A 1,153,433-nucleotide genomic window follows, 5' to 3' on the forward strand; every position below is an offset into this window, starting at 1 on the left:
ATTAAAAGTCAGAAACTTTTTACCACAGTAACCTCTTCTATTCTGGTTATTTGATTGTTGAATAATCGAGTCTGTTTTTCAAAGTTATTTAGACTGAATGCTACTAAAAAAGAGATATATTGTAGATACATAATAAACCGCATCGTGTTTGACCATCTCCAAGAAACTAGGTGAAGTGAACGAGTACGACATTCTGATACCGCAAAATGTTGGTGAAAACTGTTTATTGGACCGCATCTCTATTACCGATTCACTACTTACTTAAACTAACAAACGATTTTTCGATAGTGCTAACGGTTAATGGATTTACCACGGAATGTGGATAGAACATTCTAATTAAGTTAAAACAGTACTTCTTACTGTTGCCCAATTGTGACGGAAAATATCCAATGCTTGAAGAAAATACATTATAAAATATTCACCTTGCAGCTTGCAGAAAAAAAATATACAGGGTGGTACGAACTGTATTCCGGAAACTTCGGCAGCATATTCACAAGCATATTCTGCAGATTAAAATAAGTAAAAAAGTTCGTATAAATATATGTCCAAAAATGCTTGGTTTCAGAAATACAGGGTGTAGAAGTTTCATTTTTATTTCGATTTTTTCCAAATAATTTATGAAGTAACGTCAATAATTGGATAAAAATTCGTGTCTGGAAGTTCATTGACATGATAAATTTGATTTTGAGGTCAGTATGACTCCTACTAGTAGAGGGCACCACCTACATATTTTTTAACTGGTTTGAAGAGTCATAACTTTTCGTCCGTATCTGTATAAGAATACCGAGGGAAAAAATATACTATGTGACTTTTTACGTAAAAATATCTCTTTGTAAAAGTCGCTACGAGCAGCCGTTCTCAAGATATTTAGAATGGAAATAGTCAATACATGTCATTATATTATATGACGAAAAATAAACACGTTGAGTTGATAGTAATTTCACTGAAATAATAAATTGGCTGTACTTAAAATGTCGTTAAACGGTAGCTTACCAAAATGCCGTTAATAGGTATGCCGTCGTTGATGTGACGCACTGGCCGGCTCTATGAAATATAGGAATTTTATAAGGACTATAACCAACGCTATCCACCCCACCAAATAACCAACTTAACCAACGCAACTAACCTCGACACTGATAAAAAAATATAAAAAACAAATATAAATTAGTAAAAACCAACCAAACCCACCAAATGAATTAACACCCTCCAAATAACCACGCTAACCAACCCGCCAAATAACTAAACCAATCCAACCAAAAAGAGTGAAACCAATGCAATAAGATCACGCTATAAGCAAAAAAAAAATAAAAAAGTTTTGGTCGGCGTGAGATTTGAACCACGGACCATTTGCTCACGAAGCGATAGCCTCAGCCACGGAGCCACAGGTGCTCTTGCAAAATGCTTATAGCCAGGCATTACTTTCCGCCGAAATGAACGACGTCACAATATCTATTAACGGCATTTTAGTACGCTACCGTTTAACGGCTGTTTAAGTCCATCGTAATAAATTCGGGAAATTTAATTTTTTTTAAATTAATCATAAATTTTTCTGCAAAAAAATGATGATAAAACAGTTTCTATTGAACTTTTGGCACAAAAACTTTCAAATTTATGACTTATGGCAGTCTAATAATTATTTAGTCAACATGTTTAATTTATGTCAATGATGACAGGTATTGATAATTTCGATTCCAGATATCTCGAAAACCAATACTCGTAGCGAGTTTTACCAAGAGACATTTTTTACGTAAAAAAACGTCGTAAATGTATATTTTTTTACTCAGGAGTTTTATACAGGTAAGGACAAAAAGTTATTACTCTTCAAACCAGTTAAAAATATGTAGGTGGCGCCCTCTACTAGTAGGAGTCATATTGACAGACATCAAAATCAAATTTCTCATGTCAAAAAACTCCCAGAGGCCAATTTTCATCCAAATATTGACGTTACGGCAGAAATTATTTGGAAAAAATCGAAATAAAAATTAAACTTCTACACCCTGTATCTCCGAAACTAAGCATTTTAGGACATACATTTATACGAACTTTTTACATATTTTTATCTGCAGAATCTGCTGCCGAAGTCCCCGGAATACAGTTCGGACCACCCTGTATACAGGCTGAGTCAAAAAAAAATGTTAAAACTAAAAATAAAAAAAATTAATTTTTTTTCAAAAAATTCCAAATTTTCAAAATTTTTTAAAATATTTAAAAAAATAACGGTAATACTTTTTTCATTTATTTATACATATTATGTTCTTAAAATTATAATTAGTACGTCTACAAATGTCAAAAATGTTATTAAAGTAAAATGCATCAGCTGCATATAATCAGCATATTGAAGAGAAATATACTTAGCTGTGCAAAAAGCTACAGTAACCAATCGAAAAGAATATAATTATGTATTGGAAAAAATAGAAATATTTCCGGAATTTTCTACAAAATAAAAAAAAAGTTATTCATTATAAAAAAAGTTAAAGCCAAACGTTGAGTTAAAGTCTCTTTTTTGCTGCTAGGGCTAATCGGGAATGGGCCTACTTCGTTTATTTGGAATCCGAACCGAGGTCCTCGGCCGTATCATTATCTATAGCCTATCGACATGAATTAACGTGAATGGAGTGAGTGCCAATAGATTTTACACTTTTGCCATGGAAGAACAGCACGACTCAGCCTAGATTGTTTTCCTCTAGTGTTGTTATCTTAAAGTAGTTAAAAAAATAAAAATGTTACACATAGATTTGTCCTAGTCTTCTTAGTTCCCGAAATTCTGGACGAAGAATTAAGAAAATCAGTATAAAAAACTGAAAGTGTGTTCTAACAACCTACCCTATGTTTTATAGGCAAAACATTAAACGAAATACAAACCCCAAATCATAGACACAATGATAACAATACACAATATATACAACTTACAATTCCATACATACGAGGCGTTTCGGAAAAAATAAGAAGGATAGGAAAACAATATATAACATACGAACATCTTTAAAAACACAAAATTCACTTAGATCCATTTTATCACATACTAAACCAATGAATACAGAACAACAAACAAAAAATGTGATATACCAAATACCATGTGAATGCGATAAATTTTACATTGGTGAAACATCTAAACCCTTAAATGTTAGAATTAAATAACATAAAGGTTATTTAAGAAAGGGAGATTTTCACAAATCTAAGATTTGTCAGCATTCATGGGACACAGGGCACAGAATACATTTTAATAACGCCAAAATTATAATGAAAGAAGCGATAAAAGAAAGCCTCTAAAAGAAAAATAAAAGAGGCTTTTTTAATTCAATCTAATAAAAATAAATGTATTGCTCATGCATCTGTAGATGTTAGTAATGTATGGCAATCGCTTCTTTGATTTTAAAGAACATAACATTTGTAAAAATAATAAAATAATCAAACAGAAAGTTTGGGACTTTTTGGTTTTACCTTATTAAGTAATTGTTATCAGGTAGTAATTTTTAATTTTGAAGTTTAACTTGATATAATGTCATATTAACAGAACGTCAACGGTTTCTTGTAGACGTATCTGTTTTAAAAAAGTAAAGTGTTCTCGAATAGTTGAATTTAAATATTTTAAAAAGTTTTTTTCTTTATTCTTTGTATTTTTTTGCTTCCGACGACGGAAAGAGATAAACTTTCCGAAACGTTAAGCATTTTTTTCTTTGTTAGGCAAATTTGTATAACTGTAAACATAACTTCTGACAAGCAGTTTCCGTTTAGGTTTAACGCAAAAGTGTTGACAAAAAATAACTATTTTATTTTGTAGATTTTCTTGCAGTGCAGTGGCGAAACTACCCTATGTTATAATAACATAGCCCCAAAATCGCCTTTATGACTAACTCTCTATAATTCTATAAAACCTTCTAATATGATATAATTATCACTTACCTTTAAAGTGACACTATCGCCGGAAGCTTTAATCATGTCAATAATTTCTTCCCTGCTTCTGTCCTCTACGGGCACTCTGTTTACTTCCAGAAGCTTATCGCCAGGAAGGAGACCAGTCTCGTTGTTATGCTGAATCATTGAACCGGGTTCAGCAAAAATTACAGCCCTCATTGTTACACCACCTGACAAAAAAAACTATTATTATAGTCATCGGTAGCAAATGTCCACTTTGTAAAATGTCCACTTAAAAAAAACATTACGATCAACGGATTTACAAAGTCAGTTGTCTGACAAATATGAGAACAGAGAGATCAAATAAGATTTAAGTAACCAATAGTAATCTAATTGCTTATTACTATATAGGGCGGTCCGAATTGTATTCGGGAAACTTTGGCAGCATACTCTGCAATTAAAGATAAATAAAAATGTTCATATAAATGTATGTCCTAAAATGCATCGTTTCGGAGATACATACAATGTGTAGATGTGTCATTTTTATAGAGGGGGGGCTTAGAACTTTTGTTGTTCTAAAAAATGAATAATAATATTAAAATTTTTTTGAATAAAACGTTTACATGAATTATTTCTCTATCAATAAATTTGATAGACTTGGTTATCAACTCGTCTTCTCGTGGATTACTTAAATACCTACAAATTTTCTAAAAAAAATAAAAAGAACACACATTTTTTGAACAAAACTAGAAAATGTCATACAGACCAGCAAGCAAATAAAAATGTATATTTAACCAGGAGTCATAATTCAGTCAAATTCAGGATTTCTCTGGGGACACCCTGCATTACCTGAGGGTGGACACGGCATCCCCGGGCCCCCCTATATTTACACCAATGTCACCATGGCAAAAAGCCCCCAGATACCACTTTTCATCCAAATATCAACGGTATTTCAGAAATTATTTAGAAAAAATCGAAATAAAAATGAAACTTCTACCCCGGGATTAATTTTATTACATAAATTTAATCGATCTTTTCTACTTTTTAAAGTTTTTAATCCGCAGAATATGCTGGCGAAGTTTCCCGAATGCAATTCGGACCACCCTGTATATCCGAATTTTGTAAAGTAGGTTATATAAAATGCTTCCTATATGTCTAATTCCACAAATTAAAGTTATATAACACAATTTCCCAAAGTCAATCGTGTAAAACTCATAAGTTTTTATAGTAATTTATGTCATAATTTATTATTTGTGGCTTATCACAAGTACCGAACATATAAATTTTAATAAAAAAAGTACCGCTGCTACATATGAATATAAATTTAATGATATGGCACCGTTGTTTATCCTACTTAAATATTATGTTCCCTTGTCAAATATCTGGGGGTATACTCATTTCTGACGTACATATTTTGTACAAAAATTAATAGTAAGTACATAATATGTAATAAAACATTAGAGAATATTATTATCGGTCTGATTCAGTGCGCGGGGTTACATAAGTGAAAACTGCCGATAGCTCTTTACTATGTGGATCTGCCGCGCCGGATCGATTCAGTGCGCGTCTTGCCCCAATATGCGTTCCAGAGGAGCAACTTTTCAAAACGCATTTTGTCCATTTTGGACAAAATTGAGTTTGAAGCGAATTTGGAAATTATTTGTATTGCTCTACAAGAGGGTATAAACAAAACGTTTCAAATAGCATCATGTCCCTTTGTAATTCAAGTGCAAAATATGAGAGGCAGATCGAAACGCATTTTGTCCACACATGAAGTCGGATCAAAACGCATTATCGTATTTTGCCGTTAGAAGGAGACACAATCTGATTTGGAAACGTGAGTCTTTTAGGTGAAGACTGGTTCGTTAAAAACTACAAAGACCTAAAAGTTGTACTGAAACCAATTGATGGGATTAGTGATTATGACAAGAATAACTTTGCAAAAATTTATAAAACAAGGTTACGTTGATGTTAAAATAAAACTTGAGCCTACCTACAGATTTGATCACATTTCGAAGCAACTAATGACAATAACAAAACGAGGTCGTACTTTAATGAGGGACTAATAAGGTCGTACCGTAAAATGGGGTGAATAGAAACATAGTGGTGAATAGAAACAAAATTTCTGAAAAAAATCAAATCACGATTAAAAATATTCAAAGTAAAAAAAAGTCGACATATCTAACTTTTCTATCAATGGTAATACACAATAAAATGTAAAAACTATATTTTTATCTGTGGCAGCACTGTTTCTGTCAATCAGCTGATCAATAAATGTGAGATCGATTTATCACCTATTTTGTATGGCGCGAAAACTTTATAAATAAAATATTTATTTTTAAAGTAATACATAAGCTGGTACATGTAAGTTGTCATATTATATGTATTGTTAATTATTGTTAAACTTACTTAAATATGTAATAATTTACTGTTTCTAATCACCTTGTTGGAAATAGAATAGATAAAAAAAACATTAACAGCAATGTGTGTTTCTATTCTCCCCGAATAGCAGGTGAATAGAAACACAAATGTTATTTTTATTTAATATTTATATGCATATTTTTCAAAAATCAAATTATATGTATACGCAAAGAACAAACAAAGACCCATGTTTTAAAATATTCGGGAAAATAATACCACATTTTTATCAACCGGTATATCGCTAATAGCCTACGAAACTGTTTCTATTCACCCCATTTTACGGTACTTTAATGAACGATCGCAATATTATTCCACTGCAAAATAAACTCAGGGAGGAGAAGAAAAACGATGTACGAAACCTTCTTTGTGCAAGATTTGGACAAGAATGGGAAGCTCTCATTCCGCTATCCTCGCTTAAATTCTCCACTCACGCCTTTAACACTGTAAACCAAACGGGAGCTGAAACTGCAGATCCTCTCGATGATGCAGCTAAAGAAGCAGCCGAATGTGACTGTCTTGAGGAGGACCGTAATCAAGAACATTTTTTTTTTAAATTTTCGTTTATTGTATTATTAGAGTTAAGATTACACACGTTTCTATTTTTGAAAAAATGCAAATAAAAATAAAAAAATGTTCTCGTTAATATTAGTTTATGTTGTTATACAGGTTATAAACTTGAGTTTTCCTGCAAACCAATTTCTTTTAGAATTAATAAAACGCAACAAACAGCATTATGTACAATTTGAACCACAACAAAACGAATTTTATACAATGTGACGGAACAAAAAGCATTAAGTCCAAACATTTTTTAGATTTTTCGCTTTTATCTAATAACAATTGATTTAAATGCGATGAGTTTATACGTCAAGACGTTAGTCTTCATCAAAAAAAAAATCGCCGTCCTTAAAATATATGACGGGGTTTATAAGAAAATGGTTTTTCGTTAATTCCCCAAAAAATGTATTTTGGACTAAATGCATTTTAATAAGTTGCTCCTCAATTAATAACTGTCCTGTTTCAAGTCAAATACAGTGCACTCTCTTTAATTTAAAGAGATTGCGTTTTTGCTTTTATTGTCAGAATCAGCTGTATATGTTTAGAACGGAAAAGAATCATCTTATCTTTTAGTAAAAAATCTGTATTTTTCCCTATTATCTAAAATGATCAAAGTTTACTAATGGTAAACTTTAAAGTAGTTGACGTGATGTGTAAATAAAAATCTCAGGTTATCTCTGTAGGTAGATAACTATTGTTGTATTGTTTGATAAATCATTAATTTCTTTACTGTAACATTATCTATAATCTTTATATTTATTATTATTGTCAAAAATATACACTGCACTTCTATTTTATCATATCTAAACACTCATATTAAATAAGTCACAATAACATTTTTTTCTGTTTTACATTTTGTTTTTAAATAGCTACTAGTAAATTACTAGTAGTTATTAGTACCGTGCTGGCAACTGTTACTTTTGGGTCGGCATTTACATGTGTGGAAGTAAATCGCATAGGGATCTTATTAAGTCGGAGTGAGAGAAATGCGACCGACAGACGCGACGCGCGACGGGGTGCTGTTGCGGCGTTGCCGATACGCCTTTCCCTATCAAGTAAAGTAAAATCGCGATCGCAAACCGCTTATTTTTAAAAGACTTTTTCTTCAAGAGATAACTATATAAAATCATTAGACATGTTTCTAAGCATCTGAAATGGAATTATAAGGATATCGTTAGGGTGTCATTTTTTTTAAAACGAGAAAACGTCAGTAATCGCGATAATTTAAAAATTCAACTTTTTAACACATAACAGGCCATAACTCAAGAACCACTTTAGATATTGAAACTCTTTTTTATTTTCAAGGTCGGATATTTTACAATATGTTTACATAAGAAAAATTCGATAAGGTTGTTTTTTCCATTCAAAAATTGTAAACAATCCATCCATTTACTTTTAGAGCATAGCAATTTTCAGCAACCGTGTAATTTTTTTATTGATAAAGATTTTCACATGCTGTCTACAAAGAAAATACAGCAGAAATATTAACAAAGTTCTTGTAAAAACTACAATCTATTATTTCTAATACATTTCGAGATATCGATTTTTGAATCCAAAAAGTTTTTACCAAAAATGCAAGTGTTTCTAGCTTGCACTTAAAAAAATTCAAGCTATAGGGAAAATTACAACGACTCGTTAATAAATAAACAAATTAAGTATCACGAGACGTAATTAAATCGTGAAGCTGAACGCATGACGTACACCTTTCCCTAGAACTTTAAGTACTGACAGAGGTATTGATTGGGTCGACCGGTCAACTGCGACAAATGTGTTATATCCCCTTCCACGTCTCTTAGCGATGTGCACAGTTTCTGGGTTTATTTCATACGTTTGGCAACGTGTTTACTGTCCTCTCTTTGTTCAGTACATTATAAACGCCATTGTACTCTTCTTACATACAGAAATTCCGACCTAAGATTAACCTTTGTCAGCCCTTAGTATATTTACTATAGGTATAGTATTCACTGTACTGTAAATAGCTATAGACTGACAAATAGAAGAGTATATTAAAAGAATATTTTGTAGAAAATCAGTGATATACATACGAGATATATATGTACATTCATAGAGTTCAAAATAAAATTACATACCCTCTAACGTGTTGCTATTCGTTCGTTCCAAGACCATAGCTCGACGAAGAGACAATCCGAAATCATGTCTAGGCGGTTTTTGTCTTTGTACAACCAAAATACGGGGTTTCGGAAGAATCATTGGCACAATTTCGGGAGGAGGTAGATATACGTCATCAAAATTCGATGTCCTAGACCACCTGAAATGGAAAGCCCCTTATGAATGTAACAAATAGAACTTTTAGAAAAATTATAAATTATAAATACAAATATAGAATTTATAAATTATAAATAGAAAATTTATATGGTATGTAATTCATAAAATAACAAATTATTTATCATAATTATTAATTACCTTGAAAGGCAACTAAATTAAAAGTCTATTTTTCAGTAGCTAAATGAATCAAAATACAGTAAATCTAAAACATTTTAACACTAAAACTTTTAAAAAAGACAAAAACAAGTGCACAGCCTGATCATGTATGGACAAATACATATTATATTTTAATGGTTTATTTTGTTCCACAGGTGACAGCTAATACACGAACGGACACGGCCCGGGTATGTGTGCCATCAGATTTTTAACATAAATTCATATTTACCTTTTTTATATTAAATAAATTTATAAATTCGTATTGTAGTTTTATCTGCAAATGCCTCTTGTTGAACAAAAAAGATAAGTTTGATTCGAAATGCTTATTAAACCACAAAATACATACATTCAAATCCCGACAAAGAAGCCATAAGTATAGTGTGAAAAATTAAATTATATATATTTTTTTCTATACGATGAAACCTTAGAATGACCTACTTACATACCTTAATATAAAAATATGTTTTTTTTTTAAATTATTATACATGTACAAAACACATACTATAGAATAAAGTTAAAAAAATCTTTTAAAGAAACAATACTTACTTACCAAAATACTTTGAACACTGGACGTAATTTTCGCTCAAAATGTTACCATCTTCAGCAGATTAGTAATACATACAAAACATGGTTGCGAAATGCACGGCCACACGGTGGAGTATTAGCATGGAAAAGTTGATCGAAATTCGAAAAAGCAAATGTGTTTAAGATTTCCCAAATAAGTTAAATCATGTCTGTCATGAATGGCGTTGCTATGGGTGTGTTTAGTTGCATTCATTTGTTTCAACGAAACTTCAAAGTTGTTACTTCTCAGAGATAAGAGGTAAATGGCTAAATTTTATGTTTAAAATTATAAATTATTGTTGTTCTGTTGCTCCTTTTACGTTTATATTATTGTTTTGATTGAAAATGGCTCAGCAAGCTGCAGGTATGTATTCTACAAAAACATATTATTTATTTTGATATTCTCTATACTAACGATTTTTTTTGCAACTAAAAGTTAGGCGTTCAGAAAATTTGATTAAATTTGTGACATTTTTATTATACTTAGAGATTTAGTTGCGCATTTCGAAGAATTCAGCATATTGTCTATATACGTTTTATTTAGTAAACATTGGGTTTTCATACAGTAAAATAAAATACTGCGACTTTTTGCGACTTTGCTGATAAAATGAGAAAAACATTCTTGGTTTCCTCTAATTTGCAAATCAGTGATATACTAATGTGAGGTGTAAAACGCGACGGCATTGTTGTGTACAAAGCGATCGCATTAGTGCCATTAGCAGTATAGCACAATTTGGCATTAGCAGCGGCTTTAGTGGTATGGGAATTGGTCGCGGATCAGTCGTAGCATTAGTAGTATTAGTTGCGATATTACTACTGGCATTAGTGGCATTGACCGTGGAAACACTGGAACAGTGATTTTTCTTTTTTTTTTAGAATCGTGAATTATGCTTTATTTTGTTCATATTATTTCTTCTTTAATTGAAAATAGCAATAATTTATATAAGGTCTACATAAAAAAATTTCGATCAACTATCGGTGTCAAATACCCCACTGTGGGCCAGTTAAATCAAAGTGTTTTGGTATTTGTGGTAAACCGAGGCGGGTAAACTCGTATTGTATTTTGTTTTGTGTATATCTGTATATCTATATCACGGTTTCAGAGTTACGGCGTGTTTTTTCAAAAATGTACATTTCTGAAAAACACGCGGTAACTATTTAACTGTGGAAAAATTTGTGTTTCCATGAAAAGAATTCCAAAGCTCCTTTTTACGTGGACTTTGATGGTTTAGTTACGTTTTTTTTAATTATACTTTTGATATTTGTTAGGTGTGTTTTTATACGGGATATCCTGTATATTTTTAATTCATTGAAAATCACTTAAATTACCTTTCCAAAAATATAGCATACTTGCTCGATTCCTCTTCGTAATATAGTTTTTAAACAATCGGCTACTTTGGAGGCTTTGGATGGCGCCTCAGTGCTTCTAATATTTGGTTTCTACAGTACATGGGCAATTTGAACATAAGGTCCTTTAGTCTTTCTCCAAAGATAAAAATTAGTGATGGAAAAAACCGATTAATTTCAATAATCGAGTACTCGAGTTTCAAGCTATTGCAATAACCAAGCGATCGCTCGTATTTAAAAATACGGTTTTTCGCCCGTCGCTTGTTATAAGTACTCGTTAACGCCAAGCGCCAAGCCACAGCTTAAGTAAAAACCAGCTCGGACAGTGTAGCGTGCCGCTTTGATCTTTTTACGCTCGGATTTGCGATTCGAAAGAGGGGGAACACTAGAGCGGCGAGCTCTCTCGCCAAAACCAATAGCCGCCTAAGCGCCAGTCAGCCCAGAGATGTATTCAAAAAAAAATTACACGTGATGTAAAAAATTATTCGACTGGTGCTAGAACATAATTTAGATACACGTGTTTTAAATTGTTGACTTTAAATAAATATGCATTCTCAAAGAAAAACATTTAAAAAACAAATTAATTAATTTATTTCTAGAAATAACAGCAAAATGAAATATTTACATTGATTACTTATAGTTATTTACGAATGTTTCTAAATTAGGAGCTTTCGGTTTTTGTTTGCTACATTTAAGTTCTTAGTAATATTCTTTAAGGTATAATAATTTCTAACTTTTGCGTATAAATTTAACAAAAAATACATTATAGGAAAATTTTGATTGATGGTTGAATTTAATTGTCTGAAATAATTTAACGAATTTACATAATATATTTTCATTTAAGAAAAGTTCTTCAAAATTGTTCTGAAAAATTTTATAAAAAAACTTTTTTAAAAACAAGTTTTTATTTAAATACACTAAAAAGAATAAAATAAACTTTTTCTTTAGAACTTTTATTATGAACTTATAACGTCATTACACAATTTTAATATTATATAAAAGCTTGTCGCGAGATTTGAGTGTACATTTGCACTCATAAAAATCTGGTACGACAACTTTATCTTGTAATTCCTGGTCTAGTGGTCTATCATAACACAAACTTTGAAAATGAGACAGGGTAGACACAGGTTTTAGTTAATTTACTTGTTTATCGATGTAGAGAAATCTCGCGACAAGCTTTTATATATCTAATATTAAAATTGTGTAATGACGTTCATAATAAAAGTTTTAAAGAAAAAGAGTTTATTTTATTCTTTTTAGTGTATTTAAATAAAAGTTTGTTTTTAAAAAAGGTTTTTTTATAAAATTTATTTTCTACTTTTTAGTTATGCTGGTTTCTCAGTGCCACACACTTAAACTCAATTTTTTTCTTAAATAACTTTCTATGGGTATCCTAATAATATGTATATCGATTTTCATTAAAAAAGGAGAACTTAAAAATGTGAGACAAATAAAATGAAAACCGACTATGGGGTAGGGGGCATCCAATATATCGATTTTTATCAAAATCGGACAAATTTGAAATTATTTGACAGCTGTCACATTTGACAGCTCAAATTTTTTTTCTTTCATTTTAGCCCACGGCCATCATCGAACAACTTTGAAATCGGACAACTTTGAAATTTTTTTGACAACTGTCAAATTTGACAGCTCAACATTTTTTTTCATTTTCGCCCATGGCCGTCCTATATATCAATTTTTATCAAAATCGGACAACTTTGAAATTTTTTTGACACCTGTCAAATTTGACAGCTCAAATTTTTTTTCTTTCATTTTAGCCCATGGCCATCCCATATATCAATTTTTATGAAAATCGGTTGACTTTGAAATTTTGACATGTCATTAAACTGTCATTTTTTTAAGATGGCCGCCCATATATTTTTTTTCATATGTATATACCCACAATATACCTATACAGGTTGTTAAATTGTTCATTACTCGCGGCAAGAGTTTTATGGTTGAAATAACCTCGGCCCGCTCGTCGATAGACGACGGGACGGGACGAGTCGGCAGAAAAATCAATAATGCATACGTTCTCAATAGGCAGTGTTGCCATTCTGTTTTCCTATAAGTAACTGTCGAGTTAACAACCTGTATATATATATATATAATTTCAGCCCGATCCATTCATAAATAGAATTTTAAAAAATCAAAAACCTCAAAAATACCGCCATTTTGACAGCTGTCAAAAATTCGGGTCATGCCTTGCAAAAAAATGTATTGTCATCGGGACTGAACCTACATGACAAATTTCAATCTCCTACAATAAAAGGAAGTGGTTTTAATTTAGCTTACAAGATTTGCCCCGAACAAACATACATACATACATAGATAGTTACATACAAAGCAAGTTAAATAAAAGCTTATAAAAATAGCCTCCAATGAGGAAACTAAATAAAAAAATGGTCACTTGGCATTAGCAAGCCTCCAAATAAGTAGTCTTCATCGTTTTGAAAAGCTCTAAAGTGTGAATATACTTTTGAATTGAACATTAATTTTGAATTGAAAATTAAACAGACTATATTTTGAATTATTTCCATAATTATTTGTGCAACCAGCAGCCGCACATCCCGGAAAACCTTTTCCCATTCCATCAATAAAAATAAAATTGAAATAAAAGCACAAATACCTATGGTTAAATATAAGAAAAAAATCGAATTAAAATCTTCCGTAATACGGCCCTACGCGCCACCGGTGGAGGCTATGCATCGACTGAATGAGGCTGACTGTCGGTCGCTTAATTCATTTAGCGCATCGTCGGAGTAGGGCGTTTTAAATTCGAGCGTGGGAAAAATTGGCGAGTGTCCAAGCTATATTATTCTGTAAGCTGTGGCCAAGCAGTGAGTTACGTGTGCAGGGCACATATTCTTTCGGTGATGAATGAATGGCAAGTAGCAAGCGATTGGCTTGATCGCTTGATTTAGTTTATTTCAAAGCATTATCGATATAGGTCGTAAAATTTTGTCCCTCAGATACGCAACGGTATAACGTCGTATAAATTTGCTACCTGCAATGTATGTAGAAAATTCGCTCGGCTTTTTATCGAGTATGTCACATTAAAATCGGATTTCAATTTATTTCATTCTAGGATCGCTTGCGTTCGTCGCTCGTAACTCGTCAGTTGCATCGCTCGTTCATAATCGAGCGATGTCGGTTATTTCAATAATCGAGTACTCGAGATTTTTGGAAAGGTAATCAGGGGCTCCCTTCAGTCTTCCAGAGTGTGTCATATAAAAAAGTAAAAGTAAATTTTAAAATTATATTTAAATCATTAAATTCAGCGTAAAAACAGCAAAAAGGTGCTTTGGAAATGTTTTCATAAAAACCCGAAATGTTCCATAGCAAAAAGATTACAGCAATTTGATAATAATGCATCTCCTTTAGAAAGGAGTATTTCCCTTTAAGAGATTGTTTCATTTGACCCACCTTATAGATCTTACCTGTGAAATCCCTGAGACTCTCCTACAGGACTCAGCGAGAAAGGAGGCGTGGCAAACGAACTGTTTGTAGTGTCGGTGAGACTATCGGCACTAGGCGACGTCGACGTAATCACCAACAACTGACTGCTCATACTCTTGATACCGAACCCGTTTTGCCCGGGTACGTTTTCGTACATTATCAACTCGTTCTGCAAAGTGTTTCTCACTAAATCGACGTGGTCGACGGGATCGTGGCCGTTCTGGCCGTTCTCCTGCGTCAAGGTAACTTTAGGCGTTTTCAAAATGCCCCTTTTCGGAGGTTTGGGAGGTAACAGAGGTACGTTTTTTTGGTTGATCGAATTGAGGCTGGTCTCGGAACTGTCCGATTGCGTGTAGCCGGCCTCGAAATGGCTGTACTGATTGGGAGAGCCCGGAGCCGCAAAACTGGGCAGCTCCGTCCTGTTCAGACTGGCCAGGAAGTCGGCGGTGTAGTCCGCCGTGATACCCGACGGTAGTTTTTCTTTTTCTTTACGACGGCCGCGAATTTTAATCGAACGACGCACCTGAAACAGAAAGAAAAGTTATTGTATTAGTATCATTAATCATTACAAATCGCATAATATAACAGAACTGTAACCACAGACAAAACCTCAGAGGTATAAAAAGAAATTAGTTTTAACTAGGGATGTACGGGAATTCCGGTACCGAAATTCCACGAAATATTGAGTTTTATTGTTCCCCAGCAAATAAAATTCTTATCTCTTTATCATATTGGCATGAAAATACTTCCTACAGGTGTACAGGGTGGGTCAAATTGTACGCAAATTTTAAAGGGAAACACTCTTTTCTATAGAAGATAGAGGAAAACTAATATCGGTATCTGGAGCTCAATTTTCACCAAAAACATGATGGTGAAAACCGCACATCCATATCTGTTACCGTTTCGGAGTTGTTGTACGGGGTGTTTTTCAAAAATGTGCATTTTTAACAAATCGCTGTAACTTTTTTGCTATGGAAAATTTTGTATTTTTATGAAAACATTTCCAAAGCATCTTTTTAAGTAGAATTTAACTCGGAATTTAACGGTTTAAGTATTTTTTTTAATTAATAATTTAAGAGTTATCAACAAAAAAAATGATTTTTTATTTGGGACACCCTCTATTTTTTTAATTAACTGAAAAGAACTTAAAATTACCTTGTCAAAAATATACTACACTTGATATTTTGTTATAATTCCCTTCGAAATACAGAATTTTTAAAAGTTCGCCACTTTTCTAGCAGGCTTTGGACCCCTTATTGATGATATGCCCCTAATGGAACTCGCAAACATATTTTTCCAGCAAGACGAGGCACCACCTCAGAACGCTGAAGTTATCAGCATATTTTTCCAGCCAATTTCAAGAATAATTGACTAGCTAACCAAGATCCCAGCCGTTGGCTGTCGAGGCCGCCGGACTTAGTGCCTATATGGATTTAATCCTATGGATATCTTTACGGAAGAATAAAGGTTCTTATTTTTAAATTGCCAGTATAATCTAGACAAGAATTAGAAATAATTAGCAGTTATGCGAGGGTATATTTCATCCCTACTGAGTTAAGGAATTCCGCGAGAAATGTCCAAAAACGGCCCCGTCTGTCCATAACAGAAGACGGTCGATATGTCGAACACCTATAGTAAAATCTCATGCCTTGGTATGTAATTTATTTTTATTGTTATTAGATATATAGGGAAATTAAAGTTTAAATGTTTTGATATTAGTTAAGTATAGTTTAAATTGTTATAAAATTCTGCATCTCTCATTGCAAATATTATTTTCGTTTTAATTGCTGCTCACAGCTAGAATTCTTCTGCATTACAGCCGGCGCCGTTCAAAGCCTACCCATTTTAATGTGGGCGAATTTTTATAAACTCTATACCTCGAAGAGGAATCGAGCAAAATATCAAGTGTGATATATTTTCGGAAAGGTAATTTTAAATTATTTTCAATGAATTAAAATATACAGGATATCCCATATAAAAAATCAAATTTTCTGTTGATAATTCTTAAAATATTAATTTTAAAAAAATGATTAAAAAAAACTAAACCATTAAATTCTACGTAACAAGTTGCTTTGAAAATATTTTAATAAAAATACAAAATTTTCCATAGCAAAAAAGTTACAGCGATTTGTTAAAAATACACATTTTTGAAAAACACCCCGTAACTCCGAAACGGTAACAGATATCGATATGCGGTTTTCACCAACATGTTTTTGACAAAAATTGAGTTCCAGACACCGATATTAGTTTTTGTCTGTCTCCTATAGAAAAGGGTGTTTCCCTTTAAAAGCGTCCAATTTGGCCCACCCTGTACATATTTTTTGTACCGTTTTCTTGCGCTCCTGTTAAATTAGGAATAATGGAATTAGCAGTTTGTCACATTTCACCGACGATATTTAAAATAATAATCGAGTATTTATGAATAGTATTGACAATGCATAGTTCATCAATATCTAGTATCACAGCTAATTCATTACCAGCTGGTCCTCCTCGCTTGTTTTTATTCGCGTTTTTCAACTGCTGCGCCTGTTCTCGTATACGCCAGGCAGTCAGAGTACTAGTCTTGGTCGATCCTTTGAAACGTATATAATTTAATAGACCTCAAAACCTAACTTCTTAACTGTTAACTTATTATAGGGATAGACAAATATCTAGGTAGTTATGATAAATATTAGTTATATTAAAAATATTAATGTTAAATTACATTTTCTATGTATATTACTGTTACCAATATACAGTTAGTCAAAAGCGGTTTTAATTGTTATTAATTACAATGTCAAATCATTGCAAAAAAAACAAGCTTATCTTGCAAAATACATTATGTACATTTAAAACAATTAAACCTATTGCGCAACAAAATATATAGTTTCATAGCGTAAATCAAACATGTGCAAAAACGTATATCACTAAAATAACGGAGAATATAGAATATGTATAAATAGAGTTATAAAGATCAATGTCTACGTGCCCTGCTATTGAATCTTGATTTCCTTATAGAAGGAATTAAATCAAAATGAAAGGTCATATTCAATTAAATGAAAATATACCTACTGCATAGAAGTCATTATGCATAAGCACAGTTACATTTTGAAATGATTGTATTTGACAATAACTTAATTCATTATATCAAGAAATTGAAAAAAATATTAATGAAAAATACCGTATGATCGAATAAGAACGGCGTCAGCGATGGCTATGAAATGAAGATCGCTGTCATTCTATATGTAAATTTATATGGGAAATGTCATCGATCGTCATTTCCAAGCCAACTGGACGCCGTTTTTATTCGATCATACCGTATTTAAACTATGATATAATACAATATGTAAAAATGAAGATCGCTGTCATTTCATATGTAAAATTATATGGGGAATGTCATCGATGTTTATTTCAAAGTCAACTGGACGCCGTTTTTTTTCGATCACACCAGTAGTATGTATAAAGAAAGAATATACACCGTGTCAATTTTAAAACTTCCCACCCTTAATATCTTTCTTGCAGTTAAAAATATGAAAAATCGGAAAGACACGTCAATTTTATTTGTAACGGGAACAGTTTAAATGAATATTTTTAGCCTTTTTCTTTCAACCCCCTAGGAGGGGTAGATGTCACCGTTATACTCTTAAATGGGAATGGGGGTCAAGTGGCACATTGTTTTAAAGGGTTTTTAATTCTTTTTTCAGTGGTATCCTACTTTGTTGCTTTTTGTTTCCGAATAATCGCGTTCCAAAGTTGCAGAAACAATTAAACATGCCTGCATTAAGATTTTGGTTTTCAGACTAGTATTTACACAAAAATTATTGCAATGGGTCTCCTTGTAGTACAAATAATTAGAAGCTTAGGTGATAACATGAACGTAGCCATTACATTTTCCTAATACTAATAAACAGAAAATATCATAACCATTAACGTTTCTTTTCTCAAATTATTTGCTATTTTTCTCACACCCTCATATTTTTCGAGAAGGGCATACACAATATCCCCAAAAAGTTAATGTTTGGGCTGGTGTTTTTGGAAATGCTTGAATGAATTGGTCCTTTATTTATCGAAGGAAACTTGACAGGTGATCTGCGTCTTAATATACTTCAAGAAACTATTGATGCTTTTATCACCCAAGAGCTAGAAACTCATATTGATGCAGAGGGTAATCCAGTTTTACAGGAGGATTTGTTTACATTCCAGAAAGACGGTGCTCCACCTCATTTTCTTCCGGTCCGACAGTGGTTAAACGAGAGATTTCCGGGTACATGGATTGGCCGAAGTGGACCAATTGAATGCAGGTTTCCCGCTTTCCGGTAGTCGGCGCCAATCTGGGCACCTATTCTTGACATCGTTCGCAATTTTGCGTATACGCATCACGTGTATTGTTATAAACCGGGTGTCCTAGAAATAAGTGCAAGTATTTTAAAGGGTGGTAGATCTCGATAAAAGAAACATATTTTCTCTTTATTGTTTTTCAAATAAGTCCAAAATAACGGAGTTATTTTACTTTGAAAATTTCCAAAAAGAATGATTTTTTGCTAAAATTTTGAGAACCTTCTTCTTCATGTGCCTTCTCCTCATCGGAGCTTGGCGACCATCAATTGGAATTCCTCCCTGTCTTGAGCCAAACGGATAATTGCACTGGTCTCTCCTATATTAAACCACTGGCGCTGTTTAAGAACCACTGGATCTTTTCTGGATTTTCTTTCTTGTAAATTTAATCTACTACCTATGTTGCCATATTATTAAGAAATTATGTTTTTTAAATAAAAACTTGAATATAACCTTGAAAAATTAAAGCGTGTTATTAAATCGGCTAGTTCACAGTGAAAGCAGGTAGGCGCCGTCAACCAGCATTCATCGGCGTTCTCGCTTTTACCGGAACGAAAATTTATTTATTTCTGCTTTTGCACGCGCCGACGGCGCACAGAGGGTATTAAGAACTAAAAGTTGGCCAAAATTATGTTTTATGATTTTTTTGCTTTTTTGCTAGTAATATTATTAGAGGAGAGGGTGCTAATATGGAACCCCATTTTGTTTTTCCAACACAATATTTTTTCCTCTACTCTGAAACTCTTTCCACCGATCAAATAGGGTCATTCTGTGCAAAACCAAGCAATTGAATGAGGATGCTAGAACAAGAAAGTAATTTGTATATTATAGACGATATTTGAGCGAAGATGGGTGTTATAGGGTAAGGACTAATTCCTTTAAGAATCTATTTAAATCAATGTTTTTTTTGGCAGTGGCAAATATTGGCAAGATTTTTGTACATATTCCAAAGCTGGAGACTTTAAGCATTGAACGGATACTAATTTCCATGCGGAATATTGCCGAATAGTCTTACACCTTATAAAAATGCCTCTGATTTTTTAAATATAAAACATCATAAAGGAATAGAATAGAAGGAAACGTTTTAAAATAAAAATATGGCATAAAACAGGACTTGCCAGCTGGCTCTGTATCCGACAGTTATTATAAACAATTTGCAAAAAAGCACTAAAAACAATTCCACTATTTTATACTTAGAAATATTCAGAATACACTCAAGATAATTCATACTTATAATTGAAATATATTATTTATTTGATAGTCAACTTACGACTTAAAAAAAGCTAATCAACGCGCTTACATTTAGTATTTATAGATTTGTATTCAGTTAAGATAAAAAATGAAAATAAAAATATTTCACTTTTGGCCAGGTTTATAGACCAAATACCCCCTTAGGGTACGAACATAGTGGAGGCAGGTTTCTGCTTTCCGGCAGCCGGCGCAGTCTCTGGGTACCTATTCTTGATCACTCGCATCTTCAAATATCGCTCACATCTCGCATCTCCGAAAAAGCCATATAACAATACACGTGATGCGTAACTTTGCGTATATGCATCACGTGTATTGTTATATGGCTTTTTCGGAGATGCGAGCAGGGTTCGGAAGTAGTTAATTAAGAGGAAATTTACCTGATTAACTAACATAACCTAACCTAAGCATCATAGACAAACAGAAAAATTAAAATACTGCCAGAAGACATACGACGCGCAGGCAAATGTTCCTGTAGCGCATCGACGCAAGTGCAGAAATACGTCCATCTAGCTATCTGTGTTTCGACACTAGTCCGTTAGTCTTAGCATATTCGAAAGAACGCGCTAACCTCCAGCGTTGCCAGTTTGTGAGGAATTCCCCAAAATTTTGGGGAATCCGGAGCCGATTGGGAATTTTGTGGGGATTAGCAATAGGCGGCGAAAATAAGGGGAGTTTCAACATTTTATTGCTGATTGAAAATGGCGTAAAATTTTTAGCTTTAAAAACGGAGCGGGACGATATATCTTTCCCAACCTAAAAATTATAATCTGCTTTTTACTTGTGCTTCCCTTTGCAAATGCTTCAGTTGAAAGAAAATTTACTAACCTCAAATTATTTAATGACTACTAGGGAAGGGATTGGCTAGGATGACAGATGACAGAAAGGACATGTGGCTAGGATGACAGATGGACGGTGGACAAAGAGACTTGTGGAATGGAGACCGAGACACGAGGCCTATAGAAGCAGAGGACGACCTCCTAGTCGATGGACAGATGACATTAAGAGGGTGGCTGGAAACTGGATTCAAGTGGCACAAAATAGAAGGAAATGGCTAGAGTTAAGGGAGGCTTTTTGTTCAGCAGTGGACGGTATAAGCTAAATGATGATGATGATGATGGGAAGGATTAAAAAACAAGGAGGTAATTTACAGTTTAATCCCTCTAACATATATAATAAATATTGTATTTTTATTCAAATTAATTTTTTTTTGTTAAAATAATCATATGGGGAATTTTTGGTAAATCGGGACATTTTTCTCCCCAAATTGGCGAATTTAATTTAGATTTTTGGGTAGTTTAGAAAATTGACATTGGCAACGCCGCTAACCTCATTCTTTTGTTTGTTGTTTGTTCAAAAACCGGCACACGGCGTAGTACAAGGTTTGATCATCTTTTAAGAAATGTTTGATTGTTAATTTTATTTTTGTGCAAACTAAACAGTTGTTTTTTATTAAAAAATAGCAGACAAAGGTAAGAAAGATAATGTCCACGCAGAAGTTTTTATTTCACAGGCTATTCTTTCTAGAAATTATACCATCCAGCCCTCCTATTTAATTATTAAATGAAAGTGTGAAAGAGATATCAAGGGCTATTCTGTTAAAATATCATCCGGCCAGTCTAGGCCCTGTTGTGAACCAGAAGGTCTGCTGTCTGCTAAGTTGGATGTTGGATATAGAATGGAAGGAATATCATGGCCGAGAACAAGGCATAATTATATGTCCCGTGATGTAGGGGGGTAGGTTTGTTTCTAATAGGCAGTAAAACCAAAAATTCTACTGTGAATCTTCATATTCTAGGCCTGTAAAGATAATAATTCCTGGAGCCATCTCGAGGTATAGTACTCAAGTCGGAGCGAATCAATTGATAGCACGATGAAAAGAAATAATAGCCATCATAAAACTGTAAATATGTATATAACTAGTACAATGTAGCTATTTAACTGTAAGTACAATATAGCTAGATATTTAGTAGAATAGGGGTATTATAAATTAATACAAAATACAATAATTGGTCATTCTTTCCATTCCCATTCAATTCTTCCCATTTAATCGTTTTCCCATAAAAAAAGGAAAATTAAAATTAAGAGTGCTCTTAACCAAAAATAGTGAAATAAATGGAGATAGTCAAATTTTATATTAGCGTGTAAGACTTTGAATAAAAAGGTGTAAAAGGATTATAAATGCTGCATTTATATCCTTTAATATCATGATAATATAAAATTTGAGTAGGTATCTCCATTTATTTCACTGTTTTTGGTTAAGGGCACTCTAAGTTTTAGTTGCCTTAAAAATAATAAGTATAATAATAATTTAAATCTCCCACTCTTTCATAGTTCGTTCCTGTAGCCAACTAGAGGGCGCCAAAAGCGCAATCTCCCAACATTTTACCACGCGATTTACTACTCTCTAAACTATTAACTTTCTCTATGCTAAACATATTCAAATGCCGCACCCGCCGCGCCGGCGCCGCACATAGGGATATTTGGTCTATAAACCTGGCCAAAAGTGATATTTTTTTATTTTCATTTTTTATCTTAACTGAATACAAATCTATAAATACTAAATGTAAGCATGTTTATTAGCTTTTTTTAAGTCGTAAGTTGACCATCAAATAAATAATATATTTCAACTATAAGTATGAATTATCTTGAGTGTATTCTGAATATTTCTAAGATTATGAAATAGTGGAATTGTTTCTAGTGCTTTTTTTGCAAATTGTTTATAATAATTGTCATGATGGATACAGAGCCAGCTGGCAAGTCCTGTTTTATGCCATATTTTTATTTTGAAACGTTTCCTTCTATTCTATTTCTTTATAATGTTTTATATTTAAAAAATAAGAGACATTTTTATAAGGTGTAAGACTATTCGGCAATATTCCGCATGGAAATTAGTATCCGTCCAATGCTTAAAGTCTCCAGCTTTGGAATATGTACAAAAATCTTGCCAATATTTGCCACTGCCAAAAAAAAAACATTGATTTAAATAGATTCTTAAAGGAAATAGTCTTTACCCTATAACACCCATCCTCGCTCAAATATCGTCTATAATATACAAATTACTTTCTTGTTCTAGCATCCTCATCCAATTGATCGGTTGCCCTATTTGATCGGTGGAAAGGGTTTCAGAGTAGAGGAAAAAATATTGTGTAGGAAAAACAAAATGGGGTTCCAAAATCATAAAACATAATTTGGCCAACTTTTAGTTCTTAATACCCTCTGTGCGCCGTCGGCGCCTGCAAAAGCAGAAATAAATAAATTTTCGTTCCGGTAAAAGCGAGAACGCCGATGAACGCTGGTTGACGGCTCCTACCTGCTTTCACTGTGAACTAGCCGATTTGATAACACGCTTTAATTTTTCAAGGTTATAAGCGCGAGGCGGCGCGGCGCAGCGCTACTATGTAACCATATACAGGATGTCCCAGAAATACGTGCAAGTATTTTAACTTAACTGGTAGTATAGTTCAACCCCAGAAACACGCCTATGAGGTTTTTTTCTAAATATTTTTTTTTTGAAAATTCGGAATTTTTTGAAAATATTTTTGGAATTTTTTTGCAATTTTTTTTAGTTTTTATTTAAAAAAAAAATAATTTCTTGATAATATGGCAACATAGGTAGTAGATTAAATTTATAAGAAAGGAAATCCAGAAAAGATCCAGTGGTTCAGACGTTCAAGACCCAGTGGTTCAAGACCCTCAAACAAATCTCGAAGTATTGGAAAGAATATGTAAGGACCAAGAACTATTGACTACAATAATACGACGGAAAGCAGCATATTTTGGTCATATTTTTCGAAATAACAAATATAGTTTCCTACAGCTGATCGTTGAGGGAAAGATTGAAGGACGACGAGGCATCGGGCGTAAACGGTTTTCCTGCATGCGGAATTTGCGCCAGTGGTTTAATATAGGAGAGGCAAGTGCAATTATCCGTTTGGCTCAAGACAGGGAGGAATTCCAATTGATGGTCGCCAACCTCCGATGAGGAGAAGGCACATGAAGAAGAAGGTTCTCAAAATTTTAGCAAAAAATATTTTTTTTTTGGAAATTTTCAAAGTAAAATAACTCCATTATTTTGGACTTATTTGAAAAACGATAAAGAGAAAATATGTTTCTTTTATCGAGATCTACCACCCTTTAAGATACTTTCACTTATTTCTGGGATACCCTGTTTATAACAATACACGTGATGCGTATACGCAAAGTTGCGAACGATGTCAAGAATAGGTGCCCAGATTGGCGCTGACTACCAGTAAGCGGCAAACCTGCTTGCACTGTGTTCGCACACTTAGACTTCTTTCTTTGGGGACATCTTAAAACCAATGTTTATAAAACAGAACCTAATGATATTGATGATCTTAAAAGGCGAATTACACCAGAATGCCGGTCAATTCCCGGTTAAGTTTGCCGAAATGTTAGGGAGGAGTTTGAAAACAGACCCTATTATTGTTTACAGGAAAATGGACATTTTGAACAACTTATAAGATAGGGCGTAAGTGATGTAATCTAATATTCTAATCATTTGTACTACAAGGAGATCCATTGTAAACACTAGCCTGAAAACCAAAATCTCAATGCAGACATAGACATATTTGATTGTTTCTGCAACTTTGAAACACGATTATTCGGAAACCTCTGGAAAAAGTAACAAAGTAGGATACCACTAAAAAAAGAATTAAACGCCCTTTAAAACGATGTGCCACTTGACCCCCATTCCCATTTAAGATTGTAAGGGTGACATCTACCCCTCCTAGGAGGTTGAAAGAAAAAGCCTAAAAATATTAATATAAAGTGTCCCCCACACAAATAAAATTGATGTGTCTTTCCCATTTTTCATAATTTTAACAGGAAGAAAGATAATGAGGGTGTGAAATTTTAAAATTGACACAGTGTATTGACATTAGTGACAAATGTGCACATGTCTATAACTGTAATAATGTCTAAATGTCTAATATATAACTTTTTCCTACTAAATGAAAAAGTGTTTGTCTTTTTACAATATACTCTGATGAAATAACTTCTTTTACCGAACAAACTGTACTGGCATTCAAGTCAGTTAATGAAAATAATTTGAGGTGCTAAATATAATCCTAATGGTTTTAAATCAAAATATTACGCTCTTCTTAGACCCTGCCTACACAAATGTCCAAAACAATTTTTATCGACACCTAAACCTACAGTTTTGTACAGAAATTATAATATTAGTTATATCAAGGGTTATATTAAACCAAAGACATTATAAAGATAGACCGAACATCTCATTCATAAATACTCGTTGGTAGTGTATCAAACATTCCAATGTGTCAAACAAGGACAGAAGAGACAGAGAAGTCTAAAATTTCCGACCCCGGCAACTAGGCGCATTTGGATTGTTGTAATGGCCAGTGGCGTATCGTTTTTTGGAACGAATTTAATTAGTAAAGTAAAAGTAAAGTAATTAGTAAAATTTTTACTCCATATTAATATACTACATTAGCACTTTTTCGTCAGATGAGTTTTGTTATAAGGTCTAATATAATAATACAATTAATATCCCACATATACTTATGTTGACAAGTTAGTAGTTTTCGAAAATCGCTCCAACGTCGATTTTCAATTTAAACTTTCCTATATAAACTTTCAGTTACTTTTGAATATTTACAGGGTGACTCAGGCTTCCAAAACAGTTCTATATTAGGTTTGTGGTTGGTGACTTTTCTTTCAATTTTTTTTCAGAATATGGAGGCATTTAGGCATATTTTAGACATTTTTGTAAACATAGGTGGCCGGAACATATTTTCAAACCAAAGTTGTAGATTTGCGATTAAATTTCCATTCCAGAAATACCTAGGGTTGCCACTTGTCCTTTTTTGATAAGGACAGTCCTTTTTTGGAATAACTTGTCCTTTTGACTTTTTTTGACTTAAAAAGTCATTTTTATTTACGTATTTTCCCTGAGAAAATTACCTACAGCAAACAGAAATATTCTCTTTTCGCCCAAATTTAATTAGGAATGTTATAAAACTTAACTTATAAATAAATTTTTCTTGTTTAGAATAGGCAACATTAATTAGAACTTCCCGTTTAATCTCAAATGATAGTTTAGGTTTTAGTTTTACCTTTTTTTTATCTTAAAAAGAACTTTTCAAAATTAGTACCTAATTAGTAACGATTTAGTTAGTTCGCAATCGATAGCTTTCTGTGAAGTACTGAGTAATAGTTGTTTAATCTTGTATTATTAATAACTTCCTATACCTAAAATCAATATTTAATGAGAAAATTGTGTTTTTTTTTGAAAATATAGAACAAGATTTGACTCTCTCTCTTTCGGTCTTCTTCTTGTATTATGATGGCTCTGATACGAGGCAATTGCCTTTTAGTCTCGCAATAGAAGGCATTTATCATTAAAAGTATAAAATCTGTGTGCTACAGTATGGGATTTCTGTCGCATAATAATGAATACCTATTACGTTTATTTACAAATCCATTACTTTTAAAGGTAGCTTCATCAGATAATCAAATTTTAGTTAAATGTCCTAATCTTCATGAACTGTATTAAGCATATGTATTGCGGTTTAAATCACCCTGTATGTTGACAAAAATATTTTGAAAATGTGCGTTACAATGGACCCCATCTTATGTAAAAAATTGAAATAAAAATCACCAACCAAAAACGTAATAGGTAAAAAGGTTTTTTGGAGGCCTGGGTCACTCTCTATATAGGTATGTATAAAACTAGTAGCCTAAGAATTATTTACAGTTCGTCACATTCTAAAAAAAAGTTTTAAGAAAAAAATTTCACTTTCTGGCTTATAATAAAGTTTCAAATGTAACGTTTATATTCAAATTTGTTATGATCTACAACAGTTAGGCAGTAATTGAGACGAATTATAATTCAATTACCGGCTACTACGTTCTTGTTTTAATAGATCAAAATTCAACAAATATAATTAGAAATTATTTTAATTGTGAGAGGCTCCCTTGTGGGACGCCTATGTACGATTACGGCGCGGCGGAAACAATACCTACCTATGAAAAGACAAATTCGGGTAATTTGAGCTTATTTGTCCACACATTTGACACTGTCGTGCCATATTGAAAATTCGCAGATTCAAAAGTACATTAAACAAAAACAAACTACTGAAAAACACTGAAAAGTTCACTTCGGACTTGATTCCGACTTCAAACACACCGTAAGCTAAACGTAGTACGCTATAACGGACCATGGGCCGTCGCGAGGGGTGGTGGGACGGACGGCTCATTTCATTCTGGAAGACTAGCAGCGACGTTGCCAATAGTTCTAGACGTTTCAGCACATTAAACAGTAAACATGTCCTTTAATAGTAACGCATATATCCTCTAGTTAATAACATATTATTACGCATGCTTCTTTAAAAATAAACTATTAATTTAATTAAGAAATTGAGATTTATTGATATCCGGTGAAGGTTTTAAAGTCACCTTTTCTGCAAATTAAACTAAGTAGATAGGCGCAAATTTGATATGTGGCAATGTCGCCTTCTCTATCTCAGTTGGTTTTTACAGTACGTAGTCAACCTCCGAATGTTTGATCGGGTTAAAATGCATAATGTGATATCTGTTCTTCCTAAATCTATGTATTAAACATATTATATTATCACACATTTTATCACTATGCAAACATACTATACACAATAATTATTGGTTCTCCCTAAACATTAGTTTCACTGTTTTAAAAATAGCCACAGCACAGCTAAAATCAAATACCATGGTCAGTCGTAGAAACATACCGTTAGAGGTCAAGGAATTACTAAGTACTATATCAAAAGCAATCTTTTTCATTCATAAAATATTGGAAAAATTATGGAATGCATAAATAAAAATTTAAAACAAAGTAAATAAAAAAATACTACTACTACAATAAATTTTAATCACTTAACGTAAACTCGGATGTATATGACTTGATTTTTACTTAATTTAAATAGTTTTTTTTGTGAATAAACAATAAACAAACTTTTATTGAAAATACGTCTTTCAGAAAAATGTACCGCCATGTATCTCAAAAGTTAACATGTTTAGGACATACAATCGGATGAAGTTTTTTTTCGAAGAATCATCGTAAATATTAGTGATATTAGTATGCTGTTAAGGAACGCTCTGTGTATGTATCTGAAGAAATAAAAAAATAACACATTTTGTGTGTTAAATTATAATTTACCTACAGAAATTAAAAAAAGCAAATATAGTAACTAGTAAATTCAATACACCGTATGACTGAAAAAAAAAACAAATTGGCTGGGAAATGACGAGCGATGACTTTCGTATGTTATACTAGCGTGTACCAGCGTTCGCGTCGAATTAATAATTTGTAATGGTGATGATAAAGCAAAGCAAGAATTTTCATTAACATACAAACTGGATAAAATTTTCTGACATTTATGTCAGCATGAGAAAAAACAATATGGCGATATTATTATATAACTTGGTAATATTAGAGGGGTAGTTTCATCTCGTTGGAATTTGACTTTCGAAAAATCCGTTTGCCAAAAATAAGCTTTTTACGTCAAGCAGTTTAAGCGGAATCGTGGTTAAGAAACTACCCAACTTTTTGGAACACCCTGTATGATTTCTTTAAAAAATTCAAAATATGTAAAAAAACCAAATAAATTATGCTTGTCCAAGAAGACTAACCCGACTTCCCGAAAGACTAACCGTTTTTTAAATAACAAATATTGTAATATTTGAGGGGCGTTTTCACCCTCTTGGAATTTGAGATTCGAGAAACTCTTCCTTATCGAACCTCTACACCCCACAGTCAATCCGTTTGCCAAAAATCAGCTTTAAACGTCAAGCAGTTTAAGCAGAATCGTGATTACTCAATGGTCATATTTTATGAAACACCCTGTATAAATTTATAGAAAATCTTAAAATATGTACAACAACAAAATAAAGTATACGTGTTTAAGAGGTTTTTCCGAAAAACTCACCGGTTTTTAAATAAAAAATATTTTAATATTTGAGGGATAGTTTCAGCCCCTTAGAATTCGAGTTTCGAAAAATCTCTTCTTATCGAACTTCTACATCCTAAAGTCAATCTATTTTCCAAAAATCAGCTTTTTACGTCAAGCGCTTTAAGCAGGAAGGATCATGATTAATCAATGACCAGATTTTTCGAAACACCCTGTATACATTTTTAAAAAATCTTAAAATATGTAAAAAAACAAAATAAAATATACGTATTTAAGCGTTTTTTCGGAAACTTGACCGTTTTTTAAATAAAAAATGTTGTAATATTTGAGGGGCAGTTTCTCCCTCTTGGAACTAGAATTTCGAAAAATCCCTTCTTATCGAACCTCTACACCCTAGAATCAACCTGTATGCCAAAACTGAGCTTCTTACGTTGAGTGGTTTGAGCAGGATCGTGATTAATCAGTATGTCAGTCACTTAAGGATTTTATATATTAGTATAGATTTAAGTTATTAAATTGAATTTTCCATCACACTGCTACAAATAAAATAATTTTACACTATTTTAATTTTAAAACTAAACAACTTAACAATTAAAATCGATTCCCTTGGCCATTCACCTAACAACAATAAGAAATACTAGGTTTGTTGTATGACAGATAATGAAATTTGCTCTATTTTGTGAAAGTTGCTAGTTGCTAGTAACACTAATTAATTACCACAATTTCAAATACAAAAAATAATATTGAGTAAAATAAATAATTGTTAAACTTTCTGTAAAAATAAAAAATGAACACAATGGAATTTAACTTAACGGAGATAATTTAAACAATGAAGAGTAAAAAGTCTCGCGAAATATTTAAAATAATATTTCCATTAAGTATATCTATATGTAGTTTGACATATTCAATTTTAAAATTATTTCTAACTACTAACTGATTATACGGTACCTACTTATGCATATTTCGCAAGGTATAACATAATAGTTGTTCCAGATATCTATTTTACTGTACGCAAAACAATGTAGTATACATATAAGTTCATAACGGATATTACATCGACAGTATCAAAAATGTAAGAAATGTCTAGCATTCTTTCATAACTAATCTGTTAGCCAAATTAATTTCCGTTGTTGGTGTAAGACAGTGAGTCATTATAGTAACTGTTAGAGGTCAAGGATGCATTAAAAGCCATATAAAAATACAATTAACCGGTTTTGTTTGAATTGGATAGGTGAAAGGTATTTGTGCAATTTAATTCCCTATCACTTAAAGATCTATAAATATGTTATTGATTTTATAAGGCCGTTTACCAAGATTTTAAAGAATGTAGGTATTCTTTCTCCATATGACTTAATTTAAGAATAGAACTTGAATATACAGGGTGCTACAAATTCGAGGTACGAGCATTGGTATCTCGGTAACCGTAATAGATACGAACATGGTTAAACTGGGGCAAAGTTGCGCGTTAGGATGTTCACCAAGATGCAATCAAAAAAGTTTTGGAAATTTCAAGGATTGCTGAGTTTTTTGGAAAAAACGGATTTTTTTGAAAATCAATTTTATTTTTTCCTGTCGTTATTTTTTAGAAAATCAAAAAAATAATTGCACATTCTCATAGCCACTTTATTAGGGCTATCTGACGGTATTTTTAGATTTTCATATTAGCTTATAATTTGTGAGATACAGAAGCCAACTTAATTTTTTTAAATACGGACCTGCATTTTATATTTCAAGTTTTGAAAGACTTTGGTTGTAATGAGTACAATGATATGCCACACTTGATACTTTTTTTTTGTTTTGGGTAAAACAATAAAACAAACTATTTAATTGTTATTTAAAATAATTTCAAATCCGACTCTGGTTTTAAATTTATTTAATCTGATTATATTCAGCATAACAATATTGATCAGCGCTAATTAACATTGAATAAAGAAAATCGATAAAAATTGTTTTGGACATTTGAAATCAATACATTTCAACATTACAAAAATAATTAAAGAGTAATAAAAAACAATTAAAGGGTACAAAATGCATTCCGAAGTATAAGATCTGTTCAAAGACCTATAAATAAGATTGAACGAAAAATAAATTTATGCATTATGGTGGGTGGTAACCCTTTCGAACATGCATAGCATTAGAAACTAGTTTGTAGAAGTTGATTTATTTATAATAACTACGATTAATATTATGCATATTATTAGATCGTACACTGGGATTTCAAATTCACCATAAGTTAAAAATAATAGATATCTTTAAATTGATGACCTGGATATTAATTATTTGAATCTTTCAATTGACGTGATTTTCCTTATTCAATGTTAATTAGCTCTGATCATTATTGTTGTGCTGAATATAATAAGATTAAATAAATTAAAAAACCAGAGTCGGACCTGAAATTATATTAAATAACAATTAAATAGTTTTTTATTGTTAAGGTATCCAAAACCAAAAAAAAGTATCAAGTGTGGCATATCATTGTACTCATTACAACCAAAGTCTTTCAAAACTTGAAATATAAAATGCAGGTCCGTATTTAAAAAAATTAAGTTGGCCTCTGTATCTCACAAATTATCAGCTCATTTGAAAATCTAAAAATACCATCAGATAGCCCTAATAAAGTGGTTATGAGAATGTGCAATTAGTTTTATGATTTTCAAAAAAGTAACGACAGAAAAAAATAAAATTGATTTTCAAAAAAATCCGCTTTTTCCAAAAAAACTCAGCAATCCTTAAAATTTTTAAAACTTTTTTGATGGCATCTTGGTGAACATGCCAAGAAGCAACTTTGCCCCAATTTAATCATTTTCGTATCTATTACGGTTTCCGAGATACCAATGCTCGTACCTCGAATTTGTAGCACCCTGTATAGTGAACCAAACGCACATTGTCAAAATTTTTAAAAAATGGTCCATAGTAATAATTTTGCATTTGGTGCAGGGATGTCACAAATCAAATTGCGTTTTTATGTGTAGCCGAGGGTGTAATTATTTCGCTTGTTTTCTCGATAATTCATAAACTATGAGGGCTAATTACTAGATATTTTGGTAACCTAGCCAGCTAAAGTATGTCTTCAGTGTAGTGAAAATTAATATTCTTGCTTTATCCACAACGAAGTTACAGGGTGGTCAAAAGTACCGCTAATACCTTCGGAAAAAGGATGGTACGGCTGTGCTCGACTTGGCGGGGGCAGATGCCGTGCCCCCAGATTTTATCCTCGATTTTGTATGTTTTTCCATTTTTCGTGAAATTTCTTTTTGTTTTAAGGAATTTTTAAGGTTACTTCTTTTTTTTAAGTAATAACGAGAACGAGAGTAATAATTTAAATATCCATTAGAAAATAAACTGAAAAATGCACTTTGAATAATAACAAGTATTGAGAAAGTTTCGCATTTTATTTACATAAAATTAATTGACATAAATACAGACGAATTTGCAAACTGACTTAGACGAAGCAAAATTGAAAGAGAAATTTTAGTTTTTATTAAGTCACTTACTATTTACCTTATAAATATGAAACTGTAGGTATAATTGCATGACTTGCGGACTTTTTTATTGGAAAGTACGTCCAAAGCACCGTCCAAAGTGAGTAAAAATATGTAGTCCTATTCTGCTAGAATTAATACTATACGGTCTTCGTAAAATATGACATAATAAAGTAATTGGTGAAACATCTAGACCCTTAAATGTTAGATGATGTTAGAATTAAGAACATAAAGATTATTTAAGAAAGAGAGATTTTCACAAATCTAAGATTTGTCAGCATTCATGGGACACAGGGCACAGAATAAATTTTAATAACGCCAAAATTATAATGAAAGAAGCGAGGCTATCGCTTCTTTCATTATAATTTTGGCAAAAAATAAAAAAGAAAAATAAAAGAGGCTTTTAAAAAATTAAAATTCAATCTAATAAAAATAAATGTATTGCTCATGCTATAGATATGCTCATGCTATAGATATGCATCTATAGATGTTAGTAATGTATGGCAATAGCTTCTTTGATTTTAAAGAACATACCTAATATAAATAAACATAACATATGTAAAATTTAAAAATAATCATACAGAAAGTTTGGGGCTTTTTGGTTTTACCTTATTAAGTAATTGTTATCAGGTAGTAATTGTTAATTTTGAAGTTTAACTTGATATAATGTCATTTTAACAGAACGTCAACTTCTTGTTGGTGAAAGGTTTCTTGTAGACGTATCTGTAAAGTGTTCTCCAGTAGTTGAATTTAAATAGTTTTTTTCTTTATTCTTTGTATTTTTTTGCTTTCGACGATAGAAAGAGATAAACTTTCCGAAACGTTAAGCATTTTTTCTTTGTTAGGCAAATTGGTATAACTGTAAACATAACTTCTGACAAGCAGTGTCCGTTAAGTGTTTACAAAAAAATAACTATTTTATTTTGTAGATTTTCTTGCAGTGCAGTGGCGAAATACCCATAAAGGATTTTTTGGAGAGATGAATCCGCCACATAGATATAGACATTGTTTATAATAAATTATTTAAACAAAATCTCACATAACAACAGAATTTGTAGTAGTAAAATTTGACAGTCTATGAACAACCAAGTTGGACAGCCATAATATATCTCATGAATGAAGAAAAATCTGCCAAATCAATATAGAAATAAACGAAAAAAGTAAAAACAAACGTTTACTCCAACATTCGTTAAAAATTAATAGAAGGAATAAAAATATAAAATTGCTATTAAGTCATCCTAGTAATAACGAAAGTTAATTTAATAAAAGTGAAAGTTGTCAAGTTTAAAATATATTGAAAGTTAAAGGCAATAGCAGTTTAGATAATAGATAATTAAAACTAGATCGATTATTATAGAAGGTAGCCACAGTTATTTTAAATTGCATAGTCCAGGCATTCAATACACAAAACTTTTATACCATAGAGTTAGGTAACGAAACGCAAAATGAACCATTATCATAGACCAGGGTTCGTTGTTATTTGTTATAGTCTATTAAAAGCATTAAGAAATGCTTGATAGAACAAGACCCTCATTATAAATGCAAAAGATGTTTTGTTGTGTACAGTGTGACCAAAGATGGGATCAATTTCATTTTAAGGGTATATTTTATATTCCAATGAATTTCCGCAGCTTTATTACGTTTGTAGATGGGCACAACCGGTACGTTTGCCCAGAATAATTGGAGTTGCTCGTATAATAATAGGCAATAAAGATATTTTCAGTGACTGGCCGCACCAGTGTTGAGTATTAGGGTTTTAAGATTTATTTTAAGTTTCGTTAATATACATATATTTTGTTGCACAACGTATAATAATATGATAATGATAATACCAATATTTATTTACATATAATACATACAAGTAAATATGTATAATGTTCCCTTTCCTCCAAGAAGCCGGTTGGCAATTTTTCTAATTTTCTTATAAGACATTGACGTTCTTGGAAACAAATGTCCCGAATTAATAAATATGTATTGTCCTATATTTTTCAGGGTCTAGCCATTTTGTGTATGTGTAGCTCAGGCGAGATCTAAAGTAATTAATTAAGGCAAAGGGAAAAACCCTGTTATATTACTGCGAAAGCAACATATTTAATACATTTTGACCAAACTGTCATAGAACAATTAAATTACTATTCCATTGATCCATTTTTAAATAGTAAAACTTCATTCAAAACCTCGCAATTAGTGGTTTCAATTACACTTTATACTTTTTAGTCAACGATCATTCACAATGTGTAAAAACACAATTACAACATAGATAAAAAAAAAACAAGTTTAGATTGGAAAGTGCCCATAAGGTCAATGTAAATACTATTTGGCGCTATTCTTATAACGGTCGCTCTCGAAAGCTTTTGATAATTTCGGAGCGGTTCGGCTTTTTCCGGAATTAAGTTTATTGTTTATCTAATTTATTATTATTTTCTCTTAATTTTTTTAAATAAAATACAGTGTGTTGCATATAAGAAACTTTATTTCATATAACGACATGTATGAAATACCTACGAAACATTGGAAACCGACGTTATGCCACGACTGCCACGATCCACGATGGGTTGGCAGTTCACATTTTTAAGTTTTTAATGTCACTTTTTCACAATTATCACAGGCATGAGTAAATAAAATTTAAATTAAACTCACAAGATAGCAATAATTATTTTGAAAATGGACGCTTTAAACACTTTTCGGTATTTTTTTCAATGAGGGCTGTTTAAATTTTAGAAGATTTTATAACTTTTAAAGATTCTGACTTTGACAAGAGAAAATTATTTCTGTTCTTGTTTGGCGGTTGTTCTTAGCAGCGCTACAGCAGCGCCCTACAAGATATGCGCTCTAAAACAATTATAAATTTTGGCGGCAAGCCGAGTATTCCAATATAAGCTTGTTTCCTTTTTTCCATCTATGAATTACAATTAATCCTAGCAACACGCTAGCTTTCGGTAGTCAGTTGTATTCATAAAGAAAGCTTAATATTTAGCTTATAAGAGAATAAACTTTTGAGTTCTAACAACATTTTCTCTTGACGGCTGATAAACAAAGGCCAAAATGGCATTCGTCGCAAATTTTGAAGTATAATTATTGAAAAGTTAAAAGAGGAACAAAATTCTACGCTAATTGAAACCACTAATTTATCCCACTAATTCCGAGGTTCTGAATGAAACTTTAAAATAAACCAGTTGAAAACCTCTAAATACCTACTCCTTTATCATACTTCTATCGAAACATAATATTTGACAGATACAAGAGGAACAAACTTCTACGCTAATTGAAACCAGGGGTGGATGGGCCATATGGGAAAACGGGAAAATTCCCGGTGGGCCGGTGGGCCGGTCCCGATCAGAGCTCAAAAAAGATTGGATTAGCAAAGTAAATGGTTAATCTTCTAACTAAAGTAACGTAAGATCCTTAGTGATCCATAACTAACTACTCAATTCGCATCAGTATAATCGTCAGTTGCTTTTAAACATAAACACCAATTTGTAAAATAACTATTGTAAAATTTCTTTCTCTGTGACACTTATAATTTTAATAATCATCTGTTGTTTGTTCGGTTTGAACATTTTTATTATACAAGGTGAGTCTATAAGTGCAAATATTTTCAGGGCTGGTAGATCTCAATAAAATAAACATAACATATTCTCTTTATCCAGTTTCAAATAAGTCCATTCTAGTTATTAAGTCTGGAAATTAAAAAAAATAGATTTATTTTAAACAAATTTGAGCCACCCCAATTTTTCGGTATTTGGATCTCTTTTAGTACCGTAATATCAGAGATTAAGATACCGTGGGAGAGAAAATTTGCGGTGAACAGGAAGTTCTAGAAAGTTTTCTAAAATATACAGGAACGTTTAAAAGAAACTGCTCGATTTTTAACATATTTTTAAAAAAAAACTCTTAGGCGTGTTCCTGGGGTCGAAATATAAGACTTTAAGACTCACCCTGTATTGTGTATTTCTTTTATTAATAACTAATTAATATGACTGACTGGCAGCAAAAAAAAAGATTGAATAGAATTACGTAAATTTAAATAGTCTCGATCTAAATGTATACTAAGAATACGGTAGCGTAGATTGATAACTGGGGGGGGGGGCCTCGGTGCAATATTTTTCGAGCTCCCCTTTGTAAAAAGATAGACGAATTTGACGCAAACTCTGCGGTTGACGGAGAAAACATATCTATGCTTGGCTTGAATTGGGGACGGACTAAAAGCCAAGTATGAGATCTAAAAGCTAAGTCTAAATTGTTGTTTAAAATGTTGCTAAAATGAATTTGCTAAAAAATTACTGAGACAGCAGAGAGAAGAGTTAAATAAGGTTTAAACTAGATTAGATAATAAAATATTAATATGTCCTAATGTTCTTATTATGGACTGTAACATAGCATTACATCAGAACACATTTATATCCACTGCCTAGGTATTGCCTAGGGTTTTTTCGTTTGATTCATGGCATTATCATACAAGATGCCAAATGTAGAAAAGTATAGAGGAAAAGTTTCGTGATAAGAACTAAACAATAACCTAAAAAATTCTGCAGTTTTAATGGCGACCGCGGTTCATTCAGTTAAAAACAAGTGTACACGAGGAGTAGCTGCTGTAGCACAAAAGAGAGAATTTCTTTCTACAATGTGCCCGAAAAGCTAAAAGTAAAGTATTTCACAGAGGATTGGGTCAGCTGAACTGAATGAATCAGGAAGTCTTAAAGTTTCTCAAAATCGTGACTCAAAATCGTAGCCTATTCAAGATCAAATTACCCAATTATTAAAGTAGAACCCTGTAAAACTGAGCCATTTTGTAACCAATATTGGTCTTTACGAAAATTTTGATCATTACAATTTTTTTTTTAAACCGGAGGCAAAAGAGCTTTTTCGCACGAATGAAAAACACCCTTACTTATATATTAATAAATACAATATATGTTTCTTCGTTATGGTCATTTTGTTTTTGTGGATTTGGGCCGGTTGCCTGTTTTTCCCGGGCCGGTTTCCACTTCCCCATCCACCCCTGATTGAAACCACTAATTTATCCCACTAATTCCGAGGTTCTGAATGAAACTTTAAAATAAACCAGCTGAAAACCTCTAAATACCTACTCCTTTATCATACTTCTATCGAAACATAATATTTGACAGATACAAGAGCATCTGTCAAAAGGAACCAGGTTAACTTTTTTACTTCATCAAATTAAAAGCACCAATCTTCCCATTCTATATATTAAGAATAAGAAAAATCATACATATTCCCTTCATTTAATATAAATTGCACTTATATATTCATATTTAAATAATAACTCAATTTGGAAGTACTACATATTTCATACTAATCAAGAATAACGACATTGTTTCTTAGGTTAACAAATCAATTGCGCAATGAAAATAAAACTGTGGAGGAGAGATAATAAAATTTAGACCGATCCCATAATAAGCAAATAACTCGACAAGTGCACTTTCCACTACAATTAGCATTTTAAATTTTACATTATGTTTTTACCGGTTCTCGAACCGTATAAAAATATTCCCATTACCTTACGTAATGTCCTGCATAATGACTAACCATTTGTTAGTAATTAAATTACAGTTTACTGTTATTTACAAATTCGATGATTGCAATAACTATCCGAACAGCGGTAAGGTGCACTTCCCTGAAAATAGTTTACAACAAATATTTAAGAAAAGATCTGGCATGTTTGTAATAGCTAAAAATATTTTGAAAAAACTGGTATACAGGGTGGCGCCTCTCATACGCCGCGGAGGCTCCAAGGAGAACGACAGTTCGTATTAAAATGAAATTTTGTGAGCATATGTAGGTTAATTCAGAGCACCCAAAAAGAGCTACATATCAAAGTTGTGTTTTTTGTAATAGATAGCCCTATATATTAATTGGTTTTCGGATTCTGTGAGAAAAATAAAGGTGAGTTTTATAAGAGAAGTATATGACTAAAATGTAAGATTTTTGACATATTTAACATTTTCTAGAAATAAAGAACAATTTTTAAATTACAATAAAAGCTACCTAAACTGGAATTTACCCGATATAACCTAATATGTATTTAAATTAACTATTGCACTTTAAATTAAATTAAAACTTGATCCAAAAAGTTATAGAGGGTGAGACAAAATTAATATTGAAAATTGATCACCTTCAAAAGTATGTTATTCATCTATTTTAAATGTAACACCCATTATATTATTCCGATATTCATTGGAGAATTCATGACTCTTCAAAATACTATTGAAGTTGTCTACCCCTCAAACAAAGATTTTCCTAGATATTTTCCAAAGCCATTATAAATATAGACCGAACATCTCATTCATAAATACTCGTTGGTAGTGTATCAAACATTCCAATGTGTCAAACAAGAACAGAAGAGACAGAGAAGTCTAAAATTTCCGACCCCGGCAACTAGGCGCATTTGGATTGTTCTAATGGCCAGTGGCGTATCGTTTTTGGAACGAATTTAATTAGAGATGTTATAAAATTTATAAATACATTTTTCTTGTTTAGAATAGGCAACATTATTTAGAACTTCCCGTTTAATCTCAAATGATAATTTAGGTTTTAGTTTTACCTTTTTTGATCTTAAAAAGAACTTTTTAAAATTAGTAATTGGTAACGATTTAGTTAGTTCGCAACGATTTAGTTAGATAGCTTCCTGTAAAGTACTATGTAATAGTTGTTTAATCTTGTATTATTAATAACTTCCTATACCTAAAATCAATATTTAATGAGAAAATTGTGTTTTTTTGAAAATATAAGACAAGATTTGACTTTCGGTCTTCTTCTTGTATTATGATGGCTCTGATACGAGGCAATTACCTTTTAGTCTCTCAATAGCAGGCATTTATCATTAAAAGTATCAAATCTGTGTGCTACAGTATGGGATTTCTGTCGCATAATAATGAATATTACGTTTATTTACAAATCCATTACTTTTAAAGGTAGCTTCATCAGACAATCAAATTTTAGTTAAATGTCCCAATCTTCATGAACTGTATTAAGCATATGTATAGCGGTTTGAATCACCCCGAGAATCACCCTCTATGTTGACAAAAATATTTTGAAAATGTGCGTTACAATGGCCCCCATCTTATGTAAAAAATTGAAATAAAAATTACAAACCAAAAACGTAATAGGTAAAAAGTTTTTTTGGAGGCCTGGGTCACTCTGTATATAGGTATGTATAAAACTAGTAGCCTAAGAATTATTTACAGTTCGTCCCATTCTAAAAAAAGGTAAACACACCGTACAAATAACTCTAGGTATTTGTACGGTGGTAAAAAATTGTTTAAACGAGGCCGAAGGGGCAGATATAATAATGCAATAAAATGTGAAAAAGGGCGGGTAAACACCTTTGTTTATTTGTTGAGCAAAATTCCTTTAGAATATCGTATATAATGACCAAAATATGACGCAATTTTAAAGTTTCAAATGCAACGTTTATATTCAAATTTGTTATGATCTACAACAGTTAAGTAGTAATTGAGACGAATTATAATTCAATTACCGGCTACTACGTTCTTGTTTTAATAGCTCAAAATTCAACAAATATAATTAGAAATTATTTTAATTGCGAGAGGCTCCCTTGTGGGACGCCTATGTACGGCGATTACGGCGCGGCGGAAACAATACCTACCTGTGAAAAGACAAATTCGGGTAATTTGAGCTTATTTTTCCACACATTTGACACTGTCGTACCATATTGAAAATTCGCAGATTCAAAAGTACGTTAAACAAAAGCAAAAACTACTGAAAAACACTGAAAAGTTCACTTCGGACTTGATTCCGACTTCAAACACACCGTAAGCTAAACGTAGTACGCTATAACGGATCAAGGGCCGTCGCGAGGGGTGGTGGGACGGACGGCTCATTTCATTCTGGAAGACTAGCAGCGACGTTACCAATAGTTCTAGACGTTTCAGCACATTAAACAGTAAACATGTTCTTTAATAGTAACGCATATGTCCTCTGGTTAATAACATATTATTACGCATGCTTCTTTAAAAATAAACTATTAATTTAATTAAGAAATTGAGATTTATTGATATCCGGTGAAGGTTTTAAAGTCACCTTTTCTGCAAATCAAACTAAGTAGATAGGCGCAAATTTGAGACGTGGCAATGTCGCCTTCTCTATCTCAGTTGGTTTTTACACTACGTAGTCAACCTCCGATTGTTTGATCGGGTTAAAATGCACAATGTGATATCTGTTCTTCCTAAATCTATGATATTTTCATTTACATGATTTGAACTGAGTAGATCTTTATTATTTGATAAAATCTAGGATGGCTGACGTTACTTCAATGTAGCTGTCTAATTAGTGCATCTTTAACAACTAGTTATCATTTTGTGGCAGTTAAAACAAAAAAATTTCTCAGGAATTTGCCGAAAATGCAATCTTATCCTACATCAGAGAGAATTGATATGATTCTATTAGTTGATGAATGCAGTGTGCATCGAGACAATCGAGTTCTACTTCCCGGTCTGGCTGTATGATTCCTTGTATGAATTACTAATTAATTTATGTAGCCACATACATTTTAGGTTAGATAAATGCACAAATAATACTTACTTCGTCTAATCGCAATAACTCTTCCGCTGACAAGGAGGCTCGATCCCGTTTTTGTTTCTCTTTCCGGTCCTTCTTGTCCCTCTTCCGTTTCTCCTTTTCATCTTTATCCGAAGTTACGCCTTTTATAAAGCTTTTGAACATCCTGGTGGTATATCTGTAAATAAAAATAAAGAGAAGTAAAATTGTCAAAACTATCATCCTAATGTTTCATTAAATTTCTGTATGATGAAAAAGTTTGTCTAGTGGTGAAAATTAAGAGTCCATTTCACTAGTCCGAAAAAGTCTCGGAAAAAGTAGCCAAATAAGCGTTCGGCATTTAACGTTTTATGTAAAACTGGATAGGTATTTTTACACAAAAATGAAGAAAGAAATTAAAGGTAAAGGATTATACTATATCTGTATTGTAGCACATTTTTAGACCATTTCTTTATTTTTAAGATTTTGATGGTCAAACATCCATAAAATATTCCTTATGTTTGGACTAAATTTTCTCGAAAATAAAAACAATTTAAAATTCCGTTACAATACGGAAATAGATTGAAGTTATGTGATTACAGTGATTTATAATTTATATGGTTTTGTAGCCTCCCTTAGGCAGATTTCTGAAATATTTCCTTCGGCCACACACCCGCTTTACCCGACTGCGACCCCTGAGAGCGACCCGAACAGTACAGCGTAATAGACTCTTAACTATACAGGGTGAGTCAACGATACAATAAAGTCCATTATCTCATTTGTTTCAAGGTTTACAAAATAATGTTTAATATAAAAGTTATACGGATGGTTAAGCTACACATTGTAAAATTATTATAGTATACAAGGTGCTTCAAAAAAGTGTGGCGGCTATAACATGTTTTTTTTTTAAATGCAACACTCTATTTTTTATTTTTTTTTAGATTTTGCGTAAAATTCCATAACTTTTTTATATTATAATGTTATATACCTAAAATTAATAGTTTTTGTAATATTTCAATTTATTTAAACAAATGTTAAATTGCAGTGTGGTAAAAAATTGTCAATGGTGCCATTGTTTCTGAAGTTGGAGTACCAAAATTTGGTAGGAGAGTTTTATAGAGATGAAAAAAAAAGATATATTATGAAGAAAAAGATTTATGAATTTCAACTACTTAAAATTAAAAAATCTAAATTTTTTAAATGGGACACCCTATTATCATTTTTTCTGATAGATTTTACGAAGGAAGTCATATACCTATTTTTAATAGTTTGCGATTTATTCCCACAAAAGTGGGCGAATTTTTAAAAACTCTCGAAGAGGAGAAGAGGAATCCAGCAAAGTATCATGTATGTTATATTTTTGGAAAGGTAATTTTAAATGATTTTCAATGAATTAAAAATATACAGGGTGTCCCATATAAAAAATCAAAATTTCTGTTGATAATTCTAAAATTATTAATTTAAAAAAAATATATTGAAATCATTAAATTCTAAGTAAAAAGATGATTTGGAAATGTTTTCATAAAAATAGAAAATATTCCATAGCAAAAAAGTTCACAGTTAACAGTTAACAGCAATTTGTTAAAAATGCACATTTTTGAAAAACATCCTGTACTTAATTCCGAAACGAACAGAAATCGATGTGCGGTTTTCACCATCATGTTTTTAATAAAAAATGAGCTCCAGGCAACGATATTAGTTTTCGTCTATCTCTTATAGAAAAAAGGGTTTCCCTTTAAAATCGTGGAATTTGACCCACCCTATACAGGATTGTAGTAATATTTAAAAAAAACTCTTTCATTACTTATAACTTATAACTAAAAAATTAATAATAATATTTTTGTTCCATCCAGTAAATAAATAAATATACAAATTAACTGTTTCATAAATAAAGTTCAAAGACAATTAATTCCACTCTTGACATTTTGGTAATAGACAAAATGATATTAACCAAGTGGTAAAACATCAATTGAAAATGAAAATTAGGATAATGGCCACACTAATGGTCAGCATCGGGACTTTTTGTTTGTTTAAATTCAGTAGATTCCTAGAAACGGGCCAACTATTTATTTTTACGAAATTGGATCACTTCCTACTTGTAAATATTTTTATGAATAGAGAACTTCATCTAATTTTAATAGTATTTTATTTACTATTTTTTTTATTTACTACCTCGAATAATATTAAAACTAGGTAGGTAAATTTCTCTATTCATAAAAATTTCATCTCAATGCATCCCTAGATTGCAGAGATATCTAGCCGGATAGAACAAAATCTGGGTTAATATAAAAAATACACAGAAAGGTGTTGGGGGTGATTGAATTCAACAAAATGAAACCTAAAATAGCAATAAACAGCAACTTTGTGCAAAGCTACGGAATAATGTGTTATACTATTTTATGTTCTATGACCTATTTCACTATTTCCCCATTTTCTCTTGTTGAAGATGCAAGAAGAGATGCCATAAAATAAATCAATAATTGCGAAAATGTTCAGTGGATTTATTCCGTTGTGTTACAAGTTTTAACTTAAATATTTCTAGCAATGATATATTAACATAATAATATAATAATTTATAATAACAAGCTCTAAAATTCACAAATATAAAACCTATGTTTTTGAACAGAACAACTAATGTCACCTTTCTACGGAGGTATTTGACCACAATTTTTTTAAGTGTTTTTTTATAAATATCGATGTTTAAATTAATAAGTATTTGTGACAATAATTGACGATTATTTCCAGGTCTTTCTAATATGTTAAAAATAAAGCAAGCATTAGCTCAAACAAGAAAAAATTTAAAAATTTGTTGTCTAAATAGATACTCTAGACTAGTAAATAAATAGGGGTAGGTTGTGAATTATTATATTTAAATAATTATGATAGTAATCAATAATAATCTATATTATAACATGGGTAAATATTTTTCTTTCTATATGGTACCTAGGTATATAGAATATAGGTACATTATGTATTTCGTTTTTCCAAAATATGTGTGATATTTTCCAAAATATATGTGACCTATATTATTACCTGTCCTTCTATGAAATAGTTTTTTGTTGCTGGTTGTAGTACAACAAAAATATTGGGGAATATTACTTTCTATTTAACTAAACAACAATAACATTCATACACACCTCTTATCTAAATGTTCCTGACTTAAAATCAATATTAGAATCCTTATATTGTTCAAAGATCTAACACAACACTCTTCATTATTAAACACAAAAACGAAAACACTAATGAAAACACTTAAAATCCTAAAAAATCGCTTTTTCACATATGTTTTGACAGTTCAACACCGATACACGCACCCACTAGACCATTGGTGGTTCAACTATTTTAATCATACTGTTTTGCTCTTACTCTACTACAAACAAATGTGAGTATTTATTTCTTGTCTTTGTCTATCGCGTTCAATACGCTGAGGGCAATAAAACTGTAGAAAAGGATAGAAGTTTTATCTCTATCTCAGTTTACGGTACTTAGGGTAATCGTGGAAAGATGGCAAGTTAATATTTTATATTTTAATGTTAGGCAACCCCATGACCGTGCTGTATAAGAGGTTGCAGGCCCCTCTATATTTTTTTTTAATTTAAAATTTTATATTAGTTACCGATGGTCTATAATTGTTTAAAAATCACTCAATAAAAACGCAATTAAAATTATTTGTTTAAACATTTTATTATATACTTTCCATTCTTTCCATATTAAAAAAAACTCGTGATTAAATATTCAAATTTCATTGATAAAAAGAATTTGACTGATTTGACAGATGACGTTAGCAGAAAATGGCGATAAATTGATTGAAAAGAACGTCATATGCTTTGTATTTCTTTAATTTTATATTTTTTGTGTTTTAAGATTTTTAATCTTTAGTAGCAAGTAGTTCTATCAGCAGATTCAAATTCAGTGTTACCGATATTTAGTGTTTAACTCTTTTTTTGGTACATTTTAAATAGTATTAACATTGTTAATCTAAGGTATTAACAATAGGTAAGATATTTATCTACAATAATGTCCTATAAAATAAAACCAGTAATGAGCCTTTAAATCGTTCTAGTCAACTAAAATGGAGAGTCCTTCGAGCTCAAGAGGTCCTTCTAAACTAGAACAGACCCAGCAACAGGTAAATGAAGTTGTTGGAATAATGCGTGTAAATGTTGAAAAAGTTCTTGAAAGAGATCAAAAATTGTCTGAGCTAGATTCAAGAGCTGATGCTTTACAAGAAGGTGGTAAAAGGTTTGAGCAACAGGCTCAGAAATTGAAACGAAAATATTGGTGGAAAAACATTAAAATGATGATTATTATTGGTGTTATTGCAGTTATTCTGTTAATCATTATTATTTGTAAGTATATTGTTATTATCTTATCAGAGATATCAGCACTTGCGATCTTTATGAAATTTTACCTGCATTATTTATAACTACTACCTTACTTCATATTTTCCCATATTTTGTTTTAGTTTTTATATATCATTTATAAGTTGTTTATTGTTTTAGTTTCACTAACTGGAAGTAGTAGCAGTGACTCTTCTGGTAACAAAGTGGAGAACACCAAGGCTATTGAAAACAATCCTAAGTAAATGGCATTGGTATGGTTTTATATTAATTATATGATATTCCAGAGTAATGTACTACTACTTCTTAATGCTTTTTCTTTTGGTTATATTTAGAGTATAAGATCTTTTCTTGTAACACAAATTAATTAAAGTGCCTTAAATTGTGTCAATACCAATATAAACAAATATTTTTATAATTTTTACCACATAGCTTAATCTTTATAATGTAATTTGTGACTACTTAATATCTTATACATTTGAGTATAAATTTTTAGTTTAAAGGTTTTATATAAAAAATGTGATTCGTAAAACCTCTATATATTTATTACTATAGGCAGATGTTTAAATACATAATTTATTAAAAATATATTTCTATAGCTATATTTCTCTATTAAATATTTCAAATATTTAATAGTACACATTTGTATTAGTTTACTGTTATCTGTATATACATATTAAATAAAACTTCAATATAAGTATTAATTAAAAATAGGTTTAGTTAGAATCATACCAAGTACCAAACCTCATGAAATTCTTATGCATTTATAGGTATACAGGTGTTTATTGTTGAGAAATGTGTGCTTATTGGCTTTAGAAAATAAGCAGTAATTACATGACTAAAAACTAAAACTAACAAAAAAACTATTGTTCTAACCATTTCCAAGAATTTGTACAGAATGATTTTATTATTAACAACTTACTGACTCATTTCTTTAGTGAAATATAATTGGAACAAAGTAACCAATCAAGTAGAAAAAGTTATTAACAATAACCATGATTAAAATCCTTGGTGCTATTAAAAATAATAGAAGTTATATAATTAATAATTAACTGATAACAGGTAAATTTAATAATTAATAAAATTGCACCAAATATGTCTAAACGCATTTTATTTAAAAAAGACTGTACTTAAACTGCCGTTAAACGGTAGCTTACTAAAATGCCGTTAATAGGTATGACGTCGTTGATGTGACGCACTTGACGGCTTTATGAAATAAGGAATTTAATAAGGACTAACCAACGCTATCCACCCCACCAAATAACCAACTTAACCAACGCAACTAACCTCGACACTGATAAAAAAATATAAAAAACAAATATAAATTAGTAAAAACCAACCAACCTCACCAAATAACCAACTAACCAATGAATTAACACCCTCCAAATAGCCACGCTAACCAACCCGCCAAATAACTAAACCAATCCAACCAAAAAGAGTGAAACCAATGCAATAAGATCACGCTATAAGCAAAAAAATATATAAAAAAGTCTTGGTCGGCGTAAGATGTAAACCAATGACCATTCGCTCACGAAGCGATAGTCTCAGCCACGGAGCCACAGGTGCTCTTGCAAAATGCTTATAGCCAGGCCAGAGGCCAGGCATTACTTTCCGTCGACATGAACGACGTCACAATATCTATTAACGGCATTTTAGTAGGCTACCGTTTAACGATGTTACGTTAACTACGATGTACTTAAACAGCCGTTAAACGGTAGCCTACTAAAATGCCGTTAATAGATATTGTGACGTGGTTCATGTCGGCTGAAAGTAATGCCTAGCTATCAGCATTCAGCATTTTGCAAAAGCACCTGTGGCTCCTTGACTGAGGCTATTGCTTCGTGAACGAATGGTCCGTGGTTAAAATCTCACGCCGACCAAGACTTTTTTATATTTTTTTTTGCTTATAACGTGATCTTATTGTATTGGTTTCACTCTTTTTGGTTGGATTGGTTTAGTTATTTGGCGGGTTGGTTAGCTTGGTTATTTGCAGGGTGTTGTTTCATTGGTTAGTTGGTTATTTGGTGGGGTTGGTTGGTTTTTACTAATTTATATTTGTTTTTTATATTTTTTTATCAGTGTCGAGGTTAGTTGCGTTGGTTAAGTTGGTTATTTGGTGGGGTGGATAGCGTTGGTTAATCCTATATTTCATAAAGCTGTCAAGTGCGTCACATCAACGACGTCATACCTATTAACGACATTTTTTAGTAAGCTACCGTTTAACGGCAGTTTAAGTACAGCCAAAAAACTATCATTTGTATTAAAAAAATTGTTATATTTGAAGTGACCCTTCATACTATTAAATTGAAAGATTTGAAGGACAGGTTTGAAAAACTGTAGTTTGAAATGCTGAGAAAGTAATAAATTAAAAATTAATAAATAATTTAATTCACTTTCACGAAATTTCATTAAAATGACCGTCTATCCGTCTGAGGACTTCATTCGTGGACCTCTATCCGAGTTTGGTTCCAATCGACCCATAATTAAAAAAAAATCCTGATGATTTCATCTATTTAGAGGCATCGGTTCGAAACATCGAGGGCGTCAACCTGTAGCCGGTTCTTAATTATGCCGAAATCGACACGTGTTTAGTAAACGTGTCGTACACGTTCAAATTGGCCTTGGTCCAATCTATTAACATACCAAATTTCATTTAAATCGAGCGGTTTTTTCGCCATTGATGATGGTATTTCATAGTGCATGAAACGTCATCTACATTCCAAGTTTCAGCCCCCTAGATCACATTGGGCCCGAGTTACGACGTTCCAAAGACCCATCTCAACTTCCTCATTGGTTTTTCGATCATGACATGTGTCGTAACGCTAGCTCGTATGTCACGACTTTGAATTTTCAGAATTTTTAGTCCCAGGGCGGCCTAAAGAAGTTTAATTTCAAAAAAAGTAAAGTATCTTAAAGTTAACTTCTCCTATTTACTGCTAAGACTAATCTGAATGGAGCCTACTTTGTTTACGTGGTCCTCGGCCATATCATTATCAGTGGCCTGCCGACTTGACTGAAATCGACTCTCAAGGCGGGTTCACATGAGTCAGATGAATTGATCACTTGAATTCAGTTCACAATGAAGTCACTTGAATTCAATTCGCATGAATGCAATATGACCATCTAAACTCGATACATCCTGTCAATTGATCAAGTGAGTTCATTCTAAAGTTTCATTCAGAACCTCGAAATCAGTGGAATAAATTAGTAGTTTCAATTAGCCATAGAAGTTTGTTCACCTAATTTTAATGTAAGTATTCAGAACGTCATAATTAGTGGTAGTAATTTTTAAGGCTGTACTTAAACTGCCGTTAAACGGTAGCTTACTAAAATGCCGTTAATAGGTATGACGTCGTTGATGTGACGCACTTGACGGCTTTATGAAATATAGGAATTTTATAAGGACTAACCAACGCTATCCACCCCACCAAATAACCAACTTAACCAACGCAACTAACCTCGACACTGATAAAAAAAATTAAAAAACAAATATAAATGAGTAAAAATCAACTAACCCCACCAAATAACCAACTAACCAATGAATTAACACCCTCCAAATAACCACGCTAACCAACACGCCAAATAACTAAACCAATCCAACCAAAAAGAGTGAAACCAATGCAATAAGATCACGCTATAAGCAAAAAAAATATAAAAAAGTCTTGGTCAGTGTGAGATTTGAGCCCCGGACCATTCGCTTACGAACCGATAGCCTCAGCCACGGAGCCACAGGTGCTCTTGCAATATGCTTATGGCTAGGCATTACTTTCCGCCGACATGAACGACGTCACAATATCTATTAACGGCATTTTAGTAGGCTACCGTTTAACGGCTGTTTAAGTAGGTACATCGAATTTTTAATTAGTGGAAAAAGTTAACAAACTTTTGACTTTTCCACTAATTATACTTCAAAATTTGGGAGGAATGTCATTTTGGCCTTTATCACCCGTCAAGAAAAATTTTGGTTAGAAATCAAAAGTTTATTGTTTTATAAGCTAAATATTATGCTTTCTTTATGGATACAACAGACTACCGCTGGCTGTTACTATAGGATCTTTTATTAATTTTAATTGTGTTTTTTAGACATTATGAATTGATCGTAAACTAAAAGGTATAAAGTGTAATTGAAACCACTAATTGGGAGGTTTTGAATGAAGCTTAACGCTGCTTCGGTGATGTTATGACTAGCAAATAAAAAAAACTACATTGATATAGTAAAAATGATTTATCAATCTTTTTTGAAATATATGCATAACAGTAACATTGTAAAAAGCTATTCTTATATTATGTTCTTATATCTTCCAAAATACTGTTACGGATTCCGTGGGTCCACTATTTAATCTCACGATAAAATACTTAACGAATTTATTTTCTCACTTTATACACAATTACTAACTTATAACACACAACAAACTAAGATTCCTTCACCAAATTGTCCGATTTTCAATTTCCACGCGGTATATTCAAATTTCAAAAAACTGTCTCAGTTGTCGATGGCTCCGGCTTATATACTCTATTGACTGCTTCTCGAAATTTCCCCAATTCTCGGAAAGCGTACTTCTTCATACCAGACAATTCTATTGTCTGATTCCCTTACTTCTCGACTTGACTAAAAGATGGCGCCTGAAAAAGTCTTTTAATTTCTGGCGGATACGTTGCGGTTGTGCAGGCAACCAGTAATACATTTTCTGGCGGATAGGCCATTTTTCTTGACATTGCCCCTTCTCAAATTTGATCGTCCCGATCAAGGTTTCACTGTCTGGTATCTCTTCATCGATCCAGATGAACTACTTTCATCTTACTTCTAGGGCTGCGTTGAATCCGGTACACAACATCATTTATCCTCTTGATGACTGTATAAGGACCTTCCCATGCTGGAGTTAACTTTGGGGACCTCCCTTTCTTGCGCTGTGGGTTATATAACCATACCATATCGTCCTGTTGAAATCCCGTAGAATTAGCTCTGAGGTCGTAACGAGCTTTCATCCGGTCACTGGCTAGCGTAATCTTACTTCTCACGGCCTTATGAATTCCCAATAACCTTTCCTTCAGTTCATCCGCGTAGTCCTCTACGTTCGTGGTGCTGTCGTCTGGTGATCCGAACACCAAGTCACAAGGCAACCGTAATTCTCGACCAAATAAAATCTTCGATGGTGAAAGTCCGGTGGTGTTGTGAACTGCACTTCTATATGCCATTAGGAATAGTGGTATATGCTGATCCCAATCTCTTTGATGTTCATCCACCATTTTCGAGAGATGTTCTTCAATGGTCTTATTGAATCTCTCGACCATCCCATCAGACTGCGGATGTAAAGCTGTTGTCCTAGTCTTGTGAATACCAAGCAGATCACACATCTTCTGGAACAGTCTTGACTCGAAGTTCCTTCCTTGGTCAGTGTGAAGCTCTAAAGGAATTCCAAATCTACTGAAGACATTATTGACTAATACTTCAGCTACATCGATGCTTCTTGGTTTGGAATGGCAAAAACTTCTGGCCATTTACTGAAATAATCCATCGCCACTAAAACGTACTTGTTGCCCTTGTGCGTTTCAGGGAATGGGCCTGCAATGTCAACAGCGATTCTTTCTAATGGCAGTCCAACGTTATATTGTTTCATTTTTCCCCTAGATCGACTGCTTGGTCCTTGGCTGGCTGCACAAATTTTACATTGTCTACACCATTTCTTGACATCTTCGCAATAATCCACCCAGTAAAAGCGATCTCTCAGCTTGCTCAAGGTCTTGTTTACCCCAAGATGGGCTCCAGTTTTACCACCGTGAATTTCTTCCAATACCTGGGTAACTTTCTTCCTTGGTACCAGTAACTGAGCTGTTACTGCGCTGCCATCCGCACTTTCCCATGTGCGCTTTAACAATGCATTCTCAATAACCAGTGAATTCCACTGAGCCCAGAGAGCTTTGAAAACGAGCCCTCTGTCCGCAATATCCTGCCACGGTGGTCTCTCGCCGTTACCTTCCTTGAGCCGTAGTACTGCTCCGATGTCTGGATCTTCCATTTGATCTTTCCTCAATTGTGTCGTCGTCCACTGTTCATCAGCTCCAAGCTTAAAACTCCTTATTCTGATAGTGCTTTCGCGATGTTTCATTTTCTTGTCCAAGGTAGCTCGTCGTCGATCTAGGTCGTTGTCGATAATTTGTACCCGTCCTACACGGCACCCAACGGTTTTCTCTAGTTTCCCGAACACAGTCTTCTTGGTATCACCAGGTATCATCACAATTTTCGATAATATTTCTTCCATATTTCCTGGTCTCTTCTCTTTAGATACAGAAAATTCCTCATTTCCGATTTTCAGGATGTTTCTATGGTGATCAAACGAAAAACCATGTTGACTGATCACATCCATACCCATGATAAAATCATCTTCAATGTCCGCCACTAAAACGCTATGCCGAAACTTCAAATTCCCTAACTCCAATTCCATGAAAGCCTCTCCCCGTACAACGGCCATTTCCCCCGTAACTGTACGTAAATACACTCTTCTTCTAAGAGGCATCATCTTCAATCCTCGCACTGAGTTAGTCTGCACCAACGATACCATAGCGCCTGTGTCCACAGTCATTCGATTTCTTCTACCATTGACCTTCCCGTTGATCACCAAACTGTCAGCGGTTTTTCCTAGACTCCTAACGGAAAACATCCTAGGGGCTCTGTTTTCTTCAGCCAATACTCGCTCATTAGTGTTGATTTCCGGGTGCCTATGTTCTCTCGATGGTAAACGGAATCGCATTTGGACGCGGCAATCCCGTTTGATGTGGCCATTCCTGCCACATCTATAGCAACTTATGTCCTGGGATCTTCCGATGTGCCGATGTTCTCTGGATGGTGAATGGAATCGCATTTGGATGCGACAATACCGTTTGATGTGGCCATTCCTGCCGCATCCATAGCACCTCATGTCCTGGAATCTTCTTTGGTTCTCTGTCTGGGTGTTGTTGACTTACTTGTTTATTAGTAGCTCACATAGTTTGTCGAATTTTCTACACATCTCCTCCAAACTTCTGTGGGTACTCTCGGGCTGTTCCTCTACCGTTACCGATCTTATCTTCGGTCTAGGGATGGCGCTAAAAGCAGCTTCGATTTCCAGCGCCCTGACCAGTGCTTCGCTGCTGGTAGAAAATCAGGATATTTGCAGCGCCCTCTGCGCCTGATAAAGCACTGAGCAGCGAGTTCCTCCCTAAATCCTTCCGGTGCTTCAGGATACGCTAGGTGTACCAGCCGACTAAGTCTGCTTCAAATTCCTGCAGACTCTCTCCGGACCTCTGCAGGCGTGTCTTGATCTGGGCCTGGTAAAGTTGGCGTCGATGTTGGTCGCCATATCTTCTGTCCAGTGCAGCGACCAAAGTTTGGTATTCCTGCTGTTGGGCTGCAGGAATAGTTTGCAACAGTTCCAGGGCAGGGCCACGCAGCGCGATGACAAGTGCCGCTGCTTTCTCCTGGTCAGTCCATCCGTTGGCAGCGGCGGCTGCTTCAAACTGACGGTGGTACATTGTCCATGTCGTTTGTCCATCGTAGGTCGGGGCCTTAAGGTTCGCTGTTCCTTGAACGCCAGGTGTCTTTACTTGTACCTTGGTCTTCTGTAGGTCCATCTCCAATCTTTCTATCTTCTGCTGAAGGCGCTCCTCCAGATCTTCTACAGCTTCTTGGAAGTGGTTCTGTTGTTCCTGGCAACGTACTTCCAACATTGATTGTTGCTTTTTTTCCATTTTTTCGAAACTTTTCTTGATACGGTCCTGCTCTTCAAGTTTTTCTTCTTGTCGACGCACTTCAAAACCTTGTAAAATTTTCTCGATCCGGTCCTGTTCCTCTTGTCTTTCTTTTTGATGACGCGCCTCTAAGCCTTCCAGAATTTTCTCAAGCCGGTCCTGTTCTTCTTGTTTATCTTTCTGGCGACGCACTTCTAGATTTTCTACAATTTTCTCCAACCGTTCTTGTCTAATTTCTTGATTCTCCATAAGCATTTTCTGTAGTTGGTCTTGTTCTTCTTGACGTCGTAGTTTTTCCTCTTCTTTTTCTCTACGGAGTCTTTCTTGTTCTTCTGCCTTCTCTCTTCTCATATTCTCCATAAAATCGCCCAATAACTTGCTTACTTCCTCCATTTTCTTCGCTTGTTCTCTTGTACCAACCATAAAAATACTCTAATTGGGTCTAAAAATCTTCCAATCCACTTAATTTCTTCTTAAAATCCTCTTGAATCGCACTTCCGACACCAATTGTTACGGATTCCGTGGGTCCACTATTTAATCTCACGATAAAATACTTAACGAATTTATTTTCTCACTTTATACACAATTACTAACTTATAACACACAACAAACTAAGATTCCTTCACCAAATTGTCCGATTTTCAATTTCCACGCGGTATATTCAAATTTCAAAAACTGTCTCAGTTGTCGATGGCTCCGGCTTATATACTCTATTGACTGCTTCTCGAAATTTCCCCAATTCTCGGAAAGCGTACTTCTTCATACCAGACAATTCTATTGTCTGATTCCCTTACTTCTCGACTTGACTAAAAGATGGCGCCTGAAAAAGTCTTTTAATTTCTGGCGGATACGTTGCGGTTGTGCAGGCAACCAGTAATACATTTTCTGGCGGATAGGCCATTTTTCTTGACAATACTTATTTCCATTTTGTTATTTTTCTAGCATTGTCAAATTTGTTACTTTCTATTTTATTTTGGTTTTTAAATTTTTAAACAATATAGGGTTGGGTATTTTTTTAATAAACAATTAAGAAGACATTTACATACACATTCATTAAAATAAATATTTTAATTAACATACAAAATACAAAACATTATACATAAAATTTATTTTTATATTTTCTCTATCAGTTAAAGATGTTTTTTTTTTACTTTTTACTAAAATTAGTAGATGAAAATTAGTGAAAAATAAGTAATTTATATTTTTAAGTTAATACATTCAAGTTCAGTCAAAAAATATATTAAAGAAACCAAATTTATGCTTTATTATATCTTTGATATTTTCTGTCTGACTTTATGTTCTAGCTTCAGGTCTTCTTAGTTCTCAGATCCGTCTGATCTTCCTATTGTCCATCACGACCCACTGGTTTATCGCGTCCTCTGGATCCATCAGGTCTTGGGCCTCCTGGCCCTCTTGGACCCCTAGGTCGTCCCCCAGGGCCACCAGGTGGCCTTCTTGATTTTTCAAACTCTGTAAATTTATCAGACTCGCCTAAATTTGTACCGTCGGAATGGCTGTCTTCAATTGCTCTATTATCATTATTTGACTCTAGTTGTTGTTTCCACATGCTGGCATACACTCCTTCTACTTTGGACACCAGATCGGAATGTCTATGATAAAATAAAGTAAGGCATGTTAAATTTAAATTCAATTAATCTGTAGCCATTGGTACAGTACATTGAGCAAAAAATGAGACTATTTTATTATTTAGTGTTATGTAAAAATAAGACATTTATTATAAGGGTTAAATATGTTTACAATATTTGGTTTTTAAGATATTTAATAGATATTTTTTATACAAGACAATAAAATTATATTTTATCGTCGACCGAAAAGATTAATTCACGAGCGATGAAATCGCGAGTGTATTAATTTCGGGAGACAATAATGCAATTTTATCGTCGTGTATAAAACAACATTTTTTTCCATAGCTAATTACGTTTTAAAAAATATTCAGAAATTATTATTTCAAGGAATTTATTACGAGTAGAAAAAATATTGTGCTGGGTTGGCGTTGGTTTCTATGCAATTTGACAAATAAATAAAGCTGTCTCTTTAGTTGTCAGTTTTGAGTCAATATTTTTTAATTCTCTTTCGTGCCGATTGCTGATTGAATTGGAGCCAGAAATGGCTCAAAACGAAATAAGTAAGTTACCAACAGATATTCGGGCGACAAACGCCAACCAAACTACTTCCATTTAAATCCCGAATAACTTATGAAAAGGAATACAAAAATTTTCAAAAATGGAAGCAAGTAAAAAACGTGCGAGAAGAAATAAAGTTTTTAACCTATCCTTGCTGTTAAAAGTATTATTTAATCTACCCTTGCGGTTAAAGTACTATTTATCTACTATTTTTGATAGATATAAGATAAGGCAATTTTAACAGTTGCTATGGAAAAAAGATATTTTAATTTGCATGCTACAATAGAATAGATTATGAACACCTTGTATACTACTTTTCAGAATTAATTCTTGTGCTAAGTTTAAAGGTAGAAAAATAAACTTGACTGAAAATGTTTATTGCTTCCTTAAATTTGTATAGGGGTACCAAAAATTGCTGATCTATTTTAAATATTTATTTTACATAAAAACTTCACTAATTCAAATACAATACTATGTATTATTTTTTTAAATAAGTCGAAGCAGATTTAAATGGTCTTGCAGAACTATATTAGGGTTTCCTATACCTATCTAGCGCAGATTTTAAATAATGACTAATTTTTGAATAAAATGGCAACCAAGAAGGCGGATGTCGTCATGGAAAGGTTCTAGTGACAGTTGACAGCTAATAGCTATTCAAAATCGAAATTAGTTTATGGACTTTATTTAAATTTACAACAATTTTTGGCACCCTTGTATAAATTTAAGGAAGTAATAAAAATGTTTCAGTATATATTCTGAAAAGTAATGTACATGGATGTTAATAATCTATTCTAACGTAGCATGCATATTAAAATATCTTTAAATATCTCAAAAACCAAAGATTTGAAACATATACTAGCTGCCCTTATAATACATGCCTTTTTTAGGCTCCAAACATCGCAAAATTAAATAAAATACGGGGTGTTCCATAAGAAAAAATATAACATTGGTATGGATCTTAGTTCTGAAACACCCTGTATATTTCAAAATAAATTTAAATTGTGCACATTGCCTCCCCACATACCGTAAAATGGGGTGAATAGTACATAGTGGTGAAAAGAAACAAAATTTCTGAAAAATATCAAATCACGATTAAAAATATTCAAAGTAAAAAGAGTTGACATATCTAATTTTTCTATCATTGGTAATACACAATAAAATGTAAAAACTATATTTTTATCTGTAGCAGCACTGTTTCTGTCAATCAGCTGATCAATAAATGTGAGATCGATTTATCACCTATTTTGTATGGCGCGAAAACTTTATAAATAAAATATTTATTTTTAAAGTAATACATAAGCTGGTACATGTAAGTTGTTATATTATATGTATTGTTAGTTATTGTTAAGCCTACTTAAATATGTAATTATTTACTGTTTCTAATCACCTTGTTGGAAGTAGAATAGATAAAAACCTTAACATCAATGTGTGTTTCTATTCTCCCGAATAGCAGGTGAATAGAAACACAAATGTTATTTTTATTTAATATTTATACGCATATTTTTCAAAAATCAAATTATATGTATACGCAAAGAACAAACAAAGACCCATGTTTTAAAATATTCGGGAAAATAATACCACATTTTTATCAACCGGTATGTCGCTAATAGCCTACGAAACTGTTTCTATTCACCCCATTTTACGGTACACCCATAAAATATTTTTCATTCTACATCTTTCCGTTTTCGTATAATGAACCGAGGCAAATGAGGTGCTCCACCCTGTATAATTAATAATACAAACCTTCCTCTTTCGATGATTTCACCATCTTTTAGCACTAAAATTTCGTCTGCGTGAATGATTGTGGATAATCTGTGGGCTACTATAACAGTTGTCCTGTTAATGCACATTTTATTTAACGAATCCTGTATATTTCTTTCTGTATTAGTGTCTAAGGCGCTAGTTGCTTCATCCAGTAGAATTATAGTTGGCGCTTTGAGCAATGTTCTAGCAATAGCTACTCTTTGTTTTTCTCCGCCGCTCAGCCTTAAACCTCTTTCTCCAACCTAATGAAAGTAATCGAGTAAAGTTTATTTTACATTACAGAATATGGTGGTACCCTAGATCATATACAGACTGTTAACTGGACAGTTACTTATAGGGAAACAGAATGGCAACACTGCCTATTGAGAACGCATGCACTTATGAGGTTTTCTGTCGCGTCGTCTATCGACGAGCGGGCCGAGGTTGCCATATTTCAACCATAAAGCTTTTGCCGCGCGTAATAAGCAAATTAACAACCTGTGTACTTACGTGGATAAATCAACGCCATAAGTTTAGCATTAAAAAATGTCTCCAACATCACAACATGCCATTTTCAAACCTTCTTTATTGCACTTATGAAACGTTCAATGGGTGTGCCTTTCTCGAGGACCTTACTTTGCGCATGCGCATTAAAAATTGCAAAATTGCCAACTTTTCATTGTCGTCATATTGTCATAATCATATGTTATAATCGTATTTCCATTATGTAATGACGCTTGTTTTTTGCGTTTATTAATTTAAAAATTGTATTAATTACTCTTTTATCGACCGCTTTTATATAATAGCCAAGGATGCAAGTGTATTCAGTGAGAAGTTAATTTTAAGTTTGTGCAATTATATTTCTATTTTTTTTTTCGTTGGACTTTCTAAATACTCGTAAAAATGACTAGAAAGTGTTTAATGTATGAAAATTCTAATATAGAGGTTCCCGAATTATCTTTTCGTAGGCAAGTAAAGTATTCAGTTGTTCTTTTATTTACATTAAGCCATATGCATACTTTCTGGTTAGATTTCCTAAGAATATTGATATTCGTAAGGAGTGGCTAAATGTATTTTTTATATAATTTAATTTTTGTGACAGTAAACATTCAATTTATTGTTCAAATTTGGCGCGCAGACGATAGGGATAGATCGACAGGGATAGATAGAGTAGAAGCACCGCGTGTGCAACAAGAAAAGAAGATAAATGGAAGTCGAAACTTATCCACGTAAGTATATATTATCTAGGGGTGGTACTTACAGTGGTATCATATTGTTGAGCAAACGACATTATTCTGTTGTGAATATCCGCGCCCTTAGCTGCTTCTATTACGTCAGCATCATTAGCTGTTATTCGTCCATATTTTATATTATATCTATTGTAAAAGGAAAGAAAACATAAGGTATGTCCCCGGATTGACTTTACAAAAGGAAAAACTTTTTTATTATTGACGTTTTGAGAAAAATGCATTCTTCATAAAAAAAATAACTTCTTCTTTTGAAATGGTTAATCCCGTTTATACTTTTCCAAATTACCGTACCGTTTTAGAAAAAATAAAAAAAAAACATGAAAATATGGTTGAATTTTAAGAAAGTCCTAAAAATAAAAAGACGTTTCTACGGTAATATAATTTCTATTTTATTCTTTGATTATTGATAATTAACTTTGATTAACGTCATATTTTTGCTGTTGATAAAATATCACATTTTTCCTCATTTTCCGATAACTATTCCATAGATAAAGGAAATAAATTTAGACTGGAAAGCCCGTCAAAATTTAGGGTCGCAAAATTGTTTTGGGTTGCGACCGTTATACGCGATCTGCCGCTACTATAGCCGTTGCTAAGAACAACCGCAAACAATAACTGGCAATAACAGAAATAATTTTCTCTTGTCAAAGTCAGAATATGGTCAGAATCTTCAAAAATTATAAAGTCTTTCAAAATTTAAACCGCGCTAAAAGTATTTAAAGCGTCCATTCTCAAGGTAATTATTGCTATATTGTGAGTTTAATTTAAATTTTATTTACTCAAATCCGTGATAATTGTGAAAAAGTGGTATTAAAAACTTAAAAAGCTGTGTTGTGAACTGCTAAAACCATCGTGGATCTTGGCACAACGTCGATTTCCAATATTTCATAGGTATTTCATATATGTCCTTATATAAAATAAAGTGTCTTGTATGCAACACACTGTACTTTATAAAATTAAAAGAAAATAATAATAAATTTGAATAAATAATATTTGGCGACATAATTCCGGAAAAGGCAGAACCGATCCGAAATTATCAAAAGCTTTGGGTCGCGACCGTTGCAAGAATAGCGCCAAATAGTATTTACATTGTCCTTATGGGCACTTTCCAATATAACCTTGTTTCATTTATCTATGAACTATTCTCACCATTTCCGTAGCATTGACCTAAATGAATTTTGTGCTTCTTTAATATTTTAAAACACCAAAAAATATGACGTTAATTAAAATTCTATCAATAACAGTCTATCAAAGAATGAAAACGAAATTATATTACAATAGAAACATGTTTAGATTTTTAGGACTTGAACAAATTTAACTATATTTTCATGTTTTTTTTAATTTTCTCTAAAACGGCATGGAAATTTGGAAAAGTATTAACGGTATTAACCATTTTAGGACAAGCAAAAATTTTTATGAGTAATGCATTTTTCTCAAAATTTCAATAATAAAAAAGTTTTTCCCCTTATAAAGACAATCCAATTATATCTATCGGAAGAGAAAAAAATATAGAATTCATATCATTTAACTCTCTTATGAAACTTTGATTACTTACTTGATAGTATTATTAAATAGTACAGTATCTTGCGGTACCACCCCAATAATTGCTCTTAAAGACTCTTGTGTTATTTCAGTTTTAACATTGTAACCATCAACTGAGATAGATCCACTTTCAACATCATAAAATCTAAACATCAGTTTGATGATTGTACTTTTACCACTACCAGAGGGACCAACCTAAAAAAGAATATTATTTGAATATTTAAAAAAACGCTAGTGTCACATAACTATAGGCTTATAAAAAATGTCTATATCTATGTGGCGGATTCAACCCTCCAAAAAATCAAAAAAAATTGACTTGTTAAAATGTCATTTTAACAGAACGTCAACGATTTTTGTAGACATATCTGTTTTAAAACACTAAATTGTTCTCGAATAGTCGAATTTAAATATTTTAAATAGTTTTTTTCTTTATTCTTTGTATTTTATTTTTGCTTCCGACAACGCGACGGAAAGAGATAAACTTTCCGAAACGTTAAGCATTTGTTTGTTCCTTAGGCAAATTTGTATATCTGTAAACCTAACTTCTGACAAGTATTTTCCGTTTGGATTAGCGCAGCAGTGTTTACAAAAAAAAAATAACTATTTTATTTTGTAGATTTTCTTGCAGTGGCGTAATACCCATATAAGATTTTTTGGAGAAACTATAGGCTTGGTGCATTTCAGTTGATTTTAAAAATTTCGACCGCAGCGCTGTATACGGCAGAAATTAGAAGTGTCGGTTATAAAGTATGTCACGCAGTTCCGTTATCGTTTATATGTCAACTGCATTGAAATAATATTAAAATCGCGGCTTTGTCATAATATTTAAGTATTTGAATTTTTACTAGTGCAGTTATTGAAAACTATAAAACACTTAGGTACGAGGTTGGTGTGATGTAACGCTGTTTTGGGTAGTAAAAATTAAATGAAAAAGAACCCAAACTAGGCGTCACGTTGTTTTGTGACAATTTCAAATGTTAATAGAATTGCCGAAAAAATGTCAACGCGTAAAGGAGGGCGTAATTAGGGCGCTGTTGGGTGCAATAACATTCAATAACTCTATTATATTCCCGTATATTCAACTCTCCCGAAACAAGATTTTAGAGCTTCACATATTATTTATGACCCTAGCAAAACCGGTACGGAAAACTACGCTCGCTACCGTATTTGAACTCATCTAAAAAGGTTTTTTATCTTGAATAATATATTATAATACAAGTTAGACCTTCTGAAGAAATCAAAATATTTACTATTTTATTTTTTTTAGAATTTTCACTAATTATACTTCTTAACTGTCATTTAAACCCGCGTATTTGTATACGCCGGTTGTTTACGATATTCTCCGATGGTGGCAACACCGGCGGAGAATGCACCAAGCCTGTAAGGTGGGACAAACTAAAACCGCCCACTCTTCTTGGTGAGACAATTCCGTTTGCGGAGGAAGTTAAATATCTAGGATTAAACCTGGACAAAAAACTTAGCTGGAACTCCTATCTGGAAAAAATATCAAAAAAGGCTTGCTATGCTCTATGGGCATGCCGCCGAATTTGTGGTAGAAACTGGGGATTAAACCCCAAAAATATGTACTGGCTATACGTGACAGCCATCAGACCTATTATCACGTATGGTGCAGTTGCCTGGTGGCAGAAAGCCAACCAAACAACGGCAAAGAATAAACTGTCAAAATTACAACGACAAGCATGCTTAGCGGTGACTGGTGCCTTTCATTCTACGCCGTCAAAAGCTATGGAAACCCTACTCGACTTACCCCCTCTTCAAATTATTTTGGAGAGGGAGGCGAGATGGGCTACATATAGGTTTCTAAATATGGCACGAGAGAGCCAAGGAACAATCATGTTCATATAAAACCGACTAGTAGACGAACTACAATCGGATGAGATTCTCGGAATGGTCTCGGATCTCACACCACCAATCCAACTCTTGACGCGCACCTACAACGTCCTGTTTCCAAATAGGGACGAATGGGATAAAAGCCGAGAAACGGCTTATTACTTGCGGAAATGTGTTGGTACACGGACGGATCCAAAAACGATAAAGGATCTGGCGCAGGAATTTACTGCAGCAGTCCAAAGATTGAGATCTACCAGTCTTGGAAAACACATCACTATTTTCCAAGCCGAGCTATATGAGATTGAAACCTGTGTGCAACTGCTAGTAGAACAGCAATACACCGGGAAACCAATAAGCATATTTTCGGATAGTCAAGCCGCGTTGAAAGCACTTGAGGCAACGAAAAGTACGTCCAGGACGATTCTTCATTGTAAGAAACTACTCAATATATTAGGAGATGGAAACAAAGTGTCGCTAATGATACCGGGACATGTCGGCCTAGAGGGAAATGAACGTGCTGATTCCCTCGCCAAAACTGGTGCAGGCTCGCAATTCGTGGGCCCAGAACCGACACTTAGCGTACCAAAAAATCTCGCAAGAGACAGGCTCTGTGAATGGGTTAGGGGTGTGACGTTTCGGGACTGGTATGACAGTCCCGGAATGGAACATGCCAAGACAATCCTAGTAGGGCCATCCAAACGTAGAACAGATGAACTCCTAAAGGCTGGTAGGAACGGAGCGCGTACACTTACTGCAGTATACACGGGCCACTGCCGGCTGAGATCACACCTACAGAGGATGGGACTGGTGGAAGACGCCGAATGCCGACTCTGTATGGAAGATGATGAAACAATGAAGCACGTTATGTGTACCTGCCCCGCTGGAGGCAGGACCAGGTTTGAGGTGTTTGGCAAACCCACGCTAGACCTGTCAGACCTAGAAGACATATCATCCTAGGACATAACGGCCTATGTTAAAAGGCTGGGTCTTGAGGGTGAACTTTAATGCTCTTTTTCTATTAAAGAGCTTGTAGAAACTGAGCCACAATAGGCCCTCGCGGCCTCAGTGGAGGGTCCCACCTGGGACTTACTCTTAGTAAAATACAATAAGGTGGGAAGTTATTTTCTATGTCAACTTCTACTGCCTATAGACGATAACTTGCAATAAAAAAATATGGATCTCTGACAAAGGAATGACAATACGTTAGGTGCTAATATCGAGGCTGTATTCCGTTGCAAAACCGGGCGAACCAGACCGCTTAGCTACGGTAAAGAGCGGTTCCTGAAAAACATCGGTTTGGTAAAATACTGGAAACGTCAAATGTTTACGTTTCCTAAATTTCAATACCTCTATTAAAAAAATTATCTTTAATGCATTTTTAATGTATCTATTCCCTGCTTTTACGTTTGCTTCTTCTTTTCAATGGAGTTTAATATTGAAAAGTACTTTATTAATAAACTGTTAAACTCGTTAGATAACTCAAGTGAAGATTTGCAGGTCCAATATTAAAACAGATCAATAATAAATAAACAAATCTATACAATATTTATATTTTTATAGCTTACAAAACATTCACGATTACTTGTTGTCTTGTTTTCATGTTTTCTTTAAATGTTCCTGACTTTAAGAGACAATGGCTGCATGATAAGTTTAAATGGTCCTAAAAAGTCATTCTATTTAGTTAATGAAATGTATTTACCTTTACTGCCTACCTTCATTGCTTTTGGATGTAAATACAAAATATTACAAATTTTAAAAATTAAATGAGAATTTCACTCGAATTTTCAATATTTGCTTGATTTCTGTCACAGAAATGACATTGATTGACAAACAAATCCAGAAAAAGCCTTCTCGCTAGTTTGTTTGGTGACAGTTATAACCGAATTTTTCAGGAACTGTGTTCCGTAATAAGAAAACTTTCAGGAAACCGATAAAAACGGAACATAAAACCATAACCAAGGTAGGTAAGCAACGGAATACACCCCGAGTGAAGAAAAAGCGGACGCAATCGTCAACTTGCAATCGTGAATCTAACTATAAATATATGGTTAACTTACTAAAGCGACTGTTTTCCCAGGGGGCACCGAAAAACTTATGTTTTTCAATATGATTTTTTCTGGAGTGTATCGGAATGTTACGTCACTGAACTCAATACCGCCTCCTTTGGGTATTATAGCTCCTGCATCAGGGGCGTCAACTACTTCTTGCTCTTGGCGCAACAGATCAAACATGTTCTCCATGTCCACAAAGTTGTTTTGGATTTGTCTGTGCAGAGAAGAATCAATTATATTTTCATGTCACTAAACTAAACAGTATAACAAAATTATTATAACCCCCATTCTTAAACGACTACTTTATATCTTAAAGGATTATTCTAGCTTCAATAATCTGTTAACATTGTGTTTATCTGATATTTTTTTATTTTTATATTATTAATTTACCGGTACTGCATTCCAAACATATTAAGTGGCGCGTAGAGCTGAACAATGTAAGATGCAAACAATACGTAGTCGCCAACGTTAAGCTCTCCTTTGTTAACCACCAAGTAAGCACATAACAAACTTCCAGCTAATAAACCTCCATTAGCGATTAAATTTTGAGCTGAACTCATCATATTCATGGTAATTGTCGATTTCCATTCTTCAACCTAGGGCAGAAACGTATGTGTCATAAAACTAATTGATAATACGCGTATTATAATTATTTCTATGCTATATTTTGGATAAGAACGAAATTAAAGGCTATTGCACTAATGTTGAATTGAATAGTTCAGATAGATATGTAACTCTATTATTAAATCTGAAGATAATACACAGAGTGGTCCGAACTGTATTCCGGAAACTTCGGCAGCATATTCTGCAGATAAAAATAAGTAAAAAAGTTCATATAAATATGTGCCCTAAAATGCTTAGTTTCGGAGATACAGGGTGTAGAAGTTTCATTTTTATTTCGATTTTTTCCAAATAATTTCTGTTACTCAAGATTTGGATCAAAATTGGTGTCTGGGTGTTTTTTGACATGAGAAATTTAATTTTGATGTCAATATGACTCCTATTTATACAGGGCGCCATCTACATGTGTTTTAACTCTTTTGGAGAGTAATAACTTTTCGTCCGTACCTGTATAAAACTACTGAGTGAAAAATTATACATTTCTGTGACTTTTTACGTAAAAAATGTCCCTTGGTAAAAGTCACTACGAACAACCGTTCTCAAGATATTTAGAAGGGAAATAGTCAATACATGTCATTATTGACAAAAAATAGGCATGTTGAGTAGACAGATATTTGACTGAAATGATAAATTTGGGAACTTTTTATTTTTTTTAATTAATCTTAAATTTTTCTAAAAAAAATGATGATAAAGAACTTTTAGCACAAAAACATTTCAAATTTATGATTTCAGCCTAATAACTATTTAGTCAACATGCTTAATTTATGACAAAGATGACAGGTTTTGATAATTTCGATTCCAAATATCTCGAGAACCATTACTCGTAGCGATTTTTACTAAGAGACGTTTTTTACGTAAAAAACGTTGTAAATTCATTTTTTTTTACTCAGTTGTTTTATACAGGTACGGACGAAAAGTTATTACTCTTCAAAACAGTTAAAAATATGTAGGTGTACGCCCTCTACAAGTAGGAGTCATATTGACATGAAAATCAAATTTGTCGTGTCAAAAAACTCTCAGACAACAATTTTCATCCAAATATTTACGTTACTTCAGAAATTATTTGGAAAAAATCGAAATAAAATTGTAACTTCTACACCCTGTATCTCCAAAACTAAGCATTTTAGGACATACATTTATACCAACTTTTTTACTTATTTTTATCTGCAAAATATGCTGCCGAAGTTTCCGGAATACAGTTCGCATCACCCTGTATATAACCATATTACGTTTTAAGTGTTAGACAATGGTGAATTATAAAATAAAATATCTCTTGAAGTGACATCGTCTTTATTGTCGTTGTTTTTTAATTGACATTACGACTTATACGACGTGTCATTAGATGTTTTCAAGTATAATCCAAGTTTATACTTGATAACTTAAGCGATACAAGTCGAAACATCATGTAAAACTTTAACAGTAAAGAACATTTCAGTTCAAGAAGATATTTTATTTCATATATTTTTATACAAGGTTTCTTATTAGAATCGTGATAATAGCCTCTAACTAAATTCTAAATACCTTATGTGCAGATTATTCCAGTATATCTAAACTTTCTGAAAATCTTTCAGTCAGTAATGCAATAAATTTTTGTGACAGTCCTAAATCATTTGATGTAAACCTATAGTAGTCTTAAGAACTTGTATTTGAAATGTCTAATAACTCCCAATCTTTAATTAATTAAATGGAAAAAGATAAAAATCGTATTAACAATCCAATGCCTGTTGTAGTAGTTACACCATAGTAAGATGGTGATTCCTAAAATAACATAATATTAACCGCGCGTTTTATGTTAATATTAGTAATCATTATCTTACTAATATCTATAAATCATTTAAAATAAATCTTATTAAAAGGTTGCGTCAAAAAATACCTGGAATTTAAGAATGGCGTCTTTGAAAGCTTCCACCTCATAGTTTTCTGCTCCATAGTACTTGACAGTTTCAAAGTTGAGCAACGAATCTACACTTCTTGCTCTTGTTTCATTATCTGCCAAGTTCATGCGTCTTCGAAACTTTGATCTCCATTCCGTAATACTAATTGTAAAAGCTAAAAAGCATAATATATTCTCAATACTAAATATAACAACTTAAAAAGACATCTAAATCACTTCACTTAAACTTTTATTTTACAAAAATATATTCCATATGTTATTATTAAAGATTAGTTGTTATTTAACGAACTGTTATTTAGACATAACAGTTATGGGGCTGGTCTCATAACTAATGATAGTAAGACCCATTATTACTAATGGAGCAGTTGCTTGGCACACAAAACTAGAATAACGTACAGCGCAGCAAATCATGTACAAAGTGCAGACACTGGCATGCATCTGCATTATTATTATTATTCTCCGAGAGTCAAGCAGCATTAAAAGCGATCAACTCAGTAACCATTAATTCAAAGTTGGTCAAAGAATGCCTAGAGAAGCTGTCAAGTGGAAACCAACTTAAAGCGGACTTCAAGAAACTGGAATACTCCATCCGTAACCTGGAATGGGAATCATCCAACGGTCTAAGACACTCGAAGAAATTTCTCAGAACTTACGGCAGAGAAACATCAAAGATCTTCCTTGATTTAAGTAAGAACAATCTTGAGATAGTCATGGGGTTTTTAACAGGACACTGTCTCCTCAACAAACACCTCAGTAGATTGAAGCTAAGAAACAACGGAATGGAGATTCTGTGAAGGACACACTAGAACACCTCATCACTACAACCAACCGTGCCATGAACTTTGGTACGAGTGATATCGGAGATGTCGGAGAAATGATCTCTGTAAAACTGTCTTTGATTATTATCATCCTGATAATTTCGTTTTTTAACAAGTTATTACAATTAATAATGAGCATATAGGCTGTAAATATTATGATATAGGTAGAGGAGGCAACAAGTTACCGAAAAATCAATATCACACCATATTGAACACCTAATTAAGGTAGTGGTGGTATCTTTTACAAATTTAGAATATTTTAACAGATTAGATCGACAAACGTTGATTGCTCATATGGTTATTCCATTTCGATGTTTGCTGAATTTTGATAATTTATCTAACGAGTATAATAATGTATCAAAAGTGCAAATTATATTTAATCACAAGTGTGTCATCGACAAATACAAGTTTTAGAATAATTTAAAAACCTCAACAATTATTAATGGAATTTCCGTTAAGTGTATCGACACTTCAACGTTTTACAAATCATTGTATCTATACAGGGTTGTACACCACATACGACACGGGGTATTGTAGCTAAACGATTAGATTTTTGCAAATTGTAAGTTTTAGGTTCGTTGAAGGACAATTAGAGCTACAGTTTAAAAATATTTTTACAAGATACAGAGTGTCCCAAATAAATAAAAAATAACAAAGTTGTATTTTTTTAAATAGAACACCCTGTATATTATATTTTTAGTTTCTACGATTAAAATAAAGGTAAATTTGATTAAGGTTTATCACACTTAAACCTTAGCGGTTTTGAAATATTTTCAATTTTGTGAAATTGGAGTAAAAATTTTAAGGCTTTATTTCTCCAAGGATATCAGACTTTTTAACACTAAATAATTACTGAAGTTTATTTATTGATCAGTTATTGTGTTGCAATAATAAAAATTATACTACCTTATACAGAGTGTCTAAACATTTATTTTAAATAATTACTAGCTTTAAACGGCAATAACTTGTTTAATTTCAATGGAACACTCTGTATATTTCAGGAGAATCAGATGCACAATTTAATTGTCTATCAAGTTGTATTAAACCATTTTTTACCTATCCCTTCATGTTTTTGTAGAAAATGCATTTTCTTATATTTTAGACCTCATTTATCAATATGCCCATGGAATATTGACATTTTAGATTGTTTTTAAATCAACAAATGTACAAAATGTACAAGTGCTAAAAACGATAATATTACTAGCCCATTTGCATAAAAAAAGAAAACTATTTAAATCTTTATAAAAGAATATACTATTAATTAAATATACCACCATTATTTCCGCCAAAATATTAATTATTTACATACTTAATTGTGTTAGTTAATAAATTATTCTAAATAAATGTGGATTTGAATCAGAAATCAATATAGTAATAAGTTATGAAAATGAATGTCTCTGTTGTTAAGCATTCGTCAAAAAATAAAATAAAATTTTTAAGGTGTTACTTTTTACTACATTGTTTAATAGACATACAAAATTCAGTTTTTTAGTATTTGGAGCAATTATTATTAAATCAATGCAAATAGTCAATTAATGTAGTTTGAATACTGGAATCATATTAATTGGTCCTCTTTAACAAATATTTAAACAGTTTTTTTTTATTTTTTAATAAAATAAACGAACTATATTGGCAATATTAGTATCTGTACTATTTAAAAATTTGTTACGTCTTTAAAAATAATCTAAAATGTCAATATTCCATGGGTATATTAGAGGGTAAGAGATAGATAAGAAATGACATAATACAATTTGATAGACAATTAAATTATGCATCTGATTCTCCTACAATATACAGGGTGTTCCATTTAAATTAAACAAGTTATTGCCATTTAAAGCTAGTAATTATTTAAAATAAATTTTTAGACACTCTGTATAAGGTAGAATAATTTTTATTATGCCAACACAAAATTTAGTAAATAGAAATACTTCAGTACAATATTTGGTTTTAAAAACTTAAATACGCCTAGAGAAATGAAGATTACAATTATTACTTTATTTTGACAAAAACGTAAATATTTCAAAAACGGTAAGATTAAAGTGCGGTAGACCTTAATCAAATTTACCATTATTTTAATCGTAGAAACTAAAAATGTAATAATATACAGGGTGTTCCATTATAAAAAATACAACTTTGATATTTATTATTTATTTGGGACCCTCTGTATCTTGTAAAAATATTTTTAAATTGTAGATCTAATAAGGACTATTAGATCCAAAACTTACAATTTGCAAAAATCTAATCGTTTAGCTACAATACTCCGTGTCGTATGTGGTGAACAACCCTGTATAGTACATTTTTAATTATTCATCTGTATAATTATTTATCCGTAAAATATAAGAAGCAATTATGACACCTTTTTTAAGTATTACATAGAACTATGCAATATTATTAAAGTGATATTTTTATAAGTTTAATAAGCCATCTTTATTAAACTTTCAGATGAAAGTGAAATCTAAATGTTTATTAATCTAATTCATTATTTTAACTTATTTTGAACTTACCTAAATAGAAGATCATTGTCACGCTAATGATTAATCCAAACATGTAGTTAAATGCGATAAAGAAATAAATCACTGCAATTAATAAATCGATGATGGTGGGACCCAGGGAAAACAGTATCATTTGTAAAAGACTATTGATACTCTCTGTTCCTCTATCCATGATACGCAAGACTTCACCAGTTTTTCGATTCAAATGCCATCTGAGGGATAGACTATGTAAGTGCCTGAACAGTTCTACCTATAAGAAAAATTAACAAATTTGTTTAAATTATTAAAGTAAAGGATGATGGGTATTTAGTTTTGTAGTTGGCAAGATTTCTTAAACTGAAGTTCCATAGTTGATAAGTCGTTAGTATCAGAAGAATTTTACAAGGTTTCTGGAACTCTGAGTCACTGTAAGTATTTCATTTTTTCAATTTCTTTTGACAATCCTGCCAAACTATTAGAATTTATCTTTGATTAAAATAAAAACAAAATGAAAATATTGACTTGTTTCTGAATCATGCACAGTTAAAACTGAAATTTCATTACAATCAAAAATGTTACTAGGGTAATATACAGGGTGTCCAAGAAATAAGTGTAAGTATTTTAAGGGTGGTAGATCTGGTCAAAAGAAACATTTTTTCTCTTTACCGTTTTTCAAATAAGTCCAAAATAACCGAGTTATTTTACTTTGAAAATTTAAACAAAAAATGCTTTTTTACTTAAATTTTGAGAACCACTGGATCTTTTCTGGATTAATTCTAATCTACTATAGTAAACGCCACGAATGTTTGGGAGTGATTCATCGGTTGATGAAGTTAGAATCGACACGCGCGCTATCATTTTTACATTAAAAACGTAAATTTTTACCGCAGACGTAGTTTTTAAAGGCCCGGTCTAATCATCTGCCTTCGCTCCTCCTACTTATTCTAAAATGTTAGCGTGATTGACAAAGACGATACTATCGCGTTTCTTTGATGGATTCGCTTTTGTGCGTCAGTCCATTGGTGTGCTTGCAGTGCGACCAATGGGGCATTCCATTTTATATTTATAACCAAATATATGTTTTGACAAGACTTTGACAGTTAAAAGAACAAATTACAACAGATTATATATTGATTATTATAATGACTTGAAACACCACGGCACTGGAATTAAGTTTTATGTGACCTTGAACAGATTAGTTCACATGGTAGCGACCGATAAGTCACTCCCAAACATTTGTGGCGTTTACTATACCTATGTTGCCATATTATAAAGAAATTAAGTTTTTTAACTTAACACTAAAAAACTTTTTGGAAAAATTTCCAAAAAATGTTTCAAAAAATTCCAAATTTTCAAAAAAAAATTTCGCAAAAAAACCCTCATAGGCGTGTTTCTGAGACCGAAATATATTACCAGTTAAAATACTTGCACTTATTTCTGGGACACCCTGTATAATTTAATAAATAAACTGAACTGTAACTTTATAGTAACTTTTAGACTCAAGATTCATTCGAATGCTAAAAGCACTTGGAAGAAAATTATAAAAAATCCAAAAAAAAACACTTTAACCCCCTGTAGCTGCGATACAAAGCATGGCACATGGCACATATTTTTGAAACACTCGGTATGTGTTTGATTTCAAGAAAATATGATGATTCTAAATAAAATAATGAACTTAAATATGTCATTGTTTAAATTATCTTATCGCAAATCTGTAATCAAGTATTTTATTTTTAATATGCATTATAACTGTTTTACGATATGTCGAGATTATTTATTATTCTCTTTTTAAATATTTGCTACTGTATTACATTTATTTTGCAAGTAATTTAAGAATAGAGCTCAATATTGAAGTAGTAATAAGTGATTTTGATAATATATAGTGATAATAAAACGTGACCATTGTGTAAGATCAAAATATTTTCCCGTATCAAGAGATTATAATCTTGTCGGAAGATCATATTTTATGACTTTCAAATATTTCAATGTTCTGATATTTTAATTGAAGTAACTAATTCCTCTAACAAGGCTAACGCTTACTTCATTTAAAGAATATTTCTCTTAAACAGAGGATAAAGATTTTTGTTTAAAGTTTATAGAATTCTTAAACCCACTACTCTTAAATTCAAGAAATTATTTATATCCGTGTATATTTGCCCACAAAAGCAATATATTTATGATTTAAAATTGACAGGAAACAAGAGTCATATAATCTTTCGCTTAGTGATGGGCAAAACTGTTATTTTTAGATATCAGTTGAAACTGTTATAGTTATTTATAAAAAAACAGCTTAAAAATAACAGATTTCGTTATTTTATTGCTAAATATCTGAAAGAGTATGAGGCGGTCACCGCTAGGCGTATTAACGCAGTTGCAAGTTGCAACAATGACGTGCTCGGTGGTAGTATATAGGTTGTCAAAACATTTCTAAATATCGATTGTTATCTAAAATACCTCTCTAAAAACGGTGGTTGTTTACAAATAAGCGCTGTTTACAAATTGCGATATAAAAAAAGCCAAAATGCCGCCACTCGTCTATACCTATACATTCCGATCTAGCTACGCCCTGCTCCTCGATCCGCGTAGATCCTGCATTACGTAGCAGTGTACAGAGTGTATCTCACTCGACGGGCGAGAAGCTCTTAGTTATGATTTTATCAATTGCGGTCAAAAAATAGCCATATAAGAAAATGTGTAGTATATTCTTCATAAGTAAACCAACTACACACTAGAGTTCGAATTAATTTTACACTTAAACTAGCGTGTACCCGCGACTTCGTTCGCGTCTAATTAATAATTTGTAATGGTGATTATAAAGCAAAGCAAGAATTTCCATTAACATACAAACTGGATAAAATTTTCTCACATTTACCAAAAATAAGCTTTAAACGTGGAGCAGTTTAAGCAGAATCGTGATTAATCAATTACTCAACTTTTTGGAACACCCTGTATGATTTTTTAAAAAATTTCAAAATATGTAAAAAAACAAAATAAATTATGCGTGTCCAAGCGTTTTCCCGAAAGACTAACCGTTTTTTAAATAACAAATATTGTAATATTTGAGAGGCTTTGGAATTTGAGATTCGAGAAACCCCTCCTTATCGAACCTCCACACCCCACAGTCAATCCGTTTGCTAAAAATCAACTTGAAACGTCAAGCAGTTTAAGCAGAATCGTGATTACTCAATGGTCATATTTTATGAAACACCCTGTATATATTTTTAAAAATCTTAAAATATGTAAAACAACAAAATAAAATACACGTGTTTAAGAGTTTTTCCGAAAAATATCACCGGTTTTTAAATAAAAAATATTCTAATATTTGAGGGTGGTTTCACCCCCTTAGAATTCGAGTTTCGAAAAATCCCTTCTTATCGAACCTCTACACCTTAAAGTCAACCCGTTTGCCAAAAATCAGCTTTTTACGTCAAGGGCTTTAAGCTGGATCGTGATTAATCAATGACCAGATTTTTCAAAACACCCTGTATACATTTTTAAAAAATCTTAAAATATTATTCTGAAATTTTTTCAGAATAAATAAATACCTAAATATTGAAACTTAATAACGTACTGAAACATACAGCGCAATAATATCTCGACCTCCGCCCGTTATGCTCGTAACAGGTTGAAAAACAATGTACATAATATCTAAAACAACTGATGCGTTATTTTCCAACCTGTTTTGAACCTCTATCGACAATCGACCGATGTAGCAGCGTTACTTTCCCACTCCGATTATCTCGACCGCCGCTCTGTTATGCTCGTAACAAGAGCTCTTAAAAAACAACGTATCTAAAATGACTGCTTATTTTCTATACGTTATTCTCCAACCCGTTGCCAGCCTCCATCGACAATCGACCGATGCAGCAGCGTTCCTTTTCCACTCCTGTTATCTCGACTGCCAGGCGTTATGCCCGCAACTGTTTCAAAAAAGCTGCTTCTTTTATATCCTATTATTTTTAAGCTGTTGCAAGCCCAACACGACCAACGACCGATGCAGCTACGTTCGCGGCGCCGCGCCGCGCGGTAGCGCATACCCCACACCGTTGTCCGTTCTATCTCGCCGTCTGTATCGATGGTTGTCGAAATAACAATGTTTTCTATCCATACTAGTTGTTTTTTGGAATTGCTTCGAGCAGCATCGAATTTCGTGGCGGTGCTGAGCGCCGACTTCTCTCACGAACGGTCGATCTCTGCGTGTTTTTATATCTTATATCTGTTATTTTTTAAAAGTAGTAACGGTTGCGTTATGTTATTTCTAAATAATTGTTATAAAATAACAGATAGTTAAATAACAACCCATCACTACTTTCACTAGACAAACTATTTTAATAACTATTTTAGAACTCCAAGATTTACAAGACCTTAGTCAAAAAATTAGAAGATAACTGTAACAGTAAGGCTCCTACCTGCACTTCCTTAGTTGTGTATTGCTGTACTCTGATCCATAGAAATGTTCTCAAGTTATTTAAAAAGCCCATACCACCTCCGCCGCCTTGCAGAAACTTGAAAGCGACATAGATTAAAATCCAGTCCCATCTAAATTGTAGTGGTTCGTTGGGAACAGGAGTCAAAGAGTCGACTGTAAATAAATTGTAATTATTATTACAACAAGTTTAGTAATTTCTATTGCATATAATTTCATCTTGTCGACTACCTGTTGCACTGACCACACGAATATAACTAACATCTTAAACGTTTCATGTATTTTCAGTCAGTGTATAATTTTATCATTCTTATACTGAGTGCGCCTCAAAACTGGCTCACCCCTATAACTGTTTTTATTTTTTCAGATAAAAACAACAAGATTTGGTATGTTAGTATATGACATAAATTAGGATTGATTGACGTATTCAATTGTTTTTGGTCACTTCCTGATTTATGTCACATAAATATATACATACATACCAAATCTCATTTTTTTATCTGAAAAAAAAATAAAAAAGTTGTGTTATAGGGGTGAGCCCTCGGGTGAGCCACTTTTGAGATGCACCCGGTATACAAACTTAGAGAACTATGATTTTCTTACCAATTTTTTTGTTATAAATAGGAATATATAGATTAATGGCACGCCCAAAACCAAGTAATATAAAACAGAATATCACTCTTGTCTGCAGAATAAATGACATCTTTGGCCATAGAAATGGGGATAATGTCTTAATTTTTTTCCAGAGTCCTCTCCATGTAGATTTGTTCTCATCTTTTGGCTAAAACAGACACGTTTAATTAATGTTGTTCCTATACTAATTACATTTTTATTTACCAGACGAGGACTTTCATTTTATTGTAATAATTTTAATTACAATTTAATTTCTTATCTTCAAAATGTGAATTACTTTAGTTCAAGACATACCAATTATGTATTTAATTAAATAAGTGGAAAAATCCAACTTCAACAAAAAAATTATAAAATGTAAAAATAACGTAGGTACGTAACATTTTCAACAATATCTTACTTTAAATTTTAGTTTGATGTTTATATTATCAAACTGCACTTTGTCTTTCTTGGGGGCATTTGGATCAGTGGCTTTTTCTCTTTCTCCTTTCCTAAAAATAAATGAAATACGAAATGTAAATCTATGTTTTAAGGACAATGATAAAATGAATGCAAATACGATACGTTGATCTTTATTCGATAAAATCAAAAAATTATCAACGAAATTTAATTTTCTAAATTTACTTGCAAAATATGTTTTTCTACAAAAGTTTTTATTAGCATCTATTATTAGCGGCCGTTTCATGAGCCCTTTGGGGTGGTTTTCAAAAACTTTGTTTTACAACAAATTGACCCGTATGAAAGTTGTTCATAGTAAATGGACAAGCAACTTTCCCTCATGAATTTTTTTTGTAGCTTGATTATTTTTGGAGAGATAGCGTCCAGTTCATGAACAAATTAGGGTAGTTTATAATGAAGCTACAAAAAAAATCATGAGGAAAAGTTGCTTGTCCATTTATTACGAACAACTTTCATACGGGTCAATTTGCTGTAAAACAAACTTTTTGAAAACCACCCCAAAGGGCTCATGAAACGGCCCGGAAATAATAAACTTATAAAAAAATTCATTAGGCGAACTTATAGAGAATGTTCTTATGTACAATTTGCGTCTAATTATTTTGTTGTAGTACAGTTTAAAAAAAAACCACCCCTATTGCTCAAAAACTGCAAGGGGAAAATTTCCGATTTTGTTTATTTTACACTCAGAAGACAGTCGCTGACAAACTCTGAAAAAATCAGCTTGCCCGTAATTTTTTTTTCAAATGACAATTTTATTGGATTATAGACATTTGGGCGAGGTTTCAAAAAATGTTTCGCATGTGCCTCTTTTTTACTCTCTCGTCCTCTATTTTTTATTTTGAAAGTTGGCAACTCTATTCTAGAGTGTCTTCCATAGAGTTATAGCACAGTTTTTTGGGCACCTAAAGAACGATATATTGTCTGGCATTCTACTTTCACAACCACCCGCTGCACAAATATTTCTAGTACACATTTTATTCACAATTCGAACAAAACAACTAAAACACTATTTTTGGTTCACCCTATGCTTCGGACGGAAAATAAAACTAAAATAAACTTGGAACGCTGTGTATACGTCGAGCAACGGATGTAGACTGACCCAAGTCTACAAGACAGGCGGGGAGCGGCGGGAGGAATTTTGATACACGCGAAGAGTGGGCCAACTGATATATTTATGTTCTTTAAACTGTGGTTATAGTAAGTACCTAAGACGAATTATTTTTTTGTCGTTATGCGTAGACGGGGCTTTAGAGATATTAGAATATTTTTCTTACATAATCATTTCCCAGATCTAGTAAACGTAAAAATTTATAACAAAAAATATTATGATGACATATGATGGAAGATACTATATCGTACAACCTACAGCTGCTACGACAATGTAAAAAATTAACGTAGCGTTCTCGGCAGCGTCTTATTTTTTTTACTACAGAGGATAAACTAAGTTAGAGTATAAGTTTTTCTTTCGCAATAGGTAATTAAATTCCGGACCAGCATTTTTTAACTTACTTATTAACTCCGTCTCCATATATAAAATTATCACCCCCACCTCTAGGACCGCCCCCGCGACCACCACCCCCACCACCAGGACCGCCAAACATTTTTGATTTAGATATTTTCGACCGAACAAACTTAATAAAAGAAAAACTAAGAAATTAATATACATTTTTACGATATATATGTAGGCGAAAAAAGACTGTGAAATAGGGGGGAGAGCAAAATTTGCCTAGAGATCATTACAATTAAATGTAAATAAAACTTTTGTACATTCATTTCAGTATGCAATATTTGATTCCATTCATAAAATTTAATTAGGACTTTTCACTCCCATTGTATTGCCGTTATCAAAGAATTAAATATGCAAATATTTAATAATGATCTATATAAACACACATATTTCTACGCAATATTATGCCAATCTTAGAAAAGAATAACAGCATTCTATTTATTACATAGGGACCGGTAATAGTGCGTCGGGCTTCTGTAGTTCCTAGAATAAAAAACTTGGGAATTTTGTTTAAGTGCAAACCTAAAGCACCGTCTAAAGATATTCTAACCTAAAGTATGTACGAGGATGTATTTCAGGAAAATATTTTAACTTCTATAGGGTGGCTCAAAAAAGTGTGAGTGGATGGGGATGATTTTTTTTTAAATAGAATACCTAATATAAATAAATAAATTAAAACATATAAAAAATGTTTTTAGCCTTTTTAAAAAAAATTATTAAAAATACAAGAAATGTCCTGAAATTAAAACTATACTTAAGGGGGCTACAGACGTTCATGCATACTTGACAAGTGTACTTGTGCAAGCGTACTTGTATAAAGGCGGCTACAGACGTTCATGCAGACTTGACAAGTGTACTTGTGCAAGCGTACTTGAATAGTTTCAGTCTGGTTTTAGTAGGTAAAAATGGACGAAAAAGACGCGCTAGCTTAAACAAAAAGAAAACCCGTTGATTTTAGTGCAAAAACTCGCTTCTAAAGAGGAATATTTATTCGCATACTAATATTTTAAACAAATTGAAGTTTTACCCTGCTGATTGGCATACTTATTTACGAATGTATGGAGAAACATATTTAAACTGTTATTACTGGTTAACCCTTTTATTGAAAAGAAATTGTTCTTAAACTGTTTATTTTTTACAACCGAATCGCGGTTTGCGGTTTTATGAATTTCTTGCAATTTTGTAATCAAACTTTTATGTATATGCAGCCTCTCTTTTGTTTTTATTATGATAGTCCTTTGATTTTACTTGCCATAAACAAAGAGATTATAAATACTAATCAACTCGACCAATACCTCGCGCATATTTTTTCATGTTCACTAGCCATTTTTATCTATGTTTTGGTAACAAACAAGCAATAAACCCATAATAAACCTACTAAAACCAACTTCAGGCTTGCGCAAGTGATACACACGTTCATGCATACTTGCGCAAGTCACTGGGACATGAAGAAAATTCGTACAAGTCTATGCCACTTGCACAAGTCGAAATAATTGTACAAGTTTGTTCCTACACACGCTCAAGATTCTTATACAAGCACGCTTGCACAAGTACACTTGTCAAGTATGCATGAACGTCTGTAGCCGCCTTAAGAATTTTGAACGTGTGTAGGAACAAACTTGTACAAGTATTTCGACTTGTGCAAGTGGCATAGACTTGTACGAATGTTCTTCATGTCCCAGTGATTTGCGCAAGTATGCATGAACGTGTGTATCAAACTTGCGCAAGCCTGAAGTTGATTCTAGTAGGTTTATTGCTTGGTTCTTATTTGTTTGTTACCAGAAGATAGATAAAAATGGCTAGTGAGCATGAAAAAAGTATGCGGGAGGTATTGGTGGAGTTCATTAGTATTTATAGAGAATCTCTTTGTTTATGGCAAGTAAAATCAAAGAACTATCATAATAAAAACAAAAGAGAGACTGTATGTAAAAGTTTAATTAAAAAATTGCAAGAAATTGATAAAACTGCAAACAGCGATTTGATTGTAAAAAAAAATCAACATTTTAAGAGCAAATATTTCGTAAAACTTCAATTCGTTTAAAATATTAGTATGCGAAAAAATATTTTAGAAGGCAGTTTTTGCATCAAAATCGACGGGTTTTCTTTTTTTCTTTTTGTTTAAGCAGAATAACGAACATCGCAAGAGCTAGCGCGTCTTCTCTGTCCATTTTTACCTACTAAAACCAGACTAAAACTATTCAAGTGCGCTTGTATTGCATGGAGTCAATGCAAACTTGTACAAGTACGTTTGCACAAGTACACTTGTCAAGTATGCATGAACGTCTGTAGCCGCCATTAGACGCAAAAGGGAATTTTTTGGTCAAATTTAAAGTGTTATATTTTTATTATTTTTAGCCCTATTTTCATATTTTTTTCAGCAAGTTGTGTATAATTATGTCAACTTTAATTCGTAAACTCAGTTCTTTATAAACTTTAGTATTTGGCATATTATACAGTATACAGGGTTAATCGAGGGGTTGTTTTTTATCCTAACTTTAAAACACCCTGTGCAATAATTTCGTGTGTAAATTTTCCTAAGATATAATTTTACGGTCAGAACCATGTCTCCTGAGCATTTTGTTTTTTGGATGAAAATAGGGCTAAAAATAACTAAAATATAACATTAAATTTGACCAAATTTTTTTTTTGCATCTGAGTGTATATTAGGTATTACTTTATATAGTCTATACTTACTTTGCTATAAATATCGTAATCTTAAATCTTACAGGGTGTTCCAAATTCTACGCCAAACTTTCTAAAATATAAAACAATTTTTTTTTGTTTTTTTAACTGGAACATCCTGTATATTATTTTTTTATTAGATGAAAAGTTAAAAAACGGACATTTTTTGTATTTAAAGTAATTCAAATTTTTTAATGATTCCGCAGATACACGCAGTATCATTTCATATGACTCTTTCAACAGTAAAATACGAGAGAAAAATCGTTGGGTGGCTTTGATAAAAATTTACTGTGGAAAATTCCATATTATGAAATATAAAACCGCGAATATCTGGGAAACCCTTAACATTTTTGAAATACTCTAATTATAAAAAATGTTCATTTTTTAATTCTCCAGCTATGGAAATAATAGTATCCAGGGTGTTCCTTAAAAAAAACGAAGAAAAATTATTTTATATTTTAGAAAGTTTGGCGTGGAATTTTGAACATTCTGTATGATTTACGATTAGGTACAATACTTTTAGCAGTGAGTACAGATGACTATCTAAAGTAAATACCTAATATAGTTTTTATTTCAGGACTTGTATTTTTCATATTTTAAGAAAGGCCTGCTGAAGTTGTCTCGATACAATTTGGACCACCCTGTGTATCTCGGAATCACACATTATAATAAAATAGAAACATTAACTTGAATATTTATATAAAAATCTTAAACCTAAATATAAATAAATAGAAGTTAATATACTGTAGATTAAGTATTTCTTATTTAAACCTACTATACTATACAAATTAGAAGTTTTTAATTATTTCACAATATTACTCATTTTAATATTTTGTTATTATTAATAATTATTACTGTTATTAAATATTTTAATATAAACAGTTAGATACAAATTAATATTTTATGTATCGAAAAATATAAACATATTCGGTTATTAAACTCACGTTAATAAAGATAACTGGACATCTGTATCTCTCCCTCTGCCTCCCGGACCCCTTGGACCACCACCGCCCATCATTTTGAGGTTAAAAGATGGTTTCTATTAATAGCCAATAATAACTAAACCAATACAAGGCCAATCGAACGTCGCGAGCAACACTGGGCAACTGAAAACAATCGCGAAATGATCCGGTTTTAGTAATAAAGCGATTTACTGAACCAATCGATTAGATTAGCGCATCCTGAATTGTTTAGTTGAAATTCGATTCTAATAACATAGATAAATCTAATAAGTACTCTCTGACGAACAATACACAAAATTCAATGAATTCAAATAACAGGAATTTTTTAACAATCTATTTTTAAAGTATCGATTCACCTTTCATTGGTTTTTGCAGGATTAATACACAGGGTGGTTCGAACTGTATTCTGGAAACTTCGGCAGCATATTCTGCAGATAAATAATAAATAAAAAAAAAATAAAATAAGTAAAAAAGACCGTATAAATGTATGTACTGAAATGCTTAGTTTCGGAGATACAGGGTGTAGAAGTTTTATTTTTATTTCGATTTTTTCCAAATAATTTATGAAGTAACATTAATCGTGGCTAACGTCAGATTCACAATATTTGGATGAAAATTGGTGTCTGATTGTCGACGTTGAGTTTTTTGACATGAGACATTCGATTTTCATGGCAATATGACTCCTACTTGTAGAGGGCGCCAGCTACATAAGTTTTAACTGGTTTGAAGAGTAATAACTTTTCGTCCATACCTGTATAAATTATTCAGTAAAAAATATACATTTACAACTTTTTTCACATAAAAAAGGTCTCTTGGTAAAAATCGCAACGCGTAATGGTTCTCGAGATATTTAGAATTGAAATTATCAATACCTGTCATCATTGACATAAATTAAACATGTTGTCTAAATAGTTATTAGACTGAAACCATAAATTTGAATTTTTTTGTGCCAAAAGTTCAACAGAAACTGCGTAGTTATCATTTTTTCGCAGAAAAATTTATGATTAATTTAAAAAAATAAAAATGTATTATTTCAGTCAAATAACTATTCTCAACGTGTGCTTATTTTTTGTCAATAATGACATGTATTGACTATTTCCATTCTAAATATCTTGAGAACGGTTGCTCATAGCGATTTTTACCAAGAGACATTTTTTACGTAAAAAGTCATGGAAATGTATATTTTTTTAGTTAGTAATTTTATACAGGTACGGACGAAAAGTTATTACTCTTCAAAACAATCAAAAGGCACGTAGGTGGCGTCCCCTACAAATAGGAGTCATTTTGAAATCAAAATCAAATTTCTCGTGTCACAAAACCCCCAAACACTAATTTTTATCCAAATATTGACGTTACTTCAGAAATTATTTAGAAAAAATCGAAATAAAAATGAAACTTCTACACTCTGTATCTCCGAAACAAAGTATTTTAGTATTTTTTTTATACGAACTTTTTTACTTAAATTTATCTGCAGAATATGCTCCCGAAATTTCCGGAATACAGTTCGGACTATGATTTAGTATAATGTTTTTTTTTCAGTTAATTGTCCATAAAACTATATTTATTACTGTTTTGAAATTACAATTGAAACGTCTCTATAAATATTTCTGTTGAATTATAAAATATAACATAATAATATGCAGTCCGGGAAGACATAATAGTTCATAATGATATTATGTAATTTTTTGCAACATATAAGTAACAGATTACACAACTTTAATAAGAATATTATTTGTTTTTAATTCTTTAATAGTAGGAATTAGGAATATTAGACATCTTTATTTATGTAATAATTATAATGACTTGGCAGTTGCATGGCACCATAACTCCTTCATTAACATAAAGAGAATAATTTCTACCATTTCGATTACTAAGTAAATTTAAACACTTAAGAATAAAGTACTTTAATTAGAAAACTACAGGGTGGCCCATCGAAAACGTTCCGCAAGGCATAACGGCCAGGGTAATTTTTTTTTCAGAAAATTCAAAAACATGTCAATTTTGTTTGTGAGGGGGACATCTTTTGCCCCAAAAATGATTGCAAAATCTTCCACCCTCTAAACGGGGGTGTCATCCCCCAATTTTTTTCAAACGGGAAGGGGGGTCAAGTGGTACCGCAATGAAAAGAGTTTTCTATTCTCTATACTTTCCCGCTTCGTTTTTGAAAATCGGTCGAGTCATTGAGAAAATATGAAGGATTGAAATTTGAAAAGTTTAATCAAAAAAACTTTTTTTATTTTTTGAAATAAAAAATCGAGAATTCAGATAAAAAATTGAGCCACTTGTTAGTATATGACATAAATTAGGATTGATTGACGTATTCAATTGTTTTCGGTCACTTCCTGTTCCACGGGAAATGACTACAACTTTTGATTTTTAAATGGCACTCGCTGTATTTTGTTACTTTATTCGACAGAAAATGACACTCTGAATAGAATGTGTAATGTTTTTTGATATATTCCTTATATATTCTTAATAATTTAATGTGATATATTACAGAATGACATATCATATGTCAACTTTTGACATTGTCGAATATGGTTTAAGCAATACGACTCGTAATACCAAGTGTCTGGTACCAAATTATTAGTAAAAAAATTATTTTTCGAATATGCTAATGAGCCACCTTCGTTCCAAAAATACGATTTAGGCAACTTTTAACCGGCCAGGACAAAACACTAAAAACATTAGACAATCAAATTTATTATTCCAAGGTTCCTTGATTAAAAATTAGTGTTTTTAATACAGCCATGGCATATTAATATGGCACCCTAGATTGAAATTTAAAATACAATTTTGTTGTAAGCGAAAATGTCAAAAGTTGACATATGATATTATGTCATTATGTTCAAAGTGTCATTTTCTATTGACTAAAAAGTAAAAAATGCAGAGGTGCCAATATTGTAGTCATTTCCGGTGAAACAGGAAGTGGCCGGAAAGAATTGAATACGTCAATCAATCCTAATTTACGTCATATACTAACATACCAAATCTGCTTTTTTATCTGAAAAAATAAAAAAGAGTTATAGGGGTGTGCCGCTGTTGGGACGCATCCGGTATATCAAAAATCATAAACACTTTTCCTTTGATACTTATACCTATCCAAATCAATGATTCGTTTTTTCTTACCTTTCTTAGTCCCTGGATTGCCCTGCATAAATAGATTGTAGTCTAGCGAGCCTAATGTTTAGTAAACAGTACTATTCCTGTTTGACTGCACTTGTTATAGGTATAGTACGTCTTACTTTTGGTATTAATGTATAATAAGTATTCGATGTCCTGCACACTACATATATAGTGTTTTTGATAAAATCTGATTCTTGTTTTTCCACTTTTCAGCAACTCCATAATGAATAAAAAGCTAAAAAATGACTTACAGCTTACAGACTACAGTTATATATGGTCTGTAAGCAGTAAGCTATAGTTTGTTGTTGTGTGTGTTGTGTGTTTATAGTTTGTAAGCGATTGATATATGTGTTACGCACAATACTTATTTTAATTTGTATACAATTGTTTATATACCTAATAAAGACATTTTGAATTGAATTAAATTGAATACTCGAATTCGGGTAATTCCCGAAAAAAATGCACAGAACTAGTTTTGAGCAAAAAATATTCCCAAACCCGAAATTGTACATTTAAACGGGTATGCGCATTACAAAATAGCAAAAACTACTATTGTTCATTTTAAATTGTGCAAAACTAGTTTGGTGCATTTCAAAATGACCAATACTAGTTTTGCTCGTTTTCTTTAAATAAGACGGAAAAAGTAGGGTTAGCAGTTTGTTTAGGCATTAAAGGATTTTTATTTTGATTTTGTTGTGGGTGGAAATACGCAATACTTGGTAAAATAAAACAAAAAAATGCAAGAAAAATGAAAGCCGAGTTCGAAATTCAAGTAAGTCGACTGATGATGATGGCTAAAACACAGAAACATAACCTTATGTCGAAAAACCAATACCTAACGATATTGACTGAAGTTAAAAAAGCAAATTTTCTTAAAACTGATTTAAAACCTTTGTGTGCGAAACAATATAGAAGGATAAAGCGTTTTGATATAATAAACTGTGGGTGGTGTGAAAAAATTGATCAAGAAGCGCCAAGGAGATTCCGATGTCATACTGTATTTTGTGACGACTGAGGAAATGTTTTCTATAATTCACCAGGCACATATAGCTACAGGCTACAGTCCATAAACGACATAAAGGTTTGTTTTTCTTGTTTATATTTTATCTATTAGGTATCTAACCATTCTTAGGGTACCTATATTATTATGTATTTATCCATTTATAAAATATTTATGAATAAAGTTTTATTTTTTTAAGTATTTTATTGTCAGTTTAATCATATTTGAATTAAACACATTCATAAACAATCCATTCTTTGTGTTAGGGCGTTATTGATCAAATAGGCCAAGCAAAACTAGTATTGGACATTTTGAAATGCACCAAACTAGTTTTGCGCAATACAAAATGCACAATACTAGTTTTGACTATTTTGTAATGCGCAATGCCCGTTTAAATGTACAATTTCGGGTTTGGGAAATATTTTTTTGCTCAAAACTAGTTCTCTGCCTTTTTTTCGGGCATTACTCGAATTCGAGCATTGGGCGTAACATATGCACTTAATCGATCATTCCTTCATATTAAACCTAACTTTAGTAATACATTTTAATAGATTAAAATAAAAAGATTTATAAAAATGTCCCTATACCTATGTGGCGGATTCATCTCTCCAAAAAATCCTATATGGGTATTTCGCCACTGTAAGAAAATCTACAAAATAAAAAAAAAATATTAGATTAGTAGATTTTCTTGCAGTTGCGAAATAAACATATAGGATTTTTTGGAAAAAAGATTTATAAAATATTAAAATTTATGATAATACAGGGTGACAATTTGAAAACGAACAATATTTAATATATTGCCTCTACCGATGATAGTATGAAAATTTGGCGAAACACGTCAATTTACATATCAAGGGGGACAATTTTTCAGGCATTTGTTGTCGTGTTACTTTCAACCCCTTGAGCCCCAGGGCACCTACCCCTAAAATTTAAAATAGCAACCCCTTTTACCATTTTTGTGTTTCTTATAGAATTCTACATAAGTATCACAATTTTGACAAAATATTAATGCAGTTTATGTAGAATTTTATAAGGAACACAAAAATGGTAAAAGAAATAGGGGTAGGTAAATTGACGACTTTCTCCAAATTTTCACACTATCATCGGTAGAGGTCTTTGTAGAGGTAATATTAAATACTGCTCGTTTTCCAATTGTCACCCTGTATATCCTTTTCGTCCGTGTAATAAAGCTGACCTGCATTAAATGATGATTAAATAAATTAACTGATTTTGTAAATTCCAAACTAAAGTGTACTCAAATGTGTAACTAAAATCAAGGTTATGTGTAAAAATTATCTGTACTGTATGTTCTCACCATTGTTGTTATATCTCAAAATGAGCAAATAAACTATTAAATAACAATTCATATAAAATACTCGACGAACAGCTATTATTGCGTACTGTGTTGCGTAGTTATATTAGATAATAAAATTTTTGGAACAATACAGACAGATAAAATTTTGATTTGGCGATAAAATAACTGGAATATACCATACAATCCAAAAAAACCGCGTCACAGAGTGGTCTTTGAATGTTTGCTATCAAGAAGACGATGTCAGCACCTATGTGCCATTTAATAAAAGCTGACATCTGGTTCCTACAAAATATATAAACTCTGCAGGGTAATAAGTTGTTAAATCCTATGATATATGCCTAGTAAAAATATAGAATACACTGAAAGAATCTGATAATCACCAGCCGTCCAGTAAATTATTTAATATATTATAATTAGTAAAATTGCGTTTATCATGTTTTTCTTCTGGACCCTTCATTTTCATTCAATCATAACAAATTTTTGTTATGTATTATTTTTGTTTTATTAAAGCTTAAAATTTAAATGTTAGGTAGTATCTTAACTTTTACGCTTACAGTATAAGGGGTTCATTTCGTTTGTTACGAAGACATAAAATATTTCTCAATGTAGGTTTTTGTTCATGTATACAATATAAATCGTGGCTGTAAAGTCAAAACCTCGTATCTAAAATCATATAGATGTTTTCAGGAAATAGAAAAACATTTAATGTTTTTAGTTAGTTGTGAAATAAGGCCATATTTTGTAACACAACTATAATAAATAGTAAAAAAAATTAGCAAAATAGTATAAATAGATGCTAAAGTTATAACTGAATCTTAAGAAGATATATTAAGTTACAAAATACAAAGTTTTCCTATTTATTCATTTTGAGATACAAAGCTGTTTTGAATTCACCACGACGAAATATGTTTCTAAAGTAGTAGCTAGAGGTGGGCAAAGATTGAACGAGTATTAAAAATGAATCGTCTGATTCTATTTACTGCTTAGGATACGATTCGTTCAATCGTGAGAGCTGAATTGGATCTCAACGCGATTGTTCGTTCAAAGAGTCGTGAGAATTCATTGCTCACAATACGGTTCGTTCAATTGAATTGTGCTCAGCACGGATCCATAAGATTTGAACGATGAGTCGTAAAAAAGAATCGTGAGAATTGAATCGGATCACAATGCGATCGTTCGTTTCTACGGCGCGGCGGTGATATAGGTATAGAGTCAGGCACCAATATTTAGACTAGAATAAAAGCCCTAAACAAACATCATAGGCATAAAATGCAAACTATAAGAATATATTTACAATAAGAATTATTTACAAGAAAAAAAACCTATTTATAATGTGCTTAGTACGGGAGTATGTATTTAATTTTTACGTTAACATTTTTGTTAAAATAAGTAACGGTATTTAATTTTTACGTTAATATTTTTGTCAAAATAATATTACCGACTATGAACCATTAAAAATGTCGGACTAAAAGACGAAATCGTGTTTTTATGCAACTCCAAATAAATATTGTTGGCCTCTGTTCAATATGATAAAAAACAGCGTCAGCGATGGCTATGAAATGAAGATCGCTGTCATTTTACATGTAAAATTATATGGGCATTGTCATCGATGTTCATTTCCAAGCCAACTGGATGCCATTTTTTTCGATCATTATATCGCGGTATTATATACTATTTATTATATGATTATTAAATCGGAGCTAAAATACGGCTCTAAAATATTAAATTGGTATTAAGAAGTCTTTAATAAATAGTATATATGAATTGGATTGATAATTTTATATTATTTGTAAAATAATCAATCCAATTACGCTAGTGTCATAAAGTGTTGAAACACAAATGAAAGAACCGTATATTATCTCCGGTAGTGGCAGTTACGATTCTTGTTTTTATGAAACGTAAATTGTACATGTGGTTCGTTCAAATGAACGAATCGTAGGAGTTGATTCAATATGAGAAATTGAATCATGTGATTCGATCACATGAATCGTAATGCCCATCACTAGTAGTAGCCGTGTTGGGAACCAGACCAAAATACCTCTTAGGCAATATATGTACAAAATACCAAAACAAAGAATTTCCTTATAAGATTACATTTCTGTTGGTTGCTTCTACCTCATGATAATGCAAACATTTTATTGAATACAAGTTACCCAGACTCTTCCTGATCTTAAACTTAAAAAAATGATACTGCTGTTTCCTTCAAAACTTTATTATAAATATACTAACAATTTCAACAAAACCAATTAGACCTAAAATATACAAATGTCATAAACTAATATAACAGAACTTAAGCCCGGTTGACTTGGATCAGATACACTTGGATGCTCCTACATAAGTATACTTATATGGATGTTCCCGGCGCTTCACTTGTACGCTGCTTGTATCGTATTAATTGTTTTGTCCAAGTTGAGTTGAAAGGCTTCATAACATCCAAGAAGTTAGGCAGCAAGCCTACTGTAGCATCTGTATTTAAGTTTAATGGCTGCAGACCAAATACCTTTGACCTTATCAACTCTTCTTTATTGATTTATTATGATCAAAGCGACTTGAATACTGACAACAAATAACACGGGTCTGCATAAAAATCGGCCTTGACACAATTCTTGCTGATTCTTTTATAAAGTAACCTCCTAAATCCAAATAGAAACTGCGTTTTCCTTCATCATCGTTTTTGGGGGAGACAACACCCCTGCCCATTTTTACTGCTTTCCAATAGTTTGGTGGGATAAAAAGGATTATTTTCGCTTCTACATTTTTATTTCTGGGGTTCTAGAGATACTAGGTGTTCTGAAAACATGGAGTTTTGTAGGAAAGCGGAAAAGCGTTTTTAGAAATCCACAAAAGTGATGATTATGTCGCTTAGGTCGAGGAATTGCTTAGCGTACAAGGCATGGGATGTAACATGTATCTTAAAGTGCATTTCCTACACTCACACCTAAACTTTTTCTCTGAAAATTTGGAAACAGTCTCGTATACCCACGAGGAACGGTTCCATCAAAACATCGCTAAGCTGGAAAAGATATTTTCTGGGAAGTGGAATATAAGCATGTTGGCGGAGTACTGCTGGTTTTTATAGGACAAGAGAGTTATACTTTGAGGTGAAAATGGCAAGTAAGCACCAAATAAAGGCAGAGATCGTTTTATTTAGTACTGATTAGAGCTAATATAATTTTTTTCACTTCTCAAAATTAAATTCACCTCCATAATAGTACGAGAACTAGCAACGCTGGAAAAACAAGTATTTCAAGACGTCTGGTTCTTTGATATATCTTTTACTATGCTCTCTGGAACAGCATGCGGCCCGTCTGGCTGCCGATACCCGTTGCGTTCACTACTGCGCATTGGAAGAAGATTAGTCCGATAAATTCTAGTATTGAATATAAATCGAACATGTCTCCATAGCGCAGTGCGTAAAGTTTCCGACCACGAACCGATGATTCAGAGTTCGAATCCGGGTCAGGGTAAAGACTTTTTTATTTTATTTTCGTTTATATTCTGATAGTAAAGTATTAAATATTTGTTTTTTTTTTAAATTACCAGAATTATTTAATACTTTACTATCAGAATATAAACGAAAATAAAATAAAAATATCTTTGGCCTGACCCGGATTCGAACTCTGAATCATCGGTTCGTGGTCGGAAACTCTACGCACTGTGCTATGGAGACACGTTCGATTTATATTCAATACTAGAATTTAAAGGACTAAATTAATAAAAAATATAGGATCTTCTTCCGATCGGCAGCCAGCATGCTGTTCCAGAGAGCATAGTAAAAGATATGTCAAAGAGCCAGACGTATTAAAATACTTTCTCGAAAACGTTGCTAGCTTTTAGACTATAATATTATTATTATTACCAAAAAGTGATAAAAATAATAAAAATAGGGAGGGGCCCCCGGAAATGTTGGATGGTAGAAGAAAACAAGAGATATACAGGGTGGTCCGAACTGTGTTCCGGAAACTTCGGCAGCATATTCTGCAGATAAAAATAAGTAAAAACGTTTGTATAAATGTATGTCCTAAAATGCTTAGTTTCGGAAATACAGGGCGTAGAAATTTAATTTTTATTTCGATTTTTTCCAAATAATTTCTGAAATAACGTCAATATTTAGATGAAAGTTGATGTCTGGGAGTTTTTTGACATGAGAAATTTGATTTTGATGTCAATATGATTCTTATTTGTAGGGGGCGCCACCTACATCTGTTTTAACTGTTTTGGAGAGTAATAACTTTTCGGCCGTACCTGTATAAAAGTACTGAGTGAAAAAAAAAATATACATTTCCGTGACTTTTTACGTAAAAAATGTCTCTTGGTAAAAATCGCCACGAGTAACCGTTCTCAAGATATTTAGAATGGAAATAGTCAATACATGTCATTATTGACAAAAAATAAACACGTTGAGTAGATATATGTATATTTTTTTACTTATTGTTGTATACAGGTACGAACGAAAAGTTATTACTCTTCAAACCAGTTAAAAAATATGTAGGTGGCGCCCTCTACAGGTGAGAGTCATATTGACATCAAAATCGAATTTCTCATGTCAAAAAACTCCCAGATACCAATTTTCATCCAAATATTTACGTTACTTCAGAAATTATTTAGGAAAATCGAAATAAAACAACTTCTACACCCTGTATCTCTGAAACTAGCCATTTTAGGACATACATTTATACGAACTTTTTTAATTATTTTTGTCTGCAGAATATGGAATACAGTTCGGACCACCCTGTATATGTATATATTTGGATTCGGGATGTCAATTTAAGTAAGAATCAGCAGGAATGGTACCAGGACTCAAGAACAATTTCGTTTTTGCAGACCAGTTATTGTGAAAAATTACATTCAAAATTGTTTAACTGTCAAATTGATCATAAATGTTATTCAGTCATAAGGTATCCCTGTTACAATTTTTGGTAATAAATTAATTCAATAATAAAAAATGGACAGCAAAAATTAAAACTGAAATCAAAATCTATAAAATGTATTAACTGATACTAACTTGTTTGTTATATTGGACTAATAACTTATAATATCCTTAATTGAAAATACACTAGTTGGCTAAAATAGGCTTTACATAAAATAAATATAGTTAAAAGTATTTTAGAAAGTCTTTAACGGCAAAATACGCTATTCCATGTTTAGATAGAGTTACTAAAAAATACCTTAAAATATTTAAAACCTTGAAGTAGTACTATGTTCTAAGCTATTTTCCGCAGAAGTTTCTTTACTATCCAACTGTTGCTTCCACATGTTGGCATATATGCCTTCTTGTCCAATTAAATTTTCGTGTCTAAAAATAATGAAACAAATCTGACGAAAGGATCATCTAACGATATATCGACTTGAAGCCTCCAATTTCTCCAAGAATCCTTATGTTTTTATTAGGAGTTAAATTAACATAGTAGTATATATCGACATAACAATTTCAGTTAGGAGATATTGTAGGATAGGAGTCGATATGTCAACTATTATAAATTGAAATGACCTCCGACAGCGACATCTCTAGACAGCTGATCAAAACAAACAGTATAAATAATAGCATAGTATAAGAAAACTATAGTAAACGCCACGAATGTTTGGGCGTGATTCATCGGTCGCTACCATGTGAACTAAGCTGTTCAAGGTCACATAAAACTTAATTCCAGTGCTGTTACCGTAAACCAGGAAAACCGTTTACGCCCGTTGCCTCGTCGTCCTTCAATCTTTCCCTCACCGATCAGCTGTAGGAAACTATATTTGTTATTTCGAAAAATATGACCAAAATATGCTGCTTTCCGTCGTTTTATTGTAGTCAATAGTTCTTGGTCCTTACACATTCTTTCCAATACTTCGAGATTTGCTTGAGAACCACTGGATCTTTTCTGGATTTTCTTTCTTGTAAATTTAATCTACTACCTATGTTGCCATATTATCAAGAAATTATTTTTTTTAAATAAAAACTAAAAAAAATTGCAAAAAAATTCCAAAAATATTTTCAAAAAATTCCGAATTTTCAAAAAAAAATTATTTAGAAAAAAACCTCATAGGCGTGTTTCTGGGGTTGAACTATACTACCAGTTAAGTTAAAATACTTGCACTTATTTCTGGGACACCCTGTATATGGTTACATAGTAGCGCCGCGCCGCCTCGCGCTTATAACCTTGAAAAATTAAAGCGTGTTATCAAATCGGCTAGTTTACAGTGAAAGCAGGCAGGCACCGTCAACCAGCGTTCATCGGCGTTCTCGCTTTTGCCGGAACGAAAATTTATTTATTTCTGCTTTTGCACGCGCCGACGGCGCACAGGGGGTATTAAGAACTAAAAGTTGGCCAAAATTATGTTTTATGATTTTTTTGCTTTTTTGCTAGTAATATTAATTATTAATTAGAGGAGAGGTTGCTAATATGGAACCCCATTTTGTTTTTCCTACACAATATTTTTCCTCTACTCTGAAACCCTTTCCACCGATCAAATGTATATTATAGACGATATTTGAGCGAGGATGGGTGTTAATAGGGTAAAGACTATTTCCTTTAAGAATCTATTTAAATCAATGTTTTTTTTGGCAAATATTGGCAAGATTTTTGTGCATATTCCAATGCTGGAGACTTTAAGCATTGAACGGATACTAATTTCCATGCGGAATATTGCCGAATAGTCTTACACCTTATAAAAATGCCACTGATTTTTTAAATATAAAACATTATAAAAAAATAGAATAGAAGGAAACGTTAAAATAAAAATATGGCATAAAACAGAACAGAGCAAACACACAAAGCTGGCTCTGTATCCATCATGACAGTTATTATGAACAATTTGCAAAAAAAGCACTACAAACAATTCCACTATTTTTATAATCTTAGAAATATTCAGAATACACTCAAGATAATTCATACTTTTAACTGAAATATATTATTTATTTGACAGTCAACTTACGACTTAAAAAAGCTAATAACTAATAAACGTGCTTACATTTAGTATTTATAGATTTGTATTCAGTTAAGATAAAAAATGAAAATAAAAAAAATATCACTTTTGGCCAGGTTTATAGACCAAATACATCTATGTGCGGCCCTGGCGAGGCGGGCGCGGCGTTTAAATATGGTTTGGTTAGGTTAGGTTAGTTAATCAGGTAAATTTCCTCTTAATTATCTACTTCCGAATCCTTCTCGCATCTCCGAAATAGCCATATACAATACACGTGATGCATATACGCAAAGTTACGCATCTGTGTATTGTTATATGGCTTTTTAGGAGATGCGAGATGCGAGCGATATTTGAAGATGCGAGTGGTCAAGAATAGGTCCCCAGAGACGGCGCTGGTTGCCGGAAAGCAGAAACCTGCCTCCACTATGTTCGTACCCATATAATAATCAATATATAATCTGTTGTAATTTGTTGTTTTAACTGTCAAAGTCTTGTCAAAACATATATTTGGTTATAAATATAAAATGGAATGCCCCATTGGTCGCACTGCAAGCACACCAATGGACTGACGCACAAAAACGAATCAATCAAAGAAACGCGATATAGTATCGTCTTTGTCAATCACGCTAACATTTTAGAATAAGTAGGAGGAGCGCAGGCAGATGATTAGACCGAGCCTCTAAAAACCTACGTCTGCGGTAAAAATTTACGTTTTTAATGCAAAAATGATAGCGCGCGTGGCGATTCTAACTTCATCAAGCGATGAATCACTCCCAAACATTCGTGGCGTTTACTCTAGTAGCTTTACTCCTTGTCAAATCCTTTGTTCTTTTTCTGCCACCTTATATGACCTTGTTCTGGCGTCCCGTGACCGCTGACGTAACTGTATAGTCGTGGTATATAACTAGGCAAAGTATAGTCGTGGCACTCGCCACAGTTTCACAGAGATGTTTTTAGGAAAATATATGAGTTCACAATAAAATAAAATAAAAAATTGGCGCCGGGAGGCACGTATAGCCGCCCATACTAAAATATGTTAATAAAAAGCATTTTTTTTATCTCAAAAACTGCGACTTTGACTGATTTTGAAGTTATTACAAATTTTGTTGCAAATATTATTCCTGATCTTAAATTGAAAACCGCGTTTCGCTAGCTACTGTAATTTTGGAGTTACAATTTTTTAAATTTTTTAACCCCTTCCCATACCCCCTTACCAACCCCCACCCCCATCAAAAACTAATGGCTAGATTCTCGGGTCTTCTCGGGTGCCAAAGTATTTTTGTGCCAAATTTGGTTAAAATCGGTTTAGCGGTTTCTGAGTTATCGTGTTACAGACGGACAGACAAACGGACAGACACCATGAAAATATTTTGTATTTAGGTCATTTATGACCCAAATAACTCATTTTGAGTGAAATTAAAAAAACTTTTTTTTTGTCTATCTTAATAGCCTACCATACCTGTTGGTGTGGTTGGCTAAAAATTGATTGATCATCAAGTAAAAATTTGCTTGAAAACAGAATATTTTCACATTTCGTGTAAGTAACAATTTTTCTGTATCTGAAAATCTTCTGATGGGAAGAAATGCGGGAAAAATAATAATGACATATTTTTATATCATCTTTTTCAAAAATTTTCTACACCTTTAAATTAATAAAAGTATTATTATCGTTTATGTAATTGACTAGTAAAAATCAGGATAAAACATGATAAAAGCGTAATTTTAAAAACTAAAACTACACTTAATATAACTAAAATGACTTAAATGTAACACGCCTTTCTTATTACTCGTTCGCGTCGAATTAATCATTTGTAATGGTGATAAGATAAAGCGAAGCAAGAATTTCCATTAACATACAACCGGAGAAAATTTTCTCACATTTATGTCAGCATGAGAAAAAACAATATGGCGATATTATTATATAACTTGGTAATACTTGAGGAGTAGTTTCATCTCGTTGGAATTTGACTTCCGTTTGCCAAAAATAAGCTTTTTACGTCAAGCAGTTTAAGCAGAATCGTGGTTAAGAAATTACCCAACTTTTTGGAACACCCTGTATGATTTTTAAAAAAAATTCAAAATATGTAAAAAAACAAATAAATTATGCTTGTCCAAGCATTTTCCCGAAAGACTAACCGTTTTTTAAATAACAAATATTGTAATATTTGAAGGGCGTTTTCAGTTTTGCAGCTGTTCTAATTCTGAACATTCACGTTTAAGCCATTCGTTCTTTGCTATTCTAATTTAAATCACATGATTAAAATTATAAAAATAACTTGATTTAAATCACGATTTAAATCATGATTTAAATCATTTGATTTAAATCATTTGATTTAAATGCCAACCCTGGTTTTCACCCTCTTGGAATTTGAGATTCGAGAAACCCCTCCTTATCGAACCTCTACACCCCACAGTCAATCCGTTTGCCAAAAATCAGCTTTAAACGTCAAGCAGTTTAAGCAGAATCGTGATTACTCAATGGTCATATTTTATGAAACAGCCTGTATAAATTTATAAAAAATCTTAAAATATGTAAAACAACAAAATAAAATATACGTGTTTAAGAGTTTTTCCAAAAAACTCAACGGTTTTTAAATAAAAAATATTTGAGGGATAGTTTCACCCCCTTAGAATTCGAGTTTCGAAAAATCCCTTCTTATCGAACCTCTACACCCTAAAGTCAATCTGTTTTCCAAAAATCAGCTTTTTACGTCAAGCGCTTTAAACAGGATCGTGATTAATCAATGACCAGATTTTTCGAAACATCCTGTATACATTTTTAAAAAATCTTAAAATATGTAAAAAAAACAAACGCGTTTAAGCGTTTTTTAAATAAAAAATATTGTAATATTTGAGGGATTTCACCCTCTTGGAACTGGAATTTCGAAAAATCCCTTCTTATCGAACCTCTACATCCTAGAATCAACCTGTATGCCAAAACTGAGCTTCTTACGTTGAGTGGTTTGAGCAGGATCGTGATTAATCAGTATGTCAGTCACTTGAGGATTTTATATAATATTAAGTATAGATAGGGATTCGATGAACAACTCTCTCTCTCTCTCTCCCTCTCCCCCCCCCCTCTCTCTCCCTCCCTCCCTCCCTCTCTCTCTCTTATTAATCTATCAATTAAAATACAGCTATGATGCGTTAAAGATAAGCGAGTATCGAAGTAGGTACGAAATGTTCCATGTAAATCGTCGCGAGTTGACTAGCTGTCTATGAGTAAGCTGTGGCGTAACCAAGAACTGTTCTCTGCTATGTTGGAACAAACCTATTCTTTTCAATCAGCAAAAAATTGAGCTTGGAGAATGATAGAATAGACACGAGTTTCTGAAGGTGTTTTGGAACCTGAAATGTATACAAGTCGAACAATACAGAAGAGAAAATAAATAGTTTTAAATTAGCGTATTCTTTTTGCTGCCAAGGTTAATCTAAAAATCTTTACGCGAAATCCGAACCGTGATCCTTGTCCACATCATTGTGAATGGCCTACCGACTTGGTGAATGTCTAAATCGACTATTACGAGATATCCGATCTCACGAACCGGCACGAATGGGCAGTGTGTGCCAATAGATTTACACTTTTGCCATGGAACCACAGCACGACAGAGTTTCCAGACGGTCACCCGTCCATCCTTTCGCATCGTCTGACGTTGTTTAACGATTATTATAACTAATTATAAAGATCGAACCGTCAATATAATAATAATAATGATAATAATAATGCACAGCTGAATCTGCTTGATATAGAAACACGAAATTTGGCAAATGCGTTCCTTAAGTGATGTAGCAAATGCGTTCCTAAAGTGAACACTAAGAAGGGATTTTTGGAAATTCGGCCGCTAAGGGGTTGAAATTAGAGGGTTAATATAGTAGGTATAAAAAAAATAAAATCTGTGAGTATGAAATTTTGCACGGACGCTCCTTGGGTGGCGTAATTATGCACTAAGGGGCGATTTTTGTAAAATCGCCCTCTGAGGGAATGAAATTGGGGGTTAATATTGTAGGTATAATAGTTTTTTTTTAAATCTGTCCTAAAACGCACCCGAAACTGCTTGACACAGAAACACGAAATTTGGCAAATGCGGTCCTTAAGTGATGTAAGTGAGCACTAAGAAGGGATTTTTGGAAATTCGGCTGCTAAGGGGTAGAAATTAGGGATAGAAGGTTGCATAAAAAGTTGTTAAAATCTGTTCTAGAAGTACGAAATTTTGCACACTTAAGCGGCGTAATTGAACACTAAGAAGTGATTTTCGGAAATTCAACCTTTAAGGGGGTGAAACTACCGAAATTGGGGGTGGAAGTTTGTAGATTTTTTTTTTAATTTGTCGTAGGAGTATATAATTTTGCGCAGAGATTCTTAAGTGACGAAAGTGGATACTTGATTTTTGGAAATTTATCCCCTACGAGGGTAAAGTTAGGGGTGAAAGTTTGTACAAAAATTTGTTAAAATCGCTTCTAAATGGATGACAGTTAGCCCAGAGGTTTCTTGGGTGACATAATTGAACACTGAGGAGCGATTTCTGGAAATTCACACTATAAGGGAGTAAAGCTTGATTTTCATGCATCCGTTGTCCGACGATACGATATTAATTGGCTGAATTTAAAGGCTTCGATCAGTCTTCAAATTCAACCAATAAAATTAATATCGTATCGTCGGATAACGGATGCATGAAAATCAAGCTTAAAACTGGTGGTGAAATTTTGCATAGGTATATATTTTTTTTAAATTAGTCCTAGAGGTATGATATTTTGTATAGAGCTTTCTTAAGTGGCGAAAGTGAGTACTTAGAAGCGATTTTTGGTTAGGTTAACCAAACCAAACTCACCAGAGAGGTGAAAGTTGTCTCAAAAATTTGTTTGTTTGAAATGATTACTTAGTACTCGAGTAACGAGTAAAATAAAAACACTAAACCATCACAATACACCAAAACACTTTTACTTTTACACTGGACGCGCGTTTCGCTAACCATGTTAGCAGCATTAGCAGATGATTAAGACTAACTAAAAAATACAATTTGAGCGTTTATATACTCGCTCAGTGGGTACCGAGTGGCCAACCGAGTCAGAGCTCACCGAGCGTTTCCGCTACTAGAGTAGTAGGAACAAAGAACTTGAAGGAATTGGACTGTTGTGTCTGTTCATACTATCTTTACATTTATTAATTCTGATGCTTTCATATGCATCTAATTGCCTGTAATTTGAGACTTGCTGAATTAATTTTAAATGATTAAGATCTATACAATGTTCTTTATCAACAATATGTTCAGCAACGCAAGATATATCCGGTCTACCATATCTTATCTGAGCTAAATGTTCTTTAAATCTAGTTAAAATTGATCTTCTAGTTTGCCCAACATATTTCTGATTACAGTCTTTACAAGAAATTTCATAAATACCCGACCTTTCCAGTGGAGGTGTTTTATCCTTTGGATTACCTAATAATTGTTGTAATTTATTATTAGCACTATACACAAGTTTATAATTGACATTCTTAAAAATTCCTTTTGCCCAGGCCACGCCCACTCGGTACCCACTGAGCGAGTATATAAACACTCAAATTGTATTTTTTAGTTAGTCTTAATCATCTGCTAATGATGCTAACATGCTTAGCGAAACGCGCGTCCAATGTAAAAGTAAAAGTGTTTTGGTGTATCGTGCTGATTTAGTGTTTTTATTTTGCTGTGTAACACCAAAGATTCCAACTCCCAACTGTAATAATGAGTAATCAACAGTAACGAAAATCAACATCACTAGTAATAATCAATGAGACTGTGAACCATTATACTTACTTTCCCCGTTCTACTATTTCGCCATCCTTCAAAACTAGTATCTCGTCAACGTGTATTACTGTTGATAATCTATGAGCTACAATAATAGTCGTCCTATTTGCACACATTTTGTTAAGTGAATCCTATAATAAAAACAACAAATGAACATAACTATTGAGAAATAATTGTACAAAATAAAAATTTATATCGTTTCACAGCAATATATTAAGTTGGTAAATAAGTGCTTTGATTTATTTAGTTATTTATTAGTTATTTTATTTTATTAATTATTAGTTATAACTTATAACTTTTTTATTTTTAAAACAGATGTAAGAACCCTTATAACTTTTTTATTTTTTCAGATAAAAAACGCGATTTGGTATGTTAGTATATGACATAATTTAGGCTTGGGTTGTAACAATCCAAATTTAGCTTTAACTAGGTTTAAAAATATATACCAATTTTTCTTACAAGTTAGATCAAACTCTTATTTATGCTGATAAATAAATTTATTGCATTTAATTTTTATAAACAAATATTCATTACAGCTATATTTCATTATCTTTCTTACTCTCCTTTGCTTAATTTATTTTGCTTTCCATGCCATATCTCAAGTCAGTAATCAATCAGTAATCTAAAATATAATTAAAATTTATTATCTTATGCTAATATAAGCAAATTCACCAAAATATTACCTTTAATTTCTGGACTTGTTTATGTTTCTGAATGTTGGCCTATTTGCCGTAATTTGGAGTAGTTCTGCGGTACTGCTTGTCCTTGTATTATCTTAGAAGATTTATTAACAAGTGTGGATTGTCTCTAAAATATTATTTGATCCTATATTTCATTATAGAGCTCAAAATGAAGTTATTTACCTGCATATTTTTTGAAATCTATCATTTGTTTATTTACTGCAAATTGTAAGGTTAACAATTATTATTAATAATGTCATTTATATTTGAATTGCTCAGATCAGTTGAGATGAGTGAATTCGGCGCATACACGCTGTTGTCAGGTTGAGCAGTACTTCCTTTAAATTCTGATGTTTGTATTTTCTGATAATTATTGATTGCATAATCGACATCTTTTCCGTAATATTTTGTATGCATCGTCACCGGCATAAGGTTTGGTATGTTTGTGTTTGAATGGTTATTGGAATTTACTTTTAATTCTAAGTAATGTTTATTTTGGCAATGTTTCTAAATTCCCAGAATATTAAATTGCAACTTTGCAGTATAAGTCAAATTTCTTGGGAGCGGAACTCTATCTGATCGATGTAGGTTTCCCATTTTTCCCTTCAGCTTCAAAGCAGGTTTTTTAGTCAGTGTAATTTGTTGGAATTTTCCTGTTTTACCCGTTTGTTGGGGATAATCACTGACTAGAACTATAAGGGATACTTTTGCTGTTTGAGTTGTACCTTACCTTTTAAAAGTATCTCTGAGCCGTTTTATACGGGATTTTAATCTGCTCGTGGCTGGGAAAGCCTTTTGATTTATTTCTTTGTCATCGTCGATTTTCTTGGGAAGAGGAACTTAAAACCACCACCTGTTCCAGTAATTTCTGCTTTCTGAATCCAGCAATTTGAACATCCATCTATTAGAAAAAAAAACTAGATTTTTTGTGAAGCCCAGCAAGGGCTTTTTTTGGACCAGGCTTTTAAGACCAGGATTTTTCCACCAGGCTTTGAGACCAGAACTTTTTTTGGACAGGATTTTTCTTTTATACGAGGATTTTTCTACGAAGCATTTTTCTGGCTTGCTTTTTCTGACAGACTTTTTCCAGTACGTCTCTCTGGAAGTGGTATCCTTCTGAAGCACTGAGCTTGGCAACTACGTCGCTGGATCAGGTTTGAAGCAGAAACAAGTAAACGTTTACTGAAATTTTATCTTCCCCTATTATTTGTTTTCCCATTTCTTACTTACCTTTTTTTTTATCTTATATTGATTCAAGGTTCCAGAGTTTAAGGTACATACATACGGTTCAGTTTTCAATTTTTAATTAAATTTAGTATATACAACGTCATCAAATTTGGTTCATTTTTTTTTTTTAATTTAATATCATTATACAATACTCTATTAATTTATCTTAGTGTTTCATTCATCCCTTAATTTTTTATCTTTCTAATATTTTCTTTTAATAACAAGTCTTGTTAGATTCCAAGAATATCTTGGTGGTTTTCTGGCTTATCTGTGCAAAGCCAGTGGCGCTTAAAACCCACCCCATCTCTTCGGCAGAGCTAGGGCCTATTTGCACGCACACTCCACAGTTTAATAAGACGTTTTTTTTTTTTATTTAATTTTTTTCGGTTCTCTATAAATTTTTAATTTCATAATTTTTCTTTTCAATTTAATAATTTTAAAATTTAACAATTTAACATTTTTTTTTTTAATCAATTTCCTTCAAAGGAAACGCGTGGCAGATTGACGTATTCAATTGTTTTTGGTCATTTCCTGCTTCCCGAAAATGACCCATTTTTAAATGGCGCCCGCGGTATATTTTTACTTTATTCGATAGAAAATTACTCTGAACAGAATAACAATGCATATGTCATTTCATATTTATAATTTCCGCTTAAAAAATCGTATTTTAAATTTCAATTTAGAGTTCCATTGCTGTGTTAAAAACACTAATTTTTAATCATGAAGCGTTGGAAAAATAAATCGTCTAATGTTTTTCGTGTCTTGTCCTGGCCGGTTAAAAGACGCCTAAATCATATTTTTAATCATATCTCAATTTTTTCAAATGGATCAAGCGTGGTTCATTAGCATATTTGGAAAAGCATTTTTTACAAATAATTTGGTACCACACACCTGGTATTTCGACTCAAATTGTCGGTATGAACCGCATGTTACAATTCCAAATTGACACATATGCGAGAATGTCAAAAGTTGACATATGATATGTCATTCCATTCAGAATGTTATTTTCTATCGAATAAAGTAAAAAAAACGAGGGTGTCGTTTAAAAATCAAAAGTTGTAGTCATTTCCGATGAAACAAGAAGTGACCAAAAACAATTGATGAGGTCAGTCAATCCTAATTATTTGTGTCATATACTAACATACCAAATCTCGTTTTTTTTACCTGAAAAAAATAAAAAAGTTATAGGGGATGAGCCACTTTTAACACGCACCCGGTATTAAAGACAAACCAATATTAGTTTCTCCCAAAACATATTTTTTATTCAGTTCATCTGAAAAATATTAAATTTTAGCTGAATGACCATACTGCTGATTATGTATTTTCGTCGGAGTTAAATAATATAGTTCGGCGTTATTTAAACTTGGCATTTAAATTAAGAAAAATAAAATTCATATTACACACACACAAAACACTGTTATACTTTCATGATTATTTATGTCATTTTATTTAATAAATATACTCACTTGTATATTTCTTTCAGTCTGCGTATCCAAAGCACTGGTAGCTTCATCCAAAAGAATAATTGCAGGAGCCTTTAAAAGAGTTCTAGCGATAGCCACTCTTTGCTTCTCACCCCCACTCAGTCTCAATCCTCTTTCACCTACCTGTTGAATTTTAAATGTATGTGTATTCATTAATGAGTAAAAAAAGGTGTTATTGTTAGAAACATTATGTATTAAATATAGGCTTGGTGCATTTCACTTGATTTCAACAAATTCCGACCGCAGCGCTTCAACGGAAAAAATCTGAAATTATCAATATATAGTTCACGCCGTCATGTTGATCGCATTAAAATAATATTGAAATCGTTGTTTTGTCATAATATTTAAGTATTTAGTTTGGTAGTGCAGTTATTGAAACTATAACACTCAGGTATGAGATTTGTGTGATGTAACGCTGTTTCGGGTAGTAAAAAATAAGTGAAAAAGAATTCGAACTAGGCGTCGCGTCGTGTTGTGTTGTGACAATTTCTAATGTTAATAAAATTGCCGAAAAAATGTTAACACGTAAAGGAGATCGTAATTAGGGTGTTGTTGGGTGCAATAACATTCAATAACTCAACTTTCCCGGATATTCAACTCTCCTGAAACAACATTTTATAGCTTCATCACACCAATTTGATCAAAAACAAAAATGAATTCAAGCAGTTCGTTGAAACAAGTAAGTAAACAAAGTGCTCGTTACATAATCAAAAAATTAAATAGACATATACTATGAGACAATAAAATATAATTTGCAATATTAATGGTATAGTTTTTTTAATCAACTAGTGATTAAATGTTTTATGAATATCTTCTAAAATTATAATTATGTACCTTTAAAAAATTTCGTTATAGCCGAAATAGCCCCAATTATACCTCACTAGCAAAACCGGTGAAAACTATGCTCGCTACCGTAGTTGAACAACTCATCTAAAAAGTTTTTTTAACTGGAATAATAAATTATAATACGTTAGATCTTCTGAAGATATCAAAATATTTACTTTTTTATTTTTATTTTTAGAATTTTCACAAATTATACTTCCTAACACTTTTAGAATAATTAAATAATAAAATTTTCATATACTCGCTATTTAAACCTGTGTATTTGTATATATCGATTGTTTACGATATTCTCCGATGGTGGCAGCACCGTCGGAGAATGCACCAAGCCTATATCAAAATAACACACTAATTCACCACAATACATCAAAACACTTTTGCACTGGACCCACGTTACGCTACCCATGTCAGCATCATCAGCAGATGATTAAAATTACACTAATATCTACAAATTGAGCGTTTATAAGGCGTTCAGTTGGCACGGAATAGGCATGGCAAAACTAGCCAAGCGTAATAATTAATTACCGAAAAAAATAGGAAATAAAGTGGTTTTCCGTATTGCAGTATATTAGTGTTTTATTTTGCTTTTTTAATACCAAAGGTTGGAACGTTTGGTGTTACACAAATATAGTTAATTACAAAAAATAAGGTGAAAGTACATCAAGTATGTGGCTAATTACACAGGCCGACATGATTTTTGTAACACGAGTCAGTTGCAGAATTTCTTCATAAAAATATGCTTCTAATAACAGAAAAAATACTCCTGAAGCTCCTACACGTACCACTTTTCAGTTGCCTAATTACGCCTCTTTTTTGCAGGTAGTCAATTTTATAGATGTCAGGTATTAAGTCTAGGTAGATTCGTTTACATACAGGTAAATTTTATGATGGGATGATTGAAAGGGACGCATTTTGTGCACTATAATATATTGTGAAAAACATAAGAGAGTTCAGTTTTCAGTTGATTTTCGACGTGAGTTGTTCTATGCGTGTAGATAAATAGTACGAAAATGTCAAGTCAAACGCGCCGCAGTTGTAAAGTGTCTCCTGATCGATTTTGTTACATTTGTGGAGAATTTATGGTGCAATCACAAGCCAGACCATTTTCTGAAAATGTGAAGAAAGCCTACTTCAAGTATTTTGGAGTTTTGGTTGGAGATCAAGACAAGCAGTGGGCTCCTCATGTGTGCTGCGTTACTTGTAGCGTGTCGCTTGTGCAGTGGATGAAAGGGAAGAGGAAAAAATGCCATTTGCGGTTCCAATGGTATGGCGAGAACCAACTAACCATTTTGACGATTGCTATTTTTGCCTGACGAAAACTGAAGGTTTTTCCAAAAAACAAAAGCACAAGATCGAGTATCCCAATTTGCCGTCTGCCATACGACCTGTTCTTCATGGTGCAGATCTCCCAGTGCCGATCGCGCCCTTAGACTGGCAAGGTATTGTTTTGGAAGATAAGGAAGATATTGAATCAAACAGCTCTGGAGACCAGTGTACTGATCCTACCTTTACCCCAGAGGGCGGTTCCGACAAGCCACATTTGATTGTTCAAAGCGAGTTGAATGACTTAGTGCGTGACTTGGGGTTATCAAAGCAGCAGTCAGAACTTCTTGGATCCCGGCTTAAGGAATGGAATCTGTTAGCCAATGAAACAAAAATCACCACTTTTAGAAAAAGAAATGCTCCGTTCTCTGCATTCTACAGTATGGAGGATTCGTTGTGTGCATGTACTGATATCGATGGCTTAATGCAGGAACTTTCTATAGAACATTCTCCCTGTGAGTGGCGCTTATTCATAGATTCGTCGAAATATAGCCTAAAAGCTGTGTTATTGCATAACGGAAATTTAAAACCCTCTATACCAGTTGCCCATTCAGTGACAATGAAGGAAACTTATGAAAATATGCGCATGCTTTTAGATAGAATCAACTACAACAGGTATAAATGGCAGATATGTGGGGACTTGAAAGTTATAGGAATTTTAGTGGGACTTCAGGGAGGATTTACAAAATATTGCTGTTTTCTTTGTTTGTGGGACAGTCGTGCAGTAAATCATCATTATGTACAGAAAATTTGGCCAGAAAGAAGTGAATTTCAACCGGGTTCCCAAAATGTCAAGTATATCCCTCTTGTAGACCCCAAAGACGTCCTCCTGCCTCCTCTTCATATCAAACTTGGCCTCATGAAAAACTTCGTGAAAGCTATGAATAAAGAAGGTGATGGATTTAAATACCTAAGGCAAGTCTTTCCCCAGTTGAGTGATGCCAAATTGAAAGAGGGTATTTTTATTGGACCACAAATCAGGAAATTGTTGGACGACACAAATTTCACAGACACGCTTACCAGGCAGGAACTCAGAGCATGGACCTCATTTGTTAGTGTAGTGAGGGGATTTTTGGGAAACAATAAGGATGCGAACTACGAACAATTGGTTAATGAGCTTTTAGATGCTTATAAATCGCTTGGTGCCCGAATGTCTTTAAAAATTCACTTTCTCCATTCTCATTTGTCATTTTTCCCTGAAAATATGGGTGCTGTCAGTGATGAGCAAGGTGAGAGATTCCATCAAGACATAAGGACAATGGAAATTCGTTATCAAGGACGATGGGATCCAGCCATGATGGGTGATTACTGTTGGTTTTTGAAGAGAGAAGACGCGGTCCCTCATAAAAGGAAAAAGTAAAAGTTTTTGTTTATGTTTTGATCTCGTTTCGATTGTTTTTGTACTTTTTAGGTATAAGTAATGTTTGAGGAGTGTAAACTATAAAATATAATCGGTATTAGGCTTAAGAAGTTCTTAAATCATGTTTTGAATAGCTATCTTAATATATTGAATATTGTAATATTGAATGATGTTTTATTAATGTAACAAAAAAACCTTACGTGTTACGACTTTTTTTTTGCCACTTTCGTGATTAGATAGGTTCATTCTACCACAATATCCTATTGAGCTTTGTGTTACATCGAAAAATTTTTTTTTTGTCGGCCTGTGTTATTAATAGCCATTTGCTTTAATATCTCGATATTACGGTATTATGGTAGTCCGGTATTATGGTAGTACACCGTCATCAACCGGTGGCTCTAAAATTGTAAGCATTTTTTTTATTTTCAAAGTTCATTATTTCAGCTATTTGCAATTTACATTAAAAATGACAAACTGAAAAAATGTTAAAATGTATAATTCGACAATTTCTATACTAGTTTTTGAAACAGATAAACAAACTGTTACACTAAAAAGGTAATAATACCTGCGTGTCATATTGATTTGGAAAAGTTAATATTCTATCATGAATATCAGCACCTTTAGCAGCGTCTATCGCATCAGCATCTGTAGCTGTTAGTCGGCCATATTTAATATTATACCTAAAAAAGAAAATATAAAGTCATTCATAAAAAAATACACCCACCAAATCTAAATAAAAATTTATAAAAATGAATTACTTACATGATTGTGTTATTGAAAAGAACTGTATCTTGAGGAACGACACCAACTGCTCTCCTTAAGGACTCTTGTGTAACTGTCTTAATATTGTGACCATCTATAATTATCGATCCTGTTTCTATATCATAAAATCTAAATAACAGTCTTATTATTGTACTCTTTCCACTACCGGAAGGGCCCACCTGATATCGTTATAGAAATATATGCATGTTAAAAGAATGTTGCAATATAATATTAGTGCAATAAATACTCACCAAAGCTACAGTTTTGCCAGGAGGTACAGAAAAAGTTATATTCTTCAGCACTAGTCTTTCCGGTACGTAATTAAATGTAACATTATTAAATTCAACAGCTCCTTTCTTAACCACCAGAGGTCCAGCCCCTGGAGCGTCTATAATGTCTTGATCTTCTTTCAGCAAGTCAAACATATTTTCCATGTCAATAAAATTTTTCTGAATAGATCTAAAAAATTAGTTTTAACAATGTGTCATAAATTATGTCCTTATGTTATTATTCAATTACAGAACTACTTAACAAGAGCAAATAGTAACTAGTTTTTTAAAAAAAGTTTTTAAACAAATAAAACATATGAATGGGTCCAATAAATATATTAATGGACCTATCTTTTAAAAAAATATTTAGGCCACATACTAAGGGCTGACAACGGTTAGTCATGGGTCGAGATTTCCGTAAGTAAGAAGAGTACAATGGCGTTTATAATTTACTTAACAAAGAGAGAACAGTAGTTGCCAAACGCATGAAATAAACCGAGAAACTACGCACATTGCTAAGAGATGTGGAAGGGGATAAGCAGATTTGTTGCAGTCAACCGGTAGACCCAATCAATACCTCTGTCAGTACTTAAAATTCTAGGGAAAGGTTTACGTCATGCGTTCAGCTTCACGATTTAATTACGTCTCACGATACTTATATATTTATTAACGAGTCGTAATTTTCCCTATAAATTAAAAAGTTTTAAGTGCAAGTTAGAGACACTTGCATTTTTTGTAAAAATAAGTGGAATTGAGTTGGTGTTCGACAGTGGTCGCGCTATTAGAACTCTGAATTCAAAAATCGATATCTCGTAATCTATTAAAAATAATTGATTGTAGTTTTTTCAACACCTGATCGTGAAAACTATTTTCTCATAATTTTTATCAACTCCAAAGACATCTAAATAAAGGGAAACAAAACAATTTACATTTATCGCGATCACGAACCGTGTTCCGCAAAAATCGATTACAGATTTACGCGGTATGTTGATGAGTTCCAAATGTTATTATTGTTATTAATGTTTTTGGGTACCCCTATAGAAACGTTAAACTAAATATTTGTATAGATATATAACTTTAATTAATATACATAGATTGTGCCAGGATTATACCTTTGAAATTATTTTTAGTTTTCTAATTAAATTATATTAGGGAAATTACAATAACTAGCGGCATCGCTGTGGATTCAGCTTTACTACGAAATTGTCGAAATCTGTAGGAATTACGCTGACATTTGACGTTTTCATTCAACTTATATTTGACAGCGCGCGGTTGTGAGATTTCTGCGGTAGTTGAAAGTTTTTGTAGCTTTTGAACAACTTTCTAATAATTATTAGTGTTTATTGCAAAGAAAACTATTTAAAGTAGTTTTAACTATCTACGATGGTTTGCCAATGCATAGTATGTAAAAAGGTAGATTATTGTAACCCGGGAATTGATATTTCGACGGTAAGTGTCATTATGTTTTTTTATCTTTAGCCAAGCTTATAGTAGCGTAGTTAGTTAGTTATAAGTAGATTATTAAGTTTAGTTATAAGTAGATTATTAAAAAAATACGTATATTTTCTTATTTGTTGGCGCTTTCGATTGTGAAATTAGAGTTACCGTCAGGCAAAACTAGTTATAATGAAAAATTGGTCTGAGGCAATCCCAATCAATTTTTGATAAAATTCATTAGTTTTTGATAAAAAAAACATCACGCCACCGTCACGTCACTGATAGAGCCAAATGACAGAAAGATAGACGAAACTCAACCGTGTTGTCATATTTATGTACCCATCTCTTTTTACCTCTCATAAAAGTGTCAAACCATGTATGATTCTAAAAAATTGAGTTTTATGAATGGAGTGTTCTGTCTACCCATTTAGATGTCTTTGATCAACTCCAACAAAAGCTTTGCATAGTAATTTTTAAAAAATATAACAAGTTGTTAGGTCAAACTTACCTATAATATGTACCAAACCAATTGAGAGGTACGTACAACTGCACTATATATGTAGCAAATAATACATAATCGCCAGCGGTAAAAACGTGCTTATCCGCAACCATATAAGCACATAATAAGCTACCGGCTAACAGTCCACCAGAAATAATAATGTTCTGAGCCGTATTAAGAAAATTTAGAGAAAGATTTGCTTTAAACTCCTCTCCCTACAAATAAATTAACTATTCAGTTTAAAATGCTATTAATATTAGGCCCGGAATTATACCTGGAATTTATAAATCGCTTCTTTAAAAGCTTCTACTTCATAAGATTCAGCGCCATAGTATTTAACAGTTTCAAAATTAAGAAGCGAATCAACACTTCTGGCTCTTGTATCATTATCGGCCAAATTCATTTTTCTAATAAATTTTGTCCGCCATTCCGTAACCCAGATAGTGATACCTTAAACATTAATCATTTAAATAGTTGTCAAATATAAGTGCTACTGTAAATGTCTAGGATAAGCGCGCTAAACCTAGGATTTACCAAGAACATTAACTAATTAGGTTTGCCTGGTTATTTGGAGGGTGTTAATGCATTGGTTAGCCTGGTTATTTGGAGGGTGTTAATGCATTGGCGAGCCTGGTTATTTGGAGGGTGTTAATGCCATTGGGGAGCCTGGTTATTTGGGGGTGTTAATGCATTGGTTAGGTGGTTATTTGGTGGGGTTGGTTGGTTTTTACTACCACTTGCTTTTGGTAAATCCTAGATTTTACCGCATTTCGGACATTTACAGTAACATAAGCACAAATTGGAAAAATAGTTTAATGATAGAAGTCTTCAATTTTTATACTTACCAATGTATAAGATCATTGTAGTAAAAACGATGAAACCAAACCACATATTAAAGGCGGAGCAAAAATACGTAACGGCTATTATAATATCAATTAAAGTTGGAGCGATCGAGAAAAATATATAACTTAAAAGATTATTAATACTGTCTGTTCCTCGATCCATAACTCTCAATACTTCACCAGTCTTTCTGCCCAAATGCCATTTTAGTGAAAGACTATGTAAATGTCTGAACAACTCAACCTAAAGATCAGATAGGTATATTAAAATAAATATAACGTATAAAGTATAATATAAACAACATTAATACAATGTTAAAAATATAAGACGCTTAATAATTTTTGATATTTGGAAAAATTTTGGATAGGTAGAGTTAAAAAAAATATAGAAAAACTCTACTTAAATATCTAGTAAGTATCTATCAAAACATTTGTTTAAAAAAATAACACATAGATAAAGGAAATAAATGTAGAATGCTTCCCGCCAAAACTTATAGTTGCTTTAGATGGCGTACAACATAATACGAGATCCGGCGCTGCTATAGCGGCTGTTAAGAACAACAACACACAAGGACAGAAAGAATTTTCTCTTATCAAAATCAGAATCTTCAAAAATTATGAAATCTTTCAAAATATCGTCAGTGAAACGTGATAACCTGCTAACTCCATTTTTTATGTTAATACGTTTTTTTATACCATTAGAAAGAGAAAAAAATACTCTATAAGTAGGGAAAGCAAATACATTTTTTCCCATTAAAGAAAATTTGCTATTTTAACTCAATAATATCTGCTAACTCCCAGTGATCTAAAATAGCCACCGAAATACTGCTATCTCCGTAATTTCCGTTACGATCACGCTAAAGCAAACACACGGATTCTTACTTGTATGTTTCTTTAGTACAGTACGTCGACAAGGAGGGACCCCTGTGGATTTTTTGCATATTTTTACGCCCTACGTTTTGGTCAATTTTTCCCTATTATAGACAGGGTGAGTCTTAAATAAGTGCAAATATTTTTAGGGGTAGTATATTTCGACCCAAGAAACACGATTATGAGGTTTTTTGAGCGAAATTTTTTTTAAATTTGGAATTTTTTTAGAAAAATGTGGAAATTTTTTTTAATTTTTAGTTTAAAATCATACTTTGTTTGTAATATGGCAACATAGGTAGTAGATTACATTTACAAAAAGAAAATCGAGTGATTCTCAAAATTTTAGCAAAAAATCGGAAATTTTATAAGTGAAATAACTCGGTTGTTTTGGATTTAATTGAAAAAACGATAAAGAGAAAAAATTATGTTTCTTTTATCGAGATTTACCATCACACCCTATATAGAAATCAGGGAGCTACCCTAATGCAAGGTAAACCAATGCAATGTAAATGCCATAATGCAATGCAAAAGCAGATATTGTTAAGAATAAATAAAGAACTATAAAGGGGGCCCGCGAAAGCTGGGCCCCCCTAATAGTTATATATATAATATGGCCAGTTCGACCCTGCGTCGATCCGTTCTGTAAATACGGGGTATCCGTAAAGGGTAAGGGGAAAAACGAAATTATCTATATGCGAGCAATCGGCGTGCTATAAATAGTTTAAATAACCATTACTTACTTGTACAAGAATTTCCATAATACCTAATCAGTTTTATTTTTTTAACGTTTTTCCACGTAAATAATACATAATCTTTATAAAAATTAAGAAAATAAGGAGAAAAGTAATAAAAATTTAGTAAAATCGCGCTGTTTTCATCCTATAATGACCGCACGGTTTTCGAAGCTCGGTCTACTAACGTTGTAATATAGGATAGGCATGGACGGATTCTACCATATCTTCTAAGAATTAAAGTTTAATTTTTAAATTATTTTCATATTCATTAAGTCCAAAATGCTGCTACTTCAGTTCTTTAAAAATGCATTAAAATTTTATTCGTTTTTGGACTTGTACGTTTTGCTTCTAGACCGACGATATTATAAATATATGGTTATGAATATCATATTTTTTAAATTTAATTGATTATTTCTAAATCTGTTTGGGTAATATTCAATTCCCTTTTCAAAATTTCAAAAAATAAAGGTTGCTATCTCCAGAAATATAATTTTATTTCTTATTTCTGCAAGACGAATATCTGCTATCTCCCTATTGTGTCTGAAAAAAATGAAGTAACACGAAATATTGAGTTTTATTCTTCCCCAGCAAATAAAATGCTTATTTCTTTATCATATTAACGCATAAAAATTCTTCCTACATGTGTACATATTTTTTTGTACCGTTTTTTTGCTCTCCTGTAAAATTAGGAATAATGGAGTTAGCAGTTTATCACATTTCACCGACGATATAAAAAATACCGAAACATTTTTAAGCGATCTTTTTCAAAGTAATCCGATGTTTAACCATAGTAAATTTTTGTTATTTTTAATATAAAATTAAATTGAAGTGATTAAAAAGTACTCCCTCAATACAAAAAGAAATGCAACGAAGTTACAATTAAGGAATAAATAATAAATCAAATTCAATACAAATTTCACTGGTTTGAAATGACGCGTAGAAAATTGTGACGTCACCTCTCAGCATTTGACTGAATAGTTGACAGAGGGCGTGAGCCTCTGAAGAATAATATTATGACGTGTCTAGTTCTCTGCTACCGTATTTGCACCATATATCTTAAAATCACGTTAGATTTTTCTATTTTTATTAAGATCATTAAAAAATACGTTTTTATGTGGGATTATTCTTTATTACCTCAATATTAAATTTACTTTTATATTTTTTACTAGTAGAAATTAAAACTTAAATTTTTATAATTAACAGATTACTGCCATTTTTATCGAACCAATAAACACTACCAAAGTTATTCGGATGTTCGAGGCGTTCGAGGTTAGATTTGTATTTTGTGGATTTTACGTCTGGCGTTAAATAAACTTGAGTTTTCAATTTTGTTTTATTGTACCCTCTTTATTATTTTTGTAATGAAGGGGTTAAAGTTTGTTTTGTGAAGGGCTGTCTAAATAACTCTGAAGGCTCTCCAGAAAAAGATTTTATAACTGTTCCTTTGGATGAAAGCCGTCGAAGAGCCTGGTTTGAAGCGGCAAGACAACAATATATCAGCAAAAGTACAAGATGTTGCTGTGAGCTGTGTAGATCATTTTAACGTAATTTCCTTAAGTTTTATTTTACAATTAATTTTATATCTACTTTAAAACACATTTAGAAAAATGGTTTTTAATTACCTACCTTTGTACCTGGTGGCAAACCGTGATACTTTTGATAGGTGACGTCAGAGATTGCAAAATTGTAAATTTGAAATTCTTAATATTCATTAATTATTTAAAAAAAAATGGGATGAAATTGAACTAAAATAAAAAAATACGGGTGTCATAAAATTGTATGAAGATTAATTTGCAATTGAAAAACTATGGTTAAACTCCGTATTATATTGCTATCTTGTAAATTTAATTTAAATTTTATTTGCGCAAACCCGTAATAATAGTGGAAAAAATGGCATTAAAAACCCTTAAAAGTTGTGTGAACAGTAAAATGCAAAGAACATCGTTGTATTACATCGATTTCCAAAAAAAAATCCTCATATTTTTCAACCGCGAATGTTAAAAAATGTTAAACTTGGGAGATATCAGTCTTTAACTGTGACCCAGCATTATAATAAATATTATAGGTATTATTGTAATTATTTTTTTGCTTCACGCGGCGGTTTTTACAGTTTTTTAATGTATTTTAGGTATTTCATACATGTCCTTGTATAAAATAAAGTTTCTTATATGCAACACAGTGTATATTATAAAATTGAAAGAAAATAATAATAAATTTGAATAAACAATATTTAGCGACATAATTCCGGAAAAAAACAGAACGGCTCCAAAATTATCAAAAATATTGAATCGCGTCTGCTGCAAGGACAGCGCCAAATAGTTTTACATTGTTCTTGTGAACACTTTCCAATCTAAACTTGTTTCATTTATTTATTTCGTCATTTTCTACGGAATAACAAATTTACCTCAATTTCCCGCGTAGTATATTGTGATATTCTAATCCACAGAAATGACCTCATATTATTTAGAAAACCCATTCCACCTGTTCCACCACCTTGAAGGAACTTGAACCCTACATATATAAGAATTAGGTCCCATCTGAAACTTGGTTCCTTCTTATCCTGCTCAGATAGGGAATCAACTAAAAGTATATAATTATTAAATCAGGAATACCCTCTTATTTATTTTATATTTTACCTATTAACTTATTATAAATTGGGACATATAAATTGATAACTCTGCCTGCCGCCAGCAGTACAAAACAAATTAGTACGCGCATCTGTAAACACATGTCCTTTTTTGGCCAAATAAAAGGTAACAAGACTTTCATCTTCTTCCAAAAATTTCTCCATGTTGATTGGTTTCCGGCACTATCCTGAAATTATAATGATTAAAATTATTTCAATTCAAAACCAGTATTTTTGCGTTACTTCTCGCTTCTTAAAATGTTTTGCCATAGTTAAAATCAATGTGACATTGATTAATCAGCAATTTTTTTTAATACTTAGGGTCAATGCGACATTGATTTCCTTAATTAATTACTTCAGTTAATTGACACATTTTTATAAGATTTAAATTGATTATGTACAGGGTGGGTCAAATTCGGCGCTTTTAAATGGAAACACCCTTCTCTATAGGAGATAGACGAAAACTAATATCGATGTCTGGAGCTCAATTTTCATCAAAAACATGATAGTGAAAACCGCACATCAATATATGTTACTGTTTTGGAGTTACGGGGTGTTTTTCAAAAACGTGCATTTTTAACAAATCGCTGTAACTTTTTTGCTATGGAAAATTTTGTATTTCTACGAAATCATTTTCAAAGCACCTTTTTACGTAGAATTTAATGGTTTAAGTATAATTATTTTAAAATTAATAATTTAAGAGTTATCAACAGAAAAAATGATTTTTTATTTGGGACACCCGCCTCTATATTTTTAATTAACTAAAAAGAATTTAAAATTACTTTTCCAAAAATATAGCACACTTGATATTTTGTTATAATCCCCTTCGAAATACAGAATTTTTAAAAGTTCGCCACTTTTAACTAGTAGGCTTTGGACCTCTTATTGATGATATGCCCTTAATGGAACTCGAAAACATATTTTTCCAGCAAAACAACAGCACCGCCTCTGAAAGCTGAAGTTAGCAGCAAATTTTTGCAGCCAATTTCAAGAATAATTGGATAGCTAACCAAGATCCCAGCCGTTGGCCGTCGAGGCCGCCTGACTTAGTGCCCATAGATCTAATCCTATGGATATATTTGCAGAAGAATAAAGGTTCCTTATTCTTCCGTATAATCTAGACAAGAATTAAAAATACTTAGCAGTTATGAGAGGGTATCTTTCACCCCCACTGAGTTAATGAATTCCGCGAGAAATTTTCAAAAACTGTCCCGTCTCTCCATAACAGAAGAGGGTCGATATGTCGAACACCTGTAGCAAAATCTGATGTCTTGGTTTGCTATTTATTTTTATTGTTAATAAATGAAGGGTCGGCCGTAACAACGTTGTATATATCAAAAGAAGTGAATGGAATAAATCACGAAAAACGATAAGAGGTCATTTAGGTGATGATAAAACTTCGTATTTAGTATAGTTTACTAAAGTTGCTATAACTATATTGATTTATAATTTTTAGAAATGCTTATTACGAAATATCCAACTATAGAGGTCATTATTGTGGAAAATGCATGTAACAACGTTGTATGTTCATGTAACTTACAACGTTGTTACACGTAAGCAATGTATATTAAATTAAAGCAAATTATTTTTTAATAAATTTACTATATTAATAAAGGTTTTAAAGAAAGAACTTACATAACGCAAACATTATTTTCAAAAAACTGGTTTTACAAAATAAAATCTTAGTACTAGATAAATTAGAATATTGCTCTTCGGCATCTCTTGAACGTTTTCTCGCGTTTTGTTTCCAGTTCTCTATATTTAGTTTCCTTTTTCTCCCCTATTTAAGTGGGAAATATCCGCGGGTGAAAGTTGCACCGCCCTCTTACTAAGCGCTTAAACGCACGTACAACGTTATTATCGGGAATGCAAGGCTGGCATTGACTGAAGGTCGCCCTATTGCCAGACATCGGGCAAAATTTTTCGGTTCCAGTTGCGCCAATACATTCAAATATGCCTATAAAACGTTGTTTTAGGGAAACATCACATTTCAGCAAAATGTTACATACAACGTTGTTACGGCCGACCCTTCAAATATAGTTTAAATGTGTTGATGTTGGTTAAATAGATTTTAAATTGTTATAAAATTCTGCATCTCTCATAGCAAATATTATTTTCCTTTTAATTGATGCTCACAGCTAGAATGTTTTTGCATTATTGCCGGTGCCGTTCAAAGCCTACTTATTTGAAGCGGGGAATTTTTATATACTCTATATCTCGAAGAGGAATCGAGCAAAATATCAAGTGTGTTATATTTTTGGAAAGGTAATTTTAAATTATTTTCAATAAATTAAAAATATACAGGGTGTCCCATATAAAAAATCAAATTTTCTGTTGATAATTCTTAAATTATTAAAAAAATTATACTTAAACCATTAAATTCCACGTAAAAAGGTGCTTTGCAAATGTTTTCATAAAAATACAAAATTTTCCATAGCAAAAAAGTTACAGCGATTTGTTAAAAATGCATATTTTTGAAAAACACCCCGTAACTCCGAAACGGTAACAGATATCGATATGTGGTTTTCACCCTCATGTTTTTGACAAAAATTGAGCTCCAGACACCGATATTAGTTTTTGTCTATCTCCTATAGAAAAGGGTGTTTCCATTTAAAAGCGTCGAATTTGACCCACCCTGTACAGGGAGAATAGCTCTCGGCTGTATCTCGGAAAGTATTAGCCGTAGGGGCTGCGGAAAAAATATTTATAACTAAAGAGGGCTATGAGAAATTACTGGAAATTATTTTCAAGTTTGTAGAACGACCGCTAGGGGGCGCAACTGCAACAAAAATAAGAAAATGGAGTTTTTACAAAATTTTGCCTAGATAAGGTGTACTACAAGTAATAGCTTCAAAATCTTCAGTAAATTTTGAATATTTTTTGTTAGAGCCATTTTCCCCTATCTGCTAAAATAAAGTGGTGGGGGAAGGTTAGATCTGTTTTTATTTAAATATTTATAACTCTGACTGGATGATCGGAATCCTACAAGCGAGGGCTCGTTTAAAAGAGCGTTTCTTACTCTATATTAGGCCATATAAACAATAATACTAAGCTTTTGAACGTAGACGCTAGAGGGCGTTGTCTTACAATTTAACAAACATTGCACGTTTTTTCAAAAATATTAAATATAATAGTATATGTAATTTTAGCTGATAGTAAAGAGTAGTAATAGCTTAAAAAGTCAGCGAAAACCGCATCTTGATATCTTCTTTCAAACCGAAGATATTAGCAAAATTATAATAAATACCAAAAAATAAGCCCTTAATTATCTTATTTTTACAACACGCTATCAGTAGCCCTCTTGATTATGCCCATTCTAACAAAAAAATAAGATAGAAACAGTTAGTTTATTTTAAAATCGACGATATACCATAATACCAGATCTAATAATTAAGACATTAGTAACAGTGAACAAGTAAATGAGAGATGATACAGTGAAGTCATGGTAGGCTTTGGAAAAAAGTTGCTTTTCGCGTAATAGTATAAACGTCAAATTCTTATTAAATCAACATTTGATAGTTTTATCAGCTTTTTTTATCTTTTGATTGCTTTTTCAAAATGTCTTTATTATTTGAAATAGTTGAAGTTTGGTTTGGTTTGGTTACTAATGTCTTAATTATTAGATCTGGTATTATGGTATTCTGGTATTTCGTCGATTTTAAAATAAACTAACTTTTTCTATCTTATTTTTTTATTAGAATGGGCATAATCAAGAGGGCTACTGATACCGTTGTAAAAATAAGGTAATTAAGGGTTATTTTTTGGTATTTATTATAATTTTCCTAATATGTTCGGTTTTTTCGCTGACTTTTTAAGCTTTTACTACTCTTTACTATCAGCTAAAATTACATATACTATTATATTTAATATTTTTGAAAAAACGTGCAATGTTTGTTAAATTGTAAGACAACGCCCCCTAGCGTCTACGTTCAAGAGCTTGTTATTATTGTTTATATGGCCCAATATAGAGTAAGAAACGCTCTTTTAAACGAGCCCTCGCTTGGATTCCGATCATCCAGTCCAGAGTTATTCATATTTAAATAAAAACAGATCTAACCTTCCCCCCCAAAACTTTATTTTAGCAGATAGGGGAAAATGGCTCCAACAAAAAATATTCAAAATTTACTGAAGATTTTGAAGCTATTACTTGTAGTACACCTTATCTAGACAAAATTGTGTAAAAACTCCATTTTCTTATTTTTGTTGCAGTTGCGCCCCCTAGCGGTCGTTCTACAAACTTGAAAATAATGTTCAGCAATTTCTCATAACCCCTTTAGTTATAAATATTTTTTTTCCGTAAACCCTACGGCTAATACTTTCCGAGATACAGCCGAGAGCTATTATTAGTGGGACACTCGGTACATTTTGATTCTACAAGAAAATTAGAATATTTCTGCAGCATTTTAAATATTAAACCTAAAGTATAAGATCGTTTGAAAAAACTTAAAATATATAGGGTGTTCCAGTGAAGTTATAAATTTTTCTTAACTTTCTCATCATCTTGTTTTTCAGTTTATTTTTATTTCTATTTATGCAAGTTCAGGTAAAACCTCGAATTAAAAGAAACTCGAACATTTGAAGCTTTTAATTACCTACGCTAGGTAAAAATGCAGGTATCGCACTAAATATACTTGAAAACCCTGTACGTATGTTATAAACTATTATTATATTAGGAAGATACGGAACCTAATGGGCGAATTATTCGTGACAAGGCTGATTTGATTTCCCCTTACGCCTCAAGTGCTGTACGGTGGAGCTACCAATCGTTCTGCGGCCAACGCACAAAACACTTTCTCACATTTTCTCTAATTAGGCCAGCGAAGGCATATCGTTTAAACGGTGTGGAACTAAAAGTGACAGCGTTGCCATATTAAAATGTGTAATATCTCTGTAATACGGTTTGACGAAAATATATTTGGATGAAAAATCCGTGTTCATGGATTGAAAATTTGTTAGTGTTAAACGTAGAATAAACAACAAAAATAAAAATTCTTTTATAGATACTGAATATTTCGTATGATTGAAAAAAATCGTTAAAATTCCTTCGTTGGCCTGGAAATGACGATTATTGACATTTACCATAATATTTTACACATGAAATAACAGCGATCTTCATTTAGAAGTTTTGTTTAATCATATATTATATTAAATTGTTTAATGATAGAAAATCCGTATTATTAACGTACTGTACCCAAAATCCGTAAATCTACGTATTAATCCGTAGTTCTGGCAACACTGTCTCCGGCAACCACTCACTCTGTTGATGAAAAACAGAACTACGGTACAGTATTCTTTATCCGCTGCGCTGTAAACGACTATCAGCGCGCAGTGGCGCAGTGCTAAATCTCGGACAGGCTGACGGTAACGCCAGCTACATCTCGGACATGTTTTGTGCCACGAAATCGTCCATAAGGTTGCGTATCTTCTTATTTCTTCAATCAACAGTCTAATCCATTACTACTTATCAATATCACTGTCAAGAATTTCAACAAGCAACATAAGGTTTGTTCCAACCCGCCGCAGAACCGTCACCGAACGATCACGCTCGTGCGCAGTGATTCAAATGTGTTCCAACCATTGTGCGTTATACGTTTGCTTGTGAGTTTGTGTGGAGTAAATCGTTCGGAAATTTTAAATTGTACACTTTCATAATTATATAATAATAATAATAATAATAATAATAATAAAGGACTTTATTTAGTAGAAAAGAAGAAATACATAAGTAATAAAAAAATCGATAACATTTTCCAACAATTGCCGTTCGACAGCAGGCGAAGTCTAGCAGAGATGCTATTCCACTTAACCGGCAGGTCGACAACAACTGTCAGATTTGGCAGGACACAATTACATAAAAATAATTCTTATTAAAACTAAAGCACTCTCTTAAATAATATAAAACATAACGACAGTTAGAGGGAAACAAAATTTAACGTTACACAATATGCCAGATTAAAAGCTGAAAAAAAATGACACTCTTTGCCTAGTGGCTGACAAACCCCAACAATACAAACAAAAAAAAAACGAATCACAGACAGGATCAGTGGTTTTCACACAAAAAAAATTGTTTGACTTTAAATTTAAATTTATTAATATTAAATGCCCTGAAGTCAACCGGCAGACGGTTAAGTAATGTAATAGCATTATAGATGAAAGATCTTTTGAACAATGCTGTAGTGTAACGAGGCATTGTAAATTTATCCTTCTGTCTGATATTAACCGAGTGGACAGATGAGCGTGTGGAAAGCACATTCTTAAAACACAGGTTATTGTTGGAATTTAGGAGTTTATGAACAAAACTAGCTAAATGACATTGCCATCTGCACTCCATACGAAGCCAATGAAGTTGTTTAACCTTTTGAAAAGTATGGTCACGTTTTGTCAGTCCAAAAATTAAACGACAGCACGCATTTTGTACTTTTTGGATTCTTTTTTTATCCACTGAATCCAAACAAGGTGAGTATATGAAATCACAATAATTAAAGTGTGATAGGACTAGTGCCTGGGTTAACTGTTTCTTAAGAGTCATGTTCAATATATGCCTGTTAGAAAACAGCAATCTTAAATTCATAAAGGATCTTTGGACAAGCTTAGTAACATGAGATTTAAATCGTAATGAGGTATCTAGCTTAACTCCTAAATTATTTGCGCACTCTACAAAGTCCAATTTTTTGTTATTAATATTAATGCTTAGTTGCGATTTTAGTAATCCACGTTTATTATTACTACAAAAAAGCATTACTTGTGATTTATTTGGATTAAGGTTAAGGTTGTGTTCTTTCGCAAGCTGATTAAGACAACTTAATTCAGAATTAATTAAAGTATTCACCAATGCATAGTCCTTGGGTAAAAAACTATGGTATAATTGAGTATCGTCAGCATACGATTGCACTCCAACATTTCGAATGGACCTTAGAATGTCTGCAGTATACATAACAAAAAACAGTGGCCCAAGCACAGACCCTTGTGGGACACCAGAGCGTATGTTAATTAAAGATGACTTCGAATCATTGTTGCAGATACACTGAGTGCGATCACTAAAGTAAGAATGCACCAAGGCCAAGGATACATTATCAAATCCGAAGTACTTAAGTTTAGAATATAATAATTGATGGTTTATTGTGTCAAAGGCCTTAGAGAAATCAAGTAAGACCAGAATACTAGCTAAGCCCTTATATATATAGATATATAATATATAGATAATAATTAAGGATGAGCTGGATGAGTGATGATGGTATGACTGATTTCTTTACCTCCACTTCAGATAGTGACAATTTGGAGTTGCTGCCTAGTGAAAGGGTGAAAAATGAACAATATTTAGGTAAGCTTTAATAGTATTTCCTTGTTTCCTCGAACAAAAACAAAAAATCGATGAATACATGCACGCTTGAAACTTTTAACAGTCCCGAAAACAATCCACAAAGCGTTCCAACGTTGATACTTTTTGCACCGTCAGGAAACTATTCGAAGTCCGCGCATGCTAACAAAGTGCAAGAAACCCGATTCGAGTACGATTTCGAAACGATCCCGAAATGCTGGTTGGAACAAACCTATAATAAAGCTCGAATTTTAATAATTCTATGCTTAATGAGACGCAGTTTTCAATCAATTCTAGGTATATCTACTGTAATTAAACATTTGTAAAACAATATTCAATGTGATAAAAATATAAATACAACAAATTGTACTAGATTTTCTAGTATTCAATAATCATCTGGAAGAACCATGTACTTGTTTAATTCGTTTAATTAACTACCAATATGAAGTAATATATATTGAAATTTAAAATGTTATTGTTTGAATTAATTGCAAAATTTAATAAGACATGTGTTGCAATGCGTAAAAATTCCTTCGTATTTATCTAGTTTCTCTACAGTTTAATAAAGCTGAGATGAAAAAACATCAATAAAAATAAAGGGAATAAAAAATAATATTCCGCAGATCGACAACACTCGGTCAATGTTCTTTCACTGGGGCAATAGTTCTCATATTTAAAAATTGAATAAATAATATACAGGGTGCTACAAATTCGAGGTACGAGCATTGGTATCTCGGAAAGCGTAATAGATACGAAGATGGTTAAATTGAGACAAAGTTGCGCCTTGGGATGTTCACCAAGATGCCATCACAAAGTTTTAAAAATTCCAAGGATTGCTGAGTTTTTTGGAAAAAACGTTTTTTTTGGAAAATCAATTTTATTTTTTCCTGTTGTTACTTTTTAGAAAATCAAAAAATTAATTGCACATTCTCATAGCCACTTTATTAGGGGATAGTATTTTTAGATTTTCAAATTAGCTGATAATTTGTGAGATACAAGGGCCAACTTAATTTTTTTAAATACGGACCTGCATATTTTATTTTAGTACAATGATGTGCCACACTTTATACTTTTTTGTTTTAGGTACCTTAACAACAACAAAACTCTTTAACAATTATTTTAAATAATTTCAAGTCTGACTGGTTTTTTAAATTATTAAATCTGATTATATTCATCGCAACAATATTGATCAGCGCTAATTAACATTGAATAAGGAAAATCGAGCTAATTGATTTCAAATAAATAATATCCAGGTCAGCAATTTAAAGATATTATTTTCAACTTTTTTTATTGTGAATTTGAAATCTCACTGTACGATCTCTAATAATAATGCATAATATTAATCGTAGTTACTATAAATAAATCAACTTCTACAAATTAGTTTCTAATGCTCTACATGTTAGTAACGAAAGGATTACTACCCTCCCTATTCCACAAATTTATTATTCGTTCAATTTTATTTATAGCTCTTTGAACATATCTTCTTCTTATATTTCCGTTGGCCATTTTACGCCTCTACCATTTTCAATCCATCTTCCGGGGAAATGATTTGATTGTTTAAATTATGTATATTATATTTATATAATGGTGCCCGGTGGCGTAGAGGTACAGGCTCTCGTCTACCAATCTCAAGGTGTGGGTTCGATTCCCACACCCGGCATTTCAGCAGCCGACTATTTTTATTAAAATAAAAATAGTTCGTGTACCTAGGTCGACCCAGCCTTAAATGAGTACTTGGGATTCACAATCCTGAGGTAATAATAGGCGGTTGAAGCGTAGTGCTAGCCACATTACCTTCCTTGTATACCGAACGGCTCTAGTATAGCAAGCTGTACCTTGCTACTCCCAAGGCGTTAAACGCTATATACGGGAGCTATTACTATTATTATTATATTATATTTATATTATTTTTTATTGCATTTGATTTTCCGTATTCAATGTTTTACCCTACGTTATTTTAAGTTTGAAGGCTTATCAATATTGTAACGACGTATAGATTAAATATTAAAAAAAACAGAGCCTAGTCAGTTTAAATAAATTGTGTTCAAATGTCCGAGACAAAAAAAAGTTTAAAGTGTGGCATATCATTGTACTCAGGAGATCATGATGTTTCAAAACCTGAAATAAAAAATGCAGGTCCGTATTTAAGAAAATTAAGTTGGCCTCTGTATCTCACAAATTATCAGCTAATTTGAAAATCTAAAAATACTACCAGTTAGCCCTAATAAAGTGGCTATAAGAATGCCCAATTAGCTTTTTGATTTTCGGAAAAGTAAAGACAGGAAAAAATAAAATTGATTTTCAAAAAAATCCGTTTTTTTCCAAAAAACTCAGCAATCCTTGAAATTTTTAAAACTTTTTTGATGGTATCTTGGTGAACATCCCAAAGCGCAACTTTGCCCCAATTTAACCAAGTTCATATCTATTACGGTTACCGAGATACCAATGCTCGTACCTCGAATTTGTAGCACCGTGGATACCCAATTATTAATATTATAGCTAAAAAATAATCAAAATATCTTATTAACTTACCGCAACATTTCTAGACGAGTCGTTTAAACTAAAATAATCAATATTCTGTACTATTCCGGGAGCTTTTAGACCCAAAATAAATAATACCAATAACGATATATATCGTAGAATAAAAAAAGAAAATTCCACTTTGTCGGATAATCTAAAAATGTTTAATCAATTTTTAGTTTGGTCCTTTGTTTAAGAATAAACCACTTACGTTTTTAAATGGAACCACCAATCATTTCTGTCTAAATTCAAAAACGCTAAATTTTCTGATATAAAAAGAAGTGCCCAGAATAAGAGTAGTATGATACCATGACCTCTAGTGGGCACTGATGGTAGTAAGTAATGTCGCTCGACTGCGATAATCCAAATTGAAAAAATATAAGCAAAAATTGTAAAAACCAACGTTAAAATCTAAAACAATCAATAATAAGTAAATAAGAAAACTCTAATATACACTAAGTTTACCATATACCCATAAACAGAATGATCATCATAAACTGTTACAGATAAAATAAAACTTATTATATCTAAAATTGGAATAAAAACGGAAAGAAATATCTGTAAGTAATATAATTTTGACTTTGTTAAATGGTTTGGTGAGACTTCTGTTCCATATTTTCTATAGATATATAATTGTATGACACCTGTAAGTAAAAAATATGTATTAAAATAAGTACATCAAACTGAAAAAATGCACAATAAATATTGCTACCTAAACATATAATTTAATATATGAGTAATGTATCAATAGCAATTACTGATCTTTTAAGAATAAGAGATTGAAAGAAGATTTATAACAATATGTTAATATTTTTTAACAAATTAATATGTGTATACGAGTGGCTTATATTTTCCCCACAGAATCTGCATTCGCCGTTGTTCCTTAGCTTCCTACTGAGGTGTTCGTTGAGGAGACAGTGTCCTGTTAAAAAAACAGTGACAATCCCAAGATTGTTCTTAATTAAATCATGAAAAATCGTCGATTTTTCTCGGTCGTAAGTTTGGTTTGGAGGGTCTTAGACCGTTGGAGAGTTCCCATTCTAGGTTACAGATGGAGTCTTCCTGGTTTTGAATTCCGCTATAAGTTGGTTTCCTTTTGGGGAGCAGATAGGTTCTGGTCCAGTTAGTAGAGTCCCCTTTTCTAGCTAGATCGTTTGCTTTTCATTGCCTTATATCCCTTTGTGGGCCGGCACCCAGAGTAGGAGGACTTTATTTTCTTTTCGGAGTTTTTCAGCTTATCTAGGCATTCTTTGACCAACTTCGAATTGATGGTCACTGATCGCTTTTTGTTTCCGCTAGTTCCTATCTAAGAAAAGTTAAGATGAAGAATGCCTGAAGAATGCTGAGGTAGGTGCCCATTGGTTCGGAGTATTTAGTTTTCGGACCAAATCCTCTTCTCTGTTCCTATTGCTCTTTTTGGGTTTTGATTCGTTTGGCTAGTTTTACCACGCTTAATCGCTGCCAACGAAGCGCGTATATAAACGCTCAGTTTTGTAGATATTAGTTTAGTTTTAATCATCTGCTGATGATGCTAACATGGTAGCGAAACGCGTGCCCAGTGCAAGTGTAAAGTATTTTGGTGCATTGTGGCAAATTAGTGTTTTATTTTGCTGTTGTAACACCAAAGGTTCCAATCCTCAACTATAATTTCCAGCTGATCCAAGAAGAAAAAAGTTCATTTTACACATAAAAAACGTAGATGAACTCGTTTAACATTTCCTCAAAATATATCATTTCAAAACTAGATGAAACATTTAAATATTCAGAATTTTTTTAATAATTGAATTTTATATTAAAGGAACCTCGAAAAGAACAATTACAATATATTTCCCGGATTGTCTTTATAAGAGGAAAAACTTTTTTGTTATTAAACCTTTTGAAAAAACGCATTCATTACAAAGTTTTTGTTTGTTCTAAAATTATTAACGCCATGATGAATGAATTTTTCTTAAAAAGTTAATGATAAAGAAGAATTTCCTCTTGTAAAGACAATCTGGGGTGGAGCTCTGTAACTAAATAGCGATAAAGAATACTGACCTTGGTCGTACAAACTAAATGGCAAGCGACAGTATTCTTCATCGCTACCGATCGCTAATTCGTTACAGAGTGCCACCCCTGGGTACATACTGCAGATCTATAAATAGAAACTTCTTCTAAAGAAAACTTATCAGAGTGCAAATACTAAATAGAAATATTAATAATATGTGAACAAAAACTATAAAAATATGCTAGGATATTCATGTATCTTTCTTTATATTTTAATTGTACTAATTAAAAGAGATGATAAGGAAGTAAGTATGTAATACCATTCTTTAAATGACATATTTTAATTACTTAGCTGATAGCTACCTATATTTAAGTTTCTTTATTTACATTAGTTTCTATTTTTAAAACTATGCCAAACAACTATTGTCTGCCAAATGTTTTGTGATTTGGCGTGAAAAAATAAACAAAAGATGTAATTAAAATAAATATATAAATAAATATAAAGCAAGTTTGCACAAAACAGCTAGGATTTAAAAAAATTTCTGAGCTACTTTATTACTGAAAATAAATGACTGAATAAAAAGTTATGTATGTATGTACAGAAATCCATTTTAAATTTTTAAATCATTTTTCGATTATTCTAAACTTTTTTTAAAGCTAATAGTACGAGAGCTAGCAACGTCGGAAAAACAAGTATTTTAAGACGTCTGGCTCTTTGATATATCTGTTACTATGCTCTCTAGAACAGCATGCGGCCCGTCTGGCTGCCGGTAAACGTTGCGTTCCCTACTGCGCATTGAAAGAAGATCCTATATTTTTATTAGTCCTTTAAATTCTAGTATTGAATATAAATCGAACGTGTCTCCATAGCACAGTGCGTAGAGTTTCCGACCATGAACCGATGATTCAGAGTTCGAATCCGGGTCAGGGCAAAGACTTTTTTATTTTATTTTCGTTTATATTCTGATAGTAAAGTATTAAATAATTCTGGTAATTTAAAAAAAACAAATATTTAATACTTTACTATCAGAATATAAACGAAAATAAAATAAAAAAGTATTTGCCCTGACTCGGTTCATGGTCGGAACTCTACGCACTGCGCTATGGAGACATGTTCGGTTTACCCCTCGACAGAAATACATTACTAGCTTCCAATAGTAATGTATCTCGATTTAGTTTCTCTCAAACAAATATTTAGAAAAATACAGAAATAATAAAACTCCTAATCTTTTCTGCCTACAAAACTCGGATTATAAAAGGAGGAATTCCCTATGTTAATTACGGAATTATCTATGTTATTATTACTGTAATGGTACTACAACTGTATGGTACTACAATAATAAATGTTTCATTGCAATAAAAAAATTAAATAGAGAGATATTTTAAAACATATACACTAGTTTATTCTTGTCAAAATATAAGTAAATACATATCTGAAAATATATTTGTCTGCTAAAACAGGAGTTATAATCAGAGTAGGTAATATTAAGGTGATCATATTTTGTCATACAGACATAAATATATTTACTATATGCATTATATTATCATTTGGGATAAACCATTCTGAATTCTATTTTCAGTATTTTCTATTGATATGTGTATACACTTCTAACAGTTCTTAATCTGTACGTGTTAAATATCTTATATAGATAAGATAGGTAATGTCTCCCTCTAAGTCAATATTAAGAAGCAAAATAAACATTTATCTTATACGTTATACTTGGTTTTATACGTACCAGCTATAAGAATAAATCCAGCAATCACAGAACTTGTTAAGGTATTTATAAAACACTGATTAATACCATGATCAATCCAAATATCCCAAATGGATGTATTTGGTGGACAATACGTAAAATTGTAGAGCAACATTGTTACTTAACTAAAAAAAATTGGCAGTGATATAATATGAAGATTTATTTAAATTATTCTTATTGCTTCCAATACAACTAAATGAAATATGAGATGCTTTCAAACTGGAAGTTTCATTTAGGATTTAAAGAACTTAGGATACACAGACACCAAATGAAAAATTAACAGAAATCAGTAAATGCAAAATTCTTACCCATTAGATATTATATTCAGCTGAAATAAATCATAACTAGTAGAATAAATTATTTCTTACAATAATGCGTTGTTATTTAGCATTCTATTTGTTTAGTCACTATATTTTGTAAATGCAAATTGTAAGGTTAGGAATGCACAGCTGGCAGCTGACAGCTGATTACAGTAATTTATCAAAAAACAATTATATTTTTTGAATTTCCCGGTAGATGGCACTGTATCTAGTGCTTTTACTGATGACCAGTAGATGGTAGATGTAAAAGTTTGTGTCCTGTTTGTGTCGTTTATGTCAGAAACTTTTTTAATTATTATAGGAATAGGGAGAGATATTTGGTAATATTTTTTATTATCCATAGTATCACCCACACACAAAAAAATACGAATATATTCATAGTAAAATCAAAGGTAAAATCAAAAACCATACTTTTGCCATCTACCGGATATAATGGAAAGGAATATGACGATCGTTTTCTTAAACCGCTTTTTTATCGAAGTACAACTGGTTGTACACAGATGTCGATAGATGTGCTAATACATATATTTTTAATTTTAGAAATTATAATTATTTCGGAGAGTCTTCATTAATTTTATTGAAATTTAAATGACAAAAGACAATTGAATACATCCCATTAAGTTAAAATCAATCTTTTTATATGATTTTATCATGGTAGGTACAAAGAAAAATGTAATTTTATTCTTTCATCTATTGTATAAGCGAAACCATATTGACGATATAGAGCATTATTTTAAGAACTAAAATATTCCATTTGAATGAGGGTGCCTATCTTTTGCTAAGAGCTTTAACATTTGACTTCCACAAAAAAAAAGTATGAAAACTACCTCCACCCCTACATACATTTTTGTGAAATTTTGAAATATTTTCCAACTACACGGATGATCGCATAATCTTTGAGAAAAAAAATTGGGGATTTTTTTTTCAAAGCTAACCTACAATATACAGGAAGTTACAATATGCCGTGGACATAATCACCCAAAATCTTATTCAAATTGTAATAAGGGTTCCTAAAATATCTAAAAAAAGTGTTTATTTTTTTAAAGTTTGATACCCTCTAGCGGACAAACGAAGCAGTTTTATATAGAGGTAAATTGAGTTCAATGAACCTATTTTGATTCCAAGTTCTATGTCCGCGGAATATTGGGACACCCTGCATATGTATACAAGGCGGTCCGAATTGTATTCGGGACTTCGGCAGTATACACTGGAGATAAAAACAAGTAAAAAAGTTCGTATAAATTTATATCCTAAAATGCTTTGTTTTTAAGATACAGGGTGTAGAAGTCTGATCCACAGATAACAGAACTAATTGGTTTGATTTTTATTTGGATTATTTCCAAATAATTTTTGATCACGCCGATATTTGGATGAAAATTGGTGTCTGACAGCATGACCCCTACTACATGATAGAGGACCCACATACGTTTTAGTTGTTTGGAATACAATTGGAAATTATTTGAAAATAAAACACGAAATATAAAAATGAAACTTCTACACCCTGTATCTCCGAAACCAAGCATTTTAGAAATATGAACTTTTTTGACTTATTTTTATTTGCAGAATATGCTGTCGAAGTTTCTCGAATACAATCCTGACCCCCTGTATATCAATATAAGTATTCGCTTTTCAGTTTTCAAATTAATGCTACAGTACGTCGCGTCGCGTCGATCCGTTCTGTAGTTACGGAGCATACGTAGGGGGAAAACAAAATTCTCTGTTAGCCAGCAATTTATGGGCATGCTATAAATATTTAAATAAATTACTTATACAAAAATTTTAAAAATACCAAATGTTTTATTTTTAACGTTTTTCCACGTAAATTAAAAAAATCGGAAGAAAAACAATAAAAAAATCAATAAAATCAGGCAACTATTTTACCGATAACGACTGCACTGTTCTCTAAGCTCGATCTAGTACCCTTTTCATAAATGAGTGGGCTTATAGTGCGTTTTCCCCAAAAAATCCTTTATGGGTATACGTCTACTTTGTAGACGTATCTGTTTTAAAAAAGTAAAGTGTTCTCGAATAGTTGAATTTTAAATATTTTAAATAGTTTTTTTCTTTATTCTTTGTATTTATTTTTTTTACTTCCGACGACGGAAAAAGATAACTTTCAGAAACGTTAAGCATTTTTTTTCTTTTATAGGCAAATTTGTATAACTGTGTACATAACTTCTGACAAGCAGTGTCCGTTTAGGTTTAACGCAGAAGTGTTTATAAAAAATAACTATTTTATTTTGTAGATTTTCTTGCAGTGCAGTGGCGAAATACCCATAAAGGCTTTTTTTGGAGAGATGAATCCGCCACATAGGTATAGGTAGATATTTTTTAGTGTGTTTTGCGGTGACATACTCGTCAAGTCCACGTGGACGCTGCTAAATATGCTTTGTAGTAAATTGATCATACTCCAATATTGTTTCCGCATTTTTGAAATTCCTTTGGTAGACACAGATCCGGTAGACTAACATTAATTTGAAATTTGATTAAAAACGTGTGAGTAATTGTGCACTAAATGAAATGTACCACATAAATGTGTAGTTTATATGAATATTAACGTTTGATAAATATTTCCGTATATTTATTTTTATTAAAAATATTATTTAAAATAAAACTAACATGGACTTGCGTTGACTTTATTTATTTAGTTTCTTACATTCAATAAACATACTATAACATTAATTTCAAATACACCAATAACTTGAAATATTATTTCTAGGTGTGCTCAAAAAATCTTCTAATGTAGACAATCTATATAAGTGTAGAAATGAAGTATTCATGGAAAAAATTCGTTGTGTTCAAAATTTTCAGAAAAATAAAGAATATGTGATACAGTACGACACTCAGTAATATTTTTTCCTTTAGCCTAATATTAGATGTTTATTATAGACATGAATTAACAATATATTTTTTATGTTCAGTTAAATTTAAATGGGTCCTTCTTCAAATATCTTAACTACGTTCTTTAAAAATTTCAAACTTTATATACAAATTGACTACCATATTTCAGTACGAAAAAATATCACAGATACAAATATGGTGTGAAACAAAAGAAAAATAAACGCAACGGAGGTAAAAGAAAATAAAACAATAGAAAATAAGTGAAAAAGAAAAATTAATTTTTATTTAATAAAAAGTAACAAAAACCGTAAATTTTATAAATACATTTTTTAACTTAGATCACAAGCTTACCAAGGGAAGTATATTGTACAAAATGTACTTCAAGTATAAACCTAACTAACAATTTTAAAGCTTGTTCATACTTAAATATTAACTAAATCTTTTTACGTTGTAATAACATTAACGTAACGTGTTCATTCCTTGTAACCAAATGTTTTCGAAAATTATAACAATATCCGTATACCGACTTACAACGTATACAACAAATTTTTAAATTATTGTGATATCGGAGGAAAAGTAAATACAATAAAATCTACATATCCGAATATGTTTTAGCTGCATTTTTATAAATAATGTAATAATGTACTTATCGAGTATACAGTATGTTAAATTTTACTAACAAAATAAAATGGATTTCCCAATGCGACGCTACTATTCGTAACAATTTGATGAAACACATAGAATGATGAATGTATCATGTATATATTATGTAAATACAAACTAATACTATTAATATTTGCACCAAAAACTTAAAAATATACAGAAGGATGCCAAACAAAAGTTTAGAATTCTATTACCCGAAACACTGGTAGAGATTCACAATAGAAATACTTAATGTAGAGATGTAGGAAAATAATTGGTATAAGTACGTATAATAAATTATATTAATATTTGAGCTATTTGGAAAGTTTTAAAGGCAGCCATATTAACCCATATGCTAATAAAAACTAAAAGTATAATATAAAATTAAATAAATTCTCTTATATGGCTGCCTTCAAAATGTTAATTGTAAATTATTTCATCAGTAATTAAAAAAATTATAAACTCTGTACAACCTTAACTAAATCTATATTCACATGTCTTTATATACTTTTCTTATGCACAGTTTTATAGGCAAATCCTTAAAAGAAATATAAACATGTCTAAATATTGCCTTCAATAATGGTTTTCGAGAGGGTTTATTGACTTATTTTTTTTATTATAAGATGATAAGTTCAGTAAACGTTAAATGTGTTTGTGTTAAAATATTTAACTATGAAATCAATGCTTTTCAGTTTATACCACGTACCTTAAACTTGTGTAAATTCTTAAAAGAATATTTATGATATGTAAGACATTTTGAACAAATACTTTGATTCAATACTGAAATAAACATTACGGACCTTACCATCTTAAATATAACTTGTTTTAAGGTGACTGTTAGAATTTTAAACTGCGTACGTTAAGCCTCGGTTTCAAAAGCATATTATGTCGCGACATTCTAAGGAACCAATGAGAGTTAACGAAATTGTCAGTTAAAAAATTTCGTCGATCTTCATTGGTATTTGAAGGTGTCACCAGTGACCAAACATTGTTCTGAAAAGGAACGTCATTGATAGAATCAGTTTAAATTTCATATTTAATAGTAATGCTTAAACTAATGTTACAATAAAATAACCTACATATAGAAGTACGTGTGTGATAAGTTGCGAAACAGAACTCGTTTTAATGAAGAAATGTAGTTTATACCCCGAGCAATGTCAAGGGTTTTGTGTCACCTTTACCTTAATATAGTTATACTCGTTACACAGGCATAATAACACTTAACAATATCAATGTTAAAGAAATAATTAATATCCTATTTACAGCAATTTAATTTTAATTAGCGCGGTTGAGCGACGCGACGCGTAAGCAACCTTTATTCAAAACAAACGGACAATTAAGTTGCTTCTTGCAGCGTGAGAATAAAGATATTGTCAGATAACACTATATAAACAATTATAGAGTAGATGACATTTTTGATGAATCCAAAAAACATTTCCGGCCATGTCGGCTTTATTTTACAGTTACTGTAATAAAAAAGGGCTTATTGTTATTAAAACAATATATTTTTTAAATTTTTAAAATACAATATTCATTTTCTACGTTATTCATAAATTGCGGATATTTAATATAAAAAACTTATTTCAATGATAATAATTTGTATCTATAACAGGGTTTAAAGATATTGTCAAATAGCACTGTATAAACAATTATAAAGTAGATGACATTTTTGATAAATCCAAAATAAATTACAAAAAAAATTACTGTAATAAAAAAGGGCTTATTGTTATTAAAACAATATATTTTTTAAATTTATATAATACAATACTCATTTTCTACGTTATTCATTTTTTAATATTATTTAAATTGCGGATATCTAATATCAAAAACTTATTTGAATGATAATAATTATTTGTACCTATAACAGGGTTGCTAAAAATAGTCAAGATCTAGTCTTAAGAGATAGTTCACTGACTTATTTCTAAATATTTTGTTGGTTTTACATACTGTTACATGTTATTTATTTACACATTGTATGTATCATTAGCCATAGCACATTTTGCACCATTTGTCCCGTGTGGACTCTATATCTAAGACAAAATAAACACGTCATAATTCCAGACGAAATGAAAATCTTTTCATGTATTCCATTTACTATAATTTTGTAGCAGTATTCAGGCAGTCACCAATATAAAACAACCCTTAAATTAAAAATATGAGATCAACAACATGTCACGTTATCCACTCTCGAAAAATCTGCTTTTTTCCTACTTATAACTAAGTTCGCCCCTTAAACCTTTACTTATCTTTTAACCCTCCCAATATGGAATGTTCCATAAGACTTGAGTTTGGTTGGTGAGCGTAGCTTCGAATCTGCTGCAGTGAAATCAACTGATTCGGGAAGCCGTTGCTCGGTTGGCTCTTGGGCAAGTCTAGGCTATTTTGTTTTTGGAATGATAGAGCATCGTAGATGTACGGCCTGTTAGGAGCTAGCTGGTGGTTCAGATGGTTTAAATGTCCAGACATTGAGTTAATAGGCGTAAAGGCTGAATTGGTGTTGCTTTTGGAAATGGACGTATCGTACGAGTTGCCTAAATTTGCATTAGGTGTGCCCGGTGGAGGTGGTGGATTCTGACCAAGCTGTTGTCTAATAATTACCAGATCTTCGTTTTGTTCTAAAAGACCTCGTGGAATGTCATTTGGATAATCGTGGATGTTCTCAGCACTGTCAGGAGAAACTTTGGGCCAGTAAGGATGATCCAAACCTCTATGATTTAGACCTGCAAATAAAACATTTTTTTAGTACTTAATTTATATTAAAAGTTACCTATTTTGAAGTGAAACTTCATTACGCGCGCCGCGCCAGGAGTAAAAATTCAAGGCCGTGACATTACACGCGAGACGACACGCGACATGACAAGTGAGAGGAAAAGTGGTAACGACAGCCTATGACCTTTGGTATGTCGATAGATTGAACTACGACCAACTTGAGCGTATACGGCACGTGTCACTGTGACAGATAGTTTTGGCATAGAAATCATCAAAAGTTGATGTCCGATCGCGACCAAATTTGGTGGGTAGCCTATGAGCGACGGTGCACACGATCCCACCCTGCAAAGTTGGTTACGATGTTTCGTTTACATCTTCATCAGGGTGGGACTAAGGATTTGATATTGACGAAAAATGTTGGTCATTTCCGGTATAATTGGGGACGGGCTACAGAACGGTCATTTTAATACAAATTTTGTGAAAGTGAATAAAATTATTTATTATTTATTAATTCTTATATATATATATATATATATATATATATATATATATATATATATATATATATATATATATATATATATATATATATATATATATATATATATATATATATATATATATATAATTTATTACTTTTTCAACATTTAAAACTACACTTTTTCAAACATGCCCTTCAAATCCTTCAATTTAATAGCTGTTAAGTAAGAAGTTTCACTTCAAATATGTGCACATAGTGCACACACAATTTTTCTAGACTGTATTATACAACGATACTTACCAAGAGTTGGTCCTATAGGTGGTCTTTTGTCTGTCCTTTCTGCATGTTTCTGCATGTGCTTTTGTAAGTACGTTTCTTGCGTGTAGCTCTTACCACAATACTGACAAATGTGTGTTTTCAGATGCTTGCTCTCCTTATGCTTGGGAATATGTTCCAATAGAGAAGGCTCATCACTGAAACACTTGTAGCAGGAATTACACTTGTAGGGCTTGTCGGTTTGGTGACACCTGGAATGTGATTGCAGGTTGCTAAGCTGAGAGAACGCCTTTTGGCAACCAGGATGCCTACACCTGAAACAATAAAATTCGGGTAAATAGTGGAACAATATGAACTGAAAAAAAACACATATCTATAAAACAATAATATAAATAAATGATTTAGTAGAGTAGTATATAGCTGTATAGTAAATGACGTAGGTATCGTAAATTGATCGACTTGTATTGAACATATCAAAGCGGTGTGATACAGGGAAGGGATACTACGAGGCAGTTGTGGTCATAAATTACTTGTACCTATTTTAGTAAGATAGTCAGCAATACATTCACATTTAGTTGTCTCAAGAGCTTTCAGAGCAGCTTAGTTATACGAATATGTATTGTATCTATTCTTCTAGTGGTCAAAGTTTTAAGATAATTTGATACCTATATATGAGCTATAGTTTGTGTGGGTGTTGATCTACGTAGAACTGAATTCATTGTTAGTTTTATTTGACAATAATTCATCTGATTTATATTTCTGTCGAAAAAATAACTCCTTTGATTACGATTATAACAAAGCCGAATAAAAAAACACACCATGATCGTGTCAAAAGAACCGAAAACGACCGTCCCGATGCCATAAACAATTTGCCGAACAATTAGAATTGAATTGAATCAGATTTTTCCCTCCCATGTAGCGCGAGAGCGATAATGAATATTTATCGAGAGCGCTTTACATTTTTTACTGTCAAGGTCGACATACACGCGTAATAATAACAATAAAAGCGGATTGCCGATACTGACCGTGCCGCATGAACTTTCGCTTTTCCTGGTGCGAGTTTTATGTAAACACTTCCGCGCGTTCCGAGTTTTTTTTGCAGTTTATAAACAATTACGCAATTTTTACAAGATCATTTTAGGATGAATCAATGCAACCCAGACCCCTCCAATTATTGTCTTGTTCTTGTTATTATCCGTTATTTATATATTATCCAATTCTCACGATTCTTTTTTACACATCGTTATACATCGTTCAAATCTTATAAATCCGTGCTGGCCACGATTCATTGTGATCCGATATCCAATTCTCACGATTCTTTTTTACACATCGTTATACATCGTTCAAATCTTATAAATCCGTGCTGGCCACGATTCATTGTCATACGATTCAATTCTCACTATTCTTATTTACGACTCATCGTTCAAATCTTATAGATCCGTGCTGGCCGCGATTCATTGTCATCCGATTCAATTCTCACGATTCTTTTTTACGGCTCATCGTTTAAATCTTATAGATCCGTGCAGGCCACGATTTATTGTCATACGATTCAATTCTCACGATTTTTTTTTACGGCTCATCGTTCAAATCTTATAGATCTGTGCTGGCCACGCTTCATTGTCATCCGATTCAGTTCTCACGATTCTTTTCTACGGCTCATCGTTCAAATCTTATAGATCTGTGCAGGCCACGATTTATTGTCATACGATTCAATTCTCACGATTCTTTTTTACGGCTCATCGTTCAAATCTTATAGATCTGTGCTGGCCACGCTTCATTGTCATCCGATTCAATTCTCACGATTCTTTTTACGGCTCATCGTTCAAATCATATAGATCCGTGCTGGCCACGTTTCATTGTCATCCGATTCAATTTTCACGATTCTTTTTTACGGCTCATCGTTCAAATTTTATAGATTTGGCTGGCCACGATTCAATTGAACGAACCGGATTGCAAGCAATGAATCGAATATCACAATTCATTTTTAATACTCGTTCAAATAAACGACTCGTTCAATCTTTGCCCACCGCTATTATATACCCCTAGGGGGTCTCCATAAATCGAACCCATCAGTAGGGGACCCTGGCAGTTTAACTCTGTAAGAGTAGGGTTTCCAAACCGGGATCCCGGTGTAGGTTTATTTGGAAATCCCGATATTAAATACCGGGATCCTGAAAATCTCTAAAAATTTAAATGTCCAATGTAAAATGATTCAACTTTATACACTTCAGTCTTTCAAAGATAATATTTTATTTATACTAAGCAGAATGTCGAACAAAATTTGTAATAACATCAAAATCAGAGTCAGATCTTGGTGGAAGAAAGCTCTTATAAACGATTTAAAATTAATGGAACTCATTTAGTAATACTTACATCGCTAATAATGTTTTCTTATTAAAATTGCGGAAACAAATCGACAACTACTTATATTGAAATAATCGAGATATGAACCTTGTCATATTTTTTGACTGCAATCGTGAGGTAATTGAAAACGCGAGAAAGTTATTGGTCACGGCGTATTATAAATTTCATATCTGTAAAAGACAAATGAAGCGAATCAGAAATGATATTAGTATATTATTGTTTATTTTACCACTAGAAATAGAGACAATGAATACGTATTAAAAAAATAGATAGTGAACTAATGGACTTATGAATAGAATATATTTTGTCAAAACGAGCAAACCCTTACCTGAAGCTGTATTGCCAATTGATACTATTAAGTTACGGTAGATTGCGCTGTAAAGTTACTAGTTATTGTTTATCATCAGTGAATAATGAAAACAATTATAGATGTACTTATTGATTTATTCCTGAATTATACAAAGGTTAAAATTGAAACAACAAACAAAGATTGGAGATTGTATGTCCCTCTTTCTTGAGTTATTACTCATTATACAGTCTCAGGGCTTTGACAAAAGCTAGTAGCGTTGATTGAAAAAATAAGCTAGTAGGTTTAAAAAAGCAGTTTTACAGAGGCTAGTTCCCTATCTCTGATATCAGTCGTAAAAAAGTTTGTGGCACGAATAGTTGTCGTCTTGGCACACTCAGTGATATGGTGTTCTGGTATTTACCAGTTTAGGTAAAAACGGAAACCCTATTACTAAGACTTCGCTGTCCGTCGGTCCGTCTGTCACAAAGGTCTATCTTAATAACCGTTATAGCTAGACAGTTGAAATTTTTACATTTTTACAGATAATGTATATCTATGTTGCCGATAGAAGAACAAATATTAAAAACAGAATTAAATAAATGTTTATAAATAAAAAGTACTTTCACTAAACATTATCTTTTAAGTAAGAATTTTACATAGAATCTTTCAAGTCCTCGGTGGCCGCATGGTTTAAAGCGTTAGGAGTTTACGCTGCTATGACGTTGGAGCCGTAGTAAGGCAGGTTCGAATCCTAGTCAAGGCGACTTTTTTTAATCGTTTTTTTTTAATTTTTACATATTTATTTTTACTTTTTACATATTTATTATTGATTAATACAATTTTTAGTCGTGTTTCTTAATTTTTTTTAATTACCTATACGGCATTCAAAATTTCGGCTAAATCAGAAAAAAAGTTTATAATAATATAGTGTTTAATGTTGTATAGATAATGAATGGTACGGAACCCTTGGTGCGCGAGTCCAATTAGTCCGAGTTTATGGGTATTTCGCCACTGCACTGCAAGAAAAATCTACAAAATAAAACAGTTATTTTTTGTAAACACTTCTGCGTTAAACCTAAACGGACACTGCTTGTCAGAAGTTATGTTTACAGTAATAAAAATTTGCCTAACAAAGAAAAAAATGCTTAACGTTTCGGAAAGTTTATCTCTTTCCGTCGTCGGAAGCAAAAAAAATACAAAGAATAAAGAAAAAAACTATTTAAAATATTTAAATTCAACTATTCGAGAACACTTTACTTTTTTTAAAACAGATACGTCTAGAAGAAACCGTTGACAATCGTTTTTTTTGCTTCCGACGACGGAAAGAGATAAATTTTCCGAAACGTTAAGCATTTTTTTCTTTGTTAGGCAAAATTTTATTACTGTAAACATAACTTCTGACAAGCAGTGTCCGTTTAGATTTAACGCAGAAGTGTTTACAAAAAAATAACTATTTTATTTTGTAGATTTTTCTTGCAGTGCAGTGGCGAAATACCCATAAAGGATTTTTTTGAAGAGATGAATCCGCCACATAGGTATAGACATTTTTTTTTGATTCTTAACCACAAACAAAACATATTAAAATTAACTGAATTGTAATAAGAATCAAGGTACGCTAATTATAACGTACATATGTTACGGTTAAAGTCCTATGTCCGGTTAATGTTGACATTAACAGGTTAATGTTTGTGTTTGGTTATGTTTTTGGTTGTTTTGTTGTGTGTTATTTTCGAGATTAACTGGGTAATGTCGACATTAACCGGACATCGGACCTTAACCGTAACATATCGTCGGCTTTATGACGAAAAGGCGTATCTCGATTTTTGGCGATTTTGAGATATCAATCATGATATGCCCAATGGGTCATATTTAACATAGCGAATTTGCGCATCTCAATATTGTACCTTTTTCATTTTATATTCGTTTAAAAATTTGCCCCATCTCAAATACTACAATTCTTCGTTATGACGAAGAGACGTATGTTGAGATAGGGCTCTTTGTTATATCAATTGTTATACCAATTGTTATACTACAAGAAAGATTGAATTTGAGATAGATCCTTTTGTTTTAAGTTATGAAAATGGTACCTAATTATTTTCTGATGGTTGCTTGGGACAAAATAAAACTTCTATCATGGCAGCAGCTCTCTTTTACAGTGTGATTTTGAGTCTGTTTTTGCCAAAAATCATTGTTAGAATGAGCTAGACTCTGCACCTAGCTGTATCGGGTATGCAAAAGATTGTCCGAGAATAAATGGCCGAAGGAAAATTGATCGAAAGCAAAACAACGAAACGAAAATTGCCCTGATGGAAAAATTCCCGAAATTATAATTTCCCTAAGAACATTTTAGCGGGCCAAAAACTTGCCCGAAAAATACAATAATTTTTATCTCATTATCATTGTCAGTTACCATTGGCATTGTCATCCCTGTCAATTTTTGGAAAATTTTATTTATTGTGCCTATCATCATCCTGCATAAACACGTAGAATGGAAGTCGAATTTGTTATCATTGAAAAGGGCAAACAGAAACTGTTAGTCCACAGTTATTTGTATCAAAAAGGCACGAATGAAGAAACATGTTTTGTTTTTGTTTAGTTTCGTTTTTATTAAATGGACCGTGAGTTTAAATGCCTTGTATTAATGCCCTCAATTAACTGAATAATTACTAAAAATATATTAGTTAAAAAAATATTTTTGTATAAAAAACAATATTATTAAAATAAGTTAGATAAGTGTATTTTAATTGATTATTGTCTTTGCTTCTGGAATGAAAATTGTCTTTATTTTCAGTTGATCTAATCCAACGCGAATAAAAGTATTTAAAAATATTTGTTTCTGATTTTTTGGTGATTTTCAGATTTTTTCTGTATGTATGTATTTTATTTTCTTGTATGTATTCCATAATGTGAAAATTGTATTTTTTTCCTTATTAAGAACACTTTACCATCATTTTTTAATTTATTTTACATGGGCGTATGTATACTATTCGTTAGGAAATAAATTTATTATTATTATAACAAAGAGGCCTATCTCTATTAAACAACAAAAAAGAAATTATTTATTAGAATTTACGCACAATTTATCTTTAGAACGTTTCCTCAATGTCTCCGTTTAGTGTTAATACAAAAACACTATTAAAAAATTAAAGACTTTACATTTATTGGCCAAATAAAGTAAGCGATTTTCTTTAAATTGCTCTCCTGAAAAGTAGCAAAAATCGAGATACGCCTTTTCGTCATAAAGCCGACGATATATATGATCGAAATAAAAACCGACGTCTAGTTCCCCATATAATTTTACATATAAAATGACAGCGATCTTAATTTCATAGCCATAGCTGATGCCGTTTTTTTTCGACCATATTGTATTACCCAATTTCCAAATTGTTCTTGTTTTTGCATGATCTTTTTCGCAGACTTTTTGTGTAACGTTTTATTTAAATTAAAAGCTTATTATTATTTTTTCTAATTGTTTGTTTTTTTTTAATAAGAGAGATGTTTATAAGGGTCCCATCTGGCTGTATAAGTTTGAGAAATCCTGCCCTTACCAATTAAAAAATCACTTTTTTTGCTCTTTATTTCATTAGCGTTTAACATGCAAAATATCAAAGACAATCAAATTATTGTTGAGAATGATTGTTGTCGCGAAGATAACGGGATTAAAGGTTATCGATTTTAGGTCACTGGACTCCCGAAAATTGTGACGTTAAAATAATTAGCATTATGATCTTCTCTTATCAAATTTCTTAATTATTAAGGATCATACGTATTACGTATGACGCAAATAAACAGTAAAGTTTATTTTATTATAAAACTAGCTGACCCGCTTAACTTCGTACTGCCTAACAGTGAGTGAAGTGAATGTCTTCTTGCGGTCCGAATGATCTGGAATGATTTAGAGCAATTCAGACAGTATTTTCTCTATACAGAAAATCGTGTATCTAACTTCGGTAGGTGATTCTACTGATAAAAGTATAACAAAAAGTTCCTATGAACATATGCCCTAAAATGCTCCCCGAAGAAGTTACAGCGCTCGAAAGGCTAAATATAATAAATATACACTCACCGGCCACTAAAAACTAGTCCCAATTTCAGAGTTGGATTTCTCGCGAACCACTCATTAGATTATTTTGAGCATATACAGAGCACAACAATATGCCGAAGTTTTCTGCTCGAATTTTGTGACACCCTGTAGGGTGCAGCAGTTGTAGTAGCTATTGCCAAACCAAATCACATTGTAGCCTCATCTTTTGTGAGCATTTTATTTTTTTAATCACAACATTATCTCTGTTTGTATTGGAGATACGCTGCTTTAAACCTAACGTCTCGGAAAAATGCTTTGCAGGCAAAACCGCGATCAAACCAATTCACATGTAAATGCGCAAACTGAAGACGTACTCAACGATGTCTTTGAAGTAGCTGGGGTCCTGTGGCAGGCCTCCTTGCAGACAAGCTGTTTTCTTTTAGTCTTCGTTGGATTATTCTCTCACTGACTTGAGTTCTACGCACGGCTTGTAGCAGATGCTGATTCTGAAACGCTGTAATGCTACGATTTCGTAAAGTATTCAAGATAATAAAGCGGTCGTCAACTGCATTTGTCTTCCGGAACCCACTCGTCTGGTGAAATTTCCCGTTTCCATATACCGATTCCAGGCATCCTGGACTGTTGTTCGAGGTATGCCCAGGGTATCGGACACATAACGTTGACTTCGGCCATCCTCAATTAAAGCCACAATACGAGCAACATCCGTCACAGATAATGGCAATATTTAATTTCACAACCGTTGTTGTCATATTGCAAATACTCATAAATCCGTTTTCGCCTATGTCGCCTTGATTATTTACACATAAAACTTTCTGCGCTTGCGAAGCATTTTTCCGAGACGTTCGCCAATAAAAAAAGAGATACCTATGTCGTGATTAAAAAAAACAAAATGCTCACAAAAGATGAGGCTACAATGTGATTTGATTTAGCAATAGCTACTATAGCTGCTGCACCCTACAGGGTGTTACAAAGTTCGGGCAAAAAACTTCGTCTTATTGTTGTGCCCTGTATATGCTCAAAATAAATTCGGAATAAAAATTTCTGACGTAGCATCCATTAAGAAGGAATTAATTTACAATTTAAAAAAAAATCATCAAAATCTAATGAGTGGTTCGCGAGAAATCCAACTTTGAAATTGGAACTAGTTTTTAGTGGCTTGTGAGTTTATTTTGTTTAATTATTTTAATAATATTGGATAAACCGTTTTTCTTGAAATTTGGTACTCTTACGCAAGGACTGTATTGATATGTATTACTGTATTCTAAAGGACTGTTCGATCGCGTCAAATCGCCGCTATCGTAGTTACCGTGGATGCTTACGTCACGCAGGGACCAGCGCACCACAATGCGGCGGATAGTTATTCTAGCGGGACAAAATCTTAGGAGCGATATTATATGGTTGGTTGACAAAAATGTATCAAAATACAAAGAATATATACGACCAGTAATATCTTATCAGTACACATTTTTGGCTTATTTCTGACCAAACGGTTTTGTCCCGCTAGTTTTATCTTCCGCCGCACTGTGCGCTCGTCCGTTAAACGCAAAAATAACTGTCTAAAATCTTTAGCGCGAACTTCAACTCGGTCCCTAGAAAACGTCAAAAAACTGACAGTACAGGAAGATAGGAATCGAACTATCCTTATCTCTATAGTATCCTTGACTCTTACGCACTTTTATCGCTAAAACGAATGGATATAATGAAAAATTCCGTTTTTTAACTAAAAAAATTACAAATTTACCAAAGATATTTCGAAATATACTTTCAATTTTTTTTTCGCGAACAATTTTTAACATATTACAAATGAATTGATTTTTTTCTGGGGGAAGTCATTACCTCTTTTATCCCTCCAGTATATGCGCCCCTGCCGCATTGTTTGTAACGAAAGATTATGTATATTTCCAATCAATCATAGAAAATATAATTACATAACAGTTAATTAAAACCTCAAGGCAAAGTATGTAACATATAACGTAATACTAAACTATATATCTTTTTACTATAAATATGTAATAAATAGGCATTTGTTGTACTTTATATCCAAGGCCCAAAGAAATTTCTGATATATTCAATAAACATATTATACAGGGTGAGTCTTAAATAAGAGCAAATATTTTTATGGGTAGTATATTTCGACCCCAGAAACACGACTATGAGGGTTTTTTTTCGCCAATTTATTTTTTTGAAAAATTTGGAAATTTTGGAGATTTTTTTAATTTTTTAGTTAAAAAACATAATTTCTTCATAATATGACAACATAAGTAGTAAATTTACAAGAAAGAAAGTCCGGAAAAGATCCAGTGGTTCTCAAAATTTAAGCAAAAAAATTTTTTTTGGAAAATTTCAAAGTAAAATATCTCGGTTATTTTGGGTTTATTTGAAAAACGGCAAGGAGAAAATATGTTTCTTTTACGGAGATCTACCAGCCCTGAAAATATTTGCACTTATTTAAGACCCACCCTGTTTATAGCTAAGTTGACTCATCTTTTCGGAATTTATTTGAAAAAATTGGCGCCGGGAGGCACGTATAGCCGCCCATACTAAAATATGTTAATAAAAAGCAATTTTTTTTATCTCAAAAACTGCGTCTTTGACTGATTTTGATGTTATTACAAATTTTGTTGCAAATATTATTCCTAATCTTAAATTAAAAACCGCGTTTCGCTAGCTACTGTAATTTTGGAGTACGATTTTTAAAAATTTTTAACCCCCTCCCATACCTCCTTACCAACCCCCCACCCCTACCAAAAACTAATGGCCAGATTCTCGAGTGCCACAGTATTTTTGTGCCAAATTTGGTTAAAATCGGTTTAACGGTTTTTAAGTTATCGTGTTACAGACGGACAGACAGACAGACAGACACCATGAAAATATTTTGTATTTAGGTCATTTATGACCTAAATAACTCATTTTGAGTGAAATTAAAAAAACTTTTTTGCCGATCTTAATATTTTAAGATTACCTGTTGGTATGGTCGGCTAAAAAATGATGGAATTACCACTAAATATGCCTAATAATGTAAAGAATATGTTTTTTAAATTCAAATACCGTTCTTCGTAGTAATCTTGCTACAGAAAAAAAGTGCCTAGTAATTTTAATTTTAATAGTTTCGTAAGATAAGAATGTCCTTCACGCTATACAAGTTTGTGCTTTGAGAAATTTTCACAATGTCTGCTTTTAACAAGTAGCTTATCTTGTTTCTGGTGCAAAAAAATACATTTATGCCCTTTCATGACGCGTAGTTTTCATGATTTCAATTAGATAACACAATTATTATTGTGCTCTAGCTTTTAATTTGACCCAAAATAATATTACAATAATGTAGAAATTAAAATATGTATATTACTTACTTGTAAGGCTTGTCCCCCGTGTGTGTCCGAATGTGCTGTTGTAGATGACTAAGCTGCGTGAATTTCCTTTGGCATATTTCGCATCTGTATGGCTTAATACCAAGATGAATTCTAGTGTGCTGAGATAGATAGGAACTATTTGCGAAGGCTTTGCAACACTGCGAACACTTGTAGGGTTTAGCTTCGCGCATATGTGCCTGCGTGTGCAACTGTAGCTCGGCTTTGGAACTGAACACCTGAAACAAAAAATTAACATTGTTTAATTGCATAATACAAAAACTAATTTATGATATTTATTCTAGTTCGAGTTCTCTTATCAAGATATATTCAAAATTTTTGTCAGGCTACATTTGAGCATTAGCGTAACTAGCAATTTATCCTGGGGTGGGCCTGGAGGAGGCCTGGAGTTGAGCCCAGGGGGGGCCTAGGGCTTTCGTTTTTTTAAAAATGAAAAATAATTTTAAAAAACACATTTTTTGAATAAAACGTTTCATGAATTTCTCTATTTCTCTAGTAATTTTCATATACTTGGTTATCAAACCGTGTTCCCGTAGATTACTTAAATACCTACACATTTTCTAAAAAAATAAAAATTAACGCATTTTTTGAACACAACAAAATAATATTAACTAAACAAAACTAGAAAACGTCATTTTTTACTGCGTTACAAGCAAATAAAAATTAATACGTAGCCAAGATAATTCAGGATTCCTCTGGGGGTGCCCAGCAGAACATGGGGGGGCCCGGCACCCCCGGATCCCCTGTAGTTACGCCAATGCATTTGATTGAGATTTTAAGCATACTAATATTTTTCTACTGATGCTTTTCTAAAACTATTAAAAAATTTGTAAAATATCCCAGCATTAAAAGGTTTCTGTTTCTTTTAAATTTAAATTGTAAATTTCTTTCTTCTATTTTTTAAGCACTAATTGTTTAGATAATAGCTCAATACATTAGCAGTTAATAAATCAGCAAGGCAATGTTAATTCGTTGGTTCCAACATTAAAAACGAGATAGGTACATAAAGGCATCGACTAGAGTAATTAACTTGAACATTATACGGTGATACTTAGGGAGATATTTTCGCAAATAAAAATAGCCATCTTATACAGACCGATAATGGCAAAAACGATAATCAATAATTAAGAAAAATTAACACGATGACAAGGGACTTGGATGTAATCATTAACTTCGACTAGGCATATCGTAGCGTAATGCATTTTTTATGTTAATTTTAAATGTCGATCGCGACAGCAATTATTTTATTTGAAATTGGAATTAATGAGACAATTCTGACTTAGTTAAAATTTTATGACAATGTATACTTTTTTATATACATACAGGGTGAGTTTCCTACGATGTTCTCTATAGGTATCTCGGAAATTACTGGAGATAGAGAGTCGGTTAAATGGGGAAAGAATTGCAGTTTTGTGGGGCCATAAATATGCGCCTTTCAGATTTTTAAAAAAGTTCATGGCTTACTAGATATTTCCAAAAAAAAAACAAATTTTGGCTATTTTAAAATTTGTCCCTAATTCCATTATAATCTATTTTAGACAAAAAAAAATTAGATAAAAGTTGTAGATAATCACATCCCTCATAAGTTTCTGTTCTACAATTTTTTTAAAAGCCTGTCATTTTTGACATATGACACAAACATATGTTTTTTAATGGAAACCATAGTTGGCCATGACTTAATAAAAAGCGCCATTTTTTGAGCTTTTCAGCGATATAAGTTGTAATATGTTTTTTTTAATTACTGAGTTATAGCCAACTCTCATCTTTCTTGACTAATTTCACTTAGTTGGTATGGTATTCTTATTCTGTTATGATTTATAACTTATAAAAAGACAGAATATATTATTAAACGGTTCTTTACAATTTACATAAAAAAAATAAAACTTGTGTCAGACTCGCGACGAACTTTGGTCTGGAGAGCATCTGGAAGAGGAGCACGCTTGAATGCAGTTCAACCCCGTGTCCCGTTTCAAGGGGGAAGCATTATGGTATGGACAGGTATAATGCACGGAGCTCGAACTCCTCTTGTTTTTATTGATGGCATAATGACAGATGTCTCATATCTTAGAGACGTTTTAGAGTCTATTATGCGTCCATTTCGAGGGACAGTGGGGGATGAATTTGTTTACATGGGCGATAATGCTCCTCCTCATCGCACTTTGGCGGTTCGCGAATTTTGTGATGAAGAGGGTATAAGAAAACTGTGGTGGCCACCGATGTCTCCAGATATGAATGTGATCGAGCATGCTTGGGACATGCTAAAACGCCATATTGCCAAAAGGAATGATCCCCCCGTACCTTTGTATTTGTATTTTACCAAGAGTGAGTCCCAGGTGGGACCCTCCACTGAGGCCGCGAGGGCCTATTGTGGCTCAGTTTCTACACGCTCTTTAATAGAAAAAGAGCATTAAAGTTCACCCTCAAGACCCAGCCTTTTAACATAGGCCGTTATGTCCGAGGGTGATATGTCTTCTAGGTCTGATAGGTCTAGCGTGGGTTTGCCCACCTCAAACCTGGTCCTGCCCCCAGCGGGGCAGGTACACATAACGTGCTTCATTGTTTCGTCATCTTCCATACAGAGTCGGCAGTGGCCCGTGTATACTGCAGTAAGTGTACGCGCTCCATTCCTACCAGCCTTTAGGAGTTCATCTGCTCTACGTTTGGATGGCCCTGCTAGGATTGTCTTGGCATGTTCCATTCCGGGACTGTCATACCCCTAACCCATTCACAGAGCCTGGCTCTTGCGAGATTTTTTGGTACGCTAAGTGTCGGTTCTGGGCCAACTAATGGCGAGCCTGCACCAGTTTTGGCGAGGGAATCAGCACGTTCATTTCCCTCTAGGCCGACATGTCCCGGTATCCATATTAGCGACACTTTGTTTCCATCTCCTAATATATTGAGTAGTTTCTTACAATGAAGAATCGTCCTGGACGTACTTTTCGTTGCCTCAAGTGCTTTCAACGCGGCTTGACTATCCGAAAATATACCTATTGTTTTTCCGGTGTATTGCTGTTCTACCAGCAGTTGCACACAGGTTTCAATCGCATATAGCTCAGCTTGGAAAATAGTGGTGTGTTTTCCAAGACTGTGGTAGATCTCAGTCATTGGACTGCTGCAGTAAATTCCTGCGCCAGATCCTTTATCGTTTTTGCCCCGTACCTTAAATGAATTGAAAATTGCTGCGCGCGAGACATGGGAAGCTATTCCTCAACATCTTCTGGACAACTTAATTGAGAGCATGCCACGTCGTCTCACAGCTTGCATTGAGGCTCGAGGAGGCAATACAGACTATTAGTTGTGAGAAATAATTAAAATTGTTTTCAATATTTTCTGTTTAAAATGAAATTTGTTTTTGTTGATTTTCACTCATTATGAAATAAAATTATAATAACAGCCTAGTTGCACTTAGATTTTTAATTTTATATTAGTTAGTCGTGTAGTAAGCCTATATGTCCAAAAATATAAAAAGAATCATATTAGGTCCAAAATAAAATAAAAATATCGTTATATGCAATAATTTTGGCCATGTGTGTATATATTATAAACCCCTGAAGAAATGACTCCGACACAAAGGTATAGAGATTAATTTTAACATTCATTTGACTCCATTTTAATATGTTGAGCTAATTTGAAAAGACCGTATATGATATAAAACCCCCAATCGTTGAAAGAAAAAATAGAAATAATCTGTTCAACATAGGAGTAACCACCGCTATAGTTTGACATCATTAATATAGCCAGAGACTCCGAAAACGGGTTAATAACACCGCAACGCCCAATAGAAAAATCCGTCGAAAATATGAACCCTCGACGAAATTCCGACGGGTCTGGCATCCGTCGGTCGAAAAACGCCTCTTACGTAACGTGCGCTGGCGGTGGTTCTTTGTTCCCCGTTGCCGTCGAACAGCCTCGGCCACGGACGCTTTGATGGACAGCTCAAATTTTTAATGCGCGACTCCCCCGGGCCATGTATCCCATATGTGCGCGAGTGTGAGAGAGCCCGCTATATGTGATGTTTGCTAGTTTAGAGATGGTCTAATGCTGCAGAGTAGCAAAAACACGAGCGAAGTTTTTTGACCAATGTTCATAACTACTAATAAACGTTAAAGCAAAATTCCTTGTTAACATACATGCAAAGTGTCAATTTGAAAAATAGAAGAAATGAATTAGGGTTTTCGGAACCGGGAATTTCGGTACCGCGCCTCTTAGGAACCGGGATTTCCCGGTTTTTTCGGTACTGACTAATTTTTGTTCAATGGTGGTGCAGTTCATCAATCAGAAAGCAAGGTATGGGTTTTCAAAGTAAAATGGATAAAAAACTGAGATTTCTAATGAAAATAATATCAAATTATTAAGGAATCAGTCATGAAAAAATTAACATGAACACAAACATGACCACGAGCCACGAGTAAAGAAAAAAGTATAGGTAACTTAAATTTCAGATCAAACAACATAAACCAACTTCACTGAATTTAGGACAAAAGCCCTAAAATATTTAACTAAAAATGCAAATATCTATTAAAACATAATAAATATTATAGGAACTTCAAAAGAGAAAAGAAACAAGAACAATAAGAAATAGCATCATTACTTATTTAGAAGAGTTTGATTTCGACCGCTAGAAAGTATCAATGGACATTCTCACGTAACAAAAAATATTTTTTTAATTATTGTTACCGAGGCCCGGTTCTGTGATGGCCAAAAAGATCTGAGCCCTAATTCATAGTATTAATTAGAGTTTCCAGAACCGTACTTAACTATTTTCGTTCAACGATGGTGGAGTTTGTCAATTAGCAAGCAAGGGATGGTTCTCAAAAGTAAAACCGATAAAAAATTGAGTTTTAAATGAAAATAATATCAAATTATTAAGTCATAAGATTGTAAAGATGAACACACATAATGAACACAAGCGAAAAAAAAGAAGAAAACACATAGGTAGCTTAAAAATTACAACAATTTAACGGTTAATTCACGGTCAGCAGCATATAAGCCAGACGCATAGTGCTGCTAACCAGAAGCTAATCGAAGAGCTAAAAGCAGACAAAGTATTGGGATTACCAATTGATGTATCAGCTACAAGGTATAGCTTCAACAACAAATTTAATATAACCATACCAGGAAGGGAAGACTGGAGTAAAGTTGTACCCATTCAAGCTGAGGCAACCTGGTATACAGACGGCTCAAAAAAGTCAGAATGCGTAGAAGCTGGGATAGTAGGGCCGAAACAAGGGAGATCCTTCCACGTAAGCCTATCTAAGGATGTCACAATTTTCCAGGCAGAAATAACGGCTTTGTGACGACGTGTTATCCGTCTTTTTTGGCAGGTGTTCTGCCCATTGCATTAGGAATTTGATTCTGTGAATGACATCTATTACCTGGGTCTTTTGTTGTATCCACTCTATTCTTTTAATTGTCCAGGTTTTGCATGCATAGGTCATGACTGGTAGTACACATTGGCCAAATGTTTTCTTCTTTAGATAAAGTGGCATTCTAGATTTGAATATGATTCAGTTTCTTATATAAGTACTCCAGGCTAGAGGTGGGAATTCTAGTTCCTTAGTTCTAGTTGCTCCAGAGGAATAGTTCCTTGAACTAGGTCTTTAGTACACAATAGTTCCCGACTAACATTGACATCCTCTTTGCTTGCTAATGCGTTTCGTTGTCAGTCAGAACTATTTACAGTATGATCTGTATAATTTTTATAATGTACGGAGATATAACGAGACGTGTAATTGTGTATGTTAAAAACATATAGGTAAGTTTTATAGCAGATAAAAAAAAATAAAAAAAACTCAAATCAGAATTTAAAAAAATATATCACAAATCAATTGGAGCAAATATTACAAAAAATTTACGAAAAATTGCATTTTTCCTCACTTCAAGCTTTTTGTTTTTGTCTAAAAATTCAGAATATCTACTTATAAGATATTTCTTATAAGTTCCCATAAAATATTTAAAAAACAAACTAAAAATCAAAAACAGTATCCACGACAATTTTCTGTGGTAATTACGCCGCGCCGGCTACGGCAATAGACAAGGCCGAATCCATCGTCGTCGCCTTGTATTATATCTCGGATCTGCCGACTGAATAGATTCCCGTGAACTAGTCTTTTAATAGTTCCTCTATGTCCGGATCCGATTACATACGGCTCGCACTCCCCACGCCTGCCTAGCATCAATCGCGCTGGCTGATCCATACGTAAACTAGTCTTTTATTTAGTTCCTCTAGTTCCTTTAGGTCCGGATCCGATAACATACGGCATAAGGCTGGCACTCCCCACTCCTGCCTAGCATCGATCGCGCTGGCTCGATCCGTTCGTACGTAAACTAGTTTTTTATTTAGTTTAGTTCCTCTAGGTCCGGATTCGATAACATACGTCTGGCACTCCCCACTCCTGCCTACCATCGGGCTACGCGCGCTAGCCGATCCGTCGCATATTATTCTATATCGGACACAGTCGATATAGGAATAGGTCCTGAGGAACTAGTCCTTTGAGAAACCAGGAACTAGTTCCTTTCATTCCGGGGTCGGAATAGTTCATTGGAACTAGTTCGTTCACGAACTACATACCTCTACTCCAGGCTAACTTAATTCTTCTGTTGATTTCTGGTAGTAGAGATGGTGTATTAGTTGTCCCAAATATATATATTCTTCTACTTTTTCCAGTGTTTTCTTCTACTTCTAGTGTTTGCAACAACACTAGAAGAAATCTTTCGTCAACTGGACTGGACCAACAAAGGATTAAACATAGATGGAGAATATCTTAACCATCTAATCATTCGCTGATGACATAGTCCTAATTGCCAATAGTCCTGAAGAACTGCAAGCAATTAACGAACTAAATATAGCCAGCAAGAAAGTAGATTTCCAAATGAATGTAGAAAAAACTAAAGTAGTCCACAACGAACTAATATACAGAAAAAAAAACATTCTAATAGCTTTGGGGTAATAATAATAATAATGTAAATAAATGCCGTCATTTTAAACAGTTCTGGTAGTTATTTCACATAGTAAGGGTAATCTATTGATAAAATAATAAGTTGAAAAAATTACTATAAGTTACTCTACATTTCACGAGTTTCATAGAGAACTGTGAAGGAGTTTATTAAAGTTCAATGCCTTTAATTGATTAATCTAACATTAATGTTATTTACAGCTTACAACCACCATGTTTGGAAAATAACACGCGAAAAAATACGCAAAAATTGTCGAATGACCATGATGCATGATTTACAGTACCAAAGAAAATTTAGTTTTTTATTATGTATTTAATTTAATTGCCCTTGTACTTTCAAATCAAAAATACATATCTGTAAAAATTTAACTATTGGTGTATATGCCAAAAATAGATTGTATTTTCTTTATTACTCTGAGTCTTTGGCCTATGATGATCTAGGGAATGTATATTTTGGATCTACTATCTGAAGATCGTAGACATGTTTTTTGATTGTACCTGGACTTCACAATCAACAATCGATCGATTGGCTGGAAAAATATCGTTTCTTTCTGTCGCACATTTTAAGCATTTGTCTTTTCATTAATTACAAGGATTCGACTTATCAAATTATTTTATTGTATCTGCTTTGGGATCTAATAATAAATTGATATTATTTTTTTTGTGTCAGAAGCTATGAATTTTACAAAATATAAATACGTCATATAGATATAGACATTAATTTCATTCATAATATTATTCGACTAGAATTTTCAAAAAGTCCAGCATGAATTAACAATATAAAATTTGTCTTAATTTTTTTTATGCTACTTTGACCTATTAAACTACATTGTATTTTTGTGAATGAAGTTCGTAAACCAAAAAAATGCAAAATAAAAACCTAGTTATTATGCAAATAATAAACTAAAATAGTAAACTACTTGAATATTTAATAATGTCTAAGTGCTTTAAAAATGAAACATAAATTCGGTATTTCCCGATTCTGAATCCTAGTAATCATCTGTTGAATTTCGCATCCTATATATTTCATCAAAAAGTAAAAAAATCGGTCTTGACCTCGTATTATCGTTTTCTATTATTATACAGGGTGTCCCAGAAATAAGTGCAAGTATTTTAACTTTTTCCGCGAAAAACAATTTTTGAAAATTCGAAAGTTTTTGGAAATTTTTTTAGTTTTTAGTTAAAAAAGATATTTTCTTGATAATATGACAACATAGGTATTAATTAAATTTACAAGAAAGAAAATCCAGAAAAGATCCAGTGGTTCTCAAAATTTTAGCAAAAAAACATTTTTTTGGAATTTTTCAAAGTAAAATAACTCCGTTATTTTGGACTTATTTGAAAAACGATAAAGAGAAACTATGTTTCTTTTATCGAGATCTACCACCCCTTAAAATACTTGCACTTATTTCTGGGACACCCTGTATAAAAACGAATTTGATGGGTGAAAAGTGGTTTAAAAAAATTGTAGTGTGGTTTGCTCACCCAACTCGGACCCGATTTGACAAGCCTACACACGACACGATTTTTCATTCGACCCGACAAAGTCGACCTAGTATAGAAAGTAATGAGTATAAATATAAAAGGCAAGTTTTGAATATTCTGAAAATTCTAGCTTTAAAAATAAAAAACACTGCTTTATATTTTATGTTAGTGTACCTACTATGTAGGCAGGTATATGTGTATTTAAATATGTGTATATAAATAATTAGTACAATATTGATGATAGCTAAATAAAATATTGTTATAACGGTTAAAATTTAAAAATAATAGCCCTAAATTAATTTATTGTTTTCGAATAAAATAAAACATTTTCGGTGGGATTCCTTTTCTGCTACATAAATATTTAACAATTTGCATTGCACGAAAATATCCATTATTATCATTATATTGATTTACGACTATTTAGTGTCATATTTTTCATTATAATTATTAATTTATTTCCAATAAATTAAAATGTAAAATTGCTAAATAGTGGGTATTCAAAAACGTGATGATAGAAAATAAATTAACGCAAATTTCAAATAAACCATAATAAGACAATAAGTTCAATTATAGAATAATTTTATGCTTTTTTGCGTCATTTCCATGAGTCACGATCGCTTAATTAATTCAATAAAATTATTTTAGTTTTGTAGCATTTCAAATAAGTTTGACAAGACACCATTTTTTTATATGTATTTTATAACGGCCCTTTACACTACTCTACTTTAATAAGTATACTAAAATATACAAAAGATAATCAGAAATTTAAGAAAAAAATATAAGTTCACCTTTTTTTAATGGACCATCCTGTTTATTTAAGTCTTATTGAGAGATCATCTTTTTTAGTTTTCAAATATATAAGGTGTCCCAGAAATAAGTGCAAGTATTTTAACTGGTAGTATAGTTCAACCCTAGAAACACGCTTATGAGGTTTTTTCGCGAAAAAAAAAATTGAAAATTTTAAAAAATTTTTTTAGTTTTTATTTAAAAATAATAATTTCTTGATAATATGGCAACATAGGTAATAGACTAAATTTACAAGAAAGAAAATCCAGAAAAGATCCAGTGGTTCTCAAAATTTTAGCAAAAAATAACAATATACGAGAAGCGGAAATAGAAAAGAAAATATTATGTTTCTTTATCGAGATCTACCACCCCTTAAAATACTTGCACTTATTTCTGGGACACCCTGTATATGGTTTGAATGTATACTTGATGTATTTACAGGAACCGTTTTTGAATGATTCTGGTTTAATCAATGCAACCTCTTCTAAATACAATAACCAAATACACACAACCAAACTTATATGGAACCACTCTTTATTTCTGACTAAATTTCTTGCAAGGATAAAAATTGGTATACAACTTTAAGATAAAGCATTTTGTTTTAAATAAACATGATAATAAAAAATAAACGACTGCTGCGATTTATTTTCTTTTTAATTTTGTGTTAAGCAGTAAAATCACTATTGTCCGGTAATTTTTATTCGATTCAAAAAAATTTTAAAAATGCCTTATGTTGGATTAACAGTTGTATAGAGGGGGAGAATTATTGCTCTCACTGAACAAGGAATGGTCCCAGACAAAATCATCAAAGAGTCACAACTGAACAATAAGACCGCATTGTGTGCCAAATTGCTAGAATAAATCGCAATGTTTCTCATCCAGAGCTACAAAGACAACTTCTGGCAGCTACAAGTGTGAACGTTTCAGTTGAAGCCATAAGAAAAAGGCTTCGTGCTCGAGGGTTTTACAGTAGGAGAGAGTTACGGATCCCACAGTTATCTCGGCAAAATAAAATTGACCGGCTAAATTGATGCCTTTGTCATCAAAACTGGACAACTGAGAATTGGCAAAATGTTCATTTTTCGGAAACAAGAATTGGCCTAAGATCAGATAACCATCGAATTCGGGTTCTCAGAGCTCCAGGAAGACGAGCGAGACTTCAGGCTGCCAAATCTGTACCAAGATATAAAGGAGGAACTGTAATGTTCTGGGGAGGTATTATACTGAGAGAAAAAACTCCATACCACTTCAACAAACTTTAACGGCTCGGAGATATGTTAATTTGGAGCTAGAACCAATCGTTAGTCTTTAGAGAGCTGTAATTGGGGATAATTTTAACTTCTTGTACGATAGTGCACCTCCACATACCAGCAGAGCGACTAGAGAATGTCTGGAAACTGAAAATGTCATAGTTTTGGATTGGCCTGCATGTTCACCAGATCTAAACCCTATCGAACACTTGTGGGACTAGCTCAAAAGGGTTAGAGCTCGTCGAAACAATCCAGGAAATCTTGCACAGCTTATTGATGCAGCATTAGCAGAATGGGAAAACATACCCCAAGACAACGTTGATAATTTAATAAGAAGCATGCCAGCGCGGATAGAAGCTTGCCTAAGAGCTAGAGGTGGCAACAAGGAATATTAAAATTAACAATTTTTTTTTGTTTTTACTTTTTAAATTATTTAAATTTAAATCTAAATTTCGTTTCAGAAACCAAAAAAATACCATTATGTTTATTTTGGAAACTAATTATTTTTTTTATTGCTATATGGATTATTTTTCATTAAAAGTCATTAGTAAGGACTGAGTTTTATTCATAAACACAAAATTTTCATACATCTGAAAAATTAGGAAAAATAATAAATGATTCCATATAAGTTTGGTTGTGTGTATCTCTGAAAACCCTATACAAATTAATTAGTTCAGCAAAAAACACTAATAACCACAATACACCAAAGCACTTTTACTTTGGCACTGTTACAATGAATTAGTGTTTTATTTTGCTTTAGTAACACCAAAGGTTTCAACCTCCAAATGTAATGAGTTCAGTCATACATTTACTGAGTTATAAACTGAATTTTTTACCTACTTATACTATAATACTATCGTTTAATGTTCTGATTATTATGTTAATAAAAATCAAATATCTAAAATTTACTAAAATAAAGTAAAGTAAAGATTCCAGTTAACGTCTCCTTTTTGCTGCCAAGGCTAATCTGAACGGGGCCTACTTTGGATACGCGGAATCCGAACCGCGGTCCTCGGCCATATCATGGTCAATGGCCTACCGACTTGGCAAGTGTCTAAATCAACTCTTACTCACGAGATATCCGATCTCATCCGGCCTCGAACCGGTGTGAATGAGCAGTGTGTGGCAATAGATTTTACACTTTTGCCTTTTTTTTTGGACAACAGCACGATACAGAGTTTCGAACCGGTTACCCGTCCACCCACTAGTATCGCCTTACGTCGCTTAACTTCGGTGTTCTAATGGGAACCGGTGTTTTGACGTAGCTGGACCTTTGCCCTAAAATTTACTAAAATAGTATAGGTATTTTTTCGACCAAGAAATATAATATTAATAGATAGTAATTTAAATAAAATAAAATAGTGTAAAATACAGTTTTGTCTTTGCTATTATGAAATATGACATGACACATGAAAAAAAAATATACATATAACCGCACTATATTCGGTACAACCTTGATATTTTCTGTAGATTGCATTTGGTGCACATGCACACCACGCATTTTTCAGCTTTATTAAAACGAATGTACATAACCAACTGTCTGTCTTCTGCACGAAATCATCTAATATATTAATCAACATTAAAATATAATGATAATTATACATCTACGTACATGATAATGAGAATTAATATGTAAAAATTCAAATACTTTTACGCAACAACATCGCCGCTCGTATGCAACGTTTTGTATTATTTCTCACGGACCGTTACAGTTTATTTAGTTTTTAAATTAGCCTGCTACAATTTGTAGGGATACGTAGCACAACGTAATTAACGATTTATAAAAATAAAAATGATTTACCTACATTATCGCTCGAGCAAAATCAGGCATTTAAAATTGCAAAATAAAAAATGTATGTAAGCCAAAGTCGAATTTCATAATTAATTGGTCCAACTAAAAATAAAAATATCTAACCTTGGCAATCAAATATATCTATAAGAATTTACCTACGTTGCGTTTAAACTATTTCATATTCAACGGGTTTCAATAGAGATTGGTTGAATGTGAAAAGTTAGAGTAGGTTTTCGAGTGGATTTAAGACTACTAATATTATTTTTCATATTTATTTAACACATTGTTTGGTAACACTTACTAAAATAATAGTTAATTAATTATTTTATATTAGTAATATAATTATGCAAAGTAGTTCAAGCTTGGCGATTTGGTGTAATACTATACTAATGATGACAATTATCTTTCATACTGTCATTTATTGTTTTTTGAAGTGAAACTTCTTTACGCGCGTTGGGGATAAAAATTCAAGGCCGTGACGAACGAGCTAGCGAGAGGAAACATGATAACGGCAGTGTTGCCACAGCCACCCCATTCGGGGTAGATCTACCCCTTTATAAAACAATTTAACCCCGCTATCTCGCAATAATCTACCCCGATGAAAAATAAGCTTGTGGCAACACTGGGTAACCATACGTGACTAAGAAAATTACTATAACTTGATACTGTACCAACCTTGATGTGTACCAATATTCTCTGGTTGTGTGCTAGGAAATAAATTTTCATGCATATTTTCATCGATAGATTTGAAGCTGCTGAATAACGGTCTAGGTAAGCGCATCTAGCTCATTTGCCAGCTCAGAATTAGAATTATTAGAGTTAGTAACTCGTATTTTAATTGGAGGACACTGTCATATTTATTTCAAATCAATAATCAACGAGAATATTCGTATATTTAATAAAATTACTGTAAATCACAGTTATTTAAATTACATTTAGTAAGAAGTTTCACTTCCGATATGTGCACATAGTGTACATGGTGGGTCAAATTCGACGCTTTTAAATGGAAACACCATTTTCTATAGGAGATAGACAAAAACTAATATCGGTGTCTGGAGCTCAATTTTTATCAAAAATATGATGGTGAAAACCGCATATCGATATCTGTTACCGTTTCGGAGTTACGAGGTGTTTTTCAAAAATATGCATTTTTAACAAATCGCTGTAACTTTTTTGCCATGGAAAATTTTGTATTTTTATGAAAACATTTCCAAAGCATCTTTTTACGTAGAATTTAATGGCTTAAGTATAATTTTTTTAAAATTAATAATTTAAGAATTATCAACAAAAAAATTGATTTTTATATGGGACACTCTGTATATTTTCAATTTATTGAAAAGAATTTAAAATTACCTTCCCAAAAATATAACACACTTGATATTTTACTCGATTCCTCTTCGAGATATACAGTGGCGGACACAGAGGGGGGGACATGGGGCCCGGGCCACCCCTAAAATCTGTATGTTGTGTAAAATATTAGGCTTTTAGGTTAAAAATGGCGCCCTAAAAAGCATATTCTACATTGCTTTTTACTTTGGGCCCCCCCTAAAATAAATTTCTGTATCCGCCCCTGGAGATATAGACTATATAAAAATTCGCCCGCTTTAAATAAGTAGGCTTTGAACGGCATCGGCTGTAATGCAAAAAAATTCTAGCTGTGAGCATCAATTAAAACGAAAATAATATTTGCTATGAGAGATGCAGAATTTTATAACTATTTAAAATATATTTAACCAACATCAACACACATTTAAACTGTATCTAATAACAATAAAAATAAATAACAAACCAAGACATGAGATTTTGCTACAGGTGTTCGACATATCGACCGTCTTCTGTTATGGACAGACGGGGCAGTTTTTGAACATTTCTCGCGGAATTTAACTCAGTGGGGGTGAAAGATACCCTCTCATAACTGCTAAGTATTTCTAATTCTTGTCTAGATTATACGGAAGAATAAGGAACCATTATTCTTCCGCAAATATATCCATAGGATTAGATCCATGGGCACTAAGTCAGGCGGCCTCGACGGCCAACGGCTCGGATCTTGGTTAGCTATTCAATTATTCTTGAAATTGGCTGCAAAAATTTGCTGATAACTTCAGCGTTCAGAGGCGATGCGTCGTCTTGCTGGAAAAATATGTTTTCGAGTTCCATTAAGGGCATATCATCAATAAGGGGTCCAAAGCCTACTAGTTAAAAGGGGCGAACTTTTAAAAATTCTGTATTTCGAAGGGGATTATAACAAAATATCAAGTGTGCTATATTTTTGGAAAGGTAATTTTAAATTCTTTTCAGTTAATTAAAAATATAGAGGGTGTCCCAAATAAAAAATCAATTTTTCTGTGGATAACTCTTAAATTATTAATTTAAAAAAAATTATACTTAAACCATTAAATGCTACGTAAAAAGGTGCTTTGGAAATGTTTTAATAGAAATACAGAATTTTCCACAGCAAAAAAGTTACAACGATTCGTTAAAAATGCACATTTTTGAAAAGCACCCCGTAACTCCGAAACGGTAACAGATATTGATGTGCGATTTTCACCATCACGTTTTTGATGAAAATTGAGCTCCAGACACCGATATTAGTTTTCGTCAATCTCCTATAGAAAAGGGTGTTTCCATTTAAAAGCGTCGAATTTGACCCACTCTGTACATATTGAGAATTAGTCTCCGTTGGATCAAGGCAGCAGTGTTTACAAAAAAAGAATTATTTTATTTTGTAGATTTTCTTACAGTGGCTATAGCCATAGGACTTTTTTGACAGGATAAATATTTATGATCCATTTGCTGTTCGAAATTCAATATTTCAGATATAAAAAAAATTAGTAGTTTTAGGGTTAAATTATATCAAGAACAAATCAAAAAAATCAGAAACCATGTACGAATCGCAAAAAAATTCTAAATTAATTTAAGGAGAAAAAGCATTTATTTGTCTCCGGTTTGACTGAAGAGTATAAGCCAGAAACCTTAGAGTAAAAAGCCAGATACAAATTGAAAAGAAAAAAAACTTAAAAATGAGGCACTGGCAAGCAGAAAAAAAAACGACGACTTTTAGCGGTGCTTTAAATCTTTATCACAGAGTATTTACTCGAAAACAACGATTTTTCTACATAATAAATTTATTTTTTCCGAGGGATTATTACGATAATTCTGGGGTTGAATTGGAATTATAAAAACAAACCAACCACTAACATTATTGCACTCATTTAAGTCATTCTGTATAGTTTATTAAACACAAAGTTAGTTTCAATAAACCCGGTTTCTATTTACGCGGTGATTTCAATGTAAACCCGCGTAAAAAACACCTGATGATAAAGACTCATTCGAATTCGAAATTTTCGTTATTTAAATTGGGCAAACAAAAACAAAACATAAATATTAATTCATCAATTATAAAAAAATAATTTTAAAAATCAATTTAACAATTATTAGGTCGTCAGATATCGAAAAGTACGGTTATCGATAAGGGTGCAAAAAAGGACGGTAGATTAGACCTAAGCCCTGGCAGATTAGGACTCTTAAAAGACCGGGAAGTAAAGCCAAAGAATCGGCGATTAGTCGATTGGCGCGCGGTAGAAAGAGAAGCAGACAACGAAACCGAACGAACGAAACATTGAACATGACCATGGTATTGAATTTTCGAAGGCCAAGGAATGGCTTGTTCGTTCGTTCTTTGTGTTCTAACTTGAGCGAATAATTCTATGATATATCGCGCCTAGTCACAGAAATGGGAATGTTAATTACGGGTTTGTTTCCCACCCAACTGTTCTTTATACCGGGTGAATATGTTTATAATGTCTCTCTGGTGTTCAGTATTAATCTGAATGCAAGAACCATCATAGATACAAGACGTTTCAGAAAGAAATAAGAAGGATAGAAAGACACTACAACATACGAATATCCTTCAAAACACAAAATACATTTTAGATTCATTTTAACCAATGTATGTAGAATGTTTAGGAGGGGGGTTTAATTAGTGATGGGATAACTCAAGCGAAAATTCGTTTGAGTACTCGATTATCGAAATAACCGACATCGCTCGATTATGAACGAGCGACGAACGCAAGCGATCCTAGAATGAAATAAACTGAAATCAGATTTTAATGTGACATACTCGATAAAAAGCGGAGCGAATTTTCTACATACATTGCAGGAAGCAAATTTATACGACGTTATCCGTTGCGTATCTGAGTGACAAAATTTTACGACCTATATTGACAATGCCTTGAAATAAACTAAATCAGGCATCAGGCAAGCGATCAAGCGAATCGCTCGTCGTTTGTTACTTGCCATTCATCACCGAAAGAATATGTGCTCTGCGCACGCAACTTAATGCTTAGCGTTACGACTACAACAAGCGACAAGCGAAAAGCGAAAAACCGTGTTTTTAAATACGAGTGATATTTCGCTCGATTGAATAATCGAGTACTCGGTTTTTCCCATCACTAGTTTTAATCACCGCGATCCTATATATCTATTGTGTGATCCCTTTTCTTGAGTTATAACAAGTTATAACTCATCATATATGCTTAGCATGTAAAAGAATTATTAAATTTATTATTTATAATAATATCACAATATATTATGATGCCGATTTGAACATGATTAAATATACTTAGTATTTCTTTAGATATATCATATTATTGAAACTTGAATATAATAGTTAAATTTAATTAAGTTTAGCATTATCTGGACAATTATTGTAACTCTTCTTGTACGAGTATAATATTCCAAGTTAAACTATACCTATAACCAAGAGAAAAACTATTCTTTGAAGGAAGAGTAGATTTATTTTATATGTATAAGGAACAAATTGGAGAAAATGACAATTGATTAACGTAACAATTGGAAAAAATTGCTTTAATAGCTGGCAATAACGGCCAGTATTAATTGATGTCAATTCGTGTTTAACAAATACCGAGCCGCTGTTCAATGATAAGCATTGCAGTTTTCATTCAGCGTATAATCATTATGAAATACGTTTACACAATCTGTTTTACACTCATTTCCTTACTTATAATTCTATATGAAGGATAGGAAAACAATATAACATACGAACATTTTTCAAAACACAAAATACAATTAGATCCATTTTATCACATACTTAACCACAGAACAACAAACAAAAAATGTAATATACCATATACCAAATACCATGTAAATGCGATAAATTTTACATTGGTGAAACATCTAGACCCTTAAATGTTAGAATTAAAGAACATAAAGATTATTTAAGAAAGGGAGATTTTCACAAATCTAAGATTTGTCAGCATTCATGGGACACAGGGTACAGAATAAATTTCAATAACGCCAAAAATTATAATGAAAGAAGCGATAGCCTCAGAACATAACATAAATAAACATAACATACGTAAAATTTAAAAATAATCATACAGAAAGTTTGGGGCTTTTTGGTATTACCTTATTAAGTAATTGTTATCAGGTAGTAATTGTTAATTTAGTTTTTTTTCTTTATTCTTTAGCATTCTTAAACATAGAATTATAAAAAATGTCTATACCTATTCACATAGGTATAGACATTTTTTATAATTCTATGTTTTAAGATTTTCAAAGATAAAATATTAGAAATACCTTATATACCATTTTTTTTCCGGGTTTTAGTAGAATGTAGTGAATGTAGAATGAGTGTGAGGGGGTTAAAGACCTTTAGAGATCATGGCTACCGATCGCTATTTAGTTACAGAGTTCCACCCCTGACCTTCAGAAATGACAGTCGATGATAATTTTAGTCAATCCATAGGGGAGAATTTTAGTCATTTACCTGGTTCGTACACTTATTTTTAGCCGACCATACCAACAGGTATGGTAGGCTAGGCTATTAAGATCGGTAAAAAAAAAGTTTTTTTTTAATTTCACTCAAAATGAGTTATTTGGGTCATAAATGATATAAATATATATATTTTCATGGTGTCTGTCTGTCTGTCTGTCCGTCTGTAACACGATAACTCAAAAACCGCTAAACCGATTTTAACCAAATTTGGTACAAAAATACTGTGGCACCCGAGAATCTGGCCATTAGTTTTTTGTTAGAGGTTGTTTTGGGGGGTTGGTAAGGGGGTATGGGAGGGGGGTAAAAATTTTAAAAAATCGTAACTCCAAAATTACAGTAGCTGGCGAAATGCGGTTTTCAATTTAAGATTAGGAATAATATTTGCAAGAAAATTTGTAATAACATCAAAATCTGTCAAAGTCGCAGTTTTTGAGATAAAAAAAAATTGGAAAAATTCCTTTACTTTGAAACTAAAAGAACTGCCTACCAACTTTTTATTAACATATTTTAGTATGGGCGGCTATACGTGCCTCCCGTATACGCCCTCCAGTACGTGCCCCTTTTTTTTATATTGGCGCTTACTGTAAGTTGGCCTTAAAAGGTTGTATTTTATTTTTGTATTGACTAGAAATGATTTTTAAATGGTGTAGTTCAAAATTTGAGAAAAAAAATAGATATAGATTTGTGTGTCTGGAAGCGTTGTATCTTTTTTTACTAGTTCTATGATTAGTGTTAATTTTCGATAAGTTTGATGTTTAAATGACGCCTAGAGATTGACCTCCCCAAAATCATCATCGCTTGTCATTCCCTCCCTAGCCGTCTTTGACGCCATTTCTTTTCGATCATACGGTGTTTAATTTTTCTAGTGAATAATAATTACAATTTAATGGATATATTTTACCAGTTTTATACAGCAATAAAAATCAAACTACCGCGAGGATAAAATATGTAATTAGAGAGTAACCTTCTAATGGTGCTAAAGGGTAAAGTAATTCGTCTTCAACATAGTATATATAATAATAAAAAATATTTTAAGCGGTCTTAATTACGTTTATCAAACTGAATTATTAAAGGCCAATTTTTTATCCTACGCAGGAATCTATAGTTACGCTAAAATCGATGCGTCTCACAACAAAGGAAGCGATCTCATTAACACTGACGTAATTTTTATAACAGTTATTAACGTTCACATTCATTATATTTCATTAAATAATGTTTAAATAATCCGTGCAAATGTTTTTTTTTTCGTGTTCGAATTCAAATCTGTTATAGAGTAACTTTCAGGGTCATTGTCAATTCGTACACGTGCATTTTATCATTGTAAAAAGTTAAATCTGACACCAATTGTAAAAAATGGCTGTCTCTGTGGCAGATTCATCTGTACTAAAAGTCCTATGGGTATTTAGCCACTGTAAGAAAATCTATAAAATAAAACAGTTTTTTTTGTCAACACTGCTGCGTTAATCCAACGGAGACTAATAATTGTCAGCAGTGGTTACTAATATACAAATCTGCCTAATGGACAAAGAAATGCTTGACGTTATGGGAAGTATATATCTCTTCCCGTCGTCGGAAGCAAAAAAAAACACAAAGAACAAAGCAGAAAACTATTTAAAATATCTACATGCAACTATTCGAGAACACTTTAATTTTTTTTCAAACAGATACGTGTATAAAAACCGTTGACGTTCTGTTAAAATGACATTATATCAAGTTAAACTTTAACATTAACAATTATTACCTGATAACATTTACTTCCTAAGGTAAAATCAAAAAGCTTGCTCAAACTTTCTGTATGATTTTATTTTAGTTTGTTTTTAAATTTTCGACTCTGTGCTCTGTGTCCATGAATGCTGACAAATCTTAAATTTGTGGAAATCGCCCTTTCTTAAGTAATCTTTATGTTCTTTAATTCGAACATTTTAGGGTCTAGATGTTTCACCAATATAACAGTTTTATCGCATTTACATGGTACATACCTAAATACGAAACCCCAAAGTTGTTGTGGTGCGTAGGTATAGTGTATGTAATGAAAAGAAAATTAATAAAACAACTGAAATAAATTCTGATGGAATGGTACGAACAAATAAATAAATAAAATAATTGTTATTGGTAAATGGATATTCGTTTCTGCTAAACGGTCCGCGGTATTGGCGAGGATAAATTACAAAAGGGTTGATTGCCGTTGAAAGTGAGAATTAAACAACTACGTCCAAGGCCACAAAACGTAATAAAATGATTGAATTCTTTAGGAAAAAAATACAATAGATTTACGTAATTTTAACGGGCATGACAGTCAATCAATATCGAAAATTTAAACTAATGGAAGCGTATCGATGAATAAAATTTTATTTTGATACAATACTGTGTCATAGCAAATAATCCATAAAGAATATGTAGGTATGTGTAGTTTTAAAGGGTGATAAATCTCTCTAACTCTAGTGGCAGCAACTAGCTAATTATTTCGTTTATAGTATGAAATGTTGATTTTATATTAACATTTTTGATGGATTTGGTAAGCTCCCCATGTTTATGAAATTTAAGACATTTGGCATGGCTATGTTACAAACACTAATTATTCATCAAGGAACCTTGGAAAAAGAAATTTGATGGTCTAATGTTTTTAGTGTCTTGTCCTGGCCAGTTAGAAAATGCTCAAATCGTATTTTTAATCATATCTCAATTTTTTCAAATGGAACGAGGGTGGCTCATTAGAATATTTCGTAAAAGCATTTTTTTACGAATAAGTCAAATTTTCGTTACGAACCACAAGTTATAATTTCAAATAAACCATATGCGAAAATGTCAAAAGTTGACGTATGATATGTCGTATGTATTCTATTTAGAGTGACATTTTCTATCGAATAAAGTAAAAAAATACCTGGGGTGCCATTTAAAAATCAAAAGTTGTAGTCATTTCCGGTGAAACCGGAAGTGATCGAAAACAATTGAATACGTCAATCATTCCTAATTTATGTCATATACTAGCATACCAATTCTCGTTTTTTTAACCAAAAAAAAAATAAAAAAGTTCCCGGTATAAAACTTGGTGAGTATATTAGTTTACCTTAATACACGAAATAGGTAGCTTACTGAAAAAACATAACGTAACGTTAATCGAATTGGTAGAATATTGCCGATGGGCCGCAAAACTCGCCTCCTGCTCTAGGAAAAATCCCGTTACGTATAGACCGGGCCGTCAGTCAAATTTAATTATTCGAAACGAAACTAGTTTTTTCTCTCCTCGTTTTTATTACGTTGGTTGCAGTGGATGTGATGGTCTTTCAGTAGCACTCGGATGCTTTTATGTCGGCTAAATTTAACGGGGCCCCAACGAATCGAAAAAAAAGTCCGCCAATAACTCAGAGCCGATGCTGTCGAGCGGGGCCGACTATTAAAGGCTTCGGACGTTGTCGAAGTATAACTGGTCCAGTTCGGGCAGAAAAATTACCGAAAAATATTGTCGGTTGACGATTGGCCGATTACGGTTCGAACCACCGTTTTTTATCCGTCTATCGAGGAATCTCTTAATTTGATATGTCATTTTGCATCGTTAAAATAACAGGAGCAATAAAGATTACTAAGTATTAGTCTTAATATTGTAGAGATAATAGTTAAAATATACTGACATGGACTAATAGTAAAATAAAACACCAAATCACAACAATACACCAAAACACTTTTACTTTTATACTGGGCAAGCGTTTCGCTAACCATGTTAGCAGCATCAACACATGATTAAAACTTAAATAAAGTGTAATGTAAAGTAAATGATTAAAACTTTAATAAAGTTTTAATCATCTGGTGATGATGCTAACATGGTTAACATCCCTAAAGGGACGGCCATAACGGTCTTTCTGCCGAGGAGCAAGGGGAAAGACACCACCTACCTGCTGAGCCTTATCCAAGGTCAGAACTTCAATGTAAGGACATCGAGTTGGCGAGTCATCAACTCGAGGGAGGAGGGTCATGGTCAGGTCCTCACAATAGGAATTGACCTCAAATCCAAGGAGGAAATAGAGAAAGAGGGACATATCCTCTATTATAGATACGGGACAACACCGGTATCAAGTCTAAGAAGAGACCAAGTTAAAGAGATGGAGAAATTGGAGGCAGATCCTCCAGCCTCCACCACACGGGTTCATCAGCCGGAGGCAAGCTCCTCGACTGTGAAGAGCGGCACGGAGGGCCAAACTCCAACCGTGGAAGGGTGTGTACCCTCGGAGGAACAATTGTTGTCAGAGAAGGATGGGAAATACTCTGTCCCCTCTACAACAGGGGTATGATGGGTTATAGATTGTGTGATGGCTCAAGGAAGGGGGGCATAATAGATCTTTAAGGTCGCAGTAATTACCCCCCCTCTTACTCATTCTACATTCTACAACATGGTTAGCGAAACGCACGTCCAGTGTAAAAGTAGAAGTATTTTGGTGTATTGTGGTGATTTAATATTTAATTTTGCTGTGCAAGACCAAAGGTTCCAACCCCCAACTGCAATGGACTAAAATTTTGATGTATTTTGAAGTGTTAAGGTTAGTTAAAAAAAATAGCATCTAGGTGCATCTTTTCTAAACGGTTTGTTTTTTGGTTCATCTCAATAGCTTTATTTTAGTGGAGATATTCGATTTTGAAGAAGACACTAACATGTTTTCATTTTTTTTTATTAAAACCTTGACTCTGCTTTTGGTCCTAGTCAACAGACCTGCGAAATAGTGTTTATGATTTATGTATAATGTCACTGTCATTGAAAAATAATATTATTTATTGTCTGTTGGCGCAGTTACTCTAGCAGAGAGGGTTTTAAGCCTAGAAGTTGTATCCGCTATAGTTGCTTTAATTGAAGATGGTACAGATCAAAATTAACCAGATCGACCACTACATTCTTATTACAGTACGTCTGTCCGTTCTGTGGCTACGGGGTATCCGTGAGAGGGGAAACGATATCCTCTCGATAATTTTTCGTAAAAAAATAGACAACGCGTTCCATCAATAAAAATTCTACAATTTTGCAAGTAGCCAATAAAATGAGTGGGCGGAGCGATTTGCGGTGACGTCTCGTCAAGTCGACGTATAAAATATATTGATGTTTATTTAAATGTTTTTTGTCCGCATTCCTTTCATAGACACAGATCCAGCAGATGTACTGTATGTGTTTGCTTTTTCTTTCATTTAATCGGTAACTCTTAACATTTTATTATCAAAATAAAAATTACGAAAAAATGTTAGTGTCTTCAAAAGCGAATATCTCCAACAAAAGGCCTTTGTGTCACGCATGTATTGATTTTGTTAAACTACTGTTATATCGTTGTGAAGCTAAAGTGGAAATCCTTTATAAATGTAAAAAGATGATTAATATATTGAAATATTAAACACCCTAAGATATCATAAACAAACTTTTTAGTATGTACAAATATTGATCATTGACATTTTATTACGAGAATCAAGACCTAACATAAAACGCCATAATAATTGCACCATTTATTAGATACTAACAAATCAAAGTAATTTATTTGTATCTAAATGTTTTAAAACATAATACATACAAATAAAACAAAAATTTGACTTTGTATAATAAAATGTCAATAAAAACTACTAAATACAAGCGCATGTAAAGTAGTACCATTGTCTAAATGTGCTATTGGTTGCATACACGATGATGAAATGACAATTACCATGTTATCATTAATGTTGACGAGGTAATTCCCAGTTTATAAGAGATTCTATGAGTCAACTATGTCAATATTTATGTGGTCCCAAGTTTATTTTGATTTTTTATGAATATTGCAAGAGAAATTACTAAATGTAATATTCGTCCTTGGAATTACTTTGTTATTAAAATAAAATTAAAAGATTCCATAGACTGTTTTATTTAATCATTTATTAGAATATGAAACTACTTATCTAATTAACTCAAATAGATAAAAGTTATCAGTTAAATGTAGTATTAAATAATTATTGTATATTTGTAAATATCTTCATTTGGAATGGACATTGTTGTTATTGATCGACCATTGACGTAAAAATACAAAGGACTTTTTTAACAATATTGATAAGCTGTAGCAAAACTATAGATTTAAGGAATTTGCCCGGGAATTGACGTTAATGTCTGTTTAAATGCTGGCGGTTCTGAAAAAGATTAGAAATATGTTATATATTGGGGCCAAAGATGTAAATCTGCCTTTAACAATAATTACCGGTCAACATTGTATAGTTATATATATAGTTCATACTAACCAAATAAATTTACATTACTAAAAAAACTAAACTTTTAGTCACGTGATTGAGCTTAACTGGCACAGCGTTACCAACTTCATATTTCCTTTTAATCAAAATATTTTAGAAAACAAAAATAAATTAACTATAAATATATATATATATATAAAACAGTTATTATTTACATCAACAAAACTAACCCCCTTAACAGCACTTAAGGGTCATAAAGGGCCATTACTACCGCTTTTCCGTTCAAAATATTCTAATAAGGTTGCGATGAGTTTTTTGTAACGGCTATTAAGTTATATTGTACCGCTTCGCACTAAAAAAGGTTCTAAAAACAACAACGTTTAACTGCAAGGTCTGCTAGTAAAAAAATCAGCTTAAAGCATCACAACACAAATCATTTAAAGCAAAACCTCAAAACCAAAGTGTCAAAACAAATGACAATGTGAGAAAATAATTAAATAAATGTGGCAACTTCACATTTTTTCAGTAAAGCTACCACCTGAATCACCAGCGGGAAATTTAAATTCCAGTTAGTCAGCACGGCGCCGAATATATTCATGGTTGGCAACAGTGAATTTAAAAATCGCGCCCTCGATTACATATTTAAAAGTTTAATTGGTATCGCTTATAGGTTGGACATTGTTGTCAGTGACGAGCCTTTGATGTAAAAATCAAAAGAATTTGGGTACTATTGATATGCTGTCCCGAATAAGAATTTCCCGCCCTTGTGTTTCTTTTAGGAGATCTTTCATTTCTTCAATATAAGACTCACCGGATTCACAAAGTATCTAGTAGATGCACTCTATATCTTATTTCGATGCTTCCGGTATAGTTTAGAACCAATAGCAATAAAGTACATACATGGCCAAAATTATTGCATATAACGATATTTTTATTTTATTTTGGACCTAATATGATTCTTTTTATATTTTTGGACATATTGGCTTACTACACGACTAACTAATATAAAATTAAAAATCTAAGTACAACTGGACTGTTATTATAATTTTACAGAAACAGAAAATATTGAAAACAATTTTAATTATTTCTCACAACTAATAGTCTTTGCTTCCTCGAGCCTCAATGCAAGCTGTGAGACGACGTTGCGTGCTCTCAATTAAGTTGTCCAGAAGATGTTGATTCCCATGTTTCGTGCGCAGCAATTTTCAATTCATTTAAGGTACGGGGGGATCATTCCTTTTGTCAATATGGCGTTTTAGCATGTCCCAAGCATACTCGATCACATTCATATCTGGAGACATCGGTGGCCACCACAGTTTTCTTATACCCTATTCATCACAAAATTTGCGAACCGCTAAAGTGCGATGGGGGGAGCATTATCGTCTATGTAAACAAATTCATCCCGCACTCCCCCTCGAAATGGACGCACAATAAACGTCTCTAAGATATGAGGTATCTGTCATTGTGCCATCAATAAAAACAAGAGGAGTTCGAGCTCCGTGCATTATACCTGCCCATACCATAATGCTTTCCCCTTGAAACGGGACACGGGGGTGAGCTGCATTCAAGCGTGCTCCTCTTCCAGATGCTCTCCAGACCAAAGTTCGTCGTGAGTCCTCGCGACACTAGGCCTATTCTTGTTTCATCACTAAACATGACGAAATTCCAATTAGGTTCATTTGCTCTCATCTCCTCAGCCCATTATAGTCGCATAATTTTGTGCTGTAAATTAAGCTTCGGAACACGTAGAGGCCTCCTTAAATATAATCTTCTGTCATGGAGTCTTCTTGCTATGGTATTTCTTGAAACATTTACTCCTTCAAGGCAAGCTAACTCATTTTTAATAGCAGTACTAGAAAGCAGGGGATTGCTTCGTGCAATTAGGGATATTTGACGGTCTTGCACAGCAGTAGTAACTCTCTTTCTACCTCTTCCAGGCCGGTCTGTAACCTCGTTTGTCTCTCTGAATTTTTTTTTTAATATTCACGAAACATCTCTTTGGTTAACCCAATTTCTATTCACTACAATTTCAGCTATTGCAACTTGCCGGGAGCTCTGCTGAGACAGTGTTACTATTCTGACTCGATTAAACTGTGAAATAATGTTTCTAGGCATTTTAAGGCCAAAACAATGGTTAAATTTCTTCTGAAATCCAAGAGACCACAAATCGAAATGTGCAAGAATTTGTAATAATACTGGGTCTGAACGATGAACATTGTTCACCATATCCATTTTAATAAAAAAATGTTTATTACAGATTATGAAAGCTATGTATAAAAAAGATTCTTTAAATTCCTCTCCGTAAATTTTTAAACGATATATGCAATAATTTTGGCCATGTGTGTATGTAAACATATCTAACAAGTGAAACAAATCCATAGAAGCATTTCTTTCCGTGTAACAGCCGCCACATCCGAACTTATCTAAACCGATAAATCAGAATTTATTTAGAGATTCCCAATGAATATTTATATGAATGTTCGGAAAGCCATTACATTATGTAAACTGCTTAAATAATACAACGCATATGTAGTTAATTAGTTGGCGTGTCGTGCTGCGGCTGTGATTACGGTTAGAACGTCGGGCACCGTGCGATTCAAACCCGGAGGTTTTTTGGCAATGGTCCGCTTTATCTAGTTTGGCTTGTTCTCTCTCTCTCTCTCCTTCCTAGGTCAGTTGTCGGACGGCTTTTCAAGCTCACGACATCAAGGTTAAGGCGAACGGATAGAGATGATGGAATAGTGAGATAAATGAAGAAGCATTTTAGGATTAGGCGCTGCTGGCTCGGCGCGTCTCAGCGGCGTACCGGACGTTTCGAAATTCGTGTGTGAACAAATAAATACCTTTTGGAGTCTATAAAATCGAAGACATTTTAGTTTTAGCACTCACGGCTCAAAAAAATGAATAGCTACCTACTACCTACATTTTTTTTTCAAAGCTCATACGCTTCAAGGGAAGAAATATACTGAATCAACTGCCCAAGAATGGCCTTTAATTTTAAGGATTTAAATTTAATAACTGAGTGCTCTCAGCTAAGCTTTCTGATATCTAATCCTGTTTTCTAAGAGTTCTTATGGCCCGCTTTGATCATCGGCTTTTCAAATCATATTAGTTTTCTAAAAGATTGCTTACTTTTAAACACTTAAAAAATAATCGCGCTGTTTGATTGGAAAGAGAAAGCTGAAAGGGGAAGAAAAGTTTCTGTGAATTTTTCATGTCAATAAACTAAAATCTTCCCATGCTTTGTTGAACAGACTCTAACTTTCAATTATCTCCATTATTGACACTTGAAATCCATTTAATTTTACCTCATTACATAACTGTGTAATGACAGCTGATACTTTCACAATAGGTAAAATAAAACACGAATACAAGGTCAATTTTTATCGTTTTTCTATTTTACACGGTCAAGTGTACTTGGATCAGATACACTTGGGCGCTGCGCGCGTCTCATTTGAAAGTCACTTGCATTGTATTGGCCGATTTTAAATCAGTTGGTACAGTATCCAAACAGCATCCAGAGTATTTGACACGCATCAGAGATGGTTACGCAAGGCGTTTCCTTTCATGATTTTTTCGTGACTGAAAAGCCTGATCTCTCTTCCGCACTCCGGACATTCAAAAATATCATTGCTTTATTGCCTCTTTATTTTTTGCTTTTTTTTTACAATAATTATTATTCTCTTCTTCCTGCTGCTTCTTCCCAGTTCTTCTCTTTAAGTTTTCGTGAAAAATATCCTTGTAAAATATACCTTTTGAGTTATCCACCCGGTTTCCTCTTACCGTCTACAAGCTCACCATTAAGAAGAGATTTTGGTAGGCGGTTTTCCCTGCATCCTGTTTACGTGACCAGCCTACCTTAAGCGGGATTTAATAATCATGACTTCGACGCTCTCACGGTTGTCTAAGGTGTCTCAGTTGCAACTTATTTAATGTGTTCATGTGTCGGCGGTAGGGTTCAGGTTTCGCTTCCATACAACAATGTATAGGGATTATTTTCCGGTACACTGGCACTGCAAGTTTCGTTTTTCTGCTCAAATCATGATTGTAGAAAACCATGTCTTTTAGTTTCCAGAAGGCTCTTGATTGATTTGAAAATTCACTTCTTAGAGATAATTAAACAATTAATAGATACAGCTTAAACCTAGACACAGAGACGCTAGACTTAATTTTTATCACTTGACACTTGACAACTAACTGACACTCTCTCTTCGACTAACTAATAGACTTAACATTTATTTAAATGGCACATTTTTAAAACATATATCAATATTAATCTCTCATGTTTTGTTACATACTGAACACCTGAATAAGATTTTTAATGGGGGAATCTCTATCCCGTTTCCATGCCAATGATACCATCCATAATTCTATTTCACCAGAAATAACACTGAACAGAAAATCAATTAACTTATTGCGTTATATCTAACCTGAGGGTATAAACATTTAAACTTAAACATTTTTGTCTATAATATTTAAATCTTAACATCAGGCTTATGTCTTTAAAGGGCTTCTATCTTAGTTCCTTATTAGTAAAATCTAAGTAAGATTTTACTTTGAGAATTTTGGTATACTTACAACAAATATCTTCTATGCGTTTGAAAATTTGCATAAAAAATTTGGAGTGTTTCTTTAGTATGTCAACAAATCAATTGCCACTTAAATATGCTAATTTCATAAAAGTTTTAGCAAGTTCTAATTTGAGATTCTCAAGTGTTATAACGGGTTTTTCCATGATTTACATAGAGCTATTTTGACGTTGCATTATTAACACGAAAATATAAAATATAATACTATATAAGCATAACGAATTAATAAAAATACCTAGTTTTACCACTGTCTAACTATCTTGTAGGCTTCGCGCTAAAAGAGGTTCTGAAAAGAACAATGTTCGACTGCCAGGTAATACAAGACTAAAGTGTCAAAACTCGTAATACAAAACTAAAGTGTCAAAACGAATGACAATGTCAGGAAATAAATAAATAAATGTGGCAACTTGACAATTTTTATAGCAGAGCTACCACCTGAATCCTCAGCGGGAAATTTAAATTCCAGTTAGTTAGCCCGGAGACGAACATGTTATCATGGTTGGTAACAATGAAATTAAAAATCGCGCTCTCGATTACGTAACTAAAAGTTTAATTGGTATCGAATATATATTGGTTTATTCTCGAGTTAATAAGTGATGATATTTTTAAAGAATTAATTTTTAGCTTTTTTATTATTTTAATGTTATTCTTAATAAAACATCTAAATCCTTAACCATTTACTGTTGAATTATATATATTCACGAAAAAAATTCTTAAAAAGTTGTTTTCTAATACATACCTATAGGTAACTTCAATTTGCATAAGAACAGAGCAACAAGAACTGTTACTTATTTTCTATTTTCTTCATGCATATTTGTGTTAATTTTTAAAGATATAAGTACTTAAAATTATGAAAATGCAATAATGAAACCTCGGCGGCTTAAACATAGTTTACACCGAGGTTTACACAATATATTATAACCTTCTACTTTCTTCATCCATTATTGATTTGCATCACACTTCATAGCCATTTTTGTTGCTTTAATTCGGTAGTCCCTTTTTTATTGGTATTATAATAGCCAAAATTGAAAATACTTCTTTTATTATTTGTTTTAAACAAAACAATTACATACTAATGTATACTCCGCTTATTTTTACAATAAAAGCAATAATATGTAAAAATATATTTTTTTATTATGAATGGATTTTGACTTATTAATCGCTCCTACTACATTGTGTTTATAGACAATGCACAAAAAATTACATGACAGTAAGATACAACACTAAATCACCACAATACACCAAAACACTTTTACTTTTACACTGGACGCGCGTTTCGCTAACCTTGTTAGCATCATCAGCAGATGATTATAAACTGTTTATAATCATCTGCTTATTTTCGTTCGAAAACATTCCTCGGTACCCCCCTGTCGATTTTGTCAAAAACCGAAATCTCTCAGATCGCAACTAAAATATGCTCACAGATAGTTTATTTTATGCAGAATTTACTATCGAAAACCGTTTTCCGATATCTCTAACAGATTTCGAATTATTTGAGAAAATCTACAAAAGAAATATTTTTTTCTGTTTTTCGAAACATTTAACACCAAATATCTCTGGAACAAAAGGTGTGAATCTCAAAAACGATACCGTTTTTGTAAAGTACACATTCAGCGCTACAACATATTACGAAATAAGCAAAATCGATATAAACTGTTTATAATCATCTGCTGATGATGTTGAACATGGTTAGCGAAACGCGCGTCCAGTGTAAAATTAAAAGTGTTTTGGTGTATTGTGGTGATTTAGTATTTTATTTTGCTGTGTAACACCAAAGGTTCCAACCCTCAACTGTAATGACAGTAAGATCTGAACGTAATATGACTTGAAGCTTCGCATAAAGACGGCCCTACACGATGCGTCCAACGTTGGAACGTTGATGCTAACATTAGTTCCAACATTGAAACCAACATTTGGCACAGGTCTCGACAATATTACAATTGACAAGAAGTGTGTCTCCTACACGATGCGACAAATGTTCATGTGTCCAACCACAGGTCCAACGTTGAAAGGTGCTTGCCACACAGTAAGGGACCGGCTTGAGTCATAGTAGACATAATAAAAAACAAAGATAGAAAAGGATTTGGCTACGGTCATGATTTTATAATATAGACATCAACAGTTCTATATAACGGTAAAAAGCTCTTTTCGAAAATCCAATCATTTTATATACAAAAAGATATAAATTATATCGACATTTTTTGGTCCCATTTATCAAAAAGTTTCGAAAAAATCGAGATGGTCTGTATTAAGCCAATTTGCATATTTTATAATAGTAGTCCCTTCTTGTTTATATAACCTCTGCAAACCAAAACATCCAATTTTTTTGCGAATTTGCGAAGACTGAAACCAGCTTTTATCCTAAGAAGCATTGATTTGCAAAAATTATATAAGGCTTATTTATTTAATGTTAAATTCAATCGCATCCTAATTTATTTTCATATATTTTCATTTTAACTTTGTTTACTTTATAAAGATTCTTAAAATATAAAGCTTCCTTGTTAATTTAGTAGCTCATTAAAACACACAAGATATTTATAAAAAAAATCTGGTATTGATTATAAAAATTATAAAACTTATGAAAAAAATAATTTTAACAAATATGTACTGAGACAAACTTTAAATATGTAATGAAAAAACAATCAATAAGCGTTTAGTAGATTTAAACAGAAAAAAACACATTTTGATGTTATATATATAATGTACATAACATACATACTCGTCAAGATACATAAACCATGGTATGCTGATTAGTCGTTTCAAATTAGTTCATTTCTGCGCATGACGTTATATTCGAATCAAATCCTTGACAGCTGCATTTGATCGAACGGTTTTTATTTGGTTTTTATCGTGGTTTTATGATAATTTGCCTGTTTTTATAAAGTGAGTTTTGTTAGTATTTTCCGTAATTCAGTTTCTAGTTATTTAGTATGACTGATTTTAGGTGGCTAGACTAGGTATTAATGATTTAAAAGCTTAAAATGCCTGAATGTACGGTGGCCACTTGCAACTACACTAATCGGAAAACGAAAGGCACCTCCAGTAAATATTTCGGATTTCCAAGAAGATTTAGCCAAACAGTGGATAATTGCTTGCTGTCGAGAGGATAAGATAAATCTAAAAAATGGTTAGCTTACATTTATATAGCTTCGAAATGCCAACGAAACAAAGGTTGCTACAATACAATCTAAAAACTGGCCGCAATTTAAAATTTGACACTGTGTCCGTATTAACTATTCCTTTTTCATCTCATAAATCTAAGAATACTGCAAGATCTGGTCAAATTGCTAAAAGAAGGCAACATAACACAGTAAGTTACGGAGATATTATAAAGGAGTAATTTGAGACTCAACTTCATATGAAGAACCTTTTTTGCAATCTTGAACTAACGAAGAAAACCAAGCATCTGGTAATAATAGACCCATGATGGCTGAATTAACCAAAGCAATAGAGACTAGTCTTACTGTGAAAACCCCCACCAGAATTAATAATCCTGGGTGAGTTTAACTTTCTATATTTAAAGCAGTTTTAATAAAAAAAAACACTTTTAGGTCAAATAGACTTGATCAGTTTAGAGATAAAATTAAAATGTTAGAGGGGCAAAATGAAGAGCTAAAAGAACAAGTTAGGATACCCAAGTAGCATTTTCACGACTTGCGACCACAGGTTTACTAAACACAACGTTGGATTAGTTACAAAAAATAGTTAGCTCCCTACCTTTGGTATTAAAATAAATTTAAACGTTTTTATAACGTTGTGCCGACGTTGGACTAGTACTACAGCAAAGTAGAAGCTTCTGCGACGTCGAATAAACGTTGTCTTGTAACCTTTTTTGCTTAAGTGATCTTTAGGTGATTCGGACAACGTAGTTACAACGTTGGACAATATAGAGTTTTCCGACGTCAGTTTCAGGACCTATTCCAACGTTATGCAAACGTCGTCTGGTTTACTAATTCCAACGTTGTTTAGATTTCCTTATTCTTACGTTGGTAGGACGTCGAGTCACTACCTTTTTGCAACTGTATTGAACCATAACCTTAAATCTTAAAAAAAAAAAATCTCTTCACTTCATTGTTCTGTTCAGTCAGACAGTTCAGTGCTGTTTTTGTTTTAATAAAAAAAACTTAATTAAAATGGGAAGAAAGGTACATATAAAACTAAATTTACATATACATCGACATATATTACCGATAGTTTATCCACTCCCTCGTTTATTTAGATTATAGAGGGCGGCACAAGCTAGACTCTAGGATGACTAAATTAGGCAATTTTGCGACTAGTATACTACCTGTTAAGGTCGAACTGCGACTTTATTAGTCCAGTATGCGACTACTCGAACTACTCCATCTTAATCTCCAAAACAACAAAGCGAAAGCCGCCATGTTGTTAAATAAGAAAATGTTTCGTTCCTAAAATAGCAATTCCTGCTTTTTGAATACATTAACTTGAAATATTTGACCCTAAAAAACACGCGGAAACAATTTTTTCGGCTGCGAATAAATTATTCTCATTTTACTAAAAAAAAATTCAAGAAAATTTTAAAACTTCTTTAATTTTAAGGCCCATTAGTATTTTTCAAAGTAGAAACAATACATTTATCAATAAAGTTGTTTGCGTTTAACTTTTTTGCCTTGGATAACGAGTTACAGAGTCGGTTAAGGTGTTTCAATAATTATGATCTTCAAACATCCTCCACACTTAAATACTTTTGTTTTGTTTTCCTTCACTGTCATCTGACATATGTCTCTAACTAAATCATAAAAATAATATTTTTACTATAATTATCCCAAGTTAGGATAAAACGCGACTTAGACGCCATATTAGTTTTGTATTTCTGTAAATTAGGATTTTAAACAACGTTGCAGTTTGTACTAAATTAGGCTTCTAGCCAACGTCGGTATCCAACGTCGTTTCGACTCAAAAATTATTCTCCAAACTAGTGCAGACTAGGGTTGGCACGAGGTTGTACCGACGTTGCGCCCCGACGTTTGGTCGCGTGACACAACGTTGTCCCGACGTCCAAATGCTGCTTGGGTAATGGGATACTGTCCAGAAATATGAAAATTTGTGTTGGGGGATGTCGATGAAACTGTTCCCTTGTAAATTTATTATATTGTGACATTAATGATGTAAATAAATTATATTATTAGAGTATTAGATTAGTATCCACCTTCATTTTACATTATTAGTACTAAAAACTGTTCTCTTGTAAATTTATTATATATGACATAGGGATGTAAATAAATTATTAGTAGTTCGAGATGAGGGTCCATTTTTATTTGATATTATGACTCAAAATCTCTTGTATTACTTGGTTGTTACCTATAAAAGGTAGAGGGAATTATAGCATCTTAATTCCCGTTAATAATGTCGGAAGAGAGATTTGACGATATAAGCTTATATTAATTCAGTAAGTGATAAATAAAAATATATCAGACTTTGTTGGTGTAGTATTGTGTATTCAAAACATAGAATTAAAGATCATCTAGTTAACAAATAATTAATTTTCATGATAAACTAATAAAGAAATATTAATAAAATTGATGCATAAATGATTTAAAAAGCTTATAGGTACCAAATCTCGAATTTAACACAAAATTGTTATGAAAAGCTGTTTTTTAACATTTGGCGATTTCAAATTTTGACTCGAGTCTGACGTCATTCGTGCGAGAGAGACATACCATGTTTTCTTGTACTATGCATATTCCTAAGTTTTATTTATCAGTAATAATGAGTATCTACTTTTTACAGTTCTTAAATTGAAACCTTCCGAGAACAGAAAAGTAGACTTGATGTTGAAACCAACTGCAACAGAAAAATAAACACTAGTTAGCCACAATATACCACAAAAATACTTTAAATTTTGGATGCGCGTTTCGCTAACCATGTTGGCATCATCAGTTTTTATCACCTTCATCAGTTTTTATCACCTTTGATGATGCTAACATGATTAGCGAGAGGTGCGTCTAGAATGTAAAGAAAAGTGTTTTGGTGAATTAATTATATCTGGAGAACTCCATATAATCCACTGAAATTATCACTCGACCTATAACCTACCTCTGGAACGAAAGGAGTTTGTATATTTATGGATAATATAAATATTTATTATCTTATGAAAATCAGTCCGAAGTTTTCAAAAATACACGTGTTTGTTTATCAATACTAATGACTGATTCTTTAATCGACAAAACAATTAAAATATTTATAAACAATGTAAGTCAATCTACGTCAAGCTTTTTTGACCAAAAAAGCGTCAGACCATTAAAAAACACGTGAAATTACTCTATTTAGTAAAAATTTCGTTATTACGCAAAAAGTAGTGCATACTTTCAGACAATGGGTATACCATTACAACTTGTAAACGCTTCTATTTACAAAAAAGTACGATAATTAATAGTCTATAAATAGGAAGTATAAATAGATTGCACCGTTCAGTAAACTCTACGAAACACTATCTTTGCCTGGACTTTTTTTAAAAAATTGGAGCTGGTTTATTTATAGCTAATTTTTTATAATAAAACAAAATATTAACCACAAATATTAAACGTATTTACTTACTATATTTAGATGGTATTTAGTTGTAATACAAAGAAATAAATAATATGATTTCATTTAAAAAAAATGAAATGGAATTTATAATAGTTATTAATGATACAAGTTCGATACGAACATCATAATGAAACGCGTGTAACGTTAAATCTTTATTTAAATTGTGTAACGTTAGTTACATAAGTTTCATTAAAAAGTTCGTATCGAACGTGTATCATTCAAAATTTAATCTACGACGCGACACGAGGGACGATCCAAAGAGATTTGATTTAATTTAAAATATCAGAGATATCCTCATAAAAATTAAAATTCAAAATTATGAGGGGCCCATATTAGTCGACGCCGTGGTAACCGTGCTTGTTGATTGTTTCCATTTTGACTTTGACAACTCAATTATTGATGTTCAATTTTGTGTTAAACGTTCAGTTTTAGCAAAAAGCAAAAAATAATATTAATATGGGTGATTCTGATTCTGAAAGGGTCCCTTCGGATATTGAAGGCCAAGGCATTGCGTAAAAAGTTGTCGATTCCCTACTTCCCGAAAAATCAAGACAAACGTACGAGCAAGCCTATGTAAAACTTGAAGATTGGTGTAAAGGGAAAGGAATCAAGAATAGTAGTAACGAAAAGATTCTCCTGGCATATTTTGAACATCTTTCAAAACATAGGAAGGCTTTATCAATTTCGGTATATTATTCCATGCTACGTTCAGTTATATCAGTGAAGAAAATACAGATATTAGTAAGTACGTCAATTTAATTGCATTTCTAAAAAGAAAATCGGAAAGATTTCGGTCAAAAAAATCGAGAATTTTAAGAAAAGAAGACATAACTCGTTTTTTGTTGGAAGCCGATGATAAAACTTATTTCCTGACAAAAGTTTCATTGATAGTGGGACTTGCGGGAGTCTGCCGACGTATCGAATTGACACATCTGCAGCTGCAAAATGTTAAAGATGAAGGACAATGCATTCATGTCATTATTCCATTTACGAAAAGAAAGATATCATGAGATTTTTTTATAACGAAAGGGAATGTTGAAGGAATAAAAAATATGGTGGAAATGGTTCGAAGATATAGAGCTATGCGGCCAAGCAACACACAGCATACTCGGTTTTTTGAGGGGTACAAAAATGGAAAATGTATTAAGCAACCCGTTGGTATTAATACTTTAGGGAAAATGCCGTATAAAATAGCATTGTTCCTAAGTCTTCCAAATCCACAACAATACACTAGACATTATTTCCGTAGATCGTCTGCGTGGTTGCTTGCAGATTCAGGAGTGGATTTATTAACTGTTAAAAGACATCGTGGTTGGCGCTCTCTAACACAGTGGCAGAGAGCTATATAGAAAATTTCAAAGAAAATAAGAAAAACGTGACATGTTTTATTTTGAGAAACATTTCTGACGATCGATGACATTCCTCATATAATTTTACATATATAAAATGAAAGCAATCTTCATTTCATAGCCATGGCTGACGCCGTTTTTTTCTATCACACGGTAAACTTCTAAAGTTAAACAAAACGATACGATACGGTTTTGAAACTTTGACATTGAAACAAGTATTAAACATGCTATTAGAGATATACTAGAATTTACGTAAGGAAACTACAAGTAGCACAAGTGCTTATGAAGCGATGTGTTGTATTATTGGGTAGGCTTCTATATAACTGGATGTTCTGTTGTTCTTGGTTAGCAGTACTAGGTACAAGTAAAAGAGAATATGCGTGTATAACATTGCACTAATTAGCTACAAGCATATTGGTGCATAATTTTGATAATAATGACGATGAGGATTAGAAAATAATAGTTACACAACAAACATTCTAGAAACATCTTCACATTTATATTAACATTTGTTAAGGCTAAGACAAAGAGTCATAATAAAAACTTACCCTAAGGTAGTCCTCAGTAAAGAGGCTTTTTCAATGTTTGTATTCGAAAACAATTACGCATTTAATTGGTGCGATAAATAATATTTATCTTTTACTCACAATTGCAATTATTTTATAGGCAATAAAAAGTTAAACGATATTGAGGAATATAGCGCAAGAAAAAAATTACAAATAAAATTCTGACACCTTTACGATATTAGACAGATCATTATAATTTAGGTAAGGTCGTTTACGGGATATTTCACAGTTGATTTGACATTCATATTATATCTTATGATTAGCATTTAGCCATAAATCGATCTATAGAAAAACGGTGTGCATAATCGCAAATAATATGCTATTATGTTCAGATATTTATGCGATTTTAGACAAAAACAGCCGTAAGTAGATATGAATAATAGCAGCATAAATTGAGAAAATATTCGTTGAAATGGACACTCTTACGTTCAAGGAAAGAAACGGTAGGTCGTGAGTACCGTTCAAGGATTTTATATAAACTGTCCTTTAATGTAATATAGGTCATGGTCGTACATATAAAGTCAGGACAAAGTAATATCGTCAAAGCAAAATAAAAACACTAAATCACCACAATACACCAAAACACTTTTACTTATTACACTGGATGCGCGTTTCGCTAACCATGTTAGCATCATCAGCAGATGATTATAAACTGTCAGTTTATATAACAACAATTTTATAATCATCTGCTGATGATGCTAACATGGTTAGCGAAACGCGCGTCCAGTGTAAAAGTAAAAGTGTTTTGGTGTATTGTGGTGATTTAGTGTTTTTATTTTGCTGTGTAACACCAAAGGTTCCAAACCTCAACTGTAATATCGTCAAATACAATTGTAACTACTTATCCAGTAAAATTGTATCACCCGCCGTATAGAGAGTGAAAAAAAAATTACGGGCAAGCTGATTTTTTCAGAGATTGTTAGCGACTGTCTTCTGAGTGTAAAATAAACAAAATCGGAAATTTTCCCCTTGCGGTTTTTGAGCAATAGGGGTGGTTATTTTAAAAGTGTACTTCAACAAAATAATTAGAGGCAAATTGTACATAAGAACATTCTCTATAAGTTCGCCTAATTATTTTTTTTATAAGTTTATTATTTCCGGACTTAGCGGCCGTTTCATGAGCCCTTTGGGGTGGTTTTCAAAAAGTTTGTTTTACAGCAAATTGACCCGTATGAAAGTTGTTCATAATAAATGGACAAGCAACTTTTCCTCATGAATTTTTTGTTGCTTGATTATTTTTGGAGATAGCGTCCAGTTCATGAACAAATTAGGGTAGTTTTCAATGTTACTCTTTTTTCAGCAAATTCACCCTACGAAACTCGTTCAAAATAAGAGTACATATACCTTTAACTTTTTCTGACGACGACGACTTTACTTCATACGAAGCAACAAAAGAAACCAACAATAAATCTGAGGTCAACGCCAGGTCCATCACACAAAAGTAGACGGTACAAATAAAAGAATGTAGAATGTAGAATGTTTAGAAGGGGAGTTAATCACCGCGACCTTATAGATCTATTGTGTGTTCCCCTTTCTTGAGCTATAACGAGTTATAACTCATCATACAGTCTCAGGGCTTTAAGAAAAGCCAGTATCTGAGACGGCTCCACAGAGGCCAGCTCTCCATCCTCGACATTAGATGTGCCAAGGTTCATGGCACGAATGGTCGTCGTCTCGGCGCACTCAGTGATAAGGTGTTCTGGTGTTTCCCCATTTTCCCCACAAAATCTGCATTCGCCGTTGTTTCTCAGTTTCAGCCTACTGAGGTGTTCGTTGAGGAGACAGTGTCCTGTTAGAAACCCCGTGACAATCCGAAGATTGTTTTTACTTAAATCAAGGAAAACCTTTGATTTTTCTCGGTCATAAGTTCTAAGGAACTTTTTCGAGTGTCTTAGACCGTTGGAGGACACCCGTACAAATAAAAAAAAATCATAATATTCATTCACTTGATGAATTCCATGTTTCGTTTTGGGGAAATAAATACTTATCATAGGGAAGTTTGCATGTAAGTTTAATATGAACACATTTAAGTTGGTAAATTTGTAAAACTAAACAAAAATTCTGAAACTACCCCAATTTATTTCTGAACTGGACGCTATCTCCAAAAGTAATGAACCTACAAAAAAATCATGAGGGGAAAGTTCCTTGTCCATTTATTATGAACAACTTTCATACGGGTCAATTTGCTGTAAAACAAACTTTTTGAAAACCACCCCAAAGGGCTCATGAAACGGCCGCTAAGTCCGGAAATAATAAACTTATAAAAAATTCATTCTAGGCGAACTTATAGAGAATGTTCTTATGTATAATTTGCGTCTAATTATTTTGTTGTATGACCTACAGTTAAAAAAAAACACCCCCACTGCTCAAAAACCGCAAGGGGAAAATTTCCGATTTTGTTAATTTTACACTCAGAAGACAGTCACTGATAAACTCTGAAAAAACCAGCTTGTTCGTAATTATTTTTTTTTCAAATGACAATTTTATTAGATAATACTATTTAGAAATTCCTTCTCCTAAATGAGGGATTTATTAAAATTTTGCTGAGCTGTTCCAAAATAATGACACGTGCTAATTTCTACTTCAAAATATATTAAATAACAAAAAATAGAATGGAAAATTACAAGAAGTAATTGTTTTATGGTAAATAATTAAATCTGATCAGTTAGTTTATCTCTTTTATGTATGTATAATAAGATACATACTTTGAATACAAATTAATTAATATTAAAAACTTACAATAAATAAATTCATAAATTAATTCAAGCCTCAAGTACTGATATCTTACTATAATAACTAAAGTGCCTTTATATCTATGTGTCATAATTAAATAAATAAGAAGAAATACGAAATAAATTTATTAAAATTTGAAACCAGACCAATTCCAGTTAAAACAAGAATTTAATTAGATAAAAAATGTCTTGATTTTTAGACATTATGAATTGTTTAAAATATATTAATGTATTTAAAATTTAAAACAAAACTAATATTAATCTAATATACCGAGTGCATCTTAAAAGTGGCTCACCCCTATAACTTTTTTATTTTGTAGATAAAATAAACGAGATTTGGTATATATTTGCTATGTATTAATATATGACATAAATTAGGATTTATTGACATATTCAATTGTTTTTGGTCACTTCTTGTTTTACCGGAAATGACTCCAACTTTTGATTTTTAAATGGCACCCTCGGTATATTTCTGGGCGCCTCATTAGCATATTTGGAAAAAGCATTTTTTTACAAATAATTTGGTACCACACACCTGGTATTTCGAGTCAATTTGTCGTTATGAACCGCATTTTACAATTTCATATAAACTATATGCGAAAATGTCAAAAGTTGACAATATGAGTGTCATTTTCTATTGAATAAGGTGGAAATATACCGAAGGTGCCATTTAAAAATCAAAAGTTCTAGTCATTTCCGGTGAAACAGGAAGTGACCAAAAACAATTGATTACGTCAATCAATCCAAATTTATGTCATATACCAACATTCCAAATCTCGTTCTTTTATCTGAAAAAATAAACAAGTTATAGGGGGTGAGCCACTTTTGAGACGCGCCCGGTATAAAATTCTTGTGTTGCAGTTTTTGTTACCAGACTCAATACCTCAAATTTTATATGTACATATATTTAGTAGGTCTGACAATAGATTGTTATCTATCTTTTATACCTCTAAGTGATAAGGGTGGTCCACCCATTTTTTTTTATTTTTTGGACAAAATTTTTGAATTTTTATTTTTTACGATGTGGCATTAAAAAACACACAAATTTCTGAGTTCAAGTTCGAATCACTGTGTTCAATCCGTTCGTGTTATCTATATACAGTAGCGGATAGAGAGGGGGCCCATGGGGCCCATGGGCCCCCCCCCCCTAAAATCTGTTAATTGGGTTAAATATTAGGCTTTTGGGTTAAAAATGGCGCCCTAAAAGGCATATTTTGCACTATTTTTTGCATTATTGTTCCTGTATCCGCCCCTGTCTATATATAAAGATGGATGAAGCAGATATTTCCAAAAAATATAGATTGATCTAAAATCATTTAAATTACTTTCGTTTTCCAAATTTCTTTTCGAAAAAAAATGTTTTTCAACAGTTGCTTTAAAACATGATTGCAGCATTTTTTTAAAATTTACCATTTATGTTTGTATACATATCTGGTGAATAATCTAAAGTGTGAAAGTATGTATATACAGGGTGAGTCTTAAATAAGTGCAAATATTTTCAGGGGGGGGGTATATTTCGACCCCCGGAACACATCTACGAGGTTTTTTCGCAAAAAAAAGATGTTGAAAATCGTGCATTTTGTTTTAAATTTCCCTGTATATTTTTCGAAACTTTTTAGAACTCCTTGTTCACCGCAAATTTTCGCACGGTATAATTTCTTAATCTCTGATATTACGATAGTAACGGCTCTACTCCATAGTTACGGCACTAAAAGGGATGCAAATACAGAAAAAATCTGGTGGTTCTCAAAATTTTTTCTAAAAAAATCAATTTTTTTTTTAATTTTCAAACTTAATGGATTAATAGACTTATCTGAAAAATGGTAAAGAGAAAATATGTTTCTTTTATCGAGATTTACCAGCCCTGAAAATATTAGCACTTATTTAAGACTCACCCTATATATTTATCGCGTCAACAATAATATTTAAACTATAATTATTATAATAGTGATTTGTACACGTCGAAAATAATCTCCTTGTTGGAAAAGATAATTTTGTTTGATCGGCTGGAAAATTAAATACGTCTTGTATACCAACGCCCTGCCTGTGTTCCAACCGACATTAAAACATTCTATTATTCCTCATATCAAACCGCAATGTTTTATCTACCTATTTTTCTACCGAGCGATAGCTTTTTGCGGTGGCCGTACTTAAGTGTGTCAAAAGCGTACGTGCGCAACAAAAATTGAGCAAGGAAAAATAAGAAATGACCTACGAAACGATCAAGAAGGAATTGAACGAGAAAAAAACTGATTTAAATTTAACGAAAATTAGATTTTTAACTATGGAGGTTTTTAATGAGATTTTTAGGAACATGACTTGATGTTCACGAAATAAGAATATTACTTGGAAGAATTGTATTTCTATTTTTAGGTCGCGTTATATTGGTGCTAGTAGGTACAATTAAGAAGCAAACAAGAAATTAACATTTCCATAATGTGTTTTTTTTTAACAAACAACACGGTGTTTTTTAACAATTTAAATATGTTCAAATCGTAACTACTGTAATCTCAATTATTATTGAGTATTATTTCCCACCGTTATGAGAAAATGTATATTATGTGTTATCTGTGGTTATATGATAAAATAGGAGATGCCAGACCTTGTCGTTGCTCCTAGTCATTCCCCCTAGGTGCTAGGGGAACTCCCCACTAGCACTTTGGCTGAGTCCAAGGAGCATCGTAGTGTTGTGGCTTAACCGCCCGGACCAAGAGGAGATAACATCACCAAAAACCTAAATCTTACGATGGCAAGGCCAGGTCTAAAGAATGCGTGGCTAGATAGAAGACTAGCCCCTACTTGCCTCTGGTTGGGGCACCAGGTACCCATTGTATTCTCGTCTTACCTTACTTTTACATGGGAGGCTCTGTAGAAGTGGACCGACTAACCAGCTTTGCCACAACTCCAATGTAAGGACATTGAGTTGGCGAGTTATTAACCTGAAGGAGGGCTATGGTCAAGTCCTCACACTAGGAACTGACCTCACATCCAAGGAGGCAATAGAGAAAGAGAGATATATCCTCTATTATAGATCCGGGATAACATCGGTATCAGATCTAAGGAGAGACCAAGTTAAAGTGGTGGAGGAAACAGACACTGATCCTTCAGTCTCCACCTCAAAGGTACCTCGACCGGAGACAAGCTCCTCGACTATATGAAAGGAGAACCTAATCTCAATCGTGGAAAGGTGTATACCCTTGTAAGAGGAAGATGTCCACTTCTCGGAGGATAAACAGCTGTTGTGTCACAGGAGGATGGAAAATACCCTGTCCCCCCTACAACAGGAATATCTCCATATATGATTTATATGAATTATAACTTAAGAAAGAGGGACACAATAGGTCTTTAAGGTCGCGGTGATTAACCCCTCTTCCACTCATTCTAATTAATTCTATTAATAAAATATGCTGCCAAATCAATAAAATCACTCTAAAAAGAGTCAGTTTAAGGTGAATGAATCATTTTAATTTAACCGCCTTAGAAAAAAAAATATAATATGCATATTTAATATTATTCAAACATTAATATTTTATTCAAACTAGCTATATTATGTGTATATTGATCAAAAATTTACAAAAAATAGATGATTAGCTTTGAATTCAGTGTTAATGACACCCTATTGTAATACTTTTTATAATGTTTTTTGTAGATTTTTTTTTTTAAATTAAGTAAAGCTTAAGTAAGTTTAAAAGCATACTTGAACCTTTGTTGACTGCTCTACTTCCAAAAATACCTTATTCAATTACAAATCAAAAGCATCTGAGAAGTACTGCATTCTCGAAATTTTTATTTGCAAAAAAACCCATCCTTAATGTGTTTGTTAAATTTACTGCGAGGAAAATGTTTATTAAGTGATAAGTGCACTACCTTAACTTTATAAAAGTTGTTACATTCAAATTGTTGTCGATAAATACCTTTTACAGTGTTAATAATGGACTCGTAACATTTGAACTGGTGTTTTTAAGTTTATAATTATTGTAACATTGAGTAAAATATTTAGCATATTGTAACGTATGCTCACGTTCATTATAAATTAAGTAATTACAAAGTACAGTCCAATCGATCATCAATTAGGTACCTACATTTTTAGTAGCAGTTATACACATTTCTCGGCTTTATTATTGACTCCTAGTAATTACGATGGTAACTTTTATTTATAACATTAAAAACAATTCATATATCACAATTTTTTTTAGATTGCATTAAAAATAGTTTTTGTGTGTTAGATGAAAAACATTATATACATAGGTATTATATCCCATAAGAGATCAAAAATATTGTCTGTGATATGTGGACAACACAGTTAGAAGGTCTAAGAGTTATCCGTGAAAGTATAAAGTCTGAGACTATAATCTAGCTTGCTATAGGGTGCGTCTCAAAAGTGGCTCAGCCCTACAACTTTTTTATTTTTTTAGATAAGAAAACAAGATTTGGTAGCAGGTATATGACATAAATTAGGATTGATTGATCGGAAATCATCGGAAATTACTACAACTTTTGATTTTTAAATGACACCCTAGGTATTTTTTTACTTTATTCGATAGAAAATGACACTTTGAATAGAATGACATATCATTTAAAAAAAATCGGCTGTGTTAAAAACACTAATTTTTAATCAAGGAGCCTTTGAAAAATAGATTTGATCGTCCAGTGTATGTCGTGTCTTGTCCTGGCCGGCTAAAAGATGCTCAAAAGGTATTATTAATCATGATTCAATTTTTACAAATAGAACGAGGGTGGCTCATTAGCGTATTGCCCGTATAAGCATCGGAAAAAAAATTACGAATAATTTGGTACCACAAACTTGGTGTTTCGCGTCCAAAGTCCAATAATAATTGTCGTTATGAACCATATGTTACAATTTCAAATAAACCATGTGAGAAAATGTCAAAAGTTGACATATGATATGTCATTCTATTCAGAGTGTCATTTCCTATCGAATAAAGTAAAAAAAACCGAGAGTGCCCAAACCAAGAGTGACCAAAAACAAGTAAGTAAGTCAATAAATCCTAATTTATGTCATATACTAATATCTCATTTTTTATCCGAAGAAACAAAAAAGTTATAGGGGTGAGCCACTTTTGAGACGCACCCGGTATACACTCAGATATAAAAAAATCGCAACGAAAAAAAATGTTTGTCAAGTTTAAAATTTGTATTAGTAGCTTTGTATTTCTTATGTCAACACATGCATTGGTTAATTTTAAGAGCAAAATGAACTTGCCACAAACATTTTGCAATTTTTTCAATTATTTTTTGATATTATTCTTCATAATGACGAGGTGGCTTTCAACAGTTGATAATGAGCTATTTAGAGTTATTCTCTTAATTATTGGACGTGATAATTCTAACATTCTAAGAGCTCATTATAAAAATACATCAACAGAATGAGATTTCTAGGGGATGTGCAGACGACATTTCGTCAATTTTATAGTCTATACCAAAATATAGAAGATTTCTATAAGGAGACTGACGAACTATAAAAGGATATGGTTATACCATTTAGGGATTAACTTTAAATCATAGGATTAACAACACTATAAGGTGACATAAAATTCAAAGAACTTAAAAACTGAAAGTTGGGAGTCATTAAATGGATTGAACGGTGGCGGCTTAACCATCAGGTCAAATGGTCAATGCCCCCCCCCCCAAAAAATCAGAAGAAAATTAGGAAAAACCTATTTAAATTATACTTTTTGTAAATAACTTTTTTTCATCCTATGATATTCCAAACTATTCCCAAAAACCATCAATTTTTTGTTCAATTTTCGCTTCAAATCGTTTTATTTTAGGCTCTACTTAAACTGCCATTAAACGGTAGCTTGCTAAAATGCCGTTAATAGGTATGACGTCGTTGATGTGACGCACTTGACGGCTTTATGAAAGAAATATAGAAATTTTATAAGAACTAACCAACGCTATCCACCCCACCAAATAACCAACTTAACCAACGCAACTAACCTCGACACTGATAAAAAATATAAAAAACAAATATAAATTAGTAAAAATCAACCAACCCCACCAAATAACCAACTAACCAATGAATTAACACCCTCCAAATAACCACGCTAACCAACCCGCCAAATAATTAAACCAATCAAACTAAAAAGAGTGAAACCAATGCAATAAGATCACGCTATAAGCAAAAAAAAATATAAAAAAGTCTTGGTCGGCGTGAGATTTGAACCACGGACCATTCGCTTACGAAGCGATAGCCTCAGCCACTGACCCACAGGTGCTCTTGCAGAATGCTTAAGGCTAGGCATTAGTTTCCGCCGACATGAACGACGTCACAATATCTATTAACGGCATTTGGTTGGCTACCGTTTAACGGCTGTTTAAGTACATCGTTTATTTTACCCATTTTCTCTACTGCCGGTCAAAATTTCATTTTGTCCTTTGTTCCCGCTATGTTTATACCAGTCGTCTTCATGTCCTACCACGTCTTCTTCTTAAGGTGCCGTGCAGATTCCTGCGTAGGCGTTCAACTTTTTCTTCCTCATCAGATGGTTCTATTAGCTGCTTGGAGTGCTTGAAAATCCTGTATGCCTGGCCCATGACGAATATTTCTCAGCCAGGATAGCTTCCTTCGGCCTATTCCCCTTTTGCCCCCCTCTATTTTACCCTGGGGAATCAGACGCTGAAAGTGATAGCGTTCTCCACGTAGTATGTGTCGCAAATAGGCTATTTTCTTCTTCTTGATGATTTCGAAGAGTTCACGTTCTTCCAGACCAGATCTTCTGAGAATGTCTTCATTCCTCACACGGTCGACCCAGGGCACTCTTAGCATTCGTCGTAGGATCCACATTTCGAAGGCTTCAATTCGGTTTATTGCTTGCACGTATTAAACTCCAAATGCCGCGGCTCGTAATGCCAACCAGGTAAGGTATACTACGTATAGAAAATATAACGGGTTAAGGTGCGATAGATATAGTTTACATTGGCCATTGACCGTGTCATTCATAAAAGGCTTTCAGGCGTTGGAAAAATTTCGCCGTTTGGGTGTTTATAAAAACTCAAATTATAAAACAACCTATATAGGTTTTTGTATCGTTTATCGCGTATAATGTTTGGTTTAGTCGATATAAAGCAATATTTATATTTTTAATATCGAAAGAAATCCCATCTAGTTTCTAGTTTGAGGTGTAGCGCGAAATTTGTGTAGGTAATAATTCATAATTTTCTGGTTATGGATAAATGATGAACTGTGGTTGACTGATTCTGGAATAGATATTTTAAAGTAGACAACATGGTGTTTAGTTTGTGAAATCGTGCAATTAGAAGAAAACAATTGCTTAAATTTCGAAAAACGTTTAGAGAAAGAACGCCGCATTGACTTCAATCTTATGTGTATTTTAAATCCTACCGTGGAAAATTTGTGTAAAGAACATTGACTGGATTTTTAGTGAAATGACACTAGACCACCTGTTTAAAAATGTAAAGGTAGGTTTCATTTTAACAGAATTTATATTTATTTTTAGATTTTTTTCCTTTAACTAAACGTACAAGTACCTTGTAAGACAGCAATTAAATTTGGACGCGTCTTAAAAAAAATCGACGCAATATTTTTAGATATTGACCCCCCTACAATAATAACCACGAGCCGCCACTGGGATTAACATTACCAATTGCCAACAAAAAATAGTCTTTCGAATATCTTCTAATCCAATAAAAAGAACATCGGCAACGCCACTGTTGGCTATTATAAAAAAGAGCTACGTCATAGCTAAAAACCCCGGAACAGAAACAAAACCGTCCAACTCGTTTTCGAACCGTGGCCGTGCTCGACCTTCGAGCTGCCCGGCCAGCTCACTTTTTCACAGCCACCTCCGCCGCCGCCACAATTAATTTAATACCGCCGCTAATTTCAAAGCAAACTTTGTGCACAGAGACTACGGCAACTCACAACACCGCGCCTCACCTTAACTTAGTTTCTCCACTAGAAATTTAATCGCGGCCCGAGAAATAGAACAAAATCTTTTACATTTCGGTAGGTCAGGGATGGGTACAGTCAGCTTCGATCGACGGCGAACAGATGGAGCAACTGGTGTTGGAAGTGGCGAATAAAGGCAAAACGGCGATAATGTATTAGGGCCCGGCTCGAAGGGCGCTATGCTGGTAAATCGTAGACGAGGATTGCGACTGAGAGCGAGAACTTTGTTAGGAAATACTTTCCTCTTAGATGATCGAATAAATTAACACGGATATCCTTTGTAACTAATAATTATGTCACTTACTTTCATTATTGACTATGGTCAATAATTATACTGTTCAACGACTCAATATATGATAGTAAATCGTCTTTTTCTGTCAATTATTGGATGTGGTATGTATATCTCGTCTATATAGGGTTGCCAACTGTCTTCTATTCCAGAGGACAGTTCTCTTTTCGATCTCACTGTCCTCTTTTCTCTCACGTATTGAAAAAGTTCTCTCTTTTACATACCACACTCAAAATTTAAAAAAATATCCGTCTATCGCCACAATAATGCTTTAAAAAATTGTTAATAGGTTTGTTCCAACCAGCCGCAGAACCGTCACCGAATGATCACGCTCGCGCGCAGTATTTCAAATGTGTTCCAACCGAGATTTGACGATTATCGGACGATCCTATTTGCGTACCAACCTACCTTGGGATCTAAAACTAAACGTTCTCTAACAATATATATCAATTATTTTGATACCTTGGGATCGTTTAGTTACGATTTCAGAACGGTAATTTCGGTACATGGTCCAAATTGAGAACTGTTTGGGTTGACTTGCGCATTAAAGCATATTGGCAGGAATTATTGATTTTTAACAGCTGATTCTGGTCCGGAGTCCGGCTGATGCTTCTATCTTGGTTATTTTTTACGAATTCGAATACGTGTGCATTATACTTTTGCTTGTGAGTTTGTATGGAGTAAATCGTTCGGAAATTTTAATTAATTTTTTATTTATAAAATAATGTTCAAAGATTCTACCACTGCAATGAAATAACAGGAAACTACGCATAACGGGATCATAAAAGAGAGGATAGGTAAGTGAGTTAACGAGTATACAGTTGAAACAACACTTACCAACAATTACTGGATTCTGATTCTCCATTTCAAGAATAATAATTATTATTATTGCAAATTGCAAACAAAAATAATAGAGTTATGTTATGAAATTCTAAACAAAAACAAAAAACCGATCGATACACGCACGCTTGACACTTTTGACAGTCCCGAAAACAATCCACGAATCCACAAAGAGTTCCAACGTTGATGCTTGATTCGAGTACGATTTCGAAACGATCCAGAAATGTTGGTTGGAACAAACCTAATCTGTGTCACTCGTTTGTACAGAAAAGAAAATGAAGAAATATTTATGTACAAGAAGTATTTGTAGAAGCCATAAACATGTTTAACTATTTTATGCTTACCCACTGTAGGTTTGTTTTATTTTAACACGTGTGAGTATAAATATTTTTAAGAAAGTAGGAAAGACCATGAATCGCATACCGTTGACATAACTTTTTGGTAAATTTTAAACATTTGGGCGAGGTTTCAAAAAATGTTTCGCCTGAGCCTCTCCTTCTTAAACTCTCGTCCTCTATTTTTTTTATTTTGAAAGTTCGCAACCCTACGTCTATATAAGGTGAGATTGATAATAGCCTCGATCATTCTATATCGATAATTGTAGTTTAGAATAGATTAGATTCCTAGAGGTGGCTATCGGCCTGATTCTCAGATCTATTATGGTCTTCTTCTGATCCTAAAGTTACATTCTCCAGTCCTATCATTTCCACAAAGTCTAGCAACTTGAAGACTGAACCTTCATGTAGCTCTCTGGCAATGGCCTATCAATGCCTATGTTGCCATATTATCAAGAAATTATGGTTTTTAACAAAAAATCCAAAATTTTCAAAAATTTCCAAATTTAAAAAAAAATCACGAAGCAAAAATCTTAATCGTGTTTCTGGGGTAGAAATATACTACCTGTAAAATATTTGCACTAATTTAGGACTCACCTTTTAAAACGCAAATTGAATGGGTATGGGGGCCCAATTCTAAAGTCTTCCAAAGTCTTTGTTGTCCAAATTTGAAATAATATACTTAATTCCCAACTAAATTAATAAGTTAATAGGTATAATATATAACTGCATACTGAGCGATATTACAATATGATGTTAGAATGGATTAGTGTTCTGTTCAAATGCATAATATAATCGTACCTGATGAATAAAAAAAGAATGGAACAATCACCACATTTTTTAAATTATTGTAAATAATTCTCCTGGTGAGTATTAATTAATAACAATTAATCAACATATTGGCAACACATTTAAATAATTCCTAATATTCCACATGTTTTGTTCAAACGTACGTAATTATAACTGATGAATAATAAATAGAATAGACTTAATTAAGTATTTACGAGAAAATAATGCTGATAGTTAAAACTTATGATAGTGTGATAGTTCTAATACTCGCAGTCTTTGAATTCCTTCACATTATAAAAAAATGTTCAATGTGATCAAAAAGTTTTATGAGTGCACAATCATGTGCTTAAGTTTCAGCTATAGTCAATAGAAGAAAAATAATTCTATATTTTTTTTTTAAATGTCCAAAGTTAGAACTTACTGTACATGAACGACTGATTAATAAGTAAGTAAATTGATATTTTCAAGTCGTTAAAAAATAAATAATTATATGTATCAAGGGTTTCCCAAACCTGGATCCCGGGATCCCAAAATCCCGGTGTATGCTAAATCCCCGGAGATCCCGATATTAAATCCCGGGATCCCAAAAATCTCAAAAAGCCCAACACTTTAGCATAACATTTGTACACTTTAGTCCTTTTAAGATCATACTCTATATATAAGCAAAACATCAATATCCAAAAGTTACATTTCCGTGTTTGCTATTTTTTTTGCAACATTGCGAATTGTATTTGTTTACTTACTAAATATGAATTTTACTTTGCTTTGTCTATTCTAATAACACTCTTTTCCCATTTTCTTCTTGATATACATATGTAGCTGCATTTTTATTAAGTATTTCTTTATAAATTATATTTCTCATTCTAAGAATCAATTCCGGGATCCCGGGATTATAGGTTCTTATCCCGGGATATCAAAATGGGATCCCGATCCAGAAATTGGAAACGCTATATGTTAATTCTATTACGCAACTTAATTATTATATTATGCTCAGACAGACTAACAAAAAAAAGGTGTAGCATATTTTTTAGTGCTCAATTTAAAAATTATTTTTCGAATTAATTCCCAGACTTAGGATATGTTTAACTTTTGTTTGTTCGATCCAGACAATAGTTGTTGCATTTGCCAGACGAATGCATAAACAATATTAATTAATATCAAATTTTGAATTTAGAAGGTTACCTTCTGGGCTAAAACACAATTACATTGTTATTCGGAATTTTTTAAACTGAATAATCAATTGGCTGGCTCTAGCTCTCATTAATAACATAGTTTAAACATTTATGAATGAAAAAATAATACAAATATGGATATGTATATAAAAACGTAATTATGGCATAATTAATTATATTTCGTATTATAATGAATGTATGTATAACCTTAAGTGATTCAATGGTGTTAATACAAAAGAATTGTTTCATCAAAAATGGTTAATGTTATTAGTTGATTCTATTTAAAACTATTCTAAATTATTTTCGATAAAAATGTATAACAGAGAGACTAAAAATATAAAACAGTAAAACGGTAATAACCAAAGCAGAAGAAAAGGCATAGAAATATAAAATAAGCAAAAAAAAACAGATAAACAAATAAAACGATTTAATAAATAAAATTAGCAAATTAAGGACTACGTTGTTCTTCTACCAATTATTTTTTTTTCTCAAAAATGGCCAAATGGTCTTGATTGCAGTTGCAAAAATCTCACAAACATAAATAAATGAAACACCAAACATTACGATATGGATAATTAAAGTGATGAATTGAAAACAATATTTATAAATACAACGATTATATATTATATTTTGAAGTATATTGTATCGCTTTTCTCATGTAATAAATAAAAAACATTATCCTCAATGATTAATAACTAATCCTTAAATTGCCACATCAGTCTTCCGCCAAAATTCAAGAACAAGTTTTTGACTAGCGTTCAAGGTCGGAGCTGGTGCTAGTTGTTAATTACATTCGTGGAAACGTCGGAGAATGTTATGCGGTACGACCGGCAAGTCGTACCGACTTTAAAAAAGGTTTGAGATGTTATTATTGTAGAAGATAATTGATATTCGTTTCTAAAGAAAATTCAAGATATCCTCAAAATTAATAGGTACACAGAGAAAAGTTAAACTACAATAATAAAATAAACTCTTTGTTATAAATGTGATAAAACAGTTCCCTTACAATAACCTCACAACATTAAAAATAGTGTCCAGAAATTGACTTATTTTTTATTGTTGTTGTCCAGAGAATACTTTACTTCTGCACTGGACGCACATTTCTATAAACATGTTTCCATCATCAGCAGATGATTAAGATGTTTGACTTTTCTACTGATGAAGCTTAACATGGTTAGCGAAACGCGCGTTCAGTGCAAGAATAAAGTGTAATGTGGTGTATTGTGGAGAATTAGTGTTTTAATTTGCTGTTGTAACAGCAAAGGTTTCAAACTATAATATATGTAGGTACATAATATATCCAAATTAGTACTTGAAAAATTTTCTTATCTAAAACATGATATTTTATTAGTAATATTATCCACAAAAAAAGATAACTTGTGTTAGATAACAAATGTTATGAAGTGTTCTCACGAGATTGACACTTCAATTAAATTGGCACAATTTTAAATAACTACTTAGCAAAATGATATGGATACTAAAGATAGTTAACGATAATTAAATGTCCATTAGCAATAACATAGTCTGGGAAATTAAGTATCTATATAAATATATTTCATAAATTATTTTTGACAAAAAAAATATAAAACTAAAAGTCTAGGAATATAGACTTTTTGGAAATACTAGTTTAAAATATAATTAACACATATAAGTTAAATAAAACAAGTATACAAATTACATTGTCAGTCTTGTTGTTTAAAATAAACATTTATAAATGTTTACAATGTCAAAGAGTAAAAAAAATAAAAATAATATTCAAAAATATTTAGTAAGTTTATAGTAAACATAGTAACAGTAAATATTAGACCAGTGTTTACAAGATCAAATTCAATTATCAAAATATAAGTTATTTACGACGTAGAAAGCCTTGTCTAGTAAATAAGATATCAATGCTTTGCGAAATGAAGAAAATTATGTTATGGATTTGATTTCAAATGGCAGGTGATTGTGCAGTTTTTTTCGAGTTGTATAATATTGAAACTAACGATACTAACGAACGGGCTTTTAACTAACTCTGAGCGTGGGGTAGGTAGATAAAGATCTTGCTCCGCGTTCCTGAGTGGATAAGTGCGAGATGGCCTTTCTTGAGAAGCTGATACATGCTTACGTATTAGGCAAACGGATTCAATAATAAATAAGGAAGGAAGAATTAATATTTTTAATTTTTTAAAAAAGTCCTGGCAATGAGTTTTGCTGTTTAGTCCCAGTGAATATCGAACAGCTCTCTTCTGGAGCTTGAAAATGCGGTCAAATTGAGTCGCACAACACGTACCCCAGAAATGGAAGGGCATATCTGAGGTGCGACTCAAAAAAATTGAGAAAAAATAAAAGACTTAAAAAAATTATTTGTTTTCCTATTAATTGATTTTTTCTTTATATTCTGTAAAAATCAAAAATAGCTTCTTTAAAAATTACAGTGACAGGAAATACTAGGTACAAATAATAAAATTAGAGTGCTAAAAACAAACTGTTTTTAGCACGTTGTTTCCACTTTAGAATAACATTTTAAGGAAAATAACAGTAAAAATAGTCGCCAAAGTAAATATAGGCCTAGGTTTCTAAACAGTACATTCTCCAACATCCAGTACATCATGAACCTTCTGACATAAAATGGTATTATTATTTTTAGAATCTGTTAATTTTCATATTTTTTTTAAATTTCTACATTAACACATGTAATAATAATAATAATAACGTGCATTAATATAATTTATGTTTTTTAACCAGATAAAACTGTTATCAGATAGGTGTTATTTAACGTAGTAGGTATTGTTTTTTCAAGAGCCGATTAAATAATTAGATTGACAAAACATAAATGTCCATATTTAGTGTATCCGTCTACCCGATTAGCACAGATAAAACTGAAATAGTAACGTATACGAGTTTATATCTTTTAGGGAATTCCGAAAAATTATTTGTAATAAGATTTACTGATACCGATTACCGATATACCTTTTAATTAATCAAAATAATATTAATAACCAAACCAAACCAACACATGGAATCCGATAATACAAAACAATTACTTATGCTTTTCATTTTCCAAATTTGATATCATTATGAACTTCGTGAAAAAAATCTCTATACGTTTTATCCCTTTTAGCAAATACAGGGTGAGTCTTAAATAAGTGCGAATATTTCGAGGGGTGGCATTTCGACTCCAGGGACATGTCTATGACGGTTTTTTTGCACAAATAAAATGTTGAAAATCGTACATTTTCTTTTAATTTTTCCTGTATATTTTAAAAAACTTTTTCGAACTGCCTGTTCACCGCAAATTTTCCCAGTATCCGGTATAATTTGACTCTGATATTATTATTAATTCTACGGCACTAAAGGGATGCAAATGCAGAAAAAATCCGGTTTTAAAAATAAGTAATTTTTTTAAATTTTCAAACTTGAATAACTCGGTTATTTTGGACGTATTTGAAAAATAGTAAAGAGGAAAATATGTTTTTTTCCATAGCAACTGTTAAAATTGCATTATATCTATCAGAAATAGTAGATAAAATAGTACTTTAACCGCAATGGTAGATTAAATGATACTTTAAAAGCGAGGATAGGTTAAAAACTTTATTTCTTCTAGCACGTTTTTTAATTGCTTCCATTTTTGAAAATTTTTGTATTCCATTTCAGAAGTTATTCGGGATTTAAATGGAAGTAGTTTGGATATGGCGTTTGTCGCCTCAGCCTGAATATCTGTTGGCAATTTACTTATTTCGTTTTGAGCCATTTCTGGCTCCAATTCAATCAGCAATCGACACGAAAGAGAATTAAAAAATATTGACTCAAAACTGACAACTAAAGAGAGACAGCTTTATATATTTGTCAAATTACATAGAAACCAACGACAACCCAGCACAATCTTTTTTCTACCCGTAATAAATTCCTTGAAATAATAATTTCTGAATATTTTTTAAAACGTAACTCGATAGGGAAAAAGATATTGTTTTATACATGACGATAAAATTGCATTATCGTCTCCCGAAATTAATCCACTGGCGATTTCATCGCTCGTGAATTAACCTTTTCGGTCGACGATAAAATATCATTTTATCGTCTTGTATATAAAAAATAACTATTTTATCGAGATCTGAAAATATTTGCACTTATTTGAGAATAGAGAGAAAATAAGTAAAAAGGGCCAGTATTACCATTCAAGTTTAACCACATTGATCAAATGTAATTCTTAAAAGCTGTTTAAATACCTTTAATCGCTATGATGTCTTACAATAAGCGTTCCCTATAATTACGAAGATAGTAGCAAGTTAAAATGCTCAAATTAAGAAACAAACAGGCCTTCCTGATAACTATGTTCGTTTATAAAAAAGACAAGTACGTTAATTAGCTAAATTAACAAGTAACAACAATTTAATTACCCAGTAGTACTTCCCTGTATGAATTCTACGTTCCGCTGAAAATTCGACGGCTTTCCCAAACAATGTAATGAAGAAATTGAAATACAGGCACAGGATAAATAAAAAAAAAATACTAAGGCAATAATAACATTACATTAATTGTTTAAAGACATTTTTAATTTTATGCCAAAACTAGCGTGTACCCGCGACGTCGTTCGCGTCGAATTAATCATTTGTAATGGTGATGATAAAGCAAAGCAAGAATTTCTGTTAACATACAAACTGTATGGCGATATTATTATGTAAAAAAATATATATAGAAAAAACAAAATGGCGATATTATTATATAACTTGGTAATATTTGAGGGGTAGTTTCATCTCGTTGGAATTTGACTTTCGAAAAATCCGTTTGCCAAAAATAAGCTTTTTACGTCAAGCAGTTTAAGCAAAATCGTGGTTAATCAATTACCCAACTTTTTGGAACACCCTGTATGATTTCTTTTAAAATTTCAAAATATGTAAAAAAACAAAATAAAGTATGCGTGTCCAAGCGTTTTCCCGAAATACTAACCGTTTTTTAAATAACAAATATTGTAATATTTGAGGGGCTTTTTCACCCTCTTGGAATTTGAAATTCGAGAAACCCCTCCTTATCGAACCTCTACACCCCACAGTCAATCCGTTTGCCAAAAATCAGCTTTAAACATCAATCATCCGTTTAAGCAGAATCGTGATTACCCAATGGTCATGTTTTATGAAACACCCTGTATAAATTTTTAAAAAATATTAAAATATGTAAATCAACAAAATAAAATATACGTGTTTAAGATTTTTTTTCCGAGAAACTCACCGGTTTTTAAATAAAAAATATTCTAATATTTGAGGGGTGGTTTCACCCCCTTAGAATTGGAGTTTCGAAAAATCCCTTCTTAACGAACCTCTACACTCTAAAGTCAATCCGTTTTCCAAAAATAAGCTTTTTACGTCAAATGCTTTAAGCAAAATCGTGATTAATCAATGATCAAATTTTTCGAAACACCCTGTACACATTTTTAAAAAATCTTAAAATATGTAAAAAAACAAAATAAAATATACGTGTTTAAGCGTTTTTTCGGAAACTTGACCGTTTTTTAAATAAGAAATATTGTAATAATTGAGGGGTGGTTTCACCCCCTCGGAACTGGAATTTCGAAAAATTCCTTCTTGACGAACCTCTACACCCTGGAGTCAACCTGTATGGCAAAATTGAGCTTCTTGAGTGGTTTGAGCAGGATCATGATCAAGCAGTGTCTTAAGGATTTTTTATATTAGTATAGATTTACTTTTGCTGAACAAAAAATTGCAAATAACAAGGAAACTACAGATAATTAACCCAGCGCTACTATAAATGTTTTATTTAATGCAATCGTTACTGTAAATTTTATCTTTTTGTTTACTAATTAGAAATGTCTGAACACAAATTTATATTTGATGGTTCCATATATGCCAGACCTCGCGCTCTTCATCCGAAAATCTAGTAATCACTGGTTTTAAATCGTCACCATCGTATGGGAATATTTTTAATTACGAAAATTACGGAATTAGTTTTGCAATAATGCGATAAGTACTATCTTTTTTAGAGAACTATACAAGATGGACTGAGTTTCAACAGAAAACTTCATTGAAAAATTTCTTTCTTCCTGAAGTGGTAAATACAAGATGAGTCTTATTTAGTCTTATAAGTGCAAATATGTTTAGGGATAGTATAGTTCGACCTCAGAAACACGTTTATGAGTTTTTTTTTCACAAAAAAATTAAAAATTTATAATTTTTTAAAATTTTGTTTGGAAATTTTTGTAATTTTTAGTAAAAAAACATAATATCTTCATAATATTATTCATTCTTTATATATTACAAGGAGATTAAATTTACTAGAAAGAAAACCCAGAAAAGATCCAAATGGTTCTCAAAATTTAAGGAAAAAAAAGTAAAATATCTTGGGTTTTTTAGACTTACTTATTTGAAAAGAGAAATATATGTTATGTTTCTTTTATCGAAATGTAACATATTTAACCCTTACAGTTGAGGGTTGGAACCTTTGGTGTTAAACAGCAAAATAAAAACACTAAATCACCACAATACACCAAAACACTTTTACTTTTACACTGGACGCGCGTTTCGCTAACCATGTTAGCATCATCAGCAGATGATTATAAACAGTTTATAATCATCTGCTGATGATGCTAACATGGTTAGCGAAACGCGCGTCCAGTGTAAAAGTAAAAATGTTTTGGTGTATTGTGGTGATTTAGTGTTTTTATTTTGATATTTAACCCTTATCATATATGCCTTTTTTGGGCACAAGAATCCAAAAATGAAATAAAATATCGGGTGCTCCATAAGAAAAAATTTAACTTTGGTATGGATCATAGTTCTGAAACACCCTGTATATTTCAAAATAATTTTAAATTGTGCACATTGCCTCCCCACATATACCTATAAAATATTTTGTTTCTACATCTTTCCGTTTTCGTATAATCAACCGAGGCGAATGAGATGCGCCACCCTGTATATATATAAAATATAATAGTTTGTTCAATATAGAAAAATAATATAAATAAAAAAGGTAAAAACTGAAATATTTTATAAAGAATTAGCTAGTTCAAAGTCGGGAACAAATTAATATTAACAGTTAAAAAATAGAACAGAAATACATTTTCACCATGTCTAAAAGCCTTCCAGTTAATACATTAAATTATTTGAGAATGTCATTTGAATACTGTAAAATACATTAACCTAGGTCGCAGAAAAAAAAAAACTAGAATATATTACGCAAATAATCGACCGCCGCGTGTTAAAAATTTCTTTTGACATCCCTGTACTAAAATAAAAAAATTAATGGAAACGTATATGGCGGTCAAGGTTAATGGGAGAGTAAAAATTTTATCGGCAAATAGCCAGTATTTCAAATTAAATAAATAAATAAATATTCGTAGGTCAATGAACACGCAGAAATCCGGCCGTTGTGTATAAACGACAATCCACCCCAATTAATAATGAAAACAACACCGGTTTTTCATTGCCCGCTGAATATGGATGGATTAAAAGTATTAAAAATACATTGGTAAATTTAAAATTGTTAATTTTAAACGCGTGCAGATAAGGCGGAGTGATATACACGACTCTATGTGTAATGAGGAGATACAAATTCCACTGATCAATTAACCACTTACATAAACCGACTTCCTGACCCTTAGCACTTATAATTTTACTAATACGTAATTAACTGAAATTACCTTTCTATAGCTATATTCATAATAACCACGATAAATATCGATATGTCCAATAAAATTGCATCACAAATTCATGCTACATATTTGAACTACAACAACACGCTTCATAATACCAAAAAAAGACATTGATAATATGACAAAACGTTAATTACATTATTTTACTAAATAGAAACAGAATCTTTATGCTCTAACTAACACGACTTAAAAATCTGTATTTTTCAGGAATCTCCGTTTGAAGAACAAATTTATTTATAAAAGAAATGAGTATCATATCCCTACGAATAATGAACAGAAGATGTATTAATGAAACTAAACTAATGATAATATTTTTTACTGATATTTTGCGATGAGAAAAATTGAATTTAACTTCTAGTTTTCCCTATTCTAGAAAACAAACAAAGAAACTCGAATAAAAAATGAAAAGCCTCTTTCATCTGCTTTAGGGAATATCTCATTCCCGTTTTCGGGTCAAGGATTAAATTAGTCGCAAGAAAATATAAGTTTCCATTAAGTAAAGTGAAAACTTCAGAAGAAAAACAAAAAAGGCATGTTTTAAAACTGGATAGATTAAATACTCGTAAGTACTCGAAAAATTCATGGATTTATACAGACAACTAAAACAATTTCTTGTTTCTTAAATAAACAATACTTAAAAGACAACGTAAAATATAAACAATATTTAAGATTTTTTAGTACAATTATAAAATAATCGCGAAAAGAAAATAATGAAATAATTTGAATATTAAATAAAAATTAAATCTGTTTGTATTGAAGGTTTAAATCTAAGGAAATAATTAAAAAACACATTAAAAGAGAAAAAAACGGTCATTGAATTTCCTTGAGAGTGGTTTGTTATTAACATTATCTGGAACATTGTATGGAAAAAATATACCAAAGAAGATTAATTTAATGAAATTTCAACCAAGTATTACATTCATATCTCGATTTATACTATAAAAACTTTGACTAAGAATAATATTTGCATAAAACTATTTTTAGTTAAAAATAATTATGATTAAAATCCAAAAAAAATGTAAAAGTGAAAAAATGGAATAAAAATAATTTAATAAATTAACGAGATATAGAATAAAATAGGGAAAATAAAGTAATTAAATTTACCCTTAAAGTATAATAATAGCACATCTTTATTATGATTGTTTCCAAGTTAGTCATAGAATAATTGCATTTCAATTATAAAAAATTATGAATACATAAAAGATAAAAAAGTTTAGTCTAAATTATTTACTTAAAATTTATATTTATTAAGAAACCAGAAAAATGGTACCAGAACCATAAATTTTTAATAATCTATGAATGTTTGGCGAAAAATATTATTTAATGTGTATGTTAATCTCTAAAGCAGATTTAGGATTTTTTTTCATTTTCAAAAATATAATCTGGCTTAAAATGCGAGAATTTAGTGGATGATGGAAGACTATTTGGACTATAAATGATTGCGATCAAAATTTACGTTAGAAATCTGATATTAATTGGACAGCAGATTAGTTTTAGATTTTAATATAAATAACTAATAAAACAATAAATATATTTCTAAAATATCTGAAAATTTAAGTAGATAATATATGTATAATATATTATATATTAGTAAAGTTTACACATCAATATTCGCTACGAATCACGGAATTCTTTAAAATATATCAAAAAAATAATAACTTTAAATCTAAAAATTATTTTAAAGAAATTACATTTGTAATTATTGCAAAAAATGAATAGGCATCATAAATTAGTTTTGTTTACGTTAATATTGGCCATAAATCTTCAGAATTTTTCAAATTCTCATATCATATCGAAGTGTGGAATGGGTAATGGAAATATAAGAAAAGAAAAAAAGCTCGGTCATTCAATAATCCACATGGAGAAAAATCTGGATATTTCTTTCACTTACCTTTTCCTCATGAAAGTTTTCGCCGACGCTAAGCGGCGTGGGTGGTGTTGTCGGCGTGGCCCCCCTGTCGCCCCCTTCGTCGCCCCGAATGCCGCCACCGCCGCCGCCTCCGCCGCCACCTCCCCCCTCCAACGACCTTGAACTCTCTCTCAGGTTCTCCAAGTGCGCCTTGTACTCCCTGTATTTGTCGCTAAGGTCGGGGTTACGAAGACTGTCCCTATCTGTCGCGTAACCCAGACTGTTCAAATTCCGATCCAGCAATCTGGAATCCGCATTCATGTTTCGGTCACCCAGAGGCCGCTCGTTGTTGTTCTGATGATGGGTCAGGTTCAAGTTGCGATCTAGGTTCTGCGTCAGCGAACGTTCCAAATTCAGACGTTCCAGACTAAGGCTGTGGTCGAGATTCATCCGCTGGTGTTCTTGCATCGACCTTTCGTTATTGAGCAATCTTTCCAGGGTTCGGTCTTGTTGCATTCGTTCCTGCAATAACCTGTCGGCCGAATTCAGGCTAAGGTTCAATTCCAACCCGTTACCGATCGGTTGATGGTTATTGTAGTTCCTATCTATTCTTTCGCTGCCTCTGTGGTAGTCTTGGTGGAGGTTGAGCCGGAAGTCCACATTCCGATCTCCGAGCCGATCGCCCAGACTCCTCAGAGTGTCTATGGACCGCTGGAGGTAGTTGGTGTTGTTCTCGAGCAGCATCGTCGGAGGAGGTTGGTGGAAATCCAAACCCCCGGCACGGTAATCCAGTCTCGACTCCAGTTTTACTTATTCTAAATGGCAGTTAAACGAAAAAAATACCGGTTACATCAATTAAAGTCTTACGGCTAAATTGTCACTAACTACTCTCCGAATATCCTTAATAATTAGCAGTTCTTCGTCTAGGACCCGAGTCAGTCAAGAAGGGTCGAATCACAATCAAATATCACTCTCGTAGGTATTGTAAGGTACAAAGTTGGTGCGTGGAGAAAATAAAACTAGTAAAATATCGAAAAAATAGGGACGCGGTTCGTCGTCGTAGCTGGCGGAATCAAAACAAAATCAGCAGCGGCCGAGCGCTCGGCAAAAGTGATCGTGAGCGGAGCAACGCAGCTAAAAAACGAACGCGTCTATCGAGGGCAAAAACTACACTAACATATAAAACATTACAAAAACGCCGCCGCTTTCTGAATTCAGTCACAGGCCGGCGGCAGGCAGCATCCAGCGAGCGCCGGCACGACGGAGGGGTAAAGGTGGGGGTAATTTGTGCGTCGGGCCTCGGCGATGGTGGGGGTAGGCCGCTCCGAAATTACGTAACAACATAATATTCGAACAAGTGAAGTCGGCGGACGGAGCGTCTGCCGTCGCAGGAGTGGGGAGGGGGTTAGATGGACGGCGGTGTCTCGAGGCGTACGCTCGCAACAGAGTGCGTGTGCACAACTCCAACAATAGTCGAGGCGGTTTAGGCACGGCTGTGTATCCTGAACTACGCATAGTACGCTTATTTTCAAACTATATTATTTTATTCCATTAGTAAAGAGTTGAAAACCCTCTTTGTCGTGTAAAAGTGTAAGGGTTGTTATGTTTTAAAACAACATTGCTTTAAAATTGTTAAAATATATCTGTAATAAAAAACAAAATAACTAATCACTCTCAACTTCATATTGTCTAGAGAATACATTCGTTCAACTCATTGTAAAAGAAAAAAGTGCCCAACTTTAATAAGAGAACTAATAAATAGTTATTTTTATTACAAGACGATAAAATGGTATTTTATTAAGTTCGGGACACGATAAAGCAATTTTATCGTCGTGTATAAAACAATATTTTTTTCCATAGCGAGTTACGGTTTAAAAAATATTCAGAAATTATTCTTTCAAGGAATTTATTACGAGTAGAAAAAATATTGTGCTGGGTTGGCGTTGGTTTCTATGTAATTTGACAAATAAATAAAGTTGTCAGTTTTGAGTCAATATTTTTTAATTCTCTTTCAAGTCGATTGCTGATTGAATTGGAGCCAGAAATGGCTCAAAACGAAATAAGTAAATTACCAACAGATATTCAGGCTGAGGCGACAAACGCCATATCCAAACTACTTCCATTTAAATCCCGAATAACTTATAAAAAGGAATACAAAAATTTTCAAAAATGGAAGCAATAATTAAAAAACGTGCGAGAAGAAATAAAGCTTGTAACCTATCCTCGCTGTTAAAGTATCATTTAATCTACCCTTGCGGTTAAAGTACTATTTTATCTACTATTTTTGATAGATATAAGGCAATTTTAACAGTTGCTGTGGAAAAAAAACATGATATACTTAATCATTTAAACCAATTTTTATGTGCCATAATTCCGAGGACTCTAAAAGAGAAGAGAAAGTTCACTAAAAATTAAATGTTTTGCCGCCTTTACCCAATAATACCCAATCTATTTCTGAATTTTGAAAGTTATCTACACTATGACGTTTAACACAAGTATTTTAAACAAGTTTTAAACAGAATCCTGGCTTTGGACAATCCTGGCGTATAACAATAAAAAATGTTTTAAACCTTAATAAACACATGTTTTGCTTAAAAATAAAAAAAAACTGTTTTTTCAACCCTGATAAAAATTAAGTTAATCAGCATATAAAGCAATAATAAGCTACAAAAAAGCGACAGATGCAATATATTTGAAAAATTTCATTTCAGTGGATTATAAAAATCCTTTCGATTATAAAAATCCTTATTTATCGAATTAAACTGTGTTTTCATAGTAGCTTGTAGCTTTTGCAATAGAAATACATGATACTATGTACTTTTTACAAGCTTGCTATATTAATTAATGACAGCATTAATTCAGCAATGAATGCTGTTTTCCGTTATTCATAACATCAATCATGAGACCATAACATCAGTGTACTTTGTTAACATGTTTTTAAAAAACTGTTCTTTTCCCGCTTTGACTTTCCAGAATAGTAAAATCCAATATTTAGAAATGAATATATCCAGGATGTAGATAATTAAAAAAAATGAAAACCTTTCTCCTAACTTTCTCTCTAATATTTATTTTTGTCGGCAAAATCTTGAAAATATATTCTTAAAACTAATAAAGAAAGCTCTAAAAATTAATTAATTTTCGTTCTATATTAATTAAAATATTTGAAATACAGTACTTCAAAAAACAATCTGAGTTATTAGAATGACATGTATATTATATCTACGCTCTAAATAAAAAAAATCACCAAGTAGTGTAAAAAATAAAGCAGTTGGCAGACAACTTTTTTTGTTTGAATTTTTTATACGTTCTAAATTTAGAAACAGGTTGTACCGTCGCAATAGCTCTATTCATAAAAAAGTGTTCAGTTTTTTTCTAAAAATACACAAGCCTCCGCATGGCAAAAAATATTTTTTGTGGCCATCTCCTAAATAAATGAGATTCATAAGTAAATACAGGTTATTTAGGTATTTGCTTTTCTTATTTTATAGAAAATGATATAGAGTTTAAAGATTAAAAAAATAACGTTGAAAATTCATGATACTAATCTACAGAATGAAATACAAAGAGAGTTGAATAAAAAAGATATCCGAATAATAAAAAACTAAATTTATTACTCATAATATCTAAATTTACATTAATTTGCAGATGTAAAATTAAAAAAAAATATCCTAACTTAAAAAAGGTGTTTAATATCGTTACCATAGGTTAGTTAAAACATTCTTGCAAAAAAATCTCGGTTTTGAAGGACAACCAAATAAATTATATCCTATGAATACCAAATAAGTTAGGTAGGGCAATAACAATATTAGATAAGAACGAATATAGAATGAGAGAACCGGTTTTATTTTAGCTTTTTTAATAATCATAATAACATTATAATATAATCCTAAACATTAAATGTCAGCCGTTGAAATGTTTTTCATTATAGAGTGTTAAAACATTTAATTTATAGACATAAAATAAAAGTGTTAATAGAGCTATGTTAAGTCGAGCAGGAGACAAAATATTTTAATATTTTGATGCTTTTCGATATAATATGTATGTAAGAAGTAAAATTTGTATTTATTTTAAACTCAATAAAATTTGTATTAATCATTTACATTATTAAACTCGTAAATATCAGATAAGTTATATGATATAATGGAGTTAGTAATTCGGTATTTTGATTTGAAATTTGATTAGGTATTTATCATAAATATATTGAAAAACTATATTTTTTTAGTCTCTGCAAGACCAAGAACAAACATGCAAGACTCTTGCGGTCCTACAGTTCTTTTCACGTTATACTAAGAGTCGATAATTCTGGTCTTGAGTGCCGGTTTTCATGTGTACGAAGAGTACGGCCAACACGCTTAGTAAAATAAGATGTACTGACAAAATAAAGACAGAAGGCGAGTATTTTCTCAAGCGCATGGAATCTAGCGTCAGATTAAGTAGTTATGTAATAAATTGTAATAAATACTTCGTATTTTTGCTCAGTCGGACTTACTAGATCGCCATAACGATTCACTGCTATACATGTAAACGCCGACCTAAAGGTTTGCTTGCCAGCGGGGTATTTTAAAGTTGTGTTTTTTGTAATGGAACATCCTGTATATTAATTGATTTTAGGATTCTGGAACAAAAATAAACGTGAGTTTTATAAGAGAAGTATATGACTAAAACGAAAGGTTTTTGACATATTTAACATTTTTTAGAAATAAAGAACAGTTTTTAAATTACAATAAAAGTTACCTAAATTGGAATTTACCCCGTATAATCTAATATGTAGTTAAATTAACTGTTATACTTTAAATCAAATTAAAACTTGATCCAAAAAGTTATACAGGGTGAGACAAAATTAATATTGACCATTGGTCACCTTTAAAAGCATGTTACTCTTTTATTTTAAATGGAACACCCATTGTATCATTTCGATATGCAATGGAGAACTCATTCTCAACTCAAAATACTATTAAGGTTGCCTACCCCACAAACAAAGAGTTTCTTAGATATTTTCATTTGCATGATTTGATCTGAGTAGATCTTTATTATTGATAAAATCTAGGTGGCTGTGATATAGTCTGATGTTACTTCAACATAGCTGTCTAATTAGTCCAACTTTAACAACTAGTTATCATTTTGTGTCAGTTAAAACAAAAAAAATTCTCAGAAATTTTTTGAAAATGCAAACTTATCCTACACCAGAAAGAATTGATATGATCCTATTAGTTGGTGAATGCAGTGTGCATTCACCAATTAATAGAATATTTAAATGCTCCTGATTTTATCCAGTCTGGTTTTTTTAGGGGGATATGGTTAAGACAGTGTTTACAAAAGTCGACCAACTATTGTCGACAACATGAGAGAAATTATTGTAGCTGCTTTTTGAGGTAGAACTCCACATAATGCCTTTTAAAATGAAAAGATCCTTGTGAAAAGACAATAATTTTATGCAGTTAACAGAAAAGGAAGCATTTTGAGCATATGATTTCATCTAGCTAATTTTTGTCACATAATTATAGGTTTATATCTAGTTTTAATTCTGTAATAATTAAAATATGTTTTAAATGTGTATCTTTTTATAACAGTTGAGTAATTACAGTTGATTTCACTTTATAATCTTTAATTTTTGTTAAATTAACAAAAGGTATATCACACAGCCATCCTAGATTTTTTCAAATAATAAAGATCTACTGACGCAAAATCATAAAAATTAAAATATCTAGAAAAATCTTTGTCTGAGGGGTAGGCAACCTTAATAATATTTTGAAGATATATAAATTCCCTACTGAACACCGAAAAAATATACTGGATGTTCCATTTAAAATAAAGGAGTAACTTGCTTTTAAAAGTGACTAATGTTCCATATTAATTTTGTCTCACTCTGCAAAACATTTTCGGGTCAAATTTCAATTCGGTTTTAACATACAATGACTACTGTAATTAAATATCAGACTATACAAGGTCAACTAAAATTTAGGTAGCTATTATCGAAATTTATAATTTACTCTTCATTTTCACAAAATGTGAAATATGTCAAAATCCTTAGATTTTAGGTATATAATATATAAATATATAGGTAGGTATACAGGTTTAATAAAACTCACCTTTATTTTTTTCCTAGAATCCGAAAATGAATTAATATATAGGGTGTTCCTTTAGAAAAAACACAACTTTGATGTTTAGTTTTTTTTGGGGACACCCTATATAATTCTATATATTTTTTAGAAAATGCTTTCAGTTAACCTACATGCTGACAAAATTTCATTTCGATATAAACTACCGTTCTCCTTGGAGTTTCCGCGGCGTATGAGAGGCGCCACCCTGTATACATGCAAGTATGTATGTATGTATTGCACGAAAATAAGATTTTCCTTGATATAAGTAAGAAAAATCTTCGGATTGTCACGGGGTTTTAAACAGGACACTGTATCCTCAACGAACACCTCAGTAGATTGCAGCTAAGAAACACCTCATTACTGAGTGCGCCTAGACGACAACCGTTCGTGCCATACATTTTGGTACGACTGATATCGGAGATGAGAACTAGCCTCTGTGAAGCCGTCTCAGATACTGGCTTTTGTCAAAGTCTTGAGACAGTAGGTTAAGTTATGGTTATAACTCAAAAAAGGGGACACACAATAGGTTTGTTCCAACCAACATTTCGGGATCGTTTCGAAATCGTACTCAAATCCGTTTTCTTGCACTTTGTTAGCATGCGCGGACTTCGTATAGTTTCGTGACGGTGCAAAAAGTATCAACGTTGGAACGCTTTGTAGATTGTTTTCGGGAATGTCAAAAGTGTCAAGCGTGCGTGTATCGATCGGTTTTTTGTTTTTGTTCGAGGAAACAAGAAAATACGATTAAAGCTTACCTAAATATGGTTCATTTTTCACCCTTTCACTAGGCAGTAACTCCAAATTGTCACTATCTGAAGTGGAGGTAAAGAAATCAGTCATACCATCGTCATTCCTTCTTAATTATTATCTATAGATAATTATGAAAGTGTACAATTTAAAATTTCCGAACGATTTACTCCACACAAACTCGCAAGCAAAAGTATAACGCACACGTATTCAAATTCCTAAAAAATAACCAAGACAGAAGCATCAGCCGGACGCCGGACCAGAATCAACGATTAAAAATCAATAATCCCTGCCAATATGCTTTAATGCGCAAGTCAATCCAAACAGTTCTCAATTTCGACCATGTACCAAAATTACCGTTCTGAAAACGTAACTAAACGATTCCAAGATAAGTTGGTACGCAAATAGGATCGTTCGATAACCGTCAAATCTCGGTTGGAACACATTTGAATTACTGCGCACGAGCGTGATCGTTCGGTGACGGTTCTGCGGCGGGTTGGAACAAACCTAATAGATTTATAAGGTGATTAAAGTCTTCTATTTTCTACTCCCAAACATTCTACATTCTATATTATTTAGATATACTTTAAATATACGCTGCAGTATTATTACGTTTAGTACGTTACATTATTTTATTGTGATATGCGTTTAAAGTGGATGAGTGAAATGATAAAATATATCAATTTATGTAATGAGATAAATGAAATATAGGATATCAGTCAGACACAAATTTCAGACGATTCGTCCTCTTGCGACTTATTTTAATAATGTCGATATTACTCATACAAATATATCTATTATAATTACCAATGGAACAATTATCTTAGCAGTTCCTAATAACAAATAATATCATTAAGAATATCAGATTTGAAGAAAAACTATAAAAAATGTGCATTAGATAAAAAATTGGGCTAAAATCGTTAAATTTCCGTTTAAAAATTCTTTAATTAATAGAAATACCTGGCCCTAAAAACCGATGAAGGATAAAGTTTTAATAGAGTCAAAAAAACTGATTACGACTTATCGATATGTCTACCTACCTGTGCAAACAAAAAACTCAAATAATTATTACATAATTAAAATTGCAATAATTAAGAAATAGGAGGCATTAGAGAAAACTGAGTTTTGTGTTACAAAACCTACTCGAAGATCAATTTATCAAATGCCTGTAAAATTTTAATTGGCCGTTAGCGTGCATGGAAAGAAATGCCAGATATATTAGAATCGCTACCAAGATACATTTTCTCTCTAATTATAGATTATACATATAATGACCTTCCTTTTCTTTCTTGTTTTGTATTTAGGTATATTCGAAATTTAAAGTTCACTAATAATATTTTGACATGCAAAGGAATTCTTTCGAGTGGTTAGGGAATTACTAGAGATTTTCAACATCCGTCCGTTCGAGACCAGTTTTGTGATTTGTATGTAGCAGCGACACTCAGACAAATTAAGTGTTCTCTCTAAATATCAAAGAAAATCGTCTCTGACAATGTTAATTCAAAAAATTAAATTTTATTTTTAATCTACAATTGACAGCCACAAACAACGGACACCCTAAAATTTTCATATATTTTAAAGCATAATATATTTTCTTTGCAAACGTCACGGACGTATTAATTTTTGCGACGTGATTGACAATATAAAAAAGTTATTTTTTTTCCATAGCAACTGTTAAAATTGCCTTGTATCTATCAAAAATAGTAGATTAAATGATACTTTAACAGCGAGAATAGGTTAAAAACTTAATTTCTTCTCCCACGTTTCTTAATTGCTTCCATTTTTGAAACATTTTGTGTTTCTTTTCATAAGTTATTCGGGATTTAAATGGAAGTAGTTTGGATATGGCGTTTGTCGCCTCAACCTGAATATCTGTTGGTAATTTACTTATTTCGTTTTGACCCATTTGTGGCTCCAATTCAATCAGCAATCGACACGAAAGAGAAGTAAAAAATATTGACTCAGAACTGACAACCAAAGAGACAGCTTTATTTATTTGTCAAATTACATAGAAACCAACGCCAACCCAGCACAATATTTTTTCTACTCGTAATAAATTCCTTGAAATAATAATTTCTGAATATTTTTTAAAACGTAACTCGCTATGGAAAAAATATTGTTTCATTCACGACGATAAAATTGCATTATCGTATGCCGAAATCTTTTCGGTCGACGATAATATACCAGTTTATAGCAATGTATAAAAAATAACTAATAACTAATAACCAAATAATTAATAACCAACGAAAATATTATTATTAAACTGACATACATAAGGTGTCAAGTTCAACGAGCCTAACAATAGTTTCTCGATATATAATTATGTACATACAAAGTATGACTTATAAAAATTATCTGTGCCGTTTAAAAAAAAATAGCATGTTTATTCGGAGTACAAAATGATTTTTTGTGCCTCAGCTGTATGTGCCTCAGTTGTATATCAAGCTCAAACGTACAGCCTCGCCGCAAGATGTATCAGTTTTATTCCTAATAAAAAAATATACTATGGTTCAAGTGAGCTAATTTTGATGATTTTTAAGCATTTTGTTTAAACACATAAATTATTTGACTTTTTAGAGCTTGTTTTAAACTAAAAATCAAACTCGGCATCTGTTTATTATACAGGGTGTCCCAGGCTGAGCGTGCATTAGAAGTTTTTCTAGAGAACTACAATACCTAGTTCATAAATTCATTCGTAAACTATCCAGACTATTATTAATATTACACAATAATTATGTACTAAACTCATTTCATTTAATTATCAATCTCTGAAATCTTTCACCAAGGTGACAAACGTAAGGGATTTAAATAGTACATTGAGTCCATAATACGTGAAAGCGCTGTATTGTGCGGTCTAAAAGTTTGACCATCTGCCCCTTTTTGTGATGGTTTAAAAAATAGGGTCCCGAAAAAAAATCTAATGCTAATATTAGGACTGGTCGAACTACATTTCTTCATACATTTAAAATCAGCACTTTAAAAATAGAAATACAGGATTACCTCAAGAAGCATAATGAATTGTGTGTGGAAGGAAAACAGATTATGTCAAAAATGGCAGCTTTTAATGGAATTAGCTCAATACACACAATATAAGTATTAGAAAAATTATTTTAAAAGACTTATTTTGTTTTGTTCTAGACCTTTATAATAAATATATAATTAAAATTTAATTTTATACAGTCACTTAGGTTTATAGGGGTATAAGTTTTTGGCAATCAAAATATTATAAATAATAACCCACAAAAAATTTTAGACATTAATTTAAAGGAAAATTGTCCGAAAATGATCAGACTACTTCAACAACAGACAAAAGATTTTGATAGCTAATCATATGATAAGTTTAACATTCTTATTAATTTAATCAATATATTAAATACTTATATCAAGTTAGATTAAGTGGAATTACTACTTATTTTATAATAGTCCAATTGCTGACATAATCTAAAATCTAAACACTAGTTTTATTTTCTAATAACTATATATAGTTAATTTTGCACTTTATACCGGGTGGTGCATCTATTTTTAAATTAAAACTGGACAGGTAACAATGCACAACCAGGTAAATGGCAGCACACCTGGTTGTAATAATAATTTTGTCAGTGTCAAATGATATTTCCCAAACTTCAGGATTTTGTCTAATTTGAACAAGTTTTTGAACAAGTTTAAACAAATTACAAAAATACATATCAGGTACACTAACCGTAAATAAATAAATTGCATCCAATCATAGGATAACAACTCAAAGTATGTTGACTATTGCCTGGTTTTGCATTGTTATCTGCTCAGTTTTAATTTAAAAATAAATGCAATTTTTCTTAAATTAGTTAAAAACGGCTTGTCCAAAATTGCTCAAATTTGACATGCATATTCACAAGAAGCAGACCTTTAATAAACATATTTACGACTTCGCTGTAAAATCAACAGGGAAGTCAATATTATTGGACAGTTCAAAAGTTGAATGGGATTTCCTATGTTTCTAACGCCGATACACCACCCAGTATATCATAGTATATTATGGTCATCATTCTGACTGATCATACACGATGATTCACATCAGCTATTTATTTTTGAAGAAACAGTTTATGTTATATTTAGAGACATTATATAAGCTTTGTTCGGGTTATTGTTATTACCGATTCCGAACCGTCCTAGAACTTTGCAGCGCATGCGCAAATAAAATAATTTCTTCATATTTCCTTCTGTGCATGCGTATCACAGTTCTAGAACGGTTCAGAATCGGTAATAAGAAAAACCCGAAGTAATTTTACATAGAAATGCTTATTGTCGATATTTCTAGCCAGTTTTCAGATTCACCAGTCGATCACTAAGGCCCGTATTTATAGTTGCGTCTCGAGACGCCAAGACGGTCTTGGGCTCTTGAGAGCGGAATCCACAGAATACACGAGCAAACGTCATTTTGGAGATAGCGATTTTCATTTAGGAGATTGTCATTTTGAATAGTTTATGTGATCTGTGGATAGTTTCTTAACCTAACTTTTTTAGTAAACAAAATAAATCCCTTGTAAATCCGTTTTGTCTGATTAAACAGTTTTGAATATGTTAGATGAGTTTGAGGATATTTTGGACCATGTGTAAGAAGAAAATCGTCTTCGAGTTCCAAAACGATATATAAAAGATATGCAGGAAATCCAATAGAAATGTTTAGCGAGGGGGAATTTAAATACCGATATAGGTTTAGCAAGGCTACTATTACAGAACCTATTTTACCTCTTGTAATTGAAGACTTGCAAAAACCTACCAATCGTGGTTTACCTATTCCCCCCGTTATTCAATTATTAATTTGTTTACGGTTTTATGCGACTTCTAATTTTCAGATAGTAAGCGGAGAATTGCATGGTGTTAGCTAACCTACAATAAGCCAGATTATCAAGAGGGTGTCCATTTTAATAGCAGAACATTTGAGTGAATTTGTGTGATACAACCATAAATGGTTGAACAGCATTATTATTCCAATGATACTGGCTTCGGCTTCTGCAGATGATGACAACAAATAGGATACATATATTAAGAATATAGAAAGAGCTATAAATACATCTGTGAATAAATTCACTGGCGAAAAAAACACCTGAACTATTATATGGATATATTCCGAGGATTGAAGATTTATTTGAAGATGGACAAGTGAGGTTATTGACAGTAGAGAATGAAAAGTACTCGATTACCTGAAAAATTGAGAGAAGAGGTCAAAGAACATATAGAAATGGAACAAAGGAAGTATAAAAAAAATTATAGGCTAGCAGACTAGCAAAAAAAGAAGAGAGAAGAATGTCATCTAGACGACAAGAAATAAGGAAGCAGTAAAAACGCAATAATCATAGAATGTGTATTGTGAAATATTATTTGAAATAAAACTATAAAACATGGAGTATCGACTTTATATAGAGTGGTCAACTCAATAAGAATACAGAATTTACACCAAGCAATAAAATCTTGAAAACTATGTTTATACATCCAATATTGTATATAATGTGATATGATATTTATGTAAATATTCATGATAAAAACAAAAAGACAATTTTTTTAGTTTTAATGTATTAGTGGGAAAATTCTGTGTGACCAGTTAAAGCACTTAGCTGTCTGGTCATAGTGAGCGTAAAACTACTAAGAAATCATGTATTATTTAAGTATAGAAAAACAGTATTTTTAAGATAACTAATAAAAGACTATAAGGAATTACTTACAATTATGTTACTTGTAAATATATAAATACTAACTTAACACTAATAGAAAAGTAAATAAAATTATTATATAGGTACTAGTTACTTTGGAACATAACTTAACATATTACATAATTACTAGATATACATATATTAATACAATAAATACATTAATTTGCAAAATGTTGAATAAAATTTCTTCAAAAATGTAACCCTCTTCCTTTTTATTTATAATTGGAATGTGTAAATTAGCATCTTCAAAATTATCTAAATTTTCCCTTAAACCAATATTATGAAGAACAGCTGTTGCACAAATAATAGCAACAGTTGTTTTGTAAACCTAGGAGACATGGAAGACGTCTTTCCAAGTCCCAAATAGCCTTTCAACATTTCGCGTTCTTCTATGGGCAAAGTTTGGTTTGGTTTGTTTGGTTTTTTTTAATACCTGGTTTCTTGTTGATTACCTAGCTGTAGAACAGGAGTCAATAGAAATGGCCTACATCTATATGCATTGTCTCCAAGAAGTACCAGGAATATCACTCCTTTCCATTAGCATTCTTAAATTACTTGGATCGAATATAACACTATCATGACTTTTGACCCTGGATATCTAACTATAATATCCATAATTTCCCTTTTGGTACCTGAACATTTAAAAAAACTTTTGCAATTATGAAATACTTCCACATTATTGCATTATTCTTAATTATCTGGCTTATTGTAGGTTGGCTAACACCACGCAAGTCTCCATTTACCATCTGAAAATTACAAGTCGCATAAAACTGTAAACAAATTAGTAATTGAATAACGGGGAGAATGGGTGAACCACGATTGGTAGGTTTTTGCAAGTCTTCAATTTATAAGAGGTAAAATAGTTTCTGTAATTGTAGCCTTGTTAAACCTATATCGGCATAAATCCCCCCTCGCTAAACATTTTTATTGGATTTCCTGCATCCTGTATATATCTTTTTGGAACTCGAAGACGATTTTCTTCTTCCACATGGTCCAAAATATCCTCAAACTCTTCTAACATATTCAAAACTGTTTAATCAGACAAAACGGATTTACAAGGGATTTACTTTGTTTACAAAAAAAGTTGGGTTAAGAAACTATCTACAGATCACATAAACTATCCAAAATGACAATCTCCAAAATGAAAATCGCAATCTCCAAAATGACGTTTGCTCGTGTATTCTGTGGATTCCGCTCTCAAGACCTTGGCGTCTCGAGACGCAACTATAAATACGGGCCGAAAATATTTTTTATACACTAAACGGTATAAAACATATTTTGGTGATTAACCCCAATAGGTACACCACACTGTGATAGGCGGAGTTTGCGTATATAATGTACTGATAAGAAATAATGTTCAACAAGTTTCTCGTTAGAAGATTATTATCGGCATTACTTTTAGTATAATAATGTATACATACAAGAGAAAGATACATCCTAAAAATTAAGCAAGTCACGTATCCTAATGGCATTTCGAACAGCGAAACAATATTCCAAATTTTCACACGTAACATTTACATAGATATGACGAGGAGACATTAGTTTTCGATGTAAATTGCTATTATTTCGCTGTTATACCCGGGACATTTTTTCGTGTCAAATTATCCCATCCCGATACAACACTAATGTTGACAAATCACTCGGCGAAAAAAAAAGAAAGAACGGCGTACGACCTCCGTTCCTCCAACTCTAATCGACTTTTTATTTAAATGGCAGAAAAAAATCCACCGCCAGCGGAACAGCTTCCGACTAACGACCCTGGACCAGGCAAGTACGGAGGACTAGGCCCCAAAACGAACACTAGGGATGGGAAAATTTAAAAATATATCGATGTATATCATTTGACATACCTACAATATTACAGATAAAGTCATATAGGATTATTTTTTATTTAATTGTTGTGACAAACCCTTCCTATAAGTGTATATCTGCAAGTGACATACCGTCACTTATAAATATTTGACGATTGATTATTTAAAGTTCTTATCAAAATATTATAAGTAATTAAAAAAATTATTATAATTATTGTATAATGTTATTTGTATAATGTTTTGTATTCTCTTTTGTTTGTTTGTTTACTTTGCCTTTGTCTAAAAATTGTAAAATTTTTAAAAAATAAAGGCATTTATTTATTCAAAAATTGCGAAGAATATAAAAAAAATAAATATATAATAGCACCGAACACAGAAACAAAATGTTATATACAGGGTGGTCCGAACTGTATTCCGGAAACTTCGGCAGCATATTCTGCAGATAAAAATAAGTAAAAAAGTTCATATAAATGTATGTCCTAAAATGCTTAGTTTCGGAGATACAGGGTGTAGAAATTTCATTTTTATTTCGATTTTTTCCAAATAATTTATGAAGTAACATCAATATTTGGATAAAAATTGGTGTCTGGGAGTTTTTTGACATGAGAAATTTGATTTTGATGTCAATATGTAGAGGGCGCCACTTACATATTTTTTAACTGATTTGAAGAGTAATAACTTTTCGTCCGTACCTGTATAAAACTACTGAGTAAAAAAAATATACATTTGCGACGTTTTTTTTTATCTAAAAAAGGTCTCTTGGTAAAAATTGCTAAGAGTAATGGTTCTCCAGATTTTTGGAATCGAAATTATCGATATACCTGTCGTCATTGCCATAAATTAAACATGTTGACTAAATAGTTACTAGACTGAAATGTTTTTGTGCCAAAAGTTCAACAGAAATTGTTTTATCAATATTTTTTCGCAGAAAAATTTATAATTAATACAAAAAAATAAAAATTTCCCGAATTTATTATTTCGCTCAAATAACTATCTACTCAACATGTTTATTTTTTGTCATTATAATGACATGTTTTGACTATTTTTGTTCTAAGTATCTTCAGAACGGTTGCTCGTAGTGATTTTTAGCAAGAGACATTTTTTACGTAAAAAGTCACGGAAATGTATATTTTATCACTCAGTAATTTTATATAGGTACGGACGAAAAGTTATTATAACTCTTTAAAACAGTTAAAACACATGTAGGTGGCGCCCCCTACAAATCGGAATCATTTGACATTAAAATGAAATTTCCCTTGTCAAAAAACTCCCAGACACCAATTTTCATCCAAATATGAGGTTACATCAGAAATTATTTGAAAAAAATCGAAATAAAAATGAAACTTCTACACCCTGTATGTCCGAAACTAAGCATTTTAGAACATATATTTATAAGAACTTTTTTACTTATTTTTATCTGCAGAATATGCTGCCAAAGTTTCCGGAATACAATTCGGACCACCCTGTATATAAAAAAATATTGATATGAATGTATCGATATATTTTAGACAATATATCGATATCTGGTCGCCATCCCCATCGAAAACATCTGATGGATGACGACGGCCTCCTGCGTTCACGTACGCCGTTTTTTTCTCACGAAGATATGCAAATCGTTTCGTAACAAACAGCCGTACCACCTTTAAATCAACTCGTCCCTTTAGCGCTGCTAACGGAGCTGGCCACGAAACACTCGCTGATACCTTATGGTGGTACGATTTCCCCCTGTTTTGAATACGGCCGGACCAGGCGAAGATTCAAGGTGCAGTTACTGGTTCAGCTGGATGTTTGGCGCTGGTCCGCTCATACCTTGGTCAGATATTTTGAATAGGAATCGAAAATAATAAAAAAGGTCCCGACGCGACGTGAATGGGCCCGTTTGCCAGAAATTAACGTAGTTCGCCGTCACCGTCTGATCGAGGACGTGACCAGGGGTCAAAAAAAGGGACCGAATTTTTTGGGAACGTAATCAGGATCTATTATAAACGTTTTCCGTTACGTCACAATATCGGGGGGTTCCACGCGTTTTTAACGATTTTTTTCTAACGTTTTTTTCTTTCTTTTGGCGACTCACCGGAATGGCTCGTGCCGCGTGAGTTTTTTCTTTGCGTTTTTTGTCGGCTCCACTTGTTTACGACTGGCAGATTCTCTCAGCGAAAGCTGGTTTTGTTATATAGGGGGTAAATTGGTATCAATTCATGAGTCTTAACATGAGTGTGTCAGGCTGGGCATGCAGCTTCATTATACTGGAAATTTGCATTGTTATTTAAACTAGTGACATAAAATCGATGAAATTGCAAGCTGATCTAGATTTCGTATAGGAAATATTGCATAGTGTATGTATGAAATCAATGTGGTTTTGCATTTTGCTTTTCTGTTTAGAATAATTTCAGATTTCTTAGTGTTAAAGAAAATGTATGAATTATTAATATTATAGTCCCCGGTTGGTCTTTACAAGAGGAAAAACTTTTTTATTATTGACATTTTGAGAAAAATGCAGTCTTCATTCATGGTTATTACTAATTTTGTCACATTTTTTGCTGTTGTTAAAGTACACCATTTTCCGATACTGTTATCACCCTTTCCGTAGCATTGAACTAAATAAATTTTGTGCTTCTTTAATACCTATTTTAAAACGGCAAAAAATATGACGTTAATTAAAATTCTGTCAATAACAATCTATCAAAGAATGCAAACGAAATTATAGTATCATAGAAACGCGTTTTGATGTTTAGAACTTCAACTATATATTTCAGTTTTTTTTTAATTTTCTCTAAAACGATATGGAAAATTTGGAAAGGTATAACCTGGATTAACCATTTTAGAACAAGCAAAATTTTTATGAAGAATGAATTTTTCTGAAAATGTCAATAATAAAAAGTGTTTTCTGTTGTAAAGATAATTCGGGGACATATACTGCATATCAAACAATCAATGTTTTAAGAGTTTCAATTACACTTTATACTTTTTAGTTTACAATCATTCACAATATCTAAAAAACACAATTAAAATTAATAAAATATCCTAGCAACAGCTTGCGGTAGTCTGTTGTATCCATAAGGATAATATTTAGCTTATAAAACAATATATATAGCATATAAAACAATAAACTTTTTTTTGGCGGGTCAAATAAAACCAAAATTTTTCTTGGCGGGTCAAAGGCCAAAATGACAGTCCTCGCAAATTTTTAAGTATTATTAATGGAAAAGTCAAAAGTTTGTTAACTTTTTCCAATAATTGAAAAGTACTACCACTAATTATAACGTTCTGAATGCTTACATTAAAATTAGGTGAACAAACTTCTACGGCTAATTGAAACTACTAATTTATTCCACTGATTTCGAGATTCTGAGTGAAGCTTTACATGTATATTACATAATAATGAAGAAATAGAAGTATCTCTGATATGTAATTTTTACGGAAAAATAATATTTTAATAACACAGTTAAAAGTTATAAAATATAGAGATAAATAATCAGCAACTTTAATACAGGGTGGGTCATTAATAAGTGCAAATATTTGCAGAGCTCCATAAAAGAAATATATGTTCTCTTTGCTCAAAATAAAAGAGTTAGTTTTAGTTTTTAACTTTGAAAATTAATTTGAAAACCACTATATTTTTCTTTCTTTAAATTTAATCTACCTTTATTGCCTTAGTACTTATCAAAAAATTATTGTGTTTTAACTGGATATTAAAAGAAAATTTTTATATAAAATTAAAAAAATAAATCTTTTTTTATTACAAAAACTGCTCGGGTCACCCCTAAAGATATTTGCATTTATTATAAATTCAGAATTACAGTTTACTAATTTATAACTAATTTTATTGCATAATTCACGCACTATTTCAACTTATCATAATCGGAAAATGTCATTTGTCTGGTACAATAATTAATATAGATTAACAGTATTTTTTTCGAGTAGTACTTACTTAAAAACACTAAATCACCACAATACACCAAAACACTTTTACTTTTACACTGGACGCGCGTTTCGCTAACCATGTTAGCATCATCAGCAGATGATTATAAACTAAAGTACAATCTACAAGTTGAGCGTTTATATACTCGCTCAGTGGGCCCCGAGTGGGCGTGGCAAAATCTAGCCAACCGAGTCAACCAAAGTCTGACTCGGTTGGCTAGATTTTGCCACGCCCACTCGGGGCCCACTGAGCGAGTATATAAACGCTCAACTTGTAGATTGTACTTTAGTTTATAATCATCTGCTGATGATGCTAACATGGTTAGCGAAACGCGCGTCCAGTGTAAAAGTAAAAGTGTTTTGGTGTATTGTGGTGATTTAGTGTTTTTATTTTGCTGTGTAACACCAAAGGTTCCAACCCTCAACTGTAATAGTACTTACTTCACATAATATACAACATAATATACAAATAGTAGTTCTGCAAATTGATAAATTTGATAACATCTACCTGGAACTTGGGATAAATATAGACTTTTATTTATATCTCACAATATCAGATTAAAATATGAAAAAATATTATGAAATTAAAAGAAAAATAGCAAAACAAAAAAATAGTAAAATATGAACCAGCTAAAAATAGACGTCCTACAAACAACGATCGCCTCGTCTCTTCTTGAGTCAATCATAGATGCACCAGTGCAAGAGAGACAGACGTTATCTATGTATCTCTGTTAGTTGGTTCGTGCTATATATGAGATGGACCATATTACCTATTCTTTATTCTGTAAATAGTATTTAAGTAACACCTAATTTAACCCATCATAATATACAGGGTGGTCCGAACTATATTCCGGAAAATTCGGCAGCATATTCTGCACATAAAAATAAGTAAAAAAGTTCGTGTAAATGTATGTAAATGTAAAATGCTTAGTTTCGGAGATACAGGGTGTAGAAGTTTCAATTTTATTTCGATTTTTTCCAAATAGTTTCTGAAATAACATCAATATTTGAATGAAAATTGGTGTCTGGGAGTCTTTTGACATGAGAAAATTGATTCAATATGACTCATGTAGAGGGCGCCACCTACGTATTTTTAACTGGTTTGAAAAGTAATAATTTTTCGTTCGTACCTGTATTAAACTAGTTAGTAAAAAATATACATTTGCGACGTCTTTTACGTAAAAAAGATATCTTGGTAAAAATCGCTACGAATAATTTTTTTATTTCTTTTATTTTATGAAATTTTACGAAATCTGTTTTCGACATATGTATTTGGAATCGAAATTATCAATACCTGTCATCAATGACATAAATTAAACATGTTGACTAAACAGTTATTACACTGAAATCATAAATTTGAAATGTTTTTGGGCCAAAAGTTCAACAAAAACTGTTTTGTCATCATTTGTTCGAAGAAAAATTTATAATTAATTAAAAAAAAATAAAAAGTTCCCAAATTTTATCATTTCTGTCAAATAACTATCTATTCAACAGGTTTATTTTTAGTCAATGATGAATAAATGAGTATTGACTATTTCCATTGTAAATATCTTGAGAACGGTTGCTTGTAGCGATTTTTACCAAGAGGTATTTTTTACGTAAAAAATCACGGAAATGTATATTTTTTCACTTAGTGGGATTTATACAGGTACGGACGAAAAGTTATTACCATTCAAAACAGTTAAAACACATGTAGGTAGCGCCCCCTGCAAATAGGAGTTATATTGACATCAAAATCAAATTTCTCATGCCAAAAATCTCCCAGATACCAATTTTCATCCAAATATTGACGCTATTACAGAAATTATTTGGAAAAAATCGAAATAAAATTTAAACTTCTACACCTTGTATCTCCGTAAACTAAGCATTTTAGGACATACATTTATACGAACTTTATTACTTATTTTTACCTGCAGAATATGCTGCCGAAGTTTCCGGAATACAGTTCGGACCACCCTGTATATTTGTTTATGCTTTAAATTAACATAATGGTTTAATTTTTTGAAGTGAAACTACTTTACGCGAGACGGGACGTGACACACGAGACGCTTGAGGAAAAGTGGTAACAATCTTGGAGCGTCGTAACTTGGGCTCTATGTGAGCTAGGGGGCTGAAACCCGCAATGTAGATGGGACTCGAAGAAAGGCTTAAAAACACAATTTGGTGCAAATATTTAACTCATTTCCATTTTCCAGAGTCCCATTTAACAATTTAGGGACACAAAATACAGGTCATTATAAATCACGAAGCGCGCGGCTTGATCAAAGCACTTTCAAAAATTCAAAAACTCTTTCTGTCGTTTAGAAGAGATTGGAACAGCGAGTAATTTTTATTTTATACGGATCCGGTCGCCAACGTTACGGTATATGTTCATTGTTAGCCAGAAATGAGAAGTTGCACAAAAAATGGGTTAAAGACTACCGAGAACAATTCCGAGTAACCTGAATACTGTCAAAGGCGATTTTTGGTACCGTTAGAGAGCTATATTTATTACTGTTTGGACAACTATATTTTCGGCTATAACCAATTATCAAAATAAGCTTTTCGAACTATGGAACGGGTCCTCTGTTGTCGGTTGTTACGAGTTTTATGGCTGCTTGCGCAATACTATTATGGGGCTGTAAGGAGTTATAAAAGTTTTAAAAGGTTCCAGAATGACACGCATTAGGTACAAATTATGGCAAGCACCCTAAATTTTCGACTTAAATGACAAAAAGCCTTTTTACATAAATTTGTAAATAAAAATTATTATTAATATTCTTAGTAATAATTTTTATCCTTTTTGTTTTCTTCTAAATTTGAAAATATCTCTTTTATAACAAAAACACTTATACAAGGTGTTTCAAAAAACATGTGCCATCTCTCTTTTGGGGAGATTCCTCACGTAAAAATAACATTTATTTTTCATATCAACATAGGTCCGATTCTGCTTTGTTTCGAGATATAGGGTGTAAGTCTTAATTATTTTTTGATTTATTATAATTTTCTTCCAAGTACTTTTAGCGTTTCGAATTTAATTTTCAGGGTAAAAGTTACTATAAATGCGACATATTTCCAAGTTAAAAAATTGGCGCCGGGAGGCACGTATAGCCGCCCATACTAAAATATGTCAATAAAAAGTTGGTAGGCATTTCTTTTAGTTTCAAAGTAAAGGCATTTTTCCAATTTTGGTCCGCGGTTACTTCCCCTATCCGCCACCTGGTGTCGCGTCCGATGGGAGTTTAGAGTTCTCCACACGGATTTTCTCAAAAACGGACTACGGAAACACGGAATATCTCAAAAACATTTGACTGATTTTGATGTTATTACAAATTTTCTTGCAAATATTATTCTTAATCTTAAATTGAAAACCGCGTTTCGCTAGCTACTGTAATTTTGGAGTTACGATTTTTTAAAATTTTTAACCCCCTCCCATACCCCTTACCAACCGGTGGGGGGTTAACCCACCAAAAACTAATGGCCAGGTTCTCGAGTGCCACAGTATTTTTGTGCCAAATTTGGTTAAAATCGGTTTAGCGGTTTTTGAATTATCGTGTTACAGACGGACAGACAGACAGACACCATGAAAATATTTTGTATTTAGGTCATTTATAATCCAAATAACTCATTTTGAGTGAAATTAAAAAAAAATTGCCGATCTTGATAGACTACCCTAAAAAGTGTCAACATATTCACCAGGGACGTGCATATGGGTTATCACTGGAATAATTTTCTTAACCTTGATCCAAGTCTAATAACCTTTAAAAAAATTTAATATTATAATATGATTAATTTTAAGTATGATTAATTTTTTAAATAAAAAAAGTTCCTCATCAAAAAATATGAAAAAAAGAGAATATAGAATTCCTATAAAAATGAGAATGGAAATGCATAGTTCTAGAGTTACAGGATGTTAAAACTTGTTAAAATTAGTTTTTTGTAATCATCTTAAATACCATTAGTTTTAGCCGACCATACCAATTGGTATAGTAGGCTATTAAGGTCGGCAAGAAAAAAGTTTTTTTAATTTCACTCAAAATGAGTTATTTGGGCATAAATGACCTAAATACAAAATATTTTCATGGTGTCTGTCTGTCTGTCTGTCCGTCTGTAACAGGAACCGCTAAACCGCTAAACCGATTTTAATCAGGGTTGGCATGATTTAAATCGTGATTTAAATCAAGTGATTTTTTTAATTTTAATCATGTGATTTAAATCAAAAAATTAATTTTATTAAAACTTTATAATAAATAAAAAAATAACTGTAAAAATCTATCCTAGAAAACTATAAAAAATATTTTCGATTATTAGATAATAAATCGAAAAATAATTGTAAATTTTATAAAACTATATAAAAATATCTATTCATCAATTTAAATGTTAAACCAATTTTTGAAGTAATTTCGTGTGAATCCATAAGACCGCTAAAAGCAGGAATTTATTTTAAAAAAGTGACAAAAATTCGCTTTTCGAATACATATCATTCGCCGACTAGTGCAGAACTAGGTTCTTGATATAGAGACTATATATTCATTCCCGAAAATCTATAATCGTTGTCAGAAAATATGTTGTTTTATTTTTTTTTTTGAAACCGTTGGTATGTTTCCAAATTCTTACAGACATTTTGATTTGCAGGAAGTACTTTACACTTTGACATGAGATAATACCATTTTCATTCTCGACTTAAGACTATTTCCGAACAATAGTGTATTGTTTCATTAAGAGTAGAAATTATACTTTTTTTGACGATGCTGTACATTTGAAGGGCCATCGTAAAGCTATACCATCGTAAGCTTTTCCGACGTTACAAGGAGGCACAAAAAGTACATTTTTACTCTGCATAAAACACTATTTTTTAAAAACATTACAAATAATGTTTTAATCAATTTCAAACATTGCAAATAATACAAACAGTAATCGAGAAACGATTTGTACACTCGTTGAATTTGACACCTAATATCAGTTTAATAATATATTTTTGTACTTTTGTGCTTAGGCGTAACAGTGCTTTACTGTTATGCCTATAGCCGTTAAAATGACAAAAATTAATACTTTTGAGACGTTTGAAAAAAATCCTTTTGATCTGTCAAAGTTTTTAAAAAGTCGCTCGCTTGACTTTTTTGCGGAATATATTGGTTTGGTTTGGTGTTACACTCGTTGAATTTGACACCTAATATCAGTTTAATAATATATTTTTGTACTTTTGTGCTTAGGCGTAACAGTGCTTTACTGTTATGCCTATAGCCGTTAAAATGACAAAAATTAATACTTTTGAGACGTTTGAAAAAAATCCTTTTGATCTGTCAAAGTTTTGAAAAAGTCGCTCGCTTGGCTTTTTTGCGGAATATATTGGTGACCGATGTGGAAAAATGACACGCCCCGTAGAATTGTTAATGTTATCGGTATCACTCAGAGTTATTAAGATTTAGCCATTTAGGATAGGACTTTAATTGTAAATAAGTCCTAGTCATTTGGAAATCCGATTTAAATATTGTTTTGAATTAAAATCAAAAAAATCTGATTTAAATCAAAAAAATCCGATTTAAATAAAAAAAATCTGATTTTTTAAATTTTTTTAAAAAAATCATGATTTTTTCCAACCCTGATTTTAATCAAATTCGGCACAAAAATACTGTGGCACCCGAGAATCTGGCCATTAGTTTTTGGTGGGGGTGGGGGGTTGGTAAGGGGGTATGGGAGGGGATTAAAAATTTAAAAAAATCTTAACTCCAAAATTACAGTAGCTAGCGAAACGCGGTTTTCAATTTAAGATTAGGGATAATATTTGCAACTAAATTCGTAATAACATCAAAATCAGTCAAAAAGTCGCAGTTTTTTTTTACTTTTAACACCCTATAGCAACGAAACAAGCAGAATCGGACCTATGTTGATACGAAAAATAAATCTTATTTTGAGGATTTACGTGAGGAATGAGGGATGGAATATGTTTTTTGAAACAGCCTGTAGATTGCCCAACGACTCAGGGAAGATTTGGACAAATGATATCCAAAAAATGACAGAAAATAAAATTTGGCTGTAAATTAGAGAGAAAAAGAGAGAAACCTGACAATGGTTAGGGGTATCCTCTTGACGAACTATCTTGTTTAAACTAATATAGCACTAATGTGTCTGTCAGCTGACTTGACTATTGTGAATACTATAATACCGCTTCATAAGATTTATGGTAATAACTGTACGTAACAAAACAATATGTTAAATTTATGAAAAGATAATTAAATTAATTCAACTAAACTTACAAGGTATCTACGTAATACTTGTAAGTACTGTTATCTATTGTTGGCTATAAATTGTTATACTAATAATAGTTTATATGAATGATGCATAATATACACAACTGTAGTGAGAAATTAATTTGTGCAATGCATCCAACTTATTGATTTTATCGCTTTATTTTATGATGAAACACTATAATTCATTATGTTTCATAGTAAATACATTTATAGTACATATATGTATATATACATAATACATTTATAGTACATATATAGTATATATATATATATATATATATATATATATATATATATATATATATATATATATATATATATATATATATATATATATATATATATATATATATATATATATATATATATATATATATATATATATATATATATATATATATATATATAATACATTTATAGTACATATATGTATATATACATAGTAAATACATTGGTTTGTACAGGATGTCCCATTTTAGTTGAAATCATACGGTATCTCCGTTAATAGTGGAAATAGAAAGATGCGGTTTGCACAAACCTGTCCCACTTTTTTGTCAAACGGAAGATGCCGTAAACAAAATTTTCATAGCCCTCTTCGTTTCAAATTTTGCAATTTGGGACACTCCCTGTGTGTCTGTTATTGTTCAAGCTATCGAGAAGACGAAAACTGATTATTGTAGAACTTTTTACGTAGAATACAGTGGCGTAGTCTGGTATTCTACGAAAGAATAACACAAAGATATGAACTAAAGTTATGTTTTCCTAAATGGAACACCCTGTATATTCATAAATTATATGACCTGGCTTGCCATAAGCTTCTCAAAAATATATATCACTGTATATTTATTTTCACTATTTCACTCACTATTACATTATGGTTGATAATCTAACCTACCCTAACTAAAGAATTATTAAAAGAAGACAGATTATTTTATTTTGGGAGCCACTAATAAATTCTTTATATATTAGGGAAACTTAATTCTCTACCGCTATTTGTAAATCTTGGAGGCTATCGTACCGGAAATTTAAATATTCCTTTAGCTAATTTACGTGAAATATACTTTCAGCAGGGGCTCCTTTGGACAACTTTGAAAATATTAGAATTTCGTTAAATTATTATTCTCAAATCAATGAATTGGAACCAATGAACCGATATGAAGGCCTCCCCGATTCCCGGATTTGTTTGTTCTCGATATCCGATTTTGGGGATTTTTGAAGTATGAAATATATCGTGGCAACTAGCTACAACAATGTCGAACACCTGAAACATGCTATAATAATGCAAGCTTTTACCCATTCCTTTGTAATAAATTTCGTTATAAAAAAAAAAAAATATATCCTCAGATTCAGTGGTAACAGTTCAAAAGTAAAATATATCAATCCCAAATAAAATTTTAATATGTGTATGACTAGTTTAGTAAATACCATTTTGATTTTTTTGTTATTTATCACAGTCTACTTGAAAATGATATATTTTAAATATTGAAGTAAATAGTGAAAATAAATATAGAGTTATATGTTATATGTATATATTTTTGAGAAACTCATAAGACAGATCATATGATTTATAAATATACAGGGTGTTCCATTTGAAAAAACATAACTTTAGTTTATATTTTCAAAAATATTTTGTTCGTAGAAAAACAGACTACGCCCCACTGTATTCTAAATAAAAAGTTCTACAATAAACAGTTTTTACCTTCTCGAACAGAGATACAGGGGGTGTGAAGAAAGAATAACTAGTTTAATGAAAATAAAATTGGTTTAAATGATTAAGTATATCATGTTTTTTTTCCACAGCAACTGTTAAAATTGCCTTATATCTATCAAAAATAGTAGATAAAATAGTACTTTAACCGCAAGGGTAGATTAAATGATACTTTAACAGCGAGGATAGGTTAAAAACTTTATTTCTTCTCGCACGTTTTTTAATTGCTTCCATTTTTGAAAATTTTTGTATTCCTTTTCATAAGTTATTCGGGATTTAAATGGAAGTAGTTTGGATATGGCGTTTGTCGCCTCGGCGTGAATATCTGTTGGTAATTTACTTATTTCGTTTTGAGCCATTTCTGGCTCCAATTCAATCAGCAATCGGCATGAAAGAGAATTAAAAAATATTGACTCAAAACTGCCAACTAAAGAGACAGCTTTATTTATTTGTCAAATTACATAGAAACCAACGCCAACCCAGAACAATATTTTTTCTACTCGTTATAAATTCCTTGAAATAATAATTTCTGAATATTTTTTAAAACGTAACTCGCTATGGAAAAAAATATTGTTTTATACACGACGATAAAATTGCATTATCGTCTCTCGAAATTAATTCACTCGCGAAATCATCGCTCGCAAAAAATAACTATTTTTTCATATGTTACCGATGGGGGGAGCAGATATGTCACTGAGCAACTTAACAATAAATATGATTGCATCAAAAATACCTATACATCCCAAGTCGACAAAAATATTTGTATGGATCAGACAGGCTCTGTTATTTTACCGGACTAGAAGCAAAGTTGAATAACACAACTATAAAAAGTCCCTTTTATTTACTCAAACGCAGAGCCGACTTTTTCTGTTGCCACCAGTTTGGACAATATTGTACAATTTTTAAATGTGAGGAAGGAGTTAGAATTATACACCCTTTTTATGGCGCCTGTTAGGCCTCATTTTATTGTAGAAAACGTGCCTTCGAAAGACGCAACCCTAAAAAAGGTGTGGATTTTTATTAATTTATATTGCGGCGGCGTATCCTATTTGGCGGTACTGTTAGGTAACAGACATTGTAAATTTATAAAACAAGATAAATTTTGAAACGGAATCCCTTTTACCTCAACTCTCTTAAAAAAAGGGGCACCGTAAGTTAATATTTTCGTTCCTGCAATTGATATAACTAGTTGATTACTAATTAATTATTCTCTCCAAAAAAAATCTTTTATGGGTATTTCGCCACTGCACTGCAAGAAAATCTACAAAATAAAATAGTTATTTTTTGTAAACACTTCTGGCGTTAAACCTAAACGCTTTAAATACCCTATATTAATTTTTCGAGGCGTTTCGGAAAAAATTAAGAAGGATAGGAAAACAATATAACATACGAACATCTTTCAAAACACAAAATACACTTAGATCCATTTTATCACATACTAAACCAATGAATACAGAACAGCAAACAATAAATGTAATATATCACATACTCTGTGAATGCGATAAATTTTACATTGGTGAAACATCTAGACCCTTAAATGTTAGAATTAAAGAACAAAGATTATTTAAGAAAGGGAGATTTTCACAAATCTAAGATTTGTCGGCATTCATGGGACATAGGGCACAGAATAAATTTTAATAACGCCAAAATTATACTGAAAGAAGCGATAGCCTCTAAAAGAAAAATAAACGAGGCTTTTTTATTTCAATCTAATAAAAATAAATGTATTGCTCATGCATCTGTAGATGTTAGTAATATATGGCAATCGCTTCTTTGATTTTAAATAACATAATATAAATAAACATAACATATACGTAAAAATTCAAAATAATCATACAGAAAGTTTGGGCTTTTTGGTTTTACCTTATTAAGTAACTGTTATCAGGTAGTAATTGTTAATTTTGAAGTTTAACTTGATATAATGTCATTTTAACAGAACGTCAACGGTTTTTGTAGACGTATCTGTTTTAAAAAACTAAAGTGTTCTCGAATAGTTGAATTTAAATATTTTAAATAGTTTTTTTTCTTTATTCTTTGTGTTTTTTTGCTTCCGACGACGGAAAGAGATGAACTTTCCGAAACGTTAAGCATTTTTTTGTTCGTTAGACAAATTTGTATATCTGTAAACATAACTTCTGACAAGCAGCGTCCGTTTAGGTTTAACGCCAGAAGTGTTTACAAAAAATCATTATTTTATTTTGTAGATTTTCTTGTAGTGCAGTGGCGAAATACCCATAAAGGATTTTTTTGGAGAGATGAATCCGCCACATAGGTATAGACATTTTTTAATTAATTATTGATATTATGATACAATTATTACTATTACACAAACAATGATAAATGAACGTTTGAATCTATTGAATTTATGGCATGACCATTGTCACATGTCAAAATAGTTTTTGGTTATCAAGCGTACTCAGCTCATTCCATTCAATATTTGATATCTGATTATAATCTGTCCAACAACAAAATCCTTGACAGTAATAGACTTATTTTACAAAGAAATAAGTTGGTACAATTGGAATGCAACACAGAAAAATTAATATAGGTTATTTAAAATTTAAGTGACAAATGATTACTTCAAAATATTATGGAAAAAACTGTATAAAACTGAAAAAGTCTAATCGAGCAATTTTATTTAAAAAAAAAATAGATTAGGGTGTGTGTTAATAAAAGACCACATACAAAAAATCTATAAAAAAGAACCATTTATCACATTCATACTTAAAGAAGATTAAAAGTTGGTTAATTAACTTTAATCTTATTCTTCTTCAACCAGTCTAGTTCTCTCTACAGTACTAAAAGGGCTATTGTTATTTACCTATCGTGTGATGTCTGTATTTTACAGTTACTCCAGTTTTTACTATCATATATGCGATGGTATACAAACTTTATTGGTGGCTAATACAACTTTAGGTTTCAACTAGGTCTAAACTTACTTTTCCCTCGATTTTTCTTCAACTTATCTTTAAAAAACAAAAAACACCAAATAACACAAATCAAAATCTAAAAACAATATCATAAATATTTATTATTCTCCAAAACACTGGTTATTTGACATAATTTGACACACATGTATAATAACCTTTAATTAGATAAGAGTTTGACAAGTTTCTAAAATATAAAGTCGAGTTCATACGCATCTGCGTCTTTGCGTCGTTCATGGTTCCGTCACTCCAATCATATTGAAATATGATCTATCATTTTTTAAATAAACCAATAAAACTGGTTAAAAACAATAAGAAATGACGCATGACGGATTTATATACCGGGTGCGTCTAAAAAATTGCTCATCCCTATAACTTTTTTATTTTTTAGGATAAAAAACGAGTTTTAGTTTGTTATTAATATATGACATAAATTAGAATTGATTGATATATTGAATTGTTTTTGGTCACTTTCTGTTTCACTGGAAATGACTACAACTTTTGATTTTTAAATGACACCCTCGGTATATTTCCACTTTATTAGACAGAAAATGACACTCTGAATAGAATGACATATTATATGTCAACTTTTGACATTTTCGCAAAAAAATCGTATTAAATTTCAATCTAGAGTGCCATGGCGGTGTTAAAAACACTTAATTTTAATCAAGGAAAAATAGATTTGATCGTATAATCTTTTTCGTGTGTGTCTTGTCTTACCTAATCAAATGGAACAATGGTGGCTCATTAGCATATTTGGAGACAGTATCTTTAACAAATAATTTGGTACCACACACTTGGTATTTCGAGTCAAATTGTCGTTATGAACCGCATGTTAAAATTCCAAATAAACCATATGACGATATGCAAAAATGTCAAAAGTTGACATATGATATGTCATTCTATTGAGAGTGTCATTTTCTATCGAATAAAGTAGAACGATACCGAGAGTGCCATTTAAAAATTAAAAGTTGTAGTCATTTCTGGTGAAACAGGATGTGACCAAAAACACCAAATCTCGTTTTTTATCTGAAAAAAAAAGTTATAGTGGTTAGCCACTTTTGAGACGCAACCGGTGTAAATCCATCTATAGTTAATTTAAAAAATAGAAACTTTTTTAGCGAAATGGATTGGTATGGACGTCATCTGCTTTTTTTTCTGTCATCGTTTGTCGAAAACTTCCCTGAGTCGTTAAACAGAGTACTTATACTAAATTCTATTACTCGCAAATATATTGCCAACCCCAGTACATTCACATAGCAAAGATGGGTATTAGAATTCGCGTTATGCTGTTCCCAACCACATGCAGTTCTATCTTTAACCGAAACTCGAAGATTAGCATACTTTTGCACGTCTTAATCAATCAGTGACATCAGAATCGTATGCAAACCACGTTTCCCACTAAACTTTTCAGACCCAATTACCCACACCCCGATGCTTCCGCACAAAACGACGCGACACCGTCCGTCCACAAGACGGAAAAAATGCTAAGTAGAACGGCACCATTAGCGATCAAAAATACATCCTATGAAATTTATGCATCCATTAGATCGCTGTCCCATTCAAAATATTTATCGGTTTTCAATACTAACGACGCCGTAATATTGACAAATCCATTCTCTGCCGAAGAAACCCCTTTTAATCAGCGAGGGGTGACGAAATGTATCGGAAAGGGGTCGTAAGTAATCGTATAGGAAGAATGCACAAACTCGTGCAACGCTGAGGTCGCAAAGCAGATCAATGCGAATGGCTGAGGTAAAGGTTCGATGATCAATGGACCACTTATTGATACTTAAAAATGGGGCCATTGTCGAAGATTACAGGTGTTGCTGTTGCGATTACGCCAAAGGGCGAGCGTATTTACGCTGGAGGAAGGGTTATCGGTTGATCTATATTATTTCGTTCACGATTTGTGGCGGAACACGTTCGAAAACATTATTAGGATGTCATCGGCTGAAAAGAAGGATTCTGTTGTCGGTAATTCAATAGTTTTTGGATACCTGTATTATTAAATAACAAACCTCAATATGTTTAGATCATTTAGAATGAAAATGATAAATTCTTTTATATTTTGGTATAAATATTTCAAATTCTATAACCTTTTGTATAGATTGTAAAGAAAGGCATTCTTTAAATATTACTTTAACAAAATTGGTGTAATTCACCATCGCATCGGTCGCAATATATGATGTATCTGTGGCTGTTTTATATTCACTCTAACTCTCGCGTGTTGGGAAAACTCTCGGACAGGTAGATTTGTATTTTTAGTTGTGTGACTCGTTAGTTTCACACTCATAAACGAGAAACCCTGTAAAACAAACGAAAATGAGACACTTTTGCAAATTGTTTTCTTATTGCAGTACAGCATTCTCAGTGTTATAATCGTTTTAATTTCATAATATCAAAAAATGGGACTTTTTGTACTAATATACAGGGTGTTTCAAAAAACATGTACCATCTCTCGTGGGGAGATTCCTCACGTAAAAATAAGATTTATTTTTCATATCGACATAGGTCCGATTCTGCTTTGTTTCGTAGCTACAGGGTGTTAAAAATCTTAATACTTTTTCGATTTATTATAATTTTCTTACCAGCATTTCTAGCGTTTCGAATGAAATTTTTGGGTAAAAGTTACTATAAATGCGACAAATTATAAAGCTAAAAAAGTGTCGACATATTCACCAGAGACGTGCATATGGGTTATTACTGGAATATTTTTCTAAAAAAAACATGTACGCCACTGATTTTTTTCTCTTGGTAGCGAAATAGTGTAAGCAGTTTAATGCCGATTAAAAGTTGTCTCTTGGTATTTTGCTGATTTCGGCCTCCTTGATGAGATAAACTCTATTTTAATAATTTGCCTTGATACGAGAATAGCAACCTTTAAAAATTTTTTAATATTATTAACTTGAGAAAATTTTAAATAAGTACTAATTGTATCCTCATCAAAAAATATATAAAAAATTCCTATAAACTAAATATTTGAATAAGGGATAATTTTACTAAATGGATTTGCGTTTGACTTACAGCGCGATAAATAATTAATTAAGACCGTTACTAAATACAAAAATTATTATACGTATATATTTTTATGAATATACTTATTCTTCAAAGTTCAATATGATTTCTGATATATTTTACATGCCCAAATCATAAAACAAAAACGAACATCGTTATATCGACTTTATTTTATGAGCGGTTATACGAAAAAAGCGGGGAAAACGTTGCGCAGTAAAAGAAAGGCGAAAAGTTTCCCGATTTTAATGGGGGTCGGTCGTCGACCTTGCGTGAGCCTACCCCAGACTTTTTGAGCGGGACTGGGCCGCCAAGAGCCCCCTTCCCCATTTTCTACAGTCGATTTTTCCACAGCCCCGACGTCACATTTTACCTTATGTTAGATATACTGGACAAGACTACTTCGTTCTATTTGACATCGTCATCATTTGTTTTTATTTTATAATGGTATTAACATCAAACGCTGTTTAATTTGTTGTATAATTTATACAATAATAATAGTACGAGAGCTAGTAACGTCGAAAAAACAAGTATTTTAAGACGTCTGGCTCTTTGATATATATTTTACTATGCTCTCTAGAACAGCATGCGGCCCTAGAACAGTCTGGCTGCCAGTAAACGTTGCGTTCCCTACTGCGCATTGAAAGAAGATCCTATATTTTTATTAGTCCTTTAAATTCTAGTATTGAATATAAATCGAACATGTCTCCATAGCGCAGTGCGTAGAGTTTCCGACCACGAACCGATGATTCAGAGTTCGAATCCGGGTCGGGGCAAAGACTTTGTATTTTATTTTCGTTTATATTCTGATAGTAAAGTATTAAATATTTGCTTTTATTTAATTACCAGAATTATTTACTTTTATATACTTTACTATCAGAATATAACCGAAAATAAAATAAAAAAAGTCTTTGACCTTGATCATCGGTTCATGGTCGAAAACTTTACGTACTGCGCTATGGAGACATGTTTGATTTATATTCAATACTAGAATTCATAGGACTAAATTAATAAAAAATATAGGATCTGCTTCCGATGCGCAGTAGTGAACGCAACGGGTATCGGCAGCCAGACGGGCCTCATGCTGTTCCAGAGAGCATAGTAAAAGATATATCAAAGAGCCAGACGTCTTAAAATACTTTCTCGAAAACGTTGCTAGCTCTTAGACTATAATAATAGCTCCCGTATATAGCGTTTAACGCCTTGGGAGTAGCAAGGTACAGCTTGTCATGCTAGAGCCGTTCGGTATACAAGGAAGGTAATGTGGCTAGCACTACGCTTCAACCGCCTATTATTACCTCAGGATTGTGAATCCCAAGTACTCATTTAAGGCTGAGTCGACATAGGTACCCAAACTATTTTTATTTTAATAAAAAAAATAGTTGGCTGAGATGCTGGGTATATATAGGATTCGAACCCACTACCTTGAGATTGGTAGACGAGAGCCTGTACCTCTACGCCACCGGGCACCGCAAAATTTATAACTAACTTTAAAGTTATATTCTATATATTGAATATTATTATATTTTATTTTAAATTCACTATATTGAATATAAAATAAAATAGAATATTTAAAGTTATATTCAAGTTATTCGACATTTTGAAACGGATAGGACATAACCTAAAGAAGACAACCACAATAGATCTCAAAAGGTCGCAATGGAAGATACGTGGCATTATTCAATGATAGCAACATCAAAAATCTCATCAAATCTAATCTAACTGTAACCTTTTCCTTGGGTAAATACTCAACCGTATTCCAGACAGAAATATTGGCAGAAATATGCGCGAGAGAAAACAACAGAAGAGCTTATTCAGTAAGCTCATCAATATATGCTCAGACAGTCAGGTAGCACTGGAGGCGCTTATGAGCCGAAAGGTATCGTCGAGACTCGTCTGGGAATGCCTTGGTGAACTGGGAGCTCTGGCACGAAGGAAACCTAACCTAACGCAAACAGAATTAAATTATTTTTAATAATATCTTGGTCCAGAGCCAGTACTGGGAATACCCAAATATATATCCCGTAGTGGCACTAAAACTCTGGATCAGGAAAAATAAAAATGTCTACTGGAGAAAGTCAAGACAAGGGCACAGGCATAGCAAGGCCTTTATCCAAGAACCTAACTCTACAACCACAAAGGAACAGCAGGGGCAACGGCTCAGCTACGTCGAAACACCGGTTCCCATTAGAACACCGAAGTTAAGCGACGTAAGGCGATACTAGTGGATGGACGGGTGACCGGTTCGAAACTCTGTATCGTGCTGTTGTCAAAAAAGGCAAAAGTGTAAAATCTATTGACACACACTGCTCATTCACGCCGGTTCGAGGCCGGATGAGATCGGATATCTCGTGAGTAAGAGTCGATTTAGACACTTGCAAAGTCGGTAGGCCATTGACCATGATATGGCCGAGGACCGCGGTTCGGATTCCGCGTAAACAAAGTAGGCCCCGTCCAGATTAGCCCTGCACCAAAAAGGAGACGTTAACTGAAATCTTTACTTTACTTTTACTTTACTTACAAGCTTACAAGGGAACTGCTAATGCGGGAATAAAGTGCGGATTACAACAGATCTCTTGACAGTACACATATGGCTGTCAATTGTTACCTAAACAAGCTCAACCTGTATCAAGGAAGTCCTTGCTGCAGACTTTACGATAAAGATCCTGAAACAGCGGAGCACATAATATGTCACTGCGAGGCTCTGGATCGCAAGCAACACATTTTTTTATTTGGGACAGCTAGGCTAGAATCGGAGGAACTATGCTCCCATCCTATCAAGGACCTGTATAAGTTGGTGCAGGGTACAGGGATAGGAGAATGGGTGCAGACATAGAAAAGCGACAAACACAACAGGCCTCACTGGTCGCAGTGTTTCCGGCAGAAAAACCACTTATTATTGAAAAAAAGTTCATTGTAATCACTCAAAACCCAAAAAATAATCCGAAAGATTATTATTATTTCTATTTATAATTCTTTTATCTTTCCTTTAGCTACGATGATAAAAAAAAATACCTAAAATTACGTATAAAAAGCCTAATTACATTAAATTTAGCTACGATGTTATTTCTACTTCTTTTTTTTTTCTTCTTCTTCGATGTTATTATGTTTATGTACATAATCCCCTTAATGGGTTTACTTAAAAGGCTGTTGAAATTTTCCAAAAATGTTGCAAAAAAAATACATGTTTTACTTGTACGGTGTACATTTCACGTGCTTGTAAAACTGTTAACTAAACAAAATTTAGTTGTATAGAGAGGGAACAACAAAGTGACGAGACGTGACTAAATAAATATAAACGAAACAATGACATATTTTAGAGCGTGTTTATCGTATTATTCACAGTTTAAACAAAAGTTATCCCTTTGTAATAATACGAAATTTGAAAAAATATCGAGAGGAGGTAAATGTTGATAGTTTGTCATTATTGAATTTTATACGTCGCAGCGGCAAATTTAATGTCTCATTTATAGTAAATAGTAGAAAATCCCCTCTAAAATCCTTCTAAAAGGTCAAAACAATACAAAAAAGTACGACTATTTATTTGGAATACTTTATTACGTAATTACAGTTAACTGTCGAAAAATTCTCAAAAAGTCTTTTTTTTTCTTAGTTTTCCTATTACATACTATACATCTTCTTTGAGATCCTTCGATCTGTTAATTTTAAGGTTGCCTCTGTAGGAGTTCTTGGGAGATGGACTGCCAACAGTGCCAACTGTCTTTCCGTGTGTTACCCATGGGTTTCCCTTCAAGAGCTATGCGTGGTAGCCTGGTTTCTTCCATGCGTTTTACGTGTGCGAACCATTGTCTTTTTCTTTGCCTATACCCCATCTCACTTCGTCCTGTATTCCACATTGTTGTCTGATATTTGTGTTTCTAATTTTGTGTCTTCTAGTCTTCCCCATTATATGGTTCTTATATAAATTCTTCATTTCAGCGACTCTTAACATGCTTTTGGTCTTGTTTGTTTCCTCTCTGATTTTTATACCATCTGTCATTATTGGTCTGCTGTAGGTCTTATACATTTTAATTTTGCTGTCTGTTCGCATGAAGGGGTTTATCCACACTATTTGTCTCAGTCTGTTTATCTGGCTTCTCAGATCTTTCTCTGGATCATGGTAGTGCGAGATATATATTCCTAGGTATCTGAAGTGTGATATTTGCTCAATAATTTTGTTTTCTACTACCAGTTTGCATCTTACCGGCTGTTTAGAGAAAGTTAAGCATTTAGTTTTTTTCTGTGGAGATAATCATATTTAATTCTGGGCTTACTGGATAGAATTTATGAAGCTGTCTTTGCATATCGTCTTCTGTCTCCGCAATAATGGCTAGTGTTGCACAAGACAAGAATTCTTGTCTTGAAAATCTCTCTCAATTTCTTGTCTTGTCTTGAAATTCAAGACAAGAAATTTTCAAAGTCTTGTCTTGCAGATTTCCTGAATGGCAAAGTCTTGTCTTGTCATGCAAGACTCTTGAAATTTCTTGTCTTGAAAAATTTTACATTCTAACAACAAAAAGGTAATAATATTTCTATATTTTATTTCACAAAAAGCGTCCTATACAAAATGAAATACGGAAAAACGAACAACAACGATGCTAATTTTAGCAAAAAAACTTAACGGTCCGCAAATGAACTACGCCAACTCGCCCGTTTGACGAAACAGGAGCGATAATACTAAATAAAAACTGAATAAGAATAAGTAAGGTTAAGTTCGCTTTAGGGGTTTTGGGCATTTACATATAACTAAATAAACTCAGTGTTCACTATTTAATCCCGTATGCTGTTTCCGTGCCGCAAGGAAAAGACAACATAACTCAGCTCCATATTAATGCTGCATAAGTAAGTCTATTTCACCCGGATATCGATTGAACTGCGATTGCGCCAAACTCCGATTGATTGTTGTTTTAGTTCTGTTTGGATTACTTTTTATTTGTGCGCTTAAAACACTGATTTTGTTTAGTTTATTGTTTCCAACTATTTTTTGATACTTTTCCAACTCCATGATAATGTGTTATAAATAATAAAAATATAAATAAAACTGAAGGTTAGGTGAAATGTCAGTCAACCACTTGAAATTCAAGACAAGAAATTTTGAGTCTTGTCTTGAATTTCTTGCAAAAGTCTTGGTCTTGCAAGACTTTTTCAAGACTCTTGTGCAACACCAAAGAATATCTTAATACCCTAGAAGTCTCGTCTCGCATCAAAATCTGACCTGTCGATGGGGCCTCGCTTTGGCGAGCGAGGCCCCAACTTCGTGGGGCCTCGCTATTTTGCTCGGAATTGAACGAACAGACGCGCGGCGTTGCCTTGTTTTGTGTGTACTTTCTTGAATAGTTTTAAATTATAGTTTTAAATTTCATCTATTGCTATAATCAGTCTTTCCGCTCTCCGCTCTCCGCTCTCCGCTCTCCGCTCTCCGCTCTCCGCTCTCAGTTTTCATATAATATCTGTATAATTCCCGTGTTACAGTTTTGGGTGGTTTTGGTTACCGTACTCCTCCGAAACGGCTTAACCGATTTTGATGAAACTTTATATGTATATTCAGTAGGTCTGAGAATAGGTAGTTATACGTATATTTTTTATACTCTTAAGTGATAAGGGTAGTCCACCCCAATTTTTTTATTTTTGGAAAAAAAAATATTTTTTTTATTTGGCATTAAAAAATACAAACAACACTAAATTTTCACCGTTCTACCTTCATCCCCTATTTTTTAATAGGGGTTGTTTTTTTAAATTTTTTGTTACTATCTCCGAAACGGCTTAACCGATTTTAATAAAATTTTATATGTATATTCAGTACGTCTAAGAATAGGTTGTTATCTATTTTTATACCCTTAACTGATAAGGGTAGCCGAGAGGGTAGCCCACCCTCATTATTTTTAGTTTTTGAAAAGAAAAAAATGTTTTTATTTTTTTATTTGGCATTAAGAAATACAAACAACCCTAAATTTTCACCGTTCTGCTATCATCCCCTATTTTTATAGGGGTTGTTTTTATTTTTTGTTGCCATCTCCGAAACGGCTTGGCCGATTTTGATGAAATTTTATATGTATATTGAGTAGGTCTGAAAATAGGTTGTTATATATTTTTATACCCTTAAGTGATAAGGGTAGCCCACCCCATTTTTTTATTTTTTGAAAAAAAATATTTTAATTTTTTTTATTTGGCATTAAAAATACAAACAACCCTAAATTTTCACCGTTCTACCATCATCCCCTATTTTTTAATAGGGGATGTTTTTTTTTAATGTTTTGTTACCATGTCCGAAACGGCTTGATCGATTTTGATGAAATTTTATATGTATATTCAGTAGGTCTGAGAATACGTTGTTATCTATTTTTATACCCTTAAGTGATAAGGGTAGCCCACCCCTATTTTTTTTATTATTTGAAAAAAAAATATATTTAAATTTGTTTTATTTGGCATTAAAAAATACAAACAACCCTAAATTTTCACCGTTCTACCATCATCCCCTATTTTTTAATAGGGGTTGTTTTTTTAAGTTTTTGTTACCATCTCCGAAACGGCTTAACCGATTTTGATAAAATTTTATATGTATATTCAGTACGTCTAAGAATAGGTTGTTATATATTCTTATACCCTTAAGTGATAAGGGTAGCCGAGAGGGTAGCCCACCCTCATTTTTTTATTTTTGGAAAAAAAAATATTTTTTTATTTGGCCTTAAAAAATACAAACAACTCTAAATTTTCACCGTTCTACCATCATCCCCTATTTTCTAATAGGGGTTGTTTTCTTGTTACCATCTCCGAAACGGCTTAGCCGATTTTGATGACGTTTTATGTATATTGAGTAGGTCTGAAAATAGTTTGTTATCTATTTTTTATACCCTTAAGTGATAAGGGTAGCTCACCCCCATTTTTTTTTTATTTTGAAGGAAAAATATTTTAATTTTTTTTATTTGGCATTAAAAAATACAAACAACCCTAAATTTTCACCGTTCTACCATCATCCCCTATTTTTTAATAGGGGATGTTTTTTTTAATGTTTTGTTACCATGTCCGAAACGGCTTGATCGATTTTGATGAAATTTTATATATATATTCAGTAGGTCTGAGAATACGTTGTTATCTATTTTTATACCCTTAAGTGATAAGGGTAGCCCACCCCCATTTTTTTATTTTTTGAAAAAAAAAATATTTTAATTTTTTTTATTTGGCATTAAAAAATACAAACAACTCTAAATTTTCACCGTTCTACCATCATCCCCTATTTTTTAATAGGGGTTGTTTTTTAAGTTTTTTGTTACCATCTCCGAAACGGCTTGACCGATTTTGATAAAATTTTATATGTATATTCAGTACGTCTAAGAATAGGTTGTTATCTATTCTTATACCCTTAAGTGATAAGGGTAGCCGAGGGGGTAGCCCACCCTCATTTTTTTATTTTTGAAAAAAAAGATATTTTTTTATTTGGCCTTAAAAATACAAACAACTCTAAATTTTCACCGTTCTACCATCATCCCCTATTTTCTAATAGGGGTTGTTTTTTTGTTACCATCTCCGAAACGGCTTGGCCGATTTTGATGACGTTTTATTATGTATATTGAGTAGGTCTGAAAATAGTTTGTTATCTATTTTTTATACCCTTAAGTGATAAGGGTAGCCCACCCCCATTTTTTTATTTTTTAAAGAAAAATATTTTAATTTTTTTTATTTGGCATTAAAAAATACAAACAACCCTAAATTTTCACCGTTCTACCATTATCCCCTATTTTTTTAATAGGGGTTGCTTTTTAAGTTTTTTGTTACCATCTCCGAAACGGCTTGACCGATTTTGATGAAATTTTATATGTATATTCAGTACGTCTAAGAATAGGTTGTTATCTATTTTTTATACCCTTATGTGGTTAGGGTAGCCGAGAGGGTAGCCCACCCTCATTTTTTATTTTTTGAAAAGAAAAAAATGTTTTTATTTTTTAGTTGGCATTAAAAAATACAAATAACCCTAAATTTTCACCGTTCCATCATCATCCCCAATTTTTTAATAGGGGTTGTATTTTTTTAATTTTTTGTTACCATCTCCGAAACGGCTAGACCGATTTTGATAAAATTTTATATGTATATTCAGTAGGTCTGGTTTGGTTTGGTTTGGTCACAACCTATTCCCAGGTTATCTATTATTTATACCCCTAAGTGATAAGAGTGGTCCACCCCAACTTTTTTTTATTTTTTAGACAAATTTTTTTTATTTTAATTGTTTTATAGGGAGTGCTTATTTTTTAGGGGGTGCATGTCCAAAATTTTCTTCTGGGTACTCACTTTCATCACTTAAGGGACCTCTGTACAAAATTGCATATTCCTAGTCCTAGAATGGATTTTACATAAAAATTATACAAATTTTTACCCTTAGTTTTATCCCCTTAAGGAATGAATTCCAAAAATCGCTCTAATTATTCAATTACGCTACATAATAAACCTCTGTGCAAATTCTCATATTCCTTGAACAGAATTTATTGTTCCAGAACGTTCAACCCCTCATTTCACACCCTTAGAGGGCGAATTTTTAAAAATTGCTTCTTAGTGCTAAATTACGTTACATAAGGAACGTCTGCAAAATTCATACTTCTAAAACCGATTTTAACAAATTTTTCTACAAATTTTCGTCCCTTATTTTTTAGGGGATGCATGCCTAAAATTCGCTTCTAGGTACTCACTTTCATCATTTAAGGGACCTCTGAACAGAATTTCATACTCCTAGTCCTAGAACGGATTTTACATAAAAAATCATACAAATTTTCACCCCTAGTTTTACCCCCTTAAGGAATGAATTCCAAAAATCACTCTAATTATTCAATTACGCTACATAAGGAACCTCTGTGCAAATTTTCATATTCCTTCAAGAGAATTGTTTCAGAACGTTCACCCCTCATTTCACACCCTTAGTGGGCGAATTTCCAAAAATTGCTTCTTAGTGCTAAATTACGTTACATAAGGAACGTCTGCAAAATTCATACTTCTAAAACCGATTTTAACAAATTTTTGTACAAATTTTCATCCCTTATTTTTTAGGGGATGCATGCCTAAAATTTGCTTCTAGGTACTCACTTTCATCATTTAAGGGACCTCTGAACAGAATTTCATACTCCTAATCCTAGAACGGATTTTACATAAAAAATTATACAAAATTTCACCCCTAGTTTTACCCGCTTAAGGAATGAATTCCAAAAATCAATCTAATTATTCAATTACGCTACATAAGGAACCTCTGTGCAAATTTTCATATTCCTTCAACAGAATTGTTTCAGAACGTTCACCCCTCATTTCACACCCTTAGAGGGCGAATTTCCAAAAATTGCTTCTTAGTGCTAAATTACGTTACATAAGGAACGTCTGCAAAATTCATACTTCTAAAACCGATTTTAACAAATTTTGTACAAATTTTCATCCCTTATTTTTAGGGGATGCATGCCTAAAATTCGCTTCTAGGTACTCACTTTCATCATTTTAGGGACCTCTGAACAGAATTTCATACTCCTAGTTCTAGAACGGATTTTACATAAAAAAATTATACAAATTTTCACCCCTAGTTTTACCCCCTTAAGGAATGAATTCCAAAAATCACTCTAATTATTCAATTACGCTACATAAGAAACCTCTGTGCAAATTTTCATATTCCTTCAACAGAATTGTTTCAGAACGTTCACCCCTCATTTCACACCCTGAGAGGGCGAATTTCCAAAAGTGCTACTTAGTGCTAAATTACGTTACATAAGGAACGTCTGTGCAGAATTTCATACTTCTAAAACCGATTGTAACAAACTTTTGTACAAATTTTCATCCCTTATTTCTAGGGGATGAATGTCAAAAATTAGCTTCTGGATACTCACTTTCGTCACTTAAGGAAACTCAATCAAACACAAAAATGTACAAAATTTCATACTCCTAGAACTAACACTTTTTGTACAAAATTTCACCCCCCAGTTTCACTACCCTTAGGCTATACATTTCCAAAAATCGCTTATCAATGTTCAAATGCGCCACATCTGTGCAAAAGTTCATACTCCTAGTAGGTACAGATTTTTTTTGTATAATTACACCCCTTTATCTAATTACACCGAACATCGCATTTTAAAAAATTACTTAGTAGTGCTCATCTTAGAGAACGAATTAATATTCTCCGTATTTACTCCAGTTTCCTAATACTAGCACAGATAACACATAATCATACTAGTTAATTTTTTATTGGAATAGAAGTATTTTTTATTAGGAGGTACAAAAAAATTCAAAATCTAAAATTTTATTTTCATAGCTACGTTTTTATAGCCTTAGGATGCCTCATGTACTAACGAATACGAAATATATAATCAATACATATTTCTTTAAATATCGAGAAATAAAATATGTTTTGGCAACACCGTACGAAATATCGCCGCGCGTAGTCCTCAAAATTTAAAATATTAGCATTTCCAGGCTTCGATTATGTTCAAAAGCGCCACCGTGTGACAAACCACTAAAGCTTCCACACGAGATTTCTTAAAACTATAATATTCTTTGGCAACACTAATAATGGCTGCATCATCAGCGTAACGCACCATGCTAGCTCTGTTGTGTCCCATTCGATAACCGATATTCATCGAGGTCATATTATAAATGTTATTACTTATTTTAAATGATACCAAAACCCCATATTTTAGATAACTTAAAATTATTATGCATAATTTGTTCATTCACAGAAGCTCCAGCAGTATACTGGACGCGTCTCGAATGCGGCTCACCTCTATAACTTTTTTCTTCTTTTAAGCAAAACACGTTATTTTTTATCACAGTTTAAAATTCTAGAGAATTTTTTTTTTGGAAATAGACCTATAATCTTTTTTAATCCTTTTATAATTACTTTTCATTTTTTATGTAATATTTTTGTAAATGACGTCTAGAGATTGACCTCGTCAACATTATCATCGATTGTCGTTTCGCAGTCGTCTTTTACGCGGTTTTATTTCGATCATACGGTAATTTCTAGCGGATTTTTATCTTCCACACGATTAGAGAGACTCAACAAATTTTGGGCGAGTATTAGCGAACAATCGATAACAAGAATTTCAGCCGTTTTCCCATAATTCCTTAATTAACCATACGAAAAACTGAAGGTCAACAACTGTTATCGTTGCCAAGGCGTTTTTCACCTCCCTCCTGCCACCTCGTTACCCTTTAACGCTCCTCAATCGTTACTTCAATACTGCCCAGACCATTTCACGATATAATAATAACCATTGACAAAAGTGCTTTCGGTTTCAAGAGAACACACCTAATGGAATCACGATATTGGTCCTGGTCATAATTTATTCATGTTAATGACAGCGCTATCGACTAGTAAGGGGTTCTGATTAAAGTTTAGATTTTGACCAAAAAACTTTAGATCAAGTTTGTGACTAAACTAGATTATACAGAAGGTATACGGAACCGATATGGAACGGAAACGGAATGTCTAGTGAGAATCATTCATTGATATATGAAAAGAGCTGATAATTCTCTTCAAAAACTACTTTATTATTACAGTTAACAACTATTGATTGTCAACTATTGACATCAATCCAAATGTAATTTCCCGTAAAACTAATGTATTTTTATGTTTTAGTTATCGAGAAATTTAAGCTTGAACTCCCAATGACAAATTGAGCATTATAGTTAACCTAATATAGAGATAACACTGCCATCTTATGCCCATCAAGTGTCCGTTCCAAAATAGGAATAATGTAACACTGAAATAATGATCTCAGTCCACTAAAATCAGCGATTAAAATATTAATACTTTGGAAAAGCGATCTAAGTTCACGTGAAATCACGGAAGACCGATCCAAGTCCATATTTCATGTTTGTAAACATATCAACGCATACAAAACGAATAAAAGTAACTATATATTTAGCACCACAACAACTTTATGCTGACCTAATTCCTTTGCCCAAACTCAAGTATGAGCAGTTACAATCTTTGAAAAAGTTCGTAGATGAATCTCTACAAGACTACTACACAAATTTGCCTTGTGCGTCAAACAATGCTCATCTAAACGATGCAGATATGGTGAGTAATATCAATTAAACTATATTGCATTTATTTTTGCCTAAGAAAAGAAGTCTGATTATGTCTATTGTGTCACTAGTTTTAAATTCAAAGAAATTAAATTCTGGAAATGGGTTCTAGTGGAACCATAAGGGAACTATCTAGTAGTGTAGTTTCATTTTATCAGAAACAAATCGCCATTCTTAAGTAAAAAATAATCTAATGCTAATAATATTAATAAAAAAATTATAATACAAATAAGAAATAAATAAAAAAATATTAAGAAAATATAATAACAATATTAATAATAAAAATGAGAATAAAAACATGTTTTTCTCTTTATTCCAGCACGAGCAATCCTAGGAGTAACCACATGCAGAATTATTTCATATGGACTTGGATCACTTTTCCATTGAACCAAGCGAATACGAGTTTTATTTTATCTAACAAATTTGCTACAAATTATTTTTCTTTGTTTTGTCTGTTAATCAGTTAATGTCTATACATATAACTATTTATAAAAACTTCTTACGATTCGCTACATTTTATTATTTCTTTTCCTTTAGTCTTTAAAGTTTCAAATTCATTTATCTCAGAAGTAAGAAAATGTGACTTAGATCGTTTTTCCCCTGTAGTCTTCAAATAGTTACTTCCAAAATTATAGCCTAAAAATTGTGATATTCATTCAAAAAATTTTTATGTGTTTTTAAAGATTAAGCAGAAAATATTTTAATAAAAATAGATTTAATTTAACCATATTGATATTTTTCTTCTTTGAAAATGTAGGAGCTGTCTAGCTAAGGGGACCCCTTAGCTTTACGCTAACTCTATACTGGCACATAAGGTGTCTCTTTGGTTGCTAAATTTGTTGTTTAATTTTTTTAAACCAGTCAGTATTACGTTCACCACCAATCCAATCAGTAGACAATTTGAAAATAGTTGAAAATGAATTATGTCATTAAGAAATAAAATATAGAACAGGTTTTTTCCGTAAATAAAGATAATTAAAACAGGAGCAGAGCCCCCCAATCGGTAAGGCAAGCAATGATGAGTATGAACCCAAAACTAACTTAATTGAAACCAAGAAACGATCAGAAAGGCAAAAAAATATTTAAAAAACTTATAGTGAAACTGCACAGTCTAAGCAATGAAAAAAACCTAAAAAGAATATAGACACAATCTCCTTGCCAAAATGAAAGATGAACCGAGTTCAAATATAGTAGTTAAGAAAATTCAGCAAAGTTTAATGAAGAATAATATTCACCAACCTGTTAAGAATGTTAAACAATTAGACAATGATATTGTAACCATAGAATGAATAGTGAACAAGAAAATGCATTCAGCGACACACTGAAAAAGAACGAGCCATTAAGAGTAAAACAGACTGTTAATTCTATGATAATGATATGTGGTATAAACCTAGAATATAATTTTAAAAATTTTATCCATGAACTGGTAGAACAAAACCCAGATCTAAAGTGCAAATTTGTACAAGACTCTATTAAATTTGGTACCAAGAGCAAATGTAGGAATGACAGAAAAGAAAACTGGGTGTTACAAGTATCCTCAAAACTGTTCAAATGGTTTATGAAAATTTACAAGTAGGATATATGACGTATTTAGCCATTTAGTATTAGGGGATTGGGTAAACAAAATTGCGCGTCGATCATATCTGACTAGTTTTAACAGCCTAAACTTGTACTGACCAGTCCAACAGTAGTGTTTCGATCTGCTATGCGAGAGGTTAGCTTCATTCAGAACCTAGGAATTGGTGGAACAAATGAGTGGTTTCAATTACACTTTATACTTTTTAGTTTACGATCACACACATTCATAATGTTTAAAAAACACAAATAAAATTAATAGAATATCCTAAATTAATAGCTTATAAAACAATCAACTTTGATTTCTAACCACAAGTTCTCTTGACGGAAGATAATCAAAGGTCAAAATGACATTTCTAGCAAATTTTGAAGTATAATTAGTGGAAAAGTTAAAAGTTTCATAACATTTTCTACTAATTGAAAATGTCTACCACTAATTTTGACGTTCTGAACGCTTACATTGAAACTAAAGGAACAAATTTCTACGCTAATTGAAACCACTAAGTTGCTTTTTTTGTGTGTTTGAGTCTCGTTGGGAAATAGTATCATTCCGAGTACTTGTGAAACACTGATGATGACACACATCACAAGTACATGCGAGAAGTAGCCTACGCTATATAGAGTACGACACTATAAGAAGAAGTAACCTCTACTAGTGTTCTAAACTAACTGCTTTCTGAAGGGGTAATTATAATTATATAATAAAAGTCGTAAAATTTGGACCGTGAATATTTACATTATTTACCTATAAAACTGGGGCTGCTTATTCGATCCTTCTTTGGATCGGTTCGCCTTTTCGGGTGGTTCCCCTCCCGAAATGGAGGAGGGAAAAATGTAAGACGAGGACAGGGCCTGTATCGATTGTTCATATTCTTTATAAATATAACAACGGGGAATGCCGCTGCCACCGCCGCGGCAGCCGAATCGGAGGAAAATTCGACGGTCGGCGGCGCTCCTCGCATTATTTGCTATCGATTCGGCAGCCGCCGCCGTAGGCTCAACCAAGAACGACGTCGGCGTTTCGATGCGTGGATAATGTCTTTTCTTTGCCCAGACAAGGTTGGGTTTCGAATGAAAGCTTAATTTTAATATTAGTATACCTAGCTTCATTCCGAACTTCGAAATTAGTGGTTTCGGTTAGCCTAAAGTTTGTTCCTCTAATTTCAATGTAAGCATTTGGAACCTCAAAATTAGTGGTAGTAATTTTCAATTAGTAGAAAAACGAAAACGTTAACATACTTTTAACTTCTTCCACTAATTATACTGCAAAATTTGTGAGTAGGTACAGCTTCATTAAGAACATCCAAATTAATGGAATAAATTAGTGGTTTCAGTTAGCGTAGAAGTTTGTTTCTGTAATTTCAATGTACGCATTGAGAACGTCAAAATTAGTGGCAGTAATTTTCAATTAGTAGAAAAAGTGAATAAACTTTTAAGTTTTCCACTAAATATACTTCAAAATTTGCGATGAATGTCATTTTAGCTTTTGATTATCATCCGTCAAAATTGTGGTTAGAAATCAAAAGTTTATTGTTTTATAAGCTAAATATTGGGCTTTCTCTACGGATACAATTGACTACCGCAAACTGTTGCTAGGCTACTCTATTAATTTTAATTGTGTTTATTATATTATATATTGTGGATGATCATAAATATAAAACTATAAAGCTTCATTCAAAACCTCGCAATTAGTGGAATAACTGGTTTCAATTAGCGTAGAAGTTTGTTCCTTAAATTTCAATGCAAGCATTCAGAACGTCAAAATTAGTGGTAGACATTTTTAGTTGGTAGAAAAAGTTCTCAAACTTTTAACTTTTATAAAGTGCATGTAATGGAAACCACTAATTTATTCCAATTCGAGGTTCTGTATTTTTTAAATATATAACTGTCCAGTATAAAGTATAATTGGAACATCTATTATATACAGGCAACGGCCTAGCTACGTCAAAACACCGGTTCCTAATTAGAACACCGAAGTTAAGCGACGTAAACAATACTAGTGTATGGACGGGTGACCGGTTCGAAAGTCTGTATCGTGCTGTTGTCCAAAAAAGACAAATGTGTAAAATTTATTGTTATTCCAAACCAAACCACACACTGCTCATTCACGTCGATTCGAGGTCGGATGAGATCAGATATCTCGTGAGTAAGAGTCGATTTAGACACTTGCCAAGTCGATAGGCCATTGACCATGTTATGACCGAGGACCGCGGTTCGGATTCCGTGTAAACAAAGTAGGCCCCGTCCAGATTAGCCCTAGCAGCAAAAAGGAGATGTTAACTGAAATCTTTACTTTTTCTATTATATACAGGGTAATTCAAAACGGACTCATTTCCACTTTCCTCCAGTTACACAATAGTGTTCTGAGATTTATCAGCTGACGGTTTATCCTTTTAATCATCAACTTTGATTTTTACGTAAATTTTTCATCGCTGTGAGTCTATAAGCTGTCCACGTATGTTCAGCTTTCAGCAGGCTAGAGCAACGCTTTACTGATACTGGTGCTTTGCAGTGAAGATCTTCGGTTGCAGACTCATTTTTTTACTAGTGAGTAGTTAATTAGAAAATCGGTTATTATAAGTAGCCAATTTCTGCCTAGATCAAACAGTTCTTCGGCTCTTTTCTCTTGCATGGCGAATGGCGAGTCAATATACGTTTCTAACATGTTTCTCTATATTTCCTTCTTTTTAGTGTTCCGTACCCAAAGGGTAAAAACCCTATTACTAAGACTTCGCTGGCCATCCGTCCGTCTGTCACAAAGGTCTATCTTATGAACCGTTATAGCTTGACAGTTGAAATTTTTCAGTCAAGGCGACTTTTTTTTAATCGTTTTTTTTTTCATTTTTACATATTTATTTTTACTTTTTACATATTTATTATTGATTAATACAATTTGTTTGTAATGTGTTTCTGCATTTTTTTTAAATTACTTATACGCGCATTCAAAATTTCAGCTAAATCGGAAAACAAGTTTATAATAATAGTGTCTAATGATGTATAGATAATGAATGGTACGGAACCCTTCGTGCGCGAGTCCGACTCGCACAATTTTTTATAACAGTTATAGTTATTACTACATATTATTCGAGATAAAAATTAATTCACGGACCAAATTATGTAGACAATGAAGAAAATCGATCGTAAACAAAAAAAAAACAGCACAGCTTAAAGAAGTGACTAAATAACCGAGGGCATCCAGTAAACATACACACATGTACATGTAAACCGAGTATATTGTAAGTGGGCGGGTCTTTTGCGGCCATCGCAAACCTCTGCCGCCGTAACTGTCGACAGCGAACCAGGAATTTGTCGGATTGCTGGTAATTTGTTCCGGTACGTAGCGAATTATAACAAATGGAAAGATGACTCGAGCACTTCCATTCGCCGACCGTAAAATACAAATTAATTTATATGGTTTTTAGTTATTCGTGCGTTGGAAAAGAAAATTTAATAGAGGATGTATCTTAATACAGAAGTTTTCGACAAAAATTAGTAAATATTTGTTTGCTGTATTCTATATCTAATTTAATTAATATTCCTCTTTATTTAATGGTTAACTTTATTAAGATAGTTGAGAAAGAATAGCTCTCGGCTGTAGCCGTAGAGCCTGCGGAAAAAAAATATAACTAAAGGGGCTATGAGGAACTGCTGGAAATTATTTTCAAGTTTGTAAAACGGCCGCTAGAGGGCGCAACAGCTATGGAAAATAAGAAAATAGATTTTTTACAGAATTTTGCCTAGATAATGGGTACTATAAATAATAGCTTTATAATCTTCAGTAAATTTTGGATTTTTTATCTGCTAAGGCTATAAAAATGTCGATCTAATAACAATTTGACATTTATACCATTACGTCAAAAGCAAGTTTTCTCCAAAGCCTACCATGACTTCACCGAGGCATATCGTTTCTGGTTTACTGTTAATAATAATCTTAATTTTTAGATATTAATATATCTGGTATTATATTATTCTGGTATGCAGGGGCGGATACAGAAATTTATTTTAGGGGGGGGGGGCCAAATAAAAAAGTAATGTATACTCTGTTTTTTTCTCAGGTAAGATTCAGACGATGACAGAAGAAAAGCAGATGACGTCCCATACCAATCTATTTATTTTACTAAAAAAAGTTTCTAATAATTTTTAAGTTAACTATGGATGGGTTTAAATATAAATTTGTCATGTGTCGTCACATGTTGTTTTTAACCAGTTTTATTGGTTTATTTCAAAAATGACAGATCGTATTTCAATTTTATTGGTTTGACGGAACGATGAACGACAAACGGACGCCTAAGCGTATGGACTCGCCTTTAGATTTTTGACGTTTGTCAAAGTCTTGCCAAATTATAGGTTATAATTTTGTGACAACTTTTGACAAATACCCTGCGTTTTGGAAGATGATGCATTTTGATTCGTGTTATTACGTGTGTTTTGTGTCTTTTGAAGTCAAGTGGAGGAAAATTCGAGTGAAAATTAACTGTAGAACCCAGAGCACAGTTTATGGTTAATACTCGCTGCCCAGGCAGAAAGTCTTATACAGAAACACCAATAAAGTTACTATCAATAAAGTTCGTATACCATCTCGTCGTAGATAAGTACATCTCGAATATGATAGAAGGACCATACTAAAAACTGAAGTAGGTGTAAAATATCGACATCACACGATAGGTAAATAATGGATTTTAGTACTGCAGAAAAATAATGTCAAAAGATACTGGTTTAAAAAAATTAAGATTAAAGTTAATTAATCAACCTGTGAGGTATAAAATTTGGTAAGTGTTATTATTAATAAAATAGTTTGTTTTATTTATGTTGTTTTATTTATTCCTGCGGAATATTACAAATTTGTATTTGTACATAAGTTATATTGATAAATATAATGATAAATGCGGGAAGTTTCATAAAGCTTGAAAGTAAGAAATAGTTCTTTTTTATATTTTTTGGTATGTGGTGTCTTGTTTTTGTTTGTTTTGTATTAACACATACCGTTTTTTATTAAATAAAATAATTCGATTACATTTTTTCAGTTTTATACAGTTTTTTTCACAATATTTTGAAATTACTTGTCAGTCAAATCATAAATACATATATTAATTTCCTGCTATGCGTTCCACTTGTACCAACTTCTTTCTTTGTAAAATAAAATAAACTACTTTGAAATTAAAATGATAGACACATCTATCACTGTCAAGGATCTTCTCGTTGGACAGACTATAGAATATGCTTATTAGTGCGCCATTTTTAACCCAAAAGGCTAATATTTAACCCAATTTACAGATCTTAGGGGGGGGCCCGGGCTCCCCTCTGTATCCGCCACTGCTGGTATGTTGTCGATTTTAAAATAAATTAACTGTTTCTATCTTATTTTTTATTAGAACGGGCATAATCGAGAGGGCTACTGATACCGTGCTGTAAAAATAAGGTAATTAAGGGCTTATTTTTTGGTATTTATTATAATTTTACTAATATCTTCGGTTTGAAAGAAGATATCAAGATGCGGTTTTCGCTCACTTTTTAAGCGTTTACTATCAGCTGCTCTTTACTATCAGCTAAAATTACATATACTATCGTATTTATTTTTTTTTTTGAAAAAACGCGCAATGTTTGTTAAATTGTAAGACAGTGCCCCCTAGAGTCTACGTTTAAAAGCTTATTATTATTATTTTTGTAGTATAATATAGAGTAAGGAACGCTCTTTTAAACGAGCCTTCGTTTGTTATTTTAGCAGATAAAGGAAAATGGTTCTAACAAAAAACTAAAAATTTACTGAAGATTATAAAGCTATTATTTATAGTACCCATTATCTAGACAAAATTCTGTAAAAATTCTATTTTCTTATTTTCCATAGCTGTTGCGCCCGTTGTCTAGCGGCCGTTTTACAAACTTGAAAATAATTTCCAGCAATTTCCAGCGTAGGCCCTACGGCTAATACTTTCCGAGGTACAGCCGAGAACTATTCTTAGTGGGACACCCTGTACAAAAAAAGAGCGGCTAAAATATAGGTTGTTATTAAACAAAACAGGGAACGAACTGGTAAAAACAGTTCTGTTGTTATTTATGGTGTTGAGACTGTAATAAAGAATTGGCCAGGAAATATGAGTGGCACAACGTGCAATAGAGAGGTCTATACTGGGACTGACTTAAGAGATTGCAACATTGATCACAAACATAGAAATACGTAGAAGAATTGTTGTTATTGACGCAGTAGAGAAAATTAAAATTCTAAAGTGGAATTGGGTGGCCAGATAGCAAGAATGCAGGACGACAGATAGACCAAGCGGATTAGGGAGTGGAGGACAAGCAAGACGTACAAAAACTTAGGATGGCCCCTAGATCATACCTTTATACTTATGTACGTCCTTACGTGGATAAATCAACGCCATAAGTTTAGCATTAAAAAATATATCCCCAACATCACGACATGCAATTTTTAAACCTTCTTTATTGCACTTATGAAACGTTCAATATAGATTTGTCATCTTCGAGGACCTTACTTTGCGCTATGCGCATTAAAAGTTGCACGTATTTCCAAAATAATCACAATTTTATACGGTTTAGAAAGTGCAAATTATACATTGTTATGGAAACTATTAAATTTTTAAAATTAATGTTCAAATTTGGCGCGTGGACAACAGGTCCTCGACAAGGAGAGTAGATAGAGAGAAGCACCGCGTATGCGACAAAAAAAGAAGATAAATGGAAGTGGTTGATATGTTTGCGACAGTTTCCATAGTGATTTACTTATCCACGTCAGTATATATGATCTAGGGGATGACCACTATAGACTGTCTGACGATATTTTTCCTCTTCAGTCCTTTACCTTACGTGAGAGTATGGTGATATCATGTATCGATTCCCCTCACTTCCTCGGACCAAGTTATTTGACACTGCGCCATATGTGAGGCTTCGGGAAGGTTGTGGCTCACTAGGGTTTTGACTTGGTCTACCCACCTTTTAGGTGACTTTCCACATGATCGCCTTTCCTCTACCTTCCCCTTCACCATCAGTCTCTCTATTGAGGTGCCACTCCTGGCAATATGGCAAAAATATCGGAGGATTAACTGATTTCATTTTGTGACCAGACGTGCCTCAATTTTTAGCAGCAGCTGTCGATATATTATATCTACATCTCCAAGGCGTTTATTCTTTGTTGATCGCTTTCCTTTAGTATCCAGGTTTCAAAGTCATACATCGCTATGAGGAAAATGAAGGAGTTCGCAATGCGCACTTTAGTTTTTCGTGTGATTTCTGTAGTAAGAAAGGAGAACCATCACACAGTCAAAGGCCTTTGACAAAAGTCAATATCTGAGACGGCTCCTCAGAGGCCAGCTCTCCATCTTCGACATCTGCCGTACCAAAATTTATGGCACGAACGGTTGACGTCTACGCGCCCTCAGTTATGAGATGTTCAGGTGTTTCCCCATTTTTCCCACAGAATTTGCATTCGCCGTTGTTTTTCAGATTCAGTCTACTGGAGGCGTTCCTTGAGAAGACAGTATCCTGTTAGATACCCTCTGGCAATCCCAAGATTGTTCTTACGTAAATCAAGGAAAATCTTTGATTTTTCTCATCCGTAAGTTCTATTATAAGAGTAAGAAAATTTTTTTCGAGTGTCCTATACTGTCTTAACTGAAAACATATAAAAAATGTTATTTTAAATATATTATGTGGAATATCGATATAAAATCCATAATAGTATATTACATACCGGAGGAGGGAAGTGTTTCATTACTGTCGAGAGATTAACTAAATCTCGAGACAATAATAAAAACTTTCCTCCGAGGTTTGTATACTATTTTATTTACAACCACATCATTAATTAAAAAATAGGGACAGTATTTTATTTTCAAAAAAAATAAATATGCGAAAATTTGTCGTTTTCTGTTTTGGCATTTCCATATCTATAATTACCGGTACCATTGGTTGTTATGGCGCAAACCTTCAACAGCAAAACAAACAACTAAGTGACAGTTTTGAATTTCTCGTTCGCTTTTTCGAATTTAAATAACATAGAAAGCCAAAATGTTGTCGGAAAGTTCTGATAATGAAGACTACTTTAATATTGGTACTCCACCACAAGTTACAGAAGCTGCAAGAAGAGCAGAAGCCAGTTTACTTCCAGAGAAAAGTATTGGGCGATATGAGATAGCATTGAAAGTATACGAAAAATGGTCTGCCGAAAGAAATTCTAAGAATATTGCTTCGTAGACAGTCTCGATGGCATATTTTAGCGACATGGCAAGACAGAAAAAGCCATCTACTCTTTGGGCTACGTACAGCATGATACGGACAATGCTAGAATTAAGGGAAAAGACTAACATATAAAAATATCACAAACTCATCGCTTTTTTAAAACGCCAGAATGTAAGTTTTAAGCCAAAGAAGTCTAGCATTTTTACCAGACAAAACTTTTCAACAAATAAATGTATTAAAATCTTCAATTATTATTGTTAATCTTCTTGTTTATTTTTGTTGATGTTAGATAAGTATTTAATAAATATATTACAAGAATATTTTGCTTAATTAAATGAGACGAGAAATAAGAAAAACCGGGTGAGGGAAATAGATGAGGAAAATGGGTGAGGGAAATGGAAGAGGGAAGAAATGTAGATAATTTGACACTTTCAAATTTTTTAAAAGTCAGTAATGTCAGTATTACATATGTGGTTGTAAATAAAATAAATTCAATCACTGGAACTCATTTCCGAAAACGTAAATTTTACTTTAACTTAACTTTATTTAAAACTGTCAAACAATAGCTCATTTCTCTATAAGAAAGAACATCCACCCCCACTGTTACGTAGTTTAGATACAAAATCAAAACCAAAAGATTTCCCACTCGGAACCCTATAATTCCCCATCTCGAAGTATCCTGCACGCTAAGCGACAAAAACAACAGCCTGAACAAACAATAAAGGCCCTTCTTAGAGGCCCTTCAACAACCATATGCACGTTTCGATCCCGAAAGTAAAAGTGGTTCACCTCTTTCATTCTCATCGAAATCAAGGCCGCGATATCCCATTTTTTGTCTATTGAACCCACACACAGGTGGTGCGGGTTCACTCTTTTTTCATCTTGTTTTAAAGGTGCGCGCAATAGGTAATTATTATTATACAATCTTTTTTATGAAGCCCGATGCGTAAGGGCATCAATTAGAGAGCCTCCGAATTTAGACTGTTGGAGTTTTTTGTCGGGCTTATTTAAATTTGGACGGATGGACGCAATGTGTGGCGTTCGTTGCGAGGGATGGCGGAGATAACAACAAAAAATGTTTAATCGAACGTGAGGTTTGAAAGGTACAGACAACGTTTAGAGAAGGAACAGACAAAGAAAAAAATAATGGCTAATTTATTTTTAAAAGCTTTTTTTGCCTCTGGCGCGGCGGTTAGAGAAGCTGTGTCTGGTTATCATCTTTGACAATTAATAGAATGGGTGAGTTTATTAATCGTAATTATATTTATTCTAAGTTGAATCTATATCAGGCGTTATAAAAAAAATATGAAAAACACTGGAGTGGGAATATTTTACTACATTTGCGTGTAAATGATTGACGTGTCTGAAAACTACTTTTTTATTTCAATATCAATTTTTTACAATTTCTATGTCATTCGTTATTCGTTAATATATCACATACCGGGTGTTTCTTAAAAGTGGTATGCTACTGTATATGAAAAATTGGGATTGATTGACGTATTTAGTTGTTTTTGGTCACTTTTTTTACCAGAAATGTCTCCAACTTTTGATTTTTAAATTACACCTTTGGTATTTTTTTACTTCATTTGATAGAAAATGACATTCTGAATAGAATGACATATCATAAACCAAACCAAACTTTTGACATTTTCAATTAAAAAATAGCATTTTAAATTTCAATTAAGAGTTCTATGGTCATAAATGTAACAACTCGAAATACCAAGTGGTACCTCAAGTACCAATATACCTGGTACCAACTTATTCGTAAAAAATACTTTTTCAAATATGCTAACGAGCCACTCTCGTTCCATTTGATAAAATTGAGTTGCGATTAAAAATACCATTGGGCATCTTTTAACCGACTAGGACAAGACACAAAAAACATTAAGACGATCAAACCTATTGTTTCAAGGCTCCTTGATTAAAAATTAGTGTTAATAATACAGCTATGGCACCAGATTGAAATTTAAAATACGATTTTTGTTAAACAATGTCAAACAAAGTGTTAAAAGCTGACACATGATAAGTCATTCTATTCTGAGTGTCATTTTCTATCGAATAAAGTAAAAAAATATCGAGGCTGCCATTTAAATATCGAGTCAAAAAACTTGTAGTCATTTCCAATGAATCAGGAAGTGACCGAAAACAATTGAATACGTCAATCAATCCTGATTTATGTCATATACTAACGTACCAAATATCGTTTATTTATCTGAAAAAATAAAAAAGTGATAGGGGGGAGCCAAATTTGAGAAACACTCAGTATAATATACGATCTGACAGAAATTAACATCGATTGTCACTTGAAAGGCTATTTTGATGGCGTTTTTTCTATGTACGTTAAATATATTTATAAGCATTTTTGTTATGATGATTAGAAATATACGAGGAGGAGGGAGAGGGGGGTGTTTAATTTTAATTGCCAAATAACTTTTGTTTGGAAGGGTTTGTTTAATTTTTGGAAAAAAAACCTGTAATAATTTTCAAATAGACATTGTAAAATTTGTCGGAGTATTTTGATTTTTAAGTTAATATGTTTTAATAATATTACTCCTAGCAGTAAACATAGAATAAAATAAATATAATAAGCACTAAAATTTTAAAATAATACAAATTAAAAAAAATAATTGTATAATATGTTTCGTATAAAGTCTTTTTTTATACGAAAATTAATAATACTTTTAATTAAAATTGAAACCCAATACGTTCGATATAAATTATTATACAATGCGAACAGGAAAATATTTTAATTAATTCTTGTATTGGTATGAATAACATCTGCCCTTTTTTACTAGAATGTTGTAATATCAAACTAAACTCTAGATCGGAGATACGAAAGAAAGAATATCACTTTCAAAAATCAAGATTACGAAATATAAGCATTAAATGATGCTATGCATTTAAATTTTAAATATGATTTAACAAGCTAATTTAATTGAAAAAAAATATTTTTCTGTCGAAGACAAAAAAGAAACTAAATATGCTTTAGTTTTACACAAAAGACATTAGATATGATAATTTAACATAAAAGCAGCTAAATATGTTTAGATATGATATGGTTTAACATATCAAAAAAGGTCCGTCATTTTACAAGTATGGACAAGTCGTTTCTCCTACAGGCTAACTATTTCCTTTATTTGTATGAATTAATAATGCCCAATAATGCTAAAATTAAACACATACCTCAATAACCTTATATAGTTTATGAGCATGGCGCCAAATATAGCCAATCATATAATGGTGCGTGTAGACTTGAGCACGCACGAGCTGAGCGTGCGCGCACGGCATTCATTCGCGCTCTCGGCTCCGTTCAAATTAAAAACTCATTTTTCGACGAATGAAGTGATCCATTTGTGCGCGCACAGCAGAGTTGTGTTGGCGAAAATAATGAACGACCAAGAAATAGTCGAGGCTGCAGTCAATGTGATGCACAGCTTAATTATTAAAAAGAAGAAAAATCGAAAACATCGTCGCTGGTGGCAAACCCAAATTTTTAGAAATCGATATAATCTACTGCAACAACTTAGTGTTTAAGGAGGGCTATGATCAGTTCAAAAACTTTACAAGAATGACCAGGTCCGATTTTGAATATTTAGAAAATTTAATAACACCAAAAGTTACGAACAAAAGATAAAAATAGTAATTTCATTAATATCGACATATTCAATAATAATTTTATTTACAAGGTCTTGCTATGCGTTATTAATAATACAAAGAATGTTTAACCTCCCATAATATAGGCAACTTTTCATATTTTTCAATTAATAGTAACGAAGATTCATTGATCTACTCCATAATTTTAATAAAGAAAACGAAAAACAATCACACACGCACGCACGAACGGAGACCAATCAAATTGCCGGTGCAAACTGACCGTTCGCGCACACATAAAATCCCTTTGAGCACGGACCAAAAACCGACACCAGACGGTTCACGTTCGCGGCTACTCGCGCACAGACAGATCCAAAGTGAGCGTGCGCGCACAGCCGTTTACACTTGAGCATTCGCGAAGAATCAGTGCGTGCGTGCTCAAGTCTAAACGCACCATAAGATAATCCCTCCAGATACAACTGAATAAATCATTAGCCTAATAACCCAAAAAGATTTAAGACATTCAATTTTTCAATGATAACATCTATGATGATGTGTATAAACACACAATCATTTTATAGACTCTAGTGTATTAGAAAACTCATTCATTTGCATGAATTAACCAAGGTAAATTAGTATAATTTTAATAAATTAGATAATATATAATAAATCTAATATAGCTTATAAGCATTGGCGCCAAAAATATCCAATCTAACAAGATAATCCCCACCGATAAGAATGAATATAATTACAAGCCTGCTAATGACTTAAAAAAAATCTGTGATCTCCAATGTCTACCCTCTTGGTTATTAATATATCAACCCTCGTCAATAATGCATTTATAACCCTTTCACTAACTGGCTATCTCTCAATATTTTGTTTGCATGAATTAACAAAGGTATAATTAAAATTAAAAGATAATAATTAAACTTATCGGCAACTTAAAATTGGCGCCAAACATATCAAATCTAATAAGCTAATCCATCCTGATAAGGACGAATATAATTCTAAGCCCGCTAACGGCTCTAAAAAATCGATGATCATGAAGCGGCTGCCTACAATATCGAAAGTAAACTCAAATCATCAGCTGTTCCCATCATTTTCTTTTCATCTCATTTTTTATCATTTTTCGATATTAACACACGCCAAACGCATATATATTTAAAAAAATTACCACTTTATCGACCCTTTTGTTATTGGATAAGTCCTTCAATTGTATGAATTAACCAATCTATAATTAAAGTTAACAAATTTATCGACAATCTAATATAGTTTATGAGTATTGGCGTCAAACATATCCACTGTAATAAGCTAATCGTTACCGATAAGAATGAATACAATTATAAGCCTTGCTAATGATTGGAAAAACACTTTAATTTCCAACATCTACCCTCTGCAACAAAAGTAAAGTTGAAGCATCAGATTTCGTATTCTTTGTTTTTTCTTCTCGTCGTTGGTTATTAATACGGTACCGTGGTTGGTGCGAAAGCCCGTTTGCGATTCTGGGAGGATTTTTTCTATATGTGGGTGAAGGCGGTTTGACATAATTTTTGCGAGAATTTTTGCTCAAATAATCAGTAGTGAAATTCCTCGGTAGTTTCCGCAATCTGATGAACTTCCTTTGTTCTTAAATATATTCACTATATTCGCGTTGTGAAAGTCCTGAGGTACCTCTCCGCTTTCCCATATGACATCGAAGAGAGCTTTAAGATGACCAATAAGTTCTTTACTTGTACACTTATAGATTTCCGCTGGAATCGCGTCACAGCCAGCCGATTTGTTGTTTTTAAGTTGTTTTATAGAGGCTTTTATTTCCTGTTCCGTCCATTATTGGGATATCTAATGCATCGATGCTGTTATTAGGTATTGTGTTTAGTGCTTGCATATTAGGGATGTTGTCTTGATTAAGGATATGGCTGTAATGCTCTTTCCAGCGATTTCTGATTTGCTCTTCCTCTTTAAGAAGTTCACCATTTTGTACCTTGATTGGGCAACTTACGTACTTAGTTGGGCCGTATACTTCTTTTACAGCCGCGAAGAATTTACGATAGTGATGCGCGGCGTACTCTTGAATCTGATTTGCTTTTTGTGACCACCAGTTATCCTTTAGTTGGCGCAGACTTCTTCGAAGCATGTTGTTGGCCGCTTTAAAGTTGTCCACCAGCCTTGGATTGTGTGCATTTGCAGTGACTGCTTGATGTGCTCTATGCTTTTGTTCCAATAAAGCCTGTATATGTGGTTGATTTTCGTTAAACCAGTCTGGTTGTTTCTTTTTGTTGGATTTTCCCAGTACTTATTCGCTGGTCTTATAAATCGCATCCCTCAATTGTATCCAACCTTGTTCAGCTTCTGAGATTGAGCTTATCGGTGGAAGTGCTTCTCTGATGGCTTCCCAGAGGGCGTTGGCGGTGTCGTTGTTCGTTAGATTCCGTACGTTCAATCTGGTCATGTTGTTTTGCTTTTTGCAGTGTGGATGTTTGGGTTTTAATTTAAGTTTCATTTCCGAAACTATACGTCGTTGGTCAGTACCACATTCGGCATCTATTCTGGCTTTTGTAAGTCTGACATCTTTTAGATGCTTCCTTTGAACGATGACGTGGTCAATTGATGCCAGTGGCCTGATCTGGGATGTTTCCAGGTACCTTTAAACTTGTCTTTCAGCTTAAACCATGCACTGGTGATGCAAAGATTGTACTCTGTGCATGTTGTTAGCAAGCGTTCACCATTGCTATTTACGTTTCCTATTCCACGCTTTCTCAATACGTCTGGCCATATTTCTTGCTGATCGCCGACACGGGCATTAAAGTCACCCAGCAAGATGATTCGCTCCTACTTTGGAATTCGTTGGAGAGCATTTTGTAGATCTTGGTAAAATTTATCCCTATCCTCAACCTTAGCGTCTAGAGTGGGACCGTAGGCACTAATGATATTGACGAAAATCTGATATGGAGTACCTTAGGGTCATGAGACGTTCGGAGACTCCAATGGGCACTTCTGTTAAACTGGTGGCAATTAGGTTTTTGACAGCAATGCCTACGCCATGAATTCTACTGTGTGTGGCAGGGTGACCCTTTCAAAAAAGGTGTAATGCTCCTCAGTCAGACTACCTTCATCTGTAAAGCGGCATCTACGCATAGCAAATCTACCTTTATCTGCCATGCCAAAATCATAGTTTGTATGTCAGTTTTTGACTGATGTTTGATTGTTACCTGCTCGGTTAATTTAAAAATACATGCAATCTTTCTTAAATTACTCAAAATCGACTGGTCTAAAATTGTGCAAATTTGGCATATGTATTTACCTTACATAAACCTTTAAAAAATATATTTACGACTTCGCTGTGAAATCAATAAGGGAGTCAATATGTAAACAGTTTTTGCGAACAAAATTTGCATGGGATTTCCTATGTTTCCAACGACGATATACCACCCGGTATAATTCTAACCCCGCTAATGGCTCCAAAAAAAAATCCTTCAGCTGTTCTCATTAATTTTTTTTAATCGTAATTTTTCTAATTTTTTGATATAATAATAAGAACAAAAATGATCACTTTAGAGAACATTCTGTTATTGGATTAAGTCCTTCATTTGCATGAATTAAACAAGCTATAATTAAAGTTAACAAATTCATCGATAAAGTAATATGGTTTATGAGCATTGGCGCCAAACGTATCCAATCTAATAAGCTAATCCTCACCGATAAGAACGAATATAATTATAAGCCTGCTAATGACTCCAAAAAAATCTATGATCTCCCTACGTCCGCCCTCAATAACGAAAGTAAAACTAGCATCATCAGCTGTTCCCTTTTTTTCATCTTATTTTTTTCCTCTCATCCTTCGTCATTAATACGCGCAACACACACAAGAAAAAAACTGACCACTTAAGTTATGCCTTAACCCTTTCGTCGACGGCGACCTCGCCGGTGTCGATAAAAAGTGGAGAGAAAAAATCAGTGGAAAAAATGTAGGCCAGCCTGACGGCGCGGCGGCGGCACAACTCGCCACCTGTATTTATCCGGCTTATTTGAATAATTTCACTTTCGGTATACGATGATTTATTTTGTGTAGTGGTAGTCGGGTGCAGTGCGTGAGTTCTAAGAAGGAAGTGCGTTCCAGTGGCGGGGATTGCGAGAGATTTCCAGGTTATATTAATATATATTTTGTACGGGAACAGTTTAAAGTGTAGTGCGTGATTTATTATTAATGGGTATAATACGCAGGGTGTCCCAGGCTGAGCGTGCATTAGAAGTTTCTAGAGAATTACAACATCTAGAACAGAGATTTTTTGCACGTCGTTGTTTTACAACGAGATCTATTGATTAAAAATATTTTCAATATGACGGCACTTCCGGAAATACCAAACGCAACTTCTTATTTTAATTGGGTGCCCCCATTTTTAATTAAATATTTAAATTCTCTGAGAAATTTTATGAATTTTCATATTAAATACTCTATACCTAACATTAACCGTTTTTGAGAAAAAAAAATTTAAAATTTTTGGACAAAAACAAATGCCTGTCAAAAATATGTGTATAGCCTAAACGCCAAATTTAGTGATTACCACAGCCACTGTGCCATAAAGAGAAGACATGTGGCTATCTATTTTAAAAATGAAATTGTTTAATAAAAATTGAAATTAACAAAAGCTAGTATCTGAGATGGCTCCACAGAGGCCAGCACTCCATCCTCGACATCAGCCGTACACAGCCGCACAGAGAACTGTCGTCCGTCGTCTCGGCGCCCTCAGTGTTTTGGTGTTTCCCCATTTTCTCCACAGAATCTGCATTCGCCGTTGTTTCTCAGCTTCAGCCTACTGAGGTGTTCGTTGAGGAGACAGTGTCCTGTTAGAAACCCCGAGAAAATCCATTTTCACTTAAGTAAAATCTTTGATTTTCCTCGGTCGTAAGTTCTGAGGATTTTTTTAGAGTGTCTTAGAGTTTAGAGCCTTAGATCAATTACTGTAAAAGTGTTTTTCGAGTGCCGTTGGAGGACACCCACTCCAGGCTACGGATGGAGTCTTCCAGATTCTTCAGTTCTGCTTTCCGTTGGTTCCCGCTTGGAAAACAAAACAGTTCCGGTCTAGTTAGTGGAGTGTTCGCTCCTTTTCTAGCTAGATCATTTGCTTTTTCATTGCCCCCCTTCTAACTTCAAACCCTTGGTGAGCAGGCACCCAGAGTAGGAGGATTTATTTTCTTTACCTCATTTGTTGAGCTTCTCTAGACATTCTTTGACCAATTTCGAATTGATGGTTAGTTAGTTGATCGCGTAACTAAACTGCTTGACTATCGGATATGATGGCTATTTCCTGTTTACGATAGCTCCTATCTAAGATAAATTATACGCAACTTTCGATAGCGTAAATTTCTGCCTGAAGTATGCTGGGGTAGGTCCCCATTGAATTCGGAGTATTTAGTGTTCGGCCCAAATACTCCTATCCCTGTCCCTGTTTTGGTTTTGGAAGCATCATTTTACCACGTTATGGTATACATGGTCTTTTACATGCTGAGCAAACGTTTTTTCCTTCCAATTCTTTTTATTACTCAATACTACAGTGAGGTGTTTCCCAAAGTTGTAAATTCTTGGTATGTCATCCACTGGGAGTTGGAGAAGTGGAATTTTCTTTTTGAGGATGTTCCAGTTTTACAGCTAAGTCGTAAATATGTTTTTAAAGGTCTGCGTATGCTGAATACACATGCCAAATTTGAACAATTTTGGACACGCTGATTTGAAGTTATTTAAGAAAAAACTGCATCTATTAAAACTGAACAGGTAGTAATGCAAAACCAGTCAAACGTCAACATATCTTTGGTTGTCAACTTATGATTGTTGTCAAATGTAAATTGTTGTGCTGTCTACACTACTACGTTATAGTACCTACGCTGAGTGTCCCCAAAATGTATTTTTGTAATTTAAAACTGGTTCGAATGAGGCAAAAGCCTAACGTTTAAAAAATACAATTTGACAATGACAAAATTATAGGATGACAACTTACGGTACGTTTGCATTTTACCTATTCAGTTTTAATTTAAAAATAAATGCAGCTTTTCTTACATTTGTTAAAAACGGTTTGCCCAAAAATGTTCAAATTTGGCATGTGCATTCAGAATATGCAGACCTTTAAGAAACGTATTTCTTCTTCTTCTTCTTCTTCTTTTTTCTCAGCCTGGTTCCGTGTTGGATATGTTGGATATAGGTTGGATATAGATATTAGGTTGGATATAGATATTATACAGTGTTGGATATAGGCCTCTTCTAGGTTTTTCCATGCTTCGCGATCTCTAGCCAATCTTATCCATTGTCTTCCCGCCACTGCCTTGACGTCATCGACCCATCTCTTTTTTGGTCGGCCCACACTTCTTGTTGTTCCCCTTGGTCTCCATAGGATTGCTTTTGGGGCCATCGGTCTGGATCCTGTCTTGCCACATGCCCTATCCATTGCCACTTCAGACTTGCCACTCTTTTAACGACATCTATTAATTTTGTTTTTTTGACGTATGTGGGTATTCCGTATTTTTCCCTAATGGTGACTCCCAACATAATTCTTTCCATGGTTCTTTGTGCTACTCGTAGTTGTTCTGCTGTTTTTCGGGTAATTGCCATAGTCTCTAAGCCATACGTAAGCACAGGTAGAATGCAGGTGTCGTAAGCCTTTTTCTAGGTTCATGGGCACCTTTTTATCCTTGAAAATATCGCTCATATTTCCAAATGCTACCCATGCCAAATGGATCCTGCGTTTGATCTCCGTATTTTGGTTTTCCTTGCCCAGCTTGATTTTATGACCTAAATATATATAATGGTCTACGTTTTCAATAATAACGTTGTCAACGGTAATGTTATGGATATTGTTGCTCATTATCTTGGTTTTCTTCAAGTTCATTTTAAGGCCAATTTTCTGGGATTGGTCATTTAGCTCATTTAGCATGGTGTTCAGTTCTTGAATGTCGGTGTCAGCAAGACAATATCGTCTGCGAACCTCAGATGGCTAAGGTGTACCCCATCGATGTTTAGACCTCTATTTTCCCATTCTAATTTCTTGAAGACATTTTCCAGTGCCAGTGTAAATAACTTGAGAGAGATGGTATCTCCTTGTCTCACGCCCTTGCCGAGTGGTATTTTTTCGGTTTTGAGGTCATCATCTAATTTAACTTGGAAGGTTGCACTATCAAAGAAATGTATTTACAACTTATAAAATTAATAGGGGAGCCAATATCTAGACAGTTCAAAATTTGCATGCGATTTCCTATATTTCCAATGACGATGCACCACCCGGTATATAGGGAATGCCATTGATCGTCATTTCCAAGCCAACTGGATGCCGGGTTAGCAATTCTGGAAAAGCATGTATAGAAATAGTCTTCGTTTGCCACTCTGTAAATTGAGAATTATTTTATATTTATACACATTAATAAGGGGCAACGGCCCAGCTATACGTCGAAACAACGGTTCCCATTAGAACACCGAAGTTAAGCGACGTAAGGCGATACTAGTGGATGGACGGGTGACCGATTCGAAACTCTGTATCGTGCTGTTTTCCAATAAAGGCAAAAGTGTAAAATCTACTCTCACACACTGCTCATCCACGCCGGTTCGAGGCTGGATGAGATCGGATATCTCGTGAGTAAGAGTCGATTTAGACACTTGCCAAGTCGGTAGGCCATTGACCACGATATGGCCGAGGACTGCGGTTCGGATTCCGCGTAAACAAAGTAGGCCCCGTCCAGATTAGCCCTGACAGCAAAAAGGAGACGTTAACTGAAATCTTTACTTTGTTACTTTAGACATTAATCAACTTATTAGCTTTGTTAGGTTTATTATATTCTCTACATTGATTAAATAAACAATATTTATCTATTAAAATTATACTTAGAATTATTAATTTAGATTTAACTGTTCAGAAGTTTATTTACCCCAAACCCAAAAACACCACTCATTACAAAAGGTAGCAAAAACAATAGAATTCCACCCTTACAATAAGGTCGCCGAAAAACGTCGTCTCCGACGCCTCCATTCCAAATCGCTCCGCAATTACTGTAAAAGCGTTGCCGTCTCAAGGCACGACTCTTAATTCTGTTACAAAGGACCGACTAACCGAATTGCCCCGGCCCAGGATATAATAAAATCGCTATTTAATCGACTTTCATCCCCTTTATCCGAAAAGTTTTCAAGGGCGCCCATGGCCTCGCTCTCCCTCTCTTTCTGTCTCGTCGGTCCTTCTTCTATTAACCCCCGGCCATGACCCCTCTTCCTCTCCGTTCGCTCTAGCCACGGCATCCCTAGATGCGTTCACACGCTCTCTCGGAGGGTTCTAATCGACCAGATCGTCATTTGTTTTATATGCCTTGCATCTGCTGTCCTCGTCTAGCGTTCGATTCCTAGTATTAAAGATGCTGATGTAGTGGTAGTAAATAAATAAATAAATAAATGCAAAAAATTTTACAATTTGTAGACAGAGGTAAAGTAAACAAACAAAGTAAGCAAACAAACAAACAAAAGAGAATACAAAACATTATACAAATTACATTGACAGTCTTATTGTTTGAAATAAACATTTATAAATATTTACAATGTCAAAGAATAAAAAAATAAAAATAAGATTCAAACATATTTAGTAAGTTATACTAATATCAATGAACTCTAAATAAATTAATTTCGATGTCACTGGTAAATATAGTAATAGCAAACATTAGACCAGTGTTTACAAGATCAAATTCGATTATCAAAATATAAGTCATTTACGGCGTAGAAAGCCTTGTCTAGTAAAAAAGATTTCAATACTTTGCGAAATGAAGAAAATTATGTTATGGATTTGATTTCAAATGGCAGGTGATTATGCATTTTTTTCGAGTTGTATAATATTGAACTTTTAACTAACTCTGCGCGTGGGGTAGGTAGATAAAGATCTTGCTCCGCGTTCCTGAGTGGATAAGTGTGAGATGACCTATCTTGAGAAGCTGATTATCATCTTATGTATTAGACAAACGGATTTAAATATAAATACGGAAGGAAGATTTAATATTTTTAATTTTTTAAAAAAGTCCTGGCAATGAGTTCTGCTGTTTAGTCCCAGTGAATATCGAACAGCTCTCCTCTGGAGCTTGAAAATGCGGTCAAATTGAGTCGCAAAACACATACCCAAGAATGGAAGGGCATATCTGAGGTGCGACTCAAAAAGTGCATAATAAACAGTTCTAGCCACTGACAAGTTAAGCTCCTTAGAAACAGATCTTAATGCAAAACAGGCAGAGCTTAATTTTTTCGACAAAGCGTCGATATGCATGTCCCATTTCAGAGAATTGTTTACAACAAGCCCTAAGAATTTTACAGATTTTACGACGTCAATGGTGATGTTGTTAAGTACAAAAGGTTGCAGCGAGATTTTATACGACAAAGCTTTAGTTTTAGAAATGTTGAGACTCAGGAGGTTCAAATCGCACCAAGATTTAATAGTGATTAAGTCATTTGATATAATCCTATGAAGTGCCGTGACGTCCTTGTTGCTGCAAGTGAAGCTAATATCGTCCGCAAAAAGACATATTTCACCACTGATGTTTATGTTAGCAATGTCGTTAATAAAAAGTAGAAACAAAATAGGGCCTAATACTGAGCCTTGTAGTACTCCACATTATATTGGCTTGCTAGAAGACAACGTGGCATCCACCCTCACAAGTTGACTTCTGTTGCTCAGATACGACTTAAACCATTCGAGAGATGTTCCCCTGAACCCATAGTGCTGCAGTTTATTAATTAGAATCTTATGATTTACACAGTCGAACGCCTTAGAAAAATCACAGAAAATTGTTGCTGAAGAATGATGGTTATTTAGTCTGGAGTAAACTTTATTAAGGAGGGAAAACATAGCGTCATTTGTGGACTTGTTGCTTAGAAATCCAAATTGATGTTCAGTAAGTATTTTGTACTTAAACAGAAAAGATACCAGCTTTTGTTGTTAGCATTCTTTTAACCAACCTTTCTACGATCTTGGATAGCGTTGGAAGGAGTGCAATTGGCCGATAATTAGAAGCTTGATCTTTGTCTCCTCCTTTATGGCGAGGAATGGTTATTGCCGTCTTAAGACATTTTGGAAAAATACCATTTTGGAATGACATGTTTATTAAAGTAGTTAGGTGATTCAGAGTGCTTTCTGGCAGATTCGAAAACATTTTTAAAGTTAGCGTTTTAAGTAAGAGAGTAAATATTACTTGATCCGATTTATGATTTACAAAGAGACATAATATTTATGATATAAAAGTAAGACGATGTGATACGATGATGAGTCCAGCTAATAGTAGACAACTCTAGTGATATTTTAAAATACCTGAATCTATACCACCCTCAATCACTTGACTTTTTTTTGCTTCACTCCTTTTTTTGTAAAAGCTCGGAATTTTACTCGTAGTTCACTTAATCGATTTCCATCTTTTTATCTCGTTCAGTAAAGTACTACTAGTACAAAAGACTAGTTCGTTTAGTTCATTTAGTTCAGTGATTTTTTGAAGAAACAATATTTCAAGTGAATTAATTTTGATATACCGGGTGCGTCTTAAAAGTTGCTCACTCCTATAACTTCTTTACTTTTAACTTTTTTTTCAGATAAAAAAACGGGATTTGGTATGTTAGTATATGACGTAAATTCTTCCCCTAGGAGATGCAAGACCTTGTCGTTGGTGGGGAAGCTCCTTGTCAGGTGCTGGCAGAATCTCCTCTAGCACTTTGGCTCGGTCCAAGAAGCATCTCACTCATTGTCTTGTCTCTGGCTGTAGTGGCCAGGGAATTGCACCAAGACATTTAAACCAGGCACCTTCTACTGTTTAGTCTACCTGGCCTGGGTCAACCAGGCGGGTTGGACGATCCGCTGAGAGTGGGTCTTAGCGGAGCAGAAGCACGGAGATACCTCCGACTGCTCCACGCAGGACTTGCTCCAGAGGAAGCAAAAAGAAAGTACTCCTCCATAGAGGGGAGGGTAAAGGAACCAAGAAACAGGCCGGCGCATCTTCACCAAAGGGCAAAAGAGGGAACGAAAACCTTTCACCTCTGCTCCGGCAAGAAGAGAAAAAAGCCAGGATGGAAAGACGTCCAACACCGAGAGGCAAGCAGGGACATATCACCAGCTTGGCCTCTATTGCTGGACAAGTGAAAATGGCAGTGCTACCAAAGGATTACCCAGAGGTTGTACTGACCACCGACCAGCAAACGGCTCTAGAAGAGGCGATACTGGACGAAGTAGTGGCGATTGGAGAGCAACACAACGACGGACAAAATGTGGATCAAATGCAATTTGCGGGGATTCACTTTCGGGTGGGCATGCTCCTCATAGACTGTGTATCTCCAGAATCGGCGGATTGGTTGATAGAAACGGCACCTAAACTTAAGAATTGGCAGGGGCCGGGACTGGTTGCTCTGAAGGGAGAAAACATCCCTAAGGAGGCGACCATCACGGTCTATTTGCCAAGGAGCAAAGGGAAAGACACCACCTACCTGCTGAACCTTATCCAGGGTCAGAACTCCGATGTAAGGACGTCGTGTTGGCGAATCATCAACTCGAGGGAGGAGGGCCACGGCCAAGTCCTCACAATAGGAATTGACCTCAAATCCAAGGAGGCAATAGAGAAAGAGGGATACACTCTTTACTATAGATTCGGGACAACACCGGTATCAGGTCTAAGAAGAGGTAGCTAAACAGGTAGAGAAAATGGAGACATATCCTCCAGCCTCTACCTCACAGGAACCTCAGCCGAAGACTAGCTCCTCGACTGTGAAGGGCACGGAGGGCGGCCAAACCCCAACCGTGGAAGGGTGTATATCCTCGGAGAAGGTTGATGGCCACTTCTCGGAGGAGGAACTTCCGTTGTCAGAGGAAGATGAGGAATACCCTATCCCCTCTACAACGGGAGAATCCTCACACACCCCAGTAACCTAAACCAGGTCCAAAGTCCTACTCCAGCCCCTCTTCCCACCCCAAACTTATCCTTTCTTCCTTCCCCCCCATGCATGGGATATCCCAAATAAACCTGCACCATGCAAAAGGGTCTTCCGCTACAATAGCAAGACTCTTTGAGAAAAATCATTATGCAATGGTACTAGCCCAGGAACCCTGGGTGTATCAGGGACAAATTAGAGGTTTGTCTGGAAAAATTCAAAGGTAATATATGATAACAGGCAGGAATTTCCCCGAGCCTGTATTCTTATAAGAAAGGACATTAACTACACATGTGTTTCAGAATTTACAACCCGAGATCTTGTTCCTATCATGGTTCAGCTTAATATCGAGGATTGCAGTAAAAACATCGTGATTGCCTCTGCTTACTTTCCGGGTGACGGGGAGGCACCGCCTCCGGAGGTACGGGAGCTCGTGCGATTCTGCAGCCAACGGCGACTACCTCTGCTAATGGGATGCGACTCCAATACACACAATGAGGTATGGGGAAGCACTAACACTAACACTAGAGGTGAGTGTTTACTTGAATTCCTTTTGCATGCAAGTTCTCAATGTAGGGAACAGCCCCACGTTTGTGACAAAAACGCGGGCAGAAGTGTTAGATTTAACAATCGGGAGTGCTGGTGTAATCAGCTACGTGAAACAATGGAGGGTCTCAACGGAACCCTCCCTATCAGATCACAGAATCATCGAGTTCAAATTAGGAGGAATCACACCCCAAACAGAAACTCGAAGGAATCCAAGAAAAACAGACTGGGACATGTATAACACCAATCTCGTAGACAACCTAAACCGTATAGATGCAAGTAGGGCCAGAAACCATCTGCATCTAGAATTGTACGCAAGGGAAGTCAGCGGTGCAATATTGGATGCATATGAATCTAGTTGCCCCGCAAGTAAAGGCATACAAAAAAGTAACAAGAAGCCCTGGTGGAACAAGAAGTTGGCCAAACTTAGATCGGAGGTCCGACGACTCTTTAATAGAGCTAAATCCAGTGGCGAATGGCAGCTCTACAGCGAGAAATTAACTGAGTATAAGAAGGAGATAAGAAGGGCAAAGCGGTCTGACTTTAGATCCTTTTGCAAAAACATCACTTCTACTCCTGATGCAGCTAGATTACACAAAGCTATGGCCAAGAGTGGATCTATCCGCATCATGGCACTTAAGAAATCTGACGGAAGCTACACGGAGGGATTGGAAGAGAGAGCAAATCTCCTACTTTATACACACTTTCCAGGTAGCATACCTATTGATACTTATGTAGCTCCCACTGAACCTCACAATCCTTGCAGGGAAGATTGGGAAGTGGCCAAGCTAGTAATAACAGAACAAAAGCTGAAATGGGCGATCGACACCTTTCAGCCCTATAAAGCAGCAGGAGTGGATGGGATCTTTCCTGCCCTTCTAAAGGAGGGTCAGCAAATAGCTACTCACCATCTACTAAGCATTACAAGAAGCAGTCTAGCGATGGGATATATACCAACCACATGGAGAAGAGCAAAAGTAATCTTCATACCCAAAATAGGCAAAACTGACTGGACAAATCCCAAGTCATTTAGGCCTATTTGTCTCACATCGTTCATACTAAAAACGCTGGAGAAAGTAGTTGACAACCATATTGGAGAAAATCATCTAAAGGTTAAACCACTGCATGATAGTCAGCATGCATATAGAACGGGCAGATCCACAGAAACTGCTCTGTACCAATTAACGGAGCTAATACAGACAAGTCTGGATAGCAAAGAAACAGCAATTTGTGCCTTCTTGGATATTGCGGGGGCGTTTGACAATATACCACATAAGGTGGTCAGGCGATCTCTAGAAACAAGAGGGGTGAACAGAACTATTATTCGCTGGTTTTGGGAAATGCTGTCAACACGAACAGCAGAGGCTCAGATGGGCACCAAAACTGTAGCTGTTAAAACAACGCAAGGAACTCCACAAGGTGGAGTAACCTCCCCTTTGCTGTGGAGCTTGGTGGTGGATGAACTACTAGATGAATTAACTCTAGCGGGAATACACTGCATTGGGTATGCAGATGACATAGTCATGATCGCTCGGGGGAAACATGAAGGCACCTTGTGTGATATTATCCAAAGAGGACTCCGTATCACTGAGAGATGGTGTAGGACTGTCGGGCTGAGTATCAACTCAGACAAAACCGCGATAGTGCCATTCACCAGAAGGCGAAGTCTGAAAAACTTGAAAAGAATCCAACTAGATGGAAAGGAAATACTGCCAACACAGGAAGTTAAATACCTGGGAATAACCCTGGACAGTAAACTCCTGTGGAACAGGCATATTAAGAACACTACCAGCAAAGCCATAAAGGCTCTCATGATATGCAGAAGACTGGCCGGAAATAGATGGGGCTGCTCCCCTAACATTTTGCGCTGGATGTATACCATGATAGTAAGACCCATGATTACTTATGGAGCAGTTGCCTGGTACACAAAACTGAGCAACGGACGGCAAGGCTAAACCTATGCAAAGTCCAGAGACTAGCATGTGTTTGCATCACAGGAGCCATGAGAACCTGTCCAACAGCAGCAATGGAGGTCATTCTAGATCTAACACCACTGCACATTGTCATTGGTAGATATGCCAATGCGACAATGATTAGAATGGTCACTAACGGCATTAGTACTGGGAGAATTGTCAGATCAGGGGCTTGGAACACCCTCAAAAAGGAAATACCACTTCTGCAACTCCCAGTGGACGATATGCCAAGAACGTACAACTTTGACAAACATGTCAATGTAGTATTGAGCAATAAGAAGGATTGGAAGAGCGAAACGCTTGCCCAGCAGTTAAAAGACCATACCATAACTTGGTATACTGATGCTTCCAAAACCAATACGGGAACAGGGATCGGAGTGTTTGCGCCGAGAGCTAATTACTCCGAACCAATGGGCACTTACCCTAGTATCCTACAGGCAGAAATCTACGCTATCGAGAGATGCGTACAACTTATCTTAGATAGGAACTATCGGAAACAAGAAATAGCCATCTTATCTGATAGTCAAGCAGCGTTAAAGGCGATCAACTCAGTATCAATCGATTTGAAATTGGTCAAAGAATGCATAGAGAAGCTGAATAAATTAGGCAAAGAAAACAAAGTCCTCCTACACTGGGTGCCTGCTCACCAAGGGATAGAAGGCAATGAAAAAGCAAATAATCTAGCTAGGAAAGGAGCGAACACTCCACTAACTGGACCAGAACCGTTCTGCTTTCCAAGTGGTAACCAACTCAAGGCGGAACTCAAGGACTTGGAAGATTCCATCCGCTACCTGGAATGGAAATCTTGCAATGGTCTAAGACACTCGAAGAAGTTTCTGAGGGCTTATGATCAAGAAAAATCACAGATCTTCCTGGGTCTGAGTAAGAACAATCTTCGGATTGTCACGGGGTTTTAACAGGACACTGTCTCCTCAATGAACACCTCAGTAGATTGAAACTAAGAAGAAACGGCGAATGCAGATTCTGTGGGGAAGATGGTGAAACACCAGTACACCTCATCACTGAGTGCCGAGACGACAACCATTCGTGCCATGAATTTTGGTACGACTGATATTGGAGATGGAGAACTACCCTCTATAAAACCGTCCCAGATACTGGCTTTTGTCAAAGCCCTGGGACTGTATGATGAGTTATGATTCAAGAAAGGGGGACACAATGGATCTGTAAGGTCGAAGTGATTAACCCCCCTCCCACTCATTCTAAATTCTAAAAAAAATCTAAAAAATATGACGTAAATTAGGATTGATTGACGCATTCAATTGTTTTCAGTCACTTCCTGTTTCACCGGAGATGACTACAAGTTTTGATTTTTAAATGGCACCTTCGGTATTTTTTACTTTATTCGACAGAAAATGACACTCTGAATAGAATGCCATATTATATCTCAACTTTCAACATCTTCGCATAAAAAAATCGAATTTTAAATTTCAATCTAGAGTGTCATGGCTGTGTTAAAATCACTAATTTTTAATCAAAGAGCCTCGGAAAAATAGATTTGATCTTCTAATGTTTTTAGTATCTTGCCCTGGCCGGTTAAAAGATACGCAAATCGTATTTTTAATCATATCTCAATTTTTTCAAATAGAACGAGGGTGGCTCATTAGTATATTGGGAAAAATTATTTTTTTTGCGAATAAATTGGTATCACACACTTGGTATTTCGAGTCAAATTGTCGTTATGAACCGGTTGTTACAATTTCAAATAAACCATATCAAAATGTCAAAAGTTGACATATGATATATCATTTTATTCAGAACGTAATTTTCAATCGAATAAAGCAAAAAAATACCGAAGTTGGCATTTAAAAGTTAAAAGTTGTAGTCATTTTCGGTGAAGCAATCAATTCTAATTACGTCAATCAATCTTAATTTACCTCATATACTAACATACTAAATATCGTTTTTTTAATCTGAAAAAAATAAAGAAGTTATAGGGATGAGCCACTTTTGAGACGCACCCGGTATAATCGATCAGAAATTTTAAATTATACCGTATGATCGAAATAAAACAGCGTCCAGATGACTTGGAAATGACGATCGATGATATTCATATAATTTTACATATAAAAAATGACAGCGATCTTCATTTCATAGCCATCGCTGACGCCGTTTTTCCGATCATATTGTACTAGAATTACTAGGATAAATTATATAGGATTTTTGCCATTTGAGAACTGATATCTAATTATTTTTCGAAACTTTTGAAAACTTTGACGTTTATTTAGTTATTATATTGTTATATGGAACAAAGAAACATAAAAGAATAAACAAAATTTGAAAAGGAGTTTGGTCAATATGCTATGTTTAATAATGTAAAATAATAATACGTTGCAGCACAACTACTTGAACGACGAAATGCGTTGATATTATCTTTTAATAAAATCATGAGTTTAAAGGTAAATTTATGGTATTTTTAAATTATTAATGCAAAGGAAACACGTCCATTGCTTATTTCGTATTTTATTGAACGAATCAATGGCCTGTCGATACCAAAATCCACCAAGCAAATAATGTAGAAGCAGAAAAAAACTATTCAAAAATATTATGACTATCTTCAAGACGCCGACTATGGCCAAACAAAAACGAAATGATAAGGAAGAAAGTAGTTTTATGTTGAAGAGCATACTTTTGGATTTTCATTGTGAGCCAGAAGTAGTGTTATCTATTATCGTATGGAATTAGAACATCATAGAAACATTTGCAAAGAAAATGTACTTTAGCCACGGACTAAATCATCTAACGAATTGACTGAATTCTACAGGTAAGTTGAATTGTTCATTTAAAATGATGAAACGAGTGCCAATGGGTGATGGGCTCGGTGATGCGGGAGGTAAATATAATTTCTTCTCTTTATGATAATTTAGAAGAATGTTTAATATAAAAATTTAATCAAATTTTATATATTTTTTCCATAGCAACTGTTAAAATTGCCTTATATCTATCAAAAATGGTAGATAAAATAGTACTTTAACCGCAAGGGTAGAATAAATGATACTTTAAAAGCGAGGATAGGTTAGAAACTTTATTCTGCAATCCTGTATTAAAAATATTCAAATTACAAAGAATCATCATTATTATTTGTATTCACGAAAGCTATGAGCTTGCTATATCTACAAAGTTTAGATGTTACTATACTACTACGGAAATTTAAACAGTATAGATTATCCTTACCTCGAAATATCAATGTTTTCATTGACCAGTATTGTACTTTTTAGCATTGAATAGCACGACCATAAACTGGACGGCTGCATTTTCTTTGCTTTTTCAGAAAAATATGCTATTTAAATGAATGTTTTCACTTGATCTTTCTTTTCGCACGTTTTTTAATTGCTTCCATTTTTGAAAACTTTTGTATTCCTTTTCACAAGTTATTCAGGATTTAAATGGAAGTAGTTTGGATATGGCCTTTGTCGCCTCAGCCTGAATATCTGTTGGTAATTTACTTATTTCGTTTTGAGCCATTTCTGGCTCCAATTCAATCAGCAATCGACACGAAAGTGAATTAAAAAATATTGACTCAAAACTGACAACTAAAGAGACAGCTTTATTTATTTGTCAAATTACATAGAAACCAACGCCAACCCAGCACAATATTTTTTCTACTCGTAATAAATTCCTTCCAATAATAATTTCTGAATATTTTTTAAAACGTAACTCGCTATGGAAAAAAATTAAATATTATCGTCCCTATCCTTATCGTCTATCTCCCCTTATCGTCTCCTTGAAAATAATATTTTGTCATTGGAAGATCTTTTCAAGAAATAAATATATCTATTTCACCAAACCAAAATAAAAACAAATTGTTATATTGAAGGTTAGTTATATTATTTACTAAACGTTCCTGATGATATCAATAAAGCATTTTCAGCATTCTCTACTAATACTAATTCAGTGGACAAAAACGTTATAAACTCTTATTTAAACAAGACGCATCCGAATTTATTGAATTTATTTGAGTTTTGTTCTGTAACAGAAAGTACAGTTAAGGACAGCATTATTAATATAAAATCATCAGCAGCCGGTGTGGATGAAATTTTACTGGATATGCTGCTCTTATATCTAAACAGAATATTACCTTTCATAACAAATATAATCAATTCATGCTTATTGGAACCTCAATTTCCAGATTGCTGGAAAATAGCAAAAGTGATTCCTCTCGCTAAGATAACAAACCCAACATCGTTTAATGACATGAGGCCAATAAGCATTTTATCAATCTTATCAAAAATTTTGGAGAGGATTATGTGTTTACAAATAACAGATCATCTGAACCAAAATAATCTTTTTCTAGCTAGTCAATCGGGATTTCGCAAGGGGTTAAGCTGTACAACAGCTTTGCTCAATGTCACAGATGAGATTTTTAGAGCTATAGATAAGGGTGAAACAGCAGTAATGGTACTTTTAGATTATACTAAAGCTTTTTTATTAACCATGATATCGAAACTAAAATTAACCATGAAATTTTAGTTTCGATATTGCATTACTTAGGATTTTCGGAGGGTGCCACTTTGTTGTTAAGCAATTACTTAGTGGATAGAAGACAGTATGTGGAAACAAATAAAGGAAAATCTGAGATTCTATATATTGATAGTGGCGTACCGCAAGGTTCTATATTGGGGCCTCTTCTATATAGCATGTATACTTGCAACATATCTCAGTATATTGAATATAGCATGAGCCAATTATATGCCGATGATACGCAATTAGGAATGTCATTTAATCCTGATAAATCGACCGATGCTTCAAAATTTCTAAATACTGATTTGGAAAGTCTAAGTAAGTTTTCGGAAGCGCCTCTTTTAAATATCAATCCAAGTAAATCGTGTTTTATGGTATTTGGAAAACATAATAAAACAATTTCTGTTGATTTTGAATTAAAAATAAAAGATAATACTCTTCAATGTGTTGATGTAGCTCGAAATTTAGGTCTTACTTTTGATAGCAATTTACGCTTTAAACCTCACGTTACTAAATGCCTCAAAAGAGCGTATACTAACTTAAAACTATTGTTTCCTCATCGTCATATTTTGTCAGAGAAACTCAAGATTGCACTCTCCGATTCACTTGTTCTTTCACATTTTAATTTTGCTGACGCGGTTTATGGGCCATGTTTAGACCAGTTTGTTATAAGACGTATACAAAAAGCACAAAACTCGTGTCTCCGTTTCATATACGGAATTAGAAAATACTCGCGAATATCTCATAAACTGCAAAGTGCATCATGGATGTCAATGTTAGAAAGACGCAAGCTTCACTCAGTTATAATGTTTCACAAAATTATATTTAATAACTGCCCTCCCTATTTAGTGCAGAAAATATCATATAGGACCGACATTCATAATCTCAACCTTCGATTTGGAGGTCGCATCTCGCCTTCTGCTCATAGAACACAAATATTCCAGAGGTCGTTTACTTATAACATATACAAACATTATAATTTGGTACCTGACTATTTAAGAAATCTTTCACCTGAATCGTTCAAATGTTCCTACAAGTCATTAATATTAAGTAAGACTTTATAGTTTGTTCCGGCTGGAGTGCCTGCCCAAACCTTATTTCATTGATACCTTTTGTTTCTTTGCTGTTCCGCTTTTCCCGTCTTTGATCATATATATGCTTATGTTTTTTTATAGTTTATATTAGGGTCAACTAAGTTTAGAATTGTAATTATGAATTTAAGGACACAGTACAATAAGTGAATGGATATAATATATTTTTTTATGGATCTGTACTAGAACATTTTTGAAATGATTCCAGTATCCATTTGGGTACTAAAAACAATGATTTTGTATTGTATGAATTGTAGACGTGTGTTGTTAGTATTCAATAAACTATATATTATTATTATTATTATTATTACTTAAAACCTTAAAATTAGAGGCTCCTTCTTGGGCAGTTCGTTCACTATATTTTTCCCTTGACCTTTGCCCTATTGGGACCTATATTTAAATCAAGCGTATAAAGAGTATTTCGGATTCCGAATTTGGTTTGAGAAAATGGCTAAATCTGTGAACTTTAGCAGTTCGTGTTAACGAGGGGTATTATTGAGAAGTCTGGTAGATGGTGTCGAGGGAAAACTTCTCAGTAGGTATTAAAATTTTAAAGGAATGTTTTAACAAGAAAACTAAGACTTTAACTTCAAAAATATGCTGGTAATCTAATTTATTGAAATATAAAATGAAATATTGTTATATTTATGTATTTCATAATATTTGACAATTAGATTTGACAATTGCTATTTATTTATATTTTTTATTCTCGAAATGCATAGCAATGTTGAAGAAGTAACAAGAAAAATAGAATAATTAAAGTAATCTCTATTAATAAATTATTTTTGCTTTTCAAACATTTTTTGAATTTAGAGTATTTCAAAATTTTTAACGGTTTCGCAGACATTCGCGGTTTTATATATTTCATATGGGATTTTTCTCTCGTATTTTACCTTTGGGAGAGCCATATGAAATAATACTGCGAGTATCTGAGAAACCATTAAAAATTTTGAAATACTTTAAATACAAAAAATGTTCATTTTTTAATTTCCCGTCTAATAAAAAAATAATATACAGGGTGTTTCATTTAAAAAAAAACAAAGAAAAAGTATTTTATATTGTAGAAAGTTTGGTGTAGAATTTTGTACACCCTGTATGATTTAAGATTACGATATTTAAACCAAAGTAAGTATAGACCATCTAAAGTAAATACTTAGTATAGTTTTAATTTCATGACAGTTCTTGTATTTTCAATATTTTTTTAAGAAGGGCTGAAAACTATATAGGTATTTTTGATTTATTTATTAATATCTTTGAAACTATGGAAATATATTTACTCATATGTTAGGATTATGTCATTAAGTGATCTGAACGGAAGCCACAAATGCAATAATATACAGGATGTTCCATTTAAAAAAATCCACTCACACTTTTTTGAGCCCGATCCCTCACACTTTTTTGAGGCACTCTATAGAACTTAAAATATTTTCCTGTTAATAGATCTTCGTACATACTTTAAGTTCACACTTAAATAAAATTACCAAGTTTTTTATTCTAGCATCTACAGATGCCCGAAGCACTATTGCCGGACCTTGTACAAATTTATTATAAATAGAACATTTTACAAAATATTAGAGTGGAAATAAATTATTTTAGATAAAAAAAACGTAATATTTCTTTTATTTCTTTTGTGAGAGTATTACTCAATTTAAGTAATGTATTCTTTATATTTATAAGTATGGCTCACTCACATACATTTTTAATAATTATTATATGTATGAAAGTGGGCCATAATGCAGCGTAAATTGAACATACATTAATATTTGCAAGATATAATAATATATAAATAGAGTTAACTATTCCTAAAAAGTTTATAACAAATTAATAAAACTGTAAAAGGAAATAGAATTAAAAATAGGTACACCAAATAAAAGTTGAGCAACGAATAAAAACAGTTACACAACTTAATGAGAAAGTGTAATAATTTTATCCATCTCATGTAGGTAATAAAATAGAGAAATGGGTATATCTATATTTTTTAAGAATACAAAATTTTATATTAGCAATTACGTTTTAAAATCAAGAATATATGAAGCAATCTCAACCCCGATTTTTTACCCTATCGACACCATTCCCAATCGTAATTCAATACTAATAATACTGTCAACATTCAGCATCAACAATACGTAAAAAAGGGCCGAATATAAACGTCTAACCCTCTAATTCCGATCACTTCCGATCGAGGCGTTCCATCAATAAAAATCAGCGCTGCTCTAACGCAAAGGGGTAGTTTTTCACAAGATCTCGTCACATCCCCGATGCAATCGAATGTTGGTACGCTAGTCTCACGTTGCTTATTTAGCGATCTATATTCGAAGATAAGGCCATTGTGCTGGTTTTGTTGTTGGTGGTGATTGTGGTGGTTGATTTTCGCGTGGCAATACATAATAAGGGCTGATATATATTTTTAGGGGGTGAGCAGACACACGCAGTTCACATTGATTTCAGTCGATAAATACTAGTGACGCGTGCTGGAGAAAATATGACTTTGTTTTTTGTGTTCTTGCCAAAAAATGTTTGTGTCGAATTTTTAGAAATGCTGAAATATGTTTTTTAATCAAAAAATTAGGACTATGTCATCAGCGAAACTTAGATGGTTAAGATATTCTTCATCGATTTTTAACCCTTCGTTGGTCCAGCCCAGTTGACGGAAGATGTCTTCTAGTGTTGCTGTAAACAGTTTTGGGGATATCGCGTCTCCCTGTCGTACTCCATTGCCAGTTGGGAACTCTAGTGTTATGTTAAATTACTCATGCTTTGGCTTCTTTGTATATACAGGGTGGTCCGAATTGTATTCCGGAAACTTCGGTAACATATTCTGCAGATAAAAAGCTTAGTTTGGGTGAAAATTTGTGTCTGGGAGTTTTTTAACATGAGAAATTTGATTTTGATGTCAATATGACTCCTACTAGTAGAGGACGCCTCGCAACCTACATATTTTTTAACTGGTTTGAAGAGTAATAATTTTTCGTCTGTACCTGTATAAAACTACTGAGTAAAAAAATATACATTTACGAAGTTTTTTAAATGAAAAAGGTCTCTTGGTAAAAACCGCTACGGGTAATGGTTTTCGAGATATTTGGAATAGAAATTATCAATACATGTTATCATTGACATAAATTAAACATGTTGACTAAATAGTTATTAGACTCAAATCATAAATTTGAAATGTTGTTGTGCCAAATGTTCAACAGAAACTGTTTTATCATCATTTTTTGCAGAAAAATATATGATTAATTAAAAAAAATAAAAATTTCCCAAATTTATTATTTCAGTGAAATAACTATCTACTCAACGTGTTTCTTTTTCGTCAATAATGACATGTATTCACTATTTTCATTCTAAATATTTTAAGAACGGTTGCTCGTAGCGATTTTTATAAAGATATTTTTTACGTAAAAAATCACAGAGATGTATGTTTTTTCACTCGTTTAACAAATCGTTTTATACAGGTACGAACAAATAGTTATTACGCTTCAAAACAGTTAAAACACACGTAGGTGGTGCCCTCTACTAGTAAGAGTTATATTGACATCAAAATCAAATTTCTCATGCCAAAAAACTCCCAGACACCAATTTTCATCCAAATATTGACGTTATTTCAGAAATTATTTAGAAAAAATCGAAATAAAAATGAAACTTCTACACCCTATATGTCTGAAACTAAGCGTTTTAGGACATACATTTATACGAACTTTTTTACTTATTTTTATCTGCAGAATATACTGCTAAAGTTTCCGGAATACAGTTCGGACCACCCTGTATATTGGCGAGAGTTTCTATACAGGGTGTCCCAGAAATAAGTGCAAATATTTTAACTGGTAGTATAGTTCAACCCCAGAAACACGCCTATGAGGTTTTTTTCGCAAAAAAAAATTTTGAAAATTAGAAATTTTTTGAAAAATGTTTTGGAAATTTTTTTAGTTTTTAGTTAAAAAACATAATTTCTTGATAATATGGCAACATAGGTATTAGATTAAATTTACAAGAGAGAAAATCCAGAAAAGATCCAGTGGTTCTCAAAATTTTAGCAAAAAATCATTTTTTTTGGAAATTTTCAAAGTAAAATAACTCCGTTATTTTGGACCTATTTGAAAAACGATAAAGAGAAAATATGTTTCTTTTATCGATATCTACCACCCCTTAAAATATTTGCACTTATTTCTGGGATGCCCTGTATAGTCAATACCTTGTTTCGCTAGGGCTTCTATTAATTATTGCCTTAGAATATATCGAGTCGAAAACCTTGTTAAAGTCTATAAAGGCTATGGCTAGTGGAAGTTCGTAATCTTTTGTTCGACTGATAGTTTCTCTCAGTGTATGTATGTGATCAATCTGCTGAAGCCGCTTTTAAAGTCTGCTTGTTCTCGTGGTTGTGTAGCGTCTAGCGTATTTTAGATATATTCAATTGTTTATTATTATGTAAATATCTTGTATGCTACTGGTAGTAGGCTTATTGGTCTATAGTTTCTGATGTCTTCTTTGCTGTCTTTCTTATCAATTATTATTATTATTATTAATTAGAATTATGTCGGCGCTATTCCTTGCGGTTTTCTCCTTAAAAAGCTGGTGTATAATATATTTGTTAAGATTTGTTAAGTTCTCCTACGAGTTATAAGTATATAAAGACAAAGCAAAAAAAGTAAAAAGCTATTTCATTCACACTTTTTCCAAATTCATATCCTGCGAAAATATCCTTAAAAGGAAGTGCCCTAGAAATAAACACATTAGCAATTAAGTTTAACAAATTACTAAGAGAGACGAGGTGCCATAACCATTCTCTTCGTAAAATGGACTTCGTCCGAGAACAATGGCGGCGATGCGGACCTTCTTGGAAAAGTTTATTTTATATAAACCGAAAAATTACTCGTGTAAAAAACGCGTCGTTACAATTCATCGGTAGATAATTGATTCTGTACTGTAAACAACACGGCCGCTTATACCGAAGATGAAGAGGGATAAAAAGCTTTTTGTCGATTTTGCGGTTCCGAAAAATAATGCTTGTATATAATACCGTTAAAATTAAAACTGAAAAGTCAATTTATTTTCTATAATAGAAAAAAGCGTGCGCGTGCTATGCGCCGAATTTGTTCTAGTTTTTGTCGCGTTCTGCGGCACAGTAGCGCTATCGCCTTCTCAGAAAAAGTAGAAAGGAAATTGATTAATAGGCGTGTATCGGGCAAAGAAACCGATGGATATCTTCCAGATTTTTATTTGAATAAATATTTTTATTTTGTGGTGTCGCCTGAGACTAACGAAATTTTCTGTGGTCGAAAAACGTCGCATGAGTTTTAAATAATGGAAAAATTTTAAATCATGGAAAAATTTAAAGTAGGTAATAAAAAAGGGATTATGGACATAGTCTGTCGAATTACGAGCATCCGCATGTCTATCTAGATATTCGACCTCATGTAATAAGACGGCTTCTAAGCTTCATTGAAGGTTTGTTTAAAAATGATTAAATATTTCGACTACTGAGCAAGAAATCGCAAACTGCGATTCGATTGCAGCGATTTTAAAATCGCAATCACAACCTGCGATTGGCTCTCATAGGAAACTGCGATTGCGATTTCTTCCATTTGTGAGTTTCAATTTAGGCAACAAGTATTATTATAGCTGCGATTTGCGACTTTGTTGCGATTGTGATTTTGTAAACTGCGTGATTTCTATCTGCGAGTTTGAATTTTTAGAGTTGCGATTTGAGATATTGTTGCGAATGTAATTTTGTGGTCTATTGAAGCATTTTATAGAATGTTCTCTCTGATATTATTTATTTATAGAGAAGGTATTATTTTCTAGGGCCACGATCAATAATATACCGGGTGTTTCTCAAGATTGGTTCACCCCTATAACTTTTTTATTTTTTCTGATAAAAAAACGAGATTTGGTATGTTAGTATATGACATGAATTAAGATTGATTGAGGTATTCTATTGTTTTTAGTCACTTCCTGTTTCACCGGAAATGACTACAACTTTTGATTCTTAAATGACACCCTCGGTATTTTTTTAGTTTATTCGATAGAAAATTACACTCTAAATATAGAATGGCATATCATATGGCTACGTTTGACATTTTCGCTTAAAAAATTGTATTTTAAATTTCAATCTAGAATGTCATGGCTGTATTAAAAACACTAATTTTAATCAAAATGCCTGGGAAGAATAGATTTGATATTGTTTTTCGCATCTTACCCTGGCCAGTTAAAAGATGCATTACTTATATCAAATTTTATAAAGTGTCTTTCGAAAATACCCAATCCAGGTTATGTTGTATGGAGTCTTCCAGGTTCTTGAGTACCGCTTTAACTTGGTTTCCCCTTGGGAAGCAGAACGATTCTGGTCCAGTTCGCAGAGTGTTCGCTCCTTTTCTAGCTAGATCGTTTGCTTTTTCATTACCTCTATCCCTTAGTGAGTTGGTACCTAGAATAGGAGGAGTTTCTTTGTCTAATTAGCCAACTAGAATTGATGGTTACTGAGTTGATCGCTTTTAGTGTTGCTTGACTATCAGATAAGATAGATATTTCTTGTTTCCGATAGATCCTATTATTGGTATATGTCCGTTCATAATATCTCAAATGTAGAAGAGGCATAGAGAATTACGCTGTACTGGAGTTTGTAGTGCTTTACTGAGAGAATAGTTTGCTTGACACAAGCTTGTAAAAAAACAGAAAACCATGAATGACAATGTTTTGCTATAGATATTGTCTGTTTTGTCTCAAATAAGAATTGAGGAGAAAAAATAAAATGTGTCAATGTTTTTAACTGGTAATTTATTATAAATATAATATAATTAATGTTCTATATTATAACACAATTATTAAAAAAGAACCTTGAATATACATAGGTTATATTACAAAGCAGCCTTTTTTCTAGGTGATTTCAGAAATTGCTAAACTATATTTAAATAATAACACAAAAAGTCTCGAAGAATTACCTACTTGTTGCAGGCCTAAAAAATAGAAATAAATTAAATTTCACAAGGTATAATAGAATTTACATAAAGCCCTATTTTGTTCTGTAATAATTATCAAGGTGAATTATATATGAAAATAATTCTATTATCTTATAGTCAAAATTTTATGCTATTCTTGAGAATATTCTAAATTGTAAAGAATTAGACTATGACTTATTTTATTTTTTATTTTTCTTATTCTGATGAAATAAAATGATGCAGATGAAGTTTCAGAAAAAGCTTCATTCAGAACCTCGCACGAATAAATGAGTGGTTTCAATAAGCATAGAAATTTGTTCCTTTAATTTCAATGTAAGCATTGAGAACGTCAAAATTATTGGTAGACATTTTCAATTAGTAGAAAAAGTTTTCAAACTTTTCCACTAAATATACTTCAAAATTTGCGAGAAATGTCTTTTGTTTGGCCTATGATTATCTTCGGTCGAGAGAAATTGTGGTTGTTCAAATCAAAAGTTGATTTTTTGGTCTTGTCTACTATTCTTTCTACTTCTACATGTAAACTAGAAAGTATAAAGTGTAATTGAAACCACTAATTTATTCCACTAATTGCGAGGTTCTGAATGAAACTTTAAACAAAATAACCAAAGTCAGTTGTATTGTAGTAGTCACAAAAATGAGTAATATTCAAAATCGTAATGGAAATCTTATAGTTATTTTTTATACAAGACGATAAAATGGTATTTTATCGTCGACCGAAAGATTAATAAAATTCAGGAGCGATGAAATCGCGAGTGAATTAATTTCGGGAGACGATACACGTATTGAGACGGAACAATATTTTTTTCCATAGCGAGTTACGTTTTAAAAAATATTCAGAAATTATTATTTCAAGGAATTTATTACGAGTAGAAAAAATATTATGCTGGGTTGGCGTTGGTTTCTATGTAATTTGACAAATAAATATAGCTGTCTCTTTAGTTGTCACTTTTGAGTCAATATTTTTTAATTCTCTTTCGTGTCGATTGCTGATTGAATTGGAGCCAGAAATGGCTCAAACGAAATAAGTAAATTACCAACAGATATTCAGGCTGAGGCGACAAACGCCATATACAAACTACTTCCATTTAAATCCCGAATAACTTATGAAAAGGAATACAAAAAATTTCAAAAATGGGAGCAATTAAAAAACGTGCGAGAAGAAATAAAGTTTTTAACCTATCCTCGCTGTTAAAGTATCATCTAACCTACCCTTGCGGTTAAAATACTATTTTATCTACTATTTTTGATAGATATAAGGCAATTTTAACAGTTGCTATGGAAAAAAAGTATTAAAGTCAATGTATATTATTTTATTACAATTAATTAATGAGATAAAACCAAAGAGCTTAAATTTTCTATAAATAATATACAGGGTGGCCCATTAAAAGTGCATATCCTAAATAAATAGTGATATGATAAGTATATTGACGAAAGCGCTCTCGTTACTACATATTTTCAATTCTTTTTTAAAAATAGAGAATTAAAACATTTAGATTATAAAATTTGTAGACTACTGAAAGAAAAACAAATATTGAAATAGGGTCTTTACCCTGATATGTTTAAAGTATCCAACCACCATATGGAACACGATAAAACCTTTTCCCAGAAATAAAAGACGGAGATCTCGATCTTCCCCGTACCCGGCACGTTATTGTATCAAAGCCCCTCACACCGTCTCCAAGAAAGCGAACGGAGAACGAAATTAAAAATAGTCCAAAAAGATTAAAATCTGTTTTCTATTCATTAAAATACACCCCCTCGTCAAGTCGAGTGCACGACAGTGATTATAGTATACAGGGTGAGTCATCTTTTGACGTTAGAGGTGACGCCGTGTCTGTGATTTATGAATTAGGTATGATTTGGTTGTTATATGTTTTTAGAACAGAAATATAGTATTTTAAAAATGCATATCTGCAATGAGTGCGCCGAGACGACAGCGATTCGTACTATAAACTTTGGTATTCGTACCAAAACAAATGATATCATAGATGGAGAACTAACCTCTGTTAAACCGTCTAAGATAATGGCTTTTGGCAAAACTCCAATACTGTGTGATGAGATATAACTCAAGAAAGGTGGATATAATATATATGTAAGATGGCGGTTTTTAATCCCTCCCATACACTTTATATTCTACAAATATAGACTACTATAGTGTATAGGCGCACTCTCACGACTCGTCTACGTGGCAAGTACGCCAATATTTACGTACTTGACAAGTATCCACTTGGCAAGTGTGGCGCTCACACGATGTGTCTATTTCAACAAGTACGCCAGCACAAACATTGTTTAAATCCTTGGCAAATAAACAGTATAGTCGCATCGATGGATACCGGTCGTCCCGAAATTGTCGTTGCTAGTGATTCTTTTTTCATTTTAAGTTCTTTTACTGTACACTGCAATACGATTTCTATGTTCTTTATGTTTGGCCATTCATATGATGGGCTCATTTTCGTATAAATCCATGAATTCCAAAACAACATCATTTGAATTGAGAAAAATGCAATTTAGTGTTTTTAAAGAAATATGTTATTTTCGGTTGAATAATTAGAAAAAATTATATTACTACCAGTTCTGAATCATTAATATTGTGAATTATCGCCATATTCTGAAATACCGAAATAAAAATGTCAAAATGCAAAACAAAACAGGGGAAAACCAGGGATTTCCAATTAAAGGTTGTATAAAACCTAAATCTAAACTATTATTTTTTGTTGTAGGAAGAAAATTAATATTTATGTAGATTTTTATTACAATACTTAAATTTATAACATATATGTAATACTAATTGCAAGATACATGCTTGTCGCCCATGCGTAAGTAAATCTCTGCAGGTTTTTGCCATTTACTCGTGGACTAGTCTGGTTTTTTCTTTGTACGGCAAAATGACCAAGCTGTAATATATCTGGGACTAAGCGTATTATTGCTTTCTTTTTTCTCGAATGACGTTAACATTTGTCTATAAAGTTGTATCCAGTCGCTACTTCATTTGTCCACTCCATTTATTGCTGTGAAAACGATTTAGGTATGTCGCCAATATTGAAGTTATTAATGTAAATTTGATATTATATAATCTATTATTGTTTTAACGTTTTAAATTATCCGCAATTAACTCGAAAAACACTACGATCTGGAAATAAACGGGACATACTCTATAACAGTACATTATTTGCGCAGTCGTTTTTTGCCTCGGCAAGTATAGACAAGGCTGGCCAAGTACACTTGGCATCTTGGCAAGTGTACGAATAATTATTGTGGTCCTTTGACAGGGGCTATATTTACCGACAGAGAGTGGGGACGCGACGAGTAACCAAGGAAACCGTTCTCACGACATCGCTAGTATATTCCAATAACAAATGTTTGTCAAGTACAGGAGTCGTGAGAATGCGCCTTATGATTTAATCAAAATGTAATTTTAACTCTTGAGTGGGCGCGTCCGGAATTTTGTACCGCAATTTGACTAATTTCAATAAAACAAAATATCCGTTGGACGTACATAGGTCGGTGGTGTCTCTAAATATTCTTATTTGGGAATATTTGACACCCTTGTCGTAGTAGTTGCGTATCGGGAGATTTTGCTTCAGTAGCAATTCTGCTGTAAAAGTGACAACTACAGAAATTGCGGTACGCCGTGCCGCTGCGCGCTCGGTTATGTAAGTAAAATAGTTATCATATTATTTATTTATTTTGCTTTATTTTTGCCTTATTTGGTGTAGTTTTTAATTGTTAATTAATTTTTTCGATTGCTTTTATAATAAACTGTTAAATATATGTTAAAACATCTATAGTAATGGAGGAAAGGGCCAGTATACAAACCCTTCCCAGAAATTTACAAGTTTTCCTCGCCAAATATGCTTCAGAGGCAAAGGGACTAATTAGAGACAACTAAAAGCGATTTGGACCCTGCCATGTATGTGAAACCCATAAAAAAACACTAGTAGGTATTTACCACTAGTGCAACAAATTTGTTAGCAAGAACTAAAGTGAAAGACTAATAAATTGTATTGTCGGTAAATATCTGGCAACAGAAGAAGACTAACCATTTAGATGGTCATTTATTTAGTCTTTTTCCAGTGGTTCAAAATTATTTTTTTTGATATTTAAAATGAGCGAGTTGGCAATGTTATATTTTCTTTTATTTTGAATACAAAAATTGCTTCGTTTGGTTCTTTTATAAAATACATGTAAGTTTTTTTTATGTATTAATAAAGTAAATAAGCATTAAAATGTTGTTGCTTGTTATTTATTGTTCAGCATGTTAAATTTTACAATAAAATATTTTAAATTCCAGTATATTTAAAAATATAAATGCGGTACGGAATACCGCAACGCGCCCGGTCGTACTATTCTAAAGTACGCGCCTGCCCGAGCGTTAAAATATACAATATTAACATCTTTAATGATTTCATTTTTTCATTAATTTTTTTTTTCGTATTCTTTTATTATAAAAGACTCACCCTCTATATGTTGGGTTCAAGGCCACGCGGATCAACCGATTTTCCATCCCTGTCTCTCACATATCGTCTAAGGCCCGCGTCCTTCCCCGTTACACCTGCGTCTCCTCAGCCACCACCGCCTACGATTCCGAAGATCTCGGGGTTTTCCCACAGTCTAGGCTGGCAACAGCCCAGATGCTCTCTCGAATCGTAATAAATTTTAGCTTGAAAAATTAACCTCAGCAGGGTGGATTCCGCCGGCCGGCACCGTGGCTGTTTACTATTTTTACGAGTGTTTTGGGGCCGCTTTGTTATTTCTCTAGGATGTTTGGGTGCCATTATTTCCATTCATTCCTAAGTGTTTTTTTGGCGGATGATGAATAAGCGAGATTTTCGCGATGTAACGACTTCATTTCATGCACGGTTTAGTTCCGGACCAAAATTATACATGATCATGAAGTCTGGAGCCGTTTAGAAGAGAATTTTTTGTATAATGTATAAAAAACAACGAAATACAAAAATAAAACCAATTCATTTAAATTGTACTTGATTTCGATAGAAAACATATTTTCCTAAGTGTAGGAAATGTAAAATGTCAGGAAATGAAAAAAGCTATACCGGGTGCCTCTCAAAAGTAGCTCACCCCTATAACTTTTTTATTTTTTCTGTTAAAAAAAACGATATTTGCTATATTAGTATATGACATAAATTAGGATTGATTGACGGTATTCGATTGTTTTCGGTCACTTCCTGTTTCACCGGAAATGACTACAACTTTTGATTTTTAAATGGAACCCTCGGTATTTTTTTACTTTATTGGAAAGAAAATAACACTCTGAATAGAATGGTGTATTTGAAATTATAACTTGCGGTTAAACCAATATTAAACAGTTTTTTACAATATTTTGAAGTAATCACTTGCCACTAAAATTTTAAATAGGTATATTAATTTCATACTATGCATTACAATTCTACCAACTTATTTCTTTGTAAAATAAAATTAACTACTTTGCAATTAAAATGACAGACAGATCTATCACTGTCAAGGATTTTTTCGTTGCGCAGACCTGATGATGATCAGTTTATCTGTGTATCTAGAACATCAACGACTTTAAGTGACAGGTCTCCTAAAAAATGAAGTCTTCTCTAAGTATGGTAAAGGCCCAATTACCGTCACTGTCCTAATTATCGTCATATTCCCATATTTTTTAACAAATTAAGAAACTCAGAGAAAAATTCCATAATAAATAATTTTAAATAGTTGTTTTATATATCTGGAAACTGTGCAATACACCTTTTTTTAAATGGCACATTTACGTGGAATAACGACTATTTTAGTTGGAAGTTAGACGTTGACGAGAAATCACACATTATTTATAAGCTTGGTTAGCAACAGCCTTCTTGATTTTTTTTCACAGTAATGTAATTTAGTATACTAAGGTTCAAATATAATTAATTACCGGTGTAAAAGGTTTTATATTATATGTATTTATAAAAAAAATATGTTTTTTTCTATAATATTAATAATAAAATGGGTGACGGATTTTGGGACGCGTCGCAATAGAACGTGCCGTATTATCGTCACCATTGACGAAGATTTTATAGGTAGAAATATTTTATTCAGTATAAAATCCATTTTTCTGCAATTCAATATTTTTTTTGTTTAAATGGCAGTATGAAGATGCGCTATTTGATGTGCTCAATTTTCGTTACCCACTTTTATCATTAATTCTACCTTAAATTATCAATTAAAAATGGATGACGAGAACTGGATGTCTGCGACGGAATTTAGGCCATTAAACATCTAAGTCATATTAATATAGGCTTCCTGTAAAATACCTGTGATTTTAAAAATGCGAAATATTAGAGTTCTGAAGGTATTTTGGACTATATTAAAAGGGATGTTGGTACAAAAACTAAAAAAAGGGGTGTTTATGATATACCTAGTTATGATATTATATCTTATTGATATACCTGATATTATATCTTAAACTGATATGCCAAAGTAAAACTGATTTCTCAAGTTAAAAGTTTATTTACTAATTCAAAAGTATTTATTTATTAATATGATGTTACTGTGTTTTTTTTATAAAAATGTTTATAATACTTTGTATTCACTAATTATTACTATGCTATTATTTTTGAGCTGATATCGGAGATATTCTTAATTAACATTTTATTTTGTATGCTTATTTTTTTAATTATTTAATTGTATATGTTTTATTTTTTGCAATGTGTCGTAATTCCTAAATAAACTTTTGTAAAAAACAATGTTTTTTGTGTGAAATAACACATATAAAGATATGACGAAAATTGGGACAAGTTGGTGACGATATATAGGTAGAGAGGTGACGATATTTAGGACAATTGTAGTTTTTTTAGTTTTTCTTGAAAATAAACGAAAATATCGGTCAAGTTATTAAAGTTGATTAACTGAACTGAGATATTCCCTTAATGTGACGATGACTGCGTCAGTTAGCATAGTTACAATAATTAAATATTTTAAATAGTGTTTCTTTAATTCTTTTTTTTTCTAGCGATGGGAGGTGACAGTGGGTTATACTAAAACGTTGGGCATTTTTTGCTGGTTAGGCAAATTATTAGAAAGCTACTGACGAGCTGGTTATTGCTTGGATCTACACGGTGGCATTTTTACAAAAAAAATCATTTTTTATTTCCATTTCAGTGTGGCAAAAACCCGGATTTTTTTGAAGATATACTAACATTCTTAGCACCATGCATGTATAAAACATAATAGTTGTAGTCGTCTATTAATAATGTTAACATGTTTAAAGGGATACTTAGGTTTATTATAGTTGATTTATTTCCTTTTTTCTGTTTGTCAGCACCAAATGCTTTAACCTAGATCCTAGTTTATACTTTACCGCATTTAATACAACAAAGCAAACAAATAAAAAACAAAAACATACTTTCGTAGTTTTGCTATATGAAGCGGTCGTCCACACACCAGGTGCAAAAGATGGCACAAGGCCTTCGAAGATCGAAAAACACCACGTCATATAATTTGATCTAAGGGCGCCCTGGGGGACAGCCGACCCGATTCATGCCCAGCAAAAGAGAGAAAAAAGGTAAGAAACACAAAAAGAAGGGATAAAAAGGCCATCGTACACTTGACTTCACATTAATGAAGACCCATCAGCTACTTCAACTTATACGGGGTGAAGGAGAGTAAATAACGATCGTAAAAGACCTCGTATCTTGTTAGATGGTTAGAGCTATTATTTATTAACTATTTTGTTAATTTATAAAAAAAATGTTTATAATTAATTTGAAATTTTTCTGATCCATGATCTATATTTAGTTTATAGCTAGTGGAAAGACGAGGGCATTCTAATAAATTACACAACACTCGAAATGGTAGATGAATATACAGCCCCGGATCTAAGGGGGGGGGGCAAACCGGGGCACCTGCCCCGGGCGCCAGTGTCAGGGGGCGCCAAAATCATAATATAATATGGTTGAAAATAAAAAAAAAATGCTCCACAAAACGTCTAGTATGCACCTTACGTTCTTCTATCAAGTATTCATTTTATTTTAAAACGCCCATTTAGTTTTTGAACACATTCTAAAGTTTCATTCAGAACTTCTCAATTAGTGGAGTAAATTAGCGGTTTCAATAATTAAGCTTCATTCAGAACCTGGCAATTAGTGGAATAAATTTCTGGTTTCAATTAGCGTAGAAGTTTGTTCCTCTAATTTGAATGTAAGCATTCAGAGCGTCAAAATTAGTGGTAGAAATTTTCAATTAGTGGAAAAAGTTAACAAACCTTCAACTTTTCCGTTAATTATACTTCAAAATTTGCGAGGAATGTCATTTTGGCCTTTGATTATCATCTGCCAAGAGAAAAATGCGATTAGAAATCAAAAGTTTATTGTTTTATAAGCTAAATATTAGGCTTTCTCTATGGATACAACTGATTACCGCAAGCTGTTGCTAGGATATTCTGTTAATTTTAATTGTGTTTTTTAGACATTGTGAATGATCGTAAATTAAAATGTATAAAGTGTAATGGAAACTACTAATTTAATCCACTAATTGCGAGGTTCTGAATGAAGCTTTACACTTTTTAATTTTTAGTTTACGATCATTGTTTATAAAAACAATTAAAATTAATAGAATATCCTAGCAACAGCTTGCGGTAGTCAGTTGTATCCGAGGTTGTATCCATAAAGAAAGCCAAATATTTAGCTTAAAAAACAATAAACTTTTGATTTCTAACCACGATTTCTCTTGACGGATGCTATTCAATGGCCAAAATGACATTTCCCGCAAAATTTGAAGTATAATTAGTGGAAAAGCTAAAAGTTTGTTTACTTTTTCTACTAATTGAAAATGACTACCACTAATTTAGACGTTCTGAATGCTTACATTGAAATTAAAGGAACAAACTTCTATGTTAATTGAAACCACTAATTTATTCCACTAATTCGGAGGTTCTGAATGAAGCTTAAGGGCTCATTCTGTCCCGTTTACGAAAAATGCCTACCTATATCTAGATATTTGTAAGTTTTTTAAATTAATTTATTGCATACGTTGGAGAGAGGGGGCGCTACTATCAATTTTTTGCCCTGATTCAAAAAGATGGTAGATCCGGGGCTGTGAATATATACAGCAGGTGCCATCTCTCGTGGGGAGATTCCTCAGGTAAAAATAAGATTTATTTTTTATATCAACATAGTTCCGATTCTGCTTTGTTTCGTAGCTACAGTGTGTTAAAATCTCGAATGAATTTTTGAGGGTAAAAGTTACTATAAGTGCTACATATTTTAATTATAAAAAAGTGTCGATAAATTCATCAGGGACGTGCATGTGGGTTATCACTGGAATATTTTTCAAGAAAAAAACATTTTCGCCACTGACTTTTGTTTTTTAATATCAAAATTGTGTAGGCCGTTTAATGTCAATTAAAAGTTATATCTTGATATTTTGTCGGATTCGGTCTTATTAATACGATAAACGCAATTTTATTAATCACAATTCATAAAATTCAAAAAAAAAATAAAATTAATAAATCATATATTTTACCTAATTTATTATTAAATATTATTACTATTAGTCCAGCCTACGTCAATTTCAAATAAAAAAAAATAATGTATTTAAGATAATTACAAAAAACCTAATATTTTAGAGTTACAGGATGTTAAAACCAAAAAGTTTTAACATCCTGTAACTCTAAAACTATGTATTTCCATACCCATATTTATAGAAACTTTTTTCATATTTTTTGATGAGGAATCAATGAGTACTTATTTAAAATTTTCGCAAGTTAATGATATTAGAATTTCTTAAACATTGCTATTAGACTTGGATCAAGGCAAATTAATAAAATTGCGTTTATCTCATCAAGGAGGCCAAAATCGACAAAATATCAGAGACAACTTTCAATCGGCATTAAACTGCTTACACTATTTCGCTAACAAGAGAAAAAAGATGCTTTTTATAAATAAATAAATGCCTTTATTGTCAAAAAAAATTTCAATTTGTAGACAAAGGTAAACTAACAAACAAAGTAAAAAAACAAGGTACACAAACAAACAAACAAAAGATAATACAAAACATTATACAAATAATATTGTCAGTAATATAGAAAAATATTCTAGTAATAACTCATATGCACGTCAATGGTGAATATGTCGACACTTTATTAGCTTTAAAATTTGTCGCATTTATAGTAACTTTTACCCTCAAGATTTCATTCGAAACGCTAAAAGTACTTGGAAGAAAATTATAATAAATAAAAAAATATTAATATTTTAACACCGTATAGCAATGATGTGAGGAAGGTTACAACATAATTGGAAATGGTTGAATAAGTTGAAAATGATGATGGTATGTATGATATCAAGTTGGAAACTCCAACTCAATATGACAGTTCTACTCGAAAAGGAAATTTCCAACTTAGTATATATGACACAATAAACCATTCAACTTTTAAAATTACACAATATTCTTCTTGAAACACTGTGTAATTCTTTTGGCCGGTGTTTAACCAATTAACTGTAATAAACGACTATAAACTGTACTACCATTAATTTAATTTCATAAAACAGCGCCTTGCTTACAACGCCTAATAAACTGTTACTTAGGCATAGGCCATCCCTTTCGAACCCTTCGCCTATCTTCTTTCTGTATCGGATGGCAGTTGTTAATTAAAATGGCTACCCGCGTGGCTGATTTAAATATTTTTTCGCCATTAGCCGTCTCGCTAATGAGGTACGGGGCAACGAGTTTCGAGCCAACATCCTGTACTAACAATTTAATAAATATCTATTAAGGTTTCGCGATTGCGTGCATAAGTTTAATCCGCGTGTATTAGCCGCAGAATAACATTCACTACTGGTAGTTGAAACACGAGAATTTTATATGTTCCTTAGATGGATCATGCAAGACGGTGTTCAGAAGACGTCAAGGTCCGCGGCTAATAATAATTAAGTTAGAATCGTAGAGCGATGTGGACGGAGAAGCGAGGGTAGAGAGATTAGAATTTTCTGTTTCGTAATGTCTACGCCTGTGAAGACTAATGTTTTCTTAATAGTAGAGCGGTCGGAATATTCTAGTCGTAATTCTAAATAATCATATAGTAGTATAGTATAAGTATAAAAAGATTTATCTATAATAAAACAGAATTCTTGCTGTAGGTTATGACATATTAATTGCCTTTTAAATTATTAATTATATTATATCTGGAAAAAATTATAGATACTTGAAAGACACCACTTACCTGCTGAGCCTTATCCAGGGTCAGAACTTCAATGTAAGAACATCGAGTTGGCGAGTCATCAACTCGAGGGAGGAGGGTCATGGTGAGGTCCTCACAATAGGGATTGACCTCAAATTCAAGGAGGCAATAGAGAGACATATCCTCTATTATAGATAGGGGACAACACCGGTATCGGGTCTAAGGAGAGACCAAATTAAAGAGGTGGAGAAAATGGAGACAGATCCTCCAGCCTCTACCTCACGGGTTCTTCAGCCGGAGGCAAGCTCCTCCACTGTGAAGGGCGGCACGGAGGGACAAACTCCAACCGTGGAAAGGTGTGTACCCTCGGAGGAAGAACTGTTGTCAAAGGAGGATGGGAAATGCCCTGTCCCCTCTACAACAGGGGTATGATGGGTTATAGACTGTGTGATGACTCAAGGAAGGGGGCACAATAGATCTTTAAGGTCGCAGTGATTAACTCCTCCTCTTACTCATTCTACATTCTACATGGATACTTGAACAGAAACTTAAAAAAATCTAAAAGAGATTTTTTTTTGTAAAATATTACTGCGCTAGAATTCAAACAGAAACCAAACAATGGCTTTTACTTGGGAAACAAATTAAGGATTGCAAATGATATTTTTAACTTTGACATCTGTTCAACTAGTTATAGTTTTTCCGATATCAATTGAAATAGGACAGGAGTGTTAATTTTGTTACTATTTTAACGGCGTCAATTGTCGGCATAGTCTGGATAAACGGATTATTAGTACCAGTATTTCCAATTAACTTCGAAAAAACTATACACTATTGTTTCTGTTATAGGATTTGGTTTTATTTACATTCAGTAATTTTTATGCACCCTCTACATTATTCGGAAAACAGTTCGAAGCAGGTCAAGGTCGTGCTTTCTCGTCTAACTGGCTAACTCAATAATAAGTATCTTGTTTAAAACAAACGAAGCCAAAATAGACAAAATAGCTTAGTTTAGTACCCAAAGCGAGCTTAAAAATATAATATCCGCTATAATTAAAATAAAATAATATACTTTAATCCTACTCATCTACAGCCCATATCTATAAGTATACAGGGTGAGTCTTAAATAAGTGCAAATATTCTCAAGGCTGGTAGATCTCGATAAAAGAAACATATTTTCTCTTTACCATTTTCCAGATAAGTTCAAAATAACCGAGTTATTTAAGTTTGAAAATTTAAAAAAAATGATTTTCTTTGAAAAAATTTTGAGAGCCACCCGATTTTTTCTGTATTTGCATCCCTTTAAGTGCCGTAACCATGGAGTAAAGCCGTAACTATGGTAATATCAGAGATTAAGAAATTATAGCGTGGGGGAAAATTTACGGTGAACAGGCAGTTCTAAAAAGTTTTCGAAAAATATACAGGGAAATTTAAAAAAATGCACGATTTTCAACATCTTTTTATTTGCGAAAAAAACTCATAGACGTGTTCCTGGGGTCGAAATATACCACCCCTGAAAATATTTGCACTTATTTAAGACTCACCCTGTATAAAAAGAATCTCTAGAAGTTTTATATTTAATAAGATTTGTAGCGTTCATCATTGGTTTTGCGAATATCAAAATTATTATATTTGTAAATAATGAACCCAAGTACAAATTCTTTGATACCATTTACGACATTTTATGTTATTTTAGATTTGAGTTCGGTAAACCAATGGAACACTTGTTCGGGCTGAAATTTAATGTACTGAACTTACGAAAATAATCAAGCCCATGTGTGTAGTATGCGTGTTTATGTCGTTTAAGACCCATAAAACGCTGATTCTTGGTGTGTGGGCCTAATCATCGGTTTTGATTATTTTACGTCATGCCCTAAACAGGTGCTTGTATATGTTTTGTATACACGTTCATTAAGATTGTGGTACTGCCTTATATTTTGTAGTAATTACCGTTAATTACTTAATTTAAATATATACTATGTAATATACATTTAGTACAAATGATTACGAAGGAGATGAACAAATCGCAGCATCGTTTTACGCAGTATTAAGAAATATGAAATTTATGTTATAATCCATATTATCAAGTGACTGTAATTAGTAAAGTGTAAAACAAAGGCCCATTTACATTTGATGAATTATTGGATAGAGGAACAATTGGATTCTTTCATCAAAAGTTGCAGCTATTTTGTTTCATTTTTTCTTTATCTTCAGTATTATACCTGTTACTTTGCATAAACCAAAAATTAGAGGCTATATACACTTTTTAAAATTGAAGGGTCCAGGGGAAAAACTTAATAAGCGCCAATTACTTAATTTTAGGATTTTAGAATATTATAGTATAGGTCTAACTGGTCCCTACAAAATGTATAAACTCTGCAGGGCAATAAGTTGTTAAATCATATCGTCAGTGAAACGTGATAACCTGCTAACTCCATTTTTTACGTTAATGCGTTTTTTATACCATTAGAAAGAGAAAAAATACTCTATAAGTAGGAAAACCAAACATATTTTTTCCCATTAAAGAACATTTTTAATTTTAACTCAATAATATCTGCTAACTTTTAACTCAATAATATCTGAAGTAGCCACCGAAATGCTGCTATTTCCATAATTTTCGTTACGATCGCGCTAAAGCAAACACACAGATTATTAGTCGTATCAAAGTTTACTAAATAAAATATATTATATACAAATACGTTTAAATAAATATACGACGGCCTCCCCATAAGAGCAATGAGAGGATTTACGTACCAGTATTGATGGAGGACAGAAAATCGAGTCGAATGTTCAAGACATAGGTTCATCCTTGTTTAGTCAAACCTCCTACAAACCAAGGATAGACTTATGTAGGAAATGCATTGAAATTCTATAGCCATCCTTCAATATCGGGACAGGAATTTAAGCGGTACCGTCCATATACTTTATTTTAAACGTATTTGATTATATATTATTTAGTAAACTTTGGTCGTATGTTTTTTTAGTACAGTACGTCGATCCAGGGTCGCACTAGGCCAAAGGGGCCTGGGTGGCAATGTTAGGAAAGGCTAGTATGTTTTTTTTGGCGTATTTTTTCGCCTTACGTTTTGGTCAATTTTTCCCTATTATATGCAGGGTGAGTCTTCAATAAGTGCAAATATTTTTAGGGTAGTATATTTCGACCCAAGAAACACGATTATGAGTTTTTTGCGCGAAATTTTTTTTTGAAAATTTGGAATTAAAAAAAAACATTTGGGATTTTTTTTTTATTTTTAGTTTAAAAACATACTTTGTTTGTAATATGGTAACATAGGTAGTAGATTAAATTTACAAGAAAGAAAATCCAATGATTCTCAAAATTATAGCAAAAAATTGGAAATTTTAATAGTGAAATAACTCGGTTGTTTTGGATTTATTTGAAAAAACGGTAAAGAGAAAATATTATGTTTCTTTTATCGAGATTTACCAGCCCTGCACATATTTGCACTTATTTAAGACTCACCCTGTATAGAAATCAGGGAAATACCCTAATGCAAGGTAAACCAATGCAATGCAAATTCCATAATGCAATGCAAAAGCTAATATTGCTAAGAGAATAATAATTATTCTTAATTCTCTTTAATTATTAATGAACTATAGGCCCCCCCCCTAATAGTTACCTATATAATATGGCCAGTTCGACCGTGCGTCGATCCCTTCTGTAAATACGGGGTATTCGTAAAGGGTAAGGGGAAAGACGAAATTCTCTATATACGAGCAATTCATCGGCGTGCTATAAATAATTTAAATAATATTACTTACTTGTACAAGAATTTCCATAATACCTAATCAGTTTTATTTTTTTCAACGTATTTTCACGTAAACGATACATAATGTTTATACAAATTAAAAAAATAAAGGGAAAAGTAATAAAAATTTAATAAAATCACGCACTGTCTTCCAAGCTCGGTTTACTACTGTTGTATAAAAATTAGGATAAGCATGGAAGGATTCTACCATATCTTCTAAGAATTATAAGTTTAATTTTTAAATTATTTTCATATTCATTAAGTCCAAAATTCTGCTACTTCAGTTTTTTAAAAATGCAAAAAATTTTAAAATTTTCATTAAAAAATTATTCGTTTTTGGACTTGTATGTTTTGCTTCTAGACCGACGATATTATAAATATATGGTTATGAATGTCATATTTTTTAAATTTAATTGATTATTTATAAATCTGTTTGGGTAATATTCATTTCCACTTTCAAAATTTCAAACAATAAAGGTTGCTATCTCCAGAAGTATATTTTTATTTCTTATTTCTGCAAGACGAATATCTGCTATCTCCCTATTGTGTCGGAAAAAAATGACGTAACACGAAATATTGAGTTTTATTGTTCCCCAGCCAATAAAATTCTTATCTCTTTATCATATTAACGCATCAAAATACTTCCTATATGTGTACATATTTTTTTGTACCGTTTTTTTGCTTTCCTGGAAAATTAGGAATAATGGAGTTAGCAGTTTATCACGTTTCACCGACGATATGATATATACCTAGTAAAAATCTAGAATACACGGAAGGAACCTGATAACCACCAGCCGTTCAGTGCTGTCCTCTATTTTGTATCACTCATAAAATGACACAATTTTTTCTGATTGGAGTAGAAACAAATCTATGGACTTTATTCATATTAGCACTTTGGTGTTATTTTCATGAATCAATCAATATCAAGTAGTAAAATAATAATTAAAAGATCAAGAAATTTCGGCAATAAAAAATTAAAATCACCACAAATTATAGAAAGTTCTAACCCAGTGAAATGTATCTTAAAAAATGTCTATACCTATGTGGCGGGTTCATATCTCCAAAAAACCTATATGGGTATTTCGATAAATTTTTCATTGGTGAAATAGCTAGACTCTAGACCCTTAAATGTTCGAATTAAAGAACATAAATATTATTTAAGATTATTTGGCCGGCCGTCGCTCCAGCGTTAATGTGTCGATCTGCGGAGCGAAAGGTACTGGGTTCGATCCCCAGCCAGTACGGTCGCTTTATTTATTTAAATAAAAACATTTATTTATCTAAATAGAGCTACCAACGAGCTGCCACCTCAAGGAAGGCAATGGCAAACCACCTTGAGTATATTTGCCTCGTACAGCCTCTCAAATAGTGCCGTTCGGATTCGGCAATAACCTGTTGGTTCCGTGTACTTGTGAAACACTGATGACACACATCACAAGTACATGCGAGAGGTAGCCGATGCTCTATAATAGAGTATGGCACTGTAAGAAGAAGAAAGATTATTTAAGAAAGGGGGATATTCACAAATCTAAGATTTGTCAGCATTCATGGGACACAGGGCACAGAATAAATTTTAGTAACGCCAAAATTATAATGAAAGAAGCGATAGCCTTTAAAAGAAAAATAAAAGAGGCTTTTTTAATACAATCTAATAAAAATAAATGTATTGCTCATGCATCTGTAGATGTTAATAATATATGGCAATCGCTTCTTTGATTCTAAAGAACATAACATAAATAAACATAACGTGTACGTAAAAATTCAAAATAATCATACAAAAAATTTGGGGCTTTTTGGTTTTACCTTATTAAGTAATTGTTATCAGGTAGTAATTGTTAATTTTGAAGTTTAACTTGGATATAATGTCATTTTAACAGAACGTCAACGGTTTTTGTAGACGTATCTGTTTTAAAAAACTAAAGTGTTCTCGAATAGTTGAATTTAAATATTTTAAATAGTTTTTTTTTCTTTATTCTTTGTGTTTTTTTGCTTCCGACGACGGAAAGAGATAAACTTTCCGAAACGTTAAGCATTTTTTTGTTCGTTAGGCAAATTTGTATATCTGTAAAGGCGGCCGCACATTTCCTACTATCAGATCCGACTGTCTGAAACGATTTTGAATCGGACAACTACCGCACACTGTCGACAAAATATTTCCGTTTTATATTTTTTTATAACTAATTAATAATAAAAAAAGCCTGCACTGAGCAACTCACGCATCAAAACTGAAAAAATAATCGTATGCTTGCCGTACAATATACAAAAACATTGCATAGAACACCTTCCGGCTGTCGGATCAGATTTTTTGTCGGTCCGACCAGTACGATGCACTGCCAAGCATCCGACTCGGACGTCCGATCCGATATCGGATCGTAAGTGTGTGATATAGTTAAATAACCTATAGTTTATTAGAGCGTCAGATAATCGGATCCGATAATCGTTTCAGACAATCGTATCGAATAGTAGGAAATGTGTGGCCGCCTTAAACCTAACTTCCGACAAGTAGTTTCCCTTTGGATTAACGCCAGAAATGTTTACAAAAAATAACTATTTTATTTTGTAGATTTTCATGCAGTGGCGAAATACCCATATAGGATTTTTTTGGAGAAATGTATCTTTAAAAACAAACTACTAAAAAAATAAAGTCGATGAAAAAAAAGGAGCAACATTACGTTATCATAGAAAACACGATCTTGTTCGCATACTCTGCAACACTGTAGACACACATCATCTTTGTGTTTCGTTTTGTGGTCCTCCCCCATTCATTCGAGCATACAACCTTACACAATCACCGGGACGATTGCTCGATCCGTATAGCCCATTCTTTGTCTTTAAACGTGATAGAGGGAGACGTAAAATCGATTACCATCAAGAAGTAGGTCCCCGATGAACGTTATTAGGTGGATCAGGTAGTTTGTTTCAGAAAGCGTCAAGAAGATTTTTGAGAGAGTTTTAGAGTGTTTAGTTAGAAAAAAATGTATAATTTTAAAATAAATAAATATTATATTCTCTAATGAAAATAATAAATCTGAAAGAATATACTTATTATATTCCGGAAACTTCGGTAGCTACTCTTACAGATAATTTTACTACTAATTCTGCATAAGTAAAAAAGTTCGTATAAATGTATGTCCTAAAATGCTTAGTTGCGGAGATACAGGGTGCAGAAGTTTCATTTTTATTTCCATTTCTTCCAAATAATTTCTGAAGTAACGTCAAAATTTTGATGTTGAAAATTGGTGTCTGAGAGTTTTTTAACATGAGAAATTTGACTTTCATGTCAATATGACTCCTATTTTTTTGAGGCGTTACCTACATATTTTTAATTTGTTTGAAGACTAATAACTTTTCGTCCGTACCTGTATAAAACTACTGGTAAAAAAATATATTTGCGACGTTTTTTACGCAAAAAAGGTATCTTGATAAAATTCGCTACTAGTAATGGTACTCGTAGTACTCGAGATATTTGGAATCTAAATTACCAATACTTGTAATTATTGGCATAAATTAAACATGTTGACTAAATAGTTATTAGACTGAAATCATAAATTTGAAATGTTTTTGTGCCAAAAGTTCAATAGAAAGTGTTTTATCATCATTTTTCGAAGAACAATTTATGATTAATTTAAAAAAATTAAAAAGTTTATTTTTTGTCAATAATGACAAAAAATTCCATTCTAAATATATCTTATCAATTTTCATCCAAATATTGATGTTACTTCAGAAATTATTTGGAAATATTCGAAATAAAAATGAAACTTCTACACCCTGTAACTCCAAAACTAAGCATTTTAGGACATACATTTATACAAACTTTTTTACTTATTTTTATCTGCAGAATATGCTGCCGAAGTTTCCGGAATACAGTTTGCACCACCCTGAATATAAAGCATACATTATCTTAAAAAAAATAAGTTACTCTGAGGGAAGAATTTATTTTTCTGTGTGTAGTTTGAATCCCAAAAATAATACTTCTTCACTGAAAAGACTGGGTATTTATGAAATACGTAGAAATAATAATTAGAAAAATGTTGGAAAAGAATAGATCAATTAACAAGATTCAAAACGTCCCTTACCAAATCAAGACATTATAGAACAGATAAATACTGAGAAGCTTTATATATTTTTAACAGAATTCATTGTATAGATGCGTAAATCATTCAAAATTAACTAAATCTGTAATATTTTACAGGCAATTTGAAGTGTAATATAAGAGCTTTAAAATATATAAATGTAAAAAGACATGAAAGAAAAATGGCCAATATGGGTCCTATTTTTTTCATGTTCTTTTTATGTCTACTACTATTACTATTAAAAATCGTCTAAAATATTTAAAACACTAATTCACCACAATACACCAAAACACTTTATTTTTAACAGCGGTCGCACGTTTAGCTAACCATCATCAGCAGATGATTAAAATTATGTGCAAAGTGTTTTGGTGTATTGCGGTAAATGTTTTTATTTTGCTGTTGTAACACCAAAGGTTCCAACCACCAACAATCCTATTTCTTCATTACTCTAGTTCTTGAATGTATGTTTATAAAAATTGATTTTGTTTATTAATTTAGTTTCTTTTCATGTGTTGTTGATGCTAACACGGTTAACAAAAAGAGATCACAGCATAAAAAAAAGTTTTCCAAAAATTAAGTACCTAATTATGATTATTGTTAGTTCCCAGTAGTTAGTACGCAGAAAAAAAATCGTGGGTGTTTGGGAAGGCTTGAAAGGAAACAATGTTTTTGCGACGTTTCGCGACTTTATTGTCGCTTCTTCAGGTACCAAAACATATATTAATCCATTTTATGCCTACAAACATTCATGGCGATTCCAACCGCCAACACTAGGTCACATACAGACGAATCGAACAGAAACTTACCAGGTATTTTTTGGCCCGATATACACCGATGCTCGGTTTGTGTCGTACAGCGTTTGTGTCGTCTGCCTGAAGAAGCGACAATAAAGTCGCGAAACGTCGCGAAACGTCGCAAAAACATTGTTTCGTTTCAACCCTTCCCAAACACCCACGATTTTTTTTTCCTGCGTAAGTACCTAATTTTCTTCTTCTTTATTGGAAAGTCCGCTTGATAATATACGTCAGCGGCATGTATTTTATAGTAGTAGGTAGCCAATATAAAACCAGTATAAAGCAAACTAAAAGCACGCATTCCAAAAAGTTACCGATGTCAACGAATAATCGTACCGGAAAGCCTGCAGGTAAAAAAAATCGGGAACCCGATCTTGACCCCTCTAGAAAAGGTTCTGCGCCAGGTTTTTGGTCATGCGACATGGCATTTTTTGTGAGATAATCGGCAGCTTTTTTTTACTGGTCTATTTTGGGATATTGGTGTGCAGTCGAGTGGCCTGCTATTGACGACTTATTGATTATCGTGCGTTGTGATGACCCTTGATGGTTCGAAGGCAAGGGATAAAATTTATGGCGTTTTGAGTGAGCAGATATTGGCGTTAAATTGTGACACATGGGAGTAAGATGATTAACTAGTCAGCGTTAGATAGATGAAGATCGATAGTTTCTCGCTAAGATGGTCGGTATATAGTTCGTAGTAATAGGATATTTTTCCTCTCAGAGAAATAAGCAAACCTAGAGAAGATGTAAAAATAATTGCGATGTAACAATCACGTTTGCGCCCTTTGACAATTAAAATTATGCCTGCGTTGGTGGTTAAACAAATTAATGTACAGAGTGGTACACAATGGTCTAGTTTACTAGATAAATAAGCAAAAAAAAATATTGAAAATTAACTATATTTCTTTTGTTTTGTGAAATAATACAATTCTCCCAACATTCTTAAGACACTGTTTTAAACACTACCCAGTGGCGTAATCAGTTTTTTTTTCCAAGCTTTTTCAGAATTAGAGAAAATAAATGGAAATCATAGCTGGTTATGAACTTCAAAAATGCCCGTGTTTAGTCGTTTTTTTGCCCCAATGCAATGTGGTGAGTATCTATTTCCAAAAATGGGGGAAATATATTAGGTGTTTTTTTTTTGTTATCGAAGCGGCTCTTCGAACAATCACGTGCGTCTTTTATTTTATTTCTGTCCTATCGTTGTCAAATTATTGCTGCCATTGAATTATTGAATTTTGATATTGATCAAGTTTCGCTGTAGTTATTATAACAAATATGTAAGAACAATTTTTGGGATATCGTTTTTAATTGAATACTTATATTGAATAGTACTAATGCATATTTTAATTTACCTTCTTAAAATTCTTTAATTACCTATGTAGATAGAAATAATAATAGCTATATAATATTAAACGAAATAAAAAAGTTATGAACAGTTTTTAAAATAGTTCAAAACTTCAACAAGACCCTGTATCTCGGTTCGCAATGAAAATATCGGTACGTTCATGTCGGCTTTTCTTTATCTAGTCAGGAAATTAGTTCTTTGTTTAAAGAGACAACAGACCAATTTCGACCATTCTATATAAATAATAAGCCATTGAGAAACTTTACTTTGTATATCTTACATCCACTAGTTTTCACATAAAATAGTTGCAGTTATAAAAATTAATTATTATATCAAATACTACATACATACTGCCATTACTCGCTGACGAGTATTCGACACGCATCAAAAGATGGTCACGCAAGGCGTTTTCTTTCATGAGCTTTTCTGTGACTGAAAAGCCCGACACGTGATGATTTGCCTACCGCACTCCGGACATTCAAAAATCTCATTGCTTTGTTGCCTCTATTATATCAAATATACCTCCTCTAGCATAAGAAAAACCAAAAAAAGCCTGATTCTTAAGGTCAAAAATTTTAGGTTCAACGTCGGTTTTTGACTTTGACAGTGAAGAAAATAAAATTTAATATTCCTTAAGAACCGATTATCTATCATATAATAGCACAATTATTGATTATAAATGTTTTTGATCGTAGTCCACTAAAATAATCAATGAAAGGTACGCCCACAGTGTTTGTGATAAAAAACTGTTAAAAAAATTGTCATTTAATAAAAACATTTTATTATATTCTTTGAGATATTACGATAAAATGTTACTATGTAATTAAACAATAAATTAATTAATAATTTATGTAGCATACTAATTTACATTATAAAAGCAAAATGGTGTAAAGATATAAATACATTCTGTTTTGTATGAATAAATACTATCTGAATTTTAAAAGATTTAATGAAAAATCTCACATTTAAAATGTAATTTGTTTAATAAAATATTAATTCTAGATTTTCTTTTTTAGAACAAAACATACGGATGTATTTCTAAATATAGTTCCTGAAACTTGAATGCGGCATGTCCCTACTATTTTATAAAAGCGTCGACATTGTGGGAAGTATAGACTACTCAAGGTGATCACTCGTGAACAGGTGTATACTTAGGGTGGCGAGATTTGATCTAGGGCCTACTATAGTGACATACATATTTTTTAATTAGATATTCTTCGTTGTTATAGTTAATAGTGCGATTTAATGAATCACCATAGTATAACTAGTAATAACAATTAATAGTAATAATATTTATTATAGTAAATTAGGTAAAATATATAATTTATTAATTTTAATTTTATTAATTGTGATTAATAAAATTGCGTTTATCTCATCAAGGAGGCCGAATTCGAGAAAATATCAAGAGATAACTTTTAACTGACATTAAACGGCCTACACAATTTTGCTTATCAAAAGAAAAAAGTCAGTGGCACACATATTTTTTATTTAAATATTCCAGTGATGACCTATATGCACGTCTCTGATGCATTTATCGACACTTTTTTAGCATTAAAATATGTAGCACTTCGAATCCCTAATACTACTTGGAAGAAAATTATAATAAATCGAAAGATTATTAAGATTTTAGCACCCTGTAGCTACGAAACAATGCAGAATCGAACCTATGTTGATATGAAAAATAAATCTTATTTTTACGTGAGGAATCTCCCCTCAAGAGATGACACATGTTTTCTGAAACACCCTGTATAAGTACTAAATAAAAATTTGAATTGACAAACGGATTCCTATCAGTTCTTTTGCTTCAATCACGAGAATCGACAGCTATGCTATTGGTGGAAAATAACAAAATAATTGTTTCATCTAGACGGCTCTGAACAATGGTATACCTATGGAAAATTAAAAAAGAAATAAAGTTTTTATTACTTGTAAAGTCAAATTTCACCTAAGACCTAAAACGATAAATAAAAAAAGTTCCATATGATGCGGACATTATCTGTAATACTGTATACACACTTGGCCAAAATTATTGCATATAACGATATTTTTATTTTATTTTGGACCTAATATGATTCTTTTTATATTTTTGGACATATTGGCTTACTACACGACTAACTAATATAAAATTAAAAATCTAAATGAAACTAGGCTGTTATTATAATTTTATTTCATAATGAGTGAAAATGAACAAAAACAAATTTCATTTTAAACAGAAAATACTGAAAACAATTTTAATTATTTCTCACAATTAATAGTCTGTATTGCCTCCTCGAGCCTCAATGCAAGCTGTGAGACGAGTGGCATGCTCCCAATTAAGTTATCCAGAAGATGTTGAGGAATGGCTTCCAATATTTCGCGCGCAGCAATTTTAATTTCATTTAAGGTACGGGAGGGATCATTCCTTCTGGCAATATGGCGTTTTAGCATGTCCCAAGCATGCTCGATCACATTCATATCTGGAGACATCGATGGCCACAGTTTCCTTTTACCCTCTTTCTCACAAAACTTGTGAACCGCTAAAGTGCGATGGGGAGGAGCATTATCGTCCATGTAAACAAATTCGTCCCCCACTGCCCCTCGAAATGGACGCACAATAGGCTCTAAAAGTCTCTAAGATATGAGGCACCTGTCATTGTGCCATCAATAAAAACAAGAGGAGTTCCAGTTATACCTGCCTATACCATAATGCTTCCCCCTTGAAACGGGATACGGAGTTGAGCTGCATTCCAGCGTGCTCGTCTTCAAGATGCTCTCCAGATCAAAGTTCGTCGCGAGTCTGACACTAGGCCTATTCTTGTTTCATCACTCCACTACTCTTGTTTCAAACATGACGAAATTTCAATTAGGTCCATTTGCTCTCATCTCCTTAGCCCATTGCAGTCGCGTAATTTTGTGCTGTAAATTAAGCTTCGGAACACGTAGAGGCCTCCTTAAATGTAATCCTCTGTCATGGATTCTTCTTGCTATGGTCTTTCTTGAAACATTTACTCCTTCAAGGCGAGCTAATTCATTTTTAATAGCAGTACTAGAAAGCAGGGGATATTTGACGGTCTTGCACAGCAGTAGTAACTCTCTTTCTTATAAAGAAAGAGATATATATATATATATATATATATATATATATATATATATATATATATATATATATATATATATATATATATATATATATATATATATATATATATATATATATATATATATATATATATATATATATATACAACCTCCTCCAGGCCGGTCTGTAACCTCCTGATTTTTTTTAATATTCGCGAAAAAATCGCTTTGGTTAGCTCGAGGGTTAGCTCCTACAAGTTCAGCTATTGCTTGCCGGTAGCCCTGTTGAGACAGTGTTACTATACTGACTCTATTAAACTGTGAAATAATGTTCCTAGGCATTTTAAAGCCAAAACAATGATCGAATTTCTTCTGAATCCCAAGAGACCACAAATCAAAATGTGCAAGAATTTGTAATAATATTGGGTCTGAACGATAAACATTGTTTATCATATCCATTTTAACAAAAACATGTTTATTACAGATTATCCAAGCTATGTATAAAAAATATTTTTTAAATTCTTTTCCGTATATTTTTAAACGATATAATATGCAATCATTTTGGTCATGTGTGTAGTTCTGTATCTAACCGAAAAGGTACGACTTTATCAACTGCGGTGCGGTACCGTATAGTAGGCCCGAGCTGTGCCGAGTCGCAGCCACCACGATTTTTCCCATAACACTCGTAGATTGAATCTGACGCGGCGATATTCCAAGACGAGTGAGGGTCGAGTAGCGGGGACGACCAAGGGGAAAAAGAAAGAGACGTACAGCGCCAGAAACTAATACGCCCCATATTAAAGAAGTTTTTAAGAGAGCAGAGACGAACGCGGATCGTTCTCTTCGCGCCCCACGATCACCATTTTAAAAATATCTCGTTTCACGTTAAAAAACTAATTTCGTACCCTCCTTTTAAACCGGAAACGGTTTGGCGGAAACGCGCGGATCGTGAAACATTTCGTTTTGTTTCGGATATACTTATAGCAATATCGGCAGGGTTGGGCTTGTAGTTTTGATGTAATGTACCGTATGATCGAAAAAAAATGCGCCAAAGACGGCTGGGAAGTCACAATCGTTGATAACTTTGGCGAGGTCAATCTCTAGAAGTTACAATCAGAAAAAAAATGCATTGTAAAATGCACAATCAATCACGTTAAAATATATAACTCGTTCTTTGGAATTCGATTTACCACCTAAATAAAAACTGCTGATAATATAACATTATTATATATATATATATATATATATATATATATATATATATATATATATATATATATATATATATATATATATATATATATATATATATATATATATATATATATATATATATATATATATAATAAAAATTAAAGCATTCGAAATAAAGTGAATACTATTTTATCAGATATCTAATATTTAGTCCTTTTAAAGTAATTATTACCCCATATGTTTTAAAAGAACCACTTTCAAAATAAACCGGCATTGCCTTATTATTTTTGAAATATGTTGCTTGTCTATTTATTCCAATAAGACGTCCTTATAATAAATTTATTTTAAGCACGAGAGTGCTTAAAATAATTTATTTCTATAAAAATTGCTAACAGTTTAAATACATTTCTCGTAGGCTTTTGCCACGTGATTAATACTCTCCAATAGAAAGTCATTCGAGATTGGACATCGAAAGATGGTGTTTGACGGGATAAGCCCAATCAGCCACATATTTTTATATGATTTTTGTCGTGTTCCTAAGTAACACTTTTGACAGTTCCGAAACTGGTTAGGCATCGTGATGGAACAGAGAACAACAATCATTAATCTGTTAGTTTTTTTGTTCGGGAAGTTGATGGAAGAGAAAAATTTTAGTGCGCATGCCACTCCAGACGCTGGTCGAACACACCTCATGTTTCTTTGGTATACTCGTTAAAAAATTAATTCAGAATTAAGATTGATTCTCACTATACCTTCCGTTTCCATACCATATCCGTTCCGTATTTTTTATTGTATTGATGCTATACGTAAGCTTCCGTTCCGTATCAGTTCCATACTTTTTATTGTACAATTTATTACATTACGAAAGTTTTATTTTAAAAATTTATATCATTTGAAAAAGGTAATAGATTTAATTAAGAGGTGAAAGAATAAATAAATATCAGGAAAATGTTAGAAGAGCTGGTATACAAATGTAAGAACTTGACAACGCTGTTTCCGGTACGCTTCAGTCCGTCCGCTAAAAAAATGTATGGAAGGAAAGGATATGGAACGGAAGGGAAACGGAAAGGATAGTGTGCATTGCCTTATTCATTTAAATTATATAATATTTTATGTAAACGGAAGGAAGCTGATATGGAAGGTATAGTGAGAATCAACCTTTAATCTTCAATTTTTTTACCTCTTTGAAAATTGGCACATAGACGTAGAATCATATTATTGTAAAGAACATTTCCGTGTATCGACGTAGATGAAATCTTTGATATGGGTGAAGCATTTTGCCATTAAAATACAAATTTCATTAAAGCAAACATCCACGATTAGTTTCAGTGATGAGCAAAGAAAGCTGCATGAATATAGGCGAAAGTCCGAACAGATATCGTAAACCCGTCCCTGCTTATACGTCTTACGTTGGGGACTGAAAGAGCCATAATGACGATGGAAGAATTGTTACCTTTTCGGATTTCTACACCGATTTCTGGGAACGGTGTCGGAAGGAAGCGAGGGGCGCGACCGAAGGAAGCTATTCATTTAGCACGGCGATAATTAAATACAGAGCAAAATGATAAAGTTAACAATCGAGCGAAGGAAATTAGTGGCGCGCCGGCCTAGTTTTCCATAATTACGTTGATTCCGATATACAAGGCATTTCTTTTCAGTAAATGTTGCTCTAAAGGTAGCCACACACATACAGTTTTTTTCTTAAGGCAAAACTGGGCAGTCCAAGTCTTAAGAGTCTACTACGCTGTACTTTCGTATCGCTCTCAGGGGTCAGGTAAAGCGGGTGTGTGGCCGAAGAAAAGATATATTAAATTTCAGAAATCTGCCTAAGGCTTAGCCCGATCCTGTCGTGTTAAGCCACATACCAAATTCCAAACACCCGTGCTTTGATTAAGACTTGACTAAGGTTTGCAGAGCTTCAGCATTTACCATAAAATAGCGAGCGATTTGTTACAAAACCATATAAATTATATAACACTGTAATCACAAAACTTGAATCTATTTCCGTATTGTAACGGAATTTTAAATTATATCTTTATTTTCGAGAAAATTTAGTCCAAACATAAAGAATATTTTGTTGATGTTTGACCATCAAAATCTTAAAAATAAAGAAGTTGTCTAAAAATTGTGCTACAATACAGATATAGTATAATCTTTTATCTTTAATTTCCTTCTTTATTTGTGTAAAAATACCCAGCCAGTTTTACAGAAAACGGTTAAATGCCGGACGCTTATTTTGCTACTTTTTCGGACTAGTAAAATGGACTCTTAAGGATAGTAATACAGTTTTCCCTGACGGCAGAACTGAGGAGTTAATATGCCTTGGGTATTTTATTTAAATACAGATTGGTGATATATTTTTATTTTTTTTTTGATTTTTTGATTTTTCTTGTACTAGGGCTCTCTTTTGTGGTAATAAAATTTATTTTATTAATACAGACGAGAGTTTATTAAAATTATATTTATAACTTTTAAGGTAAAATAAAAACACTAAATCACCACAATACACCAAAACACTTTTACTTTTACACTGGACGCGCGTTTCGCTAACCATGTTAGCATCATCAGCAGATGATTATAAACTGCAGTACATTACACAGATATTGTACATTCATTGGCATTAACTAATTAGGTTAGCCTGGTTATTTGGAGGGTGTTAATGCATTGGTTAGCCTGGTTATTTGGAGGGTGTTAATGCATTGGTTAACCTGGTTATTTGGGAGGGGGGGGGTATTAATGCATTGGTTAGGTGGTTATTTGGTGGGGTTGGTTGGATTTTACTACCACTTGCTTTTGGTAAATCCTAGGTTTTACCGCATTTCGGACATTTACAGTAACATATACTAAGGGCTGGCAAAGGTTAGTCGAGATATCCGTATGTAAGAAGAGTACAATGCGTTTATAATGTACTGAACAAAGAGAGGACAGTAAACACGTTGCCAAACATATGAAATAAACCGAGAAACTGTGCACATCGCTAAGAGACGTGGAAGGGGATATAGCAGATTTGTCGCAGTTGACCGGTCGACCCAATCAATACCTCTGTCAGTACTTAAAGTTCTAGGGAAAGGTGTACGTCATGCGATCAGCTTCACGATTTAATTAAGTCTCGTGATACTTAATTAGTTCATTTATTAACAAATCGTTGTAATTTTCCCTATAGCTTGAATTTTTTTAAGTGCAAGCTAGAAACACTTGCATTTTTGGTAAAAATAAGTGGAATTGAGTGGGTGTTCGATAGTGGTCGCGCTATTAGAACTCTGAATTCAAAAATCGATATCTCGAAATCTATGAGAAATAATAGATTGTAGTTTTTCCAAGAACTTTGTTAATATTTCTGCTGTATTTTCTTTGTAGACAGTATGTGAAAATCTTTATCAATAAAAAAATTACACGATTGCTGAAAATTGCTATGCTCTCAAAGTAAATGGATGAATTGTTTACAATTTTTGAATAGAAAAAACAACCTTATCGAATTTTTCTTATGTAAACATATTGTAAAATATCCGATCTTGAAAATAAAAAAAAAGTTTCAATATCTAAAGTGGTTCTTGAGTTATGGCCTGTTATGTGTTAAAAAGTTGAATTTTTAAATTATCGCGATTACTGACGTTTCCTCGTTATAAAAAAATGACACCCTAACGATATCCTTGATATCCTTATAATTCCATTTTAGATACTCAGAAACATGTCTAATGATTTTATCTAGTTATCTCTTGAAAAAAAAGTCTTTTAAAAATAAGCGGTTTGCGATCGTAATTTTACTTTACTTCATAGGGAAAAGCGTATCGGCAACGCCGCAACAGCACATCGCCGCGCGTCGCGTCGGTCGGTCGCATTTCTCTCGCTCCGACTTAATAAGATCCCTATGCGATTTACTTCCACACATGTAAATGCCGACCCAAAAGTAACAGTTGCCAACAGGGTATAACTATTCTGGCAGATATATAGGTTTCGCGTAAACTAATCTTTTTTTGATGGTTAAATTATGTCGTAAATGTGTGACTCAATATCGTTAAGCGACAAATTTATCCGTTATAAATTTCGATTTTATAAATATGATCGTGTAAAATATTTACATGAAAAAGACTTCCTCAATTTATTTTTTTATATTTTATGGCCATGGAGACACTATTATTCATATACAGCTAAATTAAGAATACTGAGAATGTAAATAATTTAATCTTGTTAAAGTTTAGAGTATATAGACGCGGGTTTAGATTTTACACAGAACATAATATAAAACAATGAATAGCTGATATAAAAAAGTATTCAAAAATGATTAAAGGTTAAATATTTTTGCTAGATATTTACAGTTACCTATTACAAGAGTGATTAATTTTCGGAAAAAATAATAATAAAATAAACTACTTACCGGATGGATCGTTGAGGAATGCTAAAAAGATACCTTTATTTTTGTCGCATAATTACCCGATTTTCTTAAATGTATACCATTTACAGTATAAAAGTTAAGAAAATATTGAAAATGTGCATATAAAATTTCCAAATAAAACCATCTCTCTTATCAATCAATGTTAACTCTAACATTTTGAATGAACGTTAAAATTATAGCATTTAAAATCAAACAAAAATAATTTGTTTTTTTTAACTGAAGTTTTTAACACGAGAAGGATAAAAAACTATAAAAAAAATCCATGATAAATTTGAAAAGTTTTATTGCACCATTTATCTCGCAGAAACAATGTAAATAAAAAGAAAGTCATACCTTTTACTTAGATTGTTTCTCTCAAAACAATGAAAGAACTATTAGTTACGAAATATCAATTACAATTTAAACAAAATCTTCGTTTGAAGGATATTCAACTAAACCATTTTACAAGGAAATTTATGTCAATTAGAAACTGTTCTTTCAAATGTTTTACGGTCGTAATAGACACAACAATGAAACACGTACCTGTGGGCACATTTTGCATGAGTATTTCCTTGGCTGAACTCCGCCATTTTGCATGCCGCCCATCTTGGTGGCGTTGATGGGTTGGGGTACCACGAGCAGCGCGGGACTCGATCCTGGAACTCCCGGACTGGAACTACTCGACGTTGACCTTCCTGAAGTGTAGAGACCTGGAGTGCCCGCCATGTGGTGGTCCTCCATACCCGCGTAAACTGGAAGAGAAAAATTAAATACTTAAACTACAAGTTAGTTTTAAGCAAGGGGTAAACCGCAGAGGAATTATGGTGTACACTATGAAGGAATTCTACAGGAATTCCAAGGAATTACGAGGAATTCCAAGGAATTCCATAGGAATTACTAGGAATTCCAATTATTTCCGTAAGAATTCCAAGGAATTCCTTAGAAATTTAGAGGAATTCCACAGGAATTAAGAGGAATTACAAGCAACTGTATAAAAATTAACGAACATTAGTAAACCATGATACTATAATAGGTAGTACTAAATTTAAAGAAAAACGTTTTGCAGGCGATTTTTTACTATCCGTTTTTCGTTTTCGCTTCCAAAATTTCCCAATATCAAATATCTACACAGGTTAGATATTCTTTTAATTTAATATTGTACCCTCGATTATATATCTAAAATATTTTCCAATAGTACGGCCGAACCATCCCCGAGAGATCTACTTATAACGTTCCCTGATTTCGCCATTTTAAAGAAACCCTCATAAGATTTTTTTATTCAGTACTCAGAAAGTGTAAAGTTGATTTTTTCATTTCTTCGGAATAATACCTGGGTATATACTACAGGGAAATTAATACAACTTTAGGTGCTAGGGTTGCCAAGTGTCCTCCTTTCGGGAGGACAGTCCTCCTTTTAGAAGAAAAGTCCTCCTGCCTCCTTTTGCACCCAAATGTCCTCCTTTTACAATCTTTGACAAAAAAGTTCCTTAAACCATGATTTTGTGCTCAAAATAATAATTTTTCTGTAGCCTATAATAATTTATAGTTTGCATTTATTTTGTCTTTCTTTAATCTCGATGCTATTTCGCCCATTCAGCTGTCATAAACAAGATTGCTTCTGCATAGGTATTTCAGTTTTAGTTTTTTTCTGTGAATCAAAGATTCACTGTCGTGGCTGTATTTTGTAATGTTTTTTTTTCAATAAATCGTTCATGCAGTATTGCAATCCAAATATTTGTATACCCCCTCCCCCTTACCCCGCTTCAACAGGGAAATGTCCTCCCCTTGCTTTTGAAAAACTTGGCAATCCTATTAGGTGCACTTCATCAATGATACCGTGCGTAATCTTATGGAATTTACTGGTGATCGTATTATGACGTGCAACTGAAGTTTTATTAATTTCCTTTCCTATAGATACGAGTATAACTAGGTACCTATCATTTTCAAAAAATCCCGAGAAAAATTAATTTTAATAAGTAAGTGCCGACATATTTCCAGTATTTTTACCTCATGATCCCCTATTAGTCCTAAAATTTAACTAAAAAAACGTAAATCTCGTAATAGTACTTTTTATTGTTAGATCTAGTACTTATAGAGACATTAGACATTTATAAAAATCACCAGAAAATTCATAGCGGAACTGGGAAACCGAGGTGACAACGCTGGTTCAGACTGAAAGAGTTACCGAGTTCGTACTAAGGAATTCCAAGGAAGACCTTGAATGATTGACCTTGGCCTTGAAGACCAGGAATTCCAAGGAATTTCCGAAGGAATTACGAGGGATTCTGAGGAATTATTTGAGTAAAAGGAATTACGGTGTACACTTTTCCCTCTGCGGTTTACCCCTCGGTTTTAAGTATTTTTTAAATTGCACCGTCCACTTTTCTGTAGATAATTACTCTCTACAAGTAGGAGTCGTATTGACATCTAAGGGTATATTCCGTTGTTTACCTTGGTTATGGTTTTATGTTCCGTTTCTATCGGCTTCCCGAAAGTTTTCTTATTACGGAACACGGTTCCTGAAAAATTCGGTTATGTCATCAAACTAACCAGCGCGAGAAGGCTGGTTTTTCTGGTTTTGTTTGTCAATCAATGTCATTTATTTTTTTTTATTGGAAGTTCGAGTAAAATTCTCATTTAATTTCTAAATTTGTAATAATATTTTGTATTTACATCCAAAAGCAATAGAGCAAATTTCATTAACTAAATAGAATGACTTTTTAGAACCATTTAAACTCATCATGCAGCCATTCTCTCTTAAAGTCAGGAACATTTAAAGAAAACATGAAACACAAGACAACAAGTAATCGTGAATCTTTTGTAAGCTATAAAAATATAAATATTAAATAGATTTGTTTATTTATTATTGATCTGTTTTAATACTGGACCTGCAAATCTTAAAAAATACTTAATAAAGTACTTTTCAATATTAAACTTCATTGACAAGAAGAAGAAGCAAACGTAAAAGCAGAGAATGAGTACATTAAAAATGCATAAAAAATAAATTTTATAATCCTAGAGGTATTGAAATTTAGAAAACGTCAACATTTGATGTTTACAGTATTTTACCAAACCGTTCCGTATCAAACCGATGTTTTTCAGGAACCGCTCTTTACCGTAGTTTACCGGTCTGGTTCGCCTGGTTTTGCAACGGAATACAGCCTAAATCAAATTTCTCATGTCAATAAACTCCCAGTCACCAATTTTCATCCAAATATTGGCGTTACTTCAAAAATTATTATCGAAATAAAAATGAAATTTCTACACCCTTTATCTTTGAAACGAATCATTTTAGGACATACAGTAATACGAACTTTTTTATTTATTTTTATCTGCACTATATGCTGTCGAAGCATCAGGAATACAGTTCGGACCACCCTGTATACAGAAAAATGGGAGGGGGGCAATTTAAAAAAAAACTAAAAACTTTATCATAACTTTTTTTGTGACACCCTGTATACAACAAAATATCTTTAAGATATGCCACTCTATAAACCATGCAACAGCTGTATAAAACTTTTTTATATCTCCGACAACGGCGACAGGTATAGTGGACATCCTCGCCACTAATGGGCCACCCTGTTATTCTTCATTAATACTAATTACGATAATAATATTTTATTATGGTGTCTAGAAAATTCAACATTTTCAGTTACTAAAAAAATACTATACGATATATTATTGTTGAATTAACTAAATACTACAAACTAACATAAGAAAATCATATCTATGTTAAATTTTCTGGAAAAATGTAAAAAGGAGCTTCAGACGTATTTTAATGTAATGCGGTTGCAGTTATATTATCCAGAATGCTCTGTTAGAGCTATTAAGAACATTGTTTTAATGCGAAACGACGTAAAATACCAAAAGACAAATTTTAGTACCTCCATTAAATGTTTTATGCCAGATATCTATTAGAAGTTTAGCTAATATTTTATATTTTCTTGAGTTTAGTAGAATAGTAATTCTTAGATTGTATTTCATAATATGAAATACATCAACCATGATAATCACTACTACTGCCATTACTCGCTGACGAGTATTTGACACGCATCAGGAGATGGTCACCTAATGTTTTCTTTCATGAGATTTTCTGGACTGCAAAGCCCGATACGTGACGTTATCTGTCTACCGCACTCCGGACATTCAAAAATCTCATTGCTTTGTTGCCTCTTTACTTTTTGGTTGTCGCTGTTAAATGAGTTTACAATTCTTCTCAAATGAATTCTATTGTGAGCTGCTTCTTCCCATTCACCTTGCATGTTAATCCCCTTTAAGTTTTCGTGGAAAATGTCCTTGTACCTTTTGAGTTGTCCACCCGGCCTCCTCTTACCGTCTACAAGCTCACCGTAAAGCAGAGATTTTGGTATCCGGTTTTATGCATCGATACGTTTGAGACATGATGGAACCATTTTATTAATAAGAGTTGTCTAAGATGTCTCTGTTGCAACTTGTTTAATGCGTTTATGTGTCGGCGGTACGGCACCCAGGTTTCGCTCCCATACAACATGGTGGGGATTATTATTGCTCGGTATACTGCAAGTTTCGTTTTTGTGCTCAAGTCATGGTTGCAGAAAACCCTGTCTTTTAATTTCCAGAACGCTCTTGAAGCGCTACTAATCCTATGCTGAATTTCACAGTCGATATTGGCCTTTTCCGAAATCAAACTGCCGAGATAATTGAATTCCGCTACATATTCCAATAGTTCCTCTCCGATTTTTTAATAATAATCAATTCATAAATACAAGAAGATGTTTGAAGATTACAGTTGTCTGAAGATTGCAATTGGGGGTGCGAACCTTTTTGGGGGTGGTACAACAGCAAAATAAAACACCAATTCACTACAATAAACCAAAACACTTTACTTTTGAAGTAGATGCTCGCTTAACCATGTTAGCATCATCAGCAGATGATTAAAACTAAAACTGTTTAGATGACTACCAATAAAACTTAGTTCTAATCATCTGCTGATTATGCTAACATGGTTAGCGAAACGCGCGTCTAGTGCAAAAGTAAAGTGTTTTGGTATATTGTGCTGAATTAGCATTTTATTTTCCCGTTTGAAGATATTTTTAAAATAGAACTTTCTTGAATATTACTTGTAAAGAATCTTAAGAGCATTTGAAAACTGTTCACTATCCATTTACTTTACGATTATTAGTACAAATTGACATTAAACACTTTTTTATAAATTGTGATCCGCTGGAAGAATAACATCCTGAAAAACTCTACAACAAAAAGCTTATATCCAATTAATATCTATACTAATATATAAAATCCTTAAGTGACTGACATTCTGATTAATCACGATCCTGCTCAAACCACTCAACGTAAGAAGCTCAATTTTAGCATACAGGTTGATTCTAGGGTGTAGAGGTTCGATAAGAAGGGATTTCCAGGTGGAAATTCCAGTTCCAAGAGGGTGAAACCACCCCTCAAATATTACAATATTTTTTATTTAAAAAACGGTGAAGTTTCCGAAAAAACGCATACATAACACGTATATTATGTTTTGTTTTTATACATATTTTAAGATTTTTTAAAAATGTATACAGGGTGTTTCGAAAAATCTGGTCATTGATTAATTACGATCCTGCTTAAAGCGCTTGCGTAAAAAGCTGATTTGTGGAAAACAGATTGACTTTAGGGTGTAGAGGTTCGATAAGAAGGGATTTTTCGAAACTCGAATTCTAAGCGGGTGAAACTATCCCTCAAATATTAAAATATTTTTTATTTAAAAACCGGTGAGCTTTTCGGAAAAACTCTTAAACACGAATATTTTATTTTGTTGTTTTACATATTTTAAGATTTTTTATAAATTAATATAGGGTGTTTCATAAAATATGACCATTGAGTAATCACGATTCTGCTTAAACTGCTTGACGTTTAAAGCTGATTTTTTGGCAAACGGATTGACTGTGGGGTGTATAGGTTCGATAAGGAGGGGTTTCTCGAATCTCAAATTCCAAGAGGGGAAAACGCCCCTCAAATATTACAATATTTGTTTTTTAAAAAACGGTTAGTCTTTCGGGAAAACGCTTGGATAAGCATAATTTATTTATTTTTTTTCACATATTTTGAAATTTTTTAAAAAATCATACAGGGTGTTCCAAAAAGTTGGGTAATTTCATAACCACGATTCTGCTTAAACTGCTTGACGTTGCTTATTTTTGGCAAACGGATTTTTCGAAAGTCAAATTCCAACGAGATGAAACTACCCCTCAAATATTACCAAGTTATATAATAATATCGCCATATTGTTTTTTCTCATGCTGACATAAATGTGAGAAAATTTTAACCAGTTTGTATGTTAATGGAAATTCTTGCTTTGCTTTATCATCACCATTACAAATGATTAATTCGACGCGAACGAGGTCGCTGGTACACGCTAGTAGTTTAATAAAATCCTAAATAAAATTACTGCTTCCAGCCGTTATCATATTCATTTTGGCAAGCATTTAGATTTCTACACAGTACATAATACACAAAAGAAACGGATAGTTTATATCGCACCATTTCAATGCCACATGATTAGGATTAATATTTCAATACCAGTCAAACAGGAAACTTTTCAAGCTGTTTGTTGCCTTAGGCGTTTCTCCGAGTATTATACAAGGCGAATTTGAAGTTCTTGGCCATGGCTGTCTAGAAATAAATACTGTGATAGATTTGTTAGGTTTGGTAGACGTACTTTACGAATATGCCGTATCAAATAAGATGAAAAATTATTAAAAATTTTAAATCTGTAATATTAAAGGTACACAACAGCTATTTTTTATTCAAATATGTGTATATTTTAGTTAGGTTAGGTTAGGTTATATATATCAGAGAAAAAAAAACAATATAATATGTAGGCATTTGAAAAACTAAAAATTTCCTCTTCATATCATTATTATACTTAGTATGAATGAGTACCCTTTTGAAAAAAAAATACGAACTATTGTTTTTGGTTGTGTGTTTTTCCTTGATTTGATTTCTATTGTGACATATGACAATGAGTTAAAATAATAAATGTAACAATATCTAATTATTATTTATGCAAATAACTTTGCCTTTCCGTCTATAATAAAAAAACATTATTTTCTAATTATTCACAGATAAACTAGATTGGAAAAAAATAGGTAAATTGCAGGAAGTTTCTGATAATTATTTTACTAAATTCCAAAATAGATAAAAAGCAGAATTTTGAAATATAACTAAAATTTTGTTATGTTTGTTAAAAATGATGTCACTAGTTTAAAAAATGAGCGATTCGGAAAGTATTCCCTCTGACATTGAAGAAGAGGCATTCAGAGCCATTTCTGGATTGCTTCCAGCAAGATCGAAACAGAAGTATGAATATACATAAGTATGAAAAATGGTGCACCGAAAAAAAAGTACACAACTATGGAAATGAAAAGGTACTCATAACATATTTTTCCAATTTAGTGCAAAATAAATGTTTTACAAAACATTTTTCTCTCTGTAGTTTGAAAGCGGTTGGTTGAGTGCGGTAATGAAAATGCGTGAATTAAGAGCTTCCTAACTCACTGACGTAGATAATTTCTCAGAATAGTTTTTGAGCTTAATTTATTTATTTATCAGGGAGTTACGGTTTATAGTTAATTTTTTTACCGTTTTGCATTTACATTTTTACACGGTTCAATTGAAATTTCATTTTCATTAAACGAAAAATAATAAATAATAATTACTAAATCTGGTGTCTAGGCGCTATCGGTAACCAACTCTCTAGTGAACACGGAGTTGCAAGAATGAGTTTTGATTGCCTTGGTTTCAATTTTTTAGCAATTCTCTGTTTTTCTTAATATTGACCTGTTTTGAATGCCTTGATTATAAAATTGAATGTCCCATATCAAATGTTCAGTCAACTGCTGTAATATTCGTTTACAATTTTCGTTTCATAATTTAATTTCGTTGAAAATAAAAAATGGCAAAAATTCATAATTTAATTTCGTTAAATTTGTTTACTGATATTATTTTGAAAGATATATTACCCGGAAAAAAAGGATGACCTACAAAAAAAAAATGAGATCCCATCAAAAACATAAGAGGTAAAAAATGGCAAGTCTCGCAAAGCGGTTCTTCCAGTACAAAAAGTTGTGAGATCTCATGTCTAACTATGTCAACAATTAGTGTTATAGATTATATATTAAAATTCACACATTTGTAAATATTAAAAATTAATACAGTAGTCGAAGTTCACTGGAAGCTTTGGTAGAGTGAGTATATTCACCAATAAATTGCAGAATAAGAAATTATAGATACATCGTTTTTTAGCAAAATAAAACAACAATTCGCCACAATACACCAAAACACTTGGAAACAACAACACATTTCTCTAAAAAAACACCAAAAGTCGTACACTACATTAGTGAGCTTAAAAGTAAGATTTTTATAAAGTCCGTATTCTTCAATTTCAAGCATACTTTTTGTTTTGCAATTTTCTCTACCTTATCACTAACAATACTTTTCGGCAAAATAAAACACTAAATCACCACAATACACCAAGACACTTTTAGCATCATCAGCCGATGATTAAAGCTGAAAAAAAAACAGTCCAGTGTAAAAGTAAACGTGTTTTGGTGTATTGTGGTGAATTAGTGTTTTATTTTGCTGTGTAACACCAAAGGTTCCAACCCCCAACTGTAATACTTTTCGGAATATCAACTTTAATAAAACTAGGATAATCGGAATCGGCTTTGCATGATTTAAGAAACCAAATGTCTGCTCCTAATAACCTAATATTACTAAAATAAAACACTAATTCACCACAATACACCAAAACACTTTACTTATAAACTGGACCCGCATTTCGGTAACCACGTTAGCATCACTAGCAGATGATTAAAACTGAATTTATGAGTTTTAATCATCTGCTGATGATGCAGAAACATGGTTAGCGAAACGTGCGTCCAGTGCAAAAGTAAAGCGTTTTGGTGTATTGTGGTGAATTAGTGTTTTATTTTGCTGTTAAACTTACGATAAAGATTCTGTTGCAAAGACCGTGAAGTTATCAAAGATTACAGTTGGAGGTTGGAACCTTTGGTGTTAAAACAGCAAAATAAAACAACAATTCACCACAATACTCCAAAACATAATTCAACCAACTGTAATCGGCCTTTTAATCTTTTTTATCTACACTATCTGGACTATAAATATGTTGAAACATTGAGAACATTATACCTAAATTGATACATTAAAAATCTTGTATACCTACTTATTGTTTAAATACACTCAGATGCAAAAAAAACGCAACGGTGAATTTTTTGGTCAAATTTAAAGTGTTATATTTTTGTTATTCTTAGCCCTATTTTCATGAATTTTTTAGCAAGCTGTATATAATTATATCAACTTTAATTCGTAAACTTGGTTTTTTATAAACTTTAGTATTTGGGATATTATACAGGGTTAATCGAGGGGTTGTTTTTTACCCTAATTTTAAAACACCCTGTGCAATAATTTCGTGTGTAAATTTTCGTAAAATATCATTTTACGGCAGGCAGGGTTGGCATGATTTAAATCAAATGATTTAAATCATGATTTAAATCGTGATTTAAATCAAGTGATTTTTTAATTTTAATCATTGATTTAAATCAAAAAAATAATTTTATTAAAACTTTATTATAAATCAAAAAATAACTGTAAAAGTTATAAAAATGTGTCCTAGAAAACTATAAAAAATATTTCTATAAAAGATATAACAGATAATAAATCGAAAAGTAATTGCATGTAAATGTTATAAAACTATATAAAAATATCTATTCATCAATTTAAATGTTGGACCGATTTTTGAAGTAATTTCGTGTGAATTAATTAGACCACTAAACGCGGAGATTTATTTTAAAATTTATGTATAAGTGACAAAAATTCGCTGTTCGAATACATATCATTCGCAGTCTAGTGCAGAACTAGGTTCTTCTGATATAGAGACTATATCGTCCTATTGCTGCCAAAAGTTACTAACTAACATTTTTCTGAACAACCAAATTCAATCACTAACTATGTTTTGAAGCGGAGAATCGATTGCAAAAGTCATTAACTACGATTTCTGGCTATTTATGTTTTATTTTAATACCGAATAGTTACTAACTATAACATCTTTATGCAATGCAATTCATCTTTAGACGCATTTTTCTCGGAAGTAATAAAAAGTAAGTTAGTGACTTTTGGCAGCAATGGGACGATATCTTCATTCCCAAGAATCTATAATAATCGTTGTCAGGAAATAATTTGTTTTTTTTTGAAATGATTGTATTTTTCCAAATTCTTATCGACATATTGATCCTCAGTAAGTATTTTACACTTTGACATTAGATAGTACTAATTTCATTCTCGACTTAAGAGTATTTCCGAACAATAGTGTATTGTTTTATTAGGAGTAAAAATTATACTTTTTTTGATGAATTATACTCCTTTGAAGGACCATCGTAAAGCTATTCTGACGTTACAAGGAAGCACAAAAAGTACATTTTTACTACCTACTCCTAATAGAACTTGCATACTATTTTTTTAAAACATTACAAATCATTTTTAATCAATTTCAAATATTGCAAATAATATAAACAGTAATCAAGCAACAATTTAATTTGTACACTCGTTGAATTTGACACTTAATATCAGTTCAATAATATATTTTTTTACTTTTGTGCTTAGGCGTAACAGTGCTTTACTTTTATACCTAGGCGTTAAAATGACAAAAATTAATACTTTTGAGACGTTTGAAAAAAAATCCTTTTGATCTGAAGCGAGCGACTTTTTTGCGAAATATATTGGTGACCGATGTGCCGATGTGGAAAAATGACAAACGCACCCTAGAATTATTAATGTTATCGATAACAGACAGAGTTATAAAGATTTAGCCATTTAGGATACGACTTTAATTGGAAATAAGTCCTAGTCATTTGGAAATCCGATTTAAATATTATTTTGAATTAAAATCAAAAAAATCTGATTTAAATTAAAAAAATCTGATTTATATCAAATAAATCTGATTTTTTTGATTTTTTTAAAAAAAAATCATGATTTTTTCCAACCATTATGTATCATGTCTGTGCATTTTGTTTTTTGGATCATTTCAATACATGCCTTAGTTAATTTTTAAGAGCGAAATATGAACTTGCTACCAATAATTTGCAATTTTTTCAATGATCATTTCTTTTTGAAGTAACTTTTCAATATGACAAGGCCGCTTTTGTGATTATTGTGAACTATATGCTACTATGAACTGACCATCATGTTCGACGTTTGGGAAATGCTTGGCAGGAGGATTAGAGGTCGCGAAGCGGTACCAGCTTCATTAAATGAACTTCGTTAGGTGCTTCAAGAAGAATGAAAAAGCATAACACAATATGGTATATGCAGCATGCAGCCTCAATGACAGTATGATCGGACGTATACAGGCAATTATATCAGTCAAGGGAGGCAATACAAAGTATTAAGGTATTTTTTACATTTTTTTTCTGTAGTATTACAGATGTTTTCTTTAATATCGTTAGTTCTGTTATCGTTATTCATGTTTATTATAACCAGGACAGTATCGTTAGTCTTTAACGTTTTTTTTTAATTTAGTATATAGAGTATCCAATGCAGCGTAATACGACGTTACGACAATAGTCACCAAAACCATCTCGTTATATTAAAAAATTACATCAAAAAGTAATGATAATCATTTTTTTAATTATAATTAAAAAAAAATGCAAATTGATCGTGATCAGTTCATTTCGCTCTTAAAAATTAACCAAAGCATGTATTGACATGAATTAACAAACAAAATGCTCAGGAGTCATAGTTCTGGCCGTAAAATTATATTTTAGGAAAATTTACAAACGAAATTATTGCACAGGGTGTTTTAAAGTTAAGGTAAAAAACCAATCCCCCAATTAGCCCTGTATAATATGCCAATTACTAAAGTTTATAAAAAACTTAGTTTACGAATTAAAGTTGATTAATAATATACAGTTTGCTAAAAAAATCATGAAAATAGGGCCAAAAATAACAAAAATATAATACTTTAACTTTGACCAAAATTTTCTCCGTTGCGTTTGTTTGCATCTGTAGACACCGTATTATGAGACTGGTTAATAGAGAGATTTAATTTAGATAATCCCGTATATTATATGCAATTGAGTATTCAAATAACGCATTTATGATGTAAACCGATCGACATTTGATAGCTGAATAAGAGATACACTGAGATAGAAAGCAATAAATTAAAATACATTGATGCATTATAAATTTATTTATCGAAATCATCCTGCAAATAAGCCATCGGCATTAAAACGATTACTAACATTTTACACAATAAATCGACATCGAAGTAATTATCTTTTATAACCTTTTCGAACTAATTTTAAATGCATAGGACATGTTCTTTTATAGGCATCAGCCGCTCGTCAAGACGGTGTTATAGAACATGCCAAATCGAACATTGTAACATGCAGGACCGTATTTATTCCAATTTGCGCGGCCATAAATGTCATGTTTCCGAAAGGAAATGCTCGACATAAAAACGATTACCGACAATTACCGTAAAATATTCAAAACGGCCCGATCGTCGGTGGGTTTCAGCCTTCGGACCGATAAATTCCGCGATCGCAAAAAAACTGTATCGCCGCGCAGGCATAAATAAGATTTAATTTTTAGCGCACTGGGCCATCTTGCGTTATCATCGTAATTAACATCGATAAACCGGACGCTAAGTGTCCCGTCTTAATTAAAATCTTAATTTTATGTCTTCATATAAATACGTTCGGTATATCTATCGCAATCATCGTCCGTAATGGGGCAGGACTCATGCAGGTACAATTACATGGACGAGGGCGAGTTTTCGCACTCAGGAACAGCTATTGCAGATCTTTTTTCTGGTCGACAATACTCAGATTCAACAATACTCAGATTACTTAGAACACAGTGTATTTTAATTATTAAAATACACACATGGCCAAAATTACTGCGTATATCGTTTAAAAATATTCGGAAAGGACTTTAAAAAATATTTTTTTATGCATAGCTTTGATAATCTGTAATAAACATTTTTTTGTTAAAATGGATATGGTAAACAATGTTTATCGTTCAGACCCAATATTATTACAAATTTTTGCACATTTCGATTTGTGATCTCTTGGGTTTCAGAAGAAATTTGACCATTGTTTTGGCCTTAAAATGCCTAGAAACATTATTTCACAGTTTAATAGAGTGAGAATAGTAACACTGTCTCAACAGGGCTACCGGCAAGTTGCAATAGTTGAAATTGTAGGAGTTAACCAAAGCGATGTTTCGCGAATATTAAAAAAAATCAGGGAGACAAACCAGGTTACAGACCGGCCTGGAGGAGGTAGAAAGAGAGTTACTACTGCTGTGCAAGACCGTCAAATATCCCTAATTGCACGACGTCGTAATCCCCTGCTTTCTGGTACTGCTATTAAAAATGAGTTAGCTCGCCTTGAAGGAGTAAATTTTTTAAGAAAGACCATAGCAAGAAGACTCCATGACAGAGGATTACATTTAAGGAGGCCTCTACGTGTTCCGAAGCTTAATTTACAGCACAAAATTACGCGACTACAATGGGCTGAGGAGATGAGCGCAAATGGACCTAATTGGAATTTCGTCATGTTTGGTGATATGGTGATGAAACAAGAATAACGTATGGTCCTAAAGTTTTGAGAAAAAATTCAGAAACTGACAACTCTTATAAAAATAGTTTTTTATTGAGGTAGGTTAGGGGGATTGTCTACTTTTGGTACAAAGTTGATGTTGTTCGCTTCATACCAGTCCCTTGTGATTCTCGCGTAATGGCATGAAGCGAGATCCGGCCAAAATATTATTTCGTCATCCACATGATGCGTGCTCAAAAACTGAAGAAGTTTAGGGAGACAATTCTCGATATAAAGCTCTACATTTAAGACTTCACCCCGAACAACGCCAATGTAAGGATGTGAGATGAAGCCAGCCTCAGAAATGGCACACCATACCAAAATTTTGTCCTCAAACTTTTTCTTACTTTTTAATCTCACTTCATCGGGGACATTATAATCTCATAATTCTCCGTGTAGAACCCATTATTGCCCTTCATCTTAGAGTTGGACAATGTGAGAGAAATATTTCTCATCGTCCATCACGATTAACTTGTTGACGAAATGCACTCTCCTCAGGGCGCGGCAATATCTCGGAATTCTCTCTAGCAGGGCCTCTGTATATTTTGGAGCTTTCCTCCTTTTTCGGAAGACAATATTGTTACTTGATAGGGTTCTAAACACCGTAGTCTTTCCAATATTAAATTTCCTGGCCAATTTTCGCTGTGAGATCCCAATTTTGTGTTTTGCTGTTTCAATTAGTCTTCGTTCTTTTATTTGGTTCAAAACCCGCGGCCGACCGGATTTAGGCAAATTTACACATGATATCCCTTCTTCACATTCTTTGATTGTGCGATAAATCGTCGATTTGCTAATGTTTTGACCCCGATAAATGACGACAATATCGCGTTTCGCCATTCACCCAACAAGATTATAAACTCGTCGACGAAGATCAATTTTATAAGACATTTTAAGAAGCAGAACCCAAAATCTTTTGGATGTTTATTGAAGTCACATGACTGATGACATTTCATTACCATGACTACTTCATTAAATGCATTTTATTACTTAACAAAACCAGATGAAAATTTTCCCAAAACTTTAGGACCATACGTTAGGCCTAGTGTCAGACTCGCTACGAACTTTGGTCTGGAGAGCATCTGGAAGACGAGCACGCTTGAATGCAGCTCAACCCCGTGTCCCGTTTCAAAGGAGAAGCGTTATGGTATGGGCAGGTATAATGCACGGAGCTCGAACTCTTGTTTTTATTGATGACACAGTGACAGGTGCCTCATATCTTAGAGACGTTTCGGGGATGAATTTGTTTACATGGACGATAATGCTCCTCCCCATCGCACTTTAGCGGTTAGCGAATTTTGTGAGGAAGAGGGTATAAGAAAACTGTGGTAGCCACCGATGTCTCCAGATATGAATGTGATTGAGCTTGCTTGGGACATGTTAAAACGCCATATTGCCAAAAGGAATGATCCCCCTGTACCTAAAATGAATTGAAAATTGCTGCGCGCGAAACATGGGAAGCCATTCCTCAACAATTTGAGACCATGCCACGTCGTCTCACAGCTTGCATTGAGGCTCGAGGAGGCAATACAGATTATTAGTTGTGAGAAATAATTAAAATTGTTTTCAATATTTTCTGTTTAAAATGAAATTTGTTTTTGTTGATTTTCACTCATGAAATAAAATTATAAAAACAGCCTAGTTGCACTTAGATTTTTAATTTTATATTAGTTAGTCGTGTAGTAAGCCAATATATCCAAAAATATAAAAATAATCATATTAGGTCCAAAATAAAATACAAATATTGTTATATACAATCATTTTGGCCATGTGTGTGTATTCGTTGCACGAATAGTAGTGATGCATCGGAACGCAGGACATAGGAAATCTCATGTAAATTTTGAAAAGATCAAATAATATCTCCCCAGATAATGTTATGCAAAAATTGTATTAAATTATTATTTTTGAAGAGGCGTTAAGTTGTACGGTCCAGAGAAAGCTACAATTAAAATACCAGCAAAAATTTAATTTGGCATTGTCAAGTTCGATGTCACATTTTTTTTGGTTACAAGAATTTCGTTGCTTTGAAAAAGGTGGTTAATTTTTTTTCTGAATGATCATCTACAAAGGAATTAGTTGAAATGAGAAGTTGAAGAGTATTCGCGGTGTATGACTTGTTTGATGTTCATTACTCGATCATCCGCTGGCTAGCTCGCTTATACCACACACATCCACAATAATTCAAGGGATAATCAAAACATTTGTAACACAAGGAACTTTATTAAACTTGGTATAGTTTATTTATATATAAAATGAACGACCACCAGCAAACTCCATAAGACGACGCATGGTGTCATTGATGACGTGCAACGAAAGTTGTTTTAATTTCCCAGTATCGACTGACTATATATAATGAGAAAGAAAATCCTAGAACTAACAATCACATTTTTGAGTTGCAGTCGGAAGGATTTGGACTAGAATTAATACACTTTGTTAATGGTCAAGCTTTCGGAATTTATTTATTTCATCCTCAGGACTAATGTTAGTTCTACACTCGAAAGTGGCTCACCCCTATAACATTTTAATTATTTCAGATGAAGAAACGAGATTTCATCCTTTAGCATATGACATAAATTAGGATCGATTGACGTATTCGTTTTCGGTTTCATTGACATTTGATATTTTCGGATATGGTATATTTGAAATTGTAACTTGCGGTTCATAACAACAATATGACTCGAAATACCAAGTGTGTGGTATAAAATTATGCGCCAATTTTTTTTTCCAAATATGCTAAATAAGCCACCCTCGTTCCATTTGAAAAATTGAGATATGATTAAAAATACGATTCAGGCATCCTTTAACCGGCCAACACAAAACATGAAAAACATTAGACGATCAAATATATTTTTCCAAGGCTCTTTGATTAAAATTTAACGTTTTTAACATAGCCTTTGCATTCTAGATTGCAATTTAAAATACGAGTTTTTAAGCGAAAATGTGAAAAGTTGACAGGTGATATGTCATTTTATTCAGAGTGTAACGTTTTTAGTTCGTTACATGTCTTTGATTATGATATATGATGTCTGGGCACAACCCTGTTATTGTTTGGCACAACCCTGTTATTGTTTGACACAACCCTGGTATCGCTCTGTGGGAGCGCGCGCTGTCAACATCGCTTTTGTCAATTCTCTGTGATCTAACTTCACTTTTGGTTGGACCGTTTGGCCTCTTAGACGCCATTAGTCCCAGTGTTGAGAAATGGTGGTCATTTAAATCTGGCTGTATTATCTGAATCAGCTGCCATTTCGAAGCTACAGGTAAAGCTGAGTTATTTTCCTTTTAGATTCGATATTATTAGTGAATATTTTTTAGGGTAGAGTTACGGATGTCCCAACTTGTATTTGTATTTGGCTGGCACGTTGGCGTCCCTTTGCTTTTGTCCTCCAGAATGTCATTTGGAAGAAAGGACAGATTGTTTATTATTTATTGAGCCCTCGGAAGTATTTCGAGGTAGGTTCATTTTGTTTATTAGACGGTGTTTGATTTTAAACAAGAGTTTCGTGTTCTTAGGGTCTTACGGACGGACATTGTCTTACGGACAAGTGTCCAAGGTATGGACTATTTTTCAAGGTCCTAGTAGTGTTCTCTTGTGCCACTATCTTATGGACGGATGTCCCATGGACAAGTGTCCCCAGTAGGATTGATTTGTCTTACACATAGAGTGCCCCAGCGTGGATGTGGCTTGAGCCCCGTGCTGCTTCACCCCCATTTCTAAGCCTGGATCGCCGACAGACAGTACAGAGATGCTAGACCTCCTCGCGCATAAAAGAACAGCTAAGTGTATATTTAAGTTCTAGTTTTGCATTTAACATCTAAAATGTTTTCAGTCTTAAACAGTAACGTACATTTTAAACAATAGCGTACAGACTATATTTAGTGGTTAGATTATTAAGGATATTTATGTCGATGCAGTAGTAAAAGTGTGATTTAGATTTTAGATTTCATAATATCACGCATTGTAATAGTATTACTTTCTATAGACATTATTATTACGCTATACTAACAGATGAATAACGAGATAGATTCTAGAATCTACAGGTTGCAACACATCTGATTTAACACCGTATAAATTTAACAATTTAAATAAAGTAATGCTACTTTTCCTATATTTTCTATAACGTTACACGCATTGTATTTTCTTTATAGTCTTTTCATAGAACGTATTTAATATTATTTACATATATAGTTTTACTCAACAAGTAACCACTATAATAATTATATTAATTGTACAATGCTATTTACCATCAGAATTCATCACGAATAAATATAGTATTAGTTTTAAGTATTATACAACTGTGTTTTCTTTCTCTGTACATGCCTGGCGCCCAATATCTATATATCTTTTGTTTATTACTATTGATTAATTTTCTCTCTAGTGAAATACCTTATCCACGACTGCTCTCCGATGAAAAGCTGCCGTTCGCAGTGGTAGTTGTTTAAAAAACGCTACAAGTGTCATTTTCTATCGAATAAAGTAAAAATAACGGAGGGTGCCATGCAACCTCTCCGTGCAATAATCACAAGTATAGTCATTTCCGGTGAAACAGGAAGTGACCGAAAACAATTAAATACGTCAATCGATAGCCAATTTATGTCATATACTAATATACCAAATCTCGTTTTTATCTGAAAGATGCAGGACTATGTGAACTTAAATTATAAGAAATTTATATTTCCTTGTTTTTCATTAATTTTACTAATACATTTTTATTAATAAATAATTATAAATTTGAAATATCAAAAAATAAATATGCAAATATTTGCAAATGCGAATTTTCGTTACATCCATCACTAGTATTGGGCATGACACTAGAACTAAAAAACTGTTTGCTTCTTAAGCAGTTTTTTATGTGACTTCGATATTTATAGAAGCTGTCGATACTTGCCCACCTCCCTAGTCATAATCCCAACAAGTTACAACTCCAGTTCCTAATTATGTTCGGCCTTAATAGCATCGACTAGCATTTTCAATTCTTGTAGCTTATTCAAATTAGCGCTTTAATAACTTGACGAGAAATTAGCAACATATTATGCCAAATTAACATGGAGTACTTTAGATAAAATCCGGGCCCGTCGAGAAAAACCTATAAGTATGATTGCTGCGAGTGATTACCGATGCAAATACTTATTAATCGGGTATCTTCGCATATGGAGTGTCGTGGCTCGCTAAACTTAACGGTGATTTTCTTACTTGCACAAAATTAACTGTATATTTTATCGGCAGTTTTACAAATTTCAATTTGCTTCATCGCTTTGGCCAGTTTTTCAGATCGACTCTATATTTGTTGTTCAGTACCTAATTGGATCGGCCATAATATACAGGATTATTCACGACATACGACAAGAAGTATTGTAGCTAAACGATTAAATTTTTATAAATCGTAAGTTTTGGGTTCGTTGAAGGACTATATTAGAGCTACAATTTAAAAATATTTTTAAAAGATACAGAGTGTCCCAAATAAAAAAAAATATCAAAGTTGTATTTTTTTAAATGGAACACCCTGTATATTATTACCTACATTTTTAGTTTCTAGGATTAAAGTAGAAGTAAATTTGATTAAGGTTTACCGCATTTTAATTTTACCATTTTAAAAATATCTATGTTTTTGTCAAAATGCAGTAACAATAATTTTAATGCTTTATTTCTCTAGGCGTATTTTGGTTATTAAAACCAAATATTGTACTGAAGTTTTTCTATTTATTAAATTTTGTGTTGCATAATAAAAATTGTACTACCTTATACAGAGCGTCTAAAAAATTATTTTAAATAATTATTATTTTTAAACGACAATAACTTCTTTAATTTAAATGGAACACCCTGTATATTTTACGAGAATCATATGCAAAATTTAATTGCCTATCAAATTGTATTATACCATTTTTTACCTATCTCTTCAAGTTTTCGTAGAAAATGTATTATTAATTTAGACCTCATTTATCAATATACCCATGGGCATTTTAGATTATTTTTAAAGATGAAAAAAAATTTCAAACAGTACAGATACTAATAGTGTCGATTATAATTCGCTTATTACATTAAAAATTAAATAAACCGTGTAAATATTTGTTAAAGAGGACCAATCAATATGATCCCAGTATTCAAACTACATTAATTGACTGTTTGCGTTGATTAATAATAATTTCACCAAACACTAAAAAACTGAATTCTGTATGTATATTAACATGGAGTACTTTAGTGTGGTAAAAAGTAACACCTTATAAATGATATTTTATTTTTTGACACACACACGAATGCTTAGGTAATTAATAACAGAGACGTTCATTTTCATAACTTATTATATTGATTTCTGATTCAAATCCACATTTATTTAGAATAATTTATTAACTAACACAATTAAATATGTAATTAAATAATTTTTGGGCGGAAATAATACTGGTATATTTAGTTGATATACTTTTTTACAAAGATTTAAATAGTTTTCTTGCAATCACATTGCTTCACATTTTTACATTCATTCTTAAAATATCTTATCGGATTGTACTGTAATATTTTCTGTACAGCTCAGCGGTCTGCCTAAAATATTTTTTGCTTTTTATTCTTAACAACAATGTAGTATTTTTTTAATATACCAAGTAAAAAGTGGCTAGCTATAAAAGGCGTCTTGTTACCGTTAATTAAAAATTGGATACAGAATCTTTTTATAAACTTTCCTCTATTAGATATGTGTTCCATATCTCTCGGAAAATATTTACGATAGGTCAAATAAATGGAGCGTATATTTTTGCGAAACACTCGCCTGATCGAAAAACAATCGACTATCAAATTAAAACTTCTATTTATGGTGTTTTTGTTGGCGCTGACTGTGTTGAAAGACAGGACTGGCTGAGCTGATATATCCAACGTAGAATTTTACGGTTTTGATCAATTTTTGAGCCTTCGTTTGCCGCCATTATATTTTTAAATCTCTCTCTAAAGGCAAACAAAAAAAGAGTGGAAAATTGCAGTTTGAAAACGTATAAAAAAGAGAATTTAGAAACTGTCATTCTCCTTGGAGCCTCCGCGTCGTATGAGAGGCGCCACCCTGTATATTAGGTTACTTTTTATTAATGTTAGTAAATTTGGCTTTGAGATGATGCTTTTAATATGATTTAAAAGTTGCCCCCCTTTACGATTCCTGATACAATGTAAGAACTTAAATTAACTCAATATTATAAATATATAAAAAATATTAAAATTATATAAGAATTCTTGCCACTTAACTGCTGATATAGACATTTAATTCTACGCTGTGTTTGTCATAATGTGGATCAACCTGCTCTTATTACCGGTTTCGGAGCCCTACTCCATCATCAGGTGAGCTTGAGCAGATCCACAAACCACAGCGCAGAGTAGTTAATTCCGACTTGTCGGAAAGTATCGGTTAGATATTAAGTCCCGAACGGGAGATAGCGGCCTGCGCGCAATGGTAGTACTTTCGTGCCACCGAGGCGCAACTATCGATAGTAAAAAGATGGTAAAAGGCTTTTTTTCAGGCAAGCCAAATTATAAAATAGAAAACAAATTTCTTGCAGTATCGGTATACAAGGTGGCCCATCGAAAACGTTCCGCAAGGCATAACGGCCAGGGTAATTTTTTTTTCAGAAAATTCAAAAACACGTCAATTTTGTTTGTGAGGGGGACAACTTTTGCCCCAAAAATTATTGCAAAATCTTCAACCCTCTAAGCGGGGGTGTCATCCCCCAATTTTTTTCAAATAGAAAGGGGGTTCAAGTGGTACCGCAATGAAAAGGGCTTTCTATTCTCTATACTTTCTCGCTTCGTTTTTGAAAATCGGTCGAGTCATTGAGAAAATATGAAGGATTGAAATTTGAAAAGTTTATTTAAACATTTATCAGAGTAAATGATAAGGATAAATTCCTTCAACCAATTTGCTGTTTTTTCTTATTATTTCTAGATGTTTACGCATTTTTTCACTTGCCACAAAGTTGAACGATCAGGTGGGGTAGTTGTTAGATAGCTGTTCTGTGACTTGTGCGTTGAAGTTCTTCTCAATATCGTTAAACTTTTTAACAATTATGGTGTACTCACTTGCAGAAAAAGTGGAAATAATCGAACTAAATTTTAAAAATAAATGAATGTGGCAATCGGATTGCGCAGATATTCAATGAACGCCATCCTGACAAACAGGTTTATGGCAAAATTGTTAGCGAGTTAGTAGCAAAAAACTGGTTTCGTTATGAATAAAAAGAGGCAGAGGGAAAATCCTGTAGTAAATGAAGCTATGGAGGTATTCATACTGGGCCAAGTTGCTATGGATAGTACGCTGAGTACAAGAAAATTAGTCAATGGGACCGACGTGAATCCTACAAGTGTCCAAAGGATATTAAAAAAACACAACCGTACAAAATTCAGTTGGTACAAGAACTCAACGAAGACGATTTTGATCGTCGCTTGCAATTTTGTGAAACTATGAGTGAACGAGTGGCCAATGATAATAATTTCCTATTTAATGTGTGTTTTTCGGATGAGTGTACTTTCTTATTGAACGGTGTAGTTAATCGGCACAACTGTTGGTACTGGGCTGAGAACAACCCCAGGGTTTTTCACGAGGTGCACACACAAAACCTTCAGAAATTGAACGTGTGGGTTGGTATTTTTGGAAATTCTATTGTAGGTCCTTTTTTTCTTTCTGGAAATCCAACAGATGATATGTACTTGGATTTACTGGAAAATACCATCGACCCAGCCCTAACTGACATCATAGAGAACAATACTGGATACGTTGAAGCGGAACTAATATTTCAACAAGACGGTGCACCTCCACATTGCTCTCAAAATGTGTGTAATTTTTGAACAATAACTTTCCCGGTCGGTGGATAGGACAAAGGGGTGCAATTGAGTAGCCTCCCCGGTCACACGACTTGACTCCTTTAGACTTTTTTCTATGGGGAGACATAAAAAGTAAAGTATATAGCACTCCACCCGCCTCATTAGAAGACCTGCGAAGACGAATTATTGATGTTTGTCGTGAAGTGACCCCGCAAGTTCTTCAGAATCGAGGGGTAAACACATAGGGCAAAAAGTGTACACCTACATCCTCTATCCTTAGTACATCCCCTACATCCTCCAGTACATCCTCGGTACATCCCCTACATCCTCGGTACATCCCCTACATCCTCGTACATCCCCTAGTACATCCCCTACATCCCCGGTACATCCACTACATCCTCGGTACATCCCCGGTACATCCCCTACATCCTCTAGTACATCCTCGGTACATCCCCTGGAAATCCTCTCATGTGTACGCCATACATTTAGAATAATTTTCGTGATGAACCGTTTTACGTATCTAAAATACTTTTCGAGATATACTTATCTTGGACACACTGTATATATTTTTTTTAAATTTTATTTGAATGGTAAAAAGAAAGTTAAAATTTTGAACGATACTATCTCCGAAACTATTAAATATATAAAAAAAAGATGAAGCACCATTTCGACTTACATTTACTAGAGGGATATAAAAATTTACAGGGTGTTTTTTTTTAAAATAACAAAATTAAGGTTACTTTACTTACGACGAAACCGGAATTGTTATTTATGTTAGAACGATCTCCCACTTTATTACGAGCTTTATTATATGTATAACTACACAAAATTTCTCAAACCTCTACAATTTATTGGCTAGTAATATAGTTGACACCTAATATTTTTGTTGAATTTAAAAGGACAAAAAAAAATCAAAACCATTTAAAAAAATTATATGGGGTCATCGAGAATCGAACTAAGGCGCGCCAACACATATCAAATCTTGCCAGAGCTGTAACAATCTCGGCTATTATTGTGCCTACAACAATTCGCCGTTACTTTTATTATACAGGGTGAGTCTTAAATAGGTGCAAATATTTTCAGGGCTGGTAGATCTCGATAAAAGAAACATATTTTTTCTTTACCATTTTTCAAATAAGTCTAAAATAACCGAGTTATTTAAATTTGAAAATTAAAAAAAAATGATTTTTTTAAATTTTGATAGCCACCTGATTTTTTTCTGTATTTGCATCCCTTTTAGTGCCGTAACCATAGAGTAAAGCTGTAACTATGGTAATATCAGAGATTAAGAATTTATAACGTGGGAAAATTAGCGGTGAACAGAAAGTTTTCGAAAAATATACAGGGAAATTTAAAAGAAAATGCACGATTTTCAACATATTTTATTTGCAAAAAAAAAACATCATAGACGTGTTCCTGGGGTCAAAATATACCACCCCTGAAAATATTTGCACTTATTTAAGACTTACCCTGTATAACAGCAGTTTATGCCTCGGTTTATGCAGTTTATGTCGGCGGAAAAAATAACTTAGTCATGCGTAAAGCCCTATATTATGTGCAAAGTTATCAATCTCGTGTTTTGAACCCCAAATTAAAATGAGATCTAGTAGCTACCGAGGATCTACTCTATAAAACAGACCTAAAAATAGGCAACGTTAAAGGCATTCGCATTTATGAACTTAGTTTTTGACGTATAGAGGGTACAATAATAATTATTTACACACACTTCCCTTTAATTCATAACGCTTACGGCACTATGCAATAAGATATGAACACACACAAACACATTTTTGCATAAACTTATACCAGAGATATGGATTAAAGGCTATATATCTGACTTATACATACATTTTGCGAGATATTTTGAGGTTATGAGTAGGGGTGAGCCACAAAGCCTTGAGTATCGATATTTTTATCGATATATTAAATAAAGGTCCATTTTCACTCCCATGAAATTTGTGCAAATCGGCTTGTGAAAATCGGCTTGTGCAAACTTTATTTAATAAATTCATTGAGAAAAACGGATGTGCACAAGCTAATTCACATACGTGAAAACCAAGTAACGATATATTGGTCCATAAATATCGATATAGCTATCGATATAACAGATACCGCTATATCTCTTTATGAATACTTCATATCGGAAATATCTATATCTATCTATATTCACAATATCGATATTCGATCTTATTTGATTTCGTACAGGGTGGTTGTAAAATATTGAATAAATATCAACATCTCGAGAACCACATTTTTTGGAAATCGCTCGGCCACATCAATTATTTTAATTTTTCCGGGGCAGATTATGCCAAAAATGAATATTATACAGGGTGTCTCAAAAATGCTTTGTCCAAAACAATTTCTTTTAATGGCAACCCTCGTGGCAACATAATTATTATTTTTCTGCATTTTTGAATTGCCCTTAAAATTCTGAATATTTTCCATGTTAGTGCTATACCCAAATCCAAGCTTTTTGGAGTTATTCTCATTTAAAAATTAAAGTGAAAAAAAAATATTAGAAAAAACCTTTTAAGAGGATACCGAAGAGGATACCTTATGGAAAATGTATTCAAAAGACAACCCACAAATTTGGATGACTTGAAACATCGCATTCGGCAAATTACGCCCCAAATAATTCGAAATACATCCCCGGTAAATCCTCGGTACATCCCCTACATCCTCTAGTACATCCTCGGTACATCCCCTACATCCTCGGTACATCCCCTACATCCTCTAGTACATCCTCGGTACATCCACTACATCCTCGGTACATCCACTACATCCTCGGTACATCCCCTGGAAATCCTCTCATGTGTACACCATAAATCCCTAAGTGTTCACCCCTCGTTCAGAATATTCGAGAAAGGTTTGAAAATAATTTGTATTACTGTATGGAGGTTGACGGGCAATATTTTCAGCATTTGCTTCATTAATAAGTTAAGTTTTTTTTAATTAATTTAATTTATGCGTTTTTTGCAAAAAGTACTTTTCAAATTCCAATCTTTCATATTTTCAAAATGATTCGACCGACGAAACGGGGAAATATAGAGAATAGAAAGCCCTTTTCATTGCGGCGCCACTTGACCCCCCCTCCCATTTGAAAAAAGTTGGGGGATGAGACCCCCGCTTAGAGGGTTGAAGATTTTGCAATCATTTTTGGGCCAAAAGTTGTCCCCCTCACAAACAAAATTGAAGTGTTTTTGGACTTTTTGAAAAAAAAATACCCTAGCTGTTATGCCTTGCGGAACGTTTTCGATGGGCCACCCTGTATAATAAAATTATATAAGAATTCTTGCCACTTAACTGCTGATATAGAAATTTAATTCTACGCTGTGTTTGTCATAATGTGGCTCAACCTGCTCTCACTACCGGTTTCGGAGCCCTACTCCATCATCAGGTGAGCTTGAGCAGATCCACAAAATGACAACCCATTGTTTTTTATAATAAAAATATGATGTCTGGGGTAACATTATAAAAATACATATTTGGTATATGTGTATTAACGTAGTAAAAAAACTAACAATACCTCAAGAAAAAAATGCTTTTCCTCCCTTGGTATGTAAATAGCCATTTTATTGTTTCATTAAAAACTATTAATTGAATCAAGAATCAATATATAAATTGAACGAACATACTTAACTGAACCAATTAGATTTATCCCTTTTTCGAATTATCTTCAACCAACTCGTATTTTATATTATTATTTCAAAAAAAAAACAGCAAATTTCATGTATTCTAGCTGAATGCATAATAATAACGAAAAATGTTATATTTATAGACACATCAGAATTGTTTCTATTCCGCTCCTGCTCTATCTAGTAAAAAAAATCTGATACTACCGGGTAACGAACAAAGTAATTTCATGCATGTTCTTATATTTTCTACTTTAATTCATAAGTTCTCTCGATTAAACCGTTTTTTTCCACGATCATCCTTCGTCATTCCGTTTTCTATTAGACCATTGATAATATGCTTAGCGATGCGTTGCGATGAACGTGTTATAGATCGGGCGGTGTTGCAATGCTCCTTTTTTTTATAAAAAAAAACGTTTTTTTTGTAAATTCTATAGACTGTTCTGTTTTCGATCGAACGCAATGAAATGTTTTAGCTTAATTAAATTAACCAAGGAATTAAATGAATGAATTGATTGTTTACAATTGAACTGATTGTGTTTATTTTTTGGTTTCGTTGAAATTCTTGGGGTTATTTATTTAACAATAAGGAAGACGTAACTAATTTATGTAATTGCATATTAACCTAGCAGGTTACATTATACAGGATGGTCCGAATTGTATTCCGGAAACTTCGGCAGCATATTCTGCAGATAAAAATTAGTAAAAAAGTTTGTATAAATGTATGTCCTCAAATGCTTAGTTTCGGAGATACAGGGTGTAGAAATTGAAGAAAGTCCAAATAATTTCTGAAGTAACGTCAATATTTGGATGAAAATTGATTTCTGGAAGTTTTTTGACATGAGACAAATTTTATTTTGATGTCAATATGACTCCTACTTGTAGAGGGCGCCACCTACATATTTTTTAGTAATAACTTTTCGTCCGTACCTGTATAAAACTACTGAGTAAAAAAATATACATTTACGACTTTTATTACGTAAAAAAGGTCTCTTAGTAAAAATCGCTATAAGTAATGATTCTCGAGATATTTGGAATCGAAATTATCAATACCTGTCATCATTGAAATAAATTAAACGTGTTGACTAAATAGTTATTAGACTAAAATAATATATTTGAAATGTTTTTGTATCAAAAATTCAACAGAAACTGTTTTATCATCATTTTTACGCAGAAAAATTTATGATTAATTTAAAAAAATAAAAATTTCCCAAATTTATTATTTCAGTAAAAAAAATATCTACTCAACAGGTTTATTTTTTGTCAATAATGACATGTATTGATTATTTCCGTTCTAAATATCTTGAGAACGGTTGCTAGTAGCGATCTTTACCAAGAGACCTTTTTTACGTAAAAAACGTCGTAAATGTTTATTTTTTACTCAGTAGTTTTATACAGGTACGGACGAAAAGTTATTAATTCCAAAACAGTTAAAACACAGGTAGGTGGCGCCCCCTACAAATAGGAGTCATATTGACATCAAAATCAAATTTCTCATGTCAAAAAACTCCCAGACACCAATTTTCATCCAAATATTGACGTTACTTCATAAATTATTTGGAAAAAATCGAAATAATAATGAACACCAAACCAAACTTCTACACCCTGTATCTCCAAAACTAAGCATTTTAGGACATAAATTTATATAATTTTTTTTTACTTATTTTTATCTGCAGAACATGCTGCTGAAAGTTTCCGGAACACAGTTCGGACCACCCTGTATAACACCTTTTGTTAAAAAACATCTAAAGATATTGTAGCTTTGCTTATGTATTTAACCAGTATACAACACGCTCTATAGTCCAGTCATCTTAGTCGAAATAGGGTAGGAATCCCGGAATTCAAGATAACCGGCTGTAAACTCGTATAAACCTTTATTTTAACATCCTAAAACATGTCTCAAAACCTACATATGATAGCGTGTGCGCGACTTGTAGATAGCTAACTAATATTGTAGAGGATAAAATTCTCTACAACTTTTGTTTGAAAATTTTTTTTGTACCTCAAACCGATTTTGAGATAGAGGGCGGTGAGCGCAGTCTTTCATTATGTATGGTATCATTCAAGTTCAACCTGTAGTCTCGGTCAAAAACACGCCGTATAAAGTTCGTTAATTATTGAAAAATATATAATTATAAATAATTTACAATTTTTCATAAGTTAAGTATATCTTCATTTAATAACGCTTACAAAAATAACCAAGACAGAAGCATCAGCCGGACGCCGGACCAGAATCAACTGTTAAAAATCGATAATTCCTGCTAATATGCTTTAATGCGCAAGCTAACCCAAACAGTTCTCAATATGGACCATGTACCGAAATTACCGTTCTGAAATCGTAACTAAAGGATCCCAAGGTAGGTTGGTACGCAAATAGGATCGTCCGATAACCGACAAATCTAGGTTGAAACACATATGAGTTACTGCGCACGAGCGTGATCGTTCGGTGACGGTTCTGCGGCGGGTTGGAACAAATCTAATAAAAGTACGGTCCACGGACATTTCCGTAATTCCAAGCAATGTTCACTTATTGTTTTAAGAGAAAACTGTAAAAGATACTTTTGTACATAATAATAACATGGTTTGATATAAATCCATTCAAAATTAAAAAATAATTAGACGATTTTTTAAATAGTTTAATACCGTGGATTATAACCTATAAAAGGCGGGACCGCTCCAGTTAGTCACTGTTGCCCTGGAGTATATTGTAATTAATAATATTAGACAATGATTAAAACTAAATCTTCTTGTGTAACCTTAGAGGAATAGCGAATTTAATCTACCATCGGTAACTGTTTTCTAAATGCACTGTTTTTGATTTTTCATATCAATTTATACTGGTATTACATTACACTCCATTGCAAACTAACGATATTTATTCATACACCATGTTTACTAATTTTTCTTATTTACGTTTGACCTTGATTGCTTAGCGCAATCGTACAATAAATACGAGGGGTGTCTCCTTATTGGAATTACATGTACTTTGTACATTTTCTTGGCAGTCGCTTTCAGTCATAGGCAGTCTTCTTCATAGTCATTGACAGTCGCTTGGCAGTAAAATTATACGATCAAACGAACTTACCTGAAGTGAAGTTCGATCGTAATTATATGAGGCGTCCAGTCCGAATGTATTATCTTGATTTTTCTATACGTAGTACCGTCCCTGCGTGCACAATTTTAAAGCTATAAGCTAAATTCCCTCCCGCTACCAGTCTAGGTGGCCGCGCCGGCCCTGGCGCGGCGGTCGGTATTCATTTTTCAAAGATTTATTCATTAATTCAAGCGACCATGGGGCAAAACGGGAGGGGTGGGAAGATAATACATTCGGACTGGACGCCTCATATAATTACGATCGAACTTCTTCAGGTAAGTTCGTTTGATCGTATAATTATATTCGCGTCCAGTCCGAATGTATTATCTTGATTTTTCTATACGTAGATGTTTAAAGAACTGATGGTTGCAAATTAATGAATGTGGTGCAGAAAGCATTTTTTTTTTTTTTTGAGACAAAAATAGCTGAAATTATAAATATGTTTATTGAATGCAACCAAGATGAAACCAATTTAACGGCCATCAATACATGGATTTATTAAATTGTGACAATTTAACCTATACATATATGCATACTAAGCAGAGACAGAAACCCATAAGATGGCACTTCCATAAAGGATTCTGCCAAAATTGTTCAATTATACTTTATAAACCAGTTAACTCATCGTGTCGATAGAAATCCCTGTCTCAATGTAGAACTGCGTGGATAACTCGACTATAGTGAGGTTTAACCGATATATATATTTTTTAAGGTGTTTATAACCCATTGCTTAATATTTAAAAGGCCTTACTTTTTAAGCCTTTAGTAAGAAATTAAGATTCTCAATAATTTATTTTCCAAAATGCTTTAATTACGTCGATGAATTAAACCAGAGTCATCATATATATTAGGTTTCGATCCATACATTGGTATGGATATTGTGGACATTGATATAAAGTAGACACAGATATTGATCTGTGTCAATTTTATACCAGAAGTTTTATTATTATTTGTATTTTTTTTTTTTTGTTGATAATTTTCAGTAACTATGATATGCATATATAATTATATACTGACTAAAACAAACTGACATCTGTCTCTGATATCTAAGGTTAAACGTGAAACCAATATATGATTTATTATTTTTCATAGCAGTTCACGGCAAGAATTATATAATCTATTTATATACGTAAAACTGCAAGAAAACTATTTCTACTTTATGATTTAATTGATATGTCTATTCTTTCCGAAATTTCTAGATAAGAAAGTAGAACTGTTAGGGAACATTTATGGTAAAATTTTAATGCAGTAAACCTTAGACACATCATATCTTACAAAAGCCTCTTTCAACGAGAAACCATCCAGATATATTTAAGAAAAAAATCAAAGTCTGCGAAAGTTTACATTAATGTTATTATAATCATCTCTTTCGAAAGTGTATTGTAGAGGAGAAAATATATATTATATACTGTAAGCTGTAAGAAAAAACTAACTTTTTGTTTCGATAATTTGCACAAAGTCTGTCACTTTGTCAAAATGTATAAAGTATTGGCCAAAACACAACACTGCTTTTATAGACCGAAATGGGTAAATATAAACTCTAAATGTAGATGGTGAGTATTCCAACATATGAAAGTCAAAGATTTACATAAACAAATTAGCATTTAACAGCCGTTATCATAAGGACCTCCTTTTGAAATGAGACACAGTTACGTGTTCTTAAGGTTTAGAATAAAACTTACATTTCCATTAGAATAGCTTTAGCCAAAATAGAGAAATTTCTTTAGCCAAAATAGAGCAATTTCTTTAGCCAAAATATAGAAAAAATAGGAGACGTTTTTTTTTTCCTTTTTATATATATACACACACACACTACATATTAGCTATGAAAATCTAGGATATTAGCTATTTTATTATTATATACATATTTGAGTTATTATATTATTAGCTGGTCAGCTAAGTTGATTACTTTAATGACTTGGAGGTCAACGTTAAGTTGGTTGTCGCCTATTTTATGGTAGGAGGCTGGCAAGGCAGCAAACTGGAGGGTACCTAATGAATTGGCCGCTCATGCCTCATCTATCACCCCCTTCTTTTCAAAGAAGGAAGGTAAAGACATATTCGAATATCTGTCACAAATATCTGGATACATTCCGTTGTTTGTATCTTTTCCTCTAAGCAAGGTTCAAAAGTAAATTTATCCAGAGGTCCTTCTTCCTCATGATTTTCATTTGAAAATCCTTCAGAGAGAAAAATAGTTGATACCTTTCGTACAAGATACCGTCAACCACATTAGGACTATGCGTCCGGTATCTATAACAACCGTCCATATTTGTTCCATGATTATATTTATGAATATTTTTCTCTTCCTTTAAAAGAATATTAAGTCTAGGACGACTATTGTTAAATTTTATAACCCAGATATTTTTTTTTTTTTTTAAGAGTTTGATTTCGAAAATATGCTGGACTTCATCTTAACAATTATGACACAGGAGAGGATAGGCGACATGCCATGGCTCCTTGGTAAATTAGGGAGCTAAAATATTTTCTCAGATATAAAAGTTGGACCTTGTTCTGTGCTGAAGCCAGATCATTGGCTAAGACTGAATTCGTCTCCCGAAGAAGAATGTATCATCATCGAAGAGTCGAATGTTCTGTAGTCTCTTTGGATTGCCCTTCCCCCAACAAACTGCACAAATCGCTAGATTTGGTTATTTTCCTCTTCCTAGTTGCTGACCTTGTGTTCGATCTGTTATGAGATAGTGACACTTAAATAACGACTGTCCTGCTTTTTGAACGTACAGCCTTATAAATATAATGTGTGGGGGAGTTTTCCTGTTGAAATATATCGTTTTTTTTTTGAGGGTCTAAAATTTTTAGATTTATCACTTGAAATTCTTTTGTGAAATCTACTTCTACGATAACGAGACCGAGAACGTCATTTATAAAGGAATCCCTTTCACACGGAGAAGGGCATTCACTAAAATTAAAAAATTTTGTATCATTGAGACAACAACACTTCGGTTATTATAATATTATCTCGATAGCGAGCTCTGGAATATCTTAAAAAAGGAATCCCTCTCACACGGAGTAGAGGATTATCTAAAAGTACTAACCTTTGTCTCGCTATGAAAAGAACACTGGGAGAAGAACAGTCCGTGTTTATACAATATTCCTCATCCCTTTGTTTTCTCCTTTCCTCTAATCCCCACATTTCGGGATGTACTTCTATTTATTTCCATCCAATATTCGTCTAAAAATAAATATTCTAAAAGACTTACATGTAATACGTGTAATTAATTTTTCGATAAGGCTATCGATAACGTATAAAAGAAATCCCTCCCACACGGAGATGGGCATTCTCTAAAAGTACGAAATTTTGTCTCACTGGGAGATACAAATATTTGGCACCTAAATATATAAATAATATTCCCTTGAGAGTGAGATCTAAAATCTCATAAAAAAAGAAATCCATTCCAGAGATAGGCATTTTCTAAAAGTACAAAATTTTGTTTCATACCTTATTTCATTGCTGGGAGATAAAACACTTCGGCATTTATAGTACTCTGTTGATTGCGAGATCTAGAATCTCATATAATAGGAATCCCTCTCACGAAGAGAAGGGCATTCTCTGTAAGTACGAAACTTTGTCTCACGGAGAGGACAACAGTTCGATATATATATGTTATTCTCATTTTTTCTTTTTGTCTAATTCCATTGTTTCCTCCTTGCCTCTAATTTCCATATTTCGAAATTTGCTTTTACTTTAATTATTTCCATTCATTATTTAATTTCCTAAAAATAAGTATTATAAGATACTCACCGGTAATACGTGTAATTAATATCTCGATAGGGGATATCAACAATGACTTATAAAAGGAATCCCTCACACGGAGACGGCCATTCTCGAAAAATGAGAAATTTGACTCCCTGGGTGATACAACACTTCGGCACAACTTCGGTATTTATAATATTCTCTTGATAGAGAGATTTAGAACCTCATACAATAGGAATCCCCCTCACGAGGAGAAGGGCATTCTCTATAAATAGGAAACTTTGCGTCACTGGGAAAACAACAGTTCGATATTTATAATATTATTTGATAGCCAGATTTCTAACCTCATATAATAGGAATCCCTTTCACGAGGAGAAGGGCATTCTCTAAATAGGAAACTTTGTCTCACTGGGAGCACAACAGTTCGATATATACGATATTCTTATTGCTTTCTCCATTTGTCTACTTCCATTGTCTCCTCCTTGCCTCTAATTTCTACATTTAGAGATTTGCTTCCACTTCAATTATTTCCCTCCATTATTTAATTACCTGAAAATAAATATTATAAGATACTTACCTGTGATACCTGTAATTTATCTCTCGATAGTGGGATATCAATATTGACTTATAAAAGGAATCTCTCTCATATGGCCATCCTCTAAAAGTACGAAATTTGACTCACTCGGAGATGCAACACTTTGGCATTTATAATATTCTCTTGACTGCGAGATATAGAACCTTATATAAATGAGAATTCCTCTTACAAGGAGAAGGACATTCTTTACACGTACGAACTTTGTCTCACTGAGAGTACAACAGTCCGATATATATAATATTCTTATTGTTTTCTTCTTTTATCTAATTCTAATATTCCGTTATTTACGTCCACTTCGTTTTTCTCTAAAAATAAATATTATACAATACTTACATATTGTTCCTTGTGTTCTACCTAGCTGTAGAACACCGTATATTACATAGTAATATCCAAAATGAGTAGAGAATAAACAAATGGCTTCATCGATCTACGACGAAGAAATCGGAGAGCTACGATCCGCACTGCACCGTGCACGAAAGACGAATGAATACCGACCGCCGCGCCAGGGCCGGCGCGGCCACCTAGACTGGTAGCGGGAGGGAATTTAGCTTATAGCTTTAAAATTGTGCACGCAGGGACGGTACTACGTATAGAAAAATCAAGATAATACATTCGGACTGGACGCGAATATAATGATATTTTGGCAATACATGCACACTTTTTGCCCAAGTGAGACACCCCTCGAATAAACATAAGCGCGTGTTATAAAAATGTTTTCGAAACTGATTAACAACAACGATAGCAACATTTTCCGAAATAGACCGACCAATCACAACAACCAATCACGGCGTGTCTCGGTCTATTTCGGAGTTTGTGACGGAGATTCCCCGCAAAAACCAAACCAAACCAAACATTTTGGGCATAGTGTAGAAGGTGTTTATTATTTGTATTTTCAATACGAAATAAAATTCTCAATGGTCATAAAATCCTATGAGGGATATTCGATTTCAGTTTTACTTCTTGTACATAAAGCGGGAATTCCAAAATAATGTACAGGGTGATTGAAATTTGACGTCTTAGCAATAAAAATGGAAATGCTCGATGAAATTCAAAAATGACAAGTGAAAACATATTTAAATAAATTTCTTTAAATGACAACAAAAACGGTTTATGAAAAAAAAATAATATATATTTTTAAACATTTGTTTTATCAAAGTATTTTTTGCCTTAATTTGTTAACCCAAAAACATGTTTAACTTTTAAAACTAGTAAAGATAAAAATTCGACCTATTAAAACTTAACTTGCCAGTGAAATTTCTTTTGTGGCCTCGCTTCTTCAAAATTAAGAAAGTTACGTAAATTTACAATGCAAAAAAAGCCAGACGTCTAAAAAACTTTCTTAACAAAAATACCTCCAAAAAAATAGCGGTAGATATTAAATTTAGATAATTTAATTTTCCATTATATAATAATATATTTTATGGTGTGTTTACAAGAGAAAAAAATATATACCCTAGTTCATTGTTAGCCAGGCGGAAAATTCGGAAAATAGAGCAAATCTTGATTTTCCAATTTTGATGTTTAATTCTTTTTATAAAAAAGTATTCCTTAAAAGGCAACTCGTCAGCCTGTGGAAGACTAAGTTTTTTACTAAAGTAATAATTTTTCTATTATTTTTAAATTCTTTTCAACGTTAGGTACTTTGAAACTCTTCGTGAAAGCTTGTATTCAAACAATCTTAAGGTGCGTATTCATTATCCGCACGAACGAACGAACGAACGAACGAATGTTCGCTAGTGGTATGGACGGGGACCGCACGATAGAACCGCACGAGAAGACCGCACGCATTTCTTCATTCGCGCGCCAGTTCAAATCGTCAAGATATTGTTATAAACCTGTTTTTTTTTGTTTATATACCGTCATTGAATTATCGCTAAGCAAGTTACTATGGAGCAGTGCATAAGGAGTCGGGCTAGGAAGCGAGACCGGAGTTCGAATCTCGGCCGGAACATCACTTTTTATTTTTTTTAAATACTGTTGTATTCTATAGTTTATTTTTGTAGTATAAGAAAAAGAACTATTTATTCTGTTATTTTTAATCTCCGTTATTAATATAAATTGATTGTTAGTACAATACCTCATTTAATATAAAATAATATTCTACTTTTTGAAATGTATCGGGCCCTAATTGTACCTAAAAGTAATATATTTTTAGTGATATACCATATTGTAAACTATTTAATATTTTAGTCACTTAAAAAGTTAATTTGCATTGAATAATTGCCTACCATTAAAGGAAATTTGAGCTATATAATCCTTGATGGGCATATTCTGGGTATGCAAATACTTCCTTTAAATTTTGGGTGTCGTTCAACCGATTTATTCTCAAAACCAGAAACTTCTACATATAAAAAGAAGCAGAGGTCACTAATTATAATAAACTTCACCCTTGGTATTACTTCCACTAATTATAATAAACTTCACCCTTAGAATTACTTCTATCACAATTACAATACGTTCATCTGCATTGGCATTTTCTACTTTTCGATGGGAAACAATAAACTTCCCAATATTTTTTAAATGATGTAACAATTCCTCTTGTGGTTACTTTTCCATAGATATCCTCAACTCTGTCCTCATGTGAATTCAGAGGCAATGAAAATGAAAATTATTTACCATAAACATCGCAAACTAAAAACCTAATAAACAATTTTATACCGAATATAGAAATAAATTCAGTATTCTTACCTATCGTCCAAATCCATGTTAATAGATAATTATTATTTTTAAATATATTTTTGGAACTGCTGGTTTTAGTAATTATTAAATTAAACGAACTAAAAAGTCTTAAAATAAACAATTCTTAACCATAACCTCAAAAATGCAGATCTCCTGTCAACTTTCTTTATTTTTTATTTATTCATTATTTTCCTAGTGACGTCACAGGTGGTATGCGCGAACTGAACGAAATTGGAGCCGCTATCGATCGTACCTTGTATTCTTTGTACCATGACGTCTAAACGCCTTTGATGTACCGACTCGAAGCGGATGGTCGAGCGCACGAACGAACGAACGGCCGCATGCGTTCGGTCCCCGTCTAAATATACCGCACTTTCATTCGTTCGTTCGTTCGTTCGTTCGTTCGTTCGTTCGTTCGTTCGTTCGGATAATGAATACGCACCTTAAATCTGAAAGCGCACGCAGGCGAACGCCTTTGATGTAACGACTCGAAGCGGATGGTCAAGCGCACGACCGAACGAACGGCCGCATGCGTTCGGTCCCCGTCTAAATATACCGCACTTTCATTCGTTCGTTCGTTCGTTCGTTCGTTCGTGCGGATAATGAATACGCACCTTTATGTGCCACTATAAATATAATTTTCCAGTTCATTGAAAATTAATATGTATATTATTTTTTTAGAGCAATAAACAGTTTATATTTATACTTTTTATTTTCTCAAAACTCAAAATCAACTAATTTATTTTAACCACTGCTGACACTTACTTTCTGCAACATTAATGCTAACACGCAGTCTCACAGGCTATTATATACAATGTTTTTTTTAAACTAGTTTTCTGTGGGTTTTATGTTTTGGTTTGGTTTGGACGACTTTTTCGCAAAAATTTGGAAGTTTTTTGGAAATTTTTTTAGTTTTTAGTTAAAAACCATAATTTCTTGATAGTATAGCAACTTGGGCAATAGATCAAATTTAGAAGAAAGAAAATCCAGAAAAAGATCCAGTGGTTTCCAAAATTTAAGGAAAAAATTATATTTTTTGGAAAAAGTAAAATAATTCGGTTGTTTTGGACTTACTTGAAAAACGGCAGATAAAAAATATGTTTCTATTATCGAGATCTGCCAGCCATAAAAGTAGGCATTAGCTGGCACTTATTTTAAGACTCACTCTGTATATGACACATTTTATGGAAATGGAAACTCCTCAATACAAGAAAAGTTACCATTTTAAGCATTTTTTTATGGTTAGGCAAATTAAAAAAAATGTTTACGTGAAGAAAGCTATTGATTGGTGTAGCCAGCCTGATTTTAGTTTGGATTCTAAGCAGTAACATTTGACAACTAATATCTTTCTTATTTTTTAGAAACGTGTTTGTTTTTTCAACAACGAAGCATTTATTTATTTATATCTCTGAAATTATCGAAATATATTCACTCATATCTTAGGATTATGTAAAGTGATCTGAAAGGAAGCCAAAAGTGCAATAATATACAGGGCGTTCCATTAAAAAAAATCATCCCGATCCACTGACAGTTTTTTGAGCCACCCTATAGAAGTTAACATATTTTCCTGAAATACATTCTCGTACATACTTTAGGTTTGCACTTAAGAGTCTATTACGCTGTACTTTCGGGTCGTGTGTGGTCGAAGGAAATATACAGGGTGAGTAAATAACTGCAAATATTTTCAGGGGTGGTATATTTCGACCCCAAGAACACGCCTATGAGGGTTTTTTCACAAAAAAAGATGTTGAAAATCGTGCATTTTCTTTTAAATTTCCCTGTACTTTTTGGAACTGCCTGTTCACCGCACATTTTCCCAGGGTATAGTTTCTTAATCTCTGATATTACCATAGTTACGACTTTACTCTATAGTTACGGCACTAAAAGGGATGCAAATACAGAAAAAATCCGGTGGCTCTCAAATTTTTTTCAAAAAAATCATTTTTTTTTAATTTTCAACCTTAAATAACTCGGTTATTTTGGATTTATCTGAAAAATGGTAAAGAGAAAATATGTTTCTTTTATCGATATCTTCCAGCCCTGAAAATATTTGCACTTATTTAAGACTCACCCTGTATATTATATTTCAGAAATTTGGCTAAAGCTTAGCCCGATCCTGCTATGTTAAGTCACACCCAAAATTCCAAACACACGTGCTTTGATTAAGGCTTGATTAAGGTTTGCAAAGGTTCAGCACTTGCCATAAAATAGTGAGCAATTTGTTACAAAATCATATAAATTATATATGTATATCACTGTAATCACAAAACTTCAATCTATTTCCGTATTGTAACGGAATTTTCAATTATGTCTTTATTTTCGAGAAAATTTAGTCCAAACATAAGAAATATTTTGTTGATGATTGACCATCAAAATTTTAAAAATAAAGAAGTTGTCTAAAAATGTGCTACAATACGATATAGTATAATCCTTTATTTTTAATTTCCTTCTTCATTTGTGTAAAAATACCTATCCAGTTTTACATAAAACGTTAAATGCCGAACGCTTATTTTGCTACTTTTTCGGCCTAGTGAAATGGACTCTTAAACAAAATTCCCAAGTTTATTATTCTAGGAGCTACAGACGCCCGACGTATTTTTGCCGAACCCCGTATATTGGCCGATCAATAATCTGTACCGCAAGATTGACAAAAGAAAGAAAAACTCACTAAGGTAGTACGAAGTTAGCCGGATCAACTAATATTTTATAAAATTAACTATAGTACAGCATAATTGCCAGGGTTGGAAAAAATGATGATTTAAAAAAAATCAAAAAAATCAGATTTTTTATTTAAATCAATTTTTTTTAATTTTATTTCAAAACAACATCGGATTTCCAAATCACTAAGACTTATTTCCAGTTAAACTCCTATCCTAAATGGCTAAATCTTTATAACTCTGCCGGATACCGATAACATTAACAATTCTACGGCGCGTGTCATTTTTTCACATCGGCCACCAATATATTCCTCAAAAAAAGTCGCTCGCTTCAGATCAAAAGGATTTTTTTTTCAAACATCTCAAAAATATTAACTTTTGTCATTTTAACGCCTATGCATAAAAGTAAAGCACAAAGTAAGTACAAAAGCACGAAAGTACAAAAATATATTATTAAACTGATATTAGGTAAGTGTCAAAAAAAATAAATTGATTAAAAAATTATTTGTAATGTTTAAAAAAATAGTATGTTCTATTCGGAGTAAAAATGCACTTTTTGTGCCGCCCTGTAACGTCGTAATACAGGTCGGAATAGCTTTAGGATGGTCCTTCAACGGTACAGCATCGTCAAAAAAGTATAATCTTTACTCCTAACAAAACAATAGACTATTGTTCGGAAATAGTCTTAAGTCGAGAATGAAATTAGTATGTATTATCTAATGTCAAAGTGTAAAGTACCGACTGTAGATCAAAATGTCGGTAGGAATTTGGAAACCAAACCAAACCAAAAAAATATAAAACAACACATTTTCTGACAACGATTATAGATTCTCAGGATTGAAGTTATAGTCTCTATATCAGAGGAACCTAGTTCTGCACTAAACTTTGCGAATGATATATATATTCGAACAGCGAATTTTTGTCACTTATACATAAATTTTAAAATAAATCCCTGCGTTTAGCGGTCTAATGGATTCACACGAAATTACTTCAAAAATCGGTCCAACGTTTAATTTGATGAATAGATATTTTTACATAATTTTATAACATTTACAATTATTTTTCGATTTATTATCTGTTACATCTGTTATAGAAATATTTTTTCTAGTTTCCTGGAACACATTTTTATAACTTTCCACTTATTTTTTGATTTATTATCAAGTTTTAAAAAAATAAGTTTTTTTTTTATTTAAATCACATGATTAAAATTTAAAAAATCACTTGATTTAAATCACGATTTAAATCATGCCAACCCTGATAGTTGCCGATAAGAAATACTAGAAATTAGGGCCTTTAATATTCTTGTTAAACATCAATCAAATCAGTATGCCGGAAGACGATCGACTTCATCGTATAGAATGAGCATTATCATTATTTCTAAAGAATATTATACACAAAATAAATATCGAAATTCATTAGTGACGTAAGAGCGCTTATTACCAAAATTAAACTTTACACAATAGTCGTATTCCGTCGACCTTGAATGCCGAAAAGTACACGCGGAAACCTTGGTAGTTGGATACCTAAACGTTACGTTCTAACCTTGACGGCGTCAATACGATGCATGGCCGTATTGTATGTGTTGTTAACAATTATATTTAAACTCGTTGTTAATATTGTTCGTCCTACGTAATGATCCTTTGATAGAAGAATAGGCTGGGTAAAATGTGCGTAGCCGTGGTTGCGGTACCACTTCATCTCGCGTTAAGAGAATGGATATTTGCTAGATTATTAATAACTGAACCGACTTCCTTATAACGTAAGTCGCATGTTTGGCGATGAATGTTTTTAAAACAATGAGAATCACATTAAAACAATAGTCCAGTCATCTTGGGGATTTCACCTCGGAATTCGAGATAACCGACTGTAAACTCGTATAAACCTTTATTTTAATATCCTAAAACATGTCTCAAAACCTACATATGATGCGTGTGCGCGTATTGTAGATATAACTGAGGTCAAAGGTCAAAAAATCGATTTTTTGCGCATTTTTTGCAGATATCTCGTTCCCTTTCACATTTACGCTATTTGTACTTATTATAAATATTGTAGAGGATAAAATTCTCTACAACTTTTGTTTAAAACATTTTTTTGTACCTCAAACCGTTTTTGAGATAGAGGGCGGTGAGCGCGTAGTCTTTCATTATGTACGGTATCATTCAAGTTCAACCTGTAGTCTCGGTCAAAAACAAGCCGTATAAAATCCGTTAATTATTGAAAAATATATAATTATAAATAATTTACATTTTTTCATAAAAGATCATATTGAATATAATAATTTTACTGAAAACAGTTTGCTGAACACAATATTAGGCAACTGCAAGAATGGTTGTGGTTCGCGATGTGGATACAGGAAATCAGGGTTGCCGTGCTCTTTAGCTTGTGGCCAGTGTAATGGGCAAGCTTGTCTCAATGCTTCACCCTATGAGAGTGATGTCAATGAAGATGGTACATTTGACCCCGAAATCCTAGAAGACTTGGAGACAAATGTCGTGGTTCATCTTCCACGGAAGATGAAAATAAGAAGAATTTGAAATTCCATAACGACCAGACGACGATGATGATGAAGAAGAAGAAAACTAAAAATAAGAACATGGGGAGTTCTTTTTAATTTTATTCAATTTTTTTAATTTCAACCATGAGAAATGCATGAAATCGTATTTTTTAATAGACATATAAATTAAAAATGTATTTTTTGTCTTTTTATTTACTTAAAATGTAATTAGTATAAATCTATAATTAAAATGTAATTAAATTATTTCTGTTAATAATTTTCTAAGTGTTATTAAATGAAGATATACTTAATTTATGAAAAAAATTATTATATTCAATATGATCTTCTATGAGAAAATGTAAATTATTCATAATTATATATCTTTCAATAATTAACGGACTTTATACGGCGTGTTTTTGACCGAGACTACAGGTTGAACTTGAATGATACCGTACATAATGAAAGACTGCGCGCTCATCGCCCTCTATCTCAAAAACGGTTTGAGGTACAAAGAAATTTTTGAAACAAAAGTTGTAGAGTATTTTATCCTCTACAATATTTATAATAAATATAAATAGCGTAAAGGTACATTCAGGCTGAGAGCGTCGAGCGTCGCGTCGCGTTTGCGTCGCGTCCGCCCCATTGAACTCGAACCCCGACGCTCAGTGGACGCTAGCGCAAAGCCAAACGCGACGCTGGCTGCCTGAACGGTCTAATTTAAGTTAAGTGAATTGATTCCATTTCGACACGCGGACACGACGCAAACGCGACGCGACGCTCGGCGCTGTCAGCCTGAATGTACCTTAAACGTGAAAGGGAACGAGATATTTGCAAAAAATGCAAAAAAAAATGATTTTTTGACGTTTGACCTCAGTTATCTATAAGTCACGCACACGCTATCATATGTAGGTTTTGAGACATGTTTTAGGATGTTAAAATAAAGGTTTATACGAGTTTACAGCCGGTTATCTTCAATTCCGAGATTCCTACCCTATTTCGACTAAGATGACTGGACTACAAAGGTGAGTAATTAAATGCATCAGGTTGATAATTTGCGGACGATAAACAATTATATAATTTCTTTAAACCTCTTGAATAGGAAGAAGCGAATACACACATGGCCAAAATTATTGCATATTATATCGTTTAAAAATATACGGAAAGGAATTTAAAGAATCTTTTTTTATACATAGCTTTGATAATCTGATGTAATAAACTTTTTTTGTTAAAATAGATATGGTAAACAATGTTTATCGTTCAATATTATTACAAATTCTTGCACATTTCGATTTGTGGTCTCTTGGGTTTCAGATGAAATTTGACTATTGTGTTGGGCTTAAAATGCTTAGAAATATTATTTCACAGTATAATAGAGTTAGAATAGTAACACTGTCTCAACAGGGCTACCGGCAAGTTGCAATAGCTGAAATTGTAGGAGTTAACCAAAGCGATGTTTCGCGAATATTAAAAAAAATTCAGGGAGACAAACGAGGTTACAGACCGGCCTGGAAGAGGTAGAAAGAGAGTTAACTGCTGTGCAAGACCGTCAAATATTCCTAATTGCGCGACGCAATCCCCTACTTTCTAGTATTCCTATTAAAAATGAGTTAGCTCGCCTTGAAGGAGTAAACGTTTCAAGAAAGACCATAGCAAGAAGACTCCATGACAGAGGATTATATTTAAGGAAGCCTCTTCGTGTTCCGAAGCTTAATTTACAGCACAAACTTACGCGATTACAATGGGCTGAGGAGATGAGAGCAAATGGACCTAATTGGAATTTCGTCATGTTTAGTGATGAAACAAGAATAGGCCTAGTGTCAGATTGGCGACGAACTTTGGTCTGGAGAGCATTTGGAAGACGAGCACGCTTGAATGCAGCTCAACCCCCTATCCGGTTTCAAGGGGGAAGCATTATGGTATGGGCAGGTATAATGCACGGAGCTCGAACTCCTCTTGTTTTTATTGATGGCACAATGACATGTGCCTCATATCTTAGAGACGTTTTAGAGCCTATTGTGCGTCCATTTCGAGGGGCAGTGAGGGATGAATTTGTTTACTAGGACGATAATGCTCCTCCCCATCGCACTTTAGCGGTTTGCGAATTTTGTGAGGAAGAGGGTATAAGAAAACTGTGGTGGCCACCGATGTCTCCAGATATGAATGTTATCGACCATGCTTGGGACATGCTAAAACGCCATACTGCCAAAAGGAATGATCCCCCAGTACCTTAAATGAAATGAAAATTGCTGCGTGCGAAACATGGGAAGCCATTCCTCAACATCTTCTGGACAACTTAATTGAGAGTATGCCACGTCATCTCACAGCTTGCATTGAGGCTCGAGGAGGCAATACAGACTATTAGTCGTGAGAAATAAAATTGTTTTCAATATTTTCTGTTTAAAATGAAATTTGTTTTTGTTGATTACTCATTATGAAATAAAATTATAACAGCCTAGTTGCACTAAGATTTTTAATTTTATATTAGGTAGTGGTATAGTAATATGTCCAAAAATATAAAAAGAATCATATTAGGTCCAAAATAAAATAAAAATATCGTTATATGCAATAATTTTGGCCATGTGTGTATATTAATTAATTATAATCTAAATAATATTGCAACATAAGCTAATGACAACAATTTACGATTAAATCCATCAAAAACGAAAGTAATTATATTTGGTCTAAAAAACAACGAATTTTTTTATAATTTTATACCACGCACTTGGTATTTCGAGTCAAATTTTCGTTACGAACCGCAAGTTATAATTTCAAATAAGCCATATGCGGAAAATATGATATGTCATTCTATTCAGAATGATATTTTCTATCGAATAAAGTAAAAAAAATTCCGAGGGTGCCTTTTACTATTTACCACTACTCTTTTACTTATTCTTTGCTTATTAAAAAAATGTGGTTCCTTATTAAAAATGTATTTACTTATTAAAAATTACTTATTAAAAATGTTTTTAAAGTTTGATGCCGTGTAACGGACAAACGAAGCACTTTTGTATAGAGGTAAATTGTATCCAATGAATTTATATGGATTCCAAAAAAATATAGTATTTCTATTTCCACGAAATATTGAGACACCCTGTATATGAAAAGGTTTTCCTTATAGTACAGTATGCATGAACCCATGTATATTTATGTATTGTTTATAACACATTCTAATTATATTTTTATATTCTCCGTCAGCTGAAAATTCTATTAGATATAGTGAGAAAAGACGGCTTCTATTACGTTCGGCGGCAATAAAAAATAAAAGGGATAAAATAAAAAAGATTAGCAAGCAGAATTTTTATGGGATAGACATAAACATAAAAGTATATTTTTACGGCCCTTGCAGCAAAATAAAAACAAACCAAATTTTACGGCACCCAGTCTAGCGTTTTATTATTATACTTTCCTAGTTTTTATTTTTTTCTCCTTCAACTATAAACTTAATTAAAAATATATGGATGCACCGTCTCCTCCAGGGATGGATGAGGCACTAACTTCAAACATTCAATTATTTATAAGGGATACTGCATATGGTTATGGAGTGGTTGTTAATGCAGTTAAATTAAATTCATTGAATTAACGATGCTAGAATTGGGATAGTAGCGAACTGAGATCTTCGATACTTTTAAACATAAACTCTTTTTAAATATTAGAAGTGTTACTAAATTAGAGACATCCACGGATATTCTAAATTATGCAAAGTGTAGCTGGAGTATTCACTTTAATCTGGATATCCTTTTTGGATTCATTATAGCTCGGAAATCCTTGACAAACTCAGGTTCAGCCATGTAATACAATATTATTAATTTATTTTATCGGAAACGACTCCGGAGTATGTACTTTGAGTAAAATTTTGTGTCTAGCCCCCCCCCCTTCTTCCCGAAACCTGGATTCGCTACTGCCACTCATTATTAAATAGAATGAAAATTTTAATGAGAGAGTGAGATTAAATTAGAAATTTCTACGATAGATACTATTGGAAACAAAAGAGTATATTTAGAACATCCGTAGATAATTAAATGATGATGTAACAAACTATTTAAAACTATTTTTGGGAATCCATATCGTTCCTATCATACACTTTTTCTATGTTCTTGTTTTGAGTTTCTTGTTCTTTTCAAAATCTACATAATGGTAGCATCAAACTGGGAATACCCAAATGTATGACCCGTAGTGCACTAAAACTCTCAGATCAGGGAAAATCAGAATGCCCATTGGAGAAAGAGACAGGGGCACAGGCACAGCAAGGCTTTTATCCAAGGACATAGCTCTAAAACCGCAAAAGCAGAATGCTTAGCATAATAATGCATAATCCTTACTCCACTTTATTCCTGTTTTTTTTTTATTCTCAGCATAATGCTTAGCAGGAATAAAGTGCAGATATTTTTGCAGATTACAACAGGCCTCTTGACAGGACACATAGCTGTCAAGTGTTACCTAAACAAGCTCAACCTGTATCAAGGAAGTCTTTGCTCCAGACTCTGCAATAAAGATCCTGACTGGATCGCAAGCGACACTTTTTTATTTAGGAAAGCTAGGCTAGAACCGGAGGAACTATGGTCCCATCCTATCAAGGACCTGCATAAGTTAGTGCAGGGCACAGGGATAGGGTACAGATTTAGAAAGGGGACAAACACAATAGGCCTCACAGGTCGCAGTGTTTCCGGCAGAGGACGGTCCCTTGTTATGAAAGAAATTGTATCATCAACATAATGTTCAGCTTATTCAACCATTTCCGATTATGGTGTAGCCTCCCTCACATATTTAGATACTCTCTTTGTAATTGGGCCCATTGTTGTCTATTGTTAGCTATGTCTATTAGTTGTTAACTAACTATGATCTAAGATTCGGTCTTCTTCTAGGCTTCTTAATTTCTCGTGGGTAACATGCTGTAATATTTTGTGGTCCATCTGATGTCCGTCCTTCTTGCCAGGTGTCCTGCCCATTGCCATTTGAGGTGTTTGACTCTGTGGATGACATCTATTACCTGGATCTTTTGTTATTCCCAGCATATTTTGTTCTATTGAGTTGTGCGACCTGCAATTTCCTTATCATATCCGTTTTAAGTGCCCAAGTTTCGCATGAATAGGTCATGACTGACAGGACACGTTGGTCTAATGTTTTCTTCTTTAGATAAAGTGGAATTCTAGATTTGAATATGATTGAGTTTCTTCCGTAAGTACTCAATGCTAACTTAAATCTTGGGATGATTTCTGGTAGTAAATATCCCGAGCTGTGTATTAGTTGTCCCAAATATATGTATTTTTCTACTATTTCGAACGTTGTGTTATTTATTAGAATGTCTTTTCTTTCTACTAGTTCGTTATACATTACTTTAGTTTTTGCTAAGTTCATTTTGAGACCTACTTTATTGCTGGCTGTATTTAGTTCGATAATTTGTGCTTATAATTCTTCAGGACTATTGGTAATTCGGACTATGTCTCGCTGATGACATCTTAGTTGGTTAAGATATTCTCCATCTACTTTTCATCCTTTGCTATTCCAGTCTAGTTGACGGAAGATTTCTTCTAGTGTTGCTGTAAACAGCTTTGGGGATATTATGTCTCCATGTAGTACTCCATTGCCAATTGGGAACTCTGGGGTTGCTTTATATATCATTACTCTTGCTTTGGTGATAGATTATATTGAAAACAAAATTTCTCTGGTACCTATATTTAAAACATCCATAGAACATTAAATGATGTAATAAACTATTTAAAACTATTTTTGTCAATCCATATCGTTACTATCACACTCTTTTTCTACGTTCTTGATCTTTTTGAGTTTCTTGTTCTTTTCGAAATTTACATAATGGTAGTTAAGATAAGTAAAACATATATCGTTTTTATTATTAGTTTATAGATTAACCAAAGTTTACTATAAGCTAGAGTAACTGAATATTGAACAGACATTATGTTTTAAAATTGGAAAGAGATAAAAATGTTCTAAGATTTAGATTGCCATTTTTTACTTAATTGTAATACTTGTTCTAACTTTAACTCAAGCTTTAAACAGGGACTTGTCAATTTAACAAGTCATTAACAGTAAATATTTTGACTGTCGTCCCCCAATTGTTAAATATTCAGTAAAACTCTACTGAAGCTGATTAGTTATCCAAAGACATCTAAATGGGTAGACAGAACACCATTCATAAAACTCATTTTTTTAGAATCATACATGGTTTGACACTTTTATGAGAGTTAAAAAGAGATGGGTACATAAATATGACAACACGGTTGAGTTTCGTCTATCTTTCTGTCATTTGGCTCTATCAGTGACGTGACGGTAGTGTGATGTTTTTTTTTATCAAAAATTAATGAATTTTATCAAAAATTGATTGGGGTTGCCTCAGACTAATTTTCGATTATAACTAGTTTTGCCTGAGGTCTAATTGAGGGTAACTCTAATTTCACAATCGAAAGCGCCAACAAATAAGAAAATATACGTATTTTTGTAATAATCTACTTATAACTAAAAGTATCTAAATACGCTATAGTAGCGTATTTAGATAGATGAAAAGATATGATAGAAATCATGGCTAAAGGTAAAACACGTAATGACACTTACAGTCGAAATATCAATTCCGGGATAGAATAATCCACCTTTTTACAAACTATACACTGGCGAACCATCGTAGATAGTTAAAAACTACTTTAAATAGTTTTCTTTGCAATAAACACTAACAATTATTAGAAAGTTGTTCAAAAGCTACACAAACTTTCAACTACCGCAGAAAATTCACAACCGCGCGCAGTCAAATATAAGTTGAATGAAAACAAATGAAAAGTCAAATGTCAGCGTAATTCCTACAGATTTCGACAATTTCGTAGTAAAGATGAATCCACAGCGATGCTGCTAGTTGTCATTGTAATTTCCCTAATATAATTTAATTAGAAAACTAAAAATAATTTCAGAGGTATAATCCTGGCACAATCTATGTAAATTAATTAAAGTTATATAGATACCTATACAAATATTTAGTTTAACGTTTCTATAGGTACCCAAAAATATTAATAACAATAATAACATTTGGAACTCGAACCGTATTCTATCACATACCGCGTAAATCTGTCATTATCGATTTTTGCGGAACACGGTTCGTGATCACGATAAAATGTAGATTGTTTTGTCTCCCTTTATTTAGATGTCTTTGGTTATAACTATATTTAAGTCACTCTTTTAGTAAATATATAGCTTACCTTTCTGCATTTGATTGTGCTCGTTCATTTTTGACTCGTAGCCCTGTTTTCCCATACCCATTGTATTTCTTGTCCAATTCGGATAATCGTCCTTTCCATGTTGACCACACTGAAATGAATAAATTAATATTATATATTTAGTTGTCTCATTTATTTTCTATCATTAATAGAAGCACAATCAATAATATCGCTACTGTCAATTAAAGATATAGATTCGTTATTTTTGCAACATAACCGAGTAAAATGTAACTCGAAACAGTGATTAACTTAAGAAGTCTACCGTCTCTAATGATAAGGAACTAATAATCATCATTTTCCATATAGGTCTACAAATCATTAATATAAATGCCAAGACAATTTGTTTTCCATTAATGTTAATGCTAATTTTATTTCGTTTTTCAATAATTTATCTGTTTGAGTATTATATCTATCTTATAATTTTCGAATTAGTCCAGATACTAGGTACGTAGGCTTCCGCAAATTATTATAAAATATTGACAAGAAAAACAGCTTCTTATATTTCGTAGCGTGCAAATTATGAAATAATTTGCATCCTTTGGATAACAACATTATTAACATAATATAGTATATAATTAAGAACACGTTTTTATGATAATGTTATATTAAAAATTGCCAAATCCAATAAAGTTTTACTTCAGAACTACTTTGGAATAACTTTTCTATGACTGCTATTAAAGATATTGTCTTAGACTAACAGTTTTTTTAATGATAATTACGAGTATATTAATTAATTAATATAATTATTAGACTTTGAATAGAATAGAAATAAAAATAGTATACAGGGTCCGGCAATAGTGCGTCGGGCATCTGTAGCTCCTAGAATTAAAAAACTTCAGAATTTTGTTTCAGTGCAAACCTAAAGTATGTACCGGATGTATGTATTTCAGGAAAATATTTTCTATAGGGTGGCTCAAAAAAGTGTGAGTGGACCTGGATGATTTTTTTTAAATAGAACACCCTGTATATTATTGCATTTTTGGATTTCTTTCAGATCACTTGATAACCCTAAGATATGAATAAATATATTTCGATAGTTTCAGAGATGTTAAAAAATTAATCAAAAATATATATTTTTCAGCCCTTCTTAAAAAATTATTAAAAATACAAGAACTGCTCTGAAATCAAAACTATATCAAGAATTTATTTTAGACGGTCTGTACTTACTTTGCTATAAATATGAAAATCGTAAATCATACAGGATGTTCAAAATTCTACGCCAAACTTTCTAAAATATAAAATAATTTTTCTTCGTTTTTTTAAATGGAACACCTTTTTACTTTTCATAAATATTATCTTATCTCGTATACCTACTATATCTTGTATTTTCTAAAAAAAAATAAAAAAAATATATTGTCAGAGTGTTCAATGTCAATAAAAAATGAATTTATTAACAATCTTACTATTCATATATCTACTCTTTTTTTCTTTGTTAATTTGTCCACCAACCAATTAACAACGATTAATGAGAAAAATATTCAAAATATCTTAATTTCTATAGCCGAACCATACTTAATAAGAAATCAATTAAAAAATGGTATGTATTTTTTCATAATACATAATTCAAAAAGTCATGCGATAGACCAGAAAATTAATAAATGGATAATTTTCAGAATTCTTGAATAATTAATTTGGCGAGTATGTAATTCTTGCTTAATTGTCTTTTTCATATTCTCCTATTTTAGAGAATTCATATTTGGAGAGAAAAAAATTAAAAAAAAGGTACGGCCGAAGTTAAAAAAAGTAAAACACAAAAAAATGGAATCTATTACTGCTGCAAAATTTAGTGACAAATTAGCAGAAAAATTCTCAGGCGGTGTAAATTTGTAAATATTAATTACTAATGTAATGTTTTAATCGAAAAAAAAAACTGTCTGAAAACTGCACTTATTAATATTTTATTTTTTTACTTTTAATATTTAACTTTAGTAGCAATTTGTAGCTCAAAATACTATCTTTGTTTATCGCTTATTGTATTGTTACCTAATAAAATAAGCTGGAGGCTACATTAAATGAGTAGAATTATTGAAATCCTTTTATAACTTTCTGTGTTGTTTTAATATGACGAGACTACCACTTTTTCCTCTGCAAAAACTTCTATCTTCATTCATCTGTGGTCATGATATTTCACTTTGATTCATCTGATTCGAAAATAAGAAAATTTATTTTGTCGAACAAACTTACCATGGTTTAAAAATACTTTAGTAAAAAAATTATGAAAAAAAATCAGCTCAATGTCATCAATCTTAAAAAATCACCAAAATGACATGCTTTTCGTTTGTGAGGAGAGTCTACAATTTTCGGGACCGGGATCCCGGTTTGATAAGATATTTTTAAATAAGTTTTGGTAGTTTCAGAGATATTTATAAATAAATAAAAAAAAAATATTTTTTCTTTTTAAAAAAAAAAATATTAAAAATACAAGAACTGTCCTGAAATCAAAAATGTCTTAGGTGTTTACTTCAGATGGTCTATACTTAACTTTGCTACAAATATCGTAATCTTATACAGGGTGTTAACAGGGAAAATATTTTTTCTTCGTTATTTTAAATGGAAAATTTTAAAATACCCTTAATACAAAAAATGTTCATTTTTTGATTCTTCATTAACTAAAAAAATAATATACAGGGTGTTTCTATTTAAAAAAAAACGAAGAAAATTTATTTTATGTTTTAGAAAGTTTGGCGTAGAATTTTGAACATCCTGTATGATTTAAGATTACGATATTTATAGCGAAGTAAGTACTAAATCATCTAACGTAAATACATAATATAGTTTTGATTTTAGGACAGTTCTTGCATTTTTAATAATTTTTTTAAAAAAGGCTGAAAAATGTTTCTTCTATTTATTTATTAATATCTCTGAACAACTTTTTTCACTCGGTCAAATCCGAAGGGGTCTCGTTTGCGTCAAAAATGTACATGTTCTGCCAAAATATCATTTTACTGCCAAGCGACTGCCAATGACGGCGAATAAGATTGCCTAAGATTGCCTATACATATGTCTGCAATATAACCAACAGTGAGACACCCCTCGGACAAATGAAACTCGTCGATTTCATGACTACAGATGACCAAATCGTTTTCGAAAGTTTTCGTAGAGAAAAAATATGGTCGACTCATAAGAAAAAGTAACATAGAAAGTTACAAAATTATTTCAATAATTTCGTTCAAATGTGGACAAGCCCCCAACTTATAGATTTTATTATGATCCAAAAACAACGAATTCTATTAGGAAAGTAACGAATTTCCTTAATGAGCATATTCCAAGTATTTAAAGCAAAAAAAAATGCGAGGATACACAACTGATAAATTTTGAGTAACTACTTCAACCAGGACGTTCTCCTATTAATTTTCGATTTTCATATTCTTTTCTTTCAAAAAATATTGTCGTATCGCCGATCAAAGCGGCAGGCAAGATAGGAAAAAAAATCCGCACGGCAGGATAACAGAGAGAAAAAAGAAATAAGGCGGCTATGGAAAAGAGAGCGTTGGCTCTGTGGGGCGGAGGGGCAGAGGGGAGGCAAATTCGCGACCTTGCCGTTACCATGGGGACGAGACAACGCTTACCCCCGCGCCGCGTCTGTCTTCCCCTCTAGCTCCCAGAACCTCGCCCTCTGCCCCCTGCCACTGCTTCCAGCTAGCAGACGCTTGTGTTTCTTTGAACCTGCTGCTCGTTACTGCTGGAAAAAAATAATACACTTGTCAACAAATGTAGCGATAGGCCCGAGAAGTACTTTTTTGTTACTAAGGAAATGGGGTGAATGAGAAGATGAGATTATATTAATAGACCAGTGATTTGAATATTGCTATTTGTAGGTTTATACAAAATTTGGAATTTTAAACATACGTTGTTTCTAAAGAGCACCTTATCTGGTTTCCATATGAGATTCCATTTAATAGAGGGAATGCAATCTAAAAGAAAATTCTGCATCACTTCGGCTCCGCTAGCGCCACTCGGCTATCTCTCGAATGGTTTAAGTCGTATCTGAGCAACAGAAGTCAACTTGTGAGGGTGGATACCACGTTGTCTTCTAGCAAGCCAATTGAATGTGGGGTACTTCAAGGCTCAGTGTCCCCTATTGTGTTTCTTCTTTTTATTAACGACATTGCTAACATAAACATCAGTGGTAAAATATGTCTTTTTGCGGACGACACTAGGAGCAACAAGGACGTCACAGCACTTCATAGGATTATATCAAATGACTTAATCACCATTAAATCTTGGTGCGATTCGAACCTCCTGAGTCTCAACATTTCTAAAACTAAAGCTTTGTCGTATTAAAACTCGCTGCAGCGTTTTGTACTTAACAACACCACCATTGACGTCGTAAAATCTGTAAAATTCTTAAGGCTTGTTGTAGACAATTCTCTAAAATGGGACATGCATTTTTTCGACAAAGCGTCGATAAATTAAGCTCTGCCTGTTTTCCATTAAGATTCTAATTCTAAGGAGCTTAACTTGTCAGTGGATAGAACTGTTTATTATGCACTTTTTGAGTCGCACCTCAGGTATGCCCTTCCATTCTGGGGTACGTGTTGTGCGACTCAATTTGACCGCATTTTCAAGCTCCAGAAGAGAGCTGTTCGATATTCACTGGGACTAAACAGCACAACAACTCATTGCCAGGACTTTATTAAAATATTAAAAATATTAACTCTTCCTTCCTTATTTATATTTGAATCCGTTTGCCTAATAAGTAAGCATGTATCAGCTTCTCAAGAAAGGCCATCTCACACTTATCCATTCAGGAATGCGGAGCAAGATCTTTATCTACCTACCCCATGCTCAGAGTTAGTTAAAGGTTCCATACTTATATACAACTCGAAAAAAATGCACAATCACTTGCCATCTGAAATCAAAGCCATAACATAATTTCCTTCATTTCGCAAAGCCTAACCTAACCTAATCACCTGCCATTTGAAATCAAATCCATAACATTATAAACATATGTTTATTTTAAACAATAAGACAATGTAATTTGTATACTTGTCTTGTATTCTCTTTTTTTTTCCGTTTGTACCTTTGTCTACAAATTGTAAAATTTTCAAAACTAAACATTTTAGAATATAAGTACATTTATACGAACGTTTTTACTTATTTTTATCTGCACAATGTGCGGTCGAATTTTCCGGACTACAGTTCGGACCACCCTGTATATCAGTTTTTAAAGTTTTCTGATGAGATATTTCCAGAAATAGATCCGGCATAAAAATTAGACGTTACACTTATATATCCGATACTATTAACAAGGCATTTGCTCGATAATCCATTTATTTAATACTGATGGGATTGATCAGAAGAAGTAAAGACACAATTTGTTAGTGTGAAATGTGATTTTTGGAAGGTTGTCATCAAGTTACTATATTTTTAGAAAGGATAAAAAGTACCCTAGAGATCAGAACAGGAACAAAATAGATCTGTAAAGGTCGCAGTAGCATAGATAAGTAGCCACCTGAAAAAAATCTAATCTAATCGGGTTTAAAAAATCAATCAGTATAAAATGGGTTTCTCCACGTCTCCTCAGAATTGTTTCGCAGTCACGCATTTCTATAAAACGAAAGTGATCAGAAAGCAGAAAGACCGATATTATGTAGAGAAGTGTATAGCTCTCGTAACACATCTTGATGGAAAGAAATTTGTTAGACAGAATTTGGAACGGCCCGAGAGGCTGCAAAGAAAACGACGAGACGTGCTGGGGGTAAGTAGAAACTTTTTTCTTCGTTAAACAAAATCGAACTTATTCAATTCCTCCGAGATGAGAAGGTGGTGTATCCGACTGTCTACCGGAGGGCGGGAAATCCGTTATGGATTGAAAGTCGTTATTTACTTTATGTCAAAATATATTCGAGTTAGGTATATTAAGTTTACTTTTTATAATTTTTATTAGATGTTTGAAAATTCAACAATGAAAGAGACTGTCCTTATTTTAGCTAGTACTACGAAATCTATAAATGACTCTATTAACTCTCCGTTCTAACCAGATATTAACAACCGGAATATTATTTATCGAATAATTTAAATATATATTTTCTAGAAAACGACCCAGCTACATCGACATCGATTTGCGTTCAAACAATGAAATTAAGCAAGGTAAGCAAAAACAGTGAGGAAATTACGCAAATATTAAATAAAAAATCATCAAAAAATTGGCCGTCCAGAGTTCCTATATATAGTCAGTCTAGAAAGTATCCGGAATTTTATGTTTTTCCTAATTTTAATGTATTTTTTTTTCTGTAACACTCTAAGACAACAGTAATCCATCACGTAGGTTGTGCCGATAGTAGGCTATGACCAAAATCGCATGGCAACACCATCTGTCAAATATTGTTGATTGTAAACCGGCTTAAGATTGAGAAATAATGTCGCAAGTAAAAAAAAGATAAATGGTGGAATATTTGTATAGAAAAGGTGTTCGAAACGTTAAAACATTAGTGCAATTGACTGAACTCGGAAAAAGTGCAGTATATGAGACAATAAAGATGATAAAAAATGGCACAGATATGAAGCATGGACCAGTTTCAGCAAGACCGCGTAAAATTCGCGAAAACAATTTAAACGCTTTAGTGGCATTAGGACGACAGAATCAGCGATAGGGTTTCGCAAATTGGCTAACAGATTTGGAAGTCAGCGAAAATTAAAAGTGTGTCCAGAAACCGTCCGGGCGTCACTGAAAAGACAAGGTTACATATCAAGGAAGCCAAAAAAAACCCTGCAATAACACCTCTACAAAGGCAGCGAAGAATGGATTTTTGTCAACGTTTTCAAGAAGATAATTTTAATAATGTTTTTATTTCTGTCGAAAGTTGTTTCCAGCTTGGTGGAAACCATCTAAAAATCCTATCAAAAGAAAATGTTACCGTTCAAGTTTCAAAATTTCCCACTTAAATAATGGTTTGGGGAGCAATATCTCAGCGTGGTGCTACACCTCTGTGTCTAGTTGATGAAACTTTCAATAGTGCAAAATATTGTGATATTTTAAATGGTTTTCTTCTTGAAACGGCTCATGTTTTATATCCAGAGGGGTGGCGTTTTCAGCAGGATAATGCAAGATCTGCCTATACTCAAGCTTGGATGCAAGAACACCATTTCGCAACAATTCCATATCCAGCAGCTTCATCAGACCTTAGTCCTATTGAAAACATTTGGGGACTAACAAAGATTGAAGTGGAACGAAGGGTCTTGAAAACCGTTCCCTAAAAAGCGTAAGTAACGTTCACCGGTCAACGTATCCTCGAAAATGTATGGCCAAGAAAAGTTGAACCAATAATCTTACCCGCTTTTCTTTATTTGAAAAATTCATATTTACAATTTTTGTTTATTTTAGTTTATAAATTTTGGATGTGACAGTTTGACATTTCTGAGAGCGACGACGATTGAATTTGTTTCCATGGCTAACTAAGTGAAATTGTTTAAAAATGATAAGAATTGGCTATAACTTATAAGTCAGTAATTTTTCGAAAAAAAAACAAATCATATTATAGCTTATATCGCTGAAAAGTTTAAAAAATGGTGCTTTTTATGAAGTCATGGCCAACTATGGTTTCCATTTAAAAAAAACATATGTTTGTGCCATACGTCAAAAATGACAAGTTTTGGAAAAAAACGGAGAACACAATCTTATTAAGGATGTCATTATCTAGAACTTTTATCTGAAAACTTTTTGTCTAAAGTGTGCCTGCTATGACGGGGTAGTCCCATCTTGGGCATCGTTATACGTCGTGGTGCAATTCCCTGGCCACGACACTACTGTCAGGCCAAGACAGTGAGATGCTCCTTAGACCCAGCCAAAGTGATAGAAGGCATTCCCCCTAGCACCTGACTAGGACCTTCCCACCAACGACAGGGGAGAATTAATAAAAATAAGCATTTGCTTTTACTACTATTTTCCTCAGTAAATGCTTGGTTTTATATTAATAAAAAGAAAAAGCAAATACTTTGCAATGAGCAGTTGCTGCTGCCTACTAGCATAAGTATTTGCACGCACATAGATTAATAAAATTAGGACTTTGCTAGTGAAAATAAAAAATAAGCTTCTAAAAATATAGGTCTGTCTATTTAGTTGGTTTCAATTATCGCTTTGAAATGTTGAATATTTTACGTGCTCAAAAAACATACAAAGTAAGGCGGGAGGATCCCGGAATCGATTTGAAAAAGTTGTTTAGATTTACCCCTCAAAGTGTATCCCGACTGAGCGAACATCTTTTGGGGAATGGTGGAGAAACTCGCGGTGGCGCATTGTGCTCAAGAACTCAAATGAAAATTTTTCTAAGATACGTCATACGAAAAATTAACCATACACAGTGGAAACAGAGAATAAGCAATTATTGAAAATTATTTTTAGGATTCCAAAGTGGAGTAGCTGAAAACATAGGAGTATCTCAAGGGACGGTATCACTAACAGTTAAATATGTAGCGCAAAAAATATCAGAAAAAGCTGCCGTTTGGATTAAATTCCTTTCAACTATTCAGGAAATTGACGCGACAAAAAATCAGTGGTTACCATGTTCCTACAGCAATTGGCGCATTAGATTGTACCCAAGTGAAAATAAAAAAGGTTGGGATTCAAATGCATGGAGGTGAATACATCTGCACAGTGTGCAACTTGCCGAACACTCAGAAGATCTCAATACGATACTTCTAGCTAACCAGGGTTATGGTATTGAAAATTCTGTAATGACACCTTTCGTCAATCTTCAGACTCTAGAACAATTGGTTTACAATAACCTTTTTAAAAGAGAGAGGGTAATTATCGAACGATGTTTTGGGCAGTTGAAGTAACGATTTCCAATATTACAAAACATAGTTCGATTATCACTTGCTTCAATTCCAACAATTATTATTGCATGTTCATATTACATAACGTAGCAAAATTTCTGAATGATGATGCACTAGATGATGTCGATGATGATGAAAATAATTAAAACGATGACGAATGTGGAGAAACTGAAGCAAATGAAGATGATACTTAAATAATTTTAGATTATTAGTGCAAAATAAAAGAAACAGATTGGCTGAGCTGATATATTCCAGATTATAATTTAAAATACTTTTTTTTACAGAGAATAAAATAGTTTTTCACCGTCTGTTGTTATTTTACTTGTCACGCCGGAGTTTTCTCCCATTTCTTGACGCAGTTGTTTATTTTTGTATCTGAAGTAAGACAGCTGTTCAAGTAAAACAAGGCGCTGCAGCTCAGAATTGGACAATTTCTTTGTTTCTGTAGTTTCGGAAGAGGATGTTGCCGATTTTCTTTTTTCCTTGGGACGTTTCGGGGTTGGCAGTGGAGGTTTTGGCATCACAACTTCTGTAGCTGATGATGGACCTGCTTCTATGTAACCAGGAGTTTTGTTGAGCACTGGGTTGTTACTATTCGCTCTGTTCATAACGGCAAACACAACTTGCTCTGTAGGACTAGCTTGATTTTTTTATTGCCAGTATGGTTCGTGTCTGTTTTCTTCTTAATGGCAGCCTTCAAACTATTTATTTTCTTCAGGATATTTTTTACTGCTATAACTTTTCCGTATTTAGTTTCTAGTTCGTTCTTCAATGTTTCTATTGCGTTATTTTTCTGCGCTTTTATCGATGGCACTTGACTTTTATTTATAATGACTGGATGCTCTTTTAAAAAGTTAACTAGAAGTTCACTATTTTCACGTTCATCCAATTCAGAAGATGAAGACGACGACAAGATTAGAAATATATTTCACAACTGTTAAATTTTAACCTAGGAAAATAAGCCAGGCCCGTGCGTATATTGGACTAGAATGTTTACTTCTTTTACGATAAAATTCCAAAACACGAATAAAAAAGATAAATATGCATTTGTTATTAATTTTAACTCAAGTTTCCATACAAGCATATCCTTATGGCAAAAGTATTTGGTTATTAATATAAAAATAATGATTTGCTTGTACCACTAGCCCTTGCTGAAAAGCAAAACCTTTTGCTTACAAGTAAATGCTTCTAAGCAAAATCCTTATTTTTATTAATTCCACCCAAGGTCTCGCATCTCTTACAGAAAGTTTCCTGGAACCTAACCCTTGCGTAAAATTTAGAACTCTTACACTGTGCTATCAAAAATATCGTGTTATTTAATAGAAAGAAGTCAATGAAAGTTCGATAAAAAACTTTTTTAAATGTCGATAAATATAAAACTGTTTGTTCATTTAAACCAGTATAAACCTTAAAGCAACATTATGCCGGCAAATAATTAATGTCACCAACTAATTCGCAACAACGCGGCCGGCATGCAACAAGTAAATTACAGCTAGCGCTCTGTTACCCCGATTGCTCGCCCCTAAGTTGATTTCGGTCTTGAGACACTCCCGTGCATCGTCTACTTCCCTTTTCCATTTCGTTTTGGATGAGGAGGAGGGATAGAGGTATGTTGTCGTTGTTCCGTTCACCCAGAAACAAAGAGGATGATTCGAGTTTCCTTTTCTTTACTGACCTACAAAACTATATTTTCTTGTGGCGTATGTTCATTAACTGTAGCAGAAATAATTTCAAATAACAGTACACTAACTGAATATTTGTATTAATCATAGTGACATACCCAACGCTGTGACTACAAAATTTCGATATATTATAAATAAAAAATATTGATATATTATAGTATTTTTAATAAGAAATTTCTAATAGTATATTACATACCGAGGAGGGAAGTGTTCCATTACTGTCGAGAGATTAACTAAATCTCAAGACAATAATGAAAACTTTCCTCCGAGGTTTGTATACTATTTTATTTACAACCACATCATTAGTTAAAAAATAGGGACAGTATTTTATTTTGAAAAAATAAAGAAATATGCGACAATTTGTCGTTTTCTGTTTTGGCATTTCCATATGTATAGTTACCGGTACCAGTGGTTGTTATGGCGCAAACCTTTAACAGCAAAACAAACAACTAAGTGACAGTTTTGAATTTCTCGTTCGCTTTTTCGAATTTATATAACATAGAAAGCCAGAACGTTGTTGGAAAGTTTTGATAATGAAGACTACTTTAATATTGGTACTCCACCAGAACTTACAGAAGCTGCAAAAAGAGCAGAAGCCAGTTTACTTCCAGAGAAAAGTAGGGGGCGATATGAAATAGCATTGAAAGTATACGAAAAATGGTGTGCCGAAAGAAATAATAAGAATATTGCTTCGGAGACAGTCTTGATGGCATATTTTAGCGACATGGCAAGGCAGAAAAACCCATCTACTCTTTGGTTGCGAGCATGGTACATGGTACAGCATTGGTACAGCATGATACGGACAATGCTAGAATTAAGGGAAAAGACTGACATATCACAAACTCGTCGCTTTTTTAAAACAGCAACGACAGAAGTCTAGCATTTTTACCAGGCATTTTTCATTGTTACGAAGAAATGAATGTATTAAAATCTTCAATTACACAGGTCTGCAAAAAAGAAAAAAATTGAGAGCTGTTTTTGTTATTTTATGTTATCTTTATGTTTTTGGGTGTGCTGAATCCGAAAATGAATTCTGTTTTTTCATGAGACATCAGGTTTTCTGACAACTAGGGTAGCTATGTAAAGTGAGACTCCTAAAAAGATAAACAACAATAAACTTAAAAAATAACTTTTTTATTACAAAATCATTTATTAAGCATATTTTTTAAGTGAAATAAGCCTTCTAGCGCACACTAAAATCTGTTCTTTTTCCCGGTGAGGCTTCTTCTGGTACATTTACGCTTATGGGTAGCGTTTGGAATGTCTCTCTAAAGCATCCAACAGTAGTGTGCCATCATTGAAACGTTCCATCTTCCTTGGTATCTTTTTTCCATCTCTTTGATATCCTGATGGAATCGTTCACCTTGCTCTTCACTTACAGCTCCCAAGTTTTCCGGAAAGTAGTCAAGGTGGGATTGGAGAAAATGCACTTTAAGACTCATTAAGCAACCTAAAGATTTAAATGATTCTAGCATTCTGTCGACGATTTGCTTGTAGTTTGGATCTTTGTTATTGCCTATAAATTTCTCAATAACTTCCTTAATGCAATCCACCCTTCTTTTTGAGGATTCGTCATTAATAAACAGTTGATCAGTCATAAGCCTTCTAATATCTGGTCCGACAAACACACCTTCTTTTATTTTTGCCTCCGAGAGGCCTGGAAACTTAGCGAGCAAGTATTTGAAACAATCTCCATCTCGTGGAAGTGATTTTACGAATTGCTTCATTAATCCCAACTTATGTGAAGAGGTGGTAAAAGAACTTTTTGGCGTGGTACCAATGTTTCTCGGAGAACATTCTTTTCACCAACTTTGAGCTCCCTCGGCGGCCAACTCTTCTTAGTCCAGTGATTTTGTCTGTCTCGACTATCCCATAAACACAGAAAACAAGGGTATTTGGTAAAACCAGCTTGTTGTCCAAGTAACATACACAAGACTTTAAAATCCCCACACACCATAGTCTTCGTATTTCATTTTGCGAAGAACCAATACCAAGTTCCCATAGGTTTCCTCGAGGTGTACGGAATGACCTACAGGAATGGAGGCATAACAGCCGCCATTGTGATGCAAAACGGCTTTAAGACTTATTTTTGAGGGATCTATAAAAAGAATTGCGAAGAATCATATTGAATTTTAAATTTTTCCATCAAACCTTCAACATTGGTGCAATAAACCAACTCGTTCTCCTGGTTAAGTAACGAACTCCTTTTCGCGATATCGAAACCATGAAGAAGACACTCCTGGCAACAATAAATTTCTGCTTTTAAGCCTCGATCCAAGTAACTCAGCAGCATTTGGGAAGATTCAAGTCTCTCATCAAATCATTTTGGACTTGAATCATCTTCAAAGTCAGAATTTGACCAGTCAGTGGCCTAACCAATCGCTAAATTAATTAATACAAAATTAAACATGCAATGCAAACGGATCCGGCACAGACCGTTACATTAATAAATAAAAATATCTAAAAAATTAAAAATACACTCATTACTATAGGAATTTTGGATTTTAAAATCAATATCCGGACGTCTAAGATTTTTTTCAATATTTTTTTCGTGTTTAGTACAATAAAATACGTGGAAATCAGTTGAAAATAACCGAACAGCTTTTTGGTCGCAGTCCTGTGTTATTATTGTTAATCTTCTTGTTTATTTTTGTTGATGTTAGATAAGTATTTAATAAACATATTACAAGAATATTTTGCTTCATTAAATGAGGCGAGAAATATAAAAAACCGAGTGAGGGAAATGGGTGAGGGAAATGGATGAGGGAAATGGGTGAGGGAAATGGAAGAGGGAAGAAATGTAGATAATTTGACCGTTTCAATTTTTTTAAGTCAGTAATGTCAGTATTACATATGTGGTTGTAAATAAAAATAAGATATTTTTTATATCACAAAAAATGTAATTTTGCAAAACAGTTCATTAATATTAAATGATTATTACGAAACGATATTGTTTTCACAATGAGTTTTGTGTGAGTTTAAAAATTAAATTTAAATCAGAAATACAACCTTGTAGTAAAATTGCATTCTAGACATATTCACAAAACTTGTGTCAAATTTACCCTAGTATATTTAGTAAAAAATGACGCCACGTCACGTGACTTCTTGTAAAGCTGATGAGCATTAAGTATTCGATTGAAAACGTAGTTGGGAGGAAAGACGAAGAACAGTTCAGGAGAAAGTCTCAGAGCGTGGGTGATTAGTATTTTTATAATTTAAGAGTAAGCATATTATATTAATTATGTTTATATGTAGTTTCTGCAAATATAAAGCTAGCCCTCTTAGAAAACACAATATCCATTTATTATAATTATTTGCATTTTAATTTTGACGATTTTTTTATATAAACATAATTGTTCCATGATCTCTCTATATCAACATATCTGAAGTATTATTTATTCCTTCAGACTGTGTTTCGGAGGACAAATTTAATAGAGGACCGGAGTAGAAGACTCTATACATCCATAGTCTCTAAGTTGATAAGTTGACTGTTTTGATTAGATACTTTTTTCTTGCATGTCTTTTTAATTTAGTATCTAATGGCAATTTTGTTCCTATTTTGGTTAGACTTAGAATTCCAGTAAGGTTCTTCTAGACAAGAAGAGATGTCAATAAGTATCTTACATACATAAATTCTGTTTTGTGACTTTTTATTAACCTTTTTAATAAATATTATAATTATAAACACGTGTTTTATTAATTTAATTAAAATTTACTAACGCTTTGTGAATTTACAAAAGTAACTGTAAATTCACTATAATAAAATGTTTAAATTTGTTGTTACTCTATAGTAATAGCACAAGAAGTTAGCAATTTTAAAAGATAAATTTACAATGAATAAGCAAATTTACTACCAGAGATGAGACACATTTTTTACATAAATTCACAAAGAATATTGGTGAATATAAAGATATATTTTAACATATTTACAAATTAGCCATATAACGATTTTACAAATGAGTTGTAAAACTAGAGAACGGATGGTAAATTTACTACAATAATCTGTGCATGGCAAGAGATAACCATCAATATTGTTATTAAATTCACAAATTAATTTTTTCAGTGTCGTTCAGAAGTGAACAGAATCAGATCCTAAAAAGTAATTATTCAGAAAATGAGAGTTAAAGTTTTTTAATGTTATAGGTACTTAATTACAATAGAACATGTTGGATAATAATCAGAATATAGCTGTTTAATGCGAAAAGTATGACTTGAATCATTTCTCTACTGGATATAATACAATATTCTATAAATGTATAAAGACGATTATCTTAAAATAGTAGAAAATTGGACTTGGTCCATTTTAATTCTGACCACTCCAATTATTGTTCTCTAATTTCTGGTTTATAATTCACTAAAAAAATAATAATAATAGCTCCCAATATATAGCGTTTAACGCTTTGGGAGTAGCAAGGTACAGCTTGCCGTGCTAGAGCCGTTCGGTATACAAGGAAGGTAATGTGGCTAGCACTACGCTTTAACCGCCTATTATTACCTCAGGATTGTGAATCCCAAGTACAAGTACTATTTAAGGCTGAGCCGACCTAGGTACCCAAACCATTTTTATGTTAATAAAAATAGTCGGCTGATGAAATGCCGGGTGTAGGATTCGAACCCACAAACTTGAGATTGGTAGACGAGAGCCTGTACCTCTACGCCACCAGGCACCATAAAAAAAAATTAAAATCGAAAAACACCAACCATCCCAAAATTGAGTACGTGCGTGAGTCCTGCCGAAGTCTATCGACTGTGCCGCAGGTCAAGTGTGTAAATGAATTTCGTCCCGACAGGACGCGACGAACGGTTTGTTTGAATCGGGAATCGATAAGTCATCCTTGAACTGACCTTCTAATTTTGATTGATGTTTACTGCCTAATAAATGGCTGGAAATATAACAGGGGGATTATTTTTCATGCCAATAATAGAGCCGAGAATGTACGACAAAGAATAATAATGGAAAGGAGAAAATATATGGCCGGTTCGTTCGTTTTCTGTTGAAAGAACGATTTTCCAGAGATCTTAAAGATAGATTTTTATATTTCATATTATAAAATAAACTTTGTATATCTACTGGTAAAATATTTACTTCTGTCTTGATATTTTAATATACAGGATGTCGCATGTTCGTATATTTTATGGGGTTTCTCGTTTATGAGTAGAGATTGAGTAGACAAAGATGCGGTTTTCACATTAATATGCTTCTTTTTTATGAAACTTTAAGATGCTACATACACAATTTTTGTCATATACTTCTTAGTTCCTTATTCTTCTTTTTCAGCCTGGTTCCATTGAGTGTTGGATATAGAGCTTTTCTAGGTTTTTCCATGCTTCTAGCTTCTAGTCAATCTTATCCATTGTCTTCTTACCACTGTTCTGACGTCATCGATCTTTTTTTTGGTGGGACTACACTTCTTTTTGTTCCCCTAGGTCTCCATAGAATGACTTTTTGGGGCCATCGGTCTGGATCCTGTCTTGCCACATGTCCGATTCATTGCCACTTCAGACTTGCTCAGTTGCCCACTTCATTCTTAACAACATCTATTAGTTTTGTTTTTTGACGTATGTGTGTGTTCCGTATTTTTTCTCTCATGGTGTACTCCTAACATGATTCTTTCCATGGCTCTTTGTGCAACTCGTAGTTGTTCTGCTGTTTTTCGGGTAATTGCCATAGTCTCTAAGCCATACGTAAGCAAAGGTAGTATACAGCTGTCGAAAGCCTTTTTCTTTAGGTTGATAGGCACCTTTTTATCCTTGAAAATATCGCTCATATTTCCAAATGCTACCCATATGGATCCTGTGTTTGATCTCAGTAGTTTGGTCACTATTCCCACTTCAATCAGCTGTTGACTGACGGGGTTCTATTGTTGACGAGTCTGGCTGTTTTTATTAATAAATATATTGTTTTCACTATTACCAGTTTTCAGCCTTCAGAAATCACATTGAGTGACAACATTTTTTTGACAGCGCGTTTGAAGTTGCGCTGACGCTTTGTGTCCGCTTAGGTGTTAATTAAAATTTCATGTTTGCGAGCCTTCTCAGCGCCGGGTGTCCCGGAACTGGAACTGCTGACTGTATTTTTGCTTTTTAACACTAAAATGCAATCGATTTTGGAAATATGAGCCTTCAGAAAACACTTGCATGTTTTAGCACCCATAATAAACTAATTAACTTTATATTGTATCAATATGGTAATGTTAAATATATCTGAAAAAAATGACTACCTCTGTGGAAAAGATGTTCCTTGGCTGTCCTTGATTTATTTCTTTAGACTTCTTTCCTCTATCGGTTTTCAGAGAACCGTCAAAAATAAATATGATCATAAAGATTCTTTGAAAACATTTGCAAAACAAGAAAAACAAAATCGTCAAAACCGAGACAAAAAAAACGTTATCTCGCTAAATTAGTGTTTTCCTGTCTGACCCGGGCGAAGTATCAGCCACACATCTCTCTTTGTATAAAGCGTAATGCCCTTGCCGACAAATATAATTGCGAGAGAATTTTCCAACCTACACGAAAATATTCTGTCCGGTACTAACGCCCACGCAAACAGAAAAACGAAAAGAATTTCCATCAATATGGCTAACGTTACATTTTTAATTTCTATACTAATCAACTAATATATTATAGAGATAACTAACATTGCATTTTACATAAGTTTTCTTAAATTATAAAGTTGAGTTTGTTTTGACGAATTCTTTATCTTTAGAGAAAAGTTTTTAAAGACCAGGATAATGTTTTTCGGAAATGATGAGTAGCTTGGGAGTAGCAAGGTACAGCTGCCATGCTATAGTCGTTCGGTATACAAGGAAGGTAATGTGGCTAGCACTACGCTTCAACCGCCTATTATTACCTCAGGATTGTGAATCCCAAGTACTCATTTAAGGCTGAGTCGACCTAGGTACCCAAACTATTTTTATTTTAATACACTTGCAGAACTGCGAAATTGAATATCCGTGATTTAAGAATCAAGAAGCCTCATAAAATTTAAAAAAATTCAAACGTCAATTTTAATGTCTAATTACACTATTTGGTCACAAAAAAACTTTTAGATAGCTTTGGATTAAAAGTATAAGAGTTTCAAAAAAAAACATTTAATAAATATTTACGATACAAGTGAGTTAACAGCATCATCAAGATACGCGTGTGAAAGTTGCACAACGAGTGCGTAGCACGAGTTGTGTAACCACACAAGTATCTTAATGGAGTTAACTCGCGTGTATTGTACAATATTTTATCTACGTCTAACTATAAAAACATACAATAAATTTTAAAAATTATTGTACTTAACTATATACCTATCCTAAAAATCAATTACCTTAATACCTTTGTTCAAATAACACCATGCATGACAATGTCAATACCTACGACAGTAAATAATATTGATGTCACTAGTTTAAAAAATGAGCGATTCGGAAAGTATTCTCTCTGACATTGAAGAAAAGGCATTCAGAGCCATTTCTGGATTGCTTCCAGCAAGATCGAAACAGAAGTATGAATATACATACTCTAAGTATGAAAATGGTGCACCGAAAAAAAAGTACACAACTATGGAAATTAAAAGGTACACATAACATATTTTTCCAATTTATCCGCTACTTATAAGCCTTCGTCTCTTTGGGCTTTCTATTCAAGGATACGTACTAACTATGATATCTATTAAAATGAATATATATGTTTCATCAGGCATTTACAGTACGTCTGCTGGATCTGTGTCTATGAAAGGAATGCGGACAAAAACATTTAAATAAACAACAATATATTTTATACGTCGACTTTACGAGTACGTCACCGCAAATCGCTCCGCCCACTCATTTTATTGGCTACTTGCAAATTTGTCGAATTTTTATTGATGGGACGCGTCGTCTAATTTTTTACGAAAAACATGGAGAGAATATCGTTTCGCCTCTCACGGATACCCCGTAGCTACAGAACGGACAGACGTACTGTACTAGAAAGATTATTCAAACTGTATCATTAACATTTATAATAAATAGGTTTTCATGTTTTTATAATTATTATCAATAGAACAGTTTATTTGTATTTAGTAGGTATTTAGTGCAAAATAAATGTTTTACAAAATATTTTCTTCTCTTTGGTAGTTATCTAAACAAGGAGTGCGGTAATGAAAAAGCGTGAGTTAAGAAGCTCTTAACTCGCTCAAAATGCGTGAGTTAAGAGCTTCTTAAGTCACTAACGTAGATAAAAGTAATTTCCGTATCTATAGTCTATTAGAACAAATACATTTCCATTTATGTATTGAAAAAGGTGTATGTATGTAAAGAAATTAATAAAAAATAAATTCCTTCCGGTAGTTCCGAAATAAAATTATTTTATGAATAAAAAATAACTCCTACGCCAAAGTTTCAGTTTCAATTATACCTTGCCGTCGTTCAATTTTTCAAGTAGTTTCAAAGAAAGTGTGCTGAATAGACTAATAATTTGATTAACTTTTAGATTTACGACACGGCTTCACACAAACTCTTAATTAGAGAAGTCGTTAAAGTAATACTTTAATTGCAGTCGAGTTTTCCTTTTAAACGCTCAAAATAAAGTTTCGTTTACTTTGCATTTTAGCATTGCAATTTTGTTGAGACTTTTACTTAAAATTTTTATTCGTTCCAAAATTTTACTGTATCGATTTTAAAGTATTAATGCATAATATTCTATATACCTACAGTCAGTAAATAAAGTAGGTCTTAATAGTTATTTTTTTATACCGACAAGATTTTAATTTTATTTTAATTTCGGGAGACAATAATGCAATTTTATCGTCGTGTATAAAACAATGTTTTTTTCCATAGCGAGTTACGTTTTAAAAAATATTCAGAAATGATTATTTCAAGGAATTTATTACGAGTAGAAAAAATATTGTGCTGGGTTGGCGTTGGTTTCTTTGTAATTTGGGAAATAAATAAAGCTGTCTCTTTAGTTGTCAGTTTTGAGTCAATATTTTTTAATTCTCTTTCGTGTCGATTGCTGATTGAATTGGAGCCAGGAATGGCTCAAAACGAAATAAGTAAATTACCAACAGAAATTCAGGCTGAGGCGACAAACGCCATATCCAAACTACTTCCATTTAAATCCCGAATAACTTATGAAAAGGAATACAAAAATGTTCAAAAATGGAAGCAATATTAGAAAACGCGCGAGAAGAAATAAAGTTTTTACCCTATCCTCGCTGTTAAAGTATCATTTAATCTACCCTTGCGGTTAAAGTACTATTTATCTACTATTTTTGATAGATATAAGGCAATTTTAACAGTTGCTATGGAAAAAATGAATTTAGTAAAAACTAAAGTTACGAACTAGAAGACAGAAAAGACATAATAAATGACACAAAATTGGAAATAGTAGAATACATATATTTTGAACAACTAATACATAGCTCGGGATTTCTACTACCAGAAATCAACCGAAGAATTAAGTCAGCATGGAGTACTTACAATCTTGAGTGCCACTTTATCTAAAGAAGAAAACATTCCACCAATATCTACTACCACTCATGACCTATGCATGCGAAACCTGAAGGACATTATAAGGAAACTGCAGGTCGCACAACGCTCAATGGGACATAGTGTTTTATTTTGCCCTATTTTTTAAAAAGTTATCATAATTAAATATAATAATTTCTCTAGATATATTAAAACCAATATAAAACTTCGTGAAAAAGCAAACAAGACGCAATATTTCATGTAACAACTACTGTAAAAATATTATAATAAGAAAATCGATATGCTTTCCATTTTGAATAATTAAGGATAGAAAACTCTATTTAAATCCGAATTATTGAACAAGAAAACAGATGATTAAAGTTTTCAAGTTTTCATTCTCTCTTACAGCCACAGCTGTCCAGAAACCATCTTATATCTTCATTAACAAAGGAATAAGAAATAAATACAGAAAAATAGTAAAATCCCAAAAATTCGGTATGTAATATTAAAATTAATTGTAACAGAAAAAAAATCATTAAACATTAAGATTTTTATTATTTATGAAAATTTTATGTTTGTATTGAAATGGCCAAATTACATTTATTATATTAAAAAATATTATTTATATAATAAAAATATAGAATATTATACTATTAAAGATATTACTTATAAAATATTTTAGTATGTGAATACACAAATTGATGGAAATTAATAATTAGGATCACCAATGATAATTTTGATGATCGTGATCACTCAAGGGGTCATGTGCATAACTTTAGTGGATGTGATACTCTTATCTTCTTATCGTAGCTAAATAATACCTATAACTTTTTGCACTCTTTTTAAATTAATAATTAAAGCCTCCATCTCACCAAAACTCCAAAATGTTGTTATTTTAACAAATATGCACCCTGTGCAATGTTATAACAAATTAAGGAATTGAAAGTTAATGGTCAAAGTGTTTCTTTTCTTGATAGTTTGCTGGTTTATTTCAATAGCTTTACCTTTATTGGAGATATTCGCCTTTGAAAAAGACATTAACTATTTACAGCTATTTAAGCAATAAAACCATACAATTGCTTTTGGTCTTCATGAACGCACACACACTGTAACGCTCTATGGACAAAAACCAGATAAAACCTGTTTCGCATTTATACAAATATTATTATTTCTCGCCTTAGGAAGGCCTATAATCACCAAAAAACATATGAAAAAAATCGATACATGAGCAACAATGCAAATAACAAAAATTGAATATCAGCAGTTTTATTATAGTGGGAGTGTGTTTAAGTGACCGCATTTTTCAATTAATTTGGGGTGAATATTGTGTAGACGAAAAGAATATTTCCTTTGTTATGAAAATGGTGGGTAGTAAAAGAAAACTATATTCCGATTCAGGAGGTCACTTTACATAAGAATCAGCAGGAATGGTACGTAGGTTCGAGAAAAATGTATTTTTTGCAGACCAGTGTATGTAGTTAGCCGTAGCCATATTACCCAACTTCCACTTCTGCTTCTGTCGGTCTTCAGCGATGATGATGGCGGCGGCCGCGGCGGTCACGGAGACTTGCAGAAGCTCGACCGCGGTGCCGCAGGTCAGGATCAGCGTCGTCGTCGTCGCCGAGGCGTCGGCGTCGCTAGACGGCCAGGAGACGTCGTGGGCGGCGGAATAAAGATCGATATACGGGGTGTGCGGGGACAGGTGCCGGCAGAGTCGTAATAGGCCGATGTGGCAACTCATAATGGATAAAAAATGGTGGAAACGGGCTGGATATAGGTTCGTTATAAGTTAGTGTTGGCACAGATTAGGTAAACTATTTGCATACAGATAAAAATCTTGTCCATAATTCGTGGTACGAGAACTATTTTATATGACGATGAGCAAACGAGTAAAATTTCCTGTGCGCAAAAATAAACTCGCGTTTAAAAAGCGTAATAACTGAGCCGGTCAGGCGCTGTAAACAATTTTAGAGGCCATAAGTGGGCGTGCTATGTGCGCAAACTAGTAACCTAACTAGTGCGCGACTCCGAAAATTGCAACCACGAAAAACAATGCTTTTGACGACAAGTTTATAACCTGTATAATCTGTGGTGTCAGCACCTTACAATGTGCTATTGATTTATAACTAAAGTTTCATTCAGAACCGCCAATTTAAAGGAATAAATTAGTGGTTTCAATTACAGGGGTTTCTAACAGGACACTGTCTCCTCAACGAACACCTCAGTAGATTGAAGCTGATGAGAAACAAAGGCGAATGCAGATTCTGTAGGGAAAATTGGAAAACACCAGAACACTTTATACTGAATGCGTCGAGACGACAACCATTCATGCCATAAACTTGAGTACGGCTGACATAGGAAATGGAGAACTGGCCTCTGTGGAGCCGTCTCAGATACTGGCTTTTGTCAAAGACCTGAGACTGTATAATGAGTTAGAACTCGTTATAACCAACACACAATAGATCTGTAAGGTGGCGGTGATTGACCCGCCTCCTAAACATTTTACGTCATACATGAAATTCTTAATACAAAAATTAACCCGATATCATATATCGTCAGTGAAACGTGTTAACCTGCTAATTCCATGTTTTACTTTAATTAAATAATATGTTTAATACATAATTTTTAACGTAAAATTTTTAACGACATATTGAGTTTTATTGTTACTCAATAAATATTATTGTTACCTCTTTTTCATATGTACAGGGTAGGTCATATTGAACGCTTTTAAAAGGAAACATAATTTTCTATAGAAGATAGACGAAAATTAATACGGTGTTTGGAGCTCACTTTTTATCAAAAACATGACGGTGAAAACCGCACATCGATATCTGTTACCGTTTCGGAGTTACGGGGTGTTTTCAAAAATGTGCATTTTAAACAAATCGCTGTAACTATTTTGCTATGGAAAATTATGAATTTTTATGAAAACATTTCCAAAGCACCTTTTTACGTAGAATTTAATCGATTAAGTACAATCTTTTTAAAATTAATAATTTAAGAGTTATCAACAGAAAAATTGATTTTTTATTTGGGACACCCTATATATTTTTGATTAACTGAAAATGACTTAAAATTACCTTTCCAGAAATATAGCACACTTAATATTTTCTTATAGTCCCCTTCGAAATACAGCATTTTACACCATAATATATAAATGAACAAAGAATTGAAATACATTGTATATCTGGAAGAACGTACAACGTTCTAAAAACATTTTATTGCAAACACAGGAACACATTTTTTTAAGTACAATTTTATGTCGTAAAGTAGGTAACATTAATGTGAAATCAATGTGAAATTAATGTGAAAATAACAGTCATATTTTAACTAAATATTTTTTTTTCAAGCGTTACGAAAGTCTTAATTTTTGCGACGTGACTGACAATATAAAAAAGCCATATTAACGCCCAGGCATAAAAGTAAAGCACTTTTTCCAATGGCGTCGCCAGAGGGGGGGCTGGGTGGGCTGTGGTTTGGTTTGGCTTTAATTTTCTCAGTTTATTGTTTACTTTTTATGGTTTGTTGAAGTTTGTAGTCAATCGTTGTTAATCGAATCCTTAAAAAAATAGGACTAGGTTAATCTAAAAAGTTCGAAAAAGACAGTTGTAAATAGAGATCCAAGAAGTTAAAGAAATAAAGAAAATTCAACTTAATATCCATCTCAAGTCGAATTTTCTAAATACAATGAAATTAAAACAAATACTACTTTCTGAAAAAATCTAAATCAGCATAAATAACTTTTGATTGTAATTATACCGTCTGATCGAAAAAAAATTGCGCCCAGTTGGCGTAGAAATGACGATCGATAATATTCCTGATATAAGTTTACTTATAAAATAACAGCAATCTTCACCTCCACATCACCCCTGACGTCGTTTTTTTTTATTGTAGGGTATTTACACCTTTTTTTAGTTTTTCATAAAAACTAATTAACAACTATGATATGGTAGATTATCTGGCCCACCCGAATAAAACCTGGTCCCAGTACTGGCCCACCCTGAAAAAAATATCTGGTGACGCCACTGTTTCAAAAAAAAAAAAACGACGCCACTGTATTTACACCTTTTTTTAGCTTTTCATAAAAACTAATTAACAACTATGATATGGTAAATTATCTGGCCCACCCGAATAAAACCTGGTCCCAGTACTGGCCCACCCTGAAAAAAATATTTGGCGACGCCACTGACTTTTTCGCCTAAGCACAAAAGTAGGAAAATATATTATTAAACTGACTATGATGTCGTAAATCTTTTTATATTATTTGGAACCTTTGAAATAAAAACCTTTTAAAAAATTATTTGTGACGTTTGGAAAAAATAACATGTTCTATACGTAGTAAAAATGACTTTACCTCGCCTGTATATCAAACGTACTTGCTCCTAATAAAACAATATACTTTTTTTTAAATTTTATAACAGCTATATATTTGCTTGTGATTATATCTGATATATAAAAAAATATTGTTCATAATGTATTGGTTTTTAATACAGTATTAATTTAACAAAAATAGATTTTTCCAGCTTTGTCATCTATTAAAGTTAACTTAATTTTCGGATATTTTTTATAGAATATATACTATTCAATTCCCTCTTTGAAATTTGGAAGAGTGGATGCAATCCATAAAAAAATGAACAAAAACCACATCAATTATTTACGGTTTGAAATAGAGCGAAAGAGTATTTTAAGGGAAAATTACTTTTGAGGTTTTCTGTCGAGGCTTTTCTTTTTTCTGATGCTTGATTAAAAAATTGAATTTCAGATCCGGACTAAGTTCCAGAATTTTGGAAATTTTCCCTTTATTTCCGTTTGATAATAATAATGTGTTGGTTATAGTTTATTTGTTTAGCGAAATAATAAAAGTATCTTGGAAAATTCGTGATTTCATCAGAAAGAACTACAGACAATAAGTTGGTGATAGACGTCCATCTTTTTTCACCTGAAATCCTTCGTGCCCTTAGGTTAAATGCGCGGGCATTTGTAGCAAATGATAAATATTTCATTACAATTGAGTCAAAAAAAAATTATCAGCTTTTGTGCATATTTTGTATTGTGAATGTCTTGTTGGTAAAATATGCTTTGTTTTCTTGCAGAGCAAAATATCGACGGAATCGATGTAATGAAGTGCTTTTCACAAGAAGAAGTGAGCATTCTAGTAAATAATGTTCTGGGGGACAAAATCAAATTAATCAAAGCTATTGAAAGTCTGAAAGTAATAAATGAAGTATCCATCAGCCATCATCAACTTAATGAAAACAGTGATGTTATAACAGAATAGTTCATACAAATTTAATAACATTACTTTTGTTAAGTTTGTCTTGATGGACAAGTATGTATTCAGACAAAGTTACTTATTTTATTTGTTGATATATATTAGTTTTGTTTATTTCAAATATCAAACTTAAAATGTTCTTTTATTTTTAGCATAAGTTATCTTTAAAAAAAGTTTTATTTTTGTTAAACAAATATACATCCAAATAAGCAATAAAAATATTTTCAAAATTTTGTATTATTTTAAAATTTACCCTAACCCGAACCATGCAAAATCAATTTTTGTTTCAAATGTATTTGCTGCAAATAATTGATATTGTTGTGTACTTAATTAGCTATAAATAACGCCACATACACTCAAATAACATTTATTTGCAAATATATTTGAAAGAAAAATTGACCGTGTATGATTCGGGTTAAGGCGAATTTTTGTTACTAATTCCCAGTGCTTTAGTTACAAAAACCACAGTGTCTTTGTTACAAATTCGCAATGATTTTGTCGCAAATTCTCACTGTGTTATTACAAATTCGAAGTACTTTTGTTACATATTTGCAAAGCTTTATTACAAATCCGCAATGATTTTGTCGCAACTTTCCACTATGTTGTTACAAATTTGAAGTGCTTTTGTCAGAAATTCGCAGTGTTTTATAACAAATTCGCAGTACTTCATAACAAAGTTGAAGTGCTTCTGCCGTAAATTCGCAGAATTTTGATAATGATCTTTGAAGACTTTGGCATGAAGTCATGCAAATCGCAATACTTTCAAGATAAAGGTGTAGTGTTTGCAACCAGCGATCCTAAAGCGTTTATTCCAAATTCATCTTGAAGTTACCCCAATTGAACCATGCATTTGGCATATATCAAGAGCATGGCGAAATTGGTTCAAGCGCGTTCGTCCTTGGGCCAATGGATTTGTTTTTTCGCTTTTTATATTTTGTATCGCTTTTTTGCTTTCCTCTAAAATTAGGAATAATGGAGTTTAGCTATTTAACACATTTCACCGAAGATATTTCAAAGAATCACTAAATAGTCATTGGGAATTATTTTAACAAAACGAAATAGCCACATAATCAAGAGTATTCGTTGCATGATGGAATAAATAGCCAGAAAATCATAGACAAGATTAAAACCATAATAAAAAAATGAACAAAGAATTGAAATACATTGTATATCTGGAAGAACGTACAACGTCCTAAAAACATTTTATTGGAAATAGAGAAACACATTTTTTTAAGTACAATTTTATGTCGTAAGGTAAGGTTACATTAATGTGAAATCTTAAAATAACAGTCATACTTTAACTAAATATTTTTTTTTCAAACGTTAAAAAAGTATTAATTTTTGCGACCTGACTGACAATATAAAAAAGCCATTTTAACGCCCAGGCATAAAAGTAAAGCATTTTTTCGCCTAAGCACAAAAGTACAAAAATATATTATTAAACTGACATAAAGTGTCAAATTCAACGAGTAATAGTAGTAAATCTATTCGCAGTACTTCATAACAAAGTTGAAGTACTTCTGCCGTAATTCGCAGAGTTTTGATAATGATCTTTGAAGACTTTGGCATGAAGTCATGCAAATCGCAATACTTTCAAGATAAAGCTGTAGTGTTTGCAACCAGCGATTCTAAAGCGTTTATTCCAAATGCATCTTGAAGTTACCCCAATTGAACCATGCATTTGGCATATATCAAGAGCATGGCGAAATTGGTTCAAGCGCGTTCGTCCTTGGGCCAATGGATTTGTTTTTTCAGTGTAATATTACCAAATTTACCGGTAATTTTACCCTTTACATCACTACCTCTGAATGTCAATTCATGTATTAGCTCTAATGTCAACTGTTAATTTCTACCAGCGAGCAATTATTGAACGAGAATGCTCGTTTAGATTTGAACTCATTTTTGATTGAAAAAAAACAGATAGCAGATTGGGCCGGCAACGAAATGGAACAAGAGAAGCAAATATCGAACAGCTATATAACCTACGTCGGGAAAAGCCAAAAGAAAAACAGCGCATCCTTTAATCCGGCTCTGGATATGAGCTGAGAGAGCTTGCGCCGGGCCAGCAGCAGCTACCGAGAGCAAAAGAAAAAACGACGATTTTTTTCGTGTTTTTCGTTGCTGCTGCTGGGTATTTTTTCTTGCTCTATTTTTGTTCGGCGGCCAGGCAGCTAGACCGCCGCCATATATCGATAAAATGCTACACTGCACACAGCCTGCATTCGGGCTTTTCTTTGTCCGCTTTTATATAAAACTTTCCTATGAAGCAGGCGAAACGTGGCAAAAAAAATATTGTGATGCTAAACTGATATATACATATACATATATTCAACTATAGGTACCTAATATTTTTCTTTGAAAGTTAATTTGTGTGGAAATCTATTCTAAACTCACAATGCATATTGATAAAGAAAATTGAATAGTGTTTAAATTTGTTAATACTGAAATAATACATATTTCGTAAAAACTAAGTATTATATTGCTATTTTTCAAAAGTATAGCTTTAAAGTTGTCTTTAATTTATTTATTTTTTCAGATGAAAAAAACGAGACTTGGTATATTGATATATGACATAAATCAGAATTGATTGACGTATTCAACTAGCTTATGTCACTTCCTGTTTCATCGGAAATTACTCCAACTTTTGAGTTTTTAATGGCGCCCTGGGTATTTTTTTTTCTTTGTTTGAAAGAAAATTTAATTTTGAATAAAATGACATATCATGTGCTAACTTTTGACATATCTGCTTAAAAAAATAGTAGGTACTTCAAATTTCAATCTATTAAGCCATGGCCACAGAATATTATTACATCTTCTGTAGCCATGGCTCTGTTTAAATCACTAATTTTTGATCAAGGAGCCTTAGAAAAATAGATTTGATCGTCTAGTGTTTTTGGGACTTTCCGTGGTTAGTTAAAAGAGACCCGCAAATCGTATTTTTAATAAAATGTAGAATGTTCATGAGGGGAGTTCACCGCGCCCTTACAGACCTGTTATGTGTTCCCCTTTCATGAGTTATAACGAGTTATAACTCATCATACATTCTCAGGGCTTTAACAAAAGCCAGTATCTGAGACGGCTCCACAGAGGCCAGCTCCATCCTCGACATCAGCCGTAGGTACCTAAGTTCATGGCACGAATGGTCGTCGTCTCGCTGCACTCAGTGATAAGGTGTTCTGGTGTTTCCCCATTTTCCCCACAGAATCTGCATTCGCCGTTGTTTCTCAGCTTCAGCCTACTGAGGTGTTCTTTGAGGAGACAGTGTCCTGTTAGAAAGTAGTTCTTAAAGTTCCGTAAGTTCTGAGGAACTTTTTCGAGTGTCTTAGACCGTTGGAGGACACCCATTCCAAGTTACGGATGGAGTCTTCCAGATTCTTCAGTTCCGCTTTCAGTTCGTTCGCGTTTGGAAAACAGAACGGTTCTGGTCCAGTTAGTGGAGTGTTCGCTCCTTTCCTAGCTAGATCATTTGCTTTTTCATTGCTTTCTATCCCTTGGTGAGCAGGCACCCAGAGTAGGAGGACTTTATTTTCTTTGCCAAATTTGTTGAGCTTCTCTAGGCATTCTTTGACCAACTTGAATTGATGATTACTGAGTTGATCGCGTTTAGTGCTGCTTGACTATCGGATAGGATGGCAATTTCCTGTTTTCGATAGTTCCTATCTAAGATAAATTGTACGCATCTTTCGATAGCGTAAATTTCTGCCTGAAGGATACTGGGGTAGGTGCCTATTGGTTCGGAGTATTTAGTTTTCGGCCCAAATACTCCTATCCCTGTCCCTGCTTTGGTTTTGCAAGCATCAGTATACCACGTTATGGTATGGTCACAGTATGGTCTTTTATATGCTGAGTAAACGTTTCCCTTAATCGTATTTTTAATCTCAATTCATTTTTTTCAAATGGAACGAAAGTCGCTCATTAGCATATTTGGATTAAGCATAGATTTTTTACGAATATATAAACATAGTCAATGGCACTCCAGAATGAAATATAAATACAGATGTCATTTTCTATCACAAATAAAGTAAGAAAATACCGAAGGTAGGTACTAAATATTTTAAAATCAAAAGTTTTAGTCATTTCCTGTGAAACAAGAAGTGACCGAAAATAAAAAAAAGGTATAGTGATGAGCTACTTGCGAAAAACACAAAAAAACGAAAAATATAAACTTTTCAAGAAAAAATTTGAAGTTTTTTTTAAAATGTTCAGTTAAACACATATCTGGATATACCTGAAAAAGAGATAATGGCAAAGAGGTCTGTGTTATATTATCATCTAAGTTTCTTACAAAAGCGTAAACCGAAAGAAAATAAACATTATTTTTCAAAAAGTAATGACCTTTTAATGTAATGACCTCAGTATTAATCATCTGCTGATGATGCTAACACGGTTAGCGAAACGCGCGTCCAGTGTAAAAGTAAAAGTGTTTTGGTGTGTTGTGGTGATTTAGTGTTTAATTTTGCAAAGTAATGACCTGTTATTCACCCTGTATAATAATAACACTATGACTATGACCGAAAGATTTTATGACCAAGCATGTCTATTCAGAAATTACATTATAATTTTCTTTCTAAACTGTCAAAGTCAAAGCCAGCTGGGTCCTAAAATTTTTTACCATACTTGATATCACACATTTTATAAAATCCGATAGTTAAAAATAAATTGATATTTTCTACTAACTTATGATTTTTTTTCTAAATTATTTACTAATTAAAATCAAACAATCAAAATAGAAACAGTATTCATACGTATATTACTTTCTATAATAAAAAAATCCATAATTTTTCCCCCGTAAAATAATTGTTATTCTTGTCGTTCGATCGATTCAATTACTGTTTATATATTTCCTTTTTTGTCAGAATTATTTTTTCTTCGATATGATACGTTGTACGGTATACCATTACTTACGACGAAGATAGATTGATACCACCTTTACCAAGGTGATCCATCTTAGATTGACAGAGATAGCACAGCAAAGCCAATTAATCGAGATACTCATCAGTAGCAGTTGAAATATAATAATGTTTCGCAATAAATACATAACATATAAAAGACGAAAAAAGAAAAATAATGCCTAGAATACTTATTTTACATGATTAAGATATTTTATATTTTAGTAGTTCATGTTCGTAAACAATTTCAAAAGTTATTGGCACAACAACAGTATTATGTTATGTATAAACTTCTTAATAAAATCAGTCCATAATTATATTATAGATTCTCTGCTAAATAAAGCTTCATTCAGTACCTCGAAATCAGTGGGATAAATTAGTAGTTTCAATTAGCCGTAGAAGTTTGTTCACTTAATTTTAATGTAGGCATTCAGAACTTCATAATTAGTGGTAGTAATTTTCAATTATTGGAAAAAGTTAACACACTCTTGACTTTTCCACTGATTATACTTCAAAATTTGCGAGGAATGTCATTTTGGCCTTCGATTATCACCCGTTAAGAAAAATTTTGGTTAGAAATCAAAAGTTTATTGTTTTATAAGCTAAATATTATGCTTTCTCTATGGATACAACAGACTACCTCAGATGGATACAACAGACTATCTAGACATTGTGAATGATCGTAAACTAAAAAGTATAAAGTGTAATTGAAACCACTAATTTATTCCACTAATTGGGAGGTTCTGAAGGTTCTGAATGAAGCTTAAATCATAATTTTATACGGTTTAAAAAGTACAAAGTATATGTCGTTAAGGAAACCAACTGTCATTGTCATAATCAAAGTCATAATCTTATTTCCATGGTGTATGACGTTTGTTGTTTGCGTTCTTATCGATCGCTTTTAAATAGAAAAGAATGCAAGTGTGTTCAGTGAAAAGTTAGTTTTAAGTTTGTGCAATTATAATTCTATTTTTTCGTTAGACTATATAAATACTCGTAAAAATAACTAGGAAGTGTTTGGTTATTATTTTATAGTTGTGTGAAAGTTGTAATAAAAAGGACCCCGAATCATCTATTCATAGGCAAGTAAATTATTCAGTTGTGCTTTTATTTATATTAAACCACACGTATACTTTCCAGTTAGATTTCCTAAGAATATTGATATTCCTTCTGAGTGGCTTTTTTTATATACAGGGTGGCGCACCTCATTCGCCTCGGTTGATTATACGAAAACGGAAAGATGTAGAAACAAAATATTTTATGGGTATATGTGGGGAGGCAATGTGGACAATTGAAAATTATTTTGAAATGTACAGGGTGTTTCAGAACTAAGATCCATACCAAAGTTATGTTTTTTCTTATGGAACACCCAGTATTTTATTTCATTTTTGGATTCTTAATTAAAGGTATTTATTATAAGGGTTAAATATGTTTAAAATCTTTGGTTTTTGAGATATTTAAAGATATTTAACATTGCATGCCACAGTAGAATAGATTATTAACACCCTGTACATTACTTTTCAGAATTAATTCTTGGGCTCAGTTTAAAGGTAGAGAAATAAACTATACAGAAAAATGATATTCCTCCCTTAAATGTATACAGGGGTATCAAAAATTGCTGGTCCATTTTAAATATTTATTTTACATAAAAACTTCGTTATTTCAAATGCAACACTATGTATTTTTTTAAATAAGCCAAAGCAGATTTAAATGTTCTTTCAAATTATATTAGAGTTTCCTATACCTATCTGGCACAGATTTGAAATAAAAAGCGATTTTTCAATAAAATTGTAATCAAGATAGCTAGTGTTGTCATGGCAAGTTTCTAGTGACAGCTATTTTCAAAATTGAAATTAGTTTATGGACTTATTTAAATTTATACCAGTTTACTTTTATTTAATTTACCCCTACAATAGTTTAATAAATAATATTCATTAAATATATATTTATTATTCTATCAAGAAAAACGAATAAGTAGTTCTTTGAATTATTTTACGATTACTTGTAGATATATGGATTTTCTATAAAAGAGTTACGGCAAATTCATTTTCTTCACTTCCAACGACAGGTTTCTGCCTAATGGTTTTTTTATAAACCCACTAATAGCTCTGCGAAATAGGACAAGGAGTTTTTCAAAGAAACGCTTATCTGGAAGGTTCCTATTTGGATATCTTTGAGCATAAGCCCTTGAGGTCAAGAAGCAATTTTCCTCACAAAATAATATCACTAGTAACATATCTATTCGTTCCGCCAGCAGATACTGCTTTATTTTTTTTTTGATAAAGTAATGAACATTTACGTATTAAACTATTGTAAGTAAATTTAAGTAAACTGTTATAAATTATAAATAATAATGTTCATAAACTAATGTCGACTTTGAAAATAGTTACTGCCACTAGAAAATTGCCATGGCGATACCAACCATCTTGATTGCAATTTTATTTAAAACTCGCTTTTTATACAAAATCTGAGCTAGATAGGTATAGGAAACCCTAATATAGTTTGAAAGAGCATTTGAATCTGCTTCGATTTATTTAAAGAAATATAGGGTGTTGTATTTGAAATAACAAAGTTTTTATATAAAATATACCCTTAAAATAGATCAGCAATTTTGATAGCCCTGTATAAATTTAAGGAACCAATACCATTTTTCAGTAAAGTTTATTTCTCTACCTTTAAACTCAGCATAAAAATTAATTCTGAAAAGTAATATACAGGGTGTTAATAGTCTATTCTATTGTAGCATGCAAATTTAAATATCTTTAAATATCTCAAAAACTAAAGATTTTAGACATATTTAACCCTTATAATAAATGCCTTTTTTTGAGCCCAAGAATCCAAAAATGAAATAAAATACCGGGTGTTCCATAAGAAAAAATATAACTCTGGTATGGATCTTAGTTCTGAAACACCCTGTATATTTCAAAATAATTTTAAATTGTGCACATTGTCTCCCCACATACACCCATAAAATATTTTGTTTCTACATCTTTCCGTTTTCGTATAATCAACCGAAGCGAATGAGGTGCACCACCCTGTATATTTTTATATATAGAATTTGGCGCGTGGACGATATTTTTTCGACAAAGATAGGTAGAGTAGAATGACCGCGTGTGCAACAAAGAAAGAAGATAAATGTATGTCGTTGATATGTTTACTACAGTTCAATATTTATTAGTCAGTCAATAGTTATTTACGTATCCACGTATAATATGATCTGAGGTAAAACCTTATTTTCCGGACAGAAATCAAGCATCTAAAGGTGTGTTTTACGATACAGTTTGATATAATAGATATTTACGATACAAGTGAGTTAACAGCATCATTAAGATACGCGTGTGAAAGTTGCACTTATGTATCCACACAAGTATCTTAATTTAGTTACCTCGCGTGTATTGTACAATATTTTATCTACGTCTAACTATAAAAACACACAATGAATTTTAAACATTATTGTACTTAACTATATACCTACCCTAAAAATCAATTACCTTAATACCTTTGTTCAAATAACACCATGCATGTCAATATGACAGTAAATATTATTGATGTCACTAGTTTAAAAAATGAGCGATTCGGAAAGTATTCCTCTGACATTGAAGAAGAGGCATTCAGAGCCGTTTCTGGATTGCTTCCAGCAAGATCGAAACAGAAGTATGAATATACATACTCTATAAGTATGAAAAATGGTGCACCGAAAAAAGTACACAACTACGAAAATGAAAAGGTACTCATAACACATTCTTCCAATTGAGTGCAAAATAAATGTTTTACAAAATATTTTTTTCTCTTTGGTAGTCATCTAAAGAAGGACTGCGGTAATGAAAATACGTGAGTTAAGAAGCTCTTAGCTCGTTCAAAATGCGTTAGCTCAGAGCTTCTTAACTCATTGACGTAGATAAAATACTTTTACTGGCGCTTGTAGAGGGAAAAAACTATTTTCTATGGGGCAACATTATATTTATTACGCCTGATCTAGTTAAAGCGTCGGCAATCGCTCGTCGTGCCCCACGTCTCTCCTGGCGCCGGACAACTACATCGCAGTTGCGAAGGTTACAGACAACGATGCGATAATTAGAGGCGTCGTGCGCGCCCCGACGGTCCTGCGGGCGGCGGCGACGACGACGTCGGCCGTCATCGTCAAAGTCGCTACGTGGGCCGCCGCGCCGTTCCCAGGTGGGAGCACAGCCTTGAAACAGTCGGCGAGGGTCAAAAACATCCCCAAAGGGGTGCCATGGGTCAGAGGGATCAAAACTTCGGAAGACATGAATGTGACCATAAAAGTTAGATTAGGGATCAAAATTCAAGAATATATTCTTATTATTAAAGATAAAGCCTTGTATTATTTAGTATATTTATTTAAACATTATATTGTAGACCATGTAGAATATAGAATGAGTAGGAAGGGAGATAATCACCGCGACCGTGAAGATCTATTGTGTCCCCATTTCTTGAGTTATAACTCATCATACTCTTGGGATTTTAATAACTGGGAATTTTCCTGTTGTAAGATGGACATGCTATTTCCCATCCTCCTCTGACAGGACTGGACATCTACCTCCTAAGACGGTATACACCCTTCCACGATTGGGATTTAACCCTCCGTACCCTTCACAGTCGAGGAGTTTGTCTCCGTTTGATATACCCGTCTGTCTCCGTTTTCTCCAGCTCTTTAACTTGGTCTCCACTAGACACCGGTGTTGTCCCGAATCTATAATAAAGGATATATCTCTTTCTCCACTGTCTCTTTGGATCTGAGCTATTGTGAAGACCTGACCATGGTCCTCCTTCCTCGAGTTGATGACTCGCCAACTCGATGTCCTTACATTGGAGTTCTGAGCCTGGATAAAAGGCTCAGCAGGTAGACGGTGTCATTCCCTTTGGTCCTCGGCGGAAAGGCCGTGATGACAATTTAGACCATGCATAAAGAAATAGAAACAGTAACATTCTCTGTGCCTGTGAGGCGATGGTTTGCAGGAGACAAAAGATAAACGTAAAATCAGAAATATATCCAGGTATAAGTGCATGTTCTTAGGAGCGGATATACCTATAGATTGGTGTTTGGGGATCATATTTTCTGTTTACCGATTTTCAGATAAGTCCAAAATAACCGAGTTATTGTAGTTTGAAAATTTAAAAAAAAGAAAGCCACAGTTTTAGTGCCGAAATCATAGAATAAACACAGAACAGATTATTTAAGACCCACCCTGTATAAGTAAAAAAAACTAATATTTAATTCTAAAAGTTCAGGTCAAGGACATCAGTTAAATACTTTTTTCAACCACTAGCATGACTACGTTTAGTATAATTACAATGCCATGTTATTCTGTATACAAAATTATCTTTTATAGTACGTTCAATAATGGCTAAAAATATCCCAAGCCTACAAAACTAATGTTCCTTATTGAACTATTATAAATTAATGGTATACATTTTTTCTAATAGAACTATGATGGTCGGCCAGGAGTGAATAAAATACAGGGGGTAATTATTATCTCCCCTTCATAAAAAATAAATCAAATACCTTTTCATCTATTATATAAAAAGGGAAAATCAGAAATCGCCAAAAAGCGAGATACGCCTTTTCGTCATATAGCCGACGATATCTTCGTACTTTTGTGCTTATGCGTTAAAATAACTTTTTCTACGACTAGCCTAGAAAATGCAGTTTGACACACGGAAAACTCGATCTGAAATTGGCGTTTTGCAAACGGTTGTGTGCTAATTTAGTGCACGACATGTGTCATTTTGCATACGATATGTGCCAATTTTAACATTTTTAACCTCCAATATTTAGCTGAAACGCCAAACGCAACGCAGCCGTCAGAAAAGTGTCACCATTACATCGCAAATTATTTCACAAAACTGGCAAAAACTGAGTGAGTCTGCTGCTAATTTGTAGTCGTAGAAAAAATAGCGTAAAAAACTCGTTCGAAAACTTCTTTGTACACTCGTTCGACTTGTGGCTCTTTGTGGCTCGAGCCAACAAACTGTCGAACTCGTATGCAAAACGTCGTTTTCGAAACTCGTTGTTTTATTTTTATATATATTGTCAATCACGTCGCAAAATTTAATGCTTTTGTGACGTTTGGAAAAAAGTTACTTTCTTTCATAAGTTTTTTCGTCACACAGTTCGAAAAAAAAAGAATCGAGGACAATAAATATCTTCAACCGCCAAAAGACAAACAACCATCTAATCAGGGAGCGTATAGTTTCCGGATGGCACGGCAACCTATCCGTTTTGCATATGCCCTCATCAGACCACGTAACCCCATCCAATGTTTTTGTGTTTTCCGTTTGAGACAAAAAAATAGTCCAACCCCTTAATTTTTTCCTCGGTATCTGTCCCAAGAGCGCCAGCCGGATAGGGAACCCTTTAATTTTTTTTATCTTAACCTATTCTCTTACCTGTTTTCTCACGATGCGAATGAATGCAAGCATCATCTATCTTCCATTTGTCTCGCGGACCGACTGTTTTGCATATACAGGGGGTATTAAGACTACGGGGCCTTGCATAAATTAAAAGACGGCCTTGCGAGTTCAAGTCGACGCGAATTACTTTACATACGAGGTTAGAGTTCCGCGTGGTTTCCTTCTCTGGCTTGTGTAAGATAGGCGTGTTACCTGAAGATTTGGCGAACTACTTTTCTAAATACAATATCACATATTTCACAAAATACTGACCTCAAAGAAGTAAGTAAACCTATTGAAGAATTTTGTATAAAATACTCAAAACAATTATCGCATATTTTCTAAAAAATATATTAATTTGAAAAACAAGACACTTTGAATAACCTGATTTACGATTTTAAATAGTATGGATACTATAACGGAAATTCGATACAATAAGCCTACGCGCTGACCTGTAATTTTTAATTGGCCGACAATTTAGTTGCAAAGGTTAAAACAATAGGTACACACTTATGAAGTCGATCGGCCGACTATTTGATTGCATGTGAGCGCGGCTCCATAAGAATATACTGGTTACAAATATGCAACTAAATAGTCGACCGATTAAAAATCGCCTCTCAGCGCATAGCCTAAGGCTACGCAATGCAATCAAATATTGGGCCGATCGGCACCATAAGAATGTATTGTTTTTCACTTTTGCAACTAAATTGTCGGCCGACTAAAAATTACATGTCAGTCGTACCCTAATTATCCTAAAAATGCACAAGAGAAAGGCAGAAAAATACATGCTTCATTTAGAAATATGTAATAATTACTTTTATTCAAATATGCGATAATTGTTTCGAGTAGTGTATTTCTTAATTCATTTTATTTAAAATCTTGCTACCACTTCTTCATAGTACTCGTAATACGCAATCTGCGGGAATACTACTATTATGTTGTTTCACTATTCACTATACTGTACAGGGTGGCTCGAATTCGACGCTTATCATTGGGATTTCGGAAACCGTAGGAGATACAGGATCGGTTAAATGGAGGCAAATTTGCGCAATTTGATGCTCAATAAAATGCCGTATTGCATTTTTATTTTATTTTTTTCTGTAACTGGAATTTTCTGTACGAAACGTCGGCAAATATCAAAGTGACTATATATAGTGTTTTAAGAGTGATGATAGGATTTAATTGAAATGAAAAAAAAATCAGGTCCGTATTTAAAAAAAATTAGTTGATGATGGTCGCCAGAAGCTGAAACGTCAGAGTCAATATTTAATCACTCCGAGTTATAGAGCAGAAAAACTGGCAATCAAAAAATGTTTTTCATTTTAAGTTATCTTAACAAATAAAGTCAGGAAACAATAGAAAACAAAATTGAAAATTCCGTTTTTTTTCGAATATATTCGGAATTTTTCAAAATGCAATACGGCATTTTATTGAGCATAAAATTGCGCAACTTTGTTCATTTAACCGATCCTGTATCTCTTACGGTTTCCGAAATCCCAATGATGAGCGTCGAATTCGAGCCACCCTGTACAGGGTGGTCCAATAAGGATTCGAGAATCGTTAATTATGAAACATAATATCAAAGTATTATTAGGTAAATCGGCCAAGAGAAGTAACTGTAAATTATATTACAACAACCAAAAAGTGAGAATGTCAGTTTTCTTTTAAATATTTCTATATACAGGGTGTCAAAAAAATAGTGTATCTAACTTCGACGTATGATTCTACAGATAAAAGTAAAACAAAAATTTCCTTGAAAATGGGTTTCCCGAAGAAATTACAGCCCTTGAAATGTTAAATAAAATTAATTTATTTTGTTTATTTTTAAGGGCATTGGCAAACTGTTTTTCTTGAAATTTGGTATTTTTACACACGTTTTAATGCCAATGCGAATGGCGATAGTGCTAAATTCCGTAACAGCCCTAAAAGGGTACTTTCCATTAGGGTAGAGAGTACTACTCTAGTAATAGGTGGTACTTATTTTATCCTTATAGATAGAGTAATTTATCTATATATAAGAGTAGAGTAGATATAAATGAAAATTAAAGCTAGGACTTTTTTATGCAAAAAAGATGCTATTCGTTTATTTCGAACAGGTGAACGGTTTTCCAGATATTTACGTTTAATGGTTCCGATGAATCGATTTTAGCATGAGCGAAATCAAGAGATTCATTTATTTAAAATTACTTATACATTTTATCATTTCACTAATGCTAAAACCGATGCATAGTAATCTTTAAACGCAAATATCTTGAAAACCCAAAATTCAAAATCTAAAATTAAAAAGATCCATACTTAAATTATTGATGATGGTCTGTCAAATCCAAAAAGCCTAAATCCAAAAAAAAATCTAAATTTATTACATTTTTTAATTTTTTTTCGCTTAAAATCATAACTTTGTCGTTTAGTAGACACTTTGTCGTTAAAAATGACAAGGAAAAACCCAAAAACTGCCAAAATTAAAGATTTGAAAAGAAACACATACAGCACTAATATTATTTTAAATTGGAGAACTCTAATAAGTTGGTATAAATATCTTATCTAAAATACAAAGTGCTTTGAAGTATTCTCCTAGCAGTGCCCTTTATGTACAATAAGTATAGTTCACGGACGACAATATACATACATAAATATGTAATAAGGTTTATGGTAAAGATATAGCTATGTAAACTAAAGAACGAAATGGACTTTAGTGAAAAAAAATGAAAAAAGTTGTGTGGTATATTACTTCAAATATTGCTCCTTATGCAACAGAGTTACCATACTTTTATTTTTATATACTAAAGTAAGAAAATTAAAGAAAAAACAACTTATGAATTTGCAGTTACCAGTAACAGAGGAATCATAGTGAATTTCAGAGAACATCACTCATAATTTAAAACAATAAATTAAGAGATATCATAAAAGAATATACACGTACCTATTCAAAAATATTAAATAAAATACGTACTAGAAAGATAACACTTCTATTGTTTGGAGTGGAGTTATTTATATAGGCATGTAGGAAATTCGGTGCTTTGTAAAATGGAAAAACCATGTAAGCGTGAAACGTTAAAACAACAAAATAAACTGAAACGCCGTGATACCGAACTGCCACATCCCTCGGCTTCGAGATTCAAAAGAGAATCTGCTGAAGACAGCTAAAAATTTTGGCCAGCGCCTAAGTGCAAACATATATCTCTCTTCGCGTCATATTTTATTCTCATTTAGGTTATTACAAAAAAAATAATTGCTTATATTATACCGGGTGCGTCACAAAAGTGGCTCACCCCTATAAGTTTTTTTAATTTTTCAGTTAAGAAAACGAGATTTGGTATGACATAAATTAGGATACAGATAGTTTTTTAGATTCAATTATTTTCGGTCACTTCCTGTCGATTTTTAAATTTTCGATTTTTAAATGGCACCCTCCGTTTTTTTTCCAAAAAAATGCTTTTTCCAAATATGCTAATGAGCCACCCTCGTAACATTTGAAAAAACTGAGGTATGATTAAATTTATAAGAAATATTAAAAATAGAATGGGGCATCTTTTAACCGGCCAGGACAAGACACTAAAACATTAGACAATCAAATCTATTTTTCCAAGGCTTTTTGATTAAAAATTAATGTTTTTAATATAGCCATGGCACTCTAGATTGAAATTTAAAATACGATTTTTTATTAAGCAAGAATGTCAAAAGTTGACATAATATCTCTCCAAAAAAATATTTTATGGGTATTTCGCCACTGCACTGCAAGAAAAATCTACAAAATAAAATAGTTATTTTTGTAAACACTTCTGCGTTAAACCTAACAGTGCTTTCAGATGGAGCGGACCGTCCGCGACGGAGCGTCCGTGACCTCGAGCAAGTACTATCAGTTTATATGAACAATTTTACATGGGCGCGTATGCTCCGTCCGACGGAGTTCGTTCGATGGCTATCTTGAAAAAACACGACGGACGGTCCGCCGCGGACGCGCCGCTCCATCTGAAAGCGCTGTAAACGGACACTGCTTGTCAGAAGTTATGTTTACAATAATACAAATTTGCCTAGCCTAACAAAGAAAAAAATGCTTAACGTTTCGGAAAGTTTATCTCTTTCCGTCGCGTCGTCGGAAGCAAAAAAAAAATACAAAGAATAAAGAAAAAAACTATTTAAAATATTTAAATTCCACTATTTGAGAACACTCACACACTTTTAAAACAGATACGTCTACAAGAAACCGTTGACCATAAAAGATTATACCCATAAAGCCCATAAAGGATTTTTTTTGAGAGATTGCCATTGCCATTGTAGTAAATGATGATGAAATGAAAGATGACATCTTAAAAATCTAAAACTATTTTTTTTCGAACACAAATATTGCTTAAAAATGTTAAATATCAGAAAAATAAATAAGACTATAGAAAAACAATTTAACTTGTGTAATTGTTTTTATTATTAAACATTTAGTTAATAGTTATTTTAAATATCACGCTAGGTGACGTCATCGCGCCAACTACTGTGATTGGTCCAAAGTTACAAGGCAACCTGTTTAATATAATAACCTTGCTCTTAACCAATACCACATACTGCAGAGAAAATTTTCGCATTTAGATATCGATGCGTCGCGGACGACTCCAAATGATCAATGAGTCCCCTTACTAATTTACTAATATTTGTTTAGTATAGTTATTAGTTTTATTATTTTATTTTCAATTACTAAATATTAAATAATTACTTAATAAACAACATGGAAAAGTTAGTATTAATAATTAAAATCATCATTAATATTATATTTGCCGAAAATAATTAAATATATAATAATTATAATTCCAGTATTAATTAATAATCCGCATGCTTCATTTAAAAACATTGGCTAATTTGTTTTTCTAATTCTGCTAAAAAAATACTAAAATAACGCAATAACTAAGCAGAGTAGAGTTAGTCCACATAAAATTAAATTTTTTGAAAGATGCTGAATAAAAATTAGACCAAAAAATAAACAAGAATTAAAGTAAATTAAATATTTTTTTTTTTTTATTAATATTTACAATTAATACTCTAGACACAGCCTATTCATTATACAGCCAGTCAACTTCCCTTGATTCGCTTTTCTTCTACACATGCAGGCGTCAGAGCACCAGTCTTGTTAATTTGAAAAACTAAGCTCTAATGAAGCTCAAAATACTTGCTACATGACATAAAATAAGCAACTATCTAGGTAGCTGCGTAGAGTTTCATGTAAATGACCTTAAATCGACTGGCTGTTTAATGAATAAGCTGTGATTTAGATTCCAAAATATATATATACAATGTCGCCATAACTTGATGCAAATGAACTAAATATAATATCTTTAAGTTAAATATCAACGTATTAAAATGTGTACGTGTATTTTTAATCTCTTAATTTTCTGGAGAGCAATAATGACAAATATTAAAAGTATTTTAAAACGAACAAATTATTATAATAAATATATGAAATCTAAAAACAAATCATCACACCTATATTACAAATACAGGGTGGTCCGAACTGTATTCCGGAAACTTCGGCAGCATATTCTGCAGATAAAAATAAGTAAAAAAGTTCATATAAATGTATGTCCTAAAATGCTTAGTTTCGGAGATACAGGGTGTAGAACTTTCATTTTTATTTTGATTTTTTCCAAATAATTTCTGAAGTAAGGTCAATATTTGGATGAAAATTGGTGTCTGGGGTTTTTTTGACATGAGAAATTTTATTTTGATCTCAATATGACTCCAACTTGTAGAGGACACAACCAGTGTTTTAACTCTTTAGAAGTGTAATAACTTTTCGTCCGTACCTGTATAAAGCTATGGAGTGAAAAAAATATACATTTCTATGACTTTCTACGTAAAAAATGTCTCTTGGTAAAAATGGCTACGAGCAACCGTTCTCAAAATATTTAGAATTAAAATAGTCAATACATGTCATTATTGACAAAAAATAACACGTTGAGTAGATAGTTACCTACTTGACTGAAATAATAAATTTGAGAAATTTTTATTTTTTTTAAATGAATCATTAACTTTTTGCGAAAAAATGATGATAAAACAGCTTCTCTTGAACTTTTGGCACAAAAACATTTAAAAAAATGTATGATTTTAGTCTAATAACTATTTAATCAACATGTTTAATTTATGTCAATGATGATAGGTATTGATAATTTCGATTCCAAATATCTCGAGAACCATTACTCGCAGCGATTTTTACCAAGAGACAATTTTACGTAAAAAACTTCGTAAATGTATATTTTTTTACTCAGTAGTTTTATACAGGTACGGACAAAAAGTTATTACTCTTCAAACCAGTTAAAAAATATGTAGGTAGCGCCCTCTACAAGTAGGAGTCATACTGACATCAAAATAAAATTTCTCATATCAAAAAACTCCCAGGCACCAATTTTCATCCAAATATTGACGTTACTTCATAAATTAATTGGAAAAAATCGAAATAAAAATGAAACTTCTACACCCTGCATTTCCGAAACTGAATTTTAGGACATACATTTATACGAACTTTTTTACTTATTTTTACCTGCAGAATATGCTGCTGAAGTTTCCGGAATAAAGTTTGGACGACCTATATATATGAACGTTTTCAACATAATTTTCCTAATTGTAATCTTATAATTGTAAACTGACGCATTCTTCTAATTATAATCGGTAATTTTTCAATCACAATTCTGTATATTTGTGACGTACTGCCAATCACTATTTAAAGTAATTTATTGCTAATATGAATCATTAAAAAACCGTAGCGCGTGTGCCTGCCTTGCTCCTAATAAACGCTGTGACAATTTGTTACTGGCAATTATCAATTAATGCATGTTTTATATAATTTATGTATATAAAAAAATATTTTTTATGCGACATCAATTAAAGTAATAAACAAAAAACAAATTAATTAATTAACATAAATAGGCGAGCTTTGTTCGCAAACACTGTAATAAGAGTTAATATTTATAAAATTAAAGTTTAATTTTGACATCGTTATAAATTATACTGGACAAAAATAACATAAATCTAGAAGAATTTAATTTTATTATGTAAAAAATAACTCTTAAGTTCTTAACATTAAAATTCGTTTAATTTTTAAAAATTTAATAAAACATTACTCATGTTTATTACAAGCCTTACTGTCCATAATATAATACAATGACTAAAGAATATAAGGACATGTAACGCCCCTGTACGGGCTGTAGTAGAATTTGTGACGTTAGACGCCATTCGTTTGATGCCAAACAGTGAGTCATCATCCAGTCACCAGCGACAATTTTAGCGATTTTTAATAGTTTGTTGTGTGTAGTGAACTTTGTATAAACTTTGTTACAATGGTGAATTGTGTAGCTTTCAAGTGTAAAAGCCACAGCGACAAGAAAGAGCCAGGAGTTACGTTTCATAGGTAAATAAACAGTCCACTCCAACTTTTTAGCGTTTTCTTATTGAATTCGATAATTATTCTTCAATTTCAATTAACATCTATATGTACTTGATATGTGCTATACGTCGATACTAGTTTTGTATCTTTTGTTAACATTTTAGTACGTTTTTTTCGTAATTAGTTAGGATGATACACCATAGGCGTAGTCAAAACAATTATCAAAAAATATAAATATTGCTTCAAACAGCTAGGTTAAGAAAAATATGTGCCACGGCACTGTTTGATGCCAGCGTCACAATTTGCTGTCGGGTGTTATTTGTCCTTGGATTCTTTAGTCATTGATATAATACTTATTACGTAACGAGTATTGTAAAACGCACATTACGCGACTGGTGCAGTATTCCATAAATGCATAATATACTTTTTTCCATAGCAACTGTTAAAATTGCCTTATATCTATCAAAAATAAATAGTAGATAAAGTAGTAGATAAAGTAGTAGATAAAATAGTACTTTAACCGCAAGGGTAGATTAAATGATACTTTAACAGCGAGGATAAGTTAAAAACTTTATTTCTTCTCGTTCGTTTTTTAATTGCTTCCATTTTTGAAAATTGTTGTATTCCTTTTCATAAGTTATTCGGGATTTAAATGGAAGTAGTTTGGATATGGCGTTTGTCGCCTCAACCTGAATATCTGTTGGTAATTTACTTATTTCGTTTTGAGTCATTTCTGGCTCCAATTCAATCAGCAATAGACACGGAAGTGAATTAAAAATACTCAAAACTGACAACTAAAGAGACAGCTTTATTTATTTGTCAAATTACATAGAAACCAACGCCAACCCCGCACAATATATTTTCTACTCGTAATAAATTCCTTGAAATAATAGTTTCTACAAACGTCAGTAAAAATGTAATTTTTAACGCAGTGCCTAAAATGTGACATTATGTCACTGATGGTAAAAGTCATTTACTTTTAGCACTGGTGCTAAAAGTAAGTCACGTGATTTACTTTTAACACCAACGTTTTTACCTGTAGAATCACCCACCGAACTTAGAAACACTACTTTTTAACACCCTGTATATATTTTTATTGATTGATTGATTACTTTTACGCTATTTTCTCTAAACATTAAATATTAATAAGCCCCACTTTATATGTCCTGTTTATGTATTGTTTTTAATACACCGCGTTCATAATATAGAACAAAGGTAAGTAAAAAAATGTCAGTGCGGTAAACATTTTTTTTTCACACGCACATTAACATGCACACATCCACACGCATATTATCCTTTTTTGCATAAGCCGTAAAGGTGTGTCACTAATGATAGAGCTGGCGTAATCCTCTCTTTATTTCACGCCTAGATCTTTTCGAGAGGGTTTTAACAGTGCTCGAACCCGACAATTATCCATCTCTTTCCGTTCAGGTGACTTTGGAATCTTATTTTAGTATTTTACAGTTTTATGCTCACTATAGACGGTCTGTATTTCTGTAAGAAATATATTTAGATACTGCCAAAGCAATTTTATTTCTTTTTATTTTAGCCCCGTATTGAGAAAAATTTCAGATTTATGCCAGAAAAAGAGTACAAAATCTAAAACGCCAAATTAAAACGCCAGCTAAACGCCAAATTCTCTATAGTGATTACCACAACCAAAGTGACAGAAAGAGAAGATATGTGGCTATCTATTTTAAAATTTGATTGTTCGAATGTCATATAATATTGGCCGTAGCTGTCAATCAATTGAGCTTGTCCAATTAAAGAGATTGTCCAGTCTAATTAAAAAATGATCATAAATCATTCTTTTTCAAATGGAAAAAATTTATAAGATTTGGTTTTAAAGTGTATATTTTTCTTGGTTTTAACCAGTAACCTATGACTTTAAACATCAAGTGATGTAAAACAATATATCTGGCCATGTCATATTTTAACATTTTGTTAAAAAATCAGTATGTCATCGATCGTCATCTTCAAGCCAACTTTGCGTCGTTTTTTTCGATCATACGGTATATTATTAATAATATCAACTATTAGATTATCACTAAAGAGCGAGAATATGAGATATATTTTTATAAATACACTCTATAAAGTCTCAAGGCAGGTAGTATTTATAATATGCGAAATTCAAATGAGAAGAAAATAAATAATTGTCTAATTGACACTTAATGTCAAAGGAAGCTAGACAAAAATCCAGAAAAATGTATGCTTTAAAACTAAATCTTAAATAACTTAAAAATGATTTATTTTAGTTATAGGAACATGTTTAATCAAAAAGTAACGAATTAAAAAACCTTTAACCTAGTGAAATAAAAAAAGTTGGTTTCTATTTGAAAAAAAAAGATTTATGATAATTTTTGCATCGCTCAATTCCATGACAGCTATATGGTCAATATAATATGATATTCAAACAATTGAATTTTTGAAATAGATAGTCATATGTCTTCTCTTTATGTGACAGTGGCTGGTAATCACATGATTTTTTTTTTCGTCCAAGAAATTTAAATATTTTTTTCTCAAAATCATGTTTGGTATATTGTGTTTGATATCAAAATTCATAAAATTTTACAGAAAATTTAAGGATGTAATAAAAAATGGGGATACCCATTTAAAATAAAAGAGGTACTGTCAACTTCTGGTACTTCCGTAAGTGCCGCAATATTAAAACTATTTTGGGTTGATAGATCTCTGGATGATATATCTCAAAGATGTCCAAAAATCTCCGATCTACATAGATATTGTAGTTCTCTAGAAACTTCTAACGCACGCTCAGCCTGGGACACCCTGTATTACATTCCGTTATATCAAGTTCTAGTCCGAACAATCAACATCAAACTAACCTCAATTCGGAATGTCAATTCGTTTAAAATAAGAGAACCGAAATTATAAAAATATATACTTAACAATTTTTCTTATTATGGATTTACATTTACAAACCTCTGTTGTTAAATTCTGTTCTATACTTTTCTATGACCCAAAAATCGTTACCAACATAAAAAATAACCAAGTATATCACAAAAAAATATGGGCCTACATATACCACCATAGCTTTCATATAAAAAAGGGTTACAGGTAAGCGCCTTCAATTTTTTATGATAGTCCAGTAAAAAAATCGGGAGACCCCGAAAAAGATTCCTTCACATATGAAACCGTGCATAAACAAACAGAATTAAAAGCGATCATTGTGCGTGAGATAATGGCCCCATAAAACGTAGGGCTACCTTTAGAGGAGCCCCATTTGCATACACGAAACTCAACTACTACCCCCATTGAAACCGTACCATCGTGCTCTGAGGGTTGAAGGTCCTCTTCTCTCGTCAGTCGTGCCGGTATGCAAATTCCTCCGTGACAAAAATGACTATTAACGATTAGACAAATGAAAGATAAATGATGCTCTGCAGCTCTAGCATCGTGAGAAAACAGGTAAGAGAATGGCTTAAGATAAAAAAAATTAAAAGGGAGTTGAAGAGGCAGATGGAAAAAATTACGGGGTAAAGAGTTTTTGTTCTTGGTTTTTGTCTCGGTTGTGTGCGCTCCTAGGTTTTTCGCGTATGGAAATTAGGGGTGAATTATTAATTTGGTTAGAAATTTATTGTTTGAATCGTATAAAGACGTTCATGTGAACAAAAACGCTGCGTTTAAATTTGCGTGTATGTAATTCAATAACATACGATCGAAAAAAAAAGCGTCCAAGACGGTTTATAAATGACAAACGATAATAATTTTTGTGAGGTCCAAGCCGTAGCGTCCTTTAAGTAACTCTTCTTTATTTTTTCCAGTTGGCCTTAAGAAAGTTGTAATTTTTATATTGAGTATACCGGGTGTATCTCAAAAGTGCCTAACCATCAACTTTTTTAATTTTTCAGATAAAAAACGATATTTGGTATGTCAGTATATACCGGAAATTGCTACAGCTTTTGATTTTTAAATGGCCCGTTCAATATTTTTTACTCTATTCGATAGAAAATGAGACTCTGAATAGAATGACATATCATTTTATGTCAACTTTTGACATTTTCGCTTAAAACAAAATTGCATTTTTAATTTAAATAATAGTAAGTAGTAATAAAATAATTAGTAAAAAAGTTAAATTAGTAATACCAAAGAATATCTTAATACCCTAGAAGTCTCGTCTGGCATCAAAATCTGACCTGTCGATGGGGCCTCGCTTTGGCGAGCGAGGCCCCAACTTCGTGGAGCCTCGCTATTTTGCTCGGAATTGAACGAATAGACGCGCGGCGTTGTCTTGTTTTGTGTGTACTTTCTTGAATAGTTTTAAATTATAGTTTTAATTTTATCTATTGCTATAATCAGTCTTTCCGTTCTCCGCACTCCGCAGTTTACATATAATATTATCTTATATAATTCCCGTGTTACAGTTTTGGTTACCGTACTCCTCCGAAACGGCTTAACCGATTTTGATGAAATTTTATATGTATATTCAGTAGGTCTGAGAATAAGTAGTTATATATTTTTTATACCCTTAAATGATAAGGGTAGTCCACCCCCATTTTTTTATTTTGTGAAAAAACAATATTTTAAAAATATTGGCATTAAAAAATACAAACAACACTAAATTTTCACCGTTCTACTTTCATCCCCTATTTTTTAATAGGGGTTGTTTTTTTAATTTTTTGTTACCATCTCCGAAACGGCTTAACCGATTTTGATAAAATTTTATATGTATATTCAGTACGTCTAAGAATAAGTTGTTATCTATTTTTATACCCTTAACTGATAAGGGTAGCCGAGAGGGTAACCCACCCTCATTTTTTATTTTTTGAAAAGAAAAAAATGTTTTTATTTTTTTTATTTGGCATTAAGAAATACAAACAACCCTAAATTTTCACCGTTCTGCTATCATCCCCTATTTTTAATTGGGGTTGTTTTTATTTTTTTTGTAGCCATCTCGAAACAGCTTAGCCGATTTTGATGAAATTACATATATTAGTAGGTCTGAAAACAGGTTGTTATATATTTTTTATACCCTTAAGTGATAAGGGTAGCCCACCCCCATTTTTTATTTAAAAAAAATATTTTTATTTTTTATTTGGCATTAAAAAATACAAACAACCCTAAGTTTTCACCGTTTTACCATCATCCCCTATTTTTTAATAGGGGATGTTTTTTAATTTTTGTTACCATCTCCGAAACGGCTTTGATCGATTTTGATGAAATTTTATATGTATATTCAGTAGGTCTGAGAATACGTTGTTATCTGTTTTTATACCCTTAAGTGATAAGGGTAGCCCACCCCATTTTTTTATTTTTGAAAAAAAAATATTTTAATTTTTTATTTGGCATTAAAAAATACAAACAACCCTAAATTTTCACCGTTCTACCATCATCCCTTATTTTTTTAACAGGGGTTGTTTTTAAGATTTTTGTTACCATCTCGAAACGGCTTAACCGATTTTGATAAAATTTTATATGTATATTCAGTACGTCTAAGAATAGGTTGTTACCTATTCTTATACCCTTAAGTGATAAGGGTAGCCGAGAGGGTAGCCCACCCTCATTTTTTTATTTTTGGAAAAAAAAATATTTTTTTTATTTGGCCTTAAAAAATACAAACAACTCTAAATTTTCACCGTTTTACCATCATCCCCTATTTTCTAATAGGGGTTGTTTTTTTGATACCATTTCCGAAACGGTTTTGCCGATATTGATGAAATTTTATTATGTATATTGAGTAGGTCTGAAAATAGTTTGTTATCTATTTTTTATACCCTTAAGTGATAAGGGTAGCCCATTCCCATTTTTTTATATTTTGAAAAAATATATATTTTTATTTTTATTTTGCATTAAAAATACAAAAGAACCCAAAATTTTCACCGTTCTACCATCATCCCCCTATTTTTTTAATAGGGGTTGTTTTTTAATTTTTTGTTACCATCCGTGAAACGGCTTTGACCGATTTTGATAAAAATTTTATATGTATATTCAGTACGTCTAAGAATAGGTTGTTATCTATTTTTTATACCCCTTATGTGGTAAGGGTAGCCCACCCTCATTTTTTATTTTTGAAAAGAAAAAATATTTTTATTTTAGTTGGCATTAATAAATACAAATAACCCTAAATTTTCACCGTTCCACCATCATCCCCTATATTTTAATAGGGGGTTGTTTTTTAATTTTTGTTACCATCTCCGGAACAGCTAGACCGATTTTGATAAAATTTTATATGTATATTCAGTAGGTCTGGTTTGGTTTGGTTTGGTCACAACCTATTCCTAGGTTGTTATCTATTTTTATACCCTAGGTGATAAGAGTGGCCCACCCCAACTTTTTTTTTTTTTTTTTTAGACAAATTTTTTATTTTAATTGTTTTATAGGGAGTGCTTATTTTTTAGGGGTGCATGTCCAAAATTTTCTTCTGGGTACACACATTCATCACTTAAGGGACCTCTGTACAAAATTGCATACTCCCTAGTCCTAGAACAGTTTTACATAAAAATTATACAAATTTTCACCCTAGTTTTACCCCCTTAAGGAATGAATTCCAAAAATCACTCTAATTATTCAATTACGCTAAATAAATAACCTCTGTGCAAATTCTCATATTCCTTGAACAGAATTTATTTTTCCAGAACGTTCAACCCCTCATTTCACACCCTTAGAGGGCGAATTTCCAAAAATTGCTTCTTAGTGCTAAATTGCGTTACATAAGGAACGTCTGCAAATTTCATACTTCTAAAACCGATTTTAACAAATTTTTGTACAAATTTTCATCCCTTATTTTTTAGGAGATGCATGCCTAAAATTCGCTTCTAGGTACTCACTTTCATCATTTAAGGGACCTCTGAACAGAATTTCATACTCCTAGTCCTAGAACGGATTTTACATAAAAAATTATACAAATTTTCACCCCTAGTTTTACCCCCTTAAGGAATGAATTCCAAAAATCACTCTAATTATTCAATTACGCTACATAAGGAACCTCTGTGCAAATTCTCGTATTCCTTGAACAGAATTTATTGTTCCAGAACGTTCAACCCCTCATTTCACACCCTTAGAGGGCGAATTTCCAAAAATTGCTTCTTAATGCTAAATTACGTTACATAAGGAACGTCTGCAAAATTCATACTTCTAAAACCGATTTTAACCTTTTTGTACAAATTTTCATCCCTTATTTCTAAGGGATGAATCCTCACTCGTCACTTAAGGAAACTCTGTACAAAATTTCATACTCCTAGAACTAACACTTTTTGTACAAAATTTCACCCCCAGTTTCACTACCCTTAGGCATACATTTCCAAAAATCGCTTATCAATGTTCAAATGCGCCACATCTGTGCAAAGTTCATACTCCTAGTAGGTACAGATTTTTTTTGTATAATTACATCCCTTTATCTAATTACACCCCCCTTATGGGTTGAATTTTAAAAATTACTTAGTAGTGCTCATCTTAGAGAACAATTAATATTCTCCGTATTTACTCCAGTTTCCTAATACTAGCACAGATAACACATAATCATACTAGTTAATTTTTTATTGGAATAGAAGTAATTTTTATTAGAAGGTACAAAAAATTAAAAATCTAAAATTTTATTTTCATAGCTACGTTTTTTCATAGCCTTAGGATGCCTCATGTACTATCGAATATACGAAATATATAATCAATACATATTTCTTTAAATATCGAGAAATAAAATATGTTTGGCAACACCGTACCAAATATCGCCGCGCGTAGTCCTCAAAATTTAAAATATTAGCATTTTCAGGCTTCGATTATGTTCAAAAGCGCCACCGTATGACAAATCACTAAAGCTTCCACACGAGAGTTCTTAAAACTATAATATTCTTTGGTAATACTAACTAATTTTTAATCAAGGAGCCTTGGAAAAAATAGGTTTTATCGTCTAATCTTTTTAGTGTCTTGGCCTAGTCGTTTAAAACATGCCCAAGATCGTATTTTTAATCGTATCTCAATTTTTTTCAAATGAAACGAGGGTGGCTCATTAGCATATTTAGAAAAAGCATTTTTTACGAATAATTTGGTACCATACACTTGGTATTTCAAGTCGTATTATTGTCGTTAAGAATCGCATGTTGCAATCTGAAATAAACCACATTCTAAAATGTCAAAAATTGACAAATGATATGTCATTCTATTCAGAGTATTATAGAAGTGTCAGTTCAAAGCAGGGTTGGAGAAAATCATGATTTTCCTTAAAAATCAAAAAAATCAGATTTTTTTTATTTAAATCAGATTTTTTTTATTTTAATTCAAAACAATATTTAAATCGGATTTCCAAATGACCAGGACTTATTTCCAATTAAAGTCCTATCCTAAATGGCTAGATCTATACCCCGATACCCATAACATTAACAATTCTACGGGGCGTTATGATTTTTCCACATCGGTTACCAATATATTCCGCAAAAAAAGTCGTTCGCTTCAGGTCAAAAGGATTTTTTTTTCAAACATCTCAAAAGTATTAATTTTTGTCATTTTAATGCCTAGGCATAAAAGTAAAGCACTGTTTCGCCTAAGCACAAAAGTACAAAAATATATTATTAAACTGAAGTGTCAAATTCAACGAGTGTACAAATTGTTGCTCGATTACTGTTTATATTATTTGCAATGTTTGAAATTAATTAAAAAATTATTTGTAATGTTTTAAAAAAAATAGTATGTTCTATTCGGAGTAAAAATTTACTTTTTGTGCCTCCCTGTAACGTCGGAATAGCTTTACGATGATCCTTCAAAGGTACAGCATCGTCAAAAAAGTATAATTTTTACTCCTAATAAAACACTACATTATTGTTCGGAAATAGTCTTAAGTCAAGAATGAAATTAGTATGTATTATCTAATGTCAAAGTGTAAAGTACTTAACTGCAGATCAAAATGTCGGTAGGAATTTGGAAACATACAACCGTTTCAAAAAAAATATAAAACAACATATTTTCTGACAACGATTATAGATTCTCGGGAATGAAGATATAGTCTCTATATGTATTAGAAGAACCTAGTTCTGCACTAGACTTTGCGAATGGTATGAATTCGAACAACAAATTTTTGTTAAAATTTATGTATAAATTTTAAAATAAAACCCTGCGTTTAGCGGTCTAATGGATTCACACGAAATTAGTTCAAAAATTGGTCAAACCATTAAATTGATGAATAGATATTTTTATATAGTTTTATAACATTTAAAATTTTTGTGGATTTATTATCTGTTAATCTGTTATAGAAATATTTTTTTATAGTTTTCTAGGACACATTTTTATAACTTTTACAGTTATTTTTTTATTTATAATAGTTTCAATATATATTTTTTTTGATTTAAATCACATGATTAAAATTAAAAAAATTACTTGATTTATATCACGATTTAAATCATGATTTAAATCATTTGATTTAAATCATGCCAACCCTGGTTCAAAGCAACAAAATACCGAGGGTGCCATTTAAAAATCAAAAGTTGTAGTCATTTCCGGTGAAACAGGAAGTGACCGAAAATAATTGAATATCGTCAATCAAACCTAATTTATGTCATATACCACCATATCAAGTCTCGATTTTTTATCTGGAAAAATAAAAAAGTTATAGGGGGTGAGCTTCTTTTGAGGCACACGGTATAAAAATGAATTTTAAATGGTGTGGCTTAAAACTGAAAAAAAGATTAAAAAAATATAAAAAAAAAATATTTTTTTTAAAAATAGATTTGTTTGGAAATGTTCATATATATCATATTTTAATCTTTCTATAATTATTAGTGTTAATTTTTGAGAGGTTTTATGTCGCGATTTTTGTAAATTACATCTATAGATTGACCTCGCCAAAATTATTATCGATGGTCATTTCCTTTGACGCCGTTTTTTTTCATCATACGGTATAAATGAGATTTAATGCCGACTGAATAAAATATGCTGTACTTCATAAAACCAAATAAGATTTATGAAATACATATGCGGATATTTTAATTAAATGCGAAATTTATGATTATAATGTAATTTTTCAGTTCAAAGGAATATAGATACTGTTTAATTTCAATTAATTAATTTTGAAAAACCAATATTAAATTAATAATTTGTATAAATATTATTTAATCTTTATGATAAGTATTTTTGATTATTTAGATATAATTAAAGCATAATGAATATTAGATTAAATTATCACTCATATAAATTATAAAATAAGTCACTAGAAAGATATTAATGCATACATATTGTTGCTGCCTTTAAACAGGGTGTTTCAAAAACATGTGCCATCTCTCGTGGGGAGATTCCTCACCTAAAACACCTAAAATTAAGATTTTTTTTGATATATCAACATAGGTCCGATTCTGCTTTGTTTCGTAGATACAGGGGATTAAAGTCTTTTTTTAGGTTATAATTTTGTTCCAAGTGCTTTTAGCGACTTGACTGAAATTTTGAGGGTAAAAGTCGACTATAAGTGCTCGACTACCAGAAACGTGCATATAGGCTATCACTGAAATGTTTTTCTAAAAAAAAATATGTTCGCCACTGACTTTATTAGTCTTATTTATATTTGAATCCGTCTGCCTAATACGTAAGCATGTATCAGCTTCTCAAGGAAAGGTCATCTCACACTTATCCACTCAGGAACGCTGTAAGGAACGCGGAGCAAGATCTTTGTCTACCTACCCCACGCTCAGAGTTAGTTAAAAGTTCAATATTATATAACTCGAAAAAAATGCACAATCACCTGCCATTTGAAATCAAATCCATAACCATCCTTTTCTTCATTTCGCAAAGCATTGAAATTTTATTTACTAGTCACGGCTTTCTACTAAATATTTTTGAATCTTATTTTTATTTTTTTATTCTTTGACATTGTAAACATTTATGAATGTTTATTTTAAAAAATAAGACTGACAATGTAATTTGTATACTTGTTTTGTATTCTATTTTGTTTGTTTACTTTACCTTTGTCTACAAATTGTAAAATTTTTTGACAATAAATGTATTTATTTATTTATTCTCTTTTTTCTCAGCTGAAAGTTGTACCTTGATATTTTATGGATTTCGATCTTCTTGATGAACACAATTCTAACTAGAATATACTAGCTGGTCTAACTGGTTTATAAAAAAAAAAGTAAAACAATGAGAGTAGAAAAAGTTAAAAAAATACTTTGAACAATAATTTTGAAAACTAGAGGAGAGTTGATAAATGTTTATTGTATTCAGTAAAATTTAAATTTGAAAAAAGGTACATCAAGAATTGTATAATGATAAAGATAATTACTAGGAAAAAAATAATAACTAAAATTACATAAATAAATTAAAAAAAAACAAAAATATACTTTATTAACAAAGTAATATTAAATTGAATATAACATTTAATAATTCAATATTCGTTCTCGTAGAGTCTTCTAGGAAGTATACGTTAGGCAATAAATATTATCTCGGCAAATATTTGCAACCGCGACGCCTCTAACGAATATTCAAATTCGCGTAACCCTTCTTCTTGTTTTTCTCACGATGCTAAAGAAATAAAAACATCATCTATCTTGCGCGATTGTCTCATTTCTAATAAGCATATTTACCACTCAAATATTTACATAAATGCCATTTGAGGTGCTTCAGCATTCCCTTTCATCCATCCTTTTCGTAATTCTAAGTGGATTATGCAAATGGAGGAGGCTTCCTTCCCCATAATGATCTGACGAAATTAAAGGTAATGGATTGAGAGAAGGAGATGCCCGTAATCGCGGCAAACATTTCGATGGTTCTAATTAAACTAATTAATCTGTTATGATTTGATTTAATTGCTCTATTAAACGTCAAGTGCTCGTAGGATTTCACTTGATTTGAACCAATTGAATTGTTTTGTCAATATCGATATATCTGTTTTCTCCTAAACGAATTCAGTTTTTGGACTTACTATAAAAAATAGAAAATGAATATCCTTTTTCAGATTGAAAAAAAGGGTGGTCCTATTCTGAATATTAGATATTATTCAAAAAAATAACGAATACATATTATTTAGTATGCCAAATAAAGGAACTGTTGATTGTGATGAATGATTAATCTTCTGGTCTGCTTATAGGAAATTCTGATTATAATTTCGTCCAATTGCTGCCAAAAGTCACTAACTAACATTTTTCCGAACAACCAAATTCAGTCACTAACTATGTTTTGAATCGGAGAATGGATTGCAAAATTCAATAACTACGATTTCTGGCTATTTATGTTTTATTTTAATACCGAATAGTTACTAAATAACATCTTTATGCAATGCAATTCTTCTTTAGACGCATTTTTCTCGGAAGTAATAAAAAGTAAGTTAGTGACTTTTGGCAGCAAATGGGACGATTTTAGTAACAGATGAGTCAAAATATAGCAAAAAGATATGATTCCTTTTTTAAAAAAGGATAGAGTTTTAGGATAAATATTTTAGTTTGGCGATCAATTTGGCTTTGCCAAACTAAATTACAGTTGAAAGCTGGAACCTTTGGTGTTATACAGCAAAATAAAAGACTAATTCACTGCAATAGATCAAAACCAAAACACTTGACTTTTGCACTGGACGCGCATTTCGCTATGATGAAAAACTTAGAAAATTACTTACGTTTTTTTCAAAAGTAAATGAACCAGATTTGGTATTTTTAGTTATATGACATAAATCAGGATTGATTGGCGCTTTTAATTATTGTTTTCCGTTACTTCCTGTTTCACCGGGAATGACTACAACTTTGTACTGGCTGGTTAAAAGATCCCAAAATTGTATTTTCAATCATACCTCAATTTTTTTGAAATGAAACGAGGGTGGCTCAGTAGCATATTTGCAAAAAGCATTTTTTTATTAATAATTTGGTACTACACACTTGGTAGTTCGAATTAAATTGTCCGTTACATTTAAGGCCATGGCACTAAATTGAAATTCAAAATTATATTGTTTTAATTGAAATTGTCAAAAGTTGACATATCATATGCCATTCTATTCGAAATATCATTTTCTATGAAATGAAGTAAAAAAATCGAGGATGTCTTTTAAAGATCAAAAGTTATAGTCATTTCCGGCGAAACAGGAGGTAGCCGAAAACAAATAAATACCTACATCAATTAATCCTAACTTATGTCATATACTGAGTGAGCCACTTTTGTCGAAAACTTTTTTTTTCTTTTATTTATTTAGAGATGTACAGGGTGAGCCTTAAATAAGTGCAAAACATTTGGGCAGCTAGATAAACAACACAGGGCTACTAGATAAAAGAAACATTTTTTCTCTTTACCGATTTTCAAAGTCAAAAAACCAGTCAAGTTCAAAATAACCGAGTTATTTTACTTTGAAAATTTCCAAAAAAATGTTTTTTGCTTAAATTTTGAGAACCACTGCACTACACCTATATTGCCATATTATCAAGAAAATATGTTTTTTAACTAAAAACTAAAAAAATATTCAAACAAATTCCAAACTTTCAATTTTTTTTTGCGAAAAAAACTCATAATCGTGATTTTGGGGTCGAAATATACTACCCCTAAAAATATTTGCACTTATTTAAAACTTGTATAGTGAATGTCAGATTTTTTTAAAAAGTCGTCATTTGTAGTAGTTCTGAAGGAGGGTCCACATTTAGTAAATGTTATATAACATTGCTATTTAACAAGCTACATGTAACTCGTCCACATTATAGTTTTCGTAGTCATGAATCGTTTTGGCGAGAAAGGTTCAGCTCGCAGCAGCGGCGTGCGTAATTATTTTTGAACTAAGGGAAAGAAAGTCGAGAAAAAAGCGGTTTTGAGTCCGCCATAGCCTACCAGCAAGATCTAGATACAGTTGAACTCAATCAGTTTATCTTTTCAATACTTGCCTCGGCTGTTTCTCGTGGTGCGTTTCTGTCTTTTAAAAACATTAATAATTTACAGTACGTCTCGTCTGCTGGATCTGTGTCTATGAAAGGAATGCGGACAAAAAACATTTAAATAAACAGCAATATATTCTATACGTGGATTTGACGAGTGCGTCACCGCAAATCGCTCCGCCCACTCATTTATTGGCTACTTGCAAATTTGTCGAATTTTTATTGATGGGACGCGTCGTCTATTTTTTACGAAAAACATCGAGAGAATATCGTTTCCCCTCTCACGGATACCCCGTAGCTACAGAACGGACAGAGGTACTGTAAAAGCAAAAGCAAACCATTTTGAATTATCCACTTCATCTAAACCATGCAGTTCCTGATTTGCATTTCTTTTGTTCCCGCTGGAACTGGCCTATTAGATTACGCATTTTTTCTCAACTTTTTCTGTTTCCAAATACATACTATGAAATGAAAATCGCTGTCATTTTATATGGAAAATTATATGGGGAATGTCATCGATCGTCATGTCCAAGCCAACTGGACGGGAGGCCGACGGGACGCAGTTTTTTTTTTCGATCATACGGTATTATTGACCAGTAAATAAACAAACCAATATCAGCTCACCACACTAAGATTCTGTCGCGCACGTCCCTGAAAATATGAGCGGCTAAACTAGAAATTTAGCAAGTGTGGACGCGTTGTTTCATGTTTGACAATAGCAATGTTGCACAACATCTTTTGATCTTTACCGACTACAAATGGATAACATCTAGCAAGTTATATAGCATCGAAATTTGCTAAATATAACTAAAAAATATGTAACATGTTATATAACTTTGCTATATAGCAGTGTTATATAGCAAGTGTGGACCGTCCTTGATGAATAAATTTTTGCATATGAGCTGCATTTTCCTAAAAGTTTGGATACCTAAATTGGGGTTAATTGGTCTTTGATGAGTGATTTGGAATTCACATTTCCAAATCAGTTTTTAAGAAAGGCTTTTTTATCTTGGTATTTGATGAAATATCAGGCAAGATGATCATAAAAACGTGTTTAAAGATTTTTATGCTCCAATCAATATTTTTACTCTACAAAATTTTCAGATTTAATTTAAATTTGTTATCTTTTTCTTCCAGAAACACACCCATAAATTTATTTTTAAATTAAAAAATGTTATTTATAAAAACATAAATTTATACACATAACAGAATAAGATTATAGCTTGAATTAAATAAAAAAATAAGCCAATAAATCACACGTAACACTGGGTGGAGAATATCTCTGTTTATTCAAAATATCGGAACAGTTGTTAATGACTAACAGGTGTGCCATCCATTTTGAAAAGATCCATTCGAGCCGATGATGAAAGTAAAACGAGACAGTGAGAGTATTTTTCTTTAAATAGTTTTACATCTATTAAAAGGGAGATTTTTAGGTTTGTTTGCTTCCCACGCAAGTCAATGACTTATTTTTTGAGGTCGTCTTAAGGGGAAGCGTTCGCTGTCCCGGAAATTAATAAGCGCAGATGTAAATGACAGTTATGGACTCATCGACACACATTCACTGTGTCTCGATGTATAATAGGTACATTTTGATATTTAATACTGTGGAAATAAGTAAGAAATACTATTTCGTCCCATTGCTGCCAAAAGTCACTAACTTACTTTTTATTACTTCCGAGAAAAATGCGTCTAAAGAAGAATTGCATTGCATAAAGATGTTATAGTTAGTAACTATTCGGTATTAAAATAAAACATAAATAGCCAGAAATCGTAGTTAATGACTTTAGCAATCGATTCTCCGATTCAAAACATAGTTAGTGATTGAATTTGGTTGTTCGGAAAATATTAGTTAGTGACTTTTGGCAGCAATAGAACGATTTGTCTGATCAATTTTTCAATTTTCAATAAAAAAATAGTGTATCCAACTTTCTACAGATTCTACAGATAATAAAACAAAAAGTCCCTATGAACTTATTCCCTAAATATGCTTCCAGAGGAAGTTACAGTCCTCCAAAGGGTAAATAAAAATAATATACACTCACCGGCAAAAAAAACCGGCTACTAAAAACTAAAAACTAGTCCCAGTTTCAGAGTTGGATTTCTCGCGAACCACTCAATAGATTTTGATGATTCTTTTTAAATTGTAAATTAGTTCCTTCTTAACGGATGCTACGTCAGAAATTTTCATTCCGAATTTATTTTGAGCATATACAGGGCACAACAATAAGACGAAGTTTTTTGCTCGAAGTTTGTGACACCCTGTAGGGTGCAGCAGCTGTAGTAGCTATTGCTAAGTCAAATCACATTGTAGCCTCGTCTTTTGTGTGCATTTCCCTTTTTTAATCACGACATTATCTCTGTTTGTATTGGAGATACGTTGCTTTAAAACGAACGTCTCGGAAAAATGCTTTGCAGGTAAAACCGCGATCAAACCAATTCACATGTAAACGCGCAAACTGCAGACGTGCTCGACGATGTCTTGGAAGTAGCTGGAGTCCTGTGACAGGCCTCCTTGCAGACAAGCTGTTTTTTTTAGTCTTTGTTGGATTGTTCTCTCACTGACTTGAGTTCTACGCACGGCTTGCAGCAGGTGTTGATTCTGAAACGCTGTAATTCTACGATTTCGTAAAGTATTCTGGACAATAATGCGTTCGTCAATTATTGCATTTGTCTTCCGTTTTCTTTCGGAACCCACTCGCCTGGTGAAATTTCCCGTTTCCATATACCGATTCCAGGCATCCTAGACTGTTGTTCGAGGTATGCCCAGAGTATCGGACACATAACGTTGACTTCTGCCATCCTCAATTAAAGCCACAATACGAGCAACATCCGTCACAGATAATGGCATTTTTTAATTTGACAACCGTTGTTGTCATATTGCAAATACTCATAAATCCGTTTTCGCCTATGTCGCCGTGATTATTTACACATAAAGCTTTCTGCCTGCGAAGCATTTTTCCGAGACGTTCGTTTTAAAGCAGCGTATCTCCTATAAAAAGAGAGATAATGTCGTGATTAAATAAACAAAATGCTCACAAAAGATTAGGCTACAATGTGATTTGATTTAGCAATAGCTACTACAGCTGCTGCACCCTACAGGGTGTAACAAAATTCGGGCAAAAAACTTCGTCTTATTGTTGTGCCCTGTATATGCTCAAAATAAATTCGGAATAAAAATTTCTGACGGAGCATCCGTTAAGAAGGAATTAATTTACAATTAAAAGAAAAAATCGTCAAAATCTAATGAGTGGATCGCGAGAAATCCAACTTTGAAATTTGGACTAGTTTTTAGTGGCCGGTTTTTTTTTGCCGGTGAGTTTATTTTGTTTATTAGACCATTGCATTGGTGAACCGATTTTCTTGAAACTTGGGACTCTTACATACATTTTAATACCAAAACGAATGGCGATAGCGTAAAATTCCGTAACAATCTTAAAAGAGTAGTTTCCATTGAGGAAGAGGGACTACATGTAGTACCTTTTTTATCCTTATAGACATAGTAATTTCAACAAAAGGCATAAAAAGTTAAAACTTTTTTTACATAAGAGGTTCTCTTCATTTAGTTAGAAACAGTGAACAGTTTTAAAAATATAAACTAAATCTAATCATATATTCTGATATTAATGTAGTAACATAAAAACCATTGTAACATTTAAATAATAGAATTATTAAAGCTATAATTAAACTTGAACGCCTAATTAATTATCTTTCAAGTCAAACAAAACATATTGATTTATGATTTTGAGTAGAATTTATCAATATCATAAAACAGGTTCATAGAACTCACCTAAATATATATTTTTTGCTTAATATAATAATCTTATTACATATTCAGCTTAGAAATCACAACAAAAACTATCATGATTAATTGTCAGAAATCCTGAGAACAAGTTTATTCTATAATAAAACAAATTAATTATTTAATCCTATCATTTTAACACCGAATGATCTAAAAAAATCACGAATTAATCCGGTTATTTTTTCTGACATTTTACTTTTTTGGGTTTACCTAAACAGGTGCATAACGACATAGAAAAAAAGCGCAGCTTTTTTGCTCGATACAAAAACCTCATTCAACATTCTGCTTAAAAAATCCTATAAAAACCTGAACGACTTGTATTCATTCGCTTTTTATAATGATTTTTTTTCTTGAATCGTACTCGACAGTTTTCTTTCTTTATATTCTTTTTAAGAAGTATTTTTCAATACTTGAACTAATTTCTCTGTATGATTATGAAGTGAAAATAAAAAAATATCCTAGATATTAATTCTGTATATTTATTACATTATAGTATTTTAGTAAAATAATATCACATAAATACATTCTAATTATAAATTTACCAAATACAGTATACAGGGTGTCTTAAATAAGTGCATATATTTTCAGGGGTAGTATATTTCGATCCTATATAGGAATACGAATGGTCGCTCTATCACAAGAAAGGCAGCTGCCTAGGGCGGCCGGCTGATTAGAGGCTGCAATAATTTTTAACGGAAACAAATAAGAAAAACAATAAGAAAGAAAATAATACCTATAGAAAACATTAAAATATGTATAATAATAATTATTCTAATAACATGACATTTCACAACAAAACAATTACTAAAAATTAAAAAAAAAAACATTGACTACCTAATGGCGAGCTCAGACGGATCGTGTACTTGGCAAACATTTGTTATTACCTAGTATACCGGGGTCCCGCGATAGTGCGTCGGGCATCTCAAAAGTGGCTCACCCCCTATAACTTTTTTATTTTTTCAGATAAAATACGAAACCATTCCGTATGTTAGTATATGAAATAAATTGGGATTGATTGACGCAATCAATAGTGTTTGGTCACTTCCTGTTTCACCGGAAATGACTACAACTTTTGATTTTTAAATGGCACCGCCGGTATATTTTTACTTTATTCGAGAGAAAGTGATATTCTGAATAGAATGACGTATCATGTCAACTTTTGATATTCTCGCTTAATAAAAAATTGTATTTTAAATTTCAATCTAGAGTGCCATGGCTATGTTAAAAACACTAATTCTTAATCAAGGTGCCTTGGAAAAATAGATTTGATCGTTTAATGTTTTTAGTGTCTTGTCCTGGCCGGTTAAAAAATGTCCAAATCGTATTTTTAATCATATCTTAATTTTTTCAAATGGAACGAGGGGGGTCATTAGCATATTTGGAAAAAGCATTTTTTTACGAATAATTTGATACCACACACTTGATATTTCGAGTCAAATTTTCGTTACGAACCGCAAGTTATAATTTCAAATAAACCATAGGCAAAAATGCAAAGAGTTGACATATGACATGTCATTTATGAATGTTATTTTCTATCGAATAAAGTAAAAGAGAGTGCAATTTAAAAATCAAAAGTTGTAGTAATTTCGGGTGAAACAGGAAGTGACCGAAAACAATAATTGAATACGTCAATCAATCCTAATTTATGTTATATATTAACACACCAAATCTCGTTTTTTTTATCTGAAAAAATAAAAAAGTTATAGGGGTGAGCCACTTTTGAGACCGGTATAGCTCCCGGTATAGCTCCTATAATAAACAACTTAGAAATTTTGTATAAGTGAAAATCTTAAGTACGTAACGTATAGTATGTAATGTATAGTTTTCATTTCCGGACTTTTCTTGTAATTTTAATAATTGTTTTAAAAAAGGCCGAAATTTTTTATTTATTTATTTATTAATATCTCTGAAACTATCGAAACATATTTAACAATATCTTAGGATTACGTAAAGTGACCAGAAAGAAATATATCTAGTTTTTCATTTAAAAAAATCATCCCAATCCACTCCCACATTTGTGACCCACCCTATAGAAGTTATATACAAATATATATAGGAGAAAAAAGATTAAACGGCTCAGCCCTCAACAACTCGTAACCGTATACACCAGTATACACCAGTGCAGACACACACACTCACACTCACACAACCACACCTACACTAGTGCGCACTGATGTAACTGCCTTCAGGCTTCATCAGTACGGTAAGGAATCAGGAAGCGAAGAAACCGATCCCAAAATACAAAAATACCAGGAAGCAAACGATGCAACGAGGCACCGTGTGCAACCCAGGAGATGGAAAAACAAAATTGATGAAGAAACGAAAATAAAAGATGGAAAATAAAAGGAGTAAACGGGAGCCTTGTGTTTTGGGATCGGTTTCTTCGCTTCCTGATTCCTTACCGTACTGATGAAGCCTGTAGGCAGTTACATCAGTGCGCACTAGTGTAGGTGTGGTTGTGTGAGTGTGAGTGTGTGTGTCTGCACTGGTGTACACTGGTGTATACGGTTACGAGTTGTTGAGGGCTGAGCCGTTTAATCTTTTTTCTCCTTTTTTTTACATTTCCCTCACTATTTATTTCTTTTTCAAATATATATATACAATATTTTCCTAAAATACATCCTAATATTATATTATACTTTAGGTTTTGCACAAAGTTGTTTGTTGGAGCACGATTGTCGGACCCTGTATGCGAATAACAAATATTTGTCAAATAGGTACCCGAGTCGCCAGAGTCCGGCTTTAAAGCAAGATTTCTTTTAAATATCAAATTTTAAAACAACATAACTCTAAATATCATTTTTGAAAACAATGTAAAGAAAATATATAAATGTGTAAGATTGTCCTACAACGATCATAATCCACTAAATTTAATATGCAAACAATAAACTGTTTACTGTTAATTATTAAATACACAAAACCACAAACATATCAGATTCTTTTTTTTTCTACAAAGTTTACCTAAACAGGTGTACCTTTACACTAAAAAACTACTTACATCTTTTTTGCCCTAAATAAAAACCACATTCGACATTCATCAAAAAAAGCTAAGCAAAAACCAGCCACTTTTTATACTTATATCCTGTCTTTTTTTTTCTTTTTTTTAGCGAATTCACTGTTTCATTATGAATCACGATAAAAAATCTTGATTATGAATTAGGTAATAGTAACGCTCTGGAATAAGATAATTAAATGTTTCGCTAATGATGTGTAAATATGGTAATACAATTATTAATTTATTAAAATAATCTATACAATATTTGATTTATTTCATCACCTGTTACTTCAAGAACATTTTTTTCGCATTTCTTTTTTGTACGATACACCCCAATGTACACACAGCCAAAATAAAAAATCGAACAAAAACGGGCTTAGGTTTTAGGTATTCTTTTTTTTATTTGTTGGCTTTTTTTTTCATACTATTTTATTTTTCATATAAAAAACTTAAAGAAATATGTCACTTAAGCTAAGCTGAATTTTTTAATTTCAAAAAAGGTCTTGATTCGCATTCACCAACACCAAAGCCAAATTTCATCAATAATAGGACAATAAATAATTTTTTTATCTATGATACTATGCAGATGCTGGAAAAAAATACCATAATTTTTTGGAAATTTTTAACTTTAATTTAATAAACATAATATCTTCGTGAAATAAGTAGTAGATTAAATTTAGCGAGACAAAAACAGAAAAGATTCAGCGGTTCTCAAAATTTAAACAACAAATAATTTTCTTTTAATTTTTAAAGTAAAATAACTCGGTTATTTTGAACTTCTTTGGAAAGGGCGAAGGGAAAATCTCATTAAGATATATTCTTTCATTGAGATCTACTAGTCCTGAAAATATTTGCACCTGTTTAAGACCTGTATATTGGTAACAATTTAAATTTTACCTTCGATCTTACTTATTTCAGTGTCTTTCAAGTTTTCCTCTGACATCCAAAAAATATTAAATTACTTAATCTACGACAATGTCATTATGACACATTTAACATTGTCATTTAGATGTCATTATGGCTTTCATAATAGCACTAGTGCTATTATGAATTCATAATAACACGCAAATTTTAAAATAAGAAACAAGCAAAAAAAGGTACCTAAATACGTTTGTTTATTGTAAACATTAATTATAATATTAGTACAATTGGTTAAATTAATTCCAGACGATGACAGGTGAGTTGAATTTTTAGAAAGTAAATTTATTTCCTCAGTGCTTGAACTTGTTGAAGTCACATCATTGCCAGAAATGTTACCCAAAATATTACATGACACTTATTTCTTATTTTCTTTGGAATTTTCTATATATATTTTTTACTATTACCTAACAAAGGACTTCTGTTGATTTCTTTCGATCCTAATCCAATTTATGAAAAAAGAACACATTATTTTCTATATAGCTCTCTGCCACTGTATTAGAGCGCCAACCACCATGTCTTTTACAGTTAATAAATCCACTCCTGAATCTGCAAGCAACGACGCAGATGATCTACGGAAACAATGTCCAGTGTATTGTTGTGGATTTGGAAGACTTAGGAACAATGCTATTTTATACGGCATTTTCCTTAAAGTATTAATGCCAACGGGTTGCTTAATACATTTTCCATTTCTGTACCCCACAAAAAATCGGGTATGCTCTGTGTTGCTTGGCCGCATAGCTATATATCTTCGAACCATTTCCACCATATTTATTCCTTTAACATTCCCTTTCGTTATAAAAAAAATCTCGTGATATCTTTGTTTTCGTAAATGGAATAATGACATGAATGCATTGTCTTTCATCTTTAACATTTTGCAGTTACAGATTTGTCAACTCGATACGCCGGCAGGCTCCCGCAAGTCACACTATCAATGAAACTTTTGAAAGGATATAAGTTTTATCATCGGCTTCCAACAAAAAAACGAGTTATGTCTTCTTTTCTTAAAATTCTCGATTTTTTTGACCGAAATCCTTCCGATTTTCTTTTTAGAAATGCAATTAAATGGACGTACTTACTAATATCTGTATTTTTCTTCACTGATTAACCGAACGTAGCATGGAATAATATACCCAAAGTGATGAAGCCTTCCTATGTGTGTGTTGAAAGGTGTTCAAAATATGCCAGGAGAACCTTTTCGTTACCTACTACTATTCTTGATTCCTTTTACACCAATCTTCAAGTTTTACATAGGCTTGCTCGTACGTTTATCTTGATTTTTCGGGAAGTAGGGAATCGACAACGTTTTGCGCAATGCCTTCAATATCCGAAGGGACACTTTCAGAATCAGAATCACCCATATTAATATTATTTTTTGCTTTTTGCTAAAACTGAACGTTTAACACAAAATTGAACATCAATAATTGAGTTGTCAAAGTCAAAATGGAAACAATCAACAAGCACGGTTACCACGCCGTCGACTAATATGGGCACGTGATAATTTTGAATTTTAATTTTTATGAGGATGATATTTTAAATTAAATCAAATCTCTTTGGATCATCCCTCGTGTCGCGTCGTAGATTAAATTTTGAATGATACACGTTCGATACGAACTTTTTAATGAAACTTGTGTAACTAAGCCATTCGGCTAACGTCTCTTGGCTTAACGTTACACGCGTTTCATTATGATGTTCGTATCGAACTTGTATCATTAATAACTATAATGATTTGGTAAATAATTATCTATTGATATTTAAAAACTGGAAATATAGTAGAATATAAATATTTAGGACAACTAATACCAGCTCGGGATCTCGACTACCAGAAATTAACAGAAGAATTAAGTTAGCATGGAGTACTTATGGAAGAAACTCAATGTACTCAACTCATATGTACTGCCAGTTATGACCTATGCATGCGAAACCTGGACTCCTAAAACGAACATTATAGGGGAACTGCAGGTCGCACAACTCTCAATGGAATAAAATATGTTGAAAATAACCAAGAAAGACCGTAAAAGAGAGTGGATATGACAAAAAAAAACCAGGTAATAGATGTCATCTACTGAATCAAATCCCTCAAGTGGCAATGCATGGGCAAGAACACCTGGCAAGAAGGAGAGATAACAGAAGGACTACAAAAATTACTGCATGGTACCCACGAGGAATCAAGAGACCTAGAGAAAGACCAAACTTGAGGGGTCCATGGTATTAGGAAATTAGCAGGGATAACTTGGGCCCGCAAACAAATGGTTGAATAAGCTGAAAATGATGATGATTTAAAAACTACTACTATTTTTAATGATTTTCAAAACATAATTTAAAAAACCTTAATGAAAGATCACTATTATTACTTCAAAAAAAATCCAACGCGCAATTCAGATCACCTGTTTCTCACAACAAATACTTTTTTCGCACATCGTTTTTTGTGCGATACAAAAACCACATAGACACCCAGCCAAATAAAAACTCGAACAAAAACAGTCTTGCGTTTTATTTCTGGTCTCGTTTTTTCTTATTTTTTTGTCTCTGTTGCTGGTTTTTTCACCGGCAGATTTGTCACATCAACGGGGCCCCCCTAATGAAGGCGACGACTTCGCTGGGCGTCAGGAAAACACTCGTCGTGGAAGCAGGCGACCACATGTGCCGGGACGCGATGTGACGACGATGCTGCAGTCTGAGAAAAAAACGGCCGACAGCGTGTAAAAAACGACCATTTCGGAATTCTAATGAGCTACAATATGTGTAACTTTATACCTTATATAAACGTTACGGCAGCGGAGTCGAAAATCGTAAAGGAAAATAATCGATAAATGTTTTTCTTTTTTTTACGGTTCTGGGAAACGCTTTATCTATTTCTGGGTGTGATTTGTATATGAAGTTGGAAAATGCAGACAGCATTCACCAACTAATAGAATCATATCAGTTCTCTCTGATGTAGGATAAGTTTGCATTTTCGGCAAATTTCTGAGATTTTTTGGTTTTAACTGAGACAAAATGATATCTAGTTGTTAAAGTTGGATTAATTAGACAGCTATGTTAAAGCAACGTCAGACATATCACAGCCACCTAGATTTTATCAAATAGGTAATAAAGATCTCCTCAGATCAAATCATGTAAATGAAAATATCTAGGAAAGTCTTTGTTTGAGGGGTAGGCAACCTTAATAGTATTTTGAAGAAACATGAATTCTCCATTGAATATCGGAATAATACTGGGTGTTCCATTTAAAACAAAAGAGTAACATGCTTTTAAAGGTGAACAATGTTCAATATTAATTTTGTCTCGCCCTGTATAACTTCTTGGACCAAGTTTTAGTTTGATTTAAAGTAGTATAGTTAATTTAACTACATAATAGGCTATACCGGGTAAATTCCAATTTAGGTAGCAGATATTTTAATTTAAAAATTGTTCTTTATTTCTAGAAAATGTTAAATATATCAAAAACTTTACATTTTATTCATATACTTCTCTTATACAACTCACTTTTATTTTTCTCCAAGAATCCGAAAATCAAGGGGTGTTCAAAGGGTGTTCCATTACAAAAAACACAACTTTGATATTTAACTTTTTTGAGGACACACTGTAGAACTCTCTATATTTTTAAAAGTGCTCCGAATTAACCTACATATGTTCACAAAATTTTATTTCAATAAAAACTGTCGTTCTCTTTGGAGCCTCCGCGGCGTATGAGAGGCGCCACCCCGTATATTGTTTTATTAAGAGTAAAAATGACACTTCATTGACGGAATTGATTGAATTCAGTCGAATAGGACATGCTATTTTTTTTCAAACGCCACATATAATTTTTTAAACAATTTTAAAGGTTCCAAATAATATAAAGAGATTTAAAAGTCATACCTTAAAGGGTCATGGTCAGGTCCTCACAATAGGAAGTGACCTCAAATCCAAGGAGGCAATAGAAAAAGAGGGACAAATCCTCTATTATAGATACGGGACAACACCGGTATCAGGTCTAAGGAGAGACCAAGTTAAAGAGGTGGAGAAATGGAGACAGATCCTCCAGCCTCCTCATTACGGGTTCCTCAGCCGGAGGCAAGCTTCTCGACTGTGAAGAGCGGCACGAAGGGCCAAACTCGAACCGTAGAAGGGTGTGTACCCTCGGAGGAAGAACTGTTGTCAGAGGAGGATGGAAAATACCCTGTCGCCTCTACAACAGGGGTATAATGGGTTGTGGACCGTGTGATGACTCAAGGAAGGGGGGCACAATAGATCTTTAAGGTGCAGTGATTAACTCCCCCTCTTACTCATTCTACATTCTACATGTAATTATATATCGAAAAACAATGGTTACGCTCGTTGAATTTGACATTTTGTCAGTTTAATAATATATTTTCGTACTTTAGCAAGTAAAAACCAGCAACAAGTGCTTCACTTTTATGCCTGGGCGTTAAAATGATTTTTTTATATTGTCAATCACGTCGCAAAAATTAATAATTTTGTGACTTTTAAAAAACTACCTACTCTAACGAAAATTATAAATAAATTTTCGTTACACTACTTTATGCAAAAAAGCATGTGTCTTTTTTATTTGAGACCGTTTTCCATGAGATGTTTTGCAAAGTTTCAACCAATAATGTTCAATTAAGTATAATCCTAATTGCCATTATAATAACCCAATTATTTAGATCAGACCAATTTAAACTTAACTATACAATAGAAAATATTTAAGGAAATATTAAAAAAAATTGTGTGTCAAATCAAATAGTAGTCAACATAATTTTGGATAAATATTTTCCACTTTGAGATAAAAGGTTGTATTTAAGATGATGGTCGACTGTAAAGGAATGGCAGGCCATCTGTTTTTTTTTTCTGGAGACTTCCTAAAAGTAAATTACGCTTAAGTGTGTTTTATCGGCCAACTAATAAGGACAAAACATATACCCCGCTGGCAAGCAAACCTTTAGGTCGGCGTTTACATGTATAGGAGTGAGTCGTTATGGAAATCTAGTAAGTCGGAGTGAGCAAAAATACGAAGTATTTATTACATAACTACAGTCATCTTATTTTACTAAGCGTGTTGACCGTACTCTTCGTACACATGAAAACCGGCACCCTAGACCAGAAATGCCGACCCTTAGTATATGCTGAACATATAGATTGAAGATATCTTGTGCATATTTTACTCTACTACCTATGCAATATTATACAATATAAATTTATGAATTATATTTGCCTATTTTTCCATATATTTTCATTTTATAGTTTATCGGATAACTGCTTTATATTCCCAAAACTCGTCAAAAACGGTGAAAACTAGATCTAAAGATAGAAATTTATATCATGCTGTGGACCCCTGAGAATCATTCCATACCAATTCATTTCCAGAAATTTTGAAATTTTATCCTCGACTTACTAAAAATTCAGTAATATTGTATGAGATGGAGGTTGGCAACCGGAATTAATCTCTAATGGTATAAAGTAAGTTACAAAAGAGGATCATTCTCTTCCTGCACTGTTCTGTGCACTGTTGTTAAATAAGTCTTACGTTAATTACTATACATTTTATACCTAAATATTAAAATAACATGAAGATATTCAAGACATCGTCTTATTGCATTACCAATTCGTCTAGTTTTACCGAAATGAGATACTACATATTTAGAAAGATATTCATACTTGTTTAGTGTAGATTACATTACAGACTGGATGCAGAAATACTACAAATATTAATAATATTAGGGCTTCATGTCAGTTCGTCCAATTCGCCATGTCTTGTTTCTGACAGCCAGAATTTAATGAGCATTGAGAGGACAAAATAAAACTATATTACCAATCTATAACTTTTGATACTTCCGGGGGTGTAGGATACTTTTCTCATTCTGTTTTGAAAAATAAGAACTTATGGATTCCAGTTACACGAGCCATTCAAACTGAATGGTAAATCGAGAGAGGACAAATTAGATGTGTGAGGGCAATGACGGCCTGTAAATGACAAGGAATATTCGAGTATAGACCCGTGAGATCGCTGTAAAGTTCTTTCTAGGTACTCTTTCATCCAATAAAGTACTCTGTAGAGTTCTTCGCAGCAATTTACATCAATAACTGTCCAAAATGGAGTGATAATAATACGGACACACTAAATGATATAGGGCTATGTATAACAGGGGTTTTTGTTATTTAAACTTAAAAGTATTTTTCTGTCATGATTTGAATATGATGACGAAATCATATATATTCTTACAGAAAAATCTATAATGATACATATTTTTAAAACCATATACAGGCTGGTCCAAACTGTATTCCAGAAACATCGGCAGCTATATTCCGCAAATAAAAATACGTGTAAAAGTTCATATAAATATATGTCCTAAAATGCTTAGTTTCGGAAATACAGGGTGTAGAAGTTTCATTTTTATTTCGTTTTTTTTTCAAATAATTTCTGCAGTAACGTGAATATTTGGATGAAAATTGGTGTCTGGAAGTTTTTTGACATGAGAAATTTGATTTTTATGTTAACATGACTCCTACTAGTAGAGGGCGCCACCTACATACTTTTTAACTGGTTTGAAGAGTAATAACTTTTCCTCTGTATAAAACTACTGAGTAAAAATATGTACATTTACGACTTTTTTTACATAAAAAATGTCTCTTGGTAAAAATCGCTACGAGTATTGGTTTTCGAGTTATTTGGAATCGAAATTATCAATACCTGTCATCATTGACTTAAATTAAACATGCTGACTAAATAGTTATTAGATTGAAATCATAAATTTGAAATGTTTTTATGCCAAAAGTTCAACAGAAACTGTTTTATCATCATTTCTTCGCAGAAAAATTTATGATTAATTTAAAAAAATAAAAATTTCCTGAATTTATTATTTTAGTCAAATATCTATTATTTTGTCAATAATGACATATATTGACTATTTTCATTATAAATATCTTGAGTCTTGAGAACGGTTACACGTAGCGATTTTTGAAGAAATGTATATTTTTCCACTCAGTGCTTTTATACAGGTACGGACGAAAAGTTATTACTCTTCAAAACAGTTAAAACACATGTAGGTGGCGCCCCTTACAAATGGGTGTCACATCGACATCAAAATCAAATTTCTCAGGTCAAAAAACTCCCAGACACCTACTTTCATGCAAATATTGACGTTACTTTAGAAATTATTTGGAAAGAATCGAAATAAAAATGAAACTTCTACACTCTGTATCTCCGAAACTAAGCTTTTCAGGACATACATTTATACGAACTTTTTTACTTATTTTTATCTGCAGAATATGCTGCCGAAGTTTCCGGAATACAGTTCGGACCACCCTGTATTATATTCTCACTGAAAAATCTATATCATTCACTTCCAAAGACGAGAGTTGCACATATGCATACGTTTTTTTAAAACGATATATATATATATATATATATATATATATATATATATATATATATATATATATATATATATATATATATATATATATATATATATATATATATATATATATATATATATATATATATATATATATATATATATATATATATATATATATATATATATATATATATATATATATTATATCCTTTTCGAGTTTTATAAATGTTTGAACTTTTATCTCATTCGAGCGCGTTTTGTGTCTGTGTACGTACGTGTGATGACGGTGTGCTGTTTTCTTTCGTTCCTTCGAATATCTGTCGCATAAGTTTGTCGGGCGAGGGGATTCATCTCGCCGTGCCACTTAGACCAGGCGATAAATCTGTTGTAGCCAACGAAACACTTGTAAGCCATTTAGCGGCAGTTATGGTTTTAACATTGGCGTTGTCTCAACCGCCGTGCCGTTTAAGATTCCCGTCGTTCCTCTTTTACTTTGGCAGATTATCGTCTTATCTCACAAAAAAGGAACCCAATTTAACGAAGGAAGAAATTCAGTGTAGAGAATAACCTGTGACTGATTAATATTTTATTGCCTATAAGTAGTTACAAATATTTTTCCTTTAATTTTCATTAATTGTTTTTTATTTTATTTTTTTATTTTTCATTACCTACTCAATCCACCACAACTGATATGTATTGAATTAAAATAAAACCCACGTTTTTTATTTCACCATCAGTGAAAAGGTTTTTCAATTCGTTACTTTTTGAATATACATGTTTCTATACCTAAAATAAGTCGGTATTTAATATTTAGTTTAAAAGCGTATTTTTTTATTTTATCTAGCTTTCCTTTGTGTCAAACAATCACACAATTTATCTGCTTTTGTCAAAAAACTAATTATTTTAATTTCGTATATTATATATACCTACTGCCTGTTAAAACTTTATAGTGTATTTATAAAAATATATCTCGTATTTTAGTGATATCTAATATTTGATATTAATCATTTAACCAAGAAAAAAAAACGGCGTAAAGTTGGTTTGGAAATAAAGATCGATGACATACTGATTTTTTAACAAAGGATAGCAATATGACATGACCAGATATATTTTTTACATCGCTTGCCGTTTAAAGTCAAAGGCTACTGGTTAAAAACCAGACAAATATAGGTTTTCAAACTATACCTTTTCACTAGTGAAATAAACAAAGGTTTCCATATGAAAAAAAAATTATAATAATTTTTTAATCTCTCAATTCCAAGACAGCTACGGCCAATATTAAATGATAAATGATATTCAAACAATTTAATTTTTTAAACAGATAACTACATGTCTTCTCTTTATGTCATAGTGGCTGTGGTAATCAGTAAATTTGAAGTTTAGGCTATACACCAACTAAAACCTTAAAAATTAATATCATTGCGGCCGGTTAACTTTAATAAACTTCTCCCGTACCGCCTCTTCGAGTGTTTCTCTTAATACATAAGTTCTTTTGTAACCCTTATTGTTAACCATACCACCTAAAAAATCTAAAATGGATAGGTCAGCTGATCGAGGAGGTCCATACAATTGGTCCACCTCTTCCTATCCCTGAATTTGCATAATTATGATATAAAACATTTCTTTCATTATTAGGGGGAGTGTCATAATGAAAGTCATGTTGGAACAATTCTATTGAAGCGCGAGTATCTAAATTTAACTTTTCTAAAAAATGTAACGTTCACCGGTCAACGTATCCTCGAAAATGAATGGCCAAGAAAAGTTGAACCAATAATCCTACACGCTTTTCTTCATTTGAAAAATGCATATTTACAATTTTTGTTTATTTTAATTTATAAAGTTGACAAGTTTGACAATGACACACAAATGTGACAGTTTCACATTTCTGAAAGCAACGACGATTGAACTTGTTCCCATGGTGAAATTGTTTAAAAATTATAAGAACTGGCTATATATAACTCAGTAATTTTTCGAAAAAAAAAAACATATAGCTTATATCGCTAAGAAGCTTAAAAAATGGTGCTTTTTATGAAGTCATGGCCAACTATGGTTTCCATTTAAAAAAAAACATATGTTTGTGTCATGTAAAAAATGACAGGCTTTAGAAAAAAACGGAGGACACAATCTCATTAAGGATGTGATTATCTACAACTTTTATCTGGCAACTTTCTGTCTAAAATAGATTATAATGAAATTATGGACAATTTTTAAAATAGGCGAAATTTGTTTTTTTTTAAATATCTAGTAAGCCATGAACATTTTCGAAAATCTGAAAAACGCATGTTCATGACCCCACAAAACTGCAATTCTTTCCCCATTTAACCGACTCTCTATCTCTGGTAGTTTCCGAGATACCCATAAAGAACATCGTAGGAAACTCACCCTATATAAAGTCGATTATCTTAAAATAGTAGAAAATTGGACATGATCCATTTTAATTCTAACCTCTTTGTCAATATAAAAATTAATAATGTTTAGCGTTTGCGACCAAAAAAATTAAATATCTTTTCCGTTAACGCATAACGACAATCCATTTAGCCTACCTCGTAATAATTCGGCCAGAAAAAATTCACCACCCAAACCAGATTTTTACGTTCATGGGAAATGCAATTTCCGTGCGCAAAATTACCTTAAACCCGTCCCGAGGCGACAAAAAAATTCAAATCATCGTCGTTAGCAGCTCTACCATAAAAAATCCCGGCCCTATGCAAAAAAGCACCGGAGATTAGGCTGAACTTCAACCCTTCTTCTCGTTGTCTTAAAGGGCAGGCCGCGACCCTCTCCGCGGGGTGTTGCCTAGGAAGAACGCATACAGGAAGGTCTTAGTTTTGCATATTCTCCATTATTCTATCTAGTGGTCCCCCTGTAATCGTATGTTGCGCGAATGAGCCTATTGCGACGCGCTCAAGTGTGAGGTTTTGTCTTATATACCCGAGCCCTTTATTAGTGAGGTTAGATTCGAAAGATTACCATTTTTAATGCCTGTTTGGGATTGCGCTTATTGAATTTTAATAGACCTGGACTGGAAGGTAGCAAAGGTGTTGAGTTTTTGTTCTTCGAATGTTCGTGAGTTATGGGTCGAGATCAATAATAATGTGTTGACTGATAACAATACATGGACCCTCATAAATTTAAGAATAAGATTTTTTTTCGCAGTGAATAAACATGTTACTATCCTGTTTTAATCAAGACAAATATCTAAAAAAAAACTATTTTATAAACCCATTAAACTTAAATGGGCCTAGAAAATCTACAAAATAAAATAATTCTTTTTTTGTAAACACTGCTGCCTTGATCCAACGGAGCCTTGATCCAACTAATTCTCAATATGTACAGAGTGGGTCAAATTCGACGCTTTTAAATAGAAACACCCTTTTCTATAGGAGATAGACGAAAACTAATATTGGTGTCTGGAGCTCAATTTTCATCAAATATATGATGGTGAAAACCGCACAACAATATCTGTTACCGTTTTGGAGTTACGGGGTGTTTTTCAAAAATGTGCATTTTTAACAAATCGCTGTAACTTTTTTCCTATGGAAAATTTTGTATTTCTATGAAAACATTTCCAAAGCACCTTTTACGTAGAATTTAATGGTTTAAGTATAATTTTTTTTAAAATTAATAATTTAAGAGTTATCAACAGAAAAATTGATTTTTATTTGGGACACCCCTATATTTTTAATTAACTGAAAAGAATTTAAAATTACCTTTCCAAAAATATAGCACACTTGATATTTTGTTATAATCCCCTTCGAAATACAGAATTTTTAAAAGTTCGCCAGTTTTAACTAGTAGGCTTTGGACCCCTTATTGATGATATGCCCTTAATGGAACTCGAAAACATATTTTTCCAGGAAGACGACGCACCGCCTCTGAATGCTGAAGTTATCAGCAAATTTTTGCAGCCAATTTCAAGAATAATTGAATAGCTAATCAATATCCCAGCCGTTGGCCATCGAGGCCGCCTGACTTAGTGCCCATGGATCTAATCCTATGGATATATTTGGATATATTTGCGGAAGAATAAACGTATATATAAAATCCTTATTCTTCCGTATTATCTAGACAAGAATTAGAAATACTTAGCAGTTATGAGAGGGTATCTTTCACCCCCAATGATTTAATGAATTCCACGAGAAATGTTCAAAAACTGTCCCGTCTGTCCATAACAGAAGACGGTCGATATGTCGAACACCTGTAGCAAAATCTCATGTCTTGGTTTGCTATTTATTTTTATTGTTATTTAGATATAGTTTAAATGTGTTGGGGTTGGTTAAATATATTTTAAATTGTTATAAAATTCTGTATCTCTCATAGCAAATATTATTTTCGTTTTAATTGATGCTCACAGCTAGAATTTTTTTGCATTACAGCCGGTGTCGTTCAACGCCTACTTATCTAAAGCGGGCGAATTTTTATATACTCTATATCTCGAAGAGGAATCGAGCAAAATATCAAGTGTGATTTTAGGAAAGGTAATTTTAAATTCTTTTTAATAAATTAAAAATATACAGGGTGTCCTATATAAAAAATCAAATTTTCTGTTGATAATTCTTAAAATATTAATTTAAAAAAAATTATACTTAAACCATTAAATTCTACGTAAAAAGTTGCTTTGGAAATGTTTTCATAAAAATACGAAATTTTCCATAGCAAAAAAGTTATAGCGATTTGTTAAAAATACATATTTTTTAAAAACACCCCGTAACTCCGAAACGGTAACAGATATCGATATGCGTTTTTCACCATCATGTTTTTGACAAAAATTGAGCTCCAGACACCGATATTAGTTTTTGTCTATCTCCTATAGAAAAGGGTGTTTCCATTTAAAAGCGTCGAATTTGACCCACCCTGTACACGTGTAAGATAATAATACGTATATAGTCTGTCCAACGACAAAATACTTGACAGTGTCGTTTTAATTTCAAAGTAGTTTATTTTATTTTATAATGAAATAAGTTGGTATACTCTGTTTCTTTTCTCAGGTAAGATTTCGACAGACAATGACAGAAGAAAAGTAGATGACGTCCCATACCGACCTATTTCTTTTACTAAAAAAAAGTTCCTAATATTTTTTAAGTTAACTATGGACGGGTTTGAATATAAATCCATCATACGTCGTTGCTTGTTGTTTTCAACCAGTTTTAGTGGTTTATTTCAAAAATGTCAGATCATATTTCAATTTTATTGGTTTGACGGAACGACGAACGACAAGCGGACGCCGATGCGTATGAACTCGCCTTTAGATTTTTGAGGCTTGTCAAAGTCATGCCAAATTATAGGTTATAATTTTGTGTCAACCTCTGGTGTCAAACTATGACAAATATCTGCGTTTTGGAAGATGATGCATTTTGATTCCGTTTTATTACGTCATTAAGTTCGTTTTATTACGTGTGTTTTGACTGTCTTGTGTCTTTTGAAGTCAAGTGGAGGAAAAATCGAGGGAAAATTAACTCTAGAACCAGAACACAGTTTATAGTTAATAGTCGCTGCCCAGGCAGAAAGTCTTATAGACCAATAAAGTTACCATCAATAAAGTTTGTATACCGTCTCGTCGTAGATAAGTGCATCTCGTATATGCTACAAGGATCGTACTAAACATATTATACTACTGGAGTAGCTGTAAAATATCGACATCACACGATAGGTAAATAATGGATTGTAGTACTGCAGAAAAATAATGTCAAAAGGTACTGGCTTAAAAAAAATAAGATTAAAGTTAATTAATCAACCTTCAAAGTATAAAATTTGGTAAGTGTAAGTATTAATAAAATAGTTTGTTTTATATATGTTGTTTTATTAATTCCTGTGGAATATTACAAATTTGTATTTGTGCATTGTATTGATAAATATAAAAAAATGCGGGTTTCTTGAAGCTTCAAAGTAAGAAATAGGTAGTTTTTTTATATTTTTTTGGTATGTGGTGTTTTGTTTTTGTTTGTTTTGTATTAACACATACCGTTTTTTTTTAATAAAATAACTCGATTACATTTTTTCAGTTTTATACAGTTTTTTTCACAATATTTTGAAGTAATCAAAAGTGATTCGATTTTGAATTTGACTGATAAAGATCAGTCAAATTTTAAATATATTAATTTCCTGCTATGCGTTCCAGTTGTACCAACTTATTTTTTTGTAAAATAAAATAAACTACTTTGAAATTAAAATGACAGACACATCTATCACTGTCAGGGATCTTATCGTTGGACAGACTATACAATTGAATACCTATATTTAGAATTTGAGTGACAAGTGATTACTTCAAAATATTGTGAAAAAAACTGTATAAAACTGAAAAAAATCTAATCGAGTTATTTAATTCAAAAAAAGGGTATATGTAAAAGCAAAATATATGTGTGCAAAATAAACAAGGATGTATTTTAAACAAAACACCACATACCAAGAAAATATTAAAAAGAACTATTTCTTACTTTCAAGCTTCAAGAAACTTCCTGCATTTATTATTATATTTATCAATATAACTTATGTACAAATAAAAAAAATATTGCACAGTAATAAATAAAACGCAACATAAATAAAACAAAATATTTTATTAATAATAACACTTACTGAATTTTATACCTTAAAAGCTGATCAATTAACTTTAATCTTAATTTTTTAAACCAGTACCTTTTGACACTGTTTCTGCAGTATTAAAATCCATTATTTACCTATTGTGTGATTTTATTTTACAGCTACTCCAGTTTTTAGTTCCGTATCTATATACAAGATGGCATACAAACTTTACTGATATTAACTTTATTTGTGTATAAAACTATCGGTCTGGGCACCGAATATTAACTATAAAACTGTGCTCTAGGTCTACAGTTAAGTTTCCCTCCATTTTTCATCCACTTAACTACAAAAAACACAAAACACACAACTAATAACACGAACCAAAATTGAAAAGCAGTTCGCAAATCGGTATTTGACATAATTTGACACAAAATTATAACCCATAATTAGGCCAGAGTTTGACAAGCCTCAAAAATCTTAAGTCGGGTTCATACGCATATGCGTACATATATCGTTCATCGTTGCGTCAATCCAAAATGATTGAAATATGATCTGTAATTTTTTAAATAAACCAATAAAATTGGTTAAAAACAACAAGAGATGACGCACAATGGATACAGAGAAGACCAGGCTACTAGTAACATAGCAAGTTGCCGGACGAATTTACGTTTACCCGATTTGCGTTCGTATTCGAGATTCACTGCCGGCTAGTCGGCTGGTCAGGCAGTACGCAGTTGCAGTTGTGCTGGGACGGGTCGGTCGTGACACTAGGAATACGACGCGAGGAGTGCCGAGTATTTATTATTTTCATTTTAAGTGTTTACCTTCGTTTAAGGTAACATTTAAAATAAAAATACTTGAATATTTATTATTTGAGTGTGTTTACAAGCCAAAACTAAAAATAAATAAATTCTCTAAACCCAAAAAAAACTAAAATATTACTCTAAATAAAAAAAAGTTATAACAGAAGCCTAGGCGGTCGTAAAATCTCCGTCTGACATTGGCTAACATATTAGGTCTAATAGTTTGGGAAGCCTCTCGCATTTTTTACTGGAAACTCATTCAGATTATTAGCCCTATTATGACCATACACTTTGGATTTTACATAACATCACAAAAATAAATCATTGGGAGAAAGATCTGGTGATCTAGCGGGCCACAAAATAGTTCCATGTCCACTAATTAAACGGTTGGAAAAAGTATTGTTCAAATATCTAGAACAATACGGGCACATTGTGGGCAGGGCAACCATCTTGTTGAAACCAGATATTGTGGAATCCTTCATGAATTCTAGGGACAATCTGTTGCTGTAATAAGTCCAAATACTTTGCAACAGTTAAATTACCCTCTATAAAAAATGGACCAATCATATGCTCCCCTACAAAACCACCCCAAACATTTAGCTTTTGAGGATATTGCGTGCGTACCTCAAAATATCTGTGCAAATATTCCCGAGACCAATATCGTACTTGTGTAGGGTTATGACGACTCAATAAAGGAAAACTTGATTCGTCGTTGAAAACTATACGCCGAATAAAGTTTTCATCTAAATTGGTTTTTTCCATTATACAGATTCACCAAACGCCATACGTCGAAATTGGTCTTCTTGGAAAATTTCTTGAGTTTTGCGCGCGCTTTTTATACGATCGGTACCTATCGTACTTTAATTCTTTTTAGGACTCTTTACCTCAGCAATTTGATTACTTGAAAACGTGGGATTTTGATCCGCGGTAGCACAAATGAACACTTGCTTTAACTCCTGTTCTTCATTAATCAACACATCAGGCTTTTTGTGTTTTTGTGGGACCATGCACCCATGTGTTTCAAAATTATTAATAACTCTTGATATAGTAGGTAAAGATGGAATTGGCCTGTTTATAAAAGTTTGTAGAAAAATTGTTTGTATATCCCCATAAGACCTATTTTGGAAATACCATTTTACAATTTGAATTTTCTCACGAACTTCGTAAACATTATTTTACTTAAAAAATAAATTTTACACGAGAACTGTCGCGAGAATCTATGTATTCGTTTTGGAGATTAAAACACGAATAAATACAAATTCTGAAACATTCTTATCACGTATCTACCTATTTTTATTTTATGGCATTTTTTTGCCTGCTTTTTATCCGGCGTGGCGGACGGGTATACGCTAATTCGTCCGGTTCTGCCTATGTTACTACTACGCTGGTCCAGTCTGTATACTCCTAATGGTTCTCAAAAATAAACAAAATATGTTATTTTTATTTACCTTTCGAGGGGTGCAATTTCTGTTCATAGGATTTTTATGTTTAATTTTTATCTGTAGATTTACCCAACGAAGCTAGATACACTATTTTTTGACACCATGTATTATTAAACTGACATAAAGTGCCAAATTCAACAAGGGAAACCACAGTTTCTCCATATATAATTACTTACAAGATATTGCTTTTAAACATTTTTATATAATTTGCAAAGTTTGAAATTATTGTTTAAAAATTATTTGACGTTTGAAAAAAATAGCATATTCTATTCGGAGTAATTTGGAGTTTTTTGTGCCTCGCCTGTATAATGTCAAACGTACATCCTCACCACAAAAAGTATCATTTTTAGATACTCCTAATAAAACAATATACTATTTTATAAAACGCAAATTTAAAGTTACAATGTTCGTATCACCTTTTTTATAATTTGCCATTCAGTAAAAAACGAATTACTTATTCATGAGTATTCAATTCTAAATTTATTTTTACCTGTGTCGTTCAAACATTCGACACATCTTAAAACATACATTTATTCAAACGCGAAAAAAATCATAACCCTAGCCATATTTTTTATGCCACATGCAAATATCTAGATACATATAGGGATACGTACTTTTTTTTCTTAACGAGAAAAAAAGTGTAAAAAGAGCATACCTGAAAGGGTGTTGGCAAAGATTTTTTTGGAACTGAAAAAAAATATGTGCCAACGGACTTATTTTTTTTAAGAGTCGAATAACAAACCGGCTTATTAGAAAGCTACAAAGGGGTAAGAAAATTGTATGGCATGCTTGCTTAAAAAAGGGTGACAAAATTCGCTGTGTCATATTGTCTCGACCTGGAAAACAGTGTACACCTTTCAGTGGATTCTAAAATTAGTTCCAAATTAATTGGATTTTAAATTACAGCCTACCATGGAAGCCATAATAATATTAATGTATTTGTAAAATGGTTTGTTGTAACATTTATTTTTGGCTTTTTTTCTCAATCGTTTAATTTTTTTGGTTGCTCAGATTTGAAGTTCTCATTTCACTGATTTTAATTTATTAATAATTTTGTAACAAAAATAACAAAGATGAAAATAACAACACAAAATAAAAAAATTAATAGACAAACGTCAAAATTTTCATATTGGGTATATATAGGTACACATGATAAAAATAAACTTTAATCAGTACCTCTTTATGGAAAAACAATTACTTTGAAGACAAGCAAAACAATACATCAAACAGAAAATAAAAATAGAAACTTAAAAAAACGTGAACTGTTTATAAAGAAAAAAGTATCATACTAACCAAACCTAACATACCAAAAAAACAACGTCAGATTTGGGTTAGAATTAAAAATCGCTGTTATTATATACGGAGTATTTATTTGGAAAAATCATAGTATAATAAAAAAATAATAAAATGTCTTTATTCCCAAATAAAACTAACTATTACAAAAAAAGAATATTATAACATAAAAAAATAACACGCTGATAAAAAAACATAAACATTATAACCAAAAAATCCAAACAAAAGAGTCATTCACTTCTAAATGAGAAGGAGCGAAATTGTTTTGTTGAGCGTATATTGTTTTGTTAGGAGTAAAAATGATACTTTTTGTGGCGAGGTTGTACATTTGGTAATACAGGCGAAGTATAAAAAGTCATTTTTACTCCGAATGGAACATGCTCATTTTTTTTCAAACGTCACAAATAATAACTTATATTTTACTTTTTAATCATTATTTTTACATTAGGTACCTATGTTTTTTGACTTTTAATTTCATTTGCTTTTATTCTTATATCTATACTAATATATAAAATCCTTAAGTGACTGACATACTGATTAATCACGATCCTGCTCAAACCACTCAACGTAAGAAGCTCAGTTTTGGCATACAGGTTGATTCTAGGGTGTAGAGGTTCAATAAGAAGGGATTTTTCGAAATTCCAGTTCCACCCCTCAAATATTACAATATTTTTTATTTAAAAAACGGCCAAGTTTCCGAAAAAACGCTTAAACACGTATATTTTATTTTATTTTTTTACATATTTTAAGATTTTTTAGAAATGTATACAGGGTGGTTTGAAAAATTAAACTGTTGATAAATTAAACATGCTGACTAAATAGTTATTAGACTGAAATCATAAATTTTAAATATTTTTGTGACAAAAGTTCAACAGAAACTGTTTTATCATCATTTTTTGCAGAAAAATTTATGATTAATTTAAAAAAAACAAAAATTTCCGAAATTTATTATTTCAGTGAAATCTACTCAACGGCAATGTGTTTATTTTTCGTCAATAATGACATGTATTGTCTATTTCCATTCAAAATATCTTAAGAACTGTTGCTCGTAGCAATTTTTGCAAAGAGACATTTTTTACGTAAAAAGTCACAGAGATGTATATTTTTTCACTCGATAGTTTTATACAGGTACGGACAAAAAGTTATTACCCTTCAAAACAGTTAAAATACATGTAGGTGGCGCCCTCTACTAGTAGGAGTCATATTGATAACAAAATCAAATTTCTCATGTCAAAAAACTCCCAGACACCAATTTTCATCGAAATATTGACGTTACTTCAGAAATTATTTAGAAAAAATCGAAATAAAAATGAAACTTCTACTCCCTGTATCTCTGAAAGTAAGCATTTTAGGACATACATTTATACGAACTTTTTTACATATTTTTATCTGCAGAATATGCTGCCGAAGTTTTCGGAGTACAATTCGGACCACCCTGTATAATATACGCCCCTAAACAGTAACATTATTTCATTAAATAATATTGACATCTATCAAAAAAACTCTCCATAAAGCACGTACAGGAGGGCAAACCGTAAAATGAACCAAGACTAAAACCCGAAAGAAAACTCATTGACTTTAGATACCGAAAAAAAAACAACGTTCTCTCCTCTATCTACAGATTTGTTCCGTCAGGTAGGCCGTGACTCTGCTGTTTGCATTTATTTTCGACTTTCTTTCATCTGTCTAAGGCCGCAGTAGGCTATTATTCGAAAAAAAAACAGGAGAACCCGAAAGAAACAAAGCGCAGTCAAAACGGCAGCGTTTAAAACTGGAGACAAATTCATTGAGCTTAAAACGGGATGATTTATGATGCATTCAGGTTCTCTGCGGAATAAATTAAAACGTCAATACGTTTTGGTAGCAGAAGGCAATTTTGGTCCGATAAATCTACGGACAAAAGGGTACCGCGCACATTCACTGACGTAAAATGTTTTTTTGATTGGGCATCGGCACAAAAGGGACAGAAAACAGTTTATGGGTTAGAGAGGGTCCCCGCCAGTTTATGGATGTAAGGAGGGTTGTTCGTATTTTCGGTTAGTTCTATGACTGTTTTGGGGCAATGACAATATACATATTTTCATATTGAAATATATATGAATGTTCCAATGAAGTAATGCTCAATGTTTTGTAAATGCGGAAATTACAGGGGCGTGTGAATGAATTGAGGATTATGTGGTTAATTTTTCCTCTATCAATAGTTTTTTTTTTATCGATATTATCGATAATATCGGTAAAATTAATATAAAATCTACAGATAAAATAAAAACAGTTTATAAAATATCTACCGGGTGCGTCCCGAAATTTTTATTTTTTTCAAATAAAAAATCGAGATTTGGTATATTAATATCTGACATAAATTAGGATTGATTAACGTATTCAATGGTTTTCTGTCACTTCCTGTTTCACCGGAAATGCCTACAACTCTGGATTTTTAAATGGTACCCTCGATGTTTTGTTGCTTTATTCGATAGAAAATGATACTCTGAATAGAATGACATATCATATGTCAACTTTTGACATTTTCGAATATGGTTTATTTGAAATTGCAACATGCGATTCATAACGACAATTTGACTCGAAATACCAAGTGTGTGGTACAAAATTATTCGTAAAAAAATGCTTTTTTCAAATATGTTAATGAGCCACTCTCGTTCCATTTGAAAAAATTGAGATATGATTAAAAATACGATTTGGGTATTTTTTAACCGGCTAGGACAAGACACGAATAACATTAGACGATCAAATCTATTTTTCCAAGGCTCCTTGATTAAAAATTAGTGTTTTTAACACAGCCATGGCACTCTAGATTGAAATTTAAAATTCAATTTTGTTGTAAGCAAAAATGTCAAAAATTGACATATGATATGTCATTCTATTCAGAATGTAATTTTCTATCGAATAAAGTAAAAAATACCCAGGGTGCCATTTAAAAATCAAAAGTTGTAATTATTTCCGGTAAAACAGGAAGTGGCCGAAAAGAATTGAATACGTCAATCAATCCTAATTTATATCATATACTAACATACCAAATCTCTTTTTTTTATCTGAAAAAATAAAAAAGTTATAGGGGGTGAGCCACTTTTGAGACGCACCCGGTATATCATCTAGCAACAATTCTTGAAAGAAGACTTCGATTTTCGCTACTGGAAGGAAAATATGCAAAATAAAAAGTTATTTTTTTGAAAAAAACACCACTGTCTTAAATCCAAACAAAACCCAGCTTCTCGGTAGTTTTTTACTAGTCAAACTAATTTGCCTAAACGACAAAAAATGCTTAATATTTCGAGAGGTATATCTCCTTCCGTTTTCTGAAGCAGAAACACATAGAAAAAAATATATATAAAATACATAAAAACAAAAAAAAAACCTTTAACTTTTTCCTTTAAATTAAAAACTTACTTTTACTCGTAGAAAACCATTGACAAGCAGGTTTCCATTGCGATTCAACGTAATGTCGTCTAAAAAAATATTTTTTTTATTTTGTGTCGAGGAATAAACCTGATATAAAGGCAGAAACATTATTTAAAGCAACAATGTTAAAAAAAACTGACACTGCTCCAGAAAGGAAAAAGATAGAAGATTATTCATACTTACTGTCTTGGTTTAATACCAAGAAAATAGAAAAACATAATGCAACGTTAGTTGATGGAATCCAAAAGAAAAACTGGTTAACGTATATTTTAGTAATAACTTTAGTAATATAAAATTATTAAAACCATTTTTTTCGTAATCGTCTTTTTTGCATTGCAACTGCATTTTTTTTTCTTATAATTAGAAAGAAATATTTTTTAACAACTTTTATAAAAACTGTATTTCTATCCCGTATTCAGAAACTATAATTTCGAAGAAAAAACTGATTTAAGGAACCACATTACCTTCCTTGTATATCGAACGGTTCTAGTATACCAAGCTGGTACTTTGCTACATACAGGAGCTTATTAAATAATTCTATAATATTATAATCTACTCCATAGGAATTAATGTATTAAGAGTGTGACACTTCTTTTGTAGAAAAACAAAATACCGTTTGATGATAACAAGTATTATTTGAATGTTGTATTAAGTAGCTTATTGCTTCTTAAACTTCTCTTTCCATTACCCTACTTCTTAAAATAGGACTTACCTCCTGGTTCCAGGACATGTAGTGCGAGACAGCCGGATCCATGTGTTCTGCCATGACGCTCATCCAGTGAACCAGTCCCTGGGCCCCTTGACCACCCATTCCTCCTCCTTGTGGCCCCGAGGGACTGCCACCAGTTTGTGATGTGTCCCATCCAAACGCTTTCTGAAAAGGCAAGAAAACATTTGTTAAGATACAGTAAAAAAATTGGTCAAGTGCGAGTCGGACTCGCGCACGAAGGGTTCCGTACCATTCATTATCTATACAACATTAGACACTATATTATTATAAACTTTTTTTCCGATTTAGCTGAAATTTTGAATGCGCGTATAAGTAATTTAGTATTAATCAATAATAAATATGTAAAAAGTAAAAATAAATATGTAAAATTTAAAAAAAAACGATTAAAAAAAATTCACAGATTTTGCAACATGCGCAACCATCATAGGCGTATTGAAAATACCAGATACAAGTCGGCGGTTGTCGGCAATCACCTGTTTTTTACATTTTATATTAATTTGTGACGTCATTTGGAAGAGTTCAATAGAAATATAAAGAACTAAACCTTGTTTGGAAAGCAATTTGACATTCGTGACGTCACCACTCCGGCAGTCTATGGTGCGTCCAGACCTGACGAGCCGAGCGCGAGACGAGAGCAAGACAAGAGCGAGACGAGAGCGAGACATTTTCTATCCATTTTTTACGCCAACCTGCCACGAGACAAGCCGAGTGGGATCATAGTGAAAGAAAGCCAAACACATATTAAATTGCAATTGAATATAACAAACGATGGCCAAATAATAACGCATATACAGTAATAAATTTTTGTATTTTTAATATGATATTCGGTCTTTAACATGGTATTCATCGTCGGTTTTCCCCCTTTTGGCTGTTTTCCCCTTTATCCCTTACATGACGTTTTTTACATAATACGTTTTTTAACGTTTTTAGAACAAAATGCAAAATAAAAAAGTTATTGGTAAGGTTAAGAAGCACATTTTAACATTACTATAGAGTATACAGGGTAAATCAAAAAAGTGTTGCGGATATAACATATTTTCTAATGGGAATACCCTATTTTTTATTTTATTATTGGGTTATACATACGTACAATTCGGTACCTTTTCTTGCCATTTTTTGATATTATATATCTATAATTAATAGATGTTGTAATAATTCAATTTGTTTAAAGAAATGTTGGATTTCGGTAGGGTAAAAATTATCAGTGACATAAAATTTGTAAATTCTATCAGAAAAAATGATAATACATACGGTGTACGATTTAAAAATTTGAGATTACTTAATTTTAAATGGTCGAAATTTATAAATCAGAGCTAATATCTCGCAATCGGGCGGGCCTACCAAAAACACGTCCAGACTTTCGAGCTTTCTTTGATCTCTCTCTCTCGGCCGTTAGAAAACCGACAGGGGACGGATAGCAACGAGGCTCCGTGGGTTGACTCGCGACGCTCTCGCGAGACTCGTCCACACAGCGAATTTGGAATGTCTCGCGCTCGTCTCCCCAGGTTTGGACGCACCATCGTAATAAATATTAACTATTTCTACTATCATTTAATAATTATTCTGATAAAAACACGCTGGATTTTTTATTTTAGAAATCATACAGGCTATAATCATTAATATGACTAAATGTATTAACAATACTTAAATTAAAATTTATTTGAAGGAATGCTACTTGAAAAAGCTGCTCATCGCGTTATCGATGTCGGCGTCTTGTGACTGTTGTCTGGCTGATTGGCCGTTTAGGTACCTATAGTTTGAATTCAGATAATGCAGATTTTAATGTGCCATTTATGTTTTTTTTTAATTTTTTTACATATTTGGTATACTCTATGAAGTGCTCATGTCCATTTTTCATTTATTAAAGTGCCTATTTAGATACATTTAAAATTAATTAATTAGTGTATAGTAATTGAATTATGGGTTTGTTTATGTTTTATGAAATGTATTTTTTTCTATTAAAATAAACATAGCTTTACTTACAAAATCGCTAGCTAGCCATTTTTAAATACAGGCTGTTAATTAAGTATCTGGCCAACTTCAGAAGGTGATTCTTTGTGTTTTTAAGGGAAAAAGTTAATATAAACGGAAATTTTATTTATTATTATAATTTTATTATTCATTAATTAAAATGTCCGGAAATGCATAATTTTAAAGATACAGCGTGTCAAGTCATAATAGACATTTTTTTATTAATATTTCAAAGATCCGTTGGCCGATTTTGTTGAAATTTCGCCGTGTTGTGAATTTTGATAAGTTAGCACTAATTAAATGATAATAATTATTATTTACAACAATATTCAAACGGTAAAAACTTATCAATTTATCCCAATATATATTTGACAACGCCTTGGATTCATTTGTTTTAACGCCTGTTGGCGGTGGAAACCATGCAAGCTTTTTCTTTGTCCTAAGTTGATAATTAAAAACATAATAATCATATAAAAAAATATGGTAATTAGTCTAAATTTATTATTTATGTGATTCTTCTCTTTCTCGTATAATTTACCCCTTGTTTCTCATACGGAAATAGATTAAAATAGCCAAACTGAACCTGGCAATCCATGCCTTGACATATTTTCTTTTAAAATAATATCGCTTTCTTTATCCGCCGGTCCAGACTCGACCTTGCCCTATTCGCTCATCAATGCCGGCTCTATCAACTTAAGTACGTGTTGACAGGCAGGTTATTGAACCCATGTTGCTTCTAGCATGTCGTTTTTTCAAAGATGGGTCCCATATAAACGCGGCCAGAAGTATTTTCAATACTAAAAGTCGCCTTGACTAGAATTCGAACCTGCCTTACTACGACTCCAACGTCATAGCAGCGAATAGTTCTAACGCTTTAACCACGCGGCCACCGAATACTTGAAAGATTCTATGTAAAATTCTTACTTAAAAGATAATATTTAGTAAAAGTATTTTTTTATTTATAAACATTTATTTAATTCTGTTTTTAGTATTTGTTCTTATAGCGGCAACATAGATACATTATCTGTAAAAATTCCAACTGCCTAGCTATAACGGTTCATAAGTTAGACCTTTGTGACAGACGGACGGACGGACAGCGAAGTCTTAGTAATACGGTTCCCGTTTTTACCCTTTGGGAACCCTAAAAAGGGTAGTCCTATTCTGAATATTAGATATACAAATATAATAATACTATATAATAATACCTATTCTGAATATTAGTATGACTACAACATTGTATTTGAGTTTTATAAATATATGACACACTCAATATAACGAGAGCTAATAAGCTAAGTTATTATTCTTCTCCAACTCAGTTGACAATACTACCAAGTAACCACAAATTTAGTTACGGACACCTTAAAATTTTCATGTATTTTAAAATTTTATACAGGTTGATTTTTAACCTATATGCATAAACTTGGGAAATTATTGCTGATGACAAATAATGACTAATAATGAAAAAAAATGTTAGCAAAATATATTTAGATTCTGAAATAATTTTATTTTTTTTTCACAAAAAAAATTATCAACTTTATCAGTAATGCACATTCAATTAAAGGGAATTTATGGTTTTTTTGTTTTTATTTCAAATAGTTTGTTATCTCCGTAAATAAAAATATTTAGTGTTTGTTATCTTCATAAAAAAAATATTTTACTAACTTTTTTTTTCATTATTAGTCATTATTTGTCATCAGCAATAATGTCCCAACTTTATGCGTATAGGTTAAAAATCACCCTGTATATTGTGTTGTAGTGAACCTATCTTGATGATTTTTTAAGCAATTTGTAACTGATTTATTTGACTCTTTAGTATGTCTTTCTAAATTAAAAATGAAAGTTCCCATCTGTCAATTATACGAGGGAAAACAAAATGTTGATATTTTGGTGAAAGTTTCGAACACCATGTGGAGTAAATTAACAAAGCCAGTAATGTAAAAATCATTTTATCACCTAAGTGTATCTTTTCTCGATAGTTGTTTTTTTTTATTCACCTCAGTACCTGTTATTCTTTTGGAGATATTCGCTTTACCATGCCTTTGTTTTTGGTGCTACTCAACAGACCTATAAAATAGTGTTTATGATTTATGTAATGTCACAGTCCTTGAAAAATCATATTATTATTGTCTGTTGGGCAATTACTCTAGCAGATATGGTTTTAAGTCCAAAAGTTGATCTCTACCTAGATCTATTAAAGCAACTATAGCCGATACTTCAGTAGGTATACTTAAAACCAATCTCTACTAGATACTACGTCAATAAACAATAATAATATGACTTTTCAATGACAGTGACGTTACAAAAACAGTAAACACTGCTTTATAACTGTGTTGATGAGGATCCAAAATGTTAATATTGCTATAAATCATTACTGTCTTATTAAAAAGCGAATTTCTCCATCAAAAATAAAGATATTCGGATGAATCAAAAAATAAACTATCGAAAAAAGGTGTACCTAGATAATAAAATTGTTTTTACATTTTTTGCATGGCTCACTAACTCCACAAGGTGTTTCTAACTTTATCCAAAATATCAACATTTTATTTTCCCTCGTATAATTGACAGAAGAAGACATACTAAAAAGCCAAATAATTTATTATATATATTATATATGTTGGGCTAACTATAAGATCAATATTAACTAGATTTAAAGAACATTTAGCTCAGATAAGATATGGTAGACCGGATAAATCTTGAGTTGCCGAACATATTGTTGATAAAGGACATTGTATAGATCTAAATAACTTGAAATTAATTAAACAAGTCTCAAATTACAGGCAATTAGATGCATATGAAAGCATCAGAATTAATAAATGTAAAGATAGTATGAACAGAGACAACGGTCCAACTCCTTCAAGTTCTTTGTTCCTACTAGTCTAGTGGCGGAAATCTAACTGTTATGCTCGGTGGGTTCTGACTCGGTTGGCTAGATCTTGCCACGCCCATTTTGTGCCCACTGAGCGAGCTCCAATTGTAGATTGTATTTTAGTTTAGTATAATCATCTGCTGATGATGCTAACATGGTTAGCGAAACGCACGTCCACTGTAAAAGTAAGAGTGTTTTGGTGTATTGTGATGATTTAGGTTTTTATTTTGCAAATAATTTAGCTACACATTGCTTAAATAAATCTCAAAATCGGCCTACTAGAACAAATATAATAAAGTTAAATATTCACTAAAAACGTGTACCTTCCACTTACCTGATCAAAATCCCTGTCTTTCCCAAAAAACATATTTTTGTAAACGTTATTCTTGTCGTCGCCATTACTGCTGGCCATGACCGCTTTGGCCAGCAGAGTTTTATAAAACTGGGTGGGCAGTAACAGTTGATTGTTATTGTAACTGTCCAGTTTGTTCATAATTTCGTTGTATTTGAGAGCCGGTTTGTATAAATTCAAGCCAGGCTCATTGTTACCGACTGTGCCACAGGAGTCGCTAGAGTCGGAACTGTCCATGACAGCTTCCGGTATTGGTCGGATGGCCGTCATCTTCGACCCAAATAGTTGTTTAAACATTAAATAGTCGATAGTTTTGCAGGTTTACATAGGAAAATGCCACATTCTGTGGACAAACATCAATTGAATTTATGTGAACCTCTTGAAAGTCCTTAGAACGTAAGTACAGAACAAGTAGGTATCTAATACTTTCTTCTTCTCCTTTGTAATATTTTACAGCATAACTTTTACACTAGCGTATATTAAAATATTTCTGCTCCTAATGTATCAAGGTAGTATTAAAATATTATTTTTGTGTTTGCTTCTTAAATAGGAACTTGGTAGATGATGAGGAACTATGATGGTTATCTGGCTACTTTTAAAGTTCTAACCCATGGAAAGTGTTTTTAATCTTTGGTTTAAGGTTAATCTAGTCCTTAATTACTACACATTATTACAAGTAACACGGCAACCTGTGGAATAATTTTGGTTGAGATGGATCTTCAATGGCCTCAAAATAATAATTGTAAATCATAGTTGACATAAATAATATAATAAAGTATAGATAGAAATCATATAATAGAGAAAGATATAAACCTCAAATAGCATTGTAAATATATAAACTATATTATCGAAAAACAAAACAGTGTCTAGTTGGCTTGGAAAGGGCGCGCGATCGATGATATTTCTCAAACAATTTTATATACAAAATGACAGCAATCTTCATTTACAAGCCATCTCTAACGCCGTTTTTTTTTCAATCGTATCGTACTTCTGAAGGCCATAAATTCTTTTAGATGAGCTTCAAACTGTGATATTTCTGATTTTTATTATCAATAATAAGTAAAAAATTCCTCTTGTAAAGACAATACGGGGAAATACTGTATATGGCAAAATAAAAGCTTACAGGTCAATATCCAAACTTTCATCTTCGGCAAAAACTTCAGCCTAATTTTTGTCGAAGCCGAAGGCAAATAATGACTGAATGTGGCCGAAGTCGATGCCGAAACCAATAAATCGGTATTAATTGATATTGATTCTTTAAAATTTTCGTTTTAATTAAAAAACCTACATGTTTTACAGGTTATGTTATATTAATTTTCTTTTTGTAGAAAAATTTATCTAACTATATAATAATAAAATGCCTTACTGTCTTACTAATGGACACGAAAAATCAATTTTTATTATATCTAATTGAAATAAAACTCACCAATCTAGACATAATCTAACAAATGTTTTAAAAATGAATTTCTGGCAAATCATCATTGTTGTAAAAAATGACATTATTTTTGTATTAAAGATGCTTATAATAAAGCTATCAACTATCACTGAAATATGTCATTAGCTTGTTTACAATAATTGAAAATAATCAAATTTAAATTGTATACAGTACACATAATACTTAAGGTTTTGGTTTATATTAAAATATTTTTGGAGAATTAAATAAAGACATGTGACGTATTAACTTAGCGTATACAGGGTGTTTCAAAAAGCATGTGCCGTCTCTCGGGGGAAATTCCTCACGTAAAAATAAGATTTATTTTTCATATCAACATAGGTCTGATTCTGCTTTGAAGTTTGAAGTCAGCGATGGCTATGAAATCAAGATCGCTGTCATTTTATATGTAAATTTATATGGGAAACGTCGTCGATCGTCATTTGTCATTTCCCATCCAGCTGGACGCCGTTTTTTTTTTCGATCATACGGTACTATTAAGTATGTGATATGTTACTTCATTTATTCAGTTATTTAAAGATTTTAGTGCAGAGTGCGATTATTAGAGATATTATAGGTTAGTTAAAGAGATTATTTTATCTCTAGGTAATATGGAAACGTTCAAATAAGAATTAAGGTTGATTCTCACATGCCTTCCGTTTCCATTCCATATCCATTCCTTATGCGTTCCGTATTTTTTATTATATTGACGCTCTAAGTAAGCTTCCGTTACGTATCAGTTCATTGTACAATTTATATCATTATGAAAGTTTTATTTTAAAAATTTGTATCTTTTGAAAAAGGTAATAGATCTAATTAATAGGTGAAAGAATAAATAAATATCAGCAAAATGTTAACAGGGCTGGTACAAATGTAAGAACTTGACAACGCTGTTTCCGATACGCTTCAGTCCGTCCGCCAAAAAAATGTATGGAAAAAAAGGATATTGAACGGAAGGGAAACGGAACGGATAGTGTGCATTGTCCTATTCATTTACACGATATAATATTTTATGTAAACGGAAGGGAAACGGAAGGGAGCTGATATGGAAGGTATAGTGAGAATCAACCTTTATGTGGAAACATTAATATATTTAAAATAAATTGTAATAAATATCCGTTAAATATAAAAAAAAACATTAGCATCTGGTTCTATTTTTAAAGGTTCTCCAGTAAGCAATAATATCAGGGACTATTTTTAAAGGTCCTCCACTAAGCCATAATTTCAGGACTGTATACGAATACAATTTTTCTAACAATCAAAAACATTTAGAAATTCGAGGAATCTCCCAAGTTCGTGGAATCCGCAACAGTTTAAATTTTATTCTCTATTGCTGGAGCTCTCCACATTGGATCACAACGTAATTCTAATTATGATTTAAATCCAAAACAAACCTAATGCCCACAATTTCCCGGCTTCTATTATAAATAACATTACAATTCTCATTTACTAAAATCTTTTTATGTATATTAATTTCCAAGTGGAAACCAACTTAAACCGGAACTCAAGAACCTGTAAAACTCTATCCGTAACATGGAATGGGAATCCTCCAACGGTCTAAGACACTCGAAAAAGTTTCTCAGAATTTAGGACCGAGAAAAATCAAAGATTTTCATTGATTTAAGTAAGAACCATCTTCGGATTGTTACGGGGTTTCTAACAGGATACCCAAGAGTCAAGCAGTACCCTCAGTAACCATCAATTCGAAGTTGATCAATGAATGCCTAGAGAAACTCAACAAATTAGGCAAAGAAAATAAAGTCCTCCTTCTCTGGGTGCCTGCTCACCAAGGGATAGAAGGCAATCAAAAAGCAAATGATCTAACTAGAAAAGGAGCGAACACTCCACTAACTGGACCAGAACCGTTTTGTTTTCCAAGCGGGAACCAACTGAAAGCGGAACTGAAGAACTTGGAAGACTCCATCCGTAAACTGGAATGGGTGTCCTCCAACGGTCTAAGACACTCGAAAAAGTTCCTCAGACCTTACGACCGAGAAAAATCAAAGATTTTCCTTGATTTAAGTAAAAACAATCTTCGGATTTTCACGGGGTTTTTAACAGGACACTGTCTCCTCAACGAACACCACTGTAGGCTGAATCAAAGAAAAAAAATCGAATGCAGATGCTATGGGGAAAATGGGCAAACACCAGAAACACTCATCACTGAGTGCGCCGAGACGACAACCATTCGTGCCATAAACTTTGGTACAGCTGTCGAGTCGTCTTAGATACTGGTTTTGTGAAAGCCGTGAGACTGTACTCGTTATAACTCACGAAAGGGGAACACACAATAGATCTGTAAGGTCGCGGTAATTAACCTCCCTCCAAAACATTCTACATTCTACATGTATATTAATTGCAAGAAAATAATTTATTACCATATTACAATTATGTATATCAATTACAAAAAAAGGAATTATTTCATAAAGCCACTTGCCAAAAATAAATAAACTTCGTTCAAAATGTTATTTAATAATAAAACATTTTTAATTCAAATTAGAGTAAATTAAAAGCAATAAAAACATATTAAAGCCCGGTTTAGTTTCCATCCAATTAAAAAGTTAACAAATGAACCAAAATTAATATTATATTAATAAAATTATATTATTTAAAAAGCCGTATTTTCGTTGTTTGCTCTGGCCAAATGTTAAAGCATAAAACATTTATTAGAATTTGTCGGTGGCGGTTATTAAAATGCTTTAATTAAATTTTAAAAAGCTTTCAAATGCATATTTGGTAATTATTATTTGTTTGATTCGTTTATATTATGTTTTAATATGCCAGGGTAAAAATATTAATATATAATTTATCATTATATTCCGCGCCGCTATTGGAAGTCGCCAATAATTAAATTTCGCATTTTGTTATTATAATGTAAAAAGGAAAAAATTAAAGCCCCGGGCAAATGTATTTGTTAAAATTAATTAATAATTCTGGTTATAGCCAAAAATAATTTGCTTTTAAAACTAATTAATAATAAACAGTTATTAACATTTTTTGTAATCGTTCCCTGCATAATTATTTTTGAAAATAAATATATGTACATGTATATTACCGGTGACTAAAAACTTTAATTTAGCATGTTGAAAATTATTTGCCTCTGAACAATACAGCTTTTTACTCGTAAACAAACTTTGCATCATAATTTGCTAAAACACGATTTACATTTTATTATATCGAATATAGAACATATTTAAAAAAAATACCTCCAGCAATATTAATTACATGAAATAATTAATATATAAAATAAATTTAAATACTAACAACATATATTAGTATAATATTATTAATATAACAGTATTTAATAATATATTTTTAAGTTAACGTCCCATTTTTTCTGTCGACACTAATCTTATGACGGAGTCTATTGTGTGTACGCAGATTCCAAACCAAAAACTTCAGCAATAAATATAATGGCCTACCGATTTAGCAAGAGAGATTAACTCAATTTAAACAATTGAATCTTACAAGATATCCAAACCAAGCAGCCTTAACGGCGCGAATGTATTACCATACCATCAAAATAAACTCAATTTTAAATTCTTCCATTGGAAGAACAGAGACGCAACTTTTAAAACGGTCTTCCATCCAAATTGTTTAATATAGCTTAACGTAGATGAATGAATGAATCAGTGTGTTGAGAGAAATGGCTCGGTCGTTGCCCAGTATTGATATAATTCCAATTTGAGATAATACCAAACTTACTTAGTATTATTCTAATTTATTACTAAAGAATTAGAACAAAAGTATACAGGCACAAATAACAATATTATAAAACAAAATAACTGAGGAATTAATTTATACCATTATTTAAGTAAACTTCTAAATTAAAATGTTACAAAATAAATGTTTATATATTTTAAAGCATACTGTTATAGTTAAGTGTTAACTTTAAATAAAAAAAAAAAGTTTTTTACCTTATATATTATTTTAATATTTATATTTTAGCTAAATAGAAACTAGAACTCTCATAAGTTTAAGAAAATAAAAAAAAGAAAACAAATAAAAAAATATTAAAATAAATACAATGCTTATATCTAAAAATGTGGAAAGAATTGAAGTATTAAGCTACCCACTATATCATAGCTCTTAAGCAATTAAGCTTAACATTATACTATGATTCTCGAACCATCTGGATTAACGCTACAATCAACTTAAATAAAAATTAATAATTAACTATATAGGGTGAGTCTTAAATAAAAAAAAAACATATTTCTTTACCGTTTTTAAAATAGGTTTGTAATTAAAAAAAATGATTCTTTGTTTGAAATTTAAAAACCATTGGATTTTTAAAATTTAAGAGTTTTGTTTCTTGTAAATTTAATCGACTATCTAATGTAGCCATATAATTATTAAATTATTGTTGTTTTTTAACTAAAAACAAATTCTATTTTTTTAAATACCAACTTTGCAAAAAAAACGAGAAAAAAATCTCATAGACTCTTCTGGGGTCGAAATGTACAACCCCTAAAAATATTTGTACTTATTTAAAACTTACCCTGTATAATTATCAAAAAAATGTTGAACCTAGAGAAACAATAAAACTAATAATAATTATAATTAAGTTCCGATATTTTATTGTATTCAGTTTGGTTTGGTTTGGTTGTCTTTACAAAAGGAAAAACTATTTTATTATTGACATTTTGAGAAAAATGCATTCTTCATAAAATTTTTGGCTTGTTCTAAAATACCAATCTCCATTGTACTTTTCTTGTAGTTTTAGAAAAAAATAAAAACAACATAAAAATAAAAACGGGTTTCTATGGTAATCTAATTTCGTTTTAATTCTTTGATAAATTATTATTGATAGAATTTTAATTAACGTCATATTGTTTGCTGTCTTAAAATGTTTAAGAAGCACAAAATGTATGTAGTTCAATGCTACGGAAAGGGTGATAATAGTTGTCGAAATATGTGATACTATAACAACAGCAAAAAATATGACGTTAACCAAAATTAATAATAACCATCTATGAAAAATTAAAATTATAGGAAAAAAATTCAACCATATTCTTATGTTTAATTAAATTTTCTCTAAAACGGTATGGAAATTTAAAAAAGCATAAAGGGGATTAACCATTTTAAAACAAGCAACATTTTTTATCAAGAATGCATTTTTCTCATAATGTTAATAAAAAAAGCTTTCCCTCTTGTAAGAAGAATCCGGTGATATACTGTATTAATACACTTTTGAAATTATTATTGATATTATCGAATGCTTTTTGAAGAATCCAAATTAAATTTAAAAATCATTAAAAAAACATATGTATTAAGAAAAAATGTACAGGCGCCATTGAAGACCATACTCTTAAAAGAGAAGTAAGTAAAAATGACGAGCAGTCATCGTGGCGTCCGGCGGGCCGCGAGCGCCGTCTTCTCCGTCGCTCTGTGACGCCGCGTCGTCCGTCATAAAATCACGTGCGTCCGTCCAGCTCTCATTCACACGAACGATGCGATCTCGCAATTAACCCCCTTTAATGAGCGCCTCCGCGGCACAGTGGAGGGGGCAGGCGTCCCCGCGCCCCGCGCCGCCCGCGTACTCCCCCTCGCACTCGCACCTCGCTCGCACTTAATTTAGCCCGTGTGTAATTAGTCGGCGCCGCGCCAACACTCCAGACTCGCGGCCGGACCGACGGACGACACCACCAACCGGTCCTTCTTATTCAGGATCAGGCAGCTTCAAGTCCAGGACACACGGACGACGACGGGATGCAGCAAAGTGCATAGAGACTGCAGCGAAGCCGACGCCGGACTGAAGCGGCGCGTCGGAGGAGCCCCGACGCCCGAAGAAGTAGGTTAGGAAAGAAATAAGAAAAAGAAAAGTGCATCGGCGTCGTTCCTGGTAAAAAATTGTAAAAAAATGTATGTACATATACGGGGAAATAAGGTTAGAGCACATATAAGAATTTAATATTGATTGGTTATACTTCTTTCCTTGCACCGCGAGCGCATTCGCCGACGACGATGCCGTCGTGGGAGGGGGCGGCGGGGGCGGGGACAAAAAAGAGAACGGCGGGGGTGCATCGGAGACGGTGGCGGTGGCGGCGGCGGCGGAAAAAATGCAGTCGGTCGTGCGCCGCCAGAATACAGCCAGCTTTCGCCCAGATATGAACATCCAAACGAGACTGCCATTACTAAAATACAACTCTCTCTCTATGTAAAAAGCTTGCTTAAACTACTCACTACAAGCAGTAATTAAAAACAAATGCATTTTAAAAACAAGAACTAGATATTTTACAAGCGAAACAAAAATCAGCCTTTATACTTGTAAAGGTATTTACCTAACCAACAAAAAACACTTAACGTTTCAAGCGGTATATTTCCCCTCCCGTGGACAGAATAACAAAAGAAAGAACAAAGAAAAAAAACTTTTTTTAATTGGCTAAATCTCATTTTTTCGAGAATACGATATTTAGCACAAACACGGTCTTTAAAACCGTTAACGTTCGAATAGAGACTAAAGATATCCATTAATCCTGTAATCTCTTGTATCTCCGTTACCGGTTAAAACTTAGCAATTTAGCACGTTGAAAACTATTTGCCGCTCAATAAAAACTTTTTACTTGATTACAAACTTTGTGTCATAATTTGCGAAAGCATGATACACATTTTATAATATTAAATGAAGGGTACAGGGGGAAAACTTGATAAGTGCCAATTTCTTAATTTTAGGATTTTACAATATTACAGTAGGTCTAAATGGTCCCTACAAAATGTATAAACTCTGCAGGGCAATAAGTTGTTAAATCCTATGAGATATGCCTAGTAAAAATCTAGAAAACACAAGTACCTGATAACTACCAGCCATTTGGTGTTCTTCTGTAAAACCACTGGATTTCCTCTGGGTTTTCTTTCTGGTAAATTTAATTTACTAACTACTAATGTGGCCATATTATCAAGGTATTATGTTTTTTTTAAATAAACAACTCCAAACCAAATTTTTTTCGAAAAATTTCATATTTTCAATTTTTTTCGTAAAAAGATCATAGACATGTTTCTGAGATCAGATATACTACCCCTAAAATATTTGTACTTATTTAAGACTCACCCTGTTTAAATGCATGACTGCAAAACATTTATAGAGTTGCTTATGTGTGCATGTAGATTTTGGTAGGTAATATTTATTTCGTATTATAACACACATCTTAAATTTAACTAATTAAAAAAATAATTAATATATTAAAGGCTGTTTATATTTACTTTTTCTTTACATTATTTTAGTATAGTGAATGATAGAACAATTTAAACTTATTTAGTTTAAGCTCGACAGGTAGCTTTTGTTAGGTAGTAATTTCTAATTCTCTTAGGAATGTTTCTATATGAGGAAAGAGGTTGCCAAAGAGATTCCAAGATCAATCTGAAGTACTGCCTTCTTCCTTGATTAATTTTAAAAATATATAGTAAATAAATCTGGTTTTATTCAATGAAACTCCATGTATGACCTGAATGTATGAATGAGTAAGATGAATTTATTCAATGAAGTTTCTATTAAAGGCAAAACAGATTAATTAATATATGCACAGGTATATTTCCTCTTTGGAGTAGCTTTAACTTCCTTGCTACATAAACTAAACGCCTTCAGAAGTGAACCATGCTCCGGAAACTTTCTCCGGGAAAACTAGGCCGGATTAAAGCACTTTATAAGCGCATTCACGCGGACGGAGATAGACAATACTCCGCAGTTTTGCCACCACAACCACGTGTTGATTAGAATAAAAATTAAAAGAGCGCTGGGCGAATGAAGCCGTTCGGTTGCTTAATGAGTGCGCGAAAGTTCGCGCCAAATGAAGTGCGATTGCGGAATATATCGAACATTTTGCTATGGAGAGAGTCATAAAGAAATTTCGAAATATTTTAAATATTCAATTTTAGGCTCTATTTAACAATAAATGCATATATAAATAAAGAAGGAAGCAAAAAAAAATACAAAGAATAAAGAAAAAAACTATTTAAAATATTTAAATCTATTCGAAAACACTTTACTTTAAAAAAAAACAGATATGTACCATTGCGATCAAAAAAAAGTAGTACAAGAATAAGTACGAAATAAAAGTATAAAAAATTTACCTACCTTTTAAAAATGGGCAATTTTTCAAGTTTTTTTTTTTATTTTATTATAGACCAGCAGATTAAATCATATTTTGTTGTACTACTTTTTTTTTGATCGCAATGGAACGTCTACAAGAAACCGTTGACGTTTTGTTAAAATGACATTATATCCAAGTTGAACTTCAAAATTAACAATTACTACCTGATAACAATTATTATTTAATAAGGTAAAACCAAAAAACCCAAACTTTCTGTATGATTATTTTTAAATTTTACGTATGTTATGTTTATTTATGTTATGTTCTTTAAAAAAGGATAAAAAGAAATAAAATAAATAATTTTATAAAGGATGTCGCAGCCGCAGTAAATTTAACAAGTACGCAGGTAAAAAGTACCATTGCGTTGGTTGTGTCTGGCAATTGAATTTTTATGGTTTTTTTGTCTAATATTAAATAATTTTCTTTTTTTTTGGCTCCCCTGTATAAAATAGCTGATGAAAGTTTATATTTTTGATATAATCAAAGCCATTCTACTTATTCATTACTTACATTTTTATACTTCTATCTTTCCTTTTGTAAACCAAAAAGACTAATGCTTATTATTTCAATATAACTTATAAAAACACAATATGAGAAAATAAAATTACAAGAAAATTATTAATTAATTTTAAGTGAGTTTTTATGAACAAGTTTTAATCTGGAAATTAGCTCCACACAAACTATTGCCACAAAAAATTATTTTAATTTTCAGCGTACAAATAAAGGTAATGGAAAAAAGGTGTTTTATAGTTTAAAATATCAATACCTATTATTTTATTTATCAAATTTCTTTCAAATTTTTATAATAATTAAAATAAAACTATTATTATTATATACTGTTATTTGTTCTTGTATTTTTTGAAAAATTATAATATTTACACAATAGGTCTGCTTGTTTTGTGTTAACTAACTTTTTTACTTTTAAATTTTCTTCAAGTGGCAAAAAATATTTAATTTATAGATATTTACTGTTCTGATATCCAGTTCGATATAGGTCGCAAACACCTATTGTGGCTCAAAGAAAAGAAGATGGGAAGAAATCAAAAATAGGTTAATGGGGATCAAAAAACAGCAGGAGATGTAGGTTTCAATTAATATAACTAACAAAAAATACTTTCTGAATCTCGCATTGCTACTATTATGTTTATACCTACAATGCCTTCGAAATATTTGAATATCAATAATATCTAGAAAAAATTGTTTCCCTAAGTTTTTTTAAAAATTATTGCTATTTTTAACAAAAATCTTAGTATCTCAAGAAGTTAATTATAAACAAGTTGAGTTTTTTAGTATGAAGAGTTGACGTAATGTTTAAAGTCACAGTAACCTATTATTGTATGATAACCTATAACCTGTATTGAGCTTCTTTTATAATAAGAGAACTGTGATTTAAAATACACTTAACACATTAATATTATTTAACATGATATTAACTTTTCATTATTACTAAATATTTTTTGTTAAATAACTGTTTAATCCATATATAAATAAGCAGGATATTAATTTGTTTACTAAAGTTTATTCAAAATCAAGATGCACCAAATGCAAACATCCATAAAGACAATGCGTTCACGTCAAAGATATTTTTCTATATCTCTGGTTCGAGCCACAATAGGCTCTCGCGGCCACAGTGGAGTAGTTTTAGTAAATACGATACAATACCCTATGGTTCACGTGAACAGTAATACAGGGTGTCCCAGAAATAAGTGCAATTATTTTAACTGGTACTATAGTTAACCCCAGAAACACGCCTATGAGGCTCTTTTCGCGAAAAAAAAATTCGAAATTTTTTGAAGAATTTTTTAGAATTTTTTTTAGTAATTAGTTAAAAAACATAATTTCTTGATAATATGGCAACATAGGTATTCAATTAAATTTACAAGAAAGAAAAACCAGAAAAGGTCCGGTGGTTCTCAAAATTTTAGCAAAAAATCATGTTTTTGGAAATTTTCAAAGTAAAATAACTCCGTTATTGTAGACTTATTTGGAAAACGATAAAGAGAAAATATGTTTCTTTTATCGAGATCTACTACCCCTTAAAATACTTGCACTTATTTCTGGGACACCCTGTATAATATTAATTTTGCGTATAATATTAATTGGTGCATCTTTCCGTTGAATAAACTGTAGCCCGTGACCGTTTCTTGAGATGAAGAGTTTTTATTTAAAAAAACTTTTCTTAGAAACATTAAATCCACTTTTTTTCTAGAATATGGTTAAAAGTTTTGAATACCCTGTATACCACTTCCGTATTATTTTTAAAAACAGATTAATTTTTAAATAGTTTGATTAGGATCTTCAAGATCTAGATGTCTTATCTTCCGAAGATCGATGATCTGTAACCATAGTATAACAAAAGATTTAAACAAGTATCAAGTAAACGATTATAAGGAGAACTTTTGTTTTCATTTCTCTCGAACTTATCGCTGTAACTCTGCTCCTCATTTACAGTTAAACGCTAACGAAGTTTGTCTTTTGCATTTCCAAGGTGCGGCGGGCATTTAGCGCGCTCGCTATATTTTCACTTTTAAATAAAACGCCTCAGAAACGTAATTTTCGCTGGCGCTCGTAGCCGCGCGCTATTCACCGCCACGCCGCGCCTCTCATCGCTTTAAATGATAAAATTAATCTATTAAAACCCTCAATGACATTATAGTATTTTACGCTTCGTAATAGTAAACAGAATAGTAAAATCCTTATGCTATGGAAGATAATGTGATCGTAAAATGCGTATAGGTCAGCTACCCAAAATATTAGATTGCCCGAGTATTTCTTCCTTATTATAAATATTGATACGCATTATCTAATACGAATTGTATTATTCTAGTATGATTGTGAATTCTCACTATGAACAATAATGATATTGAAGCTATAACCTATTTGATATAGGCAGTATGATTTCGGTAATTCTAGTTTAGGCAGTCACGTCCCCACGTTCTGAGTTACTTAGGTTACCTATAGGGCAAGTACAGAGAAATTAGTCAGATGATGATCTGCATATCCGTTAAGTTGAATAGCACGTAAAGAAATGGTCGGTTTCAAGAAGGCCCTGCGAACAACACTTTTGTTAGACCAACCCGAAAAAAATTGTCTAAGTCTAATAGTTTAAGATCCGGCTGCATGATTATTACTAACAATCAAAACCTAATTTTTACGTATATTTATGAATAAGAGAATACACTTCTCATATGGTGCCTATCAAAAACTTCCCGCAACTATGTTTAATTAATAACAATAATAACTGATTTTAGAGACGACATTACGCTCATAAAAATTGTTGATCATTTTTATGTCAAACTAGTGTGTATCCGCGACTTCGTTCGCGTCGAATTAATCATTTGTAATGGTGATGATAAAGCAAAGCAAGAATTGCCATTAACATACAAACTGGATAAAATATTCTCACATTTATGTCAGCATGAGAAAAAAACAATATAGCGATATTATTATATAATTTGGTAATATTTGAGAGGTAGTTTCATCTCGTTGAAATTTGACTTTCGAAAAATCCGTTTGCCAAAAATAAGCTTTTTACGTCAAGTAGTTTAAGCAGAATCGTGGTTAATCAATTACCCAAATTTTGGAACACCCTGTATAATTTGTTAAAAAATTTCGAAATATGTAAAAGAACAAAATAAATTATGCGTGTCCAAGCGTTTTCCCGAAAGACTAACCGTTTTTTAAATAACAAATATTGTAATATTTGAGGGGCGTTTTCACCCTCTTGGAGATTCGCGAAACCCCTACAGTCAGTTGTCATTGAGATTCTACACCCCACAGTCAATTCGTTTGCCAAAAATCAGCTTTAAACGTCAAGCAGTTTAAGCAACATTTTATGAAACTTCCTGTATAAATTTTTAAAAAATCTTAAAATATGTAAAACAACAAAATAAAATATACGTGTTTAAGAGTTTTTTCCGAAAAACTCACCGGTTTTTAAATAAAAAATATTCTAATATTTGAGGGGTGGTTTCACCCTCTTAGAATTCGAGTTTCGAAAAATCCCTTCTTATCGAACCTCTACACCCTAAAGTCAATCCGTTTTCCAAAAATTATCTTTTTACGTCAAGCGCTTTAAGCAGGATCATGATTAATCAATGACCAGATTTTTTGAAACAATCAACCTGTATGCCAAAAGTGAGCTTCTTACGTTGAGTGGTTTGATTAGGATCGTGATTAATCAGTGAGTCAGTCACTTAAGGATTTTAGATATTATTAGGCCCAGAACCCTTCTGCGGCGTTGCAAAGGCGGTCACGAGAATGGCCACGGAACGATGGGTGGCCAACGAATCTCTAGAATGGTGGAGAAACTCACCAGGGCAGAGACAGGCGAAAAGGTTCATTGTAGAACATTCGCCAAAATTGACGGTAGACTTGATAAGCAAGTACAGAAAGACAGTCAAAGCTGTAGTAGGTCTACCAACAGGGCATTGTAAGCTAAATAGGCATCTAAAGCTGATGGGATTGACAGACGAAGCTATGTGTAGGTTCTGCCAATCTGAAGAAGAAACGTCAGAACACATTTTATGTCGGTGTGACAGCCTGGCAAATGTGCGGTTCCCGGTAATAGGCAATGATAGACCATTGCCAAGGAGCTACATGGAGGGTTCAGTCGCCAAGTTGCTAAACTTTGTGAAAAGGATAGGACTAGAGAATATAATCTAAGGATCAGAAAAGGACCACAATAGATCTGAGAAGGTCGCAGTGGATCAGGCCGAAAGCCACCTCTAAGAATCTAATCTAATCTAATCTAGATATTATTAGTATAGATTACAAGTTTGCGATTTTAAAAGATAAATTTACAATGAATATTGGTGAATATAAAGATATATTATAACATATTTACAAACATGCCACAAATTAGCCATACAGCGATTTTACAAACGAGTTGTAAAACTAAAGAGCGGATGGTAAATTTACTACAATAATCTGTGGCAAGAAATAACCCTCAATACTGTTATTAAATTCACAAATTCATTTGTTCATAAATTCACAATTTTTTCAGTGTACATGTAAATGTATTTATTTTTTTAGTCGTATTGATTCATTTTCGTGATGCCAGTTTTTTGGAACTTATTATTAATATTGACCTTCGGATTGTATCTTTTGCTTTCTGGAGGATGTTTCAATTTTTTTAGAAATTAAATATAACTATAAATATCAAAAAAAAACCTTGTCAGTCTATATTTTTTTTAAATCGGTACAAAGAAAGAATTGGGAACGTTAAAAAAAGCAGCCAAGGTATATTTCAGCGGGTGGTGGGCGGCTCCGCGACCGTAAAGTCCCCCCGGAAAAAGGGGGGCCGCAGGGGTGGGGAACAGGAAAAAAAGACGAGACGGTACAAAACGCGCCGCGAAGCGCAAGCGCCGCAACTAGCTCCGCGCGCGATGCCGAAAAAAAGCACAAAAACTTTATTTCAAGGAAAACACATAAAAATATATAACATCCGATGCACTTTATTTGCTCATTTTTGCAGGCAAATAAATTGTGTTCGGCTCCAGTTTTGAGTATAATGGAGTTTTCTGGCAGAGCGGAGGAAATATATTGCGGCTGTTCGTCGGGTGATGTGCGCGACTCAAAAATTGTTATTGTAATGTTTTTCGGGTCGTAAATCATGTGCGGAGATTTTTCAAGTAATGAAAAGTCCCTTGAATCAGGTGCACCGCATACAAATTTTACTTTATTTTCGAAAAAGGAAAAATAAGAAACTTTCCTTGATGCTTGCAATACTTCGATTCCTCAAAATCACTTTTTTAAAAGAGACTTCATGCCAAAAGAAATTTAATCACATGTAAAAAAAAGTTCAATGTCCATAGCTCTATAAAGTTGCTAAATTAAAGACCTGCTAAAATAAGTGACGACTATTCTGAATAACTCTATTTGTCTAGGAGATGTACCTAAAGCTCATTCAGTGATTTGCTAACACTACGCCTGTAAAAATTCAGCAACTAATTTTGAAACAAACTTATACTACTGAATGTTGGCATTCACTGGGACTTACTAGTGAATGTTAGCATTCGAATTCGCTTTACTTTTTGACTATCTTCTATATTATATCAGCTGTTCGAAATTTACTATCCGATTAGTACCGATCGATATACTGAAAATTTGATATGAGACATTCAATTTCAGTCAAAACAATCAAATTCGTATTAAAAATAGAAAAAATTGGGAAACACAAAAAAAACTTGAAATGAATAAAAGTTTCATTTGTTTCAGTTCTACTGAAAACTCTTAGTAAATGATACACTTACTGGCGACTGTTAACAATTACTAGTAAAAGTCGGCAAATTACCCTAAAAATACGACATTCACTGGTTCCGTGCGTAATCGTTAGCATTTCCTAGTTATTATTAATAAACTCACCGGCAAAAAAACCGGCCACTAAAAACTAGTCCCAATTTCAAAGTTGGATTTCTCGCGAACCACTCATTAGATTTTGATGATTTTTTTTTCTAAATTGTAAATTAATTCCTTCTTAACGGATGCTACGTCAGAAATTTTTATTCCGAATTTATTTTGAGCATATACAGGCCACAACAATAAGACGAAGTTTTTTGCCTGAACTTTGTAACACCCTGTAGGGTGCAGCAGCTGTAGTAGATATTGCTAAATCAAATCACATTGTAGCCTCATCTTTTGTGAGCATTTTATTTTTTTAATCACGACATTATCTCTCTTTTTATTGGAGATACGCTGCTTTAAAACGAACGTCTCGGAAAAATGCTTTGCAGGCAAAACCGCTACCAAAGCAATTCACATGTAAACCCGCAAACTGAAGACGTGCTCGACGATGTCTTGGAATTAGCTGGGGTCCTGTGGCAGGCCACCTTGCAGACAAGCTGTTGTGTGTGATTTGATTTAGCAATAGCTACTACAGCTGCTGCACCCTACAGGGTGTCACAAAGTTCGAGCAAAAAACTTCGTCTTATTGTTGTACCTTGTATATGTTCAAAATAAATTCGGAATAAAAATTTCTGACGTAGCATCCGTTAAGAAGAAATTAATTTACAATTTAAAAAAATCTAATGAGTGGTTCGCGAGAAATTCAACTCTGAAATTGGGACTAGTTTTTAGTGGCCGTTTTTTTTTGCCGGTGAGTGTATTTACTGAATTTCCGATTTTCGCTGTAACATATATCTATATAAAAATCCAGTATTACGAGTACTATAGAAAATAAAGAAAATATCACTATAGTAACACATATTTCAATTGAGTAAACAAAAGAATTTTGCAAAAACTGCTTTTTCAGTAGTAATTAATACGAAATTCTAAATCAAATAACATAAAATATCTTTTTCTACAAAGTCAATCTCTTTCAACAGAGGAAAAAGTAGTTGATAAAGCAGTAATGGTTAATGATATTCGGAATCATACTAACAGGTTTGGAAATTAGAAATATATCTTTTAATTTGAAATATACTGATCTAAATGTATTCTATAATTACGATACACCTAACAATGTCGTCAAGAAATAATCTAGTAAAACATATTTTTAGAGATAAAATATTGGCGTTTCCTTCCTAAAATGTCAGCTGTTAATCTCTTTGATTACCTTGCTCTAGCAACTTTATTAGGACTGATTTATACTTTGTATTTTATGTTCGATAGCGGCTGCACGCGTGTCAAAATTATTTTATTTTATATTCAATCGTTCTAAGGATATTATTTCTATGACTAAAACAAATACAGAAAAATAAATGGATTAGTCTTTCAGTGCTTTTGCTCTGCAGAGAGCGTTAGTGACAGGGTTGGAAAAAATCATGAGTTAAAAAACATTAAAAAATCATTTTTTTTTATTTTAATAGAAAACATTATTTAAATCGGATTTCCAAATAATTATGACTTAATTTCAATTAAAGTCCTATCTTAAATGGCTAAATCTTCATAAGTCTGCCCTATACTGATAACATTAACAATTCTACGGCGCGTTGTCATTTTTCCACATCGGTCACCAATATATTCCGCAAAAAAGTCGCTCGCTTCCGATCAAAAGGGTTTTTTTTCCAAATGTCACAAGAGTATTAATTTTTGTCATTTTAACGCTTAGGCATAAAAGTAAAGCACTTTTACGCTTAAGCACAAAAGTACAAAAATATATGATTTACCTGATATTAAGTGCCAATTTTAATGAGTGAACAAAATGTTGCTCGATTACTTACAAGATACTACTTTTGACATTATTTGTAACGTTTGAAATTGATTAAAAAGTTATTTGTAATGTTTGAAAAAATATAGTATGTATAAATATACCCGGAGTAAAATGTACTTTTTGTGCCTCCCTGTAACGTCGGACTAGCTTTACGCTAGTCTATCAAACGTACAACCTCGTCAAAAAAAGTTTCATTTTTACTCCTTACACAATACACTATTGTTCGGAAATAGTCTTAAGTCGAGAATGACATTAGTATTATCTATTGTCAAAGTGTAAAGTACTTACTGCAGATCAAAATGTCGGTAGAAATTTGGAAAGAACTAGAAGATAAATTGGTGAAGGCATTAAGGGCAGAAGGCAAGTTATCTTGATAAACATACAGCTGTTTCAAAAAAGATACAACAGAAACAGCATATTTTCTGACAACGATTTGAAGATATAGTCTAACATCAGAAGAACCTTCTTCTGCACTACAGGTTGCCAATGAAATTTATTCGAAGAGCGGTTTTTTGTCACTTGTACATAAATTTCAAAATAAATCCCTGCTCTTTAAAAGTCTAATGGATTCACATGAAATTATTTCAAAAATCGGCCCAACATTTTAATTGACGAATAGATATGTAGTAGTTTGGTTAGATTTTTTATATAGTTTTATTTATAACATTTACAATTATTTTTCGATTTATTAAAAGTATTTAAACGTTACAATAGCAAGTGTAACATTTTAAATGATGAATAGATATAGGGTATATCTGTTATAGAAAGATTTTTTATAATTTTCTAGGGCACATTTTTATAACTTTTATAGTTATTTTTCGATTTATTGTAAAGTTTTAAAAAAGTTGATTTTTTTATTTATATCACATGATTAAAATTAAAAAAATCACTTGATTTAAATCATGCCAACCCTGGTTGGTGACCTGGTTGGTGGCATGTACTTGTGGTGTGTGTCAACAGGGTTTCACAACTATACACAGAACCACAACTTATAGCTTCATTCAGAACCTCCCAATTAGTGGTTTCAATTACACTTTATACTTTTTATTTTACCATCATTCACAATGTCTAAAACACAATTAAAATTAATAAAATGTCCTAGCAACAACTCTATCCTAGCAAACTTCTCTCTACGGCTAATTGAAACTACTAATTTATTCCACTGATTTCGAGGTTCTGAATGAAGCTTATCGCCGAATCCGAACGGCTAGTTCCGTGTCCACGGAATATTGGGACACCCTGTATATCCAGTCAGTGGCATATAAAAATGAAACAATAAAATATTCTTTTTAGATATCCCCAACCCAACACCAAATATTTTTTTACAGTAAATATATTTTTCAGCACATACTTTCTAAATAAAAGTTAATAAAGTTTAAATTTTCACATTTATAATTATCCCTAACTTTTAGCCCTGCTATTATATTTGATCTTGCCCTGATAAGGGTTCGGTGTATTCTTTCAAAAGCATGAGAAGATAATTTAGAATCGTCAACAAACATCTGCATCTCTGTACTGGAAAGCACCATCAACTAACCAACCCGACGACTTTTTCACCATTTTCCAACGACGAGTTATTGCAAACCTATTTGCATATCGCGTACAATTTATTGTGAAGCCTTTTTTAAGAGGACGCCACCAGATCTAGCCGGCTAGCCGATTTACGAGATGGTCTCATCCGCCCAAAACAAAAGCGCCTCAACGAAGTTTAGCGAGGTGGACGCGTACGCATATGTGCGAAAAACCGGATTCGCGAACACGGGGGTCAGCTAGTTCGTGTGAATCTCGTCTAGTTTCGAGACGCGTCCAGATCTATGAGAACTAGGGCAAAAAATAACATAGCGAACTGTTAGAACTGGAAATCGGCGAACACGTTAATTGGGGTTCGCATCTTATCCATCGCGCTTTGCGATAATAGGAGATCGACCTTAATTTCGTCATGCAAATTTATGCAAAGTCCAGTTTGATTAAAACGAATCTAGATTTTCTCCCTGATTGCAAAAAAAACGTCGTCTAACGACTTTGGGTTTTTAAAATTGCGAGAGGGCTGTTTAACGTATTTGCATGGACAAAGAAGATTTTTAACGGAATTATAACTTGCATATATCTTTTCGCGCCTATTATTATTCATCACCTACAAACTTGAACAATATAAATACAGGATAATACTTTTATAACCAATAAATTGTATTATTTTTATAATTTTGTAATATTTTTTAATGCAGAGTGATTTTGAAATAATAGTCATAATGATGTTTCGCTCTAGTTTCATTGAAATTATAACAGAATAATCTCATTACATTAAACAAATAATTTGAAAAAATATTTTGTCTGCAAAATTCTTTGAGCAATGAAATGTTTAATAAATAAGGTTGCTAATATGTCTAATTCGCAATTCTGATTACGCCTCCCAGTACATATTGCTATTTTCACAGAATATGAATTTACATTGGGATATTAACATAAAATTATTTCTCCAAAAAATCCTATATGGGTATTTCGCCACTGCAAGAAAATCTACAAAATAAAATAGTTATTTTTTGTAAACACATCTGCGTTAATCCAAACGGAAACAGTCCTGAATCCTTGTCAGAAGTTAGATTCACAGATATACAAATTTGCCTAACGAACAAAAAAATTCTTAACGTTTCGGAAAGTTTATCTCTTTCCGTCGTCGGAAGCAAAAAAAGACACAAAGAAAAAAACTATTTAAAATATTTAAATTCAACTATTCGAGAACACTTTAGTTTTTTTTTAAATAGAGGCGTCTACATAAACCGTTGACGTTCTGTTAAAATGACATTATGTCAAGTTAAACTTCAAAAATAACAATTATTACCTTATAACAATTACTTAATAAGGTAAAACCAAAAAGCCCCAAACTTTCTGTATGATTATTTTTAATTTTTACGTATGTTATGTTTATTTATGTTATGTTCTTTAAAATCAAAGAAGCGATTGCCATACATTACTAACATCTACAGATGCATGAACAATATATTTATTTTTATTAGATTGTATTAAAAAAGCCTCTTTTATTTTTCTTTTGGAGGCTATAGCTTCTTTCATTATAATTTTGGCGTTATTAAAAGCATTTTTTTGTTCGTTAGGCAAATTTGTATATCTGTAAACCTAATTTCTGACAAGTAGTTTCCGTTTGGATTAACGCAGAAGTGTTTACATAAAATAGCTATTTTATTTTGTAGATTTTCTTGCAGTGACGAAATACCCATATAGAATTTTTTGGAGAGATGAATCCGCCACATAGTAGGTATAGACATTTTTTAACATAAAATTTGAATTTTTTTGTTGGTTTATTTTTTTCCCATTTCTTCTAATTTCTTTCTTCTTTATTTTGACATTGTTTGGCAAAAAATGAAATATTATTATTAAAATTTGAAAAATATATTCTTAAATTACCTGATGATCACCAATGCCTCTAGCTCCTAGATTAAAAAACTTAGAAATTTTGTTTAAGTGTAAACCTCAAGTATGTACTTGGATGTATTTCAGGAAAATATTTTGACTTCTACAGAGTGGCTCAAAAAAGTGTGAGTGGTTCGGGATTATTATCTTTAAATGGAACACCCTGTATATTACTGCATTTTTGGCTTCCTTTTAGATAACTTTACATAATCCTAAGATATGAGTAAATATATTTCGGTAGTTTCAGATATATTAATAAATAAATAAAAATTATATATCTTTCAGCCTTTCTTAAACAAATCATTAAAAATACAAGAACAGTCCTGAAATCAAAACTACATTAGGTATTTACTTTAGACGGTCTGTACTTTGTTGTATATATCATAATATTAAATCATACAGTGTGTTCAAAATTCTACGCCAAACTTTCTAAAATATAAAATAATTTTTCTTCGTTTTTTTAAATGGACTAAATGTATGATTTGTTTAATAGATGGAGACGAGAGCAAATGGACCTAACTGGAATTTCGTCATGTTTAGTGATGAAACAAGACTAGGCCTAGTATCAGACTGGCGACGAACTTTGGTCTGGAAAGCATCTGGAAGACGAGCACGCTTGAATGCAGCTCAACCCCGTGTCCCGTGTCACGGGGGAAGCATTATGGTATGGGCAGGTATAATGCACGGAACTCGAACTCCTCTTGTTTTTATTGATGGCACAATGACAGGTGCCTCATATCTTAGAGACATTTTAGAGCTTATTGTGCGTCCATTTCGAGAGGCAGTGAGGGATGAATTTATTTACATGGACGATAATGCTTCTCCCCATCGCACTTTAGCGGTTCGCGAATTTTGTGAGAAAGAGGGTATAAGGAAAACGGTGGTGGCCACCGATGTCTCCAGATATGAATGTGATTGAGCATACTTGGGACATGCTAAAACGCCATATTGCCAAAAGGAATGATCCCCTCCCCCCCGTACCTTAAATGAATTGAAAATTGCTGCAAGCGAAACATGGGAAGCTATTTCTCAACATCTTCTGGACAACTTAATTGAGAGCATGCCACGTCGTCTCACAGCTTGCAGTGAGGCTCGAAGAGGCAATACAGACTATTAGTTGTGAGAAATAATTAAAATTGTTTTCAATATTTTCAAATGAAATTGTTTTTTGTTGATTTTCACTTATTATGAAATAAAATTATAATAACAGCCTAGTTGCACTTAGATTTTTAATTTTATATTAGTTAGTCGTGTAGTAAGTCAATATGTCCAAAAATATAAAAAGAATTATATTAGGTCCAAAATAAAATAAAAATATCGTTATATGTAATAATTTTGGCCATATGTGTATTATTTTTTCGTCGTTTCTAACAGTCGAAAAAAGAAGTACATAGAGAAGCCAAGTGTCGAAATTCACACGGAAACCCATCCAACCTAATTATCGATGGGCCGGCCCAGTTTAAAAAATGGACGCCCATAACAACATCAATTCATAGAGACGACAATGCCGCAACTAGCACTGTTTACGTATTAATTTATGCTGAAGTGTATTTGCACATCGTAACAATGGTGAATCCTCAATGGATCTGTTTGCTCTATTTGCGGTGTAAGGTGACAAAAGGTCCTTTATGGAGATTCGCGCCAACTTCTCGCCGGTTGTAAGCAGAAACGGGTCATCAGGTAATCGGATCTGCGGAAGATTATTTGGTATTGAAATTGGCCCTAATATATGATTATCATATACGATTGTTACGATTTTGAGAACACTAGGTAGGCGAGACTAGGTGATATACATATGTTGTATAAGAAAACGTTGCTTTCAGAAATATTAATAGTTATTTTTTTATAAAAGACGATTAAATGGTATTTTATCGCCGACCGAAAAGATTAATTCACGAGCGAATTTCGGGAGACGATAATGCAATTTTATCGTCGTGTATAAACAATATTTTTTTCCATAGCGAGTTACGTTTTAAAAAATATTCAAAAATTATTATTTCAAGGAATTTATTACGAGTAAAAAAAATATTATGCTGGGTTGGCGTTGGTTTCTATGTCATTTGACAAATAAATAAAGCTGTCTCTTTAGTTGTCAGTTTTGAGTCAATATTTTTTAATTCTCTTTCGTGTCGATTGCTGATTGAATTGGAGCCAGAAATGACTCAAAATGAAATAAGTAAATTACCAACAGATATTCAGGCTGAGGCGACAAACGCCATATCCAAAGTACTTCCATTTAAATTCCGAATAACTTATGAAAAGGAATACAAAAATTTTCGAAAATGTTGGCAATTAAAAAACGTGCGAGAAGATATAAAGTTTTTAACCTATCCTCGCTGTTAAAGTACCATTTTTAATCTACCCTTGCGGTTAAAGTACTATTTTATCTACTATTTTTGATAGATATAAAGCAATTTTAACAGTTGCTATGGAAAAAAGAAATTATAGACAATAAAAAAGGCTTATTTATTAATATTATACTCTATGTATTTTTTCTACAAATAAATACGCTAATTGCTAAATAAAATTCTTGAAACGTTAAAAAAAAGTATGTGTTGGTTAGGTTTGGTTGCGAAATTAAAGTTGAGAAATTAAAATTTGGTTAAAAAATCTCCACTATACAGGATGTCTTAAATAATGTAAATATTTTCAGAGCCGGTAGACCTCGATAAAAGAAATATATTTTCTCTTTCCAGTTTTTCAAAGAAGGCCAAACTATTTTACTTTGAAAATTAAAAAAAAAATCGCTTAAAATTTGAGAAGCACTGGAACTTTTCTGGGTTTTCTCTTATAAATTTAATCTACTACCTACATATATTGCCATAATATCAAGATATTATGTCTTTTAAATAAAAATGAAGTTTTGAAAAAAAAATTTGCGAAGAAAAACCGTGTGTGTCTGGAGTCGAAATTTACTACCCCTAAAATATTTGCATTTATTGAAGAACTCACTTATATTCTTTGTATACCATTAATAAAATACTTCTTTACTAAAAATGATTCAACAATGAGTATTACATATTAAGCATTTGTTGTAATGATGGCAAATATTATGTCTAAAAACGTGATTTGATATAGAAGGTTTACCGTATTTTATGGGGATACGAGAATTACGATTTTCTCGTTTCTAGTCCTATCCTGTTCATTCTAAGCGACCTCTTTACTCGCAAAACCATTAATGAGCATCATCAAAATATAGCCGCAGCAATTAGTTTATTTATTCTGAATAATTTAAACGTAATTTTTAGAACAATTGTTATATATTTAATTTTTTGAGTTAAATATACCACTTTTTATAAATGAAGGGCTCAGGAAAAAATTTGATAAGCGCCATTTTACTAATTTTACAGTAGAGCACTGGACGGATAGTGTTTATCAGGTTCTTTCCGTGTATTCTATATTTTTACTAGGTATCTATCATTGTATTTAACAACTTATTACCCTGCCTAGTTTATGCATTTTGCAGGAACCATTTAAACCTACTATAATATTGTAAGGAGTTCGCCAGGGTTGTGTCCTCTCGCCCCTCTTATTCAACCTATATTCGGATAAAATATTTAAAGAGGCCTTGGAGGGCACCGAACATGGAATAAAAGTTAACGGTGTTCTCTTGAATACAATTAGATATGCAGATGACACTCTGATTATCTGCGATAGTATGGAGGGGCTCCAACATCTGATTGATAAAATAAGCTCAACTGGAGTAGATCTGGGACTAAACATAAACACCAGCAAGACGAAATTTATGGTGTTCAGCAGAGAACGACATGTAAATGCACAACTCAGCCTCAACGGTTCCGCGATTGAACGAGTAAATCAGTTTAAGTATCTGGGCAGCATAATCACGGAGAGCCTGGAACCCGACATTGAAATCAAATCCCGTATTGAAATAGCAAGAACAACGTTTAAAAGGATGAGATCCCTATTCTGCAACAAAGACCTAAATCTCAAACTGCGACAACGTATGGTCAGGTGTTACGTTTGGTCCGTCCTTCTCTATGGAGTTGAGAGCTGGACTTTGAAAGCTGTCATGCTTAATAGACTGGAGGCATTGGAGATGTGGATTCATCGAAGAATGCTGCGAGTCTCCTGGACCGATATGCTGACCAACGAAGAAGTCCTTCGGCGAGCAAGAACAGAACGACAGCTGCTAACAACGATAAAATGTCGCAAGATTTCCTACCTAGGACATGTGTTGCGGGGAGAAAAGTATCATCTCTTACAACTTATTCTAAAAGGAAAAATAGAGGGCAAACGAGGAGTCGGCAGAAGGCAGATGTCATGGCTGAGGAATATCAGACAGTGGACGGGAGTGTCTGGGGCTGGTGAGCTTTTCAGACTGGCAGAAGATAGAGTTGCGCTCTCTGCAGTGATCGCCAACGTTCGGAGAACCGGGCAGGGCACATAAAGAAGAGAGATAATATTGTAAAATCCTAAAATTAATAATTTATTGGCACACTAAGTCATACTGAACCAAAAATATCGGCACGAATGGACAGTAAACGATTGCATTTAGATTTAATTTTAAACTATAACTTATTCACAGCATACATCGAATCCATTATCATGTGTACGAGTTATACATACTTACGTTATATAATACCTTTATATAATATGCTTTAGTTCTAGCTAGGAATAAGGAAATATTTACTTTACATTTAATAACATGTTCTTTGTTATAATAACCAAAAACTTACAAACCAAAATAACATCAATGCGTCTCGAACGATAGTCTAAAAGCTATTATCTAACACATATCATCTCTGTTCATTTCCTCCTTCTAGTCTGTAGATAATATTTTAAAAATCAATAATTATTTATATATACAGAGTGTCTTAAACCTGACTGTTTTGGATTTAAAGAAATATGTTTGTTTTTAAATAGGCGGCTCATCACAATATGTATCCTAACGTAGCTTAAATAAAATTACGCATTAAAAGTAGCTCTTATTTATCTCAAAATATTATATACTAGAATATTTCTTCACATACACACATGGCCAAAATTATTGCCATATAACGATATTTTTATTTTATTGTGGACCTAATATGATTCTTTTTATATTTTTGGACATATTGGCTTACTACACGATTAACTAATAGCGTATGATCGAGAAAAAACGGCGTCAACGATGGCTATGAAATGAAGATCGCTGTCATTTTATATGTAAATTTATATGGGAAATGTCATTGATCGTCATTTCCCAGCCAACCGGACGCCGTTTTTTTTCGATCATATGGTATAAAATTAAAAATCTAAGAGCACTTAGGCTGTTATTATAATTTTATTTCATAATGAGTGAAAATCAACAAAAACAAATTTCATTTTAAACAGAAAATATTGAAAACAATTTTAATTATTTCCCACAACTAATAGACTGTATTGCCTCCTCGAGCCTCAATGCAAGCTGTGAGACGACGTGGCATGCTTTCAATTAAGTTGTCCAGAAGATGTTGAGGAATGGCTTCCCATGTTTCGCGCGCAGTAATTTTCCATTCATTTAAGGTACGGGGGGGATCATTCCTTTTGGCAATATGGCGTTTTAGCATGTCCAAAGCATGCTCGATCACATTCATATCTGGAGACATCGGTGGCCACTACAGTTTTCCTTATACGCTCTTCCTCACAAAATTCGCGAACCGCTAAAGTGTAATGAGGAGGAACATTATCATCCATGTAAACAAATTCATACCCCACTGCCCCTCGAAATGGACGCACAATAGGCTCTAAAACGTCGCTAAGATATGAGGCATCTGTCATTGTGCCATCAATAAAAACAAGAGGAGTTCGAGCTCCGTGCATTATACCTGCCTCGTGCTCGTCTTCCAGATGCTCTCCAGACCAAAATTCGTCGCGAGTCTGACACTAGGCCTATTCTTGTTTCATCACTAAACATGACGAAATTCCAATTAGGTCCATTTGCTCTCATCTCCTCAGCCCATTGTAGTCGCTTAATTTTGTGCTGTAAATTAAGCTTCGAAACACGTAGAAGCCTCCTTAAATGTAATCCTCTGTCATAGAGTCTTCTTGTTATGGTCTCTCTTGAAACATTTACTCCTTCAAGGCGAGCTAACTCATTTTTAATAGCAGTACTAGAAAGCAGGGGATTGCGTCGTGCAATTAGGGATATTTTACCAGTCTGTAACCCCGAATTTTCTTAATATTCGCGAAACATCGCTTTGGTCAACTCCTACAATTTCAGCTAATGCAACTTGCCGGTAGCCCTGTTGAAACAGTGTTACTATTCTGACTCTATTAAACTGTGAAATAATGTTTCTAGGCATTTTAAGGCCAAAACAATGGTCAAATTTCTTCTGAAACCCAAGAGACCACAAATCGAAATGTGCAAGAATTTGTAATAATATTGGGTCTGAACGATAAACATTGTTTAACATATCCATTTTAACAAAAAAATGTTTATTACAGATTATCAAAGCTATGTATAACAAAAGATTCTTTAAAATTCCTTTCCGTATATTTTTAAATGATAATATGCAATAATTATGGCCATGTGTGTAGGCTTCAAGTACAAATATTACTTTACTTAAACCGAATTCAACATCTTTGAAGAAAAATTCTCTTCTATATCGGACAATAACAGTTACTGTCTGTCATTTAAATTCATAAGTAAATTGATTTTTCTGTAATTTTTTTGATGTCGTCTAGAGAAATATTCTATATGATCCGTTGGACAGACAGTTTAGTTTACCCTGTTGCATTGGCAATCTTGCTCCGGTCCTGTCCCTCATGTCTGCCCGGCTTGTCCGCTAAACCTGAAGAGTCACCTCATTAATCGTCATCGTCCATCAGTCGTCGGGCCGGATCTTAACGAGCTTATTATTCCACCAATATTTATAAATTCACCAATTAAAGCATTTTTAAGCAGGAAACGGGCCCCCAGCTTATCGACCATCGTTTTCCGCGTCGACGTGTGTGTGTTTTGCCAAAGAAGATTGAAAAATGACTGTTCGATTGGATATTTCGGGAGACGTTTTGTTTTACAGCAAAACGTATGTGATTAAGATACTCAAAAGTAGCATTAAGTTCAAATTGTTTTTTTAACACCCATTTATTTTTTCGGCTGCCAAATCGGATGCATTTTCAAGATGAATTTCAATGCTACAAATGAATCGGGCATTCAATCATGGACGAAATTTCCAATCCCGGTATTTCGGGATTATGATTTTTTTACCTTAAAATTGTTTCCTTCTTTAGTTAGGTTGTGTTAGGCAAAAGTTAGTTAAGGCGAAGGTTAGTTTATTTACATAGTTAGCGAAAAATGATATTTCATTCTAAATCTCCTTTATTTCAAAAAACAGCCATTAACACAAAACCAAGAAACTATACATACTCTCTTAACTCAATTCGGAGGACCAAAAATAACATAAAAAAAAGAAGGATAGGAAAACACAAAACCAAGAAACTATACATACTCTCTTAACTCAATTCGGAGGACCAAAAATAACATAAAAAAAGAAGGATAGGAAAACAATATAACATACGAACATCTTTCAAAACACAAAATACACTTAGATCCATTTTATCACATACTAAACCAATGAATACAGTCAATACAGAACAACAAACAAAAAATGTAATATACCAAATACCATGTGAATGCGATAAATTTTATATTGGTGAAACATCTAGACCCTTAAATGTTCGAATTAAAGAACATAAAGATTATTTAAGAAAGGAAGATTTTCACAAATCTAAGATTTGTCAGCATTTACGGGACACAGGGCACAGAATACATTTTAATAACGCCAAAATTATAATGAAAGAAGCGATAGCCTCTAAAAGAAAAATAAAAGAGGCTTTTTTAATACAATCTAATAAAAATAAATGTATTGCTAATGCATCTGTAGATGTTAGTAATGTATGGCAATCGCTTCTTTGATTTTAGAGAACATAACATAAATAAACATAACATACGTAAAAATTAAAAATAATCGTACAGAAAGTTTGGGGCTTTTTGGTTTAACCTATTAAGTAATTGTTATCAAGTAGTAATTGTTAATTTTGAAGTTTAGCTTGATATAACGTCATTTTAACAGAACGTCAACGGTTTTTGTAGACGTATCTGTTTTAAAAAACTAAAGTGTTCTCGAATAGTTGAATTTAAATATTTTAAATAGTTTTTTTTCTTTGTTCTTTGTATTTTTTTTCCTTCCGACGACGGCAAGAGATAAACTTTCCGAAACGTTAAGCATTTTTTTGTTCGTTAGGCAAATTTGTATATCTGTAAACCTAACTTCTGACAAGGAGTTTCCGTTTGGGATTAACGCAGAAGTGTTTACAAAAAATAACTATTTTATTTTGTAGATTTTCTTGCAGTGGCGAAATACCCATATAGAATTTTTTGGAGAGATGAACACATAGGTATAGACATTTTTTACAAAAATAACATAAATAACACAAACAGGTGAAACAGAGGTGAACGTGAATGCAGTAAACATAAAGAGTAGAGAATGTAGAATAAATATGTATAGAATATGAATGGGAGTGGGGGTTAATCACCGCGGCCTTACATATCTATTATGTTGTCTCGTGTTGTCCCCTTGTTGAGTTATAATGGGTTTATAACTCATTATACAGTCTCGGGCTTTGACACAAGCCAGTATCTGAGAAGGTTTTACGGAGGTTGAATGGTTGTCGTCTCCTTGCACTCAGTGATGAGGTGTTCTAGTGTTTCCCCATTTTAGTTCAGCCGTTGTTTCTTAGTTTCAAACTACTGAAGTGTTAGTTGAGGAGACGTCCTCAACTAACACTACCATAGTTGTTCCCAGACATTTGACTTCCAGTGATGGCAATGTTTCTTTTCCATCTACTTTTATTTCTTTTATTCCGGATTCTTTTCAAGTTTTTCTTCGCTTCCTGATAAAAGAGTACTATAATGTTGTTATAACTGCCTTATTTCTAGTAACAAAATTGTAGAAAAGAAAAGTGATATCCTTCAAGTAACTTTAGGCAATTTAAAAATAATTATGAGTAATTGGAAAAAAAATAAAAAAAATTATATGCAATTCAGTCAATTTTATAGCCACAAAATTTATAAAACTAATAAAAAGTTGCACTCTAAAATGTGTATTGTTACATCCCTATTTTTTAAAACGCTATGGTGGAAAAATTAAACTGTAAATATATGACATTTTGTTTAAGTGATGCATCACCTCGATTTATATTTATGTCCATAATTAATCTGGTAATAACACCACAGTATTTATTTTTTAAACGGCTTTAAACGACGATGTATGTTTAGAATTTTTATAATTTTTCCTGCCACAGCACTTAACATTCTACTTAAAAAATAAATAAAACTGCTGCAAATTAATAAGTTCAATAATTGTGTTCGTTATACAGGGTGTCCCAGAAATAAGTGCAAGCATTTTAACTGGGAGTATAGTTCAACCCCAGAAACACGTCTATCTATGAGGTTATTTTCGCGAAAAAAAAAAATTTGAAAATTAAAAAATTAATTTTTTGAAAAAATTTTTGGAATTTTTTTTAGTTTTTAGTTAAAAAACATAATTTCTTGATAATATGGCAACATAGGTATTCGATTAAATTTACAAGAAAGAAAATCCGGAAAAGATCCAGTGGTTCTCAAAATTTAAGCAAAAAATCATTCTTTTTGGAAATTTTCAAAGTAAAATAACTCTGTTATGTTAAACTTATTTGAAAAACGATAAAGAGAAAATGTGTTTCTTTTATCGAGATCTACCACCTCTTAAAATATCTGCACTTATTTCTGGGACACCCTGTATAACTCTTTTGAGAAACAATAATATATACTTTTTATTGAATTACTAGCAGACCCGACCACTCGTTGCTGTGGCTAAGGTCAGTGATGGGCAAGTATCCGGTATATTGAAATTTGGGTATATACCCAAGTTTTTCCACCTCGTATATACCCAAAGGATCAATAAATTATATATTTAATTTGGGTAAATACCATTATACCCGGTATATACCCAACCATACTCACATTTTTAATTTAAGGTATTCAAACAATTAAAAAAAAAATTTTGTTAAATTTAAAAAAAAAAAGTGTTCTCGAAATAGAATTAAAAAAAAAGTCATTTTAAGGTGCGTATTCATTATCCGAACGAACGAACGAACGAATGAAAGTGCGGTATATTTGTTTTAAAAAAGTAAAGTGTTCTCGAATAGTTGAATTTAAATATTTTAAATAGTTTTTTTCTTTATTCTTTGTATTTTTTTTGCTTCCGACGACGGAAAGAGATAACTTTCCGAAACGTTAAGCATTTTTTTTTCTTTGTTAGGCAAATTTGTATTACTGTAAACATAACTTCTGACAAGCAGCGTCCGTTTAGGTTTAACGCAGAAGTGTTTACAATAAATTATTATTTTATTTTGTAGATTTTCTTGCAGTGCAGTGGCGAAATACCCATAAAGGATTTTTTTGGAAAGATTATATTGTTTGTCACTTTTAAATTAAGATTCATTTCATAAATCCATCACAATCTGGCAGCGCTGTGGCCATCGCTCAAAGTTGATCACGTGCATCGGAAATTGTTTTGCGATTGCCATATGTTAAAACTGCAGTGGCATTTTACAAAAAATAATTTTCAGTTATAGATTTCTCTCTCGGCGGTACCAGGTTATTTTCAACAGAATTAACTGAAAACAATAAAAACATTATAGAAGTCTCAATTACATATATGCCAACCCACTCATCGACACAAAGTTGGAACACCATGAAAAAGAAGCAAGAAATTTAAAAGTACACCAGAAGCGCTTTTAAAGTGGAAATGAGTAATGCAAGATCATTTATTATTGGCCATACGGTTTTTCTAGATATTCGAAAGCAATTTGCAGCTAGTTCTATTATATCGAAGTGGAAGGTTTTCAGTGGGCGTCGGGCAGCACAGCGGCGTTAGATTTTAGTTGAAATGCCGCAACTCTACATTAAAGTCCCATAAACGTTCGGAAAGGCCACTTATATTTCAACTGGGTCGAGAATCGCCTGCGCTAGAATCGAAAAAGCCCGGCGAATCGCCCTTAAGCGGCAGCCGGTGTTATTACTGGCTGTTTTCTTTGATAACAAACTAAAAAATGAAAAAATAACAAGCCCGAGCGCCGACCGACTCTAGAATATACATAGAATATACGGTATAAAGGTCTCCTGTACTTATATTGAAAACAAGCTCGCCGAGATGATTGAAAATTGGAAAATGACTGGAAAAAATGTTTATTTTCGGGCGCCGGAATAACAGCAGTTTGTTTTTGCGGTGTTTCGGTAAAGTTCCGATGCCATCCATGGCCGGAGAGTGGCAGTATACGGTCTGCCCGTTTGACCGGAAGGATTATTTTGTGTCTGGCGCAGATCGGCCACTACCGATTGGCGGATGTGCATTTTCGAATGGAAAAAAGATGAGATTAAAGGCGTCACGCGTGCATGTCCATTTATAACTTGGTTAAGTCCTTTGATAGTAATAAACCTGATATGAGGTTAAATATGCAATGAAAACTTAAATAGTGTGTTGGTTTTTTACACAAAGAAAATTACTGATAACTAGTACATAGTAGTATTAGTGGCTGGCAACATTCTACACCTTCAGAACATGATGGACTGTATCGTTGAACATAGTGCAGTACGGATTACACATCAATGTTAACAAAACTAAACTTGTATTTTCCAAAACACCGGGAAAGACTGTCCTCAGAATTAACAACAAGGTGGTAGAACAAGTATAGTGCATAAAGTATCTTGGAACCCTACAGTTAACGACGCTTGCGACCCCAAAACTGAAATTTTAGCGAAGATCGAACAGGCCAGACGTACTTTTGCTTCCATGAAAACCCTTTTCTCCATCCGAAATCTAAGCCTCAAACTGCGCATACGTATGCTGCGTTGCTACATCTTTCCAGTATTTCTCCACGGCTCTGAGAGTTGGACACTCAATCAAACATTGGAAAACCGCATTAACGCTTTTGAGATGTAGTTGTATCGTCGTATGCTGCGTATATCCTGGATGGATAGAGTGACAAACGAGGAGGTACTCAGGCGGGTGGACAAAGATAAAGAGCTCCTATCAACAGTGAAAAAAAGGAAGTTACAGTACGTCGGTCACATCATGAGGGGTGATCAATACGAGGTAGTCAGACTGGTCATCGAGGGCAAAATTGAGGACAGGAGATCAGTGGGAGGAAGGCAAAACTCCTGGTTTAAGGATCTGCGTCGTTGGTTCAGAAGAACATCGATCGAAATTTGCGGTTTCACGCACCATCATAGCCAGTTGGATCGCCAATCTCCAAAGGGAAACGGCGGCGTAAGAAGAAGAAGAAGTAGTATTAGTCAAAATTGCGTTGAAGTGTTAGACCGAAATTAAACTGTAACAAAAGTTAAGAAACGTACAGAGATATCATAAAAGACCAGTATGGCAATAAAACTAGTGATGGGCAAATGCAAGACCAAAGGCAAGTATTACGGAAGTTTTGCGCTGGTCTGTCTTGGTCTTGGTCTTGCGTACAGTGTGAGAAAATACGCGTCAATCCGCAATACGCTTCGCTGTGTGTGGATGTGGTGTATTTTATATTTATTATTTTAAAATGCTATGCAACTGGCAAAGGAGTACGACAGAAAGACGCGATATTCCCAAAGCTGTTTACAGCAACATTAGAAGAAATCTTCCGTCAACTGGACTGGACCAATAAAAAATTAAAAATAAATGGAGAATATCTTAACCATCTAAGATTCGCTGATGGCATAGTCCTAATTGCCAATAGTCCTGAAGAACTACAAACACAAATTAATAAACTAAATACAGCCAGCAATAAAGCGGGTCTCAAAATGAATTTATCTAAAACTAAAGTAATGTATAACGAACTAGTGGAGAGAAAAGACATTCTAATAAATAACACTGGAAATAGTAGAAGAATATATATATATTTGGAACAACTAATACACAGCTCGGGATCTCTACTACCACGGAGTTCTTATGAAAGAAACTCCATCATATTCAAATCTAGAATGCCACTCTATCTATATAAAGAAAAAAACATTCGACCGATGTGTACTCTCAGTCATGACGTATGCATGCGAAACCTAGACACTTAAAACGGACATCATAAGGAAACTGCAGGTCGCACAACGTTCAATGTAACGAAATATGCTGTGAATAACCAAAAGAGACCGTAAAATAATAGAGTGGATACGACAAAAGACTCAAGTAATAGATGTCATCCAGAGTCCCTCAAATGGCAATGGGCAGGACACCTGGCTAGAAGAACGAATAACAGATGAACCACAAAAACTACCGCATGGTACCAACAAGGAATTAAGAGACCTAGAAGAAGACCGAACCTGAGATGGGACCATGATATTAGGAAATTAGCAGGGATAACCTGGGCCAGCATAGCCAACAATGGACCCAACTACAAAGGAAGTATCTAAATATGTGAAGGAGGCTACACTATAATTGGAAATGGTTGAATAAGCTGAAAATGATGATGATGATGACGATGAGACGTTTCGCGGTCCTCTCCGCTTTACGCTACGAATGTAGGCAACCTCTCGCATGTACTTCTGATGATATCATTTTTTCTTTACACCCGACCTACAGTTGCAATACTACAGGGCAAATATTTTTAAGATTGGTATATTTCGACCCCAGGAACACGTCTACGAGTTTTTTTTTCGCAAAAAAATTTTATTTATATAATATATTTATATTTATATTTATATATAATATATTTCACTTTTTTTTAAATTTTCCTGCATATTTTAGAAAACTTTTTAGAACCGCATGTTCACCGCAAATTTTCAGTGTAATTTCTTAACACAGTATAATATCTTAATCTCTGATTTTACCATGGTTACGGCTTTACTCTATGGTTACAGCACTAAAAGGGATGCAAATAGGTAGGTATCTATCTATTTTATTTGTACGACGTACAACAGTAGTACAGTAATAAATTTCTTGCTGGAATGGTAAAATGGATTGAAAAATACACCAAGCTGCGTCGAAAAACTAGAAATGGTTGCAAAGGCTAGAAAAAGTGCACCCAAATAATTTTGAAGGGAGATCATGACCTCTATATTAAGAGAATTACAAAAAATATACAATTGATACATGCATACAAATAATATCAAACTCCGAACAACTTTTTCCTTTGTGTGTGTGTATTTTCTGATATCTTGTCATTTAAAGCCATTTCAATTTCTGTAATGTGCTTTTGCAGGATATTCTTTTAATTTGCCGCATTGATAGTTATCACTTGCCCTTCTATTTTTTTATTATTGAGCATGCTGAATTGATTCCGATTATGATCTTTTTTGCACGCACTGTATAAAAATCAGTGTCCTTGAAATATAAGCATTTATCTTTATCAAAGAAGTTAGAAAAAAGCCAAATGTATGATGTAAATGATGAGAAATGCTCTTTTCAAAGTCCTGTCTATGGCTGGCTATAATCTGCCCAACGAGTCAGGGAAGATTTCGACAGATAACATCTAAAAATGACAGAAAATACAATTTCCGTTAGCATTAAAATGACAGAAACAACTGTCGTTATCATGTTCCTCTCGTTGAATAGATTACACATATTTTCTATATTCCATTATTGTTGTCCCCATCTTCCGAAAGACATTATTTTTCTTTTATGTATTTTTTACTTCTGTTCTTTTTATCACTCATTTTGTAGTGTTTTTCTCTTCTTTTTTTTTTCTTCTCTTCTCTCTATGTTTAGTAAGTTGAGTAGGAAAATCCACTAGAATTTAGCCAAACACGCTAGACTAACGAGGAATGCTACCCCAAAAGCAGAGAGAAATAGTACTGCATAGTTGCATACTTGCCTTGTTTATGATTTCGGGAACACACTTTTTCTCTTTTTCCTTCCTGTTAACTAGTCTCTCTTTTACTGTCCTCTTTTATTTTTGCTTTTTTATATATATCTTATAAAGAATTGTATGAAACCCATCTCAAAACCATGGAAACAATAAACAATATCTTTCCATAGATACCCCCCCTCTCTCCATGAGTTCGTATAAGAGTTAAGTAATGCCCTATAGCAACAACGTATATAAAGTTCATATTTTACACGAAATAATATACGCCCCAGAGATCCGCACAAAACGAAATAAAATATATATTTTAGACACCTTTGTTATATAAAGCACAAAACTCCTAAAAAACCGGACAGGAAAATCGATAATGTTGGCTAGACGATTTGCAGACGAACATGAAGAATAGAGACAGAAATAAGTGGAGAACGCGTAGGCAAGAAGAGGAGGAAAATAAACTTTTTATGTAATATTTTCCACGGTCTCCGCGGGGTAGCTTTATTCGCATTATGATAAAACCGAGTGTTGTCGGAATATTCTAAATAAAGCAAAGTTTAATTGAATTTTTTAGAGACGGGCATGGAAAGCACGCCGACGTGAACGGCGAATTATTTCTTGACAGTGAAATCAAATCTATACATACAGTATGTCCCGGATTGTCTTTACAAGAGGAAACACTTTATTAATATTGACATTTTGAGAAAAATGCATTCTTCGTAAAAAAGTTTGCTTGTTCTAAAATGGTTAATCAATTTTATATTTTTCCAAATTTACATACAGTTTTAGAGAAAATTAAAAAAAAACATGAGAATATAGAATTTCTTCTGAATCAATAGTCCTGAAAATCAAAACGCATTTTTGTGGTAATATATAGTCTGTCCAACGACAAAATCCTTGACAGAGATAGATGTCACTGTCATAATAATTTCAAAGTAGTTTATTTTATTTTACAAAGAAATAAGTTGGTATAATTGGAACAAATAGCAGATATATTTAAAATTTGAATGACAAGTGATTACTTCAAAATGTTGGGGAAAAAAAACTGTATAAAACGGAAAAAATCTAATCGAGTTATTTCATTAAAAAAAGTACCTTTTGACATTATCTTTCTGCAGTAATAAAATTTATTATTTACCTATCGTGTGATGTTATTTTACAGATACTCCAGTTTTTGGTACCAGATGATATACAAACTTTATTTGTGGCTAATACAACTCTCTGGCAAATTGTCTCTGACGATCTATGGGCAGCGAATATTAACTGTAAACTATGGTCTGGATCAACACTTAATTTTCCCTCCAGTTTTTCTCCACTTAATTTGAAAAAACACGAAACACACGTAATAATACAGTCCAAAATGTAAAATACAAAATATTTATCATTTCTATTTGTCATAATTTGACACAAAATTATAACCTATAATTTGGCAAGAGTTTGACAACTTCTAAAATCTTAAGTCGAGTTCAAATGCATTGTCATTCGTTTGTCGTTCGTCGTTCCATCAAACCAATAATATTGAAATACCATCTGTCATTTTTGAAATAAACCAATAAAACTGGCTAAAAACAACAAGAGACGTCGCACGCCGTGATGGATTTATAAATAAATCCATCCATAGTTAACTTAAAACATATTAGAAACTTTTTTTTAGTGAAATAAATGGATTGCTATGGACGTCATCTGCTTTTTTTCTGTCATCGTCTGTCGAAATCTTACCAACAGCAAAAAACATGACGTTAGTCAAAATTTCAATTTCAAAATTCCTAATAACGAAAAAATGAATTTGAAATTGTATTACCATAGAAACGACTTTTGATTTTTAGAATTTTTTAAAAATTCAACTATAATTTTCATGTTTTATAATTTTCTCAAAAACGGTATGGAAATTAGGAAAATTATAAAAGAGATTAGGGGCCATTTTAGAACATTCAAAAATTTAAATGAAGAATGCATTTTTTTTTAATTGTCAATAATTATTAAGTTTATTTAATAAAAGTTGTTCCTCTTGTAAAGACAATCCAGGGACATACTGTATAACACTTGAAGGGTCGAGAAGAAAAACTTGATAAGCGCCAATTTTTTAATTTTAGGATTTTACAATATTATAGTAGGTCTAACTGGTCCCTAGGTTAGGTTGCTGGGGTTTGGGATCATATTTGATCCCTCACTCGGAGGCCTTGCTGCCCATTGCGATACCCCTGTACTGTTTTACCAAACATTCCTCTCATTCTTTCTTTGCGTTAAAGCACTTCCAGCTCTCAAAGCCTTCCGATGTCGCTGATGTTGGCTTCTGCTGCTTCCTCTAGTCCCTCCAGAAAACCTTGCCCTAAAGTTTTAAAGCGTCGGTATTCCAGTGCCGGATAGTGGCACAGCAGGTGCTCTATGGTTTCTTCTTCTTCTCCGCATTCTCTGCAGTAGTCGTCGTCGGAAATTTTCCATCTCACGAGGTTTACCCGCGTGGGACAGTTTCCAGTGACGACACCTACAATTATGCGTACTAGGTCCTTTTTGTGCTTTAGTAGTTGTTTTGTCTTTTTGCTATCTACCACTGGCCATAGTCTTCGAGCTGTAGCGCAGTCCTCACGGTGTTGCCACGTCTCTTGCTGCTTGGCTTTGATAGCTGTTCCTATAGCCTCCTTCAGTGTGTTGATCGTCACAAGTGGTGGGTCATCTGCCACGGCCTCTCCCTGGCCCCGTCTTTGGTGAGTCTGTCTGCTTCCTGATTGCCCACCACATTGCTGTGGCCTGGCACCCAGCACAGTGTAGTCCCGCCCCGACGCAGCCAGGACAGTGCTTCTCGGCATTCCATCACAGTTTTCGACCTCACTGATTGCATGGCGATGCTTCTTAAAGCGGCCAAGCTGTCAGGGTATATCACTATATCCCTATTGGTCTATCAGCAATTTTTCTCTCGTATACAACTAGCCGCTTCCTTTATGGCGTAAACCTCTGCTTGTAGAACATTACAGCCATCCGATAGCCTTAAAGATCGTCGGATGTCTAGTTCCTCTGAGAAGATGCCTATACCTGTGCCCCCTGAATTTGCGGAAATATCTGTGCAGACTGCTATCTCTTGAGTGTTCATTACTCGGTTGCTTTCCTATTCTTCTCTTGTCGGGATGCGAATCCTTATCTTTTCTCCAAAATCATGTTTGGTGGGCATATATAGTCCGTTTTCTGGTCTAGCAGATGTGGACTCGTGTTCAGCATGATTTTCCCTATCACTGGCAATATCCTCGAGTGACCGTAGTTTTGGTCGGGTTCCACAGATTTGATTCCCTTAATCTTAGGGCACCCTTAGCGGTCAGATCCTTCACGAGCCAGTCGATTGATTGCGAAGTCGATAAGTCCATAATTGCTTCTAGCGCAGCTTGCGCTGTGTTGTTCCTTGCTCCAGTTGTACCTAGAGCTGTACTTTTGTGAGGCTTTTTCTATTTCTAACTGGTCCCTACCAAATAAACTTTGGAGGACGATAAGTTTCTTAATTCTGTGATATATGCTTAGCAAAAATATACCATACACGGAAAGAACCTGATAACTACCAGCCGTCCAGTGCTCTCCTGTAAAATCAGTGAAATGACACGTCTCATGTTTTTCCCCTCGACCCTTCATTTGCCTTAAACTATCTGTGCAATCTATACTAATATATAAAATCCTTAAGTGAATGACATACTGATTAATCACGATCCTGCTCAAACCACTCAACGTAAGAAGCTCAATTTTGGCATACAGGTTGAATCTCGGGTGTAGAGGTTCGATAAGAAGGATTTTTCGAAATTCCAGTTCCAAGAGGGTGAAACCATCCCTTAAATATTACAATATTTTTATTTAAAAACGGTCAAATTTCCGAAAAACGCTTAAACACGTATATTTTATTTTTTTTTTTTACATATTTTAAGATTTTTAAAAATGTATACAAGGTGTTTCGAAAAATCTGGTCATTGATTAATCACGATCCTGCTTAAAGCGCTTGACGTAAAAAAGCTGATTTTGGAAAACAGATTGACTTTAGGGTGTAGAGGTTTGATAAGAGGGGATTTTTCGAAACTCGAATTCTAAGAGGGGTGAAACTATCCCTCAAATATTAAAATATTTTTTATTTAAAAAGAGTTTTTCGGAAAACTCTTAAACACGTATATTTTATTTTGTTGTTTTACATATTTTAAGATTTTTATAAATTTATACAGGGTGTTTCATAAAATATGACCATTGAGTAATCACGATTCTGCTTAAACTGCTTGACGTTTAAAGCTGATTTTGGCCAACGGATTGACTGTGGGGTGTAGAGGTTCGATAAGGAGGGTTCTCGAATCTCAAATTCCAAGAGGGTGAAAACGCCCTCAAATATTACAATATTTGTTATTTAAAAAACGGTTAGTCTTTCGGGAAAACGCTTCGACAAGCATAATTTATTTGTTTTTTTTACATATTTTAAAATTTTTTTAAAAAATCATACAGGTTGTTCCAAAAGTTGGATAATTTCTTGACCACGATTCTGCTTAAACTGCTTGACGTAAAAAGCTTATTTTTGGCAAACAGATTTTTCGAAAGTCAAATTCCAACGAGATGAAACTACCCCTCAAATATTACCAAGTTATATAATAATATCGCCATATTGTTTTTTCTCATACTGACATAAATGTGAGAAAATTTTATCCACTTTGTATGTTAATGGAAATTCTTGCTTTGCTTTATCATCGCCATTACAAATGATTAATTCGACGCGAACGAAGTCGCTGGTACACGCTAGTTTTCTTTATAGAAATTTTGTTATTATATATTCACATATTTACGCTTGTTCTATTTAATGTTTTTGAAGTGAAACTTATTTACGCGAGCTGGGTGTAAAAACTCAAGGCCGTGACACGACACACAACACAAGACAGGAAAAGTGAAAAAGACAGCTAGAAAAAATCGTCCGATTTAAATAAAATTTGGTAGATCGGTAGACTGGACCAAGGCCAATACTCACACCTGAGGGTGTGAGTATTATTTTGTGATCTAAGGAATTATTTTATGAGAAATTTGTGTTGTCTATTACTGTTCTCAATAAAATTCTTTTAAATTATTTGTCAACTAATTTAACGTAATTATAATTTAAACTTGTTATAAAAGTGTTAGATACATTACAAAAAAAACTCTGTTAAATGAGGGTATTAAACCAGTAAACGCAGTTAGAAACAAAAAGTAACATAATAATTAGTGTTGATATTTCCGGAGTAATCTACTTTTATACACACCACTACATAACATTAGCATATAGGACATAATTTAAAAATTCCTGGAGCTAATTAATATATAAATTGAAATACGTAATAAGGCAGATATATAAGTAAACGTAGTAAAGCTGCTGCATCAAATTTTATGACCATATTAATGGAAACCACAGCTGAAATATTAACTTTCCTTAGTAAAGTCACTTTTTAATTGCGCAGTGTTTTAAAATGAACTTACTTTAAGTAATTATTGTTAATTTTTAAATTATATTTTATATGCAGTTAATGTTGTATAGATGTGTAGTATGCACGCACAAAATTGTTATATTTTTTTCTTTATCTATATAGGATTATGTTCGGAATTTCCTTCCTAAATATTAAAAATAGTATTTTTTTTAAATGTTATAGACTTATAGATAATAGTTAAAGACATATATTATAAATTAATAATATAAATAGAACGCTTATACACTGAAAAAAGTATAGGTAATTTTACAAAAAAATATACCGGGCGCTCTAGCGCGGTTGTCACATGTTGTAAAATATACACATAATTATTCATATACAGGGTGCTACAAATTCGAGGTAGGAGCGTTGGTACCTCGGTAACCGTAATAGATACGAACATGGTTATAATGGGGCAAAAGTGCGCTTTGGGACGTTCATCAAAATGCCACCAAAAGTTTTAAAAATTTTAAGGATTGCTGTGTTGCTGCGACGCTTACCGAGATACCAATGCTCGTACCTCGAATTTGTAGCACCCAGTATACTTTATGAACCTGACAGCAATAATTCTTCAAGAATAACAAACTTTGACAAGGTAAGTACTTAGTATATTTCCATTATTTTTACCTTATTAAGTGCAACAATATTGCAGTTAATTTAGTGACAGCAAGTAATTATTTCGTCATAGCGTATTTCACGGTTTGATAGACATATGGGCCTTTAAACCATGACTGGAAATTTTTATTTCTGTTAATCTTTAATTTAAATTATGTTTCCTTATTTTCCTTAGTTCTTTGTAATAAGGAAAAATAATTTAAATTAAAGTTTGACAGAAATAAAAATTTACAATCATAGTTTAGGACCCATATGTCGTCTATCAAACCGTGAAATACCGTGAAACACTTATTAGTGTTTATTTATTGGCTAATAGTGTACATATTTGATTATAAATTGGTATTTTTCCCATGTGGACTAGCATTATTGACTTTCATTGGAAAAAAAAAATATAATTGTATTTTTTCGCGATATTCGCATAACATCCTTTTATTGAGTCTTCTCTCTAAAAAGTTACAATTAAGTCAATTTTATCTTTTAGCGGCAAAATAGAGGTCAAGGATACGAATATATAAAATATAATCAAGCAGGTAGGTATATTATCTATGTTGGTAGTGTCAGGATATTTTGTCAAAACTACTTAGGGGCCATTAATTATTACACGAGGTGTTTGTTCTTGAGTATTTTTTGACACCGCCCGCGCCCTACCTGATGATATGTTATGAAATTTAAACCTTCTGGTTTCTTCAGTAAATCTATTTTAAAGATCGTAATTCTAGTATAGTTGTTTCGTTTAAAAAAATCGTTATACCATGACGAATACTCAAACTTAATAATTTAATATACAGGGTCGCTGATACGTATGGGAACGGTCGATTATTAGGCAAAATATAAGAGGTACCGCAAAAAGTTAAATATAAAAGTTATAGGATTTTTAAATATCTATTAGCGGTTAATAAATTTAAACATACAGGGTCGGTCATAAAGTCGTGGCCCATCATTTTTTTTAAACAATGTGCCATGACAAGTTTAATTTTTTTAAATAGAACCTCCTGTATATTATTGCATATTTCGGTTCTTCCTTCAATTCTAAGCAAAAAATTGAGATACACACAATGTACCTCAAACCAACCATTTCCGAGTTATTGATTTTTGAAAATATCACTTAAACAATTATTTGATTTAATTAATTTCGATGTGTTCGGTTTCATTTAACGATGCCATTCTGCAGAAACGGTGATACTTAATAATATTTAACTTTATATGGTTTTCAAGTTAGCACTTATATAGTACAATTCTTTTAGAAGTTCCTCAATATAGCCGACCTAGTTACGAAAATTGATAATTTTTTTAAAATAAGTTTGCGTTAGCGTATGCAGAATTTATTTACTTTTTGGTTAAAAACAACATTTTTCAGGATCGTCAAGTTGACGTTAAAGTTAGGTTATTAGGTGGTTGTCTAAAATAAAAACATAGATTACTGAAATTATTTAAATAAGGATAAAGGTATTTTACCGCAGATCGGAAGAGATTTTACTTAAAGGTATTTTATAAACTATAGGAAGTGAATTTTTGTTTTAATGTTTTGACGATATTCGAGAGTTCCTAGAATTATCAAGATTATTGAATAATTGTAGTTGTTTAATAAGTGAAATTACTAGAAGACTTGGAGATGGATGATGGGTTTCATATTATAGTTGATAGATCACATTTCTCTTAATTTATGTTTTTATTTCAGTACAGTTAGTTAATCACAAATTGAATTGATATGTGTGCAAAAACAGCTATATATTTTTAAAAATCCTATTTAGATAGTTTTTTTATATACTGTTAACCTGTATCATCTACAAAGTCTTTAGAAAAAAGTTATAAGGTAATAAATTTTGTAGATTGATATAATTTTCGAAAATTTATATATATATATATATATATATATAAACAAAGGAAGTTATCGTGGAAACTATAAAAAAACGAAGAAAGAAATTTATTGGGCAAGTCCACAGAAAGATTAGTCATGATACATGACTAAAACATATATATATATATAACATATATATATACATATATATATAGTGTGCAAAAACAGCTATATATTTTTAAAAATCTTTATTTAGATAGTTTTTTTATATACTGTTAACCTGTATCATCTACAAAGTCTTTAGAAAAAAAGTTATAAGGTAATAAATATATGTAGATTGATATAATTTTCGAAAATTTATATATATATAAATATTAGAACAAAATCCTCTGAGGAAAAAAAGAAATATTCAAAAACTCATTAAATACACTTTATTAAAAATAACAACATACAAAAATAGTCCATGCAAACTGTAATAATCAGAACACTATCCACATTATACTTTTATTAAATTTGTGTTCACACTTCTGTCAGGAAAGCCAGAAATTTTTGGTTTGTAATATTAAAGTATTTTAAATTGCCAGAAACACATCAGAATATGTCACAACCATAACTGTAGGTTTGGAATCAGTACTAAATTTTATACACACATACGAACATAATCAAGTAGAATCTGTGAATTGTGAATAGAAACTCAAAAATAATGAAAATATTTGGAAAAAAGAGCTGTAAACATCAATGTCAGCCAAGTGTTAGAGTTCAATTAGATTTAGCACAGATTATCAATTTGAACGATTTGAACTACAGTCGATTCCAGTCTAGAGATTTTCGTTTTTAAGCCTCCCATACTGAAGTCCCCCATATTGGGAAGTTTTAAATGAATACAAGTATAGATGTATAAAATGAGATTATATCAAGTCTGGAAATTACAAAATTTTCGTTTAACTTCATAATTCGGAAATTGTTCAATTTAGGTACATTATGTGCATTACGATTATGAACATCGCCGTCGCCACGAATCACCTTATATACCGGGTGCGTCTCAAAAGTGGCTCAATGTGATAATTTAATTTTTTGGTTTTTAATTTTAAATGATACAAAACTCAAATCATAAAAGCGAACCCGTACTCAACATTCATGTTTCTATTAAATACATTAAGTATATTTCATATTAAAAACCCCGAAGAAAAAAAAACACAAAAAAGATATTGAACGAGCAAATTTCAACCTGCAAACGAAAGCAAAGAATAACAACGCAGAAAACAGGCCGAAACCTGGACGGTTATTTTTAGAACTTTTGCCAGCGCCTCGTATCCGACCGAACACCTGTCTGCCTCACCTCCGTCTCGTCGTTGTCACCTCATTTTTCGGCATGCCTTTTCGTCCCTCGCCTTTCATCCCCCCTCCACCCGCGCCTATCGCTTTTGCCCCCCCACAAACGGGGTCGCGTCGGGAGGAGGGGTAAGGGTTAGGGGGCCGGGGGGCGTCGACCATGAAAAATTCATGGCAAGTGCCGAACCGGGCCCAGACGCCTCGCTTTTTTCCGACGGTGGAAATCGATATAGAAAAACGCCGCCCCGCACCTCGTTCCGCGACCTTTTTCGGTTCTTGACCTACATCGGGCCGGGGAAATTACCCCCACGGACAAATTTTCGGCGCTTCGGCCGTAGACCGGGTCGTAGGTAGGCTTTCTTCGTTGTCCGCCCAACGAACAATGTATGGTTTAATCGAAAGGAGAGAACGAGTTTCCTTTTATAACAACTTTTAGAAACACATTCGGAAAATTTATATTTTTCTTCTGTGTGTTATAAGAAAAATTAGGGTTTTCATACGTCCGGATTTGCCCGATAAACCCGACCGCGAAAACAATTTAACTTAGTAAAATATTTTACAGTTCCATTCGAATTAATTTCTCAGTTACTTTATTGAATATTTTAGTTTTTTTTTCTACTTCAGCAACGCACGTTCGAAAGATACCATTCCTATACCTAAACGCACTCCTATAAAGATAACCATTCCTATACTTTGGCGCTCAAATTTTTCGTGATCTTCTGGAACGTGAATATTTTTTTGGTTTATATTTTGTTGATTCCTTGGGGCTATTATTTGCGTCCTATAAAAGTTTGGTTTGCTTTGTATAAATAAATGTATAGTTCCTTTTTAACGACGTAACTATAACTATAACTTTTGATTTTTAAATAACACCCTCGGTATTTTTTTACTTTATTCGATAGAAAATGATACTCTGAATAGAATGACATATACAGGGTTGTTCACCACATACGACACGGAGCATTGTAGCTAAATGATTAGATTTTTACAAATTGTAAGTTTTGGGTTCGTTGAAGGACTATTAGAGCTACAATTTAAAAATATTTTTACAAGATACAGAGTGTGCCAAATATGTAAAAAATATTATAGTTGTATTTTTTTAAATGGAACACCCTATATATTATACAATTTTTAGATTCTACGAATGAAAATTATCTACAGCAATAAGCAATATTCCTTTCGTCCAAAATAATAAGGCATTTTTTTTCACATGTCATAAAAGTATTAATTTTTGCGACGTGATTGCAATATAAAAAAATAATTTTAATGCCTAGGAATAAAACTAAAGCACTATACGCCTAAGCACAAAAGTACGTAAATATATTATTAAACTGGCATAAAGTGTCAAATTCAACGAGTGGAACCATAATTTCTCGATATATAATTACTTACTTACAGGGTATTACTTTTAAATCTTTTTATATTATTTGTAAAGTTTGAAATTGTTTAAAAAAATTATTTAAAGTAGGAGTAAAAATTACTTTTTGTGCCTCATCTGTAATGTTGTCAAGAGCCACACTCGTTCCATTTGAAAAAATTGAGGCCTGGACAAGACACTAAAAACATTAGACGATCAAATCTATTATTCCAAGGCTCCTTGATTAAAAATTAGTGTTTTTAATTAATCATTACTACTGGCACTCTAAATAAGCGAGAAAGTCAAAAGTTGACATATGATATGTCATTCTATTCAGAGTGTCATTTTCTAACGAATAAAATAAAAAAATACTAAGGGTGCTATTTAAAAATCAAAAGTTGTAGTTGTTTCCTTCCGGTGAAACAGGAAGTGACCGAAAACAATTGAATATGTGAATCAATCCTAATTTATGTCATATACTAACATACCCAATCTCGTTTTTTTAAGTGAAAAAATAAAAAAGTTATAGGGGTGAGCCACTTTTCAGACGCACCCGGTATACTTATTTTCATAAACATGGTAAAAATTATTTACAACCTAACCGGCACAGCGTTGCCCACTTTTATATATTTCGGTGGTTTTATGGCAAAAGGTGCCATGTCGAAGTTTTGGAGTTTCACTTGTTACATACAATATGGCAATAAGTTCTATGATCCATAAAAATTATGTGGTTCCATGTCGCTTAGAAAGCTGATAGCATATGATTTTCATAGAATTCGAAATTTTGGCGAAAATACGTTTTTCGTGTTACATTTTATTTATTTTATTTATTTATTTTATTTTTTTATTAATTTATTTTTATTTTTTATTTTATTTTATTTTTATTTAGCGTATGGCTTACATCACAGTATCTTAAGTTATAGGACACAGAATGGTATACGTGGCATATATTCGTGTTACAATAATGTCGAAATAAGATTTCGACTTATTACCTTTTGACATAAAATCACCGATTCACTTTTAATCAAAATATTTCAGGAAACAAAAATAAATCAATTATAAACATATAAACAGTTATGATTTACATCAACAAAACTCATCTTCTTAACAGCACTTAAGGGACATAAAGGACCATTACTACTGCTTTCCCGTTCAAAATATTCTAATAAAGTTGCGATGAGTTTTTACGGCTATTAAGCTATCTTGCACCACTTCGCATTAAAAGAGGTTCTAAGAAGAAAAATGTTCGACTGCAAAAAATGTCTCCTAGTAAACATTTTCAAGCTTAAAGTATCACAACACTATATTTATTTAAACCAAAAACTCGTAATACAGAAGTGAAGTGTCAAAACGAATGACAACGTCAGGAAATAAATAAATAAATGCGGCCACTTGACATTTTTTACAGCAGAGCTACCACCGAATCCCCAGCGCTAAATTTAAATTCCAGTTAGTCAGCACGGCGCCGAATATGTCCATCGTTGGCAACAATGAAATTGGTTGGCAACAACATTAAAAATCGCGTCCTTGGTTACGTAACAAAAAGTTTAATTGATATGAAATATATGTTTTTCACACAGCTGCGTTTAATTTTGCTTATAATTGATACAAACATACTTCGATACATACTGGAGTACTACTTAATCTCCGGAATAAAAGAGTCTACTAAAATTTGAGGAATAATTCTATAAGATAGATGAAATAAAAATGCCTATATCTCTAATATAATTATAACACTCACACATATCCAATTTTTTTCTTATGGATTCTTTCATCTATCTTATATACATTTTTTTCTTCGTAATTTAATTTAATATCTTCTCGAACGAGAGAGAGGTTCAGTAATACACAAAAAAGCGCCCATCAATCATTCAAAAGCAAGAATGTTTTTGAGCGCCATCTGGTGAAGAAAAATATAAAACGACATAATATAATGATGTTGGTGCTGTACATATTGTATTTTAAAAAAAGTTAATTTCATTGTAATTCAATAAAAATAATAACAATAATTATAAATATCTGATTTTTTAGTCCTCTTTTTCCTCAAATATAAAAAATTATTAATATCAGTGACTGGAAAAAAAATAATAAAAATATATATTTACTTTTGGATTTTTTAATATATTTTTTTACTTTATCCTTTTAATTGATTTTCGTTCTATACATATTCTAATTTTAATTAAACCTTTATGTCCAATAAAAATATATTCGTAAAAAAATGTATAAAAAAATATTTTAATATTATTAGCTCAAAACGTTATACAGGGTGAGTCTTAAATAAGAGCAAATATTTTCAGGGATGGTATATTTCGACCTCAGGAACACGTCTATGAGGGTTTTTCACAAAAAAAAAGATGTTGAAAATAGTACATTTTCTTTTAAATTTCCCTGTATATTTTTAGAACGGCCAAATTTTCCCACGGTATAATTTCTTAATCTCTGATATTACCACAGTTACGGGCTTTACTCTATGGTTATGGCACTACATAAAAGGGATGCAAATACAAAAAAATTCCGGTGGCTCTCAAAATTTTTTCAAAAAAAAATCATTTTTTTTAAATTTTCAAACTTAAATAACTCGGTTATTTTGGACTTATCTGAAAAATGGTAAAGAGAAAATTTCTTTCTTTCATCGAGATCTACCAGCCCTGAAAATATTTGCACTTATTTAAGACTCACCCTGTATAAGTATTATTGAAAAATATGTAATAATAATATTATAATTGTAGAAAACAAAAGAACACATTTAAAAACATCGAATAACCGTTTATTTTGATCAACAATTTTCAACAATTTATGTTGAAAGCGTGACTAAATATTTCATTTGTACCAACAAAAATTAACCTTAAAGATTATACCAATATACCAGAATTATCAATGTTTATCCCGAAAACATAAAATGTTTTAATTAGCAGAAAAAAAGATAAAGAAAAGTAAACGAAAAAAAAAACAAAAAAGGAAGAACAGAAAATAAAAATGACAGCTTTACCCAACGACAGGGAGAAAATCATTGGTTTTAATTTTAATGGTTCTTATTATCGTTTTTTTATTTTTCTCTATATTTTTCTTTTTATTTAACCATTTTATCTCGGTATACCCTCCTTATTTCGCATTTTATCTATCTTAAGATCGGCAAATTTTTTTTATTTCACGCAAAATGAGTTATTTGGGTCATAAATGACCTAAATACAAAATATTTTCATGGTGTCTGTCCGTCACTCTGTCCGTCGGTAACACGATAACACAAAAACCGCTAAACCGATTTTAACCAAATTTGGCACAAAAATACTATGGCACCCGAGAATCTGGCCATTAGTTTTTGGTGGGGGTGGGGGGTTGGAAAGGGGGTATAGGAGGGGTCTAAAAATTGTAAAAAATCGTAACTCCAACATTCCAGTAGCTAGCGAAACGCGGTTTTCAATTTAAGATAAGGAATAATATTTGCAACAAAATTTGTAATAACATCAAAATCAGTCAAAGTCGTAGTTTTTGAGATAAAAAAAATTGGAAAAATTCCTTTACTTTGAAACTAAAAGAACTGCCTACCAACTTTTTATAAAAATATATTAATATTTTAGTATGGCCAATTTTCTATAATACTTTCTAATTAATATGATACATTTTTTGATAAGAAACTGCGTAAAGGCAATATTAACAATAAGATTGAGGTATAACAATAAGGAAAATATACATTGACATCTGCTATTGTGCAAATAAGTTTCCAGGATGTATGAATATGAATTTAAAGGTGCCATCTCGATAAATGAGAAAATTATTCATATTTTGCACCACTTAGACCTAATTTTCTACAACTAATTTTTTTTATGATTTAATTTAATTTCTAGGATATAATGTATTCTTTTATCAGAATACATCGTAATAAGGGATCCTTGTACGTAAGTATTCCTAAATTTTCGTTGACATATTCCTTTTGTTCTCCTTTGTGCTTTATTATTTCGTGTTCCGTCCATAACGATATTCGCTAATAAGGAATTAAGCCAGATGACAGTGAATTCCGATATATTGTATCAATCTTTCTTGTTTTAGATTTAAGTTAACGAGGTCCTTGAATACAATCTATAGTATTTTTATAAAGGTTCGCCAATAATGCTATTTGTAATATCAGATATGAACAACTTTTAAGAACATAGGATGACTTTATTTGGTATAAAACATAACCAATATGTTGAATGGGTGACGGCAGGTTTGTTTTTAACGGTGAACCTCTTAAATATCAACTGATTTCTAATTGAATCTTGAACAATCTATCCATTTTTTTTTGTAAAAAAAGTTATATTTTATAGCATGCAACATTTATTCTATGTTATTCTACAGTATGTCCCCGGATTGTATTTACAAGAGGAAAAACTGTTTTTTTATTATTGACATTTTGAGAAAGACGCATTCTTTATAGGAAATTTAGCTTGTTCTAAAATGCTTAATCCCGTTTATAGGTACTTTTCCAAATTTCCAAACCCTTTTAGAGGAAATTTAAAAAAAACATGTAAAGATAGTTGAATTATTTCGGTGCGTGGGTGATTAGTGTTTTCATAATTTAAGGGTACCTAAGTATATTATATACTAATTACGTTTAGATGTAGTTTCTGGAAACATAAAGCCAGTTCGCTTAGAAAACGCAATGTCCATTTATTATAATTATTTGCATTTTAATATGAGCGAATTTTTATGTAAAATTTGTTTCATGATCTCTCTGTATCAATATATCTCTAAGTATTATTTATTTTTTCAGACTGTGTTTCGGAGGACACATTTATTAGAGGATCGGAGTAGAGGACTCTACATCCATAGTCTCTAAGTTGGTAAATTGACTGTTTAAATTAGCTACCCTTTTCTCGCATGTTTTTTTTATTTTGTATCTAATGGCAATTTTGATCCTACTTTGGTTAGGCTTAAAATTCCAGTAAGGTTCTTCTAGACAAGAAGATCTGACAATCTTACATACATAAGTTCTGTTTTGTAACTTTTTATTAACCTTTATAATCAATCTTTAATATCAGTATTCTTAGGAAATCTAACCAGAAAGTATGCATGTGGTTTAATATAAATAAAAGAACAACTGAATACTTTACTTGCCTATGAAAAGATAATTCGGGGACCTTTATATTAGAACTTTCACACACAAAACACTTTCTAGTCATTTTTACGAGTATTTGGAAAGTCAAATGAAAACAAAAATAGAAATATAGTTGCACAAACTTAAAATTAACTTCTCACTGAACACACTTGCATCCTTGGCTATATAAAAGTAATCGATAAAAGAGTAATTAATACAATTTTTAAAATAAAAACGCAAAAAACAAGCGTCGCGTGGAAACGTGACGCACAATGGAAATAAGATTATAACATATGATTATGACAATATGATGACAATGAAAAGTTGGTTTCCATAACAATGTATAACCGGTACTTTCTAAACCGTATAAAGTTGTTATTATTTTGGAAATAGTGCAACTTTTAATGCGCATGAGCGCAAAGTAAGGTCCTTGAGAAAGACAAACCTATTGAACATTTGTTTCATAAGTGCAATAAAGATGGTTTGAAAATGGAATGTCGTGATGTTGGAGATATATTTTTTAATGCTAAACTTATGACGTTGATTTATCCACGTATGTATATGTGATCTAGGGCAAATCTAGGGTAGCTACAGAACGGATCGACGTATTGTAAACATTTTGGTTATTTTGGTGTGTAAAAAAGAGAAATTTTTCAATGAGAGAAAAGAGAGCATGCAGTATGATCAAAAAAAGGACTGTTCTCTGGAATAGAAGACGGTTGGCAACCTTAAACTAAGGGCTCCTTATTTAATATTCGGCGACTAAACAAACCATCGTCCGGTCGAAAATCCGGTGTTTTACCATAAATAAATAAATAAATGCCTTTATTGTCAAAATTTTTTTCAATTTGTAGACAAAGGTAAACTAACAAACAAAGTAAAAAAACAAGGTACACAAACAAACAAACAAAAGATAATACAAAACATTATACAAATAATATTGTCAGTCTTATTGTTAAAATAAACATTTATAAATGTTTACAATGTCAAAGAACAAAAAAATAAAAATAATATTCAAAAATATTTAGCTAGTTTATAATAAAATATCAATGACCTCTAAATAAATTCATTTCGATGTCATTAGTAAATATAGCAATAGCAAACATTAGACCAGTGTTTACAAGATCAAATTCGATTTTCAAATTATAATTCATTTACGGCGTAGAAAGCCTTGTCTAGTAAATAAGAGTTCAATGCTTTGCGAAATGAAAAAAATGATGTTATGGAAGTGCCGTGATTTCAAATGGCAGGTGATTGTGCATTTTTTTCGAGTTGTATAATATTGAACTTTTAACTAACTCTGAGCGTGGGGTCGGTAGATAAAGATCTTGCTCCGCGTTCCTGAGTGGATAAGTGTGAGATGGCCTTTCTTGAGAAGCTGATACATGTTTACGTATTAGGCAAACGGATTCAAATATAAATAAGGAAGGCAGAGTCAATATTTTTAATTCTTTAAAAAAGTCCCGGCAATGAGTTCTGGTGTATAGTCCCAGTGAATATCGAACAGCTCTCTTCTGGAGCTTGAAAATGCGGTCAAATTGAGTCGCACAATACGCACCCCAGAATGGAAGGGCATACCTGAGGTGCGACTCAAAGAGTGCATAATGAACAGTTCTAGCCACTGACAAGTTAAGCTCCTTAGAAACAGACCTTAATGCAAAACAGGCAGAGCTCAATTTTTTCGACAAAGCTTCGATATGTATGTCCCATTTCAGAGAATTGTCCACAACAAGCCCTAAGAATTTTACAGATTTTACGACGTCAATGGTGTTGTTGTTAAGTACAAAAGGCTGCAACGAGTTTTTATACGACAAAGCTTTAGTTTTAGAAATGTTGAGACTCGAGGAGGTTCGAATCGCACCAAGATTTAATGGTGATTAAGTCATTTGATATAATCCTATGAAGTGCCGTGATGTCCTTGTTGCTCCAAGTGAAGCTAGTGTCGTCCGCAAAAAGACATATTTTGCCGCTGATGTTTATGTTAGCAATGTCCAATATCGTTAATAAAAAGAAGAAACAAATAGGGCCTAGTACTGAGCCTTGTGGTACTCCACGTTCTATTGGCTTGCTAGACAACGTGGTATCCACCCTCACAAGTTGACTTCTGTTGCTCAGATACGACTTAAACCATTCGAGAGATAATCCCCTGAACCCATAGTGCTGCAGTTTATTAATTAGGATCTTATGATTTACACAATCGAACGCCTTAGAAAAATCACAGAAAATTGTTGCTGTAAAATGATGGTTGTTTAGGCGGAGTAAACTTTATTAAGGAGGGAAAACATAGCGTCATTTGTGGACTTGTTGCTTAGAAATCCAAATTGATATTCAGTAAGTATTTTGTACTTAAACAGAAAAGATAATAGCCTTCTTTTAACCAACCTTTCTATTAACCAACCTATGATCTTAGATAGCGTTGGAAGGAGTGCAATTGGGCGATAGTTAGAAGTTTCATCTTTGTCTCCTCCTTTATGCAGAGGAATGATTATTATATAGTAAAGTATTATGAGTATTACATAGTAAATATTTGTTATTTTTAATATAAAATTCAATTGAAGTGATTAAAAAGTACTCCCTCAATACAAAAAGAAATGCAACGAAGTTACAATTAAGGAATAAATAATATATCAAATCAATACAAAAAATTAAATCTTAAATTTTTATAGTTAACAGGTTACTGCCATTTTTATCGAAGCACTAAACACTACCAAAGTTGTTCGGATGTTCGAGGCGTTCGAGGGTTTGAGGTTAGATTTGCATTTTGTGGATTTTGCGTTTGGCGTTAAACACTTTGAGTTTTCAATTTTGTTTTATTGTACCCTCTTTATTATTTTTGTAATGAAGGGTGTTAAAGTTTGTTTAGTGAAGGGCTGCCTAAATAACTCTGAAGGCTCTCCAGAAAAAGTTTTTATAACTGTTCCTTTGGATGAAAGCCGTCGAAGAACTTGGTTTGAAGCGGCAAGACAACAATATGTCAGCAAAAGTACGAGATCTTGCTGTGAAGATCATTTTAACGTAAGTTTCTTAAGTTTTATTTTATAATTAATTTTATATCTACTTTAAAATACATTTAGAAAATTGGTTTTTATTTACCTTTGTAACTGGTGGCAAACCGTGACACTTTTGATAGGTGATTCTTAATATTGATTATTTTTTTTTAAATGGGATGAAATTGAAGTAAAATAAAAAAATACGGGTGTCATAAAATTGTATGAAGATTAATTATTTGCGATAAAAAAAACTATGGTTAAACTCCGGATTAGCGATCGGCAGCCGCATCCCGCGGCCATGGTCGTCGTTCTCGTCATTTTCGTCACAATCAGACAAAACAAAACGAACGACAGAAATCCATCCGTCGTCCGTCGGATGACCGCTTTTTGTTCGCCGCCACTTTGACAGCGGTCCGTCAAACCGTCTACAGTTCTTCAAAAATTCCTTTGTTCTTGCGCCGACCGTCCCCGCGTTTTCGGTCCTTTTGCGAACGCCCAAACATTCCCCCCGCTTATAATTCGCCCATTTATATTTTGGATTCGAATTTTAGAAATATTTAGAGCCCTAGAGACGCACGGACGGTTTTTTGGCCGGACCCATCATCGTCGTCGGCGCGCCTGCTACACATTTTTCTAAAATATCTGTCCGCGTGTTTTTATTTCGTCTTTGTAAGATTATGTGTGATTCTTACATGAGTTTTTCAAGTACCTTTAGATAGAAATACGATTGAATTGAAAATTCGACACTATTTGACTATTTGGTAGTGGCGATGGCGGTTCCAAACAAAACACATCAAAAGGACATCACTTATTGATAAGCGAGACTGGTCTTGGTCTTGCACAAAAAGCAAAATCAAGACCAAGACTAACGTTTCATCTGGAAGACCAAGACCAACCAGTAGGACTTCCGCAAGGCCAAAACCATTCATGCAAGAAAATAAATGCAAGACCGCAAGAGTGCGGTAAATCATATATCCTGCAGATAAAAATAATTAAAAAAGTTCGTATAAATGCATGTCCTAAAATGCTTACTTTCGGAGAAACAGGGTGTAGAAGTTTCGTTTTTATTTTATTTTTTGTAAATACTTTCTGAAGTAACGTCAATAATTGGATGAAAATTGGTATCTGGGAGTTTTTTGACGTGAGAAATTTGATTTTGATGTCAATATGACTCTTACTTGTGGAGGGCACCACCTACAGATCTTTTAACTGGTTTGAAGACAAAAAAATATACATTTACAACGTTTTTTACGTAAAAAAGGTCTCTTGGTAAAAATCGCTACGAATAATGGCTCTCGAGATATTTGGAATCTAAATTATCAATACCTGTCATCATTCACATAACGTATGGTCCTAAAGTTTTGGGAAAATTTTCATCTGGTTTGGTTAAGTAATAAAATGCATTTAATGAAGTAGGCATGGTGATGAAATGTCATCAGACTCATCAGTCATGTCACTTCAATAAACAGAGCAAAAGATTTTGGGTTCTGCTTCTTAAGATGTCTTATAAAATTGATCTTCGTCGAGGAGTTTATAATCTTGTTGGGCGAATGGCGAAACGAGAGATTGTCGTCATTTATCGGGATCAAAACATTAGCAAATCGACAATTTATCGTACAATCAAAGAATGTGAAGAAGGGATACCATGTGTAAATTTGCCTAAATCCGGTCAGCCGCGGGTTTTGAACCAAATAAGAGAAGGAAGACTAATTGAAGCAGCAAAACACAAAATTGGGATTTCACAGCGAAAACTGGCCAGGAGATTTAATATTGGCAAGACTACGGTGTTTAGAACCCTATCAAGTAACAATATCCGAATAATTCCGAAACAATTCCGAATATAATCCCAAAATAATTCCGAAAAAGGAGGAAAGCTCCAAAATATACAGAGGCCCAGCTGGAGAGAATTCCGAGATGTTGCCGCGCGCTGAGAAGAGTGCATTTCGTCAACAAGTTGATCGTGATGGACGATGAGAAATATTTCTCTCACATTGTTCAACTCTGAGATGAAGGGCAATGATGGGTTCTACACGGAAAATTATGAGAATGTCCCTGATGATGTGAGATTAAAAAGTAAGAAAAAGTTTGAGGACAAAATTTTGGTATTGGGTGCCATTTCTGAGGCTGGCTTCATCTCACATCCTTACATTAGCGTTGTTCGGGATGAAGCCTTAAATGCAGAGCTTTATATCGAGAATTGTCTCCCTAAACTTCTCCAGTTTTTGAACACGCATCATGTGGATGACGAAATAATCTTTTGGCCGGATCTCGCTTCATGCCATTACGCGAGAATCACAAGGGACTGGTATGAGGTGAACAACATCAACTTTGTACCGAAAATAGACAATCCCCCTAACCTACCTGAGGCTCGTCCAATCGAAGAGTTCTGGGCAATATTGAGTCGGAAAGTCTACAATAATGGGTGGGAAGCACAAAACGAAGAACAATTGCGACGCCGTATATTCAGAAAAATTAGAGAAATCGACGCCGAAGTTGTCCAAAGAATGATGCAACGCGTCAGGGGAATTCTTAGGCAAATAGAAAATAACGGTCCCTTGTCCACTGTTTGAATTTTATTTTATAATTAGGATAGTAAACATAGGTTGTCTAAAAACATGTAAGAGTTGTCAGTTTCTGATTTTTTTTCCCAAAACTTTGGGACCATACGTTATTACATTAAATATGTTGCCTAAATAGTTATTTCAAAAAAAGTTCAAAAGTTCAACTGTAACTGTTTTTTCATCATTTTTTGAAGAAAAATTTGTGATTAATTTCAGTCAAATAACTATCTTACTCAACATGAACAAAAGATGTTATCGTAGGGACTAAAATAAAAAAGAAGAATGAAATTATTGGGCAAACCCACAGTAAGATTATTATAGTCATGAAACATGGCTAAATTACGACTACCCGTATAGACACTTAGTGTTTCTGCCTTCCGGCTTCATCAATACGGGAGGAATCAGCAACTTGGTGCTGACAAATGGTGCCTAGAGCCTTGTTTGCTTCCTTTTTTCTTTTTTCAGGATCGCTAGTTCATCGTTGCTGATTCCCCCCGTATTGATGAAGCCGGAAGGCAGAAACACTAAGTGTCTACGGGTAGTCGTGTTTCATGACTAATCTTACTGTAGGTTTGCCCAATAATTTCACTCTTCTTTTTTATTATAGTCCCCACGAAAACATCTTTTGTTTATTGTTTTCTCTCGGCCAAGGTGATAGCGGCTAGGTATATTGAAGTTTAAGTATATAATGCAAGAAAAAATTATCTTTTACCTAGCTGTCTATCCGCTACCGGTAACTGGTTTTCTAGTCGGGAAAAAGGTAGAAAACTAGAATTAATCGGAGCGGTCTCTTCCGATTTTATTTTTATATTAATGTAGGTACCAACAATAATTCAAGGATTATGATTATTTTCTAGCCAAAGTTCTTTAACTTCGCCAGTGACTCGTAACTAGTTTTTGGCCATTAGCAAGGGGGGGGGGGGTTAGGTTAGGTTAGTAATATATTTCAAAAACACGCCTATGAGGGTTTTAGTGCAATTTAGAAATTTTCTTAGTTTTCAGTTAAAAAACATAATTCCTTGATGATATGGCAATACAGGTAGTAGATTAATTTTACATGAAAGAAAACCGAGAAAAGATTCAGTGGTTCAAACCAAATCAACCCCGAAGGACAAACTTATTTATCATGCGTGCTCAAATATCTTAAAGACACTGTATATTGATAAATAAGTATTGATATTATCTTGATTCTGTTCATTAATATTACAATTACATAATATAAAATGTTTGTTCTAATCAGATAATAAACTATTTAATTCGTTAAATAAGTCCTATGTAAATGTATGTAGCAATACAGGAACATCTATTTCAAATTTAGTGCCTGTAGGCGCCATCTATATCATACCATTGTAAGTAACCCCAAAAAATATATCAAGGACTCCCTAAACTCTCCTACCCTAAAAATAGGGGCGCTGTAGCGAGATGACATCTCGGAAGCGAACTCCGATACTTGCGGGGCCATAAATTCGATACGCTCTCGGCCTGGTGCGCCATCTAGCGTCTGATAGACGAACTAAATTTGGGGTGGCCCGGCAGTGTTGAAATATAAGGGTGCAGGGCGCATATTTAATGAACGTCTAAGCTCGTATCGATCGAGGGATTTATAGTGGTCTGTATGGTTTGGTTTGATATCCGCTAAGGCGCTGCGGTGTATTTACATCTTTCTTAAGTTTGAATCTTAAAAAAATGTTTTCATTTTAAATGTTATTGTTTATTATTTATTTGAAAATTTAGACTTATAAAAAATATAAGATATACATATCTATATTGCAAAATTCTCGAATATGTTTAGATGACAAAAAACCTTATTGTTAACTTTTTGAGAAAAATGCGCCATTTATAGTTTTTGTTTTTTCTTAAATAGTTAAATTCGTTTATTATAATAATAATAGCCCCCGTAGGTATATAGCGTTTAACGCCTTGGGAGTAGCAAGGTACAGCTTGCCATGCCAGAGCCGTTCGGTATACAAGGAAGGTAATGTGGCTAGCACTACGCTTCAACCGCCTATTATTACCTCAGGTTTATGAATCCCAAGTACTTATTTAAGGCTAAGTCGACCTAGGTACCCAAACTAATTTTATTTTAATAAAAATAGTATTTTGATGAAATGCCGGCTGTAGGATTCGAACCTACAACCTTGAGGTTGGTAGACGAGAGCTGTACCTCTACGCCACCGGGCACATTTTTAAATTCGTTTATAATTTTTCAAATTTCCCTATAATGTTTCAGAAAAAAAAATATGAAAAAGGTCAACAAATCAAAACGCGTTCCTAAGATAAACTCAATTTGTTCTAAGTACTATTTTTAGTTAGTTGTTCTTTAGTTAACTGTGCCAAAGGGTACAATTAATCAAATAAACATAAATAATAATTTAATTATTATATTAATGAACAAAAACAACAAACGTTTATTCAATTCATTGTCCTCACAAAACTAGCCTTCAAAAAACGATTTAATAATATTTCGTTTGGCGAGTCTTGATACAGGAAAATTATGATTTTTTTGGTAACATTTTTCCCGATAGGTCACCGAAGTTAAGCGACGGTAGATGATGCGAGATGATGGACCGGTGACCGTCTGAAAATTATGTTTCATTTTGATTTTATTGTTGAATGGTCCTGAATTAGTTCACGAAATGTTGAGATTGTCATATTGGAGATTCACATTGATAGGACCAAGTTTGCTATTAACGAAAACCCCCTTATATGACTCGATCAAAAATCAATACAATACATATAAAGCACTTTTATATGTATTGTATAACTAACTGACCTGGCAACACTGTTTTTCCATATAAATATTTTTTTATGAGAACACAGACATTTTTATTCACGGGGTTAAAAATTATTGAATTACTAATATCGTTATTAAAAAATAGAGGTTGATGGTAGAAGAGTGAACATTTAGGGTTGTATGTATTTTTTAATGTCACATCATAAAAAAAATAAAAATAAAAAATTTTGTCAAAAAAAAATGGGGTGGGCCATCCTTATTATCACTTAGGGGTATAAAAAATAGATAACAACCAGACCCTCAGACCTACTGACTATACCTACATACATATAAAATTTCATTAACATCGTTCAAGCCATCAAAATACACATTTGATCTATTTACAAGAGCACACAGGCAATGGTATGCTGATGGTTTCGTTCCTTAATTTTTTTCGATGTCTTTTTTTCTTCAATGCGTCTTTATCCAGAGTGTTTTTTTTTTCATTGATCGGCATACTTATAGGATACTTACATGCAATGCAGGCGCTAATTTAACTCTGATATTTACCTGAAAAAAAATAATTTAAATTAGAAGAGAATTTAAAACAAAATAGTGTGAAGTTACTTTAATAAATCGCTGTTTATTCTATTAAAAATAAAATAGAGTTGCGTGATTAAGAAAAAATAAAGTCTCAAAGATACTGCACCAGAACATAATTTTTTACAGATATATTGATACGTTTTTTAATTTTCTGGATCCATCAATTAAAGTGGAACCTTGTCATTTTTTGACGTTTGTAGAAAAATTAAATTTAAATCAAAAATAGTACAATCTTGCAGTAAAATTGCATGTCTCTAGACATTCACAAAACTTGTGTCAATTTACCATAATATAAAATTAGTAAAAAATGACGCCACGCCACGTGACTTCTTGTTAAGCTGATGCCAATTAAGTAATCAATTGAAGACGTAGTTAGAGGAAAGATGAAGAACATTTTATTCTAAGCAGTTTTTTGAACAGGTGGGAGTGTGTCTCAGTACGTGGGTGATTAGTGTTTTTATAATTTAAGAGATGTACACACAACCAAACTTACATGGAATCACTCTTTATTTCTGACTAAATTTCTTGCAAGGATAAAAATTGGAATACAACTTTAAGAGAAGGCTTTTTGTTGTAAATAAACATGATAATAAAGAATAAACGACTGCGGCGATTTATTTTCTTTTGAATTTTCTGTTCAGTACTAAAATCACGATTGACAGGTAATTTTCATTCAATCCAAAAAAAATAAAAAATGTCTTATATTGGATTACCAGATGTACAGAGGGGAAGAATTATTCCTCTCACCGAACAAGGAATGCTCCAGAAAGACGTAGCAGAAATAGTAGGCGTTACTCAGGGTGTTGTATCGAAAACATATGAAAGATACTTGGAATTAGGAACACACAAGGATAGCCCAGACAAAGTCGTCAAATAGTCACAACTGAACAACAAGACCGCCTTGTGTGCTAAATTGCTAGAATAAATTCCATTGTTTCTCATCCAGAGCTACAAAGACAACTTCTGGCAGCTACAAGTGTGAACGTTTCAGTTAAAACCATAAGAAAAAAGCTTCGTGCACGAGGGTTTTACAGTAGGAGAGAGTTACGGATCCCACAGTTATCTCGGCAAAATAAAATTAACCGGCTAAATTGACGCCTTCAACATCAAAACTGGACAACTGAGAATTGGCAAAATGTTCTTTTTTCGGATGAGACCAGAATTGGCCTAAGATCACATTCGAGCTATCGAATTGGGGTTCTCAGAGCTCCAGAAAGACGAGCGAGACTTCAGGCTGCCAAATCTGTACAAGATATAAAGGACGAACTGTAATGTTCTGGGGAGATATTATACTGGGAGCAAAAACTCCACTGTTACCACTTCAACAAATTTTAACGGGTCGGAGATATGTTGATTTGGTGCTACTGGTGCTAGAACCAATCGTTAGTCTTTGGAAAGCTGCAATTGGGGATAATTTTAACTTCATGCACGATAGTGCACTTCCCCAAACCAACAGAGTGACTAGAGAATGTCTTGAAACGGAAGGTGTCATAGTTTTGGACTGGCCTGCCTATTTACTAGATCTAAACCCTATCGAATACTTATGGAACTAGCTCAAAAGAAGGGTTAGAGCTCGTTGAAACAATCCAAGAAATCTCGCAAAGCTAATGCTGCATCAATAGCAGCATTAGCAGAATGGGAAAACATACCCCAAGACAACGTGGATAATTTAATAAGAAGCATGCCAGTGCGGATAAAAACTTGCATAAGGTGGCAACAAGGAATATTAAAATTATCAATTTTCTTTTTGTTTATGCTTTTTGGCCATTAAAAATTTAAATCTTAATTTCGTTTCAGAAACCAAAAGATACCATTTTGTTTATTTTGGGAACTGATTATTTTTTTTTATTGCTATATGGATTATTTTTCATTAAAAGTCATTGGTAAGGACTGAGTTTTATTCATAAACACAAAATTTTCATATACATCATCTCAAAAATTACGAAAAATAATAGATGATTTCATATAAGTTTGGTTGTGTGTATATTATATTAATTATGTTTATATGTAGTTTCTGTAAATATAGTCAGCTCTCTTAGAAAACACAATCTTTTTTATGTAAACATAATTGTTCTATGATCTTTCTATATCAACATACCTCTAAGTATTATTTATTTTTTCAGACTGTGTTTCGGAGGGCAAATTTGATAGAGGACCGGAATAGAGAACTCTATACATCCTATAGCCTCTAAATTGGTAAGTTGTTAATGTATATGTTTAATATTTTTTTTTTGTATTTAATGGCAATTTTGTTCCTATTTTAGTTAGGCGCAGCATTCCAGTAAGGTTCTTCTAGGCAAGAAGACTGAAGTTCTGTTTTGTGACTTTTTATTATATAACCTGTATAATAAATATTATAATTATAGACACGTGTTTTATTAAATTTACTAACGCTTTGTGAATTTACAAAAGTTCGTAAATTTCGTAAATTCACTATAATAAAATGTTTCAATTTGTTGTTACTCGATTATAAAAGATAAATTTACAATAAATAAGTAAATTTACTATGAGATACACATTTTTTAAATAAATTCACAAAGAATATTGGTGAATATAAAGATATATTATAACATTTATACATACGTGCCTCAAATTAGCCATACAGCGATTTTACAAACGAGTTGTAAAACTAACGAACGGATGGTCAATTACTACAATAATCTGTGGCAAGAAATAATCATCAATATTGTTATTAAATTTACAATTTAATTTTTTCAGTGTATACCACAAGGTACTAATAAAAAAATCAAATTATTAAAATCTAATAATTTTTTATTTTATACGTAGGTACCACTGTTTGATACTGAACTTTAAACTAATTATAGAAGCAAAATAATTGCTGATAAAGCAAAAAATACATATAACCGGTAACTATCATAAATATATTCGTTACGAAGCAGCGATCGGCGATGACGTCACAATCCCATATATTTTCTGCCGCAAAGGGCAGGGGTCAAACGAAGCCAACGGAGAACGCTCACCAGCCAGAGACGTAACAACAGTACAGGTGAGCACATCTACCTGGGTGACGTCACCAAAACGAGGCGTGGTCGCGTTCGATAGGTGTGGGCGGGCTGGTTTGCGCCATTGGCCGGAAGGGTAACGCCTTTAAAAGGATGGGAGACGTTCCTTTAAAGGATCCCGGCACGAAGTTTTCGTCGTTTATTTGTGTCGGTTTCGTATTTCGACTGAGAGAGATGGGCACGAAGTACGTATACGTAATGTGGGAAAATGCGACTATTCGGATAATGTTATAGGTTATTTTTTGGTGGGATAGTTAAAATTTCATTATCTTGCAGGATATGATACGCATTTAATTATAGAAAATATAAAGATAAACTAATATCTGAATAAGGTAATTAAAAGTTTTAATTATATTATTTAAATAAACTAATCGAAAAAAGTTAAGGATATTGTGTTTTAGCTAGGAAGGAATTTTTTCAGAAAAAATGTATTATAACTAATAATACCTATGTCGTTTGTGTTTTAAAAAAGATACTGTTTGTAAACATAAAAATTGTACCCAAACAAATAAAAAGCATTATCATCAAAAATGTACATTTAATTTTTGTTTAGAATAGAAATTGTTTGCGTGTTGTTAAGTGGCAGTTTGCGATATTGTGGTTATTCTGTCATAAAGTGTAATTTCTAGGCTTAAAAACCAATTTAATGAGACTGGATCTGTCATGGAGAGGCATAGGGAGGGTCGACCAAGGTCGACAAATGCTAGGGAGGCTTACTGAGAGGAGCTAGGATGGATCCTGCAAGAAACTACACGTTGCTCGGCCAGGACCTTTTGGCTGCCAGCAGAGTACGTATAATACCCCTAGGACGGTCTTAAATCGATTAAAAAAAGCAGGTTTACATTGCTATAGGCCTATAAGAGGCCCTTCGTTGATCGCGAGAGTCAGGTTGAGGTCATAAAGCTCAATGTTCGATCTAAGGTAAGATGTTTGATCTATGGTGTAAGGAAAGAGCTAACTGAAATGATGAGTGACATACTGCGATGAAAGCCGATTTTCTCTTTGTACTGACAGAAGTACAGTTCGTGTGTGGAGACTAAGAAATACAAGACTTAACGACCAATATGTTCAAGACATCCCTTTGGAGTTAGAGGTGTAATGGTCTGGTGGTCTGACTTCTTGTAAAGCTCATGCGCATTAAATAATCGATTGAAAACGTAGTCAGGAGGAAAGACAAAGAACATTTCAGGAGAAAGTCTCAGAGCGTGGGTGTGATTTATAATAAATATTATATTAATTATGTTTATATGTAGTTTCTGTAGGGTAAGTCCGGTAGAGATGCCCCACTTTTTTTTTAGGGCTAATAATACATATTGGTAGATAATTTTAAATGAAACTAATGATGCTAGCCTAAACTATCTTTAATAATAATTCATAATAGGACTAAGATAGTAATATAATAAGTAAGTATATATAATAGTAAGAGAACAATAAAAAAATAGAAAATTGGCCATCTCTCCCTACGTTGCGGGAGAGATGGCCTTCCAACATGAGAGAAATGCCCCGCAAAAAAATACATATAGACATATTGGTTAAATATCTAAGGTTATTTTTTATTTTTTTAACTAATATCCAAAAGTTGAGGATGACCCTATGCTTGCTTTTTCTGTGTTGTTGTTTGCCTCCCTTTGTCTCAAAGTCCTTGCAGTGATTCCAAAAGCATGCATTATGCTTTTATGCCCATTTAGTCGGTGTTAATGGCTTGCAAAGCAGCAGCCAATGATTTTTCAAACCACTGAGCGCTTTCGGGACATTTTATTTTATATTCAGTAGGATGATTAAAAAAAGTTACTTTTTAGTAAATGAATTAGTAGGCCATATTTACCAACTTTCTATGTGGCATCTCTCCCAATACGATGGGAGAGATACCCCACCGCAAGGTTTTAAAATGCAGCGACATATGATTAATTTTTTGAAGTTATGATACTTCACGAAGCATGTATTTTAATATAAAATGGCATGAAATACCAAAAACTTACATATTATTACGTTATTCCTACGCGACCTCTGACAGTAAAAAAATATGTACTTATTTAAAAACAGTTCTTTGTAAAAACTAGCCTATTTTTTTATTGACATTCAAATTATGTCAGACCATAATAGCAGCAGGTAAGCTACTGCCGTATCTAGCGGGAAACAACTGATAAGTCACATGATTAGAAATTTACACCGGTGGGGCATCTGTACCGGACTTACCCTAAATATAAGCCAGCCCTCTTAAAAAACACAATCTCCATTTATTATAATTATTTGCATTTTAATTTTAACGATTTTTTTGTGTAAACATAATTGTTCCATGATCTCTCTATGTCAACGTATATCTCAAGTATTTCAGACTGTGTTTCGGAGGACAAATTTAATAGAGACCCGGAGTAGAGGATTCTATAACATCAATAGTCTTTCAGTTGGTAAGTTGACTATTTTGATTAGATGCCTTTTTCTTGCATGTTTTGTTATTTTGTATCTAATGGCAATTTTGTTCCTATTTTGGTTAGGTTCAGAATTTCAGTAAGGTTCTTCTAGACAAGGAGAGATGGCAATGAGTATCTTACATACATTATAGTTCTGTTTTGTGACTTTTATTAACCTTTTTAATAAATATTATAATTATAAACACGTGTTTCAATAAATTTATTAACATTTACTAACGCCTTGTGAATTTACAAAAGTAATTGTAAATTCACTATATTAAAATGTTTTAATTTGTTGTTATTCTATAGTAATAGTACAAGAAGTTGGCCATTTTGAAAGATAAACTTACAATGAGTAAGTAAATTTACTATGAGATACACATTTTTTTAGATAAATTCACAAAGACTGTATTGGCAAATATAAAGATATATTAAAACATATTTACATACAAGCCACACAAATTAGCCATACAGCGATTTTACAAACGAGTTGTAAAACTAATGAACGGATGGTAAATTTACTACAATAATTTGTGGCAAGAAATAACCCTCAATATTGTTATTAAATTTACAAATTAATTTTTCAGTGTAGTATTTATTAATATCAAATTAGTATTTACATTCGCAAATAATATCGGCGACCGATATTAATATTTGTTACATCACTATAAAATCATCAATATACAGTGCTTTTATTGAACCTCAGAACATATAGGCGTTATAATCATTGTAATTTGTAAATCACTCCCTATTGTCAGTGCCGTACCAGCCTTTTATCATCCGTTGCTTAAATATAATTGACAGGCAATACAATTTTCCCCAAAACAATTCAATAATAGACATGATATAAAATTCAACATATTTTTTTATTGATAATTAAGATATTTTGCTTTTTTGAGAAAGAGCTATTTTAATTAAACAAAGTAAATTATTTTAAACAAACTAAATATAATTTTTTTGCTACGGAGTAATATTTTGTTTGCGTTAATAATAATATTTGTTGGTTGTACAGTATTCATTAAATTCAATGCATTGGCTGTTCCATTTTAAAAATGAACAGTAGAATAACATTGCACAATAATAATAAGCCCTATGTTCACAGTTAAAATAAAAGCACGGTATAATCTAATATAAAACATTTAAGTAAGGCCCACTATTAAATATGGGTTTCGAATCTTCTGCCAACTAGCCGACTTCAGTCTTCTAATGAAAATTGCAGGATATAAAAACCGGCAAACGTCAACAGAAAAAAAATAATGTATCGTAGATCCGTTTCTTTATCTCGTCGGCGGCAAATAATAAAAAAAGAAAGACAGCGATACCCTCTGGAAGTCACAGAGATGGAGGACAAAGGACGGTGTGGCGCCGGTTCATTTGTCATGACATCACTGCTGTCATTTCCGGAGTCACTGTATTCGAAGCAGTAAATTCAAACAGAGTGTAACAAAACGGAGAAGGAAAAGAGAAAGAGAAAAATAGATATATCCCCGTTTACTACAGAAAATTGATAAGTATGTAAATACATATAAGTAGAGGATGAAAAAAATATATTTAACACTGAAAGTTAAAAGTAATGCATGCAAAACAATAATAGTACTTGCAAAATATGCATCAATCGTCTCTGGAAAATAAGAGTTGTAAAAATCATTGTTTTCTAAATGATAATGATGCATTTTAAACCCATTTAAGAGGTTTACTCGTACACAAATTTGCATAAATACTTAAGTAACACTTGAAAACTTGAATTAAATAATGTTCTAAGTGCCAAAAAATCGGTTTGTCATGTTTTATTTGTAAAAAAAGGTCCATAACCAACAAAATATATAAAGCGCTAAGTGCTACGCTATTAAAGTGTAAAAAAAAAATCTCAACAAAGACACCACCCATTCTTATACCTACATTGGTTATATGTACAACAAAAAAGTTGTTTATCTAGAAATACTAACTTTGGCACTTGACACTTTGGCATTATTTACTTCGTCTTCACTTGATATACTTCATATTTAGTGGTAACCAAACAATCAAATCTTAGAACAGGAATAACTATCCGAATATGTTGTATAGTATGAGTAGAGGGAGATGGCCAATTCACCATCCTCCACACTGTGGAGAAGGTGGAGTGTGATGTAAATCAACTAAGAACATGTAAAATAGGTAATAAACAAGAATAAACAGGTTTGGTTTGGTTTGGTTGGAACAAGAAACATCCGCTTTAAAATAGAAATAAACGGGTTTGAACAAAAAATTAACAGATCTGCCGTTTCAAGCTAAAAAGCAATTCAAAGCAGTTAAAAATCAGTTCAAATCGGTTCAAACCTGTTTAAGCTTGATTTTCATGCATCCGTTATACGTTGATACGATGGTCAGACGGTGCTCTGATTGATCATAGCGTTTTCGCGCCACTTTTCACCCGTAAATATTTTACTTCAGCCCGTCAACGGACCCGTTCATACGATAACGGACGTTTTGACACTTCTTTGACAAATTTAATCTAACCTCAATAAAAATATAAGTAAAATAGCAAAATCGTTATGGAAACGAAAATATAAAATGACACCAATGTATTATACTTTAAATTCTACCAATAAAATTAATATCGTATCAACGTATCGTCGGACAACGGATGCATGAAAATCAAGCTTTATTCTTGTTTATTAGCCTATTTTACATGTTCTTAGTTGATTTACGTCATCTTCCTCCACCTCCTCCACAGTGTGGAAGATGGTGAATCGGCCATCTCCCTCTACTAGAGAAGTTAAGAAGAGGTTACGGGTAATACAAAGATAGTTTGAAATGTCTATGATCCCGCAATTACACAAAACCTTTTTTTCTGGAAAAATTATTTTAAATTTTGTAAGTAATCCACACTTCCTCCCAATGATGCTCTCTACTCATCAAATATTTTCCTTGACTTAAGTAAGGACAATCTTCGGACTGTCATCGGGTTTTTAACAGGACACTGTCTGCTCAGTAAACACTTCAGTAGATTCAAGCTAAGAAACAATGGTGAATGCAAATTCTGTGGGGAAAATGGGGAAATACTAGAATTCCTTATCGCTGAGAGCGTCAACCATTCATATCATAAACTTTGCGACGACTGATATCTGAGATGGAGAACTAATCGTCTAAGACACTGGATTTTGCAAAGCCCTGAAACTGTATGATGAGTTATAATTCAAGAAAAGATGACAAAATAGATCTATAAAGTTGCGGTGATTAACTCCCCCCTCTCATATACAACCTATATCTATATTTACATGAAGTCATCGCTATAAATAAAAATTAAGCCTGTAACTGTTTAATAGTAGAATACATACAACCCAACTTTTAAGGAATCACTCTTTAGTTCTGACTAAACTTTTTGCAAGGAAAAAAATGGTATATGATTTTTAAGATAAGACTTTTGTTGTATAACATAATAATAAAAGTATATATAAGTAAACATGATAATAAAGAACGACTAATGCAATTTATTTTCTTGTAAATTTTAAAAAAGTAGTAAAATCACAATTATCCGGTAATTTTCATTCAAGACAAAAAAATGCCTTATATTGGATTAACAAATGTACAAGATGGGAAGAATTATTGCCCTCATTGAACAATGTCCCAAAGAGACGTAGCAGAGATAGTAGGCGTTACCCAAGGTGTTGTATCGAAAATATATACAAGGCTTGGAACTAGGAACTCTCAAGAACAGACCGAGACAAAGTCGTCAAAGAGTTACAACTGAAAAACAAAACCACTTTGTATGCCAAATTGCTAGAAGAAATCCCAATGTTTCTCATCCAGAGCTACAAAGGCAACTTCTGGCAGCTACATGTGTGAACGTTTCAGTTGAAACCAAAACAAAAGGCTTCGTGCTTGAGGATTGTAGAGTAGGAGAGAGTTATGGATCCCACAATTATTTCTGCTAAATGAATATGACCGGCTAAATTAGTGCCTTCAACATCAAACTGGAAAATTGAGAATTGGCAAAATGTTATTTTTTCGGATGAGACCAGATTGGCCTAAGATTGGGCCTAAGATTGACCATCGAATTCGGGTTCCCAGAGCTTTAGGTTTGACTCCAGGCTGCCAAATCTGTACCAAAATATAAAGGAGGAACTGTAATGTTCTGTGGAGGTATTATGCTGTGAGCAAAAACTCCATTGTTACCACTTCAACGAACTTTAACGCGTCGGAGGTATGTTGATTTAGTGCTGGAACCATTTGTTAAGCTTTATAGACAGCTGCAATTGATAATTTTAACTTCGTGCAAGATAACGCGCCTTCCCATACCAGCAGAGTGGGTAGAGAATGTCTTGAAACGGAAGGTATCATAGTTTTGGACTGGCATGCATGTTCACAAGATCTAAACCCTATCGAATACTGGTGGGACCATCTCAAAAGAGGGGTTAGAGCTCGTCGAAACAATTACGAAATCTCGCACAGCTTATTGATGCAGCATTAGTAGAATGGGAAAACGTACCCTAGGACAGCGTGGATAATTTAATAAGAATCATATCAGCGCAGATAGAAGCTTGCATAAGGGCTAGAGGTGGCAACACGGATTATTAAAATATTCAATTCTTTTTTTGTTTTACTTTTTTGACCATTAAAAATTTAAATCACATTTCGTTTCAGAAACTAAAAAAATACCTGACTAAGTTTTATTCATAAACAAAAAATGTTCATAAGTCTCAAAAATTATGAAAATAGTAGAGGATTCCATATAAGTTTGGTTGTATTTAACTAGTAATTCAGAACAAAAAAGCAAAATTCGGGCCTGATTAAAAAAAACTAAAACAAATATTAGATGATATTATCCTAACTGGAAAATAAATTAGTAGCTAACCGCAACCAAATTATCGAATTAGTTCCTTCCGCCAAACCCTATCGATACACGGCGCGGCGGTCGTGAATTAAGTTCTCCACCTGCACCAACTCTGCTCGCATTATAGAGCGGCCCGGTATCAACGACGAGATCGGCCGTTATCGTCTCTGCCGAATCTGCGCCAAATCCCTTGGGGCTAATGCGTGCGGCATTTGTTTTTTCGTCCGGTTTGTCAGTCGCCCCGCTCACTTGTGATTTATACGAAAATACGACCGACAGCGACAGATCAAACGACGATAAGAATCTCTATAAAAGATATTCTTAATTAGCAATTTTAATTGTGTTAAGACGACGACATAGCCGGACGGTACGTGTAAAGTATTTATCAGATAAAAAGTACACCAAGAGAATTCTTCGTCAGTTTTCAATTAACGTTAGTGATACAAAATATTTGACTCTCGGTCATCATCATCCTCAGCTTATTCAACCATTTCCAATTATGGCCTCCCTCACATATTTAGATACTCTCTTTGTAGTTGGGCCCATTGTTGTCTATTGTTGGCTATGCGGCCATCCGCATTAAGTTATCCTTGATAATTTCCTAATATCACGGTCCCATCTCAAGTTTGGTCTTCTTCTAAATCTCTTAATTCCTCGTGGGTACTATGCTGTAATAGTCTTGTCTTTCTGCTTTATGCTTTATACTTGAAAACATAGACATTGTTAGACAAGACGACGCATTGACGCCTTCGAGATGTGGTGCTGGAGGAGGATAATTTTGGCTAATTTTCTTGTACTCAGCGTACTATCCATGGCAACTTGGCCCAATACGAATACCTCCATAGCTTCATCTACTACAGGATTTCCCCTTGGCCTCTGTTTATTCATAACGGAACTAGTTTCGCAAAATTTTGCTACTAACTCGCGAACAATTTTGATATAAAGGTATTTGTCATGATGACGTCCATTGAATATCTGCGCAAACCTATTGCCACATTCATTATTTTTAAAATAAAGTTCGATTATTTCCACTTTTTAGTGGGAAGTTAGTACACCATAATTGTTAAAAAGTTTAACGATATTGAGAAGAACTTCAACGCACAAGTCACAGAACAGCTATCTAGCAACTACCGCACCTGATCGTTCAACCTTGTGGCAGCTCAAACAGCAAATTGGTTGAAGGAATTTATCCTTATCATTTACTCTGATAAATGTTTAAATAAACATTTCAAATTTCAATCCTTCATATTTTCTCAATGACTCGACTGATTTTCAAAAACGAAGCGGGGAAATATAGAGAATAGAAAGCTCTTTTCATTGCGGTGCCACTTGACCCCCCTTCCTATTTGAAAAAAGTTTGGGGATGACACCCCAGCTTAGAGGGTTGAAGATTTTGCAATCATTTTTGGGGCAAAAGTTGTCCCCCTCACAAACAAAATTTACGTGTTTTTGGATTTTCTGAAAAAAAAATTACCCTGGCCTTGCGGAACATTTTCGATGGGCCACCCTGTATAGTTACTTACATACTTAAGTAAGAAACTCGCTAATTGTTAATTACAAGAAAATTAATATCTATTAACATTTAAAAAAACATAACTTGCAGATCATCATGATTTAAGTCAAAAATATAGACTTAAGTCATAAAAACAACTAAATAACGTCATATTGATTTAAGTCTTTACAAAAATGACTTGACTTGAAATAAAATTTTAAAAATTTAAACTTTATGTTGAATTTGACTTAACACATAAATTATTTTGGTTTTAAAACTGTCTTGTTGCAGCCCTTTATTGTTCAGGACCGGACAGTTTTAAATAATTTCTAGTATAAAACTATTATTCCTGATTTCATGTAGATTAAATATTACCTAAATTCGATATTGATGATTTGATATTATTTGATATAATTTAAAGCTTTACTAACTACCGTCTTGATTTTATAACGCGCTGCAGTAGCAACTATCTGCATTCACTAGTGGCGGCACGGCAATTTTACGGAATCCTTTGTATCAAATCATCACGCTACCGCGTAATACCTAAAGTAATTACGTAGCGCGCCGCAACGTTTCGATTTTAATTAGAATCTCGAAAAACACAAGTCACCTTAGGAGCTCCCTCCGACCGCGCTGCTTCAACCAGTGACGTAGATGCTGCACGAATAAAACACACAGCAAATTCTTGTTTCATTAGTTTAATATTTTTGTTCAATAAGTGATTCATTTACCTAGAGAACGATTATAATAATTCATTATCAGATTTGTATATATCTAGACTAATTTATGGCTTTTTAGACAATTTTTATTTTTATCATCTTCATCATTTTCAGCTTTTTCAACCATTTCCAGTTATGGTGTAGTCTCCCTTACATATTTAGATACTCTCTTTGTATCTCTATGCGGGGCCCAAGTTATCACTAGTGTTGCACAAGACAAGAATTCTTGTCTTGAAAATCAATTTTTTGTCTTGTCTTGAAATTCAAGACAAGAAATTTTTTAAAGTCTTGCAGATTTCTTGAATGGCAAAGTCTTTTCTTCTCTTGCAAGACTCTTGAAATTTCTTGTCTTGAAAAATTTTACATTCTAACAAAAAGGTAATAATATTTCTATATTTTATTTCATTGACAGCGTCGCCGTCGTATACAAAATGTAATACGGAAACATGAACAACAACGATGCTAATTTTAGCAAAAAAAATCTTAACGGACCGCAAACGAACTAAAGGGAAATTAAAACAACTTTCGTTGCACGCCATCAATGACACCATGCGTCGTCTTATGGAGTTTGCCGGTGGTCGTATTATGATGTGCAACGAAAGTTATACGTCAACTCGCCCGTTTGACGAAACAGGAGCCATTACCAAATAAAAGCTGAATAAGAATAAGTAAGGTTAAGTTCGATTTACGGATTTTGGGTTATTATTTCGTACCTAACCTTGTGCGTTAAAAAAAATAATACCAATTACCAATATACGGTTTGTTGCCTCGGCTTTATTTTATTTCATTCTCAACTCTAAAACACTGGCTATGATAAAAAAAATGAACACTGGTCAATATTAATGCCGCGGGTTTATACAACATTTGCATAAGTCGTAATAATAATCACAGTCATAATCATCGTCATAATCACAACGCAATTTTAACGTGCGTTTATAGAACATTTTCATAATCATAATTTTTATATCAGTGAAGTTGGGTAACATAATTAAAGGCTAAGTTCATGGTAAATGTCAACAGGTATATAAGAAGTGGATAGTTTAACTTTTATGATTATGACTATGATTGTGATTACGACTATGTAAATGTTGTATAAACCCGGCATAACTTGCGCAAAGACCTAATTATCACTTAAAAAATGTATCATTTCTAACATTCAAGAAATCTTGATTTCAAGAAATCTTGCAAGACTCTTGAAATTTCTTGCATATTAAAGACTTGTCTTGAAATTCAAGACAAGAAATTTTGAAAGTCTTGTCTTGAATTTCTTGCAAGAGTCTTGGTCTTGCCAGACTTTTTCAAGACTCTTGTGCAACACTAGTTATCACTGCTAATTTCCTAATATGATTGTCCCATCTCAGGTTTGGTCTTCTTCTAGTTAATTCCTCGCGGGTACCATGCTGTAATTTTTGTGGTCCATCTGTTGTCTGTCCTTCTTGCCAGGTGTCCTGCCCATTTTGCCAGTTGAGGTATTTGATTCTGTGAATGACATTTATTACGTGGGTCTCTTGTCGTATCCACTCTATTCTCTTACGGTCTCCCTTGGTTATTCCCAGCATATTTCGTTTCATTGAGCGTTGTGCGATCTACAGTTTCCTTATAATGTCCGCTTTAAGTGTCCAGGATTCGCATGCATAGGTGATGATTGCATACATACATACATACATACTGCCATTACTCGCTGACGAGTATTTGACACGCATCAGAAGCTGGTCACGCAAGGCGTTTTCTTTCATGAGCTTTTCAGTGACTGAAAAGCCCGATACGTGATGTTATCTGTCTACCGCACTCCGGACATTCAAAAATCTCATTGCTTTGTTGCCTCTTTACTTTTTGGTTGTCGCTGTTAACTGAGTTTGCAATTTTTCTCCATTCCGTTCTATTGTGAGCTGCTTCTTCTGCTTGTTAATCTCCTTTAAGTTTTCGTGGAAAATATCCTTGTACCTTTTAAGTTGTCCACCCGGCCTCCTCTTACCGTCTACAAGCTCACCGTAAAGCAAACATTTTGGTATGCGGTTTTCTTGCATTCTGCATATGTGACCAGCCCATCTTAAGCGGGACTTTGTAATCATGATTTCAATACTCTCGCAGTTAGCTTTTTCAAGGACCGATACGTTTAAGACATGATAGAACCATTTGATTCTTAAGAGTTGTCTAAGATGCCTCTGTTGCAACTTGTTTAATGCGTTAGGTTTTCGGCGCCGGCGGTACGGCGCGGCACCCAGGTTTCACTTCCATACAACATAGTGGGAATTATTATTGCTCGGTACACTGCAAGTTTCGTTTTTGTGTTCAAGTTAAGATTGCTCAAGTGATGATTGATAAGACACATTGGTCAAATGTTTTCTTCTTTAGATAAAGTGGCATTCTAGATTTGAATATGATTGAGTTTCTTTTTTCTTTCATTAGTACTCCATGCTAACTTATTGAAACCATGCTGGTTTTCTGAAAATCTTATCACTATTTTGATTAAAAACAGCTCCTTAAATTGTATTCTTTTATTCTTTATTTTTATTTATCTTTTTTTAACTAATTTTGCTTTTTTATTTCTTTTAATTACTGTCTCGATGTGAATTCTCAAAATACTAACAATTCAGAATACCGATCTAGTTACTGAAGCTTATACAAAATACAAGATAATAATGAGAATTTTAAAATAATATAATTTAGAAGGCTTTCTAATTGATCAGATTATCTATACCTACTTATTAAAGAAAAATTATGTTATTTTGAAGTTTTTCATAGCAAGAGGCAAACAAGTTCGGCATTCCAAAAATAGACGTTCTCAAACCCAGTGTGAGTACATCTCAATCTCAATTGCAAAACCTGGCAGAAGATTGTGATGTTTTGAGTCCCCTCGCTAAAGGTTCACAACCCCTCGCTAAAGGTTTGGCAATAGTTTTTACTCTTTACGATTATTTACTACAGCTGCAATGAGCCATTATTGAATTAGGAATTTATTCTTATTATGTCGACGTTGTTTTGCAATTCTACCTAAAACAGAAAGATAGAATACCTAGTTTTTTCCAATCTGAGGAAATGAAAAGGTTGAGTTGTTGAGTGGATTCAAATCAAAGGGAAAGCATGAACATTCTTTAGGTAAACTTTGTTGAAAAAATATGTATTTTAATGACGTCACTAGATGAGTTTTAATAATATGTTAATATCGATAGAATGGATTGCTAGCCGTAGTCAGGACCAAAATCATGTTAATCATAAAGCAGTACCGTAAAATTTCAAAGTTTTGGCGCTAAATGGCCCAGCAGCTGATGCGGTTTATATAAAATCCTTCTTCTTCTTCTTCTTCAAAGTTTGAAAAATTAAATATTAATTAAGAAATATATAACAAATCACTTTGAAGAGTTGCAGGCCATGTCTCATGGAAAGATAAGAACTGTACTAAAGATTATTTAATCAAAAAGGCATACTATAGTTTGGCCGATTTTTTTTTCCGATTCGCATATCTCACTTTTTAGTGAGCATGTTTATTGTTTGTAGTAATTGTAATCTAGTGTGGACTTTTGAGTTAGTTGCTACTACTGTAGTATAGTATATACTATATATAGTAGGTATAGTACGGTTAGAAAGACTATTATTTAAACTGAACAATGATTTTCGAAACATACATTATTTTTTTGTTGTCTTTTCCTTATTTAAGTGTATTTATGTGTGTTTTATATTAAGTCTTAAGTTTTGTTTTTTGCTATTTTACAATGTTCCATGCCTGCGGGCTCTTGTAACTTTTGTTAATCGGAACAAATAAATGAATATCTATCTATCTATCTATCTATATTTAGCAACGTTATTGGACAATTTTTTTCTGAAAGCATAAGATAAAAAAAATCAGCAATAAACGTCTTCATAGACAAAACAATATTAACTATATTAGTTACTTGACAAATTTAGTTTCATATACTTATAAATTTAGATTCTAACGAACACGACACTGAGTATAATAAAGTATCTACGGGTTGATTTGGTAAAACGAGTCTCATTGTCTGAAGCCATGCCATCTTAATGGGCTTTGTTGCCTGATACCGTGAAATTCTGTATTAATTTAACGACATTCATTGTGCCGTCCGCGTCGCTCAACTGTTGACGACGTGTATGACCTGAAGAAGGAAAATGAAATATAGTTGTATGTCATAACATTATTTTGATATTTTTTGAAATACATATAATAATAATAATAAAAATATTTATTGTTTAATACAAAAGGACGAGGTTAGCTGGTAAAGCTTTCTTCCACCTCGCCAAAAAAAAATACAATGGAAGCAACAATTTCTTATAATAATAATAATAATAGTAGTAGGTGCATATTATAGATAATGCCAATACTACACTGGAGCAAACAAAAGATAGGTAATATTTATTATATCTTCTATAAATATATATAAAATATATATAAAAATATATAAACAAAAGATGTTATCGTGGGGACTATAACAAAAAAGAAGAATGAAATTATTGGGCAAACCTACAGTAAGATTAGCCATGAAATACGGCTAAAATACGACGCTTGTATTTGCTCGTATTTTATATTTTACTTGTATTTTCTCGTATTTTAGCCATATTTCATGGCTAATCTTACTGTAGGTTTGTCCAATAATTTCATTTTTCTTTTTTAAATATATATATAGATTAATATATTTTTACTTTTTCTCTCATTCAATAATTGTAATTAATATTGCGTTTGCAATAATTGTAATTAATACCGGGTTCGTCTCAAAAGTGGCTTACCCCTATAACTTTTGTATTTTTTCGGATACATAAACGAGATTTGGTATGTTAATATATGACATAAATTTGGATTAAGTGACGTATTGAATTGTTTCGGTCACTTCCGGTTTTACCGGAAATGACCACAACTTTTGATTTTTAAAATCAAAAGTTGTAGTCTTGTAGCAGTAGTCGAAGCACTTTTGTATTCTATAGGTAAATTATAAATAATATTAAATAAATAAATGCCTTTATTGTCAAAAAATTTTTCAATTTGTAGACAAAGGTAAACTAACAAACAAAGTAAAAAAACAAGGTACACAAACAAACAAACAAAAGAGAATACAAACCATTATACAAATAATATTGTCAGTCTTATTGTTTAAAATAAACATTTAAAAATGTTTACAATGTCAAAGAACAAAAAAGTAAAAATAATATTCAAAAATATTTAGTTAGTTTATAGTAAAATATCAATGACCTCTAAATAAATTTATTTCGATATCATTAGTAAATATAGCAATAGCAAACATTAGACCAGTGTTTACACGATCAAATTCTTCAATTTCACAACATAGTCTAGAGTACTAGAACTGGTATTGGATATTCTGGTAGGTGAGCCTACATGCATGGCTATTCCAAAAGAATCAAAAATGGACTGAAGAAACTCCTGAGCAGCACATACACTAAGAAAGTCAATATTAAGATCACCACACAAAATTAATTTGCTTTTTAAGGGCACGGACTCAAGCAAGCTTAGTAAATTATGACAGAATAATTGCACGTCAGAGTCAGGTGTTCTATAAATAGAAATAATGTAAAGGTCATAAGCATTATGGTGGACAATGGAAAATTCGAATACTTTTTCAGATAAACAAATCATTGTACCTAGTTACCTCGGAAAAGTCGTTGTTTAAAGACATTATCATAGTACCTCCATGAGAAAAAATTTGTTCTTTTTAAATCTGTCCACTGTGGTATAATTTTTAACAAACACAGGCTCATCAAAATTTAACCAGTGCTCAGTTATGACAATAATATATGAAAATTCAAGTTCTTCTAGTAAAAGATATAATTCATCTGTTTTATGTCTTAAGGACTGAATATTAATAAGGAATAGGCCAAGCTTGCTATCGCTTAATTTTTTAGAGGGTGCTTGATCCTCTGTTCGCGTCAATTCAACTAAAAATTTTTACTCTTATTTGGGGAGCTACTGGAATAATATTTGCCATGACTTTCCCTAATCTTTTGAAGTCGTAGAAGGCTCTCCGCAGAAAAGAATGACCTGAAAGCTGAAAGATCTGCATCAACTTCAGTTGAACCAATACCATAGGCGTTGTGGAAGCGGTAGTACAACTTACGCAAGGAGTCCAGGTCACTAGGTAGCCCTTCTGATGCAAGCATCAATTTTATGCTGGTCCAGTGTGTCCTTCAAAACACACACTGGATGGTTGGTCGTGAAGATAGGCAAGCAATAGCCTAAGATATTTCAAAATGGAGGGGTCCCTCAACCTGGCCAACACGTAACGTCCATTTACCGCATCTGAGTCCTGAGGCAGCCGTACTATAGGTGGAGTCATCGGGTCCATAACTACCAAACCATCTCTCTTCGTACTTCCCTGCGCAATAATTTCTGGATTTTCCATCGCCAGGGGACTTGCAAGCACCTATAGCCTCCCTGTCAGAACCAATCTTAATAGTTCTTACCTCCCTCGGCATAGTTGCCAGTGGTGGGTCAAGTAGGTGAGGTAGCTTGCAGTTCTCAATGATGTTTATTTTGAGATTTTGAGCAGGTTCAGCCGAAGAAGTTAACGAAGCTTGGTTTAAGGATGTTAAGATTGAATCTATTATGGTTCCCGGCGGCCATATATTTATGTCCTTTAAGCTGCACTAAGTGACACCTCTTTTGCACTCCAATTTTGAAATTGGAATGGGAACTGTCCTTATTTTTCCAGAACATTGGAAAGCATCTGATGAAATCGGTGGTTCCTAGTTTTTTCTTTAACATAGTGCGCAAGTTGATTCGCTGTGTAAGGAGGTGGAATTCTGGACACCACCACATAATTCCAGCCTCTCTTATGGCGGCCTTAGGAGGTTGCGATGACACTATTTCGGCTGAAACTATTTTTTTTGGCGAATCTATAAAAGCAGTACTATTTTGGTGATCTAATAAATTGTACTTATTTTGGTTCCAAAAATACGTAGTAGTTCTATGTCCACGGAATATTGGGACAACCTGTATACCTAAATCAAATCTACCGATTATAATATGCCCGGTAAAATGTTAATTATGTGCTAAAATATGTTAACGATCCGGCATAAATAAAACCTGCAGTGTATTAAATGTTTTTTATTGTTAAATTATTCGACCAGGTCTCTTTAAGTCATTTCGCTTTTGTTTCTAAAGAAGATAAAAAATACGATATTAAATCGGATTCATTGACTAGCCGGGTAGTATCGTAGGTACTGCATTTATTAACTCTCAACTGAGGTTGGTCGTGCTTAGCACGCTGTATGTGAACTATTTAGATATACCTACATTATTAATAAAATAACTATTATTATGTTTAATTAACACTGTAATTAGAAATAAATTACTTAATTTATTTACTACTTAATATTTATAAAAGAAATAATTAGAAAAAAATCAATGTTAATTAAATAATAATAGATGTGTTAGTCGGCCTTATTAAGATAATATATCAATTTTATTAACTTACAATTAAATATTAAATAAGTGTTTGCTGGTTGTTTAGGTCTTCACGTATGTTTTTTTTAATTATTGATGGTAAAAGTTTTTACTCATTTTTAAAAGAAACCTTTTCGACTTAAGGACTAAACAAAACCGAACGATTGGTTATTTAGTTCACTTCAAAACGAAACTGAAGAAGCTATACACATAGATTTGTCCTACCCTTCTTAGTTCCTGAAGTTCCTGATGCTACGCACAAATTTGTTATGACCTCTTCTTAATCTGTACGTAGCATCATTATTTTCATAAAAAAGTAGCACAGTAATGTAAAAACAGCATCTTTGTATCTCTGGAGCAGCGATTTTTTATTCTTATTTTCCCAGTGGCCATCAGTGGGTGATTATAGTATATATACAGGTGTTCGGATGGTGACATTAAAAATTTGAATCTGGCTAAAACTTTCGGATGGGTTTGCCAAATAAAAATAAAAAAAGTTCACCTATTTTCCCAGTCATAAATACTCGTATTTGACATTTATTATTAGTGAATCATTGACTAATGTCCATTAATAATAATGGACATAAAAGTCGGACGCGATGCAGAAACGAGACGGCGAGGCTTTCGGGATGTTTCACAGTAGCCAGACTATATTTGCAGCTGTAATTATAACATAAACTATCTTCTGAAATTTTTAGGATTGCGAAAATAAGGGTAACGGTTTCAATATTGTTTTTCCAATTTTTCACCTGCCAGTCATATTTCTCATTGTCACAGATCAGCTATAGATTATTTTTTTCTTAACTATCATAACATCTTTCACTAATAGAACTATTTTTATCACTGGAAAAAGTGCAGTATATTTGTACTTTCTAACGCATTTTCCGCCCCAACCCATCGGAAAACCCCCCTCTATACAGGGTTGTTCACCACATACGACACGGAGTATTATAGCTAAACGATTAGATTTTTCTAATTTCTTATTTTTGCTTCTTTTTAAAAGTTTTGGGTTCGTTGGAGGACTATTAGAGCTATAATTTAAAAATATTTTTACTAGATACAGAGTGTCCCAAATAAATAAAAAAATATCAAAGTTTTATTTTTTTAAATGGAACACCCTCTAAATTATTACATTTTTAGTTTCTACGATTAAAATAAAGGTAAATTTGATTAAGGTTTACCGCATTTAATCTTACCGTCTTTGAAATACATATTTAGGTTTTTGTCAAAATACAGTAATAATTTTAAAACCAAATATTGTACTGAAGTATTTCTATTTAATAAATTTTGTGTTGCAATAATAAAGATTACTACCTTACACAGAGTGTCTAAAAGTTTATTTTAAATAATTACTAGCTTTAAACGGTAATAACTTGTTTAATTTAAATGGAACACCCTGTATATTTTATGAGAATCAGATGTACAACATAAATGTCTATCAAAATGTATTACACCATTTTTTACCTATCTCTTCAAGTTTACGTAGAAAATACATTTTCTTATAATTTAGACCTCATTATTTATCAATATACCCATGGAATATTGGCATTTTAGATTACATTTAAAGACGAAACAAATTTTCAAAGATACGGATACTAAAATTGTCGATTTAGTTCGCTTATTTCATTAAAAAATTAAAAAAAAACCGTTTAAATATTTGTAAAAGAGGACCAATTAATATAATTCCAGTATTCAAACTACATTAATTGACTTCAAAGCAAACCTTTGAAGGAGGGTAAAAGGACAATAACTCACAATCTTTAAGTTCTTTAATTTAAAAAATTTTAATGCTTAAAAAAGCAAGGGGGGCGACATGTTTCGGGAATTTAAAATATTCCCATCTTCAGGCCCAAAGCTAAAAAAACAATTACAGAGGTCAAATTTATAAAATACAATCACAAGAGAACGTTTAGTTACATTAATTGACTGTTTGCATTGATTAATAATAATTGCCCCAAATACTAAAAGAAACTTAATTTTTTATGTGTATTAGACAGTGTGGTAAAAAGTAACCTTATAAAACCGTAAAAAACCTTATAAATTTTATTTCATTTTTTGTCAAATGCTTATTTATCACAACAGAGACGTTCATTTTCATACCTTATTATTATATTGATTTCTGATTCAAATCCACATTTATTTAGAAAAATTTATAACTAACACAATTAAGTATGTAATTAATTAATATTTGGGCGGAAATAATGGTGGTATATTTAATTAATGCTATACTCTTTAAAAAGATTTAAATAGTTTTCTTTTTTGTATAGAAATGGGCTAGTAATATTATCCTTTTAGCACCTGTACATTTTGTACGTTTGTTGCTTTAAAACAATCTAAAATGTCAATATTCCATGGATATATTAATAAATGAGATCTAAATTATAAAAATGCATTTTCTACGAAAACTTGAAGGATAGGTAAAACTGGTATAACACAATTTGATAGACATTTAAATTGTGCATCTGATTCTTTAAAAATATAGGGTGTTCCATTTAAATTAAACAAGTTATGTCGTTTAAAGTTAGGAATTATTTAAAATAAATGTTTCTGACACTCTGTATGAGGTAGTATTATTTTTATTATTGCAACACAATAACTGATCAATAAATAAACTTCAGTGAATATTGAGTATTAAAAACTTTGATACCCCTTTGGGGAAATGAAGTCTAAAATTTTTACTGCAATTTCACAAAATTGATAATATTTCGAAAACGGTAAGTTTAAGTGTGATAAATCTTAATCGAATTTACCTTTATTTTAATCGTAGAAATTAAAAATGGAATAATAAACAGGGTGTTCCATTTGAAAAAATACAACTTTGATATTTTTTATTTATTTGAGACACACTGTATCTTCTAAAAATATTTTTATTTGGTATGATCTGTAGGTGATTTCATCATCAAATACCAACGAATTTTCCATCCGAATTAAATAAATTACATCCTCAGTTTTTCTGCGGAACATTCCAGAACTTTTCTTGACAACTCGACCTTCTTAACGATCGCCGATCATCATCTGCTGTCTGGGAAAATAACTACCAACCGAAAATCTTCACTGTCTCTTGAACTACGAGGAACCTGTAAAACATACAAAACTTGGACACCCTGTGTTTTCTGGAAACCAATGAAACATACATATGTATTAATTACTCCGATGCATTTAAAATAAATTCTCTCCAAATTTGAAAACTATTAAAAAACGGATTTTAAATCTCCCTAAACAAATTCACCGGACCTCTTTCCGTCAACCCCATGATAAATACACACACGGTAAGATTGATGAAAATAATGCACATATCTTATCGTCTCTTGCCCCCTCCCCTTTTTTCCGTCGGCTTATTTCGTCTAAACGCTAACAATAACAATGCATTTATCGCAGTTGTCCTGCGCCGGACGTGGACAAATGACGTGGGGGTGGCGCTCCCCATTATCGTTAGTCGAAACGGGGGCCCCCCGGCAGTCGATGTGCGTTTGTATCTTCTTCTAGGGCGATATCGGCCGACGCTGGGGAGGTCGACGATGATGATGATCGGCGATCGTTAAGAAGGTCGAGTTGTCAAGAAAAGTTCTGGAATGTTCCGCAGAAAAACTGAGGATGTAATTTATTTAATTCGGATGGAAAATTCGTTGGTATTTGATGATGAAATCACCTACAGATCATACCAAATAAACTAATAGTCACGTGATTAAGCTTGACCGGCACAGCGTTGCCCACTTTTACATATTTTCTTTTAATCAAAATATTTTAGAAAACATAAATAAATTAATTATAAATAAATAAACAGTTATTATTTACATCAACAAAACTCACCTCCTTAACAGCACTTAACGGACATATAAAACAAATATATTCTAATAACATTGCGATGAGTTTTTGCATTGGCTATTAAGCTATCTTGTAGGTACACTTCTAAAAACGCACTAAAAAGGACAATGTTCGACTGCAAGGTCTGCTAGTAAATAATTTTAAGCATAAATGATCACAACATAATTCATTTAAACCAAAAAATCATAATACAAAATTAAAGTATCAAAACGAATGACAATGTCTAGAAATAAATAAATAAATGTGGCAAATTGACATTTTTAGTCGGCCCGACGCCGAATATACAGGGTCCGGCAATAGTGCGTCGGGCATCTGTAGCTCCTAGAATAAAGAACTTGAGAATTTTGTTTAAGTACAGACCGAAAGTAGGTACCAGGATGTATTTCCGGAAAATATTTTAACTTCTATAGGGTAGCTCAAAAAAGTGTAAGTGGATCTGGATGATTTTTTTTAAATGGAACACCCTGTATATTATTGCATTTTTGGCTTCGTTTCAGATCATTTTACATAATCCTAAGATATGAGTAAATCTATTTCGATAGTTTCAGAGATATTAAAAAATAAATCAAAAATATATATTTTTCAACCCTTCTTAAAAAACATATTAAAAATTCAAGAACTGTTCTGAAATCAAAACTATATTAGATATTTACTTTAGATGGTCTGTTCTTATTTTGCTATAAATATGGTAATCGTAAATCATACAGGTTGTCCAATATTTTACGCCAAACTTTCAAAAATATAAAATAATTTTTCTTGTTTTTTTTTTAAATGGAACACCCTGTATATTATTTTTTTATTTGATGGAGAATTAAAAAATGAACATTTTTTGTATTTAAGGTATTTCAAAATTTTTAATAGTTTTCCGGATACACGCAGTATTATTTCATATGACGCTTTCAATGGTAAAATACGAGAGAAAAATTATTGGGTGGCTTTAATAAAAATTTACTGTGGAAAATGCCATATGAAACACAAAACCGGGAATATCTGCGAAACCGTTAAAAATTTTGAAATACTCTGAATGCAAAAAATGTTCATTTTTTAATTCTCCATCTGTTAAAAAAATAATATAGAGGGTATTCCATTTAAAAAAACAAAGAAAAATTATTTTATATTTTAGAAAATTTGGCGTAGAATTTTGAACATCCAGTATGTTTTACGATTTCCATATTTATAGCGAAGTAAGTACAGACCATCTAAAGTAAATATCTAATATAGCTTTGATTTCAGGACAGTTCTTGTATTATTAATAATTTTTTTAAGAAAGGCTGAAAAATATATAATTTTTATTTATTTATTAATATCTCTGAAATTATCGAAATATATTTGCTCATGTCTTAGGATTATGTAAAGTGACCTGAAAGGAGGGCAAAAATGTCCTTTTTTTTTTGAAAAAGAAATTCTACCTACGTATTAATAGGCCTAGTGTGTGTCCACCTTTTCCTTTAAGAATTTATCGATTATTGCGGACCCTGGTATGTTTACTTTAAGTTGACAAAAACGCCTATGTTTTTGTATTAAGTTTTCGTTTTTTGCCTTAAATAAATATTATCGCCATAGAGTTTTATTTAGGCGTAGAAAAACAAAATATTCGAACACTGGGCTGCGTTCAGATATTGTAGATGAACGTCTATCTAGACGTGACGTCACAACCTCGGGTTGTTCCTTTTTTTTCGCTATTTTAAAACGATGAAAGTGATCGTTTGACAATTGACATTTGACATTGACCAACTTTTGAGGTTCGATAAAACCAATAAACATAAACAATTTATATTTTTGGGTTTTATCTCTAGTTTTATACACAGAGAAAGTTGTTATAATCCCGTCCTCATTTTAATTAAATTTGTAATATTAGTTTAGGAATGTCCCATCATAAAAACCTTCACACCTTTGGGGCCATAAACGACCCTACAATATAATTCTAATTGATAAGTTTTACTATTACCTTTGGGAATTTTGATCATAAATTTATGTAGCTTTCGCAGACGTCTGTCTATCTAAACAATGTAAGTTTAGGGCAGTGTCGTCCACTGCTCTGAATATTAGATTAACGATATATAAATTGTACTGTACGCGTCTGGCATTTCTGTAGCTTAGATACTATTTAAGGAACTGCAAGACAGGCCCTCACACTCTTGCTGAAACCCTCTTTTACAGTAGACTTCTTTTGCTTTTGCTCTTCAACTCTCTTTTTACTCTTCAACACATTATTATTTCTCACAGTTTCCCTCAGGGTACTTTTGTAAAATTCTAATTATTATTTAAAAAAATGGAGTTGGCTTTAAATATATTTAATAGCTCGAGCAGTTCGAGTTCGAGCGAAGAAGAGCTTGACGAGCATCGCGAATGTCAGAGAATACCAAGAATAAATAATTTTTTAGAAATTATTGCACAGTACAATAACAAGCGATTTCAAGAGCACTTTCGAGTTAGCAGAAATCAATTTGAGCATCTTATGGTGACAATACATCCCTCATTGCAAAGACAGGAAGGTTCAAAAGGAAGATTGCAAATACCAGTGGAAAAACAAATACTGGCCACTTTATGGTTGCTAGCAACACCTGATAGTTATAGGTAAGTAATAAAATAGAAATAAGTAGATAATAATATATATCTGTTTAAAAAACATTTCTAGGTCCATTGGATGTCGTTTCAACATGGGAAAATCGTCATTATTTATCTGTTTTAAAAGAGTGATAACAGCGCTAAATGAAGTTGCACCACGTTATATAAAATGGCCCGACAATGATGAAAGAAGGGTACTAAAACAAACATTTCAACAAATAGCTGGTCTTCCAGGTGTTATAGGGGCAATAGATGGTACATATGTAACTATCAAAGCACCTTCTGAAAATCCAGAAGTTTACATAAACAGAAAATGTTTTCATGCTATAACTTTGCAAGCAATTTGTACACCAGGACTAAAGTTTATAGATTGTTTTACAGGATACCCTAGTTCCGTTTCAGATATAAGAATTTTTAGAAACTCTGATATTTATGGCTTAATTCAGAACAACAGAGATCATTATTTGGAACATGATGAGCATTTAATAGGTGACAAGGCATACCCCATCTTATAGTGGTGCATACCACCATATATTGACAGAGGAAATCTAACTGAAAGGCAAAATAATTTTAATACAGTGCATGCAAAAACGAGGCAAGTTATTGAAAGAGCATTTGCTTTGCTATTTGGAAGATTTCGAAGGTTGAAATATTTAGACATGAATAGAATAGATTTAATACCTTCTACAATAATAGCAGCATGTACTCTCCATAATATTTGTCTGCAGATTGATGACAATTTTGATAATTTTATAAATGAGGGAATTGAACATATCAATGGAGATGAACATAGGGAATTTGTTCGAGATAGAGACGATTTGAATGAGGGGCAAATAAAACGAAACTATTTAGCAGCAATCATCAATTAAAATAAAATCAGAATATAATATAAATAATCTTTATTATAACAAAAATAAACTTTAATATTCTATAGTTAAACAGTCTTTTATTTTGTTATTACTAAGATATAAAAACATCAAAAATATAACATCAAATTCCAAATATAAAAAATAATATTAAATAACTAAAAAATAAACTTTAATGTTCTATAGTTAAACAGCCTTTCATTTTGTTATTACTAAGATATAAAAACAAAAAATAACATCAAATTCCAAATATAAAAAATAATATTAAATAACTAAAAAATAAACTTTAACGTTCTATAGTAATAACAGTCTTTCATTTTGATATTATGTACTAAGATATAAAAACTTTTAAAAAATAAAATCAAATTCCAAATATAAAAAATAATATATATATAACTAAACTTAAGACTATTTTTAATCTAAGAAATAATTGAGCCGTTCACTGTACAATTCGATTAACTCCACTTAAAGATCTTAAATTTAAGTGTAAAACCACTTAGTACATTCATAACATTTTTACATTTATAACATTCTTCCAAACATTAAAGAAATTGTAACCTCTGATGTTTGGAAAAATGTTATAAATAAAAAAAGTTTTGAATATACTTACCAAGTGATTTTTCAAAAAATGAAGATAATCGAATTGGGCAGTAAACAGCTCAGTTTTAGGTATATTAAAAATGTTTATTTTGATTTCAGGTAATCAATTAAACTATTGATACTGGCTATTAGCTCTCATTGTACTTCTAATTTTTCCCTATGTCTGACATTTCTACCATTTTCCTTCATCTCCTCTATATTTTTGTACGATGTATCAGATATTTTTCTCTTCTTTGTAGCAGATACTTCTTTAGGTGTACTCTTATCAGGTTCCTCCTCCAAGCTTCTTTTCTTTGGTATATTTTCTTTTATACATGACATATTATTTAGCCCCCTTGATGAGGAGGCTATAGCAATGGGTTCGACATTTGGATGTTTGTAGAAAATTTCATCCATCTCATTAAAATATTCAAATTTTATGGTCTTGGACCCTGTAGCTTTAGTGCCCATGTTGTCTTTTTTTTCAAAATATTTTAATTTTAAATGTTTAAATTTATTTTTACACTGTTCTCCCGTCCTGTTTATAATTTCATTGCTAATTTTCTGCCAAACTCGATCATTCCTTATGGTTGACGATTTAAACATAATTTCATTTTCTTTATATAAACCTATGAGCTTTAAAATTTCTGCCCGAGACCAACTTACTTTCTGCTGGTCAACCTCACTTTTCACCTGTTCTCCTGTGATTGTCTCTGGTAGGTTCGGTAGGTTTGTAGAAGTGGATGGGAGAACAAGTTCTTGTTGAATGTAGCAAAGACTTCCATCTGAAGAATTTAGGATTAAGCTGATACAAATTTAATGTGTGCTGTAAATTTACCATTTTTATTTTGAACAAGAACGTTTTTGCCTTCCTCGTCAAATATAAACTTTCCACAATCGTCGTTGACCAAATTATAGTTTCGTAGATCTACTTCCATTTTAGCATTAGCAGCAACAAAACAAAAACAAATAATAGCTGATAATACTTAGACGAAGATCATAGACAAAGAACAATTCATAAAATAATAATGTAATCACAAATGTAATATTTAATCAAAATAAATAACATAACCACAGAAAAGAAATTCAAACAAACAAATTGTAATGCGCATGTCGAGTAAAAATTACCGAACTAAAAAGGTGAATAAGATTTTAACGCCCCGGTACACGTTATCTGATTTTATGAACGACTAGAATGTACTTCCCTAGAAGAACATCTTCTATTTTAGAACGCTTATGGACGTAAATTTTACGTCCGGAGTGCTTCTACCCTGAATATCTGAACGCAGCCCTGAAATTACGGATAAACTTCCCTTCCTTTAAGAAATGTGATGTAATAGAGTAATAGATTACACAGACACACACACACAGATGTTACAAACAAATCAATGCGAGTTATTTTGGATTGTGATAAATAACATTCCTTTTAAACTGCTCAGGACATTAAAATATTGAAATGACAAATTTTTGAAATTAAGAACAACCTAACAATCATATTTTGATGATCTCTTGTTGCGAGACCGGAAAAGCACTTTTAGAATATACGTGCTCAAATAATTTTGGTAACAAAATTTGAAAAAATGCATATAGTAAAACCTGCTAATCAGGATGGAACCAGGGTATTTAATGTACGTTCTACCAATTTAACGAACACTCTAGTAATGCTAAATTATCAAAATGTATAAAGTCAACAAAACAATAATGTTCAATATAAGTAAATAATATTGTTACGCCAAGGATATTTTTAGTGAATCGATTGCATGACCCCACACCTGAATGTAAAATCGCTTATTTCTGGGGGCTTACTCAACCGGGTCTCACAATGCACCACCTCAAATATCCATTTAGTGGTCATTGGCAAGCACTCTCTCATTGTACATGAAAATAACAAAACAAACATTTACTGATCTGGATAAAATTAATAGTTAAATAGTAAGACTCCCCCGGGGGTACTCCGCCCCCTAGCCACTGATATATTCTATTCAATATATCCCATTCCATATTTTCCATCTAATTCAAATATCATTCGGTTATATATTGGTTAATAATCTTCAACAACTAGCTAGTGTCACTTGAAATAGTATAGGGGCTTCTCCCGGACGCAACTCTGCCGCTAAACAGATTCGCATCCCAATCGAATAAGCTAATTGGGGTACCTCACTAGTCTCTCTACCCCAACGCCGCATCGTGTCAATCGACAAGACAAGGGAGACCTCAAACTCTCCAGACCAACCTCGAAGGAAAGACGTCACCAGAGGTTTTCTTCCGGTCAAACGACCCGTTGCCTTACAGTACTTGCAACGTTTCTAGTCAAAAGACTCTCAACCCCGAAATATCAGCTCTATTACAAAACACAACACAACAGCCGGCTGGCCAGTCTACTACTGAACCGCCGTAGGCAAGCTAAGCCTCCTCTTCCATCACAATTTTACCGGATCATAAATATTTACAGTACTTGCCAATGAATCATACTATTTTCTCTAATCGACTTTAAAATAGAGTGTTTTAGCATTACTAAATAAATAAATAGAGAGTTTCCGAATTATAAAACCATTATTATAACCTACTTATTTTCCAAGTTTTACATAATATAATACTTTAGTATCCAACAAGTGGCCATGAAAATCAAAATAAATATAAATCCATGTCCAAAAATAAAAAATGTAAATAACGCTTTGAGGTATAAATTCTGTTCGAATCAGATATGATATACTGATGTGAACTTAGCAGCCAAAAGATAGCGGCCGATTTGCCGAACATAGCCGAAGGGTCAGTGGCGTCGGGCGACTTAACTTAATATGAAATAATCATACAATTCCTTGCAGGAGAATTTTATTAATATTTAAGTAGTACTAAAACGAAGTATGCTTCATTATGTTAATAAATTATGACCGATATTTTTATATCGGATTAATTATTATAATTTCAAATTGACACGCCTAGTGTAATTTTATAATACATGTATACATTATACTAATGTAACCAAAATTTAAAAAAAAAACTAATTCATTTATGATAGTACTAGCACTACTACCTTTAGCAACAATTGGTTACTATGATATCGACAGAAACAACAAAAAAAAGGTCATGATTTATATCACTACTAACTAGAAGCACACAGTTTCGTGTTATTGATGGACTTAGTTTTCTTTGGTATTTTCGCAGCAGCTAATTTGTTTATACCGTTTTTCCGATTTTCTCGAAAACTGCGTATACTAACAAGATCAAAATTTCAGGGATTATAGAGTCCCACTAGAGTAATAATAATTACCCAGTGGCGTGTTCTTGATCGATTCAGTTTTCGGTATTTTTGTCAGCAGCCAATTTGTTTATACCGTTTTTCCGATTTTATCGAAAAGTGCGTATACTAACAAGATCAAAATTTCAGGGATTATAGGGGTCCACTAGACTAATAATAATCACCCAGTGGCGTGTTCTTGATCGATTTAGTTTTCGGTATTTTCGTTAGCAGCTAATTTTGTTTTATACTGTTTTTCCGATTTTCGAGGGTGCATATTAACAAGATCACCAGGGATCATAGAGGTCCACTAGATTCTAATAATAATCCTTTCAGTGGCGTGTGTTCTTGATCGATGAGCTGGTATTGCCGCGCAGTTAATTTGCGCTTATACCATTTTTCCGATTTCCTCGAAAACCGTGCATACCGACAAGACATTTCGGGATTAGAGATCCACCAGAGTTTTTCGGCAGCTTGTAGCAGCCAATTTTGTTTATACTTTTAATACCAAACTAAATCGATCAAGAACACGCCACTGGGGGATTATTATTAGTCTAGTGGACCCCTCAAATCCCTGAAATTTTGATCTTGTTAGTATACGCAGTTTTCGAGAAAATCGGAAAAACGGTATAAACAAATTAGCTGCTGACGAAAATACCGAAAACTAAATCGAACAAGAACACGCCACTGGGGAATTATTATTAGTCTAGTGGGCCTCTATAATCCCTGAAATTTTGATCTTGTTAGTATACGCAGTTTTCGAGAAAATCGGAAAAACGATATAAACAAATTAGCTGCTGACGAAAATACCGAAAACTAAGTCCATCAATAACAAGAAACTGTGTGCTTCTAGTTAGTAGTGATATAAATCATGACCTTTTTTTGTTGTTTCTGTCGATATCATAGTAACCAATTGTTGCTAAAGGTAGTAGTGCTAGTACTATCATAAATAAATTATTTTTTTTATTTTTTTTTAATTTTGGTTACATTAGTATAATGTATACATATTTTATAAAATTACACTAGGCGTGTCAATTTGAAATTATAATAATTAATCCGATATAAAAATATCGGTAATAATTTATCAACATAATAAAGCGTACTTCGTTTTAGTACTATTTAAATATTAATGTTAGATTAGGGACAGATAATTAGTCTTTTTACTTAAATCAAACCACTATATTCCTCAAAAATACGTTTTATTCCGCTTAAAAGTACGTGAACAGTTCGAAAGTCAATCTTAACTGACTAAACTTATAAGAATGATGCAACATTCGCAATATTGCTCCAGCTTTGTTTTTCGAAGAAGGGCCACGCTGCGGCGGTCTCGGAGATCAGGTGTCGTAAGCTGACGTAATTTAGAGAAGCCAGCTATCACGGCCTTCCTGGCGTCGGGGTGTCCTCGCACCGTTTGCAGTCTGAACACATGACAGCGTGTAAACTTTGACAGCGGTAATCTGTAAATATTTCAGAACACTTACTGTTCAAAATATATTCGGGGAACAAATCAGAATTAATCTGAATTAATCTTGAAGACAAAATTTCCTTAACTGATTTTACTGGCAGTTACTTTTACAACATCAAAGCAAAACAAAAATTTCAAGGCTTGCCATATTAACCTCTGAGGGTTAAGGCTAAACAAAACTAGTTTAAGGATCCAACTTTCCAAAATAAAAGTAACTTAGCCACAATATAAATTCTTGACGTTTTGCATAACCTAAGTTTATGTTCGTAAAACTATGCCTAAACCAGAGGTTTGGGACCTTGTACATACATGCCTGCCACGCAGGAACCTTTAAGTATAACCTGTTGAATCAGAAACTTTTTAAAATAAAATCAGTGTATGCCTGCCACGCAGGGTCCTTTAAGTATAACCTGTTAAATCATAAACCTTAAAATAAAATCAGTGTATGCCTGCCACGCAGGGACCTTTAAGTATAACCTGTTGAATCAGAAACTTTAAAATAAAATCATTGTATGCCTGTCACGCAGGGACCTTTAAGTATAATCTGTTAAATCAAAAACCTTAAAATAAAATCAGTGTATGCCTGCCACGCAGGGACCTTTAAGTATAACCTGTTGAATCAGAAACCTTAACATGAAATCAGTGTATTCCTGCCGCGCAGGGACCTGTAAGTATAACCTGGTAAATCAGAAACCTTAAAATCAATTTATGCCTGCCACGCAGGGACCTGTAAGTATAACCTGGTAAATCAGAAACCTTAAAATCAATTTATGCCTGCCACGCAGGGACCTGTAAGTATAACCTGGTAAATCAGAAACATTAAAATAAAATCAGTTTATGCCTGCTACGCAGGGACCTGTAAGTATAACCTGGTAAGTCAGAAACCTCAAAATAAAATCAATTTATGCCGGCCACGCGAGGGGCCTTTAAGAATAGCCTGCTAAACAGGGACCTTTTAGCACAGCCTGATACACAGGGACCTCTAATATACCCTGCTAAACAGGGACCTTTAAATATAGCCTGTTAAACAGGGACCTTTAAATATAGCCTGTTAGACAGGGACCTTTAAATATAGCCTGTCATAACAGGGATCTTTAAATATAGCCTGTCAAAACAGGTACCTTTAAATATAGCCTGTCAAAACAGGGACCTTTAAATATAGCCTGTCAAAACAGGAACCTTTAAATATAGCCTGATGAGAACAATCATTGCATAGTGCTCGTTAGGCAGACAAGCCGTTATCTTAAACGGTCCTTTGTATCAAGGGCCTAATTTGCCTCCACTAAACTGGGTATTCTCTACTATAACTGCGTTACGATCATACGTTTTTCATTTGAGTATGCTCGTCCACTCCTGACATTTACAGCAATGGTATTAAGGGTTGTTTTACCTGACTGATTATATCCAATTATTGTAATTTTACATTGCTTTCCCAGCGAATGCCTGTCGATTATCTAAGCCACAGATTGCTACAGGCTTAGGTACAAGTTGTACAATATTTTCCTAAAATTGTTTTAATCAATTCTGATGGTAGGTACACCACCATCTAAACATTTCAAGAATAAAGTCATTTACTATAATTATTTTTGAAAAGAGATGTATTTCCTTTTCACACACTTAAAAACAAATCAAGTGGATATAAATTGATTCCCTAATTGTTATCATTTTGCATAAGCATTTTATTGGATATAGGTACCCAGAATGGTTCTTCAAAAGAAAACGTAGAATAAAATAACACATGCAGCTTGCCGTATATGTCTAAAATAAACAAACAAAAAAAATGCTTTGTTTTAATAAAATACATCACGAACTAATAAGCTCCCAGCTCTGTCTGGAGTTGCATTTTGTCTATTTTTTAAGTCTATTTTCTATACTCGTAAATTTTGATGAATTCTAGTAGTCTTATCTACTGCGTCTTTCTAAACACTTGCATTACTTGAATGCACTTGCCATCTGAAAATGGATGGCCTGATTCTATGAAATGATTAGCGTAATTTCATTTTCTATTTTTTTACTCTTTTTCATTTACCCAAGTCTAAAATGAGAATGTTTGCTATGGACATTTTAAATTTACCACATCGTCAAAAGCCGCAACTAAAAGAAACTTTAGTACTTTGGATTTTTTCATCGGCCAAGAATAAACATTTCTTTTATATAAAAGATGTTCTATGTTCTTTGAATCTACCTTCTAAATTTCTACCGGTCTGGCCTATACAACAGACATTGCATTCTGAACAGTTCAACTTATAAATTGATAGTGTTGTTTTCATATATTTACATTAAAAAGTAAACCTGATATGGCCTAAGACGGTTCAAATGCTACCGCTGTACCATTTAACTTCTCATTATTTTATTTATTGCTTTTATTAAACCTAGTGTTTTGTCTTATTGTATTGTTTCTAATTCTTTAGTTTTGATAGCTTGACTTAGTGCGAGAGAACATGCTGAATGAACCATTGATATGTACGCTGCTAATTTATGTTGTATTGAATGTTTAAAATTATGATAACACCTGTAAACATCAGCTTTCTCAAGATATCAAATTCTAATTTCTCTAGTCTACTTTTGACATTGTTAGATCTTAGAAATTAATTTTATTATCTTAGTTAGTACTCAGTTTCATTCAGTCTCAGCTTCTCAGTTTCAGACTCATTCAACTGATATAAAAGAAGATAAGAACATGAACTACATGATCATACAAGATAATAAAATATCAAAATGTTATGATTTTGAAAAGTGTTTACCAAACCAAACCTAAGCAAAATCCTTTTTGTTTGTCTATAAAAATATCTTCAAACACGCAACAATTTTCGTTCATGTAGCTTAAAAATTCCAGAACTTATTGTCAAACGATAATGTTAATCTCACATTTTTATAGGTTTTAATTTTTTTTTGTAAGTTCTCATAATAAACGATAAATTTCTTTCCAGAAAGTAAATTCTAGTGTTAAAACATTTTTTAGCATTCGGTTCCAACTGTTCGAAATAAAATTAGTTCGATTGCATCTTTAAATTATTTTAGTGATTTCAATACGCTTCATAACTTGGTAATGTACTATTTAACAATCTGTATAAACTGTCAAAACAATCTCTGGCAATATATGGGCATTTTAGCTTAACTACAAAGGAAACTGACTGCCACTATTTTCATTGAAATTTAAAATTAACTATAGCATTATTATTTTTCTTGTACAGATTAACTTTTATAACCCTTCTAAAAGTTTTCCACTTTTAAATGACAACTTCTTAAATGAGAACAAAGAATTAAATTCAATTCTGAAATAAGTTTTGTCTAACAACTTATTAAACTACCAATTCTTACATTACCAGTAAGAACTAAATTAAATCGTTTGTAAGACTGCATGTCAAATGGTCTGATACTTAGCTTTTTTTTATATTGTGGAAGGCCATGGTCATAGTTGTTTACGAACGGCAACGGTGGTCCGCCGATCTTGCTGATATGTTGCTGATGCAGCGCATATCTGTCCTTAGGTAACAATGCACGAACTGTGGGGCCTTACAGTCGTCTGTCAGCTGAGAAACTTTCTCGGTCATGAGGTCTCCAACCATAAACAAATAAAAATAAAATAGTTTGATTAATAATATACTCAATATTACTAAAACTTTTTAATACTCAACTTTTGTTCAGAAGTAAACAAATCAGTTTGGTTGTGCTGAACATTAAAGTGCTGAGCTCACTTTATTCGGTCTATTTTCCGGGCTAATCCGTCCTTCAGCTTCTGCACTGGCCTTGTCCAGATCGATGACATCGGTTGGCGGTGTGTCAGCCAGAAAATGTTGAGAAACCAATAATCTGGAACTTGGTCCATGACGTAACACATTTGGTATGTGAACCAACTCTCGAAGGGATTGTGATTAAATGATTAAATGCGGTCCATGTTTTTCCTTGTTCAGCAGTAACAGTTGCTCAAGCTCCAGCTGTCTCTCTCTCTTTAAAATATTCAGAAGTCGGCTCGACATTTGTTGATACATTTCCATTTGAATCTCCAACACACTCCGACGGAACAATGTCTTCTATTCAATTTAATGTTTTCGTTCTGAAGGCACTCAAAAATTGATTGTTTTATTGTTTATTTGTCCTTTAACGATCAGTAATACACAGGAGAAATTATTCTTCTGCTAGATCAAAATCGGTATCGTCAGAAATTGGCATATTTCGTCATGTTACGCAATACTGTCTTAATGTTCAAAAACTTCACTTTTCACTAGTTTTGGGCACACTGGGGTATAATCCCACTTCTGATGTTAGATTAGGGACAGATAATTAGTCTTTTTACTTAAATCAAACCACTATATTCCTCAAAAATACGTTTTATTCCGCTTAAAAGTACGTGAACAGTTCGCAAGTCAATCTTAACTGACTAAACTTATAAGAATGATGCAACATTCGCAATATTGCTCCAGCTTTGTTTTTCGAAGAAGGGCCACGCTGTGGCGGTCTCGGAGATCAGGTGTCGTAAGCTGACGTAATTTAGAGAAGCCAGCTATCATTAATAAAATTCTCCAGCAAGAAATTGTATGATTATTTCATATTAAGTTAAGTCACCCGACGCCACTGGCCCTTCGGCTATGTTCGGCAAATCGGCCGCTATGTTTTGGCTGCTAAGTTCACATCAGTATTTCCATATTTATAGCGAAGTAAGTACAGACCATCTAAAGTAAATATCTAATATAGCTTTGATTTCAGGACAGTTCTTGTATTATTAATAATTTTTTTAAGAAAGGCTGAAAAATATATAATTTTTATTTATTTATTAATATCTCTGAAATTATCGAAATATATTTGCTCATGTCTTAGGATTATGTAAAGTGACCTGAAAGGAGGGCAAAAATGCAATAATATACAGGGTGTTCCATTTAAAAAAAATCATCCCGATCCACTCACACTTTTTTGAGCCACCCTATAGAAGTTAAAATATTTTCATGAAATACATCCTAGTACATACTTTAGATTTGCATTTAAACAAAATTCCCAAGTTTTTTATTCTAGGACCTACAGATGCCCGACGCACTATTGCCGGACCCTGTATAACTAAAAGTTTAATTGGTATCGTTTATACGTATGCGCCTATTGAAAATTAGTTTGATATTTTTTCGATCGTGTGGTTAATTGTATAATAAACTTTTAGTCACGTGATTAAGCTTGACCGGCACAGCGTTGCCCACTTTTATATATTTTCTTTTTAACTTCTTCTAACAGTACCATACTCTATACAGAGCGTCGGCTACCTCTCGCATGTACTTGTGATGTGTGTCATCAGTGTTTCACAATTACACGGGACCTACAGTTTATTGCCGAATCCGAACGGCACTATTTGAGAGGCTGTACAAGGCAAATATACTCAAGGTGGTTTGCCATTGCCTTTCTTGAGATGGCCGCTCGCTGGTCGCTCTATTTAGATAAATAAATATTTTTATTTAAATAAATAAACCGACCGTACTGGCTGGGGATCGAACCTAGTACCTTCCGCTCCGCAGATCGACACACTAACGCTGGAGCTACGGCCGACCACTCATTTCAACTAAAGTGTCAAAACGAATGACAATGTCAGGAAATAAATAAATAAATGCGGCGACTTGGCGAACCTGAATCTCCAGCGCGAAATTTAAATTCCTGTTACTCAGCACGGCGCCGAATATGTTCATAATGGTTGGCAACAATGAATTTAAAAATCGCGCCCTCGCCTCGATTGCGTACCTAAAAGTTTAACTGATATGAAATATACAGGGTGGTCCGAACTAAATTCCTGGAAAGTTCAGCAGCATATTCTGCAGATAAAAATAAGTAAAAAAGTTCGTATAAATATATGTCCTAAAATGGCTTCGTTTCGGAGATACAGGGAAGTAGAAGTTTCATTTTTATTTCGATTTATTTCAAATAATTTATGAAGTAAGGTTAGTATGTATTTAGATGGAAATTGGTGTCTGGGAGTTTTTCGAAATGAGAAATTTGATTTTGAAATCAATATGACTCCTACTTGGAGAGGGCGCCACCTACATATTTTTTAACTGGTTTGAAGAGTAATAACTTTTCGTCCGTACCTGTATAAAACTATTGAGTAAAAAATATGCCTTTACGACTTTTTTTACGTAAAACCCGTCATCATTGACATGAATTAAACATGTTGACTAAATAGTTATTAGACTGAAATCATAAATTTGAAATGTTTTTGTGCCAAAAGTTTAACTGTTTTATCATCATTTTTCTGCAGAAAAATTTATGATTAATTTAAAAAAATATAAATTTTTCAAATTTATCATTTCAGTCAAATAACTATCTACTCAACGTTTATTTTTTGTCAATAATGGCATGTATTGACTATTTCCATTCTAAATATCTTGAGAACGATTGCTCGTAGCGATTTTTACTAAGAGACGCTTTTTACGTAAAAAGTCACGAAAATGTATATTTTTTCACTAAGTAGTTTTATACAGGTACGGACGAATAGTTATTACTTTTCAAAACAGTTAAAACACATACCTGAAAAAAAGGATCTCTTAGTCGAAATGAATATGACTTTGATCCAAAAGATTAGCGCTTTTCAATAGGGCCAAGAACGACGTTTCTTTGCCCAAAGCATTAGCTATCTTTTCATAAGCTTTAAAAATTACTTTAAAGAATAGAATAATCTATCGGTCCAAAGTATTTCACTCTTGACCCAAAATTAATATGCAAAGAATTTCTTGCTACAAGAACAATAGTCTCTTTGATTCATGCAAAAATTCTTGATTGAAAAGGGACATTTCTTGATTAAAGAGACACTTTTCTTAAACCAATAGCGGATACCATTGACTCAACTAAATTTTATTTTGATCTAAGAGAAGTCTATACATCATATACAGGCATATTACGAGGTATATTATTTTCTGATAAATTTAGGTTTTCCTGGTCTGTAGTAAGTAAAGTGTATTTTCCTCGATAATAGTTATTTCTGCTTCTTCACTTCTTGGAATTTTTTGGGGTGGTTCATCACTCTACAAATTACAAAAAAATGTTACACCACGATTAATCAAAGTAAAGCGAACAAATTATTAAAATTATAAGCTTTGGTCACATTTTGAATAACTTATAATACCACGACAATAATTTTAATACCACGACTTGAAATTCTAAAATTTTTGTAATTATTTGCAGAAAAAAATGGATACCTATATTCTTATTCTATCTATAGTCACGCATGCATTATCTAAACAGGTGCATTAGGTAAATGTCTCTTACCTTCAAATATAGCAAATAAATGCTCTAATTTCCATTTTTTCAGAAACTCCTTTAAAGAATCCATATATCCTAAAATTTGTCCATAAAAAATGACAAATGCATGTTAATAACGATCACTAATTTGTTAAACGATATGCGTTTAAAAAGCAAATTATGCAAAATTCCAAGTGGAAAATTCCAAGCAACAAAACCCGTGCGTATTATGATGTGCCTATGAAATGCGACATGCGACTGATCGGACTGCCGACTGGCCAAATGGCCATGTTTCTTGAATGAAGTACTTCCTAGCGTATTTTTGTTATTATCTTAAAACAAAGTAACTTGCACTTGGTTGAATGAAAATAGATTCAAGAGAAATTTTCGAATTTATCAAGAGAACAAGTTTTCTTCAGTTAAGAGAGTTTTTCTTCAGGCAAAATATTTTCTTTTACGCTAAAATAAATTCTCTTGGCACTAATTTTTTTTTCAAGAACGATGACGACTTTAGTTCAAGTCTATCTTTTTTATCAGTGTGGCGTTCCCTATACAAATAGGAGTCATATCGAGATCAAAATTAAATTTCTCATGTCAAAAAACTCCCAGACACCAATTTTCATGCAAATGTTACTTCATAAATTATTTGGAAAAAATCAAAATAAAAATGAAACTTCTACACCCTGTATCTCCGACACTAAGCATTTTAGGACATACATTTATACGAAGCTTTTAACTTATTTTTATCTGCTGAATATGCTGCCGAAGTTTCCGGAATACAGTTCGGACCGCCCTGTATATACATACTATTTACTCAACCAGTATGCGTCAAAAATTGGAAGTTGGAAAGCATTTGACACATAGTTTGGAACCAGATTTTAATAAAGTTCACAATCCTAAGCTTGTGATCTTCATCCCATACTAGTGAAAACCATAAGCCGGAGCCATGTGTCTGGTGGTAATCACCCTCGTAACAGGCTATGCCGATATATCTTGTAATTAATAAATAAACACATTTTTATTGATACTAGGATAAAAGCCTATTAATTAACCTTTACATGTTTATATTATTCTAATTTTAATTAATTTAGCACCAATAAACTACTAATTACCCTGCCACACATTCTGATTTGGAAATGTTCCTTTAAAATTCGTCGATTTGTTCTCTTTTTAATTTTATTGTATTTTTTTCCTAATCGACTTTTGGTTTGTTAAGCGCGCGCGTTTAACGGTCGGCAGCCGACAACATTACCGTTTTGTAATTCCTGTTCTACACTAATTAACTTTGTGTTTATTTAGATTTATTTGTTGTCATTTAACGCGCTCCATTGAGTTGACCACCGCGCTGTTTAATTTAATATCTGTTCTGTTAACTCACCATTTTATTTTCAATTGAAATAATACCGGTCTTTCATTAATTGGTTGGTTAATATACTCGTACCTGTTAACGTTTGGAAATAAATTTACTAGGCACTATTGGTTTACTTTAAAATGTGGATATTTTTCAGCTCATTAGATTTATAAAACACGTTCTGTTTTTAGAGTATTAATTAATAATAAAGTTTTGGTTTCTATATAGGTTATTACAGTTGGGGGTTGGAACTTAGCTTAGGTATTACAACAGCAAAATAAAACACTAACTTACCACAATACACCAAAACACTTTACTTTTCCACTAAACGCGTGTTTCGCTAATCATATTAGCAGCATCAGCAGATTACTAAAACTCAGTTTATGCAAAAGTAAAGTGTTTGGTTTGGTTAGATTAAGTTAGGTTAGCCACAATACACCACTGTGGTAAATTAGTGTTTCATTTTGCTTTTGCTCTTCTATAGACCATACAATAAATACCATTTGTGGTTAATATTTATTTTGAGCTGCAAGTAAATCCCTTAAAAACTGAGACAAAGACATCTAAATAAACAGAGACAGGGAGACAAAACAATTTACATTTTATCGCGATCACGAGTTGTGTTCCGCAAAAATCGATGATGACAGATTTACGCTATATGTGATAGAATACGGTTCGAGTTTCAAATGTTATTATAGTTATTAATGTTTTTTGGGTACCTATAGAAATGTTAAACTAAATATTTGTATAGGCATAACTTTAATTAATAAACATACGTAGATTGTGCCAGGATTATACCTTTGAAATTATTTTTAGTTTTCTAATTAAATAATATTAGGGGAATTACAATGACAATGCTGTGAATTCATCTATACTAAGACGAAATTGTCGGAATTTGTAGGAATTACGCTGACATTTTTCATTTGTTTTCATTCAAATTTGACAGCGCGCGGTTGTGAGTTTTCTGCGGTAGGTGAAAGTTTTTGCAGCTTTTGAACAACTTTCTAATAATATTTTTAGTGTTTATTGCAAAGAAAACTATTTAAAGTAGTTTTTAACTACCTACGATGGTTCGCCAGTGCATAGTTTGTAAAAATGTGGATTATTCTAACCCGGATTTCATTACGTTTTTTTTACCTTTAGCCATGCTTACAGTAGCGTATTTAGATACTTTTAGTTATAAGTAGATTATTACAAAAATACATATATTTTCTTATTTGTTGGCGTTGTTGATTGTGAAACTAGAGTTACCCTCAGTTAGACCTCAGGCAAAACTAGTTATAATGGAAAATTGGTCCAAGGCAATCCCAATAAATTTTTGATAAAGAAAAACGCCACCGTCACGCCACTGATAGAGCCAAATGACAGAAAGATAGACGAAACTCTTTCTTTTTAACTCTCATAAAAGTGTCAAACCATGTATGATTCTAAAAAATTAAGTTTTATGAATGGAATGTTCTGTCTACCCATTTAGATGTCTTTGGTTTTAACAATCTGCTGATGATGCTAACATGGTTAGCGAAACGCGCGTCCATTGCAAAAGTAAAGTGTTTTGGAGTATTGTGGTGAATTAGTGTTTTATTTGCCTTTTGCTCTTCTTCCTTAATTCCTAACAGGAAGTAGGTTGAATACGCCATTCATTAAATATAATTTATTTTTTTAGCTGGTACTATCGTAAATAGCACTCGCCAGCTATGTTATTAACTGATCAAGAAAGTACTTTAACTGCACTTTTTGTTGCAGTCATAATAATCATCATCATCATCATTTTCAGCGTATTCAACCATTTCCAATTATGGTGTAACCTCCTACACATACTCTCTTTGTAGTTGGGCCCATTGTTGTCTATTGTTGGCTATGCGGGCCCAAGTTATTACTGCTAATTTCCTAATATCATGGTTCCATCTCAGGTTCGGTCTCTTAATTCCTCGTGGATACCATGCTGTAATTTTTGTGGTCCATCTATTGTCCGTGCTTCTTGCCAGGTGTCCTGCCCATTGCCATTTGAGGAATTTGACCCCGTGGATGGAATTTGACCCTATTACCTGGGTCTTTTGTCGCATCCAATCTTACTCTTTTACGGTCTCTCTTGGTTATTCCCAGCATATTTCGTTCCACAGAACGTTGTGCGAGCTGAAATTTCCTTATGATGTCTGTTTTAAGTGTCCAGGATTCGCATGCATAGGTCATGAATGGTAGTACACATTGGTCGAATGTTTTCTTCTTTAGATAAAGTGGCATTTTAGATTTGAATATGATTGAGTTTCTTCCATAAGTACTCCATGCTACTTAATTTTTCTGTTGATTTCTGGTAGTAGTGATCCCGAGCTGTGCATTAGTTGTCCCAAATATATATTCTTCTACTATTTCCAGTGTTGTAGGTATTATTTATTAGAATGTCTTTTCTTTCCACTAGTTCGTTGTACATTACTTTAGTTTTTGCTAAATTAATTTTGAGACCCACTTTATTGCTGGCTGTATTTAGTTCATCAATTTGTGCTTGTAGTTCTTCAGGACTATTGGCAATTAGGACTATGTCATCAGCGAATCTTCAAGATGGTTAAGATATTCTCCATCTGTTTTTAATCCTTTGTTAGTCCAGTCCATTTGACTGAAGATTTCTTCTAATGTTGCTGTAAACAGCTTTGGGGATATCGCGTCTCCCTGAAGTACTCCTTTGCCAACCCGGGAACTCTGGGGTTATTTTATATATCATTACTCTTTTTATCAGATGTCTTTGGTTTTAACAATCTGCTGATGATGCTAACATGGTTAGCGAAGTTTACATGGTTAACATGTTTTATCGAGTCCTAGGCCTTCTATTAAAATTTTTAGATGGAACTACCTTAAATAGCACTTGCCAGCTAGTTTTAACTGCACTTTTTGCTGCAGTATTATGATATAAATCATTAACGTCTTTGAAAAAATTGAAGGGTCGCATCATAAATGTTCTAGTCCGTTCCCTTACGGTCATCCCTGAAAGATATCAGTGACACACACATAGTAGGAGAGTTTGCGGTAAGAAGAGACAAACGACAGGCCGATAGGATAGGAAAACAAATTGATTCTATTGATTTTCGATTAAAGGGGACATTTGGCAATTTTTCGAATGACTAGAAAATAAATCTGTTAGGGATGTCGCAGATTATACGTTATTAATGATCTTTCAATCATTAATACTGTTGTAAAAAAATATTAAATTCATTTTCAAAAAATTGTAAAACACAACATTAGATCTTTACTAGTAATATTAATATGAATTTAATATAACGATTAGACTGGTTCGAAAATTCGCGAATAAAACCTATATAAAAGTGCAATATTATCATATTAGAAATATTAAACTTCACATAATAAACTTGCTAATTTAAGCTGCTACTGCATTATTCTTTTTTAATACAGACAATGACTAGCATTCCAGTTGAATTATTAATGAGTGGTTGCTGCTCATACAACTTAATTAACTTTTTTTCTTTTAAGTTGATATATTTGCTTACCTGTAATTAGTAAGAGAAAAATAAAAAAATGAAACTAATTATAATTAAAAATAACTTATTTACTCCAAACTATTACATGTCCCCCCCCTCCCCATTAATATTTCAATATCAAATTCACACATCATTTTATTTATATATTATATAAAAATGGGCAACGGCCCAGCTACGTCGAAACACCGGTTCCCATTAGAACACCGAAGTTAAGCGACGTAAGGCGATGCTAGTGGATGGACGGGTGACCGGTTCGAAACTTTGCATCCAGCTGTTGTCCAAAGGCAAGAGTGTAAAATCTATTGACAAACACTGCTCATTCACCCCGGTTTGAGGTCGGATGAGATCTGATATCTCGCGAGTAAGAGTCGATTTAGACACTCGCTAAGTCGGTAGGCCAAACCGCGGTTTGGATTCCGCGTATACAAAGTAGGTCCCGTCCAGTTTAGCCATTGCAGCAGAAAGGAGACGTTAACTTGAACCTCCACACATTATATAATAATAACACAACATAAATTTTAGTAAAAAATCTAAATATTTTATACTTATAGAGGGTGTGTCTTAAATAAGTAAAAAAATTAGAAGTGGTAGATTTCGGCAATAGAAACATAAAAGAAAGAAAAACATTAATTCACGACAAAACACCAAAACACTATGCGTCTTTAGATCTTAGATCGTCTTGAATATACATATATTTATGAGAGCCTCAAAATTGATAAATGTGCAGAAAATATGAACGAATATGAATGGCTCCCTATTTCTCTAGTCTCGGTAATGAATTTTTACGCTTAGGGAATGCAATCCCGCACCAAAATCTCAATCCCGCAAAGCTGCGGGATTAAAGCAATCAATCCCGCTGATCCGCAAAATTGCGGGACTGTAAACAATAGTCATACATTTGGTCCTAAAAGGTACAAAAGGCATTTTGCATAGGCCCACAATATATTGATATAGCGTGTATCTTAAACTAGCTGTACAGAAATTTGGACCGATGTATACAGGGTGTTCAAAAAATATATTTAATATTAAATAAACTTAAATTTTATAATAATTTATCTACTTATTTTATAAATAAAAATTTTATTCTGATGTTGAAGTTTTTTTAACTTGTGTTAGTTATCTGCTTTTAGATATACTCTATATCAATAATTTTTTGGCATATATAGAATGTACAAAACTTTTTGTACCATTTAGGACCATACGTATGACTAAAAATGCTTATTTTTCGAAAAAACGTCGTATTTTCCTTAAAACAAAAAAAAATAAAAAACCGATCAAATTGTTTATTCTAATTTCAATACAGATTAGTCGTACTTGGTAAAAATTTCGATTTTTTAAAAATTGTAAATTTGCGGTAAAAGATATGTATACGAGAATTCGCTAAATATATTTTTGAAAACCACATATCATCTTAATAACAATAGATGCATCTAAAACCAGGTCCAAACCGCATCCCAAAATCTTTTTTTAGTTCAAGAGATATTCAACTTTAAATTTACCTTAAAATTTTACTTGTCCCGATAATTATGTCCGGCAGTTTTTGATGAAATTGTCCACAAGTACTAGTTAAACCACGAGTTAAACGCTTTTCCTCACTTACGCACAGACGCCAGAAAGAAATCTAACAATGTTTGTTTCACTTAATGGCCAAGCCGTAAGGGGAATTCCCGGGTTCCGAGCGTCGACGCATCCAGTAAACCCAGATCCCGCACAACCCAGTAAACCCAGATCCCGCACGGTAAATCCCGCAACTTTAATCCCGCCGAATCTTAGCATTTGCGGGATTGCAGTCCCTAGTTACGCTATAGGGTGGTTTTGACTAGTTTGGCTACTACTTGGCTACTACTTTTGCCACTCCTAGCCAGTGCCAACTGAGCGCCTATATAAACGCTTATATAAACGGCTAAGAGTTTATAGATATTAGTTTAGTTTTAATCACATTTGCTGATGATGCTAAAACGGTTAGCGAAACAAGCGTCTAAAAGTGTTTTCGGGTATTGTGATGTGTTAGTGTTTTATTTTAATAGGTTTCAACCCCCAACTTTAAACTAGAAACACATCAATGTTTTTTCCTTAATATTTTCCTTGTATTTTTTTAAAAATATAATACCTTGATAATATTATGTATAACACGGGTATACAGGGTGTCCCAATATTCTGTAGACATAAGACTACTACGTATTTTTGGAATCAAAATAAGTTCATTGAACACAATTTACCTTTATACAAAAGTGCTTCGTTTCTCCGCTAGGGGGCGTCAAACTTTAAAAAACAATTTTTTCAGATATTTTAAGAACCGTTATTCCGAATTGAATGAGATTGTGTCTACGTCTTGCTAAGTGCGTTAACATTTGGCTTTCATAAAAGTCAAGAAAAAGTACAGGAAAGGTGAAAACTACCCCACCCCAAAATGGTCCCTCTAGTATTTAGGTACTACATTTTTTGTCTCTTGTAAAAAACGCCACATTGCGTAGTTTTTCTGAAAAATTTATTTTTCCAAAGCAGACCTACCAAATATACAGGGAATTCTAATATTCCGTGGACCTAGAACAACTACGTATTTTTTGGATCAAAATAAGTTAATTGCACATAATTTACCTTTATACAAAAGTGCTTCGTATGTCCGTTAGATGGTATCAATCAAAAATAAACCAGAATGTATAATTAATTTACAAAAAATTAAGCTTTTTATGAAGCCTATTGTCATAAATAATTTGTGATCAGCTTCTGATAATCAGCTTCTAGGTTACGAGGTTCCATTGGATCCTTAACCGTACCGTTCCAGGATTTTCTAGGTCTGCCTCTCTTTCTTCTACCCTGGGGAGTCCACTGAAAAACTTTTCTTGGCCACCTGTTCTCCGGCATACGTAGAACATGTCCAAACCACTTTAAGCTGGATTTTTCAATTCGATCTAGCACTGTCTCCTCCGATGCATTCATGATACGCCTGACCTCGATGTTTGTCTTTTTTTCCATCCTAGCGCTCCTTCTAAGATAGTCCATTTCAACAACTTGGATTTTGCGCTTCGTATCTGCACTCAAAGACCATAGCTCTGAACCATAGCAAAGAACTGACTCCACCAATGTTCGTCCAAGTCTCTTTTTAGTTGTTGCAGACAAGTTTCGGTCCCACCAGAGGCTATTAAGACAACCAATAACTTGTTTGCTCTTCTGAATTCGGGTTTGAATTTCTTCTTTGCCCAAACCGTCGTTGTTGATAGTAGCACCCAGGTATTTAAATTTGTCTACTTGTTGAATCTGGACGTTATCATCTATGAAGACTACAAAACAAGCGTTGGAATTGACAGCTAAGTATTCTGTCATTTTTAGACTAACCTGAAGTCCCCATTTGTTATATTCTTGGTAAAGCCTCTTAGTCATGAACTCCAGATCGAAAGAGTCCTGCGCAATCACGACCTGATCGTCTGCAAAGCTCAGAGTAAACAGTGTATCTTCCCCAATGGGTATTCCCATGCCTTGGCATCTCCTTTTCCATTCCCTAAGGGCTACTTCAACGTAAGCATTGAAGGTTAGAGGTGATAAGCTGCATCCTTGTCGCAACCCTTTTGTGGTATTTATTGGATTGGATAGCCTGTGTCCTATCTTAACGCTTTATTACGCTTTATTTTCTTTATAGAGCTCTTTTATTATCTTAAGTAGGGGTCTATCTACTTCTAAAATATTCAAGGCTTCCCATATCTTGTTGCGAGGAATAGAGTCGTACGCTTTCTCCAAATCCAATAATCAATAAACGCGTAATTTGTGATACTAACATAAAATTCCATTTTTAAACTAGATTATTAGAGCATAATAGATTTTATGCGCCTCTATAATAGGCTTGATATGACAAAACAACATTTTTTGATAGTTATAGCTTATGGAAAAATTTTTTTTTTTCCTCAAAAAGTTTGCACGGTGGCGTTTTTTACAAGAGGCAAAAAATGTAATAATTATTAGAGAGACCATTTTACGAAAAGAAAATCGGCCGTCGGTGGAGTTATGGAAAATATTTATACTAAAATTTATGTGTAGGGGTGGGGGCAGTTTTCACTTTCCCGTACTTTTTCTTGATTTTTGCGGAAGTCAAATGTTAGAGCACTTAGCAAAACATAGACACCCAAAATCTCATTCAATATCGAAATATTCTATTTCATTAATTTATTTTTTTGCTGTAATTTTGCTTAACTTTTTTCATATCTCTTATAGTCCGAAATTCAAATGGTCACTCTCGAGTTTGAGACACCTTGTAAAGTCTTTAGATTGCATTCGAAACTTTTAGGTCGTCTAAACTTCAAACCGACAATGAACCGTTGGTTCGGTGGTTAAGAATAAGAACGTGATGATATTTTGTCGCGGGCCATTAGTTACTGACACTGTTAGATCTGACACATTAAATTTGACTATATTACACAGACTATATCTATCAACAGCCAATTCGAAACGAGATATTTTACACCAATTTTCCGCGGTAGAAATGGCGTATATATCCGGCTAGGTTCTTATAAAATTAATCAACTATTGTTTTATTACCTTCTCCACATTTAATTGATGCTAGATTTATATTGACAGCAATAGAAATTCTATTTCACACTAAATAATGAGAGAAAATTAACTTGGAAGCTCAGTTTTTAAAATTAACTCTTACTGTTAACAAAACTTACACATGGAATTTAACGTTCGATTAGACGTTTTTGTTGTGGCTATTGGTCCTCTTTTGATCTTTAGGTTACTTTCGTAAGTCGCACTTTTCAAAAATCCTAATAATTAGAGACTCAATCTTCCATATAGCTCTTTGCCGATAGTATGACGCCTATGAGGGTTTTTTCGCGATTTTTTTTTGAAAATTCGATTTATTTTGGATTTTTTTAGTTAAAAAAACATAATTTCTTGATGAGATGATAACATAGGTATTAGATTAAATTTACAAGAAAGAAAATCCAGAAAAGATCCAGTGGTTGTCAAAATTTTAGCAAAAAATCTTTTTTTTTGGAAAATTTCAAAGTAAAATAACTCCGTTATTTTGGACTTGAAAAACGAAAAACAGCTCGGGATCTCTACTACCAGAAATCGACAGAAAAATAAACGGAAACAGAAAAAAAAGTTAGCACGAAGTACTTATGAAAGAAAGTCAATCATATTCATATCATGATGATACTAAATGATGATTTGTATAATGTGTTGTATTCTCTTTTGTTTGTTTACCTTGTTTGTTTACTTTGTTTGTTTAGTTTACCTTTGTCTACAAATTGTAAAAATTTTTGACAATAAAAGCATTTATTTATTTATTTAAAATGGTAAATAGGAAAATAGTAATATATTTTGACTAACATAATAAAAGGTATATCTTCTCAATAAATTGAGTTTAATATGATTTTTACGATATTTCCTGTAACTTACAAATCTTTAGCTTTGCTGAAAGCGCCTTTAGTTTTTTTATAAAAAAATGTCATCTATAATACGGACTTTCTCTGTGTCATTGTATATTTTAGAAATATATTATTGTGATTATTTAGAAAAATAACCTGTCCACAGACCATTAATTACGTATTCTTTATGCATTACATAGAATTTTACAGACTAACAACGCATAAACGAAACAATTACGTTATTACTGATTCGTTTCTAACAGTAAAAATTGTCTATTTCAAAAATAACCGTTTTTTCCTCCATTTTTCTAATGTAAATTACTTTTTTATTCACATGATCATTTGCATTCGTTAATAAATCATTTTCTTTGTAGTTGTACGTATATATTTTACTTTATTACTTGCTGCATCTAATGCATGCATGCAATACCACTATCCTTTTAAATTAATTGATTCAGTATTCCAGTACAACGCCTCCATTGTTACAGGTCGTGTCCAATTTCTAACCCGACGTAAACTGTTCGTTTAAAACAATGAGAATTATGAAGTGTTCTTATTCAGTATTACATATACCATTATATTTACTTTTATCTTACAGAATCTTTTAAAAGAGTAGATTCCGTTACAAAATGTGCATTAGAATATTTATAATTTTTTTGTTTATTTTTATTTAAGGTACATTCAGGCTGAGAGCGTCGAGTGTCACATCGTATTTGCGTCGCGTCCGCCCCATTGAACTCGAACACCGACGCTCAACGGACGCTAGCGCAACGCGAAACACGACGCTGTCTGCCTGAACGGTCTTATTTAAGTTAAGTGAATTGATTCCATTTCGACACGCGGACGCGACGCAAACGCGACGCGACGCTCGACGCTCTTAGCCTGAATGTACCTTTAAAAGTAAAATAAAAAAGGTATAATTCCTTTCTCCTGTAGTCATCAGAAACAACAAAAATACTATCTATTACTAGAACTATTTAAAAATTTACCAATTAAATCCCCAGTGGTAGTTTGCATAAAAATAGATACATATATACAGAGTGGCCTGAAACTGTATTCCGGAAACTTCGGTAGCATATTCTACAGATAAAAATAAGTAAAAAAGTTCGTATAAATGTATGTTCTAAAATGCTTGTTTCGGAGATACAGGGTGTAGAAGTTTCATTTTTATTTCCATTTTTTCCAAATAATTTATGAAGTAACTTCAATATTTGGATGAAAATTGGTGTCTGGGAGTTTTTTGAAATGGGAAATTTGATTTTGATGTCAATATCATTCCTACTTGTAGAGGGCGCCACCTATATATTTTTTAACTGGTTTTTAAGAGTAATAACTTTTCGTCCGTACCCGTATAAAACTACTGAGTAAAAAAATATACATAGCCCTGACTACCATCAGAAATTATAAAAAATATGATAGCAAAAAGAAAATATATATTTACTGAATTATGTATTTAAAAACATATTAAATCTTACTATATTGTTATAAAATAAAACATTTAAAGATATAAGATTGATATACAAAACAAAATACAAAAGTACAAAAATATATTACTAAATTGACACAGTGTCAAATTCAACGAGTGTAACCATAGTTCCTCGATATATAATTACTTACAAAGTATTACCTTTTAAATCTTTATATTTTATATATTACCTGCAACGAACGTTTCAAATTGTTTCAAAAATATTTGACGTTTGAAAAAAAAATAGCATGTTCTATTCGGAGTAAAAATCAGTTTTTGTGCCGTGCCTGTAATGTCAATCGTACAGCGTCGCCACAAAAACCATCATTTTTACCTCCCAATAAAACAATATACGAGCACCCTAAAATGTATATTAAAGTTTTTTGTGTTGTATTCTAGTGGACTGATTTTGATGATTTTCTAAGTAATTTGTAGCTAAATTGTTTGACTTTTTAGTATCTATTTCTAAATTAAATTGCCATCTGTCAATTATATGAGGCAGTGGCGGCCCGTCAGGTGAGGCAACTGAGGCGCCGCCCCACCCCGAAATTCTATCTTTTAGTAGTACACAAATTTATTTCCAGCTAATCGTATATTTATATTATAGCAATATTAATATTGAATAATTTTATTAAAATATACCAAGCTTTTTACTTTTCGACCGGTCTAAACCAACCCATCGCGCCATATCGTTTCTGTTTTAACTGGACTACAATGCATCTTTTTGTTCTGCGTTCCTGAGGCGTAATTTTTGCCGCCTCTGCCGACCTTTTTTTATCAATGAACTAAAACGTCACACATTGAAATCAGTGGGTCAGGGAAGCGGAGGGAAAGCGTGAAATTAGCTGCTGCAGAGGCGACAGCCAAATCGCTTAAGTGCAACGCTGTTGCCAGATTCATGAAAAAAATCCATTCTTTACAAACTTGATTGTTAAGTTCAAAAATAGTTCGTGCTTGATATGGCTGGATAATGCGATATTATAATGCTCTATGTAATTAAAATTAATCTATTAATTGATCTTCACGAAATACTCCATCAATAATTATGGAAATAATATCGTATATCGAAGAGAGTATAGAATAAATTTGAATAACATGAACTCTTGGCATCCACGCAATACTGGTCAAAATAATTAACTTCTATTCGGTCGGTTTGTTTTATGCTTTTGTGAGTAGCAAGTAGTGTGATCTAGCCGTAATTCAGAGTTTAGTGATTTATTTTGTAATAATCAGACTTTAAAACGAATCACGTACATGACATTGTGATGTCCCTTCTAGAAACCCCGTTTTCCAGAAGACAGGAGGATGAAAAGCGAGAGGTCTTACAGGAAAACAGACCTACTCCCCAGATAAGTGTTATAACAAATGATAAAAAGGCAAATTAACAATCCCGATTACAAGTGTTCAAGTCGAGCGGGATTTTTCTTGTCTAAAACGGATAAAATCTTACTTAAGAAATACAATGTTACAAGATAGACTTTCTGCTTTGTCTTTATTTTCAATTGAAAAGGCGCTGTTGGTTACCCTTAGTGAGAACGAAGGGAAGTTTTATGATGACATAATTGATAAATTTGCTATTTTTAAAGACTGACGAATAAACTTAACCTACAAGGAATAATTCTTATACAATTACATTTTTTAACTATTTTTTACTTGTTTCTTTCTTATTTATGTCGTCGCGTCGCGCGTCGTAGAGCTTGATGTGACAAATTCCGTCTTACTAACCGAACGAAAACCTCAAATTAGAGCTGTTATATTACGATCATTAGATTAGTTAGCTAATACCTAATACATGTTTAAGTTATATTATTTATACTCCGAAGAAAAAAAAAATTAAGAAACAGTTCCGATGATGACTTTTTTAATAAGTTATGCTTACAAACTTATTATATCTGAGGAGCAAAAAAATCTCTAGCTTATTGTTGCTTAACTGCTTAAAATAACAAAAAGAAAATAAACACAGAAAAACAAAAAAAGTTCTTATGACATTTTTAGTAGGGTAAACCTTCAAACATATTATATCTGAGGAACAAAAAAAATTAAATAGTTGCAGCTTAGACCCCCCCCCCCAGATTTTTGTTTTCGTCCGCGTTGCTCATCAGTTCTAATGGTCACGAGCCGCTACTGATACGAGGGAAAACAAATGTTGATATTTTGGAGCAAGTTTGAAAGAAACTGTAGGGTACGTTAACAAAGCAAGCAATTTATAAATCATTTTATCATCTAGATGAATCCTTTCTCGGTAGTTTGTCTTTTGATTCGTTTTATTTTTTTGGAGATATTCGCTTTTGAAGAAGATAATAAAATTTTTTGGTAATTTTTACATTAAAACCTTGTTAATGTAACTGTAACCTTGTCTGTTGACAAGGGCCTTTTGGTCCTTGTCAAAGGCCCTTGTCAAAACAGACCATTTTTGTCATTGAAAAATCATATTATTATTGTCTGTTGGTCACTTACTCTAGCAGATATGGTTTTACGTTCAAAAGTTGATCTCTACCATGATCAATTAAAGCAACAATAGCCTATACTTAAAACCATCTCTACTAGAGTAAACGTCAATAAACAATAATAATATGACTTTTCAATGACAGTAACATTAGAAAAACAATAAACGCTATTTTGTAAGTGTGTGGATGAGGACCCCAAATCAATGCTAAAATTGCGGTAAATCGTTTCTGTCTTTTTCAAAAGCGAATATCTCCAAACAAAAATAAAGCTATTGAGATGAGTCAAAAAATAAACTATCGAAAAATAAGATATATTAAACTATAAAATAGTACATCAAAGTTTTAAGGTGTTTTTCGTGCCAGTATATATTTCTAAAACTGAAATTACCCCATTTTTTAACTTTATACCACTACCTACTACCTACCTAGGTACCATATGAATCAAAATAAATACAGCGTCAAACTTGTTTAGAAATGGCGATCGATTGACATTTACCATAAATATAATGTTGCATGTAATATGACAACAATTCATCTGAAAACCAGTTGACGCCCAGTTTTTTTTTCGTAAATTAACTTAAATATATAAATACTTACGTACATTATTTTTTAGAAGCGCAGTATAATTTTCTTACCTGAAAAGCAATAAAAGAAATTAATAAGACGAAAAACATTTTTGTATGCATATTTAAAAAAATACTAAGAACACAAGTTTAGTTGTACTCTCAAGGATTCTTATATATTCAAGAGTTTTAATACTAACATAAACTGCAATAAAAACATTATTATAAACAGCTGCAAACCATATATTTTTTAATAAATAAATAAGAAAAGTATTCTTATAAAACAAAGTTAATAAACTGCCGTTTAACAAGTATCAATACATAAAAGTAAACTAACATGTACTCGAAGTTGTTCAACATCAGTTAACTTGTTTAAATGCCAGTATGAGTTAATAAGGCAATTAAAAGAAGAAAATTAACTAATTAGTAATAAAATAATGATAAATTTTGCTTAATTGAACCCATATTTTTAACATTTTTATGTGAAGTTGTCGTTTTAGCAAATAGTGTATTTTTATATATCATTAAAAGGAAATCTCACATTATAAATACAAATTGCTCAATTTGTACAGGGTATTTCTGATGCCAGATGTAGGTACATACATAAATACCAAATGTAAATAGAATTTGTATCTGTAGATATATACACATAGAATTTGTATGTTGTTTGTATTTAACCGACAGTAGATGGATCACAAAAATTACAGCATGATACCCACGAGGAATTAAGAGAAATAGAAGAAGACCGAATCTGAGATCGGACTACGATATTGGGAAATTAGCAGGGATAACTTGGGCACGCATAGACAGGGCCGCGTTAAGGTGATTTGGTACCTGTAGAATACACGAAAACTCTGGGGTTTAAAATAAAATACTGTTTGCTTGCTGGCTATCGTGTATTGACTCAACTCGCCTTTCCGCATTACGTAAAGATAAACATTGTTGTTTACAGTTATTCAGAGTACATTTTTTATATAATAATAATCTCTAAACTATTGAACACTACATCCACCTTCTTCTTTTAAACAAATTGAAATACATTAACAAAATTAGCAACAAGATATAACTTCTGCAACCTATAACTAAAACGATATAACTTATTACCTAGATATATTAATTTAACTAATTCTAATTTACAATAAACAACGAACTAGTATAACTTAATGCTAATAATAATCTCTTAGGGACTACACTATTTTTGTAACAATAAAATTAAGTTAAATCACAAAATACCCACTATCCAAACAATACATTTAACTTCATTCAATAGTTCCCTAGTCATGCTCATGACTACTATCATTTTGTTCTGGTTTATTAGTGACTTTCCATTCTCCTTCAATTTTCTTTAAATGTATTATATTTCTTCGATAATCTTGACCTGTTTCATCATTTCTAATTTGAATATCACCTCCATTTGTATTTATTACTGTATGCGGACTTGGATTGAAGTTTGGACAAGTTTTATTACTTTTAATTAAATTTTTCACATAAACTTTGTCACCTGGCTCCAAATTAGTTTCTACTGCCTTTCGTTTTCTGTCCCCGTATTCTTTTCCTTGTTCTTTTAATATTTTGTCTCTGTCTCTAACTTCACTGTCTAAATTATTGTTTTCTAGATCGCTGATGCTAGGAATCTTGTCTCTAAAAAATCTCATCAATTCGGATGGAGATTTACCGGTAATACTGTGCGGTGTACTATTGTACATCATCATGTAATCGAGAAGGTCCCTTTTCCAGTTTTGTTTTAAAGCACAGCTAATTTTAATTCTCTTTAGTATGTCACGATTTTGTCGTTCAACTTCGCCATTTTGTTGAGGCCAATAAGGTATAGTGTGAAATAATTCGATACCGGTTTCTTTACAATAGTTTTTAATTCAATGCTTGTAAACTGCCTGCCATTATCAGCATTAATGCAAGATGGATACCCTAGCCTAGAGAAAGTTTCTTGTAATGTACTAGTCGTGCTTTGTGCTGAAATATCTTTTAATACTTTAATCTCCTTGTAACGGCTAAAATAATCGACTATGACGAATATAAACTCGTTACTTGAAAGTGGGCCCAAGAAATCAATGGCAACAACTACCCATGGCTGTGAAGGCAGTTCCTTGTCGTTTCATTGATTTGGTCTATTCGGCGCTGAAACCAACGTACATCCTTTGCAAGCCTTTACAAGTTTTTCCGCGTCGGCGTCGATTTTAGGCCACCACACTTTCGTCTGTAAACGTTTCTTCATAGCGCTACGATGCCAGGGTGACCTTCGTGAGCTGCTTCCATAACTTTGGCCTAAGTTGTGATGGTATAACTATTTTGTCACCTCTTAATAGAATTCCTTCATGAAAAACACAGTTCTGAACTAAATATTTTATATTGATTAATTGATTGGTCCCAAACATCTTGAAATATTGCTTCTTTTACTTTGGTGATTTCTTGGTCTTTTTCTGAAGCTCTCTTGATATCAGATAATGAAACAGCAACAGGTCTTGAATAGCTTAGTATTTGGCAAATGGAATTTTCATCAAATGATTTATTTATATTTTCTATTCTTGGCAGTCTGGATAAAACATCCGCTATATTAAATTTTCCAGGGCGGTATACTACTTTATAATTGTAACATTGTAGTCGAAGGACCCATCTCTATGCGTATGCACACGGTTTGGCTGTTGGTTTAAATATGGCTTTCTAGTGGTTTGTGATCTGTAACCAATTCAAATGTTTCTTTTCCATATAGGTACATATGGAAATGTTCCACTGACCATACCAGCGCAAGAGCTTTTTCAAATCTGACAATATCTCTTCTCACAAGCTGTCAGGCTTTTATTTCCAAATGATATAATTCGAGGGACCAGATTCGTCAAATTGGATAAGTACACAGCCAAGACCAACTGGACTGGCGTCAGCTATGAACTTGGGTTCTGTCACCTGGATGATAATAGCCCAATGTTTTGATGCTGGATAGGGTCTCTTTTAGTTTTTGAACGAATGTTGCTGTTCAGCCTTCCAGTGGGACTCTATGTTGGAATTTTTTCCTAATTTTAACCTAAGTATCTTCCTTAACGGGTCTGTCAGCGTTGCTAGATTAGGGATCCATTTTCACACGTAATTTACCAACCCAAAAACTTTTGTATCTCCATAATAGTTTTGGGTGCTCGAAATGTGTTTATGGCTCCTATGTAGCTCTCTAGTGGTTTGATACCTATTGCTGAGAGCTGATGACCTAAAAATTCAACGCTTCTCAATCTAAACATGCATTTATCTTTATTTAGTAGGATGTTATTTTGATCTAAAGTTGTTAAAACATTATTTAATCTCATATTATGTTCTTCTAGAGTTGCTCCAAAAATTAAAATATCGTCGATGAAATTTTACAACACCGTCACATTTAAGTACACGTTCCAATGAATTTCTGAAAAATTTCTGGAGCGCAAGATATGCCAAACATCAGTCTTTTATATCGTAGTAATCCTTTGCTGCTAATAAATGTAGTAATATGACGGGAGGCTGGTGAAATTTCGATTTGATGGAATGCGTTTTTTATATCTAATTTTGAAAATATCTTTGCACCTCTAAATTTTGGTAATAACTGGTCCATCGTTGGAAGTGGATGATTTTCACGCATAATAGCTGAATTTGCTCTTCGCATGTCAAGGCAGATTCTAACCTCCCCGTTGTCCTTTAATACTGGAACGATTGGAGATACCCATTTAGATGATCCTGCCACTTCCTCAATGATGTCTAAATCAATAAGTTCCTTAAGTTTCCTGTTGATTTTTTCTTCCAGTGGAATTGGTACTCGTCTATATGGCTGACTTACCGGCTGTATTGTTTCGTCAATTGGAATATCTACAACTGTGTCCTTAAATTTCGGAAATGGGCTTGTTGTGGCATTGACATTATGTAAACCAATTTTTAGAACACCTAGCTCTATTGCCGTTCTTTTACCAAGTAGATTTTTATTTCCATTTTTTATTACATAAAATACGGCTTTAATAGGCTGATTTCCAACATCAATAAATGCTTCAAAAGATCCCACGACAGTCAAGGGTGCCTTACTGGCATAGGCTAAAAATATTTTGTCTGGATTTTTTACCTGGTTATGGACTTGAACTCTCTCACGTTTTAAATATTGCCAGGCATCTAGGCTCAGTAAATTACATTTACTGCCTGAGTCAATGAGCATATCAATGTTCACTCCACCAATTTTGCATGATAGTGTGTCGTCTTGATCGATATGGAACACATAGTCGCCTTCATCTTCGGAGTTTTCTTCAATGGCATGTGCGTTCGACATTTTCGCTTTTTTAAATTTGGATTGCCGCTTTTGGGGAATGACGTTTAACCTTTTATTTTTTCTTTTTCCAGGAGCTGTTCTGCATTGGCTCATAAAATGTCCTTTAAATCCACATTTTCCGCATTCTTGATTTACAGCTGGGCAATTTAAACTTGTAGAAGAATGTTTTGTGCTACCGCATCGCCTACAAAATTCCTCTTCACGACGACTTCCAGATGGCTTATGTTGCAATAAATTAATGTCCTGGGTTAGCGTATCTGGATTTCCTGAGAATTCCCCGAGCTGTCGTGTTACGGATTCTAAGGAATTAGCTTCATTTATAATCATCTCTAAAGTCATGCTATCTCCAACTGCTAATATTTTCTTTCTCAGTTCTAAGTTGCATCCTTTTTCCACAATTTGATCGATAAGGTTTTCCTCCAAATTCTGGAATTGACACTTTTCTGCTTGGTGTCTTAAGCGTATGAGGAATCTCTCGAATTTCTCTCCTTGATCTTGCTTCAATAATCTAAAAATGTGTCTTTCAAACACCTTGCTTTGTTTAGGAGCGAAATATTCATCCAACTTTTGAACAGCGACTTCATAAATATCTACATCAACGGAAGTTTCAACATGTGCCCCAGGAATATTATAGTATATTTCTTGAATGCCTATTCCCCCCATATGTAATAATACAGCTCGTTTTTTTGCGGGACTGTCGATACTTGCTGCCTCTAGGTATATATTCAAAGCCCTTTTCCATTTTCTCCATCTTAAAGCAACAGAAGAAATTTCTCCTTCACAATCAAAATTCTCCAGGGTTGAAAGACTTGATAAATTCATCGTCGATTTTAATTTTCTGGAATAAAAATATATATAGGATTGAGTCGTATATACACATCTTAGGTATAAATAAACATTAACGCTTTAATAATTAAGGACAATGATCTAAATCTAATGTTCAGATAAACAATTTGCAATTATTATTACTTTATTTCAAATATGGCTTAAAAAAGCTTAAAAAAGCTTAAACAAATTAATAATTACTGATTTTTTTTTTTTATAACTTTGTTACCTAGTTATGATACATTTACAGTATACATATTATTTAATTAATTTACATTTTAACACCAAATATTAACTATTATCGATATATATTTGTCATTTAATTTCGACTTAATCTCTTAATGGCATATAAATGAAACTCGAATTTGCACCTCTGTCCCTTTAATTTGGACCTACGTCCCTCTGATTTGGACCTACGTCCCTCTGATTTGGACCTAAGTCCCTCTGATTTGGACCTACGTCCCTCTAATTTGGACCTACGTCTCTGTTTGGAACCAACGTCCCTCTGATTTGGACCTACGTCCCTCTGTTTTGGACCTACGTCCCTCTGTTTTGGACCTACGTCCCTCTAACTTGGACCTACGTCCCTCTAACTTGGACCTACGTCCCTCTGATTTGGACCTACGTCCCTCTGATATGGACCTACGTCCCTCTGATTTGGACCTACGTCCCTCTGATTTGGACCTACGTCCCTCTGTTTGGACCTACGTCCCTCTGTTTGGACCTACGTCCCTCTAATTTGGACCTACGTCCCTCTAATATGGACCTACGTCCCTCTAATTTGGACCTTAGTCTCTTTTATTTGTATTAAATTAAGCTTAAATGTACACATGTACTTAGTATTATAAATTAACACCAAAAGATTTTTTTTTTGTTAACATTTTAGCTGCCTATTTCCATTTCTTTATAAAATAAAATTTTCATTGTCTTGTTATTAATGTACTCTGATACTTGAAGGAACCAGGAAAATGATTCTAATATACAATACGATGTAAAATAAACCCAGAACGTTTGACACGGCCGATTCCTTACCAAAGAAATGTTAGTCACTAGTGTTTAACGTGGCAGTTAAAGTGTTAATTTATTTTTCGAAATCGGTCAATATATAGTAAATATTTGGTGTAATTTTCCAATTAAAACTTTAGGTACTTACTCGATTGTATTTTAACCGAATCACAATATCTGTTTGGTTTAGTCCTCGTCGCCACTGTAGAATACACGAAAACTCTGGGGTTTAAAATAAAATACTGTTTGCTTGCTGGCTATCGTGTATTGACTCAACTCGCCTTTCCGCATTACATAAAGATAAACATTGTTGTTTACAGTTATTCAGAGTACATTTTTTATATAATAATAATCTCTAAACTATTGAACACTACAGTACCCTAGGCACAATTAATTTTGCCGCCCCCTTCAACTAATAAAAATTCAAGTAAATTTTATTATTTAAAAAATGCCGCCTCCTATCAGCCTGCCGCATGCAGCTCTAGGCAGTGGCCTATCTTGCCTAATGGATAAAGCGGCACTACAAAAAGAGTATCTAAATATGTGAGGGAGGCTACACCATAACTGGAAATGGTTGAATAACCTGAAAATGATGATGATAATGAAGAGCTAAATCGAGGGATAGGTCTACAAATTAATAGACGAATAATTTCATAGGCGTAACCAGGCTTTTTAATAAAGGGGGCCATAGTTAAGGATTACGAACCCGAGCAAAAAATAGCGCCGCAGGCGAAATTTTTTTTTATACGAGCTTGCGCAAAGTAACATTTTCCGCACGCAGAAAATTGATTTTCCCGGTTTTCCAACGGTTTTTTTTGTGGGTTTTCGTTTGAGGTCTTTGTTATTTATTATTTATGCTAATTAGGGGGTCCATGGCTCCCCCGGCCCCCTCTATGGGCACGCCTATGGATGATTTATCAGGTATTGAAAGGGATAAGACTGGAGACCAAAAGCTAGAGATCAGAAGAGGGTCACAATAGATCGGTAAAGGTCGCAGTGGTACAGTCAGCCCGTTGAGTGAAGGAACAATTATGACAGACTATACAGGGTGTCCCAGAAATAAGTGCAAGTATTTTCAGGGGTTGTAGATCTCGATAAAAGAAATATATTTTCTCTTTGTCGTTTTTCAAATAAGTCCAAAATAACGGAGTTATTTTACTTTGAAAATTTCCAAAAAAATGTATTGCTAAAAGTATTTGCTAAAATTTTGAGAACCACTGGATCTTTTCTGGATTTTTTTTCTTGTAAATTTAATCTAATACCTATGTTGCGATATTATCAAGAAATTATGTTTTTAACTAAAAAGCAAAAAAATTTCCAAAAAATTTTGAATTTTCAAATTTTTTCGCGAAAAAGACCCCATAGGCGTGTTTCTGGGGTTGAACTATACTACCAGTTAAAATACTTGTTCTTATTCCTGGGACAGCCTGTAGAGCCCAAAAATTGCAGAAATATTTATTATTTATATATTTTCTCGTTGCATACACTTCACAAATTATATCTGAAATTGATAGCTTTCTAAAAACAATTAATTTCCTCCCCCTTGACAGTATCAAAAAGTAAATCATTTTGTTTACCCATTTTCGGTCATCACTTTGGCTGCGTTTAAAAAAAATTATGATATTATACAATTTTATTATATTTTGTAGGGATAAACACATATACAATAATGACCACTGACATATTTTAGTTTGGTTTAAGTTAGATTTGTTACCTAGATAATTTTAGAAAAAAACGGAACTTTTTTTAATGAACACGTCGTATTTTTCAAATATCTTTTTTACCCTGTATTATACTAAATTTATGTGTTTGATGTTTGATATATACATATTGGGGTCAATACTTCATATGTTTATATAAATTTGAGGAAATAAATCTATGTCATACTGCTTTTTTAAGAACCACTCCAAATCTTAGTGTTGCGTTTACGCAACAATGAAATACATGAAGTCTCGATTTAATTTTCCTGTCCAGACTTGTCAAACGGCAATCGTTACTCTTATCTGTTACGACGTGCAGTGTTTACTTTGCGTTAACCACGAGCGTACGTGAACTAGTATTGTGTGTAAAGCAACATTTTCAAGTGCCAAAATGCCAAAATTTCTCACTCAGAAGGAATTAGAGCTAGATTTGGAAGAAATAGTACAAGATTTGGAATGTGACAATCGTAAGTAGAATATTACTTTTATATACAAGACATTTTTAGATCATATGCTTTTAAACTTACAGACGAATAGAATTTTTCTGAGGATGTCGAAAGACAAGAACAAAATGAAAATGCCGATATCGCGGGAACTTTTGAAATTCATACCAATGAAAATGACTTGCATGATGATTCTGATGAAGAACCCTTGGCTATTAAAAGGTAGAGGATTTTAGAGCAAAACCAAACCAATTTGAATCCCGTCCGGCGGTCTGGAATTTTTTTGCATCAAAATGTTCCGAAATCAAAAAACGAAGATATGACCGAAGCTCTAAGAAATCAGTTAGAGGGTTTATTGCCTTTACAAATATTTTTTAAATTTTTTAGTTAGACTTGATAATACAATTTTCCGAAAAATATGCCAGGGATAATAACCGACAGTTTTCAGCTCCCCAGAGAGGAACTGTTGAATTTTATTGGAATCCTGGCTGCCTCAAACTGACATGTATTGGTCTATGGATGAAGATAAAACTGTAAATATAGTTACAGACTGTATGAGTCGATATAAGTTCAGTTGCAACGTTTTTTTGCATACTACTTGTTTTGCTGCATATCATTAGAACTTCATGTTTTCGGCCAATGTTGCGTAAACGTAACACCATTTTTTATTATAGCTCTGTATTTTTGTGTTTTTCTATTACAATATATATATAGTTATTAACCATTTTTATGTAATATATTTTTGATTTTTTCAAAAATTTTGCTCTATTTCAATGACCGGCCGAAAATGGGTTAATGGAAAATAATTTTAGTATATAATTTACGTACGGTAGGTATAAAACCTTATGATCACGATAGCGTCTCATATCAACAAAAAAAACCTTATTTACGATCAAATTATAACAACGTATACATAAATGTATACATCAACAACAAAACGATCTTTTTCGAGAATATTTCCAAGCCAAACGACCACTAAATAACCCCCGTAATACTTGTTATGCATGCGGTCAGATCGCGTACCTTTTTTTCCTTCTCTTCTTACACTGTTTACTTAAGATAATCGCAATTACCGTTGGGGTCTTTGGTGAACCGTCAGGAAATCATGAGTCTCGAGTAGAGTCTAATTAGCAATGTAGATGTCGAGATGCGAATATAGATGTATGCAAGCGAATGTACGAGTCTATATCTTGTTAACTGTCTCGGCAGGCTAAATACCCGTCTGTCCGTTTTCTGAATTTAATTTTATCGTTATTATGGGCACTAGTCAGCTTTGATTCGCTTAAAAATAAGCTTTAAAGATAAGAAGGATGTTCCTATCCGCCTTATCTTTTTTTTTTTCGTTTATTATATGGTTTTCGAACAATATAATAAACGACACCCTTTTAAAACCTAATAGAGAATGAGTCCCAATAGGGTTGCGATTTGAGGATCGCACCACGCAACACCAAAAAAATTTAAGATAAAAGTTGTAGGTAATCACATCCTTAATGAGATTGTGTTCTCCGCTTTTTTCTAAAGCCTGTAATTTTTGACATATGACACAAACTTATGTTTTTTTTTTAAATGGAAACTACAGTTGGCCACGACTTCATAAAAAACGCCATTTTATAAGCTTTTCAGCGATATAAGCTACAATATGTTTTTTTTTTCAAAAATTACTGAGTTATAGCGAATTCTTATCATTTTTAAACAATTTCACTTAACCATGGAAACAAGTTCAATCGTCTTTGCTCTCAGAAATGCCAAACTGTAACATCCAAACTTTGTAAATTTTTCAAATGAAGAAAGGCGTGTAGAGGTTCAAGTATTAGTTCAACTTTTCTTGGCCATACATTTTCGAGGATACGTTACATACGCTTTTTAGAGAACGGTTTTTAATGTTAGAAAAGTTAAATTTATAGACTAGCCCATTAATAAAATGGTTCCAACGTGACTTTCATTATGACACTCAACCCATAATGAAAGAAATGTTAAAAATTATTTATATCATAATTAGTTAAACTCAGGGATAGGAAGAGGTGGACTAATTGCATGGGCCTCCTCGATCACCTGACCTATCCATTTTAGATTTTATGCGGTATATTTTATGAACATTTTCTAAAATAACTTAAAGTGTATGTAGTGATATTATTATTTTAAGTTTTAGTTTGTGTAATGTAAACTGTAAAGAACCGTTTAATAAAATATTCTGTCTTTTTATAAGTTATAAATTATAATAATTAAATAAATAACAGAATAAGAATACCATACCAACTAAGTGAAATTAGTCAAGAAAGATAAGAACTGGCTATAAATCAGTAATTTTTCGAAAAAAACATAGCTCATATCGCTGAAAAGCTTAAAAAATGGCACTTTTTATGAAGTTATGGCCAACTATGGTTTCCATTTAAAAAAAAAGTAAGTTTGTGTCATAATATGTAAAAAATGACAGGCTATAGAAAAAACGGAAAACACAGTCTCATTTAGGATGTGATTATCTACAATTTTTATCTGAAAACTTTTTGTCTAAAATAGACTATAATGGAATTAGGAACCATTTTTAAAATAGTCGAATTATTTTTTCTAAATATCTAGTAAGCCATGAACTTTTTCAAAAATCTGAAAGGCGCATATTTATAACCTCACAAAACTGCAATAATTCTTTCCCCATTTAACTGACGCTCTATCTCCAGTAGTTTCGGTGATACCCATAAAGAGCATCTTAGAAAACTCACCCTGTATATTGGCGAAAGTTTCTATGTAAGGCCTGCCAATACCGTGTTTCGCTATTATTGCCTTAGGACAGTGGTTTCCAACCTTTTTGTACCTGCGCCCCCCTTAATTTAAAAAAAAATTGTTGCGCCCACTTACTTTTTCTAACAATCTAATTTCATAAATACTCAACTGATATTATAATTTATTTAATGGGCTACAAAATAATATACAAAATTATGTAAAAATATACACAAAAAAATAATTATTTATTATAAGAAATAATAATAATTTTATATCATGCAAAAATGTTTTCAAATATTGTCAATCTGAGCTTTTCAAATTCAATCAAAACTAAATAAATGTAGATATTTTTGCATATGTAAATGTTGGTAATGTATTACGTAATGCTATTGCTATTGCTTCTTTAATTTTTTCAAAAATAGTATATTATGCAACTTAGGCTACATGTTTTGTAAAAAATAAAAATATTTATTATACAGGGTGGTCCAGATTGCATTCGGGAAACTTCGGCAGCATATTCTACAGATAAAAATAATTAAAAGAGTTCGTGTAAATATTTTTGTTCTTCGTTTCGGAGATGCAGGCTGTAGAAGTTTCATTTTCATTTCGATTTTTTTTCAGATAATTTCTGAACTAACGTCGATATTTCGATAAAATTCGTGTCTGGGAATTTTTTGACAGGAAAAATTGATGATTTACCAAGAGACCTTTTTTACGCAGAAAATAACGGAAATGTATAGTATCACTCAGTACTTTTATATAGGTACTAATATAAGTTATAAGTTATTCCTCTTCATAATTAAGTTATTACTCTTCAAAAGAGGTAAAAACATATACATGGAGCTTCCTACAAGTATGAGTTATATTGACATCGAAATGAAAATCAAAAAACACCCAGACACCAATTTTCATCCAAATATCAACTATAAATTCAGAAATTATTTGGAAAAACCCGAAATAATGAAACTTCTAATCCCTGTATCTCCGAACCGTAGCATTTTAGGACATAAATTTATACAAACTGTATACTGTACTTATTTTTCTCTGCAGAATACGCCGCCAAAGTTTTCCGAATACAATTCAGATCTGTACAGGGTGGCGCCTCTCATACGCGGAGGCTCCAAGGAGAACGATAGTTTATATTGGAATGAAATTTTGAGAGCGTATGTAGGATAAATCAGAGCACTTTTTAAAAATATAGAGAGTTCTACATGGTGTCCCCAAAAAAAGTTACATATCAAAGTTGTGTTTTTTGCAATGGAGCACCCTATATATTAATTGATTTTCGGATTTTGGAAGAAAAACAAAAGTGTGTTTTATAAGAGAAGTATATGACTAAAATGTAATTTAACATTTTCTAGAAATAAAGAACAATTTTTAAATTACAATAAAAGCTACCTAAATTGGAATTTACCCGGTATAGACTAATATGTAGTTAAATTAACTATTGTACTTTAATCAAATTAAAACTTGATCCAAACAGTTATACAGGGTGAGACAAAATTAATATTGAACATTGGTCGCCTTTAAAAGCATGTTATTCTATTATTTTAAATGACACCCAGTATATTATTCCGATATTCAATGGAGAATTCATGTCTCTGCAAAATACTATTAAGGTTGCCTACCCCTCAAACAAAGATTTTCCTAGATATTTTCATTTACATGATTTGATCTGAGTAGATCTTTATTATTTCATAAAATCTAGGTGGCTGTGGTATGGTCTGACGTTACTTTAACATAGCTGTCTAATTAGTCCAATTTTAACAACTAGTTATTATTTTGTGTCAGTTAAAACAAAAAAAAATTCTCAGAAATTTACCGAAAATGCCAAACTTATCATCATAAACATCAGAGAGAATTGATATGATTCTATTATTTATTATTTGGTGAATGCAGTGTGCATTCACCAATTAATAGAATACTTAAATGCTCCTGATTTTATCTGGTCTGTTTTTTTATGGGGATATGTTAAAGACAATGTTTACAAAACTTGACCAACTATTGTCGACAACATGAGAGAAATTATTGTAGCTGCTTTTCGAGGTAGAACTCCACATATGCCTTTTAAAATGAAAAGATCCTTTTGAAAAGACAATCATTTTATGCAGTTAACAGGAAAGGGAGCATTTTGAGCATTTGAGTTCATCTAGCTAACTTTTGTCACATAATTATAGGTTTATATCTAGTTTTAATTCTGTAATAATTAAAATATGTTTTAAACGTGTATCTTTTTATTACCGTTGAGTATTTTACTCTACAATCTTTAATTTTTGTTAAATTTAACAACAGGTATATCACACAGCCACCCTAGATTTTTTCAAATAATAAAGACCAACTGACGCAAAATCATAAAAATTAAAATATCTAGGAAAATATTTGTCTGAGGGGTAGGCAACCTTAATAATATTTTATAGATATATAAATTTCGCATTGAACACCGGAAAAATATACAGGGTGTTCTATTTAAAATAAAGGAGTAATTTGCTTTTAAAAGTGACTAATTTTCCATATTAATTTTGTCCCACCCTGTATAACTTTTCGGGTCAAATTTCAATTTGGTTTAACATACAATGGTTACTGTAATTAAATATCAGGCTATACAAGGTCAACAAAAATTTAGATAGCTGTTATAGAAATTTAAAATTTACTCTTCATTTTCACAAAATGTGAAATATATCAAAATCCTTAGATTTTAGGTATATGCTTCTTTAATAAAACTCACCTTTATTTTTTTTCTAGAATCAGAAAATCAATTAATATATAGGGTGTTCCATTAGAAAAAACAAAACTTTGATGTGTAACTTTTTTTTGGGACACCCTGTATAATTATGTATATTTTTATAAAATGCTTTTAGTTAACTTACATATGCTGCCAAAATTTCATTTCGATATAAACTACCGTTCTCCTTGGAGCTTCCGCGGAGTATGAGAGGCGCCACCCTGTATAGACACTTTGAAGTTTTTTGGTCCTGACTACGGCTAGCAATCCATTCTATCGATATTAACATATTATTAAAACTCATCTAGTGACGTCATTAAAATACATATTTTTTCAACAAAGTTTACCTAAAGAATGTTCATGCTTTCCCTTTGATTTGAATCCACTCAACAACTCAACCTTTTCATTTCCTCAGATTGGAATAGATACGAGAAACAAAAAAAAACAATAACGAAAAAAAAAATAACCGGAGGAAGAAAAAAGCACTTGTTTACCACTATGGGCGTGTCAATTATTAATTTCTTCGACCATCAATGCAGAACTGCATCGACCTCAATCGACTTTTGCACTATCATGATTTAATCTCGTGTTAGCTCACTTTTTTGGCGACTTCTAATTTAATGTGTAAAATTACAGATCAATTATCAATTTATTTCTTATATCAGAATGCCATTAACCGACCAGAGAGATTAGTCATCGGGCAAGTGAATTTAATAAGATAATAATGAATGCACTTTGCAAATAATTATACACAATTTTAATGACTGATGCTATCTACTTGTGCCGAAGAAAATAAAACTAATAATTAAAACTGCTTTTTTACTTGGCGATCTATCTAGAATCCATTTGTGAGGAATAAATGCAAAACGTACATTAGGCTTATAAAAAGAGAATATTGGACGTTCGCTTCATTTCATCCATGTCATCAATATTAGAATAAATTATGGAATAGTATAGAGTACCACTTTTTATATTAATTATATTGCATATAATCATATTAAATATATTTAAAATATCTCTATCTAGCTACATACATACAAAGTGTTTTAAGTTACATTAGATAGAAAATTTACAGAACTAGCAACATTTTTTTTTGTTTGTACCCCATACGTTCTAAAATGGTTATAGTCTACATACTCAAAATAGGTAAGTATTTTCCAAATAATCTAAAATCGAAACGAAATGTTCAATAGTAACAATGTCTTAGGTTATGTTAAGCAATTTTGTCAAATAAAATCAATATCTCCTCATGCCTTTGCTCATGCGGCAAATTTTTATCCGACAAATAAAGCTCTATTTGGCAGTTCAGGTCCCAAATAAAATATCTGAGGGATACGGTTATTTTATATAATAGATATTGCTATCTATAGGTGAAGATACACGTTTTTCTGCTATCCATCAAATAAAATATATCTAGGGGATTATAACGCGCTATCTGTACCTGAAAATACCGGGGGTTAGCATATAAAAATTAACATGATAAAATTTATATTAAGTATACAGCGGCCAGATTAAGTACATATTTATTCAAGATGCTAGTAATGATGAGTAACAAAGTATGAAAATATAAAACTATTTAAAAGTCAAAAGTTTATTAGACTGAATAAAATAATCGCTTCAGCAATTTTATTAAAATGCCGGGGCATAAATAAATATTGATATAGGTATAACCATTTTCGCTTTCCGGTTTATAATGATAATACAATGTTTGTAATAATTTTCATTACATTATATTGACAGATAAACTTTGCAAGACCTTTCGTGCTAGACCTAGACGTGTGTATAATTTTTGAAACAGTACCTAGGTAGATTAATTAAACTAAAATATAACTTAAGTTAGCTTCTACGGAATTAAAACAAAGATTAAAACATAATGATTACTTATTAATAAATAAAACATTTCATTAGAACAATAATGTATTATAAATTAGTAATGTTAATAATTTCCGTAATGTATTTTTAAAACTAATTTACAACATTGTATCTTTTCCTTTAAGTATCTAGATATTAAATAAAAAGAGGATATTGCTTTATTGTTTTTGAAATAAAATTATTTTACAGAAAAGTCAAATACATATACCTAAATATACAGGGTGTTTCAAAAAACATGTGCCATCTCTCATGGGGAGATTTCCCACGTAAAAATAATATTTATTTTTCATATCAACATAGGTCCCATTCTGCTTTGTTTCGTAGCTACAGGGTGTTAAAGTCTTAATAATCTTTCGATTTATTATAATTTTCTTCTAAGTTCTTTTAGTGATTCGAATGAAATTTTGAGGCTAAAAGTTACTGTAAGTGCTACATATTTTAATGCTAAAAAAGTGTCGATAAATTCATCGGGGACGTGCAGCTGGATTATCACTGGAATATTTTTCAAAAAAAAAACATGTGCGCCATTGGCTTTTTTGCTTTTGATATCAAAATTGTATAGTCCGTTTAATGCCAATTAAAAGTTATCTCTTGATATTTTGTCAAATTCAGCTTCCTTGATGAGACAAATGCAATTTTATTAATCACAATTAATAAAATTAAAATAAAAATAAAATTAATAAATTATATATTTTACCTAATTTATTATTAAATATTATTACTATTAGTTATTATTACTCTTAGTCCAACCTACAGCAACTTCAAATAAAAAAATAATGGTATTTAAGATAAATACAAAAAATCTAATTTTAAAATTTTTCAACATCCTGTAACTCTAAAACTATGCATTTCCATAGTCATAGTGTGTTTATAGAAACTTTCTTCATATTTTTTGATGATAAATCAATGAGTACTTATTTAAAACTTTCTCAAGTTAATGATACTAAAATTTTGAAAAGGTTGCTATTTGATTTGACTTGGATCAAGGCAAATTAATAAAATTGCCTTTATCTCATCAAGGAGGCCAAAATCGACAAAATAGCAAGAGACAACTTTTAATCGGCATTAAACTGCTTACACTATTTCGCTAATAAGAGAAAAAAGTCAGTGGCGTACATGCTTTTTTTAGAAAAATATCCCAGTGATAGCCCATATGCACGTCCCTGGTGAATATGTCGACACTTTTTTAGCTTAAAAATATGTCGCATTTATATTAACTTTTTACTTGGAAGGAAATTATAATAAATCGAAAAAATATTAAGATTTTAACACCCTGCAGCTACGAAACAAAGCAGAATCAGACCTATGTTGATATGAAAAATAAATCTTATTTTTACATGAGGAATCTCTCCACGAGAGATGGCACATGTTTTTTGAAACCTGATGTATATAGTATGTCTTTATACCCTGTAAACAGTATGTCCCCAGGGCCCGTATTCTGTAACTTTGAAAACGCTAAGCGCTTTTAGACGCTCGGCGTATATGACGTTAATTTTCGCTGAGCGCGCACTTAATTAACGATTCTCGTCTGACGCACTGAGCGTCTTTACTTTGCGCTGAGCGCTTTGAAAACGGTTGCCTTAAGGGATCGTTTTGTTTGTCGAACTGTCAGTGAAAATCTAAAAAACTGTGATTTTGTGCATTATCTTGCTCTTTAGGGAAAATTACTACTTCTTCTATAAATTTCTCAATAAGTAATTGATAATTTACGACTTGGCAGCTATAAATATTGTTTAAAACATCGAAAATGCTGAGAAGCGTCTTTAACACTTCTCTCGTATAATAAGAATAATGACATATCCATAGAAAAATAGCTTGACATAACTCAACAATAGGTTATGAAATTCATGTAACATTGACATTTTTCATTGTTACATCCGTCAGTTATCAACTTTTGACTATTACCTACATTAGAAATTGTGATGTTGCCAATATGTGCTCAACGCGTATCCAGAACACGATTCGCATGGCAACGAGAATACCAAAATCGACTGCCTTGCGTTTCGCTGATCGAATACTTGCGCTCACCGCTTTGAAAGCGTAACGTTTTTATCTCAAAGTTACAGAATACGGGCCCAGATTACCTTTATAAGAGGAAAAACTTTTTTATATATGACATTTTGAGAAAATTGCATCTTTCATAAAAATGTTTGCTTATTCCAAAATGGTTAATCTCGTTTATACTTTTCCAAGTTTCCATTACCGTTTTAGAGAAAATTAAAAAAACACGAAAATATGGTTGATTTTTTTCCTAAAAATCAAAACTCGTTTCTATGGTAATGTAATCTGGTTCATTCTTTGATAGATTGATATTGATAGAATTGTAATTAACATCATCAATTTTAATATCTCTAATTTTTACTCTGAATAGAACATTTTCTTTAAACGCCTCAAATTTTTTTTTAAACAATTGCAAATATTGCAAATAATATAAGATTTAAAAGCAATGCCTTTTAAGTAGTAATATAATTTCGTACTTTTGTGCTTAGGCGTAGAAGTGCAATACTATTATGCCTAGGCGTTAAAATGGCTTTTTGAAGTGAAGCTTCTTCACGCGCGCTGGGAGTAAAAATTCAAGATCGATAAATAGATAGATAGATATTCATTTATTTGTTCCGATTAACAAAAGTTACAAGAGCCCGCAGGCATGGAACATTGTAAAAATAGCAAAAAAACAAAACTTAAGACTTAACATAAAACACACATAAATACACTTAAATAAGGAAAAAACTAGAATAACACTCGACAACAAAAAAATATAAAATGTATGTTTCGAAAATCATTGTTCAGTTTAAATAATAGTCTGTCTAACCGTACTATATAAATAATATATACTATACTACAGTAGCAGCAACTAACTCAAAAGTCCACACTACATTACAATTACTACAAACAATAAACATGCTCACTAAAAAGTGAGATATGCGAATCAGAAAAAAAATCGGCTAAACTATAGAGTATGCCTTTTTGATTAAATAATCTTTTAGTACAGTTCTTATCTTTCCATGAGACATGGCCTGCAACTCTTCGGGGAAACTATTAAATATTTTTATAATCGAATACTCAGCATTCTTTTGTATATAAGTAAAATTGCATTTCCCAGGTATACGATTATATCTATTTCTGGTCTCATACCTGTGATCACTAACAAAGCCTGCAAAGTGATCTCTATTACCGATCACAAACATATAAGCATCGTAAACATACATGCCTGTCAGCGTCAATATACTCTTCTCTACAAAAACACTCTTGCAACTTTCTAAACGGCTCATCCTAAATATATTACGAATACACCTTTTTTGTAGCAGAAAGATTCTACCTATATCAGTACAATTTTCCCACATTACCAAGCCATATCTCATTTTAGATTGCACAAAAGCATAATAAGCTGCCAATGCAGCTTCTTCGCCCACATTCTCCGAGACAACCCTCAAAGCAAAACCGTGTCTTGACACCCCCTTTGCAACACCATCAACGTGCGTTTTCCAATCCAATCTGGTGTCAATGACAACACCAAGCAGAGAAACGTTCTTAGTTGTAATAATTTCATCATTTTTATATTGAAGTGTAAACGCATTATCTGCTCTGTTACCAAAAGCTACACACTGCGTTTTAGATGTATTCATAGATAAACCCATTGACGAAAAAATATTCTACCACCAATATATCACATGTTCTTTTAATTTTAATCTCTATTAATTCTGCATTCACTGCATCAAAGATCAGCGTAGTGTCATCGGCATAGAGAGTTGTATGTTCTCTCGTTATATTAGGTAGCTCGTTCGTATAAATTATATACAATAATGGCCCCAAGATTGAACCCTGAGGGACACCTTTTATTGCTTTGGTTTTATTCGACACTATAACTCTACCCTGACTGTCATATTCAAAAACCTGCTGGGTTCTATTAACTAAATAATTTTTTTTTATTTTTTTTATTAAGGTCGTGAATACACGAGCTAATAGTAACGAAAAGTGGTAACGATCGAAAAAGTGGTAAAGACAGCATACGGCTTAGAAATACGTAATAACTCAACGTGAATTTGTGAGCACACCATTATCTGACCCTTTGTCCATCAAATTATTACGTGTAAAAAACTATTTGCTACATTTTTCACAACACACAAAAACAACATACAAAAATTTAAGCGTATAAAACTACTTGTTGCATGTAAAAAACTATTTTTAACCTATAAAAGCTATTACGCGTAAAAAATAATATGTTACACGTAAAAAACTATTTGTTACAAGTAAAAAACTATTTATTACACGTAACAAACTATTTGTTACGCGTAAAAACCATTTTTTTGCACGTAAAAATATTTTTTAATTGATTACTTTTTCAACATCTCAAATTACACTTTTACAAACATGTCTTCAAATCGTTCAATTTAATAGTTGTCATAGTAAGAAGTTTCACTTCAAATATGTGCACATTGCACACACAATTTTTTTTGAATTGCAATGTCAATTACATCGCAAATATTAATACTTTTATGACGTTTGAAAAAAAAATATCTACTAACTAGGTAGTGTTTACCGGTAGATGCGCCGAGGTGCGAAATACCAAGCCGAAACCCAAGAAAAAGAAAAGTAACAATCCGCAGTGGTTATGGTCAATTAAATTTTTAAAAACAGAAGTATCTATATAACGTTTATATTACACAGTTTGTCATGGATCTACGCAGTTACCGAAGATGATTCGAACAGATAGAAATTTATTTCGTTCTTGTTTCACGCAAGGATAATTGTGTGGTGAGGACGATCCACGCTTCAATCGAATAACTCGATGGTTTTTATGAAGGCACAACGTCGCAATTGATTTTTTACATACATCAAAGGAACGTTTCAAGCATTACAGCTTTAAAAAGATTCTCAGAAACAACATAAAATGTATCCCAAGTAGCATTTTTAAACACAAAATCGAAACAAAATCTCTGCTGAGAAACATTGCGAAACAGTTTCGAAACAATAATGGTGTTTGTGTCAAGATACAAAACTTCTGAAATAATTCGACGCATTTTTGATACATATATGTTTCGGAACATAAATTGCTTTTTGTTTCCGAACATTTTACCAAAATATGGTTCCGCTACATAAGCTATAACAATAAAGATCTTCCGAAAAAGTTTCCGAAAGATTTTTGAGAAACAGGCTCACATTTACAAAGGTTTCGTACCAGTTTTGTGCCTGAAAAGCTTCCATAATTTATTTGATATTCTGTCAAATATGAGAACATAGCTTTACATTATTGTTTGGATTTTGTTCTGCAAGTTTTTAAAGTATAATTAAAAAAGCAGAAGGAGAGACATGTACAGGGTGAGTCCACGATAGAGTAAAGTCCATTATCTCATTTGTTTCGAGGTTTACAAAAAAATATTAAATATAAAAGTTATAGAGATGGTTAAGATACACATTTTAAAGTTATTATACAGTATACAGGATGCTTAAAAAAAGTGTGGCGAATATAACATATGTTTTTTTAAATGCAACACCCTATTTTTTATTTTATTTTTAGATTCTGCGTAAAATTCCATTACTTTTTTATATTATAATGTTATATACCTAAAATTAATAGTTTCTGTTATATTTAAATTTGTTTAAACAAATGTTAGATTGCAGTGGGTTAAAAAATTGTCAATGATGGCATTGATTCTGAAGTTGGACAACTAAAATTTGGTAGGAGAATTTTATAGAGATATAGAAAAAGACCTATGTAAAGATATTTTAGTTAGATGTTACAGGGTGTTCAAAATATATTTAGGAATTTCAACTAATTAAAATTAAGAAATTTCAATTTTTTTAAATGGTACACCCTGTATATTATCATTTTTTCTGATGGATTTTACCAAACTCTTCAACTTTTGTTAAGAATGTCATATACCTATTTTTATTAGTATGCGATTAATTCCTATTTTTTCTATTTTTATCCATATTTTTAATACAATTGCGCTATAACATCATAGTTGCCATGACAAAAAGTAATAATTATGACAATTTCATGTCTGTTAAGCAAGTTAAGAACAAAATTTGAATTTTAGTTTAATTTGTTGTAATAAGTATAAATGCTAGAGATAACAGATTTTCTTGAAATGAATTAGTCAATGTGAATGATATACACGGACAAGCTTAGAAAACCACATTTTTTGGTTCAGTACTATTTATTATATAGTACTTTGCTAACTACTATAAGGATAGATGTATATTATCTAGAAAACATCTTCAGTGTGTAATGGGACGGTTTCGTGGCAGTAGTAATATTGGCTTTACCAAATGAATTATAAATCAGAATTACTGCGAGAAAAAAACTATACTGTATGTCGAAAAAAAATCATATATCAGTAGTCTTTAGCAATTAGGTAATGTAATATTACCCTAATCTGTGGCTATTCGCCCCGACAAAAAATCCCAAGTGTCATCTTTCATAATATAGAAATACACCAAGAAATTCACTACTGCGATTTAGTTTATTTGAGTAAAGTTAATTAATTTTAACTAATACCAGCAATTGTAACTAATTATGAAGCTGCTTGTTAAAGGTAAGTAATAAATAGTTTTATTTTGTCATGGCAACTATGATTTTATAGGGTAATTGTATTAAAAAATATGGGTAAAAATAGAAAAAATGGGAATAAATTGAAAACTATTAAAAATAGGGATATGACATACTTAATAAAAGTTGAATAGTTTTGTCAAATCTATCAGAAAAAATGATAATATATAGGGTGTCCCATTTAAAAATTTGAGATTTTTTAATTTTAAGTAGTTGAAATTCATAAATATATTTTGAACACCCTGTATCATTTAACTAAAATATCTTTACATATTTTTTTTCATCTCTATAAAACTCTCCTACCAAATTTTGGTACTCCAACTTCAGAAACAATGACACCACTGACAATTTTTACCACACTGAATTTAACATTTGTTTAAATAAATTGAAATATTACAAAAACTATTAATTTTAGGTATATAACATTATATTTAAAAAGTTATGGAATTTTACGCAGAATCTAAAAATAAATAAAAATAGGGTGTTGCATTTAAAAAACGTATGTTATAGCCGCCACACTTTTTTGAAGCACCTTGTATACTCTATAATAATTTTAAAATATGTATCTTAACCATCCCTATAACTTTTATATTAAACATTTTTTTGTAAACCTTGAAACAAATGAGATAATGGACTTTACTCTATCGTTGACTCACCCTGTACAAATGTAGATATTTTTCTTATGCGATTTTATAATTATTTATTATACGTATTACAGAGATGATTTATTTTAGGAATAAAGCTGCATTCACAGAACCTCCTAATTAGTGGAATAAATTAGTGGTTTCAATTACACTTTATACTTTTTAGTTTACGATCATTCACAATGTCTAAAAATACAATTAAAACACTGAAAAAAGGGATCTCTCAGTCGAAATGAATATGACTTTGACCCAAAAGATTGGCGCTTTTCAATAGGGCCAAGAACGACGTTTTTTTGCCCAAAGCATTAACTATCTTTTCAAAAGCTTTAAAAAATTACTTTAGAGAATAGAAGAATCTATCAGTCCAAAGTATTTCACTCTTGACCCAAAATGAATATGCAAAGAAGTTCTTGCTACAAGAACAATAGTTCTCTTTGATCCATGCAAAAATTCTTGATTGAAAAGGGACATTTCTTGATTAAAGAGACACTTTTCTTAAACCAATAGCGAATACTATTGACTCAACTAAAATTTATTTTGATCTAAGAGAAGTCTATACATCATATACAGGCATATTACGAGGTATATTATTTTCTGATAAATTTAGGTTTTCGTGGTCTGTAGTAAGTAAAGTGATATTATTTTCCTCGATATATACATATTATTTCTGCTTCTTCACTCCTTGGTATTTTTTGGGGTGGTTCATCGCTCTACAAATTACAAAAAAATGTTACATCATGCACGATTAATCAAAGTAAAGCAAATAAATTATTAAAATTATAAGCTTTGGACACATTTTGAATTTTTTAATACGACGACTTGAAATTCTAAAATTTTTGTAATTATTTGCATATACCTATATTCTTATTCTATAAGGTGCATAGGTAAATGTCTATTACCTTCATATATAGCAAATAAATGCTCTAATTTCAATTTTTTCAGAAACTCCAAACTCCTTTTCAAAATTCCAAGTGGATAATTCCAAGCAACAAAACCCGTGCGTATTTTGATGTGCGACCTATGAAATGCGACGTAGACTGATCGAACTGCCGACTGATTGTATATACCGTCCTTCGTCATCGTCTTTGCGTCTCGTTATTATTTTTCATCAAAAGAGTATTTAGCTATTGGAAAAATGGCCATGTTTCTTGAATGAAGTACTTCCTAGCGTATTTTTCTTATTATCTTAAAACAAAGTAACTTGCACTTGATTGAACGAAAATAGAGAAAATTTTCAAGAGAACCAGTTTTCTTGACTTTAGAGAGTTTTTCTTCAGGCAAAATATTTTCTTTTACGCTAAAATAAATTCTCTTGCCACTAATTTTTTTTTCAAGAACGATGACGACTTTAGTTCAAGTCTATCTTTTTTATCAGTGAATTAATCAAATTTCCTATCTTGCGGTAGTCTCTTTATTGTATCCATAGAGAAAGCATAATATTTAGCTTATAAAACAATAAACTTTTGATTTCTAACCAAATTTTTTTCTTGCCGGGTGATAATCAAAGGCCAAAATGACATTCCTCGAAAATTTTGAAGTATAATTAGTAGAAAAGTCAAGAGTTTGTTAACTTTTTCCAATAATTGAAAATGACTACCACTAATGATGACGTGAATGCTTACATTTAAAATTAGGTGAACAAACTTCTACGGCTAATTGAAACTACTGATTTATTCCACTGATTTCGAGGTTCTGAATGACGAATGAAGCTTAAATGGAAGAACAGCTACTACCCATACCCAATAGGATGAAAAATGTTACGAGCAAACGTTTTTTATCTTGTTTCCACAATGTAATACATGTTTTTTTATGTTTTAAATGTGTTATAATAAGTAAGTAAAAAATGTTTTAATTATTTTGAGAGGAAGTTTTGATTGGCGTTATTGACAGGTGACTAGTTCGAAATTTCTACACAGACAGCGCTCCTTGCTTTCGCTCCGTTCGTTCAAAGAAACTAAATCGAAACATTTTGGAAACTGATTATTTAAGGTTTCCATTAATTGTCGATTCGTTTTCGAAACACGAGTTTCTCTCTTTTTAGACACAAATATGATATAATCTAGAAAGGGATTTGTGTCCGAACCAATGTATCTATCCGCTCCGAATAGTAGAACAACTATTCAAATATCGAAATAAATTCCAGACTTTGAAATAAAAATGGCATAAATAGTTCATTAGCTTACCTTATTATAAACGTACAGGATAATATAACGGCAAAGATAAAAAATATTTACCTATATACATCTGAGATCTATGTTAATAAAAACTCATATTTATATTTTATATAGCTTAATTAAGCAGACATAACATATTCTGGATGGACATATTTTGTTTTAAAATAGATATTAATATCTTTATGAAGAAATTTAGACTAATAATGTAAAAATCCAGTCTGATCTACCAATTAAAATGTCTTGCTAATTATCGCGTCGATTTTGATAAGCGAAAAGATTAAGCAGAAAAAATGCCAATAAAATCTTGATAGCTACAGACACATGAAAACATGGCGTGCGCCTTTTTAAAGGTAATTATTATATATAGGGTGGAATAATTTTACAAGTTGCCCCCCCCCCCAATGGGAAATTTAACAAAAAATAATATCAAAATAATACAATCTCAAATACATATTGATCTCTTCGATGATATCTGAGACATTTAGACAATTTTTGTTGTTTGAAAAGCAGTCGAAATTACTGAGCTTTTTTGATGTTGCTTATTTCTAAACATCGATATCTCAAAAAAAAAACGATGCGAAGCCTGGGCACTTAAAAAGGAAATTATAAGGGAACTGCAGGTTGCACAAATTGTTGCACTCAATAGAACGAAATATGCTGGAAATAACCAAGAAAGACCGTAAAAGAATAGAGTGGATATGAAAAAGATCCAGATAATAGATGTCAAAAAAAAAGAATCAAACCCCTCAATTGGCAATGAGAGGACACCTGGCAAGAAAGACGGACAAGAGATGGAGCAGCACAAAAATTACAGCATTAGAATTAAGAGACCTAGAAGAAGACCAAACCTGAGATGGGATCATGATATTAGAAAATAACCAGGAATAACTTAGGCCATAGGCCATAACTTAGGCAAAGAGAGTATCTAAATATGTGAGAAAGGTACACACATAATTGGAAATAGTTGAATAAGCTGACAATGGTGATGATGATGATGATCCCAAGAAGTAATAATCACGAAATTTTGCATACATCACGCTCTGAGAGTGAAATTTTTTGACGAAAGATTCCCGATTGCTAGTGTTCAAATTTTCACCCTGTATAACATTTATGTTTCATTGAAATTATTATTATTTATTGTATGTTTAATTATACGCTATTTTAGAGAAAATGCCTTAAAGAAAATTAATATTGTTAACATAAAATAAAATTACATAGAACAGAAAATTATTTTAATAAAATAAAGATAAAAATATTACTACCTATATGGGAAAAAATGTCTATACCTATGTGACGGATTTATCTCTCCGAAAAAATCCTTTATGGGTATTTCGCCACTGCACTGCAAGAAAATCTACAAAATAAAATAGTTATTTTTTGTAAACACTTCTGCGTTAAACCTAAACGGACACTGCTTGACAGAAGTTCTGTTTAGTTAGAAAAAAATGCTTTACGTTTCGGAAAGTTTATCTCTTTCCGTTGCGTCGTCGGAAGCAAAAAATACAAAGATTAAAGAAAAAAAACTATTTAAAATATTTAAATTCAACTATTCGAGAACACTTCACTTTTTTAAAACAGATACGTCTACAAGAAACCGTTGACGTTCTGTTAAAATGACATTATATCAAGTTAAACTTCAAAATTAACAATTACTACCTGATAACAATTACTTAATAAGGTAAAACCAAAAAGCCCCAAACTTTCTGTCTGATTGTTTTTAAATTTTACGTATGTTATGTTTATTTATGTTGTGTTCTTTAAAATCAAAGAAGCGATTGCCATACATTACTAACATTTACAGATGCATGAGCAATACATTTATTTTTATTAGATTGAATTAAAAAAGCCTCTTTATTTTTCTTTTAGAGGCTATCGCTTCTTTCATTATAATTTTGGCGTTATTAAAATTTATTCTGTGCCCTGTGTGCCATGAATGCTGACAAATCTTTGATTTGTGAAAATCTCCCTTTCTTAAATAATTTTTATGTTCTTTAATTCTAACATTTAAGGGACTAGATACCTATATGGGTACGCCACTGTGTTCTCATCAAAATAAAACACTAATGAAATACTATTTACGAGGTATGCATATAGATATATTTTCGATGGCACTTGCATCGCTTAATGATGAAACCTTCGAGTATTTCGAAGAAGTTAATTTTATGCGATAATTACAAGAATGCTTTTATGAAAAAAATTCAGACTAATAATGAAGAAATAAGCTGTGATCCTCCAGTTAATGTTTCCTCTTAATTATAACGTTACTTCCGATAGCCGGTAAGATTAAGCTATAAAATTATGCAATAAAATGTAAAAACGCCAAATCCGTAGGCTTAACTTTTGCCCGAGCATTATTAAAACCTTCGCCGTTAATTATTTTAGCTTTGCGACGAGAAAAACCAGTTGCCGGCTAATGATATTAATTATTACGCGTATGAACTTGAACCGAGTTCAATAATTTTATAATTAATAAAATGCTTACGCAACGGAAATTATTATGCGAATGTTGTATATCGTACTCTAGACAGTGTCGCCAAAGAATTTCTTTCTTTGTTACAAACTAACAAAACTTATTAATATAACCCTGAAGTAATAATATCCATTTTAATTGATATTAATGTATTAAGTTATCGAAATATTGACAAAATAATTAATAAACATTTGATATATACCGAGTGCGTCTCGAAAGATTTTTTCAGATAAAAAAATGAGATTTGGTTATGTTAGTATATGAAATAAATTAGGATTGATTGACGTATACAATTGTTTCTAGCCACTTATTGTTTCACCGGAAATGACTGCAAGTCTTGATTTTTAAATGGCACCATCGGTATATTTCTTCTTCATTCGATAGAAAATGACACTCTGAGTAGAATGACATATATGTTAACTTTTGCCATTTTCGCTTTAAAAAAAATTCGTATTTTAAATTTCAACCTAGAGTTGACTGTGTTAAAAATACTAATTTTTAATCAAGGAGCCTTAGAAAAATAGATTAGATCTTCTATGTTTAAAAGATGCCCAAATAGTATTTTTAATAATATCTCAATTCTTTCAAATGGAACAAGGGTGCCTCATTAGCATATTTCGAAAAAGCATTTTTTTACGAATAATTTGGTACCCACTCTTGGTATTTCGAGTCAAATTATCGTTATGAACCGCATGTTACAATTTTAAATAAACCGTATTCGAAAATGTCAAATGTTGAGAAGTAGAAATATACCGAAGGTGCCATTTAAAAATCAAAAGTTGTAACCATTTCCGGTGAAACAAGAAGTTACCAAAAACAATTGAATACGTCAATTAATTCTAATTTATATCACATACTAACATACCAAATCTGTTTTTTTTATCTAAAAAAAAAATAAAAAATTATAGGGGTGAGCTACTTTTGAGATGTACCCGGTATATCCTAATTTGCACTATTACCAAAAATTAATTTAATTTTAATTTCAAAATTTTTAGACGACTTTTCAGTTTGAATATGCCAGTATAGTCTAGTAAAACATTAAAATAACATATTTGAATGTATAACTCACTAGAATTGGTGCATGATGTAACATCAACTCCTTCAGACCGCTGTTGACTATAAGCTCTTGATATTAATGTTGGGCTGAATAAAGGTGTTTCGATTATTGTTGGATTCCCATTCCCTCCTAGAATTTTCTCCAATGACAATGAAAACGCAAACAATCCCGCTAGAAAAAAAGAGAACACTTCACTAACTGGACCAGAACCGTTCTGCTTCCCAAATGGAAACCAACTTAGAACGGAACTCAAAAACCTAAAAGACTCCATACGTAACCTGGAATGGGAATCCTCCAACGGTCTAAGACACTCGGAAGATTTTTTTTTAGAACTTACGACCGAGAAAAATAAAAAAAAATCTTTAATTTAAGTAAGAACAATCTTCGGCTGGTCTCCTAAACGAACACCTCAGTAGATTGAAGCTAAGAAACAACGGCAAATACAGATTCTGTGGGGAAAATGGGGAAACACCAGAACACCTCATCAGTGAGTACGCCGACACGACAACTTCAGTACGACTGATATAGGAGATGAAGAACTAGTCTCTGTAAAGCCGCCTCAGACACTGGCTTTTGTCAAAGTCCTGAGACTATGATAAATTATAACCCGTTATAACTCAAGAAAGGGGGACGCACAATAGTAATCTGTAAGGTCGCGGTTTTCGCATTATACATACATACACACTGCCATTATTAAGATGGCCACGCAAGGCGTTTTCTTTCATGAGTTTTTCTGTGACTGTAAAGCCCGATACGTGATGTTATCTGTCTACCGCACTCTGGACATTCAAAAATCTCATTGCTTTGTTGCCTCGTTACTTTTTGGTTGTCGCTGTTAACCTCGCCGTTAACTGAGTTTACAATTCTTCTCCATTCCGTTTTATTATGAGCTGCTTCTTCCCACTCATTCTGCTTGTTAATCCCCCTTAAGTTTTCGTGGAAAATATCCTTGTACCTTTTGAGTTGTCCACCCGGCCTCCTCTTACCGTCTACAAGCTCACCGTAAAGCAGAGATTTTGGTATGCGGTTTTCTTACATTTTGCATACGTGACCAGCCCATCTTAAGCGGGACTTTGTAATCATGACTTCAATACTCTCGCAGTTAACTTTTTCAAGAACCTATACTTTTGAGACATGATGGAATAATTTGAAGATTACAGGGGAAAAACGATCTAAGTCACATTTTCTTACTTTTGAGATAAATGATTTTGAAACTTTAAAGACTAAAGGAAAAGAAATAATAAAATGTAGCGAATCGTAAGAAGTTTTTATCAATAGTTATATATATAGACATTAACTGATTAACAGACAAAACAAAGAAAAATAATTTGTAGCAAATTTGTTAGATAAAATAAAACTCGTATTCGCTTGGTTCAATGGAAAAGTGATCCAAGTCCATATGGAATAATTCTGTATGTGGTTACTCCGAGGATTACTCGTGCTGGAATAAAGAGAAAAATATGTTTTTATTCTCATTTTTATTATTAATATTGTTATTATATTTTCTTAATATTTTTTTATTTATTTCTTATTTTTATTATTATTTTTTTATTAATATTATTAGCATTAGATTATTTTTTACTTAGGAATGGCGATTTGTTTGTGATAAAATGAAACTACACTACTAGACAGTTCCCTTATGGTTCCACTAGAACATTTCCAGAATTTAATTTCTTTGAATTTAAAACTAGTGACACAATAGATATAATCAGACTTCTTTTCTTAGGCAGGAATAAAAACAATATACTTTAATTGATATTACTCACCATATCTGCATAGTTTAGATGAGCATTGTTTGACGCACAAGGCAAATTTGTGTAGTAGTCTTGCAGAGATTCATCTAGGAACTTTTTCAAAAATTGTAACTGCTCATACTTGAGTTTGGACAAAGGAATTAGGTCAGTATAAAGTTGTTGTAGTGCTGAATATATAGCTATTTTTATTCGTTTTGTATGCGTTGATATGTTTAAAAACATGAAATATGGACTTGGATCGGTCTTCCGTGAATTCACGTGGACTTAGATCGCTTTTCCAAAGTATTAATATTTTAATCGCTGATTTTAGTGGATTTAGATAATTATTTCAGTGTTACATTATTCCTATTTTGGCACGGACACTTCATGGGTATAAGATGGCAGTGTTATCTGAATTTCCATTTTTTTGGACTTAGTCCGTTTTTCCCGTGTAGTCTTCATTTGATTCTTAAGAGTTGTCTAAAATGTCTCTGTTGCAACTTGTTTAATGCGTTCATGTGGCGGCGGTACGGCTAAACCAAACCAAACCCAGGTTTCGCTTCCATATAACATGGTGGAAATTATTAGTGCTCGGTACACTGCAAGTTTCATTTTTGTGCTCAAGTCATGATTGTAGAAAACCCTGTCTTTTAATTTCCAGAATGCTCTTGAGGCTCTGCTAATCCTGTGCTAAATTTCAGAGTCGATATTGGCCTTTTCCGAAATCAAACTGCCGAGGTAATTGAATTCCACCATATATTCCAATAGTTCTTCTTCTAGATTTTCATAGCATTGGTGTGATCTTCTGAAGGAGTCTTGTACTGATGGAAATTCTACATTTTTTACGAAAATCATATAGGACATTGAAAAATCAACATATTTTATCAACTATTACTGCCCACGTCGACACCGATCCGAAAAAAAATCAAACAAAACCTAAATAATGTTTTCGACACCTCCTTTCCTTGTAAATCAACGGCCATCATTCAAGTATCCATTATCGCGGCCGGCTTAACGACAATTAATCCGTTTTTCGTCGGCCGGCCATTAATTCCGACCAACAAAATATTAAAAGCTCATTATCCACACGCCGAAACGGCAAAAACGAGCTGCGACCAGCAGCGGTCGGCCAGCAGCAGCGTCCGCACTCAGACGGCCTGCTGATTAGGAGCGCGGCAGTGCTTGTCCCACGAGGTGTTTTGCATGAAAAACGAATTATATAAAAGCGACGGCCCATCAATAAAGTACTCCGTAATCGAACTGAAACAAATGGCCGGCCATTTACATTTCAATTAGGCTGATCTTGTCTTTGCGACGACGGTCGCCACCACACGGACCAAGACGACGACCGCGACAACAGCTATAGAAACTTCGGAATGTGTTGTGTTTGGGAGAAAAACAGTGATATTTTGCGTTGACAGAGGATTTACAGAGTGATACTTATCAGTGGCGCATGGCGTGGCGGTGCTTTGTAGAATAAATTTATCACTCGACCACTCCCAAAACAGACTTTGATTTTTGAACTTGAAAAACTGCACAAACAATTCAATGGGACATGCATATCGACGCTTTGTTGAAAAAATTAAGCTCTGCCTGTTTTGCATTAAGATCTGTTTCTAAGGAGCTTAACTTGTTAGTGACTAGAACTGTTTATAATGCATTTTTTGAGTCGCACCTCAGATATGCCCTTCCATTCTGGGGTACGTGTTGTGCGACTCAATTTGACCGCATTTTCAAGATCTAGAAGAGAGCTGTTCGATATTCACTGGGACTAAACAGCAGAACTCATTGCCAAGACTTTTTAAAAAAATTAAAAATATTAACTCTTCCTTCCTTATTTATATTTGAATCCGTTTGCCTAATACGTAAGCATGTATCAGCTTCTCAAGCAAAGGCCATCTCACACTTATCCACTCAGGAATGCGAAGCAAGATCTTTATGTGACTCCTCGCTAAGAGTTAGTTAAAAGTTCAATATTATACAATTCGGAAAAAATGCACAATCACCTTCCATTTGAAATCAAATCCATAATATCTTTCCTTCATTTCGCAAAGCATTGAAATATTATTTACTAGACAAGGCTTTCTACGCCGTAAATGACTTATATTTTGATAATTGAATTTGATCTTGAAAACACTACTATAAACTTACTAAATATTTTTAAATCTTATTTTTATTTTTTTATTCTTTGACTTTGTAAACATTTATAAATGTTTATTTTAAACAATAAGACTGACAATGTAATTTGTATACTTGTTTTGTATTCTCTTTTGTTTGTTTACTTTACCTTTGTCTACAAATTGTAAATGTTTTTGATAATAATGTCATTTATTTATAATGCTTTTCGGAACCACATTCATAGGTATTGCCGTATAGCCGACGCGTCCAACGTCGCGTCGCACGGTGGAAAGACACAATGTAAAATGTTGGACATTGACTTAAAAATAAAATTTTAAATTAAATAATTTTGGTAGAAGATTTTAATTACTTAAAGTCCAGACCGTTATATTTTATCCAACTCAAAAAAATATTTTTAATTATATGTCTGTTTGAAAAGTTTCAAATGAAGATATTACACTGACTTAATTATGGTATTCATTTCTTGTGAAACAACCTAGTTTTTATAAAAAGTGGCAAAGACATTAATAATTTTTTTAACCATACATATATTAGTGCAAACGATTGTTTTCACTTTAAAATAAAAGATATATATAGTCACAAAAGTTTGGGAGAACAATTATTGTATATAAGAGACACATAAACATTTTTTTGCTACTAAATACTAGATTTAGTAGCAAAAAAATATGTATGGAGAAAAATAAAAAAATGGCCAAAGTTGGCCAATACTTTATATATGTCACAGGGTAGATTAAGCCTTTCTAATAACGAAACTAATTTAATATCTTGCCCCAGCTTGCCCCCCTCTAAAAATTTCCATTTAATATATTACTAATACATGCTATACTAAAATCAAAAACCTTTTCAGTTCCAATAAATCAAATTATCTTTATCAAGAGTCAAATTATCTTTATTTTCTTATAAATTTATTAATATTTAATTATTAATTGGATAAATACAAAATGACGCTTAAATCAAAAACAGATACAGGGTGCTACAAATATATGGAAAACTTATAAACTATTGGAAAAAGAAAAAGGGTTAAAGTGCAGCGTTGAGCTTTTTTGTTTGTGTTAAAAATATTCTAGTGCGTAGATTTACTGTTATATTCTTTGCTTATAATAAAGTTAGTGTACAGGGTGTCCCACTAAGAATAGCTCTCGGCTATATCTCGGAAAGTATTAGCCGTGAGGCCTGCGGAAAAAAATATTCATAAAAAATAAGAAAATGGAGTTTTTACACAATTTTGCCTAGATAAGTGGTACTATAAAGAATAGCTTCATAATCTTCAGTAAATTCTGAATATTATTTGTTAGAACCATTTTCCCCTACCTGCCAAAATAAAGTGGTGGGGAAAGGTTAGATCTGTTTTTATTTAAATATTAATAACTCCGGACTGAATGGACAGAATCCAACTAATGGGGGCTCGTTTAAAAGAGCGTTTCTTACTCTATATTATACCATATAAACAAATAGTAAGCTTTTGAACGTAGACGCTAGGGGGCGCTATCTTACAATTTAACAAACATTGCGCGTTTTTTCAAAAAAATTAAATGCGATGGTATATGTAATTTTAGCTGACAGTAAAGAGTAATGAAAGCTTAAAAAGTCAGTGAAAACCGCATCTTGATATCTTTCAAACCGAAGATATTAGCAAAATTATATTAAATAGGAAAATATAAGCAGTGTACCATATACACATAAATATATGCGTCATATTTTTATAATACGGTATCAGTAATCCTAGATTTCAGTGGTAAAATCTAAAGATATTTCTTTTTAAAAGAATCCAAACTAAAACATTTCACGACAGTTTGGCAAAGTTTATTAGCATTTAAAAATTCTAAGATTTTTCCAAAACATACTATATTTTTAGGTCACCCTGTAGATGGTTTGTAATGAGTCAACCACTTTCTTTCATTAAAATTTAAAATTGTTCTGTTTATACATTATTACGGTATATAAAAATCATTTTTTCGTCCTTTGGATTAAAAGTGTTGAGAAGAAAACTTCATGTCCAACCGCTCCCATAAGCTCGTTCCACTGTGCGTCGCGTCGGTGCGGGTTGGTCTGAGTAGATGAGAAGGTCAGGATGGGATACAAATCCAGGGACCTCTCTCCGGTGCCGGTTAGGGCTTCCGAAACCGAATCTATTTTTCGGAACCGGGAATTTCGGTACGCCTACGCTTCTTAGGAACCGGGATTTCCCGATTTTTTCGGTACTTTCGGTACTAATTAATTTATGTTCAGTAATGGTGCAGTTCATCAATCAGAAAGCAAGGGATGGTTTTTCAAAGTAAAATCGATAAAAAATTGAGATTTTTAATGAAAATAATGTCAAGTTATTAAATAATCAGTCATGCGAAAATTAACATGCACACAAGCAAGGAAAAAATATATAAGTAACTTATAATTCACATTAAACAACTAAACCAATTTAAGTAAATTTGAAAAAAAGCTTTTAAATATTGAATTAAAAATGCAAATATCTATTAAAATGTAATATAAAATAAAAAAAAACTTCAATAAACAATGTAGGGACTTCAAAAGAGAAAAGAAGTAATAAATAGCATCGCTACTTATTTAGAAGAGTTTGATTTTGACCGGCAGAAAGTATAAATAGCCTCTGGCATGTAATATAAAAGTATGTTTTTAATTATTGTTACCCAGTCCCGAAAGAACCGGGAATTAATTTCGAGACCCGGTAGTGTGATGGCCAAAAAGATCCGTGAGTTCCTGGTACTTTCTAAACCGGGATTTCCCCATTCTGAACCCTAATTGGGAGTATTAATTAGGGTTTCCAGAACCAAAGCTGTTTTTCGGGACCGGGAATTTCAGTACCATGTCTCTAAGGAACCGGGATATCCCGGTTTTGTAGGTACTTTCGATACTAGCAAATTTTTGTTTAATGATTGTATGAAGTATGTACGTATATACGCAATACGTATAAATACGAAGAAATACGAAAAAAACATAGACAACTTAAAATTTACATCAAACAACATAAATCAACGTAACTAAATTTGAAAAAAAAACTTATTTTTCAATCAAAAATGCAAATGCCTGTAAAAACAACATAAAAATATAACTAATACATTCAGAAACATTTTACTAAATAGTAAAATAGCATATTTAAACTTCAATAATTTCTAATAAATAGGGATCGGCAAGACAAGAAATCTTGTCTTGACAAGCAATTTCTTGTCTTATCTTGAAATATTTTCAAGAATTAAAAAAAATCTTGTCTTGACCATTTCTAGAGAGTTGATTTCTTGTCTTGATTCAAGAAATCTTGAAATTTCTTGATATCTTGACAAAAGGGGAACCCCTTTTTGTCAAAAAAATTCGTTTATTAAAGGGGAAAAAAGTTGTTTGTCTGTTTAAAAGTCGCGGTGAAATTGGTTAATGTAATATTTATGCTTTATGCGTAAAATCGAGGGTAGGACATCTAATATTCAAAAAATTCAAAAACTTTGGGCTCATTATACTACAGTAACCAAAATCATCAGATTTACATAATTTTGTTAATTATTATTATTATTATCTAACATTAAAATGAGTGATTGTTATGGTTCGTTGAGCAGCAAATCTGAGCCATTCGTAATTGAATGTGGTTCAGAATACCTACCACCTCAGACACCTAGACGCAGAAATTTAATTAGTGACTTTGACAGTAGTGACGGTGATAATACTACTACAGATAAAAACAGTCAAAACAACAATGATAAAAGCTACTCTACTAAGCATTAAAATGTATTTTTTTTATTTTAAAAATTTTTAAAGTCTGTATGCCACTGAAGTAGACCCTCTTTGCAAAGTTTTTTTTTATTCTAATATCGTAGGCCATAACATATCCAAAAAATTATAAAAAAAACATTTGAAAATTAAAAAATTATTGGGCTTTAAAAAAGGTTCCAATTTAATTTGGCACCACCCATTTTAGTATGCCAACTTTGGACATCCGACTTTGCACTTATGTCAACTTTGGACATTGGACATCCGACAAAGTGCCGCTTCGTACAAATATTTTTTGCTTAATAATTTTTTTATCCATCAATTAATGGATAATTCATATAATATACTAATAATTACAACCTAAGTAAATGAGTATTTCTTTTTTATTTTATATTTTCATGAAATTTCAAGATTTTCTTGATTTCTTGTCAAGAAATCTTGACCTTGAGAAGTAATTTCTTGTCTTGATTTGAAAACCAAAAATCATTTCTTGTCTTGATCTTGTCTTGAAATCAAGACAAGATCAAGACAGGATCAAGAAGTTGTCAAGAAAATGACGACCCCTACTAATAAACATTATAAGAACTTCAAAAGAAGTTTAGAAGTAAGAACAGTAAGAAATAGCATCACTACTGATTTAGAACAGTTTGATTTCCACCGCTAGAAAGTATCAATACACTTTGGCATGTAACAAAAAATACTTTTTTAATTATTGTTACCGAGTCCCGAAAGAACCGGATATTAACAATTTCGGGAATTCCCGATAGTTTCGTTACCAGGATTTCCCGGTTCTGAACACTAGTGCTGGTACTGTTGGATGTAGATCCTACTTAATATCGACCCCTATCGGGCGGAACTGTATTGCTGACAACCAGTCGTCCACGTCATTGGCAGATAAGCGAATCGATGATAGAACCGAAATAGCAGAACGAAAGTCTCATGATCACGCTCTTAAATAACTGATATTAGAAATCACTGTATCAGTTGTCACAATATCCTGCATTGGCTACAGTCATAAATCAATATGAAGGTCGTGATCATGTCACTAAATTAAAAAAAAACTACAGCGTCAGTAAAGAGTGTAATTTAAAAATCGCGGCTATGGCTCCGCCTCGTAGAACAGCGCCACCAAAGTGGCCTACAGGGGCGACACCGCAGTTGCTGATCAGGCTGGCCGTTATCGTTGTCTTTCAACCGGACATGACGGCTCGTTGAATTTTTTGGTTGTCGAATACAAAATTCGCAAGCCGTTAAAGCCGAGGTGACTCAGATGTGACTAATTATGGCCAGCGGCGTTACAACTATAGAAAAAAAACTTGTGTGTAGAAGAGAGGAAAAGTATATTAAAAACTACGAACTAATTAAAATGTTTTATGATATACTTTAATTATCTGAAACTGTTGTTGTGACCTTTAGTGGAGAAGATTCTAAAACAATATCGTTGATGAACAATAATTAGACAATACTTGGAAAAGGAAAACTTCATCTACTGTGGACAGTCGGGGTTTCCTACAAGTCCACACAAAATGATTCCACTCAATGGACACATTTTTTGTAAAATAACGCTTCAAACATTTGCTAAAGCTAAAACAGTTTTTGAATATTATCGAAACAACGTTTTTGGGATAAAACGGGTTTTGCAACTAATAGACGCCTCTATTTCTAGCTAAATATGTACCTAATTAATTCGAATAAAAACGGCGTCCAGTTGGCTTGGAAATGAACATCGATGGCATTCCCCATGTATTGTTACATATATAAAATGACAGCAATTTTCATTTCATAGCCATCGCTGACGCCGTTTTTTTTGATAATACGGAATTTTCGAATTAGTTACACTTAAATTTAACTAAAAATAGAGGCATCTAGTTAGTTGCAAAACCCGTCTTATTCCCAAAAAGTTGATTCGAGATAATATGCAAAAACTGTTTAAGCAAATGTTTGAAGCGTTATTTTACAAAAAACGTGTCCATTTAATGGAATAATTTTTTGAAGGTAAACTGCTTTACGCGCGATGGGAGAAAAAAATCCCGTGACACGTCACGGCCTTGACACGACACAACCTTGACGCACAAGCTAGCGAGAAAAAAAGTTTTAAGGATCACGCAAAAAATATTTGACTTAAGGCTAACAGCGCTTTCAGATGGAGCGGAGCGTCCGTGACGGACCGTCCGTCGTGTTTTTTTCAAAATAGCCGTCTGACGGAGCATACGCGCCCATGTGAAATTGTTCATATATAACTCATGGTACTTGCTCGAAGTCGCGGGCGCTGAATCTGAATCGCGTCCATCTGAAAGCGCTGTAAGATTATAATAAACTTTATACTATACCTGTGTACCAATATCCTCTGGTTGTGTGCTAGGAAGTAAATTTTCATGCATGTTTTCATCGATAGGTTTATAACTTCTGAATAATGGTCTAGGTAAAGCATCCAGCTCATTTGCTAACTCAGAATTAGAATTATTAGAGTTAAGCAACCTGAATTTTCAGAACATTGTCATATTTATTTCAAACCAATAGGTAATCAATATAATAATAATATATTATATAAGTATATATTTAGGAGCTAACATCAATAGTCAGTGCGATCCGAAAAGAGAAATATTTTCAAGAATTGAGCAAGCGAGAAAAATCTTCGTAAGAATGAAATCATTTTTTACAAGACGAGACCTCAGTGCGGAACTCAGAACGCGAATGGTCTTCTCTGTGTTACTCTATGGATGTGAGAGAGCAGGACCCTGGATTCACAGACCGAAAAGAGAATAGAAGCCTTCGAAATGTATGTGTATACACGGATGCTGCGAATGTCATGGGTACAAAGGATCACCAACGATGAAGTACTCCAGCGCATGCGGAAACAAAAAGAGATATTGAACACCATTAAGGAAAGAAAAATACAATACCTGGTTCATGTGATGAGAGGTGGTAGATACGAAATACTGCGCCTCATAATAGAGGGCAAAGTGCAAGGGACAAGATCAGTAGAAAGACGCCAGAACTCATGGCTAAAGGATTTATGAAGTTGGTTTGAACGCTCGTCTGCGGATATCTTCCGGGCTGCAGTTTCCAGAGCTACAATTGCCATTTGGATCGCCAGCCTTCGGCAGGAGAGGGCGTGATAAGAAGAAGAATATTATATATAATAATATATTCGTATAACTTAACAAAATTATACTGTAAACCACTATAAATACAAACTGTTGGTTAGGTTCAAAATTTGTTCTCTTCTTTAATAAATTTAAACTTTATCATTATTAGGCATTTGCATAAAAGTGTGTATTCCACAAAATTTGCAAGCTATTGAAACACAAATATAATTCGGATCAGGCGAGTTTTGTTGCAGTATTGCGCGTATTGTTTACGTAATATTAAGTCTATAGCTAATTTTTACTACAGTTTTCTTCTATTATAAAGGAAATTACACAAGAGCAACTGCCTAAACCAAAACAAAAGATAGACGAAGAAAACTACCAGTAATAAATAACTTTTTCTCAAAGTCAGCCGATATGCTTCTTGACGCGCATATATAATTTATAACGATGCGAAATACCTATAAGAAACCTATACTTTTAAGTAAATAAGAGTCGTTTCTAATCCTACACGAACGCTATTTTAAACCATTACGGACGAAGCCGATCATTTTTGCTAATTATAGACTTGCTTCCTTCGCAAACGCGATTTTCCGTATTAAAACCGTATCAAAGATACCGCTTATTAAAGAATTAATAAATTACCGCCTATTGGCGCAAACCTTTAATCACAAAAATTAAACTAACGCGATACATCTATATAATGAAAAAACGAAGTAAGCTAAAACAAACATAATTTTCTGGTTTAAATCTTAAATTATATCTGTTTTTTTTTGTAATTTAGTGCAGAAAAAAACAGCTAATTTTGTTGAATAAATCTTGACCAGATAAGAAGAAACTTCATATTCCTTCATGGAAGGAAACAAAGCATTGTCTCATTGGTTTAAACAATAATTATACAGGGTGTACCAGAAATAAGTGCAAGTATTTTCACTGGTAGTATAGTTCAACCCCAGAAACACGCATATAAGGTTTTTTTCCCGAAAAAAAAAATTGAAAATTCGAAATTTTTTTAAAAATTCTTTGGAAATTTTTTTAGTTAAAAAAAATTTTTTGATAATATGGCAACATAGATTAAATTTCCAAGATCCAGTGGTTCTCAAAATTATAGCAAACAATCATTTTTTTTGGAAATATATATAATATTTCGACACCAGGAACACGCCTATGGTTTTTTTTCGCAAAATGTTGTTCTTTTAAATTTTCCTGAAAAAAAATTAAAACTGCTTGTTTACCGCAATTTTTCCCACGGTATATTTTTTTAATCTCTAATATTAGCATGATTACGGTTTTACTCTATGATTACGACACTAAAGGGGCATCCAGACCAGATGAGCGAGCAGTAACGAGCACGAGCAAACATTTAGGCCCGTTTCACAAGGGACCGATGATTAGGACGGACAGTCGGTCCTAGCCATTGTTCTATATGTATCGTTCACATGTACGCGTATCATCGGTCAACCGTTAGAAAACGCGCGGGCATCGGTCCAGCCCGTGGCTTGTGCTGACCATCGGTTGGTGTCCGAGCCATTTGATAAACAGAGATTTTCATATGCAAGCGTATCATCAGTTACAATTTCGATACAGTGTTGATAGTATCTGCTGAGAATTATTTTTCTGATCTTCTTTTCGTTTAAGTGCTACGCAAGATGGCAAATAGTAAGGAAAAATATCGTTTTGATACTGAACAACTAATATCAACAATAGAACAATAGCCATGTATCTGGGATACATCTTCTGTAGATTACAAAAACCGTGATATGAAAAACAAAGCTTGGGAAGAGGTGGCTGAAATATTGATACAAAATTTTGTGAATCTAGACGAGAGCAAACAACATTTTTTTATTAGACGAGAGAAAACAAAATTTGTTTGCCTTTCCATTAGCCTTTTAACACATAAAGCGACAACAACGCGATGCTTTGTACTTCTCAAATACGACTGATATACTTTGTACGTCAAATGTTGACGACTGATATACGCGTAATATGAAAACAACAATTTCGACCGATGATCGGTAGCGACCGATTTTCAGCACTGATCATCGGTCCTTTGTGAAACGGGCCTTATTCAAATTCGCTCGTGATTTCTGCTGCTCTCGAGCACATGATCAGCTTCCGTCCAGACCTAGCGATTATTTGTATGTTCGGCGTTGATCGGTGTGTGGCACTTCATGTTCATAATGTCGGAAAAAATATTGCTTGTGCGTCTTTCATTGTATTTTAAAAATTGTTGAAACGTCAAAAGAGGAAACGACTGCAGAGGAGATGGTGGAACATAACTTTTTAAAAATCGAGTTTCTCATGGTGGTAACAATTTACTAAACGATGTTGAAACAGAAGATTTTGGAAAATTTAAGAACTTTTGTCGGATGTCACTTACAGATTTTAATACCTTATTAGATTTAATTGACATAAAAATAATGAAAAGTGATACCAATTACCGAAAAGCAATTTCACCTAGAGAAAGGCTAGCTATAACCTTACGAGTCTTGGCGATTTTTGTACTGCACTATGCACTATTAGTTCTAAAACAACTTCATTCGGCCATTCCATTTTTGATATTCGATCGCAAACGTGGTAAACAAAATCCCGTCCAAACCGAACGTGCAATAGCGCGAATTTTCTTTGATGTACAGACACGGCGTGGAATAGCGTCGAGCGCGAGCAAGCAATCATTCGCTCGCTTGCAGAGCCGTCCACACCAGTTAAGCGTTCCCATAGAACATATCCGAATTCTTGCTCGCTCCTGCTCGCTCATCCGGTCTGGATGCCCCTTAACAGCTAACAGGGATGCAAACACAAAAACCCTGAAAATGTTTGCACTTATTTAAGATTACAGTTGAGGGTTGGAACCTTTGGTGTTACACAGCAAACTAAAAACACTAAATCACCACAATACACCAAAACACTTTTACTTTTACACTGGACGCGCGTTTCGCTAACCATGTTAGCATCATCAGCAGATGATTATAAACTCAAATTTATATAAAAACACTAAATCACCACAATACACCAAAACACTTTTACTTTTACACTGGACGCGCGTTTCGCTAACCATGTTAGCATCATCAGCAGATGATTATAAACTCAAATTTATAATCATCTGCTGATGATGCTAACATGGTTAGCGAAACGCGCGTCCAGTGTAAACGTAAAAGTGTTTTGGTGTATTGTGGTGATTTAGTGTTTTTATTTTACTTATTTAAGACTCACCCTGTATATAATTTACCTGTTAATTACCTCCTCCGGAATGGCTTGACCGATTTTGATGAAATTTTATATGTATATTCAAGAGGTCTGAGAATAGGTTGTTATCTATTTTTTATACCTAATCTAACCTAACCTAACCTAACCACCCCAATGTTCTTTTTATTTTTTTATGATGTGGCATTAAAAAATACATACAACCCTAAATTTTCACTTCTACCATCAAGTTCTATTTTTTAATAGCGATATTAATAATTCAATAATTTTTAACCACAATGTTTGCCAAGTCAGTTAGTTTCTAATAAAAGCTACACCATCGAATTTTACATAATATGAAAGTTATTCGAAAGCAAGAAAATTTAACATATTTTAAAAACTATCGAGACCGAGGGGTGTCTCACTTAGGTGAAAAATGTACATGTACTGCCAAAATATCATGTTACTGGCAAGCGACTGCCAATGGTTGCGAAGAAGACTGCCTATGACTGGCATGTAATTATATAGGTGGCTGCCGTAAGACTGCCAATGACTGCCAGCGACTGCCAAGAAAATGTACATGTAATTCCAATAGTGAGACACCCCTCGATCGAGACATTGTAAGACTTCGAAGAAAATCTCACCCTATATAACTAATATACAAACAATATATTTAACCGTATAGGAATATTTTTCACCATTAAAATAAGGCGATCGGTTTTCCTAATTACACAGCTTCCGTTGCACGGGCATTTTTTCCCGAGACCATATCAAAAGATGCCGCTTATTAAAGAATTAATAAATTACTACACACAGGCGTAAAACTGAAATCACAAAAATTAGAGCACCTTCGTATATGCTTTATAATAAAGGAGAGTTACGTAGCCACGAACCGTATAATATGCAATTTTACTTTGGATGCGAATTCTTTAAAATTAAATGGTTTGATGATTTTACGTTTTAGAGTATAAGCTGGAAACTTATGCTTTAAAATGCTTTAAGAAAATAGACAAGGACTTCAATACCGGTTGTATTAAAATGTATGTTCGCATACAATGTTTATAAATATTACACCACTAAATTCATTATTTGGTATGCAGGAAATACTTGTTTATACAGGGTGTCCCAGAAATAAGTGCAATTATTTTAACTGGTAGTATAGTTCAACCCCAGCCATTTCTTAAAGCCATTCCAAGCCATTTGAAAATTCGGAATTTTTTAATTTTTTTTAGTTTTTATTTAAAAAACATAATTTCTTGATAATATGGTAACATAGGTAGTAGATTAAATTTACAAAAAAAAAATTCAGAAAAGATCCAGTGGTTCTCAAAATTTTAGCAAAAAATATTTTTTTTGGAAATTTTCAAAGTAAAATAACTCCGTTATTTTGGACTTAGGTATTTGAAAAACGATAAAGAGAAAATATGTTTCATTTATCGAGATCTACCACCCTTTAAAATACTTGCCCTTATTTCTGGGACACCCTGTATAATTATATATTTACCGCGTACCTCTTTAAATATCTCTTCATATGTGAAAATACAGAAAAAATCTATAGAAATCTCCACAAGCTTAAGGTGCGTTTCCACCAAAAAACACTGACAAACAAACATTCGCAACTGTTTGTGAATGTTTGAAAACGTTTGCAAATGTTGGTTCGTTTCTATTTTTCTCTTTTTGAACAGGACAAGAATTCGCAAATTAACAGTGAGTTTGTGAACATTTGTCAACGATCCGGAATATTTGCACAAAATGGCTCCGCGAAAAACAGCTTTTGTAAATGCCGCTGCTTTTATTATAATGTGTGTTTTGAAAGAAACGGAGACTATGTAGAAGACTATAAAAAAGAAAACATATGTTTTGGATGTCATACTTCTTGAAAACGAGAAACTCAGTACAACTGATTCGTGATATAACAAGAGATGATAGAAGTGGCCTATTTAGGAATTTTTCTAGAATGTCACAAGAAGACTTTCAATACTTAATATCGTTAATCGGTCCTAAATAGGTAAAAAAGATATAAATTACAGAGACTGTATTCATGTGGAACTGAGATTGGCTATAACACTTCGGATTTTAGCCACCGGAGATTCATACAACAGCCTTATGTATCTCTTTAGAGTTTCGAAGCCACTTATATCAAGAATTATTCCAGAGATGTGTGAAGCTATCATTGAAAGTTTAAAAGAACGACACGAAATGACACGTTCAAATTCAAATACCCCCCTTTTAAAAAAAAATTTCGTTTAAACATGTTTCCACAAAACGCGCACAAACAGCAAATCCCTTTGATGTACTGACATCGGCCGGAACATCGCCAATCGGTTTGCGACCGTTCGCAAACCCCGTTTGCAACATTCTAAATAACATCTCCACCGGACAAATAAATGTATTTGCAAATATTGCTGATCATTCGCGAACATTTGCAAGCATTATGCGCGCTTGGTAAAAACGCACCTTTAGATGCCAGACAAGTACGCTCAATATTGCCAAAATTGTTAACAACAATTCTGGTCTATAATGCGAACCTGCCACTCAATGAAACGAAATACTGTCGTGATCCTGGATTGGACCACCGTCGTCACCAATCTTGTAGTCGCTGCCACCAAATGTTGTAGTTCTCTATTTGACTCGTATCACCACTTGTTGGGAATGTTATTCTTTATTTTTTTTATAATTAAATTCTTACTAAGTTGTTATTACTTTTTATTTTTAAACTTTTAATACAACTTTTGCCCCAAAAATAAATGCGAAATCTCAACCCTCTAAGCGGGGGAGTTATCCCCCAACTTTTTCAAATGGGAAGGGGGGGTCAAGTGGCGCCGCAATGAAAAAGTTTCTATTCTCTATATTTCCCCGCCTCGTTTTTGAAAATTGGTCGAGTCATTGAGGAAATATGAAGGATTGAAATTTGAAAAAGTTTATTTTAATTAAAAAAAATTAATTTGAGGTTTTTTCTTATTATTTCTACATGTTTACGCATTTTTTCACTTAAGCCACAATGTTGAACGATCAGGTGCGGTAGTTGCTAGATAAGTTGTTCTGTGACTTGTGCGTTGAGAAGTTCTTCTCAATATCGTTAAACTGACCCACAATAGAATTTCAAAAAATACCAACCCACACGTTCAATTTCTGAGGGTTTTGTATGTGCACCTCGTGAAAAAACCCTGGAGTTGTCTTCAGCCCAGTACCGACAGTGCTTAATCGGCTACACCGTTCAAAAAAGAAAAGTACACTCATCCAAAAACACACACTATATATGAAATTATTATCATTCGCCACTCGTTCACTCATAGTTTAATAAAATTGCAAGCGACGATCAAAATCGTCTTCATTGAGTTCTTGTACCAACTGAATTTTGTACCGGTGGAACTTGCGTTTTTTTAATATCCTTCGGACACTTGTACGATTCACGCTGGTCTCATTGGCTAATTTTCTTGTACTCAGCGTACTATCCATGGCAACTTGGCCCAATACGAATACCCTCCATAGCTTCATTTACTACAGGATTTTCCCTCTGCCTCTTTTTATTCATAACGGAACAAGTTTCGCGTAATTTTGCTACTAACTCGCGAACAATTTTTGCCATAAACGTGGTTATTGTCAAGATGGCGTTCATTGAATATCTGCGCAACTCGATTGCCACATTTAATAATTTTTAAAATAAAGTTCGATTATTTCCACTTTTCTGCAAGTGAGTATACCCTAATAATTGTTAAAAATTTAATGATACTGAGAAGAACTTCAAAGCATAAGTCACAGAACAGCTACTCTAGCAATTACCGCACCTGATCGTTCAACCTTGTGGCAAGTGAAAAATGCGTAAACATCTAGAAATAGTAAGAAAAAACAGCAAATTGGTCGAAGGAATTTATCCTTATCATTTACTCTGATAAATGTTTAAATAAGCTTTTCAAATTTCAATCCTTCATATTTTCTCAATGACTGGACCGATTTTCAAAAACGAAGCCGTAAAGTATAGAGAATTGAAAGCCCTTTCATTGCGGTAACGCTTGACGCCCCTTCCCATTTGAGAAAAATTGGGGATAACACCCCGCTTAGAGGGTTGAAGATTTTGCAATCATTTTTGGGGCAAAAGTTGTCCCCCTCACAAACAAAATTGACGTGTTTTTGAATTTTCTGAGAAAAAAATTACCCTGGCCGTTATGCCTTGCGGAACGTTTTCGATGGGTCACCCTGTAGATACGTGGATACGACAAAAGACCCAGGTAAAATACTAATTAACTTTTTTTTTGCTGTTATGACACCAAAGGTTCCAACCCCCCACTGTATTTATAAATCTTTTAAAAGTTATATACATTTTATATATTAGTATAGATATAGATTATAAGTAATTCACAATTAAATATGCGACATATATATGTTTTTACATTGAACAAACTAGTCTAGGTATAGAGATCACAGAATAATCTAGTTTACATCAGAGCACCAGTCATTAACTATCTGTGGAAAATTTGCGTAAAACTGAGAGAGAAATATTTAATAATTTTGATCTCCCTAGTTAAAATAACGAGTTTTATCAATTTAAATAAATAAATAATTTCACATATTTATTAATAACAGTCCCGCTAAGTCTGAATATTCATAAACGGTTACTGATAAGTTGTCATTAATTTATAATGAGAGTACTTTAAAAACCTATTTTATAAAAATCACAATAAGATTTCATACTCAAAATGTTTTTTGAATAGCAATCCAATAAAATTGTCATTTGAAAAAAAAATTACGGGCAAGCTGATTTTTTCAGAGTTTGTCAGCGACTGTCTTCTTAGTGTAAAATTAACAAAATCGGAAATTTTCCCCTTGCGGTTTTTGAGCAATAGGGGTGGTTTTTTTAAAACTGTACTACAACAAACTCTATAAGTTCGCCTAATGATTTTTATAAGTTTATTATTTCCGGACTTAGCGGCCGTTTCATGAGCCCTTTGTGGTAGTTTTCAAAAAGTTTGTTTTACAGCAAATTGACCCGTATGAAAGTTGTTTATAATAAATGGACAAGCAACATTTCCTCATGATTTTTTTTGTAGCTTCATTATTTTTGGAGATAGCGTCCAGTTCATGAATAAATTGGGGTAGTTTCATAATTTTTGTTTAGTTCTATAAATTTACCAATTTAAAGGTGTTCATATTCAAATTACATACAAACTTCCCTATGTTATGTATTTATGTCCCTAATTTCTTGCAAATAAAACACGAATCCATTTTCCAATAGCACTTGTGAATTTCCTGAAAAAAAAGACATTTAAAGCTACCACCACTTGTTCATGATCTGGGCGCTATCTCCAAAAATTTTTAACGAGTTTCCTAGGGTGAATTTGCTGAAAAAAGAGTAACATTGAAAACCACCCTAATTTATTCATGAACTGGACGCTATTTTCAAAAATAATCAAGCTACAAAAAAAATTCATGAGGAAAGTTGCTTGTCCATTTATTATGAACAACTTTCATACGGGTCAATTTGCTGTAAAACAAACTTTTTGAAAACCACCCCAAAGGGCTCATGAAACGGCCGCTAAGTTCGGAAAATAAAAAATCATTAGGCGAACTTATAGAGAATGTTCTTATGTACAATTTGCGTCTAATTATTTTGTTGTAGTACAGTTTTAAAAAAACCACCACTATTGCTCAAAAACCGCAAGGGGAAAATTTCCGATTTTGTTAATTTTACACTCAGAAGACAGTCGCTGACAAACTCTGAAAAAATCAGGTTGCCCGTAATTTTTTTTTCGCTCTCTATACGGCGATACAATTTTACTGGATTAATAGTAAATTTCTGGTTTGCTCTGATATAAATAACCTACCTAAAAACAAATATTAACAAATTATACATATTTGCAGAATATACATAATTAATTCACAATTTATTAGTTTGTTTGTGTGCAATGTAACTTAATTTCAATATTTTAATTAGAAAAAAAAAACGTCGCGTCGCGTTATTCCGTATAGGCGATATTACTGTAAATTGTCAGCGACGATAAATTTCAATTTCAATCAATAAACTTATCGGATTATTCACTATCGAGCAAAGTAAATGGCTCAGCTATTTCTCTCGGAAAGGAGTTTGTTACCTAAGAGCAATGTCAATGTTACATTAATGAACACCAGTGGCATTACTAATAAGGCGATATTGCATTAAGGAGGCAGTCCTTCCGAGATTAGAGAATTAGACTGACGGAGACGGTGTGCCTAGAATTTTCAAAATGTAATAGTTTTAAAATAATGTCATACATTTCGTATTAATATTTTTTCATAAATTTAATAATAACGCATTTTAAAAAATGTCTATACCTATGTGGCGGATTCATCTCTCCAAAAAAATTCCTTTATGGGTATTTCGCCACTGCACTGCAAGAAAATCTACAAAATAAAATAGTTATGTTTTGTAAACACTTCTGCGTTAAACCTAAACGGACACTGCTTGTCAGAAGTTACGTTTACAGTGATACAAATTTGCCTAACAAAGAAAAAAATGCTTAACGTTTCGGAAAGTTTATCACTTTCCGTCGTCGAAAGCAAAAAAAAATACAAAGGATAAAGAAAATAACTATTTAAAATATTTAAATTCAACTATTCGAGAACACTTTACTTTTTTTAAAACAGATACGTCTACAAGAAACCGTTGACGTTCTGTTAAAATAACATTATTATCAAGTTAAACTTCAAAATTAACATTTACTACCGGATAACAATAATTACTTAATAAGGTAAAACCAAAAAATGTATGATTATTGTATTATCTGCATGATTATTTTTAAATTTTACGTATGTTATGTTTATTTATGTTATGTTCTTTAAAATCAAAAAGCGATTGCCACACACTAACATTTACAGATGCATGAGCAAATCATTTATTTTTATTAGATTGAATTAAAAAAGCCTCTTTTATTTTTCTTTTAGAGGCTATCGCTTCTTTCATTATAATTTTGGCGTTATTAAATTTTATTCTGTGCCCTGTGTTCCATGAATGCTGACAAATCTTAGATTTGTGAAAATCTCCCTTTCTTAAATAATCTTTATGTTCTTTAATTCTAACAGATGTTTCACCGATGTAAAATTTATCCCATTCACATGGTATTTGGTATATTACATTTTTTGTTTGTTGCTCTGTATTCATTGGTTTAGTATGTGATAAAATGGATCTAAGTGTATTTTGTGCTTTGAAAGATGTTCGTATGTTATATTGTTTTCCTATCCTTCTTATTTTTTCTGAAACGCCTTGTATGTATGGAATTGTAAGTTGTATATATTGTGTATTGTTATCATTGTGTCTATGATTTGGGGTTTGTATTTCGTTTAATGTTTTGTCAATAAAATATGGTGGATAGTCGTTTTTTATTAATGTATTTTTTATATGGTTTATATCTCTGTTTAGTAAAATTTCGTCTGTACATATTATTTTTGCCCTATCATATAAACTTTTTATAACACATTTTTAACGCATTTTAGTTTTAAATCTGTTGATATTAAGAAAGTGAAATAAAAACATATATAAAAAGTAGGTAGTAAAATACACTAGCTTCTACGTCCTACTAGTCAGCTCGCATAACCAACAATGTTGCCGTTTGTTGTCCCTTAATTTCATGATTTTTAATTGTCCGCTAAACTAAAGACGTTTATTTTTACGGTTTATTTCAAAGTTTGAATGCTATTCGGTTTATTTTGTTAGAACGTTCTTAATAATAGTAATCAGAATACTAGATAAAGTAAGAATAAGTGAAATGAATACCAAATTTTGTGCGTTTTAGTGTAGGTTGTTTATTCTGTTATAATCTAATATTTATACTAGAGATTTCAAATTTGTTTAAAAATTATATTTAAATATTTTTATTTATGAAAATATACAGGGTGCGTCTCAAAAGTGACTCACCCCTATAACTTTTTTATTTTTTCAGATAAAAAGTTGAGATTGGTATGTTAGTGTATGGCATAAATTAGGATTGATTGACGTATTCAATTGTTTTCGGTCACTTCTTGTTTCACCGGAAATGACTACAACTTTTGATTTTTAAATGGCACCCTCGGTATTTTTTTACTTTATTCGAAAGAAAATAACACTCTGAATAGAATGACATATCATGTGTCGACTTTTGACATTTTCGCATATGGTGTATTTGAAATTATAACTGCGGTTCGTAACGAAAATTTGACTCGAAATACCAAGTGTGTGGTACCAAAATATTCGTAAAAAAATGCTTTTTCCAAATATGATAATGAGTCACCCTCGTTACACTTGAAAAAATTGAGATATGATTAAAAATACGATTTGGGCATCTTTTAACCGGCCGGCCTGGACAAGATACTAAAAACATTAGACGATCAAATCTATTTTTAAAAGGCTTCTTGATTAAAAATTAGTATTATTAACACAGCCATAGCACTCTAGATTGAAATTTAAAATACGATGTTCTTTGAAGCAAATATGTCAAAAGTTGCCATATGATGTAATTTTCTAACGAATAAGGTGAAAAAATACCGAGGGTATCATTTAAAAATCAAAAGTTGTAGTCATTTCCGGTAAAATCGGAAGTGGCCGAAAACAATTGAATACGTCAATCAATCCTACTTTAATCTTCATGCACTAGTAGGAAAGTAGGTATATATTTTTTTAATATATAAGAAATTATCAAAATGTAACATCATTAATATTAATATCTACTTATTCCACAAAAATAGATAATGCCAATATAATATTTACAAGGTACGGTGGCGCTAACAGTACATCGTGAATAATTTCCTATCAGAACTTGTCGCCATCTTTCTATCCTAATTGTACTAATAAGCAGCAACTTAGGAGTGGCGTTATCAATAATGCTGACAAAATCAAAAGGAAGTTAAATTAAGCCTTATTTGAAAAGCTGCTATAAAAGGGAAAAGAGCCTTCTTTAATTAACAGCTACATGTAACAAGCTGAATGATAATAATCCATTTTCTTAGGTAATCAACTACAAAAACAAGTGATGTTAATATTCAATTACTTTTTGCTTGATATTGTATTTTAGTTTTAATAAATAATACTAAATAAAATAAAGCGAAAATGTATTGTTCAGAACAACAAACAAAAAATGTAATATGTTAAATACCATGTGAATGATAAATTTTACATTGGTGAAACATCTAGACCCTTAATGTTAGAATTAAAGAACATAAAGATTATTTAAGAAAGGGAGATTTGCACAAATCTAAGATTTGTCAGCATTCATGGGACATGGCACAGAATAATTTTTTTAATAACGCCAAAATTATAATGAAAGAAGCGATAGCCTCTAAAAGAAAAATAAAAGAGGCTTTTTTAATTCAATCTAATAAAAATAAATGTATTGCTCATGCATCTGTAGATGTTAGTAATGTATGGCAATCGCTTCCTTGATTTTAAAGAGCATAACATAAATAAACATAACATACGTAAAATTTAAAAATAATCATACAGAAGGTTTGGAGCTTTTTGGTTTTACCTTATTAAGTAATTGTCATCAGGTAGTAATTGCTAATTTTGAAGTTTAACTTGATATAATGTCATTTTAACAGAACGTCAACGGTTTCTTGTAGACGTATCTGTTTTAAAAAAGTAAAGTATTCTCGAATAGTTGAATTTAAATATTTTAAATAGTTTTTTTCTTTATTCTTTGTATTATTTTGCTTCCGACAACGACGGAAAGAGATAAACTTTCCGAAACGTTAAGCATTTTTTCTTTGTTAGGCAAATTTGTATAACTGTAAACATAACTTCTGACAAGTAGTGTCCGTTTGGGTTTAACACAGAAGTGTTTACAAAAAATAACTATTTTATTTTGTAGATTTTCTTGCAGTGCAGTGGCGAAATACCCATACACGATTTTCTTTTGGAGAGATGAATCCGCTACATAGGTATAGACATTTTTTATTAATCAGATGTTCAGAAAAAGGTTAGGTTAGGTAGATAATATTTATTTGATCCATAACTATAACAAAGTATTGTTACAAGCCTAATGGAACATTGTTAAAATTTAATTAACTTAAACCTGAAAACCGTTTTTCATACTAACAAACACAATTGAGTTTAAAGATTGCAGATTTGAAGCTATCGGTATATTTATTTTATTTGTATTTTTTTAAATTTCATTCCGTGTTTAATTTGGTTGGGATTCGTTGAATATATTGGGAAGCACAACCGAAAAAAATTGTCACTTGACCATATGAGAAAAAAAAATTGTGCTATTAAATCGTCAAGCCAATGTTGCATATTAAACTACTTAATTACTAAAAAAATAAAAATTAAAAACTCCACTAAAATGTATTGTCTTTTAATCATTCACGTTAATGCATTTTTTATACTTCGCGAACCCAAAAGTCCCAATATGACGATTACAATTCCAATCTGGAGCAGATCCACAGAGCAGACTTCACAATCAGATGAGCAATAACTTACTACTACTCGCTGACGAGTATTTGACACACATCAGAAAATGGTTACGCAAGGTGTTTTCTTTCCTGTGACTGAAAAACCCGATACCTGATGTTATCTCCTTTCCGCACTCCGGACATACAAAAATCTCATTCCTTTGTTGCCTCTTTACTTTTTGATTGCCGTCGTTAACTGAGTTTACTTCTCCATTGCGTTCTATTGTGCGCTGCTTCTTCCTACCGATTCTGCATGCTTATCCCCTTTTAAATTTTCGTGGAAAATATCTTTGTACGCATTTTGAGTCGTTGAGGTTTCCTCTTATCGTCTACAAGCTCACCGCAAAGAGATTTCGGTAGGCGGTTTTCTTGCATCCTGCATACGTGGCCAACTCACCTTAAGCAGGATTTAGTAATAATGACTTCAGCGCTCTCGCAGCTACCTTTTTCACGGACCGATACGTTTGAAACATGGTGGTACCATTTGATTCTTAACGCTTGTCTTGGGGTTTCCATCTAAAAAAAATCAAGATAGCGTCGTATCTGTCAAAAATTGACGTTGTGAAAAATTTTAATGTAGAAAATCGGCATCCTCGCGAAAAATTACATTGAAATATCTTTTTACTATCTTAAAATAGAGAAGAGGAAAATTTTAAATTGGGTGAGACACTTAAAATGATTCTGGAACAATTCATTTTTAAATCCACTGTATATCGAAAACGGTAAGTGCAAAGTATACTAAACTATATATTTTTGAAATTAGCTAAAATATGTCTACCGGACCATTCTAAAATATGATGGGGTTTCCATTTAAAAAAATTAAGATGGCGTCGTATCTGTCAAAATTGGCGTTGTAAAAAAATTTAATGTAGAAAATCGGCATCCTCGCGAAAACTTACATTGAAATATATTTTTACTATCTTAAAATAGAGAAGAGGAAAATTTTAAATTGGGTGAGACATTTAAAATGATTCTGGAACAATTCATTTTTAAATCCACTGTATATCGAAAACGGTAAGTGCAAAGTATACTAAACTATATATTTTTGAAATTAGCTAAAATATGTCTACCGGACCATTCTAAAATATGATGGGGTTTCCATTTAAAAAAAAATCAAGATGGCGTCGTATCTGTCAAAATTGACGTTGTAAAAAATTTTAATGTAGAAATTCGGCATCCTCGCGAAAATCTACATTGAAATATCTTTTTACTATCTTAAAATAGAGAAGAGGAAAAGTTTAAATTGGGTGAGACACTTAAAATGATTCTAGAACAATTCATTTTAAATCCACTGTATATCGAAAACGGTAAGTGCGAAGTATACTAAACTATATATTTTTGAAATTAGCTAAAATATGTCTACCGGACCATTCTAAAATATGATGGGGTTTCCATTTAAAAAAATTAAGATGGCGTCGTATCTGTCAAAATTGACGTTGTAAAAAAAATTTAATGTAGAAAATCGGCATCCTCAAGTGAAAAACATACATTGAAATATCTTTTTACTATCTTAAAATAGAGAAGAGGAAAAGTTTAAATTGGGTGAGACACTTAAAATGATTCTGGAACAATTTATTTTAAAATCCACTGTATATCGAAAACGGTAAGTGCAAAGTATACTAAACTATATATTTTTGAAATTAGCTAAAATATGTCTACCGGACCATTCTAAAATATGATGGGGTTTCCATTTAAAAAAATCAAGATGGCGTCGTATCTGTCAAAATTGAAGTTGTAAAAAATTTTAATGTAGAAAATCGGCATCCTCGCGAAAACATACATTGAAATATCTTTTTACTATCTTAAAATAGAGAAGAGGAAAAGTTTAAATTGGGTGAGACACTTAAAATGATTCTGGAACAATTCATTTTTAAATACACTGTATATCGAAAACGGTAAGTGCAAAGTATGCTAAACTATATATTTTTGAAATTAGCTAAAATATGTCTACCGGACCATTCTAAAATATGATGGGGTTTCCATTTAAAAAAAATTAAGATGGCGTCGTATCTGTCAAAATTGACGTAAAAAAATTTAATGTAGAAAATCGGCATCCTCGCGAAAACTTACATTGAAATATATTTTTACTATCTTAAAATAGAGAAGAGGAAAATTTTAAATTGGGTGAGACATTTAAAATGATTCTGGAACAATTCATTTTTAAATCCACTGTATATCGAAAACGGTAAGTGCAAAGTATACTAAACTATATATTTTTGAAATTAGCTAAAATATGTCTACCGGACCATTCTAAAATATGATGGGGTTTCCATTTAAAAAAAATTAAGATGGCGTCGTATCTGTCAAAATTGACGTTGTAAAAAAATTTAATGTAGAAAATCGGCATCCTCGCGAAAACATACATTGAAATATCTTTTTACTATCTTAAAATAGAGAAGAGGAAAATTTAAATTGGGTGAGACACTTAAAATGATTCTAGAACAATTCATTTTTAAATCCACTGTATATCGAAAACGGTAAGTGCGAAGTATACTAAACTATATATTTTTGAAATTAGCTAAAATATGTCTACCGGACCATTCTAAAATATGATGGGGTTTCCATTTAAAAAAAATTAAGATGGCGTCGTATCTGTCAAAATTGACGTTGTAAAAAAATTTAATGTAGAAAATCGGCATCCTCGCGAAAACATACATTGAAATATCTTTTTACTATCTTAAAATAGAGAAGAGGAAAATTTTAAATTGGGTGAGACACTTAAAATGATTCTGGAACAATTCATTTTTAAATCCACTGTATATCGAAAACGGTAAGTGCAAAGTATACTAAACTATATATTTTTGAAATTAGCTAAAATATGTCTACCGGACCATTCTAAAATATGATGGGGTTTCCATTTAAAAAAAATCAAGATGGCGTCGTATCTGTCAAAATTGACGTTGTAAAAAATTTTAATGTAGAAATTCGGCATCCTCGCGAAAATTTACATTGAAATATTTTTTACTATCTTAAAATAGAGAAGAGGAAAATTTTAAATTGGGTGAGACACTTAAAATGATTCTGGAACAATTCATTTTTAAATACACTGTATATCGAAAACGGTAAGTGCAAAGTATACTAAACTATATATTTTTGAAATTAGCTAAAATATGTCTACCCGATCATGCTAAAATATGTGGGGGTTTCCATTTAAAAAAAATCAAGATGGCGTCGTATCTGTCAAAATTGACGTTGTAAAAAATTTTAATGTAGAAAATCGGCATCCTCGCGAAAAATTACATTAGGAAATCTTTCTACTATCTTTAAATACCAAACAGGAAAATTATAAATCGAGTGAGACACTTAAAATGATGTCCCTGTACAGCACCCAGGTTTCGCTTCCATATAACATGGTGGGGGTTATTATTGCTCGGCACACTGCAAGTTTCGTTATTGTGCTCAAGTCATGATTGTAGAAAACCTTGTCTTTCTAATTTCCAGAAAGCTCTTGAGTCGCTGCTATACAGGGTGAGTCTTAAATAAGTGTAAATATTTTCAGGGCTGGTAGATCTCGATAAAAGAAACATATTTGCTCTTTACTATTTTTCAGATAAGTCCAAAATAACCGAGTTATTTAAGTCTGAAAATTAAAAAAAAATGATTTTTTTTTAAATTTCAGGGTCACCGGATTTTTTCTGTATTTGCATCCTTTTTAGTGCCTTAACCATGGAGTAAAGCCGTAACTAAGTATGGTAATATCAGAGAATAAAAAAGTATACCGTGGCAAAATTTGCGGTGAACAGGCAGTTCTAAAAAGTTTTCGAAAAATATACATAAAAGAAAATGCACGATTTTCAACATCTTTTTTACGAAAAAAACCTCATAGACGTGTTCCTGGGGTCGAAATATACCATCCCTGAAAATATTTGCACTTATTTAAGACTCACCCTGTATATGCTACATATTCCAATAGTTCTTCTCCGATATTTATAGCATTATTGTAATTTTCTCGGGGAGTGCACATGGTTTTAGTTTTATCGATGTTCAGCCTAAGGCTCAATGCCTCGTATGCTAGGGTTGCCAACTTTCAAATTAAAAAATAGAAGATGAGAGGGTAAAAAAGAGACCCAGGCGAAACATTTTTGGAAACTTCGCCCAAATGTCTAGAATTTATCAAAAAGTTATGTTATCGGTATGCGATTGACCAGTCTTTTTTACAAATATTTATAAAAAAAACTCAAAACTTGTTAAAATAAAACTATTTTCAATAAAAAAATTTCAAAACATAAGCTAACAGTAAGTAAATATAAAATAGTTAAACATGTTTATCCCTAGAAACGAGTGGGAGTAGCGTCACAGATTAACAATTTTTTAATGCATTGTGGCGAAGACGAATCTTTTTTAAACTTTGAGTTTGGTATATGAAAAAGGGGACTTTTTCAATACGTGAGAGAAAAGAGGACAGTGAGATCCAGATCAGAGGACTGTCCTCTGGAATAGAGGACGGTTGGCAACCCTATCGTATGCCCAGGTATGAGCAATAAACTAAATAATTAAAAAACGCGGTAGAAAAAATCTGATCAAAGATGACAATACGTGTGAAATGTTTTTGAACAAATAAATAGGATTTTGGAATAAATAGAATAAATAAAAGAATAAAATTTATATTAATGTCTTTCTTTCTCAAGAAGAGGAATTAAATTTGGGGGTATACTTGCACATATGTCCTGGTTGCTGGGGTTTGGGATCATGTTTGATCACTCACTCGGAGGACTTGGGCCCATTGCGATACCCCTGTTATTGTTGTACCAAACCTTCCTCTCATTCTTTCTTTGCGTTAAAGCACTTCCAGTTCTTTGAAAAGTTCCCGATATTGCTGATGTTGGCTTCTGCTGCTTCCTCTAGTCCCTCCAAAAAACCTTGCCCTAAAGTTTTAAAGCGTCGGTATTCCAGTGCTGGACAGTGGCACAGCAGGTGCTCAATAATCTCTTCTTCCTCTCCGCATTCTCTGTAGTAGTCGTCGTTGGAAACTTTCCATCTCACAAGATTTACCCCCGTGGGACAGTTTCCAGTGACGACACTTACAATTATGCCTACTATAGGTCCTTTTTGTGCTCTAGTAGTTGTTTTGTCTTTTTGCTATCTACCACTGGCCATAGTCTTCGAGCTGTAGCGCAGTCCTCACGGTGTTATCACGTCTCTTGCTGCTTGGCCTTGATGGCAGTTCCTATAGCTTCCTTCAGTGTGTTGATCGTCACAAGTTGTGGGTCATCTGCGACGGCCTCTCCCCTGGCCCCGTCTTTGGCGAGTCTGCTTCCTGATTACCCACCACATTGCTATGGCCTGGCACCCATCACAGAGTAGCCCCGCCCCGCCCTGACGCAGCCAGGACAGTGCTTCTCGGCATTCCATCACAGTTTTCGATCTCACTGATTACATGGTGATGCTTCTTAAAGTGGCTAAGCTGTCACAGTATATCACTATACCTATAATGATAAATATGAATGTGTGATAATACATAATAAGAATAATAACAATGATTGAATAACTTGAACTTCTTGTGACAATTCAGAATAATTATCCAAGACAACATCCAAATATATATTACTAAGATTAAGTCAGATAAGCTAAAATCCGGTACATATCCTGTCCTAATTACCTTTTGTATATGCCCTCGGCTCATCAAGAATTCTAATTATAAGCAAGAACAAGAAGAAAAGCGTGACTTTGGTAAAAAAGCGATATAAATCGTCCGCCGTTGTTCCTTTTTCAACGCGTAATAACCGGGCGATATTCAATTATTGCACTCGTTGTTACTTGAGAAGTGTATTTTGTATTTTAATGCGCTCGTCGCTCGGTAAAAATGCCTTAAATAACCCACCAGCAGAGTCAATTCCCGCTGAGTAATTTTTGTAGAGAAAATCAGTATTACGTCTTGATTATAAGTTGCGACGTAGAAATTTCCACCTTAATAACGTCGTTAAAAGCGGCGAAGTCTGAAAATGTAATAATAATCACTTCATTGCTAGTTACTTAAATCGCGATAAAGTGCATCTTGCTACGCTCAGATCGAGCAGTAGTAATAATAATTTTGTAGGCTCATCAGGCGAATGAAAAAAAGGACCTAACTTATTATTACATACGACATTAGAATCTCATCGTTCGCTAACTTCTATGTCCAGTTAAATATAAGGTTTACAATTTTGTATCAAATGACCAATTAAAACTTAATGGTGATACTAATTTTAAGAATTTTTTAAAGAAAATTTTGTTAAACTTCAGATTACTTTTTTGAGGATCCGCAGAAAAGTTTAACTTTGTTGGATTTGAAATTTGTGGTAGTTAAGCTTTAGTGCAGCGGCGCGGCGGCTCGTGGTCATTATTGTAGGGAGGCTAATATCTAAAAATATTGAGTCGATTTTTTTTAAGACGCGCCCAAATTTAATTGGTTTCTTACAAAGTACTTGAACGGTTAGTTAAAGAAAAATAAATCTAAAAATAAATATAAATTCTGTTAAAATGAAACCTACCCTTACATTTTTAAACAGGTGGTCTAGTGTCCTACACAAATAGTTCTTTACACAAACTAGTTCTTTACACAAATTTTCCACGGTAGGATTTAAAATACACATAAATAATAATGTCACAAAAATATAAATGCATATTATACACATACGCAATTCTAAAAGTTTTATTTCACATTTTTTTTATATTTTAAGTCAATGCGGCGTTCTTTCTCTAAACGTTTTTCGAAACTTAAGCAATTATTTTCTTTTAACGGCACGATTTCACAAACTAAACACCATGTTGTCTATTTTAAAATATTTATTCCAGAATCAGTCAACCACAGTTCATCATTTATCCATAACCAGAAAATTATGAATTATTACCTACACAAATTTCCCGCTACACCTCAAACCTAGATGGGATTTCTTTCGATATTAAAAATTTAAATATTCCTTTATATTGAATAAATCAAACATTATACGCGATAAACGATACAAAAACCTACACTGATAAAAAAAATAGACTTGAACTAAAGTCGTCATCGTTCTTGAAAAAATAAATTAGTGGCAAGAGAATTTATTTTAGCGTAAAAGAAAATATTTTGCCTGAAGAAAAACTCTCTTAACTCAAGAAAACTGGTTCTCTTGAAAAATTCGAAAATTTCTCTTGAATCTATTTTCATTCAACCAAGTGTAAGTTACTTTGTTTAAAGATAATAAGAAAAATACGCTAGGAAGTACTTCATTCAAGAAACATGGCCATTTTTCCAATAGCTAAATACTCGTTTGAAGAAAAATAATAACGACACGCAAAGACGATGACGAAGGACGGTATATACAATCAGTCGGCAGTCCGATCAGTCGTACGTCGCATTTCATAGGTCGCACATTCGTACGCACGGGTTTTGTTGCTTGGAATTTTCCACTTGGAATTTTGCATAATTTGCTTTTTAAACGCATATCGTATAACAAATTAGTGATCGTTATTAACATGGATTTGTCATTTTTTATGGACAAATTTTAGGATATATGGATTCTTTAAAGGAGTTTCTAAAAAAATGGAAATTAGAGCATTTATTTGCTATATTTGAAGGTAAGAGACATTTACCTAATGCACCTGTTTAGATAATGCATGCATGACTATAGATAGAATAAGAATATAGGTATCGATTTTTTATGCAAATAATTACAAAAATTTTAGAATTTCATGTCGTCGTATTAAAAAACTCAAAATGTGACCAAAACTTATAATTTTAATAATTTATTTGCTTTACTTTGATTAATCGTGATGTAACATTTTTTTGTAATTTATAGAGTGATGAACCACCCCAAAAAATACCAAGGAGTGAAGAAGCAGAAATAACTACTATCGAGGAAAATAATATCACTTTACTTACTACAGACCAGGAAAACCTAAATAATATAACTCGTAATATGCCTGTATACTGTATATGATGTATAGACTTCTCTTAGATCAAAATACATTTTAGTTGAGTCAATAGTATTCGCTATTGGTTTAAGAAAAGTGTCTCTTTAATTAAGAAATGTCCCTTTTCAATCAAGAATTTTTGCATGAATCAAAGAGACTATTGTTCTTGTAGCAAGAACTTCTTTGCATATTCATTTTGGGTCAAGAGTGAAATACTTTGGACAGATAGATTCTTCTATTCTCTAAAGTAATTTTTTAAAGCTTATGAAAAGATAGTTAATGCTTTGGGCTTTTTCGAGAAAAAAAAGAAGAAACGTCGGCCCTATTGAAAAGCGCCAATCTTTTGGGTCAAAGTCATATTCATTTCGACTGAGAGATCCTTTTTTTCAGTGTAATATTAAATTTTGGTAGAATAATACAAGGAATAATACTAAACTGTATAAAGTTTATATAAAATTTTGGTAGAATTACTTGGATTTATTTTTTTTTAATTTCATCTTTCGGTATGCAAATATAATATTTTCTTCTACTTTACTTTTTTTACATAGAATTCTCTCTACTTAAAGTCGAATCTATTTTAATGGTAATTATTCAATGAGCTTCAATGAGTAGCAATCTAATTATTATAGATATATAATATGAACCATTATTCCCATTTATACCAGTAAGACCGGAACAAACACAATAGGACGTCAATAGCCACCAACCTCCGAACGCTGGTCAGCACCCATTAACGCACCTGGTTTTATTATTAATTAATGTGATTACAGAAAGAAGGCAGCAGAACGCATGCATTACAAGCGCATAAAACTAATATATAAGCCAATGGCCATCGAACCAATTATCGCAAAAGTGTGATATAATTGCTTGTATGACTGCGCAACGCATCGACATAATTTGAGTCGGGGATGACCTTTATCGCTGTCCTTGTAACTATTTTTGCAAGTTAATCAGACAGACCATTTACAGTTTACCAGTTACTCACTTCTAAATCGTTGCATGTTTTTATATTGACACTGCCATTTTATCAACTTTTATCACATAAATATGAAATGTCATCAAAAATGACTATTTCCATTTAAAAGACAAGTTTCTTCTAGAAATATGATTGAAATACGGATGTTTACCGAACCCTTATACAGGGCCCAAATTCTGTAACTTAGAAAACGCTAAGCACCTTTAGACGCTCAGCGTATATGACATTAAGTTTCGCTTAGCGTACACTTAACTACCGATTTGGGTATTCTCATCTCACGCGCTTAGCGTCTTTACCCATTGCGCTAAGCAATTTGAAAACGGCTACCTTAAAGAATCGTTTTGCTTGTCAGTAAAAATAGAAAAAAATGTGATTTTGTGCATTTTCTTGCTCTCTAATGGAAACTATTTCTTCTTCTATAAATTTCTCAATAAGGTAATTGATAATTTACGACATGGCAGGTATAAATATTGTTCAAAACACCGAAAATGCTGAGAAAAAAGAGTCTTCAACATTTCCCTCGTATAATAAGAATAATAACATATCCATAGAAAAATAGGTTATGAAGTCCACGTAACATTGACATTATTCATCGTTTTATCCACATTTGACTATTAGCAAATCGACTGCTTGGCGTTCCGCTATTCGAATACTTCCGCTTACCGCTTTGAATCCAAAATTCGGACCTTGACTTTTAATGTAACAATCAAAGAGATTAGCTAAAATACCGGCAGTCGATTCGGCTGCAGAACCGTTGTTCTTCACGAGCCGCTCGGTTCGCCGGTTATATCCAGACATTGACTAGCAAATGCTCGTTTTGTAACACGTTACGTTACAACGCTCGGCTCAAGTTTCGTCTTTAACCTCCTACGGTGTTCTTTTTCAGTCATATAACAGACGAATAATAGTTTTTGGGTTATGTATTCACATAGCCAAAATTATTGCCATATAACGATATTTTTATGTTATTTTGGACCTTATATGATTTAAATTAAATAATAATAATATTTTATAATAATAATAAAAATATAAAATTTAAAGTATAAGTGCAACTAGGCTGTTATTATCATTTTATTTTATAATGAGTGAAAATCAACAAAAACAAATTTCATTTTAAAGAGAAAATATTGAAAACAATTTTAATTATTTCCTACAACTAATAGTCTGTATTACATCCTCGAGTCTCAATGCAAGCTGTGAGACGACCTGGCATGCTCCCAATTAAGTTGTCCAGAAGATGTTGAGGAATGGCTTCCCATGTTTCGCGCGCAGCAATTTTAAATTCATTTAAAATACAGGGGGATCATTTCTTTTGGCAATATGGCGTTTTAGCATGTCCCAAGCTGCATGCTCGATCACATTCATATCTGGAGACAGCGGTGGCCACCACAGTTTTCTTATACCCTCTTCATCACAAAATTCGCGAAACGCTAAACGTACGATGGGGAGGAGCATTATCGTCCATGTAAACAAATTAATCCCCCACTGCTCCTCGAAATGGACGCACAATAGGCTCTAAAACGTCTCTAAGATATGAGGCACATATCATTGTGCCATCCATAAAAACAAAAGGAGTTCGAGCTCCGTGCATTATACCTGCCCATACCATAATGCTTCCCCCTTGAAATGGGACACGGGATTGAGCTGCATTCAAGCGTGCTCGTCTTCCAGATGCTCTCCAGACCAAAGTTCGTCGCGAGTCTGACACTAGGCCCATTCTTGTTTTATCACTAAACATAACGAAATTCCAATTATGTCCATTTGCTCTTATCTCCTCAGCCCATTGTAGTGGCGTAATTTTGTGCTGCAAATTAAGCTTCGGAACACGTAGAGGCCTTCTTAAATGTAATCCTCTGTCATGGAGTCTTCTTGCTATGGTATTTCTTGAAACATTTACTCCTTCAAGGTGAGCTAACTGCTTTTTAATAGCAATACTAGAAAGCAGGGGATTGCGTCGTGCAATTAGGGATATTTGATGGTCTTGCACAGCAGTAGATAGTAAGTCTCTTTCTACCTCTTCCAGGCCGGTCTGTAACCTCGTTTGTCTCCCTGAATTTTTTTTAATATTCCCGAAACATCGCTTTGGTTAACTCCTACAATTTCAGCTATTGCAACTTGCCGGTAGCCCTGTGTAGAGACAGTGTTACTATTCTGACTATATTAAACTGTGAAATAATGTTTCTATTAGGAATTTTATTTTAAGGCCAAAACAATGGTCAAATTTCTTTTCTTCTCTTCAAAACCCAAGAGACGACAAATCGAAATGTGCAAGAACTTGTAATAATATTAGGTCTGAAAGATAAACATTGTTTACCATATCCATTTTAACAAAAAAAATGTTTATTACAGATTATCAAAGCTATGTATCAAAAAAGATTCTTTAAATTCCTTTCCGTATATTTTTAAACGATATATGCAGTAATTTTGGCCATATGTGTATATATTACTGTGATTTATAATAGGTGTATTACTTATATGATGTATACTAAATATTTTTGCAACTAAGTAAACTATTCGATCAAAACAAACATCTTGCGACCATAAATTTGTCTCATTACCAGATCGCAACTCCCCCCGCGGTTCGTTGATCGTCGTCTTCTCGGCGACTACCCGCCAACAAACAATTCCGACTGGCAAATAACACGTAACGTTGCCTGCTGCCTGCCGCGAGACAGAGAGCAGAGGACCGCACAGCAGCAACAGCAGCACAGAGAGGCGAGATGCCGCCAAGGATAAGGCCATATATTTGCGAGCGCGACAAGTGGGGCCGTATTGCCGATCTCAGTCACCAGATAACGCCACCGAACATGGGCCTCTTTATATTATAATTCCGATGCGGGCCGAGGGGAGTTCTTTCTCCCCTAGCAGCTCGGAGGAGTAGATAAATATTTGCGGGTGCTTGTTGACTTTTGGTTGCTGATATTTCAGCAAAATTCTGATTACTACTTTATTGGTTGCTGATATATCAGCAAAATTCTGAATTTAACATACCGGATGCGTCTCAAAAGTGGCTCACCCCTATAACTTTTTTATTTTTTCAAATATGTATGTATGTTTTCAGATATGTATATATATATATATATTTTTTTTCAGAGATAGTATATCGTCAATAAGGAGAAAAGTAATAAAAATTTAATAAAATCACGCACTGTTTTCCAAGCTCGGTCTACTCTCTCTCTCTACCGTTGTATAAAAATTAGGATAAGTATGGAAGGATTCTACCATATACATAAGAATTATAAGTTTAATTTTTAAATTATTTTCATATTCACTAAGTCCAAAATGCTGCTACTTCAGTTCTTTAAAAATGCATTAAAAATTTATTCATTTTTGGACTTGTATGTTTTGCTTCTAGACCGACGATATTATAAATATATGGCTAAGAATATCATATTTTTTAAATTTAATTGATTATTTCTAAATCTGTTTGGGTAATATTCAATTCCATTTTCAAAATTTCAAACAATAAAGGTTGCTATCTCCAGAAGTATATTTTTGTTTCTTATTTCTGCAAGACGAATATCTGCTATCTCCCTATTGTGTCTGAAAAAAATTATGTAACTCGAAATATTGAGTTTTATTGTTCCCCAGCAAATAAAATTCTTATCTCTTTATCATATTAACGCGTGAAAATACTTCCTACATGTGAACATATTTTTTTATACCGTTTTTTTGCTCTCCTGTAAAATTAGGAATAATGGAGTTAGCAGTTTATCACATTCCACCGACGATATGACATAAATTAGGATTGGTTGACGGATTCAATTGTTTTTGGTCACTTCCTGTTTCACCGGAAATGACTATAATTTTCGATTTTTAAATGGCACCCTCAGTATTTTTTTACTTTATTCGATATGAACAGGTATTTGAAACTACTCTAAGAACAAAACAGGTAGGTAAGTAACAAAATTGTTAGTACTGAAAAATCGTAATTTTTCTTTTTCAAGCCAAATAAAGACGCACGTTAAATGCATCACCTTAGTCGAGGCAAAAATAATAGATATCTTTTACAATCCTGCGACTGGAAGGTTCTAAGTCGTGGACGTTAGCGGTCGTCGCGCAGGAATGTTGCGAAAGAAACGGAATCGGTCCGTTCGCGGAAAACGGCCCGTTCCGAAAAGCCATCAGTCTCCGAAATGTCGGAGACACGTTACGACCGTCGGCACATAATAAGCCAAGTCGGAGACAAGTGGCCGACGGTAGGGTCGCCGCTTCCGAATTTGCAAAATCGTGGTCAGTTGGGACGAGACGGACGCAGATATAGGATCAGGGTTGGGTTGGGAAACTATTTTTACGGTAGTATAACTATTCTATAGTATTTTTGTTTAGGTCAGTCAAGTTTGCCCCCCGTACTAGAGGAAATTCAAAAAGAGATATACTATATATTATATATTATTTTGCACACCATAAATGATATTTTGCACACTTACCTAAGAGAAACTAGAGCCGTTTTTTAAACGGGGGGCAAACTTGACCGTTCGCCTCCATTTGTTACGAAATTGATTTATTTCTATGTACATAGATTCGGCTAATTTTGCACAATTTTGCACACCAATTTTTAAATTTTGCACACCCTCCAGACGAAAGTTATAATGGGTTGAAAATTTGAAATTTCCCCCCATCTGTGACTAAATTGAAATTTGTTTATATCAAATGAATGGCCTAATTTTGCACAAATTTGCACACCTATTTTCGCATTTTGCACATTCTCTTGACAAAAGTTATAAGGGTTTGAATATTTGAAATTTCCCCCCCATCTGCCACAAAATTGAATTGTGTTTATATCAAACGAATCGGCTAATTTTGCACAATTTTGCACACCTGTTTTTGAATTTTGCATATTCCCCTGACAGTTATGCGGGTTTGAAAATTTGCAATTTCCCCCCCCCCCATCTGCTACGAAATTGAATTTCGTTTATATCAAACGAATCGGCTAAGCTAAGACCGGCTGACGAAAGTTATGAGGGTTTGAAAATTTGCAATTTCCCCCCATCTGCTACGAAATTGACTTTTGTTTATATCAAACGAATCGGCTAATTTTGCACAATTTCGCACAGCTACTTTCGAATTTTGCACACTCTCCTGACAAAATTTATAAGGGTTTGAATATTTGAAATTTGTCTCATTGTGTATGAATTGTCCCATTTAAAAAACATAAGTATGAGTCATATTTGAAAATGATAGATCTCAGCGACGTGGAAAACTGTACGAAACCAAGACTTCACCTTTTCGATAAGTTATAGGATAACCGAGATATGAGGGTTGTCGAAAAATGCAAAATTTTCAAAATTGCCAGGTATTTCAAGTAAGAGGGCTAGGACAAATATGTGTGTAGAATCTTTAGTTTCATCAATGTTCTTCTATGCAAGCTATAAATTATCGAAAAGGTGAAAACTAAGTTCCGTGCAGTTTTTCACGTCGCTGAGATCATTTTCGAAATATGACTCATACTTATGTATTTTTAAATGGGACATTTCACACACAATGGGACAAATTTCAAATATTCAAACTCTTATAACTTTTGTCAGGAGAGTGTGCAAAATTCGAAAATAGTTGTGCAAAATAGTGCAAAATTAGCCGATTCGTTTGATATACACAAAATTCCTGTCCACCATCTGTCACGAAATTGTGACAGATGGGGGGGAAATTGCAAATTTTCAAACCTTCATAACTTTAATCAGGATGGTGTGCAAAATTCAAAAACAGGTGTGCAAAATTAACCGAATCGATGTACATAGAAATAAATCAATTTCGTAACAAATGGAGGGGAACGGTCAAGTTTGCCCCCCGTTTAAAAAACGACCCTGGTTTCTCTTAGGTAAGTGTACAAAATATAATTTATGGTGTGCAAAATTGTGCAAAATGTGTGCAAAATAGTGGTATATTTATTTTTGAATTTCCTCTAATACAGGGGGCAAACTTGACCGACCTTTTTTGTTTTTATTCTGATTGTATTTCAGCAAGAGAGAATGTTAGATATTCCACAGAGTATTAATAATAATAATAATATACTTTTTTACCATAGCAACGGTTAAAATTGCCGTAAATCTATCAAAAATAGTAGATAAAATAGTACTTTAACCGCAAGGGTAGGTAGGATAGGTTAAAAACTGCATTTCTTCTGGCACGTTTTTTAATTGCTCATCCATTTTTAAAAATGTTTGTATTCCTTTTCATAAGTTATTCGGGATTTAAATGGAGGTAGTTTGGATATGGCGTTTGTCGCCTCGGCCTGAATATCTGTTGGTAATTTACTTGTTTCGTTTTGAGCCCTTTCTGTCTCCAATTCAATCAGCAATCGACACGAAAGAGAGTTAAAAAATATTGATTCAAAACTGACAACTAAAGAGACAGCTTTATTTATTTGTCAAATTAGATAGAAACCAATGCCAACCCAGCACAATATTTTTTCTACTCGTAATAAATTCCTTGAAATAATAATTTCTGAATATTTTTTAAAACGTAACTCGCTATGAAAAAAAATATTGTTTTATACACGACGATAAAATTGCATTATCGTCTCCCGAAATTAACTCACTCTCGTAAATTAATCTTTTCGGTCGCCGATAAAATACCATTTTATCGTCTTGTATAAAAAGAACTATATTTAACACTTGGCTACTTAAAACTAAAAATAATACATATCAAAAAACAATAGTTATTTATGATATAAGAAGAAGGATAATTTCGGATAAACAAAGTAGTCTCTGTCCAGATTAGCCTTAACAGAAAAAAGGAGATATTAACTCAACTTTAATACTGGTATACATATGTGCACATCCTTGCTGTCGGCACATAATAAGCCAAGTCGGAGACAAGTGGTCAGCGGCTTCCGAATTTGCAAATCGCTCTCCATTGTGTCGATATAGAAAGAGAGCCGTCGTATTTTTTTTGCTTTCCGATGCCGGTTGTTCGTTAATTTCTTTTTCAATGGAATGTGTGGCGTGGTTGAGGAATGACGAAGGGGGGGCCGCTGTGTCTAGAGTACTATTAGTGCTCAGTGGATTAAGATAAGTTTAAACTTACAGGCAGTACGTAAATTTAAAAGTTTGCATGCACATGCTTAATTGAATTACTTATTTGAGACACCCCATAAGTAAGGAAAAATACATAATAAAAAACTTTTATAAAAACACTATTAGTCAATGACTTCTTGGGTTTCTCTATCAAACGAAATATTATTGTTATTTTTCATAACATAACCCTATTATGTTTGTTTGCAATTTGCAATGATAATAATTATTATTCTTGAAATAGAGAATCAGAATCCAGTAATTATTGTTGGTAAGTGTTGTTTCAACTGTAAACTCATTAACTCACTTACCTATCCTCTCTTTTATGATCCTGTTATGCGTAGTTTCCTGTTATTTCATTGCAGTGGTAGAATCTTTGAACATTATTTTATAAATAAAAAATTAATTAAAATTTCCTAACGATTTACTCCACACAAACTCGCACAAGCAAAAATATAACGCACACGTATTCGAAGTCGTAAAAAATAACCAAGACAGAAGCATCAGCAGGACACCGGACCAGAATCAGCTGTTAAAAATCGATAATCCCTGCCAATATGTTGTATCCCACCCAAACAGTTCTCAACTTGGACCATGTAGGTACCGAAATTACCATTCCGAAATCGTAACTAAACGATCCCAAGGTATATAGGTTGGTACGCAAATAGGATCGTCCGATAACCGTCAAATCTCGATTGAAACACATTTGAATTACTGCGCACGGACGTAATCGTTCGGTGACGGTTCTGCGGCGGGTTGGAACGAACCTAATGTTATGGTGACGTGACTAGCCAATTTTGTATTAATCTTTTTAATCTAATTTTGAACTGCATTACATGACCGAATGAAATATAGTAGTAGCGGTTGGTCGCAGGGGGCACCCATCTTTCTTCTTAAATCAACTTTATTTCCCAGCTCGCCTCGTCCATTGTTACCGCTTCACCATATCTATACGTCCCACGGCCTCTTTCTCTTCGCCGATCGCGGCCCGTAATTGACGGTAGTCTATTCTCGAGATGGCCAATTAATTACTAAAGATACAGTATCGGCACGCGATCTTTATCGGCCCGAATAGTACCCGTCGCGTATCTTTATGCACCGCTCCTCTGTACCACTTGTTAAGCTTCAGATTAAAGGATCCGCGCCCAGTGCTTTATAGAACGGCGGCCGCCGCCAGTTGAAACCCGCGTCGCCTGTCTTGTAAACGCGGCGAATTCGGTCCGCCGATGAAGTTCTAAAGCTTGGAAGGCATTTTTATTTCAGAACGATCGAACAGGTACGTCTCCAAGCTCTCCAATATAAACTAATCGAAAAAAGTTAAGAATATCGTGTTTTCGCTAGGAAGAAAAATTTTCAGAAAAAATGTGTTATCGCTATTAATACCTATGTCAGTTGTGTTTAAAAAAATACTGTTTGTAAACATAAAAAATTGTACTCAAACAAATAAAAAGCATTATCATCAAAAATGTACATTTAATTTTTGTTTAGAATAGAAGTTGTTTGGGTGTTGCTAAGCGGCAGTTTGCGATATTGTGGTTATTCTCTCATCGATAATATGAACAGCCGTCATTTAACAGTAGACGAAGCAAATCAAGCCATTGGGTTGCTTTTTGGCGGTGCGCGACAGGTCGATATCGCTGATCGATTTAAAGTCACCTAAAGTGTAATTTCTAGACTTAAAACCCGATTTAATGAGACTGGGTAGGGAGGGTAGACCAAGATCGACAATTGCTAGGGAGGACCGAAGATTAATGATAGGAGCTAGGATGGATCCTGCAAGAAACTACACGTTGATCAGCCAGGACCTTTTGGCTGCCAACAGTCTTAAATCGATTAAAAAAAGCGGGTTTACATTGCTGTAGGCCTATAAGACGTCCTTCGTGATCCTATAATGATGTCGTCAGCATAAATTTCACCTGTCATTGTACCTTCACGGACATGCAATTCCGTTCGGCCTCCGGAAAAATTCCACTCCAGACAATTACACCTCTAACTCCAAAGGAATGTCCTTCTTGAACATATCGGTCATTAAGTCCTGTATTTCTTAGTCTCCAGACACGAACTGTACGTCTATCAGTACAAAGATAAAAGCGGCTTTCATCGCTGAACATCGCAGTATGCCACTCATCATTCCAGTTAGCTCTTTCATTACACCAGAGCAAACGTTGAGCTTTATGACCTCAACCTGACTCTCGCGATCAACGGAGGGTGTCTTATAGGCCTATAGCAATGTAAACCTGCTTTTTTTTAATCGATTTAAGACCGTCCGAGGGGTAATACGTACACTGTAAAAAAAAATGAGTGAAATTTCACTCAGATTTCACTCAATACTTTCTCAATTTCTGTCCACACCCGATTGAGTGAAATTTCCACTCTATAGAACTGAGTGAATCTTCAATTCTCAGAGTGATTTTGATCGATTTTGATAATTTATTCACTTTAAAATGAGTAAACTCACTAAGTGTTGAGTTCAAGTACACCTTTTATAGAGTGACTTTTACTCAAATTTGTGTTACACTTAACTCGATTAGTACTCATATCTGAGTATTAATTTCACTCAGTATTGAGATATATGTTCTAAATGATTTTTTAAAAGCTATATGTAAGCTACTTGTTATTTTATAACAGGTGGGCGGGTGCCTTTCAAAGGTAAGTTTCAGTTTAGGACATGGTCTCGAACATGTCCATTTCCTAAAATTCACTTTTGGGAGGCATCTGTTCACTTGTAATAAAATAACAAGTTAGCTTACATATAGCTTTAAAAAAATCATTTAGAACATTTAGTTTTTTTTTAACAAACCAAATGAAAAACTGTAGAACCTTCAAAAATAGTTTTATTTGTCATTTTTATTTGACAAAAACAAATAAAACCAAATATAACACTAGTATTATAATATCAAAAACATTTTAAAAAGTTTTCAACGCTTTTTGGAAAAAATACAGGAACTTTTTAAGCTAGACTTCTAGAAAAGTTGCATCACATCGCAAAAATTCGCTTTATTAAGAGCATTCGTCAGCTCGGCTACCAACATTCTCCCGCAGTTTTGGCGTTAGCTTCTTCTCATCCCCTATTTTCTAAAAAAGTTCTCTAAGAATCAATCATCTTTGCAAGGAATTAATCTTCCATCTAGGTAAATATGAAATTTACCGACAGTGAATTTGCTTTCCCCTTCTGCGATCAGGAAGGGTAATAATAGGCTGCCAGGTACAATTTCAATCTCACTCAGTGGAATGTTGATCTGAAAATAAAACCCAATTTTAATGAACTTCCATGTACCACGGAAAATTTCAACAAAAAAATATTTTCTCAAACTTTGATCGAAATGTGCAAACATTAATTATTAGAAAAAAGTAGAAAGTGTGAAAACCGCACGTCGATATAATTTTTCGTTTTCGACTAATAAGCAGTTAAAATGTGTCAGTTTATAGATGCACCCTGTATTTAGACAGTTTAAAAATTGCACCCAGTATATTTACCTATTTTCATCAGTGATTACACACAAAATTGATTATTTCCTTCCAAAATAGATTAATTGCTTTCAATTTTGACAAAAACAAATTAATATTGAGTTCATTTCCACTTAAGTGAGTGAATAAAACGAATTTAGTGGACAAAAAATCAATATTGATTTGTCTAACTCATTTTTAGTTTTAAATACCCTATATTGAGTAAAATGGAAAATATTCGGTACCTACTTCACACGACGACTACGAGGTAGTAAAATACCGCCATATTATATGGCAAAGCCCCAGTTCAGGAATGCATAGACTAGATTTATTTTAGGCCCCATGCTCGATCAAAGATTGCGAAAACTTAATTAAACTCATATGGTGCAAAAACTGATTTTTGTAATATTCAACTGGCCCTGTTATTATAGGGGCAGAAGAAATATAGTAAAAATCGTTTAGACACCACGTGCCCATTTAACATGAAACTAAGAAACTAAAGCACTGAAAAAATTATGTGATGGCTATGGCTAACCTAAAATATAATAATAAAATAATTAAGTAGGTGGTCTACTTACCGATATTCAGAAACTCCTCCTTCTTTTCCAATTGTTTCGACCTTGGCATCTTCGAAGGGACAAGACAACCTACGACTCGAACAGATAATTAAAAACTAAGGAACAGGGGAATAGCTTATTCGGTATCGAAGAAGCGCGTATGACGTATGATTAGTAATGAGCAAAAATACTCTAAACCGGGAGATTTCACTCAAGTTTTTATTGTGTTAATAAACTATAACATGAGTTTTTAAGTGAATTTTTCTATTTCCTTACTCAAAGATGGGGGTTATAACTCGAACATGAGCTTATTCAATCGCTATTGATTAAATAGAGATCATATTTGAGTAAAATGATGAATTTACTCTATTTTAGATGAAAATGTACTCAATTATTTCACTCAAAAAATTCACTCCCTGAGAAATATGTGTTCACTCAGGCTGATTTTTTACAGTGTACTCTGCTGGCAGCAAAAAGGTCCTGGCTGAACAACGTGTAGTTTCTTGCAGGATCCATCCTATCTCCTCTCAGTAAGCTTCGGTCCTCCCTAGCATTTGTCGACCTTGATCGACCCTCCCTTTGCCTCTCCATGACAGATCCAGTCTCATTAATTCGGTTTTTAAGCGTAGAAATTAGAAATTACACTTTAGGTAAAACCAAAAACAACCCAATGGCTTGATTTGCTTCCTCTATTGTTAAATGACTCTATTGTACTGTCTGTTCATATTATCGATGATAGAATAACCGAGTGAATTAATTTCGGGAGACGATAATGCAATTTTATCGTCGTGTATAAAACAATATTTTTTTCCATAGCGAGTTACGTTTTAAAAAATATTCAGAAATTATTATTTCAAGGAATTTATTACGAGTAGAAAAAATATTGTGCTGGGTTGGCGTTCGTTTCTATGTAATTTGACAAATAAATAAAGCTGCCTCTTTAGTTGTCAGTTTTGAGTCAATATTTTTTAATTCTCTTTCGTGTCGATTGCTGATTGAATTGGGGCCAGAAATGGCTCAAAACGAAATAAGTGAATTACCAACAGATATTCAGGCTGAGGCGACAAACGCCATATCCAAACTACTTCCATTTAAATCCTTAATAACCTATGAAAAAGAATACAAAAATTTTCAAAAATGGAAGCAATTAAAAAACGTGCGAGAAAAATAAAGTTTTTAACCTATCCTCGCTGTTAAAGTATCATCTAATCTACCCTTGCGGTTAAAGTACTATTTTATCTACTATTTTTGATAGATATAAGGCAATTTTAACAGTTGCTATGGAAAAAAAGAAAAAGGGCCTATTAAAACACTAGTATCTAAGTCAGGATCTAAGTACTGGCTTCACTTATTTCAATACTTACTGTATGCACGAAGTATTGACATACCCCTCTCAGAAAGTGATACATAAATTGTAAAAGAAGGATACAATTAAAGTCCCAAGTGGAAATCGACGTCGTCTCTGGTATCTTTACTATCGATTTCAACTGTACTGTTCTAGGCATTCTCGGCTCGCGGTAAATTTGTCGCGCCATCGCTTAACGATAACCACCGGGTATTATAGCCGATGCGTATCCGCAACTAATCCAGTTTTTCCACGGCCAAGACGCGACGGCCGCTCGAAGTGCTTGAAAAATGTGACAGTGTCGTTTTTCTTTTTCATTTTTCAACGTACTCGGACGATTATTGACAATCCGATGACGTAGACGGAACGTGTACGTGGAGAATGATAATTTTACGAGAGGTGCGGGAACTTTAATACGAGGTTTTAATGGAAAATGGACTGACAATAGTAGTAGCACAGATTATAAACTTATCGTCAAAAGGATTGTTTTTCGTGGTTCCAATTTTCACACTTAGCACGCCCACTTATGGCCTCTAAAATTGTGCACAGCGTCTGACCGGCCCAGTTATTACCTAATCTGTGGTAGTAGAATCCTTTATTTTATATGATGAAGTCAAATTATTATTTATTTAAAAATGTTGAATAATGAAAAAGTTTAATGCAATATTAAATAATGGCTTTCTATTACTATTGTTTATGTTATAAAGTTACGTTGGATTAACGCAGCGGTGTTTACAAAAAATAACTAATGTATTTTGTAGATTCTCTTATAGTGTATGGTGGCGAAATACCCAGAAGACTTTTTTGGAGAAATGAATCCGCCACAAAGGTATAAACACTATTTATAATATACAGGGTTGTCCGTACTGTATTCCGGAAACATATTCTGCAGATAAAAATAAGTAAAAAAGTTCATATAAATGTATGTCCTAAAATGCTTAGTTTCGAAGCTACATGGTGTAGAAGCTTCATTTTTATTTAGATTTTTTCCAAATAATAAGTAAGTAATCTGAAGTAACGTCAATATTTTGATGTATCTGGGAGTTTTTTGACATGAGAAATTTTATTTTGATGTCAATATGACTCCTACTTCTAGGGGGCGCCAAATACATATTTTTTAACTGTTTTGAACAGTAATAACTTTCGTCCGTACCTGTATGAAACGGTTGGGTAAAAAAATATACATTTTCGTGATTTTTTACGCAAAAAATATCTATTTGTAAAAATCGCTATGGGCAACCGTTCTCAGGATATTTAGAATCGGAATACTTAGTCAATATATCTCATTATTGGCAAAAAATAGACATACCTATGTTGAGTAGATAGTTATTTGACTGAAATGATAAATTTGGGAAATTTATTTTTTAGTCGGCCAAACCAATAGGTAACCAACCAAACCAAACCAATAGGTATGGTAGGCTATTAAGATCGGCAAAAAAAGTTTTTTTTAATTTCACTCAAAATGAGTTATTTGAGTCATAAATGACCTAAATACAGAATATTTTCATGGTGTCTGTCTGTCTGTCTGTCTGTCTGCCGTCTGTAACAGGATAACTCAAAAACCGCTAAACCGATATTAACCAAATTTGGCACAAAAATGGTTATTATATATAATGGTGGGGGGTTGGAAGGGGGCATGGAAGGGGGTTAAAAATTTTAAAAAATCGTAACTCCAAAATTACAGTAGCTAGCGAAACGCGGTTTTCAATTTAAGATTAGGAATAATATTTGCAACAAAAATTGTAATAACATCAAAATCAGTCAAAGTCGCAGTTTTTGAGATAAAAAAATTGGAAAAATTCCTTTACTTTGAAACTAAAAGAACTGCCTACCTATACGTGCCTACCGGCGCCAATTTTTTAAATTAATCATAAATTTTTCTTTGAAAAAATGATAATAAGTCAATGATGACATGATCAAATTTATGATTTTAGTATAAAGGAGCGTCCAGATCGGATGAGTGAGCAGGAGCGAGCAAGAATTCGGGTATGTTCTATGGGAACACTTAACTGGTGTGGACGGCTCTGCGAGCGAGCGAATGATTGCTTGCTCGCGCTCGAAGCTGTTCCACGCTCGTTACTGCTCGCTCATCTGGTCTGGACGCCCCTTAATAACTATTTAGTCAACATATTTTATCTATGTCAATGAGTCAATGACGACACATATTGATAATTTCGATTCCAAATATCTCGAGAACCATCAATCGTAGCGATTTTTACAAAGAGACATTTTTTACGTAAAAAACGTCGTCTGAATAAAAAAATGTATATTTTTTTATTCAGTAGTTTTATACAGTACGGACGAAAAGTGATTACTGTTCAAACCAGTGAAAAATATGTAGGTAATTGACATCAAAATCTAATTTCTCATGTCAAAAAACTGCCAAACACCAATTTTCATCCAAATATTGACGTTACTTCAGAAATTATTTGGAAAAAATCGAAATAAAAATGAAATTTCTACACCCTGTATCTCCGAAACTAAGCATTTTAGGACATATATTTATAAGGACTTTTTTACATATTTTTATTTGCAGAATATGCTACCGAAGTTTCCGGAATACAATTTGGACCACCCTGTATATTATTATCTTAATTTAATCATATATTAATCTCTTAATAAAAATAAAATGAAATGCAAAAAAGTTATGGAGTTCTATACAGGGTGGGCCAAATTGGACATTAATAAGAAACACCCTTTTCTATAGGAAATAGACGGAAAACTAAATTTCGATGTCTGGAGCTCAATTTGATCAAAAACATGATCTCTCATGTTACCGTTTCGGAGTTAAGGGGTGTTTTTAAAAAGTATGTATTTATAACAAATCGCTGTAACTTTTTTGCTATGGAAAATTTCGTATTTTTATAAAAAATTTCCAAAGCACCTTTTTACATAGAATTTAATGGTTTAAGTATAATCTTTTAAAGTTAATGATTTAAGAGTTATCAACAGAAAGATTGATTTTTTTATTTAGGACACCCTGTATAAGAACTTAAAATTACCTTTCAAAAAATATAGCACACTTAATATTCTCTGTTCAAGCCCCTTCACAACTCAGAATTTTAAAAAATTTGCCACTTTTAACTAGTATTGACGTTGGAGATCCTTTATTGGTGATCTGCCGCTAATGGAACTTCTAAACATATTTGTCCAGCAAAACGAGGCACCGCCTCACAATGCTGAAATTATCAACAATTTTTTGCAGCCAATTTCAATAGTAATTGATAAGCTAACCAAGGTCCCAGCCGCTGAACGTCGAGGCCGCCGGACTTAGCGCCTATGGATTTGTATCTTTGAGGAAGCCTAAATAATCTTATTTTTAAATTGCCCGTATACTCTAGACAAGAGATAGAAGTACTTAGCGGTTATGCGAGGGTATCTTTCAACCCTACTGAATTAATGAATTCCGCGAAAAATGTTCAAAAACGGTTCCGTCTGTGCATAAGAGAAGGCGGTCGACTTTTCCAACAACTCTTATGTGAATAGCAATTAGCTTAATGATAGTCTAATTTTAACATCCAACACGAAAACCTTTCTTGTATCCATTAGATTTATTCTGACACAATATCGCAAACGATCAAATAGGAAATTCCTTATTATATTTATTGCATTATTGACCGAGACGGAAGACATGCAATAAGTTAATTTAAAACTAAATCCGTTGAGCATATTCATTAAATTATTAAATAATCAAGAGATCAACTCTATAGCTTAGCATATCTTATCAATGCCATGATTCGATTAATAGCTACTTAGACAAATTGCCCATGCGTAATAAAATAGAAAAAAAGATACACACACGCGGTCAGTTATTCGTCTTAAATATAAATATGCTACAAAAAACATTAAAGTAAAAACACTGGAACATGTGCGATTTTATCATGCATAAAGGAAATTCTTAACAATTTCCTAATTAGAAGTTGAAAGACATTAATGATTATGTTAAATTTATAGTCTAGTAACGTTTCTATTTCTTTTCTTAAAATCTACAATTAAAGTTTCCTTTACACATCCATTTATAGTAAAAATTTAAGAGCAATGATTTTGCTGTTTAATGTACTGACAAAATACACATGGTAAAAAGAATTTAATCAAACAGGTTATTGACCAAACGTACTTTGTGTATACAAGGTGAGACTTAAATAAGTGCAAATATTTTAGGGGTAGTAGATTTCGGACCCAGAAACACAATTATGATTTTTTTTTCGTAAACAAAAGTTTTTAAAAATTTGGTATTTTTTGAAAAAAAAATTTGGATTGGTTTGAGTGATCTTTTTAGTTTTTAGTTAAAGCACATAATTTCTTGATAATATGGTAACATACGTAGTAAATTAAATTTACAAGAAAGAAAACACAGAAAAGATCCAGTGGTTTTCAAAATTTAAATAAAAATTATTTTTTTTTGGAAATCTTCAAAGTAAAATAACTCGTTTTTTTGGACTTATTTGAAAAACGGCAAAGGAAAAATATATTTATTTTATCAAGATCTACCAGCTCTGAAAATATTTGCACTTATTTGATATAAAAAAAAGTAATGAAACAAAAATTAACACTCAGTATACAGAATTAAAGATGGATAGAACCAGTGTTTCCAGACACACAAAAATCTGTTTCCAAAAAGGTATTTTTTTATCGAATTGTAAACGATATGCCATTTAAAAAGAATTTTTAATTCAATATTACAACCTCCTTAAATTCAATTGGAATTAAGCACCATTAAAAAATAATGGAGACTGTGGGCCAAGTAATGACTTCCAAGGCTTGACCTCGCCAAAATTATCATAGACTGTCATTCCCCAACCGCCTTTGACGCCGTTTTTTTCGATCGTATGATATTTTACATAAGGAGTAGGAAAGTGATTATTGTCGGAAAATTAACTAAATCTCGACACGCAGTAATGAAAATCGGAAAATCCCCTTTAGAGGTTTGTAATTATTATTGAAATTGATAGTGTTTACAATGCACAACCATTAATTACAGAAGTAGGTATACTATATATTTTATTTTAAAAATTCAAATATAATAATTTTCACGTTGTTAAAATCTACTCTGTGTCCTGTGTCACATGAATGCTGACAAATCTTAGATTATGTGAAAATCGCCCTTTCTTAAATAATCCTTATGATAATAGTCTTTATATTCGAACATTTAAGGGTATATATGTTTCACCAATATAAAATTTATCACATTGAGGAGTGAAGAAGCAGAATCACAAGAGAGAGAATATCACAAGGAGTGAAGAAGCAGAAATAACTACTATCGAGGAAAATAATATCACTTTACTTACTACAGACCAGGAAAACCTAAATTTATCAGAAAATAATATGCCTCGTAATATGCCTGTATATGATGTATAGATTTCTCTTATAAGCGGCCCTCACACGATCAATAATATTGTCAATATTTTGGATTATTGACAATATTATTGAGCGAGATAGATTTTTCTATTCTCTAAAGTAATTTTTTAAAGCTTATGAAAAGATAGTTAATGCTTTGGATAAAGAAACGTCGTTATTGAAAAGCGCCAATCTTTTGGGTCAAAGTCATATTCATTTCGACTAAGAGATCCTTTTTTTCAGTGCAGGAAAGCGTCATGGTGGCTGGCGGTCTAACACGGTGGCGAAAGGTTATATCGATAATTCCGCCGAAAATAAAAGAAAAATAGCGTCAAAAATTTTAGGCTAGACGGGAGGTAGTAGTGAAGCAAACATTAAAAAAAATAAAACCAAGTAACCAGAGCCCTTTCAATTTACCTGCATGCACGGCTAGTCATCAGAATCAGAATTTGAATATATCGAATACAAGTCCGGGAAAGCTGCTTCATCAGGCATTTACTTGAGAGATTGTTCAAACTGTATCATTAACATTTACAATAAATAAGTTTTTATGTTTTTATAATTCTTATCAATAGAACAGTTTATTTGTATTTAGTAGGTATTTACTGCAAAATAAGTGTTTGACAAAATATATTTTTCTCTTTGGTAGTCATCTAAACAAGGAGTACCGTAATGAAAATGTGGAAGTTAAGAAGCTCTTAACTCACTCAAAATGCGTGAGTTAAGAGTTTCTTAACTCACTGACGTAGATAAAGTCAGTTACAACACAAAAGAGATGAGAGAAGAAAACCTGTGAAGGAAATGGGAGTAAAAGTAGAAAATGTAATATCTTTCAAAATATATGTCACTCGTAACCAAGGGAGATGACGGAAGAAGTCTAGTGAAGGAAACGGAAATAAATATAGAAAAAATGTGATACTTTCAAAATTAGGGCCAGTAACATCAACATTATATATGCGCATAAAACTAGTAAATAAAAATTATTCCCTCACTGCATCATCGCTGGCCAGCCTAGCGTGACCGCTGTCCATAAAGGCCATCGCTATATACACCCATTCGTATCACCTCTAGCGGACGTTTGCACATTACATATACTAATGTATTCCGAAGTGTTTTGTTTTGCAATTCGGACCTTTGACGTGCCCGAGGCGTAGGTGGGCGTGGCTCGCGGTTCCAGCGCCTTCTTCGTATTGGTCTCGCCGATGACGACGGTTGACAGTTTAATGTCCATCCGTTATTTGCCATAAACAGAGTACAATTGTCGGCGGCGGCGAGGTTTTTTGCGCGTTCATTTAGGGCGCTAGTAGGACGGTCGACTGCTGATAAACGAGCGTCAGTTGGAAATTTTTGTCGAGGGACAGCAAAAGAAACAACCGCGATGCGATCGGATGAAAACGTCCTCACAGTAGGCGTAGAAATATAATTTCAATTCGAGATATTTTTTAATGCTATTAAGGTAAATGCACCAGGGCTCGTTACATTAAGAAAAGTTCATAATAAGTATAGTGACATTGATGTAACGCAACGTAATAATAAAATATAATTTTATTAATACATTACGGCGACGCACAGTGCTTTGAAAGATAGGGTTTGCGGACAAAAATGAAATGAAGCATAAAAACAGGTTTTTAAAAACATGTTTAATTAAGAAAAAATCTTGATTGTAAATAATAAATCAAATGAACTCAATCGTGAACGAAAACTAAATAAACTTTAAGAAAAATTATCGTCTGTCTCAGAAACCAATCATAAATCACAAAATTCTTTGCTCTAAAAAAATATAAACAAAAATAATACATTCGGAAACTATAATAAACTTTAACAAAACTTTTCTGTCTCGCACACTAACAAAAAAATCATAAAACTTTATTGTAAAAAATGTAAATTACAGAACACATTCGTAAACTATAACAAAGTTTTACAAGGGCTTCATCAGAATATTGACCGACGTTCAGCAGTGATTGGATTTTCAATAAAATTTTATTTTTTCGGTCACCTTTACCACTTGCAATCCACTCTTCTAATAGGTCAATATTTTTTATGGTGTGGTCAGCACCTAAAATAAATGGATCCGTGACATCACACCTCCCTAGTATGCTAGCAGAGCGCAATTAAATTTGAATCTGTCAAAACCAGGTTTTTGTGAGAACAAAAACTCGTCAATTTTTTTTGTTATAACATAAATGGTTGAAAAAAATGCGTGTTATTATAATCTAAAAACCGCATATTGATACGATTTTTTGTTCAAAAGTTACATACTTTTTGAAATTTTAACTGTAAAGAAAATCCTTAAAGTTGATGAATTTTAACTAAACTTCATTCGGCTTCTTAGAAGCCCCAACAGTCTCCCTGAAAATTTCATCAAAATACCTCCAGCAGTTTCGGAGCTCTCGTGACAGAGACATACAGACAGAAAAAAAATCATACTAGCATAAGTTGCCAGTAGTTGCAAAAAACCTTTACAATTTCAATAGCCCAAGGTCCACATTATTTAATAAAACTGAAAGTACAAGATGTTTGGCATAGAACTCAATAAAAGTTTAATCAAAGTTAATTACAACAAAAGACTAGATTATTTTCAGTCATTTTTTACTGCCGTATAACTTCGTACCCAAAAATGAAATTGTATATTTCATAATGTACAAAAATAATACATACCTTGGTTAGCTTCCATGGCAGGTTTAGTTTTTTTTTAACGAAAAGGCACTTGTTGGTACAATTCGTTTTAATCACAGTAAACGATGGATAAGACAATTTTATTTCTTCTATATTTTTATCATTTTTCATAATGTTTTGCAAAGATATCGAGTATCCTAACAATAAAAGTAATCCTGTTTGTGGTATTTCGATTATTTATCTCTGATATGGGGGCAATTTTTTTTTTGCACGCAGAATTTTGATTATTGTCCATAGGCGAAGCATCGTGCGACGGTGCTGTTCGCCTGGAGAGCATTAAGGTTGATTCTCACTATACCTTCCATATCAATTCCCTTCCGTTTCCCTTCCGTTCACATAAAATATTATATCATGGAAATGAATAGGACAATGCACACTATCCGTTCCGTTTCCCTTCCGTTCCATATCTTTTCCTTCTATAATACGAGTACTAAATTCTATTTTTTTGGCGGACGGACTGAAGCGTATCGGAAACTGCGTTGTCAAGTTCTTACATTTGTACCAGCTCTTTTAACATTTTGCCGATATTTATTTATTCTTTCACCTCTTAATTAAATCTATTACCTTTTTCAAAAGATACAAATTTTTAAAATAAAACTTTCGTAATGATATAAATTGTACAATAAAAAGTATGGAACTGATACGGAACAGAAGCTTACGTATAGCGTCAATACAATAAAAATACGGAACGAATAGGGAATGGAAACGAAAGGTATAGTGAGAATCAACCTTTATAGGGTGAGTAAGGTTTGTGCTCAAATGAGCGCCACTGATTCTACCTAATAGTTAAATAACATTAAAGATTCAGAAAACTGTTTTATTAGGAAAAGATGTTATTTACCAAGATGGAACCTCATTCATGCAATTAAACAAGTAAGTTTCTAACCTACTAAATCTAAATATATTAATTAAAATTAATACTTGATTATAAAATGCGTTTGTTTTATAACAAACAAAAAATAATGAAATAGGTTTATATTTTGAAAATCAATTGAGGTTAAAATATTATTTAAATTTGTAATTAAAATATACAGGGTGTAGTTCCTGGAGTTCACCCTGTTCAATCCTGTCCAACATTGCCGTGATCAGCTGCTGCTGTTGGATAAGTTACCCAGGCTTGTATACTTTTATTTTCGGGTACACTATAAAAGGTATAGATAATTAAGTCTGATTTAATTTTATTATTTTTTTATAAGTAATTTTCAATATCTGTACTTAATATTTCACTTAATTTAATTATACAGGGTGGCGCACTTCATTCGCCTCGGTTGATTATACAGAAATGGAAAGATGTAGAAACAAAATATTTTATGGGTATACGTGGAGAGGCAATGTGCACAATTTAAAATTATTTTGAAACATACAGGGTGTCTCAGAACTAAGATCCACACCAAAGTTATATTTTTTCTTATGGAATACCCGGTATTTTATTTCATTTTTGGATTCTTGGGCCCAAAAAAAGACATTTATTATAAAGGTTAAATATGTTTAAAATCTTTGGTTTTTGAGATATTTAAAGATATTTAAATATGCACGCTACAAAAGAATTGATTATTAACATCCTGTACATTACTTTTCAGAATTAATTCTGGTGCTGAGTTTAAAGGTAAAGAAATAAATTTTACTGAAAAATGTCATTGCTTCCTTAAATTTATACAGGGTTACCAAAAATTGGTGATCTATTTTAAGGACTTATTTTACATAAAAACTTTGTTATTTCAAATACAACACCCTGTATTTTCTTAAATAAATCGAAGCAGATTCAAATGCTTTTTCAAACTATATTAAGGTTTCCTATACCTATCTATCTCAGATTTTGAATAAAAAGCGATTTTTAAATAAAATGGCATGGCAATCAAGATAGTAGGTATCGCCATGGCAATTTTCTAGTGACAGTAACTATTTTCAAAATCGACATTAGTTTATGGATATTATTATTTAAACAGTTTACTAAAATTTACCCACAATAGTTTAATAAATAAGTATTCTTTATTTTATGAAGAAAAATAAAGCCGTATCTGCTGGCGGAACGAATGGATATGTTATTAGTGATTTTATTTTGTGAGGAAAATTATTTCTTGGCTTCAAGAGCTTATGCTCAGAGATATCCAAATAGGAATCTTCCTGATAAGTGTTCCTTTGAAAAACAACTTGTCCTATTTCCTATTTCGCAGAGTTGTTAGTGTAGTTTATTAAAAACCTATTAGGCAGAAACCTGTCGTTGGAAGTGAAGAAATTGAATTTGCCGTAATTGGCTCTTTTATAGAAAATCCATATATCTACAAGTTATCGTAAAATAAAACAAAGAACTACTTCGTTTTTCTTTATAGAATAATAAAAATACATATTAATAAATATTATTTATTAAATTATTGTAGGTAAATTAAATAAAAGTAAACTGGTATAAATTTAAATAAAGTCTATAAACTAATTTCAATTTTGAAAATAGTTACTAACTGTCACTAGAAAATTGCCACGGCGATACCAGGCATCTTGATTGAAATGAAATAAAATACCGGGTGTTCCATAAGAAAAAATATAACTTTGGTATGAATCTTAGTTCTGAGACACCCTGTATATTTCAAAATAATTTTAAATTGTGCACATTACCTCGCCACATATAATATTTTGTTTATACCCATAAAATATTTTGTTTCTACATCTTTCCGTTTTCGTATAATCAACCGAGGCGAATGAAGTGCGCCACCCTGTATAATTAAATTAAGTGAAATATTAAGTACAGATATTGAAAATTACTTATAAAAAAATAATAAAATTAAATCAGACTTAATTATCTATACCTTTTATAGTGTACCCGAAAATAAAAGTATACAAGCCTGGGTAACTTATCCAACAGCAGCAGCTGATCACGGCAATGTTGGACAGGATTGAACAGGGTGAACTCCAGGAACTACAGCAAGGCCACAAATCTTTGTTGAGTTGAAAAACAGGGTGGATGTCTCGACACCATCCGATCACGTGCAAGTGAATGTAAAAATAAAACCACCAAAGCAAAAAAGAAAATCAGGAAAAAGTAAAAACCGGAAAAAAAACTGTGGACAATATTTAAATTAATATTTATGGATTTTAGGTTATGATACCTTACCCCAAAGTGTAACTAACAACTTATCCCGGTACCATTAACAATTGACAAAAATTAGTGGATCCATTCAAAATTGTTATCCAAATCTAATGAAAATTATTAAAAGAATAAGAAAAGAAAAAGGCAAAAAAACGTGAATAACATAACTTACCCAATATCTGGCCACATCCACATGGCACACCAAAAAAAAAAAACAAATCTGCTTTGGTTCAGGCAAGCCCTTGTAACAATCCATAATACTCTCCAACAACATCAAAAAATTACACTCGCAACCCCACAGGAACCATACAGGCTTACCATAAGGAATCCACCGGGAAAAGAACAATTCTCGACCAAAATGAACCTTCAAAGATTTTGACAATCTAAAAACGACATCAGAAAACGGAAGTTAAATAAACAGGTATCATGCCATGTTTTTGCTGGTCTTCCTGTATCAACGAATATAGGAGGATAAACTGGATAGGTATTGAAGAAGAAATCATCTTTTACTGGCCACAAAATCGTCAAAGTAAACATATCAAAAAACTACCAGTACATTTCTTGGACTACATTGAAGATAAAAGAAGATCAGTGTTGCAGAAATGTTGCAAATATTGGACAAAAATTACTAGAAATATAAAAAGTGGTATGGTTTGGTGAGTGGTACTAATTCTTTTTAGCCGACCATACCAACAGGTATGATAGGCTATTAAGATCGGCAAAAAAAAGTTTTTTTAATTTCACTCAAAATGAGTTATTTGGGTCATAAATGACCTAAATACAAAATATTTTCATGGTGTCTGTCTGTCTGTCTGTAACACGATAACTCAAAAACCGCTAAACCGATATTAACCAAATTTGGTACAAAAATACTGTGGCACCCGAGAATCTGGCCAATAATTTTTGATGTGATGTTGAAATCCGTGTGGAGAACTCCAAACTCCCATCGGACGCGACCCCAGGTGGCGGATAGGGGAAATAACCGCGGACCAAAATTGGAAAAATTCCTTTACCTTGAAACTAAAAGAATTGCCTACCAACTTTTTATTAACATATTTTAGTATGGGCGGCTATACGTGCCTACCGGCGCCAATTTTTTTTTCTCAATATTAAGGGTCTGTCTTATGCCGAAAACACTACGACGTGTACCGCATATCCTGCTTGTCCCTTTTCTATATCTGCAACTACTATTTTATCCTAAATTCCGTAATCCTGGGACTTCAAAACGGGATCCCGATCCCGAAAATTGGAAACCCTAATTGTATTATAAATATTTGTAAGCGCTTCTTTAAAGAATTAATTATTTATTAACATAAAGTAAAATAAATCATTCACGCAGATCATTTTAAGCTTATTTTAAACGATAAATAGGCCTAAAATGATCGTGTATGCAAAACGCCAACCAAAAAAACATTGAACATTCCCCAAGACCGTTTAGAATAGACAATGACAATTGGTGGTAAATATTTACGAAGTCAAACATTCCTACCTTGCTTTGGGTGGCGTAGTCCAGAGCCAGCATACAATCGTTGTATCCATTTTCAGTCTTAATGGTGGTCGCCATGGGACCGCAGAGCTGGCCCAATTGGCCGCCCACGGAGTCGCGGTACCACGGGTACATATTCATCTGAAAGGAAATGATAGATATAGAGTATGTACCTACTGCGTAATAAAGCAGCTTATAATGTAATTAAACTGCTCGTCATTAAGTAACATTAGATACAAGTTTGATTTTTATTGGTCATGTTAAGCTATATTTAATCAGATTATACATGTTCATTTCAAACGAGTTAGACAGTAAAAAAGATATATACAGTTTTGAACTATGTGTAAATATGTAGAAATATGTAATATTAAAACTGAAAGAAGGGAGAGGTGACCGAAAATTGTAATTTAAAAACAAACTTAAAAATTTTATATTATAAGTGCAAACCTAAAGTATACAGGGTGACGTACGTGTACTCGGTTGATTATACGAAAACGAAAAGATGTAGAAACAAAATATATTATAGGTATATGTAGAGAGGTAACGTGCATAATTTAAAATTATTTTGAAATGTACAGGGTGTGTCAGAACTAAGATCGATACCAAACTTATATTTTTTCTTATGGAACACCCTGTATTTTATTTCATTTTTGGATTCTTGGACATAAAATAAGGCAGTTATTATAAGGGTTTAATATGTTTAAAAGCTTTAGTTTTTGAGATATTTAAAGATATTTAAATATGCATGCTATAATAAAAAAGTTTGTCAATACCTTGTTACATTACTTTTCAGAATTAATTCTTGTGCTGACTTTCAAGCCAGAGAAATAAACTTTACTAAAAAATTTGATTGCTTCCTTAAATGTATACAGGGGTATCAAAAATGGCTGGTCTATTTTACATATTTATTTTACATAAAAACATCGTTATTTCAAATACAATACTAGGTATTTTTTTGAATAGGCCGAAGCAGATTTAAATGCTCTTTCAAACTATATTAGGGTTTCCTATACCTATCTGGCTCAGATTTTGAATAAAAAGCGATTTTTCATTAAAATTTTAATCAAGATGGCTGGTGTCGTTATGGCAGTTTTCTAGTGACAGTAGCTATTTTCAAAATCGACATTAGTTTTAGACACTTAAATCTTCTTCGATTTAAATCTTCTTCGATCTATTTAAAAAAATACAGGGTGTTGCATTTGAAATAACGAAGTTTTTATGTAAAATAAATAATTAAAATAGACCAGCAATTTTTGATACCCCTGTATATATTTAAGGAAGCAATAATATTTTTTAGTAAAGTTTATTTCTCTGGCTTCAAAGTCAGGCACACGAATTACCTCTGAAAAGTAATGTACAGGGTGTGACAAACTTTCTAATTTTAGCATGCATATTCAAATATCTCGAAAACCAAAGCATTTAAACATATTAAACCCTTATAATAAATGCCTTATTTTATGTCCAAGAATCCAAAAATGAAATAAAATACATACCATAAGAAAAAATATCTTTGGTATGGATCTTAGTTCTGACACACCCTGTACATTTCAAAATAATTTTAAATTATGCACATGGCCTCTCTACATATACCCATAAAAAATTTGTTTCTACATCTTTCCGTTTTCGTATAATCAACCGAGGCGAATGAGGTGCGCCACCCTGTATACTAGGATGTATTTCAAGAAAATATTTTAACTTCTATAAGGTAGCTTAAAAAAGTGTGAGTGAACTGGGATGATTTTTTTTAAATGGAACACCCTGTTTATTATTGCATTTTTGGCTTCCTTTCAGATCATTTTATATGATCCTAAAATTATGAGTAAATATATGTATTTTAATGTTTTCAAGATATTAATAAATAATGATATTGATGTATAATATATTTTTAGCCTTTCTTAAAGATATTATTAAAAATACAAGAACTGTCCTGAAATCAAAAATATATTAGGTATTTACTTTAGTTGGGCTGTACTTACTTTGCTATAAATATGGTAATGGTAAATCATACAGGATGTTCAAAACTCCACCCCAAACTTTCTAAAATATAAAATAACTTTTCTTCGTTTTTTTTTAAATTGAATAACACCCTGTATATTATTTTTTCAATGGATGGAGAATTAAAAAATGTATTTTTGTATTTGGAATATTTCAAAACTTTTACCGGTTTCGCAGATATTCGCGGTTTTATATTTCATATGACATTTTCCACAGTAAATTTTTTTTAATTTTTTAAAAAAAAATTCATAATAATGAGTGTATCTGCGAAACTATTAAAAATTCTGAAATACTTTAAATAATATATAAAACATAATAATTTTTAACTCTCCATTTAATAAGAAAATAATATATAGGATGTTCCATTTAAAAAAAAACGAAGAAAAATTATTTCATATTTTAGAAATCTTGGCGTATAATTTTGAACATCATGTATGATTTACGATTTCCATATTTATAGCAAAGTAAGTACAGACCATCTCAAGTAAATAGTAGTTTTGATTTCAGGACGGTTTTTGTATTTTTAATAGTCTTTTTAAGACAGTGATGTAGACAGCTTAAATGAAAAATCAAATGTATTAAAAATTGATGGAGGTTAGGTTGATACATTTCTCTTCCATGCGGTATTGACGGATTTTGCATCAAAATTTTAAACCGTACAAGTAGGTGTTTTCGAAAAATGTTGCATCTAGGATTGGAACTTTATTTTTTACAGTTAGTTATCATTTTACTACAGCTGTAATAGATTCCTAAACAACTGTCTAACAGAAATTAGCTTTATTCAGTAGCTTAGATATATTATTTTCGTTTATTATTTTGTTTCTCGTATAAGCCGGCAACTTTGTAAGACGCCTTTTATTTTGTCTCTCTGTCTGTCAACTGGTCGTATATATTTATCTCTGTCATATAATATAAATAAATTGAGCAGGGCTAGTATATTACTAAATAATAGACACATCATTCCTTCCGTACATCTTATTATACTGAACACATTGACTGTACTCTTCGTACATACCAAATTCGGCTCCCAAAGCCGTTCTTTGCCGACCGTGTATGTTTCCCTGCATTTCGCTTGGTTGTATATTACATAAGGGTCTTGCAGCCGCTTAAAACTTTGCCGTAAAATATCAAGGTCGTAATTATATCAGGTTAAATTCTAAAGGCGCTGTTTAACAAGTATACGAACTCAATTAATCCATATTTTATATTTATTATAGCGACTTGTACGGAAAACGAACACATAATATATAATGTTCCGTTTTTGCATAAAAACCCGATGTAAATAGTCGGTGCGTGCACAGTTTTCAGCTGCAGCACTGTTTGAACTTTTGTTTACATTTTTTGTTATTACGTTTGCGTTTTTTTCCGGAGCACGAAGGTTTGCGGTTATGACGATGATGGTTGACAATAATTTCTTTTTCTGTTGATTTAGGCTTCAGAAATTAATTATTAGCTAAACTAATTTATAATGTCAAAAAGTGCTGAGTGTAACTATTTTATTCTATTATAATTATTATTATTTAACAGCAATAAATATGACGTTAGTTATAAAATTCTATCAATAACAATCTCTTAAAGAATGAAAACGAAATTATATTACCATAGAAACACGTTTTGATTTTTAGAACTAAGGAAAAATTCAACCATATTTCCATGCTTTTTTTAATTTTCTCCAAAACGGTATGGAAATTTGGAAAAGTATAAACGGGATTAACCCATTTTAGAACAAGCAAAAATCTTTATGAAGAATGCGTTTTTTTGAAAATGTCAATAATAAAAAAAGGTCTCTTGTAAAGACCCAATCCGGGGAATACACTATATACCACATAATCGACGTCGAAAAACGGCGTCAGCAATAGCTAGGAAGTTCGTTGTCATTTTATCTGTAAAATTATATTCATATACGGTATTTAATCAGCATTGCTTCCCCTAAAATTTGATGTAAAAGTCGGGAGAATACCACCGCTCAATAAATATAACCCCATAATGTTTATTTCACCAAAAAAGACTTTATACGAATATTATACGATTTTATACGACTTATGCCGGGACCCATTAGACGGACCCAACACGCCACGCGACGCTATCCCACGTCGCAACACTTGGGCCCACGTGTTGCGACGTGGGAAAGAGTGTAAACATGAGATCTGGGACAGACGACAGACGTGTGATAGCGTGTTATGGCATCGGATGGCGTGGCGTGTTGCCTAGTGTGTACGCAATACATGTAATTAAATTGAAAAACATAAGCACAGATCTTCATGACGTGGGGTAGCATGGCGTCGGCGTGGCGTGGCGTGTTCGCTAATGGGGTCCCAGCATTATTGTTGACGTCTACCATAAATCACATATTCGTTAGCAGTAGTTTCAGATTTAAATATTTAAAGAATTACCATTTCCATTTTTTTAAGAAACTTTGGAGTAGAAGTGTGTAGATAAAATAATAGAAGTAAAAAAATAGGAACATCTGTGTTAATTTTGAATGCTATAATTAAATCAAATAGACATATGTATTAGGTTCACCCTATAATAATAACGTTACATAAATCAAGAAATATTTACTTTATAACGGCTGCAAAAAACTTTCTATTTAGTATCTAATAAATATCAAGTGCAATGGCAATTGGGTTTGCACAGAAAGAATTTCCATACCTAGTCAATATTACAGTACCTTTATTATCTGTTTATTGCTTATTGTTTAAAAAAATAAGTGCTTAAAAAGTAATCAATTAAATTTAAATAAAGTATCTATGTATTTTAAACCGTATAAAATTTATTTTATTAATACGCTTATATACAGGGTGTCCCAGGCTGAGCCTGCATTAAAAGTTTCTAGAGAACCACAATATCTAGATCGGAGGTTTTTGCATATCATTGTTCTGCAACGAGATCTATCGATTAAAAATATTTTCAATATGGCGACACTTCCGGAAATACCGGAAGTTAACAGCAACTTTTTTATTTTAAATGGATACCCCCATTTTTCATTACATATTGAAATTCTCTATCAAATTTTATGAATTTTGATATTAAACACTCTATACCTAACATTAACCGTTTTTGAGAAAAAAAAATATTTAAAATATTTGAAGGAAAAAAACTGCCTGTCAAAAATATGTGTAGAGAGCCTAAACGTCAAATTTAGTGATTACCACAGTCGAGATTGATCCGACTTGATCCGACATAAAAAGAAGACATGTGGCTATCTATTTCAAAAATGAAATTGTTCGAATGTCATATAATAATGACCGCAGCTGTCATGAAATTGAGCGATTAAAAATTTAGCATACATCATTTTTTTCAAATGGAAACCCACTTTTTTTATTTCACTAGTGCAAAGGTTTTCCAATTCGTTACTTTTTGAGTATACATGTTCCTATCCCTAAAATAAATCGTTTTTAAGTTATTTAAGATTTAGTTTGAAAACATATTTTTCTTGATTTTATCTAGCTTCCTTTGACATTAAGTGTCAAACAGTCAGACAATTTATTTCCATCTGTCAGAAAACGAATTATTTGAATTTCCTATATTATAAATACTGCCTGCCTTAAAAGTTTAAAAAGTGTATTTATAAAAATATATCTCGTATTTTCGCTCTTTAGTGATATCTAATAGTTGATATTATTAATAATATACCGTATGATCGAAAAAAAGAGTTGGCTTGGAAATGATGATCGACAACATACTGCTTTTTGAACAAAGTGTCACAATATGACATGGCCAGATCTATGGTTTTACATCACTTGACGTTTAAAGTCTCATAGGCTACTGGTTAAAATTAAGAAAAATATACAGTACGTCTGCTGGATCTGTGTCTATGAAAGGAATGCGGACAAAAAACATTTAAATAAACAGCAATATATTTTATACGTCGATTTGACGAGTACCTCACCGCAAATCGCTCCGCCCACAGAGAATATCGTTTCCCCTCTCACGGATACCCCGTAGCTACAGAACGGACAGAAGTACTGTAGACGCTTTAAAACTAAATATCAAATAACTTAAAAACAATTTATTTTAGGTATAGGAACATGTATAGTCAAAAAGTAACGAATTGAAAAGCTTTTTCACTAGTGAAATAAAAAAAGTGGGTTTCCATTTGAAAAAAATGATTTATGATAATTTTTTAATCACTCAATTCCATGACAGCTGCGGCCATTATTATATGACATTTGAACAATTTCATTTTTGAAATAGATTGCCACATGTCTTCTTTTTATATCACAGTGACTGTGGTAATCACTAAATTTGACGTTTAGGCTCTACACACATTTTTGACAGGCAGTTTTTTCCTTCAAAAATTTTAAATATTTTTTTTCTCAAAAACGGTTAATGTTAGGTTTAGAGTGTTTAATATCAAAATTCATAAAATTTGACAGAGAATTTAAATATGTAATAAAAAATGGGGGTACCCATTTAAAATAAAAAAGTTGCTGTCAATTTCCGGTATTTCCGGAAGTGCCGCCATATTGAAAATATTTTTAATCGATAGATCTCGTTGTAGAACAATGATATGCAAAAAAAACTCCGATCTGGATATTGTAGTTCTCTAGAAACTTGCACGGAATTGCTAGAAATGCACGCTTAGCCTGGGACACCCTGTATATCGAGTGCGTCTCAACAGTAGCTCACCCCCTATAACTTTTTTATTTTTTCAGATAAAAAAAAAGAGATTTGGTATGTTAGTATATGACATAAATTAGGATTGATTGACGTATTCAACTGTTTTTGGTCACTACCTGTTTATACTATTTTTTTAAAGCTATTTTTAACCTGTATAAAAAATTAAGTAAATTATTACTCCGTAGTTTCTTGAGATATTGAATGTGTAGATGTTACCAGATAAAAATAAAAAATTGGTAATGGGATAACTCCAGAAAATTCGCTCTAGTACTCGACTATTGAAATATCTCTCAAAACTTGAGTGAGTACTCTGGATTATCAAAATTCAACAGCTTGTCCCATCACTAAAGGTTTTTATTTTTATTTATGGTAAATAATCCTTGTAATAGTCCACTTTGTATAGTTTGTATAAATAAGTCCAATAAGACGTAATAAAGATTGGTAAAATTAACTTCCTACTATAAAAATAAACAAATACATAATAAAAACCTAACAACTAAAAAAAATAATTAAAATAAAATATTTTTTAAATTACAAAAAATAAGGTCTGTTTGCTAAAGAGCACAGAAATTGGACTATACAAAATATCGAACAAGGAACAAATATGGCATAAAAATATTAAGTACTGAAATTTTTTATCTTCATCTAAAGTATATTTGATTTAATTTACATATCAAAATCCAATATCAACCTAAAGCTTTCAGTATATTTTTAGATAATATTTGTTCAAGTGCATTCTAAACCGTTTTTGTTTGCTTTATACAAGTTTAAAGTCAGCTTTCTTGTCAAGCCGTTAAACAAAAACTCGTTCATCTCGATGCCATCTCTTTTTTTCCTACTGTTAGTTTACGCAAGAACGGTTCATTAAGTTTTTTCCGGTAGACGAGAGTGTTTCTTTTTATTGTTTTGTTCCACGTAAAATCGTACTTTCTTGCCTATACGTATTCTAGCCTTTCATTTAACGTTTTAGGTGCGATAATTAAAAAAAAACTTGTAAAAAAAACGAAAACTTCATTTTGGATCAAGAAAATATATTAAAATAAAATATTTAACCATAGATGCATATTTAAATATTCCCAATCAAATAAAAATTCACAGATCTCGCACCTTACGCAAGCATTGTATGTATTGAAAATACCTGACACAACATTTAGGTTTTCATTTGTTCCTATATACTCGTATATGCGATGTGAGTTAATCTCTCCCAATATACCAAATCAATTGCCTACTATATATTATGTTACGCTCAATAGTCGAATTGGGGCAATGCCCGAAAAAAATACGCAAATCTAGTTTTGAGCAAGGAATATTTCCCAAACCCGAAAAACCAACTAACCAATGAATTAACACCCTCCAAATAACCACGCTAACCAACTCGCTAAATAACTAAACCAATCCAACCAAAAAGAGTGAAACCAATGCAATCAAATCACACTATAAGCAAAAAAAATAATCGGATAAAATTAATTTTTCGGGTTTGGGAAATATTTCTCGCTCAAAACCAGATTTGCGTATTTTTTCGGGCATTGCCCGAATTCGACTATTAAACGTAATCTATACTAAGGGTCGGCATTTCTGGTCTTGGGTGCCGGTTTTCATGTGTACGAAGAGTACGGTCAACACGCTTAGTAAAATAAGATGTACTGAATAAAGACAGAAGGCGGGTATTTTCCCAAGCGCATGGAATCTAGCGTCAGATTAAGTAATTATGTAATAAATACTTCTTTTTTTTTGCTCATCACTCCGACTTACTAGATTGCCATAACGACTCACTCCTATACATGTAAACGCCTCGGTAAACGCCGCGCCGACCTAAAGATTCGCTTGCCAGCTGGGTATACTACATTTATGTTTATTTACATCTTTCCCAATATCACAAATTATGGTGTTTATTAAGAAGGTAAAGTGACTTTCAGAGTAGATTACCTCTTTATTTAAAGATAGTAGAGTAGTCTAGTCATTGTATTGTAGTATCTTCAGTAATATTATTAATAGTTATTAATAATTTAATTTATATACAGCTTTTACTTTGTTTATTTTCTGATTGCTTTTGTGACACTAACGAATATTTAGTGGTTAGTAGAGTATTTGCCTGTAGTTTACGTTGCTTATAATTGCGACATTTTTCTGAGTTTGTTATACAAGAATTCTTTAACTTTCATTTTTTTCTTTTTTGTCAAACTGTTATTATTTCGTTGAGGAGGGAAACAATCTTGCATAAGACACCAAAGTTTGGTAGTGCCGGATTCGTACCGGCTAAAAAAACCCTCCTCCAACTACCGCTTTACACTGGAATCCGCTCTCGCATTGCTTCAGTGCAAAGGGTGTCTAGATTGAGGTCCTAGATTTACCGTATCATACTCTTTCTCTCTTTACAGTTTATGGTACTTCGGACTATCCGATATATTAGCGTCCACTGTTCTTCCTCTTCAACTAAGTATATCATAAATGTGGGTAAGTCGAAGTCCTTACCTAAAGCCCTGCTATCGTTTACACGCAAACAATGTATGCTGGACATCATCAACCTGACCGCAGTAGGTGCATGATGCACTATCAACCCTACAACGATCATAAAATATTTTTTAAAACACCCATGGCCAGACAGTGATTGACTCATGAAGTAATCCACTTCTTCGTATGTTCGTATTGTATGTATATGTATGTATTCGTATGTATGTATCTGTTCAATTATAATTGAATGTCGGGTATTAACTTGTATGTCCATCTGCCATATATTCCGGTATTTCATTTGTCCTGCCACTGTTGGAGAAGTTTTGTCCTAGCTAGATCTTTATCCATCCCATGGTATCTATCTATCATACTGTTTCTCTATGAGGAGTTCAATAGGCGCTATTTCAGCTATAACTCCTATAGCCTCTCCAGATACCGTTTCGTATGAGCTGCATATTCTAATAGCCATGATATACTATTCTGCGTAGTTTTTGTGGAAGTTTTCGATTGTTAAAAACTTTATGCCATACCGGTGCAGCATACAACAGCTGTGAATGTACCACACTAGCAAGCACTCTCCTTTTGGATGCTCTAGCTCCTCCCACGTTTGGCATGAGTAAGGCTAAAGCGGTGACAGTATTTCTCAGCCTTGTTTTATTAATGTTACGTTTTTCCTCGGTTCCGTGTGGATAGAAAGTCACAATTTATTTAAACACAATTTATTTAACACTAATTAACAAAAACAATAACGATAAAAAAAAATTAAAGAACTATTTATAAACGATTTATAACTATTTATCTAGAAAGAATTTATTTTGAATTTTAGCGCATCAACTGTACTCGTCTATTATATCTGTCCTCTTTAGGCCCCAGCCGCCGGCTTTTTTACCCACAGCTAAAGAGCTCTCTAATCCATAGATCGTTAGGTGCATAGAGAAGGTTTCGAATGTTCTCGTATGTACAGTGCGTCTGTCCGTTCTGTAGCTACGGGGTATCCGTGAGAGGGGAAACGATATTCTCTCCATGTTTTTCGTAAAAAATTAGAGGACGCGTCCCATCAATAAAAATTCGACAAATTTGCAAGTAGCCAATAAAATGAGTGGGCGGAGCGATTTGCGGTGACGTACTCGTCAAGTCGACGTATAAAATATATTGCTGTTTATTTATATGTTTTTTGTCCGCATTCCTTTCATAGACACAGATCCAGCAGACGCACTTTACTACTCCATTCCAGTGGAACTCGATTCTTCTCGAAACTTCGAATGAATCATTACGGTGTCTATTCTTTAATACGATGTTAAGGTCATCTGAGGGCGGGACATATAGTTAGGTTAGGTCGAGTCCACACGGGTCCGCAACATTAATATGATCCGAAAAATTCAGCTTAGTATCCAGCCACACTCCTAAGTATTTCAAAGAATTACTTGGATAAATTACAGCTCCTTGTATACAAATATGCACCGGGGATATGTTTCTTTTTTTGGTCAATAATATTGCTTCTGTTTTATGTAAAGCTACGGTGAATCTATTATTCTCCATCCAATTTACCAACAACTCGCTGGATTGCCAAGTTGACGGTGTTCATCAATACAGCTTCATCGCTTGCACATGCAACAATGGCAAGGTCGTCTGCGAAAGCGACTAGAGTTGTTTTATCTGGCATTTCTATCCTCAGAAGATCATCATAAAGTACGGTCCAGAGCATAGGTCCCAAGACTGATCCCTGTGGTACACCGTTATTTACCATCACAGTTTTTTGTAACCTCTCGGCCTCTATTATAATTTTTCTCCCTGATATGTACGATGCTATCGTAATTTATATTGCCTATGTGTTAAGTATTAGTATAAGCTATATTATTGTAAAACCTAATTACCGAACTATCCGTAATTGAATGAATAGAAATAACGAAGATTATTTTCATACTAAGGGCTGGCAAAGGTTAGTCTTGGGTTGAAATTTCCGTATGTAAGAATAGTACAATGCGTTTATAATGTACTGATGAAAAAAGAGAGAACAGTAAACACGTTGCCAAACGTACGAAATAAACCGAGAAATTGTGCACATTGCTACGAGACGTGGAAGGAGATATAGCACATTTGTCGCAGTCCACCGGTCCACCCAATTAGTACCTCTGTCAGTACTTAAAGTTCTAGGGAAAGGTGTACATCATGCGTTCAGCTTCACGATTTAATTACGTCTCGCGATACTTTATTTTTTTATTTATTAACGAGTCGTTGTAATTTTCCCTATAGCTTGAAAATTTCTAAGTGCAAGTTAGAAACATTTGCATTTTTGGTAAAAATAAGTGGAATTGAGTTGGTGTTCGACAGTGGTCGCGCTATTAGAACTCTGAATTCGAAATGAATCGATATCTCAAAATCTATTAAAAATACTTGACTGTAGTTTTTTCAAAAACTTTCTTAACATTGCTGCTATATTTTCTTTGCAGACAGTATGTGAAATTCTTTATAAATAAAAAAGTGACACGATTGGTGAAAATTGCTATGCACTAAAAGTAAATGGACGGGTTGTTTAAAATTTTTGAATGGAAAAAAACAACCTTATTGAATTTTTCTTAGGTACTTAAATATATTGTAAAAGTTTCGATCTTCAAAATAATAAAAAGTTTCAATATCTAAAATGGTTTTTAAGTTATGGTGTGTTATGTGTTAAAAAGTTGAGTTTTTGAATTATCGCGATTACTGACGTTTTATCGTTATAAAAAAAATGGGCACCCTAAGAGCGCTTTCACACACACCGGCAAAATCGATGCCGGTGCTGGTCCTGAAATCGATTGCAATATAAATAAATTAGGTCCTTCACATATACTCCGATCCGGTAAAATAGTCGTGGTCCGGCAAATACAATAGAATTAAATACAACTGTTGGAACGTGTGCAATCCCGGCGCCGGCTCCGGCAACGATTTTGCCGGCGTATGTGAAAGCGCTCTAACGATATCCTTATAATTCCATTTTAGATGCCCAGAAACATATCTAATAATTCTATCTAGTTATCTTTTCGAAAAAAAACTCGTTTAAAAATAGCGGTTTGCGATGTGATTTTACTCTACCTGATAGGGAAGGCGTACCGGCAACGCCGCAACGGCACACCGTCGCATTTCTCTCACTCCGACTTAATAAGATCCCTCTGCGATTTACTTCCACATATGTAAGTACCGACCCAAAAGTAACAGTTGCCAGCACGGTATATCATTTCATTAATTCTAAAATTTTAGGACAACCAAAAATCTAAAAAATAAAAAGGTTGTAGGTTGATTCAGATAGCATTATTGGTAATTCGTGGCAATAAAAGTGTTGATGAATGAAACCCCAATAACTACCAGCAACTTAAAGCTCGGTATCTAAATCGCATGAATTAAACGTGATGAGAATAAAATTAACACAAGAACGCACCTTTGTACGAGTTTACCCTCGGATTTTCTAAGAAGTTATAAACTTTTTTATACTTCGCTACCGCTAAATTCCGATTACTACTGAAAAAAGCAAATCCAAAACCAAATTCAAATACCGATTCAAAAACGAATAATTATTCATGGCCGACACTATAACGATTATAGTACATGCTCGTCTTGGTTGTTTTTTTTTCTCTTTCGATGAGTGCCTTTTAAGTACACACAACGTTTTCTCGTAAATCTACACTTCGACGAGACCTGTACGGGTTTATGGAAGTCTGTAATTTTCTTAAGTTCCATTTGTTCTAACTAGTGCGCTGATTAGGGGTTATTCTTGTGGTTGCACGCTACTGTAGTCCCATTCAGATTGCTGTAATTTTCGGACGGTACAAAACGCACAGACGTGTCGATTGTTACGAGTAATGAATGAACGGCATGAATGAACTTTGTAATGAATGAAATTTCGAAGCATTAAAAAACGTAACGGAAGTAAATGAAAATTGCTTGTATATTTAAAGTAATTTTTTCCACAGCAACTGTTAAAACTGCCTTATCTCTATCAAAAATATTAGATAAAATAGTACCACAGATCATACAGATTATAAACTTTGTTTTTTCTTTATTGTTTTTCATGGTTCCAATTTTCGGAATCGGGCGCTAGTTAGGTTACTAATTTGCGCACATAGCACGCCCACTTATGGCCTCTAAAATAGTGCACAGCGCCTGACCGGCACAGTTATTAGAGAGATATCGGAAAACCGAATAGCGTCATGCAGTATTTACGCGTACCTGATCATGGTTACGATATCCGCGAGTCAATTTTTAACGCAACACCCGCTAATAACGTTATCATAATAATAATAGCTCCCGTATATAGCGTTTAATGCCTTGGGAGTAGCAAGGTACAGCTTGCTATACTAGAGCCGTTCGGTATACAAGGAAGGTAATGTGGCTAGCACTACGCTTCAACCGCCTATTATTACCTCAGGATTGTGAATCCCAAGTACTCATTTAAGGCTGAGTCGACCTAGGTACCCAAACTATTTTTATTTTAATAAAAATAGTCGGCTGATGAAATGCCGGGTGTGGGAATCGAACCCACACCTTGAGATTGGTAGAGGAGAGCCTGTACCTCTACGCCACCGGGCACCTAATAATAATAACATTATCGCCTGACGTAATTTGCGGATCAATTACACCAAGCGCTATTTCTAAATAACGTTTAAAAATTGCTTAAATGGGCATGTGCGGGTATTTGACAACCGGGGCCGGCCGGCAAGATCTTTTATTTTAGGATTGTGTTAGTGATTATGTTTGAATTGTTTTGAATTATTAGTTTAGTTTTATTAGGTAATTTGATATTTACGTAGCTGGGATTAGTTTTAGTTAAATAAATATGGCCCAAAATATGGATTCCACCTCTTCCAATATTAAAGAATCTTTAAAAAGGCTTAGGTTTACAGTAGATGACGACTTAGCCCTTCTAAGAGAATTTGATGCTTGTTGCCCTAAACCCACTGACAGATGTTGAACAATAAAGCACCGGAAATAAGCACTTTAGCCCTTTAGTTTTAAAATACCTAGTAAACAAAACAATTTCAAAGTTTTAAATTCAAAGTTATGTTAAGTTTAAATAGCGGACGCGACGCGAACAGAATTCTTTCCGATCCGATAAATATAAATGAAAAGAGTTAATACCACCTCACGTAAAGGAAATAACACCTGGTCTTATTAACGTCCATGCACGCTATTCGGTTTAGCGATATCTCTCTATTACACTGTTTATTGTTATTTTACGCGAGTTTATTTTTGCGCACAGGAAATTTTACTCGTTTGCACATCGTCATAAAAAACAATTTTCGTACCACGAATTAGGGATAAGATTTTTATCTGTATACATATAGTATACCTAATCTGTGATAGTACTTTAACCGCAAGGGTAGATTAAATGATACTTTAACAGCGAGGGTAGGTTAAAAACTTTATTTTTTCTCGCACGTTTTTTAATTTCTTCCATTTTTAAAAATCTTTGTATTCCTTTTCATAAGTTATTCGGGATTTAAATGGAAGTAGTTTAGATATGGCATTTGTCGCCTCAGCCTGAATATCTGTTGGTAATTTACTTATTTCGTTTTGAGCCATTTCTGGCTCCAATTCAATCAGCAATCGACACGAAAGAGAATTAAAGAATATTGACTCAAAACTGACAACTAAAGAGACAGCTTTATTTATTTGTCAAATTACATAGAAACCGACGCCAACCCAGCACAATGTTTTTTCTACTCGTAATAAATTCCTTCAAATAATAATTTCTGAATATTTTTTAAAGCGTAACTCGCTATGGAAAACAATATTGTTTTATTCACGACGATAAAATTGCATTATCGTCACCCGAAATTAATTCGATAAAATACCAGTTTATCGTCTTTTATAAAAAATAACTATTAGGTAATGGGTTATTCGGTCTATTCCTCACTTTCCTTATTTTATCGAGAAAAAATAAACTAAATATTTTTAACATTTGAAGATACTTATTATACCTGCTGGTTAATTTCGTTTGTTTTTGTATGTCCGCGGGATCCTACTACCAAGGATTTTCTTAAAATATAATTTTTCATTCTACTGAAATTCTGTAAAGGAATATGGTATATTTCTCGTAACAAGTTAATTACTCAATATCGATACAATCTACGTAACCATAGATTTCGCAATTTTTTATCTCTTTACTAATTATGAAATAAGCACTAAAAGCTAAATCAGTATTCATGTTTCTCTTTATCTTGAAACTTGGTTGTAGTTATTAATTTTGTACATTTACTAGTAAAAACTTAACTACCGCGGTGTACTCACAAATACTTCGAGCAGAGGGAACATTTATTAATTTCATATTCGCGCGAACGGCAATGCTTTTTTGTTCGTACTATTTGTTCTGCTTGTTCTTGCGAGTTCGGTTCGTTCTGTTCGTTCGGGCAAAATTATTCAAATGGTCTGTGTAAAAAAACTAGATCCCCACAACCACAGAATATCTAGCTACGCAACAGAAAAATTCTCGAAATGAAAGAGCTAAAATTGCACAAATAGAATACTAGATGGCGCGACAATATCGAAATTTTGAACTTTCGGTTTTGGATCGACGGCTCGTCGACGGCCTTATAGCTCGGCTAAATACGCACAGTTGCCAGATTCAAAAAGACTTGAATTGGCATCCCATTCTTTTTATTGTGTATAATGCAGTATGTGTTTCTTTCTATTCTTCTTTTCTTGTCAGATACACTTATATTAATTATTCCTTTGGCTATTAAAATAGTTTTAAGTATATTATTACAAAACATATACATTTTTAATATACACTATACCTTATAATGTTAACTAAGAAAATACCTTTAATTACTTTTAAAATTAATAATATACAGGGCGATTGATAGTGATATTTATTAATGCTGGAACGTTAGTAATGAAATATAAGTTTAATAATAATGGAAATAATTTATTAAAATGCAGTACAAAAAATGTTAACTGACTAAAAAATACTATAAAAAACAAATTTCTTCCGTTTGCCACGTTATTTATATAGACCTAGGTAGATTTTAAAAAGTGACACAGGTACAATTAATAATTTATTAGTTCGGCATAAAAGTTGCTGTCACGACATCGAACAATAAATTAAAATTCGTAAAATAAATTAAAATTATTAATTAAACAAATCTTTATAAAGAAACGCAAGTATACCAAATTTGGGCCAAATCGAACTCCAGGAAATTATATCATAATAGTGTACTATATTATGGTACCACTCAATATACTTTAAGGTACCATAATATTGCAATGTCACCGAAGATCCGTAGTATACCAAATTTAAGAACAATCGAACGCCATGAAATGGTATCGTAATATGGTACTATATTAAGGTACCACTTTATATACATCATAGTTCAATCATATTACAATGTAACCGAAGATACGTAGTATACCAAGTTTGAGCCCGATCGAACGCCAGGAAATGGTATCGTAATATGGTACTATATTAAGGTACCACTTTATATGCATCATAGTACCATCATATTACAATGTCACCGAAAATACGTAGTATCCCAAGTTTAAGCCCAATCGAACGCCATGTACGTAATATAGTACTATATTATGGTACCAGTTGATATGCTTCATGGTACCATAATAATACAATGTCATCAAAAATACGCAAGTATATATCAAATATGAGCTCAATCGAACGCCAGGAAATGGTATTGAAATATGGTACTATATTAAGGTACCACTTTATATGCATCATAGTACCATCATATTACAATGTAACCGAAGATACGTAGTATAACAAGTTTAAGTCCAATCGAAGGCCAGGAAATGGTAGCGTAATATGGTACTATATTATGGTACCTCTTATTATGCTCCATGGTACCATAATATTACGTGAATAACATAGTGACATATCACCGAAGATACGTAGTATCCCAAATTTAAGCCCAATCGAACGCCATGTACATAATATGGTACTATATTATGGTACCAGATGATATGCATCATAGTACCATCATATTACAATGTCACCGAAAATACGTAGTATACCAAGTTTAAGCCCTATTGCCGCCATGTACCTAATATTGCTATGTCATCAAATATGGTACTATAGAAGGTACCCCTTTATATGCTCCATGGTACCATGATATTACAATGTCACTGAAGATATAGTATACCAAGTTTAAGCCCAATCGAACGCCATGTATCGTAATATAGTACTATATTATGGTATCACTTGATATGCTTCTGAAAAAAACGGCGTCCAGTTGGCTGGAAAAGGACGATCGACGACATTTCCCATATAAATTTACATATAAAATGACAGTGATATTAATTTCATAGCTATCGCTAACGCCGTTTTTTCCCGATTATACAATATGAACTTGGTATGAACACAATCGAACGTCAGGAAGTGGTATCATAATAGTAGAACAATACTTATTATATTGTCGCCGAATTACAATGAAAATTCAGGATTCAATTATACAATCAAACGTCAGGAAGTGATTGTAATTTAGCTCATAAGATTTAATTACTAACATGGCAAACTAAAAAAAAACAGCTCTGATCTATTTTAATATGTTTAAATGATGTAGCAAATTTGAAGGTAGGCTTTATCAGGAAGTATTACGATATGAATTACACATTGGCAACACTGCACAAAATTCTTTTAAATTTTGTTTGTAGAAAACTGTTTTCTTTTAAATTTATTGCCCTCTATTATGTAGTAGCGAAACTAGCACATCAAAATATCTGATTTGGAGACAGACTTTTAAAGCCTGTCTCCTTTTGCTACCTACAGTTTTATACATGTAACGAGGCTTCTGTTGCGTAGCTAGATATTCTGTGCCACAACCTACAAACAACCGAACCCAATACAATAACGAATCCGGAAAAAAATAACTGTCTGAACGTTTAAATAGTTGAGCGTCACTTTTACAACAAATGGAAAAAGCACCCAAAATATTGCAAATAAAGCGGGCCAAGAAAAAATGGTTATCGGTCAACTTAACTCTTTGCTGTGGAGTGACAGAAGTTCCCAAAAATCTAAAATTCTACCATAAAAAGCCATTGTAGAGAGCAATACCACTTATGGCGCTGAAACGTGGGAGCTAAACAAACTACAGAAAAATAAGTTGCTGTCTCTTAAAATGGATTTTTGGCGAAGAAGTTATCGCATCTCCAGACTGGAACATATCTCGGAGAAAGGATATCTCTATAGGAGAAAAAGAAACTATCCTCGACAGCAAAATACTAATTATATTTTTTGTTTACTTCTTTGGCGCTCTTTTGTATAATTTTGGTTAACTTATTAATAATACACTTTAAATATTTAATAATACACTTTAAATAGAATTTAGGATAATCTTTACTAGTATTCCGACGTCATTCCGACATTTTATTAATGAATTAATTGTTATTTATTTAATACAAGTCACAATTATTTGTGTAACTACTTCAGTCAAGGTTATATTTGATAATAGTTTTAATGAATTGTTTATAATTATAATGACCTAATATTAAAGCATCAAACATGTCTGACTTATCTAGAATACTATTTAGCCAGTATACTGTAAGACCAAAAAATTACGTTAGTCAAGTTATTACAGAAATGTTTAAAAAGTTAGTCAAGTTATTATAGAAATTATAAAAATCGGAGAAGAACTATTGGAATATGTAGCATAGAATAGCAAAATTCAATTACCTCAGCAGTCTGATTCCGGAAAATTCCAATATCGACTTTGAAATTCAGCACAGAATTAGCAGCGCCCCAAAAGCATTCTAGAAATTAAAGACAGGGTTTTCTACAATCACGACTTGAGCACAAAAACCAAACTTGCAGTGTACCGAGCCAATAATAATCTCCACTATGTTATACGGAAGCGTTGGAAGTTGCAACAGAAACACTCTTATTAAAGTATATCGCCTCCTAACTGCATTCTGTGAAGCTGAGCCGGTGAAATGGGTATATACCTAAATCTTCTGAAGCAATTTCCATATAAGTCATTCAGTTAGGAGAGCAGAGGCGCAGTGCGCAAGCGTGGATTTTGAATTATCGACCGGATAACTAGACCAATACAGTTTTGGTCACCTAAGCAAGATACAGTTTTTCATTTGGTTTGTTAAAAAAAATCGAAATATTCTAAATGATTTTTTTAAAAGCTATATGTAAGCTAACTTATTTTATTACAAGTGAACAGATGACAGATGCCTCCCAAAAGTTAATTTTAGGAAATGGACATGTTCGAGGCCATGTCCTAAACTGAAACTTACCTTTAAAAGGCACCTGCCCACCTGTTATAAAATAACAAGTAAGCTTATATACATATAGCTTTTAAAAAAATCATTTAGAATATATTTCTCAATACTGAGTGAAATTAATACTCAAATATGAGTACTAATCGAGTTAAGTGTAACACAAATTTGAGCAAAAGTCACTCAATAAAAGGTGTACTTGAACTAAACTTAGTGAGTTCACTTATTTTAAAGTGAATAAATTATCAAAATCAATCAAAATCCTACTAATCCAGTAAAATTATATAGCCGTATGAGAGTAAAAAAAATTACCGGCTAATTTTTTCAGTTTGTCAGCGACTGTCTTCTGAGTGTAAAATTAACAAAATCGGAAATTTTCCCCTTGCGGTTTTTGAGCAATAGGGGTGGCTTTTTTTAAACTGTACTACAACAAAATAATTAGACGCAAATTGTACGTAAGTACAGGGTGGGTCAAATTCGAAGCTTTTAAAGGGAAACACCCTTTTCTATAGGACATAGACGAAAACTAATATCGGTGTCTGGAGCTCAATTTTTATCAAAGACAGTATGGTGAAAACCGCATATCGATATCTGTTATCGTTTCGGAGTTACGGGGTGTTTTTCAAAAATGTGCATTTTTAACAAATCGCTGCAACTTTTTTGCTATAGAAAATTTTGTATTTTTATAAAAACATTTCCAAAGCATCTTTTTACGTAGATTTAATAGTTTAAGTATATTTTTTTTTTAATTAATAATTTAAGAGTTATCAACAGAAAAATTGATTTTGGGACACCCTGTATATTTTTAATTAATGAAAAGAACTTAAAATTACCTTTGTAAAAATATAGCACACTTGATATTTTGTTATAATTCCCTTCGAAATATAGAATTTTTAAAAGTTCGCCACTTTTAACTAGTAGGCTTTGGATTCCTTATTGATGATATGCCCTTAATGGAACTCGAAAACATATTTTTCCAGCAAGACGAGGCACCGCCGCAGAACTCTGAAGTTATCAGCAAATTTTTGCAGCCAATTTCAAGAATAATTGAATAGCTAACCAAGATCCCAGCCGTTGGCCATCGAGGCCGCCGAGCTTAGCGCCTATAGATTTTTACCTTTACGGAAGAATAAAGGTTTTTATTTTAAAATTGCCCGTATAATCTAGACAAAAATTAGAAGTACTTAGCGGTTATGCGAGGGTAATTTTCATCCCCACTGACTTAATGAATTCAGCGAGAAATGTTCCAAAACGGTACCGTCTGTCCATAACAAAAGACGGTCGACATGTCAAACAGCTGTAGCAAAATCTCATGTTTTGGTTTGCTATTAATTTTTATTGTTATTAGATACAGTTTAATTGTGTTGATGTTGTTAAATATAATTTAATTATTATAGAATTTTGCATCTCTCATTGGTAGACATTATTTTTGTTTCAACTGACTGCTACTAATGAAGGTTTTTTTTGCATTACAGCCAGCGCAGTTCAAAGCCTACTTATTCAAAGTGGGCGAATTTTAAAAAACTCTATATCTCGAAGGGGAATCAAGCAAAATATGAAGTATGTTATATTTTTGTAAAAGTAACTTTAAATTATTTTCAATGAATTAAAAATATACAGGGTGTCCCATATAAAAAATCAATTTTTTTGGTGATAATTCTTAAATTATTAATTTTAAAAAAATTATACTTAAACCATTAAATTCTAAGTAAAAAGGTGCTTTGGAAATATTTTCATAAAAATACAACATTTTCCATAGCAAAAAAGTTACAGCGATTTGTTAAAAATGCACATTTTTGAAAAACACCCCGTAACTCCGAAACGGTAATAAATATCGATATGCGGTTTTCACCATCATATTTTTGACAAAAATTGAGCTCCAGAGACCAATATTAGTTTTCGTCTATCTCCTATAAAAAAGGGTGTTTCCCTTTAAAAGCGTCCAATTTGACCCACCCTGTATATTCTCTATAAGTTCGCCTAATGAATTTTTTTAAGTTTATTATTTTCGGACTTAGCGGCCGTTTCATGAGCCCTTTGGGGTGGTTTTCAAAAAGTTTGTTTTACAGCAAATTGACCCGTATGAAAGTTGTTCATAATAAATGGACAAGCAACTTTTCCTCGTGATTTTTTTTCGTAGCTTGATTATTTTTGGAGATAGCGTTCAGTTTATGAACAAATTAGGGTAGTTTTCAATGTTACTCTTTTTTCAGCAAATTCACCCTAGGAAACTCTTTAAAAATAAGAGTACATATATCTTTGCCTTATGAACTTTTTTTGTAACTTGACTAAGTGGTGGTAGCTTTAAAGGTCTTTTTTTTCAGGAAATTCACAAGTGCTATTGGAAAATGGGCTCGTGTTTTATTTGCAAGAAATTGGGGACATTTACATAAGGAAGTTTGCATGTAATTTTAATATGACCACCTTTAAGTTGGTAAATTTGTAGAACTAAACAAAAATTATGAAACTACCCCAATTTGTTCATGAACTGGACACTATCTCCAAAAATAGTGCAGCTACAAAAAAAATCATGAGGAAAAAAGTTGCTTGTCCATTTATTATGAACAACTTTCAGGGGTCAATTTGCTGTAAAACAAACTTTTTGAAAACCACCCCAAAGGGCTCATGAAACGGCCGCTAAGTCCGGAAATAATAAACTTATAAAAAAAATTCATTAGGCGAACTTATAGAGAATGTTCTTATGTACAATTTGAAGGAAAAAGGAGTCTTTCGTCCAATCCCGATTGAGTGAAAACACTCAGTGCTTTTCACTCTGAGAATTGAAGATTCACTCAGTTCTGTAGAGTGGAAATTTCACTCAATCGGGCGTGGACAGAAACTGAGAAAGTATTGAGTGAAATATGACATTTTTTTACAGTGTATAATTTTTATTGCTGTGTCAATCACAAAATTAATGTAAAAAAAATAGTTCTCGTCAGTGCAGTTTGTCTACACCCGTGAGGTACATGCAGCATCGCGTAATACAGGGCATTAAAATATAGAGTGCCCATCATCATCAACGCAAGGTAGCGCAGGGTCAGGTAGCCAGTTTTTGACTTTTTTCTCTTCTTTGCGGTTTGCCGATGTAATGAGTTCAGGCAGCCCACGGGTTAAAAACCGAACAGTGATCTGTTTACAGTAGCGTGCGAGAAATAACGCTGTTTCACCCAAATAATTAAATATTCTCCGACAGAAAAAACGCCTCCATATAAAAAAACATATCCGTTATTTTATCATTCTACCAAATATCAAAAAGATATACAAATAAGATATAAAAATAATAATAACAAAGTTTATAAGGAATGGTGCTTGTAGATAACATGTTCAATCAAAAATTTACTTAAAAAAAATATAACCCATATGAAACAAATATTGATATTAAAAATTACCCAAATTTTTATTGCGAAAATATTAAGCAAAATCTAAGACATAAATCACAAGTGATATACACAATAAAGCGCATTCTTCTAGAAAAAATACATAAATTATCATAGTACAGGATTATTTGAATTGTATTCGGGAAACTTGGGCAGCATATTCTACAGATAAACATAAATAAAAAAGTTCATATATAAATGTATGTCGTAAAATGCTATGTTTGGGAGATACAGGGTTTAGAAATTTTATTTTTAAAAAATGTTTATATCTATGTGGCGGATTCTTCTCTCCAAAAAAATCCTTTATGGGTATTTCGCAACTGCACTGCAAGAAAATCTACAAAATAAAATATTTATTTTTTGTAAACACTTCTGCGTTAAACCTAAACGGATACTGCTTGTCAGAAGTTATGTTTACAGTTATACAAATTTGCCTAACAAAGAAAAAAATCCTTAACGTTTCGGAAAGTTTATCTCTTTCCGTCGTCGGAAGCAAAAAAAATACAAAGACTAAAGAAAAAAACTATTTAAAATATTTAAATTTAACTATTCGAGAACACTTTACTTTTTTAAAACAGATAAGTATACAAGAAACCGTTGACGTTCTGTTAAAATGACATTATATCAAGTTAAACTTCAAAATTAACAATTACTACCTGATAACAATTACTTAATAAGGTAAAACCAAAAAGCCCCAAACTTTCTGTATGATTATTTTTAAATTTTAGTAATGTTATGTTCTTTAAAATCAAAGAAGCAATTGCTATACATTACTAACATCTACAGATGCATGAGCAATACATTTATTTTTATTAGATTGAATTAAAAAAGCCTCTTTTATTTTTATTTTAAAGGCTATCCCTTCTTTCATTATAATTTTGGCGTTATTAAAATTTATTCTGTGCCCTGTGTCCCATGAATGCTGACAAATCTTAGATTTGTGAAAATCTCCCTGCTTTCTTAAATAATCTTTATGTTCTTTAATTCTAACATTTAAGGGTCTAGATGTTTCACCAATGTAAAATAATTTAACGCATTCACATGGTATTTGGTACATTACATATTTTGTTCTGTATTCATTGGTTTAATGTGTGAAAAAATGGATCTAAGTGTATTTTGTGTTTTGAAAGATGTTCGTATGTTTTATGGTTTTCTTCCTATCCTTCTTATTTTTTCCGAAACGCCTCGTATGTATGGAATTGTAAGTTTGTAACGTTTTTAGTTCGTTACATGTCTTTTTTATATATGATATATATGATGTCTGGCGTATCGTCATCGGATTCCGTATCGTTCAGGCCTGATAATTTATTTGGCACGCTTGGCGTAATTTTTACGTTCCCTAGTCGCCAACCCTGTTATCGTTTAACACAACCCTGTTATCGCTCTGAGGAGGCGCTGTCAACATCGCTTCTGTCAACTCTCTCCGTGCTTAACCTCACTTTGTTTTGCCGCTCTGTTGTATCCCGGCTTTTAGAAATGGTGATTATTTAAATCTTGCTGTATAATTTGAATCAGCTGCTATTTCAAAGCAACAGGTAAAGATGAGATATTATCCTTTTAGATTCGATATTATTACTGCATATTTTAGGGTAGAGTTTTGGATGTCCCAACTTAACTTGTATTTGTATTTTGCTGGCACGTTGGCGTCCCTTTTCTTTTGTCCTCCAGAATGTTACATGGAAGAAAGGACAGTTTCTTTGTTTATTATTGAGCCCTCGGAAGTAATTCGAGGTAGGTTTATTTTGTTTATTAGACCTTGTTTGGTTTTAAACAAGAGTTTCATATTTTTAGGGTCCAAGGTACCGGACTATTTACAAGGTACGGGCATTATCCAAGGTACGGGTAGTGTTCCCCTGTACCGTTGTCTTATGGACGGACTGTGTCCAAGGTTATGGTCCAAGGTTATGGTCCAGGTTACGGACATTATCCAAGGTCCTAGTAGTGTTCAAAGGTACGGGTAGTGTCCCCATATTGCCACAGTATGGATACAGCGTAAGCCCCATGCTGATTCGCTCCCGTTTCTAAGCCTAGTCAGTAGCTACGACTGTATTGATTCATGGTGTCCTCATTCTGGCCCCTTTTGTTGTTTTGGCCAACAGGATCGCCGACAGACAGTACAGAGATATGAGCCCACCTCACGCTGCTACTCTTCGAAACAAGATTGCGTCAAGAACAGCTAAGTGTAGATTTAGGTTCTGATTTTCAGTCGATTTCCAGTCTTAACTTAGTAACGTACATTTTAAATAATATCGGATAGACTATATTTAGTGGTTAGATTATTAAGAACATTTATGTCGATTTAGTAGTTACAATATGATTTAGATCTTAGGTTTCATTACAGTAGGTGTTTTCTTTCTCTGTACATGCCTGGCGCCCAATATCTATTTCTCTTGTTTATTGTTATTAATTAGTTTTCTTTCCAGTGAAATACCTTATCCACGACTGCTCTCCGATGAAAAGCTGCCGTTCGCAGTGGTAGTTTTATAAAAAACGCTCCAAGTTGCATATATTGTGGATTATTAGGGGTCGTCATTTTCTTGACAACTTTTTCAAGACAGATTTCAAGACAAGATCAAGATAAGAAATGATTTTTGGTTTTCAAGACAAGACAAGAAATTACTTCTCAAGATCAAGATTTCTTGACAAGAAATCAAGAAAATCTTGAAATTTCTTGAAAATATAAAATAAAAAAGAAATACCTACTCATTTACTTAGGTATTTGTATATTATATGAACATCCATTAATTGATGGATAAAAAAATTGTTAAGCAAAAATATTTGTACAAAGCGGCACTTTGCCGGATGTCCAATGTCCAAAGTTGACATAAGTACGTCCAAAGTCGGATGTCCAAAGTTGGCATACTGTGGGCCAAATTAAATTGGAACCTTTTTTAATGCCTAATAATTTTTTAATTTTTAAATGTTCGCTTTATAATTTTTTGGATATGTTATGGCCTACGATATTAGAATAAAAAAAACTTTGCGAAACGGGTCTACCTCAGTGGCATACAGACTTTTTGAATTAACGTAAAACTTTTAAAATAAAAAAAAATAATACATATTAATGTACGCCACTGAAGCAGATCGCCACTGATCATTGTTGTTTAGACTGTTTTTATCTGTAGTAGTATTATCACCGTCACTATATATACTGTCAAAGTCACTAATTAAACTTCTACATCCAGGTATCCGAGGTGGTAGGTATTCTGAACCAGATTCACAATTACGAATGGCTCAGATTTGCTGCTCAACGAACCATCACAATCACTCATTTTATATATATATATATATATATATATATATATATATATATATATATATATATATAAAGGGGTTCCCCTTTTGTCAAGATTTCAAGATTTCTTGAATCAAGACAAGAAATCAACTCTCAAGAAATGGTCAAGACAAGATATTTTTTTAATTCTTGAAAATATTTCAAGACAAGACAAGAAATTACCTACTTGTCAAGACAAGATTTTTTTGTCTTGCCGATCCCTATGTATTGTTATCATTGTGTCTATGATTTGGGGTTTGTATTTCGTTTAATGTTTTGTCAATAAAATATGGTGGATAGTCGTTTTTTATTAATGTATTTTTATGTGGTTTATATCTCTGTTTAGTGAAATGTCGTCTGTACATATTATTTTTGCCCTATCATATAAACTTTTTATAACACCTTTTTTACACTTATACTGTGATTAGATGTGAAATTTAAGTATCTATCTGTGTTTGTGGGTTTTCCGTAAACATCTAAAATTAGTTTATTTTGAAATTTTGACACTAAAACATCAAGCAATGGCAAACTTCTATAGTAAATTTTATGGTAGGTTCGCGAGAATTTATATAATCCAAAAAAATGTCTATTTCAGAAACGTAAGGCAAATTTAATTTTATAACACCTTTTTTACACTTATACTGTGATTAGATGTGAAATTTAAATATCTATCTGTGTTTGTGGGTTTTCCGTAAACATCTAAAATTAGTTTATTTTGAAACTTTGACACTAAAACATCAAGAAATGGCAAAAGATTACCTCTCTCTACTTCTATAGTAAATTTTATGGTAGGTTCGCGAGAATTTATATAATCCAAAAAAATTTCTATTTCAGAAACGTTAGGCAAATTTGTATACCTAACTGTAAACATAACTTCTGACAAGCAGTGTCCGTTTAGGTTTAACGCCAGAAGTGTTTACAAAAAATAACTAATTTATTTTGTAGATTTTCTTGCGGTTCAGTGGCGAAATACCCATAAAGAATTTTTTTGAAGAGATGAATCCGCCACATAGGTATAGACATTTAAAAAAAATGTTTCAGTAGTAGTTTTTTGGTGAACTAGTGTTTTAGTTTCATATTAAAATTACTAATAAACTTATAGACGATCATTATATTTATCACAGAAAAATTAAATTCTACTTAAAAATAATGTTACTTAATTACTCAGCTATGATTATTATTATTAACTTGCCATTTTAAAAATAGCACTATCAAGTATAATTGGGGATTAATGGATAAAAGAGATTGATCGTTGGTAGTGCTTAAATTAGACGCTCAGTATGCAATTATTCTACAAATTAAACTCACATATTATATAAATTATTATTAATTATAAGGGCTCAGTGGATGAAGCAGTCCTATGCCTTTGAACGTTCATATTACATTCAAACCAGTTAAGTTAAACGTTCAGCCTGCAATTAATTTAGAAATTAAACTTGTATTTTATATAACTGTTAATAATTATTATGCCATAAAAATCAAATCAATTTACAATAAAACAATGATTATACTTACTAAGCCTTTTATATAGTTCAATAAATTTTAAATTCCATTACTAAAGTGTCAATTATATCCTATTTTATTCATGAATACGTAAACAGACTTGGTAAATTATTTCAGTTACGTAATGATAATGCATATAAAGTATTTTGTGACTTATTAACTTTAATTATTCTCCTCGGTTAGATTAGTATATTATGTGCATATACGTATCTATTTCTATTTTTGTAACCTGCTCTACACTTTTCAATGAACTTGCACTTGTTCCCAAGGCCTACTGTCAATTAGAAAACGCGTTAAATTTATAAATATTCATAAATGAGTTGATCTAACAGGACTGACAAGTATACGTTTTAATTTTAATCAAAACGGAGAATATTCGAACAATTTTTTGTTTTAATAGATGTGGAATTTAATGTCGGCGATTAATTTAATACGACGAGTTTATAAAAATTGTATTCATTTAAGATGATGATTGGTTACTTATTTAAAACAGATTACTGGGAAAACTGTTGATAATGAATGCATTAAAAGATTTATTAAAATATATTATTTATATACATAATATATTTAATACTAAAGATTTTATAGCAACTTAGTCCTTAATATTAATTAACTATAACAACTTAATCCTTAACGCATATTTAGGACTAAGTTGCAGGCAGTGGAGGATACACACCATGCCCCCCCCCCCTAAAATCTATAAATTGGGTTAAATATAAGGCTTTTGTGTTAAAAATGGCGTCCTAAAAAGCATATTCTACATTACTTTTTATTTGGCACCCCTAAAATAAATTTCTTTATCCGCCCCTGGTTGCAGGTATAAAGTTTTAATCTTCAGAGCAACGCTAAATGATTATACCAATATGTTGGTATTTTCCTTGTTTTTTTATAATTTACTTGATTTAGAAAAACTAATTCTACATACGTTAGTCAGAGTCTTTTGTAAGACTTCCATGATTATACAGGGTGAGTTTCTTACGATGTTCTTTATGGGCGAGGGGTGTCTCACTCGGGTAAAAAATGTACATGTACTGCCAAAATATCCTTCCACTGCTAAGCGACTGCCAATGACTATGAAGAAGACTGCCTATGACTGCCATGTAATTATTATAGGCGACTGCAATAAGACTGCCAATGACTGCCAGCGACTGCCAATGACTGCCAGCGACTGCCAAGAAAATGTACATGTAATTCCATAATGAGACACCCCTCGTTTATGGGTATCTCGGAAACTACTGGAAACAGAGTGTCGGTTAAATGGGGAAAAATTGCAGTTTTGTGGGGTCATAAATATGCGCCTTTCAAATTCTTGAAAAAGTTCATGGCTTACTAGATATTTAAAAAAAAAACAAATTTTGGCTATTTTAAGAATTGTCCCTAATTCCATTATAATCTATTTTAGACAAAAAGTTTTCAGATAAAAGTTGTAGATAACCACATCCCTAATGATTTTGTGTTCTCCGATTTTTTCTAAAGGGTGTCATTTTTGACATATGACACAAACATATGTTTTTTTTAAATGGAAACCATGGTTGGCCATGACTTCATAATGAACGCCATTTTTTAAGCGTTGTTAGAAGTTTGACAAATACCTATAAAAAAACCTCGGTATCTCGATTAGTTTCGGAGTTATGTCAAAAAAAATAAAAATAAAACGTTTATTTTAAATGACAATATCTTTAGAACTATTGTATCTTTTGCAACATAAGTTGGTACTTTAATATTTATTCACATTGGCTAATTAAATGCCGTTTTCAAAAAAATTTTATGCCTTCTAGATTTTGGACAATCACAGTCAAATTTTTGTTTTCTTATGGCCGCCATTTTGAATTTTTATACTATTAGATAGAGCGAAAAAAAGTCTATACGGTGGACGGTAGTATCTCATTTTGTTTTAAATGTAAATTCACTCAAAAAAATGGGATTTTTTTAAATAAATGTGGTTTTTTCTTTTTCTTATCATAATTCCGAAACTGCGTGCTATCTCCACTCTTAATTTAATTTATACTCAGAAGCTATTTTCCAAGAGGCTCGGGAGAACGTGGAAATGGGAGTCAAAGTTAATGGAGTGTGGATTAATAATATCCGCTATGCCGACGATACGGTCTTAATTGCAGACAATATACACGACCTACAACAACTGGTCAACAAGGTAGGAGAACAGAGCAAAGCAATGGGTTTAAACATCAACCAAATTTATGATAAAAAACCAAATTTATGATAATATCCAGAAACCCAGATGTGTTTATAAACTCCATCTTAACATTTCACTCAAGGCCCATAGAAAGAGTAGATAAATTTAAGTACTTGGGCTGACTTCATTTGACTCTCCGAAGATTGGAGATCAGACAAGGAAATTAAATGTCGCATCGAACAAGCTCGGCAGGCATTCTTGAGATTTCGAAAAGTACTTGTCTGTTCTGATTTTGACCTTAGCCTTAGATTAAGATATTTAAAGTGTTATGTGTTGTCGGTGCTCCTTTATGGTATGGAAGGTTGGACATTGAAAGCAGCTATCATCAACAAATTGGAGACTTTCGAGATGTGGCTATATCGCAGAATCCTGAAGATACCTTGGACGGCTAGATTGACAAATGAAGAAGTTCTCAGACGTGTTGACAAAGAGCGTGAATTGTTTGAATTGATTAAAAATTAAAAAGAAAAAAACCGCATACCTGGGGCACATAATGCGAAACCCCAAATATCAATTCTTGCATTTGTTGATCGAAGGCAAGATCGAAGGCCGGAGGGGTATCGGAAGGAAGAAAATGTCTTGGCTGAGGAATATTAGACAGTGGACAGGGCTACACGATGTTCAGTCGTTAATACACACCGCCCGGAACAGAGAAGCAATGGAAAATGTTATCGCAAACATCCATTAATGGATCTGCACTAGAAGAAGAAGAATTCCGAAACTAATCAAGATACCGGGGATTTCTTTATAGGCGTTTATCAAACTTCTAATAACGCAACTTTTGTACCATTTAACCGAATTCGTATCTCTCGTAATTTCTGGAATACCAATGTTGAACATCGAAATTGTCACCACCCTGTATATACAATGATAATGATCTTTATTTTTTTTTTCCAAATATTGTAGGTATTGAATTAATTTTGTAATATTGGTATATTTTGTATTAATTTTGACTAAAATCAAATGATTTAAGTCATTAAAATGATTTAAGTCAAAAAAAGATTTAAGTTATTTTCTGTGAGCTTGCAGCTCTGCTTACAGTTATATTAACACACAGGTATATTAACTTGGCCAGAGTCGCCAGAAAGTCCACTGTTTGCCATACCTAATGACAAAAATCAAAACTCTAGTTGCTGCACAAAACACGACGAATTAAATTGTAATATTAGCCATGCTTCAGATTGGACTCGACTTCAAACAAAAATGAATTACTCAACAACTTAACAAAAAATTACGCAATAATAATAATAATCTTTATTCATTCTTGGAGTATACAAACAGATATAAAAATATACACTTATGCAACTCATAAGATTACTCAGAAAAAAAACCGAGAGAGGGGGTGAGAGGGGGGGGGAGAAAAGAAAAAGTACCTACACATTTCGGTACACATAAATAAAATATACGTAAAAATAAATTACTCCTAAAAATTTATAAATTCATTTACCGATTAAAATACCGTATGATAGAAAAAAAAAACGGCGTCAGCGATAGCAATGAAATGAAGATCGCTGTAATTTTATATGGGAAATGCCAACGATCGTATTTCCAAGCCAAGTGGGCGCCGTTTTTTTTTTCGATGACACAGTACATTATCTAATAAGAATCTTCGCAATTTGTTTTTATAATTATCCTGATCCAGTGGCGCATCTAGAGATTGAGTCTGGAAGAGGTAATGGATAATACTTAAATAATAAAGTAGGTACAGTTCCTCTGCTCTGTGTCTATGAAAGGAATGCGAACAAAAAAACATTTAATTAACAGCAATATATTTTATACGTCGACTTGACGAGTACATCACCGCAAATCGCTCCGCCCACTTATTTTATTGGCTACTTGCAAATTTGTCGAATTTTTATTGATGGGACGCGTCGTCTAATTTTTTACGAAAAACATGGAGAGAATATCGTTTCCCCTCTCACGGATACCCCGTAGCCACAGAACGGACACACGTACTGTATCTACTAGATTTATATTAAATTTTTGCCGAAAGTGTGTTGAAATTATTGTGACTGCGGAAAAAGATAATCTTGGATTGGCCTGAATTTACTATTTTAATTGGCTTTATTAATTTCTTTTATGGCAATTTTATTTATACAACATTTTATCTTATTTATAAATTTCTTTCTGGGAGGGGTCCTGATCCAAAGTTGGCACAACTTTAGAAATAGTAATCTTATTAAAACATGTCATGCCTAAGTTCCAAGTACCTAAAGGTTAATTCTCACTATATCTTCCGTTTCCATTCCATATCCGTTCCGTATTTTTTATTGTATTGACGCTATACGTAAGCTTCCGTTCCATATCAGTTCCACACTTTTTATTGTACAATTTATATTATTACGAAAATTTTATTTTAAAATTTTGTATCTTTTGAAAATGGTAATACCATGCACAGTTTAAAGAATATATTAAGATTTAATTAAGAGGTGAAAGAATAAATAAATATCAGCAAAATGTTAACAGTGAACAGGGGCGCATATACGGGAGGGGTAATGGGGGTAATTACCTCTCCCAGAAAGAAATTAATTTATTTTAATTATTTCTTTCGAAAATCGACAACTATGAAACTATGAACCCTTCCCGGACACAAACGGTACTACCTGTGAGACAGGAAATTGTAGAGAGAAACAAGCCCTATAACATAGGATACAACATTTTAATGAACAGTGCTTTCCATAAAATCAATAAAATGAAAAATATACGAAATAATATACATGTACTGATTTCTTTCGAAAATCGACAACTATGAAACTATGAACTCTTCCCGGACACAAACGGTACATTGTGAAACAGGAAATTGTAGAGAGAAACAAGCCCTATAACATAGGATACAACATTTTAATAAACAGTTCTTTCCATAAAATCAATAAAATGAAAGATATACGAAATAATATACATGTACTGATTTCTTTCGAAAATCGACAACTATGAAATTATGAACTCTTCCCTGACACAAACGGTACATTGTGAGACAGGAAATTGAAGAGAGAAACAAGCCTTATAACATAGAATACAATATTTTAATGAACAGTGCTTTCCATAAAACCAATAAAATGAAAAATATACGAAATAATATACATGTACTGATTTCTTTCGAAAATCGACAACTATGAAACTATGATCCCTTCCCGGACACAAACGGTACATTGTGAGACAGGAAATTGTAGAGAGAAACATGCTCTATAACATAGGATACAACATCTTAATGAACAGTGTTTTCCATAAAATCAATATAATAAAAATATACCAAATAATATACATGTACTGATTTCTTTCGAAAATCGACAACTATGCAACTATGATCCCTTCCCGGACACAAACGGTACATTGTGAGACAGGAAATTGTAGAGAGAAACAAGCCCTATAACATAGGATAAAACATTTTAATGAACAGTGCTTTCGATAAAATCAATAAAATGAAAAATATAGGAAATAATATACATGTACTGATTTCTTTCGAAAATCGACAACTATGAAACTATGATCCCTTCCCCGACACAAACGGTACATTGTGAAACAGGAAATTGTACAGAGCTCTATAACAAAAAGGGAATAAAGGGAAATAATGTATATATGTAAATAATATAACAAAAAGGGAAAAAGGGAATAAATAGAGAAACAAGCCCTATAACATAGGATACAACATTTTAATGAACGGTTCTTTCCATAAAATTAATAAAATGAAAAATATACGAAATAATATACATGTACTGATTTCTTTCGAAAATCGACAACGATGAAACTATATGAACCCTTCCCGGACACAAACGGTACATTGTGAGAAAGGAAATTGAAGAGAGAAACGAGCCCTATAACATAGGATACAACATTTTAATGAACAAAGCTTTCCATAAAATCAATAAAATGAAAAATATACGAAATAATATACATGTACTGATTTCTTTCGAAAATCGACAACTATGAAACTATGAACCCTTCCCGGACACAAACGGTACATTGTGAAACAGGAAATTGTAGAGAGAAACAAGCCCTATACAGGGGCGCATATATACGGGAGGGGTAATGGGAGTAATACCCCTCCCAGAAAGAAATTAATTATTAAGATGAAATTTGGTATAAAATAAAATTGTTACAAAAAAGTTAATAATACAAATTAAAACAGAATATCCAAACCAATCCAAGTAGATTTTTTCCACAGTTACAATACCTTCCAACAAAAATTTAATTCAAATTTAGTACTTTTTTGAATATTCACACTACCCCTCCCAGACTCAATCTCTAGATGCGCCACTGACAGTGAGGTACAAATAATGTAAGAATTTGACAAAGCTGTTTCCGATACGCTTCAGTCCGTCCGTCAAAAAAATGCTTGGAAGGAAAGGATATGGAACGGAAGGGAAACGGAACGGATAGTGTGCATGGTCTTATCCATTAACATGATATAATATTTTATGTAAACGGAAGGGAGCTGATATGGAAGGTATAGTGAGAATCAACCTTATGACGGTGCAATTAAATGAACTTAGGTTAGGTTAGGTATCATGTTTTTCCCCTGGATCTAGGATTCAGAACCGGGAAATCCCGGTACCGAAAGTACCAGAAATTCCCAGTTCGTTTGAGACATCAAAGAACAGGGACCCGAAATTATTAATTCCCGGTTCTTTCGGTACTTTCGGGACTCGGTAATAATAATTAAAAACATAGTTTTTGTTACGTGCGAAAGACTTTTAAAACTTTCTAGCGGTCGAAATCGAACTCTTCTATATAAGTAGTGATGCTATCTCTTACTGTTCTTACTTCTGAAGTTATACATATAATGTTTATTAGCAATTATTGAAGTTTAAAAATGTTATTTTATTATTATTGCTGAATGTATTAGTTATATTCTTTTGTGTTACTGTTTTGTTATATTCTTTTCTGTTATGATTTCCATCTTTAATTGAAAACGTTAAGTTTTTTTTTCTAATTTAGTTAAGTTGGTTTCGAGGTTGGTTGATGTTGTTTGAAGTAATTTTTAAGCTACCTATGTGTGTTCTCTTTTTTTTTACTTGTATTCATTATTTGTGTTCATGTTTACTTTCTCATGACTTAATAATTTGATATCATTTTCATTTGAAACTCAATTTTTGATCGGTCTTACTTTTGAGAACCATTCCTTGCTTGCTAATTGACGAACTCCACAATCGTTGAACAAAAATATTTTTTCACTTCATTTATTGTTCAGATCTTTTTGATCGTCACAGAACCGGACTCGGTAACAATAAATTAAAAAAATATTTTTTTGTTACGTGAGAAAGTCCTTTCTTCGAAAGATACTTTCTAGCGGTCAAAATCAAACTCTTTTAAATAAGTAATAAGCAATGATGCTATTTCTTATTGTTCTTGTTTCTTTTCTATTTTGAAGTTCCTATAATATTTATTATGTTATGTTTTAATAGATATTTGCATTTTTAATTCAATATTTTAGGACTTTTGTCTCAAATTCACTTAAGTTGGTGTATGTTGTTTGATGTGAAATTTAAGTTACCTATACTTTTTCCTTTACTTGTGTTCATGTTAATTTCATGACTGACTACTTAATAATTTGATATTACTTTCATTAAAAATCTCATTTTTTTATCCATTTTACTTTGAAAAGCCATCCCTTGCTTTCTGATTGATAAACTGTACCACCATTGAACAAAAATTAGTCAGTACTGAAAGTACCGAAAAGGCCGGAAAATCCCGGTTCCTAAGAGGCGCGGTACCGAAATTCCCAGTTCCGGAAACTCTACCTTAACCCTTTAAAAAAATATTTTCAAATCTCTATTCAAAAAATTAGTGGGTAAAAAAACGGCCTACTAAAAAGTATATTATATAATAATTGAATAGATATTATTTAAAAATAATATAAACCACTCATACGAAAAAGACAAAAAATTATCTAAAAAAAATAAAAACTAGCTCGATAAATAGTATACCTACATAATAAATTGAGATGTTTAAAAAAGGAAAAAGAATTTCAATAATTCGGTTAATCGCACCATAAAATCTAAACAACATCCAAAAAAACATACCTTCAAGGCTGCAATTAAGATCACACACACAAAAACACAAAAAATATTCAGAGCGATACTGTTTTGCACAGTAAATTTTCACTTTAAAGCAGCTGAACGTCCGTCGATTCTACTATCGTCGGAATATAATTCCTCGCTGTCTATACTGTTTTTGCTGCTGTTTTTTGGCTTTATCCGGATTGTTATCAATTTTTTGTCCACACAAGTTCTCAACCAACTTGAATTTAAAATTGATTTATCTTCGAAATGTATTTTTGTGTAACACCGCCTGATGGGATGTTACTTGAGAGTTGGCAATAATACGGGTTGAAAAAACACACGTCCGTAGCACTTTTTACCCGAAACGACTAGTGGCAAAACATGGCCCGCGACAAAAACATTAATGCACAAAAAGTCCCTCTCGCACACGACCACGTTGGGTAAAAACTGACTTTGTTTTTTGCGAAATCTCGGCCGGCTGGTGCCGTTTTTTCAACGCGCGGAAAACATAGCAGGCCTACGAATCGCAGAGGCCACGTTTGCCGACTGTAGCAGGAAACGCGGCAAGCGCGCCTTCGCGGCCTCTTCGGCCGTCTTCGCGCTCTAGCTCCGCCCACCGCCGGGCACACAATGCAGGCGGCAGCGCGCGGGCCAGACAAGGAAAGTGAACGAATTGATTGTTTTTTGCGCCGCTCCGACGATAAAGAAGGATTTACGAGCGACCGGCCGGGTCGGAAAAGGACGGCCGCAGATGTGGCCGGAAAAAAATAAATAAATTATGGCTAGGTTTAGCGGCCGGAATCGGACGAGTTAATTCTTGGCGGGACGGGATTGTTTTCAGTAGCGTTGCCTGCAGAGTTTTTTTCCTAAAATAAGATTGCAGGTATATCAAAATATCAATATCTATAATTTAAAAAAAAATCAGAGATTTTGAGCAGGAGCGCCGACTTTTATAAAACCCTCGTGGGTACTCATGAGATATGAGTAAATGTAAACAAATTTCCAGATTGTTACAATAATTGTTGTATTTATTCATATTTTTATATATGTAACATAGATAAAAATTAGGAAAATACCATATCAATTTATGTCATTTTTGCAACTATTGAGTATAATTTGAGTAATACAGAAATACATTTTTTACTGCAGATATCAATTTGTGAAATCATTAATTATACTTCTTATACAATCGCGTAAGGACAGGCAGTAAAACAGACATATACAGGCTGTCCCAAGCTGAGCGTGCATTAGAAGTTTCTAGAGAACTACAAACTACACACAGAAAAAAAAACATATAGATTAGATAAAATACTTGAGCACTATAGGGGCAGACAAAACCTAATTTACGGTATCTAAATATTTTGACTAGAATTTCTCTCCTAATATAAATAACCCTCTATGTAATTTATAAAATATTAATTATTAAGAATTAATAAACATTTTTGTGTTTGAAATGAAGTCTTCAAATAAAATATTATGTACTATACAAAAGAAAATTTAGTAGTTGAAAATATAGTTGTGTGTGATAAACAAACGTTTTATCATAGATTTATGAAGTTAAAGATGTAGCAAAGACCACTGCGCATCCTGCCAGTTTCCCACTCCAGGATTCCAAGCGCTCGGACCAATGAATAACATTTATTTGAATAACGCGCCGACTGGGGCCGATGAGCTGTCAACCGACTCTATTTTCTGCCATTTTCGTTGTGTCAGCTGTGTGAACTAATTTACCACCTACATTAGAAAAATATTTTATTAAACCAAAAAAGGGGATTTGCTAGGGTATAGATAAGCACACATGCGTACTTAGAGAAAGTTCTTATGTAGATTCAGGGTTTATGGTTATCCTTCAGCGACTTCTAAGCGAAGGAGCTTCCACCGTCCTGCTGGTTTTTCCTTTCGGATACTTATTGTTAACAAAATATAGGCCAGTAATTGCATTACAATGTTAGCTCTAGTGCCTAAAAAATTAAATACAAAATTATTAAATCTCGGATACTTCTATTACTTTATAGATAATATTACCTGAAGACATATCATCTGTCAACTCGTTTAGTACTTTCTTTATTGCGTTGTCTTTAAAAAAGTTGCCACGACTTGCATATTATATTCTAGTTGAATAAATTCATTGCATGATCAGGGAAGGAAATAATTTTCCACCTGGAAATAATTTACTATTTATACATATGTTATTATAAATTAATATCAATAAAATTGGAAATTACTTACCTACAAAATCTTTCATGATTTCTTCGAGGTCTCACTCAATCAATAATGATCTTGCTTTTCTTACATTATTACCTAATTACACATCTGACACAGACTGGTTGTTTCTATATATTGTAATATATAATATTGTAATATATATAATTTGGTAAAACAATCGAATTTCTTCACAACACAAATTAAACGTTTTTTTTAAGATGCGAACGCTGCGATGGTTAGATGGAAATAAATGACGCAATGCCTAAAATCTTATCTCTAACTAATATACAGTCTCCATTATTCCGTATCATTAGGTATCTGGGGTAGCTAAGAACTTTGTCTAATTCGTCTACAAGTTTTTGATTGTTTTAAACAAAATAATGTCTTATATATATTAATCGGTTTAAAACGTTCTACGTCTTCCGATGCCATCTCTCCATGCCTTTCTGTCTCTCCATGCACCGTCTCCGAGAGATATTTCCTCCATAAACGTGTCAATCCCTTCCTGCCAACTTCTTCTCGGTCTACCCGGTTTTCTTCTTCCTGCAGGTTTCCAGTTTATAATTTGCTTTGGGATTCTTATTTCTGCCATTCTTTGGACATGCCCGTACCATATGAGTTGACTGTTCTTTATGTCGTCCTCTATCGTATGTTTAACTTCCATAATCTCTCTTATGCGTTCATTAGTTATTCGCTCGAGTCTTGATTTGCCTGCTGATCTTCTCCAAAAATCCATCTCTGTAGCTTCCAGCATTCGTTTTGTTGTTTCCTTAATTGGCCAGACTTCACAGCTGAACGTGGTTATACTCTTTATGATGGTATTGTATATTAAAGTTTTGTTCTTGTTGTTTATGCTTCTGTCCCACAGTATTCCATTCAATACCGTGATAGTATTCCTTCCAAGTTGGTTTCGTTCTTTAATTGCTGTATCCAACAGTCCATCATTTGTGATTTGCATACCCAAATATTTGTATTTTGTGCAGCACTAAATTTTCTTCCCTTCTTCTAGCATTAGATCTTGTTGTTCTCCTCCGATACACATATATTCTGTTTTGTTAGTATTGATCTCGAGTCCCCATTTCTGATATTCTTCTATAAGCTTACATGTCATCGTAATCTTGTGCTATGATCACCTGATCTTCCGCGAAGCAAAGTGTGTAGAGCATGTTATCCCCTATGGGTACTCCCATATTTCTACATTTTTGCTTCCAACCTTTGAGAACTTGTTCGAGATATATCTTGAACAGTGTTGGTGAAATACAGCACCCTTGTTTCAGACCTTTGGTTCCATTAAATCCTGTTGTTAACTTTAACAAAAGAAAAACAAACAAAATAATGTCTTACTTTAATAAAACATTTGTTGAAACACAAACGGTATAAAATAAATTTGAGTCAAATAAAAAGGTTTTCTGTCAGGTCTACATAAAAAGGACAATAGTACTAAACAACACTTGTTTTAAAAGTAATTAGGTCCTATTTCGTTAAACTACACTATTAAAATTAATAAGCTAAAATAAAGTTTAATTTGAGCGAGAAAATATTGTGTTAGAAGAAAAAAATTATTCTTAATGTGCATAATGGATCTAGTAAATTTGACTACTGCTTTATCTGAACCCAAAAAAATACACATATAATTCAATAAATTACTCATCGGATAATAAATCTTATCTAATTACGCCAAGTTATTGTTTTCTGTGTACATAATATCTAGATCGGAGATTTTTTGCACATCACTATTTCACAGCGAGATCTATCGATTAAAAATATTTTCAATATGGCTTCACTTCCGGAAATACCGGAAGTTGACAGCAATTTTCTTATTTTGAATGGGTAGATACCCCCATTTTTTATTAAGTATGTAGGTACATACTTAATTTTTCTGTAAAATTTTATGAATTTTGATATCAAACACTCTACACCTAACATTAACCGTTTTTGAAAAAAAAAATATTTAACATTTTTGAACGAAAAAAACTGCGTGTCAAAAAAATCTGTATAGCCTAAACGACAAATTTAGTGATACCACAGTCACTGTGGCATAAAGAGAAGAAGTGGCTACACTGATAAAAAAGATAGACTTGAACTAAAGTCGTCATCGTTCTTGAAAAAAAAAATTTAGTGGCAAGAAAATTTATTTTAGCGTAAAAGAAAATATGTTCCCTGCAGAAAAACTCTCTTAACTCAAGAAAACTTGTTCTCTTGAAAAATTCGAAAATTTCTCTTGAATCTATTTTCATTCAACCAAGTGCAAGTTACTTTGTTTTAAGATCATAACAAAAATACGCTAGGAAGTACTTCATTCAAGAAACATGGCCATTTTTCCAATAGCTAAATACTCTTTTGATGAAAAATAATAACGACACGCAATGGCGATGACGAAGGACGGTATATACAATCAGTCGGCAGTCCGATCAGTCGTAGGTCGCATTTCATAGGTCTCACATCATAGTACGCACGGATTTTGTTGCTTGGAATTTTCCACTTAGAATTTTGCATAATTTGCTTTTTAAACGCATATCGTATTTTTTATGGACAAATTTTAGGATATATGGATTCTTTAAAGGAGTTTCTGAAAAAATGGAAATTAGAGCATTTATTTGCTATATTTGAAGGTAAGAGACATTTACCTAATGCACCTGTTTAGATAATGCATGCGTGACTATAGATAGAATAAGAATATAGGTATCGATATTTTTATGCAAATAATTACAAAAATTTTAGAATTTCAAGTCGTATTAAAAAATTCAAAATGTGACCAAAGCTTTTAATTTTAATAATTTATTTGCTTTACTTTGAATCATGTGATGTAACATTTTTTTGTAATATGTAGAGTGATGAACCACCCAAAAAAATACCCAAGAGTGAAGAAGCACAAATAACTACTATCGAGGAGAATAATATCACTACTACAGACCAGGAAAAACTAAATTTATTAGAAAATAATATACCTCGTAATATGCCTGTATATGATGTATAGACTTCTATTAGATCAAAATAAATTTTAGTTGAGTCAATAGTATTCGCTATTGGTTTAAGAAAAGTGTCCCTTTAATCAAGAAATGTCCCTTTTCAATCAAGAATTTTTGCATGAATCAAAGAGACTATTGTTCTTGTAGCAAGAACTTCTTTGCATATTCATTTCGAGTCAAGAGTGAAATACTTTGGACAGATAGATTCTTCTATTCTCTAAAGTAATTTTTTAAAACTTATGAAAAGATAGTTAATGCTTTGGGCAAAGAAACGTCGTTCTTGGCCCTATTGAAAAGCGCCTATCTTTTGGGTCAAACGGTCAAAGTCATATTCATTTCGACTGAGTGATCCTTTTTTTCAGTGTATCTATTTCAAAAATTAAATTGTTGGAATGTCATATAATATTGGCCGTAGCTGTCATGAAATTGAGCGATTAAAAATATATCATAAATCATTTTTTTTCAAATGGAAACCAACTTTTTTATTTCACTGGTGCGAAGGTCTTTTAATTTGTTACTTTTGGATTATACATGTTCCTATACCTAAAATAAATCGTTTCACAGTCATCTGAGGGGGAGAGGTGTTTTAGTTTTGAAGCTGAAGGCGGCTAAGCACACCCTAGCCCTCTTCTAGTTGTGCCACTGACTGCACCGCCACACGGTCTCAAATCCCTTATAATCTCGCATATAATACTATGAACTACGGAGGATATAGATGCAAATCTGTAAACTTTAGTAGAGGTAAGGAGAAATATTTCATATGGGACTTTATTTGGAAATGTGTCACCAAAATAGAAAAAATAAGGGTTCACTTAAGCACACATAGTGACGCTAACAAGCAATAAGGGATCGAACTGAATTTAGTGGTTACAGTAGGTCTGCTGGATCAGTGTCTATGAAAGGAATGCGGACAAAAAACATTTAAATAAACAGCAATATATTTTATACGTCGACTTGACGAGTACGTCAGCGCAAATCGCTCCGCCCACTCATTTTATTGGCTACTTGCAAATTTGTCGAATTTTTATTGATGGGACGCGTCGTCTAATTTTTTACGAAAAACATCGAGAGTGTCCGTTTACCCTCTCACGGATACCCCGTAGCTACAGAACGGACGGTACTGTATATACATACCTAAAGTGAAGTTAGTCAAAATGAGAGGCAATACGCATTTTTGGCGCTTCTTTCAAATATAGGACTTCTGCTTTCTGCTATATACAGCAGCGCCATCTTAGGTAAGTGTTCCCTATTTTTTTTTCTCACTTTTCAAAACGCACGAAGATAATTCTCCTTATACATATAACCTCTATAACTTAAACACAATAGTGTATATTATTATCAAAAGTGAATCCAAGCCAAAAAAACTAGCATACCACACGATAGCAAAAAATAACAGGCGTTAGAGTTGGCTTGTGTGACGCTGAGTTGGCTGTTTAATTATAGGTATGGTGAATATCATATATGTCAATATATCTATTACGAATTAAAATGAAATATTTCCAGATACCTAGACAAAAATAAATTAAAAAAAAAAGTTTTTACTGAATAGATAACCTGTCAATAATCATCGCATTACTTATAGGTACATCAGAGGGAAAACTAATGACGAAGTGCATAACATGATCTGAGGATTTTACTCAGTATTATCAGTGAACTAATCATTCACTGATCATTAAGAATTCAAATATTTGCAATGTGTTTTTATGAAATAATCAATCACTAAAGCCTGTATAGCTTTTTTAAATACAAAGTTGACTATCAAGAATTACTGTGTGACGTGTGTGATCACAGATCACAGTATTATCTATAATATTAATTTTATAATCATAGATGAAGAATAGATAGCGTCAACACTAGAAAGATAGTATTAATGTACTAAAAATGGTATAGATAATGTTTTCTCCTGTGCCCGCATATCTATCTACTTCTTTCAGAACTCACGAGCCGCCACTGAGCGTTAAGAAATAAGCTCTTGTTTATGTCAATCATGCTTTGTAGATTGTACATTGTAGAAATTACAATCATACCTTATGTACTAGAGATGTTTTAATTTCTACCAAAATACATATTCTACGTATTTTCGATCATTTTATATATACCTATGTTACAGACCACATGTGAAAACAGACCGTAAGCTTGTGCCGTAAGTATACGGTCTAGGCCGTATCTATGTGGGTTATTTTTTTTTCTTCTTTAAATTTCTGTTTGTGGAAAAACAACCTGCTTACACATATGGACAAAAATCTTCAGTCTTTTTGGGTATAGTCCTTTTTTCCGAATTCTGCCACAGATCTTCCATTTTTTGAAAATGTTTTCTTTTTAACCCTATATAGGTAGAGAAAATGAGGGTAATTTGGAATACTCACTTATTCAAGCTATGCGTGGCTCTGTCTGGTTAAATATGGTATGAACTACTAGTTCAGGGGGGGGCTTGTATTTAGTGGACAACAGATTTTGTATCAGTTATTTAAATTTATGGTACAGAGCAAAAATATATGAACAACTAATTGTGCCGTCGCAAAAACTTCTTTAGTGGAAATTAGATTGGCAACCATTACCCTGATTTTTTATTAGCCTACCATACCAATAGGTATGGTGCCAAAAAAAAAGTTTTTTTAATTTCACTCAAAATGAGTTGCTTGGGTCATAAATGACCTAAATACAAAATATTTTCATGGTGTCTGTCTGTCTGTCCGTCTGTCCGTCTCTAACACGATAACTCAAAAACCGCTGAACCGATTTTAACCAAATTTGGCACAAAAATACTGTGGCACCCGAGAATCTGGCCATTAATTTTTGGTGGGGGTGGGGGGTTGGTAAGGGGGTATGGGAGGGGATTAAAAATTTTAAAAAATCGTAACTCCAAAATTACAGTCGCTAGCGAAACGCGGTTTTCAAATTAAGATTAGGAATAATATTTGCAACAAAATCCATACGTATATAAAAGCTCAAAGGGTTTTTTTGTTACATCCATCCCGCCGAAACTGCTTTACCACAATCTTGATGATTCTTTTTATAAATGAAAGTTATATATGTCTAGATTTGTTATGAAGTATTTTTAAATTGTTGAATGGCTATTTCTTTGTGTAAATCGACTAAATATTAAAACATACCTGAAAAACACCTACACATAATACCTCCAGAAAAAAATTATTTGTCATTGTCAGTGGTTGTCAGTTAGATTATATATCAAGTTTTTAGATATTTTAGGGATCAGTTCATACAGCCAGCTTTAGATACATAAATATTAGAACAAAGGTTCGTTTAAACGACATTAGTGAATTAGCTACACAAAGCGATTTTAGGAAATTCATCCTCAGAGTAAAATTATGTCGGAACAATTTGTTGTATGAAAATTCCTTACTATGTGGTCTAGTAGAATGAAATCCAACAAAAAGAATTAGAAGAGATTTTCGAAATTCATCAACCAAATGGGTAAAGTTAGTAAAAATTTATATAAAACTTGGTGACCTCTGGATTATACACATAAAAATTGGCACAAAGGATCATTTAAAAGACATGAGTTAATTATTTGGATAAAGCGATTTTATGAAATTATAATCTTAGGGAGTAGAATAGGGAATGAAAGTTTGCTGTACGAAAATGCATTACTATAACATCTAGCAGTATAAAATTTTTATTTTTATTCGATTTCTTGTCGAGCGAGTCTTAAATAAGTGCAATTATTCTTAGCGGTAGTAGGTATATTTGACCCCAGAAACACGATTATGAGTTTTTTCGCGAAATTTTTTTTGAAAATTTGGAATTTTTTGAAAAACCTTTTGGATTTTTTTAGTTTTTAGTTAAAAACCATAATTTCTTGATAATATGACAACATAGATAGGTAGTAGATTAAATTTACAAGACAAAAAAAGCTGCAGTAGTTCTCAAAATTTAAGCAAAAAATATTTTCTTTTGGAAATTTTTAAAGTAAAATAACTCAGTTATTTTGGAGTTATTTCAAAAACGGTAAAAAGAAAATATGTTTTTTTATCGAGATCTACCAGCCCTGAAAATATTTGCACTTATTTAAGACTTGCCCTGTATATATAATACCCAGAAAATCGACAATTGATAACTTTCATATGAAATACGAGTAGCTCTAAAACTCTTAAAAACATAGTTTAAATAGGGCATTTGTAAGGCTCACTAGCTCTATATACAAAGTAAATCATTTAAGTCAATGCATGAACTATTCGAGGTGTAACGCGAACGTAGTCGCGGGAAAAACCTAGTTTGTAATAACATCAAAATCAGTCAAAGTCGCAGTTTTCGAGATATTAACATATTTTAGTATGGGCGGCTATACGTGCCTCCCGGCGCCAATTTTTTAAATTAACTTTGATTGGGTCTTCATGTAAATATTGGTTTATATTTCAATTTGTTAAATGTATTTTTTCGATATTATATTAATGCATATACATACATATATCAATTATTTTTAGGGTATATATTAGGGTATATTATTAGGGTTCTTGTTATTATATTATTTTGAAATAATTTCTTCAAATTTCCTTCTTATCGCATGCGTATCACAGTTCTAGTTTCAGAATCGGTGATAAGAAAATCTCGAAGTAAGCTATTAGAAAAAATCCATTTAAATTACTTTAAATACCTACTTTGAAATGGTATACCTACCACATATTATGTAGATCTACGGCACGCTATTTATTTTATTCAAAATAATTAACATTTTTTTTTGCAATTTATTTGTAACTACTATTCCAAAATACCCTGTCTTCCTCTACGTATATTTTCAATAGTTTATTACCAATACACAAAATTCATGCACAAACAATTTCTCAAAAAAAATTGTGATACCAGATTAGTTAAGTAGGATGCCTTATATTATGTACACCTTAATAGGCAAATGATTTAGAATATTTATGTAACTAAGTATATAAATAAATTATAATTGATTAATTAAAATTAATTGGTGATAACGACATCCTCCACTTTTGACTCGATGACAATTTTCTCGCCAGATCACTTGGCCGGTATCAACGACCTGAAGCGGTGCTAGTCGAGCAAGCTGAGGACGGAAAACGCAAGAAACAACTTTATTATTGCAAAAAATACATGGACTGCTCCTATACGTCGGCGTCGGCAAGTACCTATACTCACCACTTTGGGCAGCTATCGAGATAAAAAGATTCTATTTGGGTTGGATAACAAGCAACCTATTTAGAACTTTTATTTTCTTCTTCATTGTTACTATATAGGATATCAAATAAATATGTAAAAACAATTTCATAACCGCCTATTGATATTATATACTATATTTTATATTACATTAGGGCATTATACCGTATGAAAAAAAAACGGTGGCAAAGACAGCTAGGGAATGAAAATCGATGATAATTTTGGCGATCAATCTCTAGATGTCATTTATTAAGAAACTTGTCAAAAATGAACACTAATTGGGTGTTTTTTTGGCAAAAGGTGCTATGTCCATATCACTAATAAAAATTAAGGTAAATTTACATTACTTTTTCACAGACAATTTAGAGTTTTTTTACATAAAAATAATTAGGAAGGTATTTCTACATATGAGTAATTGAATATTTACAAAATGCATGGTAAAAATACATTTTATGTGTATTTTTACAAGGCTGCATGTAATATTTCTTCTATTATACGTAAATTTACATGAAAAGTACAGGCTACTATGTAGAATCACAAAATGCGATGTAAAAATTCGTCCAAATTGTAAATTTACATTGTATTCAGTTTCTTCAACCAATTATAATAATGTATCAGATCACGTACTTGATGACGCAATAGTAGACCACGCGATGAAGCCGTCCACTGTCTATAGAGACTGAATTGTATTAGGTCCGCCATCACTATAGCACTTGTCGTTTTGGGTGATACAGCTACACCATTTAACTTATATTGGACACTATAAATCAATATTATTTGAATTAATAGTCTAGGTGAAAATGAAAGGTAAGTTGTTATTAATAAGTTTAATACAAACTGTTTAAAACTCTGTAAACAAAAATAATATTTAGAAGTTATAGGGCTGCGTGTGAATCTATATATAGTATTGGAAGAGAGATATGAAAGATAATTATTGAATATAGTTCAGAAAGGAAACTTTGATATCATCTTTATGGCAAATAACAGAATAGAAACGAGACAAAAACGTAACTAACAAACAAGGAAAATGTGGAAATTTCGATGAACAAAATTTATCGAATTCGGTTTTAATAAGGTATGTATGACAAATACGTTTACAAAATAATATTATACAATACTTGTTTGTAGTAGGGTCAGATCCAAGAGTATTAACTCGGCTTATTCCTTTTCTAGTCACTTTCATACTGCAAGTATGTACAAATATGTAAGTATTACAAAAACTTAGTTCTAAAGCATTATATTTTTACAAGTATTGTTAAATTTTCTAAATATTTTTTTAGAAAAACAAAAGATATATGAGGATTCATTTTTTACTGAAAGGTATTGGCGTGTTTAGGCCTCCAGTAAAGAATGGGACATTTTTCTAGGAAACTGTAGTAACCCTAGATATGATTCAAAAACTTAATGTAAAACTTCATCTGAATTTCGACATACTCGTAAAAGCAAAATGTATCTCAGAAGGTAAGTTTTTAATATGAAATATAGCATTCATTCACAGATTAAATTTGAAGACATAAAATCTCGAACTAATTCTGTTTCAATTGTTTTATATTCAATAATATAAAATATTTTATATTTTTTAAGTCATCTATTCTCGATATTTTTTATTTGTGTTTAAATATCTTTTTATAGAACTATAACACTGAAAGTTAATAGATATTTAAATAATCCAATGAGTTTCTTTTATAAACACCTTTTCAACACAATTTTCACAATTCCTAGCTCCTGGTCATATTCATTCGTCTATAGTGTAATAATACATGGTAAATACACATTAAATCGGACAGAGTAAAAAAAGTTACACGTCCATATAATGTAAAAATACACGCTAATGTAGTAAAAATACATAATCTGAAGTGAACTTAGTCGTATAATTACGACCGAGATTACGACACTAAAGAAGTATAAGTACATTGTAAGATTAAATACCAAATGCATTTCTACATTTTAATTTTACACACCAAAAATGTAAAATTACATGATAAATGTAAAATTCCAGACAAGATGGAATTTTACACATATTTGTGTGGCATAAAAGTAACCAATGATCTAATGTGTATTTTTACATATTTTTTTTTTATCAGTGATAGTTTGGCGGTTTTCTAGTTACATACAGAGTGAGTTTTCTACGATGTTCTCTATGGGTAGCCTAGCCCTACATGTCGGCCTAGAGGGAAATGAACGTGCTGATTCCCTCGCCAAAATTGGTGCAGGCTCGCCATTCGTGGGCCCAGAACCGACACTTAGCGTTCCTAAAAATCTCGCAAGAGACAGGCTCTGTGAATGGGTTAGGGGTGCGACGTTCCGGGACTGGAATGACAGTCCCGGAATGGAGCATGCCAAGAAAATCCTAGCAGGGCCATCCAAACATAGAACAGGAGAACTCCTAATGGCCGGTAGGAATGGAGCGCGTACGCTCACTGCAGTGTACACGGGCCACTGCCGGCTGAGATCTCACCTACAGAGGATGGAACTGGTGGAAGACGCCGAATGCCGACTCTGTATGGAAGATGACGAAACAATGAAGCACGTTATGTGTACCTGCCCCGCTGGGGGCAGGACCAGGTTTGAGATGTTTGACAAACCCATGCTAGACCTATCCGACCTAGGAGACATATCGCCCTCAGACATAACGGCCTATATTAAGAGGCTGGGTCTTGAGGGTGAACTTTGCCGCTCTTGTATATTAGAGCTTGTAGAAACTGAGGCACAATAGGCCCTCGCGGCCGCAGTGGAGGATCCCATGGGACCCACTCTTAGTCAATACAATACAAATGGGTATCTCGGAAACTACTGGAGATAGAGAGTCGGTTAAATGGGGATAGAATTGCAGTTTTGTGAGGTCATATAAATATGCGCCTTTCAGATTTTTGAAAAAGTTCATGGCTTACTAGATATTTCGAAACAAACAAATTTCGGCTATTTTAAAAATTATCCGTAATTCCGTTATAATCTATTTTTGACAAAAAGTTTTCAGATAAAAGTTGTAGATAGTCACATCCTTAATGAGATTGTGTTCTCCGTTTTTTTTCTAAAGTCTGTCATTTTTGACATATGACACAAACATAAGTTTTTTTTTAAATGGAAACGATAATTGGCAATGACCTCATAAAAAGCACCATTTTTTAAGCTTTTCAGTGATATAAGCTATAATCGTATGTTTTTTTTTCGAAAAATTACTTAGATATAGCCAATTCTTATCATTTTTAAACAATTAATTTCACATAGTTAGCCATGGAAACAAGTTCAATCGTAATTGCTCTCAGAAATGTTAAAGTGTCACATCCAAACTTTGTAAATTAAAATAAACAAAAATTGTAAATATGAACTTTTCAAATGAAGAAAAGCGTGTATGATTATTGGTTCAACTTTTATGGGCCATACATTTTCGAGGATACGTTGACCAGTGCGAACGTTACTTACGCTTTTTAGAGAATGGTTTTTGAAAATGTTAGAAAAGTTAAATTTAGAGATATCAATAAATCAATAGAGTAGTTCCAACATGACTTGCATTATGACACTCTCTCCATAATGAAAGAAATGTTAAATATTATTTATATCATAATTATGCAAACTCGGGGATAGGAAGAGGTGCGGACCAATTGCATGGGCTTCCTCGATCACCTGACATCCATTTTAGATTTTTGTGTCAAATGTCAAAAATGACAGGCTTTAGAATAAAACGGAGAACACAGTCTCATTAAGGATATGATTATCTACAACTTTTATCTAAAAACTTTTTCTCTAAAGTAGATTATATAACGGAATTAGGGACAATTTTTAAAATAGCCGAAACTTGTTTTTTTTTCGAAATATCTACTAAGCCATGAACTTTTTCAGAAATCTGAAATTAAAAATAAGATATTTTTGCATAGGAGATAAAACAAAAAAAATAATTTTGCATACTAAACGATATTATTTTCATAATGAGTTTTGTGAGTTTAAAAATTAAATTTAAATCAGAAATATAATCTTGTAGTAAAATTGCATGTCTCTAGACATAGGTTCACAAAACTGTGTGAATTTACCATAATACCTATATTTAGTAAAAAATGACGCCACGTCACGTGACTTCTGAATCTAATGCGTGTTAAGTAATCGACGCAGTTAGAGGAAACGACGAACGACGAAGAATATTTTAATTTAAGCAATTTTTTGAAGGGGTCGGAGTCTCAGAGCGTGGGTGATTAGTATTTCTATAATTTAAGTTAAGGGTAAGTATATTATACTAATTAATGTTTATATGTGGTTTCTGTAAATATAAAGCTAGCTCTCTTAGAAAACACAATCTCCATTTATTATAATTATCTGCATTTTAATTCTAGCGATTTTTTTTATGTAAACATATAATTGCTCTATGATCTTTCTATATCAACATATCTCTAAGTATTATTTACTCTTTCAGACTGTATTTCGGAGGACAAATTTAATAGAGGACTGGTGTAGAGGACTCTAACCTAACCTAACCTATCTAATGGCAATTTTGTTCCTATTTTGGTTAGGCGCAGAATTCCAGTAAGGTTCTTCTAGACAAGAAAAGATGGCAATGAGTACCTTACATACATACATAAGTTCTGTTTTGTGACTTTTTATTAAACTTTATAATAAATATAATTATAAAACACGATTAATATTTACTAACACTTTGTGAATTTACAAAAGTAATTGTAAATTCACTATAATAAAATGTTTTAATTTGTTGTTACTCTATAGTATAATATTACAAGAAGTTAACGATTTTAAAAGATAAATTTACAGTGAATAACTAAATTTACTATGAGATACACATTTTTTAAATAAATTCACAAAGAATATTGGTGAATATAAAGATATATTACAACATATTAACATACAACATGCCACAAATTAGCCAGCGATTTTACGAACGAGTTGCAAAACTAAAGAACGGATGGTAAATTTACTACAATAAGTCAGAAGAGCCAAGAAATAACACTCAATATTGTTAATAAATTAACAAATTGATTTTTTCAGCATAAATTAATCGAAAAAAGTTAAGGATATTGTGTTTTAGCTAGGAAGAATTTTTTTCAGAAAAAATGTGTTATAACTATTAATACGTTATGTCGTGTGTGTTCAAAAAAAAATACTGTTTGTAAACATAAAAAATTGTACCCAAACGAATAAAAAGCATTATCATCAAAAATATACATTTAATTTTTGTTTAGAATAGAACTTGTTTGCGTGTTGCTAAGCGGCAGTTTGCGATATTGTGGTTATTCTGTCATCGATAATAGAACAGACACGTCATTTAACAATATATAGAGGAAGCAAATCAAGCCATTGATTGGTTGGTTCTTAGCGGTGCGCGACAGATCGATGTGGCTGATCGATTTAGAGTCACCTAAACTTTAGGTAATTTCTAGGCTTAAAAACAAATTTAATGAGACTGGATCTGTCATGGAGAGGCATAGGGAGGGTCGACCAAGGGCGACAAATGCTAGGGAGGACCGAAGCTTACTAAGAGGAGATAGGATGGATCCTGCAAGAAACTACACGTTGCTCAACCAGGACCTTTAGGCTGCCAGCAGAGTACGTATTACCCCTTGGACGGTCTTAAATCGATTAAAAAAAGCAGGTTTACATTGCTATAGGCCTATAAGACGCCCTCCGTTGACCGCGAGAATCAAGTTTACGTCATAAAGCTCAACGTTTGCTCTGGTGTAATGAAAGAGCTAACTAGAATGATGAGTGGCATACTGCGATGTTCAGCGATGAAAGCCGCTTTTCTCTTTGTACTGACAGACGTACAGTTCGTGTGTGAAGACTAAGAAATACAAGACTTAACGACCGGTATGTTCAAGCAGGGCATTCCTTTGGAATTAGAGGTGTAATGGTCTGGGGGGAATTTTCTACGGAGGCCGAACGGAATTGTATGTCTGTGAAGGTACAATGACAGGTAAAATTTATGATGACGACATCATTGATGGAGGATCTCGGAGAGCTTGATAGGCCTATAGCAATCTAAACCTGCTTTTTTTAATCGATTTAAGACCGCGTCCGAGGGGTCCTACGTACCCTGCTGGCAGCCAAAAGGTCCTGGCTGAACAACGTGTAGTTTCTTGCAGGATCCATTCTATCTCCTCCCAGTAAGCTTCGGTCTTTCCTAGTATTTGTCGACCTTGGTCGACTCTCCCTATGCCTCTCTATGACAGATCCAGTCTCATTAAATCGGGTTTTAAGCCTAGAAATTACACTTTAGGTGACTTTAAATCGATCAGCCACATTGATCTGTCGCGCATCACCAAGAAGCAGCCCAATGGCTTCATTTGCTTCCTCTTCTGTTAAATGAAGTCTATTCATATTATCGATGACAGAATAACCACAATATCACAAACTGCCGTTTATAGCAACACGCAAACAAATTCTATTCTAAACAAAAATTAAATGTACATTTTTGATGATAATTCTTTTTATTTGTTTGGGTACAATTTGTTATATTTACAAACAGTGTTTTTTTAAACAAAAACGATATAGGTGTTAATGCCATAACACATTTTTTTTTGAAAAATTTTCTTCTTAGCGAAAACACAATATCCTTAACTTTTTTCGATCAGTATAGTATGACCCTGAACAATCCCAATATCGAGATGTAAAACGCAAGAAACAACTATATTATTACAAAAAATACATCGTCTGCTGCGTCGGCCGACTTCGGTCCCAACTTCGACATCGGGGCCAAGACAAAAACGTTCTATTTCGGTTCGTTAAGACGCCGCCCCCGCTCGAGAAAAAGTCGCGGAAAAACGCGGGGCTCCGCAGAGCTCCCCCAGCAAAAACCCACGACATATTTTAGCACGGGCGACGACGGCGACGCTTGCTACCTTTTTGCTGGTGCCGCTGGATGCGACGGGGATGGCCTTGGCATAGGTCGGGGGCCCGAGATGGGGCAAAAACTGAAGCCATTTTCTCCCTCTGATGTCTCCGAGGTCGAACCCGTGGCCTACTTTTCATCTTCGATTGTTGGGGTTGTTGTATCAAGAGGAAAATCCATAATGATGTTAGGTTTTTGATGTATCAAAACAGAATCTATTCTTGTACGGGGTATATCTCTTAAATATAGGTAAGGGGTGGTAATAATATTTACTATTACAAATTGAAGTACTATATGTCTACTAACTATATTTTTTGACACAATATATATGGTCTCTGCTAAGCACTATTGCACTGATAAAAAAGATAGACTTGAACTAAAGTCGTCATCGTTCTTGAAAAAAATATTTAGTGACAAGAGAATTTATTTTAGCGTAAAAGAAAATATTTTGCCTAAAGAAAAACTCTCTTAAGTCAAGAAAACTGGTTCTCTTGAAAAATTCGAAAATTTCTCTTGAATCTATTTTCATTCAACCAAGTGCAAGTTACTTTGTTTTAAGATAATAAGAAAAATACACTAGAAAGTACTTCATTCAAGAAACATGGCCATTTTTCCAATAGCTAAATACCGAGCTAAATACCCTTTTGATGAAAAATAATAACGACACGCAAAAACGGTATACGAAGGACGGTATACCTACCTATACAATCAGTCGGCAGTCCGATCAGTCGTACATCATAGTACGCACGGGTTTTATTGCTTGGAATTTTCCACTTGGAATTTTGCATAATTTGCTTATTAAACGCATATCGTATAACAAATTAGTGATCGTTATTAACATGCATTTGTCATTTTTTATGGACAAATTTTAGGATATATTGATTCTTTAAAGGAGTTTCTGAAAAAATGGAAATTAGAGCATTTATTTGCTATATTTGTATAGCGATATACAAATATATGATATATGATATTTTGTATTGTGTAAGGTAAGAGACATTTACCTAATGCACCTGTTTAGATAATGCATGCGTGACTATAGATAGAATAAGAATATAGGTATCGATTATTTTATGCAAATAATTACAAAAATTTTAGAATTTCAAGTCGTTGTATTAAAAAATTCAAAATGTGACCAAACCTTATAATTTTAATAATTTATTTGCTTTGCTTTGATTAATCGTGATGTAACATTTTTATGTAATTTGTAGAGTGACAATATATTTGTAGAAAATAATATCACTTTACTTACTACAGACCAGGAAAACCTAAATTTATCAGAAAATAATATACCTGGTAATATGCCTGTATATGATGTATCTATAGACTTCTCTTAGATCAAAATAAATTTTAGTTGAGGCAATAGTATTAGCTATTGATTTAAGAAAAGTGTCTCTTTAATCAAGAAATGTCCCTTTTCAATCAAGAATTTTTGCATGAATCAAAGAGACTATTGTTCTTGTAGCAAGAACTTCTTTGCATATTAATTTTGGGTCAAGAGTGAAATACTTTGGACAGATAGATTCTTCTGTTCCCTAAAGTAATTTTTTAAAGCTTATGAAAAGATAGTTAATGCTTTGGGCAAAGAAACGTCGTTCTTGGCCCTATTGAAAAGCGCTAATCTTTTGGGTCAAAGTCATATTCATTTCGACTGAGAGATCTTTTTTTTCAGTGTACAGTTTTTCTTTTGGTTTGTTAAAAAAAGCGAAACATTCTAAATGATTTTTTTTAAACCTATATATAAGCTAACTTGTTATTTTATTATACAAGTGAACAGATGCCTCCCAAAAGTGAATTTTAGGAAATAGACATGTTCGAGATCATGTCCTAAACTGAAACTTACCTTTGAAAGGCACCTGCCCACCTGTTATAAAATAACAAGTTAGCTTACACATAGCTTTTAAAAATATCATTAAGAATATATTTCTCAATACTAGAGAACAACGGCATACGGTCGAGTCGTCCGCTGCTGGCACGTAGACGTAGACGTAAAGAATCTTTCACGTGTATAAAAAATAAAAATATAAGAAATGCGCATGCGTACGTAAACGTTTACGTGTTTGTAGGCCGACTCGACCGTATGCCGTTGTTCTCTACTGAGTGAAATTAATACTCAGATATGAGTACTAATCGAGTTAAGTGTAACACAAATTTGAGTAAAAGTCACTCAATAAAAGGTGTACTTGAACTCAACACTTAGTGAGTTCACTCATTTTAAAGTGAATAAATTATCAAAATCGATCAAAATCCTACTCAAGATGAACCATATACAGGGTTGTTCACCACCTACGACACGGAGTATTGTAGCTAAACGATGAGATTTTTACAAATTGTAAGTTTGGGGTTCGTTGAAGGACTATTAGAGCTACAATTTAAAAATATTTTTAAAAGATACAGAGTGTCCCAAATAAATAAAAAATATCAAAGTTGTATTTTTTTAAACGGAACACCCTGTATATTATTACATTTTTAGTTTCTACGATTAAAATAAAGGTAAATTTGATAAGGTTTATTATACTTAAACCTTACCGTTTTTGAAATATTTTCAATTTTGTGAAATTGCAGTAAAAATTTTAAAGCTTCATTTCTCCAAGGGTATCAATGTTTTTAATACTAAATATTTAATGAAGTTTATTTATTGATCAGTTATTGTGTTGCAATAATAAAAATAATACTACCTTATACAGAGTGTCTAAAAATTTATTTTAAATAATTATTAGCTTCAAACGGCAATAACTTCTTTAATTTAAATGGAATGCCCTGTATATTTTAGGAGAGTCAGATGCACAATTAAATTGTCTATCAAATTGTATTATACCATTTTTACCGATCCCTTCAAGTTTTCGTAGAAAATGCATTTTCTTATAATTTAAACCTCATTTATCAATATATCCATGGAATATTGACATTTTAGATTGTTTTTAAAGCAACAAATGTACAAAAATACAGACTAGTAATATTATCGTTTTTAGCAAAACGATAATATTACTAGACCATTTGTATGCAAAAAGAAAACTATTTAAATCTTTTATAAAAGAGTATACCATTAATTAAATATAACACCATTATTTCCGCCCATATACTAATTAATGACATACTTAATTGTGTTCGTTAATAAATTATTATAAATAAATGTGGATTTTGAGTCAGAAATCAATATAATAATAAGTTATCAAATTAAAGACTTTGTTGTTATAAATAAGCATTTATTAAAAAATGAAATATCATTTTAAGGTGTTACTTTTTATCACACTGTCTAATGCCCATACAAAATTCAGTTTTTTAGTATTTGGAGCAATTATTATTAATCAATGCAAACAGTCAGTTAATGTAGTTTGAATACTGGATCATATTAATTGGTCCTCTTTAACAAATATTTGAACAGTTTTTTTTTATTTTTTAATGAAATAAACGAATTATATCGACAATATTAGTATCTGTACTCTTTAAAAATTTGGTACATCTTTAAAAATAATCTAAAATGTCAATAGTCCATGGGTATATTGATAAATAAGTTCTAAATTAAAAGAAAATGCATTTTCTACGGAAACTTAAAGAGATAGGTAAAAAATGTTATAATATAATTTGATAGATAATTAACTTGTGATCTGATTGTCGTAAAATATACAGGGTGTTCCATTTAAATTAAACAAGTTATTGCCGTTTGAAGCTAATAATTATTTAAAATAAATTTTTAGACACTCTGTATAAAATAGTATTATTTTTATTATTGCAACACAATAACTGATCAGTAAATAACTTCAGTAAATATTTAGTATTAAAAACTTTGATACCCTTGGAGAAATGAAGCCTTCAAATTTTTACTGCAATTTCACAAAATTGAAAATATTTCAAAAACGGTAAGGTTTAAGTATAATAAATCTTAATCAAATTTACCTTTATTTTAATTGTAGAAACTAAAAATGTAATAATATACAGGGTGTTCCATTCGAACCCTGTATAATGAGTAAAAAGGGAATCTTTCGTCAAATCCCGTTTGAGTGAAAACACTCAGTGCTTTTCACTCTGAGAATTGAAGATTCACTCAGTTCGGTAGAGTTGAAATTTCACTCAATCGGGTAGGACAGAAATTGAGAAAGTATTGAGTGAAATCTGAAGTGAAATTTCACTCATTTTTTTACAGTGTACCCGTATTTAATTACCCTGTGAGTGTTTGCAAGGCTATAAATAAATCCATCCCGGTACACACGTATTTCTCTTATCTCTGGCAGCGAGGCACCTCCTGCAGCCCGGCAGCAACGACCGGGTCGGGCACGCCAGCCGGAGCGGCCCGCAAAGCCCCCGCGCTCGCCTTTTGATGTATAGCCGGGCCTCGGCCTTCTCGCCAGACAAAAGCCCCCCGAGTTTTTGCAGTTAAAAAATGGCCAAAATACATTTCATTCTGCATTCTGCTTTTATTAGTCAAATTTTTATCGATATAAACGCCCATTCCTAATACACCGTGGATTGGAGATCGGTCTGAGTCGGATAGGATCGTTTTTCGCTCGGGTGAATGTCGCTTGCACTGTGTGTCAACTTGACTGTGTGCCAAAAAAAGCCATCTCGACGGTCGTAACGTTGGCCGCGGAGTGTTCGAAAGGACCGGGAGAAGTTACGTTGAAGGTTCGGTAGGGAAACGATGGTTTGGGGAGAAGCGGGCGGTTTGGATATCTAGGAGTTTCTGTTTTGGTTTAGTGGATATTATATTTGATTTTAATATCAAAATGACTCCTATTAGTAGGGGGCGCCACCTACATGCGTTTTGACTGTTTTGAAGAGTAATAACTTTTCGTCCGTACCTGTATAAAACTACTGACTAAAAAATATACATTTCCATGACTTTTTACATAAAAAATGTCTCTTGGTAAAAATCGCTACGAGCAACCGTTCTCAAGACGTTTAGAATGGAAATAAATATAATAAACTTTTATTTTTCTAAATTAACCTTACATTTTTCTGCGAAAAAATGATAATTAAACAGTTTCTGTTGAACTTTTGGCACAAAAAAAATTCAAATTTATGTTTCAGTCTAATAACTATTTAGTCAACATGTTTAATTTATGTCAATGATGACAGGTATTGATAATTTCAATTCCAAATATCTCGAGACTTATTCTCATAGCGATTTTTGCCAAAAGACCTTTATTATGTAAAAAAAGTTGTAAATGTATATTTTTTTACTCAATAGTTTTATGCAGGTATATGGACGAAAAGTTACTAACTCTTCAAACCAGTTAAAGCATATGTAGGTGGCGCCCTCTATAAATAGGAGTCATATTGACATGAAAATCCAAATTTCTCATGTCAAAAAACTCCCAGACACCAATTTTCATCGAAATATTAATGTTACTTCATAAATTATTCGGAAAAAATCGAAATAAAAATGGAACTTCTACACCCTGTAGGTACATATATCTCCGAAACTAAGCATTTTAGGACATCCACTTATACGGACTTTTTTACTTATTTTAATCTGCAGAATATACTGCCCAAGTTTCCGGAATGCAGTTCGGACCACCCTGTAGATTTGAAAAAGGGTTTTATTTTGTAACTTGAGTGATTTAATTTTTTACAAAAGTAACATTCTTCTTCGGCTTTTTGCTTTACTGAAATCTTGTATAGTACACTGATAAAAAAGATAGACTTGATCCAAGGTCGTCATCGTTCTTGAAAAAAAAAAGTTTAGTGGCAAGAGAATTTATTTTAGCGTAAAAGAAAATATTCTGCCCGAAGAAAAACTCTCTAGACTCAAGAAAACTTGTTCTCTTGGAAAATTCGAAAATTTCTCTTGAATCTATATTCATTCAACCAAGTGCAAGTTGCTTTGTTTTAAGATAATAACAAACATACGCTAGGAAGTACTTGATTCAAGAAACATGGTCGGTTTTTCAATAGCTAAATATTCTTTTGATGAAAAATAATAACGACACGCAAAGACGATGACGAAGGACGTTATTTACAATACAATCAGTACTCGTTACAAATACAATCGTTACAATAATCGTTATATACAATTCAATCATACTCACGTCGCATTTCATAGGTCGCAGATCATAGTACGCACGGGTTTTGTTGCTTGGAATTTTCCACTTGGAATTTTGCATAATTTGCTTTTTAAACGCATATCGTATAACAAATTAGTGATCGTTATTAACATGCATTTGTCATTTTTTATGGACAAATTTTAGTATATGGATTCTTTAAAGGAGTTTCAGAATAAATGGAAATTAGACAGAGAATTATTTTGTAATTTGTAGAGTGATGAATCTACAGTAATGAATGACAGATGAATCTACAGTGATATTGGCAGACAATGCAAATGATCTCCAAATCCTTCTAAATAAGGTTAACAGTGAAAGTCAAAGACTGGGTTTAAACATAAATACTACAAAAACTAAATTTATGGCTGTTAGCAGAAACAATATTCCGAACACCAGAATCTACTTAACTCTTTCAGGTACGAAAAATTGCCATAAAAAAAACAATAGCAGTACGAAGAAAAAATGTATTCCAAAAATCAATATTTTGTACATTTTTTTAACAAAAGATGAGTAAAAACAAACACAAAGATAAATTTCAAACAATTAGACCTATTGTTATAAACAAAATATGGTGGTTTAATATGTACACCACAGTACCTGAACATTAAAAAATACTAATTATGGTAATACTGAAAACAAGTTTTTGAAGCCCCCAAACAAAGAGGTACATTGCAAACACTGCATTGCCAGTTGGTCCTGACATCATTATTTTTGGTACTATAGACAGTGCATCTCCTGCGAGTAGTACGCATTGGTTGATGAGCACTTGATGTCAATCTTATTGATTTTGAAACGGATGGTTTGTGTTTTTTCAAAGGTAAAGATAATTCCGTAGGCAATGACAAATGCTTAATCAGGCGCTGTGCTCCAGTAATCTCTGTAGCTTGGATATCGTTTTATTCCCATTAGGAGGTTGATTCCCAAAAATGCCTTTATTTCGTCTGGGTTAGTTTTTTTGTATGGTTTGCCCATGTTGGAAAATTTTTGTTCAGCATATAAATTAATTTGGAAAACTATATGATTGATAATGTCATCGGTAATAAATAGTCTAAAAATATCTAGTGGGCTAGGGTTCGGAATTTCTCTGATAAACTGAGGCAGTCTGGTATTTTCACTAAATGGAATTGGTGCATGAATATTAGCCAAATTATTGTCCCATGAAATCAGTTTTTGCGTTTTCATTTCTGCTGCTAACCGAGCTAAAGGTACCAAATCTTCTGCATCCCACTCGGAATCTGAATCGTCCGAGGCGGAAAGCACGTATTTAGGTTCAGGTTCTTCATTATCACGAACTAAACTAAAGGAAGCAATTTCATCGGTACTGTCATTTTCTGAACCTGAATCTGACGGTATTGCTACATTTTGTTCGTCAATGACATCTAGGATGTCATATAGAGCATTTGGATCCAGTGAAATAAGATAATCATATCGGTATTTGCGATCGCTGTTCATTGCCTTAGAAGTATGGTGGTTCAATTTTTGAACACTGCACTAACAAAGACACAATGCACATAATCAAACTAATATTCAATTAAATAAAATATTAATTACCTTTTATGCTTTACGTAAACCACTTTCCACAATTGTAAGCACAAAAAATTAGCCAAAAAACACATTTACCAAGCGCCTCAAATTAACATAAACGTGCAGTAAATATTCGGCCATCATTTTGCACTCAATTCAAACGACACACGCTAATATCGTTGCGTGGAGGGGGAAATTGCAAGGCCGGCATCCTAATACATGCGTTTCCTCGGCGGTACAATAAATAAACCGACGTAGCTTAGCGCCAGAAATTGAAATCTAGGTAGTTTATTATTTACCTCACCGTACCTCAACGCGTTAAAAATTGGTGGTTCAAACTGTGATCCACCGTACTAGAAAGAGTTAAATGGAGAGGTCATCAAGCAGGTTACACAATTTAAATATTTGGGATGCATGGTTAACGAAACGTGGGATCCGGATCAGGAGATCAAATGCAGGATCGAACAAGCAAGATCTACTTTTCTGAGACTGCGAAGATTTCTCACAGATAGGAATTTGAACTTCGGCCTTAGATACAGAATGGTGAAGTGCTATGTCTGGTGCGTTTTGTTATATGGTGTGGAAGCATGGACACTGAAGGTAGCAACAATAAACCGAATTGAAGCCTTCGAAATGTGGACCCTACAACGAATGCTAAGAGTGCCCTGGGTCGACCGTGTTAGGAATGAAGACATTCTCAAAGAGCTGGTCTGGAACAACGTGAACTCTTCGAAATCATCAAGAAGAGGAAAATAGCCTATTTGGGACACATACTGCGTGGAGAACGCTATCACTTTCAGCGTCTGATTCTCCAGGGTAAAATAGAGGGGGGCAAAAGGGGGATAGGACGAAGGAAGCTATCCTGGCTGAGAAATATTCGTCATTGGACAGGCATACAAGCACTCCAAGTCGCGGCAGTTAACAGAACCATCTGATGAGGAAGAAAAAGATGAACGCCTACGCAGGAATCTGCACGGCACCTTAAGAAGAAGAGTGATGAACCACCCCAAAAAATACCAAGGAGTGAAGAAGCAGAAATAACTACCTACTATCGAGGAAAATAATATCACTTTACTTACTACAGACTAGGATAACCTAAATTTATCAGAAAATAATATACCTCGTAATATGCCTGTATATGCCTGTATATGATGTATATTCTTATATATTTATTTATTTTATATTATATACTTCTCTTAGATCAAAACAAATTTTAGTTGAGTCCATGGTATTCGCTATTGGTTTAAGAAAAGTATCTCTTTAATCAAGAAATGTCCCAAGACAATTGTCAATCAAGAATTTTTGCATGAATCAAAGAGACTATTGTTCTTGTAGCAAGAACTTCTTTGCATATTAATTTTGGGTCAAGAGTGAAATATTTTGGACAGATAGATTCTTCTATTCTCTAAAGTAATTTTTTAAAGCTTATGAAAAGATAGTTAATGCTTTGGGCAAAGAAACGTCGTTCTTGGCCCTATTGAAAAGCGCCAATCTTTTGGGTCAAAGTCATTTTCATTTCGACTGAGAGATCCGTTTTTTCAGTGTAAGGATTTGTAATTGATTTTTGCAGCTAAACCTGCTTCGATTGAGAGCATAGCTAAAGCAGAGTGTTTCTTAAGTACCTACCTAGTAGGTACTTGTTGTAATTTTTAACTTTAAGAAAATGTTCTTTTTGCTGAAGCTGTACTTACAGGCATAGCTGGCATAGTCAACATTATTCTAATAGCAATATAAACATTATATGGGATAGATGTCTTCCAAATCATTTGTAATTAGGTATTGAATCATCTGCTTGGCATCTCTAATGGAATTTGGTAGATTAGGCACTAAAAATTGTAGTTCTTCGTAAAGCTCATAAGATTGTACCTATGTCTTTGCTTTCTCCATCTTGAATATTACACTTAAGTCATTACAGTGCTTCAAAAGCTCGTTATTTGGCAAAAATGTTAAATTATTTATGTCGTACAAGAATCCAAAATTGTTATAATATTCAGTGCGTGCAATAAATATTGTGTTAATGTCTTTAATGTGAATTTACTTTCAGCGGAAGTAATAGGATCATCTATAAATTCATAATTAAACATTTTATTTTTCTTGTAAATTGTAAACCCTTTTCTCTTTAAAAGTCGTTGTAACCACACAACTGCTATTTTCTATGAATTCGTAGCCTTTTACAGCACATTTATTAAAGCCTGTTTCCCGAAATTTGTGGATGTAGTCACGAAAATTGCGCAAATTGTCAATAGCAACTTTTAATTTAATATCGACTTTTTGCCAGATCTTATTTACGTTGTTGACGCAGTTTAATATTTCGTACCACACGTGTATCAAGATAATCGATTCCAGAGTTAGCGTTTCATTTAGTATTGCTTGGCAATTGCTGAGAGTGTCTGCATCTGCAGATTGATTTTGCTTCTTTTTTCTCGTATAATAAAAATTCGAAAAGTGTCTTCCATTTTCATTTTTTGGATAATATTCATTGCTAAGATCTAAATTCTGATTCATTGTTCTCCCGAAAATTTGCAGTAGATGTGCCAGCGTCAAGATTACGGGAAGGCCCAGCTCCGACATAGAGCTCAATGCTCAATGTCACTTGTAGATATCCTCACTTTGCATGAGTTCTTCTGATTCTGACCTCGTTCTGTCATGATTCCACTTCGCCCATGCCTAGCTACGCCACTGATGGGGGTTTACAACTAGGGCCAAGAAAACAGCTTTGAGTAAAAAAATGCATTCTTCTAATAACATTAAACCCACAAATAAAATGGGAAATTGCTATTTTTTAGAGCATAGGGATCAAGTATATAACCATCATGCTGACGTCTGACTAATGGTATGGTTTAACCAAGACAAAATTATGGTGTATTATAAACATTTCTTAATAACTCTAAAACTGTATATGTATTATTTTTCCCTGTAAAACTTTCTTATAGGTCAAGAATTGTTCAACAAATCGCTCGTCTATGAAGATCTGACGTTTCAACGAAAAAAAGTTGACGTGGCCCCGACGACCGTAACAAATTTAAACAAATCGACTTAGCTTCTACACTTTCCATTATAGAGAACCAGTTTTTAGGTCGACAAGAAAAAGATTCTTCTTCTTCTTCCTATATCATTCTTGGTTGAACATAGGTACATATCTATATATGACTCTAAAATAAGTGAAATTTAAACAGCAACCCAGGATCTACAATTTTTCACCGTGGCAGAAATCTGATAGTATCACGCATCTCTCTAGCCAGCATTTGAAATAAATAACAATAACTTAAAAAACTTACAAATTTAATATACAGCGTGTCCCAATATTCCGTGGACATAGAAGTACTACGTATTTTTGGAATGAAAATAAGTTCATTCAACACAATTTACCTCTATACAAAAGTGCTTTATTTGTCCGCTAGAGGGCATCAAACTGAAAAAAATAAATAAATTACATTTTTTCAGATATTTTAAGAACCGTTATTTCGATTTGAATGAGATTTTGGGTGTCTATGTTTTGCTAATACCCCAATGCATTTAAGGTCGCTCGTGGAACAAAATCACATAAAGCTGATTTTGACAAAAAGTCCCCACCCCTGCGAGGGTGCAAACCACCCCAAAACCACCCCCAAGGGTATATTTTTTTAGTTTTCGCCAATTATCTCGAATATGGTTGATTTTTTCGAAAAAAGACGAGATATTAAAATTAAAGCCAATAAAATTATCTACAAACTGATGTATATAAGTCTATATTTTAATTTACACAGTGGCGTACAGCAAACGTTTAAAGTCGACAAAGTCTATTTTTTTCTACATTTTTGAAGTTTTCGTTATTTATTACAAAAATGGTTGATTTGAGAAAAAAATACCACATAACAAAATAGAATCCAGTAAAAATACCTACAAAATGATGTATATAAGTACATATTTAAGTTAACACAGCGGCGTACACTAAAGGTCTTTATGTTGGTGTTAATATTTTCCATCGTGTAGCGTAAAATTAATAGGTACCTTATTTAAACAAAGTCTTCTTCGTGGGCGTCCTCGTTTTCATCAGTCTGCTTAGGGACGAGAACATTGCTACAGGACTGTCCTTGGCATTGCCAACAGAGATTGGAGCAATCTAATCCAGCTTTTCTGCAACTGCGCAGTTTTCCACAATCTGTCTTACAGTTGCAGAACAACAATTTAAAAATAAAATCTTGGGCAATGGACTTATTAACAGTTATTGGTACCAAAAGCCCTGTTTTTTTTTCATCCCCAAGAGGTATATAGCATCCAATTCAATCCCCAACCATGCCTGAATTTGGTGATACGCCCGCAAACTGTGGTTGGATACAGCGTCGGATGTTGGCGGCAGAGATGTCAAGGAGAAGGTCGAGTTGAGGCTTTGTCGCGCAGTATTGTTGTTGAATTTTACGAACCGTAGTTGATCTAATGTTTTTATTGATTTATCGGCTCCATATAAAATTAAAAGAAATTCTTCTCCTACAGAAATTAATTCACTTTTGTTGGCATTTGGCGTTAAAAAACTGCTACTTTCCTTTGTAATTCCGATTTTTTCTAAAAGCTTATAGGTTGACAACTTTCCCTTTTTATAAATTGCCGAAGTTGTGTCACATCCAGAAATGGCATGGCAAAGTAGGATAGAGGTTGTAAGGACACCTATCTGGTTCTGCAGGGAACCTATGTGCGTGCTTTTATTAAGTTTTGTAGTTTGGCCAGGTCTTAACATAAAGATGTTGTCGGATTTTGTATTAAATAGTAGTAAAACCATTAAGTTAGTGTCTTCTCCAACCAATGTTACTCGAATTTCTGATTTTCCTAATTCTAAAACTTTGTCCACTATAAGTATATCTGCATCACCGTCTGTCTGAAATACTTGAACACCAGCTTCTTTAAGCTTTGACTCAGTTGTTTAATAAATAACGACTTATTATTCTTATTCGAAAAAAAATGTGATTGGTTGATGGTTGCCACAGTGTCTTCCGAAAATTGGATGTCAGCACAAGTATTTTTTTCATACCCACCATAAAAAGGGAAAGTTGTCCACCTATAAGCTTTTAGAAAAAAATCCGGAGTTACAAAGGAAAGTAGCAGTTTTTTAACGCCATATGCCAACAAAAGTGAATTAATTTCTGTAGGAGAAGAATTTCTTTTAATTTTATATGGAGCCGGTAAATCAATAAAAACATTAGATCAACTCCGGTTCGTAAAATTCAACAATACTGCACAACAAAGCCTCAACTCGGACTTCTCCTTGGCATCTCTGCCGCCAACATCCGACACTGCATCCAAGCACAGTTTGCGGGTGTATCACCAAATTCAGCCATGGTTTGGGATTGAATTCGATGCTACCTCTTGGGGATGGAAAAAACAGGACTTTTGGTGCCAACAACTGTTAATAAGCCCATTGCCCCAGATTTTATTTTAAAATTGGTGTTCTACAACTGTAAGACAGATTGTGGAAAACTGTGCAGTTGCAGAAAAGCTGGATTAGATTGCTCCAATCTCTGTTGGTAATGCCAAGGACAGTCCTCTAGCAATGTTCTCTTCTCTAAACAGACTGATAAAAACGAGGATGACCACGAAGAAGACTTTGTTTAAATAAGGTACCTATTAATTTTACGCTACACGATGGAAAATATTAACACCAACATAAAGACCTTTAGTGTACGCCACTGTGTTAACTTAAATATATACTTATATACATCATTTTGTAGGTATTTTTACTGGATTCCATTTTGTTATGTAGTATTTTTTTCTTAAATCATCCATTTTTGAAATAAATAACGAAAACTTTAAAAAATGTACAAAAAAATGGACTTTATCGACTTTAAACGTTTGCTGCACGCCACTGTGTAAATTAAAATATAGACTTATATACATCAATTTGTAGATAATCTTATTGGCTTTAATTTTAATATCTAGTCTTTTTTTGAAAAAATCAACCATATTCGAGATAATGGGCGAAAACTAAAAAAATGTATCTTTGGGGGTGGTTTTGGGGTGGTTTGCACCCTCGCAGGGGTGGGGACTTTTTGTATGTTAATCGGGGCGACCAAAGCTAGATATTAACCAAAAATCAGCTTCATGTGATTTTGTTCCACGAGCACCATAGGATCGAAAATAACGGCCCTGGAGTATAAGCGCTTTCATATTTAGTATTCACAGAATTTAATAAAAAGAACGGGAATGGTGAAAACTGTCCCCACCCCTACCAAATGAGCAAATACAAGAGCAAGACCAAAACTCACCTTGGTCTCGGTTTTGCAAATATGAAGCGGTCTTGTCTCTGTAAAACTCTTGCAGGTCTTGCACTTTTGTTTACATTTTTACTGAAGGTAATTTCTACGTAGAAAATCCGGGTGTACCAGAAATAAGTGCAAGTATTTTAAGGGGTGGTAGATCTCGATAAAAGAAACATATTTTCTCTTTATCGTTTTTCAAATAAGTCCAAAATAACGGAGTTATTTTACTTTGAAAATTAAAAAAAAAAATGATTTTTTGCTAAAATTTTGAGAACCACTGGATCTTTTCTGGATTTTCTTTCTTGTAAATTTAATCTAATTACCTGTTGCCATATTATCAAAGAAATTATGTTTCTTAACTAAAAACTAAAAAAAAATCCAAAAAATTTTTCAATTTCGAATTTTCAAAATGTTTTTCCCGAAAAAAACCTTATAAGCGTGTTTCTGGGGTTGAACTACCTATCACTGATAAAAAAATATGTAAAAATACACATTAGATTATTGGTTACTTTTATGCCACACAAATATGTGTAAAATTCCATCTTGTCTCGAATTTTACATTTATCATGTAATTTTACATTTTTGGTGTGTAAAATTAAAATGTAGAAATGCATTTGGTATTTAAGCTTACAATGTACTTATACTTCTTTAGTGTCGTAATTATACGACTAAGTTCACTTCAGATTATGTATTTTTACTACCTACATTAGCGTGTATTTGTACATTATATGGACATGTAACTTTTTTTACTCTGTCCGATTTAATGTGCATTTATACCATGTATTATTACACTATAGATGAATGAATATGACCAGGAGCTAGGAATTGGTAAATTGCATCCAAAAGGTGTTTATAAAAGAAACTCATTGGATTATTTAAACATCTATTAACTTTCAGTGTTATAGTTCCATAAAAAGATATTTAAACACAAATCAAAAATATCGAGAATAGATTACTTAAAAAAACATAAAATATTTTTTATTATTGAATATAAAACAATTTAAACAGAATTAGTTCAACATTTTATGTTCTACAATGTAATCTGTGAATGAATGCTATATTTCATATTAAAAACTTACCCTCTGAGGTACATTTTGCTTTTACGAGTATGTCGAAATTCAGATGAAGTTTTACATTAAGCTTTTGAATCATATCCAGGGTTACTACAGCTTCCTAGAAAAATGTACCATTCTTTACTGGATGCCTAAACACGCCAATACCATTCCGTAAAAAATGAATCCTTCTATATCTTTTCTTTCTAAAAAAATATTTAGAAAATTTAATAATACTTGTAAAAATATAATGCTTTAGAACACACATCATACTTCTTAGAACTTCATACTGCTTTAGAACTTTCATACATACATACCTTATTAAAACCGAATTCGATAAATTTTGTTCGTCAAATTTCCACATTTTCTTTGTTTGTTAGTTACGTTTTTTTCTCGTTTCTATTTTGTTATTTGCCATAAAGATGATATCAAAGTTTCCTTTCTGAACTATATTCAATTATCTTTCATATCTCTTTTCCAATACTATATATAGATTCACACGCAGCCCTATAAAATCTAAATATTATTTTTGTTTACAGAGTTTTAAACATTTTGTATTAAACTTATTAATAACAACTTACCTTTCATTTTCACCTAGACAATGAATCCAAATAATATTGATTTGTCCAATATAAGTTAAATGATGTAGCTGTATCACCAAAACGACAAGTGCTATAGTGATGGCGGACCTAATACAGTTCAGTCTCTATAGACAGTGGACGGCTTCATCGCGTGGTCTACTATTGCGTAATCAAGCACGTGATCTGATACATGATTCAGTATGATACATATTCAATAATTGATTGAAGAAACTTAATACATTGTAAATTTACAATTTGGACGAACTTTTACATTGTATTTTGTGTTTCTACATAGTAACCTGTACTTTCAATGTAAATTTACGTATAATAGAAGAAATATTACATGCAGCCTTGTAAAAATACACATAAAATGTATTTTTACCATACACTTTGTAAATATTCAATTACTCATATGTAGAAATACCTTCCTAGTTATTTTTATGTAAAAAAACTCTAAATTGTCTGTGAAAAAATAATGTAAATTTACCCTAATTTTTATCAGTATATACTACCAGTTAAAATACTTTGGACTTATTTCTGGGACACCCTGTATATCAGAATATTAAAAGACTTTAAATTAAGTACTATCTTCATATGCCTATGTTTTTTATTTTTAATATTGACAATGATCCATCTATTGATTTTTCGTCATTTCCAAGCCAAACTGCCGGCGTTTTTTTTCCTATCGTACGATATACCTACAGTATGTCCCCGGATCGTCGTTAAAGGAGGAAAAACTTTTTTATTATTAACATTTTGAGACAAATAGATACCTACTCTATAACAAAAATTGCTCGTTATAAAATGGTTAATATGCGAGTAAATAAAAAATGCATAGAAAAATGGAAGACCGCAAGGCCGTCATGGTCTTGCGTATAAGTCTTGCACTGTCGGTCTTGGTCTTGGTGTTGCAGGTCTAATGCCGGGTCCAGACCTAGCAGACAAAACAGTGACAAGACATTCATGTTTTACGACAAAGTTATGACAAATCCAATACATTTCTGCGACATTTTTGTCTCATTTTTGTTTTGTTTCAAAATTTGGAGACTTTTCGTCTCGAGTCGGTTAAGTCGGTTGAATGGTTAATAAAATTCATTCGCAATAACTAAACTTTTGACTTTTTTGTACTTTTGTTATTGCGGTGTGGACAATTTTTTGTCTCAAGTTTGTCTTGTCAGAAGTCTCCATTTTTAGTGACAAGTTTGTCTGGTTTTTGTCTCAAAATCGTGTTTATTTTTTGTCACCTTGGTCTGGACCCGGCATAACGATGATCTTGGTCTTGGTCTTGCAAAAATGTAAGACCAGTCTCTCTTATCACTATATACCTGTTTTACTCATGAAAAAGACGAAATAATTCCTGTAAATCCGTCCCTGCATGTTTCGAAATCTTCTTGCAAATTGGCATAAACCGTGAAACGGTTTCAATATGAAATATCCGAAATGACGACTTGCCGCCGAGTTAGTTTCCAATATGCATCACGTTGGCAATTTTTGCGCGGTGCCGGTAGAAATTGTCTCGAGGCAGGGTCGGCGGCCCATATATAAAAAAGTTAATGACTAATTTTGAAGCGGCCTTTAAGTATGGTCGTTAATGCAGACCCGCGCTTTATTACACTCATTTGAGCTTTTCTGCATAAATATTGTACCGCAGCCGTAAATCACTTCGCTCGGTTCGTCAGGCGGTTGTGTTAGAATAACAGCCAGTGCTGGGAGCGACAAGATCAGCGAACGGTAGTCAAATGAAACAATTTATCTTAGACGACCTTCCAGCTATATCGCCAGTATTTATTTGTCGATGGGATTACATCGGTCTAACTAAACTGATCAAAAAAAGTTAAGGATATTGTGTTTTCGCTAAGAAGAACATTTTTCAGAAAAAATGTGTTATAGATATTAATATGTCGCTTGTGTTTAAAAGATACTGTTTGTAAACATAAAAAATTGTACCCAAACAAATAAAAAGTATTATCATAAAAAATGTACATTTAATTTTTGTTTAGAATAGAATTTTTTTTAGAATAGAATGCGTGTTGCTAAGTGGCAGTTTGCGATATTGTGGTTATTCTGCACAAAATATCCCCCTTTAGAATTTTTTCTTTAATGGCCATAAGCGGGAGTAAATGCCCAACCGCCCGAAAAAACACTAATAGAGGTGCCACCGGTCATCAAATGGTGTAAAAATTGCGAAAATTTAATCATCTAATTTTAACACAAGGGGTCGCGCTTAACTTTTTCAATTTTAAGTCAATATTCATTGTTTTCAAACTATAAGTATTATTAGACTTTGTTGTATTTTATGAATGTATAAATCGTTTCTTAGTATAAAGTTGCATTATAGTAATTTAAATTATATTACATACATATTTAAGATTCAAATATTATGACATATATGTCAGTTGCCGTCTAAAATGTCATCTTGATAACAAAAAGTTAGTTATTGTCAAAAGTAGTTAAAATCATGTTAAAATATTAAAATTTACAAGTTATAGTTAAATATGTTATATTATTTCAACAACAAACACATAATAGTACAGCGTAATGTTGATATGCAGGTCCAAAACAAAAAGTGCCGTTATATTTTTCAGTTTTCGTTGTCAGCCGCGGAAGTTTCAGTGATTTTAGTGTTGTCGGGTATTTTTATTTGTGAAATAGAAATATTGCGTTTGGATTGCAAAACTAAGTAATGTAAGTAAGCGTTTGTCCATTTTATATTTTACTTTTTTCATACCTACGTCATATATACATATATTGAAATTTTATAATTCGTTTTATTTAAAAAATGTTAGAAAACAAGCTTGGTAATCCTGTAATTGACATAATTGTTATGTAATATATTCAATTTAAATGTAATATATTACTTTACAATTAAAAAATTGTAAATTTAAAAAACGTGATATTAAAAATATATACAGGCATTCATTGAAATTGTTTGAGTGCGAACAAACAGGAGGGCGCTTTATTATTTACTTTCATATCTCAACATGACAGACGAAGTTCTAAAGGGGGATGTTTTGTGGTTATTCTGTCATCGATAATATGAATAGACGTCATTTAACAGTAGAGGAAGCAAATCAAGCCATTGGGTTGCTTCTTGCAGGTATGCGACAGATCGATGTTGCTGATCGTTTTAAAGTCACCTAAAGTGTAATTTCTAGACTTAAAACCCGATTTAATGAGACTGGGTCTGTCATAGAAGGCATAGCGAGGGTAGACCAAGGTCGACAAATGCAAGAGAGGACCGCAGCTTAATGAGAGGAGCTATAGGATGGATCCTGCAAGAAACTACACGTTGCTCAGCCAGGACCTTTTGGCTGCTAGCTGGGTACGTATTGCCCCTCGGACGGTCTTAAATCGATTAAAAAAGCAAGTTTACATTGCTATATGCCTATAAGACGCCCTCCGTGATTCCACCCCAGACTATTACACATCTAACTCCAAAGGGATGCCCTTCTTGAACATATCGGTCGTTAATTCTTGTATTTCTTAGTCTCCACACACGAACTGTACGTCTATCAGTACAAAGATAAAAGCGGCTTTCATCGCTGAACATCGCAGTATGCCACTCATCATTCCAGTTAGCTCTTTCATTACACCAGAGCAAACGTTGAGCTTTATGACCTCAACCTGACTCTCGCGATCAACGGAGGGTGTCTTATAAATAGGCCTATAGCAATGTAAATCTGCTTTTTTTTAATCGATTTAAGACCGTCCGAGGGGTAATACGTACTCTACTGGCAGCCAAAAGGTCCTGACTGAGCAACGTGTAATTTCTTGCAGGATCCATCCTAGCTCCTCTCAGTACGCTTCGGTCCTCCCTAGCATTTGTCAACCTTGGTCGACCCTCCCACAAGAGTGGATCGTGTGCAATGATCTTGTAGTTGTGAACCAGGGTAATACGCCCACTTTTAAAAACGCAAATGGCGAATCAATAATAGATATTACCCTCACAACTCCGGGAATCAGTAGACTCGTGAGAAACTGGCGTGTGATAACTGAGGAGGAAAGTCTAAGCCTACATCGTTACATCAGATTTGACATACAGATTGATACTCAGATGAAGGACAACGTGGTCGCAAAGATAAACGGATGTAGGACAACAATAAATGGCTTACAAAAGATAAGTACCTATTGTGAGGCGAACGGACTGAAAATGAAAACGCCATCCCCAGAAGGGCTAGACAAATGTCTCAGAAAGTTGTGTAATTCCTTTCTCCCCAGGAAAAGAATGACGGATAAAAAACAAATGTACCGGTGGAATAATGAGATTGCTGAAAAAAGGAAGATTTGTATTAAAGAGAGACGGGTATTAACAAGAGCAAGAGAACGCGAGATGGACCCCGAGACCGTGGAACAGGCGCGTACCAACTACAGCATAGCCAAGCACAGTCTTAAAAAAGAAATCCTTAGGAGCCAGAAAAGGAATTGGCTAGAGCTCTGTGATGAGCTTGAGTCCGATGTTTGGGGCAAGGCTTACCAACTGGTAATGAGAAAGTTTATCACTTGTGGCTAGCCCTAGCAGGCAACTATTAAGCCCGACCAATCACGTTAGAGTTTTTGACAAATACAAATGAATTAACACCCTTCAAATAACCACGCTAACCAACCTGATTGGTCAAGCTTAAAAGTTGACGGCTAGGGCTAGACACTTCTAGTTTATCGGCCGACGCAACGCTCCCGTTACAGATAACATAATAGAAAAACAGATCACAACATTGTTCCCTAAAGCTCAGTCAAATAGTTGGGATATACCAAAAAAAATACCGGATGATGTAATATGGTTTACTGAAGAAGAGGTGCGTTCTGCAGTAAGTAAACTGAAAAACAAAAAAGCTCCTGGCCCGGACTACATACCGGTGGAAATTATCAAAATTGCTGCTATGCAAGACCCTCAGAGAATCACTGAGATCCTGAACAAGTGTCTTATCAACAGACAGTTTCCAAATTCGTGGAAAATTGCCAAACTTGTTCTAGCAGAGAAACCCAATAAAGATGGAAGTCAAGACAAAAAATATCGTCCAATATGTTTAATTAATGCAAGCGCCAAACTGTTAGAATGTCTTCTGAGGGATAGACTGGAGAAAGAACTGGAGGATGGAAACAGACTACACCCAAACCAATACGGGTTCCGCAGAGGCAAATCTACGATAGGCGCGTTAAACATTGTTACGAGTAACGTAGACCGTATTAAAACGAAATCGTATAAGAACAGGGGATACGCGGCACTGCTTACATTAGACATTAAAAACGCATTCAATTCTACCCCATGGACAGGAATTGTTGAACAATTAGGGAGCATAAAGATCAGTAAATACCTCATCGTTATGATTAAGTCTTTCTTGTCAAAAAGATATGTAATTGCAGAAAACGGCAAAAAACACAAGATGGCGTGCGGGGTACCGCAGGGGTCCATTCTAGGACCGACCTTGTGGAACATCTTCTATGACCAGATCCTGAGGGTCGATATTGGACCATATAATCTACTGATTGCTTATGCGGATGATCTGGCTGTCCTGATTACCGTTCCGACCATCACTATCTTCGAAGAAAAGATACAAACAGCTGCCCTAACTATAACCAATAAGTTAGATAGAATGGACATACATCTGGGCCAGAAAAATCAGAACTAGTCGTTCTCGTAGGACATCGCAAGACGACGAACTTAAATATCCAATTGGGAAATTGCCACATCAGACCTCAAAAGGCAATAAAATATATGGGCGTTTGGCTTGATTCCGGGATGCGCATGACTACACATGTCCTTAAAATCAGGGACAGGACGGTTGATACCATCAAACAGCTGACCAGAATCACTCCCAATATTAGAGGCCCCAGTGACGGAAAGAGGAGAATGCTTGCCTCGGTTGTGCATTCGATGATCCTGTACGCCTCGCCCATTTGGAGCAGGGCAACAGACTATAAATACTATGAAAAAGTCCTCGAGAAAATTAACAGAGTGCTAGCCCTACGCGTAGTGTCGGCGTATCGTACAGTTTCCACAGAAGCTGTTCTCGCTCTAGCAAAAATCCCCCCAATTATCCTACAAATCGAGGAAAGAAATTTAATATACAGGCACGGCTCAGGGTATCGATCAGAGGCCAGAAAGATAATACTGGACAAATGGCAGAACAGATGGGAGGCATACCAGGGTCGAATTAAGATATTTATCCCGGACGTGAGGGTTTGGATAAACAACACGTGGACGAAAACGGACTACTACATCACCCAGGCGATGACAGGGCACGGTGCTTTTGGAGAGTACCTGTTTAGAATAACTAAGGCGGAATCCACAAAATGCTGGTATTGTGAAGCATCAGACACGGCCAATCACACATTATTCGAGTGTAGTAGGCATTGGAGACTAGAGCATCGGCGGAACAAATATGCAAGGTTAAAATAACAAGGGAAAATGTCGGCGAGCTTATGATGGAAAATAGAGAGAACTGTGAAGCAATCACCAGGATGATGAGAGCCATCATGCTTAAAAAACAGGAAGATGAAAAGATAAAAATTTGGCAGACACAGACATAAGTGGCGAAACAATCTCCAGTCTTGAAGTAATGCCGCAAGGCGGTTCCGAGATTGGAGAGGTAACTCTACAAATGGGTTTTTAGTGGGTATGACTCGGTGAGAGGTGACCCCCACACTCTGGCTGTAAATGGCGTTTCCCATCTATAAAAAAAAATGGTCGACCCTCCCTATGCCTCTCCATGACAGATCTAGTCTCATTAAATTGGGTATTAAGCCTAGAAATTACACTTTAGATGACTTTAAATCAATCAGCCACATCCCACATCAATCTGTCGCGCACCGCTAAGAACCAACCCAATGGCTTGATTTGCTTCCTCTATTGTTAAATGACGTCTGTTCATATTATCGATGACAGAATAACCACAATATCGCAAACTGCCGCTTAGCAACACGCAAACAGGTTCTATTCTAAACAAAAACTAAATGTATAATTTTGATGATAATGCTTTTTATTTGTTTGGGTACAATTTTTTATGTATACAAACAGTATTTTTTTTAAACACAGACAACATAGGTGTTAATAGTTATATAGCACATTTTTTCTGAGAAATTTTCTTCCTAGCTAAAACACAATATCCTTAACTTTTTTCGATTAGTTTATATCAATTGATAAAGAATTACTATTCGCGCAGTATAGATCGTAGATCATGCATACTTAGTGGATACCGCAAATCTAGTTAATTCCGCTACATTCGTTGATAATTATGCAGGGTGTTCTAGGCTGAGCGTGCATTAGAAGTTTGTAGAAAACTACAATATTTAGATCGAAGATTTCTTGTACATCATTGTTTTGCAATGAGATCTATCGATTAAAAATATTTTCAATATAGCGGAACTACTAACAACTTTCTTATTTTACATGGGTGCCCCCATTTTTTATTACATACTTAAATTCTTTGTAAAATTTTATGAAATTTGATATTAAACATTCTATACCGTTTTTGAGAAAAAAAAATATTTAAAATTTTTGTACGAGAAAAACTGCCTGTCAAAAATATGTTATAGTCTAAACGTCAAATTTAGTGATTACCACAGCTACTGTGCTATAAAGAGAAGACATGTGGCTATATCTATTTTAAAAATTAAATTGTTCGAATGTAATATAATAATGGCCGCAGCTGTCATAGAATTGAGCGATTAAAAAATTATCATAAATCATTTTTTTCAAATGGAAACCCACTTTTTTTATTTCACTAGTAAAAAGGCTTTTCAGTTCGTTACTTTTTGACTATACATGTTCCTATACCTAAAATAAATTGTCTTTAAGTTATTTAATATTTAGTTTTAAAGCGTATATATTTTTCTTAAGAGTAGCCTATGACTTTAAACGTCAATATGATAAAACAATAGACCTGACCATGTCATATTGTGACACTTTGTTCAAAAAGCAGTATGTTGTCGATCATCATTTCCAAACCAACTTAGCGCTGTTTTTTTTTCGGTCATACGGTATATTATTAATAATTAATATTATCAACTATCAGATATCACTAAAGAGCGAAAATTCGAGATATATTTTTATAAATACACCTTTTAAACTATTAAGGCAGGCAGTATTTATAATATAGGAAATTCAAATAATTCGTTTTCTGACAGATGGAAATAAATTTTCTAACTGTTTGACACTTAATAGTAGGTTAATAATAAGGAAGCTAGATAAAATCAAGAAAAATATACGTTTTCAAACTAAATCTTAAATAACTTAAAAACGATTTATTTTAGGTATAGGAATAGTTAATAGTATAGTTAAAAAGTAACGAATTGGAAAACCTTTTCATTAGTGAAATAAAAAAAAGTGGGTTTCCAATTGAAAAAAATTATGATTTATGATAATTTTTTAATCGCTTAATTCCATGAGATCTACCGCCGTTATTATATGACATTTGAACAATTTAATTTTTGAAATAGATAACTAGGTACATGTCTTCTCTTTATGTCACAGTATCTGTGATAATCACTAAATTTGATTTTGGAGCTATACAAATTTTCTTGACAGGTAGTTTTTTTCGTCCAAAAATTTTATATATTTTTTTTCTCAAAAACGGTTAATGTTAGATATACCGGGTGTTGCATCGTCGAGCGGGACATAGGAAATCGCATGTAAATTTTAATGCGGGGTCAACTATTGACTTCCCTAATTATTTTAGAGAATAATTCTATTTAGGTTTATTGAAGTGCACTAAAACCCACATTCAAAAGAATAACTTTAGATATTTTTGATTAGCCCGTTTACGAGTTATCGCCGATTTCTTTTTAAATATTTCTCCTTTCTTACGGTCCTGTATTTACTTATGAGCACCAGTCAAGGTAAAAGATAACTGTCAAATAAAGTTGTCATTTCAGAAATTTATCTATTTAGTGCTTTATTATTATTATTATTATTATTATTAAAAACTCATACCTACATCGAAAATATTAGCCATGAATTACACTCCCGAAGAAAAAGTATTGATGATTAAATGGTATTATCAAGGAAATAGTTATCAAAAGGTGTCGGACATGTTTGCTGCTCTGTATCCGAATAGACCGATACCTGGAAAATCTACAATCGCAAGGAATATCCAGAGATTTGAGACCAAAGCTACCCTAATAAATAACTGCAGATGTGAAGCAAGGCAGGAACAAATAAGAGAAGATGCAAGAAGTGATACCGTCTTGGAAGTTTTATTGTGCGTGGAAGAGATCGATGGAAAGATCAGCACAAGGATGAAATAGGAATAGATCACACTACAGCGTTTCGAATTTTGAAGCGACATAAATACTATTCCTTCAAATATAAAAAGCACCAAGAGCTACGAGATGGGGGCGAAATACGGCGGCAGGCGTTTTGTTTTGATATGATGGAAAGAGCAAACACGGATAAGAAATTTTTAAAAAACATATGTATGTTTCACTGACGAATGCACGTTTGCCTTAAATAATGAACCCAATGTTCAAAATTATCGATATTGGAACAAAGAAAACCAACACAGGTTTGTCGAAACAAGGACGCAATATCCACAGAAAGTAAATGTTTGGGCAGGGATATTCGCACACAATATTATCGGGCCATTATTCCTTACGCGAAATTTAAATGCAGAATATTATTTAGAACTACTCGAAAATCATATTTTACCTGCTTTACATGATGCCGCTAGGAAAAATCAGGAAGTTTGGTACCAAATGGATGGCTGCGGGAATATTCGGGATGTTCGGGAATATTTAGACAATAGTTTTAACGGAAACGTTATTGGCCTAAATCATACAGTAAATTGGCCAGCAAGGTCTCCTGATATTTCGCCAAATGATTTCTTTCTCTAGGGCCATTTATAAAACAGGATATACAAGGATAAAAAATACCCAAATCTAGACGAGTTAAAAATTGCTATTTCTGCCGAATGCAATAGAATTTCAGTTTACCAACTAGCGAATGTAAGAAGAGAATTTTATGATCGCCTGGGTTATTGTCTAGCAGTCGATAGAGGAATATTTGAACATCTTCTTAAATCCTAAAGTTCTAACAATTTAATAGTACCTAAATTAATAAGTTATTGAATATTGTAATAATACTATAATTAACCTTGTAATTGATTACTTTATTTTACTTTAATTCATATTAATTTGTATTTATAAATATATCTTTAAGATTTCCGATGTAGGAATGAGTTTTCAATAATAATAAAGCACTAAATAGGTAAATTTCTGAAATGACAACTTCATTTGACAGTTATCTTTTACGTTGACTGGTGCTCATAAGTAAATACAGGGCCATAAGAAAGGAGATATATTTAAAAGATATATTTAAAAAGAAATCGGCGATAACTCGTAAAGGAGCTAATCAAAAATATCTAAAGTTATTCTTTTGAATGTGGGTTTTAGTGCTCTTCAATAAACCTAAATAGAATTATTCTCTAATATAATTAGGGAGGTCAATAATTGATCCCATTAAAATTTACATGGGATTTCCTATGTCCCGTCCGACGAGGCAACACCCGGTAGAGTGTTCACATCAATATTCATAGAATTTTATGGAGAATTTAAGTATGCAATAAAAAATGGGGCACCTATTTAAACTAAGAAAGTTGTTGTCAACTTCCGGTATTTCTGCAGTATATAATATTAAAATATATATTAAAAATATTTTTAATAGATAGATCTTGTGAAAAAATTATGTGCAAATAATCTCTGATCTAAATATTGTTGTTCTGTAGAAACTTCTAATGCACACTCAGCCTGGGACACCCTGTATATCTATCAAATATCTGGAATTATACCAACTATTAATAACTGTTTAAATATTAAATAACAAAGTGAGACCTAGATAAGTATATTTAGAATTTTAGTAAATCAAATTCACAAAAAATGCTGTTGAGCGGAAATTAGACACCAAAAACAAAATATCACCGTTATTCATATATTCACCGCATTATTTGCTTACACAGTTCAGTGATCTTTCCAAAAAAGATCGTGCTGTACTATTCCAACTACCACAAAGTAAAAATTATTATTCGGTCCGTTCAAAATTAATACCAAAAATACTTTATATGTTGGTATTATTGTTTTTGGGTAAAGAAAATCAGCCACAAGAAAAATTGTAACACGCTCGCGGATTTCGATCTCACCTTGACCGACAAAAAATAACCACAAAGTAAATTAACTTTCAACACGGAAATAATTGAATTTTTGTAACGTCTTTGCCCGCTAGATTTATTCAAATGTACCTAAATTTAACTATTTCTTTGTTGACCCCCTCATAATTTTCTATTCAGCATATTTATACCTTATGAAATCTATTTTTAGTGTTTAGTAAAAAAAGTGAGATATTTTTAAAGAGTTATAAAGTAATGCGTCCATAGAAAAAGTTATGATTTAAAAGAAATCAAAGGATTTTCTCAGCGGCGTAGCAAGGCGTCAATACAAGGGGATGTAATAAGTAACTGCCAATGACATTATTTTACCAACTCAATAAAATTTTTTCTTTTTTTACTAAAGTCTTTAATTTTGAAGTTACAAAAATAAAATATACAAAAAATGCACAATGCAAATGAAAGAAGCGATAGTCTCTAAAAGAAAAATAAAAGAGTCTTTTTTAATACTCAGAGGATTCAGCATAAGGTACCATTGTTTCTTGCAAAATATTTAAATACATATAACGATCCATAATTCCATTTATTTTAACAAGGGGCCCAACCCCATGCCCAGAAAAACAACCCTAGACTAGAACATTCCCACCTCCGTGTTTTATGGTGTACTTGGGATTGAATCTCTCATTAACAGGACGTCTCACCCACCTAATACCATCCGAACCAAAAAGATTGTACTTGCTTTCGTCCGACCAGAGTACATTTTTCCACTGCTTGTAGGTCCAATTTGCATGTTCCAATGCAAAATTGTAGTCGGACCTGCCTATTTTTCTTAGAAATAAACGGCTTTCGGGCAGGTGCACTGGTATTTAGTTGTGTCTGTTTCAGACGCCGTCTAATGGACCTAACAGATATTGAAATAAAGGGATATTCGTTCCTTATATCCTCCGCAGTGCGAAATGGATTTCTAAGTGAATATCTTATTATTCATATCTATCGCCAAAGTTGTTTTTTGGGTCTTCCGGGCTTGGGTATACTGGCAGTTGTCCCACGATTTCTATACAAATTAATCTGTTTGCACACAACACCTTTATATAAATTTAAGTGTCTAGCAATATCAATTTGTTTAATTCTCGAATGATACTTCTCAATTATGATTTTTTTTTATATAATCTGACAGATTTATCCCGCGCGGCATATTTTTAACGCTCTGTGAACCCAATACCACGATCTAGACGCTTTAACAAGAGAATATCTCACGGAATGTTAAGAAGAAGATAAGGTTTCTCCGCTTATGTCCGCTAGAATTTGTAAATAATTTTTTGCCTGCAAATTTATTCACAAAATAAGCAGTTTTTAATATGGCTATACAGAGCAGATTAAATGCGAAATATTTTCTTGATAAAAAGTTTCTCCACTTTTGGCCGGTACTGTACGTAAAAATTAAAAATAATCATACAGAAAGTTTTGGGCTTTTGGTTTTACGTTATTAAGAAATTGTTATCAGGTAAATTGTTAATTTTGAAGTTTAACTTGATATAATGTCATTTTAACAGAACGTCAACGGTTTTTGTAGACGTATCTGTTTAAAAAAACTAAAGTGTTCTCGAGTAGTTGAATTTTAAATATTTTAAATAGTTTTTTTCTTTGTATGGTTTGCTTCCGACGACGGAAAGAGATAGACTTTCCGAAACGTTACGCATTCTTTGTTCGTTAGGCAAGTTTGTTTATCTGTAAACTTAACTGCTGACAAGTAGTTTCCGTTTGGATTAACGCAGAACTATTTACAAAAAATAACTATTTTATTTTGTAGATTTTCTTGCAGTGGCGAATTACCCATACAGGATTTTTTTGGAGAGATGAATCCGCCACATAGGTATAGACATTTTTTAGTCTAATATCAATCTAGTGAATATGTTTAATTTTTGTCAGATGACAGAAATGTACATTTTTTCACTCAGTAGTTACATACAGGTATGGACGAAAAGTCATTACTTTTAAAACCAGTTCAATCTTCATCCAAATAACGACGTAACTTCAGAAATTATTTTGAAAAAATCAATATAAAAATGAATCTTCTACACCCCGTATCTCCGAAATGAAGCATTTTAGAACGTAAATTTATATTAACTTTTTGGTTTATCTTTAGCTCCAGAAAATGTTGCCGAAGTTTCCCGAATACAATTCGGACCACCCTGTATATTGAGTCAGATATCCCTAATTTCTTTAACATTTTATGCAAAACTCGGGAAAATAAAACAATACTTTTGAACTAATTAAAGTGATGATATTATCGTAATTATTTATCTGAATGGTTTAAAAAAATGAAGGCCAACTAAATACAGCAATATTCGATACCTTTCAACCGAGCTTTCAACCAAAAAACTTTTATAACAAATAGGTTGACGACTACCATAAATCACATATTTATTCACTAGCAATAGTTTCGAGGAAATTTTATTATTAATATATAGATATTTAAGTAGTTTTTTTTATACAGAGCGATCTGCTAGGAAATACGTACGTGCTCTATAGTAAAGTGTGATGTCCAAAAACAATTAAAACAATAGTTAATATGTGTTATTGTGTTGTCCGGTTTTAACAAATTTTAACTCTGTAAGAATCTACGTTCAAGAGGCTTGAAAAAGACATATACTGTCGAAACGTCGTCATAAAATAAAAAAATAATGAACAAAATCTAGAAACATCTTTGCAACCCCAACGACCTAAAGCCAAGAGTGAAAACAAAAAAAAATAGATATTTAATTATACAACAACTGCCAAAAACAGAACCCGATGGAGAGCTTTCACACTGAAGCCCTTTGCTTCGCGTAGGAGATATAGGATCCTATATATAATTATACACAGCTCGGGATCTCTACTACCAGAAATCAACAGAAAAATTAAGTTAGCATGGAGTATTTATGGAAGAAACCAAGAAACTCAATCATATTCAAATCTAGAAAGAAGAAAACATTCGACCAATGTGTAGTACCAGACATGACCTATGCATGCGAAACTTGGACACTTAAAACGGACGTTATAAGGAAACTGCAGGTCTCAATGCAACGCTCAATGGAACGAAATATGCTGGGAATAACCAAGAAAGACCGTAAAAGAATAGAGTGGATACGACAAAAGACCCAGGTAATAGATGTCATCAACAGAATTAAATCCCTCAAGTGGCAATGAGCATGAAGGACGGACAATAGATGGACCACAAAAATTACAGCATGGTATCCACGAGGAATTAAGAGACGTAGAGGAAGACCAAACCCTGAGATGGGACCATAATATTAGGAAATTATAGCAGATATAACTTGGGCCCGCACAGCCAACAATAGACAACAATGGGCCCAACTATACAAAGAGAGTATCTAAATATGTGAGGGAGACTACACCACACTAAACCATAATTGGAAATGGTTGAATAAGCTGAAAATGATGATGATAATGATGAGATTTAATTAATTAGAGAGGGGGGAGTAAGTAAATTTCGTTATTTTAATTAATTATTATCGATGAAAAATAAAATGAAGCCGCAAAACCGCTAGAATCTTGCATACTGGGCGGGTCTTGGACTTGGGTAAGTCTTATATTGGTCGGTCTTGGTCTGAGTCTTGACCTTGCAAATCTAATGCTAGATTTGGTCTTGGTCTTGCCCAATAACCAAGATCAAGACCTGTCTCGCTCATCAGTATTTGCACTAATTACTTATCTACCGCTCTTCAAAATAAAATCGATTATATTTTATTTATTTTATGGTTGAAAACATCAAGTATAGTATCGTACTATTAGTCAATATCACAGGGTAAATAATAAAGAAAGAAAAAGCAAAGAAACAAAACAAATTACCCCAATTTAGCTAAAAGCTTCTTTCAATGTAATAAAGAAATCTTTCTGGAACTAGCAATATATCATGCATTGATAACTGATAAATTAATTTTGTATTTGCACCCCAATAAGTCACCCTTATCGAATTGACGCCTATCCCTAATTTAATATTTCATCAATTTAGTTCTCGTCGGCCTTTTCTTATATTTCCTTTCGTAAATCTGTCGCACTTGATTTTTTCGGTCAGATTTTTTAATAAATAGAATATGACTTATTTTTACATTTATTTTTTGTCGCTTGATATTTTCATTAAAAAGTATATTGTATTTTAGTTTTGTAAAAAAAATATACAGGGTGTCCCTATATTCAATGGACATAGAAATTCTACGTATTTTTAGAATCAAAATAAGTTCATTGGACACAATTTACCTCTATACAAAAGTATTTCGTTTTTTCGCTAGAGGGAAAACTTAAAAAAAAAATGGCTCCGGGAGGCATGTATAGCCGCCCATACTTGATATTTTTTTTATCTCAAAAACTGCGACTGATTTTGATGTTAAAACTGACTGATTTTGATATTACTACAAATTTTGTTGCAAATATTATTCCTAATGTTAAATTGAAATCCGCGTTTCGCTAGCTACTGTAATTTTGGAGTTACGATTTTTTAAAATGTTTAACCCCCTCCCATACCTTCTTACCAACCCCCCACCCCCACCAAAAACTAATAGCCAGATTCTCGGGTGCCACAGTATTTTTGTGCCAAATTTGGTTAAAATCGGTTTAGCGGTTTTTGAGTTATCGTGTTATAGACGGACAGACAGACGGACAGACAGACAGACACCATGAACATATTTTGTATTTAGGTCATTTATGACCCAAATAATTTATTTTGAATGAAATTAAAAAAACTTTTTTTTGCCGATCTTAATAGCCTACCATACCTGTCGGTATGGTCGGTTAATAAACACATTTTTTCAGGTATTTTAAGAACGATGTACTTAAACAGCCGTTAAACGGTAGCCTACTAAAATGCCGTTAATAGATATTGTGACGTCGTTCATGTCGGCGGAAAGTAATACCTCATATAGGGAATGCAATCCCGCACCAAAATGTCAATCCCGCAACCCAGCGGGATTAAAGCAATCAATCCCGCGGATCCGCCAAATTGCGGGACTGTAAACAATAGTCATACATTGGGTCCTAAATGGAACAAAAGGCATTGTACATTTTGCATAGGCCCACAATATATTGATATAGCGTGTAAAAAAACTAGCTGTACAGAAATTTGGTCACCGAGGTATACAGGGTGTTCAAAAAATATATTTAATATTAAATAAACTTAAATTTTATTATAATTTATCTACTTATTTTATAAATAAAAATATTATTCTGACTGAAGTTTTTTTAACTTGTGTTAGTTATCTGCTTTTAGATACACTCTATATCAATAATTGTTTGGCATATGCAGAATGTACAAAGCTTTTTGTACCATTTAAGGCCATACGTATGACTAAAAATGCATATTTTTCGAAAAAACGTCGTATTTTCTTTAAAACAAAAAAAATAAAAAACCGATCAAATTGTTTTTTCTAATTTCAATACAGATTCGTCGTACTTGGTAAAAAATTCGATTTGTAAAAATTGTAAATTTGCGGTAAAAAAGATTCTTGATCAAATTTTCACACTCTTATAAAACACCCTGTATACGAGAATTCGCTAAATATATTTTCGAAAACCACATCAGCATCTTAATCACAATAGATTCATCTAAAACCTGGTCCAAACCGCATCCCAAAATCTTTTTTAATTCAAGAGATATTCAACTTTAAATTTACCCTAAAATTTTGCTGGTCCCAATAATTATGTCCGGCAATTTATTTGACGAAATTGTCCACAAGTACTAGTTAAACGCTTTTCTTCACTTACGCACATACGCCAGAAAGAAATCTAACAACTATAGCTTGTTTGTTTCCCTTATTTTTAATGGCCAAGCCGTAAGGGGAATCCCCCGGGTTCCGAGCGTCGACGCATTGGCCCGGAACCAAGCGGTTTGATTTTAATCGAGATCGATTCGGTTACCCAGTAGTAATGTTTGGTAATGTGTTGATCCCGCGGATCCCGCATGGTAAATCCCGCAACTTTGATCCCGCGGAATCTTAGAGGAATCCCGCATTTGCGGGATCCAGCATTTGCCGGATTGCATTCCCTAGCCTCATATATAAGCATTTTGCAAGAGCACCTGTAGCTCCGTGGCTGAGGCTATCGCTTCGTGAGCGAATGGTCCGTGGTTCAGATCTCACACCGACCAAGACTTTTTTATATTTTTTTTGCTTATAGCGTGATCTTATTGCATTGGTTTCACTCTTTTTGGTTGGATTGGTTTAGTTATTTGGCGGGTTGGTTAGTGTGGTTATTTGGGGGGTGTTAATTCATTGGTTAGTTGGTTATTTGGTAGGGTTGGTTGGTTTTTACTAACTTATATTTGTTTTTTATATTTTTATTACCAGTGTCGAGGTTAGTTGCATTGGTTAAGTTGGTTATTTGGTGGGGTGGATAGCGTTGGTTAGTCCCTTATAAAATTCCTATATTTCATAAAGCCATCAAGTGCGTCACATCAACGACGTCATACCTATTAACGGCATTTTAGTAAGCTACCGTTTAACAGCAGTTTAAGTACAGCCTTTTAAGAACCGCTATTCCGATTTGAATAAGATTTTCGGTATCCATGTTTTGCTAAGCGCTTTAACATTTGACTTTCATAAAAATGAAGAAAAAGTACGGGAAGGTACGAAAGTACCCCTACCTCTACATTCATTCTTGTATAAATAATTACTAACTCCACCGACGGCCAATTTTCTTTTCGTAAAAAGCCCTCTCTAGTATTTACCACATTTTTTGTCTCTAATAAAAAAACGTCAGAATTTTTTTTTTAAGAATTAACTCTGAAAAGTAATGTACAGGGTGTTGACAAGCTTTTTTTATTATAGCATGCATATTTAAATATCTGTAAATATCTCAAAAACCAAAGCATTTAAACATATTAAACCCTTATAATAAAAATGCCTTATTTTATGCTCACGAATCCGAAAATGAAATAAAATACCGGATGTTCCATAAGAAAAAATATAACTTTGATATGGATCTTAGTTCTGACACACCCTGTACATTTGAAAATAATTTAAATTATGCACATTGTTTCTCTGTTTTGTACCCATAAAAAATTTTGTTTCTACATCTTTCCGTTTTCGTATAATGAACCGAGGCGGATGAGGTGCGCCACCCTGTATATTGTTTGTAACCATCGTCAACAGCCATCGGGAACACGCCACAATCGTGACCCGCACAAAATGTATGATTAAAAAATGAACCCGCCACAAAAATAAATCAAAAATCAAAAATGCACAGTTCACTTGGGATTTACTATCAATGGCATTATCCATATTTTACATATAAACATGGTTTTTACACTAACTATAAGGTACAGATTAAGTTTTAATGTATTTTTTTATAACATTGTATACTCGTATATGCTCAATATCTGTATATCATACTAATATTAGATTGCAAAAGGACTATGGTCGAAAATTTCTCTCATCTCGTGGGTGTGAACTAGATATACGGTTAAACGATTTTTGATAGGTGATATATTCCAGTCTTGTTCTCGTACAGATGTTGCCCTCTGGTCACTTGTGGTTGAATAAAACTCAGCGGTCCTAAAAATGTCTTTTTATCTGTGCTCGAATTTATTACAGTCAAGACAATGACTCCCAAATAAAGATTAGTAATAAACTTAAGACAGAAAAAAGTCTCCCTAAAAGCTTGTAACTACTGCATTCTAATTAATATTTACTTGACTTAGAATTTATTTTTAAATTATTTAATTGCTGTATTTACTCAGTGTATGGCAATTTAGTTAAAGGATGTTTAAAAGCTTGATTGTATAAATTTGCACAATTATCATCGAACACGCAAATACCTCATAATTTCTTTAACCACATCTAATTATATTTTATAAAAATATTTAATAGAGTGTCGGTTTGTATATAATTATAATATTCTAATTATTGGTATGGGATGCGCTTAATCAGTTATAATTTTCTGTTGAATGATATACAATTTTTAATTAATGTGTGTTGTTTAACTCTCATGTACTGAAAATATACAGGGTGGTCCGAATTGTAATCGGAAAACTTCGGCACCATATTCTGCAGATAAAAAATAAGGAAAAAGGTCGTATTAATATATATGTATGTTCTAATAGTATATTACATACCGAGGAGCGAGGAGGGAAGTGTTTCATTACTGTCGAGAGATTAACTAAATCTCGAGACAATAATGAAAACTTTCCTCCGAGGTTTGTATACTATTTTATTTACAACCACATCATTAATTAAAAAATAGGGACAATATTTTATTTTGAAAAAAAATGCGAAAATTTGTCGCTTTCTGTTTTGGCATTTCCATATCTATAGTTACCGGTACCAGCGGTTATTATGGCGCAAACCTTCAACAGCAAAACAAGCAACTAAGTGTCAGTTTTTTCGAATTTATATAACATAGAACATAGAAAGCCAGAAACGGAAACTTCTGATAATGAAGACTAATTTAAGACTCTCTCTCTTGCCTTTTGGTGGAAATGCGCCAAGCTGATTCTTGGTTCCTTTACTCTCCCCTTTTTCGAGGAGGGTTTTTGCTTTTACTTTCTCTCTGTATCTCCATACTCCTGCTCTGAGCAGGTCGTCTAGCCTGCCTGGTTGCTTGTGTAGCCTGTTTAGTCTAGAAGTTGGCTCCCGATCCTTACTATAGAGAAGGTGGTAGCTTGTGTGCCACTGGTGGAGGCTGATCTCACTCTGCTGTCTTTCCTATAGTTCCCTTTGGGGTGATTCTCTTGGAACTTACACTGTTAAATGGTCTTAGTGTTGTTAGATGGGATTTCCCTCCATATTCACCGCAAGGGTTAGTCGGTCCATTTCTACAGAGACCCGCATGTTGAAATAAGGGAGATGAGAACACAATAGGAGGTTCGCGCTATTTCAGTGATACTTCAAATGGTGCGTTTAGACTTGAGCACGCGCGAGCTGAGCGTGCGCGACGGCATTCGTTCGCGCTCTCGGCTCCGTTCAAATTAAAAACTTATTTTTCGACGAATAAAGTGATATTTGTGCGCGCACAGCAGAGTTGTATTGGCGAAAATAATGGACGACTAAGAAATAGTCGAGGCTGCAGTCATTGTTATGCACAGCTTAATTATTAAAAAGAAGAAAAGTCGAAAACATCTTTTTAGAAATCGATATAATTTACTGCAACAACTTAGTGTCTGAGGAGGGCTACGATCAGTTCAAAAACTTTACAAGAATGACCAGGCCCGATTTTGAATATTTACAAAATTTAATAACACCAAAAATTACGAACAGAAGATACAAATTTTAGAATAGCAATTTCATTAATATAGATATATTCAATAATTTTATTTACAATTTGCCATGCGTTATTTTTTTTTGATTTTTTAATAATACAAAGAATGTTTAACCTCTCATAATATAGGCAACTTTTCATATTTTTCAATTAATAATAACGATACCGCCATTACTCGCTGACGAGTATTTGACACGCATCAGAAGATGGTCACGCAAGGCGTTTTCTTTCATGAGCTTTTCTGTGACTGAAAAGCCCGATACGTGATGTTATCTGTCTACCGCACTCCAGACATTCAAAGATCTCATTGCTTTGTTGCCTCTTTACTTTTTGGTTGTCGCTCTTAACTGGCATTACAATTCTTCTCCATTCCGTTTTATTGTGAGCTGCCTCTTCCCACCAATTCTGCTTATTAATTCCCTTTAAGTTTTCGTGGAAAATATCCTTGAACTTTTTGAGTTGTATACCCGGCCTCCTCTTACCGTCTACAAGCTCACCGTAAAGCAGAGATTTTGGTATGCGCTTTTCTTGCATTCTGCATAAGTGACTAGCCCATCTTAAGCGGGACTTTGTAATCATGACTTCAATACTCTCGCAGTTAGCTTTTTTCAAGGACCGGTACATTTGAGACATATAATATATAATAACGAAGATTCATTGATCCACTCCATATTTTTAATAAAGAAAAGGAAAAAAAATCACACACGCACGCACGAACGCAGACAAATCAAATTACCGGTGCAAACTGAGCGTTCGCGCACACATAAAATCCCTTTGAGCACGGAACAAAAACCGACACCAGACGGCTCACGTTCGCGACTGCTCGCGCACAGACAGATTCAGAGTGAGCGGGCGCGCACAGCCGTTTACACTTCGAGGAGGATCAGTGCGTGCGTGCTCAAGTCTAAACGCACCAAAAAATGCCATTTCAATAATAACAAAACTGTGCACGGAAAATCGGTGTTTTGCTATATTTCTAAAAATCGAACATATCCAGCGTAAAACATTTTGTGAGCCGCCGAACTACCGAACTGGGATTTTTTCGTAAAAAACTTCCATAATCTACTCTCGCGGAATTCATAACTGGGCCCTTCAATATTAGATGACCTGCGACGGCAGGGGATTATATCGGGTAGGGGATGGCTCCAGACACGTGGTGGAGAACCGGCATCGGCATGTTTCCAAATTCAAACGCCGCGCTACTGAACAGAAGCATGATTTATGGAAGTTTGACCGTTTGGACTGCAGCCGAACAACGATATGGGAATTAAAGATTTAAAAATATATGAGGATATATGGTATAAAATCTTTGAGAAATTATTTTTTCTATTTGATATACTGTATATTTTTTATACAAAATAAAATGTTATAAAGTCATTCTATTTCATTGCTATTATAGGAAGATGTTGATATACAGGCATGAAGTGACCAGATTTTGACATATTTTTTACAATAACTATTTTATTTTGTAGTTTTTCTTGCAGGACAAATGGCGAAATACCCATTGGATTTTTTTGAAGAGAAGTAAGATATATTGACGAGATATTCTAATAAATGGACTGAAAAGAACAACGATTGGAAATTTGATGTGGGTCATCATATCTAGTTTAACTTTAAGTTTTTGACCATGCCTGTGTACACAGGAACCAGCAATTCTGCGTTTATTTTTTTCTCTGTTTGTTAAGTGTTTATAATATATGATAGTAATATACTGTTTATAATAAACTGATCGGAAAAAGTTAAGGATATTGTGTTTTCGCTAAGAAGAAAAATTTTCAGAAAAAATGTGTTATAGCTATTAATATAGTACAATTTTTTTAATGAAAAATAAGTTGGCGTTAGCGAATTCAGAAATTGATTTACTCTTTGGTTAACAATAACATTTTTCAGGATTGTCAAGTTGACGTTAAAGTTAGGTTATTAGGTGGTTGTCATAAATCATAAATAATAACATAGATTATTGAAATTATTTAATAAGAATAAAGGTATTTTACCGCAGATCCGAAGAGATTTTACTTAAAGGTATTTTATAAACTTTCTCAATCAGAATATTAACTCCCCTGTTTCTTATATTTCAGTTAAAGGGACGTAAGAACTATAGGAAGTGAATTTTTGTTTTCATGTTTTGACGATATCTGAGAATTCCTAGAATTATCAAGATTATTGAATAATTATAGTTGTTTATATAAGTGAAATTAATAGAAGACTTGGAAATAGGATGATGCGTTTCATGTTATAGTTGATAGATCACCCCATTTCTCTTAATTTGTTTTGATTTCAGTACAGTTAATCACAAATTGAATTGATGTGTGCAAAAACAGCTATATATTTTCAAACATCTTATTTAAATAGTTCTTTTATATACTGTTAAACTGTATCACCTACAAAGTCTTTAGCAAAAAGTTATAAGGTAATAAATTTTGTAGATATAATTTATGAAAATTTATATATAAAGATTAGAACACAATCCTCTGAGGGAAAAAGAAATACTGAAAAACTCATTAAATATAGTTTATTAAAAATAACAACATACAAAAACAGTCATCCATGCAAACTGTAAAAATCAGAACATTATTCACATTATACCTTCATTAAATTTGTGTTTACACTCCTGTCAGGAAAGCCAGAAATGTTTGGTTAAATATTAACTTATTTTAAATTGCCAGAAACACACCAGAATATGTCACTACCACAACTATAGGTCTGGAATCAGTACTAAATTTTATACCTAGTGATGCGTCAACTAACAAGTATAGGATAAAAAAAATATTAATATAGAGTGTACTATACGATGTCCTTCTGCTTATTTATGAAATTTTGAAATTTTTGGAAATTTGAAAGGAAAATGACTTTCCTTTCAAATGTGAGGAATACCAGTAAAATAAAACATAATTTTTGGTTTGGTTTGGTGTTTGATATTCTAACTACATCTATTACAAACCTTAAGTGCTGTTAGTGAGTAACTGTATTTTTTATTATGGTTTGTGTATCCTGTAAAGTAAAAAAATATATATTTCAAGAAATATAAAAACAATGCAATAGATATCAAACAGATTCATAAAACTACTTACAATTGTACATATTATATATTTCAAGTGTTATTTGATCTTTGGTCCCATTACCAACATTACCTTATTTAGGTCTTCTCTACTAACTCAACTTTTAAACCTGTTTTAAACCTTCTTTATATTTTAAAACTAATTTACAACAATCTGTAATGCCCGCGCTGTTTCCTGAAATTAATATAAGTTTTAATCTATTTATTATCATATACATATTACAAACCTGAAAATTACTGATACGAGGAAACTTCTCAAAATAATTAGAGACCTTTTTACAAACATCTGGACTAATTTATTTTCACGAATTTGTGGCCGAGTCAATGTTTTCTAATACGTTTTTAAGTGTTTTACACATTTTTTGAATATCTTCCAGCCTATTCCTCAGTTCTTGATCGGTGAAAAGATTATTTATAAGTATATAATTAGTACTGCTACTAAAATCAAGTTGAATTTGTGAAGAAAAACTAAAAAAATAATGAAAATATTTAGAAAAAGGAACCGTAAACGTCAGTCAGCCAAGTGTCAGAGTTCAATTAGATTTACCACAGATTATCAATTTGAACGATTTGAACTACAGTCGATTCCAGTCTAGAGATTTTCGTTTTTTAAGCCTCCCTTACTGAAGTCCGCCATATTGGGAAGTTTTAGGTGAAAACAAGTATACCTATGTCGTTTCTGTTTAAAAAAATACTGTTTGTAAACATAAAAAACTGTACCCAAACAAATCAAAAGCATTATCATCAAAAATGTACATTTAATTTTTGTTTAGAATAGAATTTGTTTGCGTGTTGCTAAGCGGCAGCTTATGATATTGTGGTTATTCTGTCATCGATAATATGAATGACGTCATTTAACAGTAGAGGAAGCAAATCCAAATCAAGCCATTGGGTTGCTTCTTGGCGGTGCGCGACAGATCGATGTGGCTGATCGATTTAAAGTCACCTAAAGTGTAATTTCTAGACTTAAAACCCGATTTAATGAGACTGGATCTGTCGTAGAAGGCATAGGGAGGGTAGGCCAAGGTCGACAAGCTAGGGAAGACCGAAGCTTAATGAAAGGAGTTATAGGATGGATCCTGCAAAAAACTAGGTACACGTTGCTCAGCCAGGACCTCTTGTTTTGTTGCATTGTTTACAAAAAATAACTATTTTATTTTGTAGATTTTCTTGCACTGACGAAATACCCATATATAGGTTTTATTGGACTCCGCCACATAGATAGGTATAAACATTTTTTAACACACACATTTTTGGACACTTTTTGATACTTTTCCACGATAATAGTTTAATAGGCAATGTGGTAGGTTTTAAAAAATAATCACAAAGACTATAAATAGCAGAAAAAAAATATTTATAAATTATTTATTTTTAACGTACTGTCTAGATCATAATCGAGCCTTGCGTGGCAAAAAATGTAATGGGAAAAATCACGAAATGTAATTATTTGTAAAACTGCTTGAAGCATAAATTAAAATACTAATAGATAAAAGTGCATTAAAATATGATGGCAAGAAGAAACTTTGAATGCATTTAGAGCACATCATTAAGCTTAAAATGCGGAATATAATTTATTTAAACCTATATATCCATACACATGAATATTAACAACCAGTTTCCAGTTAATATTATGTAGAAAATACTGTTTCAGATTTCCTTATCAAACATTTGCAATTATCGACCAATATTATTTGATCTAATTTAAGTAATTTATTATCTGGTATGAGAGTCTTTATGTACATAACTACGTGCCCTGAATTACACACACAAACCTATCATCATCTTGTCTCGTTAAAAACAAAAACATTTTGTCACAGAACGTTGGTTGAGTTCGGTTCCATAAAATATATTCCGACTTTGAAAACGATTATCACATAAAACAAATTTCAAAAAAATAGTAGATATATTATTAATTAGGTAGACTAAGTGAAACTATCAATTATTTTTTTCGTGGTGTCCTCCACTATCAATTCTTTTTTCCACACGTTTGACCACCCTGTAATTTGGTTTTGGTTAAAGAAAGAATATTAATGTTCACTACACATGAAGACATGCTATAGCTGGCTAGATTACCAAAATATCTAGTAGGTAATTATATTTCATATTTTATGAATTATCGCTTGTCAAATTTCTTTAATTTCGGCATTGACTCACTGACACATCATCAAAATTCTAAGGTATGTACTTCTAGATGTGTCACAAACTTCAAATTTTGCATTTTAGGTAACTTTATGCTTATAACCAAAGAAAAAAATGAAAAATCTGAAAATATCCTTATGGATTAAAAGTTAACCTGTCTAACCGCTACCGGTAACTGACTTTTCGGCGATGATAGTAGGAGAACGGGTGATTGTTTTGAAAATGTGGATTTTTATACAGGGTGTCCCAGAAATAAGTGCAAGTATTTTAAGGGGTGGTAGATCTCGATAAAAGAAACATATTTTCTCTTTAACGTTTTTCAAATAAGTCCAAAATAACGGAGTTACGTTACTTTGAAAATTTCCAAAAAAAAATGATTTTTTGCTAAAATTCTGAGAACCACTGGACCTTTTCTGGATTTTCTTTCTTGTAAATTTAATCTAAAACATCCCAAGTAGCAAAATGAAATTCTAAAAGGATTGAATTATTTTATAACAGTCGAATAGCGTTGTCTTAAGGACTGCTTGATTTTATTAAGCGTTTGGTTTCGACCATTCTGTTTTTTAATAAAAGTTGTCATATTAAACTATTTTCTAGTGGTTTTTACAACGTATCCTATAACGCATTAAACGATAATTTCTTTTAGTATGATATAACACTTAATAAGACAATGCTATATGATAACAAACATATTATTTTATTAAACACTTATACCCACCATGTAAGAGTTCTATAATATTCATATAACTAGTAGTCACAAGATCATATAATAGTTAGTTAAACTTGTCTTATTAAAGTTGTATTACGTTGTATGATAACGCAGTGGTAGTTATAAAGAGCATGTAAGAAAAAACTCCTGGAAATTACGGCAAATAATCCCGAAAATTCCCTGGGTTCTCAAAAGCCAAAATCTCTCTAGTTGTCTGGCTTCTTTAAAGCATTATTGCCACGTTGATGTAGTAATGTTTGTATTGTTTTATTGTTGTTTTTCCAAGTCCTTAGGTTGCCGCTCACTCGTCGGGCACGCATGAAATGCATTGCGTTCATGAATCCATGAAAATCTGATCATGTCTGTTAGTTTAAATACTAATCAAATGAGATTTGGCAACATCTATTTGTCACAAATCTCAATATGTCCAAAATAGTTCTATAGTGCCTGGAAATTCTGCGTAATGCTAGATATTTATCCTATACCGTTTTATTTTACAACAAAGACTTATTTAAGGGATTCATTTATAATAAAATGGTTGCATTATAATTCCCCATGTTTAAGGCAGAATTTTTATATGGCCTATGGCCGCCATTATATGCAGCAAAATTAAAAACATCAAAATAAATTGTAAAATGTTATTTTTGAGAACTATTTTGTGATAAGATTCCCACATACAGTAATAAAGTGTTTAATTAAATTAAAAACAAGAATTTTTGAAAATTTTATTTTATTTTATTGTTTAAATTTATATGTAAACCTTAATCGAAATTAAAGCGCTTTAATTTTTGCCAAATACATACCTATAATCTACCAGTAAAATTTTCGGCGCATCAAAAATTGTCCCTACTTTTCAAACCCTATTAATGATTTTTATATTACATATTTGTTGTACCTTCTGGCTCTACCCAGCATTTTCATTGTCGAATAAAGTCTCCTTTTTAACAATCCACATCCTCTAGATTCATTTTACGACACGCTTAAAATATAATTTACTCCTAATATTCTTCGGTAAAAAATAAAATACTCTTGTACCTCGCTAAATGATCAAATGTTTTTATTGTTCTGTTTCTTAGATGTGACCACGTAATACACAATAAAACTAGTTTTATAATAATCATATAACGCGGTGTAAAATAGTTGCATAAGAGTTGTATACCCTTTTTATAGAACTTCTATACTACTAAACGGTTGTATAAAAATGGGCCTTTTTTGGTTGTAAAGCTATCATATTACGGTCATATAGCACGTTATATGAATTGAGGTATCCTATAAAAATTATCACATAGCTGTTTATACAGCCTTTATAAAATAAAATTTGCTACTTGGGATATGTTGCCATATTATCAAGAAATTCTGTTTTTTAACTAAAAACTAAAAAAAAATCCAAAAAAATTTTAAAAAATTTCGAATTTTCAAATTTTTTTTTGCCAAAAAAACCTCATAGACGTGTTTCTGGGTTGCACTATACTACCAGTTAAAATACTTGCACTTATTTCTGGGACACCCTGTATAAAGGCACCTGATCCATCTATCTAAAATAAAATATTATCAGCGTCACAGTGTTGCCGGATCATTTGAAAAGTGGTAGCACCTTTGTTATTTAGAAATGAAATACCCAGTGTATTATTACATTTTTGGAAACTACTTTTATATCTCATAATTTTTCTATTATATTAACCTATACCTATCTCTTATAGTTTTCCAGATAAAAAAAAAAAATTGTCAAAAACATGATTTTGAATCAGCATCGGATTAATTTCATGACTTGAACATTTTTAAAGTTGAAATTTGAGTTATAACGAAAGTTGTTAGGAAACTAGAATTAATTAATTTGATACTTTCTATAGGTGCCCGGTGGCGTAGAGGTACAGGCTCTCGTCTACCAATCTCAAGGTAGTGGGTTCGAATCCTACACCCGGCATTTGATCAGCCGACTATTTTTATTAAAATAAAAATAGTTTGGGTACCTAGGGCGACTCAACCTTAAATGAGTACTTGCGGGATCCACAATCCTGAGGTAATAATAGGCGGTTGAAGCGTAGTGTTGCTAGCCACATTACCTTCCTTGTATACCGAACAGCTCTAGCATGGCAAGCTGTACCTTGCTACTCCCAAGGCGTTAAACGCTATATACGGGAGCTATTATTATTATTATTACTTTCTGCCTTTATACAATCAATAATTTAAAGTTTATGAATTATGATATATTACCCGAGAAAAATGTAGGAGGATAACCTACAAAAATAAATGAGATCCGATCAAAAACATAGAATACTACAGGGTGTTTCAAAAAACATGTGCCATCGCTCGTGAGGAGATTCCTCACGTAAAAATAAGATCCCATCAAGAACACAAAATGTAAAAAATTCAAAGTCTCGCAATACAATTCTTCCACTATAAAAAGTTGTAAATCTCATGTAAAACCAAGTCAGTTTATTTTATTTAGTTTCTCTTTAAGCACGTATTAAACAATTTTGTTACAAATTGTTAGTATCAATATTAGACATCTTTATTTCTGTAATAATTATAATGGCTTGGCAATTGCACGATATGATATTCTCTGCTAATTAAAAAACTTTTTTCTTAGGGCACTCTTTAGGTTTACTTTTAATTATGGTGCCGTGCAATTGCCAATTCATCATAATTGTTACAGAAATAAAGATGTCTAATATTGATTCTAAAAATTTGTAACAACAATTGTTGAATACGTGCTTAAAGAGAAACTAAATAAAATAAATTGACTTGGTTATAAATGAGATCTCACAACGTTTTATAGTGGAAGAATTGTATTGCGAGACTTGGCATTTTTTACATTCTGTGTTTCTGTGTCTTATTTTTACGTGAGGAATCTCCTCACGAGCGATGGCACATGTTTTTTGAAACACCCTGTATAGTAAATAAGAATATTCCAAAACACAATAAAAGTATTTATTATCTTAAAATCTCAATGTTAATCCCATCGATCTAACTATAGCGATCATCTTACTTCATTCTCGTCGGTGGCAGTTCGGCACCCTTTTTCTTAATTTTCTCCAGCCAGATGGATAGATGACCAACAGTCTCCGCTAATAGCGGTGGAAAATGAGAAAAACCATTAGCAACTCATTGCGAAAGATGGCGCATAGTTTGGATTCTGGTCAATTAAGTTATTTTCCGAGGCCCGTTTTTAGTCTTGTTGTTAGCGGTTTGGATTGCGCGCACTTTTTTCCTTCTAGGTAATAAAGATGAGATCGTGCTTGCGTGTTGTCAATAAAATCAATTAAAGCAAAATTGGAAAAAACAATGTAGGGTAATAACCGGCATGCTTTGTTTTTGTCCTATAATTTGCAGTAAATTAAAAATCGATTACTTAGAATAGAAGTAAAAAATTTTACAGTAACGTGAAACAATGATGCAATTGATAATTAAAACAAAATTATTGTTGAGATACACAACCCGGTGTTCGCTATTTGACATCTTGTACCTATTTGATTATCTATACAGATTTTTATATGTAAAGATAAAGATATATTCTAATTTTTAAAACAGGGACTTTTTTTGGTAGTTCGGTAGCTCTAAAGCTGTTTACAAACAAATTTGCCTAACCAACAAAAAACGTCTACATTTTAGGACGTATATCTGTCGGCTCACCACTATTCACCAGGAGAGAAGAAATGTACCTACTTCCTAGATATAGAGGGAGGTCCGAATTGTATTCGGCAAATATCGGCAGCGTATTCTACACATAGAAATAAGTAAAAAAGTTCGTATATATTTATATCCTAAAATGCTTCGTTTCGGAGATACAGGGTGTAGAAATTTCATTTTTATTTCGGTCTTTTCCAAATAATTTCTGAACTAACGTCGATATTTGGATGAAAATTGGTGTATGGGCTATGAGCAATCGTTTTTAAGATATTCGGAATAGAAATAATCAATACATCATGTTATTATAGACAAAAGTTGTGAGATCTCATGTAAAACCAAGTCAGTTTATTTTATTTAGTCTCTCTTTAAGCACTTATTCAACAATTTTGATATAAATTGTTAGTATCAATATTAGTCATCTTTATTTCCATAATAATCATGATTTGGCAATTGCATGCACGGCACCATAATTAAAGAAAAGGATAGTCTACTATTTGGATTACTAGGTAAATCTAATAAACGATGCACTTAAGAATAAAGTTTTTTAATTACTATAGAATATCTTTACAGTAACACTAAATCACCACAATACACCAAAACACTTTAACTTTTGCCCTGGACGCGCGTGTCGCTAACCATGTTAGCATCATCAGCAGACGATTATAAACTCAAACTCACAGTTTATAATCATCTGCTGATGATGCTAAAGCCGGCATCCCACGACGTGGGACTTGGCGAGTTTGGCGCGCGATTTGCCGTGCCACGCGTCGCGCGTCGTGGGAATGAGAGCGCTCGTCGATACGACGAGCGGCTCGGCTCGGCGCGGTTTTTCCGTCAGTTGTCGGTAAATGTGGCACAAGTCAAAGGATGAACGAGTATCGCAGGCTTGACTTGTCTGAACTTGCTGAATCATTTCCTACCATTCCCACGTAGGCTTGTATTAAACAAAAATGTTTCGCAGTCTCAGTAGCGTTCTTCATATCGTCGCAGAATAATCGTTGAGATAGGTGTATTTTTTGCAAATTAAGTTTCTCATTTATTTATTTTTTGAAGAATGGGGTGGTCAAATGAACTGGTTATAGAATTTTTGGAACTTTACGAAGAAGAATCAGCAATTTGGAATCCAAAGGACCCAAACCACAAAAATAGAAATATTGTTAATGATAGTTGGCAAAGAATTGAAACTAATTTAAGTGACAAATGCACGGTGGCGAAACTTAAATAGAAGAAAGAAGCATTGATGGCAACGATGTTGATTACACACTGTCACAAACAAATATACACTGCACTGTTTTCACTACTGTGCAACTTGACAAATCCAGTCCACGCACCGCGCCGTGGGAAACAACCACGCTCGCTGACTCGCCACTTGGCGAACTGACTTGCCAAGCCAAAATTCGCCAAGTCCCGCGTCGTGGGATGCCGGCTTAACATGGTTAGCGAAACGCGCGTCCAGTGTAAAAGTAAAAGTGTTTTGGTATATTGTGGTGATTTAGTGTTTTATTTTGATAGAATATCATATTGTGCAACCAAGTCATTATAATTATTATAGAAATATTGATGACTAATATTAATACTAACAATTTATATCAAAATTGTTAAATAGGTGCTTAAAGTGGTTATCCTTCTATTTTTTTTTCGGGTCATTCAAAATAATATTAAAGAAGTTTGACTATAATTCATAAACTTTGAATTATCGTATAATTAATTAAGTTAGATAATATCAATTGAATTAATTCTAGTTTTCTAACGACTTGTGTTTCCGACTTTCGTTATAACTCAAATATCAACTTTCAAAATGTTTAATTCATAATTTTACCAATGCTTATTCAAAATTATTTTTTGTCAATTTTACACATATTTTATTTTTTATCTCGAAAACTATAAGAGATAAATCCTTGAATTATTATTTAAGATATATATTTAATATTTTACAATCAGAATATTAACGAAAATAAAATAAAAAAAAATGCCCCGATTCGGCCTTCCAAACTAGCGGAATACTTTGGCGCCGCGCTATCAAGCCTTGGTCGAAGTATGTTCAAGCCTAGCATTTAACATATTAAACTAGAGAAATAAATAGGGACTTCATTACAAGTTAAAGTCTGGCTAGAAAAAAATCATAATCCTTGAATTATTGTTGGTACATTGATATAGAAATAGAATCAGAAGAGACCGCTCCGATTAATTCTAGTTTTCTAACTTTTTCTCGACTGGAAAGCCAGTTACCGGAAGCGGCTAGACAGCTAACTTTTAATCCATAAGGATATTTCAAGATTTTTCATTTTTTCCTTTGGCTTTAAGCTTAAAGCTACCTAAAATTCTAAATTTGGAGTTTGTGACACATCTAGAAGTACCTTAGAATTTTGATGATCTGTCAGTGAGACAATGTCGAAATTAAAGAAATTTGATAAGCGATAATTCATAAACTATGAGGGATAATTACTAGATATTTTAGTAACCTAGCTAGCTATAGTATGTCTTCAAGTGTAGTAAAAATTAATATTCTTGCTTTATCCACAACGAAGTTACAGGGTGGTCATAAGTGCCGCTAATACCTTCGAGAAAAGGATGGTACGGCTGTGCTCGACTTGATATAGGTATATAAATATGTATATACATAAAAATGTATATATAGACACAAATACGAAAATTGCCAACTGGCACAGCGACAACCAGTTTTTGATGCGAGCGAGCGGGTGTTTGTCCGGCCGGCCGTCGTCGCGTCTGTCCGACAAACGGTAGCAAATTCGGCATCAAATTAATTCCGGCCACGGAACCGAAAAACGCTCCGCCGAGCATCCCATTAACGTTTTGACATGGCTAACTATTCGAATTAGCCGGCTCGCAGGCGGCTAAACAAAAGAAGACGCGGCCCCGGCCTTCTTTTTGTAGGCGCGCGGTCCGCTTTTCGGCGACTCTCGTAGTTCAAATATGCGCATAATACAGGACCGGACGGACGATGGCTGCGGCAGATTGATCGCGAGGCTTTCTGGCGGCCGCGCCGGGGAAATATCCGGCGTTTTTTGCTTATTAAACGATTCGAAATTGGAAATTCGCAGATGAAAAGGAATGTAGCTTATGCGGGGGATTAGGAATTAGGGAGCGTCCTCCTCGTCAACCTTCGAAGAACAAATTCTTTTGTCGAAAAGTTTCGTCGGATAAGTATAATTTCATTTTAACACAATTCACAGTGTATAGTCTGTCCAGCGATAACATCTTTGATAGTGATAGATGTGTCTGTCATTTTAATTTCAAAGTAGTTTATTTTATTCTATACAAAGAAATAAGTTGGTAGAATTGGAACGCACTCGGGAACGCATTACAAGCAGTAAATTAATATATATCAAATTTGAATGAAATTTTGAGGGTAAAAGTTTCTATAAGTGCTACATATTTCACTGCTAAAAAAGTGTCGACAGATTCAACAGAGACGTGCATATGGGTTATCAATGGAATATATTACTAAAAAAAAACATGTGCGCTACTGATTTTTAAAAGTCTCTTATTAAAGATGCTGTAAGCACACTAAAGTAAATGGAGCTTTAAGATGGTCATTATCCATATACCAATAACTCTCATTTTTTTATCTAAATTTGAATGCCAAAAACTTTAATTTTTTTGCCCTGATGCGATGTTATATTATAACATGTTGGGTACAAATTTCTGCCGAAATAACGCTGTGTCTATGTATTATTCAAGATCAAAGGTGTCGATGGAATATTTGTTTGTTGACAAATTCAGTGACAAGCGATTCATCATTTTCAGCTTATTCTACAATTTCCAATTATCGTGTAACCTCCCTCACATATTTAAATAGTCTCTTTGTAATTGGGCCCATTGTTGTCTATTGTTGACTATGCGGGCCCAAGTTATCCCTGCTAATTTCCTAATATCATGGTCCCATCTCAGGTTCGGTCTTCTTGTAAGTCTCTTAATTCTTTGTGGGTACCATGCTGTAATATTTGTGGTCCATCTGTTGTCCGTTTTTTTTTCCCAGGTGTCCTGCCCATTGCCATTCGAGGGATTTGATTCTGGGGATGATATCTATTACCTGGGTCTTTTGTCGAATCCCTCTCTATTATTTTACAGTTTCTCTTGGTTATTTCCAGTATTTCTAGACGAGTGATTACTTCAAGATATTGAAGGATATGATTGTGAAAAAAAAAACTGTATAAAACTGAAATATCGTTTTATTTCCAAAAAAATTACGGTATTTATTAATACAAAACAAACAAAACACCACGTACCAAAAAATATGAAAAAGAACAACTATTTCTTACTTTCAAGCTTCAAGAAACTTCCTGCAGTTATTATTATATTTATCAGTACCTATAACTTATATAAAAATAAAAAAATAATCTCTCCAAAAAAATCCTTTATGGGTATTTCGCCACTGCATTGCAAGAAAATCTACAAAATAAAATAGTTATTTTTTGTAAACACTTCTGGCGTTAAACCTAAACGGACACTGCTTGTCAGAAGTTATGTTTACAGTTATACAAATTTGCCTAACAAAGAAAAAAATAACATAAATAAACATAACATACGTAAAATTTATAAATATTCATACAGAAAGTTTTGGTCTTTTTTGTTTTACATTATTAAGTAATAATTGTTATCAGGTAGTAATTGTTAATTTTTGAAGTTTAACATGGATATAATGTCATTTTAACAGAACGTCAACGGTTTCTTGTAGATGTATCTGTTTTAAAAAAGTAAAGTGTTTTCGAATAGTTGAATTTAAATATTATAAATAGTTTTTTCTTTATTCTTTGTATTTTTTTTTGCTTCCGACGACGCGACGGAAAGAGATAAACTTTCCGAAACGTTAAGCATTTTTTTCGTTGTTAGGCAAATTTGTATAACTGTAAACATAACTTCTGACAAGCAGTGGCGGATACAGAGGGGGAGCCCATGGGGCCCGTGCTCCCCCTAAAATCTGTAAATTGGGTTAAATATTAAGCTTTTGGGTTAAAAATGGCGCCCTAAATAGCATATTCTACATTACTTTTTATTTGGCCCCCCCCTAAAATAAATTCCTGTATCCGCTCCTGCTGACAAGCAGTGTCCGTTTAGGTTTAACGCACAAGTGTTTACAAAAAATAGCTACTATATTTTGTAGAATTCCTTGCAGTGCAGTGGCGAAATACCCATAAAGGATTTTTTTGAAGAGATGAATCCGCCACATAGGTATGACATTTTTTAAAAAAATAATATCACACTGGAATAAATAAAACAAAATATTTTATTAGTAATACACTTCCTCAATTTTATACCATAAGTTGATTAACTAACATTAATCTTAATTTTTTTTAATACCCTATTTTTTGTTTATTAGCTACTCCTGTTTTTAGTACCATATGCGAGATGGTATACAAACTTTACTGATATAGTAACTTTATTGATGTGTAACTCTGTTTGCTACAATAAACTGTGCTCGGGGTCTACAGTTCATTTTTCCTCCACTTAACTTCAAAAGACACGCAAAACGCACGTAATAACCCGAACCAAAATGCAAAAACAATTCGTTTCAAATATTTATAATGTCGGGTCCAGATCAAAGAAGTAAACTAACCGATTTTGATACAAAAACAAGACAAACTTGTGACAAAAAAATGGGGAATTCTGACAAGACAAACTTGAGACAAATTGTCCACTCCGCAAGGACAAAAGTACAACAATGTCAAAAGTTTAGTTGTTGCAAATGAGTTTTATTAACCATGTGTGATTTCACTGGTCTACTAATCGCAGCACACGCCATCCACACTGCGCCGACAACTTGTCGTAAAATATACGAACAAAACATAGACACTTTGATCTTTACCGACTCGAGAGGGGACATTGAAAAGTCTCCAAATTTTGAAAAAAAAACAAAAATGAGACAAAAATGTCGCAGAAATGTATTGGATTTGTCGCAATTTTGTCGTAAAACATAAAATGTTTCTGTATTGTCGTCGTTTTGTCTGCTTGGTCTGGACCCGGTATAACACATACAATTTGACACAAATTTATAACTTATAAATTCGCAAGACTTTAACAAGAAGTTGACAAGTCTCAAAAAGTTTCAGTCAAGTTCATACCTTTCCAGCTTCCATGCATTGTTCATCGTTGCGTCGCTCCAATAATATTGAAATTGAAATATTTTGAAATCTGTCATTTTTGAAATAAACCAATAAAATTGGTTAAAAACATGTTCGTATATGAGAGCCAAATTTCGAGTTTTCTTTCAAGGTCGTGAGCAACGGTGTCGCACTAGCCGCACAGTGGACCAAATTAAAGCATCAAAACTGTGTCGCGTGATGCCTAATTTAGGTGAACTGGCCTGACAGCACGAAACTCTCGGCGATATACGAGGTTTAATTTTGTTAGTCCCGACCATAGACTTAAAATAAAATATAGACTGAGCATCTCATTCATAAATAGCTGGAACATGTGGTCAGACAATATCTTGTTATTGTTGTGTTATTGTTTTAGGTTATAACGAGTGCGACACGAGCGATAGATAGGTTGTCTCTGTCGTAACGGTCGTTCCCTGATGACTCTGCCGAGAAACACAACACTGTCTTTCGTTTCTCAAGTACACCTGAACTCTCCGTATCATAGCCGGGTATTTTTTTTATTTTAATGAAGCTATAATTAAATTAAAAATATATCGTATTTAAACTTTTTTATATTTTATTAAGATTTAGGACAGGTTTTTTAAATAAAAGTTTAGAAAAACGTCTTAGAGTCCAAAAAGGATAAAAATAATAAAACACACGTTATAGAAGAAATTTTATAATCGAAATTATTGTAATTTTTGAAATTAATAATAAATTATTAATTTTAGTCAAACATTTACAACCCCTAATATTAATCAAAACAGGATCTATTCCACAGATATAATAGAATCGGCGACAGGGAGAGAAAAAAAAATATGACTGTTGTAATTTTTTTTCTGGTTAAGTGATGTTTTATTATGTAAATTAGAGGAACATAAATCTGTTCCATTAAAGCAAGGAAGGTGATAGGAAGTGGATAAAATGAAAACTACATTTATTTAACTCGGTACTGTCTTTATTATACCGGGTGCGCCCCAAAAGTGGCTCATCCCCATAATTTTTTTATATTTTCAAATAAAAAAAACAAGATTTAATATGTTAGTATATGACATAAATTAGGATTGATTGACGCATTCAATTGTTTTTGGTCACTTCTGTTTCACCGGAAATGACTATAACTTTTAATTTTTAAACGGCACCTTCGGTATATTTCTACTTTTTATTCGATAGAAAATGACACTCTGAATAGAATGACATATCATATGTCAACTTTTGACATTTTCGCATATGGTTTAATTGTAATTGTAACACGCGGTTCATAACGACAACTTGACTCGAAATACCAAGTGTGTGGTATCAATATATTCATAAAAAAATGCTTTTTCCAAATATGCTAATGAGTCACCCTTGTTCCATTTGAAAAAATTGACATATGTATGATTAAAAATACGATTTGTACATCTTTTAACCGGCCTACACAAGACACGAAACCCATTAGACGATCAAAACTATTTTTCCAAGGTTCCTTGATTAAAACTTAGTGTTTTTAACAACACCATGACACCCTGGATTGAAATTTAAAATACGATTTGTTTTTAAGCGACAATGTCAAAAGTTGACATATGATATGTCATCCTATTCAGAGTGTCATTTTTTATCGAATAAAGTAGCAATATACCGAGGGTGCCTTTAAAAATCAAAAGATGTAATCATTTCGGTGAAACAGGAAGAGACCAAAAACAATTAAATATGTCAATAAATCCTAATTTATGTCATATACCTACTAACATACAAATCTTTTTTTTTATCTGAAAAAATAAAAAAGTTATTAGGGGTGAGCCACTTTTGAGACGATCCGGTATATTAAGAAATATTGTTTCATAATGTAATATCATTTTAAAATTCTTGTATGTTATTTTAGATTCTGAAGATAATTTTAGAATAAACCGGAATATATTTTTAATAAAAACATTATTAATTATTAACAGGGAATTAATTATGATTTTGTTACAATGTAAGTAAGTAAATAATGTAATGTAAGAGAAAAAATTCAGATTTTACATTTTACTAAAATATTATCTAAATAAGCGCCTTTCTACAACAACGCCACTGACTCCTAATAGGTAAATTGAGAGTTGCCTACCGGTCGAAAGTCGTTTCAAGACTTAAATGGATTATTTAAGTCAAATTTTTTGAAAATTTGGCACTGTCGAACCATATTTTATAGTTCTTGAACAGAAAAAGTCAATAAAATAAACACTTAAGGACTACAAGCTAAGAAAATGCGTTAATACAGCCGGGGACATAGTGGCAACAAAGCTTTACCGCACACGTGCGACGCGTACTACAAGGTAATAAATGAATGAATAGGCTCCCTCGCCACTAATCGGTGTTGTCATATTGTAAAGAACTTATCCTTTTTAACAGTATCCGACTTATAATTTAGTAGTATAGGGACTATTTAATACATCTATGGAATACTAAAACCTACTTTATTAAACTGTAGTATTAATATCTCAATATATGTGTATAACAAGAAAAAAAAATATTGATAATATTAAAGACGTGACAACATAGGCTGGATGACAAAGGCTCGGTCGACTGTACCCAGAAGTAAACATGTGTACAAAAAAATATTGTTTGACCGCGTTGAGATGTAAATAGTGTAGTCTATATTTTATTTTAAGTCTATGGTCCCGACGATATTACTTAACGACTATGCTACGGGGGGCGATTATAAAATTGAATAGATTGATATTGATATTTGCAAAGGTTACAAAACAATATTATTTTCGTAATTTTTGATTTGGGTTTTGACAATTATTGATGTTGTTTGTAATGAAACGATATTTTTATTTAGGTATTGATATATTTCAGAAAGAATTTAAGGATTAAAAGATTTAATATATTTACTTAATTTCAAGGTATCTGCATGAAAAATCAAGGCTATTTTTATAAGGTGTTATAAAATAGATTATAAATATTTAAATATTTAAACTAACCTAAAATAAAACAAAATAACGTTGAACTACCCTCTGGTAATTGTTTTTTTTTTAATTATGTGTTTTTCTTCTAATCATTATTAGTTATTATTATTAAGAATGGTGTTTTTTTATATCAAGTTTAGCTGCAAATATAATATAACGTTAATTATGTTTTATATATGGTGTTATCATTTCCAATGTTTCTGATGGTTGCAGTGATTGCCAAATCTGCGAGTTTTTCTAATTCATTTAAACAAATCAATTTAAAAACGTGGTTTTTAATGGAATGAGATATTGGATTTGTTAAAACGACGGAGTTAACGCCATTAATTTCCTAAATTTCCCAACTAATGAAGAAATCGAAACGCTCACAATAATCTCGACTCCATCAAACTTAATCCATAAACAAAACAAGCGTCGAAACTAGAAGTGGTTAAAGTTGTGAAAGAAACGAAGTTTGAATAATAGTTGGAAACTGTCTGACAATGGCGTTGAGTCGGAGTGGCGGGAGTTCCGCCCTGGGGCCCTTTATGCGAACTTAAATGCGCCCCGGGGCGCCGTTAGGGGCTGTATCAGAAAAGAAGTGGTCTCGACGACCGATTCCGCTTTATTGGACGTTATGGGCCGTTGCCACGAATTAGTTTTACAAGTTTATATATACAAGGCTGGGGATCATGTCGAATCGAAGCGAACGCGGCGTTATGTTGTAAAGATTTCGTTTTAAAACAACATAAAATATACATGTTTAAGAGTTTTTCCGAAAAACTCACCGGTTTTTAAGTAAAAAATATTCTAATATTTGAGGGGTGGTTTCACCCTCTTATAATTCGAGTTTCGAAAAATCCCTTCTTATCGAACCTCTACACCCTAAAGTCAACCCGTTTTCCAAAAATCAGCTTTTTACGTCAAGCCCTTTAAGCAGGATCGTGATTAATCAATGACCAGATTTTCCGAAACACCATGTATACATTTTTAAAAAATCTTAAATTATGTAAAAAAACAAAATAAAATATGTGTTTAAGCGTTTTTTCGGAAACTTGACCGTTACTTAAATAAAAAATATTGAAATATTTGAGGGGTGGTTTCACGCCCTTGGAACTGGAATTTTGAAAAGATCCCTTTCTATCGAACCTCTACACCCTAGAATCAACCTGTATGCCAAAATTGAGCTTGTCTTACGTTGAGTGGTTTGAGCAGGATCGTGATTAATCAGTGAGTCGGTCACTTAAGGATTTTATATATTAGACAAGGATATTAGCACAGATTAATATTAGTATAGATAGGTGATTTTTGCTGCACTTTGCAACTAACGCTAAACTGCTAAACTTGACGTCTTAAATGTAGTAATAAACCAAAAAATTCCATTACATGCAATTTTTTTACGGACATTGTTACAGTGACCAACAAAACTTGAGGAAAAACAATCCTAGATACAAGCTCGCGCGGCGACGATTTTTTTCTCTGACATCGTGACAGATCAAATCCATTACAGCTTTTCCATCCCGCTGACAGATGTCCCTTCTCTGATCCAGAACTAGAAGTTGCCGATGTGGACGGACACGATTCGATGCGGTGCCTGAGAAATGGCCATCGCCGCTCGACCATCTCGAGGCGCTAATTTAAGTAGAGCGGACGTCTGGACCGAAGCGACGGCCACTTAGAGGACAAATGAACCCATTACCGAATATAAAAGTTGACAAATGTAGGCACTCGGATTACGACGGACGCTCCTGATGGCCGCGCCATGCTCCAATAACTTAATCTAATATTTTATTTCGGCGTAAAGGACCACTAAAACGGGTCGCTATTCCCTTTATTTGTCTGAACAAAATGGTATTGATTAAAACGGTTCGTGTCAAAAGGTTTTAAATTAGGAGATTTTTAGATAAATTAGAAAGCTGTATAGGTGCATTTCAGTTGATTTCAACAAATTCCGACCCCAGCGCTTCATCGGCAAAAATCAGAAATTATCAGTATGTATTTCACGCCGCCGCCGCCGCCGTCATGTTGATTGCATTAAAATAATATTGAAATCGTGGTTTTGTCATATTATTTAAGTATTTTTGTTTCTTGCTAATGCAGTTATTGGGACTATAAAACACTCAGGGTACGAGGTTTGTGTGATGTAACGCTCTTTCGGGTAGTAAAAAATAAGTGAAAAAAAAGAACAACGAACTAGGCGTCCGTCGTGTTGTGTTGTTTCAAATGTTAATAAAATTGCCGAAAAAATGTTAACGCGTAAAGGAGAGCGTAATTAGGGTGTTTTTGAGTGCAATAACATTTAATAACTCGACTTTCCCGGATATTCATCTCTCCCGAAACATTTTATAGGTTCATAGTTTCTCACACCGATTTGATCAAAAGCAAAAATGGATTCAAGCAGTTCGACGAAACAAGTTAGGTTACAAAAAAAGTGCTCTTACATAATCAAAAAATTAAATAGACATATATTATGAGAGGATAAAATTTAATTTGTGCAATATTAATGGTATTTAAAAAAGGCGTCCATTGAACCCAAAGAGATCTGGTTTGTAATACAAAAGCCAAACCAATAAGACTATAAGCACAGTTTAAAGAAAATAATAAGTAATTTGAATTTAAAAAACGCTTTCCTGAACATTTATCCTCCATTTCTGGAGTTCATCGTTTTTCCCGTATGCTCGTCAATTGTTATATTTACTGTTACATAAAATTTAGTAAAAACTCTAAAAAACTTGTCAATAGCAGAACAAGTTGTATGCACGTATTTTTATTATCTGACGATAAAATTTGGACTTTCCAGGTAGGTAGTTAAAGTTAAATACAAACATCTAAAAAGCAAAACATGCTATTTAAAAAAATGCAAATATCTTAAAAAATAATTTAATATGCACTTTGCCAACCGGTAAATACTAGAAAATCCAAAACATAATAGTAAGGTATCTACTACTACTCTAATATATCTACTAAAATAATAAACTAATTGTTAAAAATAAATATTTTGTGCATATTTCGAGTAAAATCTTTTCTTAATTTATATGTATATTTTTAAAACAATTTATTCATAACTGGGTTTCCATAATTATACTTAATATGTCTAATACTTTAATTATTATATACTTAATATCCTATACTATACAGGGTCCGGCAATAGAACGTCGGGCATCTGTAGCTCCGAGAATAAAAAAAACTTGAGAATTTTGTTTAAGTGCAAACCTAAAGTATGTATCAGGATGTATTTCAGGAAAATATTTTAACTTCTATAGGGTGGCTCAAAAAAGTGTGAGTGGACCTGGATGATTTTTTTAATTGGAACACCCTGTATATTATTGCATTTTTGGATTCCGTTCAGATCACTTTACATAACCATAAGATATGAATAAATATATTTCGATAGTTTCAGAGATATTAAAAAATAAATCGAAAATATATATTTTTCAGCTCTTAAAAAAATTATTAAAAATACAAAAACTGTTCTGAAATCAAAACTATATTAGGTATTTACTTTAGATGGTCTGTTCTTACTTTGCTATTAATATGGTAATCGCGTAAATTATACAGGATGTTCAATATTCTACGGCAAACTTTCTAAAATATAAATATTTTTTCTTTGTTTTTTTTTTAAATGGAACACCCTGTATATTATTTTTTTATTAGATGGAGAGTTAAAAACTGAACATTTTTTGTATTTAGAGTATTTCAAAATTTTTAATGGTTTCGCAGATACACGCAGTATTAATTCATATGGCGCTTTCAACGGTAAAATACGAGAAAAAATCATTAGGTGGCTTTGATAAAAATTTACTGTGGAAAATGCCATATGAAATATAAAACCGCAAATATCTGCGAAAGCGTTAAAAATTTTGAAATACTCTAAATACAAAAAATGTTCATTTTTTAATTTTCCATCTATTGAAAAAATAATATACGGGGTGTTCTATTTAAAAAACAAAGAAAAATTATTTTATATTTTAGAAAGTTTGGCGTAGAATTTTGAACATCCTGTATGATTTACGATTTTCATATTTATAGCAAAGTAAGTACAGACCATCTAAAGTAAATATCTAATAGAGTTTTGATTTCAGAACAGTTCTTGTATTTTTAATAATTTTTTTTAAGAAGGGCTGAAAAATATATATTTTTGATATATTTTTTAATATCTCTGAAACTATCGGAATATATTTATTCATATCTGAGGGTTATGTAAAGTGATCTGAAAGGAATCCAAAAATGCAATAATATATAGGGTGTTCTATTTAAAAAAAATCATCCAGGTCCACTCACACTTTTTTGAGCCACCCTATAGAAGTTAAAATATTTTCCTGAAATACATCCTGGTACATACTTTAGGTTTGCACTTAAACAAAATTCTCAAGTTTTTTATTCTTGGAGCTACAGATGCCCGACGCACTATTGCCGGACCCTGTATAAACATATACCTTCCTTCATCTTTTGGGCACCTAAAGAACGATATATTGTCCGTCATTCTACTTTCTTATAATTAATTATTCTGCAAATAATCATGTATAAGTATTCTAATAGATATTTACGATACAAGTGAGTTAACAGCATCATTAAAATACGCGTGTGAAAGTAACCACACAAGTATCCCCAAGTAGCATTTGGACGTTATCTAACGTCGGGTATACGTCGCGTTCAATAAACCCGACGTCGGGTACCAACGTCGGTTCGACCGCCTGACGACCCTTATTTGCACCTAAATGGGGAATACAGATTCGGGTCGCCTCGACGTCGGTATCTGACCTAATAGGGAATGTAATTCTACCAATTACCAACGTCATATTACGTTGGATTTTAGTCACTTAAAATTCGTCGCTAAGCACTTACGTTACGTTTGGTTTCATATTCGCTACCAAGAATACATAAAACCTAACCAAACTACCTAATTACAAATGGATTCATAATCACTCCTCGAATAGAAAACTATAAGTGCCTATCTAATTTCATATTATAATAATTCTGAATCATTAATCCAGACATCAGTTTTGTCAACGGAAGTCACGTTTTTGATATGTCTGATTAAAATACTCTGGAAAACAACGAGCGCCTTCAAAAGTAGGTAGATTTATGAAATAAAAATATCTATAAAAAAGTAACTCGCAAAATATTTTTTTATTTTCCAGCTGGTTTAATCATAAAACTGTACTGTGGTTCCCCCAAACTCAACCTTATCAATATTATTCTATTAGAAATCGGAATGTGAATATAAATTTTATAAACAAAAAACGATTTTAAAATGGCTGACAATCGAATACCTGTTAATGGCAGATTTCTGTGTCCGACTTAATATGAACTACCAATATACCAATTCCGACCGGGTCTCCAACATTAGTCGTGTCACACAACCGAAGTCATCAAACCGGACAACCGGCAATCGTATTATGACGTATATAATTCCAACGTACGCCACGTAACCTCACTTTGCGTATCAGTGATTTGTAGATTTGTGCAACTATATTTTAGTTTTTGTTTTCTCTTTAAAACAATGGGCAGCCACTTTTTTAAGATAGTATATACAAAATTTAAAAGAATTGGAACCAGTACCTCACATGTGGGAGGAGGATGGGGTCTGCTGGTTTCCTAAGCTAAAAAATAAAATTAAAATGCACCAGTGTAATGCAGCATCTCTTCCGGATAAAAAGCATTCGTGGGCGGAGGGAAGACATCACTACTACTATTATTATTTTGCAAAAGCCTCGACCTCTTTCTGTAAAATGCAGATGAATGTCTAAATGCCTTTTTAGTGTTTTTTTAGGCATAAAAAAAATAATAAGTTTGTTTATAAAAACTTTTTAATAGGTTATGTTCATGATGTTTATTAGGCAGCAAATGCTACTTAATGGGTTGTATTTACGGACGCAAATAGAGATACGTAAATTAGGTTAAAAATTTGAACATAAAATACAACAAAATATAATTGGACGTTACTTTAGGGACTATCAGTGAGACGTATCCTATTCGGACAACGGGTAGACGTCGGGCTAGTTCAAGTATAGGTACGTCGTGCAAGGCAACGTTGGAACGACGTTGGGAAATTAATAAAAATGGTACGTTGTTATTTTGAACGTCGACAGATCGTTGGATTTACCGACTCGGATCCAACGACGTCACTTTTAATAGGAAAGCGACGTCACCGGTCGTATCACCAGCACCCGACCTAAATTTGCACAAAGTCTGACGTCGCTTCAGGTTAGATTTAGTTCGAAGTCAGATAGATGCTACTTGGATCTTAATGGAGTTAACTCGCGTGTATTGCACAATATTTTATCTACGTCTAACTATAAAAACACATAATGAATTTTAAAAATTATTGTTACTTAACTATGTACCTATCCTAAAAATCAATTACCTTAATACCTTTGTTCAAATAACACCATGCATGGTAATGCCAATATTGAAGAAGAGGTATTCAGAGTCATTTCTGGATTGCTTCCAACAAGATCGAAACAGAAATATGCATATACATATTATTATGAAACATGGTGCACCGAAAAGTACACAACTATGCAGTGGCGGATACAGAGGGGGGGCTCATGGGGCCAAGGCCCCCCCTAAAATATATCCCGGCCCCTCCTAAAATAAATTCCTGTATCCGCCCCTGCAACTATGGAAATGAAAATGTACTCATAACATATTTTTCCAATTCATCCGCTACTTCCTTCGTCTCTTTGGGCTTTCTATTCAATGATACGTACTATGATATCTATTAAAATTAATATAAATATATGCTTCATCAGGTATTTACTTGAAAGATTGTTCAAACTGTATAACTATCATTAACATTTATAATAAATAAGTTTTCATGTTTTTATAATTATTATCAATAGAACAGTTTATTTGTATTTAGTAGGTATTTAGTGCAAAATAATGTTTTACAAAATATTTTTTCTCTTTGGTAGTCATCTAAACAAGGAGTGCGGTAATGAAAATGCGTGAGTTAAGAAGCTCTTAACTCACTCAAAATGCGTGAGTTAAGAACTTCTTAACTTATTGACGTAGATAAAATAATTAAAATGTTGCTACTAGCATATTTTCGTGCGGCAAAAAACTCTCTCTACGCTCTCGGCACAGTGGACGTGTTTTACGGCCATCAATAACGCCAAAGGAGATTAATCAGAAGCCGCAATGATATGCTTATAAATAACAATGGCGGCCCGATTCTTCCTAGCCAGCCGATCAAAAGGGATAATACACATTCACCCACGAAACCAATTACCTCGCCGCCCGACTCAATAGCCTTTATAAAGTTTTTATTGTGTTTCTTGTCTCTCTTTTTTTTTTCTCTTTCATCGTAGTGTCGTTTGTGTACTCGCACACAACGGTCTTCCGTCCTACTTAATGGTGTTAATCAGTTATTTAAGAGTCTATTACGCTGTAATTTCGGGTCGCTATCATGGGTCGAGTAAATCGGGTGTGTGGCCCAAGGAAATATATTGTAGGAGCAATTTGTAACAATCACAAAATTTCAATCTCTTTCCGTATAATAACGAAATTTTAAATTATGTCTTTATTTTCGAGAAAATTTAGTCTAAACATAAGAAATATTTCGTTGATGATTGACCATCAAAATCTTAAAAATAAAGAAGTTGTCTAAAAATGTGCTACAATACGGATATAGCATAATTCTTTATCTTTAATTTACTTCTCATTTGTGTAAAAATACCTACCCAGCAAACATTTGAAGGTAAAATTACGTTAAATTAACCATACCTGGACTATTATATTGACCAACTGGAAATTGGTAGAAATTTCCAAGAATTGACGTTAAAATTCCCAAAGTGGGTTAAAATTCCCAAACTAAAGTAATTGGAGGTCATAACATGGTAAAATTAGAAGTGAATTTTACTAAAAATAGTCCTAATTTGTACTAGCTACATTTTAACATGGGAAAGAAAGGGAAAGAATAAGGTAAAGTATTTTTCTTTTTAATCTGTACCTATATGTAAATGAATTTCCCAATAATGAACCAGGGAGACAAACAAGTGTAATAATTGGCATGGCCGTTTGAACATTAATCCAATATGGATGAAATACCTACATATATGCACTTCCTAGTAAATGTAAATAAGTTATTGGTAAGAAGTGGATTACTGGATTCCCAAGATAATTTTATTATGTCTGCGGAGAAAATTTTTCTGTGAGATGTAAATATGATAGGCCCTAAAAAATTATGCGCCATTAAAATTTTATGTATTTTCAACAATTAATTTTAGAATAAATCGTTATTTTCAAGGTTCTAACCTAACTGTTTTTCAGTTAACTTCCTTGGTACACTTAAAGTTCTTAACTAGTTAATTTAACTTGTGGTAGGTAGTATTATTCATAAACGTCTGTTTATTTTTCTCAATAGTTTAGAACAATATCACAAAAAAAATATTTTTTGAAAACAAATTGGATAAGAAAATGGCCGCTAATGGCGTTTTTAACTATTCGTCTATGAAGTTAGGTTTTCCATAATTTTAAAACCTTAAAGTCCGCTTTCTTTGTATGAGGCTAAGAATTCTTTAAATTAATAACCTCAAAGTTTAATATTTCTTACTTAAGGTATTTTTCCTTCGAGGTGTAAGTTAAAAAATGGGCTAAGGTCGAAGCTCATTTCTCGAATTCTTGACTACATTGTTGGAGTATCGCCGGTAAAACAGAAAACTTTTATTTTCTTTGAGTGACGGTGACAGTTGACAATGACATTTTATGCTAAGTTCGGTAATTATATCTTCGAGCAATCCGATTAACTTTTGACAGTGTAATCATGTGTCCTAAAATGAGAATCTTTATTAAATTACCGAACTGGCCTAAACTAGAACACTAACTAACTAGAAAACGAAATTATTATTACTATTTCAAATTTGGTAAGTTTTTGTCTTTAAATTAATCATAATTTTTTCTCTAAAAGAATGTGATAAAACAGTATCTGTTGAACCTGAACCTGAAAAAAAAAACATTTCAAATTTATTATTTCAGTCTAATAACTATTTGGTCAGCATGTTTAATATTTGCCAATGATAACATGTATTTTATTATTTTGATTCCAAATATCTCGAAAACCATTAAGCTTGATTTTCATGCATCCGTTGTCCGACGATACGTTGATACGATATTAATTTTAATGGTAGAATTTAAAGACTTTGATTGGTTAGAAAATAACGCAGTTTTTAAATTTATTGCATTTTCATGCCTCCGTGTTATTTTATATTTTCGTTTCCATAACGATTTTGCTATTTTACTTTATATTTTTAATAAGGTTAGATTAAATTTGTCAAAAAAGTGTCAAAACGTCCGTTATTCGTTATCGTATGAACGGGTCTGTTGACGGGTTGAAGTAAAATATTTACTGATGAAAAGTGGCGCGAAAACGCTATGACTAACCAGAGCACCGTCGCTTCGGACCATCGTATCAACGTATAACGGATGCATGAAAATCAAGCTTTTACTGTAGCAATTTTTACTAAGAGACCTTTTTTCCGTAAAACACGGCTGAAATCCATATTTTTTCACTCGGTGTAGGTTTGGTTTGGCGCGCTCTACGTAGGAGTCATAATATATAGCATCGAAATCCAATTGCTCATGCCAAAAAAACACCCAGACACCAATTTTCATTCAAATAGGCACGTTAGTTCAGAAATTATTTGGAAAGAATCTAAATAAAAATAAAATTTCTACACCCTGTATCTCCGAAACGAAGCATATTGGATACTACTGATTTTATACGAACTTTTCTACATGTTATTATATGTAGAATATGCTGCCCGAAGTTTCCCGAATACAATTAGGACCACCCTGTATAATACATAAACCAAGAAAATATTATAACCAAGGATTCCTCGGATGATAATCCGATTATTGGAATCCTCGAGGAACATTTATATATCGAATACATAGTTTTAAATTTAAAGCATTAGCTACCTCTCAATGAACGGCACAGTATAATAACGATTTTATCGAAGAGCATTTTCACTGTGAAGCGGCCGAACCCCGAACGAAAAACCAATTTAGACGATGTTTCTGCTGAGTCAGCAAATTTGACTTTCTCGTGTTATAATTGCCTTCGGAGAAGAGTTGAAGACGTTGTTGCGTGAAGTAAGGAGATTCAGTTTTCCGCGCTTACTGAAGAGAATTATTGTCAGAGAATTACGAAGCAATAAATGCAACCGAGAGTATTTTTGCTAATTAATTTCCTGAGCGTTGACAATAATGCATTGTTTGATTTTGTATAGAAAATGCATACATTCACTTTCTACAGGAACACTTCCTATACCTAAAAAATAAAATATCTATAAAACGTAGACACCTTAATACAGATAACAAAATGAATTTTGTAAATAATGGCTGTACCTTTGTGGCGCATGGCGGTTTCATTCCTTCAAAAAATACTTCTATTTTTTTCGCTAAACTATCTAAAAAATCTACAAATAAAAGAGCAATTTTTTTGTTAACTTTGTTTAACTTGTTAACTTTGAATTTTACTAATAAAACACATTTATCTAAGTAAATTTGAAATTCGAATTCATATACTTAATGTAATTTTAATAGAACGTTGACGGTTTATAATAGACGTACCGGGTGGCCAACTAAGAATGGACGCCGGTTGTATTAGCCAATCAGGTATTTTAAATATTACTAATGTAATGATCGCGAAATTTGTAATTTTTTTGATATAGGGTATTTTGCTCTATCTTATAAAATAAAGTGGTGGGGGAAGGTTAAACTTGCTTTTATTAAAATAAGGATAACTCTGATTTAGGTTACCCGATTTAAGCAATCTAGGGCACGTTTAAAAGATATTTTCTTCCTTAATGATCTCCAGTATAAATTTTGTTCCCATAATTTTTTTCGTGGTAGCTAGAGGGCGCTGTTTGACATCATAACAGATATTGCGCTTTTGCATAAAAAAATTAAATAGGAGGCTATATTTGTCTTTGCACAGTTAAATAGAGTACAAAATTTCCAAAATATCAGCATAAACCGCAACTTTCTATCTTCTCTCTAACCGGAGATATTAAGAGAACAAACCATGTTAGGCTGCCGCTTAGTATTATATGATCTAAAAATTATAGTAGTAGGCTAACAAGAAGAGGTAAATTGGTTATGTCAAAATATCAAAACATATATTGTAATACCATTTAATTGTTATTTATCCATGTTCGTTCTTGATTCGACCCCATAAATTAAAACCCAGTCATATTGAATCCGATGACCTAGCTGGCTGGCCATGGGAATATGCAGCTCCAGCGTCTCTATCTACTAAAGTAAGTGGTATCCAAGAAGCCCCACACATTCATAGCAAAGTAAGCGGCACAGCTACACTAACTGCATCAACTACACCAACTCCGTTCATGCGGATGAAATTGCAACAAATGCAATTTCAACATGATGGATCCTCTAACAAAATTGGCAATTGCGGCTTAAACATTTACCGACCAATGGTCTTGGTGCTGAACTACTACTTGCATCTAGGGTAGATTTGGACCAGTAGTACATATTGTTAAGATTTGAAATGATATATGAAAAGTGACCCAAACGACATAAACTTTATAATATAATAATAGATAACACAAATAACAGGTAAAACACGAAAACAAGTGAAATTAAGGACGAACTTGGATTAATAACTAAATGACATACATGAAATAAATCCCTAGTTTTCGGCCATGCGAAATTCGGCTGTTTTCTCTTAAAAGCAATATGGCGGCACAAAATTCCTAGAAATTATACCCAAGAAATTCGTAAAAATTATATGGATGGATGATAATGTTACATAAACATGTTTAAATATTTATGACGTAATTTTTTTAAGAAAACGCCAGAAATTCGGATGCATGAAAACTGAACTTAAACGTTTTGATATTTTGACGTAACCAATTTACCTCTTCTTGTTTCCTAGTCTACTACTATAATTTTTAGATCATATAATACTAAGCGGCATGACATTATTTGTTCTCTTAATATCTCCGGTTAGAGAGAAGATAGAAAGTTGCGGTTTGCGCTGATATTTTGGAAATTTTGTGCTCTATTTAACTGTGTAAAGAGAAATATAGCCTTCTATTTAAATTTTTTATGCAAAAGCGCAATATCTGTTATGATGTCAAACAGCGCCCTCTAGCTACCACGAAAAAAATTATGGAAACAAAATTTATACTGGAGATCATTAAGGAAAAAACGCTCTTTTAAACGAGCCCTAGTTTGTTTCAATTGGCTAACCTAAACCAGAGTTACCCTTATTTTAATAAAAGCAAGTTTAACCACAGATAACATATAATCCAGATGGCCATTGCTTACGGAACAGCATGTTTTCGATGAGACAGTTCCCTATTAATGACACAGAGGGCGCCTATAGCCAAATCTAATAATATTTTTAAAACGAACGAATTTGGAGCCACACCACGGCCACGCGATGTGAAGCGACGTAGCCGGTTGTTCACATTTATAAGCAAATTCCCGGTCAAACCCAGGGAAAATGTATATTCGGACTTTAATACTAGACAATTGGATATGAAAAGACTAGTCGCAGTGGATGTTTGAAAGTAAGAATTTCTAGATGCATATATATGCTATTTATAGCCATGAAATTTATAATTTAGATTTTATTTTTATTATTTGTCTCTTAATATTCATTAGCTGAAAATAAGGGTAAAGGTTATCTATATAGTAATAAATAAAATTTGGCACATAGGTTCCTTAAGTGATGTAAATGAGCACTAAGAAGGGATTTTTTGAAAATTCGACCGCTAAGGGGGTGAAATTAGGGATGAAAAGCTGCATAAAAATTTGTTAAAATCTGGTTTAAGAGTATGAAATTTTTCACGAGTGCTCCTTGACTGACGTAATTGAACACTAAGGGGCAATTTTTGGAAATTCGCTCGTTAAGGGGGTGATATGGGGGGTACTTTTGTATACAAAAAAAAGCATGTCCTAGGACTACGAAATTTTGCACAGAGGTGCCTTAAGTAGCGTAACTTAACAGTTCGATTATACAAAGCGATTTTAGGAAATTCTTCTACTAAGGGGTGAAACTGGGGGTGAAATTTTGCATACTTTTTTAAAATTAATCCGAGGAGTTTGAAATTTGGAAATTGTTAATTAAGTGACGAAAGTGAGTACTCAGAAGCAAATTTTGGACATTCATCCCCTAAGAAATAAGGGATGAAAATTGGTATAAAAATTTGTTAAAATCGTTTTTAGAAGTATGAAATTCTGCGTAGACGTTCCTTATGTAACTTAATTTAGCACTAAGAGGCAATTTTAAAAAATTTTGCCTCTAAGGGGGTGAAATGAAGGGTGAACGTTCTAAAAAAAATCTGTCCTAGAAGTATGAAAATTTGCACAGAGGTTCATCAAGTGATGAAAGTTATACTCAGAAACGAATTTTGGGCATTCATCCCTTAAGAAATAAGGGATGAAAATATGTATAAAAATTTGTTAAAATCGGTTTTAGAAATATAAAATTCTTCGCAGACGTTCCTTATATAAGGTAATTTAGCACTAAGAAGCAATTTTTCGAAATTTTCCCTCTAAGGGGGTGAAATGAGGGGTGAACTTTCTGAAAAAAATCTGTCCTAGAAGTATGAAAATTTGCACAGAGGTTCCTCAAGTGATGATGAAAGTGAGTACTCAGAAGCGAATTTTAGGCATTCGCCCCATAAGAATTAAGGGATGAAAATTTGTACAAAAATTCATTAAAATCGGTTTTGGAAGTATGAAATTTTGCGCAGACGTTCCTTATGTAACGTAATTTAGCACTCAGGAACAATTTTTGGAAATTCGCCCTCTAACGGGGTGAAATGAGGTGTGGGCGTTCTGAAAAAAAAATTGCTTGTTATTGCTAAATTACGTTATATAAGGAACAAACAGAATTTCATACTTCTAAACCCGATTTTAACAAATGTTTGTACAAATTTTCATCCCTTATTTCACTCTCTTAGGAGATGAATGTCCAAAATCCACCTGTACAAAATTCCACACTCGTAGGACAGTTAGTTTTAACTTTCTATTGTTAATCTAAGGTTTTAACTAACAATTTATTAAAGTGCAACTATATAAAAATTATACAGGGTGGCGCCTCTCATACGACTCGGAGGCTCCAAGGAGAACGACCAGTTCGTATTGAAATGAAATTTTGTGAGCATATGTAAGTTAATTCTTCGCACGTTTTAAAAATATAGAGAGTTCTACAGGGTGTCCCCAAAAAAGTTACACATCAAATTTGTGTTTTTTGTAACGGAATACCCCCTTTATTAATTAATTTTTAGATTCTAAGAAAAATAAAGGTGTGTTTTATTAGGGAAGTATATGACTGAAATGTAAGGTTTTAGACTTACTTAAGATTTTGAAGAACAATTTTTAAATTTCAAGAAAAACTACCTAAATTGGAATTTACTCTATTGCACTTTAAATCATATTAAAACCTGACCCATAAAAGTTATACAGGGTGGGGCAAAATTAATGCTGAACATTGGTATAACCTGTATAACTCCTTTAATACCCACCCTGTATAACTCCTTTAGTTTAATTGAATCACCCAGAATATTATTCCGATATTCAATGGGAAATTCATGTCACTTCCAAATACTATTAAGGTTGCCGGCCTACCCCTCAAACAAAGATTTTCCTAGATATTTTCATTTCTATCATTTAGTGTGAATAGATCTTTATTATTTGATAAAATCTAGGGTGGCTGTGATATGTCTGACGTTACTTCAACATAGCTGTCAAATTAGTTCAACTTTAGCAACTAGTTATCATTTTGTGTCAGTTCGTCAGTTGAAACAAAAAAAAATCTAAGAAATTTTCCGAAAATAGAAACTTATCCTACATCAGAGAGAATTGATATGATTCTATTAGTTAGCTCCTGATTTTATCTAGTCTGGGAGGCAATTTTTGGAATTGATCGTTTACATGCGAACGCGCAACTTTACGAGTGTTAGAAAACGAATGCGTTTTAAAAATTCAATTTTTCAGCCATCTTCGCATATTAATTTGCGATCGTCGTGAGCGTACGCAAAATTACGAGCCGGAATTGTGGCAACGTCGACAAATCACAGTGAAAAACTAAATTCTCTCCAGTTTAACCGTATTTTTTACCGTTTGTTTACTTTTCATTACTTGGTGTCGATAATCGAGGCTTGTTGTTAGTCAAGTGGGTTAATATTAAAAAAATAAAACGTGGAACTAATGTTACAGACAAACAAAAAGCACATCCTATCACTCCCGGGAACCTATGTATTCGGAAAAATCTACAATGATAATACGTAATTATGCAATAACTACCCGTATTGCAAAACCATACTGTTCGCTAATTCTGTTGAGTTTTTCAAAATTATTTGGAAATTCAACCCATTGATCAAATATCTCTGGATGGTTTAGAGCGTTGATAAATTCGTCAATTGAAGGAGAAACCGAGGCTTGGCACATATCGATGTATTTATTTAAAGCAACATCCGGCTGGTAACAACCACTTCCCTAAAATTTCAGAACAGCTAAAATCTGAAATTTAATGTTAGTTCATAGATATACAATAATAGAGAAAAATGTTACCCGGCTTTGCACATCCAAATCAGTCTCTCTTCTTTGTGGTCGCATGTATGACTCAAGTAACTGAATAAAAACACGGCACAAGTCTTTGGATAACCGAAATATTTTAATAAACTGCCTTTCATTCAGTTTTATGAACGCATTTCCCCGGATTGCGCAAAACATTACGGCGGTATTGCAGTTCTGCATTTTCTAGGTTTCGAATGGCCAAAACGTTCATTAAGTCATCCATTACTATTATTGTTACACCTAAACCCAACTACAAACTTGGAACTAATCAAATCTAATATGCGCACTTAAAAAACATATCCTTACGATGCTGTCGATCCACTCGCAAGACAACGCAGGGAAATTTGCTAATACGCAAAAATGCGAACACTAAAAAATTGGATTTTAGTGTTGATCGAAAAGTTGCGAATAATTTGCAAGGAAACGAATGGCCAAAAATTGCCCCCCTGGGCCTTTTTATTTGATTAACATATATCAAATAAAAAAGCCCAGACTAGACAGTGTTAACAAAACTCGACCAAACCAAACCAAACTATTGTCTGAAACTGCATTTTTTTACTTACTAAATATGAATTTTACTTTGTTTTGTTGATCTTTGAAAGGTGTATAAAGTCGAATCATTTTAGATTGGACATTTAAATTTTATGGGATTTTCGGGATCCCGGAATTTAATATCGGGATTTCGGAGATAAACATACACGCCGCCGGGATCCTGGGAGTTCGGGATTTCAGGAAACTCTAGTCGTGAGATTAATGATGTACAGATGCATGTCATGTTGATTTGGAAGTGACAATCGATAAGATTTATCATATAATTTTACATACCTATTAAACGACAGCGATCTTCATTTCCAAGCCCACTCCCATGCCTTTTTTTTCTATCGTACGGTATATTCACTAACTGCATTACCTACTTATAATTTATAACAGTTTATATTCACTGATTCATTTATAATTTGTATCCACTTAATATTACTTGATTTATCCATCGTAAACTTTGCATAGATATAGAAATATAACGATGGACAACTCTTAATGTGTTAAATTATACCCTACGATCGAAAAAAAAACGGCGTCCGATTGGTTTGGAAATGACGATCGATGACATTCCCCATATAATTTTACATATCAAATGACAGCGATCTTCATTTCATAGCCATCGCTGACGCCGTTTTTTTTTCGATCATACGGTATATGGTAAAAGCCATCGATCACCATTTCTAAGGTAACTTAACGCCGTATTTTTACATACAAAATGTGCAAAAAAATTCTATATGAATGAACTCACAATTTTCTATCCACTTTGTACATAAATTAGGATCTCTTGACGCATGAAACTTAAACACATGTACACCTGATTTCCGAGAAATCTCACAATTGTAAAATTGACACTTATTACCAGATATTTTAATAATAATTATCACTAATCACACAGTTGTAATCAAAGACAGTCAAAGGTATATAGTATATTACCATCACAGATTACCATATATTACCCGGCTTTTAAAATATCCATTAAAAACAAAAAACAGTAACGACATATCTAAATATTCTATCCTTGTCGCATATGGTTCGTTCCTGTATTATTCTGTGATAAGGGAAGGAATAGAGATTTTCTGTGATAAGTGGTAAAGCTAGGTTTTCATATGTACAAATTTGGCAAACTTTCCAGGAAATTCGGTCTTATTTTTATTATAAAATTATTTATCATAAACAAATTTATTGTAAAAAAAAAATTTGAACGTATATTCAAATTTTAAACGTTTCAATTAATAAATAACGTAAATCACTTTTAAATTAAATTTAAGAAAAAAAAATCAAAATTAATAAAACGTAAATCACTATAACAAATCATTATTTTAATTTCAAATTTATATTTCGAAGTTATATTACAAGTTATTTACTGTTGTCTTATACAGAGTATATCAAGACAAATGCGAAACTTTAAGGGGTGTATTCTTTGTTATTTGTCAACATTTTTAAAATAAGCTGAAGAGGTTGAAATAAACTATTTCTAATATTCGTTAATTTGACAAAAAACTGGAGCAACGGTATGGAAAAAATGGTTAGATTTGTATATTTAGAACGTTTTTATGACTTGCAATTTTTCCATTAAATTCATTATTTGAAGTTAAAAATAAAATGTAAATCATTATGTATTGGGACCAAAAAAATATTTTAGCAAAGAAGCTGTTCGCCTTAAAAACAGTTTTATTTTCTACTACTGTAAAATATTTTTACAAACGACATATAAAGATAATTGATTGACAAACATGTTTTAAGCTACCCTTCCTAAATCTTCCTTAAAATAAAAAGATTAACAGATGGGAATACATATTATACCGTATGATCGAAAAAAAAAACGGCGTCCAGTTGGCTGGGAAATGGCAATCGATGACATTTCCCATATAAATTTACATTTAAAATGACAGCGATCTTCATTTCATAGCCATCGCTGACGCCGTTTTTTCGATCATATGGTATATCAAATAAAGTATTATTAGAAAAGCTCACTAGATTGTTTTCTAGTAAAAAAGACCTTATTTTGTCACAACAGGTGACATTTTTTTGTTTTAAATCAAGTAGGTTTTAAAAAAACTACAATAGGTAAAAAAGTTTCTAAACAAATAGAATATCCAAATTAATTTATTTCCAATGACAATAATGTGTAAGTTTGTAATTAAAGTTAGTTAATAAGAATAATAGGTGTAGTATATTTCAACATCATTCACTGGTTTTAAAAACATCAAAAAATATGCATGTGTTTTCATAGTATAAATATGAATTGTTCCTTACGTTAGTTCTTATTGATATAAAAGCAAAAAAGTATAAAAATTAAAAGCTGCAATTTTATTAAAAATATGTTATTCTAACACATATTTTTTTAACTGTAATGTTCTAAATTGATCAAAATATAAATGTTATTTTTTTCCTAGGAAAAATAAAACTTCATAACTTAATTTTCATAAATAAATTTATTTCTATTAAATTTTATAGAGCAATTTGTATTACAGTTTTATTTCACATATTTTGTAATACTGCTTCGGTGCAGTGCCCCATTGCTATCTGTGAGTTCATTTAAATTATGACGACATTACTGATCTAGAAGATAAAAATGTACCTAAGTACCTTAATATTATAATCAAAAATGACTAATTTTGTAAATTATTACCTATAATGGTTAGATGAGTTGTGAATGTAAACTTCTTTACGCTGGTTTCTTGAAGTTAGGTGATATTAATTATCTTCGCATCATCATGGGCTCTAATCAACTGTAGAGTATTCGTCAATCAACCTGAAATATGTAATATTATTTACTTTATATTTACGAAAAATTATCATTTTCTTTTTATGAAAATTTTGAGTTTAAATTTAAATGTGATTAGAATAAATATACATCAGTATTTAACATTTTATCATAAGTAATATTCTATATATTATCTGTGATTTTATGCTAAAATGTTTAGTTTTGTGAAAATATTACTTACCTATAATATTTAAACGAGTTCCTGAATGTACAATTTGTTTATCACGATGTCAAGTTCTAAAATCTTGTATTGGTTGTCTAAAACTGTTTGATTTTGCTTAGTTATATTGTATCCTAATTTTATTAAACAAACTCAAAATAATGTTTATAATTACCTTCATCAGCCTTCATATCATTAAAGTTATTATTATCACTTATCATTATCAGTCATTATGTAGTTATTTGTTCATTTGTTGCTCTGTTTGTTGTTGTTTGTTTTCAAAGATCATTTTTGAGGTTAATGTCATATGAAACTTTTTCGTAATTAGGCAACTGGTAAATGACGTGTGACGATAAATTAATAAAATAATAATGAACGTATTAAGTTAAATATTTATATATTAATTTAACATATCTATTTCAGGTAATACCCTATTTCATGTTTATAAATTACATAATTTTTAATTTGGTATACCTTTAATTTTATATATTCATAATGAATTGAAATATATTTCGATATAACGTTTGGCAACAACGCAACTGAAGTGCAAGCGACATCTGTGCAAGAGAAGCAAAACCTCCCAAAAAAGTGAGAAAAGATATCTAAAAATTTCAGATTATTCAAATGTCACTCCAATATTTTTCCAAATTGGAGTGAAATTAGGGTGACAATTTTTAACACGTAAGGAGCCATCTGGATTATGTGTTATCTGTGGTTTAACCTTCCCCCACCACTTTATTTTATGAGATAGAGCAAAATACTCTAAATCAAAAAAATTACAAATTTCTCGATGATTATAATAGTAATATTTAAAATACCTGTTCACCTGCATATTTTTTAGAAAAACCTTGTTTTCTGATTGGCTATCAGTGAAACACCCCCTAGCGGATATTTTTCGAACTTGTAAATAATTTCCAGCAATTTCTCTTGGTCGATTTACTTATTAGAATTTTTTTCCCAAAGTTTTACGATAAGTAGTTTCTGAGATACAGTCGGCGTCCATTCTTAGTTGGCCACCCGGTACGTGCTAAAAAACTAAAATGTTCTTGAATAGTTTTCTCCTTAGATAGCTGGTGTATACAGGGTAGTCCGAACTGTATTCCGGAAACTTCGGCATCAGCATACTCTGCAGATAGAAATTAAAAAAAAGTTTGTATAAATGTATGTCTTAAAATGCTTAGTTTCGGAGATACAGGGTGTAGAAGTTTCATTTTTATTTCGCTTTTTTCCAAATAATTTGTGAACTAGGTACCATCAATATTTGGATGAAAATAGGTGTATGGGAGTTTTTTCGCATGATAAATTTGATTTTCATACCAATATGACTAATACTTGCAGGGGGCGCCTACGTGTGTTTTAATTGGTTTCAAGAGTAATAACTTTTCGTCCGTACCTGTATAAAACTAGTGAGTAAAAAATATATATTTACGACGTTTTTTACGTAAAACAGGTATATTGGTAAAATTCGTTACCGTGTAATGGTTCTCGAGATATTTGAAATCTAAATAATCAATGCCTGTCATTACGGACATAAATTAAACATGTTGAGTAAATAGTTATTACACTGAAATGATAAATTTGAAATGTTTTCGTGCCAAAATTTTAATAAAAACTGTTTTATCATCATTATTTCGAATAAAAATTTATGATTTGTTTTAAAAAATTTTAAAAAAAGTTCCCAAACTTAACATTTCAGTCAACTCAATATCACTCAACATGTTTAGTTTTTGTCAAGAATGCCATGTATTGACTATTTCCATTCCAAATATCTTGAGAACGGTTGCTTGTAGCGATTTTTCCAAGAGACATTTTTTATATAAAAAATCACGGAAATGTATATTTTTTCACTCAATAGTTCTATACGGGTACGCACGAAAAGTTATTACTCTTCAAAACAGTTAAAACACATGTAGGTGGTGCCCCCTACAAGTAGGAGTCATATTGACATCAAAATCAAATTTCTCATGTCAAAAAACTCCCAGACACCAATTTTCATCCAAATGTTGACATTACTTCATAAATTATTTGGAAAAAATCGAAATAAAAATGAAATTTCTACACCCAGTATCTCCGAAACTAAGCATTTTAGGACATACATTTATAGGAACTTTTTTACTTATTTTTATCTGCAGAATATGCTGCCAAAGTTTCCGGAATACAATTCGGACCACCCTGTATATTTGCTAGGATTTTCCAAGTTCGCCTATACCAATGTACTTAAGTATTTCAGCTGTTATTCCGTCGTCGAAAATAACTAAAATATATCATACATACCCTTTAGAATTACAAAAAGATAAAGAATGCTTCTAACTGTGAATATTTGTTAGATTAGTAATGAACTGAGTTATAATAATAATATAATGATATGAAGAAAAAAAAATGATTATGTCTGTGGTAGGCAACGCCTTTATGTCTATATTATATGCATACCACTTGTTTATAGGATCTTTTTTTCTATTTTTTATGATAATTCTCCTAAAATTTGGCGGGGCATTTTTCGTACGCCCTGTATATAAGACCAAGTGAATCTTATAGCCTTCACAAAAATATTTTATTTTAAAGCGTATTAAACCAAGAAATAAGTCGACTATCAGCTGATCACGTAAGCTAAAATCGATAGAGACATTCTCTCTCACCCAAAAAATGACCTACATACCACCCCTCTTGTGAACAATAAATCTTGATCTCTTAGAAAGGGGATGCATTCTGTGAAATTATATCCTATCTGAATAAAGCTGATCTGGAAATATACCATACAATCGCATCAAATTTAGCGTAGAGATGCGGATACACGATAATTTTGTACGGGTAGACTTCTAATGGTATTTCTCGGTATTTATTCAAAATTGCATAGCATCACCCTTACTGTTTTAAATACTAACCCAAATCGTCACCCTAGAATAAGATTGTTCTATAGACCATTTCGATGAAACTGAGAAAAGAAGGTTTAAAGTTTAAACTGGATATCCGTGAACACTATATACCAAAATGGTTCTATTAAATATATAAATTAAAGGTAATATAAAAATCTATCAAACATATGTATTTATTTTGCTTTTAGAAGCTTTATTTAAAAGATATTAGTGATTTTAGATTTGGATATAGAACAAATGTGTCTATTAGCTATGCATTGAGCCGATTTTAGGGATATAGAACAAAATAAGGGGATATAGAATAATATAATACTCATTTTAAGCTGATTTATTTGTATTTCAAAATATTATTTCAACACAAAATACCTGAAGTGGAGACATTAACTAAAAACAACATGAAAAAATAAAAACTTAAAACACAATAGTAGTTTTTCCGCCTATTTGTTTGGTATGTATATTGTTAGAATAACTTAATCAGATTTTAAATCTGATTTTTAACTTTCATTGGATTATTTAAATGTTTTTTAGCTATCTCTAGTATGGATAGTATTAGAGAACGATTGAGCAGTCAATTGTGTTGAAGCAGCTGGTTTCACGAAATTCCAAAGTGTGAAACATTCGAATTTGCTAACAAATCAGGCAATCAGTGCTTTTCAAACGAACCGATTTGCCGCCTATTTGACAAACGCCTTAAATTTAAATAAAAACAGATACATACATTGTATGTTAGAGAGAAAGAGATAGAGAATAAATGGATATAGAACAATCTAATTTTTATGCATAGTAACATATTTTTTGATCTGGTATTTGCGTTCCATATCCACTTCTTAGGATAAAGAACACAATAATTCTATTTTTTTTACTACAAACGGTAGGATGTAGCCTTAAATAGTGATTTTTGGATGTAGGCCATTATATGGTTTCGCGACTTTCAAATTAATATGGATAGAGTACAAAATATTAGATTTGTTTTCTTTATTTGTGAATTTGCCTATATTGTTTTTGTGGATATAGAAGAAGCTAATTCTGCATAAAAAAATGGTGTATGTAACTCATTTTACCCCAAAAGTGGATATAGAACAACCTAATTCTAGGATGACGAAATTTCATGGCATGAATGGTCGTCGTCTCGGCGCACTCAGTGATAAGGTGTTCTGGTGTTTCCCCATTTTCCCCACAGAATCTGCATTCGCCGTTGTTTCTCAGCTTCAGCCTACTGAGGTGTTCGTTGAGGAGACAGTGTCCTGTTAGAAACCCCGTCACAATCCAAAGATTGTTCTTACTTAAATCAAGGAAAACCTTTGATTTTTCTCGGTCGTAAGTTCTGAGGAACTTTTTCGAGTGCCTTAGACCGGTTTGAGGACACCCATTCCAAGTTACGGATGGAGTCTTCCAGATTCTTCAGTTCCGCTTTCAGTTGGTTCCCGTTTGGAAAACAGAACGGTCCTGGTCCAGTTAGTGGAGTGTTCGTTCCTTTCTAGCTAGATCATTTGCTTTTTTGACGTTTGTATACTAGGTTAGTCCGTCCTGAAGGAATTTTGTATCTGTCCATGTTTCTGGATCTATTTTATTTACCTCGAATAGTTTGTGGTAGTGATAAAGAGAGGTCATTTGGCACGATTAATCGGACAAATATTGTTTCTTTTTTTTAAGTGTCATTTGCATTAATTGACTTACTCCTACACAAATTTTAATATTGAAGTCTGTCTATCAAATCAGGGAATAGTTTGACAGACGACAAATAATATATAGAAAAGATGAACTAAAATGACAGATAACTGTCACTGTTATGTATCTTCTAGTTGGACGAATTTTAACTCAAAAGGTTCTGTTTAATTAACTCAAAATGTCTATTACTTATTTTTTTTTCATACATTATAAAACTACCGTATGATCGAATAAAAAGATCGCTGTCATTTTATATGTAAAATTATATGGGAAATGTCATCGATCGGCATTTCATGGCCATCGCTGATGCCGTTTTTATTCGATCATACGGTATATCAAAATTGTTGTTTGCATATTTTATATTTTTCATCAATAATTTTACATGATCCGGCAATAGTCCGTCGGGTATCTGTAGCTCTTATAATAAACAAGTTAGAAATTTTGTATAAGTGCAAACCTAAAGTTTTTACTAGGATGTATTTCAGGAAAACAGTTTAACTTCTATAGGGTGGCTCAAAAAAGTGTGAATGGATTGGAATTATTTTTTTGAAATGGAACACCCTCTATATCTTGGCTTCCTTTCGGATCATTTCATATGACCCTAAGATTTCAATAGTTTCAGAGATATTAATAAATAAATACAAAATATGTTTTTTTCAGCCTTTCTTAAAGATATTCTTAAAAATACAAGAACTGTCCTGAAATCAAAACTATATATTAGGTGTTTACTTTAGATGGTCTATACTTACTTTGCTATAATTATGGTAATGGTAAATTATACAGGATGTTCAAAATTCTACGCCAAATTTTCTATAATATAAAGTAATTTTTCTTCTTTTTTTTTAAACGGAGCACCCTGTATATTATTTTTTAGTAGATGGAGAATAAAAAAATGAACATTTTTATATTTAGAGTATATCAAAATTTTTAACGATTTCGCAGATATTCGCGGTTTTATATTTCATATAGAATTTTCCACAGTACATTTTTGCCACTTAATAATTTTTCTCTGGCATTTTACCCTTGAAAGATGAGCCATATAAAATAATAATACGTGTATCTGTGAAACCATTAAAAATTTTGAAATACAAAATTTTTTTCTTTAAACACAAAAAATGTCCATTTTTAACTCTCTATCTAATAAAAAATTATATATAGAGTCTTCCATTAATAAAAACGAAGAAAAATTATTTTATATTTTAGAAAGTTTGGCGTAGAAATTTGAACATCCTGTATGATTACGATAACCATATTTATAGCAAAATAAGTACAAACCGTCTAAAGTAAATACTTAATATAGTTTTTATTTCAGGACAGTTCTTGTATTTTTTATATTTTTTTAAGAAAGACTGAAAAATGTATATTTTTTATTTATTTACTAATATTGAAATATATTTACTCATATCTTAGGTTAGGATCATGTAGAGTCATCCGATGGAAGCCAAAAATGCAACGATATACAGAGTGTTCCATTCAAAAAAAATCATCCCGATCCACTCAAACTTTTTTGAGCCACCCTATAGAAGTTAAAATATTTTTCTGAAATACATCCTCGTACATGCTTTAGGTTTGTACTTAAACAAAAAATTCTCAAGTTCTTTATTCTAGGATATACTGATGCCCGACGCACTATTGTCGGACCCTGTATATGGAACGGTAATGGTAAATCAGCAAGTTAAATCTGTTTTTCACCACAACCAAAACATTTAACTGACCGGTATCTATTCGTGTAATTGTGATATGGATAATTTCTTTTAAAATTACCGTCTTATATAATATTTTCCACTTGATGTGTTTTTAAAAATTCCCATTATGTGTAAAGGCGAAATACAATTACTTTGTCTTTTGCAATGTTCTTCAAGATTGAACGAATGTAATCTAGATCTAGAGCTACTCGCAAGGTTGTGGTTAGCTTTTGAATAGCATGTAATATTTGTAGTAGTAGTAAATTATAAGTAGAAATTTAAAAAAATAATAATAAACAAACCTCTTGTAAAATACTATGATGACTAACCACACTATATGGGTTGACAAATTAAGGTATGTTGACATTTGCTTGGTTTTCCATTGTTACCTGTTCAGTTTTAATTTAAAAATATATGCAGTTTTTATTAAATTACTTAAAATCGGCTTGTCCAAAATCGTTCAAATTTGGCATGTGTATTCAGCATACGCAGATTTAAAAAAAAATATTTACGACCTCGCTGTTAATTTAATAGAGGCGCCAATATTTCGACAATTCAAAATTTGCCTGAGATTTCCTATGTTTCCCAGCACAATGCACCACCCAGTATAATATAGATAGCCGTATTCCATATAGAGGGGTCCCAGAAATAAGTGCAAGTATTTTAACTGGTAGTATAGTTCAACCCCAGAAATAGGCCTATTTCTGGGGTTGAACTATATATATACTATACATATATCTGGGGTTGAACTATAACTATATATTTTCGCGAAAAAAAATTGTGAAAATTAGAAATTTTTTGAAAAATTTTTTGGAAATTTTTTTAGTTTTTAGTTAAAAAACATAACTTCTTGATAATATGGCAACATAGGTATTAGATTAAATTTACAATAAAGAAAACCCAGAGAAGATCCAGTGGTTCTCAAAATTTTAGCAAAAAATATTTTTTTTTGGAAATTTTCAAAGTAAAATAACTCCGTTATTTTGGACTTATTTGAAAAACGATAAAAAGAAAATATGTTTCTTTTATCGAGATCTACCACCTCTTAAAATACTTGCACTTATTTCTGGGACACCCTGTATAAGCGATACCAATTAAACTTTTAGTTATGTAATCGAGGGCGCAATTTTTAAATTCATTGTTACTAACGATGGACATATTCGGCGCCGGACTGGATGTGATTTAAATTTCCCACTAGGAATTCAGGTGGTAGCTCCGCTGTAAAAAATGTCAAGTTGCCATATATTTATTTATTTCCTGACATTGTCATTCGTTTTGACACTTAAGTTTTCTTTTTTTTAGGCTTAAAATTTCTTCCTAGCAGACCTTGCAGTCGAACATTGTTCTTATGATGATGTAAATATGTAAATAATAACTAATATTTATAATAAATTTACTTTTCTTTTCTAAAATATTTTAAGCAACTTTTATAAGCAATATTATATTATAAACACGTGTTTTATTAAATTTACTAAGGTTTGTGAATTTACAAAAGTAATTGTAAATTCACTATAATAAAATGTTTTAATTTGTTGTTACTCTATAGTAATATTACAAGAAGTTGGCGATTTTAAAAGATAAATTTACAAGGAATGAGTAAATTTACTATGAGATACACATTTTTTAAATAATTCACAGAGAATATTGGTGAATATAAAGATTATATTATATATAACATATTTACATACATGCCACAAATTAGCCATACAGCTATTTTACAAACGAGTTGTAAAACTAAAGAAGGGATGGTAAATTTACTACAATAATCTGTGGCAAGAAATAACCTTCAATATTGTTAATAAATTTACAAATTAATTTTTTCAGTGTATAAAGTAATACCTAGATATTTAGAATTATTATATTTTATATATTAGAATTTATTACATCCTATCTATTCTACTACTACTTAGCTTGCTTATTACACTTTAATTATTTTATTGCAGAAAGAAAGCTATTCTCCTCTCGATACATTCGTGCCTTTCATCTTATATCCTACGCAAAACTGGAACAGCGCTACGTAACGAGCCAGCGAGAGGGTGAACCAACCGTTCCTGCCAGCCGAATGACAAACTGGCTAACTGTGGATCCGACAAGCGGCGGCGGCAGCGACAAAAACTGGCGGCGCAAAAAGCAGGAGGCGGCGGCGGCGGCGAAGGCAGCAAAAAGTGTGCAGCAGGGGGCGGCTGGGGGTGGCAGCCTCGGCTTGGGATGGGGAAAACGATACGCGAACTCCGGCAGGGAATTAGTTTTAGTTTCGCTGCTTCCGCCGCAGTTGTTGGCTAGCTAGGGATGTAGGTTTACGAGATTCTAATCGATATTTTGACTATCCACTGAGATAAAAACATGAAAATAAAACATTGTACTTAGATTTTTATAAACATATGACATACAAATGTTGTATTAGCTACTATTCTTACCCAACTCAATTTACAATAGTGGCTAGTAATAGCAGATTGTGTCAAAAAATATAGTTAGGTAGTAGTGCTTCAATTTGTAGTAATGATTGTCCCATTTTCGTCTGTTTTATGGGGTTTCTCGCTTATAAGTAAAGAGATTACAAAGATGCCGCTTTCGCATCACTGTGCTACTTTTTTATGAAACTTAACGAGCTAGCCTTCTTCTTATCCTAGCCTTCTTAGTTTCTGTAATTCAGGGCGAATTTGAAAATTTTGTATTTTTCAACTCCCTTGGTATCGTTCTAAAAGCAATTTTATTTTGTTGGAAAGAATGGATATCATAACAAAATAATAAAAGATATATGTATAATTGAATATTAAACATAATTTTTGTGGCTACGATGACCATGTCTTTGAAAATGATCTTACAAATTATTATAATTGGAGGTTGGAACCTTTGGTGTTACACAGCAAAATAAAACACTAAATCACCACAATACACCAAAACACCTTTACTTTTACACTGGACGCGCGTTTCGTTAACCATGTTAGCATCATCAGCAGATGATTAGACTATCTATTGCTGATGATGCTAACATGGTTAGCGAAACGCGCGTCCAGTGTAAAAGTAAAAGTGTTTTGGTGTATTGTGATGATGTAGTGTTTTATTTTGCTGATCTTACAAAAAAAAATAAAAAAAGTAAAAGTCAGCTGGTTAGATGTAATGCCAAATTTTATATTCAACATGTTTGATGTTTAAAGATGATAAGGTGTACGCGCACTGAATCGGTACCAGTCCGGCGAGAAACGGCGAAGGCGGTGACTCGACTATCGTAGATAGGTAGAGGTAGGAATCTGGCCTCTACAGGCCGAAATGTTTTAGTGGACGCCGGCGCCGTCTATATGTACGATGGTCGCAGTCGCTTTTGCTGGTCGGTCCGATCCGATGCAGTGCGCGCGGAGCCTTAGGGTGGCTGCAACGACGTCCCGTAATCCTGCGGTTAAAACATACTAACATACCAGCTAGTTTTTATATATAAAAACCAATTGTTTCTTTTTAACAGCAGCATTACGGAACGTCGCGCGTCGCCGTCGTTGCAGCCACCCTAAGTAGTTTGTAATTCTTTCAGTTTAAACCGAAAGTGGCTACTAATATGCTTACCACACCAAAATATTTATGCTTTTATAAATTTATTATTAAATTCTCAATTTAATTCCGAGTCTAACATTAACCGCTTTTGAAATACTTTCAATTTTATGTCAAAAGATGGAAGTATTTTATAAATTCATGTTACTTATCTTTTAGAAAAGGGCTTGAGATCTACTTAAAATATCTATAAAGATTAGTTAAATAATATAACGGTAGTAAAATGCACATTGACAAAACATTACAAAAAGTCGAGTATATTCGGCAATATAAAACACTAATTCACTACAACATACCGAAAAACTTAATTTTTAACAATGGACGTGCGTTTTGCAAACCATGTTAGCATCATTAGCAGATAATTAAAATGATGATTAAAGAGTTTTTTTACGACCATGAGAGTCACAATTTTAACCAAAAAGAAAAACAAAACATGTTGAATATTAAATTTTTACATTCCACTTTTAAGACAGTTTGTTTTTGTAAATCATTTTCATTTTTATCTAGCCCAATTTCCAAAATATACTTAATTTCATTAAACATTATTTATTATTATTGTATATGATTGTAATGACATTTTGCTAATATAATTATTTGAGTTTTAGATATTTGTGTGCCCTTTGAGTGTCTACAATAACTAAAATATATATTTCTAAGCTTTGATGACAAAACCTACTTTTCAATAACAATCTATTTAAAAAACATCGATATTTCACTTCAATATATTTTTCTCATCCCTATTACTTCCTTGCTCGTTTCTTCCCTCATGGGTCAAAACGTCGATGAGAATGAGCATGGAGATAAATAATTTGGGTCAGAAATTGTAAGTCTTCCAAATTTTTTTTCCATGCGAACCTCCATTTTTTATTTCATGTTTTGAAAGAATTCGGTCTCCTGAGTACAACAGTATGCCACACTTAATATTTTTACTTTGTTTCGGGCACTTAAACACAATTTATTTAAACTAATTTTAAGTCCGGCTCTAATTTTTTAACAATACTGATGAGCTTTAAAATTTAACAATGGCGTGTGGGAAAACATTGAATACAGAAAATCAAATACAGTAAAATAATAAAATCTAATATAAAATAAATAAAATATAAACAATCAAATCATTTCCCCGGAAGATGGATTGAAAATGGTGGAGCAGTAAGGGATGTTTTCCTTTGGGCGGCATTATTTGACGTCATTGGTAAAAGCAGACACCTCAACATTTACAACAAAGAGTACAAAATAAATTCGGAAGTAAAATTTTAAGATATGTTGAAAGGGCTGCACATAAAATTGAAGAAAGAAAATTTGTGCATTAGGGAGGGTGGTAATCCTGTCGAACATGTAGAACATTAGAAACTGGTTTTTAGAAGCAGATTTATTTATAATAATTACGATTAATTTATGTATATTACTAGATCGTGACATTCAGATTTCAAATTCATAATACCAAAAAGCTAAAAATAATACCTGTTTTCCATAGCAACTGTTAAAATTGCCTTATATCTATCAAAAATAGTAGATAAAATAGTACTTTAACCGCAAGGGTAGATTAATGATACTTCAACAGCGAGGATAGGTTAAAAACTTTATTTCTTCTCGAACGTTTTTTAATTGCTTCCATTTTTGAAAATGTTTGTATTCCTTTTCATAAGTTATTCGGGATTTAAATGGAAGTAGTTTGGATATGGCGTTTGTCGCCTCAGCCTGAATATCTGTTGGTAATTTACTTATTTCGTTTTGAGCCATTTCTGGCTCCAATTCAATCAGCAATCGACACGAAAGAGAATTAAAAATATTGACTCAAAACTGACAATTAAAGAGACAGCTTTATTTATTTGTCAAATTACATAGAAAAATAAAACACTAAATCACCAAAATACACCAAAATACTTTTACTTTTACACTGGACGCGCGTTTCGCTTATTATTATAAACAGTTTATAATCATCTGCTGATGATACTAACTAGAGATGAGCAAAACTACGATTTTCCAATCGCAGTTGAAACTGCGATTGTGATTTGTAAATCGCTGCGACTGTAACCTGCGATTGCGATTTTGATATTTTTAAATTGGTACGCTGTAAACTGGGAAGCTCAATCCCAAAATTTTTGAGAAAAAACAGAATAAATAGGGGAATAATTTTTTTTATTAAAATCTTACAAAGAAACTGTTGGGTGTTTCGATGCCATATGCCTTTTAAAGTGTTTTTTATGATATTTTTGCTCTGCACACATATTGCACTTAAAATTTTCATCAATTACCAAAAAAAATCAAACCAAACCAAACCACAAATAACTTAGTTTCCTTTTTTAAACATTTTTGATTAGAATAGACCAAATAAATTTAAAAGGGAAAAAAATACATAAAATGTTCAAAATATTCGAATGTGCTTTTAGACAGTCTGTACGTATACTAACGAAAAATTTATTATAAAAAAGGTTGCCGCCAACCTTAATTCAAATAACGAGAAAAAAACTGTTTATTTTATCTTTTTTTCTCTTAAAAACATTTTCTTTATATGTAACTCAAAAGAAGCCGACGCCGACGGCTTTGATGCGGCCCGTCCAGTGCAAGTGCAAACTTTCGAACTTTTAGATAAATAAAAAGACAATATCACATTTTATTATATTTGAAATTTCTCTAAAATGAAAAAACTGATTGTAAAGGATGTATTTAAATTAACATAGCAGCCGATCCACAACTGTTAGTATATTCAGAAAATTATATTATATTATGGATTGTTATAAAAATGTTTATAATAATATAATATACATATAACAAAATATAATAAAGAGAAAGGGCTGTTTCTTTTTCGTGCTCTATATCTTCTAGTAAATAAAGGATAAAAATAGATCATTTTTTATAATTTGAATCCAAAACTGTCCTTGAATGAATTATTTTATCTGAATCATTACCTGGGAGCAACTGTAACTATAATTAGTCATAACCGAAAACAAGAATTTTTTAACCTTCTAAATCCATAATTATATTATAAATCTAAAACTATTATCAAAATTTAAAACTAAAAAATTATACATATATATTATGCGGTATATAAACATATATAAGCCTATTTTCCAACGCTTCATAAAAATTACGGGGCCCTGATTGCGAATGTGATTTTGCGATCTAGTCTAGGCCGATGTGTTGGGAGCTGCGAACGAAAATCACAATCGCCGCTCTTCGTTGGCGTGCCCACTCCCGATGCCGCGCCGCCGGTGCTAACGAAAATCGCAATCGCAATGCTGTGATGAGCTGCGATTTTCGTTCAGCTCCTCGTTCGCCTGCCCACTGCCCAGTGTTGTTACAATAGGTACAAGTGTACTATTTTGGGTACATTTGATAGTCAAGGTGTACATAGGTACAATTGCAAGAAAAAATGTACAATTCTTACTTCTCAAACCCAAACTTAAACCCACGTACATATTTTTAGACGAACGGTGATACGCGATGCGTGGATTTGAAATGCAGGTTGCTAGGAGCAGAGGCACAGAATTATACATCACTAACATCACTTGAAATGCTGTTCAAGCCGCACGGATGTCGAACGTAAGTTTGATATCCATGCGGTGAGTAGGAGGGGGGCTAATCACTGCGACCTTAGAGATCTATTGTGTCCCGATGTCAAACGTGACGTCACGCAATTAGTTCCCAGTTAACCAGTGCTATTCAAAGCTCTTTGAAGCTACTGTATTGCTGTCCTCCATTTGCGAATTTCAAGTTCCAGAGCTTTACGCCCTGGGCTGCTCAGAACGGTTCTGAAAGAAGCTGTGCGAGATAGCCTGGTGCCTCCATATGGCGCGGAACCAGTTCTGAACTTTATGACTCAATTGAATGGAGGGAGAGTATCGCGTTCTTGAACAGTTCAGAGCTGCTCAACTGCGTGAAAGGAGGACAGCATATGGTGTATAATTCTGTGAGGGTGCATCCACATTATCCTAAAAAAAGCGGATCGGCGGCGGTGTATCGGCGTAACGACCTTGAATCGATTTCCAGCAATTCTATTGGCTGAAAAATTCATCTGTCAGAAATTATATGTGTCAAATTCACCTGGCAAAAATTTCAGCCAATAGAATTGCAGGAAATCGATTCAAGGTCGTTAAGCCAATACGCCGTTCCGCTGTTTTTAGGATAGTGTGGATGCATCCTACGTACCAAAACTTGGTAAAAATGTAAATAGAGAGATCACATGACCCCACATTTTTGCACCAAAAATGTACAATCCCACTTAGAAAAGTACAATTTCGACACCATTTATAGTACAACAGTTTTTACCCTTGTAACAACGCTGCCACTGCCGTGTTGATGACGCGCCGTCGCCAGCCGGTGCGTACGAGAATCGCAATATTGCGATTTTCGTTCCCAGCTCATCGTTCGGCTTCTCACCGCCGGTGCAAACGAAAATCGCAATGCTGTGATTTTCGTTCGCAGCTCTTCGTTCGCGTGCCCACTGCGATTGCAAATCGCAACTGGTGTAATATTGGTTGCCTAAAAATCCAAAATCGGCAGATATATGTTTCAATCGCAAGTCGCAGTTTGCTATGGAAAGGAATCACAGGTTGCGATTGCGAATTTACAATCGCTGCGATTAAATCGCAGTTTGCGATTTTCTGCTTATCTCTAATACTAACATGATTATTGTGGTGATTTATTGTGTGTGTGTGTGTTTTATTTTGCTGTGTAACACCAAAGGTTCCAACCCTCAACTGTAAATTACATAGAAACAAACCAACGCCAACCCAGCACAATATTTTTTCTACTCGTAATAAATTCCTTGAAATAATAATTTCTGAATATTTTTTAAAACGTAACTCGCTATGGAAAAAAATATTGTTTTATACACGGCGATAAAATTGCATTATCGTTTGCCGAAAATCTTTTCGGTCGACGATAAAATACCATTTAATCGTCTTGTATAAAAAATAACTATTAAAATACTGCCCTGGATATTACTTATTTGAATCTTCCATTTGGCTCCATTGTTCTTATTCAATGTTAATTAGCGCTCATCCAGTTTCCAAAGTATACTACGATTATTTAAAAAACCAAAGCCGGACTTGAAACTAGTTTAAATAGTAGTGTTGTGATACTAGTGTTGTTAAAGTGCTTAAAAAATTGAATTTTTCGAAAAATCATTTTTTTTTCAAAAACTCAACACACAGAAAAAAAAACTTGTATAGATTAGATAAAATACTTGAGCACTATAGGGACAGACAAAACCTAATTTACCGTATCTAAATATTTTGACTAGAAGTTCTCTCCTAATATTAATAACCCTATTATGTAATTTATAAAATATTAATTATTAAGAATTAATAAACATTTTTGTGTTTGAAATGAAGTAGTTAGTTTTTTCAAATAAAATATTATGTACTATACAAAAGAAAATTTAGTAGTTGAAAACAGATGAAAAATATAGTTGTGTGTGATAAACAAACGTTTTATCCAAAAATGAGGAGGTAATTCACAGGTACATACATAGGAAGAAGTACTAATTTAGAAAAATCACATGTTGTAGTAAATACTTTTATTTTATCAAATACAAAATAAACGTGCCTGTGTATATAATATCTTAGCGTGAGGGAACTAATTTACCACCTACATTAGAAAAGTTTTTTACTAAACCAAAAAAGGGAATTTGCTAGGGTAGATAAGCACACATGCATACTTAGAGAAAGTTCTTATGTAGATTCAGGGTTTATGGTTATCCTTCAGCAACTTCTAAGCGAAGGAGCTTCCACCGTCCTGCTGGTTTTTCCTTTCGGATACTTATTGTTGACAAAATATAGGCCAGTAATTGCATTACAATGTTAGCTCTAGCGCCTAAAAAATTAAATACAAAATTATTAAATCACGGATACTTCTATTACTTTATAGATAATATTACCTGAAGAAATATATCATCTGTCAACTCGTTTAGTAGTTTCTTTATTGCGTTGTCTTTAGAAAAGTTGCCATGACTTGCATATTCTATTTGAATAAATTCATTGCATGATCAGGGAAGGAAATAATTTTCCACCTGGAAATAATTTACTATTATAATATTATTATACAGAGTTATCTGAAAATTTTATTCGAGTTATTTCAAGGATGATTTTATCTAAAAAAACATAAAAATTTCTGTATGGGCGACTATTGATAATATTATGATTGGTGTATAAATAAATAAATGATTGATTTACTTCTTATGTTTATAAATGTTCTTATGATTAGAACTATTGATATGTTCTATAAACCTGCCTTTAAATTTACCAAAAGATAGAATTCATGAATTTTGCATTTATTGTTTAATGTTGCATTAGTCTTAATATTATAATAATTATCTGAATAAAATTGGAAATTACTTACTCACAAAATCTTTCGTGATTTCTTCGAGGTCTCACTCAATCAATAATCTTGCTTTTCTTCCATTATTACCTAATTACACATTTGACACAGTAAAATCAAAGTCTATATACTTTTTAATATATTCTTAATTAAATATTTTTAATTTGAAATAATTTGGTAAAACAATCGAATTGCTTCACAACACAAATTAAACGTTTAAGTTGCGAACGCTGCGATGGTTAGATGGAAATAAATGACGCAATGCCTAAAATCTTATCTCTAACTAATATATAGTCTCCATTATTCCGTATCATTATCTGGGATAACTAAGAACCTTGTCTAATTTGTCTACAAATTTTTTGATTGTTTTAAACAAAATAATGTCTTACTTTAATAAAACATTGTGTTGAAACACAAACGGTATAAAATAAATTTGAGTCAAATAAAAAAGTTTTCTGTCAGGTCAACATAAAAAGGACAATAGTACTAAACAACACTTGTTTTAAAAGTAATTAGGTCCTATTTCGTTAAACTACACTATTAAAATTAATAATCATAAACAAACGATTTATGTGTTTTTAATAATTAGTAGGTTGTATAATCTAATTCAAATAAAGTTTAATTTGTGCGAGTAAATATTGTGTTAGAAGAAAAAATGATTCTTGTGCATAATGTATCTAGTAAATTTGACTACTGCTTTATCTGAATCCAAAAAAATACACATATAATTCAATAAATTACTCATCAGATAATAAATCTTATCTAATTACGCCAAGTTATTTTTTTCTGTGCAATCCTTGATAATATTAAAATTTTTTGGTAGCATGTTGGCAAACGTCCTAGCCTGAATAACAAAAAAAAATAAACTTTAATAACTTGTGAACCCAGAATCCTAAGTCTGGCTGGGGGGTTGGAGGTATTTCGCTACTGCGCAACCCATAACATTTGCAAAAAAATAAATCCAAATAACATTCTTTAGGCAACTTGAAATTTGTTTATTCTTAAATTTTAGCATCTATTTAACCTAGAAATAAGTATGCCAGACTTTTTTTCGGGTTTAAAGTGTAACCCGACCATTCCAAATATGTTTAATTATTATACGTGGAAAACATACTTTAGGCATTCTAAAATTTTTATAGCGTGTTTATTAGATAATATTAAAAAATATGTGTTAATTGCCAGACGAATTCAATGGGATTTAATACTTGCCAGACGCGAATAAAGATTTTAAATGAGCGCGACAAAAAAGTTATATGAGTATCTATAAGCGCGAGAAAGATAGTTTATTGAGACCCGTCGGCAGCCGATGATGAGCCGATGCGGCTGACCTAACAGTATTTTGGAGTAATTCAAATTTTCATAAAAACAATTTTTTTTTCGGTTTCATTTCAGTTATTTGCAGACTTTTAATTCAGATATTATTTCGTTGGAATTAAGTTACCATGTACAAATATGTATTTATAAATTAAATATTGGCGTGCATAGTGTAAATAGTTTAGAATAATTACTGCAAATAAATATTTTAGTAACTACTAATTTCTCTACTAACTACTAAATCACAATGGATAACATTTAAGTTGTGTAGTTTGCAAAGAAGTTACTAGTGACAAAGTTATTGTTTTTGATGAAGGCAGACTACAAAAATGCAAATAATTTTTAAAAGTGCGCCAACAACATAGTTTAAAATTTAAAGAAGTGGTTTTATCAGAAAACGTAGTCCCGACAAAAGTGTAACATGCACAGTGCTAAAAAAATAAGTATTCTGGAATTTTATTAAAGTACCATTGTTAATCTTTCTCAATAGATTCAAAAGTAAGTAAAAGTGCTTTAATTTTATGCTTAGGCGTTAAAATGATTTTTTTATATTGTCAATCAGGTCGCAAAAATTAATAATAATATAATATGTCACAAAAGTATAATACCTAATAATTATACTTTTGTGACGTTGAAAAAAATATATTTTATATTATGCTAATTTTTAAATAATTATTAGTCTTTTTATTCTTTCAGACACAAAATACTTAAATTAAAAAGTCTTCTTATTGAAAGGATTTGAATAGTACATTTTTATTAAAAAATGTTTCTTTTTATTTATTCAATATTAGTTAGTTTTTTTTTTATTTTTACGACTCCAAAATGCTGTTACGTCAGTCTCAATAAACTATCTTTCTCGCGCTTATGGATACTCATAAGACTTGCTTATCGCACTCATTTAAAATCTTTATTCGCGTCTGGCGAGTATTAATTCCCATTGAATTCGTCTGGCAATTAACACATATCTTTTAATATCATCTAATAAACACGCTGTAAAAATTTTAGAATGCCTAAAGTATGTTTTCCAGGTATAATAATTAAACATATTTGGAACAGTCGGGTTACACTTTAAACCCGAAAAAAAAGTCTCTCATACTTATTTATAGGTTAATTATATTTCGTATCCTCGTCCAAATAGATATACACCCGTAGTATCATTATCATACTTTATCGAGCACATTTTATTCCCAATTACGTAAAGAATGCATTTTTTGTTAGCCATAGGCCTTAGTCATCCGTACCCGACCGTCAGTCTTCTCATAACATTATTGTGCTTTGTCGAGTAAACAGTATAGTTAGAAGTGAATATAAAAATGCCGTAATATAGTAAAAGGAAACGTACCTTAAGTACTAGTGGTGATGAAAATGAAAGGCTGGAAAGGGAAAGAAGACATCTCTTGAGAAAATTGGATTTTTTGGATCGAAAACGGCGTATAAGAGTGTACAGTAGTACTAGTGATGAGAACGAAAGTGAGTTCTAAATACTTTTGTAGATACTGGCTATAAATGTTAAAGCCAAATATAAAAAAAGACATAACTGTTAAGTCTCAAATTGCATGTAATAGCTATAACTGTTAAAGCTATTTTTTGTCAACAGGGGGCGTAACAAGTAAGTAATTATATATTTTCAGAGATAGAAGAGGTAGTAGATTTACTTTAGTTAATTTACTAGCTTGGGTTAATCCACCCTGTGGATATAATTATATACACGTGGGTTACATTAACATGATCTGTATTTTCCGGCTGGAATTGGAAAATGGTGAGACAAGTATTATGATGCTGTCTAATATTTACTAGCTTGGGTATTAATCTACCTTGTGGATGTAAACATATGCTCATATACACATTGTAACCCAGCATAGTCCTTCACTTATGAACGCTAGTATGTCTCAGAACTATTAAAATGATCTAGATATCGGATCCTTTATTCTGTGGCTGTATTTGAAAAATCTGCTTTGCAGTTTTGATTAAATAAAAGCTTGTATTCAAACAGGTAACTATATATTATGTTATACCCGGCCACAAAACACCGAACAGGTGCTTTTCTACAGCAACAGGGTGACGCAACATTGTTGATTGTTTACCATTTTCTAGAGTGTTTTTTGCTCACTTTTGATAAAATAATGAACTTTATTTTTTTAGACAGGTCAAAACGAATCTAAATCTGTTTAATAATAAAATCCCCAAGGCTATTTGTTTACAAAAATGAGTAGGTGACTAAAATGCAAAGTAAATACCGCTATCGATTCTTAAACCAAGGCTTAAACTAAACATCTTGCTATGGGGACGGGGAACTGCTGAAGTTACACAAATGACCTTAAGCCCTTGTTTATATATTCTTATATACAAGCCTTAGGCTGAGTTTATAAAATATTTTATTAAAAAATATTTTACACGCTTTCCAAAAATGTTTTTTTTTGTCTTTTATTAAAGGTACAGATTCAGATAGTGAGTTTATATTAAGATTTGTCTTAGAATTACATGTTATATAATTACATTACAAATTAAGAGATCTTTTGGTTGCAATATAGCATAAATTGGTTAAAAATTGTATTTACATTATTATGGCTTACAATAAACTTATATTTATTTAATTCCAATCGTCCTTGGAATCAAATCTAGAAAAAAATCAATTAATTCAAATTCGAGAGAGAGAAAGATCTATGTAGGAGTAGGACCTAAAATATGTGACACACTTGAAATTAGGTGGATGCTTATCTTTCTTAAAATTACAGAAACGAAAGACAGTCTAAAATATTTTTCCCATCCCCAGCAATTGCGGTATATTTTAAGGACCGAGGTTAAATCCGGAGGTCCAAATAATGTTTTCTTCAACAGAAAGTAAGAAATATATTTTTTGATAGACCTACAGCACGTTTTTAGGTAAAACAATGTCACCACTAGACCAAACAATTACAAGGTTAGTGGAACTTTCCAAAGAAAATAACCAAGGTTGCAGTTGCCCTTAAAGTCTGATAGATTTAGGGAAATCGTTATGTTAGGAGAATCCTACTGTACGAACCATTGTAAGGTTTTCTTTTTTTATTAAATTCACACTTGAATAGCAAAACTAAAAGCATGGCGATTGGCCAAATAAGCGATGATTTGCTTCTTAGTAAAGTTTTAGTGAAAAATGCATAGAAGCCAAGAATGTTGAAAATACTAGGCAGGCTCATCTCAGAAATCAAAACACTTAAAAACGAGTGCTTTGAGATCCAGGTGAAGGTCCACAGACAGAATAATGAGAAGATAGGAAGGGGAAAATTCCTAGAAGAGTCATTTTAGAACGAGGGGGGGAAAGAGTTCCAAAGAAGGCAGAATGTATTGGAGGAGACAATAATTCAGGTTAGAACTAAAACAAATATGCTGGTATAATTGACTATTTACAGCCAATGGTTGAAAATAACACATAACAAACTTGTTTTAAGTTATTTAAAAGGTTATAATAAATATGGTTGCGATTACGATACCTTTTAGGTCCTAAACTAGTAGACCTAAACCTAAAATTTTAGACTAACCTAAACAATATAGTTATCCAGAAACTCTCATTGCAGAAAACTGGAATTTAAATTATACTTTTAAAATATAAATAATAATAATAATAATAGTAATAAAAAAAATGAATTTTAAGCTCTTTTTCTTGGAATTTGCACTATGCATATGTTTTTCAACCCCCTGAACACAGGTAATTAACAACTGTTTAAGGGAAAACATTTTTTGATTGTGACTAAACTATCTTGACGATGTTCTTTTATTAGACAAACATTTAGCGGAATGTACTGGAAATATAAATTAAAAAAATAAAAAAAATAAAAAAAAAATAAGTAAATAAATAAATAAAAAAAAAAGAGTATCTTCACGTCTACTCAAGAAATTTCATACTTAGATTTTATCTTAAATACAAAATTAATGAAAATATATCATACAGACACAAAGAAATGTAAGATTAAAATGTTAGTGCTGAAATTTTCCAGAAAATAGATAGTATGTATCCATACTAACTATAAGATGGTTTGTTAGCAACTTACAAGCACTTTAATTTCTTTTTGTCCCGCAGATAAATACAGCTGATTTTATAGATACTAAGAGATTTGAATGAGCTAAATACAAAGCCCTTAAGGAAAATAATGAAAATTATAATGCGGTTCTTTGTGCCAACAAGTTTTTTTTTCTGAAGTTTACGGCTGGTGACTCAGAAACACAGAATATGCAGGTCAAAATTTCATGCCTCCTCAATATACTCTTACTTACTAGGTTATTGATGCATCAAAATCGGGTTAGGGTACCTATTGTAATTATTTAAACGCTAGAGGTTTTTGAGACCAAGAATATCATATACTAATAGAATGGGAGGTGTAAAATATTTGCACCTTAATTTTATCACTACTAAAATCTGGAAATCGTCGATTGTCCTTGACTTGTCCTTGAATTTATAAAAAGATGGTGTCCACTCGAATTTTTCATTAGAATTGCTCACAAAAAAGCTTGCTACTCTCCTAATTCTTGCAACTGGACAGAGAATTCAGATACTAAAAAATATAGCTAAAGTAGACGACTCTTCTATTAAGATTTATGTTTGCCAGCACTTTAGAGCTTACCTAAAAAGAACTGAATCATTAAGAGGGGAAGAGAATTATCTTTTTCTTACTCAAAAAAAACCACAAAGTGGCAAGTTCCCAGTCTATAAGTCGCTGGATAAAGGAGGTGTTAAACGAAAGTGGAATCAACACAAAATTGTTTAGTACTCATAGTATTACATACGCGACGTCTTCAGCGGCCTACAGAAAGGGATTTAAAATTGATCAAATAAAGAATACCATAGTGTGGACATCAACATCAAAAGTATTTCAAAAAATTAATCGTCCACTGAATAAAGGAAAAAAAAAATAACTTTATAAAAACAGGCAGGAAGTAAGTGCAGTCATTATAAACTGCTCTAGTAAGTTGCCCTTTATTCTGTTAATGTTAATAAGTATATTTTATATTTTTCTAATTACTTATATTCATATTCAAATTCAAATAGTTTATTTACCTTTTTTTAAATATTAATATACAAATTAAACAAAGCAAAGAATTAGGTAAAAGGGACTGTGTCGCGATTAAAAAAAAACGATACACAAAAACATTAAATGTTTTTGTGTTATACTAATACCCCGCTGGCAAGCGAACCTTTAGGTCGGCGTTTGCATGTATAGGAGTGAGTCGTTATGGCAATCTACTAAGTCGGAGTGAGCAAAAATACGAAGTATTTATTACATAACTACTTAATCTGACGCTAGATTCCATACGCTTGGGAAAATACTCGCCTTTCAGTACATCTTATTTTACTAAGCGTGTTGACCGTACTCTTCGTACACATGAAAACCGGCACCCAAGACCAAAAATGCCGACCCTTAGTATAATATGTATGTGTTATATTACTACTATGTGTTTGGTTTGGTTATACTAATTTAGAATCATAATTATGTGATACATATTATATTACATTAATTTTTGTTGCTATTTTGTTATATATTATAATAACATGTATGTAGGAGTAGATTATATATATTTTTGTTTTGTGGGTTTGATATATTATATTTAAATGTACGTTTATAGTAATGTTATACGATTATGTATATTTTACATCACCTGTTTTAAAAAATAGCAAAATATAAACTGCCACAAAAGAATTTCTTTTCTTTCAACATCTACGGGTGTATATCTATTTGGACGAGGATACGAAATATAATTATAAGAACAAACGACTTACCTGTAGGAAGTTCGTTCTGAATTATATGAGTATCCTCGTCCAAATAGATGTCCCGACCCTACCGATACTAGCCTCCCAAGAAATCTTTTTGATTTAAAAGCAAAATAATGTTATGAGAAGACTGACGGTCGGGTACGGATGACTAAGGCCTATGGCTAACAAAAAATGCATTCTTTACGTAATTGGGAATAAAATGTGCTCGATAAAGTATGATAATGATACTACGGGTGTATATCTATTTGGACGAGGATACTCATATAATTCAGAACGAACTTCCTACAGGTAAGTCGTTTGTTCTTATAAATAGATGCTAAAATTTTAGAATAAACAAATTTCAAGTTGCCTAAAGAATGTTTTTTGGATTTATTTTTTTGCAAATGTTATGGGTTGCGCAGTAGCGAAATATCCCCAACCCCCCAACCAGACTTAGGATTCTGGGTTCACCAGTTAATAAACTATACATTTTTAGTTATTCTAGCTTGCCTAAAATATGTTCTCTAAATATGTCGTCAGGCTATCCTAATATGCAACTTTGCCCCAATTTAACCATGTACGGTTTCCGAGTACATGGTTGTAGTGGTTGTAATGCTCGTACCTCGAATTTGTAACACCCAACATCTTAAGATTGTCTAAAGTGATTTTTACTTAATTATCGTTTACTATCTATTACTTCTATGGTTTTATTTACTTTCATTTCAAACTGAATCGTAAAACTATAAATAAATGTATTTTACTCGGTTTGTTTCTCAACCAAACAAGACATACCTATTTTAAAATGTTATACGTTATCCAATTTGCCTCTGGTGTCAAAATTTATTGTTTAACATGGTTTACTAAATAACTATAATCATAAATTTAGATAATTTAAAAAACTACCTTTATATCTAATCCTCGACATAAATGTTCATATTTCTTTACCCGTCGCTTTACTCTGATGAAATCATATCAAGGATTTAATTATAAATGCCCTAAAAACATGTTTAGAGTAATCTCTCGCTAAGCTGTTACAATAACTCAATTACCTACTCATAACCTGCATGAAATTGGTTGATTGGTACACAGAATATCTCTAGAAAAAATATTTTCAAATATCTGGTAAACAAATTTAGGTGCAAATTAAATAAGATTTTTTTTTGGGTCACATGCAATAATACACTAACCGGCACGAAAAACAAGCACTTTTAAATGTTCACAAATTTTCATGTACTTTAAAATTTTATATATTGTTTTCTTGTGGACCGATTTTGATAATTTTTTAAACAATTCGTAGCTAAAATATTTGACTTTTAAGTACTCCTGTCTAAATTAAAAATGAAAGTTGCCATCTGTCAATTATACGAGGGGAAAAAATGTTGATATTTTGGTGAAAGTTTGTAACACCCTGTAGAGTACGTTAACAAAGCAAGGAATTTAAAAATCATTTTATCATCTAGGTGTATCTTTTCTCGATAGTTTGTTTTTTGATTCTTCTCAATAGCTTTTTTTTTGGAGATATTCGCGTTTGAAGAAGACACTAACATTTTTTCGTATTTTTTACATTAAAACCACACCTCTTTGCTTTTGGTCCTAGTCAACAGACCTATAAAATAGTGTTTAATTTACGATTTATGTAATGTCACTGACTTTGAAAATTCGTATTATTATTGTCTGTTGGGCAGTTACTGTAGCAGATATGGTTTTAAGTCCAAAAATTTATCTCTACCATTAGATTAATAGATTATCATCCACATTAGCCCTGGTTGTAAGAAGTAGTTGTTAACTTAAAAGACTTATGTGTATACCATTCCGTGCCAACCGAGTAAATTTACGTCTAGTAAGGTCATAAACTGAAAAAAATGTATTACCGAAGAAACATAATTTAAATGTGATGCAAATGTATAGTGTTTTTGTGAATATTTCGCCATTAGATGTTGTTATGGTAAATTACAATAAATTACTCGTTCATAAAATGAAAACGTGTTTTTCTTTCCAATTAGGTAACAGCAATTTTATTACATGCTACTAAATGACTTCTTGGTTTTACCATAAGCAAAATAAATTAAATAAATGAATAGTTAAAAATATATTTTTATGGCGGACAGGTAACTAACATAACATATAAGTAGGAACTCTTTTTACATAATACGTATTATTCAAAATTTAATAATATATTATTTTTGACATATCTCAAATAATAGCGGCCTAAGGCCAGTATTACACTACCAAATTTCTCTGTCAAAGATCTTTTATAAAAGATATTTGATGAAAAATTTGACACAGTTAGTATACAATATTTTATAAAATCACACATATTAATGACACACTACACACTGTCAAATTCTTTGACAAAATAAAATCTTTAACAAAAAAATTTGAAAGTGTAAACTGGCCTAACCAGGGGCCTAACACTCAAATTTTACATAAAATATCTTTCACAAAGAAATTTTATTGTTTAATAGCGGTCTTATACTGTTTTTAGAAAAAAAATGGCGCCGGGGCGCACGTATAACCGCCCATACTAAAATATGTTAATAAAAAGTAGGTAGGTAGTTCTTTTAGTTTCAAAGTAAAGGAATTTTTCCAATTTTGGTCCGCGGTTATTTCCCTATCCGCCACTTGGTCGCGTCCGATGGGAGTTTGGAGTTCTCCACACGGATTTTCTCAAAAACGGACTACGGAAACAAGGAATATCTCAAAAACTGCGACTTTGACTGATTTTGATGTTATTACAAATTTTGTTGCTAATAGTATTCCTAATCTTAAATTGAAAACCGCGTTTCGCTAGCTACTGTAATGTTGGAGTTACGATTTTTTAAAATGTTTAACCCCCGCCCATACCCCCTTACCAACCCCCCACCACCACCAAAAACTAATAGCAAGATTCTCGGGTGCCACAGTATTTTTGTACCAAATTTGGTTAAAATCCGTTTAGCGGTTTTTGAGTTATCGTGTTACAAACGGACAGACAGACAGACAGACACCATGAAAATATTTTGTATTTAGGTCATTTATTACCCAAATAGCTCATTTTGAGTGAAATTAAAAAAACTTTTTTTTTGCCGATCTTAATAGCCTACAATATCTGTTGGTGTATGGTTGGCTAAAAATATCACTTGAATATTAAATCGTCAATGAAACGTGATAACCTGCTTATCAATGTGTGCTTAATTCATTATTTCTAAATCTGTTTGGGTAAGATTCAATTCCATTTTCAAAATTTCAAACAATAAAGGTTGCTATCTCCAGAAATATATTTTTATTTCTTATTTCTGCAAGACGAATATCTGCTATCTCCCTATTGTGTCTGAAACAAATGAAGTAACACGAAATATTGAGTTTATTGTTCCCCAGCAAATAAAATTCTTATCTCTTTATCATATTAACGCATGAAAATACTTCCTACATGTGTATATATTTTTTTGTACCGTTTTTTTACTCTCCTGTAACATTAGGGAAAATGGAGTTAGCGGTTTATCACATTTCACCGACGAAATTTCGATTCAAATATGTATATTGTTTAATATACTAATATAGGAGTCCTTTTCTCCAAATTGGCTTAAAATCTTGTTTTTGTCCGTAATGAAAATAGGCTTATAACATCGTTATAACTCCTTTGTGAGTGTGTGTCTTTAGCGCGACCTACTAAATAATTAAAAGAGATTTAAATCTTGCATGGATAGTTTAATCGGATTACCTAAGGGCTCTAGGGACATATTTTAAGATGCGCACGTGTCGCCTACTACAGGTTCGACGAAAGCACAATGAATTGTTAAGGGCACATGCTCTATTTTCTGTTTGTGTTCACCCTTAATTAAGAGGATTATTTACGAACGGAGTTTATTAACTTTTGACTTAATAATATACTATTAATAATTTTCGCAAAAATCTTAATATTAGAAAAAACGGAATACTCGTATAAACGTAAAAATAATTTAGTAACTATACAGGGTTATTCACCAAATATACATCCACATTTTTTGATTAACTTGATAATTTTTGTCAATATTCAGATTAAAAATATATAAAAAAAAAACTTAGTCTGTTAAGGGCTAGATAAAATAAAAACACTGTACCTTATGTAATCTTGTTATTGAACAAAGTATACAGGGTTATTCACCACATACGACACGGAGTATTATGTAGCTAAACGATTAGATTTATACAAATTGTAAGTTTTGGGTTAGTTGAAGGACTATTACAGCTACAATTTAAAAATATTTTTACAAGATACAGAGTGTCCCAAATTAATAAAAAATATCAAAGCTGTATTTTTTTACCTTGTATATGTTACCTTTAATACCTTGTATATTATTACATTTTAATCTTGTCGTTTTTGAAATATTTACGTTTTTGTCAAAATACAGTAGGTAACAATAATGTTAATGCTTCATTTCTCTAGGGTATTTAAGTTTTTATAATAATATGTACTGAAGTTTTTCTATTTACTAAATTTTGTGTTGCAATAATAAAAATTATACTACCTTATACAGAATGTCGAAAAATTTATTTTAAATAATTATTAGCATTAAACGACAATAATAACTTTTTTAATTTAAATGAAACACACTGTATATTTTACGAGAATCAGATGCACGATTTAATTATTTATCAAATTGTATTATACTATTTTTAATCTATCTCTTCAGGTTTTTGTAGAAAATGATTTTTATTATAATTTAGAGATTATTTTTAAAGATGTTAAAAAGATTTAAAGAATACAGATAAAAATATTGTCCATATAATTCACATATTTCATTAAAAAATAAAAAACTGTTTAAATATTTTTTAAAGAGGACCAATTAATATGATCCCAGAGTATTCAAACTACATTAATTGTTGCGTTGATTAATAATAATTGCTCCAAATGCTAAAAAACTGAATTTTGAATGTGTATTAGACAATGTGGTAAAAAGTAACACCTAATCAATTTTATCTAATTTTTTTACAAATGCTTTATAACAGAGACGTTTATTTTCATGTCTTATTATTATATTGATTTCTAATTCAAATCCACATTTATTTAGAATAATTTATTAACTAGAACGATTTAAGTATGTAATTACACTAATTTTTGGGCGAAAATAATGGTATATGTAATTGGTATACTCTTTTAGAAAGATTTAAATTTTAAACAGTTTTCTTTTTGTAAACAAATGGGCTTGCAATATTATCGTTTTTAGCACCTGTACATTTTGTACATTTGTTGCTTTAAAAAATTTTAAAATGTCAATATTCCATGGGTGTCTTGATAAATGAGGTCTAAATTATAAGAAAATGCATTTTCTACGAAAACCTGAAGAGACAGACTAAAAATGGTATAATATAATTTGATAGATAATTAAATTGTGCATCTGATTCTCGTAAAATATACAGGATGTTCTATTTAAATTAAACAAGTTATTGCCGTTTAAAGCTAGTAATTATTTAATATAAATTTTTAGACACTCTGTATAAGGTAATATTATTTTTATTATTGCAACACAATATCTGATCTATAAATAGACTTCAGTAAATATTTAGCATTAAAAACTTTCATACCCTTCGAGAAATGAAGCCTTAAAATTTTTACTACAATTATTTCACATACGTAAATATATTTAAAAAAAGGTAAGGTTTAACCGTGGTTTAAGTGTGATAAACGATAAACCTTAAATCAAATTTAACTTTATTTCAATCGTAGAATTTAAAAATAAAATAATATACAGGGTGTTCCATTAAAAAAAATACAACTATAACAGCGCTTTCAGATGGAGCGGAGCGTCCGCGAAGGACCGCCCGTGATTTCGAGCAAGTACCATGAGTTTATATGAACAATCTCACATGGGTCGCGTATGCTCCGTCCGGATGACGGCCATATACATAAACACATTAATAAAAAAAAACACGCGGACGTTCTCAGGGTTCTGAGTTATAGCCGGCATATTCCCGGCGTGGTCTGGTAACTCTGATTCCCATTCCCTACTCCATCACTCCGTTAATTTAAAACCGTCCCGATGTAAGCTGCTTGGGGTTGTTAATGTTGGACGTCTTGAACGATGCCTGTTCCTATCCAGGTCATGGACATCCAAATGTATCGGCAGCTGAGGCATGTTTGTAATTTTAGAGTATTCTCTAAAAAGTGCATACTGCCTGCGTATATGTGGTGGAGGAATATGACTTAGAATAGAAAGCCATTGGGTGGGTGTTGACTTTATTGTATATAATACGCATTGTGTTGTTCAATTGGACATCCACCTTTCCTGTGTGAGAACAATTGAGCAACACCGGGGCACAGTACTCAGGGCAGTAGGGTAGACCAAACCCAGCGCAGAGGAGCGCAAGGTACTCGCGGACGACCCCCACGTTGTAACGCATAATTTATGTAGGATATTATTCCGAGTGTTGAGCTTAGCTGCAGTTTCTGTGAGGTGCTTCTTAAAGGATAAGGTCCTATCTAGAGTAATTCCTAAATATTTTGGGGTGTTGTTGTGGGAGAGCCAGTTACCTTCAAACCTTATTTTAAGATGTTGGTTTGCTAACTTATTATTAAGATGGAAACAACTAACTTCCGTGTTTACCGCGCTCTGTTGCAACCTCCACTTGCGGAATTAGTTTGCCAGGGAAGACAGCTCCTCCGCAAGAATAGTCTCCGTCTTCTCGAGGTGTTTATGTCTTGTAGCTACCCAGATACTGGCTTTGCTTAAAGCCGTGAGATTCTATGATGAGTTATAACTCAAGAAAGGGGGACACAATAGATTTGTAAGGTCGCGGTAATTAACCCCCCACTCATACATTCTACATTCTAAGATTACAAAAAAATCAATTAAAATAATTACAGCATTGAACCAATTTACATAAAATTGAAAAAAAAGTTAATAAGCGTATGTAAAAGTCACTGAACCTCCACCAAGCGTTACAATACAATAATTTTTCCTTCAATGCGTAATAACGTCGCATACATTATATTTTCTACCGGAGTGAGACTGCCCGATTGGGCAGTTCTATTTAAATTTCCACCTGCGTACGCTCATTTTCTAGTCAAAGTTGCATGATAAATGGCGTATTAAATGTACGTGGCACATCCACTTATGTAAAACCAGCAAAATTAGCGTTTTCAACTTATTTTAATACCAATATTTAATGTGAAATTATTCGGCATCAACTTGTCAGCTTAGTAATATACGATCTGATATTGCGGCCACCTTATTAGCCAAGCATTTACTAAATTGTTATTAACAAAAAATATATACCTATCAGTGAGATTTTAAAGTTGTGATGTAGGTATTTTAGACCGGATTGTTTCAGAAACTACTTAAAGAAATCGAAATAAATAAAACAAAGTCAGGTTAGTTAATATTAAAATATCGGAAAAATTTATGGAAAAAGAAATTATAGTAAATATTTCACTCATGTACAAAAAATCCCCATATCAAGCGGGTAATTTTCGGCGAAAATTGCCCGCTAAAATCGAGAATTACCCGGCGAACATTTCTCGCAGAATGTCTAAGTGACAATGACACACTTGTCACTTAGAGTAAATTATTTTTATGTATTCTAAAAATATCTCGATTTGGAAACGATTCTTTAAGTGCAATTGAAGAAAAAGTTGCCGAGAGTAAGCCGAAAAACACTATAATTAATCACCAGTATGTATGGAAACGGTTTATGGACTTTATAAAAGATAGAAACTACATTTTGGATGCGAACATCTCAATCTCGGCACTGGTCAATATTTTGACCGATTCCGATTGGGCATTTAATATGAAAAGGAAAAACGGCCAAGACTATAAGGATTTTACGGTAAAAACTATTTGGAATGTAACAGCCAAGCTATTAATGGAAAAATACCAAAAAGAATGTAATAAATATTATAAGTTCTGTTTCGTTTTATTGCTTCTTTTTTAAATAGATTTTTTTAATATGTTCAAATAAATGTTTTTAAAAAATCTATGTATTTTCACTTCAGGGACGTCCATATGGCGACGGCGCCAAAGCCCTAAAGGCACCTGCGGTCACTGAATTTAAAAAATAATAAAACCATTTTTTAGAACTTATCAACAAATTAACATAACATTTAAATAATACTTCTCTATGAACACCAGTGGTGAAAATATATTATCCACTTTATTATCCACCAATGTCGAGCACCAGCGCGCGGCGCCGCGTCGCTCGTCATTGGAAATTTTGGCTTAATATTATAATATTGGAGAAAGACGCCTACCCTTATTTCGCACGACGGATCCGAAACTATTTGGCGCGTCCCTGTTTCACTTGTATTTACATGTTTCTTATTCGGGAAATATTCTACCGAATTACACTCGTGCATCAAAATTAACCTGATAATTTTTCATTTAAGCATGTTGTCAATGAAAAACAGCATTCGTTTATATTCATATTTTGGAAGAGCTCTTATGGCAAAATATGAATATAAACTCATGCAGTTTTTAGACAACATGCTTTCATGAAAAATTATCGGTAATTTTGATACACTTGGGTAATTACTTCCGAAAATTTATTTTAAATAAAGGGTATAGCCGGATTAATATAGGAAATCTGCCCCCGCGGCTTTTTTAACTCGCACTCAGGGGATCGATTTGGTGTTGAATCAAAATAATTCACCTAAATATTTAGCTCTTTAGCTCAAAGGGTTTTCGAGATTTTCAAAAAAATTGTTTTTTCAGTTTTATTTTTATAGTAAAATTCAAAATTAATTAATGATGATTTTTTTTTCTAATTCTTAGAAGTCTGACATGAAAAAATAATATGATCATGATTCTTAAACGAAAAGCCGATTTTTAGCGGAGGAAAGAAAATAAGAATCTTCATTTTTTTTAACCTTTGTGAAATATGTCACTCACTAAAAATCGTCAAAAAATGTCTTTTATATGTCTTTACACTCAGGATTTTTTTAGAATTTTTTGAAGTGGTGGAACAATATGAAAAAAATGAGTTCTTTTCTAAAATCTTCTGTTTTAACTAATTTACATATATTTTTATTTGTTTAAAAAAGTGCGTAGAAAATATTTTTTTACTTCAAATTCACAATGCTATTGGGATATATACAGGGTGTCCCAGAAATAAGTGCAAATATTTTAACTGGTAATATAGTTCAACCCAAGTTCAACCCCAGAAACACGCCTATTATGTTTTTTTCGCGAAAAAAACATTTGAAATTTTTTTAAAAAATTTTTTGAATTTTTTTTTAGTTTTTAGTTAAAAAACATAATTTCTTGATAATATGGCAACATATGTATTATATTAAATTTACAAGAAAGAAAATCCAGAAAAGATCCAGTGGTTCTCAAAATTTCAGCAAAAAAAATCATTTATTTGGAATTTTTCAAAGTAAAATAACTCCGTTATTTTGGACTTATTTGAAAAACGACAAAGAGAAAATAAGTTTCTTTTGTCGAGATCTACCACCCCTTAAAATATTTGCACTTATTTCTGGGACACCCTGTATAATAATTATTGATATTTGATACTTTTTAGTGTAATTTGCAACTTGTAATCAGTATAAAACCACATACTACATATATCTTACAAATAAATTCTATTAATACAAATTACTATTTATACTTATTACAAGATTAAATATTGTTAATTACAGCTGGTTCTCATTAATGTACGAAGTCTGACTCGTAGACTATGCTGCACTACAACCATAAATATAGTTTTTTAGCTGATAATGATTCAAAGACCACTTTAAAACCGGATAACTTACCGATAAAAAAATAGAGTAAAAATAATTAATATGTAGGTAGAATGCTCCCAACATTAATATATGGAAGGATATCATAAATCAGCACTTTTAAGGTAACTTTAGAAGAAAGTTCTCCATTAAATTCAAAGCAATCCAGAACGATGGAAATATGTAGTTGGCTAATCTGATTTTGTTCATTTGGTTAGCAATAAACTTAAGAAATTGAAATAAGGTCCTAATAACTTCTTATTCGGTCGCGATTAGAGGACATCAACTTTTGACGTTTCTTAAGTCAAAACTAACTGTCATAGTGACACGTGTCGTACACGGTCAAGTTGGCATTGGTCCAATCTATCAACCTACCAAATTTTATTTAAAACGGACGATTTTTTCATTCATTCAAGTCCAAACTTGTTACTCACAGGAGGAATGTGAAACACAGAGCAAGGGGATACCGTGCTACATAATTGACAAGTGACAAATTTTAAGAGGAACGTTCCAAATATGGAGGGAGCGTTCCGACTATAGGTTTATTCTCACAGCTGTAAGAAACATATTTCCAACAGATAATCATGCGCAATAGGGTAAAACGCTTTCGCACAGAAATTTTTGATTGGTTTCCAATCAAGAGTACGCTGTTCGCACAGAAAATTCTGATTGTTAGTCAGACCTGTTCGCGGATCTTTTGCAAGTAAAGTGTCCGGCGCATGCGTATTGCGACCCGACGTCATTAATATTGGTAAACTTAACATACAAAACGTGGTGTTGTTTTTGTTTAGTGTTTTTTTCTTCAAAAAATAAAGAAAACAAATGAGCGATTTTAAATCTTCCGAAGAATTTGAGGCGTCCGAATTTTCGGATACAGACACAGACCTAGAAGAGCTGATGGAGGAACGGGTCAGGCCAGGCCCAAGAATCAAAATTACAAAACATTAAAACATTAAAAAGAGCAAAACCAAAAACATTAAAAGATGTCTTTGGTTAATTCCCTGTTCGTTTTCTTCTTTATTCAGTATTACGTAGGAGTTAAAATTACGTATGTGTTTCATTACTGTCGAGAGATTAACTAAATCTCGAGACGCAATAATGAAAACTTTCCTCCGACGTTTGTATACTATTTTATTTACAACCACATAATTAATTAAAAAATAGGGACAGTATTTTATTTGAAAAAAAAATAAATATGCGAAAATTTGTCGTTTTCTGTTTTGGCATTTCCATATCTATAGTTACCGGTACCAGTGGTTCTTATAGCGCAAACCTTCAACAGCAAAACAAACAACTAAGTGAGTTTTGAATTTCTTGTTCGCTTTTTCGAATTTATATAACATAGAAAGCCAGAATGTTGTCGGAAAGTTTTGATAATGAAAACTACTTTAATATTGGTACTACCAGAACTTACAGAAGCTGAAAAAAGAGCTTCCAGAGAAAAGTAGGGGGCGATATGAAATAGCATTGAACGAAAAATGGTGTGCCGAAAGAAATGCTAAGAATATTGCTTCGGAGACAGTCTTAATGGCATATTTTAGCGACAAGGCAAAAAGCCATCTACTCTTTGGGCTACGTACATCATGATACGGACAATGCTAGGATTAAGGGAAAAGAGTGACATATCAAAATATCACAAACTCGTCGCTCTTTTAAAACGCCAGAATGTAGGTTTTAAGCTAAAGAAGTCTAGCATTTTTACCAGGTAAAACTTGGAGGATTTTCCCACGAAAGCACCTCAAGAATTTCTTCCTATTAAAGTAAGGCTTTTTTTAAATGTTCTCTTTTTCTGCTTTGAAATAATTCTTTTCATTGTTTTAGGTTGCGCTTATAGTATAGTAGGTATGTTTGGGGCATGTCGAAGTGATGAGCTACTGAAGATGAAAACTACGCATATTGATATTTTAGAAAAAAAAATTGGCATAGAAATTCCCGATACAAAAACTTATAAGAGCAGATCATTTATGATAACTAACACAAGTTGGATAGAAATTAGATGTTTTACAGCTGAAGCGTCTAGGGGGATGGAAATCCAGCGCTGTGGCTGAGGGTTATGTAGATGCGTCTGTAGCCAACCAAACTAAAACCGCAAATATGATATATCTTCAATGACATCGTTGCCATCGTTTTCCTGTAGCAATTCAAACTCTTTACCTTCTTTCGTTCACATTAGAAGACCTGGCACAAGTCAGGAGTTAAGTTTTTGCAGCAGTGAAACCTCAATGAGTGAAACACATCATCAGGGCGGCTCCTTAACAATACCGATTGACGCGTACAATAAGTCAAAATTGGCCATTAATTTCAACAACTAAATGTATTAGAATCTTCAATTATTATTGTTAATCTTCTTGTTTATTTTTGTTGATGTTAGATAAGTATTTAATAAAGATATTAGAGGAATATTTTGCTTAATTAAATGACGCGAGAAATAAGAAAAACCGAGTGAGAGAAATGAGCGAGGGAAATGGAAGAGGGAAGAAATGTAGATAATTTGACACTTTCAAATTTTTTAAAAGTCAGTAATATCAGTATTACATATCGTCGGCTTTATGACGAAAAGGCGTATCTCGATTTTTGCTACTTTTCAGGAGAGCAATTTAAAGAAAATCACTTACTTTATTTGGCCAATAAATGTAAAGTCTTTAATTTTTTAATAGTGTTTTTGTATTAACACTTAAACGGAGACATTGAGGAAACGTTCTAAAGATAAATTGTGCGTAAATTCTAATAAATAATTTCATTTAGTTGTTTAATAGAGATAGGCCTTTTTGTTATAATAATAATAAATATTTCAGAACGAATAGTATACATACGGCAATCTAAAATAAATTTAAAAATGATGGTAAAGTGTTCTTAATAAGGAAAAAAAAATACAATATTCACCATTATACAATACAATACATACATAAAAGAAAATACAATACATACATACAGAAAAAATCTGAAAATCACCAAAAAATCAGAAACAAATATTTTTAAATACTTTTATTCGCGTTGGATCAGATCAACTGAAAACAAAGACAATTTTCATTCCAGAAGCAAAGACAATAATCAATTAAAATACACTTATACACTTATCTAGCTTATTTTAATAATATTGTTTTTTATACAAAAATACATTTTTTTAACTAATATATTTTTAGTAATTATTCAGTTAATTGAGGGCATTAATACAAGGCATTTAAACTCACAGTCCATTTAATAAAAATCAAACTAAACAAAACATGTTTCTACATTCGTGCCTTTTTAATAACTGTGGACTAACAGTTTCTGTTTTCCCTGTTCAATGATAACAAATTCGACTTCCATTCTACGTGTTTATGCAGGATGATGATAGGCACAATAAATAAAATTTTCCAAAAATTGACAGGGATGACAATGCCAATAGCCTGACAATGATAATGAGATAAAAATTATTGTATTTTTCGGGCAAGTTTTTGGTTCGCTAAAATGTTCTTAGGGAAATTATAATTTCGGGATTTTTCCATTAGGGCAATTTTCATTTCGTTTGATTTCGATCAATTTTTCTTCGGCCATTTATGCTCGGACAATCTTTTGCATACCCGATACAGCTATGTACAGAGTCTAGCTCATTCTAACAATGGTTTTTGGCAAAAAACAGACTCAAAATCACACTGTAAAAGAGAGCTGCTGCCATTATAGAAGTTTTATTTTGTTCCAAGCAACAACCATCAGAAAATAATTAGGTATCATTTTCATAACTTAAAACAAAAGAACCTATCTCAAATTCCATCTTTCTTGTAGTATAACAATTGGTATAACAATTGATATAACAAAGAGCCCTATCTCAACATACGGCTCTTCATCATAACGGAGAATTGTAGTATTTGAGATGGGGCAAATTTTTAAACGAAAATAATATAAAAAAGGTACAATATTGAGATGCGAAAATTGGCTATGTTAAAATATGACCCATTGGGCATGTCATGACGTTGATATCTCAAAATCGCCAAAAATCGAGATACACCTTTTCGTCATAAAGCCGACGATATGTGGTTGTAAATAAAAATAGATTTTTGCTTCAAAGATTTAATATGCCAAGATAAAAATGCAAACTCGAAAATCCACACGTAGTTTATATCTGAGGCAAAGTTGTTTTTTATCGTTGACTATTGGCATCTGCTCCCCGTCCTCTGTCGCCTCGAATACATTATACAGTCCTGCGGAAAGTCAATTTGGAATAATAGTATTTTTTCAGCCATTAAATTAATTACCGCGTATATCTCTCCGAACTGGGGAGACGACGAGCTCGCAGATGAAGAAATAAATAATGCGGGGAATCGCGTGGGTCTGATCGAGCAGCCGAATGCAAATTTAAATTAATGCGTCCAGGTTGCAAGTTAAAGTGTCAGGAGCGAGCGTCGTTTCTCATACCTGGTTAAGAAATGCACAGACTGATTGGCTTCGTTGCCTAATGGGCCTTTCTCACAACGCGAATTTACATACGCCGCATCATATATTACGAATTTTAATCAAGAAGGATGTTATTAGGCGGCCGTTAATGCCGATTCCATTTATGCGATCGCCGCAGAAAATTGCTTTACTATTTTCAGAGAGTCAAAATAATTGGGCTCGGTGCGCGGCTCGTTCTGTGCTCTCTAATTAATGTCACGTGTGTTGTCAATAGTGAGAGGCGAGTTACTACTAAACGCAGCGGTCCCCGACGTTTTGATCAGAATTTATAGCTTAATTCGCAGGGGAAAATATGCTGGAGGCTTTTGGCAAAAAAAACAGACTTCCCGCCGATTTTCCTCAATCCTACCACGTTTTAAAAGTGAATACGTAAATAACGCGTTCATAGGATCGGTAACGTTGTAAATAAAAGGAAAAATAGTTCAATTAATAGTTTTTTTATACAAGACGATAAAATGGTATTTTATCGTCGACCGAAAAGATTAATTCACGAGCGATGAAATCGCGAGTGAATTAATTTCGGGAGACAATAATACAATTTTATCGTCGTGTATAAAACAATTTTTTTTTCATAGCAAGTTAAAAAAAAGTAAAAAATATTCAGAAATTATTATTTCCAGGAATTTATTACGAGTAGAAAAAATATTATATATATTGTGCTGAGTTGGCGTTGATTTTTATGTAATTTGACAAATAAATAAAGCTGTCTCTTTAGTTGTCAGTTTTGACCTAATATTTTTTAATTCTCTTTCGTGTCGATTGCTGATTGAATTGGAGCCAGAAATGGCTCAAAACGAAATAAGTAAATTACCAACAGATATTCAAGCTGAGGCGACAAACGCCATATCCAAACTACTTCCATTTAAATCCCGAATAACTTATGAAAAAGAACACAACAATTTTCAAAAATGGAAGCAATTAAAAAAGAGTTCGAGCTCCGTGCATTACACCTGCCCATACCATAATGCTTCCCCCTTGAAACGGGACACGGGATTGAGCTGCATTCAAGCGTGCTCTTCTTCCAGATGCTCTCCAGACCAAAGTTCGTCGCGAGTCTGACACTAGGACCCGTATTCTCGTTTCTCAAAACGCTGTGCGTTTTAGGTCGCTCGCCACTTTTGACGTCATATTCGCATAGCGCAATGCCGAACGGTATTCTTGTTTGATTTTGCTACACGTTTTTAAAAAACGCTCTCCACTTTGAAAACGGCTACCATAAGGTATCTGTTTTGGTAATCGAACGTCAAAAAGTGAAGTCTCATTTTTTTCTGAAGTATCTGTGTTTCAATAATAATCTAAGATAATAATGGATAATTTTGAACAAATTGCGATTAACTTAATAGAAAATATAGAAAATGCCGAAGGACAACGGCGGCAGCGGTTTTTTCCGGATAATCCTTTTGCATTATCAGATTATAACTTTGTTAAGCTATATCGGCTAAGAAAAGAAAATGTCCAGGATTTAGAAAACTTGCTAGGCCCTTTTTTGCCAGCCCAACATAAAGTAGATGCGTTAACCAATAGAAACAAGGTAAAAAACGACTAAAGATAACTTCTATAATGGACATTTTTGCCAACTTTTTGTAATGGTATTTGCAGATTTTACTTACTTTACGCTTTTTGGCCGGTGGAAGCTACCAATTAGATATAGGCAGAAATCAAATGATGAAAGTAAGCCAGTCTTCAGTAAGTAGATCACTCCATAGTGTAATTGACGCATTCAACCATCATAATATTCTGAATACTTACATTCATTTTCCTAATTCAATGGAAGAGTTGAGAGATGTTAGACAGAGGTAAGTATAGTACCTACATTAAAAAGCATTATAACACGTTTTACTCACTGACTATTATAGAGTAATTTTATGTTGAAAGTACCTTACATAAATCGATTCCTATATTTTTTAGGTTTTTTAATCTGTATCGACTACCAGGCATTATAGGGTGCATTGACTGCACCCATATCGCAATTGTAGCCCCAGTTATAAATGAACATATTTACATGAATCGAAAAGGATTTCATTCTTTGAATGTTCAGATGGTAGGTAGTAAGCGGAATAATATCATTACACTTTACTTTACCGTCCCAGTTGTATATTATGTGTGTTATTTTAAGATATGTGATGAAAAGTTACGCATCACAAACGTTAATGCACGTTTTTGTGGTAGTACCCATGATAGTTTTATATGGCAGAATTCCAACATAGAACGTTTTCTAAGTGAGCTTCCACAAAATGAAATGGGAAATTTTTATCTATTTGGTTGGTAAAATATTTTACTCTTTAGGGAAAAGTTTCTTTTCCAATAATAATTTTTAGGGGATTCTGGCTACCCGATTCGGCCTTGGTTAATAACACCATTTTTACCTGAACCTGAACCTGACACCCCAGAAGCAAGATTTAATCGTCGATTTAGAGCAATTCGGGTTACAGTTGAACGATGCTTTGGGCTTCTAAAAAATAGATTTAGATGTCTTTTGAAGCACCGTGTTCTTCATTATACACCAGAAACAGCTGCAAAAATTGTAAATACCTGCGCAGTTCTTCATAATATTTGTCTTGAAAACAATATTCCCTTATACAATGATGAAGAAATGATGGGTTTCAATGAGGTGGAAGGTGGAAACCTAAATGAGAATATTAATCATATCCCCGACAATAATGTCCTTGGACGAGGACGGGAAGTACGACAATTATTAGTAAATAATTATTTCGTTTAATAAAATATACTGAGATACAAATGTCTTTTATTCTTTCAAAAATAACACAACACAACACAAAATTTAAAACATTACAAAAACAAATTAACAATAACAATAAACAATAACAGTAAACTAACTAATAATACATTGGACATTTATTCGTAATGTTCAATAAATGTTTTATTTTTTAAAAATTCAGCACAATTTTCGACCCCAACTGCAATCCTTTCCAAAGTTTCAGATTGCTTTTCCAAAATTTGAATTTTTTTTTCATAATAATTCTTTTTTAATTCATATTTGTCCCTTGCAATTTTTATAAACTTTTGGGATGCTTCAATTGAAGCAGTATGATTAGTTTTTCTTTTAGTTTTTTCAAGAGGGACTGCAGATATAGCCCTTTTCTTGATTAGAGGAGGTCTAACTCTTGTTGATGTTTTAGGGCTATTATTAGAATGATTTTCATTAGCTTTTTCCTTATCAGCCTCATGAATTTCACCACAATCAGTATCTTCTGATTCTTCGATATAACTACCTTTGGGTAGTGAAACTGTTGCTGGTTCATTGATGGCAGATACTAAAGGTAATCCAATTTCAGGCACGTCTATGCCTGAAATTAAAACATCGCCACCTGAAAATTTATACTTAATTAAATGGGTCAACAAAATTTATGAGAAAATACCTATAATATTTAATATTTTTTGGTCCATTTCATCGGGCCCATCTTCTTCCGGGGGTCCACCGCCAGTCATATTCATTGACCGCTTTTCTTGCGCTTTCTTTTTTTTGCTCCTGCATTTCATATCACTCCAACACTAAAATAAAAAAGTTTTTTATTTTTTATTTCGCGTATGTTTTATTAAAATGCATAAATGGGAAACGGGTTGGTATACATACCTTTCTCCATTCCTTCCAGGACTTATTGCATCCAGGAATGCTATTTAACCTATCCGTGATTTCCGCCCATTTTTGATTCATATCAGCACTTGTATATTGGTTACTTATTTTTTGGGTAACCAGTTGAGGATTTTCCTCCATAAACTCTAACAATGTTTTTTTCTGAGTTTGGCTCATTTGCTTCTTTGCCATTTTTTAACAATATTAAATTATTATTATGTGATTAGAACCAAACAGCGACTTTGGCAACAAAACGTCACGAAAACTTCAAAAATAATTTTGATTGATTTTTTTAAAGATTTTTGTATTGAAAACATTACCAATTTAATTTTTTAGTTTTGTTCCATTGGCATCATTGAAAAATTGCAACGTAGTCAACAAGTGCAAAGCGGTTATTTTAAAAGTGAAGCGTTTAGCAAAAATTTTTAATAAGAATACCATAATCAAGTGCTTATCGTTTTGCTAAGCGAGTTGTTTCGCTTAGCGTTTTGAAAACGATACGTTTTCGTGTATGAAAACGAGAATACGGACCTAGGTCTATTCTTGTTTCATTACTAAACATGACGAAATTCTAATTAGGTCCATTTGCTCTCATCTCCTCCCCAATTTTGTGCTGTAAATTAAGCTTCGGAACACGTAGATAAAATGTAATCCTCTGTCATGGAGTCTTCTTGCTATGGACTTTCTTGAAACATTTACTCCTTCAAGGCGATCTAACTGATTTTTATTAGCATAGTACTAGAAAGCAGGGGATTGCGTCGTGCAATTAGGGATATTTGACGGTCTTGCACAGCAGTAGTAACTCTCTTTCTACCTCTTCTAAGCCGCTCTGTAACCTCGTTTGTCTCCCTGAATTTTTTTAATATTCGCGAAACATCGCTTTGGTTACCTCCTACACTGTAAAAAAAATTGAGTGAAATTTCACTCAGATTTCACTCAATACTTTCTCAATTTCTGTCCACACCCGATTGAGTGAAATTTCCACTCTACAGAACCGAGTGAATCTTCAATTCTCAGAGTGAAAAGCACTGAGTGTTTTCACTCAATCGAGATTAGACGAAAGACTCCTTTTTTACTCATTATTGTTTACCTTGAGTAGTATTTTGATCGATTTTGATAATTTATTCACTTTAAAATGAGTGAACTCACTAAGTGTTGAGTTCAAGACACCTTTTATTGAGTGACTTTTACTCAAATTTGTGTTACACTTAACTCGATTAGTACTCATATCTGAGTATTAATTTCACTCAGTATTGAGAAATATATTTCTAAATTATTTTTTTAAAGCTAGAGTAAGCTAACTTGTTATTTTTATAACAGGTGGGCAGGTGCCTTTCAAAGGTAAGTTTCAGTTTAGGACATGGTCTCGAACATGTCCATTTCCTAAAATTCACTTTTGGGAGGCATCTGGTCACTTTGTAATAAAATAACAAGTTAGCTTTACATAGCTTTTAAAAATCATTTAGAATATTTTTTTTTTTTAACAAACCAAATAAAAAACTGTAGAACCTTCAAAAATATTTTTATTTGTCATTTTTATTTGACAAAAAACAAATAAAACCAAATATAACACTATTATTATAATATCAAAAACATTTAAAAGTTTTCAACTCTTTTGGAAAAAATACAGGAACTTTTTAAGCTAGATGTCTAGAAAAGTTGCATCACATCGCAAAAATCCGCTTTATTAAGAGCATTCGTCAGCTCGGCTACCAACATTCTCGAATATTTCTAATTTCTAAACTAACTTTTTAATAACGAAAATCCTCCGGAAAATCAGATACTTTTCCTCCTGAAAATTAAAAAAATGTTATTCTGCCAAATGTTCCAGTTCCCAGTTCCAGATTGAGGGAAAGTACCTAGATTTTCGCTACGCTAATTAGTCCAGGAAACATCCGAGCATTGCGGCAATCAGTAGACGCAGTCGAATTTGAATATATGTTAGGCGGATTTCTGCGATGTGAAAAAAAATGTTCTTAACATAAAACATATTTAGGAGTTATGAGTTCGTATTCGCTTCACCACGCCACGCGGCCACTGTCACACTTTACATCACACACACATACACTATGGACTTGTAACCTGGGCACCTTCGAAGGAACAAGACAACCTACGACTCGAACAGATAATTAAAAACTGAGGAACAGGGAAATAGCTTATTCGGTATCGAAGAAGCGCGTATGACGTATGATTAGTAATGAGCGAAAATACTCTAAACTGGGTGATTTCACTCAAATTTTTATTGTGTAAAACTATAACATGAGTTTTTAAGTGAATTTTTCTATTCCATTACTCAAAGATAGGGGTTATAACTCGAACATGAGCTTATTCAATAGCTATTGATTAAATAGAGATCATATTTGAGTAAAATGATGAATTTACTCTATTTTAGATAAAAATGTACTCAATTATTTCACTCAAAAAATTCACTCCCTGAGAAATATGTGTTCACTCAGGCTGATTTTTTACAGTGTACAATTTCAGCTATTTCAACTTGCCGGTAGCCCTGTTGAGACAGTGTTACTATTCTGACTCTATTAAACTGTGAAATAATGTTTCTATGCATTTTAAGGCCAAAACAATGGTCAAATTTCTTCTGAAATCCAAGAGACCACAAATCGAAATGTGCAAGAATTTATAATAATATTGGGTCTGAACGATAAACATTGTTTACCATATCCATTTTAACAACAAAATGTTTATTACAGATTATCAAAGCTGTGTATAAAAAAAATTCTTTAAATTCCTTTCCGTATATTTTTAAACGATATATGCTATAATTTTGGCCATGCGTGTATCTAACCTACCAACGGAATGCCGTGAATCACCCTTTATATAGGTTCTTTGAATAAATATAAACTGCAAACCTCAATAAAAATCTCTGATAGAAACATTTCATTACGTTTTTTTCCCCGAAAATGCAATTTGCCAGCTCTATCGCCCGAAACATTTCCAGTGCGGAAACAATCACTCAAAAGCATCAGCGAGGCAATCGATCTAAATGCAACAGCAGCAGCGGCATCAGCAGGATAGCTTCCGTGGCCCCTCCCCCTCTCCTCGCCTCGCTTCTTTTCAAAGTATCCTGCTGTCCCTCTTGCCCATCATTTATAATAGTAGATTAGTCTGTTCCAAATGAGCAGGATAAAAAGCTGCGAAGGATTTGCGCGTTCAGACACTTCGCTAACTGTCTTCTAATTCCCCGTTGTCTCTCTATCTCGTTGCAAATCTACCTAACCATCGATTATGGGGGATTAGGGGCCCGGACAGCATCCACTTTAGCTGATTTCCATCATAGGAGGAGGCGCGCCGGAATATACACTTCGGGACGAACGAATGATTGACGACTGGGATCGATAAAACATTAGTTTCTTTCTGGGGTTTGTTGCCTAGAATCAGTTTGAGTTAGTTTGAGGCAATCTATGTACAGAGTGGCGCACATCATTCGCCTCGGTTGATTCTACGAAAACGGAAAGATGTAGAAACAAAATATTTTATGGGTATATGTGGGGAGGCAATGTGCATAATTTAAAATTATTTTAAAATATACAGGATGTTTCAGAACTAAGATCCAAACCAAAGGTTATATTTTTTCTTATGGAACACCCGGTGTTTTATTTCATTTTTGGATTCTTGGGCCCAAAAAAAGGCATTTATTATAAGGGTTAAATATGTTTAAAATCTTTGGTTTTTGAGATATTCAGAGATATTTAAATTTGCATGCTACAATAGAATAGTTAACACCCTGTACATTACCTTTCATAATTAATTTTTGTGTTGAGTTTAAAAGTAGAGAAATAAACTTTACATAAAAATGTTATTGCTTCCTTAAATTTATACAGGGGCATCAAAAATTGCTGATCTATTTTAAGAATTTATTTTACATAAAAACTTCGTTATTTCAAATACAACAGCCTGTATTTTTTTAAAATAAATCGAAGCAAATTCAAATGCTCTTTCAAACTATATTAGGGTTTCCTATACCTATCTGGCTCAGATTTCGAATAAAAAGAAATTTTTCAATAAAATTGCAATCAAGAGGGCTGCTGTCGCCATGGCAATTTGGTAGTGACAGTAGCTATTTTCAAAATCGACATTAGTTTATAGATTTTATTAAAATTTATAACAGTTTACTTTTTATTTAATTTACCTACAGTAGTTTAATAAGTAAGTATTTATTATTTTATCAAGAAAAATTAAGTAGTTCTTTGATTTATTTTACGATGACTTGTAGATATATGGATTTTCTATATAAAAGAGCTTATTACGGCAAATTCATTTTCTTCACTTCCAACGACAGGTTTCTGCCTAATAGTTTTTTTACCAGCACACTACCAGCTTTGCGAAATAGGACAAGTAGTTTTTCAAAGGAACGCTACTCAGGAAGATTCCTATTTGGATATCTTTGAGCATAAGCCCTTGAGGCCAAGAAGCAATTTTCCTCACAAAATAAAATCACTAGTAACATATATCGTTCCGCCAGCAGACACTGCTTTATTTTTCTTGATAAAATAATGAATACTTACTTATTAAACTATTGTAGGTACATTTAAGTAAACTGTTATAAACTATAAATAACAATGTCCATAAACTAATGTCGACTTTGAAAATACTTACTAACTGTCACTAGAAAATTGCCATGGCGACACAAACCATCTTGATTGCAATTTTATTTAAAAATCGATTTTTATTCAAAATCTGAGCTAAATACATATGTATAGGAAACCCTAATATAGTTTGAAAGAGCATTTGAGTCTGATTCGATTTATTTTAAAAAATACAGGGTGTTGTATTTGAAATAACGAAGTTTTTATGTAAAACATATCCTTAAAATAGATCGGCAACTTTTGATAGCCCTGTATAAATTTAAGGAAGCAATACCATTTTCCAGTAAAGTTTATTTATCTACCTTTAAACTCAGCATAAGAATTAATTTTGAATGAAAAGTAATGTACAGGGTGTTAATAATTTATTCTATTGCAGCATGCAAATTTAAATATCTTTAAATATCTCAAAAACTAAAGATTTTAAACATATCTAACTATCTTATAATAAATGCTTTTTTTTGAGGCCCAAGAATCCAAAAATGAAATAAAATCCCGGGTGATGATTTAGACATCATATGAATCAACAATAAGACACTGCCCACTTTTTAGGTATTTACTTAATATGAACAATTCACATTAAAAAACGTAGACAAAACAGTGTAATAAACGACAGAATTAATTCAAACTCTGATTCAAACTAAGCCAAATTCCCAAATAACGCAATTCTGCATTTTCAGCCTGTCGCCTAAAATCTCTCGAGCTGATCGGGAACTGATCGGAAAGTGATACATATTTTTAACGAACGGCTTTTAAGGTTCAAATTTACATTTGAGGTTCGCCTCAATACAGTCTTTTTACGCGCTACTACTCCATACATTTTATCTCTCTTCAACTAAAGGTTTTGCCTATGCTTTTTCTTTTCATTCTACAGAGTTAAGATTCCAGTAAACGCTGTCGCTCCGTCAGTGCGATATACCACAATACGCTAGACAAGGAAAGGCGAGAGGCAAACCTCTGCACATATACTTCTTAAAGAACAAATGAGATGGATATACATCGTCGAGTTTGTCGCATATGGGAAAGGAAGCGTTTAAAGGAATACCATCGACGTAATTTATTGTAGAATGACGCTTAAAAAATACAATTACTATTGATGCAAATAGGGAAAAAAATATAAAATTGTGATTAAAGATGTATCGATTAATACATGCAATTTTTCAAATGTATTGGTGAGGCACTGCCTCATCTGCCTCATAGGACAAGCCGCCCCTGAAACAATATAACTTTGGTATGGATCTTAGTTCTGAAACACCCTGTGTATTTCAAAATAATTTTAAATTCTGCACATTGCCTCCTCACATATACCCATAAAATATTTTGTTTCTACATCTTTCCGTTTTCGTATAATCAACCAAGGTGAATGAGGTGCGCCCAGGTATGCGCCACCCTGTATATTAACCCTAATATAGTTTGAAAGAGCATTTGAATCTGCTTCGATTTATTTAAAAAATACAGGGTAATGCATTTGAAATAATGAAGTTTTTATATAAAATATATCCGAGGAATATAAAGGAAAGGATAATTATTTTAGCAAATGTTACTTTTATTACCGAACAATTACAAGTAAAAGTCGACAAATTTCTTTAAAATTTGACTACTGTAAGTACAATGAGTAATTTCATATAACTGATAATCTACTGCACAGGTATAACATAATACATAAAGTCGTCATTAGCAGTTCTATTCATACTGACACCAATCAAACAGCCGTTGTTTTAAGTAGGGACTTTCTCACACGCCTTCTATGTCATTATATCGGTAATTGGCCGACGCAAATGATACTTAGACGGCACTTTTTTCTGAATGTCTTCAAAAGGTAAGTTTTGGTAGTCGATTATGTCGAAGCCAGTTGTGTCTGCAATTAGACCACTCGTTTTGAAAAAAAAAACTTATAAATGCTGCTAATACTTCCTTATTATTTTGTGTTAAAAATGACTAGATAATATTAAATAATGAGTAACATATAGTTTCTATTCCAAAAAGTGATTTTTTTTAAACGCCAAAAAAGTATTAATTTTTGCGACGTGATTTGACAATATAAAAAAGACATTTTAACGCCTAGGGATAAAAGTAAAGCACTTTTACGCCGAAGCATAAAAGTACGAAAATATATTATTAAACTGACATAAAGTGTCAAACTCAACGAGCGTAACCATAGTTTCGCGATATACAGGGTGGTCCGAACTGTATTCCGGAAACTTCAGCAGCATATTCTGCAGATAGAAATAAGTAAAAAAGTTCGTATAAATGTATGTCCTAAAATGCTTAGTTACGGAGATACAGGGTGTAGAAGTTTCATTTTTATTTCTATTTATTATTTCTGCAGTAACTTCAATATTTGAATTAAAATTGGTGTTTGGGACTTTTTTGACATGAGAAATTTGAATTTGATGTCAATATGACTCCTAATAGTAGAGGGCGCTACCTACATACGTTTTAACTGGTTTGAAGAGTAATAACTTTTCGTCCGTACCTGTATAAAACTACTGAGTAAAAAAATATACATTTACGACATTTATTTATATAAAATATACAACAACAGTAAGATTTGAGCACGCAGTCGTAGTAGTATCCTTAAAATGTGCTCCTCAGATATTCGTGTAATTCCGTTGTTTTAAAGTTAAAATTAATGTTTAAAAGTGTGGTATAATGTTGGTTTATACGTTTAGTGTCAAATTTTAGCTTTTATTTTGCAAATTCCGTTGTATTTTGTGGAAAACACAGACACAGTGCTCCTGCGATCTCATCGCGCTAAATATATATATTATCCTTTGTTAATAAGTATCGTAGTCTGTATAGAAAACTTATCAAGGCTGCTAAAAATATGTACTATAAAAATAGACTTAACAAGGCCAAAAACAAACAAAAAGAATGTTGGTCTATAATTAATGACTTTCGCAAAAAATCACCTAGTGTCAGGTCTGAGATAGACCCTGATCACCTTAATCAGTTTTACTGCAACATGGTGGTGACCTGACCAAGAATTTATCCTCTAAGTCTAACCCTCTGTCTTACCTAAGTAATTTTAATTATCAAAATTCATTTTGTTTTTATAATACAGATAAGTTCGAGATAAAAAAAGTTATTGCTGAAATAAAAAATAAGAAATCCAGTGGAGATGATGACATCTCTGCTGAGGTACTGTTAAAGCTACCAGATACAGCCTTAGAAGCCTTATCAAACTGCATAAATGAATCCTGGCAGCAGGGGGTTTTTCCTTCCTGCCTAAAATCTTCAACGGTGGTACCTCTCTTCAAGGGAGGTGATACTAAGGAGCCTTCTAACTTTCGCCCGATTTCTTTACTTCCCACTCTGTCCAAGGTCATTGAAAAGTTAGTAAAAAATAGGATGTGTAACTATCTACAATCCCTTAACATTATTACTGATAAGCAGTTTGGATTCCGGGAGGCCAAGAGCACACACGATGCTGTCTGCAGTTTCCTTGAGGAAGTCTATGTTGGGCTGATTCAGGGGGGAGTAATGGCTGCTGTGTTCTGTGATCTATGCAAGGCTTTTGATTGCGTGGATCACGAAATTCTCTTACTGAAGCTCGAGAAGTATGGTTTCCGTGGACGTGCTCTTGCCTGGTTTAGATCATATCTTGAGGGTAGATATCAGTGTGTCATGTGCTCGGGAAAAAAATCCTCGCCGTTAAGTGTCTGTTGCGGTGTACCACAGGGCTCTGTTTTGGGGCCTATTTTATTCTTATTGTATATTAACGATTTGACAGAACTGCACATCTCTGGACATTTCACACTCTTTGCAGATGACACTTCAATACTATGGCAGGCCAAGGACATTGAGCATCTTAAGGGAATCATAAGCAAGGACTTATCCTTCATTAAAGAGTGGTTTAACTCAAATCACCTTTGTTTAAATTTATCCAAGACGCATGTTGTTGGGCTTAGGTGTGACATCGCAAATCTACATTTCGAGGGGGGTTTGCTTGCAGGAATTCCTGCGACTAGATCCTAGGAATTATTATTGATAGAAATCTGCGATTTGAAGACGATATTCTGGCCTTAAGTGGCAAGTTGTCTTCTGGATGCTTTGCTGTTAGGGCAATTAGGGAAGAACTGGGTTCACAAGTGGCAAGGACGGTCTATTTTAGTTTGTTTGAGTCTCATCTACGGTATGGAATACCATTCTGGGGTGTAGCTAATCAGGGTCTACTAAACATTCTTTTTATTTTACAAAAAAAGGCCGTACGATTTATTGTAAATGTACCACTTAACGAATCCTGTAGACAACACTTCAAAGCTCAACAAATTCTTACACTACCATGTCTTTTTATTCTGGAAATATCATCCCTTATTTTTAAAAATCGTATCAGACTACAGGGTCCTATACCCAATATTGTTACCCGCCAAACCCTGAATCTGCCCTTACCACTTCCAGATAGCACATTGGTCAAAAGATCTATAATATATGAGGGCCGAAAGATCTTTAATCATCTGCCGGTTGCTTTAAGATTGGTTAATTCCATAAAAACCTTCCGAAGACTACTGAAAAGGGAACTTTTAAATAGGGCATTTTACAGCGTTGACGAATTCTACCGGGGCTCCCTTGATATTAGTGTTTAGAGTCTAGAATTGCTTGTTAGTCTGACTTATTCTTTTTAGCGTTATTTTAATTTTCTCTTTATTCTGTATATTGTATATGTTATTTTACTTAATTGTTTACACCTATTTTTCTGAATACTGTTTGTTGTTTTAATGGATGTATTTCTATCTTATATTTACACAATTTTTTTTATTTTAGGTTTAGATTTAGGAATATTTATGCTTTGTTAACAAAAATTTGTATATTTTTTAAACAATAAAGTACTTTTGAAATTGAAATTGACGCTTTTTACGTAAAAAAGATCTCTTGGTAAAATCGCTACGAGTAATGGTTTTCGAGATATTTGGAATCGAAATTATCAATACCTGTCATCAATGACATAAATTAAACATGTTGACTAAATATAGTTATTAGACAGATCATAAATTTGAAATGTTTTTGTACCAAAAGTTCAACAAAAACTGTTTTATTATCATTTTCTTTGCAGAAAAAAATATGATTAGGTAATTTAAAAAAATAAAAATTTCCCAAATTTATTATTTCAGTGAAATAACTATCTACTCAACGTGTTTATTTTTCGTTAATAATGGCATGTATTGACTATTTCCATTCTAAATATCTTGAGAACAGTTGCTCGTAGCGGTTTTTACAAAGACACATTTTTTCAATAAGTTATTACGCTTCAAAACAGTTAAAACATATGTAGGTGGCGCCCTCTACTAGTAGGAGTCATATTGACATCAAAATCAAATTTCTCATGTCAAAAAAGTCCCAGACACCAATTTTCATCCAAATATTGACGTTACTTCAGAAATTATTTAGAAAAAATCGAAATAAAAATGAAACTTGAAAATGAAAAACTACACCCTGTATCTCTGTAACTAAGCATTTTAGGACATACACTTATACGAACTTTTTTACTTATTTTTATCTGCAGAATAAGCTGCCGAAGTTTCCGGAATACAGTTCGGACCACCCTGTATAGAGATAAAATATGCATTCAACATTTATGTCATTTTTTCTATTAGTTTGATTGGAAAAATCAACTGTCTATAATAATACTTTAGAGCTTATTTTAATTAAAATATATCTCCAATAAGTATGTAATCTCCTTTTAATATTTAATATAATTATATAATTATAAACATATTATTTATTAAATGTTTGTTATGAAATTAGTATTAATCCATTTATATATTTTCATAAATATATCTAATACTTAAGACAATTATGAATGAAAGGTGTGTCTCAATAGATTATCATAAAAAACCCGAACAAAAACTGTTCAATAACAACGATTAACTTTTTTCTGTCGCTTTTTTCCAGCTCTATTTTTAAAAGTACATTAACACTGGGTCCCGGAATGTCTCTGGTATAGCTTACATTCATAAAACGTGTTTAAATTATAGTGCAGTGGCCTTATAAAAACTGCTAAAACGTTATACATATGTCTGAGGGCGACAAAAAATATGAACCACATGCTCCCGATGCTCTTTCTGTATTAATTTCAGAAACACTTGTCGTGGTGTGATGTCCTAAGATCCGTAAACACTTTACACTTATTGCTTATCTTCGTGGTTCTAATAATAAATTGGAACTAGAAAAGATTTTAACTATTAGTCAAAAAATATATCGATAATATGTAGACATTTTTTAATATATCGATGTCATTAATGGCGTAATTTTCCTTATTTTTGGATTGAAATTGCTACTTGCTATCTTAAAAATAGAAAGCATTCTTGCTTTCTATTTCATTGCATTCTAAACTTCTGTTAGAGTACAGTCTAAAAACGACTATGTAAAATCAGTTGAAATTACAGTTAATAAGGGAGTGCCCTAAAGAAGTGTCATTAGTCCGTTATTATTTATTCTATATACAGGGTCCGGCAATAGTGCGTCGGGCAACTGTATAGCTCCTAGAATAAATAACTTGAATTGCGGACAGAAGGGAAGTCGTTGCAAAGAAGAGAAATAAGTGAAAGTCTTAAAGACGACTGTGGTTGGTGATAGTTGGCAAACCGAAGATCTTGCAAATGACCAAATCAGTGATCCAGAGTTGGGCTTGGTGATTAACTGGAAAAACGCGGACCAAAGACCAACGTGGGAGGAAGTTTGCAGATATTCGCCAAACGTGAAGTCGCACTGGTCCCAGTGGAATTCATTTGTAACAGACAACAGATTACTTGGCCGTGTGATTGAGAGACCAGAGGGACAAGAAGAGACACGACAGATCGTCATTCCAAAGAAGAGGGTCCCGGAAGTCTTGGCGGAAGTTCACAATGGGGCCAGCGGTGGACATGTTGGTGTTACTAAAACCCTTGGCAAGCTGCGTGAACGGTTCCATTGGATGACATGCACAGAAAACGTGAGGGCCTGGTGTAAGAAATGCGACGTTTGCGCTGCTATCAATGGGCCACAAAAGCGCGGTAAAGCTCCAATGCGCCAGTACAACGTAGGCGTCCCTTCGAACGAATAGCGATCGACGTGGCTGGTCCTTTCCCGGAGACGAACGATGGAAACAAATACATTGTGGTAGTAATGGATTACTTCAGCAAATGGGTCGAGGCCTACGCGTTGCCAAATCAAGAAGCTTCCACCATTGCTGATGACCTGGTTAAGGAATGGATCTGCAGGTTTGGTGTTCCCATGGAGCTGCACTCAGATCAGGGAAGAAACTTTGAGTCCAATCTGTTCCAAGGCGTCTGTGAAGTCCTTAACATCCGCAATACCAGGACGACTGCTCTACATCCACAATCCGATGGGATGGTTGAACGCATGAACAGAACCATCAACCGTTATTTGGCCAAAGTAGTCTCTGACCACCAAAGAGTCTGGGACAAATTTCTTCACCTGTTCCTGTTGGCCTATCGTTCATCCGTCCAAGAATCCACAGGGCAAACTCCAGCCAGCATCGTTATGGGACGGGAAGTGCGCCTACCTTGTGATCTGAAGTTTGGTTGCCGACCGGGAGAAGATGTCGCCGGAGAAGATTATGTCCATAGACTACGCCAAAGGATGGACGACATCCATCAGCGAGTCCGCCTAAATATTCAAAACGCTAGTGACCGAATGAAGGAGCACTACGACATTCAAGCTGAGCATGGAGGATACCAACCAGGGAATTTGTTGTGGCTTCATGGCCCGATACAACAACAGTGAGAAGGCTCGCTATGGTGTGACTAAAGAAGAACAACGGGACCTCTTTTCCGTGCCTCCTGATTATTCGCTCGCTCACTGTGTGGCCTGAGATTTGCGAATGTCCAGAGGAATTGCTGCGACGTTCAATGAGAAGTTTGGGCGTGTCGGAGAATTACGCCGACAGGATCGAGAGGTTGGAAGCGTCTTGAGGCTAACCAACAATGCACATGGTCAAACAAGGCACATCTTCTACTTGGTCACCAAGGAATGGTCCCCGAGTAAGCCGACTTATCTCAATCTATGGAAGACCCTGATTGAACTGAGAGAACCCCTGCTAAACAACAACATTACACGATTAGCCATTCCAAAGCTGGCGTGTGGACTCGATAGTTTGAGTTGGCGTACAATCCGAAACATGATTGAAGACTTGTTTAGATTTACAGGAATCGAGATCCTCGTTTGCTGCTACAACTCAAAGCTGAGATCGGGAGAGAAAACTGTAGACTGCTATTTCTACCAGACTTCTCAATGTACCAGGGGCCAGCTTTGCAAATACCTTCTTTCACCGTGTACATCTCGGGACGAGTATGTACCTAAGAAGGGGGCAGTGTTGCGAACCAGTGTGAACCCGGCCTAAGCAGACTAATACGCTTGGCGTCGTTTAAGGACGAATAAAAATCTCGGCTATTCGAGAACCAGAGCTGTGGGTATATAAACAGACGGCTGGAGACTGAAGAGGACATATAAATAGACGAGTACAGTTGACGCCCTATAATTCAAAATAAATTCTTTCTAGATAAATAGTTATAAATCGTTTGTAAATAGTTCTTTAAGTCTTTTATCGTTATTGTTTTTGTTAATTAGTGTTAAATAAATTGTGTTTAAATAAATGGTGACTTTTTGTCCAAATTGACTTTCTATCCACACGGAACCGACGAAAAACTTAACAAAAATTATATATTTTTCAGCCTTTCTTAAAAAATATTAATAATAAAAGAAGTGTCCCAAAATCAAGACTATATTAGGTATTTACTTTAGATGGTCTGAACCTACTTTGCTATAAATATGGAAATCGTAAATCATACAGGATGTTCAAAATTCTACGCCAAACTTTCTAGAATGTAAAATAAGTTTTCTTCGTTTTTTTTTCACAATAACCCTGTATATTATTTTCTCAACAGATAGAATTAAAGAAAGATTTTTTTTATATTTAGAGTATTTCAAAATTTTTAACGGTTTTGCAGATATTTTTTTGCCCTTTTACGCCTAAGCATAAAAGTAGGAAAATATATTATTAAACTGACATAAAGTGTCAAATTCAACGAGCGTAACCATAGTTTTTCGATATACAAGTGCAAATATTTTTAAGGACAGTATATTTCGACCCCGGAGACACGTCTGTGAGGTTCTTTATACTTCACTCAAAAAAAATTTGAAAATTTGTAATTTTTTGAAAAAAAATTTAGAATTTTTTTTTTAGGTTTTTAGTTAAAAACATAATTTCTTCATAATATGTCAACATAGGTAGTAGATTAAATTTACAAGAAAGAAAACCCAGAGAAGATCCAGTGGTTCTCAAAATTTCCACAAAAAAAACATTTTTTTTTAATTTTCAAAATAAAATAACTCGGTTATTTTAGACTTATTTGAAAAACGGTAAAGAGAAAATATGTTTCTTTTATTTATATAGATCTACCAGCCCTGAAAATATTTGTACTTATTTAAGACTCACCCTGTATAATGACTTACAAGGTATTACTTTAAAAAATTTTATATTATTTAAAACGTTTAAAATTGTTAAAAAATTATCTATATTCGGAGTAAAAATGGCTTTTTGTGCCTCGCGAGTAATGTCGTCAAAAGTACAGCCTCGCCACAATAAGTGTCATTTTTACTCCTAATAAAACGATAGACTATTTTTTGAATACACATTTTATTCTAATCTAAAACAAAATATTCTCCTCCTATAAAATAAAACAAAAGGACATCCCGATGCAAAGAAAAAAAAACACATAGTCGAATTCAAAACATCTAAATTATATCCTAACCATAGTCACGCGAAATTTATTCCCGCAACCGTCGTAATACATTTAATTTTAGATTAATTATAATAATGCAGCGTCCCTAGGCGCCCTTAATCATCCGAAATGAAGTTATCTTCAAGTGGTACGTCGCCATCGTCTAATTTGTGGATCTGTTTAAAATTACTGCCTGACCCTGGGCTCCCAGGACCATTTGTATCTGCGAGAGACGCGGGGGGCGACTCAGGGACGCGAAATGTCCCTGGCATTTCTCATCCTGAATTAAGATGCTCGCTTCACATCATTATCTCCCTCTTATCGTTACGGCTTCTGAGGCTGCTGCCCTGCCGCTCATTTAGCCCGAGACCGTTTAGTCGCTCGCATGTATGATCCATTGTTTCTGATTAATGAAAAGCTCCGACTCTATGTCTTTAGGACCTAAGTAATGGGCTCCTTTTGTTTCCATTTTACCGTCGTCCCAACGTTTGTGTAAAGAGTAAATAGGACTAGTTTAACAATGCGTTGAAATATTGTTATTATTAAGATTACTTCAAAATGTCGTTTTATCGTTACCTTTAACTAATATACCTTACAAATCGACTTGGTGAATCAATCGATACTGTCTATGACATAAGATAAGTCTAGGGTTTCCATACGTCCTTATTTCAGATTGATTCTCACTATATCTTCCGTTTCCATTCCATATCCATTTCATATCCGTTCCGTATTTTTTATTTTATTGGCGTTATACGTAAGGTATCAGTTCCATACTTTTTATTGTGCAATTTATATCATTACGAAAGTTATATTTTAAAAATTTGTATCTTTTGAGAAAGGTAATAGATTTAATTATGAGGTGAAAGGATGAATAAATACCAGCAAAATTTTAACAGAGCTGGTACAAATGTAAGAACTTGACAACGCTGTTTCCGATACGCTTCAGTCCGTCCGGCAAAAAAATGTATGGAAGGAAAGGATATGGAACGGAATGGAAACGGAACGTATAGTGTGCATTGTTCTATTCATTTACATGATAAAATATTTTATGTAAACGGAAGGGAGCTGATATGGAAGGTATAGTGAGAATCAACCTTTAATAGCCGGAGAGCTGGCGACATATTTAGAGAACATATTTTAAGCAAGTTAGAATAACAAAAAAAATAAAGTTTAATAACTTGTGAACCCAGAATCCTAAGTCTGGCTGGGGGGTTGGGGGTATTTCGCTACTGCGCAACCCATAACATTGGCAAACAAATAAATCCAAAAAACATTCTTTAAGCAACTTGAAATTTGTTTATTCTTAAATTTTAGCATCTAGTTAACCTAGAAATAATTGTGCCAGACTTTTTTTCCGGGTTTAAAGTGTAACCAGACCATTCCATATATGTTTAATTATTATACCTGGAAAACATACTTTAGGCATTCTAAAATTTTTACAGCGTGTTTATTAGATGATATTAAAAAATATGTGTTAATTGCCAGACGAATTCAATGGGATTTAATACTTGCCAGACGTCAAAGATTTTAAATAAGCGCGACAAAAAAGTCTTATGATAAGCGCGAGAAAGATAGTTTATTGAGACCCGTCGGCAGCCGATGCGGCTGACGTAACAATATTTTGGAGTACATCAAATTTTCATAAAAACAATTTTTTTTGGCTTTCGTTTCAATTATTTGCAGGCTTTTAATTCAGAGATTATTTTGTTGGAATTAGTTACCATGTACAAATATGTATTTATAAATTAAATATTGACGTGCATAGTGTAAATAGTTTAGAATAATTACTGCAAATAAATATTTTAGTAACTACTAATTTCGCTACTAACTACTAAATCACAATGGATAAAAACCATTTAAGTTAAAGTTACTTTAGTTAAAATGCAAAGAATTTTTAAAAGTGTGCCAACAACATGGTTTAAAATTTAAAGAAGTGGTTTTACCAGAAAACGTAGTCCCGACAAAAGGGTACCATGTACAACTTAACAAGTGTAGCTAGAGAGGTGAGAAATATAAAATAACACGCGACCGGTGCAATCCTCAAGTCTCTTCCTATATTTGTTCAACTGTATAGTGCTAAAAAAATAAGTAATCTGGAATTTTATTAAAGTACCATTGTTACTCTTTCTAAATAGATTCAAAAGTAAGTAAAAGTGCTTTACTTTTATGCTTAGGCGTTAAAATGACTTTTTTATATTGTCAATCAGGTCGCAAAAATTAATAATAATATAATATGTCACAAAAGTTACATAATTATTATTATACTTTTGTGACGTTTGAAAAAAATATATTTTATATTATGCTAATTTTTAAATAATTATTAGTCTTTTTATTCTTTCAGATACAAAATACTTAAATTAAAAAGTCTTGTTATTGAAAGGATTTCAATTATACATTTTTATTAAAAAATGTTTCTTTTTATTTATTCAATATTAGCACAGATTAGGTATCCTATAAGTATACAGATAAAAATCTTGTCCCTAATTCGTGGTACGAAAATTGTTTTTTATGACGATGTGCAAACGAGTCAAATTTCCTGTGCGCAAAATTAAACTGGCGTAAAATAACAATAAACAGCGTAATAGAGAGATATCGCTAAACCGAATAGCGTGCATGGACGTTAATAAGGCCAGGTGTTATTTCCTTTACGTGAGGTGGTATCAAGAACGGTAAACTAATAGGATTGCTCATCCTCATAAGACGTACGTTCGCCTCTTCCCGCGCTTCAGCTGACAGTTGTGACGTCATTGTAGCCCTTGTCAAAGCCTTCGTGGCCTTGTCATGATAGTGTGTATTATTAGTTGCCTATGGTAAACTTATAAAAATAACAGCTGAAAAATTTCGAGTTAATTATTTTGTCAATTTTAAATGTGAAAAAGGTGTCTTTAAAGTTTTTAGAGCTATAGAATGCATAAATACGTTCATTTTGTGTTGTGGATTTTGACAAAGTGCATACTAAGTGCCCACGATTTTGTTTATTAATTATTTTAAAGCAAAATATGGAAGTACTCTAAAAAGAATGCTTGCAAAAGGTGATGCTGGGAATTGCTGTTCTTAAAAATGCATTATCCGAGTATTTAATACGATTTATACAGTTAATTTTCTATACTGCATACATATAAGGTATTTAAATAAATAAACTAAACGTTTGCATTCGGTAACCAATAATGCACGTGTGTGTATTATTGGTTGCCGGATAAGGACTAATAACCATGACAAGGGCTACAATGACGTCACAAAGCGAGTAGTTTTCGCATGCACCTGGCGGACACTTTTGGCTGAATGAGCAGTCCTATTAGGTTAACTGTTCTTGAGGTGATATTAACTCTCTTCATTTATAGTTATCGGATCGGAAAGAATTCTGATCGCGTCGCGTCCGCTATTTAAACTTAACCTAACTTTGAATTTAAAACTTTGAAATTGTTTTGTTTACTAGGTATTTTAAAACTAAATGGCTAAAGTGCTTATTTCCAGTGCTTTATTGTTCAACGTCTGCCAGTGGGTTTTAGGGCAACAAGCAACAAATTCTCTTAGAAGGGCTAAGTCGTCATCTGCTGTAAACCTAAGACTCTTTATAGGTTCTTTAGTATTGGAAGAGGTGGAATCCATATTTTGAGCCATATTTATTTAATTAAAACTAATTCCAGCTACTTAAATATCAAATTACCTAATAAAACTAAAGCAATAATTCAAAACAATTCAAACATAACCTAAAATAAAAGATCTCGCCGGCCGGCTCCGGTTGTCAAATACCCACACATGCACATTTAAGCAATGTTTAAACGTTATCAGAGGTTATTTAGAAAGAGCGCTTGGTGTAATTGATCCGCAAATTACGTCAGGCGGTAACGTTATTAGCGGGTGTTGCGTTAAAAATTGACTCGCGCATATCGTAACCATGGTAAGGTACGCGTAAATACTGGATGACGCTATTCGGTTTTCCGATATCTCTCTAATAACTGTGCCGGTCAGGCGCTGTGCATAATTTTAGACGCCATAAGTGGGCGTGTTGTGTGCGCAAACTAGTCACCTAACTAGTGCCCGATTCCGAAAATTGGAACCACGAAAAACAATAAAGAAAAAACAAAGATTATAATCTGTATAATCTGTGATATTAGTTACTTTTTTTGAAGTTTTTAAGACTCTAAAATGATGTTACGTCAGCCGCATCGGCTGCCGACCGGGTCTCAATAAACTATCTTTCTCGCGCTTATACTTTCTCTTGCTCACAACTCATAAGACTTTCTTATCGCGCTCATTTAAAATCTTTATTCGCGTCTGGCAAGTATTAAATCCCATTGAATTCGTCTGGCAATTAACACATATTTTTTAATATCATCTAATAAACACGCTGGAAAAATTTTAGAATGCCTAAAGTATGTTTTCCAGGTATAACAATTAAACATATTTGGAATGGTCTGGTTACACTTTAAACCCGAAAAAAAAGTCTGGCATACTTATTTCTAGGTTAAATAGATGATAAAATTTAAGAATGAACAAATTTCAAGTTGCCTAAAGAATGTTTTTTGGATTTATTTTTTTGCAAATGTTATGGGTTGCGCAGTAGCGAAATACCCCCAACCTCCCAGCCAGACTTAGGATTCTGGGTTTACCAGTTAATAAACTATACATTTTTAGTTATTCTAGCTTGCTTAAAATATGTTCTCTAAATATGTCGTCAGCTCATAGGCTATAAGGTTGATTCTTACTATCCAAACCTTTAAGGTCGATTCTCACTATCCCTTCCATATCAGCTACGTGAGAATATATTCGCACAAAATATTCTCACAATATATTGTGCGAAAACCTTTTGATACTTTCTAGTGATCGAAATCAAACTCTTCTAAATAAGGGCAACGGCCTAGCTACGTTGAAACACCGGTTTCCATTAGAACACCGAAGTTAAGCGACGTAAGGCGATACAGGTGGATCGACGGGTAACCGGTTCGAAACTCGTGCTGTTGTCCAAGGAAAAAGTGTAAAATCTATTGATGCACACAGCTCATTCACGCTGGTTCGAGGCCGGATGAGATCGGATATCTCGTGAGTAAGAGTTAATTTAGACACTTCCTAAGTCGGTATGCCGACATGGATATGACCATGATATGGCCGAGGACCGCGGTTCAGATTCCGCGTAAACAAAGTAGGGGACGGGGTCCAGATTAGCCCTGGCAGCAAAATGGAGACGTTAACTGAAATCTTTACTTTTACTTTCTTCTAAATAAGAAGTGATGCTACCTCTTACTGTTCTTACTACTGAAGTTACTTTGAAGTTTCTATAGCTATGTTTATTAGCAATTATTGAAGATTAAATATGTTATTTTATTATTTAGTATAATATTGCCGAATATATTAGTTATGGTTTTTTATGTTATGTTTTTATAGGCATTTGCTTCTTTAATTGAAAATGTTAAGTTTGGTTTGGTGTAATTTTTAAGCTACCTATACGTTTTCTTTTTTTTTTTGTTTGTATTCATTATTTGCGTTCATGATTACTTTCTCATGACTTAATAATTTGATATTATTTTTATTTGAAACTCAATTTTTTTCGGTTTGCTTTTGAAAACCATCCCTTGGTTGCTAATTGACAAACTCCACAATCGTTGATCGAAAATATTTTAGTACGGTTCTGGAAACTCTAATTAATACTACCAATTAAGGTTCAGATGTTTTTGCCCATCACAGAACCGGGCCTCGGTAACTAATTTAAAAAATATTTTTTTGTTACAAACATGAGAAAGTCCTTTGATACTTTCTAGTGGTCGAAATCAACCTCTTCTAAATAAGTAATGATGCTATTTCTTGTTGTTCTTGCTTCTTTTCTTTTAAGTTTCTATAATATTTATTATGTTATGTTTTAATAGATATTTGCATTTTTAATTCAATATTTTAGGTTTTTTTTCTCAAATTCTGTTAAGTTGGTTTGTGTTGTTTGATGTGAAATTTAAGTTACCTATATACTCTTTTCTTTACTTCTGTTTATGTTAATTTTTTTTCATGACTGATTACTTAATAATGTGATATTATTTTCATTAAAAATCTCAATTTTTTATCCATTTTACTTTGGAAAACCATCCCTTGCTTTCTGATTGATGAACTGCACCACCATTGAACAAAAATTAGTCAGTACCGAAAGTACCGAAAAAACGGGAAATCCCGGTTGCATATACGCACAACGTACATGATTATGGCAAACCGTCCGTATCTACGCTTTCTGATTGGTTGCTGACAGTTAACTGTACGTTCTGCCATTGCTGGGGGTCACAGTCATGTACATTTTGCTAGTGAATTAGAAATGGATGTGTTTTGTCAGATAACAGTACTTATTGTCAGACTCACGTCATCGCCGTGTACATTATGGCATAAAAGTAAAACTGCATGAGAATGTTTTTTTTAAATATTTAAGAGTATAATGCAATACAAATACTACAAAAACTAAGCACATTTATTAACAGAATTTTTTTTAGTAGACATATTTAAATATTAAATATTAAACATATTTTTTAGTTACTAGTGTCCACACCGTGTGGACACTAGTTTTTATTTCTTTCTGTAAAATTTATAAAATATACTGTGTGTCCGTCTTAAGTGATACCACTATTGCTATCTCTGAAACGGTAAGTGCTACAAGGTCGGTTAAATCAGAGAAAAGTTGCATTTTTTATGCCCATTCAAGGTACAGTGTTGCCAAATTTCTTTTAGTGTATGAAATACAGGGTGATTTGTGAAAAACGCATAAATGTATTTGGTCTATTATTTCGAAAACTATTCTTTTTTGAGACACAGTTCAAATTGAAAAGTTTTATATTTTTTTCTTCTCTACAACATAACATTTTCAAATTTTAAATCCGACGTTTCGTGTTCAAGCTACCATCATCGACTTCATTCAAATACGGAACTGAATTTTTTATTTTATGTTTTAAGAACTTTTCATGTCCTAAAACCAATGACTTATCACCTTATTCGGAAAATATGCATATTATTGGCACTTTTCATAAGAACCCAATGTGTTAGAGAGAGACGGCACATAACTTTTCTATGGGGGGCCCAAAAAAAATTTTTTTAGGGCGATACGTCATTGGTTTTCGACTTCAAAAGCTCTTACGATATACTCCCTATTAACACACAAAAAGTGTTAAATTTAGAGCGCTATCATGTAGGTACAATCAATTTTGTGTGATTTAACCTCGAATATTCCTGGATCCATATATCACATTCTTCTAGATTGCGTAAATTTGCGTAAATTGTTGTACTATCGCTATATTCCCAGAGTAACTTCTTTCGTTTTATGCTTAAAACTTGGAGGTTAATAAATAAACTTGGCTTATGTTTGCCAATATTATCAATAAAATAATTAATCAATAAAGAAAACCAAACCAACCAACTCAACAAACCAAACCAAACCAACCAACTCAGCAGGCCGTGTTTCCATAAACGACATAATGACAGCAAAAACAAAAGCGCGGGAGCTGAGATGGCAAAATGTACATCCGTTTGAGATATGCAGAGCAATGCGAACTGTTATTTGGCGAAGAAAAACTCTGTGGCAGAATGTACATTTTTTTGGCGCCTGTATAGCAATATGTACTGTTATTTGGCATCAGCCAATAAGATAACTCTATCGCCATGCGTTTGCCATAATCATGTACGTTGTGCTTATATGCATCCCGGTTCCTAAAAAGCTCGGTGCCGAAATTCCCGGTTCGGAAAAAGAACTCCGGTTCCGGAAACCCTAATGCAGACTTTATATGTGACAATGTTAATACATGTTCTACATAGATATTTAAAATAATTTATAATTAAATTAATTGTGTCTTTGATTAATAACTATTCATCATTTTACTCGTTTGCTATAACCAACTCATCTTCGTTTTATTATTGTACATCGCGTAATACCACACGCAAATCAAAAACACAACATTAATAATCCTGTCGGCAATAATTGCGCCAAATTTGGACTCTTTACCGACGATAAATCAGTCGGAGCGGTGAGCAGATCGCTATCGGCCGCCCGTTTAGACCGTCCGACTCATTCCGGTAGACTGTTACACGGTTAATTTTAATGGCGATTTAATAAAAAACGGAAGTGTCGAATTACAAACGGCCGGCGGTGTGAAAATGGTGCCTTGATGGCTTTAAAATTATACCCTGTACCGGTACGGGCCGCGCGAGTAATTGGACGAGGTACGAGAAAGGGCACTTTTTACGCGCGGCTTAGACCTATTTAAAATAGTAACAGGTTGGAGACACAGAGGTGTAAGAATGTATTGTCATGAATAATGCATAGAGCTCGGATGCCTCGTCCCGTTTAGGAAGTAATTTAAGTTCGGTATTGAAGACACTAAAGGACCACCTACTCGGGATTCGCAAACCGTAACTTGTAATTGGAGACGAGGTATATTAATTCAACGCGACACTTCCTTATTTCGTTCTTTGTATCAAATTAAATTATTTTTTTATCGTTGTCTACATTCATTTGTTCATTCAAGAATAAATAGAAGAACAGCGTTCAAGAATAAACAGCATTTTAAGATGAAAGTTTAAATTCCATCTATACAGAAAAAAAATCTTAAGCTTCATTCAGAACCTCGCAATTAGTGGAATAAATTTGTGGTTTCAATTAGCGTAGAAGTTTGTTCACCTATTTTTAATGTAAGCATTCAGAACGTTATAATTAGTGCGAGAATTAGTGGTAGTAATTTTCAATTAGCGGAAAAAGTTAACAAACTTTTGACTTTTTCACTAATTATACTTCAAGATTTGCGAGGAATGTCAGTTTGGCAAACTAAACCACTAATTTATTGCACTAATTGCGAGGTTCTGAATGAAGCTTTACACTTTATACTTTTTAGTTTATGATTATTCACAATGTCTAAAAATCGCAATTAAAATTAATAGAATAGCCTAGCAACAGCTTGCAGTAATATGTTGTATCCATAGAGAAAGCCTAATATTTAGCTTATAAAACAATAAACTTTTGGTTTCTAACAAAATTTCCGTTGACGGATGATAATCAAAGGCCAAAATGACATTCCTCGCAAATTTTGAAGTATAATTAGTCGAAGTCAAAAGTCTGTTAACTTTTTTCACTAATTGAAAATTCCTGCCACTAATTTTGACGTTCTGAACGCTTACATTCAAATTAGAGGAACAAACTTCTACGCTAATTGAAACCACTAATTTATTCCACTAATTGCGAGGTTCGGAATGAAGCTTAACACAGACTATAGACAACAAAGCATACTCAACTTTGACAGAAAACATAATTATGAGTATGATTTACCGCATTAAAATTGATACACCACGCTCATATACCACGCCCAGTTTGTAACCTTATATTCAGCCAAACATGGCTGAACTTTACAATATTCCTCTGAACCTGCTAGGTCTGCTAATACAAAACTAAAGTGTCAAAACGAATGACAATGTCAGGAAATAAATAAATAAAGATGGCAACTTGACATTTTTTACAGCAGAGATACCACCTGAATCCTCAGCGGGAAATTTAAATTCCATCAGTTAGCCAGCCCGGCACCGAATACGTCCATAGTTGGCAACAATGAATTTAAACAACGTGTCCTTGATTACGCAACTAAAGATTTAATTGGTATCAAATATAATTGCATTTGTGTTTGATAGAAAATTATACAGGGTGGCGCACTTCATTCGTCTCAATTAATTATACAGGGTGTCCCAGAAATAAGTGCAAGTATTTTCAGGGGTTGTAGATCTCGATAAAAGAAATATATTTCCTCTTTATTGTTTTTCAAATTAGTCCAAAATAACGGAGTTATTTTACTTTGAAAATTTCCGAAAAAAAAATATTTTTTTGCTAAAATTTTGAGTACCACTGGATCTTTTCTGGATAATCTTTCTTGTAATTTAATCTACTATCTATGTTGCCATTTTATTAAGAAATTATGTTTTTTAACTTAAAACAAAATTTTTAAAAAAAAATCCGAATTTAAAAAAAAAGTTTTTGCGAAAAAACCTCATATAGGCGTGTTTCTGGGGTTGAATTATACTCCCAGTTAAAATACTTGCACTTATTTCTGAGACACCCTGTATAAAAACGAAAAGATGTAGGAACAAAATATTTTATGGGTATACCTATGTGTGAAGACAATGTGCATAATTTAAAATTATTTTGAAATGTACATGGTGTGTCAGAACTAAGATCCATACCAAAGTTATATTTTTTCTTATGAAACACCCGGTATTTTATTTAATTTTTGGATTTATGAACATAAAATAAAGCATTTATTATAGGGGTTTAATAAATCTAAATACCTTGGTTTTTGATATACATACATATTTAAATATGCATGCTATAATAAGATGGTTGTTAACACTCTGTTACATTACTTTTCAGAATTAATTCTTCTGCTGACTTCTAAGCCAGAGAAATAAACTGTACTCAAAATTTGATTGCTTCCTTAAATGTATACAGGGGTATCAAAAACTACTGATCTGTTTTAAATATTTTTATTTTACATAAACAACACATTAAAACTTCGTTATTTCAAATGCAACACTGTATTTTTTAAAATAAGCCGAATCAGATTTAAATGCTCTTTCAAACTATATTAGTGTTTCCCATACCTATATGGCTCGTATTTGGAATAAAAAGCAATCTTTCAATAAAAATGGCAATCAAGATGGCTGGTGTCGCAATGGCAATTTTCTAGTGACAGTTAGTAGCTATTTTCAAAATCGTCATTTGTTTATGGACATTTCGTTTATTTAATATTAGTCAATAAGTGCATTAAAAGTTTCTAGAGAACTACAAATTCTACATCGAGGTCTATTGATTAAAAATATTTTCAACATGGCGACACTTCCGGAAATATCGGAAGTTGACTGCAACTTTCTTATTTTAAATGGGTGCTCCCATTTTTTATTACAGAGTTAAAGTCTCTGTACAATTTTATGAATTTTGATATCAAACACTCTCTATACCTAACATTAACCGTTTTTGAGAAAAAAAAATATTTAAAATTTTTGGACGAAAAAAACTGCCTGTCAAAAAAATGTGTATAGCCTAAACGTCAAATTTAGTAATTACCATAACCACTGTGACATGAAGAGAAGACATGTGGCTATCTATTTCAAAAATTAAATTGTTCAAATGTCATATAATAATGGCGGTAGCTGTCTTGCAACTGAGCGATTAAAAAATTATCACAATTAATTTTTTTTCAAATGGAAACCCACTTTTTTTACCCACTTTTGTAATCCCTTAATTTAACGTTTAGACTAGACACATATTTTTGACAGGCAGTTTTTTCCATCCAAAAATTTTAAATATTTTTTTTCTCAAAAACGATTAATGTAGGTATAATAGAGTGTTTAATATCAAAATTCATAAAATTTTACAGAGAATTTAAATCTGTAATAAAAAATAGGGGCACCAATTTAAAATAAGAAAGTTGCTGTCAACTTCCGGTATTTCCGGAAGTACCGCCATATTGAAAATATGTTTAATCGATAGTTCTCGTTGCGAAACAATGATCTGCAGAAAATACAACTCTGGGAGCTTATAATGAACGCTCAGTCTAGGACACCCTGTATACTAACATACCAAATCTCGTTATCTGAAAAAATAAGAAAGGGTTAGTGGTGAACCACTTTTGAAAAACACCGGGTATAACTAAATCAACACTAGTTTTGAAGTTAATAGTTTTAGCAGTTTATTCCGTACCTATAACTAGAGCTATAGAAGAGAGATATTTTATATTAATTGACATGAAAAATTGGATGGAAAAAAATCTAATTAAGTGAAACAAATACAGTGCCAGTGGAGGGCATTAAGCTAAAAAATGCGAATCTGGAGACATATTTGCACAGAGCTCGAGAGGGGATGAAAAAGTTGACAAATCGTTCCATTAGTAGCCAGTTAGCTTAAAACCTGCAACTCGTCGGCTGAGCTGGATCGCCTAATCCTGACTAATACAGGCCTTCTGTCCTGCCAGCCTTTTCCGCTTATGATCCCAATGTTTGCAGCAATAAACGAGAAAAATGCCGCAGATAAAAGCGATCCCAAACCGATGATTGTCAGTCAACAGATAAATATTATTAGGATAAAAATAAATGCCATTAGCACATATTCCGGTAATAGCATTCAGTTAAAAAATTGTATAATATCTAAAACTACCAAATTTGTTAATATTTTACAGTATAATCGTTATAACAGTGTTCAAGATAACGGAACATATAAATAAATAAAAACTTACTTGGTGTTTTTCACAATCTTTTATTCTTTATACAGGGTACTACAAATTCGGGGTACGAGCATTGATATCTCGGAAACTATAATAGGTACGAACATGGTTAAATTGGGGCAAATTTGCGCCTTTCACTGAGAGAAAAAACGTTGTAAAATCAAAAAAAATGCTAATGAATCAAATAATATCAAACATATTTTGGCCTCATTAATGGTCATAATTGAGTTAATAAGACATCTATTATTTATTAGTAAAATAACTTTATTTCGGAATTAATCTTTTGGTGATAAGTATGTAACGTTTTTAGTTCGTTACATGTCTTTTTTATATATAATATATGATGTCTGGCCTATCATCACCGGATTCCCTCTCGTTCAGGCCGGATAGTTTATTTGACGCGTAATTTTTACGTTCCCTGGTCGCCAACCCTGTTATCGTTCGACACAACCCTGTTACTATTCTGAGGAGGCGCTGTCAACATCGCTTCTGTCAACTCTCTCCGTGCTTAACCTCACTTTGTTTTGACGCTCTGTTACAACAGAGTTACAACACAGTTCTAAAAGCTGGGATACATCCCAGCTTTTAGAAATGGTGATTATTTAAATTTTGCTGTATAATTTGAATCAGCTGCTATTTCGAGGCTACAGGTAAAGATAGTTATTACCTTTTATAGATTCGATATTATTATTGAATATTTTTAGGGTAGAGTTACGGATGTCCCAACTTGTATTTGTATTTTGCTGGCACGGTGGCGTCCCTTTTCTTTTGTCCTCCAGAATGTCACATGGAAGAAAGGACATGTTGTTTATTATTTATTGAGCCCTCGGAAGTATTTCGAGGTAGGTTTATTTTGTTTATTAGACCTTGTTTGGTTTTAAACAAGAGTTTCATATTTTTAGAGTCCAAGGTACGGACTGTGTCCAAGGTACGGACTGTGTCCAAGGTACGGATAGTACGGGTAGTATCTTATGTACGGATGTCCTGTGGACGAGTGTCCCCAATAAGAATGATTTTTTCTTACATATAAGTGCCACAGCGTGGATGTAGCTTGAGTCCCATGCTGCTTCGTTCTCAGCTGTAAGCTAGTTAGTTACGGCTGTAGCAATTTATGGTGTCTCATTCTAGCCCCTTTGGTTGTGTTGGATGGCTGAGTACAGAGATGCGAGACCACCTCACGCTGTTTGAAGCAAGATTACATAAAGAACAGCTAAGTGTAGATTTACGTTCTAGTTTTTATGTTTTAGATTTTCTATATTTTCAGTCTTAAACAGTAACGTACATTTTAAATAATATCGTACAGACTATATTTGGTGGTTAGATTGTTAAGATCATTTATGTCGATTCAGTAGTTACAATGTGATTTAGATATAGTCTGTAAAACGAATAACTTTGAATTTGACAGTTCCTGCGGGCTTTTCTAGTGTCTTCTAGTGTTAATTTTATTAGGTTAGCAACTTGCGGCCATGCTGACGCAATGCCGTCTCTAATAGAACAGCCTAGGAGCGAGATTTATGACGTCACACTAGTTAGATACTACAGATTAATAACTATGTTGTAGAATACATGAAAAACATAATTATTCCTCGATTTGTTGGTTTGTATTTTAAAAATGATATAGTTTACATGAAATATACAATATACACAATATATATATATATATATATATATATATATATATATATATATATATATATATATATATATATATACCTATTATATATATATACCTATTTATCTTAATAAATACTTTGGCAGATAAACTATGAACCATACAAATGCAGCAAATGTTTTACAATATGACTGAAATCGTACTCCATAGTCAATGTAGATAGTTTTTGTGTTAAGAATAATAATTTAAAAAAATATGTGGTCATCTTTTGACAAATTTATATTAGTTTATTAATTGCAGTAAATATTATAATATATAAATAAATTTTGTGAATGCAAATAATAATACATCACTATTAGTAGATATTGAATGTTTTTTGTTAAATTAGATTGATTTTCGAACCCCAAAATTTAAAATATATTTTACATTTTACCCATTATCTTATGTACCACCTATTCATTATTTTTATATTGTAAAACATTTGCTGCATTTGTATGGTTCATGTTTATTAGCCAAAGTATTTATTACAATAAATCGGTATATATTATATTGTATTTATTAACTGTATATTATGTATATTTCATGTAAACTATATCATTTTTAAAATACAAACCAAAAATACGAGGAATAATTATGTTTCCCATGTATTCTCCAACATATTTATTAATCCGTATTATCTAACTAGCGTGACGTCATAAATCTCGCCTCGTGGCTGTTCTAATAGAGACGGCATTGGTCTAATATTTAGAAATGTCAAAAGCTGATGACATTATACTTTTGTCAATTATGACATTTCGTGTTGATTTTTGCAAGAAGAGGAAGAATTGTCACTTGTTTTATTATTTTCCTTTTCTATTTCACGAAAGTAAAAAGAGTTACCTATATGATTCGTTCAGGCTAGATCAGGCACTCAATTTAAAGAATATCAGTAACTTTTTTGACAGAGGGATTTTATATTTGCCATGTTGGTAAAAAATAACGGTCAAAATTCAAAGTTATTCATTTTATAGACTATATTAGGTTTCATTATATTACGCCTTGTAATAGTATTACTTTCTATAGATATTATTATTGCGCTATATTAACAGATGAATAACGAGACATAGATTCTAGAATCTACAGGTTGCAACACATCAGATTTAACATAGGGTGACCAGACGTCAGGATAAAGCCGGACATGTCCGGCTTTTTCGCTTAAATGAAAACGTCAGGCCGGCTTTTTGTCGTGTCCGGCTTTTTATCAATCGAAAATTCTAAATAACTAAAAACGCACATTATCATTATTCCTGGTTCCGACTTTCTCAAGCTGGCAACGCCGCGCCGCGTCGGTCGTCGCGTATATCGATACCGACCCGACACAACCAAACCCATACCGATCGACACAACCAGAGAGCGTGCGTAAAATCGAAATCGCTTTTAATTGTTTTGTTTTGACTTTTGACTGCGGGTTTCCCCCGAGTATATAAAAACCGACGTTTCACCTGGTTTCACTTCACAGTTTCACAGTTGAGTATTCATAGTTCAGTTTAAGTTCAGCAGCAGCAAGTAAACATCATGTCTAAAAGAAAGTGTAAATTTACCGAAAAACTGGCGACAAAATACAAACTTTTTGTAAAAGGCCGAAACGAAGAAGAAGCCAAATGTGTGCCTTGTGATTCGTTTGTTTCTGTTGGCAGCAAAGGAGCAGCAGATTTGGAAAAACATATTTCTACGGAAAAACACAAGAAAAGTCTTCAAGCCTCTTCCTCTTGCATGAAACTGGATAACTTTTTCGTCCAAAAGAATAGTTCAGTTGATTTTAAACTTAAAGCTGCAGAAGGTACATTAGCATATCACACCGTTTCGCACCATCAGTCTTATAGATCGTTGGACTGCACTTCATCTCTTCTTAAAAAGGTAGGTACCCAATTTTGCAGTAAAAAATATATACAGCGTGTTTTAAAAACACTTCTTCACCTTCGAGTTAAAAGTCAGAAATAAATAAAAAAAAATAAGCTTAGACATTTTTGTGATCTGATAATAAAAATATTATGTACTTGGCTGTACTAAAATGTATTTAAATATTTATTTATTCAATTTAGTAAAAACAGCTCAGCCAAAAGTTACTAGGAAAAAAAATACCGTTATTAAAAAAGGTACCTATGCAGTTATTAATAGCAAATTTTAAGTTTTAACATATTCTTTGTGTTTTTTTAGATAATTCCGGATTCAGAAATAACTGCTAAATTTGGATGCGGAAGAACAAAAACCGAAGCAATTGTTAATCATGTACTCTCACCTCACGCACAAGAAACATTAATATCAAGTCTAAATTCTGTAAATTTCTATGGTATCGGTACAGATGCAAGTAATCATGGAGCTACTAAAATGTTTCCTGTTGTTGTCCAGTACTTTCAATGGTTCAACGGAATTCAGACACAGGTATTGGAATTATCTGCCCTTTCAAGTGAAACGGCTGAAGCCATATCAAAATATCTGATAACAACCATAAAAAAATTTAACATTACTTCCAAGTGTATTGCTTTTTCCGGTGACAATGCTAATGTAAACTTTGGAGGTCTCGCAAGACGAGGACAGAAAAATGTTTTAAGCAACATGAAGCAAGACTTAAATTCAGATATAGTTGGTATAGGTTGTCCAGCCCATATTCTTCATAATTGTATACAGCATGGAGCTGATTCACTGCAGTGTGATGTGGACTACATCATCTTCAAAATATTTAACTACTTTTCAATCTACACGGTAAGAACGGAAGCATTAAAAGAATTTTGCAACTTTGTTGAAATATCCTATCAACCACTTTTATATCATAGCAAAACAAGATGGCTATCCATGTTCCCAGCCATTGAACGGATTCTTAAACTCTATCCGGCACTTAAATCCTACTTTGAATCTCAGCAAGACTGTCCAGCTATGCTAAGAAAATTTTTTGAGAGTGAATTTTCAGAAATGTATTTGTGGTTGTTAGATTCAACTATGCACATTTTCCATGTAAACGTTGCGTTAATTGAAAAAGAAAATATTTCCATTTTGGAAGTGCAGGACATTCTTGCATCAGTCCTCACAGCACTACAAGGAAGGCTCTCCGAGCAATTTATACCATTAAAAGTAAGAAGTCAGTTAAATGTGTTAAGGGAAAAGGGATTACAAAAAGAAGTTAATGATTTTAAGGAGCAAGTATGGCAATTCTATACTAAATGTATAGACTATTTAGAAAAATGGGCCGCTCCATTGGCAGAATTTAATTCATTTCAATGGATGCTTTTAAATGATACAAACTTTAAATTTAATGATATTTTGCCCTGTATTGAATTTTTATCCAAAAAAGGGGTAGAAATTAATGACACAAAACTAATTGATGAAATCATTTTATTAAAAGACAGTTTGACAACAAAGATTCAAAATGAGGAATTTTTATCATTATCTTTAGATAAAAAGTGGTCTTACTATTTTAAGCAATTAAAACACATTGATTTATCATCAGAATTGCTTAAAATTTGTGAATTTTACTTTGCTATTCCGGCACATAATGCTGCCGTCGAGCGAATTTTTTCTTTAATCGCAGCGCAGTGGACCAAAGAAAGAAACCGTTTATCTATCGAATCAATAAAAAGCCTCATAGTGTTAAAATTTAATTTAAAAATGTCTTGTGAGGAATATTATAATTATTTATGGACAATCCCAATATTTTAAAAGAAATTGGTTCTTCTGAAAAGTATAAGTAGTTTTTACCTAAGTAGAAATTGTTACATTTTTTTATATAAATATATTTGTTAAATGTCAGGTTTTTTTATTAAAAATCAGGCTTTTTTGTCCTGGTTGTCCTACTTTTCTGCAAATAAATCTGGTCACCCTATTTAACACCGCATAAAATTTAACAATTTAAATAAAGTAATGCTACTTTTCTTATATTTTCTATAACGTTACACGCATTGTATTTTTTCATAGTTTTTTCATAGAACATATTTAATATTATTTATATACATAGTTTTACTCAACAAATAACCACTATAATAATTATTAAAAGTGTACAATGCTATTTACCATCAGAATTCATCATGAATAAATATAGTCATTAGTTTTAAGTATTATACAACTGTGTTACTCTGTGTTTACTCTCTCTGTACATGCCTGGCGCCCAATATCTATTTCTTTGGTTTATTGTTATTAATTAGTTTTCTTTCCAGTGAAATACCTTATCCACGACTGCTCTCAGATGAAAAGCTGCCGTTCGCAGTGGTAGTTGTTTAAAAAACGCTACAAGTATATGGGATATTCACTAAGATCTCATCAAAAAAATTTCAAGGATTGCTGAGTTATATTGAAAACCCGGATTTTTTTGAAAATCATTTTTAATTTTTCCTGTCGTTACTTTTTGGAAATTCCAGATTTCCACTGGATTCCATTTTATCAAGACTACCTGATAGTCTTTTTAGATTTTTAAATTAGCTGATAATTTGTCGCCAACTTATTTTTTTTAAATACAGACATTCATTTTTCAGGTTTTGAAACAATTCGGTGTCCTGACTACAACGATATCCTACATTAATACATATGAACAAAAAATGTTATCGTAGAGACTATAATAAAAGAAGAAAGAATTTATTGAGCAAGTCTACAGTAAGATTAGTCATGAGACATGACTAAAACATGACTACCCGTAGACACTCAGTGTTTCTACCCTTCCGGCTTCGTCAATACGGGAGGAATCAGCAACGATGAACTAGCGATCCTGAAAAAAAGAAGGGAAGCAAACGAGGCACAAGGCGCCATTTGCAGCCTGGTTAGGCAGTAGCTTACAATTTGAAGTGTTACTACCGAAAAACCGCTGCCGAGACGTTCCAACACACCTCGCCGCTATCACCTTGGCACAGAGGAAACAATAAACAAAAGATGTTATCGTGGAGACTATAATAAAAAGAAGAAAGGGAATTTATTGGGCAAGTCTACAGTAACATTAGTCATGAGACATGACTAAAACATGACTACCCGTAGACACTCGGTGTTTCTGCCTTCCGGCTTCGTCAATACGGGAGGAAATTTGTTTTTCGGTAGTAACGCTTCAAATTGTAAGCTACTGCCTAACTAGGCTGCAAATGGCGCCTTGTGCCTTGTTTGCTTCCCTTATGTTTTTCAGGATCGTTAGTTCAACGTTGCTGATTCCTCTACAATTTATTTAAAAATATTTTTTTTAGTTTAGATTTTTATCAGAAAAAAATTGTATAATTCATATAAAGGGTGCTACAAATTCAAGGTACGAGCATTGGTATCTTGTTGCGCCCTTAAGATATTCACCAAGATACCATCAAAAAAGTTTGGAAAATTTCAAGAGTTGCTGAGTTTTTTGGGGAAACAGATTTTTTTGAAAATCAATTTTATTTTTTCCGGTCGTTACTTTTTGAAAATCTAAAACCTAATTGCATATTCTCATAGCCATTTTATTAGGGATATCTGATAGTATTTTTAGAACTTGGAATTAGCTGATAATTCGTGAGATACAGAGGCCGACTTAATTTTTTTAAATACGGACCTGCATTTTTTAGTTCAGTTTTTGAAAGAACTCGGTCTCCTGAGTGCAATGATATGCCACACTTAATATTTTTTTTTGTTTGTTTCGGACATTTAAACACAATTTATTTAAAGTAATTTCAAGTCCGGCTCTGTTTTTTTTAATATTTAATCTATTCATCGGCATCGTTACAATATTGATAAGCTTTCAAACTTAGCAATGACGTGGGTAAAACATTGAATACGGAAAATAAAATGCAATAAAAAATAAAATGAATATAATGTAATATAAACAATCAAAATTTCCCCAGAAGACGAATTGGAAATAGTAGAGCAGTATATAATGGCCAGCGAGGTTCCTGGACTTGTCGCCAATACCCCCCTCCCCTCCCCTTAGCGAGGGGAGACAGTACTGGACGTCATTTGTAAAAGTGGAAACAATATTTTTCAACATTTACAATAAAGAGTACAAAATACATTCGGAAGTATAAGAAGAAGACATGTTTAAAGTTAAAGAGCTATAAAATTGAACGAATAATAAATTTGCGCAATAGGGAAGGTGGTAAACCTTTCGAACATGTGGAGCATTAAAAACTAGTTTGTAGAAGGTGATTTATTACTAGATCGCACACTAAGATTTCAAATTCATAATAAAAAAAGTTAAAAATAATATTTTTAATTTGTGACCTGAATATTATTTATTTGAATCTTTCAATTGGCTCGATTTTCCCTATTCAATGTTAATTAGCGCTAATCAATAGTGTTGCGATGAATATAATCAGATTAAATAATTTAAAAAACCAGGGTCGGATTTGAAAATATTTTAAATAATAATTAAATACTTTTGTTTTTGTTAAGGTACCCAAAATAAAAAAAGGTGTAAAGTGTGGCATAACTCAGGAGACCGAGTTCTTTCAAAAACTAAAATAAAAATTGCAGGTCCGTATTTAAAAAAAATTAAATCGGGCTCTGTATCTTACAAATTATCAGCTAATTTAAAAATCTAAAAGCACTGTTAGATAGCCTTAATAAAGTGGCTATGAGAATGTGCACTTAGTTTTTTGATTCTCTAAAAAGTAACGACAGGAAAAAATAAAATTGAAATTCAAAAAAATCCGGTTTTTCCAAAAAAATCAGCAATTCTTGAAATTTTTAAAACTTTTTTGATGGCATCTTGGTAAACATCCCAAGGTGCAAGTTTGCCCCAATTTAACCATCTTCGTATCTATAACGGTTTCCGAGATACCAATGCTCGTACCTCGAATTTGTAGCACCCTGTATACGTTCATTATTACAATATTAATTTTGCAGTGTCTAAATGCCACAAAATATTAATAACTTTTGTTTCCTGTATAACCGGATGCATTTACATCATTCAGTAAATTCGCTCTAATTTCGAGTCGGAGCAATCTTCTAAGGCACGTTGTTCTCACCATGGCGAGGCACATGTTCTTCTTTATCGGCCAACACGCCAACATCTGCTTAAGAAGCAGGCATGTGGTACTATCAACAAGCATCATTAGGCAACAGCAGTAAATTGCATTCTTTGCAGTTTTATTCGCACTGATATACCACGCGAATAAGTCGTCATTGGGGATAGTGCTAATGCCCATCGTCTTTTCCTCTAATCATTGTTTTTCCACAATATATGATCGAAAAAAACGGCGTCAGCGATGGCTATGAAGTAGCATTGTAGAAAACATCGGTGTCATTTTATTTGTAAAATTTTAGTTATACCGGGTCCGGCAATAGTGCGTCAGGCATCTGTAGCTCCTAAAATAAAAAAACTTGGGAATTTCGTTTAAGTGCAGACCTACAGTATGTACGAGGATGTATTACAGGAAAATATTTTAACTTCTATAGGGTGGCTCAAAAAAGCGTGAGTGGATCGGGCTGATTTTTTTTAAATGGAACATCCTGTATATTATTTGATTTTTGGCTTTCTTTCAGATCACTTACATAATCCTATTCCTTCGATTATTTCAGATATTATATTAATAGCAAAATAAAACATTAAATCACCACAATACACCAAAACACTTTTACTTTTACACTGGACGCGCGTTTCGCTAACCATGTTAGCCTCATCAGCAGATGATTATAAACTCAAAACTTGTTTCGGCTGTAGGTTCTTCGACTTATAATTTGGCAAAATGGTTATCAAGGGAGTTCGAAAATTTACCTAATCATGAACCTTATTTCTCAGTTAAAAATAATATTGAATTCATTAATAAAATTAAAAATATAACATTGCATGAAGGTGAAATTTTGGTCTCCTTTGATGTATCTTCGTTGTTCCCAAGTGTTCCAATTCCACAAACTTTAGGCTACTTGAAGGAATTACTGAACGCAAATGGTCTCGACAACAAAACTGTGATTGAATATATTGAGCTTACATCGTTATGTATGAAACAAAATTGTTTTCAATTTAATAACAACTTTTTTGAACAGCGGGAAGGTACAGCAATGGGTAATCCATTGTCTCCATTTTTGGCTAATTTATTCATGAGCAGGTTTGAAGTGGAGGCTAAGAATCAGTTTGGGTATTTTCCAAGAGTATGGTTTAGGTATGTGCGAGGGGTGTCTCACTGTTGGAATTACATGCACATTTTCTTGGCAGTCGCTGGCAGTCTTTGGCAGTCTTACGGCAGTCGCCTATAATTACATGGCAGTCATAGGCAGTCGCTCGGCAGTCGATCGGCAGTCGCTTGGCAGTCGCTAGGCAGTCGCGGCAGTCACTGGCAGTCGCTAGGCAGTCGCGGCAGTCACTGGCAGTCTCTTGGAATTCAGAAGTCAATCGGCAAATTTTGGGATGTTTTGTATAAAAACTTGTCAATTTTGAAGCAAATATATATATATTTTTTTCAATTTAATGTAAAAAAAACTTGCAGCATAATTCTTGTTTAACGAAATATGTATAAAACGACTCATGTCATGATCGGGTAAAAGAAAATTTTCTCGAAAATTTCACGTACATTCAGATAGATTTTTGTTATATGGTTAATGATATTAAATTAATTCATAATAACTGCAGTATAATAGATAATGAAAAGCTAACGAGTTCAAGGTATATCAAAAATGTTTTGGTTTTGTTTTTTTAACGCTTTTTGGAACAAAATGTTAAACAGAAAAGTTATAGGGAAGGTTAAGAAGCACATTTTAAAATTACTGCAGAGTATACAGGGTACTTCAAAAAATGTTTGGATTTGTGATTGTTGATTGTCGTTCGGATATAACATATATTTTTAATGAGAATACCCTATTTTTATTTTAGAATTAGATTCTACGTACAATTCGGTAACTTTTTTGCATATCGAAGGTCATAGTGCAGTAACTCGTATCATTTTTTAAACATACCCAATTTTATATTAAATTATTATAATTTTTTTTAAACGAATTATCTTATAGAGCCGAGATATCAATACTTCATTATCAAATGAAATATTTTGAATTATTTTTGTGAAAATATCACAAAAATTGTTTTAAAAAATAATATAATTTTATTAGAAAATCATACGAGATCCATGCCTTGTGACCGAGCTTGTGACCCTCGATATGATATTATATTAAAATTAATAGATTTTGTAATAATTCAATTTGTTTAGAGAAATGTTATATTTCGATATGGTAAAAATTACCAGTGACGCAAAATCATGTAGATTCAAATCAGATGTAGATTCTATCAGAAAAAATTATAATACATACTGTTTTACTGGTACGACTAATCCCGGTTATACACTGCGCGTTTTTGTGGTTGCCGCAGAAACGCGCGGCATCGGCATCGACCATAAATAAACTACACAGAGCGCCTGCGACAGTCGCAAAAACGCCACACTGTACCGCCGGGCTTAAAACAACTGCCCCTGTCGACTACGATTTTTCGCTATCGCAGTTGATGTGTGCTTTCGGTGCCACCTCGAGCCCGGTGCGTCTCGATCTAGAATCGAGACGCACCAATTAAAGAAATAGACAGTGAAATAGATTAATTATAGTTTATAGGTTTCATATATAACATAGGCCTGAATAACTACAAATAACTATTTTTCTGCAAAATAGAAACCCTGAATAATTTTTAAATTTCTCATTTTTATAAAAAAAATAATTTTTGAAATTTCAACCAAAGAAATACAAATATACCCATCTATGTATATATGATTCGAGGATAACAATTATAAAAATTTTGGCGTAGGAGTAAATCTCGAAGTAAATGGGTCCAAGAAAGTTGCCTAATCAGGGAAAAAATAAAATTCTTATAATTTCCATCTTCGTAATTGGAAGGCTATTGTTTATTTCTTCTATTAAAATTTCGTAGTTGGTAAAAAACGCGCCATAATTACGCAGCGACTGCGATTTAACTGGTCGCTCTAGCAGTCGAGACGCAGCCGATGCGACTGGATCACATCTACACAAACTACATACCTGTATCCGATCCTGTACCCTAGAAGTTCCCTATAGTTTGCTTCTGGGGTACAGATACGTTGAAGCAGTCGACAGTCGTAGCCAGTAAGTAAGTAAGTAAAAACAAAAACATTACTTTTCATGTTTTGTATTATTCTTTATGTATTATGAAAACATTTCCAAAACACCTTTTACGTAGAATTTAATGATTTAAATATAATTTCTTTAAAATTAATAATAAGCGAGTTATCACTAGAAAAATTGATGTTTTATTTGGGACACTCTGGGAATATTTTTAATTAAACGAAAAGAACTTAAAAGTACCTTTCCAAAAATATAGCACACTTAATATTTTGTTATAGTCCCCTTTGAAATACAGAATTTTTAAAAGTTGTCACTTTTATCTAGTAGGCTGTGGATCTCTTATTGATGATCTGCCTCTAATTGAAAAACAAAAATTATACAGGGTGTTTCAAAAAATATGTGCCATCTCTCGTGGGTAGATTCCTCACGTAAAAATAAGACTTATTTTTCATGCCAACATAGTTCCGATTCTGCTTTGTTTCGTAGCTACAGGATGTTAAAGTCTTAATAATCTTTCGATTTATTATAAATTCCTTCCGAGCACTTTTAGTGATTTGAATGGAATTTTGAGGGTGTTACTATGTTACATATTTTAATGCTAAAAAAGTGTTAATAAATGCATCAGGGACGTGCATATGGGTTATCACTGGGATATTTTCAAAAAAAACATGTGCGCCACTGATTTTTTTCGTTTGATATCAAAATTGTGTAGACCGTTTAATGCCAATTAAAAGTTATCTCTTGATATTTTGCCCACTTCGGCCTCCTGGATGAGATAAACGCAATTTTAGTAATCACAATTTATAAAATTAATAAATTAAATATTTATTTTTTAATTTTTATTTTATTATTACATATTATTACTGTTAGTTATCATTACCATTAGTCCAACATCCAGCAATTTCAAATTAAAAAAATAATGATATATAAGATAATTATTACAAAAAAAATAATTTTAAAAAGTTTTAACACCCTGTAATTATGAAACTATGCATTTCCATAGCAATGTTTATAATAAATTGTTTTATATTTTTTTATGAGAAATCAAAAAGTACTTTTTAAAACTTTTGCAAGTTAATGACATTAAATTTTTATAAAGGTTGCTATTAGACTTGATTCAAATGAAAAGCGAAATGGACAAAATATGAAGAGACAACTTATTACGGCATTAAACGGCTTCACTATTGCGCTAACAAGAGAAAAAAAAGGCAGTGGCGTACATGCTTTTTTTAGAAAAATATTCCAGAGAAAACCCATATGCACGTCCCTGGTAATATGTTGACACTTTTTAGCGTTAAAATATATCGCATTAATAGTAACTTTAACCCCAAATTTCATTCGAATCGCTAAAAGCACTTGGAAGAAAATTACAATAAATCGAAAAACATTAAGACTTTAACACCCTGTAGCTACAAAAACAAAGCAGAATCGGACCTATGTTGATATGAAAAATAAATCTTATTTTACGTGAGGAATCTGCCCACGAAAGATGGCACATGCTTTTTGAAACACCCTGTATATACAGGGTGTCCCAGAAATAAGTGCAAGTAATTCAACTGGTAGTATAGTTCAACCCCAGAAACACGCCTATGAGGTTTTTTTCACGAAAATTTTTTTTTCAAAATTCGAAATTTTTTGAAAAATTTTTTGGATTTTTTTTAGTTTTTAATTAAAAAACATAATTTCTTGACAATAATATAGCAACATAGGTATTAGATTAAATTTACAAGAAAATAAAATCCAGAAAAGATCCAGCGATTCTCAAAATTTTAACAAAAAATCATGTTTTTTCGAAACTTTCAAAGTAAAATAATTCCGTTATTTTGGACTTATTTGAAAACGAAAAAGAGAAAATATGTTTCTTTTATCGAGATTTACCACCCTTTAAAATACTTGCACTTATTTCTGGGACACCCTGTATATTCGAAAAAATCGAAAACGAAAACATATTTTTCCAGCAAGACAAGGCACCGCCTTAGAATGGTGAAGTTATCAGCAAATTTTTGCAGCCAATTTTGAGAATAATTAAATAGCTAACCAAGATCTCAGAGGCTGGATATCGAGGCCGGCGCGGCGGACTTATTTCCTGTGGATTTTTATTTTTGCGGAAGAATAAAGGTTCTTATTTTTAAATTGTCCATATATAATCTAGGCGAGAATTAGAACTACTTATGCGAGGGTATCTTTCATCCCCACTGAGTTAATTAATTCCGCGAGAAATGTTCAAAAACGGCCCCGTCTGTCCATAACAGAAGACGGTTGACATATCGAACAACCAAAATCTCAAATCTTGGTTTGATATTAATTTTTATTGTTATTAGATATAGTTTAAATGTGTTGATGTTGTTAAATGTATTTTAAATTGTTATAAAATTCTGCATCTCTCATTGCAAATATTATTCCGCCGTTCAAAGCCTACTTATTCAAAGTCGGCGAATTTTTACAAACTGTATATCTCGAGAGAAGAGGAATCGAGCAAAATATCAAGTTAAATTATTTTCAATGAATTAAAAATATACAGGGTGTCCCATATAAAAAATCAAATTTTCTATTCATAATTCCTAAATTGTTAATTTAAAAAAAATATTCTTAAACCATTAAATTCTACATAAAAAGGTGCTTTAGAAATGTTTCCATAAAAATACAAAATTTTTTGTAGCAAAAAAGTTACAGTGATTTGTTAAAAATGCACATTTTTAAAAAACACCCTGTAACTCCGAACATCCCGTAATTCTGAAACTAATTAAGCTCTAGACACCGATATTAGTCTTCGTCTATCTCCTACAGAAAAGGGTGTTTCCCTTTAAAAGCGTCCAATTTGGCCCACCCTGTACATGTGTTGATAAATAATATATGTCAAGGGTCGACAAAGGCCCGGAACTTAAGATACCGCTGAGCCGGTAGTCGTTGGCAGTCGCTGGCAGTCGTCGGCAGTCACTGGCAGTCACTGGCAGTCTTGTATAAAATGACATTTTGGCAATACGTGTACATTTTTTACCCTAGTGAGACACCCCTCGGGTATGTGGATGATATTTTTGCTGTTTTTGACACACATTCAGACACCATAGATAATTTTATTTCTAAATTAAATAATCGTTTTCCTTCCATTAAATTTACACATGAAATTGAGAACAACGACAGATTACCATTTCTAGATGTATTAGTTATTAGAAATACTAATAATTGCCTGGAATTTGATATCTATAGAAAAAATTCACAGTCCTTTACAAAGATGCAACCGGGGGGGCATTGAAAATGATGAATAAAAACGTAAAAATATGATTAGTGTTAATATGAGTGTATTACATACATATGTTTAAATAACGAACTTAACAAAAAACAACTGATTTAAAGATTCACTGAAAAAGTAGTAGTGTTAACATTAAATAAAACATTATCAATAACAATTATGCGATCGCACCTATCCGTAAAACAAACAAGCAAAAAAACAAAATAACATACAAAACATCAGGTTAACATGATGACAGATCATGATCGATGACAGATATAGAATTCTTACGGAAAGTTACATTTTACGATATAATTTTTTAACTGTTAAAGGCAAACCCCATTTAAACACAAAACTTTTTAACACCTACTACTGTATCTAAAAGACATTTTTTTTAAATTACTAAATTCTTAGCCACGCTTCTGTTTTTCTTGGCTGTTGTGCGTCACGTCACAGATTAACAGGCCCACGTTTGCACCACAAGGCGATGCTGCAGACCACTAGGTAGAGAAATTTATGTTATACAACTTGTAGTCAATCTACACAAATATTATCAAAAGCTTTTTTTCTTATAAAATGTGTTCAGATTTTGTAAAAAGTATAAGTCAAAATCGCAAAACTTAAAATTGATGAGTTTCTTAGTTTTTAACTAATATAGTGGCGAATTACAAAAATTCCTTTTCAATGAAAATTAATCAGTTACATAAAATAATTTAATAAATTACTAGCTTTTTCCCGCGACTACGTTCTACGTTCGCGTTACACCTCGAATCGTTCATGCATTGATTTAAATGATTTTCTACTTCTTTATAGAGAGCTAGTGAGCATAGATGTTTTTTTATTTTTCATCTTTTTTTATTTATTAAGAGCACTAATACTCTCTTTATAGGTTATTTTTTATTCTTTGAAGGATAATTGAGGAAGATATATTTCGTTATGATGTCACTAAATAAACCCTTGTATATAATTTTATACTGTCTGGTTTATAATGTTATAGTATTGCATTTTCGTACAGCAAACTTTCATTCCCTATTCTACTCCCTAAGTGTATACATTTCATAAATTTGCTTTATCTTTGTGCCAATTTTTATGTGTATAATCCAGAGGTCACCAAGTTTTATATAAATTTTTACTAACTTTACCCATTTGGTTGATGAATTTCAAAAATTTCTTCTAATTCTTTTTGTAGGATTTCATTCTTCTAGACCAAATAGTAAGGAATTTTCATACAACAAACTGTTCCGAATAATTTTACTCTCTAAGAGGATGAATTTCCTAAAATCGCTTTGTGTAGCTAATTCACTAATGTCGTTTAAACGAACCTTTGTGCTAATATTTATGTATCTAAAGCTGGCGGCATCAACTCACTCTAAAATATCTAAAAACGTAATATATAATCTAACTGACACACCACTGACAATGACAACTAATTTATTTCTGGAGGTATTGTGTGTAGGTGTTTTCAGGTATGTTTTAGTATTTAGTCGTTTTACACAAAGAAATAGCCATTAAGCACTATAAAAATACTTCATAACAAATCTACACATATATACCTTTCATTTAAAAAAAGAATCATCAAGATTGGTAAAGCGCTTTCGGCGGGATGGATGCAACAAAAAAACCCTTTGAGCTTTTATATATGTATGGACTAATTATTTTTCCAACATATTTTACTTTGCAAATTTTTATAATATTCAGACTCGCCAATATCGTACTCCACCGTGTCCAGCCTGTTTAGCCAAACGTAGGCCGATTCCTCTTCGGCGGCGTCGTGACCCTGGCCGAAGGAAGAGTCTTGAAGACGCTCATCCGCGCATAGGAATAAGTTGACTGCGTAGCGTATTGCGTATTAATCGATTCTGAAACTTTCTATCTCGTGTATAACATGTTACGCAAGTTTATTATTTTAATCTCGATTTTAATAGATAAATGTGTGAAATGCCACCTGAATATCTTCCGCCATGACATGTTTTTACTTTTTTGTTATGGTAAAGTGATTTGTATAAACTTTATTCAATAACGTATATTTTCCTCCATTTGTGATTTTTTAATTTTAAGCGAAAATTAAGTATAACATTTTAGGAAAAAGAAACACTGTAATATTTAAAAGAATAAGAAGAAATTAGTCTTATTTTGAAAGGAAAATATAGAAAAAACTCTTTCTATAGAAAAAGTCTTTATACTAACCAGAATCCGGTGACATATACGCGGTCTCACCGGAAACATTACTTATTACTTCGCATAACTTGAAGAATATCTACTTTTAATAATGAACACTTCAGAAATACACCAGTAAAAACATTTATTATTTGAGATTAAAACTCGAATTAAATTATAAATATTAGTTACCTATGTTGTTATAGCTTTTATAGGCCTGTTTAACGACTTAATAAGTTACCTAGCGAAAAAATCTGTGCGCGTACCTACCACTATTGTTACAGGTTAATTCGTTAAAGAAATATGTTACACAAGTTAAAAACGCTAAAATTTTAATGGTATTACTTGTGCATTATTGGCCTTATAATGTAATTTGTTGGAATTATATCTTCTTTAAATATAATTAGACTTTTTAACGACTTTTAAGTTACCTAGGAAAAAATCTGTGCACGTACCTACCAGTATTGTTACAGGTTAATTCGTGAAACAAATGTGTTACATATTATTCGTGGTATTAGTGGTATTATATTGGAATCAGCTTGGCATTAGTGGGGCATTATATGAGAAATTTTGGTATTTAATTTGTATTTTTGGCATTACTTTGGCATTAGTATACAGACATTTGTCAGCGGTTTACTCCTTGTAGATAATCAAAAAGTTTTTTGATAAAATTTGCTTTTCATGTCAGATCATTTCTATGAAAAATTACATTAGATTTTTATTAAAGACGCTGGGTAATTAAAACATTGACTAATAAACCTTGTCCACTTTAAATACGGGGTCACGAAATATCCTCCTTGGAGTGTTTGGGTTAAGGGGTGTATAATAAATTAATCGTTGTTTTATAATAAAAACCATAAAACATTTATTTGTGAGTAAAATAATGCAATGGTTGGATATCTCTCCTTTATAATTCGGTGACTAAAAATACACTAAAATAATTAGAAAAAAAATCTTGTACTTATTTAGTAATTACGTCAATATTAATTAATTGACTTTCTAGTCTATTTTATTTTATGTACAAATATATTATTAAATTTTAAGCATTAAGTAATAAAACACTTTGTGCCCTCTTATATCGTAAAAGGTTACGAAATATACTCCTGGTTACACCCCTTACAGAAAACAGTGTAAGGGGTGTAAATAAATTGTATAATCACTGTTTTTTATAATAAAAACTATAAAATATTTCTTATTTGTGAGATTAAAAAAACAAAACAATGCATTGGTTAAAATAAGTACATTCAATACTGTTTTCAATTGTTAATTCAATAATGTGTTATAACATAATATAGCCATTACTATTATACTATTATTATTAAAATAATATGTGTGTAACATATTTCTTTAACGAATTAACCTGTAACAGACATTTATATGCCCAGTATATTTTTGTTTAACAAACCAATCAGGAAAAATCCAAAACCTACCGTTATAGGAGGTATAAGACGATTAAACTTATATAATGACAACTACTTATCGGATAACAAATTAATTACTACTGTCAGCTAGTTCAGCTACTGTCTAGGTAGAATTTACCTAGAGTACCTACACCTACCTATGATGATGTAGGTAGATTAAAGCTTATTTTGACGTTACCTCTCACTTCGGTGTCACAAGCTGAATTTTTCAGGGATGGAAGTACAGTACATCACAGTACATGATATGGGGACCCTTATTCCGAAAGTAGTACAAAATTAAACAGGGTAAAAAGGCACTATCATCAAAAATCGATATATTAATACCACCGTATAGAGAAAACAAATACTTATTTTTTGATCCAGTACAGAATAAAGTCTTCGTAGGGAGTAATTTTTTATAATTATTTACAAAAAAACATTTCCATTAGCGCTTATGACCAAAAAAAAACTTTAAACATGAATAATCATTTCAATCATGCGAAAATTTGGTTTAAAAATAGAGATTTTTTTTTAATATAACTTTCATTTAACGAAAAACGAAGGCCTAAATGAAAAAAAGAAACAATTTAAAAGTTTCGCTTATGTCTTGACAAGGTATCAAAGCAAACCCCATATTTTTTGCTTTTAAACTAATAAAGATATATCAATAAACAATTAGCGATGTAATGGATTTTGCGCGCGCTGGCCGACTGCCGCCGCTGCGACGAGATTTCCTATACCCTTGTATATATGACGTCATGGTGTGGCAAATGTAGCATTTTAATTCGATTTGGGCTCCCTTATATAGGATAACAGAAACATTTTCAATGTTAAAATACCACTACACGCAGATATATTCCTAATAAATCATATCATAGTATTGAACATAAAATGACTAGTTTAAATTACTTAGTTCATAGATTACTTAGTTTTCCACTTTCCATCGAAAGATATGAAATAGAAAGAGATTACATTAGGAATGTAGCTCAGTGTAATGGATATTCTCCTTCACTAGTTGATAAAATAATTAGAAAACGTAGGTATAGGTTAATGATTTCTGAAAATTCGACTTTTCAAGTGGAGAAAGATACGTCAAAATATTTTTCAATATCGTTTGATAGACAGTTATCCCGTGGTCTAAAAGGAATTTTTAAGAATGTCAATTATAAACTTGTGTATAGTGCTAATAATAAATTACAACAATTATTAGGTAATCCAAAGGATAAAACACCTCTACTGGAAAGGTCGGGTATGTATGAAATTTCTTGTAAAGATTGTAATCAGAAATATGTTAGGCAAACTAGAAGATTAATATTAACTAGATTTAAAGAACATTTAGCTCAGATAAGATATGGTAGACCGGATAAATCTTGCGTTGCCGAACATATTGTTGAGAAAGAACATTGTATAGATCTTAATAACTTGAAATTAATTAAACAAGTCTCAAATTACAGGCAATTAGATGCATATGAAAGCATCAGAATTAATAAATGTAAAGATAGTATGAACAGAGACAACGGTCCTATTCCTTCAAGTTCTTTGTTCCTACTACTCTAGTGGCGGAAATCTAAATGTTACGCTCGGTGGGTTCTGACTCGGTTGGCTAGATCTTACGCCCACTCTGTGCCCACTGAGCCAGTATATAAACGCTCCAATTGTAGATTGTATTTTAGTTTATAATCATCTGCTGATGATGCTAACATGGTTAGCGAAACGCGCGTCAAAAAAAAAGCAGTTTATAATCATCTGCTGATGATGCTAACATGGTTAGCGAAACGCGCGTCCAGTGTAAAAGTAAAAGTGTTTTGGTATATTGTGGTGATTTAGTGTTTTATTTTTCTGTGTAACACCAAAGGTTCCAACCCTCAAATGTAATAATATTAATAAATCAATAAAAAAATTTCAGCCTTTCTTAAAAAAATTAAATACAAGAATTATCCTGAAATCAAAACTATATTAGGTATTTACTTTAGATGATCTGCACTTGCTTTGCTACAAATGTGGTAAATGGTAATGGTAAATCATACAGGATGTTCAAAATTCTATGCCAAACTTTCTAAAATATAAAATAATTTTTCTACGTTTTTTTTAAATGGTACAACCTGTATATTATTTTTTCAGTAGATGGAGAATTAAAAAATGAACATTTTTTGTATTTAAAATATTTCAAAATTTTTAATGGTTTCGCAGTTACACGCAGTATTATTTCATATGGCTCCTTCAACGGTAAAATACGAGAGAAAAATTATTGGGTGGCTTTGATAAAAACTTACTGTGGAAAATACCATATGAAATATAAAACCCCGAATATCTGCGAAACCGTTAAAAATTTTGAAATACAACAACAAATGTTCCTTTTTTAATTCTCCATCCAATAAAAAAATAATATACAGGGTGTTCCATTTAAAAAAATCAAGAAAAGTTATTTTATATTTTAGAAAGTTTGGCGTAGAACACCCTGTACGATTTAAGATTACGATATTTATATTAAAGTAAGTACAGACCATATAAAGTAAATACCTAGTATAGTTTTGATTTCAGAACAGTTCTTGTATTTTTAATAATTTTTTTAAGAAATGCAGAAAAATGCATTTTATTTATTTATTTATTAATATCTGTGAAAGTATCGAAATCTATTTACCGACATCTTAGGATTATATAAAGTGATCTGAGTGATCTGAAAGGCAGCCAAAAATGCAATAATGCACAGGGTGTTCCATTTAAAAAAGATTAACCCGATCCACTCACACTTTTTTGAGCCACCCCGTAGAAGTTAAAATATTTTCCTGAAATACATCCTAGTACATACAGTACGTCTGTCCGTTCTGTAACTACGGGGAATCCGTGAGAGGGGAAACGATATTCTCTCGATGTTTTCCGTAAAAAATAGACGACGCGTCCCATCAATAAAAATTCAACAAATTTGCAAGTAACCAATAAAATGAGTGGGCGGAGCCATTTGCGGTGACGCACTCGTCAAATCGACGTATAAAATATATTGCTGTTTATTTAAATGTTTTTTGTCCGCATTCCTTTCATAGACACAGATCCAGCAGATATACTGTACTTTCGGTTTGCACTTAAACAAAATTCCAAAAATTCCAAATTTCAAAAGTTTTTTATTCTAGGAGCTATATAGAGTTGCCCGACAAACTATGACCTTGTAGAAAAGCATTCGTCATAAAATGAAATAAAGTTCATAAGGTGTTACTTTTTACCACACTGTCTAATACAAAAAAAATCAGTTTTTTAGTATTTGGAGCAATTATTATTAATCGACGTAAACAGTCAATTAATGTAGTTTGAATACTGAAATCATATTAATTAGTCCCCTTTCACAAGAAATATTTAAACATTCATCTTACACTTTTGGACACTCTGTATAAGGTAGTATTTTGTTTATTATTGCAACACAATATCTCATCAATAAATAAATTTCAGTAAATATTTAGTATTTATTTTTTACTGCAATTTCACAAAATTGAAAATATTTCAAAAACGGTAAGGTTTAAATGTAATAAACCTTAATCAAATTTACCTTTATTTCAATCGTATAATCTAAAAATAGAATAATATACAGAGTTTTCCATTTAAGAAAAATACAACTATAATATTTTTTACTTATTTGGGACACTCTGTAAAAATAATTTTAAAATATTGTAGCTCTAATAGTCCTTTAACGAACCCAAAACTTGCAATTTGTAAAAATCTAATTGTTTAGCTACAATAATACTCCGTGTCGTATGTGGTGAACAACCCTGTATACCTTCGATTAATTTTTCAATAATCCTGATAAAATATATATATAGTCTTCGTGCCACTCTGTAAATCAAGAATTTTGCAATATATTTTTTTTTTTAACTTATTATTAGGTCTTTTTTATATCTGACATTTCTGACAATGCCCCATGCCCTCGCCCATGCCTTAAGCCGGAGTCTCATGCATCCGAAATCCGATGGTACGACATCCGAAATTTGAAGTTATCGTGTGAAATAAAAAAAGCCTGTCACATACATCCGAAAGTTCGTTCCGAAATTTGACAGTTTTAACATTTTTCTGCTGCGCTGAATAGAGATTCATGTCATGTTTTATTAGAGAAACACTTATAAAATAACTTCCTCGCCAAATATCCCGAAATTGCCCACTTCCCACTAAACTTGTTTTAAAAACAAATGTTTTCAAAAAAAGTGAGGTTAAAAAACACACGATATCGTACAAAAGTTAAACAAAATTTAACTTTATACGACGTCGGATGATTAGTTAAAATTATCGGATAAAAATTGTTGTCAAAATATTTCGACCAATAGGAGCACCGTCGGATCGTCGTGTCATCGGATTTCGGATGCATGAGACTCTGGCTTTAGGGTTATTCTATTTTCTAGATGGATTAAATAAACAATTATTACACCCCAGCCAAATTCCAATTAAAAAAATAACAAGTCTCTTAATTAAGTAAGATAAAACTCTCCGTAATACACATCAAAGTTACGTAAAAGGAATTTAAAATTATAGCTACCTTATCGCAATTGCCATGAAGCCCTGTGCCTGCAGCCGACAAACAAATACCTACTTTGACGCGTCACTTTATAGGTTAAAAACTCGACTAAAAGAAATACGAAAATAACATAAATAAATGAAGATTTCGATTAACTCACCCCTTTGATAGATATAACAGACTCCTAGGAACATAACACGTATAAAAAAGTCACTCACGCACATAAATTTTCGCTCAAAATTGGCAGAAAAAAAAACGAAATTTCTGACAGAAGTTTTCGCCCGGGTCAATGTTTACAACTGAAAATTTTTTTGTTATTTTGAAGTGTGCGGCGATCAGTGTGGAGATTCTTCATAGGATCTTAGAACGGACAGATGTAATTGACGATTTTTTCTAGTGTAACGTAAATTTTAACAAAAATGTTATGCTTATAGATAAATGTTTTTAGAATAGGTAATTATAGGGCTTCTTGTGAAAAATTGCAGGTATTATTCGACTTGATAATGTAAATTTTCTATATATTGTTATGAAAAAATAAACTGAGATATTAAATTAATATCAGCCTGACTTTTTATTGAAAAATCTTTATTTTTTTTTGCATAATATATTTGGAAAATGTATATGTTTTAAACTAAACTCTAATGAATATTAAAATATCTAATGCTCGATTCTCAATAATTATGACTTTTTTTGAAGTGAAACTCGCGCTGGGAGTAAAAATTCAACGTCGTGACACACGAGTTAGCGCCACGACACACGTCACGGAAAGTGGTAACGATCAAAAAAGTGGCAAGTCGATGAGGAAGTTGAGAACGTTGTAACTCGGGCTCTATGAGAGTTAGGGGGCTGTCACTCGAAATGTAGATCTTTTCATGATACTTTGACGACGTTTCACGTACTATGAAACCCCATCATCAATGGCAAAAAAATCGTCCGATTTAAATGAAATTTGATATGTCGATAGATTGGACCAAAGCCAACTTGACCGTGTCCGACACGTGTCACTGTGACAGGCAATTTTGACGTAAGAAACGTCAAAAGTTGATGTCGTCCGATCGCGCCCAATTTATGTGGGTAGATTATGTAACCGACGGTGCACACGGTGGAGACTATACAGGGTGTCCCAGAAATAAGTGCAAGTATTTTAAGGGGTGGTAGATCTCGATAAAAGAAACATATTTTCTCTTTATCGTTTTTGAAATAAGTCCAAAATAACGAAGTTATTTTACTTTGAAAATTTCTAAAAAAAAATGTTTGCTAAAATTTTCAGAACCACTCGATCTTTTCTGGATTTTCTTTCTTGTAAATTTAATCTAATACCTATGTTGTCATGTTATCAAGAAATCATGTTTTTTAACTAAAAAGTAAAAAAAATTCCAAAAAAATTTTCAAAAAATTTCGAATTTTCAATTTTTTTTTCGCGAAAAAAAACTCATAGGCGTGTTTCTGGGGTTGAACTATACTACCAGTTAAATTACTTGCACTTATTTTTGAGACACCCTGTATAAGAAAGACCATGTATTGGCATAAAGGGAAATGTCTAATGTATTATAGGCTCTTTTTGCTTTCAGTATACAGGGTGGTCCAAATTGAATTCGGGAAAATTCGATTATCTGCATATTCTGCAGATAAAGGTAAGTAATAAAAATAAAGTTCGTATAAATGTATGTCCTAAAATGGTTTCGTGTTGTTGGAGATACAGGGTGTAGAAGTTTCATTTTTATTTCGGTTTTTCCAAATAATTTCTGAACTAACACCGATATTTCAATAAAAATTGGTGTCTTTTTAATGGTGTTTTTAAATTTGATATTTGATATCGATGTCAATATGACTCCTACTTGTAGGGGGCGCTATCTAAATGTTTTTAACTGATTTGAAAAGTAATAGCTTTTCGTCTGTACCTGTATAAAATTACTGAGTGAAAAAATATACATTTTTGTATTTGTTTACGTAAAAAAATTATCTTGGTAAAAATCAATCATCAATCAAAGGAGCAATCATTTTATTCAAGAATGGAATGAAAATAGTCAATAGCTGTCATTACTGACAAAAAATATAGATGTTCACTAGATAATTATTTGACTGAAATGATAAATTTAGGAACTTTTTATTTTTTTAAGATAACCATGAATTTTTCAAGAAACAAATATAATAAAACTCTTTCTGTTGATCATTTGGCACAAAAACATTTTAATTTACTATTTCAGACTAATAATAACTATCCAGTTAACATGTATAATATTTGTCTATTTTGACATGTATTGAATATTTAGATTACTTCCAAATATCTTGAGAACCATTACTCGTAGATATTTTTACCAAGAGACATTTAGTTTTAGTGCACCTAAAGTAGTGTAATATAGGTACGGACGAAAAGTTATTACTCTTCAGAACAGCTAATAAATACAGGGTGGCGCTTCTCATACGCCGCGGAAACTCCAAGGAGAACAGTAGTTTATATCGAAATGACATTTTGGCAGCATATGTAGGTTAACTGAAAGTATTTTATAAAAATATATAGAATTATACAGGGTGTCCCCAAAAAAGTTTTACATCGAAGTTCTGTTTTTTAATCTAATGGAACACCCTATATATTATTGGTTTTTGGGATTCTAGGAAAAAATATGGGGTGAGTTTTATTAAAGAAGCATATACCTAAAATCTAAGGATTTTGACATATTTCACATTTTCTGAAAATGAATCATACCATATCACAGCCACCTAGATTTTGTCAAATAATAAAGATCTACTCAGATCAAATCATGTAAATAAAAATATCTAGGAAAATCTTTGTTTGAGGGGTAGGCAACCTTAATAGTATTTTGAAGAGACATGAATTCTCCATTGAATATCGGAATAATATACTGGGTGTTCCATTTAAAATAAAAGAATAACAGGCACTTGAAGGTGACCAATGTTTAATATTAATTTTGTCTCACTCTGTATAACTTTTTGGATCAAGTTTTAATTTGATTTAAAGTACAATATTTAATTTAACTACATATTAGGCTATACCGGGTAAACTTCAATTTAGGTAGCTTTTATTGTAATTTAAAAATTGTTCTTTATTTCTAGAAAATGTTAAATATGTCAAAAACGTTAAATTTTAGTCATATACTTCTCTTATGAAACTCACCTTTATTTTTCTCCCAGAATCCGAAAATCAATTAATATATAGGGTGTTCCATAACAAAAAACACAACTTTGATATGTAACTTTTTTTGGGGACACCCTGGAGGACTCTCTATATTTTAAAAATGTATTCTAAATTAACCTACATATACTCACAAAATTTTATTTCAATACAAACTGTCGTTCTCCTTGGACCCTCCGCGGCGTATGAGAGGCGCCCAGGGAGGCGCCAAACTGTATGTATGTCGTGCCCCCTACCAGCAGGAGTCATACTCACATCGCAATCGAATTTCTCAGGTCAAAAAACACCCAGACACGAATTTTCAACCAAATATCAGCGTTCGCTCAGAAATTATTTGGAAAAACCTAAATAAAAATTAAACTTTCACACCCTGTATCTCCGAAACGACATAAATTTATATAAACTTTTTTACTTATTTTTATATGCAGAATTACTGCCGGAGTTTCCTAAATACAATTCGGACCACTCAGTATAGTATATTCAAATTTACTATCTGCATCAAAATAAATTATAATAGGGGTCCAGTTACAATAGATTCTAAAATATATTATCTCTAAAGTTTATATCAAACTTTATCATATGTTTAGGGTTCACGATGTGCCAGGAATCAAAATATACCTAATTATTTTATAGTACATGCACAGATACATGCATACATATTCATTACAATTTTTAATTCACTGTTATCTATGCTAAAATGCATTAGTCTCGTATCGTTACAGTGTGGTTAATTAAATAAATAAAATTTGCATGATCTATTTATAAAAACAGAGAGTTAAAAATTTAACTAAAGTGATCAAGTTCTTATATCGAAATATGCATGGTGTACTTGATAAATATACGTTGACATCATTAATGTTATATATCATGTTATCAAGGAGATAAAAGTCATTTACTTTAAATGGCACTTTTCCAATAAATTATGACAATTTGCTTGCAGAAAAAATATAAGTAACAATAAAAAAACATTTCATGATATCAGAGAAGAATAATTTAAGTTGCATAATTGCATATAGAATTGGAAGTATAAACAAAAATTGAAAAATTGTAAAAATATTTGATAGGGCATAAAAGCGGACTCTGACGACTCGTGTACTTGACAACCATTTGTTATTGGGATATACTTGCCATGTTGTTTGAGTGGCCACACCTGGCAAAATTGACGGACAACAGATGGTTCACAAAATTACAGCATGTTATTACCCACGAGAAATTAAGAAACCTAGAAGAAGACCAAACCTGCGATGGGACCATGATTTTAGGAAATTAGCAGGTATAACTTGGGCCCGTTTAGCCAACAGTAGATCTAACTACAAAGAGAGTATCTAAATATGTGAGGAAGGTTACACCATAATTGGAAATGGTTGAATAAGCTGAAAATGATGATGATGATGATGGCAGATAAAACAATCCCCTTTTTACCTCTCCAAATTAAATTTGTGTTTACAGTTCTTTTTTTAATATTTCGACATGACTACTCTTGTAGCTCCGATTCCACAAGACGTCATGCGGATGGCTAAAACGTAGACTTTCTCTCCTTGCGTCCGCTCGGTCAGTGATCGTCAGCCAAACTCATCTGCCTCAAAAGTCTTAGGGATCCCAGGATAAAAGCATGTTGGTGGCCAGATTCTCGGATGACTCTTTTGTTCCACCCAAAACGCCGATTATTAGCACTACAAGATGCACGCCACATTCAGGATAAAGTCTGCGTCACTCTCCCAGTAGCTGTTGGTATTTGGCTTTCTTCTCTCTATTTTTGATCTCGATGTTAGTTTCTGCTGGGGCGGAAAACTCTATAACGTGTATGGAATTGCACTGTTTGTCTAACAGGACTATGTCGGGTTTGTTAGCCTGAATGCGTGTTATGGAGGGAAATGCGTAATTCCAATATATTAGGGCAGTTGCCATTCTCCACCACCGCCTCAGTATCGACAGTGGGGTATTTGACACAGATAGTTGATCGAAATTTTTTTATGCAGACCTTATATAAATTATTGCTATTTTCAATTAAAGAGGAAATAATATGAACAAAATAAAGGATAATTCGTCGATTCTAAAAAAAAGAAAGAAAAATCACTGTTCCAGTGTTTCCACGGTCAATGCCACTAATACCAGTAGTAATATCGCAATTAATACTACTAATGCTACGACTGATCCGCGAGCAATGTCCATATACCACTAAAGTCGCTACTAATGCCAAATTGTGCTATACTGCTAATAGCACTAATGCGATCGCTTTGTACACAACAATGCCATCGCGGTTTACACCTCGCTGATTGGCAAATTAGAGGAAACCAAGAATGTTTTTCTCATTTTATCAGAAAAGTCGCAAAAAGTCGCAGTATTTTATTTTACTGTATGAAAGCCCAATGTTTACTAAGTAAAACGTATACAGGGTGAGTTTCCTACGATGTTCTCTATGGGTATCTCGGAAATTACTGGAGATAGAAAGTCGCCGGTTAAATGGGGAAAGAATTGCAGTTTTGTGGGGTCATAAATATGCGCCTGTCAGATTTTTGAAAAAATTCATGGCTTACTAGATATTTCGAAAAAAACAAATTTCGGCTATTTTAAAAATTGTCCCTAATTCCATTATAAGCTATTTTAGACAAAAAGTTTTCTGATAAAAGTTGTAGATAATCACATCCTTAATGAAACCGTTTCCTCCGTTTTTTTCTAAAGCCTGCAATTTTTGACATATGACACAAACATAGGTTTTTTTAAATGGAAACCATATAGTTGGCCATGACTTCATAAAAAGTGCCATTTTTTAAGCTTTTTAGTGATATAAGCTATAATAGCTTTTCTTCGAAAAATTACTGAGTTATAGCCAATTCTTATCATTTTTAAACAATTTCACTTAGTTAGCCATGGAAACAAGTTCAATCGCCGTTGCTTTCAGAAATGTGAAGCTGTCACATCCATTTATTCCACACTTTGTAAATTAAAATAAACAAAAATTGTAAATATGAATTTTTCAAATGAAGAAAAGCGTGTAGATACTCGCGCATCAATAGAGTTCCAACTTGACTTTCATTATGACACACCACCCCCCCACCCCTCATAATGAAAAAAAAGTTAAAAATTATTTATATCATAAGTATACAAACGCAGAGATAGGAAGAGGTGGACTATTTGGGGCCTCTCCCCAAATAGTCCACTATTTGAGACCATTGGCCTCCTCGATCACCTGACCTATCCATTTTAGAATTTTTTATACGGTATAGTTAACAATAAGGTTTATAAAAGAACTTATGAATTAAGAGAGGCACTCGAAGTGGCGGTACGAGAAAAGTTTAATTAAGTCGATCGGTCCTTGTGTGAGAATAGGTAGTAATTCAGTTTTAAAAAGATGTAACTCAAAACAATGGCGGATTTTTTGAACATTTTCTAAAATAACTTAAAGTGTATGTAGTGATATTATTTTCTTAAGTTTTAGTTTGTGTAATGTAAATTGTAAAGAACTGTTTAGTAATATATTGTGACTTTTTATAAGTTATAAATCATAACAGAATAAAAATACCATGCAATCTAAGTGAAATTAGTCAAGAAAGATAAGAATTGGCTATAACTAAATTTAACTTTTCTAACATGTTTCGAAAACCGTTCTCTATAAAATGTTACATTCACCGGTCAACGTATTCTCGAAAATGTATGGCCAAGAAAAGTTGAACCAATAATCCAACACGCTTTTCTTCATTTAAAAAATTCATATTTACAATTTTTGTTTATTTTAATATACAAAGTTTGGATGTGACAGCTTCACATTTATGAGAGCAAAGACGATTAAACCTGTTTCCATGGCTAACTATGTGAAATTGTTTAAAAATAATAAGAATTAGCTATAACTCAGTATTTTTTCGAAGAAAACATATTATAGCTTATATCGCTAAAAAGCTTAAAAAATGGCGCTTTTTATAAAGTCATGGCCAACTATGGTTTCCATTTACAAAAACATATGTTTGTGTCATATGTCAAAAATGACAGGCTTTAGAAAAAAACGGAGGACACAATCTCATTAAGGATGTGATTATCTACAACTTTTATATGAAAACTATTTGTCTAAAATAGCTTATAATGGAATTGAAGACAATTTTTAAAATAGCCGAAATTTGTTTTTTCCGAAATATCTAGTAAGCTATGTACTTTTTCTAAAATCTGAAAGGCGCATATTTATGACCCCACAAAACTGCAATTCTTTTCCTATTTAACCGACTCTCTATCTGCAGTAGTTTCCGAGATACCCATAGAGAACATCGTAGGAAACTCACCCTGTATAGACAATATGCTGAATTCTTCGAAATGCCCAACTAAATCTCTAAGTATAATAAAAATGTCACAAATTTAATCAAATTTTCTGAACGCCTAACTTTTAGTTGCAAAAAAAAATCGTTAGTATAGAGAATATCAAAATAAATAATACGTTTTTGTAGAATGCATACCTGCAGCTTGCTGATCTATTTTCAATCAAAACAATAATATAAACGTAAAAAGAGCACAAGAACATCAACAATTTATAATTTTAAACATAAAATTTAGCCATTTACCTCTTATCTGTGAGAAGTAACAACTTTGACGTTTCGTTGAAACAAATGAATGCAACTAAACACACCCATAGCAACGTTATCCATGGCAGACATGATTTAACTTATCATTTATCTTTTTTGGGAAATCATAAACACATTTGCTTTTTCGAATTTCGATCACCCTTTTCATGCTAATACCACACCGTGAGCCGTCTCATCAATGCCGTATCGGTGCCGTAGATGGTACTCATGATACAATAAGGGTTAGATAAGATCCTTGGCGGTTGCAAATCTGTTCTCCGCGCGCATGACGTCACTGGGATAGTAATTTTCTGTTAAGCTCCGCCCACTACATGCGCAATATCTTATCTGACAGTCCTTGTATCATGGATGGTAGTATAGCACAAATAACGCTGCATTGTACCGTTGGATGTAGGTGGTGGCAGCGTGTACGGGGCAAGCAGACAATCAGGGTCTCAGGTCTCAGGGTTAGTGTCACTTACGTTGGAGAATTGGCTACGATAGACTAAGGTGTTAATCACACCATCCAGGTGGGCAAACAAGAATCCTTCGGTCTCGGACTTTAAACCAGTCGACCTCAAGAATGAAAACGTTAGTCTTTTAGATAGTTGAAGTGCCATATTTCACTTTGAAGTGCTTTCATTTTAAAGTTTTATATTATTATTTTTATTATTATTATTATCGAAAAGTGATAAAAATGTTATGATAAAAATAGAGTAAGGCTCCACCAAAACGGTGGGTAGTAGAAGAAAACGCAAGCTATATACAGCGTAGTCCGAACTGTATTCCGGAAACTTCGGCAACATATTCTGCAGATAAAAATAAGTAAAAAAGTTCGTATAAATGTATGTCCTTAAATGATTAGTTTCGGATACACAGGGTGTAGAAGTTTCATTTTTATTTCTATTTTTTCCAAATAATTTCTGAAGTAACGTCAATATTTCAATGAAAATTGGTGTCTGGGAGTTTTTCGATATGAGAAATTTGATTTTGATGTCCCTACATCCTGTATCCCAGAAACTAAGCATCATCCTGTATCTCAGAAGACATACATTTATACGATCTTTTTTACTTCTTTTTATCTGCAGAATATGCTGCCGAATTTTCCGGAATACAGTTGGAATCCAAATATACACCCTGTATATTTGGATTCTGAACGTCATTTTACATAAGAATCAGCAGGAATGTTGAATGGAATACAGTTATCAAATATTGACAAAAATGGGCATAATCATCTTAATACAAAACTATTTTTCGTGTCTTTCTAACCTGCCGTTCCTGAAGGACGCGATACACGGGGAGAACATAAGTTTCAACGCTTCATAAATAACGCGTTTAAACGGCCGAAATCTGTCCGACCGAGGGGCAAACAAACTTAGCGATAACTTCAGCGCAGCGCGGCGCGGCGCCTCGTATCCGTCATTTATCAGAAAGTTGGTCTGGCCGAGACGGCTGTCTACTTATGCGGTGTTATGAAGAGGCCGCCACCGTCGAGGGGGGACGACCGCAGAGAAGTAGAAGCCGAAGGTCCCGAAGGAATTTCTCTCCCTCGTCGGTCTAAGGAAGTGTTGGTTTAATAAACTCGCGAGGAGTATGTTAGAGTCAGTTTAAAATACTTCAGGTTTATTGCATTGGATTCGAATTTGTACGAAAATTTATCATTGAAAATTGGCACAAACTCCTGCGCGGTTTATGCCCACCTAATATTCATCAAACCCTACAGTTAAATATATGTATAATTATGTGAAGACAGATAACAAATATCGAATGAATATGCAAAACTAAACCTAAAAAATCTCTCCAAAAAAATCACAAAACATATAGGGAAATTAAAATAACTTTGGTTGCACATCATAATACGACCACCAGCAAACTCCATGAGACGACGCATGGTGTCATTGATGACGTGCAACGAAAGTTGTTTTAATTTACCTTTATATACATATGATAACAAAACACTATATGTATCATTGCGATCAAAACAAGGAGTACAACAAAATATGATTTAATCTGCTTGTCTATAATAAAATATTTTCTTTCAAACTGATAACTCAGTGTCATCCTTTGAATAAGAAGACTAAGGAAGGAGCATATCAAAAATCTTAGGTACACCGCGATAGGCCTCAAATATGGCCGACTTAAATTCCGGTTTATCAGTGTCGTTCTAATTTTATTTAAAAAATATAAAACTATGATGTAGGGTAGACGTGGGGTAGACTCGATAATTTGTTGTTTTATTTTACGTTGTGAATAAATGTTGGTAGTTATTAAAATTGTTATAAAAATACATAATTCTAATAAAAATAGATAAGTTATAATAAGTATTTATTAACACAAACATCCAATACGCTACTGAAGCAGGTAAGTCAAATTAACGTATCTAAATTCTTTGACATCTAATCTTTGACAAGTAATAAATAAAAGCTAAAATGCAAGAAAATATATAATTTAGTTAATTTAAGTGAATTTCATAAATGATCAGTTTACTACACGTATGTATATTATATAGTCACTTACTAGCGAAAAGTTGTTCCATTATTTCACTCAATTTTTGCCGAGATCTACCGCACGCTACACAACCAACTATTTTAGAGTCTTTTTCGATAAATCGCGATAATGTCACTGTTAATTTAAGTTCTGCCACAATTTCCATCTATATTTACTACCTTTATACAACTATCAGTAGTAGAATAAATAATAAATAACATAAAATAAGCTCCGTAAAGACTGAAAAATCCACAAAATTTCAAATCAAATTCAAATGTGTCAAATGAATCGTCAAACAGAACTGTCAAGGATCCCCACCCTAGAGAGCTTTTTCCGCCCACCATGCATGAATACATGGATAGCATTATGCTCCTTCCTTAGTCTTCTTATTCAAAGGTGTCATCAGAATTTTTATACTTTTATTTCGCCACGTATACCTACCAATTGTTACCAAATCCATGGTAACGCCTAAAAAGTTAGGTGGCATAATTATATCATATCATATATCGGTGGCATATCGATATCCTTATAGACCAGGGGCGCTATTCTGTACAATCGTCGGTATCGGCAAGTTACCGACAGCTATCGGTACATACGGCCAATGAGCGTCGTGTTGATTGTTGTTGTCATAGTTACCGATCGGCCCTATGACAGATATCGCAAATTTGTACCGACGACTCTCGGTATCTCTACCGTGAGGTTGACAAGGGCACGGTAGAGATACCGATTTTCGTCGGTACAAATTTGCGATATCTGCCATAGGACCGATCGGTAACTATGACAACAACAATTAACACATTTTTACTATATACAAATACGTATCGAGAGCTGTCGTAACTCACCGATACCGCCCCAGGGGCGCTATTCTGTACAATCGTCGGAATCGGTGAGTTACCGATAGCGATCAGTACGTATTTGCATATAGTAAATATGTGTTAATTGTTGTCATAGTTACCGATCGGTCAATCGCAAATTTGTACCGACGAAAATCGGTAACTATGATAACTAACAATTAACACATTTTTCTATATACAAATACGTACCGAGAGCTGTCGTAACTTACCGATACCGACGATTTTACAGAATAACACCCCATTGGCGCTATTCTGTACAATCGTCGGAATCGGTGAGTTACCGATAGCTATCAGTACGTATTTGCATATAGTAAATATGTGTTAATTGTTGTTGTCATAGTTACCGATCGGCCCTATGACAGATATCGCAAATTTGTACCGACGACTCTCGGTATCTCTACCGTGAGGTTGACAAGGGCACGGTAGAGATACCGATTTTCGTCGGTAAAAATTTGCGATTCTGATCGGTAACTATGACAACAACAATTAACACATTTTTACTATATACAAATACGTATCGAGAGCTGTCGTAACTTACCGATACCGACAATTGTCGATACCGTGTACAGAATAGCGCCCTAGAGGCGCTATTCTGTACAATCGTCGGTATCGTTAAGTTACCGACAGCTATCGGTACGTGCGGCCAATGAGCGTCGTGTTGATTGCTGTTGTCATAGTTACTGATCGGTCCTTTGGCAGATATCGCAACTTTGTACCGACAACTCTCGGTATTTCTACCGTGAGGTTAACAAGGGCACGGTAGAGATACCGATTTTCGTCGGTACAAATTTGCGATTGACCGATCGGTAACTATGATAACTAACAATTAACACATTTTTACTATATACAAATATGTATCGAGAGCTGTCGTAACTTACCGATGCCGACGATTTTACAGAATAGCGCCCCAGGAGTTCTATCTGGGACTACTAATTCTTGTAGGTACTACTTTTTTTTTATCGCAATGGTACAACTTACAATTCCATACATACGAGTAGTATCGGAAAAAATAAGAAGGATAGGAAAACAATATAACATACGAACATCTTTCAAAACACAAAATACACTTAGATCCATTTTATCACATACTAAACCAATGAATACAGAACAACAAACAAAAAATGTAATTTACAAAATACCATGTGGAAGCGATAAATTTTAAATTGGTGAAACATCTAGACCCTTAAATGTTCGAATTAAAGAACATAAAGATTATTTAAGAAAGGGAAATTATCACACCTCTGAGATTTGTCAGCATTTATGGGCACAGAATAAATTTTAATAACGCCAAAATTATAATGAAAGAACCGATAGCCTCTAAAAGAAAAATAAAAGAGGCTTTTTTAATACAATTTAATAAAAATAAATGTATTGCTCATGCATCTGTAGATGTTAGTAATGTATGGCAATCGCTTCTTTGATTTTAAAGAACATAACATAAATAAACATAACATACGTAAAAACTAAAAATAATCATACAGAAAGTTTGGGGCTTTTGGTTTTACCTTATAAGTAATTATTATGAGGTAGTAATTGTTAATTGTGAAGTTTAACTTGATATAATGTCATCTTAACAGAACGTCAACGGTTTTTGTAGGCGTATCTGTTTTACAAAATCAAAGTGTTCTCGAATAGTTGAATTTAAATATTTTTAATAGTTTTTTTCTTTATTCATTTCTTTGTATTTTTTTTGCTTCCGACGACGGAAAGAGATAAACTTTCCGAAACTTTAAGTTAAGCAATAATACATATTTCATATAATTTTCACTGTAATAAATCCAGACAAAACATAATATTCCTGTCAATTTGCTCAACCCGAACAAGACTAACCACTGATACAGCACTAATGTGCCCGTAATGTCCCCGGAACACAATACGGCGCGACAATGGATCATGGATAACTCCGAGCCAAAGCCGCCGGAAAAACTAAAAGCAAACGACGTCCCCTGTCCCTCCCGAAGACGCCCCCACATCGTTCCTTATCAGACAAAGAGTCGCCTCGGGCTGACGTGGAAAAATGGCACCGCAACATAACATTGACCGCGTCGAGGCGTCCATTGTGACAGGGTGACGGCACATCAGTGAAATGACTTTTTTTCTGAAGATATACTTGGAGGACAGTGATAGGGCGCATCCGAGGCAGTTCATCTGGAATTAATCGAATCTAATTATCGTAGTTAAGCTAAAATAATTTGAGTGCCTACATTAATAAAATTCAGCGGCGAATCTTCCATCTTCCATTGATGTGGGTGATGCGTCGCATCCCTTTAAAATACTGTATTACGTTTTAGTATTCAAAATACTTCTGGCCGCGTTTATATGGGACCCGTCTTTGACAAAACGACATGCTAGAGGCGACATGGTACGGTCCGAGTTCAATAATCTGCCTAATCAACTTGTCAACACATAAGTCGATAGTTTAGCCGGCGTTGATCATCGAATAGAGCAAGTACGTTCGATGACCGAAATGAGGTCTTATCAGTGGGCCAACTATTTTATGGATATGGATGTTTAGGGGTCGGCGGATAAAGAAAGATATTATTATAAAAATGAATATGCGTCAAGGCATGGGTTGTTAGGTACAGTTGGGCTATTTTAATCTAACTCTTTCCGTATGAGAAGCAAGGGGTAAATTATAAGTGAAAGAGCGGAATAACATAAATAATAAATTTAGACTAATGCAATATTTTTTCTTGGTGCGTGGGATAATGCGCACAATCGATGCATTAAAAGGAATAATTAATTAAATCATTAAGTTTCAAAACATATAATAACTCGGGTCTCATAGGATCTGCTGATACATTTTGATAAAATTTAGGCTATTAGGACCTATATTTTTTTATATGATTATTATTTTTTTAATTAACAACTTAGGACAAAGAAAAAGCTTGCATGATTTCCACCGCCAATAGGCGTAAAAACAAATGAATCCAAAGCGGTGCCAAATATTCATTGGGATAAGTTTTTATCGTTTGAATATAATGTGTAATTATAATAATAATTATTATATGTAAATAATAATTATCATTTAATTAGTGCTAACTTATCAAAGTTCACAACACGGCGAAATCTCAACAAAATCGGCCAACGGATCTTTGAGATATTAATAAAAAAGGTCTATTAAAAAACACCTTGACACCCCTATATCTTATACATTTCCGGACACATGTTTATATGAACTTTTTACCTTAAAAACACTCAAAGAATCACCTCCTGAAGTTTGGCCAGATACTTAATTAACACCCTGTATTTAAAAATGGCTAGCTAGTGATTTAGTAAGCTATGTTAATTTTAATAGGAAAAAAATACATTTTATAAAAAATAAACAAACCCATGATACAAATACTATACACTAATTAATTAATTTTAAATGTATTTAAATAGGCACTTTAATAATTGAAAACTGGACAGGAGCACTTAAAATCACTTCATAGAGTAGGTATACCAAATATGCTAAAAATAATAATTCCAATAAAAAAAAACACAAATGGCACATTAAAATCTGCATTATCTGGAATTAAACTATAGCTAAACGGCTAATAAAATAATAGTGACAAGACACAGACATCTAAAGATGAGCAGTTTTTAATAATTATTTCCCAGTTATTATTACATACTTGTTTTACAATTATTGTAATACAGTAGGATTCCTTCAAATAAATTTTGATTTAAGTATTGTTAATATAATCATATTAATGATAATGCCCGTATGATTTCTAAAATAAATAATCAAGCGTGTTTTTTTTAGAATTATTAAACGATTCAGTAGAAATAGTTAATATCTATTAACTTCGTGAGTGTTATATTTTAATATAATTATGGATTTAATAGTTAAATAATTATCTTAAGTTTAAATTGTGGTAAACTTGTATGAGTTTCAATCATTTATATTTGAAACCTTAAGGAAGGCAATATAGATTTTAGGCAGGAGAACTTAAGGGAAGGACTGATGTGTAATTAGTAATTAAGGCTTTACAATTTTTTTTACTTATCATTTTTCTTGTCGTTGACGTTGCACGTTGAGTCTTCGTTGTGTCACACACAATCTGAATTTCGGATATGATGCAGAACTGATAAATTGGACCAAATATATTAATTGCAAGGTTCACTGGACGCATTTTGCTAACTATGTTAGCATCATCAGCAGACAATTAACAAAGTAAAGTGTTTTGGTGTATTGTTGTGGCTTAGTGTTTTATTTTGCTATTGTAACTCCATAGGTTGTATATACCAACTTTTTTACATATTTTTCTGTGCCAAAATCTGTCAAACAATTACAACTCTGACCATCCTGTAAATTGCTTATATTTCTATGCAAAATAATCTAAGATATAATAATATGTGTCTCGTGTTCAAGCGGACACGTTTTAATTACGCTATGTCTATCCAACAAATTACCGAAAACCACCGGAAATGCGCGACGCATTTCCGCGTTATTAATAAAATTTTGAATTATTAACCGGTTCCCCTGTTTCGTAATTTATCACCACCATTAAAACGAAACGTCGCGCGTCAACCGCCGACGACGACGACGCCGGAGCAGAGACGCCGCAAGACAAAACGGCGAAACTAAGAAGGCCGTGAACGCAAGTAATAAATAGAGAAATGAATTGGCTAGACGAGAATGGGAACAAATTGGGGATAATGTCAACGATGGGAAGTAATTTGAAAAATAAGCAGTTTTACAATTTTTTTATACGAGAAGCCTGTTTTATTGAAATATTGAACCAAAATAAGTTAAACAAATTACGGTGGAATTTTGAAAAATAACAAAGTCTTCCCCTGATTTGTCAGATATGTTACAGTGAAAGTAGGAAATTCAGTGATTGTTAACATTTACTAGGAAATGCTAGCAATTACGCATTTCACCAGTGAATGTGGTATTTTAAAGAGATTTGTCGACTTTTCCTAGACATTTCTAACATTCACTAGTGAAAGTAACATTTACTTAAGGTTGCCAGTAAAAGTTATTCTATTGTACAGGGCGAGTGTGGTGAGGAAGAATGTTGGTAGAAGTTAGAAGAAATAAAACTTTTAGGAATATTGGTTCACCTCAATATTCAAGCTGATCCACATATCTTAAAATTACAATTTACTTCTTTAGTATATTTATTAAAAATTATAGAAAATAACGAGATAACCTTCTAAAAATAAAGTGTACAAAACAATTAAAAAAAACATTTATTAACATAAGATTCCTCATTGGTAGAACGTTTTTTTTTAAATAAAGTTCTTCATTCTGGATAAAATAAAGTATGCCCGAATTTTCTTCAACGGGAGTTATTCTTTTTTTCAAACCCGCTACTTCAAACACCTCAAATAAAAAACAAGGCTTTCACAACTTTTAATAAGTTCATTGTCACTAGGTTCTTTAGTATATTTTTCTCTTGAATGCTTGCAACTTTTGCAATGACTTCATTATATTGCAAAAAATGAAAAACAAGAACTATTGCATTCTTACGAGTGCCTAGTTTACCTTAATTTTTACAGAAAATTTCTTCCATAGGGAAAATACCTCACGCATTTTACAACGATAACACTTACAACGATAACAATTATACATAACCACAAAAAACAAAGCGAATTTACGCCAGATGTTAATGTTACCCTTACATTGCCTATTATTCAACTTATCCTTATATTTTACATGTATGTGGCGACCGCGCTAACTTAATCTTTCAAACGCACTGCTATCGTCCAAGAAATGCTAGCATTCACTAGTAAAAGTTGGTTTCAAAAATAGCTGTTGAACTTTTACTGGCGTAGTCTTAGCAAATTAGTAAATGTGAGCTTTTACTAGTAGGGGGGGGGGGCAAGTGCGGCACCTTAACGTTCAATGATGTACAATTTTTTTATTTTAAGAAATTAAATATTTGGTTAAATTTCAGATTTACAAAAAAAATGTCAAATGACTCACTTGCCCCAAGGTATGGGGTAAGTGAGTCACCCACAGACTTAACTAAGTTTTTGGACATGATTGACAAATTGACACTTTCCGGATTGGAGTTCTTTTGAAGAATGACCTCAACAGACGCTCTTCTTGAATTAATGGTTTCTTCTTGAAGAATATTATCGGCCGCGTCGCTTTCTTGATTGGATTTTTTTTTGAAGAATATTTTCAGCCGCTTCAAATTCGCGCTATTCTATTTCCATTATTCTATTTTCACTATTCGCAATTTTATGTCCATTTGTGCAGTGAACACGGGTTTAAATCTGGTGTTTCTAATTTTATTGAGCCCTTGACGAGTTAATCGTGACTGTATGGTTGTTATCGGAATATTGAAGACAACACTTGCTCTTTTTAATGACATTACCTAATTATGAACAGCTTCTAAAGCACGGTGCAGAGCATCCTCTGAATATGACCCTCTTGGTGTCTTACGCACGTAGTTTCGAACCATCTTTAACCTGCGAAAAAGAACGAATTATCTATTTATAACTTAAACTATTGTGGTAAACAAGGTGACATTAACAATTCGAATATTTCTTTAAAAAGAAACAGGTACATTTGGCAACGTTGTACATATCAGGCGTTATTACAGAGATAGTGGGTTATGTTATGAGCATAAAGAAATGTCCAAATATTGCCCTTAATTTATGAAAAAAATCTAGGTAATTCGCCTTAAATATTACATCACATGATGTGGAATACGAAAAATATTTATATTTACCTTAATTTTAGCAATCTTCAGCTAGATTTTCAATAACACTTGTTGATAGGTACGTAAACTTTACTGATTGTTGTCGGCTATGATGCCAAATGTATGAATTATTTCGAAAGACGCACTTGCCCCCTGTGCCGCACTTGCCCCACTCTCCCCTAATTGTTACCAATCACTGATTTCCAACTGGAATCTGCTGATTCTGCATCAGCTGCCAGAAGGAGGAGGAGGCGTCAGGCATAAAAATCAGCTAGGGACATCTAAAATAGGCTAATAAACAAGGATAAACATGTTTAAACAGAAAACAATGGCTTTAAAACAGAAATAAACGAGTTTGAACAAACAATAAACAGGTCTGTTGTTTTAAGGTAAAAAGCGGTTCAAAGCAGTTCAAAAGCGGTTGTTTCCTGTTTAAACATGTTTATCCTTGTTTATTAGCCTATTTTACATGTTCTTAGCAGATTTTTACGCCTGACGCCTCCTCCTCCTCCGGGCGGCTGATGCAGAATCGGTCAAATCTCCCTCTACTACCAATTCAACGCCGTTTTTTTTCGATCATACAATATATTCCAACTTTTTACTAGGTAGAAATGGTATACAACACCTAGAGAAAACGTGTAATTTTATACACAACTAAAACAAGTTATAAATAGAAAGATGAATTGACTAACCGAGTATGGAAACAAATTGGTATCATGTTGACGATGGAAAGGAATACGTGGGGCGAAAGATTAAGGGTGGCAAAGGATCGTTCGTCGGTCCGCAGGGGTTCGCTAAACGTCGGGCCTCAATTGAGAAAATAAACATTACATTAAGCATTTTATCGTGAACGTCTCTCATTTAGGTTCCCCGAGCTCGTTTGCCGAGTTACGGCTGGATGAACGTGTTTTATACTCGGCCAACGACGAAGATAGACCTTATCGACGATTTAGAGGCAAATTGTAGTATGGTTCGTTTTACGTGGGGTACATTCCCTAAAAACACCGCATAAATAGACACTGCATTCAATGAAAAAACTTTTAATAAAAAAATGGTTCCCGTATATTATCCCACTGGCAAGCGAAATATTGGATCGGTGTTCAGTAAGTCGGAGAGACTAAAAATGCAAAGCATTTATTACATATGTAACTACTTAATCCAAAGCTAGATTTATCATGCGCTTGTCGTAAAGCAAGTGTAGACCATCTAAAGTATCTAATATAATTTTGATTTCAGGACAGATCTTGTATTTGTAATCATTTTATGTTTGCACAAAATTCCCAAGTTTTTTATTCTAGGAGCTACAAATGACCGACGTACTATTGTCGGACACTGTAGAATCCACCTTTAAACAATGACAGTCAGTGATTTGATGGTAAAATTGTACCGTGGGGTGGGCAGTAACATAGAGGAGGAAAAAATGTAACGTGATAAATACACTCACCGGCAAAAAAATCCGGCCACTAAGAACTAGTCCCAATTTCAAAGATGGGATATCTCACAAACCACTCATTAGGTTTTGATGATTTTTTTTTAAATTGTAAGTTAATTCCTTCTTTCTTCCAATTTATTTTGAGCATATACAGGACACAATAACTAAATATATTGCTAAATCAAATCACATTGTAGCCTCATCTTTTGTGGGTATTTTGTTTTTTTAATCATGACATTATCTCTGTTTGTATTGGAGATACGCTACTTTAAAACGAACGTCTCGGAAAAATGCTTCGCAGACAAAACCGCGATTCATCCGTGAAAAGGACTTTAGTCCATTGCTCAATATCCCAATTCACATGTAAACGCGGAAACTGAAGACGTCTTGGAAGTAGCTGGAGTCCAGTGACAGGCCTCCTTGCAGACAAGCTGTTTTCTTTTAGTCTTCGTCGGATTGTTCTCTCACTGACTTGAGTTCTACGCACGGCTTGTAGCAGATGTTGGTTCTGAAACGCTGGTAATTCTACGATTTCGTAAAGTATTCGGGACAATAAAGCGGTCGTCAATTGTATTTGTCTACCGTTTTCTTCCGGAACCCACTCGTCTGGTGAAATTTCCCGTTTCCATATACCGATTCCAGGCATCCTGGACTGTTGTTCGAGGTATACCCTGGGTCGGACACATTGACACGTTGACTTCGGCCATCCTCAATTAAAGCCACAATACGAACAACATCCGTCACAGATAATGGCATTTTTTTAATTTGACAACCGTTGTTGTCATATTACAAATACTCATAAATCCGTTTTCGCGTATGTCGCGTCGCCTTCATTATTTACACATAAAACTTTCTGTCTGCGAAGCATTTTTCAGAGGCGTTCGTTTTAAAGCAGCGTATCTCCAATATAAACAGAGATAATGTCGTGATTAAAAAAACAAAATGCTCACAAAAGATGAGGCTACACTGTGATTTGATTTAGAATATAGCTACTACAGGTGCTACACCCTACAGGCTGTTACAAATTTCGGTCAAAAAACTTTGTCTTATTGTTGTGCCCTGTATATGCTCAAAATAAATTCGAAATAAAAATTTCTGACGTAGCATCCATTAAGAAGGAATTAATTTACAATTAAAAAAAAATCATCAAATTCTAATGAGTGGTTTGCGAGAAATCCAACTTTGAAATTTTGACTAGTTTTGAGTGGCTGTTTTTTTTTGCCGGTGAGTTTATACAGGGTGCTGCAAATTCGAGGTACGAGCATTGGTATCTCGGTAACCGTAATAGATACTAACATGGTTAAATAGGGGCAAAGTTGCGCTTTGGGATGTTCACTAATATGTCATCAAAAAAGTTTTAAAAATTTCAAGAATTGTTGAGTTTTTTGGAAAAAACGGATTTTTTTGAAAATAAATTTTATTTTTTCCTGTCCTTACTTTATAGAAAATCACAAAACTAATTGCACATTATCATAGCCACTTTATTGGGGCTATCTGACGTTATTTTTAGATTTTCATATTAGTTGATAATTTGTGAGATACAGATGCAAATTTATTTTTTTTAAATACAGACCTGCATTTTTTATTTCAGATGTTGAAAGAACTCGGTCTCCTGAATATAATGATATGCCACATTTAATTTTTTTTTGTTTCGGACATTTAAACACAATTTATTGCAAATTTAAACAAAATTTATTTAAACTAATTTAAAGTCCGGCTCTGTTTTTTTAATATTTAATCTAATAATCATTACAATATTGATATGCTTTTAAACTCAACAATAATGTGGAGTAAAACATTGAATACGGAAAATCAAATGCAACGACAAAAATTGACGTTATTTATTTGTAAAAGTGTAATCAATACATCTGAAAATTTACAACAACTATAAAGAGTACAAAATGCATTCGGAAGTATAAGAAGAAAGTTTATAGAGCTATAAATAAAATTGAACGAAAAATAAATTTGTGCAATAGCGACGGTGGTAACCTTAGATTAAGGTGGTAACCACGTGGTAACTCTTTCGAACATGCAGAGCATTAGAAAGTAGTTTGTAGAAGTTGATTTATTTATAATAACTAAGATTAATATTATGCATATTATTAGATCGCACACTAAGATTTCAAATTCACAATAAAAAAAGTGGAATATAATATCTTTAATTATTGCTGACCTGGATATTATTTATTTGAGTCTTCCAATTGGTTCGATTTTCCTTATCAAATGTTAATTAGCGCTGATGAATATTGTTGCGATGAATATAATCAGATTAAATAATTTTAAAAATTAGAGTCGGACTTGAAATTATTTTAAATAATAATTAAATAGTTTTGTTGTTGTTAAGTACCCAAAACAAAAAAAAAGTATAAAGTGTGGCATATTTTTGTACTCGGGAGACAAAGTTCTTTCAAAACCTGAAATAAAAAATGCATGTCCGTATTTAATTATATTATTATTATTAATTTGAAAATACTATCAGATAGTCCTGATAAAGTGGCTATGAGAATCTGCAATTAGTTTTTTGATTTTCTAAAAAGTAACGACAGGAAAAAATAAAATTGATTTTCAAAAAAATCCGTTTTTTCCAAATAACTCAGAAATCCTTGAAATTTTTGAAACTTTTTTGATATCTTGTTGCCGAAAATCCCAAGGCACAACTTTGCCTCAATTTAACCATCTTTGTATCTATTACAGTTTCCGAGATACCAATGCTCGTACCTCGAATTTGTAGCACCCTGTATAGATTTTTCACATAAGGCGAATAGAACAACTGTAACTCCTATAAATTGACAAATTCAAATTCAAATTTCTTTATTAGACCCCATTAAATTTTACAGAATAATATTATTATTAATATAAGTGGTGTTTAAAGGGATCGCACTGCGATTAAAAAACCGATACAATGACACAAAGTGCCAGAGTGGTGCGACTCCAAAAACAAAATAGAAATAAATTAAATTATAAAAATAAACAGAATTAAAAAAATTAAAATTATATAAAAAAAGTGAAAATATATAATTTTATCAGGGATGAGCGGAGATAAGCAGAGAGGCGTAACGAAACAGTGTAAAAACCGGAACAGCAACCAATGACGGGCATATCAGAAGACCAAGAACCTCACAAATCAGTCGAAGAAATTATAAATTTTACGAATTTAGTAAATTATTTTTAATTTGTTTTAATCTGTAAAGGATTGAAATTTAAAGTTATTAGAAATATTATTCCACAATTGTGGCGCTATGAAACTGAAAGATATTTGAAAGTTAGCTGTTCGGTGTTGAGGAATTTTAAAATAATGCATTTGCCTAGTCGAATGATCATGGTCAACGTAGTGAAACAATGAGAATAAATAGGGAGGCTGCTCTGTAGTTAAAATTCAATAAATGAATGTCATTAAATGAAATTGTCGTCTGTTAGTCATGGATAAAATAGATAAATTTTTAAGATGTGGCGTTATATGATCTCTAAAAGGAATTGTTTTCTTGCAGTGCAGTGGCGAAATACCCATAAAGGGTTTTTTTGGAAAGTCTAAAAGGAATGTTAAAAGAAAACCGTAGACACGAGTTTTGAAGTATTTGGATATTTCTAGAAAATCTAGCCTTTGTGGATATACCATAAACAACATCGCCGTAATCAAATAAAGATAAAATAATTGATACTTAGTCTTTGATGGTATATATTTCTTAAGAGACGAAAAATTCTTCAAACGTATATAAGCAGCCTTTAATTTAGTAGTTATATGTGCCTGAAAAGAAAGCTTCGCATCAAAATAGAATCCAAGATTTTTAGTCTCTGTAACAATGGGTATCGCAACATTATCTATATGGATATTCATTTTACCAGCCATATTTGTAATTTTGTTTATATCACTACCAAATACTATAACACAAGATTTACCGGCATTTAATTTCAAATTATGATCCAGAGCAGATTTATTAATTTTATTGAGATCGTCGTTAAAATTTAACTGAAATTGTGCCAAATTATTAGTATCTATTTTCCAATAAATTTGAGAATCATCTGCATATTGCTGCAATTTAGAAAACTGTAATTCCTTATCCATGTCAGCTACATATAACAAAAATAAAAGTGGCCCCAGAATAGATCCCTGAGGAACCCCAGAAATCATAGGAATATAACTAGATTTTTGTTTTAAACTTCCACGTTTCATGACAACACAATGTGATCTATCTTGTAAAAGGTTTCTTAACAATTCCAAAGTGTGAAGATTTGATATTTCTTATTATATTATAGCTTTATTATTCATAAAAATCGATGTTTTAAATATCGGTTTGGATCGCTATTCCCTCGTGTCTTGTACCTACTCCTGTCAAAGATTAAAATACGTACCAAGGCGGCAGATGTCCTTCCAGTTCTGTCGCATCTGTATCCGTCTGAAGCTCCGTCTTGTCCTCTGCTGTATATTAATCGTCGCATTACCGGCGTGCAATTATTATCGCTAACTACAGCCCGGCATAATTTTCCAATTATCGGGTTAATAGCGATTTTAACTGATTGAACCTGATACGGTCACATACCAAAATAAACTCCAAATTGTTATTGTTAATTTATTCCGTTCATCTGAAATTACGTCCAGATACAAAATTGGACTTGGACGGCGTTTATCCTGTATTTTCAAATTGCTGTTAACAATAAGTTGCAATTATGAAAGAGATACACCAGTTTCAAGTTGGGGTGCAATTTAAGAATCTTAACCTGTTATTTTTAATCTTTTTCATTTCAGAAGAAAAAGAGATTGAAAAAATATCAGTAAAATATTTTCTTATACTTTCATTCTAAATATCTTGAGAACGGTTGCTCGTAGCAACTTTTACCAAGACATTTTTTACATAAAAAGTTACGGAAATGTATATTTTGTCACTCTGTAGTTGTATACAGGTACGGACGAAAAGTTATTACTCTTCAAAACAGTTAAAGCACATGTAGGTGGCGCCCCCTACAAATAAGAGTCATATTGACATCAAAATCAAATTTCTCATGTCAGACACCAATTTTCATCCAAATATTGACGTTACTTCATAAATTATTTGGAAAAAATCCAAATAAAAAGGAAACTTCTACACACTATATATCCGAAACTAAGCATTTTAGGACATGCATTTATACGAACTTTTTTACTTATTTTTATCAGCAGAATATGCTGCCGAAGTTTCCGGAATACAGCTCGGATCACCTTGTATTCGATGTATTTACTTAGCAGTATGTCCACAATATATTAGATTTAATGATGAAAAATACACAACGCCCTTAAATATATGATGCAGAGCTATTTTATACGATTTAGTAACACCTTCTTAAAGTATACTATATTTTTTTATTAAAAATCGGTTAATAATTTTTATGTCTACCATTAAGCCGACCAAAAAAGTTGCAGCCAATTTTAAATTGAATATCAACATACGCCGCAGTCTCACAATTATCTTTGATCGTATGCATATATCGGAATTTTATTGAATAAAAATTGAGCGAAACCTGACATTCAGGAGCAATAAATCTTTAAGCAAAGCGTAATTACATGTTCGGCCAACAATCACTAATCAATTTCCCACTGTGTCTAATGTCGCCAGAGCCAAGACACTGAGTGGGCAAAGATAATTTCTAATTAAGGCTTACAGCATGAACGATACACCTAAGCATTTAAGTGGATGCAAAATCAGTTAACGCCGGACTAATTGGTTATTGATTGCAGACTGGACAATTTCTCTTAATCATTAATTTTTCACATTTTTTTTTATTTTGATATTATAAGTACCTATACCTCGACCTATACACACATGGCCAAAATTATTCCATATATCGTTTAAAAACATACGGAAAGGAATTTAAATAATCTTTTTTTTATACATAGCTTTGATAACCTATAATAAACATTTTTTTTGTTAAAATGAATATGGTAAACAATTTATCGCGCAGACCCAATATTATTACAAATTCTTGCACATTTCGATTTATGGTCTCTTGGATTTCAGAAGAAATTTGACCGTTGTTTTGGGCTTAAAATACCTAGAAACATTATTTCACAGTTTAATAAAGTCAGAATAGTAACACTGTCTCAACAGGGCTACCGGCAAATTGGAATAGCTGAAATTGTAGGAGTTAAACCAAAGCGATGTTTCGCGAATATTAAAAAATTCAGGGAGACAAACGAGGTTACAGACCGGCCTGGAAGAGGTAGAAAGAGAGTTACTACTGATGTGCAAGACCGTCAAATATCCATAAATTGCACGACGCAATCCCCTGCTTTCTAGTGCTGCTATTAAAAATGAGTTAGCTCGCCTTGAAGGAGTAAATGTTTCAAGAAAGACCATAACAAGAAGACTTCATGACAGAGGGTTACATTTAAGGAGGCCTCTACGTGTTCCAAAGCTTAATTTACAGCACAAAATTACGCCACCACAATGGGCTGAGGAGATGAGAGCAAATGGACCTAACTGGAATTTCGTCATGTTTAGTGATGAAACAAGAATAGGCCTAGTGTCAGACTCGCGACGAACTTTGGTCTGGAGAGCATCTGGAAGATGAGCACGCTTGAAATGCAGCTCAACCCCGTGTCCCGTTTCAAGAGGGAAGCATTATGGTATGAGCAGGTATAATGCACGGAGCTCGAACTCCTCTTGCTTTTATAGATGGCACAATGACAGGTGCCTCATATCTTAAAGACGGTTTAGAGCCTATTGTGCGTCCATTTCGAGGGGCAGTGGGGGATAAATTTGTTTACATGGACGATAATGCTCCTCCCCATCGCACTTTAGCGGTTCGCGAATTTTGTGAGGAAGAGGGTATAAGAAAAATGTGGTGGCCACCGATGTCTCCAAATATGAATGTGATCGAGCATGCTTGGAACATGCTAAAACGCCATATTGTCAAAAGGAATGATCCCCCGTATCTTAAATGAATTGAAAATTGCTGCGCGCGAAACATGGGAAGCCATTCCTCAACATCTTCTGGACAACTTAATTGAGAGAATTCCACGTCGTCTCACAGCTTGCATTGAGGCTCGAGGAGGCAATAATACAGATTATTAGTTGTGAGAAATATAGTTAAAATTGTTTTCAATATTTTCTGTTTAAAATGAAATTTATTTTTGTTGATTTTCACTCATTATGAAATAAAATTATAATAACAGCCTAGTCGCACTTAGATTGTTAATTTTATATTAGTTAGTCGTGTAGTAAGACAATATGTCCAAAAATATAAAAAGAATCATATTAAGTCAACATATCGAACATGTTGACTTTCCTTAGCCTATAAACCAAATTTCAGCTTTCAGTATGCTGAATTTATGATTTAACCAGTGCTTATTCTAGAAATTATTTGTAAATAATTTATCATAAAATAAAATGTATCAGTTCTTTGACGTTTTTCCTCCTAACCCGTTAAATTAATTAGTTATATCATAGAAATGCGGTCCTGCTTAGATAAGAAGCAGATTTTAGAAGAAGAAAAAACTAATCCTGCTTTGCAAATTAATAATTGCGGCTAGAAAAAACATCACGGAAATAATATTCTGTTCGCACCCGTTCATAAACTTGTTGACGAGGTATTAATTATTAAGATTTTCTACTATAATAAGTTTAATATCAGGAAAATCGTCAGTACAAAAAAGAGGAAGTAATGACTTTGATACTCAATAAATTATTCTTTTCTTTTCTTAGTTTAAATAAATGAATAGCGTTGGTTTTATGTATATGTATACAGCGTGGTCCGAACTGTATTCCGGAAACTTCGGCAGCATATTCTGCATATAAAAATAAGTAAAAAAGTTCGTATAAATGTATGTCTTAAAATTCTTAGTTTCGGAGATACAGGGTGTAGAAATGTTATTTTTATTTCGATTTTTTCCAAATAAATTTATAAAGTAACATCAATATTTGGATGAAAATTAGTATCTGGAAGTTTTTTGACATGAGAAATTTGATTTTGATGTCAATATGACTCCTATTTGTGGGAGGCACCACCTACATCTGTTTTAACTGTTTTGAATAGTTATAACTTTTCGTTCGTAGCTGTATAACACTACTGAGTGAAAAAATATACATTTGCATAATTTTTTACGTACAAAATGTCTCTTGGTAAAGATCGCTACGAGCAACCGTTCTCAAGATATTTAGAATGGAAATAGTCAATACATGTCATTATTGACAAAAAATAAACAAGTTGAGAGTTAGGTAATTATTTGACTGAAATAATAAATTTGGGAAATTTTTATATTTTAAATTCATTATAAATTTTTCTGCGAAAAAATGATGATAAAACAGTTTCTGTTGAACTTTTGGTACAAAAACATTTCAAATTTATGATTTCAGTCTAATAACTATTTAGTCAACACGTTTAATTTATGTCAATAATGCTGGTATTGATAATTTAGATTTATTATTATTACTCGTAGATATTTTTACCAAGAGACCTTTTTGCGTAAAAAACGTCGTAATCTATTTTTTTAACTCAGTAGTTTTATACAGGTATACAGACGAAAAGTTATTACTCTTCAAACCAGTTAAAAAATATGTATGTGGCGCCCTCTACAAGTAGGAGTCATCTTGACATCAAAATCAAATTTTTCATGTCAAAAAACTCCTAGATGCCAATTTTCATACAAATATTGAGGCTACTTCAGAAATTATTTGGAAAAAATCGAAATAAAAACAAAATTTCTACACCTTGTATCTCCGAAACTAAGCGTTGTAGAACATTTATACGAACTTTTTTACTTATTTTTATCTGCAAAATATGCTGCCGAAGTTTCCGGAACACAGTTCGGACCACCCTGTATATCACGACAAATTGCTTAATAGGATTCCAAAGAAATTATTTGTCTATTCGTAAGTGAGTTCTAAACAGAATCAAAAATAAGTTATACTTATTGCTCATCTCATGAATACTTTTAAGATTCTTTTATAAGTTCTAACAAACTGTATGTAACAATAAATTTGTTTCAACTAAAATTTCACTTCTGTTTTGTGCTATCAGCTGATTATCAAGATTTTGTGCTCAGCCTATATTATTCATTTACTGATAGCACAAAACAAATAAATGAATATCATTTACTGATAGCTAAAAACTTCCTAAAAAATTAAATAGTTTTTATAATATAATTTTTATAATATTATACAGAGTGTCAGAAAATAGCGTATCCAACTTTATTGGGCGATTCTACAGATAAAAATAAAACAAAAAGTACCTCTGAAAATATGCCCTAAAATGCTTCCCGAACAAGTTACAGGCCTCGAAAGGTTAAAAAATGATATATTTTGTTTATTTTTAAGAACATTGATAAACCATTTTTCCTGAAATTTAGAAGTACCACCAGTAGTACTCTCTACCCTAATGTACCCTTTCAGGGCTGTTACGGAATTCTACGCTATCGCTATTTGCTTTGGCATTTAAAGGGTGTGTAAGAGGACCAAATTTCAAGATAAACGACTTACCAATGTTTTTAAAAATAAACAAAATATATTATTTTTATTTAACCTTTGAGGGCTGTAACTACTTCGGGAAGCATTTTACAATGCTGACAAATCTTGGAATTACAAAAATTACCTTTTTTTAATTATATTTATATTCTTTAATTCAAACATTTATCTCGCATGTAAATTTAGTCTACATTTTGATACAATATTATTAAAGCGTAATCATTAGAGAAATGAGAATATCCTTTTAAGGGGTTATCGTTATATTATGCAATAATTATACAACTAATTTGAAAATTGCAAGTAATTAATTAAAATCTAATTATTATTTATGACTTGGGAAATAAGTTTTTGATCGATCAATTTTGTTATTAATTTTCTGAATGAGTGACTACAAAATGGAGACGTGTTTTTAATGAATAAAATGAAAGTTCCGGTGAAGTAAATATATCGGCATACACTTAAGACACGAAAAAGTGGATGTAAAAGGTTATTTTTATTGTCAAAAACAGTTTAGAAAACTAACTGCAGTGCTAGTTTGGAAATTTGAAATTGTTATGAATGAAACTAATAATTTTTAACTAGGTACATCCGAGCCAACAAAATGGAACTTTAAAAGGATTGAATTATTATTAGTCAAAAAGAACTAAGAGCTTGGAACGCCTTTTTAAATGTATAGTTAAAGAGTTCTTAAGTAATAAATAATAAAAATAGTAAAACTATGAATTACTCGTACAAGAAGAAGAATTTTTACCTCAAGGTTACGCAGATATTCGCGGTTTTATATTTTATATGGCATTTTCCACAGTAATTTTTTTTCAAAGCCACCCAATGATTTTTCTCTCGTATTTGACCGTTGAAAGAGCCATATGAAATAATATTAAGTGTATCTGCAATACCATTAAAAATTTTGAAATATTTTAAATACAAAAAATATTTTTTGTATTTAAACATTTAAACATTTTTTAACTCTCCATCTAATAAAAAAATAATATACAAGGTGTTCAATTTAAAAAAAAAACGTAAAATTATTTTATATTTTAGAAATCTTAGCAGAGAATTTTGAACACCCTGTATGATTTAAGATTACAAAATTTATAGTAAAGTTGATATAGACTATAGACCATCTAAAGTAAATACCTAATATAGTTTTGATTTCAGGACAGTTCTTGTATTTGTAATATTTTTTTAAAGAAGTTTATTAATACTTTTTAATATTAATTTGTTATTAATACCTTTTGAAATTATCGTAATATATTTACTCACATCTTACTTAGGATTATGTAAAGTACATGAAAGGAAGCAAAAACGCAATAATATACAGGGTGTGCCATTTAAAAAAATCATCCCGATCCACTCACACTTTTTTGAGCCACCCTGTAAAAGTTAAAATATTTTCTGAAATACACCCTCGTACATATGTACTTTAGGTTTGCACTTAAACAAAATTCTCAAGTTTTTTATTCTAGGAGCTACAGATGCCCGACACACTAATGCCGGACCCTCTATATTAAATATCCTTATTTTAATAAAACTAAATTTAACCTTCCTCTGTCACTTTATTTTCTGAGATAGAGTAAAATATGTTATACTAAAAATATTCAAAATTACTCGTTGATTACAATAATTGTTATATTTGAAATATACCTTAACAAAATGGCTGTACTTAAACTGCCGTTAAACGGTAGCTTACTAAAATGCCGTTAATAGGTATGACGTGGTTGATGTGACGCACTTGACGGGCTTTATGAAATATAGGAATTTTATAAGGACGCAACGCTATCCACCCCACCAAATAATCAACTTAACCAACGCAACTAACCTCGACACTGATAAAAAAAATATAAAAAACAAATATAAATTAGTAAAAACCAACCAACCCCACCGAATAACCAACTAACCAATGAATTAACACCCTCCAAATAACCACGCTAACCAACCCGCCAAATAACTAAACCAATCCAACCAAAAAGAGTGAAACCAACGCAATAAGATCACGCTATAAGCAAAAAAAAATATAAAAAAGTCTTGGTCGGCGTGAGATTTGAACCACGGACCATTCGCTCACGAAACGATAGCCTCAACCACGGAGCCACAGGTCCTCTTGCAAAATGCTTATAGGTAGGCATTACTTCCCGCCGATATGACCGACGTCACAATATCTATTAACGGCATTTTAGTAGGCTACCGTTTAACGGCTGTTTAAGTACATCGTAACAAAATTTAGAAAAATCCCGTTTTTTGATTTTCCATAACAGATCTCCCTAATGGAGTCTTTTGGAACTTGAAAGTAATTACCAGCGTTGTTTTTAAGTGGTTTCTGAGATACAGCCGGCGTCTATTCTTAGTTGATCACCAGGTACATATTGTTACGGATACCGTGGGTCCACTAATTTAAACTCACGATAAAATACTTAACAAATTTATTTTCTCTCATTCTGTACACACAATTTATACTATTTTACAACACAATTTATGCAACTACTATTACTCTAATAGTACTGGCACCTTCGCCAATTAATTCACAATAAAGCGCAGTATTATCAAACTTCAAACTGCCAACTGCCAAAGCGCGGGCCTTTATATACCCCCTGGCGAGTGATTCTGAAACGTTCTAAAGAATTCTGTAATTTTATTTTACTTTCTGGCGAATTCGCCAAGTTCCTCAATGCACGTTGCGGTTATGTAGCTGTAATGCAGTTATGCAACCAGTACAGGGGTGGATGGGCCATATGGGAAAACGGGAAAATTCCCGGTGGGCCGGTGGAAAGATGGGCCAGTGGGCCGGTCCCGATCAGAACTCAAAAAAGATTGGATTAGCAAAAATTAAATGGTTAAACTTCTAACTAATGTGACGTAAGATCCTTAGTGACTCCATAACTAACTAATCAATTTTCATCAGTATAATCGTCAGTTGCTTTTAAACATAAACACCAATTTGTAAAATAACTATTGTAAAATGGCTTTCTCTGGGACACTTATGCCCACTTGCACCGTTTGTATAAACTTTGTTTAAAGGCTAAACAGTGATTAACTATATAGTATTTTATTGAGATTGGTTAATGTAATGTTTATGCTTTATGCGTATAATCGAGGGTCAGGTATCTAATTTTCAAAAAATTCATTGCTCATTATACTACAGTAACCAAAATCATCAGATTTACATAATTTTGATAATTATTATTATTATTATCTAACATTAAAATGAGTGATTGTGATGGTTCGTTTGGCAGCAAATCTGAGCCATTCGTAATTGAATCTGGTTCAGAATACCTACCACCTTAGACACCCGGACGTAGAAGTTTAATTATTAGTTACTTTGTCAGTATATATATATATATACACATCGGGACAGGTCAACTCTGTGTATAGGATTTTAACGTGTAAGACAGTGTGTATATATATATATATACTGACAAAGTAACTAATAATTAAACTTCTACGTCCGGGTGTCTAAGGTGGTGGGTATTCTGAACCAGATTCAATTACGAATGGCTCAGATTTGCTGCCAAACGAACCATCACAATCACTCATTTTAATGTTAGATAATAATAATAATAATTAACAAAATTATGTAAATCTGATGATTTTGGTTACTGTAGTATAATGAGCAATGAATTTTTTGAAAATTAGATACCTGACCCTCGATTATACGCATAAAGCATAAACATTACATTAACCAATCTCACCGCGACTTTTAAACAGGGGGTTCCCCTTTAAGAAACGAATTTTAAACTGGGGTTCCCCTTTTGTCAAAATATCAAGAAATTTCAAGATTTCTTGAATCAAGACAAGAAATCAACTCTCAAGAAATGGTCAAGACAAGATTTTTTTTAATTCTTGAAAATATTTCAAGACAAGACAAGAAATTTCTTGTCAAGACAAGATTTCTTGTCTTGCCTATCCTTACTTTTAACCGACCAGGACAAGACACGAAAAACATTAGACGATCAAATCTACTTTTACAAGGCTCCTTGATTAAAAAATTAGTCTTTTTTACAGAACCTAGATTGAAATTTAAAATAGCAATATTTTTAAGCAAAAATATCAAATGTTGACATATGATATGTCGTTCTACTCAGAGCGTCATTTTCTTTCGAATAAAGTAGAAATATACCAAGGGTGCCATTTAAAAATCAAAAGTTGTAGTCATTTTAGTCACCAAAAACAATTGAATGTGTCAATAAATCCTAGTTTATGTCATATACTAAAACCAAACCAAATCTCGTTTTTTTATCTGAAAAAAATAAAAAAGTTATAGAGCTGAGCCACTTTCAAGACGCACCTGGTATATCTCCCCATAGAAGGGAGTACACAAATACCCGTATTTTGCCCTCCTCTAATCCATGCTAATCTCAGATTTATTCACCTTCCATGACGGACGTTTCTGCTGACCATCATCTCTCGAAATTATCAAATCATCTTCGTAATTGCCTTACTTGCGGCACTTGAGGAATGTGTCCAAGTTACACCAGAGTGCGAGATTGCCTCCTCCTCCTCCTCCTCCCAATCCCCATCGGTCGCAATCTTAAACAAAGCGTGTTCTGGCCACCCGAACTGAAGTGATTAACGACAAGACGTTAATTATGGTTGACCCCCGTCCAGACTACAGGGGTGAAGTGGTGGTATGAGGGTAAATGGGATCAGTGTTGGGGTTAAAAATAACTGCGTGAGAATTAAATTTTTGAAAAATTCGATTATTATAGTATATAATATTGTATATTAATTATTATTAATATTATATAACCGCTCCAGAGAACAACCACGCAACTATTTATGACGCACCTTTACAGAGAGGCGAAAATGTAAATTTTAATATTAAAAATGTAGATAATACAGTAAAAATAGTAATTTCCCTAAAAAAGTCCTCTGGGTATTTCGCTAATTGCACTGTAAGAAAATTTACAAAATAAAATAGTTAGGTATTTTTTGTAAACATCGCTTTGTTAAAAGGGGGCACTTCCGATATGTTTGAAGAGAAAGGTATTCAATCAATGCGTGCAACCTATTAACGTATAGTGCGAAGACCCTACCATTAACCAAGAAAACTGTAAGCAAAATCAGAATAACGCAAAGAGCAATTGAAAGATCAATGTTGGGGCTATCTCTGAGAGACAAAGTCCAGAATATCGAAACAGAACAAAAGTCATGGATGCCATAGAAAAAATTAAATGGAATTACGCAGGGCACAATGCAAGGCTAAACGATGACCGATGGACGAAGAAAATAATAGAATGACCAAGACATGATGCATTCGGGAGCAGAGGAGATATTCCTCCAACCAGATGGCGTGACGACTTAAGGCGTATCCACAGTAACTGTATGCAAATAGCTCAAGATGGGGAATTATAAAAGTTCTTTTTCCCAACTAAGTTCTTTTTTAACTCATATACATATTATATATATCTGCATGAATTTAATGCAGACCTAAACTGTGTAAACTGTAACTAGGACATATTTCAGGAAATATGTTCACTTGTACAGCTTATCTTAACTTATTTAGGGGAGAATGCTTTTTTAGTTGAAACGATTATTGCATTTGGTTCTCCTTGTTCAGTTTACATAACCCTAAGTCTCGATAGTTAGAAAATATAGATTTCGATAGACCAGAAAATAAATAAAAAAGTATTATCCAATAATTAATAATTATATGTATATAATATTATAAAATAAAAATTGAAATAGTGAGAGGAATATATAAAAACAGAAGGAAAAAATTAATCGGCAAGCCGTCAACAAACTCGCAACCGTATACACCAATGTACACTGTTTTGACCTCGGTTAAGGGTATTGCGGCTTTTGTTTTCATCATCGGTTTTTTTTTTCATCTGCTGGGTTGCCTCGTGCATCGTTTGCTTCCTGGTTTATATTTTTTTTGGGATCGTCATCGCTTGCTGATTCCTTAGCGTACTGATGACGCTGGAAGGCAGTTACGCTAGTGTACACTGATGTAGATGTGGTTGTTGTGTGTGAGTGTGAATGTCTGCCAATGTGAATCGTGTACATTGGTGTATACGGTTGCGAGTTAGTTGAGGGCTTGCCGATTAATTTTTTCCTTCTGTTTATAATATTATACACATCTAAATAGATAAATTCATTGCGATTTTAACGATGTACAACAAGTTATGCATAGTGGCTATGTAATTTATATGACAGCGCAATAGAAAATGCTTAAAATATACAAGAATCAGCATCATCATCATTCTCAGCTCATTCAACCATTTCCAATTATTGAAATTTTCCAAATTTACGCTATCGAAAGATGCGTACATCAGAACTTGACCTCAGAACATACGACCGAGAAAAATTAAAGGTTTTCCTTGATTTAAGTAAAAACAATCTTCGGATTGTCACGGGCACTAACAGGACACTGTCTCATCAACGAACACCTCTGTAGGCCGAAGCTGAGAAATAACGGCGAATACAGATTCTGTGGGGAAAATGGGGAAACACTTATGCCACTGCCATGAACTTTGGTACGGCTAATGTCGAGGACGGAGTGCTGGCCTCTGTGGAGCCGTCTCAGGTACTGGCTTTTGTTAAAGCCCTGAGACTGTATAATGAGTTATAACTCATTATATCTCAAGAAAGGGGAACACACAATAGATCTGTAAGGTCGCGGTGATTAACTCCCCTCCTAAACATTCTACATTCTACATTTCCAATTATGTTGTAGCCTCCCTCACATATTTAGATACTCTCTTTGTAGTTGGGCCCATTGGTTGTCTATTGTTTGCTATGAGGGCCCAAGTTATCCCTGCTAATTTCCTAAATCATGGTCCCATCTCAGGTTTGGTCTTCCTCTAGGTCCCTTAATTCCTCATGTCCATTTATTGTCCATCCTTCTTGCGAGGTGTCCCGAGCTGCCCATTGCCACTTGAGGGATTTGATTCTGTAGATGACACCTATTACGTGGGTCATTTGTTTTATCCACTCTATCCTTTTACAGTCTCTTTTGGTTATTCCCAGCATATTTCATTCCATTAAGTGTTGTGCGACTTGCAGTTTTTTTATAATGTCCGTTTTAAATGTCCAGGTTACAAAAGTCCATGATACAATAATAGAATAAAAAAAATAAATTAATATAGTTATTTAATAATCTGGAAAAACTACGCCTCTGCGTATGCATTGCATTATAAAACTCACAAAAATCTCTTACGTCCATATCTCATCCCCTAAGGTAACGAATGTGACAGTTTGCGGTCCTGTATACCAGGAAAGGGCATTTTAATTTCCAAGTGGACAAGGAAATAGCGATAAAGTTTTAATATTCGGCGATGACCGCAGCAAAATTTATGATCAGAAAAAGAGGGACTTTGCTCAGGGCTACCATGATGTATAGAAGACTTATTATGTCTAAAAAGTAGAGGCATTCTTCTATTAGAGACAATTCTTCATCAAAATTATACTAAATATTATGACGCGTGACAAAGAGAAAATAAAACCTGTGATATTGATTTTCTCTTGTTAATGAAGGAAGATGATTTTGAACATTTGCTAAATGAACTATGGTTTAGAAATACACAATTCATAATTCAAACCCCATAAAACCAAAAAATACAAAGGGTGCAATTTAAATCGAAAATATATGAAGCCTATAATTATAAGAATTACGAAGTGTTCGACAAAGTGTTCAGGTACACACAACACTATACCATCTCCCATATAAGAATGAACACTACACGAAACAAATATGATTAAATTATGTAACAATGGGCTTTGTGGACCTTTCAAAATTATATTAGAAATTAAAAAAAATTACTGATTACTTCCAAAGTTATTAACAATATTAATTATTTGAGAATGGCCGAACTTTTTTGAATTAATTTTTATTTTTTTTAGACTCTACTTGGAAAGATCCGGCGAGAAACTCACCGGCTTGAAAAACGGGCACGTTAAAATTTTGACGTATTTTAAAGTTTAATATGTTTTGTTTTGGCTGGCCGATTTTGATGATTTTTAAGCAATTTGTAGCAAAATTATTTGACCTTTCAGTTTCTCTTTCTAAATTAAAATGAAAGTTTCCATCTGTCAATAATTATACCAGATAAAACAAAATGTTGATATTTTGGTGAAAAACACACTGTGGAATATGTTAACACAAACAAAGGAAGGAATTAAAAAACTATTTAATCATCTAGGTACGTCTTTTCTCGATAGTTATTTAATAGTTATAGTTTTTTTATTCATCTCAAAAGCTTTATTTTTATTGGAGATATTCGCTTTTGAATAAGACAGTAACGATTTGCAGCAATTTTAGCACTGATTTTAGGTTCTTATCAATACACTTATAAAATACTGTTTATTGTTTTTGTAATGTCACTGTTATTAAAATGTCATATTATTATTGTTTATTAACGTATACTCTAGTAGAGATGGTTTTAAGTTCTGAAGTATCGGCTATTGTTGCTTTAATTGATAACGGTAGAGCAGTGGCGTAACTATCGATGTACCGTGCATGTAAGCACATTCTCATATCTATCACATTCCCATATCTATTAGCAAATCAAGCAGAATCGGGCGATCACGAACTAAGTTCTTATCTATCACATGTCTTCTTAACTACTTAACTAGCACACGCTATCGCGAAGATAACTTATTACTTTACACTTGTTCTTGTGCAATTTTGTAGCTGTGTTTTCCTTTATATTTTGCAAAATAAAAATAACTGGAAATATGTGATTTTTCATTAGAGCATTAAATTTGAAAAAAAAAGAAAATTTGCGGTATTGTCACTGGATTTCTATACCATCGAATAGAAATAGAACTAAGCTAGTTGTAGCATCAAAAAGAGCATGAAAAATTATACTGTCCAAACTAGGTAACTGAAAATCACAAAAACTCTAGTTACCTAATGGTTGTATTAAGCGGACGATAAGGCAGCTGAGTTACGAGAGGTGCCCGAAACTGCCACTTTTTTGGCAATTATTTCAAGAGAAAATGAAGTTACTCGTACAATAGACATTGATATTATTGTGTCAACTTTCGCCCTTGTTAAAGCAAGGAAAAAGAATTTTAACATGTTCATGTTCCTATTTACATTGTTTATTTTAATTTAGTTAGTTTTGTTGTTTTTTGTTTTGTTTATATTTATTTGATATTTTATATGTTTTGGGTTACATATTCTGTGTTGCAGTAATAAATTGGGTTACATATTCTGTGTTGCAGTGAATAAAAATTAATTTGATATTGTTATTTCTAACCTAAAATATGAGTGCATATTATTCAGATTAGTACATAAGTATTGAAATATGTAAGTGTAGTAGGGGGCCCGGTAAAATTTTTGCACACAGGCCCGTGAGTCTGTTGTTACACCACTGCGGTAAAGATTAACTTTTGGACTTCAAGCCATATCTGATCTGCTAGAGTAAATGCCCAATAGACAATAATATGATTTTTCAAAGACAGTGACAATACATAAATCATAAATACTATTTTATATATGTTGACTAGGACCAGAAGCAAACACATGGTTTTAATGTAAAAAATACGAAAAATTGTTAGTGTCTTCTTCAAAGGCGAATATCTAGCTAATGCTATTGAGATTAAACAAAAAAAAAATAAAGAGAAAAGATACACCTAGATGAGAAAATAATAATTCCTTGCTTTGTTAATGTACTCCACAGGGTGTTTCAAACTTTCGCCAAAATATCAACATTTTGTTTTCCCTCATATAATTTACAGATGGTAACTTTCATTTTTAATTCAGAAAGAGACATTAAAAAGCCAAATAATTTAGCTACAAATTGCTTAAAAAATCATCAACATTGTCAAAATTAGGTGCCCGTTTTTCATACCGGTGAGTGTTTGTCACAATAAATGCCACATTTCCATTATTACTCTACATGCTACATTTCCATATTGCTCTACAAGTTTATTTCTGGTTTACGAGATCTCGTAGTGTGTGCATTCTTATCTATACTAACTGATTAATCACGATCCTGCTCAAACCACTCAACGTAAGAAGCTCAATTTTGGCATACAGGTTGATTCTAGAGTGTAGATGTGCGATAAGAAGAAATTTTTGGAAATTCCAGGTCCAAGGGGGTGAAACCACCCTTCAAATATTATAATATTTTTTACTTAAATTTTTCTAAAATTTTCCCAAAAAACGCTTAAACACGTATATTTTATTTTGTTTTTTTTTTACATATTTTAAGATTTTTTAAAAATGTATACAGGGTGTTTTAAAAAATCTGGTCATCGATTAACCACGATCCTACTTAAAGCGCTCGACGTAAAAAGCTGATTTTTGGAAAACGGATTGACTTTAGGGTGTAGAGGTTCGATAAGAAGGGATTTTTCGAAACTCGAATTCTAACGGGGTGCAGGGGCGCATATACGGGAGGGGTAATGGTGGTAATTACCCCTCCCAGAAAGAAATTAATTTATTTTAATTATTTCTTTGGAAAATCGACAACTATGAAACTATGAACCCTAAGGACACAAACGGTACATTGTGAGACAGGAAATTGTAGAGTGAAACAAGCCCTATAACATAGGATACATTTTAAATATTTTAATGAACAGTGCTTTCCAAAAAATCAATATATTGAAAAATATATGAAACAATATAAATATACTGATTTCTTTCGAAAATCGACCACTATGAAACTATGAACTCTTCCCGGACACAAACGGTACATTGTGAAACAGGAAATTGTAGAGAGAAACAAGTCCTATAACATAGGATACAACATACAACATTTTAATAAACAGTTCTTTCCCTATAACATAGGATACAAGCCCTATAACATAGGATACAACATTTTAATGAACAGTGCCTTCCATAAAATCAATAAAATGAAAAATATACGAAATAATATACATGTACTGATTTCTTTCGAAAATCGACAACTCTGAAACTATGAACCCTTCCCGGACACACAAACGGTACATTGTGAAACAGGAAATTGTAGAGAGAAACAAGCCCTCTACAGGGCCGTATATACGGGAGGGGTAATGGGGGTAATTACCCAGAAAGAAATTAATTAATAAGATAAAATTTGGTATAAAATAAAATTGTTACAAAAAAGTTAATAATACAAATTAAAACAGAATATCCAAACCAATCCAAGTAGATTTTTTCCACAGTTACAAACTTTTTTGAATATTCACACTACCCCTCCCAGACTCAATCTCTAGATGCGCCACTGACGGGGTGAAACCACCCCTCAAATATTAGAATATCTTTTATTTAAAAACCGGTGAGTTTTTCGGAAAAACTCTTAAACACGTATTTTTTTTTGTTGTTTTACATATTTTAAGATTTTTTAAAAATGTATACAGTGTGTTTCATAAAATATGACCATTGAGTAATAACGATTCTGCTTAAACTGCTTGACGTTTAAAGCTGATTTTTGGCAAACGGATTGACTGTGGGGTGTAGAGTTTCGATAAGGAGGCGTTTCTCGAATCTCAAATTCCAAGAGGGTGAAAATGCCCCTAAAGTATTACAATATTTGTTATTTAAAAAACGGTTAGTCTTTCGGGAAAACGCTTGGACACGCATAATTTACTTTTGTTTTTTTACATATTTTGAATTTTTTTAAAAAATCATACAGGATGTTCCAAAAAGTTGGGTAATTGATTAACCACGATTCTGCTTAAACTGCTTGACGTAAAAAGCTTACTTTTGGCAAACGGATTTTTCGAAAGTCAAATTCCAACAAGATGAAACTACCTCTCAAATATTACCAAGTTATATAATAATATCGCCATATTGTTTTTTCTCATGCTGACATAAATGTGAGAAAATTTTATCCAGTTTGTATGTTAATAGAAATTCTTGCTTTGCTTTATCATCAATCATCAATCATCACCATTACAAATGATTAATTCGACGCGAACGAAGTCGCGGGTACACGCCAGTTTACTTATATTCTTATTACAACGTGTATATTTGAGAACTTTGATTTTCATAAATCGATATTCGCCGTTTCTATCATATTTGAAATGTTACTGTGTTGTAGTATCGTAAATTGTTTAATTAACCTAGATATCTAGTTGGAAATAAAACAGTTTGCGGTCTATTGGAGAAAAAACGCCGTAATGGCGTGTGCCGTTTGCGGTTTTGAACAATATATTAGTTCTTAAAATCCTTATCCGTAGAAAATCTGGCTAGAATGAAATGAATTATAATATTAACTGTTGTTTGTTGTCCAAGCCGAGATTAATTTCTTGCAAAACTGCTCAAAGGAATGTAATTTATTTTTTAATCGCTTCAGTTATTAAAGGAAATTTTATACTTCGCGGTAAAATAAAAGCTTAGGATTACTAATAATGCATGAAATAATGACAATATCTTATAAGCTTGATAAAGGTTTGTAGGACATGCTATACTAATTATAAACTCAGATGCAAAAAAACGCAGCAGAGAAATTTTTGGTCAAATTTAAAGTGTTATATTTTTATTATTTTTAGCCCTATTTGCATGAATTTTTTATCAAACTGTACATAATTATATCAACTTTAATTCGTAAACTCTGTTTTTTTGTAAACTTTAGTAATTGGCATATTATACAGGGTTAATCAAGGGGTTGTTTTTTTATCCTAACTTTAAAACACCCTGTGCAATAATTTTGTGTGTAAATTTTCCTAAAATATAATTTAACGGTAAAAACCATGTCTCCTGAGCATTTTGTTTTTTTGGATCACGTCAATGCCCGCTTTGGTTAATTTTTAAGAGCGAAATGAACTGATCACGATCAATTTGCAATTTTTTCAGTTATCATTACTTTTGATGTAATTTTTTAAAAAGACGAGACGGTTTTTGGTGACTTTTGTCGTAACGTCATATTACGCTGCATCGGATACTCTATACTAAATAAAAAAAAAACGTTAAAAACTAACAATACAGTTCTGGTTTTAATAAACATTAATAACGGTAACAGAACTAACGATATTAAGGAAAATATCTGTAATACTGAAGTACACAAACAGAAAACAAAACTTGTAAAAAACACCCTGATACTTTGCATTGCCTCCCTTAGCTGCTATAACTGCCTGTATACGTTTGTTCATACTGTCATTGAGGCTGCATGTATCATATTGCGTTATGTTTTCCGATTCTTCTTTAAGGACCAAGCGAAGTTCATTTAATGAAGCTGGTAACTCTTCGCGATCTCTAACTCTCCTGCCAAGCATTTCCCAAACGTCGAACATGATGGGCAGTTCATAGTAGCACAGTTTAAAGAATATAAATATATACAGGGTTGTTCACCACATACGACACGGAGTATTTTGTAGCTAAACGATTAGATTTTTACAAATTGTAAGTTTTGGGTTCGTTGAAGGATTAGAGCAACAATTTAAAAATATTTTTACAAGATACAGAGTATCCCAAATAAATAAAAAATATTAAAGTTGTATTTTTTTAAATGGAACACCCTGTATATTATTACATTTTTAGTTTCTACAATTAAAATCGAGGGGTAAACCGCAGAGAAATTATGGTGTACACTATGAAGGAATTCTACAGGAATTCCAAGAAATTACAAGGAATTCCAAGGAATTACTAGGAATTCCAATGATTTGCGTAAGAATTCCGATGAATTCCAAGGAATTCGATAGAAATTTAGAGGAATTCCACAGGAATTAAGAGGTATTACAAGCAACTTAACTAACGAACATTAGTAGACCATGAATACTATAATAGGTGATAATAGGTAGTACTGAATTTAAAGAAAAACGTTTTGCAGGCGATTTTTTACAATCCGTTTTTCGTTTTCGAATCGCTTCCAAAATTTCCCAGTATCAAATATCTACAGGTTAGATATTCTTTTAATTTAATATTGTACCCCTCGTTTATATATCTAAAATATATTCCAATAGTACGGCTGAACCACTTCTGAAAGATCTACTTATAACGTTCCCTGATTTCGCCAGCCATTTTAAAGAAACCCCTCAGAAGATTTTTTATTCGGTTCTCAGAAAGTGTAAAGTTGTTTTTTTTCATTTCCCTCGGAATAATTACCTAGGTATATACTATAGGAAATTAATACAACTTCTTTAGGTGCACTTCATCAATGACACCATGCGTAATCTTATGGAATTTATGGTGATCGTATTATGACGTGCAACTGAAGTTTTATTAATTTCCTTTCCTATAGATAAAACTAGGTACCTATCATTTTAAAAAAAATCCCGAGAAAAATTAATTTTAATAAGTAAGTGCCGACATATTGCCATGATCCCCTATTAGTCCTAAAATTTAACTAAAAAAACGTAAATCGCGTAATAGTACTTTTTATTGTTAGATCTAGTACTTATAGAGACATTAGACATTTATAAAAATCACGAGAAAATTCATTGCGGAACTGCGAAACCGCGGTGGCAACGCTGGTTCAGACTGAAAGAGTTACCGAGTTCGTACCAAGGAATTCTAAGGAAGACCTTGAATGATTGACCTTGACCTTGAAGACCAAGGAATTCCAAGGAATTCCGAAGTAATTACGAGGAATTCTGAGGAATTATTTGAGTAAAAGGAATTACGGTGTACACTTTTCCCTCTGCGGTTTACCCCTCTATTAAAATAAAGGTAAATTTGATAAAGGTTTATTACACTTAAACCTTACCGTTTTTGAAAAAATATTAAACATATTTTCAATTTTGTGAAATTGCAGTCAAAATTGTAAGGCTTCATTTCTCCAAGGGTATCAAAGTTTTTAATACTAAATATTTACTAAAGTTTATTTATTGATCAGTTATTGTGTTGCAATAATAAAAATTATACTACCTTATACAGAGTGTCTAAAATATTATTTTAAATTATTACTAGCTTAAAACGGCAATAACTTGTTTAATTTAAATGGAACACCCTGCATATTTTAGAATGCACAATGTCCGTAAAATAATAAAATTAAAATACCAATAATTAAAAATTTCATTGATGCACGACTCTATAGATAGACATAAAAATCGACTTTACGAAGGAGAGGCAATATTGAAAAACATTTCTGAATAGCACTCCAAAAGTTCTATAAGATGTACTATTTGATTTTTTAAAATACCAATAATTAAAAATTTCATTGATGCACGACTCTATAGATAGACATAAAAATCGACTTTACGAAGGAGAGGCAATATTGAAAAACATTTCTGAATAGCACTCCAAAAGTTCTATAAGATGTACTATTTGATTTTTTAAAAATACCAATAATTAAAAATTTCATTGATGCTCGACTCTATAGATAGACATAAAAATCGACTTTACGAAGGAAACGCAATGTTGAAAAACAGTTCTGGCTAGAGTTCTGAATAGCACACCAAAAGTTCTATAAGATGTACTATTTGATTTTTTAAAAATACCAATAATTAAAAATTTCATTGATGCCCGACTCTATAGATAGACATAAAAATCGACTTTACGAAAGAAACGCAATGTTGAAAAACAGTTCTGGTTAGAGTTCTGAATACCACCCCAAAAGTTCTATAAGTTGTACTATTTGATTTTTTCAAAATACCAATAATTAAAAATTTCCTTGATGCCCGACTCTATAGATAGACATAATGACATTGCACAATGACCGTGTGAATATTTGCAGTTTGATGGCCAATCAAACAGTTACAAGGGTGTTAGTGGGGCGGGGTACAGCTCTTCTGAGTTCATACTGTACCAACCTAGATGTGTACCAATATCCTCTGGTTGTGTGCTAGAAAGTAAATTTTTATACATATTTCCATCGATAGGGTTGTAGCTTCTGAATAACCGTCTAGGTCAGGATTTTTTAAAGTCCATGGAACCCTTAGGGGTCCATAGAACGTGTATCAGGGGTCCGCGATCCGCATTACGCCAGTTAACTGTAAACATATTTATTAAGAAAATAAATAGTGTACGTTTTCATACATATTTCCATCGATAGGTTTGTAGCTTCTGAATAACCGTCTAGGTCAGGATTTCTTAAAGTCCATGGACCCCTTAGGTGTCCATAGCACGTGTATCAGGGGTCCGCGATCCGCATTACGCCAGTTAACTGTAAACATATTTATTAAGAAAATAAATAGTGTACGGCGGCGAATTCAGTAGGTATTTAATCACTAAACACTACGCGATGCGCGTAAGGATCCAAAAAAACGTTGAAGCTGTTCCCTTATCAAACGATGTTATTCATTCTAGAATTGTTGAAATGTCTTCAAATGTTTTACAAGTTGTTGAAGAATTAATTGTTTCACCGTTTCCATTCAGTATTCAATTGGATGAAAGCACCGATGTGTCACAATGTAGCCAACTCTTGGTATTTGTCCGTTACGTACAACAAGACACACGTAGTATTAAAGAAGAGTTTCTTTTTTGCAATTCACTTTTGGAGACTACAAAGGCCTCAGATGTTTTTGAAATGATAAAAAGGTTTTTCATCGAACAAAATGGAAGACTAAACTTGGTAGTATCTGCACCGATGGAGCTCCCGCAATGCTTGGTAATACGTCTGGTTTCGCAGCTTTGGTCAAGAACGAGATCCCTCATGTCATAATAACTCATTGTATCTTGCATCGTCATACCTTGGCCTCACGGACTTTACCTACATTCGTGAAGGACGTTATGTCTACATGTATCAAAATAAGTATCAGAGCAACAGCCTTAAACTACCGCGGCACCGCCTGTTTAAAAGACTTTGTCAAGATATGGGGTCAGAACATAAAGTACTGCTTTACTAAACAGAAGTTCGTTGGCTGTCAATGGGACAGGTTTTAAAGCGATTGTTTGAGTTGAGGACAGAAGTGTTACTTTTTCTAAAAGATAAAGGAAATTCACTGTCTGAATATCTTGAGAGCGAAGATTTTGTACGGAGGCTAGCGTATTTGGCAGATATATTTACTCAATTGAGTGAGATTAACTTGTCTCTTTAGGTCTCTGCGGTGATCATCGTGGATGCATCTGAACGGCTGAAAAGTTTCATATGTAAACTGCCACTTTGGAAAAGGAGGGTGGAATCTGGTAACTTTGCAAATTTTCCGATGTTTGAAGAGTTAATAACACAAGGTGACGGCAACACGATATCGAAAATGCTACAGAAAGAGGTGTCTAAGCATTTGGATACATTGCAAGCTTCTTTTGAAGGCTACTTTAACTTAGAATCGCTTGAAAATGATACGTGGGTGCGAGGTCCATTTATAATCGACACGGATAACATTAGCGATGAAGATCTCATTACAGATGACTTAATTGGCATGAGATAAAAAGAAGTTTTAAAAGCTGAATTTCATGCAAAAGATCTTAGCGAGTTTTGGTGTTCTTTAAGTCAAGCTTACCCTCTTCTTGTCAAACGAGCTATGTCCACTCTATGTGATACCATTGGCTATTACGTACTTTTGCCCGAGGCAAGGTTCTCGGTTCTGGGGTGCAAATTTGTTCAAGTCAGCAACCGATCGTTTCCAATAGTTTTACTATGTTCATTGCAAAACTATTGTCGCTCAAATGCTGCGAAATATGGTATCACTATCACACTCTTGCACACCTGTCTAGACTGTTGCCTCGCCACAAAGCGAGAAACTAGAATATCGCTACGAATCGATGTTGCTACTGAACATAGTGCATCAAGCTACAAATTACTTTGCTATCGCTTTGAAACATAAACAAAGTTGCACCCCTGGTTTCAATAAAAACAAAAAGTCGCAACCGATTGAACGTCGCAGATGATATGCGCCTTGCCTTGTTGAAAATAACCCCACAATTTAACGTTCTCATTGAGGCTAAACAGCAGAATCCTTCTCACTAGTTTACTAATGTACGTGTAATAAATCTGTTATTAAACATTTTCTTTTTATGTAAATAGGGATTTTTTTATTTTCCTCTATTATTTCTGATAGGGGTCCGTGGAATTGTACAAATTGCGAAAGTGGTCCGTGACTGCAAAAAGTTTAAGAAACCCTGGTCTAAGTAAAGAATCTAGCTTATTTGCCACCTCAGAACTAGAATTTAGAGTTAGTAACTCGTATTTTCATTGGAGGACACTGTCATATTTATTTCAAACCAATAATCAACGAGAATATTCGTATAATTTAATAAAAGTACTGTAAATTAATATAAATAATGAATGATGAACAAAACATTTAAACAGAAACAGACCACAGACAACACAAAACAAATTGTTGGTTAGTAGTAGTCAGAGATATAAATGTAGTAATATTTTGTTTTAATGGCCACAGCTCCCAGGGCTCCGGTCAAGTGATCGTTATCTTTTTTTAATAAAAATTAAAAAACATTATAAAATTATAAAGCTAGAATAGTATACGGTTTTATATTAACTCTAATTTTTTTGAAGTTTATAAAAATCATTCATAAAGAATATATATCCTTCAAATCCTTCAACTTAAGAGCTGTTAGAAGTTTCTCTTCAAATGTGCGCACATAGTGCACACACTGTTTTTTTTGTTAATATTTTAAGGTATTTTCTATGCATTTTTTAACCATTTATACTTGACTATTAGACAGGGGTGGATGGGCTATATGGAAAAAACGGGAAAATTCCCGGTAAGCCGGTGGAAAGATGGCCCGGTGGGCCGGCCGGTCCCGATCAGAACTCAACAGAAGATTGGATTAGCAAAATTTAAATGGTTAATCTTCTAACTAAAGTGACGTATGATTCTTAAAGACCCCATCACTAACTAATCAATTTACATCAGTCTAATCGTCAGTTAGTTTTAAACATAAACACCAATTTGTAAAATAACTATTTTAAGATGTCTTTCTCTGAGACACTTAATAATTTTATAAACATCTGTTATTTGCTCGGTTTGATTTATTATAGAAGGTGACTTGTATAATAAAACATGATAAATATTTTCAGAGCTTGTAGATCTCAATAAAAGAAACATATTATATTCTCTTTACCGTATTTCAAATAAATCCAACCGAGTTATTAAAGTTTGAAAATAAAAAAAAAGATTTATTTAAAAAAAAATTGAGCCACTTCAATTTTTCGATATTTGCATCCTTTTTCGTGCCGTAATATCAGAGATTAAGAAACTATACCCCTATACTATATATAGGAAAATTTGCGGTGAACAGGAAGTTCTAAAAAGTTTTCTAAAATATACAGGACAATTCCGATTTTTAACATCTTTTTTTGCAAAAGAAACCTCATAGACGTTGTGCTTGGGATCGAAATATACCATCCCTAAAAATATTTGCACTTATTTAAGACTCACCCTGTATTGTTTGACCAATATTCCTTTATTAATAACTAATAAATATGGCTGACTGGCAGCAAAAAAAAGAATGAATAGCATTAGGTAAATTTAAATAGTCTCGATATAAGTGTATACTAAGAATACGGTAACGTAGATTGAGACAACTGATGGGGCCTCGGTGCAATATTTTTCGAGCTCCCCTTTGGAAAAAGATTGACGAATTTGACGAGAACTCTGCGGTTGACAGAGAAGACATGTGATGGCCAGTGGCGTGTCGTATAGGGGGCCAGGGGGGGCGAACGCCCCCTCCGCCCCTGTGGGCTTAGCGCCACTGGCGCCCTTTGAAAAAAAATAGAAAAACTAAATTTAACGCAAAAGTAAACGGTGCCCTACCGTGCCCTTAGCTCTTCAAGATAAAAAAATGACGTATATATTTCTCACATTTTATTTTTGTTTTTTAATGTTTACTTAGGTTTAATTATAATTTAAATCTCTCATGAAGTAGGCGTATACGTACGAAAGTTTTCATATGGGTTTGAAACTACGCTACCGCTAGGCCATTGTCTATAAATAAAAATACAATGGCTAGACATAACCTTGCGCCGGCGCCGCCAAAGAAGAAGATGAAAACAGTCGCGATGGAAATAAATTCGGGGAATCAGCGACCGAATTATAATCGATTATAATGAAGTGCCGAATAAAATTAATATATTGTCCAATCACTTGCAAAAGGTTAATATCAACTTCTGTACAGTGTGTCCCATTTTGGTTGAAATCATAGAGTATCTCCGTTATTAGTGAAGATAGAAGGGTGCGGTTTGCACAAACCTGTCCCACTTTTTCGTCAAACGGAAGATGCTGCAAACAAAATTTTCATAGCCCTCTTCATTTCTTAGCTACAGGGTCTTTTCAAAAATTTTGCAATTTGGGACACCCCCTGTATCTCTGTTATTATTAAAGGTATCGAGAAAGCGAAAACTGCTTATTGTAGAACTTTTTACGTAGAATACAGTGGCGTAGTCTGTTTTTCTACCAAAAAAATATTTTTGAAAATATGAACTAAAGTTATGTTTTTTCAAATGGAATACCCTGTATATTTATAAATCATATGATCTGTCTTGCTACAAGCTTCTCAAAAATATATATCACTCTATATTTATTTTTACTATTTACTGCAATATTTAAAATATATCATTTTCTTATTAGTAGGCCGTGATAAATAACAAAAAATCAAAATGGTATTTACTAAAATAGTCATACACATATTAAAATTTATTTGGGATTGGTATATTCTACTTTTGAAAAAACTGTTACCACTGAAACTGTGAATATATTTTTCTTTATTTTATAACGGGATGGGTTTGCAAATATCTAAATCTTGAATTATTAAAGCATTTTTCAGGTGTTCGACATTGCTGTAGTGCCCACGATATATTTCGTATTTCAAAAATCCCCAAAATCAGAAATCGAGAACGGCGAAATCCGGGAATCGAGGAGGCTATCAATATGCGTTCATTGGTTCCAATTCATTGATTTGAAAAATAATAATTTAACAGTATTCTATATTTCCATAGTTATGAGGGGGAATGTTCCCCATCTTGCTGAAAGTATATTTCACGTAAATTAGCTAAAGGAATATCTAAAATTTCCGATACGATAGATTATTCTTACGTATACACGTATTCCAAGATTTACAAATAGCGGTAGAGAGTTAAATTTCCCTAATATATAAAGAATTTATTAGCGACTCCCAAAATAAAACAAGAGACAGATAGCAGTATACTTTTAATAATTCTTTAGTTTCTTTTATTATCAATCATGGCCTACTAATAAATATGATCGTTTAATAAAAACTTTTAAATATTGCAGTAAATAGAGAAAATAAATATAGAGTGATATATATTTTTGAGAAGCTTATGGCAAGACAGATCATATGATTTATAAATATACAGGGTGTTCCATTTAAAAAAACATAACTTTAGTTCATATTTTCAAAAATATTTTTTTGGTAGAAAAACAGACTACGCCACTGTATTCTACGTAAAAAGTTCTACAACAAACAGTTTTCACCTTCTCGATAGCTTTAACAATAACAGAGATTCAGGAGGTGTCCCAAATTGCAAAATTTTCAAAAAGACCCTGTAGCTCGGAAACGAAAAGGGCTATGAAAATTTTGTTTACGGCATCTTCCGTTTGACAAAAAAGTGAGACAGGTTTGTGCAAACCGCACCCTTCTATCTTCACTAATAACGGAGATACCGTATGATTTCAACCAAAATGGGACACCCTGTACAGCTGCTCATATGATTACTGCGGTAATTAAAGATCTCAAATCATTAAGAAGTGAAAAATATTTTGAAAATTTTAAAAAACAGGCTACTATTTTGGCAAATAAATGCAATACATCAACATTATTTTCCACAAAAAGACAAAGAAGAATAATAAAAATTCATGATGAAATCCAGAATGATTACCTACATCAAAATTCTGAAGATAATTTCAAGATATCAGTGTTTTATCGTACTTTAGACATTTTAACTGGTACTCTAGAGGATCGGTTTGAAGACTTCCTTAATATATGCCAAAAATTTAATTGATTATTGGATATGGACGTCAATGATGACAATTTAAAATGTCTTATGGATATACAGATATTGTACCAAGCGGTTGTTAAACCTTCTTTAGTTGAGGAATATAAACATTTTTGCAGTTTATTAGAAGAAATTAATGCTGATGACAACAAACTTGCACCTGACGAATATTTATCATTTTTAATTTCCAATAACCTAGGGTCTTCATATCCATCTTTATGTGCATTACTGAGGATTTTTTACACCATAGCCACCAACAGTGCTGGTGCAGAACGATATTTCAGTAGATTAGGAAGAATTAATAATTACCAGAGGTGCACCAGCACACAAGATTATTAAACCAATATAGAACCAATTATCACTTTTCAGTATTGAAGCAGACACAGCCCAGGATCTAAATATATAGGCGAAATAATTGATTCTTTTAAATCGGTTAAAACAAGACGTTTGCATCTTTGAAATAACTGTTTTGTATACTAACTTTTTTAATAAACAAATTTATAATTAAAAAAAAAGCTTTCATGTACTCTTATTATTTAAAAAAAGTTTGTAATTTATTTGATCCTTTATTGATCATTGCGCCCCTTAAGATCTTCGCCCCCTCCGCCCTTTTATCCACGACACGCTACTGGTGATGGCTATTTCTATGCTTGAGAACTAAAAGCCAAGTCTAAATTATTGTTTAAAATGTTGCTAAAATTAATTTACTTTTACTAACTAAAAATTACTAAGACAGCAGAGAAGAGTAAAATAACGTTTATACTAGATTAGATAATAAAATATTAATATGTCTGGAAAGTTATCTTATTAAAGACTGTAACAGCATTACCTCAGAACAAATTTATATCCACTGCCTAGGTATAGGTTTTTTTCATTTGAGTCATGGCATTATCGTACAAGATGCCAAATGTAGAAAAGTATAAAGGAAAAGTGAAAAAGAACTAATATAATAACTTAAAAAATGCAGCAATTAATGGCGACCGCGGTTCATTCAGTTAAAAACACGTAGGTATACACGACGAGGATGCTGCTCTACCAGAAAAGAGAGAACTTCTTTCTACAGAAGAAAGTCTTCTTTCTTACTTACTTTTGTAACTTTCTTACTTACTTTTGTACTTCTTTCTTACCTTTGTAAGAAAGTATATACCTGAAAAGCTAAAAATAATGTATTACACAAATGATTGGGCCAGCTGAACTGAATGAATCAGGAAGTCTTAAAGTTTCTCAAAATCGTGACTCAAAATCGTAGCCTATTCAAGATCAAATTACCGTTATCGATAATGGAAATAAAGCAGTAGAACTCTGTAAAACTGAGCCTGAGAAATAAAGCAGTAGAACCCTGTAAAATGTATCTTTGTGCAAATTTGATCAAGGCAATTTCAATTTAAAAAAAAACCGGAGGCAAAAGAACTTTTTTTTACGCGAGCGAAAAACACCCTTGCTTATATATTAATAAATAAAATATATTTCTTCGTCATGGTCATTTTGTTTTTGTGGATTTGGGCCGGTTGTCTGTGATTCCCAGGCCGGTTTCCACTTCCCCATCCACCCCTGCTATTGGATATGTTGTTTTACGTTTTTCCCCAATATTTTGGGCAAAATAGTTCATAAAATAGAACATTTTTAAAAACTATGGCCATCTATCCCCGACTTACACTATTTAAAATTTATTTTAAAATGTGAGGAAGAAGTGGTTGGATGAAAAAGTAGCTTTACTGGTGCGACCGGCAGCAACCAGCCAGCAGGAGCGACGACATTCCTGCTTGGTCGTTTTCCTACGCTAATATCGCACGCGGCCGCCCCGGATCGATAAAGTGCAGCAACTGGCCGTCGATTGTTTTTATGCATTCCGGCGCTACGTGCGTGTATTTTATATTACGGGTTTTGCCAAGTTTTTCGTTACGTATTAAATTGATTTCACACTCGGCGCTATTTTAATTTCGTTTTTCTCCTTTTAGAATGCATAATTTAACGCTCGACGAGAGTCATATTTAATTGCCGCCGCATAAAAAGGCGGCGAACGCCCGCCTCGTCCCGGCTCGCGGTCGCTTTTGTTCTTCGCGGCGCTTTTCGAAAGTTGCACCGCTTTTTATTGCGACGCTCGCACTAACCAGATGGCGTGCCGTACGGAATTGGAAGAGCTGAACCGTGCCATCCGCATTTAAATTTATCCATTTACTTATTTTTAATAAGGCGGGTTATTAATTACATAAGGCTTTTGACGATTTTTTGAGCTCCTCTCCCCGCTTGCCCAAGTAGCATAGGAAGGAGAAAAAAACATTGACCAAGGAAAATTAACCACTATTTGGTTGAATTTTACTTATACATAACTTAATAAATTTGATTTTTTTTATTGAGGGCATTAAGACTACAGGGACTTAAAGTAGGTCAAATGTTACTTTATTATAACCTCAAATTTGTCTCGGTGGTCGAAGGCATTGTTTGGTTTTCAAGTTAGGTTAAAATTTAGTTGTTAATAACTTTAAATTAGACCTTATTTGGAGGAGTTCAAATTAGGTTGAAAATTTAATTTATTTCGACCTCACACTGATAAAAAAGATAGACTTGAGCTAAAGTCGTCATCGCTCTTGAAAAAAAAATTAGTGGCAAGAGAATTTATTTTAGCGTAAAAGAAAATATTTTGACTGAAGAAAAACTCTCTTAACACAAGAAAACTTGTTCTCTTGAAAAATTCGAAGATTTCTCTTGAATCTATTTTCATTCAACCAAGTGCAAGTTACTTTGTTTTAAGATAATAACAAAAATACGCTAGGAAGTACTTCATTCAAGAAACATGGCCATTTTTCCAATAGCTAAATGATGAAAAATAATAACGACACGCAAAGACAATGACGAATGACGGTATATACAATCAGTCGGCAGTCCAATCGGTCGCACGTCGCATTTCATAGGTCGCACATCATAGTACGCATGGGTTCTGTTGCTTAGAATTTTCCACTTGGAATTTTGCATAAATATTGAGACCGGGCGAATACCCTACCTGGCGCCCCCCCCCCCATAGTTAACATGTTACCATAACAACTAAGCATATTTATGCTACTTTAACAATAAAATTTCACTTAAAGGTACTTCAAAATTCTTCTCGTTCAAATTCGTTCAATCTTAGTCAGCAGTTGTTTTTTCTATACCGGGTGCATCATGAAAGTTTTATTTTTTTAGATAAAAAACGAAATTTGGTATGGTTAGTATATGACATAAATTAGGATTGATTGACGTATTTAATTGTTTTTGGCCACTTCCTGTTTCAACGAAAAACTATTGATTTTTAAATGGCACCGTCGGTATATTTCTGGTTTATTCGATAGAAAATGACACTCTGAGTAGAATGACATATCATATGTCAACTTTTGACATTTTTGCTAAAAAATCGTATTTTAAATTTCAATCTAGAGTGCCATGGCTGTGTTAAAAACACTAATTTTTAAACAAGGAGCCTTGGAAAAATAGATTTGATCGTCTAATGTTTTTCGTATCTTGTCCTGGTCGGTTAAAAAATGCCCAAATCGTATTTTTAATCATATGCCAATTTTTTCAAATGGAACAATGGCTCATTTGCATATTTGGAAAAAGAATTTTTACGAATAATTTTCTACCACACACTTGATATTTCGAGTCAAATTGTCGTTATCAACCGTATGTTACAATTTCAAATAATCCATATGCGAAAATGTCAAAAGTTGACACATTATGATATGTCATTCTATTCAGAGTGTCATTTTCTAACGAATAAAGTAAAAAAATACCCAGGGTGCGATTTAAAAATCAAAAGTTTTATTAATTTCCGGTGAAAGAGGAAGTGATAAAAAACAATTGAATAAGTCAGTTAATTCTAATTCATGTCGTATACTAACATACAAAATCTCGTTTTTTTCATCTGAAAAAATAGGAGTGAGCCAGTTTTGAGACGCACCCGCTATATAAATGATACGTATAAGTGATCTTTGAAAACATTACTATTTAGTTGCAAAGTAATTGCATTATTTTTCTATAAGAATTTAAGAAAAATTTCTTTTCTTTTTCACAATCAATTATTTCGCGCAGAATCAGTATAGGTATGATCAGTTACAGTTTTGTCGGCTTCAAAATGAGGATCAGCCAGTGTTTGAGATTTGAGATGCATTTATTTGTCTTTCTTTAATGAGAAATTTCTACGATTCTGCTACCATTTACCATGTATTACTACATATTCAATCCAGAACAATCAAAATCACCAAAAGATTAACATTTTTCCCACTACTGTTAATAAATTAATGAGGCAAACTTACAAGGTTTTTTTGATAATAAGGATATCGGGATCCTATTTAGCTTCTTGCGAATGAATATTTGTCTCATATAATTTTAGCGCAGATCAGCCATTAACAAATAAAGGGTGTGGGTAGTAGACAAAGTGCAATTTTGAGCAACAAGCAGTCTAAAACTGTCAATTTTGCTGGCTATTGACACAAAACAGTTTGTTTAGAGAAAATTTATAAAAACAAGAATTATAGAAAGAAGGGTTATTTACAAAAGTTGATAGCTTTTCAGTTATAAGTAAAATACCACGAACAATTTTTCTTAAATATTTTAGTTGCTGGCGTGGCGCCCCTCACATTCGGCGCCCCGGGTGGTCGCCCGAGTCGCCCGGCCCTTCCGCCGGCCCTGAGAATAAGAATATAGGTATCGATTTTTTATGCAAATAATTACAAAAAATTTTAGGATTTCAAGTCGTCGTGTTAAACAATTCAAAATGCGACCAAAGCTTATAATTTTAATAATTTGTTTGTTTACTTGATTTGTTACTTTACTGATTAATCGTGATGTAACATTTTTTTGTAATTTGTAGAGTGATGAACCACCCCAAAAAATACCAAGGAGTGAAGAAGCAGAAATAACTACTATCGAGGAAAATAATATCACTTTACTTACTACAGACCAGGAAAACCTAAATTTATCAGAAAATAATATACCTCGTAATATGCCTGTATATTATGATGTAGAGAGTTCTCTTAGATCAAAATAAATTTTAGTTGAGTCAGTGGTATTCGCTATTGGTTTAAGAAAAGTGACTCTTTAATCAAGAAATGTCCCTTTTCAATCAAGAATTTTGCATGAATCAAAGAGTCTATTGTTCTTGTAGCAAGAACTTCTTTGCATATTAATTTTGGGTCAAGAGTGAAATACTTTGGACAGATAGATTCTTCTATTCCCTAAAGTAATTTTTAAAGCTTACGAAAAGATAGTTAATGCTTTGGGCAAAGAAACGTCGTTCTTGGCCCTATTGAAAAGCGCTAATCTTTTGGGTCAAAATCATATTTATTTCGACTGAGAGATCCTTTTTTCAGTGCATAAGTCGCTATTATGCTTCAAAGGTAAAAGTAACTTAGTTTTTTGACTTGGAAGAAAGTCAGACATACGGCAGGTTAAAAATTACCTTTTTAATTTCCTCGGGGTGATTTCCGTTTAAAAAGTTTTCGAGGGATTATTACCGCATAGCACATTACCTTGTTTCCACTGATTGGGAAAGAAAGAATATTCAATGCGTTTCTTTTTTATTACCGCCACAATGGTAAACGTGTCCATTATGTGCAATAAAAACAAAAGTCCTCTGTAATAACACTCACAATCCCAAAACTTTTAAAATAATAAGCAAAGAAAAACTAATTTAGTTTTTTAGTTAGTTCGTGTTCTAGTTTAGGCGAGTTCGGTAATTGCATCGGCTAGCAAAAGCATAAAAATTTGACATGTCACGTGACTCTCAATAAAGATTCTCATTTTAAGACAAATTATTACTGTGAAAAGTTAATCGGATTGCTCGAAGATGTAATTACCGAACTTAGCATAAAATATCATTGTCAACTGTCACTGTCACTCAAAGAAAATAAAAGTTTTCTGTTTTACCGGCGATAATTCGACCTAATATAGCCCATTTTTTAACTTGCACCTCGAAGGAAAAATACTTTAAGCAAGAAATCTTGAGCTCACAGAATATACTAACGAAAAAGAAGCCCAAGTTCCTTGTAATAAATCGGTTCCATTTTCGTAACGCCATCTCTCGACAAAGCTAACATTTACAGGTTAGCCAAAGGGGTGCGGGGCCGGGGGAATTGTAAAATACACTTTTTATTTTAATTATTTTTATTCGCTATTTGCAATTTTATTTTTTAAAACATATCAGCGTTGCCAATGGTCCAAAATTATATTCCACGGCGAACATATCCAAATTCCACAAAATTCCACAATCACTAGCCAGGTTCGCTCTTTAGGTCTGCGACCAATCCGACATTTTTTTTTATATAAACCACGTGATCTTAAAGGGACTTTACATTATATAGTGACGTGTGATATGTGATATGTCGAAAATTTCGTCGGATTGCTTGCAGATCTAAATACCGAACCTAGCTGCTGACCTCGACGGCGACGCTCTTTTTACAGAAATCTGTAAAATTCCTATAATGTTTTTTTTTACTATTAGCTAAATAAGGAAAAAAAAGAAAAAAAGGAATAATTCCGAAAATTCCACAAAATTCCACATTTAATCTATTACACAAACGTTCCACAACATTATTACGAATTCCACACATTTTGTGGAATTCCACAAAGATTGGCAACGCTGCTGCTCATTCTGATTGGTCCGGTCCGGTCGTAGCTCACGTCGTATTGTCGGTAAGCAAAATCCCTGTACAAAAATTTTGACGATCAGCGCCATCACCCGTCATAATTGGGAAACTTTTGCTGGAACCATTTTTAATATTTCACCCTGCTTGACCTTTGAGGTTATTAAATTAAATAAATCTTAACCTCATACAAAGAAAGCGGACTTTAAGGTTTTAAAATTATGAAAAACCTAACTTCATAGACAAATAGTTAAAAACAAAATTAGCGGCCATTTTCTTATCCAATTTGTTTTCAAAAAATATTTTTTTTGTGTTATTGTTCTAAACTATTGAGAAAAATAAACAGACGTTTATGAATAATACTACCTACCACAAGTTAAATTAACTAATTAAGAACTTTAAAAATGTACCAAGGAAGTTAGCTGAAAAAAAATTAGGTTAGAAACTTGAAAATAACGATTTATTCTAAAATTAATTGTTGGAAATACATAAAGTTTTAATGGCGCATATTTTTTTAGGGCCTATCATATTTACATCTCACAGAAAATTTTTCTCCGCAGATATAATTATCTTGGGAATCCAGTAATCCACTTCTTACCAATAACTTTTTTACATTTACTAGGAAGTGCATATATGTAGGTATTTCATCCATATTGGATTAATGTTCAAACGGCCATGCCAATTATTACACTTGTTTGTCTCCCTGGTTCATTATTGGGAAATTCATTTACATACACATATTAAAAAGAAAAATGCTTTACCATATTCTTTGTCTTTCTTTCCCATGTTAAAATGTAGGTAGTATAAATTAGGATTATTTTTAGTAAAATTTACCTCTATTTTACCATGTTATGACCTCAGGTCGGTTATTTTTGATATGAAGTCAAAAATAACCGATTTCATTCCCATATTTCATACAAGACATTATAACCTGTTAACCTGTTTTTAACTTCCAAATTACTTTAGTTTTATTCCCCACTTTGGGAATTTTAACGTCAATTCTTAGACATTTCGACCAATTTCCAGTTGGTCAATAATAGTCCAGGTGGTTAATTTAACGTAATTTTAACTTCAAATGTTTGTTGGGTGGTGAGATGTCGTGAGATATGCGTCTTGAGATATATGATACGGACATAGTGAACACACTGTTTTTTTACTAATACTGTTCAGATTTGCCAATTAGCACTGTTCTAACACTAATTCTTATTTAGTATGACGCGACGGTCCCGGCTTTTGATCTTGTAAAAATATATGACCGGTTTTTGTCTCTCCCTTTGGCGATGATTCAAACGGCCACTAAATGGAAATCCTTTCGACGCGTTTTTGTCCGAGAAAAATTCTTTTTACATTGTCTGATGGCGGTTTTTACTTCAGTTTTTCGCCGAATCTAATGTCAGTAATCTTCAAACCAGTTATAAAGGGTTTTTAAAGGAATTTCTTGTATAATACTTTATAATACGTTACGGAACAGGAATGCTAATTATTTTTTAATGTGATATGATTTCCTTATTGGTAAGACAAACACTACATTATACTATTATACAGGGTTGTTCACCACATACGACACGGAGTATTGTAGCTAAACGACTAGATTTTTACAAATTGTAAGTTTTGGGTTCGTTGAAGGACTATTAGAGCTACAATTTAAAAATATTTTTACAAGATACAGAGTGTCCCAAATAAATAAAAAATATCAAAGTTGTACTTTTTTAAATGGAACACCCTATATATTACATTTTAGTTTCTACGATTAAAAATAGTTGCAATTTGATTAAAGTTTATTACACTTAAACCTTACCGTTTTTGAAATATTTTCACTTGTGAATTGCAGTATAAATTTTAAGGCTTCATTTCTCCGAGGGTATCATAGTTTTTATTACTAAATATCTACTGAAGTTTATTTATTGATCAGTTATTGTGTTGCAATAATAAAAACTTTACTACCTTATACAGAGTGTCTAAAAATTAATTTTAAATAATTACTAGCTTTAAACGGCAATAATTTGTTTAATTTAAATGGAACACCCAGTATATTTTATGAGATTCAGATGCACAATTTAATTGTCTATCAAATTGTATTACTATTTTTTACCTATCTCTTCAAGTTTCCGTAGAAAATGAATTTTCTTGTAATTTAGAACCCATTTATCAATATACCCATGGAATACTGACATTTTAGATTATTTCTAAAGATGACCCAAATTTTTAAAGAGTACAGATACTAATATTGTCGATATAGTTCGTTTATTTCATGACAAAAAATAAAAAAACTGTTTAAATATTTGTTAAAGAGGACCAATTAATATGATTCCAGTATTCAAACTACATTAATTGACTGTTTGCGTTGATTAATAATAATTGCTCCAAATACTAAAAAACTGAATTATGTATGTATATTAGACAGTGTGGTAAAAAGTAACACCTTAAAAATGATATTTAATTTTTTGACAAATGTTTATTTATAACAATAGAGACGTTCATTTTCATAACTTATTATTATATTGATTTCTGATTCAAATCCACACTTATTTAGAATAATTTATTAACGAACACAATTCAGTATGTAGTTAATTACTATTTGGGTGGAAATACTGGTGGTATATTTAATTAATGGTATACTCTTTTACAAAGATTTAAATAGTTTTCTTTTTGCATATAAATGGGCTAGTAATATTATCGTTTTACTAAAAACGATAATATTACTAGCCTGTATATTTTGTACATTTGTTGTTTTAAAAACAATATAAAATGTCAATATTCCATGGGTATATTGATAAATGAGGTCTAGATTATAAGAAAATGCATTTTCTACGAAAACTTGAAGGAATAGGTAAGGAGTGGTATAATACAATTTGATAGACAATTAAATTGTGCATCTGATTCTCATAAAATATACAGGGTGTTCTATTTAAATTAAATAAGTTATTGCCGTTTAAAGCTATTAATTATTTAAAATAAATTTTTATTATTGCAACACAATAACTGATCAATAAATAAACTTCAGTAAATATTTGGTATTAAAAACTTTTATATCCTCGGAGAAATGAAGCCTTAAAATTTATACTGCAATTTCGCAAAATTGAAAATATCTCAAAAACGGTGCGGTTTAAGTGTGATAAACCCTAATCAAATTTATCTTTATTTTAATCGTAGAAACCAAAAATGTAATAATATACAGGGTGTTCTATTTAAAAAAATACAACTTTGATATTTTTCATTTATTTGGGACACTCTGTATCTTGTAAAAATATTTTTAAATTGTAGCTCTAATACTCCTTCAACGAACCCAAAAATTACAATTTGTAAAAATCTAATCGTTTAGCTACAATACTCCGTGTCGTATGTGGTGAACAACCCTGTATATGTTTTATAAATCAAGTGAATTAAAATATAAACATTGATTTTGTGATAGGCATAACTTATTAATTAAAAATAGTTACTAAAAATAGTACTAAAATAGTTATTTTTTATACAAGACGATAAAATGGTATTTTATTGTCGACCGAAAAGATTAATGAATGAACAAATTTCGGGAGACGATAATGCAATTTTATCGTCGTGTATAAAACAATATTTTTTTCCATAGCGAGTTACGTCCATTGATCCGAAGCGATATTCCACCTATTTATTTGAACCATTCAACTATGGTTGTTTGATTGTTATGAGTAAATATTTTTGCAGTCAATTTCAAAAATAATAAAAAAAAAAAAAAAAATATTAGTAACAATGCATAAATTAATATAATTGAAGTTGCCAGTTTATCCACTGTAAGCATAATCAGAGTTTTATCCTATAGATAAATTAGAAGCCAAATATATTTATTTTTATTGAATTACATTCTCTAGTGAGTATTTAAAGTGATGCATATACTAAACAGTAATTATTAATAAACTAAACAATAATATTAGAAGATCCAGACAATACTCTCAATACACCAAACTTGAAATATTCAATTCAAATGTCAAATCAGTATTCCTGTATGTTGCAAGGACCTGGAAAATTACAACGCCACTAATTAACAAACTCCATTTATTCATAAACCGCTGTTATGACCAACCGCTGCGCTGCCTCTGAACCAGAGGCAAGTATATAATGAGGTCAAACTGAGTAAATGGACGAAACAGAAAAGCAATTAAGCAGAACCTACATATAGCTTTGTCAGTCAATCTCATTAGCTTTCGATGCCTATTCAGCTTACAATGCCCTGTTGGTAGACCCACCACAGCTTTTTTCTGTTTTTCTGTCCTTGCTTATCAGGTCTACCGTGAATTTGAAGAAATGGCTGTTCTACAATAAAAATTTTTGCCTGTATCTGCTCTGGCGAATTTCTCCACCATTCTGTTGGCCATCCATCGTTCCGTGATCATTCTCGTGACTGCCTTTGCAACGCCGCAGAAAGGTTCTGGGCTTATGAATGGCATTGATGAGCGTTGCTTGGCCCTTTCATCTGCCTTTTCGTTATACTTGTGACCCTCGTGCCCTTGTACCCAGGCCAACGTAACAATGCTACGCTCACCCAAAGATTTAGAGCACGCACACAGTCCCACACTAGTCTAGAATTAACCTCCGCGGATCCGAGTGCCTTTAGCGCTGCTTAGCTGTCTGTGAAGATGGCCACAGAACGATGTGTTCTTTGTTGCCTTATTATTTCTTCTACGCATTAGTGGATTGCCGTAATTTCTGCCTGGAAAATTGTGACATACATCCAGCCTTACGTGGAAGAGCTTCCTTGTTTCGGCCCTGCTATTCCAGCTCCTACGCCTTCTGACGTTCTTAAACCGTATGTATACCAGGTTGCCTCAGCTTGAATGGGTACACTATGGTATGGTTACGCTGGTACGCTGGTATGGTTATTGGTTATTACTGGTATGGTTATTACTTTGTTATATACCTTGTAGCTGTTGCATCAATCGGTAATCCCAATACCTTGTCTGCTTTTAGCTCTTCGATTAGCTTCTGGTTAACAGCACATGCATCTGGCTTATGTGCTGCTGACCGTGAATTAACCTGTGCATAACAGATCTGGCTTAACCTTGTATGAAAATATGTAATAGTGGTAAGTTCAATAAAACTTCCATCGCAATTGTGGGAGTGGTTTTTATGGCGAGATGTTAAGTCAATGTCAAACAGCTGAACCCGCTGGAGAACATGAAGCATTTTGCTGTATGTAGGAGTAAAGAACGAATTTGTTTACAAAAGTATTCGAATGCAAGATATTCAATTTTAAAAATCATTCGAGTCACCCTTCACTATTCTTCGCCACCGAGCATGTTCGACGATGTAATGGTAAATTTCACTGCTATAATTTCATATAAACTAATTTATCATCGTCCAAAATATGCTTCTTTATAAAGCTTTTTGATTTTGAAGCGACCCTATAATTGTAAATATTTGTAAAAAGTACGCTCTCGCAGCTAGCTTTTTCAAGGACCGATACGTTTAAGACATGGTGGAACTATTTGATTCTTAGATTGAGTTGCCTAAGGTGTTCTGTTGCAACTTATTTAATGCGTTTATGTGCCGGCGCTACTTCATCCAGGTTTCGCTTCCATATAACATGGTAGGGATTATTATTGCTCGGTACGCTGCAAGTCTCGAACTCCATGTCACAAATAAACCGCTGTCTGCGAAAAATTGTGGTAATATTCTGGCCAAATACAATAATTAGAAATGGGGATTTAAATTTTACTGCTGTAATTTCCTATAAACTAATTTATCATCGTCCAAAGCATGCTTCTTTATAAATCTTTTTGATTTTGAAGCGACCCTTTAATTGTAAATATTTGTAAAAAGTATCTCAAGGTATATTTATTTTTTTTTATTTCATTTTCAGTGACATCACCCATAGGTAAAGTATTTCTTTTAACATCTTTCAAATTTTTATTATAGTACCAGCAAACTGTTAAAAAGGACCTCGCCAAACCATCGAACAAGGCGGGATGGTTTGTCCTTCTTGGTGTAAGCGTGAACGAAATAAAAAAGAGTCGACTTCCTGGGTGGGTCCCATCAGCTGGTCGACAAAAGATCGTACGTGCGTCCCGGGTCGACCCGGAGATTCACTATTATTGTGCGTAGAGAGATGGTGCGGTACGATAAGAAACGCTCGATGCAGAGAGCAAGAAGACACTGGGACCCAAACTTTCGAGTTGGTATTTTTTTTCGATGTATTGAATTGAAATATCTGAAACAAATACATAATGTAATTGAAACAATTTTTATAACAATTCTTCTTCTTTAAGTACCGTCTCTTAACGAAGGATACTTGAATGAATCATCCGAAGTAGCATTTTTAGACACAAAATCGAAACAAAATCTCTGCTGAGAAACATTGCGAAGCAGTTTGGTCACATTTTTGATACATATGTTTCGTAACATATTTTTTTTAAACGCTTTTTGTTTTGAAACATTTTACCAAAATATGGTTTCGCGGTGGTTTCGCTACATAAGCTATAACAATAAAGATCTTAGTGTCACAGATTTTTCGAAGATTTTTAGAAACAGATGTGGCTCACATTTACAGATTTAGTACCCGTTTTGTGCCTGAAAAGTTTCCATATTTTATTTGATATTCTGTCAAATATAAGCACATAACCTTTCTTTATTGTTTCGATTTCGTTCTGGAGTTTTTGCCATTTAAGCATTCTTCAAGTTTATATAGTACTATAATTAAAAAAGCAGAAGGAAGGACATATGGTGAGTACAAATTCAGATACTTTTAGTTACAGATAGCGCTAAATGGAAACATTTTGGAAACAAGGTTTCGATTTATTGTCGATTCATTTTCGAAACAAGAGTTTCTCTCATATTACACACAAAAATGATATAATGTAGATGATTTTTGTCCGACTCCATACCAATTTTATAAAATAATGAACCAACCAACTGAAAATTTCGCCATGTTGGCTAGTGATGGCGTTTTTATCTAAAAATATATGTTTTTATCGGCTGTTGAGCCGAGTTTAAACTCATAATAACGCGTTCTACTTGATTTATATATTTTTATTTTCAGAAGCATAATATAGAAATAAAAATTAAAATCTATATTTCAAACAAAAATATTTTGTAGCAACAAATAATGATATATAGAGAGGCATTGAAAATATGAAAGTACATTATTAAGACATTTTTTTTGCGAAAAAATCCCAAAACAGAGATTTTAAGACAAAAAAATTATGGCGGAGGTTCACATTGTTGATGGTTGTTTTCATTTTCACAGACATAGTCTATTTTATTTTGGTATTTTGTTTCTTAACATTTAGAAACAGTGACTGCTGAAAACACATCTTGGGAACATCTTGGACACAAATTGCAGAAAATGTTTCGAAACATTACCTCTAAAAGTTTTAATTCCGCATGGAAACATTTCAGGAAACGGTTTGCGGTTAGTGCTACAACATTGGAAACACATGTAATAAAGTCATATAAAAAATAGGTTTCAAAAATGTTTCCCATTTTTTGACACAATTATTAGAAACATTGACTAAAATGTGTCTAAAAATTCCACTTGGGATCACGGTTATTTTTATATTATTTGAGGCTGTTCTAAATAGTCTATTTCCTCTATGAGGTTGCAGAAAGAAAATGTTATGCCAGGATGTTCTTCTATCTCGACTACGTCCTTCCTGGATTTTCCTACATAATGTTCTACAATGGTATTTAGGTCTTCTTATAACATATGCAAAATATTCATTTTTTTTCCTTAAGGGTATTTCTTTTTTTTAGTTAATACGACGTAGCACCTCGATATTTGTAACCCTGTCGCTCCAAGAAATTCATAACATGCAAAGATAACACCATCTTTCGAAAATCGTTAATCCAAGAAGTATGAAGTATTATGGAACAAATAAAACTAATTAAATATTAAAACTAGCTGGTAAAAAAAGAACTTAACTTAATAGAATGAGAAAAAATAATATGTGACAATAGCTGGCGGCCCGTCGGCGTCGGCAAGATCCAAAAGAAGAAAAAACGCGACCGTCTTTCTTCTATCGGTGTGTCAACCGCCGTCGTTGTCCACCAAAGTAACGTGGGTACCGGACGGCTATCATGTCGCTGGTATCGAATGTGTTCCGTGTTGTGCCCCCGGGGCCCACCAAGTCGACTCGCCGCGGGCCCCGCCAGAAGAAGGAAGAACAAGAACCGCTAGATCGGGTCTGGGAGGATTAAGGTTTAGATAAAAGATTCTTAGGTCACTATAAAAGAGAAAATGTTATAGTCTGGGGTCTTGCCCACATATGAGTGGAAATATTGAAATGCTTTTGTAGCTTAAGGCTTAATTATTATGACGAGCCCTTCACTTATTTCCTACGTGAAAATTTTCGAAAACTGAAAAAACAGTAAATATCAATAAACCTTAAAAGTTATCATATCGATTCACAAACAACAAACATATCAAAATTTGTTTTTAAAATACAAAATACACTTTTTGACTTACTCATAAAATATTGTTAAGGCATCAAAAGAGGTTAGTAATATGTAGCTATCGCTCCTTTGTTTTTTAATTATTTATTTATTTTAGCGAAAAACTAAATTAATAATAATGCTACTTAAATACTTTTTTGGTCACTATAATATAACCATAGTACATCGGCGATGCCAAGAGATTCTTTCCAATAAGAAACAATGAGCTTGAGAGAAATGTATCAACTTTTTCAAGTGACATCATAGAATCCCTATCGTAGAAATGTGTAGCTAAGAATATGTAAAATCAAGACAGGAACACAGGTGGGATAACAAAGAAATTAAAAAGTATATAGATGTAATGTCAAAATTAATGTTATTCAGTCAAGATTTAATTTTCCTCTATTTTTTTCTTTCGTGCTTCATACTAATATCATTCCCCAAATCTAGTGCAAAATTTAAAACATATCAATTTCAGCAAATAGGTATAGCTGAGGATTTTTATACCAAGTGTCATTTTTTCCCTAAGGGGATGAATTTCCATAAATCGCTTTATTGCACTACTTGATATTATTTAAAAGAACCCTTGTAGCAAGTTTTTATGCATCTAAAACCAGTATCTGATCATTAAGTTTCTTACAAACTTTCGTCCTTAATTTGTCTTGCCGTCTCAAGAAATGAATTTCTTAAAATATCATCTCAACACCCAATTATCTAGTCATACCTATATGCAAGGTTTAGTAATCATGGCCAATCACTAGTTTAGTTAACAAAGAAGCTCGGTATCAGTAGATGGGACACAAAACCGACAACTCCTATGTGTGACATCATAAGCATTATGTCTGTCAGCTGGTAAATATGCTTTTCCCATTTAGTCTAACTAAACAAGATGATGTGGCTCTGTATAGACGTGCAAAATAACTGGCGACATGAAGGCAACACTGCTGGACATATTGTACAAAACAGCTGGTTTTGACTCCCCCAAAACAATGAAATGTTTACTTGAAATTTGAATATATCATCCTCTTAGATTAGAACTAATCTATGTCCATTTTCTTCAAAATTGAAATTTTCAGGCAAGGCCATGTAATAAGGCCTTGTGGATTGAATGCAGATATAATCTAACTGGTTAACTAGTCCTGTGGGCTTATTAACAACGAACGATCTGCCCCGACTGGACTTAGATTACCTCAGCCTCCCAGAAACTATTACAAACTAGTTCTAATCTAGGGACGAGAATAAAAACATTATACAAAAGTTCCTACATTTGTTCGAAGAGAGACATCCACTTTATGCAGATGAAACACCTCCGAGGCGACTGAATTCCCGTCAGCTCTTCCTATACATTACAAATGTCGAGCCAAAAGACAAGTTGCCTCTATATCATGATCGTTCAACAAGAAGTCATTTGGGGTAGAAAACCTTGAGAACGCCAACAGAATTAGAACCGTCGTAGCCAGAGTAAAAGCGAACCTAATAAAATGGGGTATAACAAGAATGGGAACAATCTAAATGCAGCCATGAGCAAAACCATGGAAGATTACCAGATGCGGAAACTGTCCTTATTCATAACTTGGGTATTTCTGAAGATTTGCAGGCAGACGGACCAAAAAATGGATTTAAATAAATGTCCCTACTTGAATGGAACTTCTGGCATGGATGTCCGGGCACGAGAAACTAAAATAAGTACCAGTTAGTACTCTAGGACCGTCAATATTACTTTTTAAGTGGCAATGGGCAGGATACCCGGCAAGAAGAACGGACAAAAGATAGACCACAAAAATAACAGCACGGTACCCATGAGAAATTTAGAGACCCAGAAGAAGACCAAACCTGAGATGGGACCATGATATTAGGAAATTAGTAGGGATAACTTAGTCTCGCTTGGCCCAACTACAACGAGAGAGTAATAATTAGAAATTGTTAAATAAGCTGGAGTATGATGATCCTGATGATGATATGTATAATATAAAGTATAAAGGTACAAATTTGAATAGACTATAACAAACAAGAATCAATTTTGAAACAAACCAACTGTCATAATTCTTTCTGTCATCTGAAACTAAATACCAACGTGACGTTACATCAGAACGTGTAATTCAAGCAGACTTTAAAATTAAATAAACACTAAATTATTGATATTTTTTTTTTTTTTATTTTAATACGAAATTCGAATTCGAGCGGTTGTGAGTTTTATTTTCTTTGAATATTTTAATCTTTGAAGCAGTTGTCAAATGAGCGAGTGACGAAACATAGCAAGTTTTCATACTTTCTTTTTTAATTTGAATTTTCGGTGAAAAGCCATTATACTAGATAATGTTTGGCATCTTTCCTATCAAAGATTTTTTTACGTATCTAATATACCAGTAACAAAAAATAAAAAAAAAGAGTTTTAAAAAAATCGTGTTTTCCAAAATACTTTTTAAGAAAATGCATACTTTATAAAAGTTTTTGAGTATACTACAATGGTTAATCATGGGATAACCATAATTGATTGATCAATACATTTTTTAATTGTCTCTATAGAATTTGACAGAGTATAACCATTTATACTCTGTCAATCTTGAATCAAATTTTTATATAGTTTAAAGAAAATTTAAAAATTGGTGCCGAGGCACGTATATACCTTTATATACTTGATATATTTTTTTATAAAAAAAAAAAAAAAAAAAAAAAAAAAATATTATACAATTATATTTACAATTTTGTTGCAAATATTATTCCTAATCTTAAATTGAAAATCATGTTTCAAGGCTAGCTACCGTAATTTTGGAGTTACGATATGTTAAAATTTTTAACCCCTCCCATACAACCCCTTACCAACCCCCCAACCCCAACAAAAACTAATAGACTTCGTTTGAAATAAAATATTAACAGTATTTTTGTGCCATAAATTTGGTTAAAATCTGTTTAGCGCTTTTTGTCAACAAAATAAAAGAAAATCAGATTGTATATTTAATCATGTGGCCATCAGCATATTAAACTGAGTTTTAATCATCTGCTGGATATGCTTAATCATGTTAGAAACATGTCCAATGCAAAAAGTAAAAGTATTTGGTATTGTAATTTTAATTTTATTTTGCGGTTGTAATAACTCAATCAGTAGATTATTTGAGACGCCCCTGTGAGCAATAAACCCCTATTGCTATAAAACTTTAAATGACCTTTCTAAAATATAGCACACTTAATATTTTTTTTTGGACACTCTGTACCTTATACAGAGTTTTTAAAAAGTTCGCCACTTTAAATCCAGGAAGGCTTTGGACCCTTCATTTTCAGCAATTTTTCAATTGTTTTGGTAAAACTAATTTCGAGAATATTTGAAAAGCTTACGAAGATCTCAGCCGTTTGCCATCGAGGCCACCTGACTTAGTACCCATGGATATATTTGCGGAAGAATGAAGGTTCTTATGTTTTAACTGTCTATAATCTAGAGAAATTAAAGGTATTTATGGTTATGAGGGTGTACCTTTCAATTCAGCACCAATTTAACGAATTCCACGAGAAATTTTCAAAAACGAAATGCCTCTACTATAATAGAGACGACAGAACACCCGTAGCGCAAAAATCTCATTTCTTTGATTCCCATTTATTTTTTATTGTTATTAAATATAGTTTAAATGTGTTGATATTGTTAAATATAGTTTAAATTGTTATAAAATTTTGCACTCTATTAAATATTGTTTTAATTAAAATAAAAAAAAAAAACAGATTTTTTTTTGTATTAGCCAGCGCCGTGATGTTCAAAGGTTATATTCAAAGTAGTATATATCCAAATTATAAATTCTTTCAATAAATTAAAATATACAGGGTGTCCCATATATAAAATTAATGTTGATAATTTCTAATTATTTAAAAAAATATAGTGTACTTTAAACCATTAAATTATATGTAAAAAAAAAAAAAAAAAAATGTTATAAAAATACATAAAAATTTTCTATAGCAACAAAGTTACAGTTGTTGAAAATGCAAATATTTTTAAAAACACTCGTAACTCTTGAAACGGTGTCGATAATGTATGTGCACTCATATCATATGTTTTTGAAATTAAAATTGAGCTCCTGACAGGGATATTAGTTTTCGTCTAACTCCTACAGAAAAGGGTGTTTCCCTTTGCAAGCGTTCAATTTGACACACTCTGTACATTAAGCGCAAATAGGCATAATAATAATTGTTATATTTCAATATGAGATTTCAAATTTAATTTTTTTAACGTTTTTTAACCCTTTTTTTTTTTTTTTGTTTTTACTTTTACTAATATGTATATTTTTTTATCCCTGTACATATTTAGCTCGGTACCATTTTCCCGGAAATCCACCTTAACTACCGTCCATGAACGTCGTCGACGTTCGGTTGTTTATGGCAAGTTTGGTTAAATAATAAAAGCGTTGGCCATGCTTCGCAACGGAAACAGCATCGGCCGGCAGCCGCGTTTTGGTCGGACGACGGCATGGCGATGCGTCCAAGTTTCTTACCTTTACGTGTGTGACTTCCTGCCGAACAACAATGGCCGCATATTAATTCGATTAGACATTACGCACCGATGCCGACACCGAAACGCTGCCACTGGCGTCCCTTTGTCTTCGGGCACGTCACTGCGCAATTAATTTTATGGCGGGTTTTCGCGTTTTTACGATCGTTGTGTGACGACATCGATGCCGCGTCTGAAGGTGTTATAGATGGAATCTATTTGATATGTCTGTGATGTCAGAATTACGTGTTTGAATACAAAAAAAGCGCTTACATATATTAACAATAAAATGGTCAAAATATGCTTCAAAAAACAATCAGAAATTATTTTTATTTTTCCTGCCAAATACATGAATATTTTCCGGTCCTGAAGAACTACAAGCACAAATTGATGAACTAAATATGAAATAGCAATAAAGTGGGCCCTCAAATGAATAGAAAAAAACTAAAAGTAATGTAAAATGAACTAGTGAAAAGAAAAGAGATTCTAATAAATGAATATAACACTAGAAATAGTAGAAGAATGGCATGAATATATACATTTGGGACAACTAATACACAGCTCGGAATTCTACTACCAGAAATTAACTGAAGAATTAAGTTAGTATGTAGTACTTATGGAAGAATCTTAATCAAATCTAGAATGCCATCACCATCTAAAGAAGAAACATTCGACCAATGTGTACTACCAGCTACATGACTCATGTAGGCGTGAAAAATCTGGACGTATAAACGGGACGTTATAAGGAAACTGCTGGTCGTACAAAGCTCAATAGAACGAAACATGCTGGAATAACCAAGAGAGACAATAAAAGAATAGAATGGATATGAGAAAAAATGTTCCAGGTAATATGTCATCCACAAAAAGTCAAATCCCTCAAATGGAAGTATATGACAACAGAGTGGACGACAGCATGGTGTCTGCTGAGGTATTAGTATATCTAACAAAGTAAGAGATCTAAACTACAGAGTGTAATTCATGAAATTAGAGTAGCAGTGGATGAATCTCTTTCTACAAAGAGAGTATGAGGGAGGCTATATACATACCATAATTGAAAATGGTTAACAAACTGAAAATGATGATGATTTTATTCAAAAAAATAACAGAAAAAATGCCATATGATCTTAGTAATGTTAAGAAATTTATCCAATAATATTTCTATATTTGTTCTTAAGTAATAATAATTGTGTTGTAAACTGCTGGTGGGCAGTCCAGACAATGTAATATAGTCTAAACTATTTTTGTTTGGTGGAATCATTCATCATCATCATCAACACGCAGCCCCCTTTCACGTTCATAGTTGAACATAGGTCTCCTCGAAACATCTCCAGTTCTCGCGGTTTTTAGCTGTTGCAATCCAGTTAGTTGTTATTCGTTTCAGGTCGTCGGTCCATCGGGTGGGAGGTCTGCCTTGGCTACGCTTGTCGGTTCTTGGTCTCCACTCTAAGTCTTTTGGTCCATCACCCGTCTGCCATTCTAGCAATATGTCCAGCCCATCTCCACTTTGTTTATGATCTGCCGATAATGGTCATCCATTCATACCATTTCTACTCGATCTCTCTTCAAAGTCAGGCCATATAACTTCCATCCGCCCTGTGTCACTCTCCTCACATTTCCTGCGGTTGCTTTGTTAGAGTGAGTGTCTCTGTGCCATAGGTCAAAACCGGGGGGATACATTGGTTAAATGCCTCTCTTTTCAGGTGTATTGGGATATTTGCTCTAAAGATGTCCCTCATTTTTCCGTAAGCCGCCCATCCCAAGGTAATTCGTAGCCAGTTCACAGGTTTGGTTATCTCTGCTTATTTTGATCTCATGGCCCAAGTATACATATTTGTGGACTAATTCTATTCTGTTGTGAATTTGTATGTGTTCGCTGGGCACCATATTATTATCTTAGTCTTGTCAAAATTTATTGATAGTCCAATCTCGTGTAATGAATCGTTAAGTTCTTGAAGCATGTCTTTGATCTCTCCCAGACTATCTGACACTATAACGATATAATCCGCAAAGCGTAGGTAGTTGAGTCTCTCTCCATCGATAACCATTCCTTTTTGTTGCCAAGCCAGTATTTTGAATGCATGCTCAAGAACAGTAATAAACAATTTTGACGACACGGTATCGCCCCCTGCCTAACTCCCTTTATTTTATCTTGTTTATTGTGGAATGTAGATTTACAGTTGTTGTAGCGTTGTCATATATGTTTTTTTATTATGTTAGAATATCGATGGTCGATTCTACATTCTTGTAGCTGTTAGATGTCGGTATATTCCACTGTATTGAACGCTTTTTAAATCGACAAATATCAGTGTTAGGGGACGATTGTATTCGATGGTTTTTTCCATTAAGGTTTTTAAACACTGCATATGATAATTGGTACCAAATTCGGAACGGAAACCAGCTTGCTCTTTAGGTTGGTAGAAGTCCAATTTTTCCTCTAGTCTATTTATTATAATTCGGGTATATAGTTTATAAAGATGGTTAAGAAGACTAATTGGTCTGTAATTTTCCGGGTCTGCTATGTCTCCTTTTTATGTAAGAGGATAATCATTGAGTTATTCCACTTTTTAGGGATATTTTGATTTTCCAGACAGAGATTGAACAGCCGTTGAATATTGGTCAATAATACTGTTCCTCCCATCTATATCGCTTCTGTTACGACACCATCATCCCCCAGAGCTTTATTGTTCTTCATATTCTTTAGAGCATTGTAAATTTCACTTACAGAGATTTCAGGAACATCCTCAGAACCCTGATTTTGAACCTTTCCTTGTAGGTACTCGAGTCTGTAGAATGGTTGTGTATAAGTGTTTCATAGAATGTCAATCTGTAGTAAATGTTCTCTATTAGATGTTATATTACCATTTTTGTCCTTGAGTTTGACGATTTCTTTTTTTCCATTAGTAAGTTTGCGTCTCATTATTTTCATGCTCTTATTATCCTCGATAGTTTTTGACAATTTTTTTCGATTCTGTGCTTTACAAGATCTTTGATTTCTCTTGATATTCTTTATTTATTTATATTCAAACCACCTTGACTGGCGTGTTCGTCGCTTTTCAATTTCCTTCTTTGTTCCATTTTGCGTTGTGTTTCCAAACTGATCTTTTCCTCCTTCAGATTTGTTGGGCAACATTTCTTTTGGGCTTCCGTTATTGCTTCTACTATTATATCATTTAGGATATTAAAATCGTTTGGTGGTGATTTGTTTGAAGTGGAATACTAACAAATAAATGTTTTTATTTTAAAGAAAGTAATTTGTATTTTCGTGGATATAGAACAGCTAAATGATTATAGATAATCTCTTGAAAATAATGCTGGGGGTTTCGCCACTAAATCTACAGAATAGTAAGTTATTCTTTGCAAACACTGCTTTGAATCCAAATGAACGGTCCAGGGGAAAAACTTGATAGGCGCCAATTTCTTAATTTTAGTATTTTAGAATATTTTAGTAATAAGTCTGGCTGGCCCCTACAAGTTGTATAAACTCTGCAGGGCAATAGGTTTTTAAATCCTATGATATATGGCTAGTAAAAATATAGAACACACGGAAAGAACCTGATAACCGCCAGACGTCCAGTTTTCTCCTGTAAAATTAGTAAAATGGCGCTTATCATGTTTTTTCCCTGGGCCCTTCGAATGGAAACCAGCTTGTCAGTGACTATTTACTAGTAGAACAAATTTACCTAACCGACAAAAATGCTTAACGTTTCAAGAAGTATATCTCCTCCAATTGTCAGAAGCAAAAAAACACAAAGAAAAAAGACCAAAACTATTTAAAATACCTAAAAATAGTTTTTAGCAGATACAAATACGTCTATGTAAACATTTCGTCAATTTTTCAATGGTTTTTAATAGACAACCATATTAGATAACTAAAATGTCCTCTGAATAGTTATTTTCAAAGATTTTGAGTAGTTTTTTTTGTTCAAAGGTAAAACGGTTAAAACCTAAGAAAACGTTACTTTTTTGTCGATTTGGCAAATTTGGTTTACGAGTAAAAAGTCACTTACAAGCCAGAGGTAAACAAGAAATAACTTTTATTTTTTAGATTTCTCTTTCACTGGCGAAATACACAGGTTATTTTTTGAAGAAATGAATCGCACAAAGGTATTATCAGCAAACAGTTTTAATAATCTACTGATGACGCTAACATGGTAAGGGAAGCTACCAAAATAAAGTGTTTTGGTGTATTATGGTGAATTACTGTTTTATTTTGGCATACCTTTTTCTCCTTTTTTTTCGATATCTACCTCACAACTGAGTTGCACACTACTCTGCTGCACAACTAACTATTTTACAATCTCTTTCAGTAATTCGCAATAATAACACTGTTAATTTAAACACAAAATTCTTACGCAAATCTCATCTGGATATACTTGAAATAAAACAAATTGTAGAATAAATAGTAAGTAATATAAAATAAGTTCAGAATACTCCAACAAATCCGCAAAATGTCAAATCAAATTCAAATGTGTGTGAAAGGTCAAATGTGAATGTCATGGGGGATCATAATACATATTCCGTCTTTCATGTATGAATGCATAAATAGTATTTTACCCTTTCCTTAATCTTTTTGTTCAAAGACGAAGTTGTTGCATATTAATAGGTACGTCCTATTAGCTTCTACACAAGTTTTTGATGTCATTTTTGTCAACATATGTCGATTTAAACCTACACCAAGCGTCCTCTCTAACCATTTGGTCATCTAGAACCCGCAACGTTGCCGCATCATTCTCGGCGTTCGGCATTCATTAAGGCCCTTATCAGCATGGCATCTAAATACGCCTTTAAAAACCGTTTCATCCATCATTGCCGGAAAGAAAACGGACGCGGTGCCCCGCTAATTAAACATGCCGAACGCACGGGCGACAAGACCGCCACTCTCGTTATTGTCGCTCTCGGAAATCCTTCGACTTTTTGCGTTTTCGTATTTTTCTTTAGATCCTTGCGTTTCATTAATCGAATTATTTAAACTAAAGTTAATACATAAAATAATTGCACCTCTGTTGAATCTGTAACAACTGCAAAAGAACATTTATTAACCGTAATACAATACCATTCAAATTGAGGATGTATATTGTCAAGACTTCAATTTAAACCGACTTAGTCTAAATAAAAACGACTTGCGGTAAAAAATCATGTAAAATATAATTTCAGTAAACCAATTTGACGTAGGCCCAAGAGATATCAGTTAAGAATCGACAAAATCAGACGCAGGTATCTGAAAGTGGAGTTCCTCGCGGTCATGGCCAGGTTAGTAGAATTCTATTGTAAACTGTTTGACGTCATAACTGTCGATGACGACCATGAGAAAACGAATATAAAAGAGTATTCAGCAGTTAGATGAGATTATAGTAGTCAAGAGTCAATAGCCGATAAAGCCTAAAGATAGTCTGAAGTCATGGATGTTCCAATCAATATTGTAACTCTTCTGCAAGCTTTGGTATTTCCCAAATTGTTTTAAATCAATTTTCCTATACTTTGTTGTTATTCTGTTTTAATTTCATAAATAGACCTTTTTTAATTATTATGTTTTAATCAGAGCTAAGCTAACAGCACTTAGATCGACCCGCTGATCGCCGAAAACCCCAATATGTTCATATCTTGGTTAAAGCCTATTTTTTTCGCCATCAAAAGAAAAATCTACAAAATTTAAGTTGTTTATTTTTTCTGAACACTACTGCGTTGAATCCAAACCAGCTCCTCAGTGGCTTTATACTAGTAAAACAAATTTGCCTAACCGACAAAAAATGCTTAAAGTTTCAAGAGGTATATCTCCTCCCGCCGTCAGGAGCAAAAAACACAAAGAAAACCTATTTAAAATTTCTAAATACACTCTCATTCAAGAACTCTCTAGTTTTTAGTACACCTGCAAAAATAAAATTACCTGCTTATCGAATTATGAAAGGATGATATCATTTATCAAGTCGATCATGATTTTACCACTTTCATAATTTGATCATCATTTTATGAATGAACTCTTACAATATATTAGTCTATTCCGCGTTTAATTTTTTACACTCAATACTTTGGACTATAAAAATGCACAAACAAAATAATAAATAAATCGTCATGAGAAGAAGATATAATGAGAACTGTCTTAACTCTCTAGTAGAAACTACAGGAAACATTTACAAAACAAAAGACGCGGTTTCAATCTGTTTCATGAAAGTGAAGTTTTCGAGTTTGTTTCCATTCCAAATCGATTCCAGATATGATGACCATACTTTTATAACCTAGAATGGAACCGATAGACAGTTGGATTCCTTTCTTAGTCATCTCAATTCACAAAGTAACGCCTTTGGATTAAGAAAGATAAAAATTTCTGTTTATTATTTTTGGATGTTAGTATATCCCCCGATTGTCTTTACAAAAGGAAAAACTTTTTAATTATTAATATTTTGAGAAAAATACATTCTTTGTAAAAAGTTTTGCTTCTTCTCTTTATTCCGTTTGTACTTTATTATACTTTTTAAAAATTTCCACACTGTTTTAGAGAAAATTAAAAAAAAACATGAAAATATGGTTGATTTTTTAAAAATCGAAACGCGTTTCTTAACGCGAAATATAACTTCGTTTTCATTCTTTGATAGAATGCTATTGATAGAATTTTAATTAACGAACCATACAAACCTGTTTCAATTTTTAGGCCTTCAACCATATTTTCATTTTTTTATAGTTTTCTATAAATTGAAAATTTGTAAAAGTATAAACGGAATTAACCATTTTAGAACAAGCAAATTTTTTACGAAGAATGCAAAAAAACCGAACCCACCTCACCGGAATGTCCCCAGTACACCAGACCATACGCCAACACAGATTGTAATCCATAATAAATCAGTTTTATTGTTTCGCCAGAAACTCTATGCTTCAAGTTTTTAATCAAAAAAGAAGCAGAACTTAACTTTGCAGTTACTGACTTGGTATAACCTCTCCATGTTAGCTTCTGGTCTAGATGTACGCCCAGGAATTTACTGCAGTGGACACTCTCAAGAGACCGATTTTCGGCCTTCACTAACAAACTATAGTCGAAGGATCTATTCTTTGTAGCAAACTCTACTATATTAGACTTGGAAGCATTAAGTTTAAGTCCATTATGGTAACACCAGCTCAGCATTTGCTGGACTGTCCAGTTACATTTGTCAGTTAGCTCCCTATGGGTATCTGTCTGGTATTATGACGTTACAGTCATCCGCGTATAGGATTGGTATACCATACATGGATATTTTTTGTGGTAAATCATTAATAAATACACTGAATAACGTTGGCGATAGATAAGAGCCTTGAGGTTTTCCTAGGCTAATTTCTTCCATCTCAGATCTAGTACCGTCTATCTCTACTAACTGAGTTCTGCTAGACAGATACGATTTTAACCAGTTCAGAGGAGGACCCCGAATACCCATGCAGTTTAATTTATGAATTAAAAGTTCATGATTCACCGAGTCAAATGCACGGGTCATATCAAAAAACAAACTACAAACAAATTTTCGTTCTTCTAAGCCTTTTATAATATTTTTTGTAGCATTAATAAGTGCCGTTTCTGTGGAGAAATTGGCCCTGAATCCATTTTGATGAGGAGATAAAACATGGTATTTTTCTAAGAACTTACAAAGCCTTTGATTAAAACAATATTCAAAAATTTTAGCAAACTGGCTCTGAGGGGCTACAGGTCTATAGTTTTTTTGCTTCGCGTTTATCCCTTTTACCTATATAGATTGGTAAAATTCGAGATTTTTTAAGTATGTCGGGATATATCCCCTGTGCAAAACTATGGTTAATGACCACCGACAAAGGATACGATAATATTTCCGCAACTTCGATTAATAAAGTGCCCGGAATACTATCGATGCCGTATGATCGTTTATTGCATACTCTGTGTATAGCTTTCAAAATTTCTTCAGGATTGGTTGGATATAGAAAAAATGACCTATTTAAAGAATTATTGTTAAAAAAACTAGATTTTCGGTGTCTTGTGTGGTATTATCGACAAAAAACTTATTTTATTTATTACAAATTATTTTTGTATCTGAAATACTATACATACAAGATGGTCACGCAAGGCGTTTTCTTTCATGAGCTTTTCTGTGACTGAAAAGCCCGATACGTGATGTTATCTGCCTACCGCACTCCGGACATTCAAAAATCTGATTGCTTTGTTGCCTCTTTACTTTTTGGTTGCCGCTGTTAACTGAGTTTACAACTTTTCTCCATTGAGTTCTATTGTGAGCTGCTTTTTCCCACTCATTCTGCATGTTAATTCCCTTTAAGTTTTCGTGGAAAATGTCCTTGTACCTTTTCAGTTGTCCACCCGGCCTCCTCTTACCGTCTACAAGCTCACCGTAAAGCAGAGATTTTGGTATGCGGTTTTCTTGCATTCTGCATATGTGACCAGCCCATCTTAAGCGGGATTTTGTGACCATGACGTCAATACTTCTCGCAGTTAGCTTTTTTCAAGGACCGATACGTTTGAGACATGATGGAACCACCGGACTCTTAAGAGTTGTCTAAGGTGTCTCTGTTGCAACTTGTTTAATGCGTTCATGTGTCGGCGGTACGGCACGCAGGTTTCGCTCCCATATAACATGGTGGGGATTATAATTGCTCGGTACACTGTAAGTTTTGTTTTTGTACTCAAGTCATGATTGTAGAAAACCCTGTCTTTTAATTTCCAGAATGCTCTTGAGGCGCTACTAATCCTGTGCTGAATTTCAGAGTCAAATAATAACATTCTATATAACATTCTCGAAGAGTGGATCATATAAATGCGATACGGATAAACTATTTCTACCTCCTTGTCTATTCTCGTTTATGACCCCCCATGCTGTTTTATTTATATTTTTTGGGGAAGATATACGATTATCGTTAAACGTTCTTTTTTCATATTTTAATTTTTGCCGGTAGAGTTTTCGTACTGCTTTTCGTTATCTGCAGAATATGCTGCCAAAGTTTCCGAAATACAGTACCACCCTGTATAAAAAGTTTTAACACTAGAAAATTATCTTTAATAAAGATAGCCGGCAATAGACTTACGACGTTTAATTAAAAATCAGGCGCGAAATCAAAGAAGCGTAAAGCCAATTGAAAAGGCGGCGAACGTTATCTGCTACGGAACCGCGCGACAGGTATCAGGAGGCCGGGCCGTGGGCGAACCTCTATGGCGTCAAACGTCACACGCGATAGCAGTTGTCAACTTTCGGGCGATTAAGGCAACGATAATAAAGTAGTTGAAACGACTATGAAGTATCGACACCGGCGAGAAAATATATTGCAAGCGATAAGGAACAACGCCTAATTAGATGTAATTAAGACCAGATTATTTAAAGTTGTGTGTAATAGGAATTTTATTGGTCGAATATTGGCCAATTACTACTTCTCCAAGAAACTGTAGTTATAAAACTATATTTGATACCAATTAAACTTTTAGTTACGTAATCGAGGGCGAGATTTTTAAATTCATTGTTGGCCAGCCATGGAATATTCGGCGCCGGGCTGACTAACTGGAGTTTAAATTTCCCGCTAGGGATTCAGGTGGTAGCTCTGCTGTAAAGAATGTCAAGGTGCCATATTCATTTATTTATTACGAGTTTTTTGTTTAAATAAATTGTGTTGTGATATTTCAAGATTAAAAATTTTTAGTAGCAGACCTTGCAGTCGAACTTTTTAGAACCTCTTTTGTAGACGTGTAGAAGCAAGCTTAATAAGCAAGTGTAGAAGATAGCTTAATATCCGTAAAAAACTCATCGCAACTTTATTAGAATATTTTAAATGGAAAAGCGGTAATAATGGCCCTTTATGGTCCTTAAGTGCTATTAAAAAGGTTACTTTTGTTAAATAATAACTGTTCGTAATTTAGCACTGGTGCTAAAAGTACTTTTAACACTGAAGCGATAATTGTTACCCTAGCAATCATAAACTTCATAATTAATTTGATTTCAGAATGACATATTATGAATTAAGGTTGGTTCTCACTATACCTTCCGTTTCCATTCCATATCCATTCCATATCCGTTCCGTATTTTTATTGTATTGACGCTATGCGTAAGCTTCCGGTCCGTATCAGTATTACTTATATTTCTTTTTAAATCACCCTTGAGCAATTTAGTATAGCAATCTAGTAAAATTACACTAATAAGCTATTTGTTTTGCCTTAATTTGCTCCGGTTAAAATACAAAACACTAATCCTATGATAGTAATTTTGGTTCTGTCAGTTGTGTTTAGCAGTATTTTTGACCTTTGTAATGCACTGGGCTGTATTAACACTTTTCACTACACTAATTCAAATGGTTTTGTTCTTTTCAGTCTTCTAACTAAGCCATCACTATCCAAAAGCTGATGGGTCTCGATGTTAATGTGCTGAGTTAATGGCCACTCTTCATGTCTTAAGGCATATTTCCTTATGTTGTTGTCGACATCATCCACTTCTAAGTCCCATTGTGTCAAGAATACCTCGTATTACCTTGTTTTGGAATCTTTGAATAACACTTCGGTTGCTTTGTTTGGTACAACCCCAGAGTTGAATACCATAAGTCCATATTGGCTTCAGGACTTGTTGATAAAGCAAGCGTATTATATTTCGACAGGGTTTAATGTCGCTCTAGTAACCAGTACATTTTCCTATACTTTAATTTGAGTTCTTCACATTTTTTTCACATGCGATTTCAACTTGATAAAAAAAATATAAACATAATTAAATTTTACAAATTTAACGTTATAAAGTTCAGGAAGGCCGCAATTTTTCAGTTTGCATGAGGTGTTTGCAGTTTGTATAAGACCGCTGCAATTTGTATATATAAGAATACAGGGACATGACGTTTAACTAAATATATCTATTGAATTTTATTACTTTGACAGTGAAAATTTATTCGGCCAATATCATAATTAACTATTTCCCACTGAGACGATGCCTTCCTCCTCGGCACAGTTTTTCCCGTTGGCCGTCGTGGTCGAGGCCTCGGCGGCCGTGGAGAGGAAACAAGAGACGATCGTCGGGCTGCGGCCAATTACCGGTGGCCACGTTCCGGTCCGGAGAGCGGAACTAATGAGAAACCCTTTCCGGCAGCGAATACTGCGTTGGCGCCCCCTAGCGATGGCGGTAAGCGAAAGGACGGGGTTGGAGCGTGGCGGGGGAGAAGCAGGACGCGACCGCAGTGGTCGCCTGGGTGTAAAATGATGCACTTTGTCGTCGTTTGGTCTTTGGAGCAAAATGGAAGATAATTTTCTGGGATATCTTAGAAAATAAAAGGAAAATATACTGTGTGACATAGAAATTGCAGCTCCCAGTATAGGCTTAGTTTTATTTATAATGTTTTGTTGGTTGATTGCCTGCAGGAAGTGTAGTAAACGATAACATTTTTATTCCAGTCTGTTTACAAATAACGGGATGGTATACAAATATATATTTTTTTGAGAATTTGTTTTGAGTGTTTTAGTGCCTTAATCATCGTTTAGTCCCCTGTAAGAAGAACTGTATCGTCACTTAAGTGAACTTCAACGTGGTAGGAGAGTAGGCCTACGAGAGACTGGGATGTCCTTTCGGGAAATTGGAAACAGGATTGGTCACAATGCTATAATAGTGATGCGATGTTGGACAGAATGGTCTGTACAGGGTGAGTCAAATTCGACGATTCTAAAAAGAAACACTCTTTCCAATAGGAGATAGATGAAAACTAATATTAGTGTCTGAAGCTCAATTTTTATTAAAAACATGATGGTCAAAACCGCACATCGATATCTGTTACCTTTTTAGGAGTTTTTTTTTCAAAAATGTGCACTTTTAACAAATCGCTGTAACTTTTTTGCTATAGAAATTTTTGAATTTTTGTAAAAACATTTCCAAAGCACCTTTTTGGGTAGAATTTAATGTATAAGTATAATTTTTTTAAATTAATAATTTAACAGTTATGAACAGAAAAATTGAATTTTTTATTTGGGATAATTTGTTTGTTGACCCCTTATTGTTGGAACTCAAAAACATATTTAACCAGCAAGACGAGGCACCGCCTCCGAACGTTAAAATTATCAACAAATTTTTGGGGCCAATTTCGAGAATAATCGAATAGCTAACCAAGATTCCAGCCGTTGGTCGTCGAGGCCACCGGCCATAGTGCCTATTATCCTTAGTGGATTTTTATCTTTGCGGAAGAATAAAGGTTCTTATTCTTAAATAGCCCGTATAATCTAGACAAGAATTAGAAATATTTAGCAGTTATGCGAGAGTATTTTTAACACCCACTGAGTTAATGAATTTCGCGAGAAATGTTCAAAAACGTTCCCGTCTGTCCATAACAGAAGACGGTTGACATGTCGAACATCTGTAGAAAAATAACATGTCTTGGTTTGCTTTTAATTTTTATTGTTATTATACAGGGTGGTCCGAACTGTATTCCGGAAACTTCAGCAGCATATTCTGCAGATAAAAATACGTAAAAAAGTTCGTATAAATTCATGTTCTAAAATGCTTAATTTCGGAGATACAGGATGTAGAAGTTTCATTTTAATTTCGATTTTTTCCAAATAATTTCTGAAGTAACGTCAATATTTGGATGAAAATTTGTATCTGGGAGTTTTTTGACATGACCAATTTATGTGGTCCATCTGTTGTCCGTCCTTCTTGCAAGTTGTCTTGTCCATTGCCATTTGAGGGAATTGACTCTGTGCATGACATCTATTCTCTGGGTCTTTTGTCGTATCCCTTCTATTCTTTTACGGTCTCTCTTGAAGCAGTTTCTAATTCTGAGCATTCTCTTATAAAAGTGGACAAATCGTCGAGTTTCAAACTCAATACCACACAGTCTAATTCCGCAAAACGTCCTAATTTAGCTAACACAAAATATTGAAACATGACACAAACCCACCCAGATTTCGTCAACAACCTCTTCCCAAGACCTACTATAATCAATAATTTCTAATTATAGCCCATCGAGCCTTCGTGTAAGATACCATCAGGACGAACTCTTTCTATATTAGTTTAATACGTCAGGGAAACAACTTAATGGCATATTTTCTCATCGATAATTGTCCTCCTGCCGTATTTGCATAATCCTGCGGTTCGTCGGTCGTGACCGGCCGCGGGTCGTGGTGCGGGAAAAGAATGACCCCGCGGTGGGTGGAGTTTTGCACCATCTCGCGTACACACGGTGCAGTAGCGATAAGAACAATGCGAAAGACAGCGCTATCTGTATTGGCATCGGGACTACCGAAGAATCCGGTGAACCTGTGTGACGCGAGCGGGTACGACCGTAGTGGAGAGAAGGAAGCAAGAGAAAAGGCATTGTTCGGGAGGAAGCCTTGCATGATGGCAGTGGAAAAGTCGAAGGTAATTAGCGCGGTAAGAAAGTAGCTGTTAATTGTCTGCCGTCAATCAATATTGCACTGAGCGTAATATAATACGTATACTTGCAAATTAACGTGTATATCTTTATGACACGTTTATCCTTACAATTAATTGTTAATGTAAAGATATTAAAAATGCCAAATGGTCTGTCAAATAAATAGTAAGTAAAAATAAAATAAATTGTTAGCAGCAAAAACAAAGATGCTGCAAATTTCAGACATCTGTTTTATAGAAATTAAAGCACAATATGGACAGGTACCTCATAAACGGTCTAAAAGTTTCTTTGTTAATTAACAAATCTACTGTCCTTCTGGTCTTTTATCTACGGAAAATTAGAAAAAAATGACGACTAAAAAAATGATGAAAATTGACCAAAGCAAATCGTCCAAATAAAGAATGTCCTAGTGGAAAATTGCCCAAAAAGATAATTTCCGTTCATATGGGAACCGATTTTATCGAACCAGAAAGTTGCTCAAAAAATACAATTGATACTCAAGTTGCAAAACCCTCCTAATCCCACAAACGCTGTTTTGAGATAATAGGAAACAACTGTTTTATCAAATGTTTGAAGCGTTAATTTCCAAAAAACGTGTCTATTAAGTGGAATCATTGTTTTGTATCTCGTTTTTCTAGAAATAAAAATTAATATCTAATTTTTAAACAAAAAAGAACCACAAAAATAATTCGGATAAGGCGGGTTTTGTTGCAGTGTGATACATATTTATACAATATAATAAAAAAAACGGCGTCAGCGATGGCTATGAAATGAAGAACGCTGTCATTTTATACGTAAATTTGTATGGGAAGTGTCATCAATCGTCATTTCCTAGCCAACTGGATGCCGTTTTTTTTTCGATCATACGGCATTTGCATCCTGTCATGTGTATGCAAGATGGCGTCTAGTGACCAGTCGCATATTGCTTGTGAATTAAAAAAAATCAATAAACAAGCTCTAATAATGCATTACTTTGCATTAGAGCGAAAACGGATTTAAGGGTTGCTAAAGCGGAGGTCGACTTCCAACGAAGACCCATTATTGAACTGGAAAAGACCAATGATCAACTAGACACCATTATTTCACTGTTGAAATCACAAAATAAAAGTGAGGTTAACAGAACCGGCGCCAAACCAAAACAACACACGCTTCCAAAATTCAGTGGAACCGCAACAAGCAAGTCGGGCTCCGCTGGGAAGGAAAAGCTAAGCCCTGCAAACAGTCTCCCCACCACTACCTGTGATGCTAGTACGCACGCGTTGCCTATATCCCCACCATGCGTCAGTCAGCAGCAAAATAAATCGAGGACCAACAGTCAACAAAATCTTGCTGTGTAGGTGAATTGCAGGTACAAGATATAATGGAGAGATTGCCACACATATATGCTAAAACAAAAAACAATCTTTCAAACAAAACTTGTAACACTCTATCAAAAGGCGATAATGAAAATAATAAGAAATGGTTACAGGTTAATAGAAAACGCCAAAATAAAACTGTAATAGGAATTGGTGTAAGCTGCTCCACCACTTACCTATTATCACATATTCAGATTGGAACCATCCTGTACTGAACAGGATTTAAAATCATATTTGCAACCATTGTTGCCCGAGGTAACATGCCAAAAGTTGGATTCCCGAAATTCAAATGAATACTCATCATTTAAAGTAGGAGTTTTACAAGCCAACTCAGCTGGTATATTAAATCCTTCTTTTTGGTCAGAGGGAACCAAAATAAATAAGTTTTTTCACGTCAAGACGAATCGTCTAGAAAAGTCCTAAACCTAAACATTAATGACGTAGGTATAGAAAATTGTCTGAAGATATTCCATATAAATATTCAAGAATTATCTAACAACTCCGAGGAATTTTCGCCGCGGATCGCAAGTGTGATATTTTATGTGTTAGTGAACATTGGTTTAAAGAAGAACAAATATAACAATAGGTAACAGTTACGTATCTGCGTTTTATTCATTTTTATCAAGCCAAAGGAGGGCCTAACCGAGGGCCTGACAAGGACGTGACCTAGGACACATTTTCCTTAAAGATATAAAATTCTTGTTGGGTATATTATTTTATTAACATTAAGTAAGGATTTGAAAGTCAGTAGTAATGTTATAGGTACTTGTGTAAAAAGCTTATGAAAAAATGCGGGATTTGTAACAATAATGACAATAAAAAGCAAATATAAGTGGATAAATCGGATTTTGCTGCAATAACGTATAGTATGATATATACATATAGTATATAGTATATAAGTGTAATAATTTGCAGTGAATTTTATATAGGAATAGGCGACTTTTACTGCAGTTTGGTTAGGACAAATGACATATTTATGTAGATTTCAGGGTCCACTATTAATATATGTCATTAGGCCATTTTTTACGCCTGAATTATTATCAGGTCATTATCATTATCAGGTCATTGACATTTTTATTTTTTTCGACCTATTATAATTTTCTTTCCTGTTTAGTGGTTCGAATGAAATTTTTGAGGCTAAAACTTACTATAAGTGCTACATATGTTAATGCTAAATAAGTGTCCACAGATTCATCAGAATATAGGTTCTCAGATGTTTTTTGAAACACCCAACACCCTGTATAAAAAAGTCTCTATAAGATCTGAAGAGTTCTCTTAAAAAAAGGAAAATATTTGAGATCTTGCTAAATTATTTACTACATTTTTCCTCCTATCCGAAAATGTTTACAACTCAATCCAAGTCGTTTCTTGAACATTCTGTTCCTCTTTCGCACTAAGCCCTAAAGTAAATTAATAACCGAATATGCCCGGGCATCGGTCAACATGCTCGGTCGCATTTTCGGCAATCCATAACAACTGTCAAGTAAGCTCCTTTAATTACGCGTTCGATTGTTTAACAAATGACGATGCGCTTATGTAGATGTTATCTGCGGTGGCGTTTTTGAAAGAGTGCTCCCGCTACCTGTATATTCGAATCATCTTCCCGCGGACCTCTGCCCGATCAAAAGATTATACACACACTGTTTAATGTTCGTGATAAATTGCCGGTTTTATTTAAAAGAGAGCTGTTATTAGTTCGATAACCGGTATTTAATTTAAATAAATATTATTCACTGGTTTCTTTGTTTTGTATAGGGAAGATACTGTAAGCAAATTTAGGTATACAGGGTTGTTCACCACATACGACACGGAGTATTATAGCTAAACAATTAGATTTTTACAAATTGTAAGTTTTGAGTTCGTTGAAGGACTATTAGAGCTACAATCTAAAAATATTTTTACAAGATACAGAGTGTCCCAAATAAGTAAAAAATATTATAGTTGTATTTTTTTAAATGGAACACCCTGTATATTATTCTATTTTTGGATTCTACGATTGAAATAAAGGTAAATTTAATTAAGGTTTATAACACTTAAACCTTACCGTTTTTGAAATATTTTCAATTTTATGAAATTGCAGTAAAAATTTTAAGGCTTCATTTCTCCAAGGGTTTCAAAGTTTTTAAAACTAAATATTTACTGAAGATTATTTATTGATCAGATATTATGTAGCAATAATAAAATTTTTACTACCTTATACAGTGTCCAAAAATTTATTTTATATAATTACTAGCTTTAAACGACAATAACTTGTTTAATTTAAATGGAACACCCTGTATATTTTAGGACAATTATCAAACTATCAACAGTATTCAAATTATTATCAACTATCAACAGTATCAAATTATATTATGCCATTTTTTACCTATCTCTTTAAGTTTTCGTAGAAAATGCATTTTCTTATAATTTAGACCTCATTTATCACTATACCTATGGAATATTGACATTCGACATTTTTTTAAAGCGACATACATATGTACAAAACATACAGGTGGTAAATATTGCAAGCCTATTGGTATACAAAAAAGCTATTTAAATATTTGTAAAACAGTATACCAATTAAATATACCACCATTATTTTCGACCAAAAATTAGTTTGTTACATACTTTTAAATTATTTTAGTTAATAAAGTATTCTAAATAAATGTGGATTTGGCTCAGAAATCAATATAATAATAAGTTTTGAAAATGAACGTCTCTGTTTTTATAAATTAGCATTTGTCAAAAAATGAAATAAATTTTATAAGGTGTTACTTTTTACTACAGTGTCTAATATACACACAAAATTCAGTTTTTCAGTTTTGGAGCAATTATTATTAATCAACGTAAACAGTCAATTAATGTAGTTTGAATACTGGGATCATATTAATTGGTCCTCTTTAACAAAAAATATTTACAATTACAACAGTTTTTTTATTTTATTTTTTAATGAAATAAGCGACAACTATATCGACAATATTAGTACTAATATCTGTACTAAGTGTCCACCGTACTATTAGTGTCTGAATCTAAGATGTCAATATTCCATAGGTATAGTAATTAATGAGGTCTAAATTATAAGAAAATGCATTTTCTACGAAAACTTGAAGAGATGGGTAGAAAATGGTATAATACAATTTGATAGACAATTAAATTATGCATATGATTTACGTAAAATATACAGGGTGTTCCATTTAAATTAAACAAGTTATTGCCGTTTAAAGCTAGTAATTATTTAATATAATTTTGTGGACACTCTGTATAAAGTAGTAGAATTTTAATTATTGCAACACAATATCTGATCAATAAATAATCTTTAGTAAATATTTAGTTTTAAAAACTTTGATACCCTTGAAGAAATGAAGCTTTAAAATGTTTACTGCAATTTCATAAAATTGAAAATATTTCAAAAACGGTAAGGTTTAAGTATGATAAACCTTAATCAAATTCATCTTTATTTTAATCGTAGAATCTAAAAATTGAATAATATACAGGGTGTTCCATTTAAAAAATACAACTATAATATTTTTTACTTATTTGGGACACTCTGCATCTTGTAAAAATACTTTTAAATTGTAGCTCTAATAGTCCTTCAATGAACCCAAAACTTACAATTTGTAAAAATCTAATCGTTTAGCTACAATACTCCGTGTCGTATGTGGTGAACAACCCTGTATATGGAGTCTATATTTTTTTGATAATTATTATAGAAAAAAAAGGAAAAATCTATATATCTGTATCTGTATCCTAGAAGCAAACTATGTTAAGTCCAAAATTGGAATATTTGAGGTATACAGGGTGGTCCGAACTGTATTCTGGAAACTTCGGCAGCATATTCTGCAGATAAAAATAAGTAAAAAAGTTCGTATCAATGTATGTCCTAAAATGCTTAGTTTCGGAGATACACGGTGTAGAAATTTCATTTTTATTTCGATTTTTTCTAAATAATTTATGAAGTAACATCAATATTTGAGTGAAAATTGGTGTCTAGGAATTTTTGGCATGAGAAATTTGATTTTGATGTCAATATGACTCCTACTTGTAGAGGGCGCCACCTACATACTTTTAAACTGGTTTGAAGAGTAATAACTTTTCGTCCGTACCTGTATACAACTAGTGAATTGAAAAACTAGTGAATTAAAAAATATACATTTACGACGTTTTTTACGTAAAAAAGGTCTCTCGGTAAAAATCGCTACGAGTAATGGCTCTCGAAATACTTGGAATCAAATTTACCAATACCTGTCATCATTGACATAAATTAAACATAATAATATATTGACTAAATAGTTATTAGACTGAAATCGTAAAATTGAAATATTTTTGTGCCAAAAACTAAACAGAAACTATTTTATCATCATTTTTTCGAAGAAAAATTTATGATTAGTTTAAAAAAAAATGTTCCCAAATTTCTCTTTTCAGTCAAATAATTATCTGCTCAACATGTTTATTTTTAATCAATAATGACATGAATATTTCCATTCTAAATATCTTGAGAGCGGTTGCTCGTACCTATTTTTACCAAGAGACATTTTTACGTAGAAAGTCACGGAAATGTATATTTTTTCACTCGATAGTTTTATACAGGTATGGACAAAAACTTATTACTCTTCAAAATAGTTAAAACACATGTATATGGCGCCCCCTACAAATAGAACTCATATTGATATCAAAATCAAATATTCTCATGTCAAAAAACTCCCAGACACCAATTTTCATCCAAATATTGACGTTGCTTCAGAAATTATTTGGAAAAAATTGAAATAAAAATGAAACTTCTACACCCTGTATCTCTGAAACTAAGCATTTAAGGATATACATTTATATGAACTTTTTTACTCATTTTTATCAGTAAAATATGGTGCCGAAGATAAGTCCTGTAAACGCTTCTTTTTCTAATTGACCTATAATTGTAATATTTTATAAATATTACAATCGTAGGTTTAAAAATAGAATAGTATATCCTAGAGAGACCGTAAAAGAATGGCGTGGATACGACAAAATACCCGCAGGTAATAGATGTCATCCACAAAATCAACTCCCTCAAGTGGCAATGGACAGGACATCTGGCAAGAAGAACAGACAACAGGTGGATCACAAAAATTACAGCATGATACCCACGAGGAATCAAGAGACCTGACAACTTGAGATGGGACCATGATATTAGAAAATTAGCGAGAGCGGAACTAATGAGAAACCCTTTCCGGCAGCGAATACTGCGTTGGCGCCCCCTAGCGATGGCGGTAAGCGAAAGGACGGGGTTGGAGCGTGGCGGGGGAGAAGCAGGACGCGACCGCAGTGGTCGCCTGGGTGTAAAATGATGCACTTTGTCGTCGTTTGGTCTCAGCAAAATGGAAGATAATTTTCTGGGATATCTTTTCCGAGGAAAAGTATACTGTATGACATAGAAATTGCAATACCCAGTATATGTTTAGCTATATTTATAATATTTTGTCTGTTGATTACCTGCATGAAGTATACCTGGTGGTGCATCCTCGTTGGAAAAATAGAAAACCCCTTGCAAATTTTGAACTGTCCAAGTATTAGCTCACCTTTTGACTTTACAGCGAAGTCGTAATTAGGTATTTAAAGTATTCGTATTTAAACTGATAAATACACACGCTAGATTTGAACATTTTTGGTACAGCCGATTTTAACTGATGAAAACTGCAACTATTTTTAAATTAAAACTGTAATAATGCAAAACCAGGCAAATGTCAAATACCTTAAGTCGTCAATCTTATATTTTATCATTGTCAAATGTTCTTCAAATCATTGTTATAATACCTACGGTTAGTGTCCCCGAAATACATTTTTGTAATTTAACACGTAATCGAATTAGGCAAAACCCTAACGTATAGAAAATACAATTTGACATTCACAAAATCAAAGGTTGACAACTTAAGGTATGATGGCATTAGCCTAATTTTGCATTGTTACCTGTTCAGTTTTAATGTAAAAATAGATGCAGTTTTTCTTAAATTAGTTAAAATCGTTTTGTTTAAAACTGTTCAAATTTAGCGTGTGTATTCAGCCATACGCAGACCTTTAAAGAACTTATTTACGACTTCGCTGTAAAATCAACGGAATAGCCAGTATTTGGTCAGTTCAAAATTTGGGTCCTCTGTTGACCCGATAGTAAACGATAACATTTTTATCACAGTCTATTTACAAATAACCAGACTCTAATTTAAAAAAAAGTTTTATTTTTTTTATTTGTTTTCGTATTTTTGGTTTTTATTGTCTTTGGGATATTGAAAACATCGTTTAGCAATGCTTCCTGAGAAGACGTACCTTGTATCGTCAGTTAAGTGAATTTGTACTAGGTAGGATAGTAGGCCTACGAAAGACTGGGAAATTCGACATAGGATTAATAACGTGTTACAACCTGACGCGTTTCACTACCTACATCAACGACAAGATCCAATTTTCCAGCAAGACAATGCTGGACCACATACTACTACAGTTACAACATCACCCTGAGAGAACCTACCACAGAAAGATACCAATTACCTGATTAGCAGGAGAGAAACTGCCACGAAGAGTTAATGAATGTCAAAACTCACTAATGAATTGTTAAGAATTTCTTTCAATAAATTTGTTTGAATATGTCACGGAATATTTTTCAGATTTATTCAGTCTCCAAATTGTTAGACTTTTTCAAAAGGATAGGACTGGAAAATATAACCTAGAGATCAGAAAAAGACTACAATATAACTGAAAACATCGCAGTGGAATCTATATATACAGGTCCTTAATTTGTATGTTACTCGCGGCAAGAGCTTTATTGTTGAAATATGGCAATCTCGGCCCGCTCGTCGAGAGACGACGCGACGCGACGGGACGAGTCGGCAGCTTAGCTTAGTACTCATTTGGAATTGGATGCAGTGTTGCCATTCTGTTCCCCAATAAGTAACCGTCCATTTAACAATCTCTATATATAGGACATACTGCCATTACTCGCTGACGAGTATTTGACACGCATCAAAAGATGGTCAGTCAAGGCGTTTTCTTTCATAAGCTTTTCTGTGACTGAAATGCCCGATATGTAATGTTATCTGTCTACCGCACTCCGGGCATTCAAAAATCTCATTGCTTTGTTGCCTCTTTACTTTCTGGTTGTCGCTGTTAACTGAGTTTACAATTCTTCTCCATTTCGTTCTATTGTGAGCTGCTTCTTCCCACTCATTGTGCATGTTAATGCCCTTTAAGTTTTCGTGGAAAATATCCAGTGGAATCTATAATCCTGAACTATCATCATTTTCAGCTTACTCAACCACGACCAATTATGGTGTAGCCTCCCTCACATATTTAGATGCTCTCTTTGTAGTTGGGCCCATTGTTGTCTATTGTTGGCTATGCAGGCCCAAGTTATCCCTGTGAATTTCTTAATATCATATAGTCTCATCAGTAATATAATATACCTAATATCATATAGGTTCGGTCTTCTTCTAAGTCCCTTAATTCCTCGTGGGTACCATGCTGTAATTTCTGTGGTCCATCCTTTTTGCCAGGTGTCCTGCCAATTGCCATTTGAGGGATTTGACTCTGTGGATGACATCTATTACCTGGGTCTTTTATCGTATCCACTCTATTCTTTCTACGGACTCTCTTGGAGCAGTCTCTAATCCTGAGTATTCTCTTATAAAAGTGGGGAATCGTCGAGTTTAAAACTCAATACGACACGGTCCAAATCCGCAAAACGTCCTACTTTAGCTAATACAAAATACTGAAACATGACACAAAACCACCCAGATTTCGTCAACAATCTCTTTCCAAGACCTACTATAATCAATAATTTCTAATTATAGCTCATCGAGCCTTCGTGTAAGATACCATCAGGACGAACTCTTTCTATATTAGTTTAATACGTCAGGGAAACAACTTAATGGCATATTTTCTCATCGATAATTGTCCTCCTGCCGTATTTGCATAATCCTGCGGTTCGTCGGTCGTGACCGGCCGCGGGTCGTGGTGCGGGAAAGAATGACCCCGCGGTGGGTGGAGTTTGCACCATCTCGCGTACACACGGTGCAGTAGCGACAGGAACAATGCGAAAGACAGCGCTATCTGTATTGGCATCGGGACTACCGAAGAATCCGGTGAACCTGTGTGACGCGAGCGGGTACGACCGTAGTGGAGAGAAGGAAGCAAGAGGAAAGGCATTGTTCGGGAGGAAGCCTTGCATGATGGCAGTGGAAAAGTCGAAGGTAATTAGCGCGGTAAGAAAGTAGCTGTTAATTGTCTGCCGTCAATCAATATTGCACTGAGCGTAATATAATACGTATACTTGCAAATTAACGTGTATATATTTATGACACGTTTATCCTTCCAATTAATTGTTAATGTAAAGATATTAAAAAGGTCAAATGGTCTGTCAAATAAATAGTAAGTAAAAATAAAATAAATTGTTAGCAGCAAAAACAAAGATGCTGCAAATTTCAGACATCTGTTTTATAGAAATGAAAGCACAATATGGACAGGTACCTCATAAACGGTCTAAAAGTTTCTTTGTTAATTATATTAACAAATCTACTGTCCTTCTAGTCTTTTATCTACGGAAAATTAGAAAAAAACGACGACTCTAAAAAAATGATGAAAATTGACCAAAGCAAATCGTCCAAATAAAGAATGTCCTAGTGGAAAATTGCCCAAAAAGATAATTCCCGTTCTTATGGGAACCGATTTTATCGAACCAGAAAGTTGCTCGAAAAATACAATTGAGGCCTCAAGTTGTAAAACCCCCCTTATCCCACAAACGCTGTTTTGAGATAATAGGGAACAACTGTTTTAGCAAATGTTTGAAGCGTTAATTTCCAAAAAACGTGTCTATTAAGTGGAATCATTGTTTTGTATCTCGTTTTTCGAGAAATAAAAATTAATATCCAATTTTTAAACAAAAAAAACCACAAAAATAATTCGGATAAGGCGGGTTTTGTTGCAGTATGATACATATTGCGGGTTTTTATACAATATAATAAAAAAAACGGTGTCAGCGATGGCTATGAAGAACGCTGTCATTTTATATCTAAATTTGTATGGGAAATGTCATCGATCGTCATTTCCTAGCCAACTGGATGCCGTTTTTTTGTTCGATCATATGGTATTTGCATCCTGGCATGTGTATGCAAGATGGCGTCTAGTGACCAGTCACATATTGCTTGTGAATTAAAAAGAACTAAATAAACAAGCTCTAATAATGCATTACTTTGCATTAGAGCGAAAACGGATTTAAGGGTTGCTAAAGCGGAGGTCGACTCCCAACGAAGACTCATTATTGAACTGGAAAACTCCAACGATCAACTAAACACCATTATTTCACTGTTGAAATCACAAAATAAAAGTGAGGTTAACAGAACCGGCATCAAACCAAAACAACACACGCTTCCAAAATTCAGTGGAACCGCCACAAGCAAGTCGAGCTCCGCTGGGAAAGAAAAGCTAAGCCATGCAAACAGTCTCCCCACCATTACCGGTGATGCTAGTACGCACGCGTTGCCTATATCCCCACCATGCGTCAGTCAGCAGCAAAATAAATCGAGAATCAACAGTCAACAAAATCTTGCTGTGTAGATAAATTGCAGGTACAAGATATAATGGAGAGATTGCCACACGTATATGCTAAAACAAAAAACAATCTTTCAAACAAAACTTGTAACACTCTATCAAAAGGCGATAATGAAAATAATAAGAAATGGTTACAGGTTAATAGAAAACGCCAAAATAAAACTGTAATAGGAATTGGTGTAAGCTGCAAACTTAAGGCTGCTCCACCACTTACCTATTATCACATATTCAGATTTGAACCATCCTGTACTGAACAGGATTTAAAATCACATTTGCAACCATTGTTTCCCGAGGTAACATGCCAAAAGTTGGATTCCCGAAATTCAAATGGATGCTCATCATTTAAAGTAGGAGTTTTACAAGCCAACTCAGCTGGAATATTAAATCCTTTTTTTGGTCAGAGGGAACCAAAATAAATAAGTTTTTTCACGTCAAGACGAATCGTCTAGAAAAGTCTTAAACCTAAACTTTAATGACGTAGGTATAGAAAATTGTCTGAAGATATTCCATATAAATATTCAAGAATTATCTAACAACTCCGAGGAATTTTCGCCGCGGATCGCAAGTGTGATATTTTATGTGTTAGTGAACATTGGTTTAAAGAAGAACAAATATAACAATAGGTAACAGTTACGTATCTGCGTTTTATTCATATTTTATCAAGCCAAAGGAGGGCCTAACCGAGGGCCTGACAAGGACGTGACCTAGGACACATTTTCCTTAAAGATATAAAATTCTTATTGGGTATATTATTTTATTAACATTAAGTAAGGATTTGAAAGTCAGTAGTAATGTTATACTTGTGTAAAAATTGAACTTATGAAAAAATGCGGGATTTGTAACAATAATGACAATAAAAAGCAAATATAAGTGGATAAGTCGGATTTTGCTGCAATAACGTATAGTATGATATATACATATAGTATATAGTATATAAGTGTAATAATTTGCAGTGAATTTTATATAGGAATAGGCGACTTTTACTGCAGTTTGGTTAGGACAAATGACATATTTATGTAGATTTCAGGGTCCACTATTAATATATGTCATTAGGCCATTTTTTTACGCCTGAATTATTATCAGGTCATTATCATTATCAGGTCATTGACATTATTATTTTTTTTCGACCTATTATAATTTTCTTCCTGTTTAGTGGTTCGAATGAAATTTTGAGGCTAAAACTTACTATAAGTGCTACATATGTTAATGCTAAATAAGTGTCCACAGATTCATCAGAATATAGGTTCTCAGATGTTTTTTGAAACACCCAACACCCTGTATAAAAAGTCTCTATAAGATCTGAAGAGTTCTCTTAAAAAAAGGAAAATATTTGAGATCTTGCTAAATTATTTACTACATTTTTCCTCCTATCCGAAAATGTTTACAACTCAATCCAAGTCGTTTCTTGAACATTCTGTTCCCTTTCGCACTAAGCCCTAAAGTAAATTAATAACCGAATATGCCCGGGCATCGGTCAACATGCTCGGTCGCATTTTCGGCAATCCATAACAACTGTCAAGTAAGCTCCTTTAATTACGCGTTCGATTGTTTAACAAATGACGATGCGCTTATGTAGATGTTATCTGCGGTGGCGTTTTTTGAAAGAGTTGCGCTCCCGCTACCTGTATATTCGAATCATCTTCCCGCGGACCTCTGCCCGATCAAAAGATTATACACACACTGTTTAATGTTCGTGATAAATTGCCGGTTTTATTTAAAAGAGAGCTGTTATTAGTTCGATAACCGGTATTTAATTTAAATAAAATTTTCTAATATCATGGTCCCATCTCAAGTTGTCAGGTCTCTTGATTCCTCGTGGGTATCATGCTGTAATTTTTGTGATCCATCTGTTGTCTGTTCTTCTTGCCAGATGTCCTGTCCATTGCCACTTGAGGGAGTTGATTTTGTGGATGACATCTATTACCTGCGGGTATTTTGTCGTATCCACGCCATTCTTTTACGGTCTCTCTAGGATATACTATTCTATTTTTAAACCTATGATTGTAATATTTATAAAATATTACAATTATAGGTCAATTAAAAAAAGAAGCGTTTACAGGACTTAACTTCGGCAGCATATTTTACTGATAAAAATGAGTAAAAAAGTTCATATAAATGTATATCCTTAAATGCTTAGTTTCAGAGATACAGGGTGTAGAAGTTTCATTTTTATTTCAATTTTTTCTAAATAATTTCTGAAGCAACGTCAATTTTTGGATGAAAATTGGTGTCTGGGAGTTTTTTGACATGAGAAATTTGATTTTGATATCAATATGAGTTCTATTTGTAGGGGGCGCCATCTACATGTGTTTTAACTGTTTTGAAGAGTAATAAGTTTTTGTCCATACCTGTATAAAACTACCGAGTGAAAAAATATAAATTTCCGTGACTTCCTACGTAAAAAAGGTCTCTTGGTAAAAATAGCTACGAGCAACCGCTCTCAAGATATTTAGAATGGAAATATTCATGTCATTATTGATTAAAAATAAACATGTTGAGCAGATAATTATTTGACCATGATATTATGGTCCCATCTTATGTTTGGTCTTCCCTAGGTCTCTTAATTTCTCGTGGGTACCTTGCTGTAATTTTTGTGGTCCATCTGTTGTCCGTCCTTCTTGCCAGTTGTCTTTGAGTTGAGAAGCTAATAGGCTGGGCGTTATTGCAACATTATTAATAGTAATTAAAAGTCAATGACTTTAAAGAATAACACGATTCTCCCAGCACAGAGTATGGTTTACTGTATTTATGATTTACTACTTTTGAAGTGACATCAAACGCATAAAAATTAATAAGTCACTTCAAATGCATAAAAGTTAATAAGCTTTGTTATAACTTAATAGTAAAGTTTTTTATATTTCAAGTTTGAGTTATTTATTCTGACAAAAAATACCAATTTATACAAAAATTTTATTAACTAATAAAAGAAAATAAACACGATATTGATATTTTTCACAGATATTGGAAGTTTTCTTTTTTACAACTATATTTTACAAAAAAAAACAGAGTAGTGAAAGATGTTTATAAGGATAGTACTGATATAAATCATAACATTAATATATTGATATAGTACTACCAACAGGAAGAAACACCATAGTACATACAAAAATCACAGTTAGAATGACACAACCCATATCATTTATATTAACAGAAATACAGGTTGGTGACATTTTTTCTTCTCTAGCCTTGCTCTTATCTATGCCTTTCTGTTTAATATGTGGTGGTAGCGATATGAACTAAATGGTATACAATTCCGTTTTGAAAAAGAAAATTCGATACACTTAAAAGCTTCTTAGAGTTCTTTGCCTATCGGGATAATTGAATTAATTTAGATAATACGCGAACGATTCGAAAGGGAAACAGACTAAAACTGTAATTTTGTTGCCGAGAGTGAATATTTAAATTTTCGATTTTACGAAACGCCTTATCTTAAGTGTGTTTGAAACATTTTCCGCCGAAATATTATTGCCAGCTTTTAATAAATACGTACTCCATTTGCGTTAGAAGGTGCGCATTATTGCTATATTTAAACTTTCCTATTACTATAAATATTACTGTTTATTAAAGTAATTTTGCTGTAAATAGCTGAGATAATGGATATGCTTTAGAGTAAATTGAGTTGTAACAAGTCTTATAATACTAGTGTATTTTTGTATAAACATTTACAATTATTAAATCAACGTATCGCTTATGTATACATATGTGGCAGATTCTAGTACTGCACAATTGATGGTGCGATCCTCGAACCACTCCTTGTATAGAATCTTTATCCAGCTTCTTCCCCTAGGAGATGCAAGACCTTGTCGTTGGTGGGGAAGCTGCTGGTCACGTGCTGGGTGGAATCCCCCTAGCGCCTGGCTTGGTCTAACAAGCATTTCACTCATCGTCTTGTCCCTGGCTGTAGTGTCGGGGCCAGGGAATTGCACCAAGACATGTAACGATGCCAGACGGGGCTATCCCTGTCCGTCATACCAGGCATCCTCTACTGACTGTGGTCATGTCTCGCGGATAGAGGGTGTGGGGCTGTCTTGGCTTAATCACCTGGACCAAGAGGAGACAACCTCACCAAAAACCTAAATCCTACGATGGCAGGACCATGTCAAAGGGATGCGTGGCTAGATAGAAGAATATATAGCCATTACTGGCTTCAACCTTGGGGCATCAGGGGGCACCCCATTGTATTTACCCCTTACTTCTACATGCGGGGCTCTGTAGAAGTGGACCGACTATCCCTAGCGACTCGTGGGAATACTATGAGATCTAGCATTAAAAACACCACCGGTGAAGCTGTGGGGAAGCCCCCTAGCGACACTGGGAACATTACAAATGAACTCCAAACGTGGAAGGGTGTGTCCCCTCTACAACAGGGGTATGATGGGTTATATACTGTGTGATGACTCAAGGAAGGGGGGCACAATAGATCTTTAAGGTCGCAGTGATTAACCCCCCCCCCCTCTTATTCATTCTACATTCTATATACCCATGTTTATAGGATTTTTTTTCATATTTTTTGATGATGAATCAATGAGTACTTATTTAAAACTTTCGCAAGTTAAAGATATTAAAATTTTTTAAAGGTTGCTATTAGACTTGGATCAAGGCAAATTAATAAAATTGCCTTTATCTCATAAAGGATGCCGAAATCGACAAAATATCGAGAGACAACTTTTAATCGGCATTAAACTGCTTACACTATTTCGCTAACAAGAGAAAAAAGTCAGTGGCATCTATGTATTTTTTTTTGAAAAATATTCCAGTGATATCCCATATGCACATCCCTGGTGAATATGTCGACACTTTTTTAGATTTAAAATATTTCGCATTTATAGTTACTTTTACCACAGTTTATTAACTTTTACCACAGTTTAAAGAATACAACTGTGCTTTTACCCTCAAAATTTTATTTGTAACGCTAAAGGTAATTGGAAGAAAATTATAATAAATCGAAGAAATATAAAGACTTTAACACACTGTAGCTACGAAACAAAGCAGAATCTGACAATGTTGATATGAAAAATCAATCTTATTTTTAGGTGAGGAGTCTCCCCACGAGAGATGGCACATGTTATTTGAAACACCCTGTATAAGTAAAATATATTAAGGAATTTGTCTCCGTATATTTTAAGACCACTGTCTTTTTACACGAAATAAACTCTAAATTGAACAAGCTTACAGAAGCTATGACTTTCTATAGACAAAGTCTACAAGTCCAATTTCGCTTTACAATGCCATCCTGCCAGATTAATCTCGACTCATCACGAGCCTGTCATTCGTCCGGTCGAGCGGACCGGCCGAACGATTTGATGGAACCGTTGATAAATAAATGACAAGGGCACTTTGCGCGCTCTTTCAGCTTGTTGTAGTAGTCGGTACGGAACCACCCATCACTTAGTGGCTCCTTTATTTGCCGAGCCCGTACTTTTCGGCCTCTATCTTGATCTCGTTGAAAAAATTCACTCGGTCATTCCCGACGGTGATCCATCCGTCTTTATCGGTGAACGCTGCTGTTGCGTCTGCTACCGAAGTATTCTCCTTTTATTATACTCTCTTACATATTGTTATGTATCTGACTGGCTACCAACGGTGCTTAGTCTCCATTGATTTTTTATTGCATTCTTTTTGGTCTGGTTAAAGTTAGAGTTGCTTTTGCTTAACGGAGATGGAGTGCATTAAGATTTAGCTCCATTAGGGTTATGCAGTTTTTACACTAAGTGATTCAATTGTAACACCGCAATACGACTTTAATCTTTCTTTTTAACATAAGACGTTTAATAGAAACCCTTTAGTAAGCCTAGGCCGATTCAGCATTAAATGAGTATTATACCTTACTAATTCAAAACAAATTTATCTTTAAACAATATTTATGTTAATCTAATATTGCTAGGAAGCTAAAAGTTCTGGTCAGGCGCTGAGCAACACTGCTGAGCAGAACTGGAAAATTCTACTCCCTATGATATCATCATCATAATCATCATCATTTTCAGCTTATTCAACCATTTCCAATTATGATGTCACCTCACGATCTGTAACTCTCACTTATTTAGATTTTGTTTTATCTTTCTTTGTAGTTGGGTCCATGTCTATTGTTGGATAATATATGCGGGTCCAAGTCAGTTATCATTGCTAATTTTTTTAATATCATGGTCCCATCTCAGGTTCGGTCTTCTTCTAGGTCTCTTAATTCCTCGTGAGTATCATGCTGTATTTTTTGTGGCCCATCTGTTGCCCGTCCTTCTTCCAAGGTGTCCTGTCCATTACCATTTGAGGGATTTGACTCTGTGGATGACATCTATTACCTGGGTCTGTTGTCGTATCCACTCTATACTTTTACGGTCTCTCTTGGAGCACTCTAGCATATTTCGTTCCATTGAGCGTTGTGCGATCTGCATTTTCCTTACGATGTCCGTTTTAACAGGTAGTACACATTGGTCGAATGTTTTCTTCTGTTTCTTCCATAAGTACCTCATTCTAACGTAATTTTTCTGTTGATTTCTGGTAGTAGAGATGCCGAGCTGTGTATTAGTCACCCCAAATATCTACATTCTTCTACTATTTCCAGTATTCTGTTATTTATTGGAATGTCTTTTCTTTCCACTAGTTTGTTGTACATTACTTTAGTTTTTGCTAAATTTATTTTGAGACCCACTTTATTGCTGGCTTTATTGGGTTCATTAATTTGTGCTTGTAGTTCTTCAGGACTATTGGCAATTAGGACTACGTCATCAGCGAATCTTAAATGGTTAAGACTTTATTGTTGGTCCAGTCCAGTTGACGAAATATTTCTTCTAGTGTTGCTGTAAACAGCGTCGCGTCTCCCTGTCGTATTCCTTTGCCAGTTGGGAAGTCTAGGGTTCTTATAGGGGGTTTATATATAATTACTATGATATCATATCTAGCATTAAATCTGAATAGAAGTTATTTTACATTTTGGTTCTTCACTGCTATTCCGGTTCTGTTTTCTCTATGGTTTGGTTCATGATTCCTTACCATGATAATGATCTCACAAAGCTACCCTACTGTAAATTATAATTATAGTTGAATATTAAATTGTAAGTAATTAGTGGTGTGTAATTAGAAATATTTTCAGATATTTGGCTTAGAACGTTAAAATATATAAAATAATGGTTCCTGTTTTGAACGAGATCTTCATTAGACATTTTTATTAGCTATTTTAAGCTCGTCTACCGCTATCCAACCCCATTAATATTTGCCATCCACCGTGAAACGATGTATAATTTTGAGTACAATCGATAGGATAGAAAAGAACAAAACTTTAATCTAATTTCTTGATGTGCTATTGCTCATTGTTAAGTTAAATTGTAATATTTATACTTATTATAAATCAAAAGATTAATAAAATTGCTTTTCAACGACATGTTCCTATACCTAAACTTTTCATGTTTTAAGTAGAGCTATTTAAAAATGAATTATCCCCCCCCCTCCCTATTATTATACTTTCATTTGAAGAATTTGTAATTGACGCCTATATGTTTGGGTATTTGTTATGGTCATTTTTCTTAAAATTTTGTTTTTTTATTTTTTTAGATTTACTTTAAACGAAATTATAATAGAACTATTATTTTTTAGATGACTTTACTGAAGAAACCAGAAGGTTTAGGTATAGAAACATGACATATCGTTGAAAAGAAATTATATTCGTGGTTAATTTTTTAAATAATATGCATAGGGTTGAATTTAAAATAAAACTGATGTGAGAAATTTTAAAACCTAACCAACAAACGGAAATAAATATTTTTTATATTCCTGCGTGATATCCAATAGGTTGCTTTAGACAGATCAAATGAACCGACTTTTCTTAACTTGTAATCGTAATTTTAACTTACTTTAAACATGTTTTATTTTCATTATCAGGTTTTTGTTAATTTTACACGTTTTATTTTTATCTGAAAACTGTTTTTTTTTCAGGTGGAAGAATTGTTATAGACAAAGTGTGAGGCTCTCCTGACTGAGCCTACCTGCTAAAAAACCACCACTTATGCTTCCGCATTACTTCAACATGAGAGCTGTCCTTGCTTATTCGTTTAGCTTTTTCTTTTTCTTTATTATTTTATTAATCGTAACATGTATCGCGATCACCTGACACTGAGTATAACCTGTATAACATGTATAGCGAAATAATACTATATGAAAAAAGGATTAAAAATGCCAGGTGATAAACGTGTGGTGAATATACAGAAACATTTCGGAAAATCGACTTAAGTTAAAAATCTATTTCGATCAATGCCCCCCAAATACAGAGGTGTGAAACAATTTCAAAAACTATCTAGAGAAAAGATTCTCATAAGTTGACCTGCCTACTAATAGATCGGTTGAGCAAAACCCAAAAGGAAAAAAATCTACTCCTAACGAAATTAAGATTCTAACAGCGGCCCCGGCCAAACTATTTGGCAAAAGCGTTCACGCAAATTTCGCTTGGTCTTGTACCGTTTAGTATTTTTGGTCGTTGTTGTTTTTGGCCATATATTTATTGGACATATATTTCTCGAAGACGTACGTGAGGTGATTGATTAAGGTAAGCAGCTACGGACGTGGCCGATGTGGGTCTGCGTGCGTCATATCGTCCGTGGCTTATTTGCGAAGAGATTCGTTGGAGTTTTTGTTGCCATAGCTTGACCGTTTTAGGATAACGAAGTGTCCCAGTAAGCGAGCCTTATAACGGAATTAATTTGCAAACTGGATGAAAAATTCTAGTAAAAAGTTAAAGTCTTATAAACAAATACAAAAACAGGTTGATATTATTTATTATCACTCATGCAAAAAAAGCAACGAAGAAATTTTTGGTCAATTTTAAAGTGTTATATTTCTGTTATTTTTAGCCCTATATTCATTAATTTTTTAGCAATCTGTACATAATTATATCAACTTTAATTCAAACTAAGTTTTTTTATAAACTTGAGTAATTGGCATATTATACAGGATTAATCGTTGGGTTGTTTTTTTACCCTAACTTGAAAACACCCTGTGCAATAGTTTTGTGTGTGAATTTTCCTAAATTATAATTTTACGGTCAGAACCATGACTCCTGAGCATTTTTTTTTTATTTCATTAATGTCAATACATGCTATGGTTAATTTTTAAGAGCGAAATGAACTGATTACGATCAATTTGCAATTTTTTCAATTATTGTTACTTTCTGATGGAATTTTTTTCCAAACCAAACTATTGTCTTAACGTCATATTCCGCTGCATCGGATACTCTATACTAAATTTAAAAAAAAACGTTAAAGACTATCGATACAGTCCTAGTTTTAATAAACATTAATAACGATAACATAACTAACGATATTAAAGAAAACATCTGTAATAATCAAGTATACAAATGGAAAAAAAAATGTAAAAAATAACCTAATACATTGCATTGCCTCCCTTGGCTGTTATTACTGTTGCACATATCATATTGCGTTATGCTTTCCCATTCTTCTTTAAGAACCAAGCGAACTTCATTCAATGAAGCTGGTACCGCTTCGCAACCTCTAACCCTCCTGCCAAGCATTTCCCAAACATCGAATATGATGGGCAGTTCATAATAATATATATAGTCCAAAGCTGCTTTATCATATTGAAAAAAAAAATTGAAAAAGAAATTATATTTGAAAAAATTGGAAATTGTTGGTGGTTTCACTTCGCTCTTAAAAAGTAACCAAGGCATGTATTGACATGATCCAAAAAACAAAATGTTCAGGAGACATGGTTCTGACCGTAAAAGTATAATTTAGGAAAATTTACACACGAAATTATATTTTTTTTCTAGAGCTATAATTCTATAATTTTTAATTATTCCACCCGGGACTCTCGAACGTCGTGGATGCGTATGGCAAAATATCGATGAAGCTCCTGACGACCAGTCTAAGTTTGTTTTTAACCTCGCTATTAAGAATGCGTCATATGTCGGAATAACTGCGACCTGTAAGGTTTATTTAGTTTCTCCTTTTTCCTATGTAGGTACCCAGTCCCCATCACAATGCTACACACCGTTTGTACAGGTCCCCGACAGGATGGCAGGTTGTTTGCGATCCAGATCCTCGCAGTATGTACTCTGCCGTTTTATGGTATTTATGGCAGAGACTGAAGCAATGACTTTCTTGATGCAGGTTGACTTTGCTCAGGTGGTACTTGACAACTTTATTTCTTTTCCAGAGACCTGTTGTAATCCGCACTTAATTTCTGTCGAGCATTAGCAGTTCTCTTGTGGTTTTAGAATTGGGTCCACCGATGAAGGCCTTGCTTCACCAAACCAAACCAAGCCATACCTTGAAGGCCTGATAACCTCTGTTCCTCCCATGGACGGACGATCTGATTCTCCCTGATTTCAAAACTTTTGTTTGCGTAGATTTTAAATTCACTATCATTTTTACATCATAATAACTATATCAATTTTTAATATTTTATATGTTCTTGGCGATAAAGGCAGGGCTTTGAAATGTCTCTAATAAATAGATATTAAAATTAACAATCCCGTATACTAGTAATTACCTACGAACTGCGTTAATTATTTTTTTATCGCGATATGAGTTTCCGCACATTTCTTCATCTATCGATAATACTAGTAATTATTTCTTTCTTAGACCGTAGCGCTATAGTTAAAAATTATTTACCGAAGACTAATTTTTGATCTTCGTTAATTACTGGACCCCTACGAAGTACATAATGATAACGACCTGTGTTGTTCGCCGGAAGTTCCTACTACCTAACAGCGCCAGTTTTTTTAGATCTATTATCTCATGAATTATGTCAAAAGATTTCTTTATTTTTAAGTACCTAAGTTAATAATTAGCAAAAAGGTAGAAAAAAAATATTACATAAAAAACAAACTTTTCAAGTCGAGCATGTACATCTTTTTTTAGCTACGATTTATCGCCTGTTATTTTAACGGTTATCAATAACAGCGTGCAATTTGAAATTCCTGACGCAGCTAGATACACACGTATAATTTCGCTACAATTTTTGAAATTTTTCTACCATAACTAATTGCTGAAAAAAAAATCTACACCAAGGTAAAGAGCAATTATGACGGATTATGATTTTTTCGAAATTATACCTATGTTAATTAAATGTGAAAAAGCGGTATTGTATTGTTGTTTTTTTCTTAGATTTCATCGCTCGCGCTTATTGAAGCTGTCATTTTAATAGACGGATCGTATTGGTGTGAAGCGGTTTTACGAGATTTCGCGGACAAGAACAATGTTTAATTAAAAGACCGAACACACATTTTGGAGGCAAAATAAAACGTTCCGCTGTTATGAACCGTAGAGGATACGCAGAAACAATTAATTTTGAACATTTTTTTTAATTTGGTCTATATATTTTGTTCATGATAATATAGTCCAAAAGGTCTGCACTGAAATTTGTTGAAATAATCCAGGAAAAATTATAATGATTTGTCTTATTGTAGCTTCATAAAAAATGAAAATAAAATGTTAAATAATCACAGTATCACAGCAAATCTTAATTAAAAGAAAATTTTTATTTTACATTGCATTCTTTATTATAAAGAAAAGAGTGACAAAACTAAGAGGTTTGGATGAAGTAAGTTTTTTTAAGAGAGGTTGGAGAATAAAACCAGATCAGTTTTTATGGCTTCTACAACGCAAAAGTGTGTTTCAATCAAAACAAAACTTAAAGTGCCCCACACACAGATCAGCGGAATTGCATTTAAAACATTCTGTATGCACCACGAAATACGGAATCGCAGAACATCATGGAGCAATCAGCACAGAATACACTGATAAAAAAGATAGACTTGAACTAAAGTCGTCATCGTTCTTGAAAAAAAAAATTAGTGGCAAGAGAATTTATTTTAGCGTAAAAGGAAATATTTTGCCTGAAGAAAAACTCTCTTAACTCAAGAAAACTTGTTCTCTTGAAAAATTCGAAAATTTCTCTTGAATCTATTTTCATTCAACCAAGTGCAAGTTGCTTTGTTTTAAGATAATAACAAAAATACGCTAGGAAGTACTTCATTCAAGAAACATGGCCATTTTCCAATAGCTAAATACTCTTTTGATGAAAAATAATAACGACACGCCAAGACGATGACAAAGGATGGTATATACAATCAGTCGGCAGTCCGATCAGTCTCACGTCGCATTTCATAGGTCGCACATCTTGTGGCACATCATAGTACGCACGGGTTTTGTTGCTTGGAATTTTCCACTTGGAATTTTGCATAATTTGCTTTTTAAATGCATATCGTATAACAAATTAGTGATCGTTATTAACATGCATTTGTCATTTTTTATGATGGACAAATTTTAGGATATATGGATTTTTTAAAGGAGTTTCTGAAAAAATGGAAATTAGAGCATTTATTTGCTATATTTGAAGGTAAGAGACATTTACCTAATGCACCTGTTTAGATAATGCATGCGTGACTATGGATAGAATAAGAATATAGGTATCGATTTTATTATACAAATAATTACAAAAATTTTAGTCGTTGTATTAAAAAATTCAAAATGTGACCAAAGCTTATAATTTTAATAATTTGTTTGCTTTACTTTGATTAATCGTGATGTAACATTTTTTTGTAATTTGTAGAGAGATGAACCACCCCAATAAATACCAAGGAGTGAAGAAGCAGAAATAACTACCTACTATCGAGCAAAATAATATCACTTTACTTACTACAGACTAGGAAAACCTAAATTTATCAGAAAATAATATACCTCGTAATATGCCTTATGTGATGTAAAGACTTCTCTTAGATCAAAATAAATTTTAGTTGAGTCAATGGTATTCGCTATTGGTTTAAGAAAAGTGTCTCTTTAATCAAGAAATGTCCGTTTTCAATCAACAATTTTTGGATGAATAAAAGAGACTATTGTTCTTGTAGCAAGAACTTCTTTGCATATTAATTTTGGGTCAAGAGAGAAATACTTTGGACAGATAGATTCTTCTATTCTCTAAAGTAATTTTTTAAAGCTTATGAAAAGATAGTTAATGCTTTGGGTAAAGAAACGTCGTTCTTGGCCCTATTGAAAAGCGCCAATCTTTTGGGTCAAAGTCGTATTCATTTCGACTGAGGGATCTTTTTTTTTAGTCTACCATAGCCAGAAGCCAGAAGCTGAAATAGTAGTGTTCTAAAAGGAAACATGCATTGTTGGCCTACATGCACTACAATCTGAACAGGTTTAGACAGCTCAGAATTAACCTTCGTCAGCAGGCTGAAAATCTGCACATTTTTTCTATCGTGTATATTTCTCCTGAAGACAACTTTTTTATTTTATTTCAAGATAGTGAATAATAAAAACATTGTACCCAGGTAGTTTGAAACCGCTATCACAAACATAAAAAACGACCTTCATATTCGATCGACGATATAGTACAATTAATGTTGCAACAGTGACACTTCTGTTGTCTTATTAACATCGCTTTTGATTGACCTCAGATCACTTTGGTTAATTTTGAACAATTACAGTGACTCAGCCTTTCTACCTTAAACGGTTTTCATTGCAACCTACAATCAGTAGAACATTTTTTTGCATAAGAAAGGATAGTAGTTAACTATTGTTTATATAACGTTATACGATAAGCTTGATGTTGCAATGGATGTTTAAAATTCATTTAGTAGTAGGTACTACTGAACCATTTTCAGCCATATGCAAAAATAATATTGAAAAAATATCTAAAAAAGTAGAACAGTAAGAATTAAAATGTAGATGAGGCTCGAAGAGCCCCATCTTTTATGATATTTTGACGAAATTTCGTGTGCACCATGAAGGCCAACTTGACCGTGTACGACACGTATCACTCTGACAGTTAGTTCTGACGTAAGAAACGTCAAAAGCTGATCGTCGTCCGATCGCCACCAAATTTGGTGGGTAGGCTATGTGAGCGACGGTGCACAATGTCGCACCCTGCAAAGTCGGATACGACGTTTCGTTTACATCTTCATCAGGGTGGGGCTAAGGATTTTATATTGAAGAACAATGTGCGTCGATTTCGGCATAATTTGGGACGGGCTACAGGATGACATTGTTCGACGTTTCGAACCGATGTCGCTAAATGAGCGAAATCATCAGGATATTTCTCTCTTTTAATTATGAGCCGATTGGCACCAAAGTCGGCACGTTGATAGAGGTACCCGAATGGAGTCCTTAAACAGACAGATGGAGATTTTAATACAAATTTTGTGAAAATGAATCAAATTATTTATTAATTATTAATTTATTACTTGTTCAATATTTCAAAGTACACTTTTTCAAACATGTCCTTCAAATTCTTCGGGATTTGTGTTTTTTTAGTTTCACTTCAAATAATATGCGCAAATAGTGCACACACAATTTTTTCTAATTTAAAAAGTGTATAACGTAATAGTAATAGTACGACTGTTAAAATTTCTTTCGTGCTTATCCTACTATCACTGGAACACTTCCAAATTATTCAACAAGCGAATCGTGACTGTTGCAGGAATTGGCAATCTCGTTTTTCACCAGCAGTTTCTTTATTTCCTCTCGTCCCGTCTTTTTGTTGCGTCTTTTTCTCTTCCTCTTTCCTTTATTTTCTTTTCCGTCTTTTTTTCCTATGTGTTCCGTTCCCTTGTGTTACTTTCCTCGTGCTGTTTTTCTGGGAAATCGCACTTGGACGTTCTCGCATGCCGGTGTCAGAGCCGGCCACAGACGGCGATAATCCGATTGCTGACTTAATGAAACATGCGGAGGTAATTAAGTAATTGCGGCTAATGAAGAAGCGGAGGCAAATACGGTACGGGATAAAAATAGCCGGACGGTGACATAATTTATTTCGTTTTTGTTTTCTAAAAATAGAGTTAAAACAAACCTGACAGGAATTGGTTTAAGTATTCAGATGAAGGATTTAAAGTGTTCTAGCATTGAACAGTTGAAATTGTTAAAACCTTATTGTAATTTGTTCAATATAACGGACCAGAAATATAAGTTGGTAAATATTATCTTTATTATACAGGGTGTTTCAAAAAACATGTGCCATCTCTCGTGGGGAGATTCCTCACGTAAAATTAAGATTTATTTTTCATATCAACATAGGTGCGATTCTGCTTTGTCTTGTAGCTACAGGGTGTTAAAATCTTAAATATTTTTTTGATTTATTATAATTTTCTTCCAAGTACTTTTAGCATTTCGAATAAAATTTTGAGAGTAAAAGTTACTATAAATGCGACATATATTAAAGCTAAAAAAGTGTCGACATATTCGCTAGGGCCGTGCTTATGGGATATCGCTGGAATATTTTTTCTAAAGAAAGCATATACGCGACTGATTTTTTTCTCTTGTTAGCGAAATAGTGTAAGCAGTTTAATGCCGATTTCGGCCTTCTTGATGTATCTCATCACGCATTTTTATTAATTTGCCTTGATCCAAGTCTAATTAACAACGTTTAAACAATTTTAATAAGTACTCATTGACTCCTCATCAAAAAATATAAAAAAAAGTTCCAATAAACATGGGTATGGAAATGCATAGTTATAGAGTTACAGGATGTTAAAACTATGTTAAAACTAGTGATGGGATAACTTGAGCGAAAATTTGCTCGAGTACTCGATTATTGAAATAACCGACATCGCTCGATTATGAACGAGTGATGCAAGTGACGGGTACCAGGCGACGAACGCTACCGATCCTAGAATGAAATAAATTGAAATCCGATTTGAATGTGGCATACTCGATAAAAAGCCGAGCGAATTTTCTACATACATTGCAGGTAGCAAATTCATACGACGCCGTATATATATTTATCCATTGCGTATCTGAGGGACAAAATTTTACGACCTACATCGACAATGCTATGAAATAAACTAAATCAAGCGATCAAGCGAATCGCTCGCCACTTGCTACTTGCCATTCATCACTGCGCACGCAATTTACTGCTTGGCGCTTGGCGTTAGCGAGTACTTAACAAACGACGGGTGAAAACCCCTATTTTTAAATACGAGTGATATTTAGGTTATTTTGCAATCGCTTGAAACTCGAGTAGGAACTCGATTATTGAAATTAATCGGTTTTTCCCATCACTAGTTAAAACCTATACAAATCGGAGAAGAACTATTGGAATATGTTGCGGAATCCAATTACCTCGGCAGTTTGATTTCAGAAAAGGCCAATATCGACTCTGAAATTCAGCACAGAATTAGCAGCGCTTCAAGAGCTTTCTGGAAGTTAAAAGACACGGTTTTCTACAATCATGACTTGAGTACAAAATGAAACTTGCAATGTACCGAGCAATAATAATCCCCACCGTGTTATATTGAAGCGAAACCAAGGTGCCGTACCGCCGGGACATGAACGCATTAAACAAGTTGCAACAGAGACACTGTTGAGAATCAGTTTTAGAGACACCTTAGACAACTGTTAAGAATCAAATGGTACCACCATGTCTCAAACGTATCAGTCCTTCAAAAAGCTAGCTGCGAAGTCATGATTTCAAAATCCCGCTTAAGATGGACTGGTCACGTATGCAGAATGCAAGAAAACTACCTACCAAAATATCTGTTTTATGGTGAGCTTCTAGACGGTAAGAGGAAACTGGGTGGACAACTCAAAAGGTACAAGAATATATACCCACAATCCACGAAAATTTAAAGGGGATAAACATGCAGAATGAGTGGGAGGAAGCAGCGCACAATAGACCGCAATTGAGAAGAATTGTAAACTCAGTTAACAGCGACAACCAAAAAGTAAAAAGGCAACAAAGCAATGAGATTTTTGAATGTCGAGACTGCGGAAGAAAGATAACATCACGTATCGAGCTTTTCAGTCACAGAAAAGCTCATGAAAGAAAACGCCTTGCATAACCATCTTCTGATTCGTGTCAAATACTTGGCAGCGCGTAATGGCAGTATGTATGTATGTATGGATTGCATCTTTCATCACGACATCTTTTCAATCATGTCCGGCCATCGTTAATCTTTAAACAGAAGCGAGATTCGTCACTAAATATCAACATAAAAGAATTACAGCATAGGAATGAGACTGAAGAAAGAAATAAAAATATAGCTTGGCACCACAAGAGTAAACACTGAGAACTTTACACAAATACTAAAAATAAATAGTATATTAAAGTTGGGCAAAGGAATATAGTACACCTCGGTACCTCGCACCAGTCGGAACCCGGCACCTACCCGCCCCATGTTCCGGGAAAACCCCATTGTTTTAGGTTAGTCCACCCGCCACTGACCTCCTCCGTGGCACACACACACAGACACGAACGTACACAATGGTGCACTCTTTGGCCCGCCGGCCATTGTTATTCAAAAGCGGGCGCAACATTTCACGCTTGGTGACACCGCGACCGCCATTTTCGCCTTATCTAGCGTACAGTATGCGCCGTGGTCGCTTCTTGCTTGCCTGATGCCGCTCGCCGTACTCCACATAGGTCCTGTTGTTTGTTGGTATTAGCATGGCTGCGGGCTTTTTTTATCGAAAAGTCCGTATTTTTGACCTATAAACAACCATAAAAGAAAATTGTTGGAAAACATAGTGATTCAATTTCGAAATAACTTACAAACTAGGGAAACTTATAACATAAAATCGACACAATATACCGAGTTCTACCCCTAGCCTATATGGAAGATTAATTTATGCATCTGGGATAAGGGCGCATCACGTCGAAAGAGTAATACAAAAGATGTATTAGATTTTTTTGAAGAAGCGTTAAAGTTCGACTTTTGTCTAGAATTTAGTGTCATTTGGAATAGTCCTTTAAAAGTTATTTGCAAAAATCTATCTACAAATCTGTAAAATTTATAATACGGTCCAGAGAAAGCCACAATTAAAATACCAGCAAAAATTTGATAGTGTCATTGTCAAATTCGATGTCACATTTTGTTTACAAAAATTTCAAGGTACCAAATAGAGTAATTTTGTATGAAGTAATTACGATTTTCATTTTACATTACATTTTGCTGAAAATAGTATTCGCGCTATGTTAGATATGTTCTCAGTTCAGTCTCTGGAAAGCCTATACCGAATAAGTCAAGAGTTTAAAGAATAAACCAGAGGTTTCAAACTAAAGGCATGGTATTAATCACATAGGAGTGTGAAGACAAAAATAATTGAACAGGAAGAAAACAACAACGAATATTCTTCATGTTGAAGAAAAGAAAAACATTGACTCCTCCCGTCTATTGGGAATACAGTAGAAAAAGACCACAGGATCTTTCGCCAAACGATTCTTCCTGTAGAGCACACTCCAAAAACCGTCTTTATGGGCATATTAAATACAGAAATGTAGATGAACTGAAAACAACATTTCTATGGAATGCCAAATATTCTCCACTGAACAGCTTTGTATTGTGAGACGTGAATTTTCCAATCATTTGGGGTATTGTTTGGCTGTGAATGGCAAATTATGTAAACATTTTAATTAGTATAGTTTAATAAAGTTCCTTTAGTTACAAATATTTATTTTGTTTGTTAAATTATTGTGGACGTTTGTGGTATGAGCGAGGCTCGTGAGTTATCGAGTAATGAACAGCAGCAAACAAGTCATACACCGCGAACACTATTCTCAGTTCAACTAGTACTTTTGTAGATGGTCATTCCAATTCAGAAAAAATTATCCACTCTTTCCAAACAACATAAATTCTTATAAACAAAAAAAATGTCACATCGAATTTGACAATGACAAAATTATATTTTTTTCTGGTATTTTAATTGTAGCTTTCTCCGGGCCGTCTTATAAATTTTTAGTAATTTAAAAGTAGATTTTTGCAAATAACTTTTAGACGCCTATTCCAAATAAATTCGAAATATAAATTCCAAACGAAATTCTAGACGAAAGTGCAACTTTAACGCCTCTTTAAAAAAGTCTGGGGAGATAATATCTGACCTTTTCAAAATTTACATGGGACTTCCTATGTCACGTGTTCACAATTATGTCACAATTAAAATTTGTCATAAAACAAATATTATTCCTTCCTTCAAATTTTCATTTGCACTAAATTAATTGAAAAAATATTTATTTAAATATTTTGTGTGTATAAGTGCGTCTAGTAAAAAGCTATATACCATGCAAGATTTGCAAGAGTACTATTTTATTTTGTTGATTTTCTTTTCATGACGAAAAACCTAGAATTATTTTCAAGAAATAAACTCACCACCAAGGCACTATTCAATTGCAAGTGTCTTCCAGCAAGACCAAGATCAAAACTGGACCCTGAAATATCAAGACAAAAACCAACAAACTGAAAGACCAAAACTATGACCAAGGGAGTATTGGGTCTAGCATTTGCTCATCACTACCTGTACGGCTGGAAAATGACGAGACACATGCAAGATATAGTCTATCCAACGACAAGATCCTTGACAGTGATAAATGTGTCTGTCATTTTATTTTCAAAATTGTTTATTTGATTTCACAAAGAAATAAGTTAGTACAATTGGAACGCATAGCAGAAAATGAATATAGTTAAAATTCGAGTGACAAGTGACTACTTCAAAATATTGTGAAATAAAAAACTATAAAATTGAAAAATCTAATCGAGTTATTTTATTAAAAACAATTACAGTATGTGTTAATCTCGGTGTTAATACAAAACAAGCTAGGGTGTATTTTAAAAAAAAACTCCACATACCAAAAAAAGGACATAAAAAAGATTTCCTGCTTTCAAGCCGTGTTTCAAGCTCAAGCAACTTCCTGCGTTTATTGTTACATTTATCAATACAATTTATGTAAAAATAAACAAAAAATATTGCAAAGGAATAAACAAAACACGACATAAATAAAACAAAATATTCTAATAATAATAACACTTACCTACTGGATTTTATACCTTAAAAGTTAGTTAATTAACTTTAATTTTAATTTTTGTAAACCAGTATTTTTGACCATAGACTTAAAATAAAATATAGACTGAGCATCTCATTCATAAATAGCTGGAACATGCGGTCAGACACTGTCTTGTTATTGTTGTGTTATTGTTTTAGGTTATAACGAGTGCGACACGAGCGATAGATAGGTTGTCTCTGTCGTAACGGTCGTGCCCTGACGACTCTGCCGAGAAACACAACACTGTCTTTCGTTTCTCAAGTACACCTGAACTCTCCGTATCATAGCCGGGTAATTTTTTTATTTTAATGAAGCTATAATTAAATTAAAAATATATCGTATTTAAACTTTTTTATATTTTATTAAGGTTTAGGACAGGTTTTTTAAATAAAAGTTTAGAAAAAACAATTTAGAGTCCAAAAAGGATAAAAATAATAAAATACACTTTATAGAAGAAATTTTATAATCGAAATTAGGTAATTTTTGAAATTAATAATAAATTATTAATTTTAGTCAAACATTTACAACCCCTAATATTAATCAAAACAGGATCTATTCCACAGATATAATAGAATCGGCGACAGGAGAGAAAAAAAATATGATTGTTGTAATTTTTTTTCTGGTTAAGTGATGTCTTATTATGTAAATTAGAGAACATAAATCTGTTCCATTAAAGCAAGGAAGGTGATAGGAAGTGGATAAAATAAAAACTACATTTATTTAACTCGGTACTGTCTTTATTATACCGGGTGCGTCTCAAAAGTGGCTCATCCCCATAATTTTTTTACATGTCAACTTTTGACATTTTCGCATATGGTTTAATTGTAATTGTAACACGCGGTTCATAACGACAATTTGACTCGAAATACCAAGTGTGTGGTATCAATATATTCATAAAAAAATGCTTTTTCCAAATATGCTAATGAGTCACCCTTGTTCCATTTGAAAAAATTGACATATGTATGATTAAAAATACGATTTGTACATCTTTTAACCGGCCTAGACAAGACACGAAACCTATTAGACGATCAAAACTATTTTTCCAAGGCTCCTTGACTAAAACTTAGTGGATTGAAAAAAACTGGATTGAAATTTAAAATAGGATATGTTTTTAAGCGACAATGTCAAAAGTTGACATATGATATGTCATTCTATTCAGAGTGTCATTTTTTATCGAATAAAGTAGCAATATACCGAGGGTGCCTTTAAAAATAAAAAAGATGTAATCATTTCGGTAAAACAGGAAGAGACCAAAACAATTGAATACGTCAATAAATCCTAATTTATGTCATATACCTACTAACATACAAATCTGTTTTTTATCTGAAAAAATAAAAAAGTTATAGGGTTGAGCCACTTTTTGAGACGACCCGGTATATTAAAAAATATTGTTTCATAATGTAATATCATTTTAAAATTCTTGTATGTTATTTTAGATTCTGAAGATAATTTTAGAATAAACCGGAATATATTTTTAATAAAAACATTATTAATTATTAACAGGGTTATAATTATGATTTTGTTACAATGTAAGTAAGTAAATAATGTAATGTAAAAGAAAAAATTCAGATTTTACATTTTACTAAAATATTATCTAAATAAGCGCCTTTCTACAACAACGCCACTGACTGCCAATGGGTAAATTGAGAGTTGCCTACCGGTCAAAAGTCGTTTCAAGACTTAAATGGATTATTTAAATCAAATTTCTTGCAAATTTGGCACTGGCGAACCATATTTTATTGTTTTTGAACAGAAAAAGTCAATAAAATAAACACTTAAGGACTACAAGCTAAGAAAATGCGTTAATACAGCCGGGGAGATAGCGGCAACAAAGCTTTACCGCACACGTGCGACACGTACTACAAGGTAATAAATGAATGAATAGGCTCCCTCGCCTCTAATCGGTGTTGTCATATTGTAAACAACTTATCCTTTTTAAACAGTATCCGACTTATAATTTAGTAGTATAAGGACTATTTAATACATCTATGGAATATTAAAACCTACTTTATTAAACTGTAGTATTAATATCTCAATATATGTGTATAACAAGAAAAAAAATATTGATAATATTAAAGACGTGACAACATAGGCTGGATGAGGAAGGCTCGGTCGACTGTACCCAGAAGTAAACATGTGTACAAAAAAGGTTGTTTGTCCGCGTTGAGATGTAAATAGTGTAGTCTATATTTTATTTTAAGTCTATGTTTTTGACATAATCTCTCTGCAGTACTAAAATGTATTATTTACTTATCGTGTGTTGCTATTTTATACGGATACTCCAGTTTTTGGTACCATATACGAGATGGTACAGAAACTTTATTTGTAGCTAATACAACTCTCTGGGCACCGAATATTAACTCAATATCTGGAGCCAACACTTAATTTCCCCTCGAGTTTTCCTCCATTTAATTTTAAAAAACACGAAACACACGTAATAACACAGTCCAAAATGCAAAATATTAATCATTTCTATTTGACATAATTTGACACAAAATTATAACCTTTAATTTGGTAAGAGTTTGACAACTTTCAAAAATCTTAAGTCGAGTTCATACGCGTCGGCCTCCATTTGTCTTTCATCGTGCCGTCAAACCAATAATATTGAAATATGATTTGTCATTTTTAAATAATAATGAAATATACCAATAAAACTGGTTAAAAACAACAAGAGACGACGCCATGACGGATTTATATATAAACCCATCCATAGTTAACTTAAAAAATATTAAAAACTTTTAGTTAAATAAATGAATTGGTATGGACGTCATCTGGTTTTTTTCTGTCATCGTCTGTCGAAATCTTACCTGAGAAAAAGAAACAGAGTATACATGAGAAGACGTGGCTTACGCTCTGTATAGAGAATGACATTGGTCAACGGTAATGACAATGACGTATCTGTGCGAAAGATCTAAGATGTTCTCGATATATGTAACATTTTGCCGAAAAAAACTATAAAATATGAGGATGTATTATATAGATGGTGTTATTTGTTAAAAATTGCTGTACTTGAGCCCTTATATATATATTGTTAGGTAAAAATTTACACATTTAAAACGAATAACTAACTAAGTCCTTTGATATTGTTAAAAAAGCAGCCAAGTCTAAATACAAGGTAAATTATTTTCACCAAATTTTCGATTGGACAGCATAATTTGATACCCGAGGTACAGACGCAATTTCGCGTACTTATAAATTCAAATCCGGCCCTATTGTCTAAGGTATATTTAAGTAAATATTCGGGTGCGTTTTTCGGTAAGTAATTCATCGCCCGCAGTAATCCGGCAGCAGCAGCAGCAGCAGCAACCGAATGAATCGTTGACGATCGTCTCCAATTTGAGCCCATTAAAATACTCTCAGACAATGGAAAAGTCGATGCAAATTTTCATTAGGACTAGGGCCAATTTCGAGTACTTAAATGCGTTTATCTCGGCGAACGACTTCAATAAAACTGTCTATTGCTTTATAATTAGGCCGGGGTTAAAATTACGCTTGCAGAATGTTTTAAAACGGACAATAACAACGCAACGCGCCTGCATGATTTTGCATCGTTTACTTGCAAATTGCCCGATTAGGATGTACATATTTTTAAGATAAGTTTTTGCAATTTCACTGTCAAATACCTTTCTTAATTCTGCCAGGAGCCGTAATTGTCTAATAAGGGGAATAGGTATGTAGAGATTAAAAGAAAAACAAATTGGTTTCAAGTTAAAAAAAGAATGAAAGTTGGAAACACGAAACAATGATTCCGATTCTTTGTACCCACTGCCCTATAAGGTTTAACAAAAACATCATAGAATAAAAAAGATATTGTCTTCCTTTATTTTTAATTTTTATTGTGTGGTTTAATAAGTAGTTAATTCATGCTAGGTACCTAGAGTAAAAGGTTTATTGAGTGAAACTTCTTTACGCGCGATGGGAGTAGAAATTCAGGCCTTGACGCATGAGCTAGCGAGAAAAAAAAGTGGAAGGGTAGCGCAAACACCAAAAAATATTTTAATTATTTAAGCTGAGCTAAGAAAATCATTATAATAAACTTAATACTGTACCTGCTTTACTACCATCGCCAAGTCGAGCAGAGCCGTACCATCCTTTTCTCGAAGGCATGCATGGTTGGTTGAAGTGGCGAGTGCAAACTCTTGTCGAACTCCAATTAGCAGAATTGCCGTTTTGATACCACTCACTCTGAGGCCCTATCCCTAAGGATGGAAAATTTAAATCAAATGCATAAACGGCACCTTTGACCACCCTCTAACTTCGTTGGATAAAGCAAGAATATTAATTTTCACTAAACATGGGGACATACTATAGCTGGCTAGATTATCAAAATATCTAGTAATGATATACCTCATAGTTTATGAATTTAATTTTATTTAGACATTGACTCACTGACACATCATCAAAATTCTAAGTACTAAAGTTCTAGAGAAAGTACTAAAGTTCTAGAAAGAGTTACAAACTTCAAACATCATTTTATTTTTAAGCGGTCTTTTCTGAATTTACTTGTATATTAATGTACCAACAATAATTCAAGGATTATGAATTTTTTCTAATCAAACTTCTTTAACTTCGCCAGCTACTCACTCACCGTCATCAAAATTCTAAGGTACTTCTAGAAGTGTTACAAAGTTCAAATTTTGAATTTTAAGTAACATTAAGCTTATAATGAAAGGAAAATATGAAAAATCCCAAAATATCCTTATGCTCCATCCTACCTGCTCCATCTATCTAAAATATTATCGGCGTTACAGCGTTGCCGGATAATTTGAAAAATGGTAGCGTCTTTGTTATTTTAAATAAATCACCCAGAATATTATTACATTTTTGAAAACTACACTGAAAAAAAGGATCTCTCATTCGAAATGAATATAACTTTGACCCAAAAGATTGGCGCTTTTCAATAGGGCTAAGAACGACGTTTCTTTACCCAAAGCATTAACTCTCTTTTTATAAGCTTTAAAAAATTACTTTAGAGAATAGAAAAATCTATCTGTCCAAAGTATTTCACTCTTGACCCAAAATGAATATGCAAAGAAGTTCTTGCTACCAGAACAATAGTCTCTTTGATTCATGCAAAAATTCTTGATTGAAAAGGGACATTTCTTGATTAAACACTTTTCTTAAACCAATAGCGAATACTATTGACTCGACTAAAATTTATTTTGACCTAAGAGAAGTCTATACACCCTATACAGGCATATTACGAGGTATATTATTTTCTGATAAATTTAGGTTTTCCTGGTCTGTAGTAAGTAAAGTGATATTATTTTCCTCGATAGTAGTTATTTCTGCTTCTTCACTCCTTGGTATTTTTTGGGGTGGTACATCACTCTACAAATTACAAAGAAATGTTACATCACGATTAATCAAAGTAAAGGAAATAAATGATTAAAATTATAAGCTGTGGTCACATTTTGAATTTTTTAATACGACGACTTGAAATTCTAAAATTTTTGTAATTATTTGTATAAAAAAATCGATACCTATATTCTTATTCTATCTATAGTCACACATGCATTATCTAAACAGGTGCATTAGGTAAATGTCTCTTACCTTCAAATGTAACAAATAAATGCTCTAATTTCCATTTTTTCAGAAACTGCTTTAAAGAATCCATATATCCTAAAATTTGTCCATAAAAAATGACAAATACATGTTAATAACGATCACTAATTTGTCATACGATATGCGTTTAAAAAGCAAATTATGCAAAATTCCAGGTGGAAAATTCCAAGCAACAAAACCCGTACGTACTATGATGTACGACTGATCGGACTGCCGACTGATTGTATAGTCTTTGCGTGTCGTTATTATTTTTCATCAAAAGAGTATTTAGCTATTGTAAAAATGGCCATGTTTCTTGAATGAAGTACTTCCTAGCGTATTTTTCTTATTATCTTAAAACAAAGTAACTTGCACTTGGTTGAATGAAAATAGATTCAAGAGAAATTTTCGAATTTTTCAAGAGAACCAGTTTTCTTGAGTTAAGAGAGTTTTTCTTCAGGCAAAATATTTTCTTTTACGCTAGAATAAATTCTCTTGTCACAAAATATTTTTTTTCAAGTACGATGACGACTTTAGTTCAAGTCTATTTTTTTTATCAGTGCACCCTCTAACCTTGTTGGATAAAGCAAGAATATTAATTTTCACTAAACATGGAGACTTACTATAGCTGGCTAGATTACCAAAATATCTAGTAATGTAGTAACCTCATAGTTTATGAATTATCGCTTGTCAAATTTCTTTAATTTCAACATTGACTCACTGACACATCATCAAAATTCTAAAGTACTTCTACAAACTTCAAATTAACTAAACGTTCTTCAACCCAGTATGAGTATATATCAATGTAAAATCTCTGACGAGGGCCAGGGGACTCAAAAAACTCACAACCTTTTATGATGTTTATTTCAGAATTTAATTTAATTTAAAAATGGGGCGACATGTTTCGGAATTCATTTAATTCCCATCTTTAGACCCAGAAAGTCACAAGTCGCACCACGAGGCCATACCACACGGAAAAAATTAAAAAAATTGGCTTGTTAAAATCCATTAAACAATTGTACTCATTGTAATTGCAAACCAATCCAATTTCTCAAAAGAAGAACCCTTCGTTGTTGTTCTAATCAATAAAGGCTTATACCATAATTCTCAAACACAGTCTTATATTATTTTATTTAATATTTTTCATTTTTATCACAGCAACATATTCAGACGTTGATAAGCCTTTATTGATTAAAACAACAACAAAGGGTTTTTCTTTTAAGACATTGGATTGGCTTGCAATTACAATGAGTACAATTGTTTAATGAATTTTAACAAGCCATTTTTTTTATTTTTTCCGATTGGTATGGCTTCCTGGTGTGACTTGTGTCTTTCTGGGTCTGAAGATGGGAATTAAATGAATCCCGAAACATGTCGCACCATTTTTAAATCAAATTAAATTTTGAAATAAACATCATAAAAGATTGTGATATTTTCAAGTCCCCTGTCTCTTGTCAGTGGTTTTAAATTAAACTTGAAATTTTTAATTTTAGGTAGCTTTAAGCTTATAAAGAAAGGAAAAAATATGTAAAATCTCGAAATATCCTTATGGATTAAAAGTTATCTGTCTAGCCGCTACCGATAACTGACTTTCCAGTCGAGAAAAAGGTAGAAAACTAGAATTAATTGAAGCGGTCTCTTCTGATTTTATTTGTATATTAATATACCAACAATAATTCAAGGATTATCAATTTTTTCTAGTCCAACTTCTTTAACTTCGCCAGCGACTCGCCAAAATTCTAAGGTACTTCTAGAAGTGTTACAAACTTCAAATTTTGAATTTTAAGTAACATTAAGCTTATAATGGAAGGAAAATATGAAAAATATCCTTATGAATCACAAGTTAGCTGTCTAGTCGCTACCGGTAACCGACTTTCTGGGGATTGTTCCGTTATTTAATTAGTATACAAAATCATATCGAGCATTTGCCATAAGTCATTATAATTATTACAGATATAAAGATGAATAATATTGATACTAACAACTTATAACAAAATTGTTGAATATGTACTTGAAGAGAAACCAAATAAAATAAAGTGACTTGGTTTTACATGAGATCTCACAAACTTTTTTATAATGGAAGAAAAATCGTGTTGCGAGACTGCATTTTCTACATTCTATATTTTTGATGGGATTAAATATACTATGGGCTTTGATGGAATTTTGTAAATAAGTTATGTTTTTACAATTTACTAATTAATATGCATACTATGTGTGTGTTAAATACACTGAAAAAAATGATCTCTCAGTCGAAATGAATATGACTTTGACCTCGCTTTGACCCAAAAGATTGGGGCTTTTCAATAGGGCCAAGAACGACGTTTCTTTGCCCAAAGCATTAACTATCTTTTCAGAAGCTTTAAAAAATTACTTTAGAGAATAGAAGAATCTATCAGTCCAAAGTATTTCACTTTTGACCCAAAATGAATATGCAAAGAAGTTCTTGCTACAAGAACAATAGTCTCTTTGATTCATGCAAAAATTCTTGATTGAAAAGGGACCATTTCTCGATTAAAGACACACTTTTCTTAAACCAATAGCGAATACTATTGACTAGACTAAAATTGATTTTGATCTAAGAGAAGTCTATACATTATATACAGGCATATTACGAGGTATATTATTTTCTGATTAATTTAGGTTTTCCTGGTCTGTAGTAAGTAAAGTGATATTATTTTCCTCGATAGTAGTTATTTCTGCTTCTTCACTCCTTGCTATTTTTTGGGGTGGTTCATCACTCTACAAATTACAAAGAAATGTTACATCACGATTAATCAATGTAAAGCAAATAAATTATTAAAATTATAAGCTTTGGTCACATTTTGAATTTTTTAATACGACTTGAAATTCTAAAATTTTTGTAATTATTTGCATAAAGAATCGATACCTATATTCTTATTCTATCTATAGTCACACATGCATTATCTAAACAGGCGCATTTGGTAAATGTCTCTTACCTTCAAATATCGCAAATAAATGCTCTAATTTCCATTTTTTCAGAAACTCTTTTAAGGAATCCATATATCCTAAAATGTGTCCATAAAAAATGACAAATGCATGTTAATAGCGGTCACGAATTTGTTATACAATATGCGTTTAAAAAGCAAATTATGCAAAATTCTAAGTGGAAAATTCCAAGCAACAAAACCCGTGCGTACTATGATGTACGACTGATCGGACTGCCGTCTGATTGTATATATACAGTCCTTCGTCATCGTCTTTGCGTGTCGTTATTATTTTTCATCAAAAGAGTATTTAGCTATTTGAAAAATGGCCATGTTTCTTGAATGAAGTACTTCCTAGCGTATTTTTCTTATTATCTTAAAACAAAGTAACTTGCACTTGGTTGAATGAAAATAGATTCAAGAGAAACTTTCGAATTTTTCAAGAGAACCAGTTTTCTTGAGTTAAGAGAGTTTTTCTTCAGGCAAAATATTTTCTTTTGCGCTAAAATAAATTCTCTTGTCACTGATTTTGTTTTTTTTCAAGAACGATGACGACTTTAGTTCAAGTCTATCTTTTTTATCAGTGTACCTATAACTACTGAAACTAAAGGAATGTTTTTGCCGGATTTCAATCCCGTAAGAAACGGATATCCTTCGGTGTCTTTGACGTCTTAATTTGCTACCACTCACGTGAAACGTAAAATTATGTGCTTAAAGAGGACTCCGGAGGAGAAGTTAATAGAAAGCTCGGCTGACGAGCGGTAGGTATGTAAAATGGCGCTCGTGCTGCCGGAGCCAGGATCGTCGTTGTCGCCGACGCCGGTCTAAAAATAATTACAAACTGGACGACGGTATTAAGCCATATCGCTATTACTGTGTTTACATCGGTGTAACCGGCTCCTCGGCGAGCGAAAATAGTGGAAAAAAGAGAAGGAAAACCGTTGCGGCAATTATAGTTTTCCGAGCCGGAGGCGCAGCCTTCCCGCATACGCTCGCTCCCTCTCTTTCTACGTCGTTATCAGTCGATCTGTTTCGCGGTTTTTTCGCTTTTCCTGCACGCAATAAGTTGCAGCGCAATTAGCGCCGCGCCGTGTCCTCCACGCTTATTTAGATTTGCCGATAATGGAAAATAATGGAGTTATTCTGGCGAGACGCACGATATTTGCTCTTCCTCCTTTTAATTGGCCTACGCGCCGCTGTCGATAGTTGCGTTAGCGCGACGTTCGCCAACAACTGACAGATGATTGATGGTTGACTGTCAGAAATATTCGTTTCGTTTTCTGTTACATTTGAAAATACCAATATTTAATGGATGAAGAGTACATAGATATCAGCAATAAGAATTTTCAGAAATTTCATTATTTATCAACTATTATCACTATTCATTCTTTAAGGCCAGGAAGAAAGCAGCACTCATGGTTCCGGAACATCAGGGATTGGAGCGGGATACCGGATGCGATAACCATATTCCGTCGGGCAGAAGATAATACCCTTACAATCAATTGAAGAGAATGGGCAAATGATCCCCAACGTGCAAGATTGCATATGAGACCGGAAGAAGAAGATTCATTTTTTGACGATATTTAAATTACCTCGCTTTCCATAAAGGCGGCCGCACATTTCCTACTATCGGATCCGACTATCTGAAACGATTTTGAATCGGACCACTACCGCACACTGCCGACAAAATATTTCCGTTTTAAATTTTTTTATAACTAATTAATAATAAAAGAAGCCTGCACTGAGCAACTCACGCATCAAAACTGACAAAAATAATCGTATGTTTGCCGCACAATATACAAAAACAATGCATAAAACACCTTCCGGCTGTGGGATCAGATTTTTTGTCGGTCCGACCAGTATGACGGATCGTAAGTGTGCGATATAGTTAAATATCCTATAGTTTATTTGAGCGTCAGATAATCGGATCCGATAATCGTTTCAGACAATCGTATCGAATAGTAGGAAATGTGCGGCCGCCTTAAAAATTTAACACTAATCAGAACGAGATGATAAATAAATATATTTAATGTGAAGAAAAAAATATAGGTTTAGATTACGTGCTCGTAATAAATTTTGATAATCAAACGCATATCAAAGAATCATAAACAAAATTTATTCAAAAAAAATGTTTCTTAGAAGGTAACTAATATACAACAAAATACATTTTTTGAAATTAGTAATTAGCATTTCTAAATAGTTTTATAAATTTATAAGTCAAACTGACTAACAAAGATTTCTCATATTGAATTCATTTTTTCTCATTTCTCTGATATTGAAACGGTCACTATAAACACAGTTTATAGTGACCGTATAGAATATAAAATATATATATTTTATATTCTTTAAACTGTGCTATAAATGTTGATGAAAGTAAATGATTAGGTAAAAGTTGATGAAAGTAAATGATTAGGTTGAAAGTAAATGATTAGGTAACAATTTATAACAAAGATAAAAGCTTTCAAAGACATTAACTAAAATAACTGACTCGGTTTTACAAGAGATATCACAACTTTTTGTATTCATAATATCACAGATAATATATTATACAGGGTGGCCCATCGAAAACGTTCCGCAAGGCATAACGGCCAGGGTAATTTTTTTTTCAGAAAATTCAAAAACACGTCAATTTTGTTTGTGAGGGGGACAACTTTTGCCCCAAAAATGATTGCAAAATCTTCAACCCTCTAAGCGGGGGTGTCATCCCCCAATTTTTTTCAAATGGGAAGGGGGGTCAAGTGGTACCGCAATGAAAAGGGCCTTTTATTCTCTATACTTTCCCGCTTCGTTTTTGAAAATCGGTCGAGTCATTGAGAAAATATGAAAGATTGAAATTTGAAAAGTTTATTTAAACATTTATCAGAGTAAATGCTTAGAATAAATTCCTTTGACCAATTTGCTGTTTTTTCTTATTATTTCTAGATGTTTACGCATTTTTTCACTTACCACAAGGTTGAACGATCAGGTGCGGCAGTTGCTAGATAGCTGTTCTGTGACTTGTGCGTTGAAGTTATTCTCAATATCGTTAAACTTTTTAACAATTATGGTGTACTCACTTGCAGAAAAAGTGGAAATAATCGAACTTTATTTTAAAAATAATGAATGTAGCAATCGGGTTCCGCAGATATTCAAAAAATGCCATCCTGAAAAACACTAATATACAAAAAATATATGTTTTGAAATTAGTAGTTAGCATTGAAAATAGTTTTATAAATTTATAAGTCAAACTGACTAACAAAGGTTTCTCATATTGAATTCAATTTTTCTCATTTCTCTGATATTGAAACGGTCACTATAAACACAAAATTAGCCAACACAAAATTAGCCAATGCAAAATTAGCCGGCGTGAATCGTACCAGTGTCCAAAGGATATTAAAAAAACACAAGTTCCACCCGTACAAAATTCAGTTGGTACAAGAACTCAACGAACACGATTTTGATCGTCGCTTGCAATTTTGTGAAACTGTGAGTGAACGAGTGGCGAATGATAATAATTTCCTATTTAATATGTGTTTTTCGGATGAGTGTACTTTTTTTTTGAACGGTGTAGTTAATCGGCATAACTGTCGGTACTGGGCTGAGGGGTTTTTCACGAGGTGCACACACAAAACCCTCAGAAATTGAACGTGTGGGCTGGTATTTTTAGAAATTCTATTTTGGGTCAGTTTAACGATATTGAGAAGAACTTCAACGCACAAGTCACAGAACAGCTATCTAGCAAGTGCCGCACCTGATCGTTCAACCTTGTGGCAAGTGAAAAAATGCGTAAACATCTAGAAATAATAAGAAAAAACAGCAAATTGGTCGAAGGAATTTATCCTTATCATTTACTCTGATAAATGTTTAAATAAACTTTTCAAATTTCAATCCTTCATATTTCCTCAATGACTCGACCGATTTCAAAAACGAAGCGGGAAAGTATAGAGAATAAAAAGCCCTTTTCATTGCGGTACTACTTGACCCCCTTCCCATTTGAAAAAGTTGGGGATGACACCCCCGCTTAGAGGGTTAAAGATTTTGCTATCATTTTGGGGCAAAAGTTGTCCCCTCACAAACAAAATTGACATGTTTTTGGATTTTTTGAAAAAAAAATATCCTGGCCGTTATGCCTTGCGGAACGTTTGCGATGGGCCACCCTGTATGTTATTATTTATATTATATAACCTAACCTAACACTTGGACAGCACTTTTTATACTTTATGTTTCTGATGGACTCTCATTTCTTTTTATAGGACACCGTTTGTATTCTCGGGTATTAAATCTTTCAAAATAATGTCAGTAAATAAATGAGTAAGTCTTTCATTCATCAAACCAATAATAGCAATTATTGAATGTGTAAAACGTAAATCGTAAACGTATATTACGATCACACAGATACTGAATTTTAAAATAAGAACATTCAAAGTGATCAAAATAAAAAATAGAGAATAATTAAAAACAATTGAATCCAAAGCAAGCCTGTAAATCATCATAGTAGATCCATACAGCAGTCGAGTGAAAATTTGACGTGAGTTATTGACATTCATTTTAAAATCAAGACTTTCAAAGCAGTCAAAACGAAAATAAGTGCAACTTCGTGTCGCCAAGTTTGACTTTTAATTCATTATTTCTCATTGAATGAAAAATAAAATATCGTTTTATTTCCTTCCTTTTTTATTTTTTCCTTCCTTTATAGGCTAAACACTAACTAAAATTCAAAATTTAAAGTTTACTTCTAGACATACCTAAAATTATAATGACAATAATTCATGTTTATGAATTATTGTCAGAACTTATAGTTTTATAAGGTAGGTAAATCGTGGATGAACATCTGGGATTTGCAAAAAGAAAGAAAATTTATTCTTCTTCTTACAGTGCCATAATCTATACAGAGCGTCGGCTACCTCTCGCATGTACTTGTGATGTGTGTCATCAGTGTTTCGCAGGTACACGGGACCTACAGTTTATCGCCGAATCCGAACGGCACTATTTGAGAGGCTGTAAAAGGCAAATATACTCAAGGTGGTTTGCCATTGCCTTCTTTGAGGTGGCGGCTCGCTGGTCGGTCTATTTAGATAACTCAATATTTTTATTTAAATAAATAAAATGACCACACTGTACAGTACCATCCCATCTCTCGCACCGCAGATCGACACACTACTGCTTGCGCTAAGACCGCGGCCGGCCACCGCTGAAAATTGATTAATAAAAGGAAATAAGAAAGATGAACTGGATTAGATAAACAATGCAACTCAATAAGGATTTAATACATTATATTCTATTTCTACTGTATAGTTTGCACCATACGATAAAAAAAACGGGATCAGCGATTGCTGTGAAATGAAGATGCTGTCATTGTTAATCAAAACCAGGTAAAATTATATGGGAAATGTCCTCGATCGTCATTTCCACGCCAACTGGACGCCTTTTTTTAGATCATCCTGTACTAGGGTGCATTCTGTCTGATTCTTTTTCTACTAAGTTTAGTAAGCATAGATAATCTAAATATAAATGTCATGGATTGGCTGCAGTTGGTGTTTAAAACAATAGGTAAAGTACATAGTAGAATCTCTATAAAATAAAAAGGATATTTTTATTTATATATTTAGAAGGCATTACACATATTTGGTGATTGAATTGAAGATTCATATAGGTACTTTTATTATATAATACTATTATTTATATACTATTAATATGTTATATAATACTTTTTTTTCAATAAATATTAGGTTAATTATGCTTTTGAATAATAGCGATAAATGTAAATATCTAACAGAAGTATAATCTAATTTGGTCTTTTCTCCTGTTAAATGTATGAACACTATTTAACTCAAGGCATTTAGTTTGTATTTTCTTTAAGATTAATTGAAGGTGAAACGCTCAGAGGCATGCGTAGGTGGGATATATTTTATTCTTATCTGACAAAATATCTAAATCGTACAAAATTAGTTAAAAAGTGTTAACATAACATACCACGATATTTTTATGGTCAATATAATTTGTTTATTTCTGTTAAACTAATAGGGTGTTACAGTATGATAGAGACCAGCTTATGTTTTACATATTTTAATTAAACTTAAAATTTAGGCAACCGGTAGCTTAGAGGTAGAGTTCTTCTACGTTTGTAAAAGTTGTAGGTTCAAATTTCTGTAGTCGGCATTGCATCAGCCAGTATTCCAGTATTTAAAAAAAATTGGATACCTTGATCGACTAAATCATGTAGAATGTAGAACGAGTGGGAGGGGGGTTAATCACTGCGACCTACAGATCTATTGTGCCCCCTTTCTTGAATTATCACTAACATCATACAGTCCCAAAAGCCAGTATCTGGGACGGTTTTATAGAGAGTAATTCTCCATCTCCAATATCAGTTGTACCGGCACGAATGGTTGTCGTTTCGGCACGCTCAGTGATGAGGTGTTCTGGCGTTTCCCCATTTTCCCCACAAAATCTGCATTCGCCGTTTTTCCTTAGCTTCAATCTACTGAGGTTTTTATGGAGGAGACAGTGCCCTGTTAAAAACCCCGTGATAATCCGAAGATTGTTTTTGCTTAAATCAAGGTAAGTCTTTGATTTTTCTTGGTCGTAAGGCCTTAGGAAATTTTTCGAGTGTCTTAGACCGTTGAATGATTCCCATTCCAGGTTACGGATGGAGTCTTCCAAGTTCTTCAGTTCCGCTTTTAGTTGCTTTCTGCTTGGAAAGCAGAACGGTTCTGATTCAGTTAGTAGAGTGTTCGCTCCTTTTCTAGCTAGATAATTTGTTTTTTCATTATCTTCTATCCCTTAGTGAGCTGGCACACAGAGTAGTTGCTTTAGTGTTTCCTTTGCCTAATTTATTTAGCTTATCTATGCACTCTAGACATTATGACTCAATCATAAATAATACCATACGAGAATGATCGGAAAAACAGAGTCAGAGATGGCTTGGAAATTAATATCGCTGTTAATTTATATGCAAAATTATGTGGGTAATGGGTCGTCATTTCAAAACCAACTAAACGCAGTTTTTTTGATCACACGGTATAATCTGAAATGACGCATTATAGACCTATTGAAGGATATACTTCACTACACAGGCTTATACCTACTTCAAGATATCGAAAAAAATATATGAAAACAATTGTCCAAATTTACTTGCTTAAAGTATGTGCTTTTTATGTGTATGGCTTTTTATCTTTTCATACTTTATTTAAACGATTCCTAGACATTATGAAATTATTTAAGCGACATTGATATCAAAAATACTTATAAACTCTCCTGTATACAAAGTCTGCATATACATATGCGTTCGTAAGTCGTTTTTATAGTCTCTAAAATTACGAAATGTGACCGGTTGTCGAGAGGACGAGATTGTCGCTGTCAGGCTGTTCTGCGTGGGCCTCCAAGTGGTCTCGAAACTGGGTCAATTTAGTCTCGCAGCGCCGACGGATTTGTCGGTGAAAAACCGATTCTTTCAGTGAAAAATTATTTAAATTTTATATAATAAAGTACGAAGAAATACTTTTGGATTTTGGTTACAGTCTCTGGAGAGACTGCACCTCGGAGGTTTGAGCTAAAGTCACGCACATTATATGACACAATACGAAGAAATGCCTTTAGATTTTGGTTACTGCCTCCAGAGAGAAGCGCCTCCGATGTTTTGAATATTTTAGGTTTCGTTAGTTTGCTTGGAAGTCTCTCTTCTAAACTAGCTGCATCCACATACTTGTTCATGTCTAGATATATAAAACAAAGTCAAGTTAGTTACGCACCATTTATACTCAAGCAGAATAATTACTGAAATATCGAAAAAATTCAGGGAAAAAGTTATACAGAAAATTATATTTAAAATAAATTAGGTTTGGAATTCAGCAATTGACAGCTAAATTCGCGGCTTATTTGTAATATTGATGTCCACTGCAATCAATTACTAGTGTTGCAAATCATTGACGTACTAGAAATTATGGAAGAGAAATACGGAAAAACGGAAAATTGTGGAAAATAGCATATTCAAATCCAGAAAGATTTTGAAAAGTGCAAATAAGTGCAAATATTTTCAGACATGGTATGTATATCTCGATATAAGAAACATATTTTCTATATAGAGTTTTTCAAATAAGTCCAAAATAACAGATATATTTTAGTTAGAAAATTAAAAAAACATATTTTTCGCTTAAATTTTGAAAATACTGGATCTTTTCTAGGTTTTCTATCTTGTAAATTTAATCTACTATCTATATTGTAATTTCATGAAGATATTATGTTTTATAACTAAAAATTAAAAAACAATACCACAAATTTTTAAAAAAATTCCAAATTTTCATTTGTTTTTCACAAAAAAACTTCATAAACGTGTTTCTGGGGTCGAAACGTTTACCCCTTAAAATATTTGGACTTATTTAAAACTCACCCTGTATATAGAAAATACCTGAATCGAAATGAAAACAAAAATATAGAGAAAAAATGGAAATAGCTGTCAAATCGATTGGTCTCAATCATTCTACATCATTCTCAATCATCCGTACCATAAGATTGACAAAAAAACTTCTCACTTATTTTCACTACCTTGTTGTCAGCACGAAGTTATAGTTGAATAGTAGTACAGCTAGCCGAGGCATCAATCAATCATCAAAGAAGAGGTTTAAATAAATTTAATATGTGCATCCAGTTGATGCAAGACCAGGATCTCCATTGGTCTTGGTCCTGCACTTTAATAAGTCTTATTTGTTTTTGTCTTAGTCTTGCAGGGTCCAGTCCTGGTGCTTGCTGCACATTCTAGGCAATAAAAACCTAGAATCAATCTCTTATTAGTAAATAATCTTTGTATTTTACATTCAATCAAATTAGTAAATAAAGTGCATTAAACAGTAATTGATATAAATATGGTCTACAGTCACTTACTTTTCAATCTTTTAGTAATACAATTATACCCACAGGTGGACTCTTGGTCATTGTTTTAGTCTTGCAAGGTCCAGTCTTGTTGCTTGCTGCAATTTCTAGGCAATGAAAACCCAGAATCAATCTCTTATTAGGTTTATTTTCAATAAAATTAGCACATAAAGTGCATTAAACTATAATTGATATACATTTTTCAGTTTACCTTCATTTACTTTTGAATATTTTAATAATCTATACTAATATATAAAATCCTTAAGTGACTGACATATTGATTAATCACGATCCTGCTTAAACCACTCAACGTAAGAAGCTCAATTTTGGCATACAGCTTCATTCTAGGGTGTAGAGGTTCGATAAGAAGGGATTTTTCGAAATTCCAGTTCTAAGAGGGTGAAACCACCCCTCAAATATTAAAATATTTTTTATTTAAAAAACGGTCAAGTTTCCGAAAAAACGCTTAAACACGTATATTTTATTTTACTTTTTTACATATTTTAAGGTTTTTTAAAAATGTATACAGGGTGTTTCGAAAAATCTGGTCATTGATTAATCACGATCCAGCTTAAAGCGCTTTACATAAAAAGCTGATTTTTGGAAAACAGATTGACTTTACGGTGTAAGAGGTTCGATAAGAAGGGATTTATTATAAATTTATACAGGGTGTTTCATAAAATATGACCATTGAGTAATCACGATTCTGCTTAAACTGCTTGACGTTTAAAGCTGATTTTTGGCAAACGGATTGACTGAGGGGTGTAGAGGTTCGATAAGGAGGGGTTTCTCGAATCTCAAATTCTAAAAGGGTAAAAACGCCCCTCAAATATTACAATATTTGTTATTTAAAAAACGGTCAGTCTTTCGGGAAAATGCTTGGGCAAGCATAATTTATTTGGTTTAAAAAAGCTTATTTTTGGCAAGCGGATTTTTCGAAAGTCAAATTCCAACGAAATGAAACTACCCCAAAAATATTACCAAGTTATATAATAATATCACCATATTGTTTTTTCTCATGCTGACATAAATGTGAGAAAATTTTATCCAGTTTGTATGTTAATGGAAATTCTTGCTTTGCTTTATCATCACTATTACAAATGATCAATTCGACGTGAACGAAGTCGCTGGTACACGCTAGTACTATTATATACTCAGAGGTGGTTCATAAATACACTCAAATTCAGGAGCTCTTAATCATTTAGAGATACTGATACTTAATACTACAAATTATATATTATATCCTGTATATTTATTCACAATAACACTAATGTATATTTGATATTAATTAAATTTTTAGTTACGTAATCGATTACGATTTTTAAATTCATTGTCGCCAACCATGAACATATTCGGCGCCGTGCTGACTAATTGGAATTTAAATTTCGTGCTGGGGATTTAGGTGGTGGTTCTGCAGTAAAAAATGTCAAGTTGCCGCATTTATTTATTTATTTCCTGACATTGTCATTCGTTTTGACATTTTAGTTTTGTATTACGAGTTTTTGGTTTAAATAAATAGTAATTCTTAAAACTTTAAACTTTAAGCTTAAAAATGGTTACTAGCAGGCCTTGCAGTCGAACATTGTTCTTTTTAGAACCACTTTTAGTGCGAAATGTACAAGTTTGCGAAGCTTAATAGCCGTAAAAAACACGTCGCAAAATTATTGGAATATTTTGAAAGGGAAAGCGGTATAATGACCTTTTATTTCCCTTAAGTGCTGTTAAGGAAGTGAGTTTTGTTGATGTAAATAGTAACTGTTTATATATTTATAATTAATTTATTTTTGTTTCCTAAAATATTTTAAAAGAAAATATATAAAAGTGGGCAACGCTGTGCCGGTCAAGCTTAATCACGGGACTAAATCGCTTTTATTTTTGGTTGTAGTAAAATAATTAGTATTTACATATTTATAAAAATGTGTCAATCTTACAGCTTTTCAACGCAACATATACATTCTCCAATTAAATTAAAAATAAAACGAACATGAAAAATAGTCTTATTTAATTCATATCATCTCGATCTAAAATGGCACGATTTATGTTCCTGATAAAAAAAATGTACTATAAACCCACGTGCCACACTTATACTTGTTTCTTAGGCAACACAGTTATTCAGAAAAAGATGATATCTAGAGTCAGAACTATTTTATACAATGCTACACCGTTAGCCTAAAAAAAAGTGGTAAAATTTTGATACTGTTTCTAATTAGAATTAAATGAATAAATCAGGAATGATTCTTGGTCATTTTGTTTGTCTTTTGATTTCTAACTGTAGAATTTTTGTGCAATCTAAATATACGTCAGCCTGAAGTAAAGTGTTCTCGACGTAGCTAAACAGTATGTGCCAAAAAGTGCATTACAAATGCGAAAAAGAACTTTTCCCAACTAGCATTTTTGAACACATTTTAGGTAATGTTTCTAATAATTGTGTCTCGGTTTCTTGACACAAAATGGAAACGGTATGCCACAAATATATATGACTTTATTACATGTTTCCAATGTGGTGGCACTAGCCGTTTCCTGAAATGTTACGATGCGTAATTAAAACTTCTAAAGGAAATGTTTCGAAACATTTTCTGCAGTTTGTGTCCAACATATTCCTGTTTTCAGCAGCTACTGTTTCTAAATATGAAGAAACAAAGTACCAAACTAAAATAGTCTTTGTCAATGCTTGGATTTCAAAATGAAAATAACCATCAACAATGTCGATGTCCGCCATAATTTTTTTGTCTTATAATAATTGTTTGTAGGTTTTCTCGCACAAAAAATGTCTGGCGCTGTATATACAGGTTTTTATGGGTATGGGGTTTTTATTTTTTTTTTAATTTTTTATTAATATTTAGTTAAAGAATATACTTTCTTGATAATATGACAACATAGGTAGTGGAATAAATTTACAAGAAAGAAAACACAGAAATGGCTGCGAGACATGGAGAGTGACGAAAATATCTATCAACCGCTCACAGGTATTTATCAATCGCTGCTTGAGAAAAATACTAAAAATCACATACAATAATATACAAACCAACAAGAAGTAGGCATTGAAATTCGCAAAAGAAAATGGGGTTGGATAGGTCACACTTTGCAGAAACCTGATGGTAATGTAGCGACATCAGAGTTGGAGTGGAATCCCCAAGGAAGAAGAAAGCAAGGACGACCTGCTCAAACATGGAGACGTTCCATACTGGATGAGCTTTAACAAATAGGGTCAACATGGAAGGAAGAAAAAAAAACTGTCAAAAATAGAACCCGATGAAGAGCTTTATATTAGAGTTAAAAAAATAATATTTAGTTAAAAAATATAATTTCTTGATAATATGACAAAATAGGTAGTGGGGTAAATTTACAAGAAAAAAAAACACAGAATTGATCAAGAATATTCAAATTAAAATATCTTAAAATCAAACTCAAATTAAAATATCTTGGTTATTTTGGTTTTGAAAAACAGCAAAGAGAAAATATGTTTCTTTTATACCAGCCCTGAAAATATTTGCACTTATTTAAGACTCACACTCTTGTATTAAATTGTTTGCTACTCAGCGAGAAATTATTTCAATCAGATCCCATACATAGTAAGGTTTTTAAGTAAATTAAGGAAAGGCTAAATGACTTGAAAATATAAATTTAAATAGTAGCAAAAAAAAAGAAAATATCAAAATGTATTTTACTGGAAGGAATAATGAATTAATTTCAATTCATTTGGATTTTTTAGAGCTTAATATCGGTAGGTCATAAATATAGAATTTTCCCAATATGTAAATAAATCCAAAGGTTAATTGCCTTAAAACTGCATAAAAAATCTATTAAATTTGAAAAAAAATATATCAAAATTGTTTTCTGAGATTTTAAAATCATAGGGTAAAATATACTCTCACACTGCAAGAGATGATAAGAAATATATCGTTCTAAATATTTGTGCAATCTAAATTGGGCAGATATAATATTTATTAAATGGCTTTGTTTCTTGATCCTTGTCTGTTATATCACAGATTGACATTCTCTCTCTTGTTCATGTTTATTACATGAAACGGAAATTTTTCGACGCAAACCATTATATTTATTAGATCGTACGATTATTTTTTTCTTTTACATACTGATCACCATTCACCATCATTACGGAAAAAATATATTACCTTGGATATTACGAATATAAAAAGGCAAACATCGTGTTAGTATTCTTAACAACTGAAAACTTATGAGCCGATTCAGGAAATACTTCAAAACCAATATGGCGTAGAAAGTACGAAGTAGCGAAGGACCGAAAAACAGCACTATATCGAATCCATTAGAATAAAACAGCAGTTGTAGGAAAAATACATCCCAAAAACGCAAATTAATTGCTAAACCAAGATAGGCGATGCCCAATTGTTAAAAAGCAGATAAAGTAATTCACGTCGTTTCTGTGAATGATTCGACCGGTATACGTAGAGCGAACATAAAAAAAACTGTTACATAGCTTAACGAGAAGAATTCCTTTTAGTATTTATCGTTAGGTTCATCGATAAAAAAACTACGCGGCTAATTTCAAATATAAATAAAAGTCAAGAGTGTCTCGGAAAGCTATAATTTTTCATAGGTGGAAGTAAACAAAACAGCGGCCTGTTCGAGCTCTAGCTAGGAGTGTTCAAGGTCCGACCAAGGTAGTCGAGAAAATTTACGCCATGGTACCATAGTAGCAGAACCGACTATTATACAGATTGTCTATTTAATCTAGTATTAAATTATTTACATTTCAATAGATGATAATGTGTTGGCTCACTGGACATTTTTTTAAGAACCCTATAGTGAATATGGAGCTTCCAAATGGGCTTTAGTGAAATCTAATATTTATTTGTTAATTTGATGATGTTATTCACGGTTATTTGATGATGTTAACTGTGGAATTCCAATAAAAATCGACAATACAATTAAGGAAATAGAGAATTTTATATATCTGTGTTTTACAATTTATTAAAATAGATTGGTCCAACAAGAAATAAAACTACGGATACGGATGAGGTTGCTAAATGCTATATAGTAGGATAAACATATAAATAGTTGACAAAATATACTAAATACTAGAAATACAGGTTTCATTAGCACCTCTGTATACGGAAAACCGATACATTATATACAGGGTGTTTCAAAACAAATGCGAAAAACTTTAGGGGGTGATTCCTTGTTCAAAATAAAGGGTAGTTTGCTTTATAAACGTTGGGTCAAAAGTCAACCATTAGGGAGATATCGCGGTACAAAGATGGCGGAAAAATAATGTTTTTATTTTTTATCTTGAAAACGAAAAGAGATAGACTAATGAAATTTTATGGAAGCATTACTGTTATGAAAACACACTTTCAGGTAATTTTTTTACTTTTTTAAAATGAGTGGAAGGGGTTGAAATAAACTACCCCTATCATTCTTGTTAACAAAATTTAAAGAAAAATCTCATCAAACACATGCAAATGCTTTAATTTGGATAGTTTAGTGTGTTTAGAAACTTTTTTACCTCTTGTGTTTTTTTGATAAAACTCACCGATTGGAAATTAAAAAATAAAATGTAAAGCATTACATGTCAGGACAAAATTTTTTTTAGATTAAGAATCTAGTGATAATAACGATAATAATAATCATTTAGATAATAACGTATTGCAGTAGAGTAATGTCAAATAAAATAATATTAGGAACATCCTAAAAAGTAACAGCGGCCGACTAGATTTTTTCCTAAAAAAATTACAGCAGCCCACTAGATTCTTTATCAGAAAATGTTTTTTGTCCTGACATGTAATACTTTACATTTTATTTTTTAATTTCAAATCGGTGAGTTTTATCAAAAAAATACAAGAGAAAAAGTTTCTAAACAAAAACTATCAAATTAATTTTTGCATGTATTTGATAAGATTTTTCTTAAATTTCGTTAACAAATGATAGGGGAAATTTATTGCAACCCCTCCACTCATTTTAAAATGAAAAGTGAAAAATTACCAGAGGGTGTGTTTTCATAACAGTAATGCTTCCATTTATTATCTATCTCTTTTCGTTTTCAAGATAAAAAATAAAAACATTATTTTTCCGCCATCTTTGTACCGCAATATCTCCCTAATGGTTGACTTTTGACCCAACGTTTATGAAGCAAACTACCCTTTATTTTGAACAAGGAATCACCCCCTGAAGTTTTTCGCATTTGTTTTGAAACACCCTGTATATTACCGATTTTGCGTCTCAACGTCCACAGATTTCTGTTTGTCCAATCTTCTTCCTGAAGGCCCCTTGAATTCATAGCGTCAACTACGCCCTGCTTCCATCTCCGAGGTGGTCTTCCACGTTTCCGCCTTTCGCTTGGTATCCACGAATGAATTCTTTTAGGCCATCGGTTATCATCCATTCGTTGGAGGTGTCCGTACCAACTTAGTATTTTTCTGTGGGTGGCATCGAGGATAGTTTTTTTTCTCCTATAATTTCTCGTATTCTTTGATTTGAGATGATGTTCCAGTCTTGAGATGCGACAACTTCTTCGCCAAAAATCCATTTCAGAAGACAGCAACTTATTTTTCTCTACTTTGTTTAGCTCCCACGTTTCCGAATACCAAATAACCGATACATACAGTGCAATATTTAAGTTCCCAGTCAAACCATCTTGAGGCAATCAAAATAGGGATATAAATAAATCGTTATGCCATAAAGCAAAAATCCTCTGCAGAAACTAAGCTTCCCCTAAGACAGACCCATTGACTCGCCAACCTGAGGAAGATGAACTTTCTCTTTATCTCTCTTGATGGTTTCATATATAAAAGGAACTTCAGAAAAGATCAGGCGAATAGCCAAACCTAGTCTAAGTATAGTCTGGAACTACGCTAAGAACCGTTTCAACAAAAACAACATAAAACATGAAAATAATAAAAAAGATTGCATCTACTAGGTACTCTGAATACGGTGAATTGTATATTGAAGAGACAAAACGTCATCTAAATGTACCTACGACTCAACATAAAATGTATAAAAAGCATACGCAGAGGTGAAACAATAAACTTACTTTACTTTTTCATATCCTACAATTTGTTAGCTTATTAATGGGCTACGTCCAATGCTTCCTATTTAACCAGCCATAAATCGTCGTGAGTTGGTAACATAATATGTGGAAGCAGGCAGAGCATTGAAAAAGATGTTTCATGTACTAAAATTTTGCCATTTCTATCTAGCAAACCCAAGGGGCCACCCTAGTTCTGATACGGTTAAGCATTCTCCAGGTTTTTCAGTCGTCAGAAACACTGTTTGGGGTGTCCTCTCTAAGTGGGTAGTGGGAGGGGGGTTCATCCTTGGCGCGACTTAGGAAACAGCACCTGGATTTAAGTCTGTTTGGGTCGCACTGTTGGCTGAATATTGAGTGACGAACACCAAAGTTTTGTTTCAGCGTCTCAGTATGTTCATATTGTTCATGGGCTTTTCTGCGTTAAGTGGGGGCTTTAAAACCTGCGGCCTTGTGAAGATTTTGTATGGGAATGAGTTTCAGACAACCTATCACTATTCTGCATGTTTCATTCAAGCTAATGTTTACCTTTTTCGCATGGGCAAATCTACATCACACTGGGCAGGCCAATAAGGCAGTTGAAAAACATAGAGCTTGAGCAGAAGTTCTGACCACGAAAGGTTTGGCTCCCCATTTGCTATTTGTCTGATGTCGTCAAACCCTTAGCTTTTAACTGTGATTATCAGGTCATCTGCATATGCAAATGTTCTAGTATTTTCTGGAATTGGTTGGTCGTTTGTTGAAAAGAATGCTGAAAAGAATTGGCGCCAGCCTAACAATGTACCGAAACAATGAAGTCTGGAATAGCAAAAAATGAGTTATGTACCGAATTGTCTTTACAAGCGGAAAAGCTTTTTTATTATTGACATTTTGAGTAAAATGCATTCGTCATAAAAATGTTTGCTTGTTCTAAAACAATTAACCTCGTTTATACTTTTCCAAATTTCCGTACCCTTTTAGAGAAAATTAAATAAAAACATACTGATCACCATTCACCATCCTATGCTTGCAAAAAACATGAAATTGTCGTTGATTTTTTTCTAAGTTCTATAAATCAAAAGTAGTTTCTATGATAATATAATTTAGATTTCATTCTTTAATTGATAGTTATTATTAATTTTGATTAATGTTATATTTTTTGCTGTTGTTAAAGATACCAATTTTCCGATCTATTATCACCTTTTCTCTAGCATTGAACTAAATAAATTTTGTGCCTCTTTAACATTTTAAAACATCAAAAAATATGACGCTAATTAAAATTCTATCAATAAAAACCCATCAAAGAATGAAATCGAAATTATGTTACCATAGAAACGCGTTTTGAATTTTGGGACTTTTGGGAAAAAATCAACTATATTTTCGTGTTTTTTTAATTATCTCTAAATAAGAGTATGGAAATTTGGAAAAGTATAAACGAGATTAACCATTTTAGAACAAGCAAGAATTTTTTATGAAAAATGCATTTTTCTCAAAATATCAATAATAAAAAAGTTTTTCCTCTTGTAAAGATAAACCGGGGACATAATGTATATGCGGAAACAAAGGGTATCTTATTTTATTGGGATAGAAGAATTAAGCTGATTGTTTAAGTATTTTCCGTTTGTTTAGCGATGACTTTCCGAAGACGCATATGTCAAAAACTTATTTTTTTTGCTAAAAATATCTGGTAAATTTGGTTATTAATTTTACTCCCATCAGGTGATGCTTGATAATTACTAATTAAATTGTGTTCTAGCTCTTGCGCCAAAGGTTTTACAAACTTATTTGATTGGTTTTGACTCTGGGTGCTTTTCCAGTATGACTTCATTTTATCTTTTCTCTAAATATACCAAATTAAGTTGTTTCATATATAGGTACTAAGCCATTTAATACATAAACCTGTTGTATTTTTGACGTACTGGTTAACTGAAATAATTTTAAATTATATTCCAGAGATTACAACCACAAAACAGAACTATTTGAAGCCATTATGGCGCAGTTTCATTATCCTTTCACGTAATAATCATTTATTTATAATTTAACACATAACTATACGAAAATCAAATAAACTTAAATTATCGACGTACCTGTTATTTATCTAGCGTTCTTAGATAACCTACCATAAGGATATAAACAGTACCATTATCTAAAGAAACTTAATTATCTAACTACTGTAGGAGCACAAAGTAAATACACGCTGCAGATTTCCGCTAAAACAAAACCTAATAATTACGAAGAAATGCAATAAGTGTATAAGTGCATTTCATATAGAAAGTGAGAAATACTTATTCATGCTAATAGCACCATTTTACATAAATAAAACGAGAAATAAACTTGTTACTGTTGCAGATATCTTGCTAGGCGATTAATTGTTTACATTCCAATATTTGTCTTGAATTAATATATTAACGCTGCAAATATTAAAATATATTTATTATTCATTCATGCTGTTCAGTGCGTTAAATTAAATTATGCTTTTTTCAATAATAGTTTTATTCTTCTTTCGATAACTAGTTTCGATATCACCACAGTATTTAACATAATTATGAAATATAATTTAATAAAAAGTATTTTATTATTTTTTGTATTTCTATCTCTAAACTTTAGTACTTTTTTAGCCAGCAATAAAGTGGGTCTCAAAATGAATTTAGCAAAAACTAAAGTAATGTACACACACTGTAACACTGTAGTAGAAGAATTATATATTTAGGACAATTAATACACAGCTCGGGATTTCTACTACCAAAAATCAACAGAAGAATTAAGTTAAACATAGAGTACTTATGGAAGAAATTAAATTATATTCAAATTTAGAATGCCACTTTATCTGAAAAAGAAAATATTTGACCAATGTGTACTACCAGTCATAACCTATGCATGCAAAACCTGGACACTTAAAACGGACATTATAAAGAAACTGCAGGTCGCACAACGCTCAATGGAACGAAATATGCTGGAAATAACCAAGAAAGATCGTAAAAGAATAGAGTGATACGGCAAAAGACGCAGATAATATGTAGATGTCATCCACAGAGTCAAATCCCTCAAGTGGCAATGGGCAAGATACCTGGCAAGAAGGACAGACAACAGACGGACTACAGAAATTACAGCATGGTACCCACGAGGAATTAAGAGACCTAGAAGAATGGGGCCATAACATTAAGAAATTAGCAGGGATAACTTGGGCTCGCATACCCAACAATAGACAACAACGGGCCCAACTACAAAGAGAGTATCTAAATATGTGGGGGAGGCTACACCATAATTGGAAATGGTTGAATAAGCAGAAAATGGTGATGATGATAAAAAGTAAATTATTTAGCAGTCTTTTTAGAACTAAGTTAGAGAAAAAACGTAAGGCGACAGAGATCCCTAATCTAGTCGAAGGGACAACAGCGAACCGCAGTGCTCCATACTCAACAAGGTCGAATTCAAAGAGCTCGCCTCTACAAAAAAACCCTTAATCGACAAATACTTTAAAGTAATTATTTTGTTTTCTTTATATTTTTCGTATATTTTGTCTGTCTAACTGTCTAATTTAAAATGAAGAAGTGAACTTATTTCTTTTTTGATTCTTATCGTAATATCGTGTTGTATTTACAGTTTTTTATATTTATATTCCCTTTCTATCATTAATCTTTATCGAATATCGTATATAGATGCATCTCAGACTTGCCCATGTAAACACCAGATCTTTATTGCCAAATTTTGAATCTTACCAGAGTCATTTAGGACTATGACATTGTAGGGGTGACGGAGGCTTGGTTGCGACCGGAAATTAATGACGCTGTTGTGGATATCAACGGTTATAATTTTTTTAGTCAAGTACGTGTGGATCGTCGGGGAGGTGGGATTGGTTTATATGTTAGACAATATTTTCAGAGTGAAATAATAACTTCATTTTCGGTTGATTACTTGGAGTGCATCTGGGCAAAAATTAAAATCAATAATTGTGAGATTTTGCTGGGCATAATTTACCGCCCCCCGAATACAAGTACTGCCGAATTTTTTAATCATATGGAAGATTTGTTGTCGACTTTTTACTCTATATACAGGGTGGCGCCTCTCATACGCCGCGGAAGCTCCAAGGAGAACGGCAGTTTATATCGAAATTAAATTTTGGCAACACATGTAGGTTAATTCAGAGCACATTTTAAAAAGATATAGAGTTCTACAGGGTGTCCCCAAAAAAAGTTACACATCAAAGTTGTGTTTTTTCTAATGGAACACCCTATATATTAATTGATTTTTGGATTCTAGGAAAAAAATAAAGGTGAGTTTTATTAAAGAAGCATATACCTAAAGTCTAAGGATCTTGACATATTTCTCATTTTGTGAAAATGAAGAGTAAATTTTAAATGTCGACAGCTACCTAAATTTTAGTTGACCTTGTACAGCCTGATATTTAATTACAGTAACCATTGTATATTAAACTAAATTAAAATTTGACCCGAAAAGTTATACAGGGTGAGACAAAATCAATATGGAACATTAGTCACATTTAAAAGCAAGTTACTCCTTTATTATAAATGGAGCACCTGGTATATTATTCCGGTGTTCAATGGGGAATTTATATATCTTCAAAATATTATTAAGGTTGCCTACCCCTCAGACAAAGATTTTCCTCGATATTTTAATTTTTATGATTTTGCGTCAGTAGATCTTTATTATTTGAAAAAATCTAGGTGGCTGTGATATACCTTTTGTTAATTTAACAAAAAATAAAGATTGTAGAGTAAAATACTCAAATATATGAGTATAATATAATAAAAAATACACGTTTAAAACATATTTTAATTATTACAGAATTAAAACTAGATATAAACCTATAATTATGTGACAAAAATTAGCTAGATGAAATCAAATGCTCAAAATGCTTCCTTTCCTGTTGACTGCATAAATGATTGTCTTTTCAAAAGGATCTTTTCATTTTAAAAGGCATTATGTGGAGTTCTACCTCGAAAAGCAGCTACAATAATTTCTCTCATGTTGTCGACAATAGTTGGTCGAGTTTTGTAAACACTGTTTTTAACATATCCCCATAAAAACACCCAGACTAGATAAAATCAGGAGCATTTAAGTATTCTATTAATTGGTGAATGCGCACTGCATTCACTAACTAATAGAATCATATCAATTCTTTCTGATGTAGGATAAGTTTGCATTTTCGGCAAATTTCTGAGAATTTTTTTTGTTTTAACTGACACAAGATGATAATTAGTTGTTAAAGTTGGACTAATTAGACAGCTATGTTGGAGTAACGTTAGACATATCACAGCCACTTAGATTTTGTCAAATAATAAAGACCTACTCAGGTCAAATCATGTAAATGAAAATATCTAGGAAAATCTTTGTTTGAGGGGTAGGCAACCTTAATAGTATTTTGATGAGACATGAATTCTCCATTGAATATCAGAATAATATACTGGGTGTCCCATTTAAAATAAAAGAGTAACATAATTCTGAAGGTGACCAATATTCAAAATTAATTTTGTCTCACCCTGTATAACTTTTTGGATCAAGTTTTAATTTGATTTAAAGTACAATAGTTAATTTAACTACGTATTAGGTTATACCGAGTATATTCCAATTTAGGTAGCTTTTTTTGTAATTTAAAAATTATTCTTTATTTTTAGAAAATGTTAAATATGTCAAAAACCTTACATTTTAGTCACATACTTCTCTTATAAAAATCACCTTTAATTTTCTCCCAGAATCCGAAAATCAATTAATATATAAATTACAAAAAACATAACTTTGATATGTAACTTTTTTTGGGGATACCCTGTAGAACTCTCTATATTTTTAAAAAGTGCTCTGATTTAACCTACATATGCTCACAAAATTTCATTTCAATACAAACTATCGTTCCCCTTGGAGCCTCCGCGGCGTATGAGAAGCGCCACCCTGTACAATAATATAATATGCATGGGAGATTTTAACATAAATATGCTCAATCGGGAGGATAATATGTATCTGCAATTGGAGTCTGTTTTTGCTGCTTTTGATTTGTCTCAAATTATTACTGAGCCGACACGTATTTCACAGTTTTCGTCGGCACTAATAGATCTTATTTTTACTAATATGGAGAATGATTCGGGTGTCACTGACCCTAACATTGCGGACCATTTTTTAATCTATATTACAATTCAGTTGAAAGCAACTGCTACTGAACTTACTAGCTTTTTATATAGATCTTTAAGAAATATTAATATGCAATTATTTTTGAACGACCTCGAGCAGTCTCAGTTGTATGAAATAATCTATACAAATACTATTGATGAAAAAATACATTGTCTTAATTTTACCCTTTTAGAATTATTTAATAAACACGCACCAATTAAACAGTTTAAAAAAAAGAATGGTCAAAGTTATGCTCCATGGATAACTGAGAATGTGAAAACTATGCAGAAATTACGAAATAAAAGCCTAAAAAGATATAAAACTACAAAAAATCCTTCTCATTATCAATACTACAAAGAGCTAAGGAATTATACAACAAACGCAATAAGAACTGAGAAAAGATTTATTTAAGAACAAAATTTACTAATTGTACTTACAGAGAAAAATGGGAGGAACTTAGGAAACTTAATTTAATAAAACAACGTAATAACACACTGCCTGTTGGCCTAAATAATCCTCACGAAATCAATGATTTTTTTGTAAACTCTGTCTCTAGTAATGTGAATCCAAATAACGAAATTTTAAATATGTATAAGAATCCTTCAATGAAAAAAATACATGATAATTTTGAATTCACCTTAACAGATGAGGCTGAAGTTAGTCATATTATAAATAAAATAAAATCAAAAGCAACAGGCAGTGATCAAATTAATATATCCATGATTAGTCTTGCGACTCCATTCATAATTCCAGTAATCACAAATATATTAATGAATGTATTTTAAGAAATTATTTTCCTTCGGCTTGGAAAAAAGCGCAAATTATTCCTCTAGCCAAAGTAAAAAATCCAAAATGTTACAATGATCTAAGATGCATTAGTATTCTACCAACGCTCTCTAAAATAATGGAAAAAATTTTAGAAAAGCAAATTATAGGGTTTTTGGATAAACATAGCATACTTCCACCGACACAGTCGGGCTTTAGAACTAGTCATAGCTGTGAAACTGCATTAGCTCATATAACTGATGATATTATTGCATCTGCGGATAATAGTAAAATAAGTATTTTAGCGTCTTTGGACTTTAGCAAGGCATTTGATATGATTAATTATAACATTCTTTGCTCTATTTTGCACCACATAGGTTTTGGTAACAAAGCTGTGGCGTTAATGAATTCTTATCTGACAGATCGATCTCAGCAAGTTGTATACCAACAGCACCATTCGCGGTCTTTGAGTAAAACTGTGGGAGTACCTCATGGTAGTATCCTAGGACCCTTACTATATACAATTTACTCGTGTAAATTTTATGAGACATTGGATCATTGTAGCTCCCACTTTTATGCAGATGATAGCCAATTATACTATTCATTTGCGGAACATGAAATTGCCGAAGCAGAAGTTAAAATTAATAGTGATTTAACGAAGTTTTATAAAGTAGAGATCATTTATTAAAATTAAATCCCGAAAAGTCTTGCGTTTTAGTGTTTGGTAATCATACTCAGACTGAAAATATTAAGAAAAATTTAAAGATTAAACTGAATAATGTAACATTAAATATAAATTCAATAAGTAAAGTTTTGGGTTTAGTGATTGACTCCAGACTTCGTTTCAAAGAACATTTAACACAAAAACTCAAGTCTGCTTATGGGAATGTAAAATTTATATATAGCCATAGACAATACCTGCCAATCGATACCAGAAAAATTCTGTGTGAGAGTCTCGTTTTATTGTCTTGATGCATCTGACAGATACAGGCTTCAAAAAGTACAAAACTAATGCCTAAGATTGATATATGGTGTAAGACGGAGAGATCACATAACCCCATCTCTAACTAGGTCAAAGTGGTTGAATATGTATTTTTGTTTATAAGGTTTGGGCAGTTATGATTTACCCATGAGAGGGCTTCTTAAAGTGCCTAGGTATAGAAAAGAAATCTTCAAAAGATCTTATCGATATAATGTAACAAAACTTGTGAATGCCTGCGGTCTTACCATTAATATACAGTCTGTACCAGCCTTTAAGAAGTCTATTAAGCTGGGGCTGTTGCTCCAGCAGTGATGTCGTGATGTTACCTCAGGTGGCGACCTCGTCTTCTCCGTTATTCGGTGCGTGGAAGGGCATGATACTTAAATGGTTCATTTTGTTTTGTTTTGATATGCTATGTATACGATACCCCTTTAGTTACTCATACCTACTCCCTTCTTTCTTTCCTTTTTTCTCTTTAAAACTTGTTAGAAGCTGAATGTCATTCATGATGCCAATTTTGTTTTAATGTAACTTTTTTTAGTAAGTATTATTGTAGTTTTTTAGTATGTTTTTTAGTAATATTGTAGGTTTCAAAAGACTCTCAACTACTGATTGATATGTCTGCACGTAAAGGCCTTTTGTTTAACAACATTTATTTTTGCAGCACAAATACGTATTGTATTTCTATTTTGTTGAACAATAAACTATTTTTTATTATTATTAAGTTAATGTGGAATGTAAAGACATATTCTCTAGTTTGAAAGAAAATCAATTACCATGCCCTCAAGCTATACAAAATTACATACCATAACTAAGTAGTTATGGTATGTTATAATATTACATACCATAACTAAGTAGTTAGCACTTGTAAAAGATCTTACGTATTACTGGATGTATTATTGGGCTTATTAAATATACCACAAGGTGTATTTATTGATATTCTTGTATTTATACTGAAAAGGTACGATTTAGGAGTACGTTATAGGTTTTTGACTTTCCCCTAAATCAATTAATAAAAAAATACGATAATATGATGTCGACTTTATTTGCTGCACTGTATGTCACGATTAAATAATACCCTAAAAAGTATTGCATAAACTGTATTTTTTTTAGCGAATTAGCAATTTAATATCATTGTTATTGATTTATTACTATAATTGTAATAATTATTACATTTCTAATATTTATACAGGGTGTTCCTTAATGATATGCTAATATTTAAAGAGGTGATTCTTGGACCTATTCCAAGAAAGAAAACTTCATATGATTATATATCCTAAACATTTAACTTTTCGGATACGGGGTGGTAAAATATTCTAATTTTGTGGTCAAATTATCTCTAATGTTATATTTGATACACGTCTTGCATGCATCAAAATGCATATTTTAAGATACAATAAAAATTGTTAGGAAGAAATGATTTCTACCGCATCATATTGTCACACCCCATTTTGTGGGTTATGACTAGGGGCATAGCAAATAATAAATACTTCAATTTAACTTAATAATCAATTTAATTAATCTACGAATAATAAAATAATTATAAAACTAAATGTGTACTTACATATTATATTTATGGACGAACATCATCACTGGCTCGGGGGTAGTGTCACAATGAACTTTAATTATTTTATACTTCCTTTCAATCGAATTATTAATTTACGAAATATATTAATATTAAATATGTTATTTTATATATCGAATAATTCCATCCTTGACAATATTTTCAGCGATTTGACCCTGAAATAAACTGATTTTAATTGTTTAGGCAAAAACTATGCATCGGACGAAAAAATCAAGAGTTAAAAATATTTAGAAATGAATAGAGATCTTGAAGATAATTTTTATTTTGGTCTGCCACTTTTTTCTCCAAAATTATTCAATGTAAAACCCATAGATACGGCACTGATTGAAATAAATAAAATTCTTTGTACACCAAAAAAGGCATTTTGATAAATAGAATACGTGTATTAAGTTTCATAAAGATATCTATATTAAAATTAGAGTTATTGTGAAAAAAAATTCTCTGTCTTGTAAACAAGCAGAAGCTATATTTTATCGTACCACGGTAATACAGAGTGATATAATACTAGGTAAATGCCATCAAAACCACACGTCTTCCTAACCAGTAGTATGACTGGAAAAGCCGCATAAAAAGAAATTATAAAAATACCTAATCAGTCAGATATTCATTGCGCAATTATGCGGTTACCTAGAATGTGGATAAAAATAGAACAAAAAAATATACAGTGACTAATAAGAAATCCTGTACATCTAAATATGTTCAGTGTTGATTAAAGGAAGCAATTTATCGAAAATTGTGAATACGATTTTTTTTCAGTTTTACAACCACTAATAAAATAATAATAATAAGAAATAAAATATTAAACGTGAAATATATTTTTAAAATTTGTTATACAGGGTGAGCCACTGAAAACTTACAATGGCTATAATTTTTAAACCAAAAAAGATAAAAAAAAATAAAAAATGCCGTTTCTATAATATCCAGGGGGAATACATATAACGTATTTTTTGAATCACCCCGACCTACACCTAAAGCGGCACCACTACTCACTTGAAAATCTTAAATGGCAACACCCCACTTGTGGCGCTTTTTTGGAAAGCCCATGAAAAATGCTAAACGATGATCATAAGGGTGATAATTTAGGGTGAAATTGAAAAACATTAATGAAAAAAGTGATTTTTTCAGCATAAGTTACAAATTGGGACCCAGCTAAATGAGGTTTTTTTCAAACTACCCCGACCCACCCCTAGGTGCCACCCCCTCACTTCTAACCTCAAGATAGCGATACCCCACTTGTGACACCCCTTTGGAAAGCGTATAAAAAATGCTAAACGACTGTCATAAAAAAGAACGAAAAAAATAGAGCCTAAAAATAAAAAAAAATGTCAAAACTTGTCAAAAACAATAGAATGAATTATTTTTGTATCCATGAACCATTGCGAGACAAAAAATGCTGGTAAAAAGAAATTTATTATAACTCTTAATGAAGACCTCGTACACTTTCAGCAAGATGGAGCCCCTTCGCATTATTCTATTGGCACAAGGCAGTGGTTGGATAAATATTATCCAAGGCAACGGATTGGCAGAAGGGGTCTAATCGAGTGGCCGCCAAGGTCACCTGATCTCACTTTTTAGACTTTTCCTTGTAGGGTTACACAAAATCCATAGTCTACAAGACAAAACCAGGTTCGTTGCAAGAATTGCGGCAGAGGAGAACTGAAGCATGTCGAAATATTCCGAGAGAGACTTTCCAAAAAGTGAGAGAAGAATTTGAAAATCGTTTGTATTTTTGTATGGAACAAAACGGCTGTCACTTTGTCACACCTACATTTCTTGTCACTAACCAGTAATTAAGTTGAAGTCTGTATGACCATCGTTTAGCAAGGTAGGGTGTTGCCATTTGAAATTTTCAAGTGAGTAGAGGTGCCTCCTAAGGGGTAGGTCGGGGTGGTTCAAAAAATACGTCATATGTATTCCCCCTCGATATTATAGAAACGGTATTTTTTATTTTTTTGATATCTTTTTTGGTTTAAAAATTATGGCCATTGTAAGTTTTCAGTGGCCCACCCTGTATACATAGTAAATTAGAGAATGATTTATTGAATTTGAAATGTCATTTCTAATATTTTTTCCCCATTTTAATATAATATGTATATCAGTCCTTGTGTCATAATTTAAAAGAAATACATATATCAATCACAAGGAATATCTAATTTTGATGTTATCTGTATTTATTTAACTATATGTAATTGTTTTAAAAAACGCACAAAAAATTAAGCATAAAAACTACTATATCTGATATATCAATGAAATTCTTAAGTGGTTCTTGAATCTATATATCCTTTAAATAAATGATATAAGTAAATAGAGTTGAATTTCGACAATTCGGACACATGTCGAAAGAGCTATACCATCACGCATATAGTGAATCGCTATGACAATCTAGTAAGTCGGAGAGAGCAAAAATTCGAAGTATTTATTTACATAACCACTTAATTCGACTCTAGATTTCATGCGCTTGGGAAAATACTTGTTCTTCTGTCTTTATTAAGTGCATCTTATTTTACTAAGCGTGTTGACCGCACTCTTCGTAGACACGAAAATCGGCACCAAAGGGCAGAAATGCCGACCTTAGTATATATATGGGAATTAATAATTTATAAAGTATCCCGATTACTGAAACAATATTTGTATAATAACTTGGATGCCGATTTTTTTGAGTACGCTTAGTAAAATAAGATGTACTGAATACTAAAAAAAGCAAGTATTTTCCCAAGCGCATGGAATCTAGCGTCAGATTAAGTATTTTCGTATTTCTGCTCTCTCCGACTTACTAGATTGCCATAGCGATTCAATCCTATACATGCAAACGCCGACCCAAGGTTTCGCTTGCCAGCGGGGTATACCTTTATTGTTTCTAAACCAAACTGAAAATTTAAACATATTTTTATTTAATTATAAAATTTAAACATACGTTTTATTTAAACAAAAAGGCTAAACACTATATGAAACAGATTAAAACTTTATTAATGAACCTAAATGCATCCATAAAATAACTCACTTACTACTTACCTACAATATCCATAATTAAGTAAAGATGCACCTTAATCCACACTAAATACTTACCAAAAAATGTAACAAAATGTGAAATTGATATTTAATTTGAAAATTTTGTAAAAAGTTAATTTTTGATTTATATTTTCATACTTATCAATTTTGCTGCCTCATCAACCTTTTCTTTTACTCCTTTCAAAAGCAACAAATCTTGCGCAGAAAGGAGTAAAATCGTTGTGTTCGACCTAAGAAATACTTTGTGATAAAGATTTTACAGCATCACTAAGTTTCATTTTCAACACAACATTGTCATTCCCTGTTTCACTTAAGTCGTCCTTTGTTTGCAATGCCTAGTTAAGGTTATTCTCTTCAATTTGCCTTTGGCTTATAGTTTTCTTAATCTTGGCTTATAATACTGGGTCACCCTGTAGATCTAACTGTATTTCATAATTAAAATAGTGTGTGTACAGGGTGAGTCTTAAATAAGTGTAAATTGGGGGTAGTATGTTTCGACCACAGAAACACGATTATGAGCTTTTTGCTAATTTTGTTTGTAATTTTTTGAAAAATTTTTTGACAATTTTTTTAGCATTTAATTAAAAAACATAATTTCTTGCTAATATGGCAACATAGGTAGTACATTAAATTTACCAGAAAGACAATCCAGAAAAGATCCGGTGATTCTGAAAATTTTAGCAAAAAATTTTTTTTTGCAAATTTTCAAAGTAGAATAACACAGTTATTTTGGACTAATTTTAAAAACGGTAAAGAGGAAATTTGTTTCTTATATCGAGATCTACCAACCCTGAAAATGTTTGCACTTATTAAAGATTCACGCTGTATATCATAATTATTATCTCCATCTATTTCGTTTTTTTATAATGTTGATTAATATGAATTAATTATGTTACTTAATCAAATAAAAAATAATTGTTATTTCAACAATGCACCTTTCCAAGTATCCCTTTACAGATATTTATCTATGAAGTACCCTATATAAGTACCTCATTGTGTCATGTTTTCGATTTAACTAGTTCATTTTTGTTTTATTATTTTATTAGTCCCTAAAAGTTGCACATATGCGTTTTTTACAATCTCGTGCTATTTTTTTCATATATGACTAACAAGAATGTCTTCAAAAACGGAATCTGACAAATTAAAAGAGCATGTTCTTGAATTTTTGTGTAACGATATCCAAAAATTCTTGTTTATCGACTGTTCAAGTTCCGGGTTAAACATAAACGAAATATTTAGTGTTATCAAAGGTCTTCAACTAGATGCAGTTGCAAACATTTTGGCCGAAACACTGAGAAACTACCAAGGGCGACATAATCAAGATTATTATAAATGGAATAATGAAAATTTAGAAAATATAATAAAGACATCTCCTAATTTGTTAATAATGGATTTACCAGAAGAGGAAGAAATTGATAAAGATCGAGTAAAGAAGATTTTAGATATAGTAGATGGATATTTGTTAAAAAAAATGATACTGTTTCGAAGAAAAAAGATTTTTTTGTTGACTTATTATACATTTGGATCATTAAAGCAGGTGTACTCAAACTTGAGAAAACTTTTACTCCTATTCATAATATGGTTCTAAAAAATGATTTAGGGGATATCACAAGAATGGTTTCTGCAGGTACAGATATTAATTTGCAAAATGGAAATAAGGACACAGCTTTACATCTGGCGGTTGAAAAAGGGGCTAAGAATTTAGTGCTTGATTTGTTGAGACATGGAGCAGATGTTAACATTGAAAATATCCAAAATCGAACTGTGTTGCATATTGCACTGGAGAAACGCTTTTTTGATATAGTTAATATTATTTTAACAGAAAATATAGACGTAAATTTAAAAGATTGGTATGGATATACTGCTCTACATTTAGCAGCAAGGATCGGAAATGTTGATATCATCAAAAAACTTGTTGAAAAAGGAGCTGATATCAATTGCGAAGATATATTTTATTATACGCCGTTGATCTATGCTTGTGAGGGTGGAAAAGACGCAGTAGAGTATATATTACCCTTGGTAAAGCACTTAAATATTCAGGGAACTTTGGTACACGCTGCGAAAACTGGTAACGGTGATGTCATTAATATGCTAATAAATTATGGTGCTAATGTAAACTTAAAGAATCATAAAGGGCTTGCTCCATTACATGCTGCAGCATTTTATGGGAATTTAAACGCAGTAAATGCTCTATTACATCATGGAGCGGATCCAAACAGTGCAAACAATAATAATTACACACCGTTACATAGCGCAGTTTCAAAAGGGCATAAGGAAATAGTCCAAAGACTATTAAAAGCTGGTTCTAGAGTTGATGCTATTTCCAAAGGCGATAATATCATACATATAGCTGCTGAACACGCTGGTACTGACGTTATTGATATTCTTATAGCTCATGGGATAGATATAAATGTTAAAAACCATAACGGCCAAACAGCATTGATTTTGGCATGTCAGGATTATAACAGGCTGGACGTAGTTAGATGTCTGATATCTCAGAAAGCAAATCCAAATATCAAGGAAAAGCACACCAACGAGTCTGCTTTGCATGTGGCTTGTGCAGTAGGTAATTTGGATATAGTGAAAGCCTTACTCGATGCCGGAGCCAATGTCAATGACGTTACAGTGTTGAACGACACTCCTCTACACTTCGCTATCCGTAAAGGTTATGAGAAGATTGTCGTGGAATTGGTAGAGAAAGGTAGTGACGTCACAGCGGTTAACAGTAGTGGTGAAAGTGCATTAGATATAGCCCGAAAACGACAGTCAAAGGAAATTGTAGAATTTCTTAGCAAAAAAACGATGACCATTAAATATGGCTCATGTAACACTATGACCTTAGTTACTAATTTATAAATTTAAGTAAAATACATAATAATTAATTTTGAGATAGGTAAATTGGAGAATTATTTACTTGTTACTGTATTTGATATGTCACTTCTAATAATATATTTTTGTATTTTGATATATCTAATTATGTATTATCACTATTATCAGTTGTTATCTAATTTAAAAAAATGTAAAATATTATACCGGTTTTTTATTATCTATATATACATAACTGTAAAATTATTATTAATAAAATGTACGTAAAAATAAACATAAAAATTATTATATTATACGAATGTAGTTTTTTTTCATCCTGAAATTATATACAATACATACAAGTTCATATAACTGATATAATAGATGCATTTCCTGTACAGTGATGCCAAATCTGAAAAGAATTCCAACAATTTAAAGGAAAAATAATTATGTTAATTACTTAATTAGTTATGTTATTGCATGTCAGTTCAAACCGTAAACCGTCTAGAAAAATGTCTTAATTCAGTATTCATTTCGAGCAAAATGTCGGTCTTTTGGTCTACACACAGTGTTTTACTTGATAAATTTTGACTAAATCAGTTTCAAGAGGCGTAATTGAATAATATAAACACACATCTATATCATCATCAAGCTACGAAATAGAAACTGAAATAATATAATAAATAAAAATGTTTTAATTGTTTCGTCCAGAACTTTTGATTGGAGTTGTTGATGGTGACTAGTTTGAAATTTCTACACTGACAGTGTTCTTTACTTTCGCTGCGTTTTTTCAGCGAAACTAAATAGAAATATTTTGATTTAAAGGTTTCCATTTATTGTCGATTCATTTTCGAAACACGACGTTCTCTCTTTTTAGACACAAATATCATATAATGCAGATGATTGGTGTCCCACTTCATGTCAATTTTATAAAATAACGAATTAAAATTCCGCAATGTTAGCTAGTGATAGCATTTTTAAATAAAAATATATGTTTTTATCGGTTGTTGAGCTGAAGAACGCGTTCTACTTATATTAATTTATATATTTTTATTTTCAGAACCATGATATAGAAACAAAAATAAAAATGTATATTTCAAAAAAAAAATATTTTGTAGCAACAAATAATGATATATATAGAAGGGGTATTAGAAATTTGAAAGTGCATTATTAAATCAAATGATGAATTTGCTTTTGCCAGACTTTTTTATGCGAGAAAACCTGAAAAGCAAGATCATAAGACAAAAAAAAATGATGGCGGAGGTCGACATTGTTGATGTTTATTTTCATTTTGAAATCCACACACCGACAGACTATTTTAGTTTTTTATTATTTTGTTTCTTCACGTTTAGAAATAGTGGCTGTTCAAAAAGGGAAACATCTAGGGAACAAATTGCAGAAAATGTTTCGGCACATTTCTTCTAAAAGTTTTGATTCCGCATCGAAACATTTCGGGAAACGACTAGTGCCACCACATTGGAAACACATGTAATATAGCCATATAAAATATATAGGTTTCGAAAATGTTTCCTATTTGTGGCATACCGTTTCCATTATGTGTCAAGAAATAGATCTCATTATCTAAAATGTGTCCAAAAATGCTACTTGGGTATATTTCGAAATTAATTATTTCCCTTAAAATTATAATATTTTAACAATATAGACATTAGTTTTATTTATAGAGAGCTGGAAATTTAACTTTTCTTACGTAATGTACCCCGGGTTTTCACTATCAACTAAGCAAAACCTGATTTTGATGCAACAGATTGATCTCTACCGAGAATTTTTCAAACTCAAAGAATAGTAGCTCGTACATTAAGTTTCCTTACTATTATCAATGCGATAGGAAAAAAGAACAGATAATGTTTTCCCGATATCTGCAATAAAACGTGTTACAAGCTATCAAGCAACATAATATCGTCCGTCCTATCAATTAAAAATTATTGTTACCTTCGCGTTCTAAGCGATAGATACCTACCGATGGAAAAAAATAACGAGTAGTTTTGAAACACGTGCACAATTTATGGACGTGTTTGGCTAATATTACAACATTCAGAGAAATCTTCTATAATAACCGGCTGACCGATTGACCGTGAGAAGGAATCAATTTTTTTTCAGATAATTCTCTCTTTCGATTAAAAGTTATCTGATTACAATTTTATGGTCTCTCGGTGCCATTAATTAGGTAATCGTCCAAGATCGACTTCGGTTTGAGAGATTCCTAGTGAAGACAGAGAGGGAACGAGGACAGAGACATAGACATAGTGTTTCCGAGTGATCGCTGAACGCGTTTTTATTTATGGCGTTGTTAAGATTCTTTTCGATCGGTATTAGTTATTTCTGTTTTATAATTATAAATTGCAGTGGATATAACGTGGGCTTATCGCGGGATCAGTTGAATGAGATTTTTTTTTTAAATTTATTGAAAAGCATAGTGAGTATGTAACCTAGGGATCAGAAGAAGATCGCAATAGATCTGAAAATTATAGTCCCCTCAAAAATCTAAGCTAGTCTACATGACAGTATGTTTCTTTTTTTAATATTTTAGTGCTTTGCTTATTTCAATTATTTAGGAGAAATATTTTCTATGTGTCATTAGTCAGTCTTCATTGTTATGCCACCTGCCTCCTACTATAATATATCTCTAGGAGATTTGCAGATATGGAATCTCCCACAAAATAATTTGAAACACTATTCTATATAAGGATGTCTTTCTTGTCCAACATTATCACTCTATTTTTCAATAAAATGTTTCTGTAAGTACATTCCTCACATTTTGATGATATCTGGTTTATAATTGAAGGGTTCAGGAGAAAAACATGATAAGCGCCAATTCACTGATTTTACAGGAGAGCACTGGACTGCTGGTATTTATCAGGTTCTTGTCGTGTATTCTATAATTTTACTAGGCAACTTATTGTCTTGCTAAGTTTATACAATCTGTAGGGACCAGTTAGACCTACTATAATATTGTAAAATCCTAAAATTAAGAAATTAGCGCTTATTAAGTTTTTCTCCTTGACCTTTCTCTCTCTCAATTATATAAGAAAGACGCCCTTATATAGAATAGTGCAATTGCAATGGCGGGACACCTTGTGGTATATTTCGGTATTTAGTAAACCTAAAAAAAACGTATTAAAGTAAAATAAGAAATTCAGTAACACCAAAGATATTTTAAGTATAGCACGATTGCTTGTAAAAAAAATTGCATATTAAAGATTCTTTGTATTTCTGCTCTCACATTTCTATTGATTTATGGTAAATGATTTTGTATGGCTTTAGGGAATGTAATTGATGATGTATATTTTTTTCTCAAACTGGAGAATATTTCGTTACATTCCACATGGTTAAATAGCACCTTACTTCAAAAAAAAACTGCTAAATATTTTATTTTGTTATTTTCAACAATGTCACCTAAACAGAACCTTTGTATGGTTGCTCAATTTGTACTATTACGTTTTAGGAAAGTAGCAGGTTCTAAATATAGCAAATTCAACAAATGGATTTTGGAGAAGTAGCATTTGGTTTGTGGACAAGAATGTTCACAATGCACAAGATGCTGATTTGAAGTACAAGATGACCTGCAAACTGAACTGATTTTGGTGGTCGTCAAAGCGGATAATAATAATATTTTCGATTATTTGATCTATTTCAGATGGTAGGTATTATAATGGAAGACTAATGGTACGATTTCGGCAACCGGTTTCTTAGATCCTTGAATAAAACTTTTGCAAATGAAACAACGCTTTTGAAAAATTTACATTTCTGTTAAATAATGCTAACAAAAACCTGAAAAAAATATATAAGTGGCGGAGGAGATCGATCTAAATATTTGAATCATAATGCCTAGTCCGATTTGGTTATTTCTTTCAACATTCGTGCAAAGTCGTACGTTTAAGGCAGTGGGTCACTGTTAGAATTACATGTACGTTTTCTTGGCAGTCGCTGGCAGTCTTTGGCATCAGACTTACGGCAGTCTACTATAATTATATGGCAGACATTGTAGTACGAGAGCTAGCGTATATATATATTTTATTATGCTCTCTGGAACAGCGGGCAGGCCGTCTGGCTGCCGATAGACGTTGGGTTCACTATTGCGCATTGAAAGATGTTGCGCAGTAGTAAACGCAACGTCTATCGCACACTGTTCTAGAGAACATAGAAAAAGATATATTAAAAAGCCAGCTTTCTAAAAATACTTTCTCGAGAACTTTGCTAGTTCTTAAACTATTGGCAGTCTTCTTCGCAGTAATTGAGAGTAAAATTATATTTTGGTAGTACATGTACATTTTTTACCCAAATGAGACAACCCTCGGTTTTAGGCTACCCTCCTCTATCTAAACAGATTTATTTCTAATATAGAAATAATATAACTTTATGGAAATAAAGATAATAAAATTATTTTTACCAAGCTTCTACGTAAGGAGTACTCGTTTCTCCAGGCAGTCACGACGCTTATTCCAGTAGATGCTATTGACATTTTAACGGTATTGAGACAACAAGGAGCAGCGGCGAGTGTCGCTGCCGCCTGCTGGATCCCGCCGACCGAGATGATATATGAGGCCCGACAGCCGGCCCGACCAGAAAAAACCACCGAGATTGCACGTTTAGCTTTTAAATTAACGAACTAAAAGACAATTACCAGAGAATATTATTTTATACTCGAAAAACTTAATTACTTTATAATATGGTGCGGGTTTGGGAGAGAGAAAGAGCGCGCGGTGCAGCAGCTATGATTTATGGTCGGCGGTGGTCGGTTTCGGTTTCAATTTTGGGACGTTTAAGAGATGGTCACCGATTTGTCTGCCACGTACACATATGTCCAAAATTATTGCCATATGAATGTTTAGTAAAACCAAAACTCGTTCCAGGAAATATTAATTTATAAAATTAATCATGACTTCATGACAACTTCAGTTTAGACCGCATGAATATTTTATTTCTGTATTATACAATCATTTTATTACAACTAAATTAATAAAAAAAATGTCTATACCTATGTGGCGGATTCATCTCTCCAAAAGAATCCTATATGGGTATTTCGCCATATAGGATATTTCGTATTGCAAGAAAACCTACAAAATAAAATGGTTATTTTTTGTAAACACTGCTGCGTTAATCCAATGGAGACTAATTGTCAGCAGTGGCTTACAAATAAACAAATTTGCCTAACGGACAAGAAAATGCTTATCGTTTCGGAAAGTTTATCTCTTTGCGTCGTCGGAAGCAAAAAAATAAAAAAAAAATAAAAAAAAACTATTTAAAATATTTAAATGCAACTATTCCAGAACACTTTATTTTTTCAAAACAGATACGTCTACAAAAACGTTGACGTTCTGTTAAAATGACATTACCTATATCAAGTTAAGCTTCAAAATTAACAATTACTACCTGGTAAAAATTACTTAATAAGGTAAAACCAAAATGCTTCAAACCATCTTCAAACTTTCTGTAGGACTATTTTTAATTTGTTCTTAATTTTTACGTATGTTATGTTTATTTATGTTATGTTCTTCAAAATCAAAGAAGCGATTGCCATACATTACTAACATCTATAGATGCTAACATGGCTTTTTTATTAGATTGTATTAAAAAGCCTCTTTTATTTTTCTTTTAGAGGCTCTTTATCTCTTCTTTCATTATAATTTTGGCTTGTTAAAATCTATTCTATGCCCTGTGCATGCCCTGTGTTTAAGGGTCTAGATGTTTCACCAATATAAAATTTATCGCATTCGCATGGTATTTTGTATATTACATTTTTTGTTTGTTGTTCAGTATTACAGTTGGGGGCTGGAACTTTTGGTGTTACACAGCAAAATAAAACACTAAATCACTACAATACACCAAAACACTTTTACTTTTACACTGGATGCGCGTTTTGCTAACCATGTTAGCATCATCGGCAGATAATCAAGACTCAACAAAGTTTTGCTAAGGTTAAGTTTGTTTTGGTTTAGTTTGTTGGTTCATTTTTGTTTATTTTCGTTTTTTTCTCTGTACGATATTGATGTCTAAATTACAGTATCTCATAAGTTACGTTCATATACCTAAACAAAAACAGTGTTTAGAATGTAACGTTTTCATGCAACTGATTTCAGTTATACTAAAGTCGGAAAAAAGAGAATAATGCATTTCTGCAGAGAAATTTTTATGATTTTGTGTTTGGGGAAGCTTCTATAGACTGGATGTTTTGTTGTTTTTTTATAAATGATTTCAAGTAAAAAAAACTTCACCCGAAAATACTAACAGTTAAGAACTGGACCAGTGAATGTCGTGTATTTTAAAGAAGTTAATAAAACTTCTTTAAAATTTGTTAGAAGTTGCTAGTGACAGTAATATTTACTAATAGCTGTAAGGTGTCTTCTAGCCGTTACCGAGTAATGAGTAACTGACTACCAATAGAGACGCAGCTACACAAATTATTTTTTTTTCAATTTTAGTACGAATTGTATGTCAAATTTTCAGTCAGTTGCTCTATCGATAGGCTCTGTTGGTTAGTCGCTAGAAGCTAGCCAAGAAGCAAAGTGAAGCATTCATAGTAAGCTCCAGTGTATTCCAGCATTGACTAGTAAAATTTGTTTATTAAATCTGCGAATGTAAGCTTTTATCCACGACTCGTCTATAATTTGATTATTATACATGAGTTTATGAAATAATAATAATATTCATTATTCACTAGTGAATAATGGTTCCATTATTCACCGCTTCCACGGATATCTCGATCCAAACTCCAAACAAGAGCTGTGGTCGATCCAAACCGGCTTGGTTTTGTTTTAATTAGTTAGCTACCTAGTTAAAGAAAATTTCAATGTTTTGTTTCCATGTTACTCATTATACTCGTCCAATATTTTTTTGACATTAAAAATAAAAACTTATATTAATATTATCTAAATTTTTTTGATAGTCCTGGATAAAGTATAGTATTCTACTCGCATATAATGGCTGTTATTCACTAGCATGATTCACGACACTCGCCTGCGGCTCGTGTCATAAACTTCATCCACGTGAATAACAGCCACCATTATATGCTCGTTGAATAGTATACTATTAATAGTAGGTAACTATTAACATTCACTGATTTTCGGCTTTTACTGTAACATTATTAGTTTATTTTTCTACACCAACAAAATTGTATTTTACGTATTTTACGTACAGAAAAGATTGTAGTATTCGTCTTTAGCATTTACTTTAACCATAAATCAATTATTATATACAGTTATCAGCTATAATCTTCTCGCAACTATTTGCTATTACGTTACTTGTTTTGACATTTTCTTCTAAACGACTGAAATCCGTTAGATCCCTTATCAAACAGTTCCTTTTTATTCATAAAGAAACTTTATAGTATATATTAAAGATAATTGAAAAGCGCATCAGATTAAAAGTACTACTCACATACATGTGAGTAATTTGCAGGCAGATTATTATTAAATCGTATATAATTAACTACCATTTAAGTTGATTAACACGATAAATTCCAACAGCTTTTAAAAATTAATATGTTTTCTGCGTATTAATATTCTCCTGAATCTGCCATAAAAAATTATTAAAACAATTTAAAAAAAATATTATTTTACCTCAAATGGTCGTTATTTATTTTTAAACAGAATGTAACTATAGAATTTAGTAAATCACATGCTAGAGATGCAATTACGTTAGAAACCTTGAAATTTTGTTATGCTGCTTTAATTGTATAACCAATTGAATTATTAATTGCATTAGTTCTTTTCTATTAATAGTTGCAGAAATGTTAATGTTAATGCGTCTAAATGTTTGATTTTCTAATTAAAATCAGTTACAGATATAAAAGTATGTTGTTATCTAATGATTGTATAAATTGAACAGGAGAACTAATACTTTTAGAATTAATTATTTTTATTTACATAATTTCTTCATTTGTTATATTTAAAATATGTCGATGGATGTAATAAATACATATTTAACAATTATTATTAATATATGCAGTGGTAACTTATAGTAGTTCTTATTTTGTATTATATCTACATCAATCAAATTTAATGTTGGTATAGTAAATTTTTGTTGATGAAATTATATCATCAAACTCTAGTTTGTCATGTGTTATTTTACTATTAATCGTTTATCATTAAGTTACATATTTACCTATTCTTAACAAAAATTTGTAATAAGATGCGTCTTAAATAATTTCACAATGAATTGTTTTTCTTCTTCATAGTACGTTAGGGTTCTGTGTTTTTTTCAAGGGTTTCCTAGGAACAGTTGAGGATGGTGAAGACCAGCTTTCATACCATCTTATAGACGGTCGAGGTGTGTGTTGTGTGCATTGTTCATTTGGCGAATTAGTATTAATAATATATTGTGATGATGCAGCTGAAAATAATCATTTAAACAGAAAATTTTATAAACATTGGATATAATAGCATATATCAGAACACAAACTTAAAACCTATGTTTATTTATGACATAAAATACAAGGTCTTTCATACGAAGTAGTGAACAAATAGACAACAAGAAGTTTAGATTAACCAAGTAAGTATATACCGTTCAATAACTTGGTGTATTAAAATCTTTTAATTAGTTTTTCGATACCTACTTAAAAGTAAAAAATATTAAAGAAATTTGAAAAAAGCTTTAAATAGGCTAAAAATGTTCGTAAATTCAATAATCATTCGGTATAGATTATGACTTTGGAAATTATACAGCGGCGGCGAATCCACTGAACAAAATAAACATCAAGCATTCTATTTAAGGAACTACACCTTTAATTTAAAATATATAGTTGACTTACCTTAGTAAAAAATAGATTGGAGTGAAAACTTTGAATAGTTAAAATAGATGGGTTCTCACCTGTCAGTCTTAAACCCCATGTAGAAAAATGTAGAATGAGTAAGAAGAGGGGTTAATCACTGGGACCTTAAAGATCTATTGTGCTCCTCTCCCTTGAGTCATCACACAGTCTATAACCCATTATACCTCTGTTGTAGAGGGGACAGGGTATTTCCCATCCTCCTCTGACAACAGTTCTTCCTCCGAGGGTACACACCCTTCCACGGTTGGAGTTTGGCCCTCCGTGCCGCTCTTCACAGTCAGGGAGCTTGCCTCCGGCTGAGAAACCCGTGAGGTGGAGGCTGGAGGATCTGTCTCCATTTTCTCCACCTCTTTAACTTGGTCTCTCCTTAGACCTGATACCGGTATTGTCCCGTATCTATAATAGAGGATATGTCCCTCTTTCTCTATTGCCTCCTTGGATTTGAGGTCAATTCCTATTGTGAGGACCTGACCATGACCCTCCTCCCTCGAGTTGATGACTCGCCAACACGATGTTCTTACATTGAAGTTCTGACCCTGGATAAGGCTCAGCAGGTAGGTGGTGTCTTTCCCCTTGCTCCTCGGCAGAAAGACCGTGGTGGCCTCCCCTTTATGGATGTTTTCTCCCTTCACTGCAATTTTCTCCCCTCATTCTGCACTGATGCGTCGATGCGTCTATATACAAGCATAGTGAGTTTGACGTGGTTCATCGAAGTGATGCGTCGATGCAATTTTTTAATTCTCCAACAAAACAGTAATATACAAGGTGTTTTGTTAAAAAAAACACCCTCAATGATTTAAGATTGCGATATTTAAAGCAAAGTAAACTAACGCTAGTAAGTGCATAGTTATTGATTTCAAGATATTTATTGTATTTTTAGTATATTTTTTTAAAGGTTGAAAAACATATATTTATTATTTATTTGTTATCTCTGAAACTGTCAAAACATATAATATTATCTTAGGATTATGTAAAGGTGATCAGAAAGGAAGCCGAAAATGCAATAATATACAAGGTGTTCAATTTAAAAAAGCATGCCAATGCCCTCACACTTTGTTAAGACACTCCGTAGAAGTTATATTATTTTCTTAAAATACATCCTAGTACAACTTCAGGTTTGGACTTAAACAAAATTCCTAAGTTTTTTATTATATCAGCTACATATGCCCGACGCACTGTTGCTGTATATTTCAATTTATAAAAAAAAAATATACAAAAACCGTAGATATGGATCTATTAGTATTAAACCAAAAAAAAATCATATTACTGTGATACTTTACGTATTAAAAGAAATCCACAATAATTTTATAATTACTTTTATTCGTATTTTAACTAAAATAGATAAAATAAAATAATATCTGATATGATACAACATATTTTTGTTAAATGTATAGTAACGATTTATGACCAATTTGCCACCATTATATTATAGAAGATTTTAAAGTATTCCAGATATTTTAAAAGCAGGGTCATTACTTATCGACCCCTATACATTTTTTTCAAATATTAACATTTTTGTTCTACAAATTCTCCAAGTTCTTATGCATTTCAGTTGTACTCTATACAGTTTCATATATTATGGCAAATGACATTCAAAACGTTATAGTGGCTGTTCAAGTAGCACCATCATTAAAAACAATTTTTCAATTTTTAGCGCAAGCTGCACCAGTGGCAATATGTTCATTGCGATAAATACTTCTGTAAGATCGACTTGAAATTCCTTCTGTTCTGTTTTACTTATTATTTTAATTAGGTAGTATTTGGATAGGGGCAAATAAAATATCTAAGTAATGTCTATAGATACGTTATAGTCTAGGCAAATTTTACTCAAAAAAACCTCTTAGGGAAAAGTTTTGGGGTAGTTCTGATTTCTTCTATTTATTATTTTATTTTTTTATAGTATGGTTTTTATAGTTTTACGTTAAATGTCATATAGACAGTCATTTCAACAATTATACCACCTCCGATAATAAAAAAATAAAATTTATCCTACAGCAACTACTTATACAGACATTACTCACATGTATACATGCATATAAAATAAATAATAATACACCCGTAAGTTTTTGAAGTTATAGCACACTAGTGTTACCACGTCCACACATCTACCGATAAATCGATGACTGTCAACTGCGGCAATACCACTCCGCTACGACAGGCGCCGCCGCGCGGCGCCGCCGTGCCTCCCCTGAGTAGGGGGCGTAAAATATCGATGAAATACATAATATATACTATAAAAAATATCTATTTTTTTATTGTTTTTTTCTCATATTATACACTATTGTGAACTTAAAATATTCCTTTATTAAATTTGATTGACAAAAAGTGAGAGATAAACATTTATCGATTGGTATGATTTTTTCCGTATTCTATTAAAACTATTTTTATATACTATAATATTTTTAAAAACTCGGAAAAAGACATTTTAAAACTTCGAAATATATCTGCTGAATGAAAAAAGATCCACAATTTGAACTTTTATCGGGTTATTATCAACGCTGCTAAATAGAGTTAGGCCTCCAGTTGGTGACGTCACGAGATTTTTACGTCACAGCTGTTCGGCCTTGTTATTACGGTGGTTACGCTTGAATTCCTTATCATATACGCCACGAGGCTTTTCTGGCAGTATTTGTGCTGTAGACGCCTCTGCCTGGTTAATAATTTCTTGCGGAAGATCTTCCTGAATCATTTTTCTTTAAAATCTGACTTGCTGATTGATAATTCATTATTTTAAAAAATCGCGATTTATCTAAATGACGTCTTAATGTCACTGCCATTTATTATTTACAAAAAAACAAAACGCACATCTATATTGCATAGTAACATAAACGCACCCTGATAATTTATTAATTCGTAACAATGAAAGTAGATCTAGTAGATCCTTTTACATCAATTATTCTTTAGAGATTGGACATGAAATAGTTCTGCTGTTGGATAAAATTTTGTATGGCACTCGCGTGTTATAACATATAAGTCTCTTGAGAAACATTTCCCAGCGTGAGTTATATGTAAGATAACACACTAGTACCATAAATAACTATTAAATTATATTTAAAAAATGTGTTAATATAGGTACAGGCACAGGTACAGGTAGAATTGCAGATGAAAGACTTTCATTTGTTTCAAGGAAAAAGTATAGAACGTATTATGGGTGGTAATTCTTAAACTATCAAATTTAAATGAAATTAAAAATTAATTAAAACCTCTTACAATAGTAAACAACTCCAAAACAGATAGAAAACAGAACTATAATTACAATCCAACCACACTTTTCCACCGAATTGCCATCGTAAAACGTCCAGATAATGAATTTTTGCAATTCGAGCTTGGTTCCTATTCTCTTTCCTTCTTGTCATTTTTGATGGATACTCTGAGAAGATTGTGGATGCACCAAGGGCATAGAAAGATACTGAGTCCATAGTCCCTACAGCCTCACATAAAAGGCAAAGATTGTATCACATCAAACTGAGGAGGATGTCGATTTCCTTATTACGAGAAGCACACGTTGGCCCCATTAAATAATTCCAATACAATATTTATCTTTTGGTAATTTTTATCGGCCTGTGTTCAGTGTGTAACCCTGATATAAAGAATGTCTTATTTCGAAAACTAATAGACAAAGAATAGGTATCTCCAACACTATGATACCTTTTTTACTATATTAATCCTTATGATATATTAATATACTCCAGGGTTGTCGCAACTAACGTCGCATCCCCACGCCTAACCGCCACCTGTTACGATCAAGAGCATCTTCCTCTTCCAAGTTACGGTCCTCCATTGCCCTTCTGATGGCCTCATTCCAGGATCTTCTAGGCCGTCCTCTTTTCCTTTTTCCAGGAGGTGACCAGCTGTAGATACGGTAGGGCCATCTTTGGTGTTCCATGCGTAGCAAGTGTCCAAACCACTTAAGGCCCCTCTGTTCGACTCTATCCACTATTGTCTGTGTGGCATCCATTTTGGCTCTGATTTCCACGTTCCTAACTCTGTCCAGTTTCGATACTCAAATAGTCCATTTCCAGTGCATTCAAAGCTCGCTTTTGTTCAGCTTTTAAGGTCCAAACTTCACACCCATAAGTTACTACGGACTCCACTAGGGCTCTTCCAATATGTACTTTTGTGTTTGGTCTTATGTTTTTGTCCCACAAGATGCCATTCAGTGCTCCTATAATCTTTCGCCCTTGTTCTATTCTAGCAGATACTTCTGTTTTGTCCAGTCCCTTTCTGGTTATACGTGCCCCCAAATATTTAAATCATTCAACCTGTCTGAGCTTTGCATTGTCAGTAATAAAAATGTAAAATTTATCATTTGAATTGGTCACTAGGTATTCCGTTTTAAAGATATATTAATCCTTGATGCAATATAAATATAACCTAAATGCAATAAATGGGTGTAACACAACTTTAGTAATGTTTAACTAGAGGAAATTAAACTTTTTTAAAATTTTACAGAAAAATGACTTGAAATCGGTCATTAACGTTTAAAGATTTCTAAGCAAATTAGAAAGGTATTTCTGAAGTTGAAAACTTATTTCTAATCGGACTGCAATGAAAAATGACTTACAAATCAGACTGCACAGAACGGTTTAAGGTACAGGCAATACTTATCTTCGTTTTATAAAAATAGCACATAACATTGCTTCATTGCACGATAACACTCACTGAGAGTTTCAAATGCAGGATTGGTTATCCAACCAAACTACATATAATGAGCAAAAAATAAATCAAAAAGTGGAAAAGCACATGAAAAGCTCTCGTTCCAGTGCCAGCCACATTGAATTTGACACCAATACTGTGGTACATTTCTTGCAAATGCAAGAAAGACTGTCACCGCAGTTGGTAATGCAGGAGGATTATCTTGGTCCAATGCCAGTACTGGGAATACCCAAATGTATGGCCCGTAGTGCACTGAAACTCTGGATCAGGGAAAAGCAGAATGTCCACTGGATGGAGAAACAGACAGGGGCACAGGCACAGCAAGGCTTTTATCCAAGAACCTAGCTCTAAAACCGCAAAAGAACTGCTAATGCTTAGCTGGAATAAAGTGCAGATTACAACAGGCCTCTTGACAGGACACATGGCTGTCAAGTGTTGCCTGAACAAGCTCAACCTGTATTAAGGAAGTCTTTGCTGCAGACTTGCTGCGATAAAGATCCTGAAACAGCGGAGCACATAATATGTCACTGCGAGGCTCTGAATCGCAAGCGACACTTTTCATTTAGGAAAGCGAGGCTAGAACCGGGGTAACTATGCTCCCATCCTATCAAGGACCTGCATAAGTTAGTGCAGGGCACAGGGATAGGAGAATGGGTTAGGCAAACACAATAGGCCTCACAGGTCGCAGTGTTTCCGACAGAGGACGGCCCCTTGTTGTAGAAAAAAAAAATGCAGGAGGACAGGAGAACTGTAAACAACAATATTAGAAATTTAAATGTTCTATGAATATAATATTATAACACTAATATTTTCCAAGTTTTTTTGTTGCAACCTAAGTTTCTTATAAAGGAATTTGTATATATCCGGTCTTCATTGGAAAAAATCGATTTTGTAGCGGTAGCTCAAAATACTCTAATCTTGAACCAGCACTGGAGCCTAATCGGATTGTCTGAGGAAAATAATATAAAGAACTGAATTTGTAGATAGAAATTTTGTTCCGTCACTAAATTTGGTTAACAAACATCTAATTCGGATTCAGCGCCCCAAAAACATAAAGGACATAATAAATCAGAACTATCCCAAAACTTTCCCCAAATAAAATGCAACTTGACTAGACTATTAGTAGCGGGATCATTTTTGTGCATACACATTTATTTTCGAAAACTTAAAAATAAATAATCATTTTTGTAATTTATAATTATCATATTCAATAATATGTAAATACTCGTAACTACTGGCTTGACAATTCATAAATAAATATTTTTACCGCCTCAAATCATTTAAGAACAATCATGAAGTCCTTATTCAGATATTTCATATAAATATCAATCAGTTAGCAAGTCTCCATTAAATAAAAACATTTTACAATAAAATGTCGAATATATTAGATATAAAATATGTCTTTCCTATAAAATATCGCCTTTTAAGACAATAAAGAAATCATGTTATAGACATTTTTATAGTTTTGCGTCGTTGTCACAGTCACTAAGTTGTCTAGGTTTTCTAAAATAGTCGTTTTTAATCAAAACAATTTTCAAGCCATTTAAGCTAATAGAATAGACATTAGAGCTGAGCGAGAGATACATTGCAACGCGCACACCAGCAAAATTAGTAACGGAGTGACCTATTTTATAAATTACTTCTAGCTGAGTGTTTAATTTGAGATAAATGCTTTTTATCCGCGAATAAATCGCTTATTTTATGGTAAATTTTGTAGAATGGTTTAAGGTAGAGTTGGATATTTAGGGCAGGTTGTACAAACAGTTTAACATAGAGTTCCTGTGAACTAGGATAAACGTTGAACTCGGCAATTTTATTGAGGTACATTTTTCTTGTATTGTAGGATTATAAGGTGATTAAAAGTTCCAGTTTAAGCCTTAGAAATGGCTGATTTAATTTCAGTCGTCAAATACCTAGATTTTGAAATTATAGTTTCAACGATTTTTAACAAGCTATTAAAATTTTGAACTTATGTAGTAAATCTGTTATAATCGGGCCTAAGAATGATGTTTAATCTTTTTGGAATTGAAAAGTACTACCATTAATTTTGATGTTCCGAATGCTTATAGATTAAAATCAGAGAAACAATCTTCTACGCTAATTAAAGCCATTAATTTATCCTACTAATTTTGAGGCCCCAAATGAAGACTTATACTTCTATATAGAATGAGTGGTAGGGGAGGGAACTTTAACCTTAAAGATCTATTGTGTACCCCTTTCTTGGGTTATAACTCCTTATACAGTCTATAATCCATCATCCCCGGACAGGTATTTCCCATCATCCCCGGACAACAAATATTCTTCCTCCGAGGGTGTACACCCTTTCACCGTTGGAGTTTGGCCATCCATGTCTTTTACAGTCAAGGAGCTTGTCTTCGGCTGATGTACCCGTGAGGTGTAGGCTGGAGGATCTGTCGCCATTTTCTCGACCTCTTTAACTTGGTTTCTTCTTAGACCTGACACCAGTTATCCAGAAAGATGCGTACAATTTACCTTAGATAGGAACTATCAAAAACAGGAAATAGCTTATCTCATCCGAACACTGAGTGCGCCGACGACGACCGTTCGTGCCATGAACTTTGGTATGGCTGATGCCGAAGATGGAGAGCTGGCCTCTGTAGAGACGTCTCAGATACTGGCTTTTCTTTAAGTCACGTTGGAGATGTTAAAAACTTAATTATTTTAATTATTTTGCAGATCTTGTACAGAAAAGATATCCTTTGTTTCCAGGACTTTTGTTTACAGGGTAATATTTAATTTTAGTTGAGAGATTCTGATAGCCAGCTCTCTCGTTGGGGTCGTCTTGGTAATATCTTCTTTTGAGGTTTACCATCTCTGCCAATCTTTGCTAGTCTGTGTTCTATTCTCTATTTTGATTGCAATCTCTTCATCTTTGTATTTTGTCTAACATTTTTATTTCTTTGTCGATCTTATTTAGTTTTTTCTATTACGTGATCTAAATATTTTCATTGCAGCTGTTCTGAATGTGTTTTGTTTTTTGGTATAAACTTTGATTTTGATCGCATAAGTAACAAAAAATTACCAATAAAAAATGTGTTTTAAGTTAACGTCTGTTTTTTGCTTCTAAGCCTAAAAGTTAAGGTTGTCCAAAAAAGAAACGTCATCAACTACGTCACATGTATCCGGTCGTTCATAGATAAAGGGATAAAAACTGCCAATAGTCCGACAGTGCATTTCCGAATAGACATGCGTTCTGTATGGCGTCCATAGTTTTCAGTTGTTTGATGTTTGTTCTCCCTGATTATATTTTGTTTTATTTATTACATTTCCCATTTATCTCTCTTTGTCCGTTGCATTTTATTCGTTTATCTATGATTTTATACGTTCCGTAGCATAGCTATGACGTAGTTGCCGCTTCGCTTCTATTGGTCCAAAAGATACGAGGCAACCTGTTTAATATAGTAACCTTAGATGGGGCCTACTTTTTTTAAACGGAATCCGAACCGCGGTCCTCGGACATATCATTGTCACTGGCCTACCTACTTGGGAAGTGCCTTAACTGATGAGATTAGATTATTAAGATCTACCCTTTACTGATGAGATATTCGATATAATCCGGCCTCTAATCAGCGTGAATGAGCAGTGTGTGTCTATAGATTTTACACTCTTGCCATGAAGCAACAACACGACAGTGTTTCTAGACAATCCAGCCCCTTGTGTCGTCTAATGTCGCTTAACTTCGGTGACCTATCGGTAACCGTATTTTTACACAGCTGGGCAGTCATATACATGTTTTATATCCTCTTTTGTTTCTTATTTAAAAAGTACATCTATATTCTAGGAAAGTATATCTATATTATTTGGGATATAATTGACTGGGGCTAAACCCATCCCTACTACGCATATAAACGTCAACGCTTTATTAACCTGTTTTCGAGCATTATCATTCAAATTTATGCGAAATACTGTTTAACATCGGAATAGTCAAAATAATTTCGATTCCGAAATGCCACAAAAACTGTATCGTCATAAATATGATAATTTAATAGAATTTCTACACCGGGTGAACTATTATATTTGGAATACATTAAAAGCCGAAAATGTGCTTGGTCATTAATTAAACGGATTAAAATATAATAAATATATTTGAAAAAAATAATACTGGACTCGGGGACAGTACTCAAACGGTTTTGATTATATTTTTCACTTCCGCGTATCAATTTATTAATTATGCAAATAGATTTTTTTTGTTTAAATCTGTATTTTGTAGTGGTAGTTTTTAATATGCTGGTATAAAAACAGAAAATCTCACCGGTATATTTCCAAATCTTATCTATTTCGGAGCTACCAGATGGTAGCTAGATGCATTCTCCAATTATACTAAAATAAAACAGCAGGTATGTTTTATTCATGAGAAAGTTTCGTTTTTATATCGATATGTATCTTTCCAAAGCGCTATATGCGTTAACGGGTTTTCGTTATTCGTCAATAACTATTTTAGAAGATAATAACAAGATAATTTGCTTTCGGGTGCAAAGAATTTAGAAAAGAATAATTTTAATTTAAAACAGTATTTAAAATTATTACCTCAACAATAATTACTTATATTGTTATTAGGTAGTAGGTAATTGTTAATTTTGAAGTTTAAATTCATTAATTTTTAATTTGAATTTAAAGGAAGAGGGAATGAAATAGACAAAACTAAAATTTTGTCGCCTACCCAGTTCCACGGGTCACGAGTCGCCATTGCGTCACATTAAAAAAAGTTCATAATACGTATGATGATATATCCAAATTATATTATATACTGCTTTTGGTAATCGTTTCATTTGTGAGGAGATATATTGAATTCATTATCCTAGGTCGTATTTTTGAGTTTCTGTGGCCCCAATTATGGCTATAAACACAACTAAATTGTCCCAGTTATTGTCAGTGTCCGAATAATCGTCATATTTAAATGAAATATACTGTATTTATAGTAAGCATGATATTAATATTTACTTAATATCAACAATTATTGTTATTTTCAAGGCTTTGTTATTCTAGTATATTTAATTTGAAGTAGACCTATGGAGTGTAGAGGTAAGTAAACCTATAGGAAAACTAAATATTTAGTTTTGCTAGGTTAGGTTATTTGAATAACCGGTTAATTTGTGTCGGTTAATTTTGTCAAGTTATTATTTTTTAAAGATAATTCCGGTTAACCTATAACCGGTTTTTTACCAATAACCGCCCATCTCTATTTTGTGCTACTTGAATCCAGTTTCCAGCCACCCTCTTAAGGTGTACGCGCACTGAATCGGTACCAGTCCGGCGAAGGCGGTGACTCGACTATCGTAGATAGGTAGAGGTAGGAATCTGGCCTCTACAGGCCGAAATGTTTTAGTGGACGCCGGCGCCCTCTATATGTACGATGGTCGCAGTCGCTTTTGCTGGTCGGTCCGATCCGATGCAGTGCGCGCGGAGCCTTAATATCATCTGTCCATCGACTAGGAGGTCGTCCTCTGCTTCTATAGGCCTCATGCCTCGGTCTCCATTCTACAAGTCTCTTTGTCCACCGTCCATCTCTGATCCCAGCCACATGTCCTGTCCAATTCCATTTAAGATGTAAGACAGATATCACCGCATCTCTTAGTCCTGTCGATTTCATATTGTATGATTGGGTATTTTATCTCTGAGATAACTCCCAACATGGATCGTTCCATTTTCGGAAAATGGACTGAATCATGTAGTCTTGAGAATATTCTTGAAGGCTTGTTACTGATTGTTTGTTAAAGTTGTTTGTGCCATCAAAATTTTATTTTGCTGTGCAGTTTCCTTAACACGAAACTGCACAGAAAGACTAACATTTAACAAACGAATTTTTTTAAATGACATTTAAGAAAAACTAATACTTAATTTACTATATAATGAGTTAAATATTAGTTTTTCTTCTGAATCTCTTTTTTCGAAGGTTTCAATAATTATTTAAGTTCCAAAAAGATATAATGAGAAGCATGAAATTGTTAAATGTTTTTCTCTAGTAGGCTTAAAACGGATTGTGGTCCCATTTTCATCGCGATAGGGTCTGTACAATAATCTTATCTCATAAAGTTGTTTTTAATGGATAAACCATTATTAACAGATTCAATCGTTTTAAGTTATTTGTGGAGTACTTAAGTTTTCTTACCATATTATCTGATAATACCAGAAATCGTTACTCCTATGTCCCGGTATTCTTCATCTCTAATTAACACATATTTTCTTTAAAATCCCGAAACAAAATGGTATATATTATTAAATAACACAATTAAAGGTAAGGTTCAGACGTACTAACAAAACTAATTGATTAATACGCAAAGTAATTTTTACTTCCATGCACCCTCCAATGTGCCGATTATTAGGACACCACCACCTTTATTAGACCTAGTAATCGGCACACGAAAATAAACTAAAAATATTCTTTAAATCTTGTATAGTCGCCTAAGAACAACAAGCATAATATCCATACAGGTTATTTAATATAAAACAGGCACGTTAATAAATTGCACAGAACCAACATCGTCCCAATCACGTATCAAATACTAATGCAGAAACCTCGGCAGAAACAAATTATGACAGCTATTATAAAATGCACATGTTGAGAAATCGATCAAATAATATCAAATCTGTAAAATACATTTAGATTTATTATTGTACTATATAAAAATTTCTTAACAGTGCCAATTACTGGTACCCATATCATACATAGCAAAATTTTAGTTAAAAAAAATAAAGTGATTTTTTATGAAATATAAACACTTTTGAGAAACTATGAAAAAAATAATTCTCTCATTAATGTCAAAAATAGTGCGCAATAGTTCACTGTTGGTTACCCCACCGTATAGAAAAAAGTTCCGATAAAATGCATTTCGGAAGGTGGATGCGTTGCCATGGTGTCTTCTCGAAATAAACCATTTTGATTGGTTAGAAAGTACTAGTGTGAATATAACGACTAATATAAAACCTCTGACCTATATTCTTTGCCTCTGACATAAACAACTCATACGTTAAATAATCTTACTTCTTCGAAACCAAATAAACGTTTTTTCAATTTATACATTTTGTCTGGACGAGTTCATTCCTTCATTCGGCCAGTCCTCAATGAAGTGAAAGACTAGAGAGAGAGGGAGAAAGAGAAAATTAATTAATCATCTCCCTTTAGCGTTGGCATCATTAAAATTTAACTAGTTGCGATGCCGCAATTAATCATTCGCTTAGGTCTATCAACACATCGATTATTACGGGCTAGAATACCCACTTGGAACGATAATACTTTATTTAAGTTTAGACAAGATGCATTAACTATATTGTCCGACCTGAAGAGGATACCTTAACAAGGTTACGTAACAAAAAGAACCAATAGGCTGGAACGTGAGTTAAAGCTTGTTAAGAGGTAGTTTTGTTATGTAATTTTTACACCACCCAATAACGTGTTAATCTTGGGCATAATGGAATAGGAGATATTTGAGGTGCAATTTATTTTTATATATATGACGGAACAATTTTTACAATAGATATTTAAAATTATTGTAGTTTACAAAAATTTTGTAGTTTACAAAAATTTAAAATATGTATAATTATTTAAAGAAGAATAGGATTAACATGGGCAGCATTCAGCAAACTAAGATATGTATTAAAATCAGATCTACCAATGTTCTTAAAGAGGAAGGTGTTCCATCAGAGTGTTATGCCACTTATACTGACGAAAAAGTCGATAGAAAAAATCCATGTAGGCCAACGAGGAAAGCTATAGAAAGAGCAATACTTGGTATATCTCTAAGAGACAAGATATCCAATATAGTTATAAAATTATAAAACGGCATACACGAATAAGAGATGTTATATATCAGCTTAGAAAACTCAGATGGAACTGGGCTGGGCATATTGCCAGAAGAACGGACGATAGATGTGGACCAAGTTAATACTAGGATAGCGGCCAAGGCAGGATGCTCTCAAAAGCAGAGGCAGACCTCCAACAGGATGGTCAGATGACTTAAAGAGATTTAGAGGAATCTGTATTCAAGTGGCACACGACCGAGAAGAGTGGAAACATTTGAGGGAGGTCTACGTCCAGCAGTTGACATTTCAGGCTGGTTGATGATGATGATGATGATAATTATTTTAAATAAATCTCAACGTTAAACAAATATTTCGCGAAGTATTTCTCAAAATACTTCCAGAATAAGATTATCTCTCTGGCTTGTCTCAACCGCAAAGTCCGAAACAGATCGAAATCGAATTTTCTCGAGAAATGTTTCGGAAAACTTTTATAACACGCGTTTATATTCTTTACACTACTTCGCAAAGCAATCAAAGCCAATCTTAATGGCTTCAGAAAAATAAGTAAACATGGAATATTACTATATTAAACTGATATGAAAAATCAAAAACAGTGCATTTAGAAAATAGTTACCGATGGTAGTATAAATTTGTTCTCCTCTAAGATTACACAAGAATATTTAATTTTAATCATTGTCTAATATTATTAATTACAATATAGTAAAAAAATATATTTCAAAAACTTAAAATCGTAAAACTGCTGGGCAACAGTGGCTAACTATTCTGGCGGTCCGCCTTTTATCAGCTTCTAATCTACAGTGTTAAACTATTTAAAATATCGTCTAAATGAATTTATATCAAACCATGCTATGTATTAACAAAAGTATCTTTTACAGTTTTCTCTTAAAAACAATAACAGAACGTTGCTTTTTAAAATCCGTGGGCCATAATTTTATTGACATCGGGTCAATCAATAATTTTCCCAATCAGCTCGATGTATTTTGATAATGTTACCAGTATTATCCATCAAACAAGTCTACTGTTATATTTATCAATTAAGGCCGTAAACAATCATAACATATACAATTTTATATACCAATACATTATGATAAAATTAAATAATAAAAATATTGTAATTATATCCCTGCAGATTAAGTGAAAAGTTTTGTTCTTAAATATAAACTACACATATTATAAACGCCTGCTCAAATATTAATTTTGTGGAATATATATCAACATAAAACGCGATGTAATTAGCGAAATATCATCGTAACAACCGATATTTTAGAAACGTCTAGATTTACTTATTTCAATGAGATTTATGAAAAAAAAATCCTTTGCCACGGAGAAAGCGACATCTCGTGGAAGTAGCTCGAGGCAAAACAAAATTGAACGAGACAACAGGAAACAACCGAAAGTCGCGAAACATATCCCCACACGTCCTTCTCCGCAATGTCACGAGTAGTTTCGAGACGTTTTTGAGAAATGAAAGTAGGTCAAGACAAATGTAGATAAGCCGAGATGAGACAAAGTTATAAGAATGTGAAGGATAAAGCAACGAATTTTTTGTGCAAAGTACACATATTAATAATACATGTACACAAAATGTGTGTGCACAAAAAATATTAGGATGGCTACCCCCAAATGGGTACTCCAACTCACCAATATTTTTTTGAGACCCTAGAAAATGCATAAGCATGAAAACTAAAAGCACGAAGCAATGAAGTATGACCAAGCAAAGAAAACTAATGCAAAAACGTATTTTTACTCTTCATGGTCTGATTTCCTCTTCTTCATCTTCTTCGAACGTCAGGACGAAGTCCTGTGTTTTCTTCAATGGTTCTCTAAGAACAGTTGGGATGATGAAAACCAGCATACCATCTTATAAGTGGTCGTCTAGGCAGTCGAGGCGTGTTAAGTCTTTTCTCCTTAGCAATTTTCGCTAACCGGTCGTTTGGCGTCCTGTCCACATGGTCTCTCCACTTTCTTCTCCTGTTTTTGCCCGTCTTACTACATCCTGTATTTCACATGTTTCTCTTATATCCTCATTTCTTTTCCGGTCATATAAGGTATATCTCTATAAGGTCTGATTACAACTTTTCAAATTATTGTTATCCTGTAAAACAGAATCTTGCAATATCAGTTAATTTTATATTAATCACGACGCAATATATCGCCATAACGTTTTCAAAAACTAATTATAAATTATTTATCAAAACAATACGGGGAAACGATTGAGAAAAATTGGACAGATAGAAAAAACGCTTCTTGAATTATAGGTTTCCGTGCATTTTCATAGAACCACGTCACTTCTCGATTTCAATCGTGAAATTTCCAATTGCTAAGTGGAATTTTCAGTGCTCGCGCGAGACCTTGATCTTAAAAGCCATAAATATAACAATCGTGGCGTGTAAAGAGAGATATTTTTTGCTGGCTGTGACAAGCAAGTGTAGGTAGGTATGTAATACAGTCATAAATTATATCTCTTAGAATTTTTTTCCGTCTTTTTAATTATTTGTTGTTATTGCTATTAATGGACAAACGCGTTCGAGATATGTGGCATTGCTGCCGATACTAAGGTTAAATACTCCGTTATTGCGTTTACACGTACTTATATCGTGATTTTTGAAGTGAAACTTCTTTATGCACGATGGGAGTAAAAATTCAAGGCCCTGACACGCGGCCTTGACACTTCACGGCCTTGACAGACGAGCTAGCAAAGAAAGTGGTAAGGATGGCGAAAACACCAAAAAACATTTGATTTAAAACTAAGAAAAGCATTATAATATATAAAGCATTATAATATATAAAGCATTATAATAAACTTTATACTGTCCCAATATCCCCTGGTTGTAAATTTTCATGCGTATTTTCATCGATAGGTTTTTAGCTTCTGAATAATGCTCTAGGTAAAGCATTTAGTTCATTTGATTGCTCAGAGTTAGAATTATTAAAGTTAAGCAACTCGCCTTTTCATTGGAGAACAATGTCATATTTATTTCAAACCAATAATCAACCAGAGTATTCGTATAATTTAACAAAATTACTGTAAATCACTATAAATAATGAACAAAACATGTAAACAAAAACAGACCACACTAATTGTTGGTTAGGTTCAAAATGTCTTGTTTTTTTAATTAATTTAAAGGCCTAAGCTACTAGAAATTTCGGCAATTCTTTAAAAATTTATAAATAAATTTTAAGGGGCGTTGACATTATTAGGCATTTGGATGAAAGTGTGTATTTTGGCTGGTATTTCACAAAATTTGCAGGCTATTCAGGAAACAGAAAATGTTCAGAAATAAATTGAAAATAATATTTATATTAAAATAGCATAATATGTCACTTTGTCAAACATGTCGTTAGTAGTCATTGGGGCACTTGAGCCAGACAGACAGCCAGATATCCGATATGGATAAATAGGAGTGTGACGTAAATCAGATAAGAACAGTTAAAATACACTAATGAACAAGAATGAACAGGTTTGGACCACTTTGAACCACTTTAAAATAGTAATAAACAGGTTTGAACAAAAAATTAACAGGTCTGTTGTTTTAAGCTAAAAAGCGGTTCAAAGCAGTTCAAAAGCGGTTCAAAGTGGTCCAAACCTGTTCATTCTTGTTCATTAGTGTATTTTAACTGTTCTTACCTGATTTACGTCACACCCCTATTTATCCATATCGGATATCTGGCTGTCTGTCTGGCTCAAGTGCCTCAAGGACTACTGTCCTTCAGGTCCTTCAATTTAATAGCTGTTAGTAAGAAGTTTCACTTCAAATATGCGCACATAGTGCACACACTGTTTTTTATATAATTTTGTAGATGTTATCAGTGAATTAACTGATTTGATATTTAATAGAGTTTCAGTAAGAAGTTTTTCGCTCATTTTCAGATTCATCCAAACAGCTAGCGATGAATATACAGAAGGCAGTACATATCCATTATTGAACATCACCTTCGTGTTCTCTGTCATTTTTAACCGATAGTTAAAAACGTTGGAAGGAAAAACGTTGACTGATAAAAAAACAAACACGACAATTTTCTTTGCACAAGTTTAGCACGATGTAATGTTTATCACTGACAGTGGACAAAAATCACAGAAAAAGTAAAAAAGTTGGGAATCAATTTATATTTTGCTGACATTACTATTATTACAGTTAGGAGTTGGAACCTCTGGAGTTACAATAGCAAAATAAAACACTAATTCACCACAACTAAAACACTAAAACACTTTACTTTTGCAGTGGACGCGCGTTTCGCTTACCACGTGAGCATCATCAGTAGATGATTAAAACTCAAGTTTGAATTATATATAGTTAGTTTTAATTTTAGCAGATGAAGAAAACTGAATTTTAGTGATCTGCTGATGGTTAGCAAAACGCGTGTCCAGTGCAAGTGTTTTTGCTGATATTACTATTGCACCATAATTCACTTATTTCTACTTCACCAGGAATGATGAATGATTTCCACACCTAAGAAAAGGTCGTTAAAAGTTTATAAACTCCAATAAAAGAATCTTTAAGCCTAATTTAAAAATCTTTTGCCTCGCCTGAAATTTTATAACGATAAGCAAAAACCACACGTTCATACCCATAAATCAAATGGGTATGAACGTCATAAAATACCCATAAAACCGCAACTCTACACTTAACAACACTTCATTTCACTTCGATTCTTGAGAGCACTACAAAATGTGTATTTGGCACAAAATACAGTCATCTGAAATATTTAGAATTATTTTTTGACAACTCTCATACTCTTTTTTGTGAATTAAGACGAAAATAATATATTTCTATTTGAGTAATAAAGTAAGTATTTTTACAGGCTTACCTTACATTTACCTATATTTTTAGTTTTGTCAGGGGTTTTCTGTTTTAAGAGTCGTAAAGTAGTAGTAAAATCTCAAATGAATTAATTAACCTCTAAGAGCTAAACAGATCTACCGCAACGAAGAGTCATCAGCGAAAATTTTAGCGATTTTTAATAGTTGTTTGTGTGTAGTGAACTTTGTATAAACTTTATTACAATGGTTATTTGTTCAGCTTTCAAGTGTAAAAGGCGCAATGATAAGAAACAGCCAGGAGTTACGTTTTATAAGGAAATAAACAGTCCACTCCACCTTTTTAGCGTTTTTTTATTGAATTCGATAATTATTTTTCTGATATTACATTATTATGTACTTGGTATGTGCTAACGTCGATACTAGTTTTGTACCTTTTGTTAATATTTTAATACGTTTTTTTCGTAATTAATTACTATGATATCACTGGATACACCATAGCGGCGTAGTGAAAACATTTATCAAAAATATAAATATCGCTTCAAGCGGCTATGTTAAGAAAAATATGTGCCACGGCACTGTTTGGAAGAATGGTCAGACTTTGGTCTCGGGTGCTATTTGTCCTTGTATTCTTTAGTCATTGATTTACACATCTTATAGAGGGCGCCATTCAAACAGTTCGAAGAAGTTAAAAAATATTTGATTTAGATCATGACTTTGTCGATAGAAGGAAAACTCAAAGTTGTTTAAATAAAACTTTTAATGTATTTATGTAGAATTGTTTGATGTGTAAAAGTTAAAATAATATTCTGCTACAAGTTTGAATATGTGATGTTTAGTTTAATAGATATGTTGGTTTGCACATGTTTGTGTAAGATATTATGTTGGATGCAAAATACCGTTAAGAGTAGCACTATCAAAATATTTATACGTTATAACTGTTAAGGAAAGTCATTGAAACTATTTCGTAATATGGCGAAAATAACTGCTATAACTGTTCATTATTTGAGTTTACTAAACTGTAAAAATATATTTAAAATAATAGACGTTGCACTATACCTAATTACAGTGATTAAAAATTCTACAGTGAATAAAATTAATTTATTTTTTTTTTCGAAATTTAAAAATGTCAAATTACAGAATGTGGATAACGTAAGAGGTGGCAACATTGCATTCTGTCGAAGCACTATAAACAAATTTCCCGAAATGAACAAGGAGCACTCAAAAGTTTTTTAACATATTTTGCAGAAAATGTCAAAGAAAAATATAAAATTTTTCTCATTTTTTTTCGCAAAAGAAATATATATATACTACCGGTTACCTATACTACCTATACTACCGGTTAAAATTTTTGTCCTTATTTCTGGGAGACCCTGTGTAGTAGTAATGAAATAAAATATAGAAAGCATTAAAAACATATTGTAAAAACAAACAGTAATCGATATTTGCATGCTAACAAGTCAATTAAAGCTGAGACTATGAAAACTTATACTACTAACAATAATAAAAACCACCTATATGAAGATATAAAATCACTATGAAACAATGACTAATCATTGCCATTTATCAATTTCTCTATATTACTTAAGCACACCCAACTTGAGAGTAATGCAAAATCCATGATGTCATTGAATTCATTTTCCAAGGAGCACTAAATCTTCGCCTCTATGGCATTATTTTTTGCTTCTTGTGCATCAATTAAGAGTGTTTATTTCATAAAAGACAATAACTATAAAACTTACGGTTGCATAAGATCTGCACTGTGGCTGCAAGTGTTAAAATATTAGAGGATTAATGATCTAGAGTCAGTACTTCTGTGTCGGTCTAAAAACAAATCTTATAGTAATAGACAGATAACTTAATGAACTTTATTAAATTTGTATTATTTTTTTTAATTATCACCAAGATTATTGTTCTGTTGATTATTTTATTTCTACTTTATTTTCACTTGAAATCTATGAATGTTGTTTACCTCCATCGATAATATTTTCGGTCTTTTTTTCGCTCTACGTTTCTGGTGGCGCCATCTCTTCATAGGTTCTTTTTGTCCTTTTGTTTTAGCCCTAATCCTTTTTGATTTAGCCCTAAGTTTCCATTTACACCTGCGTGTTACCAGACTAAACACGTACGTAACTGTTCCCTAATGTTCCCTAACAGTCAGTGCCTTCATCTCACTAGTGTCCTATACAAGGTGAGTCTTAAATAAGGGCAAATAATTTTAGGGGTAGTATATTTCGACCACAGAAACACGATTATGAAGTTTTTTCGTGAAAAAAAAAATAGGAATTTTTTGAAAAAATTTTTGGAAAATTTTTTAGTTCTTAGTTAAAATATATAATTTGTTGATAATATGGCAACATAGTAAATTAAATTTGAAAGAAAGAAAACCCAGAAAAGATCTAGTGGGTCTCAAAATTTTAGCAAAAAATTATTTTTTTTTGGAAAATTTCAAAGTAAAATATCTCGGTTATTTTAGATTTATTTGAAAACCGGTAAAGAGAAAATTTGTTTCTTTTATCGAGATCTACCAGCCCTGAAAATATTTGCACTTATTTAAGACTCACCCTGTATAAATCATCGTATAATTGATCTTGTCAACAAGGTCACTCCTTAGATCCCTTTGAGCATCTGTTCGTTGCTATCCAAGACAGAATTGCTAAAATAATACTGCAAACTGGATTATCTATAGAGTAGGAAAACGTTTCGTTACAAAAAACTCTATCACATCAGAAGTAATTAAATTGCAGTAATTGTCAACAAATCTCAAAATAATAAGCATGAAATAAGTAACGAAAATTAACATGCTAACGTTCAAATCCAGTAAAACATACATCACTTTGGTCAATTAAAAAAAAGTGATAACAAGGTATAATATTTTAACATTGGAACTCCAAAGGTGCAGCGGGAACTCCAAAATGGGTACGGTTGATGAGGAAAATGGAAGAGAGAAGTTAATGTAGAAAAAGCAGGGTTGAAAAAGTCATGTATTTTTTTCTTAATTTTTTCCAAAACGTGTTTTTTATGGGTTAAAACGGTTTTTGGTTATTTTAAATACGATTTTAACTCTCTCTCGGGACTAGGTTTAAAACTTGTTCGAGCTACTCCGAGTTACAGGACGGAATAATACATTTAACTGGTTTCTGTAGGATTGATGTAAAACGATCCTTAGGAATGATTGTAGAATGGTATGGGAGCGTAACCTTAAGCGCCCTTACTGGTCCGAATTCTGCAACTTACAAAACGCTAAGCGCTTCTAGACGCTCAGCGTATATGACGTTAAGCTGACGCACTTATCATCTTTACCCATTGCGCTAAGCGATTTGAAAACGGCTACTTTAAAGAATCGTTTTGCTTGTCGAACTGTCAGTAAAAATAAAAAAAATTGTGATTTTGTGAGTTCTCTTGCTCTTTAGTGAAAACAACTGCTTTTTCTCTAAATTCCTCAATAAGTAGTTGATAATAATTTACGACTTGGCAGCTATAAATATTGTTCAAAATATCGAAAATGCTGAGAAGTGTCTTCAACATTTCCCTCGTATAATAAGAATAATGACATATCTTTAGAAAAATAGGTTGACATAACTCAACAGGTTATGAAATTCACGTCTTCAAAAATTCATTGACATGTTTCATTGTTTTATCCACATTTGACTATTAGATACTACCTGAAAAATTGCGATACTACTAATATGTGCTCAAAGCGTATCCAGAAAACGATTCGCACGGCAACGAAAATACCAAAATCGACTGTTTAATGTTAATCGAATACTTTCGCTTACCACTTAGCGTAACGTTTTTATGCCAAAGTTCCAGAATTCGGGCCCAGATCAATTGTGATGTCCTCCTTGCTTGAGTTAATAATTCATCATACAATCTCAGGGCTTAGACAAAAACCAGCATCTAAGACGGTTTTATGGAGGCTAGTTCTCAAGCTGGGATATTAGTCGTACCAAAGTTTATGGCACGAATGGTTCAATTAGCTTCACTCTACTAAGGTGTTCGTTGAGGAAATACTGTCTTGTTAAAACCCCGTGACAATCGGAAGATTGCTCCTACTTAAATGAAGAAAAATATTTGATTTTTCTCGGTCGTAAGTTCTGAGAAATTTCTTGGTGTCTTGGCCCATTGGAGGATTAACATTCCCACTTGAAAAACAGAACGGTTTTGGTTCAGTTAGTGGAGTGTTCACTCTTTTTCTAACTAAATTGTTTGCTTTTCCACGCCTTTTATCCCTTGGTGAGCTGACATCCATAGTAGGAATACTTTATTTTCCTTGCCTAATTTGTTCAGCTTCTCTAGGCATTCTTTGACCAATTTCGAATTGATGGTTACTGAGTTGATCGCGTTTAATGCTGCTTGACTATCGGATATGATAGCCATCTCTTGTTTCCGATAGTTCCTATATAAGTTGTACCATACATATACATACATACATACTGCCATTACTCGCTGACGAGTATTTGACACGCATCAGAAGATGGTCACGCAAGGCGTTTTCTTTCATGAGCTTTTCTGTGACTGAAAAGTCCGATACGTGATGTTATCTGTCTACCGCACTCCAGACATTCAAAAATCTCATTGCTTTGTTGCCTCTTCACTTTTTGGTTGTCGGTGTTAACTGACTTTACCATTCTTCTCCATTCCGTTCTATTGTGAGCTGCTTCTTCCCACTCATTCTGCTTGTTAATTCCCTTTAAGTTTTCGTGGAAAATATCCTTTTACCTTTTGAGTTGTCCACCCGGCCTCCTCTTACCTCCTCTTACTTACAAGCTCACCGTAAAGCAAAGATAAGTTGTACCACGTCTTTCGATAGCGTAGATTTCTATAGTTTGTAGTAGTTTTAGAATTTAGATTAATTTTACACTTGATAACGGTCAGTGATACATCTGACCAAAATGTAGTGTAACTTAGAATAAATAAAGACAATGTAGGTACAAAATTTAGTTTTAGTACTGGATCATTATTCTCCATTACTTATACATAATAGAATAAATAGTTCGATACATTTATACAAAAGTGGTAGAACAAGTAGTATAAAAAAAATATGTCAAATATGATTGTTATTAAATAGTACAGCACAAACTAATCCCGAAGTTAATCTCTACCGGTCTCGATAGTTTAACATTCTCGCCTACTGCGATCGTTAATAACATTAGCAATGGCAAAAGGATAAAAAGAGAGTAGGATGATGCTCTCCTCTTAACGCTGTTTTATGTCTGTGTAATGACTCAGTCCGCTCTCTGTTCGTTTTCGACTTTCCGTTGTACAGACCACGATCGTAATTAATTTACAACAAATAACAATTTATAAGGGAAATTGTGAAAGATATAAATTAATCGTTTGGCGTGCCTGCCTTTTGTTCGACTAGTTGGATGTAGATGGGAGAAGATAATGTGAGGATGGACAAAATCGAAAAAGTGTTGATGTCAAAGTTGAAGTTGGACAATGTTAAAATAAAATAGAAATTAATAAAATCTGAATTGGTCTCTTTTCTCTATGTAACTAATATCTATAAGAGCTCCCACAGACGCCCACTTCTTTAACACAGTCGGACTTTGCAGACCAGTTTGCGCAGTTTGACTGTGCAGTTTACCTGCTATTTTATTGATTTTTAAGGCTCATTAATTCTTTTCTGGAAGAACATTTTAAACTATTAATATTTTTAACAACAAAAAACACAGGAAATCCCATGCAAATTTTAACTGTCCAAATATTTGCTCTCCTATTAATTTTACAGCTAAGCCATAAATAGGCTTTTTAAAGGTCTGCGTATGCCAAATACATATTGCAATACAACAAATACAATACAACAATGCAAATTTGAACAATTTTGAACAAGCCGATTTTAAGTAATTTAAGAAAAACTGCAAAATCACGCAAATGCTGGTTTGGTCATCCTGTAATTTTGTCAATGTCAAATTGTATTTTATAAACATTAGGGTATTGTTCCATTCGAACCAGTTTTAAATTACAAAAATGCATCTCGGGGATACTAAGCATAGGTACTATAATATAGCAGTGTAGATAGCATAACAAATTATATTTGACAATGATAAAATCATAGGTTGACAATTTAATGTAAGTTGACATTTGCCTGGTTTTGCAGTTTGACCTGATCAGTTTTAATTTAAAAATAGAAGTAGTTTTTCTTAAATAACTTAAAATCGGCTTATCCAGAATTGTTCAAATTTGGCATGTGTATTCAGCATAGGAAGATTTTTTAAAACATATTTACGACTTCACTGTAAAATTAATAGGGGAGCCAATATTCGGATAGTTCATAATTTGCATGGGATTTCCTATGTTTCCAACGACGATTCACCCACCCGGTATAGTTCAACAAATTGGCATAAAAAATTATTTATTTTCAAACGTCACAAAAGTAGTCTAGTTTTTTTAACACCTCTGCATAAAAATAAAGCACTCCTATAAGCATAAAAGCATGAAAATCTATTTTAAACTGACATAAAGTGTCAAATTCAAAAAAAAATAATAAAAAAATATAGCGGCGGATTAAGTGGTTATGTAATAAAACACTTCGCATTTATCTTACTCCGATTTACAAGATCGCCATAGTGATTCACTCCTAGATATGTAAATACGGACCTAAGATTGTCCCGTACAGATGTAGTACATATTGTAGATGCCCGAGTCAGTTTTCAAAGTTCAAAGTAGTGCTTAACGTCTCTTTTTTGCTGCTAAAGCTAATCTGGACTTTGTTTACGACTGGGCCTACTTTGTTTAAGTCAATATAGTCAATGGTCTATCGACTTGGTGACTGTTTAAATGCACTCTTACGAGATATCCGATCTCATCCGATATCCGGTGAATAAGAAGTGAGTGTCAATAGATTTTACACTCCTGCCATGGAACAACAGCACGACAGAGTTCATCCACTCACATCGTCTAACGTCGCTCAACTTCGCTGATCTATAGAGAACCGGTGTTTCGATGTAGTTGGGCCGATATCCTAAGTCTCTTTTGCAGGACCCTGTGCACACATTAAAAATATTTTTATGTTTGAAATATTGTTCCTTAATAACTTTTTTATGACACTATATGAAACCACTTCCCGATATTAAGCCTACAGCAATAAAAAAAAGCTACGCATAACCGTAAAGAAAAAACGAGTTTCAACTGAAGTCACCTGCTAAGCAAATGGATTCTCTATCATTAATCTGGTTGTTGTTTGGTGGTGACGAGCGCGAGGCCGAAAAGGTACCAAACGGCCGCCCGACGTTTCGGTTGTTCCCGTTCTGCCTTCTGCCGTAACTCAATCCTTATGTGAACGTTGAAAAAATGCGTCCACGCAACAGGTGTAAGCAGATATATCGAATGTGATACACAAACGGCGGAGAACCGTCAACTAGATGGGCAATAAAAGCAGCTGAAAGACAACCGTACACCTGAAAATAAATAGTGGACTGTTGGCACGGCGGAACGAACACTTTTTTCTTGGTCATAAAAAGTATTTCGTTAATCTACGATACCGTGGTTATCTAAGTTATATTTTCATTCGATTCGATGGTGCATTATTATTTTTTTAAGAACATTGTAAATCCGATTAAAATGGGTAAGTATAATAGATAGTAGCGTAAGATAGAGTAACTAATGAGGAGGTGCTCGGGCGGATGGACAAAGTTAAAGAGCTCCTATCAACAGTTAAGAAAAGCAAATTACAGCACGTCGCCGTCGGTCACATCATGACGGGTGAGCGAGACGAGGTACTCGTAGGTAAAATCGAGGGCAGGAGATCAGTGGGAAGAAGGCAAAACTCCTGGCTTAAGGATCTGCGTCGTTGGTTCAGAAGAATGTCCACTGAAATTTTCAGAGGTGCAGTTTCACGCACCATCATAGCGAGTTAGATTGCCAACTTCCGAAAGGAGACGCCGACCTAAGAATAAGAAGAAACTCGATTGTTAATTGAGTTTTATAAAATAAACAATAACACCTTTTGATGAACACACCGATCAGAGGATATCTTCACAGACAGTGAATCAGCACTAAGTGATCTAAACACGATAGGATAGGATAGCGTAGCAATATTACGTTAGCCTGGATACTAGAGCTCGAGGGTCACAAGGGTAACAAAGAGAAAAATGAAATGGCCAAATATGACTCATCAATCAAATCCCTCTGCGGCATTGCAAAAGCAGTCACAAGAATGACCTCAAAACGGTGGGTTGCCAGCAAATGTATAAAATGTTGGAGAAATTTCACAGAGCAGAGATAAACGAAAAATTTCATAGTACACTGATAAAAAAGATAGACTTGAACTAAAGTCGTCATCGTTCTTGAAAATAAAATTAGTGGCAAGAGAATTTATTTTAGCGTAAAAGAAAATATTTTGCCTGAAGACAAACTCTCTTAACTCAAGAAAACTCGTTCTCTTGAAAAATTCGAAAATTTCTCTTGAATCTATTTTTACTCAACCAAGTGTAAGTTACTTTGTTTTGAGATAATAAGAAAAATACGCTAGGAAGTACTTCATTCAAGAAACATGGCCATTTTTCCAATAGCTAAATAATCTTTTGATGAAAAATAATAACGACACGCAAAGACGATGACGAAGGACGGTATATACAATCAGTCGGCAGTGCGATGTCCGATCAATCGTACGTCGCATTTCCTAGGTCGCACATCATAGTACGCACGGGTTTTGTTGCTTGGAATTTGCCGCTTGGAATTTTGCACAATTTGCTTTTTAAACGCATATCGTATAACAAATTAGTGATCGTTGTTAACATGCATTTGTCATTCTTTATGGACAAATTTTAGGATATATGGATTCATTAAAGGAGTTTCTGAAAAAATGTAAATTAGAACATGTATTTGCTATATTTGAAGGTGAGAGACATTTACCTAATGCACCTGTTTTTTCCAGAATTTCAAGTCGTCATATTAAAAAATTCAAAATGTGACCAAAGCTTATAATTTTAAAGTGAGGGGGTGAAGGAGTGAAGAAGCAGAAATAACTGCTATCGAGGAAAATAATATCACTTTACTTACTACCAGACCAGGAAAACTAAATTTATCAGAAAATAATATACCTCGTAATATGCCTGTATAGGCCTGTATATGATGTATAGACTTCTCTTAGATCAAAATAAATTTTAGTTGAGTCAATAGTATTCGCTATTGGTTTAAGAAAAGTGTCTCTTTAATCAAGAAATGTCCCTTTTCAATCAAGAATTGTTGCATGAATCAAAGAGACTATTGTTCTTGTAGAAAGAACTTCTTTGCATATTCATTTTGGGTCAAGAGTGAAATACTTTGGACAGATAGATTCTTCTATTCTCTATAGTAATTTTTTAAAGCTTATGAAAAAATAGTTAATGCTTTGGGCAAAGAAACGTCTTGGCCCTATTCAAAAGCGCCAATCTTTTGGGTCAAATTCATATTCATTTCGACTGAGAGATCCTTTTCTTCAGTGTAGAAATACACTGCAGACCTAATAAGCAAATAAAAAAGACATTCGAAGCAGTAGTATTGTTGTAAGTCAGTGGAGTGTTTGTCCAGTGGAGGTAAAGATGGTAAAGTCAGTGGAGTTTTAATATGTAAAATGAGAACGTGTGTGTGGATTGACTTTTATTGTATTTGTCTGATGATGCTCGTATAAGCGAAAGACTTGAGTCCGAGACATTCAGTCTTTTTTATACTTCTTTTTAAAGTGTTGTAAGCTTAATAGGCATATAAATCTGATGAAACTATATGCAGATTTTGTCAATCTCAAGAAGAAACAACAGAACACATTTTATGTCGCTACGACAATCTGGCAATGATGAAAGAGCTATATGGAGGGTTCACTTTCCATGTAGTTAGACTTTTGAAAAATAATAATCCAGAAAATGTAGCTTTACTTAGGGTCAGAAGAGGGCTACAATAGACCTAAAAAGATCGCAGTGTCACTGGCCGATAGCCATCTCAAAAATACAATCAATACACACCTTTTCATGTATTGTGGTAGATTTGTAATTTTTTTTGTTGTAACTACGAAAGCTTCAAATCAAAATTTTATAATATATGATTTTTTACTAATCTATCATAGGAAATTAAGAATTCAAGTCCGTTCCTTAAAAAATAAATAGGAGTTTTTCTTAGCTCACCTTCTCACTCTTACATCTTCCTAACTAAATTTCTTTTTCAATATTATGTAAACTTACTACAAAGTATAAAAATAAGAACGACTACAATTTGCGTCCAGCGCACTCTAATTTTCACCGCCGATAATTTCCTCTCGTGATAAACCTAACCAATTTCGCGAAATTAATAGTGGCAAGACCAACCTGTCTATTTATATCGAAACCAGAAGCACTTGCCTGACAAATAGCTCAACTAAAGTTGAATTTCTCGATGTTTACCTGGTCACTTCCCTCTTCCTACACGATTCCCGTTACATCAAGTCATGGGCGCCGGATTTCGTAAATTCAACGGGGTTCGCATAGAGAAACATTGAGTTACGTTAACAGAAATTATCTGCTCTACTGACTTCCATAATATCTACAACAGAGAGGGTTCTACATACGGACCTATGTTTGATCTCAATAGGAGCCCTTAATTTAACAAAATCAAAGCAACTACTTGTGTTAATAATTAATGTTAATAATTATACTGAACCTTAGTGTTTTTGGATACATACATATACATACAGCCATTATTCGCTGACGAGTATTTGACACGCATCAGAAGATGGTCACGCAAGGCATTTTCTTTCAAGAGTTTTCTGTAACTGAAAAGCCCGATACGTGATGTTATCTCTCTACCGCACTCCGGACATTCAATAACCTCATTGCTTTGTTGCCTGTTTACTTTTTGGCTGTTAACTGAGTTTACAATTCTTCTCCATTGCGTTTTATTATGCGCTGCTTCTTCCCACTCATTCTGCATGTTAATCACCTTTAAATTTTCGTGGAAAATATCTTTTGAGTTGTCCGCCCGACCTCCTCTTGCCGTCTACACGCTCACCGTAATGCAGAGATTTTGGTATGAGGTTTTCTTGCATTCTGAATACGTGACCAGCCCATCTTAAGCGGGATTTTATAATCATGAATTCAATGCTTTCGCAGTTTGCTGATACGTTTGGGACATTGTGGAACCATTTAATTCTTAAGAGTTGTCTGAGGTGTCTCTGTTGCAACTTGTTTAATGTGTCGGCGGTACGGCAGCCAGGTTTCACTTCCATACAACTCGGTGCGGATTATTATTGCTCGATACACTGCAAGTTTCGTTTTTGTGCTCAAGTCGTGATTGTAGAAAACCCTGTCTTTTAATTTCCAAAATGCTTTTGAGGCGCTGCTAATCCTGTGCTGAATTTCAGAGTCGATATTGGCCTTTTGCGAAATCAAACTGCCAAGGTAATTGAATTGCGCTACATATTCCAACAGTTCTTCTCTGATTTTTATAGCATTGTTGTGATCTTCCGGGGGAGTACACATGATTTTAGGTTGGTCGATGTTCAGTTTAAGGCCCAAAGCCTCGTATGTCCAGGTATATACGTTCAACATTTCTTGTAATTGCTGTAACATTTTTACAACTAGAGCGCAGTCATCAACGTGTGAAGTTCTGTGATGAATTTTGTATGTGTTTTTACCCTGAGTCTTTTTATATTGAACAGACCGCCGTCGTATCTGTATCTAATGCCCAATCCTCTTTCCTGCAGATTGCTGTCCACTGTCCACTATAAGAGAGACGCTAAGACCCATCCCTGCCTAACTCCTGTATTTGTTGGGAAGGAATCGCTCATTGATGTGTCACTCTTGACTTGATGTTGTTATAGAGACTTTTATATACTGTAAGAAATTTGTTGGGTACTCCGAACTTTTTCATAATTGCCCAAATTGCATCTATGTTTACAGAGTCAAAGGCTGTTGCTAGGTCGATAAATTCAAAATAAAGTTTACACTGCTGCTCTTTTATTTTTTCCTGTAGTTGGCGGATGGAGAATATTAAATCGTGCGGTTGCGGTTGTTGGTGCGAAACCCCGATTACGATTCTGGGAGGATTTTTTCTGTATGTTGGTGCAGGCGGTTTGACATAATTTTTGCACGAATTTTTCCTCCGATATCCAGTAGTGAAATTCCCCTGTAGTCTGATGCACCTCTTTTGTTCTTAAATATACTCGCTATATTCCCGTTGCGAAAGTCCTGAGGTACCTCTCCGCTATATGACATCGAAGAGAGCCTTAAGATGACCAATAAGTTCTTCACTTGCACACTTATAGATTTCCGCCGGAATCGCGTCACAGCCAGCTAATTTGTTGTTTTTAAACTATTTGATGGAGGCCTTTATTTCCTGTTCTCTTGTTGAGATATCTAATTACATCGAGGCTGTTATACTGAGGTATTGTATTCAGTGCTTCTATATTGGGGTTGTTTTCTTGGTTAAGGATATAGCTTTAATGCTCTTTCCAACGGTTTCCAACGGCTCTTCCTCTTTTAGAAGTTCGCCGTTTTGTGCCATGATTGGGCAGCTTACGTTCTTGGTTGGGCCGTAGACTTCTCTTACAGCCTCGAAGAAGTGATGCGTGGTCTACTCTTGAATCTGATTAGATTTTGTCACCACCAATTATCCTTTAGTTGGCGCAGGTTTCTTCGAAGCGTGTTGTTGGCTGCTTTAAAGTTGTCTACCAGCCTTGGATTGTCTGGATTTGCCGTGACTTGTGCTTGATGTGCTCTATGCTTTTGTTCCAACAAAGCCTGTATATGCGGTTGATTTTCCTTAAACCAGTCTGGTTGTTACTTATTGTTGAATTTTTCCATTACTTCTTCGCTGGTTTTATGAATGGCATCCCTTAACTGTGTCCAGCCTTGTTCAGCTTCCAAGATTGAGATTGAAGTTATTGGTGGAAGCGATTCTTTGATGGCTTTGCGGTGGACGTCGACGGTATCGTTGTTGTCTATAGTCCGTGAAACCGTACGTACAGTTGGGAGCTCATTTCTAGACAAGTGTGGGATTCTGGGCGTGCTCTAAACTCACTGGGTGATCATAGCAATGTAACGTTAGTCTGGGACCAGGGAACGCAGGTCACAAGGGTAACGAAAAGGTAGATGAAAAGACCAAACAACTCATCAATGTCATTCATAGACCCAGAAGGCCTCTGCAGTAGTAGTTACAACGATGGCCACAAAACGGTGGGAGCCGGGCCAACATCAGACTTCTAGAATGGTGGAGAAATTCACCAAGTCCGAGTCAGACAAAAAGTTCATAGCAAAACATTCGTCAACTTATCACGTCGCTGTCACGTCACTTACTTACCATCTTGGTGCACGCTTTGCTTAAGACAGATGGGATTGACGGACGAAGCCATGTACAGGTACTGTCAATTTGAAGAAAAAATGAAAAAACGCATTTTATGTCGGCGCGATAGCCTTGCTAATATGCGGTTCTTTGAAAAGGAAATGATAGGCCATTGACAAAGAGCTATATGGAGATGCAAGGTTCAGTCTGCAAGTTGCTAGTCTTTGTGAAAAGGATAGGACTGGAAAATGTAACCTAATGATCAGAAGAGGACCACAAAAGATTATGAAATGGCCACAGTAGAACAGGCCAATAACCACCTCGAAGAATCTAACAAATCTAGGTTCTTGGATGCCATGTTCCTTTTTACATATATTATTAGGGACTGGATATACCTTCATTCCCCCCAAACCTGCGCTAATGTACCAGGTAGATTCAACTTTCCTCCATCGACAAATAAGATGCGATAATTACGATAAGTGATTACGATCGGACGCGTTATTATTGCCTCGGGTTACTTAATACATATTTAATACGTAGCTTCTCGGTCGCAGAAGTCAATTTCTTATGTAAATTTATTGTAATGTATGCGAGGAAAATCTATAAAACCTAGCATTTTTATTAGCGACTTTTTCAAATAGTTTTATCATTCTCGGCTACAGCGCGTATTTGACATAGACGACGACGCTTCGGCTGGAAGGTGATCAGCGCAATAAATTTAAATAGGTTACGGTTGCGATCAGATGGTCATCAATATATTTGGCGATGTGGTATATTGTTTGATAGCAGAAATAAAAAAAAGTCGAGATATTAGTTTAGCAATCAGATTTTTTCGTAATAATCGAACTTTTGGTGGTATTTACATATGCATTGTAAAATAATATGTTACTAGGTATGGTTTAATATTTCTAGTCGCATAATATATTACTTTTTGAAAAAACTGGCCTGCAAGAAACTGTAATTAATTGAAAAAATAATAGACAAAAACACATATAAAAATAAAAAACTACAATATTGTACTCAGATTTTTATAAACATATGACACACAGTTGTTGTATTGGCTAAGTTATCATTCTTCTCCAACTCAAGTTATAATAGTGCCTGGTAACAGCAAATTGTGTCAAAACAATATATAAGGTATTCCAATAAGAGGTTTCGGATGTTGATAACGAATAAAATTAAAGTTTCATAACATACCTAAAAATTATTTTATGACAGTGCGTAGCAGAACAGTGTACAAATTATACGTGAACACAATATCTGCTAAATGGCCACCACGATTTCTCTGGCAGCACATAAGTTCTTGTTGAAATTTACCATTACTGCTGAACATATTTCGGGAGTTATTGCACGAATTGCTTGGCTAATTTCTTCTTTCAATTGTTGAATGGTATGCGGATTGTTTTCGTTAATTTTGCTTTTCACATAGCTCCACAAAAGAAAATCTATCGGCGTCATCATTCCTGGAGATAAGTCTCCCTCCAAACTGTGTAAGTAATAAATTCAATGTTTCACCTGCTGTATGACATGTCTCACGAGCTTGTTGGAATCACATATTTTCTATATTCATGTTCATTATTTGATCCCATAAAAAACATCAATCATCGTTTAGTATCGTTCTCCGTTTAATGAAACAGCTTGTTTGTTTTCATCTTCAAAAAATACGGCCCTTCAAAAAAATGATACCCTCAGCTTAAAATCCTCACCAAACTGTGACACGTTGAGCATGCATCGGGATTTTGCGGCAAACCATTTGACAATTGAAAGAAGAAATTAGGCAAATAATTCATGACGTAACTCCAGAAATGTGTTCAGCAGTATTGGAAAAATTCAACAAAAGAATTGTGTGCTGTCAGGGAAGTCGTGGTGGCCATTAGGCAGATATTATGTTCCACATATAATTGTGCACTATCCAGCTACGCATTCCCATAACTAACTTTTAGGTATGTTATGAAACTTTTATTTTATTCGTTATCAACATCCGAAACCGCTTAGTGGAATACCTTTTAGTTAATAGTGCTTCAATTTGAAATTATTTTCATTTAAATTTCAACGACTACAATCTGAATATTCTCTGACACAAACTGTGAGAATAACCACCACACTTCCGTATAAATTGAAGTATATTTATCTATTTTGGAGATCTTCAAGTTGATAGAAATGAAAACTACAACTTGATGCCTAATACCATTTTAGATGCAAAATGCAGCAGTGTATTCTACAAGTTGTGTGGTTTATTACAATTTTTTTAATGCAATTTATTTAATCCCTTTTTTGTCACCATGGCTAATTTTGACGGTACCTACTTCACTTACGCGGAATCTAAACCGCGTTGAGTTAACTATACCACACGATCGAATAAAACGTCATCAAAGACGGCTGGGGGATAACAATCGATGATAATTTTGGCGAGATCAAGCCCTAGACGTCAACTACTTGACCCGAATTCATTTCTTAGTGGCGCTTAATGCCAGTTGGCCTTAGGAAGGTTGTAATTTATTTTTGTATTATGGTGTAGTTTAAAATTGGAGAAAAAATAATATTTTAGAAATACATTTGTGTATCAGGAAACGTTTTAGCCCTTTTTAGCAATATTTCCATAGTTCGTGCTAATTTTTGTTATCAAGTGCCAAAATTATCATCGATCGTCGTTCCCCAGTCGACCTCGACGCCGATTTTTTTCGTTCATACTGTATGAACCGTTTCATTCATACTGTATGTGCCTTCCAACGCTTTCGCAAGTGTCTAAATTGACTCTAAAGCTTGTTGCGCACTTGGTCGTTACGTCCCGTCCCGTTCCGGCCCGTCAAAATGCGAATAGGATTAAAACAATGCAAATAAATAGGACCCGCCGCGCCGGCCGCGCCGTTCCGTGCCGTGACGGGCTAATGTGCGTTAGTCTATTCGTTTACATGGTTTTAATCTTATCCGCATTTTGACGGGCTGGAACGGGACGGGACGTGACGGTCAAGTGCGCGACAAGATTTACTCGCGAAATACATTAAACTCATCCGGCGTTTAAGCACCGTTCTTACGAATTAGTACAAGTATATAAAATTATTTTACGAACTCTGACTCAGTGTAGACAATCGCCGCCTAAGTATAGTCAATGCGAATGAATCAACGAATGCTTCAACGTCGCTAAATGTATTAACCCTATTGATTTATAGCTTCTTTGTAATTAATGTTTAACTCCTAGGGTCATAGCATCTTTAATTATAAATTCCTGTAGATTATTGGACAGATCCACTTCTATCTTGAAGATTGACCCGTCCAATATCCTACAGAAATTTATAATTTGGACAGAAATTTAAAATACTCTTTCCAGCATAATTTTATCATGCGGATGATATTGTAACGTTATAATAGGAACATCTCTCCTGAGATTTTTTAATGATGTGTTTACATTTAATTTTAATAAACATCGCTGTTAAAAATATTTTCATAGTAAGTAGCTGTGTATACAGGGTTGTTCACTACATACGACACGGAGTATTGTAGCTAAATGATTAGATATTAATATTCCATGGGTATAGTGATAAATGAAATCTAAATTATAAGAAAATACATTTTCTACGAAAACTTGAAGGTAAAAAATGGTATACAATTTGATAGATTGTACATCTGATTCACGTAAAATAATCCTGTATATTTTACGTTTCAATTCAAACGTTCCATTTAAATTAAACAAGCTATTGCCGTTTAAAGCTAGTAATTATTTAATAAAAATTTTTGGACACTCTGTATAAGGTAGTATAATTTTTATTATTGCAACACAATATCTGATCTATACATAATCTTTAGTATTAAATTTAGTATTAAAAACTTTGATACCCTTGGAGAAATGAAGCCTTAAAATGTTTACTGCAATTTCATAAAATTGAAAATATTTCAAAAACGGTAAGATTTAAGTGTGATAAACATTAACCAAATTTACTTTTATTTCACTCGTAGCATCTAAAAATAGAATATATACAGGGTGTTCCAATTAAAAAATTCAACTATAATATTTTTTACTTATTTGGGACACTCCGTATCTTGTAAAAATATTTTTAAATTGTAGCTCTAATACTCCTTCAACAAACCCAAAATTTTTAGCTACAATACTCCGTGTCGTATGTGGTGAACAACCCTGTATATTCGTACACTGAATTGCCCAAACATTTATTTCCTACATGCGATGTCTAAGTATAAGAATATCATCTATAAACTCTAATTTGACACCAACTTTCATGGGGTATGTCTAAACTGTTCTAGAAATGTCACCAAACAATTTCGTATAGGACTGAAAGAAATACGGCATCAAGTGAGCTTCGAAATGATGATTGGTGACGCTTCCATATAATTCTACATACAGGCATACTTCCACGACGTTTTTTAGAATATAGTAGTATTTCATGTAAAAATATTCAGACAAATACATATATTTACTTCTAAAAAACAGATTTATATGATATATAACATAAATAAAAGCTTTATCGTGTTAAGCAAAAGTTTACCATTATGATACCTGGTATTCTTAATACAATCATAAAATTCTCAGTACTTCTAAGAAGATATATCTTTCTGTTTCATTAAAATATGTGTTATAATATATTTATCTTTTAATTTAACACAAAGGAATACTACACCTTTACTATATTGTTCTTTATTGTTACACCTATGGGTGGTATTTAACAACAATCATTACTTTGTGAAGCGAGAAAAATAAAAGAAGGAAATGAAGAAAATAGTGTGAATATTTTTATTTATTTTTACAATCTCTGCTAATGTTAATATTGAAATGAATACGGCATTATGAAATAGAGAATATATGCTTTGATTGAAGTAACAATAGAATTTTCACATTTAATTAGATCAATATGTGTTCGCGCTTATGCTATCCAGAAGAATATCGTTCATCTTCATTCTCTACATATATTAAACAAAGATTATAGTTCATTATTGTCGATAATAATAAGAATATGCAATAAGATATCTATGGAAATATGAATATACTTACTTTGAAAGTTGGATATGTGTCAAATTTATAAGAAATACAATGACGGAACGAGGCTATTCTGATTTTGCTAATTTGGTTGGCAATAAATGTAAGAAATTCGAATATTTATCAGCGTTTATCACTAGCGTCCAATCAAACCAAAAATTAAATTGAAAATCGTGATTAATTTTTTAGAGATTGCTGAAAACATTCTATCATCCTGCTAAACATTCTATACATTCTTCTAAGGTATCATAAACTAGTTTTATTTATTAAAAAAATGTATACTACAAGATATCCAATATACAATAAAATACATCTGAAATTATTAGTAAAATGTCCTACATATTTTTTATGAATTTAAAGCTGGCAAAATGTACCTTTATACAGGCTTATCATATTGTTCCATTTTCGTATGTTACTTCCTGGTTAACAGTAGGTATTTTGAAATCGTCCAACTATACGTTCCTGATATTTAATAAATAATTAAACAGTGCTCAAAATTGCAATTATGTTTTCTGCAACCATTATTTTAATGTTTTAATGCCGTAGTTATGCAGGTATTCCTTTTCTATGTTGAACACTGTAAGTAGTTGAAAAATTGAAAACGCATTGAAAAATAAGTCTATTTTACAAATAACAAACTCGAAACTTGTAAATTTACAAGAAGAAAAAGACCAACGAATAAATTGACGTCAAGAAGTTGTAGTAAGTAACCACTATCTTATACGTCATGCGTTTGTTGTTTTTTCTATGGAGGGTAGTGATAAGAAAAAAATATTTTCGTGTATTGAAAAGTGGTTATCATATAGAGGACCCTTAAGATGGCGCTGCTGAAGCAAAGGTTCTACATTTGAAAGCAGCTCCAAAACATTTTAGAACGGGAAATAATTATATATAAAAAAAGAGAAAACATCTCTCTTTTTAACTAATTTCACTTTATTTATAACCGATAAGTTCAGTTCGATCCTTTATTCCTACTTATCGTTTTTATTTTATATGTCTTGTCTCTTCCTCTTCTGCGCCTGGTTTTATAGAAGAATTAAAAATTTTAACAATAACTAGTTATTTAAATTAAAGAAAAACCTACTTATTGTTAAAATTTACTTTAAATTATTAGCTGTTGGTTTGTTATTATATTTTAATTCTTCAGCTATTTCTTAAGTAAAAATTTAATGATCTTTTAATATAATGGCAGGATACAATTCACAGGCCATTTTAAAATGTGCCTTGTGCAACAGTTATACAAAATCGCGGTGTACTCCATTTTATGGGAGTTTGCAATTTTTAAATATAATTTATATATAACTTAATTATGATAAATAAATATTTTAAATTTGAATTGGAATATATAAAACTAAAAAATTAAATGCTTAACTTTCTCTAAAGAGCCGGTAAGATGCAAACTGGTAGTAGAAAACAAAATGATTAAGCAAGTACTACAATTTATATACTTATCGGAATAGATATGTCGTACTACCACGATTTAGAAAAAGATCTGAAAAACCAAATAAACAGAGCGACGGCCATGTCAGGATGCCTGAGGGAAATACTGTGAACAAACTCCTTCATGTGAACAGACAGCAAAATTAAAATGTATATAACACATGCATCAAACCAATAATGACATATGGTATAGAAATCCTAAAACAAACAAACAAAACTTAAAGCATGTTAAGGGTTGCTGAAATGAAGAACCTAAGAACTATAATAGGAAAGACTAGAAGAGACAGAATTACGAACACAAATATCAGACAACAATGTGGAATACAGGACCTAATGAGATGGGGTACACAAAGAAAAAGGCAATGGTTCGCACACGTTAAACGCATGGAAGAAAACAAGCTACAGCGCATAGCTCTGGAAGAGAAACCCGTGAGAAACCGAAAGGCAGTTGGCAGTACATCTCCCAAGAACTCCTACAGAGGCAACCTTAAACTTCGACTAGATCTCAAATAAGTAGGAGAAAGAAGAGGAGAATTTGAATATATGAATATTTATTATATTATTATATTATAATATTTCTGATATCAAAAATGAATTTATTATTAAAAATGAATTTTTATTCAATATAAAAGAGTGGCGTCTGATTTAAAATATTAACACATTTCAAATATTTGGTGTGTGGAAAAAATACCTATTTAATAAAAAATTCCTATAAAATTGTAGTAGGCCAAAGACATCACTTTAATACCCTATAATACAATATCTATCTGTCTTTTTATTTCGGAGATAAAGGAAAATTATTTATGAAAAATTTGCACAATTAGAGGTGCATTTCTGCGATCATACGATTTCTACGATCATACGATCATTTTAATAGCCTGTTAATAATATATTCTCGTGTTTTGACTCGACCAACATATTATTTAACGAGTAGCAGCTTCTGGTAATTCGCCAAAATGAGGAAGCGTTTTTCAGCAATTGTCTAATTAAATGCACACAACCTTGCCGGACCCTTGACCTTTTCTCCGTCGCGTCCTAGTAAACTCCGACCAGCTGAAGATCCTAATGGCTTAAATGGAATTTATTCGACGCGGTCATTACTTAAATCTTTAGTGGTCATTTGAATCTTTGCTCCAGCATACATTCCCACTATATGTATGTATACAAGCGTTAAAGAAATGGACACTTGCGTCTGCACCAACCACATATAATAGTGCGTAAATGAATCGTTATTTAGACGGTTGGTTCGTTTTTATACTTACTTCGAGTCAATTTTAGGAAAAAAGTCTCTGATCACTGAAGCAGAAATCTAAAAAATAAAGAATATAGATGCCACTGATTTCTCAAAAGGGTCGATATAGACATTCGCTGTTTCACAATGTACCGTTTGTGTTGTATGTTTGAGAAATCAGTACATCAGTTCATTAAAATGTTGTATCCTATGTTATAAAGCTTGTTTCTCTCTACAATTTCCTGATTCACAATGTACCGTTTGTGTCCGGGAAGAGTTCATAGATTCATAGTTGTCGATTTTCGAAAGAAATCAGTACATTTATATTATTTTGTATATTTTTCATTTTATTGATTTTATGGAAAGCACTGTTCATTAAAATGTTGTATCCTATGTTATAGGGCTTGTTTCTCTCTACAATTTCCTGTTTCACAATGTACCGTTTGTGTCCAGGAAGAGTTCATAGTTTCATAGTTGTCGATTTTCGAAAGAAATCAGTACATTTATATTATTTCGTATATTTTTCATTTTATTGATTTTATGGAAAGCACTGTTCATTAAAATGTTGTATCCTATGTTATAGGGCTTGTTTCTCTCTACAATTTCCTATTTCACAATGTACCGTTTGTGTCCAGGAAGAGTTCATAGTTTCATAGTTGTCGATTTTCAAAAGAAATCAGTACATTTATATTATTTCGTATATTTTTCATTTTATTGATTTTATGGAAAGCATTGTTCATTAAAATGTTGTATCCTATGTTATAGGGCTTGTTTCTCTCTACAATTTCCTGTTTCACAGTGTACCGTTTGTGTCCGGGAAGAGTTCATAGATTCATAGTTGTCGATTTTCGAAAGAAATCAGTACATTTATATTATTTCGCATATTTTTCATTTTATTGATTTTATGGAAAGCATTGTTCATTAAAATGTTGTATCCTATGTTATAGGGCTTGTTTCTCTCTACAATTTCCTGTTTCACAGTGTACCGTTTGTGTCCGGGAGAGTTCATAGTTTCATAGTTGTCGATTTTCGAAAGAAATCAGTACATTTATATTATTTCGTATATTTTTCATTTTATTGATTTTATGGAAAGCACTGTTCATTAAAATGTTGTATCCTATGTTATAGGGCTTGTTTCTCTCTACAATTTTCTGTTTCACAATGTACCGTTTGTGTCCAGGAAGAGTTCATAGTTTCATAGTTGTCGATTTTCGAAAGAAATCAGTACATTTATATTATTTCGTATATTTTTCATTTTATTGATTTTATGGAAAGCACTGTTCACTAAATTTTGTATCTTATGTTATAGGGCTTGTTTCTCTCTACAATTTCCTGTTTCACAATGTACCGTTTGTGTCCAGAAAGAGTTCATAGTTTCATAGTTGTCGATTTTCGAAAGAAATCAGTACATTTATATTATTTCGTATATTTTTCATTTTATTGATTTTATGGAAAGCACTGTTCACTAAATTTTGTATCTTATGTTATAGGGCTTGTTTCTCTCTACAATTTCCTATTTCGCAATATACCGTTTGTGTCCGGGAAGAGTTCATAGTTTCATAGTTGTCGATTTTCGAAAGAAATCAGTACATTTATATTACTTCGTATATTTTTCATTTTATTGATTTTATGGAAAGCACTGTTCATTAAAATGTTGTATCGTATGTTATAGGGCTTGTTTCTCTCTACAATTTCCTGATTCACAATGTACCGTTTGTGTCCGGGAAGAGTTCATCGTTTCATAGCTGTCGATTTTCGAAAGAAATCAATACATTTACATTATTTCGTATATTTTCATTTTACTGTTTTTATGGAAAGCACTGTTCATTTTGTAAGTCATATTTTATCATTAAGTGACTGAAAAATTGAGAAGTGCGAATTGGATTCTGCGTAAAGAGAGTAGGCCCCATCCAGATTAGCCATAGCAGCAAAAAATAGACGTTAACTTAATTTAGGAAAGAAGAACATTAACAACAGCCCAGCTACTCTGAAACACCAGTTCCTGATCGATCACCGAAGTTAAGCGACGTTAAGTGATGTAAGTATATAGTCGGGTGAACATCTGGAAACTCTGCTGTGTTCCATGGCACGTGTATAAAATTTATTGCCACGTACTGTTTATTTAATAAAATATACTAATAATATTGGTGAATTTAAATATTATAATATAACATATTTCTATACATGTCAAAAATTAGTAATATAACGATTTTGCAAAAAGGTTGGTAGATGGTAAATTTACTACAACCAACCTGCGGCAAGAAATATAACTCTTAACATTATTATTAAATTCACAAATTAAGTTTTTCAGTGTATAGCAACGAATTGGTTATTGAAAAAAATATAGAGCTGGAAAAAAATCTGATGTTAAGCACTTCATGTTATTGAAATCTAAAGCACACAATTTATGTAATTAATGTTGACTATTTTATTGGTGTCTTTTTAAGTCATATATTTATTATGTCAAACTTGGTGAAATAAAAAAGCTGTTACGGATGCGTTAGTGTATACGCATACACATCCTTAATTTACCCATAAATGAGAACTAGTTATTTCTAAATTTCGTTTAGAAACAATTTACTCCTACAAAACTCAAAATTAGTTCTGTAAATAAATATATATTAATGGCTTATACAAGGTGTCCATATATTCTGTGGACATAGAACTACTACGTAGTTTTGAATCGAAAATAAGTTTAGACACAATTTACCTCTACAAAAGTGTATAATAATAGGCACTTTAACATATTCTGACTCTCAAAAAAAACAAGAAATAGTTCTGTAAATAAATATATATTAATGACTTATACAAGGTGTCCATATATTCTGTGGACATAGAACTACTACGTAGTTTTGAATCGAAAATAAGTTTGGTTAGGTTAGGTTAGGTTGTAAGTTGTATTTCTAAATTTCGTTTAGAAACAATTTACTCCTACAAAACTCAAAATTAGTTCTGTGAATAAATATATATTAATGACTTATACAAGCTGTCCATATATTCTGTGGACATAGAACTACTACGTAGTTTTGAATCGAAAATAAGTTTGGTTAGGTTAGGTTAGGTTGTAAGTTGTATTTCTAAATTTCGTTTAGAAACAATTTACTCCTACAAAACTCAAAATTAGTTCTGTAAATAAATATATATTAATGACTTATACAAGCTGTCCATATATTCTGTGGACATAGAACTACTACGTAGTTTTGAATCGAAAATAAGTTTGGTTAGGTTAGGTTAGGTTGTGGCCAAGTTGTATTTCTAAATTTCCTGTTTTTACTCCTACAAAACTCAAAATTAGTTCTGTAAATAAATATATATTAATGACTTATACAAGCTGTCCATATATTCTGTGGACATAGAACTACTACGTAGTTTTGAATCGAAAATAAGTTTGGTTAGGTTAGGTTAGGTTGTAAGTTGTATTTCTAAATTTCGTTTAGAAACAATTTACTCCTACAAATCTCAAAATTAGTTCTGTAAATAAATATATATTAATGACATATACAAGGTGTCCATATATTCTGTGGACATAGAACTACTACCTAGTTTTGAATCGAAAATAAGTTTAGACACAATTTACCTCTACAAAAGTGTATAATAATAGGCACTTTAACATATTCTGACTCATATACAAAAAAAAAACAAGAAAAAGTATGGGAAGGGTGAAAACTATTACCCTCGCTATTACCTCCTAACTTTTAGTAGAAATGGTCCTTTGTCTCTTGTAACCAAACGCCACATCGCATAATTTTTGAGAAAAAAAATTGAAATTCTTTTTCCAATGAGGACCTACAAAATATACAGAATAACAATATATTCTAACATTTGTTTTTCTTAAAAAGTATGGACGGTAGCGTTTTTGCAAAAGACAAAAATTGTAGTAAATACTAGAAGGACCATTCATTTTACAAAAAAAATTCAGCCGTCAGTCGAGATGGAAAATATTTCTACTACAATTTATGTAGGTGTGGAGGCAGTTGTCACTCTTCCTGTAGTTTTTTCTTGTTTGTTCAAATGTTAATGCGTTTAGCAAAACATAGGTACCCCAAATGTCATTCCAATCGGAATAACGGTAAAAAGTGTGTTTATTTTTTTATTTTTTTTTTTTGGGTGCCGCGCCGCGCCCTTACATGAACGCATTAAACAAGTTGCAACATAGACACCTTAGAAATCTGTTAAGAATCAAATGGTACCACTATGTTTCAAACGTATCGGTTCTTGAAAAAACTAGCTGAGAGAGCGCTGAAATCATGATTACTAAATCTCGCTTAAGATGGGCTGGTGACGTATGCAGGATGCAAGAAAACCGCCTACCGATATATCTACTTTACGGTGAGCTTGTAGACGGTAAATGGAAACCAGGTGGATAACACAAAGGATACAAGGATATTTTCCATGAAAACTTAAAGGAAGTAAGCATATAGAATCAGTGGGAGGAAGCAGCACATAATAGAACGCAATGGAGAAGAACCACAACCAAAAAGTAAAGAAGCAACAAAGTAATGAGATTTTTGAAGGTATGGAGTGCTGAAGAGAGATGCATTACTTATTATCTTAGCATTACGTAAGCGCACAAAAGAAAACGCCTTGCGTAACCATCTGCTGATGTGTCAAATACTCGTCAGCGAATAATGGCAGTCAGTAAGTAATTTTTTAAAGTTTGATGCTCTCTAACGATCAAATGAAGCACTTTTATATAACATATACATGTGAGATATATTGTGTCCAATGAACTTATTTTTATTCCAAAAATACGTTGTGATCGTATGTTCACGAATGTTAACAGTATTTCATCTCGAATTTTGTAGTTTGAGCAGACCAACAGTTTCAAACACTCCTACCTAACGGTACGGCGACTAAACATTTTTTAAATTGCAACAAATTAAACAAAATATTTGATGGTTTTTCCTAATTCCTAACGCTTTATCAACGGCCTAGTGAGAACAACCTTGTCCGCGGACGGTTACCATAAATGCCATCATCTTTAGGTAATAAAAACGTCACCGTTTGTTAATAAATTACAACGAAAATATGCCGCAAATGTTAAAAGCAAAACGAGGAGATGCGTAGTTATTTTTTTCGTAGTCTTTGGGTTTTATAGTGTGTTGGCAAAGTCGAATTTTGATATATTTATACTATTATATTTAATTATTGGTTAAGTAACATTTTAGTCAATTTTAAAGAAACGTGTATTATTTGATAGTTTCATAATTTAGTCAAAACAGGTTTCTAGCTATCGATTCACTAATTTTTACGGCGTATGCTAATAAGAAAATTGTTATCAAAATCAATGTTGATGACATTAAAACTAAAAGAGTTTCGGACTTCCATTGTCTTTATTTATTTTTGCTTACACGTTTCTGTTAGTTATCAAGTGTGAACTGAAAGAAAGTGAGAAATGTTGATGACGTCACAATGCTTTTTTTATTTTAAATTGTAAACATTTTTAAAACTGATCCACATTCGATTTATAAAAGTATCATTGAATAATATAAAAATCATTAATGAGAACTATTATACAGGGTGGTCCGAACTGTATTCCGGAAATTTCGGCAGCATATTCTGCAGATAAAAATAGGTAAAAAAGTTCGTATAAATGTATGTCCTAAAATGCTCGGTTTCGGAGATACAGGGTGTAGAACTTTCATTTTTATTTCGATTTTATATACAAATAACTTCTGAAGTAACGTCAATATTTGGATGAAAATTGGTGTCTGGGAGTTTTTTGACATGAGAAATATGACTTTGATGTCAATATGATTCCTGCTTGTAGAGGGCGCCACCTACATATTTTTTAACTGGTTTGATGAGTAATAACTTTTCGTCCGTACCTGTATAAAACTACTGAATCAAAAATATACATTTGCGACGTTTTTTACGTAAAAAAGGTCTCTTGGTAAAAATCGCTACGAGTAATGGTTCTCGAGATATTTGAAATCGAAATTATCAATACCTTTCATCATTGACATAAATTAAACATGAGTTGGCTAAATAGTTATTAGACTAAAATCATAAATTTGAAATGTTTTTGTGTCAAAAGTTTAACAGAAACTGTTTTATCACCATTTTTTTGCAGAAAAATGTATGACTAATTTAAAAAAACAAAAATTTTCCAAATTTATTAGTTTAGTCAAATAACTATCTACTCAACGTGTTTATTTTTTGTCAATAATGACATGTATTGACTATTTCCATCCTAAATATCTTGAGAACGGTGGCTCGTAGCGATTTTTGCTAAGATACATTTTTTACGTAAAAACTCGGTAAAAAGTCATGCAGATGTATATTTTTTTACTCAGTAGTTTTATTTACGGACGAAAAGTTATTGACCTTCAAAACAGTTAAAACGCATGTAGATGGCGCCTCCTACAAATAGGAGTCATATTGACATCAAAATCAAATTTCTCATGTCAAAAAACTCCCAGACACCAATTTTCATCCCAATATTGAAGTTACTTTAGAAATTATTAGAAAAAAATGGAAATAAAAATAAAACTTCTACACCCTTTATCTCCGAAACTAAGCATTTTAGGACATACATTTATACGAACTTTTTTACTTATTTTTATCTGCAGAATATGCTGCCGAAGTTTCCGGAATACAGTTCGGACCACCCTGTACAGGTATAGGGGGAAGTGGTCTTAAATTTAAATGTTCGTACACTGAAAAAATTAATTTTTGAATTTAATAACAATTTGAGGGTTAGTTTTTTAACTCGTTAGCAAACTGGCTGTATGACTAATTTGTGACATGTATATAAATATGTTATAATTATATCTTTATTTTTGTTTTTTTTATGTTCTTTGACCTTTAAAATTATATTTTTATATATGTTTTCTCTAGGTCAATAATAATTTTCCTTTTATTTCATTAAGTACATTTATTTTTTTATACACCGTCTTACGTTACGACCATTTTTTTGGCCTTCATCAGAGTCCAAGAACTAATGACTTATTAGTTATTGTATGCAGGTCGTTGGCCCTATAGTCAGGGCCGGCGGAAGGCAAATATTGAGACCGGGCGAGTACCCTATCTGGCGCCATCCCCCCAACCCAATATTATTATAATTCTCTTTTTCTCTTCTTTCAATACTATCCTTTAACAACAACTAAGCGTATTTTATTCTACTGTAACAATAAATTTTCACTTAGAGATACTTCAAAATTCTTCTTTTTTTTTCAATCTTAGTCTGCGGTTGTTGTTTTTTGTATACCGGGTGCGTCTCGAAATTGACTCACCCCTATAACTTTTTAATTTTTTTACATAAAAAACGAGATTTGGTATGTTAGTATATGACATAAATTAGGATTGATTGACTATTTAGTTGTTTTTGGCCACTTCCTGTTTCACCGGAAATGACTAAAACTTTTGATTTTTAAATGGCACCTCGGTATATTTCTACTTTATTTGATAGAAAATGACACTCTGAGTAGAATGACATATCATATGTCAACTTTTGACATTTTCATCCAAAAACATGATATTTTAAATTTCAATCTAGAGTGCCATGGTTCTGTTAAAAACACTAATTGTTAAACAAGGAGCCTTGGAAAAATAGATTTGATCGTCTAATGTTTTTCGTGTCTTGTCCTGGCCGGTCCAAAAGATGCCAAAATCGTATTTTTAATCGAAAATATCAAAAGATGACATATGTCATAAAGTAGAAATATACCGAGGGTGCCATTTAAAAATCAAAAGTTGTAGTAATTTCCGGTGAAACAGGAAGTGACCAAAAACAATTGAATACGTCAATTAATCCTAATTTATGTCGTATACTAACATACCAAATTTCGTTTTTTTTTCTGAAAAAATAAACAAGTTATAGGGGTGAGCCACTTTTGAGGCGCACCTTGTATATAGAGTTATGAGAGTTATGAGAAATATAATTCCAACTTCGGAAGTCTCGTTCTGGTATAAGTAATCTTTGAAAATATTAGTATTTAGTTTCAAGCAGTTGCATTATTTTTCTATGAGAATTTAAGAAAATTTTCTTTTCTTTTTCACAATCAATTATTTCGTGCACAATCAGTTTATGATCAAATACAGTTTTGTGGGCTTTAAAATGAGATTCAGCTAGTGATTGAGATGCATTCCTTTGTCTTGCTCTAATGAGAAAATTCTACGATTCTGCTACCATTTTCCGTGTTTTATTATACACATTCAATTGGGAAAATGAAAATCACCAAGATTGATATATTTTCCTACTACTGTTAATAAATTAATTTAACTAATGAGGCAAACTTATAAGCTTTTTTTGGATAATAAGGATATCGATATATAATTTTAGGGTACATCAGCCATTAATAACAAATAAAAGGGTAGTAGAAAAAGTGCGATTTTGAGCAGTCAGTCTAAAACTGTCAATTTTGCTGGCTCTTGACCCAAAACAGTTTGTTTAGAGAAAATTTATAAAAACAACAATTATAGAAAGAAACGTAATTTACAAAAACTTAATAGCTTTTGAATTATAAGTAAAATACCGCGAACAAATCAGATTTATATTTTATTTATTTTATTTTGTTTAAGATTTTTCCACGAAAATGAATTTGCAAATCCCAGTTTCGTATAGAGTACCCAAAAAACATATAGAATGGAAGAAATTAAAACTATCCCAAAGCTTTCGTGCAAGAATTTAAATTCAGTAAACTATAATAGGATACGTCTAGTAGTGTTTATAATGTTTAGTCAGATATTCTTCCCTATGTGGTGTGGTAATTGGTAATATTTTAATGTGGAAATTGATAGTACCGATTAATTATTGATCTGGTCATTCGTTACTCTTTGATTAGATTACCGTTTTTAAATATTTTAGTTGCCATCGTGGCGCCCATATAAAAAAATAAATGTACTTAATGAAATAAAAGGAAACTTATTATTGACCTAAAACCAAGAGAAAACATATATATATAAAAAAAATTATATCTTTATATACACCAATTATTCTTCATGAATTTATTTAAAAAATGTGTATTTCATAGTAAATTTACTTATTCATTGCAAAATTTCTCTTTTAAAGCTGCCAACTCCTTATACTATTTCTATATAGAAACAACAAAAAATAAAAACATTTTATTATAGTGAATTTACAAACTATTTGTAATAGTCTATTACAATTACTTTTGTAAATTCGCAAATCCTTAGTAAATATTAATAAACTTAATAAAACGCGTGTTTATAATTATAATATTTATTATAAAGGTTAATAAAAAGTCACAAAAGAGAACTTATGTATGTAAGGTACTTTTGCCCATCTCTTCTTATCTAGAAGAACCTTACTGGAATTCTGCGCCTAACCAAAACAGGATAAAAATTGTCATTAGATACAAAAATAAAAAAACATGCAAGAGAAAGGTATCTAATCAAAAAAGTCAATTTACCAACTTAGAGATATGGACTTATTGATGTATAGAGTCCTCTACTCCGGTCCTCTACTTTGTCCTCCATTACACAGTCTAAAAGAATAAATAGCACTTAGAGATATGTAGATATAGAGAGATCATGGAACCATTATGTTAAAAAATCTCTAAAATTAAGGTGCAAATAGTTATAATAAATGGAGTTAGGATTTTCTAATAGGGTAGGCTTTATATTTACAGAAACTACATAGAAACATACTTAATATAATACACTTAGCCTTAAATTATAAAAACACTAATCACCCAGGCTCCCACCTGTTCCAAAAATTTGTTTAACTTAAAATATTCTTCATCTTTCCTCTAATTATGTTTTCAATCGATTAATTAATTCGCATCAGCTTCACAAGAAGTCACGTGGCGTGGCGTCATTTTTTACTAAATATATTATGGTAAATTCACACAAGGTTTTGTGAATATGTCTAGAGACATGCAATTTTACTACAAAATTATATTTCTGATTTAAATTTAATTTTTAAACTCACAAAACTTATTGTGAATTTATTTAATATATCGTTTCTTTTTAGCTTGTACTTTATTAGACTTTTATTAGAGTAAAACAGAACTAACTATACTATACGAAAAAGCTGTCGGATTTTCTTTTTGAAGAAGCTAATATTTTTTGAAATGAAATTATAGCTTCATTTAGAACCTCGCAATTAGTGGAATAAATTACTGGTTTCAATTAGCGTAGAAGTTTGTTCGTTTAATTTCAATGTAAGCATTCAGAAAGTCAAAGTTAGTGGTAGACATTTTCAATTAGTAGAAAAAGTTATCAAACCTTTAACTTTTCCACTAATTATACTTCAAAATTTGCGAGATATGTCATTTTGGCCTTTGATTATCTTCCGTCAAGAGAAATTGTAGTTAGAAATCAAAACTCGATTGTTTAATAAGCTAAATATTAGGCTTTCCCGATGGATATAACTGACTAACGCAAACTGTTGCTAGGATATTTTATTAATTTTAATTGTGTTTTTTAAACATTGTGAATGGTCAAAAACTAAAATGTATAAAGTGTATTTAATTGAAACCACTAATTTATCCCACTAGTTGCGAGGTTCTGAACAAAGCTTATATCTTTACAATTTTATCAATAATAAAAAACAGATTTTCTAGAATATATCCTGTCCAAATTTTAGTCGCGAACAAAAACTCACCTTATAACAAAACGGTGACACCAGCAGTGCAGCCCGCCAACCGTTTCGTTAACCCATTTACACATTATTTCTAATTTATTCGGAAATAATCGGGGCCCGACGACAAGGTTGACAGTCGGTTCCATTTGTTCGGGCCGCGGCCATTACGCGACTCGCACCCGTGTTGCGTTATCAGCCGCAGATAACGGTACCGTCGACGGTCGTACCTCGAGCGCGATTTCTAATGGAAATGTAGGCGATAAGGGGCCAAGCGAAGCGGGCGCGAACCAGCTCGAAAACCTCCAATAGCACATTAATTAGACCCATTCATTTTTCCGTATTATATTTTGTTTTATAGTACAGCAAGCAACCAGGGTTCGGATGTAGTTAATTAAGACATAATTTAGGTACTTGATGAACTACGATGAAATGTAGTTTTTCTTCAAAAACTACGTTTTTCACGTTCATTAACTACATGAAGACTACTTAAACTATATATCTGTATCTCAGAAGCAAACTACACTCGCAGATGCAAAAAAACGCAACGGAGAAATTTTTGATCAAATTTAAAGTGTTATATTTTTGAAATTTTTAGTCCTATTTTCATGAATTTTTTAACAAGCTGTATATAATTATATCAACTTTAATTCGTAAACTCAATTTTTTATAAACTTTAGTATTTGGCATATTATACAAGGTTAATCGAGGGGTTGTTTTTTTACCGTAACTTTAAAACACCCTGTGCATTAATTTTGTTTGTAAATTTTCTAGAATATAATTTTACGGTCAGAACCATGTCAACTCAGCATTTTATTTTTTGGATCATATCAATACATGTTTGGCTAATTTTTAAGAGCGAAATGAAGTTGCCACCAACAATTTGCAATTTTTTCAATTATCTCATTTCTGTTTGAAGTTATTTTTCAATATGACAAGGCGACTTTGATGATTATTATGAACTATAACTACAATGAACTGCTCATCATTTTCGACGTTTTGAAAATGCTTGGCAAGAGGTTTAGAGGTGGCAAAGCGGTACCAGTTTCATTAAATGAAGTTCGTTTGGTTCTGGAAGAAGAATGGAAAAGCATAACGCAATAATATTGACATATGCAGTATGAACGGACGTATACAGGCAGTTATAACAGCCAAGGGAGGCAATACAAAATATTTTAAAATAGAATAAAAGTAAAAAGTGAAAAAGTATTTATACGGGGTATTTTTACAATTTTTTTTCTGTTTTTATACTTAAGTATTACGGATGTTTTCTTTAATATCGTTGGTTCTGTTATTGTTATGAATGTTTTTTAAAACCAGGACTGTATCGTTAGTCTTTAACGTTTTTTTTTAATTTAGTATAGAGTATCCAATGCAGCGTAAGATCCCAGCCGTTGGCCATCGAGGCCGCCGGACTTAGTACCTATGGATTTTTATTTTTGCCGAAGAATAAAGGTTCTTATTTTTAGATTACCCGTATAATCTAGACACGAATTAGAAGTACTTAGCGGTTATGCGAGGTTATCTTTCACTGCCACTGAGTTAATGAATTCCGCGAGAAATGTTCAAAAACGGTCCCGTCTATCCATAACAGAGAAGACGGTCAACATGTCGAACATCTGTAGTAAAATCTCATGTCTTGGTTTGCTATTATTTTTTATTGTTATTGATATAGTTTTATAGATTAAATGCGTTGATATTAAATATAGTTTAAATTGTTATAAAATTCTGCATCTCTCATTGCAAATATTATTTTTGTTTTAATTGTTGCTCACAGCTACAATTTTTTTGCATTACAGCCGGCGCCGTCCAAAGCCTGCTTATTTAAAGTGGGCAATACAAAATATGAAGTACTATGCAAAATTTTTGGAAAGGTAATTTTAAATTCATTTCAATGAATTAAAAATATTCAGCGTGTCCCATATATGGATCCAATATGACAATAGTCACCAAAACCATCTCACCATATTAAAAAATTACATAAAAAAGTAATGATAGTCATGGTTCAGACCGTAAAAATATTTTTTATGAAAATTTACACATGAAATTATTGCACAGGGTATTTTAAAGTTAAGGTAAAAAACAACCCCTCGATTAACCTTGTATAATATGCCAATTACTAAAGTTTATAAAAAACTTAATTTACAAATTAAAGTTGATATAATTGTATACAGTTTGCTAAACAATTCACGAAAATAGGGCTAAACAGAAATATAACACTTTAAATTTAACTAAAAATTTCTCCGTTGCGTTTTATTTGCATCTGAGTGTATATTAGGGTGGGCCGAAAAAGCGTTTTTTTCAAAAATTTTGGATATTTGTTTTGGAATAGTGCGGAAAAGTTGCCTTTTGTTATTCCAATAAAAATGTGTATTATGAGTTTTTCAATTGTAATGCGTCTTCTGCCCCCTACCAGAACTTGAAAATGTCCGAAAATTTTGAAAATCAAATTTTGGAATTCTGATTTGGAATACCTCTCAAAAATGTTCTTTTATTATTCCTAACAAAATATGTATTTACGGTTCTTAACTTCTCTACTTCTCTACTCTTAATAAATCATAACATTTTAAACTAACCCCATGCGTAACTAAAATGCAAACTACCGAAAATACACTTCAACTACCTACACTTGCTAAAGTATGTGTCAGATATGGATTATCAGACAGATCTGGCAGCAGCGGTAGCTACCGCTGTTTTACAAATGTTGGGATTGTAACAAAAGACAGTTCGGTACAAGTAATAGACAAAAATAAGTTAAGAAGAGCTAGAGAACATGTTAGAAATAAACTTGAAGGTTCCTTAAAATATCAACCGATAAATACAATTTATTTTGACGGTCGGAAAGACAAAACTTTGATTATTGAAAAAAAGATGAGAGATCTCATGGAAAAATATTGGTTGAAGAACATATTACTTTGGTACAAGAGCCCGGCTCAATGTTTCTAGGCCATACAACACCTTCTTCAGGATCAGCAAAAGACCTAAGTTCGAAGTATAGTTGACTTCTTAGAAAAAAATAATTATGAATTATCAGGCTTACTAGTAGTGGGTTGTGATGGAACAGTAGTCAACACAGGATAAAAAAAACGGGACCATTTCTCTACTTGAAGTGAAGCTAGAACGTCCTTTACAACGATTTATCTGCCAGCTTCATGGAAATAAATTACCATTGCGACATCTTTTTCAGCATATTGATGGCTAAACAACCGGCCCCAAGGCGTTTGCAGTGCCACTGGGTAAGTTGTTAGTTCAATGTGTGTGTGAAAATTTAATAGTTATTCAATTTGAAGTTATTGACTGTAAATTACCCAAACTAGATTTTTGTGACTTAAGAAGTACGGATCAGAGGTAGCTGTACAAAATGTGCCGTGCAATACCCAATGGACAATTTAGCGAACTAAAATCCAGGAAAAATCAGTCATTCCCGATGGCTTACTTTGGCAAACCACCTATTACGGTGACTTTTATATTGAGAGTATATGCGCCGATGTGGTTTATAATTAAATCGAACCCATCTTGTGAAAATGGTGCAAAACATGTTTGGCAAACCATTCAACTAACACGATATTTAAGGGATGATTTGCGAGCAATTATACATCCAGTCATACAACGTAATGCCTTTTTTGCACACCCGGAAAGCATGTTAATATGTATGATAAATGATAAGTAACCCCCGCCTCTACATTAGAGAGCTGGCAATGCGACGTATTTTAAATGTGAAGAAAAGGTAAGATCAAGGAGAAATTCGTCCATTTATAATACCGCAACTAAATCTGGATGCAGATGACTATTTAATAGATTGGCACAACATCACAAGAACTTCGCCCCCTCTACTTCGTAACGTAGAAGTTGAAGAATTAAAACAAATAATAAAAGAAATATAGAACAAAAATTTTGAGACTCCACATTATCCTTGTCACACCCAAGCGGTGGAAAGATGCGTGAATTTGGCTACGGAAGCTTCGTTATCAGTAATTGGTTCCAAAAAGAGGGACGGATTTATAAAAACAAGATTGGAATCTCGTAAATTAATGCCCAACTTTGACTTTTTACAGTAAATTTATTTGTTATAATTTTTATATTACCGTAAATAATGAGGTTTCTTATTTGTTCTTCCTAATTTTTAGGCTAATAATTTAAAAGGTACAAATTATAACGTAGATAATACACCTTTTCCATAAAAAAAATAATTTTTATTTTCTCTTAAAGTTTCCGGCCCGGTAGGGGGCAGAAGACGAATCAGGTGAGAAAAATTTTGCGCTCTTTTCCAAATCAAAATTTCATGAATAAATTTTTCAAAATTTTGGAAATTTTTGAGTTCTGGTAGGGGGTAGAAGACGCACTACAATTGAAAAACCAGTAATAAACATTTTTATTGGAATAACAAGACGCAACTTTTCCGCACTATTCCAAAGCAAATTTTCAAAATTCAAATTTTCGGCCCACCCTAGTGTATATTAAGTCACAAAACATAGTTTAGAGAAAAACGAATTTAAAGTTCTTTTTTGAAGTTATTTCCTAATTACACGGTTATTTTTAAACCTACTATTGTAATATTTGGTATACAAACAACTCATTTTGAACTTAAATGAAATGTAAAACTGTTTTTTAAATAAATTACCAATACAATTAATTACAAATACCCACTTTTTTTGAGTAACTAAACATAATTTGTATATTAGAAAAAGAACCGTTTACAGGACTTGACTTATATTAAGTCCCTATTTATGTTAAGCTAAAGCCATATAAAAATATAGTACTGATATAATAAGAAAACATTTAACAGTAGACAGACATTTAACAGTAGACAGAGTCAATTTCAAAAAGATTTAAATCTTAAATCTTTTAAGTCATTTTTAAAATCGAAATGATTTATATCTTACTCAATTCCAACATAGAGTTTATTAAATGATTTAAATCTTAAGTCTTTGACTTAAATCATTTTCTTTCAAGTCATTTTCGTAAAGACTTAAATCAATATAATGTAATTTAAGTCGTTTTTATGACATAAGTTTATATTTTTGATTTAAATCGTGATGATCTGCGAAAAGTCTTTTAAACAAATTATTTTCCTGGTTTAACAATAAACTAATCGAAAAAGTTAAGGATATTGTATTTTCGCTAGGAAGAAAAATTTTCAGAAAAAATATGTTATAACTATTAATACCTATGTCGTTTGTGTTTAAAAAAAATACTGTTTGTAAACATAAAAAATTGTACCCAAACAAATAAAAAGCAATATCATCAAAAATGTATATTTAATTTTTGTGTAGAATAGAACTTGTTTGCGTGTTGCTAAGCGGCAGTTTGCGATATTGTGGTTATTCCGAGGGTTATTCTGTCATCGATAATATGAACAGACGTCATTTAACAATAGAGGAAGGAAATCAAGCCATTGGGTTGGTTCTTGGCGGTGCGCGGCAGATCGATGCGGCTGATCGAAGTCATCTAAAGTGTAAGGCTTAAAACCCGATTTAATGAGACAGGATCTGTCATGGAGGGTCGACCAAGGTCGACAAATGCTAGGGAGGACCGAAGCATGCTGAGAGGAGCTAGGATGGATCCTGCAAGAAACTACACTTTGCTCAGCCTCTAACTCCAAAGGGATGCCCTTCTTGAACATACCGGTCGTTGTATTTCTTAGTCTCCACACATGAACTGTACGTCTATCAGTACGAAGACAAAAGCGGCTTTCATAGCTGAACATCGCAGTATGCCACTCATCATTCCAGTTAGCTCTTTCATTACACCAGAGCAAACGCTGAGCTTTATGACCTCAACCTGACTCTCGCGGTCAGCGAAGAGCATCTTATAGGCCTATAGCAATGTAAACCTGCTTTTTTTAATCGATTTAAGACCGTCTGAGGGGCAATACGTACCCTGCTGGCAGCCAAAAGGTCCTGGCTGAACAACGTGTATCTAGTTTCTTGCAGGATCCATCCTAGCTCCTCTCATTAAGCTTCGGTCCTCCCTAGCATTTGTCGACCTTGATCTACCCTCCCGATGCCTCTTCATGTCACATCCTGTCTCATTAAATCGGTTTTTAAGTCTAGAAATTACACTTTAGGTGACTTTAAATCGATAAATCACATATCGATCTGTCGGGCACCGCCAAGAAGCAACCCAATGGCGTGATTTGCTTCCTCTACTATTAATTGACGTCTGTTCATATTATCGATGACAGAATAACCACAATATCGCAAACTGCCGCTAAGCAACACGCAAACAAATTCTATTCTAAACAAAAATTAAATGTACATTTTTGATGATAATGCTTTTTTTTGTTTGGGTACAATTTTTTATGTTTATTAACAGTATTTTTTTAAACACAAACGACATAGGTATTAATAGCTATAACATATTTTTTCTGAAAAAAATTCTTCCTAGTGAAAACACAATATCGTTAACGTTTTTCGATTAGTTTATAATAGGATAATAGTTTCTAATTTGTATAATCGTTTTTTCTTCTTTAATAATCAGAAAGTAACTGCAAAAAAAACGCATTCTACACCTATTAGTTGGCAAACCGTTTACGATAAATTCTTAAAATATTTCTTTAACAATCAATTAAATCGTCGCTTACTCTTATAATAACAATCCTTCGTACCCATACATCTAAGTATTAAACAGAATTTATGTGTCGGTTTTCAGTGAAAACTATTAACAATGATTTATAGTGAAATTTATTGTCAGAATACTAATGTCTTCAAATAACAGTGAAGTTAAAGCTATGCAGCTACCTGTTCTAATGTATGTCTACCAGTAAATAAATCACATGCAGCTAATTTAGTTAGCATACATTATAGGCATTGATATAAACATAGAGTAATTTCGCATATAGTAAACAGTTATTAATTGGGAACGTAAGAGAGGAATTTGTGTCACATGTAATTACATTTTAGGTACTTATTTGGAATTTGGAGCAATATGGGCGAGTAGGCTTTATATAGGAATATGTTACTTTATCTGTGTCTGGTTTAAATCGATTTTTTTGGGCAATATTTCGGTGGTTTTATGGCAAAAGCTATGTCGAAATTTTGGCATTTTTCTTGTTATATACCGGGTGCGTCTCAAAAGTGGCTGACCCCTATAACTTTTTTATTTTTTCAGATAAAACAACGGAATTTGGTATGTTAGAATATGACATAAATTAGGATTGATTGACATAATTGTTTTCTGTCACTTCCGGTTTTACCGGAAATGACTACAACTTTTGATTTTTAATTGGCACCCTCGGTATTTTTTTACTTTATTCGATAGAAAATGACACTCTGAATAGAATGACATATCATATGTCAACTTTTGACATTTTCACATATGGTTTATTTGAAGTTGTAACATGCGGTTCATAACGACAATTTGACTCGCAATACCAAGTGTGTGGTATCAAATTACTCGTAAAAAAATTTTCTTTTCTGCTTTTTCAAAATATGCTAATGAGCCACCCCCGTTCCATTTGAAAAAATTGTGATATGATTAAAAATACGATTTGGGCATCTTTTAACCGGCCAGGAAAAGACACTAAAAACATTAGACGAACAAATCTATTTTTCCAAGGCTCCTTGATTAAAAATTTGTGTTTGTAACACAGTCATGGTACTCTAGATTGAAATTTAAAATACAATTTGTTTTCTAGCGAATATGTCAAAAGTTGACATATGATATGTCATTCGATTCAGATTGTCATTTTCAATCCAATAAAGTACACCGAGGGTGCCATTTATAAATCAAAAGTTGTAGTCATTTCCGGTGAAACAGGAAGTGACCGAAAACAATTGAATGCGTCAATCAATCCCAATTTATGTCATATACTAACGTACCAAATCTCGTTTTTTTATCTGAAAAAATAACTTTTGAGACGCTCTCGGAGGCTCACCCCTATAACATTTTTATTTTTTAGATAAAAAAACGAGATTTGGTATGTTAGTATATGACAAAATTAGGACTGGTTGACGTATTCAATTGTTTTTGGTCACTTCCTGTTTCACCAGTAATGACTACAACTTTTGATTTTTAAATGGCACCCTCGCTATTTTTTTAATTTATTCGATAGAAAATGACATTCTGAATAGAATGACTATCATATGTGAACTTTTGAAATTCTCATTTAATAGAAAATTGTAAATTAAATTTCAATCTAGAGTGCCATGGCTATGTTAAAAACACTAATTCTTAATCAAGGAGCCTTGGAAAATAGATTTGATAGTCTAATGTTTTTAGTGTCTTGTCTTGGCCGGTTAGAAAATAGTCAAATCGTATTTTTAATGATATCTCAATTTTTTCAAATGGAACGAGAGTGGCTCATTAGCATATTCGGAAAAAGCATTTGAACACATTATGAATAATTTGATACCACACACTGGTATTTCGAGTCAAATTTTCCGTACGAACCGTAAGTTATAATTTCAAATAAACCATATGCGAAAATGTCAAAAGTTGACATATGATATATCATTATATTCAAAGTGTTATTTTCTATCGAATAAAGTAAAAAAATACCGAGGGTGCCATTTAAAAATCAAATGTTTTAGTAATTTCCGGTGAAACAGGAAATGACCAAAAACAATTGAATACGTTAATCAATCCTAATTTCTGTTATATACTAACATACCAAATATCGATGTTTTTTTATCTGAAAAAATAAAAAAGTTATAGGGGGTGAGCCACTTTTGAGACACACCCGGTATACCGGGTGCGTCTCAGAAAACCTCTATAACTTTTTTATTCCTTCAGATAAAAAAAAAAACGAAATTTGGTATGTTTGTATATGACATAAATTAGGATTGATTGACGTTTTCAATTCTTTTCGGTCACTTCCTGTTACTCGGAAATGACTACATTTGATTTTTACATCGCCTGTGTTAAAACCACTAATTTTTAATCAAGGAACCTTGGAAACATAGATTTCATCATTTAAGTAATGTTTTTCGGGCCTTTTCTGGCCTGTTAAAAGACGCCCAAATCGTATTTTTAATCATAATTCATTCTTTTTCAAATGGAACGAGGGTGGCTCAGTACCATGTTTGGATGGAGCATTTCTACGAATAATTTGGTACCAATACTTGATATTTGGTGTCAATTTGATTTCAAAAGGTCTATTAAACAGGTCAAGACTACCTATTAAATGTGGGACTATTATGTCTAATTTTTAACAGTGAACCTACCCTCAAAAGGCCAGTAGAAATTCTAAATTATACTATATAATTGTGTTCAAGTACCTAGCTATAATATTGTGAAATTTATATAGACAAACTCTTAATCCAGTAGGCTTTACAATACCTTATTTTTATATTATTTTACGACATTTATTTGTAATAGTTTTGGCAACAATATCATTTTAACACTTAAGAAGAGGGTAATAATATAACAGGTAAGAATAAAATATAAACCGACCAGTTAGTTTATAGTCGGTCACCTGTAAAAATACAAAGATAAATTCTCTAAAATACCAAGATTATAGTTTACAGCCATGTTTATCATTAAGTAGATTAAGACTCCTTTCAATGTCTCCAGAATTATGACATGAATGCTATTGTTGGTTTATTTGCAGTTTGGTTTTTCCCATCGTAAAATATTGGGGGCGAAGTAAAGTTAAATAGGGTAGAGCAATAATTTTTTTGTTGCTGAAATGTGTCAGTCGAAACCAACTGATCAAGTTTAAAATGATGTTTAAATAGGTTTTGGACCTATTGCACACAGTTAAATTATGACAAAGTTTAAAAAGAATTAAAAATTTAAAAGAATTAAAAATATTCCGTAAATTTGGTTAAGTATGTATTTGTTTAATCTCTGTATATACAAGGTGTTGTAAATTTGGCTGTCACGAATGGGATCTCGGAAACGCTTAGAGATACAGGGTAGCTTAAATTGAGTCAAAGTTTAGTGTTAAGCTTCATTCAGAACCTCGCAATTAGTGGAATAAATTAGTGGTTTCAATTACACTTTATACTTTTTAGTTTACGGTCATTCACAATGTCTAAAAACCACAATTAAAATTAATAGAATATCCTAGCAACAGCTTGGGGCAGTTAGTATCCATAAAAAAATTTAATATTTAGCTTATAAAACAATAAACTTTTGCTTTCTGGCAACATTTTTTCTTGGCGGATGATAATCAAAGGCCAAAATATTCCTTGCAAATTTTGAAGTATAATTAGTAGTGGAAAAGTTAAAAGTTTGTTAACTTTTTCCACTAATTGAAGATAACTACCACTAAATTTGATGTTGTAAATGCTTACATTGGTATTAGAAGAACAAACTTCTACACTAATTAAAACAACTAATTTCTTCCACTAATTTGGAGGTTCTGAATGAAGCTTTAGTGTGCCTAATGATACTCCAATTAGTAATTGAAGTTATCTTTGTCATTTCCGGAAATATGGCGGTAAAACTGACCTTTCCGGTTTTCGTTTTTTACTTTTGACATTTAGAGAAAAATCTATAAACACATTTACAGAGAAAAATTTTAGCTTCATTTTGGGTGACGTGAAAAATGATTTACGATGTTTCGTTTTTCTTGTACCATATGGTCATTAACTTTATTTTTTAAATACGGAATGAATCAACACACTGGTTAAAAACGGCCACCGCCGGTATTATTGTTAGTTAATACCAAATAATACAGTGATCTGGTGACATGATATTTCTATATCTGTAAATGCAAATAGTAATATGGAAAATTGAATTAATTTGTAGTCGACGGCGCCGGCGGTATGCTTAACCGGTGCCGAGAAAAAAAAAGAAGAGAGACCAGAGAAATCTTTTGTAAACGTAAGTGTTTTTTGATTGCTATTGCTATACCACTAACTATTTATTGTTGTAGCTACTCACCTAACTTAAAGTCCACCGACCGCCAGATTTTTACTGTTTTGAGTCCCTCGATTCTGACAAACTCATTTCGAAATGATAACATAACCTTAATTTTTTGACTCCAATTAGGTGGTAATAATGTTTAGTCTTAGTGTTTATTGCTTTCTTATTTTTTCTTTCATGTCAAAAATGTTTATTTCTGTGTATGCAATAAAATATAGTTTTATTTTGACAGCAGTGCTTCTTGACGCACAACTTACGTTGCGAAAAACAATAACACATAAAATTTGGTAAAATAAGGGCGATATTTCTATATATATTTTTAAAATGCAGGGTGGTCCGAACTGTATTCCGGAAACTTCGGCAGCATATTCTGCAGATAAAAATAAGTAAAAAATGTATGTCTTTAAATGCTTAGTTTCGGAGATACAGGGTGTAGAAGTTTCATTTTTATTTCGATTTTTTCCAAATAATTTCTGAAGAAACATCAATATTTGGATGAAAATTGGTGTCTGGGAATTTTTTGACATGAGAAATTGGATTTTGATGTCAATATGACTCCCATTTGTAGCGGGATCCACATACATGTGTTTTAATTGTGTTTTAACCTACGTGTTTTAACTGTTTTGAAGAGTAATAACTTTTCGTCCGTACCTGTATTAAACTACTTACTTAAGAAAAAAGATACTTCTCCGTTACTTTTTACGTAGAAAATGTATTTTAGTAAAAATCGCTACGAGCAACCGTTCTTAAGATATTTAGAATGGAAATAGCCAATACATGCCATTGTTGACAAAAAATAAACACGTTGAGTAGATAGTTATTTGACTGAAAAAATAAATTTGAGAAATTTATATTTTTTTAAATTAATCATAAATTTTTCTGCGAAAAAATTATGAAAAACCGTTTCTGTTGAACTTTTGACACAAAAATATTTCAAATTTATGATTTCAGTTTAATAACTATTTAGTCAACATGTTTAATTTATGTCAATGATGACGTATTGATAATTTCAATTCCAAATATCTCGAGAACCATTACTTGGTACGATTTTTACCAAGAGACCTTTTCTACGTATAAAGCATCGTAAATGTATATTCTTTTACTCAGTAGTTTTATACAGATACGGACGAAAAGTTATTAGCCTTCAAACCACTAAAAAAATATGTAGGCGGCGCCCTCTACAAGTAAGAGTCATATTGACATGAAAATCAAATTTCTAATATCAAAAAACTCCCAGACACCTACTTTCATGCAAATATTGACATTACTTCAGAAATTATTTGGAAAAAATCGAAATAAATATGAAATTTCTACACCCTGTATCTCCGAAACTAAGCATTTTAGGACATACATTTATGGGAAGTTTTTTACTTATTTTTATCTGCAGAATATGCTGCCGAAGTTTCCAGAAAACAGTTCGGACCACCCTGTATATATTTGTAAAAATTATACCGGCGGTATTTTTATATAGTTAGCAACTACCGCCGTAAAATTTACCTCGTTGTTCAGGGGTATTCATGTTAATAAATATAAAACCGTCTAACGGTGGTGTTTCTTAATTATTGACTATACCGCCGGCGCCGGCGGTAAATTGCCACTTTGTTAAATTGAATACAATTTAACCATCAAATTTTTAAATGACGTTACACAGTGTCTGTGCGTAGACACCAAGGTCCCGTGTTTATTTTAAGGGACACCGATCGACCTTTCGTACCCTTTTCAATACAAATTTCGAAAATAATGGACAATGGAAATATTCAAATAGCCATCGGGGACCTTTATTGACACTAACGAAATATTTTGCATATATCAATAACCGTACACACATACAAAAGGTTACACGTTCTTTTTTGCCTCGAATAAATAAACATGATGATACAAAAAATATTTTTATAATGGCGACTGATATGCATTGTTTTTTCGAAAATAAAATAGGATCGGATATGGCTCGCACGTCACGGCGGGAACAATGGCGGTGTTTTTGAAAAAAAAATGCCGGGGCTTCATTTGATATGCGTAAATAGAAAATAAACTTTTTATTAAAATCGAACGGTACAAAAAAATAGCGGGGTGAATCGAGGAGTGTGCCATCAAAATGCAAAAATATGGGGACGTCTCTTTATTCGCCGCTATTGAACGCTCGGGGACAGATAAATATTTGATTTTTTTTAATTTCCATGTCGACTCGCCTATTTTTCTAAATATGAAAAAATAAATAAAAAGCATTCTGTTATTTATAGCCTAGCTTTAATAACGGCCAGATAAAAAAAAACAATTTTATTTTATATAGGTATATGTGTTAAAAGCAGCATTGTAAAATATTTCTCAATTTGCAAAAAAATTTAATGCAAATATTAATATTATCTTCTTCTGAGTGTACATATCCGTTCAAGGGAAAACAATTCGAACTTTACTGCCTGCTGCTCTAAATGATCCTCGTGTAGACAAAGAAAATCAAGTTCTTAACGTTTTTCAATCAGAAGATTCTACGCCTTCCAGATCTTCTTCTGCCTAACACATTTCCCTTTTCCTTGGGCAAATACTCAACCGTATTCCAGGCAGAAATCTTTGTCATTCTACAATGTGCGAGAAAAAACAATAGAAGAGCTTATTAGCTCCTAACCTAACCTAACCAAATCAATCTATGCTTAGACAGTCAGGCGGCACTTCGAGACTCGTCTGGGAATGCCTAGGTGAACTGGATGCTCTGGCACGAAAAACCAGAATTAAATTATTCTGGGTGCCGGGTTAGAGCGGCATCCAAGGCAACGAAAAACCCGATGAGCTAGCTAGGCAAGGATCATCGGTATCCTATCTTGGTCCAGAGCCAGTACTGGGAATGCCCAAATGAATGGCCCGTAGTGCACTAAAACTCTGGATCAGGGAAAAGCAGAATGTCCACTGGAGAAGCAGACAGGGGCACAGGCATAGCAAGGCACAGACATAGCAAGCATTTATCCAAAGACCTATAGCTCGAAACCCGCAAAAGAACTGCTAATGCTTAGAAGGAATAAAATGCGGATTACAACAGACCTCTTGACAGGACACATGGCTGTCAAGTGTTACCTGGACAAGCTCAACCTATATCAAGGAAGTCTGTACTGCAGACTCTACGATAAAGATCCTGAAACAGCGGAGCACATAATATGACACTGCGAGGCTCTGGATCGCAAGCGACACTTTTTATTTGGGAAAGCTAGGCTAAAACGGAGGAACTATATGCTCCCATCCTACCAAGGACCTGCATAAGTTAGTGCAGGGCACAGGGATATGAGAATGGGTGCAGATATAGAAAGGGACAAACACAATAGACCTCACAGGTCGCAGTGTCTCCGGCAGAGGACGGCCCCTTGTTATTGAAAAAAAGACCTTTCCCTAAAGTTACTGTAGTGGACCATATCACTTTTGGTTCATCGTTATGTGTCCTAGATATTCTAATTTTCATTGCTTAATAGTGTTCGCTATTTCGTTCTTGTTTTAAAGCATTTCTAAAACTGTGTTGTTGTCTATCTTGTTGTATTAATTAATTAGTAATATTGTCTACCTAGGGGATTAGGAAGCCATATCTCAATGGCTGAAAGACCCAGGCCACTTGGGACTGGACCTTGCAAGATTAAGACAAACACGAGGGGTGTCTCACTATTGGAATTACATGCACATTTTCTTGGCAGTCGCTGGCAGTCTTATGGCAGTCGCTGGCAGTCTTATGGCAGTCGCTGGCAGTCTTATGGCAGTCACCTATAATAATTACATGGCAGTCATAGGCAGTCTTCTTCATAGTCATTGGCAGTCGCTTAGCAGTGGAAGGATATTTTGGCAGTACGTGTACATTTTTAACCCGAGTGAGACACCCCTCGGACAAACACTACTATCAGACTGCAAGCTAAGATCAAGACCAAGCGAGTCTTGGTCTTGGTCTTGCATTTGCTCTACTACTATGAAGCTATGAGATCTAAATGTAAACTTTATTAAGTAGTACCAATATTACAACTTAAAGAAAAGACTCTCTATCTCAAAAATATAAAAACTTTAGAATATAGTCTATTAAAAATAGTTTATACACATGTACAAGTTTTGACTTGAGGGGATAAAATAGCAAGTCTACTAAAATTTGCATTCTCATTACTATGTCTTAAACCTTGTCTAAAAATGTTTATTAGCAAGCTTTAAATTTTGTATATACGTGTATATTTCTACTAAAAACTTATGATTATCGGCACAATTTGCATATTAGCCTCAAATGTAGACTACATAATAAGGGTATGTGAAGAAATGTTAAAACAGATTGGACATAAGTACCTCAAGCAATAAATTCTATCACGCAAATAGATAATGGCGTGTTGCTTAAAGGGTTTTGTATCATGTGGAAATTATTTTCGTGGCAATTACCATGTATATATTGATTATCTGTAGCTTTTGTCATGCCAATTTACTTTAATTATATATTTTACGAAGTCTAGATAATTTTAAAATTGCGATAATTATTACATATCGCATTTTAATTACATAAAATATGAATTTACCATTAGATATAACTGAAAATTTGGAGAATTTTGTCAAATAAAAATTAGAAGGAAAGAACACAAAATCAAAATATTTTCCAGTTCCAACCGCCCCGCGCCACAAAAATAAGATATTATGTACTGTTAGCTTAATGGCTGAAACATGGAAAATAAAGGCTAACCATTAGCTTATGCCATCCATATATATAGTGATCAAAACACATCATCCATTTTTAATAGACATATATGGCAATAGACATCGATGGCATCTAAACTGTAATGGTAATAAATACTACAAAATCGGTTAAATTTTATAAAAAAAACATATTTTTGCATTTGTAGTTGTTATGGAAATGGACCGTTTTATTTTATGTCGTTTTAGTCCCTCATCTGTACCTACAATAAATTAATAATATGATACTAGTAAGAAAATCGCTAATTGGTAATACAAGAAAATTAATATTAACATGTAAAAAAGGTACTTAAATTGAGTTCTGGTTGTCTTCACTTGAGGGTAATTATATTGATTTAAGTCATTTTACTGACTTAACTTGCAGATCATCATGATTTAAGTCAATAATATAAACTTAAGTCATAAAAACGACTTAAATAACGTAATATTGATTTAAGTCTTTACAAAAATGACTTGACTTGAAATAAAATGTATTCAAAAAGACATAAGACTTAAATCATTTTGTTTTTCGAAATGACTTAAGACTTCAAACTTAAGTATTTTTAAAACTGACTTGTTGCAGCTCGGCAGAGTACGTCCAGTTTTCAAGGTATTAGACTTTTTGAAGTAGATATATATATATATATATATATATATATATATATATATATATATATATATATATATGTATAAAACTGGGTTCATAGCGTCCTACGCCTTCCGGTACCCAGATGCCAGCCTTTCCTATTCTCCCAATCCCCTGGGTGAAGGTTTGGATGATTCACAGTGATATTGATTGAAAAAAAAATAACCTAGGTAATGGTTATTATTATTATATTATATTCCATAGGTGTGTTGATGAAGACCAAACCCAATGACATGCTTTAAATGCTAAAATTACTGTAAAAAAAAAAATATTTACTGTCTTTTTCAAGAGCGAATATATCCAACACAAATTAAGCTATTGAGTTGAGATGAATCCAAAAAGAAACTATCTACTACTAGAAAAGATGTGTCTTGATGAAAAACTGGTTTTTAAATTTTTCTTACTTTGAGAGAAAGAGAGAGGTATTGGTTTTGGTACAACGAGGGTTTTTTAGCGCTCAACAAATAATAAAGGTTTAGGTAATGTGAAGTTATTTTTAATTTTTAGAAATTAACGTTTTTTCGTTATGTTGATGCTGTCTAAGAATTCCATAACTTTATTAATCTTCGAAATGTTAAAAGGCGCGAAAATATTCTCATAGTAAGAAGACTCACAGATAAAGATGATAAGTCCAGTCATTATGAAGTATATCTAAAAACACTTTTTTGTGAAAATTTCTGAAATCGACAACGGATGGAGTTTCCTCAATATTCTGTAAGAGCGTTGCCTCGTTAGCTAGTTTGTCTGCTCGGTGGTTACCAGCAATGTTATAGTGTCCATTAGGAATCCACATAAATTTAATATTGTAGTTTCTTTCAGTAAGTTTATATATTAGATCTCGAATGCTGCAGGTTAGAGAATTTTTGGAGTTTAAAGAACTTACTTTTTCTTACTTTGATAACTCATTTCCACAGGGCGTTTCAAATTTTCGCTCAAAACAATGTTGGTTACTAAATTTATTTTCCTTTGTATAATAGACAGATAAAGGCTTACGACAAAAAAGCAAATAATTTTGCTACACAAAAAGCGTCAAAATCGGTCCACTTGAACAAAATATATTGAACTTTTAAATACATGAAAATTTTTAGATGTTTTTCGTGCCGGTCAGCGTTTTTTTTTTGAAAATTTAAATAAATAATATCTACATTATAAAATAAAAAAATCAAAAGTAATGACTGAATTCGAACATGAAAATTACTCAATCGTACGCGACGTATCTGAGGAATGCCCTGTTAAAACTTAAACGTTCATTACTTCGTATTTTAACAAACTATTAAAGCGGCAAGGCCGTAAACATCGTACGCTTGATAGATTTTACCCGCGGTAATGCTACAGTGCCAATCGGTACGATTTTTTTCATCAGCTGGTGGTACCTACCGTATGGTCGTGCTTGATTAAAGAATCGCTCGACCGTTTAAATTTTATTTAAATATTGGACAAATTGAATGCAGACTTGTTTATCGCATTGGAGGCAAATCGGCTAATTGCCTCTGGAGTTGATTATCTGAAAATATTATTTATACATATTATAGCGTGTAAGTATGCATGGACAAAATATTGTTTGGATATAGCACAACTACATAGACATGTGTAATAGATATACAGTGTGGGGGGGGGGCGTCCCAGCCTGCATTAGAAGTTTCTAGAGAACTACAATATTTATATCGGAGATTTTTTCCACATCATTGTTGTCACAACGAGATCTATGGATTAAAATATTTTCAATATGGTGGCACATCCGGAAATACCGGAAGTTGACGGCAACTTTCTTATTTTAAATGGGTTGTCCATTTTTTATTACATACTTAATAAATTGTCTGTAAATATTTATGAATGTTTATATTAAACACTCTATACTTAACATTAACCGTTTTTGAGAAAAATACATTTAAAATTTTTGGACAAAAAAAACTCCCTGTCAGATATATGTGTATAGCCTAAACGTCAAATTTAGTGACTACCACAGCCACTGTGCCATAAAGAGAAGACATGTGGCTATCTATTTCAAAAATTAAATTGTTCGAATAAAAATGTTCGCAGCTGTCATGAAAGTTAGCGATTAAAAATTTATCATAAATCATTTTTTTCAAATGAAAACCCACTTTTTTTATTTCACTAGTGAAAAGGCTTTTCAATTCTTTACTTTTTGACTATACATATTCGTATACCTAAAATAAATTGTTTTTAAGTTATTTTAGATTTAGTTCTAAAGCGTATATTTTTCTTGGTTTAAACCTACGACTTTAAATGTCAAGTGATGTAAAACAATAGATCTGGCCATGTCATATTGAGACACTTTATTCTAAGAGCAATATGTTATCGACCATCATTTCCAAGCTAACTTTGCGCTATTTTTTTTCGGTCATACGGTAAATTATTAATAATATCAACTATAAGATATCACTAAAGAGCGAAAATAGGAGATATCTATATACTAATGTATAAAATCCTTAAGTGACTGATATACTAGATTAATCACGATCCTGCTCAAACCACTCAACGTAAGAAGCTCAATTTTGGCATACAAGTTGATTCTAGGGTGTAGAGGTTCGATAAGAAGGAATTTTTCAAAATTCCAGTTCCAAGAGGGTGAAACCAACCCTCAAATATTACAATATTTCTTATTTAAAAAACGGCGAAGTTTCCGAAAAAACGCTTAAACACGTATATTTTATTTTGTTTTTTACATATTTTAAGATTTTTTAAAAATGTATACAGAGTGTTTCGAAAAATCTGGTAATTGATTAATCACGATTCTGCTTAAACTGCTTGACGTTTAAAGCTGATTTTTTGGCAAACGTATTGACTGTGGGGTGTAGAGGTTCGATAAGGAGGGGTTTCTCGAATCTTAAATTCCAAGAGGGTGAAAACGCCCATCAAATATTACAATATTTGTTATTTAAAAAACGGTTAGTCTTTCGGGAAAACGCTTGGACAAGCATAATTTATTTGTTTTTTTTTTACATATTTTGAAATTTTGTAAAAAATCATACAGGGTGTTCCAAAAAGTAGGGTAATTTCTTAACCACGATTCTGCTTAAACTGCTTGACGTAAAAAAACTTATTTTTGGCAAACGGATTTTTCGAAAGTCAAATTCCAACGAGATGAAACAACCCCTCAAATATTACCAAGTTATATAATAATATCCCCATATTGTTTTTTCTCATGCTGACATAAATGTGAGAAAATTTTATCCAGTTTGTATGTTAATGGAAATTCTTCCTTTGCTTTATCATCACCATTGCAAATGATTAATTCGACGCGAACGAAGTCGCTGGTACACGCTAGTATTTTTATAAATACACTTTTTAGAAGTAGTATTTATAATATAGGAAATTCAAATAATTAGTTATCTGACAGTGGAAATAAGTCCCCTGATTAATGTCAAAGGGAAATAGATAACATTAAGAAAAATATATGTTTTCAAGCTAAATCTTAAATAACTTAAAAACGATTTATTTTTAAATATAGGAACATGTATAAGTACTCAAAAAGTAACGAATTGGAGAAACTTTTCACTAGTAAAAGAAAAAAAGTGGGTTTCGATTTGAAAAAAATGATTTATGGATTGTTTAATCGCTCAATTCCATGACAGCTGCCGCCATTATTATATGACAATTGGACAATTTAATTTTTGAAATAGATATCCACATGTCTTCTCTTTATCTCACAGTGGCTGTGGTAATTATTAAATTTGACTTTTAGGCTATTACACATTTTTTGACAAGTAGTTTTTTTCGTCAAAATTTTTTTTCCTCTCTCAAAATCGGTTAATGTTAGATATAGAGTGTTTAACATCAATAGAGTAAGTCCGGTAGAGATGCCCCACTTTTCTTTTGGAGCTAATAATACATATTGGTAGTTAATTTTAAATGAAACTGATGATGCAATCCTAAACTATCTTTAATAATAATTCATAATAGGACTAAGATGGTAATATAATGAGTAAGTATATATAATAGTAAGAAAACAATAAAAAAATAGAAAATTGGCCATCTCTCCCTACATTGCGGGAGAGATGGCTTTCCAACATGGGAGAAATGCCCCGCAAAAAATACAAATACATATTGGTTAAATATCTAAGGTTATTTTTTATTTTTTTAAATACTATCCAAAAGTTGAGGATGGCCCTATGCTTGCTTTTTCTGTGTTGTTGTTTACCTCCCTACGTCTCAAAGTCCTTGCAGGGATTCCAAAAGCATACATTATACGTTTATGCCCATTTGGTCGGTATTAATGGCTTGCAAAGCAGCAGCCAATGATTTTTCAAACCACTGAGCGCTATCGGGACATTTTATTTTATATTCAGTAGGCATGATTAAAAAAAGTTACTTTTTAGTAAATTATTTAGTAGGCCATCTTTACCAGCTTTCTATGTGGCATCTCTCCCAATACGATGGGAAAGATGCCCCACCGCAAGGTTTTAAAATGCGGCAACATATGATTAATTTTTTGAAGTTATGATACTTCACGAAGCATGTATTTTAATATAAAATGGCATGAAATACAAAAAACTTACATAATATACGTTATTCCCACGCGACCTCTGACAGTAAAAAAATATGTACTTATATAAAAACAGTTCTTTGTAAAAACTAGCCTATTTTTTTATCGACATTCAAATTATGTCAGACCATAATAGCAGCAGGTAAACTACTGCCGTATCTAGCAGGAAGCAACTGATAAGTCACACGATTAGAAATTTACACGCTGTGGCCATCTCACCCGGTCGGGCATCTCTACCGGACTTACCCTATTCATAATATTACAGAGAATTTATATACAACGAGATAGATCTCGTTGAAAACCAATTATGTGCAAAAAATCTCCGATCTAGATATTGTGGTTCTCTAGAAACTTTTAATGGACGCTCAGCCTGATACACTCTGTATATACTAAGACAAAAATACAAGAAAATATGTTCGGATCTGCTTCTGTATATTATTTTTATAACATACAATATGATCGAAAAAAAAACGTAAGAAAAGCGTATGCAATAGCTGTGGAATGAAGATCGTCGTTTCCAAGCCAACTGGACGCCTTTTTTTATCATACGATATTTTACACAAACGACCCCCCCTCTTATGGTGAAAATCTCAAAAACTTAAAACCTGATATCGAGCCCGATACATAGATTTTTAGACACTCTCGGTCAGCCTGTATAGACTGTATAGACTGTAACTCAATAATATTTTAAAAAATATTTTATAATTTCTTGACACAATTTGCAGGGTGGAAATAGATAAACCAACAAAGCAACATTACGGAATACACTTCTAATTATAGTCGTAGTATGCGTGTTTACTCTGAAGATAATCCATTGTAAATCATCTCTGAGACTTGCGGTGATGGGAAAAACGATTGCGCCGTTTCATCTACTTTTTGCACATGGCGATTTCTCGATTGTGTCCCAGTTTTGATGTTTTCCTATGAGAGAATTTCTGTATCGATACATATCGTCGGGTCGACAGTAAAATTGACGCGCCGCGGAAAAAATGCACCTGTGTGAGAACGGGCGGAAGTCAAATGGGTGTAAAACAGGTAAACTAATTGGTCTAAATGGCCATATAAGGCATTTGATATTAGATTTATTTTTATGGCTTTAGCTTTACCGTGCACTTGAGCAGGTTGTGGATGTAAACAAGTTGTCTATCCTGAATAATTCCTCTAATGGTATATCGAAGATGCTGTTCAAGGAAAACCAGTACTAATCGAAGGTAGTGCATTTGAAGTAACTGTATAATATCTGAATTTAAGATACTAATATTAACATCCAATTTATTGAAAGATAGATTAGAAGGTGTCGGATAAAGAGAGTTTCTTTACACATCCAATATTATTCAAAAAAAAAGTCATCAAAATTCTTTAATCTGCCGATGTAATAGTTATTCCATATAGTGGAGTAAACTCACTGAAAAATGTCGCTGCCTTATCAAAAAAAAAAATTGAAAATATAACCAAAGTTGTCATACAGTGTAAGTTTTCAATGATGTTCTCTATGGGTATCTCGGAAACTACTGGAGATAGAGAGTCGGTTAAATGGGGAAAGAATTGCAGTTTTCTGGGGTCATAAATATGGCGCCTATCAGATTTTTGGAAAAGTTCATGGCTTACTAAATATTTAAAAAAAAAACAAATTTCGGGTATTTTTAAAATTGTCCCTAATTCCATTATAATCTATTTTAGCGAATTCGTATCATTTTAAAACAATTTCACTTAGTTAGCTATGGAAACAAGTTCAATCGTCGTTGATCTCAGAAATGTCACACTGTCACATCCAAACTTTGTAAATTAAAATAAACAAAAATTGTAAATATGAATTTTTCAAATGAAGAAAAGCGTGTAGGATTATTGGTTCAACTTTTCTTGGCCATACAGATTCTAAAATACGTTGACTGGTGACCGTTACTTATGCTTTTTAGAGAACAGTTTTTAAAACAGGTTAGAAAAGTTAAATTTAGAGACTCGCGCATCAATAGAGTGGTTACAACATGACTTTCATTATGACATTCCCCGACATAATGAAATAAATGTTAAAAATTATTTATATTATAATTATGCAAATTCAAAGATAGAAAGAGGCGGATCCATTGCATGGGCCTCCTCAATCACCTAACCTTTCCATTTTAGATTTTTTGTATGCCGTATAGTTAACAACAAGGTTTACAAAAGAACTTATAAATTAAGAGAGGCACTCTAAGAGGCGGTACGGGGAGAAGTTTAATAAAGTCGACCGGTCGTTCTCTGAGAAAAGCTAGAAGCTAGTAAGTAGGTAATTCAGTTTCAGAAAGATGCATTTATATACTCAAAACAGTGGCGGATTTTCTGAACATTTTCTAAAATAACTTAAAGTGTATGTATTGATACAATTTTTTTAAGTTTTAGTTTGTGTAATGGAAATTGTAAAGAACCGCTTAATAAAATATTCTGTCATTTTATAATTTAGGTATAATTTGTTGTTTTCGAAATATCTAGTAAACCATGAACTTTTTCAAAATTCTGAAAGGCGCATATTTATGACCCCAAAAAACATCAATTCTTTCCCCATTTAACCTACTCTACTACTGGAGATAGAGATACCTATATAGAGAACATCGTTGAAAACTTACCCTGTATATATAACTTTGGTTATATTTTCAATTATTTTTTTTTCGAGAAGGCAGCGACTTTTTTCAGTAAGTTTACTCCTCTATATTGAAATAACTATCTATTTGTCTATGTGTTACATAGTTGTTAACTCAAATGAGTAGCTTCAGGAGCACTGAAGACAAGTTGAGCGAAATGGACAAATATACCGTACGATTAAAAAAAATGGCGGTCAGTTGGCTTGGAAATGATCATCTATTACATCCCCATATACTTTTACATATGACAGCGATCTCCATTTCATATCCATCGCAGACACCGTTTTTTTTCTCGATCATATTGCAGTTTTATTATGGTAAAATAATAATAATTTTATTGATTTTTATTCTCTTCGGTGTAGCCTCTCTTAGTGTAGTAGTAGAAGTTCTAAACTAGTTGTCTGTATCCTCAATAATTTCTCTAATGACATATTGAAGATAATATTCAAGGAAAACCAGTAATCGAAGGTAAGTGCATTCGAAGTAACTGTCTAATGACTTGAATTTAATATTCTATATTACGTTACAGTTTACTGGAAACGATTAGGAGATGACAGATAAGGGGAGTTTCGTTACATTAAAGATATTTCCTGTGAATAAGAGTAGTCAATAACACGTTACATATATTAGTCTCAAATTCATAGCTGAAATCTGCTGCTAATATCCCTACCTAATTCACTGTTTAATGTCAAAATATCTTTTATGTAGAAAAGAACATTAGACTCACAATACAATTGAAACTAGTTGCTGAGAATAAGTTATCTAGAAATTAAAATTCTCAATGTATCCAGTAATTAAATACCAGTTTTTGTTATTATAAATAGGTATATAATATCAAAAATCAATATAGTAGATTAAAATTTCTCTTTAAATCTTCTTTTATGCAGTTATTTGTTTTAAAAATTGTAAACTCAGTTAACAACAAGAACCAAAAAAATAAAGAGGCAACGACGAAACGAGATTTTTGAATGTCCGGAGTGCGGAAGAGTGATAACATCGCGTATCGGGCTTTTCAGTCACAGAAAAGCTCATGTGTGAAAAAAAGTGTCACATACTCGTCAGAAAGTAATGGCAGTAGTAGTAGTCCAAGTCAAATTGCTCCACACTGGCCTGCCCAGTGAGCCTGTGCTAAAGAACTCAATATCTATGGGGATGGAGCTCTATCATTAGCTTCGATATTTTTTAAATACAGGGTGGCGTTTCTCATACGCCGCGGAGGCTCCAAGGAGAACGACAGTTTGTATTGAAATGAAATTTTGTGAGCATATGAAGGTTAATTCAGAGCACTTTTTAAAAATATAGAGACTTCTACAGGGTTCCCCAAAAAAAGTTGCATATCAAAGTTGTTTTTTTTTGTAATAGAACACCCTATATATTAATTGATTTTCGGATTCTGGGAGAAAAATAAAGGTGAGTTTTATGACATGATTTTATAAGACATAACTAAAATGTAATGTTTTAATATTTAACCTTTTCTAGAAATAAAGAACAATTTTTAAATTTCAATAAAAACTACCTAAATTGGAATTTACCTGGTATGCCCTAATATGTAGTTAAATTAACTATTTTACTTTAAATCAAATTAAAACTTGATTCAAAAAGTTATACAGGGTGAGAGAAAATTAATATTGAACATTGATCACCTTTAAAAGCCTGTTTCTCTTTTATTTTAAATGGAACACCCAGTATATTATTTAGATTTTCAATGGAGAATTCATGTCTCTTCAAAATACTATTAAGGTTGCCTACCCCTCAAATAAAGATTTTCCTAGATATTTTCTTTTACATGATTTGATCTGTGTAGATCTTTATTATTTGAGAAAAAATCTAGGTGGCTGTGATATATGTCTGACGTTACTTCAACATAGCTGTCTAATTAGTCCAATTTTATCAACTAGTTATCGTTTTCACTTTTAAAAGCAAGTTACTCCTTTATTTTAAAATTACATCATATGACTTTAATATTCCATAGATATTCATTTTGTCTCACCCTGTATAGCTTCTCGGGTCAAATTTCAATTTGGTTTTACATACAATGGTTACTGTGATTAATTATCAGGCCATACAAGGTCAACTAAAATGTAGGTAGCTGTTATCGAAATTTAAAATTTACTCTTCGTTTTCACAAAATGTGAAATATATAATCAAAATCCTTTTTGGTATAAGATTTTGGTATAAGAAGACAAAAGATTTTTGGTATATGCTTCTTTAATAAAACTCACCTTTATTTTTTTCGCAGAATCCGAAAATCAATTATTATATAGGATGTTCCATTAGAAATAACACAACTTTGATGTGTAACTTTTTGGGGGATACCCTGTATAATTCAATATAGTTTTATAAAATGCTTTCAGTTAACCTACATATGCTGCAAAAATGTCATTTCGACCGTTTTCCTTGGAGCTTCCGCGGCGTATGAGAGGCGCCACCCTGTACATAGTTAATTTATGTGGATGTTTAACTTTTCTTTCAATTTTAACAAAATTTGTCTCTTTTGCGTTATTTTGATAGCAAGAATTCCACAATATCGAAACTGCGTTTGAAGCAAACCGATCCCGGAATTTTATTAGTAGCGAAGCCCGCTTCCATACCTATCGTCGTCGAACAGAAGCCGCGTGGTCTGATACCGAGCTTATTGTTTGTCCTTTGCGAGGCAATAAAATACACTCAAAACGGAACGTTTGCTAGAATCAGATTAAAGCCCATTCCAATATACTTAAAAAATACAATGGAATACGACGGGGTCTTACCTTTTTGTTCGCGCGCAAATCCGCAACAGATCGCTACCGATTTATACCTCCTTTATTTTCATATTACAAATAGTTTTTTGTCAAGTTACCTTGCGCTCATTGTCTCTCTTTGTATATTGTTTTTGTTATAGAAAACTAATGGATCATGGACCAGAAATAAATTTGCCAGCAATTGTCAAAGAAGAATTCAATTTAATGCGATCAAATTATTGATACCCCTATTCTATTTTTATGTATATGAAAGTATAAATAAAATAAACTTTTTTGATAGGGAGCGTTTATTCATAAATTGGAGTGGTAAGAATTAAAATGGATCAAGCTAAATTTCCTAATATTTTAAAATAATCTACTTTATACGTTTATAAAATATTGTTTTTTTCCAGTAGAGAAATGAATCAAGTCATACGCATTAAGCAGCTATATCTTGTTTCTGTATGGTTTCTGAATATTCTGTTGATTCCTTTCAGAAGTGAACTGGATCAAGTCCATACAGTTTAACGCTGTGTAAAATTTAACACAGGTGCTAAAGATTACAGCTAAAAAATATATATTTGATTAAATGGATGACAATGAAACAAAGTCTGTACCATTTGCACCAAGTGAATCAGATTATCAGCTATCTGAAAGGTCTGATTCTATCGATTCTGAACGTATAGTTTGATTTATCATTATTTTCATTATTACTAAATCAGTAAGTTAGGCTGTTTTTCTTACAAATACTTACGATATCTGGCATGTTGCTGATCTGAATAAAACTGCACGAGGAAGAAAAATCTTATCATTTCATATAGACGTCTTCCCTTTATCCCGCCGCGCCGTCTATATACGATAATTTTTATAAATATTGAAGAAAACACTATTAATAGAAAATGTGAAGTGATGGCTATGAACCCCGCCAATTTATACCTCACAACCTGTCAAAAATTAGGTGCATTCACTATCTCTGTGTCTGCTCTACCTTGCTGTGTTGATTTGCAACCACGGATATATTTCCAAGCAAGATAAAAGGTATTCTTGATTTAAGAGCGAAAACTACACTTTTAAATGTTCATGATTTCTTTATGCGTCAAGATCCCTCGGCTACTGTGAGAAGTCTAGTTAGTTCTGAAGAGAGAAAAAGTGTAAAAAGTGTGTTTGTGAGCCCAAACTACAAAACATCTAGTTATTGGTTGTTGGACTGTTTTAGAAGCATAATAAGGAGACATGTGCACGCCTTTTACTCAAACAAATAGCAATTATCGATAAAATTCAGAAGGTTGTAAATGAAGACGAAAACTTGCCGGTCACGGAAAGAAAGAGACTTTGGCCGAAAGTCTGTACTCATTGACAGAGAAGACATAATTCTTTAGAGTAGACAGTATTTAAGGGATATTCATAAATATCGCAGGGAAGAAAAATTTTCTACCACATTCTGTTAAGAATTTTTTTATGAATTATATCATTTATAATGAAGTCTTTGTGCTCTCAAGCTGCAAGAAACAGACTATAAGAAACTTTGTCGTCACATTTCCGAGAGCTATGTATTTATGTCCAGGGTTGTCAGCCTGTAACTCACGTAAACCCCGATATGTAATTGTTTTTTTTTCGTTCTTTCGTCAATTCTTTTTATTCCAGAAACGATTCGTCATACATAGACTTAAAATTAATACTCCAGTACAGTAATAGTACTTAATATTAGAAAAATATTATAAAAGTTTATTATCGAGAACTAGAAGTAGCATTCAGTTAATCATCTTGAAGAGTTTGGAATTTCCTTGTCGTTCATCAGTTTTTATTGCAAATTATACTTGTAATCCAAAAATGACACAATATTTGTGTTATTTTTTCAAATTTAAATGCATATATTATGTACATTATGTGTGTTTTACCTAGTTGTCACACAAGTTTAACATACGGTACAAACACACCTTTCGTATTTATTTATTTTGCAGAACAACAACCGCTTTAAGGGAGATAAGCGTAAAAAAGGCCTTAGTATATTCAGGTTTCTCTTTCCCATCTCAATGACAGACAGAAAGTTTTATACATACAGGTTTCTTAATCCCGTACAATTTCAATGAAAAGATATAATGCATGTTTTTTTTATTGTGAAAAGAAGATATATGGTGTCAGATATGTCAGGGTGACAGACTTGGCTGACCTGAAATAAGAAATTAATTAGTTTTTGGAGGGTCATAATTTAGCATCAATCACTTAACACTTTTACTATTGAATGTTAGATTTATGTCTATTATAATAGAGAATGTAGCGGCCCGTACGTGGTTCAATACTTTGGGGTGCACAATCAGAGCTGCCACAAGTCAATTTAAAAGTCTTAAGAGTCATTTCTAAAACAAAAATGATTTAAATCATAAATCAATTTCAACATAAAGTTCAAATGATTTAAATCTGAAATCTTTGACTTAAATCATTTTCTTTCAAATCAAATCATTTTTATGTTGATTTAAAATCATCATCATCATCAGCGTTTTCAGCTTATTCAACCATTTCCAATTATGGTGTAGCCTTCCTCACATATTTAGGGTGTATTCCGTTGCTTACCTTGGTTATGGTTTTATGTTCCGTTTCTATCGGATTCTCGAAAGTTTTCTTATTACGAAACACGGTTCCTGAAAAATTCGGTTATAACTGTCACCAAACTAACCAGCGCGCGAGAAGGCTGGTTTTTCTGGTTTTATTTGTTAGTCAATGTCATTTATCTGACAGAAATCAAGCAAATATTGGAAGTTCGAGTGAAATTCTCATTTAGTTTCTAAAATTTATAATAATATTTTGTATTTATATCCAAAAGCAATGGATGTAGGCAGTAAAGGTAAATAAATTTCATTAACTAAATATAATGACTTTTTAGGACCATTTAAACTTATCATGCAGCCATTGTTTCTTAAAGTCAGGAACATTTAAAGAAAACATAAAAAACAAGACAACAAGTAATCGTGAATGTTTTGTAAGCTATAAAAATATAAATATTGATTAGATTTGTTTATTTATTATTGATCTGTTTTAATATTGGACCTGCGAATCTTCACTGGAGCTCTCTAACGAGTTTAACAGTTTATTAATAAAGTACTTTTCAATATTAAACTCCATTGAAAAGAAGAAGCAAACGTAAAAGCAGAGAATAGGTACATTAAACATGCATTAAAGATAAATTTTATAAGAGGTATTGAAATTTAGATAACGTCAACATTTGACGTTTCCAGTATTTTACCAAACCATTCCGTATCAAACCGATGTTTTTCAGAAACCGTTTTTTACCGTAGTTTACCAGTCTGGTTCGCCTGGTTTTGCAACGGAATACAGCCTTAGATACTCTCGTTGTTGTTAGGCAAATTGTTGTCTTTCGTTGGCTATGCGAGCCCAAGTTATCCCTGCTAATTTCCTAATATCATGGTCCCATCTCAGGTTTGGTCTTCTTCTAGGTCTCTTAATTCCTCGTGGGTCACACGCTGTAATTTTTGTGGTCCATCTGTTGTCCGTCTTTCTTGTCAGATATCCTGCCGTTTTCCACTTGAGGGATTTAATTCTCTGGATGATATCTATTACCTGGATCTTTTGTCGTATTCACTCTTTTCTTTTACGGTCTTTCTTGGTTATTCCCAGCATATTTCGTTTCATTGAGCGTTGTACGACCTGCAGTTTCCTTATAATGTCTGTTTTAAGTGTCCAGGTGCATATGTGCATATGTCATAACGTCAATGTAAGTCAATATAATGTAATTTAAATAATTTTTATGACTTAAGTCTATATTTTTTATTTAAATCATGACGATCCGAAAATTTAGTCGGTAAAATGACTTAAATCAAAATAATTACCGTTTAGACAGTCAGGACTCAATTTAAGTATATATTTTTTAATACTAATTTTCTTGTATATCTATAAGTTTTTTTTTCATAACCGACAAGTTTTTGTCTTCATTTACAACTTTCTGAATTTTATCGAGCGTATATTTCCTTGGCTCATTCAAGGGCAAAACAATTTATTTTATTAAATAAAAAAATCGGCTGATAGAATTTGTAAAAATTGTAGCGCCTATGGTTTACAGGGGCGCATATACGGGAGGAGTAATGGGGGTAATTACCCCTCCCAGGAAGAAATTTATAAATAAGAAAATCTGGTATAAAATAAAATTGTCACAAAATAAATTTATTATACATATCAATCAAAATAGAAATCCAGAACACTCTAAGTTTATTTTTTTCCATAGTCGCAATACTTTTGAGCGAAAATTTAATTTAAATCTATTATTTTATTTAAATATTGCCACTACCCCTCCCAGACTCAATCTCTAGATGCGCCACTGATGGTTTATGATGTTTTATGACACCAACCCTTCACGCTGTGCTCTCAGTCATTTTGAAACAGAGTATACATGAGATCTTACAAGAATCACAGATGCAGCTAGACCAAGACTACTTCAAATTTCAAAACGATGATGGGTGTATTTATTGTTTTATATTTCATAGAAAAATTTGACGTAAGGTTCATTGCAAATTAATGTGATGCCTATGATTAAAAATCAAACCATCTTTATCATTACTTTGAAAATACCAGGTATTAATTAGAAAAAAACACTCTCTACGTTAATTATCAGTACAGATTTAACGGAAATCCTCAATTGAACTTCTCAATCCATTCTTTGAGTAAATAATTCCACTATTAATTTACGAATTCAGAAATTCTTCAATTGATGCGAGCTCATGTCCAATTGAACGTCCAATACGGACATTAATCCTCCATGTTACACTAATTCGACCAACTTAACCATCGATTAAGACGTATATTAGTATTATTAGTATCGATTAAGCCGCCATTAGACGACTACTGAACTGTGAAAAATCAAAACATTAGATTCGGTTTGATAAATTACCTCTAATAGTACTATTTAAATCTGATAAAGTGATTTCAATGGTAAAAAATGCCCGATCTAATCTCGCCGCCCTTATTGTAGCTGTTATTTCACTCAAACGCACACGTATGCGGCGGCCCTTATTATATTCTACCCGCACGGAGTAGAATTACGACAATTACGTAACGCCAAGAAACGTTTTTACGTTCCATTCGTAAGAAATTGATCGGAATTGTACGGTTGTTTGTATAAATTCACGCCTTTGGTGTGTATTTTCATGCTGTAAATCAGTAGGGTGTTCATTTTGAAACGTTATATTTATTAGATTAGAATTAGTTACGTTATTTATATTTTTTGCTTTTTATCCCATGTAATGGGACATTTATTTAGTACACTCAGATACAAAAAAATGCAACGAAAATCTGTTCCTCAAATTTAAAGTATTATATTTTTTTATTTCTAGTCTTGTTATGATTTTCATATGGTTTGGACAGTTCATATGGTTTGGACAGATATACACACAACCAAACAAAACATATGGAATCATCTATTATTTTTCATAATTTTTGAGACCTATGAAAATTTTGTGTTTATGAATAATATAATCCATACAGCAATAAAAAAAATAATCAGTTCCCAAAATAAACACAATAGAATTTTTTTTTTGGTTTCTGAAAAGAAATGATATTTCAATTTTTAATGGTCAAAAAACAAAAACAAAAAGAAAATTGATAATTTTAATAATCCTTGTTGACACCTAAAGGTTTGATAAAGCTCTCATATAAGCTTCTATCTGCGCTGGCATGCCTCTTATTAAATTATCAACGATGTCTTGGGGTATGTCTTCCCATTCTGCTAATGGGAAAAAAAATAGTTTCGGAAGAAACATATTCAATAAACCATAGGGGGGAGGTAAATGAAAAATAGTTACTTATGCAACTAGTGCAAAAAGGACATATTTGTTGCACGACGCATGAGTTTTACAGCTCGATACGAAGTCGAGAACTTCAATCATACTGAGTGCAATAAACAACAAATATGCTTTTTGCACATGTTGTGCACAACATCTTATTTACGATCGAATTGAAATTCTTATTTAAATCTTTATTAAAAAGTTGTTACAGTAATTCACAGAATAATATTACCACCAAAAATGACACTTTTATATTTTGTTTAATAACTTTTTTTGAGTTCATTTTAATTTTAATGTCGCAGTTTGAAAAATTTATTATGATAATTAATGGACAAACTTTATTTCCAGTAGTCTTTTGAATTTTATTTTCATTTCTGCTCGTAGAGGTCTCGAGTTCTTGTTCTTCGCTTAAAACTATTTTCCGGAATGTTGTGTCCAGGTGGTACTAGGTTTATCTTCCAGGATTTGACAAATTTTTACAAAAAAAAATTAACAATTTGTTTTCTTTAGTCGTGATTAATAACGTCAAGGTATTTTTTGCACTAGTGCAAAAAATAAATTACTTTTTGCACTAATGTAAAAAATTTGATAAAAGATAGCTACATGAATGATCGTAGAATAAAATGGTTTTTAAATTACTATGAAAAATGTGATGTAAATATACAAACGTGAAAAAAATGCCAGACCGCAAGGATCTGGAATGCTGAGTCATGGTCTTGGTCTTACGTGAGTCTTGTAATGGTACTGGTACTGCAGTCTTGATTTTAAAATGGTTATTCATGGTCTTCGCTTAAAAAGACCTCACTTAAGAGTCCATTACACTGTACTTTCGAGTCGCTCTCAGGGGTCGGGTAAAGCAGGTATGTTGTCGAAGGAAATATATATTATATTTCAGAAATCTGCCTAAGGCTTAGCCCGAACCTGTCGTGTTAAGCCACACCCAAAATTCCAAACACACGTGCTTTGATTAAGGCTTGATTAAGGTTAGCAGAGCTTCAGCATTTGCCATAAAATAGCGAGCAATTTGTTACAAAACCAAATAAATTATACCGGGTGTTGCATCGTCGGTCGGGACATAGGAAATTCCATGTAAATTTTAATGTGGTCAATTATTAGCTTCCCTAATTATTTTAGAGAATAATTCTATTTAGGTTTATTGAAGAGCACTAAAACCCACATTCAAAAGAATAACTTTAGATATTTTTGATTAGCTCGTTTACGAGTTATCGCCGATTTCTTTTTAAATATTTTTCCTTTCTTATGGCACTGTATTAACTTATGAGCACCAGTCAAGGTAAAAGATAACTGTCAAATGAAGTTGTCATTTCAGAAATTTACCTATTTAGTGCTTTATTATTATTCAAAACTCATTCCTACATCGGAAAACTTAAAGATGTATTTATAAATACAAATTAATATGAATTAGAGTAAAATAACGTAATCAATTACAAGGTTAATTATAGTATTATTACAATATTCAATAACTTATTAATTTAGGTACTATTAAATTGTTAGAACTTTAGGATTTAAGATGTTCAAATATTCCTCCATCGACTGCTAGACAATACAGGCGATCATAAAATTCTCTTCTTACATTCGCTAGTTGGTAAACTGAAATTCTATTGCATTCGGCAGAAATAGCATTTTTTAACTCGTCTAGATTTGGGTATTTTTTATCCTTGTATACCCTGTTTTTTAAATAGCCCCAGAGAAAGAAACCATTTGGCGAAATATCAGGAGACCTTGCTGGCCAATTTACTGTATGATTTAGGCCAATAACGTTTCCGTTAAAACTATCGTCTAAATATTCCCGAACAGCCAGGGTACTATGTGCCGGGCAGCCATCCATTTGGTACCAAACTTCCTGATTTTCCCTAGCGGCATCATGTAAAGCAGGTAAAATATGGTTTTCGAGTAGTTCCAAATAATATTCTGCATTTAAATTTCGCGTAAGAAATAATGGCCCGATAATATTGTGTCCGAATATCCCTGCCCAAACATTTACTTTGTGTGGATATTGCGTCCTTGTTTCGACAAACCTGTGTTGGTTTTCTTTGTTCCAATATCGATAATTTTGAACATTGGGTTCATTATTTAAAGTAAACATGCATTCGTTAGTGAAACATATGTTTTTTAAAAATTCCCTATCCGTGTTTGCTCTTTCCATCATATCAAAACAAAACGCCTGCCACCGTATTTCGTCCCCATCTCGTATCTCTTAGTGCTTTTCATATTTGAAGGAATAGTATATATGTCGTTTCAAAATTCGAAACGCTGTAGTGTGATCTAATCCTATTTCATCCTCAAGTTTCCTTGTGCTGATCTTTCCATCGTTCTCTTCCACGCACAATAAAACTTCCAAGTCGGTATCATTTCATGCATCTTCTCTTTGTTCCTGCCTTGCTTCACATCTGTAGTTATTTATTAGGGTACCTTTGGTCTCAAATCTCTGGATATTCCTTGCGATTGTAAATTTTCCAGTTATCGGTCTATTCGGATACAGAGCAGCAAACATGTCCGACACCTTTTGATAAATATTTCCTTGATAATACCATTTAATCTTCAATACTTTTTCTTCGGTAGTGTAATTCATGGCTAATATTTTCGATGTAGGTATGAGTTTTCAATAATAATAAAGCACTAAAGAGGTAAATTTCTGAAATGACAACTTCATTTGACAGTTATCTTTTACATTGACTAGTGCTCATAAGTAAATACAGGGCCATAAGAAATGAGAAATATTTAAAAAGAAATCGGCGATAACTCGTAAACGGGCTAATCAAAAATATCTAAAGTTATTCTTTTGAATGTGGGTTTTAGTGCTCTTCAATAAACCTAAATAGAATTATTCTCTAAAAGAATTGGGGAAGCCAATAATTGACCCTATTAAAATTTACATGGGATTTCCCATGTCCCGCTCGACGATGCAACACCCGGTATATCACTGTAATCACAAAACTTATTCAATCTATTTGCGTATTTTAGCGGAATTTTAAATTATGTCTTTACTTTCGAGAAAATTTACTCCAGACATATGGAATATTTTTTTGATGTTTGACCATCAAAATCTTAAAAAATAAAGAAATTGTCTAAAAATGTGGTACAATATGGATATAGTACAATCCTTTATCTTTAATTTCCTTCTTTATTTGTGTAAAAATACCTAACCAGTTTTACGTAAAACATTAAATGCCGAACGCTTATTTTGCTACTTTTTCAGACTAGTGAAATGGACTCTTAAGTGACCAGTCTCGCTCATCACCCCCCTATTTGTGATTAAATTAATAAAATACTTCTAGCAATTACTTTTGTATATTTGTTTTTTATTCCATGTCCTTTTTACTAAACTTTAATATAGATATATAGTAAATGCCAACATAAATTCTGCCACTGAATCTCTGTGGGAAACCGCTTCATTAAAAGGCTCTAAAAACGGTCATATATAGAAACGGCAATTATCAATATTATCGCCGACAAATTAAAAATTTACCTTACAAATTATTAAAACATAAAAATTTTATGCGTTTCCTTTCTTTGCCCATAAATTCGCGTATTACTACCAATCGACCACTCAGTCTGTATAATATTTATGTAAGGTTTTACCTGTAGATTAATTTTCCTAAAGTAGATTTCCGCAGAGCTGAACGCCTATTACGTCAAGGTGAATTAAAGCGGCGAAATAATATACAGGGTGTTTAGAAATTTAACGAGGTCGGTTAAAGAGAAATTAATATGAAATCTGATATAGATGGGGAGTCGTAAAAGGTGCTGACAGGTGTATTGCATATTGAATTTCTCTATAAAATTGAATAAAAGTTGTAGAGGTAATAATGTTATAATAAATTAACATAAAATGTATTAGGATATTGTACAGGGTGTAAATTAATTAAGTGCGGTAAAATTCAGAATGCGATTTCTACTTGAAAACAAGGATTTTTTTTGATAGAGTTAGACAGAAATTAGCAGTATTATCTTTTTTCGGTTTCACCGGAAATGACTACAACTTTTGATTTTTAAATGGCACCCCCAGGATTTTTTTACTTTATTCGATAGAAAGTGTCACTCTGAATAGAATGACATATCATATGTCAACTTTTGGCATTTTCGCATATTGTTTATTTGAAATTATAACTTGTGGTTCGTAGGTAACGAAAATTTGACTTGAAATACCAAGTGTGTGGTATCAAATTATTTGTAAAAATATGTTTTTTCCAAATATGCTAATGAGCCACCCTCGTTCCATTTGAAAAAATTGAGATATGATTAAAAATACGATTTGAGCATTTTCTAACTGGCCAGGACAAGACACTAAAAACATTAGACTATCAAATCTATTTCTCCAAGACTCCTACTCTAGATTGAATTTTAAAATACAATTTTTTATTAAGCGAGAATGTCAAAAGTTGACCTATGATATGACATTCTATTCAGAATGTCATTTTCTATCGAGTATATTAAAAAAATACCGAGGGTGCCATTTAAAAATCAAAAGATGTAGTCATTTCCGGTAAAACAAGAAGTGACCAAAAACAATTGAATACACCAATCAATCCTAATTTATGTCATATACTAACATACCAAATCTCATTTTTTTATCTGAAAAAATAAAAAAGTTATAGGGGGTGAGCCACTTTTGAGACGCACCCGGTATATGTACGTGAAGTAGGCCCTTTGCCCCACTTTGTATCTGTCACAAGATATTATTGATAATTTGGTATATGATAATATAGAAAGTGCTACAGAATTAATCGTATTTAATCATTGTAAGTAATGTTTTTTAAATGTATTAATATTTTTTTGCTTCTGACAACGGAGGAATATACAGGTTGTTAATTTGTTTATTACTCGCGGCAACAGCTTTATGATTGAAATATGGCAACCTCTGCCCGCTCGTTGATAGACGACGCGGACGGGACGAGTCGGCAGACAACCTTATAAGGGCATGCGTTCTCAATAGGCAGTGTTGCCATTCTGTTCCCCTATAAGTAACTATCCAGTTAACAACCTGTATATCCCTAAAATGTGAACCATTTTCGTTCGGTTAGAAGTTTTCTTATAAATAAAAAGCCACTGAGAGTAAAATCCACCTGCTGTCTGCTTGGGTTCTAACCCAATGGCATTTTACTAAAACCCTTTTTTAATTTTTAGTTTTCTGTTTCAGTGGCAAAATTCCCAGCGTTGTTTTTTTCATATAGCTAATATCGTCTGAAAAACCCACAGATATATAAAAACTGACTTAATTAAAGTATGCTTATTTTTTGTATCTAAATTAATTTAAACTTTTTACCTTGACAGGCGTTTATCTCACTTGCACTTTTCATTATTAATCGTTTAGAGAACACCTCGCGCTCAACTTACTTTTTTTGTAAATTAATTAACTGGATCTTTGATAAAAAAGAACGGTTTTATGTTTGAAACAATAATGATGTGTAACATATTTTGACATATCTTAATTATAAGGTCTAACCGGTAATCGATCAAAAAGTTGCTGACTAGCCGTAATAAAATTAATTATAATAATAAGGTAAGTCGTCGGTATTTTCGATCCTGCTTTATTTAATGGACGGCGATGACGTGAGATTTAAAGCGGGACAGTTTAAAAATAATCTGGGTCCATTGATAACACCAAATTGAGCTGTAGTCTATAATTAGAATTGGCATTTAGTAGTCAAAAATTATATCTATTAGAAGATTGAATTTTAATTATTGGAGTGGGACCAAAAAGTGAATTCCCAATATAAAAAGTATATTTCCAATATGCAGGGTGTCCCAGAAATAAGTGCAAGTATTTTAAGGGGTGGTAGACCTGGCCAAAAGAAACATATTTTCTCTTTACCATTTTTAAAATAAATTAATAATAACCGAGTTAATTTAACTTTGAAAATTTAAAAAAATTATGGCAACATTTTGAGGGCCGCCGGCAGCAATCGATAATCAGCCGCAAATACCAAGCAATTACCTGGATCTCGGCTTGTTCGACGCCCCGTGTTGCCGCATCGACTAGATAAATTTTCAACGACTTGGAAAATTCAGATTAAAAGTAAAAAAAAAACCTAACATTAGAAAACGGGATATCGATAGATAGCAGAGCGATGTAATTAGGTTAGAGCCTTGTTTTATCACTTTACCAACTATATTTACTTGTCATATTAACTTGTCAGCACCACACTTACACGTGTATTTGCCATTTGGCACAAAAATACATTCTGATTTGACAATTTAAACTCCACTGTTTTTCTATCTCGCACTCTTGTTTTTGTGAATAAACACTAAAATAGTTAACTATTTGAATAATAAAAGTATTTTTACAAGCTTCCCTTACATTTGTCTATTTTTTTTAGTTTTGTCAGAGGGTTACTGTTTTGAGTAAAATCTCAAATGAATTGGACAACCCAAAAATCCAATCATCTGTTCAAATGTAGGTCAAACGTTGACTATTTACATACCTAATAGAGGGCGCTGATTCTAAATTGTTGAAAAGCTGCTATAATTTTTCATTATTTAGTTTCGTTATTTCAGTTTACTAAACTGTAAAAAAGGTATTTAAAATATAATAGATGTTGCACTATACTTAATAGTAGTTTTAATAATCTACAATGATTAGAAAATTCACAGTGAATGTAATTAATTTAAGTATTTTTTTTTGTAGAAAATTTTGCAATATTGCATTCTCTATACCGTGCTGGCAACTGTTACTTTTGGGTCGGCATTTACATGTGTGAAAGTAAATCGCATAGGGATCTTATTAAGTCGGAGTGAGAGAAATGCGACCGACCTACGCGACGCGCGACGGTGTGCTGTTGCGGCGTTGCCGATGCGCCTTTCCCTATCAAGTAAAGTAAAATCACGATCGCAAACCGCTTATTTTTAAAAGACTTTTTTTTCATGAGATAACTAGATAAAATCATTAGACATGTTTCTGAGCATCTGAAATGGAATTATAAGGATATCGTTAAGGTGTCATTTTTTATAACGAGAAAACGTCAGTAATCGCGATAATTTAAAAACTCAACTTTTTAACACATAACAGGCCATAACTCAAGAACCACTTTAGATATTGAATTTTTTTTTCCAAGATCGGATATTTTACAATATGTTTACATAAGAAAAATTCGATAAGGTTGTTTTTTCCATTCAAAAATTGTAAACAATACATCCGTTTACTTTTAGAGCATAGCAATTTTCAGCAATAGTGTAATTTTTTTATTGATGAAGATTTTCATATACTGTCTACAAAAGAAAATACAGCAGAAATATTAACAAAGTTCTTGAAAAAAACTACAATCTATTATTTCTAATAGATTTCGAGATATCGATTTTTGAATTCAGAGTTCTAATAGCGCGACCACTATCGACCACCCACTCAATTCCACTTATTTTTACCAAAAATTCAAGTGTTTCTAGCACTTAAAAAAATTCAAGCTATAGGGAAAATTACAACGACTCGTTAATAAATAAACAAATTAAGTATCACGAGACGTAATTAAATCGTGAAGCTGAACGCATGACGTAAACCTTTCCCTAGAACTTTAAGTACTGGCAGAGGTATTGATTGGGTCGACCGGTCAAGTGCGACAAATCTGCTATGTCCCCTTCCACGTCTCTTAGCGATGTGCACAGTTTCTCGGTTTATTTCATACGTTTGGCAACGTGTTTACTGTCCTCTCTTTGTTCAGTACATTATAAACGCATTGTACTCTTCTTACATACGGTAATCTCGACCCAAGACTAACCTTTGCCAGCCCTTAGTATAGAATCACTATAAAAAAATTTTCGCAAACTGAACAAGCGACACTCAAAAGTTTTTCAATATTTTCCGCAAAAAAATATCATGGGCTTGTTTCTGCGGTCAGACTATACTACCAGTTAAAATACTTGCACTTATTTCTGAGACACCCCGTATAGAAAAATGGTGGATATGATAATATAAATCTATAAATATATAAATAGGACCACCGCATAGCGACAATTATTCTGTTTTTCTTTTGAAAATCGTTAATGAAAACATCAACACTTTGATCTTTATTCACTGAGAACAAGTTACTGAAAACACCAACAAAACAATAATTTTGTTTATTTGGTGTTCGTACCAACAAACTAAATTATTGTAAAATAAAATAAAATAAAAGGCTTTGAAATGTTGTGCTACCGGAGAATCCTTAAGATTTCTTGGACCGAACATACAAGCAACGAAGAAGTTCTTGGACAGCTAAACAAAGATCGGGAACTATTAGAACTACTTCGGACATATAATGCGTGGCATCAAATATTATATTCCTCGTTTGAACATTCAAGGAAAAGTCGAAGGTAGAGAATGGGTAGGTCGAAAGAAACTATCATGGCTGAGAAATATACGGAACTGGAATGGTCTGGGGGTGGAGAGGCTGTTTCATGCAGCAGAAGATAGAGAACTGTTCAACGAACTAGTCATGGAGATCGCCAACGCCTGAAGACAGGCACGGTACTGCAAGAAGAAGAGGGTGTTCGTACCTATATCGTCCCTCTTCAATATCTGGTGTATAATTGCATTAGCATAGACACTTTGTGGTATATTTCCTAAGCTTAACAAGATGTCCAGTAAAACCTAGTATATTTTTCAAGTAGCACGAGTACTTGAAAAAATCAAGAAATAATGCATATCAAAGATTCTTTGTGCTCTAATATTTCGATGGGTTTTGTTAAGTGATTTTGTATGACTTGAGGGAATGTAATTCAAGATCTGTATTTTTTTCTCAAACTAGAGAGAATATGTCTTTACATTTATTTGATCTTCCTAAACAGTACATCTGTATGGTTGCCCAATTTGTACCAGTACGATTTAGTAAAGTATCAAATTTTGCGGTAGTTGTAGGTATGTGAAATGCTACAAATGGATTTTGGAGTTGTAGAGTTTGACCTGTAGACAGAAATGTTTACACAAATGCTGATTTACAAGATGACCTGCAAGCTGAACTGACAGTAGTATAAATATATTAGCTCGGAAGATGAGTTTATAATATTTTTTATTAACAAGTTCCTGGTGTATTTTTTTAAACCACTCGAAATTATGGTTATGTATGAATATGTTGATAATATATTTTAGATAGGCTTCAGATGGTAGGTGCGATATAGGAAATGTAGTGATACGACTTAAGCAACTGAATCGTATCGTTTGCAATGTTTTAGAAAAAAACATATTTCTGTTGAAATAATTCTCATAAAAAATAAAAAAAAATATGTAAGATGTGGAAGAGATCAAACCAAAAATTCGCAATAATCACAACCACCCATCCCAAAAATTTGATAGATTTTTTAACTTTTGTGCAAAATACGGTTTAGGCTGCTCTCTCCTATTTTAAGTAAATTTGAAATCAAATTATTTATGTTCCCAAACCAATTTCACAGAACTTCCAACATTTTAAAGATAACAACTCTACACTAAATTATTATATCTTTTTGGAATGTGTTAAATTTAATCTTGAAATTAACTACGAGAGGCACCATCGATTCTAACCTCGGTCCTGCTGCACCTTATTGTACCATTTGCCGGAGGTAAAAAACCTATAACTCAAGTGTAGGCCCCGACTCACACACACACCTAACCAAAAAAAGGACGACAACATAGCCAAAAAAGATTCTGGGAACCGGCCGCGGCCACGGGTTAAAATATATGAGATGGGTCTAATATTTGTTTGGTTTTGTTTTGGTCCGTGCGGCCAATGTGTCGGAAAGGTAGAGTCAATCTGGGTAAGTTTGAATTCCGGCGTGGGTTCGAATAAAAATACGAACTGATGACTGCGACTAAGACAGCGGCTGCATTGGGCCAGAATTCCTGCAAAAATATATTCGTAAGAAGTCACTAGAAGATTGTCATCAGTTGGTCATAAGAAGCCAATTTGCCTTCTTATGACCAACTTACATTAAAAAAATGAAGAAGAGTACGTGGCAAATACATGACATCTAGCTTGATCTCGCCAAAATTATCATCGATTGTCATTCCCTAGTCGTGTTTGAGAATTTTAGAATTAGTGATTAGTACTAATGCCAAAAGAAATCTTCTATCGAAAAACTTTGGTTTGATCTTTAATCTTGCTATTTGTGCAAGACCTTAAAACCAAGACTAGCGTTAAATCTCAGAGACCAAGACCGACCAGTGCAAGACTTATGGAAGGTCAAGACCAAGCATGCAAGATTCTTGCAGTCTGGTATTTTTTTGTAGTGCTAGCCACATTACCTTCCTTTGTATACCGAACGGCTCAAGTATAGCAAGCTGTACCTTGCTGCTCCCAAGGTATTATAATTAAAAAAATATCGATTTTTTTAATGACTTACCCCTCCAACTATAATTTATTTAAAAAAATATTGCCAGTAACTCCATATTCGTATAAAACTCGAAACATACCGAATATTGATGTGGTAGTTAAGGGTCTCATGTTTTTTTGAACCATTCAAATAAATAAATAAGATGTTAGTAGTAAAAGATACTTATTTGTTCCTATTAATTCTTGTTTTAGGTCAATTATTGTTTAAGGTCAAAATCTGAAAATAAAAATTTACATGAGACAAATATTGTTTCATTATAGTTTCATTTGCATTAAATTGCCTAAAACACTATTTATTTAAAGATTTTTTATAAAGAAAGTGTCTTAAGTAAAAAAATATTATAAAAGGGCAAGAACTACAAGAGTCTTGCAGCAAGACCAAGAGCAAAACTAAGACTGGAGCCTAAAGAACTAAGACTAATACTACTAATTAGACTGTGAGACCAAGACCAAGAAACTCTTAACCTGGTGTTGCAATTTGCTCATCACTGCTCTCTTTAAAAATTTGCAAGTCTTTACTTTGTTATTTGTGAATCACAAATCTATGTGCCAACAAAAAGAAGACTGTATAAACATCTCCAAAATGTGCGTCTTCTATTAATAAAGTCAGGCAGTACAACATGGAGTGGTCGGAGGCCCAGATTGTCACAAAGAACTTTATTGGAAAATTGAAAGTGGTTTGAAGCTTTAGAGACTGTAAATTTAAAGAATATTTTTTTATATCAATCAATAATATAATCTATATAACAATCCAAGTATGGAAATTTATACAATAGCTACTCACAAACCCTATGCTGGCGTTCTTGTAAGAAACGTTGTGTGAATTAAGATAAATAAAAATATTAGGAAAACAAATTATTTTAGTATCATCATTGAATCATTGCCTACCAGATTTAAAGAAAAGTTTCCGGTAACCGCAGAAATTTCCAATACATATCGGTAGTAGCTAACCAACCTATCCAGTGTAACCACACTTTTTGTGCAAATTCGTAAGAACTTATTGTCACATATTCGTAATAATTAATGATTACGAATTTATAAGAAAATTGTGGTTACACTGAATTATTATTGGAAGTTCATACTGTTCATAGTAGTCATGGAACCGAGCATGGAACTAGTCATCACTAAGTAAAATATCGCATTTCTATAAATGATTTGGTGTTTTAAAGCACAGTATATTAAACGATCATTAGCATGGAACTACATACTGTTGTGTAACAAGTCAGGTTCTAAGTTCCGTTGAAGAATAGTTAAAAAACGATCGAGACTGGTGCTCTGACTCCTAGCATGTGTACGTTAATAGGCGCAGTTACGATATGCTAATACTCAAAAACAGCAAAGATAGTCAGCTAATATTAAGCTTTGTTCCCAATTATGTTCATTATTTATAGTCAAGCATGGTACTACGCAAAACGGAGGAAGTAACGTATCCAAAATATACAAAACAAAATCTAAACAGAACAATGCTAGGTTGTCACTAATTTAAAAAAAATATATTAACCATGATTTTATAAATGAAAACAGTATTTCATTAAATTATAAAGATTTTTGCCACACTTTTTTATTTAAAGATTAGTAGATTTTATTATAACATATAACTCCACTGTTGCCTATTTACAAATTAAGGCCCTAGAACTTGAGCTGTGTTTACATCTGATACACAAAATGGAGTAATAATTATTAGCTCTATTATTCAACTAAAATATCTTAAAGTTTGATAAGGAACACAGGTCAGTAAAGCCAATGAATATGACCAAAATATTATCCCTCTAAATAAGTATACATCTCGGTATACATCATATATTTTAATATATGCAAGTTGTAAAGGTTTTAATATGATATGCTAAGTATTTTAGTAGAATTGTAAAAATATTAATGACTCATTAACTTTCTATGGGCTTTACAGGAACTGCTTTATGACAGAAAAATCCCAAGAGTTTTTTATTTTTATTTAACAATATGTTTATGAACCGTTTAAAATCTGAACCATCCAAGACTAAGTATTCATAAAACGCAAGAGCTAAAAAGTATTAACTATAGGTAATACATGTGAAATGTTCGATTAAATTTTTATGAAAAAATTGGCGCCGGGAGGCACGTATAGCCGCCCATACTAAAATATGTTAATATCTCGAAAACTGCGACTTTGACTGATTTTGCTAGCTACTGTAATTTTGGAGTTACGATTTTTTTAAATTTTTAACCCCCTCCCATACCCCCTTACCACCCCCACCCTCACCAAAAACTAATGGCCGGGGGGTGCCACAGTATTTTTGGGCCAAATTTGGTTAAAATCGGTTCGACGCACAGACAGACAGACAGACAGACAGACAGACAGACAGAGGCAGGCAGGCAGGCAGGCAGGCAGGCAGGCAGGCAGGCAGGCAGGCAGGCAGGCAGGCAGGCAGGCAGGCAGGCAGGCAGGCAGGCAGGCAGGCAGGCAGGCAGGCAGGCAGGCAGGCAGGCAGGCAGGCAGGCAGGCAGGCAGGCATCTACCCCAGCATCCTTCAGGCAGAAATTCTACGCTATCGAGAGATATGTACAACTTATCTTAGATAGGAACTATCGGAAACAACAAAATAGTAATCTTATCTGATAGTCAAGCAAACTTAAAAGCGATTAACTCAGTAACCATCAATTCAAAGATAGTCAAAGAATACATAATGAAGCTGAATAAATTACGCAAGAAAATAAAGTCCCAATATTCTGGGTGTCAGCCTACCAAAGGATAGAAGATAATAAAAAAGCAAACGATCTAGCTAGAAAAGGCGCAAACACTCCACTAACTGGCCTAGAACCGTTCTGCTTTCCAAGTGAAAACCGACTTAAAGCGTCTCCTCAACAAACACCTCAGTAGTTTGAAGTTAAGATGCAGATTCTGTGTGGCGGATGCAAATTCTATGTGGAAAATTGGGAAATAACAGGACACCTCATCACTGAAAGCGCCGAGACGACAAACTATTCGTTCCATAAACTTTGGTACGACTGTTATCGAGGATGGAGAACAGGAGAAGTAACCTCTTTAAAACCGTCTCAGATACTAGTTTTTGTCAAAGCCCTGAGACTCTATGATGAGTTATAACTCAAGAAAGGGAGACACAATAGATCTATAAGTTCGCGGTGATTAACTGCCTCCTTCCTGTACAGGGTGTCCCATTTTGGTTGAAATCATACGGTATCTCCGTTATTCGTGAAGATAGAAGGTATCTCCGTTATTCGCGAAGGTGCGGTTTGCACAAACCTGTGCCACTTTTTTGACAAACGGAAGATGCTGAGAACAAAATTTTCATAGCCCTCTTCGTTTCTGAGCTACAGGGTCTTTTCGAAAATTTTGCAATTTGGGACAGCCCCCGTATCTCCGTTATTATGGATGATATTGAGAAGATGAAAACTGATTCTTGTAGAACTTTTTAGGTAGTTAGTGGCATAGTCTGTTTTTCTACGAAAAAATACTTTTGAAAATGTGAACTAAAGTTATGTTTTTTCAAATGGAACACCCTGTATATTTATAAATTATATGATCCGCCTTGCTATGAGCTTTTCAAATATATATATCACTATATTTATTTTCACTATTAACTGCAATATTTAAAAATATATCATTTTCTTATTAGTAGGCCGCGATAAATAACAAAATCATAATGGTATTTACGTATTTACTAAAATAGACATACACATATTAAAATTTTATTTGGAATTAATATATTTTACTTTTGAACTGTTACCACTGAACCTCTGAATATAATTTTCTGTTTTTTTTATAACGGAATTTATTATAATGGGATAGGTTTGCAAATATCTAAAAGCTTGGTTTAAAGGGCTAAAAGCATTTTCTAGGTGTTCGACATTGTATTAGTTGCCACGATATATTTCATATTTCAAAAAATTAAAAATCGAGAACGGACAAATCCTGGAATCAGGGAGGCTATCATATGGGTACATTGATTCCAATTCATTGATTTGAGAAATAATAATTTAATAAAATTCTAATATTTTCGTTATAAGTTAAGTTGGGAGGGGGAGCCCCATCCGAGGCCCCATCTTGCTGAAGTATATTTCACCTAAATTATAGCTAAAGGAACATTTAAAAGTTCCAAATAGCGTTAGAGATTTAAGTTTCCCTAATACAGAAAGAATTAATTAGTGGCTCTCAAAATAAATCAAGAGACACAGATAGGCAGTATTACTTTTAAGAATTCTTTATCTTCTTTTATTATCAATCATGGCCTATATATATTTTTTTATTGCATTAAATAATTAAAATAAATATAGAGTATTATATATTTTTGAGAAGCTTATTGCAAGCCAGATCATATAATTTATAAATATACAGAGTGTTCCCTTAAGGAAAACATAAGTTTAGTTCATATCTTTAAAAATATTCTTTTCGTAGAATAACAGACTATGCCACTGTATTCTACCTAAAAAGTTCTAAAATAAAAAGCTTTCACCGTCTCAATACCTTTAACAATAACAGAGATACAGGGGGTGTCCCAAATTCTAAATTTTCAAAAAGACCCTGTAGCTCAGAAACGAGGAGAGCTATGGAAATTTTGTTTACGGCATCTTCCGTTTAACAAAAAAGTGGCACAGGTCTGTGCAAACCGCACCCTTCCATCTTCACGAATGACGGAGATACCGTATGATTTCAACCAAAATGGAACACCCTGTACAATCTACAATCTAAATTTTTAGCAATAAAGGGAACATCTGAGATATGATATCAAAAACGAGACAGCCTGTACAAATTATTACTTATTGTTGACAGGTATATTATAAAAATAAATTTTAGTTTATTCCTACCTCATTCAGTACTTAACTGTACAGTTTTACACACGTTATATAAAATATTTATTTATATTTAACAACAATCATACCCAGTTTTGTGTCAATGGCTGGACGATTCATCAGTCTGCATCTGCGAGACAGTATTTACATATTAAATTTAATTTCCATTAGTCTCTATTGTTTTTATTTCAAGCGAGATAATATTCTCTTTTTAACTAGCTAAAAGTCATTGAAACCTCATAATAATGTATGCACATTTTATGAATTTTAATATTTAATAATAAATTTAAGTTTTACTCCTTTAATGACATAATTAATAGTGACAACAAAAGTGGGGTCATAAAATTTAATAGTTTATAATGAAAGATAAAAGAGATTTTAATGTTTATTTTTTGAAGTAATGCATTTTAAGAGGAAATTATTAAAACTGAAGCAAATGAAAAACAATTAAAATGATCTATAACATTTCTCAGTTCATAAGGAAGACTTTTCATAAGGAAGACTCTTTGAATAATGTCTCTATACCTTTGTGGCATGTACTAGAAGAGAATCTACAAAATAAAATAGTTTATTGTTTTATTAGGAGTAAAAATGATACTTTTTGCTGCGAGGCATTTTTGTTAGAGGTTTGACATTACAGGCGAGGCACAAAAAGTTATTTTTTTCCGAATAGAAGATGCTAATTTTTTTCAAACGTTGCAAATAATATAAAAAGGTTTAAAACTAATACCTTGTATAACTAATTACATCTCTTGAAACTATGGTTACACTCGTTGAATTTGACACTTTATGTCAGTTTAATACTATATTTTCGTCGTTTTGTGCTTAGGCGTAAAAGTACTTTACTTTTATATCTAGGCGTTAAAATTACTTTTCCCACGATCGATCGTGCAAAAAGTAGCTATTTTTTACACTATCTACGGTATTAAAAGTATCTTTTTTTAAACTATTGCAAAAAGTAACTTATTTTTTGCACTAGTGAAAAAAACATCTTGACATTATTAATGCCGACTTTAACTAAATATAATAAAAACATACCGGAAAAGAGAATTTTAAATGAAGACCCGAGACCTCCACGAGAAGAAATCAAAATAAAATTCAAAAGATTATTGGAAATGAATTTTGTCCATCAATTACCACAGTGAATTTTTCAAACTGCGACATTAAAATTGAAATGAACTCAAAAAAAACTAAATAAGGTTATTAAAAAAATAAAAGTGTCATTGTTAGTTGTAATATTATTCTGTGAATTACTGTAAAAACTTTTTAATAAACATTTAAATAAGAATTTCAATTGTATCGCAGAAAACAAAAACACAAAGTCTGAAAGAATAAATAATAATACTTCCTGCTAAAGCGTTCTTGAATATTTTAAATATTTTTTTACTCTGTTTTTTTTTGCTACTGACAATGAGAGAAGATTTACTTTTTTGTAGGTTAATTATTGGTCTCCGGTGGATCAATCCAGTGGTGTTTGCAAAAGATATTTTTTTTATTTTGTAGATTTTCTTCTAGTTGTGAAAATCCCATCACTGACCTTCAATCATTTAGCTGCAACTCTCCGTATCGAAGAAGCTTAACCAGTGTGTCTCCTGCATATATTTATTAATATGCTATATTATTCAGTTATTACTATTGCACAGCATTTCGCAATTTATTGTTACTTATTTATCAGATATTATTTTAGTGCGTATGCAATATAAAATTAAACATTTTTTTTCTATAACTAGCAAGTAGGTATTCACGCATAATGAAGAAATGGTATCAGTTTTTTTTTTCAAATTACATATAAAATCCCAAAACAATATAAAGAATTTCACAACTTATGAATAATAATGATGTAATTATACAGTGTGTCCATGAATATTGAACACGTATATGCAAACACTTTTTAGTTTAATTTCTCAGAAAATTTTATTTTTAAGAAATCTCCTCATATCAAACTGCGAATAAATAGAGGGTGAATCTTAAATAAGTGCAAATATTTTCAGGGCTGTGAAAATATTTGCACTCTCTTTGCCGTTTTTCCAAGTCCAAAATAAGCGAGATATTTTACTTTGAAAATTTCAAAAAAATTGATTATTCGCTTAAATTTTGAGAACCACTGGATCTTTTCTAGAGATTCTTTCTTGTGAATTTAATCAACTACATATTATGTTACGATATTATGAAAATATGAAAAAAAATTCAACAATTTTTTCAAACAATTCCAAATTTTCAAAAAAATATTTTCGCGAAAAAAAAACTCATAGACGTTTTTCTGGGGTCGAATTACTATCCCTAAAAATGTTTGCGTTTATTAGTATATTTAAGACTCACCCTGTATATATACTTTTCATACATACCTCTTTTATGAAGTGACAATGGAGTCTTTCATCTGCCACTATTATACCATATACCTGTATATTTATATTTACACATAATGTAAATATATATAAATTTGATTTTTTATTATCGGAAGTGGTATTATTTTTGAAATCACTCTCTATATGGCATTCATCTTAAAACTAAAAAAACACATACTAGATTTCAATAATAAATTAAGAGTTTTAGAGTACAAAAAGTAGGTATTTGCGGAGACAACCAAGAAACGCTAATTTTCAGCTGCCAAACAGTTCTTTAGAGAGAAAAACTTATATGACAAAAATTATAGGAAATTGAATGTACTTTTCTTGTTTGAATATTGCATAGGAAGGTTATTTACGACAAAACCGTAGAAAATTCGATTTTTTTTTCACTTTTCGTATTTTTCTCTATGTTCCATCACGAAATTTTGTTAGCAGACCTCAGATTCGAATTCAGCACCCCAAAAAAACATGATAACTAGAATAAATCAGAACTACCCCAAAACTTTTCCCCAAAATGCTTTTTTGAGTACCTACAATTTGACTAGACTAATAATGAATATTAAAATATTTTGTACACATGCAGAGTTCAAAAATATAAAATCGAGGGGCAAACCGCTGGTGGTTTTGCACAAGCACTTGGTAATACTTGTATTTTTTTGGTACTAATTTGGTATTTTTGGTACTAATTTGGTATTATTTGGTAATAAACTGGTATTATTTGGTAATAAACTGGTTTTATTTGGTATTAAACTGGTATTAAACAGGTATTTTGTTGGACATCTGGCAACGTTGGATTAGATGCACGTGGCGACGACGGCCGGGAAGCTGATTGCATCATTTCTAGCCCATTTGCATCTAAAGCTAATACTGAAAAATATCTATATTTCTAGCCCCAAGTACATCTAAAGCTAATACTGAAAAATATCTGGAATCTAAAGGTGCTGTGACAAAATCGTTTAGTTCTGGAAGTCTTTCAGAAGATACCACTCTACATGTTTTGGAAACTGATTATACCCAAGAAAATAATATAGTTTCTAAAATACTAAAGCAATGGTTAAAGTCAAAAATTGGTGATGAACTCTGGAGCACTCTGAACTGCAATAGTCTGTTTAATAACATTATTTTTAGTACATCAATCATCAAATCCGAGGTTAAATCAGAGGTCAGCAATAATTCTTTAAATACCTCTGAGGCACAACCAAAAATAACTTCGTTGCTAAAAAAGCCTTCTACCGAGCCTTCTACGGAAAATACCGAGGAAATTACAGAAGCATGCAAACCCTCATGTAATAAAATTGTACCCCCTAATCTAATATGTGAAGCTCTCTGTAATCAAAGAAATCCTAATGTAAAAATACTAGACTGCGTAATTATCCCCCCCACTAAACGAGCCTCGGAACTACCCTTATCAGCCGCCACTTTAGCCATACCATCCACAAGCAATAATAATTATCTCCCCGATGTTACCCCTTTACTACCATTATCAATTGCCGCTTCAACCTTATACCGTCAACAAGCAATAATTCAATTTGGAAGTCTACAAAATACAGCCGCTCGCAAAGGAATTAAAGAAAAATTGAAAAGTTTCAGTATAATCAACCTCTTATAACCAACTTTATTTCGATATTAGAGAAACTAAATTCTACTCTTAAGGAAATTGGAAATATCGAAAGCTCTTAAGGACACGATGATGGTTTGTCTAAATGAACCTGATCAGAATAAGCCAGAATCGAGGCCAGAATCAATGCTATCAAACAAATGTTTAAACATGTTGCTTGAGACAGACTTTGGTACTAATTTGGTATTTTTTTGGAAATAATTTCGTATTTTTGGTACTTTTTTCCCAAAATTGGTATTTATTGTACACCATTTTTGGAAGTGGTTTGCCCCTCGTATAAAATTGGCTCAAGACTAAATTGCTTTAACTTTTTGAAAGAAGTAAAGTTACTTTAAAAATTCGTTTATAATGAAAGGAAGATAGATATCATATTTAATAGTTAATAAAACCACAGCCATCAACTATGAAAAAAAAATTAACGGTATTTTATAATAAAATATATTACTTACCTGCGATAGCCAATATTAATTAATAAAAAAAACTCACCACTTTAAAAATTAGTTCAATTACATGTAATTTTAGTATCATTGCAAAAATTATACGAAACTATATTTACATTGAATGAATTACATTAAAAGGCAGGTTATTTATTTACTTACAATGAATTACATGTTTACCTACTTATGCCCGTCGACAACTAATGTTTATATTTCAATAAAATTTAAATACATTTTAATTTATTATACTATTATTTAATCGATACTGTTATGTCATTTGTCAATATTTTATATGTTCCTGTCGATTAAAATTACATACCTAATTGGACATTAGTCGTGACAAGCTCACTTCGTTTCGAAAACAGTTCCAAAGGTAAAAATAAAACACCGGCACAATATAATTTATAAACAGTCTTACTTTATTTTTATTTTTGGACATTCATAAAAATACATATGTAATTATTTTACACAAAGATATCTTCTTTCTATAATATATAACAATATTTTATACAATTACACAAAAAAACATAAAAATAAAAAATAAATTATAGCTTCAGTTTGTCTATATACTCTAGAGAGTAGTCGTATTTAGGCGAAACTGTTTTTTAAACATATCACTGTCGTCGGTATAAAGCAATTTTAGGCAAATAGTCATTGCCTAGGCATTTGCTAAGTGCCGTGGCAATATAGCAGAATGATTACAAAACATTTATATTTTTCTATGTGTCTAGGTAGATATTTATAATTTGCCGATGTCCCCATCAGTCATTTGATAAATGCGCAGATTAAATTCAGGCATTTAGTATTTGCCTGATTTTACGAAGCTTGGTAGTTATTTGTTACATACCTAAGTAGACATTAAAAAATAACGCTAAAATATTTTCTACAAATATAAAATTTTATCTTCAAAAAATAATAAAAATAAAAAGAAAACATCTACCCTTTAATGCAAATTTTATAATTGCACATCGCCATAACCATCTCTCCACCATTGGTTTTGTATTGATCTTTTGTTGAAGAACTTTTTAAAAAACTGTAATTTTCTGCCATTTATGTTTTTCTGTAAGGCAGCTTGCCTACGAACCCCTTTTAGTAAAGTAATATGACGCTTTGGAATCATAAAAAGCTGGTATTAGTTCTCCATGTTTAATCATTCGACGTTTCTAATCAACTGAGATATATTAAAGCCCGGGTTCATTTCTTGAAAAAATCCTGAGTATTTTTTCAAGTAATAAACTCACCACATGGTTTAAACATTTTACGAATAGGTTTTGAAAAGACGTTGCTTTTAAAGTCCGAACTTTAGATGTTTTCATTGGTATAAAATTACTGATTTCGAAAATGGACGATAGTCCGGAGTAAATATTAAAGAATAGGGCTCGAATTCTGTAACTTATAAAACGATGTTAACTGCCGATCTTTTCTCTTCTAGTATGAAGCAATATCTATGCGGCAGTTTTGATGAAAGGCTGTAATTGTATCTCGACTATCTTTTATAGTATGTAAAGTTCTTAATGACAGACAATGCAAATGATCTCCAAATCCTTCTAAATAAGGTTAACAACGAAAGCCAAAGATTGGGGTTAAACATTAATATTAGAAAAAATTAATTTATGGCTGTACAACAACTGTAGAAACAACATTCCGAACACCAGATTTTACTAAAATGATGAGGTCATCGAGCAGGTCACACAATTTTAATTAAAATACTTCGGATTCATGGTTAACCAAACGTGGGATCCAGACCAGGAAAACAAATGCAGGATCGATTAAGCAAGAACAACTTTTCCTACAACTTCGAAGGTTTCTCACAGATAGGAACTTGAACTTCGGCCTTAGATACAGAATGGTGAAGTGCTATGTCTAGTCCGTTTTGTTATATGGTGTGGAAGCATGGACACTGAAAGTAGCAACAATAAACAGAATTGAAGCCTTGGAGATGTGAACCCTACGACGAAAGCTAAGAGTGTCCTGGGTTAATTGTGTGAGGAATGAAGACATTCTCAGAAGAGCTAGTTTAGGAGAACGTGAACACTTCGAAATCATCAAGGAGAGGGAAATAACCTATTTGGGACACATACTACGTGGAGAACGCTATCAATTTTAGCCTCTAATTCTCCAGGATAATTATAAAGGATAAATTCTCCAAATCAAGCGAGGCAAAAGGGGAATAGGCCAAAGGAAGCTATCCTGGCTGAGAAATATTCGTCATTTACAGGCATACAGGATTTCCAAGCACTCCCATTCGCTGCAATTAATAGAACCATCTGATAAGGAAGAAAAAGATGAACGCCCACGCAGGAATCTGCACGGCACCTTAATAAGAAGGAAAGTTCTTAATGCTTTGCCTCATAGTCATAAATTTGGCACTAAGGCACCTTAAGGCACCAATACCAAATAAATAGAACAGCTAAGATCAGGTAATAAACGTTTAGAAAACGCAAACATCAGATTTCCCTAATGGACTACTAACTTTTGAACGCGGATTGCTTCATGCAATACAAAATTTAGTTTAATTAAAATTTAAGGTTGGAATTATATAGATCCGGCAGAACTGGAACCTGGATGTTAGTCCATGGAGCTTGATGTAAGTCCAGACCCGACTCTTTTAAAATACCGAATCTACCCATCTCTAATTAACAAATCTTTAGAGGAACGTTCCGATTTGGGAGATAGCGTTTTGATTATGACATCACTGATGAATGCGCTTTAATTTTGTTTGTATTTCATTCATATGGCTAATTGCCTAGTAAAATACCGGTCTATCTGAACCTAACCTGGGTATTGATCAAATAAGTGATGAGCAAAATATTGATCATTATAATGTGTTCGCTATTTGCCAAGGCACTCAAAATATGCCTGGGCAAATAACTATTTGTCTAAATTTAGTTTATACCTACGACATCACTATATGGAGAGAAAGAAAAAGTACCAAAATACGATTGAGAAGGACCGATAACCGTTTATACCTTGTAAAAAACAGGTTTTTAGTGGACCACGATCGGAATTTTAGCTTTAGCCCGAAACCTAACTAGAATTCCATCTTAACAATATCCCTTATACGGTTTCTTTTCTTTCTTCTTCTTCTTCGTTTAATTTATAGTTTAAAATCTTAGATTAGAAACAAGTTGTACTAAAGCATTCGTTTTCGACTCTTTCCGTTTTTTTATTAAAGAAGTTTTTACCGACAAACATTCCTTTTTTTTTCTTTATACAACAAAAATATAATTCGATTGCACATAAACGTTAAGAAAAATGAATGCAACAATAAAAAATAATTAGATTTTTTTCCTCACTAAAAACATTTATTGTTGCATTCATTGAACAATTTCAATTTTATTTAACTTAAGAATGAGAAAAAAATAGTTGGAATTAATATAATTCAACTAGATTATACAATAATAGGCCCTTGGAGAATAATTTTTTGAGTCTTAAAAACTAACTACGAAAGCGTAGAGTTGCCATGACAATATTGGAAAATATTTTTAGGAAAATTTACACTTTTTCTGTAAATTTACACCTTTTCTGTAAATTTAGCGGTATTTTAAATTTTAAACCAACACTTTTCCGTCAATTTACAAATTTTCTGTAAATTTACAGCGTTTCTGTAAATTTACACGTTTCCTGTAAAATTACACTTTTTCTGCCAATTTCTACCTTGGTGGAAATTTAACGGCCATTGCTAGGATTCACTGTTTTTATATAAAGAACATCTAGAAACTAGTGCTATAAAAGAAAAACAGGAAATTTACAGAAAATGTGTAAATTTACAAAAAAATGGCGGCCTTACAGAAAAAGTGTAAATTTACAGAAAAGGTGTAAATTTACTAAAAATTGTAAATTTACAGAAAATGTGTAAATTTACAAAAAAGTGTAAATTCACACAAAAAAATGTAAATTTACTGAAAATGTCTAAATTTACACAAAATGTGTAAATTTACAAAATAAAAGCGGCATTACAGGAACGGTTTAAATTTACAGAAAAGGTGTAAATTTACAAAAAATTGTAAATTTACAGAAAATGTATAAATTTACAAAAAAGTGTAAATTCACAGAAAAAAATGTAAATTTACTGAAAATGTGTAAATTTACAGAAAAATGGTAAATTTACAAAAAAGTGTAAATTTACAAAAAAGTGTAAATTCACAGAAAAAAATGTAAATTTACTGAAAATGTGTAAATTTACAGAAAAATGGTAAATTTACAAAAAAGTGTAAATTTACAGAAAATGTGTAAATTTACAAAAAAGGGTAAATTTAGAAAAGAAAAGTAATTTTTTTGAAAATATTTTCTAATACGGGCAGCATTACGCTTTCGTACTAAACAAAGGATGTTCTTTTTTCGCAAGACCAACGAATATCCTAGATTTGTATATAATATGTAAGTACAAAGCACGATAAAATGTTATAGTGTCACAAAAATTAGACAATGATTTCGTATCTAAAATAACAAAAACGTGCTCAATTCATTAACAGACGAGTCGTCATTATTGCGTCACGTGTTGTGCGTAGGATTCACTTTAATTTGCTTTCAACAAAATGCGGTCTGAAATCACATCGAGTTACCAGGAATTTTACAGCTGGTAGACTTAACAACCATTTGAGTAGGTATATTTCAAAGTAGGTCATAAAATTGCTTTTGTTTGAAACACTCCTAGATATTTCAGTTGATTTGTCATTAAATAATATAGCATTTAGGGATTATTACATTAAAAGTTCTATCAGAAGGACCTTAATCTTTTTGAATAATCTGATTAGCTACTTTAGAAAAGAAATAATCAAGGTGTTCCGGAGTTTTTTCTATAATCTAGTTAAATGTTTAAATTTAAACTCTTTGTCAATGTTTCGCTAACTAATAGAATACTCCGACGATCATTAAAGTAGATTTCTTATGAAAGATTATTAAAACAGTTTTAATCATGTGCTAAATCTTTATTCAGACTAGCAAGGATTAAAGCAATTTTAATCATAATATGCTATTTTTATATGGGGCAGCATTAAACCAGTTTTAATCATCGGCTGATGATGTTATTTTTGCATGAAATACTGTTTAAGTAGTTTTAAAAATTATCTGCTAAACTCTATTTTCATATATTATAGGGAGATTAAACCAATTTTAATTATCCATTAATGAAGCTATTTTTATATGAGAGAAGATTAAATTAGTTTTAATCATCGACTGATCATGTTATTATTGTATGGAAAGGTATTATAGCACTATACTCTATTTTCATGTATAGGGAGATTAAATCAATTTTAATTATCCATTAAGGATGCTATTTTTATACGAGAGAGGATTAAATTAGTTTCAATGATCGACTGATGATGTTATTATTGTATGAAAAGGTATTATAACAGTTTTAATTTTATCTTCTAAACTATATTTTCTGATAAAACTGAAATTAAAGCAATTTTAATCATCCACTAATAGTTCTATTTTTTTATGAGAAATTATTTAAGAAGTTTTAATAATCGACTGATGTTATTTTCTAATATAGAATGTTTTTGCCGTATTAAGACAGAATTTTGTATTCTTTAACAAACTGCTGTATAATTTTAAAAACTTGCTCATAGGCTTAAAGATTAATTCTGTACAACGTTTATGTTTGATAGCTTCTGATCTATGTTTAACCTAATCCCATTCACTATATGTTCGAAATAAAAACTATATGAATACAAGAAAACACTTAATTTATAAAAAAAAGAAAGAAGCGATAGCCTCTAAAAGAAAAATAAAAGAGGCTTTTTTACTTCAATCTAATAAAAATAAATATATTGCTCATGCATCTGTAGATGTTAGTAATGTATGGCAATCGCTTCTTTGATTTTAAAGAACATAACATAAATAAACATAACATACGTAAAATTTAAAAATAATCATACAGAAAGTTTGGGGCTTTTTGGTTTTACCTTATTATGTAATTGTTATCAGGTAGTAATTGTTAATTTTGAAGTTTAACTTGATATAATGTCATTTTAACAGAACGTCAACGGTTTCTTGTAGACGTATCGGTTTTAAAAAAGTGAAGTGTTCTCGAATAGTTTAATTTAAATATTTTAAATAGTTTTTTTCTTTATTCTTTGTATTTATTTGCTTCCGACGACGGAAAGAGATAACTTTCCAAAACGTTAAGCATTTTTTTTTCTTCGTTAGGCAAATTTGTATTACTGTAAACATAACTTCTGACAATGCAGTGGCGACATACCCATAAAGGATTTTTTTAGAGAAACTTAATTTATATTAAGTGTTTTCCTATATTATTATTACTTTTATATTAAAATTCTGGATGCACGCTGCTAACCAAGTGAGTATCATCTGCTATTAATGCTAACATAGCGAAACACGTGATTAGTTTCAAAATAAAATGTTACGGTGCATTGTGGCAAATCTGCGTTATTTTGATGTTGTAATAGCAAAGTTTCCACACACAACCTGAATTATATTTGACATAACACACATAATTGTTTTTTTATATTGGATATGCTCAATTGGTGAAAAAAATATGAACTGTAAGTATATATTTTTTGTTGATCACTGTATATATTATTATGACCTAACTAAATAGTTATGAGATAATTAAAAAGTTATATTAATTACACAACTTGCATCAATTTTGACAAAGTAAAATAAGCGGCAAAAGATAATTTATGAAATTGATAATGAACAACACCTCAATTTCGAAACTCCATTTTGATTTTATTGGTACACGACGCATCGCCGGTAAATTTTGACGGTAGTTCGTTAGCGATGTATTTATTTAAAATCAAAATTATGTAGTGCTATTTTGCATTTGCAAATTAAAATGTTTTGTCGAATTCCGCAAAAGAAAAACAGGATTGATTTTTTCAATTGAATAATAATTATTACAAGTTAATACTTAATATTTATTTTTTATTTAAATTATTTCAAAGAAGTGTAACGGTAAAAAGTTGAAAAAATATAATTAAGAATAATATGTACCTAGTTAACGTTAAAACTTGATGAAAAATGTTGATATTAAAGAAATTTAAAAATAACACTTCAAATAATTTGAAAACACTGTCAAAATAATAAAAAAATAACAAATATAAATAGAAAAATTAGCAAGTTTGAAAAAAAAACTTTAACAAAGCTTTAATCAATGATAATGAATTAATACCAAAAGATTTAATTGCAATAATTCATACTAATTTTAAAAAAAAATATCAATTTACTAAATAAAAGTAATAGGGTATATTCAAGTCAAATTAATGAATATATTCAGAAGTTTAAATTGCTCTGGAATAGCTAAATTTATTATTCAGATTTATGTTTTCTAGAATAATATTAAATTATTATATAGATATTTTTGAAGACGGATTCAGTGTAAAGTAAAATACTTTAAATTTGCCCGATGCCTGATAAATTTGTAATAAAACTAATGAGTATATTATTACTATAAATTTAACACAACTCGTTGGCACTTAACAATTTTGATTTTTAGTATTTGTAGGCTTTACAAAATAAAACAAATCTTCTACAAAAATACACAGAGAGGACAGAACATAAAAAATATGTGGCTTGGATATTTGGATATGGAAGTATTTTGCACATATTTAAGTTACAACTATTGCTGACTTTAATGAATAGTTAAGTTATTCTTTATAATTCCCATTTAATATTTAAAAGACTATAAATTCATTTTAAGGCATTAAATATTAACTAAGCTTCAAAATAGAGTAATATTTATTCAATATAGATTGATTGAAATTTAATGAGTAAAATTTAAATCATATATGTATTTAAAAATACTGTTTCTAAACTATAAAAAAATGTCGATTATCTCTGTTAAATTTCTGGTTAAGTATATTTTTATTTTTACTTAGGGCTGCTTCATCCATATACAGGGTGGTCCGAATTGTATTCCAGAAACTTCGGCAGCATATTCTGCACATAAAAATAAGTAAAAATGTTCGTATGGATGTATGTCCAAAAATGCTTAGTTTCGGAGATAAAGGGTGTAGAAATTTCATTTTTATTTCGATTTTTTCCAAATAATTTCTGCAGTAACGTCAATATTTGGATAAAAATTGGTGTCTGGGAGTTTTTTGACATGAGAAATTTGATTTTGAAGTCAATATGACTCCTACTAGTAGAGGGCACCACCTACATATTTTTTAACTGGTTTGAAGAGTAATAACTTTTCGTCCGTACCTATATAAAACTACTGAGTAATAAAATATACATTTGCGACGCTTTTTACGTAAAAAAGGTCTCTTGGTAAAAATCGCTACGAGTAACGGTTCTCGAGATATTTGGAGTTGAAATTATCAATACCTGTCATCACTGACATAAATTAAACATGTTGACTAAATAGTTATTAGACTGAGATCATAAATTTGAAATGTTTTTGTACCAAAAGTTCAACAAAAACTGTTTTATCATCATTTTTTTGCAGAACAAATATGGTTAATTTAAAAAAATAAAAATTTCCCAAATTTATTATTTCAGTGAAATAACTCTATCTACTCTGAACCTGTTTATTTTTCGTTAATAATGGCATGTATTGACTATTTCCATTCTAAATATCTTGAGAACGGTTGCTCGTAGCGATTTTTACAAAGAGATTGTTTTTACGTAAAAAATCACAGAGATGTATATTTTTTCCCTCGGTAGTTTTATACAGGTACGGACAAAAAGTTATTAGGCTTCAAAACACATGTAGGTGGCGCCCTCTACCAGTAGGACTCATATTGACTCCAAAATCAAATTTCTCATGACAAAAAAACTGCCAGACACCAATTTTCATCTAAATATTGACGTTACTTCAGAAATTATTTGGAAAAAATCGAAATAAAAATGAAATTACTACACCCTGTATCTCGGAAACTAAGCATTTTAGGACATACATTTATATGAACTTTTTTACCTATTTTTATCTGAAGAATATGCTGCCGAAGTTTCCGGAATACAATTCGGACCACCCTGTATAGATTTTTTTTTATATACGACAGAAGATAGGGTGAATCCAATAAAATATTTTCCCACGCACTAAGTAATTTTAGTTTACTGTCCAGCAATAAGTTAAAAAAATAGAAATGTTAATTTTCAGGCTAGGTACCCACTTTGATGCAATGGTCTACCTATAGACAACCATAAACATTCTAAATAACTTTATAAGCTTTCTTAATCATCTGATGACAAAACATATATTTTCTATAAACATAATAATATAAACCATTCCAAGAAGTTTCAGGGTAAAAGGGATGGCAAAAGAAATGGTACCTAGGGTACCAATTTACCTTAATAAAGCCCTATGTTTGCTTCTCAACAAATATAGACGAACAGAAATATATTACTTTATGGGAAATTTTAAAACTTTCTGTGTTGTTTTTCTTGGGCTATCGACAAACTGGACATTCGTAAAAATTTCGTCAAAATATATTTTTTTATTTATTCTTTTTGTTGTGTGTAAATACTTATACTTTTGTAAATAAAACTGAAAAAATCAAAATAGTTATTTATCATTAAGCGATTTGACACTCACTGACTATACTTTATGTTGTGAACTAGAATGTAAGTTGAAATTTGGTGTAGTTATCCCGTACTCGACATACAAAATATTTTCTTTTAATACTATACGGAAAATTAAAAACCCTTTTGTAACTCCCATAAAAATGCCAGACGATGATATTAAAACTTCAAAATATTGGAATGTTAAAAAATCGTAAATATTTATATCACTGACAGTTCATTTAGATAGTTTGATAGAGGCAAGTCATATTTTTTGTGAATATGTAGGTAAATCCAAAGGTAATTGCTTAAAAACTGAGTAAAATATCTATAAAATTTGAAAAAACTGTCAGAAGTGACAATAAAAATGTTTTTCGAGATTTTAAAGTTACAGGGTAAAATATACACAAACTATATACTAACCAATGCACATCAAAGTACACAGTTATCAGTTAGTTTAGCTATAAAACAAGAAACTATATTGCTATATTAGTATTTTATAAATTCAAAAAAGTCCTATGGGTATTTCGCCACTTGCACTGTAAGAAAATCTACAAAATAAAATAGTTATTTTTTGTAAACACTTGCGTTAATCCAATGGATACTAACTTGTCAACGGTGTTTTACTAATAAAACAAATTTGCATAACGGACAAAAAAATGCTTTTCGGGAAGTATCTCTTCCCGTCGTTGGAAGCAAAAAAAAACACAAAGAAAAAAGAAAACAATTAAGTAAATATCTAATTACAACTATATTCAAGAATACTTATTTTTTTAACCGTTTATAAAAACCGTTGACGTTCTGTTTAAATTAGATTATGTCTAGTTAAAACTTCAAAACCAACAATTAACTGAGGTAAAACCAAAACGCCTCAAACTTTCTGTATATGAATATTTTTTTAAATTTTTACTTATGTTATGTTTATTCACATCAAAGAAGCGGTAACGCCCTTTTTAAATAATCTTTATGTTCCTTAATTCGAACATTTGAGTGTTTAGTAGTTACTAACTGATAACTGTACACCTGAATCTATCTATACCGACAGGTAGATAAATTCAGAGATGATAACTTTACACTCAATGTAAATTAAGTCAAAATTAATTTAAAAAATGGAATATATGTGCTTAGAAATATTTGCTATTTACAAATTTTACGACAGTGTAATTTATAGAGAATTAATAAGTACTTTTGATATACCTAGATTGATATTTGAATCAAACATTGCGTAATACCAAATAAAATACAAGAAAAAATCTCCTAAAATATTTCAAAGCGCTAAAGTTCCCTGTATTATAACGCACAAGCCAAATCTGGACGTTTTTTGTGTTGAATGTGACGCAGGTGTGAGTCCGGCGAATCTGACGGACCCCACCGTAAAGCAATGTTTATTCGGTAATTAGCCGAGCAAAAGAACGATGGTATAAAAAGCTACCAGCTGGTACAGGGCGAAAAGGGAGAATCCCGACACACATACGCACACGAACAATGACGACTACGAGTTGGCAACATTGCCCATGCGGCCGATTAAATGACTAGAAAGAAACGCTCGTGTATCATTATCATCATCATCGTCTATAATAGAGAAATAATTCGAATCATTCCTTGTTTTCTTTTATTTCTGGAATATCTAAATGACCTTAATTTCAACCAAAATATGATAGAATTACTAAATTTCAGTAAAAGAAATAGATATAAAAAATAACCGAAATGATTTCAATGAATTATTAACTCAAACTCAGTGTGATCATTCAATTCAAAGAGTAACAGTAATTTTTGCAGTGCGAGTATTGAAATTTATGCAAAAATATTTTGCAGATTGTAATCTCGATACCTTATTTGAATCTCATACATAAACATAAATCAAAATATATTATGAATGGGTTATTTAGCAGATTTGATAGATTCCCTACTGAATGGAGCATAGATAACAAAATCTTTGAATAGAAAGTTATTTTTAGGTACTGACTTAAACTAATACAAGTAATAAAAAACCTATTTGATCTCTACTATCGATATCAACTTAAATTTCACACCTAGGCATGAATGATCTCACTGAGCATTTTACATATTCTTTTCTTATATTTTCTTAAACAATATTAGACAAAACTAAACATAGTTTTGAATATGTCAATATTTAATTTCAGTTTTATGAGTCAAAGCCGCGAGTATCCTTATTTATTAAATAAAAAAATATAAAAATTTAAATCTTTCTAAATAAACTGAAAGTTTGTCGAGATACCTGTCCATAAAAAATTAAACATAAAAATAAAATTTATTTTAAAAAGTAATGATGCACAATTTATATGAAAATATGTTTAACGAAATATTCAAATGTCTCCTATAAATAAAAATACTTAAAAAAATAACGGTCATGTTGTTTTATAACTTGGTTTCGTAATTATAGATAAAACAAGAAAAAGTGTCTCATGGTCTGTGAAATGATGAATACTCGCGACTTGCAGAACTTGGCGATTTACTTAAATCTGATCATCCAAAAATAAAAGTCAAAAGCTAACTGCACTGACACATCAACCAAAAGAAATAACAACGTAAAAGAACAACTTTTTAATATTCTTTTTTTTTTAATATATAGGACATTCTATACATTATAAACTTACTTAAATATAAATTGTTTAGTCGGCAATCGTTCGTTTCACAGTGTGTAATTTTTTTAAGTATAAATCACGTAGCGCCCGTATAGAATGCGATCAATGAAAGCCGGACACGAAAACGATGTGCAAAGCTGAATTTGGACAAAATATTACTAACAAGGGAACAAATCAAATTTCTAATGTTCCCTTTAAATATTTTCTTCGCGTGTCTTTAAATTCTTCAGTTTACTTCATCAATGTCAACTTAATAACTTAGAGAGATCATTAAATACCCATGTTATTAAAAATAATAAAATTACATTTTGTCTTCATGTACAGTATATCCCCGGATTTTTTTACCAGAGGAAAACGTTTTTTATTATTGATATTTTGAGATAAATGTAAATGTAAAAATAAAAATATTTAATCCCGTTTATATTTTTCCAAATTTCCTCACCTTTTTAGAGAAAATAATAAAAAAACATGACAAAATGAATTCCTAAAAATCAAAAGGCGTTTCTATGGTAATACAATTTTGATTTCATTCTTACCATCTACCAAGATGGTTATTATTAATTTTCATTAACGTCATATTTTTTTCCCTGTTGTAAAAGTATCATATTTTCCTATAATTATTGTGCTTCTTTAGCATTTTAAAATAGCTAAAAATATGAAGTTAATTAAAATTTTATCAATAATAATCTATCAAAGAATAAAAATGCAATTATATTACCATAGACGCGTTTTGATTTTTAGGACTAATTCAACTATATTTTCAAACAAAAAAGACAGTATGTACATTTTGAAAGGTATAAACGGGATTAACCATTATCGAACAAGCAAATTTTTTTATGAGGAATGCATTTTTTTCAAAATGTCAAATTTTAAAAAAGGTTTTTGTTCTAGTAAAGACAATCTAAGGATATGCTGTAGACTATAAAATTCATATATCTTAGATATTTTTTCCAACAAGTGTATTTGCTTTGAAACAAAGAGATTCAACAGAATGACTTCAACAATATTTCTTGAGTTTCGAGGTTTTGAAAAATTTATCTAAGAACTTCCATGAGTTTGATGCTAATAATGAAGTTATTATAATAATTATCAAAATTAAGAATTGGAATAAAATAAAAACTTTTACGGATAAGAGAGATTTTAACAATGGATAAAATAAATCCATGTTACCTGAATAGATCATCCGCGCGCAACTTCAGCCCTACACATCTTCTTCAATTACACTGACCAGGATTACATTCAACGCACAAATCCGTCGATAGCGACGCGGGCTGTTTCCCTATATGTACAAATCGTCTGAAAATTGTCTACTACTATATTACAGGATCCGCAGGACCAGTCACTCTATTTACAGTAATGTACAGTTGAGCCTGGAAGGGCCTTTGCTAAGGTACTAGTACTCGTTCGCACTGAGAGAGAGTCCACTCGGCCTCCTCAACGGCCGGAGGATGGAAATTGTCCATGAGGTAGCGGGGCCGCCTAGGGCGGCAGTCATCACTAGCCGTTGTCACTGTGGTGTAAAAGGGAGGCCCAGTGGGCCGCGTGCTAGTGGGCAGTCAGCTGGTGGCCCATGCCCTGCGGCGAAAGCATCGGCGGGCTGTGGCTGTGCGAATGCTGACCCATAGGCGAGCCGTGCATGTCGGGGTGGTGGCCGTAGCCTGGATGCATGTGACTACCGGGCGGCATGCCTTCCATGATCTCGCTGCCCAGCGTATTCGGGGGCGTCATCCGTTTCTCTTTTTGACGTCTGTTACAGAACCATACCCTGACCACTTCTTTTTCGAGCTGGAGACTATCGGCTAAAG

General features: G+C 32.7%; 12 protein-coding genes and 4 long non-coding RNA genes across 25 annotated transcripts in view; 5 read left to right on the forward strand and 11 right to left on the reverse strand.

The window, feature by feature from the left end:
• LOC115876646 (unconventional myosin-XVIIIa) overlaps positions 1-44,485 on the reverse strand; it is a 375,213-nt gene extending 330,728 nt beyond the window's left edge. Inside the window, exons 1-5 of one of the 3 annotated variants that reach the window (XM_030892502.1) lie at positions 44,272-44,485; positions 41,180-41,333; positions 14,625-15,166; positions 8,922-9,100; positions 3,904-4,085 (exon numbers count right to left, since the gene is read on the reverse strand). In XM_030892502.1, coding sequence (XP_030748362.1) covers positions 3,904-4,085; positions 8,922-9,100; positions 14,625-15,166; positions 41,180-41,320 — 1,044 coding nt within the window. In that variant the 5' untranslated portion in view covers positions 41,321-41,333; positions 44,272-44,485. Of the gene's footprint in view, positions 1-3,903; positions 4,086-8,921; positions 9,101-9,823; positions 9,842-14,624; positions 15,167-41,179; positions 41,336-44,271 lie in introns of those variants that run through there. The other 2 variants (XM_030892509.1, XM_030892533.1) reach the window with 2 other exon arrangements.
• Positions 44,486-44,899: 414 nt separating this feature from the next.
• On the forward strand, positions 44,900-46,184 carry LOC115876679 (synaptobrevin-1-like). The gene is made up of 3 exons (XM_030892560.1): positions 44,900-45,130; positions 45,198-45,483; positions 45,637-46,184. Exons 2-3 carry the CDS (start codon positions 45,207-45,209, stop codon positions 45,717-45,719), a joined length of 360 nt encoding a protein of 119 aa, XP_030748420.1. The 5' UTR covers positions 44,900-45,130; positions 45,198-45,206; the 3' UTR covers positions 45,720-46,184.
• Positions 46,185-54,367: 8,183 nt separating this feature from the next.
• Positions 54,368-80,456, reverse strand: LOC115876685 (ATP-binding cassette sub-family B member 6, mitochondrial-like). 3 transcript variants are annotated; one of them, XM_030892584.1, is made up of 13 exons: positions 80,233-80,456; positions 75,041-75,131; positions 74,848-74,974; positions 74,614-74,791; positions 73,994-74,166; positions 69,618-69,855; positions 66,275-66,450; positions 64,171-64,376; positions 63,787-63,994; positions 59,892-60,073; positions 58,348-58,462; positions 57,087-57,349; positions 54,369-54,809 (listed from the first exon to the last, which is right to left on the reverse strand). In XM_030892584.1, exons 4-13 carry the CDS (start codon positions 74,711-74,713, stop codon positions 54,542-54,544), a joined length of 1,929 nt encoding a protein of 642 aa, XP_030748444.1. In that variant the 5' UTR covers positions 74,714-74,791; positions 74,848-74,974; positions 75,041-75,131; positions 80,233-80,456; the 3' UTR covers positions 54,369-54,541. The 3 variants fall into 3 exon arrangements, with proteins under 3 accessions (XP_030748431.1, XP_030748444.1, XP_030748439.1); XM_030892571.1 differs by lacking the exons at positions 74,848-74,974; positions 80,233-80,456 and adding an exon at positions 76,609-76,738 and having other exon boundaries at positions 54,368-54,809; XM_030892579.1 differs by lacking the exon at positions 74,848-74,974 and having other exon boundaries at positions 80,233-80,418.
• A 10,206-nt stretch (positions 80,457-90,662) lies between these two features.
• Positions 90,663-127,352, reverse strand: LOC115876706 (ATP-binding cassette sub-family B member 6, mitochondrial-like). Its single transcript, XM_030892596.1, has 16 exons — positions 127,220-127,352; positions 126,894-127,036; positions 123,637-123,815; positions 123,383-123,582; positions 123,184-123,325; positions 113,347-113,524; positions 113,115-113,290; positions 109,113-109,350; positions 108,542-108,717; positions 108,277-108,482; positions 106,314-106,521; positions 106,063-106,241; positions 105,866-105,980; positions 101,760-101,900; positions 98,396-98,517; positions 90,663-90,987 (listed from the first exon to the last, which is right to left on the reverse strand). The coding sequence occupies exons 2-16, from the start codon at positions 127,024-127,026 to the stop codon at positions 90,870-90,872; spliced, it is 2,511 nt and encodes an 836-aa protein (XP_030748456.1). The 5' UTR covers positions 127,027-127,036; positions 127,220-127,352; the 3' UTR covers positions 90,663-90,869.
• A 2,587-nt stretch (positions 127,353-129,939) lies between these two features.
• Positions 129,940-697,356, reverse strand: LOC115876713 (zinc finger protein rotund-like). Of its 3 annotated transcripts, XM_030892619.1 has the most exons (9): positions 696,815-697,356; positions 661,178-661,315; positions 454,759-454,920; positions 367,896-368,004; positions 319,931-320,139; positions 319,391-319,411; positions 144,229-144,464; positions 134,205-134,494; positions 129,943-133,434 (listed from the first exon to the last, which is right to left on the reverse strand). In XM_030892619.1, exons 2-9 carry the CDS (start codon positions 661,313-661,315, stop codon positions 132,953-132,955), a joined length of 1,647 nt encoding a protein of 548 aa, XP_030748479.1. In that variant the 5' UTR covers positions 696,815-697,356; the 3' UTR covers positions 129,943-132,952. The 3 variants fall into 3 exon arrangements, with proteins under 3 accessions (XP_030748469.1, XP_030748479.1, XP_030748486.1); XM_030892626.1 differs by lacking the exon at positions 319,391-319,411 and having other exon boundaries at positions 129,944-133,434; XM_030892609.1 differs by lacking the exons at positions 319,391-319,411; positions 319,931-320,139; positions 367,896-368,004; ... (1 more) ...; positions 661,178-661,315; positions 696,815-697,356 and adding an exon at positions 205,175-206,335 and having other exon boundaries at positions 129,940-133,434.
• On the reverse strand, positions 350,971-353,271 carry LOC115876729. The gene is made up of 2 exons (XR_004049196.1): positions 352,017-353,271; positions 350,971-351,749 (listed from the first exon to the last, which is right to left on the reverse strand). It is a non-coding gene; the product is annotated as an uncharacterized LOC115876729 (long non-coding RNA).
• Positions 697,357-783,140: 85,784 nt separating the features above from the next.
• On the reverse strand, positions 783,141-784,253 carry LOC115876737. 2 transcript variants are annotated; one of them, XR_004049199.1, is made up of 2 exons: positions 783,804-784,253; positions 783,141-783,752 (listed from the first exon to the last, which is right to left on the reverse strand). XR_004049199.1 is itself a non-coding variant. In XM_030892644.1 (2 exons), the coding sequence occupies exons 1-2, from the start codon at positions 783,987-783,989 to the stop codon at positions 783,522-783,524; spliced, it is 393 nt and encodes a 130-aa protein (XP_030748504.1). In that variant the 5' UTR covers positions 783,990-784,253; the 3' UTR covers positions 783,141-783,521. The 2 variants fall into 2 exon arrangements, 1 of the variants encoding a protein (XP_030748504.1); XM_030892644.1 differs by having other exon boundaries at positions 783,141-783,728.
• Positions 784,254-786,437: 2,184 nt separating this feature from the next.
• LOC115876431 lies at positions 786,438-787,589 on the reverse strand. The gene is made up of 4 exons (XR_004049147.1): positions 787,452-787,589; positions 787,298-787,380; positions 786,982-787,104; positions 786,438-786,911 (listed from the first exon to the last, which is right to left on the reverse strand). It is a non-coding gene; the product is annotated as an uncharacterized LOC115876431 (long non-coding RNA).
• A 15,017-nt stretch (positions 787,590-802,606) lies between these two features.
• On the reverse strand, positions 802,607-803,453 carry LOC115876437. The gene is made up of 3 exons (XR_004049149.1): positions 803,388-803,453; positions 802,927-803,058; positions 802,607-802,862 (listed from the first exon to the last, which is right to left on the reverse strand). It is a non-coding gene; the product is annotated as an uncharacterized LOC115876437 (long non-coding RNA).
• Positions 803,454-825,801: 22,348 nt separating this feature from the next.
• Positions 825,802-827,266, forward strand: LOC115876748 (putative nuclease HARBI1). Of its 2 annotated transcripts, XM_030892668.1 has the most exons (5): positions 825,802-826,046; positions 826,115-826,311; positions 826,424-826,556; positions 826,632-826,776; positions 826,834-827,266. In XM_030892668.1, exons 1-5 carry the CDS (start codon positions 825,822-825,824, stop codon positions 827,232-827,234), a joined length of 1,101 nt encoding a protein of 366 aa, XP_030748528.1. In that variant the 5' UTR covers positions 825,802-825,821; the 3' UTR covers positions 827,235-827,266. The 2 variants fall into 2 exon arrangements, with proteins under 2 accessions (XP_030748528.1, XP_030748519.1); XM_030892659.1 differs by having other exon boundaries at positions 826,424-826,776.
• An 81-nt stretch (positions 827,267-827,347) lies between these two features.
• LOC115876761 lies at positions 827,348-828,354 on the reverse strand. The gene is made up of 3 exons (XM_030892679.1): positions 828,111-828,354; positions 827,896-828,028; positions 827,348-827,844 (listed from the first exon to the last, which is right to left on the reverse strand). Exons 1-3 carry the CDS (start codon positions 828,300-828,302, stop codon positions 827,372-827,374), a joined length of 798 nt encoding a protein of 265 aa, XP_030748539.1. The 5' UTR covers positions 828,303-828,354; the 3' UTR covers positions 827,348-827,371.
• A 29,067-nt stretch (positions 828,355-857,421) lies between these two features.
• On the forward strand, positions 857,422-859,959 carry LOC115876244. Its single transcript, XM_030891952.1, has 2 exons — positions 857,422-858,162; positions 858,463-859,959. The coding sequence occupies exons 1-2, from the start codon at positions 857,821-857,823 to the stop codon at positions 859,957-859,959; spliced, it is 1,839 nt and encodes a 612-aa protein (XP_030747812.1). The 5' UTR covers positions 857,422-857,820.
• Positions 859,960-922,135: 62,176 nt separating this feature from the next.
• LOC115876252 (protein ZBED8-like) lies at positions 922,136-923,261 on the forward strand. The gene is made up of 2 exons (XM_030891964.1): positions 922,136-922,501; positions 922,932-923,261. Exons 1-2 carry the CDS (start codon positions 922,136-922,138, stop codon positions 923,259-923,261), a joined length of 696 nt encoding a protein of 231 aa, XP_030747824.1.
• A 105,827-nt stretch (positions 923,262-1,029,088) lies between these two features.
• LOC115876770 (putative ankyrin repeat protein RF_0381) lies at positions 1,029,089-1,031,134 on the forward strand. The gene has a single exon (XM_030892691.1). The coding sequence runs from the start codon at positions 1,029,639-1,029,641 to the stop codon at positions 1,030,914-1,030,916; it is 1,278 nt and encodes a 425-aa protein (XP_030748551.1). The 5' UTR covers positions 1,029,089-1,029,638; the 3' UTR covers positions 1,030,917-1,031,134.
• A 55,858-nt stretch (positions 1,031,135-1,086,992) lies between these two features.
• Positions 1,086,993-1,088,514, reverse strand: LOC115876444. 2 transcript variants are annotated; one of them, XR_004049151.1, is made up of 3 exons: positions 1,088,315-1,088,514; positions 1,087,123-1,087,193; positions 1,086,993-1,087,030 (listed from the first exon to the last, which is right to left on the reverse strand). It is a non-coding gene; the product is annotated as an uncharacterized LOC115876444 (long non-coding RNA). The 2 variants fall into 2 exon arrangements; XR_004049150.1 differs by having other exon boundaries at positions 1,087,001-1,087,030; positions 1,087,119-1,087,193.
• A 63,571-nt stretch (positions 1,088,515-1,152,085) lies between these two features.
• LOC115876776 (POU domain protein CF1A) overlaps positions 1,152,086-1,153,433 on the reverse strand; it is a 2,545-nt gene continuing 1,197 nt past the window's right edge. The window contains exon 1 of the mRNA XM_030892706.1: positions 1,152,086-1,153,433. This exon is cut by the window's right edge and continues 1,197 nt beyond it. Within this exon, the coding sequence (XP_030748566.1) occupies positions 1,153,174-1,153,433 (260 nt within the window). The 3' untranslated portion in view covers positions 1,152,086-1,153,173.

Source organism: Sitophilus oryzae, unplaced genomic scaffold (genome assembly GCF_002938485.1).
Source record: "Sitophilus oryzae breed Bouriz unplaced genomic scaffold, Soryzae_2.0 scaffold_1059_pilon_pilon, whole genome shotgun sequence".
Taxonomy (NCBI): domain Eukaryota; kingdom Metazoa; phylum Arthropoda; class Insecta; order Coleoptera; family Curculionidae; genus Sitophilus; species Sitophilus oryzae.

Excerpts from the sequence above, each read along its gene's own strand:
- LOC115876685 (XM_030892571.1), bottom strand. The coding sequence starts at position 76,700 with ATGTTTGGCGGTCCTGGTGGTGGGGGTGGTGGTCGCGGGGGCGGTCCT. Across the intron at positions 58,463-59,891 it reads CTATTTAATAATACTATCAA|ATATAATATAAAATATGGAC; the intron begins GTAAGTAATCAA and ends CTTTTACAATAG. Across the intron at positions 57,350-58,347 it reads CTCAACAATATGATACCACT|GTTGGAGAAAGAGGTTTAAG; the intron begins GTAAGTACCACC and ends TACTTTCATTAG.
- LOC115876748 (XM_030892659.1), top strand. The coding sequence starts at position 825,822 with ATGGATAATTTTGAACAAATTGCGATTAACTTAATAGAAAATATAGAA. Across the intron at positions 826,047-826,114 it reads CGTTAACCAATAGAAACAAG|ATTTTACTTACTTTACGCTT; the intron begins GTAAAAAACGAC and ends TGGTATTTGCAG. Across the intron at positions 826,312-826,423 it reads TTGAGAGATGTTAGACAGAG|GTTTTTTAATCTGTATCGAC; the intron begins GTAAGTATAGTA and ends TATATTTTTTAG.
- LOC115876737 (XM_030892644.1), bottom strand. The coding sequence starts at position 783,989 with ATGCAGAACTGCAATACCGCCGTAATGTTTTGCGCAATCCGGGGAAAT. Across the intron at positions 783,729-783,803 it reads ATTTGGATGTGCAAAGCCGG|GGAAGTGGTTGTTACCAGCC; the intron begins GTAACATTTTTC and ends CTGAAATTTTAG.
- LOC115876770 (XM_030892691.1), top strand. The coding sequence starts at position 1,029,639 with ATGGTTCTAAAAAATGATTTAGGGGATATCACAAGAATGGTTTCTGCA.
- LOC115876713 (XM_030892609.1), bottom strand. The coding sequence starts at position 205,876 with ATGCTGCTCGAGAACAACACCAACTACCTCCAGCGGTCCATAGACACT. Across the intron at positions 144,465-205,174 it reads AAAACTTTCATGAGGAAAAG|GTGTTCAGTTCCAAAGCCGA; the intron begins GTAAGTGAAAGA and ends TTTTTGTTTCAG. Across the intron at positions 133,435-134,204 it reads ACCTATAGGACCAACTCTTG|GTCTAAATCATAGAGGTTTG; the intron begins GTAAGTATCGTT and ends TTTTATTTGCAG.
- LOC115876252 (XM_030891964.1), top strand. The coding sequence starts at position 922,136 with ATGCGCGTAAGGATCCAAAAAAACGTTGAAGCTGTTCCCTTATCAAAC. Across the intron at positions 922,502-922,931 it reads TGGAGCTCCCGCAATGCTTG|GTCTCTGCGGTGATCATCGT; the intron begins GTAATACGTCTG and ends TTGTCTCTTTAG.
- LOC115876244 (XM_030891952.1), top strand. The coding sequence starts at position 857,821 with ATGTCTAAAAGAAAGTGTAAATTTACCGAAAAACTGGCGACAAAATAC. Across the intron at positions 858,163-858,462 it reads CTTCATCTCTTCTTAAAAAG|ATAATTCCGGATTCAGAAAT; the intron begins GTAGGTACCCAA and ends GTGTTTTTTTAG.
- LOC115876706 (XM_030892596.1), bottom strand. The coding sequence starts at position 127,026 with ATGTTGCTCTACAATTTTACGTATTGTCCACCAAATACATCCATTTGG. Across the intron at positions 123,583-123,636 it reads ATTCTGTTTATGGGTATATG|ATTTTAACGTTGGTTTTTAC; the intron begins GTAAACTTAGTG and ends TGATTGTTTTAG. Across the intron at positions 101,901-105,865 it reads CAAATCAATATGACACGCAG|GTAGGTGAAAGAGGATTGAG; the intron begins GTATTATTACCT and ends AAAATTCAACAG.
- LOC115876679 (XM_030892560.1), top strand. The coding sequence starts at position 45,207 with ATGGAGAGTCCTTCGAGCTCAAGAGGTCCTTCTAAACTAGAACAGACC. Across the intron at positions 45,484-45,636 it reads TCTGTTAATCATTATTATTT|TTTCACTAACTGGAAGTAGT; the intron begins GTAAGTATATTG and ends TTATTGTTTTAG.
- LOC115876761 (XM_030892679.1), bottom strand. The coding sequence starts at position 828,302 with ATGGCAAAGAAGCAAATGAGCCAAACTCAGAAAAAAACATTGTTAGAG. Across the intron at positions 828,029-828,110 it reads CCTGGAAGGAATGGAGAAAG|TGTTGGAGTGATATGAAATG; the intron begins GTATGTATACCA and ends TTTTTATTTTAG. Across the intron at positions 827,845-827,895 it reads AAAAATATTAAATATTATAG|GTGGCGATGTTTTAATTTCA; the intron begins GTATTTTCTCAT and ends ATAAATTTTCAG.